Here is a 976954-nt window from a genome sequence, read left to right on the forward strand (position 1 = left end):
ACCAATTAACTTCAATCTTTTTTTTTTTCGAGACAGGGTCTCACTCTGTTGCCCAGGCTGGAGTGCAGTGGCATGATCTTGGCTCACTGCAACTTCTGTCTCTCAGGTTTAAACAATTCTCCTGCCTCAGCCCCCGAGTAGCTGGGATTACAAGTATGCACCACCACGCCTAGCTAATTTTTGTATTTTTAGTAGAGATGGGGTTTCACCATGTAGGCAAGGCTGGTCTTGAACTCCTGACCTCCAGCGATCCACCCACCTCAGCCTCCCAAAGTGCTGGGATTACAGGCATGAGCCACCCTGCCCGGCCATAACTTCAATCATTTTCTTTCATGAAAATGAAATGTCACCTTGAAAGTATCAACCAAAGGAATTTGGGTAACAGTGTGAGTTAGCTACAGGTAAAATAACTCTAGGTCTGAGGTTCTTGGTTGGGTCAGAACATTCTCCTTCAGGTACTAAAGAGACAGGTAGTATGTATGGCATAAATGCCCTCAGGCAGAATCTCTTTTAAGCAGTTTTGCAATATCATTTGCTCATTATAACCCAAATTAACACATTAATTATTTCTCCAGAAATAAAGTTTTCTAGAATAAAACTGATGTCTTTCTGTAGTTACCGACTCACCTGCATGCTGGTCACTCTACAGCAGCCTGGTTCCATGTCTCCCTCAATCACTCCTTCCTCCCTTTTTAGGATAATAACATCTCCCTTCCTAGATCCCCAAGCTCAGCCTTACCCTCCTGGCCCCAGATACTGGAGTCCAAAACTGCAGACAGCAACACAGAGGAGACAGCAAAGGGCATCCCGTGCTTTACCAGTGACCCAGGGAACAAGCCAGGGTGCGCTTGGTAGGCTATCAAACGGGGGAAGGGAAAGGGGGAAGTCAACGTGAGGTTTCACCTTAAATCTCTGAATTCCCTTGTTCATTGTAGTAATATTAATGGCTACCACTTCCTGAGTGTTTAACTGTGCTAGCTCTTGGGGTGAATGCCTAAATGCATCACCTTATTTAATTCTCAAAACATTCTTCTGTCCCTCTCCCTAATCACCAGACCCTATAGCCTAAGGAGTCTCAATTTCCTTACCCTCAGCCGCACTGCAGAGTTCTAAAGATCAAATAAAAAATAAAAGGAGACTCATGAAAGATCAGCGTGGGTCCAAATAAGGAAAGGGAGCAAAACCTCCATGAAGGGCATTTAATGTCAGAGAGAAACCGTACACCTGGGGCAGAGATGATGAGCGCGCCAGGCCCGCCAGCCTGACCCGTTGCAGTGTCCTGTGGTTTGTGAGGCCTCCCTCGGTGGAGGAGTGACAGCAGCAGCTCAAGCTTCCCCTCCCCGTGGGGGAAGACAGTGTAACGTCCACGCAGCCTGGTCATGCACCCTGGCTTCTGCAGCCCAGGCGCAAACATTCAGTTCAGGGCTTTCCTGACATGTCAGGTCAAACGGCCCCCTTTCCTCTTCAGGTAGGAGCCAGTGAACTGTGGAGGATGAAGAATTCTCGCTGGAAAGGCAGGCCCGAAGTCCGGGAGGTGCAGATCTCTCTGTGGTCACTGGGCCAGAGATGACCTTGGACTTCTCCTTATTTTAGGGAAGGAGCCGTTCCTGCTGCACATACACACGTGAATGAAAGTGTAAGAGAGCACCAGGCCTCTTATGGAACCCAACTACATTCTGGGCAAGACCCTGAAGATATCGAGGTTGAAGCTGAGTTCCCGCCACCTTCATAGGGCCTCTTGGCCTAGTGGCCAGGGTCACAGGCAGTCATCTAACCAACAAAGACTCTAGACTTCCAGACAAGATCATCTCCTCCATCCAACCACAAACTCCCTCCTCTAGGCCATGGTGGACAGACGGGAAAGATTTCCAAGTCCCTACATCCTGAGAGTCCTTGCCAGAGGGAGGGAAAAAGCCCCATCTCCCACCCACCAAGAGGAGAGAACCAGCAAAGTCCACTCCTCGAAGATCTCCAGCGTCTCTTAAATAAGCTTTTCCTTTCCATTTTCATCTTTTCATTATTTAGCATCCATCCATTTATTTATACAAATATAAAATAGATTTATATAGATTTATATAATATAGACCTTTGTGAGGCAGAGTGCAGGGGGGCCGGGAGCAGGCCCTCCGGCTATTTACAGATGTACTGGTCCACGATCTCCGTGCACTTCTTGCACTTGACGAAGCAGCACCAGTGGAACTTGCAGTGGCAGCGCTCCACCTGCACGCTCTTGAACTGGTTGTAGCCGCGCCCGCAGCACATGAGCTCACAGCCATCCATGCCCTCTGAGGTCTTGTTGCAGAGGCGGCCCTGCGTGCCCAGGGAGCCCGTGCTCTCGTTGCGCAGGCAGTAGTCGGGGCTGGGGTCCACGTAGACCAGGTCCTCCGGGGTGGGCTGGGTGAAGCGGCTGTTGACCAGCTCCAGCCGGCCCTTGCGGGTGACGCGCATGGCGGCCGCACTGTCGTACTTCTCCTTCAGCCGGTCCCCCACCTTGCGGAACTCGGCCAGCTGCAGCCAGCAGGTCTTGAGGCTGCAGGACCCTGAGACGCCGTGGCATTTGCAGGCTACGTCTGCCATCTTATACACAGCCTAGGGGAAGAGAAAGAAGGGAGTAAGAAGGAGGATCCCGGCGGAAGAGGCCCAGAGGGTGGCTGGTAGCCACAGGCCTAGTACACAGGAGGGGCCGGTAGGGTAGGGGATAGATAGCTTTTCAAATGCATGCAAAGATCTTGCCAGGATGCTCGGGTGCTCAGGGGGAAAACATAAAAGAGGCACCACAGAAAAGAACCCTGGGGTGGCAAGGCGACCTGTTCCCATCAGCCGGGAGGATGGCACCAGGCACTTTCACTTTCTACTCTACTAGTTTCTCATTCCTCAAAACCTGTTACAATCAATGCATCCTTTTCACAATCGGAAAACAAAGATATCTCCATCTTGATCAAAGCGTCAGACAAATAAATAATAACCAACAAAATACAGCCAGGCACTGTGACTGGTGCCTGTAGTCCCAGCTACTGGGGAGGCTGAGGAAGGAGGATCACTTGCGCCGAGGAATTTGAGGATGCAGCAAGCTATGCTTGTGCCACTGCACTCCAGCCTGGGCAACACGGCAAGACTCCATCTCTAGAAACAAAGCAAAACAAAACAAAACAACAAAATGTGTCCAGCCTTTGCATAATAGGAGCACAAGTCAGAAAAAAGAATCCAATTGTATCACAAGCCTGTCACAGAAATCACTGGCATAGCCCTGGTTAGCCCCAAACTCTCCCTGATCCTGTCAAATGCCCTGAGAATTAAATGGCCCCTTTCCCCATGTTACCATGTAGTCCCTAACTCCATAGGGTCATCAGGAGTCTTGCCATACGCCACCCATTTGTAAGCACGACCACTTTCTTCCTCCCTAGCGGCCCCCAGACATCCCCTTGGGAGAGGCGGAGTAACACCGTGAAGCAACATGCAAGGGAACGGCAAGGAGCTGGGCCTGCCTGCAGAAGCAGTTCGTCTAAAACAACAGAAGTCACGGAACCACCACAACTGGAGTAGATTTGAACCTGAGTTATCCCAAACCAAAATGTAAAAGCAAGAGCAGACCAGAAAGCTGCTTACAAAGTGCTTTTCAATGGCAGCCAACCCTGGCAGCAGGCCCAGACGTGCAGATGGCGGGTTGAAAACGCAAGCCGGCTGCAGAGCATTTTCTTATGCACGGCTATTGTCACCAACTGAGTCAGGACTCCTTTTTCAAGGGTTTCTCTTAGATTTCTTTTCAAGAGCCCCCAGATTGTGTCTTTATTCAGAGCTAAGCAGAGACCACTGCAGGTGCAAGAGACAGCACAGCCATCATCAGCGCATATGACTGTTGGCAAAAGTCTTCCTCAGTTTTTTTCTGGTATGGAATTATTCCCACTATTTTATGGTGGAGAAACTGAAGCTCTAGAGAGGCTCACTAACCTCCAAGGCCACCCAGAAAGGACTCAGAATCACAAGCGCTTATCCACTCCAATCTCGGAGCTGAAAGTTGGCTTAGAGCAGAGGAGGCAGGAAGGCTCTTCCCAAGGTTAAAGGCACCAGCACTTAGCCAGGCAGCTCCAGATCCAAGACATAAAGGAACTGACACTCCATCCTGACAGACACTTCAGAGATGGGACCTGCAATTTCCCCTCTGTCCCAAGTGCCCTGGGTCTGAGCTGCAGCCTGACATTCCTCTGGACATGGTCCTTGGTTTAGAGAGGGATGACAGGCGTCTGGCACTGCTGAGAGGAGGAAACATTAAGAGTTGGAAACTGCACCTTGCCACTTAGCAACTCGGAGCACGGATAAGCATCTCTTGCAGGGGCAAACACGCAGACAGAGTTGGGGAAGGGGAGTCGGAGCAAGACTCCGCAGGGCAAGGACCAGAATTTTAGGAAAACAAATCCAAGAGGAAGTGCACCAGTTTCAACACCCCCTCCTTTTTTTTATATTTTACTATTGATTTTATATATATATATATATATATATATAAAATCTCCTTTTGTAGATTTTTATATATATATATAGGCACCTTTTGTAGGCGATGGGAGAAATGCTGATTTTCAGCCCAGACTGCTAATTCAACAAGAAAAAAAAAATGCTTTAAAAAATGTTTTAGTTCTATGATCTGTCCCTGGAAAAGCCCCCTCTCAGCTCCTCTTCCACTTCTATCTAATGGTGTGCTGAGCCTGGTGACAGACAGGAATGTTACAGGATTAGGCACCAGGCTTTTATCTGGAAAATGCTTAGAAATCCTTGAGTGGCAAAACAACATCAGCCACTGGTGTTGCCGCCACTGTCTAAGGAGGAGCTACTAGATGCTCTTGCAGGCCAAGAGAAACTTCTGGCAAAGTAGCCTAAGATTTACTCTGTGTCAGGACATCAGATCCTGAATAATCTTTTTTTCTTTTTAATCTGGTTCCAAAATAGTTGTCTATTTTCCATCCCAGCCATCACTCAGTCCTTGCTGGAGAACTTTGTGTGTAGGTGTGAGGAGGCAAGCAGTGAATACCTCTACCCTCAGATGGTGACTGATGGCCGAGGCCTGTTCCTTGGAGAGAGGATAAAAAATAAAGAAGTCCAGGAATTCCCAACCTGAAGCAGGCAGAGGCAAAGGGAGAGATAAGGAGTTAAGGAAGAGGAGAGGTGTGGGGCCTGAAGGAAGGGGCTAAGCGGGGAGACAGACAGGGAAGGTGTGCAAGCCAGGAACAAGCCCGACGGGAGGGAAGGCTGCCAGATAAGAGTCCGGACAAGACAACAAACAATTAAGGGCAATAAAGTGAGACGGACCCAGCAGCAGGGGAAAGGGGAAGAGTGGGTGTCACCTGCCTGATCACAGGCACCTGCGGACACCACAGCACAGCTCAGCAGAGCCACAAGCAGCCTCCGTGAATCTGACCTCTCCCGAGGAGGCAACACGGAACTCCTCTGTGCATATCCATTTGCCCCACCCACATACAGCACACGGAGGGTTGAAGCAAAGGGGCAGAGAGGGCGATCCCTGCCCACAGGAACCTACCGCCAACCTACCAAGGCAAAGGTAGAGCAAGGAATACCTGAGAAGAGCAAGAACGCCCGATTGAAGATCAGGCGGGAGAAAAACTACTAACAATGGGGACTGGGGAGGGCAATGTTTCAACTAAGATCTCAAAAACTGGATCGACTTTGGGCATTCAGGAGATAAAGTGCGGATCTTAACCCCTTCACTGACATCTCTACTTCTCAGGCTCAGACACCCAAAGATGGGGGCGAATGGACTGGGAGACAGCCAGGACGCCTGACAGAGCAGGTGGCTCCACACACGCCCTGAGCAGAAGTCATCTGAGATGGTTCCAGTCTCTCTGCCCCGGGTTAGCCTATCATAATCACAGATGAGCAATTACCAGACTGACACCATCTTACACACACCCTTTTCTGGGAAACAAAAGTAGCCTCTGGATAGGGGAAGTGTAAGGAAGACCCTGGGCATATAACCCACTCTGGTCTCTACCTGATGTCCTATGGCTGATGATGCTATGCACACAGGTGCACCACATTCCATCTGGCCAATACTACAACATCCCCATTCAGACAAAAGACACTTCCTATTCCATTTCTTTGATATGTGCTCCAATATATGAGTTCACATTTTTTTCTTTTCTTTTTTCTTTTTTTTTTCTGAGACAGAGTCTCGCTCTATTGCCCAGGCTGGAGTGCAATGGCAGGATCTTGGCTCACTGCAACCTCCGGCTCAAGCAATTCTCCTGCCTCGGCCTCCCAAGTAGCTGGGATTACAAGCGTGTGCCACCATGTCTGGCTAACTTTTTGTATTTTTCCTAGAGATGGGGTTTCACCATGTTGGCCAGCCTGGTCTTGAACTCCTGACCTCAGGTGATCCACCTGCCTCAGCCTCCCAAAGTGTTGGGATTACAGGCATGAGCCACTGTGCCCGGCCTCTCATGAGTTCACATTTTAAGATTTTGCTATGTAAAGACATTTTGAGGCTTATATTCATATCCTGACTGAATCACCAGGGTGCCACCATTAAACTTCTAAGAAATTGCCATTCTCATTTTTTTTTTTTTGAGATGGAGTCTTGCTCTGTTGCCCAGGCTAGAGTGCAATGGCGTGATCTAGGCTCACTGCAGCCTCCGCCTCCCAGGTTCAGGCAATTGTCCTGCCTCAGCCTCCCAAGTAGCTGGGATTACAGGTGCCCGCCACCAAGCCCAGCTAATTTTTTGTATTTTTAGTAGAGACAGGGTTTCACCATGTTGGTCAGCTGGTCTCAAACTCCTGGCCTCAGGTGATCGACCTGCCTTGGCCTCCCAAAGTGCTGGGATTACAGGCGTGAGCCACTGCTCCCGGCCACCATTCTCATTTTTGAGTGAGTTCATCTTTGTTACAATACCGCGCCTGGGAGCCAGAGCCAGCTGGCTTGACACAGACCCGAGTGGGGACAACACTCCGAGAAAGAAGTCCGTGCTGTTTCCTGAGAGCCCTTTTTCCAGAAGAGCCTCTCACCACCCAGTGCTCAGACCTCAGACCTTTCTCAGGGGAAACCCGGGTGGACACCCATGTTGCCCTCCGTCCCTGTCAACACTGGCTATGCAGAAGCAGCAAAAGGCAGAGCTTCCTGCGGGGCAGGCCCTCCAGTCTCGTGTGGCAGAGGCAGCCATGATGGGGGACAGCAAAGAAAAGAGCAGACTGGATGTGTGCTCAGAGGAGGGGTTTTCAGGAACAAGGTGCAGGCAGAGAGGCTTCACGCTTTCCCGCATGCCACCTAGGGGCCCGGAAGCTGCTGCCCAGGTGTGCTCTGCACGTACAGTGAACCCAGCTCCCCTCAAACCTGCATTGTTGTTTCTGCTGAAACTGAGCCTTAAAAGGCAGTCACATCTTACATGAGACTGGAGAGGCTGTTTCCTTGAGCCTTAAACAGATGGCTTCCACTTATGTCTAAAAACTCCTAGCACAGAAGTGTGTTTGTCCATTAGTACTTGAATGTGTTTTTTGACGGGGTTTCTGGATACGTGTGATAGCAGTTCTTGAAGGTCGACTCTGGTTGTACCAGAGCCTTTAACAGAGCATAAACCCTACATGAGGTCTAATGGCCTGAACATCCAATCACATTATCTATTCAAGTTGCAAAGGAGGGGTGGCCAAGACAAGAGCTCTGCTGTAATCCTTATGTCTGGAATTCTGATCCAAGCATTGCATCTAAGTCCTCTAGGAAACTGTGAAATAATAAAGTAAGTAAAAAAAAAAAAAGAAAGAAAAAGCATATATGCCCACTGGGAAGTGGGGCATTTTGAAAAGGATTTGTTCAATAATGTGGACATCTAAATTTGCAATTGTAGGTAAGAATCTTCACGGTCAGACTAACCCGGTTCCTTGATGGCCAGGCCCCAGCTGCTGGCACAGCCCGGGAACAGCCCCGTAGGTCTGCAGTGCTGGGGAGGCCGGGGAGGCCCAGCTTACCCTGCGACCGGCCTCGTTGTTTTGCAGGTTCATGAGCACCCGGCCCTGCTCCTCCGACCCTCTGGCAAAGTTCTTCTCTCGCTCCCGGGCATCCACAAACTCCTTGGCGAAGCGGTAGCCGTACTCCACATTGTCCCCACAGCCACCCCACAGCCAGTCCCGGGGCAGGTGCTTGGGCCGCGCTGTCCGGCTGCAGCCGCAGGTGGAGAGCTCGCCCTCGCGGCAGGCCCGGCTGATGGCGTTCACCACGCCTGCGGCGCTCACCGCGTAGGTGAAGGCGGTCTCTCGGCTACCTGCAAAATGAGGCAGGGGCAGTAAGGGGGTGCACTCTCCTCTCCCGGAGACCTGGCCTTCTCCCCATCTCCCCCGACTCTGCTGACACTCCTGGGGCAGGGGGCTCAGGCGGAGCGCTTTTCGCTTCCCGTAGCTCTAATGGGCTGAAATCTGCTCAGTTTTACTTCCGCCTCTTGGCCCTAGCTCAGCCCTATGAAACCATCCAGAATAAAACAAGTCCCTGGCCGGGCGCGGTGGCTCACGCCTGTAATCCCAGCCCTTTGGGAGGCCGAGGCGGGCGGATCACGAGGTCAGCAGTTCAAGACCAGCCTGGCCAAGATGGTGAAACCCCGTCTCGACTAAAAATACAAAAAATTAGCCGGGCGTGGTGGCGGGCGCCTGAGTCCCAGCTACTTGGGAGGCTGAGGCAGGAGAATGGCGTGAACCCTGGAGGTGGAGCTTGCAGTGAGCCGAGATCACGCCACTGCACTCCAGCCTGGGCTACAGAACGAGACTCCGTCTCAAAAAACAAACAAACAAAAAAACAAGTCCCTCCGGCCCTGGCCTGCACTAATATCCACTGTGGAAGAACCTGTGTGACCTGCAGATTCCTAGGAGGGAGACCTCAGCGGAGGGAAGAATAGGCATTCAGAAACACACAGAACATGGGAGTCGAACAGAATGAGGCTAAGGAAGAAATCATGGGATCAAGAGTAGGACGTTGTATCCTAGCAGAAATGTCTCCCTCACAGATGCCATTTCTCACGCTCTATAAGCTGCACATCTGCACATCTGGCTGTCTGTACTGCTGCCATTATCTAGCTAGACAGTGGCAGAGGCCAGGAGTCAAAAATGAACTAGAATTACAATGTCTAGAAAAATCCAAGCTGTCTTCCTCTCTCTTCCACAGGATCCACACTGCCTCCTAACTCAGAAGAACTGGGAACCACATCTACAGCACCTACAACTCCAGACACTCATCACAGTCCCTCTAAATACCCAGATCATTTTCCAGTAGAAAATCCCAACTGTGTTTCCCTTTACTGCTGTGGTGAACCACCTAAACATACAATGTATGTTCTATTTCAGTAAAATGTCTGTTTCAGAACGCTCAGCTATCAGGGACATGCGAGCCCAAATCACATCCACTAGGATGGCTATCATCAAAAAGACAGCCAACAACAAGTTGGTGAGAATACGGGAAAACCAGAAGCCTCCCATACTGTGGGTGGGAATGGTAAGCGGTGCAGCTGCTTTGGAAAACAGTCTGGGAGTCTAAGGCTAACAGTCACAAGGTTAAACGTAGAGTTCCCATATGACACAGCAATTCCACTCCTAAGAACACAGGCAAAGCTCCTCGTTTTATTGTGCTCAGCTTTCTTGTACTGTGCAGGTGCTGCATTTTTTGTTTTGTTTTTTGTTTTTGTTTTTTTGAGACGGAGTCTCGCTCTGTCGCCCAGGCTGGAGTGCAGTGGCACGATCTCAGCTCACTGCAAGCTCCGCCTCCTGGGTTCACGCCATTCTCCTGCCTCAGCCTCCCGAGTATCTGGGACTACAAGTGCATGCCGCTGCGCCCGGCTAATTTTTTGTATTTTTAATAGAGACGGGGTTTCACCGTGTTACCCAGGATGGTCTCGATCTCCTGACCTCGTGAGCCACCCGCCTGGGCCTCCCAAAGTAGTGGGATTACAGGCATGAGCCACCGCGCCTGGCCAGTGTTGCGTTTTTTACAAATTGAAGGTTTGTGGCAATCCTGCTACAAATCTATCAGTGCTACTTTTCCAATAGCATGTACTTACTTTGTGTTTCTGTGTCAGCATTTTTTAGCAATAAAATATTTTTAATTAAGGGATGTACCTTTTTTTAAGATGTAATGTTATTACACACTTAAGACTATAGAATAGTGTAAACATAACTTTTATATGCACTGGAAATCCAAAAAATTCATGCAATTCACTTTATTGCATATTCACTTTTTTGCAGTACGGTGGAACCAAATCTGCAAACCCGCAGTATCTCGGAAGTATGCCTTTATACCCAAGAGAAATGAAAACGTCCACACAAAAACTGACATAGGAATGCTTCTTGCAGCATTATTCATAACAGGCAAAAAACGGAAACAACCAAACTATCCATCAGTGGGAAAATGGGTAATCAAAATGTGGTATTATCCATGCAATGGAATATTATTCAGGCATAAAAAGTGCCTGGGCGTGGTGACTCACACCTGCAATCCCAGCAATTTGGGAGGCCGAGACAGGAGGATCACTTGAAGCCAGTAGTTTCAGAACAGCTTGGCAACATAGCAGTACCCCATCTCTACAAAAACATTAAAAAAGAAAAAATTAAGCTGGGTGTGGTGGCTCATGCCTGTAATCCCAGCACTTTGGGAGGCCAAGGAGCATGGATCACCTGAGGTCAAGAGTTCGAGACCAGCCTGGCCAACATGGTGAAACCCTGTCTCTACTAAAAATACAAAAACTAGCCAGGCAGGCACCTGTAATCCCAGCTACTTGGGAGGCTGAGACAGAAGAATCATTTGACCCCAGGAGGCAGAGGTTGCAGTGAGCCGAGATCACACCATTGCACTCCAGCCTGGGCAACAAGAGTAAAACTCCATCTCAAAAAAAAAAAAAAAAAAAAAATAGCTGGGCATGGTAGCATGTGCCTGTAGTCCCAGCTACACAGGAGGCTGAGGTGGAAGAATTGCTTAAGCCCAGGAGTTGGAGGCTGCAATGAGCTATGATTACACCACTGCACTCCAGCCTGGGCAACAGAGTGAGACCCTGTCTCAAAAAAAAAAAAAAATGTATATATATAGACTGCAACACAGACAAACTTTTAAATCATTGTGCTAAGTAAAAGGAGCCAATCACCAAAGGCCATGTATTATATAATCCCATTTATAAGAAATGCCCAGGATAGGCAAATCCATGGAGACAGAAAGAATAGGTTGCCTAGGGTTGGGGGCTGGGGTATGGAGTGACAGTTAACGGGCATGCAGTTTCTCTACGGAGTGGTGAAAATGTTATGGAATTAGATAGTGGTGATGGTTGCACAACCTTGTGAATATGCTAAAAGCCACTGAATTGTACACTTTAAAATGGTGAATTTCATGGTATGTGAGTTATATATCTCAATAAAGTTGTTACAAGAAATAACAAATGATACTTATAGAGACTTAGATATGGAGAGAAGGGAGTGATTCTTAGCAGGAAGCAGATTCAATCCTGATCTCAGAGATTAAACCAGGCAGAATCCCAGAGTCTTGTCTTGGAAGGTAGAAAGGGAAGCAGTCTGAAGTCTGAAATCAATCGATAGGTCTAGAGAAATCTCCCCCTTGGCCCTACTTCTTGATTATCTATCTGGGCATGACACAGTGGAGTTTACAAACAGACCATGCTGAGTGAGTCCGTTTTGCTCTATTAACCACTGGCTGCCTTCTGGTCAGTTGTGAAATAGGAACAGCCCAAGAAAAACCGAAATGATGGCAGGAAGTTACACTCATGATTCGGCCAATAGGACCTGGTCTACGGGGCTCAGAATGTGACAAGGAGCACTAGGGATGGTAAGATGGCCAAAGAGCCTCTCAGGGAGGAGGGTCTGGGCCCCACTTTGAGGAATTCATCTCCTTAAAATGCAGCCTCAACCACCTGACATGGCATCCTGGAACGGAGGGAGCCTCCCAAGCTTCAGCCCCGAGCTATCCTCCATATCCACCCGAAGCTTTCCCTCTACGGAGTTCCTCAGACAAGTGGGCTGGGTTTTCAAGGCAATCCATTCCATCTTTTTAAAATGACTCTAATCACCAGAATGCTCTTTCTTGTATTAAGCTGAAATATGCCTCCTTATGATTCCTGCCTGCTGCACTTGCACTGTGCTCTAATCCCTTTCCCATTTGACAGCTCTTCAGTGTTTGAAAACAACTATTAAGCCTTTTATGTTTTCACTTTTCCAAGCTACATATGTCTGATTTATTTCTATCATTCTTTAGCAAACATACTTTTCAGAGTTCAATCAGCCCTCTCAGAATTGCCTTCTAAGATCATGTGCCTGCAGCTGAACTAACACACCAGACACTCTGTGCTCTGACAGTTCTAACCTATCATGACTGTTTGGGATCCTGACTTGTCCTCCGGTGCGCTGTCTGCCTCTTTCAGTCAGGTCTTCATCAGAAGCTGAGAGTGGGCAGCTCTGCCTTCACGGGGCAGCTTCTGGGCCCTTGGGTAAGCCCTACTAAGTGCCGTGTACTGTTGTTATCTTCAGCAAGACAGAGATAATTCAGGGCTTCAGAATGGATATGCAATGTGGGGGTTTCTCTATATATGCAACGGTTCAGAGTTGAATCTCTAACCATCTCGAGAATAAACAGCTAAAAAAAAAAAAAGCAGCCATGGAGCTACTAAAGGGACACGCGTCTTTTCCCTACAGGAGACAGCAGAGCAATTTCATGTCCTGTCTGTTCCATAGCAGCCCAAGGTGCCTCCAGGCTCCCTAGGCAGAAGCTGGGCAACGGGCCGAGGCTCCTCCAAGCTGCTCTGCTGCCCTCTGGTGACCAACTTTTGCAGCGGCTTCAAAGGAGAAAGGAAGCCTTAAGACAGTCATTCTCAAGACAGGGAGAGGCAGGACTCACCAGGGGCTACTGTGGGCTCAGGGGGGAGGAAGGGAGGACAGCCTCCTAGGTAGCATAAGCCTTCAGTGATGCTATAAAAAGGAAGGGGGAAAATTAGGCAAACAGAAGGGTTCCATTTTGTAACAGAACAGGGCACAGAGAGATGGGCTCTCTTCGACAGGGTTTGCTTTCGCTAGGTACCTATTGCACATCTGAACCCAGCGGAGTGTCTTTGCCTGCCAACCCCTTTCTTTCCTAAAGTACAGCCTCATTTTGGGGCCTTTATGCACATGAAATACACATGAAAAGGATCTAGCCAGCATCAGGCCTGCATTAGGTCCCCAATAAACATGAACTCCACTGAAGAGATGAGAGGAGACTCTGCACCTGGACCGTCCTAGTTTCCTTGCCCAAAACACAGGGCAGGGAGTGCTGCCAAGATTTTCGCCAGAAAGAAGAGACAAATGCCAGGTGGGTTTGAGAAGAATCAATAAACTGTGAGTAAATCCCACTAACCCCCCAAGTCCACTCTTTTGGGAAAGCCGCCCCAGGAACACTAGGACCTTCCTTTTATGCACCCTGAGTTGATACTGAAGGAAGCAAGAGAGCAGCAAGTTTCAACGTGTACTTTTCCCATCTTTAATTCCCTCTCTCTCTTTAAAAAAAATTTTTTTATAGAGACAGAGGTCTCACTATGTTGCCCAGGCTGGTCTTGAACTCCTGGCCTCAAGGAATCCTCCTGCCTCAGCCTCCCAAGGTGCTGGGATTACAGGCGTGAGCTACTGCGTTGGGCCTTACTTCTCAATATGGGACAGAGAGGGTAGGGAAGGAGGTCTGGAATAACTGCGAGGGGGAAGGAGCCTTCCAAGTATCCTCCCTAAGAGAGGAGCACGAAGACATCTCTACCTCCCTGACTCCCCTCCCAGGCTGAAATCCCTCTCTGGGGAAACTCCAGCCTCAGGTAACCTATTGAAGGGAGGTGTTCTGGGAGAATGTCAGGCAGAAGGAACACAGCATTCTAACACTTCCCTTTTATGGCCCTGGGGATAAGATCCAGTAGAATAGGGCCGGATTTCTCAATTTCTTGCCAGAGAGGGGAGGATTGCATTTCAAAAGGACCTAAAACAATTAGACCTCCGATCACACCTCCATCTAAGCAATAGGGTGGCCCAAGAATCCTTGGCCAGCAGTGGGAGAGGGGAAGGGACAGGAATCCAGAAGACTTGGCCCTCTCCCTCTCATCTTTTCTGACCCCTTCCCCCACGTTCACACATCCCTTTCAAATGAAAAAGCTGGGACTGGATGGGGTTGGGTTAGTGACAGCTATCACCACTTTGGCCGACATTTCTATCTCTCTTTCAAAGGTTCAAGTGGAAGAGGCAAAAATCCAACAGACATTCAGGGCTGCAATTTCTAGTTCTCCACCCAAGGCTCTTTTCTGCGCTGAGACACAAAGGCAGTGGCGGTGGGCGGCTCTCCTAATCCACTCTAAGTCAACTCAGATGTTCTGCCCCCTCTCAGTGAGTCCCAAGCAGCCTGCCCCAAGTGAGGCTGGAAGGCAGAGGGCTACAGGAACATCAAGCGTGTGGTTTCTGCAGCCTCCTAGACCTGCTTCCTCGTGTGCACACTGCTGCCAAGCCTAGAGAGCCCAATTAGGCTGCATTTGGGCTCTCCCTGTGCCAGTCCTGAGGGAGCTTAATTGCTCCCAAACAAGATGAAGGCATTTCCTCAGCGGAGTCCTCTTGTAATGGCCTCTTACCTATCTGCATGACTCTCCCAAAGACAGACGCGTTGTCCACAGTGCTGCAGTTCCACCGCCGCTGCCGGAACTGGTGCTGGCATTCCTTGATGCCAGTCTTCGCTCCCTCCCCTATGTAGGCCATGTGCTCCTGGTACAATTGGCACAGCTTCCTCTGGCCAGGGGAGAGCCCCGGAAGCTGACTGCACACGGGCTGGGCACCGATGATAAACATCTCGGGTCTCTGCACCGGGTTCAAAGCCAATGACCTACGAAAGCAATCCAGAAAGGGGAAAAAAAGGTCCAGGAGTGAGCATACGCCTGTGTGCAGCATTAAGTCATTCATTCAGCGCATTTATTGAATGCTTCCCTGTGTACAAGGCCCTGGAAAGAAAAATTAGTAAATCAGAGTGCTGGTGGCCTTCAAAGGACAAACTGAAGGAATCTGAGGCACAAACACAAAGGACATGGCAGATGCCAAATGCCCCAGATCGAGCTTCTGGATCTGCTGTGATCAGATAGGAAAATAGCTCTTATGTGATCAGATAGGAAAATAGCTCTTATGTGATCAGATAGGAAAATAGCTCTTATGTGATCAGATAGGAAAATAGCTCTTATGGCTGAAGCGAAGCCTTTATAAGGAAATGGCCAGAATGTGAACTGGGATCGCTTCTTGGCCTTTTGGCTAAGATCAAGTGCAGAATGTGAACTGGATCTTAAGAAGTGGGGTGGGGGGGGCAGGCAGGTAAGAAGACAAGGGGTAGGGAGCAGCTCTTCATTTTAAGTAGAGGGCAAACAGAGCCAAACCTCAATGGGAGAGCACAGGCTTCATTCAATGAGTAGGAGTGACTAGTTCAGTGCAGCCCAAGTACATGATAAGCCATGGAAAGCAATCAATTCCTTTGTGTGGTACTCCCCTTGTGCCTTTAAAATCCAATCACTTGGCCGGGCATGGTGGCTCGTGCCTGTAATCCCAGCACTTTGGGAGGCCGAGGCGGGCGGATCACGAGGTCAGGAGATCGAGACCATCCTGGCTAACACGGTGAAACCCCGTCTCTACTAAAAGCATGAAAAATTAGCCGGGCGTGGTGGCGGGCGCCTGTAGTCCCGGCTACTTGGGAGGGTGGGGCAGGAGAATGGCGTTAACCCAGGAGGCGGAGCTTGCAGTGAGCCGAGATCGCACCACTGCACTCCAGCCTGGGCGACAGAGTGAGACTCCATCTCAAAAAAAAAAAAAAAAAAAAAAATCCAATCACTTTACATACACCACAATCTAGTTTATGTGTTTTCACTGCCATGTCTCACTTTGAGCTTCCCCTCATCCACTCTCCACCAGTTCAGAGGCTCTCCCTTTTGCTCATCATCTACCAGCCATATAGAGTGTTAGATGAGAAGGCTGCAGATTTGCCATCTGAGTAAAAATGCTAGTGGCAGAGACCATGCAAAATAGGTGGTGATCGCCTGCCATTTCCATGTCAACTTGGCAATGACAATAGCCTTTAAAACACAAGAAGAAAGCCAGCCACCCATGGTGCTGTGAACCCCTCATCTGGCCTTCAGACTTATAAAAGAGGAATTCTATCTCCTACCAGCAAAACACACAAAACAAAGGAACAAAAAACTACCAAGTATTGATATTCTTGTTGACTCAACAGCAATTTCTAACAATTCATGGGCATGAAGGGAAGGTCCAAGGAAAAGGCATGTGGACAGGATTCGAGAAAAAAATCAAATGAACGGATCCTTTATCCTCAGGGAACCCTTACAAAGATAAGGGTTGAGACACAGAGCGTTCTTAGTTTTCCTGGCATAAAAGAGGCCCTTAGTACTCCTAGGAATCAAGGTACCATCGTGACACACGGTGCCCTTCCTCCTCATCTCAGTTGCTGAAGGAGGCCTCCGGCTGTGCAGGCAGGACCTCAGCCCCTCTCACTCACCACCAGGAGTTGGCGTCTGTCAGAAGCTGAGCCCAGCTGGACAGCAGAGCAGCCGTGAACAGCAGCAGCAGGCTGGGCATGGTCGGCCTCAGCCCTCCCCAGTGCCCTGGGACTGACAGCTTCCACAGTAGGGCTCCCTGGAGAAAACAGAGATGGAGAGTCAGTGTGGAAACTCAGCGGATAAGGGCAGACCAGGAGCCGGGGTGAGGTGGAGAAAATTGCACCAATGCTTACATGCTGCGTGCTCCCCACAAAGATCGGCCTCTTTCCAGCCTTCACCTCCCCCGGCTTATCTTCCCACCCTAGGACTACGTCTCTTACCCCAAACTGTGGGAACCCCTGGCAGGACCTAATTTCCAAAGAAATAATGAGCTGAGAAACCAGAAACAGAAATGAAAACAAGTAATTTCAAGAGCGGGGCTTGCTGCGTTCCTCCGTTCCGCATCCGAGAGGCCACTTAGGCTGTTGCAGCACACCTGTGCTTGCTGCAGAACATCCAAAGAAATGGGGACCATCCTATCCACTCCCCCACGTCCCCACCTCTCATTCCAGCCCGGAGACTGATTTCTCTGACCCTCAGGCTCTCCTTTATGGGATTAAAACATTTTGGTGAATTGGATTTACCTGCACCCAAGGAGGAGTTTCCCCTCTCCATCTGTGCCCTTCTCACCCTCAGCAGGTTTTCTGAGTCCCAACCCTTGCGTACAGATCAAGGACTTTTCACTTTCTCAAGGCACCTTCTCTGAGAAATGTAAAAGCCACACCGCGAACCGCCCGCCCAGAAAGCTTTGGTGGCTGAGGTGGAGCCTCCCTAGGCGGCCCTGCCCCTCCTGGCACCGTGGTCCTCCGAGGGTGGCACTGAGCACCTTGCCCAGCAGCTGCGCCGGGGACACCGCCAACGCCAGGCGGCAGCTCTGGCATCAAATGCCTGAGCTGAGGACGCATCTTCCAGATGCCACACCGAGCCTCCCACCTCTTGGCCTCCTGCCTGCTGTAACTCACGCCTGTTCCTCTATCCATGCCCGAGAACCCGTCCCCAGACCCTCAGACACACAGCAGATCCGTGCTGCTGGACCCTAGAGCGAGCCTACGCCTAGAGACACACGCCCCCTGCGGCTCCCCTGCGGTCCTCTGGGGCCTCCGTCTGGGCGTGACCCGCGCCTCCAGCGGCCTCCCCGGGGCCCCAGAGGCCCCGGACCCGACGCGCGCAGCCCCGCGCGCCCCGGCTCACTGCGCCACTCTCGCGCGTCGACGTCCCCAGACTCTCCGGGAGCGGGCGGCAGGTGCTTCGGGTCATCAGCCCAGGAAGTATTTTTGTCCTGGGGCCACCAGGAGAGGAAGGTGGCCCGAGCAGGATCCAGGAGAGCTGGGACACAGCCTTTCCCCAACCCCCTTTTGATTTTCCTTCTGGAAGTCTCAGCTGGGGCGGGCGCACCAACAGGCAGGTGTGTGGGGCCGGCAGGGGGCAGATCAAAGAAGAAACTTGCTCCTTCCCCTTTGTCATGCAGAGCCAGCTCGGAAATGAGCCGGCCTCCAGCCCGGGACTAACAGCTTCCACACCCGACTCTCCTCAGACCTCCCCTCCTCTGAAGGATGCCCCTCCCCCTCTCCTCTCCCCCCATAAATCCTCCTCGTCCCCCAGGGCGGAAGGTCTGTGAATGCACCGACTGGAACCACGAGAGATGGAGCAGAGATAGGGCTGGCACCAGGAGCTAATGGTTTTATGGAGGGGAGGGGACCAGGTCCCAAGTAGGGAGGACGAGAGAAAAGCTTCAAAGCGTTTCCTTGTCCAAATATCCTTAACTCCACCTACCAGTCCTTCCCGGGATTGCAGAGCTAGGGCTGCTCATGCCCTCCTGCTTCTCCAGCCTCCTCCCCGCGGCCCCGAAGCCTCCTGCCCAGCCCATGCCCAGCCCACCACCCTGCCGCCTGCAACACCTACTCTCCCTGGGGACTTTGATCCTTACACATTTCGACCACCAGATAGCGGAGTTCTTCCTCCCCGCCTGTGACACTTGTCCCTCACACCAGTGCCTCTCACCTCTGTCGCCCTTCCATCAGGCTCCAGTGAAATCTCTCTGGTCCTGCAGTTCCTAGGTTCAAACTAGGCTACATTGGGGGCCACCGTCTCTGAGCCAAAGACAGGCCTGGGTGCCTGCTAATGGTCACTGTGGCTTTGACTGCCCCCAGGACAAGCTGACACGGTAACTAGGGCCAGACTTCCCAGGAGCTGCTAATCCCGCCCTCAGTGCCTTATAAACATATATGGAGACAAGAATCACTCCCGCAGCTGTTTCTACCCCATCCCCCGCCCCCCCCCCCCGCCCCCGCCCCGGGCTTTCCACCAGGCTCTCAGCCCATTAAAAACGTTTTTTTAAAAAATTGCCCCCCAAAATGGCTCTAACATGTGCAGTGGCTTCTTTCTCTGACTTCCAGATGTGTGGTACCTGAAACTGAACCCCCCATACACACATACGCACGCGCGCGCACCCACACACACACACACACACAACACACACACCAACCCCTCAGAATGCTCTCTGTCTTGGCAGACAGATGCGAGCCAATTCTCGAGTGGCCATAGTGAGGCCAGGCAGCTGTTGGCCCTCTCTTACATTCTTGTGCTGGGGTGGGCTGGGGTGGAAGGAGAAAGGACCCCTTAGAAAGGTAAATGCTGGCGACCGGTTTCATCGGCATGGGCAGAATGGAAACTTCTTGCCTCAACCCGACTGGGGAGGCAGGAAGCTGTATGGGGACTGATGGTTTTGTGTTAATGAGCAGGTCACATTGGGACCGCTGTTTGTGGGTCACTAGTGAGATTTATAGCAGGATTCAACCAGGGGAGGCTCTCCTTGTGTAGGAAGAAACATGTGGTAAATGCCCAACAGGCAGGGAAAGGCCTTTGCAATAACTACAGATTTCCCCAGGGTCTAAAAAGATTCCCCTTCCTAAGAGGCAAGTGTCAATTCAAACACACCAAACACAGTAGTTAAACATGTGGGGCTCTTCGGGAGGCCGAGGCGGGCAGATCACCTGAGGTCAGGAGTTTGAGACCAGCCTGGCCAACATGGTGAAAGCTCATCTGTAATAAAAAAGTATAAAAATTAGCCGGGCGTGGTGGCTGCGCACCTGCAGTCCCAGTTACTTGGGAGGGTGAGGCAGCAGAATCGCTTGAACCTGGGAGGTGGAGGTTACAGTGAGCCAAGATTGCACTACTGCACTCCAGCCTGGGTGACAGAACAAGACTCCATCTCAAAAAAAAAAAAAAAAAAAGTGGGAATAAGGGTCTCTATTCTTTAGTAGTAGTGACTAGGAGGCTGTGGGGAGGGAAAGATGCAAAATTCCCAATCAGGTTCCTTCCAGAAGCCAGAATGAGCTGGTCAGACATCTGCTCTGTTCCTCCTCTTCATTCATCCATTCAGCCATTCAGTACATTCATTAATCAAATGAATTACACACCGGGTGCCTAATATGTGCCAGTTACTGCTCTAAGTGCCAGAGACATGGCAGTGAACAAACAAATACATAATATGTTAGGTCCAGTGAATATTATGAGGAAAATAAAGAGGGGACCAGAATCAAGAATGGGAAGGGGTGGTAGTATACTTGATGTAGGGTTCTTGGGAAGACTACTCTGAAATATCTGTGCCCCCAAAACCACTGTGTAGGCAGGATGGTGGGAGGGGATGTAACGCTGCTACATCTCCAAGACCCCCTCTAGGGCACATCCAAGGTCCCTGCTGAGACGGCACTGTCCCACTTCACCATCACAACCAAAGAGGTGCGTGTTGGAAGACAGGAACTCCAAGATCTCCTCCTTTTTCTGCTACGACTCAGTCACTCACTTTCGTTCCCTTAAGGGGCCACGTCCATCCAGCCTAGAGTTAAGAGACCAGAAAGAGAGACTGGGACAGGGAAAGCTGAGACCCCAAGCAACTCTGTGCTTTCCACCATACTTCAGAGCAGTGCCTGAAACGAAATCTCTGCCCCACAGGACGAGGGGTTGATTTCAGGTCATCAGCCATTCACACAAACCCACTGACGTCTAGAACTGACTCCCCAGCACCCAGGGACTCAAGCACCTCAGGACTCCCGCAGGAAATGGAGCCACCTCCCACATCCGCCCCTCTCCTCAGACAGGCACCCTCACCCCAGAAACCTATCCAGAAATAGCCACGAGCCTAGGTGGGGGCCCCTTCAAGGGTGCTGAGCAGGCTCCTTTGTCACTGAGGTCACACCTTCCAAGACGCCTTCCCTGACCATCCCTCCCAGAGAAGGCCCCCATCGCCATTATTCTACTTCTAGCTTCTTGCATGTTTTAGCCACAGCATTTAATGTGACATGGAATAGTGTGACATGCTCATCTGTTGTGCTTTTGTTTCTTTCCCTCATATGCTCTGGAAATGGTCTTATTTACCATTTTTCTCCCCAGTGGATAGGATAGTACACAAGGGTATGTGGGAGGTGCTAGAAAAATATTTGTTGACTGAAAGGAAAGAAAAGCACTCTTACTTGGTCACCCAGTGGGGAGCTATAGAATGTGTAATTTAAAAATACACTTGGTGGCCAGGCGCGGTGGCTCACGTCTGTAATCCCAGCACTTTGGGAGGCCGAGGCAGGCGGATCACGAGGTCAGGAGATCGAGACCATCCTCGCTAACACGGTGAAACCCCGTCTCTACTGAAAATACAAAAAAATTAGCCCAATGTGGTGGCGGGCGCCTGTAGTCCAGCTACTCAGAGGCTGAGGCAGGAGAATGGCGTGAACCTGGGAGGCGGAGCTTGCAGTGAGCCAAGATCACGCCACTGCACTCCAGCCTGGGCGACAGAGCGAGACTCCATCTGAAAAAAAAAAAAAAATACACTTGGCCTGGAGTAGTGGCTCACGCCTGTAATCCCAGCACTTTGGGAGGCCACGGCAGGTGGATCACCTGAGGTCAAGAGGTAGAGACCAGCCTGATCAACATGGAGAAACCCTGTCTCTACTAAAAATACAAAATTAGCCAGGCATGTTGGCACATACCTGTAATCTCAGCTACTCGGGAGGCTGAGGCAGGAGGATTGCTTGAACTCGGGAGGCGGAGGTTGCAGTGAGCCGAGACTGTGCCATTGCACTCCAGCCTGGGTAACAAGAGCGAAACTCTGTCTCAAAATAAATAAATAAATAAAAATACACTTGCGGCCAGGTGCAGTAGCTCACACCTATAATCCCAGCACTTTGAGAGGCTGAGATGGGAGGCTTGCTTGAGCCCGGGAGTTCAAGACCAGCTTAGGCAACACAGTGAGACCCTGTCTCTACAAAAAATTTAAAGTTAGCCGAGCGTGGTGGTGCCTGGGAGGCTGAGGCCAGAGGATCGCTTGAGCCCAGGAGTTCAAGGCTGCAGTGAATCGTGATTGTGCTATTGCACTTCAGCGTGGGTGACAGATTGAGACCATCTCAAAAAAAAAAAAAAAAAAGAAAAGAAAAGAAAAAACAGGCCGGGTGTGGTGGCTCACGCCTGTAATCCTAGCACTTTGGGAGGCCGAGGCAGGTGGATCACTTGAGGTCAGGAGTTTGAGACCAGCCTGGCCAACATGGCAACACCCATCTCTACTAAAAATACAAAAATTAGCTGGGTGTGGTGATGCGTGCCTGTAATCCCAGCTACTTGGGAGGCTGAGGCAGGAGAATCACTTGAACCTGGGAAGTAGAGCTTGCAGTCAGCCGAGATCACACCGCTGCACTCCAGCCTGTGTGACAAAGTGAGACTCCGTCTCAAAAAAAAAAAAGAGAAAAAACAAAAGAATAAAAGTACATTTGCAATTTTGTTAACATTCCTGGCATAACAGGGTAAACCATCTTAGCAGTTTTTGGAAAGGAAATGCTTCCCTTTGTGAACTCCTGGCTGCATTGCTGTTGAAGGGGGGACCTCAGACTGGATGATTTCCATGGGACAGGGGAGGGGCAGGTGGAGGAGGAGCAGGCGTTGCGAGCTGGAGTCCTGTGGCTTCTCTCCCTTTGGCCATTCATTTCTCTTACTGTAGAGAAAGACTGTTTATGGACCTCAGAACAATAGACAAATACCTCCTAAAATGTACATCAGGTTCACTCATTTCCTTCCCAATTTCCAGGTGAGTACTCACCCTTCTGGCATCTGAACACCAGAGTAGTTCTTCGTGGTCTCACTCACAAGTGCACATAGATACAATACCAGTTTTCCCTAAAATACTAACTTTATATCATAATATTCCCCTATTTAAAAACATATAGTGGTTCCCAGTTCTTTATTTCCAATTTGGCCTCATCTTACCTCTCATTGTTTTCTTGAATTTCCCAACATGAGGTCTCCTTTCCAATCTCCTTCTAATCCTAAAACAAACCCCACTTTTCCCCCGAGACCTCATTCTGATCCTCTTCCCAAGGAAGCATTCTCCTCTGCTCTGCAGCAATCCAGATCTTAAACTACTTTCATGTCCATGCTCAAGATTCACTCCCTCCATAAAACTGTGCTTGATTAACCCCACCCCATGAAAATCTCATTCCCTGAGACCTCTTCGGCCTTTATGAATCCATGTATCTGGTCTGCACCTCCCTACCCCACTTATGCAGCCTTGGGCTGTTTTTCAGGTGAAGTATATACTTCTTACTTCTCTAGTAGATCAAATTGCTTCCTAAAGGTTCAAACTTCCCTTGTCTACTTTCTCTGCGAGCCCCTTTGTGCCCAGTATGGTTTTACTCAGCAGTAACGAATGTCTTTTGATTGATAACCAGTGACAATAGCTAGTATTAATCACCGTTTATTGAGCACCTCCTAGTGCACTGCACTAAGTGTTTCACATCTATTTTTCTCATTTAATCTTTACCAAAATTTGTGGCACATGCCATTATTATTCTCACTTTGAAAATAGGGAAACTAAAATTAAGTAATTGTTCATACAGCAATGGAATGGTTGGCCCTGGCTTGGAATCCAGATCTTTCTCCTCTTCCTCAAATAGAGGTCCTCCCTGTCACTAGAGCATAACATCTTCTCTGCTTTCTCTTTTTTTTTTTTTTTTTTTTTGAGACAGAGTCTCACTCTGTTGCCCAGGCAAGTGGCATGATCTCAGCTCACTGCAACCTCTGCCTCCCGGGTTCAAGTGATTCTTGTGCCTCAGCCTCCCTAGTAGCTGGGATTACAGGCACCTGCCACCACGACCGGCTAATTTTTGCATTTTTAGTAGAGACGGGTTTCACCATGTTGGCCAGGCTGGTCTTGAACTCCTGACCTCAGGTGATCCACCTGCCTCGGCCTCCCAAAGTGCTGGGATTACAGGCATGAGCCACCCCACCCGGTCTGCTTTCTTTTCTTCGTTGCACCATTGCCCTGTTACTAAGGCTGCGAATTATGTGAAAGTCAGAAAACGACATTCTGATATAGAGGAGATAACACAAAAAGCAAGGTTTACAAAACATGCAAAGTTACTAGTATTTTTTTTTTTTTTTTTTTTTTTTGAGACAGAGTCTCGCTTTGTCACCCAGGCTGGAGTGCAGTGGCGCAATCTCGGCTCACTGCAAGCTCCGCCTCCTGGGTTCACGCCATTCTCCTGCCTCAGCCTCTCCGAGTAGCTGGGACTACAGGTGCCCGCCACCACGCCCGGCTAATTTTTTGTATTTTTAGTAGAGATGGGGTTTCACCGTGGTCTCGATCTCCTGACCTCGTGATCCGCCCGCCTCGGCCTCTCAAAGTGCTGGGATTACAAGCGTGAGCCACTGCGCCCGGCCGCAAAGTTACTAGTATTTTTTTTTTTTTTTTTTTTTTGAGACGGAGTCTTGCTCTGTCCCCCAGGCTGGAGTGCAGTGGCGCGATCTTGGCTCACTGCAAGCTCCGCCTCCCGGGGTTCACGCCATTCTCCTGCCTCAGCCTCCCGAGTAGGGACTACAGGCGCCCGCCAACACACCCGGCTAATTTTTTGTATTTTTAGTAGAGATGGGGTTTCACCGTGGTCTCGATCTCCTGACCTCGTGATCCGCCCGCCTCGGCCTTCCAAAGTGCTGGGATTACAGGCTTGAGCCACCGCGCCCGGCCGCAAAGTTACTAGTATTAATACACGCACTTAGATACGCACACAGCCTTGTGGGCAGAAAGAGCTAGACTTCTCCCCTAGCCAAAATGATATGTGGGTTGAGAACAGGCCAGGCTGCTTAAAGCTGGAGGAATTAAAATATAATCGTTTTAAAGAGTTGGTACTTAGTTTTACTTTCGGATGGAAAAGACAAACCAGGTCAAGAGCTAAGGGTCTGGAAGGGTGGATCCTGGTTTGGTGTGAGGGGCTCATGGGAGACACTGGCAGAGGTGAGGTACAGAGTGAATGTGAAGAAACAAGATTTGGGGAGAACGTGGAGGGACATTTTAGATTAGCCTTAACAGTGAAACTCACCAGGAAACTATGTCCTCAGCAAGAGAAGACTCTTACTTCGACAGCACAAAATTGTCTTGCCTTTCAGTAGATACAGCCATCAAGGAGCTCTGTTCAAAGCTTAGATTTGACCATGTGACTTTTTTGCTTAAAACTCTTCAAAGAGGCTGGGCGTGGTGGCTCATGCCTGTAATGCCAGCACTTTGGGAGGCCGAGGCAGGCGGATCACAAGGTCAGGAGATCGAGACCATCTTGGCAAACACCGCGAAACCCTGTCTCTACTAAAAATACAAAAAATTAGCCAGGTGTGGTGGTGGGCGCCTGTAGTCCCAGCTACTCGGGAAGCTGAGGCAGGAGAATGGTGTGAACCTGGAAGGTGGAGCTTGCAGTGAGCCGAGATTGCGCCACTACAGTCCGGCCTGGGCTAAAGAGCGAGACTCCGTCTCAAAACAAAACAAAACAAAACCCTTCAAAGGTATCCTGTCTCCTAAAGGATAAGTCATAACTCCTCACCCCATTACACGACGCCTTCCAGAATCTGGCCCCGCCAACCTTTCCATCCTCTTTAGGATTTCATGTTGTGCTTTAGAACCCCAAACTCCTTATACCTCCTTACCCAAACCCATCCTGTTTCTCCCCGCTGTGCCTTGCTGACTTCTGGGAATGGTTTCTCCTCTCTCTGTGCAGAGCAGGCTCCTTTGTCACTGAGGCCACACCTTCCAAGAGGCCTTCTCTGACCATCCCCCCCAAAGAAGGCCCCCAGCAGCATCATCCTATTTCTAGCTTCTCACATGTTTTAGCCGCAGCATTTAAAGTGACATGGAATCGTGTGGCATGCTCATCTGTTGTGCTTTTGTTTCTGTCCCTCATATGCTCTGGAAACGGTCTTATTTACCATTTTCTCCCCAGTGGATAGGATAATACACAAGAGTATGTGGGAGGTGCTAGAAAAATATTTGTTGACTGAAAGAAAAGAAAAGCCCTCCTCTGGCTCTCAGGGAAAGAGGAAGCAGGCCACGAAGGCCAGCCTCTCATGAAGACAAGGAGAGGCCCTTCGGCTTCCATACAACTTTGTCCATTCACTGTGAGCAAGCTGCTTGACTGTGCCTCCCCTTATCTGAGAATCCACTGCTAATTGAGATTTTGGAGATTCCTGGTCCCAGACATAACTCTCTGTCTTTTCCTCAAAGACATGAGGAACATTCAGCTTCTAAGAGTAAAGTCTGGCACTGCTTAATAAGATAATGTAAAAATGTGTAAGACCTTGGGGAGTGCCCCAAGGTGCATTGGTTTAGCTGGGGAAAACAGAATACCTGCCCAGAAAAGTATACTATAAGAAGTGTCATCTACTAAAAATACAAAAAATTAGCCGGGCGTGGTGGCGGGCGCCTGTAGTCCCAGCTACTTGGGAGGCTGAGGCAGGAGAATGGCGTGAACCCGGGAGGCGGAGCTTGCAGTGAGCTGAGATCGCGCCACCGCACTCCAGCCTGGGCGACAGAGCGAGACTCCATCTCAAAAAAAAAAAAAGAAGTGTCAGAAGAGCCTAAGGGAGCAGCTGTAGTCAGGATGTGGGATTTGAGCAGGGCCTTGAAGAAGGTGAGGGCTTTTAACAGGAGGAAAAGAGCAGAAAGGATTTCACATGAAGATGCGGTTTGGTCAAAGAGAAAATTTCAAGGTGCTGTTGGAAGAAGAGGAGAGATAGTGCAATGAAGGAGGACTTCAACAATTTCCAATGTTTTCAGAATTGCTTGTTTGTGAAATTTATATTGTCCCTCCAAAATCTAACATGGGGCCAGGCATGGTGGCTCACACCTGTAATCCCAGCACTTTGGGAGGCCGGGGTGGGGGGATCACTTGAGGCCAGGAGTTTGAGACCAGCCTGGCCAACATAGTGAGGCCTCATCTCTACCAAAAAAAACCAAAAAACCAAAAAACAAAAAACGAAAGCTGGACATGGTGGCACATGTCTGCAATCCTAGCTACTCAAGAGGCTGAAGCGGGAGGATCACAGGAGGTCAAGGCTGCAGTGAGCTATGATTGTACCACTGCACTCCAGCCTGGATGACAGAGGTCTCTAAAAATAGTAAAAGTTAAATTAGGCCGGGCGCGGTGGCTCACGCTTGTAATCCCAGCACTTTGGGAGGCCGAGGTGGGCGGATCACGAGGTCAGGAGATGGAGACCACAGTGAAACACCGTCTCTACTAAAAATACAAAAAAATTAGCCGGGCGTGGTGGCGGGCGCCTGTAGTCCCAGCTACTTGGAGAGGCTGAGGCAGGAGAATGGCGTGAACCCGGGAGGCGGAGCTTGCAGTGAGCCGAGATTGCACCACTGCACTCCAGCCTGGGCGACAGAGTGAGACTCCGTCGCAAAAAAAAAAAAAAAGTTAAATTAACATTTTAAAAAAATCTGATTTGGTATTCCCATTGATAATTCAGTATCAATTACCCAGGAAAACTCCCATCATGACGTGCTTCCAGTTTCTGGGGGCAACACTGCAGGAAAGGGGTCAAAGACGTAGGGGACCAGTCACCCTGGATACTGTCCTTTTGATCATAAAATGTGGGTTGAGTGAATCTTCCTAGAGAGCCAAATATAGAAGTTAAAATGCTGATTGATTACACACCTTCATTTCAATCATGCATGTTCTCTGTCTTCCAGTTCTCTTCCTGGATCCAGGCCTGAAATCTTGGTATCCTTTGTGACTCCTCCCTCTCCTTTGCCTTCCACGTCAAATCAATTGCGAAGGTCTCTTGATTGTATCTCTATAGTGTTTTTTGAATATATTCCCTACGCAACATTCCTACTGTCATACTATGAGCTACTACAAGAGCCTGCTAATTGACCTCTTTTTCTCTAACAAATTGCAAGTATCTTATGTCCCATTCTTATCTCTTGAAAGAATAAATGAATTTCCCCACGACAGTTCTCTAACTTTCAAAGTAACAGGGCCTGGCCCGGTGGCTCACACCTGTAATCCCAGCACTTTGGGAGGCTGAGACGGGTGGATCATCTGAGGTCGGGAGTTCGAGACCAGCCTGACTAACATGGAGAAACCTCATCTCCACTAAAAATACAAAATTATCCGGGCGTGGTGGCACATGCCTGTAATCCCAGCTACTCAGGAAGGCTGAGGCAGGAGAATCACTTGAACCTGGGAGGCGGAGGTTGCAGTGAGTCGAGATAGCGCCACTGCACTCTAGCCTGGGCAACAAGAGCAAAACTCAATCTCAAAAAAAAAAAAAAGTAATAGCCGGTAACCAGTTTTCTCAAAGTGTGGTCTGCTGTATCTGCATCGTTTGGAAACTTGTTAGAAATATAAAATCTTTTCTTTTTTTTTTTTAGACGGAATCTTGCTCTGTCGCCCAGGCTGGAGTGCAATGGCGTGATCTCGGCTCACTGCAACCTCCGCCTCCCGGGTTCAAGCAATTCTCCCACCTCAGCCTCCCAAGTAGCTGGGACTACAGGTGCAGGCCGCCACACCCAGCTAATTTTTTGTATTTTAGTAAAGACAGGGTTTCACCGTGTTGCCCAGGCTGGTCTCGAACTCCTGAGCTCAGACAATCCGCCTGCTTTGGCCTCCCAAAGTGCTAGGATTACAGGCGTGAGCCACCACGCTCGGCAGGAATACAAATTCTTAAGCCCCAGCAAGACCTACTAAATCTGCAGCTCTGTGGGTGGGGCCTAGCAATCCCTCTTAACAAGCCCTGCAAGTGATTCCGATGCCCATGAAAATTTGAGAACCACTGTAATTTAAGCCATCCATAGAAATAAGTAATGAATTAATTCACTAAGGCCTTCAAGTAACACATATGTATTTTATCTTATTATTTATGTATGTGTATATATATATATATATATATATTTTTTTTTTTTTTTTTTTTTTTTTTTTTGAGACGGAGTCTCGCTCTGTCGCCCAGGCTGGAGTGCAGTGGCACAATCTCGGCTCACTGCAAGCTCTGCCTCCCGGGTTCACGCCATTCTCCTGCCTCAGCCTCCGGAGTAGCTAGGACTACAGGCGCCCGCCACCACGCCCAGCTAATTTTTTGTATTTTTAGTAGAGACGGGGTTTCACTGTGGTCTCGATCTCCTGACCTCGTGATCCACCCGCCTCGGCCTCCCAAAGTGCTAGGATTACAGGTGTGAGCCACCGCGCCCGGCCCCGTATATATTTTTGAGAAAGAGTCTCACTCTTGTCACCCAGGCTGGAGTACAGTGGTGTGATCTTGGCTCACTGAAACCTCTGCCTCCTGGGTTCAAGTGGTTCTCCTGCCTCAGCCTCCCAAATAGCCGGGATTACAGGCACCCGCCACCATACCCGGCTAATTTTGTATTTTTAGTAGAGACAGGGTTTCACCATGTTGGCCAGGCTGGTCTCAAACTCCTGACCTCATGTGATCCGCCCACCTCAGCCTCCTAAAGTGCTGGGATTACAGGTGTGAGCACCACCACGCCTGGCCTGAACTGTATACTTTAAATGGGTGAACTGTATGGTATGTAAATTATATCTCAGGAAAGCTGTTACATTTTTAAAAAGTGTTTCTGATGATGCAGTTAATTCCACCCCACTAGAGATGTCTGTACATCAGGAAATTTGTCAAGAATAGGAACACTCTTGACCGGCCAGGTGTGGTGGCTCACGCTTGTAATCCCAGCACTTTGGGAGGCTGAGGCGGGCAGATCACGAGGTCAAGAGATCAAGACTATCCTGGCCAACATGGTGAAACCCGTCTCTACTAATAATGGAAAAATCAGCCAGGCGTGGTGGCGCATGCCTGTAGTCCCAGCTACTCGGGAGGCTGAGGCAGGAGAATCGCTTGAACCCGGGAGGTGGAGGTTGCAGTGAGCCAAGGTTGTGCCACTGCACTCCAGCCTGGCCACAGAGCGAGACTCCGTCTAAAAAAAAAAAAAATTAGCTGGTGTGGTGGCAGGCGCCTGCAGTCCCAGCTACTTGGGAGCCTGAGGCAGGAGAACCACTTGAACCCAGGAGGCGGAGGTTGCAGTAAGCTGAGATCGCGCCACTGCACTCCAGCCTGTGTGACAAACTGAGACTCCGTGTCAAAACAAAGACAACAATAAAAGAATAGCAGCACTCTTAATAGCCTCAAACCAGAAGCAACAATATCCATCAACAATGGAATGGACAGGCCGGGCGCGGTGGCTCACGCTTGTAATCCCAGCACTTTGGGAGGCCGAGGCGGGTGGATCACGAGGTCAGGAGATCGAGACCACGGTGAAACCCTGTCTCTACTAAAAATACAAAAAATTAGCTGGGCGTGGTGGCGGGCGCCTGTAGTCCCAGCTACTCGGGAGGCTGAGGCAGGAGAATGGCGTGAACCCAGGAGGCGGAGCTTGCAGTGAGCCGAGATTGCGCCACTGCACTCCAGCCTGGGTGACAGAGCAAGACTCCGTCTCAAAAAAAAAAAAAAAAAAAAAAACAATGGAATGGACAAAACAATTAACTGTGATATACTATAACAAAGAATTATAATGCAGGAAGGAAAACAAACTACAGTTACATGCAACCACATGCATGGACACTCTGAACATAACATTGAGAGGAAGCAAGTCACAAGAAAGTATATGAACTATGGTTCCATTCACAGCAAAACTATCTTGTTTGGGGACCCACACATTGGTGGTTAAGCCACAAAGAAAAGCAAGCAAGGAAATGGTGACATCAGGGAGTGGTTTCCAAGGGAGGGGGCCGTGATGAGGAAGGGGCTTGAGGAAGTTCCTGGGATACCAGCAGTGTTCTATTTTCCAACCTGGTGATGGATATGTGGCAGTTCACACTATAGCAGTTTATAAAGTTGTGCATATATTATGCTGTATGCAATTTTCTGCATTATATTATACAACAAAAATATTTAAAAATAAAAAAGTCTTATTAATACCTAATGGCTTGAAGGTCTTTATATATTATATTTTCTTGGCGGAAAGTACAATTATGGTCTCATGGGGCATGTGACCTTTTTTATTTTTATTTTTTGACTTAAAAAAGAAGATCCTCATACTCAAAAGGAAACATACGTTGGGAAATTTAGGTACAGAGACAACCACGTGGGATCACTATTTGAGGGCAGGTGGGGCTGGTGGGAGGGAGTTCTGTGCAAACCACATGGGTATTGCACATGCAGTGCCAGGATCAACTGCACATGAATGGCAGCCACTACGCCAGGAGCCGACTCAGCATTTCGCTTCCTCTCTTGCTCAGTCCAGGAAATGAGGATATGGCAAAATCACCCTCTGTCTCACTTTTTTTTTTTTGGTCAGCTATTACTATTTAGTTCTGTAGCTATCTGTTTCTCTTGCATGAATTTTTTTCTGGATACCATTCTTCCCCAAAAAACATTTTTAAAAAGTGGTAACCAAAGATGAATCCAATAATGTACCAATGACTTTATCTGCAAATTCCACCACCTCTTACTAGAATCCCCGGATGCTCATCTTTCTTCTCAGCTCAATCAACACAGCCTTTCCCTGCCAGCCTTAATTATTTCTCCCGAGGGTCTCTGTCTCTAGGTCTCTCTCTCATTCCTCCTTCCAAGCTTTGCTCAATGAATCCTTCTAGCCCTGAGGCACAGTATTCCTTTGTGTGATCTCCTTGTGTGTGTGCATAATCTACAGTTGGTAGAAATGAAAATAAAAAATTGGGCGGGTAGAGGGTTGTACCAACTCCACCATGATTGCAGTAGTCCTTTGGGAAGCCTCATCTCCCAAATATTCTGCGTCTTTTCTCATTATTTCTCTGGCTTGCAGGAGAAGAAATGTCTTAGGGGTGGGGACGGGCTGGGGACTTGGTCGGAGTGATGAGATTTAAATTCTGGCCCTTAAGAAAAATGGTAAACACACCTTTCCCCAGAAATGTGTGTGCCATTCCCAATGATAATGTACACCATTTGGGAAGTATATAGCAAAACAGACCCAATCACAGTGCAGGGTGGCAGGGGCGCAGAAACAAATCCTGAGGCCTTCACACTAAAATCTAGTGCTTGATGTTCCAGAGAATAGAGCTTCCCAGCTTCCAGCTCCTGGTGCCTGGAGCAGAGTGAAAGTGACCAACTCATGCTCTGTGAGAATAAATTCCACAAAGTAGGCAGAGCAGATCCCCAAGGCTCTGGGTCCCTGTACAATTCCCAGAAATGGCAGATCCCGGATGACTCATCTTATTTGGAAAAGCACAATTTTCTCCCCAGGTATCAAGCAAAAGTCCACTGGAAGTCTTATTCTGTGCAGATGATAAGAAAGAGGAAGTTCCCTTCTCCTGAATACTAATAAAATGGTTTTAAAATATGCTCTAGAAAAGAAGGCAGAAGTGTATGGGTCACAGGTCAGTGTGGTTTAGGAACTGTTTCAAGCGAACAAGGCTGTGGACTTTTTTACAAGGGCTGGAGGACTGAGGGGTGTTTAGATGCTCTTGTCTTGCAAGTAATCTATTTTCACCAGATCTAGAGTTCGGGGTATTGTACTATAGGGGAAAAACATTTATTTGTGCAATTGCTACTGTTTTCTGCAAATTCCTGTCTACTTAGAGTGAATGAAGTAAATAAATGGACTTCTGGATCGCCACCAAGGGCAGGTGGATAACCTCTCTCTATGCCATGCGCTAATTAGAATAAAAATGTGTCTTGTGCTACCAAGTAGATGTACTACCGTGTTTGCGAAATGGAGCATATTTTTAAAGGACCTGGGGAAATCATGCAACTTTTAAAACCAGGATCACCAACTGGCAGACAGTCAGCTGTCTTTTCTTCTCGTTTTTGGAGACATCGTCTCACTGTCACCCAGGCTGGAGCACAGTGGCATGATCACAGCTCACTGCAGCCTCGACATCGTCTCACCGTCACCCAGGCTGGAGCACAGTGGCATGATCACAGCTCACTGCAGCCTCGAACTCCTGGGCTCAAGCGATCCTCCCACCTCAGCCTCCTGAGTAGCTGGGACTACAGGTGTGAACCACTGTGTCTGGTTAAGTTTTTAAATTCTTTTGTGGAGATGGGGTCTCCCTATATTGTCCAGGCTGGTCTTGAACTCCCAGCCTCAAGCAATCATCCCTCCTAGGCTTCCCAAAGTGCTGGGATTACAGGCATGAGCCACTGCGCCCAGCCCAAGTGTCTTTGACTAACACAATGTTTAAAAATCTTTGGCATATGAATGTCTCGGTGGGTGGCACACAGGCTCTCTAAGTTTCCTAAATCCCCACTGCTCTCTGTTGTATTTCTCCTGGCTACTTCACTCATTCATTTTGGAATGTTTGGAGCATTCACAAGTCATGTTCCAAAAGACTTTCAAATTTGCCATGCGGTTGTTTTTTCTTTTTCTTTTCTTTTCTTTTCTTTTCTTTCTTTTTTTTTTTTTTTTGAGACAGGGTCTCACTCTGTTGCTCAGGCTGGACTGCAGTGGTGCGATCATGGCTCACTGCAGCTCTGACCTCTCTGGGGTCAGGTGATCCTCCCACCTCAGCATCCTGAGTAGCTGAGACTACAGGCACATGCCACAATGCACAGCTAATTTTTGTATTTTTTTGTAGAGTTTCACCATGTTGCCCAGACTGGTCTTGAAATCCTGGGCTCAAGCAATCCACCTGCCTCAGCCTCCCAAACTGCTAGGATTATAGGCATGAGCCAGCCCATCATGCTGTTCTTTAAAGGGGCCTCAATATACATATTATATATATATTTTATATATTACATATATGATAATCACTGTACTAAATGCATAATCACCATTTATAAATCTGGATTTTCACAGGTGGTGTTTTCTGAAAGTAGTTATATTGACTGTTTTTCTAAACAATTCTGTAATTCAACCCCAGAAACTCAGTTTAGATAAGAAGTTATGGGCTCACCTGATTCCAGTCTTCTCACTCTCTTGAAATCTTACAGAAGCAGTCAACCTTCTGCTTCAAAAATTAGCAGTTTCCATTTGGAAGAATAGGGTAATTGTTTCATTTTTGTAAACAGGCAGGAGATGAATGTTGCAGTGAATGGAACAGCAGAAGTACAGCACCCCTGGGTCCACAGCACCTTCAATGACAAGCCCCAGGGTCTGTCTTCATCAGTCAGGTACCCAGGGGCAAGCGGCAACACAGGGGCCGCGGCTAGAGGGACCCTAAAGGCAGAGCATAGCTGAGAGGCTGCAAGCCAATTCTCCTCGTCACTCACTGCTCATGCAGAAACGACACGTGGGTTTTTATCTGGGGGGAAACCAGTAGCTCTAAGTAATGTGGGTCCCTCTAATGCTGTCCCTAGCTGTCGCCCCTGTGTCTCAAACTGCTCCTTCGATTGTGCGGGGAAGACCTTCCAAATTCTCTGAGAGAAGAGGAACCAAGCAGCTTTCTAAAGAAAACCACAGGCAAAACAATTTCACGCCCACTCAGGCACAGCACCAGTTCCTTGCTCACCGATGAGAACATTCAAAGCCAAGGTGGTCACGTCTCCTGTCTCCCCCTCCAATGCTAAGCAGCTCACATTCCCTTTGCCAAAACTAGAGTCCCTGCTAGCAAACCTCAGGCCAGGTTTGTGGGTCTCACAGGCCCTAGTTTTGAGAATTAAATAACTTCTGTGGCTGCCTCAGGCAAAAGCATGATCACCAAATTCAGGCCTGGGCAGGTTACAGAGGCTTTTGGTTCACCACCAAAATTCTTTAGTTTCTTTTATGGCTCTGCCAGGCTTCTTTTCACGGAACGCCTGGCCCTCTTGCTAAATTGCTCCCTCGGCTGCCTGTTTTCTTGGTGAAGGCTGCAATGATGGGGGTCAAGCCTTGCTGTCTATGCTGCCCCAACACGGGGCTCTACAGAAAATGAAGGTAACACAAGGACAGCCTCTGGGAAGCACCTAGCATTCAGCAGGCACTCAATAAATGTTAACTGTTCATCATTTAACAAATGCTTATTGTAGGTTTACTCAATACACAGTACTGTATAGGATACTCCAATAAATTAATAAAATGCTACTCTCATAGGAACTCGATATCACTGCCCAAGATGGTAGCCACTGGCCACATGTGGCTATTTAAATTAAAAATGAATTTAAATTACATGTTCAGTTCCTCCATTGCAGAAGCCATGTTTCAAGGGCTCAGTAGCCACAAGTGGCTAGTGGCTATTGTTTTGGACAGCACCGATTATAGAACGTTTCCATGATCACGGAGAGTTCATGGACTCTCTCACAGTGCTGGTCTGGAGTGGAAGCCAGGCAAGAAAACAAATCATCACTTGTACAAAACCAAAAGTTCCATTTGAAATCTATTGTTTAAACGTAGTGCAGTAGGAGCTTTAACAGAGTTACTTGCAAAGTACCATGACACTCAAGGTAAGGGTAGCAAACTCTAACCTACCGCCCAGGAGCAAGACCCCACCTACCAGCCATGGAGACAACCATTTTCTATTCCAATGACAACCTATATTTCCCATCATTACAGGTAATCTTTAGGAAAAGCAGCCATTCTGCAATGACCTTGAGAGCAATTTCCCAGGATCAGAACCAAATTGTTTGCTAAACGAAAAAGTTCAGACCCAGTAAAAATGCCAAAAAGTAATTTAAATGGAATTCTTTCTGTGACTCTTAATTTAAATCAACTAATATTATTGAGCATCTATTAGGTCAATAATCGAGTTCCTATGAGAGTAGCATTTTATTAATTTATTGGAGTATCCTATACAGTACTGTGTATTGAGTAAACCTACAATAAGCATTTGTTAAATGATGAACAGTTAACATTTATTGAGTGCCTGCTGAATGCTAGGTGCTTCCCAGAGGCTGTCCTTGTGTTACCTTCATTTTCTGTAGAGCCCCGTGTTGGGGCAGCATAGACAGCAAGGTTTGACCCCCATCATTGCAGGTCTTACTCAAAGCTGAGTAACAGGAATCCTGTAGAGGTGAGGCAAATGTATGTGATTATAATATTTAGCAGGGCAATACGTTATAATGGAGATATCAATTACTATCCAAACACCTGAGAAAGACTATGTCGTTCAAACAGTGGGGATGCTTTCTGGGGCTGATGGTATTTGAACCCGTCCCTAAGAGGACAGGCAGGATTCTCACAGCTGGAGATAGGAGAATGAGACCCGCCCACAGAGCAAAGGCACAGAGGCCTGAAAAACGCATGACACGTAGTTTCAAGTCCAAAATTCAACTTCAGAAGACAGAAAAGGGAAGGTGGAGAGAAAGAGAGACACACAGAGAGAGAGAACCAAAGTCAAAATCTAAAGACAAAAGTCATTAATTCTTCGTGAAGCAGAACCTTCCTATTGGGGCCCCCTTATAAGGAGTCTCGGTGTCTCCTGTCATCTGCAGGAGACATCCGAGGCATCTGAACAGGGGAGAGGCATCATCAGATGTGGATTTAGAAAAGCTCTGGTAATCGTTTGCTCCAATAATGATGGACAGAGTGTGGAGGGTAAGCATCTGGAGGGCGGGAGCCCAGCTGGGAGGTCTGATTCAGTAGAAACACTACAAGGGGCAGAAGGAGAGCATTGTCAGCCTGAGTGGAAAGGAGACGAGGAGGTGTGGTCTGTGCCTTACGCAGCCAAGGGATGACAAATGTCAGCAGCTGGAACAAATCACCAGCGCAGGCCTCGGGCCGCTGGCCTCTGGTCACTGCTGAATGGAGATGAAGAGTCCTGACTATAGTCTATCCGCATGTGGCTTTGGGGAGGGCCCACTGTTTCTGTGGTCACCTCCCAAGCTTCATGAGACGGCTGGAGCAGGTGTGATCTCCATGGGATCCGGCTATCTTGTAAGCACAGGCCATGGATCAGAAAGAGTCACCACTCCTGAAAACACAAACAAATTGAGATACATATCCCACCTTATTTTTAAGAATTCCTAAAATTTCTGAAGATTATCTGTAATATGTAAGAGATACATAACCCTCTTATTAAAATTAAGACAAAATGACTGTTAATAGTAGAAATAATTATTAATTATTTCCGCCCTCCTAGGCATGTATGTATTTGTCCAATAAGTTACTTCATTCTCATATGACGTTCCCCTCCTTTGGGCCCGCAAAGCCCATTGTAGCAGAGATCACTTGATGGTCACTAAAATTGCATGCCGCTGGACTACATTACCCAGCATCCACTGCACCAAGAGGTGGTCATATGACTGGGTGCTATCAAAAGGTATGCTAGAAGAAGTGATGTCTGCAACTCCCAGGCCTGGCCTCTAAAAATCTCCAACTAGGAGACCTCCAAGCTTGCTTTTCTTCTTTCAGCTTGATACAGACAAGCATGGTGGCCTTCAAAACCAGGCCAAAGGTAGAGTGATAAATCAGAAGAAGCCCAAGCCCCAAAATTACCAGGGGGAGACCTGCCTGATAATAATGAACATCTATTTTGGCTTTTACATGGGCTAGAAATAAATTTCTGTGATTTTAGAGCCAATTTACATTTGGGAGATTTGTTTGTTACAGGAACTGCAAGACCTTAACTAATACAACCTCTTACAACACTTATTCTGTTTTGTATTAGACTTACCTATATACTTTTTATCCCCCTTTTAGACTGTACATACCTTATTTTTATTTGTAGTTGCCCAAGGGGTTTCTAAGATTATCAAAGGGACATCAATTGTGCAAGGATTATTATCCCCATTAAACAGATCTAGGCTGGATGTGGTGGCTCATGCCTGCAATCCCAGCAGTTTGGGAGGCTGAGGTGGGAGGATCACTTGAGCCCAGGAATTCCAGACCAGCCTGGGAAACATAGTGAGACCCCTATCTCTACAGAAATAAAAACATTAGCTGGGCGTAGTGGTGCACACCTGCAGTCCCAGCTACTCAGGAGGCTGAGGTGGCCCAGGAGTTGGAGGTTGCAGTGAGCCACGATCATGCAGCTGCACTCCAGCCTGGGTGGCAGAATAAGACTGTATGTCAAAATTTTTTTTTCTAAAGATGTAGAGGTATCCAGCCACTTGTTCATCTAAGGACAAAGAATAAATGAGGGAACAGTGCCTGATGTGAGGTCTCAGACATCTTGTCTGTCTGGAAAGACAGGGAAGCACAACATCCTTGAGGTATTGAAAACAAAAAGTTTAATCCTATATGAAGCTATTTGCTGAGAGCAAGATCTAAATAAGAACTCACAATGTTTTACTAATGCAATTCCAGCCTCCATACAACTGTGTGACCCTAGACAAGTCACACACCATTTCTAGGTCCCAGCTTTCTCAGTTAGAAAATGACGGGGCGGCCATCCTGGTGAACACGGTGAAACCCCACCTGTACTAACAATATAAAAAAAAATTAGCCGGGTGTGGTTGCGGGCGCCTGTAGTCCCAGCTACTGGGGAGGCTGAGGCAGGAGAATGGCGTGAACCTGGGAGGCGGAGCTTGCAGTGAGTCGAGATTGCGCCACTGCACTCCAGCCTGGGAGACAGAGCGAGACGCCGTCTCAAAAACAAAAAAAAAAAAGAAAAGAAAATGACAGGGCAGAGCCACATAAGCCCTAACGTCTCTTCCAGTCCTAACTTCTCTAGCATCTATTGACCACCCAACCAATAGCTTAAATCGGACCACTAAGTTTGTTGGGCCATTCATTACTCTTTCAAAATATGTTATTTTTAGAATTCCCAACCTTTCATGAAAGTAAAGTCTAATAAAACACTAAACTGGGTGTTAGTTTTAAATGACAAAAGCTAATTAAGATGTTTGGATATTATCATTTTAAAATGCTATCAAATTTTAGACTGCCTTTCTTTGATTATTCGTGAGGGCATACATTTTTTAGGTGTTAACTAATCACTGGTATTTCCTCTTTCATCGTTTTTTTAGTTTTAAAAGCAGAACACTCACAGTAGGGTGACAGGAGGAGGTATTACTGCCTGCATGTTTTAGCCAGCGGCCAACTAAAGAGGACTAAAGTATTTTGCCCAGAATTGTCACCAGCTCAACCTACTTGGAACTGCAGGACTCCCAGCATTGGCTCAGCTCTGTGCCTCTCAGGGTATGCCTGCCTTTCATTATGTGCGAAATTCAATGGAATAAAAGTGGCCGCAAGCATAGCATTGTGGGGTTCCATATTTATTCTTTTTCTGTGACAGCCGCATCCAATTTTCTCAGTTGAGAAGTCAAAGGGGTTACAAATTCCACCCAGGACCTGGAAATCCAGCTGAGCTGTTTGAGTTTTCTTGTACTTCTCCATGAAGAAAGATTCTACAGAAGGGCCCTAAACAAACAATGCTGCTAATGATGTGTGAGGCAGATGGGTCCTCAAACGCAACTGGCCAGGGGGACGCTGGCTTTGCCTGGCTAACTCCAGTGCAAAAAATTGTTTTTGCCAAAGAAACCTTGTAACTAGATACGTGCTTGAATCACATAGAACGGAAGTGTTGAATCAGAAGGCATTTTTTTTCCCTGCTGCTTTTCCGAACCTAACCACGCTTTGTGGCCACAGCACTGTCCTGAAATCACCCTCTGTTTCTAGGTGATATGGTGCTTGTGCAATGATTCAAATGATGGAAGAAAAAAAAAATCTCTCCTCGTATCTGGGTTCTATCAGCAAAATAAAACAACACTGTTGGTTTTAAAAGCATTTAGAAATTTAGCTTAAAAAATAGGCTAAAAAACTGACAGAGAAATTCTAATGCGTACCCTCTGCAAAAAATGCCCAGTGGCTGGTGTCCTAAATTTCAAGTCCAGGAAACACGAGTAAGGGTCTCCAGCAGATCTCAGCTACCGGAGCAGGAATAAGGGAGGTGTGCTCTCTGTCTCCTGCAAAAGGGCCTCATCCTTGTGGATGTTACTGTCTGGGATGGCTGGATCTGAGGCTCTGATATACCACAAATAAATGCGTGCTGCTGGCACACGGCGTCACCGCGGTTTCCTTGTCTCCCGGGCTTCATAAGAAAAACCTTGCTTCTCCTACTCGTATGTAAGCACATTCACTGTTCCATAGAAAGCCTATACTCTGGGTGGCACCCACAGATGAAAGTGAGAACAGGAGCCGGGCGCGGTGGCTCACGCCTGTAATCCCAGCACTCTGGGAGGCCGAGGCAGGCAGATCACAAGGTCAGGAGATCGAGATCATCCTGGCTAACACGGTGAAACCCCATCTCTACAAAAATACAAAAAATTAGCTGGGCGTGTGTTGGGCGCCTGTAGTCCCAGCTACTCGGGAGGCTGAGGCAGGACAATGGCGTGAACCCGGAAGGCGGAGCTTGCAGTGAGCCGAGATCACACCACTACACTCCAGCCTGGGCGACAGAGCAAGACTCTGTCTCAAAAAAAAAAAAAAAAAAAAAAAAAAGTGAGAACAGGAATGTAAAAATGCATCCCAATGACCATCTCCAACTCAAAATGACTGAACCCCTAGGAAAACCTCAGTGATACAACGTATTCAGGTTTGTGTGAAAAGAAACCACACACCCAACACTAAAAGCCAATATCAATTATCAATAACCAAAAAGTCAATGGAAAACAGCGCAGTATAACATAGCCAGTGTGATATGACCCGACTTGGTTCAGTAGGGAACAGCATGGGAAGGTATGTGGCAAATGATAAAACTATTGCATTTTTCCAACATTAAGAAAACATCATCAAATACAGAGGCAAAACCAGAATGCCTTGTGCTCTTCACCCCAGCTCCTACGCAGCCCCAGACTTCTCCCCATCTGTACATTAGAAACAATCTCCCTTTCCCCCTTCTTTCCCACACTCACTGCCCACCCCAACACATATTTATTTTTAATTATTTTGGAAAAAAAAATAAGAGACTAGGTCCTACCGTATTGCCCAAGCTGGTTTTGAACTCCCGGGCTCAAGTGATCTTCTCACCTTGGCCTCCCAAAGTTGTGAGATTACAGGCATAAGCCACCGCACCCGACCCCCAACACATATTAACCAGAGAAAAATAATCAAAATTAGAGTCAATATTTATGGAGTGCTAACTGCATACTTTGTATGGGGGGCTGAGGGATGGGATGAACAGAGGCCTGGCAAGGTGAAGGGTAATGAAGAGAAACAAAATCCTTGCCCTACGTCAGCGGTGAAAGCAGCCAGGCCAGAAAAGGCCAGGGAAGGAGTGGTAATCACAGGCAAGAGAAGGATGGAGGGTTCAGGGGTACGGCCATGCTCCCATCTGTGTAAAACTCTGGGCAGCAGCCACTGTAGAATCTGTCCCTGTTTGGTTACCCCGTTTGAACAAACAGACCTTGAGACAGTTCGTATGCACAGAAGTAAACTCTTCTTGACCCATTAAACCCCTTCTGACTTAAAAAATAAATAAATAAAAACTTTTTAAAATTGAAACCAAACACACAGAGTAAAACGCATAAGTCTTAAATATACAGCTTGATGAGTTTCCACATATGCATAGACCCATGAAACTAAGACCCAGACCAAGAACCACCTAACCATGGGCAAACCAAATTGATATGCTGCAGATAAATGCAAGAGTAGAATCTAGTTGGATCTCTAATATACCTTTTAAAAGTTGTTTTAGCTGGGCACTGTGGCCCACGCTGGAAATCCCAGCATTTTGGGAGGTTGAGGCAGGAGGATCACTTGAAACCAGGAGTTAGAGACCAGCCTGGGCAATATAGGGAGACCCTGTCTCTACAAAAAATTTTAAAATTAGCTGGGTGTGGTGGGGCAAGCCTGTAGTCCCAGCTGCTTGGTAGGCTGGGGCAGGAGAATTGCTTGAGACCAGGAGTTCAAGGCTGCAGTGAGCCATGATTGCAGCACTGCACTCCAGCCTGAGCAACAGAGTGAGACCCTGTCTCAAAAAAAAAAAAAAAAAAAAAAAAAAAAAAAGGCCGGGTGCGGTGGCTCACGCCTGTAATCCCAGCACTTTGGGAGGCTGAGGTGGGCGGATCACGAGATCAGGAGATGGAGACCATTCTGGCCAACACGTCTCTACTAAAAAAAAAATACAAAAAATGAGCCAGGCATGGTGGCAGGCGCCTGTAGTCCCAGCTACTCGGGAGACTGAGGCAGGAGAATAGCGTGAACCCAGGAGGCAGAGCTTGCAGTGAGCCAAGATCGTGCCACTGCACGCCAGCCTGGGCAACAGAGTGAGACTCCATCTCAAAAAAAAAAAAAAAAAAAAAGGAAAAGAAAAGAAAAATGAAAATATAAAAGTTGTTTCATTGTTGTTGTTTATTCTGATATTTAGAGACAGTTTACTCCTTCTGGGGGTTTGTGGGTGGGAAGTCAACTAACAAGGATCTAGGAAACACTAGGAAATATTCTCCTAGCAGGCACACACACACTCATTCAGGATAGTATTTTCTACCTGTTGGCTGGGCACAGTGTCTCACACCTCTAATCCCAGCACTTTGGGAGGCCGAGGTGGGCGGATCACCTAAGGTCAGGAGTTCGAGACCAACCTGACCAACATGGAGAAACCCCGTCTCTACTAAAAATACAAAATTAGCCAGGTGTGGTGGCTGGCTGTAGCGGAACTACTCGGGAGGCTGAGGTGGGAGGATCGTCCCAGGAGCCCAGGAGGTTGAGGCTGCAGTGAGCCATGATTGTGCCATTGCACTTCAGCCTAGGCAACAGAGTGAGACCCTGTCTCAAAAAGAAAAAAAAAAGAATTTTCTACTTGTTTAGGCATCTCTCAGGATCCCTGACATTTAAGAAATATTTAGGAAACCAGGCTCTGACTTACTGCCACCACGTACTTTGCATCCCTAATATTTAGGAACAGGGCATGAAGCAGTTGACTTTTATATGTAATCTGGGCACTTCCTCTTACGTAACACCACAAACTTCTCGTTCTCTCCAACTATTTTTTCCATTTATAAGACATTTCTCTCCCACGGTAGGACAGCGACAGTTTGACAGTGCTTTGTTTCCAGATCTTCCATTCTTCTTTTTCTAGCTTTGTCTTAGAATTAAAATGAACAGTTTCAAAAATAAACTTGATTTTCTTTAAAAGAAAAAAACAAACAAAAACGCTTAGTTTGGAACATAACCCATAGTTGGAAGTGAACCACCTGCTCTCTCCCAGAGCCATGGATAATTCAGTGTTAACCATGGGATAATGCTGGCCCAGGAATTCAAAATGCTCATATTTTAAGCACTTACTATCTTATACTACATAACACTGAAAAATACTAGTTAGCATATTAATTCATGTAGTAGCCCCAACTTTCTGTCAGTTTGTGACATCTTACAGGGTGTTTTTAATAAGCAATATGTTTACAATGAAAGTTGTGCTGGTCAGGATGTTAATACAGCGTTAAGGAAGCAAATGTGTATTAAACTTGATTAGCAGCTCCTGGGCATTTCCTGTAGTGAAGCTTTACAGACTAAGACACGTTTCTGATTAAATCACAAGGCAAGCTGACTCAACTTCACCTCTGCCAGTGGTGACAATTTCTTAGTATACTATTGTTTAAAGTATGGCCTACTTTTTAAAGTTTATAGATATAAAAGCAGGAAAATGGCTGAAAGAGGGATCCCAAAGATTGTGTTTTCCATTTTTCCATAGCACTTTAGCAGCCATTGACATGCCTGGGGACATCCATAATCACTCCATTTGAAATTCCTCCTTTTCCTCCCTTATTGCAGGAAGATCACTGAGCAATCCTAATCACATAGCAGTCTAACTGATCAAACTTTTATGTACTGCAGCGAAACCATTCCAATTGCTCACAAATTTATTGAAATATCAAATAAAAAGGCAACAATAGGCCAGGTGCAGTGGCTCGTACCTGTAATCCCAGCACTTTGGGAGGCCGAGACGGGTGGATCACCTGAAGTCAGGAGTTCAAGACCAGTCTGGCCAACATGGTGAAACCCCGTCTCTACTAAAAATACACACACACAAAAAAAATTAGCTGAGCGTGGTGGCACATGTCTATAGTCCCGGCTATTCGGAAGGCTGAGGCAGGAGAATCCCTTGAACCCAGGAGGCGGAGGTTGCAGTGAGCCGAGATCGCGTCACTGCACTCCAGCCTGGGTGACAAGAGCGAGACTCCATCTCAAAATAAATAAAGGCAACAATAGCAGATGACTGCAAGCCTGAGTGTGCGCCTAGGTGAGGGGACTCAAAGACGCTCGGCAGGTCGGAGGAGAGATGCGCTCAACCTGAATTGTTCCCATGACCCTGAGAAAGTGACTTCTCATTCTGTGCCTTATTTTCATTTGTAAACAAACAAACAAAAAGCAAGCAAACAAAAAGCAACCACTGTCATTAAATGTCTACACAGTGCTTTTGTTAAATATCTACACCTGCTTTGAGTGTCATCTGGTTACTAAGATTTGCTATTATGTGACAACTCTCATTTAGGTTCCCTGAACCAGTTAAATTAAGGAATTTTTTTTTCTTTCTTTCTTTTTCTGAGACAGAGTCTCGCTCTGTCACCCAGGCTGGAGTGCAGTTGCGTGATCTCAGCTCACTGCAACCTCCGCCTCCCCAGTTCAAGCAATTCTGCCTCAGCCTCCTGAGTAGCTAGGATTACAGGTGTGCTCCACCACACCCAACAATTTTTTGTATTTTTAGTAGAGACAGGGTTTCACTATGTTGGCCAGGATGGTCCCGAACTCCTGACCTCGTAATCCACCCGCCTCAGCCTCCCAAAGTGTTGGGATTACAGGCATGAGCCACTGCACCTGGCCCATTAAAGGATTCTTGATGGCTACAACAGTAGCCACTTGATTTCTTATGTTAGTTACTTGAACTCTTTGGCCTTCAATAGTAAGTTAGTTAGTTAGTTAGTTTGTTTGTTTATTTTGAGATGGAGTCTTGCTCTGTCGCCCAGGCTGGAGTGCAGTTGCTCGATCTCAGCTGACTGCAACTTCCACCTCCCAGGTTCATGCGATTCTCCTGCTTCAGCCTCCTGAGCAGGTGGGATTACAGGCGTACACCATCACGCTGGCTAGTTTTCGTATTTTTAGTAGAGATGGGGTTTCACCATGTTGGCCAGGCTGATCTTGAACTCCTGACCTCAAGTGATCTGCCTACCTCGGCCTCCCAAAGTGCTGGGATTACAGGCATGAGCCACCGTGCCTGGCCAAATAGTTTAAAAATAAAAAATAAATAACAAAGAATCTCACTGAAGCTTGAGATTGAAGCTCAGTCTGAAGCCCCAGGCAAGCTGTTCCAACTTTAGAGAAAATGTGGACAGGGCTTTCATGCCTCTTTAATTTCCTGCACACAAGGCAGAAGGACAGTGCTTGGTGTTACTGATCTCTTTAGGAATGGCTGGATTCAGGAAGGCAGTGGCATCATGTGACATAAAGGTGTGGTTTTATCTCAGAACCATCTTTTCTGGGGTGTGAAGAGTTAATGCTAGCAAGGCTGAGCCTTTGCTTTTCTGCCCCCTGAGATTCTGGCTGTTTTTTTTTAAACCTTTAACCCTATCCTCTTGGCAGAAAAGGGGACCTGGCTGTGAACTCTGTAGCTGGGCTGATCCCTAAAGCTCCTCTGGGTCTGACATTATGTAAGAAATGTAAATGCTCTGGCTCATCCAGATACGACTTTCCAGCAAAGCCTGGCCTGGCGCCAGCACCGTTTCAAAAAGGGAGTACCCTTCGCACTCTGGCTCAGTCAGGCCTTGGGCGGCAGCGTCCCGCCTAACGCGGAGTTCCAAATCCGCTCTGAGTAAGACTGATCTTGATTCCCCCTTGTCTTTTGAAATATTTATCAACATGCAAAAGCCTATGAGGATCCTGATAAAAATGACCTTTACTGGCACAGAGAACATAGCCCCAGGCTAGGCAGAAGCAGCCAAGTCAGCAGTCCACTCCACGGTGGTGAACGCTTGGAATGTAGTCAGCTCTAGGCAGTCTCTAAACCTGTGCCTACTTCCCTTGGAAAACAGAATTGAAACTGCTTTAAAACACTGCTTCTCCACGCCCACTTCGGCCCTCAGTACTGACATTCTGGAAAGAGCTCTAGCTGCAGTAATCATCCCACCCCACAAACATAAAATGGCACTTGACGAAAATTGACATGCAAGAGCCTCCCTTGAGAGCGCCTTCTCTTCTCTCCTCTCCAGATGCTATGCCTCGCCTGCTTCCCCTTCTGCTCTGCAGGGTTTCACTCATCATTAGTCCTGGTTGTACTTTACACTCTTCCCAGGCCCTGTCACTCTCTTCACGCCCAGCCACACCCCGCTTTTCCCAGCACTGTCCCTCCATGCCAAAATCTCCCTGAAGTTCTGCTCCCGGGCTCTCACTGGGAAGAGAGGTCACCCACACCAGAGTGGGCTTTTCAAGGATAAAGGGCTTGTAGGGAAGTCACCGCTAGAGGGTGACATAATTACACACCAACACATTCCTGGTCATGCAAGGCCACAGCCAGCTGTGGGCCTCAAGGCATAAAACAGATATCAGCCTATCTACCCTGCAGTACACACACTCACACAGGCACAAACACACACACACACACTCTGTCACACACACACATTCTCTCTCTCACGCCCACACACCCACACACTCTCTCTCTCACACACACACTCATCCCCCCACCACACACACACTCTGACCTACTTTGGCTAGCAAACCAACCAGAGCCTTTGAGTGGTGCGTGATCACCACACCTCACCGTGACCAGGTCCTGCTCACAGTATGGTCAATATCACACTCACTGTTAACTCCTGTTAACTCTATTTTTTTCCCAAGCCAAAGGTACTTTATGAGGAGTTGTTCAAATACATAATGGGACAGCAGTACTCCTAACAAGCAAAACATACCACACATTTACATGGCACTTAAAGATCTCAAAACATATTTGCACAACTTTTTTTTCCTTTTATTTTCAGTTGGCATGTAAAAATTGTACACATTTATAGAGCACAGAGTGCTATTTCTATCCATGTATGCTATGTGTAATGGATCCAATCGGGGTAATCAGCATATCCATCACTTCAAAAACCATTTCTTTGTGTTGGGAACACTGAAAATCCTCTCTTCTAGCTTTTTGAACAAATAAAATAAATTGTTAACTATATTCGCCCTACAGTGCTTTAGAACACTAGAACTTATTCCTCCTGTCTAGCTGTAATTTTACATCCATTAGTCATCCTATTCCTGTCCTCCCCTCCCTGCTGCACTTCCCAGCCTCTTTCTTTCTTTCAGACAGGGTCTCCCTCTGTCACCCAGGCTGGAGTGCAGTGGTGTGATCATAGCTCACTGCAGCCTCAACCTCCTGGGCTCAAGCAATCTTCCCATCTTAGCCTCCAGAGTAGCTGGGATCCCTGGTGCGCACCACAATGCCAGGCTAATTTTTGTAGTTTTGTAGAGATGGGGGTCTCCACATGTTGCCCAGGCTGGTCTCGAACTCCTGACCTTGAGTGATCCACCCGCCTCGGCCTCCCAAAGTGCTAGGATTACAGACATGAGCCACAGTGCCTCACCCCTACTTCTATTTCTATGAGCTTAGTTGTTTTTAGCTCCCACACATGAGTGAGAACATGTGGCATTTATCTGTCTGTGTCATGGACCTCTCTTTATGTGGCATCATAGAGTAACTGCATCCTAGCAAGGCGGACTGCTAAACTTATGTTGTTAACACAGCAAAGCATGGTGGCCGGGATACGGGCTCTAGATCCAGATCACAGAATTCAAATTCCAGTTCGGTCAGCTGTTTGGTCTTGAGCAAGTCACTTCTCTGGGCTGTACTTTCCTCATCTGTAAAACGGAGATAGTAATGGACCCTCTTCATAGGTTGTAAAATGAGCTGTTGTGACAATTAGGGAAGTTCATATATGTACAGACCTTAAAAGAAGGCCTACTACTCAATAAATGCTCTGTAAACATTAGGCTGTTTTCATTATGGTCTGTCACTGTACTAGGAGGTTACACACATTACCCCAGTCAACCCTCACAAAACTCCCAAGATTTGGAAATCACTAGTTCCATCTCACAGATGACACAATTGAGGCTCTTAGTGGTTAAATAACTTGTCCAAAGCCATAGAGCTAGTAAGTGACAGAGTCAGGATTTTATCCTAGAATTCATCTGACGGTAAAACCTCAGTTCTTTTCACCATACCACTGGAGAAAATTTCAACCTTTGTAGCAGAGGAGCTGATGATCTAAAAGACAGAAGACGGAGGGGGGTGGGGGACTATAGTTTTTTCCTATATTATTTTTATTTTGCCGAAAAAGAGAGAGCTTTTACGAAGTATAATTTAACAGAAGTTTTAAAGAAGGAAAAAAAAAGATGGGTACTAGGAGGTTCTACCAGTGATTCTCAGTTCTGTGATCCCCAGTTCCCAGGTGATGCTGACAGCAATGTGAGAAATGCAAATTCTCAGGCCTCTCCCCAGATATCCTGCATCAGGAAGCCCTCAAGTTTATTCTGATGCCTAGTCAAGCTTCAGAACCACCGCTCTAAGCAAAAGAAAGAGTAACAGTTGGGTCAGGTGTAATGACTCACGCCTACAATCCCAGCACTTTGGCAGGCTGAGACGGGTGGGTCACCTGGGGTCAGGAGTTCAAGACCAGCCTGGCCAACACGGTGAAACCCCATCTCTACTAATAATACAAAAGTCAGCCAGGCGTGGTGGCAGGTGCCTGTAATCCCAGCTACTCGGGAGGCTGAGGCAGAAGAATCGCTTGAACCCGGGAGGTGGAGGTTGCAGTGAGCTGAGATCGTGCCACTGTACTCCAGCCTGGGTGACAAGGTGAGACTCTGTCTCAAAAAAAGAAAGAGTAAGAGTTGGTAGTGAAACCATAGGTCCAAGGCCACAGGACGGATGGATGTCTGGCAGAAGAGGAGTTCTGGCTATTTCTTTGCGGGTGAATGGAACATGCTACCCTTCCTGACTTACAGAGGAGAAGGTAAGATGCAAGCAGACAGCTGGCTCTACCTGAAAGATCATTCTCTTATGTGCCTACACTTTTGTTATGTTTCCAGTCCTTGAACCTGTACATTTCTTTCTTTTTTTTTTTTTTGAGACGGAGTCTCACTCTGTTGCCCAGGCTGGAGTGCAGTGGAGTGATCTCGCTCACTGCAACCTCTACATCCCAGGTTCAAGCTATTCTCCTGCCTCAGCCTCCCGAGTAGCTGAGATTACAGGCACCCACCACTACGCCCGCCTAATTTTTTGTATTTTTAGTAGAGACGGGGTTTCACCAAGTTAGCCAGGCTGGTCTCGAATTCCTGACCTTGTGATTTGCCTGCCTCGGCCTCCCAAAGTGCTGGGATTACAGGCGTGAGCCACTGCGCCCAGCTTCGAACCTGTACATTTCTTTAAAACAGGAACTAAAGTTTAAAAGAAGTTTAACTGTCGGCAAATGTACATCTGTATAATTTTGAGGCACATCTGTATGGGTTTTTTTTTTCTTTTTCAAAGTGCATCTTTATAAAAGAAAAAAAACAAAAACAGCATTTACTAGGTCCCTACTGTGTGCCAGGTATGCACTAGGCTTTTCCTTTCTCGTGGACGTTTTCTTAACGAATCTCACCACAGCTCTGTGAACAGCAATCACTTTCGTTTTATAGGTGAGGAAATTGAAGCTCAAAGAATTGAGTGACTTTGCCATAGGTCATGCAACAGACTACAGTGGGAGGGCAAGGATTCAAACACACAGCTTCAGACTCCAAGTGTGGTGTGAATACAGCTCACGGGAAACGGGAACAGAAGGCACGGGCACGTAGGGGAGAGTCACACATGGACGCCGCAGGCAGGACATCCTGAACTCCTCTCTTTTTCCATTCTTGTCTGGTTCTATTGTTAGAGAGAAGAATGGGGCACATGAGGGGAGAGCTGACTAAAACAAAATTTTTTTTTGAGGCAATCTCGGTTGTAAAAACAGTTGCAAAGTCCAGACCATGAATTAAAATTTTCTGACGTCAGATACTGAATTCCAATTCCAGATACATAAGCGTTAAAATAAAGGTTTCTCTCTTTTCTCTCTCTCCCCTCTCTCTCTGTTACCCAGGCTGGAGTGCACTGGTGTGATCACGGCTCACTGCAGCCTCGACCTCCTGGGCTCAAACTGTCCTCCTACATCAGCCTCGTGAATAGCTGGGACTACAGGTGCGCACCACTGTGTCTGGCTAATTTTTTAAATTTAATTTTGTAGGGATAGGGTCTCCCTGTGTTGCCCAGGCTGATCTTGAACTCTTGGGCTCAAGTGATCCTCCCACCTCAGCCTCCCCAAATGCTGGGATTATGGGAATGATCCACCGAGCCCAGCCAGATTGCTTATTCTTTTTTTTTTTTTTTTTTCAGATGTCTTATTCTTGGAAAAAATAAAAGCTAAGAATTCTTTGGGAAAGTGATTTTTTAGATTTTTTGGATTAACTGATGCCTCAATATGGAAGATCCATAACAATGTATGACAATACATGGTTGCTATTGTAATGTTATTTTTTTCTAAACAATGTAAAACTTCAGCCTATTCTCTAAAAGAATTTCCACTATAATGTAATGACATTCTTCCCATCAACACCTATTCAAATTCTAGGTTTCACTATGGATCCTCCAAACTGAGAACCTTATTTCTATCACTCTGCTGGCACTTATAACACTAACAAATACTGTCACTGTCACAGGTATTTTCTAGCTCACCTGCAGGATCCCAAGTTCTTAAAGGCAAAAACATAATCTTCTACATCTTTGTTTATTTCATAGCACAGAGCAATGTATATAATTTGCATTAATATTTTCCTGAATTTTTTTTCTTGAGAGATGGTCTGGCTCTGTCACCCAAGCTGGAGTGCAGGGGGGCAAGCACAGTTCACTGCAGCCTTGACCTCCTGGCCCAGCGGTCTTCCCACTTGCCTCAGCCTCCTGACTAGCTGGGACTACAGGTGCATGCCATCATGCCTGGCTAATTATTTTTATTTTTATTTTTTGTAGAGATGGGACCTTGCTATGTTGCCTAGGCTGGTCTCAAACCTCTTGGAATCAAGCAATCCTCCCACCCTGGCCTCCCAGAGTGCTGGGATTACAGCCACCCTGCCCAGCCTGAATGATTGAATAAATTGAAAACCCATCTTTCTAAGTGTTCAGTGACCTGGAAATGGCTACATTTAGAACACATTTTATTTTTCTAGAGTTGTTCTATCTACCTGTTTTGTAACAAGTACCTAAGGTGTTTGTCAACATTGAGCAAACAATACCTGATATCTGAGATTATTCTATTACTGTATTTCTAATTCTTTGGTTGGGTGCCTGAAACTACAAAAACACCTATTATAGTTAAAACTCAAAAGCTGCAAATAACGAATTACAAATGGCAACCCCATTTCAAGAGTAAAAGGGCGTGACCATCCATCCGGAGTGAATAGTAATAGCACAGCACCCCCTTTCACCTCCACGTGTTTTCCAGTGAACCCACATTCACCCTCACGGGAAGGCTCTGGCTACCCAGATCACAAGCCTTATTTTTACGGTAGTGGATAAAGATGATCCTAAGCCTACATTTACAAGATACAGTAAGCTAATAATTTGGGGGAACATCTCAAATCTCTCAGGAGGTTCCTGGCAATCTGTTGATGTGAGAATACTTTTCACCTATTTTTCTCTCTTTTTTTCTATCTTTATTTCAAAATATTTGTCCTGCTAAAATCTTTTTAAAATTTTTAATTGTAAAGTACACATAACATAAAATTTGTCATCTTAACCATTTTTTTTTGTTTTTGTTTTTTTTAGACGAAGTTTTGCTCTTATTGCCCAGGCTGGAGTGCAGTGGCACGATCTCGGCTCACTGCAACCTCCACCTCCCAGGTTTAAGTGATTCTCCTGCCTCAGCCTCCTGAGTAGCTGGGATTACAGGCAGACGCCACCACGCCCGGCTGATTTTGTATTTTTAGTAGAGACGAGGTTTCTCCATGTTGGTCAAGCTGGTCTCGAACTCCTGACCTAAGGTGATCTGACCTCCTCAGTCTCCCAAAGTGCTGGGATTATAGGCGTGAGTCACCGCGCCCGGCCATTTTTAAGTGCACAGCTCAGTAGTGTTAGGTATATTCACATTATTGTGCAACCAATTTTCAGAACTTTTCCATCTTGTAAAACTGAAACTCTATACCCATTAAACAACTCCCCATTCCGCATCAACCCTCTCCCCAGCCCCTAGCAATGATTATTTTTTCTGTTTCTATAATTTCGACTACTCTAGATACCTCGTATAAGTGGAATTGCACAGTATTTGTCCTTTTGTGACTGGCTTACTAACTTAGCCCAATGTCCTTAAGGTTCATCCATGTCGTACTATGTGTCAGAATATCCTTCCTTTTCAAGGCTGAATAATATTCCCTTGTGAGTATATACCACAATTTGTTTATCCATTCGTCAATGGACATTCGGGTTGCTTTTAACTTTTGGTATTATGAATAACGTTACTATGAACATGGATGTACAAATAGCTCTTCGAGCCCCTGATTTCAATTCTTTTAGGTATATACCTAGAAACAGAATTGCTGAATCGTATGGTAGCTCTATTTTTAATTTTTTGAGAAATGGCCATACCATTTTCCATAGCAGCTGCACAATTTTTTATAATAGAGATGGGGTCTTGCTATGTTGCCCAGGCTGATCTTGAACTCCTGGGCTCAAGCAATCCTCCTGCTTCAGCCTCCCAAAGTGCTGGAATTACAGGTATGAGCCACTGTGCCTGGCCCACAACTTTACATTCTCACCCACAGTGCACTAGGATTCTACTATCTCCAGATCCTTACCTATACTTGTTATTTTCTGTTTTATTAATAGTAGCCACCCTTATGGATATGAGGTGGTATCTTACTGTGGCTTTCATTTGCATTTCCCTAATGACTAATGATGTTGAGCATCTTTTCATGTGCTGTGGGTCATTTGTGTATCTTCTTTGGAGAAATGTCTATTTAAATCCTTTGCCCATTTTTAAATAGGGCTTTTTTTGGTTGTTGTTTCTGCTTAAATCTTTTATTTGCAATCAGTGAATCAAATCCTCACCCTCTCCTATCTTTAATATTCTGTCACGAAGAAGCGTCAAGAGAGAGATGCTCTCCTACTTAGAAATACTTAGCAATAGAATGAATGTCACTCTCAAGAAACCTTGAAGTTGGAAAGGCAGCATTTTATTATAAACCTCAGATTACTAATGGCTGCCCAGAACTCTCGAAGAAGTTTCGATATGTATGAAGTCTTTCATAAAGAGATTATTATTTATATTATCCATCTCATTCACTTCAGTTCAACATTGACAAAATGTCTACTACATAGCAGGCATTGTGCCATAGACACACTAGAGTTCAAGGAAAATAGACACAGAATATTTTAACTTTTTTTTTTTTTTGACAAGGTCTCTTGCTCTGTCGCCCAGGCTGGAGTGCGGTGGCACAGTACCAGCTCACTGCAACCTCTGTCTCCTGGGTTCATGCGATTCTCATGCCTCGGCCTCCTGAGTAGCTGGGATTACAGGCATGTGCCGCCATACCTGGCTAATATTTTTGTATTTTTTTTTTTAGTAGAGACGGGGTTTCACCATGTTGGCCAGGCTGGTCTCGAACTCCTGGCCTCAAGTGATCATCCCGCCTCGGCCTCCCAAAATGCTGGGATTAGAGGCATGAGCCACTTTGCCCAGCCTATTTTAACTCCTTTGACCCAACCCATAAACTAGACTCTGGGCCACTATTTTTGGAGAGATATATGTATACTTGAATGAGGAGTTTAAAGCTACAGAGCTCTTCTGATCTTTCCTGCCAGGTCTTCCCCTTCTGAAGGAGAAAGTATGAATCCTTAGGTTAAGCCTGACCTTGGATTGGGCCTCTCAACTTTCCCACCCTACCCAGGTGAAAAGCACATTCCACCTGAAAAATCTAGAATTAAAAAAGAAATTCTTGGTAAGGCTTTGGAGAGACTCCTTACACAAGGCTAACATTTCTGCTTTTAAATAGGCTATAGTTCATTCAGAAAAAAACCTCTGGTTGCAACTTGTTAAATCATACACAAAAATCTCAACCAGTTTTAAAAATATGAAGAGCAAGCCACGGGATTTTCTACACTGGTATACATCTTTGCCAGACAATCAGAGTCTCCTGTCTATACACACTCTCCATATATTTTTGTGTCCTAAGTCTGAGCATAACCCAAAACTCCCAAGAAGTTACTGTATTTGAAGTTATTCTTAATATCTGGAGCCTGCATTAGGAACAATGTCTAATTCCATGGGCTAAGGAGACGACAGTATGCTAGGCTCTTGGCCTCACAGAGTGTTCCCACTGGAAAGGTCCCTGAATCACCCTGGTGTTACACAAGAAACCGAGACCCAGAAACGAGAGTCGTTTCTTCAGTAGCATAAAGTCACCAGGTGTTCAGATTCTGCATAGTGCTCATTCTATGCCCTAGTTCCTTTTCCCCAGGAATGCTTTTTCTGTGATGCTTCTTGATGCTATATTTTCCTATTTATTGAAGGTGAAAACAGTCATATTGCTGAAAATCCTTATAATATATACTTGAGTGCCTTAAATAAAAGGCTCTGTGTTAATAAGATTCTAGAATTCAAGCAAGAAAAACTGTTGCTAGAACGAGGACCAGACGGCCAACTTCTAGTGAAAATGCTTCCAGACGCCTCTGAATGACTCTTCAGATTTGAGAACAGAGGCCTTTCTAGAGAAGGAAAACCATTAGGCTCCTTCTTAGTCCGAGGCTGGTCAGACCCCTTGTCTAAAATTCCCCCCAAATGTGTGGGGTACTTTGGTTTTTATTAAGCAGGATTAAGTTACACTGAGGTGCTTTGGATTAAGGCCTTGACATCAACCCAAACACATCTAAGTGCACAGAACAACCAAAAAGTGACTTTCACGCAGAATTTAAGGCAAAAGTTTAGGCCGAAGTGACTGAGAAGAATAAAAGCCTCGATAACCCCCAGGATAAGAGTGAAGCCCAGGCATACCCCAGAATCGTGACACTTACTGCCACCGTGCATCTGGATGTACTGGATGACTAACAGTACAGTCTATTTTTTCAGGAGGGTTATAAAAATCTATGGGCTTCACACTGCGTGTAATGTGGGTGAGGTAACAAGCTGGCGAGAATTTTTGCTTCTGCATTTCCTGATTTAGGAAAGAGGAGTGGTAGGGGTGTAAAAGGTGTATTATGCCTATTACTGAATCTGTATGTATTTGGTCTAATATTGGTTGCTTGGGCAAAAGTTACTCTCCTACACTGAATATGGAACCCCTTCCGAATCTTGTTCAGGTCCTCAAAGAATCAATGAAACCATTTTCCCTTTCTGATAAATCCGCTTGTCTTGTATCTAGTTGTGTGGATCCATACATTAAAATACAGAGGATCATTTTCTCTGATCCAAAAATTCTTGGTTTGGGGGTAGTTAAAATGAAACTTCTGAAATTCTATCCTTAGTACGGACATTTAGGACCCAGGGGCTACATCCTAGAATGGAATTGTGCCCTGTTTCCATAAAACAGTTGATAAACCAAAAGACCCGACTGGATTGTCTTAAACCAAGTTCAATTGTCATTCCATTTTAATCAAAAAGTAAATTGGATTCAGCATATACGAATATATCAGTACAACTGAGCCATACAACTGATAGTCTAAGGCTGATGACAAGGAGAAAGCTCCTAAAACAAGGCTTAGGGAAGGCTGTTCCCCTCTAAGCAAAGCGGGCTGAGGGCATTGGTGGCGCAGCAGCGTGCGTTAAGTAGAGGGAAGTTTTGATGTGTCAAGTACCGAGGGAAACACACACAGCGTGTCTGGAAACCATCAGAAGATGCTAGAAGGAAGTAGTCATGGATAATTCTAGAAATTTCTAGAACACCGACTGGAGGGGGTCATTGTTTAAGATGAGTAAAGCCGAGTTTCTCTCCAATTTAAGACACAAGACTGGAGAGAAAGGAGTCGTAGTAAACAGCCCCAACCGGGGGAGCAGGGGGTGTGATGATGAGACGTGTTAAGGGGCATTAGGGGCAGTAAGAAGAGGCGGGTTGGGGTGATGATTATTGAGCACTGCTATAGGAGGAGGCTCTCGCAGGAATAATCAGGGGAGAGGGGTGTGAAGTAAGGGCCAGGAATTGTAGGAGTAAACTGTGGGAAGGGGCTGCGCAGACTTCAAGAGCAAAGAAAAAGAAGGAACAGGGCTGGGGCGTGGCCCAGAGAGCGAACGGCTCACTAACGGGCTACGGGGTGAAAAGAAGCCGGGCGGGCAGGCGCTCTGCTGACAGCTGCCGCTCCCCCATGGCGCCCACAGGGTTAAAAATCAGGGGCCACGGGACCAGGCCGAACTCGGTTTCCAGGGCAACGGCTCCACAGTTCCGGCAGCGCAGGCCCGTACCATTGCGCGGGCGCGGGGGAGCGGCAGCGGCGGAGGGGACGCGCTGCAGGGCGGCGGAGCCGGGGCCGGCCCGGGCGCTACCAAACGCGAGGCCCGCCTGCTCGCCCGGGGTCTGCGCCGAGCCGCGCTCCGGCCGGACGGCCGCGGCGTCCTTGGTGCGGGGGCCGGCAGCTCCCAAGTGGCCGCGGACGGCGGGGGAGAAGGAACGCACGCCGCCGGCCGGGATTGGCCTCCTGGTCCCCCCGCCTGGGCGGCGGAGTGCGGGCGGCCCGGGGCTGGGAGGTTTGAAAAGCGGGCGAGAGACAAAGGCAGCAGGAAGCCTCCTCCGCGCCCGGAGCCCGTGCGCCCGGCCCCCGGGGCCCCCTCGCCGCCCGCCGGCCCGCGGAGCAGCGGCGGCGGCAGGAGGCGGAGGATGCGGCAGGGGGCGTGGGCGCGGCGGCGCGGGCGGAGCAGCGCGGCCCGGGCGCGGCGTGGGTAGAGCCGAGGCGGCGGCCGGCCTCCGGGAGCGAGAGCGAGGCGCCTTCCCCGCCCGGGATGTGAGCGCCGTGCGGAGCCCGGGGCGGGGGAGGGCCGGGCCGGAGGCGCAGCCGGCAGGAAGGAAGGACGGACGGACCAGGAGGAGGAGCGGCGGCGGCGGCCGGAGCCGGAAGGCGGGGAGGGGCCGGCCGTTGGGCCCGAGGCGGCGGCGGCGGCGGCGGCTGGGGAGAAGCGCTCTCGTCGCCTGCCCGAGGCCGGAGCGGCGGGGCCCGCGCCTCCTCCCCCCAGCGCCGCGGAGGGGGGAGGAGGAAGATGGAGACCCACATCTCATGCCTGTTCCCGGAGCTGCTGGCCATGATCTTCGGCTACCTGGACGTCCGGGACAAGGGGCGCGCGGCGCAGGTGTGCACGGCCTGGCGGGACGCCGCCTACCACAAGTCGGTGTGGCGGGGGGTGGAGGCCAAGCTGCACCTGCGCCGGGCCAACCCGTCGCTGTTCCCCAGCCTGCAGGCCCGGGGCATCCGCCGGGTGCAGATCCTGAGCCTCCGCCGCAGTCTCAGCTACGTGATCCAGGGCATGGCCAACATCGAGAGCCTCAACCTCAGCGGTTGCTACAACCTCACCGACAACGGGCTGGGCCACGCGTTTGTGCAGGAGATTGGCTCCCTGCGCGCTCTCAACCTGAGCCTCTGCAAGCAGATCACTGACAGCAGCCTGGGCCGCATAGCCCAGTACCTCAAGGGCCTGGAGGTGCTGGAGCTGGGGGGTTGCAGCAACATCACCAACACTGGCCTTCTGCTCATCGCCTGGGGTCTGCAGCGCCTCAAGAGCCTTAACCTCCGCAGCTGCCGCCACCTTTCGGATGTGGGCATCGGGCACCTGGCCGGCATGACGCGCAGCGCGGCGGAGGGCTGCCTGGGCCTGGAGCAGCTCACGCTGCAGGACTGCCAGAAGCTCACAGATCTTTCTCTAAAGCACATCTCCCGAGGGCTGACGGGCCTGAGGCTCCTCAACCTCAGCTTCTGTGGGGGCATCTCGGACGCTGGCCTCCTGCACCTGTCGCACATGGGCAGCCTGCGCAGCCTCAACCTGCGCTCCTGTGACAACATCAGTGACACGGGCATCATGCATCTGGCCATGGGCAGCCTGCGCCTCTCGGGGCTGGACGTGTCGTTCTGTGACAAGGTGGGAGACCAGAGTCTGGCTTACATAGCCCAGGGGCTGGATGGCCTCAAGTCTCTCTCCCTCTGCTCCTGCCACATCAGTGATGATGGCATCAACCGCATGGTGCGGCAGATGCACGGGCTGCGCACGCTCAACATCGGACAGTGTGTGCGCATCACGGACAAGGGCCTGGAGCTGATCGCTGAGCACCTGAGCCAGCTCACCGGCATAGACCTGTACGGCTGCACCCGAATCACCAAGCGCGGCCTGGAGCGCATCACGCAGCTGCCCTGCCTCAAGGTACTCAACCTGGGACTCTGGCAGATGACGGACAGTGAGAAGGTCAGGTGAGGGCGGCAGCACCAGCTCCCCTTGTCCCGCCCTGTTCATCCTCCCATTACTACCGCCCCCACACACTCACACGCACACTTATGCACAGATCATGACAGCGGATGAGATGGGGCTATGACAGAAGCCCCAGGCTCGTCTTCTCCTCCCTCCTCCAGCCCCCTCCTGGCTTCCAGCCCATTCTCTTTGCAGCTGGGGTTCCCACCCTACCCTACTCCCAGCTCCTTTTCCCCGCGGATGGAGAGATGGACTCTGCTGCTTACCCACCCACTCCCCTGCAGGGGGTGGAGGACTGATTCAGCTACTGTATCCCCACTGCTGTGACTGGAAATGGGGGTGGGGAGTGACTGGTCTTTTCAACCCTGGGGAGTTGAGGAAAATGTCTGCCTTCACTTCAGCTTTCATTTGAATACTGTGATCTGGTTTTTATTTTGAAATGTGTAAAAAGCAAACCCAGCTACAAAGGCCTTTTCACCCTTCTTCCACTTTGTAACTAATCCCAGTCTCTTCTCATCACTCCTCCTCTTACAGTACTCTGCTACTCATGCTCATTTCATTTTCTTAATCTTCTTTCCTCTTTAAAAATGTTTTTTTTGAAAAAATTTGAAATCATGGTCCTTTTTTTCTGCTGAATATATTCTATATATTATATATATATAAATTATATATATATATATACATATATATGTCTGGCTACCTCGTTTTAGTTTACTTTTTTTCTGAAGCCCTGGAATTCTACAAGAGAGATATTTTGAGACTGAAACATGTTTGTGCCTAGACTGGAAAGATGCCCTTGGGTTTGTCCGTCTTTTTATGTTGGCTTCTTCCCAGCCTCCATCCGTCCAGTGTGCCCCACTTCCACATTCTGGTTATAATTTCCTTTTTCTCCTTGTTCATTGGGATTTGAGGACCTGTTTCTAAATCTTAATTTATAGCACAAATATGTGGGAGCAATGAGAGTCGAACCGTTGTTTCTGTTTGAGATGCAGATTGTGTCTTGAAAATGATGATTATATATGCAAATTCTGCCCTACCCTCACCCTCTTCCAAGTTGCCCCCCAAAAAGGTCACACAGTGCGGCTTCCTGTGGGAAGCAGGAGCAGAGCTGGCCTGCAGAGCCCCTGGGGCTGTGATGAAGCTCATGTCTTATCTCTGTTCTATTAACAAAATGGGAGTTTGTGGGTTTTAAAAAATTCTGTTTCTAAATGGAGGAATAGATGACTTTCTTTATTTTGGTGGGGGTTGGGACTTGTGGCTTTAAAGAAATCACTTTTGAGTAGGATGTATATTTTTGTTGGATTTTTGTTGTTTATTTTTTTAGAATCCTCCACAGCAACATGCGAGACCATGGAGTTAAAGAAACCCAGAGACCTTTATCAATTATTAATTGTACTGTTTGTGAATTTGTATAAATAATAACAAAGATCCTCTTAAAACGTTTATATTCTTACAGTAAAAGGTTAAACTGATATTTATATAATAAAAGAGGAAATATGAAGTATGTTTTTGAAAAAAAAAAAAAAAAACAACAGCCTTGTATCTGCGAATTATTTTTAAGGCATTGTGTGCTTGGGTACATGCCAAGGTAGGAGGTGTTGTTTGTATACTCTAAGAGGACGCAAGGTGGAGTGTGGTGCATCCTATGTAGGGGTGAGCAGCTCATGGGTAAAATTTTATTCTGTATAAGGTTTACTACTGAAATGTTTTGTTTCTAGAAATGTGATTAGACTGGAGATTTATATAATTTTTGGCTTCAAACTGTCAACAACGTGGAAATTTAAAGAAATTGAACAAAATGAAACTTTTTAAAAAACCAGATTTGTATGTAAGTCACAGTTTCCCGGAGTGGCCAGTTTTTCTTTGGGTGAAAATGAGATCTAGGGGTGATGTTGAAAAGTGGATCACGACGTGGGCAAGAAAGATGGATTTCTTTACCCTGAGAGTGGGAGTGGGGAGGATGTGAAGGTGGAAGGACTGAAGCCATTGTTCAGAAAAGTTAAAAGAGCGCTGTCCTTGCGTGCCTGCCGGCTCAGTCATGCATACTGAATCTCCCAGTGTGAGCGAGGGTCCGGGTGGAAAGGAGGAGGGCAGCTCAAGCCCTCTTTTTAACATTCCCCTCCAGGCCCGGCTGCAAGGAAGCACTTTCCTGGGGGATGGGGAGCTTGGCCAGGATTTTGCACATTTGCATTTTAGCACTTCCAACAGCTGAGGCTGGCCGCTGGATCCACTCTGTCAAGGGTTTTTAGACTGAAATCGGGGCAGATTAATGAAATGCCAACAATTCCAGCAAAGAGTTCCCTTTGGTAGACAGTAACAAAATAATCTGACACCCTGTGGTTTGGCTGTGGAGACCTATGGGTATGAGTGCGCCAACAGGGGAGTGGTTCATAGTCCTGGTTTCACATTGGTCTTGGTTGTTTCTGAGATTGTTAAAAAAAATACTGATCTCAGCAAGAGCTGATAAGAGTAGTATAAAACTTTCCTGGATCAACCCCTCTTTCCAGGAAGAGGGCTGGAACCCAGGTTTCTCTTGGGATAAGATTGTTTTGTAAAATGTCCAAGCTTTCTGCCTGAGCATATCACAAAAGCCGCATTGTTCCTTTTTGGAGAGTCATCACAGTTGGGTCTAATTGAGCCTGACACTAGATCCATCTTCTGTTTCTTTGGGGAAGGTGTGGGTCTCTTTCTTCCCACTTAGGTTACAGTACTTAATGCCTGGAAAAAAAAATGTGTGAAGCCTATTAAGAAGTAGGGACTCTAAATTAGGGTCAGCTTTCTTTTTTTTTTTTTTTATTATGATTATACTTTAAGTTTTAGGGTACATGTGCACAACGTGCAGGTTTGTTACATATGTATACATGTGCCATGTTGGTGTGCTGCACCCATTAACTCATCATAGGGTCAGCTTTCTAATCCAGCATTTGACACAACTCCTGAAGGTTACACGGTTGTGGGTTCTTAGTCTGTTTTTCTTCCAAGAGACTGCATGGCTGTACAGATTCAATTGATAAAAATTTGAGCACCCAAGTCTTAGGCTCTGTATTCACATTCTTCATTTTAATACACAAAATATTCCTACTGGCTGTAACGTGAAGCAAGTTCTTCTGTTTTGTCTCCTTTTTATGTTAAATGTTAAATATACGCTTGACTAAAGGTCGGCAAATTAATGTTTGAAAGTTAAGACCATGGCTCTATCTATATCCTTATCCTGAATGAGGCATACTTCATATAGCTGGAGCGTCTCTGGAAAAGATGATAAACCACCTAGAGTGGTTGGTGAAGGTCAACTGCTAATCTCTCAACCTTTTTGGATGGAAAGCAATTAACGTGTTGAGAACCTATGTGTGTTTTACAAGGTACTTGTAAGTTTTAATCTTCAAAGCAACCTGCTGAAACAGGTATTATCCCTGTTTTCCAGATAAGTCATAATTCCTGCCGTAAGTTACCCAACCAGTAAGTGAGGGAGCCAGGATTCAAACCTAGGCTCCATTTCTGCATCTTCCTTCCTTCCTTCCTGTCTTCCTGCCTGCCTTTTTTTTTTTGAGACAAGGTCTTGATCTGTTGCCCAGGCAGGAGTGCAGTGCTGCAATCACAACCCACTGCAGCCTTGACCTCCCAGGTTCGAGTGATCCTCCCACCTCAGCCTTCCGAGTAGCTGAGACTACAGGCACACACCACCATGGCTGGCTACTTTTTGTTTTTTTTTTTTGTATTTTTTTTGTAGAAACAGGGTTTCACCATGTTGCCCAGGCCAGTCTCAAACTCCTGGGCTCAAGCGATCTGCCCACCTCGGCCTCCCAAAGTCCTGGGATTACAGGCGTGAGCCACTCTGCCTGGCCCAGGCTCCATTTCTAAAGTCCAGCTCCCTTCTGCTTGATGAGAAGATTTAGTTACTCATCATACCTTGGTTTCCAGTAAGGTGACCCTCATAGAAGTGAACGGTAGCTGTTTGAACACCGTATGAACAAGCTTATGCCATAGGACAGTACTTCAAAGGGAATAAGGGTGATTCTTGGTGGTATGAAAAGTTGATCCCCACCATACCTACAAGGAATGGGAGAAATGCATTGAAGAACAGAAGAGCTAAAGGACATGAGTTGATAGTACACTTTGTGTGGTGGCACAAAAGTTAAAAGGCACTCCAGGGCAGTTCTTAGAATAACAGAAAAAACTTGGTTCAGGTATTTGCTGAAACTTGAGAACTGAAAAAACATAATGTAAACTTCGTGTAAATCTTATCATCTAGAAGTAATAAACCTTAACAGAAACTGGGTAGTGGTCAAGGAACAGCTTCATTTCCCTTCTTTTTCTAAGTGTCATTGTGCGTAGCCCTTCAATGTTCTTACTGCAAAGATTATCTATAAATCACCTGTGGGGCTCCCAAGCTAGGCCTCTAACTTGTCCAACTTAACATTTACTAAAACTAAAAGCCGGTACCAGTATAGCCTAAAAATAAACTCAAACTGTTCATGTTCTTTCATGAGTCAGATGAACAACAAAGATCTAAAAAAGCAAACGTTCCTTTTTCTTTTGAAAGGTATGAACTTTCTCTTACATAAGGACATATGATATGTAAATTAAAGCATGGCCTAGCTCCCAAATCCTGCTGCTTTCCCGAAGTGGTTACTAGATAGATGCTGGTCTTAGAATACAAACAAAACCTTTTACTTTTGACTTAGAGAATTCGAATTCAGGTTTTCAAAGGGAAAGGGTAGTGGCCCCCAGGGACCACTGTGTTTCTAAAGAATAAGAACCTCTTGATTAAAAGATCAGATTTGTAAAACAAAACCAAGACCTCATGCAGCTTCTGACAACTGTCTCTTCCCAGTTCTATGAAAGGGAAAGCCCTGGCCTCTGATCTCTGCTGTGTTCTGCGGTAGAAAGGGAGGGACTATAGTAAGTCATCTAGTGGTCCCCTCTCTCTGTTCTCTTTCTCTTCCCTGCATCAAACATCACCCCTTTTAAAAGTTAATTCCATCCCTTTAGTAGAGGGCAAGACCTAAATTTTGTGCCATTATGAACCCCTGAGGAGTCAGAGGGGTGAGGCTTTTTGATGAAATAGTGTGGATCATGAGTAAAGCAAAGGATTAGAAATTAGAAAGCTGCATTCAAACCGAAGCTCAGACTTGGGCCACATATTTACCTCATTTCTGTCAATGTACTTGGTCAACTATTAGGCAGCAAGTTAAATTTTTTAAAAAGTTGTAAAACAGATGGGACATGCATATTTAGGTCAGTGCCAAATATTAATAATTTACTTAATGAAGTATCAAAGGTAAGTGCACAGCTGGAATAACAGCATATATTCTCAGCCCTTGTATGGAATTTCTAGACAATTGGTAAATTTAAATGTCCACAAATGATCAGTTTCAGTTTTTTCCTCTTTTCCAGGGATTGCTCTGATTTTGCGTGGTGGAGTTGCCTTTACCAACCCAGAATATTTGGTCGTATGTAAAGCCAAGCCCTCCAGTTGAGGTGCAAACGAAAGTAAGCTTGAGATCTTAACTGAGCAGCACTAGACTGGGATATGTTAAACCCCCACTCCCAGTAAAACAATAGGAGTGGAATTCCTCTGCCTGCTATTTGTTAACCCAGAAAAGTGCACATATTTTCTTTAAAAAGAAGACTTAAGTTTCTATTATTTCATTACTCTAATGTTTTTTTTTTTGAGACGGAGACGGAGTTTCACTCTTGTTGCCCACACTGCAGTGCAATGGCACGATCTTGGCTCCCTGCAACCTCCGCCTCCCGGGTTCAAGCGATTCTCCTGCCTCAGCCTCCTGAGTAGCTGGGATTACAGGCATGCACCACCACGCCCGGCTAATTTTGTATTTTTGGTAGAGATGGGGTTTCTCCATGTTGGTCAGGCTGGTCTCAAACTCCCGGCCTCAAGTGATCCGCCCACCTCGGCCTCACAAAGTGCTGGGATTACAGGCATGAGCCACCGCACCCGGCCACTTTAGTTGTTTAAGGAACAAATGCTTTATATCCTTATAACAAACTTACAAGGATACTTGTGTTTGTGATAGTGGAAACGAATGAGTCTCAATTACAAAGAAGAAAACTGGGTCTGCAGCTGTGGCGCAGCAGAGAAACCCGAGAGAGACAAGGTTAGGAATGCGAGTGTGATCTGCGGAGAACTCAGTCATAACACAGTGTTGGGTTTCTCTGTCTCAACATTTTTGTTTTCCCAAATCTGGCAGATGTGGTACATTTAATTTCATAAATGGGAAAAGACGCCTAACAAAGTGGAAAAGGTTTTGCCTAGGTAATTAGAGGAGAACCTAGGGTCAGAACCTGGGCTGCTGTAGACTTAATGACCAATGCAGAAGGTGACCAGCATGGAGGCGGCTCACAGAGGCACTGCAAAGCACCACCCTGTCTCTCTTCAGAAATGTGCTGCACCAAGCCAGGCACAGCACACATCTGTAGTCCCAGCTACTCACTAGGCTGAGGTGGGAGGATCACTTGAACGCAGGAGTTCAAGACCAGCCTGGGCGACGCAGCAAAACCCCATCTCTTAAAAAAAATTTTTTTTTGTCTTTTTTTTTTTTGAGACAGAGTCTCGCTCTGTTGCCCAGGCTGGAGTGCAGTGGCATGATCAGAGCTCACTACAATCTTAGACTCCTGGGCTCAAGGGATCTTTGTACTACCTCAGCCTTAAAAAAAGTTTTTTAAAAGGTGCTACACCAAAGCATGTTATTTTCATTAGGAGTAAAAAAAAAAAAACCCAAAATGCTAAAAGTTATTACTATTTAATATGCACTACATTATGCAAACTTAAGACATGTTTGCAAGCATTATATAGGGTTATGCAGGAAACTGAAAAACTAGTACATGTTGTTAAATGGTCTATAAGGTACTGAAGTAGCTAACTGTGTCAAACCTGTTGCCTGTTGCTCTCAGAGGATTTGAGCCAGTTTCCAAAACACTGCTTTGTCACACACAGTAGTGCGGAATATTAATGCTGGGAGTACATGCTTATGAGAGCTTCAAAGCTAGGAACTCACACATATTTCACATGCTATAAATACCTGCCACACAATCCTTTTATAAAGTAGAATCAAGTTGCAAAAACTTTAGCTATTTTCTCTTCATTCAAGGGTAAAAAGGCTTGACTTCACAGATGTTTTAGTTACAAATCCCACTTGTCCAGAAAGAGTAAAAGGGTCTAATTTGTTAATACTAGGCACCTTCTTATATTTATTACTCCCCCATTTACGTAATCCACACTCCAGAAGGATCAGACACACAGTGGTGTGTCAACAATTACTCCTTACACCATGGATCTGAGACACTGGAACTGGACTGTGGGAAAACAGTTCTTTGAGACCAGATTAATTTTTCATAAATATTAATGTAGAATTACTTAATATGGCTTGGAAAACATTGTTTTTCTCACCTAAAAAGGATATGAGGAAATATTTACTACCAAGGCTTATAATATTTCTCCTTAGGAAATCTTGACCTCAAACTAGCATTATTTATGTCCACATCTGCTACCTTTTTCTTTTTTCTTTTTTTTTGAGATGGAGTCTCGCTCTGTTGCCCAGGCTGGAGTGCGGTGGTGCGATCTCGGCTCACTGCAAGCTCTGCCTCCCGGGTTCACGCCATTCTCCTGCCTCAGCCTCCCGAGAAGCGGGGACCACAGGCGCCCGCCACCACGCCTGGCTAATTTTTTGTATTTTTAGTAGAGACGGGGTTTCACTGTGGTCTTGATCTCCTGACCTCGTGATCCGCCCGCCTCGGCCTCCCAAAGTGTTGGGATTACAGGCGTGAGCCACCGCGCCCAGCCACACTGCTACCTTTTTCTAGCCCAAGGCAAGGCTTTTTGAGAAGTGGTCACTAAACAGGGAGGAGCCAAAAAAATTAGTCCTACTATTTCTCAGAATCTTTAGAAAAATCACTGAGGCTAAAATTGGACACATGACTAAAGTAAGGGAGAAACTGTAACAGTTAAGCCCCTCAAATGCCCCTTGAATAAATGCTTAATGTTCTTAGATGGAAGACAACCATTTCTGCTTTCAATAATTTAAACCTTAACTTCATTGCCCAAAAATCCACTGCTGTGAACAACAACAAAAAGACGGCCACTAGGTGTGTCTTAAGCAAACAACATGAAAATGACAAGATGAAAGTGACAATTTTTACCTTTCCTAATTTATTTCAAATGCACAGAATTTAGCCAGTTTTCAGGAATCTGTAAAAGCAGGATGGTTAAGTTCTGTGGCCCCCTGAACTTCATCCAGCTGACAGCTGACGGTTGCAGGAAGCAGAAAAGGTCTTCAAGTTTCCAGAGCCTGGAGTAGATAGAGGATTGGCTCTTCCAGTCCTAGCTGATGTCTGTGCACTTGAGACAGATGCCCTGCCATTGTGCTCAGGGTCAGATGTCAACAACCAGAACAGCATGACCCACAGGAAGGCAGCTGGCCTCTCTCTTCCCTACACAGAAGGGTCTAATTTTCAATGGAATCACAAGAGGAACTGCAGAAACTCATTAACGTATGACACAGGATTTAGCAGCAAACAGCTTCATCACTGCTTTATTTATTTTTAGAGTTGGGGTCTCGCTCTGTCACCCAGGCTGAAGTGCAGCGCTGTGATCATAGCTCACTGGAGCCTCGACTTCCTGAGCTCAAGCAATCCTCCCACCTCAGCCTCCCGAGTAGCTGGGACCACAGGCATGTGCCACCATGCCCATTATTACTATTATTATTATTTTTTGTAGAGACAGGGTCTCACTATGCTGCCTAGGCTGGTCTCCAACTCCTGGGCTCAAGTGATCCTCCCATCTCGGCCTCCCAAAGTGCTGAGATTACAGGTGCCTATAACTGCTTTCTTTAGAAATAAAAATGTGCATATGTGGGTTAAGAGGTGAAAGTCAAGCACTACACATTATTGAAAGGTAGGGCTGGAAAACTGTTTTTTTTTTTTTTTTTTTTTGTTTTTTTTTTTTTGAGACGGAGTCTTGCTCTGTCCCCCAGGCTGGAGTGCAGTGGCGCGATCTCGGCTCACTGCAAGCTCCGCCTCCCGGGTTCACGCCATTCTCCTGCCTCAGCCTCCCGAGTAGCTGGGACTACAGGCGCCCGCCAACACACCCGGCTAATTTTTTGTATTTTTAGTAGAGACGGGGTTTCACTGTGTTAGCCAGGATGGTCTCGATCTCCTGACCTCGTGATCCGCCCGCCTCGGCCTCCGCTGGAAACTTACTGTCTCCTCCTGGACTGTTCCTTCAGCCTCCCCAGCCCTTTAAAAAACAACAAAAAACCCTCTTACACACGATTTACCTTCCCCATTGTGAAGCAGCTGTGCATCACATCCAAACCTGTCCTGGAGGTATTAAAGCTAGGAGTCCAACCTTGTGTTTTTCTTTACCCCAAGTTTATGAAAATGATTTTGGGGTCCAATATAAGGTAGCACAATAAAGTATGGTTAATGCAAAACTAAATATTCTCCACTGTGGAAGATAGAAAGTGTAGAAACCCACAAAGTCTGCAAGTCCCATGCCTTGTCAGTAGGTGGCAGCATTGTCTGTGAGTTGGAAGCTATTTCCTGTGGGGAACCACAACCTCCTCCCATCTAACAAATCCCCTCTGGTCCTTTCCCTTTCACCCGCACCCGCAAAGAATTTCCTCCAGGCGTAAGAGTTGACAAATGAGGAATTTCACTTCCTGGAAAAGATGAAATTGAATTTTAAAATATCAGTGAGGTTACTCCCCAGAGCCAGGTGTTAGTTTGCAGCTCTCTGCTTTTGGAGATAAGAGAATCAAACATCAACGTCTAATGCTTTTTTTTTTTTCTCTTTAAACTTCTAATTCTTCTTAAAAGGCACTTCATACAAATCCTTCTTAGATTGCCATATCTGGGGAGTTTGGGAGGAAAAAAATGGGGAAAATTTTAATCATACATGGAGGTACCAATTTAAACAGCAAGAAAAAAGCTAGTTTTTTTATTACAAAAGAAAATTCAAAAGTGTATTGTCTGCAATGAAAAATTCTAGAGAGAGTTTGAGGAAAAGCAATTTTAAAATTTTAGGAGTATCTTTTTTTTATTTTTTAAATTTTTATTAAAAGGAGTATCTTTATTGCCCAGATGAAGAAATCTTCATAAAATATAAGAGAGTCTATGAAGATGAAAATAATAAGAGCCCTGATGAAGAAGTAAAGTTGCTTGTTGTGACCTAAATTCCTCCTACAGCAAACTGACATTAGGACAAGGTAGCAGAACTTACAAAAATAACTTCTGAGCCAATGTGGCCAGATTCCATAGAATGGCACAAGAAGAGAGAGGCTGAGGGCAGAGAGGCCTTCGGGTCTTGCCCTCCTGGTACTCAACAGCCTGGCCTCAGGGAATGAAAGTGTGAGTGGGAAGGGCAGGTGTAGAAGTGGGAAAAAAGGTGGAGGCAGTTATCCCCTGCGGATGCTTCTACCAAGCTGTACTGGCCAGAGGAGCCACAGTTGATAAGCTCTGTAATATAGACGTCATTTTTGGTTAGAGAATGAATAAAAAAGGAAAAGTTTCAGGGACCTGGGGACTATGCATGAGGCAAATTATATTCCTGCACCATCCATGAAGGTCTTATGAAAGCAGAACATCTCCCTGGGCAACTTTTGGAAAGTAATAGCTGAAATATGCCATTCTTAGTGACTACACTGAAAGAATACAGATTCAGGGAAGACACCCCAAACAGAGAATACAGGTTGTAAAGGAAAGAAAAGCAAACGTATCACCCCGCACAAAGCCAAGAAGAAGAAAACGGGGCTGGCTGAGGAGCCAGAATGAGAACGGAGTGAGAGGAATGTGTGAACGCTGAGGACCAGCAGTTCCTAAAGCTGCTCCTCGGAAGAACTGGGGGGGGCTGCTCCTTGATTCATAGCCTCCAAGAACGGCTTTCTGGGACTTCATTTCCTTCCTTCCTTTCCTTCCTTCCTTTCCTTTCCTTCCTTCCCTTCCTTCCCTCCTTCCTTCCTTTCTTGCTTCCTTCCCTCCTTCCTTCCTTTCTTCCTTCCTTCCCTTCCTTCCCTCCTTCCTTCCTTTCTTCCTTCCTTCCTTCCTTCCTTCCCTCCCTCCCTTCCCTTCCTTCCTTTCCTTCCTTCCTTCCCTCCCTCTCTTCCCTTCCTTCCTTTCCTTCCTTCCTTCCCTCCCTCCCTTCCCTTCCTTCCTTTCCTTCCTTCCCTCCCTCCTTCCTTTTCTTTCATCCCTTCCCTCTGTCCCTCCTTCTTTCCTTTCTCTCTTTTCTTTCTTTCTTTTTTTGAGACAGAGTCACTCTGTTGCTCAGGCTGGAGTGCAGTGGCACAATCTCAACTCACCGCAACTTCTGCTCCCCGGGTTCAAGCAATGCTCCTGCCTCAGCCTCCCGAGTAGCTGGGACTATAGGCATCCGCCACCATGCCCAGCTAATTTTTGTATTTTTAGTAGAGACGGGGTTTCGCCATGTTGGCCAGGCTGGTCTTGAACTCCTGCCCACCTCGGCCTCCCAAAGTGCTAGGATCACACACGTGAGCCACCACGCCTGGTCCTGGGCTTCATTTTCAAGAAGGTAGGCCCTCTTCCTGTGGTTGTTTGAATTTGACTCTAGACAAATCTCTTGCGAATGTGGCCACCAGGCTGGCGGGAGGATGTTCGTGTGACTGAGACCTCTGCGGTCACAGCACTGTAAGCCTGAAAATGTCCTACGGGAGACACGTGGCTGTCACTCTAGTTCTGTGCTCACAGCAGTCAGGACCCACGTTGTTTTCATCCACACCCCGTTTTTGCCGGGAAGACGAGCTACAGCAACAGTGTATAGAGGACAAATAGGAAAAAGCATTTCCGGGGCAGGCCGGCTCCGACATTCCTCACATGGGCCCTTCAGGCAGCAGTTACTCTACTGGCTTCAACAGTCTCCATCCAACGCACGTGACTCCATTTTCTGTGCTCCGTTTTGCAGAGGAAGGTATAGCTGAGGGCTCCAGTAATCCCAAGAAGACGCACGTTTCTGTTTTAGGGGACCTTCCCCAAACCCTCTCCCCAGGAGGCTCCCGTGGCTCAGTCTGCAAATCCACACAGCGTGGACACTGATTTGCAGGCTGACAGCCACTGCTGCTGCTTTCCTAACCTTCCTCTGTACTCTTTTAGCCCCTACCAGCACACCCACCCCCACCCTAAAGGTGTCCATTCGCCTGTTAAAGGACTCCAGCATGGCCACTTCCCAGTTTCCGACTTTCCTATCGCCGTCTATGGAGACTGTTGAGAGGGGTCGAGTGCTGCAGGTGGGGGATTCCAGGCGACGTGGCCACACATAACAGCAAGGAGGCCGGTCCCACGGCCGTCTACACACTGAAGCAGGTATCAACAACACCTTGCAGTCCTTCCTGATTTGGGCTGCCTTCCACTGGATGCTTCAGAGATAAGGCCTCCCTGTGCCATTTTCAAGCCTGTTAGTTCCCACTCCTGTATTCATTCCTACCTCTGCACCTGCCAGGAACTTGCAGAGAAACTCAGGGACTTGTGTGCAAGTGGCTGCAAACACCTTCCCGCTCCTCCACTGGCGCCAAAAACAAGCCCGCTAATGCTCATCTACCCCTCACTTGCAGCCCAACAGCTTTTCTCCTCTAAGCCCCTGATAATGGTTTTACTAAAATCCCCTTTTGATGGGAAAAATTCCCAGCTGGACATTTCAGGCCCCAGCACAATATACAAGTCTGCAGGTCCCTTTCCCCACCTCACAAAGGCCTCTAATCAAGTGGAAAATGTGCTGGAGGCCAGAGGTTTGGGTCCGCAATTATTTTTTAAGGGATTACTAGAGAAGAATAGGGGGCAGCAAGGACCTCCCCCCCTACTTTGTTTTCCATTTGGTCCTGTTTTTAGACACACTGAGCCAGGAGTAGCCGTCCAGTTCTCCAATCACAAGAGCTTCATCTCTCTCTTCCCAGGTGGAAGGATGTCATCTTTGAACACTATTGCTTCAAAAAGATGTAGAGCATTTGGAAGCAATATGCAGGTCCTTTTCTGACCCCATTTAAGCCCTTATTTATAAAACCGCTATTGAACGGGATCCTGAGTGTGGAGAGAGCACCCATTCATTAACCTCTAACCTCTGGTCTGTATTCAGAGGGGAGAGTTCGCTCTGTGTCCATACACTGCAAGATTGGAGGTATTCACTTGGGCATCCCAGGCTTTGGAGGGCAAGAGGTCACGTTCCCAACCCTGCCAGACAGCCTTCTTCCCAGCGATACACACTGACCCTTCCCTGGACACTGAGCAAATGTCCACGTTACTCTTAATGTTTAATCTTGGGGCAAAACATGGATAAAAATACAAAATGTTAACTGTGTATCGGTCTGTTGGAACCTAAAATGTTAACTATGTGTATCGGTCTATTGGAACCTTCCTTTAAGAATGTACACTATGGAAGCCGGTTTGTCTTCCCTGTACATTGCAAAGGACCTTCTTTGATGTCATCTATGCATGAGTGTTCATTAAGGATTAATCGATGAGGATGAACATTTCAGGCTGGCCCTGAGTTCTCATCATTCTATTTCAGCATCGAGAGACTGCTCATTCCAATCCCAGCTGGTTAGTGATGTATGCAAATACCCAGTAAAAAGGAAATGACTGCAAATTCCTAAACTCACTCTGGAATGATCAAGGATGACTGTTCAGCTCTGAGAGTTAAAAGTCAGCAAAGTAAATACCAGCCTGAGTCATAATTTTCAGGTCCTTTCTTCAAAGTTCCTGAAATACTTTTGGTCAAAAACAAAAAATTGATAACTACATTTTTTTTTTTTTTTTTTTTTGAAATGGACTCTCACCCTGTCACTGAGGCTGGAGTGCAATGGTGCGATCTCGGCTCACTGCAACCTCCCACTCCCTTCAAGCGATTCTCCCACCTCAGCATCTCGAATAGCTGGGGTTACAGGTGCGCGCCATCAGGCCCGGCTAATTTTTGTGTTTTAGTAGAGACGGGGTTTCACCATGTTGACCGTGGCTGGTCTCGAACTCCTGACCTCAGGTGATCTGCCCACCTCAGCCTCCCAAAGTGCTGGGATTATAGGCGTGAGCCACCGTGCCTGGCCCAGATTATTTTTTAAAACCTCTGGTTTTGTTTTCATCAGTATGATGCCTTATTGATATATTTTGCTTTATTGACATTTTTGATTTGCCCTCAGAAGATCCCTAAACAACTGAGAACTGGATAGAGATAAGCACAAATACTACATTGAAGGTATTATATTTAATACTTAATGCAAATATCATATTTGTATTTTATGTCGGCCTTCATACTTCTTTTGGGGAGTGTTACAGGAGGAGACCATGTCGTTTCCCTAAAGAAAGCAAGTAGAAGTGGGTTATCTGGAGCCCCCTCCCCAGATAATGACAGGCTGGCTGAGGCACACCTGCTGCTTGTCCCAAAAATGTTGTAACAGCTTTCTCCAGGAGTGAAAAACCTTCACCCGACTTTAGATGAAGATGAGCTCCTCTAAAAAGGTGAAGGGATAGTCACGAGCAACAAAACACACAGTGGAATATCTCTAAAGCAAAGCCCACAGTGGTCTGACTCCTTAAATGAGGAGGGAACCTTGAGATAAGTCTGCGTTACAGGGAGAGCTGCTCTGAAGCCGCCTCTCATGGACACCCCTCCTGAATCACTGCACAAATGCCTGTTTAGTTCTTTGCTTATCATCGTTATTTTAGTCTTCATCATCATTCTTCAGCTTCTCTGCCCTTTCAACATACCATGTTGGACAAACTATCGATTGTTTTATTTTAGAGACGGCGTCTTGCTCTGTCACCCAGGCTGGAGTGCAGTGGCGCAATCTCGGCTTACTGCAACCTCTGCGTTCGGGTTCAAGTGATTCTCCTGCCTCAGCCTCCCAAGTAGCTGGAATTACAGGTGCCTGTCATCATGCCCGGCTAATTTTTGTATTTTTAGTAGATATGGGGTTTCACCATGTTGACCAGACTGGTCTCAAACTCCTGTCCTCAGGTGATTCACCCACCTCGGCCTCCCAAAGTGCTGGGAATACAGGTGTGAGCCACCACGCCCAGCCAATATCTATTTTTTTAAAAGTCACTCTTCCTACTAGAAGAGTAAAACAGCATTTTAGAAACAATAATTTGATAAAATAGTAGCAGCAATGCATCTCAGGTCTTTTAGGGCCATTGAAAATGTTAGTACTGTGGAATGTAATCATCCTTCAGACCCTCTATTAGAGGTAGCTAAATAATTCAAAAAACAAGATGAACATCATTAGAATTAAGTATAAAATGTGTGCTTTCCCATTAAAGAAAATTGTGTTCAAGGTCTCAAAATGGAAGGAAATTATATCGCAATTATGAAATGTTGTCAGTCTAAAGTTCACCGTGTCAAACTGGCATACCTAAAACAGGTGGGAAATGCCCCTGAATCCATGGAGAAAAGAAGTATCAGCTTCTCCTGGCCACACTAGGTGGGGTAACTGCAGGGGGCAATGGAGCCTTGCTTCCCTGCAGGTTTTGTTAGCTCCTCTGTTTATGCTTGTGATACCCAAGAGCTATCCACACTGAACTCCTCACTCAAATATGTTTAGCCTTTGTTGTATTGCTTCCAATTTCTTTTCTTTTCTTTTTTTTTTTTTTGAGACGGAGTCTTGCTCTGTCGCCCAGGCTGGAGTGCAGTGGCGTGATCTCGGCTCACTGCAAGCTCCGCCTCCCGGGTTCACGCCATTCTCCTGCCTCAGCCTCTCGGGGTAGCTGGGACTACAGGCGCCCGTCACCACGCCTGGCTAATTTTTTTTGTATTTTTAGTAGAGACGGGGTTTCACCGTGTTAGCCAGGATGGTCTCAATGTCCTGACCTAGTGATCCGCCTGCCTCGGCCTCCCAAAGTGCTGGGATTACAGGCGTGAGCCACTGCGCCCAGCCGTATTGCTTCCAATTTCTAAGCGATCCCAGTTCACTCTTTTCCCATAATTTTTGGGGCATATTTATCTGTTTCACCTGCCAACTCCATGCCTGGTCACCTGAAGTCAGCATCTGCAGACGCTGCTTGGGATGGTCTCTGCACCCCTACGGTGAGCTCCCTGCTCACCCTGCCCTGCCCTCAAAGCCCTCTTGGGCATCTCCCAGCAGCCATGAATGCTCCAGAACCGTTCTAACTCTGCACTCTGTTTCCTCCAGGCTGGGGGCAGGGGCAGGTGAGTGATAATGACCATCACTGTATTTGACTGGCAGTCTCCGCACCGCAGGGTTAAAAAATTATTTTTACTAAAACATGCCTGCCTATTTAAGGCTGCTCTTTAAAATAATACCTAAGTCCTTCTTTTTTTTTTTTTAAATCCTTATTTAAAATTCCCCCAGAATAGGACAACTAGATGACAAGGCAAAGAGGAGCTCTTGAATCTTCACCTAATCCCACTGCCCTTCCCCGAGGAGGGGCTGCGTCCTTTGGCCCCAACTCCAGAGCAGTGAGGTGGCCAGTGCCCCACGCTCAGTGCTGCTAGGAGACTCTTGCTCTTGGTTTGCATACGATCATGAAATGAAGCATTTGTCCGCACAGGGCAGGCCTCCCGAGGGCCTATGATAAGCAGGCAGTATCAAGATTCTGTCTTCCCTGACCTGCTTAAGCATTGCTAGAAGTTTCTTCCTGGGAAGGATGAGGAGTTCATCCAGGCAGTGCTGACAGCCAACGGCAGGACTGATAAAGCCTGTGGCTGGCTTTATCAGTGACACAGCTAAGACAACTTTAAGAGCCCATAAAAATGCTAACAAATATTCCTGCTGACCAACGCATTGCAACAGTTCCACAATCATAAAATCCCGCCGGTTTATTGGGATTAATTGCTAACTAATAGTTAAAATGCTAACGTTTATGAATGACTTTTAAAAAATACAAATTAGTGTGGATTCAGGGCTATCTTTCACTTAGTAAATATTTATTTGGCAGCTTTGACAGGCCGAGTCCCACGCCAAGGGCTGGGGCGACAGAGCACCATCTCCCACTTACTCGTATGGAGGTCTGCTTTCTTGAGTGGGAGGGAAAGAAGTGGAGTTTTACTGGGAACTGCGCCCAACCCACAGCCTGATTTATCTGTGCCGCAGCCTGCAATCTAGATATGCCCCATGGGAGTGCGTCTCGTGTATTTTAGGGGGAAAATAGTTGGGAATTGCTGCTTTACAGAGCTGGGCTTCAGATTCTTGGCACAGAAGGGAGCCAGCCAGTCCAGATAAGGAGCGGGAACTGAGGTTAACATGTATTCGAGACTGAATTCCTTCTCAGTCCCCGAGCAGTAGCTCCAGAGGGTGACAGCCTCTGCACTGCTGCCCTCGTGGTCTCTCCCCACCTTCTTGAAGCTGCCCTCGATGTCAGTTTCAACCTATTTTACTGGTACAGAAATATGGAGGAGTGAGGGGCCAACCCAGCCCTCAGTGACTGACAGTGCCCGCCCCCACGCTGTCCACCCCACCACGGGCACTGCCACCCTGCCTTTTGCTCTGGTCGGTTTAGCCTGTAGAGACATTATCAGCATAGCACAAGCTAAAAAGTCTCCCAGGGAGGCCAAACCAAATCAGGTCCTTGATTTAAAAGACGATTTGAATCACTCCCTTCTTCATCTGCAGTAATTTTGTTTTATTAGATAAAGGGTTTGTGAGAAGAAATGGAAATATTTAAGTTTCCTCCTGCTGTCCAAGGCTCGTTAAGTGTAAACAGAAAAACCTGTTGGGCTGTGCCGAGGCATTGCACACAATTTGTCATGTGCATCTCCATGAGGACAAAAACACACACACAGGCAGGCTTCATCAGCAAGAGAAGTGCCTCTGAGCATTTCCTCAGGACAGGACCTTTCTACTGAGGATCCTGCGGAGGGAGAAAGTTCAGAGTTCATGCCAAACCTGACCCCAGGATCCAGGCAAAGACGGTTCCCTAAGGACACTACCACAGAGACAGTCACCCTCTCATGATGCTTCCTCAAACACGATCCTCAAACACGATCGCACACACTCCACGCTATTTTCCTACCGAGAAGCCACCAGGTGCCTTCCTAAGCTCCCACGCCTGTCAGCTGCAGATCCCCACCCACAGCATGGGCAGAAGCCAACAGCAACCTCCTGCAGCAAGGATCCCAGTGTGCTTGGAGCTGGAGAGGGCTGATTTGGAGGATCCCAGGGTCCTACAGGGGCTTCAGACAGGAGATTCCGAGGGGGCGTAGAGCTGTGAGCACAGGATTATCACTGACGGATGAGGAAGAGGGTGTTTCCCCACGGGACCCTGAGCGGCACAGGGTCAGTGTCTGCTCAAAGGCCATTAACCCCAGGGATGCAAAAGATCTACTACTTATGGCTGGAATATGGGATATTCAAAACCAGATGGACAGATAGGTCGATAGATAAGACAGTAGATAAGATTAGAGAAATAAGATAGATTACATTGATAGAGACAGATTTAGACAGACATAAATACTTTCTTTTTGTTCAACTCTTAATCATCCAAACTACTTTTATCTCAAAATGAAATACAGCAAACCCAGTGAGCAAAGGAGGATGGAGCTGTAGGGGATCTTTATTTTTATTTAAATAGAAGTTTTTTCTCCCTTGGGGTTTTGTTTATCTGTCCACACGCATCCATAGAAAAATATTATTCTTAGAGTCCTGAGGCTGTTCACATTTGTTTGCACAGACTTTAAAGGGCAAATAAAAGACACGCGGAGATATTTTTCAGACATACTGTTGTACTTAGATGATGTGTTTAGATCCCTCCTTCTAGTTCAGGAGCAATTTGTTCATTCATTACTGTCTAAAAAGTACTTTCAAAATATTCTACTAAATTTATCAAAGATAATTTTTTTTTTTAAAAAGCTCCTAACTTTTCAAATAAAGTCATACCAAATCCTTTCCAATAGCCACAGTAATACTCACTTGACACCGAAATGACCCTCAGGACACCAGGGGCTGTGACAAGAGCAAGTCTCCAGAGTAAGGCGGGATTCTGCTGGCATGGCCCGGTCCCACAGCCTCCTGCCCACATCCAGTTGTTCAAGCAGGCACGAGGCAGGACTGCAAAGCTTCCTGAGGTTTTGAACACTGATGATCTGGGGCATTTGAGAACTTGAATTTCAGATCCCTCAAAAGAAGGTTCTGCAAACTTTCTGGCTACTTAGCAGGGTGGCCTTTACCAGCACTCAGTTGCTATCCTTGTCCCTGCCTCCCGAGGTGCCTCTACTGCCACCAGCCTCCCCCACCCCAGCCTCCTTCCACACCGCTGCCACCAGCCTCCTCCACCACAGCCTTCATCCACACCGCTGCCACCAGCCTCCCCCACCCCAGCCTCCTCCACACCGCTGCCCCCCCCCCCCCCCCCCCCCCCCCCCCCCCCCCCCAGCCTCCATCCACACCGCTGCCACCAGCCTCTCCCACCCCAGCCTCATCCACACCGCTGCCACCAGCCTCCCCCACCCAGCCTCCATCCACACCGCTGCCACCAGCCTCTCCCACCCCAGCCTCCATCCACACCGCTGCCACCAGCCTCTCCCACCCCAGCCTCCATCCACACCGCTGCCACCAGCTCTCCCACCCCAGCCTCCATCCACACCGCTGCCACCAGCCTCTCCCACCCCAGCCTCCATCCACACCCTGCCACCAGCCTCTCCCACCCCAGCCTCCATCCACACCGCTGCCACCAGCCTCCCCTCACCCCAGCCTCCATCCACACCGCTGCCACCAGCCTCCCCTCACCCCAGCCTCCATCATACTGCTGCCACCAGCCTCCCCCCCAGCCTCCATCCACCCCCCACCAGCCTCCCCTCACCCCAGCCTCCATCTATACTGCTGCCACCAGCCTCCCCTCACCCAGCCTCCATCTATACCGCTGCCACCAGCCTCCCCTCACCCCAGCCTCCATCCACACCACTGCCACCAGCCTCCTCTCACCCAGCCTCCACCCACATCGCTGCCACCAGCCTCCCCTGACCCCAGCCTCCACCAGCCTCCTCTCACCCTAGCCTCCACCCACACCACTGCCACCAGCCTCCCCTCATCCCAGCCTCCACCAGCCTACTCTCACCCCAGCCTTCATCCACATGGCTGTTCCTCCAGGTAAGCTCTCTGGATGACCCACAGGAGAATCACTGGGGTACTGGCCAAAACTGCATTTTTCAGGGGGCAGGTTTCATCATCTCTGTATTCTATCCCCAGAGATTTCATACTAAAAATGTCAGGATCGTAAGACTATCTACCTTGTTTCAAAGTCTCCACTCACTTCCTGTTTCATAAAGAACAAAGTCCTAACCCCATTACAGTGGTCCCAATTACACCCCAAGCTACATCTCCTGCCAGTTCTCATCCTCCTGAATCGCAGCCTCTTATTCTGGTTACACACAACCATTTCACTCTTTTTTTTTTTTTTTTTCTTTTTTTTGAGACGGAGTTTCCCTCATTGCCCAGGCTGGAGTGTAATGGTGCGATCTCAGCTTACCAAAACCTCCGCCTCCCAGGTTCAAGTGATTCTCCTGCCTCAGCTTCCCGAGTAGCTGGAACTACAGGCATGCGGCACCACGCCCAGCTAATTTTGTATTTGTAGTAGAGACGAGGTTTCTCCATGTTGGTCAGGCTGGTCTCAAACTCTTGATCTCAGGTGATCCGCCTGCCTTGGCCTCCAAAAGTGTTGGGATTACAGGTGTGAGCCACCACGCCCGGCCTCATTTCACTCTTTTGTGCACTTATGTATGTTGTACCCATGGACATAGAATGTTCTTCCCTCCCTGTTTGACTGGAGAACTCTTCCTCACCCTTTAAGTCCTGGCTTGAATGAACACTGTGCAGCCTTCCATTGCTACTTCTGTGCCCCTCAGCGGCCTGGGGCTCCAGTATTGGCACTTCTGGCCCTGCAATGTTACATCCTCCCTACATCACTGCTCTCCCTAGAAGGACCCCCTAGTCGTGCGTAGTTGGGGTGGCATTCAGCTGACAAGGTTGAACGTATGTGCTGAGCTTCTACGAGGCACCCTGTCCTGTGATAGGTGCTGAGGATAGAGCAAAGAACAGACCTTGGTTCCAGCCTAACAAAGCTTCCAGTATTGTGGAGAAGACAGACAAAAAATGTAACACCAGATACTAATGTAACCCAAATCAGGAGGCCCTGACCTGGTCTAGGGGTCAGAGAATGCCTCCCAGACGGTGCCGGCGTTTACCTTTGCATTGCTGGCACTGTGCCTTGCACTCTGGAAGGCTCTGAGTCAGTTTTCTTAGGTGAAGTGTCACTGAAATGCTAAAGACCCTCAAATATTCAGCCCAGACCTCTGGACCCACAGACCCAACTATCAGACATCTCTACTAGTGTATCCCACAGACATAGGAGCCCAAAATTAAACATATTTCCTCCTAAATCACTCTACCTGCCCAGATTTACAGCCTCCATAAAAGGCACTGCCTGGCTGACCACACGGTCAGCCTGAAGTTATGAATAACTCTTCTCACTCTTACTCTACATCCTGTGCCCAAAGGATTGTCCCAGCTCTGTTGATTCTGCCTTCCGGATTCTGACTGCATTATCTCCTCTCCATCCCTCCCTCCACCGCCACCGCCCTAAGTCAGTCCTCATCATTTCTCATTTTGGCCATTTTGACCCAGGTCCCAAGAGTGATTTTTTCTAATGTACAAATCTGATTCTATCACTTCCTGGTCACAATCTCCAGTGGGCTCCTTCTTGCCAATAGGTTAAAATCTAAATTCTGCTGCACGCTGTCCGGGATCCTCGATAACCTGGCCCTGCCTTCCTCTCCACCGCCCTCCCCATCCCCCACCTATATGTGCGTCAGGACTGAGCCCCTGCAGTCATGGTGCCTCCAGTGACAGACCACGGCCTCTCTGGGAATGGGGCGGGCCCCCTGGACCTCGGTCTACTAGCATATGGACTCAGACCTAAATATTAGGGTGCCTGATGCATCTTACTTGGTAACAAAAAAAGCCAAATCAAAATGTGCTTGTGTTGAAAGGGGCACATTATTTGCGCTAAAACATACCCTGCATCCAGTTGCAAATGTACAGTAGGAGACTCTTGGGAGCCAAGCAATGTTCTGTGTTGTGACTGTGGTGCTGATTTCATGGGGGTATGCATCTGTCACAACTCACCATATTGTGCACTTGAGTGCAGTTTGTTGTACATAAATTATACCTCATAAAGTTATTTTAAAAGTTCCCTTGATCAACACTAGCTTGCATGAATTGTCATCCTCTCACCTAAAATGCTCTATCTTTGCCTATCTGCATGTAAATCCTACTTTTTTCTTCACTGCCCCCTAAAGCCTTTCCTGACTCCCCCACATACACGTGACTGCCACTTCTCTTGTTCCTCACAGTTTCAGCCATCCCTCCCCATCCTTGGTGGTGAAGCCTCCTAATTCCCTCGGTGGGAATTTGTAGTTAAGGAACTTAACACTTCATAGAAATAACAGGCTTGGGGTGGTGGGGTCTCCAGGGACTAGAGCACAGCACTGTCTTCATTCTGGTACTCCCTGCACCCAGGAAAGTGCTGGGTATATAGTAGGTGTTCAATCAATATTTGAGGAACAAGGAGATGGGAAGATCTGGAGTTGATACACTCACTACCTTAGGCTCAGCTGATTCTTACCTGAGGAAGACAGACTAAGCTATTAGTAGTGACTTCAAATGGGATAGGGACAATCTTGCAGTAACCTTGCTGGTGAGAAATCCATGAAAACCCCAGCATCTGTTAAAAAGTCACTCTTTGATAACTGCTGTGTCCCTGTCCCAAGGTAATCATTTTAAAGTCAAATAAACAACACGTATGATTTGGATATTTCAAGTCTCTTTTTGAAAAGCACTGTCTCTGTTTATGAAACTGAGGAGCTGTGTTGCTTAAGCTCTGATAACTAAGAAAGTACTGTTTTACACCGGTTGGGCGTAGTGGCTCACTCCTGTAATCCCAGCACTTTGGGAGGCTGAGGCAGGCGGATCACCTGAGGTCAGGAGTTTGAGACCAGCCTGACCAACATAGAGAAACCCCGTCTCTACTAAAAATACAAAATTAGCCGGGTGTGGTGGCGCACACCTGTAATCCCAGCTACTCTAGAGGCTGAGGCAGGATAATTGCTTGAACCTGGGAGGCAGAGGTTGTAGTGAGCCGAGATCGTGCCATTGCACTCCAGCCTGGGCAACAAGAGCGAAAACTCTGTCTCAAAAAAAAAAAAAAAAAAAACCCCACCAGAAAAAAGAAAGTGTTTTACACCTACTGCCATGCAATAGCATGCTTTTGATCCATGAGTATATGTATAAAGTATAAGACATATACAAGATTCTAAAATAGTGGCTGAAGGACCATGCAATCAGGCAGTCATAGCAATGACCGATTATTAGTGATAAACATGCCACACAGAGAAAGGCCTATGGACAATAATGGCCTATTTAACCTACCACTGTCCTGCAGCAACTGCTCACCTGGAGGAGCAGCAGACGAGGGTAGATGGAGCTGCATTATATGGCGGCACTAGGCAGCTTGGTCCACACCATCACTGCTCCTCCCATCATGACCACACCACCTGGGAGGACCACCAAAGGGAAACAGATCAAGAGAGACCGCGGAGAATTACTGCCGCTTGGTCTCGATGATCACGTCATCAAAGATTCATTCATTGACTATTCAGTGAATGTTCGAAAATGGGCCAAAGTGATCGAGACACTTGGGTTCTGTTCTGCTTTGCTCACTTAGTCCTTAACTTCACTGCCCTTCCCCTGCTTCACTTTTTTCACTTGCAAAACCAGACAAAATGCTAGACATTCTACTCACCGTCAGACCCAGGAAAGCCTACAGGGAACCACACGGCGTGAAATCAGCGTCAGCTCAGCAGGCAGGCGTTTCAGGCAGAGCACACAGCCATGCCCACCCACATTTCCTACCTGCACCCTTCAGGCACAAGACCCACCTTCTGACCACCAGCTCCTGCACTTTTTTGCGGAGCCCTCTTGCCCACCCTGGTAGGAAGGAGATGCCAGGGATGAGTGCTCCCTGTGACAGCCCTCAACCAGGGACAGGCAGGAGCCGTTGTATAAGGACACATGTTGTACCCCGACTGACTTCCCCAGCAGGTTTGGCTCCAATGGCCACAGCCATAACCGGTGTGATAACCCACTCCTGATTGGCTGTCTTCCCTTCCTTGTCTCACTTTCCCACTCTCTGATCAGTAGCTCCTCATGTCACAAGTAACCTACTGGCCTTTGAGTCACTGTTTCAGGGTGGGCTTCTGGAGGAACACAAACTAGGACAACAGGTCTTCTCCGGACAGGACACCACACCAGACAAAGCTGGGCGGGGTTTAGACCAGAAGGGAAAGAGAATTCAACTTCTTACATGCAACAACAGCAAAATTGGTTCTCTTGGAAAGAATCCGAACCTCATAAAAGCATCCTTCTTGTCTGAAAAGCTTCCTTGCAGAAGGAGCTCAGTGGGTCTGAGGGCAGGAGTGCAGCTCTCCAGGGGATGCTGGCTCTGCAGCGGGCACGTGGTGTGCCCTGCCCTCCCTTGGCTCTGTGTGAGCCTCCCTTCATTTGCACAGGGGACTCTGGGTGAGTGGCACAGCCTTCAACAAAAGTGGCTCTGCTCTTTGGCAATAGTCAATAGACAGCATAAAATGAGCATTAAACAAACTTCGAGGATGAGCTATGCTCAACAGCTATAAAGAACCAAGTGGTTTCTTATTTAGCATATGAGAACATGGGGTTGAAGAGGGAAGAAGGAAGAGGAGAAGCCTGGTGAAAAGGAGAGGGAATGGGAGGGAGAGGGAGAGAGAGAGAGAGAGTTAGAAAACATCAGACATTAAGTGGATAAAAGTAAATGACCGTTTCACAAACAACCACTACCTTTCCTCAACCTGGAAAGGAAAATGAAAAGGAGAAAAAAGAGAAGCAAAACAAGCATTGATTATATCAATTCGCATGTACAGAGATAAAGGTGCACCAGCTTTTCCTTTTTGTTCTGTGAAAACTTCAATGTATTCTTTATATCTCAATCCTATGAAAATACTTGTGAGATTATAATTATGCTTATATTATTAAAGATAATTATTCTGGGTTATTCTCCATGTCTCAGGACTGTGCCTTTTGCTGGTCAGCCTAAAGTGACCTCACAGAAGCACAATTTATATCTGAAGTGGGTTTCTTGTAGACAATGTATAGCTGGGTCTTATTTTTTGACCCACTATGACAATCTGTCTTTTTTTTTTTTTTTTTTTGAGATGGAGTCTCACTCTGTCGCCCAGGCTGGAGGGCAATGGCGCGATCTCGGCTCACTGCAACCTCCACCTCCTGGGTTCAAGTGATTCTCTTGCCTCAGCCTCGCGAGTAGCTGGGATTACAGGCGCTCGCCACCACGCCGGGCTAATTTTTGTATTTTTAGTAGAGAGGGGGTTTCACAGGCAGTATAACTTTCTTATAATAACAACATAATCCTAATTCCTCCCCCCACCCCATCCCTTGTAATATTGTTGTCACTCATTTCCCTTATATATAAGTATATATGTAAGGGTACGTAATTGAATACATTGTTGCTATTACTTTGAACAGTTATCTGTTAGATTAAGAATAAGAAAAATAAGTTATTATTTTGCTTTCACTTATTCCTTCTCTGCCCTCTTTCTTTATGTAGATTTAAGTTTCTGACCTATAGCATTTTCTTTCTCTCTGAAGAATTTCTTGTAACATTTCTTGCAAGGCAGGTCTACTGGCAACAAATTCCCTGAAGTTTTGTTTGTCTGAAAAAGTCTTTATTCTCCTTTACTTTTAAAGGATAATTGTGCAGGGTTTAGAGTTCTAGGCTGGTGGGTTCTCTCTCCACCCTACCTCTCACTCCACTCTCTCCTTGCTCACCTGGTTTCTGAGGATGTCAGGTGCATTTCTTCTCTTTGCTCCTCTACAGGTAATGTGCTTTTTTCACTCTGGCCCCTTCCAGGACTTTTTCTTTATCTTTGATTTTCTGCAGTTTGAAAATGATATGCCCAGGTGTAGTTTTTCTGGCATTTGTCCTGATTCTCTGGGATTCCTGGATCTGTGGTTTAGTGTCTGACATTAATTTGGAGAAATCTGTCATTACCATTTCAAATATTTCTTCTTTCTTCTCCTCCTGGTATTCCCATTACCCATGCTACACCTTTTATAGATGTCCCACAGTTCTTGGATATTCTGTTCTGTGTGTGTGCGCACGTGTGTGTGTGTGCATGTGTGTGTGGGTGGGTTTTCTCTTCGCTTTTCAGATGTGGAGGTTTCTATTGAGATAACCTTATGCTCAGAGATCCTCTCCTCAGCTGGGTCCAGTCCACAAATCCATCAAAGCCCATCAGCGGCATTCTTCATTTCCATCACTGTGCTTTGCTCTCTGCCACTTCATTTGGTTTTTTCTTAGAATTCCCATCTCCCTGCTTTCATTGCCCACCTGTTCCTGCGTGCTGCCTATTTTATCCATTACAGCCCCTCACATTAATCAGAGCTGGTTTCAATTTCCCGCCTGGTAATTCCAGCATCCCTGCTGTCTCTGAGTCTGGTTGTGAAGCTTGCTCTGTCCCTTCAACATGTGTTATTTGCTTCTTATTTCATTGTATTATTATTATTTTTGAGACGGAGTACCACTCTGTCACCCAGGCTGCAGTGCAGTGGCGTGATCTTGGCTCACCGCAACCTCTGCCTCCTGGTTCAAGCGGTTCTCTTGCCTCAGCCGCCTGAGTAGCTGGGATTACAGGTGCTTGCCACCACGCCCAGCTAATTTTTCTTTTCTTTCTTTTCCTTTTTTTTATTTTTTTATTTTTAGTAGAGATGGGGTTTTGCCATATTGGCCAGGCTGGTCTTGAACTCCTGACCTCAGGTGATCCGCCCGCTTTGACCTCCCAAAGTCCTGGGATTACAGGCGTGAGCCACCGCACCAGGCCCTATTTGCCTTTTAGTATGTCTTATATCTTTTTCTTGATAGCGGCTCTGACTGGGTAAAGGCAACTGCTGTAAAGAGGCCGTGAGTGTGCAGTGGGAAGGTCTATTCTAGTCTACGATCAGGCCTCAGAGCTTTGGTGAGCCTGCGCCCCTCAGCCGAACATTCACAAATGCGTCTCAGTCCTCCCTCCCACCCCCACCTGCAGTGAGCCAGGAGATGGCTCGAGTGGGCTGGCGTGGCGGTTTCCCTTCCCCCAGGTCAGTTAGGCGCTGATCAAGCTGCAGTGGGGTTAGGGGAGGCGACCCTGTTAGGAAGAGCAGAGTGCTGCGGCCTCTTTCAAAATGGTCCTTTTTCTTCTTCCCACTGCAGGAGGCACGAGGGGATTTTTCTCCATTATTCACTGTGAGAACTCGGGGAAGCTCCAGAAGGTGAGGGAGAGGGGACGACAACTTGGTTCCTGTGGATCTTGAACTTTCAGACTTGCCCGCTCTGAGCCTCCGGCACTCTGGCGTGACAGCTCAGGTTGCCCTGCCCTCCGGCACTCTGGCGGCACTCTGGCGTGACAGCTCGGGTTGCCCTGCCCTCCGGCACTCTGGCGGCACTCTGGCATGACAGCTCGGGTTTCCCTGCCTCAGCACCGCCTGGCAGAGGCTGCTGCCCAGGGTTTCTCCTCCCGCACCTTGGGAAGCTGCATTCTCCTGCCGGTGTCTCCAGTTCTGGAGACGGTGGTTTGCTCTGAGACCTCGCTTCCCTTATGGATCCAAGGAGACTTGCTTTTTCAGTTTGTTCAGCTTTTTACTTGTTAGGATGGAATTGCAATTTGCAAGCTTCTTCGACAGGAAACTAGAAGTTCCACACTTTAATTTTATACATATAAATATATACATGTGTACATATATCTATGTAGAGGGGTATTATATATATACATATAAAATGATGATATATATAATGATGATATGTATTACTGAGAACGTAAAATATAACTACATACTGATAGCTGGACACACAAGGAATTCACAGCTCCCCAAAGAAGATACATCTGCATGACCTGCCTAGCAATTTCCCCATGAGATAGAGGAATGTCTCCGTATTTCATTCCCTGTTCCTGCCCTGAAACAATTTCAGTCACTTGACAAATCATTATCATTCATTAATAATGTTCACTGAGTGCCCATATGTGAAGGAAATCCACTCTACATTCCACAGATGCATTTCCTCTCCCCACGGGGTTTCCATTTTAATGGGAACAATGTAGAATATATCTGTCTTCCCTTTATAGATTCCGTTTGGGTTTTTTGTTGTTTCTTGTTCTCTCTCTCTCTCTGGTCCAGAGGAATAATTTCCTGGTTTTGTAAACTAAGTCGGATCATTTCACTTCCATGAATCAGGCAATACTTTATGAAGGCATAAGGATTTACAGAGGACTGGGGATAAGAGATGGAGGGAAGCTGAACAGAAGGCAAACGAAACTGGCTGAGCCTCTTCAGAACAGAGGACAATTCCTGGTGGTGAGTCAGTTTGGATGGGGGAACGGGACACCTTACATGGGGATCAAGGAAGAATCACTGGGGTCAAGAAGAGGTCAAACTGATAACAAGCAAATGTTGCCCCAGTATTACAATTCCTGTTGCCCCATCTCAAAATTACCCTGTCAGTTTGATGGTATAAAATTCTCAGACCCCATTTCACACCACAGACACTGAGTCCGTATTCCACAGCCTAGAAGTCCGAAGAAGTAGACGGTATGTGTGTCTTCCAAAGCTGTCTACCAGAGACGATCAAGGTGTTGGAGAACTTTGTCTCTCTTAATTGTTCTGCTGTGTACAACGAGGCTAAACACTCACTGATAAGAATTCTCTCCCTGCTGCCCCAGTGCCACTTCTAGATTGTACACTAGTACACCAGTAACGCAGGAATTTGCCTACACGCAGAAACTGGCTGACCTGGGCTTTGGGTGTAGGAACCCTTCCTAAAAACATGAGTATCATCCAGGAGTCTCAACAATTTGATGGGCAGACCTTATACTGAATCACAAAGGTTTAGGAGTAGGAATTAGCTAGTCCAGTGGTTTTTTTTTAAAAAAATTTTTTTAAAGAAGTAGAACTCTATTTTTCCACTAAAATCATATGTTGGAGCAGAACAAATAACATTTATGTAGTTGAAAACTGGGGAGGAAAAGAGATCTCCACTGGCCCTTAAGTAATAAGAACTGTCTCAAAGTTCCGTCTCAAAAACCACTTATCTAGCCCAATTCCTCAATTTTTATTATTTTTATTTTTTAATTTGTATTATTTATTTATTTATTTTTGAGACAGAATTTCACTCTTGTCTCCCAGGGTGGAGTGCAGTGGCATGATCCCTGCTCACTGAAACCTCCACCTTCTGGGTTCAAGTGATTCTCGTTCCTCAGCATCCTGAGTAGCTGGGATTATAGGCACATGCCACCCCATCCGGCTAATTTTTGTATTTTTAGTAGAGACAGGGTTTCTCTCTGTTGGCCAAGCTGGTCTTGAACTCCTGACCTCAGGTGATTCACCCACCTTGGCCTCCCAAAGTGCTGGGATTACAGGCATGAGCCACCGTGCCTGGCCTATTTTCATGTTTTTAAACAAGGTGTTGCCCTGTCACCCAGGCTGGAGTGCAGGGGCACTCTCATAACTCACTGCAGCCTTGAACTTCCCACCTTGGTCTCCCAGTAGTGCTGGGGTTACAGGCACGAGCCACTGCACCCTGCGCAATCCCTCCATTCCTATAGGTGAGGAAATGGGAACACAAAGAAGGCAGGTAAATTACCCAGGGTTATGGGACTAGGGGTAAATCTGGTTCCTGATGCTTAATCTTTTGCTCTTTCTACTATAACACCCTGTCTCTGAGAATCTATTCTGAACCCATGGAACTACACATGGTGAGCTTAAGCCACAAAAATTACTGACACAGTGTTTTCATTAAGGACTCCCCCTGCCCTGTCCATTTCCTGAGAATGAGAGGTTTCTAGTTCTTTGTACCACATTAACTCCAATTGGTAATTTTGAATTCCTTCTTGGCAGAAGTAATATAGATCAGATTCCATTAAACATACTGCTACAGTGAAAATTTATTTAAAAAAAATTCAAATCCAGCTTATGGTCTACAGACTTCGGTAAGATTTAATCAGCAACAGTTTAGTATTATACTGCAAAAGAATTTGGATGGTGTTTGGGATTTTACTATAAATAGGTTTTGCCTATATTGCGTATATTGGCCTCATGTTGGCACCTTCAATAATTCTGACAGCAGTTGGCTTCCAAATCCCTCACCATAAAAGTGGTCGCATATTACGAAATCCAACACTGATATCCCAGCATCCCAAGGAGTTTATCCCTAGATCTCATTTAGTTATCTTCCAAGTAATCTGCTGTGATATGCAGTTTGTTACCCTGGCACAGAGAGGAGGAAAAGAACCATTAGCCACCCTAAGCCTGGAGTTCTGAGGCTCCCCCAAGGCTTCCATGTGGCCTTTCTAGGAGGTGGCTCTGTGATTCCAGCTTCATCACCAAGGAATCCTGGGTTATTTATGAGATCAGAGCCCTTATTAATATAATTCTGTTCAAGGCAATTTAAACGAATGAAATAGGCACGATGGTGCATGCCCGTGGTCCCAGCTACTTGTGATGCTGAGGAGGGAGGATTGCTTGAGCCCAGGAGTTTAAGACTGCAGTGAGCCACAATGGTGCCACTGCACTCCAGCCTGGCAACACAGCAAGACCCTGCCTCTAAAAAATTTTTTTTAATTTAAAAAAAGAAGGGAAGATAAGTGAGAATTTGAAAGAAATGACAGACATATTTAAAGCTGCAGGGGCAGGGAGGAGGCAGCCATGGAGGACACGGCGGGGCGTCAGCTTGTGGGGCTGGAAGTTCCATTGTGAGCACCTAGAGCGAGGTCTCTCATACTCGTTCCCACACCACTGAGACTGGCGTTTCAGTAAGGACTGATTGAGGAAGCAACAGAATGAAAAAGAGGCCACAAAGAATGAGGAAACTGTCTACATGGAGTATAAACTCAAGGCCAGCATCCAAGTAAAACATCAAATTGGAAAGAAAAAATCAGAAACATTTCAGGTGGCGACGCTGAAATTCAGTCTCTGGGATGTGGCGACTTCGGTCTCTGTCTCATGCCTGACAGTGGAGTCAGAGCCCTGTCATTTTTAGAGGCTGGGTCCCTGGCACGCGATGCCTCTGGTACAAAAGAACCCACTCACTGTGCAAGTGGTCTGCGCGGGGGACTAGGTGTGTGGGGCCAACTCACATCCCTGACTCCTGTTTCTCAGCCAGCAGCTCATATCTGAAACCTGGTATCAGAACAGTTCATGTTGGGACACTCTTTGAACTCTATTTGCCCTAGTCCTGGCACTGCTGCCCTACAAAGGGAGGAGAATTTTAATAGCATTTAAAAAAAATAGGGAAAGAGGATGAAATACTTGCAAAGCTTTTGATAGTATCGAGTCATATACATGGAAGTATGCAAGTGGTAAGAGTACTGAATGTTCTAGAACATGCACAATACAAGTTGCAGTAGAATTACCTTTTATATTACCTCATGGAGCAGCAAGGCTATGTTACAGCTGAGAACAAAACTGAGGCTTCTAAACATTTGGGGTTTTTGAATACCTCTCCCCATATATTGTTTTGGAGTGACCCCAGCTTTCTGAAGAGCATGGAGGGTGGAGCATGGCCATCCTGCAGCACTGTAGAAAGAGCAATGGGCTTTAGAGCTCAGTTATGCTGATTGTTTTCTGCATTACACAGCAGACGACCTAGCCTCTGGTCCTGTTTCCTCATCTTTATTTATTTATTCATTTTTATTTTTTTGAGATGGAGTCTCACTCTGTCACCTAGGCTGGAGGGCAGTGGCGCAATCTTGGCTCACTGCAACCTGCACCTACCAGGTTCAAGCAATTCTCCTGCCTCAGCCTCCCGAGTAGCTGGAATTACAGGTGCATGCTACCGCACCTGACTAATTTTTCTATTTTTAGGAGAGACGGGGTTTCACCACGTTGGCCAGGCTGGTCTCGAACTCCTGACCTCAGGTGATCCACCCACCTCAGCCTCCCAAAGTGCTGGGATTACAGGTGTGACCGTGCCCGACCCTGCTTCCTCATCTTTAAAATGAGAATATGAAAATCTTCTTCACAGGGTTGTAGTTGGAATAAACGAAATGAGATGATGTGTGTAAAGCTTCCACTATAGTGCCTGGCATATAGCAGATGCTTCGTTCATTTGATCAATATTAATTAAGCACCTTACCATGTGCCAGGCACTGTGTGAGGTGCTGGAAATAAAAGTTAGTATGAACAGACCTGGCATCTGTCTTCTTGGAGTGTGCAGTGTAGCCACCCATTGTGTCACTAGCAGTGGCCCTTACTGTGAATGGCCTGTCTTGACTGAGGTGCACAGGTGGTACTTACATAGGTCACAAAGATGAGCAAAGTACAGGCACTGCTTCTGAACTGCTTAAATCTGATTAAAAAGCTAGGACAACCATAACCACATAATTGGATGGCTCTGCCACTAATTAAGTGATCTTGGGAAAATTATTTAACAATTTTGGACCTCAGTTTCCCCATAAGTAAAATGAGGAAGTTGGACTGGATTAAAGGTTCCCAAAGTTGGCTGAGTATCACAATTGCCTGGGGAAGCTTTTAAAAGTACATATTCCAGGGACCCCCCCGCCCCCAGACTTGCTCATCAGAATCTTTAAATGTGGGGCTCAGGGATCTGTAGTAATTTTTAAAATGTCCTCAAGTGATCCAACACAGATATTTTGGTCTTAGTCCATATGTCAGATCCCTTTTAACAAAAGAGTTCTGGGATAAATTACTATAATCCAAAGCTGAAGCAAAGAGTGCCACAGGAAAGGCACCAGTACAATGCTATGAGAGTTAGGAAAAGGCAAACATCTCGGGGGAGGCAGCAGCACTGAAGCGGAACTGGAGCTGGGCCTTGGATGAGGGCTGGAACCTGACCTTGAGGGGAGAGAGAAAGGGAAGAGGATGGAGAACTGAAGCCAAACATTTGGTGGAGGACAGACTGCTTGAATGGGAATGATGGGATCTAAGGTTGGCAAGGTAAATCAAGACAAACTCCCTTAGTTATTCCATCCATCCACCCATCTGTCCGTCCATCTGCCCATCCGCCCATCCATTCATTCATTTAAATGACCGTCCATCCAGGCATTCAGGAATGTCTGGCAGTGTGAAATATGTACTGTTCTAGGCCCTGAGGGTGGAAAGATAAAGACATAGTCCTAGCTGACCTAGCAGGGCTACAGACACCCAGGCAGTGACAGAAGCTAATGGTGCTAAAAGAAGTGCAGGGCAGGCTGGGCACGGTGGCTCACACCTTTAATCCCAGCACTTTGGGAGGCCGAGGCAGGCAGATCACAAGGTCAGGAGTTCAAGCCCAACCTGGCCAACATGGTGAAACCCTGTCTCTACTAAAAATACAAAAATCTGCTGTGTGTGGTGGTGCCTGCCTGTAATCCCAGCTACTCTGGAGGCTGAGGCAGAATTGCTTAAACCCGGGAGGCAGAGGTTGCAGTGAGCCAAGATCACCCCACTGTACTCCAGCCTGGGTGACAAGAGCGAAACTCCGTCTCGGGGAAAAACAAGTGCAGGGCAAAGGCAGCCCAGAGGACTAACTGTGCCCAGAAAAGACAGACATCTGAAAGCAAATGAGAGATAACTGGGTGTTACAGGTTCAACTGTGTCTGCCCAAAATGATATGTTGATGTCCTGACTTCCAGTTCCTCTGAAAATGACCTTAGGGGGTATCTGAACACAGAGACAGACATGCACTGTCTTTCTGAAGACAGTGCAAAGACAGAGAGAGAAGGCCACATGAAGGTTGGGGACTGAGTGATGTTCTGCAGTCTAGGAATGCCAAAGACGGCCAGCAAATCACCAGATGGGGAGAGAGGCCTGGAGCGGCTTCTCCTCACAGCCTCAGAAGGAACCAATCCTGCCAACACCTTGATCTTGGACTTTGGGCCTCCAGAACTGTGAGAAAGGAAACTTCTGTTGTTTGAAGCTCCCCAGCTTGGTGGTACTTTGTTCTGCAGCTCTAGGAAACCACACATAAAGCAGACGCAAAAGGAGAGCTGTTAGAGACTGCACATTGTAGGCCTGGCAGCTGACTTTTGAATTGTTGGGTTAGCCAGCTAATTAAGCAGCTAGAGTGGTGCCTAGCACACAGCAAGAGCTCAATAAACACTTGCTGGGTAGCGAATGGGAGGCTGGGGAGAAGGAGTAAAAATGGGTTCCCAGGGAGAACGCTGAGATGTGGAGGAAATGCAGTCCCAGTCTCAGGCACGCCGAACCTCTCCAGAGAGAGAGATCCAGAGGCAGGTGGAGCACAGCGGTGAAGCTCGGGAGCCAGAGATCAAGTTTCCGGAATCATCCATATAGAGATAATAGATTAGATGCAGTTAAACATTATACAGAAAAAAGAAAAGAGCACTGCAGGCAGACACATACTGTAATTTAGGGTCTCAGAGAAGGACGGAGAAAAAGTAGAGGAAGACACAAGTCCGGCATCATAGAAGACAGGGGTGGAGGCTTCGGGGAGGAGGACCCAGCTACAAGAAAACAGAAAAGGAAGACCTGTTTCAAGTGATCTGCTTTCCATGTCACAACGGCTGTGTTGTTTTGTTTTGTTTTTAACCTAAGCCCATGACAATTCCTGAATGGTTTCCAATAGAGCAGCTTTTGAATTTCTTAAATTCAAGAAAGATTCTGGAGGAAAAGATGAAGATGTTAGTACTTTAATCCTGAGTGTTTCAATAGCAATCTCAGCCTGAGGAGCTCAAAAACTGTGGGATCAGGCAAACAATCTAGGAGTGAATATTAGGTCCCTAATAAAAAGGCTTGGCCGGGCGCGGTGGCTCACGCCTGTAATCCCAGCACTTTGGGAGGCCGAGGCGGGTGGATCACGAGGTCGGGAGATCGAGACCATCCTGGCTAACATGGTGAAACCCTGTCTCTGCTAAAAATACAAAAAATCAGCCAGGCGTCGTGGCGGGTGCCTGTAGTCCCAGCTACTTCGGAGGCTGAGGCAGGAGAATGGCGTGCTGCACTCCAGCCTGGGTGACAGAGCAAGACTCCGTCTCAAAAAACAAAAAAGGGTCAGAGAAGTAAAAATTCGTGACTTAGTTTTAGGTAGAAGATCAGGTTCCAGTGAAGAGCTAGGTTCTGATTCTTGGGCAAATATTCAAATCAGAGCACCAGCCATTTATTCATTTAACACATTATTGACCACCTGGCACTGAGCTAGAAGCATAAAGGTGAATAAACTCATCAAGGAGCTTACAGTTTAATGAGGAAGACGAGACATTATCGAGTACTTAAAAAATATGTTGAAGACCTTACCTAAAGAAACTTTAGAAATCAATAATATGGAGGTTCCCCCAAAACTAAAAATACTCTGCCCCACTGTGTTCACAAGATCAGCATCAAGCAAAGATTGATCTCAAGCCTTGTTGTTTTTCTTGTTGGGTTTTGGACTTACTTGCAACCCCTTTCTTCTTATTTCTCCCTTTTGGAATGGGAACATCTGTCCTATACATGTCCCATCATTGTATTTTGGAAGCACATTAACTTGTTGGATTTCATGGGTTCACAGCTGGAGAGCAGTTTGCCTCAGGATGAAACAAACCTTTGAATCTCATCTGTGTCTGATTTAGATGAGATTCTGCTTTTTGGACTTCTGAGTTGGTGCTGGAAGAAGTTAAGACTCTTGGAGGGGCGCAGTGGCTCAAGCCGGGCGTGGTGGCTCACTCCTGTAATCCCAGCACTTTGGGAGGCCGAGGTGGGTGGATCACCTGAGGTCGGGAGTTCGAAACCAGCCTGACCAACCTGGAGAAACCCCGTCTCTACTAAATATACAAAATTAGCCAGGCATGGTGGCACATGCCTGTAATCACAGCTTGGGAGGCTGAGCCAGGAGAATCGCTTGAACCCTGGAGGCGGAGTTTGCAGTGAGCCAAGATCGCACCATTGCACTCCAGCCTGGGCAACAAGAGTGAAACTCCGTCTCAAAAAAAAAAAATAAAAAAAAAAAAAGGCCAGGCACAGTGGCTCACACCTGTAATCCCAGCACTTTGGGAGGACGAGGTGGGCAGATCATCTGAGGTCGGGAGTTTGAGACCAGCCTGACCGACTTGGAGAAACCCCATCTCTACTAAAAATACAAAATTAGCCACGCATGGTGGCGCATGCCTGTAATCCCAACTACTCGGGAGGCTGAGAAGGGAGAATCGGTTGAACCTGGGAGGTGGAGGTTGAGGTGAGCTCAGATTGCACCATTGCATTCCAGCTGGGCAACAAGAGCGAAACTTCGTCTAAAAAAAAAAAAGACCCTTAAGGCTACTGGGATAGAACGAAGAATGAATGTATTTTGTATGTAAGAAGGACATGAGTTTAAGGGGGCCAAGGCTGGAATGCTATGGTCTGAATGTATGTCTATACCCCCCAAATTAATATGTTGGAACTTAACCCCCAAGGTGATAGTACTAAGAGGTAGGGCCTTTTGCGAAGTGATTAAGCCCCTTATAAGAATGGCTGAGAGGAGTGCTCTGGCTCCTTCCCTCTTCCACCCCTTCTGCCATGTGAGGACACAGCAAGAAGGCACCATCTTGGAAGCGGGGAACAAGCCCTTACCAGAAGCCAAACCTGCTGGTGCCTGTGTTTTGAACTTCCCAGCCTCCAGTACTGAGAAATGAATTTCTGTTGTTCATAAATTTTTTAAAGCCTAAAAATGGAATTACCATATGATCTAGCAATCTCACTTATGCATATAGATCCAAAATCATTGGAATCAGTATGTTGAATAAATATCTGCACTCCCATGTTCATTTCAGCATTATTCATAATAACCAAGATATGGAATCAACCTAAGTGTCCATCAGTGGATGAATGGATAAGGGAAATGTGGCATGTATACAATGGATTACTAACAGCCTTTAAAAAGGAGGAAATCCTGTCATTTCTGACAACATGAATGAACCTGGAGGATACTGTGCTGAGTGAAGTAGGCCAAGCAAGAGAGATAAATACCATATAATATCACTTATGTGTGGAATCTTAAAAAGTCAAACTTAGAGAATTAGAGTGTAGAATGGTGGTTACCAGACACTGGGGGTGAGGGGTGGGGAATGCAGAGATGTTGACCAGAGGGTAGAAAGTTCCAGTTAGACAGGAGGAATAATTCTTCAAGATCTATTACCCAGCATGGCAACCACAGTTAATAATAATGTATTATATATCTCAAAATTGCTAAAAGAATTGATTTTAAATGCACTCACTACAAAAAAGGATAAGTATGTGAGGTGATAGATGTGTTAGTTAGCTTGATATAATCATTCCACAAGGTATACATATATCAAAACATCACATTGTACCCTGTAAATCTACAATTGTTATTTGTCAACTACAAATAAAAATTGAAGTTAAAAAATAAAAAAGTAATATTCTATTGGGGAATAAATAAACAAAATGTTGTATACACACACAATGGAATATTATTCAGCCTTAAAAAAGGAAGGAAATTCTGATGCATGCTACGACATGGATGAAATATTGCTAAGCTTCATCCATGGATGAAACATGGATGCTAAGCAAAATAAGCCAGACACAAAAGGACATATTTTATAATTCCACTTCTAAGAGGTATTTAGAATGGACAAATTCATAGATAGAAAGTAGGTCCAGATGTGGTGGCCTGTGCCTGTCATCCAGCACTTTGGGAGGCTGAGGTGGAAGGATAGCTTGAGCCCAGGAGTTTGAGACCAGCCTGGTCAACATGGTGAGACTCTGCCTCTAAAAAAAATAAAAACTAAAAAATTAGCAGAGTGTGGTGGCACACACCTGTAGTCCCAGCTACTTAGGAGGCTGAGGTGGAAGGATTGCTTAAGCGCAGAAGTTTGAGCCTGCAGTGAGCTGTGGTTGCACCACCGCATTCCAACATGGGCAACAGAGCAAGACCCTGTCCCAAAAATAAATACATACATACATACACAGGAAAGTAGAAGTAGACAGAAAGAAGTGGTTGTCAGGGGCTGGAAGGCAGGAGGGATGGGAAGTTATTGTTTAATGTTAATTAAACAATAGTGTTAATTCTGAACAGAATTTCAGTTGGGGAAGACGGAAAAGTTTTGTAGATGGACGTGGTGATGATTACACAGCAGTGTGAATGTGCCCAATGTCACAGAACTATATACTTAAAAATGCTTAAAATGGAAAATTTTGTTAAGTACATTTTACCATAAATTTTTAAAAACCAATAATGTTTGTGAACTTATTTGATTATTGAAAAAACAGAAGGTCTTTTTCCATGAGTCCCTATTGGAGCATAAAGCTTCTTCAGCTCAGTGAATGACTGAGCAGATACGAGGCAGCATTGAAAGGAATGCATCTCACATTCGACTGCTCAGTTTGATAGCTAGCAGCACCCCATGGGTCAAAAGACATATGAGGCCGGGTGTGGTGGCTCACGCCTGTAATCCCAGCACTTTGGGAGGCCAAGGTGGGTGGATCACCTGAGGTCAGGAGTTCAAGACCAGCCTGGCCAGCATGGTGAAACCCCATATCTAGCAAAAATACAAAAATCAGGCAGGCATGATGGTGGGTGCCTGTAATCCCAGCTACTCGGAAGGCTGAAGCAGGAGAATCGCTTGAACCAGGGAGGCGGAGGTTGCAGTGAGCTGAGATCGCGCCACTGCATTCCAGCCTCGGTGACAAGAGAGAGACTCCGTCTCAAAAAAAAAAAAAGACATGAGTCCTTTTTTGACTGTGACCTTGTGTAGCAAGTTTTACCCTGAACCATTAGGGATCAATGAAGCTGATAAATTGTTCCAGTGGGTTAAGAACCAATGCCCATTATCAAAGAGAAATAAGCACCCTCCCAACCGGCCCCTTCCCTCCCACTGCTGCATAAGGGAAACTTCTACCATTGCCCCTCAGAAAGAGACCAAACTCAGACTGCAACCCCTGCCCCCCTGCCACTCAGGCAGATGATCTGGAAGGGTCGAGGGGCTTTCCCAGCATCTCAGTCTGTCAGAGGCAAGTCAGAATGAGAATCCAACGCCTACTCAGCCACCAGAGCCTCCCTGCCACTCTAGTAGCCAGGACGACTGGAACTATTGCCTACCACAGCCTCTGGCTAAAAATACAACCTCCTCTGAGATGGTTTCAGTTATTTAAATGTTTGAGAGTCAGGCAGCACCTGGCCTGGGAACTCTACAAACATCTGGGTGCGGGACTGCCAGAAAACCACTGGGCAGCTGGGGTCGTATGGGAACTGCACCCCTGCAGCTGCACGGCCCTGTCCCCCTCTCGGTACTTCTCCTTCAAGGCCTTCCTTCCACCCTTTCTTCTGCCCGATCGCTGGTCTCCTTCGCTCCTCTGCCCCATCTGGCTTCTCTGCTCTGCCCAGGATGGAATCTCTCCCACCATCTTTGTTTCTTTATTCCCTGCCACACCTCTATCAACTTTCCACTCTACCTTCACCTGGAAGGCGTTTTCCCTCTCTTGCTTGCCAGTCCAGGGGTTTCTTCCAAGTCCTTCTCAAATGCCATTTGTCTCTGAAAGGCTTCCACAAACCTCCCACATGGGTAGCTCTCCTGCAGCATCTGCTGGCCAGTCAGCCTCACCAGGGAGGACTCATTCATTGAACAAAATCTGCCCACACCTGCTCCGGGCCGAGCCCTTCGTGAGGGCAGGGCCACGGGCACAGTAGTATATGGAAGGGGGTTTCTGCCCTCAAAGATGGGGGTCCGCTGAGGAGGACAAACTAAAACCAAATAGTTAAAGGAATGCACTAGGTTTTATATCAGGATTTTTCTGTAGCGGTGTCTTTGGGAGCTCTGAGGAGAAAGCAGCCTGCTTGGAGAGGTTGGGAGGTGTGAATCTTGAGTGGTCGTCCCCCAGGCTTGTGGCTGCAAAAGGGCACTGCCAACAGCAGCAAGGCATTATGAGGACCACAGGTGTGGCTCTTCAGGCGTCATGCTCAGGAAAACGGCAGGCGGCTCTGACCGCCCGTGAAGCCATGCTCATCCAAGAGAGATGTGGGAAATGGAACTGAATCGGAAGGGCTTGGAACTCCGTGCTCAGGAGTGAGAGTCCGGCTTCCTCCTGGGGCCACAGTGCGCTGCCCAGCGCTCCCTAGGAAAAGGGGTGTCACCGGATTGCATGTCTAATTCTTATTTTTCATTTGGGAAACTTCAGAGCAGTTTTCCCTTGGCATCAGTTCACAGCAGAGCCAAAACTTTTGCTAAACGCATGGTTAAAGATTCACACACATCACAGCAACTGGCACTGTCGCAGTGGCTCCTGCTGGAGCTACAAAACAGTCCCCAGAGCCGATGTAAGATGAGCAACCTCAGTGACTGACGTCAGACGCTCAGGGTGTGCAAGTGTGCTCGTCCACTGAACGTGGCAGAGGACAGATTGATGGCGCGCTCTGACGAAGGGTTCCATGGTCAAATAAGCATGGGATACACTCCCTCCCGCTCCTGAGGGAGTCACACGGCATATGAACACATTAAAGCTCTGTGGTTTTAAAAAAATGTGTTTAATTTGGTGGAAACCAGCATTTCTCAAACTTACTTGATCACACAACCTTTTTTTCCTTCAAGTGCCTATTAACCTTTCAGGAAGAACAGATGTTGGGAAACGCTGGATTAGATGATTTCCAGCCGACCTTTCAGCCATTAAAATCCACTGCTTTATGGCTTGAGTATAAGTCACTGGGCTGGAACGTGAGTAACCAAAACATAACTGAGTTTTAGATATACTAACATTTATTCCGAGAAGGCCTCAAAACTGGAAATGGGCATGACTTTACGAAGGGATGTGATGATGACGAAGGGTCCACAGGGGGCCGGAGGGTCACGTGTGGGAGAAGAACACAGAAAGCAGGAGAAAGAAAAGGCCTGAGAGGAAGGCAGACTGGTTGAAAGATTCTGATTGGAAGAAGAAAAGGATCTAGTTAAGTTAGGAAAGTTTGGAAAGCGTGAGACAGCTTCACAGAAATTATTTGGGCACCGAGAAAGGCTGAGATAGGGATCAGGAGGCCGTAAGGAGAATGGCCTCTACCTCACGGCAGAGGAAACCCGTTCCCTTGGGGGACACTGGAATGGAGAGAAGGAACCATGGGGGAGCATGGTGCGCAAGCTAGGACAGCCTAGCAGGAAAGCACACTCAGATGCAAGGAGAGAGGGACCAGATCACTGGGGGGTGAAAAGGACGGAGAATGGAAGGGCTAATGAGCACCTCAGCCCACATGAAGAGCAAGGGGCTGGCTGCCTGTCATCTACCCACATAGCATGAGTAATTCCAGGCTAACTCCGTCACCTGGCTCTCAATCCCTTCCCCTCTTGTGGCTGCTGGGATCTTGCCCCACGAATCACCCTCCTCTCTCGCACATCTTACGCCCTGGCCAACCTGCCTCCATGTTTCCTTTGACACTGCTGCTCCCTCCAATTACTGCCCAATTTCTATTCTTTGTCAAACTTCTTGAAAGAAGTTCCAGTGCCATATTTATAACTGCTTGGATAGACTAGCCACCTCAAAGTCAGCAGGTCCAAAAGTGGCTCCATCCACCCTCCCTCCATCCAGCCCCTAACTTATTTACACAACTGCTACAGCTGTGTGCTGCCAGTCAGCCAGACTCAAAGCCACAGCCACCTCCCACGTCTAATTCAGTGACAAGTCTGACATCTTCCTCTGCAATAATCTTTTACATCCGTGACACTCTGCCGTCTCACTGCACTGCCCTGACCCCAATTACAGTGGTCTTCTGAATGTTCTCTAAGGCTGGGAGGGCAAATCCTCATCCTCACACACATGCCCCACTTCTTCCTCACCTGGAGACCAGCTGGAGGACATGAGTGATGGGGCAATGGAGCTCTTTCCCATGGATGGACTCATAATCCTCTCAAACTAAGTGTATGGTCCTGGGAGGCCACCACCGGTCAGCTAAAGTGGGCATTCAAGATGACACAAGCACACATCTCATCCCAGCTAATGACTCCAAAATCCCAACAGGAATCTCAATGCTGGCAGTCAAACCATAGTCATGACACAGTTGTTACTGTCTCCAAATGGCAGAACTTGGTCCTACTTGTCCTGTTCTTGTCACTCCAACTGAGTAATGTGCTTTGGTGGTATATACATGCTGAGTTTAATTGCCATGTCACCAAAAAGATGACAGCACGATTCAGCATTGAAACACAGTTTCAACTGTACACAGAAAGGCATGAGTCTACATTTTACATTAGTGAATCAAATGTTTTGATTGAAGAAGTGACCAAAATTCCATTATTTCACTTCAAATCAGCAACAAAAAGCTTCTTGAGACATAAGAAAGGAAGATACCCACAGGTAGAGAAGCCTTGTTACCTCTCACTAAGATCTGCTTATCACAGGCTGTGGCTCGTGGTTCTGCGGGCTGCCCGGGCTTCTGCTATGGGAAGGCCTCAGGAAACCTACAATCATGGGGGAGGGTGAAGAGGAAGGAAGCTCATCTTCACATGGCAAGCAGGAGAGTGGGGGAAGAGGAAGGTGCTACACACTTTCAAATAACCAGATCTCAAGAGAACTCTATCACAAGACAGCACTAGGGGGATGGTGCTAAACCATGAGAAACCACCCTCATTGATCCAATCACCTCACACCAGGAACCACCACCAACATTGGGAATTACTATTCAATGTGAGATTTTGGTGGGGACACAGAGCCAAACCATATCATTCTGTTCCTGGCCCCTCCCAAATCTCACATCATTTTCACATTCTAAAACGCAATCATGCCTTCCTAACAGTCCCTCAAAGTCTTAACTCATTCCAGCATTAACTCAAAAGTGCAAGTCCAGAGTCTCAACCAAGATAAGGCAAGTCCCTTTCACCTATGAGCCTGCAAAATCAAAAGCAAGTTAGTTACTTCCAAGATACAGTGGGGGTACAGGCATTGGGTAAATGCTTCCATTCCAAAAGAGAGAAATTGGCTAAAACAAAGGGGTTATAGGCCCCACAGAAGTCTGAAACCCAGTAGGTCAGTCATTAAATCTTAAAGCTCCAAAATAATCTCCTTTGACTCCATGTCTCACATCCAGGACATACTGATGCAAGCAGTGGGCTCCCAAGGCCTTGGGCAGCTCTGCCCCTGTAACTCTGCAGGGTACAGCCCCCATGGCTGCTTTCATTGGCTGGTGTTGAGTACCTGCAGCTTTTCCAGGCACACAGTACAAGCTGTCAATGGATCTACCATTCTGGGGTCTGGAGGATGGTGGCCCTCTCCTCAGAGCTCTACTAGGCAGTACCTAGTGGGGACTCTGTGTGGGGTCTCCAACCCCACATTTCCCCACCACACTGCCCCAGTAGGTTCTCCATGAGGGCCCCACCCCTGCAGCAGACTTCTGCCTGGACATCCAGGTGTTTCCATACATCCTCTGAAATCTAAGCGGAGACTCCCAAGCCTCAACTCTTGCCCTTTCCACACCTGCAGGCTTAACACCACATAGAAGCTGCCAAGGCTTGTGGCTTGCACCCTCTGAAACAGCAGCCTGAGACATATCTGGGGCCCTTTGAGCCACAGCTGGAGCTGGAGTAGCCACAATGCAGGGTGCCATGTCCTCAGGCTGCACAGAGCAGCAAGGCCCTGGGTCTGTTCTGTGAAGCCATTTTTTTCCTCCTAGGCCTCCAGGTCTGTGATGGGAGGGGCTGCCACAAAGGACTCTGAAATGCCCTAGAGCCATTTTCCCCATTGTCTTGACTATTAACATTTGGCTCCTCTTTACTTATGCAAATTTCTGCCACCTTGAATTCCTCCCCAGAAAGTCCGTTTTTCTTTTTTACCACATGGTTAGGCTGCAAATTTTCCAAACTTTTATGCTATGCTTTCTTTTTTTTTTTTTTTTTTTTGAGACAGAGTCTCACTCTGTCACCCAGGCTGGAGTGCAGTGGTGTGATCTTGGCTCACTGGAACCTCTGCCTCCTGGGTTTAAGCAATTATTGTGCTTCAGCCTCCCAAGTAGCTGGAATTATAGTCATGCACCACCAGGCCTGGCTAACTTTTTGTATTTTTGGTAGAGACAGGGTTTCACCATATTGGCCAGCTGGTCTCAAACTCCTGACCTCAAGTGATCCACCCACATCAGCCTACCAAAGTGCTGGGATTACAGGCATGAACCACTGCGCCTGGTCTGCTTCCCTTTTAAATATAAGCTCCAGTTTCAGATAATGTCTTTGCTCATGAATAAGAGCATATGCTGTTAGAAGCCAGGTCACATCTTGAATGCTTCGCTGCTTAGAAATTTCTTCTGCCAGATACCCTAAATCATCTCTCTCAAGTTCAAAGTTCCTCAGATCCCCAGAGAAGGGGCACAATGCTGCCAGTCTCTTTGCTAAAGCATAGCAAGAGTGACCTTTACTCCAGCGCCCAATGAATTCCTAATCTCCATCTGAGACCACCTCAGCCTGGACTTCATTGTCCATATCACTATCAGCATTTTGGTCACAATCATTCAACAAGTCTCCAGGAAGTTCCAAACTTTCCCTCATCTTCCTATCTTCTTCTGAGCCCTCCAAACTATTCCAGACTCCACCCGTTACCCCATTACCCAGTTCCAAAGTTGCTTCCGAATTTTCAGGTATCTTTATAGCAATACCCCATTCCTGCCAATTTTCTGTATTAGTATGTTCTCACACTGGTATAAAGATATACCTGAGACTGGGTAATTTATTTATTTATTTTTAAATTTTTACTATTTTTTTTTTTAGATGAAGTCTCACTCTGTTGCCCAGGCTGGAGTGCAGTGGCACGATCTCGGCTCACTGCAAGCTCTGCCTCCCGGGTTCATGCCATTCTCCTGCCTCAGCCTCCCGAGTAGCTAGGATTACAGGCACCCACACCACACCTGGCTGATTTTGTGTATTTTTAGTAGAGACGGGGTTTCACCATGTTAGCCAGGATGGTCTCAATCTCCTGACCTTGTGATCTGCCCACCTCAGCCTCTCAGAGTGCTGGGATTACAGGCGTGAGCCACCACGCCCGGCCGAGACTGGGTAATTTATAAAGAAAAGAGGTTTAACTGGCTCACAGCTCTGCAGGCTGTACAGGCTTATGCTTCTGGGACATCCTCAGGAAACTTACAGTCATGGCAGAAGGCAAAGGGAAAGCAAGCACATCTTCACATGGCAAGCAGGAGAGGGGGTGGAGAAGTGCCACGCACTTTCAAACAATCAGATCTTGTGAACACTCTATCACGAGACAGCACTAGGGGGTTGGTGCTAAACCGTTAGAAACCACCCCTATTGATCTAATCACCTCCCACCAGGTCCTATCTCCAACATTGGGAATTACAATTCAGTGTGAGATATGGGTGGGGACGCAAAGCCAAACCATATCACAGGCCAAACAATATGTCTGGAGGCAAGAGAAATGGACGAGTCCCCCAGCAGAGACGAAAGAAAGTGCAGAGCAGGAGAGGCTGGCACGGCTAACTCACGTGTTTGAAAGTACTCTCTTAAAGGCATTATTTTATAGGGAATTGGCACTCCCTATAATTGTGATATAGAAAACAAAAGTAAAGTATAGACTAAAAGCATTGTAGAGTCAATGAATTTGGTTCATGTTGTCTTTAGCATTGTAGTAACTTTTACATAGTCTCGAGGCCAAAAGAAATACCTAGTAGTCTCATTTATTAAGTAGTGAAATATAAACAACTTAATAAGTACTTATGTCCCAATAACATAGTGGCCATCTGAAAAGACGATACACATCAACTAAAAGAAAAACATTCTTATTCCACTCTTAAGCAACTTCATAATAATGCTTTGAGGTGAATTTTCATAGCCCGTTTAAGGATGAGGAAGTTGAAACTCAGAGAAGTTCAGCAACTTTCCCAGGGTCTTAGAGCTCCAAAATGGTTCTGCCTTGTAATATAGTACTGTGTGTAATTTTAAACTTTCCTTTTAGAATATAAACTCCTGAAAGGCAAAGACTGTGCCTCAGTCATGTTTTAGAATCTTGCCACAGAATAAAGAGTAAGAAAATCTCTCTTGGATGAAATCCTCTCTACGAAAAGCAACCTTCTTCTTATTGGCACCTTTTGCATTTTTAGTAGCTAACTTTGTGCCTGCCACATTGAAGAGGATAGTGAGAAAAAGGTAAAAGGAAGTGGAAAGAAGAATGACTGTAGTACCCTGGATAGAGGTGGCTAACAGTCACCCAAGTGGTGACCCCTCATTGCTAGCAGCAAGCACACCTGGGAAGCCTTAAACTCACGAGCCACTCCTGGGCTGCACGGCCTCCTCACATCCCCACCCGTGGTGCCCCAGCCAGCTCTGCAGCACCAACATGAACAGAAGGAGTCTTCAACCCCCCACGATGAACACCCTCAGGTAAAACCACATCGGTGTGACTGCCAAGGAGTTAACCTCATGGATGCTTAAAGCAAGGTGCACCAGAGGACAGAGGGCGGAGGCTCAGCTCCAATGTCAGACACCCGAGTCTCCTCTCCACAGCAGTGTTCAGGGTCTCTGTGAGGGAGACTGAGAATTTACTGGTCTGTGGAAACAAAAGCTTCCATCACAACTATAACACGTAAGCACTGTTGCCGCAGGACCCTGACAAGGCGATGCATTGCTGAGCGGCACCAGCTGCATTTCAGGAGACCGATTTGGCTTCTGCTGTAACAACCAAACACAGTACAAGCTCGATCTTACACACTAAGCTGTTGCATGGGTGTGAGCCACACTGCCCAGTTATCTGTCCTAAAAAGGGCTTTTATTTCTCCTCTGAAGAGAGATCGCCTCTGAAGAAAGTGCAGAGTATGGTGGAGGGCAAATAGCTCTCCACAGGAATTGGTTTAATTCACTCCACCTCACGCACCCTCCTACATCCTGAACCCGAGGTCTGTGTGTCTAATATGGGGGAGCTGACAGAAAATCTGTCCCCAGGGACACAGCCAAGGAGGAACTCCGGAAGGATTAAATGGATCCACCATGCCAAAACACTGACAAACCCCTGCAGTTCTGAAATGACAGCAAGTTAAGAACACAGGATTCATAGACCTCCTGAGACCGCAGAAGCCACCCAGTGGAAGTTACATGTGAGGCAGAATGCTCAGTAAACAGGACTGGACAGAAACAACCTGGGGGCCACACAGCCCATCAGCTTGGAGACCTTGTGAAAATCCTGAAGGGGGACGCTCCCTTGTCCTTCTCTCAGGCCTCCCGCTTCTCCAGCTGCCTGTCCCCATAAGGGCAGTCAGGGCGGGTGACCCGGTGGAAAATAAACCTAGCAGCATGTCCATGATGCTTCCGGTTTGTGGGAATGGGTGCGGCGTTCAAGGCACTCTCACGCGTAGCCCTTCATTTGATCCTCACAGCACCTCAGTGAGACGGCAGAGCACACATTAGCCCCCAAAGAAACTGCTACTCACAAAAGTCAAGTGTGAGCCTCGGGTCAGACCACTGAATCTCAAATCCACATCTCCTCAAGTCAAGACCTGTCTACCTCATCTTAAATCCAAGCTCAAAGCATTCTTACCACCACGCCAGCAGGCAAATGGCAGGAGAAAGCGATTTGCTCGAGTCATGCACACACACAAAGCATTATCATCTTATTACCTGCTCTTGCAAAATTCTTCCCATAGACTCCAAGGTTGCTGGCTGATTGAAAGGGCAGGCAGGGCCAAGTGCAGTGGCTCACGCCTGTAATCCCAGCACTTTGGGAGGCTGAGTCGGGCGAACCACGAGGTTAGGAGATCAAGACCATCCTGGCTAACAAGATGAAACCCCGTCTCTACTAAAAATACAAAAAATTAGCAGGGGGTGGTGGCATGCACCTGTAGTCCCAGCTACTTGGGAGGCTGAGGCAGGAGAATTCCTTGAATCTGGGAGGCAGAGGTTGCAGTGAGCCAAGATCGCACCACTGCACTCCAGCCTGGGTGACAGGGCAAGATTCTGTCTCAAAAAAAAAGAAAAGGGCAGCCATGCATGGAGACGGAGCCCTCACCACCAACAGGCGTGCCATTGAAATGTGACTCCTGGAAATGCGTTTCAGGGTGTTTACAAGATAGTAATGTTGAATTAGAAGTTTGTATTATTCCTGATTAGCTCCAATTATTTTATGAGGTATCATGAAATACAAAACTAAATTAATTTCCATTCTTCTCTATTTATTTATAAGATGGTCTTGCTCTGTCGCCCAGGCTGGAGTGCAGTGGCACAATCATAGCTCCCTGCAGCCTCGACCTCCTGGCTTCGAGCAATCCTCTTGTCTCAGCCTCTGAAAGTGCTGGAATTACATGTGTGAGCCACCGCACCCGGTTAATTTTTTTTTTTAACTTTCTTGTGGAGATGGGGTCTTGCTAATCACATTTCCTTAAAAGACACACACCAGGTAGTATTTTGGGAGAGGGGACAGAAGAGCTGTCACAACATATAATGACAAATATTTCCTTCCATTCCAAAACGTTTGCTTTTATTTTTGGAGGACTTTCACTTCCGCCTAAACTTCTAAAATTGTGAAAAGATACTATGGGCATAAATTCAAATTACCATGGAATTTGAATATCCCTAAAATCCCTGAGGTCTAACCAGCAGGTGTCTCACTTAGTCAGTGCTCAGATTCAACATGCCAATTGTCAGACGGGGCTTTGATACACAAGTCATCTGTCCCAAAGGAAAGTCCTCAGGTTTGTGAGCTCCTGAAACCCCAGTGATATCAGTTAGTGATGATTTATAGTATTTTCTACCCTTTTTTTTTTTTTTGAGACGGAGTTTCGCTCTGTCACCCAGGCTGTAGTGCGGTGGCGAGATCTCAGCTCACTGCAAGCTCCACCTCCCGGGTTCACGCCATTCTCCTGCCTCAGCCTCTCAAGTAGCTGGGACTACAGGCGCCCGCCATTGTATTTTTAGTAGAGACGGGGTTTCACCATGGCCAGGATGGTCTCGATCTCTTGACCTCGTGATCCGCCCGCCTCAGCCTCCCAAAGTGCTGGGATTATAGACGTGAGCCACCGTGCCCAGCCTGTATTTTCTACTTATTATATAAGGAAACAATATTAAATATGCCAAATATATGAAGATTTACATTTTGTCAATTTATCACGGCTTGACGAGATTGTCTAAAGATATTCAGGTTACTGGCCGGGCGCGGTGGCTCACGCTTGTAATCACAGCACTTTGGGAGGCCGAGGCGGGCGGATCACGAGGTCAGGAGATCGAGACCATCCTGGCTAACACGGTGAAACCCCGTCTCTACTAAAAATACAAAAAAAATTAGCCAGGCATGGTGGCGGGCGCCTGTAGTCCCAGCTACTCGGGAGGCTGAGGCAGGAGAATGGCGTGAACCCGGGAGGCGGAGCTTGCAGTGAGCCGAGATTGCACCACTGCACTCCAGCCTGGGGGACAGAGCGAGACTCCGTCTCAAAAAAAAAAAAAAAGATATTCAGGTTACTTCCTCCACCAATAACTAATGCAGGCTGCCTCACAGATCTATATTAGCTACCTAACATGTTGCAAACTTTCGTCTTCAGTGGAGCAAGCAAGGTACCCAAAAGCAAGTAACCCACAAAATGGGAACAACTATTTGTGAATCGTGTATCTGATAAGCTACGATATACTAAGAACCCTTACAACTCAAGAATAAAACCTAATTTTTTAAGTGGGCAAAGGATCTGAATAGGTATTTCTCCAAAGAAGATATTCAAATGGCCAATAAGCACATGAAAAGATATTCAACATTGTTAGCCATCAGGGAAATGCAAAGGAAGACCGTAATGAAATACATTTCCTATCTGCTTAGGCTGCCATAATAAAATGTTTACCTACAGTTCTAGAGATTGGCAGTCTGATATCATGGTGCCAGAATGATCAGCTTCCGGTAAGGGTCCTCTTCCTGGCTTCTCACAGTGTCCTCACAGGGCACTACTCCCATCATGGTGGCCCCACCTTCATGACCTCATCTAACCCTAATTACCTCTCAAAGGCTCCATCTCCAGATACTATCACATGAGGGTTAGGGTTTCAGCATATGAATGTAGAGGGAACACAATTCAGTCCACAGCAATGCCCTTTAGGGAGGCTACAATAAAACAGATAATAACAAGTGTTGCCGAGGATGTGAAGAAACTGGAACCCTCATACACTGCTTGTGTGGAATTGTAAAATGGTACAGCCACTTAGAAAAACAGTTGGCTATTTTCTCAAAACATTAAACATAAGAGTTACCATATGACCCAACAATTCCATTCCTAAGTATTCGCCGAAAAGAAATGAAAACATATTTCCACTTCCACGTAAAAACATATACACAAATGTTGATAGCAACGTTATTCATGATAGCCAAAAAGTAGAAACAACCTTAATGTCCATCAACTGATAAAAAGATAAATAAAGGCCGGGTGTGGTGGCTCATGCCTGTAATCCCAGCACTTTGGGAGGCCGAGGTGGGCAGATCACCTGAGGTCAGGAGTTCGAGACCAGCCTGACCAACATGGTGAAACCCCGTCTCTACTAAAAATACAAGAATTAGCCAGGTGTGGTGGAGGGCTCCTGTAGTCCCAGCTACTCAGGAGAGTATCTCCTGCTGAGGCAAGAGAATCCCTTGACCCTGGGAGGCGGAGGCTGCAGTGATTGCACCACTGCACTCCAGCCTGGGCGGCAAAGGGAGACTCCATCTCAAAAAAGACAATAAAAGGTAAAATCTCTATTCAATAAATATTATTTGGCCACAAAAAGAAATGAAGTACTAATACATGCTATGACACGACATGGATGAGCCTTGTAAACATTATACTAAGTGAAAGAAGCAAGTCACAAAGACCACATGTTCTATGGTTCAACCTTTATGAAATGTCCAGAACAGGCAAATCCATAGAGGTGGAAAGTAGATTGCGGTTAGGGAGTTGGAGAGAAATGGGGAGTGACTGTTAATGGGTATGAGTTTCTTTCGGGGAGGATGAAAATGTTCTAAAATTGATTATGTTGATGGCTACACACTTTGTAATACACTAAAAACCATCCACTTGTACACTTTAAATGGGCACATTCTATGGTATGTGAAGTATATCTCAATAAAACTGTTACATATTTTTAAAAGTAAGTAGCAGTTAACACCCCTGGAATCCAGCTGAGACACAGTAAGCATAAGAGTAAGGACCATGGCCTAGAACAAGACATCATCTAGACCCAATCGAATAAACTCTAAAATCACTAGACCAGCAGGGTGTGGTGGCTCACACTTATGATTCCAGCACTTTGGGAGGCCAAGGTGACAGGATCTCTTAAGCTCAGGGGTTTGAGACCAGCCTGGGCAACCTTGTCTCCATTAAAAAAAGAAAAAAAATTAGCCAGGCATGGTGGTGCGTGCCTGAAGTCCCAGCTACTTGGGAGGTTGAGGTGGGAGGATCACTTGAGCCTGGGAGATGGAGGCTGCAGTGAGCTATGATTGCACCAGTGCTCTCTGGCTTGGGTGACAGAACAAGACCCTGTCCAAAAAAAAAAAAAAAAAAAATCCCTAGACCAATAAATAAATAAATAGGAAAATGTTGAGAAAAAATAGTCAAAAGATACATGACTTGACATGGCCTAGATGTTGAACTTAGCTGACAAAGACTTAAGGCAGCTATCAGAAATATATTTAAATAGGGAAAGGAAAATATATTCAAAGAATTTTATAAAAATATGGTCTTATTATAGGAATAAACAGTGAATTTCAGCAGAGAAGTGGAAACTATAAAAGAACCAAATGAAAATTGAAGAACTAAAGAGCATGACAACTAAAATGAAAAATTCACTGGATTATCTTAACAGGAAATTGGAGATGATAGAAGTGTCAGTGAACCTGGAGATATCAACAGAAATTACTGAATCTGAATAACAGAAGGAAAATGTATTAAAGAAAAATTAACAAAATTTTGGGAACCTGAGTGACAGTCTAATATAAGTAGAATGGGAGAATGGGAATGAGTTAGAAAAAATTTTTGAATAAATAATGGCAAAAAATTTACCAAATTTAATGAAAACTTATAGATCTAAGAAGCTCACCAAACTCCAAGAAGTATACACCAAAAACAAAACAAAACAACAAAAAAAAACACCATGCCAGGCACATCATAGTCAAACTGCTGAAAAATAAATATAAAATCTTGAGGCCAGGCATGGTGGCTCACGCCTGTAATCCCAGCACTTTGGGAGGCCGAGGTGGGCGGATCACAAGGTCAGGAGATCGAGACCATCCTAGCTAACACAGTGAAACCCCGTCTCTACTAAAAATACAAAAAAATTAGCCGGGTGTGGTGGCGGGCGCCTGTAGTCCCAGCTACTCAGGAGGCTGAGGCAGGAGAATGGCGTGAACCTGGGAGGCGGAGCTTGCAGTGAGCCGAGATCGCACCACTGCACTCCAGCCTGGGTGACACCTCAAAAATAAATAAATAAAATAAAATCTTGAAAGCAGAAGTGGAGAGGGATGACATATTGTGAACAGAGAATGATGATTTAAAAGAAGACAGTTGACTTATTAAAAACCAGAGGCTCTGGGGTTTTGTTTTTGTTTCTGAGACAAGGTCTCACTCTGTCATCTGGGCTGGAGTGCAGTAGTACGATCTCGGCTCACTGCAGCCTCGACTTCCCTGGGCTGAAGTGATCCTCCCACCTCAGTTTCCTGAGTAGCTGGGGCCACAGGTGTGCACCACCATGCCTGGCTAATTTTTTCTTTTTTTTTTTTTGAGATGGAATCTTGCTCTGTCGCCAGGCTGGAGTGCAGTGGCGCGATCTTGGCTCACTGCAATCTCTGCCTCCCAGGTTCAAGAGATTCTCCTGCCTCAGCCTCCCGAGTAGCTGGGACTACAGGCGCATGCCACCATACCCGGCTAATTTTTGTATTTTTCGTAGAGACGGGGTTTCACCATGTTGGCCAGGATGGTCTCGATCTCTTGACCTCGTGATCCGCCCACCTCGGCCTCCCAAAGTGCTGGAATTACAGGTGTGAGCCACTGTGCCCAGCCTAATTTTTTTTTTTTTAATAGAGATGAGATTTCACCATGTTACCCAGGCTGATCTCAAACTCCTGGGCTCACGTGAGCCAACCACCTCAGCTTCCCAAAGTGCTGAGATTACAGGCATGAGCCACCGTGCCCAGCCCAAAAACTAGAGTTTTGAAATAACACTTTTAAAGTGCTGAAAGAAAAAAAAGTTTATATCCAGCAAAAATATCTTTCGAAAACAAGGATGAAATAAAGATGTTCTCAGATAAATGAAAGTTGAGATAATTTGTTATCAGCAGATCTGCACTACGAGAAATGCTACATATGCAATACCCATCAGGCTGGAAACTTGGATCTACAGAAGAGAACAACAAGCACCTGAAATGGCAAATAAGCCGGTAAATATAAAATACTTTCCCGTCCTTTCATAATTTACTAAGAGACAACAGACTAAAGCAAAAGTAAACATTTAGCAGATTGTCAGACATATCTTTTAAAATATGACAATCAGCTAAGTGGGGGGAGGTAAATGGAATATACTAAGTTTATTAAATCAGTGACATGTGACCTGGGAAAAGGTACAATGCTGATTCTAAATAAACGCTGAAAGTTAAGGATGCATGTAGTTAGTCCTAGAACCACCATCATAAAAAAGGTGTGGTGGGGAGGGGGATGAATGGAAATCAAATAGCAACATGGTAGACAAACAAAACCGTATCAAAAATTACATTAAATGATCAAAAGTTAACATCACCAGTAATGTCAACATCACACACTCCTTGATAGGATGCACTGAGAAGGATACAACATCCACTCATGTGATAGTCTTGCCAGAACTGTATAACTACATTCTAATCATGAGAAAACATAAGACAAGCCCAAATTGAGGGAGGAACATCTTATAAATGTATCTTCAAAAATGTTGGCTGGGCACAGGGTAGATCACCTGAGGTCAGGAGTTCAAGGCCAGCCTGGCCAACATGGTGAAACCCTGTCTCTACTGAAAATACAAAAATTAGCTGGGTACGGTGGCACACACCTGTAGTCCCAGCTATTCGGGAGGCTGAGGCAGGAGAATTGCTTGAATCCAGGAGGTGGAGGTTGCAGTGAGCCGAGATCGCACCACTGCACTCCTGCCTGGGCGACAGAGGGAGACTCTGTCTTGAAAAACAAACAAACAAAAAAACAGTCAAGGTAATAAGAGACAAAAGTAACACCAAGGCATTGTCACATACTGGAGGAGATTAAGAAGACATGACGACTAAATTTAATGTGCGATACTGGATTGAATTTGGGGCCAGAAAAAGACATTAGGGAAAAACTGATGAAATTGGATGGTCTGTAAATTAATTAACAATACTGTAACAATGTTAATTTCCTTTTGTTGATCATTGTGCTATGGTTATGTAAAATGTTAGCATAAGAAAAAACTAAGTGAAAGGTACTCAATAATTCCCTAGGCTGGGAGCGGTGGCTCACACTTCGGGGGCCCGAGGCAGGAAGATCGCCTGAGGCCAGGAGTTTGAGACCAGTCTGGGCAACATAGTGAGACGCTCTCTCTACAAAACTTTTAAAAATTAGCCAGGAGGCCAGGCGCGGTGGCTCACACCTGTAATCCCAGCACTTTGGGAGGCCGAGGCGAGTGGATCACGAGGTCAGGAGATCGAGACCATCCTGGTTAACACGGTGAAACCCCGTCTCTACTAAAAATACAAAAAATCAGCTGGGCATGTTGGCAGGTGCCTGTAGTCCCAGCTACTCAGGAGGCTGAGGCAGAAAAATGGTGTGAACCCGGGAGGCGGAGCTTGCAGTGAGCCAAGATTGTGCCACTGCACTCCAGCCTGGGTGACAGAGCGAGACTCCGTCTCAAAATAATAATAATAATAATAAATAAATAAATAAAAAAAAATTAGCCAGGCATGGTGGCATACACCTATAGTCCCAGCTGCTCAGAAGGCTGAGAGCAGAGGATCGCTTGAGGTCTGGAGTTTTGAGGCTGCAGTGAGCCATGATTGCACCAATGCACTATGGCCTGGGTGACAGAGCAAGATCCTGTCTCCAAAAAAAAAAAAAAAAAAAAGAACGAACTACTGATATCTGCAACAACCTAGATAAATCCCACAGATATTATGCTGAGCGAAAGAAGCCAAACACCAAAAAGCTGAAAAAAACTCCATAATTCTGGTATAAATTTATTCGTGTGAAATTCTAGAACAGACTAAAGTAATCTCGAATGACACAAATCAGGTCAGTGGGTGCCTGAGTTGGGGTGGTGGGGGGTGTGGCTAGAGGGAAGGAAGACAAGGAGATTTCTGCAGAAGCAGAAATATCTTGATTGGGGTGGTGTTGCATGGGTGTGTATATGCGTCCATATTTATTGACCTGTACATGTACAATGTGCGAATTTTACTGCATGTAAGTTATACTTCAATAAAGTTGATTAAGAAGAAAAGGCCAATAGTACCTCCACCATTCAGCTGTGGCAACACAGGGTGGGGAGTGGAGAAGAAATACAGAGAGGGCAGAGTGTGTGAAGCTAATGAATTTCACACAGTGCACGGAGCTAATGAATTTCACACTGTAAGACTTTCCCTAGCCCTCAACTGTGAAAGTAGGTTCGTGGTAACTTCTCAGAAGTCTGTATGCCATACTGAACGAGAGAGATCAGCAGGACACCATCTCCCCACAGCACATTTTTTGAGGACAGGTCTCCTACGCTTTTTTTTTTTTTTTTTTGAGACATATCTTGCTCTGTCGTCCAGGCTGGAGTGCAATGGCGCGATCTCAGCTCACTGTAACCTCCACCTCCTGGGTTCAGTGATTCTCCTGCCCCAGCCTCCCGAGTAGCTGGAATTACAGGCACCCGCCACCATGCCCGGCTAATTTTTGTATTTTTAGTAGAGACAGGGTTTCACTATGTTGGCCAGGCTAGTCTCGAACTCCTGACCTCAGGCGATCCACCCACCTTGGCCTCTCAAAGTACTAGGATTACAAGCGTGAGCCACCGCGCCCGGCCATGTCTCCTAGGCTTTTAAGCATAAAAGACTTCGGCACATAGAGTGGGTAACAGTGAACTTCAAGAATCTCATTTGAAAGGAAATATTTTAAAGCTGTTTGGTAAGGTTTCGACCAGGATTCTTGATTTGGTTACTGTACAACATGCTGTATGTGTCGAAAATGCAATATTATTTAGGTCAGACTATTGTTAAATCGACATGTTTGTGTAGCTTATTAACGCCAGCATTAAGTATGAAAATAACACCACTTCATTCCTTCTTCCCAGACATAACCAAGCTTTTGATTCTGTCAGCAGAACTAGTCACTGGCAATTACACAATAGCGTGTTTTGTGGTTGTTCAGAAGCATAATTAGAGCCAACATTTTCTGGTGCTTTCTAAGTGCAAGGCTCTGCATGCATTTATAATGTAAGTGCTTTCTGTTCATTTCATTTCATCCTCACAACAGCTTTTTAAGATTTTAGCAGATGAGGAAACTGGGGTCAAGAAAGTTTGGCTGACTTGCTTCAAGGTCACCTCTGTGTGGTGGTCACACTGCCATGAGGTTTTGGGGCGAGGGTTGAGCCAGCACCTGTTGCACTGCAGAACTTTTTTTTTTTTTTAGATGGAGTCTCACTCTGCCACTAGGCCAGAGTGCAGTGGCACGATCTTGGCTCACTGCAACCTCTGCCTCCCGGGTTTCAGCGATTCTCCTGCCTTAGCCTCCCGAGTAGCTGGGACTACAGGCACGCGCTACCAAGCCCAGCTAATTTTGTATTTTTAGTAGAGATGGGGTTTCACCATGTTAGCCAGAATGGTCTCGATCTCTTGACCTCCTGATCCGCCCGCCTCGGCCTCTCTAAGTGCTGGGATTACAGGCGTGAAACACCACACCTGGCCAGAACTTGATTTTTTTCAAACACTGTACATAAGAGATTAGACTTACTCTTCATGATAAATATATTTGTGTTAATGTTAACGATATTTTACCCCATATTTTCCAGTGCCAAGGCAGTGAAACAGGAAAGTATAAAATGAAAAAAGAAAAAAAAAAGCTTGCATTCTATTTATAGGATGTAACTTCTTTTTGATCCTTTGCGATACTATTTCATCTCACCAGACAAGCTTCTATAATTTCAAAGTCTCTCTCCTAGAAATAGACAAATAAGAAGATAAGTGCCAGGTATGACTCAACACTGAGTCACCTGGGGCTGTGTTTTGTCAGTGAATTTAAACAAGTCTTTGGGTCACAGTTCCCTTCTGCGTAGCAGGCAGGAACAGCACTTCATTGTTCTTAATGTTGGTTATAAAGCACTTCCCTACGCACCATGTTGCTTCCCCAAAGCAATTCTATGAGATAGGAAGGGGTTACTTGTGACTCCATTTACCAATGAGAAGAGGGAGACTGGCAGTGATAAGCACATTTGCTCAAGATTCTCAGTAATGCAAGGGCAGAAATCCTGGACTGCTGATTCCCAGGTGGCCCAAACAGCAGGCTCAAACATCAGGGTCCAGGGTCCATGGGACATCCAGTTTTTGCCTAGAATTTCCTCTCTCGATTTTAACATGGTTAATAGACGTTCAACTTGAAGGTGACAGGAAACAAATATTCTGTTTGGCAAAATACAAAAGTGCATTTCCAAGTGAACACCAAGGTAGGCACCAGGAAATGACAACAGGTCCCCTTAGTAAACAGTGATCAATTACCTTATTTCACCAAACCTAAGATGCTACTGGTTCTAGAATGCACCATTATTTTGTACCACTAAGAAAGAAAAGTACTTGTCATCGAACTATCACACAATATTGATTCTGAGATGCATTCTGACCTCAGATATGTTGAAATGCATCTTAATATCGATGAAACGTGGTAATTATGGCTGGATTTCTTGAACCGGGGATGATAACCTGTTTAGAAGTCACTAGCTCATTAACTTGTCAATATGGCTGAGCAGCAGCAATGCTGAGTGGTGGGATTATCAGTGAGGAGAGAGGAGCCCAGACAAGCAGACATCACTCCTGCCATCCAGGAACGCACCTCTTGGTTGGGAGGACTGTCCAGGAACCTGGAGCTGCAGACCCTCAACAGCTCTTCGGTGAAAGCCCCTGTCATGGAAGTGAATTCTCAGGTCTCCTTTGTCTCCTCAATTGTCAAAATAAACCAAATTATAAAACACTCAGTTCTTCTGCCCAAATTCTGACGAGGTATTTGAGAATCTAGGGGTCAATTTCTTGACACTTTTACTTTTTTTCAATGAAGGGTTAAAGAGGGAGCTAACATTGACTAAGCACATGATGTATGTTAGGCATTGCCCTAATTCACAAAATTATCACATTTCATTCTCAAAAATGAGTTGGGCATTATTATCCCTGTTTAAACAGTGAAGAAACTGGAGTTCAGAAAACCTAAATGCGCAAGGCAGGCCAGTCAGGCTTGAACAGCTGAGTTAGTTTAAACCAAAGTCCACCTGAGCCTCAAGGCCATGCTCTTTCCACTGGACAGGACGGACAGCACGGGCTTGCGAAGACTTGCAAAAGCTTAAAAATCACCGCCAGACTAAACCAAGGAAGGCTGATACCCCAACTACACAGTACATACCAAAACCTCTTCTGCTACAGGACACCTCGTTCAACTTCAGGACCTGTTTAATCAGCAGGGTGGCCGTTCATGGGTGAAGAGGGTAGCAGCATGGTCCACCTGGGAGCAGCAGGGGAGATGGGCTTGTGGGGGTGGGCCCAGGGACAAACGGCTAGTGAGAAAGCTGCTGCCATAATTCACGTCAGCTCCCCAACGGCCTGCCCTCGGCAGTAGCATGGAAATAGGATGTAAAACGGATAATAAATCCACAGGATTTAGGAGAAACAAAAACAAGGGAAGACTGTCAGGAAAAAACCAGAGGCATTTTGGAACAACGGTCGCCTCCCAGGGTGACTCTGCTCCCTCCCGCCTTCCCCAGGGGACATTTAGCAATGTCCAGAGACGTTTTTGGTTGTCATCCTTCGGAGTGGGGTGCCGCTGGCATCGTGTGGGTAGGGGCCAGGTGTGTTCTCAGACATCCTACAATGCACGGAGCAGCCCTCTTCAACAAAGAATTATTGGGTCCAAAATAGCCCTAGTGTCGGGGCTGAGAAACCTGACCCTGGAACAACCTTAGGGAAACAAAAGTGGTGGAGACATTGCCCTTACCCAGCAGCTCACGAACCAAAAAGGCAAAGAAATCGCAGGGACTGGCTCTGCATGGACTCCAGGTGCTCACCAGGAAACAGACCACGCACTTGTCCAGCCATCCCTGTGATCTACCACTGTGAGCACCCGATCCATGCCAGGCTCGAGAGAGGAGCTGGAGAGGAGGAGAACAGGCATGGCGCTGGCCCTCAAGGTGTCACCGCCTGTCCAGAGGAGACAGGCATGTGTGGAAACACACAGCTGAGCCTGTAAATACATGTGTGCTTGTACACATAGGCAGAAAAAACCGAAAAGGAATGCACCAAAATCCTACCAATGATAACTCAAAATCATCATTTTCTTCATATTTTCAATGAAAATATGAATGAATTAAAAAATGAAAAAAAGCCAATGTTTTTCAGTGAACATGTTACACTTTCATCAGTTCTGATAAAACAGGCATATCCCAGGGCCACATGTTCTCGCCAGCTGCCCCACCTCTGTGGTATGGCAAAGGAGGCCAAGATGGGGAGGGAGCAACAGAGCAGAGGAAGGACCTACGATTTTGTTTGCTTGTTTTCAGACAAGGTCTCCCTCTGTCACCCAGGCTGGAGTGCAGCAGCACAGTCATAGCTCACTGCAGCCTCAACCTCCCAGGGTCAAGTGACGCTCCCACCTCAGCCTCCCAAGTAGCTGGGACTACCGGTGTGCGCCACCACACCCAGAGAGTTTTTTAAATTTTTTGTAGAGATGGTGTCCTGTTATGTTGCTCAGGCTGGTCTCGAACTCCTGGCCTCAAGCCATCCCTCCCAAAGCACTGAGATTACAGGAATGAGCCACCACGCCCAGCCTGTTCCCACTGTTAACACTCTTCCCTGACAACAGGTGAAACCGCTGTCTTTCATCCACTTAAGTCCTTCAGCAAATGTTTACTGAACACCCACTGCGTGTCAGGCACTGTCCCATGTACTTAAGATACAACAGTGGACAAAACAGACAACAACCCCTGCCCTTGTGGTGTTTCTATTTTAGCAAGGGGAAAGCACACAGAGGACCAATAAGGGAAATATAAAATACGTGTATGTTCCATGGGTATAACAGAGAGAAATAAAGCAGAGAAGAGGGCTAGAGAATGGTGAAAGGGTTATGATCTATATAGGAAAGTCACAGAAGCCCTTGCTAGGGTGAGGTCGCAGAGGTAAGTGGGGGCTGCCCACCAAAGGCTTGTAAGCCAGTGTGAGAACTTGGCTTTCTCCTGCATGAGATGGAAGGCCACTGGAAGGTTTTGAAGAGAAAAGTGACAAGATCTGACACGTCACACAGGATTGCTGCCCCAACTAACTCAGAAAGGCCAACTAGGAGGTGCCTCCTAATGAGCCGGGATGAGCCGGGATGACCCGGGATGAGCTGGGATGGGAGGGGTAGAGGAGGTGAGAAGTCATCAGGGTGCTGAGAATGTTCTGAATTTGGATTTAGCAAGAATCACTGATGGATTCGATGTCGGACGGGAGGGAAGGGAAAACTCAAGACTGACTCCAGGGTTTACAGCATGAGCAATGAGGAGGATGAGATGGAGAGGGCTGTGGGAAGGCAGGGACGAGCTCAGAGGCATGTAATTCTGCAGAGGAGGTGCTGCTTCAGCAACACCGGTCTGGAGTTCAAGAGAGAGGAGCAGGCAAGACACAAAACCATGAGGTTCCTAAGGGTAGAGACGGTACTTACAGCCATCAGAGTGCACAGTACAGTCACACGTTGCCTAATAACAGGGATACATCCTGATAAACATGTCGTTAGGCAATGTCATCACTGTGTGAATGTCACAGAGTGAACTTACACAAAGCTAGATGGTAGAGCCTACTATACACCCAAGTGAGATGCTCTAGCTGATTGCTCCTGGGCTGCAAACCTGCACAGCATGTGACTGTACTGAATACTCTAGGCAGCTGGAACACAGTGGTAAGTATTCGTGTATCTAAACAAACCTAAACACAGAAAAGGCACAGTGAAATATCTTACATGACCACTGTGGTCCATGTGGTCCATCATGAACCGAAGCATCTTTACGCAGTGTATAGCTGTACACAGAGAAGACAAGAGGTCCAAAGAGACAGAGAAAATCAGGTGAGCTGCTGCCAAAGAGAAGAAGGGAAACTGGAAGAGTGGGATGCTCTGGAAACCAAGTGAAGGTCGTGCAGCAAAGGGGAGGCAATGGGCCAGGAGTGGAGGCTCACACCTGCAATCCCAGAGCTTTGAGAGGCCAAGGTGGGAGGATCACTTGAAGTGGAGTTCAAGACCAGCCTGGACAACATAACGAGACCCTATCTCTACAAAAACATTAAAAATTAGTCGGACATGGTCGTGTGTGCCTGTAGTCCCAGCTACTCAGGAGGCTGAGGCAGGAGGATCACCTGAGCTTAGGAGCTGGAGGCTGCAGTGAGCTGTGATTGAGCCACTGCACTCCAGCCTGGGCGACAGAGAGATACTGCTAAGAAAAAGGGTGAGCAATGATGCACCTGCCCATGAAACTGGAGACCTTCTTCCTATTAGTTATTTTCTAATCATATTTAATAAGAGTTTAGTGAATACTGCTGCTGGGCAACCTGGAACCAAACAGATGAGTTAGAGATGGTGACGACAGTCTGGAATGAGGGCCTCGAATTGTTTCCTTCAGCAATGACTGAAAGCCTGTGATGTGGGGCATTGGGTATGGAGCCACGGAACCGCAATCCAGTTCCTTTCACCACTTCTCAATCTGATGGCACAGATGGGTGAAATAGATTCTACGAGTAATGGCAGCACCTGAGGACCTAACCTGAGCAAGGGGTCAGCTCTGTGCTTCCTCCAGGTTCTACTGCTTGGCCTGGGCAGCTTCCTCTGGCTTCCTGTTCCCTCTGCATTTCTACTCTATACTGAAAACCACCTTCCATGTGTAGCATCCCAAGTTGATCTTAGGCACAGGGTATGGGAGAATGGGAGACTTGGAAGCTTTTGGAATACTGCACACTTGCTACTTATACATAGTAGAAGTTATGAGAACAATAGCTCCTAAAGTTCAGGAGCTATATATTTTTTCTTTTTTTCTTTTTTTTTTTTATTTTTAGAGACAAGGGTCTCACACTGTTGCCCGGACTGGAGTACAGCGGCACTATCATAGCTCACTGCAGCCTCAAACTCCAAGGCTCAAGTGATCCTCCCACTAGAAGAAACAGACAGGAACAGAGAGCAGCTGAGGCCCGTGGCTACTCCCAACACAGGGCCGTTTTGAGACACCGAAAGCTGAAGGGCGGGGAAGAGCCATGCCAGCACAGAGGGGAGCAAGGGCAGTCTGAGCAGAGGGAGCACAGATGCGAGGGCCCTGAAAGAGCATGGGGTGTTCATACAACTTCAAGGAGGCCCCCTATCAGGAACTGGGTGGGAGGGGGCACCGTGCAAGATGAGGTTGCAGAGGCAGGGGAGGCAGGCTGTGGAGGGCTTGGTGGACTACGGTGCCAAGTCTGGGTTGTGTTTTAAGCTGCAGTGATGGTAAGGAGGGCATTCTAGGGAAGTGTGAAATCTCCCTATTGATATCAGGAATGATACACAAAACTGGCAGGAACGAGGACTAACTGTGTGCTTGCTCAGTACTTGATACCTCCATAAGAGATGCCATTTGCTTAGAGAAGCTGGGAGATTGGTTAGGTTAGAGCAGGGCTGGGAACAGTTGTTCCCGGGCCCTCACAAGTTAAATGACCTGATCCAACCCCCTAGATCAGGCACTCACCTCCATGCTGGGAAAGGGCCTTTATCAGGAAAGCAGGTGGGTCCCACTAGTCAGCCGGAGGCCCGCTGCCTGGCAAGGTGCATGATCACTAATGAAGGGTCCCTGACAGCACCCAGCGTGTTGCCGGGTGTTTGGGTGTTTGGTAGGGCTGACTCAGTGAGTGCCCATAGATGAACCAGATGCCTTTAGGTGGAAACGCATTCGCAAGTTGGCCACAGGGAGTGGCCCTCCATTCCCTCTTGTATTCTAAGCCCTCTCCTCTTCCCTCACTCAGTTCAGCCACCCACCTGGCTCCTGGGGCCCCTGGGTGGGAGGTCCTCAAACCTTTCCCTTCACAGGCAAACTGCTCTGTCTCACGGGGTAGGCGGTCCTGGCTTAGGGGAAAAGGAAAAGTCTCAAGTAGGGTCTCCCCCACCTAGTATTTAATTTTTTCTTTGAGATGGAGTCTTGCTCTGTTGTCCAGGCTGTAGTGTGGTGGCGAAATCTTGGCTCACTGCAACCTCCGCCTCTGAGTTCAAACGATTCTCCTGCCTCAGCCTCCCGAGTAGCTGGGATTACAGGCACCTGCCACCACACCCAGATAATTTTTTTGTATTTTTAGTAGAGATGGGGTTTTCCCATATTGGCCAGGCTGGTCTCGAACTCCTGACCTCAAATGATCCTCGGCCTCCCAAAGTGCTGGGATTACAGGCTTGAGCCACCTTGCCCCACCTAAAGCTGATTTTAGATATGACTTCACAGAGGTTACCTTTTTAAGAATAACAAAATGCAACAAGTTAAGATTTTGGGTGATTTCCAAATCCAGGGAACATATCAGCATTTGCTTAGTTAAAACGACAGACGCCTCTGAGATGGCGGCAGCAGGACCCCTTCCTTTTCAGCCAGGGACTTGCCGGATTCTCAACTGCGCAGGATGACGCCAGCATTGAGCTCTCCTCTCCATCAACCTGCCTCCCTCTTCCTTCCCTTCATGGCAGCCCACCCTGAGCATCTGCGCTCTCCCAGTCCTTCCACAAACCTGTCTTCCCATCATGTAATGATCAAAATGACTCCTATGCCTGATGGGACACAGTCAATGTCCGTGAGATGCATTTCCCTGGAGAAGGGCGAGGCATGCTGACATAAGCAGTCGGTGATGCTAGTGTCCCACATAAAGCAGCCTCCATCTTTCAAGGCAGAGCAAGTCCAGGGCAGGTGCCAAGGGGTTCTAGCAGCCCTGCCAGCCAGCCCCCATCAATATCACCATAAAAGCTCTTGCGTCTAGAGCTCCACAAGGCTCCAGGCATGGTCCAGATGCTTTATGTACACTAGTCCTAACCACCACATACCACATAGCAACCGTATGAGATAGGTATAAAGTTACTGTTTCCAGTACACAAGTAAGAAAACTGAGACACAGAGAAGTTAAGTAACCTGCCCTACCTCAGGTGACGCAGCTGTGCTGGGGTTTGCACCCAGAAGTCTGCCTCAAAAGCCCTCCTTGTCCCAGCATATACCCTGCCAGTGCAACTGAGAATGCCCCCTCTTCCCTCGCTCACCGGCCCCCGCCCCCAAGGGTGATATTCTAGTTCTCAATTTATATAAACAATCTCTTTAAAAGTTTAATTGCTTTGATTGCAGGTCTCATACCCCCAAACAAGATTTCTAAGAAAATTCAGTAATTCTTTACTCAAAATTTCTCAGGAGAAACTTCTCAACAAATACAGGTGAAATCTATAACCTTAGGGACGAGTCTATGACAGGCGCTCAACTTTGCCCCAACCTCCCAGAGCAAGACAAGCCTCCTGTCATCTGGGGGATATTCACCAGTGAGAGAAATGCGTGTGGGGCCACTGGCCTCTTGCCCATGTCCAGCCACTGGTTAAGTTCAGGAAGTGGCACCAGTGCAGGCACGACGCCAGCAAGAGCCCAGGAGCTCCGGGCTGCTCTGCGGCTGCGCACCTTCGGTTCTGGGCCTGACCTCTCTAAGAGGAGCCAGACTGAGAGCAGCAAACAGGACGGCCAGGAGCTGGCCTCACAAAAGCTTTGTTACATTTTTCATAACATTTTATTTTTATGTTACAGTTTTTGCTTCCCCAACAGGACTCAGAGCAAATCCAACAATTAATCATTTGCAGATAACTCTAAAGTGACCTTTGGGGGCTAAAGTGTGTAAACCAAGAACTTTTGAGTCCACTGCCTTTTCTAAGCCAAGGCCAGCTATCGTTTCCCAGGCCTCAGCAAATCCACTGTATAAATTAGACAGGAGTAACCTTTCAGGAGTTAGCATTTCTGGGGCTCTAGGAGGCTACAGAGGAGAGGAGGCTGTATATCCCTTTAAGAAAGGTTGGCGTGCCTCCCACCCAGAACTCAGGCACCAGCCCCAAAGTCACCCAAAGCTGGAGACAGAGGCTTGTCATAATCTCCCAGATGCCAGCGAACCACAGAGGCCCCTGGCAGGCCCAAGCCCAAAGCCAGGAGCACAACCTGAGCCTCCAGCTTGACCACAAGCCTTGCCTCTCAGACCACAGCTGGTGAAACAGTAACTCTGTGAAAGCAGCAGGCCCAGAGCACCCCCCACCCTTCTGGTGGGGACACCCCAGGCCTGTCCACAGCAGAGGACTCCCAAACCTGACAGAGCTCGAGCTGTTCAGAGTGACAGGATGTTAGAGCTGGAAGAGGCCTCTGGGACCAACTAACCCAGTGCTCTCACTTTATAAAAAAGACAAGCAAGGACGGGCAAGGTGGCTCATGTCTATAATCTCAGCACTTTGGGAGGCTGAGGCAGGAGAATCACTTAAGCCCAGGAATTCAAGACCAGCCTGGGCAACATAGCGAAACCCGATTTATACAAAAAATTTAAAAAAAAATTAGCCAGGCAAAAATTAAAAAAAAAATTAGCCAGGCATGGTGGTACATGGCTCCTACAGTCCCAGCCACTGGTGAGACTGAGGTGAGAGGATCGCTTGGGCCCAGGAGGTCGAGGCTGCAGTGAGCCACTATCATTCCACTGCACTCCAGCCTGAGCAGCAGAGAAAGATGCTGTAAAAGAAAAAAAAAGAAAGAAAGAAAAGAGAAAAGATTACTGAGACCCAGAGAGAAGCTACCACGTGCCCCCACCCACTCAAACACCCTCCCCAGCAAAACCTCAAGAAAAGACAATGATGCAAAGAACAGGACATCCAGGTGGGTTGGCTTCTTAGGGGAGTTGGAGGTTTGGGGTGCCAAAGACCTTCTTAGAGAATGTCCCTGTCCCTTTAAGGGCTGCACTGCTGCCAGCACCCTACGTGCTTGCTCAAAGAGGATCCGAGAGCCTGGCAGCCAGGCTGGGTAATGATTACAGTCAGCACAGCCCCCTGAGGACCTTAAGTGACAGCTTGAGTCTAGGCATCCTGAGATCTCCGTGCACAGTGTCTGGAAGGGTTAGGGGAGAGCATCTTCCCCCAGTACCGAACCAGGTTCCAAATCACCCAGGAGGAAACAGTTGGGAGGAAAGCCACATGGGTGGAGAAGTAGCGGGGAGAGAGACCAACTTTAGAAAGTCTAGAAGAGGATTCATGCAGCACAAAGAGACCACACTGCAACCACAGGGGCGAAGAAGTCAGGAAATGCTGCCGCAGCAGCCAGCCCAGTGGCAAGACCGCAAGCCAGTGGGTCAAACTGGGATGGAGGGGGCGGAGGTTTAAATTTAGCCAGGTAAACAGAGCCGGGCCGGGGTGGAGACGGCCTGGTAGGGGCTGTGCAGTCACCTGCTCTCCAGAGTTGGGGCATTTCTCGCTGAAGGGAACAGTTCAGCCAGAACTGTACCAAACAGCAGATCTGTTTTCAGGGTTCCTCCAGCATGCTGCTTGGGGGAGCGCACAGGCTGCACCCCAGAGATGGACAGAAGGTTAGTTTTACTTTAAAGGGTGGCTTAGATTTAAAATGAGCATGTCTCTTCATCTTGATGGCAATATCAATGCACAATCCCTCTGCTGGATGTTTCTGGACTCGTAGATACGGTGAAGACGCTCAACAGAAACCAGCCAAGGCTGCCCTTAAGCCGAGCTCCCACGTGCTCTCATTGCCCAGGGGGATTTTACATCTACTGCTATTGTGTGTCTTCAGAGACCTGATGGAGTTACCAAACAACCACTAACCACCACCACGACCACTCTGAGGACTGCCCTCAGGAGTGGCGATGGGGCAAAGGTGGGCTCTGAAGACCCGGTTAGAAGATTAAGGAGATAAATGGCAGGTGGTTTGAAAAGGAGCCAGAGAGAAAAAGCTCTCACGGACACGAGAGCTTTTGTGGACTGACTGGTTTCTATTTCAGAGAAGACAAGGACTGTCGCTTCATATAAAAACTTTCCTCCATGCTAGAGAAGCCAGGCTGTGGCAATCCAGACACCAGCAGAACCATCCTAGAATTAAAAATTAGAACAGACCAGCCTAGTCCTCTGCCTTTCTTGATCTTGAAGAAGAGCAAACAAAAGATCTTTCAGCTGCCACTAGAGTCAGAGGGTGAAATACACAAGGGAAGAAGAATCCCAGATTTTTTCTTTTCGCAGCATACGGCTCCCAGCAATTTTGGCAATATCCCTTTAACTTATGCTTTTCGGACAGAAAAAAATTCAGAAAAGGGTAGTTTCAAGTCAATAAGAAAGCCCTGGTGATATTACAATCACCAAATGAACTAAAGAGGGGACCGCTTTCAGACACCTTGGAGAAACACACAGACACACACCCTCAATCACCTATTCATATTCAAATACATATGATATCAGAGCCTGGGAAAGTACGAAATCCATGGGTGGAAAAAGACCAGCCAGCTCCTCCGAGCCTGGCTCCTGCTCCCCTGGCAGGCAGATCCCACAGAGCGTCGCACGCTCTTGGCCTGACTGTCTTTAAGAAGAGAAAGAAAGGGAAGGGGAGATGTCTCTCCTGGCTGCCTTTGGGTATTGACCCATCCATTGTCGCTTTAGGTTCCTTTACTCCCTTCACCTCCTGCCCTGTTGTCCGCGCCACCTGCATCTGTTAGTAAAAAGCCCTGGTTTTAATTGTGACCCTTCCCTTGGACTGCTGGACTTGTCATCACCATGAAGACTCCAGCTCCATCACTCCTCTCACAAGGGTGCCTAAGAGGTCTCTTTCAGCACTGCCATCCTTCCAAGGAGACACACCTCCTCCTTCTTGCTATTTATAATCACAAATCTTGTGTGTCAAAGCGAGAACAGACACTATTTTGAGATGCAGGAAAACCACCCCTCAGTCTTCCACCTCTAATAGGTCGGCGTGTTTGCCAGGACCTGTGTGTGTGAGCCTAGGCAGGAGTGCGGGTGCGAGCTCCAGGTCTGGCATCCATCCACTCGTCTGTGCCTGAGACGGGGAGTCTTGCCTTTGCATAAGTGAATTCTGCTGGTTAATCGGATGGCAGGAGAGGCTGGGTGCAGGAAAGGGTCCTCAGGCTTTCTGAGGGCGTGCCCGCTGCTGCCTGGGCTCTCTGTTGCCTTAGGGGCCAGCCACAGGAGGGGGCTCCCTAGGCTTCCCCCCGTGTGCCTGGATGAGTGCTGGTGGCTGGCTAGCAGCTGACCCTGCCCTGCTGAGCCAGGGTTTTCGGCTCCACACTGACGGCATGGGCACAGACGTCCCATCGCAGCTCCGGTGAGTGGGTACACTCCGGGGCCCCTGGAGCCGTTTGGGGGGTTGATTCCATGATCCCTAGCTTTTCTTCTCCAGGTACCAGGCTGAACCTCTGCCCAGGGGAGTAGCAACTGGAAGCTGTTGCCAACGTGGCCAGGTGGCAAAAGCAGTGAAGAAGGGCCCGGGTAAAGTGGAGAGCAACACCCAGCACACACACCCCTTCAGCTGAGTAACCAACCCAGGGCCGGAGCCACCTCAGTTTCCCTCCCTGTAAAACAGAGCCAGTCAGGCTCCCCGCAAATTGAACCGCCTCTCCCAACGATCTGCAGCGTGCAAATACCCGGGAGTTTGGCTCTGACTGGAGCGCGGGCCACATGTCCACCGAGGCTCCAGGAAAGTGAAGAAGGAGGTCACGTCCCGCCTCTCCCACGGCCCCGCGTGGAGCGCTGCAGCAACCGGAGAAACACAAAGCTGAGCGGCGCTCGGGCTCTACCTGCCCGGCCCAGGCGGAAATGCAGGCACCGACTCGCTTCTGGCGGGTAAAGTAATCCAGATGCGGTCCTCGAGCGGGGCTGCTCGATGCCGGCGCAGACCTCGGCGGAAGGTCCAGGCTGGGCCCGACCAAACCCGGGAGAGCGAACGCGAAGCTCAGAGGCCGCCCCTCCTCGGACAGCCGCGGGCAGTGCCGCCCCCCGCCTGCGCTGCCGCCCCCGGAGCCCACCTGCCCGCGCCGAGGGCCCGGCGGTCCCCAGCTTTGTTCGCTGCCCCGGCCCGGGGCGACTCCCTTCCGCCCACCTGACCCCGCCGTCGCCGCCGCGGCCCACCCCGGCGCTCCCCGACCCCGACGCCCGCGGCGCGCAGACCCACCCGGCGGAGACCCAGCGGGGCCGGGAAGGCGGAGGAGCCGCGCGAGGTTCAGCAGCCGGGGGCGAGGGCCGCGCTTACCTGCATGTCCCGCCGCTTGTCAGGCCCGCGGGCTCCGGGCTCCGCTCGGCCCGGCCCGGCTCTTCCTGCGTCCGGCTGCGCTGGGTCGGGGGACGAGACGCGGCCCGCGGGGGCGCAGGGGGCGGCTGGCGGGGCCCGGAGGGGACCCTGCCCGCTCCTCTCAGCGCGCGGGCCGCTCGGGCCGCCGCATCCGACTCTTCATCCGCGGCCGGGGCGCGGGGCTGGCGGCGCGGGCGGGAGTGCTCAGCTCCCGGGGTCCCGCCGAGGCGTCTCGGGCCCCCCAGATGCCGGGGCAGCCTCCGAGGTGTCCACCGGAGCCCGGCCAGGCAGCCCCGGCGCTCGGAGTCTGCGCGCCCTCCTGCCGCCTGGAAGGCTCCGCGCCGGGGACCCCCGAACTCGGCCGGCGGGGACAGTCGGGGGTGCGGAGCTTGCGGCCGATCCGGGGGGAGGCCCTGGGCCCGAGGCGCCGGCTCGGGCGGCCACCGTCGGTCTCCCTGGGGCTGCGCGCCCTGCTCCGGAGCGCGGGACCCGGGGAAGTTTCGGCCCAAGTTGGCTGCGGGGCGGGTGGCGGCCGCGGCTCGGAGTGCAGGGGCCGGCGCTGGGCGAGTGGATCCTGGGGGCGCCGCCGCCTCCGCCCCGCCTCCCGCGCCTCCTCCCCGCCCCCCGCGGCCGCGCCGGCCCCGGCTCGCTCCTGCCCACCAGCCGGGCCGCGACACCCTCCCGAGGGCTCCTCCCAGGCGCTGGGACCGTGACCTCCGCACCTGCCTCCCGCCCGGTTCCCTCGGCCCCTAAGCAGAGCGGCCCGGGGGCCTCGCCGGGGGGTGCGGACAGGGAGTCTCCGCCGCCCGGCCCCCTTCCCCCGGCCCCGCACGCCTGCTGCCTCCTTCTCCTGGAACTTGAGCCGGTCCTCCGAAGAAACCGCGGGTCTCATCCCGGCCAGCAGCCCCCTCGGGGCGCCCAAGGAGCCCGTACCCGCGCCCCGCGATCCTGGCACGAGCGCCCATCTCGGGGTCTGCGGGGCCGGAGGCTCTGAGAGGGGAAGAGAGTTATGTCCGCTTTCTTGCTACGCCTTCTTCTTTGAATCCCCCAAAGAAGTAGAGTGACCCGGGAACTACTTTGCCGCTTTGCAAACCCAGGTCATCCCCCTCGCAGTCCTGGGCCCTTCCCTACAGAGCCCAGCTCAGAAAGATCCCTGGGTTTGGGAAAAATGAGGCAGAAAGGTTTCAAGGAGCAAATGTGTTCTCTCAATGCTTTTGTCATGGATATAGGGCTAAATAATTCTCCTGATGTTTTATGGAGAAACTGAGGCACAGAAAAGTCTGACGACCAACCCATAGTCACTGAAGGGGCTAATAGCTTGAGAAGGTCACTAGAGTCCAGGGCTCGGCCTTAGTTCAGATCCAAGTTTAAATACTTTTCTGGAAGTCCCATATCCTTTTGTAGGTAACCTCATAGCACCCCTGGGTGAGCTGCCCAAGAGGGTGTCCAAGGAGGTGAAGTGGGTGAGCTAAGGTCCCAGTGGAGGCAGGAGCTGCTGGTCCCTGCTCCAGGCCCAGGTAACAGGGACCGACCAAGAGCAGCCAGCAGGATCCCATGCCTGCCCTCCAGCCCCTTTGCTTTTACATTCTGAAAAACCCAGTCTCTTCCCTGAGTAAGAGGTCGCCTTGCTAAAGAAATTGCCTTCGAATGCAGTACAGTGAGGGGGGGGGAAAATACAATAGCAATAATCAAAGGCTTTGCCTTTTTAAAATTAGTAACCAAACAAGGTGACAGCCTCCCCCTTTCAGTGGGGGAAGGGGCAGCAGGGAGGGTCAGGGAATGGATGGGACCAGGAACCCACCACATTGGCCAGGCAATAAGGAGCTATTGTCCTCTGGATTTTACAATAGGAGGGTAAGAGCTGTTGTAGCAAATACCCCACTAATTAGAGGGCAAGGCTTCCTTGGAACTGTGCTGGCTTGGGCCGGAGGTGCACTGCTGTGACTTTTCTCACCTCGGAGTGAATGAATGGGGTTTATGAGACCAGGTCCAGCAACCATAACTGAATGGCCTATAATTGTTGTGGGGAGCCTGCCTGCGCTGGAGGGAAGCTAGTTCAAGGCTTCAGCTTGGGGACAGATGGTATAAGGAGAGGTGGCCTAAAGCAAGCAAAAAAGCTTTGAATCCACTTTGCCAAATTTCAAACAGGCTCAGTTTCTCTCTTCCTCAGAATAAAACATCAGTTCTAGTGTTAGGGTCTTTTTTTTTCTTTTTTTTTTTTTTTGAGACAGAGTTTTGCTCTGTTGACCAGGCTGGAGTGCGGTGGCACAATCTTGGCTCACTGCAACCTCCTTCTCCCGGGTTCAAGTGATTCTCCTGCCTCAACCTCCCGAGCAGCTGGGATTGCAGGTGTGCGCCACCATACCCAGCTAATTTTGTATTTTTAGTAGAGATGGGGTTTCACCATGTTGGCCAGGCTGATCTCGAACTCCTGATCTCAAGCTATTCACCTGCCTCGGCCTCCCAAAGTGCTGGGATTACAGGCGTGAGCGACTGTGCCCGGCCATGGTGTTAGGGTCTTTGTGGGAGGTCAAGGGAAAGTCTTGTTCCCGGACCCTGATTACTCCAGAATGCAACATGGGAGAAACTGAAGATTCCCTTCATTTGTTGAGCCCTAAACACCCAGAGATGAATGAGACCAGTTCGCACCCTCAGGAAGTTTACAGTCTGAAGAATGAGGTGTGGGGAGGCCGACCTCTAATTTGAAGCTTAGAAGAAGCGACAAGGGATGACTTTGCTTGGCCCCGAGCTGACAGTCTAGGATGAGAGCAAGTGACAGACGACAGCAACCCCAGCTGAATGCTCTGTAAGTCTCCTACCTCCCACCATCTCTGTCCAAGATGAGTCAAAACTTGTGGCACAGGGAGGGAAGCTGCAGTGCCCCCAGGAAAGGAGCTTGTGGCTGAGTAGCTGGGAAAACATTTGAATGAGGAGACAGCAGAGACGTGGGCCAGATTCCCCAAGGGAAGTGGTGAGCACCCCATAGCTTGAGTCACTGGACTGCTGGGGCACCTACCTCCAGCTCTGAAGGCAGGCACTGATGGGAATGCAGACAAATCTCACCCATGTTTTGTCTGTGACTGTTGGGTGGGGTCTCTTGCCTTCTCTCCCAAATAAGGCATATCCCAATTTGGCATTTGTGATGAAAAAGAAAGGGCACAAGAAAGTAAGGGAGGAAATAGAAGAAAAAAAAAGAAAAGGAAGAATATTTGGCCCTATGCAAATGTGTAATGATCAATGCTCTTTTTACTGAGGACACTGCCCCCCGCTCCTGGTCATGCCCTCGTAGGCCCCCATCCACAGTCAGAGATCCCTTCCCAGCCAGAAAGTCTAACGAAAACCCTATCAGAACTAGTCAGAGAGGAGGCTGAGACTCCTGCGTGGCTTAGATCTCAGTGGCTTTCCTGCCGGGCACATCTAGGGCTGAGTGCTGGGTCCTCAGGCATGCTCTTTGGTGGACGGCTCCGTTTCACCACCCCCAGTGCCGGGGGAGAAGCCTCAGGAACACTGCTGTCCAGCCGCTTCTGGGTGCAGGAGGAAAGTACCCCTGTTGCAGGGCAACCCTCTACTCCATCCCAGTCTGCTTCTCTGGCACCTTTCAAAGGTGTTCTTTAAGATGCACAGAAGGCTGAGCGCGGTGGCTCACATCTATAATCCCAGCACTTTGGGAGGCCGAGGTGGGCAGATCACGAGGTCAGGAGATCGAGACCATCCTGGCTACCACGGTAAAACCCCGTCTCTACTAAAAAATATAAAAAATTGGCCAGGCGCGGTGGCTCACGCTTGTAATCCCAGCACTTTGGGAGGCCGAGGCGGGCGGATCACGAGGTCAGGAGATCAAGACCACGGTGAAACCTCGTCTCTACTAAAAAAATACAAAAAATTAGCCAGGCGTGGTGGCGGGCGCCTGTAGTCCCAGCTACTCGGAGAGGCTGAGGCAGGAGAATGGCGTGAACCCGGGAGGCGGAGCTTGCAGTGAGCCGAGATTGCGCCACTGCACTCCAGCCTGGGTGACAGAGCGAGACTCCGTCTCAAAAAAATAAAAAATAAATAAAAAAAATAAAAAATTAGCTGGGCATGGTGGTGGGCACCTGTAGTCCCAGCTACTCGGAGAGGCTGAGGCAGGAGAATGGCGTGAACCCGGGAGGCAGAGGTTGCAGTGAGCCGAGACTGGGCCACTGCACTCCAGCCTGGGCGACAGAGCCAGACTCCATCTCAAAAAAAAAAAAAAAGATGCACAGAAAATTTCTTGGGGGAACTGATGAGCCTTCAAAGCCCAGAACAAGACCGAGAGGCAGAGCTAATAATAACCTTTTATCCCAACAGCTATTTCACAGGCACTTGACCCCATTGCCGGTGGCGCTGTGTTATTCAGTGTTCAGTTTCTGCTTGTTGTCTGGATGTAACATAGAAGTCACGGTTTTGCTAAGAAAGAGGGCTTTTTAAAAACTGGTAGAATCTGACCCAGATATCCAGATGCTATCCATAGATTACCGCCACAGACTCACAATAGCCAAGACAATTTGAGACAGCTGGGTCGGGGGAATTCTAAGTGCTGAAGGCAGCAGGGTTGGTAAGAAGGAAGCTGCTGTCATGAGTTCTAATCTGGCTCTGCAGTGGACCTCTAGAGGAAAAAGTTCATACCAGGATGTCAGCAGCATAAAGGAATTTTTATAAAAGCAGAAGACAGTTCTTAACACCTCATATGTGCATAGAGCTTACCAGTTTATAAACTGCTTTTCTTTTTTTTCTTTTTTTTTTTTTGAGACAGAGTTACTCTGTTGCCCAGGCTGGAGTGCAGTGGCATGATCATGGCTCACCGCAGCCTCAACCTCCCAGGCTCAAGCGATCCTCCCACCTCAGCCTCCTGAGTAGCTGGGACTACAGGCACATGCCACCATACCTGGCTAATGTTCATATTTTTTGTAGAGACAGGGTTTTGCCATGTTTCCCAGGCTGGTCTCAAACCCCTGAGCTCAAGCGATTCTCTCACCTCGACCTCCCAAAGTGCTGGGATTACAGGTGAGTGGCTGATATGGTTTGGCTGTGTCCCAACCAAATCTCATCTTGAATTCCCACGTGTTGTGGGAGGGACCCGGTGGGAGGTAATTAAATCATGGGGGCAGGTTTTCCTGGGATAGCAAATCCCACGAGATCTGATGATTATTATAAGGCCCAGTGGGAGGTAATTAAATCATGGGGGCAGGTTTTCCCCATGCTGTTCTCCTGATAGTAAGTCCCATGAGATCTGATGGTTATTATAAGGGGAAGTTTTCCTGCACAAGCTCTCTTTTTGCCTGCTGCCAACCATGAAATATGTGACTTTGCTGCTGTGTGCCTTCTGCCATGACTGTGAGGCCTCCCTAGCCATGTGGAAGCATAAGTCCAATTAAACCTCTTTCTTTTGTAAATTGCCCAATCTCAGGTATGTCTTTATCAGCAGTGTGAAAACGGACTAATACAGTGGCTCTCTAGCTTCATCTTAATGGAGATTCATCAGAATGATGACAGCCTTACTCATCTCACTTGGAGGGCTCTCCTCGAACCACCTCTCCCCAAAAGAGAAGTTAGTGCCCCTCCAGGGAGAAGACAGCATGGTCGCTGAGCAGGGCGCCAGGTCAGTCCTCACAGGTGAAATTCAGACTCACCACCTGTGTGATCTTCAGCAAGACACTGATCTCTCTAAGCCTCAGTTTTCTCATCTAAAAGGTAGCGGTGGTAAGATGACCTACCTATGGCAATGTGAGAAGTCGAAGAATACACATAAAGAATCCAAGTACTGGCAGGGCACGGTGGTTCACGCCTGTAATCCCAGCACTTTGGGAGGCTTAGGGGGGCAGATCACTTGACCTCAGGAGTTCCAGAATCGCCTGGGCAACATGGCAAAATCTTGACTCTACAAAAAACACAAAAATTAGCTGGGTGTTTTGGCGTGCACCTGCAGTCCCAGCTGCTCAGGAGGCTGAGGCGAGGGGATCACTTGAGCTCGGGAGGTCGAGGCTGCAGTGAGCTGTGTTTATACACCACTGCACTCCAGCAGCCTGGGTGACAGAGTGAGACCCTGTCTAAAACAAACAGAAAAAAGGAATCCAGTACTATTTCTTACATATAGCATATATTCAATCAGTATTAATAATTGTATTATTATGATTAAATAGACACGACCTCATTTTCTGTTGTCCACTCTAATGGAATGCTCTATCCTTGAACTCCTGGATTTTAATCCCTATTTTTTTCTCCCAAGAGAAGACAGAGTCCTAAATTGTCCCTTTAATGAAGTACTGCTGTACTAATACCTAGAATGAAGCAGTTGAAGGTGTCACTAAAAACTGGCAAAATCTGGGGACTCTAGCCAACTGCAGCGGGAAGAGTTTCATTATTTCATCAGTACCACTCGTCAAGGTCCCATAAAGAGAAAATGGGGGCCAGGTGCGGTGGCTCACGCCTGTAATCCCAGCACTTTGAGAAACTGAGGTGGGAGGATTGCTTGAGGCCAGGAGTTCGAGACCAGCCTGGGCAACAAAGTGAGACCCCCCCCCCACTGCCCCAATCTCTTAAAAACAAGCAAACAAATAAAAGAATGGCGAGCAAATGGGAAAAACTAATGAATGCGATCCTGTTAATGAACTACTCAAATGCTTGACTAAAAAACAAGGCACTCTTTGGAATTATGATTGACAAGAAGTACCATTTTCCCTTTGGAGACTCTAACATCCACACATGCCTCCTCTTTTTCCCTCATCTCAGCTTTGACTGAAGCCCTTTAATGCTTTCTATACTGAGGGACATTTCAGAGGAAACGGAGACAGAGTGCCTGTCCTCAAGGAGCTTTGTTCTTACGGTGGGGCCAGGACACAAGCAAATGGAAGCGAAATGAACATCAGATGCCCAGGCCACATGCCTCTGGTGCCAGAGCCCCTGGCGGCTCAAGGCCATCAGGACTAAGGGTGGTGGCCGAGCTTCTCCTTCCCTCTCTCTTACTAAGGAGCTGGTATCCCCCGGGGAAGGTCACTCCCCTTCTTGGATCCTCACCTGTAAAGAGCATGGGTCTAAATACTCCCCAAGGGTAAACAAATCTGTGATGGAGTCAAAGGGGAAATGGAGAAAGATGGAGTTTTGAGAGGAAGACAGTGAATCTGACGCTAAGACACTTACTTTTAAGGTCAAGGGGGCATTCAAGTGTTGATGGCAAGAAACAGGGAATGTAAGGAGCATTGTAGGTCAGGGTGGCTGGAGGTGCAGTTTCAAAAGTGAACTGATAAATACGAAGGCCAGAGGGCAAGGCGAGAGAGATGGCAGAGTGAGCAACCTGTGTAGACAGGACCCACAAGTTTAGGAAGAGGAGAGGGCAGACTGGAGGGTGCAGGAGGGGGCCCTCAGGTCGAGTGATGTGTGCTCCACAATAAGGGAGCCACAATAAGACACGCACAAAGGCAGAGAGAGGCAGAGCCAGGAGCATCGGCTGTTCCTGTTGATAGAGGGGCTGGGAGCAAGGAAGAGAGGGAGGCAGGAACTCAGCAGGGGGCTGGCATTCCAGAGCTAGAGCAGCCCCTTCTTCCTTCCTCTCCAGAGACTGTTAGGATGGCAGAAAATGCAGATACCGAAGGAGAGGCCAGCAAGGAAAGGGAGAAAGGATGGCCACATTGCTCCCACAAGGACACTAAAGTGGCCTCTCCAGCTGTCAGGGGAGGCTGACCACTCCGATGTGGCTGCCCAGGGTGGGAGGCACACCTGTGCCAGGTGACCAGAGGGTGTCTCAAAGTTGTTCACTCACAAACAGCTCCTTGAGGGGCTTCCTAGTGCACTGAGGGTTGAGTCCCTGGTTTATCAGAATCTCCTGGGAAAGAATGTTTAAAGTCCAGTTTCCAAGGCTGTGCCTCTGGTCTGTGACTTTTAAGGCTCCACAGGTTATTCTGATCCTGAACTCAGCCAGGGATCCCGAAGGCCCAGCATCCAGTGAGGCTTGCAGGAGGGGAAAGGCTTGCTAACAGATACAGGCTAGCCTGGAAGAGCCGTGGCACCCCCTGCCCCAGGCCCAGGAAACATCACTTAAGTTCCCTGGGGCCACATTACAGTGGAGGGCGGCAGAGGGGCGGGTGAGAACTGGAGTCTGCGAGGTCTTCCACCATCCTGGCTTCTTCCTACTTGGCCTTGCCAGGGACCAGGTGTGCTCAACCTGAGCTGAGACTGGGTCCTGGGTTCCGCCATCATGTTAGCTTTTGCTAAATGGTACTAACAAGGATGATGAAGGAAACCCATGGGTAATCCAGACGTCTCAAGGAAGTAATGGTTTGTCTCCTGACCCAGGATTATTATCAAAAGCATTTATAGGCCAGGCGCTGTGGCTCACACCTGTAATCCCAGCATTTTGGGAGGCCGAGGCGGGTGGATCACCTGAGGTCAGGAGTTCGAGACCACCTGACCAACGTGGAGAAACTCTGTCTCTACTAAAAATACAAAATTAGCCAGGTGTGGTGGCACATGCCTGTAATTCCAGATACTCGAGAGGCTGAGGCAGGAGAATCACTTGAACTGGGAGGCAGAGGTTGTGGTGAGCTGAGATCACAGCATTGCACTCCAGCCTGGGCAACAAGAGTGAAACTGTCTCGAAAAAAAAAAAAAAAAAAAAAAGCATTTATAAACTATTGAATTCCACCCTATGAGCTGTGATCTTTGCTAGAATGTCTTATCTGAAACACTTGTTTGGCTTCAGAAAAAAATGATTGTATCACCAGAGACAAACAGTAATAAGTGAAAATGCATCATTGTAATGGACAATTGCTTAACAATTGAAGTTTTTAAATATTCAAATGTTAAGCTTAAAGCATTTAGCCTGGCACTCTTCCTTTCTCTCTGATATTTTTCACTCTGTGTATTTAAACAATTGGCCCTCCCTATTCATGGGTCCCACATTAACAGAGTCAACCAACCTCAGATTGACAATATTTTTATTTTTTTAATTTATTTTTTTGAGACAGAGTCTCGCTCTGTTGCCCAGGCTGGAGTGCAGTGGCACGATCTTTGCCCACTGCAGCCTCCGCCTCCTGGGTTCAAGTGATTCTCTTGCCTCAGCCTCCTGAGTAGCTAGGATTACAGGTGTGCGCCACCACAACCAGCTAATTTTTTTTTTTTTTTTGTATTTTTTTTTTGAGACAGAGTCTCCCTCTGTCGCACAGGCTGGACTGCAATCTCGGCGCAACCTCCGCCTCCCGGGTTCAAGCAATTCTCCTGCCTCAGCCTCCCAAGTAGCTGGGACTACAAGCGCGCACCACAACGCCCTGCTAATTTTTTGTATTTTTAGCAGAGACGGGGTTTCACTGTGTTGCCCATGCTGGTCTCTAACTCCTGAGCTGAGGCAAGCCACCCGCCTCGGCCTCCCAAAGTGCTGGGATTACAGGCGTGAGCCACCACGCCCAGCCTAATTTTTGTATTTTTTTAGTAGAGACGGGATTTCACCATGTTGACCAGGCTGGTCGTGAACTCCTGAGCTCAAGTGATCCACCTGCCTCGGCCTCCCAAAGTGCTGGGATTATAGGCGTGAGCCACTGCACCCAGCCTGAAAATGTTTTTAAAAAATAAAAAATATAATACAACAATAAAAAATAATATAAACAAAAAGCAATACAGTATAACAACTACTTATATCACATTTACATTGCATTGGTATTATAAGTAATCTAGAGATGATTTAAAGTATTTGGGAGGATGTGTGTAGGTTATATGCAAATACTATCCCATTTTATATCAGGGACTTGAGCATTCATAGATTTTCATAGATTTTGATATCATCAGGGTCCTGGAACCAATCCCCCCGGGGGTACCTAGAGACAACTGTACAAGCATCTGGGTCCTAATATGTAACTAACATTAGCATCCTTTGTTAACTGTTGAGGTTCCTAAGTATGTTGGTCAATGAAATGGTTCATAGAAAATAGCAGTCACTGCCAGGCTTGGTGGCTCACGCCTGTAATTCCAGCACTTTGGGAGGCCGAGGTGGGTGGATCATGAGTTCAAGAGATCAAGACCAGCCTGGCCAACATGGTGAAACCCCGTCTCTACTAAAAATACAAAAAAAAAAAAAAATTAGCCAGGCGTGGTGGTGCACGCCTGTAATCCCAGCTACTCCGGAGGCTGAGGCAGGAGAATCGCTTCAACCTGGGAGGCAGAGGTTGCAGTGAGCTGAGATCGTGCCACTGCACTCCAGCCTGGCGACAGAGCGAGACTCCATTTAACAATAAAATAATAATAATAAAAAAGCAGTCAGCTTTAATGCTAATTAGACCCTAACATTCCTCCATTCCTAGAAGTCCTCTCCGAGACTTCATGCATTGGCCATAATAAAGAAGGTGAGGGCCAGGCATGGTGGCTCACACTTATCGTCCCAGCTACTCCAGAGGCTGAGGCAGGAGGATCACTTGAGCCCGGGAGATGAAGGCTGCAGTGAACCAAGATTGTGCCACTGCACTGCAGCCAGGTGACAGAGCGAGACTCTATCTCTAAAAAGAATTAATAAACAAATAAAGAGGATGATATAGACAAAGGTGATTACCGAAGAGATGGCAATTATATCCAGTGATTTTTTCCATTTCATGTTTCAAATTATGAGCCTTGAACGCCTTTGTGTTCTGACAGAAGAATGAACAGATAAGTACCAAAAGTTTGTATAGGCTTAGAAAGGTATTGGCGGTGCTGATTTTCGTGCCCCAAACCTGAGTCGATAGGAGAGAAACAGATAAGGAGAGAACAGGGCAAGAAGGAACTAGCCTGGGAGAGAGAAGCACCATCTAGTCACTTTGTCCTCCTGCAAAGTACTGACCATCTCTTGTACACCCATATGCCTATGTCCTCCCCCCTCAGCTTTTTTTTTTTTTTTTTTTGAGACAGGGTCTCACTCTGTTGCCCAGGCTGGAGTGCAGTGGCATGATCTCGGCTCACTGCAACCTCTGCCTCCTGGGTTCAAGCGATTCTCGTGCCTCAGCCTCCCAAGCCGCTGGGATTACAAATATGCACCACCACACCTGGCTAATTTTTTGTGTTTTTAGTAGAGACTGGGTTTCACCATGTTTCACCATGTTGGCCAGGCTGGTCTCAAACTCTTGACCTCAACTGATCTGCCTGCCCTCAACCTCCCAAAGTGTTGGGATTACAGGTGTGAGCCACTGTGCCCAGTGGCTCTTCCCCACTTTTAATTTTCCTTTTGCCTTTCTTGTAGCTTGATAACATGACCTGTATCCCCACCTGCCTGTTTTATTCTTGGGCTGACATTTGTGGTGCATTTTAAGCTGGAATTTCTGGAAACAGAAAGCTACAAGATCCACAGCAAAAGCTACAAAATGCAGAGGTGGAATTTCAGGCACCAGGGTATCTGCATGGAGGAGACATTCCAGGGCCCCAGAGTGGGTGGGGAAGCTGCTGAGAACCTTCCAGCACCTTCAGACCCTACCACCCAGGCAGCAACATGCCCAGAGTCCACTCCCTTAGGCAACTCCACTTAGGGCTCCCCCATCATCTAGCCGGTGGCAGGCAGCCAGGAGCTACTCGCCTTCGTTAATTTAAATGTACATCCGGGTTTGCAGTAAGTTACAGGGACAAGGGTCTCCAGGAGTCGACCAGGGAAGGCCCTGCCCAGGTAACCAAGCCCATGTCGAGCAATCCACAGTCCTCAGGATTCTTCCTCCATGGGTTGGGTTTTCAACTGTGTGTTTTAAGGATGCCTTCATTGTAACAATTAAAGGATCAGAATAAATCTGACCACAATCAGTACTTTAAAACCTTCTTGCTTTGCCCTTAGAGAACCCTCGGCATGGCCCTGCTTGCCACGGTGACTGACAACAGCGACCCAGACAGACAGAGGACACTGACTCGCTACAAATGCTGAGCACATAAATATTTACTTAGGTACAAGCAATGGCCTGAGTGCCTTTTATGCGGTGGGGAGAGAGGAATGAATCATGCAGGTTGGCAGCTGGAACAAGACGGCGAGAGGAAGGGGAGTCTCTTCTCTGGGGAGCAGCTGTCTAAGAGCTGCCAGAAACAGGAGAGGGAGGACTGCAGCTGGGGGAACTTGAACATGGAGAGCCCTGAGAGGATGCGAGAGAGGGCGACCGGTGGGCAGCCCTGGAAGGACCCAACCTCTGCCTGGGAGGAGCCTCAGGCTGCTGCCTGCCAGCCAATGCCAAGAGCTGGAGGGGCCCCAGTGGAGTCTCACCACTGTTTGGAACAAAGAGTAGTAGAATCTCAGCCCTGCTCCCAGAGGGCGGAGGATGGGAGGCAGGGAAGAGTACACCTGGGGAGGGAGGGTTCACCACGGAGCCCCACGGAACTGCCAGGGGCCTGCAGTTCCACCCTACCCAGTCCTGGGCTCCAGAAGCCATCTGCCAAGAAGGTGGCCAGGTGTGCACCGTGCTGCAGAGGGTGTGTCTTCTCCCACGCCAGTCGCAGCACCATCACCCCTATTCACACCCCGCCCCCAGCCTAGACCTGGTTTTTCCCACAGAACCCCACCGAGACTTTATCTTCCATCTCACTGGGGTCAAGGAGTGGCTGACTGCCTGGTAGCAACAAAGGATGTTTTGAGCCACGGAATCCACAGGTATCAACTTGGATCCTGGGGCTGGGAACAGAAGTCCCGACACCAGGTAGGGGGCGGCCCGTGGACATGCAGGAGGCAGCCCCAGCACCAGGGAGGGGGTGGCCCCAGGACAAGGTGGGGGCAGCCCAATGTGCATCCCTGCTGTCTAACTCCTCATCACTTGGCTGGTCCACCAACAAGAACTGCTTAACCTGGGGCTGCTTCTGTGACTCCCCATTTGACCACTTCTCTGCCCCAGAGGGCAGCTGAGAGAGAAGGAAGGAAGAAAGTAGACTCTCTTCGGTCCTTGCTCCCAGCTTGGGTAAGAGAAAGGAGGTGTTCGCTCCTCCTGAGCCAGGCCCTGGCCACCCCCTTTCTGCTGTCCTTCAGCAGACACCTGCGCTGTGATCCTAGGCATGGTGGCTGTAGCGGAGGTGGAGGTGACGGGGTCATGGGAGGGAACATCTCCAGCACAATGCAGCTTTAAAACCACTGCCTCTGCAGCACGGACTCTGGAGTCCAGCTCCCGGGAAAAGCTTCAGGTTGGGATATTTCTACTGTTAACTGCATGTAGGCACTTGGTCAGTTGCACTGCAGCTTTTCTGTACTGTACTGGCGCATGGGGTGTGAGGAAGTTAGCTGCAGGGACAGCTGCTCCCACCCAGGACTAACTTCTGCAGGAGAATTATGATGGCATCGGGAAAACAACAGTAATGACCCATTCTAATTGCGAGTCTATGGTGTACTAAGGAAGTTAGTACAGCAACACGATGAGGTTGGCTGTATTATCCCACTTCACAGATGAGAAAACTGAGGCTTAGAGAGGCCAAATTACCTCCCACAATCACACAACTAGCGGGAGTCCAGGTCAGGCTTCACACCCATTTGTAGAAAAGCCTGTCTGGAGACGCTTGCTGCTGTTTAGGCCAAATTCTGCCTCCAACTACCACAGACTGGGAATTGGTTCTTTATTCCTACTTTTCAGAGCCTACCTTCCTACAATCACTCAGGACAGGAAATATACCACGCTGGCCCTAATTCTATAGATAGTGGAAGAGGATGCGTTGGCTGGAAAGCTTGAGAGAAATGTATACGATGAAGTGCGTTTTATATAATCTGTTCAAGTTCACAGTGAGGCAGGAAACCAATTTTCCCCAAACTGAGAACGGAGGAAAGGGCTGTCCTTTGATTCTTACCTCCCTTTCTCACCCCTGTGGCCAGAGAGGTGTTGCTTTTAATAAAGCAATTTCCAGGTGGTGCTTGGAACTCCACGGAACAAAAACCCACGAGAAATGGCTTGGGGGGTGGGGGCTGCCATTTCCTTCATTTTTCTCTGTTTTCTTTTACTTCCACCAAGCTGGAGATCACAAACCAAGCCAGAGACCCCAACAAATCCCAGGGTGGGGAGCTCCCCCTAGTGGTCCAGTGGGCCGCCTTGTAGACCCCCCTGGGGTCTTGACGAAAGAAGGGAAAGGAGCAGATGTTTGAACAAGTCTAGAGTCTTGTATGAGACAGAATGGTCCGCTCCTGGGCATATACCCAACGAATAGGGCAGGGACTCAAAGAGATATTTGTACAGCCGTCCATAGTAACGTTATTCACAGTGGCCAAACAATCCAAGGGTCCATCAGTGGATGAGTTGCATAAACAAAAATGAGGTATAACCACACAATGAAATATTATTCAGTCTTAAAAAGGAATGAAATTCTGCCACAGGCCACAACATGGATGATCCTGAAAGACGTTATGCTAAGTGAAGCAGTCAGACACCAACGGACAAAAACTGCATAATTCTACTTATATGAGGTACTCAGAGTAGTCAGACTCAGAGATACAGAAAGTAGGATGGTGGCGGCCAAAGACTTGGGGGAGAAGGGAATGCAGAGTTACGGTTAAATAGATACAGAATTCCAGCTGCGGATGATTAACAATTTGGGAGCTGGTGGTTGTGCAACAATGTGTGTATACTTAATGCCACTGAATTAGACACTTAAAAATTGCGAACATGCTAATTTTATGTTATGTATCTTTTATCAAACACAAAAAATAAAAATAGAAAAGAGAGAAAATAGTTCCACCAATTTTTGTGGAAAAAGTACATCTTTTTCCAGGTTTCTAGAAATTTTGCCAAATCACTCAATTTAGGTTGAAATTCTCTATACTTAGTCTCAGCCTGGAATGAAATCTAGGGTAAATATTGTACTGAAATTTATTTCATTTAGGAGAATAAAATGTGGTCTTAGGCTGGGTGTGGTGGCCAGCAATTTGGGAAATTTGGGAGGCAAAGGTGGGTGGATCTCCTGAGCTCAGGAGTTTGAGACCAGGAGTTCAAGACCAGCCTGGCCAACATGGTGAAACCCTGTCTCTACTAAAAATACAACAACAACAAAAAAAATTAGCCGGGTATGGTGGCACGCACCTGTAGTCCCAGCTACTTGGGAGGGTGAGGCAGGAGAATTGCTTAAAACTGGGAGTCAGAGGCTGCAGTGAGCCAAGGTCACACCACTGCACTCTAGCCTGGGCAAGAGAGCAAGACTCTGTCTCAAAAAAAAAAAAAAAAGTCTTAGGGAAGGATAGACAGGTCAATGGAACAGAATAGAGAACCCAGAAACAGGCCTACACAAATAATGCCCAACTGATTTTTGTCAAAGGTGCAAAAGAAAATCAACGGAGAGGCCGGGTGCGGTGGCTCACGCCTGTAATCCCAGCACTTTGGGAGGCTGAGGCGGGCAAATCATGAGGTCAGGAGATCGAGACCATCCTGGCTAACACAGTGAAACCCCGTCTCTACTAAAAATACAAAAAATTAGCTGGGTGTGGTGGCGGGCGCCTGTAGTCCCAGCTACTCGGGAGGCTGAGGCAGGAGAATGGCGTGAACCCGGGAGGCGGAGCTTGCAGTGAGCTGAGATGGCGCCACTGCACTCTAGCCTGGTGACAGAGCAAGACTCCGTCTCAAAAAAAAAAAAAAAAAGAAAATCAATGGAGGAAAAATTGTCTTTTCAACAAATGATGCTGAAGCAATTTAATCCATAGATGAAAAATATGAATCTTAACCTAAACCTCACATTTTATACAAAAATTAATTTAAAATGCATCATAGATTTAAATGTAAAATATGAAACTATAAACTTTTAGAAAGCCAGGGGAAAACCTTTAGGACCCAGGGCTAAATAAAGGGTTCTTAGACTTCATACCAAATGTATGATCCATAAAAGGAAAAAAATCAATAAAGAAAAAAGCCCTGTTAAGAGGATGAAAAGACAGGTTACAGACTAGGAGAAAATGTTTTCAAACTATATCTGACAAAAGTTTATCTAGAAAATAAGAACTCTCAAGACACAACAGTAAAAAAAAAACCCATTAGAAAATGGGCAAAAAACACGAACAGGTATTTCACTAAAGAAGATATATGGATTGCAAATAGGCACACAAAAGGACATTCATTGTTAACCGTTGGGGAAATGGAAATTTGAAATCACAGCGCAATATCATTACACATCTATTAGAGCAACTCAAATAAAAACAGTGACAACACCAAATGCTGGTGAGGATGTAAGGAAACTATATCTTTCACATATTGCTAGTGGAAATGTAAAATGGTTCAGCCACTGTGGAAAACAATTTGGCAGTTTCTTAAAAAACAGTTTCTAAACGTAGACTTACTATATGATCCATTAATTGCACACCTGGGCATTTACCCCAGAGAAATGACAACTTATGCTTACACAGAAATCTATACTTAAAAGTTCATAGAAGTTCTATTTGTATTAAGTGAAAATTGGAAAAAGCCCAGATGTCCTTCAGTGGGTGAATGGTTAAACAAACTCTGGTACATCCATATCATGGAATACTACTGAGCACAAAAAGAAAGGAAAGAAAGAAAGAAAGAGAGAGAGAGAGAGAAAAGAAAGAAGAAAAGAAAGAAAGAAAGAGAAAGAAAGAAAGAAAAGAAAGAAAGAAAAAGAAGAAAGAAAGAAAGAAAGAAAGAAAGAAAGAAAGAAAGAAAGAAAGAAAGAAAGAAAGAAAGAAAGGAAGGAAGGAAGACTATTGATACACACAACAATTTGGATGGATCTCAAGAGCATTATGCTGAGAAAAGCCACTCTCCAAAGGTTACCGGCTGAAAGATACTCTATGATTTTTGTAACTTCCTGTGGATCTATAAGCATTTCAGAAAAAACAAAGACTGGGATAACACCCACTGCAACTCTGCAAGACAAGGAAGAGAAGGGAAGTAAGCTTACGAAGCATTTGCCCTGTGCCAGGACGTCCAGGACACGGGCCAGGCAGTCTGCATGGGTCATCTCATTTGATCCCTTCAGAGCCCTGTGAAGTTATCAGCATCCCATATTACAGACAAGGAGATCAAGGCCTCGAGTGGTATAATTGTGTTTCAAACCAAGTCTGTCTGACCCTAAAGCCTCCTCTCTTTTAGGGAGCCAAAGTGTGTATGAACTTTTGAAGCTAAGTAGTCACATCAAAGAAAAGTAAGTTTTGTGTTGTCTGCCAAAGTTACCACCATCTCAGAAGCGAGCCTGTGCACTTTATTTCAATCGGTCATCATTGATTGACTGGTTCATCTCCAGTTTATTCTGTTTGATATCATCCACATAAGCTAATCACAACAAAGCCCTGCCTTCTGGGAGTTTATGTCGTTCCTTAAATGCCACTTTTGTTATGTCCCTCTCTAGCCCAGAAATCTAGGTGACTATTTCTTCTTTTATTGATACATAGTATTTTATATGTTTATGGAGCACATCTGAGTGTTTGTTACATGCACAGAATACGTAACGATCAAGTCAGGGTATTTGGGGTATTTATCCCCTTGAGTATTTATCATTTCTATGTGTTGGTGTCATTTCAAGTCCTTTCTTCTACTTCGAAATATATATAATATTGTTGCTAGTCACCCTATTCTGCTATCAAACATGAGAACTTATTTTTATTTCTTTTTTTTTTTTTTGAGAAGGAGTCTCGCTCTTGTCGCCCAGGCTGGAGTGCAGTGGCACGATCTCGGCTCACTGCAACCTCCGCCTCCCGGGTTCAAGCGATTTTCCTGCCTCAGCCTCCTAAGTAGCTGGGATTACAGCCGTGGTGTACCATATGGTCTATTCTGGAAAATATTCCACGTACTGATGAGAAGAATGTGTATTCTGCAGTTATTGCATAAATGTTCTGTAAATATCTTTAGGTCTATTTAGCCAAAAGTCCAGCTTAAATCTGATGTTTCTTTTTGAATTTTCTCTCTAGATGATCTGTCGAATGCTGAGAGTGGGGTATCAAAGTCCCCCACTATTATTGCATTGGAGTCTATCTCTCTCATTAGATCTAGTAATATTTGCTTTATGACTCTGGGTGCTCTAGTGTTAGATGCATATATATTTAGAATTGTTATATCCTCTTGCTGGATTGATCCCTTTATCATTATATAATGACTTTCTTTGCCTTTTAATTTTTTTTTTTACTGTTTTTGACTTAACGTCTGTCTTATCTGATATAAGTATAGCTACTTCAGCTTGCTTTTGGTTTCCATTTGCATAGAATATCTTTTTCCATCCCTTTACTTGCAGTCTTTATGTGTCTTTACAGGTAAAGTGTGTTTTTTGTAGGTAGCATATAGTTGGATCATTTAAAAAATCCATTCAGCCAATCTATACCTTTAAGCAGAGAATTTAATGTATTGACCTTCAAGGTTATTATTGATATGTGAGGTTTTGTTCCTGTCATATTGTTAGTTGTTTTCTGGTTGTTTTGTATGTTCTTTGCTCCTTTTTCTTTTATTGTTTGTCCCTATGGTTGTGGTTTTCTGTAGTGACACCCACCACTTGAGTCTTTTCTCTTTCTCATTTGTGTGTTTGTTTACCAGTGAGTTTTACACTTTTATGTGTTTTCATGATGGTAACTGTTGTCCTTTGCTTCCAAGTACAGTACTCTTTTGAGCATTTCTTGTAAGGTTGACCTAGCGGTGATGAATTCCCTCAGCTATTGTTTGTCTGAAAAAGACTTTATTATCTTTCAATTATGAAGGATAATTTTGCTAGATATAGTATCCTCTGGTGGCATTATTTTTCTTTCTTCTTTCTTATTTTTTTTTTTTTGAGACAGGGTCTCACTATGTTGCCCAGGCTGGAGTGCAGTGGTGCGATCTTGGCTCACTGAAACCTTCACCTCCCGGGTTCAAGCCATTCTCCTGCCTCAACCTCCTGAGCATCTGGAATTACAGGTGTGCACCACCATGCCCTTCTAACTTTTTAATATTTTTAGTAGCAACAGGGTTTCACCATATTGGCCAGGTTAGTTTTGAACTCCTGACCTCAAGTGATCTGCCTGCCTCAGCCTCCCAAAGTGCTAGGATTACAGGCATGAGCCACCGCGCTTGGCCATATTTTTAAATGCTCAACATCTGTAATCATCGGGGAAATGGAAATTGAAAAAACAATGAGACATCACCTCACACCTGTTAGAATGGCTATTATCAAAAAGACAAATGATAATTATTAGTGAGGCTGTGGAGAAAAGGGGGCCGTTGTACACTCTCGATGGGAATGCAGGTTAGTACAGCCATTTTGGAAAACAGTATGAAGGTTCCTCAAAAAAATAAAAATAGAATTACCATATGATCTATCTGGCCACCCCATTTCTGGGTATGTATCCAGAGGAATTGAAATTGATATGTTGCAGAGATATCTGCACTCCCACATTCATTTCAGCATTATTCACAATTGCCAAAATATAGAAGTAATCTAAGTGTCCATCAATGGATGACTGGATAAAGAAAATGTGATATCTATACACAACAGAATACTATTCAGCCTTTAAAAAGAAAGAAATTCTGTCATTTGTGACAACATGGATGGAACCAGAGGGCATTATGCTAACTGAAATAAGCCAGGGATAGAAGGACAATACTGTATAATCTCACTTACCTATGGAATCTAAAGAAGCTGATCTCATAGAAAGGGAGTGGCAGGGCTGGGAATACGGCGGGGAGGGATGGGGAAAGGGAAGAGGTTGATTAAAGGATACAAAGTTCCAGTTAGACTGGAGGAATAAGTATTGGTGACCGTTCTGCACAGTGACCTCAGTTAATAATAATGTATTGCATATTTCAAATTGCTAAAAATAGATATTTAATGTTCTAACCACACAAAAAAATGATGTTAGTGAGGTAAGGGAGTGTTATTCAGATTGATTGAATCTTTCTATAATGTACAGATAGATCAAAATATCTCATTGCACCCCATAAATATGTACAATTATTATTTGTCAATTAAAAATAAGTAAAAACAATTTTAAAAAGGAACTTAAGTCTCTAGCACACAGTAGGCACTCAATACAGGCTTGTCGAATAAGCTCATTATGAACCTATCACATATGGCCTTTTATTCGCATTAAATGTGTATTTATGAATTAGTTTTACCTTTCTAACCAGATGCTAAGTTCCTTGGCTCACACTGTTTTATATTCTCAACAGCACTTAGCCCAGATTGTTAAATGATTTTAAAACATCCACTAATAATGAGGGCTCATTCTCACTCTGAAACTGAGTATCCACTCTCACTGCATTCATCTGTGTGGATGACCTTGCTTCAGACACAGTCACTGCTGGGGTGCTGGTGGCCTCGGGGTCCAGCTCACTGACTTTCTCCTTGTTCCTTCTCTGCTTTTGTGGAGAAGTTTGAGTTGCCAAGGGCCCAAGACACACAATCTCTTAGCCATCGCGCATCCATCCACCTCCCTCCTCAGTATTTCCTTCAGCAATTATAACCTTCCTTAGGGGGCTGACTTGGCTCCTTCAGTTTCAAGCCTGCATCTGGAATGAACTCAGACACCAGAGCTCACAGCCCTGGTCATCCATCTCTGCGGATGAGCACATCAGGAAGGAGCCATGGAAAGCGTAACTGAAGAAGAATGGGTTAGAGGCTGGGGAAGCGGCTGGGGCTGTTGCCATGAGTGGGCCTGACCTCACGGCCTTTCATAAATCACATTCACTGGACTGAGGCTTGAGAGAGACAGAGGGAGGAAGGTGTTTGGGAAACTCACATGACTGTGGAGAATTAGCTTGTGTCAGAGACGGTGAGTGGGAAAAGCTGCCTCTCCTTTCCGTTACCCAGGTTCTCGGAGCCAGCATCACGGAGCCCTGGTGACCCTCCTAGGCCGGTTAGACCTTGAGGGCATCTGCTCAAGGGGGCTTTTCAAAGGGGTGTCCTGAGTGGTCTTGAGCCTTGGAGCACAGGAGTCAGGCTGGGTTTCTAGCATCCAACCTCATTCCCCAGGAAAGCACCGTGGGGTCTATGCAAAGAGGCTCTGGTGAAGGACTTGGCCACGTGCGTCTTGCTGCTGAGTCGCTGTTCAGGCAGAGGAGAAGAACCAGGATCATAACCCTGGAGACCAGAGTGACTCTGTAGTGAGAGAGGAATGGGAAGGGAGTAAATGGCTGGACGTCCGTCTCTACTGTGATCATGTGGGTCAGGTCCAGGGTGTCAAAGGAATAGGTGCTGCCGCAGGTACATTTCCCTCCTCTCACAACAGTGTAGATACACGCAACTCTTGGTTCTTGCTAACACCTCATTCCTGTGCCCCAGTGGGGCAGCACGTTAGCATAAACTGTGCAGAGCAGGCTTCCTAGGTCCCCAGGAGTCTGGGCCACCATGCAGAATTGCAACAAGAGGAAAATTATGGTATCACCAAATGTTTCTTTAGGGCAGGGGTTGGCAAGCTATGCCTCCCCATCCAAATCCAGCTCAGTATCTATTTTTGTACAGGCTGCAAGCTAAAATGACTTATATTTTGAAGTGGTTGGAAAAAAATTTTTTTAAGAATATTTCATGAAGTGAAAATTATATGAAATTGAAATTTCAGTGTGCACAGATAGTTTTATTGCAACATGTGCAATCTTTTATACGTTGCTTTAGCACTCTGAAAATGGCATCGGAGACCGTATGGGTTTCATATGCTAAAATCAAGACTGGCCAGATAATTTGAGATACAATATGCAAGTGTAGAGCCCCTTGTTTAAGAAAATATTAAGAATTCCATGATGGCCATAGTTGAGGGTTAAACCAAGTGTGACCCCTAAACCCAGAGTCCTGGGTGACTGCCTATGAATCCAGCCCTGACTAAAATATTTACTCTCTCTCTGGCCCTTTACAGAAAAAAAATTGCCAGCCTTTGCTGTAGGGGCTAAAATACCAACAAATGTTTTCTCTTTTTTTTGAGACGGAGTCTTGCTCTGTCACCCAGGCTGGACTGCAGTGGCGCCATCTCGGCTCACTGCAAGCTCCGCCTCCCAGGTTCACGCCATTCTCCTGCCTCAGCCTCCCGGGTAGCTGGGACTACAGGTGCCCGCCACCGCGCCCGGCTAATTTTTATGTATTTTTAGTAGAGACGGGGTTTCACCGTGTTAGCCAGGATGGTCTCAATCTCCTGACCTCGTGATCTGCCCACCTCGGCCTCCCAAAGTGCTGGGATTACAGGCGTGAGCCACCATGCCCGGGCATGTTTTCTCTTTTCTTTCATACTATTAATGTTAATCTCCAGCAAAAAAATCCAGGGGAAATTATTAAGGTATTTCTAGATACTTTGAAAGGAGTTATTAAATACTAGGACCCAATACGGGTTGAGTAAAAATAAATAATTCCGAATTAGAGTCATATTCTTTTCTGACAAAATGACCTATTGGGATGGGAGGGTGTGTAAGGCTGAGCAGGGGAATGCCATATACCCATGTAGCAGCCCTTCCACTCAGGCAGCCATCCACATTGATACCAAAACTATCGGGAAAACTGTGTAGTGACAGTTTCTTCATGCATGAAGTTAAATTCAATGTGTAAATATTTCTTCTTATTTTTCAGTCACCTAATAGCTCATTCAAAAGTACTTCAGGCCAGGCGTGGTGGCTCATGCCTATATTCCCAGCACTCTGGGAGGCCGAGGTGGGCAGATCACTCGAAGTCAGGAGTTTGAGACCAGCCTGGCCAACATGGTGAAACCTTGTCTCTACTCTACAAAAATTAGCTGGGCATGGTGGTGCATGCTTGTAATCCCAGCTACTGGGGAGGCTGAGGCAGGAGAATCTCTTGAACCTGGGAGGGGGAGGTTGCAGTGAGCTGAGATCGCACCACTGCACTCCAGCCTGGGCGACAACAGTGAAACACCGCCTAAAAAAAAAAAAAAAGAAAGTTATTTCCAACTCTTGGGCTTTTTCTCAAGCCATTTTCAGAGGTTGTGAATGAAGTTGAATGCATATGAGCATTTTTGTTAGATGCATTCATTGGATTTGGTACTTACAAGGCAGCAGATACAGTTTATGGCTCTAAAATGGGGAATGAGTGAATCCTGATCTTCATCCCCAAAGGCTCATGTCTATACTTTGTAGTTGCTGAATTTTAGAATCTGAGTGATGTTATCAGTTGGAAGCATCACACAGTCTTTTGCTGTCTCCACCAGATGACATCAGCTTATTAAATAAAATGTGAGATGCAGTTTCTGTAGGAGGTCACAATGGGGAATTCAGTTCTAGTTGGAGCAAATGGTATTGACCTTTGCTGTTATTTCTGATAGAACAGATTCATGCTTGTCGAGGTAGAAACGGGATGTGGGATGGGATTCAGGCTCCACCTATGACAGTGTTTAGTTGCCCCGCTCTGGAGTCAATCTTAGGAAGACGTGCTCTTCACTTCCTGTGGACAAGCAGTTTCCCAGGGCAGGGGAGCACATCGTCAGGGCTAAGGCAGGAGGAAGAGCTGGCTGCAGGGGAGCACGCCAGCCGGTGTCCAGGTCACCCGGGGCCAGGGTGCCCCAGCTCCGAGATCTTTTGCGTGCTACTGGCGGGAGCTTGGGGCCGAGGAGCAGGGTCCGGGTGCTGCCACGCATGGTCACGTGACCTTGAACACATGGCCACATATTTTGAGGCCTCCTTGTGTTTAGAATGAAGAGACTGGATAGGATTATTTCTAAGATCCTTCACTGCTCCAGTCATCCATGAGTGTTTAAGGAAGATTTTTACGTAAAAATCTGTTCAAAAATAGAACTGGGCTGGGCATGGTGGCTCATGCCTGTAATCCCAGTACTTTGGGAGGTCAAGGTAGGAGGGTCGCTTGAGGCCAGGAGTTTGAGACCAGCCTGGGCAACATGGTGAAACCCCGCCTCTACAAAAAACACAAAACAAATTATCCATGTGTGGTGGCATGTGCTTGTCATCTCAGCTACTAGGGAGGCTGAGGCAAGAGGATTGCTTGAGTCCAGGAGGTCAAGGTATGATCGCGTCACTGCACTCCAGTCTGGGTGACAGAATAAGACTCTGTCTCAAAAGAAAAAAAAGAAAAAGACCGGCTGCCTTCATGAGGTGGAGAGGATGTATGCGTGGAGGGGATTCTTTCAATCAGAGGGAAGTTGGGGTGACCCCCACTGCCCTCCTGCAGTGCCCTTAATAGAAAGCAGCCTTTTCTTTCTTCTTATATAAAATGAGTTTCTCAGGAGGTCTGTGCTCTAAATTAAACAAATCGAATAAAAAGTCGTTTACTCAACCTCCTTGTGCCCTATTCCCCATTCAGAAAACAGAAGACATGTTCAGATATGCTTGTTGACTAGGCGAGAGGGAGCCAACACAGTGGCTAGACAGCCTGGGTCCGCAGGGCTGGGGAGGTGCTGCCTCCGGACTGTGGGAAGGGCTGGGCCGGGCTTGGGGGCCAGCAGCCTCTCAACAGCCCGGGGACACCACCCTCAACCCAGCCCAGGGTGGGTACCAGTGCTGGCAGGCCCGGGGGTGCTAGGCCAGAGGTCTATCAGGGGAGAGGCCTTGGTGCCAGGCTAGCAAATTGGCTTTTAAAATTCATTAATCTTTTTTATTTTTGAGATGCTGTAACCCAGGCTGGAGTGCAGTGGTGCAATCTTGGCTCACTGCAACCCCCGCCTCCCGGGTTCATGTGATTCTCCTGCCTCAGCCTCTCAAATAGCTGAGATTACAGGCATGCGCCACCACACCTGGCTGTATTTTTAGTAGAGACGCGGTTTTGCCATGTTGGCCAGGCTGGTCTTGAACTCCTGACCTCAAGTGATCTGCCTGCCTCAGCCTCCCAAAGTGCTGGGATTATAGGGGTGAGCCAACGTGCCTGGCCAGAATTCCTTAATTTTTTATTGTGGTAAAATGTACATAATATGTATCATCTTAGCCATTCATAAGTACACCATGAATACATTTAATGCTGTGGCACTACATTCATTCATGATGTTGTGGAAACATGACCACAAGCTGTATCCAAAACTTTGCCCGTCATCCCTAACAAAAACTCTACCCATCAACCAATAACTTGCCCTTCCTCCCTTCCCCTCACTTGCTCTCTCTAGCTACCTTTCATTAAGTTTTTATTGTGAAAATTTACACAACACAGAAGTTATCACTGTAGCCATTTTTAAGTGTACAGGTCAGTGGCATCAAGTACATTTACATTGTTTGCAACCATCACCACCTTCATCTCAGAACTTCTTCATCTTCCCAGATTGAAACTCTGTGTACTTTCAACCCTAACTGCCTGTCCTGGCCTCCCCCAGACCCTGGCAAGCAGGTGTATGTGGGCAGAAAGACTCCTTTGTATCTCTGTGAATTTGCCTATTCTAGGTAGCTCATCTAAGTGGGATCATACAATATTTGTCCTTTTTTGTCTGACCTGTTTCACTCAGCATGTCTTCGAGGTTCGTTTTTGTGTGGCATGTGTCGGAACTTCAACCCTCTTTGGAGACGGAATAGCATGTGTGTCTACACCATAATTCACAGGTCCATTCATCTGTAGCTGGACACGTGTTGTTCCACCTTCTGGCTGTTGTGAACGAGGCTGCTATGGACAGGAGTGTAAGTATCTCTCTGAGATCGTGCTTTCAGTAATTTTGCATTATGTGCCCAGAAGTGGGATTGCTGGACCACAGGGTAATTCTATGTTTGATTTATTATTATTATTATTTTTTTTGAGATGGAGTTTCGCTCTTGGTGCCCAGGCTGGAGTGCAATGGCGCAATCTCGGCTCACCGCAACCTTCGCTTCCCGGGTTCAAGCAGTTCTCCTGCCTCAGCCCCCCGTATAGCGGGGACTACAGGCATGCACCACCACGCCCAGCTAATTTAGTATTTTTAGTGCAGACGGGGTTTCTCCATGTTGGTCAAGCTGGTCTCAAACTCCTGACCTCAGGTGATCCGCCCACCTCGGCCTCCCAAAGTGCTGGGATCACAGGCGTGAGCCACCGTGCCCAGGCTGTTTGGTTTTTTTTAAGGAACCACCGTATCACTTGGGGGTGGTCTTTGAAAGAGCACCACAAGCTACACCCAGAGAAGCTACCGCAGATGCATGCAAGGTGGTGAGGAGGAGCTGTGGCGCGGGTGCAGGAGGCCTGGGCTTCAGTCAGCCTGGCCGCTGCTGGGCTGCTTGACTGTGTAAGTGGCATTGCTGCTCCGGGTCTCAGCTTCCCTCGTGCTCGTTTATGGAAAGCATTTTTATTGAACAGACACTCTCCTAAGCACAGGGATGTACTGATGATAAAGCAGATGTGGGCCATGTTCTCATTCAGCTTTGCATAGAAGGTGGTAACGGATGCAAAGGGCAAGCTCAGCCCTGACCCACCGTTAGCAGTTCGTGAACTCGGTAGCTGGGAGGGCGTGTTGGTTGATCAAGGATACTGTATGTTCTCATATGAATAACCTCCTGGTTGTGGTTTTCACATCAGTAACTCCCTCTAATTCCCATTTTTAAAACTCAGAGAGGGCCGCTGTGAAAAAACACAAACAAATCTATGGGGTGCTTGGTGTGGAGCAAGGAGTCGTCTGTGTGAAGGCGCTGGGTGAAGACCATAGCACCTCACGCACAGCCTGCCGGTGCGGGCCGCCTGCGTCCACATGGGTGCGAGTGGCGGGAGGTGGCAAGGTGGGGGCCGGCTGGCCCGGGCTTGTTTGGTCACTAGAGTCCCTGACAGTGCAGTGGCTGATGCAAACCTGGGACAAACACACACCAGCAAACCTCAAAGGGCGTCTCAGCAGAAGCTAGTGAGGGACACAGAACGTAAATCATGGGGATGGGGCTTGGGTCAGGAAACTCTGCCACCAACCCAGCCCAGCTGCAGACAGCTGCGATTTTTGTGTCCTGGAGACCCAGGAGAAATTCCTTCCAATCTTGAAACTCGTCCTGATCAGCACCCGAATAAGGAGAACTCTGGGCCACAGGCCCCCACAATTTCCACCCTGCGGTTTCCTGATCCCAGTCGCTACAAGTGGAGGAAGAGAAGAAAACATTTTTGTGGTGGGATCTTTTTAAGCATAGGAAAAAATAGAAGAGAAAGAAAACAAGGGCAGCTCTGGGCAAGTCCCTGACAGGTTTGGGGCTGGAGATGCATCCCCCCAGAGCCCAACTGGCAATTATTGGGCAAGGGTGGATGCAGGTGAGGCAGGCACGGGCGAGGTCATGCAGGTGAGGGAAGGGCAGGTGAGCCGGGGGCAGGTGAGGGTGATGGGGGTGCGGGTGAGGCGGGTGCAGGTGAGGGGGGTGCGAGTGAGGAGGGTTTGGGTGACAGGGGTGCGGTGAGGGGGTGCGGGTGATGGGGGTGCGGGTGATGGGGGTGCGGGTGAGGCGGGTTTGGGTGACGGGGCTGCGGGTGACAGGGGTGCGGGTGAGGGGGGTGCGGGTGACGGGGGTGCGGGTGAGGCGGGTGCAGGTGAGCGGGGTGCGGGTGAGGGGGTGCGGGTGACAGGGGTGCGGGTGAGGGGGTGCGGGTGAGGGGGTGCGGGTGACAGGGGTGCGGGTGAGGTGGGTTTGGGTGACAGGGGTGCGGTGAGGGGGTGCGGGTGAGGGGGGCGGGTGATGGGGGTGCGGGTGATGGGGGTGCGGGTGAGGGGGGCGGGTGAGGTGGGTTTGGGTGACAGGGGTGCGGTGAGGGGGTGCGGGTGATGGGGGTGCGGGTGAGGGGGGCGGGTGATGGGGGTGCGGGTGAGGGGGGCGGGTGAGGGGGGCGGGTGAGGGGGTGCGGGTGACAGGGGTGCGGGTGAGGCGGGTTTGGGTGACGGGACTGCGGGTGATGGGGGTGCGGGTGAGGGGCGTGCGGGTGAGGGGGTGCGGGTGATGAGGGTGCAGGTGAGGCGGCTGCGGGTGACAGGGGTGCGGGTGAGGCGGGTGCGGGTGACGGGGGTGCGGGTGAGGGGGGCGGGTGAGGGGGGCCAGGGTGCAGAGGGAGGGCAGGCGGAGCATTTCTTTCCTTGCTGCCGCCTCAGTAAGGGGCGTATTCTGCCAGGGTCAAATGCAAGTACGAGCAGCCACTGCAGCCTGTGTGAGCTGTCTCGAGTCTCTTGCTATTAAGGAAGAAGAATTAAGAGGAGCTCAGGAAGAGGGAGTTCGCTGAATAGAAGCCCTGTTTTGCAGATGCTGATATCCAGTCAGGAGTATTTAATCACTGTCTACAGAGACACCCACATACACACACGGGTGGGGAATGAACCCACAGTTTTTAGGTGAAGTCTCTCAGGGCCCACCCCACGCCACAGACCTTCCTCAGTTGCAGAGATTCTGGGCAAAGCATGCATGCTCTCATGAGATTATCCTGGGGAGATCTGAAGAATTCTGTGGCCAGTCCCAAGCTGTGCTGATAATTTTTAACACCTAATGCTACTACCAATACTTTTGTTAATACAGGAAAGACTGGCCAGGCGCGGTGGCTCATCCCAGCACTGTGGCAGGCCGAGGCGGGCGGATCACCTGAGGTCAGGAGTTCTAGACCAGTCTCAACATGGAGAAACCCCATCTCTACTTAAAAAAAAAAAAAAACAAAAAATTAGCTGGGCGTGGTGGTGCAAGGCTGTAATCTCAGCTACTTGGGAGGCTGAGGCAGAAGAATTGCTTGAACCTGGGAGGCAGAGGTTGCGGTGAGCTGAGATGGCACCATTGCACTCCAGCCTGGGCACCAAGAGCGAAACTCTGTCTCAAAAAATAAAAAAAAATAATAAATAAATAAAATAAAACAGGACAGACCAGTGGGTCTCCTGAAGCCATTTGGCCACTGAAGTCTGTGTGGCCAGAGAAAGACCAGCACAGAGCTGTGCCCACCACCAAGACGCCCTCCCTCCTTCCTTCGTCTTCACTGCCTCCCTCAGGCCAAGGAAATCAGAGATGCCAGCTCCACGGAGGGACCGCTTTGTCACATGTAGGATGGGGTGGTCCCTGTCCCGGGTGCCACGAGGTCCTGTCCTTGGCAAGCTTATGTCGGATCGTGGGGATGAGATGCAAGTTCAGTGATGCAGAATCGCAAAAGCCCCTCGTGGTGCAGAAACGTTGTCATCAATTCTAAGCCTTCTGGAGTTGAGCTGCCGAGGGGGTGACACTGAGTGGGTGTGGGGGCAGGTGCCTGAGGTGGCAGGGCACTTGTGGAGAGTCGTGGAGCCCAGTCTGGGTGGAGGTGGAGCCGGCTGTTTGCAGTGTGAAAGCTTCTCTGGCTGGTCTGTCACGCTGGATCCTGTCCCGAGCCCCATGCTCACTGCGGAGTCGTGTCTTCATTCTGGTTCCTGCCCTGGGTGTGGCACCCTCACGAGCAGGGCTTTCCCGTGTGTGTCTTGTGGGAGGCTGGCATGGTCCCTGCCGCTGCTGGAGCAGCACCTTGTGTTTGGAGGAGGAAGGGTGCCTCTGGGTGGGGGGTAAGGAATGGGTGTCCTTCGTCGGGGGGGACCCACTGGGACTTCGCTCTCTTGCTAGTCTAGCAAGTGGGCAATTCTGGCCAGTTCTCAGTTTTGCAGGGCTTGGCCCTCCCTCCCCTGCCTTGCTCTGGGCCCTTTAGGCGTGAAGGAGGCTCCATTTGCTAAGGAAACAGTATGAGGAGAGCAGAAGCAGGAACAGCTTAGAGGTCTTGCCAGCTCCTGCGCCACCCTTCTCTGGCCACGGGGTGGGTGGCTGTGTCGGGGCTGTGCCTCGCTCTGCCTGTCCTGGCTGGACGTGTGGGCTCACCCCCACCCTGCCGTCTTCCTCCACTCGATTCCTTCTGGATTAGCTCAGTGTAGCATTACCCCAAATACTCCGTCCAAATTGGCAAGAATCGCACATTGGGCTGTTTGGCTTTTAATAAAGTTTATGATTTAAATCTTGCGCTCTTAACGCCTTCTTTGCAAGCCTCAGAGGGAAACAACAATATTGAAGTTGTTTACTCATTTCCTTCGTCACATGGAGACCCTCATGCCTGGCCAGGGCCCGTGTGTGCGTTAACACAGAGTCAGGTTGTGTGGCTGTACACACACACACACAGACACACACACACACACACGTGCACTCAGAGGAGAGGAGGAATCTTTGGGAAGACTGGCTGTATTTCTGTACCTGGCAAATTCCCAGAACATCAAATGAGCCCTTAGGCAGGAAGACTCCCCTGCAGAACTAACACCTGCAGCAGATTCTGAGCGTTTGCCTCCTCACCAGAGTCAGCACTGTTTCCCTGGAAGTAAAGAAGGAGACTTATCAGGCCTCTTGTGTGCCCCTGGGAGGAAATACAAGTTCGAAGCGCACCAGAGGACCTGTGTGGAGATTTCAGTGTAGGAGAGAGAGGAGAGGAGAGGAGGCCGTGGTGGGATCCCCACACAGCTGCTTCCCTCCCGGCTGCTTGCGCTGGAGATGCAGTCAGGCCCGGCATCAAGGCAGCTAAGGCTGCAGCAGACCCTGCTGTCCTGGACCCTGGCCTCGAAACAAGGAATTCTGCAGAGGCAGCAAATGGGATTCCCCTTGACATCAGGTAGCCACAGCGTAGGCTCGCTCTGACCTGTCCCGCCCACAGGGGAAGCTGGGGTCATAACGGATGTCCAGGCTAATATTTCAAGGCCCGACACATCTCCAATGACATGGCCTAGAACTGTGCCAGCTGCGGAAAAGAAGGTCCTGGAATACGAAGCCCTGGGAAGCCTGCAAGTCGTCAGATCAGTGCTGATCACTTGGCAAGGTCAGCGTGTGTACAGGCATGCTCGACGGAGTCTGCAGGGGACCCAAAAGCAAGAACAGACACATGCCCTGCCCTTAAGGGGCTTGCAGTCAATGAGGGGACAGGAGAAGGAAAGCAGGCTCCTGTTTTGGGTGGGAGGCAGTGGAGATCAAAGTGCTCTCTCCCCTCGGAGGCTGCCTGGGGACTCTTCAAGGGCCTTTCGCGACGTTTAGTCCGTGTAGGAGAGTTCAGAGATACCGGAGCCAGGGATGGCTCGTATGCTGCAACCTGAACCCCATGACGTGACATCCTGACAAAGAATCCAATGTTGGGCTCCAGTCTTCCTGGGTCCCCTTTGTCACAATGACTGACAGACAGGGCAGACAAGGCTGTCATTCAAGAGACCATCCCAGCCGGGTGCTGTTGCTCATGCCTGGAATCCCAGCACTTCGGGAGGCCGAAGCAAATGGATCACCTGAAGTCAGGAGCTTGACATCAGCCTGACCAACATGGTGAAACCCCATCTCCACTAGAAATACAAAAAATTAGCTGGGTGTGGTGGCAGGTACCTGTAATCCCAGCTACTCGGGAGGCTGGGGCAGGAGAATCGCTTGAAGCTGGAAGGCAGAGGTTGCAGTGAGCTGAGATTGTGCCACTGCACTCTAGCCTGGGTGACAGAACGAGCCTCCATCTCAAAAAAAAAAAAAAAAAAAAAAAAAAATAAAGAAAAAATAAAAAAATAAAATAAAAAAATAAAAATAAAAATAAAAAAGAGACCATCCCTGCAGCAGGATGATGCAGCTCCAGATGGCGAGGCTGGTGGGTTGGCATCTGGGCTTTTTTTCCCTCCTCAAGCAGAAACATTCTGATTGTTGGTATCTGACTTCTTGGGGGTGTGGTGGGGTGGGCACCACAGCCCTGCCCGCAGTGGCCTCTCAGGAGGGCAGGCCCAGAGGCCTCTGTGAGGGCTGGAGTGGGTCTTGGAGCAGGGGTAGTGTGAAGAGGCCGGCAACACCCTCACGTCTCCAGGAAAGCTCCCATAGCAGGCCTCAGTGCTCCCGTCTCTACACCATGGAGGATTTTAGACGCAGGGAATGGCCCTTGGAATAGGGTCTGGTCAGAGGGGGATGACCTCTGTAAGGGTGATGGTCCTATTCTCAAGATTCTAGGCTTTAGGACAAACGATACGAGGATTTCCTCACAGCCCCTGGGGATGATGCCACCGAGTTACAGCAGACACCGCCCAGCAAGTTTCCAAGCAGGAGCCCGCCGGCCAAGGCCGACTGAACGCAACCATGGGTGCCCGGCCCCGCTGTGTGCACGTCGGGCCTCACGTGGTCCCCTAGTCCCTTGCCCACTGCCTTCATGTTCAAGGCCAAGGTTCCCACAATCCAGGCCCCACTTTGCCCTGACATGGAGAGCTGATTCTTTGCCATCCCGCAGGACAAGCATCCTGTCCCCCACTATCCCGGAGGCCCCACAAAGGCTGTGCTGGGGGAGGAGCGGTGAAGCGGGAGGCAGCCTCCCCTGAGACAGGTCAGTCCCCCTGGAGCCAGCCTCCCCCCATCCCCTGCAGCCAGCCCCATGGGAGTTCCCAGGCGTGACAGTGGGATGAGGAAGCCAACTGGCTTCCTGCCTACAGGGCCAGATGGCTCCTCAAAGCTGCCAGGTCATCCCGACATCGGTACTTAGGATAAAAACCAATAACTTCGGGATGGAGAAACGTGGCACGCCTCCCGTCACCTGGACCTGCCCTGCTTGTCTGCGGTCGCTGCCTGTGTTCTGGGGTTTACTGCCGACCTCAAGGCCTGGCCCTGGCTGCTGTGGGAGGCACGGTGGCGGCCAGGTGCCGTTGCACGGAAGTCCTCGTTCCTGGGTTGTGTTCCCGGCACGGGGGTGCTGCACAAATGCAGAGGGAGCAGTCCAGGCACATCAGCCCATTACATCCTGCACACAGGCCAGGTCCAAGTCAAGATGCAGATTCCCACAACCCTGAAGAATGAAATCATAGTAATAAAAAAGTGTAAGCCCAAGACAAACCAGGCAGGAACCATCTTTCGAGTGTGAATTCTTTCAGATGCCAGAGATGGCTGTTTGTTATGGAAGTTTCTCAGACATTTGATGCATCTTTTTTTGCCCACATCTGACTCTCCCTCTTCGAAGGAGCATGGCTCAAGTTCTTCATTTGCACGACGAGCAAGGCTGAGCCGACCAAGTGCTGTGGAGACTGAGACCGAGGGGCCGGGAAGGTGCCAAGGTGGCCAAGACAGAACTGAGCGTTAACTCGGGAAGGGAAAGATGAATGTCGGCACGCTGGAAGCAGCAGGAAGAGTTGGGAAGAAGAGTGCTTCACAGCTGAACCCAGCCGAAGGCTGCGGATGTCCCAGGTCACCCTGTAAGCCATTGCCTATGGCAGGGGATGGATTCTTCCCCAGACGACATGGCAAAGGAATGGTCCCTGTGGACAGGGAGGGCTGGAGTGGCATTACCAAGCCTGCAAACCTCATTCCTGTCCCATCAAGGGCCTGGAGGAGAGAACATTCATAGGGCTTCATCGCCTCATTCCCAGGAAATAAACTGCCCAGAGCCAAACAGAGCCTGAAATCCTGATGTGACTCGCATCCACCGTAACGGTGACCAAGCCACGCATATTATTTTCCTCTTTCCTCTGAAGCCCCCAGCCACAGTGTGGCCCTGATGCCTCCTCAACCCCTCTGAGGTTGGGCATCCCTCTGGGGCCAGAGAAAGGTTCGGAAGCGATGGACCCATTCTGAACCCAGGTCCAGTTAAGTTGCTGTATAACTCAGGGCAACTTACTCTTTCTAGTTTCTCTGCCAGAAAAGCAGGTGAAGGGAGACAAAATACATACCTCGTGTTGAGTAACTGAAGATTAAGTGATGCCCTTTCAAAAGGGCCCACCTGCCTGGATGCAGTAAAAACAATGTCACATGTCAGCTGGTGCTTTGGCTAACACCTATATCCCAGCACTTAGGGAGGCTGAGGCGGGAAGATTGCCTGAGCTCAGGATTCAAGACCAGTCTGGGCAACATAGTGAGACTGATCTCTACAAGAGTTTAGAAAATTAGCTGGCGTGGTGGCACACACCTGTCATCCCAGCTCCTCAGGAGGCTGAGGCAGGAGGATCACTTGAGCCCAGGAGGTCGAGGCTGCGGTGAGCTATGATTGCACCGCTACACTCCAGCCTGGGTGACAGAGGCAGATGTGTCTCTCAATGTATCAATAAGAACATCCTCCTTCCCTTAGGGAAGCAGAGTCCCCTCACGTAGCTTCTCTGCACATGGCCTGGGGAGCCTCCCTCAGGTCACAGGCTGGCAGCTCCAGAACGGATGTGCCCAGGTGTGTTTCCTTTGCTTTTTTATATCAGCCCCTGGGGAGGTTTTCTTCATCGGTAGCTGGGGAGGGGTCAGGACCACTGGGGCTGAGATCGTGTCTCCCAAGCTGGCCTCCTTCCTACGGCACTGGGGACCCCCTTTCATGCTGTACCTGTGGCCATGGCCGCACCTCGTCGCTCTGAAGCCAGGCAGTATGCACGTCCTCTGTCCACACTGGCCACTTGCTGTCCCAAGTGCCCTCCTCATACTTTCCTACCTCCCTGGTCTTGCTCATCTGTCTTTTTGGCCTCCCTTCACCCCCTTTTCTGGCAAAATCCACCTGTTGAAGTTGTGTGACGAGCACTGCCTGCCCTCATGCCCCACTGCACTTCACTGGGCTTAGCTGTCCGCAGCAGACTGTCCTCCCTGGGAAGCGCCCACAGCAGTGGGCTGAAGAGCACACACTCTGGAGACAGAGTCGGGTGTGAATTCCAGTCTCACCACTAACATGCTGTGTGACTCTGGGAAGGTCGTGCGTCCACTTTGTGCCTCTCCTGTAAAGGGGGGTAACAGTACCCACCTTGTAGGACTGCTATGAAGGTGAACCGACACCAAACCCGTGCAGTGCTCAGAACTGAAGCTGGCAGGTGGTCCACATGTCACTAGCTTTTATTATTTGTAGCCTGGAGTCTAGAACACAGGGAAGCACAAATTCTGAACGGAGCGCTACGGTGGCCCTTTGTGAATGCAGATTGCTTGCATCTTCGGAGGAAGAGGCCTGTATGGGCAAGTACAATTGAAGGATGTGAATATTTAACTGATTCAGGAAAAATTCAAACACAAGAATAAGGAGAATGGACTTACAAACCCCATGCACCCAGTTCCCCAGCTTCATAATTACCGACCTCTGGCCCATCTTTTTGTCTCCACATTCTGCTCCTCACCCTCACTCCTCCCTGACAGACACACTGGATTATTTTTAAGCAAATCACAGATGTGAAGAAAGCAATTTATGCTCTGTAGTCTTAAAGGAAATTTCAAAATGGAAAAAGATCACCCTACGGCACCTTCATTATGACTTAGGCTGCGGACAGGGATAAAGAAGGCATTCTTCCAGAGGGGAAGGAGAGGCTGGGAGGTTAAGGGGCGGCCCAGGGCTGCAGTCTGTGAGTCTGGGCCCTTTCCAGGACACCAGGGAAGGCTCACAAACCTCACACCAGCATCCCCCCAGCCCCAGAGCCTATTTATTTTTTTTGAGACAGGGTTTCTCTCTGCACCTCTAGGCTGGAGTGCAGTGGCGTGATCACTGCAGCTCACTGCAGCCTCAATCTTCTGGGCTCAAGTCATCCTCTTGCCTCCAGAGCAGCTGGGACTATAGGCACATGCCACCATGCCCTGCTAAATTTTTAATTTTTTGTAACGAGAGAGGTCTCACTATGTTGTCCAGGCTGGTCTCGAACTCCTCACCTCAAGTGATCTTCCCACCTTGGCCTCCCAAAGTGTTGGGATTAAGGGTTTCAGCCACAGCACCCAGTCCCTAACTAGTTCCTAATGATTTTTGAGCCAGCCTGAGATATTCTACCTCAAAAATAAAGTACTAGTGATCTTTTCTCAATTCCGACAAAAAAAATCAATGGATGGAATTCTTGAAGTTTTCACATATTTTCCTTAAATCTATCGTCTGTGTCCACTTGCCTGCAACTGGGTGCTGGTAGAATGCAGGGTGAATAAATAGTAAAAAAGATGAATGGGAAACCTTGGAAACAGCTGACCAGTGTAATCTGACAGCTTTCTGTGCACACATCTGCTTGTGGTTGTGATTTTATATTGCGCAGAATAATACATGCTTTGCTAGTAAAATTGTTCCTGCTTCATATGATGAAAGTACAAGCAACCTCAGCCCTGCGGCCCTGTCCACAGCGCCCCGTCTCCCAGGCACGCCTCCCCTGGCAGAGCTTCCCAACAGCTGCTCTGGCTGCAGAGAGGGAGGCCAGGGTGGGACCTGGGCACTGGGAGGGCCGACCAGGAAGAACGAGTTTGGACTCTCTTGCTACAATTCCCAAGAGCCAACACCCAGTGTGTGTGACAGAATTTACACAGGAGAGAGAAGGAATGCAGCAAGCTGGCTTGATTCCTTTCTCGGGTAGACACAGAAGTGTGGCTAAGCAGAAAAGTAATTCTCATAAAAGGAATCCCCCAGAGTAATTTCTTATTGAGCCTAAGGCCCAAGACACATCCAAAGCTGGAAATGACAGCCGTGTCCAAGCCCAGGGTTTCTCGGCTCCTTTTATTCTTGGCACTCGCACTTTGTTAACCCAGCCTGCCAGAGTCAGTGCCTCAGAACACGCCCGCTGAAGCTTGAGTCCCAGTCCTGGGCAAAGCCCTCCCTTGATGGCCCACCCTTATGGCTCTTCTATCTTGGCACAAGAGCAACACCATCCCTCAGCGCTGGGCACCTACTCTAAGCTCTGGAACAGTGAGATCTGACATGGATAACCTGGCCCGGGGCTGAGGGTATAAAGAAGGAAAAAGGGAACCGGGAACTGACTTTAAAAGCTGCAAACCCGGAGATCAGGCGGGAAGGGAAAGGAGGCTCACTCCTCCGACGTCACAGCAGGCTGGGGGATGTGGCACTATGCACAGGGCTGTGTGGTGACTCCCACACCCACCGTAAGTCCTGGGACCCCTGGCCCTCGGGCTGCCTGCCATTGGAGTTGGCCTCTTGGGCACTGCAGACCTTGTCCATCTTTTCTAGCATCTGGAGGACACATCTTGCCTAGACGATCAGCTGGGTGAGACTCAAAGGACAGAGCACACAGTTTTTAAATAACTTTATAATTTCCTGGTGGATTTAGTTTGTGAATAAAAAAGAAAAAATGAACAAAGTGTTTACAATAATTATCAAGGCAAAGTTGAATATAACACAATTTCTTTGTAATGTCATTATCTTGTCAGTAACACAACTCCAGCAGGAACACACACATACAGTTGAAGGCAGCGGGTGCATTTGCATCACAGACACCACCATGGAGGCTGCTACTGTTACCAAAAGGAACTCAAGCTACAAGGGGGCAGGTGCTCCTCAGCTCCTCCACTAAAGTGCAACACTTCTCTTCTGATGCATAAGGGAGCAAGTCACAGGCCCCACTGGACATCCTGCAGTGCCCGGCAGGTGCCCGGGCTAGTCCTGCGATGCGCCAGCAGGCCAGAGTGGGTGGTGCTGCCCTCAGGATGTGTAGCTGCAGTAGATGGATGCAATACTGGCGTGGTGTGGAATGAGGGGCTGGACCCAGAGGGCCTGCTTTGGCCGGGGTGGATTCTCTGGCTTCAGCAGGGTTCACTTCCTTTCTCGACAGTGGCTTCTCTGGGGTCAAGAGAGAGCCTGGGCCTAGGAGATCTGGGGTCTAACAAAGCTCAAAGGGAAAGAATTGAGGGCCCGAAGCCAGAAGGAACTGACATGGAGGACAGTCTGTTCCACCTGGATTGCAGGCTCCAGGCTGGCCAGTGCTCACCCGTGCTGGGTGGTCACTGGATGAGATAGCACCAAGTGGGCAGGAGAGGTCCTGTGGCCTGCTGGGCAGGGGCTTCAGGGTCAAGCCCAGGTTACCAGGCAGTGTTAGGCACACTGAGCTAGAACCCACGTGGGGTGAGGGTGGTTATGGGGTCACAAACTGTGAAACCTCTACCCAGAGGTCCTGAGCAAGTACAGGAAATTCCTGGCACAACTGCAAGGCTCTGAGCCCCAGATTCTCATTCCTTTTGCTCGGCAGGTGTCTCTCGACCAGGCAGGCACTACCGTAAGTGTGCTCCATGCTTCCTAAGCTGCCAGCCGGGGGCCACCTATGCCAGCCTGGGAGGAGGAGGGGAGTGTGGCTGCCCCATAGCTTGAATTCCTTTATTAACAAGATATTGGTTTGCATTTTTAAAACACAGCTCTTTAATTTTTCATTTCTACAACTACGTTTTAATCTTTTAATAATCTCAACAACAGACACAATGTAACTGCCCCATTTCTCTGAATCACACAGACGATATCGACAAGCAGAGAAAGAAGAGAGGAGGTGGGATGGGACAAAAACCCGCTCCCCCAAGTCAATCCCTAAAACCACTTCTCCCCCAAGAGTCAGGAGAAGCACCTACAACAGGGTCACAGCACTTGCCAAACACATTGGAAACAATCAGGAGACAGTTGGTTACAGTTTTGACACTAAAAAGTCTGGAGACAGTTTTTGCTTAAAAAGAGTAGGTAAAGACAGCCATTTTGTTCAGAAGGATTTCCCTGTAATGTACGTCTTTTCTTGCCTAATTCTTCCCTAATGTGCATGGGGGAAACTCCAGATTCTCTCTAAGACATCCCTTTGAGTGGTTCACGTCCCCTCCTGGCAGCCCAGGGCTGGCAGTGATGGATGGGCGGCCTTGCTCTGCGGAGGGCGCCTGCTGCACTGCAGTCTCTTCTCATCCTTCCTCCTCAGTTCCAAACCCAGGCAGGTGAAGATGAGGCCAGAAGCAGATGTTAAATTACTGGTATTTGCTGACATGGGGTCCGCTGGGCTTGAGAAATGCCGTGTGGTGTCACACTCCACGCAGCGAGGTCTTCTTTGCTTGGCTCTTTCCTCAAAGACTCTGAGGGTAGCCGCCGGGCCTACACTCAAGTAACATGGTCAACAGGAGGGCGGGATGGTTCTGGGAGGAACAGAACTTTGGCAGCAAATCCAAATGCCAGTGGATGGGCAGCTCAGAAACATTTATATTTTGGGGTGACACATGATGGTTCCCTCACAACCCTGACCCTCAATAGGGGAGGGATTAGTTCAGCAGGTGGCTAAGACCGTGTCTGTGATGACTTCGCCTTCCTCTTCTCTCACTCTGGGGGTGGGTGAGCCTGCAAGTTCCTCACGGAAAACCAGACTTCAATTGACAGAACTCGAGGGCCAAGTCACAATGCCCCTCTCGACACTGAGGGCGGCCTTGGGTCCAGTCTGCTTTACAAGTTATTTCTAAAACCCAAGTGTGAGGGAGTCTGAGAGCCACAGGTAGATCTTTAGATTGTAAAGTGCAAGGACAAAGGTTAAAAGGTTAGAGCTGAGATGAATTTGGTGATTCCCATCCATATATATATGTATATATTTAAACGGAGGCTCTGTCAGCCAGGCTGGAGTGCAGTGACACGACCTCGGCTCACTGCGGCCTCTGCCTCCCAGGCTCAAGTGATTCTCCTGCCTCCCGAGTAGCTGGGATTCCAGGCGTACGCCACCACGCCCGGCTAATTTTGTATTTTTAGTAGAGTCGGGGTTTTTGCCATCTTGGCCAGGCTGGTCTCAAACTCCTGATCTCAGGTGATCCGCCTGCCTCAGCCACCCAAAGTGCTGGGATTACAGGCATGAGGCACCGTGGCCGGCCCCATCCATATTTCTTAAACACGTTAAAGCTCGTTCAAAATTTTTCCATTTCAAATGGCATCAAAATCCTTGCAAATCTCAATTGAGATACCTCATCAATGAGTCAATGAGTACCGGGGGTTAGAGGTACACGAAAAGATGAGAAGCTCATGCTGTACTTCTTCAGTTACAAAACCCCGCTGGGAACACACCCACTCTTCTTCTTGCCCTCTTGATGGTGACATTGATTTGGGGCGCAGATCTTTAGGTGCTAAAGGGCAACTAGACTTGCCGATGGAGGGGTTTGGGGAAAATTAAGGGCAACCTGCATTGAGTTTTCAAGGCTACATAACTGCAGTAGCAGTCGTATGACCATATGAAACCATGACTACTAGGAGAGGGGGATGGAACGACAAGTCCTAGTGTGAAGGGAGTGGGACATTTGGTTAAGTGTTGGTTCAATGATCTAGACTCAATGAGATACTCTGAAAGCTACAAACTGCATCCACTCTGCCCTACAGCACAAAGGCAGGCCATGTTTATTATTGGACTCTTAGCCAGTCTCCAGTGCCCGAGAAGGGTCAAGAAGATTCCTTGCTGTTCATAGAGACCAGACAGATGATATCTGTCCCAGAAACTTTTCTTCTCAGAAGCACTCACAGAGGGCTTCCTTCCATCAGTTTTTCTGGAGGGGAAGTGATGGAGAATGTTGAGATGAAGAGGAGAGTCACACACCCAGTGGCTGAGAGTGGTAGGTGCTGCACCTGATGAGAAAGGCCACGTGGGTGGGATCTGGGGCACCTGCTTGATGCCTTCCTGGATAGACCAGTGAGAGAGCAGCTGGCCAGTGCCCGTGCCAGGCCACTTGTTTAGGCACGGCCTCGCCTGCTTTCTTGGTTCCACTGTGGCCCTGTGAAGGCTGTTATCATACCCCAGTTCTTTATATTACGGGGGATAAAGTGAGATTCTAATACTCCTGCCTTTCAGTACTGGGAGCTTTCTACATGGTTTATGGGCACTGCAATGAACAGAATTGAGGTAATTGACCACAACGACCACCACTTACCGTCTAACCCCTGCACCCCTCTCTGGCCAGCCTGGCTATCAGGAAGCATCTCAGTAAGAGGTTTATGAGCAGAGTCCATTTAACCTTCGATAAGAAACGCTCCACAGTTTCCTCTCACAGGGAGGGGGACTGTTTTACAGCAGGGAGTAGGGGGAGCTGGAGATCTGACCATGTAGGTTAATGGGACAGTCAAGGGCTGCTGGGGGGAAGTTCCTGGGCTGATGGGGCTGTACCGACTCTACAGACTTTGAATTCTCTGGATAAGTGGGGAAGGAGAGGAGAAAATGCAAACCAAAAACACTGAGTCCAGCAACTCTTACCAGGAGATGTGAGTGTCTGCTGGGTTCTGGTGGTAGAGGTGGTCACAGAACTAGATTTGGGTTAAGTGGTTTACTTCTTCATGCCTAATTATTTACGACGGCTGTTGTCTACGCTACATCCTTAACAATGCCAATACCTTCATTGATCTGCAGTCTTGGGGTCAGCTTTCTGATTTGCAACATGAAGCTGGCTGAATTCCACGAGGTACATGCAGATGTCAGGAAGTGGCCACCCACAAGTAGATACTCAGAGCCTCTCTAAGGGCAACAACAAAGAGCAAAAATCCAGAATCATCAAATGGAATCTTATAGGCAAGTGGGTGACTGAGCCCCCCCAAACTCATGAATTCCATTAGGGAACTTTTCTAGCAAACACACCTTTTCTTAAGATCGGGGAGGGGAAGGACATGCTATTTACTGCTTCGACTCCAGCAGGTATGTCTCACAGAATCCACCACACCTCTCCCTCACTGAGAAGTGGCCTTTCCAAGGCTGGATGACTTGCACACAGTAGGCATTTCATAAATATTCTCTGAATGAAATAATCGAGGAAGGAATGTGTGTAGGACGAAAAACCCTCATTTATGCCAGAAGAAGGTTCCAGGCAATGCGCGAGGCTGAGGTTCTGAGAAGACGGGTCGAGGGCAAAGCTAGCAGGGTGAGCGAGGGATCACTGGGCTGCAGGCGCTCGGGACACGGGTGCTGGGAAGGCAGGCACCTCTTGGAGGTGTTCAGGGGAAACCTGCCCAAGAGGAACAGGCATCTGCTACTGGGGCAAAGCTGCAGGTGGGGACAACAGGGTCTCATATGTCACCTTTGTGTGTTCTCCTTTAAGTTTTTTGTAGAGACAGGGTCGTGCTATGTTGCCCTGGCTGGTGCTCTTTCAACCTCGTATGCTCTTCAATTAGAGATATCTGATCTAATACCTCAGTATGATAAGGTCAACAGTCTCAAACAGGAGAAACTGGTGGAGAACACCTCACACCACCTTCTTGTTAACTGGCCGAGGAACAGAGTGAGGAAGGCTGGGACAGACAGGCAGGGCTGGGTGAAGACTCAGACCTTGGGGGACGAGTGCTCCCAAGCCATCGTGAGGCCTGCTCACAGCTCCCCGGTACAAAGCATCTCATGTGGAAAGTAAGCAGAAGAGACAGTAAAAAGAAGAGTCAATTTTCTCTTCCCTTCCCCCCTTCTCTTTTTCTAATCTTTTTGAGATTGTTTTTACCCTTTTAGGAGAAAGCACCTATTGTGATATTAGAACACTCAGCTCTCTGGTCCACTGGAGGCCTCCTCTCAGCCTGTTGAACTCCAAGTCCATTCCTGGTTTCATTCTCATGTCAGAGGACAGGAGGTGAGAGGCTCCTCTGCTCCATGGCCCTCTGTCAGGGCAGAGCCACCAGCTCCCACAGTTCTCCACTGCTGATGACCAGGTGGCAGTTTCTCAGAGACATTCGACCTTTTATCTACCCTGGACATCAAGAAGGTTAGTGTAGAGACCACATCCAAAGCAGAAAGGCAGAGTAAGATGGCAGATGTAGAAACGGTGCTGGAATCACACTTCTTCAAGTGAGCAAGTTGGGATGAAGTTTGTAGTGTCTGGTGCCAAGAAGGTTCCGGGCGCCTGTTCCTCATAGTTCTCCTTTCTTGGCTCCTGGGTTGACTACCTCAGGCTTCCCCACAAAGCAGGGTCAAGAGGACTCTTCCAGGGCGTTGACCACTTGCTCTAGGATGTCGGGACAATGGTCTGCTATCTGCTGAAGAATGGCGTTGGCAAACTCCTGCAGTTCTGCATTGTCCCGTTCACCTTTCTCTAACTCATCCTGAAGCTGCAAGGGAAAGGAGAGATGGATTTCAGATACAACAATCCCATCTGCACTGAGCTAAGAATTATTTTTCATCAATAAATGACAAAGGCACTTTCTATGTGAAGTCTCTCTGCATCAAAATTAACCATAAGAAAAGTGTAAAAGCAAATATCAAATGTGTCTTCACGAAAGTGAGGCCCAAAAAGTTAGTCACTGGTTCTAGGCCCAAAGCTGATCATTTTTTGCAGAGCTGTGACTTCAGCCCTGGCCTCTCACTCTAAACAGAATGTTCTCTCCACCAAGTCACAGGGGCTCACTAACGTGCATGAGAGCAGGAGACAGGGGCACGAGATCTCAGATAGGATCTTAACCTCGTGGAGTGGCCCTCGCCCTAAGGGAACTTACAGTTTAAAGGACTTCTCCATTTGCCGAGTATCACTTTCATTCGGGACATTAGCCTACCCACCTGAGGCCTGCTAATTTAGCTGAAGAGATTACTTTGAGAAACACAAGATAATCCCTTTGCTTAGAAGTAAGTATATTTCTAACTTCCTGTTGTTTTTAACAACCTCTTTCACATTCCTTCAAGCATTTTAACCAACATTTATTGAGCGCTACTCTGTGCTGGGTGCTGAAAGCTGAAGGGATTTGGTCCTTGTCCTGAAGACCCATTTAGGTTAATGGAGACAAGCACGTAAACACATAAACGACCACCCAGCAGAGTGAGGCCACAGCTGAGGCTTGAGCATGTGCTGTGGCAGCCCTAAGAGTGTCTGTCTCACCCTGGAGGAATCTGAGGAAATGCCACTAAAGACACATGGGGTCTGGATCTTGAGAGCTGACTAGAGTCTGTCTGGGAGATCAAAGACAAAGGAGGCTTAGCGCAAAAGACCAAAGGCTGATGCGTGGAGCTAGGACAGGCCTGGCCCAGATCTTGTGAAAAGGGAAGCCTCAGGATGGCAGGAATGTAAGGCACAGGGAGTGGGTGGAGAATGACAGGAAATGGAGCTGCAAACACACGTGAGGGCCAGACCGCGCATGTGAAGTGAGGGCGTTCCAGTGTGATCTGCTTAAAAACCAAACCAAAACCAAAACCACAAAAAAGGAAGTCCACGCATTTTTAAATGGTACAGTGACATGAGCACCGTCACTTTCTTAGACTGAGCAGAAGGAAGAGTCCACCAAGGGCAGCTCCTGCTCCCAGCCCAGGTGGGGGCCAGGCGGGGCTGACGCAAGGGAGGGTGGGGGACGTGGAAAGAACACGCAGGTCTCAGCCTCTTCAAAAGGCAGGACTAAAAGGGGGAGGTGTTAAGTGAGGGAGAACTGGAGAATCATTTGTGACAATTCTAGCTGGGGGTATTGGACAAATAAGACCAAAAACGAAGGACACAGCAGGTTTTAGGAAAGAAAGGAGGAAAATTAAAAATGGAATATAAAGCAGTTAAGAACGTACGCTCCAGAGTTAGGCTGCCTGGGTTTCAAGGTCAGTTCTGCCAGTTAGTCCATCTGACCTTGACTTCTCTGAGTCTCAGTTTCCTCATCTGTAAAATGAGGCAGTAATAACCATGTCAGGCCAATGTTTTAAATTTTAATTTTTTGGAGAGATGGGAGTCTATGTTGCCTACGCTTGTCTTGAACGCCTGGGCTCAAGTAATCCTCCTGCCTCTGCCTCGGCCTCCCAAAGTACTCATAGTTGTGAGCTCCTGTGACCTACCTTGTAGGGCTGTTTTAAGGATTTAATGAGATAGTCATATAAAGTGCAGTGCAATGCCTAATAGAAAATGCTTGACAAGTATTAGGTGTTCTAACTGTTATTAAATGGGTAAGATCACCCAGCAAGAGCATATAGATTAAAAAGCAAAAAGGGAGCTGCGTACAGTGGTGCATGCCTGTAATCCCAGCTATTTGGGAGGCTGAGGGTAGGGGGAGAGCTTGAGCCCAGGAGTTTGAGTCCAGCCTGGGCAAGATAGTGAGACCCCATCTATCTTTCTATTTATTTATTTTTTTGATTTTTTGAGACGTGAGTCTCGCTCTGTCACCCAGGCTGGAGTGCGGTGGCGCGATCTCAGCTCACTGCAACCTCCGCCTCCCAGGTTCCTGCCATTCTCCTGCCTCAGCCTCCCGAGTACTTGGGACTACAGGCGCCTGCTACCATGCCCAGCTAACTTTTTATATTTTTAGTAGAGACGGGGCTTCACTGTGTTAGCCAGGATGGTCTCGATCTCCTGACCTTGTGATCCGCCCGCCTCAGCCTCCCAAAGTGTTGGGATTACAGGCGTGAGTCACTGCACCTGGCCTCTTTCTCTCTCTCTTTCCTTTCTTTTCTTTCTTTCTTCTTTCTCTCTCTCTTCTTGTTTCTTTTCTTTCCTTCTTTCCTTCCTCCCTCCCTCCTTCCCTCCTTCCCTCCCACCCTCCTTCCCTCTCTTTCTATTAATTTGAGACAGGGTCTCCCTCTGTTGTCCGGGGGTGAGTGCAATGGTTTGATCAGGCTCACGGTGGCCTCGACCTCCTGAGTCATGTGACCTTCCTGCTGCAGCCTCTTAAGTAGCTGGGATTACAGATGTGTGCCACCATGCCTGGCTAATTTGTGTATTTCTCTTTTCTTTTTTTTTTTTTTAGAGGTGGGGTCTAACTATGTTGCACTGGCAGGTCTTGAACCCCTGGCCTCAAGTGATCCTTCTGCCTCGGCCTCCTAAAATGTTGAGATTACAGGTGTGAGCCACCACACCCAGCTGAGATTCCATTTTAAAACAGGCAAAAAAAAAAAAAAAAAAAAAAAAAAAAATCTAGATGCTTGACACCATAAGACAGGGAAAGAAAAGAAAAGAAAAAAAAGAATCTAGATGCTCTGAGTCAAGAATTAGCACAGTGCTTCTTAAATATATCAAAGAGTTAAGAATAGACCTAGCAATCTTCTTTCTGCTAAATGGTGACTAAAAGACCAGAACACTGAGGGGCCAGATTTGGGATTACAGGCGTGAGCCACCATGCCCAGCCTGATTCCATTCTTGATGAAATTCCAGAGTAGCCAAATCCAGAGTTGGGAAGTAAGAGTAGCAGCTGCTTGGGGCTGGGGTAGGATGGGGTGACTGGCAGTGACTGCTAATGGGTGGGGGCTTCCTTTTGCGGTGACAAAAATGTTCAAAAATTGACTATGGTAATGGCTGCACGACTCTGAGAACACACTAAATCTACTGAATTATGTACTTGCAATGGGTGAGTTGTATGTATGTAAATCATATCTCAGTAAAACTATAAAAAAATTGGCCGGGCGCGGTGGCTCACACCTGTAATCCCAGCACTTTGGGAGGTCGAGGCGGGTGGATCACTTGAGATCAGGAGTTCGAGACCAGCGTACCCAACATGGTGAAACCCCTTCTACCAAAAATACAAAAAAATTAGCCGGGCGTGGTGGCAGGTGCCTGTAATCCCAGCTACTCGGGAGGCTGAGGCAGGAGAATCGCTTGGACCCAGGAGGCGGGTGTTGCAGTGAGCCGAGATCGCGCCACTGCACTCCAGCCTGGGAGACAAGAGCGAAACTCCATCTCAAACAAACAAACAAACAAACAAAAAACAACAAAAAACTCTTTAAAAAACTGACTGAGTGCTCTATGCAAAACACTGTGGAGTAACTGCCACAAATAGGGAGAGATAAAATGCTACTGCCTTCAGCTTGGACAGAAAGGAAGGCAGGGTTGCGGGGGGCGGGTATTTTCTTGACAGCAAGGGACAGAAAAGGGTCATTTCAAATGGAAACACAGTATGAGGTGAGGCACAAAGGAGGAAAGGCACTGGGCTGCTCCCTGCAATTCTGGAGCACAGGAATCGCTGGATCTTGACGGAAGCAATTCCAGCTCTTCAAGACAAAAGGCCCCTGGGCTGGCCAGACACGGGCATCACTCCTCAGCAGACCCCCATTCCACTACACTGTTTCAGCGAGGCCACACCTAAGGGCACTGTGTTCCGTTTCAGACACCTCATTACCAGAAAAATGGAGACAAACTGAAGTGAGTTCAAAGAAAAATGGCAGCATGACTAAGAAGCTGAAAGAATCATTTTATGGGCAGGATTAGAAAAACTAAACATGGAGACCCGAACTAAGTAAAAACAAAGGGCAGGGAAATGTGATTATTACCTACAAATGCCAGGAGGGTGTAAACAAGAAGGGGGACGAGTGATTTAGCACTGGAGGAAGAAGTATAACAAGAAGCGGTGGAGTAAGATTAAGGAAAAAAAAACCAGAGGCAGACTATAAGGCTACGCTTTTTCCAGGGTCTAATGTACGCTATGCCTGGGAAAAGGTGTTCAAAAATAAGGGAATCACAGAATCGAAAAGTTTGGAGAAGGAGGTGTTCCTTCACTAGCTGGAGTTGCTTTCCTTCTAGAAGGCCTTTCTCTGTTCTCCAGGGATTAGGCATCATTCAAATTTTATCTGAAAGCAGCACTAAATGTGGGCACAGCTGAGCAGGGAGAGATTTCATTGGCACTTGATCCATTCTATTTTTTCTTGGCTTGAAAGAATCTCAAGATCAACTTCTCTTGTGTAACTGTGATTACTTTTAAAATGTGATTTTTATTTTGTTGACTTTGATTGTAAAGCTTTAGTCATTCTGAAGTCAAAGGAGGACAGGCATGTGTTGTTACAGCTTTTAGATTGCTGAGGAAAGAGAGGCAATGTGAAGAAACCAAACGAGAAACTTAGATGAATGTGTTACACAGCACAGGTGTGAAAACAAAACCTGAAATGGATTAGTACCTCCTTATACTAAAATACGGCAGCGCCCCCTTGTCCGTGGTTTCCCTTTCCACGGTTTCAATTACCCTCAGTCAACTGCAATCTGGAAATATTAAATGGAAAATTCCAGAAATAAACAATTCATAAGTTTTACAGTGCATGCTGTTCTGAGTATTGCTATAACTGTCCTATTTTATTATTAATCTCTTACTGTACCTAATTTATAAACTAAACTTTATCTCAGGTATGTATGTATAGGAGAAAACAGCATCCATAGGCTTCAGTACCATCTACAGTTTCAGCATCCACTGGGGAGCTTGCAACAGACCGCCCAGAGTAAGGGGGACATCTGGGGGCGTCTCCATGTCTTTACCATGCGCATCACATGAAAAAAGGCAGTTTTTGCATGGCTTTGGGATGCAATGGATTCCGTGGATAAGTTGGGAAAGATGTATTTTAGTGTCTGAAACTTCCCCTAACAGATACTACTTGAGATATTCCTGCTTTCTTCGACCCCCTGCCTGCTACCCACACCCCCTCCCACACCTGCTTATCTTCCTCACCTCGTCTTCAAGGCAGGCCCCTTTAGGCTTAAAACCAGAAAAGAATTTCCCAAAGAGTACAAATTAAATTGTGATTTAATGAAAGTGCTCATTACATTCTAGTTACAGTGAATTGATTCCTTCTTTCCCCTTCCTTTTATTGCCTTGTTAAGACTACAACTCCAAACGTAGTAATGTGAGAAGGAGTAATCCAATGAGATTTTCCATTTCCCATTCTCCATTTTCTAACACTAGCAAGTAATCCCACCACTGCAACTATTATGGTGAAAAATACTGGCTTCTTGGTTACTTTCTTAAAAACACCATAATTATGCGCAGCACTTAAGTTTACCCAGTCAGTTCCCTAGATATCATAGATACCTGTGCCATTTTCTGTGCATGTGCTGAAAGCTTTCTATCTAAAAACAAACAATAACAAAACATCTAAAAACACTTCCAGAGTAAACCAATTTTCACTAACTACAAAACAAGTTTGTTCCCATGAATTCTGCCAGCCCTTTCTATAACTTCAGCACGAAGCCTCATATCTCAGCACCTTAGTTTCCTCCATATATAACATTTCCACTACAAAATATTTCTCAAGCCTCCTGGGCACTGCAAGATTTTATTTAAAAAAAAAAAAAAAAAAAAAGCCCCTTTCCACCAAACCTTACTTTAACTAAGATACTCTGGAGGAAAGGACTGTTGGAATGACACATGTACAAGTATGCACCTTCAGCAGAGAAAATGGAATATGCTGTTAAAATAACATGTGCTATATTCCAGGGCCTTGGAGGTGTGGATGAGGACAGCCGCGAGGGCAGCAGGGCTTGCTGCTGCTCTCAGTGCAAAGGGCACGGCTCATGACAGCTCCGTGCTGTTGACTATGTGACCACCCGCGGAGTCTGAGGTAATGCTGTGCTGGACCCATCCTGCCTCAAAATGACCCCACCTGGCTTCTCCAGGCTAGCAGAGTTCCACACTCCTCAGGCGTACCCACACTCCAGAGCTAACTCTCCATGTCTCTGTCCCTTCAATGAACTCTGTTTCCAACCCCTCCCCTCCCTGGGTCTTTCACTAGGTCTTCTGAGGGCACTGAATCCTGCCCGTCCTGAAAAGACTTTTGGAATCTGCATCTCACAAGCTAGTAGCAACTTTTCTCTTCCTGTAACCAAATTTCTCAAAAGAATAGTCTACATGTGTTACCTGCATTTCTGAGTTCTCTCCTTAATAACTAAGAATTTAGTTTTTGCTATTTCACTGAAATTGCCCTCTCGAAAGATTACAAAAGCCTCTATATTGAAACTATAAAATATCTGGAGAAGTTAAAAATGTCTTCAATGGAGGAATAAACATGATTAAGGATTGGAAGCCTCAATTCTGTAAAGGTGTGAATTCTGCCTCAACCAATCTATATGGTCGATGCAAGCCCTATCAAAACTGGCAGGTGTGTATGTGAACAGATGAGCTGATTCCAAAGAGTAAGTGGAAATGCAGAGAGCCAAGAACAGCCAAGATGGCTGCCAAGAACGAAGCTGTACAAACGTTCCTCTCTGGAAGAAGACTGTCACTGCAAGGCGGCAGCGATGAACACACGTAACACTGGCACGAGGGCAGACAGACCAATAGGACAAAAAGAGAACACAGAAAAAACCCTACACATACATGGCCACTTGATTGTGCATTGGGAAAGGATGGTCTTTCTGATAAATGGTGGGGCTATATGTGAAACAAATTTGGATTTCTACCTCATACCATTAACAAAAATCAATTCATGATGAATACATATATAAATGTGAAGGGTAAAATAATAAAGCATTTACAAGAAAATGTAAGAGACCATCTTTAGGGAATGTAAAGATTTCTTAAACAGAACACAAAAGCAATAATAACAGAAAGAAAAAATTGATAAACTGGATCTACATTAAAATTAAGGATTTCTGTCTCTCTTTTTTTTTTTTTTTTTTATTGAGATGGAGTCTCACTCTGTTGCCCAGGCTGGAGTGCAGTGGCGCGATCTTGGCTCACTGCAAGCTCCACATCCCGGGTTCACACCATCCTCCTGCCTCAGCCTCCCGAGTAGCTAGGACTACAGGTGCCCGCCACCACGCCCGGCTAATTTTTTTGTATTTTTAGTAGAGATGGGGTTTCAATGTGTTAGCCAGGATGGCCTTGATCTCCTGACCTCGTGATCCGCCTGCGTCAGCCTCTCAAAGTGCTGGGATTACAGGCGTGAGCCACCGTGCCCGGCCGGATTTCTGTCTCTTAAAAGACACCATTAAGAGAGTGAAAGGGCACTCCACAGGAGAAGATACATATCTGATATATGCATATCCATAATATATAAAGAACTCCTATAAAGTAGTAACAACAGTTAATAATGAAAAATAGGCAAGACACTTGAATGACCACAAGAGTATACTGAAATGGTTAACAGACATATAAAAAGGTGGATAACTCATTAGTCATCAGGAAAATACAAGTTAAAATCACAAGGAGATACCACTAAATGACCACCAGAATGGCTAAAATTTAAAAAGACAGACAGTATCAAGTGCTGACAAGGATGTGGAACCACTTGGCCTCTCCTACACTCCCGGTGGGAGTGTAAATGGGCACCACCACTTTAGAAAAACATCTGGCAGTATCTACTAAAGTTGAATGCCAAGGCTGAACAAGTGGACTTGTAGGTATATATAAATTCACCTGAAGACACTGATAAGAGTATTAAAACCTGGGAACAACCCAAATGTCCATATTGAATAATAAATAGACGATAAACAATTTGTGACACATTCATACAATGGAATATCATACAGCAATGAGAATGAATGAACTGTATGTGTAACAAAACAGATACAATTCATAAACATGATGTTGAATGACAGAATCCAGACACAATAGAGTCTGAAACTCAGTAGAGAAAGAAGCTAGAGTTAGAATTGTGTGAATCCACACACAATTGGTATGGTGTGATTCCAGGCATAGAAAGTTTAAAAACAGGCAGAGCTCATCTGTGGTGTTTGAGGTCAGGTTATCCTTGGAGGATGAGGGGGGACTGGAAGGAGGATGACAAGGGGCTTCTAGGCACTGGTAACATTCTGCTGCTTGTTCCAAGAATTTGCTATATGAGTGTGTAATTCAGCTATATACATAGGATTTGTGTACTTTTCTGTATGCACGTTGTATTTCAAAACTTAAGAAAAAAGCCAAGGACCCCCAAGGATTATCTAACTGTACGATCCAATCTGACCCTGAAAACACCTGCTAGGCTGTCTGCCCTCGAGGCCCCCGACACCCACGTTTCTGGTTCTCCTCTGCCTGCCCCAACATTTCTTGCCTGTCCTGGTGTTCTTCTTTCTGCTCAGTCTCACACATGCAGGGGTTTCCTGAGGTCTAAGGAGACTGTCCACTTTTCTTTCTTAGATCCTCTGCTTCGTGAAACGTGTTTACCTTTAGCTTTAAAAGGGGGGGTGACAATAACAGCAACTAACTTACTGGGCATTTATTATGGGCCAAGTATTATTCTAAGTGCTTTAGTGCATTAACACATTTAATCCACTTTCTTTCAAATTTATTTCTTTTGAGGTAGGTGTTTTTTCTCAAAAAATTTTTTTTCTCACAGAAAATATCACATGTATAATAACTAGCATAATAACTCTTCTACGTCCATCATCTAAACGTAACCATTATGAAGGTGGATTCACACAATTCTGACTCTAGCTTCTTTCTCTACTGAGTTGCAGACTCACATCTTTCCAGTGTCTGACAGACATCTCTTGGTGAATGTTCCCTTCACACATCAAATCATACTGTTCATGTATTTAATGAATTGTTCTTTTCACCCAATAATTAAACAGTTTTTCATGTGATAAAATATTCTTCTAAAATAATTTATAATAGGCTGCATTGTAATCCATTTTATTAATATATTGTAATGTATTTAACTCCAATAGACAGTTTGTTCTCAAGTTTTCATTACTATAAATATTAATGTATTATATTTTCCCATACATAAATCTTTGCATGTCTATGATTTTTTACTTAAAATTCCTGAGTCAAAGGGTATAGACCTGTGTAAAGCTTTTGACAAGTAACCAGGCCATTCTAGAATAGCTGTACTAATATGCAGCCCATAAGCAAGAAACAAGGGTGCCATTTTCGCACTCTCTGAACATACTGGGGACTCCAACAAACCAACCAATCCCAGCCTTCCCAGTATGACAGCACTGTTTTCATTCGTAGTTCTTCCCATCTGCAGTGAAGCCAAAAATTGGGGTAAAACATTAAAAAATATATTTATTGGCCACTTCTTCTGTGAGTTTCCTATTAATGCTCTTTCCAGATCATGTTTCTTCTAATTTAGTTTTTTCTTTCTTTTCTTTTGCTCTGTTGCCCAGGCTGGAGTTCAGTGGAGTGATCATAGCTCACTGTAACCTCTAACTCCTGGCCTCAAGTGATCCTCCTGCATCAGCTTCCCGAGTAGCTAGGACTACAGGAGAGCGCCACCATGCCTGGCTAAGTTTTTTTTTTTTTTTTGAGACGGAGTCTCGCTCTGTCGCCCAGGCTGGAGTGCAGTGGTGCGATCTCAGCTCACTGCAATCTCTGCCTCCCGGGTTCACGCCATTCTCCTGCCTCAGCCTCCTGAGTAGCTGGGACCACAGGTGCCCGCCAGCACGTCAGGATAATTTTTTTTGTATTTTTAGTAGAGATGGGGTTCCACTGTGTTAGCCAGGATGGTCTTGATCTCCTGACCCTGTGATCTGCCCACCTCGGCCTCCCAAAGTGCTGGGATTACAGGTGTGAGCCACCGTGCCTGGCTTTTTTTTTTTGAAGAGATGAGTCTCACTATGTTGCCCAGGCTGCTCTTCAACTCCTGGCCTTAAGCAATCCTCCCGCTTCAGCCTCCCACGTTGAAATTACAGGTGTGAGCCACCACATCTAGCCTAGTTTTTTCATTTCTGATATCCTTGTTAACAATCCCAATTCAAGCTCTCATGTCCTACCATCTTGCAATAGCTTCATAACCACTTCAGCCCTGGTGTAAGAGTAATCTTTCTAAAATAGGCCGCAACAGTTCCCTCCTCCTCTTCCAACATCTTAAATGATTTCCTTCCTACAAAATAAAAGACTAAGCTTTTTGGCATGGGAGCTAGTGCTCCAGTTTCATCTCCTGGTACACACCTGCCATTCCCTGTCTTTGCTTTTCCTTTTCTCTCATTCTAGAATGTGGACAACCTTACTTCCTACACATCTTTCTTCTCTTTCTTATCCTTCACGGTTGAGCCTCTTTTCTCTGTAACGCCATCCCCAGTTAGAAGTGTAAACTGCTACAGTATTCATTTTGTCCCCTTTCAATAGTTGGTTATATGTTTAATTCCCCAACTGTTCTTCAAGCTCTTTGGTGAATTCTTTTTTGTATACCAATGTTGCCTTGTAACAAAAGGCCTGCATGTAGCAGACAATCTGAAAATGGTGAATGAAATAAAGGAATAGATACTAATTCTGGGGAAAGGCCTTGATAATGTTCTAAAAAGCTATTTAAGTTCAAATTTGAAGCGTGTCCATACCAAAAAAGTCTGATGATACGGGCCTTTGGTAGACAGCAGGGCACATAAACTACACAGTGTAGCACCCCCTCTGTTTAAAGTTCTTAAGGGATGGAATACGGGACAAGTACAGGATACAAAGGTGGCCTCCGGCAGAAATTCTCTGGCTTTTGTGTGTTGAATGTTATTAAAATGCATTCTGTTCTTAGTAGCTGTTCCAGCCCTCCTTGAACTCAGAGTAGTAATATGATTTCTAGAGGGACCTGAGCCAAGAATCACAAATGCAACAGCAACTCAATCTGAATGCTCAAAGCAACATAGGCTGGAAGCATATGCAGCAGAGGGAAGGGGAGAATGCCTCAGCCCCTACCACTGTGCAGGGAAGAAACGGACAGAGGAAGCGCAGAACGGGAACATTTCAGAGATGAGGCTCTCCAAGCACATGGCAGACAAAAGCTTGGTTACGACTGGCTGCAGGGGAAACCACTCAGGCCCCCTTCCCTCTTTCAGTGTTAGGATAACTGCCAGAGAACAAGCTGACAGTCTAAAGAATAAGGAGTGCGAGGGGGCTGAATGGAGAAAGAGAAGCAGAGTTGAGGGGTGGGCTGCTTGATTCAGGGAGACTGCCCCAAACGTTTACTGCTCAGCACAAGTCATGATTTTACAACAGAAACAACATTTTCTCTCTAGGAAAGATGTTAGAGAGAGCTACCAGAACTCCGTGAAGTAAATTTGTAAAAGAGAAAAAACAGTTAAAAGTTCTGTGGACTTGGCCTGATTTCAAGGTAAACAACTCTATTCATAGTCACAAAGCATGAGGTGAAAGGGAGGATGTATTGATGGGTATAAAGAAGGGACGGTTACAAGAGGGGTCAGTGAATGAATTCCTCTGTGGTTGGCAGTGACTCAGATTAACTCCTTTCTGCAGATGGTTTGGTGGAGGGCAGGAAATTATTCAGAAATGCCTAGTTTGGTTTAAGCAGACAAGAATCTAAACTTGAGGTCCTAACAGCTAAGTCCCAGGATGTGTCACAGGCCATGAGGTCTGAGCTGTAATCTGGCATGATGGTTGGAGCCTTTTGGAGCTGACAGATCAAGTGGAAATGGTGCTCGTCCTGGCCAGGTCTGGCCCAGAAGCCCCTAGCTTGAATCTGCAGGCTTCTTAGGAGACATGAAGATATAACATAACTTCCTAGTTTGGAATTTCACACAACTGGAATAAATGGAAATGTATTTTGCCCTAAGAGCATCTATTGAGTAAGACATAAAACTTACACAGGGGGATCTGGAATCCCTCTAACCCTCTGCAATCCCTCTAAACCTCAATCTTTTGCCCAGGCATCTATTTTTCTACAGGCGTCTGGTCACGTTTTGACTCTACAGAGTCCCTTTAGCACTTAGTACCAGGGAAAACTAAAATTGCTCTTGAAGAATTTATCCTGTGGTTATTTCCCACTGATTAAAGTTAACTCCGAAGTCCTCTGCTCCTTTCAAGCCCTCGCAGCAGACTCTGTGCAAGTGGTAATGACTGTGAGGCTGCTGTGGGGCCTTCTCCTTCTCCCTCCCTGTCCTTTTTGTTTTTTTTGAGATAGGGTCTCATTCTGTCTCCCAGGCTGGAGTGCGGTGGCGAGATCACAGCTCACTGCAGCCTGGAACTCCTGGGCTCAAGCGATCTTCCTGTCTTAGACCCCTGAGTAGCCGGGACTATGGGTGTGCACCACCACACCCAGCTCCCCTTCCTACTTTGTGATGAACTCCTTTGCCAGGCAATGTATGAATTTGTTTCTATAGGAAGGAAAGGCTGTTGCTTAGACCAAAAGTAAATAAGACGTTCCTGCTCTTCCATAACTAACCTTGAACAAAATGGCATAATAAAAACGAGAGTTTGGGCCGGGCGCAGTGGCTCACACCTGTAATCCCAGCACTTTGGGAGGCCGAGGTGGGTGGATCACGAGGTCAGGAGTTCAAGACAAGCCTGATCAACATGGTGAAACCCCGTCTCTACTAAAAAAAAAATGCAAAAATTAGCTGGGTGTGGTGGTGTGTGCCTGTAATCCTAGCTACTCGGGAAGCTGAGGCAGGAGAACTGCTTGAACCCGGGAGGCGGAGGTTGCAGTGAGCTGAGATCGCACCACTGCACTCCAGCCTGGGCAACAGAGTGAGACTCCTTCTCAGAAAAACAAACAAACAAACAAAAATCAACAAGAGTTTGGCTCCATTCGGGTCTGTCTATCCGAAGTCAAAATTCCACCGCTTAACAATTTGATAGTTTGCAGTCATCTCCTCCAGATTCAAGTGGTGATATAAAGGGACTTCCTCCTTTCTTTCCCTCATGATAGAAGATGAGATTCCCTGGATGGGAGGGAAACTCAAGCATGTAATTACTTTCTCGTACTATCAACAACACTTTATGCCTGGCATGTAATAAGTGTTCATTAAATATTTATTGAGTGAATGCTAGCCATATGCCTTAGGGTAGCTAGATTTATCTTCCTTCCTTCCTCCCTCCTTCCCTTCCTTCCTTTTTTCCTTTCCTTTCTCCCTTCCTTTTCTCTCTCTTTTTTTTTTCTTTTGAGACAGGGTTGCACTCTGTTGCCCAGGCTGGAGTGGAGTGGTGTGATCATGGTTCACTGCAATCTCTACCTCCTAGGCTCAAGTGATTCTCCCACCTCAGCTTCCCAAGTAGCTGGGACTACAAGGACATGCCACCACACCCCGCTAATTTAAAAATTTTTTTTTTAGAGAGGAGGTCTCTCACTATGTTGCCCAGACTGGTCTTGAACTCCTGGCCTCAAGCAATCCTCCCACCTTGGCTTCCCAAAGTGCTGGGATTATAGTGGGGAGCCACTGTGCTTGGTCATCACATATTTCTACCATTCATTTTCAAAGGTTAAAAACAAAACAAAAACAAATCAAGAGCTTCTCTGCTTCCCAGCTATGGCACTGACAACTCTGCAACGGACACTGGCAGCCCCCAGCCCTAAAAGAAATAAAACAGTCAAGATTTCTAGTGAATCTATATAAAAACATAAATTATTGTTTAGTTTTCTACCCTGTCCGGTCCCCAACCTGCAGCTCAGGCAAATACCCAACAATGGAGCAACGAGACCTACAAATGCTACACCCAAAACAGGCCAATTCTGAAACTTAGACTCATCAGCCCGGAAGGGAGCTACAAGAACTACCAGTTCCATTCTCTAACCTTACAAGTAAGACAGCTGAGGTCTCAAGAGGTACAGGGCCAGGTACACAGGTTAGACTGATAGATCTATCTGTTGTGGGAAAACTTAGTATGTATCTATCTAGCCTGGCCAGTGGTTAGAGGACCAGGCTCTACCGCATCCAGGCGCACAAGCTCTCCATGGAGAAAAAGAAGTCTCCCTTGCCTGAGAGGAAAGCTTTACAAGGAATCTGGTCTTGCTAGCTGTCAGACCTCTTCGAGCTGTCACATCACTCACAGTTGCTTATTATTCTTTGGAAGGTTAGAGTCAAACATTATTTTGTGAAAGTCAACAACTGAGAGACCAAGTAACCCCAGCAAAGGTGGACAAATGAATTGGGGTCAGTGGCAATCTATAGGACCAAGAAACACGTGTTGCTAACACCTGTCACTCCAAATTAACCTCCTCGTGCATAGCAGGAGCCGGAACAATGCAGTACAATAGATACAACAATTCAGTTTTAAACCGTTATCTGGACAAAAACCAGCACAAATGTTTGCTTTCTGATGATTATATTTTGTATTTGCAGATGTCACCAACATACTCATATCTTAATTTCTAACTTACTTATGTCTAGACACTTCTAAAATTCTGGCTGTCTTCCTGCCTGAAGCATTCTTCCCTAGCTGAGATAATTTCAGTTTTTTCGATGTGATAGTCTGTGCCTACAGCAACTTTCCAGATTATTCTCTTTCCTGAAAAGTTATACCTTTCTAATTTTTTAGAGAAAGGGTCTCGCTGTGTTGTTCAGGTGGGTCTTCAACTCTTGGCCTTAAGCGATCCTCCTGCCTCAGCCTCCTGAGCAGCTGGGACTACGGGTGCGTGTCACCATGCTCAGCAGGTTTTATCTTGATGTGGGTGTTATGCCTTCTCTGAACAAGCTGGGAAGGGAGCTGAATAGAATGGGAGTTTGGCAAGAAAACAGAAAACATGACTATAAAAGACAAAAATGGGAATTAAAAAAATAAAACTCAACAGGAGATTTACATTGGTCTGATGAGCCTCTATACACTAAGAAAACAGGGGCCCATCTCTTGTGTAGTAATGTCCCTGGAACACCAAAGGGACTGTGACGTGGTTGGCGTGGTGTCCCACTCAAAGAACAAGCCAGTTACCCTTCTGTGTGGAATGCTGGGATGAAGTACAGTCCTGAAGCAAGAGATGGACAGATGGACTCTAGAAAGCTTTATCAGGCCAAAGATTTGCTGATGCAGGCTTGAGAAAGTGTGGAGTATTCTAAACAAAGAAGCAGATTTCCCAGTGAGGCAGATTTTTAATCTGGTTGTCTAAGTTGATTTGGTAAATATCTCACATTATTTCTTACAAATCTATTAACTGAAGTGAACAGAGACATTCAAATTAAGGGCTCGTCATTATAAAAATGGAGAAAAATTTCCCTCCTTACCAAAGGGACCCATCAGAGCAGCAGCAGGGCTCTGGCAATCGCAGACACAGCCAGGTTAGCTAGTCCGTCTAGTGTATTTGGTTTGGCTCTCAGAAATGAAAAGTGTCAAAAGGGAGAAGATGAAGAAAAAAAAAACCAAAAAAACCCCCAAACCCAAACAACTAATAAGAAACCTAATGCTGAAACTGTCAGGGCGGTAAGAAAAAGACTTTGTTACAGTTGAGATTTAAGTGCTAAACCAGCACAAAGCCTGATCCATGTCCAGCCAATCTCTCAGGCCAGCCAGCAAGAGAGAAGGAAGTTTTCCCCACAGCCACAGTGGCATGTGCTCAATGCACCCCTCTATGTCCAGGGCTGCACTCTGCTATTTCCAGTGCACGGCATCTGATTCTAGGGCCACTGTGACAGGGAGAGACTGGAATGGCTCCCACAGAGAGCTATGGATCTTGCTGGATTTTCTTTTTTTAGTATAAATCTGATACATTCTCTGGGTGGTATCTCCTGACTCCCTGGTGAGATGATGAAATGACCCTTTAATGTGATATAAACTCCTGGCCCAGTAACTCACAAGGGCCATGGAAGGGGTTCCACGGCTGCCAGAGCTCTAGGGTCCCGTGGGCTGCTCTGAGTGACCCCGGGGCATACCTGCCCAGTTCATGGCACACCACAATGACATGGCAAGTTGTGTCTGACTTGGCTGACACTGAGGAGGATGGGGGTGGGGTGGGGTAGGGCCTGGAGTTGCATGTTACTGATTTTGGATTGCTAAAGGGAAAACAGTACGTGATGTGATTTGAAAGCTCTTGGGGAAGGTTGGGGTTGAAAGAAAAATATTCCCACAGCCCCCTAAAGCTCAGAGAATTTTGCTGTGTGTTTACTTAGGTGAAGAAGGGGTGAGAATGAGGGACTCCAGGATATTTCCAGTCCAGTCTGGCTCAATGAATGCTTAAGGCTCACCACACACGTGAGCGCGGTTCCCCCAGAAAGTGTGGGTGAAGCCACGGTGCTCCAGGCCCCACATGGCTTCACACAGTTTATTCCCACACGGAGGGCAGGCGAAGCCTGCACCACAGCAAGCACTCTGGAAGCATCGCCAGGTCTTTCTTTGCCTCTCTTCCCAAGAAAACAGCTGGAGAGGGCGGTGGGCCCACCCCTCCAAAGGAGCCAAGAGAGAGAGAGCCACACAGGCCAGGGGCATGGAATCAGCCACTGCACACAGCCCGTGGGGGCTGTTCCCAATCGACAGCTGCCCCAGCCACTCCCATGCTGCAGCACTTTCCAACGATCCCAATGCCCATGTGACAGCTGCTGGCAGGCTGCAGGGTGCTACACCAGACAGTGCTCAAGAGCTGGGCTCAAGGCTCCCACCAGCAGGACAGGGACAAGAGAGCTGCGTGGAGTCACAGCCCTGCAGGAGACTCTTCATAAGATATTCTTAGTTATCTGCAAATTTCTTGCAGTTTTCTCCCTGCAAGAAATCCACAGTGCTTGGTTAGTGCACAACACCCAGCACAGACACGTATCCATCTGCTGTTGCGCATTCCTGAAACACTCCGCTTGAGAAGGCCAATGTCCCTGCGGCTTCCTGCAGAGGAGTTCGTATTCGTGACGGAGAAGTTACAGCCAGAGATGCCTCTGACGGGCTGAGGACTTTCTTCCCAAGGCTGCACAGGGAAGAAGTGGGACAAGGTCTGAAATGGAAGAAATGTCCAGTTCTAACTCTGCCATTTAGCTTCACCATCTTGAGCCTCTCTGTCCTCAGCTTCATGATGTGTACAAAGGGGAGATTAGATGATTTCTAAATTCTTTCCAGATTTAATAATCTGTGGCTAAATACAGCTCATCCCTGGTTTGCCTTATAAAATAACAGTAGAACAGTGATCCCTGAGAGCCTGCAGGCTCTTTCTTTCCTTTCCTCTCTTTTCTCCTTTCTTTCTTCCTCCTTTCCCTTCCTCTCTCTTTCTTTTTCTTTTTTGACGGGGTCTTGCTCTGTTGCCCAGGCTGGAGTGCAGTGGCATGATCTTAGCTCACTCCAACCTCCACCTCCTGGGTTCTAGCGATTCTCCTGCCTCAGCCTTCCGAGTAGCTGGGACTACAGGTGTGCACCACGATGCCCAGCTAATTTTTGTATTTTTAGTAGAGACGAGTTTCACCACGCTGGCCAAGCTGACCTTGAACTCCCAACCTCAAGTGATCCACCCGTCTTGGCCTCCCAAAGTGCTGGGATTACAGGTGTGAGTCGCTGCACCTGGCCCCTGCAGGCTATTTCTAGTTGGAGTTTTTTGCTTTCGTGAAGGCTTCCCCCTGCAGCTTTTCTCTGTCATATCATACAGTGCTAAGAAAACTCATTACTCCATCTTTTCCATGAGTCTTTACCTTCTTGCTAGTTGTATTCTGACATCTATCTGTGGCTTACTTACTTTTAGAAGTATTTTTTGATTCAAATTTAGGCTCAAACCTTGTAAAAGGTTGATGTGATTTCTCATATACTCTAGATCAGGAGTCCCCAACTCCCAGTACTGGGTCCGTGTACTGGTCCAGGCCCTGTTAGGAAATGGGCCACACAGCAGGAGGTGAAGGGCTAGCAGGAAGCAAAGCTTCATCTGTATTTACAGCCGCTCTCCAGTGCATGCATTACTGCCTGAGTTCTGCCTCTTGTCAGGTCAGCTGAGGCATTAGATTCTCACATGAGCGCAAACCCTATTGCGAACCATGCATGGGAGGGATCTAGGTTGCACGCTCCTTATGAAAATCTAATGCCTGATGACCTATCACTGTCTCCCATCACTCCCATATGGGACAGTCTAGTTGCTGGAAAACAAGCTCAGGGCTCCCACGGATTCTACATTATGGTGAATTGTGTAATTATTTCATTATATATTACAATGGAATAATAACAGAAATAAAGTGCACAATAAATGTAATGCGCTTCAATCATCCTGAAACCATCCCTTCCCTGCCACTCCCGTCTGTGGAAAAACTGCCTTCCGTGACACCAGTCCCCGGTGCCGAAAACATTGGGGACTGCTGCTCTAGATGTATCAGGTAGCCGCCTAAAGCTGGAGAATCCTAAGAATAAAGATGCTTAATCATCAGGCCTGGGATACAATGAAGAGGTTAAGCTGGTTTTTAATCTGGCCATTGGGTCCCTCGCTTTTTTGAACCCCCCTTTTCCCAGTCTCTTCCTGTTTGTATCATCCTGGGTACACTGGGCATGCTAAGCAGAAACTGACAACACACTGCCCTTCCTAGAAAACTTGCACTTACAAAGGCAGTGCCTCAGAGAGATGCCTCATTCAAAGGAACAAATCGAACCACTGAAATTTCAGGCACGCAGGTCGGAGCCTTATCCCGTATCCCATCACACTTTTCTGTTAAGTTGGCATTAAGATGTTAGGGTCTGAAGTTTGGTTTAGAGTTTACATTAGAAAAGAGTAAGATGTTTCCAGTCTGATAACATTAAAAACTACTATTTATCTTTAACAAGAACACCACGAGAAATCCCATCAATCACAACCTGATCTTTAGGGCTATTAAGCATCATTGCACTTTACAGCAAGATCTGTTATCTTTAGTGTTAAAATTAAAGGTTCTCTTTCACTCGTTCAGCCTATGCTAGGTAGGGGCACTTCCTTTTGTGCCTAGGTGGTCTTTTGTATAAAAAGAGGTAAACAAAGCAGGAAGATAGCATTTATACAGTGTAGAAGAATACCACAATCTTATCTCCGGAAAATTCCTGATTTCATTCACTTGCTAAACAAGCATCTCCTTCATATTTTATGGCTTTATGTCTCTTACACAACTCTTTTAGAAAGGGCCAGAGACTCAGTGCTTTTCTTACAGCATTCTTTATTGAAGTAACCAGCAGACTCTGAATGGCCCCTAGGGAGTATTCAGTAATTAGTGGACATAACAGATTCGCCAGGACTCCCTACCTTTTAACAGGCAGAGCCCCACAGTTTATTTGGAATGCAGTTTCCAGAGCTTGTTTGACAGTCAGTTATTCTGAAACCCTTAACAATTACCCAAGTAGTAGTTAGGTTTGGAAGTTGTTGCCTATTTTACTCATAATGTTTGTGATGGGCTGTGCTGTGTCCCCACCAAATTCATAGGGGGAAGCCTAAATCACCAGAACCTCAGAATGATGTGATTGCATTTGGAGACAGGGCCTTTAAAGAGGCGATTAAGTTAAAATGAGGCAGGTAGGGTGGTTCCTAACCCAATATGACCGGTATCTTTGTAACAGGAGGAAATCTGGACATACAGAAAGACACTGGGGTGCACAGGAAGAGAGGACAGACCATGTGAGGACACAGCGAGTGGGCAGCCACGTGTACACCAAGGAGAGGAGGCCTCAGGAGAAACCAACCCTGCCAACCCCTTGATCTCAGACTTCCAGCCTCCAGAGCTGTAAGAAAATAAATTTACATTGCTTACGCCACGCGGTCTGTGGTATTTTGTTATGGTGGCCCAAGCAAGCTAATTCAGCGTTGTTGGTGTGCAGTGCCATAGGACCTAACCACTATTTCGTAACAGTTTATACGCTGGAAGGCGCCTTCTGAGTTCCAACTCCAGACATCAGGATATGTCTTCACTTGTCTCAGTGGCAAGAGAATTAGCCTGGTCCCATCTTTCCTACTTGGCACCAGAAGGGGGTCTGGGAGAAAACCCACGACTGTGGCAGTGGCCCCAGCATCAGGACATTCTCACAGGGCATGCAGGAGATTCTCCAGAAGGCTGAGGGAGTAACAGCAACAACAGCAAGGAGGCCTCACTAGTGCTGCCGTGGAGGGCTGGGACTTTTGGGACCAGGTGGTACTGCGGGGAGACAGGCTGTGGCCACACTGCCGCCAAGTCTCTAGGGGAAGCGGGGCTTTCAGGCATGGGCACAGGGGAGTCAAGTGGAGAATGGCAGCAATGTCTGTCTGTAAACTGGAGATGGTTCGTATTTCAGGGTTCCTGTCTGATTTTACACCTGGGCAGTTATGCCCCACTGGAAGAAGGGTGTGTGGCCTCACACCTTTTTGTTTAAATTGACGTTGGTTGTCTAGAGATTACTGTTGTACATAGCTACTGTTCCTACAGAAGCCTCACATCCTTCAGGTGTGCTGAGTGCCTCTGGCATGCACCAGTGTAGACACTGTAAGAAATTTCAGTTACTTGTATTTCTAGGCCGTCTCAGTAAGATTGGTACCACCAAACCTTTTGTAAACAATTTAAAAGTTTGGAAGAAAGAAAACTGTGGGCAATTTATTTCAGATGCTCTGACTGGACCAGACAACTGTCATTTCCAAAGTTTCTAGTCCCACTGGCTTTAGGTTTGCAGCGTCTGTGCAGGTCACATCCGTGTCTCTTTGGCATTCACAAGGACTCATTTTCTTCTCTGCTTAGCTGGGGGAGCATCACCTCTGGAAGATGACACAGGCGACGACCCACCTGCATTCAATGTCCTGGATCACAGTCATTGTCGAGACTCATTAAAGTTCCAGGATGGTAACTAATTGTTGCTGCAGGAGCTCAGCCACTCAGTGTGTGGGGGGGAGAACTTTCTTCTCCCAGGGCATACGTTCAACACAAAGGAAACAAGCAATTAGGGCAGCTAAAAAACACTAAGATCTCCATACTGTGTGTTTTATAAAATATTCCATATTCATATTTTAGGACTCCAAAGAGTCCAGTGTGAGGCCAAGCTAACAAAAACTAGATTAAAAAAGGCTTTTGTGGCCATGCACGGTGGCTCACGCCTGTAATCCCAGCACTTTGGGAGGCTGAGGTGGGCAGATCACGAGGTCAAGAGATCGGGAACAACCTGGCTAACACGGTGAAACCCTGTCTCTTCCTAAAAATACAAAAATTAGCTGGGCGTCGTGGTGCACACCTGTAGTCCCAGCTACTCGGGAGGCTGAGGCAGAAGAATCGCTTGAACTCGGGAGGTGGAGTTTGCAGTGAGCTGAGATTGCTCTACTGAACTCCAGCCTGGGCAACAGAGCATGACTCCATCTCAGAAAAAAAAAAAAAAAAGGCTTTAGCATTCTTTGCTGCAAAGCTGAAGGTACGTGAGAACTGAATTCACAATAGGATGTTTTTATGTTCAGTTTTATTTAGACCTGGTGAGTCTGGGGTAGGTACCAGTAATGAGGATCAAGAGCTGCCCTAGTTGAGAGGTGGAGGGGAAGACCCGATAGGCGAGCCATGCAGAACTCCCCTTCTCTGATATAAGCTATGGAAGGAAATGACTGGAACAATCTTTTGTATCATAATGTTTTGGTCTACAGAGGTCTCCTAATATTTTCTCTTTCTTTCTCTTTCTGCACAAACAAGATTATTCTACATTTAGCACAAGGTCCCACATACACACCAAAACTCCATGAACAGTTCTCATATCCATCGGGAGTGAATTGCAAATAATACTTAATATCTGTGTAATTTCAACTATGTAAAAGAGTTCCTTATCTCCCTTATACTCACATCCCCATTTCCTCTTTCTTTTCCCAACTTCATTTGAGGGGATTTTATCAGAAGCAAGGCAGCCATTTTGCATCGTAAGGTCCAACTTAGTACCCTGTCTTCCCCTGGACCTTTGGTATGTCTGCCCAACCTTCCCCATATTCCCCGCCTCCTTTTTTTTTTTTTAAAAGCAAGCTTTTCCTGGCCAGAGATTTCAACATCCAATTGGCAAGATACCCTTGTCTTCGCATTAAAAAGTTAATGGCAGCTGTCACAGGAAGAAGAAAGTGCCAGACTATGTGAGAGCGGAGAGGAGAAAACTACTCTACAGTGTTTCTCATCAGTTAGTGTTTCTCATCAGATTGTCAAGACACACACACACACACACACACACACACACAACACACACACAGTCTCAGCCCAACCCCCCCCCCACAGTCTCAGCCCCCTAACACAACACACACACACACACACACACACAGTGTTTCTCATCAGTTTGTCAAGACACAGACACACAGACACACACAGACACACACACACAGTGTTTCTCATCAGTTAGTGTTTCTCATCAGTTTGTCAAGACACAGACACACACACACACAGTCTCAGCCCCCTAACCCCTCTCTTCCCGTTCTCCAGCCCAGTCCTGATACGGACACACATTTATCTTCACAGTTCTGCAATTCTTTTTGCTGGCTTGCTGGACTTGCCTCCCACAGTCTCTCACACTATGCTGCCCTTAGGTTTTTTGGATAAGAGTTCAGCATCTGAGCTGAGGAAACAAGTTCAAACATCACAAAAAGAAGAAAACCAGATCAGAAACATTCAGGCTGGGAACCAGAAGAAAGTTTGCTGCCCCACAAAGAACCATTCTTTTTTCTTTCTTTCTTCTTTTCTCTCCCTGCTGCCCCTCAGGCCCTGCCCCCCAACAGCTACATCCACTTGGCTACTTGAGTGATACACGCATCTGTGCAGGCGCGTTCAGGAGGGAAGAATGAACTGTCATGTCTGAGACTGATGACTGATGCGGTCCCTGAGTGAGGGAGATGACTTCTAGGTTCTGTGCCTAACACTGCCCCAGCATTAACACCCCCTAATCCACCACCTTGGAAAAAGAGGGGTGCAAGTTAAAGAGTGAGTGCGCAAAACCAAGAAAACAAATGGAGAAAGGAATCCAAGGACAGGATAGGTCTGAGCCAAGTTTTGGAACAACACTTCCTGCAAATTAAAAATGGGATTAAGTGCTGGGAAGGGGACCCGGAATCCAAAGCTCAATGACCCACAGAGTGGGCTGGCTGATGAAAGTTCATTCCACTGTGGTTCAGCCTCTGATGGGAGGCTGGCATTTACGGTGGAAAAAAAAAAGAAATTTGTACTCTAGGGAAAAATTCTATTTTTAGCTTTTTAGCAGAATCTGCCTATCAGTTGTACTACTTCAAACAGTTCAAAAGGAGATTGGAGGTGGAGTACTTTTTTAAAACATTGCCATATAACAAAATGTACAGATCTTTAGGTGTACAATTTAATGGATTTTGATGAATTTATCTACCCACATGGCCATCTCCCCAGTCAAAATATAGGACATTTTCATTACCCCAGAAGGTTCTGTTTTATCCTCTTTCAGTCAATTCCTATAAGTAATCACTGTTCTAATTTTTACCACCATAATTTATTCTGTTCCTGAATGTCATATAAATGGAATAATACATTTAGTACATAATTTTTTGTGTGTGTCTGGCTTCTTTTGCTTAACACAGTGTTTCTGAAGATTCAGTTGTTTGTATTAGTAGTTCATTCTTTTCTATGGCTGAGCAGTATTCCATTACATGATATATGATCATTTAAAAATACCTGTTCTCCTGTTAATGGACATTTGGGTTGTTTCCACTTTTGGACTTTTTCCAATAAAGCTGCTATGAACACTCCTGTACAAGTCTTTTTGTGGACATATGCTTTCTTTTGAGTAAGAATAGGATTCCTGGGTTTCAGGATAGATGTACATCTATAAGAAACTGCTTATCAGTTTTCTAAAATATTATGCCATTTTACCCTCTCATCACAATGTATCAGAGTTCCAGTTGCTCCACATCTTCACCAACATTTGGTACTGTCAGTTTTGTTAATTTTAGCTATTTTAGTGATATTGTAGCTCTTTGTGGCTTCCATTTGCATAAATATTATTCATGTGCTTACGTTGTATATTTGGAGAGTCTGTTCAAGTCTTCTGCCCATTTAAAAACTTATGTTGTTTTAAGTATCTAATAGATATTAAATATCTGTTAAATATCTTTTGTTACTGACTTTTAAAATATCTTCTCAATACAAGTACTTTGTCGTGTGTATATGTGTTTTTGTGTGTGTATGTATGTATTTAGTGAGTATTTTTTCCCAGTGTTGATGAATAGAAGTTTAAAGTTTGATAAAGTCCAATTTACCATTCTGTTGTCTTAAGTTTAGTGTTTTATGTCTCTATGCCTGCTGAATTGGGGGCAGTTTTAGCAATATATGTTAGGTGCCTTTTGGTTAATATCTGGAGTTAAAACACATTTCTTTATTAAGGCTTAAAACAACCACCCATTGCTACAAAGGCTCAATGTTATTTTATTGTTATTATTATTTTTTGAGACGGAGTTTTGCTCTTGTCTTCCAGGCTGGAGTGCAATGGCGCAATCTCAGCTCATGCAACCTCTGCCTCCCGGGTTCAAGCAATTCTCCTGCCTCAGCCTCCCAAGTAGCTGAGATTACAGGTGCCCACCATCACACCAGGTTAATTTTTGTATTTTTAGTAGAGACAAGATTTTCCCACGTTGGCCAGGCTGGTCTCGAAATCCTGACCTCAGGTGATCTGCCTGCCTCAGCCTCCCAAAGTGCTGGGATTACAGGTGTGAGCCACTGTACCCGGCTCAAAGGCTCAATTTTAGAACCAAAAACATTGGCTTTATCTAAAATTCCTGGGCGACAAAGGTTTTAAAAACGAAAGCTGCACTTTCAAAAATATTCAATCATTCAACATACAGGTCATACATGTCTCATACTCATATATATTCCATATGGCTAATTGTATGAGATGATCTGTATCAAATGGGTACAATATTGACAAGCATGGTGAGGTTGGGTAGGGGGCACTAAGTGATGGAGATTCAACCTTAGTTTTAAAACTCTCCAAAAGGAAATTCTACAACATTCTTTTGAATTTTTTCCATGTTGCTTAGTTTTATAGTCAGACAGCTGTTCCCTATGTTTAACTAAAATATTTCCTTTTGTAATTTAGTATATTATCTTGGTCTATCCTAAGTGGAACTTGAAAAATGAAAACAAAAAGGGCCTCCTCATCGTTTAGGCAAGTCTTTATCCATGAAAACTGCCTTTTCAAAACAATTGTTCATTTTTCATTCCTCCTATCTTCCCCTTTTCAAGTATTTTACCTAATTTATTTTTTATGGAGTTCGAGTTAGGATGTCACATTCAAATACTGTCCTAAAATTGGGAGGAGGGGGCTATTATACATCCCTGTTATACTAGATAATAGATAATCAGGGTTAGAAAAAAAAAAAAACACCACCACCTTAGAAACAAGCTGACTCAAATCATCTTGCAATTCTGAATCCTTTTTATAACCCCACTGAGTAGTTTCTCTCCAGTCAGAAGAACTTATTTCAAATATGGCTGCCCATTTTTTTGTGGAGAGATCTAGGAAGTTTCACTTTCTGTTAAACTAAAACCTGCCTTCTTCTAATGTTTACAATTAAACACTGCAATGGTAAAGAAATGGATGTTGCGTTCAAACATATTTACCTCTTGTAATGGTGCAGTGATGGGTGGAGTTTGGTGTAACTGGCAGCACTGGTCATGGGGTAACACCGACTCAGTCCACACAAAGCTCCACCTGTCACGGCACCATTTTGCCGCTGCCTGTGGGTATTACCTTGGGGTTGTCTATTTAGGCTAATACTTGTATTTTCAATACTCCTGTGCCTCTCAATTTTCACAAGAGGATTAAAATCTTAACCCTAGTTTACTAAGTTTTTAAAAACTTTTTATTTTAAAATAGTTTCAAAAGAACGTCTTATACCAGAAAGTAAGGAAGTTTTCCAAGACTAGTGGGCATATATTAGAAGGATGTGGGAAACATCTTGGAGAATTTGAGCATTGAAGTAAATGATTATAACGTAACTCACTGAATAAAACAGAAATCTTTAAGTCTATTCTGGTATAGATTTCACCTGGATTCCTTAACTGCTAACATTTTACATTTGTCATATCGTTCATTAATTAATTCTCTATCTTGATAAATACACATGTGTATACACATCTGTCTCTATCTGTATCCTTATCTGTGTCTCTATCTATATCACTCTATGTATGTTTCCTGGTGTAAATTCAGGTGATGACTGTTTGGCAAGAGTCCCACCTGTGTTCTTCTCTGTGCATATGATGAAGACGCACATACTGATGTGTCCCACTATTGGAGACGCTAACCTTAATCACTTGGTTTAGATGGTATGTGTCAGATTTTTCCAATATAAGTTAACTATAAATATTTTGTGCTAATTAACTGAAATACATTTTTGTGTGTTTGTAGAGATACTTTCAGTCTATGCAAATAGTCTGTTCTTAATAAACCTTCACCCGGTGTTTTCACATTCATTGATGATACTTGCCCAAATCAGTTACTACTATAATGGTGCCAAATGCAGATTCTCTAATTCCATAATTCTGTCTACATTATGCTGGCATTCAGCTACAGGGTAGAGTTTTCCTTTCTCCCCCATTTACTTGTTCATTCATTCATTCATTCATTCATTTCTTTATACCATCACAGACTCAAAGATTTCTATTTTATTCAATAGAATATTGATTATTTCTAGTCCAGAGATCTGAAAGAAATTTCTCCCCCTGGGTCCTCATGAAAAATCTAATTGTAAGCAACATCTTCAGCATCCTTTCATATATATAGCCATGAGGTTCAGGGATTTCTTTTTTAAAAAAATCTCAGCAGTATCATAATGTCAAAGTTCATTTCATAGAAACCATTTTCTAGGAGACCTTAAACTAAATATTGCTGCCCAAGTGCTCAGAAATCTAATGCATTATTTAATATAGGAAATACATTTTCAAGTCTTTGGGAAGATTTAGGCAATACTCTCTCTATATTAGTTGTTATAATCTGTTACTATCACTACTTATTTTGATGCTCAAATTCCTCAAGATCTTCCCCATGTTGTTTTGACATATCCCCACCACTCTTCAAATGCTTCCTTACTTTCTGGTATAAAACTGTTCTAGGATTATCATGTGCTTTCCCACACACAGCCTTAGACTCACTCATTTCCCCAAAGAGCTCTGGTTCCTTCTGGTGGGAAAAGCCATCTAGAAACCAACATTTGAGTACTAACTGAGCTCTCTGTTACTGGGTATCACTGCTTCTAGGTCCCTTCAGCAGATAAGGTTAGCAAATACATACATGCTTTGGGAGGCCAAGATGGGTGGATCACCTGAGGTCAGGGGCTGAAGACCAGCCTGACCAACATGGAGGAACCCTGTCTCTACTAAAAATACAAAATTCGCTGGGCGTGGTGGCACATGCCTGTAATCCGATTCAGTTACTCGGGAGGCTGAGGCAGGAGAATCACTTGAACCTGGGAGATGGAGGCTGTGGTGAGCCAAGATCGTGCCACTGCAATTCAGCCTGGGCAACAAGAGTGAAACTCCATCTCAAAAAAAAAAAAAAAAAAAAAAAGAAGAAAGAAAATACATACATGCGTATGTATGTATACACATATACACATATATAAACACACACATACAGAGAAATCTAAATCTATCCATTAAAAACCATGAATTCCTATCAATACCTCTAAAAACAATCCAATACGATGGAGTTTGTCTTTACTGTTTCTTTATCTGGTACTTTTATCTCCTATAATGACAAACACTATCCTCAATATATTAGCCCCAATATATTTATTCATTTGCTTGATCTCCTGGTATGTAACTGGTCTCTCAACCATGTAGGCCACCTTCTTGGCCCTGGCCTGCTATTTCCACTCATGCTAGCTGAATCCGCAGCCCTTGCCTCCCAAAAATATTGGCTATGTGAGTTGGCTTCTTGGTCCCAGCATGACGAACACACCAGCTATGCTAGCAGAATCCATGGTCCTGCCAAATGCCCAGGGCATGATCCTGAGGACCAGCTCCACTACCAAATATGCCAACCATGCTGGTCAAACCCAGTGCTTTTGTCCTGCCAGTCATTTTGGCTGTATCACTTGAACACTTGGCACCAGCCTCACTGACCATGCCAGCTGATTCCTCAGCCACAATTAAGGGGAAGGGGCAGATTGACTAACATTTTTTTCTTCTTCTTTCTTTCTTTTTTTTTGAGACAGGGTCTCACTCTGTGGCTCAGGCTGGAGGGCAGTGGTGCTATCTTGGCTCACTGCAGCTTCAACCTGCTGGGCTCAAGTGACCCTCCCACTTCAGCCCCCCAAGTAGCTGGGACCACAGGCATGCACCACCATACTTGGCTAATTTTTTTTTTCCTTTTTCAATTAACTTTTAAAGTGTATGACTCTATACTTGAACACTGAATAGCTACATTCTGGTATCTGTCAAAGACTAGATCCTAAACATATTGCTGCTTAATGTATAAAAAAATTTGGTTGAGACAACTAGTATTTCGAGAGCATTGCCTAAATCTTTCCAAAGACTTGAAAATTTATTCCCCATATTAAATAACATATTAGATATCTGAGTACTTGGGTAGCAATATTTAGGGTCTCCTAGAAAACGGTTTTTATGAGATGAACTTTGGCCTTATTACATTGCTGAGATGTTTCTTAAGAAAAGAAGTCTTCTGAACCTCATGGCTGTACATATGGAAGGATGCTGAAGATGTTGCTTATGATCAGATTCTTTATGAGGACCCATGAGGGAGAAATTTCTTTTTCTGTTTTTGTTTTAATATTGTGGGGTACTATAAATTGCATACTACAGACATGTCACTTAATGGTGGGGATACATTCTGAGAAATGCATCGTCAGGAGATCTTGTTGTGGGAACATCATAGACTGACTTACACAGATCTAGGTGGTATAGCTGCTACACACCAAGGGTGTATGGTACAGACTATTGCTCCTAGGCTACAAACCTGTACAGCATGTGACTGTACTGCATACTGTAGGCAACTGGAACACAGTGGTATTTCTGGATCCAAACATATCTAAACATAGACAAGGTACAGTAAAATATGGTCCTATCATCTTATGGGAGCACTGTGGAACATGGGGGCCGTCATCAACTGAAATACTGTTATGTAGCACATGACGATAATTAAATCTCTGACGGTGCCTGTGAGCTCACTCCCGGCTTCACCTTATTTTTTCTCTCTTCATTTTCTCTAGATTATTAGAATCACGGGGATGGGAATGCAAGGGAACAAAGCTCTTCTGGTGATTCTGATGGCCCCACCCTCTCTGAGAGCTGCCACCCTCTTCGAGAAGCACAGCTCCAGAACCGCTCACTGCATCTGGAGAACCGTGAGACTCGGACCCGAGCTTCTGCTTGCTTATTCCGTCTTCTGATGTGTGCTCTCCCTTGGCCTTACATTACAACAATACTATAAATGTAACTTCCAATTTTATATCCTTCAAAAGAAGTAAAAAACATAACATGAACTAGATAAGAAAATTACCTTGAAGAGATAAAATAATGGCTGTTCTTTCATGTATACAAGATATTTAGAAATAATATCTTCTTGGTCATAAGGTGTCTCAAATCTGACCTGACCCAAGTTTACTTAGCTGCTGGGACTTGACAAGATTGCAGCTAGGGGTAAAGTGGCCCTGAATTCATTATTTCAACAACATATGCTTGGTAGAATCTACAGACAGGAAATCCAAAGAAATAGAAACCAAATACTGAAGCCTTCAAAAAATACCTGCAAACCAAAATATTTAAAGTGTGTAGAATTAACTACATATAGGTAGCCAAAACCAAATCTATTTAATCAGACTATCTGACTTTGGCCAGTTGGTGTAAAATCACGATACATAAAATTTCTTCAAATTAGGATACTCTGACTGCAAATTGGTCACCACGTTCACTTGATAACTACATGAGCCGTTGCACTGGTGACAAATGGAAAAGTTGAAGTTTATTGTTGCAGGGAAATTGTGTTACACAGCACAGTGGTGAATGAATAAGACAGCCATAGGAGGCCCATAAATGTTTCCTCACCTCATTGGAAAGCTGAACACAGTCACTTGCAGCTATGAGAAAGATCACACACGAGTGTGGTCTTTCCAATAGCTGCACCTGTGGATATTGAACTTTCCCATTCCGTCGCATCTTTCGAAACTAAGGAATTAATGTGTAGCACCTGTTCAGTACTGCCTTTTAAAATCATACACAATGTTTATGTAAAACTCACTGTGACCCCTCTCAAAGGAAGCAGGACTCAAATCCTTGAGTTCTATGAAAAAGCTTGAAATTTTGAAAATGAAAAACGGTTCACATTTATATATAAGGGAAAGGCGATTTGTCAAAAATGTTCTCATTGAAGTTTTCTCACAATTTTCATGGAGTTTCTTAAGAGCCACTAATGCAACTCCCTGAGTAGATGTCAGTTCTATGTTAGCTGACGTCAGTGCTGGATTCATGGAGGCACTAACAAGGCTTCCTGTCCAAAAGATGGCAATAGGGCTTGGCGGTGCAACCAGCACATCTTATACATGAGGAGAAGTTCTAAGCGCAGTGCAGAACCCCTGGACCTGGAATTTCAGTGATCGGTGATTCTGAAAGCTAACTAACAGTGGTCAAATACGGGAGCATCCTAAAGTAAACAGAGAAGATGCTTAAATCTAAAACTGAACTTGAGAGGCCAGGAAGGGGGTTGGGGCATGCTGAAGAGAGGCTGATTAATGGGTAAAAATATACTTAGACAGAAGTAAGACCTAGTGTTCCATGGATCAATAGGGTGATTACAGTTAATGTTAATCTGTTGTACATTTTATGATTAGAAGAGAATTTCAAGGTTCCTAGCTTTAAGAAAGGAAAGTATTTAAGGTGATAGATATCCCAATTATTCTGATTTATCTTTACACAGCATATGAATGTATCAAATTATCCATACTCCAAAAATACGTATTTCTATTGTGTATCAATTTAAAAAACTCCTGAATTTAATAAAACCTTTATCTTAGTGCTAAGTCAAGACACTTCGTACCGTAATAGTGTTACACCTTGACATTACCTCAATCTATTTTCTTTAAAGAAGGCTTCTTTAGGGCTTAGACCATTAAAAAAATGGTCTAAGAATCACCCTCTCTGAAAAATTTCAAGAATATGTTTTCTTCTATCATCAAATGACTAGAGGGCCTGAGTTCAGTAAGTAATAATGAACTGACAGCCTAAGTGGTATGAGAGCACATATTTCAAATTTATATCACACTCAACAATATTGTACCTTGTTTATGGAAACGTATATGTATTAAAAAGATAAAAATACGGACTGTAAAAATGCACACTGATTTAGGACAGTGGCTGCCACTGTAGTTGAAAAAAGAAAAATACAGCTGAGAAGAGATATAAGGAAGACTTTAATTATTACTAGAGGCAGGAAAAAACAAAGTGTTTTTCCTAATCTCACAGAATCGGCACAACTCTTCTGACCCAGATTCTCCGGCAGACACCAACTGGGTGTCCTAGAATTTAATTCTGATACTAGTTACCTGGAGACAGTGTCAGACTCCACAGACTAAGGGCTCAGTCCCACAATATCCACCCTCCAGCTTCAGATGCCAATCACAGGTTGTGACCTGTGCTTCTGACTGACCAGCTATAAACCGGAGTTCCCAAGATCCCTTCCTCGGATTAGGTTAACTTGATCGAATGGCTTACGAGACTTGGGGAAACACTTTACTTATGTTTACCCATTTACTACAAAGGATATTTCAAAGGATAATACAAATGAACAGGCAGATGAAGAGAGGCATAGGGCAAGGCATGCAGAGAGGGGTGTGGAGCTTCCATGATCTCTCTGGGCACCACCCTCCAGCACCTCCGTGTGTGTGGCTGGCTATCTGGAACCTATTTGGACGCTATCCTTTAGAGTGTTTATGGAAGATTCATTAAGTAGACATGATTAATTACATCATTGGCCATGGGCAATCAACTCAACCTGCAGCTCCCCTCCTCTCTCTAGAGGCTGGGGTGTGGGCTGGAGAGTCCCAACCATCTATCACAGGGCTGGTTCCCTTGGCAACCAGTCTCCATCCAGAGCTCCCAGCCACCAGTCACCTATTAGCATTAAAAAAACAAACACGCAGCACTCAGGAGGTTCCAAGAGTTTTAGGAGCTGTGTATAAGGAACTAGGGGCCGAGACCAAATATATATTTCTTATTATATCACAATATCATACTACATTTAGCATTAAAAAGGATCTGAAGCAGATAGGACAAAGTAATATTTGTTAATTCTGGGTATAAAGGTAATGTTATATTAATCTCTATATTCTTCCAAATGTTTGAAATATTTCATTAAAGTTAACTTGATACAATCACATGCAATAAAGAAAAGAGCCTGGGGACAAAAATAGAAATTATATATATATATATATAATGTAATATATATATATATATATATATATATAATATATATATATATATATATATAAAATGTAAAAAATGGTAAGAGAAGGTTTTCACAGAGGAAACCTTCTGGAATCCTCTGCAAATAATTTTTTGTGACTCCTAAAATATGCATGTTTAAGACTGCTTTCTTCGATCACAACATGGACACAGAATGACAGGGAGCTTGACATTAAGAAAGCCCAGAAGTGAGAAGATGTAAGGTCAAATTTTCCATGCTCAACATTCTAGAACAAGGGAAAACTCCAAGGTTGATGTGGGGCTATCAGGCTGCTTCTTGGGAAAATACTAGCTGAAAATGATGATGATGATGATAAGAGCAATAACCACTACCACCTCTAAGCATTATAATTCTCACAACAGCATTATGTCCACTGCAAGATGAAGGAACAGATATAGAGATGTGAAAAAATTCAGATCAAATAAGAAGTCGAGGGCAAATAAAGCAAATTCAAGTCTGTCTGACTCTAAAACGTGCGCCCTTACCTTCCGTCATGCACTGAAGTGGACACCACAACAAGTGGCACTCGTGTACGTCTGTCTGCCTATCATCCACGTACCCATCTACTAATTCAATTCAATCCAAATGAATACATCATGCCCAAAGAAAACTCCAAAGAGTAAAAATTTGGGGGCCAACTTACAAAATGCAAAAACGAAAAGTCACTGCTATGAACAGATTCAAGGGAGAACCTAGAAAGAAGTTCACTGTCCTCTGCCAGCTGGCAATCCTGTAACTGTCATTGACTTACCACAGGAAGTCTGATAAAAAAACTTAATAGTTCTAAGGGTTAAATAATCTAACTTTCAAAAATGCAACGTTTCACTTGGAGTAAACCGATGCCAGTTCAGTCGACTGTATAGCACCAGGAATGAAATGACAGCAATTGTCATATTTCCTAAATGCACCATTATGGAATTCCAACACAGTGATAAGTCTCTGCTTCCTAATTCCTTCTCAGGCTCTGCCTTGAATCTATTCATAGCAGTGAGTTTTAGTTTTTCAGCTTATAACTCCGACAAAAAAATGTATATTCTCATCTCTGATTTTAAGAGACAGTGTCTCACTCTGTTGCCTAGGCGAGAGTGCAGTGATGCAATCACAGCTCACTACAGTCTTGAACTCATGGGCTCAAGTGATCCTCCCATCTCAGCCTCCTGAGTTGCTGGGACTACAGGTGTGTGCCACCACGCCTGGATAATTTATTTCATTTTTATTTTTTGTAGAGACAGGGTCTCACTATGTTGCCTGGGCTGGCCTTGAACTCTTGGCCTCAAGCAATCCTCCCGCTTCCGAAAGCGCTGGGATTATAGGCGTGAGCCACTGGGGTCGGCCTAGGTTTTTTTCTTTTTTAAAGATAAGATTTATTCATCTTTCCAATCTATCTGAATTATTTTTATTCTTTATGATACAATAATGGGTTGTACAAGAACAAGTGCCAAGTGTACAACTGTCTTAAAAAAAATAAAGCTTAAGGAATTGAGAAAGCTTAACTAGTCTATAGGGAGAACCTCTGATAAAGTGATTCATGATTGAACATATGGCCTGACATTCACTTGCTTTAATACACTACCATAGGGTGTTTCTTTGTAACTATTTAGGTAATAATATCTCATTAGGCCTAAAGCAATCCTGGGGGCCAAGTATTATCCCTATTTTAGAGTTGAAAAGCCTAGGGCTCAGAAGGATTAAGAATGTTCCATATCCCAAAGCCAGAAAGTGACAGAGCTGGACTTTGAACCCAGAGTCATTATTTTTCTACTGTGCCACTCTGTGCGCACATGTGTGCGTGCGTGTGTGTGAGGGAGAGAGAGAGAGAGAATGAATATGTGTAAGATGTGGGGACCATTCACTTGAGTATGTTCCTGGGGTTTTATTTTTACTTGGTCAAAAAAGATTTTTCAAACCGGTTGAGCAGAAGGAACACCTCAACCAGTGCTGGTGGGGGGGTGGTGGGGGGCAGAGTCTCACTCTTTCCCCCAGGGCTGAGTGCAGTGGCGTGATCTCAGCTCACTGCAACTTCTGCCTCCTGAGTTCAAGCGATTCTCCTGCCTCAGCATCCCAAGTAGCTGGGATTACAGGCGTGTGCCACCATGCCTGGCTAATTTTTGTATTTTTGCAAAGAGGGGTTTTGCCATGTTGGCCAGGCTGGCCTCGAACTCCTGGCCTCAAGTGATCCGCCCGCCTTGGCCTCAAAACGTGCTAGGATTATAGGCGTGAGCCACCGTGCCTGGCCTCATACTATCATTCTTTAAGGACATGAGATGTTACCATGTTCTCTCTCTGGCTCTTCAAATAGTCCACTTCTCCCATCCAAGTAAGCACAAGTTAAAAGTACCAGTTATCTGTTAGCACTCGAAAAGCTTAAGAATGCATATGCAACGGACTGTTTTCATCATCTCTCTTTTATATGTATTCTATACAGAAATGTATTAAAAAATTGGCACATAAACTTAATAGACTACAGCTGTTCAAGTAGGCAGAGCTTGAGGGTGCTGAATAAAGAGAACTTTGTGTAAACATGTACAAAGGACCAGGAGATGCTGAAAGCCTTAAAATAATGCCCTTTGTGTATTTTCTTCTTTTACCTTGCAAACTGACAATAATCCAAGTTCATAGGGAGTTCCATTTCTGCACAGAATGTAGAAATCCCTAAAAGAACACTGTTCTCACACCAACAAGAATATGCTGGACAATCCACAAAATCAAAACAATTGTTTTTAGCTCATCAGAGTGGCAGTCCCAAGGTGACTAGGTGAACTAATTCACAGGTAACGAGCCCATCTGAGGAGAGATGGGACACACTCTGGTAGAGCACAGGAGGAAGAGGTGGCAGCCATAAAGTGGGTAGGAAGAAAACAGCTTGACAGATTCAAATCCCTCAGAGCCCCAGACACCCACTATCCAGCTCTTCCACTGGCTCCCGCTGGCTTTGCTGGAAAGACTGGGTGCAGGGCAGGAAACTGACAGCACTCCCTCTCTGGTGCAGAGGTGTGGGCCTGCCAACACTGAGGGCAGAGTAGGAGCACGACAGCAATGTAGCCATGCTCTGGCCTGCATGGGCACAGGCGTGACTGGCTCCAGTGAGGACAGGTCCATGAGTTCCACCTGCATCCTGGGCTTTCCTTTGATATGAAGAAAAAAAAAAATGTGCCAGGGAAGAGACTTTCCAGATCGGGTTAGCAGAAAGAACATCTCGTTTCCCTTCTGATTCTCAGGCTATCATTCTTTAAGAACACGAGACCCAGAGAAGGGCAAGAGAGACTTCAGTGCCTGGAGCCTGGCCCTGCTGTGACAGGAAAAGCTGTGTGCTGCTGGGATAGGGCAGCAACCTTCATGGCCTCTGTTCCTAGGCTAGAGAAGGGACAAAATCTACCCTACCTCTTGTGCTGACATTAGGCAAAAGCGAACTGCTGCCAGGAAGGAGACAGGGAGTCCAGCAGGCCCCCACATTATGAACGGATTCAAACTAGAAGTCTGCTGCTACTGGGGAAGGGATAGGAAATCAGCCGACAGTCTAGACCTGTGCTGAGTAGGGGGAGATGCTGTCTGTCACTGCGGGTGGGACAGAAGCACCAAGACCAAGACTGGAGCAGGAAAATGAAGAAGCCACTCCTGCCCGACCCTGAGTCTTCACTGAGTAACAAGAACAGTCTAATGCTTAGAGAAGGACAAGAGCACGGAGAGAGGCCCTCCATGGTGCAGGCACGAAGGACATGCTGAAAGCTGAGAGAGACGCATGAAACAGAAACATCGGCACCCCAGAGCTCACATTAAGCGTATGAAAGCAGCAATCCACCACTGAAAACCTCAAGGCCTGTGGCACAATGAAGGTAACTAGAGTGGAAAGAAGCCCAAACCCAGCTCACTTAGTGAGGTATTTGATTCAGTCCCCAATGCTAATGGCCTGACAGAAGAGGAAAGTGTATTTCCAGACATAAGTTTTATTTACCTTGGTTTCCACTGTTCTTTTTACTTAGACTACTTAACATTTAATAAAAAATTGTGACACACACACACACACAAAGGGAACTTAAGTATAGATCAATATAAATTATCCAAACTCATAACAGAAAACTTCAAGTATAATAAGAAAATATAGAAAACAAAACAAAACAGAAATCCAAGAGATATGGGACAGTATCAAATGATCTAACAAACACGTAATGGTAGTTACAAAAGGAGAAGAGAGAAGTGGGCAGAAGATATATCTGAAGAGATAATGGCCAAGAATTTTCCAAAATTAATGAAAGACAACAAAACACAGATCCAGAGAAGGAGCTCAGAGAATTCCAAACAAGATAAATATACAGAAAAACACAACTAGGTACATTATCATCAAATGGTTGAAAACTAAAGATAAAGAGAATATTTTGAAAGCCTCTGGAAAAAAAAGAACATGGTATATTAATCAACCAACCCACCCCACTCACCCCAAAACAAAGCTACGTGAATACAGCAGACCTCAACAGTAACTACACAAGCCAGAAGAAAATGCAACCACATCTTAAAAGTAAAAAAGAAATCTCTGTCAACCAAGAAATCTGTGCCCAGAGAACATCTCAAAAACAAGGTGTACAGTTTTCTAGGGCTGCCATAACAAAATACCAGTCTGGGTGGCTTAAACAACAGATGTTAATTTTCTCACACTTCTGGAAGCCAGAAGTCCAACATCAAAGTATTAGCAGGTTTCATTTCTTCTGAGGCCTCTCTCTCCTTGGCTTACAGATGGCCACCTTCTTGCTTTACCCTTACGTGGTATTTTCCTGTGTGTGTGTACCCTGGTGTGTCTCTTAAAACGACATCAGTTACAATGGATTAGGGTTCACCCTAATGGCCTCATTTTAACTTAATTATCTCTTTAAAGGTCTTATCTCTAAATATAGTCACACTTTGAGGTCCTGAGGGGTAAGACTTCAACAAAGGAATTTCAGGAGGCGGGACACAATTCCAGCCGTAACAGATGGTGATAAAAATACATTCCTTCAGACAAATAAAACACAGAATTCATTACCAGCAGACGTGTACTACAAGACATTTAAAAGGAAGTTCTTTTTTAAAATTTATTTTAAATTTATTTTTAATTTTCTGAGACAGGGTCTCATTCTGTGGCCCTGGCTGGAGTGCAGTGGCGTGATCATAGCTCACTGCAACTTTGAACTCCTGAGCTAAAGTGATCCTCCCACCTGGGCCTCCTGAGTAGGTGGGCCTGCAGGGACACACCACGGTATCCAGCTAATTTTTTAAATTTAAATTTTTGTAGAGAGAAGGGTTTCACTGTTGTCCAGGCTAGTCTTGAACTCTTGGCCTCAAGCAATCCTCCTGCTTTGGCCTCCCAAAGTGCTGGGATTACAGGCATGAGCCACTGCACTCAGCCTCAGTAAGTTCTTTAGAGAGAAGGAATATGATGACAGATGGAAACTCAGACACACACAGATAAAAAACAAAGATTTTTGAAAATGGTAAACACATGAGAAAGATATTATTTTATAATCTTAATCTCTAAAATATAAATGATTAAAATAGGCAAATGGGACTTCACGAAAATAAAAAAAATTGTGCATCAAAAGACACTATTAACACAGTAACAGTAAGAAGGTAACCACAGAATGGGAGAAAATATTTGCAAATCATATATCTGATTAGGGATAACTATCTAAATATGTAGAGAACTTCTAAAACTCAGTAACAACAACAACAGAAAACCTGGTTTAAAAATAGGCTGAGAACTTGAATAGATATTTCTCCAAAGAAAAAATACAAATGGCCAATAAGCACATGAAGAGATGCTCAACATCATGAATCATTACGGAAATGCAAATCAAAACTATGTCATGCCACCTTACACCCACTAGGGTGGCTACTATTTAAAAAACACACCAAAGAGTACAAAATAACAAGTGTTGGCCAGGATATGGAGAAACTGGAACCCTTGTGTACTGCTGGCAAGTGTTGGCCAGGATATGGAGAAACTGGAACCCTTGTGTACTGCTGGTGGGAATGTAAATTGGTGCAGCTGCTGTGGAAAACAGTATGGTGGTTCCTCAAAAAATTGAAAACAGGATTAACACATAGTCCGGCAATTTCTCTTTTGAATTTATACCAGAAGAACGGAAAGCACGGTCTCGAAGAGATATTTACACACCCATGTTCATGGCAGCATTATTCATGATAGCTAAAATGTGGAAGCAACCCAAGTGTTCATCAAGGGAGGAATGAATAAGGAAAATGTGGTATATAAAACAGTAGCCTTAAAAAGGAAGGAAATTCTGACACAAGAATTTCCTTAAACAAGGTACAACACAGATGAACCTTGCTAAATGAAGTAAGTCCGTCACAAAACGACAAATCCTGCATGATTCCATTTATGTGAAATCCTTATAGTAGTAAAATCAGAAGGCAGATGGAACAGTGGGGCAAGGGAGAAAGGGGAGTTATTGTTTAACAGGTATGGAATTTCAGTTTTGCAAGATGAAAAGAGCTACAGAGATGGATGGTGTTGATAGTTTACATTATGAATATAACATTGAACTGTATGTGTAAAAATTTTTAAGATGGTAAAATTTATGCTGTGTATGTTTTACCACAATAAAACGATAGAAAAAAAAAGAACTGATTTAAAGCAAAAACAGTAACAATGTACTATGGGATTTATAATATATGGAGGAATAAAATGTATGCCAATGACAGCATAAAGTTTGAGAAAAGGAAATAGAAGTATACTATTGGCAGATTCCGATACTATACCTGAAGTGGTATATTTTCAAAATTTGACTATGATAAGCTAAAAACTGTACACTGTAAACCAGAGTAATCACTTAAAAGGGGTGGGGAGTTGAGCTTTAAGCCACTAGTGGAAATAAAATAACAAAAAAAATTACTTTAAAAGAAAACAAAAACAGAGGAAAAAAGTAGATGAAATAAATAAATATAAAGATGATAGGTTTAACTTTACTACGTCAATAATTACATCAGGTGCAAATATTCTAAACACTGCAATCAGAAGACAGTTACTGACTTGATATATGTTCTCTACAAGAAATCCACCTTAAATAGAAAGACACAGTGCGTCAGCCCGTTCTCACGCTGCTATGAAGAAATACCTGAGACTGGGTAATTATTAAAGAGGTTTAATTGACTCACACTTCTGCATGGCTGGGGAGGCCTCAGGAAACTTGCAATCATGGTGGCAGGAGACAGAAGTGCCAGGCAAAGGCAGAAAAGACCCTTATAAATCCATCAAATCTCAAGAGAAGCCACTCACTATCATGAGAACAGCATGGTGGGTAACAACCGCCATGATTCAATTACCTCCCACTGGGTGCTTCCCATGACACGTGGGGGTTATGGGACTACAATTTAAGATGAGATTTGGGTGGGGACACAGCCAAACCATATCATTTTGCCCCTGGCCCCTCCCAAATCTCATGTCCTCACATTTCAAAACACAATCATGCCTTCCCAACAGTCTCCCAAAGTCTTAGCTCATTCCAGCATTAACCCAAAAGTCCAAGTCCAAAGTCTGATATGAGGCGAGGCAAGTCCCTTCCGCCTATGAGCCTGTAAAATCAAAAGCAAGTTAGTTACTTCCTAGATACAATGAGGGTACAGGCATTGGGTAAATACACCTATTCCAAATGGGAGAAACTGGCCAAAACGAAGAGGCTACAGGCCCCAGGCAAGTCTGAAATCCAATAGGGTAGTCATTAAACCTAAAGTTCCAAAATGATCTTTAACTCCATGTCTCACATCCAGGTTACGCTAATGCAAGAGGTGGGCTCTCAGGGCCACGGGCAGCTCTGCCCCTGCGGCTCTGCAGGGCACAGCCCCCTCTCAGCTGCTTGCATGGGCTGACACTGAGTGCCTACAGCTTTTCCCCGTGCACGGTGCAAACCAGCGGTGGATCTACTGCTCTGGGGTCTGGAGGACGGTGGCCCTCTTCTCAGAGCTCCACTAGGCAGTGCCCCAGTGGGGACTGTGTAGAGGCTCTGACCCTACATTTCCCTTCTGCACTGCCCTAGCACTGAAAAAGACAGACAAAGTTCTTGTCCTGTCGCCATGGGGGTGGTGTTGGTGGGAGCATGGTGGCAGTGAAACGCATTGGAGATATGAGGTGAAAAATGCCAATGTCAGGAGCAGAAGGCTCTGCATCACAAAAACAAAACTACAAAACTGTAAACAAAACACACACACAAAATAAACCAATATGCATATTTGGCAGTGACTCACATCTTCTGTTTCTTGGCCTTCAAAGCTGAAGTCAAACTCTGATCACAATACTTTCACAGGCAAGTCATTTTGTATTGTTAGCCTGCATTACTTCCTTAAATTCTTACTTGGGGTAAGGAAGCAGGAAATGGGTTGGTTTCTCCACCAATCTTTAGAAGCTATGAAGAAGCTTATAGCAGGGGTTGTTAGTTATTGTATTCCTCTGTAGATGACCCAGGTCTCTCGTTTCGCAGGGACTACTGGGGAGAATACAATTTCACACACCTCAAACAGTAACTTCAGTAACTGAAGTACATTCTCAGTTAAATGGAAACATGACCGTATTAACAGAATTCATGTGTGCGAGTACAGTTGCTTTGATGAGCGCCGTAGCTTGACTGTAACAATCTGCAATGGGGAGTCTACTAATCAGGTTTCATTCACTCAAAACTTGCTGAAAAATCCTTCGTTTGAAATTTTCTATCTTGGTATCACCCTGAAGATTTTTTTTTCCCCTTGGTAAGATTAAGTCAAGTCCATCTAGGCATATTGAAAATACAGGACTGAGCAAAAGTATCTTTTCCATTTCAAAGACAAGCTAGGCAGGCATGGCCACTCATTCCTGTAATCCTAGCACTTTGGGAGGCCAAGGCAGGCGGTTTGCCTGAGCTCAGGAGTTCAAGACCAGACTGGGCAACATGGTGAAACCCCATCTCTACTAAAATACAAAAAATTAGCTGGGCACGGTGGCGCATGCCTGTAGTTCCAGCTATTCGGGAGGCTGAGGCACAAGAATTGCTTGAACCTGAGAGGTGGAGGTTGCAGTGAGCTGAGATCGCGCCACTGCACTCCAGCGTGGGTGACAGAGCGAGACTGTGTCTCCAAAACAAAAACAACAACAAAACAAAGACAAACTGTTTTACAAAGGAATAATTTAGTGCCAGTTAAACTTTAATACATTAATAAGCATTGGGTTTTTTGTTGTTGTTGTTGTTTGTTTGTTTTTGAGATGGGGTCTCGCTCTGCCACCCAGGCTGGAGCACAGTGGCATGATCTCAGCTCATTGCAGCCACGACTGCCCGGGCTCAAGCCATCCTCCCACCTTAACTACCTGAGCAGCTGGGACTACAGGCGTGTGACACCATGTCTGGATAATTTTAATTATTTGTAAAGATGAGGTCTCGCTATGTTGCCCAGGCTGGTTTTGAACTCCTGGGCTCAAGAGATTCTCCCACCTCAGCCTCCCAAAATGCTGGGATTACAGGTGTGAGCCGCTGTGCCCAGTAGCACCGCTTTTAAGAAGCATTGTTTTTCTGCAAAATTCTGAAGCAAAAGTCTCTAAAATGAATAGCCATGTGCCTTGTTTCCAATGGGCTTTTGGTTGCACTGTAATTATGTATGTATTTATTTCCATTACAGTTTTACTATATGGTTATCAATATCAAAAAGAGCTATTAGGAATTGAATTTAATACTGCCCTTTTCTTTCTTTCCTTTTTTTTTTTCACTTTAGAGATAGGGTCTCACTTTGTCACCACCCAGGCTGGAGCACGGTGGCACAATCATAGCTCACTGTAACCTTGAACTCCTGGGCTCAAGCAATCCTCCTGCCTCAGCCTCCTGAGTAGCTGGGACTACAGGTGTGAGCCACAGCACCTTGCTGAATTTAATACTGTTCATTAAATTTTTTTCCTCTTTCAAGAAAGAAAGAAATTAAAATTCCTATGGCAACATGCTAAATTTGAGAAGTAGGCCTTATCCTTACACATCAAATAAATGATGGATAACTAGTTAGGCTGTGAAATATGTCTGTGTACTACTAGGCAATATCCACATCATGGGAAAGGAAGTACAGCTCTAAGCCTCACCAGTTTGCATTTCTTGACTTGTGGGTTTTCACTGTCATCTTTAATATCACACCACAGGAAGTTCTGTATTAAATACAATTTACCTTCACACACGAGTAAACAAACAATATTTAACAAACAGAAAGTATTTAGCTAGAAATAGTGCATAGCTTCAAAGTTCTGATGAAGAGTTTTAGTAAGTTTACAACACCTGTGCATTTCTTTAGCCTTCTGTTTGTAGGATTGAGTCTATGTGGGGTAAGAAATCACTGACTTCCACGAGTAAACTAGGAGCAAAAGGAGCTTTAAGTTAATATTTCAAAAACTGACCTACTTTTCTCTTTTTTTATGTCTCAATGTTTATTTACTTTTTCTTTTCTTCACTTTCCACGTCTGTACTCTATCCCTATTCTCATCCTGTCTTCTGTTTCTTTTATTCCTGATTTTTTGTCTCCAGGCTAGCCTTACCCTGTCTTTTACTGCATTAAAAATCACAACATGTAGAAAAGAGAATCACTGGATTTCTACAGGTGACAGTAAACAGAAAATGTAGTATAGGGAGTACTACAGATGGAATGTTTACCCTCCTCCCCTCAATTCATATGGTGAAATCCCAACCCCCAACGTGATGGTATTAGCAGGTGGGCCTTTGGGAGGTGTTAGGTCATGAGGTCAGCAGTATACAACAGGACAAGAAGAACCAGATACCCGCCATGCTGGGGCCCTGATCTGGGACTTCCAGCCTCCAGAACTGAGAGCAATAAATGTCTGCTGTTTATAAGCCACCCTGTCTGTGTTACTTTGTTTTAGCAACCTGAATGGTCTAAGACATGGGATTTAAGACATCAGACTTTCCTTCAGCGGCTACCACTTCATGGAATAACCTATGGCAATGTTAACAGATCGTCCTTAGCCTTCTCCCTTATAAATCAGCCCTTTTGGATACTTGAGTAAGTTACACTGAGGCAAGAATCATACTACCTTCAAAAGGTAATTCCAAATATCTGTTCAAGACTATTCATTGCCAAGTCTTGAATCTAAGAGGAAAATGGTGGTTACCAGGGGCTGGAAAGATGTTGCTGAAGGTTATAAAATATCAATTAGACAGGAGGATTAAGTTCAAGAGATCTAGTGTACAATTGGCCAGGCGCGGTGAATCACGCCTGTAATCCCAGCACCTTGGGAGGCCGAAGTGGGCGGATCACTTGAGGTCAGGAGTTTGAGACCAGCCTCGCCAGCATGGTGAAACCCCATCTCTACTAAAAATACAAAAAACTAGGCAGGCGTGTTGGCACATGCCTGTAGTCCCAGCTACCCAGAAGACTGAGGCAGGAGAATGGCTTGAACCCAGGAGGCAGAAGTTGCAGTGAGCTGAGATCGTACCATTGCACTCCAGCCTGAGCAACAGAGCAACACTCCATCTCAAAAAAAAAAAAAAAAAAAAAAAAAAAAAAAAAAAAAAAAAGGATCTAGCGTACAACATGCTGACTATACTGAATAACAATGTATTGCTGAGAGTAGATTTTAAAGTGTTTTCACCACACGCACAAAAATGGAAAGTATGTGAAGGAACGTATGTGTTAATTAGCTCTATTTAGCCATTCCACGACGTATACACATTTCAAAATTACATGTTGTACGTGAGAAACATACATTTTTAATTGGTGAATTTAAAAAATAAAACAGTAGGCCGGGCACGGTAGCTCATGCCTGTAATCCCAACACTTTGGGAAGGTTGAGGTGGGTGGATCACGAGGTCACAAGATCGAGACCAGCCTGACCAACATGGTGAAACCCCGTCTCTACTAAAAATAGAAAAATTAGCCAGGCGTGGTGGCAGGCGCCTGTAGTCCCAGCTACTCGGGAGGCTGAGGCAGGAGAATTGCTTGAACCTGGGAAGCGGAGGTTGCAGTGAACCGAGATCGTGCCACTGCACTCCAGCCTGGTGACAGAGCAAGACTCCATCTCAAAAATAAAATAAAATAAAATAAAACAGTAAAAAATCAATTAAAAATCAGTTTAAAAATGGTATCTGGAAACCCCTCCCCACCCCTAAATCTTGAATCTAAACATGGAATTCCCCAAGGTAGCTCCCACTGCATCAACCTACATAGCAACTGGATTTTCACAGGCTCTTTTCAAAGTGTGAGTGAGAGACTCACCTGCACCCGGGTCATCTTCTGCAGCTCATTCTCCCAAGCCGCCTGGTCATCGTCCAAGTTATAGGAAGCTGGTGGAGTGAGTCCACGGAGGATCAGGGGGTCTCGGTCATGGCAGAGGGCTGTCAGGTGTCCAATGTACAACTTTAATTTACTTCTATTTTGGTCAAGTTCTAAGAGGGGCTGGATGATCTAAGGCAAAAAAATAAAAAATAAAATGAGGAAAGTCAAGGTCAGTCTGAAATGAGAGGTTCAAATATTCTTTATGCTTTCCAAGTAAAGAAAACTGACCAGACTAAAGCTCTTCTAATCACTACTGAAATCTTCAGGATTACAGAAACATTTTCACATACTGTCACACATTTACACTGTCACACCCAGCTGCCCTTCTGGGAGACAGGAAGAGAATGCTGGCTTAATATATCCACACCAGACGGATAGCTCTGTATCGAGGCAGGGATTAAGCACAGGACTAGCTTGTTTTTACAGAGATGCTATTCCTGATACAGAAAGACTCCAGTTACCTCACAATTTCTCTTTTCACTTATTTATGAGTAGATTACAAAAAACTGCTAGTGAAACTGCTCATCTGAAAGCCTGGACTACATATACTTCAAGTGTTCTTCCGCCTCCTGGAATGGAAGAAAAATTCTGTCTCTGGAGAAAGTGAATGTTTTTCTTGGCCAAGAGATGTGATGAGGGAACTCATTACGAATTCTGTCTCATCCTGGCTTATGCTCCCCTCATTTATTTCACAGAGGTTATCCGATGTTCTTCTGAAACAGTGACTGATAAATCCCTATATAACACCAAACACCTGACTCACAGCCAAGGACTCTGAAATTCTTAGCTGTAACATGGGTTCTGTGTTTTTCTTAAGTAACAGACTTGCTCTACGTTTTTTCTTTTCTCACTCCTTTCCCCTGCTTGAACAGCTACTCCTTTGATTCCTTCTGGAAGCACATTAAATGACCGATGACTCCTGCCCCAGGATTTTATTTGACAGCTCTCGTGACAATAGTCTGGCCAGGTATTTGGTAGTCAGTCAAAGCCTGGAGTGTTGAGGAAGACAGTGGGGCCAGACCTCACATCACAGAACACTGAAGCATTAGAGCAGCACCTGCTTGACACACAGAAGCTGTGAGCACTGCGAAGCACTGCCAAAACGCTGGCAGTTCTCAGTGTGTTCCCAGGGCTCACACAGCAGAGGTCTGCACCTGTTGCATGTCACCAGCCTGGCAATTTTCATGAACAGGACACCTCTGGCCTAACTGATGAACTGGGGGCTCAATAATTTTCAAGTCGACAGAAGCAAGGCCTGTACCACAGGAACACTGATTCCTCCTCGGAACCCTCAGCGGACTGCTCCTGCCACCTTCCTTTATTTCTTTTTAAACAAGAGTTTTTTAAGCAAATAAAGTTTTATGTTTTTATTATGAAAACAATATATATTTTACTCCAAAAAATTTGGGGGAAAAAGAAAAATGTAAAGGAAGTAAGACTTTTGCATACACTTCCATCGAGAAGTAATCATTTGGCCGGGCGCGGTGGCTCACGCCTGTAATCCCAGCACTTTGGGAGGCCGAGGAGGGCAGATCATGACATCAGGAGATTGAGACCATCCTGGCTAACATGGTGAAACCCCGTCTCCACTAAAAATACAAAAAATTAGCCGGGCGTGGTGGTGGGCGCCTGTAGTCCCAGCTATTCGGGAGGCAGAGGCAGGAGAACGGCGTGAACCCGGGAGGCGGAGCTTGCAGTGAGCCGAGATCGCGCCACTGCACTCCAGCCTGGGCGACAGAGCGAGACTCCTTCTCAGAAAAAAAAAAAAAAAAAAATAGTAAGCATTTGTAACATTTTGGTAATTTTCCTGCCAAGTCTTTTAATAAATTTATATAAATCAGCTTCTAACAGTATCATACCTCACATTTTGCTTGCTACGCTGTTTATCTATGTAACATTATATGATGAGTACTGTTCACTACATTATATATGACTGAAACTATGTTTTTCATGGCTGCATAATAAATACAGCACATTTCCTTTGTTTCTAATACTATTTCCAGGAAATAATTAAACGAGAATAAAGAGCAAGAGCTTAGTGGCTAAAACAATCTTTAGCTTACTAAAAAGATCAGAGTTCAGTTTAGGCCTATACAGTATATAACACAGAAGCTGGAGCCTGGCTAGACAAACCAGAGAAGATTAATCAATTTAGCATTACTTTTGTTTTTAAAATTCTCTGTCTCTAAGGATAAACGATAAACACCAAAGTGCTGCTGTGGAAGGCTCCTGGGCTCTGTAAGAGACTCCTAATCAGCAGGTTTACGGTACCAGTTCTGTGCTGGAATTTCCTACCTATGACAGGCATGTCAACACAGCCAGTCACAGAAGGAAGACAGTGTTTCAAACAAGTAGAGAATTTAGAGTGGGGGAGCTGGACAGTCTTTTGCAAACAATATCAGCTTTTCAAAAATATTGCATTTTATTTCTGGGCATGCTTGTATACTTGTGGTCGGGCATGGTGGATCACGCCTGTAAACCCAGCACTTTGGGAGGCCAAGGTGGGCAGATGACTTGAGGTCAGGATTTCGAGAGCAGCTTGGCCAACACGGTGAAACCTTGTCTCTACTAAAAATACAAAAACTAGCTGGGCGTGGTGGCAGGCGCCTGTAATCCCAGCTACTTGGGAGGCTGAGGCCGGAGAATCGCTTGAACCCGGGAAGCGGAGGCTGCAGCGAGCAGAGATCGCACCACTGCACTCCAGCCTGGGCGACAGAGTGAGACTCTGTCTCAAAACAACAACAACAACAACAACAAAAAGTGCACTCATTGTGGAAAATTTAAAAAGGATTCCAAGTGCCGTCTTTAAAGGTAAAATTACTTTAAATGCAAATACACTTTGTGCGCCAATGACGAAACTGTCTAATCATGGTTCTATTACTACACTCCCATGATGCCAAGTAACATATCCCTATTTCATTCCTCATTTTTTAAAAGCTTGGTTTTCTCTATCTTCTTTCGCGAATACATTGATTTTAAAAAATCACTTTAGGGATTTTCACTGGATTTGTGCGATTTATTCCCATTCTCTTAGTGCACGTGCGCATGTTTGTGGGTATAGAGCTGCCATCACAAATGCCACATCTGGGCTGCAAAGGCTGAAAGAGCTGATTGTCTTAGGTAATTACTTTTGACTGACAAACTGGCAGAAAAAAGTATGACCACGAAGAAGGGGGACAATGTGATAAATGATCATATTGAGAAGGTCAAATTCCTTACAGTAAAACGGAATTTAAAAAAGTATGTATTATTAGCTCACTCCTACTACTACTATGACTGCAGATGCTGACTTTTTAGGTCCTTATAGTTAATAAAAAATAAATTTCAGCCGGGTACGGTGGCTCATGCCCGTAATCCCAGCACTTTGGGAGGCTGAGGCAGGTAGATCACTTGAGGTCAGGAGTTTGAGACCAGCCTGGCCAATATGGTGAAACCCCAACTCTACTAAAAAAACACAAAAATCAGCCAGGCATGGTGGCGTATGCCTGTAATCCCAGCTACTTGGGAGGCTGGGGCAGGAGAATTGCTTAAACCTGAAAAAGGGAGGTTGCAGTGAGCCGAGATCGCACCATTGCACTCCAGGCTGGGCACTGCAGCGAGATCTGTCTCAAAAAAAAAAAAAAAATTTCAAACCGATTTAAATGCATTTTATGCTGATGGCTAATTGATTAAATAAACATGATGGCATTTGGTACTCTGAAAAATTTCAGAGTCCAATTGGAAACTTAAAAAATAAGGCTGAGGTCAGGTGTGGTGGCTCATGCCTGTAATTCCAGCACTCTGGGAGGCCAAGGTGGGTGGATCACTTGGGGTCAGGAGCTCAAGAGCAGTCTGGCCAACATGGTGAAACCTTGTCTCTACTAAAAATATGAAAAGTAGCTGGGTGTGGTGGCACGCACCTGTAGTCTCAGCTACTCAGTAGGCTGAGGCATAAGAATTGCTTGAACCTGGGAGGCGGAGGTTGCAGTGAGCCGAGATCACACCACTGCACTCCAGCCTGGGTGATAGAGTGAGACTCCATCACAAAAAAAGAAAAAAAATAAGGCTGAGGCAGGGGGATTGCTTAAGGCCAGGAGTTTGAGACCAGCCTGAGCAACATAGCAAGACTCTGTCTCTATTAAAAAAAAAAAAAAAAAAGGCCAGGCACGGTGGCTCACACCTGTAATCACAGCACTTTGGGAGGCCGAGGAGGGCAGATCACAAGGTCAGGAGATCAAGACCATCCTGGCTAACATGGTGAAATCCCATCTCTACTAAAAATACAAAAAAAAAATTAGCCAGGCGTGGTGGCAGGCGCCTGTAGTCCCAGCTACTTGGGAGGCTAAGGCAGGAGAATGGCGTGAACCCAGGAGGCAGAGCTTGCAGTGAGCCGCGATAGCACCACTGCACTCCAGCCTGGATGACAGAGCAAGACTCTATCTCAAAAAAAAAAAAAAAAAAAAAAAAAAAAGAGAAAGAAAGAAGAAAGAAAACTTTATGAAATTCTAAATTGTTTATCCAGGATAAAAACTCATTTTATAAAGAAAAGATAAATGTTTGAAGTGATGGATTACTCTGATTTGATCATTTACATTGTATAGAGGCATCAAAATACCACATATACAAAATATGTACAAATATATCAATAAAAATACAAACCCCTACTCCAAAACAAAAAAAAAACCTCATTCCATGCAATGACTACAGTGTCTATTCTTTCTTCCCCCGTCAAAGGGAAATGTCTTAAAAACAAAACTATGGAGCTTACTTTGTGAAACCATATGAAACTGCCCAACTAGTATAGTCCCCAGATCTATCCGTAAAAAAAACTACTTAAGCCTCAAGGAACACATGAACCATGTCAATCATGTGGGAAATGCCCTTATCTCTTCCCTTTTCTCCCTATCTAATTTGAGCAGTCCACTTAGAAAAGAAACTGTTTCCCACAAGGTAGAACTGCCACTGCCTAATCTCAAGAGGGAAGAGGGACATTTGCCAAGTAGAAAGAGAATGCCTTACAGGACCCGTAAGTTATAACTTTTTTCCACATACAACCTCAATACATTGGCAAGGGGTCCTACTAAAAATCATCAGATATGTGGTCAGGCCAAATTGGTTGTACAGCTATAATAAACTATAGTTAAATATACTTTTCTGCACTAGGAAAAAAGAAGTTAAAAAATGAACTCGTCATGATATTTGCTTGTACCAAATATGATGCCAAAACGTCATTATGGCCCCAATGCTACATTTACAAAATTGGTGAGGAAATTTAAATTATAAAAAGGGATGAGACATTTTTGGTTAAGTACTAAGAGCTTTGTTTCTTCTTATAAGAATGTATTTGTTTATGTATTCGATTCTCAAACAGGTTTCAGAGGCCAGCATTTCATGGCATAGTGACAAGACCAGTAATCTTCCAAAGGTGTTTATTTTAACCTAGTTTCCACTTAAGTGAGGTTAGATAACTAATGGGCTTTAGGAAGACAGGTAAGGTGTTCCTGTATCATTCAATACTAATAGTAACAGAAGATTCTACAGCATTCCATTTCTGCAACTCATTCATCTATGAGATCTAAACACACTTTCTTGGGCCATGTGACTTCAATACCTGGATGAAAAGTGCAGAGTGAAACGTCTGTCCAATAGGCTTTTCTCTTCCCACTCTACTGTTTCTGTGCCAGATAGTTACTCTAAGAACCATTTTGAGAGGTACAACACAGCCTCCTCATAAAGACTAGATGAACAGGTACTGAATATTATTTGGGGCTTAAGGTATTTTCTCAAGGGGTACTAATATTTTGTCCTTTAAAAGATGTCATTTTTTATAATAATTTTTTTTTTAATTGAGACAAGGTCTCGCTTTGTCACCCAGACTGGAGTGCAGTGGTGCAATCACAGCTCACTGAAGCCTCAGCGATTCTCCTATCTTAGCCCCCAAAGTAGCTGGGACTATAGGCATGCACCACCATACCTGGCTAATTTTTAAAATTTATTGTAGAGAAAGGGTCTCACAATATTGCCTAGGCTGGTCTTTAACTCCTGGGCTCATGTGATCCTCCTGCCTCAGCTTCCCAAAGTGCTAGGATTACAGGTGTGAGCCACTGCACCCAGCCCGAAAGATGCCATTTTTTTAAAGCTAACATTTATTGATCACTTATTGTCTTCCTGGCAAATTATTTTTATATCTGCTATGATTCTTCTGTGGCTAGCTCAGAGCCCTGAAGTGGCTACAAAATCTTTTTGTTCTTTTTACCTGCTGAAGTCTTCAGAGGCAGGCTCAACTGTCCATATATTAACTGCATAAATGTTAGTGGTAGTTTTGATTTCTTATTGGACTGTCATTGTACTGCTGTCCTCAACATAGATTACATTAAGAAAATCCCAGAATAACAGATTAACTTTCCATAAACATTATCATCTTAGAATGGCATTCTCGTCCAGAGGCCCCAGCTGAGAGCTAAACTCTGAAAAGTAAAAGATGCAAGAAAACAAAATTCATTAATTCTGCCTCAAAGTCTTTACCCTCAATAACTAAGATATTTTCTTAGTCAATAACGTACTTCAGGGTCAGGAAAATGAAGGATAGTGTTTCAAGCCTCGCCACAAAGGTTTGGAGCAATGTGTTATGTTCTTATTTAAACACAGCTATTTTGTGAAAGAATAGAGTTCACAAAATCATATAATTCAGTTGCCACTAGGAGTTCAGGTCCAGGCACCACTAGGTCACTGAGATGAATAAATGTTAATCAGAAATCTCACTACTAATAGAAATATCTGGTTCTAAAAGTAGAAACTCTCTCCAAAGATTTCAGATTGAAAGGGTTTTATGGTCTGTCAAAGTGTAAATGTGCCTATGAAAACCACAAAAGACTATAGGTTTTGAAATGCAAAGAAACATGAGAATCACTTTTGAAAATAACAAATGATCATTTCTTCTTAGTTTTACAGCTCACAAATCTGTTGCCAGTTTTTCTTTAAGGATGCATTACCACTCTAGCAAACAAAACAAAACAAAACATCCTTTATTTCTGGACTCAGGTATGAAGAGAAAACATTATGTCCTCAAAGCTGTAAGGAGATACGGAACAGCATTCAGAATAAAATAAATCTTGAAATCTCAACTATAGAGCCGCTAACTGCATTCTGCCTATTCAATCTTCGTTCAGTTAAAATCGCTTTTACCTTATGCATTATAACAAATGCTACTCAAAAGAAATCTAAGGGACGTGCATAGGGAACAGAAAAAAATCTAAGGGATATGCATAGGGAACAGACTGTCAGGGGCTTGCCTACCCGTGAGGGAAGGACATCTCTGGCTGAGCATATCTATGTTATCTCTTCATGTGCTACAAAGGATGTCAAGACTGTAGGCATCTCTACACTTGCTTTAGTACTTGGAAACTTGTAAGATACATTAAAACCAGGTTATTCACCACCAGGTGGGCTAACATGTATATACAGATGAGGACAGCACATAGAACTGGGGTGAAAACTGAAGAGAATGCTGCTAGGAGGCACAGAAGCTATTATTACAAGCCAAGCAATCAAGGGTACATACAGTATACACCCTGAAAGCATGGCTGCTGAAAAGTCGATGAGACAACCAGAATCAAGAAGTCAAGAAAGCCACTCAGAAAGCCACTTACTGCTGCACTCAGAAATTCCAGGAGCAGAAATGTGTTCCAAAATTCTTTCTTGCTGCTAAGAGTTAACAAAGGTGAGAAAACACTTTCACTTCAGTTCTTGGCTTGAGGCTTGGCTCCCCACACAAATCACTCATTGTGTTTTAGTGAAAAATGGAAGAGTTAAATATAAGTGCATATATATATATATATCGGAATGGCTTCCCTACTGTACAGTACAGTTCCAGGACTACAGATTTATGAATGAGACATTAGGGGCAAAAATCTAGGCATGTGGAAGAAACAGGAGGCAAAAGAGGGAGAAGAGACAGTCATACTTTTGGAGCAGGCCAGCCCAACAAGGACTGATGCTGGATTTCAAAGGAAAAGCTAGGCAGGCAGTTGGTCACAGGGAAAAATGGTGGCTTTTAACTCCCTGCATGCCTGTGTGAACATGTAAACTTTGAAATTGATAACTCACACTCTATTCTGACCCTCTGAGGCCTGGTGCTTCACGTGCTGTAACTGCTGCAGTCAAGCACAACAGCACCTTTTGGCATCATCACATGTCTGCTAGATAGATGGATCCGAAAAACAACAATAGGCTTATTGCCTACAGGGCAAAACAGTGTGTTAACCTCATAATCACATTTTATTTTCTCCTTTCTCTCCTATGGCATTGGGAATGGAGGGGAATGGCAAGTGAAGTTACCCAGGGTAAACAAAAGGGACCTCCTGACCTTGATAGCATCTCAATAAACAAGAAACAACATAACAAAGATGTGAACTAACATGACGAGGAACACATTTACTGGCTCCTTCTCAGTCCGTAGGAGGACTACAAAAGAGAGCCAAGTATGATTGTCTAGTCACTATGAGATTTGATAGCTTATCTGTACAAAGGCTCCCAAAGACAGGCCAGTCTCTGGAGGAGACTCTTCTGTGAGTGGTAGCTATTTCAAGGTCAGGATAAGAGGGCGTGTGTGTGTGTGTGTGTGTGTGTGTGTACGTGTGTGTCCATCTGTCTGTACATGGAAGGGCTGGAGGAGTAGGCAGAGGCAGTTTGCAGTTAGTCACCTTATTATTTGAACTCTAGTGTCAAACCAAACACAACAGACTATGCAGATATGAGTCTACCGCCGAGTGCTCACAGATAGGCCATAGCCACTGAGGTTCTCATTGCGTGTCTGGAGCCTGTGATAGACGTGGCTTCTCATCAGAGTGCTTAATAAGAACGTGGCCTAAGAGGGCACAGGTGGCAGGCAAGAAGTGTTAGCTATCACCCGAAATCCAAGAGAAACTATAAATATATCTGTAGCTGTGTGTAAGTATCAGAAATGGGTAACTTTCCGTTGAAGAAAGGCAAGTCACATGCAGAAATCTGATCTGTTAATGCTAACATCGGAAACAGCCAGAAAACTGTTTCTTACTGTAGCAGGTGAGAAATGGTTGTGATTTGGTGTTTAAGAATGCATGGGGGCACGAAGTCCAGATGGGAGGAGAGATCTGAGCAAAATGGCCCTCAGCCAATATTTTCAGCTTAGTATAGCTAGTTTTCTCTGAAAATAGTGGCACAAGAAGTTTGTATCACCAAGAGGATGAGGAAATGTTTCTGTATATTATAAAAGAGCACTTCAAGAATGAAAACAGTACCAGGACACAAGGCACTAAAAGGGTGCCTCCCTAGCTTCTTCCTCTCAGTACTATAAACTAAAATAAAGCTGGTTTTTCAGGGGTACAGCAGCTAATTCCAGGAAAGCCATGGGTATATACCTGCCTCCCCCGACCCTAGCAGCTTTGGTTTGTTTCTATGTACTATTATTCTCTTCCTTTCTTCTCCTACCTCCCCTCTCTCCTTCTGACCTGCCCACGGGAAGAATCTTTACTTCCACTCCACAAACGCACTAAAAAATCTCATACATCTGAGAAGCTAATAAGGATCTTGGCTGCTCTGACAGAGTTGTACTTCCTGGATTTATGTTTGCTATAGTCAATCAGGAAATCATATTTAAAAGGCAAATTCTTTCTGAAAATTTTATATACCATGAACAGATCCCATGGATTAACGATTTCCAGACATCACCCCTTTCACCTTGGGAGTAATCCAGGCTTTGGGTGGAAAAAAAGATTTGGGAAAAACAAACATGAGAAAGACGGCTTTCTCTACCAACTTCCTTTATCTGAGAATAAAACCTCCCATGCAGTCACTAAATTATTCTCTCTCAAAACGTTAAACTGCGTAGCACAACACAAACTCTGATGGTCATCACCACTTCAATATTAATAGTTGTGGATGCTTAAGCAAAGCTTTATTATTTGAAGATATACAATTGACTATGACAAAAGAGGCTCAGCATGGTCAATACCAGAAATACTACAAATGGTGGCTGATGTTTCAAGATTAAACAACCTGGACCATGATCAGCCTAAGGATCTCCAGTCAGACGACCCTTTGGGTGTATATAACACCCATCTCTGGAAGAAGGACCCACGTGCTCTGTTTCCCTCTGCTCCAAACACAGGATTATTAAGCAGGGACTGGAGATCAATTCTGAAGGATAGTGGCAAAGTGGGGCAGCCCCACTGGGAAGTGGGAAATGGAATGGGCAGAAAGAACAAACCCTAGCATTTGACAGATGGACTTGATACTCATGGGGGAACAGCAGAGTGCCAGCAAGCGGCCACAGAAGGAAGTTCCAAGGGGTACATGGTGTACACATTTAGACTGAGGCACAGGTAACTACATGAGTCAATAAAGAGTAGGTAGGCTCCTAGTTTAGCTGTAAAGTGACTTGATAGTAAAAAAGAAAGAGGAAAAAGTTAAGCTTATATAGAATCTCCATATATCTATTTTTTAATCTCCCAGGCTCTCATACCAGTGCCACCTTTTAGTACTCATAAAAAAGCTACTGCACAACGGAAGCCACGTCCAATTTTAGTGAGGAAATCCAGAGGATGGAGACCATGTTTTTGATATAATCAGAGAATCTAATATATTACGGGTGTTTAGAAAATAGGAAAACAGAATAAAGAGTGAAATGATAAAATCTAACTCTAGAAATCAAGCAAAGAAAAGGGACAAGAGGAAGCAGAACGTGCCTTTTCTGCACCATGTTAATCTGCTCTTGTTTGTAGCTGCTTTTCCCTGGTTCTCCGACCAGGGAGTACCCCTTTTTTTTTTTTTTTTTTTTTTTTTTTTTTTTTTTTTTTTTTTTTTTTGAGACAGGGTCTCACTCTGTCGCCTAGGCTGGAGTGCAGTGGTGTGATCACAGCTCACTGCAGCCTCAGCCTCGGGGAGTATACTTTTGATAGCACAGACACATACTTTGACAGTAGCAATAGCTCTCTTCATGCTTTAACCAGTCTGCCCAAATATACACAACATACAATTTTGAGGAATTCTCCATACTCAGTTGCCTTGTGGGCTTCAGCAACTGTAATCTTCTTGCATGAGATGCTACTGCTGACAGGAAATAGAAAGCCTTTGTTGGACCATTCAAAGGGAGTAAAGTCTCTGCCATCTTGTTCATTTAAGCAACAAGATCTCATGCCACTGGTCAGATACACTTCTAAGGGCCAGGCTCCTCTGAACTAGGACTCCTACCTCTGCCATCTCTTGGAGCAATTACAACTTGTACCTTCCAGGAAAGCACAGCTGTTTGCCTGGATGCTTGCCCTTATCTGCTCTCATGTCAGTTACTTCCCTCATGAAATTTTTAAATTAGCCTGGAATTAAATTAATTTAGGCGATCCTCTGCATCTTATAATCTTAACTAAGAATTGCATCTACCTAAACATGTCTTTGGCAACAGATGCTGTGGCATCACAGCACCTTACAGTACTACACTGGATGCAGACACAGTAGTCCATCCTTTAGTACCAGGGAAGGCACAATGTGGCTCCTGTGGCTATGGCCATTCAAACACTGTACAGCCAGGAGGATGCAGGCGGTTGGCTGGTGACATCATGTTAATGACTGGGTATTCAGTTTCAGAGACTGTGGTGAAAAAAGTTTTTTCTGGCTTTTGTTTTTTAACCCAGAGGCTACCCTCACTAGACAGATATGTATCACTTATGTGCTATGACATCTTTGCACTGTATTGATAATTCTGTGCAACAGAGCAGAATTCTACAGAGTGATACAGTGGTGAAGAGCATGGGCTCTGGAGACACACTGCATGGCTTCATTCCAGGGTCTGTTACATTCGAGGTAGGAGACCTGGAACAAGTTGCTTTGGTAACAGTATATTAATGGGGTTGTGATAATCTACGTGCCTGCCACACAGTTAAGTTCTTTAATAATTATTAACTACTATTATTTCCAATAACCTGTTTTGTCATCTGTAAAATGGGAATAATTATGCCCATCCTTGTGAAGATTACGGTACATGTAAAGACAAGTTATTCTTGGTAACTACCTGACATTCTCACCCTGAGGACATTTTAATGCCACCACATGTGCTTGGCCTCACCAAGGATTGTGGATGGCTAGGGAAGGCATGTAAAATGATAAGAAGCACAACAAGAACCAGATAAGCAGCACAACACTACAGTCCATGAACCAAATTCAGCACCGCCTTTTTTGTACAGCCCATCAGCTAAGAATGGTTTTTATATGAACGTGAGATTTCAGTGTCTAAAGTTTATTAGTTCATAGCCACAGTCATTCATTCACATATTGCCCGTGGCTGCTTTCCCACTACAACAGCAGAGGTGAATTGCTTTGGCAGCAAGTACACAGTTTGCAAAGCCTAAGTATATGCTATCCCAGCAATCTGGGAGGTCGAGGTGGGAGGACTGCTTGAGCTCAGGAGTTCGCGACCAGCCTAGGCAAAACACGGGGACTCATCTCTACAAAAAGTGTAAAAAATTAGCAGGGTAAGGTGGTGCATGCCAATAGTCCTAGTTACTCAGGTGGCTGAGGTAAGTGGACTGCTTGAGACTGGGCAGGAGGTTGAGGCTGCAGTGAATTGCGACTGCACCACTGCGCTCCCTGTCTCAAAAACAAACAAAACCGAAAGTGTAACTATATACTATTTACTATCTGGACCATTAAAAAATGTTTGCCAATTTCCATAATAGACCAATCTCAGATAACAGGGTAAACATAATATTAAAGAGGAAATTCTTATAATTTTCCAACAGATTATTTTAAAAAGGAATAATAATTACTATCTTAAAAAATCCATTCACAATAAAAACTACTTGTATCAAGAATAACGTTAACACAAAATAAAACATTGGCTAAATGGAAAATTGGATTTGGCAATAGGCATAAAATGAAAACTGACAGTTACAGGAAGTTCTAATTAGTAAAATTTATGTAAAAACTGATAAATAAAATCATTATGCAATTTAAATATGAAAAAGAACTGACACTAATTAAAATGATTCCATAGGATAAGAAAATCTAAAAATCTGAACATTTTCAACTACATGTATAAATTGATCAAGATACTAAGTTAATTTAGTTTCAGCTCCAGAAAACACTCAGTTAAAAATTCCTTGATACTGATACAACCTGAATTAAATATCTGTGAACAGGTTAAATGTTTCTATTGGGTCAAATGTTCTCAAGGTTAGACAAGTCTAAAACACTAATTGGATCAAAACAGCATCCTGTACTCATTTTGAGTACAGAATACAAAAGATGGAAGGAATTTTAGAGATATCCGCCCCCTTCCCCTGCCTAACTTTCTAAATGAAAAATTCAAAATCCTGAGAAGTGACTTGATCTGTAAAGATGACGAGGAGCTGAGTTCTCAGTCGGCATCGTGCATCACAGCTTATGTTCTCCCCTGGAGCGGTTACAGAACTTTCATTCAGGCTTTATTTCATTGCTTTTCCCTGAGTAGTTCCTGCGGGCAAGTTAACTTTCTGAATTATAACTGGGCATTCAGATGGTGTTCTCTATTTTCTCAACCAAGAGAGACTGAAAACCATTTGGGACATTTCCTATAAGAACCAGAGCTTCTTGATAATAAATATATTCTCACTTATAAACTCTTCTATCACTGCACCCCTTCAGCCCCTCAGCAACACTTTCCAGGACAAAGTAGCAAGCTCTGAACTGGCTGTCCTGTTTCCAGTACTTTGCCCCGTGTACCTCGCTCTCCACCTGTCCATCCTCTACAGACTGCAATGGCATGCTGAGGTCTTCACGATCCACCCGCTGCTGACTGCAACCACCTAATGGCTTGTTTTTCCCTCTCTGACATCCCGTAGTAATTGAAAAAATAAACCTGAGGCTGGGCGCGGTGGCTCATGCCTGTAATCCCAGCATTTTCGGAGGCCAAGGCAGGTGAATCTCTTGAGGTCAGGAATTTGAGACTAGCCTGGCCAACATGGTGAAACCCTGTCTCTACTAAAAATACAAAAAAATTAGCCAGGCGTGGTGGTGCGTGCCTGTAATCCCAGATACTCGGGAGGCTGAGGCAGGAGAATCGCTTGAACCCGGGAGGCGGAGGTTGCAGAGAGCCGAGATCAAGCCACTGCACTCCAGGATGGGCAACAGAGCGAGACTCTGTTGCAAAAAAAAAAAAAAGCCTGAAAATTATTTAGCGTTCCTCTTTTCAAAAAGTGGTGCCTGAGCCCTAATACCCCACTCAGTGTGGGATGGTCTTAGTGACTCACTTCTAAGGAACAGAATGTGGCCAAAGTGATGTTGCATAACTTATGATTCTAGGTCACAAAAGGCATTGTGGCTTCCTTCTGGCTCTCATCTCTTGGATCACTCATTTTGGGTGAAGCTGGACTCCACGTCACCACATCCAGGAGCTCAACGGAGAGGTTCCATATGGCAAGGAACGGAAGGTTCCTTCCAATAGGTAGCACAAATTGTGGGTGAGCAATCCTGGAATTGGCTGTTCTATCCCCAGGGAAGGTTTTAGATAATTGCGGTCCCATGAGAGACCCCAAGTAAGAACTGCCCAGCTAAGACGCTGCTGAATTCCTGACACATAGAAACCATTGAGATAAAAATCATTTATTGTTGTTTTATGCTGCCAAACTTTGGGGTAATGTGTAATGTTGCAACAGATAATTGATATACACCCTAACTACTATGTATAATGAGCTACCAAGAATATACTAAATTTGTTATGCTGCTTATGCTTCTATATCTTTGCAAATCTCTTTATCTAAAATTATATCTGCCTGGCAAATGTCTACTGCTCCTTCAAGAGTTAGCTCAAGTGTCACCTTCTCTGTGAACCCCTGAATCTCTTTGGAGACCTGGGTTTTTCTATTGCATCTTGTATAATTTTTCTCTGTTGGAGGAAATCCATCATTTAGCATTTGTTTCAATGTCTTGAAACATGTATTTTTTACCATGTACCTAATGCAGTGTTAGGCACATGGTAGACGTCCCAAAAATATTTTTGAATTAATCTTATTTCTCATTTCAGTTTTAAACCAAAATAATAAAAGTTTCGTATCACATGGAATTATTCTACATGAACTTGAGGATTCAGATGTAAATGATAAAGGAGTGTGGAGAATGTACTTTTCAGTTAAAACACGAAATCAGAGATAAACATCCTGGTTCAATTCTTAGAAGACAAAACAATATGAATACTAGATTTTTAAATAGTGACCCAACAACAAAATGATTATGTGACCAAATGTAAGATGTTTTCATTTGATTCTGGAATACCAAAAGCAAAATTTTAATAACTTATTTCATATTCACATGAAAATGCAGACAATCTAATACTCTTCTCGGCTTGCCAAATCCCTCCTCCTGCAAAGTTTGTGATCCTAGTCTTGAAATTCAGGAAGAAATGGTGCTGTGTGTTCAGTAGTGACTATCTATCAATGAAAAGAAATGAAGTTTTGCTAACAAGTGTTTTGCCTTAAAACCTGAATTTTCACCAAAAAGAAGAAGCCATCTGTTTTGAATATTTTACAGACCAAGCCTCTATTTGTACTTTGCTTTGATCTCCTAGCATAATAGGAAGCCAGTGATACAGTCCAGCTACCCCTCAATCAAGTGTGCTCATTTAATTTCTCCCAGAAATGCCGAGCCAGATCCAGCTGGAAACTTTAGCCTCATCGTCCTAGGATCAGGAAGAAAGAGGAAGACACACCAGGGAGAAGAGCTCTGTTATTTTGGTTGGTAATGCAGTTCTGTGTCTAAGAAAATATTCCTTTAACCCAAAACAGATAGTAATCCTGAAGACAGAGAGTGTGTATAGAAAACAACAAATTAGCGAGGAGCTGAGGACAAGTTAATGAAAGCAGTACTGTAGGGTCCTATTGTAAAGGGCCTGCTGTTTAATATTTCAGATAAAACATGAGTTGAATCATATCCTCCACAACGTAACTCTATAAAATCAAAATGTGATAGAATACGCAAGTGTTAGGCCTGTCTTCCAAAACTGGTATTAAAAAAAGGTCAAATCGTAGGCTAACTGAGGGGGGTGAGTAATGAACTTCATGATCTAATATTCTAGAAAGCACACTAGGTATTTACTGGAGCTAAGATCAGCCTGGGACACTAATACACATGAATGGAATCCAATTATAGGATTACCTATTAGGGTGCAGGGAGAAACCGAAAGTTTAAAAATAGCTACTACACTGCAGAAAACTGTAAATAACATACATGCAACTTTTCTTTAGGGTAAAACTCATCAATGTTTTCTTTTAATAAATATTTACTGAGCCCTGTCAGGTGCCCACATTTTCAGATGACTGTGTGGGAAACAAGTAATAACATGAAGAGTTTTATTTTGTACAAAGTACAAAGATATTTTGTTGTCCAGGAAGAATGTCTAAATCACAAATAATACCACAAATAGGGGAAGACAGCTCTTCCTCATTAGTAAAATGCCCATAATCATTAAGATATGAACCCACGGATTTGAGTGCATATGTTCCAGAGATGCTTCAAATGCTGTATAATTTTCAGTCTAAGAAATAAATCAAGTGAGTCCCAGGACAATGCCACCTTAAATCACTCAACAGAAACCACAGAAATGCAGGATTTACCTGTGAAACACTATAAATGTCTTAAAATATATTAAGTAAAGGGTTCTACCCCAAATTACCTACAATGCACTCATGTAGCCTAAGAGGTCTCTGCCTCAATGTCACCCTCACTGTCATTTATTGAGCACGTCCTATATGTCAGGCAAAGGGCTGAGTGCACTGACTACATTATTACATTTAATTCTCACCATAACCTTTGGTATAGGTTTTATGATTGCTGTTTAACAAACGAGGAACCTGATGCTTAGAGAAGAAGTGACGTGACTTGTGGGCAGTTACACAGCCATCACGCTGGATTCAAATTAGGTCTTAGGACAAAGCATACTCTTTATCACCAAGTTAAAAGGCCCTCAAATAATACAACTGCCCTGTAGGGGAAGCAAAAGAAAATATATTTTGCCAGTTTTATAGGTGGGATGCAATATATTAAAAAAAAAAGAAGACAGGAAATTTATAGTTGCACTATTGTCACGTATCACAATTATGACACCACCACATAAGAGAAACAGTAATGCTGATCTGTGATACACCAAAGTATTCACTGAGATTGCATCGGGGTGATGGGATTATGGGCAATTCTTTTCCTTTCCTATTTTCCAAGTTAAGTGGTTACTGTTGACTATAAATCTCTCTTCCAATCCAACTTCCTTATGTAAAAGTTCTGATATGCATCGAGGCACCCAGGTTTCACACAAAGGAGGCCCCCAATAGTGGTTTACACAGTATGTGTGGTGTCTGCCAGGTAGAGAACACACGTTATAAATCTAGGAGATATGGTGAGACCTACTCCTTTCTTGTCTGCTTGAGTTTGCTTTTGTCTTGATGGTCATCTAGTTCTGGAAGGGTCTGTCTGGGATTTAAGAACACAAAGAGTAGGTGAAAGCAGGTCTGAGACACTTCTAAGCTGGTGTCCAGTTATCAGAGAAATTCTAGTTAAGAATAAAGTATATAAACCTGCCTGTAGTGTCCCAGGCACTGCAGCTCTCCGGACATATATGTTCTAGTGGGCCACTAGAAGGAGGGCAGACACAGCTGTTTTGAAGGAATCCCAATGGTTTTGATACTTATATGGAGAAAAAATGGTTTTTACGAAAAAAGTGGAAGACGGAATGTGGCCCAGTCACAACCACTCTAAATTATGAAGAAAAAAAGAATGACACATTGAATTTAGAGGTATGAAGACAGAACATGGTAAGAAAAACTGAGGTAGAATTAGGAAATAAAAGCAGCATTCCACTGATATGATAATGTTGACAGAGCTTTCAAATCTGAAATAGTATGCATCACTATACCACATCAGATGAACTACTGTAGTCCACAAAACTATTTGAAAGTCCCTAGGTAGGGGGTTAGTTGGTGGTTACTGATTGGCCTAGAATATGACTGTTTACAAAGAGTTGGGTTTCGGTTTGTTTATGTAGGAACTCAGGGCATTGGAGCCGCCTTAGCCTAATGGCCTCCCAACCAAAATTACACTGAGTTTGAAATAGGATTATGGAAAAAATGCTGAGCATAACTACTCATCATGCAAATGCAAACCATGATCAGATACCATCACACACCAATCAAAATGGCTATTATTTAAAAACCCCAAAAAACAAAAAATAACAAATGCTGGAGAGGATGTGGAGAAAGGGGAACTCTTACAGAGTGTTGGTGGCAATGTAAATTAGAACAGCCATTATAGAAAGCAGTATGGAGGGTTTTCAAAAAACTCAAATAGAACTATCATAGGATCTAGTTCTTAGAGAAAAAGTACATCTGTAGTATACTAATCCCAAAATGCATTATCAGAAAGATAAAGGTCAAGGTCAACACTTATGAGAATAGTTACAAATTAGTCCAACATACATACATTGCTACCATGGGGTCCTTTTCTACTCAGATTTTAAAAGGAGTTTATTGTTAGTCTTCATTATTTATAATTGGATATTCTTATGGGAATATTCTTAGGGGAGAAGAGATTTTCTTTTTTCATCCGCTGCTACGTTAATGGGGGGAACCCTATAACAGAGACTAGCAAGAGAAAAACACACACATTTATTTACTGTAAGTTTTTTGTAACATGGGAGCCTTCAGAAATGAAGAGCTCGGCTGAGCTCCGTGGCTCAGGCTGGTCATCACAGAACTTGGGAGGCGGAGGTGGGAGGACTGCTTGAACCCAGGAGTTTGAGACCAGCCTGGGCAACATAGTGAGACCCCGCTTCTACCAAAAAATACAAAATTTAGCAGGGCGTGGTGGTACATGCCTGTAGTCCCTGCTACTCAGGTATCTGAGGCAAGAGGATCCCTTGAGCCCACGAGTCAGTCCGAAGCTACGGTAAGCTATGATCATGCCACTACACTCCAGTCTGAGCGACAGAGAGAGACCCTGTCTCTAAAAAAAGAAAGAAAGAAAGAAATAAAGAAAGAAAGAAAGAAAAAGAAATGAAGACTTCAAAAAAGAAGGAAATGTGTGTATTTTTATACTGAGATGAACAGGAGACAGTCATGGAGAAATGGATTTGAGGACAAAAGCGTATAATCTAATAATAGTAATAAACTGGGGGAATTTAGCAGGGCCTGTTTGTTGTTCTTTGTGTTCCTCTGTCTTCAGAGATAAGGACATTCTTTTCCTTCACCTATAGGGTGGGTAGCTCTGCAATGAAGGTTTTATGACTTACTTTAGAGGCAGGTCAGAAAATTCCTTTATAGCTTGCTTCAGGCAAGAAGGGTGAGGAGACGGTCAGAGAGAGACCTTCCTGCTTCTGCTGTTGTATCCAATGCCAAGGTGCCATATTTTGGGGTAGCGTGTCCTGAATTCCATCATTTACTCTCCTCTCTCTTGTAATCAGTATGAACACAAAGGCATAATAAGCTCTTTAAAAAATGCTTCTAGCTATGTATCCTTATCAGAGGTAGGTCAAGTTTTGACATAATTAGACATATCTGGCTTCAAATCTGGCTTCTACTGTGTACCGGGTATGTGAACTTGGATAAATTAGCTGACTTCTCCATGGTTCAGTTTCCTCAGCAGTAAAATAATGAAAATGGTATCTATCTCTTAGGATTGTGACATTGGTTTCAATGAAAACACGCTTACAATGTGCTTATAAACTTACAACTTAGTGTTTAGCACTTAGTAGGTATTCTTTAAATGGTAACTACTAGCACCACCCATCATTTAGTCTTTATTTCCCAATGCCTTTGTCAAAAGTAACTCTCTTTTCCAGAATCTTTTTTTTTTTTTTGAGATGGAGTCTCGCTCTGTTGCCCAGGCTGAAGTACAATGGCACAGTCTTGGCTCACTGCAACCTCCGCCTCCTGGGTTAAAGCGATTCTCCTGCCTCAGCCTTTCAAGTAGCTGGGATTACAGGCACATGCCACCACACCCAGCTAATTTTTATATTTTTAGTAGAGACAGGATTTTGCCATGTTGGCCAGGCTGCTCTCGAACTCCTGACCTTAGGGTGATCTGCCCGTCTCGGCCTCCCAAAGTGCTGGGATTACAGGTACGAGCCACCGCGCCCGGCCTCCAAAATCTTTTTTGAGTTGACATAGTTCAAGCTGCTTGGGACCAGGAAAAAAAAACAGCAGCAGTAGCAAAACTGTTTATGTGTTTCAGCATATGCTCATGAGATGAGATGGTGGCTTATAGAAGACAGAAGCCCACAGGAGGGACCTGCTGAGTATGGTATGCAAAAAGGGCTGGCAGAAAGCTTGGCCTTTAATAGCAGACGGCAGAGTTCTGAGACAGCTAGTGAGAATCCAGGACAGAAGGATGAGGTGTAAAGGGAGTGAACCCTCTGCAAAATAGTGAAAAGCATAAATGAGGATTTTAAATTTCTTTGTGGAGAGCAGGGAAGGAGAAACCTGAAAAGCAGAAAACAGGGAGTGTTCCGAGGTCAAACAATAAACTAAAGACATTTCTGAGCACGTAGAGGAAGCACTATCAAACTGGAGTTCAGGTGATGCAAGAATAGTTTGAATCCAGAGCTGAAGAGTAAGAACTCTTCTTCAATCCTCCCATTAAATGAGAGCCAAGAGGAAGACAGAGAAGGCGAAGAAGGGAGGGGAAAGAGAAAAGCGGGAGGGTATTCATGCTGTAAGTGGTCAGCTTGTGCCTTCAGGTTAAAGTCAGCTACTAGCTAACATTAACTGAGCAACTACTAATATGTAAAAGCACTGTTCTGTTTTAAGGGCTTCATGTTACTTCATTTAATCATCAAATAGCCCTCTGAGGCAGGTATATTATTATCCTGATTTCACAAATGAAGAAAGTGAGGTACACAGAAGTTTGAAACCAAGTAATCTGGCTCCAAAGCCCACCTCTGACTAGGACCTGAAAGCAACAGAACTAGATAAAGGGACAATCAACTTAGAAGACAGCGATTCAGACAATGTCCAAAGGAAGCTGATTACTACTTTAATCCTCTGTAAAGCTCAATATGTAACTGTTCTTGTGAAATCCTCACATTTGTAGTTTGTCTCTTTGAATTATGGGTGCCCAATATTAAAACAGAAGTGTGGGTGGGGGATAACCATGGAACAAATGAAAGGACACACACACCGTCTGTTTCAGTTGGGCTGTTTCCTCACCAGCCCCTACACATCATATTCTCATTCTTAGGTTGGAACCTCCTTGAAGTTAGTTCCTATCTGAAAATTTTTCTTTTCCTGTTTCATCTTCCCAAACTTTACTCAACCTCCAAGACCTACTTTTTCTCCCTTCTATGGTTCCAAATTCCTCACTAGATTCCTGGTTAGTCATATTTATCAGTGAACTCAGAAACCACTTAGTTTCTTTTCAGTGAGGGGCTGTCCTGGGTAACCTACAGATATTCCTTACCAGCAAAGACCATTTTGTTATTTCCCCAGTGAGGACTGCAGTTCAATTCAACACACTTCTACGGAGTGTCTACTATGTCCAAGGAACTAGACTGGAAAATGGAAGACTCCTCCTTTGGTATGGTGTAATGGAAACAGCAGGGGGTCTGGAGTCTGTCTTGGGTTTAAATATCCACCACTTGTTAGCTGTATAATCTTGGAAAATTATTTAACGTCTCTGAGCCCTGTATGAGATAAGATATATGAAAGTGCTTGGCCTATAGTAAATGCTTAATAAATGTTCATTTTCTCCCTCCTATTTCTCAGCAGCTAGATCCTTGTGCTTCTTGAATTCCACTGGCTTTGTTCTAAGCTTTCCAGGAAAGAAGTTTCTTGCTAAAATCTCTGATCCACTTCTGAAAATACAGGATCAAATTCTTCCTTGTCTGTCAATCAAAAGGCAGTCCTGATATTGGCCCAAATTGGTTTTGGACCATTTTCTCCATACCAAGAAAACAGTGCAATTCACTGCACCATTTAATTCTGCAAGATAATTTAACACCTCCCTCCTGTGGACGCATTCTCCAGAGATTTAAGGCTTCCCTTGTTGCACTATTGCAATGAGAATAATTTTAGGATGTTTCAAACTGATAAGTACATGGACAACTCCACTAAGATGGACAAAAAGGAAATGCCACAAGAGAAGGAGATGCTTGTTTCACAACACTTGTCTTAAAAGTTTGTGTTAATATTTACATCACCGCTAATGAAAAAGAAAAGTCTAGCATACTGGTCCAAATCCTGTTTGAGACGCTACAGTGTGATCTAACAGGCAGGCCATTTCCAGATTTTAGTAAGCGGCATGTTCTTACACTAAGACCAACTTCTAAGCCCCCTGGTAGGTCCATCCTTTACTGCAGGGAGCTAGCACCAGTTCACACAAACCACTCCACAGCGTGAAGTCCAGAAAGAGCATACGCTGCTCTTCTTGATGGCTGAGAACCATAGGTCACTGGAAGGAAAGTTTCTACCCGAAGGATTTTCAGCTGGTAAATGAAAAAGATTTCAGAATGACATTCACCTCCATTAGATTCAGTGTAAAATTTTAGGAGGCAGACTCTAGGACTTCATTGTGATTTTCCTTTAAATTCTCAACATTTCTCTAAAATTCTTTTGTTTCTATTCATCTTTCTTATCTTCCCTTTCTAGTGATAGCAGTGCTGATAATAAAGCTAACAACCAATTTCTATGCTCCTGGTTTCAAAGTAAATTTTACTTTTACTTTTGTGGATTTTTGTGAATTCAGCAGTTAACTAAATAAATACACACACACACACACACACACATATATATTTACTGAGGACCTACTATATCCTGGGCATTTATTTAAATTATGGGAATACATAAGTAAATATATTAAAGTCCCTGTCCTCATGGGGCCTACATTCTACCGTAAGGAGGAAGGAGGAGGAGGGAGGGTAAAGGGAGGTGGGGAGGAGGGGAAGAAAGGAGAAAGAAAAAAGAAAGAAACTTACAGTAAATGGATAGAGAGTAGCATGGATAAACTAACTTATATAGGAAATCTTTGCTCTGGAACTCCCTCTTGGGCTGAGACTAAGTCACATTTGCACCACTGAGTTCTATGAGTCAGCAACGTCATTGCTATGAATTGAATGTTTGTGTTCCCTCAAAATTCATATGTTGAAACCCTAATCTCCAAAATCATGGTATCTGGATGGCTTTGGGGAGATTATTAGGTCATGAGGGTGGAGCCCTCATGATAGAATTAGTGCCTTTATAAAAAGAAACATGAGACAGTTTGCTTCCTCTCTCTTAGCCCTGTGAAGACACAGTGAGAAGCCAGCCATCTGCAAAGCAGGAAGAGGGCCCTCACCAAACATCTGACCATGCTGGGGTCCCGACCTCAGACTTTCAGCCTCTAGAACGGTAAAAAATAAATGTTTGTTGTTTAAGCCAGGGGTCTCCAACCCCGGGGCCATGAACCAGTACCCGTCAGCGGCCTGTTAGGAACTGTGCCACACAGTAGGAGAGGAGTGGCGGGCAAGCGAGCATTAGGGCCTAAGCCCCGCCTCCTGTCAGATCAGCCGCGGCATTAGATTCTCATAGGAGCGCGGACCCTATTGTGAACTGTGCATGGGAGGGATCTAGGTCGCGTGTTCCTGATGAGAATCTAACTGGTGCCTGATGATGTGAGGAAGAACAGTTTCATTGTGAAGCCATCTTCCCCAAGCCCCCGTTGTGGAAAAATTGTCTTCCGTGAAACCGGTTCCTGGTGCCAAAAAGGTTGGGGACTGCTGGTTTAAGCCATCCAGTCTATGACATTTTCAATAGCAGCCTGAGCTGACTGAGATAGTCATGTAAGACTTCATGGCTATTGGACCCAGTGCAATTCAAACACATTACAATATAGACATGTACTCAAGTGATTTACTGAATAGTTATATAACTTATCAAATCATGCTCAAATTCCACTTAGTTATTGAACTTAAAACACCTAACATGAACGTCTGAGCAGAAGGACATGTGAGAGAGAGAACCAATTTATTTTATTTTATTGTATTGTATTAGTTTTTTTGAGACAGTCTTGCTCTTTCACCCAGGCTGCAGTGCAGTGGCGCATCTTGGCTCACTGCAACCTCTGCCTCCCAGGTTCAAGTGATTCTTGTGCCTCAGCCTCCTGAGTAGCTGGGACTACAGGTGCCTGCCATGACACCCAGCTAATTTTTGTATTTTTAGTAGAGATGGGGTTTTGTCATGCTGGCCAGCCTGGTCTCAAACTCTCAGCTTCAACTGATCTGCCTGCCTCGGCCTCCCAAAGTGCTAGGATTACAGGCTTGAGTCAGCGAGTCTGACCCTCACATGGATTTTCTATAGGCCAAGAGGAGAGTGAAGGAACCGTTATTTTTTTTATGAGTGGAGGCAGTCCTTGCTTCAGTCTGTGTGTCTTAGGAGGGCTGCTTGACAGCTAATTCTTTCAAAGATTCCACTGACTAAATGTCATATAATAGGGAATTTCTTTATAAAATTCAAGGTGTTTTCCCAAAGGAAAAAATTCCTCAACATATAGGAGATGAAACTTGTGGTGATGGAAGAGAGCTATCACCATCAATATGTCTTCACTATCTCTTTTACTGTCAGATCCTAGTTCTTCCTTCCAGACCACAGAAATGCCTGGGGACCTTAAGTCACAACTTTTAAATCTTTGTTTTGCAACCTGACCTATAAAATGAGGGCACTGGATTAGATGATGATGTTAATAACAACAGTAACTAACATGTATTGAAAGCTTACTATTTCCTGGAGATGGATCTAAGTTAATGATGACAACAGCAACAACATAACAAAGGCACGTACGGTACTGTTCAAAGCATTCTACAGATATCAACTTATTAATCTATGCAATAATCCTATGAAGTAGGCATTATTAATAAACCCATTTTTTAGATAAAGTAACTGGCGTTCAGGGAGTTTAAGTTACTTTCCCAAGGTCACAGGGCAGGTGGAGAGGTCTAGACTCAAAGCTGTGCAGTCTGGCTCTGGAGTCCACGTGTCTCACCACTTATCTACTCCCCACAACCACCTCCATCCTAAAGATGAAGAAACTGAAGTACAGCGCGATTACATACCTGTCCAAATCAGAAGCTAGTACATGGTGGTGTTAGAATCTGAACGTAGGCATCCTACTCCAGAGCCTACACTCTTAAGCATTATGCTTTACCACCTCTCCTGAAATGGCCTAACTCCAGAACCCTTTTCAGCTCAGCACATCTATGATTCTCTTCCCATCAATGGATTATATCAAGTAAGGCTCATACTTGATCAGTATATATTAGTGTCCTAGAAAATGTTTTAGATGCAAAACATATGTTCTTAAGTTTGATAAGGGGAAATCATCAATTTCAAAAGTTTGAATTTTTAAAGAAAATCTATTTTCTTTAAAATTAGTAAGGAAACAGAAGAAGGCAAGTGGATAGCCAGTCAAAACTTCTGCAGTGTTTTAGGGGTCACTCATGCATTTCTTTAGGTAAAATCCTTACGATATAATGAGGTTTACAGCACATTTTATAAAATTGGAAACACCATATCATAGAAACTCCAGTTACGGCTGGCTAATTGCAATTGCATGGTGTTAAACCAATGAAAGTTAATACATTAGTGCAATATGCTCAATAGTGCGATAATTGGAAAAAGCAAAGAGTTATTCTATTTTGGTAAAGAAAGGAAAATGAAGATTTCAGGAAGAAGTTTATGTACTGATTTGTTTACTTTCTAGTCTCCTGGTGAAGTTACCTATGGGCCTCTTTCCTAGAATACCAACAGGCTTCCTCTGATTGGCCAGAAAAAGGATTTGCAACAAAAATACAATCATGTCCACATATGTGGTGCTTCCAGCTGAGGGAAGCTAAGAAGCTCCTATGTCCTGCCAAAATAGACAAGGTAGGGGCACCCTCATTTCTAAGAGACCAGTAAACTACATCCAGCTACTGCACGGCCTCACCTGCTTGATGATGACAAATACCTACCCTTGCAGAGTGCGGATAAATTAGCACATTGATTGCTCTCAGCTTTAGCTTTCTCTGACATGCAGCATTCTAACCTGAAGAGCTTTCTGGTTGATCCAGCGCATTTCAACTTCATTCATGCCCTCAGGATAAAGCCATCTGGACAGCTTCCCACCTCACAGCGCACGGCCCCTTTCCACGACTTACCTCTCCATCCTTCTTGGTTGTGCCCAACAGTTAAGAGATCTACACGTGTCCTCATCATTTTAAGCAGTTTAACACCAAGACAAAGACATTTCAGGGAGAACTGACTCCAGGGGAGTGAGATCACTGATAAGCATGGGCAGTGAATCCAGGGAGTGCAAGGCCACCAAATATGTGTGAACTTATTAATCATAATTATTACCTTTTCTAAGAAAAGGATTTCCTTGGTCAAACCTCAAGGGCATCAGATCAAAGGGAGATACTGCCACAGCTGGACTGTACTTTCCAGCCAATTGTCCTGAAAAGGAGAATCTAGACAGTGTCCTGGCAACTGTTGAACACAGCAGCAATCCATGAAAAGGGAGGGAAAAGAATTTTTAGAATGACTTCTAAAAAAAGTCTTCCTTCACTTTGCTCCTCCCTATTTTTAGGGATAGTTTGAGGGTAATGTCAAAGCCCCCGGGGATGTGTCCTAGGTGCTGACTGTGAGAGCTCATTCTTCTATAGATAGAAACAAAAGGAGGTTTTAGTTCACAGTACAGTTTTTTTTTAAACACCATGTATTTATAATTAATCATCATAAAAAGTATACCTCAAATTTAGGCCAATGAGCAAAGTACTTGATCAATTTTCTATTGCCAATTTCATATGAAGTTACTATAAACCTTGCCAGGACACTGTAAAATCACCCTAGAAAGGGTAATTAATAAAATCACAACTGGAGAAATTTAGTTACATGTCCTAGAAGTTCTCCCAAAAATGTATAAAAAGAAATTATAGAAGTGACTATTAACACACAATGAGAAAAAAAAAAAGCCACAAAATCCAAACCCCACTATGTCAGAAGCACAGCAATACACACAAGAATCATGTGAAAATGAAAAAACAGAAAGCACACCAGGGATTTCATGAATTACAGAGAAATGAGATGTGAGAGTTACTGTGTAAAAAGAAAAATGAAAACAAACAAAAACCATTTCTATAGTTAAGGAAAGCTGTTTCTCACCGTTCTGAACAAAATGGCTGAACTAAGCCTCTGATTGGCTATGCCCATATACCCTCCTCCTCATCCTACAGGGAGAGAGATGACAAGGGGGCAATGCCCCAGGGCAGCATGGAATGAAAAAGAGGTGGTTAGTATTTAAAACAAAGACATAAGCATAATGCAGCAGAAGAGAATTTCTTGACTCTTTTATACAGATTCTAATTCCCTAAACTATCAAAATTAGTAGCTAATGTTGGTCCTCTGTATCTGCGGGTTCCACATCTGTGGATTCAACCAACCGTGGATGAAATATATACATATACATACATATATATATACACACACACATATATAAATCAATAAAAAATAACAATGCATTGATAATAAACAAAATTTTACAAATACAGTATAACAACTATTTACATAGTATTTACATTGTATTAGGTTACAAGTAATCTAGAGATGATTTAAAGTATATGGGAGGGGCCAGGCGTGGTGGCTCATACCTGTAATCCTAGCACTTCGGGAGGCCAAGGCGGGCAGATCACCTGAGGTCAGGAGTTTGAGACCAGCCTGGCCAATACGGTGAAACCCTGTCTCTAACTAAAATACAAAAATTAGCCAGGCGTGGTGGCAGGTGCCTGTAATCCCAGCTACTCAGAAGAGTGAGGCAGGAGAATCACTTAAACCCAGGAGGCGGAGGTTGCAGTGAGCTGAGATCACGCCACTGCACTCCAGCCTAGGCAACGCAGCAAGACTCCGTCCCAAAAACAAAACAAAACAAAACAAAACAAAGTATATGGGAAGATGTGTGTAGCTTTTATGCAAATACTATGCCATTTTATATAAGGGACTTGAGCAACCATGGATTTTGGTATTTGTGGGTGGGTCTATCCTGAAACCAATGCCCTGAGGATACTGAGGAACAACTGTTATTACACTTCTTTTCTTCCTACTTTCCAAGATGCCATCTCTATCTCAGGGCTGGATCTGGGCAAAATTATCAAGTTGGAGGTTTTTCTTTATGTTTTGCTTTACCTTAAACCTTTCTCCGTTTGCCTCTTCCTACTCCAGGCATCCAGTTCTCTCTATTATCAAAAACCTGTTTTCATGAGGAATCAAACATGCATCTTATATACCCTGGCATAAATTCAGTTCCAGGTATCAGGAAGCAGGCAGAAAAGGTAAAATGATCTCTTGGCAGGGAAAGACTGCTGACACCAGGCAGATAGCTCTCCATTTTGCCCACATTAAATATTTATATTGTTTTCCTTCTAAAATACAAGGCTTGCCTCAAATGGCTTAGTAAATGTCATCATAATAGGACTATACCTTCTGAATCTTAGACGCAACAGCAATTTGAATACCATTGCTGCTTTCATCTGCACTATTTCTGCTGCTTCTGCTAAGACAATGCCATAGCTGTTATTTAGTGGAGATGTTTAGCAGGAAAGTTTTCCTTGATGCTTTAGTCATATGGATGTAATTACCTGACTGTTTTTTTTTCCCTTAGCTATATATTTTAAGACTTGGTGTGATAGAGATGTTAAAATTTGATTTCTGGCAATGGGATATGAGGTAATCTGTTCACCACTCTCTCCCATCCATCATTTTCAAGATTTGGGGAGAATTCCCTTCTTCCAAGAAACTAGAATTGAATATGGTTCCCTTCAGATTCATCAATGTCTCTTTTGCATTGATGAGAAGTTGAAGGCAACAATTTTCCTTAAGCATGACATGCTGGAGGGATCCACAAGGATAGGGAGTGAAGAACTAAGTTTCAATCTTCACTTTTAATAGGTAATGAGCACAGAGTTCCTAATTTGCAATTAAACAGAAATAACCTCCAAACTGTGCCTCACTAGGCTTGCAAGGAAAGTCTTGTTTTTCTAATAAGGCACTATTTCTTTAAAAAGAAAACCAAGACAGTTAAAAATTAGTAAAGACAGTTAAAAATTACATATTATTAGTATGTATCTCTGAGAAGGTTAATTTTTTTTTCTCAACCCAATTCAAGGATTCTTTATTGCTCAAATCTTTCAAGTATCTACTCTTAAAATATCCACAATCACCAACTTTCTATAAAGAAACTGAATCTGTGATTTTTTTTGAAAAGAACAGTTTTCAGAACTGAATTAGCTATTCATTTTTCTTTTTCTAACTTACATCTCAGAATTTGCAACATGCTAGTACAAAACATTTCAAAATTTAAGTGTGTGGGTTTTTAAATGAAACATTCCAGAGCCATCTTACCTGGTCTGGGGAGGGCTTGTGATTTGTTTGATTGGAATGGGAGGGTTTGAAGTGGTCACCCTCGTAGTTGTCGGCCATCAGCTTCATTCGATTTTGCGTCTAGGAAGAAATTATTCATAAGGTTAAATTTAAGTAAAGTTTCTATGACACACCGTAAAGTAACGAGTATTTTAAGAGTTTCATAAGAAAGGATAAAACTAATCCTGTCTGCAATAAAATAAACTACATATGGGATTTCTGAGGATATTGGAAAGAGTTTAGCCAACACTATGGGCTGAATTGTGCCCCCCCAAATTCATATGTAGAATCCCTATACCCCAATGTTACCATAACCAGAGACAGGGTCTTCGGGAGGTAATTAAGGTTAAATGAAGTCATAAGGGTGGGGCCTTAATCTGATAGGACTGGGCTTTGTAAGAAGAAGAAGAGAAAAATAGAGGGATTTCTCTTTATTTCTCTGCCATACGAGGATCCAGTAATTAGGCAGCCTCTGCAAGCCAGGAAGAACCTTCACTAGGAACTGAATCAAACACTGCCTTGACCTTGAACTTCCCAGTCTCCAAACTGTGAGAAAACAAATTTCTGTTTGATTAAGCTACCCAGTTTATGGCATTTTATTATGGCAGCTTGGGCTGAGACTGGCAATTAAATTGATACAGAAATTTTTAGGGAAGAGGCAATATCCCCAAATCAAGCACTTCATGAATTGTCTTTTAAAAAAAATAAAAAATAAAAAAAAATAAAGAGACAGGGTCTCACTATGTTGCCCAGGTTTGTCTCAAGCTCCTGGCCTCAAGCCATCCTCTGGCCTCAGCTTCCCGAGCAGCTGGGACTACAGGTACACGCCACCATGCTTAATTTTAAAATTTTCTTTTGTAGAGAGAGGGTCTCACTAAAAACATCAATTGAACAACTATTACAATTTACTACAGAGTTCAGCGAGGTGTTCAGACAGAAGCGCTCTCTCTCTCTCGTGTGTGTGTGTGTGTGTGTGTATATCAATAGCTTTTCTTTATACCATCAATAAACAATTCAGGTCTTAAAAATAAGTAAAAAGTTCTGAAATCCTTCTCCTCAACCCTAAGCCAGAAAAGGACTATAATCCCATTGTCTCTTCTCCGTCTTTATCAAAAAGGAAGACTGGATTAGTGATTCTGTGTGGGTGGTTAATTTAGGCCTTGAATAAATGAATAATATATTGAACATTTTAGAAAATTAACTCTGCAGAGTAAGCAGCTTAGAAAATGCCAGGGCACGTGATGCATAAAATCAAATAGCAATATGTTACACTAGTAACATATTGTTAAAACTTGAAGTTTTAAAGCATTAAAAATAAACTTGCTAATACTGTATGATTTAAAAATGCTCATTATAGATAATTTGGGTTTTGTTATATTTTAGAGAGAGTCTCATTCTGTCACCCAGGCTGTACAGTACAGTGGCATAATCACTGCTCACTACAACCTCAGACTCCTGGGCTCAAGTGATCCTCCCAACTCAGCCTCCTGAGTAGCTGGGACTACAGGTAGGCACCACCACATCCAGCTAATTAAACATTTTTGTTTTGTAGAGACAGGGTCTCACTATGTTGCCTAGGCTGGTCTTGAACTCCTGGCATTATAGATAATTTAAAAAATAAAGTACAAACAAAAAAGAGAAAAATCATCTATAATTCCATCAGTGATTATCACTCTTAATATTTAGGTGTATCCATTTAGTCTCCTCCCTGTGAACATAAAAAGTGGCATGCTCTTCTGATTTATTCTATTTCTTCTCTATTTCAGCTACACTGCGATATTTTAAAAATTACTATTATCTTATAGCATATTTTCATAACTGGCAGAATATGTCCACCAATTCTACTTTGTCAAAATTTGATTGGTTATTTTTAACACATTTTCTTTTCTAGATGAATTCAAAATAGTTTGTCTAGTTTCATAAAAAAATTAGCAGAGATATGTAATGATGTCTGAGCAAGGGATTTAAAAGAGCCAAATTGCCTGAGTTTAAATTCTAGCCCTGTCTCTCACCAGCTGACTTTAGGCAAGCTATGTAAATGCTATGAGCCTCAGTTTCCTCACCTTTAAAAGGGGGATAACAATAGTTTATCCTACATAAGACTGCTGTGAGGATTAACCTGTTGAATTAACACAAGGAGAACACTTAAAAAGGTGCCTAGCATAAAACTGACACCCAATACATTTTAGCTATCATCATTATCATGACCATTTTTGCATGTCATTAAACAGTATTCCAAAATACAGTTTTAAAAAATTACATATATATGTATATGTGTATATTATGTGTGTGTATATATATGTATATATATTAATTTTTTGGTTTTAGAAAGTTTGTGTATTTTTTTTAGAAACTTTAGAAATGGGGTCTTACTGTGTTGCCCACGCTGGTCTTAAACCCCTGGCCTTAAGTGATCCTCCTGTCTTGGCCTCTCAAAGAGTTGGGATTACAGGCATGAGCCACTGTGACCAGCCTAAAATCTACTCTTAGCTGGCTGCACAGCATTCGGCTGAATGGATATCCGTTTATTTAATTTTTTTTTGAGATGGAGTCTTGCTCTGTCACCCAGAATGGACTGCAATGGCGTGATCTCGGCTCACTGCAACCTCGGCCTCCTGGGTTCAAGTGATTCTCCTGCCTCAGCCTCCCGAGTATGGCTGGGATTACAGGCACCTGCCACCACGCCTGGCTAATTTTTGTATTTTTAATAGAGATGGGGTTCACTATGTTGGCCTGGCTGGTCTCGAACTCCTGACCTCATATAATCTGCCTGCTTTGGCCTCCCAAAGTGCTGGGATTACAGGCATGAGCAACTGCACCCAGTCTCCTGAATGGATATTTAGTGAGTCCCATATTGTTGAAGATTTAGGTTCTTTACATTTTCACCTAATAATGTAAGCACATTTTAAAGTCAATTCCTCCCTCTAGTAAATAACGATAGAAAAAAAAACCTATTAATAAATTATCTGTGAATCAAATTTCTCTTTTCTGGGAGGACTCCTTTGCTATGGTCTGAATGTTTGTGTTCCCCCCAATTTTATTTTATTTTTATTTATTTATTTATTTTTTTGAGCCGGAGTCTCGTTCTCTTGCCCAGGCTGGAATGCAGTGGTGCGATCTCAGCTCACTGCAAATTTTGCCTCCTGGGCTCAAGCAATTCTCTTGCCTCAGCCTCCCAAGTAGCAGGATTTGAGGCACACACCACCATGCTGGCTAATTTTTTTGTATTTTTAGTAGAGACGGGGTTTTGCTATGCTGGCCTGGCTGGTCTCAAACTCCTGACCTCAAGTGATCAGCCCGCCTCAGCCTCCCAAATTGCTGGGACTACGGGCATGAGCCACTGCGCACGGCTCCCCCCAAATTTAGATGTTGAAACTTAACCTTTGACTTGGTGGTATTATGAAATGGGGCCTTTTGGAGATGATCGGGTCAGAGGGTGGAATCCTCATCAATGAGATTAGTACCCTTACAGAAAAAGCCTGGGGGTACCATGCAACATACCCAGGTAACAAACCTGTATATGTATCCCCTGAATCTAAAATAAAAGTTGAAAATAAAAAGAAAATAATGAGGAACAAGGTTCTACGGCCAAAGTTTGTACTTTGATTTGGGAGATGTAAATATCTAGTTGTATCACTGGTAGGAAACTGAACTCCTAAAGAGGACAGTGTCTCACTCAAAAGAGAAAATATGAAAACAGTGTTTTTCTTCTGTTTTTGCTCTCCGAGCACACTTTGCTTGTGAGACCAACTATAGATTTTTTCATATAGAACTGTTATCTCCATTATCAAACTGGTGGCAAATAACATACTTTTTTTTTTGCAAAGAGTAGTTGTTCAAAGGATAATTGCAAATGAATGAATAAATAGATGGATGAGTAAATAAATAAACGTATCCATTATACTTGGAAAAAGGCCTGAGAGAACCTGTTTGCCCTTCTGCAGTGTGAAGATACAGCGAAGCAGCACTATCTATGAAGCCGAGAGCAAGCCCTCATCAGACACCAAATCTGCTGCTGCCTCGATCTTGCACTTCTGGTCTCCAAAATGGTGAGCAATAAATTTCTACTGTTTATAAATTACTCAGTCTGAGTTATTTTGTTATAGCAGTCTGAATGGACTAAGACAATCTTGAAAAGATGTAGGCTAATTTTTCTTATGGCATGTGGTATTTCATGACGTCTTCGCAAAGCAGCTCTCGGAAAAAAGGAAAATAGAAGAAAGGAAAGAGGCATATACAGAAAGTGAGCAAAACATCTGTATCATGTCATTCAATTGGTTAAGAAACCTTTCCATGTTGACTTTAATAGGAATGTGGGTGAAAGTAGACTTGGCTAGTTATTTTCTTAGAACATGAGACAATCTTTCATATCTGATATCTAGCATAAGTTTAAAAACTTAAAAACAAATCCTAATAAAGTACACACAAATCCATTTTCAAGGCAGAATGCATTTAAAGTACTTCTTAGGAATAAGTACGTATGCCTGCCTGAAAAAACTGATCCAAGTGGACAGATAAGACCAAAGATTACTTATTTGATCCACGTCAGAGAATGAAAAAAATAGCTTAAGAACTTACTTCTCCATTTCCAAAAGACACGAAGATGATCAAAGTTTAGTGTTCCTAGGTCTAGTATGAAGAAACTTGGTGTGAAGTCTGTTCCCTGCATAGTTATGATGCTGAGCACTAAATATCTGGCAGCTCACAGAGCATTAGATGTTACACAGATCATATAAATAACTCTGTGCTCTTAAGGGGCTCTCATAGTATGCTCTTCTCAAGATAAGACCAAAAAGCAAAAGGAGTAATTCCTTCATGTTTTACTGACACGAAAGATATTTTATATCCAAATGTTTTTCCTCTTGAACTGTGCCAGGTGCATGTGCAGGGAGATGAAACCCTTGGTCCCAACGACATAAAGAATAAGCTTGTCTGAAGGAAGGAAGGAAAAAGAAAAAAAAAAAGGAAGAAGGGAAGGAAGAAACTTGCTGAAATAGACTTCTTTAGCTATCAATGTATATCTCCAGGTATACATACCCTCCCAGAGTTAAAAGGAGTTAGTTTTCTATTCTGTTAATCTTTTCTTCTACGACAAAAATGTCAACGTTCAAAATGTTAAAATAACTTGTTACAGAAACTATATTTCATAGAAGAATACATAAGCTAAGAAACAGGATAGGCTATCCAAATCCAGCTATTAAAAGAAAAAGTTTAAATTCTAATCAGATTTATGTTTTAGTATTGATAAAAAAAAATCTGAGAGCTCAGCTGCAGGTTCTATTAACCAGAATAAAAGCAGACTAATTCTTTAGTAATAGAAGTCTGAAGGGACATCAGATTAAGTCACTGTTAAAATTATTATAGTATCTGGTCTTTTCTTCATGAACAATCTGTCCCACTATATATTTCACATCTGATTAAGTCATTAAATCCTATCTCCAAGAACCAGCTTTTAGTTTCACTGATCTTCTCTTATAGCTTGTTTTCCATTTCATTTAATTTCTGTTTTTATTTTCTTTGTTCTTTTGTGTGTTTGTGTGTGTGTGGGGGGTGGTTACACAGATATTCTTTTTCTATTTCTTGATTTGTATGCTTAGCTCATTAATTTTCTTTCTTTTTTTCTTTCTCTTTCTTTTCATTGAGATAGTCTCTCTCTCTGTCACCCAGGCTGGAGTGCGGTGGTGTGATCTCGCCTCACTACAACCTCCGGGTTCAAGCGATTCTCTTGCCTCAGCCTCCTGAGTAGCTGAGATTACAGATGCCCGCCACCATGCCCAGCTAACTTCTATATTTTTAGTAGAGATGGGGTTTCATCATGTTGGCCAGGCTGGTTTTGAACTCCTGACCTCAAGTGATCCACCCGCCTTGGCCTCCCAAAGTGCTGGGATTACGGCGTGAGCCACCGTGCCCGGCCTCTTCATTTTCAATTTTATGTATGTGTTAAGAGTATAAATTTCCCTCTAAAACTGCTTTAGCAGCATGTCACAAATTTTGATATATAGTGTTTCCCCTGTTCTAAATATTTTGCAATTTCTCTTTTTTACAATATTTGCAATTTCCTTATTTTCTAATTTGCAAAATTTGTAATTTCCAATTTTTTAAATGTATACTTTCCTATTTTGCAATATTGGTCCTTCTGAATTTCTCCTATGGTCTTTCTCAAAACTCCTATCAGATGAATGTACCTTCTCAGTCTGTTTTCCATGCCTCCTAATCTCTCTTTGATATTTTCAATTTTGTTTTATCCTTCTGCACTGCATTTTGGATAATTTTCGCAGTGTTATCTTCAAGTTCATTAATTCTCCTTTCATATATGTTAACTTGCCACTAAGTTTTTAATTGAATAACCAGATTTATTGATTATTTGGTAAATCTACATGTACTTTTAAAAATACTTTTTTTTTCCCACGGCCCTCCCTTCAAAAACAGTCAACTTCCAAGCCAACATTTATTGAATACTTACTAAGTGCCAAGAATTATTCTAAGAGCTTTAGGTAATTTAATCCTCATAGCAACAATATGAAGTTGGTACAATTTTCATGTCAATTTTATTGAAGTACAGAGAGCCTAAATAACTTAGTGACATTCATATGATGAATACGTCACAGGGCTAGAGCTCTAATACAGTCTAGCTTCAGAGCCTGTTCTCCTTTTAAAACTAAAATAATTATATTTTATATTGAGGATTTCCAAACATACACCAGAGGAAAGAACAGACAAAACCCCATATATCCACATCCTCCTTCAGAAACTGTTCTATTGCTCTACTTGTTTCCTTTATCCTCCCTTCCCTTTATTTGCTACAGCATTTCTTCTTCTACTATTATGACTGCTATTAGTGCTACTTCTGTTACTGCTTCTTCAATTTTTGAGAGAACTGTAAATTCACATGGGGTTTTAAAAAATACAATAATAGCCAAAACAATATTGAATGAGAAGAATAAAGTTAGGAAGACTCACACTTCCTGATTTCAGAGCCCACGGTAAATAGCAGGTTTACCTACAGTGTGTTATCAGCATAAAGATGGACAAAGAAATCAATGAAACAAAATTGAGAGTCCAGAAACAAATCATCATTTTCTTATGGTCGACTGATTTCCAGTAAGGGTACCAAGACAATCTAATGGAGAAAGAATACTCTTTTCATCCCATGGTGTGGGACAAATAGAAATAGACATGCAAAGAAAATGACGTCAAACTCATTAAGTCTCAGTCTCAGAACATAAAAAAGAATAAACTCAAAATGGGCCAAAGACCTAAATGTAAGAGCTAAAACTATAAAACTCTTAGAACAAAACATAAGAGTAAATCTTTGAGGCCTGGGTTAGGCAGTGATTTCTTAGATAAGACACCCAAAGAGCAAAAGTGGCGAAAGAAAAAAAAATAAATTGGAACACATCAAAATTTATAAAATTTTATGCTGTAAACAGTATCAACAAGAAAGTGAAAACAGAACGACAGGATGGGAGAACATATTTATAAATCATATATATGATAAAGGACTTGTGTCTAGAACTCTTACAACTCAATAATAAAAATACAAATACCCCAATTAAAAATGAGCAAAGGATTTGAATCTTTTCAATCAACAAAGAAGATTCACCAATAGGCAGTAAGCACAAGAAAAGATGTGCAACATCAATAGGGAAATGCGTATCAAAGCCACAGTGATCTACAGGAACAACGGAGCAGCAATACAATATAAAACAAAACAAAACAACAAAACCCCACAGTGAGATACCACATCACATCCACCAGGGTGGCTATTAAAATAACAAGTGTTGGTGAGAATGTGTAGGGATGGTCATATATTGCTGGTGGGATTGTAGAGTGGTACAGTCTCTTTGCAAAACATTTTGGTAGTTCCTTAAAACAGCAAACATACAATTACCATATTACTTAGCAATTCCAATCCTACATATATACTCAAGATAACTGAAAACATGTTTCCATGCAAAAAAGTACCCACAAATGTTCACAGCATCATTATTTATTATAGTCAAAAAAGAGGAACAACCCAAATATCCAACAACTTATGAATGGATACATAAAATCTGGTGTATCCATATAATGAGCTATTAGCCATAAAAAGGAATGAAGTACTGATACATGCTACAAATATGAATGAACCTTGAAAACATTATGCCAAGTTAAAGAAGTCCTGCAAAAGGCAACATAGTATATTATTTCACTTAGATGAAATCTCCAGAATAGGCAAATCTATATAGAGAGAAAGTAGATCAGTGGTTGCCAGACCTGGGGGAAAGGGACAATGGCTAAATTGAACAATTTGAGCACAAAATCAATAATACTTTCAATTTGTCAAAATGTATTTAATATATAAAAAGCGATGACACTGAAATAATACTAGAAAAAGATACTTTAAAAAATAAGGTATTGTAGTGATGGTTACACATTTCTGTAATTTACTAAACAATATGGAATGGCATATTTTAAATGGGTAAATTGCATGGGATGTGAATCGTATCTCAATAAAGATATATAAAATAAGACAATGTGCAGCCATGTGAGTAAATAATGCTTTTGCTCTTAAAAACAGTAAGAGAGGCCAGGCGTGATGGCTCACACCTGTAATCCCAGCACTTTGGAATGCTGAGGTGGGAGGACTGCTTGAGCCTACAAGTTTGAGACCAGCCTGGCCAACATAACCAGACCCTGTCTCTACAAAAAAATAAAAAAAAAATTGCTGGGCATGATGTCACATGCCTGTGTGTAGTCCCGGCTACTTTGGAGGCTGAGGTGGGAGGACTGCTTGAGCCCAGAAGGTCAAGGCTGCCTTGGGTCCTGATCGCACCATTGCTCTCCAGCTTGGTTGATAGAGTGAGACCCTGTCTCAAAAAAAAAAAAAAAAAAAAAAAAGTAGGAGAAAAGAAAATAAACTCATTTGTCAGCACTGAAGTTTACTAGGGAACTCATTAAATAAACAAATGAGTAAATGAATAGATGTGTGCAAGGACACGGCGTTCCTGCCCTCTGGAGGATACAGCAACAAGGTATCATCTTAAAAGCCAAAAGCAGCCCTTACCAGACAACCAAACCTGCTGGTACCTTGATCTTAGACTTCCCAGTTCCAGAACTGTGAAAAAATAAATTTCTGTTCTGTATAAATTACCTACTGATTTTGTTATAGCAGCATACCACACAGATTAAGTGGGAAACCACGATCTGGCTGCTGGGGTGTTTATTATTTATCATTTCTTCTAGTCTGGTTCAGTCAGAGATAGGAAATAAATATTTTTTTAAAAGGGAGAAAATTACTGGTTAACAGTAATGTTTTAAATTCAGATTTAAGATTACAGATCTCAATCTTGAAGATTGGGTTTACTAAACTACTTTGATTTTATACTTTATATTTTTTTCTCTTATGCTGAAAAATTTTGGTTCCTAACAATAACATAATTACTTGTTATTTGTTTTCTCTAACAACATAATGCTTTTAAAATTCCAAAACCAATACAATTACTATCAATATGCCTTCAGGATGAACTCTAAAATCTATTTGGGCTAAGCACGGTGGCTCATGTCTACAATTCCAGCACTTTGGGAGGCTGAGGAGGGAGGATCACTTGAGCCCAGGAGTTTGAGACCAGCCTGGACAACATGGTGAAACCCCATCTCTACAAAAAATACAAAAACTAGCCAGACACGGTGGCTTGTGCCTGCAGTCCCAGCTACTTGGGAGGGTGAGGTGGGAGGATCGATTGAGCCTGGGAGGTTGAGGCTGCAGTGAGTGGTGATTGTGCCACTGCACTCCAGCCTGGGAGACAGAGTGAGACTATTGAAAAAAAAATCTTTGCATTTTTGTTCTTTCACTTGGAGTTTATCCTACTAAGATGTACAGAGAAAAATCTGTATTATAAAGTTAGCTGAAATAATTATTTGCTCAATGTGAATGGCAACAATTTAATATATAATTAGATTCATTTGTTTCTGTTTGTTTTTAAATTTCAAGGACTGCTTTTTTCCTTTTTTCTGATCTAATTTTATTTTTGATTATGTAATACATTCATTTGATTCTAGAGTCAAAACTGTATAACTAGGTATAATCACAGAAGCCTTGCTTCCACCCCTGTCTCCTCTATCCTGTTCCCTCCTTTTTATAGGTAACTTTTTTGGGTAAATTTTTGATTTGTCCTTCAATTGTTTCTTCTTGCAATTATTAGCAGTCATATACTCATATAATTGCACGTTACTCCTTTTCTTACATAAAAAGTAATATGTTAAATACGCTATTCTGCATCTTGCTCTTTCATTGGACAGTACGTTCTGGAAGTCGCTCCATATCACTAGAGATCTTTCTCATCCCTTCTACAGCTGCACAGTATTCCACTCTGTTGGATACACTGTAATTGACAACAAATATCCCACTGTGGCACAACTGGGTTATTTTGAATCTGTTGCTATTACAAATATTATAGCAATGAATTACCTTGTGTATATGTTATTTTGTATTTTTGAAGATGTGTCTGTGGGACCAATTCCTAGAAGTAAATCTCCTGGGTCAAAAAGTCAACGCACAGATAAGCAATGTTACTACATATTGTAAAACTGCCTCTGTAAGAGGTCTACATTGTGCATTCCCACCAGTAGAGTATCAGAGTTCCCAATCCGCACAGCCTGCTTAATTGAGTGTGTTGTTAAATTCTCGATTTTGGCCAAAAAGCACCTCAGTTTGCCATTATCTTATTATAAATGAGCTGAGCATCTTTTCATGTGTTTAAGGACCATGTACATTTCTTTCTTTGTGATCTTCAGGTAGGAACTTCCCAGACAAGCAGTGACATAAATTTTTAGTCTAAACCTGGGGAAGGTACAGGCTTTATAACTTTGGTTTCTTAGAGCCGACTTTGGGCTCCTTCCCAGAGTCAGGGCAGAGAAAAGCTTCTTTGTCATCTATCACTGGTAGAAGTTTGACTGAATGAGTCTTGCTTTTCTGCACAGCAAGCCTCTAATGGACCCATCTTCAGCAGAGGTTCGGTTCCAACTCCCCACCTCTTGTGAGCTCAGTGCCTCACCTCCATTCTCTGTATAGGCATTTTGTAAACCCAAGTCCTTCTAGTCATAACTAGGTCTGCTAGCCCCTGGGCAGCTGCTGCATAGGCTCACACACCTCATCTTTATCTTTCAGCCCCCTCTTTGATTCTGACACCATTCTCTCACATGACCTCAACCACACATCACACATTTTTAGAGGTGGTAAAAGTTTTTGCAGCTTCTTGAGGTTTGGAACAAAAGGCTTTCGGCGTTATCTGAAACAGATTCTAATCATCTGTTTACATATCTTTTCTTTCAATAGATTTGAGTTTATGAGGGCTGCGACAGAGTCTTATTCATCTTTCTATCAACTCAGTACCTAGTAAAATTGCCAGCTTAGATAAAATCCTTAATATGTATGTTTGTTGAATTCAAGAATCAATTTTCCATGATGGGTGCAAAACAATGATAGGTTTGTAGCTCCCACCTTTCCTACCATTAAGAACTGCATATATTTTTTGGCAATGAGTTTAACATTTTGAATGCTTTTTCTATAAAACTTTCTTTATTAAATAATTCATTTTCCTCTTTGTATTAATCAAAAATAGATAGTTACCAATCGGAATTTAAAACCCAGTGTCACCACAATGAGTTATCTCAGTCAAAAGAAAAGAAAACAGACATTTTACCTAGCACAGTTTTTTCTCAGATAAAAAGACAATTTCTGTTCCTTACACTAGTTTCAAAAAAGAACTCTAGAATCCAAGGACTCCAGTTTACACGTATTTATAAAGTTTTCTCCTTCATTTCCTTCCACACGAATAGATTTAATATGAAAAGGAAAAGTTTTGATTATGGATATTCACTTATTTACTTTAGGACTCAGTGATTTTTTTTTTTTTTTAAAGACTCCATGTAGTTTTTCTTCTTATCTCAGGGTATTCTTGGGCACATCACCATTTATGGAATTAAGCTCACAAAACATCTGTTCTTTCAACATATTCTGTATTTCCCATGAAAACTACTTTTTTCCCCCTCTCTTGGTAGAAAGCAAATAAAAAAAACTTTTTTTTTTTGGTCTATCTGCTCATTCTTAAGAAACTATTCTCTTCCATCTCATCATGACCATTTTCGTAACCCTCAGAAACGCTTGTACGGGATTCCTGGCTTCTGTAACACAGACACATAACCTAGCTGGGCGGACTTACAAACATAGCTTATAGTTTTCTCTGAGCTGAAGATATTCCTTCTTAGCTGCCAGAATCAGTATGTTCATCTTAATGGTTAATTCCAACTACCATGTATATTTAGCACTTTCCCATATGCTGTGCAGACTTTAACTTCGAACTCTGGAGAAGAGCAGCTTATATTTTCTCTCTTCAAACATATATTAACACAAGGTAAAAACACATTCAACATTTTAAAACTGAAAAAAAAAATTACAAAATTTCTATTCCACTCCTAATTTTTGAAAGATTTCCTGTTTTCTGGCAAGGCCATGGTATATAATTATGGTACATTCTGGTGAAAAAGTAACAGTCAGATCTAAAAAGCCATTCCTAAAAGCTGGTCATGAACTTAAGTTCCAGGAGTGAAGTATCTTTCGGGCCAATCTGCCTATAATGGCCCAGTGCAGTATGTAAAATGAAACTGTTGAAAAACAGAGTGATTGAGCCTTTGCTCCTGATCACTGCCACACTTTGGAGTACAGATCTCACATCCTTGCAATAAACCGAATGCAATCCAATTCTAGTTTTAATGTCATAGCATCATTTCTCCCAGCTGTATCTGTTCTCAAAGAACAGAATGTTTAAAGGGAATTATTAGCTGGATCCAGTGAGACTCAACACCATCTCTAAAGAAAAGAAGAAAATGTAGGCAAGTGTTTTCCGTTATTCTAAAAATCAGTGAACAATGGCCAGGATCCAAGAACATTTACCACAGTTTGTCTGTAATTTAGGTTATCTGAGTGGCTGAGTGTATTAGTCCGCTCTCACACTGCTGTAAAGAACCACCTGAGACTGGGTAATTGATGAAGAAAATAGGTTCAACTGACTCAGTCCCTCAGGCTTCACAGGAAACGTACTGGTAGGCCTCAGGAAACTTACAATCACGGCAGACGGCGAAGGGGAAGCAAGCACCTTTTCTACAGGTGGCAGGTGAGTGAGAGCACAGGTGAGGGGAGAAGTGCCGCACACTTTTAAACCATCAGGTCTCAAGAGAACGCACTCACTCTCATGAGCACAACATGGAGGAATGCTGCCCCCATCCAATCACCTCTCACTAGGCCCCTTCTCAGCACTGTGAATAACAATCAACATGGGACATAAAGCCAAACCACATCACTGAGTATACAGTTGTATTTTACAGATACAGAGGCCATGAAAACAAGAAGTAATACTAAATTTCTTTTTTTTTTGTTTTTTGAGATGGAGTCTTGCTCTGTTGCCCAGGCTGGAGTGCAGTGGTGTGATCTCGGCTCACTGCAAGCTCCGCCTCCCGGGTTCACGCCATTCTCCTGCCTCTGCCTCCTGAGTAGCTGGGACTACAGGCACCCGCCACCAAGCCTGGCTAATTTTTTGTATTTGCAGTGGAGACGGGGTTTCACCATGTTAGCCAGGATGGTCTCGATCTCCTGACCTCATGATCTGCCCGCCTCAGCCTCCCAAAGTGCTGGGATTACAGGCAAGAACCACCACACCCAGCCTAAAAAGTTTTTTTTAAAGTGTGATCATTTCCTTACTAAATATACAGAAATTAAATTGCTTACTGCTTTTTTTTTTGAGACTTAGTCTCGCTCTGTCGCCCAGGCTGGAGTGCAGTGGCGAAATCTCAGCTCACTGCAAGCTCTGCCTCCTGGGTTCACACCATTCTCCTGCCTCAGCCTCAGGAGTAGCTCGGACTACAGGTGCCTGCCACCACGCCCAGCTAATTTTTTTGTAGTTTTAGTAGAGACAAGGTTTCACCGTGGTCTCGATCTCCTGACCTCACGATCCGCCCGCCTCGGCCTCCCAGAGTGCTGGGATTACAGGTGTGAGCCACCATGCCTGGCAATGCTTTTTATAATCACAAAAATACAGCATATTTTCTCCTGCTTGAAGAACAGCTAAGCAAGCAGAGAAAGTGACCTTCAAGAATCCAGGCACTTTACACACACACACACACACACACCACACACACACACACACACACGTGTTCTCTCTAAAAGGAAAAAAAAAAAGAACTTTAGATCACAAGTAGTCCAAGCTACTCTCAGCATTGTCAACACAGGGCTCTCCATGACCTGTCCCCTCCTAGCTCTGGAGTCTCACGTCACTGCTCAGTAGTGGCGCAGACTTGGTAATAACAAGCCTTCTATGGCTCCCTGACCTCAGGATGCTTCATGCTTCAGCACCCCTGGCCACTGTGATCCCTCTGCCTACGAGGCTCCTTTTCTAGCTCATTCATGAGGCTAACTCTTTTTTTTTTTTTTTTTTTGAGACAGAATCTCTGTCGCCCAGGCTGGAGTGCAGTGGCGCGATCTCGGCTCACTGCAAGCTCCACCTCCCGGGTTCATGCCATTCTCCTGCCTCAGCCTCTCCGAGTAGCTGGGACTACAGGCGCCTGCCACCACGCCCGGCTAATTTTTTATTTTTCTATTTTTAATAGAGACAGGGTTTCATCGTGGTCTTGATCTCCTGACCTCGTGATCCGCCCGCCTTGGGCTCCCAAAGTGCTGGGATTACAAGCGTAAGCCATCACGCCCGGCTGAGGCTAACTCTTATTAGTCTTTTAGTATTCTCCTTTCCCCAAAAATATTATTTAACCTCTTCTGCCCCCAGGCTGTCTTAAGAATGTCTTCTTTGCATATATCAAAAAATGCTAGTGATTAAGCAGAGATAATGTATTCACCTTTCTCCTTCAAATGAAGGGGAACCCTAGTACATTCAGGGGCAACAAGCTTGTCACACATGAAGGACTTGAGAAGCTATGTTACCTACTCCATGTGTCAGTTTCCTGGAGCTGCCATAAGAAATGATCACAAACAACATAAACACAACATAAATTTACTCTCTCACAGTTCTAGCGGCCCCAAGTCCAAAAGTACGGTGTTGGCAGGGCCATATTCCCTGTGGAGATGCTAAGGGAGAATCCTTCCTTGCCTCTTTTGGCTTTAGTGACTGTGGACATTTCTTGGTTCACAGCCACCCAGTCTAATCTCTGCCTTTGCCCTTATATCACCTTATCTTCTGTATCTGTCTTCTCTCTGTCTCTCACAAGGACTTGTCATTAGGGTTAGGGCCCCACCTGGATAATCAAGAATGATTTCTTCTTGAAATCCTTAATTTAATCCCATCTGCAAAGACCCTTTATCCAAATACATTTACATTTACAGGTTATAGGAACTGGATGTGGACATATGTTTTTTGGGGGCTATATGTTTGGGGAGGGCATATGTTTTGGGGGGCATTCAATCTACTACAGCCTGCCTTCTAGTCCCACCAAATTCTTATCTGTCCCATACACAAAATATGTTCACCCTATTCCAGTATCCCCAAAAATCTTAACCCACTACGGCACAACTCTAAATCCAAAATTCCATCTAAACAGCATCACTCAAAAGTCCCAAATCTCCTCATCTAATTAATCTGAATTGGGTATGAGGGAGACTAAGTATGATCCATCTTCTCCATCTGTCAATATGCGAAACAGAAAACAAGTTATCAGGTTCCAAGATACAATGGTGGGACCAGTATATGATAGACATTCTCATTCCAAAAGGGAAAAACTGGAAGAAAAAAAGGTGTCATCAGTCCCAAGCAAGTCTGAAATCCAGCAGAGAAAATTCCATTAGGTTTCAAGGTCTGAGAACAATCCGCTGGCTCAAGGCTGTGCCCTCTGCCTGTGGTGGCTCCCTTGGCTTCTGCCTCTGGGTCCCTTGGCTTCTGCCTCTGGTTGCTCTGTTGACATAAAATCTTTAAGTTTTGATTTTTTAAGATACAACTAATTAATACTGTCAAAATTCAGTAGAGTAGTTACTCCTGCAGGAATAGGCAGGGGATGGTACCTAAAAAGGGAGTGTGTAAGAACTGGTTGCTGGGGTGTCAGCAATAATCTGCTTCCTGGATGTAGATGCTGGTTACATAAGTGTGTAAAATTTCACTGACATGTATACTTAGACGTGTACTTTTTAATATACGTATTTTTTTTTTTTTTGAGCCGAAGTCTTGCTCTGTTGCCCAGGCTGGATGGAGTGCAGTGGTGCAACCTTGGCTCACTGCAACCTCTGCCTCCTGGGTCCAAGCGATCCTCCCACCTCAGCCTCCGTAGTAGCTGGGATTACAGGTGTGCAACACCACAGCTGGCTAATTTTTTGTATTTTTAGTAGAGACGGGGTTTCACCATGTTGGCCAGGCTGGTCTCGAACTCTTGACCTCAAGTGATCCGCCTGCCTTGGCCTCCCAAAGTGCTGGGATTACAGGTATAAGCCACGGTGCCTGGCTGCATGCATTTCAATTAAAATTTTTTTTTGTGACCGGGCGCAGTGGTTCACACCTGTAATCCCAGCACTTTGGGAGGCCGAGGTAGGCGGATCGCAAGGTCAGGAGTTCGAGACCAGCCTGGCCAATATGATGAAACCCTGTCTCTACTAAAAATACAAAAATTAGCTGGGCATGGTGGTGGGCACCTGTAGTCCCAGCTACTCGTGAGGCTGAGGCAGGAGAATTGCTTGAACCCAGGAGGCGGAGGTTGCAGTGAGCTAAGCTCGTGCCACTGCACTCCAGCTTGGGTGAAAGAGCAAGAATCCATTTCAAAAAAAAAAAAAAAAAAGGCTGCATTGCAAGAAGCTTTAAGCAACAGAGGAAATGATCTCTGACAAGGAGAGTAATTTCTGTCAATCATGGCTCATGTTTTTTCTTTTCCTATAGTTATATCATTATGGTAATAAAAAGAAGGATATTTAAGTTATGGCTCATCTTACTAGACGATATAAAAGTGAGAGACCCACTTAGTCTCATCTCAGATTGTTAAAATATGTATTAAGAGAAAGAGTTATTTCGGTGCACAGCCATAAGAAGAGCTGCAAGTCAGTTGCTGGTAATTTCATCTACCATTCAGGAGGACAATCTGGGCTTAGGGAACATTGCTGTGAGTGACGTCTTGATGTCTAAATACAAAGAGAGCTCTAGACAGCAATTAGCTGAACTAGAACCAGCCTTAAAAACAGGTTTCCTTCAGCTCTTCCTGGCTATTGTTTCTCAATAATAAGATAGATAGGAGCTAGGCGCAGTGGTTCACACCTGTAATCCCAGCACTTTGGGAGGCCGAGGTGGGCGGATCGCAAGGTCAAGAGTTCGAGACCAGCCTGGCCAACATGGTGAAACTCCGTCTCTACTAAAAATACAAAAATTGGGTCGGGCGCGGTGGCTCATGCCTGTAATCCCAGCACTTTGGGAGGCTGAGGCAGGCAGATCACGAGGTCAGGAGATCGAGACCATCCTGGCTAACACGGTGAAACCCCCGTCTCTACTAAAAATACAAAAAAATTAGCCGGGTGTGCGCCTGTAGTCCCAGCTACTCGGGAGGCCGAGGCAGGAGAATGGTGTGAACCCGGGAGGCGGAGCTTGCAGTGAGCCAAAATCGCGCCACTGCACTCCAGCCTGGGCGACAGAGCGAGACTCTGTCTTAGAAAAAAAAAAAAAAAGATAGGAAGGTAATTGTGAGGAAACTTGTTAGGAAAAGAAAACTTGATTTATAAGAATCTTCCATTTAGCAGAAATTGAAATTAAGAAATGTTAAAACACTGTAGACTAGGGGAATATGATGCAACTGTGTCCTTTCACTGGCTTCAGGCCAATGACTGAGAACCAACCAGGCTTCTCTAAGTGTGTTTTATAATCTGAGTCTCAGGAGACAGTTTGATATTTGTTTCAGGTGTGCAATTTGGGTGTGCTCGTAAAGTGCATATGTAGATTTAAACACAGTAATATCCATTCAATCTCTTTGTATATTTCTAATGAATCAGCTTGTTAAAAGTTAGGTAGGCCCGGACTGTACATGTTCCAAATTATTTTGTGAGAACCCATAATTTTAGATTTAACCATTAGTAGGTTGCAATTTTATGCAAGACCAGGAAAAACATCATATCCAATTCTAAATGCTCCATTCAGGAACAAGGCTGGCAATACCATAAACTTCAAGCATTCTCTACCCTGAAAACCAACTACCACAAATACTGTTTTAGTATTAAAGCTCAGCAATTTATTTCTATAAATTCTTATATTTCATATAACTTTTGAAATACAGGGGGAAAAATATTGAACTTCAGATATGATAGATGTTCCTTCTTCAACAGTCACTATTTTCTATGAACTTTTCAACAGCTTTCCAATCACTCATCTCTATGAGCTCTTAAAAGTATGCAAATTAATTGATTCTTAAAATTAAAAAAAATGCTGGTGGCTAAAAGCTATCTTAATAAATGCTGTAAAATACTTTGGAGCCAGATTTGCATACATCTTGTCTATGTATATATGACAGTAATAGTATTTTAATAACAAAATTATTTCCAATGGTAATTTAGGGTTATTAGCACATGGATTTTCGAACTTAGCTGCTTAAAAATCAGCTTATCATTTTACCCTCTCCTCTGCTGTATAGCTGTTCATTAATCCAGTCAACTATTTATAAGGTAATTGTTAAAATTAGAAGACATCTTTTTAATGCAAGATTTAGAAAACAGTTTGACCTGTCAGGATTCTGAATTAATTTTTTAAAACTGGGGGCAGTCCTTTACACTGATGTATATATATTTTCACTGTAATTTATAATAAGGGCAGATTAAAGTACTATTTATTACAACAGAGTATGATGGCGTTATTAATAATATGGCTGAAGGCTATTGAAATCTCTTACCAAAAGCACATACTGTAATGATGGTAACACATTTTGCTATAGTGATTAGGAGTGTCAGCTCTGGAGTGATATGATTTGCTCTGAATCCTGGCTCAGTCACTCATGAGCTACGTGACTTAGGGCAAGTTACTTAACCTCTTTCCCTCTCTGTAAAATGAGGATAACTCCACTTCTGAGGGATGTAGTGATGACTAAATGAATTAATTCACATAAAGAACTCAAAATAGGGCTCAGCTGCCTAGACATTAAATAGTATCTTCTTGAGATGACTAATGGCATGAATACTGTTTTCTAGAAAGTCATGTGATAATACATTTGGTCATGTAAATTACAGCTTCTGAAAACAGCACTCAGTGACAGCTAATATTCTAGTTTAACCCCCTCCTATTATCCTGGAATGCAAATATCATTTAATTCCACATTTGCTTTTTTTGTGTGTGACAGAGTCTTGTTTTGTCACCCAGGCTGGAGTGCAGTGGTGTGATCTTGCCTCACTGCAGCCTCTGCCTCCCGGGTTCAAGTGATTCTCCTGCCTCAGCCTCCCGAGTAGCTGGGATTACAGGCGTGTGCCACCACACCTGTCTAATTCACATTTGCTTTTAATGAGTATCTACTTTAGTTCAAAAGAGACCAAAAGGGGCAGCAGGAACAGATTTTTGGAATATATTGGTCTGACTGGTTCCCACCAAGAGAAGTTTAATGGAGGAGGGAACGACCCTCAAACTAATCTTTCTAGTTTTACATATGCTTAATGAGATCCTCAGACCAAGGTCAATGAGCATAGGAAAGGCAGCTATAAATCATACCACCTGACGGACACAGAAGAAACAGGGAGAGGAGGGCACCAGCATACAGGCAGGAAACCTAGGTTGATTTATCTGCATTGAGACAATTCAAGAGGGATCAGGAAACTCAGAAGATTTATAAATTAATTCCCTGTGGCATCATAAAAGGCAGCAGTTTGACGATAGGAAAGGCAAGTTAGATTTGATGCTAGAAATGAAGGGAAGAGTCTTATCAAATTGTTGTGAGGGATTTTCCTACATCTGGAATTGATGACAAAAAAATGCAACAGATGGATGAAAGGAGACTGGGATGAATCCAAGTTTCCCCACCTTCCCAGCCTTTGGATTTTTTACTTATTAATAACTCCAATCAAGCAGAATTCATCAAAATATGATCTACTTCTTTGAAGTATTCAAAAAAACCAGGATTTTTTCATCTTCAAAATGTGATACTTTTTAATAAAATAATACTTTCTTTTAAACTCTTAATGTCAGCATTTAGCAGATGATACAGCTACAGGTAAATATGTTGATTTATCAAAATACAGAAAATAACGAATTTTAGACTTTAAAATCATTTGATCTATCCACCCAATAATATAGATGAGGAAGATAAAGCCCGAAGAGGAAAGTTAGGCAGCTTGTGGCCTTATTTGTGTTAAAACAAATACAATTAAATCAGCCTTGTGGCCTGATTAATATAAAAATAAAAAATACATTAGCTGCCAACACTTAGACGTAAGGAGATTTGTATAAAAATCTGAATTCTTCAGGGAAAAAGGGATGCCTGAATAACACAAGGCTCACATCTTACATGGTCACAAGAGCTGGCATTAGAAGTGCCTGCCTCTTTAGACAACACCACGTGGCCCCTAGTTTATCACAATTCTCTTTCTCCTGTGGCTTTAAACCACCTCACTCACTCCTTTTATTTATGACATCTGCCTGGCCCATACAGCCCTAGGGTTAGGCGCTATTAAGTATCTGAATAGTACTTTGTAAAGTGTGAAGTGTTTGATATTCGTTGATGGTGTTATTACGTTCAAGATTATATACTTAGTTATCGATGGAGCTGGATCTAGAGCTCAGGTCTCCTGACAGTTTAGTACCATTTCTATTGTGCCACGCTATATCCACAAACAGGAAAGCAAGACAGGAATGGTTACAGAACGGGAATTCTAACATCTGAACAAATAATCACACCAACAAGAATAACCTGGCTTAACATGAAGACTAAATACAATTAACTCTAGTCCAAGTGAAAAGTTTTTCTCTTTCTCTCTGCTCCCTCCCTTCCTCCTTTCTTCTCATTTGTTCAACTTAAGCCCAAGGGAAAATGAATATGTGAATGAAAAAACGCACAGAATGGCTTTGCTAATGATAAGGAAAAATAGTGACTTCAGGCTAGGAAATTCCAACCTATGATGATGAGTCTTGAAGAGAAGTTTAAAGTGGAGCTTGAGCTGGGGAAGTGCAAGGCAATTCCAGAAGTGAGGACAGTGAATGAAACGTGGTTTGCATCTAGTTCCTTTCAAAACAATCTGGATACCATCTCTGGATACCATCTCTGGATATCATCAGTAGGAACAATCTAGTTGATCTTAGTGTTTGTAATGGTTCAGAGGAATAAGTATATATATTTGAGTACTTAATATACACAAATTTAGGGTTGAAAGGAGGTAAAATAATTTTTAAAAGATTAACATTTTTATCTTAACTAGTCAATAGGGGCCACTGAGGCTGGTTGTGGTGGCTCATGTATGTAATCTCAGCACTTTGGGAAGTCAAGGTGGGGGGATGGCTTGAGGCCAGGAGCTATGACTGCACACTGCACTCCAGCCTGGGCAACAGAGTGAGTCTCTGTCTTTATTAAAAATAAGCAAGTAAATAAAAAAATAAGGGCCGTTGAATTATTAAATACAGACTGAACTGTAATCTTCCGTTTTTTTTTTCGGAATTGTATTCTTCTGTCAAATTCTGAATATTCTAACCAAAGTTTTCATTTTCTAGGATAAAACAACAGTCACCACCAAGGAGATAATATCATGCAGGACAGCTGGGAGGTTGATGCTCATGTACACAGCAGATACAGTAGGCACCATCAAGGGCAAGGCAAAGGGTTTTGAGGAATGTCTTCTCAGTCATAAAACACGCACCTGGCATTATAAATGACAGATTCATATATAAAACTAACGAGTACATACATGCTCTCAGAGGCTGGCCTCATTATCAAGAATTTAAACTAAGTGAGATGAACAGATGTTTACAACATTTTACTTTCCACAAACAGATTCTGCAGCACTAAAGCTGCTGTAACACTTGCTACTTAATTTTCCCTTTATTCACTAACAACTCAGGAGCTCTATGTAGTTTTATTCTACCACTGTTATCTTCTTTTAGAATGTAAAACAGTTTTAATAGTATGATGAATGGGCTTTTCCAGTTGTTACAGAATTGGTGATCAAGGCCCCAAGCAGGTGACAAAAAAGAGCTAAGCAACCAACATGTATAAAGGCAGCTTAGAGGCCAGTGGCTGAAAAGGCACCACTGTCAGCAGTCCATTGCCTCAGCAGGTGCCCCTTCATCCATCTAAGACTGGTGTGAGCGTAGGGCTACTGCTGGAAGAAGGACTTGTCACATGGAGAGTGATCATTCACAAGAGAGTCCCCTTTGCCTTAGCTAAGAGAGACAGGGCTCAAAGAGAACCCCTCCTAAAGACTGAGTGTGTGTACAAGTCAAGGAGACTGGCATCTCATTCCATCAGACTTGTTGATTTGCCTTGTGCTTATCTGAGAAGGAGACAGATGGCAGACGGAAACAGAAGAATTGAGGCGGCCTATTTCTCACCATTTGGCATGGCAAGGATGCATGCGCTTTCTGTGGGTCAAGTGATGTTACAGAAAGCTGTCAGGTTTGCGTCTTCTGGCTGCTGCTCCGCCCCAAAGGAAACAATGTTGGCCAGGGAAGCAGCATCAGAAGATGAAGAAGGCAGAGGAGAGAGAATGAGAAGATGAAGAAGGCAGAGGAGAGAGAATGAGGAGATGAAGAAGGCAGAGGAGAGAGAATGAGAAGATGAAGAAGGCAGAGGAGAGAGAACGAGAAGATGAAGAAGGCAGAGGAGAGAGAATAGAAGATGAAGAAGGCAGAGGAGAGAGAACGAGAAGATGAAGAAGGCAGAGGAGAGAGAATAAGAAGATGAAGAAGGCAGAGGAGAATGAGAAGATGAAGAAGGCAGAGGAGAAGAGAAGATGAAGAAGGCAGAGGAGAGAGAATGAGAAGATGAAGAAGGCAGAGGAGAGAGAATGAGAAGATGAAGAAGGCAGAGGAGAGAGAATGAGAAGATGGAGAAGGCAGAGGAGAGAGAATGGAGCTTGTCCCTTTCCCCTGCAGGCCTATCAAGTGAGCTGACGAGGGGAAGAAAAGATGAACTAAGTTCTGCTTTGTTGTCTGATCTGCTTTCTTACACTGTGTAGTATGGTGGAATCATACAGCATGTACTTTTCTGTGTCTCCATTTTTGCTCGGTGTGTCTTTGCGATTCGTCCAACCTGTTGTGTGTATTTGTAGTTCATTTCTATCTACTGCTGAGCAGCATTTCATTGCATGGACATACCAGATTTGTTCGTTCATGCACTTGCTGCGGTAGTCAGCCTTCAGGACGGCTCGCAAGGGTCTCTGTCCCCGCATTCGCGTGACTGTGCTGTCCCCTCCCATGCTATGTAAGCGTTGGTCTGTGTGACCAACAGAATAAGGTAGAAGTGATGGTACGTCACTCCTGAGGTTATGGAAGACGCTGCAAATTCCATTTTGGTCGCTCTCTTTCTCTCTCAGGTCACTTCTGGAGAAGCTGGCTCTCATGTCCAAAGTAACCCTACAGAGGACCCCGAGTCAGAACCACCTACTAAGCTGCTTGCAGATTCCTGACCCTCAGTCACTGTGTGAGACAATAATTACTACTTTAAGCCACTAAGTTAAGGGTAATTTTTATGCAGTAATAGATAACTAACAGATTTTGGTATAACTGGGAATGGGGTAACACTGTAACAAAAACTTCAAACGCCGGTGTGGCTTTGGAGCTGGGCAGTGGGTGGAAACTGGAAGACGTGGAAAGATTCTAAGGAGAGAACTAGTGCAAACCTCAAGTGCCCTGAATCGGCTGTTCGCTGAAATAGGGGCTTTTAGGAGACTGCCACTGGATCTTCAAGGGAAGCGAGGAACTTGTTACTGGGATCCTTGATATGCAGTACCAGAACTTTAGCAACAATGTCACCTACAGTTGTGTGGAAAGTGGAGAATGTACTGAATGAACTGAGAGATCTAGCTAAGTAGATTTCCAGTTAAAGTGCTGAAGGTGTGGGCCTGGTTTCTTCTTGCTGCTTATGGTAAAACATGAGAGGAAAATACACTAGTGTGGCCACCCCAAAGACAGCTTAGCATGGTCCTTTTATGTATTTATGGGAATTTACAAACACAGCGTAAATCTAAAATACATATATTTTAAAAATTCCCTATGTGCATTACAGCAACAAACTGAAAGTGAAAAATTAGACCAAAATATCACACAATATATTCCCTAAATTAGTCAATATTTGACTGCAAGTAGTGTTCTTTGTGATGTACTTCCCTTTGATAGTGTATTTGTCAAAACCATGAAGTCCCATAGGTATCTTCTACCTACGGGAATCATAGGTATCTTCTACCTACGGGAATCATAGGTATCTTCTACCTACGGGAATCATAGGTATCTTCTACCTACGGGAATCATAGGTATCTTCTACCTACGGGAATCATAGGTATCTTCTACCTACGGGAATCATAGGTATCTTCTACCTACGGGAATCATAGGTATCTTCTACCTATGGGAATCATAGGTATAAAATATCCTAACTATGCAATTTATTTCAGGATGTCATCTGAAGGTTCAGATGCAATAATATAACAGTCAACAAGGTACACTCTACCCTCATATTCCTTAAATTTTAAGTCTTAACTTCCTGCCTCTGTAAGAAAATTTAGTCCTCTGTTGGTTCAGAAAATAGGACAGAGAAAAGGAAGGGAGGACTGCTGTAGAAAGTAGTTAATAAAACTGACTAGACACATGTCTCTCTGGCTGACCATTACAATACAGAATAATGGCAACTTGAAATTCTACATCATGTATGTGGCTTTAAAGGTTGATTCTCTATTATTCTTATTGGCAACAAGCTTCCATCAAGGATTTCATTTCTAAGGAAAAGGCTTTAAATCACTAAGTAGACTACAGACAGGTTTATTTTCTTGGCTAGTGAGGAGAATTTTTCATATAATTTTTTTTCATAGAACAGAATAAGTCCAAAAAGGTGATTTTCATCTAACTGGGCTCATATTAGATTATTAGTATGTCTTCACAAGATTTTAGCTTCGTTCAAAAACAATTCATGTATACTACAGAAAGCCAACAATCAGTTTGACATTAAGAATCCAATTATTTATTGTCTTCCAACTTGGTGGTCCTAAATATTGCTCCAACGGGGAGCGGTCAGCGCCCTGGGCTAAGACTTTGAAAATCAAATTTGAGCATTTTTTAAAAAAAGTATCTGACCCCTACATTCTTCAGATCAATGTTAAGCCAGTTCTTCCCAAATTTTAGTAAATAAGAACAAATCACATTTCAAACCAGTAAAATGATTTGAGTTTGGCTAGAGAAGAATTAATAATAAAACTGCATTTTCTCTCATAAAAGCTGTGATCAAAGAACATGTCCACCAAAACTGAAAGCTGAAACAGATACTTTATTGTTGTCATAACCCACAGTTCCTTACAAAGAGAGTTTACTGAACCTTCAAAAAGGTATTCACCTTTGTACCATAAACAAGCCTGGGAAATTTTAGTCCAAATAATGATTTATTTGGAAAGTTCCAAGTGGCTAGAGTGATGATGATAAAAGTGTCTTTTCAACCGCAACTTCATAATTAGTACACCATGCTTTCTAGTAGCCTTTAATGCCACGAGGAGGAACAGATAGATGATATACAGCCATTTAAAGGTGGGTCAATGGCCAGCCCTATGTCATGTGAGAAAAAAGGTTAAAGTCAAAGTAAGAAAGGCATTAACCTATATACATTTTCTTTTCACTAACAACGAAGGAGTAAAATAACCCTAAATAAATGAATCAAAAGATGGCGAATCCGTATTACAGGACAAATTGTTTCTGAGTGGGATATGTGGACAGAGCATTGAATCCTGTTCTTATGGTAACCGGCATTCTAATAGGGGTGGGGAGGTGTAAAAGCATGTACAAATGCGGGTTCACAGATGAGTGAATGTGTGCTAGAATGTCTGCTAGAATGTCTGCTAGATTGCAGAAACGGCCAATTCAAAGCATTGGCTGGCTTTCCCGACCTAATCAGCGAACGTCAAAGTACTCAGCTTCACTGAGGAACAAGAAGTAAGAGTCAAGGTATCGTACAAGGTATCATACGCAGCGCCGCGAGAGAGACTGAAAATTGTTAACTAGAGAGTGGACAGAAGCTAATAAAAGACAGTTACTCAAAATATTATTCACTTGATTCAGGTATTTTTTCATACCATACCTACTGAAAGTACTTGGGGCAATGGTGAAATACTCTTTCCATCAAGAACTTAGTGATTAGGGAAATAAAGCGGACTTGGGAGGATTAAGCAAGTAAAATACATATAACACAGTAGAAAACTACTGTATGAAAATGCCTGACTGAAGAACATGGGATTATTCTCAAGACCAACTGGATCACCTGATGTCACCTCAAGGAAGCAGTGCTGGGACGACGGGACAACGACCGCGGGTACCGAAAGGTGACGCTCAGCCTGGAACAGTGAGAAGGAAAACCCAAGGGAAACAAATCACACCACTTCTTTTTTGTTTCTGGTTCTTTATAGACAGAGAGGGGAAGGGCTGGAGTATAAATAGATCCCCTTTTCTGTCTCTCGGGAACAAATGAGTATCATAAAAACATAAAATAGCATTGTTTGTATTATTCTAATTCTAATACAATCTGATTACCAACCATCTGGAATCTTCATGTAAGACGCTAAGAGTGAGAAGAGAATCAGTTCTAATTCTGGCTCCACCACTTCGTCTTCTTCATGGACATTTAGCCACAATTTTAACCTTTTTGGGTCTGAAGCACTTCCCCAAATAATGAAGACACTCTCCAGAGCTGAGGGGAAGACCCGGTGATATAAAGCCCCCGTGCCCCGCGCACTAGTCTGGTGGTACGTGGTGGCCATTACTGTCACTGCTCTATTTTCACAGAATTCTGAAAAGTTATACTACTCGGGGATATCCAGAACGGGCAGGTAACACGCGGAAAATCACAGAACTAGAAGGCGAATGAGATGGGATGTATGGTTGGGAGTTATCATTTTCCTAATGTTAAGGACTTCAGCCAGATGGGCATTTAAATGTTCTTCAGTGATGAAAATGTAAGAATTAAGAAAGACATATTAGAATTTAGAATTATTTTTTAAAAATTCTATATTAGAGTCATATCATTAAAAAGAACAGGTGGAAAAAGGAAGGATAAAAAGTACCTCTACCTGTTTTTCCTAACTGCCCTGAGAAATACGTTCTTCCTGAGAGGAGTGGAACACCATGTGCTAGTTGTGTAATTCTGAACACTGTGTGAGTCTGCACATTTAAATAAAGTGGCCAGAGATAACCAAGAAGTAGAGCCAGGCCGGGCGCGGTGGCTCACGCCTGTAATCCCAGCACTTTGGGAGGCAAACACAGGTGGATCACGAGGTCAGGAGTTCAAGATCAGCCTGGCCAAGCTGGTGAAACCCCATCTCTACCAAAAATACAAAAAATTAGCCAGGTGCGGTGGTGGGCACCCATAATCCCAGGTACTCGGGAGGCTGAGGCAGAGAACTGCTTCAACCTAGGAGGTGGAGGTTGCAGTGAGCCAAGATCGCACCACTGACTCCAGCCTGGGCAACAGAGCAAAACTCCATCTCAAAAAAAAAAAAAAAAGAACGAGATCCATGCTTACTGAGACTACCCCTCCCTCAATGTACCGTGTGTGACCTGTGGTGCCGTTCTGCCCATGAGCACAGCTATCAGTGACAGGGAATGGAAGTGGGGATTCTAAGCACTTTAGGTGTGCTATCTTATTTAATTTCACACCAACTCTGTGAGGTAAATCTGAAGTGAATGGGTAAATAAGTTACATAATGTTTGGATGACCTGCTAAAGCTGTCAGCAGAAAAAGTTGGCAAGGCCAGGACTACCTTCTACAGAACGTGATAGGATTTGGCTCTGCGTCCCCACCCAAATCTCACCTTGAATTGTAATCCCCATGTGTCAGGGGAGTGGCCTGGTGGGAGGTGATTGGATCACGGGGGCAGATTTCCCCTTTGCTGTTAAGATAGTGAGTTCTCACGAGATCTGATGGTTTAAAAGTGTGTGGCAGTTCCTCGCTTGATCGCTCTCTCTCTCTCCTGCCACCATGTAAGATGTGCCTTGGTTCCCTCTGCCATGATTGTAAGTTTCCTGAGGCCTCCCCAGCCATGTGGATCTGTGAGTCAATTAAACCTCTTGTCTTTAAATTACCGAGTCTCAGGTAGTACTTTATAGCAGTGTGAATGCAGACTAATACAGAATGTCTGCCAGATGTCTAGAACAACCAGTGTTTGATGCATTAGCCTGTGAGTTCCTTTAAGACGAGTACTGTGCCTTTGTATCCCTCATACCTACAAAACACTGGAATCAAAGAATATATTGTGTGACAATTAATTCTAACGTAAAGGGTTACGAAATTGTAGTTGTAAACAAGATTATCTAGATTCAAACCAAATCAGTGTAAGTTTGTAGCCTTTACTTTTATACTGTTATAGTTGACTCTTAAAAAACAGAAAAAAAAAAAAAAAAAAAAAAAAAAAAAATCCCAGCCTGTCCTGAAAAGCCCAGCCCGCTTACGACACATCTGTGTAGAGCACACGGGGCAGAGCCAGACTTCACACCACCAACCAGCACAATATGGAGGTTGTAAAATTCTGGAGGTGAAAAGAAGAAAATAATGCTGAGAGAAAGGCCATCTTGTGACGGCTGCTGTGACTAAACAGATTGTATTAATGCTTTCCAGGGTTCTATCTGAGTTTACATTAAATCTCGTGCGGGGGCCTGACAATCACAGTGGGGCTTCTTCATGACTTAAGGTCTGAACACACTGGTTGGCACCCACCACAGAACATCTGGAGTTTGTTAGAGAGCCTTTAGTTTTTATTTTTTTCATTGGCCCTGGCCCCTTCCTCTGATGCAGCCTCTCCAAGTGCTGCTTTGCCATGAATGAGTCAAGGAGACAAGTTACCCTTACCCTGTAGGGGGTTGGGCGGGGGGGTGGTTAGAGGGGATAAGTAAATTGGGACCATATTAGAAGGTGACCCCCAAATCTATATATCCCTCATTGCTTCACCTCTTTCTGACAATAGGAATCACATGTGAACGTCAAGCGCCTATCAGGCAGTGGCAGCTCCATTTGCTGGAAAGCCTGGTCAGTGCTGACTGCTTCCCTGTTAGGAAATAGCCTTTAGATTGAGGCACATTCCAGCAATTCATGGACTAGAAGCTTTAAATTAAAACAACATTGATGCCATATCCTCTTTCCAAAAGGCCTCTGTCTTGTCCAAAAGTTAGGACACACTCTTGGAGGAATTAAAGAATCAAATGCCTTTGGCAAGACTCCTTCCTTCTTGCTCACAGCATCCAGACACATTTTGAAAGGGCAGGAACGTAAAAGGGAGGCAGGAGATGACTGTAGGAAGGACTCCTGAGAACTGTTATTATTTTTCTCTTTATACAGGACACATCACTACAGAAAATTCAAGGCATATGGTTTGACATAAAGACACTGAGAATTTTTTAGCTACTTCTTTCTAAGGTTATAAGCTCAGAGATTAATTAATTTCCTTAATTTTCTTTTCTTTCTTTTTTTTTTTTTGAGACGCAGTCTTGTTCTGTTGCCAGGCTAGAGTACTGTGGCGTGATCTCGGCTCACTGCAACCTCCACCTCCTTGACTCAAGTGATCCTCCTGCCTCAGCCTCCCAAGTATCTGGGACTATAGACGTACACCACCACATCCAGCTAATTTTTGTATTTTTAGTGGAGACGGGGTTTCACCATGCTGGCCAGATGGTCTCGATTTCCTGACCTCATGATCTACCCGCCTCGGCCTCCCAAAGTGCTGGGATTACAGGCGTGAGCCACCACGCCCGGCCAATTTCCTTAATTTTCACATAATGAAAACACGTGTTCTTCTGAGGCCAGTAATCAAAAACCACTGTGAATGAGGTATGGTATTCTGGTCTGCTAGATATTCAATTCTATTTGGTGTCTTAAGTGAAGTGATCATGAACTGCTGAAATCATAGGCCTATGTATTCAAGCCTAACTACTTAAGATAACTGATATCGCTAAATATATAAACTCGCACAGCAGTGAACTCCTTTCTCCAAAAATATCCTCCAATTTGCTATTATCAGCTTTGATAAGCCAAATTTCAGTTTTCAGCTACTGGATGGATGTCTTTAATAATAAGCATATTCTTCCTATTTTATATAACAGATAGTCAAAATATTAGACGACGTCCTCTTCTTGCTAAAAAGTATTTTAGGACCCTGGAAAAGTTTTATTTCACTTGTGAATAAGCAATGGGTTACTTTCAGCTGGTCAACTATCCATCCTGCAGAAAAAAGACATCTTTTGGTATTTTCTCAGCAAAGTGTGCAACATAAATACATATAAAGTCTATTTCTGGCCAGGCGCGGTGGCTCACGCTTGTAATCCCAGCACTTTGGGAGGCCGAGGCAGGCGGATCACGAGGTCAGGAGATTGAGACCACAGTGAAACCCCGTCTCTACTAAAAAAAAAAAAAAAAAAAAAAAAAAAAAAAAAAAAATTAGCCGGGCGTGTTGGCGGGCGCCTGTAGTCCCAGCTACTTGGAGAGGCTGAGGCAGGAGAATGGCGTGAACCAGGGAGGCGGAGCTTGCAGTGAGCCGAGATTGCGCCACTGCACTCCAGCCTGGGCGACAGAGCAAGACTCCGCCTCAAAAAAAAAAAAAAAAAAAAAAAAAACCCAAAAAAAAGTCTATTTCTAAGCAGTTTTAATTTGATCCACAGAGAAAATAACTTCATTGATTAAATATTGATTCTTGTTAATATAAACAGTATGCCAAAATACCATCAATTGATGACTGACCTCCAAAAATAGAAGAAAATAAATTTCTTTACTTGAAAAGCTCTTTCTCGGTCTCATTACTTGAGGGCGAAGAGCACACCTGGGCAGCCAAAATGTACAGACAACGTGACTGGGAGTGCAGGAGACGGCCGCAGAGGCTGGGATGTGGATGCTGCACACAGGCAGGAGCACTCAACCAGGAGCACGGCCGTTCAAGATGTAAACATCCAGCACTCTCCTTACCTTCCAAGGGAAATGTTTTTCCCCATTTCTTTATTGTGGTAAAATATGTCTAACATAAAACATTCTCATTTTAACGATTTTTAAGTTGATGGTTTTGTGTATTAGGTGCATTCATACTGTTGTGCAACCATCATCAAAGGGGAAACTTTTAGCTTTTATTTTCATAAACAAAAGGTGTTACATGAGTATTAAGCATTAAATTTTGAGAGCATTTAGGCTGGAAAAGAAAAGGGCCAACCTTTGTTCTTATCTTCAGAGCTTACCCAATCCTGAATAACTGAAAATCTTTCCATGAGAATATCCTTAGTGGCTGCCGTCATAGAAATCTTGCTGGATGTTTTAAAAAAAAAAAAGCCTTTTCATGTCAAATGGGCTAATTTCACTAATTTCTACAATCCATTGTACAAAGTTAAAAAACATTCTCATGGAAGACCTGTGACATTGTCCAAAACAGCCCCCTTACCAAGAATGCTCTGCATCTCCTAGACACAGATTTGTGGGGATAAAATGTCTCTTATGATGGAAACTAGCTCCAATGATCAGATGTCTAATATGAAACACGAGACCTTCAAGTACAAGCTGGCAAAGACCTGTGTAGAGAACGGTGTGAAAGCTGGCCCCACTGACCCTCCTCCTGGCATTTAATAATACCTGCTGCTTAAGCTGCTGTACCAGACGATCCTTCTCCCGCTTCAGTGCAGCCACTTCCTCTTGGGTCTTTTTCTTAGAGGATGAAAGCTCCAAGAGAGCTATATTGGCATCTTTTTCACTAATGGCAGCCAGAAGAGCTTCTTGTCTGTAAAAGAAAGAAAATGCCAACAGTGTGATTTACCCCTTCTAACAATTCTTTAAGTTACTATTATCATTACCCCCATTTTAAGGGTAATAAAACCAAGACTTTCAGAGTTTACACAGCTTGCCCAAGTTCACACTTGGAGTAAATGGTACAGCCAGGAATCCCATTCAGGCTAACGTGACTCTAAATTGTCTTTATCATGTTGTTATATTGCTATCTTAATAAGTTCCCCTATATTAGACTAAGTGAAATAAGCCAGTCACAGAAGGACAAACACTGCATGATTCCATTTACATGAGGTATCTGAAACAGTCAAACTCACGCAAACAGAGTGTAGAATGGTGGCTGCAAGGGAGAGGAGAGAGGGGGAAATGAGGAGTTCCTATCAGTAGGCATAAAGCCTAAGTTACATAAGATGAGTAAGTTCTAGAGATCTGCGGTATGACATTCTCTCTATAATTAACAATACTATATTGTACAGTTCAGTGATTAAGAGGGTAGATCCCATGTTAAGCCTTCTTACTACAATAAAATAAAGTTTAAAAAATATTTAGGCCAAGCCTGGTGGCTCGCGCCTGTAATCCCAGCACTTTGGGAGGCCGAGGTGGGTGGATCACTTGAGGCCAGGAATTTGAGACTAGCCTGGGCAACATGGCAAAACCCCACAAAAATTAGCTGGGCGCGGTGGCACACGCCTATGGTCCCAGCTACTCACTACTCGGGAGACTAAGGTAGGAGGATCTCTGGAGCCTGGGAGGTGGGGTTGCAGTGAGCTGAGATGGCGCCATTGCACTCCAGCATGGGTGACAAAGTGAGACCCTATCTCAAAAAAAAAAAAAAATCAATAAAAGTTGTTAACCTTTAAAAAAAAAGCTATATTAGTAAGAACTCAGTATTTCATTTTATATTTTAAGAGTTCCTATAGTTGTAGTTGAACTTGAAAAGTAAACGAAGTTACTTTCTGTAAGAATAATCCTGTCACTTACATACTTTATCCATTTAATTTATTCCTTTGATAATTATTCTGTAGCTTCCAGACCATTTGAGGCATTACTGACACTGAAGACATTTTCATGCATACAGTGTACAACAAACTGCAAACTTTAATAAAGTGGATATAGAAACACAGCCATCTATTCCTGGTACATTATGAACCTCAATCATTCTTTTTATCTCATCAGTGCAAATAAGTTTGCAGTTGTGGCTTTATCGGCAATGATCTGCACACTTTGAAACAGTAATTTAAACTTTAGAGATTCCTTGTGGTTTAGCTAATAATTACTTTATGGTTTGTGTCCAAAGGAAAAAAAGGTGGATTTAGTGGGGAGGCTGACGTAAGAAATTTACAAAATAATCACAATGAAGTTGGTGAACAATTAGTTTCATAATCCAAAATGCATTTCTCAGTAGCTCATCTTTTATGAAAGAAGACATATTTGATTTATAGGAACTATATAAGTAGCCTGAGCTTTTGACCTGAGGAAATGCTGAATCTGAGAATGCATTGCCCAAGTTTAACCTTGCTTCTGTCTTTTGTTAAGATAATTGAGCTTCAATAGCAGTCATATGGAAGAGTTTTAGTTTAGCCACAGACTGGAAGACTGTCTACTGAATATTCTAACGGACATTCTTTATTCTGGATGTGTAGGTCTACTCAACTCTGAAAGCAATACTAACAAATAGAAGATGTATACTTGGTTTACATCATGGAAATAAAGATTTGTTTCACTAGTTTTGCTGCTGGAAGAGGAGAGAAGATTCTCATCGCACTGTCCCCACACTACGTAATTCTAAGAAATGGCAGGCAACTTATACCACGAGGATCCAGTCAACACTAAAGGGAAGACAGTCTAAATATATCCACTGACCACTTGAAAAAAATATGTTAAGTGGTGAAATGAGCTTAAAGGTGAAAGGGTTCAAGAAGGTCTAACTATGCAGTTTCCTGTTGACTGTGGTCATCTGTTCCCTTTCGGGAAGCTCAAAGCTGACCAAGCTGGAACAGGCAGCATGCTTTCCCAATAAGGGTGCTACATTTCTGTGCACCAATAGTCAGAATCACACATTTAGTAGCAGGCAAGCAGCAGCAGGTGAATGACAGACAAATTACTCTATTTAATTAGATTGAAATAGCAGCAGCAGATGAATGACAGAAAAATTACTCTATCTAATTAGATTGAAATACCAGCACCTTTGCCGCATGCAAAAATACAAAGGTGATCGCACTTGAGGCCTATTTTGTGCTTAAGGAAAATACTGTAATATGACATAGTAAAAATGATTCCATATTGTTGAAGCTTCTTGACTGAATTCCAAACTCTTTCATAAATGGTATGCTTGGACGGCTAGTGTGGTGCAGTTAATCTCTGGGGTAAAATGTCAAATTTGCAAATCACAATATGAAATAACAGATGACAATTTAGATTTCTAATTTCAAAGTTTTGAGGAATGTGGCATTGGAGTCTGAGCCATTGGAATAATGTCTTTTTAATAAGATATATAATTTGAAGTATTTTTTATGCAATTCAAATAGAGATTTTATTTCATTGATGCTATTTTTTTTACTAAGCAATGATAATATGCTATGGACTATACAGAATCAAACTTTCTCTCCTATGACCATGGCTCTCATCCTCTAAAAATTCCCTCACAGATCATCATGTCTTTGTCCTTTCCATTTAAAACGTATACTCCTGATATTGATTTCTACATGTATAGGCGCCTAAGAAGGCAATTCATAGTCAAGAGAATAAAATGTTTTGATTATATATTGTATATACAATCATATGAATTCTGAGTAATGTCTATCTTTGATAGGTATACTAACTTTTAGGTTTTTCTTTTATTTTCCAAAAGGGACAAAGACAGTATTGTTCTCTTGGTTACAATTCTGGTAAATTTGAAGTGGATAGTATGAGGGAGAACAACCTCTTGAAAAAAAATTGGAGGATAGTGAAGAATGTGAGAGCTAGTAAACAGTAACAGCAAAGATTTTAGGGAATACGAAAAGTTGTTGTTCCTCTAATATATCTCTCAGAAAAGACCATATGACATAGTTGAACTTACCTGATGAAGTTTTACATGGCACACTTGAGAGTGTCTAAACTCAAAAATGTTATTAAAATACTCTGCTTCTCAGAGGGAAGGGAATTCACAGTGGAAAAAAAAAAGCAAATTGAAAAAGAATTTTATTTTAATAGCTGTCTACTTAGTATAATTGCTTCTTTGAAAAAAAGTATTTTCTGATAAAAGTAGTACAGTCATTGAAGAAAAACTGAAAGATACAGAAAACTACAAAGAAAATAAAAATTACCAGAAATAATTTTTTATAACTTCTTTTAATCTGAGTCCATGGTTTGAGATCACCTATTCTAATACTGATATAAATATTTTAAAGAAATTGAACCTCAAAGGAATTAACCACTGACTTTAAGAGCTTTACTAACTGAAGACTCTCCGCAGAAAGGGGAGGCTTGTTAGTGTAGCACATTCTGACTTCATTCCCACGAGTCCCCAGGGAGTAATACAAGCACATAAAATGTGAACGGTAATATATGTATGCCACAAGCCCAGGGCAAAATAAGAACGGCAGTGCTTTTCCTGTCAAATTACTCTCTTTGTTCTGTTCCCTTCTTTTTCACAGTTTAAAAAAAAAAAAAGGAAAATGTGGACACGAAACCTTTCAAAGTGATTAGTAATCCCGCCGCCCGCATGACCAACATGCACATTACTAGCATAATGAGTAGGTAGCGGCAGAAATCCAACTTTAAGTCTTTACAGTCGTCTATTCACTCTATCCCTGCTGCTTTAAACTACCAGGCCAGTTGAACCTGCCCTTTGACCTGCAAATTCTAATAGAATCAAGATGTCTCTGAAAGGACTCTGCGGCGGCATCTGGGCTTCAGGAAATAGTAAGACCACCCCCTCTATCCCCTTCCCCCATCTGGGCAAATTTCAGAAACTGGAGGCAAACATCAAAGGCGAATGGAGCTCAAAATGCTTTTGAACAACATTCCTGAATCCTTGAGAACACCACCACATTAGCCTTCTATTGCTAGTAAGTAAGAGATCATAATTAGCGTTGGAATATGGTGGTTAAAAATCTGAATGAGTCCTAAGTATGTGTGTGTGTTTAACAGAAATGCAAGACAAAAAGAGGAGTACGAATGAAGGGATGTTACCAAGGTTTATTATTCGCTCCTCCTCCAACCGAGTACGTCAAATTGAATGATTGCGTACTCATGTTCTATACATTCTATAATACTGAAAACACGTGGAAAAATACCAGATTAAAACTAGAACAAGATAAATAGCTTTGGACATTTTAATGTCACGGACATGTAGGAATAGTTTAATTTAATTTTAAGATAAATCTGAAATCTAGATCATCTTACCGATGGACTAAATAAACCTTTGATTCTGCTACCTTCCTTGTTACTTAACCAATTAACTATCCAGAGTGAGTAGTAAACTACCAATATATCTCTTCTACTCTTCTCTTTTCCTGAAGAAATCCTCTAATGACTAGATTCTTCAACTTCCCTTGCAGAGGTTTCAGAGATTATGGTAGATACACTACTTAAATAAACTCTGTGAAAACCATAGACCATGGGAGAGCCTCTGTGGGTGGACCTCACTGAAATACCTGCCCTCGCAAGCTTTGGCCCCTGTACATCTTATGTCCTCTGTAGGTCATGTTTATTAGGTACCCAGAAATATCTCTTTAATGTAAAATGTCAACACTAAATTAACTTTTCCTTCCACCATAACACAAATTGCCCTTTTAATGTTAATAGAGCCATCATATTCCTGGATGCACAGGCTGACAACATTTAGTTTTTAACATACCCACTGTTTTGTCTGTGCACGTCACTCCCACCCTTTTATCTTGGGCCTGCATTACTCTTAAAGCCTCTTCTCTGATTTCTCCATCATTCTATACTGTCCTACTTTTCCAAGGTCATTGTCATTAGGTCTCTTGCCATAGAAAATATTTTTGCCTAATATTCAGGATCACCTACAATTTTTTAACCCATTTCTTCCTTATTGTCTTCCAAGGACTCTCTGTCATAGAGCTGCTGTGTGTTTTCACTTAGGTTTATGTTATGTCCTCTGCCTGAAATGCCTGTAGCTTTCTCTCCTTCAAAATCTGGCTGCTCACTTAAACTGCTAATTTCTCTCCATTCAGCATCTCCTTTCAGCACTTACACGGTTTGGATGATATTAACAGGCATTTGCTCTGTAAATGTTTTTTGATTCTTTTACATGGGTAGGGTCTGTTTCTCTGATTATAGTATGTTTATGATTTACCTCTTCAAAATTGATTGTTTCTGGTTTATTGGTCTTTCTATTTATTAGCTCATTAATTTTTATCTTTCAGGTTTTTTTTTAGTTGTGGTAAAACACACATAAAATTTAGCATAACCATTTATAAATAAACAGTTCAGTAAAGTACATTTAGATTATTGTGCGACCGACCTCCAGAACTCTTTCCATCTTACAAAGGTGAAACTATACCAAGAACAGTAACTCCTCTTTTCCCCTCCCCCAGCCTCTGGCAGTCATCATTTACTTTCTATCTCTATGAATGTGACTTCTGTAGGTACCTCGCATAAGTGAAATCAAACAGTATTTGTCTTTTTGTGACTGGCTTATTTCACTCAACATGATGTTTTCAAGGTTCATCCATGGAGCATGTGGCAGAATCTCCTTTTTCAAGGCTGAATAATATTCCACCACATGCACATACCACATTTTGTCTATCCATTTATCCATAGTGGACACTTGGGTTGTGTCTATCTTTTAGGTATTATGCTGCTATTTTTACATTTTAAAAAATGTCTTCCTTCTAGAGTCTTGGTTCATAAATTGGAAAACTAAAAGCTTTCAAATATTGTTAATGTTCTGCATTGCATTAGCTTAAACGGCTTAAGTTTTCTTGTTTCATTTTATTTAGGGCTGTGGTTACTCTATATACTCTATACTCAATACACTCTGATATTATTTGCTAGTCTTCATTGTTTGCCCAAAGCGTGTGCTTAGGAACAGGTGGAATACACACTCCACAAAGACAAGATCTTGTCTGTTTTATTCCGTAATGTATCCCAAACGCTAAGAATAGTTCCCAGCACGGAGCAGGCTCATAATCAATATATCGTGAACCAACAGCACCTCTGATTCTGACTTCATTTCTATCTGTTGTGGTGGTTCCCAGCTGTTCAGTGTTTTCACCTATTCTGAAGCTGTATTTCACTGTACTTTTAAGGCATTTTTTTTTCCAGGCCAGTACCATCTAGGCAAGTGAGCAGAGTGCGTAAGGAAGATAAACATAAACCACAACTAGAAAGAAACCATGAGCTTTGGGCAATTTACATTTCATTTAAAGAAAAAAAGAGTTGTGTTTTTCTCTAAGTGAACACCTGACATCTAGTTCACTAGGTTCAATTCTATATGCCATAATTTAAGAGGGGGTACACAAGTAGAAGGTATCAAAGGAAGATGACATAGTGGGATTATATAAGGGTGTGTTAATCTAAAAAGATCTACTAACACAGCACAATCATTGCTACCAAAATTTTTAAGGTAGGTTTTGCAAAAGCAGAACATTGAATCTGTGTTTGTCCAGAGGGCACAATTGTTACCAAAGCGGGGGAAGTCACAAAAGAGAGAGATTTTGGTTTATAAAAGGAACATCTAGTGTATTAATATTTGTAAGTAGAGTTGGAAAGCTAAAAAATTATAGATCTTCCCATGACTAGGTGTTTAAAGAGATTATCAGAGATACTGTGTAAGTAATTTTGTTTTCAGTGGTGAGACTGCCCTTTTCAACTCTATGATGTTAATATAACTAATGAGATGAAACAATAAATGATAAGTGCCAAATATACTGTATGGGCAGTAAATGCTGAAGTAGTACAGCAGAGAGAAATCACCTTAGGCTAAGGACGTGGGAACTGAGATGGGCCCTATTTTGACAGAGAAATAAGAAAGACAGAGTGGCAAGTGTGAAAGCACCAGTCACACGAGGGCACATCATAGAACTGGATTAGAGAGTGTCTACAGGGACAGGAAATGGCAGAGAAGCTGAAGAGGCAGCTCTAAATCAGAGTAGAGATGGTCTGGAATGGTGGCTTAAGGAATAAACACAGAATGTGAAATCCTCCAGGGTTCTAACCAGAGCCCGGCAGGCAGAGGGTACACAAAAATGCCGAATGAGAAGTGATTTGATTTTGTGCGTAATATAGAAATACCAAAAGTTTTAGAGAAGTGAAGCAAGGTCTTAGAAAGACTGAGTTGAAGGTAATGAGGAGAGATTAGAACATTCTGCAAGGGGAAAGGCCAGGATGCTACTACTGGAGATATGTTAGAAGCAAAAATCTTACATTACAAAAACAGTTTCTAAAGAACGAAGAATAAAACGCTGCTGTCTGACTCTTGGATTCAAGAATTGCAGGTAGGACTCTAAATGAAAGACTGCTATGCTAGTCAATGAATATGCAACACAAAATAACTATCACATTTATGCTTAAATGCCACAAAGAAACTTTCAAAGGTCACCAAATATAGACTATTTTAGGACACTGTTCCAACAGTGCATGCTGGGGTCCTGCCTAGCACAGCCTTCCTGCGCACAATGGCCAGTCCTGTGCAAAGCACAGTGTCCAAGTTTTCTCATTTGCTGCTCATCTCATGTTTTTCTATCTCCTGAAACAAGGGAAAGGAACTGACCTACAGTGAGAAATACACTCATGGTTGGGCTCGGTGGCTCACACCTGTAATGGCAACAATTTGGGAGGCTGAGGCGGGTGGATCGCTTGAGCCGAGGAGTTTGAGACCAGCCTGCGCAACATAGTGGAACCTCATCTCTGCAAAAAATAAAAAAAACTAGCTGGGCCTGGTGGTGCATGCCTGTAGTCCCAGCTACCTGGGCACTGGGGTGGGAGCATCTTTTGAGCCCAGGAGGTCGAGGCTGCAGTGAGCCGTGATTGCATCACACTGCATTCCAGTCTAGGTGACAGAGCAAGACCCTGTCTCTAGGAAAAAAAAAAAAAAAAAAAGGAAAGAAATACACTCACAAGGGAATGGGTAGAGAAGTCATCCCAGTATGGACTGACTTCCATTTTTCACGAGTTCTTGAAAAAAGATCAAAATTAACATTATAAAGGCAGAAACTGCTGGTGATTATAGCTTAGTAAATGACGCTGATTGAACAAAACTGTGGGTGGAAAACTTGCGTTCAGTTTTTTCCTTCACCTTTTCTGAAAAATGAGCATGTTCATAAGATTATGGCAAGTTTAGAAGACTTAGTTTTACTGTGCTATTGAGACTTTTGCTGTAAAGCCTCTACCTGCTCCTCAGATGGGCAGAAACTCCACATCTGTATCTCCACTTGTTAAAAAACAAAAGTTTATACATTCCAAATTTGTTTAAAAAATATAAAAATGAACTGTATTCTGTTCCACAGGGATCACAGGCAGATCAGTCGTTGCCAGGGACTGCAGTGGGAAATGGAGAGTGACTAGAAAGGGCAGTGACTAGAAAGCTCCTGGAAATGACTGTAGCTTGACAAACTCACCAAAATGTACGTCTAAAATGTTTGCACTTTATTGTACTTATATTATTCCTCAATCAAGTTACTTTAAAAACCACAAAATCTTCTGAATGAGGAATGTTCTCATAGAGCAAACGTGATTAAGTATAAGCACTTTTTTTTAACCTATGGTCAAATATAGATAACATAAAATTGACCATTTTAAACCACTTTAAAGTGTATATTTCTGTGGCATTAAGTACACTGATATTGTTGTGCAACTGTCACCACCATCCATATCCAAAGATTTTTCATTTTCCCAAAAAGAAACTCTATACCTACGAAATGCTAACATCCCTCCTCTGCCCCTTCCAGCCCTTGGCAGCCACCATTCTACTTTCTGTGTGTTTGAATCTGACTACTTGAGGTACCTCATATAAGTAGGATCACACAGCATTTGGCCTTTTGTATCTGGCTTATTTCACCTAGCATGATTTGAGCACAATGTATTTTTATGCTTCCAAATTTATATAATGTGGAAGATACAAATTACCCTATGAATATTTTTTCCTCCAGTCTTCTTTTCCAATTCTGAGAGAGAGAGAGAGAGACAGACAGACAGAGATCTGAAGATCAACGGTTCTTATCTAGCCACTGCTGGACTAAGAAGGCAGAGCTGGCAAGTGCCGAAATCAGATGGACAGAGCAGATGACAAAAGGTCTAGGGCAGAAGAACTCCTAAGACCTGGTGAATGCTGGCAACTTTGCTGGGGTCCTGATGTCCTTTTTCATTAAGTCTAGTTAAAAATATACAACCAGAGCTTCAGTGCTGTCAGACTGAATATGATGCAGAATCTCTGTGAATGACTTGTTTTTGGCCACTTAGTGTTAAATAGCATTTATGGTGATACTGAAAATTTGTGCAAGAAACGAGATATTTATAGGAATTCTAATATTTGATTAAAATTCACATGCACAAATAGTGTGTCTTATCTTCTACAGGGATGTAAGATAATGACATCTGAAGAAATACTAGCAACTAAATAAAACAACTTGGAGATAAAAGGTCTAAAAGCAAATAACGAACTGCATGGAAAAACAGAATGACTTTAAGAAGCACTGGAATCCAGGTGCTTTTCCGTGAATACTTTAAATAAAATTCAGCCCCATGGCTCTAAAGAAGGTCCCAGTGAGCTCTGGACATTCTTTCCACTCTTTCCCCCATACTTCATACGGAAAGTCAAGCTGCTAGTTTCATCCCATACTGTTGATGAGTTGATAGTAAGTAAAGGCCTTCCAAAAATGACATCCTGTTTTTAAATGAATAATCATGGTCTTATAAATGTGGTGCTCTGTGGCCCAACGTTCCAGAGTTTTGCTCTCCTGGAGGCACTTTCACGAAAACCAACTTCATGAGAGATTTTCATTCCATATTCATGACGATGGAATGCGAATTTAGGCTAAGTTTTTAGATATAGGTCTTAGTTTTAGTGCTCAAGATTAAGGAGGTAGCAGGGCTCCTGGTATGTAAGCACAGTTCTAGCTTCCCTTATGAAGGTGGCACCGAAAACTCATTTAATCAAATCATGCATTTCTACAAATTGTTTACTAGTTTAATAAAAACAGGCAATTATTTTATTTTATTTTTTTATGTTTCTTTTTTTATTATTATTATACTTTCAGTTTTAGGGTACATGTGTACAACGTGCAGGTTTGTTACATATGTATACATGTGCCATGTTGGTGTGTTGCACCCATTAACTCGTCATTTAGCATTAGGTATATCTCCTAATGCTATCCCTCCCCCCTCCCCCCACCCCACAACAGTCTCCGGTGTGTGATGTTCCCCTTCCTGTGTCCATGAAAACAGGCAATTTTTTTTTTTTAGGCCAGAGACTGATATAGCATATCCTCAATTTTGTGGGTCTATCTTTGAGTATCTTCCATTCATCTTCTATGCCCACCTTTTTTTTTGTTTTTGAGACAGAGTCTCACTCCCATCACCCAGGCTGGAGTGCAGTGGTGAGATCACAGCCAGCTGCAGCCTAGATTTCCCAGACTCTGGTGATTCTCCCACCTCAGCATCCCAAGTAGCTGGGACTACATACCAAGTAGCCGGCATCACCATACCCAGCTTGTTCTATTCTATTCTATTTATTTATTTTTATTAGAGAGGGGGTTTCACCATGTGGCCCAGGCTGTTCTCCGGGGCTCAACTGATCCTCTTACTTTGGCCTTCCAAAGTGCTGGAATTACAGGTGTAAGCCACTGTACCCAGCCCTGTATTTCCTTAAATGTTACTTTAGCAAAAGGTATCTAGCTGCTTCCTTTATAAAATATACTTGTACTTATATTTGAAATGAAAGATATGTTCTTCAGGGAATTAATTTTGGGAAGTTACACAAAAATTTATTCTAGTGATGGTGCCAAATTTCTCTTTAAGCTGGCTTCACAGTTTTATTGCATTATTTAAATATTTGGAATTACGACAAATATCCTTTTTATTAACTGAATTTTAATTTTGACACCAAGTCTTGTGCACAATGAATCAGAGTGATATGTTTTGGATTACAGTGAAGTGTAAGTACACATTTATTTTTAGGGGCATCCTGCAAACTGGCTCTGAAAGCAATTTCCAAGAAAAAGATCACAAATATATTTGAGCCATGACAGCCCCAATGAATTAAGTGTAAAATCACCTATATGACTATTGTGAGACTCTATTGGATCTTAAGTTCCAACATTCTTATTTTTTGATAGAAAGATTCTTCTACTTCATAGCCAAGCTTACTTTCTTCATGACTAGAGTCCCTTCTGCTGAATATGACATCCAGATCCTTGTTTATATTCTAAGCTTCTTTACTTTTGAATTATACTTAATAATGTCTGACAATAGTAAAATAGACAATATAACTGAAATAAAAAAATCAGAAGAGAAATTAAGAAATTACGATAAGCCTCAGAATGCCTTCTTAAACAAACAAAGAAAGAAGATGCCAGAGGAGAAAGGAGTACCTTGTTACGACAATGCCTGCTCATTTGGTATTTACTGTTTACAATAAGATCCACTAAAAATTTTTAAGATTTACATTAATTTGCAAAATAATGGCACATAGTGTCTTTCTTTAAAAAAAAGCCTAATCCATAGAATTAGTCAACTATCAAATTGTATATAAAATGTATCTATATATTCCGCATGTTAGAAGACTCTAAAGATGATGTAACTCTTTTGTGATAGACAAATATATACAGACCAATAGTCCTTTCAATATAATATGTAGGGAACTACAATTTATGGTGAAACATTATAATAGAAAGGAAAACAACATCAATTCAGTGACTGGGCCAAGGTTTGACTATTCCCTCCCAAACTCATGTTGAAATTTTACTGCCTTTGTAACAGTATTGGTAGGTAGAACCCTTAAGGTATGTGAGGCCATGACCGCTGTGTCTTCATGAATGGATTAATGCCATTATTGTAAGGGTAGGTCTGTTAACGAGGAAGCGGGGTCTCTGTAAAAGGAGGAGTTTGGCCTCCTTTTACCTGCCTTCTGCCTTTCTCTTACCCTCTCTTTGCCCTTCCACCATGGGATGACACAGCAAAAAGACCCTTGCCAGGTGTCGGTTCCTTGCTTTTGGACTTTCCAGCTTCCAGAACCAGAAGCCAAAATTTCTGTTCATCAGAAATTACTCAGTCTGTGGTACTCTATTACTGCAGCAATAAAATGAACTAAGACCATCTTAGACTGTCCCTACAGTCATAGTTCTAGTGAGTTGTCTGTTTCTGTTGAGTGTAGAAGTGATTCCTGGATTCTACCTAATGTCTACCAATTTTGACAGAACTCGTACAGCAAATATGTTTAATTTGACCTAAAATGATTGATTATTCAACCCCTTACCATGCTACAATTACTGATGCTCAGGGAGAAAGCCTCGATGAGCCTACTTTTCCCTAAAGCTGTTATGCTTTCTCTTTCCCCACCTTGGTCAAAGTTTTGAGGACTCCAATATAGTACTAATGACAATTTTGGATTCCTGACTTCAAGGCAGCAGAGCAAAGACCTATCAGTGACATTTTCCTCCAGAAAATTACTCCCAAACACCAGAATGAAAAAATGAAGCAAACCCTATCTTTGTCGATGTAAGATTTATGTCATGCCAAACTATAACGGTTAAAGTGAAAAGGGACATGGAAATTCTAAATGATTTAGCGTATGAAAATCAATCCAGAGTGCGAACCTACTACTTAGCTTCATCTCTTGAGGCTCAAGCTCAGCTTCCCCTCCTCCAACTTCATCCCCAGATCTCCAGCACAGATCAGTGGATTTAAGACATAATTCAGTCTATGAGTGGGAAGCAGCTTTCTCCTGCAGAATCCAAGAAAGGCTCAGAAATAGGTCGATGGCTGTGGAGTGTTGTATAGCTGATTACATGGTATCAGATTTGCTTTACAATGGTGGTTCTCAAACATGAAAGAAATTATTCAAAATGGAAGTCTGTGCTCTACTCCAGACCTACTGAGTTTCCGGAATGGACATCTATACTTGAGATCCACTGTTTTCGAGGAAGATGAGCTGATTTAAAAGACCAACATTAAGGTATTAGATTACCTCTGATTCCCTACATCCTTGCCAAGACTGGATTTTTAGCATTTGTATGTACTTTCCTAATTCAATAAGTATATAAAAAGAATCTTTCAATTCCATAGTGAAAATGATCAAAGTAACTTTCAGTTCTTAAATTCTGATGATATTGCAGGCACTCATAACGTTGATCATTATTGGACTTAGAAATATGCAGAGATGACTTCTGTGGGTTGGTTCTATCTAACATATTATTTGAAAAAAAAAAAGAAAAAAAGAAAAAAGTTTAGTTTTTTTTTTTAACAGACAAGGCCTTGCTATGTTGTCCAGGTTGGGGTGCAATGTTTTTTCACAGGCATGATCACAGCTCACTGTAGCCTCAAACTGCTGGGCTCAAGCCATCCTCCCAAGAAGCTGGGACTACAGGCATGTACCACAAGAACATCCTATAACACATTCTTGGGCAAATCTCCTCCTATTTTCCTGGCAAGGGCTATCACAAGACAGATAGGTGAATTTAGGATCTTCTGCTTTCTACATATCTGCCTTTAAAAATAGCTGGCAAGCCAAGGGAGTTTCTGTTAGGGATTTACTCAAATCCTATCAAAATCTCTACTGAATTATGTCTTAAACCCACTGATCTGTGCTGGAGATCTGGGGATGAAGTTGGAGGAGGGGAAGCTGAGCTTGAGCCTCAAGGGATGAAGCTAAGTAGTAGGTTCACAGTAACATCTGGAGATGGTCTGATAAAAAGATTTATATTGGCCTTTTCTCTCATTTTGTCTTTATTATTTTACAGCAGTACGTCCTTTACTCTTCATGTTTGATAGTGTATGTAACATGAACAGAAAATTTCAGAATACAATCTTCCCATATGAAGACACAGTCCCTTCAAACTAAGGTACACCTGTTGTTATATACGTCTACTTTTGGACTACACCATTTATCTTGTCTTCTTTCCTTAGGAAGTCTCTGTCTCTAAAAGAAAATAAAGTCTTCTTACATTGTCTCTCAGAACTCAAACTCCAGAATGCTTCTACTTATTTAGATGTCTGTTTTAAGAATTATTGCATGCTTTCAGCAATTAATCTCTGCATTTTGTCACTGTCCCACTGTTTATTTAACCTTTCCCAGTTTTAGATGGAGGACATGTCCATACCAGCTGTCCACACTGTGCTACTAAGGGGGCTTGCTTGCCTTTCTTTAGCCTGTGATGCGTTCCACGTCTGTTTGCTATGACATTTGCTAGAAGAATGCCAGCAGTGTCAGGGCACTCAGTTCTCCACCTCCAGCAAAATCAAGATCGAACTGCGTCTTAATCCATAAAATAGCCAACATTATATAGAACATCCAATTTTGGGATTTGTGGTACACTTAAAAAAAAAGTAGGAACTGCTCCAATGAGTAAGTATCCAAGATATACTCCTATAGCTGTATAGGAAGCTTATGAAAGCTGTCAGGGATATATACGAGTGCATGCTGGGATGCTGAGAGAGAACGGAAGACATTGGGGCTACTGAGATCTTGGAGGTCACCAAAAACATTTGTTGACCAAATGGATGAAAAAAAACTCGGTAATTTATTACCTTCTTGCATTAATGATTCAACAATTTTATTATTCATCAGCTATCAATTTGTTGGCAAAAACTGTAAGAGTCCCTTTTCTCTTACACAGGTTTGGAATGAGACACCTGGTATGTAAATTCTGTGGGAATGGGCAAATGACTATGCTTGCATCAGGTAGATAAGTTATCATCAGCTGGGATGGTCCCATCTTTTCTGCAGCCTCCTATAGGTTCTAGCTGCTTGCCAAATGCCAGACAAAATTTAAAAACAATGTTTACTACACCAATTTTTCCTTTTAATAAGGGGCATACGGTTAAAGTAGGCATAAAAAGATGGGAAGTGCAGACTTTTAAAATGAAAGTGTTTTTGTTTTTAATTTGAAAGTTCTCTCCTTAGCTAATAAATGGCATTATTTTTATTAGGGAAAAATATGCTCAAAATAGTAAAGCAATAACCTTTACTGCCTACTGAGTCACACATCTTACTTCTCAAAGATACAAAAAAAAAAAAAACCCAGCAACTGAAAATATTATTTCAAAGCAAGTTTGTGAATTTTATTATACATAAACTCAATTAAGTTTTAAACTTTTGCATATTTTAAAACAATAGCAGTAAAGATTTCAAAACTATAGAAATGAATACCTATTACTGTGTATATTTTGCATATGACCTCTGGATCTCTTCTTCCTCTCAACGGAATATAAATATATAAATATATACACACACACACACACACACTTTTTTTTTTTTTCTTTAAGACAGAGTCTCACTTTGTCACCCAGGCAGGAGTGCAGTGGTGTGATCTCAGCTCACTGCAGCCTTGACCTCCTGGGTTCAAGTGATCCTCCCACCTCAGCCCTGCAAGTAGCTGGAACCACAGGCATGTGCCACCAGGCCTGGCTAATTTTTTGTGTATATTTTGTAGAGACAGAGTTTCATCATGTTGCCCAGGCTGGTCTTGAATTTCTGAGCTCAAACAATCCACCCACCTCGGCCTCCCAAAGTGCTAGGATTACAGGCGTAAGCCACCGCACCCAGCAGGGACTGAATATTTTATCTCACTCAGAGCACTTCTATTTTACCTTACATTAAAGCCATTTTTCCCATTTCTGAAGCTGGTTGATGGAATTAACTTCATCATGTCCACCCTCAATTCAGCCAATCTTCGACTCAGCTTTAGTGGTTCACTGGTGCCCACCTCATAGAGTGAATTCAGTTTCCCAAAATACCATTCTGTCTGTGACCAGTTGGAGCTGATGATCAGAGCAAGAGGAATAAAGACAAGATGCTTTCTCTTATTATTTACAGTCTGCTCCACAGGCCAAACTTTACCTCTGGCATACATAGCTATTCTCTAGGTCAGTATTTCTCAAAAGCACATTCCACAGAAGTACAGCAAGAGATAGTAACAAATAAGCATGACAAAAGATTTCCATGGTCAAATATGTTTGAGGAACACTGGTCATAATAGCACTGCTGCAGAACTTATAAAAGCTTTTTATGGTGTAGGTTGCATATCTTTAATAGGGGGCAATATTTTAAAGCAGGAATCAGCAAGCTACTGCCACTGATTGTCAAAGCTGGCCCATGGCCCATGAGCAAAGAATGGCTTTTCCATTTTTAAATGGTTGAAAAAAAGAAAATAATAATCCTTTTGTAACCCCAAATAATACAACATATAATAATTACATTTTGTGAAAATTATATGAAATTCAAATTTTAGTGTCCACAAATAAAATTTTAGTGGAACAAAACCTTGCTCATTTGCTTACATATTTTCTATGGCTGCTTGCGTGCTACCAGAGATTTGAGTAGTGTGACAGAGACCAAATGGCCCACAAAGCCCAGTAAGTTTACAATCTGGCCTGTGAAAAAGTTCCAACCCTACCTATAAAGTATTTTCCAAACCTAATTGATCATGGAACCCCACCTTCTCTTTTTTCTGGGTGGAACATCACTTAACACCTTGAGGGATACTAGTACACAAGAAAACAGTTTGGAAAGTGGTGATTTAAAGATAAATCAGTGGGCAGACGGCTGTAATCCCAGGATTTTGGGAGGCTGAGGTGGGTGGATGACTTGAGGTCAGTAGTTCCAGACCAGCATGGCCAACTTGGTGACACCCCGTCTCTACCAAAACACAAAAACTAGCCGGGCGCACTCCTGTAGTCTCAGCTACTCGGGAGGCTGAGGCAGGAAAATCAACTGAACCTAGAACACGGAGGCTGTAGTGAACTGATACTGTGCTTCGACACTCCAGCCTGGATGACAGAACAAGGCTCCGTGGCGCCCTGACCCAAGAAAAGGATAAATAAATGATTCTTCAAGAGTATGAATGAACTGGGTAAAAACTCACTATAATCAGCATTGCCAGCATGATTACTATAGAGCCAGATATTCTACTAGGCACCTTCAACTAAGTAATTTTTTTTTTTTTTAAGATGGAGTTTCACTCTTGTCGCCCAGGCTGGAATGCAATGGCGCAATCTTGGCTCACTGAAACCCCTGCCTCCCAGGTCCAAATGATTCTCTTGCCTCGGCCTCCTGAGTAGCTGGGGTTACAGATACCTGCCACCATGCCCAGCTAGTTTTTCTAATTTTAGTAGACACGGGTTTCACCATGTCGGCCAGGCTGGTCTCAAACTCCTGACCTTAAGTGATTGGCCCACCTCGGCCTCCCAAAGTGCTGGGATTGCAGGCGTTAGCCACCACACCTGGCCTTAACTAAGTAATTTAATCTTTACATCAACCTTATGAATTTGGAGAGATACCTAGTAGGCAGTTGTACTGACATTCCTGCAATCAGGACCCGATTAAAGACTACGTGGGAATGATCAGCACTGAAAGTAATTGAAATCACAGGAGTGCACGAGACCACCAAGATAAGAGGTGGGGCACACAGCACTGGCGGAAGAAGTCTATGAAGAACTGAGGGGGAACAGTCTTAGAGGAAAAAGAAAACAAAAAGAAGGTGGTCCCTTGGAAGCCAAAGATGAAGAAAGTTTCCAGAAGTAAGAAGAGATTAAACATGTTAAAAATTCACAGGCAGGTCAAGATAAAGAATACAAAATTTCCACTGGATTTAGTTTTTCGAAAGTTACTACTTTGGAGAGTAGTTTCAGGGCTGGAGGCAGAAGCTATATTGCAATGTGCTGAGCAGAAAAACAGCAGTGAAGTGGAAAGAGACCATAAATCAGTCTTTCAAGATCACACAAAACAAAACCAGAATCACAAACTCTTAGCATAACAAGAGACCTTACAGATCAGATCCATTCAAGAAAATCATAGCTTTTGTTCCACACCACATGGCTGCCAAGTGACCCTCCAGCTCATGTTTAAACACATTGAATGAACCGGGCCTATACCAGCTTTGACAACCTCTTAGAAATTACTTATAGAACTGATCCCAAAAGCTCTCTGTTTTTAAGTTTTATTTATATTTTTTATTATCTTGCATAATTATTAAGACTGAAAGAGCTGTCTCTTTGTAACCTTAGTTCTATTCCTTTAAGCTCCATGAAAGAAGTTCAATCATTCTTTCAAATAACTGTCCTTAAAATATTTGAAAATGTTCAAGGAATTATTTGTAGGCTGGGCGTGGTGGCTCATGCCTGTAATCCCAGCACTTTGGGAGGCCGAGGCGGGCGGATCATGTGGTCAGGAGATCGAGAACATCCTGACTAACACGGTGAAACCCCGTCTCTACTAAAAATACAAAAAATTAGCCAGGCGTGGTGGCGGGCGCCTGTAGTCCCAGCTACTTGGAGAGGCTGAGGCAGGAGAATGGCGTGAACCCGGGAGGCAAAGCTTGCAGTGAGCCAAGATTGTGCCACTGCACTCCAGCCTGGGCGACAGAGCGAGACTCCGTCTCAGAAAAAGAAAAAACAAAAGAAAAGAAAAGAAGAAAGACTTGATTGCTTCTCATGCCCAGTAAATTTTATCAAGGTGAGGGCTAAAAGATCTGACTGAATATATATGCTTAAATCACACTCGTCTATATTTTTAAAAGAAAAAAGCCATTTCAAACTTAAAGTAGTCCTATTCTAGAGTAAATACACATCCCCTTACATAGGATATAATAAATATGTATTCGTATGTACTTTGAAAGAAACAAAAAGAGAAAAAGCAATAGAAAGAATAAAGTAAAAACAAGTGCTACAGTCTCCAATAACAATTTCTCATTAAACATATTATTTCCATTCTCTCAAATGTCTGCGACCGCTACGTGCATGTGCAAGTGTACTAGAGAAAACTGCATTAAGAGCTCAGACTGAAGGTCAATAAGGACAAGAAATTCTTCGGGGTGGGGGGTTTACTGACAGATTCAATGTGATGTTTTCTGAATTAAGAAGATAAATTCTAAGAACATTCTAGCTATTACAATATAAAAATTCACCCTTCTATGAGAAAGGCAAGTATATATAAATACATAAAGTATACATGATGACATTCAAATCATTTGCAGTTTGGCTCCAACTTAAATTTTCCAGCCTGATGGTCCAGTGATTTGGAAATTTCTCATATTCCCCCAATACATACTGCCTTTCCCAGTGTCTTTTTAATCCTTTTCAATTAAAATGGCAGTCTTTTAAATCCCTTTTGCCCTTGCTGGTTCAGCTCAGTTCAGCACACATTTATTAAATGCCTTCTGTGTGACAAAGGACACCAGGAACACTGAGAAAACTAGGATGGGCGCTCAATCTTGAAACGCTATCCTGAGAAAGCTCCTAAGCAACAGGAACAGGGTGATATGATGAAGGCTTGTGGTAGAAGGAGCCTGGTGAGCTCTAAGAGTCCTTGAGGCAATGAGATGGTTAAGGCCTGGGGACTCTTGAAACTCTGGGGAGAATTGGGTATTTCAGAATGCTGTGCTGGGTTAAAGCTGGAGGCCTAATGGATCCTTGGGCCCTTCGAAGCAGTATATACTCAGCAGTGATTTACTTACCAACTGTTTAACCATTATTATAAATAATGTACCACTAATTTATAAATAATATGTGTTTAAATATTCAAATATTAAGAGAATGAGAAGATAAGCCACAGAATGGGAGAAAATACTTGCAAAAGATACATTTGATAAAGGACTGTTATCCAAAATATACAAAAGACACTTAAAATTCAACACTAAGAAAATAAATGATCTGATTAAAAAGTGGGCCTTAACATACACTGCATGTATTAAAACATCACTATGTACCACATAAATATGTACAATTATGTTGTATCAATTATAAATTGAAAATATTATAAAAAAATAAAACAAGATAAAAGGAAGAAAATGCACTAGAGACCTTAACGGACACCTCACCAAAGAATATACACAGACGGCACATAAGCATGCAAAAAGATGCTCCACTTCATATGTTATCAGGAAATGCGTATGAGAACAATGAGATACCACCACACACTTACTACAACGGACAAAATCCAGAGCACTCACACTACCATATGATGGCACGAATGCTGAGCAACAGGAATTCTCACTCACCGCTGTGGGAATGCAAAGTGGTACAGCACTTTGGAAGACAGTTTGGCAGTTCTGTACACAACTAAACATACTCTTAAGATCTGGCCATCGCACGCCTCAGTATTTACTCAAAACATAGAAATTATTTGAAAAACATGGGCAACACTTTATAGAAATAAATCCAAGAGAAAATATCAGTGACAACAGGACTAGACTACATTTCAGAGCTATTCTTTAGATTTGTAAGCAGTAAATCAAAGACTGGATAAACACAGCACACAAAAAGTCCAAGGATATTGCTATGGTGTGGATATGGTTTCTCTGTCCCCACCAAAACTCATGTTGAAATTTGATTCCCAGTATGACGGTGTTGGGAGGTGGGGCCTAATGGGAGGTGTTCAGTTCATGGGAGGGCGTGAATCCTTCAGGAATGACTTGGTGCTGTTCTTGTGGTAGTGAGTGAGTTCCCACTCTGACGAGACTGCATTAGGTATTGCAGGGAACAGATTAGTTCCCAGGAGAGTGGGTTGTGATAAAGCCAGGACAGACCCTCAGGTTCTCCTGTTTGCATGTGTCCCCTTCCCCTTTGACCTTCTCTGCTATTTTGTGACGCAGCACGAAAGCCCTTGCCAGAAGCTGGGGCCACGCCCTTGAACTTCTTAGCCCGCAGAACCATGAGCTAAATAAACCTTGTTATATTATAAACTACCCAGGCACAGGTATTCTTTTATAACAAGACACAACAGACTAAGACAGATACACTCTAAGAAGGATGAACTTAATTAGCTCTAGAACTGTTAAGTCCCTATAAAACAGGCAGAAATCTTGTACACGACATGAGCTCCTGCTGGCTCTGTCCTATCTGACTTCATGGATTTATGGCAGTTTCCCAGTTAAAGGCCCACCCCATAGAACATGTGTGGCTTCCATATTTGCCATTCCTACTGTGGTACAGCATAAATAAATCACGAGGCTTGGGTCAGTACAGCCAGCCTGTAAAGTGATTCATGGAGCCAGAAGTACCATCCCCTAGGACTGTGTACTTTATTACACTAAACCTCAGAACAAGATACAATTTCCTGACTTAAGCAGCTGCCTTTAAATCAGGACACCTGGACAGCCTTGGAACCACTTAAAAAATACAACAGGTCTCAACCCACCACTGTTTCTCAGTGCTGGCCTATGCCTGCCCCAGGCCTGTTCTTTTAACGCTAACTACTAAATTCAGAATGAGTCCCTTCTGAGTGAATTACTGTGGTGAAAGAGCTACAGAATAAATTTAATGCATCCCATCCTCTTATCTCCATTGTTTTCTGTTTTTCCCTGACTTTACTTACGCACTAAGGAAAGTAACATTCCCCATGACGAACTTTTCCCTCATCCTTTAAAACTCATAAACCAGGAGGAGCCCCTTTTGGTGCCAAAAGAAGAAAGCACAACACTGAACCTAGTTTCCCTCCTCAGTAAGGAGCAGTAGAGCGGACCTGGGGACAAAGCTGTCAGAGCGTTCTCTCCTCGGAGACCTATGCTGCAATCAGTGCTATTTTATGTAAATTACATATACTTTAAACCAACACTGGCAAGAGCGCCATACTCTTGTTTAGGAAAGCTGGAAGTCTAACCAGTTGTAAAGGTTATGTGTTTGATGAACTCCTAAAAGGTTTTTAAGGTCTAAGTATAATCAAGCTATCTTTTACATTCTCAACTCTTTGAATAAAATGCTGGAAGCAGCTAAAATGGCCAACACATTCCAAGGTGTCAAAAATAACTTTTTTTTTTTTTTTTTTGAGACGGTCTCACTCCGTCGCCCAGGCTGGAGTGCAGTGGCACGATCTCGGCTCACTGCAACCTCTGCCTCCCGGGTTCCAGCAATTCTCCTGTCTCAGCCTCCTGATTAGCTGGGACTACAGGCACATGCACTACGCTCGGCTAATTTTTGTATTTTTTAGTAGAGACAGGGTTTCACCATATTGGACAGGCTGGTCTTGGACTCCTGATCTCGTGATCTACCTGCCTCGGCCTCCCAAAGTGCTGGGATTACAGGCGTGAGCCACTGTGCCCGGCCAAAAAGAACTCTTTTTAAGCCAAGATCTCGAACACTTTTTAGCTAGGACAAAAAGCTATTAATCCTAATCAATCTCACTTTACGGATTTACTGAAGCCTAGAAGCCAAAGGTCAGTCACATACTAACACTGTTTTATGCTTCTTCTTGTAGAAACCCTGGAGAAAAAGAAGTGTTGGGACTCTGTTATAAACATGGAACTGACTCCAATGTCGTCGTTTTCTTGGGTACGACTGAGAAAATTTCTTTTCAATAGACGTCTACTTGTTGAATATGTTTTGAGGACATTCAGCCAACAATAGACACAAAAAAGACACAGTGCATTACTACATTCCTTTACAATAAGAACACAGGACAGGAGAAAATATGAAGTCTAGCTCAGCCTCTTCACACCTGCCCATCAAAATGACTGGACTGTATAAGCGCATGAGGTGTGCAGAAATATGAGCATGGCAATGGGAAGAAAAAGTATATGCAAAAATCAAATCAGAAATATTTCAAGGCTTGAAGCTTTCCAGTGAATCATAAAATAGAGGAAGGAAATGAATATAGGAATGCTCAGCAGTTACCAAAAAACCTACATTCTGGTGACCCGTGTATTTTAAGAGACACAGGTCTTTGTAAATCCTGAGTAGGAATCTTGTTGCATTATATTGTGAGACATTATACATTTTTTTTTATATTGTGAGATATTATACATTTTTTTTTTTTTTTTTGGTGAGATGGAGTCTTCGCTCTGTTGCCCAGGCTGGAGTGCAGTGGCACAATCTCGGCTCACTGCAACCTCTGCCTCCAAGGTTCATGCAATCTCCTGCCTCAGCCTCCTGAGTCACTGGGACTATGTGTGCCTGCCACCATGCCCAGCTAATTTTTGTATTTTTGGTAGAGACGGGGTTTCACCATGTTGGCCAGGCTGGTCTTGCACTCCTGACCTCAAGTGATCTGCCCGCCTTGGCCTCCCGAAGTGCTGAGATTACAGGCGTGAGCCACCGTGCCTGGCTGGACATTAAGACATTTTTTCCCCTTAAGCTGATTCTTCATCACTGGCCATACAGGCAATGTATGGTTCACTAAGTTTCCTAAAAAGAATTCAGTAACCAAAGTTCTTTAATGAATAAACACTTTTGGAAACAAGAGTGGCAGACATATTCCTTCTTAAAAATGTCTGGCTGACTTCTTATATCCGTATTTTGCTAGGAAAGAAATCCAAACCAGGAAGAGGCAGTGGTAGATCATTTACACTGGTCACATAGCGGTTCCTTATTAGCAAATGCTGCCAACCTTTGTAGCATGCCAGACAATGTAAATAAACACTGCAGACAACACACTGTAAAATGTATCACACTCTAGAGAATCAACTAAGTGGAGACATACAAGAAACCTGTGTTCATTTTTAATTTCAATTTTTTTTTTTTTCTTGAGTCCGAGTCTAACTCTGTTGACCAGATTGGAGTGCAGGGGCACCATCTCTGCTCACTGCAACCTCTGCCTCCCGGGTTCAAGCAATTCTCATGCCTCAGCCTCCTGAGTAGCTGGGACTACAGGCATGTGCCACCACGCCTGGCTAATTTTTGTATTTTTAGTAGAGACAGGGTTGCACCATGTTGGCCAGGCTGGTCTTGAACTCCTGACCTCAGGTGATCTGCCCGCCTTGGCCTCCCAAGTGCTGGGATTACAGGCATGAGCCACCGTGCCCAGCCCTGTGTTCATTTTTGTAAGCCTTGAATTCTTAACCTGGGAGCAAAAAGGACAATTTATGTGGCTAGTGTGAAAACTGGTATCAATCACAAAATTAATACTGTATTTTCTTGGAAATACATCTTAAGAACCTTCAAAATAGACAAGCCTGAGTTCTACAGATTTACTCTATATAGAAATTACTACATCTTGAAAATTGCTGAGTATAGATTTTAAGAGTTATCACCATGAAAAATGATAAGCATGTGAAGTAATGAATATGTTAATTAGCTTGATTTAACAATTCCACAAAATGCACATATTTCAAAACATCATGTTGTACATGATGGACATACACGATTTTTATTTGTCAACTTAAAAAAACTAATTGTTTTAAAAATAAATTGCTGTACCATATTATCTCTACTTTCCTTTTCAGTTGATCTTAGCCAAATGGCCAAGAAGCGATCAACTTCCCTTTTCAAATAGTTAACTTTGATTAGGATGCATTTTACACTGACTAATAAGCGTACTGTGAAACAGTAAAATACCTAAAATGTACGCTAGTATTTCAATGATGCATTTCAACGAAGGTACATTTGAAAATTGTCAGGAGTGACTCTCGACAAAGATAAATAATTGTGTTTGTCTCAATTTTATTACCTTGTCATAATTCTAAATACCTTCTCTGTACAACATACCATCCTCAAAGGATCAAAACAAACAAAACCCAAAAAACCTGAAAATCGTCATCTCTTAAATAAACAAAACACGCTCTGTTTCCTATACACTATAATAACTGACTGATAGAATCTATTTATTCTATTAGGGTCAATCAGTTGTTCTCCTAGAAATGAAAGAAGGTTTGTCAGTGTTTTTGAGTTGGGCTGCAGGTAAGAAAATCAACAAAAATTTTGGTGAAAAATAGTGTTGCTCTTTACCCTATTCTAAGCCCAGAAACAATTCAGAAGTGCGGTGATAAAACTGTGAGAATTCCCAGTAATATCCCCAAATGTGGAGAAAAACAGATGGAAAAGGGTGGATTGGTGGTTTAAGAGATGAGTCAGGACAGAACATTTCACTATGGCAACCTCAAAAGGGCAAGAACAATTACTAGGATACGCTGTTTTCCAGCAATCTCTAAAGACCTTCACAGATGACCTGAACCTACTCACGCTTACCAGGATGAATACAGGGTATTTATCAAAATTTCAGGAAAAAACAAAACAAAACAACAACCTGAGTCCAGGCCTTCCACAGACTGTGGAGATCCCTCGCCGAGCATAGTCCTAGCTCCTCACATTTCCCAGGCTACAGAAAAGCAGACTGAAGGCAATTCCTGGCCCTTCTGTTCTAACTCAGAGGGGTGACATCAGATACAGTGATGGTAGGAAGAGAGCATCAGGGAACATTCATCCACTCTGCATTAGAAGAACACACCTAAGAATTTCATAACCAGCTAAGTAATACTTCAAGTAGAATGGCAAATAAACACTATCAAGCATGCAAACATAAAACAAGAAAACCAGAATTCAGCATCAGTCTTTCCTGAAATAGTCAAGTGAAGATAAAATTAAATAAGCAAAACGATAAAGCAAAAAATTCAGGGATAGGGAAAATGTGGCAAAAGGTGTTAAGTGCTGAATTTAAGCAGCCTGGGAGTTATAAAATAAGATGTAAATGTTATAAACTTTGGTAAAGCTGATATAAAACTATATCATTAAGAACTGGTGAGAAGAAGTGATAATTTCTTCATCTTTTAGAGCATGGCATGAATTAATACTGATTAAAATAAAAATAAAAGATGCTGTTGTAAAACATAACCCCAATCTCTATCTCTTTTCTTAAACTTGGAAGGATGGCTTAGGAATTCTCCTTTATAGTAAAGAAATATTCTGGCCAGACGTGGTGGCTCATGCCTGTAATCCCAGCACTTTGGGAGGCCGAGGCAGGCGGATCAAGAGATCAGGAGATCGAGACCATCCTGGCTAACACAGTGAAACCCCATTTCTACTAAAAAAATAGAAAAAAAATTAGCCAGGCGTGGTGGCAGGCGCCTGTAGTCCCAGCTACTAGGGAGGCTGAGGTAGGAGAATGGCATGAACCCGGGAGGTGGAGCTTGCAGTGAGCCCAGATCACACCACTGCACTCCAGCCTGGGCGACAGAGTGAGACTCCGTCTCAAAAACAAAAACAAACAATGAAAAAGAAATATTCTGCTGAAATTCTCTGTTTATTCTGCTAATGTCAAGTAAAATTAAATTCAATTTTTATTTAAAATGGCATGCTGTATGTTAATTTTTTTCTATATGTGCATAGGAATGACAGGAATCCTGCTTACCTACTACAAATAATGATGATTTTCTAGGCAATTGACTTTGGGGCTGTTTTTTTTCTTTATTCTTTCTACTTTGTACTACTGATTAAGTTTATAAAAGAATAACAAATAAGTAAATCGTGTAAGTGACTGAAGGAGCACAAAACACACAAGAAAAAGCATGTGCTCTGAAGCTGGATAGTGCCACTGACTAGCTGTATGACCCTAGACAAGCAGCTTCCTGAACTTCCTTGTTTTTATCTGTCAAATGGAAATATAAATGTGTCAACTTGCCAGAGTTGTTATTAAGATTGAGATAGTATACAATAATAATTATACCTCTCTTACAGATAGGAATCTGGCACATGGCAGGCCCTTAACAAATGTTAGTTTTCCTAGAGAGCTCAGGTTCCAACAACAGAAAGAGAAAGAAAAAGTGGAATTACCACTCTGGGTTTTAGATTTCTTTTTAATTGTATCTTTTAACCTTTAGTCAAGAGTTAAATGAATACTTGTTTTAGTTCCCAAGATTTGTGTGGCTGAGGATTGTCAGCTTTGTTAAAACACAATGATCAAAATGTACCGTCAGGGTTTCAAGGTTTCACAGCACAAACCTTCATGTGGTTCCAGTCTCTCCTTTCCTCCTTGACAGATCAACAGCTTCTTCACTCAATGCAAAGAGAATATTGTATTAAAACCCCTCTTTCCCCGACTGAGATGCTGACTGAATCTACTGCATACTCAAAGTAAAGCTCATGATTAGCGAAGAAAAGCCACCACCACAGAACTAGGCCAGATATCTTTCAAAAATAAGTAAATAAATGACAGACCCCACCCCAACCCTGACTCCCCTCTGAGTACCATAAAAGTATTGTTGTATAATCAGATGTCTTATTTATAAACAAAGATGAAAATGTTTTTACAGGCCGAGTGCGGTGGCTCACGCCTGTAATCCCAGCACTTTGGGAGGCCGAGGCGGGGGGGAATCACAAGGTCAGGAGATTGATATCGTCCTGGCTAACACAGTGAAACCCTGTCTCTATTAAAAATACAAAAAATTAGCCAGGCGTGGTGGCAGGCGCCTGTGGTCCCAGCTACTCGGGAGGTTGAGGCAGGAGAATGGTGTGAACCTGAAAGGCGGAGCTTGCAGTGACCTGAGATGGCGCCACTGCCCTCCAGCCTGGGCGACAGAGCGAGACTCTGTCTTAAAAAAAAAAAAAAAAAAAGAAAAAAAGAAAATGTTTTTACATATGAAATCTACAATTTAAATGATAAGCTTCAGAACATACTTTATTTCAGCATACTGGCATGTAGTTTAGAAGCCTTAAAGGAAAGTCCTGCAGTCACTGGCATTACATGATGTGTTTAATCTTTCCTAGTAATATAAAGAATGAAAAAGCATCTAAGACTTGGGTGAGAAGTGAGACAGCATAAGTGGCACAGATGTTCAGAAAGGGTAGTTAAGTGAATGAGTGATGAAAACACTGAGCCACTAACCGCCACAGAACTCTCTAAAAATAACTCAATATCAATACTAAGATAAACTCTTAAGTTACAAGAGAATCTGCTTCAGGGAAGAACAGACATACGGTTTTTGTATTAGATACGATATTCCTGGTGCAGCTCAGAGCAACCTTTTGAATTAAAAGCAGCATGATGACTGTATGGGATATTTTCATGCCAAAATAATCAGCGGAGCACTGGAGCTGAAATATAAAGACTAACACCAAAGCTGCTATAATTTGAATGACCCATGAACTAATGTAGCATTAGTGATATGGATAGAAGGGGGGAAAGTACTAGTTGGGACGAATGGCACTCTCTTTTGAAGGACGAAGTCTATAATGGAAAAGAAATGGTCATTTGCTTATGATGCTTGTTTGCATAGGGCTCTGCTGGCCTCATGTTGCCTACATGAGAGGACCCCAGAAGAGCTGTAAAGCCTGCTTGAAGTCCAGGTGCTCCAACTCCTGTCTGTCAAAACAGGACTGTTTTCTTAATAAACATTTCAAAGCTGTCTAATACCCGGTCTGATTAGTTTAGGGGCTGGAAGGAGTTGTGAGGACCGCATGAGTGACAGGCAAAAAAGGCAGATAACATAGATACTGGTATTTATTTCATTAAGTGTGTTAAATAAATTTTGAGAGCGTTACTGTCTGCATTCATGTAATGGATTATAGGGTCAGCATGATCTTCCTGAAGTATGGATTGGATCACATCACTTCCTTGCTACAGAACAGCAATTTAAATTAGTGGCATGGCACACAAAGCCCTTCTAGCCTTTTCCCTCAAAATTTTCCTCAAACATTCTTTGCTCCAGCAATACTAAATTTCTTATAGTTCCTCAAATACACATTAATATTAATATTTCATACCTCTGTGACTTTTCATCTGCTATTTTATCAACTAAGAATACTCGCAATGCTCTCTTCTCTGATTTATCCTTTAAGAGCCAGCTGAGACTAGGAGGGTCTGTACAATACCAGGTAGACGTGGGATGATGTCCTTTCAGATCTAGTCTAGGTTCTACATTGAAATTCAGCACTTATCATCTTTTGCCATGGTTTCTCTATCCCTCAATTTTTTGCTTTATCTCTTTTTTTTTTTTTTGAGACAGAGTTTTGCTCTTTGTCACCTGGCCAGGAGTGCAATGGCGCGATCTTGGCTCACTGCAACCTCTGCCTCCCAGGTTCAAGCGATTCTCCTGCCTCAGCCTCCCGAGTAGCTGGGATTACAGGCGTGTGCCACCATGCCCAGCTAATTTTTCTATTTTTTTTAGTAGAGACAGGGTTTCACCATATTGGCCAGGCTGGTCTCAAACTCCTGACCTCAGGTAATCCACCGGCCTCGGCCTCCCAAAGTGCTGGGATTACAGGCGTGAGCTACCGCACCCAGCCTGCTTTAACTTTTTGCTTACTGAATTTTATCTTTACTTGGTTTTTTCAGGAAAAACTCTCTCTACAAGCTCCCAATGAAACCTGTTCATACCTCCTTTATATTATTACAGTATATTATTAATATAATCTCCTGTTTTGTGTATTTCTCCATAGATTTGGAAAGGTAAAAACCATGCCCTTTCATCTATGAATTCCCAGAAGAGAGCAGAAACTGTTTACCATTCAGTGAAATATAAAAAGAAATTCTTATTTTTCTTAAGTTCAAACGAAGTTTTGAATATCCACTCAAAGTGATTCAGCAAGAAACTGTCAACAGAATTTATGCAAAGTATTCCAGGCTGATCTCAAAGCTTCAAATTTCTTTTTAAAAAAATTATACTTTAAGTTCCAGGGTACATGTACACAACATGCAGGTTTCATACACAGGTATACATGTGCCATGTTCGTTTGCTGCACCCATCAACAATTCATTTACATTAGTTATTTCTCCTAATGCTATCCCTCCCCCAGCCCCCCACCATGCCACAACAGGCCCCGGTGTGTGATGTTCCCTTCCCTGTGTCCAAGTGTTCTCATTGTTCAATTCCCACCTATGAGTGAGAACATGTGGTGTTTGGTTTTCTGTCCTTGTAATAATTTGCTGAGAATGATGGTTCCAGCTTCATCCATGTCCCTGCAAAGGACATGAACCCATCCTTTTTATGGCTGCATAGTATTCCATGGTGTGTATGTGCTACATTTTCTTAATCCAGTCTATCGTTGATGGACATTTGGGTTCGTTCCAAGTCTTTGTTATTGTGAACAGTGCCGCAATAAACATACGTGTGCATGTGTCTTTATAGTAGCATGATTTATAATCCTCAGGAGATTGGGACCATCTTGGCCAACATGGTGAAACCCTGTCTCTACTAAAAATACAAAACAAATTAGCCGGGCATGGTGGTGTGCACCTGTAGTCCCAGCTACTCAGGAGGCTGAGGCAGGAGAATTGCTTGAACCCAGGAGTCGGAGGCTGCAGTGAGCCGAGATCGCGCCACTGCACAGCCTGGGAGACAAAGTGAGACTCTGTCTCACAAAAAAAAAAAAAAAAAAAAAAAAAAGAATAAATGGACATTCAAGGAAAAATAGAAATGTGAATATTCTGTGTTTTAAACCAATCTGTATTTATTCCTCTGGAAGAAGGCAGAATATACTGGCAATGTACCCCTTAGAATGAAAATAACAAGAACTGGAAAACACATCCTTATGCCTGTAATCCCAGCACTTTGGGAGGCCAAGGCAGGACGACTGCTTGAGCCCAGGAATTGGAGACGAGCCTTGGCAATATGCAGAGACTCTGTCTCTATATTAAAAAAGAGGGGAAGGACAATAAAGCCTACTAAAAGCAGCCAGGTGGAACAGCTGCCAGCGAGAAACCGAGCTGACTGGCACAAAAGACCTTCAGAGGGAAGGCAGTGAGAGTGGATGGATGGAACACACAGGAGCTAGGCTCAAAGGGGAGGATGCTGGGAACCCTGGACTGGGCTACTGCACACAGGGACTCGTTCCTAGCCCCCAGTGACCCCGATGGAACGAGTGAGTTGTACTCACAAACAGTAATCTGCTCTTGCTATGGGCCTCTGGAGTTCCAGCAGAAGATGACCCCTCAACTCCCACAGACCCTGACCTGGCAGGGAGAGCTGCTTAGAGAAGTAGGGGCAGCGCGTCAGCTGAGGTGCAGCCCAGAGGGTTTGGTGTGGTAGAGTCTGTAGCGGAGCATGGCTTGGGAAGCCCATCTCGCTAGGCTTGACTTGTGCCCATAGGAGACTTTAGCCCCAGGCGAACAACTGGACCCAACCTCTGCAGGACCTGAACACTGGAGGTCTTGCCCATCAGATGGGGCTGGTCCAACCTAAGCACCCCTTGTTCTGCTGGACTCTCTAGGGACCACAGCCTAGCTATGCCCGCTTGCAGGACAGCCTTGGGTACCCTGGAGGCTGTCATTATAGCTCCTGTGCTGGTGAACTATGCCTGACTGGCAGAGAACTCCAGCAGGCTGGGGCCCCCACGGTCACACACTGGCCACGCACCAGGCCTGCCCGCTTTCTCCACACACTGCAGCTTCCCCCAGGCCTACAGCAAGCCTCCACATCTCTTTGCCAGCACATGTTTACGTGGGCAGATTTTGCTTTCCTTGCCCTGCCAGTGCGCGTATGTGTGCGCACTCTACCCCCTGTTCCCCCTCTGCTGGACCGTCACTGTAGTTGGAGCCTTGGTGGGCACAGAGCCAGCCAGGCCTGCCCTTGTGCCAACACTGCCATGGGAGTGAAACCAGGCACAGAGGACAGCAGACCCTCCCCAACCCTGAGCAACCACCCCTGCCCGGGGCACACAGAGACCTGTTCCCACCAGTAACCCTCATCCATGTTAACACACCAGTGACATCACATGCACGGTCACCAGCAAGGGCTCCCTAGCCCCCCAAGCTGAGCTGCCTCTACCACTGTGGTGAATGCCTACATGGGGGCAGGCACCCTGGCACCTGCTAGCACCCTGTCACAGTCGTCCAGCGTGCACTCTGCTGCGCTGCTGCTGTTGCTGGCATGTGCAAATGAGGACGGATCCTGCCGCCACCACACTATGAAGCACTTTGGCAGACACCACCCATTAGAGTGTAGTGACCAGTGATCGTGGAGCACCTCGGCCCCACCAGCACAGTGGACTCCTAACCTCAGAGGAGCCAGAGAACAAAGTCATTGCCCAATATAATCCCCCAAAGTTACAGCACACAGTCTAAAAGATCGGAGCTGAGTGTTGGCCCCTAAAATCTTCCAGAAACAGTCAGTTGGCTGAATCCACCTTATACCACAATCAAACACTGAAGGTCATCAATTAGTATAAAAGAAGAAGAAGAAAAAAAAAAACTATCCAAAGGTCAGCAAGTTCAAAGATTGAACAAACATTAGCCCAGAAAGATAAGAAAGAACCAATCCAAGAACTCTTGACAACTCAAAAAGCCAGAGTGCCTTCTTTCCTCAAAATGACTGCACCGCCACTCCAGCAAGGGTTCTGAACAGGGTTGAGATGGCAGAAATGACAGAAACAGAACGCAGAATATGGATAGCAATGCAGATCGTTGAGATGCAGGAGTATGCCAAAACAAAATCAAGGAAGCTAAGAATCACAATACAACAATATAGGAGCTGACAGACAAAATAGCCAGCAAAGAAAAAAATGTAATCAACCTGACAGAGCTGAAAAACACACTATAAGAATTTCATAATGCAATCACAAGTATTAACGGCAGAATAGACCAAGGTGAGGATAGAATCTCAGGGCTTGAAGACTGATGTTTTGAAATAAGGAAGTCAGACAATAATAGAGAAAAGAGAGTATAAAGGAATAAACAAAACCTCCAAGAAATGTGGTATTATATAAAGAGACCAAATCTGTGAATCACTGGTATCCCTGAAAGAGATGGGGAGAGTGTAAGCAACGGAAAACATTATTTCAGGATATCATCCATGAGAGCTTCCCAACTCTAGCTAGAGAGACTAATATGCAAATTCAAGAAATGCAGAGAACCCCAGTGAGATCCTTCATGAGAAGAACATCCTCAAGACATAATAATAAGATTCTTGCAGGTTCATATGAAAGAAAAAAATGTTAAAGGCAGCTAGCAGGTAAGGTAAGGTCACCTACAAAGGGAAGTCCATCAGACTAACAGTGGACCTCTCAGCAGAAACCCTACAAGCCAGAAGAGATTGGGCACCAATAACCAACATTCTTAAAGAAATTCCAAGCCGGAATTTCATATCTGGACAAACTAACCTCCATAAGTGAGGGAAAAATCAGATCCTTTTCACACCAGCAAATGCTGAGGAAATTCATTACTGTCAAACCTGCCTTACAAGAGCTCCTTAAGGAAGCACTAAATATGGTAAGGAAAGACCATTACCAGCCACTTCAAAAACGCGTTTAAGTAAACACACGAGTGACACTATAAAGCAACCACACAAACAAGTCTGCATAATAACCAGCTAACATCATGACGACAGGTTCAGATCCACACATATCAGTACAAATCTTGAATGTCAACGGGCTAAATACCCCTATTAAAAGGCACCAAGCAGCAAGCTAGATAAAGAACCAAGACCCATCAGTGTGCTATCTTCAAGAGATCCATTTCATATGCAATGACACCCACAGACTCAAAATAAATGGAGAAAAATCTACAAAGCAAACAGAAAAAAGCAGGATTACATCCTAATTTCAGAAAAAACAGACTTTAAACCAACAAAGATTAAAAAAAAGAAAAAGAGCATTACTCAATAGTAAGGGGTTCAATGCAACAAGACAACCTAACTATCCTAAATATACATGCACCTAACACAGGAGCACCCGGATTCATAAGGCAAGTTCTTAGAGACCTTCAGAGAGACTTAGACTCCCACACAATAATAGTGGGAGACTTCAATACCCCACTAACAGTATTAGATCAAAGATTAAGGCCAGGAGGAGTGGCTCATGCCTGTAATCCCAGCACTTTGGAAGGCTGAGGTGGGCAGATCACTTGAGGTTAGGAGTTTGAGATCAGCCTGGCCAACATGGCAAAACCCTGTCTCTACTAAAAATACAAAAAAAAAAAAAAAAGCACGCATGCTGGTGCATGCCTGTAGTCCCAGCTACTGAGGAGGCTGAGGCAGGAGAATTGCTTGAACCCGGGAGGCGGAGGTTGCAGTGAGCCAAGATTGTACCACTGCACTCCAGCCTGGGCAATGGAGCGAGACTCTCAAAAAAAAAAAAAATTAATAAAGATATTCAGGACCTGAACTCAGCATAGGATCAAAGGGACTTGACAGGAATCTACAGAATTCTCCACCCAAAAGCAACAGAATATACATTCTCACCTTCACATGGCACATACTCTAAAACTGACCACATAATTGGACAGAAAATACTCCTCAGTAAATGCAAAAGAACTGAAATAATAAACACTCTCTCAGACCACAGCACGATCAAATTAGAAATCAAGACTAAGAATTTTGCTCGAAACCATACCATTATATGGAAATTGAACAACCTACTCCTGAATGACTTTTGCATAAATAATGAAATTAAGGCAGAAATCAAGAAGTTCTTTGAAACTAATAAGAACAAAGATACAACATACCAGAATCTCTGGGACACAGCTAAGACAATGTTAACCGGGACGTTTATATCATTAAATATCCACATCAAAGAGTTAGAAAGATCTCAAAATAACAACTTTACATCACAACTAAAAGAACTAGAGAACCGAGAGCAAACCAACCTCAAAGTCAGTAGAAGACAAGAAATAACAAAAATTAGAGCTGAACTGAGGGAGACTGAGACATGAAAACCCATATAAAGGATCAATGAGTCCAGGAGTTTATTTAAAAAAAAAATTAATAAAATAAACTGCTAAATAGTCTAGTAAGAGAGAAAATCCAAATAAACACGATTAGAAATAACAAAAAGGATATTATTACTGGACCCACAGAAATACAAACAACCACTAGAGAATATATGAACACCTTTATGCATGTAAACGAGGAAATCTAGAAGAAAGGGGTAAATTCCTGGACACATACACCCTCCCAAGACTGAACCAGGAAGAAACTGAATCCCTGAACAGACCCATAATGAGCTCTGAAATTGAGGAAGCAACAAATAGCCTACAAACCAATAAATAAATAAATAAATAAATAAGCCCAGTACCAGATAGAGTCACAGCTAAATTCTACCAGATGTACAAAGAAGAGCTGGCACCATTACCACTGAAACTATTTCAAAAAAACTGAGGAGGAGGGACTCCTCCCCAACTCATTCGATGAGGTTGGCATCATCCTGATATCAAAACCTGGCAGAGATAAAACCAAAAAAAGAAAACTTCACCAATATCCTTGAGGAACGGCAATGCAAAATCCTCAATAAAATCCTGACAAACTGAATCCAGAAGCACATCAAAATGCTTATCCACCAAGATCAAGTAGGCTTTGTCTCTACGATGCAAGGTTGGTTCAACATGCAAAAATCAACGTGATTCATCACATACAAACAGAACTAAAGACAAAAACTACATGATTATCACAACAGATGCAGAAAGGGCTTTCGATAAAATTCAACATCGCTTCATGTTAAAAACTCTCAATAAACTACGTATTGAAGGAACGTACCTCAAAATAATAAGAGCCATCTATGACAAATCCACAGCCAATATCATACTGAATAAACAAAAGCTGGAAGCATTCCCCTTGAAAAACTGGTATAAGACAAGGATGCCCTCTCTCACCACTCCTATTTAACATAGTATTGAAGGTCCTGCACAGGGCAATCAGGCAAAAGAAAGAAATAAAGGCCATCTAAATGGGAAGAGAAGAAATCAAACTATCCCTGTTTGCAGATGACACAATCCTGTATCTAGAAAACCCCATCGTCTTGGTCCAAACTCTTCTTAAGGTGATAAAAAACTTCAGCAAACTCTCAGGATACAAAATCAATATACAGGCCGGGCGCAGTGGCTCACGCTTGTAATCCCAGCACTTTGGGAGGCCGAGGCGGGTGGATCACGAGGTCAGGAGATCGAGACCACGGTGAAACCCCGTCTCTACTAAAAATACAAAAAAATTAGCCGGGCGTAGTGGCGGGCACCTGTAGTCCCAGCTACTCGGAGAGGCTGAGGCAGGAGAATAGCGTGAACCCGGGAGGCGGAGCTTGCAGTGAGCCGAGATCACGCCACTGCACTCCAGCCTGGGCGACAGAGCGAGACTCTGTATCAAAAAAAAAAAAAAAAAAAAAAAAAAAAAAAAAAAAAAAATCAATATACAGATATCACTAGCATTCCTATACACCAACAGTCAAGCCAAGAGCCAAATCAGGAATGTAATTCCATTTACACGTGCCTGAAAAAGTATAAAATACCTATGAATACAGCTAACCAAGGAGGGGAAAGATCTCTACAAGGAGAACTACAAAACACTGCTCAAAGAAATCAGAAATGACATAAACAAATGGAAAAACATTCCGTGCTCATGGATAGGAAGAATCAGTGTCATTTAATGGCCACATGGAACAAAGCAATTTATAGATTTAATGCTATTCCTATCAAACTACCAATGACATTCTTCACAGAACTAGAAAACTATTTTAAAATTCATATGAAAACCAAAAAAGATCCCCAATAGCCAAGGTAATCCTACCCAAAAAGAACAAAGCTGGAGGCATCACGCTACCTGACTTCAAACTATACTACAGGGCTACAGTAACCAAAACAGCATGGTAACTGGCACAAAGACACATAGACCAATGGAACAGAAGAGAAAGCCCCAAAATAAGGTTGCACATCTAGAACTATCTGATCTTCCACAAACCTGACTAAAGAAGCAATGAAGGAAAGGACTCCCTATTCACTAAATGATGTTGTGGTAACTGGCCAGCCATATGCAGAAGATTGAAACTGGACCCCTTCCTTACACCCTATACAAAAATTAATTCAAGATGGATTAAAGACTTAAATGTAAAACACAAAACTACAAAAAACCTGGAAGACAACCTTGTCAATACCATTCAGGACACAGGAATGGCAAAGATTTTATAATGAGGATGCCAAAAGCAACTGCAACAAAAGCAAAAATTGATGAACAGGATCTACGTAAACTAGAGAGTTTCTGTACAGCAAAAGAAACTTTCAACAGTATACAACCTACAGAATGGGAGGAAATTTTTGCAAGGTATGCATGTGACAAAGGTCTCATATCCAGGATCCATAAGGAGCTTAAACAAGAAAAAAAAAACCCCATTAAAAAGTGGGCAAAATACATAAACAGACGCTTTTCAAAAGAAGACATACATGTGGCCAAGAAGCACATGAAAAAAGCTTAACATCAGGGATCATTAGAGAAAAAATTGAAACCACAATATTATCTCACACCAGTCAGAATGGCTATTATTAAAAAGGCAAAAAATAACAGGTGCCGGCGAGGTTGTGGGAAAAGGAACCTGAACACTTATACGTTGTTGGTGGGACAGTAAATTAGTTCAACCATTGTGGAAGACAGCATGACGATTCCTCAAAGAACTAAAGACAGAAATACCATTTGACCCAGCAATCCCATTATTGTGTACATAATAAAAGGAATATAAATTGTTCTATTATAAAGACACATGCATGTGTATGTTCACTGCAGTACTATTAACAACAGCAAAGATACAGAATCAACCTAAATGCTCATCGATGATAGACTAAAGAAAATGTGGGGCCAGGTGCGGTGGCTCACACCTGTAATCCCAGCACTTTGGGAGGCTGAGACGGGTGGATCATGAGGTCAGGAGATCGAGACCATCCTGGCCAACATGGTGAAACCCCGTCTCTACTAAAAATACAAAAAATAGTCAGGCTTGGTGGCACATGCCTATAATCTGAGCTACTCGGGAGGCTGAGGCAGGAGAATTGCTTAAACCTGGGAGGCAGAGATTGCAGTGAGCTGAGATTGCGCCACTGCACTCCAGCCTGGTGACAGAGCGAGACTCCATCTCAAAAAAAAAAAAAAAAAAAAAAAAGGGAAAATGCAGTACATATACACCACGGAATACTATGCAGCCATAAAAAAAGAATGAGCTCGTGTCCTTTGCAGGCACATGGATGGAGCTGGAGACCACTATCCTTAACAAACAACACAGGAACAGAAAACCAAATACCACATGTTCTTACTTATAAGTGGTAGCTAAATGATGAGAATACGTGGACACATGGAAGGGAACAATAGCCACTGGGGCCTAATGGAGGAGGGAGGGTGGGAGGAAGAAGAGGATCAGGACAAGTTATAAAATAACTAAAGGGTACTAGGCTTAATACCTGGGCGAGGAAATAATCTGTACAACAAACCTCCATGACTTAAGTTTACCTACATAATAAACCTGCACATGTACCCCTGTACTTAAAAGATTTAAAACAAGTCTATTTTGAATAGCTGCAATAGTTTCCCCTCCTCACCTCCCTACGCTCTTATATAGGACATGCAGTTTATTATTTTCCCCACCTATAACAAGTAAGCAAAGAAACATGAAACGATCTTTTCTATGATGCTAAATAAACCTACTGAAATGATCTAGGACTGCTTATATCACAGTTGGTGCCCCAGAATAAATCCTTTTCATTCTCAAATTTCGGGGGTGCCTCCAACCTAACAGTGGATCCACACCATCCATCCTAAAGAGACGTCTACCAATGGACAGGTTCTGCCAGTTATACAAAGCTGCTAGTCAGCAGTATCGCCCAGAGCAGAGGCCTGGCAGGGAAGCAAACCTGCAAACACCACCAAAGGAATTTCAATTTGGCCACGTACCACAATCAATCCAGTTCTCCTTAAACATGAAGGGACAATGAAGAATTGACTAATACGTGAAAAACCTCTGAAATAAAAGAGAAGACACATGAATCTAACAACTAAGGCTGTAGGAAACACAAATAATTCAGGAAATAGAAGAACATTTTTTTAAAAGGTCTAATCAATTTCTTAAGAGAAATCTGAGAAGAGACTAAAGCTACAAAACAGACACAGCAGGCTATGAAAAAGAATATTCCAATTGTAAGAAAGTTAAAATGCTCTTTAGCAAAATAAAAAAATTCAAAAGTACTGTAAGATAAAGTCAAGAATATTTCATCCCCCCAACCAAGAACTAAATGAAGAAAAGGAGATAAAAAATACGGAGCATAAAATTTAAGAGAAATCTAAATCTAACAACTAGAAGTTTTAGAAGGTGAGAATAGTGAAAATGAAGGAAACGACCAAAGAAGTAATACAAGAAGTTTTCTGAGCTTAAACAAAGGAAGAAAAAAAGAAGCCATAAATACATCCCTAAATCCAGGAGTCTTCAGATTCAAAGAAATACTTCTGGTTAAGATGGTTTAGTAAAGTCATGCTCTGAGATATAAAATACACAGCCATGATTATAAGGAGAGATCTAGAAAGCTATAGCTGGGCTCAAATACAACTTAAACGTATGTGTGGTGCATAAATGGAACAGAGTTAGCCTGCCAGGAATATGGATCTAGCAGCCTCGGGAGCTAGAAATCTCACTCCTACCAGATGATGGGACTAACAACACTGTACAGAAGATACACCAGGAACTACAACTGTGTACTCACCTCCGGTCCCAATTACTAATTATTTGTTAGGACCAGGGCATAACGAATCAAGCAGATGGATTCAAGAACAGAAACAGAACCAAGATATCTACCGGCTCTGTGACTGGATCTCTGTGACAGCCTCACTATCTCCCTGGGTCAAGAACCACTACTGTACTGGAAATGTTCATGGTACCACTATGTGTAAGAGCCCCAAACTAAATGAGCTCTGTCTCCATCAACAGTGAATAAATAAGTAGATGGATAACTGCTAGACAAATAAATATTGTATAGTCACCCAATGTAATACCATACGAGATGAGACTGAAAGAACTATTGGCTACATGTAAAAACATGAATAAAACTCACAATGCAGAGTGAAAGAACCCAGACACAAAAGAGTACTTACTTGATAACTCCCTTTATATGTAACACAAAACAGGCAAAATTAAAATATGCATTCAGAAGTCAGAATAGTGATTACTCAAGGGAGGTGTTACTCACTGGAGGGAAGCAAAAAGAGGGCTTCTGGAGTATCGGGAATATTCTGTTTCTTGATTTGGGTGTCAGGTTACATAAATTTTTCAGATTGTAAAAATACAGTGAACTAAACTGACAGTACACATATTCTTTCAGAGGTATAGTATACACTTCAATAAAAAATTTCACAAATATGTTAGTAAAATTACAGACAAAAACTGAATAAACAGGCGACAGTACACTGAATGTAGCTGGAGACAGAATCAGTGAGTTGAAAGATAGTACTAGGAATTTACTCAGAACATGGAACAGAGACATAAAGAGATAAAAAAGAGAAGATAAATTAAGAGACATGTAAAAAAGACAGAGACTCTAAGTCTACTAGGAGTTGCAGAACAAAACATTAGAGAAAACAATATTCGGGAGAATTGTTCATAATTTTCCAAAATAGAAGGACAAGATGAGTCTTCAACTTTAAGATATTGCTGCATGTTCTGTGTAAATGAATAAAAATAAAAATTCAACTGTCAGAAGTTAGGGAAGGGGAAGAGAGAAGAAGGGAGGGGAAGAAAAGTGGAAGGAAGAGTAGAGGTACTGATAACCTTATTTTACATGGCACTAGGCAGAGAGCCTGTGGGAAGATGATAAAGAGAAATTAGAGTTTTAAGTGTATGATTTAAAGTTACAAAGGTAACGAACAGGAGTAATAAAATAATGATAATAATAATAATAATAATAATACAAAAACTGGGAGAAGAAGTGAGGGAAAACAGGCAGCGATCTAAGTAAGCTAAATATTGACTGCAGCAAGGAGTCAATAAAAAATAACATTATGAGTCTAAAGTTTTGAGTGATGATTGCTTCTCAGCCTTAGCTAAGAGCAAGTGCAAAGTTTTGAGTGAAGAAAGCTCAAAGGATCATTCACTCTAGGATGTGGAAAGGGGTACAGAAAGGTAGAAGTGTTGTTGCTTTTCCTTATAGGCCTTTCTGTACTATCTGACTTTTCACCATTATCGTGTATTATGTTGTTTATGCATTTCACAGAAGAAAATAAAATGTTAGTCCTGTAAAAGGTGAACTTGCTCTTCCTAGTTAAATAACGATACTGGTTCTTAGTCATAAAACAAAGGATACTGCTTGAAACTTCAGGGTTGAATCCACTGCTGCTGGCTCTAGGGTTTAAATATTCCCATCTCAGCTTTTGTAATTTACTTCCATTGGGAACTGTTAAACTATTCTCCAGAATCTTTTTAAAGGAGAAACCAAGCACACTAGAAAAGTGGGGTCAAAAGTCCTGGGAGCTTTTAGCTTAAATCATCTTTAACTCCTCCCTTTCCTTCAAATTCCACATATCCCTTTGTCATTAAAATCTTCTGTTCATTCTACCTCCTCAATATTTCTTTATCCTCCACCTCTGACATAACCCTAATTCATAATTTCTTCCCTGAATTACTTTAACATCCACTTATTTTGGTATCTTATTCACATTTTCCCCTTCCCCAGCTAGGTAAGATCTAGAAGAGCAACATTAGATAGCAAAAGGAGACCAAAGTTATGGATCTGTTCCTTTCCATTTATTAGTATAATTGGGAAAATTACTCACTTTGTTACAGTCTCAGTTTCCTCAACTATAAAACGAGTATAATGAAAGCAGCTTTCTCACAGGCTGCTTGTGAGGCTTCATAATATATACATGGAAAATGTAAAACAATATTTATTATTGTTCTATTTATTGCCTCATTTTGCATCCCAAATAGGGATAGAAGGCCATCATTAATATGTGTGTAGTTGATTTTTTTTAGGCTATTATAAAATTATTTTGAGATTAGATGAATCTGTATTGAAAAATTTAGAAAAAAAATATAACCTTTTCTAAGGCTTTTCTTTTTTCTTTCTTTTTTTTTTTTTGATACAGAGTCTTGCTCTGTCGCCCAAGCTGGAGTGCAGTGGCGTGATCTTGGCTCACTCCAACCTCCGCCTCTGGGGTTCAAGTGATTCTCCTGCCTCAGCCTCCCAAGTAGCTGGGATTATAGGTGTGCGCCACCATGCCTGGCTAATTTTGTATTTTTTAGTAGAGATGGGGTTTCGCTATGTTGGCCAGGTTGGTCTCAAAATCCTGACCTCAAGTGATCTGCCTGCCTCGGCCTCCCAAAGTGCTGGGATTACAGGCATGAGCCACCGTGCCTGGCCTCTAAGGCTTTTTTTTTTTTTTTTTTTTTAGTAACTTTTAAATAGACATTTATTTATTTGTCAAATCACCTCTAAAAAGTTCCAAGAATGAAAAAGACAAGGACCCTCCCTCCCCAAGAACAGAGGCTGTCTTATTCCAGGTGATACTGCTAACACATAGAACCGTGTCTAACATGGAATTAGATGCTCCTAATTCAACAGAAAACATGTACACAGATATTTTAATCCATGGTAAGAAAAAAAGAAGAAGCAATAGGAGAGGTTCAAAGCAAACTCAGAGAAAGAAATGACTTCCTGCTGTAGCATCATTTGTCATGGAAGAAGTAGCATCTTAATTGAGGGAGAAAACGGGAGAGGGGGGAGAAAGGAAAAAGGGCAAGAGGGGGAAAAAGTGAAAGAGAGAGAAAGGAGAAAAGTGAGGTAATACGGATGTGGTGCACAATAGGAGGAGCCAGATTATAGGGAACCTTCAACGTCAGGCTTAGGAGTCTGAATTTTATCCTGAAAGGGTAAGAAGCCTTTGGAAAATTTTAAGGGGAAATAACATGACCATATACGTGTTTTCCAAAGTATTAAGGGCAGGTGCAATGGCTCATGTCTGTAATCCCAGCATTCTGGGAGGCCATGGTAGGAGAACTACTTGAGCTCAGGGGTTTGAGACCAGCCTGGGCAATGAAGTGAGGCTTCATTTCTAACAAAAAAAATTAAGCTGGGCATCATGGCATGAATCTGTGGTCCCAGCTACTTGGGAGGCTGAGGCAGAAGGATGGCTTGAGCCTGGCAGGTTGAGGTTACAGTGACCAGTGATTATGCCAATGTACTCCAGACTGGGTGACAGAATGAGACACCGTCTCCAAAGGAAAAACAAACATACAAATAAACAAACAAACAACCAAGTATTAACCTGGAAGAAGCAGAAGAAAAGGACTGGCAAAGGGTAAAATTAGTTAGAAATTAGCTAAGATGCTGTTGCAAAAACAAAGTGATAAAATAGAATAATTCCTGTGAAGAGAGAAACAAAATGATGTGGAGATATGTCTCAAAGGTTGAAAAAGCTATGAGAAGCAAGGGAAAAAAAGTTGTTAGGAACAATTTAATTAGTTTCTGGCTTGAACAACTGAGTAAACTACATTTATTGATGATGAAAATACTGAGGAGCATATTTGTAAAAAAAAAAAAAAAAAGATGAGATGATTTTAGGTATGTTGAGATTGTTTATGGAATGTTCAAGCTGTCAGGTGCAGTTGGCAGTTGATAGGGGCCCAAAGTTGGGAAGAGAGATATGGGCTAGAGTAAACCACCTGTGTATTTATTTGTACTTGGACGTCATGAGCATGTATCAATAGCGGCTGATGCCACTGAACAGATAACACTACTTTGGAAAAAATATCGGGGAAGAAAGTATAGAAGGAGAAGAGAAGGGAGCTAAAAGTGGACTCAAGGTGACCATCAGTTGTAAGGGAGAGAAAAAGGAGACTTTTAGGGAATGGCTAAAGACGCAGGAGGAAAACCAAGGTAAGTACTGAAAGAACCAAAGATCAACTGTCACGTGCAGGCAACGTGAAGAAGTTCCTACGGAAAAATTTATTTGGGAGCTACATATCGCTTAATGTTATATAATCATGGGAATAAAAGACCTCCAAATGCTGTAGGTAACTCTAAAACACTTGTGTAAATATATTAGGTTAAAAAAACTTCATTGTTAGAACATAAAGATATAAGACATGACTCTGGGGGATGGATCCACAAGACACATAAAAATCACTCATGACTTTAATAGAAATGTCTAGTATTTTTCTTTTCCAGAGTGCGCCTCAAATCATAAAGAGGTTATACATTTGAATTAATATGGTAATTTGTAACTTAGGACACAAGATTTAGAATCAAAACAAGGCCAGTAATGTGGTAGATGAAATAATGTTAAATTGTGTTAATTTTTAATATTAGGTATAAAAAAAGTTAAATTAAAAAACCCCAGCATTTATGAACCAATGACTATTAATGAGGTAACATGTTAAGACATACATTTGTCACAAACTGAAATACCTTAGTTCTAGTAGGATGTACATCAGCTTATTATACATTATCCACAAATTTTTGGCATTATTAAAAAAAAAAATCCACAAAGTGTCTATAATTGAGCCTGGAGTAATGTGACTATGTCACACACTGTTTCAGAGAAAAACATGCAGAGACAGGGAGTTCTACTTTCTGTTGGCAATCTATAACCTTTCCAAGAGGGAGAAATAATGAGTTTAAAATGACTGACAACATTACCCTGTGAACTATTCATAAACAGGGAAACTAAAAAACATCAACTTTTCAACCTAAAACATTTGCCCTCATAAGCAATTTCTTTCAAAAACTCAAGGGAGACTTTTTGTCTCTACGTCTAAAATATCACCTTTCAAACACCAAGAATTATAGTACCTAGCCTGTTCTCAATTCTTCTTGCATATAGTCTTTCTGGCTTTGATAAAGAATGCTGGACAAGGTATAAATGGTACTATCAGGCAGGATCAAAACTTAGTTTGCATCCTTTTTTGACGCAGATGAATTGCTTTTCTGCTTCACAGGGTGAGCTTTGTCATGAATGCCTTCGGCACCGTAGATTCATGATTATCCCAGTCTGACTAGAAGTTATCACTTGATAAGCAAAATTGGAGAAATAATGGGACTTAACGCAGTTCATAATTAAATCTAATTTGAGAGGTCAAGGACTTGGGCCAGACTCTGACTTACCTTTTTAAATTAGTGGTCTTTGAGTAAAATGTCTTGATTCTAATACCTTGTTCACTTCACCAGAGTCTGCAAATCAGTAAAATGGTGAGGATTTTTCTACCTTACTTTTGGAAAATAAGGATTCAAAGATAAACTGGTGAAAGTTTCTGGCATTCTTTCATGAAAAGAAATCAAAACTTATTTCCAGGATGACTACTAACTTAGGCTCATTTTCTCCAAAGGAACAAGAAGTTTTTGAATCATGAACATCAAAGTAGAAGATTGGTAGTTTCATACCACAAGCACATCCCTGAAACCAGTAAGGTTTATCTGACTTCAGCAAATATCCAACTAAAGAGACTGTATACAACGGTAACAATTGATCAAATAAAGAAACGAGTCACAACCAAAGATGCAAACAGGTTTGGAGAAGCAAAAAGGAATGAACAGACAAACTGGTGCAGACCTTGTATCATAAAAGAGAAACTGTACTCATGAAAGAAACGAGTCAAAACTATCATCCTTAGATTACTCTTTAGATGTCTACAAATTTTTGTTTATTCTATTTGTTTTTCAAGAAAGAGGATAAATGGTATGGTCAATTCTAAGAATTACAATCTGAAATACCTAATTTGAAAAGTGAATGGAATCAAAGGAAGTTAAAATATATATAAAATTTTCTTTATTGAACTGTCTTCTCAAACTTCTGTCCTTCTAATATTAAATTTATAGAGTTTCAGGAAACGTGCCTCATTCATATGCTTACCAATAAAATCAGTTGTCGTGGTTCCTAAGGACTGTTTTCTGACAGCAGAGAAAATGCCAGTTAAACAGGATAAAGAATAAAGCCAAACTCAATGGATACTTGGCACAATTAACAATGTTATCCAAACCTCTGGATACAAACTCTTCGCATTTTTTCAACCTCGAAACTGGTTAAAAATAGTACACTGTGTGTTCCTTGAAATTTATCATCAAGGGAAACTAAACAAGAAAGGCCCTGACAATTCAGCAATACAGACTCCCAGACCATTGATACATTTAATTACAGCTTAAAGACAGAGGGAAACATGGGTGGGAATAATAGAATTTTTAAACTTCTCAAAGTCCATGTCCTGCCGAAAACCGAAAAAGGGAAGCCGAAGAGCTTCTTGAAGACTACCCCAAAGCCAAGTCTTTACATAAGGAATGCTGCATCACAACAATAATTCATTTTTTTCTACAAACGATTATTTTTAAAGTTTACAGACTTTAAAAACTCACCAATATTCTATGTTTAACACACTTCCAGTAATTAACTGAAAACATTTTATACATTCACATTAAGTTGCCTCCTATGTGGGCTACAAAATATATGTGTATGAGGGGTGACTACCAATGTGAAGTGGGGATGAATGGACTTGAAAATACTTCATTCACTTCTATGATACCTGAAGAAAAATAGGCAGTGGAAGCCTAAACTGAATTTGGAAAATGAAAGATTCGCCGACATTCATAACTGGAATCAAAATTGGAAGATTTACCTGAGGTATACTCATTGTCTCCAATTAAGTTTGAGACTGCTAAGCAACATTCTAGGAATCAAATAAACAGGAGTAGCAAATAATTCTGGAAGGTCTAATCTGTCATACCGTATGTATTGGATAATAATTTTAATGGAAAGAAGGAAAGAGTTATTTTAAAAAATGAACTTTGCATTCAAGCCCTGTTTCGGATGCTTCCTCTCTGACTGGATTACCCCAGTGACCGTCTGAGACTGAGGCCTCTGGCTTGTTATGTTGAGAGAAATAAAATATATATTTGTCTTTCGTATCCATGAATGATAAGTTACACTTCTGACATGCATCCAGCAAAGTCTACCTGTTAACCTCCTTGAAATGAATTCTACGAAAAATCAAAAATCTTGGCAGGCTCCAAAGTGAGACACGCCTTCTATCTGGGTTCTTTTCCCACCAGTTCCTCCTAGGGTAGACTTTTGAGTTCATTATCACCTCATCAGTAGGTCTGTCAGCTGCCAGTGACAAGAGAAGACTAAGCCACTCACTAATTCCTGGCCTTTTTGCCTTCTCCATAGCAAAAGCAAATCCAGAATAGATGGATACGTTTTAAACCCACTATATTCACTTGCTCATTGTAATTTATCAGATCAATTAGCTTAACTCAGAATAGGAAATGACTGACATTAGATATTCCTCTAAAGGGGCACTGTTCAAATACAGTTCAAGAACATCAAGATATGAATTAGCAGGGAGACAAGACCACTGACCAATCTTTGATGTACTGCTAATAACAGGGAGGCGGGAGGGCAGGGGGTGGTTCAAATAGGGTGACAAGGGTTCACAGCTTAGAAGGTAAAACAGCAGAGGTGAAATTCGGGTAAAAGGGGTGAAGACGTTGGGAAGCAGCAACAATCGGCCATACAGCTTTCAAGGTAAGGAGTGGTTTCATGTTGCACATTTAAAAGAAAAAATTGAAAAGACAAAAACAAAGAATAATCATTCCTTCTAAGCAAAATATTTTCCTAATGCCTTTTGTATTTTGGAATGTGGCTTCAAGTCTTTAATTTTTCCCCGAGTAAAATGTGGTCATAGTTAATTTTCTGCAACAAATTTGCTATACTTTACCTGCCCATACTCAGAGAAAAAAACTTAAAAGAACAATGAGAAAATGAACTCTAGGTATAATATGTAAGTGAATGTATTCTGGGTATGATTTGTGATTTCCTTGTACAAACAGCATGTGAGTCTCAGTATTCACAAAACTCATGGAGTAATAAATCTCTGTGGCCTTTTTCAAATGGTGTGGCAGTATAAGAATTATAGACAGTGACCATTTCTTTATTCTGAAATATAATTTATATAGATACCACATGTGTACAAAAGTGCCTTGAAAAACTGCAATATGTAAATGTAAGAAGTTATTTTCCATGTTAACTAATATCTTACATTGGCTGACAGGAAAGCTAACATTTAAAGTGAAGGCACAACAAATCGCATGTAATTTTATGTAACACAATACCTTTGGTTGTAGGCTTTTTTTTTTCTATTACCAGCAAGCACCATACTTCAACTCATCAAGTGCGTTGACTTTAAAATTAGAATTATTTGGGTTTTAGACATTGCACACTTACGTCCAAGATTATTTGTCAAACATTGAATAGTCACATAATTAATTCCTCACAAAATATATAGTCTATACCAATTTGAGCCCTCTTTTATAAGACATAAGATTACAACATAATTTTTCCTATCATAGTGAGGAAACAGCTTGGCGATAAGAAGAGAGATGGAACAGAAAGCAGGTTTCCCAATTCCTAGGTCAGTTTTCTTTGTATCATCCACGTTAGGGCATACAAACTCTTATTAATCTTTAATCAACAAAACTAAGGAAAATCAGGTGTGAAAAGAAGTCAGAGTTAATTTCAGATAACTGAATTAATCCAGCAAAATCAAGGATATTTTGGCTGTTCTAAAATGGACAAATCAAGGTTGCCAAGCTGGAGAACCAAGTTAAAAGTTAAGTTTAGAAAATATAAGCATGCTCGGAATGGAAGAATGATGACCGAGACAAGTTACATCAGATTTCAATCAGGATAAACAGCTTAGAATTGGAATATTTTATCAGGCGAGAAAAGGTCAATCTAAAAGAAACAGCTGAGAATTATGGAATTATCATTATTAAAGATGTTTATACTAGAACTCAACATCCACCTCTCTGGCATAGGTTTATGTAATAAATGCTTACTTCTTAGCAATTTCTGTAAGTGCTAGATTTTATCAGGATTGAAGAAAGATGAACTGATAGCTGCTGCTCATTTTTTCTCATAGAAAATTGTACAAATGAAAATAAATTACTATGGATGCTGCTTGGCATAATGGAAAGAATCTAGCTGTAATCACAGTGATGGATCCAGTCTCAGCTCTATCACTAAACTGGCCTTTTGACTATGCACAGATCACTTAGCCATTCTGAATATCAGTTTTCCTAAGAGAATGGAAAGAAAGAAGGAAAGCCAGCATGTAGTGAGAGCCTACTATCTACTGTACATTCTCAGTTAATAATACTCATTTTATGTTTACAGTATTCTTATGAATTAGTTATTATTATGCTCCTTTTAAGTGATAAAACTAGGTTCAAAAAGACAGATTTGCCCAAGATCCCACACTTGTTTTTTTTAAACTGGTGAAGTTTGTATTAAATCCAGAGAAGTAAAAACCATATTGTGAGGAACTGGGGGATGGGGCCACCAAGGAGTGGGAGTCAGGCCACCAGGGGAATGGGGATGGGGTGACTGAGGACAGAGAATGGAGCCAGGCTGGACTGGCCACCAAGCTCACACTTTTATGACAGGCAGCTGAGCAGACTTTGCGTCTTATCTCTATTTTTCTCTGAATTCCATAATAAAATATTAATTGCCTCTTAACAGCCCCCAAAGGTACCAGTAGCCTTAATTCTCTGTGGTTTTGCTGGTTAGAGATTTGCCATCCCTACTGCCATCAAGAGTTTTCTACTGGCATACTCTGTGCCAGCTCTGAGAGGGTCTCCTGCTCCCAGTCACTAACCTCCCTCATTTAGTTCTTACAGTTACCACAGTGATACTCCTATGAAATATGAATGTTTTATTTTCACATCCTTGAACAAAGGCTCCAAAGATAGAAACAAATGCCAAAATCTTTGGAAACACATATGAATGTCTCCATAGTCCGTTTTCAACTCTCCCTCCTAATTTCACTGTGATGGTTAATATTAGGTGTCAATTTGACCGGACTGAAGGATGCCCAGATAGCTGGTAAAGTATTGTTTCTGGGTGTGTCTATGAGGGTGTTGCCAGAGGAGACTGACATTTCAGTCAGTGGACTGGGAGAGGAAGGCCCACCCTCAGTGTGGATGGGCACCATCCAATTGGCTGCCAGCATGGCCAGAATAAAGGAGGCAGAAGAAGGTGGGATACGCTGGCTCAGTGAGTCTTCCGGCTTTCATCTTACTCCCGTGCTCGATGCTTCCTGCCCTTGGGCATCAGACTCCAGGTTCTTCTGCCTTTGGACTCCTGGACTTACGGCAGTGGTTTGCCGGGGGTCCTAGGGCATTCAGCCACAGACTAAAGGCTGCACTGATGGCTTCCCTACTTCTGAGGCTTTTGGCCTTGGACAGAGCCACTACTGGCTTCCTTGCTCCTCAGCTTGCAGATGGCCTACTGTGGGACTTCACCTTGTGATCGTCACTGTGAGTCAATTCTCCTCCATAAGCTTTTCATATATACATATATGCTATTAGTTCTGTCTCTCGAGAACCCAAATACATCCATCATCACTCCAGTCAAAATGACCTATGTGCTATTGCCAGAAAACATCTATGCCTTTAGGAAGGCTGAAGATGTGCCTGGCATGCCGTTCCTCATGCAACCAGACAGAAAAAACGTCCTTGACTTTTAAGTGTAGTCTGTTTTTACCAAGGACTGTAACTTCCTCCATGCAATCACCATGCTGACCAATCCAGACTGTATTTCTTCCTCTTCTCTACGGCAAAATCTCAATCTTCAAAATGCTACTCAATTGTCACCTCCTCTGTGACTTTCCCCTCCAAACTCCCACTGAGCTGATTCTTCCTCTGACCTTCCATATAGCATGTCATGCATACCTTTATAAGATACTATCTTACATTAGTTTTTGAGCCTGTCTTCTCTATTGTTCTCAGGCTTTTACTTATCTTTGCATTATTGTCCTTCTCTTGTCACCCAGCAGTGTCTAATAAACAATAAATATTAAATTTAAGTTTTTTAAATGAATTAACAAATTTGGAAAGGATAATGCTTTCCTTATCAGTAAATATTACTTCCTCATTGATACTGCAGTGGCCCCATTTCCAGCAAGACATCAAACCACAAGAGGTCAAAAATCATCTTGTTTAGGATGTATGTGTATATGGTGCAAGAGTAAGGGGAAGGAGAGGAGGAAAGAAAAGGAAAAAGGAGGAGGAGCTAGAAAGACGGGCTAGGAACAAATTGTGCAGGGCCTAGTGAGGTTAGAGAAGGGACACACTGCAGGGGCAAGGAGGGGTGGTCAGGAGTAGGAATCAAAGTTTTAAACTTTAGGGAACTGGGTGGAGGTTAGTGCCTTTTCTTTTTTGAGATGGAGCCTGATAATAGCAGAGGACAGTTTCGAGACGGCTCGTGAGAATCCAGGACAGAAGGATTAGGAGTAAACGGAGTGAGTGTTCTGGAAAATCACGAAAAGCAGAAGTGAGGATTTTAAATTTCTTTTTGGGAAGTGGGAGAAGGAGAAACAAAGGCAGAAAGCCTAGGACAAAGAATAAACTAGTTAATGACATTTCTGAGAGTACACAGGAGACATTATTATATTATTATTATTATTTTTTTTCCGAAGACATGGTCTCACGCTGTCACCCAGGCTGGAGTGCAGTGGCACAACCAGAGCTCACTTCAGCCTTGAACTCCTGGACTTAAACAATCCTCCTGCTTCAGCCTCCTGAATAGTTGAAATTACACGTGTGTGCTACCGTGCCTGGCTAATTTTTGATTTTAATTTTTGAGACAGGGTCCTGCTCTGTCACCCCAGGCTGCAGTGTGATGGCATGATCATTGCTCACTGCAGACCTCCCAGGTTTCAAGAGATCCTCCCACCTCAGCCTCCTGAGTAGCTGGGACCACAGGCAAGCACTACCATGTTTGACTTATTTTTATTTTTTTGTAGAGACAGGGTCTCAGTATGTTGCTCAGGCTGGTCTGGAACTCCTGAGCTCAAGACATTCTCCCGCCTTGGTCTCCCAAAGTGCTGGGATTACAGGCATGAGGCACGATGCTGGGCCTAATTTTTAATTTTTTTGTAGAGACGGGGACTTGCTATGTTGCTCAGGCTGGTCTTGAACTCCTGGCCTCAAGTGATCCTCCTGCCTGGGCCTCCAAAGCACTGGGATTACAGGCGTGAGAGCCACTGTGCGCAGCCAATACCACTATCCAAGATAGGAAATATAGAAGGCAGGATACATGCACAGGCAGAAATAATGAGTTAAGCTTTAGTTTAAAATTTCTGTAGGGCACTTATCTGAAAATGCCCAATGGCCATATGAAAATTTAAGTCCAGAGAGCTTCAGGATAAAAGGTTTGGAAGTTATAGATACATACATGGCAGCTGAGGGTGAAGAAGAAAAAAACAAGCACTATTATCTGACATTGATTAAGGGCTTTCTAAATGCCAGGCATGATTCTAAGAACAAACGGGGATCAATGCATTACATCTTTAGACTACAGGAAGGAGTTTTTATTATCTTCATTTTAAAAATAAGGAAATAGAGATGAAAATATTTCTAGTATTATCTTGCCAAGCTTACATGGTTGGAAACTGGTAGGGCTGGTATCTGAACCCCGGCAGTCTAGTTTCAGAGATCCCCTCTCTAACGTACCTTCTGAGTAGTTAGTATAAGAGAGAAAAAAATGTCCCAGGTGAATCTGTACATGGGAGATGAGCAACTCAGGCTGGAAGGGGAACACCAGCATTTAAGGAGTGGCTATAGCTCACTTCCATAAACATTTACAAAGCATCTACTACATAACAATCAATATGTTCTAGATACTGGGAGGTAAAAAGATAAGAAACAACGGGCTGGGCACAGTGGCTCAGGCCTGTAATCCCAGCACTTTGGGAGGCCAAGGCAGGCGGATCACCTGAGGTCGGGAGTTCAAGACCAGCCTGACCAACATGGAGAAACCCTTTCTCTACTAAAAATACAAAATTAGCTGGGCGTGGTGGCGCATGTCTGTAATCCCAGCTACTTGGGAGCCTGAGGCAGGAGAATTGCTTGAACCCGGGAGGCGGAGGTTCTGGTGAGCCGAGATGGCACCACTGCACTCCAGCCTGGGCAACAAGAGCGAAACTCAATCTCAAAAACAAACAAACAAACAAAATGCACAGTTAAATAGGAGAAACAGACTTCTAAACAATGAACTAAAATATATAATGATGATTCAGTAAAAAAAGGGCCATTATCGAAGGATTAAAAGGAATAGTTGAAGAAAAGTATGAGAGTGAGGTAACACAGAATCCAAGGGAGGAAACAATTTCAAGAAAACATTTTAAAAAGAGTATTTAGTGGGGTGGCAAATGATACCGAGTAGCCACATAGAATGAGAACCACATAAATGATATTGGGCTGCTTCCTAACTTTTGAAAGGAAACACGTTCTGAAAAAAGCGGCATCTCTGGTTAAGTATTTTCTCTCAGGTATAGATTAGAAATTCCTGGCTGGGCGCAGTGGCTCACCCCTGTAATCTCAGCACTTTGGGAGGCAGAGGCGGGCGGATCACGAAGTCAGGAGATCGAGACCATCCTGGCTAACACGGTGAAACCCCGTCTCTACTAAAAATACAAAAAAATTAGCCGGGCGTGGTGGCAGGCGCCTATAGTCCCAGCTACTCAGGAGGCTGTGGCAGGAGAATGGCGTGAACCCAGGAGGTGGGGCTTGCAGTGAGCCGAGATCACGCCACTGCACTCCAGCCTGGGCGACAGAGCGAGACTCCGTCTCAAAAAAAAAAAAAAAAAAAAAAAAGAAATTCCCATTATTCTAAACCCTACGTAATAATTAATTCAAGCATCAAAGACTTTAACAGTATGGGATCTAAGTTGTACTGGTTTCCTCACTTGCATCAGTGAGGTATATTATCACTTAAGTATATATATAATCCTGCGTGAGCACAAGGACACTTATTCAATCTACTATCACAAACTTAAAAGCAGATGACTGCTTCTCAAAGCATCAAAACACAGAGGATGCCTTGATTAGTGGGTATAAAACATATTACCACTGCTGAACGTGGTATGGAAAGATGGAAAGCTTCTCATCTCTATTTTCTTATTTTTAAAATGAAGGTAGTAAAAACTCCTTCCTGTATTCTAAAGAGGTAATGCATTGATCCCCGTTTGTTCTTAGAATCATTCCTTTCAAGGAATATGCTATGAACTTGGGAGTAACTTCGTCTTTTGCTTAATTTTATTAGCACAAAAGGAGATAAATGCTTCTCACAGCGTAGTTGTGTACAGTGAATTCAATAAACTTACAGAAGAGTTGTAGGAAATGGTTACGAAAGCCAAACATTCTTTTTATATTGAACACTCAAGTATTATTTATAAAGCCTTCTAAAGCAACTGCGTGCTTTCCCAGTATATCACCTGAAGCCATGAGTAAGATACTCCATTTGAAGAGCCCAAAGAGAACATTCATCAGGAAGAGAACAAGCTTTAGAGGTCTCAAGTTTCTAGGAGCGAAGCCATTTTGCCTTTAAATTATACTCAGAAGTAAAACATAATTCAAAACAGAAGCTGCATTTTCCATGCTGACAACTCTATGTATAATTGATTAAATAAAAGCATCATAGACAGGTAGGCTCCGCATTGTATGAATACAACAGGCAACTGCTACCTTTACAAGAAATATCTGTGCCACATATGGCACAATATAGAGCAAAAATATACATATATATAGAGAGAGAAAAAAATTAAGCTGGAGAAAATCTGACACTGAGAAAATGAGAATGTATCTGGCTTATAATACCAGAAGTAAGAGGCAATCAAATACCATTGATGCTCCTTATCCACGATAGCTATGTTATATAACATAGCCATGAACACTGAATTAGCAAACACTGAACCACTGGTCCTACGGGAAACACAGGATTAGGTTCCTGGAAGCCACTCGCCACAACTTTTCTGTCATTCCATCAATGCATAACCTTGTTTTATGTGTGCTTCTGTTTAAAAGCATCTTATTTAATATATGTGTGCACGTATGTGTATATAAAATATATATATTTGATACATTTGAAATCACAGCCAACAGCACTATAACTCATGTGTGAAAGACGCGTATTTAATACCAGTGTTTTCCCTGTAAGGCACATATCAGAGCCTTCCTGTGCTTACGAAGAGTAGATCGGCCCTTCAGCGCTATGCTTGGGGGCCATTTTTTAAACAGGGAAATCACCAACAAAACATGCAAATAAGAAGTATGTGAAAATGTGGTGCTAAACAGACCATGAAAAGGACACTGGATTACTGAAGGAGAGCTGAAACAAAAAGGCAGAGCATCACCTTGGGTTTGTTTGTTTGAGACGAAGTATCGCTGTGTTGCCCAGGCTGGAGTGCAGTGGTGCGATCTCTGATCCCTGCAACCTCCACCATACGGGTTTAAGCAATTCTTCTGCCTCAGCCTCCTGAGTAGCTGAGACTACAGGCGTGCACCATCATACCCGGCTAATTTTTGTATTTTTAGTCGAGACAGAGTTTCACCATGTTGGCCAGTCTGGTCTCGAACTCCTGACCTCAAGGGATCCGCCTGCCTCGGCCTCCCAAAGTGCTGGGATTACAGGCTTGGGCCACCGCCCGTCTGGCTCATCACATTGTTTGACTGCAGCTGGGAACATGAACGTTGAGGGACCCAAAATTTTTTGCTGCTCTGCCCATGTACGTGAATGGCTGTGAAAACACGATGAGTATTGATTTGGGCATTACAAATACATTTCAGCAACAAGGTGAATTCACAAATAAGAAATCCACAAATAATGAGGATTGACTGTACTTGTTTCTAAAATGTATCCCATAAAAACAAGCTTTAATTGATTTTCCACCCCATTAATCAATACTGCTTCCTATCAGAGTGACTATCATCTGACAGGGCCCACTTCCTCTTTCTGCTTCTAGTTTAGAAAAGAAGCAATGAAGCTGCATATCAAGAAACTTGTCCTAAGTCTAGGACAAAATATCTGAGGGATCTACCAGAACATCACGAAGTCATGAATAAGGACATGTAAAAAAATTGTGGGTAAATAAAGACCAAATTTATAAATGGATCCAAACAAGAAATTAGAATTCACAATTCTTTACTCCCTTAGGTTACACTTCACATGATAAGGATTCTCTTCTGCCAATTCTAAGATAAATTTCACTCCTAGCGGATTCTTGAGATAGAAAGGTTCAGAAAGGTAAAGGTCTGATCACAGCTGTTATCAGTGTTCTTCCAGCAACTGTAAGAGGTTAATTTTATATGTGAATACTCTACCATGGATTTCATGTAGCCAACTTTGCTTCTAAGTTAGAAATAAAAATGTGTTAAATGGTCGTAAGTAATAGGAGAATTTGGTTAAAATATGGAAAAGTTGCTGTTTAAACAAATCCCTACTGTTTACTAGAGAGTTAACTTTTCCATTACAAAGCCTATAAGTGAACACAAACTACAGTAAAGAGTCTGAGAAACAGTGCAGAATTTTTTTAAAAAATTACCACTCTAAGAATGGCAGTGGGTATTGTCTAATTTCTTACAACACTAGAGTAACCTCCCTCCGCTTTCCCTCTATTCTTTCAAAAAACACTCTTTGCCATTTAATGCACTAGAAATCAAAGTTACAAAGATAAAAATAACATGCCTTCAATAAGCTCAGAATCTGTTGGAAAACACTGTAAGAGGCAAATAAAACATAATGTGGTCTATTTGTATTATGTCCAAACTGCAACAACTCAAATTTCCATTTATGGTTGAATGGATAAAGTGTAGTATAGTCATAGAGTGGAATACTACATACCAATGAGAATAAGTGAACTACTATTACACATACGGGTAGCAGAAAGCAGGGACGTATCCTGAAGAGGTGTATATGCATATCAAGAAAACATATTTATTTATTTATTATTTATTTACTTTTCAGGTGAGAATGATGACGGGGGTGATAGGGATACAGAAAAAGTTTAGGTGGAAGATTCAGCACATCTGAATTTTATGCCAGTAATGTTGGCAGGCAATGTGAAGAATTTATCACAATGGGACAAGAAGACCCATTAGGAGGCCATTAAGGAAATAAAAGCTAGAATGATCATGAAGACACAAATTCAGTGGTGACATCAAGGACTTGTTTAATACTGGAATCTGTTCTGTAAAAGTATTTTTGAATGTTATATAAATTGAATAGTTCTTCTATACCACACAGGTAGAATGGGACAGAAATAGGAAAACTGCATACCTGCTCCACAATTGTGTGTGTTGTAGTCCACATGCAAAAACTATAATATTTATAGAAAACCGACCTATATGCAGGCTGACCTTATATGGATAATATTTGAAAACCACTGAAGCTACATCTTCAAAGAATTATTAACAATAGAAATACTGGTCAGCAGAAATTGTGATAAACAAAGTAAAGAACATGGTAGTATCCATTAATTCAGTGCAGTTCTAACTATATTAAAACACATGAAACAATACCTGAATGTTCTGCATGTAGACTGGAAAAGTATTTCTTAAAACCTTTTTTCAGAAATATAGAAATGTAGTGTGTGTGTATACATTCTACATTCAGATATTTTACTGAATTTGAATAAAGGTCATCCAAAAATTTATAAGAAAAGTAGATACTATATTTAGAATAAGTTACAGTGTTTGCATATGTTTCTGAATATGAATTGTTGTAACATTTCAGAGGAAGGTCTACAGAACAATCAGATTAATGGCTTAGCAAGTCAATCTAATTATGGCACCTACAATCACCTTCACCCTGTTCTTTCAGCAGTAAATATAAAAAGAGGGGCTTTCAGACCAGGCACGGTGGCTCACGCCTGTAATACCAGCACTTTGGAAGGCTGAGGTGGGTGGATCACCAGGTCAGGAGATTGAGACCATCCTGGCCAACATGGTGAAACCTCGTCTCTACTAAAAATACAAAAAGATTAGCTGGGCGTGGTGGCGTGCACCTGTAACCCCAGCTACTCAGGAGGCTGAGGCAGAAGAACTGCTTGAACCCAGGAGGCCGAGGTTGCAGTGAGCTGCGATCCTGCTACTGCACTCCAGCCTGGTGACAGAGTGAGACTCTGTGTAACAAAAAAAAAAAAAAAGGGGGGGGTGGCGCTTTCAGAACTACACATATATTTGTGTCAGTAAATAACTCATTATTACAAATTCTGACTATCTGAAGTGGCAAAAAGTTATCAGGTAAGAGTGGACTGGGTAATCTGAAGCATATCCAAGCAAACTGATACAGAGGAAAAAAGATAAAAATTAGTATAAAATATACAAAATTTTAGCAAGAGCAGAAAGGAAAAAAGAAAGAAAAGAATTGCACTAGAAAAAAACTGCACTCAGGGTTTCTTCAATTCTTTTGGGTTGGTAACTATGCTCAAGGGCAGCTTGGATGTCAACAGACATTGCTAGGAATAAACTTTTTAGCAGTCTTTTCTGATTTGACATCTTTGACAAGATAAGTTTTACGAAGTCTTTGTGATTCAAATGATTTGGAAGGGAAAGGTAAAGGAGTAAATGTGGAAGGAACACCAGACATTTAAAAACACTGTTAGTGATAACATGCACTTGTTATTTAAGAGAGTTGATATTACTGCACTGTGTGTGTGTGTAATTCAAAGTTTATTTCTGTAGGAATTACCCAGAAACTAAACTGGCTAAACTGCACTGGCTTATAAGCAGATCCAGTTCTCCTGTACACACACACACACACACACACACACACACACACAAATTCAAGAGTATATACACATGCCTGGTAACCTATGAGCCTGGCTTAAGGATTGCTTGCAGAAGCCATGGCTTCTGAGTAGGTGTTTTCCTCACTGAAGTACTATACCAGCTCTATTCTATACTCATTTTTTTTTTTGATATGGAGTCTCACTCTGTCACCCAGGCTGGAGTGCAGTGGCGCAATCTTGGCTTACTGCAACCTCCACTCCCTGGGTTCACGTGATTCTCTTGTCTCAGCCTCCCAAGTGGCTGGGACTACAAGTGCCTGCAGCCACGTCTGGCTAAATTTTTGTATTTTTAGTAGAGATGGGGTTTCACCATATTGGCCAGGCTGGTCTCAAACTCTTGACCTTATGATCCGCCCGCCTCAGCCTCCCAAAGTGCTGGGATTATTGGTGTGAGCCACCGTGCCCGGCCTCTATACTCATTTTTAGACCTATCAGTTTCCTACTCGTGTTCATTTTTCCACTGTCTGGTAACATTTTTATGACTTCTTTTAAAGTCACTGTCTTGCTGCTTTAGTTTTTTTTTTTTTTTTAAAGACACTGTCAAAATCAAGTCAGGGTTAATGGCCTCCTTATCCATATTTAAAAAGAGAAGACTAGATAACAGACATTCTGTGGCTAAGTTTTCTCTCTCTAAATATAACCTCTCAGGGATTTCATATTACAGAAATAGCTTTGGCAGAATGAAAGAAATCTAAAAGAACTTACTATTTACTACATGTATCATATGCTGGTCACGGTGTCACATAATTTCACATACAATTTTGCATTTAATTCTCATAATACTATCAAACAGGCATTTACTGGCTTCATTTACATACATGTGGAAACTGAAGCTCAGAGTAAATTAAATGTTTATGTTCTGTTGTGACCTAAGTCACACTGTACCCTTAATTTTAGTTCTAACTTGAAAGCTCATTTTCCTCCGCACTCACCATGTTAACTTAACATGCATGCCTGCACATGGATATTCTTATACCATTCGCCTTGTAAACAAATGGTAGCATACTGTTTTCCATCTTCCTTTTCCATTTAACACTACCAACTAGAGGCTGGGCGTGGTGGCTTGCCTGTAATCCCAGCACTTTGGGAGTCCGAAGCGGGCGAATCATGAGATCAGGAGATCGAGATCATCCTGGCTAACACGGTGAAACCCCGTCTCTACTAAAAATACAAAAAATTAGCTGGGCGTGGTGGTGGGCGCCTGTAGTCCCAGCTACTCGGGAGGCTGAGGCAGGAGAATGACGTGAACCCGGGAGGCAGAGCTTGCAGTGAGCCGAGATCGCGCCACTGCACTCCAGCCTGGGTGATAGAGGGAGGCTCCGTCTCAAAAAAACAAAAAAACTCAAAAAAAACCCAACAAAAACCAAAAAACACTATCAACTAGAATTACAAATACATACTCCCTCTGTTACATTTTGGAATTTATCCTGCAGACATACTTGCATACATGTGAAATGACTTTTGTAATAAGGTTATTTTTATACTTATGAAAATTTTGCATTACAAATTTGTTAAGATTTTGTAGCATCAAATGTAATGGCAAACTGTTAGAAGTAACTTAAATGTTCATTAATGGAGGACTAATTAAATATAATACTATGCAATACTACTCTGCTGGAGAGAAAAGAGTGAGCGATGGTGTAGAAAGATATCTCAAATATAAAAGTAAGTCAGCAAAAATGTAAAAGATGGATAGTATCCACTACACCTAACAGTGTAAGGAGATGCACACTCTCACACATTTGGGGGAGAGCACATGTGGCGTAGAGCCTTTTATAAGAGTGCTTGAGCAACATTTTCAAAATAAAATACGCTATTGTGTTTTGACCGAGCAATTCCATTATCTACCCTAGAAAAATATGCTTACATATGTGAAAAGACGCAAGTACAATGATTTTCTTTACAATATTGTCTGCAATATTACACAACTGGAAATAACCTAAATAACCTTCAACCAAGAAAGGATTAAATAAATAATGCAATATCTATACACTGGAACACAAAGCAGTTGTTAAACAGAATACAGCAGATCTTTATGCTGACATTAAAAAATAACCATGAATATTCTTCCACTGAAATGTAAGTTGCAGAACAATATATCTAACATTGTCTATATAAAATCAGAAAAACAAAAGGTAAAAATAAGAACCCCCCCCCACCGCATACAAACACACACACAAGTATTCTATACGCTATTCCATTTCTATCATAGCTTTAGATACTTCGAAAAGTTATTACAGGTAAGGGAAAAAAATACAGAATTTAAATATGCCAAGCACATTTTTGTGATGGTCCAAAACAATTACCAAAATTCTGAGGCTTTCATTTTCTAATGATGAACTCAATTCATGAATTTGTTCCAATAATGATACCAAAATGTAACATATATGAACCTAAACGGAAAGACAAATCTGAAATACGTCATTACAATAAAGTCTTGCTAATAAGATAATCCAAGTGATATTTTAGTAATAAAATTTATGGGACTGACCAGCTATGCATGGATATTGGTTGTTTATTTACTTGAAAAAAAATATCTCATATCATACCTAACAGTATCCTGCATATACAGAGAGCTTAGTACATAAATACAAAAAAGCAATGTAAGAAACAGAAATCGTGTAATATAGAAGCTCAAACTGAATCATGTGATAACAGGCACATGCTTTGGGGGTGAATGAGAATTTTTCTATTTGGTATATGAAGGAAAGCAGAAAGCTATCAAACAGAGGTAAATACTATCCTTAAAGCGAATATAAAAAATATACTCATATATAAATAGGATGAATTAAAATCAAAATTTATTCTTAAAGTTTCACTCTTAAGCAGAACTGGATAGTATCACTGTTGACTTTTAAAAATTGGCAATAAAACTGACACTGACTTGAGACGAAGGGATGAAAAATGAAGAAAATATCACTATAGAACATAAAATAGCAGAAATAATAAGACAGCTATCATAAAGCAAGAATCAGTTCAGAAGTCAGGAACATGGAATAAATAGGCCAAAGTTCTGTGCTTTGTGAACCTTCCCCCTTTATAGGGGAATGGCATTTTCTGACACATAATTACTCCCACAGAGGAAATGCTTTTCCATAACCTCTTCTTCAAAATTACAAAGAGCTGCGAATTACACAGTAAATTTTTGGCAGTTAACTTGGAGAGACTGTTGCTTGGAGCTGCTGCACCCAAACACAGCTTCTCAGCAAACAGGGCCTGCTGCAGCCCATAAACTAATCTCTGTGGAGGGCCCCACTGAGAGACCCACATGTTCTGCAGCTCAGTGCCAACACCCCTTTCAATACTCCAAAGGTTCACTTGCAACTCTGCATAAATTGCCGGTTTCTCTTGGCTCCAGAGACAGCTTCACCTGCAGGGTTTCACTTTTCTGTTTGACACCTTAATGTTGATTTTCCTACGCACTACAAAAGAGCCCTCTCCAGTGCTTCTCACACAATTACACAATCACTCTATTGTAACTCAGAAGAGGATTAATGATTGAGTTTTATTTGATTATAGTCTTGATTAATCTTGACTTTGTTTAATTTGTGACCTTTGCTGGAATCCCAAGGGCTGGGAACTAGAAAATGCACACTGTACCACTGTACTCTGAACAGTCTGAGCTTGCCAATTTATTTCATGCCTCATTAGCCACAAAAGCTATAAAATTTTAGTCCAAAAACAGTTCCACATTTTTTCAGAGTACGGGTACAAAATTTTGTATGAGCTTTTCATTTTGATTTAAATACAGTAAGCCAATAATTAAGTCTACCCTAGTTATACCCATAGGGTTCTAATTCCAACTGGCAGGTATCTCAGCAAAATACCAAATCCCAGGCAAGTCATATCATGATACAGCTGCCCTGATTTCCCAAGGCTCAGAATTAGATTTTGGGAAGGGCAGAAAAAATAAAATCTGCTTTTAAAAAATCCTCCCCAATTACAATACTCCTTGATAAATAAATCTTAAAAAAGATATCACATTATGGAAATTTTAGTTCTAACTTGAAAGCTCATACATACTTATTTAGTATTTGAGAATAGTTTTGTAATTTTTTAGTTATTTACTATTTCAGAATTAGGTCTTTTAAAACATTTTAATAAATAATTTACAATATACACATGCTATATAAAATATTTACCTTTTAGAGTTCCCAGAATCAGCAAATTAGTTATGAGAAACTACAGAAGAAGCCCTTTTATGTGACACTCAAGTCTGCTGGCTGATTAACTAAAACATTTCTTAAAGAATAAAAAAAGTATATGGAGAAGTGTTTTGCTGCTTGAAGCTGCTTTGCTGGTTTTTCATGTAGACAAGATCCAAAGATCACCACATAATCTGATGACTTAGGTTCAGTATTGTCTTTTTCACATCCTCTTCAGTTCTGGTTTTGTGAAAGTAGGGCTAGTCAGTATGTAGCCATCTGAAATCCAATGCCAGTTTCAAACTTTAAGGTTTCAAAAAGTCTCCCAATATTCAGTAACTGTTATCTAATTCAACAGCAGCAAGTTTTTTTTTGGATTTAATTTTTTTTTAAATTATACTTTAAGTTCTGGGATACACGTGCAGAACGTGCAGGTTTGTTACATAGGTATACACGTGCCATGGTGATCTGCTGCACCCATCAACCCATCATCTACATTAGGTATTTCTCCTAATGCTATTCCTCCCCTAGCCCCTGATCCTCCGACAGGCCCAGTGTGTGATGTTCCCCTCCCTGTGTCCATGTGTTCTCACTGTTCGGCTCCCACTTATGAGTGAGAACATGCAGGGTTTGGTTTTCTGTTCCTGTGTTAGTTTGCTGAGAAACCACTCATTCTTTTTTATGGCTGCATAGTATTCCATGGTGTATATGTTACACATTTTCTTTTTTTTTTTCTCGTTTTTGAGACAGAGTTTCTCTCTTGTTGCCGAGGCCAGAGTGCAATGGCACGACCTCGGCTCACTGCAACCTCTGCCTCCTGGATTCAAGTGATTCTCCTGTCTCAGCCTCCTGAGTAGCTGGGATTACAGGTGCCCGCCACTACACCCGGCTAATTTTCGGTAGAGACGGGGTTTCACCATGTTGGCCAGGCTGGTCTTGAACTTCTGATCTCGGGTGATCCACCTGCCTCGGCCTCCCAAAGTGCTGGGATTACAGGCTTGAGCCGCCACGCCTGGCCATGTGCCACATTTTCTTTATCCAGTCTATCATCGATGGGCATTTGGTTTGGTTCCAAGTCCTTGCTATTGTGAACGGTGCTGAAATAATAATCATATGTGTGCATATGTCTTTATAGTAGAATGATTTATAATCCTTTGGGTATATACCCAGTAATGGGATTGCTGGGTCAAATGGTATTTCTGGTTCTAGATCCTTGAGGAATTGCCACACTGTCTTCCACAATGGTTGAACTAATTTACACTCCCATCAACAGTATAAAAGCGTTCCTATTTCTCCAAATCCTCTCCCGCATCAACAACAGCAATTTTTAAATGACTTACCTGCATCCTTTTTCCAAAACATTTTGCTTTATTTCACAGAGATATTTTTTCATATGAGTATGTCATTGGTTTCTTATAATAATAAAAGTAAATAACTAAAATGTCAAGAATAGCTGGAATAAATAACTTTTCAGCAATAATACAACTCAACAGCTTAACAGAGCCATGCCTGCTATATGTGACAGTAATCTAGTAGCTTTTCCAGCATGCCCTGGGCAAAAATTGGCATGGTTAACAGAGAAAAGAAAGTCTCAACCTGGCAAGTAGTTATGAGTTAAGTGGAAGGTGGTTTAAAAAGCTTCTCATATATTTAATAGTGTTCACTGCTCAGTTAGCCTAAAAGTGCCCATTAGCTATAAAAAGATGTTTACCGGCCGCGCGCGGTAGCTCAAGCCTGTAATCCCAGCACTCTGGGAGGCCGAGGTGGGTGGATCACAAGTCAGGAGATCAAGACCATCCTGGCTAACACGGTGAAACCCCGTTTCTACTAAAAATACAAAAAATTAGCTGGGTGTGGCAGTGTGCGCCTGTAGTCCCAGCTGCTGGGACTTGAGGCAGGGGAATGGCGTGAACCCGGGAGGCAGAGCTTGCAGTGAGCCGAGGTTGCGCCACTGCACTCCAGCCTGGGCGACAGAGCGAGGCTCTGTCTCAAAAAAAATGTTTACCATTTCAAACTGTACATTCACGTTTCTAGAAATGATACTATTATGAGTTTTGTAAAGTGATGAAACACCCATGATTCACTTCACTGTCTTTCTATGAACTCAATTATACCATCAGTCCCATCTTGTCTGTTCTTTCCCCTTTCTCCCTCTCTTTGGCTTTCTCTCTCTCTAATGTGCCATTCAGAAATAAAGCTAGTAAAAAAATAAATCTGAGAATAAATTTGGGAAGAGGCACAATTTCATGTTTTAAAATACTGTAGATCCGCCCACCTCAGCCTCCAAAAGTGTGGATCACCAGAGGTCTGGAGTTCGAGATCAGCCTGGCCAACATGGTGAAACCCTGTCTCTACTAAAAATACAAAAATTAGCTGGGCGTGGTGGCGGGCACCTGTAATTCCAGCTACTTGGGAGGCTGAGGCCGGAGAATAGCTTGAACCTGGGAGGTGGAGGTTGCAGTGAGCCAAGATCACACCATTGCACTCCAGCCTGGGTGACAGAGCAAGGCTTCATCTCAAAAAAAACACAACAAAACAAAACAAAACAAAAAAACTGTAGAAAACTTCTGAATACGGGCTAGGTGCAGTGGCTCACTTCTATAATCCCAGCACTTTGGAAGGCCAAGGTGGGTGGATCACGTGAGGTCAGGAGTTCAAGATCAGCCTGGACAACATGGTGAAACCCCACCTGTACGAAAAATACAATTAGCCAAATGTGGTGGTGCACACGTGTAGTCCCAGCTACTTGGCAGGTTGAGGAAGGAGAATCACTTGAACCCAGGAGGCAGAGGTTGCAGTGAGCAGAGAGAGTGAGACTCCGTCTCAATAAATAAATAAAAAAGAAAGAAAATTTACTGACTAAAATCCAATGAAGACAGAAGCAGAAGTCTTTATGGCATTAGACCACTAGGCAAGTTTCATTTGGAAATACTTCATTGACATAGTTAGAAAACTACTTCTGAAAGTTGGGAGAAGAGTTAGGAAGACTGATAAAGATAGAGCCCAGAGGTAAAATAGACAAGACCAAAATGGACAGATTGAAACAAAAATAAAGATATGAACAAAGAAATAATTTTCATTTTTAAAAGATTGCCATAATCTTCCTAATACAATGTAAAAGGAAAACACATTAAATGTTCATGGCTTAGATTTTCTAAAAGAAAAAAGCTTTGACAGTAAATTACATATGTACTTCTTAGAAAGCTTCACACAAATTACTACAGTAAAGAAAAAAACTGGCTGGAGTTAAAAATACCTTATGTCAATTTACCAGGGTCAATCATTGTGTGCTTGTCAAAAATTTAGGTAGGAAAGTTCCCCAAAGTAGAACTGCAGGGTCAAAAGTTTTTGCGCATTTTTTAAAACCTTTGATAAATACACCTAGTTGCCCTGGTTTACTACTTCAGACTATCTTTACACTAAAGTACTTGTTTCTTTATATTCTTATTGCCACTGGGTATTACATCTCTGCTACTATGTTACATTTTTAGAAAGGGACTTTTTATTTAAATTTAATCTTCTTTTGTCATAAGTGAGGCTTAATATTTTCTTATAGTTTTACTGGTCATCTGCGTGTATCATTTTGTGAATTGCTTGATTATATTCTTTGCCTACTTTTCTATTATGATCAATGTTCTCATTTCACAGATGGAGAAACAGAGGCCCAGATAGGGTAAGTATTTTTCTTAAGGCTCTACAGCAAATGAATCACCTCTATGGAGTTAAAATTTAAGGAACCTTCTCATCTTTCTAATACAATAGGAAATACTGATGAAGTAGACAGGATGTGGGTTAGCATGTCAGCAACATAAACTCACCATACCCTCCAGCCCATTACCACTACCACACACAAAAAAGAAAAAACAATTTTATTTAACTTATTATTATTATGTTTTTAGACACAGTCTCACTCCGTTGCCCAGGCTGGAGTGCAGTGGTGTGATCTGGGCTCATGGCAAACTCCGCTTTCCAGGTTCAAGCAATTCTCCTGCCTCAGCCTCTCAAGCAGCTGGGATTATGGGCGCCTACCACCATGCCCAGCTGATTTTTGTATTATAGTAGAGACAGGATTTCACCATGTTGGCCAGGCTGGTCTCAAACTCAAACTCCTGACCTCAGGGGATCCGCCCAGCTTGGCCTCCAAAGTGCTGGGATTACAGGCATAAGCCACCGTACCCGGGCAAAAAAACAATTTTAGAATATTTAATACTTCCAGAAAAATACTGAAACGTCATGGGATAAATCAAAATGTTTTCGATCTTTACATGTATTTTTTTCAATTTTTTGTACAATTTGATTTACATATGGGAGGTGATTAGTCTCTTTTCAGTGGTTGGTTAGTGCCTCTAAAGGTCTGATTCTAGTCTTGTAAGTCTATCTAGGATAGATAGAATTAAAGCAACATATGGAGTTATACCATGTTTCTGAACAGGAAAGCTGAATCTCTGTTTAATATCCACCCACTCCATCATCATCCTTTACTAATGGGATCTGGATTTTGCACTGGATAGTCACTGCCCAACTAAAACGTGTGTACAGAGGGTGGGCACACTACAAAGTTCTGGCCAGTAAGAAGAAATCTAGTGGGTGGGTCTTTGATATGGTTGTTGTTTAACCAGTTGGCCCGCCCCTTTTTCCCCTTGTCTTTCTTCATATTCTGGAATATGTATGAAAGGCTTCTGTATACCACCATTTTGCAAGCAGGAGGAAGAAGGCCATATACTAAGGATAGTGGAAAAGATAGAGCCCAGAACCATTTGGTATCACGGAGCCACTGCAGCAGCCCCAAATTGCCTATTAATGGAATAAACCCTTATTCTATTAATATTTTCTTATGCTTTTATTGCAATAGGAGCATCTTTTGGATTTTCATTAAAAATGAACTAAGACAAGCCTAAGTGATGCTGCTATAACCTGTCAAAAGTAATGGCTGAGAGTTAAGAAGACTGGCCGCCAGGAATAACATGATAAACGTTACAGTGAGAGTGGCTGCAGCAGAAACAGAAGGGGACTTTAAAAGTAAAACTTTTAAAAACAAGCTCAACTCATGAAAGAACTGACCAACTCATAAATATAGTGGATGATTCAAGCCTAAAAATAAATGTAATTTAACAGAAGCAATTATCTTGGAACTGAGGTAAGAATCAACCAAAGTCAATATATTAAATGCCTATATTTAAAAAAAACTGCTTTGGCCAGGTGTGGTGGCTCACGCCTGTAATCCCAGCACTTTGGGAGGGCAAGGTGGGCAGATCACTTGAGGTCAGGAGTTTGAGACCAGCCTGACCGACACAGTGAAACCTCGTCTCTACTAAAAATACACAAATTAGCCAGGCATGGTGGCAGACACCTATAATCCCAACTACTTGGGGGGCTGAGGCATGAGAATCGCTCAAACCCAGGAGGTGGTTGCAGTGAGCCGAGATCCCGCCACTGCATTCCAGCCTGGGCGACAGAGGAAAAAAAAATTGCTTTACTTCTCTGAGAGACAAATAATACAATGTCAAGGAGTCAGAGGTGCCATCAGTGGGTTAGGAGGACACAAGCAAACAGACTGACTCTGGCAACCGATTTTCTTTGAGACCTTTGCTGCTTAAAGCTAGAGGTCAAGCTCAAGGTATTGAAGAGGCAGTCAGCAGCACTAACTTCAAAACAGAAAGTCAGTATGGGGTATGTGATCATACCACTGATTACACAGAGATGTCAGGAACTCCACTTCTTCCTGTAGCTGTTGATGAAAAAATAGAAATAGTAGCTACAAGCAGCAGAAAATGTGTTTCTAAGAGAAGAAATTACGCTATCCAACCCCTGCATTGAGATGCAAAAGACAACATTATGTTCTTCAGGAAAAGTGGGGATATAGTTTTCAAATAATAAACTATATATTGGGTAACATAAGAAACAATTAGTTTAATTTTACATAGTGGAAATTCAATCATATAAAGCCAATGGGAAAGTTTTCATATTAGTCAAATTTTATCAAAGTTCCTATCATCCAGCTGGTGAAAAGACTTAGTTTTGGCCATGTATCTCCATAGAAAAAAAGACAAAGCACGGCTACTTCAAGTGAAATAGCCAGAAAAATAACTGATAACTCTATGAGTAAAGCAATCGCATCTTTTGAGGAAACAATAGAATAGGGCTTGCAAATTTTATGCCAACTGGATCGGTACCATTTCCAAGAATTTCGGGTCTCAAATAAGTTGTTAGTTGCCTGATACATGAGAAAAACTATTACCACTTCACACACATAGAAAAAAAAGACTGTTTCAGATGCTCACAGGAAAAAAAGGTCCCCATTAATAGGACAACTATGTATTTAGGTTAGAAGTGACAATAATGACGAGTTAATGGGTGCAGGAAATCAACATGGCACATGGATACATATGTAACAAACCTGCACATTGTGCACATGTACCCTAAAACCTAAAGTATAATAATAAAAAAAAATTAGGTTAATAAATTATTTTCCTATAAATAACAAAGATCAAAGGCATATCTCTCTTGCTATCTTAGGCATATAAAATCCTTCTTACTAATCAACTAAGGCTGATCTCATACCTCTAATCAACTAAGGCTGATCTCATACCTCTAACACTACTGAAGTTTGACAAAAACAAACATTAATTAATTTAATGTTGTATCAACAGAACAGGGGAGAGAAGTCAGTGGTCAATTTTTCTTGCAAAGTAGTTTTGTTTGTTTTACGGCTCTTAGAAATTCTAGGATGCCTGAGCCAGTGCAATTAAGTGACACAGGCAGAATTCAAACCCTGGTGTATCTGTTTTTAAAGTTTCTGCCAGAAATGATACCTAACTACTAAAAGTTACAAAACACGAACTTGATTATGGGCCTTCTGTATCCTTATAAAATGTTCCCTTTGTTAAGGTGATATTCTCATTCTTCACATTTCTGTGCCTATGTTTCCAGTCTCCCTCCCCTGTGAGTTATATCATTGGCAGATTTTGAAGAAAGAGGTGAACACACTCAGTTCAGCCCCTTCTGCTCTCCTCTCTTCAGACCTGGCTGCCTACGCAGAAGGTCCATCCTGTTCTACTCTCTGCCATGCAGTAAGAAGCCTGCAGTTACTCAGCTGTGCTGGTGGGCAGATCTGTCTACTTTAGGAGTGATCTACTAGTGAAGCTACTTGGGTGCAAATATAAAGTCATGTTCTCTAATCAGCTTTGTCAGTAAGGATGATAGTATTTTCATCTCCCTTATTTTGACTCCCGTTTACTACTCAACTGGATCCAGATTCAAGAGGATAAATACAGAAAATCTTTGGCAAGGAAGACACAATCTATCTGCTCGAGAGTAGAAATTCAGAAAAGCCTTTTGACTGTATGTAGTACCCTTTAGAGCATAGAACTACTGCATCTCTCTAATTTCCCAAATGTTTTAGCCTCTGATTATTCATTGAGATTCTAGTAATAAAGCAGTAATCACTGATCAAGAACTGTTTAAATGGCCAGGCGCGGTGGCTCCTGCCTGTAATCCCAGCACTTTGGGAGGTCAAGGCAGGCAGATCACCTGAGGTCAGGAGTTTGAGACTAGCCCGGCCAACATGGTAAAACACCACCTCTACTAAAAACACAAAAAAATTAGCTGGGTCTGGTGGTGCACACCTGTATTCCCAGCTATTTGGGAGGCTGAGGAAGAGGCAGAGGTTGCAGTGAGCCAAGATCATCCCATTGCACTCCAGCCTGGGAGATTAGAGCAAAACTCTTCCTCAAAAAAAATAAAAATAAAAATAAAATAATAAATAAATAAATAAAAAGAACTGTTTAAAGTGTTTTACATGTATTAACTTCCTTAAAATTCCCTCAGCACTAACACGGTGAAACCCCGTCTCTATTAAAAATACAAAAAATTAGCCAGGCATGGTGGCGGGCGCCTGTAGTCCCAGCTACTCAGGAGACTGAGGCAGGAGAATGGCGTGAACCCGGGAGGCAGAGCTTGCAGTGAGCCGAGATCGCACCACTGCACTCCAGCCTGGGCGACAGCGCGAGACTCCGTCTCAAAAAAACAAAACAAAACAAATCCCCTCAGCACTAGGTACTATTACAAATTACCATTCTATAGACGAGGAAACTGAGTGACTGAGAGGTTAAATATCTGGCTTACAGTCACATAGATAGGAAATGGTGAAGGCCATTTGAAAGTCAAGTCAGTACCTCGAGGCTGTGACCTTAACTAGTTTTCGTCAGTTCAGTAGGTCTTAAGGAGACGTTAAAAAAAAAAAAAAGAGTGCACATAGTAAGAATATTGTTTTGTTAAATACTTATTTCATTATGTGTGTGTCTGTTAGAGTAAGAGTGAGAGATAAAGAAGAGACAAAAAGGCAGAGAGAAGGGGGAAGGTACAGAATACTTTTCTTATTGGGGTCAGAGTAAAAACATAGGCCATGCTGTCTCTCCACAGGTGGGTGAAGAAATTCATAATCATTCTGATAACAACCTAGTATATGATTTACTCACTTCCCCTATAGTCTGACATACTAATAATTATTCCTAAACTAAGATGCCATCAATACTTATTATTAGATAATCTTACTATCTACAATACTACCACAGTTCCCAAACTGTGCACTGCAGCACCCCAGGGAACTCACAGTTAAATTTTGAGAAACACCGTGCTGTCAGACAGTGTGCAAATTACTAGCTTGTGGTATTTCACAGCTCAATACGACATTATGCAAAATTATTGTTCATGATATTCCATCTCTTCGAAATGGAGTTTTTGATGGTTGCTGTGTATCTTAGTCTATTCAAGCCGCTGTAACAAAATATCATAAACTAGGTAGTTTATAAACAACAAAAAATTACTTCTCACAGTTCCAGAGGCTGGAAAGTCTAAAATCAAAGTGCTGTAAGATTCAGTATCTGGTGACAGTTCACTTTCTGGTTCACAGATGGCATCTACTCACAGCTTTTCTCACATAGTGGAAGGGGCAAATGAGTCCTCTGGGGTCTCTCTTACAGGGACACTAACCCCATTCCTAAGAACTCCACCTTCAAGACCTCATCACTCCCAAAGGCTCCGCATCTCCTAATATCATCACCTTGGGGGTTAGAATTTCAACATATGAATTTTGGGGGGACATAACCATTCAGACCACAGCACTGTGACTAAAAGCACAACACAGTTCTGCACAGAAATTAGTATGGAACAAGAAATGAAGTTGGCAGTGGCCAATCTGATTCCAAGGTTTAAAAAACTGTGCCATGCCCAACAAGCACACATTTGATTAGTAAGTAATAAGAAATTAAAATATTTTCTTTCAATTTATTATTACTAATATGTCTATTATTTTTTGACATGATTATAAACTGTTGGAACATAACAAACTGTTAGGAACTGTTAAGTATTTATTTTGGCCTAAAAGTCACGAAAAATTTAGTGATTGTGCTAGAACCAAGTAATGTTGGGAACCTCTGTCCTACTGCAAAGAAACTGACTTCCTTTAAGAAAGCTGTAAGATAGTGTCTACCATTCAGGTTTGAAGAATTTTCAAGTATTCTTTCAATCTATGTATGCAGAACAACATAAGCTGCTTTAGTTTTTTATTGAAATGTCCTCTATTTAATATAACTGAATAAAAGCATTTTTTTTTTCTTGATCTCAGGTCTTTATTTGCTGCTAATCTGTTGCAATACTCTGGGATTCAAGGGAAATTTGCCTGTGAAGTAATTGCTACCATTCATGCAAATAATAACAATAATAACAGCTAAAGAAGAAACAGAACCTCAACTACAAAAACATTACTATTTGGCAGCCACTGATTCTCATCTTACCTCTAGCCCTGTCAGAGGTTAGGACACTGCCCTATCTTAAGAGCAACACTGCTATTTTTAAAATAATAAAATAATGTCTTATATGCACAACGACCATTCACACAAAGTAACCTTTGAGGTTTATCTCCTGATGTTTTGAACTATGTTGTCAGTATTCAGATGGGATTTACAATGAATCAAAGCTACTACTGTTCACACTACATTACATCTACAATAAAGTGCAATGAGATACCATAATATTTTCATTTGGTACTTTTTATTAGCCTACAGTTCAGTTCAGTTCAGTTCTAGTCAATGAAATACACAGTACTTTTTAGATTGAAATCCTCTATTTATAATATTGCTTTAAGAAGCTTAGATGGAGGAGGAATACCACAGAGGACATTGATCCTCCGACCTAAAAAGCAAGTTAAAAATGCTCAATTTTAAATAAAAAAATCTTGGGTAGCATAAAGGAATCATCAGCTTACCTAAACAGTGATTGATGACTAACTAAAGGGGCGCTTGGGCATTAGTTTAAAGCAAAAACCAAACACAGCTCTGGAACCGTCTTAGGTTTTAAAAGTGAAAACAGGAATATAATTTTTAGCAGGATGCAGAAAGGATGCACCCACAACTAAAAGTAGTAGGAGGAGAGAAGCAGCTGCAACAAAGAAACTCCTTCAAACCAATGACATCCAAGTTAACTGTGCAGAAAAGTCACTTCACTCAAATTCAATGTGCAACTTCTATTTAATCCCAACTACTAATAAACAACGAACACCTCATCTAACATGTTTACAGGGCCTGTGGACTCATTATTCATACACCACCACAAAGTGGGCGGCAGGGAGTTGAAAAGAAAGAAAATTCATGCCAACTCAACCCAGGGTCAAATCACAAAGAACTTATTTTACGCAATACTTATTAAACTCAATTATTCTTTTACTTATTGGTCCAGAATTAAATGACCTGATTAGCTATCTTCAGGAAAAAAAACAAAGTTGATTCATCTTTCCTTTTAAGACAATCAACCCAAAGAAACTGAAAACAGCTGAGCTTTATAAAATAGCTATCTTCCTGGCGATCAAAGAGATGAGACACAAATGAACACTGGCGTGTCATAAACAGTCTCCAGGGCCTCACTTGCTCTGGAGCCCGTCAGCACTTCCCAGGATGCCAGCTGGGAAGAAGAGGGCATGTGCCACAGTATCTCCATATAAAACCTCCCAACTACAACCATGCCAAAGTTCACCTATTGTTTGCCTGTGATGTATCCAGAAAAGTTTATATACATAAACTTTGCAATTATTTGGGTACTTTCTAACAGATGAAATTACAATAAAGTGAGTAATTAACCCACTGAAACATGTATATGTGTCTGGTCAAAAAACTTTCTGGGCCAGGAGCTGTCTCAAAAAAAAAAAAAAACAACTTTCTGATTAGGCCTCTTCTACAATTGGAAATTACTGACAGCTTCACAGTATATTATTTCATACAACAGGATCTCATCCCTAGCAAGCAGAGCTGCAGCATCTACTTAATAACATAACAATTTCATTCATCTCCTGATGTCTTAAATTGAAGCACCGAGGGGTTTAGCTACATGAAGTCTGCCAATAAAATAAAACAACAACAAAAAAATCAGACCTAGAAATAAAAAAGAAATGTTTTCCAATACAGTTTTACATGGAGAGATGGAAATACACAAGCACAGTGTGACTGTCTTATCTCCGCAGGAAATTAGCAACTGCACGAGGTTTACTCCTCCAATTTCTACTTCAGTATTAACGGGCTGAGCAATTGCCACATGGAACAAGCCCCTTTAATACCACCTGGTCTACTTCCCAGCAGTAAGTTCCACTCCCAGGCCTGTCATGGCTCATTTAAATAGTACAGTATGCTCCCTCTGTAAGTCTGCTCCTAGAGCTTAGAGAATTTAAGATATAATGAGATACGAAGGTGTTTATCATGAGGTAGAATGGAACTCTGAGCCAAAGCAACAGGAGCTGGATGTCATGAGCAGGCTGAGAACAGAAGGTTTTTTTTTCTTTAAAGTATACTGGAAAAATGAACTATTCCAGAAGACATCATAAAGTTTGGGTAAAGGCAGAAGTTTTAAGCAGAAGTAACTCTTACAGAAACTCAGCGAACAAAATAAGATTTCAGAAATAGAGATGAAGAGCAGGAAGTACATCTTTCATCATTGCCTTCTGCTGTCTTTCCACAGAAAACTGTTGTTTAAGAGAGTTGTAATTCATCCCATCCCATATGCAATGGCAAAAACTTTGCAACAGATATATATCTAAAAAGCAACAATCAAATCCATCTGATGGATTTTGAAGACTTCAGGAAGAAAAAGAATGATTATAAAAATAACAGCTGAAAAAAATTAGGAGAGAAGGGGAAAAAAAACCTAACAGACTGAAAATAAATTAGTTTAAATTGGAACTTGTACTTGTGATAAATATTGTGAAGGAACCCAACATGACCCTCCCCTCTTGCTCCAAACTCATAAAAATAGTGCATAAAAAGAAAATAATAATTAGGTATTGAGCTTTAGCCAAACCAGGAGAAGTGCTAATAACAAAGAATTCAGTTATAGCTGACGAGTTTAAGTGGAAATAACTTATGGGGGTGGGGCGAGGGAGCGGTAGGTAGAAAACTGGGTTATAAGCCTTAGGGAGGAGATCCCAGGATCGGGGCTCAGGAGGAGATGGAACTAACCTTTCTGCATAAAGTTAAAGGAAGTCACAAAGGTTGACTACCCCTGTAAAAATAGAGACCTTTAGAAAAACGTTACTTACTAGCCCAATGAAGCAACAAAGACTCTTAGGCTACGGGTAGGAAAATAATTACTCATTAGAAATCATGGATGCATGAGAGACACACAGAATCCCAAGCACAGAAATTAACATAAAAACTAGTCCAGAAAGAGTGAGTGTACTAAGTCCCCAGAGAGAGAATCTGGAAGCTGCTCTGAAGGAACAGGACTCCCAAGGAAAGTAGCTCCACAGAAGCACAGATACCAAAGATTAGAAAACAAGTCCTCGTTTAAGAGTTACAACAAACAGGCCGGGTGCGGTGGCTCACGCCTGTAATCCCAGCATTTTGGGAGGCCAAGGTGGGTGGATCATGAGGTCAGGAGATCGAGACCATCCTGGCCAACACAGTGAAACCCCGTCTCTACTAAAAATACAAAAAATGAGCCAGGCACGGTGGCGGGCGCCTGTAGTCCCAGCTGCTGGGGAGGCTGAGGCAGGAGAACGGCGTGAACCCGGGAAGTGGAACTTGCAGTGTGCCAAGATCACACCACTGCACTCCAGCCTGGGCAACAAAGCAAGACTCCATCTCAAAAAAAAAAAAAAAAAAAAAGAGTTACAACAAACAGAAGACTTCACATTGTAACAACTAGAAATAATAGAACTGTGTTAAAGGGCCTTTAAATAAGTATAACAGAGGTTCTCCTAACAGAATGCCAATTATCAGACTCTCCAGATCAACCAATATTCTTTCTCCCTCCCAATAAATTGGCTGATACTCAGGCATATTGAAAGATAGCAACTCAGAGACAACTGAAGACTCTTTTGGCTGCTTAACCAGTTGTGCTTCCAACTGTTTTTCATGCATCTCGCCTTCGCAGAGTGTGCCTTAAAGACTATCTCTAAACCTCAGAGGTAAGTGCTGATTAGATTAAGCCAAGAACAATAATCCCACTTTCCCTCCTCAATGGCTTGGCATGGGACTCTGTCCAGCCTAACAGATGTTGAGTAAAAGTCTACTGTTGGGGGAGGCTGGATATCAGGACTTCTGAGAAACATTTTCAAATATCTAAGGAAGAGACCTAGGAACACTCAAAAGGATGGCATCACTTGACACCAGCCTGAGGACAAAAATCAACAGATAGTTCAATGCCAGTACATCTGGTCAGTGGATAGTTTTTAAAATCTTGACTCTCCTGTGCTTTCCTTTTATAGACTATGTTTTTTCACCATAATACAATAATACTGTGAACTCCACAACAAACACCTCTCTCCCAACTCCCAATTTTATGAAATGAAACCACCACACCCTAGATAGATTAAAAAGAAGCACTCAGAAATCCAGAGACTTCATCATACATGAGAAAAAAAAAATCTAGATAATATATAAAACCTTGGATATAGCTAATGGAATTCTTTTTTTTTTTTTTTTTTTTTTTTTCTGAGATGGAGTTTTGCTCTTGTTGCCCAGGCTGGAGTGCAATGGCGTGATCTTGGCTCACCCTAACATCTGCCCCCTGGGTTCAAGCGATTCTCTTGCCTCAGCCTCTTGAGTAGCTGGGATTACAGGCATGCGCCACCACACCCAGCTAATTTTGTATTTTTAGTAGAGACAAGGTTTCTCCATGTTGGTCAGGCTGGTCTCAAACTCCCGACCTCAGGTGATCCCCCGCCTTGGCCTCCCAAAGTGCTGGAATTACAGATGTGAGCCACCACGCCTGGCCAATAGAATTTTTTTTTTTTTTTTTTTTTGAGATGGAGTCTTGCTCTGTCACCCAGGCTGGAGTGCAGTGGCGGGATCTCAGCTCACTGCAAGCTCCGTCTCCTGGGTTCATGCCATTCTCCTGCCTCGGCCTCCCCAGCAGCTGGGACTACAGGCGCACGCTGCCAGGCTGGCTAATTTTTTTTTTGTATTTTTAGTAGAGACAGGGTTTCACTGTGTTAGCCAGGATGGTCTCCATCTCCTGACCTCGTGATCTGCCCGCCTCGGCCTCCCAAAGTGCTGGGATTACAGGCGTGAGCCACCGCGCCCGGCTGGTAAAGCAGCATCAAGATTGAGAGATTGACTCCGATTTTGAAAGAAGTTCTACTGTGGGTAAAATGCTTATCAAACAGTGTTCCACGCTTCAGAAAAATCTTTTGTGAAAGGAAGAGTCCATTGATGTGGCAACTTTATCACTGTCTTATTTTAAGAAACTGCTACAGCTACCCGAACCTTCAGCAACCACCACTCTGATCAGTCAGCAGCCATCAAGAAGATAGAGGCAGGACCCTCCACCAGCAAAAAGATCATGACTCCCTGAAGGCTCAAGATGATCAGGAGAATTTTTTTTTAAATAAAGCATTTTTAAAGTATGCACATTTTTTAAGACACAATGCGATTGCACACTTAACGGACTATAGCATAGTGTACATATAACTTTTTCTTTTCGAGACAAGATCTCACTTTATCACCCAGGCTGGAGTGCAGTGACGTGATTACAGCTCACTGCAGCCTTGACTTTCTGGGCTCAAGCAATCCTCCCGCCTCAGCCTCCCGAGTAGCTGGGACCACTGGTGTGTGCCACCATGCCCCACTTTTTATTTTCTTCTTTTGTAGAGACAGGGTCTGTCTATGTTGCCCCGGCTGGTCCTGAACTCCTGGGCTCAAGCAATACACCTTCCATGGCCCCATAGTGCTGGGATTACAGGCGTGACCCATTCCACCCTGCTTACATATAACTCTTATAAGCACTGGGAAACTAATAAATTTGCGTGACTCACCTTACTACAATATGCACTTTATTTCAGTAGCCTGGAACAAAACTTGCAGTATCCCCAAACTATGCCTAAAATGCCCTAAATAACCATGTTTATGAATACATACGTTTTAGGATTTTCTTTTGAATTTTATTCTTTCTCCCTCCTTCTTTTCTTGCATTACTAGGATCTCCAATATAGTATGGAATAGGGGGATATAGACATCTTTATCTCTTTCGCAATCTCAGGGTTCAGCTTACATCATTAGGTATGACGTCAGCTGTAAATTTTTCATGATGCTCTTGAGCTGAATTACCTTCTATCTCTAGTCAGCTATTTATCATAAATAGGTGTTGCCTTTTATTAAAAGCCTTTTCTGAATGTTCTCAGGTGACTAAAGGACTTTTTTCTGTATTTTGTTCAGGTAGTGAGTTTAATTCATTTTTGAATACTGAACAAACCTTGCATTCTAGAAATAAGGCCAACCTGGTTGTGATATATTAGCTTTCTTATTTATCTTGAATCCAAGTTGCTAAGGTTTTGTTAGGGACTTTTATGTCAATGTTCATGAGTGATACTGACGTGTAATTTATTCTTTTGTAATGTCTTTGTCAAGTTTAGGCAGGAGGGTCACAATGCTAAGCTGACTTGGTAACTATTCGTATAATGCCTTCTTTATTTTGTGAATGAGTTTCTCTAAGACTGGTATTACATCTTGCTTAGACATTTGGTAGAATTCAACAGTAAAGCCATCTGGGCCTGGAGTTTTCTTTGTAGGAATGTTTTTGATTATAAATTGAATTTTTCTTTTTTTTTCTTAATTTTTAAGTTCAGGGGCACATGCGAAGGTTTGTTATACAGGTAAACTTGTGTCATGAAGGCTTGTTGTACAGATTATTTCATCGCTCAGGTATTAAGTCTAGTACTCATTAGTCATTTTTCCTGATCCTCTCCCTTCTCCCACCCTCCATCCTCCAATAGACCCCAGAGTCTGTTGTTCCCCTCTATGTGTCCATGTGTTGCCATCATTTAGCTCCCCTTGTGAGAACATGTGGTATTTGGTTTTCTGTTCCTGCGTTAGTTTGCTAAGGATAATGACTTCTAGCTCCAACCATGTTCCTATAAAAGACATGATCTTGTTTGTTTTTATAGCTGCACAATATTCCATGGTGTACGGGCACTACATTTTCTTTATCCAGTCTACCACTGATGAGCATTTAGGTTGATTCCATGTCTTTGTTACTGAGAACAGTGCTGCAATGAACATATGTGTACATGTGTCTTCTTTTATTTCAAATGGCTTTTGGAGTGTAAGTGTTTTTTTGTTACAAGAATGAGTTATATAGCGGTGAATTCTAAGATTTTAGTGCACCCATCAACTGAGTACTAGATATACATGGTACTTAATATATAGTTTTTTAATCCATATCTTCCCTCCCCCACCCCTCGGAGTCTCTAAAGTTGATTATGTCACTCTGTATGCCTTTAAATACTCATAGCTTAGCTCCCACTTTTAAGTGAGAACATAAGGCTTTTGGTTTTTAACTCCTGTGTTACTTCACTTAGAATAGTGGCCTCCAGCTCCATCCAAGCTGCTGCAAAAAACATTATTTCATTACTTTTAACGGCTGAGTAGTATTTCATGATGTACATATGACAGAATGACTGATATTCCTTTGGGTATATACCTAGTGATGGGATTGCTGGATCAAACTGTATTTGTTTTTAGGTCTTTGAGGAATCGCCACATTGTCTTCCACAATGGTTGAACTAATTTATCCTCCCACCGATAATGTATAAGAGTTCCTTTTTCTCTGCAACCTCACCGGCATCTGTTATTTGACTTTGTAGTAACAGCCATTCCGACTAGCATGAGATGGTACCTCATTGCGGTTTTGATTTGCATTTTATCTAATTATCAGTGACTTTGAGCTTTTATTCATATGCTCATTAGCCACATGTATGTCTTCTTTTGAGAAGTGTCTGTTCACGTCCTTTGCCCATTTATTAATGGGTTTTTTTTTTCTTGTAAATTCGTTTAAATTCCCTATAGATGCTGGATATTAAACCTTTGTCACATAATTTGGAAAAATTATCTCCTGTTCTGTAGGGTGTCTGTTTCCTCTGTTGATAGTTTCTTTTGCTGTCCAGAATCTCTTTAATTAGATCCCATTTGTCAATGTTTGCTTTTGTTGCAACAGCTTTTGGCATCTTTGTCATGAAATCCTTGCCTGTGCCCATGGTACTGCCTAGGTTGTTTTCCAGGGTTTTTATAGTTTTGGGTTTTACATTTAAGTCTTTAATCCATTTTGAGTTGATTTTTGTTTATGGTGTAAGGAAAGAGTCCAGTTTTAATCTTCTGCATATGGCTAGGCAGTTATCCCAGGACCATTTATTGAATAAGGAATCCTTTCCCCCACTGCTTGTTTTTGTCAGGTTGGTGGAAGAGCAGATAGTTGTAGGTGTGCAGCCTTATTTCTGGGTTCTCTATTCTGTTCCTTTGCTCTGTGTGTCTGCTTTACGACCACTACCATGCTGTTTTGGTTACTGTAGTCCTGTAGTATAGTTTGAAGTTGGGTAGCATAATGCCTCCAGCTTTGTTCTTTTTGCTTAGGATTGCCTTGGCTATTTGGGCTCTTTTTTGGTTCCATATGACAAATTCAATTTCTTTAACAGATAAAGGCCTGTGCAATTTTCTATTCCTTCTTGAGCCAGTTTTAATAAATTGTATCTTTCAAAGAATTTGTCTATTTAATAAATTTATTGGTATAAGGTTGCTCAAAATATTCTCTTATCTTTTTACATGTCTTTAGAAACTGAAGTGATTACCCCTCTCTCATTCCAGGTATTGGCAATTCATGTGCTTTCCTTTTTCCCTTGATCCATTTGGTAGGGACCTATCAATTTTTTTTAATTCTTTAAAGAACCACAGTTATGAATTTTGTGAATTTTCTCTGTTGATTCTCTGTCTTCTATGTGTTTGATTTCTGTTATCTTTACTATTTCTGTTATCCTACTTACTATGGTTTACTCTGCTTCTTTTTCTGGTACCTTAGTGTAGAAACTAAGATCAATGAATTTCAACTTTTCTTCTTTTCTAATATAGGTATATAAGGGTAAAAATTTCATTCTAACCACTTTTTCAACTGTGAAACACAAAATTTCACATTTGAATTTTCATTCAGTTCAAAATGATTCCTAATATTCCTCTTCTCTAAGCCATGGTATTTAGAATTATGTTATCTAACTTCCAAACATTTTCTAAGTATCTTATTAACTTCTAACTGAATTCTACTATGGTTAGAGAACAACTTCAACATATCTCAGTCTTCTGAAATTTACTGAGACTTACTTTTAAGGCCCAGCATATGGTCTGTATCTGTGAAACTTCCATATGCACTTAAAAAACATATATTTTCTTCAGTTGTTAGATGTAGTATTCTATCAATGTTAAATAAGTTAATAGTCTTTAGATCTTCTATATTTCTGATTGCTCTTGTTTGTTTACTAATTCTATCAGTTTCTAAGGAATAGAGGTCAAAATCCCCAGTAATGACTGGTGACCACAGATTTGTTTTACCTTCAGTTCTGTCAGTCTGTCCTTCATGAATTTTGAAGCTCTATTAGATATATATTTATTAGGATTATTATGTCATTTGGATGTGTTGTCCCCCTTATCTTTATGATATGCTCTTTTTTATCTCTGGGAATACTCTTTGTCTGGAAGTCTCCTTTGTCTGATATTAATATAGCTATGCCAGGTTTCTTAGGATTACTATTTCCAAGAACTACCTTTTTCCGTTAATTCCAGCCAGTGTTTATGATAGTACAGGTCTTATGTACAGCATACAGTTGAGCCTTGCTTTTTTTTTTTTCTAATACATCCATTCTAATATCCCTGTCCTTTACTTCGTGTGTTTACTATATTTCATTTTGCCATAAATATTGATATGGTTGAATTTATGTCATTCGTTGTTTCTGTTCTTTGTTTATTCGTTGTTCCTTTTCTGCCTTTATTGGTTGGACATATGAAACAACTTTTAGCATTGCACTTTATTTCCTCTATTAGCTCTTCAGGTGATTTTTCTTTGCTTTTTTTTTTTTTTTGTGACAGAGTCTCGTTCTGTCGTCCAGGCTGGAGTGCAGTGGTGCCATCTTGGCTCACTGCAACCTCTGTCTCCCAGGTTCAAGCAATTCTCCTGCCTCAGAATCCCGAGTAGCTGGGATAACAGGCACCCGCCACCACACCCGCCTAGTTTTTGTATTTTTAGTAGAGACGGGGGTTTCACCATGTTGGCCAAGCTGGTCTCAAACTCCTGACCTCAAGTGATCTGCCTGCCTTGGGCTCCCAAAGTGCTGGGATTACAGGCATGAGCCATGGTGCCTGGCCGCTCTTCAGGGTTTTTAAAATTTTTGTTGTTATTATTTTGGTAGTTGCTCTACAGCTAACAACATGCACCTTATCAAAGTCTATTTAGATTAGAAATTGTACTACTTCACATCTAACACTTCATAATCTATCTATCTTTCTTTCTTTTTTTTTGTTAGAGACAGGGTTTTACTCTGTCAACCATGCTAGTGTGCAGTGGCACAAACAGAACTCAGTGTAAACTCAAAATCCTGTGCTCAAGTGATCCTCCAGTCTCAGCTTCCCAAAGCACTGGGATCACAGGCATGAGTCACCATGCCCAGTCAACACTTCATATTTTCTACTTCACGAACGTAACAACCTTACAATTCTACCTCCTAATATTTTGGGATACTGTTGTCCTATCTTTCACTTTTACACATATTATAAATGCCAACTCATCATGTTATTTTTGCTTTAAATGGTTAGTTGTCTTTTAAGGGAATTCTGAGAAGAAAAAATACATTTTCTATATGTATCAACTGATTTACCATGTCTGTGTTTTTTTTTTGGTGGGGGGACAGAGTCTCACTCTATCACCCAGGCTGGAGTGCAGTGGCGTGATCTTGGCTCACTACAGCCTCTGTGTCCTGGGCTCAGGAATCCTCAGTCTCAGCCTCCCAAGTAATTGGAACAAGAGGTATGAGCCACCATCCTCAGCTAATTTTTTTGTTTGTTTTTTTTTTGTAGAAACAGGGTTTCGTCATGTTGTCTAGGCTGGTCTCAAACTCCTGGACTCAAGTGATCCTCCCACCTTGGTCTCTCAAAGTGTTGAGATTACAGGCATGAGCCACAGTGCCCGGCCCATGTCTGGTGTTCTTCATTCCTTCCTGTAGATTCATGCTCCCATCTGGATTCATCTCCCTTCAGCTTGAAGAACACCCATTAGCATTTCTTGTAGAGTGCTTTCTAGAGATGAATTCTTTTCATATTTGTTTATATGAAATTGTCTTTATTTAATCCTAGTTTTTAAAGGATCTTTTTCTTTGGTTACAGAATTTTAGGCTAATTTTTTTTTTGTTTGTTTACTACCCTGAATGAAGTTCCATTGTCTTCAGGTCCTCACTGCTTCTGATAAGGACTCAGCTATCATGGTTTCCCTTTATGCACTGTGCCTTTTTTCTTAGGCTGCTTTTATTTTTCTCTGCATATTTTGTTTCCAGCAACTGGATTATGATATTTCTAGTTGTGATTTTTTATTTTGTGTATTTATCCTGCTTGGTTTCACTTAGTTTCTGGGATTTGTGAATCAGAGATTTATGGTTTCAAATTAAATTAGAGAAATATGTTGGCCATTTTTAAAAACTATCTTTCATCTGCTTCATTCTCACTCTTTTATCCTTCTAGTGGTCCACATGTATGTTAACCCATTTGAAATTGTCCTACGTGTCATTGAGGCTCTGTTCATTCAGTAAAAATCCTGTCACTCCCTGTTATATAGATTGAATAATTTCAATTGATCTATTTTAAAGTTCACTGACTCTTTCTTTTGACAGCTCTAATTTGCCATTAAGACTATCCAATAGGCCAGGCGTGGTGGCTCACGCCTGTAATCCCAGCACTCTGGGAGGCCAACCTGAGGTCGGGAGTTTGAGACCAGCCGGACCAACATGGAAAAACCTCGCCTCTACTAAAAATACAAAATTAGCTGGCTGTGGTGGTGCATGCCTGTAGTCCCAGCTACTTGGGAGGCTGAGGCAGGGGAACTGCTTGAACCCGGGAGGCAGAGGTTGCAGTGAGCCGAGATGGTGCCACTGCACTCCAGTCTGGGCAACAAGCGCGAAACTCCATCTCAAAAAAAAAAAAAAAAAAGACTATCCAATAAACTTTTCATTTCTATTTCAATTATCACATTTCCATTTTCATTTTATGATTATTACTTTTTTGAGATAGGGTCTCGTTTTGTTGCCCAGGCTGGAGTATGGTGGCACATTCAAAGCTCACTGCAGCCTCAATCTCCCAGGCTCACACGATCCTCTCACCTCAACCTCCCAAGTAGTTGGGACTACAGGTGTGCACCACCACACCTGGCTGATATTTAAACAAATTTTTGGAGAGACAAGTTCTCACTAGGTCAAATTTCCATTTTAAAACAGTCTTCCTTTCTCTGTTGAGATTTCCTATCTATGCCATCACCAACATGACATTTTCTTTAATCCTCTGATGTATATTTTTAGGGTGAATTTAGTTTCTTCTGTTAAACCAAAGGACTAGTCAGAGGTGATTTCTACAGCACGCTCCTTTTCTGCTCCATAGATCGTATGTTCCCGATTCTGTGCCAGGTCTGGATTTAACCTTTCATATGCTGATCTGCTGACAGCTCAGGATATTTCCCAGGCTTCTCTATCTCAGTGAGACTCATCGTCCAAATTTGGTCTACCCTGTAACACTTAACTGAGGCCTTGTTTCACTAGTCTTAGCCTGGGTCTAGAGTAGGCCTTACATTAGAGCATGGTCCTTGTTCCTAAAACCTATCTTTTTTGTTATCTCAGCTAGATAACTGAAGTTAGCAAGGATTTCTCCATGCTGACTGGGTTGGAACTCCAGATTCCCCACTGCTCTATCTCTAATACTACAATTCCACTCTCATTCTGCAGCATCTAATCTCTGGTAAGCCTTGGGCAGTCTCATTCAGTGAACACGTAGCCTAGTCCTCAGCCAGGAATCATGCTATCTGGCCTCCAACTTCTTCTCAGTATACTGTTTGTATATGAATTACTTCCTGATTTACACAGGACATTTACAACTACAGAATCAGGGGACCTCAGGAGGTCATCTGACCAAAGAAGTACACAATTTTAAAATCGATGGGGGACCTTAGAGATTTAGGGAACCCTTTCGAATCTGAGTGAGAAAACTGCAAACCTGAAAAGTTAAGTGATTTCTTCAGGTACAAACACAAAAGTACAAATTGGATTTTCACCTGTAAATATCATGCTTTGCAAACATTCAGCTTTACCAACTTCAACATGTTTTTTTTAATCTCATTTGATCCTTACAACAACTTCATGAGGTGGGTCTAGGTATTATTATGCCTGCTTCACAGGTAAGCAAACTGGCTCAAAATGTAAGCAAATCATTTGCTACACAGAGCATCTTTTAATCCTCTTTTGTTCAGTAACTTCTGTAAGAAAAGCTTATGATTAAATGGATAGATTACTATCTTTGACATCCACAGCTTGAGGGGAGTTTTACCTATTTGGAGAGTGAGTAGCTACCTATAGGGTACACTCTGGAGGACAATGAAAAAGATGGTCCTGAAAGGAAAATTAAAAAACAAAAAACAAAAAACAAAAACATCAAAAATCCAAACAAAACCAAAAAAACCTGACATATTGGTAAATTATATATCAGATTTTCTTCAAATGGGTATTGCAATTAGGTTAAGGCATCAGGTTACCTACCTGCAATAATTAACCTTTTAAATGATTCATTTATATTTAACAAAAGGGATCAGGGTTGATCCTATACCTCCAACAGAGAAAAAAAGAAAAGACAAGGAAAAAGTAGGACAATAATCTCACTTCTTTCCTCTTGTGAGGAGTAGATGACAGACAGTCTCAATTTCATCCCTACACAGGTAAGCACATTTTTACATGTGAACCATATATTGATAGAGACAGAGAAAGAATTTTGAAAGCTGAAAACAAGAGGGACTTTCGGGGCCTTTACCTGAAAAGTTTAGTTCTTTATTTGTTATTTAGACCTTATTCCAGCCACTTGAGGCTTTTTACATAAAAAAATGATTAGAAAGCATGGATTTTTTTTTTTAAACATGGTTTCTTCTATTTGGAAGTTATGTCTGATCTTAAAAAGCTAAAATGTGGAATAAGTTTAAAATTTAAAGAAGGAGAAAGGCAAAGAACATTTAGGGTTATTTGTAACTTATTCCAATTCAGGTCACAAAAAAGTAAAGAAATTTCTATAGAGTGGGCCGTATAAAAGCACTGAATATTAGGGCAGAGAAAAGGGGGGCAGAATGAGAAAGTTAAGCAAAACTGAGGAGGAGTCCCAAGGGATAGTTGATTGTAGATAGAAACTTTGCTTTATAATTTTAACTAGTCCCAGACCCACCAATGCTATTTGTTTATAGCTATACTATACAACATATTGTTTTCTTTTTCAAGTGTAAAATAATTTTATATTAATTTATGTGGGTTTCCTACATAACATTCAACCTCAGTATTCTAGCCCATTGTGAAAAATGCTTCCAAGTCCACTAAAAGTCCTTTATCATATGTCTACAGACTTTAAAAAAAAATGGCTTTTGGTGGAAGGATAAATAAATATGGCTCTGTGAAGAGTAAACATGCTCTTATGTAACTAAGAATGCATTTTCATTTTTATTTTCCCCCCTAAATTGTTACTAGGATATAATTTGGATAACTATTTACAATTTTGTGGTTAATTTGGAACACTATGTCATAAATCCCTAATGAGATTTTTTTTGAATGTGAACAACCCCACAATTTTTTTTTTTTTTTGAGACAGAGTTTCACTCTTTTTGCCCAGGCTGGAGTGCAATGGCATGATCTCGGCTCAGTGCAACCTCCACCTCCTGGGTTCAAGTGATTCTCCTGCCTCAGCCTCCTGAGTAGCTGGGTTCACAGGCATAGACCACCACGCCTGGCTAATTTTTGTTGTTGTTGTTTTCTGTTTTTTTTTTGAGATAGAGTCTTGCTCTGTTGCCCACGCTGGAGTGCAGTGGCACGATCTCGGCTCACTGCAAGCTCCGCCTCCTGGGTTCATGCCATTCTCCTGCCTCAGCCTCCCGAGTAGTTGGGACTACAGGCGCCCGCCACCACGCCCTGCTAATGTTTTGTATTTTTAGTAGAGACGGGGTTCACTGTGTTAGCCAGGATGGTCTTGATCTTCTGACCTCGTGATCTGCCCGCCTCGGCCTCCCAAAGTGCTGGGATTATAGGCATGAGCCACCATGCCCAGCCATGCCTGGCTAATTTTTTTTTTTATTTTGAGATGGAGTCTTGCTCTGTCACCCAGGCTAGAGTGCAATGGCACAATCTCGGCTCACTGCAACCTCCGCCTCCCAGATTCAAGTGATTCTCCTGCCTCAGCCTCCAGAGTATCTGGGATTACAGTGTGCACCACCACACCCAGCTAATTTTTGTACTTTTAGTAGAGACAGGGTTCACCATGTTGGCCAGGATGGTCTCGAACTCCTGACCTTGTGATCCACCGGCCTCAGCCTCCCAAAGTGCTGGGATTACAGGCGTGAGCCTCCACGTCCAGCCAATTTTTTGTATTTTCAGTAGAGACGGGGTTTCACCATGTTGGCCAGGCTGGTCTAGAATTCCTGACCTCAGGTGATCCACCTGCCTCGGCCTCCCAAAGTGTTGGGATTACAGGTGTGAACTACCGTGCCCGGCTTGTTAACAGCTCTCTTAATCACAATTGTACTCTACTTTTCTCTCTTAACAGTCAATAATTTTTGAAATGTCAGAATTTAGTACTGGACTCTTCTTAGGTACATATGACAATTTATTCTGTTTCTGGGAGACCTTTTTTTGGCCGGAAAGCATCTCATGAGTATATAATTTTACACAGAGATATTTGGATTTCGCCGCCAGCTTTACTTGTTTCCAGAGAAGACCAGTCTTCTAAACATGTCTGTCTAGTCTAGTCAGTTCAGGAGATTCTAATATTTTTCATTTTTCACCGGTGTTGACATCATCTTTTAAATCATATTTATTTATTTTTTAAGCTCCCAATGAGCATAGTGATTTAACGTCTCCTCGTTGGTTTCATTCTTTAAATGACTTACAACTAACTGCCTGCATATAGGAGGCTACATATTGAATAGCTCTAAACTCTCAATGAAACCAAAGAGCTCTGCCACCCCTTCCCTGAACAAACCAGTTGTCAGGGCAGTCAAATTCACAGCTTAATAAAAATTTTATTAAAAATAAAAAATGGATCTTGTAAAATTTATTCTGAATCCTAATGTAGGGTGGGACTGCAGGAGGAGTTTGAATGCAGGGCAGTGACGAATGAACTAGCTCATCTACAATTCTTAACAGTGAACCTTATGACCTCAACTGATACTTAAAATTTATTACAGTTATTACAGTTGTTATTTTATTATTTTTCCCCTGCTCCCTTTTATCCCTTCTTTCTTAAGGGAAAAAGGCTAACATAAAAGCAGAATAAAAAAGTAATGGTTAACAAAACCACAGCATAAGGAAGAGAAGAACCATTGTCAGATCTGCCAATAAAAACGTTCCTTCTCTTCAGGGCTGGCTAACCAACGCAAATGTTTCTAATGCACCACTGGCAGGCTACCAAGCGAACCGTTTTACGTCTCCCCAAACTTACGGTCACCATTTATCTGTAACAGACGCTCAAAAATTACATTAATATACACTAGGAATGGAAAATAGCTATTAATTCATTTCTCTTGGCTTGATGAGGTCAGGATTATTCCAGAAAACAAAGCTATTCTAGTGCTTTGCTGAAGAATTTTCTATACAAATGGGCCAACTACCTTTTCCTCCGGGAAGACTCTGTCTTATTCTAGCTCCCGAGTCACACATATGCATGTTTCAGTCTCCCTGCACATTTCATGCCCCTCATATTTCTGCCTCTCAAGTTCTCTAGGTAAAGTCTTTTTACTTGTTCGATGATCAATAATTGAATAATTTAAACCTTTAAAATATGGTGGGTCCTCCAATGACTACAGAGTGAAGAATCTAGTGTCATTGCCGACAGCCACAGGGAGGACTTAAATTTCTCCACTTAAATTTGCAAGCTTTTTTCTCATGATGCTACTCGGAACTCTGACCTCTCTTAATTCTCCCCCTATGCCAATCCACTTCCGGCTTCACTTACGCATTAGTTCCAAGACATATCACTTGTAATGCTTTTCTAAAAGGATAGAATCTCGTAGCCTTGCACTATAGCCCAAGAATGTGAAAGCACAGAGGACATCTCAGTATTCTTGGGTTGCAGTCACAATATCGCAATCATCATGTCCCATGAGAATTCATGCTAAGGTATCATGGCAAGATTCTGTACAGCTCTATTATTAAGGTACTCAAAGTTTATTGATAGTTCAAAGTAGCAGAAAAGTAAACTGATGTCAGTTTAAAGCACTAGTTGGAGTGAAAAAATTTTATTTTAGGCCAAAGACAGACTGTGCATTTATGCAGAGAAGAAGTGAGCAAGGATTATGTGAGAGAACTGACAGCGAAAGCCTGCTGAGGCAGGGACTTAAAATCTGTGACAGAAATAAGACTCTGTCCTTATGAAGGAGAAAAAAACCTATCCTCTGAGACAGAAAAGAAGATAACAAAAATAAAGATAACTGCTGACATAACGAAGGTAACTGAGGGATCCCGGGATAGACTTGGTTTCAGTAAAATAGCAGTAGGGCCTTCAGGTAAGGGGAAGGGTTAGGAATGGTAAATGAGAGGGTACAACTGGATTTTCAAAAGAGACATTTGTTTTAGACAGAAGGTCACTGAGAAGAAAAAGCAACATCTACTATGTATTGGCAGACGTATACATGCTTCACAACAGCTTATAGTCTCAGCAACCTACAAAATGTGGGGGAAGCAGGAAAATGTTTATAGCAAAGTTCTGCTAAAAATGACAATTTTCTAAAACTTGGCTTCCAGCGTGTCAAAATGCTAAGTATTGAATCTTGGAGACAGGTATATGGGGGTTCATTCTCTCTACTTGTGTGTACCTTTGGAAATGTTTACAATAAAAAATGTGTTTAAAAATTGCCTAGTCTTCATACCACTTCAGAACCAACAGCCCTCTTCCCCAGTAAGCTTGCCATTTTGCCTGAACTTTCCAGAAGATTTTAGGAATTTCAGAGAGGTAATTACACACAGATATGTATAAGCCAGAGGATTTAAAATTCATTAAAGAGGAACCAAAAATATTTCTATTTGATCAGGATTTGTTCCACCTTTGACCAAATTTATTCTAGAGAGTGAGAAATACAAGTTAGCATTAAAATTAAGTAAGTGTATTGGGGTAATAAACAGAGCCAGAAGATGAATGCAGGGAGAAAAGGTATTTCCACTAAGCATATGCTTGAAGAATAAGACTACAAACACTTACTTCATCTCCAGAACTTCCTCTAAGTGTTTCCTTCTCTCCGCCCGAAGATTAGTCAAGTGAGTTTCCTTTTCTGCCAGAGACTGCTGGGTGGAGGACAGCTTTGCTTTCATGGATTCTAGTTCCTGCTTTACTTTCTCCATGGCCATCAGTAATTCCTCCACCTGCCATAAATATGGGAAAGAGAAAAATAGAATATCTTGATCAATTAAAGTCAGAGGACCTGGGTAACAGGCAACTCCTGGGTCCAGAAAATTGAAGAGACACAGGAACACATTAAAAATTCTGTACTCTTTCTGGATCAGATATGTGTATGTATATATCAAGAATCAATACAGCAGATAATAACATCCCTACAGTATAATTCTTTTCAGTTTAGGTCAGAAAGAACTTAATATATGCAAGGGCATACGAGTCATCAGTTTAAGAAGTTGCACGCTGCCACAGACAATATCTTTTAAGGAAGTTCTTTGGAAATGACCCAGAAATTTCCATGGAAATAATACAATAAAAATATAAATATAAAAAAATACAGAATGATTTTAGGAAATAAAAGACATAAACTTGACAAATAACAGATTTCCTTTATACATAGATGAATAATTTTTAGTCCTCTAAACTAAAATTTTCCTATTTACATCATTAAGAAGAATTTCTTTTTAAAGAAACTGCTAGAATTCAGACAATTTCTTGCTCTAAATCCAGGTAGGTAGGGTTTCTTTTCTAAGGAAGGCAGGAGGGAAATATATCCCTATATACCTGTATAGTTATGTGTGTGTGTGTGTGTGTGTGTATACACACACACACACACACACATATATATATACCAGATAGAAAGGAGACAGAATGCTTTAAAAATGACATGGAAAAAAAAAATCCCTGACAGAAACAGACCTGAAAAACAACAAACAAAAAACCACCAGAGAAGAAAGACAAAATGCTAAAACATAAGGAAAAGAAACTAACAGAGCAAGGTAAGTACTTTATCAGTAATTTCCACTTATTCCAGGTGGCTACCAAATCAGAATTATTTAAATAAACCTGTTCATTTTAACTCAGAAGCAAATGTAATCAAACAGCCAACTGCATCAATTACAAGAGTCTATGTTAGGTTGTTAATTGCCAAGAGATAATCTTAGTAATAGCCAGTCTTTTCAGAAGTAAAAGGTAGGGCAGGTTGAGGTGGGGCATTTGACATGCATTGACTCCTACATAAACCCCATTTGTGTGAAGCTAAAACAGAGAAACCTGGAGTCAAAAATCAGCATGACAAATCAAAGTTGTTTCACTGACCCTTGGCAATTAGTGCTTCATACCTAAACAAAGTTTCCATGTTGATTGGTAACAGCTGTTAAACAATGACAGTAAGCAGATGCATTTAGTTTTTTTGGCACCTGAATTTTTTTATCCTTCCAGGAGTGAGCAAGTTAAATGTCTTCAGCTAACAGCACCCTCGCAGTCCCAGCTGCCATAAGAATACATTGTTACGGCCGGGCACTGTGGCTCATGCCTGTAATCTCAGCACTTTGAGAGGCCGAGGTGGGTGGATCACCTGAGGTCAGGAGTTCGAGACTAGCCTGGCCAACATGGCAAAACACTGTCTCTACTAAACAAACAAACAAAGAGAATATATTGCTATGTAATATATTGGGATATGTATTCACACATCTGCAAGCTTTACATGAACATATACCATTGATTCCATTTTACCAGTTTAATTCATGTAAAATTTTATCTCAAATTGGGTACAAATAATACGCCAAGCTATGTTTTTATAACATAAAGTCAGTAATGGATAAGAATCATTTATAGGAGCTCCAACACATAAAGCATAGGATGTGTCCATCTTTTATGAACTTAAACAGATCTAAAAAAAATCTTCCTCCCATCCTGTCTTTTGCCACTCCAGGCAACCAACACTGTCACTTTCTTACATAACTTGGACAGATATTTTACGTATACACAAGCAAGCATGTACAAATAACCTATTCCTCCTTTTTCTACACAAATGGAAGCCCATTCTATACATACTCCTATGCATTTAAACATTTTGGGAAACTTTTTATTAAAATACAAAATAAACATAGGAAAATACACAAATAATAAATATACAGCTTTAAGAATTTTCTGAGTGAACACACCTATGTAATCAGCACATAAAACAATAAACTAAACGTTACCAGTACCCCAGAAACTACCTGCATATCCCCCTTCCAGATAAAGAGTAACTGGAGTAAAAGATTATTCTGCCTTTTAACACTCTAGATTAATTTTGACTGCTTATTTTTAATTTATACAAATGAAATTACGTAGTATATAATTTTAAAGATTTTTAAACTCAGTGTACTATCTGTGAGATTCATCCAGGTTGTGTGATGCAATTATCATAACTGTATGGTATGCCACTGTGAAAATACCAACATTTATTTAAAGCACTTGTAATAATGAGCAGTTCCTAATTTTAATGGAGTTTAATCAATTTTCTCCTTTATATTTCTTATATGCTCAGAGCTTTTCGTATACTGAATAAGATTTTCTCTACTTCAAGGTCATGAGAATAATCTTCTCTTCTTACAAATTCTTTATTGTTTCATGTTTTCATTTATAATATATATGCAACCGATTTTTGCATACATTGTAATGGTTAAAATTCATTTTTATCAGTATGAAGATAGAAGAATTTCAAAAGTCATGGTTAGAAGAAACTTTCTACCTACTTTGCAAAATATTATAGCTTTAAAGAATACTTATAAATTGTAGGAAAAAATGTAGGGCCCAGCCCTACCAGGCCTGTGGGTTTTCTCTGTGTGCGGAGACGAGAGATCGTAGAAATAAAGACACAAGACAAGAGATAAGAGAAAAGACAGCTGGGCCCAGGAGACCACTACCACCAAGACACGGAGACCGGTAGTGGCCCCGAATGCTTGCACTCGCTGCTCTTTACTGTATTCTAGGCAAGGGGGCAGGGTAAAAAGTGTGGGTCATCTCAAATGATTGACAGGGTCAAGCGAGTCACGTGTCCACTGGACAGCAGGCGTTTCCCTTTAAACTAGCCGAGGTGGGGAGGAAGGACAGCATACGTCAGCATTTCTTGTATGCACTTAACAGAAAGATCAAAAGACTTTAATACTTTTACTAATTCTGCTACTGCTAAGAGGAGGAACCAGGTGTACAGGCGGAACATGAAAGTGGACAAGGAGCGTGACGACTGACAGCACAGCACCACAGAGACACGTTTAAGCCTCCGGATGACTGTGGGCAGGTCTGGCTAACGTCAGGCCTCCCACAAGAGGTGGTGGAGCAGAGTGTTCCCTAACTCCTCCAGGGAAAGGGAGACTCCCCTTCCCGGTCTGCTAAGTAATGGGTGCCTTCCCAGGCACTGGCGCTACCGCTAGACCAAGGAGCCCACAAGCGGCCCTTATCCGGGCGTGACAGAGGGCTCACACTCTTGTCTTCTGGTCACTGCTCACAGTGTCCCTTCAGCTCCTAATTCTGTATGGCCTGGTATTTTCTTAGGTTATAATTATAGAACTGAGGTTATTATAATAATAAAGAGTAACACTACAAGCTCATGATTTATAATATTCATACATAATCATATCTATATCCTATTTCTAGTATAACTTTTATTATTCTAATTATTTTCTTTTTTATACTGGAACAGCTTGTGCCTTTGGTCTCCTGCCTCGGCACCTGGGTGGCTTGCCTCCCACAAAAAAAGATTTAACAATATTTTATATTGCATATAACTACCTCAAATTTTATGAATAAGCAATGTAAAATACTGCATGCAAAAAAAGGGGCCTACCATATGCATGTATTTTAGAATCAAGGGCAAAGCACCCATCTATATACTTACTATTTGCAAATGCAGTTGCAACTGTATCCTGCTGAATCTCCCATGAAAAGTAATCAGCATTCTTAGTGTTACTTATTCCCTTACATGTCTTTATTTTTACCTCTAATGTATATATGCCAAAATAAATCAGATTATTTTTATCAGTTTATGAATTCATATAAACAGCATTTTCTTTCTTATTTCATCCAACATTATGCTTTTTTGATGTGCCTTTTTTTTTTTTTTTTTTTGAGACAGAGCACTCACTGCAACCTCCGCCTCCTGGGTTCAAGCAATTCTCCTGCCTCAGCCTCCCGAGTAGCTGGGACTACGCTGCATGCCACCACGCTTGGCTAATTTTTTTGTATTTTTAGTAGAGATGAGGTTTCACTGTGTTAGCCTGGATGGTCTTGATCTCCAGACCTCGTTATCCGCCCGCCTTGGCCTCCCAAAGTGCTGGGATTACAGGCGTGAGCCACTGCGCATGGCCGATGCATTTTTTTTTTTAAAGGCTCACCGTATGTGAATATCCCAGAACCAAGAGCAAACACACACCTGTGTATTCACCTCCCAGAAGCCAAAAACAATTGACCACACTACACCCAGGTTATGGTTTGCCATTAAACTGAACAGGCTCCTTAGAAAAATGACTGAGTCCAGATTTGGAGCAGGAAATTTATAAGATGAACTTTGTACATATTGTGCTGGAAAGCAAGAGAAATAGGGATCATGGCAAAAGGACACAGAAACCCTGATACCAAAACCAGCCAGGAAGGAAGGGAACTAACTGACTACAGAGGAATATCTCCTATACAGATGCAAAAATCCTCAACAAAATATTAGAAAACCAAACCCAACAAACATGTAAACATTGAGATTTATCCCAGGAATACAAAGGTGGTTTAACACATAAAAATGAATCAATGTAATTGGCCTGCTTTGAATATCTGTCCCCTCCAAACCTCATGTTGAAATTTGATTCCCAGTGTTGGAGGTGGGGTGCCTAGTGGGAGTTACGTGGGTCATGGGGCGGATCCCTCATGGATAAATTAATGCCCTTCCTCGGGGATGAATGAGTTGTCATTCTATTAGTTCACTGAGAAAGACCTGGTTGTTAAAAAAGAGCATGGCACCACCCCGTCTGTCTTGCCTCCTCTCTCACCATAAGATCTCTGCAAAAGCTGGCTCCGCTTCACCTTCCACCATGAGTGGAAACACCCTGAGGCCCAAACCTGGTACAGATACCCGTTCTTGAACTTTCAAGCCATCCTGAATCATGAGCAAAAGAAACCTTTTTCTTCATAAATTACCTCACCTAAGGCATTCCTTTAAAGCAGCACTAAATGGACTCAAGGCTACTGGATATCACATTAATAATATACTGTATTAATAGAATCCAGGAAAAAAAACTCTATGATCAACTCAATCGATGGAGAAAAAGAGTTTGACAAGTTCTAACATCCTTTCATGCTAAAAACACTCAACAAACTAGGAGTGGAAGAGGACTTCCTCAACTGACAAAGGGCATCTATGAAAAACCCACAGGTAACATCATCCTTAATGATGAAAGGCTGAACGTTTTCCCTCTAAGACTAGGACCAAGAACAAGACCAGAATATCTACTGTTATCATTTCAATTTAACACTGTACTAGACATAATAGCCAGCGATATTAGGCCACATAAAAAATTAAAAGGATCCACATTAGAAAGGAAGACATAAACTGTCTTTAGTTTACAATGACATGCTCTTGCACACAGAATGATCCTAAAGAATCCACTAAAAATCACTTACAATAAATGAGCGTTCAAATGTTGCAGGGCACAATAGCAATATACAAAAATTAACTGTATGTCCATACACAGCAATGAAAATGAAATTAAGAAAACAATTCCATTTAAAATAACATAAAAAAGAATGAAATATCTAGGCATAAATTTAACAAATGAAATATAAGATGTATATACTGAAAATGACAAAGCATTGTTGGAAGAAATGAAAGACTTAAATAAATGGAATCTTTATGCTTATGGATGAGACTTAATATTGTCAAGATGGTCAATACTCTCCAGGTTCAACATAATCTACACTGATCTACAGGTTCAACATCATCTCTATAAAAATCTGAGCTGTCGTTTTTTTGCAGAAATTGACAAGCTGATTCTCAAATTCACATAGAAATAAAAAGGAGCCAGAATAGCCAAAAACATCTTGAAAAAGACAAAGCTGGAGGGGTACTCATACTTCAAAACATACTACAAAGCTTCTGGGTTGGTACTGGTTTAATGACGGACAAAGATATCAATGGAAAAGAATTGAGAGTCCAGAAATCAATCCTAACTTTCTAGGTCGTAATTTTGACAGGGGTACTAAGCCAATTCAATGGGGAAAGAATATTCATTTGAACAAATGGTGCTTGGACAGATGCCCCAGTACTTCATACTTCTAATTTCTTAATGGCATTAACTTCCTGATGACACTGGGTCACTTGTCCTGTACTATGTGCCACATTCTGGATTCCACTGACTATTTCTTTTTTCTTGAGGCAGAGTCTCACTCTATCGCCCAGGCTGGAGTGCAGTGGTGCAATCTCGGCTCACTGCAACCTTCACCTCCTAGGTTCAAGCGATTCTCGTGCCTTAGCCACCCCATCGCCAGCTAATTTTTGTATTTTTAGTAGAGACAGGGTTTTGCCATGTTAGCCAGGCTGGTCTTGAACTCCTGACCTCATGGGATCTGCCTGCCTTGGCCTCCCAAAGTGCTAGGATTACAGGTATGAGCCACCGCACCCGGCCTTTGTTGCCTATTTCTTAATGGTGCCATTTAATCTGTTCCTCTTGTCCTCATTTTTCTTGTAAACTGAAAGATTTAAAGGCGTTAAGTCTTCGTTAGATTTTTGTTCAGTATTTTTGGTCTTTTTGACAGTAATATTTCATAAGTAAGGCTGTGTAGTCATAGTATATCACACGAGATACATAACTGGTTTTCTTTCCCATTTTTAACAATAACATTGATTAGTGGGTTCAGGTGACAGCAGTATGATATAAATATTTATTTTAATTAATTAATTAAATTTTTTTTAGACAGAGTCTTGCTCTGTTGCCCAGGCTGGAGTGCAGTAGTGTGACCTCGGCTCACTACAACCTCTGCCTCCTGGGTTCAAGCAATTCTCCTGTCTCAGCCCTCCAAGTAGCTGGGATCACAGGTGCCCACCACCACACCAGGCTAATTTTTGTATTTTTGGTAGAGACAGGGTTTTGCCATGTTGGCCAGGTTGGTCTTGAACTCCTGACCTCAGGTGATCTGCCCGCCTCGGCCTCCCAAAGTGCTGGGATTACAGGCATGAGCCACCACACCCAGCCTGATAGAAATCTTCATTATACATTTATTAATTAATCTTTTGTCAAAGTATTTAATCATCTAAATAATAATCAGTGAAGTTTCACGTTTTATTTGTTTAGGAACCATTTATACTTCTCCTTCCTTCAAATTCCTAGCCACATCTATCCCCACACACCACCAACAGCTTGTTTTCCTTAGTCTTGTTGATTTAAAGGAGTTATAAACATATTAATGAACATATATTCTAGATAACAACCCTTTATCAACTACATGTTTAGCAAATTTATTCTTCCAGTTTATGGCTTTTTCTTTCCATTCTACTGGTTTCTGATAATCAAAAATAAAGTTACATACTATGTAATGCTTTAGTCAACAATGGCCCGCATAGATGATGGTGGTCCCATCAGATTATAATGGAGATGAAAAACTCCTATTGCCTAGTGATGTTGCTGCCGTCACAATGCATTACTCACGTGTCTGTAGTGACGCTGGTTAAACAAACCTACTGCACTGCCAGTTATATAAAAGTATGGCACATACAATTATGTACAATACTCAGTGATAATGAACTGTTACTGGTTTATGTATTTATTGTACTATACTTATTACTTCAGAGTGTACTCCTTCTACTTATTTTTTTAAGTTAATTGTAAACCAGCCTCAGGCAGGTCCTTCAGCAAGTATCCAGAAGGCACTGATGTCCTAGGAAGATGACAGCTCCCTGTGTGTTACTGTCCCTGAAGGCATTCCAGTGGGACAAGATCTGGAGGTGGAACATCGTGATACTGATGATCCTGACCCTGCGTTGGCATAGGCTAACGTGTGTGCTTATGTCTTAGTTTCGGGAAAAAAAGTTTTAAAAGGTCATAAAAAAGTAAAAATTTTTTAAAATAGAAAAAAGGTTATATAAAGATATAAAGAAAATTTATTTATGTATTTGTACAGCAGTACAATATGTTTGTGTTTTAGGCTAAGTTATTTTGTGTTTTAGGCTAAGTTATTACTATAATACTATAAAAAAAAGAGTCAAAAAGCTTTAAAAAAATTTTTAAGTCTATAAAATAAAAAAGTAAGCGGCTGGGCATGGTAGCTCATGCCTGCAATCCCAGCACTTTGGGAGGCTGAGGCGGGCGGATTACGAGATCAGGAGATCGAGACCATCCTGGCTAACACGGTGAAACCCCGTCCCTACTAAAACATACAAAAAATTAGCCGGGCGTGGTGGCGGGCGCCTGTAGTCCCAGCTACTCGGGAGGCTGAGGTAGGAGAATGGCGTGAACCCAGGAGGCAGAGCTTGCAGTGAGCTGAGATCGTGCCACTGCACTCCAGCCTGGGTGACAGAGCAAGACTCCATCTCAGAAACAAACAAAAAAAGTAAGCTTAGTAAGCTAAGGTTAATTTATCATTGAAGGAAGAAAAACATTTAAAAAATAAGCATAGTGTAGCCTAAGTGTTCAGTGTTTATAACATCTACAACAGTGTATAGTAATATCCTAGGCCTTCACAGTCACCCACCACTCACCCAGAGCAACTTGCAGTCCCGCAAGCTCCACTCATGCTGTTTCCTTAACAGATTATCTTTTAAAAAATCTTTTATATTGTACTTTTACTGTACTTTTCTATGTTTAGATGTTTGAATACTAAAACACTTACCTTTGTGCTACTACATTATTCGGTACAGTAACGCTTTCTACAAGCTTGTAGCCCAGAAGTGAAAGGCTATACCCTATAGCCTAGGTGTGTAGTAGACTATATCATCTAGATTTGTGTAAGTTCACTCTATGATGTCTGCACAAGGAAGACTGCCTAACAATGAATTTCTCGGATGTAATTAAAGTCTTTGTTGTTAAGCAATGCACAACTATACCATATATTAATATATTCAAATTTATCAGACATTTATTTTAGAATGTGTGACATTTACATTCTGTTTAACAAATCCTTTCTTGTACTCAAAGTCATATTTCCTACTTTTATACTGGTTTCATTGGTAGACTAAATTAGTGGTCTCAATTATTCATTCCTTTATAATAAAAATGTACATCTATATCCTTGCTAGGGGCTTATGATGGGCAAAGTACCCTGAGGACCTTTGGCTAGGCTATGTGACTTGCTTTGGGTAAAGAGATGTTTGCAGATCTGACAGAAGCTGAGGCTTACAGTCTGAGTGGCTGAGTTGCATTTCTACCACTGCCAGGGGAACAACATTTTGCATAGCTGCTGCCCCTCAGTTGGGCCCCAGAAGGAGCCACGTGGATCAAAGCCACCCAAGTTAAAACCTAACTCAGAGCCAATCATGCTCACCCTCCATGTAGGTGAATGAGAAATAAATGCTTGGTATTATATGTACCTTAGCCAGAATTCTCCAGAGAAACAGAGTGTATATGTGTAAATAAAGACTCATTATAAGAAACTGGCTCATAAATCACAAGATCTATAGGGTGAGCTGGCAAGCTGGAGACCCAGGAAAGCCGATGGCATAGTTCCAACCCAAATCCAAAGGCTTGAAAAACCAGGAGAGCCAACGGTATAGTTCCAGACTGAAGGCTAGCAGGCTCCAGACCCAGGAAGAGCCAGGGTTTCGGTCTGAGTCTGAATGAATGCAAGGAAAAGCTAATGTCTCAGTTTGAAGGCAGTTAGGCAGAAGGAATTCTCTCTCACTTGGGAAAGATCAGAGTTTTGTTCTACTCAGGCCTTTAACTGATTGGATAAGGCCCATCCACATCAGGGAGGGCAATCCGCTCTACTCAATTTTGCTGACTTAAATGTTAATCTCATCCCCAAATACCCTCACAGAAACACCCAGAATACTGTCTGAGCAAGTATCCGGGCACCCTGTAGCCAGTCAAGTCAACATATACAGTTAACACATCACAATATGCTACCGATATTTTGTGATTGTTCGTTATACGATATCTGATTGATAAACTTTGTAAGAGTTTTAAAGTATTGCTTTTCATGTTTAGTCCTTAATCTATCTGGAATTCATTTTTGTATACGGTATGAGGCAGGGGTCTGATTTCATTTTTCCCCATACGGATAGCCAATGTGCAGTACCATTTATTTAAAAATCTATTCTATCTTAACCTTTGATATATATCAAGTATACTCATAAGCATGGATATTTCTGCACTTTCTATTATCCACTCTTTTGCCTATTCCTGTACCAATACCACATTCATTATCTTAATTATTATCACTTTATAAGGCTTGATATCTAATAAAATAAGTCTCAGCTTGTTCTCTTCAAGAGCATCTTAGCTATTTTTGAACTTCTGCAAAAATATTTAGATTTTATCATATGCCAGGTGCTGTTCTAGAATAGGTAATGAACTAGATATACTTTTAGAACTTTAATATCTTTCATAAAGTTTAATAATTTTTCTCATTAAAATGTTAAACAGCCTAATAATATTTATTCCTAGGTACTTTATATGCTTCTTAATTTTCTAGTAAGTAGTATCGTTTATAGAAAAAATGTAAATTTTCTGTTTAGTGCAGATTATGGAAATTGAATTTTTTATATTGATTCTGTATCTAGCAGTCTTCTTAAATGCTCTTACTTACTGACAGATTTTGAAGTTTACTATATAGACAAATATGATAGTTTTCTTTCTTTTCTTGTAATTCTTACAATATTCATTTCTTTCACTTGCCGTGCTGCATAATCTAGAATGACTACTACAATGCTGTACGGACATGGTGATAGCATGCATTCTATTTTATTCCTATCTTTAAAAAGAATCCTTTATAAGTTTTATCTATAAGTAGTGTAATTTTTAACAGATACCCTTTATTAAGTTAAGGAAATTCCCTTGTATTGCTGGGTAGTTAAGAATTTTTGAAAATTATAAATGAATGTAAATTTTCTGCATTTCTTGAGATGACCCCTTAACTTTTCTTCTATCATCTTTTACTGTGGTAGATTATAGTAATTAGTTTTCCTTTTTTTTTTTTTTTTTTTTTTTTGAGACGGAGTCTTGCCCTGTTGCCCAGGCTGGAGTGCCGTGGTGTGATCTCAGCTCATTGCAACCTCCGTCTCCCCGGTTCAAGCAATTCTCCTGCCTCAGCTTCCCAAGTAGCTGGGATTACATATAGGCACCACCACGTCTGGTTAATTTTTGTGTTTTTAGTAGAGACGGGGTTTTGCCACATTGGCCAGGCTGGTCTTGAACTCCTGACTTCAAGTGATCCACTCGACTTGGCCTCCCGAAGTGCTGGGACTACAGGCGTGAGCCACCGCGTCCAGCCAGGATTATAGTAGTTTTCTACTGTTAAGCCAACCTTGAACTCTTGGAATAAAACTTGTGGCCGGGCGCGGTGGCTCAAGCCTGTAATCCCAGCACTTTGGGAGGCCGAAGAGGGCGGATCACGAGGTCAGGAGATCAAGACCATCCTGGCTAACACGGTGAAACCCCGTCTCCACTAAAAATACAAAAAATTAGCTGGGCGTGTTGGCGGGCGCCTGTAGTCCCAGCTACTTGGGAGGCTGAGGCAGGAGAATGGCGTGAACCCGGGAGGTGGAGCTTGCAGTGAGCCGAGATTGCGCCACTGCACTCCAGCCTGGGGGACAGAGAAAGACTCCGTCTCAAAAAAACAAACAAACAAACAAAACAACAACAACAACAACAACAAAAAACTTGCTCATGCACATTTTTCTTGTGTACACTAATTTTGGATTGGGGTGATTATGTTTAGGAATTTTTCTACACGTTCAGGATTGAGACCAGCCTAAGCTTTTCTTCTCCTGTATTAACTTGTAAAGTTCTGATATAAAGTTATGTGAACCTTATTAAATAAGTTGTTGAGTGATTGTTCCCTCTCTTTTATATTTCCAAATTGTGTCTAAGATTGAAATTATTTGCTCCTTGTATATTTGCCAAAAGTTACCAATATAAATCTCTGGGCTTGAAATTTGTAGGAAAAATTTTTATTACTGCCTCATTTTTCTCAGGTTTTCTTTTTCATATTTAGCTGGCTTTGCTAAGTTCAATTTTTCTTGGCATTTGGTCATTTAGTCTAAATTTTCAAATGTGCTGGCAAAGATATCTTTGTATCTTTCTAGCACCTACAAGACTAGTAGTTGTGAACCCTCTATCATTCTAAAATAAATATTGTTCATTGTGCCATCTTTCTTTTTTTCTTTTAGTCTCACCAAAGACCAGCTGACTTTCTTGGTGTTTTCAAAGAATGAATTTTGGGCTTTGTGGATTTGTTTTATAAAAGGGTGAGAGGGATTTGGTTTCCCACTTGACTATCTTGGGCTGCCTTGATCTTTTCTTTTATCCTATGAAGATATAAAACCCAATGTTCAATAGTTATCAAGTAGTTATTTTTGAATTCCCTATCTGTTCATCCCGACCTGAGAATTTCTTACCTTTCTGCCAACATATAAAGGCAATTTTATTGACTATCTTCAACTGTTTCTGTGAAAGTTACTTTCCCAGCATCAAGTCTGTCGTTTGACACAGTTTACCCTTCATTCAAAACTCTTACATCCAAAACAAAAAAAAATTCGATTAAAATATAAGCAAAAGATCTCTATAGGCATTTCTCAAAAGAAGACATAAAAATAACCAAAAGTTATATGAAAAATGTTTGACATCACTAATCATCAAAGAAATGCAAACCAAAACCACAGTGAAGCTGGGAGTGGTGGCTCACGCCTGTAATTCCAGGAGGCCAAGGCAGGAGGGAGGGGTTTGAGGCCAGCCTAGGCCACAGAGTGAGACTCCATCTCTACAAAAAATTAGCCAGGCACGATAGTGTACACCTGTAGTCTCGGCCATTCTGGAGGGTTGCTTGGGCCCAGGAGTTTGCAGCTGCAGTGAGCTATGATCACGCCACTGCGCTCCAGCCTGGGTAACAGAACAAGACACTGTCTCCCTCAAACTACTCCTAAAAAAACCCCACAATAAGATACTATCTCATCCCAGTTAAAATGGCTATTATCAAAAAAGCAGAAAGTAACAAATGCTGGCAAGGATGCAGAGAAGGGAGAGCACTCATACACTGTTAGTGAGAATGTAGTACAGCAACTATGGAAAATAGTATGGTGTTTCCTTAAATAACTAAAAATAGAACTCTCTCATGATCCAGCAATCCCACTACTGGGTATATATCCAAAAGAAAGGAAATCAGTATATCAAACAGGTATTTGCACTCCCATGTTTACTGTGGCACTGTTCACAATAGCCAAAATATGGAATCAACCTAAGGGTCCATCAGTGGATGAAGAAAATGTGGTATGTACACACACACACACACACACACACACACACGGATACTATTCAGCCATAAAGAGAATGAAATCCTGTCATTTGCAGCAACACAAATGAACTAGAGAACATTATGTTACGTGAAATAAGCCAGGCACAGAAAGACAGATGTTGCTTGCTCTACTCACACGTGGGAGCTAGAAGAAATTCGATTTCATGGAGGTAGTGAATAGAACGGTGGTTACCAGAGGCTGGGAAGGGTAGGAGGGAGAGGGGGATGAAGGGAGGTTGGTTAATGGGTACAAAATACAGTTAGAAGGAGTAAGTTCTAGTGTTCAATAGCACAGTAGGGAGACCACAGTTAATAATCATTTATTGTGAATTTCAAAATAGCTAGAAGAGAAGATTTGGAATGTTGCAACACAAGGAAATAATAGATGTTAGAGGTGATGGATACCCCAGTTCCCCAGATTTGATCATTACACATTGTATACATATATCAAAATATCACATGTACCCCATAAATACGTAGAACTATTACATGTTGTTAAAAAACTTAAAAATCTCTACCTTCCAGATTTCTGTTAGTAAAATCATTTTCTTAAAGATTGCTTAATTTTCCCAACCATTTGAGTGTCAGACCCTCAAAGTATTTCTGCCTCAGATTATACACATATCCAAGTAAGTCCTAAAGCATTTTGGTATTCAAGGCAAGAATGGTACCATAAACCAGGATTTCCCATCAATCATCTGATTTGCTCTCTGGCTCTAGGCCAGGGAAACAGTTTCAAAGTCAAATTTAATTACTTCATTTTCTGTTACGTTTCCACAATCCAGGAGAACACTTCCAGCTAGAATCATCTGGTTCCATTTCATGCCTACCAATGAGCAGCTGTACAGCACTGGGTACAGCCAGAGAAACAAGGGTAAAGACCGATGAGCAGAAGAAAAGAAGAGATAAACCCTACACTAAACAATGAAGAAATTATCCACACTTTAAAAATATACTCCAGGTCACAGCACAATTTTCAAAAGCAGACGTTTTAAAACACAGAAAAGCTCAGGCCAGAGCTGGGACTCAAATATGTAACTTAACTGCCTCCAGTAACATACTAAGGAGAAAGCACGGGGGTTGATAGTGTGCAGTGCCAGCAGGACCAGATGGTTTGCTTAAATCACAAGCTAATAAACTTTTGCTCAGAATAAGAAGGGAACAAATTATGACTTTACCACAGACCTATTTTCCTTAAGAAAGCAGCACAACAGGGGGCTTCAGAGGCTGGCAAAGCCTGCTTCTCCAAGTTTCCCACCTTCTTCTGTTCCACAACCAGGAGAAATATACTTTTTGTAGTTTCCAAGACGCGTATGGAAAATCTTGTTATACTCTCTCGGGAGAGTAAAAGGCATAAGTCTCCACAGGAAGAAAACAATTAGAAGAAAAAGGGAGTGGTACAAAAAGATTATCTAGAGGTTCAGCAGTCATCATGCAAGCCAGATTGTCACTTGAGAAGTCCACTGGTTTCCCTGACTAGAACAAAATTCCAGATTAAAACCTACTCTCTGTTTTATAATTACGAAGAAAAAAAGGTAACAAGCTCTTGGGTTGAGGAGCATTTTTGAAGTATTAGTGAAAACATATATACATATATACCTACATACATAAATTCTATCATCCTTTCCTAGGAAATTCCTTTAGGGGATCTCACAATTATTGCTGAGGAAAATTTGAATTTACATTTTCCAAGAGAGCTTTAGGCTATTATTTACATTAGAAATCTCTTTTTTCCAGTATGTTCTTTTTGCCAACTCATGGTAATTCTTTGACAAGATACATTCCGGTAGTACAGTATTTTATAAGCATGGAATAGCTATAGTTATTGCAATAATACTTACATTATTTGACTACTTTGAAGTACACTGTTCTAAGTGCTTTAGATGTAATGTCTCATTAAAGCCTCAAAATGATCCTATATGGGGGGTATAAAGCATTATTAACCTCATTTTTATGGCAAAACAAACAGGGTTAGCGGGTTTAAGTGCCTTGTCCAAGGTCATACAGTCAGAGAAGGCAAAGCTAGGATCCCAAGCTAAGTAGTCCGACTCCATCCTGCTATACACACTGAAGTGCTGCTTTGCTATAATGTATCAGTGTTCACCAAAATCATCCACAATGGTATCTAATGAGTCACTCTGGGGAGTATTCCCACTCCCACTCTTTTTAAAAGAGAGTGGAAACATATCAGTGTGAAAGAAATGCTTCTTTTTCAAGCCATTTCAATTTTCCTTTTCTTTTTAAAAAAATCAACTCAGAAGGCTTAGGCAGATAAATCCCGTACTAAGCACTCATCATTCCTAAGTAGGGCTTGAAAATCAGACACAATAAAATGTGGATGCACATTTTCAAAGCAAACATCACCCTGCTGCTATGACTCTCAGTATCTTGTGCCACCGACGTTAGAAAGAGGCTAAGACGGGCCAATGTTTCATCACTGCCAATTCTATTTAGGTGACTCTCGCAGCACAGCATCAAAACTAAAAAATAAAAACCTGAATCAATGCACTGAAAACAAACTATTTTTTCAGCAGAATATTATTTATTTCATTTTTCCTATTTTTAAGTCAGCCTACATCATGCTTTGACAGCAAAATATTATTTATCTCCCAAGATTTGCTTATTTCAGCAACCGATTGTAATGGAATCAATTAACACTAAAAATTAATGATCTACTGGGTACACATAAGCTCCATGGTTCTTCTTTCCTCCTGGAAGAAGGGAGGACAGAAATAATCTCAGTAATAGACTGCATTTTCTTCCTCCAGCACTAGTAACAAAGATGATGTGACAACCACCATTTTATGCTTTCTTCTGCATCTGGGTCTGAGAGCTCTTAATATTTCATTAGGGTTTGTGACAAATGTCTAATTTAGGAAATGAAATATGAATAGAGGTGGAATGACAAAGACCATCCCTGTAACTCTGAGCTCTGATAAGTTCTTTTCTGAAAAGGCATTTTTTTTTTCCTGCTTTGCTAGGGAGTTAAGACAATAGAATAAAGCAGGTGTTGAATGGCTAATTTGTCCAGGTTTTGGAAAGAAATTTCCTTCTTAGTTGAAATAATCTAATAATCTGATCATCTCAAATGGAGAAAATATTTATTGCATTTTATTCGGAAAACAGCAAACAAACAGATAATGCAGGGATTCAGCCCTTCTTCTAAGATCAAATGAAATAATGTGAGTAAAACAGACTGAAACTCTTTCCTTAAGTTTTCAACAAAAATAAAAGTTCACTGCCATTTTAACTGGAAATTTTAATTCTTCTCATTTGCAATGGTGAAAAAACCAAACTGCTACCTAGAAATAAATAAAGTTGACATTTCATTAATTAGACACACATTTTGTGGAGAAAATTTATTTCAACATAACCCTGGACAGTTGTTAGAAACACAATGTTAGCAAATAAAATGACACTTACTTGACCTTATCAAAAGTATACTATTAGCCAAGGGAGAAAAGTAAAAGGATGGGATTTTATGTCTGGTAACCCTAGGACACGAAGAGGGAAACTCATAAACATCACGTAAGTGCGTGTATAATATGTGTATGTATGTGCATATATGATACATGCATGTTTGTGCATGTCTGGTGTGTGTGTGATTTTTGGCCATAAGAAGGCTCAACACTTGTATGCTGCCTTTATAAGCTATTAAAACCCTTGCAAATACTTATCTCAATGTGAGGTAGTGAGTGGATACTTGTGGGGATAATAATTTCTTCCATCTAGGTGAGGTTACAGATACTTGGAGAGATTACAAAACTTATGCCAAATCACTGTTAGTACACAGAACAAGGATTAGAATCCACGTCACTTGATTCTAATCCAAAGCACTTTACATTAATTTTATTGCATCTTTATTCATTTATTAAAGAGTGGAGGTAAGAGGAAGGGACAACTGAATGTCAAAATAGGGCTTGGGACATGACACATACAAAAACTATCTGTTGAATAGGATAAATCCCACCGTGCACATTTCTCCAGAAAAAAATATCTTTCATTGAAACATCCAGGAAGACACAGCCAAGGAGAATATAAACTGCATATAAAAATCAGCAGGAAGCCATCTGGCTCCCAAGGCTTTACTTTCAGCCGTATCTTGGATGACTGCTTCTATAGATCAATAACTTGGTTTATCAAACTTCTCAGTAGGAGAAAAGAAATAGGAGCCAAACACCCCAAGAACTCATTACAAGCAAATGATATATCCTTGTTACAGATCCACCACATAGACTCCAAGAGCGCTTCCTGGTACAGAAGTTGTTCTGCAGTTTAGATAGAGTATAGGGTATAAAAACATGTCTGGTCGGGCACGGTGGCTCACATCTGTCATCCCAGTACTTTGGGAGGCTGACGAGGGCAGATCATGAGGTCAGGAGTTCGAGACCAGCCTGGCCAACATGGTGAAACCCCGTCTCTACTAAAAATACAAAAATTAGCTGGGCGTGGTGGCGCGCGCCTGTAGTCCCAGCTACTTGGGAAGCTGAGGCAGAAGAATTGCTTGAACCTGGGAGGCGGAGGTTGCAGTGAGCTGAGATGGCGCCTCTGCACTCCAGCCTGGGCAACAGAGCAAGACTCCGTCTAAAAAAAAAATTCTGCTTTGAAAACCAGTATCCATAGACTTCTGGCAGTCATTTCTGGGGTTTAATTTTGGATGTGCCAAAGGTTTGTTTCCACTGTAGTTAATTTTTTCACATAGCTGTAACTTTTGAAAACACAGATATAGTCTTTTTGCTGAATAAAATGAAAACTTCAGCCTAAATTTAAAGGCATAGATACTTCCTGAACTTCCAGGACAGTATTATCATGTACTACTTTGTCAAAAAAGTTTTCTGGAGGTTTTTCTAGAGGAAGAAACTAAGATAACAACAAAAAAAGACAAATCCAAATGCATTACTTGAAGAGCGACTACTCATGTTTCTAGAGAATTTTTTGGTCATACCATGTCATGGGGTTATTTCCTGGGGCTTCAGTTCTGCTTCAGAATTTCTTTAGTAGTTATCTACTGACCCCATCTGGCAAAATTATAGAGGAAGTTACAGTTGTTAAAGCTTCTGTCAACTTGATTTCTAAAAATTTTATGTAAAGAGAAATTTTAAGAGAAATAAGAAAATAGGAGATCAGGGCAAATGAATCTAAAGATCTTTGGCTTTATCTTCCTATCACATAGGATGAGAGAGAAAACATACAATTAGGAAAAGGTCATGCCATTCACTTAGAAGGAGTTTAAATTGCAACTAATTTACACTCCAAGTTCATATCGCACACAAAATCTCCACTTTTTTTTACTGTTATATTATTTATAAAGTTTCCTGCTTTCTTTTTCAAGTATACTAAACATTACTCCATCTTTTAGGGCTATCCGTATTCTAAAAGAAAGAGTTCATGTTGCTGCCTTTTCCCTTGTAATTCTTGAAGATGATTGTTAGTACTCTGACCTTTTATTAAGGGTTCTATTAAAACTCTGAGGCTTTTTTTTGTTGTTTAATATAAACACAAGGTTATTATTTTAAAATTGTATTCAGCAGAAAGGGATGAATATAACTTTAAATATAGTACAAGGTAGCTTTAAACTTTAAGTACAGAGTTACTAAAAGTGGAGAAATGTCCGTTTTAACCATGAAATTTAATCTTATGATTAAAGATTTGTGTTGTTTTCTAATCTATCAATATTCAGAATCCGATTCTATTAAAAGGGTTAAAAATTACACGAAGAAACGGAAAGTTTTAAAAACACACTGAGTTTCATTTTCTTCCATACTATTTCCAGATTTTTTAAGGTGGCTACAACAATACTATGAAATTTCAACTCTTTTTTTGGACAGTCATTCTCTGAGACATAGAGTTTTTAAACCTCCTGTAATTAGAACATATTTGGGTAATTTCCATTAATAAATGGATCAAAATGCAGAATGCTGGGCTGCCATCACTAGACTTTGTCATTCCTCTAACTTAAGTCATTTCATACATCTTTCGAAGATCAAAAGAAGGAGAATTCTAAACATGGAGACTTCTGGTAGGGCAGGGCACAGCCATTTAACAACTTCTTTCAACAAGCCAGAGATGGCAGAATTCTCTTTGAAGTGGCAGCCCCGTTGGCCTTTGAAGTCCCTCGTCAGTTGCAGAATGGCTGTGGTGGGGTTTGTTTTGTAGCCAGCTGTCACCATGAAGGCAGACATGACGTATTTCCAGCAGTCTCACTTCAGGGTCTGTCAAGTGACTGATTTCATAACCAGTCACCATAACAAAGGGGATTCAAACTCCTTGACAGTAGAGCAAGAGTCTACAATTAAACCTACTAGGTTCCTCTTGACAGAATTTGATTTAAAGACTGAACTGATTACACAATGGCAAAGAGAAAATGATTGTGAACTTAACTGTCATATCTCTTAGGTACGTGAAACATTAAAAATATATTTTCTATATGCCTACCAATATCATGTTCCATAATAACATCTTACATTTTAAAAATGAAGTATCTTTGAACAACAGTATCTACAGTCTGTGCACTGACCAAACATGATGAACTTCTGCAGAAACCAGTAAACTGCTTTACAAGCACAGTTTATGTTACCAACTTAACACTATATATTTTTTGTAAGACAGAATGATTCTACATAGTTCTGAATAACGTTTGTATCTGTAACACTTTTGGACTGCTTAGCTACTCATTTCAAGAATGTCTCACAGAAATCAGTTTAAGACTTATAAGACCAAGCAAAGAAAATGAATTTAGCATATGTTAAGAAGAGATTTCTGTAAACTATTAAATGTAACCCATTACAGCACTATATGAAATGAACCAGTCTTAATAATATTATGAACCTATTTCCAAGTCTGGGAAAGATGAGGTAAATCTTGAAAAACCTAATGTCAAATTTACCAGTGATGATCAGAAGCATCACTCCCACTAAAAGGAAATAAAGTAGGATCAAAAAGATTTTCAAACTATTCTAATCAGTTTATATCTACTCTGCAGAATGTTTTGAATTATTACATGTTTTCATAAACATGGTGGCCTGGTATTTCAGAGTGGAAGGCTCACTGCTACATAAGACTTTCAGCTAGTTCCCACTAGCTAAGAGGTGAACAACAGTGGGCCTAGAATTTCGCACATTCACTTTTTGAGACATATAAGCTCTCTGTTTTCCCAGTGAAGGACAGGTCAGGGATAATAATGATTTCTAAATTTTATTTTTCCACTCTGGCTACCATTCTTTAAAATCAAGCACAAAAAATGTAAATAACTTTCACATAAATATCTATTCTAATTCTTTAAATCTACAATTCTGACACCTTTAAGTTCTTCTGTTCAGATGAAGAAGTACTTTATCAAATCCAGTGGAAAAGCAGTTGCAACAAAGAAAACATTTCAAAACACTGTTTAGGTAAGTATAAAAATATGATAAAATTATCATTAAATCCTAAGTTGTTTGGTAAGTACAGTGATGCTGCAAACATTAAGTCAGAACAAATTTCATTTATTCGCTCATAATTTAATTACTTAGTAAATATTCATTGAATGCCATTGTGTACCAGGCACAATGGTAGACATTGAGGATACAACAGTAAATAAGACACAGCTCCTGCCCTCAAGGAGCTTTCATTCTAGGAGACAAAATGGAGACAGTCTCTTAAAGCAATAGGTAGTAAACACGTAATAATAATGCAGTGTTATTAAAAAAAAAAAAACAACAGGACTAAGTACAAGTGCAGTTGAAAAATGAGAGGCCGGGCACAGTGGCTCATGCCAGTAATCCCAGCATTTGGGAGGCTGAGGCGGGCAGATCACCTGAGGTCAGGAGTTCGAGACCAGCCTGGTCAACATGGCGAAACCCCGTCTCTACTAAAAATAACAAAAAACTAGCTGGTGTGGTGGCAGGTGCCTGTAATCCCAGCTACTTGGGAGGCTGAGGCAGGGATAATTGCTTGAACCCGGGAGGCAGAGGTTGCAGTGAGCCGAGATCATGCCACTGCACTCCAGCCTGGGCAACAGAGCGAGACTCCATCTCAAACAAAAAGAAAAACAAAAACATGAGAGAGACATGTAACTCAGACTTGGAAGGTCAGAAAAGGTTTTATGGAAAAGTAGGATTTTTCCAGACAAGGGAACAAGGTAAGGTTGAAGGGACTGCTTCACTCACAAGGAACGTGTAATTTAAGACATGTAAGCCATTCTTTACTCTTCTGAAAAAGGACCCAACAAGAACTGGCACTTGTTTTTGGCCTAGAAAATATTACGTATATCTGAGAATCTGTTGTTTAACAACTGAATAATATTACAAGGAAATTATGTATCACAGTGACTGGCAGACAGTAGGTAATCAGTAAGTGTCAGTAAATCTACAAGAACTGTAGTTTGTATTAAGAATAAAAGGTACTCGGCCTTCTGACACAAGTGGAAGCCTCAGACCCTCACCAGAAGCAGATGCGGGCATCATGCTTCTTGTGCAGTCTGTAGAACCATGGCCAAATAAACCCCTTTTCTTTATAAATTACCCAGCTTCAGGTAATTCCTTTATAGCAACACTAAATGGAATAAGACAACCATCCACTTAAAGATCCTCATGAGAAAAAGCGTAGAAATCAACCTTGCCACTTCCCTCTCCTCTCCCTCATCATCAACATGCAATCGACCAGCAAATCTTGCTGAGTCTGTCTCCAAATAGACCTCTCCATCTCCTTTGCCATCACCCTACGTGTCCTTGGATTATATGTCTTCCTAACATGTCCTCAGCCCTTTCTACCCTTACTCCCCTATTTATTCTTCATATAACTGCTGGAATACTCTTTATTTTTGAGATGGCGCAATCTCGACTCACTGCAACCTCTGCCTCTTGGGCTCAAGTGATTCTCCTGCCTCAGCCTCCTGAGTAGCTGGGACTATAAGCGTGTGCCACTATGCCCAGCTAATTTTGGTATTTTTAGTAGAGACGAGGTTTCACCATGTTGGCCAGGCTGGTCTTGAACTCCTGACCTCAGGTGATCGACCTGCCTCAGCCTCCCAAAGTGCTGGGATTACAGGCATGAGCCACTGTGCCCAGCCTGGAACACTCTTTTTAAAACAGGAAATAAGTCTTACCACTCTTCTGCTTAAAATTACTTAAAAGATAACCACTGTAGTTAAGATAAAACCTAAAATCATTAACGTGACTATCCTGTATGTTCTGGTTTCTGCCTACCTCTCCAGTTTCATGCCACACCATCCATTCATTCACTCATTTATTCAATCACTCGCCTACTATCCATAGAGCTACTGGCTCACTTTGACTTAGTACACTCCATGAACTCTGGTTTTCTTTTGATTTCCGGACTATGCCAAGCTATTTCCATCATTAGGGTCTCCACACATGTGGTTCCTGCTGAAGTAAACTATCTGCCATTCTTAATTTCACTAATTCCTACTTACTTTTCATTTTCATTTCTCAATTTAAATATCAATGTGTTAAGAGATGCCCTCCAGCTAGGCACGGTGGCTCACACCTGTAATCCCAGCACCTTGGGAGGTCAAGGTGGGCGGATCACAAGTTCAGGAGTTCGAGACCAGCCTGAACAACATGGTGGAATCCCGTCTCTACTAAAAATACAAACATTAGCCGGGTGTGGTGGTGCATGCCTGTAATCCCAGCCACTTGGGAGGCTGAGGCAGGAGAATTGCTTGAACTGGGGAGATGGAGGTTACGGCAAGCCGAGATTGCACCACTGCACTCCAGCCTGGGCAACAGAGCAAGACTCCGTCTCAACAAATAAATAAATAAATAAATAAATATAAAATAAAATAAAATAGAAGAGATGCTTTCCCTGACCATTCACTCTAAATGAGGTCCCCTGTTATACACTTTTATAAAATACTATACTTTTTTTATTTGCATGGATCAAATTTTAAAGCATATGTTTATTTCTGTGATCAATCTCCCCCACTAACATATAAGCTCCATGAGGAAAAGGACCATACTCATTTGGTTCAGTAAAGGAATCTCAGTTTCTAGGAGGATCTCGATAAACAACGAATGAATAGCGAAATGAATGGATGATAGATAAACTTTTAACAATGCTGGGGTGGCATGCTCTCACTATGGACATCTAATGTAGATGACTCTCATTTCTGTAACTATTCTACTCCTTTTTCCTCCACTAATTCCATCACTCATGTCATAACTTTAAGCATCTACATGATGCTACTACATGAATATGGAAGAAAACACTCATATGCAATTATAATATCCCTTGAAAGTGATCTAGTCTTCCACCATTACTTCTTAAAGGAAAAATTACTTTTGACAAACATGGTTTTAGGTCACAAATGTTTTTCCAAAAACAAAAATTTAAAAAAATGACCAACAACTGTATCAGAAAATGCTTGTATTTGAATATCCTAGTATCACAACTCTGTCAGGCTTAGGAGGAAAAACTAACTAGTATCTACTAACTATGTATATGTAGATAGATAGATATCCATGTATCTATCTGTCTGTCCATCCATCGGACTGTCTGACCGACCATCCATCCATCTATCCATCAATCCATCCATCCACCCATCTGTCCAACATACTATAGAGTTGAATTGTCCAATATAGTAGCCACTAGCCAGATACGGCCATTAAAATTTACTTCAAATTAAATAAAAGCAAAATATCAGTTTTTCAGGTGCTCTAGCCACATTTTAAGTGTTCAACAGAAACGTGGCTAGAGGCTACCATCTTGGTAGAACAGACATATAACATTACCACTGTTTTAGAAAGTTCTATTTGACAGTGCTGCTAAAGACTACAGAGGTTTCAGAAGCCAATAAGCACCTGTGAAGAAAAATGTATACTTACAATATTCACTTTATGCCAAAAAAGTAACTTTTGTTTAGATTTCAAGTCCTTCTAATATTGAATGGTATTTAGAAACCATATCTGACCACTACAAGTGAGCATTGCTACTAAGAAGGTGATTTGTTTTCTAGGTATTTGCAGTACATAGGAAATGCATGTGTGACCGTGTGTTTAAGAGAAAAAAGTCATAAATTTAAACAAATGTTTCCAATTCCAATTTAAGATTACAGAGACTAAACCCTTAAAACATTTTTACAGTTTTAAAATTTCTGTATCTTCTTGCTTCTAGGAATAAGATCTAAGGATAATGTTCTAAAACCAATACTTCATTTTAAATAATGCTAAGAAAGTATTTTCCCCCTCCCTCCCTTCCTTCTGGAAACTATAGAACATCTGGCTTAGTAAAACTGAAAGACAGTATTAGAACTGGATTTTATAGCATATATTTCTAGCAGTTTACTAAAGCTACTCAAGCTTTTTTTTTTTTTTTTTTTTTTAGATGGAGTCTCACTCTATCACTGAGGCTGGAGTACAGTGGCATGATCTCGGCTCACTGCAACCTCTGCTGCCCTGGTTCAAGCAATTCTCCTGCCTCAGCCTCCCAAGTAGCTGGGATTATGGGCACCTACTACCATGCCCGGCTAATTTTTGTATTTTTAGTAGAGATGGGGTTTCACCATCTTGGCCAGGCTAGTGTTGAACTCCTGACCTCGTCATCCACCTGCCTCGGCCTCCCAAAGTGCTGGGATTACAGGCATAAGCCACAGTGCCCGGCCTACCCAAACTCTTTTTGTGAGAAGACCATGGATGTAAAATGGGAAATAATGTACAGATTAAGAACCTGTATTGATCTAAGACAGACTCTTAGAGAATAAATAAGCCGGTGATAAGAACAATGTCCATCTGATGAACATATTAGGTGACTGTGTTATTCTCAGTTGATGCAAATCTACAACTTCTAGAACATGAGACCAGATTGAGGAGAGGACAAGAATTTCCTTGAGTCACAGTATTAAAACTTGACATATGTAAATTAGAATTTAACAGTAAGTTTGTCACTGCTGGTGCTGAATCAACCAGACAGGGTCTAGAAATATGACATTTCTCTGGGGCCTTCAGCCAGCCGGTGAGAGCAGTGCCTCCCCTTGGAATCACAGAGTGCAGTGGTGATGACAACAGAAGTACCAATAGTGGTAGATGTTTACTATGGGTTTACTATGTGTCAGAATCTGTTAAAGGTGCTTTATACAGATATCATCTCTTTAATGTGGCAGATGTAATAACTATTTCTTTTACAGCTCAGGGAACTGACCCACAAGTAACTTGCCCAAGATCATAATTTGTAAGTGGTGGAAGCCTAATTCCAACCAAGGCTTCTAACTCCAGAGTCCACTTTCTTCGCCATTATGGAATATAGCTTCCCTAAGGTTCTGGAATGACCTTTTGAACTGGAAAACCACAGTATAAAAATTTCTGTACCTAACTATCACCTCTGCCTTTCTCAGACTCGACTTCCCTCACATTCAGTAAGCCTACTTTCAGCTTTGTAAGATTACAAAGAAGTCCTCTCAGATGAGATGAGCAAGCCTGGGGGAAAAACTGATTTGAAGGTAAGAATCAAAAGATTGAACTTAGTTTCTGGTTGAGATATCAAGGAAATATTGGTGTAAAGATATGAAATGGGATGTTGTCTATTTCATAAGTTTGGATCTCAGAAGAGAAAACTGGGCTAAAAATATAAATTGTGCACGTACACAGTCCCAGCTATGTGGAAAGGTAGCTTGAGCCCAGGAGTTCGAGGCCGTAGTGTGCTATAATCATGCCTGTAAATAGCTACTATAGTCCAGCCTGGACAACATATCGAGAACTCATCTCTAAATAAATAATAAAAATATCTGATGTGATAACAATTCTAAAACTGACGATAATGTAGCTACCATTTCTTTAATACCATGTCTTGCTTCTTGTCCTCAAACAAATTTTTCCCTCAGGCTTTCTCATCTCAAAAAATTGTACCACTATTCTCCCAGTTGGCCAACCAGAAATCCTATGGCCATCTTTGTTTTCTCTTCTATCCTTTATCCATACACGTAATTCACCAAATCCTTTTAGCTCTATTTCCAAAAGACATATTAAATCCATCTATTTCTCTTTATCTCCACTGTCATTGTGGAATCTCTTCAGCTATTGCCTGATCTGCCCAACCTCTTGCATAGACCAAGAGTCTCTCTACACGTTTTTGCTTGTATACCTCCTAAAAGAGTTTATACAACTATGATTTTTAAAATGTATTTTTTATACTTCTTTTTTTCTGCTCACAAACATACTGAGACAGAATTTTAACTTGATATATAAATTTTTTACATCGAAAGTTTAAAAAGTCGCAAAGATTTAATTTCTTGGGTATTAAAGACTGTTTTTTAAAAAAGCATCATTTTTTTAAAGAAAAGGAAGTATCCAATAAAATACAAATACCATACTTGATATCCATCATCATCTATTCAAAAACTGTAAGGACAAATTATTATTTACATTTTCCTTTTTCTCTTTGACCTTATGTTTCCATTCTACTTCTCCTTAGAATTTTACACTAATGTAATTTACTCTGTGCTAGACGGCTTGCACGGATCCTTCCTTGTACTTTTCTCAATAAAAATATTTATATACATGTAAATCTGATATTTTAATATTTTCCTGTGGTCATAACCCTTAAGAATTCTTGTGGACTGAGTTATCATTAGAATCACTAGTTATATAGCATCAATCAAAACCAAATATATATTCAATATTATAAAAAAAAATTATTGAACATGAATACATTTTAATTAAAATGTATCTTATTAAACATATTTATCTTAATGAGATTAATGGGGCTTTTATACTTTTATTAGTTTAGATATCCTTGTTAATATTACTATTAATAGAAAGATAAAAGTTCAGGCCGGGCACAGTGGCTCACGTCTGTAATCCCAGCACTTTGGGAGGCAGAGGTGGGCGGGTCACCTGAGGTCAGGAGTTTGAGACCAGGCTGGCCAACATGATGAAACCTCGTCTCTAATAAAAATGCAAAAAAATTAGCCAGGCGTGGTGGTGGGTACCTTTAGTCCCAACTGCTTGAGAGGCTGAGGTATGAGAATCGTTTGAACCTGGGAGGTGGAGGTTGCAGTGAGCCAAGATCCCACCACTGCACTCCAGTGTGGGTGAAGAAGTGAGACTCCATCTCAAAAAAAAAAAAAAAAAAAAAAAAGGGTTCAGCATCAATTCTATTGGTATGTTTCACTTTTATAGATGTAAGCACTAAGAAAGCCTCATCATATAAATGGATAGGAATGGAAGGAGTTTTGTTGTAGCAATATAACTCTTTGTATTCTTTCAGAATTACATGCCCCAAACCAGATAGTAACCCATCATCAAAAATTATTTATAATAATCTACCAACTGGCAACTTAATTAGGTTTTATTTCAATTCTGCTGAAAACAACCTGAGGGACTCATCCATTATCTTAACACCAATACGCTGAATTGTCCCTTTGTTAACATTCCAGAGTTTTTTCGCCTCTGAGGAACAGAGGATAGTAAGAGTCGGGAGAGTTGTAAAGTGAGGGGTGCAGAACCGTGAAGGGGAAAATGAGAAAGGAGAATCTGCACACCTTAGGTGCCTTTTGAGCAGATTCATTTCAGGGATACATTTGTTTAGAGGCTGCGAGCCTGGTCCACATGCCTTTTGGGAAAGTGTTCATGCACTTTCAGGTGTGTGCATACCTCAGTTAGAAGACGTCCAGCCTAGGCTACTTTAATAGCCCATCTGATCCTCCCCCTTCCAATCTTACCCCCTCTAATTCACCCTCCGACGCCCAGAACAATCTTTTAAAAACATCAATCAGATGATCACGCCCTTTTTAAAACTCTTCAATGACTTCCATCCCTCTTATGAAGCACAAACTTCTGCCATGGCTTATATAAAAGGCCCTGCATAGCTTGCACTGTTCTTGCCCGCCAGTCCTATTAGTCTTCCTTAGACATGTTCAGCTCTTCTCCACCTTATTACCATTCTAATTGCTGCTTCTGTCCCACTTGTCACATGGTAAGCATCTTCTTAGCCTTCAAGTCTCAGGACAAAGCTACTTTCACAGAGGACCCTCTCCGAGCACTTCATCTAAGATAGCTGCTAACCCTCCAACTTCCAAGAAATTATTGTGTATTTCTGAAAACCTGTTCCTTTGTCATAACTAGTAATTAAATGTTATCTGTTGGGTTAGTGTCTGTGTCCCTATCTGAACTGTAAGGTCTCAGGCAAGAAACTACACCTACTTTATCAGTAAGTATTATCCAGGACTACCATAGCACCCACTGAATAAGTTATAAAGATCTGTTGAATGAATGAATGAGCAAGTAAACCAATAATAAATATTGTTCTTTGCTTCAAAGGTTCTCTACTTCCTTGAACATAAGCTTGAACATGCTTCATTCAGCATGATCTGACTGTGCACACCTGTACAAAGGATCTCTCTTACTGTCTCATCTTTTTCTCTTTTTTACATAGTTCTTGCCATTTCTATTTACACTCAACTGTAGCTACTAACCACAACTTGGTTTCCTAGACGCTTCCAGCTTTCACCTCTGTTCCCTCTACAAGGAAGACGTTGAACATCTTTCACTTCTTTGCCTAATTCTTTCTTTCTTGTTTTTTTTTTTATACGGAGTCTCGCTCTGTTGCCCAGGCTGGAGTGCAGTGGCACGATCTCAGCTCACTGCAAACTCTGCCTCCCAGGTTCACGCCATTCTCATGCTTCAGCCTCCCGAGTAGCTGGGACTACAGGCACCTGCCACCACGCCCGGCTAATTTTTTAATGCACACATAGACATCTCCTCCAGGAAGTCTTCTGTAGACCTCCCAAATCTGGATTTCAGGCTTACCCCTCTTCTTCTATTCTTAAAGCTCTGTATTAAGACCTCTATCATGGTAGTTATCAAACAGAACCATAATTGTAAGTTCATTCTTCAGTTTTTCCCAATAAACTACAAGCTTCTTGAAGACAGAGGCTGTATCTATTACCTTTTCATTTTCAGTGCTTAATGTGGCATTTGGAAAAGCACAAGATATTTTTTAAATGTTGGCAGGAAAAAAGGCACAAATGAAAGTATAATTTTATTTTCAGAGCATCACTGCCATTTAATAAACAATGAGGGAAATATAACTTAATATTCAGACCAGTAAATAATTATGTTTATAAAAGTAAAGAATAAATTGTACACTCTGGAAATTGCTAAAAGTAAAAAAGGCAATAAGAAAGACTAAGGAATACAATTATAGTTCTGTTAGTGCACATCATCTTCTACAGACATACCCTCTACCAGTTTTGCTTCTGTAGTGGCAACTGTTCATTCTGAAAATGAACTTGGGTATTCTGGTGATAACTGCTGCATAAATGACAGGGGAGATTTTCAGCCAATTAAGAACTTTACACATTAACAACAACAAAAAAATATGTAATCCTTAAAAATGCTCATTAATGTATAATTACCTAGCAAACCACAGATATAATCCTATAACCTTGAACATCAATAATTTATACTTTATAAGCCAAATAATGTCAAAATGGCAATCTGAAAAAATATCACTGCTTATCACTGAATATCACTGTTAAAAATGGGGCTTTCAAAAGAAAAATCAAATTCATATGTGCAAACATGTTGTTATTATTATTATTTTTAAAGACGGGGTCTTACTCTGTTGCCCAGACTGGGATGCAGTGGTACAATCATGGCTCACTGCAGCCTCAAACTCCTAGGCTCAGGTGATCCTCTCACCTCAGTCCCTCAAGTACCTGGGAATATGGGCATACCCCATCATGCCCGGCTGATTAATTGTTATTTTTGTAGAGACGAGGCCTTGCATTGTTGTACAGGTTGGTCTCGAACTCCTGGCTTCAAGCAATCCTCCAACCTCTGCCTCCCAAAGTGCTGGGATCACAGGCATGAGCCACTGTATCCCGGCCCAGTGAAGATATTTAAATCACTCTTTTAAAATGTTAAAAGAAAATTCAAAAATTTAAAGTTCATAACATCATAGCTGAACTAAGCATACTGCTTCTTAGCCCCTGGCAATTCTGAGACTTGTTTAGGAGACCTTGTTTAAGAAAAGTGACACTCACATTCAATAAAACACAAAACCCACCAAAAGTTAAACAGATAAAGCTTCCAGAAGTAGAATCCCCATGTGGAAAGGGACAAACCAAAAGTAAAGGAGCTGTTGGGTTCTCCCCTGTGGGGATCATTCACTTCCGTCTCTCAATTTGCTCACACAGGTTAGGGGGCACCTTCCTTCATTAGGTCATTACACAACTTCTCTAAATTTCTAGCTCAGTGTGGGGCAGCATGTATTAGGAATAAGTAAACTGTACCGGGATCCTGTGAGAATAAAGAAAAGGCATCAAGACATGTTTTCTTAAGGGAGTTCTTCCTTGCTCAAACTTTGGAAGGTTCTACATCTTATATTAATAAGGGCTATGGCTCCCAAAGAATTTTACTTTGTTCTTGGAGGAATTAAGAGATGTAGATATCCTACCTTTATCAGAAAAAGTCATTCTTTCCCAGAAGCTAAATTGAAGTGAGAAACAGGTAACTTTTGAATCTGAGAAAGGTAATAAGAATAATGTTCCTAAACAAAAAAGCCTCATTTAAGGCATTTCGAAAGAACATTTGTAGATTATCTCAGCACATATAATTAACATACATGAGTAAAATTAATAGTGGAGCTAAAAGACGGGCCGAGCGTGGTGGCTCACACCTGTAATCCCAGCACTTTTGGAGGCCGAGGTGGGCAGATCACTTGAGGTCAGGAGTTTAAGACCAGCCTAGCCAACATGGTGAAACACTGTCTCTACTAAAAATACAAAAGTTAGCTGGGCGTGGTGGCACATGCCTGTAGTCCCAGCTACTTGGGAGGCTGAGGCAGGAGAATGGCTTGAACCCAGGAGGCAGAGGTTGCAGTGAGCTGAGATCATGCCATTACATTTCAGCCTGGGCGACAGAGCAAGACTCCAACTCAAAAAAACAAACAAACAAACAAAAAAAACAAACAGGAAATGATAAAAATAATAACAATAAATGGGAGAGGAGAGGACAGTAGATGAAGGCTGCAATGCTTCAGAAGTATAAACGTAAAAGCAATTTCTTCATACCTTGAACCACTTAAAGTTCAAATAACTGGTCTCATGCAATATTTCACGCAAGAGGTTCAGATAGGCAGTGAGAAGCAGAAAGGTGGAAGACAAGAAAACAGAAAAAAAAGAAGTATGCAATTAAAAGCAAAATATATACAGCCACTTTGGGAGACTGTTTGGCAGCTTTTTCCAAAACTCTTACCATATGATCTTACCACAGAATCCAGCAATCACACTCACAGTTATTTACCCAAATGAGCTGAAAACTTATATCCACACAAAAGTCTGCACGTGAATGTTTACAGCAGCTTTATTCCTAAGTGCCAAAAATTGAATGGTACCAAGATGTCCTTCAACAGCTGAAGGAATGAACAAACTGTGGCACATCCATACAATGGAATATTATTCAGAGATAAAGAGAAATGAGCTATCAAGCCACAAAAAGAAGAACCTTAAATACAGATGCTAAGTGAAAGAAGCCAGTCTGAACATGCTACATACTATATGACTCCAACTATCAATAAAGAAAATGGCAAAACTACAGAGGCAGTAAAAAGATCATGGATTGGGGAGATGGGGGAGGAATAAATCAGTGGGGCATGGTACTTTCAGGGCAGTGAAACTACTCTGTATAATACTGTAATGGCAGATACATGTCATTGTACATTTGGCAAAACTCATGGGAGTGTGCATCACAAAAAGTGAACCCTAAGCTATGGACCACACAGTTAATAATAATGTATTAAAACTGGTTCATTAATTTTAACAAATATTACACTAACGCAATATGTTAACAATAGGGGAAACTGAGGTAGAGAAAGGACTAAATGGAAGCTCTTTGTACTTTCTGCTCAATTTTTCTGTAAACCTAAAAACTGTAAAGTCTATTAACCATAAATAAAACACACCCCTAAAGCATATTATAATCAGTTCACACAATAGCCTCAAAAAGGAAAATTCATAACAGAAGTCTATATCCCATAATGACATGATCTATTATTAATTGCCAAAATCTCTGCATGATCTCAGATGTTTAATACTTGTCAATAAATAATGAGGCCAAAGCAGAAGAAAAATCTTTATTTGAAAAATAAAGGAGAGAATATAAAAAGGGCAAAATCAAGATTAAAGGAAATTCCTCCCCACCCTTGGGTGACACGATGGCTGTCACCATCCCTTCTCTGAAGCTCTCCACTACCCAAGCTCTATGCGATCGTGCATTAGGAACGTATTTGAAGAAAGAGTAGACAAGGTATTTATCTAGGAACAGGGCACTGAAAGGCACTCATTCTGCAAAAAGTTCATTCTCTTTCAGCTTTGCCAGTGAAGCTGGTCTTTCTATACTTGACACAAAAGAAGCCGTATCTTTGTATCTCACAGAGCTATGAAGGGACTCCCTGGGGCACATGCTATGTCTGCCTTGGACACATACCCTTCTTTACTATAGCTACCTTAACTCAAAGTAACATCAGTGGTCTGACCAAGGGTTCCTAGAAAGATTCCTGCCACCCTCTCATTGAATATTTTTTTCCTGTTTAACATTTATATTTCTCCCACAAAGAAATGGAAAGGAAACAACTACTGCAAAATTAAGTGTTATGAACCTCTGTGTCAGATAGATTTGAAATCTTTTCTTTTTTGTGAGACAGAGTCTCGCTCTGTCACCCAGGCTGGAGTGCAGTGGCGCGATCTCGGCTCACTGCAAGCTCTGCCTCCCAGTTTCACACCATTCTCCTGCCTCAGCCTCCTGAGTAGCTGGGGCTACAGGCGCCCGCCACCACGCCTGGCTAATTTTTTGTATTTTTAGCAGAGACAGGGTTTCACCATGTTAGCCAGGATGGTCTCGATCTCCTGACCTCAAGTGATCAGCCCACCTTGGCCTCCCAAAGTGCTGGGATTACAGGTGTGAGCCACCATGCCCGGCCTAGATTTGAAATCTTCAATCACATTCTCATAATGGGAGCTGGGATTATAACCTTCACTTGTTAAAGCTATTTCTTCCATTCACATTTCCCATCTGTAGTTATTCTTCCTAATGAAAAGTCAAAAGCAAGAGTATGGAGATCTTAAAAGATGCAGGATATATATAAAACAAGCACCACAAACTGCCACAGCAGCACTCCAGCAAGGCCCTCCTAGGCTGAGACATGCTTATCTGGGACTCAAGTGCATGGTTTCCATGTCCTTCATACTCACTGTTAACCTTGACTTGTTACAACCTTAACTCTTCTCTTCAATGAGGCAGGATGTGAAATGAATAAACTATTAGCTATTTGAAATTAACATTTTTCAGTCAGAAATGTATGTGTCTTTTTTTTTTTTTTGGCCGGGCACAGTGGCTCATGCCTGTAATCCCAGCACTTTGGGAGCCGGGGTGGGTGGATCATCTGAGGTCAGGAGTTCGAGACCAGCCTGGCCAACATGGTGAAACCCCAACTTTACTAAAAATACAAAAATTAGCCGGGCATGCTGGCAGGCGCCTGTAATCCCAGCTACTCGGGAGGCTGAGGCAGGAGAATCACTTGAATCCGGGAGGCGGAGGTTGCAGTGAGCTGAGATCGCACCATCGCACTCCAGCCTGGGGGACAAGAGCGAGACTTCATCTCAAAAAATAAATAAATAAAATAGAAAAAAAAAGAAATGTTCATGTTTTTTCTTCCCGTTTTTCTTCCCAGGGTTGTGTCCAGTCTTGTAGCAGACAGACAAGCTCCATTTCATCTAGTCCAATATATTAGCACATGCTACATAAATATGTATGGGATCAGACTTAAGTTATTAATGCAGAGACTTCTGTGTTAACATGAGTCAATTCTCATACAACTTTATTTCAATTCTTATTTAAGAAAGAGTAGACAAGGCATTTATCTAAGAACAGGGCACTGAAAGGCACTCATTCTGCGAAATGTTCAATTCTCCCTCAGTTTTGCTAATAACGTTGGTCTTTCTTTCTATACTTGACACAAAAGAAACCATATCCTTGTATCTAATACCGCTATGAAGGAACTCCTTGGGACTTCTCCTCTATGAAGTGTTTTTGAAACCCTATAAACATGCAATATGTATAGTTTACCTAAACTATACTGGTTGTGTTTTACCTTTTGGTTAACCAGCAGCATTGCTTGGAACTGTATAAAATAGCAGACCTGTTTTTCAGCATTGGTCCTGGCTGATTCCTCTTGTGCTAGCACCATTTCCCGCTCTGCAGTTATCTGTACACTTTCTCTTAGTGCTTCTTCCAGCTCTTCAATCCTGTCATCCTTCTTACGGAGACTGTCCTAGAAAATGATGGAAGACTAGGTGAAGTAGATTAATTACTTAACCCAGGGAGGGCCTATTGATTAAGAAAGGGCTGTTTGCTTATTAAATGTTCTTCCCATCAGAAGCAAATCCAGGTCAACAAGATATCGTCACAGACGACACAATAAAGAAGGCAAGGAAAGAAAAGAAGTAAAGGAGGCTGAAGAAGTGTATTATTAAGAGCAAAGGGTCAAGTTAGTTAAGCAAGATAAACGTGAGGAATTTGCTCTCTGTAACAGAGAGAATAAAACTGTGTTAGACAGCAGAGGTGGCAAGGGCTTGATTAATTAAAAGCACAAAGTTGTTTTTGAACTACTCTCTAAGCATAAAGCCAGCTTTGATGAGATAGTAATTAGACTGAATATCAAAACATTCTCTTTTCCTGCAGTTAAGCCTAGATGAAAAAAGTGCAGTAAACAGCATGATCTTTCATATTATATTCTTCATAGACGATTGTTGGCCAACAATTTCTTAAAAGACATTAAAAAGCAAGTGATGCATCCTAATATTTCAAGAATGTATGGTTTTCTCATAATCTCATAGGAGAAAACCAAAAATGACAACTGGATATAAGTGATCGGTCTGGCTAAGAATGAGCAATTTTATTAGCCAACCAAGCAATTCCCAGCCCTGATGTTCTACACAAGTTTAAAACACAGCTTCTGGAGAGGTGAATGTTGATCTATCAGAAAGTCAAACAAAATCCTATAGAACGTTGAGTTCATGTAAGATAGGAGAGATCTTAAGAAGACAACGTGAAGAAGAGTTCAAGTGGGATGGAGAACTGGAGTCATCAGGTTATTATAAGCACTTCCTTCTTTAACTTCTTATGAAACTAGAGGATTAAAAATAAAGTGCTTCCTTTTAAAAATCCATAAAACAAAAGAACAAGATTTGCTAAACCATTCTCTAATTTTCAGAATACTCATATCAGGAAGAGATATCCAAGAATTTTTTATTTTATCTAAGAAACTCAATTATACCACAGCCCACTTTTGTAAGTCCTTTTTGACAACTTCACCTTCAAAAATCTAGAACTTGAAATCTTTCAAAGATAAGTCAGATTTTTCTCCCCACTTTGGAAGGACAGCATCTATTATTTAACATTCTTCTTAATAAACAGTTGATAAATCTTTTGCTCTCTCATTTTTCTAAATTTTAAAAAATGAGAGAAAAAAATTCACATTTTGGTGATGTACGTTATGTTCATGTTAAGAGAAAAGTTTTCATTCTTCTCAGAGAACTGTGGTTCTCCACAGTTATAAAATACTGTGATCTACTCCTATAAGTAAGGTTCTGTTTTATGTAGGGCAGTTTAGCTGTATCCAAAAAACAAAACAAAACAGAACAAAAAACGCTCTTTGTTGAACTCTTCGTTCCCTCTGTTGACTTGCCATGAACAGCAGAGTACAGAGGAGGTTTTTAAAGGGATGCCACGCAGACAGACAAGGAATGACGCCCGCCAAAACAAAGGCCAAGGTGGTTTCTTCAGAATCAAAGAAAACTAAACATAAAAGAAGGATTATGAAGTAAGAGATGGATGAAATGATTACTTCAGTCTTCTCAAACCCTCTAATGAATGAGAATGACTATTTTGGAGTAATATGGGATTCTAAAATACAGATTGCTGTAAGTATAAAGAAGCATAAAGAAACATTATTAACACATAAAGTTGATGTTTCTCATTAGCAACTTATGGAAAACTCAGTATTACGTCTTTATGCAGTCTATCCCATCCCACTCTTAAACTGTCTTTTGGAAGTCTCCTGAGAGACTTCTGTTATCTAAATTGAGGCTCAAACAGTTAATTCCAAATAACTGCCCAGGAATCTATTTCAAACAAACAACTTTACTTGTACATCTGCGTAGGGTAAAAATAGCTTTGTGGCTGTATCAATAAAAAACTTTTAGGGAGAAAATGATTAGTAATTTGACATAATGCAGAGAATCAAGTTTTCATAATATTTCATTATGAAACTCATTTCATAACTTTATTTGAAACCAGCAGTGAAACTAGAGTCTACCACATGAGCTTAGTGTTCATGGCCTTATTTAAAAAAAGATTTCTGGAATTAATGGCAAAGCCTGGTTCAAAATCTTTCTCGATAATAAGGATGGAAAACAAAAGCCAAGTGAAACTATAAATAAAAGGAAATGGCTGATAAGTAATATTTATGTGATATCAAAAGTCACATAACATTTCGATGTAAAGCTCAGTATGGAATCATTTGCTCTAACACAACTGTATCAAACTAGGACAGCATAATACAAGAGAAAAAAGACAGCAACTATCTCTCTCACCTTCATTTACAAAGTCCAGAATTACTTAATCTATCAAGTGGGTAAAATCTGGCACCAGGTTTAGTTTTTGGAATTTTGAGAGCTCTACTAAAATAAACCAAGGAAGTTTCTCTTGTGTTGAACCACAGCTTGAATCTCCTATTTAATTTAATAAAATGTTGAGCCACTGTAAGAAATAAACAGGAAAGCCTTTGAGTCCTACAAATACCAGAGTACCAACAGCATTGCTAGGTAATATTTATAATCATTCTTTCTCATCCTCGCTCCTGCAAAAAGATTAAATCCACCATTTGGTGCTCAGATGATAATATGGCTGATTCCTCTTGTGCTAGCACCATTTCCCGCTCTGCAGTTATCTGTACACTTTCTCTTAGTGCTTCTTCCAGCTCTTCAATCCTGTCATCCTTCTTACGGAGACTGTCCTAGAAAATGATGGAAGACTAGGTGAAGTAGATTAATTACTTAACCCAGGGAGAGCCTATTGATTAAGAAAGGGCTGTTTGCTTATTAAATGTTCTTCCCATCAGAAGCAAATCCAGGTCAACAAGATATCGTCACAGACGACACAATAAAGAAGGCAAGGAAAGAAAAGAAGTAAAGGAGGCTGAAGAAGTGTATTATTAAGAGCAAAGGGTCAAGTTAGTTAAACTTTTTTTAAAGTTTAGAACACTAGAGGAAAGAAAACATCTTGAAAACTTTTAGAAAGGCCAAAAAATGATCACTTGTCAGATCAAAAAAATCAGAAGACATTGGAGTTTTTAAAGGCAACACAGGAAACTACAAGACAATCTGAGCAACGCTTTCAAAACTCTAAGGGAAAAAAAATGATTACCAATCTAGAATTCCGTATCTAAACTACCAATCAAATATGGGAGTTGAATGCAAAATCCCCCCAAAAAAGTATCTCACTCAACAGCTCTCTCAGGAAGCTACTACGGTATACTCTATGAAAACGAAGAGGTAAACCTGGAAAGAAGATGTGGGACCCAGAAAAAAGGAGCTCTACCACAGGTGAGTGGTGAAGGGAACCACAAGGATGACACAACTTAGAGACTAAGTACACATTACAGCAGAGAAAGGAAATGAATGTTTCCAAGAAAAACAGCAGATGTATAGATTATCTGAGGGAAATTAGTAAGGGATGATGTATTTTTACTGTAGTAATGATATTGGGAGGAATTTTACGGGTGTAGAAAGGAATCTGGGAATAGATACCCAAGACAGGAGAAACAAGAGGAAAACTAAAGTACCCTAGGAAAAACCAAAATGTAAATCATAATATACTATGTGCCTCAGTTTTAATAATGACCTAGATATAATTATATTGGAAGGATAGAAAGAAGGAAGTGTGTGTGTGCTGGTTTGTGTAAAAACACTAATTCCTCATCATCTATGATAAGACGTCAACAGATGATGCCCAAATAAGAAAAATAATAGAACAATAATATAAAAATGTCATTTGGAAAGATAAAAATAAACAACAGTAAAAACAACCAAAAGAGATGAAAGTGGTTATCTCAGAGGAAGAGGAATCAGAGTTAGACAAGAATAAGTGACTATTATTCTAAGACATGTAAGTATTATTTGTGTAAATAATATAAAATACATATTGTTCTAATATAAAATCAAAAGCAAATTGAAAAATATGTTAAAAGAGTATCTTGCACTGCAAAGAAATCAACAGGGATATAAAGACCTTCTGGAAATAGTTACAAGTGTCATTGTTCAGGTAACTGACATCTAAATATGTAAGTTAACTGTTTACTGTGAAAAGAGAAGACCAGGCAAACACATCCTCAGGCAGTGCTCATGATCAAAGCAAAGGCAAAGAGAACAAAACACGTATGGATTATACGTCATTGTGCTCTTCAGCTTTTTATTCAAAAGTCCTATGAATTTCTTCACAGCAATATTTTACAGAAGTGGGTCAGAATTATGATAAGAAATTCCTTTCAAGTCTTTTGATAACCATGGGATATTCTAAATAACAACATCTTTTAAAAGGGACAATATTATCACAGTAAGTTCTTCCATAAATTCTGAAGATTCTGAAGATAAATCTCAAACTTAAAAAGAAAAACCTCTAATCTGTCAATGCCAGACTTTGAGCTGAAGAAGTGACAGTTATCACCAGCTTCCTTGAAAGGGAGTGAGCCAATAAGATGTCATATTAGGCTTGAGAATTATGAAATGCAACAGACTTCACATACTTCTGCTCTCAGGACATCTGATGAAGTAAGGGGATGTGCTAGAACCCCTGGAAAGTGCTTCCTGGTGACTCAAGTGCAAGAGTGATTATACCATGTGTAGCCTGAGGCTTGGAATATATGCTTTACATGCTAAAGTACATTTTCTCCTTCAAAAAGTCCATATTCACCAACCTTCATGATAAACTACGAGACAGTAAAAGCCATTCTGAGTCTGTAATGCTGAAGAAATCTACATATACCATCTACTATCCCTAATCCCTCCTATCCCTATATTCCTTAGGTTTGAAGGATCTGAAGGGTCCGGAAATTAGGAAGTTGACTTACTGGAACTAAATGTAGCTAGAGATTAAGGCAGGACATGCCATACTTAATTTGAGAAAATCATACCCGTTGTTTATAGGCATTCTTAATCTGCTGCTAGCTTAGAAGAAAATATTCTTCTTTAGCTAATATACTGTTTGTACTGTCCAATGCAGGAGCCACTAGCAACAAGTAGCTACTGAGCGATTAAATGCGGCTAGTCCAAATTGAGATGTGCTATTAACGCACACTAAATTTCAAAAACTTAGTCTTAAAAAAAGGAGGTACAACACTTCTTTAATAATTTTCATATTGATTATATGTTGAAATAATATTTTGGATATACTTGATTAAAGAAAACTATTAAAATTAGTATCTGTTTCCTTTTAGTTTTTTTAATGAGACTACTAGAAAATTCAAAATTATACATGTGGCTCACATTATATTTCTACTGGAGAATGTGGCACTAGTTAGAGCAGTTTTTACATATGAAATAAATCTATAAAAGGCTATATGACACATCATGTTTTACGTACATTTGTAACTCTTTTCCCAGCTTACAGGCTATCAGCAGACAAATATGAGTTATATAGGTGACAAACACCAAAAAAAAAGGCTCCAACGGTACCCAACCCTGATAATTACCACGGTGATAATATGAATAAAACAATTTAAAATAGCATTTATTACTCTAACAGAGAAAACTAAACTGTGGATTTAGGGGCGAAAAAATCAGACTATGGTAGATCACCTTAATACTAAAAATATAAAATACCTGTAATCATTGTTTATTGTTGTATTAATGAGTTACTTCAAAACTTAGCAGCTTAAGGCAACAGTGAATACTGATTATCTCAAACAGTTTATGTGGGTCAAGAACTCAAAAGCAGCTTAGCTGAACAGTTTTGGTGCCAGGGTCTCTTATGAGGTTGTAGTCAAGATGTCAACCAGGCTTCAGTCCTTTCCTTCCACTGAGATGGCTGGCAAGGTGGTGCAGCTATTGGTAAGAGGCCTCTGTTCCTCTCCACAGGGCTGCTTGAGTGTCACTACAACATAGAGGCTGGCTTTCACCAGGGCAAGTGATTCAGGAGTGCAAGGCAGTTGCATCAATGTCTTTTGTGATCTAGCTTCAAAAGTCGGAGCCATCACTTCTGCCTTCTTGTACGGTTCATACAGACCAATTCTGACAGGGTGTGGGAGAGGACTACACAAGGGCATGAATGCCAGGAGGTAAGGATGATTTGGAGTCAAACTGAAGGATGGGTATTATACAACCTGAGGATGTAGCTCCAGTATAACAAAACTGGATTATCGATGAAGACAAAATTTCTTCTCAAAGAAAAATGCCTGTTAGGCTAACAGGACCTCAATTACAAAAACACAGCTGTTGGTACGAGACTATATTAAAATGGAACCCAAACATACCTAAAATATAAAGGCAGATATTATGGAGACTACAGAATTGAGATATGGCTCAGCATTTCACTGAATGTGAAACCAGCAAGATATGTATTACATCAGGAATTATTCAGAATAAACTCTGCAAACGATCTGAATTCTAATAAAATATTTTCTTGTGACTATGATTACAAATTAGAGTAATCCAACGTGTTCATAAATAGTTCAACACCAAGAACACTCAGTGATAGGCCAATCATCAAAGTTCAGCTGAAAAAAAATTGGGCAAATGTTTTAAGAGATATACAACGGAGGTTTATCAATAAGCTTAGTCATCACATTTGAGTGAATCTGCACATTTGACTGGGGAATCAACTTTTTTTTTTTTTAAAGAAATATGAGAACAAAATACTCAGAGTGTATTGGCCCCCAATGAATAAAGACCCTCTTTAAACTCCTGTTTCCTCATGAATTTTCAATATAACTGCTTCTAGTCTTAAAGTAGATAAGGGAAAACGTTAAAAAAAAAAAAAAAGCCAAAAACAGAGTCTAATTTTAAATTACAACTGTGTATTTCAAAATTGTTTTTAAAGAAGTGGATTTCATCAGAGTGAACAGGCAACCTACAGAACGGGAGAAAATTTTTGCAATCTATCCATCTGACAAAGGGCTAATATCCAGAATCTACAATGAACTTAAACAAATGTACAAGAAAAAAGCAAACCCCATCAAAAAACGGGCAAAGGATATGAACAGACACTTCTCAAAAGGAGACATTTATGTAGCCAACAGACATATGAAAAAATGATCATCATCACTGGTCATTAGAGAAATGCAAATCAAAACCACAATGAGATACCATCTCACACCTGTTAGAATGGTGATCATTAAACTCACACCTGTAATCCCAGCACTTTGGGAGGTTGAGGTGGGCAGATCACGAGGTCAGGAGATCGAGACCATCCTGGCTAACATGGCGAAACCCCGTCTCTACTAAAAATACAAAAAAATTAGCTGGGCGTGGTGGCATGCGCCTGTAGTCCCAGCTACTCAGGAGGCTGAGGCAGGAGAATGGTGTGAACCCGGGAGGCAGAGCTTGCAGTGAGCTGAGATCGCACCACTGCACTCCAGCCTGGGTGACAGAGTGAGACTCCATCTCAAAGAAAAAAAAAAAAAGTCAGGAAACAACAGATGCTGAAGAGGCTGTGGAAAAACAGGCATGCTTTTACACTGTTGGTGGGACTGTAAACTAGTTCAAACACTGTGGAAGACAGTGTGGTGATTCCTCAAGGATCTAGAACTAGAAATACCACTTGACCCAGCAATCCCATTACTGAGTAAATACCCAAAGGATTATAAATCATGCTGCTATAAAGACACATGCACACGTATGTTTACTGCGGCACTATTCACAATAGCAAAGACTTGGAACCAACCTAAATGTCCATCAATGATAGACTGGATTAAGAAAATGTGGCACATATACACCATGGAATACTATGCAGCCAGAAAAAAACGATAAGCTCATGTCCTTTGCAGGGACATGGATGAAGCTGGAAACCATAATTCTCAGCAAAATAACACAAGAACAGAAAACCAAACACCTCATGTTCTCACTCATAAGTGGGAAATGAACAATCAGAACACATGGACACAGGGAGGGGAACATCACACACCAGGGCCTGTTGGGGGGGTTGGGGGCTGGGGGAGGGATGACATTAGGAGAAAATACCTAATGTAGGTGATGGGTTGATTGGTGCAGCAAATCACCATGGCATGTGTATACCTATGTAACAAAACTGCACATTCTGCACATGTAACCCAGAACTTAAAGTATTAAAAAAAAAGTGGATTTTAGATGTTCTCACCACAAATAAATGACAAGTATGTGAGGTGATGGATATGTTAATTAGCCTGATTTGATCATTCTACAATGTATGCATGTATTCAAACATCACCATACATACGTACGATTATTTGTCAATTAAAAATTAAGCTTGTAATCCCAGCACTTTGAGAAGCCAAAGTGGGTGGATCACCTGAGGTCAGGAGTTCAAGACCAGCCTGGCCAACATGGTGAAACCCCATCTCTACTAAAAATACAAAAATTATCCAGGGTGGTGGTGCACACCTGTAATCCCAGCCACTCGGGAGGCTGAGGCAGGGAGAACTGCCTGAACCGGGGAGGCGGTGGTTGCAGTGAGCCAAGCTTACGCCCCTGCTCTCCAGCCTGGGAGAGGGAGTAAGACTGGCTCAAAAAATATATATAAAATAAAATAAAATAAAAATAAAATTTAAAAAAATTACAAAGGGGAATTATTAGGTTGGTGCCAAAGTAATTGTGGTTTTTGCCATTAACACACGTACTGTTTGGAGATAAGCCATTTTATAGCACTCATTAATTAGAAAAAAGCACCAAATTGGCAGCCTAGGGGAATAAGACTAAGTAGAGAGACAGTTTTATTTCATGCACCTGCCCTAACTTGGCTATTCTACTCTGCTTAAACAATTCAGGCAACCCAAAATTTAGAAATGTACTGTGTGTCACAGACATCTCACTTAATAGCTATCTAGAGATAGTAAAGGAACACGCTTTATCATTTTAAATAGTTCATATCACCTAAAATGAAAGCAGTATCTTTAGAGTTTTACTTCAACTGCTATTAACCACATTTGCACTCACCAAAACGAACCCAGACCATTTTTCCTACCATTGGATTAAATTGTAACTGAAACCTACTTTTGCCAGCCTCACATATTTGCTGAAATCAAATACGAATACTTCACTCAGAGTATAGGGTTCACGGCAGGAGGTTTGTTTGACTACTTTGAGGGGTCTGGTAGACGGAGAAGAAGGAAGATCTTTCACAGAACTCCTCATCTCCTTAAAGAAGAAGCCCCCTATATTCAGAGCCTAGGGCAGAAGTCGGGACGGCCTAACTATAGCTCACTCAGGGGGTTAACAGGGAGAGACTGGACTCTACAGCAACTCTCAGTTGGGACAGCCTAACTATAGCTCACTCAGGGGGGTTAACAGGGAGAGACTGGACTCTACAGCAACTCCCACGATACCACTTCCAATACATCTCTCAGAACTTTACTTCTTGATGTCAGCTCTGTCAACACCAAGCTACACGTCACCGCAGCTGTAAGACTCTAGCCTCCGCTGCCTTTTTTTTTTCTTTGAGATGCAGTTTCCCTCTTGTTGCCCAGGCTGGTGGAGTGCAATGGCGTGATCTCGACTCAAAACAACCTCCGCCTCCTGGGTTCAAGCGATTCTCCTGCCTCGGCCTCCAGAGTAGCTGGGATTACAGGCATGCACCACCATGCCTGGCAAATTTTGTATTTTTTGTAGAGATAGGGTATCTCCATGTTGGTCAGGCTGGTCTCGAACTCCTGACCTCAGGTGATCTGCCCGCCTCAGCCTCCCAAAGTGCTGGGATTCCAGGTGTGAGCCACTGCACCCAGCTAGCTGCCTTTCTTTCCAATCAAACATTCAATCAGAAAAGCAAAGGCAAAGGAGAAACTGCAATTAAAATTTAATTTGTTGTTCCCTCAAACATCTCCCTCAAAAATTGTTAACGAGGCTCTATAGTATAGTAACATAAAAAAGAGCTACTTGATAATAGTAGATCTTCCTATGCTTTTGCCTTTTTCTGCAGCAGAAAGAAGGCCAATTCAGATTTCACAAAGATTATCCAAAGTAACAATCTCTCACATTCTCTCCTCCCTCTCCCAACTCTCATTCTGACATGGTAATGGAAGTCATTTATTTGAATTAATAATAAGAGCTGCTTCCTTGGAAGTAAACACCACTTACCAGACAGACTTTAACCTGTTCTGAAAGATATTAATGTTAACTGTTATCCATTATCCTTAATGTAAAGAGACAGTAATTCTTTATTACCTTCAACCCCACTGCTTATTCTGCCTCCCTCTTCCCCAACCCCTAAGCATATATACACATCCAGAAGATTTCATTAAAATCATTCAACATGTCAGAATTCATTTACCAACTTCTCAGATGCTTTCTGGGGAAAAAAATTGAAGCCAGATGCACTGATGAAGTGCAAGCTAGCATAACACAGAGACAGAATTTGGTTACACACCAACTACTTTAAGGCAATACTGTGGGTTAAAATTTAAAAATATTCTCTCCCTCCTTCTCTTTAAAACTCCTCAAATATCTCCCCTCAGTTAAGAGTGGTGCTCTGTTATAACCTCAATTGTTAAAAACCAAAGTCAAAACAAAAGCAGATGTATTTCATTAAATAAACAGAAAAGTACACATATAAAAATGATGCTTTATATCAATAAATTTTACAGGGCATATAGTAGAAATATCCCATATAGACTGGGAAGGTTCTCATTTTGAAAATCATGGTAGCTGAGTATGAGAAACGTGGGTAAGGACATGGAGTTTACCTAATCCCAGGACACTATAAATCTTTGATCTGTAATGCTTATAAAAAGAACAAGCATACCTTTTCAAAGTCTTTACCAAAAAATCCCAAAAATATCTTTTCCTTAAAATAACGGACAACTGATGTGGTCCATAAGAGGCTGACCTTTGCCTCTGAGGTCTTAGAAAGCGGACTATTTGCACACCTGCTTCTGTTCTCTTAAAAAATAAGAGGACTAGTATTCAGTGGCATAATAAGGCAACTATAATTAACAACACTTTGTTGTACATGTTAAAATACCTAAAAGAATAGAATCACAACGTTCCTAACACAGAGAAATGATACATGCTTGACGGGATGAGTACCCTAATTACCCTGATCTGATCATTACACATCACATGCTTGTATCAAAACATCGTGTGTACCTTGCAAATATGTATAACTATTATGTATCCATTATAATTAAAAATAAAGTTTAAGAAAAACAAGAATCTCCTTGGAGACTTTTCCTTCCAAATGCAAACCAAGAAGAGTTCACACAACACAAAGGAGTACACCATTCATTTCACTAAAGTGAGAACTTGGTAGTCCACTTTTTAATAACGTTAGTGCCTAATAAAATTTTATTCATCATTTTACGGAGAGCACACTAGTCCTATCAATAAAGTCTTTCAATAAATTTCACTGCTATTAAATTGAACTGACACGTGGCCAGAGGGAAAAGTACTATAGACTCCATTTCGAACACTGCAGAATTTTAAAAACTAATGTTAAGACGTGTTTTTGCTTTCTTTCTAAATGGTAAAAAGTGGCCCAGTTTGAGATAGGAGTTTTTAAAAGCTGCACACAATTTGTGTAGGTGCTTCACCTGCAGTAAAAGAGAATTTTCATGCGTAATTTCAGCAACTATCCACAGGGATGTAAAAACAGATGCTGATTTATATGCACACTTTTCCATTGTGATCCGTTACTCTAATATTCATTAAGAACACCATAAAAACTCACCTACGACAATATTCTATATAGAAAAAGCCCTGTTTTACTAAGAAAAAATTTTTATTAAAAAGGAAGAAATGATACAGGATTAAACATTTAAATAGGTGAAGGAGAAGTTCTAGAAACAGGAAATCAAAATTTATTTCTGCAAAAACATTAATATATTAGATGTATCTAGCATGTGACAAATCACATACTATTTCTAGAAATAGTATTACTAAAAAGATGTCAGACAATCTTAATTTTTATAAAAGGCTTTCTTAAATAATTATCCCCCTCAATCTAAAAATGAAGGATAAGTAGTGTTCATCTCAGAAAGGAAAAAAATCTCTTATCAAAATGAAGAAACTGTTTTTGTAGACAGAGTTAAATCAAATTACAGAGAAAAACACAAATGTTTCATTGACTATATATCTAAGAAGAGAATATGCTTAAATATATGTAAAGCTGATTTTCCCCGTCTCTATTTCCATTGTTCTCACTTTCTTTGAACTTTATTCTTAATATTCATTGGTTTCAGGAGAACTGACTCACAGCACCACAGCATTCTTTCAACAGTTCCATGAATCTCTCTCACAACAACCTCTTTCAAGGTTAAATTCAGATACTTATCTTTGTTATAAAGAAAAACAAAGCCCCAAACCACTATGATAGGAGCCTCCTTTCAGTCCACTCTACTTTGCATTATTAGGATGTGACTAAAACTTACAGCCTTGTTGAAAGGTATATCTGAGTGTTACTGCCCAAAGAATTAATATTCTCAACTAAGGGAAGATGGCATTTCCTGTGTTAAAACATATAAGGCTCTTAAAGGATGGCCTACAGAATTTTAGAGAATATTTATTAGGATGCTGAACGGAATATCATTCAGTTCCAAAAAAATTATAACTAAATTAAATTTTATTATTTATAACTCAATAAGTACAGCTATAATTAATGAACCTACGTAAAACAATGTTAGGACTTCATGTCTAAAACACCAAAAGCAATGGCAACAAAAGCCAAAATTGACAAATGGGATCTAATTAAACTAAAGAGCTTCTGCACAGCAAAAGAAACTACCATCAGAGTGAACAGGCAACCTACAGAATGGGAGAAAATTTTTGCAACCTACTCATCTGACAAAGGGCTAATATCCAGAATCTACAATGAACTCAAACAAATTTACAAGAAAAAAACAAACAACCCCATCAAAAAGTGGGTGAAGGACATGAACAGACACTTCTCAAAAGAAGACATTTATGCAGCCAAAAAACACATGAAAAAATGCTCATCATCACTGGCCATCAGAGAAATGCAAATCAAAACCACAGTGAGATACCATCTCACAGCATTTAGAATGGCCATCATTAAAAAGTCAGGAAACAACAGGTGCTGGAGAGGATGTGGAGAAATAGGAACACTTTTACACTGTTGGTGGGACTGTAAACTAGTTCAACCATTGTGGAAGTCAGTGTGGCGATTCCTCAGGGATCTAGAACTAGAAATACCATTTGACCCAGCCATCCCATTACTGGGTATATACCCAAAGGACTATAAATCATGCTGCTATAAAGACACATGCACACGTATGTTTATTGCGGCACTATTCACAATAGCAAAGACTTGGAACCAACCCAAATGTCCAACGATAGACTGGATTAAGAAAATGTGGCACATATACACCATGGAATACTATGCAGCCATAAAAAATGATGAGTTCGTGTCCTTTGTAGGGACATGGATGAAACTGGAAACCATCATTCTCAGTAAACTATTGCAAGGACAAAAAACCAAACACCGCATGTTCTCACTCATAGGTGGGAATTGAACAATGAGAACACGTGGACACAGGAAGGGGAACATCACACACCGGGGACTGTTGTGGGGTGGGGGGAGGGGGGAGGGACACCATCAGGAGATATACCTAATGCTAAATGACGAGTTAATAGGTGCAGGAAATCAACATGGCACATGGATACACATGTAACAAACCTGCACATTGTGCACATGTACCCTAAAACCTAAAGTATAATAATAATTAAAAAAAAAAAAAAGATTTTTCTTGAAAAGAGGTTTAAACAACAAAATCTAATAAATTTCAAAAGAAAAATGACTGAAAAAGAAAAAATACATAACAATCATCATTCCTCGATGTAATTCATAACATATCAATTCAAAGTAGGTGATATGCAAAGATCTTCATGATAGGTAGCAAATGTAATTAAAATTTACACAGAAATTTCAGATAATAAGTCATTACATGTGAAAAATGGACAGTGTCACTGGACAAATAAAATATAATAACTTGAAGACACCATTATATGTAAAATGAGCAAAAAATTAAATAGAACCAAAGTGGCTATGGGGAAAACAGAATGCCTGCAAACTGCTGGGGGTACTATAAATTAGCTCATCTTTGGTAATAAAAATTTAAGAAAAGCTACAATACTTCATATACTTTGAGTAAGTTTGCTCTGAGTAAGAGCCAAAGGAAATCACCAAATTGGGTACAATTTATCTGTACAAATAAGAAATGTCCAGAAAAAGAGGAACGTGTATAAAGCTACTGAACTCTGGATTCAACTGAAAATAATAAGTACAGGCATCATTATGAAACACACAACTCATGGAAATGTTTAAATGACATAAATTTTTTAAAAAGCAAAATACAAAAGTATATATATATTACTATTACAAATAAGTAAAATTAAAGTTTAAAAGAAAATGTAGAGGGATGTAAACAAATATATATTATGGATTAATTTTTCTAGTATGTTAATTAAAAGTTATAATTTTTAAACAAAAGCAAAGGTATATAACCAAAGGTATATGACCTTCAGTTTAAAAACAGAAGAAACCAACTCTATGAAATTCAAGCAAAGATAGGAAAAAAGAAGTTACTTGGAAAATATAGAAAATATTTCTCAAGTAAAGGGAAAACACAAATAAGGAGTTTGGCTAAGAAATGAAGCCAGAGTCAAAGGCTCCATTCCAGGGCTATGTAAATATGGTTAAAAAGCTAGCTTAGAACTGAAAGACACACTAAAGTCTAAGGAGTGAAGTCTTATCTGTCTTAAGACTCATTTTAGAGATATGAAAGTTTCAAGGGGTTAAGTGATATCTTTCTTTTTCAGCATTTTATTAGGGACAATTTCAAACATGCAAAAGTATAGGAAAGACAATATCATACACCCCATGTCACCATCACTCAGCTTCAATAAACTATCAAAAAATGGCCAATGTCTCCCCAAATTTTAAAAAGTAAATCCCAGTGTTAGGGCATTGGTGTCCCAGCAATCTCCAAATTATTTTTATAGTCTCACCATGAAGTTTCTGGATTTAAAAATACTTTATTTGTCTTAAATAACTGTACTCATTAGTCTTTCTTATGCTCAAACTGTCTATCCTAGGCCAGCGATAGCCCCTTCATTCTTGCTCCTCTGTCCATCCTTATATGACCCCAGTAGTCTTTGATAGGTTCATAATTTTTCATATTGCATGATGCGATAGTGAAGTGATTTTTCAAAATGTGGTTCCTGGTCCAGGAATGTTATCATCACCCAGGAACTTATTAGAAATGCAAATTCGTGGGGCTTTCCCCAAACTTACTGAACCAAAACCCCTAGGGACAGGAGACAGCAATCTATTTTTCTAATAGCCCTCCATGTAACTCCAACGCACACAAGTTTGATAACCACTAATTTAGGTTTATCTTGTACATTTCTTGCTCTAATCCTGGCATGAGTAATTTCTCCAAGAATTCTTAACTTCTTTTATTTTTATTTATTTTAGAGACAGGGTCTTGCCCTGTCACATATGCTGGAGTATAGTGGCACAATCATAGCTCACTGCAACCTTGAACTCCTGGGATAAAGCAATTCTCCAGTTTCAGCCTCTAAAGTAGCTGGGACCATACGTGTACACCATCCTGCCAGGCGAATTTCTTAAATTTTTTTAGAGGCAGGGTCTGTGTTGCTCAGGTTGGTCTTGAACTCCTGGTCTCAAGTGATCCTTCATCTCACCTCCCGAGTCACCAGGATCAGCATAAGCCACGATGGCCGGCTCTATTTCTTCATTATGTTGTTGTAAATGACAACCCAGTGGTAGGGAGTACCCCTAACACCCAAATTTCGATCTCTAAATATGATCCATAGGGCCAGGCACAGTGGCTCACGCCTATATTCCTAGCACTTTGGGAGGCTGATGCCGGAGGTTCGTAGGGAGCCAGGAGTTCGAGAACAGCCTAAGGCAACATAGTGAGACCTTGTCTCTACAAAAAATTAAAAAATTAGAAGCCTGCAGTCCCAGCTACTCAGGAGGCTGAGACAGGAGGATCACACAACTGCACTCCAGCCTAGGTGACAGAGTGAGACTGTCTGTCAAATAAGTAAATAAATAAATAAACAGAAATGTACTCAAGTAACTGAGTAGTTAGTAAAAGAACTGAGATCAGATCCTAAGTATCCTAACTTGTAGTCCAGTGCTCTTTTCACGGTATTTGAATGAATTACATCTCTGTGTAACTTGCACATGGCCATCAGCTATCTTTTTCATAACATTGATATCTATCTTTTACTTACACACCCTGGGGAAGTCAGTCATCCACTCTAAATTAGTTTTCCCTGTATGTAAAATATAAATAATATAATCTATCTTATTTATCCTTTAGTTTATATAAACAGGAAATAAGAAATTACATATGAAAGCACTTCTGGTGTTATAACAACTGACAGAAGATTAGAAGAGTATCTTTGGTTTATAAAGACAGACTGCTAAAAGAAAACATTAAATGATGAGCAGGGAAAGAAAGACAAATGAAACAGTTAAAGTGCTAACATAAAGAGGGGCTTGCCTTATCATAAAATAAATACTTTCCACAATTAAACAACAATGAGGCCATAGTTCAAGAAGGGAGGTTAAATTGAAATCCTAGAAACAGACTCATCATCAATTTCATGAAATATAAAGACATCAATTCAAGTTTGTGAGCAATGAAATAATTCCCTATAAACATTCTTGTGAAGTTGTTAGCAATAAAGAAAAAATATCCTCACCACACAAATACCATAAAACGAATTAAAAAGTAAAGGTAAAAATATGAAAGCACAGAACAACTTAAAAGTATTTATGTGTAAACATATACTCTCAAAATGGGGATAAACTAAGCAAAAAATCCATGGGAGGAAAAGTTAACAATGGAAGAGAGATTTAAATTACATTAACAAACAAAAGAAAATTCAAGACTTGAAAAAACAATGTCATTGGTAATCAGAGAAATATAAATTAACACAAAATGAAATATTTTCCACTCATCAGATTCGTATTTTGTTAAAAAAAAAAAAAGGAGGAAGAACAGAAAGATGAGAAAATTGCCAATATTAACTGTTATTGGCAAGGATGAGGAAAAATGGGCATGCTGCTTTTTTCAAAATTTGGTGCATTTGAGGAAATTTATACTTTTTCTATAATCAGTAAAAGTTACATAAAAGAGGAATGAGAAAAAGAGAAGTAAAAAGTAGAGTCTTCTTCATATGTTAAAAGAATTTGCTGTAAAGCCTCAAAATGGCTTCTACACAGTAACTCCTCCAAATCTCTCCAGTAAAGATTGTAATTGTGGCATATACACAATATCAGACCCAATTAGAAATGGTTAACTAGAGAAAAACAATCTGGCAGTGGCTTAGTCTTAGCATGAGTTTCAGAGACTCCAGCACGTTTATGGTATTCTTCCCTATAATCTAAACCTTCATTCGGAAGCATTATAATCAAGACAAAGAGGACACTCTACAGATTCAGGAAGTCCCAGTGAAAATCATGGCTGAGCCATTTAGAAGTTGTGTGCATTTACATAAGTAACGCAATGTCTCCGAATCTATTTCCCCCCGTGCAAAATGTATACAATACCACCTGCTCCACTTGAATTACTGTGAAGGTTAGAACAAAATGACCAGAGCCTAGTTTCAAATACTGAGGACCTAACTGGCACTTATAATATGGTAGCTGCTGCTGCTGTTATTGAGTAGGTTTAATTAATCTGTGAATAATTAGGTTTAGGCATCAATTATCACTCCACTGAAGTGAAAAAATACAGTTTATATGTCACATTCTGTATGACTGTAAAATATTCTTGCTAAATTGAATATTTAAAAAGAGGAAAGGAAGGAAAGATGGAGGGAGGTTAGAGAGGTAGAAGGAAAAGAAAAAGGAAGAATGGAAAAAAGGAAGAAAGACACAAACCAAGATTAGCAATCCATTTTAATGAATGGAACTGGCAAAGAGGTATACTGACAACCCTGAAGCCTAATATAACCCACTCATTAAACTGTCATTGAACTTACCAATTAAGTGTGATCAACTTGAAGCAAGATGAACTTTCTCCTATGCTGACGTGTCCTCAGAAAGCTGTGGAATAAAACTTGCAATTTCTATTTAAAGCCATTCCTTCATTGCTAAACAGTTGGTCTGAGAGGAAGGCAGCAAGCAGGGTTAGAAAGAGAAAAAAGAGGAGGATAAAGATGAAGAGAAAAACAACATGTGATTATGGATGAAATGTCTTCACCCGATCCTTTCAGATTTTCCTTGTGTTCTAACCTGTAGCTGCTGAGAGCTGTCGTTGAGATTGTCCTCCCGTCGTCGCGCCTCCTCTAACATTTGTGCACTCTTCTTTTTTTCCACCTGTTCCTTGTGCTTCAGATTTGCTACCTTCTTATTCTGGTCTTTCACTTGCCTAATGACAGAAGGAGAAAAATCAAGCTTTGCATATGTATGCATAGAAACAAATAGTTTACTTAGAGACTTACACCAGTGACAATAAGGAATCATTGAAAACCAACAAATATATGCTGCAAAATTGTTCAACAATTCCAAATTCGTTCCTGTCAATGGTAGCACATTTGTTTACAAAAATAAGTTTTCCCATAAAGAACATGTATTTCAGCATGTACTCTATGAAGAACAATGAAATCATAAAACAAAAGAAAGGCATGGGATAATCTGAAATGACTAAAAAGAAACCAAGTCAGAGATTCTGGAAATACGGAAGCAGTCTCCTGACACTGATGCACTAAAATATTAGAATGGCTGACAGAAAAAGAAAGCTTTGTAAAACAACTCCAATTTTACCGTTATTAAATATTTCAAACATTCAATACACTGTATATAATGTAGATGTGTATGAAAATAATGACATAAAAATCTATAAACCTAGCTTAAGAAATGGAACATCCTATTTACTTCTGAAGGTCCCTACTGCGTCTCTCTCTACTATTGGTCTCTCCTCCATTAATAAGAACAACCTGTATCTCAAAATTTATGTTTAAAATCCCCTTGCTTTTACTACTGTTTTGCTACATATATATATGAACTGTTCATTTATAGTTTACATGTTTTTGAGCTTTATAAAGATAAATAATTATTCATTTTTCTTTTTAGTACAGAATGATATTCAATATTATTCCCTTTCAATAGGTTTCGAGACTTAGACCATTCAGAGTGTAATTTATCTTTTAATCTTCTCCACTTTCACTGAGGTATGAAATATTATATGGCAATCATTTTAATCTACTCCCCAGAAGATGACAATTGAGTTGTTTCCATTTTCTTGCTATTTTAAATAATGCTGCTAGGTGCACTCTGATATACCTGGGCAAGAATATCTCTAAGGTATAGGCCTAGGAACTGAATTGCTAGGAAATACAGTAGGTACACCTTATTTTATTTTATTTTCCAAGAAGCTATATTAATTTATACTCTTGCTAGCTGTGCATAACAGTGGCCATTATACCTCTCCACATCCATTAACACATGGTACCGACTTTCTAAGTGTTTCCAATCGGGTAGAAAAAAAATAGTATCTCATTATAGTTTTAAAATGCATGTTTCTAACCACCTAGGCTGAATATCTTATACAGTATTTGGTCATTCCTGTTTCCACTTCTGTGAAATAGCTATTTGTGTCTTTTGTCCATTTTTTAAATTAACATATCTTTTTCTTAATGACTTGTAGGTATTCTTCATACATTATAGATAATAATGCTTTATCTGTTTTATGTTATGTAAGTATTTTCTTCTAGGCTATGATTTCTTTATATCTTTTCATTGATAGGATTCAATTTTATTTTTTTTCTGAGATGGGATCTCACTCAGTCGCCAAGGCTAGTGTGCAGTGGCACAACCTCAGCTCACTGCAGTCTTGACCTCCCAGGCTCAGGTGATTCTCCCACCTCAGCCTCCTGAATAGCTGGAATTACAGGCACATGCCACCACACCAGCCTATGCTGGTCTTGAACTCCTGGACTCAAGCAATCCACTGGCCTCCGCCTCCCAGTGTTGGGATTACAGGCATGAGTCACCATGTCCAGCCTAAAATTTTTAATTGTTTCATATGTATCAATCTTCTCCTTTATAATATACGATTTTGTGACATTTCCACAAAATCTTGTCCATCCAAGTTCATAAAGATATTCCCCTAAAACGACGTTAACTTTGTCTTTCACGTTGTAGTCATTAATCCATCTGAAACCGATGTTGTATATGTTATGAGGTAAAAACATACTTCCATTTTGGAGGGTCTGATATAAGAATAAAATTTCATATTTTACATGTATTTATCATGAATTTTCCCAGGAATATTTACATGCATTGCCACTTCTGGTGTGTACCAAGTTTTTATATGCATGTGTACCTGTTTTGTGGCTATGTTTGTGTATTTCTGTGCCAGATCTATACCACCTTAATTACTATACCTTTACAAAAAGTAATTAGTAAGGCAAGGCTCCCTACCTTTTTCTTCTTCAAAACTGTCTTGGCTATTCTTGGTGCTTTATACTTCTCATAGAAATTTCAGAACTAGCCCGTCAAGTTCCACCAAACCAATCAACCAACTACAGCAACAAAAAACCCAACAGCAGCCTCTGGGATTTTGATTCCAATTACATTGAAGCAATGTCGGTTTAGGAAAAACTTCATGCTTTTGGATCTTTCAGTTCATTAACATACTACAGATGCTCCTCAACTTACCATTGGGCTATATCCCAATAAACCCACCATAAGTTGAAAATATCCTAAGTCCAAAATGCGTTTAAAACACCTAATCTGGAAAGTAGCAGTTGTTTACTCTCCTGGTTGTGTGGCTAACTGGGATCTGTGGCTCACTGCCACTGTCCAGCATCACAAGAGAGTATCACATTACATACCACTAGTACAGGAAAAGATAAAAATTCAAATATGGTTTTACTGAATGTGTATCACTTCTGCACTATCGTAAAGTTGAAAACTTGTCAGTGTGTTTATCTATTTGTTTAGGTCTCCTTAAAAGGCTTCTAACAAAGCATTGTATCTTCCTCCATAAAAGATGTGTATATATTTTATTCCTATGTACATCATACGTTTTGCCATCATTTAAAATTCCAGACATCATGTCATTACACCCTTATACATGCTTCCTTATGCATCTCCAAAAAAGAGCACTTAACAATGTAAATTGTAACAAAATGAACAATTCCTCAATATCAATATAATATACAGTCCACATTCAAATTTCCCCATTCGTATCAAAGTTTATTTTTTTACAGCTACTTTATTTGAATCAAAATACAAAAAATGCCCATACATTGTGCTTATTTGTTAGATCCTTCAAATCCCTACTAATCTAGAGAAGTCTCTTACCTCCTCCAATGTACCCTTTTTGAATGCCAGTGATTTTTTTTAAAAGGAAATCAATTATTCCATACAACGACTCACATTCTGGATTGTACCTTTGCTTCTTCATGATGAAATTCAACTTGTTTCTCTATATCTCTTGCTTTTTGTTTGTTTTGACACTGAATATTAGCTTTAAAGAGTTGAATATATTCAATTTTCATTTTTAGGTAAAAATAATTAATGGTGTTGTGTAACTGACATTGCCTCACATCTGAGAGCATATAATATAATGTCTGGTTTTCTTACTCTTTTTTTTTTTTTTTTGAGACAGGGTCTTGCTCTGTTGCCCAGGCTGGAGTGCAGTGGTGCAATGTTGGCTCACTGCAACCTCCACCTCTCGGGTTCAAGCCATTCTGGTGCCTCAGCCTCCCAAGTAGCTGGGATTACAGGCATGCAACACCACACCCAGCTAATTTTTGTATTTTTAGTAGAGAAAGGGTTTCACCATGTGGGCCAAGCTCGTCTCAAACTCCTGGCCTCAAGTGACCCACTCGCCTTGGCCTCCCAAACTGCTGGGATTACAGGCATGAGCCACTGTGCCTGGTCCTTGGTTTCCTCACTCTTAAAGAGGCTAAGATTAACCAGTGCGTTAAGGCAGTGACAGCCTGGTCTCTTCTGTGTGTAGAGTTCACCTTTTATCAATCTTTCACCTAATGGCTCCATGCACTAATGAACTTTTCCTGAATAAATTATTTTAATAACTTTTTAAAATTACATTTTCTAGTGGCTTTTTGCTGGCATATAAACAGGCAGATGATTCCCATATATGGGTATTATATCTAGAAAACCTGTTAAATGCTCTTGCTAATTCTAATTATTTTTCTATAGATTTTTTTTCGATTTTTCTATGTATTTGGTTTACAGTTATACATCACGAAGTAAACCAGTAAACCCAGAGGACTATAAATCATGCTGCTATAAAGACACATGCACACGTATGTTTATTGTGGCACTATTCACAATAGTGAAGACTTGGAACCAACCCAAATGTCCAACAGCGATAGACCGGATTAAGAAAATGTGGCACATATACACCATGGAATACTATGTAGCCATAAAAAATGATGAGTTCATGTCCTTTGTAGGGACATGGATCAAAATGGAAACCATCATTCTCAGTAAACTGTCGCAAGGACAAAAAACCAAACACCACATGTTCTCACTCACAGGTGGGAATTGAACAATGAGAACACACGGACACAGGAAGGGGAACATTACATTCTGGGGACTGTTATGGGGTTGGGGGAGAAGGGAGGGATAGCATTAGGAGATATACCCAATGCTAAATGACGAGTTAATGGGTGTAGCACACCAACATGGCACATGGATACATATGTAACAAACCTGCACATTGTGCACATGTATCCTAAAACTTAAAGTATAATAATAATAATAGTAAAAAAAGAATTCAGCCACAGACAATATAATAAAATCAGCTAACACTAGAGGAAATAAAAAGAAAAATCATGTTTATATTTATTCTCCTTACTCTATAATTTTTTATTTCTCATTTTAACAATCTGATATCAATCATATTAACTAATGAAAAGGCAGACTGGCTCCTGGCATTAGAGAAGACAAACAAATGGAGAAAAATTCTGTTTTTATGAATCAAATTGCTTCTTCTCAAAATTAAGTTCCTCATAACATTCATTTACTAGATGCAAAAATTTTGCTCTGTTTTAAGAGAGAGAAAAAAATTTAAATGGTGCAGAAATTCCTTTCACCTTGCATTTGTGAATTATTCCAGATGGTGCTGGCAACCTTTAATGCCAATAGCAGTAGCCTGCTTATTTGGGGCATTATGACACATGGAATAAATAACTGAATTAAAACTACTAGACTATGTTTTGGTTAGAAGGCAGATATTTAATCCAATCAAAGCCAATTTCATTCCTCAGCACTTTTCATCACAATTATCACACAGAGTAAGCGATTTTAAAAATCCTACTTTACCTACAAATCATAAAGCTAGGTTATGGTGTTTTTAGTCATGTTTCAGAAAAAACAATTCAAGAAATTCATTACTCTCATCCTATCCAATCAACCACTCCGTGCGTGTGTGTGTGTGTGTGTGTGTGTGTGTGTGTGTGTGTATGTGTGTTTATTTTTTAAGAGACAGCCTCATTTTGTTGTCCTGGCTGTAGTATAGTGGCGTGATCATATCTCACTACAGCCTTGAACTCCTGGGCTCAAGTGATCCTCCTGCCTCAGCCTCCCAGGTAGCTGGGACTACAGGCACACATCACCAAGCTCAGCTAATTTTTGTAGAGACAGCGCCTTGCCATGTTGCCTAGGCTGGTCTTAAACTCCTGGCCCCAAGTGATCCTCTCGTCTCAGACTCCTGAGTTGCTGAGAGTACAGGTGTGAGCATTCCACCTGGCTTACAGACATACTAATGACTACCTCCATCAACTCCAAAAAGACATAATAAAATGCGAACTAAAGAATACAGAGCATGATCCCAAATGTATGCATATACACACATATAATGAAGAATATTAAGATGGGCAAATTAAGCATGTTTTTTGAAAATTCATTTTTTTTTCTTTTCTTTCTTTCTTTTTTTTTTTTTTTTTTAAGACAAGGTCTCACTTACTCACCTCGGCTAAACTGCAGTGGCACAATCATAGCTCACTTCCCAGGCTCAAGTGATCCTCCTGTCTCAGCCTCCCAAGTAGCTGGGACTATAGGCGTATGCCACCATGCCTGGCTAATTTTGTTATTGTTGTTTATTTTTTGTAGAGATGAGGTCTCACAATGTTGCCCAGGCTGGTCTCAAACTCCTGGGCTCAAGCAATCCTCTAGCCTTGGCCTCCCAAAGTGCTGGGATCATAGGAGTGAGCTACGGCGCCCAGCCTATCTTTTTTTCTTTTTTATCTTTTTTCTACAGTTTCTAAATTTTGTACTTTAGACATAAAATATTTTAAATTTTTCTTTAAAGGTTGTTTTTAAAAAGAGATATGGCTATATCTCAAAATAGGTTGTTTGCCTATGTCAGACTAGATATACAAAGCAGTACAGTATGGCACTTTTTTTGGTCTTTGATTCTTTTATTTTCTTAATCCATTTTATTTTCATATTTTAAATGTCCTAACTTTAGTTTCACCACTATTATTTCTTCACCTTCACTCTATAGGCTAAAGGATGACTATCAAGATAAAATGGCTTTATCTATGAGAGGCAACCAAGAAAAGTACAGAAAATTGTGAGATAATTAAATCAATCTCTTGCCTACCCCCACTTTCTTGTCTTGTGTATGCGTGTCTGTCTGTGTACGTGTGTGTGTGCATGCACGTGTTTATGAATGTATGTATAGTTCTGAATTCATGAATTAACTAGAAAAGATGAAAACACACAATGATTTTCTTGCCTCATTATTATCCTTTTCAATATTGTTTCTCTGGGAAGAGATATAAGAGGGAGTATCATCTAAATACAAGTTAAAAGAGTAAAAGGAGGGTATTTCTGGAATGTATATTTAGGAAAAAACATTCTGAGACATAACAGAACTTGTGAAATGAGGAATTTCCTTCTTTTTCCTTATAAATAGATTAACATCTAGTTTGATTTGAATCTAAATTCTCAAGAAATCTAGATGTTAGTAAATTCCTATCGTGAGGTGCCATAGATTTAACGGTTTAGTAAATTTATTAAAACTCTCTCAACTGCTGTTTTGCCTGAACTAATCTGAATTTAATTCAAAGTGAACGTAGAGGTTTTACTATTCTTCAAGCAGGAAGAGGAGAAATTAGAGCAATTCATAAATAAATTAATGCTTTAAAAAATTAGATTCACAATTGCTAAGCTCCCAACTATTATAACAGTGAAATGATGAATAAAAGATTTAACTCTCTCCACCAGCACACAGACGTAAGCAAACAAAAGCGTAAGAGAGAAAAACAAAGATGGGAAAGAAAACAGTAGTTGAATTTTCACTGGTTTCTGCCACCAGAAGTTTTACAAAATGTGGTCCGTCATCTTGATCCATGAACTTATATCACGAGTATCATCTTAGTGCGGAAACACCCAATCTCAGGTTGACGCCAGACCCATTAAATCAGAATCTGTGCTTTAACAAGGTTCCCAGGGGATATGAATACACATTAAATGCACACTGTTAAGAAACAACAGTCAGTTCAGACTATGCCAGGCAGGCTTTGCCCATATTTACTTTGTTATTGCCGCCCTAAGCCTCTGTCTCTTCAAATCCAAACTCAAATTGAGGTAAATCTATTAGATCACAACTATTATGGCTGCTCCTAACTCCAATACCACTTCAACTGAATCTATCTTATGACATGTTAACTTGTTCTCTGTATTAGGGGAGGGAGTCTACATACCTGTCTTACTGTACTTTATGAACATGCCTTCCTAGAGGTTAAAGTCCTCCTCTGATATATTTTCAAAATCCACAATTCCTAGCACAGTTCCTTGTGGTTTATAGGTGCTCATTAAACATTTGTTGAACAAATGCATAAAAAGGAAACTAATCATACCCTACTGATAAATCCACCCAAAACAAAACTCTGAGGGAAAACACAGTTTGTTTGAAGCTCTAAAACAATGGAATTACTAAAAAATAAATATCTTCCTTATATCTTAAACACCTAGCAAAATTAATTGGTAAAGGAATTTTTATTATCTGTCTTTAACTTACTCCTTCCTCTTAAGAAACTAACATTTGTCAGAGGCTACACTTCTACTGGCTGTTTTGCTTTACCAAAAAGAAAGTTACATATAGTTAGCGTCATATGTTACTATACCATAAAATCTCCCACACAAATTTAAGAAAAAATAGGATGCTTCTATTGTCAAATTTAAAAAAATATTATCAATCAAATTTCAGTCAGGTATTTGGGTTTTCACTCAAGAAGAGAAGCTTAAGCTAGGGCTTAAATATACAATAATTAAAAATAAAATGACATTGCTAAAACACTGTGTATATTACATATAAACATCTACAATATTTATAGAATGTTACATATAGAGAATATGGGCCAGATGTGGTGGCTCACGCCTGTAATCCCAGCACTTTGGGGGGACAAGATGGGTGGATCACTTGAGGTCAGGAGTTTGAGACCAGCCTCAAAACCCCTTATCTACCAAAAATACAAAAATTAGCTGGGCATGGTGGCACCTGTAATCCCAGCTACTCAGGAGTCTGAGGCACAAGAATTGCTTGAACCCAGGAAACGCAGGTTGCAGTGTCAAGATCGCGCCACTGCTCTCCAGTCTGGGTGATAGAGCGAGACCCTGTCTCCTCAAAAAAGAAAAAAAAAAAGAGAATATGTACACTCATAATAGTCATACAGCACATAATGATAATGCTTTGGTCAATAATAGACGGCATCTTATATGCAGATGCATATAAGATTATAATACTGTATTGTTACTGATGTTTACATGTTTAGGTACACAAATGCCACTGTGTTATGCTGCCTACAGTATTCAGTACAGTAACATGCTGTACAGGATTATAGCCTAGGAGCAATAGTCTATACCTTACAGCCTAGCTGACCATGTACATTTGTGTTAGTATACGCTATGATATTTGCACAATGATATCACATAGTGATGTGCTTCTCAGAACCTATCATCCCCATTATTCAATGACTCATGACTACATACACTGCCCACGTGCACGCACATGCACACACACACTCTCTCTCTCTCTCATTTTACCTTCCCCCAAAGAGCTCCACTCACAGTTAACATAAAAATTAAGACATAAAATTTTATAATACTACCTAAATAACTAATTGTACCTTTAAAAAATACCTGCCCAAAAAGTAACCAAAAAACTAAAAATAAAATGCTAATAGTTTCACTTGTTATTTATCTAATTAAAATGCTTTTGACTATTTCAAAGCCATTTTAAATATGGGTTTTATTTTCACGGAACCATATCCCTAATTGTCTAAAGAAAATAAGTCATAATGAAAAGGAGAAAAGATATCAATACAGAACATAAAACTGTTAATTACTTGGAGTTTTACATAAACACTTTTAACTTCTGCAAAAATATTTTAAACGATCAATTCAACGTTTTTTTAATCAGCAAGGAAACTGCATGATAATTAGTCTCATCTTACATTTAGTGTCTTTTATTTCTATGCTTATTCTCACGACTACATCGATTTATTTGAAGACAAGGACCTGATTTTATACAACTCCATACATCTGAGATGAGGACTGTCTCACGGCAATTAATCAATGTTTACTGAAGTGTTTTGACTTTTTTTGATGCTGGTTCTCAAGATAACTTTAATCTATGACCATTAATTCAACAAATATTTAATAAAACCTTCTATGGGCCAGGTGCTATCTTTGAAAATATGGCCGTGAACAAAACAGACAAAAATCTCAGCCCTGAGTTTACTGTCCACTGGAAAGAAAGAGAACATAAGTAAAATACATGGTATGTCAGACAGTGATAAGTCCAATGGGAAAAATAAGAAAGGAGATAAGGTGTGTAGCAATGGGTGGTGGGATTGGAATTTAAATCAAGTGCTCAGGAAAGGCTCCACCGCAAAGGCAGCAGCTAAGCAAAGAGGTGAAGAAAGTAAGGGAGTGAGCCTGAGTGTTCCTCACGAAGGAAACAGCAAATGCGAATAGGCACAAGGCCCAGGTGAAGCAGACAGGAGCAGCAGGCCGCTAATGAGGAAGGCAGGTAATGAGGGCCACCACCTCCAGCAAGGGTTAGCAAACTTTCCTTGTAAAGGATCAGAGAGCAAATATTTCACATTTTGTGAATCATGTAAAATCTGTCTCAAATATTTTTCTTTTTTTGTTACCCTTGAAAAATGTAAAACCCATTCGTAACTTGCAGGTTTTACAAAAATAGGCGCCAGATGAGCTGTAGTTTGACAATCCCTTCTGAAGAGTTTTGCAGGTCACTGGAAATGTCTTTTTCATTTGGAAGCAATTACTTATTATCACAAAGTACAAAAGAATTGCTCAAAAACACGAATAAAAATAACAGTAACCTAATAAACATTCAGGTTTCTCTCAACTGATGTAAAGCCACATATTTGTCCATAATTTAAAACTAGCATGCATTGTCGACTGTCAACTTTTTCAGAAAAGAGCCAGCCCTCGCTCATCTATTCAGCAAATATTTACTGAATGCCTGCCAAGAGTTAAATACAGCTAAGGAAGAAAAAAGAATACAATGTCCCCACCCTCAACAAACATATTGAACTTATTTTTAAAAGGGGGAGGCGGGAACATAAACTAACAAAAAAGTACGTCATAGCACAATGACATGTGCTAGGAAAAAAATTAAAACAGGCAATGTAATGGAGACGCTGGATGTGACAAATAGTGTATTTCAGCTACAATGGTCAGGGAAAAGACATATAATGATCTAGGAGAAGAGGCACAGAGAATCATAACTACAAAGGCTTTGAGGATAGAAAATAGCTTGTTTTAACAACAATAAAAAAGCGGATAGGTGGAGTATATGGAAGGGGAAGTTGTGGCGGGGTTATAGCGGTGGCAAGAAGCCAGAGGATGCAGGGCCTCAGCTGTGGAAGGAGCTTGGGTTTTACTGTGTATGATGGGAGAACACAGGAAGGTTTTAACCAAGGAGTGACAGTGTCTAAGAGTTCAGTTCAGGCCAGGTGCGGTGGCTCACGCCTGTACTCCCAGCACTTTGGCAAAACCCTGTCTTTACAAAAAACACAAAAATTAGCCAGACATGGTGGTGTGCACCTGTAGTCCCAGCTACTTGGGAGGCTGAGGTGGGAGGATGGCTTGAGCCTGGGAGGCAGAGGTTGCAGTGAGCCAAGATTACACCAGGGTACTCTAGCCTGGGTAACAGTGAGACCCTGTCTCAAAAAAGAAAAAAAAAAAAAGAGTTCACTCTGATTGCTACAGAGACGGGACTAGTACAGAAGTACGACATAGAAGCAGATGGCCATGGGAAACGGCTGCAGTAGTTTGAGCAAGGGATAATGGTTCATAGAGAGAATTGACTTAAAGATACGTTTTTGAGGTGTGATTGGGCTTACTAATAGACTTAATGTAGGGAGTAAGAAAAATCAAGGATTGCTTGGTGATTTATTGCCTGCACAATGAGTGAATGGTACTACCATTTATCGAGGGTGAGAAACTGGGGAAGAAGAGGTTTTGAAAGGGTGGGCCAGATCAAGAGATCTGTTCTGAGTAAAATTAAATTTGATATTTAACTAAAGACATTGTGTAGGTAATGAGTAGAGTATCCTGGAACACCTTGTGTATTATTAATCTGGTAGCTATTGCTGTGTTTTTGATAATGAATGCCTTAGACATGAAGAAGTCTGAGGCCAGGCATGGCGGCTCACGCCTGTAATCCAGCACTTTGGGAGGCCAAGGCAGGTGGATCACCTGAGGTCAGTAGTTCAAGCCCAGCCTGGCCAACATGGTGAAATCCTGTCTCCACTAAAAATATAAAAATTAGCCGGGCGTAGTGGTACGCGCCTGTAATCCCAGCTACTCAGGAAGCTGAGGCAGGAGAATTGCTTGAACTTGGGAGGCAGAGGTTGCAGTGAGCTGAGACGGCACCATTACCCTCCAGCCTGGGCGACAGAGTGAGACTCTATCTCAAAAAAATAGAAAAGAAGTCTGAGAATATATATATATATATATATCTGAGAAATATATATATATATGAACAGGACTAAGAGTGGAGCCTTTTAGAGGTCTAGAGGAAAGTGGTAGAATCAGAAACACCACAAAAGGAATGACAGGTGAAAGAGGGAGAAAATAAGGAGACACTGGTATCAGAGATAGCAGAAGAAAACGGTGTTTCAAGGAAGGAAATGCGTAGAATGATGCTGAAAGGTAAAGTTAAGATGGGGCCATGGAAGTGATTTTTGTATTTGGTAACATGGATATTCATGATAACTTCACAAGAGCAGTTTCGTAGGAGTACTAAAAATAGGACCCTGATTAAACAAACTTGAAGAAAGGTAAGGAAAGGCAGATAGCAACTACAGACAATTTTTTAAATAAGATTTGCTGAAAAGGGAAGAGAGAAACAGGGTGGCAACTAGAATAAGACATCACATCAAGAGAACGATTTTTTTTTAAGACGTTAAGTGGAACTCTAAAGGCAGGTTAGTGCACTTGTGAACCAGGAGAAGCAAAAATCTGAAAGGAGGGAGAAGGATAATGAGGGAGAAGCATCTTTAGGTTGGGCAACTGGGACAGGATTAAGAGAAAAGGCAGCAGAGATGAATTTAGGAATAGTGGCACTATTGAGGCAAAGGATACAGGTATAGATGCAAGTAGGCTGGTAGATTTGATGAGGAGACACACTGGGTAGCATCCAATTATTTTAATTTTGTCAAAGTAATATCAAGTGAAGCCAGAAACTGAGTGGAGGCGAAGGATTTGCAGATTTGATAAGAGAAGAGAATGATACAGTCACCTCTGAGAATGGGAAATCAAATCTAACAGTCCTCTTAACTAGGACTGCCTGCAGAATTAGGAGCAATTTGAGATCTGTGGCCATAAATTCAATGTGAGCCCTGTCCACAAAGCTTTGTGACTCTTCTTGCCCGGTAATACGCAGCTGCTCAGGGCAGAGGCAGTGTAGGAAGACACTTGCTTTAAATCAGGATTGAGGTTTTGCAAGCAAGTGTGACAGAAGAGAAAAGCAATTAAGTCAAGGCGATTTAGAAGGGAGTGAATATAGCGCTGGACCATGAAATCTGACCCAGGTAAGGAAGGAAGTGTGAGGCCATCCGAGGTTCAAAACAAACAAAATTAGTAGGTTGTTGTTTCAAGGTCCTAATTAGATGGAATAATTGGAGTGGAGACGAGAGTAAGTCAACTGGGAAGACAGCAGGTGTTGGCCAGAGCTGAACTGTATCTTTCAGCATCTCCATTCCACGGTGGAGAATTCTGACGGCTAACAATCTATTCCACAGTTAGGGCAGGTTTACTCTACCCAGAACAGTTACACAATGCCCTAAATCAGAGAAATGACACTATCTAGGAATGGCAGCAGACTAGAGGAAAAGCAAAGCAGAGAGCCCACTCCCACTTATCACAGCACAATTTATAGAGCTGTTTTTCCAAAACAGTCATTGTCCATTTCCCAAACTGTGTAAAGATAAGAATCTAGTACTGCTGGTATAGTCAGAATCAATTTATAAAGTCTGATAAAACAGACCAAGGATATGACACAATGCTATGACTGTACTGTGCCAAGAAATTTGAAGGTGTGGTTGAGAAACAGAAAACCAAAGAAAACCCTGCCTTAAAACGCAGACTTGGCTTTTTGGATCTATGACAGAATAAATATACTGTCAACTTTTTTCACTGTTTAAAAAAAGGAGGAGAGGGAATAGTTTTATGTTGCTCACTTCTGGATTTCTTGCGATTAATTCATAATGACAGAGGAAAGCATTGAGCACTTTTATGGAGCAAAGCACCCATTTCTGTTAAGCATTATCATAATTTTTATCATGGTATAAAACAAGACATGCAACCTTACACTTCTGAGTAAAATGTTCATAGTAAGAGAAGTAAGTGTATATAACCTCTTCTTCTACCTCTATTATTTTCTCCCTTAATTGTATTATTATTCTCTAACACTCCTACTTCATTTAATTTTCCTCTCTCTTTCATGTTTCTTGTTTATATGCCTCAGGCCTCACAGGATCAACCAGGGATTCAACCCTCCTTGGTAGAAGTCAGACATACAGCGGTTGCTAGCCCCATGACTTTGGAAAAGTAATGTACTAGTCAATACGGCCTTTTATTTCCTGTTATCTTGTTTCACTCTTCCCAGCTGAAAAGTGTTTTTGTAGATATCATTCTATTTACTCCCGCCTCCCGCCAATGCTATGTCAATGATGAAAGTTGTGAATGCTACAGTTTAATTATACTGCACCAATAGCATATGAAATTGTATATGCAGGAATAATATGCCATCCATCTTTCTCCACCTGGTGATTTCACAGGCTCAGCTTAAAAACTAATTTAATTTGGACATTTCACTCTAACATGCATAATACAGAAGTAACAGCTGGAGGCTAACTGTGGGAAATCAAGGCATAAATAAAATAATTAATAAAAGCAAATTTATTAAGTAAATAATAGCAACACCTTTTTCTGTGCAAATAAATATTAGTGATCAGAAAATCTCATATGTAGTTTTCTCAATAAATGTTAGTTAAAATAAAATAAAAATCATTAAATCAAATGGGTAGAAGACTATTAATTGCTAAAGTATCCCAGTGAGACGGGAGAGAGGAATAAAGTTACCAGTTTCTGATTTCGTTATTAAAGGATGTGCCTAGAGGAAAAGAAGGAAAAAAGGGATGAACGGAAAGAAGGAAGGAGAGGGGGAGACCAAAAAAAAGGTAACTTATAAATCTGAAAATTTGGGGACAATTTATTTTCACACAAAAACATTTACATTCCATTTCCAAATAGTCTTTAACCAATAAGATTCTGGTTTCATGTAAAACATGACTTAATTTACAAAGATTCCATATGCACACAATTGAATTATAAAAGTTGTTTATATTCCCAAACTTTTTGCTTTTTTTGGATTCATACTAACTACGTAATAAAATCCATATTCCCTTAATTAGCACTAAAGGTCTTTAACAATCACCTGTATTTTTAACATTCCCTCATGCGGTAAGCATGAGGAAAAGATTCTTTTGTGTTTTTGCCTTTTCAGATGTCTTCATGTCCCTGCCCTTTCCCTTACCCTGTCTTTGCCCAGCATAAGAGCATACATGCACTCATTCTGCAAGAAGCAGCTTAAATGGCAGTATCTTGGCAAAGCTTTCCAGCACTCCCCTAAACAGAACTAATTCCTTCATCTCCATGAGCTAAAGGGTCTGTATCTAGATTATAGTATAATATAGTATAATTGTAAAAGAAAATATTTTCTAGATCCACTGATAAATTGTAATACTGTAAAAAATGCAAATATTAGATCTAGAGTTCCCAAATTGAATGCAATTCAAACCAAAAGACATGATGCAGAGTACCAGTATTAACTGAATATGCTGTTAAATTGCTGCTCACGGTGCAGTCATGGTGCTTATTACTATGGTCCAAGTTGTTTTGTTTTGAGCCGTAAGATGATCCAACTGTCTCAGAAATTTTGTCAGATTACTTTTTTAAAAAAGTTTGCTGCTTATAGTACATTATGACATCATTTGAACTCTGCTTGGTTAAAAAGCAACAGTACGGATTAGGCCCACCACTGTTCTTTTCCCATTGGCCCATGACAATTACAACAGTAATACCTGAAGACAATGAGATGATATCCATAAATATAAATGAAACTACATAGGGTATTTCATCGTAAGATATTCACCCAGGTGATCCAGAATATGTATATAAACTTTTTTATTGTCACTGAAATGAAAATACAAAATCATAAAATTTACATGGTAACTTGTAAATCTCAGAATATGTTCAAGGTCTCCCAAGGGATGTGAGGACCCCTAACAGGAATACAAATGGTAGAGTGGTTAAAAGCAAAAGTTTTAAGGGCTAAAGAGCTCTAGGTTAAATGTTGGTTCACTATTCATTATCTATATGATCTTTAGCCTCTCTAAGCTTCAGAGTGTTCTTACCTTTTTTATTTCTGACATGGGAATAATGCCCATCTCTTACAGAATTGTGAGAAGTAAATAAAATAATGCATGAAAAATGCTTAGCGTAAGATTTGGCACACTGCCAGAGGTTACTAACATATCCTTTCTCTCCTCACCCCAAACATGTATGTGTATGTGTGTGTGTATACGTATACATATACATAAATATGTGTGTATACATATACACACACATATTTATCTGTTTTATATGTTAATATATAAATTTAAATATCTAAATTTGCCCTTACATTAAGATCCAAAGAAACATGGAATATGCTTCTTCTTCACTCTTTGAGGGGAGGCAGGGAGGGGGGGGAGTGGAGGGAAGGAGGATACTATTGAAGTTATGTGTTATATGTTTATATCTAACTCTAACGCTATGCTAAATACTATAATAACCCTTCTAAGTACTTATTATATACTAAGCACCTTAATGTTTATCACAGCATATTTATCATCTTATTCAAAATGTTTTTAAGGTTTTATTAACTCCACATTAAAAATGAAGAGCAAACCTTCAATAAAATTTAATCATTACCCAAAATCAGTTTTAAACATCCCAGAACTAGTACTCAAACTCAGGTCTGTCTGACTGTAACTATGATACTTTTAACCTCTCTGCTATAGAAATTATGAGCAAACACTGTTCACCTGGGAGATCTCTGACACCAAGTATTACATGAAGATGGCGCACATAGTACATAAATCAGAAGCAGAAACCCACTGCTCTGCAGAGTTGTTACCTTACCAGGACTCTATTACCATGGTTAACAGCACGTATTCCTCTGTTCTTAGGAAATTTCATCTCTCAGTGTCTTTTTTCTTTCCAAAAGCACAGCATATCCAATGATGTAAGTACCCTGGCATTCTCATATGGATTCATTTCCTTTTTTTAAAAAACTTTTCCTTTTTTTTTCTTTTTTTTTGGAGACAGAGTCTCATTCTGTCACCAAGGCTGAGTGCAGTGGTGATCTCAGCTCACTGCAACCTCCACCTTCTGGGTTGAACCGATTCTTGTGCCTCAGCCTCCCAAGCAGCTGGGACTACAGGCATGCACCACCATACCCGGCTATTTTTTTTTTTTTTTTTTTTTTTTTGAGACGGAGTCTCACTGTGTCACCTAGGGTGGAGTGCAGTGGCAGTGATCTTGGCTCACTGCAACCTCCGCCTCCTGGGTTCGTGACTCTTGTGTCTCTGCCTCCCGAGTAGCTGGGATTACAGGCATGCACCACCATGCCCGGCAATTTTTTTTTTTTTTTGAGATGGAGTCTTGCTATGTCGCCTAGGGTGGAGTGCAGTGGCAGTGATCTCGGCTCACTGCAACCTCTGCCTCCTGGGTTCATGAGATTCTCCTGCCTTAGCCTCCCAAGTAGCTAGGACCACAGGTGCCCACCACCACAACCAGGCAGTTTCTGTATTTTTAGTAGAGATGGGGTTTCACCATGTTGGCCCTGCTAGTCTCAAACTCCTGAGCTTGAGTGATCTGCCCACCTCGACCTCCCAAAGTGCTGGCATTACAGGCGTGAGCCACCACACTCCGTCTTAAAACTCAACTCCTCTGAAAGCAAGCTTCGACTCTAAAACAGTATTTCTATGCACTTTTCCTTTTAAAAGCTACCACTTTCTTTCCACTTGAAATGATGAGTATGACCAGATGAGTTCAGTTCTTCCATAGAACGTATCTCTTCACTCACATTAGATGGTGAAAGTGAAAGTGCACTTTAAGCTACTAGATACTAAATAAATGTAAGACACTATGGGCTTTTTTCCCTCTTTATGTGAATAGTCAAAACGGAAGCCAAAGGATTTAGGCAGAAAGAGTCAGGAAATAATTTTACATCTAGAAAAAACTACCGGTAAGTCAGAAAACTAGACTAAACGCTAGGTTACAGGTAAAGGTGAAGAAGACTAACCTCACAAAGGGCAGAATCACGATTACTAGACAACTAAAAAATATGCTTTAGGCATTGCCCAGGAGAAAATAGGCTCTGGGATGTAAGAGGATCGACATTTATCTAAGCTTTGACAGCCTGCTAAGTTTTTTACATATTCACTACTCATTAAATAGACAAATATTTCATTAAATACTACCATTATATATCAAACGCTGAGGATATAATTCGGAGAGAGCCAGGTAGGAAGGGGTCCCCAGAGAAACGCCAGCCAGTGGTGCCCTGGGAGGAGGGCACAGCGGGATGGAGCCACAGAAATTTCAGCCATCGGTGCCCTGGGAGGAGGGCACAGTGGATGGAGCCACAGAAATCCCAGCCAGTGGTGCCCTGGGAGGAGCCTGGCCCCTCCTTTTCATGGGTGTAACCTGGGATTCGATCTGCAAGTCAGGAAGCACTCTAGCAAGGAATCTGGCCTGCGGAGAGGCCCTGTTTCCCCCTTTTCCTTTTCACCCAATAAAACCCTGTCCTACTTCACCGTTTGAATCGTATGCAAGCCTAAATTTTCGTGGCCGTGTGACAAGGACCCCGTCTGTAGCTGAACTAAGAAAAATTCCTGCAACAATTTCATGAATAAAAAATTGTTCGTGCTCTCAAATACTTCCCAGGCATCTAAGGAAATACAGTATATAGTAAGTGCTACTAGAGTGGACAGGAAAGAGACCTAAGCTAGTCTGGAGGTGGAGGTGGTGGTGATGATCAGGAAAGGCTTCCTGGAAAAACAATATCTGAACTTTCCTAAGGGATTAAGTCCAAGTTACTAGGCAGGTGATCCAGTACTAGGCAGAGAAAAACTATGAACAAAAACCTGAGGAAAAGAAGAATGTGTTATCTTGAGGAAAACCTCACGGTTCAGAATGACTATAGCTTAAAGTTGGAGGAGAGAGTAGAGAAAAAGGAAGCTAAAGGCAAGCAAAGCCAAACAATTATATGCTAAGAAAGGAATCTGTAGTTTACCCAAAGTATATAGGACTTATATAAAGAAGTGATATAATCAGATTTCCCAAAATTTGGAACAAGCTGAAAGGGAAACATAATGAGAGTGGACAGGAGGATGCATTTGATAGCTTTTGCAGTAATGTAGGAAAGAATCAACTTACTTTACTGTTGCATCAATCAACTAACAATGACAATAAGCAAGCTACTATGGTTTATATTTAATTGACCTCCTTAAATAAGGTAAAGACAGCCTGTGGTGAATTTTCCTCTCACAACACATTGTATAAAACTTCTGATTATGGCTGGGCGCAGTGGCTCACATCTGTAATCCCAGCACTTTGGAGGCCAAGGAGGGTGGATCACCTGAGGTCAGGAGTTTAAGACCAGCCTGGCCAACATGATGAAACCATGTCTCTACTAAAATACAAAAAAAAAATTAGCTGGGCATGGTGGTGAGTGCCTGTAATCCTGGCTACTAGAGAGGCTGAGGCAAAAGAATCGCTTGAACCCTGGAGGCAGAGGTTGCAGTGAGCCGAGATCGCGCCATTGCACTCCAGCCTGGGTGACAAGAGCGAAACTCCATCTCAGAAAAAAAGAAAAAAAGTTCTGATTATATCCAAGCTATATCATTATGATCACTTCCCCAAGCCAATTGTTCCTTCTAGTTTTCTTGGAAAGTCATCTGCAAAGTACTTTCCTTTTAACATCTCAACTTAGGCCAAGCGTGGTGGCTCACGCCTGTAATTCCAGCACTTTGGGAGGCCGAGGCGGGTGGATCACCTGAGGTCGGAATTTGAGACCAGCCCGACCAAATGGAGAAACCCAGTCTCTCCTAAAAATACAAAATTAGCCAGGCATGGGGGTGCATGCCTGTAATCCTAGCTACTCCAGAGGCTGAGGCAGGAGAATCGCTTGAACCCAGGAGGCGGAGGTTGCGGTGAGCCGAGATTGCGCCATTGCACTCCAGCCTGGGCAGTAAGAGTGAAACTCTGTCTCAAAAAAAAATTCTCAATTTAAAAGACTGCATTTGAAGAGGATTATTTTTCACTAACACTTTCAAAATAGTTGTGCAACATACTTAGGTGATTTTTGAATACAGAAACTTACAGTAACATTGAAATTTGTAATATCTAGGCCAAACAGCTAGCTAAATTTTTTTTTTTTTTTGAGACAGAGTCTCACTCTGTTGCCAGGCATGACACAATCTCAGCTCACAGCAACCTCCACCACCCAGGTTCAATAGATTCTCCTGCCTCAGCGTCCTGAGTAGCTGGGACTACAGGCACGTGCCACCACACCCAACTAATTTTTGTATTTTTTAGTGGAGACGGGGTTTCACCATGTTGGCCAGGCTGGTCTGGATCTCTTGACCTCGTGATCCATCTGCCTCGGCCTCCCAAAATGCTGGGATTACAGGCGTGAGCCACCATGCCCAGCCCTAGCTAAAGAATCTTAAAACTGTCTTTTGTAGCCATTGAGAGCAACTATCCCAAACACATCACAAAATAATAACAATAACAATCCCATATTAATGAAGGAAAACGAAGTAAAGAAAAATTAAACATGCATTTCCCTCCTGCCTATGACAGAAGTCAAATTTCTGAATCCCATTACACTATACCTGAAAAATGAGAGCTGCTTGCAAAAAGAACTAGTTTTGCGATCTTTGCTCTCACGCTCAAACATCAGACAACCCAGACAAGAGCTGGAAGGTTAAAACAAAAGAATACAACTTCACCAACAAAGAAAATGCCAACGGTGGATAAACACTCTAGCTTAAAAAGACCGTCTTAAAGACAGAGCAATCCCGATGTACACACAATTAAACCAAATCACTTAGAGGTCTGCTAGCTGCCAGTGAAGGCCACTGATTTCCTCATCTGTTTTTCCCAAAGTACAATCTCAAATTCTGAGACCTTAAAGCCACATACACGGATAACAGAAACTGGAGGTTGGAAGGAAGGTTTCTGTGAAAGCATAAGCCATACCCAAGAAGCCAACTCAACAGTTTTGAAATTTGTGACTCTTTTCTCCAGTTGCCTCACCCTAAATTTCTTGTCACTTTGTTCCACTGCTCAATATGCTTTTATACATTTAAAGTAACAAGGCAACAGGTGCCAGTGAAAACAGTGCTTTTGCTCTAACATCCTGAAATCTTAACCTGACTCTTGTACCCATGCCAACAGAAAACCTCAGACATCCTTTAACAAAGGCAAACAGTCACCTTGATATCCTAAACCCAAGGAAGGGTCGATTTTTATAACAAGTTCAAATATGAGCTAGTATAAATAAATCAACAGAGATATTGTTAAATGTTTGTGAATTTTTTAAAAAAGGAGAAAAATCTATTCACATTTTTTTAAAAAGGGGAAAAATCTATGCAAAAAACGTTAACTCACTAAAGCCTTGTGACTCAAAGCACACTCCACAGACCAACAGTACCAGTACCAACTGGGAGCTTTTGGAAAGGTAGAAAAATTCAGGCCCCAACCAAATCCATCAAATAAGAACTGTATTTTAACAAGCTCCCATCCAATTTGTATGACACTTAAGTTTGAGAAGCACTGTTCTAAAGGACCTTATAAAATAATCAAATTACCCAATATCTGAAATACAAGTTGTGTTATAGAGCATTTCTTGAGCAAGACAGAAAATGTTGATAAATAGGACAACACAAACGAAGGAACTAGTCAATACTACAGGAACATCTCATACAACAGGCTATAAATGGTGACAGACTAGCCAATCTCACCTAAGAATTAGAGCGAGAAAAAAAAAATGCTATGAAGAAATCCCAAACATTGCTACATGAAAGCATAAGTTTGTTTAACTGTGTGAATTCCAAATGTATTGATAATCATAGGGAACAATACATACCAATAGCCCCCTTCAAAATAAAGCCATCATGAGACTGCTTTAAAAACAGTTTATCATGCCTGTAATCCCAGCTCTTTGGGAGGCCGAGGTGGGTGGATCATCTGAGGTCAGGAGTTCAACACCAGCCTGGCCAACATGGTGAAACCCTGACGGGCGGATCATGAGGTCAGGAGTTCGAGACCAGCCTGAGCAACATGGCGAAACCCTGTCTCTACTAAAAATACAAAAATTAGCTGGGCGTGGTGGTATACCCCTATAATCCCAGCTACTCAGGAGGCTGAGACAGGGGAATCGCTTGAACCTGGGAGGTAGAGGTTGCAGTGAGCTGAGATCACGTCACTGCACTCTAGCCTGGGAGACAGGGCAAGACTCCATCTCAAAAAAAAAAAAAAAAAAAATTAGTTGGGCGTGGTGGCAAGTGCCTGTAATCCCAGCTACTCGGGAGGCTAAGGCAGGAGAATCACTTGAACCCGAGAGGCGGAGGTTGCTTGAAACCAGTGAGCTGAGATTGCGCCACTGCACTCCAGCCTGGGTAACAAGAGAAAGACTCCGTCTCAAAACAAAACAAAAAACAGTTTAATTGCTGATTGCAATATCATTATTTTATTCAGAATTAACCAATTTCCCATACAAGACAGGCTTAGTATAATCAAAAGAAGACACAACTGGAACACGCCAACAGCTGCCAAATAAGAGATAGAGCTGCACGCAGCTTCCACTCCAAGAACACACATTCTGCTCCTCTGGATACTGTGTATGCCAAACAATACAAGTAATCCAACCCTCCACCCCATGCTCCAAGGATCTAAAAAGCATAAATTTAAAAAGGTATTACAACCTACATGTCATCTCTAGATGTCACAAAAACATAACAGAACAAGATACAGAGCAGGGGTGTCTAATCTTTTTGCTTCCCTGGGCCACACTGGAAGAGTAAGAATTGTCTTGGCCCACACATAAAATACACTAACACTAATAATAGTTGATGAGCTTAAAAAAATGCAAAAAAAACTGATAATGTTTTAAGAAAGTTTACAAATTTGCGTTGGGCCACATTCAAAGCTGACCTGAGCAGCATGCAGCCCCATGGGCTATGGGCCATGGGTTGGACAAGCTTGATACAGAGGAAACGAAAGTGTGAAGTAAACTTGAAATCAGACAAACTAGATTTGTACCCTAGATTCTGCCGCTTAGTAGCTATGACCCTAAGTAAATCATCTAATCTCTCTAAACGCAATTTTCCGATCTGTGAAATGGAAAAATGTCATCCAATTCATATAGTTGTTATGAATTGAAGTGAGATAAATAATGTGATAACATTTTTAACAGTGTCAAACCGCAATTAGAAATTAGATGTGTTTCTGTGGTTTTATTGAGATGGGGGGGGGGTGCCAGAGTAAGTATGGCCCAATAGTTATTATAAGACATACTAAAAGATGATTTGTGGTTTATATGAAATTTAACTGGGCATCCATGTTTTTATTTGCTAAATCTGGCAACTCTATAAAAACTCAAATTTTGGCTAATTTAAAATTATTCTTTCTTCCCTTTTCTGTTGAATTTGCCATCTTCAAATGATTTACAGAATTTGTGGTGATCTACAACCGTGGTGATCTACAATTGCTATCTAGAAAAACATTTACCATTTATCAATGCATGATAGTATAAAACTATCATTTTCAGTAGAAGAGTTAGGAAGATCAGCACAAGTCTGCATTCACATATTTTTTTTCCTACCAATGAGTTATTCAAAAGAGTACACTACTACACCAGCAGATGTTATTTAACAGAGAAGATGCTACACTTGCTTGTGCAGACTATTACAAAAACACCAGGCACTATTATTTGAAAGAAATTATATAATAAGAAATACACTCCTGAACAATAGAGTTGCTTAAGAAAGCTAAAGGAATGAAAACTGGAAGCTAAAAATGCAAATAATAACAGATCATTCTCCTGGGTTATAAACTCTTGCCCATAAGTCAAACTCCTTATAAATAGATTTTATGGGGTCAGAAATTTTCTAGGGCCTATAAAAAAAAAGCTTTAGCTAAAAAAATAAGAAACTAACCCTTTCAAAAATAGAATTACATCTATTTTTGTGAGTGATATATCTTATGATAAGGTTTTAGCAACTAGTGCCTTTTCTTAATGAAATCAGACAATAATGTAAAAAATCTTTTAAACTGTGTAATCAGAGAAATAACTATCTGAGTTAGATTTTAGAAATTAATGTGAAACGTTTTCATCAAACTATATAAAAGAGACTATAACAATTAGATTTTTTGGGGGGCAAAGTATAAAAGTATTTTAACTTTTAACAACATAGGGACTCTGGTCTTAACCCATTTATGCCTAGTGTTCTATTATTGGAATGCTAAGCTTCTGGGAATTATTTATATCCTACTGCTCAAGGTCATCACGAAGCTCTGATTTTTCACACACAAAAAATGTGCAACCTCGGGTATAAATGGGTTAATGAAGTTGGTAGGAACTGTCACACATACTCCAAACACTTGTTTTAAAAACAAGTCTACAATGTTAACTGATAATTAAAACACAGATATTAATAATATCGAGCTCAATTTTAGACCTAAGTGTTGCGAATAAAGAGATGACATTTATAGCTCTCACCTCTGAATGACCATTAGCCAAAAGAAGAATTCTGAACCAAATCATATATTTTCATCTATACATGGAATAATTTCTTTGTATTCACTCTCTGGTGCTAATATCATTGAACAGGAAATAAAAAGATGTGTATGTCTGAAGATAGAAAATGTGAGTCTTCAGTCAGTATCACTCTAAATAAAATCTCACTACTCTGTACTGAATGCAAAGGAAGACAGAGGACAGCAGGGGAAGAAGACAAGGGAGAAGAGAGGAGTAAAAATAAACCTCTGCAAAATAGAAACGTTTAGTGGAGACACTAAAATACAAACACTACAGCTAAGCATCACTATTAACACAAAACAAGTGGTTAAAATAAACACTGAAAGGTTAAGTATCTTGCCCAAGGTCATATAATGAAGTCACCCAAACAATCCAGTATCAAAGCAGTAATAAATTATACTCTCTCTATGACCTATTCAACTGGACTTGGCAAAACCATAATTAAAATGGTAAAATGTTTCTATCTAGAAAAAAATATTGCAGTAAATCATAATCTGGAATGAAGAGAGACTTTAAACTTTTGCATACTACAGCTAAGATGATCTTTGCCACTGAAAAAACAATGACTATTTTATTTTGTATTCCTTGGAAAATAAACTTATTTAGAAATAAGTATGATTTAATGGCATTTGCTGCTGGGCAAAAGTTAACTAAAATAAACCAGCTAACTATATTATAATTAATATAACCTGTAACTCAGTGAATTATGTATATACCAATGGCTTCACGGTCAAATTCTTCTGAAGCTTTTCCCAGGGTTTCATTTAGAGAGACTGAGAGCAAAACCAGTCATGCAAAGGACTAACTTTGGGACAAATGATAAAACTTCCCACTAAAATATGAGTCAGCTTGAAGCTTAAGTTAGAGATGAAAGCTCTCTAAATAAAAGGCAAAACACTTCACGAAATTTTTATACTAAAACTCAACTGCTTTCAGATTTTGCCACCTAATTGGAATTACTTAAGTGGTACCCATACTGTTCTACTACATTATGTGGAGAAAATGTTTAGAGTAGAAACGGGAAAATCTATTTTTTAAATGCAGTATTTGTGTTTGCTATTTTTATTACAAACACTTTAAGATTTCTTCTGTAATGAATACAGCTTACTCAAAATGGGGGGGGCACAAATTTTTTTCAATTTATTTTCTTTTTTGGGGGGCTAGCTCTTTAACACAGTGTAACCCATATGCTAGCTGTTGAGAGTCAAAAGAGATGCTTTTATAAACAGCAAATATATATATATATATACATTACACACACACACATACACACACACAGATATATATGTATATACACACACATATATACACACATATATATAATCACTATTATTAGGTAGTTGCTAGGTAAAACACATATGATATTAACAGGCTCATTTCTGAATCCTATCAGAAATCCTCACACTTTACATTGCCACGGCTCATATGCAAAATAAGTAACTTTTTAAATGCAGATTTCTGACTGTTTTGTGCCGCTTCTCTTACTATTTACTTACTAATGAAGATGGGCAAGTTACTTAATGGTCTCTGCACTTGTGCTTTTTCACCTAAAAAATCAAAATAATAAAATCTCTTCATAGTTGCTAAGATCAACTGAAACAAAATTTGTTCTGCTACAGTGCCTCTGGCACACATTAACAGCAGTAATGGTTGTTGTTTTTGTGATCACTAGTTCTATCACCCAGCAGAGTCACAAAATGAAACCAAAATTTAAAGGATATGGGTGTGCGTGTGTCTGAAAGTTTGTCTCAGTAAATAATTCAATGTTTCTGCTATAAAGCTATAGACAGTTGTGACTTTCCCTCCATGATTTTTGCTGTACTTTATCCCGTTTAATAGCCAGAATGTCTCTATTGAATGTTTAATTAAATTAACACAATTCTTTTTCCCCTCCTCTTTCCTCTGATTGCTCTTTTCATCTCCACTTCGCTCTCAGTCAAAACCTGGCCATGTGGTTCTTGCTCTCTGACTACTCACACTACCTTTTCAAAGCACAAAAATCTGAACGCACTCTTCTGATAAACCCAATACCCTTGACGTTTTATCCTCACAGCTAGATTTCTAGATATCTCTCTCCTGAAATATGTTCAGTTCCCTCTAAGAATTCAAGATAATGTTCGCAAACAATGCTCCATCACATAATCTTTGTTTTAGTGCAAGCATACTGACCTTGAGGTGAGACTGAAGGAAACAGCAAATCCAGGAAGAAAATGTGAAAAAGAAAGTTAGAAAGAATTAATAAGGACAATATTCAGAAATATTATTCATGGACATCATAAAATGCAGGATTAGAGAAGGGAAGGAGTCACAAATTCTATACAGGCACTAAAAAAGAATTATTTCAGATTTTCAACTCTCAACAAATTTACTTTCTTATTAGATTACACCATTGTATTTTAATGAAAGTTTCTAAAGCAAAAAAATTTGTCTGAAATTTACCATTTCCTGGGGCAGGAAAAAAAAACAATTTCTTAAACACTAAGAAAAATAGAGAAGGTTAGCCATCTCATTCTAAGTAGTCAGAGCTGGCATTGAGTAACTGCACAATTTTAGTCTGCTTAGTTTTATAGACACCCACCTTAGAACTAACTATGCCTTAACCACCCAATTCCATTAAGAGGATCCAAGTTATCCAAAAGCAAAAGCAGAAAAACACAGCTTCTGTAGAATACAGAACTTTAATTTACTTGGAAGAACTTGAAATAATTTTCTCCTAATAACAACTAGTATTTCTCACTCCAAATCTACCAAAATCCTCAAATGGTGCAATCTAAAAGCAATAATGAACAAGAATACACAGGCCTGTTTACATCAATTCATTTCCAATGCTGCTTAGCAGTAGGAGATTTAAAGCAGTCATGCTCAATATTCCCGCATAGCATGTAGCCCTTACAGTTCATTACTGCCTTTTGTAACAACAAGCAGTTTTTTTTCTTTTTTAAAAAGTAATCAGTTTCACTGAAATTAGTATGATCCTCCAAATAGTTAGGGCTTCTAATGACCAGTACCATCTGGATTATCTTCATGGTCTAAATTTTACCTTAAGAATCTGAAACAAAATATTTATTTCTTGAATGCAAGCACCATTTCCATTTATACTTTAATGTTTTCTAAAACTTAGTGATTTCTTGCAAAAGTATAATTCAGTACTTACAAGTTTTACAATGTCATTGTGAGAATAAAAAAAGATAAGAAGGACAAGATTTGTTACCTTGTAACATGAAGGGATGAAAAACAGAAACAAAACAACTTGCTCGCTATCACATGGTGTGTGACACAGAATAAGAATGTAGCAGCCGGGCTGGCTCAGTGGCTCACACCTGTCATCCCAGCACTTTGGGAGGCCGAGGCATGCAGATCACCTGAGATCAGGAGTTCGAGACCAGCCTAGCCAACATGGTGAAACCCCGTCTCTACTAAAAATATAAAAATTAGCCAGGCATGGTGGCACACACCTGTAGTCCCAGGTACTCAGGAGGCTGAGGCACAAGAATCGGTTGAACCTGGGAGGTGGAGGTTGCAGTGAGCCGAGATTGTGCCACTGCACTCCAGCCTGGACAACAGAGCGAGACTCCGTCTTAAAAAGAGTAAGAATGTAGGTCTGCTGACATCTCACCTGGGTACAATTTATATGTTTTATGACGCTTCCTTAGGAATCTATAAAACTCCATGAACCTTTAGCAGCTATAACGCAGTGTAAAATGCAGACAATGTTCAAAGGCAGAAAGAAGCCAATCTCTAAATGATTGTTCCCAATGATCCTTTTTGTTTCATTGGTCATGACACAGGAAGTCAAAATAATTTTAGATGAATAAGGACATTAACTGAATCTTCTTTGTATGCAAGTTTTATATAAAACATAGGTAAATCCATGGGAAAAAACTGAATGTATTCCTGCCAGAGAGCAACTTTAATTATTAATTTTTTACCTATTTTATTATTCATGAATCATATTTCACTTTAGCGTCAAATTACAACTCTTTTTTTTTTTTCCCTTTTTGAGACAGGGTTTCACCTGTCACCTAGGCTAGAGTAAAGTGGCGCAATCTTGGCTCACTGCAAACTCTACTACCCAGACTCAAGTGATCCTCCCATCTCAGGCTCCCAAATAGCCGGGGCTATAGGCAAATACCACCACACCTGGCTAATATTTGTATTTTTTGTAGAGACGAGGTTTTGCCATGTGCCTAAGCTGGTCTCGAACTCCTGGGCTCAAGCAATCTACCCGCTCCCAAAGTGCTAGGATTACAGGCATGAGCCACCACATCCGGCTAAACTGTAACTCTTGGGAAATAACTTTAGGAGAAAAAATCTGTACATCGAATTATATGTAATCCTGATGTTTATACTTTTAGGTAAAACATTACAGTAGCCATTAAACACAGATTCCTATAAGACCACAGTAACAAATTACAAGGTGCTGTGCCCACAGGAAACTTTGGGAAGACAACCTAACAGAATTGACTACAAAAAGCTTTGTAACTTATTCTTCTTTTAAAGGAAATCTATGATATTCATCAAGGAGGAGGAAGAAAGAAACAAGCAGCTTCCCCAGAAAGCAAGCTGAAGCAAGCAGGATCAGACAAAGAACCAGTCATTTTCATTTGTAATATGCTGGCATCTTTCTTTTCCTTTTTAGTTTTTTCATTTGTTTAAACACAGACCATTCTCCCTCAAGCAAGAACACACATTATAGAATTATTCTGAGCCACCATCCGCAGCCCCAGTCATCTCTCTTCCACTCTAACCACATTAAGGGCATATTCTCCGACACTATACTTCATGGACTGAAGATGCATATCCATAAATTTAAAAGTAAGAATATTTTTCTCTAAAGAGACACTTTCCTCATGAATTATATAGCAGTTTATGTTAAACTTGCATACGGCTTAATTTCTATATGGTAGATCTTTGAAGACACAGTAAATGAGTATCAATTCAAAATTTGAGGAAAAATATTTACAAGAATAAAGACTAAATACCTAGGTTTACATTTTCAGGTCACACTATGCAATAGATGTCTGAATATAATGTGATACTAACATAAAGTAATATCATAAAGCCCATTTTGCCAATGAGATGGTCCAAAAGAAACCGTTTTGGGTCAACCTAAATAAACAAATTCAGCATATAGGTAAACCAGTCAAATATCTAATTTATAATTTACACTAGTAAATACATTCACTTGGTTACTACACTACATTTAAAATGAAATATATGACAAAATAATATTAATTTAGAAATACTTTCTCCTACTCCCACATTCAACAAAACAATTTAATTCACTCTTTGAACGCATTCTTAACATCAATTAACCAAGGATAGAAGATGCATCATAGTAAAAAGTATTTTATATTACTGAGAAAGAAAAAAAGTTATACCAATTAGATTATACCATGCCATTTATTGTACGTGTATCCAAATTTCAGAGATGTTAAAATACAAAAACAAGGTCAGAAGTGGCCTTTCATTGTGACAAAAAGGAGAAAGGGAAAGTTATCTACACTTTTGTTTAATCTACAAATCTAAAAGTAATTCAACTGAATTATATTAAATTGTATAAGAATATAGGCATATGAATGTACTTACATTTTTATAGAAGGAAAAACACATAAATATATATGTATGCATAAACATGTACATGTGTAAACATACTATGTACATATAAAAGAAATATAAAAATATTTTCAATATAATATTAAGGTATGGGAGACTAATGAATCTCTTTTTAATTTCTAAAGGGTCTGAATATTATGGGCGATGGTAAGAAAAGGAAATGTGGGCTGGCGCGGTGGCTCACACCCATATCCCAGCACTTTGGGAGGCTGAGGCAGGCGGATCACGAGGTCAGGAGATGGAGACCATCCTGGCTAACACGGTGAAACCCCGTCTCTACTAAAAATACAAAAAACTAGCCAGGCGTGGTGGCGGGTGCCTGTAGTCCCAGCTACTCGGGAGGCTGAGGTAGGAGAATGGTGTGAACCCGGGAGGCGGAGCTTGCAGTGAGCCAAGATCGCACCACGGCACTCCAGCCTGGGCGACAGAGAGAGACTCCGCCTCAAAAACAAAAAAAAGAAAAGAAAAGAAAAGGAAACGTGAGATGATTAGATAGCAGAATGAGAAAAGAGTGCTACTTCTCTTTTTTAACATATATACATTGGTCTCTAATGTACAGTCACAGGACAGAATGTGATAGGTACTACTGGAAGAGCACAAGTAAAGGAAAGAGAGATTACTAGCGAAAGGAGGTCAGTAAAGTTTTCTTTTTCAAAAAAAGTAACAGTTAAAATGGGTTAGATTCCCACAAACAAATAAAGGGAACAAAACTTTTAGTCAAAGAGAAAAGAATAAGAAAAGACAGATAAGAAAAAAAGTATTCATCTTCAAAATTCGACTTCTATTTTCTAAGAAAACAGCAAATTCTTCTCAGACTATCAAGCCAAAAATTGGTAATATCATCCTATAAACTAGTTCAAGTTTGCCAACACATTTTAGAAGATTTATGAAAACCTTCATTTTCATTGTATAAAAATTTTAGAAACTACTTGTAAAACCTTTAAAAGAAAATTTAAGAACTCAAAAGGCAATAATCTTTAGGTATTAAGTTGAAGCCTTGCAGCTATTTTCCCAAATGCCATCAGAAAAGTTCTCTTTCTCTTACACATACACACGTGCAAATAACACTCCCAGATTAAAAATCACTACTGCCATGATAGGAAAATGACCTCATTCATTCTTTGTGTTCCAAAAAAAAAAAAAAAAAAAAAGTTATGTAATCTGTTCATAGGATTTGGGCTAATCGTTGATTTTTGTTTTTAGTCAAGGGTGTTCTTAGTATGCTCAGATTACATGACTTTTTTTTTTTTGAGATGGGAGTTTCATTCTTGTTGCCCAGGCTGGAGTGCAATGGCGTGGTCTCAGCTCACTGTAACCTCTGCCTCCCAGGTTCAAGCAATTCTCATGCCTCAGCCTCCCAAGTAGCTGGCATTACAGGTGCCTGCCACCAGGCCCGGCTAATTCTTTTTTGTATTTTTTAGTAGAGACAGGGTTTCACCATGTTGGTCAGGCTGGTCTCGAGCTCCTGACCTCAGGTGATCCACCCACCTCAGCCTCCCAAAGTGTCGGGATTACAGGTGTTGAACCACCACGCCTGGCCATAACATTTTTTTAACAAAGTCAGTTGTTTATAAATCAAAATATAGCTCCCTTAAAAACAATACTATAGATACACACTAGGTTGTCCTGGTAGTCCACAAAACTAAAGTTTAATCATGATGTAAAAGCCAAGAGCTAATAGTTCCAGATGAGTGACATGGTTTGGCTCTGTGTCCCCACCCAAATCTCATGTTGAATTGTGATCCCCCGTGTTGGAGGTGGGGCCTGGTGGGAAGTCACTGGATCATGAGGGTGGTTTCTAATGGTTTAGCATCATCCCCCTAGTGCTGTCTTGTGATAGAGTTCTCACAAGATCTGGTTGTTTGAAAGTGTGTAGCACCTCCCCCTTTGCTGGATCTCTCTCTCCTGCCGGCCATGTCAATGTGCCTGCTTCCCCTTCACCTTCTGCTATGACTGTAAGTTTCCTGAGGCTACTCCAGAAGCAGAAGCCTGTATAGCCTACAGAAACATAAGCCTATTAAAACTATTTTTTAAATAAATTACCCAGTCTCAAGTATGTCTTTATAGCAGCATGAGAACGAACTAATACAATGAGGTATGGAAAAGATGGTTGGCAAAGAAGATAAAATTCACCACCACAAAGTAGAAAAACAAAGTTACCTCCATCATAACTGCTCCCAAGGCTAGCCCTAAGAATTTTATGTATATATGAACAACAAAAATGATCTCCAGTTCTCCTATCTTTCTCAGAATAATTGTAGCAGTGCAATATCTTGGCTTTCCCTCTGTATTCTGTATCTCTCTACTAGAGTTGGAGGACCTGAAATTAGTATTAATAGTTTAGGATCCAAAATTACTTATTAGCCTTCCAACCAAATAACGTCCCAAGCTACTATCATTTAATATTGGCTTCAAAAATGGAAAGATCAAAGACTTAAGAGTCCAAATTTCAGGGCTGGATGCAATGCCTCACCTCTGTAATCGTATCACTTTGGGATGCAGAGGCAGATGGATCACTTGAGCCCAGGAGTTCGAGACCAGCCTAGGCTATATGGCAAAAACCCATCTCTACAAAAAAAAATACAAAAATTAGTTGGGCATGGTGGCATGCACCCCTAGTCTCAGCTACCCAGGAGGCCGAGGTGGGAGGATCACCGCTGAGCCCAAGAGGTCAAGGCTGCACTGAGCCGTGATAGTGCCACTGCACTCCAGCCTGGATGACAGAGACCCTGTCTCAAAAAAAAAAAAAAAAAAAAAAAGAGTCCAAAGTTCAACAAGTCCTTTCTTTTTGATACTGCTACATTCTGCATATGATAACTGGGATGACCAGCCTCTGCAGTATGTTAAGTGATACCTTCCAGTAGAGCTCAACCAGACCTTAGGGAACTAAAATTTCATCACTGGAATTTCTAGCTATTGGACAAGCTATAGATAAACGCCAATGCTAGCATAATCTGTAAGTGCAATGACAATAGCTTCTGTATTGATGGAGTCTTAGTCTCTTTGAGCCAGATGTATCCCTTTAACTGAGTCCAGACTGAGAGAAGCACTAAAAAGTACATGTGTAGAAAAACTGGCCCCTAGCAGCAAAACAACCCACATGCCAGTTCCACAGTACCTGTCCTGTAAGTGGGCACTCCAGCATGTGGGAAAGACTTTGGCCTCAGTAAGATCCTCAGGTGAACAGACTCTGAATCGTCTAGCTGTCTATAGCCTCCTCTTCTAGGAGGTGAGGTCATTAATGAAAACTGAACACCTGAAAAGGATTTCTTTTCAGGAAGGAGAGACAGACACTGGAATTGTTAGGCATTACTCTGCTACCTACTTACGTAATACAGGACCAGTCGTTTAACCTCAAACATCTGTATAACAAAAATCTAGGCCAGGCACAATGGTTCATTCCTGTAACCCCAGCACTTTGGGAGGCCAAGGCGGGCGGATCACTTGAGGCCAGGAGTTCGAGACCACCCTGGCTAACATGGTGAAACCCCATCTCTACTAAAAATACAAAGATTAGCTGGGCTTGGTGGTGTATGCCTGTATTCCCAGCTACTCAGAAGGCTGAGGCACAAGAATCGCTTGAGCCCAGGAGGTGGAGGTTGCAGTGAGCTGAGATCACACCAATGCACTCCAGCCTGGGTGACAGAGGGAAAATCTGTCTTTAAAAAAAAAAAAAAAAAAATATATATATATATATATATATAGAGAGAGAGAGAGAGAGAGAGAGAGAGAGAAATAGCACGTGTGCATGCACGCACCAGGTGTGGTGGCTCATGTCTGTAATCCCAGCACTTTGGGAGGCCAAGGGGATCACTTGAGCCCAGGAGTTCAAGACCAGCCTAGACAACATAGTGAGGCACCATCCCTACAAAAAAATTTAACAATTCGCTGGGCATGGTGGTGCGTGCCCGTGGTCCCACCTACTCAAGACACTGAGGTGGGAGGATCGCTTGAGGCTGGGAGGTCTAGGCTACAGTAAGCTGTCATCATGCCACTACACTCCAGCCTGAGCAACGGAGTGAGATTCTGTCTATAAAAACACCTACATAAGAAACCTTTCCAACACATACCCCCAAAACCCAAAAAGTCATGATGTAGATGGGGCAGCAAATATGAACAAATATAACTAAACAAATTGCATTAAAATTTTGGGATATCTTTCTTAGATTCAAAATACATCCCCCTTTAAAGTAGTTGCCTGTCTAGTCAGAGGCAAAAATCTGCTATATGTATTCCTCTCAAAAGATGAAAAGGTGAGATCTGTTCCAGGCATTTGGGTGGGGGATGAAGTGGAGGCAGAGACAAAGGAGAAGAAAGAGGACTAAAACAAAGGGAAAGTAGGACTGACACCTGAGTGGGCTGATTTGAAAAGAATGGCATAGAATAATCTAGGACTGGTTTAACTGTTACCCTCAAATTGCCACCTTATTTTAAAAGAACCAAAATCAGCACAGTGAGGAAGTTATTCCTGATTTGGGGGAGTAATTAAAATACTAGGGAAATTATTTTTTGATTTGGAAGGTATTAGGTAGACAAAGAAATCCCAATTTGGTCAGGGCCCCTGTGTTGTCCCGGCTTTCAGCAGCATTGATCCTTATTTGACTTACCAAAAAACTTTAACTCTTTTCAAAATGATTGCTTCCATTACAAAAAAAAAGGGGGGGGTGGGGGTGGTGGAAATAAGTACATAATTATATCCATTTGAATGCACTGGGTTGCAAGTAACGGAGAACCTGATTCAAACTGGCTTAAACAATCAGAAATTGTCCTATCTCACGTAACAAGCAGCACAGAGGTAGTTTCAGGAATATCCATTTCAGTTCAGAGGTAGTTTTAGGAACAGTTCATTTCAGTTCCAACTCTGTTTTGCTGAGATTTTGTTAACTGTCACTCTCTGGATGCTGGCTTCATTTTAGGTTGGTAGAAGTAGCTGCAGCAATTATGGGTATCACATCCCGACAAGATAATGTTCAGGAGAAACGGGTCATCTTTCTTCTTGCAAGTCTGTCTTATAAGAAAATCATTCCCAGAAGCCTCGCTGTGGCTTTTCCTTCGAATCACTAATGCGTACGTGCTCAATGCGTAACTAGTCACTAAGAAAGAGAATGCCATTATCCTGATTGGCTTTAAAAAATCAGAATCTACTTCTGGAGCTGAGGAAATAGGGAATTACACACACTTGTGGTTGTATTAGAATGGGAAAGTAGAAAACTAAATGTTAAGGCTAAAGGGAGAAACTGAAGTTTAATGTATAAAATTAATTTTAAAAGTAGGTCTCAGATCTGCAGAGGCTGGGACTAGGGTTGGGAAGAGATTTGCTGTACAGGGGCAAAAGGGAACTTTTGGGGATGAGGAAACGCTCCACATATGTTGATCATGTAAGTGTATAGATTTGTCAGACCTCAAACAATCAGCCTAAAATGGGTGCATTTTATTGCATGTAAATTATACCTCAAAGTTGTTGAGGTCTTTTTAGGGGCTTCTGCGGACGTCTTATAGAGCCCCTCCTTCAAATCGCTGCCCATCTATCAATAACTTTATCAGACAGGTCTTTCTCGACTATCCCATAAATAATCACTTGGCTGAATTTCAAAACACACCACCCCCCAACATCTATATCCATTAAAATCCCAGTTCTTATATTCCCTCAAATCAGGAAATATAGTAAATCCACAATTCCTATTAATCTTTAGATCACACAATAATAGACTCTACTATTCTTTGGATCACTGAAAATTTCTAACTTTGATAAACCAAAGGCAACCTTTGTTATCTAAATTATGTGAAAATCAGATGGCTGCCATTCTCTGAATACAAGATTTGAATGGCATATTGAATCTAACAATCTCATATTAGAGTAAAATTGAGCATTTCTGCTGCAAACACTAAACTCTGTGAATCCATTAGTCATGGTATTAGAAAAAAGGTAACAAAGCACATTAAAAAGCAAAATTACAAGGCACAACACAATATACGGCACATGGGACAATGTTCCCAGTGTGGTGCCATAACATGGGCACATTCAGCCAAGAGGGACAGCACGAGTGAAAAAGCAGACAGCAAACAATCCTGTATCAGCCTCCGGTATGCTTTAAAGTACTTTATTTTATTATTTTATTTTATTTCATTTATTTTTTGAGACAGAGTCTCACTCTGTCACCCAGCCTGGAGTGCAATGGCGCAATCTCAGCTCACTGCAACCTCCGCCTCCTGAGTTCAAGCGATTCTCCTGCCTCAGCCTCCCCAGTAGCTGGGACTACAGGTATGTGCCGTCATGCCTGGCTAATTTTTGTGTTTTTAGTAGAGACGGGGTTTCACCATGTTGGCCAGGCTGGTCTCAAACTCCTGACCTCAGGTGATCCGTCTGCGCCAGGCCTCTCAAAGTGCTGGGATTATAGATGTGAGCCACTGCGCCCGGCCACTCTAAGTATTTTAAACATTATACCAAAGAAAAGCCTACTCACTATTAATCTAAATAGAAACTCTAATATGCTCATTTTAGGAGAGAAATTCTCAGTTACATGCAGGGTTCCTGAGGCTAATCTAAATCTATCTACTTATCTAACGACTTTTCAAGCTCTGGTTTGTTTGTTTTTTTCTATACTATCCAGAACCATCAGATGATGACTTTTTTGAAATATTAACTTGTCTATGTTACAGTGCCCAGTTACTCCATCAAATATTAATCTAGATGGTGCTTGTGAAGGTAGTTTGCTGACATAATTAAAGCCTCTAATCAACTGAAGTAAAAAAGACTATCCTAGATAATCCCAATGGGCATAAACGAATCCTTTGGAAAGATTCTAAAACAGGGCTGAGGTTTCCCAGGAGAGAAAAGAAATTCTGCCCGTGGACCACAGCTTTGGCTTGTGCCTGCAACAGCTTCCATCCTGCTCATCATCTTCTCTTCCTGATAGCCTGCCACAGGGATTTCAGTCTTGCTTAGCCAGCCCCACGATTTTACAAGACTATTCCCTGCAATAAATCTCTTAATATACGTAGGCCTATATTAATATATATAAATACACGTATAAATCTCATAATATATGTATGCTTCTGTGTGTGTTTATATATGTGTATGTGTATATGTATTTATCTATCTATATGTGTGTGTGTGTGTGTGTGTGTGTGTATATATATATATCCTACTAATTCTGCTTCTAACTGAATTCCAACTAATATGCACCACAGTATGGAATGTGAATTTAGAAGTACTACTTCTTAGATTTAATTGGGGAACATATTTTATATTTATAGATGTATTAATGGGCTTATCCGATACTCTTTTTAAAATTGCAGTGGGTCAAGAGAGTAGTACAACACTAAATCATCTTCTGACAAGAACTACTATTTTCTGTAACAGCCAGCATGGGAAGGAACTATTCATTTATTTCTTTAGATCACAAAGAACAGGTCTGGGAATCCTTCACATTACAATCTGAACCATTTAATATTGGAGATCCTTTTATAAGAAGCAATATAAAATGCAAAGAATACCAAGGATTTTCTTGAGTTCAATTATTGTAACGGTCTCCTTTTATTTTTGCACTTAGTGGGTTGCTGAACACCCTTAAGAAATTAATTCTACATGCTGCATCTACAGTGTGGCACTACAGTTACATTAGTTGAGGAACTATTTAAAGAGTAAAACAAAGACTAAAACAATCACAACTGGCAATATCAGAACTTTACCAGAACGAACACAGACTGATTTTATCAAAAAGCAGGGTACCTAAAGAGGTATAGTTCAACTTGACACATAATCAGCTGTTCTTTAATTCTGATCAAGCAAAATTCCAAACAAGCCCCAGCAGTAGCAAGAACAGCAGCAGCAATTCACTCTAGTATAAGACTGTAGCCTCATATAACACTCACTTTCCCAGGAAGTCCCGAACAAAACCCCCAATGGTACAGGGACAGAAACCTGGCATGGAGGGTACAGTGTGCACGAGACTGGCTTTCTGAGAAACAGCCATGGCCAAGGGGCAGAAGGAGCATACACATATAAACACACAGACACCAAAAACCCCAATGGAACAGGACCATGGTAAGAAAAAAACAAAAATGAAGAAACTCAAATGATAAATTACAGGGAGCCGGACACACGCATAGGAAATAGTGGAATGGCAACATAAGAAGCAAATGATTAGTAAGAAACACAGCAGCCACACACATACAAATCAGTACTAAATCTGGGAACAAGAGGTATAATATAATCCCAACTGTCTTTGACAAAGAATGCACTGATTATCTCCTAAAATAAGCAGAGCTCAGTTTATAAAAATGGCATTCAAGGGCATAAGTGAACCCAAAATCTACCTTAGTTTGTAAGCAAGCCATAATACTAAATATAATCACTTCTACTTAAGACTTTGGGTCCAGATGGGGTAAAAGAATAAATCACCTAAGCGTAGGGAGCCTTCAAATAACAGTTGCCAGGAAGTCCAAAAAGCACATAACTAGCCTTGTCAGAACAGAAAGAAAATTGATTTGGAATTTACAAACCCCATTCTATTACCTCTGGCTTAACCACTGGGTCACTTCAGCAATAACTTCTCTGGGTCTCGGTTTCCTCTTCCATAAAATGCCATGCTAGATCACTTTCACAAATTATAGGATTCTACTGTTTATTCAACATCTTAAACTATGTTACCAAGTAACAAACTACAAAGCTGGTAGCAAAAGCTGAGTTATGAAAGCTGTTTCCTTTTTTTTTTTCCAGTAGCCAAGAAACTGTGTTAAATCCTAAAACAAAATTATAATGCTCTAGGGCCAGAGGACAGAACTGTACAGTGCTTTTTCCAACTTTTACAAGAGTTACATTCTGTGGAAAGAGTAGATCATTTACAACTCTTTCTCAAAATGTGAGAAATACAGTGGCTAATAAAAGTTGCTATTTGGTGTGCTCTGGATATCAAATACAGACTTAGTCCTATTTCTTACTCTCCTTCAGTTCACATGCATCTCCCAAAATCAATATTGGCGCCAAAAATGAATCAAAAACGTTTTCAAGCAAGCTGCCTGGAATAGCAAGCAATAATTTCACATGTAGATTTCTAATAAGAAATCAAACCATAAAATAAAACTTATTCAAGGAATTTCTTTTCTGAAATATATTTAGTGGGAAGTCACTAATCAATCAAAAGCACCACATTTTTATATCTGTGCAGTACTGTTGCAGATTTCAGGCCTCTCCAAAAGCAAAGAGAGGCATGTATTCACCTAAGTACGTAATGGGTGAGGGGGTATATACACGTGTGCATGTGTGTGTTGTGGGGAAGGGTGCAGTGCAAAAATGAAGACACAAAAAATGCACATAATCTAATCTTGAGGCTATGGTAACTTTAAAATTCTGACTTAAAGAATTTTATCCATACATCTTACCCAGAACTGAACAAAATGAGTAGAGCTAATACCAAAATAAGAGGAAATAAGTGAGCAGGTAATCAGCCTGTGTTATTTACACTTTCAGTACGGTGAAGGAGAACTGTGAAGGTTAGACTTTATGGTTTTGGTTTCTTGAAAATTAAAATTCTATGATTATAGAATAGGAAAAAATAATACCTTCAGAGGACAGTATCAAGTCTACCACTAACCCCAAAACTTCAAAACTTAGTAAAAAATTTATGGAAGTACTCTAATACTTCTCAGCCTTTAAGATCATAAAAAAAAATTATTCTTAAGGATCAGTCCCCAAAAAGGCCAAGTAGATTAGTGACGCCATTCTGTCACTGTCAGTCTTTCTGGCTGTTCAGAATATAGGTAATTAACAAAGTTGTACTGGCAGAGTTGTTTCTGCACAGTTGTACATTTATGTTAAATATGTGGTGTAAAAGAAGAGGTCAAGAGGCACATGCTTGACCTTTAGCATAAAATAATAAGAAAACACACCAAAAAAATTCTAGGAGACCTGTCTGCCTAGATCTGCTCAAACACAGAATATTTTGAAGAATTCCAAGTCAGAGACAGCTTCATTAAACACATATCCGTGGCTCCGAAATTGTCCTCAAAGTGTCTCTCCTCCTAATTTTGATCTAATGCACTGAAGTAACAGCTTGCTTTTCAACAATAAAAACTGTGAAAAGTCTAAAAATTTATAGCCCAACAGAGCACAAGCTCAACCACAAAGGTCGAAACCAGTGATAGAAGATATTAACTCCTTCGCGTGAGGATCATTTGCTCATCATATAGAGAAATTAAAAAGGAGACATTTGTCCTCTCTTGATTTGCCAGTAAAAAAACTTTAATTTTAAATTAATGAATACTCTCTTTTTGCCAATCAATGATGTTACAGCCCATAGCTTCCCAATTTGTTCCCACTCTGTGTTGCCTTTCAGCTACCACAACAAAGAACGTACACTGACCTAGAAAAAAGGCAGCTAATACAGTAATAGCAAGAATTCGAGAACCTAAATTCAGAGTCAGATATATTGAAAAAGTATGTCCCCAAAAGTATACTTTTAAAACCATACGGTTTAAAAACCTTATGAGCCCCAATCAGCTTCACTTTCTTACCTTTCCAACTCAGCTATCTTCTTATCTTTGTCATTCTTCTCATTTTCCACCTCCTTCAAGATTTCTAAGAGTCGATCAACTTCTGCCTGGGCCTTGCTAGATTCATCTTTGTACCTGGTGATCTCTCTCTCCAAGTGCTGTATTCGGTCACTCATCTCTGGACTGGCTCTGGCTTCCAATGCTGCCTCATGTGCCTACAAAGAAAAGCATTTCAATCCTATCAGATACACACAGGTGGCAATGGGCAAATCATGTTCCAAATAATGATTTATATTCCAATTTAAGTACAGAATTATCAAATATCTTAACAGTTAGTTTGTAATTTATAAGGTTTTTATCTACTTAAGTATTATATAGACAAATATTAGTAATAAATGGAGAATTATCTTAGGTTCCAAGTAGATTAGTTGTTTTAAATAATACATCTCTGAATATTATGAAATCAAAAACCATCATAAGCCAAAAGATGCTTCAGAGTTTAGTGAGACAAACTAACAAGTCATTGGACTGTTGGTACTGATCTCTCCAAGAGAGTATCAAAAGGCAACACCAGCGGCTCACTGCTGATCGGATAGCCGGACCAGTGCAGAGACCTAATTCCCACTAGACCCTAACTTCCACTTCCATTTCCTACATGCTGCTTTACCTAACGTGTGAATCACATGGCCTTGGGCATCTAGAATCATACAGATACTGTGAGTGTGATGCCATAAAAATGTGAGTTAGGTTAAGAAAATAGCTGCTACCATCACACAGGTACCTCCCTCATGCAAGGATTAGAGAATTTACAAAATAATATGGGACAAACAAATGAATTCAGAAATCGAGAACCACACTTAAGGATGGGCTCAGTGGCTTGAGCCTGTAATCCCAGCACTATAGGAGGCCCAAGCAGGGGGATTGCTTGCGGCCATAAGTTGAAGACCAGCCTGGGCAACACAGCAAGGCCCCATTTCTATTGGAAAAAAAAATTGTTTAAGAAAAAATTTTTTAAAAGAACCACACTAAGATCTGAGAAAAAACTTTTATTCAGGATCCTACAAAAGTCAACTAATATTGTTAATGCATTGTGGAATACAAAACAGTTTCAATAATTACAAACTAATTTTCAAGTCCTTAGCTGTCTTCTGGAGTCTCTAAAGCCAAGTATGTATAATGTGTTTAACGAGAAGACAAAAGCTAAGACGTTTTATTTTTTCTTATTCAATAGACAACAGAATATATTTAGTCCCTTAAAATGGTTTGAAAAAATATTAAAGGAGAAAATATATATTCTTAGGCAATATTTCAGAAAGCTCTGAAGCAAAGTACCTTGAGTAAGTGAGAAATGTTTATATAATTGTATTAAACGCTTGGTGAAAGTAACAGCTATACTTTTCAGATAAGTCCTTTCCCAAGTTGATTTGTTTAAGGCTTCACACGTGTAGAAAAAAATCTTTTCTCTCTCTTAAATATAGGCTTCCCTAACCCTTAACCTTGATACACATATGAAGTATATTTTAAGAAACAAAAACCATATAAGTTTGGAAGGTAGGAAGAGAGCACTGTTCTGCACTGAATGTTGTCAATGTGTAAAACCAGTTGTTTCACGAGGTTTCCCGGTTTTTGAGTTGTTAATTGTAGGAGGGAAATTCCTGTAGCAGTCAATCCTTCATGGGCAGGAGAAGGCTATAAACATATCTAATAGAAAAGGAGAGAGGGAGGAAGAGTATAAGGAGTACCAAGATCAGGGGATACTTCAATAGAAAGCTGATCATATTACACATAAAGAGAGGGGACAACAAAGGGGAAGAGACTGAAGATGCAAACAAAAGCAGAAGTAACTGAGAAAATTCTTAGTATCCACAAAGAAAGAAGGTGATGAAATAGGCAATAGGAGGCAGCTTGATGTAGGGGCACAAAAGATGATGGTGTAAACAACGCGAAGGCCAGCTGCCATTTAATGTCACTGAGATAATTCTGATTTCTAATAATTTATTATAAATTATTTATTATAACTCCACAAATATAAATGTAACTACTGCATATCCGCACTCTGGGCCTTCATACATGCTGGTGAGTCCTTACTCTGAGGTCTCAGCTTAGAAAGTGTCACTTTTGTTAGAAGGTTCTCCATGACCTTGACCTAAGTTAGTTCTCCTTGATATAAGCTTCCCTCACACCATGTGATTGACTACAATTACCTTGTTAAGTGTCTATCTTCCTGATAGAGGCTATAAATTATATGAGTCAAGGGGCAGGTCTGTCTTGTCCACCACTATATATCCTCAGTGCACAGTGTGGTAACTGACAGAGTAAAAACTCAATTATTTGTAGAAAAATGAATATGCAAAAGCAGTGGGCTAGTTTCCATTTGATTTAAAACAGCCCATAGGCCCTAAACGGTGGGAAAAGAAAAATGATTGGGAAGAAGAGAAATTATCAGTAATTAAATATAAGCGCAAGATTAAATGTAGCCGGAATATTATTAAGAATATCAAATGAGGCCAGGTGCAGTGGTTCACGCCTCTAATCCCAGCACTTTGGGAGGCTAAGCTGGGAGAATTCCTTGCCCAGGAGTTCAAGACCTGCCAGGGAAACATAATGGGACCTCGCCTCTACAAAAAAATAATAAAATAATAACAATAAAGATAATAAAAGAATACTAAATGACAATCTTTAAAGACAAAATAAATCAAGCTAGGAAAAAAAAAAATCAAAGATACTATAAACCTTCCCTTGCCTTATGACAACAAATTCTGTATCAGTGTAGTTTATATCTAAACTCTTGCTGAGTTAATTTGTACTTCAAAATAAAATTCTAAGAATTTTAAACCACCTTAAAGACCTTTACAACTTTATAAATTATAATACAGGTGCAGTGAGTGGCTCACACTTGTCACCCCATCACATTGGGAGGCCGAGGTGGGTGGTCACCTGAGGCCAGGAGTTTAAGACCAACCTGGCCAACATGGCAAAACCCCATCTCCACTAAAAAGTACAAAAATTAGCCAGGGGTGGTGGTGCACACCTGTAATCCCAGCTACTTGGGAGGCTGTGGCACGAGAATTGCTTGGAACCCAGGAGGTGGAGGCTGCAGTGAGTCGAGATTGTGCCACTGTGCTCCAGCCTGGGTAACAGAGTGAGACTGTCACAAAAAAATAAATAAAGATAAAATGGATTTCTAAATTGTGGAATATGACATTAATTCAAGATGTTAAGCATTTCTTCTGTCCGTAGAGTCACTTATCGTGGTATCAATATGAAAGGTATTTTCTGGATGAAGGTGTTTAATTTCATGCCTTCATTTTCTTCTCTCCCTTCTTACCCATTAAGTTCTAACTATACGTTAACCTATGCTTTAAAAATGCAGATACTCTCTACACCTTGCTTTTAGAATGTGAAAAGGTTAAGAACATTCAGAAGCAAAAGCTGCAAACTTTAGTGAAATAACAGTATTTGTATAAAATATCACCTTTGGACAAGAGAGACACATAACAGTGAATAATCCTCCTTAAAATACTGAGTTAAAGGTTAAGCTCTCCATCCACAGGCCTTGCTCTACTGAAAAACACCTACCTTTAACATTATTAAAACCTCAGTACTCATACACTGGAGGCAAAGATTCTGTTCTTTTGTATTTCATACATGTCACAGTAAAACACGTAGGATTACAAAACCATGCAGATAATCATATTCCCACAGAAATCAACATTTTCACCACATAACCTATTTAATGAGAAAGTAAAGACTAAGACAAGTTTTTTTCCTTATTCAATAAACAACAAAACATATTTAGTCCCTTAAAATGGTTTCAAAAAATATTAAAGGGGCAAACATACATACTTAGGAAAGCTCTGATTCAAAGTACGTTGAGTAAAAGAGAAAGGTTTATGTGAATTTTGTTAAATGCTTTGTGGAAGCAACAGAGGTACCTTCAAGATTAAGTCCTCTACCAATTTCTTTGGTTTCAGGTTTCATCAGCTGTCAAAATTCAGTTACTAAGCACGGCCTTTACAAAAGACTCTATTGGCAGATACATATTTTAATGTGTTAGCAAAACTGTCCCCTAACCTGGTGTGGCTAAAAGCCACAACATGGTGGAAATAAAAACAAAGAGAAGCAGTCCTGAATGAATTAACTCACTAGGAACAAAACAAGGTAAAAGCAGCAGAAATGCAAACACTTTCTAAAGTCTGAGGAAAAATTTTGGTCTTAGAGAAGCCTTTCTATTTTGTAGTCACCTCAATATACTTCAGAGAGGAATCATTTGAAAAAACAACAACAATAAAAAAACCCAGAGTTCCTATTTCGGGAAGGGAGAGATGAGAAGGTTAAGTATATTCATTTATCTACAGGGTGATAAAAATGTCAGTCACACAAAAGCCAGAAAAAAAACTACCAACTGGGACTTTATGACAACACTAGGTCACTCACTGGCTTGGATGAGTGGCTCCACACTATTCCAGGATGCTAAAGACAGAAGCGTCAGGGAGAAAAGAAGAAAGAAAAGTAAAGAAAACGGTTTTAAGAGTAGGATAATCAAGGGAAAGAAAATTAACGGTTTAAAAAAATGGTGAAAAAAAAAGCAATAAAAAAAATCAGAGTACAGAAATAAATATTTCACTCTACAAGGAAAAAAAAAAGAATTAAGCATTTTAAAAATTCTGGTAACTCAAGGCTGAGCACAGTGGCCTTCCTCCCAGCAGTTTGGGAGGCCGTCGCAGAAGGATCTCTTGAGGCAGGGGTTTGAGACCAGCCTAGGCAACATGGCAAGACCCCTCTATTTAAAAAAAACAAACGGCCGGGCGTGGTGGCTCACGGGCGTGGTGGCCTGTAATCCCAGCACTTTGGGAGGCTGAGGCAGGTGGATCATGAGGTCAGGAGTTCAAGACCAGCCTGGTCAAAATAGTGAAACCCTATCTCTACTAAAAATACAAAAATTAGCCAGGCGCAGTGGCATGCACCTGTAAATCCAGCTACTCTGGAGGCTGAGGCAGGAGAATCACCTGAGCCCGGGAGGTGGAGGTTGCAGTGAACTGAGATTGCACCACTGCACTCCAACCTGGGCGACAGAGTGAGACTCCATCTCAAAATTAACTTAGCCAGGTGTTGAGTCTGTAGTCCCAGCTCTTTGAGAGGATGAGGCAAGAAGATCACTAAAACCTAGAAGTTTGAAGTCACGGTAAACTATGATTGCGCCACCACACTCCAGCCTGGACAACGGAGCAAGACCCTGTCTCCAAAAAACAAAGAAAAAAAGACAAAAAAATCTGATATCTCAAAAGTTGAGTTTCAATCCTTTACTTCATAAATTCTGAGGATATTATCTCATGCTGAAGACATGGAATGCCAATATTCAGATACGGGACATAAATTCTTAAGCTACAAATAGGTCAAAAATGACTTCAATTATCATTACCTCAAGACCAGTCATTTCCTACTCCAAACAAAACAGAGAAGAAATCTACTTTAAAAATTTCAATGATAGGACAGGCTTTTGAATAAATGTAAATTAGAACACTAATAATATACCAGTAATAGATTCCAAGAAGAAAATATGCCAAATAGTCCTTCATGTAAATCTACACATAAGCTATAAACCAAAAAATAGACCCTAATGTAGAAGGTGAAGATAACAAAATTCTAGGACCAATAAGTTGCTAAGAAAAATTAAAAATGTAACAAATAAAAAAAACTTTCTGACAATATGTGCCCTGTCTTTAAAAAAAATGCTAGGAAATTAACATTCTCCAAAATGAGATAAAATCTGAAACAGGATATTTAACAATTGTTCTGAGTCTCAGATCTTACCACATATGTTAAATTAGAAAATACGCTCTCACTTATTCTCTTTTTTTTTTTTTTTCTTTTTTTTGTGAGATGGAGTCTTGCTCTGTCACTCAGGCTGGAGTGCAGTGGCGCAATCTTGGCTCAATGCAAACTCCGCCTCCAGGGTTCAAGTGATTCTCCTGCCTCGGCCTCCTGAGTAGCTGGGATTACAGGCCTGCGCCACCGCACCTGGCTGATGTTTTTGTGTTTTTAGTAGAGACGGGGTTTCGCCATGTTGGTCAAGCTGGTCTCGAACTCCTGACTTCGTGATCTGCCCGCCTCTGCCCCCCAAAGTGCTGGGATTACAGGCGTGAGCCGCCGTTTTTTCTTTTTTTAAGAGATGGGGTCTCACTCTGTGGCACAGGCTGATGTCCAACTCCTGACATCAACCTCCCAAGTAGCTGGAATTACAGGCACAAGTTACTGCACCCAGCAGAAGTCTGATTCTAATGGAAGGAAAATATCAGGTAACTGAGATTTTTACACTGTGGTCTCATATTTTACCCACAAGGGAGTTGCATATTTTAATCTTTCTCTGAACTGTCAATTTTCGAAGATGTGGGGATTATCTTGAGTAAAATAAAGTAGGATAAGAATGCTAAGATAATTAATTCAGGTATACATGGTATTTTAAAGTTTGGGGGATTATTACTCCATTGGTAAATTATCCCATATAAACATGCTAAGGTTATCTACTATGCTCTTATTTAAAGCAAAGCAAAAAAATGTGAAAATTTTTCTTTAACCTTTTTCAATTGTGATTCCATTTTCAGACACTCCTCCTTCTTCTGCTCCAAAGCAATCTCTAGTGTCTTAAGCCGTGAGTCCTTTTTCAGTCCTGAGGATGCCAGGGAAGAAGCGTGCTCTTTCAGATCCAAAAGTGAAGCCTAAAAGAAGGAACACACATCTAGAATAAATAATTATAAACAAAAGGAGATTTAAAATTTTAAATTTATTGTGGTAGCTGTAATTTCCTTTCCATTACCAAATGCTGACATATCTCCATTTCAAGGAAATTCATTCATGAAATATAAAACAATATTAGCTCTAGCCTTCACCTCTTAACAAATAAGATGGATTCTCAAGAAATACCCATTGAACAGTGATGTAAAGAGTTCTGTCAATACATAATAAACCAAAGTAGATGAAGCTTTGTGAATGTAAGTAGTCAAACCTCAGTAGCTACATTAACTTAAACAGAAAACATTTTTCGGCCAGATACCTGTAAACCCAGCATTTTGGGAGGCTGAGACAGGGGGATCACTTGAGGCCAGGAGTTCAAGACCAGCCTGGGCAACATAGCAAGACTCTGTCTTCACACAAAAAAATTTTTAACTTAGCTGGACAGGGTAGTGCACATGTATAGTCCTAGCTACATGGAAGACTGAAATAGGAAAATCCTTGGGCCCAGGAGTTCAAGACTGCAGTGAGCTATGATAATGCCACTGCACTCCAGACTGGGCAACAGAGTGCGACACTGTCTCTTAAAAGAAAAAAAAAAATCACATTTTTCCCTATTAAAAGAAAAATTCTACTAGGAATTTAAACTTCCATAACATTTCCTAAAGATATTAGAAAGAAAATCCACAGAAAGATGCTAAAGCTCATGCATTATCATCATCTGATTACATAGCATGAGGCATCTTTGCTATTTAGCTCATATTAACAGGATTCTCCAAAAACAAGATCAAAGTATATTAAGTCACCTAATTTAATAGCTGTTGTGTTCTTTGATAGTTGCTATACATAAAATTTCCTCCTTTTGCATATTCCTTTTATCTGTCAACTTTCTTATCTTTAGCACACTATTTCTCCAAATGTATCTGAGCTTCAGTTATTTTAGGTCTATAAAAATATTAGTAAGTAAAAAACCAACATAAAACATAGTGAGTAACACTTAGAAAATGAATGAACTAATCCACTATGTCTCCGCAAAGCTTTCTGAAACATTCCTTAAGGTACTCACAAAAGCCTGCTAAAAGATTAAGAAAATCTTCCATCGAATACTGTTTTACATGCATTATGTAAACACCAACAACATACGGACACATGCAATGATTAAGCAAACTAATTCCATTTTGGGGAGCTTAACCTCTTTCTCCGAAAGGTCGCCTTGCAATAGGCTGACTTTTTCCTTCAAGTCTTTAAGATCTTTTTTGTAGTTATCAATTTCCTCTTGCTTCTCTCGCTCATCTCTGTCCCTCTGCTCCTTTAAGCGTTCAATTGTCCGCTCCTGATGAGAGAATATATCAACATGTGAAGAAATTCCCTTTTGCACTTATATGACTGTAATTCTGCTTTTAGCAGAATTTCAAACTTCTATATTCAAAAGACAATGGTAAGTTTTTAAAGAATCCACTTTTTTTTTTTTTGAGACAGAGTTTCACTCTTGTTGCCTAGGCTGGAGTGTAATGGCACGATCTTGGCTCACCACAACCTCTGCCTCTTGGGTTCAAGCGATTCTCCTGCCTCAGCCTCCCAAGTAGCGTGCCACCACGCCTGGCTAATTTTGTATTTTTAGTAGAGACAGGGTTTCTCCATGTTGGTCAGGCTGGTCTTGAACTCCCGACCTCAGGTGATCCACCCGCCTCGGCCTCCCAAAGTGCTGGGATTACAGGTGTGAGCCATTGTGTCTGGCCAGAATACACTTTTTAAATAATTCATCCTTCTTATTCATCTTGCCATAACAAGGATGTAGGTTTATTCATTTGAATCCCAAGGTTTCTTTTCTTATTATAATCTCAACTAGTATTTGGTATCACTAAAGTATTCTTTTGGAATATTTCCGTTTATTCAATTTCCAGGTAACTAAAAGCTTATATATACACCCTAAGGACAATAACTAACAAATATTTCTTCTCTATATATTATTCACATGTTGCCCACAAGGCAATGGAAACAACTCACAACTCACACACCAAAAAAGGGGGGAAGGGGAAAGATTTTGATATATTGAGCTTCAAATATAAAGGAAGGTAAAGAAAAGAGAAATCATCAAAACTTTCTGTCAACAGATACTCAAGAAGTTTGAAGATCAGAGCAATTTGGCCAGGTGCAGGGGCTCATGCCTGTAATCTCAACACTTTGGGAGGCCGAGGTGGGTGGATCACTTGAAGTCAGGAGTTCAAAACCAGTCTGGCCAACATGGCAAAACCCTGTCTCTACAAAAAATACAAAAAATTAGTTGGGCACGGTGGCTCATGCTTGTAATCCCAGCTACTCAGGAGGCTGAGGCAGGAGAATCGCTTGAAACTGGGAGGTGGAATTTGCCGTGAGACAAGATCCCGCCACCGCACTCCAGCCTGGGCATAGAGTGAGACTCCACCTAAAAAAAAAGTTTCCCTTCACACTACGTATGTCAGCAATAGCATACAGCAGCTCTTTTCCCTTGCACCCACAAGGATTTCTTTTGTATTCTATATCCAGTCTTAGATTAATGAGAAAGCAGAAAACGTGTGGAGAGTCGGGGCCAGTCACTCACTTTCTCTGCAAGGGCCTCCTCCAAAGTTGTCAAGGCAGTGTCAGTGTTGGTGGTGTCAGCCTGCAAGGATTTGACCCGTTCTTTCAAGCTGCTCATCTGCTTTTCCTTGTCTCTAAGCTGCTCTTGAAGATTTTCAATCTAAATGTACATAAATATTTAAAGGAAAAGAGAGGACGTTTATAAAAAAACAATAGCACAATCAAAATCATTTCAATTTGAAAACAGCTCAGGGTTGTCTGTGTGTGTGCATTCTGTAGAAATCATTTAATCCTAAGAGTTTCAAAATTACGTGCAAAACCTTAAATTTGTAGGCATTTGTAGGCAAAACAAAAAAAAGGTACACACATGTATGGCGCACACACACAAACACACACACATACACAAATCCCTAACAAAATAAGAAAAGTATTCAGCAGAAGAGATCCAGTATAGAGATGGCCAGGTAGAGAGGAAAGCCATGAGGACTAGGATTACTTCTAAAATGACATTGTAAATGCCAAGAGGGATTTCTTCACAAAGAATAAAGGGAGGACAGAGAATAGAGCAGCTAAACAGTGAGAAAGACAAATCAGCCATATAAAGAAAAGGCTGTTCTCAAAGGCTAGTGTTATGTTAGTTTTATACCATCTTTTATCTAAGCAGCAAACATCTTCTTAGCCATTCGTTCATACATACTTATATGCATTCATTTACTTATATCATCTTTTATCTAAGCAGCAAACATTTTTGTGGCCATTCATTCATATACACTTATATGCATTCATTTACTCAAAAAACATTTGTTGAATTCTGTATTACACGCCAGACACTATGGATATAAAGAAAAATGAATAGACTCATTTTTATTCTACTATGAGATAGTAAGAAAATGCATCATTATACAGCTGAAGCCAAGCTATAAAACAGCTTGTGTGCCAACCTAAGGAGCACAGATTTTATTCCAGAGAGATGGAAGCCATTACAGATTTTTAAGCACAGAAATGGTCTGGCCAGTTCTGTACTTTAAATAAGTAACAGTGCCAGTGTTGGCAGTGTCAGCATGCAAGGATCTGACCCATTCTTTCAATGAAATTTTAAGAGGACTCGCATATCGACATGGAAAACCATTAGAGTTTGTATCAGTTCAGGTAAGATTATGGGGACTCAACATACTGTGAGATAACACTGTGGAAATAGCATGTTATCACTCAAGTACAACAAGCAGCATGTTATCACTCAAGTACAAGGAGACTCAAGTACAATAAAAAATTATTATTCAAGTATAATAAAAAAACAAGCAAACTATGAGGAAATTCTGAGGACCTATCCTTAATAAGCTAAAGGAAAATTATAAATAAACCAACTACTCACAAAGTTCATTCATTCACTATATACACATGAGTTCAAATTCCACCACAGATCAGGCACTTTTCCAGTTGCTGAGGAAACAGAGTAATGAAAACAGACCAAATCCCTGCCTTCATGGAGCTTACATTCTAGTAAGGTAGACAAATAAATGATGGAGGGAGGGAATGAGTGATTGAACAAATGAAGGAATCAATATAGCACAGGGCAGAGATAAGTTCTATGGAGAAAAATGAAGCAGGAGAATATAATCACCATCTCCTCTTGAGCTGACACTAAAACTACCTGATTTTTCTACATGGTTTTCAAAATGCAAGATAAACATTATCTCCTCTAGGAATAGTTTGTTGCCCTCACCCCCACGAGAAAAACCTGATCATTGTCTGTACCCCATTAATGACACATATACATGTATATATTACGTATACACACTCCTCCATTCTTCCATGTATCTATATATTGATCACACATCTCCATCCCTCCATCTATCAATCATTATAGCACTGATTAGTGTATGTAACCATATGTAATTTGTTTTATACATGTCTTCACAAGTAGACATGGATCCTGCCCCTCCACCTGTTTTGTACCTTCCTATACAGTACACCTCAGATCATAGTAAACATTAATCAATAAATGAATAAAATATAAGTTTGGACTTCCATAAACTATGTTCAGGGATTCACAAAAACTCCTGCCAATAACGGAATTACAAAACAATCCTGGATCCAATTGTCAGGTAGTTTCTTACATTAATAAATTTAGTACAAGCTCTTTAAGGTACCTCTCTAGAGTCAAGAAGAACTCGACAGGCAGAACAAAAAAGCTAAGAAAGAGATTTGGTAAGTTTAGAATAGGGCACGTGAATATGCTGAAGCTTACATTTCCACTTGTTAACAAAGAGATAATCATATGGGTGAACCACGGAATTGCCCAGTAAGAGACCAAAGCCCATTGTAAGAATTGAGTTCATCCGAGATGGAAAGCATTAGTCTTCCCTTGATTTAATCAGACACTACTATTGAAATCTCATATGGATCAACACTTAGGTAAACTCATAACCATTAAAGAGAATTTTGCCACTCAAAAATCCAGTACTCCATACACGGGTATACCTTGATTTCTTATGCTTTGCTTTATTGCTCTTCACAGATACTGGTTTTTTACTTACTGAAGGTTTGTGGGGACCCTGCATCGAGCAAGTCTATCAGCACTACTTTTCAAGAGCATTCTAACTTGGTGTCTCTGTCACATTTTGGTAATTCCTGCAATATTTCTTTTTCATTATTATTGTATCTATTACGGTGATCTGTGATCAGTGATCTTTGATGATACTAATGTTATTTATTTGGGGTGTCATGAACTCTGCCCGTATGAGATGGTGAACTTAAAAAATGTTGCACGTGTTCTGACTGTTCCACTGATCAATCATTCCCTCTTCTCTCCCTCTGTGTCAGCCTTCCTATTCCTTGAAACCCAACTACAATGAAATTAGGCCAGTTCATAACCCAACAATGGCCTCCAAATAGTCAAGTAGAAGGAAAAGTCGCACATCTCTCACTTTTACTCAAAATTTAGAAATGATTAAGTCAAATGCTACATGCAGAGTTTGAAAAGTAAAAAAGATTAAGCTTAGTGAGGAAGGCATGTCAAAAGCCAAGACAGGCTGAAAGCTAGGCCTCTGGAACCAAACAGTCAGGTTATTGAAGGAAATCAAAAGTGCCACTCCAGTGAACACACAAAAAAGAAATCAACCTTATTGCTGATACGGAAAAAGTGTACTGGTTTGGATACAGGATCAAACCAGCCACAGCATGCCTCAAGCCAAAGCCTAATCCAGGGCAAGGCCCTAACTCTCTTCATTTCAATGAAGATTGAGAGAGGTGAAGAAGCTAAAGGAGAAAAGTTTCAAGCTAGCAGAGGTTGGTTCATGAGGTTTAAGGAAAGAAGCCGTCTCCATAATATAAAAGTGTAAAGTAAAGCAGCAAGTGTTGATGGAGAAGTTGCAGCATGTTATCCAGGTCTAGCTAAGACAATCAATGAAGATGGCTACAACAAACAATGAATTTTCAATGTATTTGGTTGGTGCAAAAGTAATGGCAGTTTTGCCATTGAAGTTACTTCTGCACCAACCTAACAGATGAAGCAGCCTTTTATTGGCAAAAGATGCCATCTAGAACTTTCATAGCTAGAGAGGATAAGTCAACGTCTGGCCTCAAAGCTTCAAACATTAGCCGGGTGTGGTGGCCCATGCCTGTAATCCCAGCTATTCAGGAGGCTGAGACGGGAGAACTGCTTGAACCCGAAAGGCAGAGGTTGCAGTGAGCCAAGTTCATGCCACTGCACTCCAGCCTGGGCAACGAAGCGAGACTCTGTCTCAAAAAGAAAAAAAAAAAAAAAAGAAATAAACAAACAAAAAAAAAACAAAGTTTCAAAGAAGAGGATGACTGTCTTGTTAGGGGATAATGCAGTTGGTGACTGAAAGTTGAGGCCAGTGTTCATTTATCATTCTGAAAATCCTAGGGCCCGTAAGAATTATGGTAAATCTACTTTGCCTATGCTTTATAAATGGAACAATGAAGCCTCAATCACAACCCATCTGTTTACAACATGGTGTACTTGGTGTATTAAACCCAATGTGGAGACCTACTGCTCAGAAAAAAAGATGCCTTTCAAAATATTACTGCTCACTGACAATGCATCTGGTCACCCTAGAGCTCTGATAGAGAGGTACAAGGAGATTCATGTTTTTCTTATGCCTGCTAATACAACATCCATTCTGCACCTCATGGATCAAGGAGTCATTTTGATTTCTTGTCTTACTGGTTAAGAAATACATTTTGTAAGGCCATAGTTGGTGATTCCTCTGATGGATCTGGGCAAAGTAAATTGAAAACTTTTTGGTAAGGATTCACCATTCCTGATGTCATTAAGAACATTTGTGATTCACAAGAGGAGGTCAAAATATCAACATTAACAGGAGATTGGAAGAAGTTGATTCCAATCCTCATGGATAACTTTGACAGGCTCAAGACTTCAGTAGAAGTAGTCACTAAAGATGTGGAAATAGCAAGAGAACCAGAATTAGAAGGGGAGCCTGACGCTGTGACTGAACTGCTGCAACTTCATGATAAAATTTGAACAGATGGGCCGGGCGCAGTGGCTCACACCTGTAATCCCAGCACTTTGGGAGGCCAAGGCAGGCAGATCACTTGAGGTCAGGAGTTCAAGACCAGCCTGGCCAACATGGAGAAACGCCATCTCTACTGACAATACAAAAAGTTAGCCAGGCGTGGTGGTGGGCGCCTGTAACTCCAACTATTCGGGAGGCTCAGGCAGAAGAATCACTTGAACCCGGGAGGCAGAGGTTGCAGTGAACCAAGATCATGCCATTGCACTCCAGACTGGGCAACAATAGCAAAACTCTGTCTCAAAAAAAAAAAAAAAAAAAATATTTGAACAAATGTGGAGCTGCTTCTTCTGAATGAGTAATAAGAGTGGTTCTTTTTTTTTTTGGAGACAGAATCTACTCTTGGTGAAGAGGCTGTGAACATTGCTGAAATGACAACAAAATATGTAGAATATTAATAAACTTAGTTGATAAAGCAGTGCCAAGGGTTGAGAGGATTGACTCTAATTTTGAAAGAAATTCTACTGTGGGTAAAATGCTATCAAACAGCACTGCGTGATTCAGAGAAATCTTTTTTGAAAGGACGAGTCAATTGATGCAGCAAACTTCATTGATGTCTTACTTTAAGAAACTGCCACAGCCACCCCAACCTTCAGCAACTACCACCCTGATCAGTCAGCAGCCCCCAACACAGAGGCAAGACATTCCACTAGCAAGAATATTACGAGTTGCTGAAGGCTCAGAAAATTAGCATATTTTGCAATAAAGTATTTTTAAATTAAATTATGTACATTTTTAGATATAATGCTATTGCATACTTAATAAACTACAATATAGTATAAACATAACTTTTTATATGCTCTGGGAAGCCAAAAAATTTGTGTGACCCGTTTTATTGTGGTGGTCTGGAACTGAATCCACAATATCTCCGAGGTATGCCTGTATATACAGAACACAATGCCTTGCTGTTTACATGCTTAACCAGCTGTGCAGGTCATTCCAGTTGCGAACATATAGGTCTTACACAAAGAAAAGCTACGGTCATGCTGTTGATTAGACTTCCCTGTCAAGAAAGGGCAATACAAGAAACATTATTTAAAATGAAATTTCACAGAACCAACCAAGTTTTACATACAAGAAGACAGATTTGTTTTATGAGCCTACCTAATACACAAACACCCCTTACAAACATAATAAGGATAATACCCTTCTTTCTACTCCATCATCTGCATCTAGGGAGAAATTAAGGAATTAAAATGTTAACAGTTTCACTTTTATACCTTATATGTAGTTAAACTATTAAAGGAATCCATTATTCTTTGCTAGTAAACACTTCTGCTGATACACTCAGGTGCAGAAGCTGCTGAAACAGGTAAAATCCCGTCAGCAAGTTCTCAGCAAGCTACCTTCTTTTTCAATTACCCACTCTAGACAGACAGACTGTTGGGTCGGAATGAAAACGGATGGCTACTCTTAGACTCGTATTTACTTCTAAAAGAGGAGAAACAAACATTCCATAGTGAAAGGATCTCACAAAATAAAAAAATAACAGTGGACACTAAGATTACCTCCTCTGAGCAAGCTGCCATCAGTGAGGAAGACCTGAAACAGACACAGATGGGTGCAAACCAGCTGTGTAAGCACTGAACAAACCTGAAACACGCAGGGGGTGGGAGGTAGGTGCGTTGGGTGAAATGTGTGTCCATAAAAATACTTCTCTTTCCGTTTATCCAGCATCATGATGGGTAACAGCTGAGCCCCACTGAATCCAGCATCATGATGGGTAACAGGTGAGCCCCACTGAATCCAGCATCATGATGGGTAACAGGTGAGCCCACTGAATCCAGCATCATGATGGGTAACAGGTGAGCCCCACTGAATCCAGCATCATGATGGGTAACAGGTGAGCCCCACTGAATCCAGCATCATGATGGGTAACAGCTGAGCCCCACTGACGGCTCCTGTGACATATTCTCATTTTCGTTGTGATCAAGGACCTCGGTTTATATGTGTCACTAACCAGCTGAAGAATGAATGTTACCACACTATTCTTGTCATTATTCTCTTCTTTTTCACCAAGCTAATGCTGAGGTTATAAATGTTTATCTGATAGTCCCGTATCATATTATTTCAGTATGTATTATGCCATTTTTATAAAATATTCAGCAGAGATCCTATTCTATACTAAGTACCCATAGGATCTGAAATATAAGATTTATAAGAAGCTTTGAACAGCCAAGAGAAAAACTGGATCCATTATGCACATACTAGAACATAAAGATAAAAACGATTGTTCAGAATTGCGTTTAGTGGAAAAATACCCTTGTAAATATGAATACCCAGTTTTTAAAAACTCTCCATTGTTTAGAACTATAAACCACAGAACCCCTAAAATACAATAACAAGAACAACAATTATAACAGTGGTGGTGGGGAGGCAGATTACAGGAGCAGCCAACACTTAAAAACATGCCAGGTACTGATATAAGGACTTTATATGTAACAATGATTTAAGCATCACTACAAGACTATGAGAAAATCACTAGGCAGTCTAGCTCCAGAATCTACCCTTAATTACCACCCTATAAATAATATGTTCTATGGTGAAAAACTGAAAAAGTAATCACATAAAGCATCTTTCCATAAATGAGTTCTTATGATTATAGTGTTCATTAATATAGTATATCATTACTACGATCATGTACTTAAAATGTACCCCCTACTGAAGCAAAGAATCAAACGAACCCCCAAAGAATGAGGTACCAAACCACTGCAAATGGAAGAGTACATCCTTCATGGATGAAACATGTATCTAATCACCATACACTAAAGCTGGTGGACAGAGACAAAGATGCTTGACATTAAGGATTTCAGGACCACGACGTTATGAAAATAATCTGTGTAGCCTAACTTTCAAGGTTAAAGGAAGCTAGTTTATTTACAGACAGGCGGACCAAGGAGGACCTTACAATAAAACATTTAAAAGGTTTTTCTTCTGTTACATAAATTAGTTTTAAAATTGAAAATTAATAAAATAATTGTTACAGAAAAGGATACATTTTATAATCCCATGGGGTTTTTTTTTTGTATAAACTCTCCCTGACATAGAAAGAAATCACTACCTATCAGCATATATTCAATTTCTGTACAAGCAAAATTTCGTAGTGATCAAAGGAACTGGCACTTATTCTACACATCTGTGCTGTCAATGATAATAGAAGGGGGGTGATATCAAACAGGTTTATATATACAGTTTACTATCATAGATAATTATCATTATTGAGTAGTAAACTCAAGAAATACATATTTGTTTGTTCTGTTTCTGAGACAGGGTCTTGCTCTGTCACCAAGGCTGAAGTGTGACAGTGGTGTAATTGCTGCTCACTGCACCCTTGAACTTCTGAGCTCCAGTAATCCTCCAGTCTCAGCCTCCGGAGTAGCTGAGACTACACATGCATGCCACCACACCCAGCCAATTTTTAATTTTTGTAGAGATGAAGTACTGCAACATTGCCCAGGCTGGTCTCAAACTCCTGGCCTCAAATGATCCTCCCACCTTGGCCTCTCAAAGCATTGGGATTACAGATGTGAGTCACTGTACCCAGCCCAAGGAAGAAATATTTTTAAATTAACTGTCTGTAATCATGGTACAGTTCTGTTTACTAGGGTGGAAAGAAACAGAAATAAAATGGTTATTTTATATAGAGGCTTTCTTGTCCTCATACAATTTTTATTTTAACAAGAAAGAAAAACTGATGAAATCAGAGGAAGTCTAATGCTGACTGAAATGCTACATAGTGAATTCATCAAATCTGCATACTAATTCCACATTGGCACAGATTTATTGACATCTTTTGTTTTGGCTTTTATCAGCACTGCCCAGTTGTCAGGAGCTATCATGTTTCAGTGTGGGTGATTTATTTCTAGTCAAGTGGAACTGATTACTCTGCCTTTGAGGCCCAAATCACTGGGGAAAGGCAGAAGAGACTTCCTTTAGGACACAGTTCTGAGGACAAGACAGCTCAAAACACTTCTTGCAATCACCTGGCTCACTTTAAATATCATTTAAAGGAAAGGAACATTTTTGAGGGTGCCTCCACAACTCTTTTAAATAGCCATCAGCACCAAATTTATTATATGAAGTCAGTTATTCAAAAAGGCTCTGACCTTTACCTTCTTTGTTAATAATACCTTTCAGTATTGATGGCAGAAACACAGTCTGGATGAACTGGTCATAATCAGTTGGCAAAGAGGGATGTATAGTAATTAACAGTGAATTTTTCCTTTTCAGGTTCTAAGTCCCCTGATTTCTGGTCAACAGTTTGTCCACCATCAGACACTCGGACAAAATGTGCAAACAAGGCAAAACTATAATTTACCAAAAAAAAAAAAAAAAAAGAATGTTTTGCCCAGACTATTGTTGACATCTAAATTTTGCTTCTCCACTTGTTTCCAGTGATGAGAAGCTGCAAGACTGACAAAACCATAAGAAACTCTAAGCAATGTTTTAAATTCAATTTGGGTTTTTAAAAGTTTTCATATCAGTATTCTCAATTACTGCTTATGGTCCTCAATAAGCCCAGCAAAGACGTCGGGCAGCAACTAACATTTCCTTGGTTGGGTTTCCCTGTCAGTTGTCCTCTTCTCTCAGAGTACAGATTACGGAGTGAATTATTGCAGTGAATGACTAGTTACATGGCATTGAGCAAACTGCTTAATCTTTCTCACCACTTTAACTGTGAAACAAAAGACTAGTAATATCTCTTTCAATTATAAAATATAACTATTCTTCCAAGGAAGATGAGAACATTTAAAAAGTAATAAACTTCACCAGAATACTACTACATTTTATCTTCAGAACTGCTCAAATTTAATTATACATGAATGGAATAGCCCTTAAGAAAATACATTTTCAGAGTCCACTGCTCCAGGTAGATTTTATTAATTGCTGGTAGTAAAGAAAGTTCCTTGACAGATTTGCTCATGGTACAGATCATGGAACTAGGGGCCTCTTGCATTAAAACTGGATAAAACGACACAAAAGCTGGTAAGACCAAAGGTCACTGCCAGTCAAGATCTGCCTGGTAGATAATTATGGAAAATAGCTCAAACCCTTCTTTTTATATCTAGTCGGCATATATAAAAAATTGACAGACCTCCCTGTGCTAAAATTGCTCAAAAGACAAAGAGGGCACATAAATCCACAATGGCAATCCTTCTGTGGCAGTAGCAATGATGAGATTTCACTGAGGCCCGCAATTCATTCATATCATCTATGTGAATGGCTTCCCTTGAAGTTGTTCAGTTACAGTGGCTGTCTAGGTAGCCCAGTCTCAGTTCACTACATTTTAGTGATGAGAGATCCCATATTTTTTTTTAAAAACTAAAGCAGGCACAAGAGGCTTAATTTTTTAAAAAATCCATTGTATTGTAATAATTTAAAAATTGGGAATAATTAAACACATAACAATAAAAGGCTAGCCAAATTAAATACGGTCTATCCACTGGGTGGAAAGAATATTATACCATTACAACTCATATTCCTGAGAATTAAGGATACAAAAACTTGTTTATTATACACTATTACATGAATAAGACAGGTCACCAAAAAGTATGTGTAATATTATACCAATTTCAAGTGAGGAGAAGTTTATTTTTACACAGATTTTTTCTTTTTATAGCTTTTCCATACTTTTCATATATTTAGAATGGATATCTATAATTTTAATGATAATGACAAAACCAAATATTTTCTAAATACAGTCTAAGAAATCTTAGCAAAAGGAGATTCTCTTATCATATTCACCTGTCAACAAGAAAACCTCTAGGGGTTTCTTTGGGGCATGTAAGCAACTGTATTATTTAACCCATACCTTTCACAAGTTCATAATGTGTAACCAAACAAATCAAGCTTTCAGAGATTTGGGGAGTTTTTTTCAATGCCAAAGAAAGACTGAGAGACACAAATAAATTCAAAGAAACCAAGACTTTGAAAAACTACTTGAATATAAGGTCTGAAGGAAATATGATGAGATGTTTCACTTATTTTTAATTTAAATTCAAGTTCATCTCATTGAATTTTTATTTGTGCCAGGTCTACTTTTACAGGTTGAAAGATGCTAACTTGTACTAATATCCTACCCTATATTCTACCCAAGACTGGGTTTCCCAGAAAGTAGACCTTGAGACAGACATTATCACGCAAGAAGCTTATTAGAGGGTGCTCTTTGGGATCAGCGTCAGTGGAAAGGAAGAGAAAAATCAGGATTGTACAGAGGGAGCAATTCAGCTGCCACGAAGTCCCAAAGGATTCTGACAACCCCACGAGGAGCTCTGAAGCTGCTGTCCCAAGTAGGGGGAAGGAATTCAAACCATGGCACCTCATAAGGATTAATCACTGGATGTCCATGGGAGGGGGCATGCCCTCGGGCAAGGTGGTGTCTTTAGCCAAGACAATCTCTAGGGAAAGTTGAGGGCTTTCTGTTGATAACACTTCCAGCGATCTGGGGAAGTAAGTCCTTCAACACTCAGGAGAGATCTAGGTTGCATCGATCGTCGCAGCATCCACCATACCCAACGGCTACACTCTTTCTAGTTAAATTATAATTAACGTGAGATTGTAGTTGCCATGAATTTTTGTTGTATTTGAACCATAAACATATTTTATGATTTTGTAAAACCTAGAAACCAGTGTATATCACCAACTTGGTTGTTCCATAGATGGTGTTTTTATTTATTTATTTATTTTTTTCTTCACCATGTCATGGTGAAAGGTGGGTGTTTTTAATCAGAAGTTCATGGATAAACTTTAAGGTGTATATTATATCTCAGTTCACACAAATGAACTATGCACACTTTTACCTGGAGAAAGCCCATAGCTTTCATCAGACTGTCAAAAGCATAAGAGAAGTTACAAATCATTAATCGGTGGCATTCTTTTCAAGAATCCAGAATGTTGTTTAAAATGACCAGTCACAGCCGGCGTGATGGCTCACGCCTGTAACCCCAGCACTTTGGGAGGCCGAGGTGGGCAGATCATCTGAGGTCAGGAGTTCAAGACCAGCCTGGCCAACATGGCAAAAACCCCATCTCTACTAAAAATACAAAAAAATTAGCCGGGCACCTGTAATCCCAGCTACTCGAGAGGCTGAGGCAGGAGAATCGCTTGAACCTGGGAGGCGAAGGTTGCAGTGAGCTAAGATTGCGCCATTGCACTCCAGCCTAGGTGACAAAAGCGAGACTCCTCCTCCAAAAAAAAATAAAAGACCAGTCACTTCATTTAAAGTTGTTTGCTTAGCTGCTTTATAAAAGTGCCAAATTTGGCCAGTGCAGTGACTTACACCTGTAATCCCAGCACTTCATGAGGCTGAGGCGGGTAGATCACTTGATCCCAGGAGTTTGAGACCAGCCTAAGCAACGTGGCGAAACCCATCTCTACTACAAAAAGTATTAACAATCAGCCAGGCATGGTGGTGTAAAACTGTAGTCTTAGTTCCTTGCAGCACTGAGGTAGGAGGATCACCTGAGCCCAGGAAGTCGAGGCTGCAGTGAGCCAGGATCTCACCACTACACGGCAGCCTGGGCGACAGAATGAGACCCTGTCTCAAAAAAAATAAAAATACCAAATTTGCTGTGTGTGAGGCAGAGTTCAGCCTGAATGGGATGCAAGGAAACAAATCCAAATGTCAGTTCCTTACCGATATGCAATGTATATAAGAAGCCCAAAGACTGACAGGGCGCAGTAACTCACATCTGCAATCCCAGAACTTGGGGTGGCCAAGGTGGGTGGATCACAAGGTCAGGAGATAGAGAACATCCTGGCCAACATGGTGAAACCCCGTCTCTACTAAAAATACAAAAATCAGCAGGGTGTGGTGGTGCACGCCTGTAGTCCCAGGTACTAAGGAGGCTGAGGCAGGAGAACTGCTTGAACCCAGGAGGCGGAAGTTGCAGTGAGCTGATATCACGCCACTGCACTCCAGCCTGGGCAACAGAGTGAGACTCCATCTCAAAAAAAGAAAAATAAAAAAAGAAAATAAAGAAGCCCAAAGATTTTACAGAATTTTGCAAATTTTTCTCTGTAAAATTACCTGATTTTTCTAATCTGAAAAACTCCTTTAGAAAAAAAATCATTAGGAGAAAAAATTAAGGAAGTCTGACAATTACAGGAAGATAAAACAGATAAAGAACAAAATACATGTCTGATTCTTGAAGCTATTTTCTGGTTAGGATACACATACTGGTGTAGCAGGAAAAAGGAAGAGCATAAAAGGCTGCTTCATCAGAGTCTGATTTAACGACTTCTTCACGTGGTTAGTTATTTCAATTTCTCTACTAGAGCTGACAGATACCTGGGCATCTAATCAAACAGCCATTCCCACAGATGAGAATACAATAGAAGAGAATTCATATCAAGCTATAAGCAGTTTTGAAGCAGAAGAAAATATTGACTCTGCTTTAAAACTGTGACCAGGCACTTTTCCCTAAATCCTTTGTCTTTTTCTAGGTATGTGTCTGTATATTTATTACTCTGACAAGTTCCTGCTACAGGATCTCCTGAGAAACAACTAAGAACAATCTTTGTCAGAAGAGGGATCTGACCCCTCCTTATTGACTTGTTAATTATCATTTTTCAAGTTTAAAATGTGTGCTCAGCCAAAACACTCAACTAGAACTTGCAAGACTCTGAGAACATTAATGTGGCTAACAACAGATGAGAAAGGACACAGACAAGCACAAATCCTCAAATTATTCACTAAGTTACTTAAAAGCCCAAAGAAATAATGTTTACTAAGAGTCAAAATTATTTCCATGATGTCAAAATATTACAAGATAAGCCTTTGCATACATCCATTTATATTACACCTTAGCACTTGAAAATTAAGCATTTATCCAAAGGCTATATATTCTCTCAGGTCCATTTCTATTGTCTCCATAATAATGCTGATAGAACAAGTTTCTACATTCATCCAGCTAAAAAACACAAAGCTATTTAAAAACACCTCTATCTTTACCCAGGAATGCAAGGTTAGTTTCAAAACACAAAAATCAATCAATATAATGTACTACATTAACAGAATACAGGAGAAAAACCAAATGATCACCTCAATAGATACGGAAAAAGAATTTTATAAAATCCAACATCTTTTTATGATAAAAACATGCAACAAGCTAGGAATGGGAGGGAATTCTCAACCCGATAAACAGCATCTATGAAAAACCCACAGTCAACATCATACTTCAAGGTGAAGACTGAAAGCCTTCTGTATTTATCCATTTTCGTGCTGCTAATAAAGACATATCTGAGACTGAGAAGAAAAAGAGGTTTAATGGACTTACAGTTGCACATGAATGGGGAGGCCTCACAATCATGGTGGAAGGCAAGCCACCATATGACTTGCTTGGAAGGCACCAGGCAAAGACAGAGAGAGCTTGTGCAGGGGAACTCCTCTTTATAAAACCATCAGATCTCGCAAGACTTATTCACTATTGCAAGAACAGCACGAGAAAGACCCAACCCATGATTCAATTGCCTCCCACTGGGTCCCTCCCACAATACATGGGAATTGTGGTTATTACAATTCAAGATGAGATATGGGTGGGGACACAGCCAAACCACATCATTCCGACTCAGCCCCTCCCAAATCTCATGTCCTCACATTTCAAAACCAATCATGCCTTCCCAACAGTCCCCCAAAGCCTTAACTCATTTCAGCATTAGCTCGAAAGTTCACAGTCCAAGGTCTCATCCAGTATAGGCAAATCCACAGAGACAAAGAGGAGGTTAGTGGTTGTCAGAGGATGAGGGGTTGTAATTGCCAGCAGGTGCGAGTTTCTTTCTGAAGTGATGAAAATGTTCTGAAATTGGACAGTGATGATGGTTGCACAGCATTGTAAATATTCTGAAAACCACTGAATCATATAGTTTAAAATGGTAAATTTTATGATCTGTGACTTCTATCTTGCTTGGAAAAAAATTCCATCCAAATTAACCCCTCAGTGATAGGTCAAAGCAATATCCATCAACGAAGTGTGAAAACACTCTAAGTTCTGAGATGTATCTTGCTTTATCCCCCTCAAATAACACAAAACAGTTTAGCCATGTTTATTTCTTCTTAATGTTCTTAAAAATTCTCGCTGGGCACGGTGGCTCACGCCTGTAATCCCAGCACTTTGGGAGGCTGAGGCAGGTGGATCACGAGGTCAGGAGATCAGGACCATCCTGGCTAACACGGTGAAACCCCTCTCTACTAAAAATACAAAAAACATCGCCAGGCATGGTGGTGGGTGCCTGTAGTCTCAGCTACTCGGGAGGCTCAGACAGGAGAATGGCGTTAGCCCAGGATGTGGAGCTTGCAGTGAGCCAAGATCGCGCCACTGCACTCCAGCCTGGGCGACAGAGCAAGACTCCATCTCAAAAAAAAAAATAAAAAAAAAATTCTCCTGCATTCTGTGTATCATCTATACACACCTCTATCTTCTAAAAGGCAGTCTTGTAGCAAGCACACTGGTTCTTATTACATCACTAATACACAAGAGTTTCCATCTACACAGTTGTGCTTCTCACCCAAGGTGAATCTCCAAAATCAGTAAGTAGCATTAATTCACCTTCTGTTAGTCCTCGTCCTTTCCACATACCTTATTCTTCTGTACTTTCTTCCTATGAATTACATTTATATTCTGTGGTAATTCTTGAATTAGGTAAAACAACTCTTAAGTTGTTCAGAATTCTTTCTGGTTTGGAGTAGCTTGTTTGAAAGCAACAGAAAACAGTAGAAACCCTAAAAATAACAGATTAAAACACTGAGCAGAACATGGAAATAGAAACATTCCACTTCCATTCTGGTTAATAAGGCTGCAATATCATAAAGACAACAGAAAATGGGATAGGAATTTTATTGCCATACCGCACAAAAAAATCTCACTCTTTGATTTCCAATCCCTTAACCAATGTTTCATTCTATTGAAGTAGATATTTTCCAAAAGTGGTCACAACAATGTCTCCCATCTCACATACTCTCTGCCATGAACTCTGCCCCTTCTCAGGAAAAAGGTGGAGTCCCATTCTTGACACCACCACCACCCTGCTTTAATAAGGGCAGGTTCCGGCCGGGCGCGGTGGCTCACGCCTGTAATCCCAGCACTTTGGGAGGCCAAGGCGGGCAGATAATGAGGTCAGGAGATCGAGACCATCCTGGCGAACAAGGTGAAACCCCGTCTCTACTAAAAAAAAAAAAAAAAAATTAGCCAGGCATGGTGGTGGGTGCCTGTAGTCCCAGCTACTCGGGAGGCTGAGGCAGGAGAATGGTGTGAACCTGGGAGTTGGAGCTTGCAGTGAGCTGAGATGGCGCCCCTGCACTCCAGGCTGGGCAACAGAGCAAGACACCGTCTCAAAAATAAAATAATAAAATAAAATAAAATAAAATAAAATAAAATAGGCAGGTTCTGTGACTACTATGACCAACAGAATACAACAGAAGTGACCTGCTACTTCCAAGCCACTTTCAAGAATAACCCTTAACTGACCAAGCAGCTTCTGCTTCTAATATCTATAAATCTGGAAGCCAGCTTCTACATTAGAAGTGTGACTACTCTCCCCATGCCAAGAGGAACCCAAGGCACCTGCAGAAGCTGGGGCAAAAGACACCATGTAGGCCAGACATGGTGGCTCAGGCCCGTAATCCCAGCACTTCAGGAGGCCATGACGGGCAGATCACTTGAGGCCAGGAGTTTGAAACTAGCCTGGCCAACATGGCAAAACCCCGTCTCTACTAAAAATAAAAAAATTAGCCAGGTGTGGTGGTGCACGCCTTTAATCTCAGCTACTAGGGGGGCTGAGGCATGAGAATTGCTTGAACCCAGGAGGTGGAGGTTGCAGTGAGCTGAGATTGTGCCACTGCACTCCAGCCTGGGTGACAGAGTGAGACTCTATCTCAAAAAATAAAAATAAAGAAAATAAAAATGAAAACCACCACGTAGACAGAGGCTAAGGAGCAAAGATAGAATATATGCAAGTGAATAGGCCATCTTGGTAGGAGATCATCCAATCATAGACACTTCCAGGTGAAAATACACAAATCAAGAACAAACTATCTATGTGAGCCCTTCTGGAATTCCTGATTCACAGATAAATAAGCAAAATAAAATGGTTGTTTATGCCACTGCGTTTTAGGGCAGTTATTATGCAGCAATAGAGTTTGCTAGATCTATCACAATACATCAATTTTTATTGTTGTTTTAATCACTTATATCTGAAGTTTATTATTTCTAGATTATCACAATGTAGGGATGGGGGTATTTTGTTATTTTGTAGTATTTTTTGGAGAGAGTGCTCTGGAAGTGGAAGGAATACTGCTAAGGAACATAACATAATTAAAAGATTTACATTATAACAAGGTAAAAAAAAACCTCCCTTTCTAAGAGAATAATTATTCAATAATTATAAAATATCACTTGCATAGGATCAGCATCATTTATAACCAGAAACCTGTTGACATACAGAAGTTAAATCATACTTTGCAAGTTAAACTCTCCACTTCCTTAAGGTTTACTTTTAAAAAGGGAGGGGAAAAAAGTTGTATGAAGCAAATAAATTTACACAGAGTATACTTCCTTAGCTACCAGTAAAAATATAATCATCAAATTGAACTTCATTTACTGTGCACTTCTGCAATAAAATGATATTTTAAGAGTTTAACTATACATATTCTCCATCAACAAAGAACTGCAAAGTGAGTTCTATTAGATAATTATAACTAAAGGAAAGAAAAGGAAAAAATTCTAATATCTAACTAAATTATGTTTCAGACGTAAAGTTCAATTAGGACGGACACAGTCTTCTCTAAACTTAGCTTGTTTCACAGCTGGGTTAAGATTTAAAATAATAACATTCAGAAAATATAGGAATTGATCCTTATTAAAAATAAAAAGGCACAATTTTAAAAATAAAATATTTTCTCAGAATATATTAGGAAATATTGTCTTTAATTGAAAAAACAACAACCTTACTCTCCTGTCCAATTTTATGATATGGAAAAAGTGAAGAAACTAACAACCGTCTTATCCAAGACTTCACAGAAAACAAACAGAACATACAAAGGACCTATTCTTTCTGACCTCCTACCCAAAACAAAATAGAAGAGACTTAAAGAACCAACTAGGACAAAAAAACAAACCCTATATATCAATTGGCTTTCTGCTCCTGCTAAATCTAAAACTCTAAATATCAAAACCTAGGAAACTGGAGATGCAAGCAAAACAAAATAAACAGAAGTTACAGAAGCATGGAAGGGAATGTTGATAGCATCTGTGTAAGCAAATTAAACTCCAAGCTACATTATCATTTATAATCAATCAAGCAAGAAGCTGTACAATTTTAACACAGATTTTGAATGCAGCTCAGATTCAAATGCTCAATTACATTTTCCAGGTCAGTGATTTATTATAAAGATAAGAAATTTACTGTAACACAAAACTACTTTAAACCATAGGGGAGAACCCTGGGAAGGAGGAGCCCCATACTAATCCCATTGTACAGCACGCTTGGCCATCTGCTATTGTCTCGTTTCATTCTCTAAGCACAGGGTTACCCTAGTGCATACAAATATGTATACTACCTAGAAAGCAAGGAAGACTGTGGGTGGACAGTGGTGGCCCAGACAGAGCCAGAGACAGTCCACAGTGTGTGACTAACTTATAACCCAGCAGTTACCATAACTGCCATTGTGCTCAGAAGAAAAAATTTCTTTTAAGTATATCTAGATAAATGCCAAAATAACATAGTTTCTCAGTACTGCTCCCTAAATATTACAATATTTAAATATTGTTTAAATATACAATTATGATATTCATGAAAGAAATGATTACAGAATGTAGACACCAAAGAACAAGAAAAGGATAAATGTAGTGTTACCTTACTCTTCTTCCTTAGGGAACAAGTGTCTGAATCAAGAAGCAAAGTACAGAATTTAATGCTTTTTTGTACAGAATTAAGGCACCTCTACAGAGATATCTAAAGTCCTGCCTTAAAAGTTATACCACAATATCCCACTGAAGATAAATTTCTAAAGTTTTTGATTGAAAATCTTCTGGGACAGAGGAAAGAAAAACTCAACTCAACTGTTTCCTAAATTAACAGGTCAATAAAGATGACGACATTCACTGAAATCTTTCTCATTATGTAAAAATTGGGTATGATTTTCCCAGGGAGCAAGTGATTTCAGAGTTCGTAATAAGACAGAAACGGCATTCATATGCAGAGTTCTACCAGAAATTTTTAAGAGCGTATATTACAAATGTTTAAAGAGCAGAAGTGAAATGCCAGGGCATGACACAGTGGAAAGGAACACCCCTCCTCGTTTTTATTCACACTGCTCTCTAGGCTTAGATGCCCCCTTCTCCATCTACCTTGCAAACTTTCAAGAATCAGCTCCTAAGACTTCCTCAGACTCCTTTCACACAGGGCTAAATCTAAAATTCCTTGTGTTTTTGCCCTACTGTATACCATTCATATCATAACTTTCTAACCTCCCATAATTCTGGGACTCCTGAGGGCAGAGACCACATCTATATGTCTTTGCACTTAACACAGTGCCTAGCACATAGCAGAAAATACTATGCGGAATGAGGACAGTTTAGAAAGACTGGGAAGACTGGGAGACCCACAAGAACATAATTTTGACTGTACAACTATAAATGTACTCATTAAGGAAAAAGAAGAAGAAACAGCAAAGGCTATTCCAGTGCATACATTGCTTAGAATGCTAGGAAAACGTGTAGGTGGTGGTCCTGAAAAAGCCAAAACGGTTGGGTATGCTGGTGGTTCACTATCAAGGCATCATCATTAGAAGGAATTTCAGGCTGGGCACAGTGGCTCATGCCTGTAATCTCAGCACTTTGGGAGGCCAAGGCAGGAGGACTGCTTAAGACCAGGAGTTTGATACCAGCCTGGGCAACACAGTGAGACCCTTTCTCTACAAAAAGAAAAATAAAATTTAAAGAAGAAGGAATTTTACAGGCTGATCTTAGATTTTTGTTTGTTTGTTTGTTTTTGGCAGAGTCTCGTTCTTTCGCCCAGGCTGGAGTGCAGTGGCACGATCTCAGCTCACTGCAACCTCCACTTCCTGGGTTCAAGAAATTCTACTGCCTCAGCCTCCCCAGTAGCTGGGATTACAGGTGTGCATCACCATGCCCAGCTATTTTTTGTATTTTTAGTAGAGACAGGGTCAAGCTCCTGACCTCAGGTGATCCACCCTCCTCAGCCTCCCAAAGTGCTGGGATTACAGATGTGAGCCACCACGCTCAGCCTGATCTTAGATTTTTAAGGGTCTTATTGAAGAACATATATGAAGGACAAATAGGAATATAGATTTATAAAATCCTGGACCTGCAAACAAAGTGAGCTTACAAAAACAAATTCTACAGGCAACAAAAAAAGCTTTTAGAATTGTTGCGATGGATATATCAATCCGATCAGCAGTTTCTTACAATGTATCACCTAAATCTTTTGGGGGCTTGTTCAACATTTTATTGCCTATATGAAAGTATAAAGAGCACGTTTATAAATGGGTAGAAGGCATGAAATTGAAGGACTGACAATCCTTCAATCAAATCAAGACTAAACAATTTGTTAGTCAAATCAAGATTTGATTGTTAGACTAAATAACTGTTAGATTAAACAATCAAATCAAGAGTCAAAAGATTCTCCACGATTCTAAATTCAGAGTAATTGGCTGAATTAAATTTAATGAGAATAAATTACATTGATACCTCATATCCTGAGTATATAACACTTTACAGGTTCCAAGGTGCATGATTTCATACACATTACATCGTTCAAAAAGAACCTCCTTAAGTAGCTATTATATCCAGTCTACAGATGAAGAAACTCAACGTTAGTGAGTTTCACTGAGTAGCCCACATTTCAGCTAAGGGCCATGAACGGAACATGAATCCCATTTTAATCATCTCTCTTGCAATTAGATCCAAAATTCTAACTAAACAAGTCAAGATGGAAGAAAAATCAGTTTAGACACATAAAAGTCATCAGAAAAAATAACCAAAGCAAGTAAGAACAATGAGGGGAATAAAAATACTTCATGTAGGATATTAAGATTCGGGGGCTGCCAAAGAGTAAGCTCCAAATATCTAAATATCATGCAGAAAAAAGATCTGAATTATTCACTATGGCCCCAAGTTAATCTCAATCAGCAAATACTCTAAGGCAGGGGTCCCCAACTCCTGGGCCATGGACCAGTGCCAGTCTGTGGCCTGTCAGGAACTGGGCTGCACAGCAGGAGGTAGGCAGTGAGACAAGTGAGCATGACTGCCTGAGCTCCTCCTCTCAGATCAGCGGCAGCATTAGATTCTCATAGGAGCGTGAATCCTATTGTGCACTGTGCATTCGAGGGATCTAGCTGGCACGTTCCTTATGAGATTCTAATGCCTGATGATCTGACGTGGGACAGTTTCATCCCCAAACCATCCCCTGCCACCTGGCCTGTGGAAAAATTGTATTCCACAAAACTGGTCCCTGGTGCCAAAGGCTCTAAGGAATCAATTCTGGTTAAACAAAAGAGGGTCAAGAGGGTCAAAACTGTCCAAAACTGATACATGCTATCTGAGAGGAAATCAATTCATTCATCATAGTTGGACATTTTTCTCATATTTATTTGCCATATGTACTTCCTCTTATTGAACATGTATAAATACTAAAATCAAGTATTAATCTCTGGGACAGAATAAAAAGGACTACTATCAAGGAGAGATATGCCAATGAACTTCAACAATATTTGAAATGTTTACTTGAGTGATTATACTCAGTATATTATTCTCTATACATTTTTGTATCTCTGAAATAATTTTTAAAATATAAAAAGATAACATAAACACATGGTCAACAAACAAGGAATTGGGATAGCACCCATAACCCTTCACATAAAACAATTCAAAGAAATTCCTGGGCAACCAAAAATTAAAGTTTAAAACTTAGGAACAGCCGGGCGTGGTGGCTCATGCCTGTAATCTCAGCACTTTGGGAGGCCAAGGCGGGCAAATCACCTGAGGACGGGAGTTCGAGACCAGCCTGACCAACATGGAGAAACCCCATCTCTACTAAAAATAAAAAAAAAAAAAAAAAAAAAAAAATTAGCTGGGCTTGGTGGCACATGCCTGTAGTCCCAGCTACTCGGGAGGCTGAGGCAGGAGAATCGCTTGAACCCGGGAGGCAGAGTTGCGGTGAGTCGAGATCGTGCCACTGCACTCCAGCCTGGGCAACAAGAGCAAACTCCTTCTCAAAAAATAAATAAATAAATAAATAAAATAAAAAAATTGGGAACAGTTAAGCTGTTTTTAACGACTAGTGATGAGCATTAAATATACTGAAATTCAGAAATAAAAGCTAAATATGAATCATAATTACAGTAAGCAATGTTTCTCCTTTAAAAAGCAACACAATATAAAACTGAAAAGTACTATGAACTCAGCAAAATATAACAAAAGTTTACCAACAAAAATCAAGAAGGGGGATTGGTAATATAAATAAACTACTTTTAATAAAAAGTAGTCAATAAACGTGGCTTCATTTTTAAATGTGTTACATCAAGACACAGAAAGTTTTAAAATACTGTTTACAAGTAATAGATAATCACAGGAGAAACTAGGCACAAACTAGAAACTTTCCCCACTCTGTTGGACATAAAGTGACGGATTACACTTTAATTTTGCCATATGTCCACTTACAATGAATGAATTGATTTCCTCCCAGGTAGTGTGTTATCAGTTTTGGACAGTTTGACCCTCTTTAGAATTGACTCCTTAGAGTATCTGCTGACTGAGTTAATGTGGGGCCATACTGAACAAGTCTAGTCTTTCTTCTGCATGATGGTTTTTTAGATATTTGGATCTTCACTTTATTAAAGCCAATAGTCAATTTTCATTTTTTTTGTAACTCATCAGCAGTATTTGAAAAAGCTGATCATCCTCTCCTCTTTGAAACCCTTTCTTCACTTGACTTCTGAGATACCACATTCAATAAAAAAAGTAACAAGGTCATTTTTTGGAAGAGGAAAATTTGACAAAATCATACTAAGGTTCATCTGAAAAAGTAAACGAGTGAGAAGAGTGAGAAATTCCTGCAAAAATAAAATTAATACAGCAAAACAATCTACTAATCTGATAATTTATTTGTGGCATTTCAAATCAGAAGAGAAAGGGTGGATTACTTAATAAATTCTATAATGACAACTGGCCAGTCACATGTAAAAACATAAAACTGAATCATTAGAGCAATATATAAATTTTATAAACTAATTTTTAAGTGTAAAAAAAGAAACTTTAAAAGTACCAGAGAAAAGCATGTATGAATTATTTAATAACTTTGGCAAGAGCAGACTGCTTGAGCCCAGCAGTTCAAGGCCAGCCTGGGCAACATGGCAAAACCCTGTCTCTACGGAAAGCTAAAAAATTAGCTGGGCATGGTGGTGTGTGTGGCTGCAGCCCAGCTACTCAAGAGTCTGAGGTGGGAGGTTGGCTTGAGCCTGGGAGGTAGAGGTTGCAGTGGGCCGAGATTGCGACATTGCACTCCAACCTGGGTGACAGAGCGAGACCCTTTCTCAAAAAAATATAAAAATAAAAATGACTTTGGCATGTATAAGGGCTTTCAAAGTGTGACCTAAAACTGAGAGGATATAAAGAAAAGTACTACTAAATTTGGTGACATAAACCCCCAAATAAATACATAAATGAAGTTAAAAAAAAAAAGGGAAAATGTATTTGTAAAACATAAAAGGAAATAGACCAATGTATTTACTAGAGAAAAACTTCCTATAAATCAACAAGAAAAAATACATCATCATCAAACAGAAAAGAAATGAACATATACCTCCCAATTAAGACAAAACAAAAACCTATGAAAAAATGCTCAATGAGAACTCAACTTTAAATAAATACTAAGCAAGAAAAGAGACACTTCAGAATTGCCTACCAAGTCAGTGGAAATTTAAAAAGGTTTGATAACAAATGTTTAATGAAACTGTGCAGAAAAACATTCTCAGCGTAAATCAGTGAAAGACTTTTGGTGGACAATTAAACAGCTATCAATATTTTAGATGCATACAATATTAACTCATGAATGAGATGGTTAGGTCATTATGCTATAATAAACATTATACTATAATAAACAAGAGGCCGGGAGTGGTAGCTCACAACTGTAATCCCTGCACTTTGGGAGGCCGAGGTGAGCAGATCATGAGGGCAGGAGTTCGAGACCAGCCTGGCCAACATGGTAAAACCCCGTCTCTACTAATAATACAAAAATTAGCCAGGTGTGGTGGCGCGCACCTGTAATCCCAGCTACTCAGGGGGCTGAGGCAGGAGAGAATTGTTTGAACCTGGGAGGCAGAGGCTGTAGTGAGCTAAGATTGCACCACTACACTCCAGCCTGGGCAACAGAGCAAGACTCTGTCTCAAAAAAATAAAATAAAATAAAATAAGAAAAAACCCTATCTTCATCTACCTGTAAAGCTTAGGTGAAATTTAGTTAAATTATGGTAGAAGTGTGATTCAGAAAACCATATAGATATTTTTTAAGATGAGATAAAGCAGCATATAAGATACTAAAATGTTTATTTTTAAACTAATAAAAAGTATGATTCCAGTTGTTTTTTAAAAGGTATATAACACATAAATGCTTGATATGCATAGAAACTTTATGAAACGGCCCACAAAGAACTGTTAACCACAGTTAATATCCCTAAAGAACTGCACTGAGAGGAGCAAAGGATGGGAGAAGGAACTTTAATTTCACTCCATATGTTTTGGTAATTCTTTTTTTTTTTTTTTTTTTTTTTTTTTTTTACCTTGAACACGTATTACTCTCATAATGTTAATTCTAGTCATTTTTAAAATCCTACACTGTCATTTCTCAGGGCTTTTAAAAAAATACTTATCAGCCAGGCGCAGTGGCTCACGACTGTAATCCCAGCACTTTGGTAGGCTGAGGTGGGCAGATCATGAGGTCAGGAGATCGAGACCATCCTGGCTAACACGGTGAAACCCCGTCTCTACTAAAAATACAAAAAATTAGCCGGGCGTGGTGGCGGGCGCCTGTGGTCCCAGCTACTCAGGAGGCTGAGGCAGGAGAATAGTGTGAACCCGGGAGGCAGAGCTTGCAGTGAGCCGAGATCATGCCACTGCACTCCAGCCTGGGCGACAGAGAGAGACTCCGTCTCAAAAAAAAAAAAAAAAAAAAAAGTTTAACTTTCTTTATCCATTCATTGGTTGATGGGCACTTAGGTTGATTCCACATCACTGATGTCTTTTTTTTCAGAATGACTTCTTTTCCTTTGGGTAGACACTTAGCAGTGGGACTGCTGGATGAAACGATAAATCTTTTTTTGTGTGTGAGATGAAGTCTCGCCCTGTGAGTGCAGTGGCACGATCCAGGCTCACTGCAACCTCCACCTCCCAGGTCCAAGCAATTCTTGTGCCTCAGCCTCCCAAGTAGCTGAGACTACAGGCGCGCACCAATATGCCTGTCAAATTTTTTTATTTTTAGTAGATATGGGGTTTCGCCACGTTGGCCACGTTGCCAGGTTTGTCTCGGACTCCTGACCACAGGTGATCCGTCTGCCTCAGCCTCCCAAAGTGCTGGGACTACAGGTGTGAGCCACCACGCCCAGCCTGAAATGATAAATCTACTTTTAGTTCTTTGAGAAATATCCATGGAGTTTTCCATAAGGGTTGTACTAATTTACATTTGCTCCAACAGTGTGTAAGAGTTCCCTTTTCACCACATCCATGATACCAGCTATTATTTTTTAACTTTTTAATAATAGCCCTTCTGGATGGGGTAGGGTGGTATCTCATTGTGATTTTAATTTGCATTTCCCTGATGATTAGTGATGTTGAGCATTTTTTCATACATTTTTGGGCATTTGTACATCTTCTTTTGAGAAATGTCTATTCATGCTATTTGCCCATTTTTTATGGGATTATTTATTTTTTTCTTGCTGATTTAAGTTCCTTGTAGACTGTGGATATTAGTATTTTGTTGAATATGATGCAAATATTTTCTCCCATTCTGTAGGCGGTCTATTTAGTCTTTTGATTATTTATTTTGCTGTACAGAAGCTTTTTAGTTTAAGTCCATTAAGTCCCATTTATTCATTTTTATTTTGTTGTGCTTTTGAGATCCTCGTCATAAATCCTTCCCCTAAGCCAATGTTCAGAAGAGTTTTCCCTGTGTTATCTTCCAGAATCTTTATGGTTTCGGGTCTTAGATTAAGTCTTTAATCCACCTTGGTTAATTTTTGTATAAGGCAAGAAACAGAAAGTGTGTGTGTGTGTGTGTGTGTGTGTGTGTGTGTGTGTATAAATACACATGTATATATACACACACACATACATATACAGATACATATACATACACACACACACACACACACACACACACACACACACACACACCATGGAATACTACTCGGCCATGAAAAAAAAAAAGAAATCATGTCTTTTGCAGCAACCTGGATGGAACTGGAGGCCATCATCCTCAGTGAAGTAACTTAGGAATGGAAAAGCAAATACTGCATGTTCTCACTTGTGAGTGGGAGGCAGTGCTGACTACCCAAAGTCATACAGGTGGTATAACGGACACTGGAGACTCAGAGCAGGGGGAGGCAGGCAGGGGAGAAATGAAAAATTACCTATTGGATACAATGTACATTATTCAGGTGACAGGCACACTTGGAAACTTCCCAAACTACTCCAAACGAATAAAGTTATTAATTAACAAAAAAAAAAGAAAAGGAGTATCCCAAAAGTGCAAGAAGGGAAAGGGCCAGGGGAAGGTGCAGGGCTGGGGGCTGTGATCATGTAGGCCAGAATCCAACCATGTGAAGAAAGGAGGGCCCAGGAGGGCAAGCCCAGCATTCCACACGCACAGCCAGGGAGGGGCTTCGAACACCTGCCCCTCTTGGCAAACGCACAGTGATCCGTTTGTTTTACCTTCTCTTGCATTCTTCAAGCTTCGGTAACTGTAATGTTTGTCTTTTCAGGCTCAAAAACAGTCAGTGGAAAAGGAACCAAAATTAAGTACCAATCATATGTCAGGATTCACCTAGGAAAACTATGAGCTGTTGACTGGACTGCTTCTCTGAATAAGCTGGTACTCCCTTTTGTCTCTAATTTTAAAAGCTCCCAGGCAGCAACCTGAACCCACAGTCTCTTTGGAATAGGATGGGAAATATTCTGAAGGCACAGTTAAACACGTGTAAGTCTGAAGCCTTAAAAAGAGTCAAAATGCCAAAGGCAAGAAATTGTGGAGCTTTGCCCACAGTGGTGTGATAACCTGCAATTGTCTAACATATTCAGCATGTGTCTATCAGAGTTCCAGAACATAGGGACATCTTGGGATTCATCTGATTTGGGAAAAGCCTTTAACTGTAGCTAGGAGTCACCTCAGTGTTCTTCATGTAATCAAGCCTTGGAGATTTTCTGTTGTGGTTTGCTCTTCTGATGTACACAGAAGTAGGAAATGGAAAGATGACCTTTTACAGACAACTGTGAAAGGAGAAGCTATGACTGTGGAACAGAAAGCTCCCTAGAAGGCACCATCCAATGGAAGACATCCTCCAGCAGGCCTCCAACGGATCCCTTGATACTACAAAAATACCGGAGGCTTAGGAGCTGGGAGCTTCCAGGGGCTAGAGATCTCTTGCTGTGGTCCTTTCCATCATCACACTGACAACAGCTCTCTCCAACACCTTTCTGCTTACCACCATCTTCCTCACCAGGAAGCTACATACACCAGCCAACTATCTCACTGGCTCCTTGGAGCACAAGTCCCTTGGTTTTCATCTTGTTCATATCCATGAGCATCACATATACCATCACACACATCTGGAAATTTGGCCAACTCCTATGCAACATCTGGCTGTCTTCTAGCATCACGTGCTACATGGCCTCCAACCTATATTTCTGTCTGTTGCTCTGACCAGGTACTGGGCCATCACCAATGTCCTGTAGTATAGTAAATGGGCCATCTCAAATTGTATCTCTTCTCCCAGTGCTCTTCTCCTAGATCTCCTGCACCACCTACTCCACATGTAAGACCTTCTACATTCTGGCTGTGTTATTCATCATCTTCACACATTGCCCAACAAGAACATCCAGAAGCCATCATCACAGCACCACTGCCCAGGTCATCACAGCTCACTCTGCTCCCTCAACCCCAGCCTCCGTGAGAGGCAAAGGCACTTAACTCGCTCTCCTCTGCTTGTTAACCACATGAAAATCAAGCATGCTGATAGTGTCCTAGAACAATAGGAAATTTACTTTCAAACAAGGAAAGCCATAGAAACCCTGGGGATCATTTTAGGGGCTTTTATCATCTGCTGGCTGCCCCTCTTTATTGTGTCTCTGCCAGCCAAGATACCCAACCATATTAAACATCTTCATCTTGCTGAGCTTTTTTTTTTTTTTTTTTTTGGATACCAAGTCTCACTCTTGTCTCCCAGACTAGAATGCAATGGTACAATCTCAGCTTACTGCAACCTCCGCCTCCCGGCTTCAAAGGATTCTCCTGCCTCAGCCTCCCGAGTAGCTGGGATTACAGGCACCTGCCACTACTCCCAGCTAATTTTTGTATTTTCAGTAAAGACAGGGTTTCACCGTGTTGGCCAGGCTGGTCTCGAACTCCTGACCTCACGTGATCCGCCAGCCTCGGTCTCCCAAAGTGCTGGGATTACAGACATGGGCCACTGCACCCAGCCTTGCTGAGCTGTTTTTAAACTCCATCATCAATCCAGTGATGTACTTTCTGTATAATGAACAGCTTCACCAAGCATTTCAGAAAGTTGTCTTTTTTGCAGAAAGCCTCCTAGTCTTATTTGGTGGCTACTTGGTTATCTTTACCTGTTGTCTTCTGAGCCACCAAAAGTTGGGCAGTTGTGTGAAATTAAACAGGATTGAAATTTGTCAACAGCGTTAGGTAGAAGAAACATGGCTCACAGGGTTACCTGTTGATGTAATTCACATAGAAAAGTGCCTGGCACTGAGAAAGAACCCTGGCTCAAAAGATGGTTTCCTCGTGTACCTAAGATTTGTATAAACCTCCGAGGAAAGCAGAGGAGAATAATGACCTGAATTGAAACAGAATTTAAGAGTTCAAATGGAGGGGTCCATTCCACATAACACTCTCCACTGGAATATAACAGGGATTTCTTGCATTGAGTCTTTCTTAGATCAAATCTGTCCTGGTTGTTCATGAGATACTCAATATTGGAGTGCAAATGGTCTATGGTGACTTGGAGAGAGATCAGGAAGCCAGGGGCAAAGAAGACAAACAGAATTAGGGTGACTACTTTGTAGCCTTCCTTCTTCCCCAATAAATTCATACGACCTTAATGTTCCGAAGGCAAAATCCCTGATCTCCTCTACTGAAGTATTTACAGGTTTTGGGTCCACCAAACTTTGAAAAGAATGCCATTCCAAATTTTTTATTTTTGAGCTCTCTCAAAATCACTGTTACTTTATTATTCTTAACCCTAATACACTGCCAAATTCGAATTGATTTTTTAAATGCACTTTTTGTTCAGAATAGTTTTGGATTTGCAGAGAGGTAAGGATGGTACAGAGAAAGTGATACAGAGTTCCTGGGAACCCAGAGGCCAGATTCCCATACTGTTAACATCTTACATTAGTATGACACATTTCTCGTAATTAATCAACACGGACACATTATTCTCAACAAGAGTCCGTGCTTTATTCGCATGTCCTTAGTTTCTGTCTGCTGTCATTTTTCTGTTTCCAGACACTGCCCAGGATATGTCATTATGTTTGGATGGCATGTCTCCTTGGGCTCTTCTTGGCTGTGACAGTTTCTTGGACTTTCCTAGTTTTTGGAAGCTTGGCAGTTTTAACTACTACTGGTCAGGTGTTTGGTGAAATGTTTCTTAACTAGGATTTGTCTACTGTTTTGTTCATAATTGGACTGGGGTTGTGCGTTTTGGGGAAGAGAATCACAGAGGTGAAGTATCATTGATCATATCAAGTGAACATACTGTCAAAATGACTTATCATTGTTAACAATGACCCAATTATTTTTTATATCCCATTCTCATTAGGAATCTTAAGATGTTGACTCATCAAATAAAAAGCTGGAAATATCATGATCCAAAAATAAGCAATATAAATAATAAATAAAAATGGTAATAACTGCTCAAAACACATTAGACTAGCTATTTTTATTTGATCAATTTATATGTAATGGTTTGAAGATAAGAGAGTTGTAAATAACTCTGAATTTATCCTTTCCCTACGAATATGTTCTGCTTCTGGAAAATATTTTAGTTCTACTGTTCTATTTTTACTGCCATGGCTATTAGGAGAAGCCTCTGACTGGGGGAGAGAGGGTAGGGGGTTGTTGCTACCAGCTAATTCAGGGTTCAGTAGTAAACTATGAGATGGATAGTTTCCACACATAAGTATGCCTAAACTGCACCTGAGTTCCTTCAGTAGGAAAATCTCCTGTGCTGTCTGAGGGAACTGCTTCAAAGACTCTGTTTAAAGATAACACACAGAGTTATGAACATTTTATCCCATGCCAAAATGCTTTGTAATGTAAGCTGCAGGAGAGTGCACTGTAAATTCCCCTAAGATATTCAAAACAACCTTCCCCTAAGATATTCAAAACAGCCTTCCCCTAAAGCAAAATCTTGATTCGATTCTTCTCAGTCTTGGTGATGGCCAAGGGACTATGGTCCCACAGATTAGTTGAAGTAATATTAAGCAGGTGAAATTTTTCTATGTTGTATCTACCACCACCCATGTCATTCCTAATACCTCACAAAGCAGGCAAATGAATGAAAACTAAAGAATAATAATATTCAATCTGAAGTCTTGTTCAAGTAATTTACTTTATCTCCATGACTTTTTGCCTGTCAATATCTATGTATTTGTCTCTATACATCATATTGGCTGAGTTTCAGAAATAAATAAATGATAACACAAAATGAAAAAAAGATGTCTGGCATGGTGGCTCATGCCTGTAATCCCAGCACTTTGGGAGGCCAAGGCGGGCAGATCACTTCAGTCCAAGAGTTCGAGACCAGCCTGGCCAACATGGTGAAACCCTATCTCTACAAAAAATACAAAAAATTAGCAGGGCGTGGTGGCGTGTGCCTGTAGTCCCAGCTACTCAGGAAGTGAGGTAGGAGGACTGCTTGAGCCCCAGACACAAGGGTTGCAGTGAGCCACAACTGCACCACTGCACTCCAGCCTGGGCTGTTTTTGAGACCCTGTTTCAAAAACAAACAAATCAACCAATATATATGTATATATGATACTGTATTAAAACTAAGTTTCAGCTGTAAGCACTACTCTTCTCTCCATGGTCCTACACAAAATTTCAAAAGTTTAAACAGTAAAAATATGGCTAGAATAATAAATGCTGTTTTGACCTTTGTTCTCTGGATGGAAGTGTGGAAAAAGTTGTTACTCCTGCCTAAAAATACATAAAACTGCATGTTTTACCAAGAAAAAAAAAATTATTACTTTAAAGTTATTTTTATATAATTTTTAAAAAATACATATATCCCTTGAGAACTTTAAACTGTCTCTAAACCTACTGTATTCATTTTATTTTTTATGGATACTAAATTTAAAGCTATCTCTATTTTATCAGCCAACAATGGTGCTGGAAATACATCACAAATGTTGATTCTGACCACATTAATACAGTAACGTCAACAAAAAAAGTACACAGAATGGGAAGGATCTGAGCACTGAAAATAAAAGGCATAAAGGTAATTGTCTACAAAGCAGTACTAGGCCAAACTAGGTGGCTCATACCTGTAATCCCTGCACTTTGGGAGGCCGAGACAGGGGGATCATCTGAGGTCAGAAGTTTGAGACCAGCCTGACCAACACGGTGAAACCCCGTCTCTACTAAAAATACAAAAATTAGCCGGGTGTGGTGGCAGGCGCCTGTCATCCCAGCTACTCAGGAGGCTGAGGCAGGAGAATCACTTGAACCCGGGAGGCAGAGGTTGCAGGGAGCCAAGATCATGCCACTGCATTCCGGCCTGGGTAACAGAGTGAGACTCTGTCTCAAAAAATAAACTAATTAATTAAATAAAATAAAAAAGAAGCACTAATAACATAAACCAATTTTGAAACTAGTTGTACTAACTATCTGGTAAGTTTTAAGACACATAAAAGTTTGTAACGTGATGAATTACTGGGGCAGTGTGGTGTACTAAGAGAGCACAATTACTGATCCTCTGCTCTGCTGCCTCCTGTGAAGGATGAAGAGGAAGGACAAAGAAAATATATACAAGATTTGCATGATGTGTGTGTGTGCGTGTCTGTCTCTCTCTCTCCTGCTGCCATGTAAGATGTACCTTGCTGCCCCTTCACCTTCTGCCGTGATTGTAAGTTTCCCGAAGCCTCCCTAGCAACTCAGATATGGAAATGTGAGTCAATTAAACCTCTTTTCTTCATAAATTACTTAGTCTCAGGTAGTATCTTTATATCAGTGTGAAAATAAACTAATACAAAAACTTTTCTAAAAATTTTTACCTAGTTAAAAATAAGAAATGCGCTACTTCCAAACAATCTTTGAATTCTAACCAGTATATCTTTTCTTCCAGTAACATTAATCATCTAAGGCTTTTTTAGTAGCTTGCTGTCATGTTCTCATGATTTGAAAGGCAAAGTTTAATGACTGAAGACCCATGCAATCTTTCAACACTTTGGTTTTAAATGAAGTAATCCTTATAGAATGAGAGCGAAGAAAATAGGAGCTGAAAAATAAATCTTATAAAATATATGCCCCTAACACTTATGACCTAATGAAAGTGATAATCCATCATGTCACCAACATTTTGGGTATAATCAGCCTAGAGCAACAAACAGGCTGCTGGCACAGTGGTGAATCAAGTCTTTGTGCATCCAGATGCCTTCAGAAACTTGCACTGTATGAAATCAAATAATTAAATCACTCCCCTCCTCACAAACTCCGCAACTGCAATAACCAGTGAAATTTTAAAAATTCATATTTTACTAATAATATCCTACACTTAAAGAAAAGTTTAATAGGAAATGGAGCCCAAAAGGCTTACACATTATTAATCATAGTAAAAATTACAAGTAACTTCTAATCCACTAAAAGTTGTCTGGTCATATTTCTTACCAACATGCTATTGTGCCTAATAAGAAGTAAATGTATGAAAACTACACAATGATCAAGTGCATTAGAAGTGAAAAATGTTTTGAAACTATTAAGTCTATTACTTGAAAATATTACTATTGAAAGATCAAAACACAAACAAAATAAAACAAAAATCAGATGATCATCTCAATAGACCCCAAAAAAGCAGTTAACAAAATCCAGCATCCCTTTATGATTAAAACCCTCAGCAAAATTGGCACACAAGGGACATACCTTAAGCTATCTATGACAAAGCCACAGCCAACATTACGCTGAACAGGGGAAAGTTGAAAGCATTTCCCCTGAGAACTGGAACAAGATAAGGATGCCCACTTTCACCACTTCTATTCAACAGTACTGGAAGTCCTCGTCAGAGCAATCAAACAAGAGAAAGAAATCAAGGACATCCAAATCAGTAAAGAGGAAGTCAAACTATCATTGTTCACTGATGATAAGGTCATATACCTAGAAAGCCCTAAAGACTCATCCAAAAGCTCCTAGATCTGACAAATGAATTCAGTAAAGTTTCAGGATATAAAATTAATGTACACAAATCAGCAGCACTACTACACACCAATAGTTACCAAGCTGAGAATCAAATCAAGAACTCAACTCCGTTTACAGTAACTGCAAAAAAACAGTAAAATACCTAAACAAGGAAATGAAAGACCTCTACAAGGAAAACTACAAAACTGCTGAAAGAAATCACAGACGACACAAACAAATGGAAACACATCCCATGCTCATGGATGGGTAGAATCAATATTGTGAAAATAACCACACTGCCAAAAGCAATCTACACACTCAATGAAATTGCCACCAAAATACCATCATCATTCTTCACAGAACTAGAAAAAACAATCCTAAAATTCATATGGAACCAAAAAAGAGCCTGCATAGCCAAGGCAAGACTAAGCAATAAGAACAAATGTGGAGGCATCACATTACCCAACTTCAAACTATACTACAAGGCTATAGTCGCCAAAACCAATCATGGCACTGGTATGAAAATAGGCACACAGACCAATGGAACAGAATAGAGAACCCAGAAATGAAGCCAGATACTTACAGCCAACTGATCTTCGACAAAGTAAACAAAAACATAAAGCAGGGAAAGGACACCCTATTCAACAAATGGTGCTGGGATAACTGGCAAGCCACATGTGAAAAATGAAACTGGATCCTCATCTCTCACCTTACACAAAAATCAACTCAAGATGGATCAAAGACTTAAATCTAAGACTTGAAACCATAAAAATTCTAGAAGATAACACTGGAAAAACTCTTCTAGATGCAAAGACTTCATGAACAAGAACCCAAAAGCAAATGCAACAACAAGATAAACAGATGGGACTTAATTAAACTAAAAAGTTTCTGCACAGCAAAAGAAATAATCAGAAAAGTAAACAGACAACCTACAGAATTGGAGAAAATATTCATAAACTATGCATCTGACAAAGGACTAATATCCAGAATCTACAAGGAATTCAAATCATCAAGTAAAAAACAAATAATCCCATCAAAAAGTGGGCTAAGGACATGAATAGACAATTCTCAAAAGAATAGACAGTTCTCAAAAGAAGATACACAAATGGCCAACAAACATATTAAAGCTCAACAAGGGCTGGGTGTGGTGGCTCACGCCTGTAATCCCAGCACTTTGGGAGGCCGAGGCGGGCGGATTGCCTGAGATCAGGAGTTCAAGTCCAGCCTGGCCAACATGGTGAAACTCCGTCTCTACTAAAAATACAAAAAATTAACCAGATGTGGTGGTGGGCACCTGTAGTCCCAGCTACTTGGGAGGCTGAGGCAGGGGAACACTGGAACCCAGGAGGCAGAGGTTGCACTGAGCCGAGATCGTGCCACTGCACTCCAGTCTGGGTGACAAAGTGAGACTCCATCTCAATAAATAAGCCAAACAGGAAGAAATGTTTAGAACTCACATCAGACAAAAGAGCTAATTTTTAAATTGGGAAGGGATTTCTACAAATCAACTTTTAAAAAAGCAGAAAAGAACTCAAAATAAAAATGGGTAAAGCATATAAACAAATAACAAAAAATACAAAGGATTTTAAATATAAAAATGCGTTCAACTTTACTTACAATGAAAGAACTGCAACTACACTGACATTGTTTGCTTACCTATCAGATTGCCAAAAAGTAAAAAAGTCTTTTAACACACTCCGTAGACAAGTATGTGGGAATATAACACTTTCATCACGGATAGTAGAAATGAAACTTGGTACAGTCTTTTTAAGGCTACTTGGCAAAATCCATCAAAATTATAAATGCATATCCTTTCACTCAGCAGTTCAACTTCAAAGACTTTATCCTAGAAATATACTTGACTTGACATATGTATAAACTAAACATGTACAACATTTTTTACAATTAATCATTTTATGTAAAGGAAGAAATTTTTAGCAAAATAAATGTCCATCAGTAGAAATTTTGCTAAATATAGTACATCCATACAATGCTATTAGTAACAACAATGAAGAAACCCTTGGAAAGAATACCAAAATATATTAACTGAAAAAAGGGGAAAGAACCAGCACTAAGGAACAGTAAGATTTGTACTAAAATACATAAACACACATATTTTTTTTGCTCATATATGAATTATGTGTTTGTCTGGATGCTACTGGTCTCAGCTTAAAATTGTCATCTTATTAAACCCATAAATGCAGTTGTACCATCCCAAGTCCATGTACTAAACCAATTTAGTACAGTTTCAATAAAAGACAGAAGGGGCAAAAGAATGTCAGTTCAAACACTTTGGCAATTTACAAGGCACTTTTGATAAACAGCATGAAAAGCACTACTGGAAGATACTAACAGTGTTTAAATTTTTAAAAACTGAGTATGTAGAGCAGTCTTAACAATCTACCTACTGCAACAACAGTTCCAAATTACTAATCACAAAAATATACACTGAAGAATAAGCAAGAAACTCTGACAGCATTTAGAAATAACTTAGTGGTAGGAGTGAAGATGTATGAGGAATGGGCCACTGAACTCAAAACACCTGCACCTTACCTTCTTCTGAAGAACATTAACCTTCCGCTCCTTCACATCTAACATGTCCTTGAGGTCATGTATCTCTCCAGCTTGTGTCCCCTTCTCTTCAGCCATATCCTGAATTTGTTTCGTCTTTTTATTCAACATGGTTTCCTTCTCTTCCAAACGCAATCGGAGAGCATCCACCTAAGAATGTAAGAGTTTTACAAGTGATGAATTCAAAAGAAAAGAATGTAATTCCTTTCAAACAGATGTGTTATAAAGGTTATAAAGAGGTTGAGTTTTGTTATTCTATAAAAGTAGTATTATCCACATCTACGTTTCTCTGGAGTCAGAGTCCAGTGTGCTCTCACCGTTACCCAACGGAACCTCTACAACTATGTTTCTCAAACTTCATGCGCATCAGAATCACCTGGAGGGCTAAATCAAGCCCCTAGTTTCTGATTCAACAGGGTTGGGGTTCAAAATCAGTATCTCTAACAAGTTTCCAAGTGAAGCTACATTGCTTTAGAAAATCTAAAACGAGGAAAAGGGAAAAAAAAGCATCACCAAGCATAACACTGGCTCTATCAGATAATACAATCTAGCCATAGGCTGAGGTTTTTATGAAAAACAACCCCATAATGCACTTAGATATCCATATAAAGCAAAAGCAAAGGTCTACTTTTTAGACAGCAAGACTAACCAGCTAAAAAGTTTGGTAACTAGTTACCTTTATCCCTGAAGTTTAATGCCTTTCATTAGATTTAACTGTAAAATAACAAGAAATCTAATGATATTTATTTTAAAATCCATTCACAGAAAATTTTATTAAGCTTTTAGCACCCCATACATAGATTCAGCGCTGTTCAACAGGAAAATAATGAGTCATATTTTCAAGCCGAAAATTGTTAATAAGCTGTTTTACATTCTTTTTTCATTAATGTCATTTCAAACACATAACCCCTATAAAAAACTATTAATGAGCTATTTTATATTTTTTCATACTAACTCTTTGATATCTAATGTAGATTTCCCCTTTATATCACATCTCAATTTGGGCTAGCCACATTGCAAGTACTTAATAGCCACACATGGCTGGTGGCTACCACACTGAACAGTGCAAATCTAAGAAATCAAGTATGGTTCTATGGTCTCTCATCTTTAACTTGTCTTATTTTTCCTCTCTGAACGTGCATTAAACCACAAAGAAAATATGAATAATGTTTCATATTTAGGGTACATCAAAGCACTCAGGAAGATCTAATACAGGTTGACCATCCCAAAATCTGAAAATCCAAAATCCAAAATGCTCCAAACTCCAGAACTTTTTGAGCACCGACACGACACTTAAAGGAAATGATCGATGGAACATTTTGGATTTTCCGATTAGGAATTCTCAACCAGTAAGCCTAAGTATAATGCAAATATTCCCAAACTCAAACTCTGAAACACTTCTAGTCCCGTGCATTTTAGGTAAGGGATATCCAATGTGTAGTGTATCTAAACTACAAGGTATCTGAGAACCAATACTGTGTGTGTGGTGGTACTTCCTGTTCAGTTAAGTAGTATGGAAAATTTCTTAACAAGACTAGTCTCATTGAAGACTGCTGTAATAAGTGCTTGCTACTACTGTAAGTACTTACAAATTATGTTGGACCGTACTGGAAAGGAAAAACATGTAGATAAACCACATTTCACTCTACTCAACTACATTTCTACCAGCTACTTCTATGTGACCAGTCTCACCAAGCCAGAAAGTAGGGAACAATCATTTGAGCTCCCATTTGTAATTATTCACCACAAGTTCTACCATGCTTCTTCAAAAGAAAATTTCATCTGTAATTTACCTCTATTCTGCTTTAATAAATATACATAGTTAACCTAATTATAATCTGGAAAGATCTACCTGAGAACTTTCAAACTCTAATTTTTTTTTTCTGAATCACAAATACTATTCTTTTCTTTCTCCTACACCTACTATATAGGTCCATAGCATGACCTCTGATCTATCATCCTTCTTTTTTTGTCATTCACCTCTACTCTGGTTTTTTTTTGTTTTGCTTTCCTCCCAGCTTAAGCAATGATTTCAGTCTCATATCAACTCCTTAAAAAAAAAAATACCTGTTTTACTTTACTACTTTATTTCTGAATTAAACAGTTTTCTGGGCCTTCCTGCATGTGTTCATGTATATTTTTGTTACCATATACAGTAATCCTCCCTTATCATCAAGGAATATAATCCAAGACCTCCAGTGGATGCCTGAAACCACAGACATTGTCAAACCCTATACACACTATGTTTTTCCTCTATATACATACCTATTACGTAATAAAATTTAATTTACAAATTAGTCACAGTAAGAGATTAACAACAGTAACTAGTAACAAAATAGAACAATTATAACACTATGCCAGCATCATTACTCTTGTGCTTTGGGGCCATTATTAAATAAAATAAGGGTTATGTGAACACAAGCACTGAGATACTGCAACAGTCGATCTAATAACTGAGACAGCTACTAAGTGACTAAGGGGCAGGTAGTGTGGATACTTGGATACACTGGACAAAAGGAAGATTCACCTCCAGGGTGGAATAGAGCAGAATGGCACAAGATTTCATCACACTACTTAGAGAAAAAGCTTAACTTAAAACCTGTGGGCTGTTCCTTTCCAGAATTTTCCATTTAATATTTTCAGACCACAGGTGACCACAGGTAACAGAAACCAAGGAAAGCAAAAAAGCAGTTAAGGGAGGACTACTGTATATACATTAAAATCCTCACAGTTCTATTCTCAGGTATCGTATTTTCTTCCCTTGCATTCTCCCTGTGGGAAACTTCACACTCTTTCATGTCAATGTGGGAAACTGGGCCTTAGAGGAGACAGCAGGCCCAAGATCTCACAGCTACAAATAAGCAATGGAGCAGAGATTTAAGATTAAGTGGTCGGCCGGGCACGGTGGCTCACGCTTGTAATCCCAGCACTTTGGGAGGCCGAGGCTGGCGGATCATGAGGTCAGGAGATCGAGACCATGCTGAAACCCCGTCTCTACTAAAAATACAAAAAATTAGCCGGGCGAGGTGGCACGCGCCTGTAGTCCCAGCTACTCGGGAGGCTGAGGCAGGAGAATGGCGTGAACCCGGGAGGCGGAGCTTGCAGTGAGCCGAGATTGCGCCACTGCACTCCAGCCTGGGCGGCAGAGCGAGACTCTGTCTCAAAAAAAAAAAAAAAAAAAAAAAAAAAAAAAAAAAGATTAAGTGGTCTTGCCTCCAGATCCCGCACTCTTAACCACTAATTCTCTAACACCACCCTAAGCCACAGGATCCCAGCAGGGAATTCAAGGTCCTCCATGGTCAGATGGTCCCAATGTACCAGCACTGCCTAACCTTTGCCACATGCCTCCTTGCCCCACTTCCAGTGGCTCTCTATTCCAACAGTACTGCCATTCTCTGAATAAATACTATACTTTCCTTCTTTCTTGTCATTGCTCACATTTTGTCCTATGCTTGTAATATCCTTAAGCCCTACCACTTAAAAAAAAATCTGTGTACTGAACACATCTTTCAAGGCCCTCTTTCTATGCTACCATTTTAATAAATATTTTCCAAACCCCCAAAAGACAAGTACTATCTCCCTCATCCTTTCCCAGGGTATTTTGTTATGGAATTTAACACTTTTTTTCCCACTTATATAACTTAATAACATTATCATACAGAACTTACCAATATATAATATATATTATATGTAATATACATAAATATATAATATATATTATATATAATATACATAAATATATAATATATAATATACATAAATAATATATAATATATATTATATATAATATACATAAATATATAATATATATTATATATGATATACATAAATAATATATAATATATATTATATATAATATACATAAATAATATATAATATATATTTTTTGTTTTTGTTTTTGTTTTGAGACAGAGTCTTGCTCTGTCGCCCAGGCTGGAGTGCAGTGGCGCAATCTCAGCTCACTGCAACCTCTGCCTCCCGGGTTCAAGAGATTCTCCTGCCTCAGCCTCCCTAGTAGCCGGGACTACAGGTGCATGCCACCATGCCCAGCTAATTTTTTTTGTATTGTTAGTAGAGACAGGGTTTCGCCATGTTGGCCAGGCTGGTCTTGAATTCCTGACCTCAGGTGATCCGCCTGCCTCAGCCTCCCAACGTGCTGGGATTACAGGCATGAGCCACCACGCCCAGCCCATATTTTGGCCACCCTTTTATCCTCAGTAATCCTATCTCACTTAAAACATTTAGCACTGTAAAGTAGCTAACATCATCTCCCTATTTTGAAAGATGATAAAACTGTAACTCAGGGGAGTTAAATAGTTTATCTCATATTATATTAAAGAACTGGTGAGTAGAAGGATTACGGCTGGGCATGGTGGCTCACACCTGTAATCCCAGCACTTTGGGAGGCCAGGATGGGCAGATCACGAGGTCAGGAGATAGAGGCCATCCTGGCCAACATGGTGAAACCCCATCTCTACTAAAAATACAAAAATTAGCTGGGCATGGTGGTGCATGCCTATAATCCCAGCTACTCGGGAGGCTGAGGCAGGAGAATTGCTTGAACCAGAGTTGGAGGTTGCGGCGAGCCGAGATCGTGCCACTGCACTCCAGCCTGTCAACAGAGCGAGACTCTGTCTCAAAAAAGAAAAGAAAAGAAAAAGAAAAAGAAAAAAACTGGTGAGTAGAAGGACTGGAACTCAAAGTCTAGATATGACATCAAAGATTATAATCTGTTATCACATACCAAAGAATACCAGCATAAAGGAACACAGGTGAACACAGGCAGGCATGGAAATCTCTCCTATGTCAAAAGAGTTAGGAAAGTTTTTCTAAAAGAATAAATGTCTGAACCGGTTTTTGAATGATGAAGAGATCATCACTAGATACAAAAGGGAAGGCAGAGAGAAATGCATGGATATCCAGGAAGAGGAAATAGAATACTGAAAAATCCAGAAACATGAAACAGCATGATATACTTACAAATTCATTTGGTATTGCTTAGCATAAAGTAACAGAAGGAGGACAAGAGACAAGCCTGAAAAGGCAGTAGATCACAAATCCTTGCCTGACAAAATAAGATGCTTAAATTTTATCCTACTTGCAAACGGAAGTCAGTGAAGATTTTTAAGCAGGAGAAAGTCATGGTATTTGTATACCGGAAAAATTATACTGGGCTGGTTACTGGAGACACAAAGATAACTAAGATATTCCCTGTCTTCTGCTGAAGTTACAACCTAATGGAGAAGAATGTTGCCAAAATAGATCACATAAATATATTATAGAAAGTGCAGCAACAGAAGTGTAGAGAATATTTTCTTAAAGTACAGAAAAGAAGCACTCAGCTTGCCTGGAGATGCCTCAGAGCAGGTAAAGATGGGCAGAAGATGGCTGGTGAGGAAGATAATGGAGGAACCTTTGAGCAGAGACACCACAAGCAATGACGATTAGAAAGGATGTTAACTTCTCCGAGAGCCATGAATAGAGAACTGCTAAAGCACAGAATAGGTGGTAAGTCATGTGAGGCGCAGCAGAAGACAAGGCCTCAGCCACGGAAAGCATTAGTGTCATGTCTAGGAGCTTGACTTTTATGGGTTGTATATAAGGGATAAAAGAGAGAAAAGTCAAAGATGGGTTCCCAGGTTTCTGATGAAGAAGCCTATATGGGTTTTAGCTTTGAGAGAGAATAAGAACCTTATTTTTGGTGTGTTATTTCTGACATGACATATATTTTAACAGCCTCCCTGATAATACCTGAGATGCTTTGATAATAACCTGAAAATATCTGATAATGACCCGAATATGAGCTAGAAATCCAGAAAAACCTAACTGTTTTACTTTCTTAGGACTGCCCTAACAAAGGACCACAAACCAGGTGGCTTTAAACAACAGATTTTTTTTTCTCTCTCAAAGTTCTGGAGTTTAGAAGTCTGACATAAAGGTGTCAGCAGGGCCTTGCTCTCCATGAGGGCTCTAAGAAAGAACCTTCCATAAATACCCGCACAGCACTGAGGGAGTGTCAAGTATGAAATGGTGACTGAAAAGGGAAAGAATAAGAACTCTCATTATAAACATACAAACTTTAGTATAAGTGTGGCTGGAAACACAGACTTCGATACAAAAAATATTTCATATTATAAATATTAGGCACAGAAACTGCCCCAGTCCATACCCCTAATCACTAAATGATCTTTTCTTTACTAAGTATTCAGTTCAAATCACCTGTGTACACTTTTTCTTAGTCTGCTTTTTTGTGCAGTACAGAATTTAAATATGCTAGTCTGGAGATTTGAGATAAAAACCACCACAAAAACCACTTTGCTACTACTAGATTAACTGCTCTGAATTCTACACTGATCTTTTGGTTCGGAGTGAACTAAATTTGTAGTATAATTTTGCGTGAGGTCCATATTTTACAAACCACAAAAAACATATTCGGGAAAACCCGTCAAAGAGCAGCAGGACACACAGTCATCGCCTTAACACCAATCCTGGCAGGAGGAATAAAATCTTGTTTATTCACATCAGTGGAGCTGGAGGAACAGCATTTACCCAACTTGCCAAGTTTGTCTGTGGCAAACAGGTCATGCCAACTTCAATAAAAACAGAAGGCTTTTGTCTACAAGGTTTTCTCTACCAATGGAAGTGAACAGAAAATGGCTACCCTACTGTTTTGGCCTTTCACTTCTGATCAAAAAACAATTAATTCTGGCCGGGCGCGGTGGCTCACACCTGTAATCCCAGCACTTTGGCGGGCCAAGGCGGGCAGATCACAAGGTCAGGAGATCGAGACCATCCTGGCTAACAGGGTGAAACCCCATCTCTACTGAAAAAATACAAAAAAAATTAGCTGGGTGTGGTGGTGGGCACCTGTAGTCCCAGCTACTCAGGAGGCTGAGGCAGGAGAATGGCATGAACCCAGGAGGCGAAGCCTGCAGTGAGCCGAGATCGCGCCACTGCATTCCAGCCTGGGCGACAGAGTGAGACTCCGTCTCAAAAAAAAAAAACAAAAAAAACAATTCTCTCAACCTACCTTAACTTCCCTTTGTTTTAAATCAGTAAATAGATCTATCTAAAGGCAAATTAGTAGTAATAATTAATTGCATGGATATGTGACTTGTTTCCTATCATTCCTCTCTTGGCTTTGCCAACATGACACTTCCCCTTTCCAACTCTGTGATCACACCTTTTCAGTGTTCTCCATCCTCTGTCATTTCCTCCTCCTCACATCTCACTGCATGGAACCTCCTCTGGAGAAACTAATCCAATCCTAAGGCTTTAACCACCACCTCCACAGCTTCCAAATCTTTATTCCTGGCCCCAACTAGTTCTAAAAACCTAAAATTCTAATAATTTTTATTTAAACCACATCTTCCATTGATTAGTTTAGAATGAGACATTTTAAAGAACATTTATTTTAATGTATGTTAAATCTGACTGGTATCTATTATATTTTCTACATTTTTCCTGTATTCTGCAGTATTTCATAAATTTTTTAAGAGTTAAATAACTGAATTTAAACTCCCAACTTTAAAGCTGAGAAAAATCAAGGCCCAAACTAATTAAGTGACTTGCTCAAGTCCACTCTAAATGATATATCCTATGACTGCATTTCCCATGGTTACCACCTAGATGGGAGGCTGAATGCTAGGTGAAGGGCACTGAGCCATGAGACTGACAGCATTACAGACCCCACGGAAGTAAACCTTTTTACGGTACTATTTCAACAAACTGCACTGAGCTCTGTTTGATGTCCCATACTTGACAAAAAGATGAAAAGCTCAGATATCAAAATAGTCAAGGTAGAAATGAGTCATTCCACAGTACACAGTTTTTAAAAAAAAAAAAAAAAGACTACACATTTCGCAAATTTATATTCTGAAAAAGTAATGTTGATACCTTCACTCACTTTCCCTTGAAAATTCATAGCAGACAAAGACACAGTATTGGCTGTACAAAGTATACTGCAGTAAGTGGTATTCCGGTATGCAGCCCCAAGAAACTCTTGGCCTCTGCAAACCTGATAAAGCATGGCAGTCAGCCAATCTACTTTGACCCCTTTAAGCCAACACATAACGTAACACTTCCTTATTCTGGTATCAGAACTAAGATCAACAAAGGCTTATAACTCTATGTGAAAACCCTCACAGAAAGGGAGAATTCCTTATAGTTTTTTCTATGTGAAAACCCTCCTGGGCTCAAGTGATCCTCAGGTCTCGGCCTTCCAAAGTGCTGGAATTATGGGTATCAGTCACTCTGCCCGGCCACTGCAGAGGTCTTTATGCTCTCTTACGATTTCTGTCTTCACACACCTTGAGCTTCATTTTCATTTTGCCACTGTTGAAATATATATTCCATTTATTTCATTCCTATGCTCTTGACAGGGAAGACAGAAACTCCACCTGCTCTATTATTTAGCAACATTATACCAACAAGGAGAAGCAAGAGACAAGCTCTTCCTTTTGTGATCTTTCTCTGAAATTCTTCACCTTTACTGAATAAACCTCAATTGATTTGTGAGTTTTGGCTGTAATGACACTATTACTGTAAGGTCTATGCCATACTATCATATTGATATTAGATTAGTTTTTCCTGTTACATTGATGCCTTTTCGTCTCCTGTTTTTTTCTTGCATCTCATTCTTTCCTTCTTTCTAACATATACCTTTTAACAGTGCTTTCCATAGGGGTCCTGGGTAGTAAACTCTCATTTGTATTAATCTTAAAGAAAAAGTCTTTCTTCTATCTTTACTGAAGAATGAGAGTTCAGCTTGGTACAGAATTCTGAGTTGCCAATGTTTTTCACTAAACTTTGAAGATTTTACACTACCATATTCTCACTACTGTTGTTGCAACGGAAAAGTCTGATGTTGGCCTAATTGTTAATCCTTTGTAGGTAATGTATTTTTTCTCCCCAGAAGGTTGTTTGTTTTCTTTTTTAGAGGCAGGGTCTCGCTCTATTGCCCAAGCTGGAGTGCAGTGGCACAATCATAGCTCACTACTGCCCTGAAGCCCTTAGGCTCAAGGGATACTCTTGCCTCAGACTTCTGAGTAGCCAGGACTACATGTATACACCACCACGCCTGGTTAGTTTTTTGTTGTTGTTGTTGTTGTTTGTGGAGACGTGGTCTATGTTGCCCAGGCTGGTCTCAAACTCCTGGTCTCAAGTGATCCTCCTACCTTGACCTCCCCAAGTACTGGGATTACAGGTGTGAGCCATCATGCCCAGTCTACCTGGCAGTTTTTAAGATTAGTTTATCTATGGTTCCACTATGCTGTATGTAGGTGTAGATATTTTCCTGCTCAAGAATAATTTGTTCCTGAATTGAAGAATCCGTTCCTATCATCAAAATCAGAAAAATTCTCAGCAATTCTCTCTTTTAAGATTGCCTCCCATTCTCTTTATCCTCTCCTGAAACTCCTACATATAAGTTGGGCTCAATTTCCATAGAGTTCTTTTTAATAATTTCTATCTTCCTATCTTTCCTATTGTTTGCTGGGTAATATCTCATCAGATCTATGTTCCAATTCACTAACTGTTCCTGCAGCTCTCTATAATCTGCAACTACACTAATATACTGAGTTTTCCACTTTAGTTACTATATATTTCATGTCTAAAATCCTGTTTTGATCTTTTATAACCCGGTTGGTTTTAATTACGTGCCTTTATTTTTCTCTTCATGTTTTAAATCCTTCCTTTATGCATTTATTAATTATAATAGCTAATATTTACTAGTGTTACTGTATAGATAATTAACATTTAATTCTTACAACATTATGAGGTAAGGCTATTATTCTTCTCACAGATGAGAAAACTGAGGCAAAAAAGTATACACTCATACAGCAAGTGGCAGAGCCAAGATTCAAAGACACTATACTAAACAGCTAGTGCTAGCTGGGCATGGTGCCTCACGCCCATAATCCCAACACTATGGGAGGATGAGTTGGGAGGATCACTGGAGTCCAGGAGCTGAAGACGAGCATGGGCAACATAAGGAGGTTCTGTCTCTATAAAAAGTAAAAATTAAGAAAATAAAAATTAAATACCTAGTGCTACTTCAGCTTTTGCTCTCAATAGTCATGAAACAACATCCCAACAAGTCATATCTGATCATCCATTCTGGAGAGTGTTCCCATGCCTCCTAGTCCGTCCTTTAATCATTTAGCTTATACTCTCGTTCTATTATCTAACGTTCCTACGGGTCTGATCACTCCATTTGTTCTTACTCCCGTTATTGGTTCAGGGGAGATTACAATTCACAAGTGATTAACTCATGTGGAATTGTAAATTCATTCTAAGCAATGCTTTTATCTGTGGGAATCTACATGTACTAGCTGAAAGAATGTCCCTTCGAGCAGTTATGTCTATTCAAACTCAAACCTGCATGATGAGAGACCTTTCTCCACAAAATCAAAGCCAAGGAGAATAAGTCAGTCTCTCATATTGCCACTAATACTGGCAGGAGGAATTTTTTTCTCATCCAACCTTTCTCAGGAGAGTACTAGATTTATGCAGAGGTCTTGGCTTCAGACCCCTATCTCATTTAGGACCAAGATCTATCTGCTGTCCACGTGTTATCGTTGATTCACATAAAGTTCTACTCTTGTTTTGTTTTACTCTTTTTCCATTTATGTCCAATACCCATCCCTCCTTCAATATGCAGCTATTCTAATATGTTTTAATATGTTCCTGAATATGTATCTTAGAAACACAGAGGGTGATTTTTATATTCATACATGTTTTCAATTTATATTAATGCTATATACCTCAACCTGTTTTTTACTTTTAAAAAACGGCATGGATGCCGTTTTTTAAACAATACACTACTTGTAACAAGTACTATAAAGTGAGCTGAGACTGCGCTATTGCACTCGAGCCTGGGCAACAAGAGCAAAACTCCGTCTCAAAAGAAAAAAACAGCAAACATGGATAGTACTTATATCTATCCCAGCTTCTGCATCACTGCTTTTGACTTTTGTACAGTATTCCACGGTACATATCCACAATACTTTATTTATCCAACCCCCTAGTAATAAACACTTATGCTGCTTTTAATTCCTTGTTCCCACAAATAATATTGTGGTGAACATCCTTATACATGTCCTTTTGTGGACCAGTAGGAAAGCTTTTCTGGGAAATATACCAAGGAATGGGATTACTGAAACCACCTATGTCATTTGTGTTACTGTTTGCCCAAATCCTCACAAGCACTGAATGTTATCTCATATTCTAATTTTTCTCAATTTGATGAACAAAATATAGTATCTCATCATCTTTGAAATTTGCATTTCTTTATTTACTAGTGAGATTGATGATATCATGGCATAGTTGTTAACCACTTAGGTTTCTTTATCTGTTACTTGTCTATTCAAATCCTTCCTTCTCCCTATAGTCTCTATTTCTTAATGATTTTCAAGCTTTTTTTTTTTTTTTTTTTTTGAGAGTGTCGCTCTGTCGCCAGGCTGGAGTGCAGTGGCATGATCTCAGCTCACTGCAACCTCCGCCTCCTGGGCTCAAGTGATTCTCCTGCCTCAGTCTCCTGAGTAGCTAGGACTACAGGCACGTGCCACCACGCCCAGTTAATTTTTTTATTTTTAGTAGAGACAGGGTTTCACCATGCTGGCCAGAATGGTGTCGATCTCTTGACCTCATGATCCGCCCGCTTCGGCCTCCCAAAGTGGATTACAGGCATAAGTCACCACGGCTGGCCTCAAGCATCTTTTTTTTAATTCTTTATCTGAATCCTTACTATTTTAAGAGGCTCTAAAAAAACTCTTCTCCCAATCTCATTTGTTAGCTTTGCCAATGGTTTTCTTTCTTGAACAGAAATGCTTAAATTTGATGGAGTCATTTAAGTTATCTTACCCAATATATTCCTACTAAACATTTTCATTGATTAGCTTTACAGTTTCTCTTTAACACTGAGGTCTTTAATCCATCTAGAGTTCACTGTTTCATCTAGCATGAAGTAGGGGCCAACTTTATTCTCCATATGGTATGTCAGTTTTCTCATACTTGCTTAATTTTGTACTAGTTTATGACTGACTCTCTCTCCACATAAATGTTTCTGATTTCACACTCCCTGTTTTTTCACTATCTGCTCCTTCCTGTGCTAGTTACCGCACTGTTCTGAGGTGTACGGTTTGGTTTCATTTGGTTTACGACTCTGTATTTTCATGTCTCACAGGGCAGAGTTCTCCCATCTTCTCTTCTCTTTTTGTTTAATGTTAGAATAGCTTTATGCATCCATATACATTTTTTAAAATTTAATAGTGGTAAGATATACAGACATAAAATTTGCTATCTCAATCATTTTAAGTCTACAGTTCAGTAGTGTTGAGTATATTCACACTGTTGTACAACCAATCTCCAAAACTCATTTCATCTTACAAAACTAAAATTCTATACCCATTAAACTCCACATTCTCTCCTTCCCAGCCGCTGGTAACCACCTTTCTACTTTCTGTCTCCATGAATTTGACTCTAGGTATGACAAGTGGAATCATATATAGCATTTGTCTTTTTGTAACTCCTCCTTACAAAATTTAAAATAAAATGAATTCCTAAAAAATACTGTTTGGTTTTTGTTTGTTTTGTTTTGAGACAGAATCTCGCTCTTGTCGCCCAGGCTGGAGTGCAGTGGCACGATCTCGGCTGACTGTAACCTCCGCCTCCCGGGTTCAAGTGGTTCTCCTGCCTCAGCCTTCCGAGTAGCTGAGATTACAGGCGTGCACCACCATGCCCGGCTAATTTTGTATTTTTAGTAGAGATGGGTTTTCACTATGTTGGCCAGGCTGGTCTTGAACTCCTGACCTCAGATAATCCACCAGCCTCAGCCTCCCAAAGTGCTGGGATTATAGGTGTGAGGCACTGTGCCCGGCCTACTGCTTGGTGTTTTAATTGGAAATGCAAAAGAATATATATATTAACTTCAGGAAAACTGATATCCCTGCAGGATTAAACTATACCATCTGTTGATACGGAGTATCTTTTAATTTATTTATTTTTCCTCATATCCTTTGGTAGAGCATTAGGCTTTCCTGTTTTTTCTTGGGGAGTGGGGAACAACTTGAGGATGAAAATGACTATTTTTAAATATTTGATAGAAAATATCAAATATTGGGCCGGGTGCAGTGGCTCACGCCTGTAATCCCAGCACTTTGGGAGGCCAAGGTGGGTGGATCACAAGGTCAGGAGATTGAGACCAGCCTGGCTAACATGGTGAAACCCCATTTCTACTAAAAATACAAAAAATTAGCTGGGCGTGGTGGCATGCGCCTGTAGTCCCAGCTACTCGGGAGGCTGAGATAGGAGAATCACATGAACTTGAGAGGTGGAGGTTGCAGTGAACCAAGATCGTGCCACTGCACTCCAGCCTAGGTGACAGAGCAAGAATCTGTCTCCAAAAAAAAAAAAAAAAAAAAAAAAAGAAAATATCAAATATTTTCTCCTTGAAAGCCATCTGGGCCTTAGGATTTGGGAGGGAAAAAGGGATGAGGTTGATTACCATTTCAATTTCTACAACGACTGTTGTTCATGTTTTCTCTTATCTCTTGAACTTCTTCTGTCATTTTATATTTTTCCAGAAATTTATTTCTTCTTGTTTTTCAAGCTTATTCAAATATCATTGTTTAGAGTTGTCTTATATTATGTTTAAACTCTGTAGTACTAGTAGTTACTTTTCCTTTATCATCTGTAAGAGCTGTTCCTGGCCTATTAACCTTTTTCAAATAACTACCTCTTGGTGTTGTTTAATTCTCCATTAATTTCTCACCTTATATTTATTACTCTTTATTGTTTCTGGATTAACTCTGTTCTTTCTAAGTTTCCTGATTTGAACACCTAGATTACTTGCTCTTCTTTCTTATTTTCTGATAAATACGTTAAAAACTAGACATTTCTCTCTAAATACTGCTTTAGTTATATCCCACAGATTTTTTTCTAATTATGTTCCACAAATTTTTATATAGAGAGCTTTCACTGCCACTCATTTTTAAATGTTTATATTTCTCCTTTAACCCACAGGTCATTTCGGTAGTATGTTTCAAGATTGTAGACTTATTTTGGTTTTCTGTTGCTGTTCTTTACTATCTTTATTACTACTTTACTATCTTTACTCCTGATTTCTAATTTTGCTGCATTAGGAGTGCAAAGTCATGTGACTTTGACTCTTGTGAATTTTAAAGTTTCCTTTATGACCCAGTACATGGTTAGTTTTTACGACTGTTCAGTAAGTTCTTGAAAATATTGTTTACTCTGTTAGTACAAAATTCTATATACACATCTATGAACTTGAGCTTGTTAATGTTATTAAAACTTTATGTTGATGCTTCTTTATTTGATCAAAATTCTGACAGGAGCACATCCAAATGACCAACTACAATTGTTGATTTATCTATTTCACCTCATTGCTGCTATATATACATTTATTTATTTATTTATAGACAGAATCTTGCTCTGTCACCCAGGGGCATGATCTTAGCTCACTGCGACCTCCACCTCCTGGGTTCAAGCAATTCTCCTGCCTCAGGCTTTCAAGTAGCTGAAACTACAGGTGCGCGCCACCATGCCCAGCTAATTTTTGTATTTTCAGTAGAGACAGGGTTTCACCATGTTGGTCAGGCTGGTCTCAAACTTCCGAACTCAGGTGATCTACACACCTTGGCCTCCCAAAGTGCTGGGATTACAGGCGTGAGCCACTGTGCCCAACCTGCTTTACATATTTAAATGCCATGTTGTTAGATGCATCAATTGACACAATTATATTTTCTTGATCTACTGTTTCTTTTATCAGCATATAACATTGCTCTGTGTGCCTTAAAAAATAATTTGATCAATATTAAAATAAATCATATTTGGGAAGGTCTATTTTATAGCTTTTATTTTTATATATAGATATATATAACTATATATCTATATATAAATAAAATATATACATATGTAAATAAAAATAAAATATATAAATAAAAGATATAACTTTTATTTTTAAATTTTTTTCTCTCTCTGTATTTTTAACTTTGCTGTATTTTTTTGTCTCTGTTTAACTCTTGTTGACAGCATATTTCTGTATCTTTTTAGCCCAACTGAGATTTATATTTTCATTTTGATCCAAGTACTTATTTGTATTTATTGACTTTCCCATGATTTGTACTTATCTCAGCCTTCTTTTTCATAGTGTCCACATGTTTTCACATTTCTTTCTCTCCCCTCCCCATTCTTCTCTATTCTCCACTGGGTAAACTGAGTTTTACTCTGACGGTTTGAAACTTACACATTCCATTTTGATTTTTCTAGTGTATTAACAGCCATACTTATGCTTGTATTTTCTTAAGCTTATCATTATCTACATCTTCCCACAAACAAGACATTACCCCATCACCACCGTAAGCAGTGCCATCTCACCAGATGGAGCTGGGGGAGTGGCTGTGGCAGGAAGCAGGCCTCCCAGATCAGAACGCTTCTGGTATGATCATCTGTGCCGCCGCTACAACAAATGCTATGCCCCAGGTATGGAGAGGATGCTGAAAGAGGAAGGAGCACTCCAAAGCCAGTCTACTTTCACAAGCAGACTTGAATATCATGCCAATGTCACCCTGCAGCACCCACCCCCAACCCCTACCCCATAACTCATACAATCCACCTACAACAGTAAGAGAGAAACACATTCATCTGAAAAAGATTCTAAGCCCTATCTCTGTTCATAGTACCCAGTCCTCTTTTATTCTGAGCAGCTATTTCAGAGATATAGATATATATATACAGATATATTAATAGATACAGATAGAGATATAGATATAGATCATCAGCCTTTCTGTTTGATTTGCCACTGTATCCCCAGTGCTCAGAAGAGTTCTCAGCAGGTACTCCCAAAACCATGTTGAATGAAGAGATCAATCAATACATCTTTCTCTTCTTTCACAATCTCTTGTCATAAAAGACGCCTATCTTTCTGAGGCTATATAATTCCATCAACCTAAATCCTTTCTTCCTCTCTACCAACATGAATTGTTTCTTCTTCTCCCCATCTTTCTTTGTGGCTAGTCCTCAACCTACCAATCAAACAAGAGTCATGGTCATCTACGCACATCATAATTAGCAAAGTCAGAAATGATGAATTCCAGTCCCAGAACTAATACCAAGTAGTTGTGTAGGCCTTCAGCATGTCACTATATTCTCTCTGCACAGGGAGGAATTGCAGCATTATGATCAAGAACATAAGTTTGGGGGTTTGAATCGATCGGGCACTAGGTCATGTAACCTCAGTCTAAGTTTTAACTCCCCATCTGTAAAATGTTACAGCAATTCTTATTTCTTAGAAGGTTACTCTAAGAATTAACTGGGAAAATGAAAGTATACAAACACTCCATGGTACAGAGAAAGCACTCAGGTTAGATATTATCACACATATTCTTTCAATTACAGAAAGACTGGATGACCTCTAAAAATGCCCTCTAGTTCTAAGAATGTATTACTAACTCTTAGTATGCTGAAGAAGTCAGAACTCTAGCTGCAAGTGGCACTGGGCTGGGACTGCAAGCAGGGGGTGCACGTCAAACAACAGCATCCTAGCTCTAGTGCCTAGCGCCTAAACATCTTAGAGCAAGGGCAATTCCTCACCTTGTGCTAGACGCTGATCTCCTGAGCACCTCTGGAAAAAAGAACCACTTCCTCCTACTATTACCAAGATATAGATTATATTCCTTACCTATAATAAACAGAATTCCAAAACACAATTTCCTGGAGAAGGGGAAAAACTGCACTACTTTGAAGCAGTAAGGTCTACATTATTTTGGCTTATTGCTAAAATCAGCTCTGCTCTGCACATTGAGAATTCATCCTGAAAATACATTTAATGGTAGGTCCCTAGTATAGCATCACGATTTTGGAACAAGAAAAGAACTTTAATTCTTGAGAATACTGTAACTGATATATCAAAAGTCCCAGGGTTACTAGTGAGAGTAGCCTCAAGTGCCAATCAAAAGTGGTATGTTAATAAGCAGTTCACAAAATTCTCAATTATAAAAGCAAAACAACAATACTTATCTTGTCTAACCCATGCCACTACTATGAAGAGCAAATAAAACAATAAAGACCAAATCAAATTAAAGTGTTATAAACTGTAAGGTGTTTCAAAATTTTTTTAACCCACTCAATTTAAATTTCCCTCCATGGCTGGGCACAGTGGCTCTTGCCTGTAATTCCTGTGCTTTGGGAGCTGAGGTGGGAGGACTGCTTGAAGCCAGGAGTTCAAGAACATCCTGGGCAACATAGTGAGACCTCGTCTCTACAAAAAATACAAATTAAAAAATTAACCAGGAGTGATGGCCTGCATCTGTAGTCCTAGCTACTCAAGATGCTGAGGTGGGAGGATCACCCGAGCCCAGAAGTTCAAGGTTACAGTGAGCTATAACCAAGGTACTGCACTACAGCCTGAATGACAAAGTGAAACCTTCTCGCAAAAAAAAAAAAAAATTACTAAAATAAATGTCGTTCCATATTCAGATGAGAATAGAATTAAACAACTAGTCATAAAAACCTTAGGAAGTTGTTATTATCATTATCCTCATTTTATAGATGAGGAAATGGAGGCTTAAAGAAGTAAAGTAACTCCTGGATGGATGCGGTGGCTCACGCCTGTAATCCCAGCACTTTGGGTGGCCGAGGAGGGCGGATCACCTGAGGTCGGAGTTCGAGACCAGCCTGACCAACAGGGAGAAACCCCATTTCTACTAAAAATACAAAATTAGCCAGGTGTGGTGGCGCATGCCTGTAATTGCAGCTACTCGGGAGGCTAAGGTAGGAGAATCGCTTGAACCCAGGAGGCAGAGGCTGCGGTGAGCCGAGAATTGCGCTATTGCACTCCAGCCTGGGCAACAAGAGCAAAACTCCATCTCACACACACACACAAAAAGAAGAAGTAAAGTAACTCTTCTAAGGTCACACAACTAGTAAAGGTAGAGGACTGGTTTTCAAGCCTATGTCTGACTCCAAAGACCATGCTTTTAACCACCATATTACTAAATCCAGACCACCTCTGTGAAAGTCATCAGATTAAAAGAGATGGTTACAAAATGGGAGCGATTCCATATATACTGTACATTGTATAACACCAGAAGGCCTCATTCCATGTACCCTGAATAGGGGAAAAAGAAACAAACAAACAAAAAAAAAAACAGATCTTCTCACACGTAACCGTTTTCCTTAAAGGATTTTTAAAATTTTTTTAAACTCCAGGCTAGGCACAGTGGCTCATGCCTGTAATCCCAGCACTTTGGGAGGCAGAGGCAGGAGGATTGCTTGAGCTCAGGAGTCCTAGATCAGCCTATGTAACATAGTGAGACTCTGTCTCTGCAAAAAGTTTTAAAAATTAGCCAGGTGTGGTGGCACATGCCTATAAGTCCTGACTACTCAGGAGGCTGAGGCAGGAGAAGCGTTTGATCCCAGGAGTTCCAGGCTGCAATGAGCTATTAATATAACCGTGCCACTGCACTCCAGCTTGGGTGACAGAGTAAGATTCTATCTCTAAAAATAAAAATGAAAGAAAAATTCCATGATACATGTTCTTTTTTCATATATACTTAATTTAGTAATCTGAGTGTTAGATCGAAGTCTAGGATAGCTGCAGAAAAGAAGATGAAATCAACTAAGAGCAAATTACAGAAACACATGAAAACTTTCAAAGAGCTGGTATAAACTGCCTTTTACTGGGCTCCAACATTGGCAAGTTGCATTGGAAAAGGTGACTCTTGTCAAGTGTCACCAGAGTAATTTTTTAAGTAATGCTAGTAAATAGACATATTACATTCTTAAAATCATCCCAAATTCCAAAGAAAGTTAGCTTTCATTCTTTTATCTTTTATGATGAGATGGTCCTATTTGAGCAGTGGCCCTAGTAACTTACAGAAATAATCGCTGAGACTCAGCTACTCCTGCAATGGCTAAAAACTAAAAACCATTCATGAATGACAACAAATACAATCTATTCTCTATGGTACAAGAAACCAATCACAAGCCCATCTGCGTGAGACCTGGCTAATAAGAACATTATTTGAGGGGGGTACAAAGAGAAGCATGGATTGCCAAGGGGGAAAAGTCATTGATTAGACTGTGACAAGCTTTTAAATGTTTGCATTATCATTAACCAACTGCTTGGTTCTCTGGTTTGCACACCTGCCACCTCCATCCAAAGCTATTACAGTAGCAAACCTGGAAGTACGGCTGACCTCTAGAACACTGGCACCCTCTTCTGACCCTTTTGCTGTATTGCATGCACTCAAGCTACTGAAGTGAGAAAGTACTGATAAAGCTATTACATTTTAAAATAACTTAAAGAGTGTAAATGGATTGTTTGTAACTCAAAGGATACATGACTGAGGGGATGGATACTGCCATTCTTCATAATTTATTTTCACATTGCATGCCTGTATTAAATATCTCACATACCCCATAAATATATATACCTACTATGTACCCACAAAAAATTTTAAAAATATAGCTATAAATGAATAACTTTGCAGGTAACATTATCTAGATGATTTCTTATTTATAATTCCCTGAATAAACCTAAGTTTAGCTTAATAAAAATAAGAAAATGCAGATCATCTAAATACTATGTTCTCTTAACATCTCAACAGTATATGTATTAGTTGATTTTATTAGAAGAATTATAAGATGATAACAATGACGAATGTACAAAGACTTCACTACGTGCCAAACACTGGCAGTAAATAAACGAGTTTAATTCTAACAACAAACTTATGAGTTAAGCACTACTATTCTCTTCATCTTACAGATGTGAAAAATGAAGTGTAATGAAGTTCAATACATTCCCAGGATCACGCGACTCACAGTAAGTGGTAAAGATGGAAGTCCAAAATCAGTACACATGACTCTAGAGCCAAAGCCTTAGCCACTACTGCATCTCATGATTTTATACCCAAAATATCTCTGTGAGGTAGAATGGAGCTGATATCATAACAAAATGAAACATAATTAAAATAGAAAAAGTGTAAGTTATAAGAAAAATGACAAATATGTCAGCTAAAATCTCCCATTTTTAACAAAGCCCCAAATTGTACAGATAAAAATATTACATGCAACAGTTTAGGTTCCTTCTTCATTCTTCCTTACTTGAAGATTCTTGTCTTCTAGGACTACGATGTTTTTATTCTTTCTTTTCCTCCTCATTCCTTTTTTCCACCAAATTATGTTCTTATTCTTCTTTAAAGAAAAAAAGCTAATCTACATCATATGCTTTATGTTTCTTCTATAAAGCAAAACTACTTATCTATTCTTAAATTACCTATTTCACTGCGACCTTTAAAAAACATTTATATTAAGACAGTAAATCCACATGGCATCATCAACTCTTTCTCTTCAATCATTGAAAATAAGATAAGAATCGATCTGGGATTATTTAGCGATACATTAAATACCTATCTGAAGATGGTCAGTACCTAACTGAAGTCATAGCCAATAGTCTAGATAATCTTCCAAGATTTCTAAAAACACTGCCCGAGCACGGTGGCTCCTGCCTGTAATCCCAGCACTTTGGGAGGCCGAGGTGGACGGATCAAGAGGTCAGGAATTCGAGACCAGCCTGACCAATATGGTGAAATCCCGTCTCTACTAAAAGTACAAAAATTAGCCGGGCGTGGTGGAGTGCGCCTGTAATCCCAGTTACTCAGAAGGCTGAGGCAGGAGAATCACCTAAACCCAGGAGGCGGAGGTAGTGGTGAGCCGAGATCACGCCAAGCCGAGATCACACCATTGCACTCCAGCCTGAGCGACAGAGCGAGACGCTATCTCAAAAAAAAAAAAAAAAAAAAAAAATTCCTAAAACACTAACTTTATTTTCAAACAGGGTATGAAGACACATTGTCTAATAATCTGTGGTTTAAAATTAGACTATCTAGAACTTTAACAGATTCCAGTTTCCCATATACAGTTATTCATAATATCACAACTTAAAAAACACTTAAATGTACTCCAAACACAGTGTAACCAAGTTCATTGTCATTCATGACTAGAAAATTCACCAGTGGTTGAACTGAAACTTCTAAATCAATGATTTCTCTTTTGCAATTATCCTTTTATTTTTAATACTGTTAGAGTTTACTTTGAAGTACAGACTTAGTGAAAGTTTAAAGAATTAAAAACACAAACTGCACCTGTTTTAACTTGTTAGATCTAAGAACAACTGAAACAAGATGGTTATATTTTAGCACAGTAACTGATCACGCTGCTGAAGAATTAATCATAACATTACTCATATTTCCCAATTCTAAACATAACAAAAACAGCACAGGTAACGCTTATGAAAAGGTGCCAAGAAACCAACTCCCCACAAATCCCAGAATTCTTTCTACCTCAGTCTGCAGGATGGCAGCCCTCTGCTCCTTAGCAGTCAAGGACTCCTTCAACACTTCAATGTGCTGTTTACTATCTGAGAACTGGTTTGTGAGTGTTTCTAGCTTTGTCTGCAGGGCGAGTAGTTCTGTGTCCTTTCTGGACAGCTCCTGTTTCACCTGGCCAATCTAGAAAAGAAGTAAAACACTTTAAGGAAAAAAGAAATAAAACAAACACCTCTTATCTGGATCTTTGACAGATCTGAGTCACAAAATACGAAACTAAATGCAGCACAAATTATGTGATAGGTCACATTCATCTTTTTGCATCACATAATCTTGGATCTCCCCCAACCCTGCGCTAAAAAAAAAAAAACTAAACTTATTCAACCAATAGGGAAATGTCCAGTTTTCATTTATCGTGTCTTCTAAATATTCTTTGAAACCTCTTAGAAAAGGAATGGAGGGAAAGGAAATTCCAATTCAATTAGATGACTATGAGACAGCAGTAAGCAACCGAACACCACTGTACTGACAAAATGGTTTTCATTTTTCTAGGTGAGACCTCTTCAGAACACGATGGATCAAATGCAGGAGGAGTGTAGATATAACACAAAAGGTTTTAGAAACCTCCTAGTACTACTATTTAAAATTCAAAATCTGTTGCTGTTGTGCTTATTTCTCACTGTTACCTTTTTCATTCTCAAAAGTCTGCATAAAATTCTTATCTTAAAAAGCTACTTTCAATGTTATACACACGTGGTTTTGTAAAATCCTATAATTTGATGTTATGTGTATTGACTAATTTCTCTCTTAACATTGAAAGTATGTTTTCTAAGAATTTTAAAAAGTTTTTTACCCTAAATGTAAGCCATGTAAACAGAAATTACATCTGCTTATGTCTACCACCTAACAAGGAACTAAAAAAGATACTAATTATTGGAAGTATACATTTGACAAGTCAGTAATTTTGGTGTCACTGATAAAACAAAAAGTTATCTTTTCATTTCCAAAAACTTGAAAGTATCTAAAGTATTGTAATTGTAATAATCTTAGGTATAAGGGATAAAGCTTTTGAGAACAATTTCCCATGAAGAAATAAATTTCACATTAATTAAAATTAGACCTTTGATGAACACCAAAAATAAATTCCCAATTTAGCCTTCTGTTTCAAAAAAGATTAAGTATTTTTCTCGTATGCATAAAATCTCTTCTTAGAGATATAGTTATTCATTCATTCAACAAATATTTCTGTATGTTTATTGTATACAAAGTACCCGAGGATACCAAAAACATCAGTGGAAGATAATTTTAAACGGTGGCTATATTCATCCTGCAAAACAGTATGTACCCAAGAGTTAGCACACACTGTAACAACGTGGAGTCTTTTATGATATCCATTTACCAATAAAAACAACCCATTAATACTATTCCATTCCCTAACACACTGATTGTAACAAAAACACATTTGTTGTATGAATGAATATTTTGGGGATGTTCAAAGTGTTACCATTTTCTCAGCTGAAGAACTATGACTTAAAGATTATTCAAATTTCCAGCTACCTCCAATTATGTGGTCAAAAGTAAATATAAAAATCTGTTTCGTCATCATCTTCATTATTAAGTAAGCTTCAAATAATGCTTTATTGACCTTAAAGACTAAGAAAGAAAAGGTTTTAAATGAAAAACAGGGTTTAGGCCGGGTGCAGTGGCTCACGCCTGTAATCATAGCACTTTGGGAGGCCAAGGCACGTGGATCACAAGGTCAGGAGATCAGGACCATCCTGGCCAACATGGTGAAACCCATCCCTACTAAAAATACAGAAGTCAGCTGGGCATGGTGGCGCATGCCTGTAATCCCAGCTACTCAGGAGGCTGAGGCAGGAGAATTGCTTGAACCATGGAGTCAGAGGTTGCAGTGAGCTGAGATTTCGCCACTGCACTCCAGCCTGGCGACAGAGCAAGACTCTGTCTCAAAAAAAAAAAGAAAGAAAGAAAAAGAAAAAAAGAAAAGCAGAGTTTAGAAGCACAAATTTTCCTTAAAGACTGAGAAGGGAAGAGATTATAAAGAGGAAGCAAATATAATACAAAGCTTAGGAGCACAACGCTTTGCAGACGATCACACATCAGAACTAAGCTAGCTATGTGACCCTGAATAATTACTTTCCTAATCAGTTTCCTAATCAGTAACAAGGAGAAATTATACGAATGCCACTGTACTGTTTATGGATTCAATAAAATAAAGTATGAAATGTGCTTAGCCTGTTGTCTGACTCAATGCAGAAATTACTAATAGTAGCTATTTTAAAAAGGAAGTTATCGATCAACCTTCCCTCTAGCCAATATATGGTTTCCATAAACCAAATTAGACCCTTTCCACCAAAATATTTCCCTTTTTAATATAAAGTAGACCATAAATAGCAAATCTACCAAAGTAGCCCAAGTTTGGTTTTTTAAATGCTGTATTTTTTTATTCCAGTCTTAGCCACAATTATTTTCAGAAGCAGTTTTTGCTGACACTTTGACAAATGTGTGCACAGCCTAGTATAGGTCAGTAGAGAATGTGTAAGCAGTATGTAGAAGACTCTGCTTGTATAAAACCAAATCCTGCCTCGTACTGGCTGTGTTTTCCTAGGCACCATTCTATCACCTCAGTTTCCTAGTCTACAATTTAGAGTTGATAATACGTCTAACTCAGCGTGTTATAAAATGTTTATAGTAAGTGTGCAAGTGTTAGCTACTTTATTATCCAGCCATCCCTCGGTAGCCATGGGTCCATGGGGGACTGGTTCCAAGACACAGCTTGGACACCAAAATTAATGAATGCTGAAGTCCCTGATATAAAATGATGTGGAATTTGCATATAACCTATGCACATCCTCCAGTATACTTTAAATCATCTCTAGATTACTTGTAATACCTAATACAATGTAAATGCTATGTAAATAGTTGTCATACTGTATTGTTTAGGGAATAATGACATGGGAAAAAAGCCTGTACATGTTCAGTAAAGACAAAACATCCATTTTTTTACCCTGAAAATAAAAAACAGTTGGTTAAATCCACAGATGAAAAATCCACAGACATGGAGGGCCAACTGTATTTATTTTATTATTATGTTCTGAACTGAAATTTTAAGTTCATTAGAATATTGAACCAGATTTAGATACCTGAAATAAGTCTCTTAGTAATTTTAATTTACTAGATAAATACTTTCTATACATCTGTCCTAAAGAAAGTAACATTTGTGGCAAAATCACTCACTGGAGACTTAAAGATAATGTCTACATAAGAAGGTAAAGCACTTTACTCGAGTTTCAAATTCAAATAAACTCTAGGTGATGGGCCTAAAACAAACGCATATATTCTTGTACCTAGGAAGAAAAGAAGGCCATTCATATAAACCAACAATAAGGGGTTGAGAAAAAAACAGGCTTTGAAATACCATCCACAGAGTGACAAAAGCAACAATAAAGTACCAGGTATAAGGCTTCCAGAACATGTGAAGGCTCACTGCACACGAAGTGACATGTGGGTCAAACTAGTGAACAGGAGTCAGTTAAAGAGCAGAGCAGGCTGGTTAGTGCTAGTAATGGGCAAAGCTGCCAACCATAGAGAATGAAAGGGTAAGCCACCCAGAAGCCATAGAGCTAGCAGGATCCCACTGTGGGATCACTGCACACAAAGAGGTAAATCTTACGGCAAAGACCTCAGCCTGAAGACCAGCCGCTCTCTTTTTCAGCTCCTCCCATTGAGCCTCTTTCGAACTTAGTTCCTCCTTCAGTTGTTCTACCTGTCACGACATTATTATTCTTTTTCACTTATGTGTCAACTTAGGTCTTCTTCTTATCTACTTTTGAGGCAGAATGGTAACTGGAAATAACAATAACTTATATAATACAATCAAATCTGTTCCCCTCATTCCCTCTTCAAAGAGCCATAGGTAGTTTCTCTAAGTTCACAGGTTTTTTCCCCCCACAGTGGACTGGAATGTGCTAATCAACAAATGAAAAACATAAACACAGAGATCATACTGCACTATGTCTTGTTCTCAAATTAGGGTGAAAAATCCAAACTAATAGAAAGTTAGTTATGTGAGGCCAGGCGCAGCAGCTCACACCTATAATCCCAGCACTTTGGGAGGCCAAGGCAGGAGGATCACTTGAGGTCAGGAGTTCGAGACCTGCCTGGCCATCATACTGAAACCCGTCTCTACTAAAACTACAAAAATTAACTGGGCATGGTGGCGGGCGCCTGTAATCCCAGCTACTTGGCAGGCTGAAGCTTGAATCCTGGAGATGGAGTTTGCAGTGAACCGAGATCACACCACTGCACTCCAGCCTGATCGACAAAGCATACCTCCGTCTCAAAAAAAAAAAAAAGTTGGGTATGTGAGTTTTTAATTTCTAAAACTGAAAGTAGCAGAAATAATTAATAATAGAGTCTGAAGGTGGTAGAGGAATATTCTGCAGACTTATATGCCAGGTATGGGCACCATGGCAAGAAGCCAGAAACTGGAGGGGAAGTGATGATTATCATTCCTTCACACTACTGGGATGTTTCAGTTTTCATTTCTAAGAACTTGGAGAATACAATTGGGAAATAAAAGGGGAAAACACTTATTTTCTGGCTAAAACTTTATAACTACAATCATAATGTTTAATTAAACCACAACAAAACTGGTAAATTGATAATTGTGATAAACTAAATCCTCCAGCTTGCCTAAATAGTTTACAGAATCAAACTAAATGACTTTGGATACAAGGAAGGAACATTGTGACTGATTATAAACACATACTGATAGGTCTTGGTGGTATCTATCTTTGTCATATTACACCTGAAGTGCACATGGGGAGCAATAAACCTGACAGCAAGTGGATCTTCCCCACAGGATAGGGCAAAGAAAGGGCTTTCCTTTACAGAACTGTATTTGGAAGGGAAACATAACTTCATTTAACCCATTTCATTAAAAAGCCTCTTAGGGCTGGGCATGGTGGCTCACGCCTGTAACCCCAGCACTTTGGGAGATTGAGGTGGGTGGATCACCTGAGGTCAGGAGTTCAAGACCAGCCTGGCCAACATGGTGAAACCCCATCTCTACAAAAAATACAAAAAATTAGCCAGGCGTGGTGGTACGCACCTGTAATCCCAGCTACACGGAAGGCTGAGGCAGGAGAATCACTTGAACATGGAGGCAGAGGCTGCAGTGAGCTGAGACCATACCACTGCACTCCAGCCTAGGTGACAAGAGTGAAACTCCATCTCAAGCCTCTTAGGGTTTTGACTTTTTAAATAATTCACAAGAGGTAAAGAACTTGATGTTTCATATAGTGAGAAAAACTCATCTGGAAGTTTTTCGGAAGTACTAATAGATATGAAAAGTTAAACTGTGACAATACATATGTAGCCTCATACAGAGAATTCTCTTTATAAGTAAAAACTTGTAATAACTATCTATGTCAGTAATTCTGACTTTAATTCTGGAGAAGTTTCATTTGAAAGAACTGTGCTAAAAGTATTCTTCCCTGAAACCTGATAAAATAGTGTAAAATACAGCTTTATCATCACTAGAGAAGTAAAAAATATGCATCAATTTTTCAAACCCCTTTTAAGAATCAAAAGTCTCACATGCCATTACCTTATTTTTCATAAATTTAGAATGGCTCCGATACACTTCCATTTGCTTCATTTCTTCTTCCCTTTCCTCAGTACTCAAAGCCCCATTCGATTTCAGCATCTGAATTTCCTCTTCCAGGTCTCGGAGCCCACGCTCCATAGAGGAAATTTTTGAATCCTGAAGACAATGGAAGATTAAGTGATTAAAGTATTCACAAAAACCCAGAAAAGCTGAATAACATGATATTTAAAGAAGTTACATTTAATAAAGATGGACAAATATACAGAAAAAATGCTGTCTGGCAATTGGTGCCTTGCTTCCTTTTTTTGAGACAGTCTCGCTCTGTCACCCAGGCTCGAGAGCAGTGGCGCAATCTTGGTTCACTGCAACCTCTGCCTCTGGGTTCAAGCAGTTCTCCTGTCTCAGCCTCCCAAATAGCTGGGATTACAAGTGTATGCTACCACACCCAGCTGATTTTTGTATTTTTAGTAGAGACAGGGTTTCGCCATGTTGGCCAGGCTGGTCTCGAACTCCTGACCTCACGTGATCCACCTGCCTCGGCCTCCAAAAGTGGTGGGCTTATGGGCGTGAGCCACCATGCCCGGCCAGTGCCTTCCTTCTAAAATACGTCCTCCTTTACAGCCATTTGAGTGGGAGGAGAAGCACTCATATTCACAGTATGATTTTTCCTCTATGGCTGCCTCCAGTTCTGCATCCTTTAAATTAAAGTTGAAAATAATTACTAAATTACTGAAGAAGTAAATGCAATGAAAAACTGGTTAAAATTTCTTTGCATCAGAAATTCCAAATTTCTGGTGAAAAAAATTTCCAATATTAATAGTAAAGCCTTTTCTAGTTCTAATATTTTATCATTTTACTTGGTGACCCCTAAAAAACATATTATGCCGCAAAGGAGGGGAAAAAAGTAAGAGGGTTTCAAAGATTTATACAGTAACGTGTACAGCTATATGTGCAGCAATAAAAATTACATAACATCCCATTGCAGAAAAATGGGGGAATAATTAAGTTGTTATTTATCATGCTAGAAATCCTTATTGTCTATACTTCTCCATACATTTAAAATAATTCATAATTTTTTAAAATCAATGTCCTTATAAATCATCATCTCTAACACAAATATCACCTTCCAATAGAACACTATCTCATATTCCATTTGATTTTGTTTGTCGCAGTACCTAGTTTCTCCCCAGACTACTTTACATGTCATGAATTACAGAAAGACTCCTACACGGAATGAATAGTTTTATGTATCTGTAGCTGCATATGCTTACTCACCAAAGAAATAGAGACCTTAAAAAGCATAAATTAAGTGCAGCTTTATTTCACTTGGAGTTTTAGATAAACCATTCCTTTGGAAGCTATTTTGAAATTAACTCCTTTTCTACTTTACCTCAATAATTTCTTGGTTAAGTCTCCTTAATTCTCAGAGCACGAAGATAAGAGAGATTAAGGCTTTATGCTGAGAAAACTACACCTAGCTATTTTCAGGTTCAAGGGAGGGGAGAAGAGAGGATGTATTCCTCTGTCTTGCTCATCACATGACCTTTAAAAATATCGCAACAAAGATTTTCTTTTATACATTCATTCAAATTAAACTTAAAATGTATCTGTTCAAAATCCATTGTACTGAATTAAGACAATCAAGAGTCATTCTATACCTAAACCAGGATTTTGATTTACTCATGTGGAATGACTGACCTTCATAAAGTACTACTTCAATTGCACTACCTGAAAATTCACTTTTAAGATTGCTATAAAATTTCTCTGGAAATATCAGAACACAGCCCCTTAAAAAAGACTAAAATACTAGGCATAAGCATACGACTAGCCTACAAATGAAAGAAAATGAAAGTTAAATGTAAGTTCCCCTCTGTCATTAGCCTGAGTGGTAATGAAACTGGACCGGCTGAAAGAGGGAAGTGTATCTCCAGCAGCACTGGGGCTCCACTCAAGACAATTTAGTCTCAGGTAAGAACTCCAACTCTACATCACACGGCAGCCTGTACCTGTACAGAGCCTCTGGAACGTCTCTAAAAGGCCCTTAAAAAATATTATCTATCTTCTCCCCTACCCTAAACACAAAGGCAGCTTTTGACAAATTAGCACCCTCACTACCAAATCATGAGCCATAAAAACTTCTTCCCAAAAAGGGATCATGACTCCAGCTCTGAAAACCAGGAGGCAGGTACTGACTGACCAGAAAAAGAACCTACCAAGGAAATCAGTCCAGAAAATTAAGGCCTGACACTCTCAACTAGTTCTGGTACCAATGCTGGGTTTGAGGAGAGTCATTCCAACCAGGTTTCTTATTCCTAGAATGTGTAATATTTAAATAAATAAATTGCTTTTCACTTTACTACTCTGTACTTCCCCAGCCCCAGCCCTTCCATCATTGACCAACCAATCCCACCAGACTTACTGAAATCCTCTGCTCTTTGTCAAATTCCCCAAATTCTCAACCTTTTCCCCATGAACTCTCTCCAGTGAAGGCCAATAATACCCCAACACCACAAAGGAGCAGGGGAAAGGGTTGATATTCTCCTAGTTCCTCAAGGCTGTTTCCCTTTATGGAAAGCTCACACTCCTTTTCACCCTACTGTCCCCATTGCTGCCATCCAGGGACTTCTCAATCACTCCTGCCCATTTTTGGAAGTCTTTGGCACCTGGCTTACCATATCCCCTTCAATCACCACTCTTGCCATAATCCGAGGATTGCAATGTCAGAATTCCTTGACACCCTTAATTGCAATGATCTCACCCTCCAGTCCATTTTGGTGATCCAGTTTATAGGACTGTACTCTGGATCCTATCATCATCCAGAACTCTCTTCCTCTGGCCTGTCATACCCTCACTCTGGTTATTTCCTGTTCAACCTCACAGAGAATTCCACTTTTCCTAACTTTTACATTTTCTCCCAACCTGTCAGTCCACCTGAATTTTATTCTTTCCATATCCAGGGTACAGTCCGGGACCAACCTCCAAAGTACCCTGTCATCATCATCCTCAATTCATTTGCATCCCAGTCACTCACTCTGCTCTATCTATCCCAGCAAAACTCTAACCCTAGAGCAGTACAGTAATTCTTCCCTGGTAAAGGAAAAACAAACAAACAAACAAAAAAATAGTAGAGAAAGGGGAGGAAGACAAAGAGAAGAAGAGGGGCAAAGAAGGAAAGGCTGGAATGAGGGAAAATGGTGGGAGAAGGGATAAGAAGAGGAAAGAGAGGAAGAGGAGGAGGAAGAAGAGGCAAAAGAGGAGAGGGCAAAGAAAATTCCAACACCTTCAAGATTACTGGGCTGTTTTACTTCAATCATCGTTCTTCCCTGTTTTCCCTAAAGGCTACTCTGGATTTTCATAATTCTCTTAAGCGCATTCCACATTCTCAGCAACACAGCGATTTCTGTTGTGATTTCAGCATCACATCCTCTTGACCCTACTGGGCCACCAGAATCTTCCTCCTTCTTAGCAGAATGGCTAAAGGTTCACACAACTTAAAATGCATCCACTGCCACCAAGTAATACTACTACTCGTCCCATTCTGTCAAAAGGTGGTTAAACAAATAATTTTGTCAACATAGGTACATTCATGTGTTTTATTCTTAGGTGTTACCAGGGATCAGGAAATAACACGACAAACTTGTGGTGAATGTGAAAAAGGTAAAACCATGCAACTGAACGATTCTAAAGGCCTTTTACAAGATTATACTCAAGACTACCAATTAACTACAAAGAACCCAGAATCCACTAATTTGGAATTTGTTTGGTAAAATCCTTTCCCCACCGAGAATAAAGATGTATACAATATAAAGTTTTAAGAGGAAATCATCTAAATTAAGACAAGTTATCCCATAACTACTTCAGAAGTATCTATTACATAAAATTATTTATTTACCATTAACTAAATATTCTTGTCATATCAACAAATATTAAATGAAGGCCCACAATGCAAAATACAGTATTGAGCTTTCTAGTGGATATGAAGAAGTAGTTGTGGGGGGAGGTCCCTAACTACATGAGCTTTTATGAGAAAGAATAGATTGTTAACAAAAATAACAGCTGCAACAGCTAGTATGGATTGAATGTTTACTATGCACTAGGTCCTGTTCAAAGTGTTTTTACATGTTTTAATTAATTTAAACCTCAAAACGACCCACTGGATGAGTACTATTACTATCACCATTTGTTGATAAAGAAACTGAGGCACAGGTAATTTGCTCCGTATCTTACAGTTGGTTAAGTGAAGTGAGATTTTGAATCCAGGGAGTTTAACTTAGAAAGCAAGCTCTTAATCACTATACTGAATATTCATTAACTTAAGGCAGAAGTTTTCAAAGGATGGTCTATGGAACCCTCAGGGTACCTCAACCCTTTCACAAAGTATGCATGATCAAAACTATTTTCATAATAATACCATGATGTCACTTGACTTTTCCACTGTCTGCACTAAAGATATAAAGCAATGATGGGCAAAACTGCTAGTGCCTTAGCACAAATCAAGGCAATGGCATCAAACCATACTTGTAGTCATTATATTAATATTTGTCACGTCAAGTACTTGTAGGAAAAAAATGAAAAATAAGAAATAAAATTTTTAAAAGACTACTTCATTTAAGACTGTCCTTGAAGAAGCAGTAAAAAGTATTACTTTTAATAAATTTCGGCCAGGCACGGTGGCTCACGCCTGTAATCCCAGCACTTTGGGAGGCCAAGGCAGGTGGATAATGAGGTCAGGAGATTGAGACCATCCTGGCTAACACGGTAAAACCCCATCTCTACTAAAAATACAAAAAATTAGCCAGGCGTGGTGGCGGGCGCCTGTAGTCCCAGCTACTTGGGAGGCTGAGGCAGGAGAATGGCGTGAACCTGGGAGGCGGAGCTTGCAGTGAGCCAAGATCACACCACTGCACTCCAGCCTGGGCGACAGAGCAAGGCTCTGTCTCAAAAAATAAAAAAATAAAAATAAATAAATAAATCTCAACTCTGGAGCACATATACTTCTAATATTGTGTGTGACAAAATGGAATGAAGCTGCATACTGAAATACGATGGCTGTCCCTAAGCACAGGACTCATGTGCTGCTTTGAATTGTAAACTGAATTCAGTATTTTCTTCACGGAACACTATTTTTACTTGAAAGAACAACTGGCAAGCTATGGTTACCCAGATTTGGTATCTGGCAGACATTTTCTTAAAATGAAGGAAGTGAGTCTGTCACTTTAAGAGAATAAAGGGGTCCTGAGACCAAGACATTTGCGAATAGCTGTTTTAAAGAAAATCTGTTCAACTCTTTTTGGTCCAGTTTGAATTAGGGTCTACAAGTAAAATGAAATAAAATTGAAATTCTTTTAAGATGTCATTTTCATTGATTCTCACTCTTAATCTCCAAATAAATGAAATACTATTACATGCCACTTCCTAACACTCACACATGGAAGTTTTTGATCACTTAAAAGTATAAGGTGATTCATAAGATTCTTTACTATTTTCTCACTTACCTTCATCTCAATAACGGTTTGCAGAGCTTTTGTTTTGGCAGAATCAGGAGCATTCTCAAACCTTCGATGCATCTCCTGTAGAAAAGAGCCAAAAAGAGATTCAGTGCTCTCCCGTTCACTCTCATTTTTTTCAAAGAGCAGCGAGAGCTGATGTATGCAAAAGATCACTACAGCCTTATGAGGGACACTGACCCCTTCTGTCTTACCAACCTTTCCCTGTGAATCAGGGAATCCACAGACTGCATTCAGGCTCTCTCAACCATGCAGGCATAGGAGGATCCCTATCTCTGAACACCTAGTTATTTAAAATCAGTCACACAGATGCCAGCTACCATAACAGCTGAAACTACTATTTCACATCCTCAGGTTGTGTGTCAATCTTCCACACAACTCTGAGAAATGTAATCAGAATTCCAAATGATCCAAAAAGGGGATTAGAAACGCTCCCTTTTAAAAGGAGAAATAAACACCATCACAATCAGTCTGCATTGCTGACTGCAGCTATGGAAAGTGATCTGTGTTGACAACATCCTTTCCACGGCATCCACCCCCAGAATAACAACCACCTGGTTACCTACGATGACGATCTCTCTCTCTCTCTAGCGGTGCTACAGTTAGGAAGAAAAACATGACACTGTTGAACAAGTTTCCTAAGTAGTTTAGGTTAAGAAACCGTCAGAAAAACATAGCCTTCTTTTTTTTTTTTTACCCAAATTTTACTGAGTTCAGGATAGAAAAGCAAGGAAGGGATATCAGAGTCTTCCAGGTTACCGAACCACCTCAGTGATTCTCTTGGCAGACTCTGTGAATGTCTCTAAATAAATCAGTCAGTACTTTCAAGTACCCTGGGGACAGGCTCTTGGGAATCCAGGGAATACAGATATGAATGCTTTCTGCTACCTCTCTCCCTACTTCCAGCTTTAACTATCCACCTAGTTATCCCACGTTCATGTCCAACAAACATTTCAAACTCTACGTGCTCAAAACTCAACTCCTGGCCAAGCGTGATGGCTCACACCTGTAATCCCAGCACTTTGGGAGGCCAAGGCAGGACGGTCACTTTGGCCCAGGGGTTCGAGACCAGCCTGGGCAACATGGCAAGATGTCATCTCTACTCCTGATGGTGCCCCCAAACCTGCTCCATCCCTCCTGTTACTCAGGCCAAAAACCTATGAGTCTTCTTAATGCCTTCCTTTCGCTCTCAAGCCGCAGTCAGGAAATCCAGTTAGCTCTAGCTTCAAAACATACCCAAAATCCAAGCACTTCTTGCTGTCTCCACGGCCGCCACCTGAAATGAACCACTAAACAAAAATATACCTTTTAATGTGTAACAACCTTGCAACTGAGCTCCGCTTCATCTTGCTCCACTACGGTGCATTCTTAACGGACACTTCAAGTGAGCCTTGTAAACGTAAAGTTGTCCCTGTCAGTCCTCTGCTGAAAACCCTGCCATGGCTCCCCATTCAACTCAAAGTAGAGCCCAAGTCCTCTTGGCAGCCTGCAAAGGCCTCATCTCATTGTCCTTCCCTGGGTCTCCATGCTTTAGCCACCCTGGACTCCTTGCTGCTTCTCAAATATGCTAAGCATGCTCCTGATCCTTAAGCCCTTTGCACAAGCTGCTAGGGGAAGACTTCACTTCCTTCCAGTCTTGGCTCAAATGCCTCTTTTGTATTAGTATTAGGTTTAGTTGTTGTGATAATGCCATTGTCGTTATGCAAGAAAAGTCCATATATTTTAGAGACGCACATTAAAGTCTGCAGAGGACAATGACGTCATGCCAGGGATTGGCTTTAAAATCTTTGGTAAAGAAAAGAGGAAAAAGGAAAAAGGATACATGGAGGAAATGTGGCAAAATTTTCGAAACTGGTGCATCTGAGTGATTAGTATATGGAGATTCATTACGCAGTTCTTACTGTTTTTGTGTAGGTTTGAAATTTTTCATAACAAAATGAATGTTCAATGTTTTCAATATAATCTACATCTTATTTTAAAATTTCACACAGCCAAAAAAGAACGCATGTGTCCTTTCCCCTTTACTTCACTCTACTTTTTCCTGTATATAGCACTTACCCTCTAACATATTTAATGATTTATTATGTTTACTTATTATTCTCTACGAGAATGTACGCTCCACAAAACCTAAGATCTTTGTTTCGTTCATTCACTGATGGATCCAAAGCACCTACAACAGTAGCTGCCACACTGGTAAGCGCTTAATAGACATTTAAGGAGTGAATACTGAATGAATGAAATGGCTACCAAACGTTCAAGAATTAGCTAGAAAGGAAATATTTTAGTCCCTTCCTACTCCGGTGCTGAATTTTGTATGCCTCCTATTTCTCATACAGCATGCTACACAGCTTACATAGCTCCATTAGCACTTACCCCATTGTATTAGCAATAATTTTTCTTCTCTAACATACCATACTGTGAACTCTAAGGATAGAAACTGTCTTCTGTATTCCTCAGGCACTGTCTGATATGTAAGCAGTTATTAAAAATTACTTCTTCTCTCTATCTGTTCCTCTTTTGTTAGATGAAGGAATGAATGATAAATGAATGAATGATCAGCCAGTTTCTATCCTCACCTCTCAACTGAACCATACGATCTAAAATAGCAAATAAAAAACCTCCTTGTTTCTAAACCTAGTAGCTATTGTCAGTTCACCTCCTTTGCAAACTCTAGCTGGCATTGGGAAAAAAAAATTTAAAGAAGGAACGTCTTTAAAATTTTCAACTGGCTTCCATTAAAGAATTATCCTAGCTCCAAATTCTTATTCTCCACCTTTTCCTTTCCTACCTGCAGACATTTTCTAAATTCCTGTCCTCGGAACATCTGGATTCTACAGCCTGAATCCAAAGTCTCCGCTAATCCACAGAGTACCTTTATGTGAATTAGAAAAAAAGCAACCCTTCTTGGGTAGATGCAACATCACCACGAAGCACAGGCTGAATTTTAGGGCCTACGTGCTCCATCAGCAAGAAGCTCTTACTTGGTGAACAACCCGTATAAATAACCATCCAAAACAGCCCTTCTCTAATCCTATGGTTTCAACTATTACTTTTCACGTACACCCCACAAAATCTATTTATCTTGCACCGTGGCAGGCATTCATCACTCTTCCTCGCCGTGTGATATCTGAATTCCTTAGTATGTGTGGGAACTCCACATTTTAAGGCAGAGTCTACCTCCCACAACGGAAACTGAAAATGCCACATACTTGTTGCCCAGCCGTGCTTGTAATTAAAGCCCAGGTACATGACCTAATCACCTCAATCAGGCACATTCATCACATACTTTGAAACAGAATCTTGTGACATGAATAAGCCGGGACATGAATATTTACAGACAATTCCAGCAACAGGTGGCAGAGGCAGCAGCTACCTCAGGCTTCCGGACACACCAACAGCAGAGACTCCAGTGGTGGTGAGCAGTGTCAGTGATGTCGGTGTAACACACTAACATGTCTATGCCACACAGCACTGTCATCACTAAACCAATATAGGAGCATGATTGATTCGAGGCATTATTCTTGTCTACATAACTTCGGAGCCCAGTTCTCTAGTCCTCCCAGAGGCTCCTGGGACCTATGTATTTATCCCATTTATGCACTCCAGGAACTAAGTTTTGGAGATATAATAATGAGAAATAACATATTTGGTCCCTTTTATCATGGAAGCCTTAATAGGAAAAATAGAGTTTAATCAAATAATCATCTACGCAATTCATCAGGGTCACTGACGACCTCCACATTGCTAGCACCCATGATGTATCCTTAGTCACTGTACTTGATCTATCAGCAGCATTTTACACAACTGCTCAATCCCTCTTCCTTATTCTACTCTCTTCCCTTGGCTTTCAAGATATGGCACCCTAAGCTTCTCCCCCTATCTTACTGGTTCCTTTTCTTCCCAGCTCCTCAGGAGTGTCCCAAGCATCAGTCCTTTGTAGTCTTCTCTTCTCCACCTATAGTCATTTCCTTGGTATTTACTGTTCAGTATCATGCACATACTGATAACTCCCAAATGTTTACCTCCTACTGAAATCCATACTTGTATGTACCTTTGCTTTACTGGAGTCTCGAATACCTGCCCCACTGTTAACACATCTACAAGTGACCTCCTGGCCGTCCCCTCTAAACTCGCTTCACTCATCCTGCCTTGACTCATGGTATGCATCCAGCCAGTTGTTCAAGCCAAAAACATAGCAGTCCCGTTTTTTCTAGCACCTCTATCCAACTCATCAGGAAATCCTGCTCTTCCCACTTTCAAAATATATCCTGAAACTTACCACCTCCACCGTCACACTGCTCTAAGCCACCATAATCTTTTGCCTGGATTACACCAACAGTCTCCCAATCTATCTCACCATTCACAATAGAGCATCTAGAGTGATCTTTTTAAAACAGAAGTCAAAACATGCTTGCAATTATCAAAAGCTTCTTGTTTTACTCACGGTAAAAGTCACAGTCCTTATGCTGACCTAGAAGGCTATACATCTCTGGCCTCATCTCTTATACTCCTCTCTCTCATCCAGTCGGCTCTGGCCAGACTCGCCTCTTTGCTTTTCCTCAACATGTCAGTCACCCTCTTGACTTAAGGCCTTTGCACTCACTGCTCCCTTTGACAGGCTCTCTCCTTCCCTTAACTGTTGAAGTCTGTTCAAAAGTCAAAGTCTCGGCCGGGAGCGGTGGTTCATACCTGTAATCCCAGCACTTTGGGAGGCCAAGGCGGGTGGATCATGAGGTCAGGAGTTCAAGACCAGCCTGGCCAACATGGTAAAATCTTATCTCTACTAAAAATACAAAACAATTAGCTGGGCCTGGTGGTGCGCACCTGTAATCCCAGCTACTGGGGAGGCTGAGGCAGGAGAATGGCTTGAACTCAGGAGGTGGAGGTTGCAGTGAGCTGAGATGGTGCCACTGCAGTCCAGCCTGGGTGACAGAGCAAGACTCTGTCAAAAAAAAAAAAAAAAAAATCAAAGTCTCAAGCAGGCTCGTCCTTATTACCCCATTTTTACTTACGGTTTGACTCTAATATACACTCGCAATCTCCCTAACCAAGATCTACTTTTTTCTTGGTATTTGTAACTGTTTATTGTTTGTCTCTCCTATCCCAGGAATTTTTCTTTTTTATTCTCTGATGTATATCGGCACCCAGAACAATACACAGTACAATGATAGTACTCAAATATTTGTCAAATGAATGAAAATACTTTTTAAGTAGCTGTGTAATTCATATGTAAAAAGTGTTATAAAGAAAATATCCACAACACTGTAAGAGAGTAATTAGGAGATCCTGACCTAGTCTTGGGATCTTGTAAAGTTTCCTAAGGAACACCTGAGAGCTGAAGGATAAAGAGGACTTAGAGTGGGCAAAGTGCAACCATAAAAAGGGAGGACAAAGATGATCTCACAGATATGTTTTCGGCCAACTAAAATACAGAGAATGACACGTGGGAGTTGAGAATCTGAAACTGCCCTGCACGTTGCCCACACACCACTGCAAAGTCTTTGTGAACTCCAAGGTGTTCAAATACCTACCCTGAAGACAGCTGGTCCACATCTGGTATCTCTCCTTCTTCCTCTCCCATTCACTCTTTTTATTTTAATTAATTTAAAAATATTTCAGACATACAAGATCCCTTTACCTCATAAAAGCAGCCTAATCTGGCTTCTTTTTCTACCCCTCCATTGAAACAACTTATCAAGACTACCAACAAATTCTAAGTTACCAACTCTAAAGAACACATTTCTGTCCTCATCTTCCTGGAACTCTCAGAAGCATTCAAAGCAAGGGCTCAATCCCTCCTAGACACTTGTTTTCTCTTGACTATTATGACATCACACTCTCCTGTTTTTAGTTCTCGCTCTCCAATTGCACTTTCTCTGTTTCCTTCATAGGTTCTTCCTTCTAAATTAGACCTCCAGGTCTAAATTAGACCAGTGACCAGGTGATCAGTTCTAACCTTTTTCTCTTTTCCATCTAAACTCTCTAATCTACTACATGGTTTAAAATACAATGGAAATGCTGATGAATTTCTAGGCCTGCCCTCTGCTCTGATTTCAGGACTCATACATCCAACTGCCCATCTGGCATCTCTATTTAGATGTCTAACAGGCAACTCACACTTATTTTATCAAAAAAATTTCTTGATTTCCTCTTCTTCAATCTCACCCATCATCTGGTGACTCTGATGAGAGATAAGTCTTCTCTGTCTCATTAAATGGCACTGCCAAACACCAGAGCTCAAGTGGCTCAAGCCAAACACCAGAGCTCTCCTTTTTCTCCTCCTGATCTTCATTTCCCACAACCAAGTCAACAGCAGGTCCTAATTGTTCTCGTGCAAAAGTATTTCTTGAGTCTAACCATTTCACCCCATTTCCAATCTAGTTTGCAACAGCCTCTAGTTAGCTTTCTTCCACCTCCTTTGTCTATTTTCAAGAGAGCACCAGGGTGATCTTGACAAAATATCCACAAATCATGGCATTAATCTGCTTTAAATCTTTCAATAAATTTACCATTATACTTCTCACTTTGACCGTAAGGTGAGACGGGCCCTCCTGTGGTAAACTATCATAAAATTAAACAAAATGCATGAAATAACTGTTTTCAGATCCTGGATAACAGGCAATACAGGACTATGATCCTTGAGAGAAAATAAACAAGGTGATGGCCCAGATATGTCTAGTATGGGGCGTAGGAGGGGAAGCCCAAACAAAGAACAGCAGTCTTGCAAAGCTCCAAAGACAGTTCAATGAGTAAGGTTCCCATTAATCTGTGAAAATTTGCAGAGCAAAATACCAGAGGTCTGGGCACCATGGCTCATGCCTGTAATCCCAGCACTCTGGGAAGCCAAGGCAGGCAGATCACTTGAGGCCAGGAGTTCCAGACCAGCCTGGCAAACATGGCAAAACCCTGTCTCTTCCAAAAATACAAAAGGTAGCTGAGCACGGTGGTGGGCACCTGCAATCCCGGCTACTCAGGAGGCTGAGGAAGGAGAATCGCTTGAACCTGGGGGGCAGAGGTTGCAGTCAGCCGAGATCGCGACACTGCACTCCAGCCTGGGCAACGGAGTGAGACACTGTCTCAAAAAAAAAAAAAATTAAAAATTAAAAACAAAACACAGAGAAGGAAGCTCACCAGAAAAGCAGCACTGTCTAACCTGACAAGGGTCCCCCAAATACTAAGCTGTGCATGTATAGGGCAAGCCTCCACAAGATAAGATCAAGAGCTACTGGAGAAAGAGCAACTATCAGAGAGCCATGAGTTAAGCAACTACCTGAACCCCATAGGGCTGTGAAAAATTCAAGTTCCAAATAGTGGGGAGAACAGCAGAGGCATTTCGTAGAGACACTAAAAGGTCAAGCCTTAGGAGTAGTGCTGATGTAGCCTAGCGAAAAGGCTATTCTAAACCAACCCTAACACAGTTTAAAAGCAAGTCTTGAAAGGATCAAGTTAATCCCCAAGTAAATTAACTCTTGCTAGACAAAACAACCCTTCATTAAGGAAGATACCAAAATCCAGATACTCAATCACCTTGTGTCCATAATGTCCATCATACAACAAATTCTATACACACAAAGTAGGAAAATACAACCTATAACCAGGAGACAAGTCATTCCACTGAAATAAACATGGATATTACAAAGATGATGGAATTGTCATTCCAGCTAATAAGCCAAGAAATGCTCGAACTGCATGAGAAAAAAAAGGGAGAAATTAGGGGCAAATCTGTAATTAAGAGATTTAAAGCATATTTTCGAAAAACAGACAAAACAAAGCCATAATTCTTAGGGATGATACCTAGGAATGATATTAATTTAACATATAATACAATATAACAATACTATGATATTAACGATCAGATGTGATAAATATAATAAGCAAAGGCATGATAACTACAAAACCCAGAATACTGGTTACTTTTAGATGGAAGGGAGAGTTCCTGCAGGGCTTCTGGGTAGCTGTGAAAGTTCTATTTCTAGACCTAGGTAGTGGTTATGAGGGTGCTTACTTTATAATTTACTTAACTATACACCTGTTTTACTCTATTTTCTACATGTATTCTATATTGTAACAAAAAAGAGTTTTTAAAATCTCTTAAAATTATTTGTTTTCCTCCATCCCAACACCTAACACATTAATTAGTTTAGGCCATAATAACCTCTCGCCTGCCTTAAAACGACACACTCATCAGCCTCCTCCCAGCCTACAGTTTGTCCACGTTGAATCCGTTCTGCACACTACAAGGTGATCGACTGAGCACACAGTAGACATTTAATAGTATCTGTTCAATAAATGACTGCCAAACTTTAAATTGAACAAAAATAAAATGAACTATTCTAACTGTAAACAATCTTCATTTATTAACAAAATTTTATAACCTATATTTTACAACATTTTTATTTGGTATTTCTATATCTACTTGAAAATATTAAAACTGCATTTTAAAAAAATAACACACAACTTAGATTTTCAACTTATTTCATCTGATTTCTCCTCTTTAGCATTTTACCTGATTCCAAATCGGTAACTCCAAACTGATTCACTTTAAGGTGAAACTACTGTAATTTCATTTTTATGCCCTAGCAAGCACACAAGCAAAATATAAAGAAAACAGAAAAATCCATTTGAATAAAAAGTCCTGACTGGGTGCGGTGGCTCATGCCTGTAATCCAAACACTTTGGGAAGCCAAGGCAGGCAGATCACTTGAGCTCAGTAGTTCGAGACCAACCTGGGCAACATGGTGAAACCCCGTCTCTATGAAAAATACATAAAACTAGCTGGGTATGGTGGGGCTCATGTGTAGTCCCAGCTACTTGTGGGGGCTGAGGCAGGAGGACTGCTTGAGCCTGGGAGGTGGAGGCTGCAGTGAGCCAAGATCACGCCACTGCACTCTAGGTGACAAAGTCAGACCCTATCTCAAAAAAAAAAAAAAAAAAAAAATCCTTCCCTGCATACAATAAAGAATTGGGGTGTATTTTAAACCATTCATAGGCATAAAGCTTTTCTACAAAGACATTTTAAAACCCATTGCTCAAAACAAACTCCCATTCAGAAGCCTGCACCTTACAGTTCACTACGAACACATCTTCCAGTCAGTGAGCTGATGAGCTCCCCTTTCCCACCAAGCACATCAAGCCTACGCCTCCTGCACTGTCAATCAAGAGAGAAGACTGGAAATACAAGTACTATTAAAATAAGTGTAAGAAGTAGAATATGCTATCTGGTCACTTTATTTCACTCCTTTTGGGCTGAAAATTTTCATTCGAAAAAATCAGAGGTAGAGTTATCTGAATCTTGTTATACTCTATTTGTCTTTTTTTGTCTTAGTCCGTTTAATGTTGCTATAATACACTTTCAACTGTGGTAGACTATAGGAAATATGTTCATTTTCTCTCATTAATTAACTAAAGAATAATGACTAATTTACAGTTAGAAAATAAACAAGTTAGAAACGAAATTTTTTTTTTTTTTGGTGCAGTGGCACCATCTCGGCTCAGTGCAACCTCCGCCTCCTGAGTAGTTCAAGCAATTCTCCTGCCTCAGCCTCTCAAGTAGCTTGGACCACAGGCATGCATCACCATGCACCTGGCTAATTTTTGTATTTTTAGTAGAGACGGCGTTTCAGCATGTTGGCCAGGCTGATCTTGAACTCCTGACCTCAAGTGATCTGCCTGCCTCAGCTTCCCAAAGTGCTGGGATTACAGGCATGAGCCACCATGCCTGAAAAACAAAATTCAGTAATTCTCCTTTTCCCTAGTTGTTTCTTTGTAAAAGTAAGTCAACTTTTACTTGCACACCTGAGAGAAAGAAGTATGTGTGATTAAAAAGGGGAACATCACACTCCGGGGACTGTTGTGGGGTTGGGGGAGGGGGGAGGACAGCATTAGGAGATATACCTAATGCTAAATGACGAGTTAATGAGTGCAGCAAACCAACATGGCACATGGATACATATGTAACAAACCTGCACATTGTGCACATGTAACCCAAAACCTAAAGTATAATAATAAAATAAAAGAAAAGAAAAAGAAAAAGTAAAACTTATGTCTGAAAATGTCTTCTCAAGTTTCAAATCTTAGCCCTCAGCACCCTTTGTTCAAGGGTAGAAGGTCCACATTGTTCGTGAAGTCCCTTCACAGATTCAGTCCTCCACACAAGTTCTGAATTTATCATACTCACAACACAGCGGAGACAGAAATAAAAAAGAAAGGAGGGTAAATGGAAAGAACTGTCACCACTTTTTCATATCTTAACTTGCCCAGTGTCACGCACCATTGTACCTGAACCCACTACCATCTCTGGTAATAGCACTGTGCTGAGACAATGTCACCTTGTCAAAATGGAAATGAAGGACAAATGATGTAATTTAAAAAGGAGAGGAAGGGCCAGGCACAATGGCTCACATCTGTAATCCTAGCATTTGGGAAGCCAAGACCAGCGGATCACTTGAGGTCAGGAGTTTGAGACCAGCCTGGACAACTCAGTGAAACCTCATTTCTACTAAAAATACAAAATTAGCCAGGCGTGGTGGCACATGTCTGTAATCCCAGCTACTTGGGAGGCTGAGGCAGGAGAATAACTCGAACCCAGGAGGCGGAGGTTGCGGTGAGCCAAGATCACACCACCGCACTCCAGCCTGGGCGATAGAGCAAGATTCTGTCGCAAAAAAAAAAAAAGAAAAAAAAAGGAGAAATAACTTTAATAAGGTATGCAACTGTTCTCATTTTCCAAAATTGCTACAAAAGATAAACTAAGAATTTCTTTTTCTTTTTTGGCCGGGCATGGTGGCTCATGCCTGTAGTCCCAGCACTTTGGGAGGCCGAGCCGGGAGGATCACTTGAGGTCAGGAGTTTGAGACCGGCCTGGCCAACATGGTGAAACCTCATCTCTACTAAAAATACAAAAATTAGCCGGGCGTGGTGGCAGGCACCTGTAGTCCCAGCTACTCAGGAGGCTGAGGCAGGAGAATTGCTTAAACCCGGGAGGCGGAGGTTGCAGTGACTCCAGCCTGGGAGACAGAGCCAGACTCTGTCTTCAAAAAAAAAAAAAAAAAATCCTTTTAAATTCCTATTTGTTTTCTATTTTTTTCTATATCTATCTATATATCTATCTATCTATCTAATCTATATGTTTCTTTTTTTCTCCAATCTCCTCTGTTCATACCTTCTAACTGCCAATAATACTGACAAGCAGTCCTCAGATATGCTAGATTCGGAATTCCCTAGCCTAGAACATATTCAAATATTAGCACTTTTAACCTCAAAAATTTTTGCAAACCTAACATGATAGCAGTTGTTGATTTAAAATAGAGACAAAAAATCTAGCAGGCTGCAATAATGTTTTAAAACAAAGTTGTATTTTATTAATCACAATAGCATCTACCAGCATTTAAATAAGTAGGAGCACATACTGAAATATATTATTTAGTTGGCCTATAGACAATGTTTGGTATGCATATGGATTGAAGACCCAAAAATTCCACAGCCAACTTAGGTATCCTCTGCTAGCGGACTGAAAACCAAAGTTGGGGCCTCAAATGTTGGTGTATAACAGAATCACCTGTCAAGCCCCCAGCACTAACCAAGTCTTGCCTGTAATTCAGCATTTGTCCAATAGATGTCCCCACTCTTCTATCAATCAAATGAAAGGAGCTACAGCAAAATAATACAAAATCTAAGAATAAGCAGTCACACAACAATGTGATTTGTGTACAAACAGAAAATACAATGCTTAATTGAAATCCTACTTTTTGTCTTTTGGCTTTTGGGGGGGAGAATTATTTACCTGCTATCTACAAAATCATGTTCATAAAGAAAATGTAAAACTAATTACAAATGTTACTATTAATAGCTACAAATGCCATTTTAATGCTACCTTATTTCATCAAATCTAAGATGCCACTGATTCTAAGACACACCACTGTTGTATGTGCTGAAAAGAAATAGTGGAAATGCCTCCAAACACATCATGACACAAAACTTTATCATTTAGCGTTTTCTTTGTTTGTTTTTGAGGCAGAGTGTCACTCTGTTGCCAGGCTGGAGTGCGGTGGTGCAACCCTGGCTCACTGCAACCTCCGCCTCCTGGGTTGAAGTAATTATCATGTGTCAGCCTCCCAAAGAGCTGGGATTACAGGCGTGCACCACCACACCCAGCTAATTTTTGTATTTTTAGTAGAGACAGGGTTTTGCCATATTGCCCAGGCTGGTCTCGAACTCCTGGCCTCAGGTGATCCGCCCACCTTGGCCTCTCAAAAGTGCTGGGATTACAGGCATGAGCCATTGCACTCAGCCTAGAATTTTTACTTAATACTGATTGCAAGAGTTAGATTTTTTTAACTAATTTAAACAGAGTTTAATCACATATCATCAGAAACTTTTCATAACTTTCTCCATACCCAGTAATTTTGTTTCAATGCTGATTCACAGAATATTTATGCAGAAACACTGAACAACAAAGTTAACATGGGAAATGCCAACACAATGCTCATACCTCAGCTGAAATGATGACAAAATGAATGGACATGATTATATTTGTGAATACACAGGCAAATAAATATACCAGGACTGCTGCTTTGCTGATAGAGACTGTTAACATGACACCAAGTGTTAACACTTAACTCAATTTCATTGTTAAAACAGGGAAAGCTGTGACCTTTAGAACTGATTAAATGCGGGCCAGGTGCGGTGGCTCACGCCTGTAATCCCAGCACTTTGGGAGGCCGAGGCAGGTGGATCACGAGGTCAGGAGTTCGAGACCAGCCTGATCAACATGGTGAAACCCGTCTCTACTAAAAATACAAAAATTAGCCGGGCCTGGTGGCACGCACCTGTAATCTCAGCTACTCGGGAGGCTGAGGCAGGAGAATTGCTTGAACCTGGGAGGCAGAGGCTGCAGTCAGCCGAGATCGCACCATTGCACTCCAGCCTGGGCAACAGAGCGAGACTCCATCTCCAAAAAAGAATTGATTAAATGCCAGTTTTTTTTAAAGATGGACAATAATTCAATAACTAATGAAATTTTTGGATATCCTAGCATTGCCAGCCCATAATTCTTTGTGCTTCTTGATATGCTAGTGATATTCTGTACATCTCCAGCAATCATTTCAAGTCGCCATTCCCCTAACCTAGATTACTTACTATACTCCCTTGTTCACTCTTCTCTCCTTCCTCCATTTATTCTCAACACAACCAGAGTAAATTTTAAAAGCTAAATCAGATTGTGTCACTCCCTTGATTCAACAGTGGAATGGTTCTCTCTCCCATTTTGAATAAAATTGTTGCATTATCTGCAAGAATCATAAAGGCAGGTACTTTTTCCTCAAAGACAGCATGGATTTGTTTGCTGCTATATCCTTAGTGCTGTGCACATGGTTGGTGTCCAATAAATATGTGATGAATCTGACTCTGGCTACCTCTCCAATTTCGCATCTCATTAAGTCTTCCCCTTATACAGTATATTCTTGCCCTCCAGCCTCCCTCCTGTTTCCTCAAAACTCCTTCCTATGAGGTCTTTAAAACTGTTAACGCTTCTTCATGAAATGATTTTACTTGGCAAAGCTGGCTTCTTCTCTTCAGATCTCCACTGAAACAGCATATCCTAAAGGACACTTACCCTGTTACAAAATCCCCTTCCCAACTTAATTAGCACTCCACCCAGAAAGTCTTACTGAACAGTGCTGATGCACAGTACTCCATCCTTGTAAGAGAAAAAAAGAAACAGAAATAATGAAGGAATGTATAAATGATAAAAATGGGGCTGGGTGCAGTAGCTTACACCTGTAATCCCAGCACTCTGGGAGGCAGAGGAAGGTGGATCACCTGAGGTCAGGAGTTCGAGACCAGCCTGGCCAACATGGAGAAACCCTGTCTCTACTAAAAATACTAATTTTAGCTTGTGCACGCCTGTTGTCCCAGCTACTCAGGAAGCTGAGGCAGGAGAATAGCTTGAACCCAGGAGGCAGAGGTTGCAGTGAGCCAAGATTGCGCCACTGCCCTCCAGCCTGGGACAGAGCAAAACTCTATCTCAAATAATAATAATAATAATAACAATAATAATAATGGGCCAGGCATAGGCATACGGCCTGTAATCTCAGCACTTTCAGAAGCCAAGGAGGGAAGATTGCTTGAGGCCAGGAGTTCAAGACCAGCCTAGGCAACATAGGGAGACTCTGTCTCTACAAAACATTTTTTTTAATTTAAAAATTAACAATGCATGGTGGCATGCACCTGTAGACCTACCTACTAGGGAGGCTAAGGCAGAAGGCTCGCCTAAGCCCAGAATTTCAAGGCTGCAGTGAGCCATGATCATGCCACTGCACTCCAGCCTAAGTGACAGAGTGAGACCCTATCTCTAAAAATAAAAATTTAAAATTAAAAAAAATGACTGGAAGCATATACATAAGTTAATAATTATTACTAGGTAACAATACCTTGAGTTATAAGTTTTTGTTAATCTATTTTCTAATTTTACTACAATGGATTTCCAGGGAAATAACATCATGTTTTTAAAAAACAATGATGTTCTACTTCAAAAATAAAAATGCCCTCACTGTTTAAAATAAAGATTTCAGACTTTTTACAAAAGGAAAAATTATAGAACAACCTACAAATTTATAAGTATTTTTTTTTAATTATTATTTTGCTGCTTTGGGAATATGCCATTTTTTTAACCTCCTTCCTCACATTTCATTTAAAAAGGAATTATTCATACTCATACTAACACAGATTGGGGATTTATTTTCCCCTGCCCAAAAGTGAAAATTACCTGAAGTCCGACTATATATAGAAAGTTATTATGGCTATTAATTTTTTAATTCAATATAAGATGATTTCCTTTATGCCTTCTTAAAACGATACATTATTTAGAAAAGTAAAAAATTATCAGTAGTCACCTAGGTCAGCTAAAAATAAGTAACACTGTGTCTCTACATCACTCTCTCCAGCTATGCCTCCATGGCAGCCAATGATTTTTATCACGTATCTTTTACAGCAAGGCAACAGTTTCCATGGAAACCACAGGGCAAATATCCATTATTGCTGCCAAGGACTTTTATAAGCACATATAAGCTGAGATAACCGCTTACCCTCTTTTATTAATATTTTTAAATTGAGCAATGGTTAGCTACTCTGATTCTGGTTTTGTTGTGTTTGTTGTCTCTATGAACAGATCTAGAGATGAGTGAAAAATCAAGTAATTTTTGTACCCCTTTAGCAACAAATGAACTCTCAAAATCAGAGGAGCAGGAGAGAAAAGACCCAGAAAGTCACTGAGCCAGCATACATACCAATGTCATCCCATACAACGGGGCAAATCAGAATAGAAATCAGTGACGCACTTAAATACAAAAGATGAAATTCTCTTCCACTAGCACAGCAGAGCACGTAGATTCATTGGGGCCAAGATGCTGATTAATCAGGGAAAAAAAAGATAATCAATAAATCATAAAACTAAAAAAGTAGTCACATACCTCTCTCAGCATATTGTTCTCTTTTTCCTTCTGCTCCAAAAGGCTTTCTAGGTGATGAACGTGCATCTCTGCCTCTGCCAGTCGTCTTGTTCTCTCATGGTCTTCCTCAGTAGCCTTGGCAGAAAGTCCTTTGCTCTGCAGCATTTCCAGAAGCTTCTTAATGGATTCATCCCGAGCATTTAGGGTCTGCTTTTGAGTCTCAATACGCAGCTCCATTTCCTCCAATGTCTTTCGAAGAAGAAACAGCTCTTTGGCCTGCCGCTCATGCTCAGCATGAAGCCTCTGAAAGTTCTCCTCTGTCAGCTCTGCTACACAAGGTTCGCCAGTCCTACTGCTACTATCCTGCTGAAACAGCTGATTCAGGTCCCTCTGGATCCGCAATTCATCCTGGAGAGCCTGGATCGTCATCTGCATGTGCTAGAACCAAGACAAAAAGAAAACCCCAAATCAGCTTTCCTCCTCAAGCAGCAAATCAGAGCAGCCTGCAGGAATCAAAAATAGCTACAAGGAATCTGCATCTAGCAAATTAGGATTCACCTTATTCTGTTTTACAGGTCTTTAAAAAATGATTGAGATAATATGCAAAATGTCAGTAATTTAACTTCAGTTTATTCCCAACAGGAAGCAAAATAAGTATGGCACTCACTCCTCACTTTGCATAAACTATAATAAAGACACTGTTCAAAATTAATAGAAGATATTACACAGAAACTAAAGTTGAGGGAATATGGGAAATGGGAAATCTACAGGAATATGAATACACTCATTCAAAAAATTTCATCAAAACGGCCGGGCGTGGTGGCTCACGCCTGTAATTCCAGCACTTTGGGAGGCTGAGGTGGGCGAATCAGCTGAGGTCAGGAGTTCAAGACCAGTCTGACCAATATGATGAAACCCTGTCTCTACTAAAATACAAAAGTTAGCTGGACGTGGTGGCATGTGCCTGTAATCTGAGCTACTTGGGAGGCTGAGACAGGAGAGTCGCTTGAACCTGAGAGGTGGGGGTTGCAGTGAGCCAAGATTGCACCCATTGCACTCCAGCCTGGGCAACAAGAGTGAAACTCTGTCTAAAAAAAAAAAAAGAAAAAAAAAATTCATCAAAACATACAAAGGATGGCCAGGCGCGGGGGCTCACACCTGTAATCCCAGCACTTTGGGAGGCCGAGGCAGGCGGATCACCAGGAGTTCAAGACCAGCCTGGCCAACATGATAAAACCACATCTCTACTAAAAATAAAAAAATTGGCCAGGCACGATGGTTCACGCCTGTAATCCTAGCACTTTGGGAGGCCGAGTCAGGCACATCATGAGGTCAGGAGTTCAAGACCAGCCTGGCCAACATGGTAAAACCCCGTCTCTACTAAAAATATAAAAATTAGCCAGGCATGGTGGCACGAATCTGTAATCCTATCTACTCAGGAGGCTGAGGCAGGAGAATTGCTTGAACTCGGAGGTGGAGTTTGCAGTAAGCCAAGATCACACCACTTGCACTCCAGCCTGGGTGACAGAGCAAGGCTCCTTGTCAAAACAAACAAAACCAAAAGACAGCGAAATACAAAATGACTTTTAAGTATTATAAACATTAAATAATAAATATTAACATTTAACAAGTAGTTTGTATATGCCAGATTGTGGCACACATTTTTTATGTTATTTAATCTTCATTATGACACATGGACTCTTTATTTATTTTACTGTAGTAAAAACCCTTAACATGACATCTACTTTCCTAACAACTTTTAAGTGTACAATGCATTACTGCTGACTACAGGTACAATGTTGTACATCAAATCTCTAGAGCTTATTCATCTCAACCAAAAGTTTATATTCCTGTTGATGAGTAACTCTCCATTTCCCCCCACCCCTGGCAACTACCATTACATGCTTTGATTCTGTGAATTTGACTATTTTAGGTACCCAACACATGTACTATTCTTTAATTTTATAGATGAGGGCACGAGGCTTAGAGAGGTTTAAGCACTTGTCCAAGATCACAGAGTAAGTGATAGAGCTGGCATTCACAGCAATCCTTGCAGCCCACTAAAACTAGAACCAAGAAAAAAAAGAAAACTCCAAATGAGCTTTCCTCCTCTAGTAGCAAAAACAGAGCAGACTGCAGAAATCAAAACTAGTAATGCCCAAAGATAATAATATAGCAAAATTTTTTTAATTAGAATATGCAAAGCTTTGTATACAGGGGACGATAACAACATGGGTGACTAATTAAAGGTATTAATGCAGATAAACTACTAAAAATGTTTGAGAGGGCGTATCTTTAGCTTGTATCCCTAAAGAAGGTATATGAACCTTTAATCTGAATGGTTACGTAAATTCCAGCACATTATACAATGAATTCCAATAGGCTGTTACATCAAAAATCTTCTTTTTAGGAATGAAGAAGCAACAATAAAAGATCATTCCTTGTATTCAAGGCCTAGCAGTGTACCATACTGGGAAGAACACTAAACTGTGATGAGAAAACACGAGTTTTGGTTCTGGCTCTCACACCGACTAGTTATGACATTTAGACATGTCACCATCTTTCTGGGTTTCAGATTCCTCATACTTTAAATGAGGGTATAAATACCTGTATTATCCATTGAAAAAATCTTTTTTTTTTTTGGAAACAAGGTGCCTGCTCTATTAGTTCGTTTTCACGCTGCTGATAAAGACGTACCCAAAACTGGAAATAAAAAGAGGTTTAACTGGACTTACAGTTCCACATGGCTGATGAAGCCTCAGAATCACAGCGTGAGGCAAAAGGCACTTCTTACATGGCGGCAGCAAGAGAAAATCAGGAAGAAGCAAAAGCGGAAGCCCCTGATAAACCCATCAGATCTCGTGAGACTTATTCACTATCACGAGAATAGCATGGGAAAGACAGGCCGCCGTGATTCAATTACCTCCTCCTATGGCCCTCCCACAACATGTGGGAATTCTGAGAGATACAATTCCAGTTGAGATTTGAATGGAGGCACAGCCAAACCATATCACCTGCTAATGATTTTCAGCCTTAAAAAGGAAAGAAATTCTTACACATGCTACAATACGGATGAATCTTCAAGGCATTGTGCCAAGTGAAATAAGCCAATCACAGAAAGACAAACACTGTATGTATCCATCGACATGAGGTATCCAGAGCAGTCAAACTGATAAAGAAGGCAACAGAACAGTGGTTGCCAGGACGTAGGAGGGGGACAGAATGAGGAGTTACTGTTTAATGGGTATAGAGTTTCAGTCTATCAAGATGAAGAGAGTTCTGGAGATGGATGGGATATACTGAATGCCACTAAACTGTACACTTCAAAATGGTTAAGATGGTAAATTTTATGTTATATATATTTTACCATAATAAAAAAATTGGTTGGAGAGAAGATGTTGGTCATAAAATTCCACTTATGGATATTTTAGGTTGGTTCTCATTTTTCACTATTGTAAGAGGCACTTTCACATACATATCTTTACACATGAATCCACATTTTTCTTGGGAATTCTCAAAGATGGAACTGCTGGATCACAAAGTATGCACAATTGTAATTCTGATACATATTACAAATCATTTCTATATGTATCTTTGTATATCTACTTTTGTGACTCCTCTCTTCTTGTTCTTTGCCCATTTTGTTATTGAACATTTTTTCCTAATCCATTTTAAGAGCTCTTCATATTAGGAAAATAATCTTTCACCTGCTGTGTATGTTACAGTATTTTTCCAACTCAGCCATTTTTCTTTTAACATTGTTTATGATGACTTTTAATAGATTTTTTTTTAATACAAAGACAATGACATTTTCCTTTATTATTTCCGGTTTGGGTATTATGCTTTTAGCAAGTAGTGAACTTTCAATTCTGGTAGTCTTCAAACACTTGAAAAACACTGCTATTTCTTTCAAAGAATAAACTCACCAAAAAAAAAAAAAAAATCAGGAATTTAAATTCATGAATATAAATTTAAAAATGCATTTCACTACCAGCATCATCTTTTAAAGATTAACAGTTGCTGGAGTTCAAAAGACTCTCAATAAAAAGATGTATCAAAACGCTAATTCTCTGAAGCCTAGTTTCTTTCCCTTGGAAGTCAAAAAAATCCCGACACTCCTGAGTGAATATATCCCAAAGGGAAATACCAGAAGTGAAATTCAACAGGGAAGCTGATTTCTAGGTAGGACTGTTCCTCCCTTTTTGACCATTCGTCATTAATTCATTCAAGTCAGGAGAAATATATGTTGGCTACAGCTAATAGTTTCACACACGCTTCGCCACATATGGCTAAATGTAGCGTGGCAATTACTATTTTGGTAAAGAAAGAAAACGTTAACTGCTAGTGTGTCTGGTTCTTCAGCTCCGCCTGCACCCATTTTACTGTAGTATAAAAATAAAACAATGCTCTGACTGGCAGCCTAGAAGTCTATACAGCAGTTTCCTCCACTAAAATATAAACCAACATTTCCTCTTTTGGCTACAATCAGGCTAGCTTTATTTTATAAAAATTCCTGCCAACTCCTTTAGAAGAAGGAAAAAAGCAGACTACAAGCAAGGCTACTCTTTCTCCAGCATATTCATACAGAAGATAAAATGGGCATATTCACACATCACAGACGTCTCTAATGATCAACCAAAAACAGATACATTGAGTTTAAGGAAAGATCGAGTTGTAAGATAATACTAGAATGTCTATTTGGGAAGTCTGTTCCCGACACACTGCAAAATGATCTCACACTCCAAATTTTATAGCAACACCCACTAGTGTACTTCTCACTCTAACACTCAGCTTGATTTTGAAAGGCTGGGAAAGTCTTTGTCTAAAATTTACTCCAGGGACTGTACTATTATTACACCAAGCTATATCTCAATGAAATGGTAGAATATTGTCAACAACAATAATGAAAATTCTTAACTGTCTGACAGGGCCTACGACTTTTATTACAACAATAATATATCTGCAAAAACAATGACAGATCACAACTACTATTCATACATTTTAGGTAAATATCAGAAGCTCTTATGAGGCAGAACTTCCAACAAATAAACTGTCATTAGTTTCTTAGAACAAGAGTACACTTTGATCCCATTTATTCTCATTCCTAAAAACAGAACTATGTAGTCTAGAGACATTTTTAGAGAAAAAAAATTATGGATACGTGAAATGGTCACGATTATGAACAAAATATATCACAGAGAACTCAGTACACTGTCTATCAAGAAGATCAGAGTCAGAGAAAACACCAGTATTGTACCCTTTTATAAATGTTAAATTAAGAACAATTTTTTCTGAAACATATAAATACATGTATTAAATAAACTTTATTAATGTAACATGCAAAAGAGTTTTAAATAATTCTTAAGTCAACCAAGTCAAGCTTCTGGTTTGGTTGGGCTATCTGATGTGCCCGTCCGTGCTGCCCAGGGCTGTATGCTTTTCCATAGAATAGCACTTATCAGACTGATCTGCAATTTAATTATTTGTATTTATCATCAATAAACTTTCTAGGACTTAGGACTGCCATCTTTTTACCCTGGGCACAGCACAGTACTTGACTACTGTAAGTCCTCAATAAATTTTTGATGAAAAACTGACAAAAATTAAATGCTGAGAAATTATGTTGAAAGTAAATGGCTACTGTATATTAGCTGCATTTCAAGTATCTGGGAAGTTATACCTCTTCCTTAAAAAAATAATGCAGTGAATTACTCTTACTCTAAAAAAAACACTCGTGCCTATAATCCCAGCATTTTGGGAGGCCAAGACAGGCAGATCACAAGGTCAGGAGGTCAAGATCAGCCTGGCCACCATGGTGAAACCCCATTTCTACCAAAAACACTAGAATTAGCCAGGCATGGTGGTGCGTGCCTGTAATCCCAGCTACTCAGGGGGCTGAGGCAGGAGAATCACTAGAACCCGGGAGGCAGAGGTTGCAGTGAGCTGAGATTCTGCCACTGCACTCCAGCCTGGGTGACAGAGTGAGACTCCATCTCCAAAAGAAAAAGAAAAAGAAAAAAAAATCAGTTTTACACCAACCAATACAAATAATTCTTAAATCCAAACTGGCCAAAATACAAACCACAGTCCTAATAAAAATGTTAATTATATGCTCTAGGTTTATTCAATATTTGACCTGAAGCAAAAAGAAGCATTTTCAGATAATTAACAGTCAACAAGAATCTTTCATAGTTGTAGTACTATACAAAGCACAGCAAAAGTACAGGATAAAGTTCTTATCAAAAAATAAAGCTCACAAATGGGTAAAACATAAGAATTATAACCTATTACAAATTTTAAATTAACAACAATATTCAAGAAAGACACAAGGAACACAGATAAAGCACTTATTTTACATGCAATATATTCAAATGAAGCTTTTTTTTTTTTTGAGACGGAGTCTCGCTCTGTCGCCCAGGATGGAGTGCAGTGGCGCGATCTCGGCTCACTGCAAGCTCCACCTCCCCGGTTCACGCCATTCTCCTGCCTCAGCCTCTCCGAGTAGCTGGGACTACAGGCGCCCGCCACCACGCCCGGCTAATTTTTTGTATTTTTAGTAGAGACGGGGTTTCACCGTGGTCTCGATCTCCTGACCTCGTGATCCGCCCACCTCGGCCTCCCAAAGTGCTGGGATTACAAGTGTGAGCCACCGCGCCCGGCCTCAAATGGAGCTTAGAACCTATAAGATCACTATGAGCTAAACTCATAAAACTTTAATATATCTCTATGAAAACAAAGTACAGTTGGCCCTTGTACCACACAGGTTTGAACTTTGAGGGTTTGCTGACACATGGATTTTCTTCTGCCTCTGCCATCCCTTAGACAGCAATATCAACGCCTTTTCTTCTTCCTTTTCCTCAGCCTACTCAACACAAAAATGATGAGGATGAAGATCTTCGTGATGGTCCACTCCTACTTAATGAATAGTAAGTGTATTTTCTCTTCCTTGTGATTTTCTTTTTTTTTCTTTTCCCCCTGAGACGGAGTCTTGCTCTGTCTCCAAGAGCTGGAGTGCAACGGCACGATCTCAGCTCACTGCAACCTCTGCCTCCCGGGTTCAAGTGATTCTCCTGCCTCTGCCTCCCGAGTAGCTGGGATTACAGGTGAGCGCCACCACGCCCGGCTGTTTGTATTTTTAGTAGAGACGGGATTTCACCATATTGGCCAGGATGGTCTTGATCTCTTGACCACGTGATCCACCCGCCTCAGCCTCCCAACGAGCTGGGATTACTGGCATGAGGCACCAGACCCAGACAATTTTCTTAATAACATTTTCTTTTCTCTAGCTTGCTTTAAAGAATGCAGTATATACATAAAATACATGTTAACATATAACATACAAAATATGTGTTAATCAACTATGTCATCAGGCCCCTGGTCAACAGTAGGCTAGTAATAGTTAAATTTGGGGGGAGTCAAAACTTATACATAGATATAACCCCACTTTGTACAAACGTCAACTGAATTCTAATTTCCATCATTTTAAAAGAAGAAACATTTTAAAAGAAGAAACTAATTTAATGAGTTTGAACCGCAGAGAATGAGACAGGGGAAGAGCCTCCAAGGTAATTTACTCCTTATTGTTAGTTTAGTATTCTTTGAGTTAATGACAGAGATTTATTTCCTGTACAGCACAGAACACTGAAAGCCCTCAAATATTAAACCAAATCAAAGTTTTCAGACTAATCTAAACACAAGCAGGAGACTCACCAAAATGCAAAAAAGACCCACACTAGAACTCAAATGGATAGATTAAATTGTTTAACACTCTCGCCCATTATCTGGAGCTTACTAACCAAAGTTATTCTCCTCTAAAAAAAAGATGTCAGAGTCAAGAAAATGAACGAGCAATTACACTAGAATTCTAACAACTACTCTCTGCCTCTGAATCCAGGAAAAATAAGATCATCTATCTTTTTGCTCTGCGAATGCTGTACATAAATCTAAGTAGAAAGATAATCGCTGGGGAACATCAAAATTTGGACAACAGGTTTATTTCAGCAATAAACATAATCCATCTTTATGCTACCACAACCCAGAATAGAAGTTAAAGAATAAATGAAAATGTGGTCGGGTGCAGTGGCTCATGCCTGTAATCCCAGCACTTTGGGAGGCCGAAGTGGGTAGATCACTTGGGGTGGGGGAGTTTGAGACCAGTTTGACCAACATGGTGAAACCCCATCTCTAAAACTACAAACCTTAGCTGGACATGGTGGCGTCCTATAATCCCAGCTATTTGGGAGGCTGAGGCAGGAAAATTGCTTGCACCCAGGAGTTGGAGGATGCCAAGATCACGCCACTGCACTCCAGCCTGGGTGACAGAGTAAAGCTCTGTCTCGGAAAAAAAAGAAAAAGGAATAAATGAAAACACTATCAAAATGGGGAAGTCCTGCTGTCATAAATGCATTCTATATACACCACATAATGACGTTTCAGTCAATGAGAGACTGCATGTATCATGGTGGTCCCATAACATTACAATGGAGCTAAAAAATTCCTATCACAGGCCAGGCACGGTGGCTCACACCTGTAATCCCAGCACTTTGGAAGGCAGAGGTGGGCAGATCACGAGGTCAAGAGATCAAGACCATCCTGGCCATCATGGTGAAAGCCCGTCTCTACTAAAAATGCAAAAATTAGCTGGGTGTAGTGGTGCGCGTCTGTAATCCCCACTACTCAGGAGGCTAAGGCAGGAGAATTGCTTACCCGGGAGGCGGAGGTTGCAGTAAGTGGAGATCACGCCACTGCACTCCAGCCTAGCGACACAGCAAGACTCCGTCTCGGGTGGGAGGGTGGGGAATTCCTATCATATTGTCATAGCCATCATAATGTTGTAACACATGCCTTACCCATGTGTTTGCAATGATGTTAGTGTAAATAAACCTACTGCGTTGCCAGTCATATGAAAGTGTGGTACATACACTTATATACAGTACATAATACTTGATAATGATAATAAATGACTATGTTACAGGTTTTTGTTGTTAGCTGTTTTTATTTCCAAGTCCTTTCTGTTTTGAGACACAGTCTCGCTCTGTCGCCCAGGCTAGAATGCAGTGGTGTGATCTCGGCTCACTGCAACCTCCACCTTCAGGGTTCAAGCCATTCTTGTGCCTCAGCCTCCCAAGTGGCTGGGATTACAGGTGTACGCCACCACCCCGATTTTTGTATTTTTAGTAGAGATGGAGTTTCGCCATGCTGGCCAGGCTGGTGTCAACTCCTGACCTCAGGTTATCTGCCCACCTAAGTGCTGGATTCAGGTGTGAGCCACCTCATCTCTTAGACAGTAGCATTTTATTGTTCTTATATCTTATGTATATTTTCCACACATTGCTGAAAAAAAAATTTTATTTTTTTTTTGAGACAGAGTCTTGCTCTGTCACTAGGCTGGAGTGCAGTGGCGTGATCTCGGCTCACTGCAACCTCCGCCTTCTGGGTTCAAGCGATTCTCCTGCCTCAGCCTCCCAAGTAGCTGGGACTACAGATGCGCAGCCACCATGCCTAGATAATTATTGTATTTTTAGTAGAGACGGGGTTTCACCATATTGGCCAGGATGGTCTCGATCTCTTGACCTCATGATCCACCCGCTTCAGCCTCCCAAAGTGCTGGGATTACAGGCATGAGATACCTCGCCTGGCCTGAAAATTTATTTTTAAAGTATTTATTGGCTGGACACAGTGGCTCACGCCTGTAATCCCAGCACTTTGGGAGGTCGAGGCACGTGGATCATGTGAGGTCAGGAGTTAGAGACCAGCATAGCCAACATGGTAAAACCCCATCTCTACTAAAAATACAAAAATTAGCCGGGCATGGTGGTGCACGCCTGTAATCCCAGCTACTAGGGAAGCTGAGGCACGAGAACTGCCTGAACTCAGGAAGCAGAGGTTGCAGTGAGCCGAGATCGCACCACTGCACTCCAGCCAGGGTGACAGAGCGAGACTCTGTCACAAAAATAAAAGTAAAAATAAAAATTAAAGAAAAAACAGAAAGGACTTGGAAATAAGAACAACTAACAACAAAAATGAAAACACTTGCATAGAGAAGACCATAAATTTTTCTTGGAAGCAAAACACCATATTATAAATATAAACATTTGTACACAAACCCTTAATATTTTCCATGACAATCATCAAATAAGATGTGTCTGAGACTCTTTTGCATATGTGTTTGTAAAGACATTAAATAGATAAAAGAGCTCCTCAAGAAAATTAGCGAAGAAAATTTTTGAGAAATTAATGCAGAGAAAGGCAATCAATGTAGGTAGTAAACACTACAAAAGATTACTTCATGTTTTCATATTTAAAAGGAAAATAAATTTGCTTTTCCTTCGTAAATTTTCCTCCATATTTAAAAGGAAAATAAATTTGCTTTCCTGGTTATCTGCCAATTCTCTCACACAAACCCCAATAAATACATTTGTTACCATTCTTTCCAGACAGACATTTAATTCCTGCATCCATACTGCAGAGCTTTTACACACCAAGTTATATTTGCAATTCAAACGCTTAGGTCTGTGATCACAAAAAGCTTTCATATCACTTCAGCTGACTTTATACTTTTTTTTTTTTTTTTTTTTTTGAGACAGAGTCTTGCTCTGCTGCCCAGGCTGGAGTGTAGTGGCACAACCTCGGCTCATTGCAACCTCGGCCTCCCAGGTTCAAGCGATTCTCATACCTCAGCCTCCCGAGTAGCTGAGATTACAGGTGCCCGCCACCAAGCCCAGCTAGTTTCTGTATTTTTAGTAGAGATGGGCTTTCGCCATGTTGGCCAGGCTGGTCTCAAACTCCTGACCTCAGGTGATCTGCCAGTCTCGGCCTCCCAAAGTGCTGGGATTACAGGTGTGAGCCACCGTGCCCAGCTTCAGACTTTATACTTTTAAGGGAAAGATGTGGATGGTTTATGTTAGGAAGCACTAATCATAAAATTTTAAATTTACAAATTAGACTTCAAAATTTTTAATTTCTGCTTATCAAAAGAGAACATTATATCTGTTAGGTAACAGGGGTACCTTAATGGCGCAGGTTCCGGGTTCTTCTCCCCTCCTTGACCGGGCACTGTCTGAATCCGCCAAAGGAGGGCCAATCAGAAAGAAGCATCTCCTGCCTTCCCTTGGGCCCGCCCCATGTAGGCCCAAGGGATATAAAACCCAGCACACCAGCAGCTCTCTCTCTTCTCTTCTCCTCTCCTCTCCCCTCCCCTCTCCTCTCCTCTCTTCTCTTCTCCTCTCTCTCTTCTCTTCTCTTCCTTCTCCGCTCGATACCTCCAATAAAGATCTCTTGACCGTGACCAGTGTAGTCTGATCCTTGCCCGGCCTCTTTCAATATCATATGGAAAGAGTGATGAGGAAAAATTTTAAAAAGAAAGAGACCACTATAAAAATAAAATTGGCATGCCACATATAACTGTTAAAGGACTTGTATCCAGAATATATAAACTACTTCTACAACTCAATTAAAAAAAAAAAAAAAGGCTTTTTAAAAGTGGGTAAAAGACTTAGATACTTCAAAAAGAAAAATACATTCCTGGGCAAGATGAACGTTCTTCTAAGGACAATAACCAATTGAACTAACTAACCAATAAGCACATGAAAAAGTGACTTGTATCTTTAGTAACTGGGGAAATGCAAATCAAAACTACAATAAGATACCACTACACACCCACTAGAATGGCTAAAATTTAGACAACTAACAATACCAAATGCTGGCAAGAATGTTAAGCAGCCAGAACCAACACTGAAAATTGGTCTGGTAGTTTCTCATAAAGTTAAGTATGCACCTATCCTAGGACCCAGGAATTCCACCCTTAGGTATTACCCCAAGAGAAATGGAAACATGTACCAATAAACACAACCATATAAAAATGTTTACAGTGGTTTTATCCATAAGAGCCAAAAACTGGAAACAACACAAATGTCCATCAACAGAAGACCGGATAAACTGATAGCACTGAGAGGTGACGGCGTGCTGGCAGTCCTCACAGCCCTCGCTTGCTCTCGGTGCCTCCTCTGCCTGGGCTCCCACTTTGGCAGCATTTGAGGAGCCCTTCAGCCCACCGCTGCACTGTGGGAGCCCCTTTCCGGGCTGTCCAAGGCGGGAGCCAGCTCCCTTGGCTTGCGGGGAGGTGTGGAGGGAGAGGCACGAGCCAGAACCTGGGCTGCACGAGGCGCTTGTGGGCCAGCTGGAGTTCCGGGTGGGTGTGGGTTTGGCGGGCCCCGCACTCGGAGCAGCCAGCTGGCCCTGCCCGCCCCGGGCAATGAGGGGCTTAGCACCCGGGTCAGCGGCTGCGGAGGGTGTACTAGGTCCCCCAGCAGTGCCAGCCCACCGGTGCTGCGCTCGGTTTCTCACCGGACCTTAGCTGCCTTCACGTGGGGCAGGGCTTGGGACTGCAGCCTGCCATGCCTGAGCCTCCCACCCCCTCCATGGGCTCCTGTGTGGCCGGAGCCTCCCCGACCAGCTCCACGGTGCCCAGTCCCATCGACCACCCAAGGGCTGAGGAGTGCGAGCGCACGGCGCGGGACTGGCAGGCAGCTCCACCTGCAGCCCCGGTGTGGGATCCACTGGGTGAAGCCAGCTGGGCTCCTGAGTCTGGTGGAGACGTGGAGAACCTTTATGTCTAGCTCAGGGATTGTAAATACACCAATCAGCACCCTGTGTCTAGCTCAGGGTCTGTGAATGCACCAATCGACACTCTGTATCTAACTGATCTGATGGAGATGTGGAGAACCTTTGTGTCTAGCTCAGGGAATGCAAATACACCAATCAGCACCCTGTGTCTAGCTCAGGGTCTGTGAATGCACCAATTGACACTCTGTATCTAGCTGCTCTGGTGGGGCCTTGGAGAACCTTTGTGTCGATACTCTGTATCTAACTGATCTGATGGGGACGTGGAGGACTTCTATGTCTAGCTCAGGGATGGTAAACGCACCAATCAGCGTCCTGTCAAAACAGACCACTCGGCTCTGCCAATCAGCAGGACGTGGGTGGGGCCAGATAAGAGAGTAAAAGCAGCTGCCCGAGCCAGCAGTGGCAACCCGCTAGGGTCCCCTTCCACACTGTGGAAGCTTTGTTCTTTCGCTCTTTGCAATAAATCTTGCTACTGCTCACTCTTTGGGTCCACACTGCTTTTATGAGCTGTAACACTCACCGTGAAAGTCTGCAGCTTCACTCCTGAAGCCAAGGAGACCACGAGCCCACTGGGAGGAACGAACAACTCCAGACGTGCCGCCTTAAGAGCTGTAACACTCACTGCGAAGGTCTGCAGCTTCACTCCTGAGCCAGCGAGACCACGAACCCACCAGAAGGAAGAAACTCTGAACACATCCGAACATCAGAAGGAACAAACTCCAGACACGCCGCCCTTAGAACTGTAACACTCACCGCGAGGGTCCGCAGCTTCATTCTTGAAGTCAGTGAGACCAAGAACCCACCAATTCCGGACACAGTATCACATTCACACAACGGAGTGTTACTCAGTATATAAAAGGATAACTATGGATACATGCAACAACATGGATAAATGTAAAAAACAACATGATGAGCAAAAAAAGCCAGACACAACAGGGTACAGACTGTATGATTCCATTTAAATGAAGTTCTAGAACACATAAAATTAAAGTGAAAGGAATCAGAACACTACCTGTGCTGGGGGGCAGGGATGATACTAACTGGGGAGAGATGCAAGGGAACTTTGTGGGATGATGAAAATGTTCTGTATCTTGACAGAATTGTGGATTACACGGGTGTTGGCATTTGCCAAAACTCACGGAAACAAGATACTTAAGGTGTGTGCATTTCACTGTATGGAAACATCTCAACCAAAATATGTTTTGAAAAGAAGTAAAAGGTTTAACGTTTAAAAAGGGAAAATAAATAAATATTCAAGAGAATCTCTTAAGTAGGAATAACTTGGATTAGAAGAAAGAAGAGTAGACCAGGCACAGTGACTCACACCTATAATCCCAGCACTTTGAGAAGCTGAAGAGGAAGGACTGCTTGAGCCCAGGAGTTCAAGACCAGCCTGGGCAACACAGACACTGTCTCTACAAAAAAATTAAAAAATTAGCTGGGCACAGTGGCATGCATCTATAGTCCCAGATACTCAGGAGGTTCCCCCAAGCCCAGGAGTCTGAGGCTGCAGTGAACCATGATCATGCCACTATACTCCAGCCTGGGCGACAGAGTGAGACCGTCTCAAAAAAAAAAAAAAAAAGAAAGAAAAGAACGAAAAGAGAGAGAGAGAGAGAGAAAAAAGAAAGAAAGAGATGATAATTTAAATGATTTTAAAGAACTCTTCCAGTTCTGACATGCTTTGTAGCATACTCTTATTGCCTAACTCAACGTAACCTTACATTCTTAAGGTAAAACAGAAGGCTTAAAAGCAGAAGTTTGAGGTTATAAAGACACATTCAAACATACAATAAATAAAGTAAGAAAACCACTACCAATAATTTGCCTTATTTGCTTCGGAGCTCTCTGTCTCACTGTTGCACAAGGTTATCTCTGCAACTTCCTTTTGTTACTTAACATAATACGCTTGAGATTTATCCACATCGATACATGTAGCTCTATTTCATTCATTTTATGAACTGTATAATATGGGTTTACAATTCTTTATCCAAAAATCTAAAATCCAGAAAGCTCTTAAGTTTTCCCATAACTTAATTAAAAAATGTAATTAACCCAAATAGTATGAAGCCATTTAAAATCTATCCCACTTAATATGAATATTCATAAATTTTGCTACAGAAAAATTAGTATGTTTGATTATGAAGTGTTTCCCAAATCCCAATGGGAGTGTTATACAATAAATGGTATACATACTGAATTACCTTTAATCTTTAGACATTTCTAAATTCCAAAACACATCTGCCCTAAGTATTCTGGAGAAAAGGATTGCTTACTTGAATTCCACTATACGAATAATATCAATGTATCCATTCACTTACTGAGGAACAGTTAAGTATTTTTATACTTATTCACTATTATAATAAATACACCTCCATCTATCTAGATCCTATCTAGATTACTATTATAATAAATTACACCTCCAGCTATCTAGATCCTTGAGCACATGGGTAAAAGTTTCTCTCAAGAAGACACAGAAATAGAACCGCTGGGTAGCAGAGTGTCCCTCCAACTTTACCAGTCATTTTATATACAGCTAAGTACATCATGCAGATGATAAAAGGAGTCAGATATCCAGCCTGGAATGTTTCTATCTAAGGAACTTTTATATCTAATCATACAGCACTGACTTTTGGTATAAATGATGAAATTGCTATTTCATAAAAACAAAACAAAAAAAACCCCACAAATGATTGTGCATTCAAGTCCATCAATAAGGAATAAAGGCACAGCATTTTCAAAGAAAGCTGTGAATTACAAAGCTGCCTCAGCAGAACCCTCACTTCATTCTGAGACAGGAGAAATATTTTTAAAATTATATCTATGGAATATTAAATAATTCTACCTCTCAATATAAGACCTTATGTTTCTCCATTTAAACAAAGAACGATTCACCAAAAAAGAAATAACCTTTTGTGTCTTAATGTGCTACTCACTGCCATTTTCAAGACAGTTTAGCTTACTTAAGAAGGTATACATAAAGACGCCATCTTCACGCTCTACGTATGCAGAAACTATGCAATGCTCCAATGAGAACACAGTTTAAGAAGGTGAAAGTTCCCTGCTGAAAAAAACTTAGTCTGCTAATTGGATCATTCTCAGACAAAAGAACCAAATTGATAAGCAATCAGGCATAAGAGGAGAAATCAATAAATTTACCATGCTGGTATATTTTGAGGTTTTGTTCACTTAAAAAACAAAATTATCAATAAAATCAGAGCTTCAAGGGTATGAAATGGAATTAATTTTCATTTTTTTCAAGGGCTTTTAACATCATTTTACTGTTACAGGGATAAAAATTATTCCACAAAACAATGCTAAGCATCAGTAAAGAATCATTTGGCATTTTGTAGGGATTCTCAGGGAAAGATGAAAAACTTGAACATCTCTCTCCAAAACTTAGAGTCTTAATTAAGATCTCATCATCGCCGGGCGCGGTGGCTCACGCCTGTAATCCCAGCACTTTGGGAGGCCGAGGCAGGCAGATCACAAGGTCAGAAGTTCGACACCAGCCTAAGCAAGATGGTGAAACCCCATCTCTACTAAAAATATAAAAATTAGCTGGGGCGTGGTGGCAGGCGCCTGTAATCCCAGCTACTCAGGAGTCTGAGGCAGGAGAATCGCTTGAACCCGGGAAGCAGAGGTTGCAGTGAGCTGAGATTGTGCCACTGCACTCCAGCCTAGGTGAAGGAGTGAGACTCCGTCTCAGAAAAAAATAAAAAAAAATTTCATCTCATCATCATCTCTTTAAAAACTTAAACATCTCTCTCCATCTATGTTCCTTCCCACCTTGCTGCTTCCTCTTTTCAACTATAATCTCTCTCAAAGAAGGAAAGAAAGAGGAAACAGAAAAGATTGGGAATAATTCTAATTTCTCCCCTCCTTTCACCTAACATCATAAAATAACATATTTCCCTGAGAATCCCTACAAAATGCCAAGTACTGTTGTAGTTGTACGCTAAGGTGCCAAAATTCTGATCTCAAAAAATCCCTGTAAAATTATCTTGGAGATAAGGAATCTAAAGGCTTAAAAGACACAACAATCAAGTTTCTCTTCTGGTCCTTTCTTATTTATTGCATACAAAAATAATTACTTTTCACTTTAGGAATTAAAAAAAAAATTAAGTAGTCACACAGGGATACCCGATTCTTTACTGAAACTTAGCATTTTTTTAATCCAAATATATGAGCTGGGATAGATGCTTATATATTTCTTTATTCTGATAATTTCCTGTGAGTGTGTGTGTATCTATGTGTGTGTGTGTGTGTGCATGTGTGTTTAACAGAGAGATGGGGGTTTCGCTTTACTGCCCAGGTTGATCTCAAATTCCTGAGCTCAAGCAATCCTCCCACCTCAGCCTCTCCTGAGTGGTTGGGACTGCAGGCATGCATGCCACCATGCACAGCTTTTTCTGACAGTTTTAAACAAAATTTTTGGTCCCCATATTACAGGGGTAATTGACATTTCAAATAAAGCTACTTGTTTAACCTTAGGGTATCTACACAAAAACAAGAAAACTTAAATGAAATGTTCACACAAGAATATTAAATAACTTTAGTGAACCTAAAATTTTCATGCCAGAAAGAAAGGAAGTACTCAAAGAATAACAGGCACATGTCTGACAGACACAGGGGTGAGCGTGAACGGGCTCCTACTGGCCAACTCCCGGACAGACTGAGCATCAAATTCAATAATGGTGGTTACATACAAACTACTGAAAAAAACAGAGATCTATAAATCCATACAGATATGACACAAATAAATTGAACAGTCGATGAAGAATGAGATATGTATATAGTCTCAAGGTATCTCTTCACAAAATAAGTATTAATTACAAAAGGAGAGTAACTGCCCAGTGGAGAAGCTGGAAAGACATTATCACCTTGCTCACGCAATCAAAGTGGTCATCTTCAGTAATAAGACAGCCTGACAATCATGTGCCACCTGCCAGGGTACAATGACAAGAACAGAGCATCACTTCTGTGATATTCTTTTCAGTGATATACAACCTGAGCATATAATGAGGAAACACAGGACAGTCCAAATGGAAGTATATTCTATAAAACTACTAGTCTGTAATCCTTCAAAGTATCCAGGTCATGAAGCCAAAAACAGACAGAAAGTGTCCCAGATTGAAGGAGATGAAAGAGACATGCAACCTGTGGATTGAAGGAGATAAGACAGACATGTAACCTGTGATTCTAAACTCAATCTTTTTTATTTACAAAGGCTATTTTTGTTTATTAGGACAACAAATGAAATTTGAATTTAAAGGTAATTTCCTGAATGTGATGGTTATGCCAAAGGTCCCTTTTTGTGGGAAACATACACTGTATGAAGGGGAGAGGTATGATGACATATAGGTTGGCAATTTATCCCCAAATGGTTACAGAGGCAAAAAAGTTATTTTTACCATATTTGGAATTTTTCTCTAAATTTGAGATTGTTTCAATTTTTAATTACTCAAAAAATGTGACAGGGAAAAAATCCATTCAAAGTAGGAAAAAAATTTTTACAAATTACACAGGAGTAATCTTGACAAGAAATGTGCAACACTTAAATGAAGAAAACTGCTGGAACAAGTAAATAAACTTTTAATCAATAAAAAATAAGCCATACTTTATTTTTATTTTTTTGACACAGGGTCTCGCTCTGTCACCCAGGCTGAAGTGCAGTGATGCGATCCTGGCTCACCGCAGCCTCAACCTCCCGGGCTCAAGTGATCCTCCCACCTCGGCCTCCACAGTAGCTGAGACCACAAGTGTATGCCACAACACTTGGTTAACTTTTTTATTTTTTTTACAGATGAGGTTTCACCATGTTGTCCGGGCAGGTCATGAAGTCCTCGGCTCAAGCAATCCACCCACCTCAGCCTCCCAAGGTGCCGGGATCAGAGACATGAGTCACTGTACCTGGCCTAAGCCATACTTGAAAAATAATTTGTAGGTTTAACACAACCCTGATTGTGGTTGACTGAGAAAAAGAACAGTTCTAAAGTTCATTTTTAATTTATTCAGTGATCCAAAATATATTTATTGAGTATTTACTATGTGCCAGGTACAAGGGATACAGCAGTAAGCAAGAAAAATAAGATCTTTACCCTCATGGAACTGAAATTCCAATGAAAAAGAGAGTAGGCAAACTCTCTTTACAGATTGTGATAAATGACATTGAAGAGAGAGGATAATATGGCAGATTGGGTACAGGATTTTCTACTTTAGACAGGGTTGGGTTCAGGAGGGCCCTTTGAAGAAACAGCATCTGAGCTGAGCCCTGAGGCAGCTGGGACATAAAAAGAGTTGGGTAAGAGTATCTGGCAGCACCTAAGAATAAAAAGTGAGAATGGCAAAAATACAGATATGGGAGGGAAATTTTTTTAATGCCCAACCGGCCATTAATACAAAATTATAAGCCTGTAATAATTAAATCAATCTAGTACTAGAAAAAAGTACTAGAAAAAAGGATAACAAACAGAAAAGTAGATCTTATAATATACAAGCACTTAACAACAACAAAAATGCCACAAAGGAAGGGCACTGATCATTTACCATACAACGTGTAGAACGTTCTTCAGTTATTAGGAAAACATCACAGTAAGTTTGTCTCCTCACACAAAAATACAAAATAAATTCTTAAGGAAGATTAAAGAACTAAGACTAAAATGCAAATTAATTAGAAAATAAAAAATACATATACACATTTAATGATATTCATTCAGATAAAGAAGGCCTTTCCAAGCAAAAAAGAAACGTAAGGAATTGCAAAAAAAAAAAAAAAAAAAAAACAGTGTGGTACATTTTACTGCTTACCAATATAAAATGTGTATACATCAAAAATATAAAAACTAAAGGGTAAATGACAAACACTGAAAATTATTTATAACAAATGTGAGAGGAAAAACCTTTATCCTCACTATATAGAGCCCATATAAATTAAATATTAAGCTCTTCCCTTCCCCAAGAAAAATTAACAAAAAATACACAATTCACAGATAATACCCAAATAGCCAGTAAACACATGAAAAAAAATGTAAACCAAAAAATGCAAATTAAAACAAAATAATACTTTTTAACCTATAAAACAGGCAAGATTTTTTTTCAGGGAAAAGATCTTTAAAGATAACATTAAGATGTAAAGTGAGACAGGCATTCTTACACACTGTTAGTGAGATGGTCTAATCTTTATGGAAAACAATTTTGTCAATAGGCATATCCAGAACAGCCTTTCTAAACCAGTATTGTATTCTGCTAAAGAATTAAGCCCTACATAAAATAATTTCATGACTGTTTTCCCAGTTCTCTCAAGGATAATTCAAGCCAGTAGAGTTCAAGATGCACAGGAAATACGTTAATTTCACTACACATAGTAGATACCTCTGGGCATCAGAGCTTAATTTCCTCAAGAACCGAATTGAGAAGGGCCGATCAAGAGCTACTTTAAAAAGATGTATTCTTTAAGAATATTATAATACACCTCTTTCATTTTATAAGCACAATTGTGTCATCATCAAGAAGTAGAGACTGTATTTTAGCAATGTTGCTTTTCTCTCCAAACACAAGGTAGATAATATAATAATCTGTGGACTCATTTTTGTAACTTTTTTTCATTACAAAGTAATGAATAATATGTTAAACATTTTAAGAATATATAATGTATATGGGGGAAAAAAGGACTCTCCTGTAATTCGTTTGATCATCTTTGACAAATAGGTTCAATTATTTAGCAATCTACCTTAGGAAAATAATCAGAAAATGTGAAAATGTATTAACAAAGATAGCCATAACAGTATTATAATAAAAAGAAGGAATATCTTAACTATCCAACAATAAAAGAACGGCTAAAATGACATCATTTCATATAGTCATTTAAAATAACCTTCCTGAAGAATATTTAGTAACATAGGGCAGATGCTCTAAAGTTTTTAAATCAGTTCTTTAAAGTCATATAAAGAGTGTGTGGGCCAGGTGTAGTGGCTAACACCTATAATCCCAGAACTTTGGGAGGCTGAGGAGGGAGGATTGCTTAAGGCTAGGAATTCGAGACCAGCCCAGGCAACAGAGCGACACCCTATCTCTATAAAAAAAATTTTAAAAATTAGCCAGGGCTATTGGTTCACACCTGTAGTCCTAGCTACTCAGGCAGCTGAGGCAGGAGGATCACTGGAACCCAGAAATTTGAGGTTCAGTTAGCTATGATTGTGGCACTGCACTCCAGCCTGGGCAACACAGTGAGACCCTGTCTCTTTAAAAGAACGAAAGAAATGTGTGTGGTATGTGTACACATGCATGCATAAACCCAGCTGAGTATGTCTATGACACATAGAAGTATAGAAGGTTTTTTAGTATTCTTAAACATTTTTTATCATATGTTAATATTACTTTGTAATGAGGAAAAAATATTAAAGAAATAACTCTACAAAGTACTATGTTATCTACTCTGCGTTTAGAGAGAAGTAACATTGCTAAAAGATAATGAATGCTTCCTGAAGATGGTACAATTGTGCTTATAAAGTAAAGGAGGGTGAATAGAATATTCTTCTTAAAGAATACAGAGATCAGGCCAGACGCAGTAGCTCACGCCTACAATCTCAGTACTTTGGGAGGCTGAGGAGGAAGAACTGCTTGAGCCCAGGAGGTAAAGACCAGCCTGGGCAACACGGCAGGGCCCTGTCTCTACAAAAAAAATTAAACATTAGCCTGGTATGGTGGCACGCGCTTGTGGTCTCAGCTACACAGGAGGCTGAGGTTGGGGGATCACTTGAGCTGGGATGGTCAAGGGTACAATGATCCCTGATTGCACCACCACACTCCAGCCTGGACTATAGAGTGACACCCTGTCTCAAAAACAAAAAATACACAGATCAAGAATCTTAACAGTGCTACCCTAACAATACACTCCTCCACATACTCCAAAGTCAGTTCCAAAGTTAGTCTCCAGTCAAGAAACAATGAACACTAAAACTAAGAAATTTGCCAGACCTTCAAATGTACACTAATGAGGGACATTTTAAAGCTAGAAAGCAATAGTTGTCCTTGAGACTTTGGCCTGTAAGTAAAATCTGCCTGCTTTTTGAAAATCCCTTACCTACTCAGTATCATCAAGGTTCTAATCAGGTTATAAGTTCACATAAGTATTAAAGTTAGGCAGCGAATAACCTGAAATCAATACATAAAAGCTTCATTAGGCAATATAAATATACTCTTTAGAGTCAAGGGAAACTCTCATTTAAGCACTATACACAGAGTTTACAGACAAAATAAGAAATAAACCAGGCGCGGTGCCTCACGTTTGTAATCCCAGCACTTTGGGAGGCCAAGGCAGGTGGATCACAAGGTCAGGAGTTCAAGACCAGCCTGACCAACATGGAGAAACCCTGAATCTACTAAAAATACAAAAATTAGCCAGGCATGGTGGTGCCTGCCTGTAATTCTGGCTACTCAGGAGGTTGAGGAAGGAGAATCGCTTGAATTCGTGAAGCAGAGGTTGCAGTGAGCCGAAATCACGCCACTGCACTCCAACCTGGGCGACAAGAGTGAGACGTCGTCTCAAAAAAAAAAAAAACAAAGAAAGAGGCCAGGCACAGTGGCTCACGCCTGTAATCCCAGCATTTTGGGAGGCCAAGGCAGAGGGATCACGAGGTCAGGAGATCAAGACCATCCTGGCTAACACGGTGAAACCCCATCTCTACTAAAAATACAAAAAATTAGCAGGGCTCGGTAAAAATACAAAAAATTAGCAGGTGCCAGTAGTCCCAGCTACTTGGGAAGCTGAGGCAGGAGAATGGCAGGAACCCGGGAGGCGGAGCTTGCAGTGAGCCGAGATGGTGCCACTGCCCTCCAGCCTGGGCAACAGAGCGAGACTCCATCTCAAAAAAAAAAAAAAATTATAAAATCATCTCATATAATACTCTTAACAAACAAAGCAGCAGTGAGTTTATGCCTATCATTCAAGAACCATGAACTCACTGTTTTGACATTTGGCAAACGACTGTAATACAATCTTTGAAATTAAAATGTCAAACTGACACAACCAGCTATGGCAATTACTCTAAAAAGCAGTGGCTAGGCCGGCTGCAGTGGCTCACGCCTGTAATCCCAGTGCTTTGGGAGGCCGAGGCGGGCAGATCACAAGGTCAGGAATTCGAGACCAGCCTGGCCAAGATGGTGAAAACCTGTCTCTACTAAAAATACAAAAATTAGCTGGGCTTGGTGGTGGGCGCCTATAGTCTCAGCTACTTGGGAGGCTGAGGCAGGAGAATCACTTTAACTCAGGAGGCGGATGCTGCAGTGAGCTGAAATTGCATCTCTGCACTACAGCCTGGGCGACAGAGTGAAACTCCGTTTCCAAAAAAAAAAAAAAGCAGTGGTTAAAATGAAATACAGTAAAATTGGCAAACTACACTGGACACACACACAGTTTTGCTCTAAATATATATTTTACAATATAAATTAGCTCATACATGATGATAAATAGAGATCTATCATTATAACAAAGCTGTGCTGATTCATACATACCTTTTCCTAGGCAAAAGAACTACAAAGACAGGCAGAATTACAGCCTTCAGCAGGAAAGGAAAATGCCCTCAGCTTGGCTGCTGAATAAATAGTAATCCTTTCAGCTCTATTTTGAGAAAACTAAAAAAGAACACCTGATTCCAGGGCTCCCTTCCTACAGGGGCATACCCCTGAGCGCTCATGGCCCTCTGCTCAAGACAGGCTGCACTTTCTCCTGCGCTCAGCGATCCACTTCCATCAGCATTTTCCCAGCACTGTAAGCAAGCATTTCTACTCAATTACTTCTGTGAGTTTTCAATATATGTTGAAGCATTCTCTGGCTACTATGACCTGGCATCCTAGGGCTATCCAAGTAATCTCCTGAGGTACCATTTATTAACATTACTTCTGGTTGTGTTATGATTACAAAGTTACATATGTTTAGAACAGTCTTCCCCAAACCCTAACTTTCCAATAGTAAAATTTTATAGAACCTGATGCTCTTCGTCGGATAGCAGAAACACTGATATTTTACACTAAAAACTTTTCAAACTGGCTTGTTCTAAAATGAGTTGTAAAAACAATTAGTGGTTGCCAATCTTTTTTCATTAAAAGAAAATAAAACATCTAACATCGCCCATAGAGCAAGTGTTATATCATAAAACTTATGTTTTGGCTGGGCACAGAGGCTCACACCTGTAATTCCAGCACTTTGGGAGGTGGAGGCAGGCAGATTGCTTGAGCCCAAGAGTTCAAGACCAGTCCGGGCAACATGGCAAAACCCCGTGTCTACAAAAAAATACAAAAACTAGGTGGGTGTGGTGGCACATGCCTATAGTTCCATATTTTCAACTACAAAACTTAAAACTGAAAGATAAAATACAGAACTCAAATAAATATAAGTTCGTAATCAGATGCTAAAAATAAAAATAAAAAAAAAACTAAAACAAGCATATGATCCATGGTATTTCTGTCATGTTTGCCATGTTTCCTATTCTAAATTATGAACAGCTTCAAGATAAAATAACATCATCTATGTAGACCATTCAATATCATTCAAATATTTACTAATTTCCTAGCAATAAATTCTAGATTTTGTTGTATCATTGATACAGGAGGTAGAAAGAAATTACTTAGGCAGATAATAAGGGCAATAGAGTCCTCGGCAGAATTTCCCCTTTTAAGAAAAAGCAGCCCCAAAAGAATTTCTTTTCTAACAAAGAGCAGCCTGAAAAATCCAACATAAAAAAGCAAGCTGGAAGCTTGCACGGGTGAACGTCAGCAGCTATGCTAACAGAAAACGGCTACCTGGGGGCCAGGTATGTTCAACATGGAGGCTCCACCTTCCCTTTTCTTTGTCACCACGTGTATAGTAAAGAAACAGACATTGCGCTGGCCAGACAGAGAACCCATCTGCATGATAAAAGATTAGGGTAGGGGTGGCCAGATTTTTGCACCCTAGGCAAATGGAACACCTAGCCCTAACCAGTTTTCCAGAATGGCACACCTGGTCCAACCAATCTTTCATGCCCTATGTAAATCATGACACCACCTCCTCAAGCTTATCTATAAAACCCCTTGCATTCCACCGCAGAACCAGCAACCAGCCTCTCCAGGACCCATCTCTGTCGCAGAGAGCTCTTCTCTTTCTTTCGCCTATTAAACTTCCGCTCTGAACCTCACTCTTTGTGTGTCCGCGTCCTAGTTTCCCATGGCCGTGAGACAACGAATCCTGGGTATCAACGACGGACGACACTTCTTCATAAGGATTCATAGAAATATTCAGACTAAATCTTATTCTTCATTATCTTCTACTTTATCACACTAGAAACATGTGTTCGTTACAGGGGGAAAAAGGAATTACAGATAAAAAGAAAAATTTATAATCCTATGAATCTGAGAAAAATCACTAAAAAAAATTTTATGGATATCCTTTAAAACAGTTTTTCTCTGCTGACATTCACTTTTTTTTTTTTAAAAAAAGGCTACAATAAAAGTAATAATTAATGTTGACGACAGGCCAGACCATGTTCTATTTTTATTTTTATTTTCTTTTTTTATTTTATTTTTTAGAGACGGGAGTCTCATTATGTTGCCCAGGCTGGTCTCAAATTCCTGGGCTCAAGGAGTTCTCCCGCCATGGGCCTCCCAACGTGCTGGGATTACAGACATGGGCCACCACGCCCAGCCAGCTCCTTTTCTGAATGCTTTATCCATTCTAACTCATTTAAACTTTACATCTCACTCATGATGTACCATTATTTTCATTTTACAAAAAAAGGCAACAAATAATAAAATCCACCTGTCCCTAGGTCAGCTGGAGAGTAAGTGGCAGAACCATCCAGCAATTTGACTCCATAGTTTGCGCTTTTTACACTATGCTGCTTCCAAAAATTGATCACTGTATATATATATATATATATTTCCCCTAAAATAATATGAGCATCTTCCTATTCCAAACATTTTTTAAATGCTGAGATTGTAGGAAATTCATTACATATTTTAAGATACACTAATTGTGTAAGTTTATATATCAAATACCACATTTAAAGAAATCCTTAACAGGCCAAGTACGGTGGCTCATGCCTGTAATCCCAGCACCTTGGGAGGCTGAGGTGGGCAGATCATTTGAGGTCAGGAGTTTGAGACCAGCCTGGGCAACATTGCAAAACCCCATCTCTACTAAAAATACAAAAATTAGCCGGGCGTAGTGGCGCATGCCTATAGTCCCAGCTACTGGGGAGGCTGAGGCACGAGAATTGCTTGAAGCCGGGAGGCAGAGGTTGCAGTGAACAGAGATCGCGCCACTGCACTCCAGCCTGGGTGACAGAGTGAGACTCTGTCAAAGAAAAGGGAGGAAAGAAGAAAGAAAAGAAATAAAAAGGAAAGAAAAAGAAAAGAAAAAAAGAAAGGAAATCCTTAACATTAAACATCTCTCTTACATGAATAAGTTGCACCTCAATGAGGAAACAATTCGTTCTTGTTGTTTTTGTTTTTGTTTTGTTTTGTTTTGTTTTGTTTTAGGTAGGGGGTCTCCTGTCACCAAGGCTGGAGTGTAGAGGCACTGCTCACAGCAGCCTGGAACTTCTAGTGTAAGTGATTTTACTGTTAAGAATAATTCCATTCTTGAAGCTAATGTGGGCCAAAATACTCCAGAATTCTGCTCCTCCAGAAATTCATGTTTATAAAACCACACACAGTATATATATTTCATGTTAACGTTATTTTAAACTCAAATGCATGTTTCTCCTTCTTTCTACCCTGCCCCCTTTTGAAAAAAATCTCTCAAAGTACACAGCATAGTACTGGGTATTCATAGTAGGCACTCAATAAATATGTATTGATAGACTGATTAGACAATGCTTTGTTAAAGCAGAGAATGTGTAGAAACAAAGGTCACCTTGTGAGAGTGAATGCAGCCAGACCTCCCTTCTCTCATTGGGAAACCATACAGATACTCACAAAGCATGCCATCCCAGATAATGCACAGTGACATGCCAGGAGAAAAACAGCTAACACTGCCATCCATTTTGCCTAAATGCTGAACTCTGACTGCAGCACTGTCTAAGGTCAGTTAAATCTATCTAGTAGCCAAACAGGCAAAGGACAAACTAGGTAAATTTTTTAAAAAGAGCTGGGGGTGCGGTGGGGAAGAATCCTAGTGAAATGTAAGTATGCTAAAACAAAAATCTTAAAGGAATCCCAATACGCAGTTCCTAAACAAGGGCAATTGCTCTGTGACATTCATCATACTACATAATATACCCGGGCCCTGGGAAAGCACTGGCCTTAGAATGGCCCTCTACAAAGAAGAAAGTTATTGATTAGGCTTTAATTTGAATGTCTGGCAAATCCTCATGAATCCAGAATTGTGATAGTACAAACTTTGAATACATGATTTTTACAGCACGTAACAGTCAAGATAATTTTCTCTTTGTTAGTTTTGGAATTCTTTTCCATAAATATAGGGAATCCAGTCATAAAAATAATAACCTCTTTTTTTTCTGAATCTAGAAGATCAGGACAATACAAATAACATAGGCAGCGTGCTTTTTTTGATATACTGGTCCTAATTACTGCAAACACATGACAGATAAGCACAGACCACCCAAAAGGTCAAGGCTAGCTTAAAGATCACACTCTCATCTGCAAGACAAAACAGAGGTGGTTTCCAGGGAAAGAGACCAAGCTCCCAGACTTTGAAAACTGAAGCAAACATACCATAATTTGCAAAGTATTTGCTTTCATCTGTCTTCTACTACCTGCATATATTATGAGTTGTGAAAACAAGCTGGCCTCCCTGTTAAAGGAAACATGGGAAGGACTCTTTTCTTAAAGTTTAGTTAATGAGTGAAGATAGAGTTCTAGCAAGAGGGAACAAATAGTCCAAGAAGGAAGCAGACAGAAGAGTCTAGAAAGACTAAATAGAAAATAAACAAGTGTGTCAACAGAATAGTTTTATGAAAAATAAATAGGAGGGAGGACAATTGAAGCTATACAAGGATTTTCATGAGACACTAAGTCCATACTTTCCAAAGCCCTTGCTTCAAAGAATGGTGAGGAGGATTTTTAGAAGCTAGCAAGTTCAGGGAATCCTAGTATTAGCTCCGAGATGAAAAAATACATACATTCTTCATGAGAATATAAAAACAGCATTATTTCTATCTGACAAAACTAACCTAGCTGAGGTGATCTCTTCCTGAATGAAGTACATATTTAATGCATAACAAAAAGTAGGCAAGACTGATGAAAACTACTTGAACTGTTCCATAATCAAGTTGACAGTCCCGAATATAAACTCAATGTTTGCTGAATAAATAATACCCATTTATACTTTTTCCCTCTTGACCTATATTAAGCATAGAGGAAACAAGTCATTTTAGAATTGAACAAGTGTTTTAGAATTGAAAATAATATTTTCACAACACTTTTAAATTTTTTACACCATACATAGCAGTTTACCCTTCCCCTCCCAAGTTTCTAGATATAGAAATAAATTCAACTTATTAATCCCATGAACTATTCAAATAAACTATTCAAACAGAAAAACAGGATAAAATGATTGCAGCTGACAATTTTTTTTTTTTTTTTTTTGAGACAGAGTTTCACTCTTGTTGCCCAGACTGGAGTGCAATGGCACCATCTCGGCTCACCACAACCTCCACCTCCTGGGTTCAAGTAATTCTCCTGCTTCAGCCTCCTCAGGAGCTGGGATTGCAGGTGCCTACCATCATGTCCGGCTAATTTTTGTATTTTTAGTGGAGACGGGGTTTCACCATGTTGGCCAGGCTGATCTTGAACTCCCGACCTCAGGTGATCCGCCCTCCTCCGCCTCCCAAAATGCTGGGATTATAGGCATGAGCCACTGCGCCTGGCCAATTTCATTTTCAGATACGTAATCCTTTTTAATGTTTTTCTCTCAGATGGAGTATACAATCTAGACTGTATTGTTTTTCTTTGCTTATCTCATTTGGTTGCCTAAAAGACTGATGAAACGAGTTAATGAAGCACTGTTTTCTCTTCGGTGTTAGAGCTTAACCTAAAGAGCACTTATCTCAAGCCCAGAAAAGTCATATTTTTTTATTCCTTGTACTCAGAAGTGTGAAATAAAACACAGCAGCTTATTATCACCAAAAAGGGAATACTTATTCATAATTAATATTTATCCACATACCCATTAACATTTACTAATTTTAGGTGATGGAAACACAGGTTTGTGTTTACGTAATTATTTTTAAAGTTCACTGGATATATATAAAATACACAGAGATAATAAATGTCAGGCTAATGTTCTAAGTTTTCAGCTTGGTTAACTAGATGAGTGTTTCAAGTGTGGTTCCCTGACCAGCAGCACAAGCATCACCTGGGAAATTAAATCCTGTGCCTACCCCAGACCTACTCGATCAGAAATTCTGAGGATGAGCCCCAGCAATTTGTGTTTTAACAAACCCTCCAGTTAATTCTGATGCACACTTAAGTTTGGGGACTAGCTGACGACTTAAAAGATCTTGCTATTCATCAAGAACAGAAAACAAGAGAAGCAAGCAGAAGCAGAGGAGATCATAAGGACAAGGTGCCTTAGTGCTTTATTAATTCACCTTCTTTTCCCCTCCCCCTGCCCACATCCCCCAGGTGGTCACTGTGGTGTTTTTCATTCTTGTTATAAGAGGCAGGGTCTCGCTCTGTCACCCAGGCTGGAGTGCAGTGACAGGATCAGAACTCACTGCAGCCTCAACCTCCTGGGCTCCGGCAATCCTCCCACCTTAGCCTCCTGAGTAGCTGGGATTTGCAGCACATACCACTGCACCTGGCTAATTTTTCTTCTGCCTTTTTTTTTTTTTTTTTTTTGGTAGAGACGAGGTCTTGCTATGTAGCCCTTGCTGGTCTCAAACTCCATGCCTCAAGTGATCCTCCTGCCTCGGCCTCCCAAACCACTGGGATTACAGGCATGAGCCACCATGCCCAGCCAGTCTTCTTTATTTCTAATTATACCCAGATAAATTTATTTTAGTATTCATGAATTTATGCTTTAGTCTAACTGCATTATATGCTTTTTAACCTCTAAATCCTCAACCCAGAAAATGCATTACAATTACCTTAGGAGAGTGTTTTAAAAATCCTGATGTCCAGGTTGTATGTAGCCCACAACAATTAAATCGGGGGATGGGGGCTGACCAAAAGTATTTTAAAAGTACCCCAGGCAATTCCAAGTGTGCAAAGTAGCTGAAAATCATGCAATCCAAGTGAAGCTTTTTGTCTCTAGTTCAATATTTCTCCAAGTATGATGACAAAAAACTATCTGTATCAGAATCGATAGAAGTATAGTTCCCAAAATGATATTAAAAATAATCTTCAGAGTGGCACATATATGACTTTTTTTTTTTTTTTTTGAGACGGAGTCTCACTCTGTTGCCAGGCTGGAGTGCAGTGGCGCGATCTCGGCTCACTGCAACCTCCGCCTCCCGGGTTCAAGCGATTCTCCTGCCTCAGCCTTTCTAGTAGCTGTGACTACAGGAATGCAACACCACGCTCAGCTGATTTTTGCATTTTTTGTAGAGATGGGGTTTCACCACGTTGACCAGGATGGTCTCGATCCCTTGACCTCGTGATCAACCCGCCTCGGCCTCCCAAAGTGCTCGGCCTGACCTTTTTCTTAATAGTTATGTATTTCCACTTTCATTTTTTATTTTTTGGCAAATGTTTTCCACGTGTAGTAGTGAGAGTTTCATTTCGAAATAAGATTCAGTTTTTTAAAATGAGTCAATTTGTGGGACAACCTCTTGTCCCACATCCATTTGCTTTTCCAGCTACCCTCTGAAGGCAATTCTTTTAAAATGTCATTGGCTGCGCGCGGTGGCTCACGCCTGTAATCCCAGCACTTTGGGAGGCCGAGGCGGGCAGATCACCCGAGCTCAGGAGTTTGAGATCAGCCTGGCCAACATGGTAAAACCCTGTCACTGCTAAAAATACAAAATTAGCCGGGCATGGTGGCACACGCCTGTAAATCAGGAGGCTGAGACAGGAGAATCACTTGAACCTGGGAGGCGGAGGTTTCAGTGAGCTGAGATCGCACCATTGCACTCCAGCCTGGGCAACAAGAGCGAGACTCTATCTCAAAAAAAAAAAAAGTCACAAAACACTGGTAAATCATCCCATGTTACTTGTCATTTGTCTTTTCAAATTCCAATGATAACCAACCTCTATCCATTCAAATTGCAAATTGTTTATATATTGTGGCATGGTTAGAAAATCCCCTCACTAGACTGAGGATGGCAAATACATTTCAGTTCATACTACCAACTCTTATCCATTTGTAGTAGCCAGTGGTTCTCAACCAACCTTGACTTCACATTAGAATGACCTGGGGAGATTTTTAAAATCTCCACAGCAAGACCACCCCCAAGCCCAATTAAATCAAATTATCTGAGGGTTTGGGTGAGACTCAGGCATCAGGTTTCGGTTTGTTTGTTTTTTTAAGTTTCTCAGTGATACCAATATGCAGCCAAGGTTGAGAAACACTGATCTGGGTTCAGCTAGAGATCTTGTCAAGAGAGATTTAGAGATGATCTGCCATGAGCGGGCAACATTTTTGCCAATCCTGCACTATTCACTCAGGCAAATACAGGAGACTCTGACAGAACAGTGACTTCTGAGGACAGAAATGTCAAATTCCAGTATCAATGAGGGTAATATGCAAATATTTGTTTACATTTATCTTGGGGTATTTCTTGACAAAAACATTAAAAAAATTTGTTTACTCTGGCCTGCCAGGTTTTTTTAAAAACCAAACACCATACCTCCAAATACGCACAGTAGCTTTACGAAATTAAGCTGTCTCAGATACTTATAATTTTCAACAAGGCCTAAGATGGTGAAATTTATAAATTATTTAGCTGAATCTACTCAAGGGGAGATCTGAAGCAAGAGAGTTAAGATAGACAAATACTACTGTCTATAGGTACCACAAAGCATATGCAACCACAAGTTCAATACCACACATCACAAACAATTCCAACTGTTTCTGTGACACAGAAGTCTCTGTGATACAGAACCCTTTTATAATTATATTTGTTATACTAGTGCAATTAGAGCTACTCATTCACTGTCTTGCACAGACTATAAATCTTTGAGTATGTGAAATTCAGATTTAAAAATCTATTTTGTAATAAATTTGCCACCAAAAAATTTTTATAATACAACATTAAGGGAAAAGCATATTGTAAAAAGTAATAAAATTTAGCTTTACTCTTGATGTGACAGAGAAATAATGTTTAATTTTAGGAAGCACAATTTTTCTAATAAATGAACACTTGGCACAAAGCATCGCAATTGTATCCACTTCCTGCCATAAATGCCAGCAGCAAGTACATCCTATTTCAAGTTCCTCTGAAGCCAATGAGTGGGCAGAACACAACCAGAGCCAAAATGGGGAACACATGGTATTCATTCTTTGAAAAAAATCAGCAGTGGATTACAACCAGGAGGGGAAGCCATCTGTCACAAGAAAAAGAGGTGGCAGGAGCTGTAACATGCCACCTCAACCTGCACAGTCACATTTTAGATTTTAACCCTTGTAACGAACGATAGTTTTCAACATTATTAGCGTCAAGGTTATGGATGGAATGGGAAGAGGAAGAAAAACCACTAACACTGTAATTCTACTAATACCATAACCCTATCTCATACTGGGAAGAGCAACAACATAGCACCAAACAGAAACCAAACAAATGCAAAAAAATCAGAAACAAGTCAACACTTTGAGAAATTCAATGCCCTCTAGTATGGGAAGTGCTGGCCGTTGTTACCTGCATTATCTGCATCTAGCCTAAGAACATTGCCCAAAACTTCAAAATGAACAAAAGAAGGCGACTTCCAAAATTTAAAGATGAAAGCGAACTACAAGTCAAAAATCAACCTTTACCACTGTCTCAATTCCCCCTACCCTTTACCCACCCTAACTCACCCATCATCACCTTCAATAAGGTAAAATCACAGAACAATTAAATGATTGAAAAAGGAATCTTACTAAAGTGTCAGTCCTATCTTCTCTGTGGTCTTAAACCCATTAAAACCCGTTTTAGACATACATAATAGGTTTCCAACCTTCAGAGGAGCACAAAACTAACATTAGTTACTGTCATTTTTAAATCCAGAATATAGTGAGGTTTAACTAAGAAAAAGTATAGCCACGAAACTTCTATTCATTTAAACCAGCATTTTATACTGCCATTACAATGAAGGAACACTGTTCGTAAAGGCATTTGTGAAATCAGAAGTGGCCACACTAATTCTAGTTTATTCCCTCACTTGTCAATATTCTTTCATTCAACCAGTTCTTGAAACCTTACCTCCTCCACCCAAAGCCATCTCTAAAACGAAAATAGTGATTTCCCCTTGAACAGATTCAGCCAAAAATCCAACTACTGGTAATGTAATTCTTCTTTCAGGCTTTGGCATACAATGGAATATATATAGACATATATATTCTACCCCCGCAAAAAAAGAAAAGCCATTTAACAATTTTTAATTAAAATATTTCTCTATGTGTCAATAAATGTTTTATTTTTAAATTAAATCAATGACGGGGGGTTATGCCTTATGCTCCTTAAGAACAACACAATACATATTTATGATAGAGAAACAGTTACCCTCCACCAAGTTAATAGTATAATTATTCTAATTATACCAAAAATGAACTCAATAGTTCAGATATAACAGATTTATTTGTTCAAAGTTCAATAAGTAGGACATCAATAAGTAGGACATTTCAATCAACAGACCTCTGGGGAAAATCCACTGGGTCACATAAAAATACACCAAATGTTCATGCATCATGAAGTAATTAATGCTGAATTCTTCATTCAACTACTCAGTGATAACACTTTGGGCAACTATAGAATAAGGCTACTTATAAGGCTACTTTCCTCTTTTCCTAAAACAACTAAGGCAAATGTGAAGGGTGCGTCACATCCTGAAGTCTCTGATTCCCTTCTCTGCTAGCCAAGTGCAGTGATAAAGCACATACCGTGGAGCGGCACCATCTGGTTGGAAGGCTGCCTCTGCCACCTAACAGCCATGTGACCTTGGGCAACTTACTCTCAGCCTCAGTTTCCACTTCAATAAAATTAACAGTACCTACCTCATAAAATTGTTATGATGGGTAATAACACAGAGCACATAAAACAGGGCTTGATTCTTAGTAAACACCACACAAGTGTTAGCTATTATTATTTACTCTGTTATCTAAACCAAGTATTGAAAAACTCTGTAAAACGCCAGAGAGTAGACACTGTATTTCAGGTCTAGCAAGTCACATAGACTCTATTACAACTACTCCATCTACCACTGGTGTGAAAGCAGCCATAATAATACAAAAATAAACAAAGCTGTGTTCCAATAAAACTTTATTTATGCACACTGAATTTTGAATTTCATATAATGTTCACGTATCACAATATATTAATTTTTAATCATTTAAAAATGTAAAAGCCATTCTTTGCTTGTAGGATGTACAACTCCTGTAGGAAGAATTTGGCTACAATAAGGGCTACAATATGGTGATCCCTATTATAAACTAATGCTTCTCAAAGCCAGTCCATGACCAAGTTGCCTTAATAAAACTGTCACTACAAAGTTAAAATCTGTATTTTCTTGAAAGAACTGTCTCTTATTGTGAAATGATGAACAATTCCTTTGGTGTTAGATTGACTTTCCCCTTATAAAATAACAGTAACACTATATAGTCATTTATCATTTTTTAATTGTTTTTATTTGACAATCCTATGCCAGTCTCCCCCACTTTCTTTTTGTTATTTATTTTTTATTTTGCTAGTGTGTGAAATGCAAGTCTGGGAATCATTAATCCACTGCTTTCTGCCTAATCAAAACAAGAAAAGTACTGATGTATGTCCTTTACACCTGCTGATGTTGACTGATTATTTAAACTAATAAAATTATATTTATCATCTTCTCAACTGATCACCTATTATCTCTTTTCTCTACCCATTCTCTCAATGTTAACCCCTTCTCAGGAGCCTTTGGATCCTACGATACACCTATTCTTGTATTTCCTCCTCCAACAAAAACACAGAGGAATTTTAATGCCATCTTTTACATTTAATAAACGACTGAATATTAATTTTTCAATAAATATTTTAAACAAATATGTACACTTCATTCATTTGTCCTTAGTCAAAAACACAATGACATTTGGCTTTGTAGCCAGACGGACCAATATCTGTCACTTGCTAGATGTGAAACCTCAACAAATTCCTCTCTTAATTTTCAATTTCCTCACCTATAAATGAGGACATTTCTTACCTACAGAACTGTTAGTAAGGATTAGAAGCAATGTATATGAAAGCATCTAGGATGGTATCTATAAATGTTCTGTAATAATTATTACTAGCACCTATAATAGTCTAGATTTATTAGCATCTATATCTACAATAGATATTAACACCTTCTCTAGTTCTCCATCATAGGTACTCAGAGATGCATTTGATAACAGCATCACAGTAAGACATCATTTTCACTGACAAATCTATTACACTATTTTTTAAAGGATACAACAGCAAATGATACATAAAAACCAAAGGGAACCTCAGATGTAATGCTACAATTTTAATGTCAGTGGAGTAAATAATAGGGATATTGTGAACAAAATATACCTTTTAGTGACATACACTGATCATGTAAGAATTTTAAAAGCACAGTACAGGACCACAGCACAAAAATTAATAATTTAAAATAAGCAGAATAAGAAAATACAAGCATTCTATGTTGCCCATTTAAGAGAAATCTAAACTGCCTTGTTAAGGTTAAGTCATCTTCATACAAAAGCACGTACTTTAAATTATTTGCAGAGCCTTTTGGGCCCAACTAACCAACCAGGAACCCCTCACCATAGAAAGAAAATAGAGCAATAAAAAATTTATTTCCAGCAATACTATATTCCTTTTGGGAAAGCACTCCATAATTCATGGATGAGTCATTGTGGAAATAAAAATGTTAAATAATGAATATGACTGTAACTGAAAATCCTGAGGGCTAATTACCCTATTCAAAGTTCCTGATAACTCCTACAGGAATATTAAGGCTGGGCTGGTAGTGATTAGTTATCCAAATGAAACTTATTACCCACTGTGACCCACTTTCTAAAAAAATTTTATAGGTCCCATGCTACTGTTTGCCTCTGGTAGCAGATCATGTAAAGTATATTTCATATTTCAAAATATATTATAAAATGTATTCGTATTTAAGAAATGTTTGACTTAATTTTAATTCAACTTTTATTATACTGCATACCTATTATGTCAGGTAGTCTTGTCCATAATTTATAAATATTATCTTCTTTAATCTCACTTAAATATTGCAACAACAATACAAGTATTATTATCCCCATTTGTCAACTGATGAAATTCACATGAAGGCTCTTTGCCCTTTATATGTAAACACTGATTTTATGCTACCTACCTTGAAAAGAACTTCATTAGTCATGTATTTCTCATTCCCAGAAGCACTCAACTTGGTTATATGAATCAGTTTTGAATTTGGGCATTATGATCAAAGTGAACAGACTCTTAGAGAATTCCACTGGGATAATTGACAAAAACAAAATCAAGTAATTTCAGAAGAAAGAATCTCTAAAGATCACCTAGTCCAACTCTCTGGGTTTTAAAGATGAGGAAACTGGCATTCAAAACGCTTAAATATTGCCATGGCTACATACCTGGCAAAGCCAGGATCAGAACTAGAATGCAGATCTCCTGATTCAGTGTTCCATCTACTACACCAGTGAATTTCAGGTTTATCAGACTTAATACTCTCCCATTTTATAACAAACATTTTGTAACAAACATTTTGTAAATATGACCTTCACTCTCCTGAAATGCACAGATAATAAGTCCACTCCCACACACGGTTTCAAAAAAAAATTATATAATGCTGTATGAAGGAAAAATGAAAAGAAAGAATTTATAATAAAATAGTATGTATGTTAACATGTAAATGCTAGGGCACAACTACACCAAAAGACATACGCAAACAGAGGCTAAAGAGTCAGTAGCATTAGCAACAATGCAATGTTGCTGTTGAAGTGGTTTTCCAAAATGGCAAAAGCTCTAGGTAAAGTTACAAACAAAATGAAGTATAATCGTCTATCAACTTCGTCCTCAGTCAAACGATGCTAATGCACTTACACACATTTATTTAGTTATAGGATCTTGGCTCAAATGACTATAAGCAGATTTTTTTTTACCTATCAAATTCCTAGCAAGACATATGAAAATCATATGGTATGAGGGAAAGCTTTTCAGTATGCAGACCTGTCCTAAGCAGTGAGGGGAATGTGGTCACTTTAAGCCCTCTCCACCCTAAATCCTAGAAACACCTTCTGCCCCCAGTTATTCCAACAGCCAGTGTTCCCACAACTTTCCAACAATTGAGACCCAATACACTATCCCTTTAAAGTAAGTATCTTTCATCAGAAATACCAAGAGAAATCCAAAAATTTATCTGCTACCATTTAAGTAAATAACCTTTTACCTGCTTCATCTCTTGAAAATACTCTGTACAGGCCGGGCAGGCGCAGTGGCTCATGCCTGTAATCCCCGCACTTTGGCAGGCTGAGGCAGGCAGATCACAAGGTCAGGAGTTCGAGACCAGCCTGACCAATATGGTGAAACCCCGTCTCTATTAAAAAATACAAAAATTAGCCAGGCGTGGTAGCAGGCGTCTGTAGTCCCAGCTACTCGGGAGGCTGAGGTAGGAGAATCGCTTGAACCTGGGAGGCAGAGGTTGCAATGAGCCAAGATCGTGCCACTGCACTCCAGCCTGGGCGAGAGAGCAAGGGTCTGTCTAAAAAAAAAAAAAAAAAGAAAAAGAAAGAAAAAGAAAATACTCTGTACCATATATAACATGTTTTCATAGAAAAATAAGAAATAGACCCTCGTAAAATTACAAGATAGGAAAGGCTGGAAACACTCATTACAATATGCTTCTCTCCTGAGAATGTAGCACCTACTTTAAGTTCCTATGCCCATGAAGAAGAGTCATGTGAAAAGAAGAAATTACTTATTATGCAGGTTATCAAATCCATGAAAGATAATCAAAAGAATATTTTTTGAATGTATTCTCCCAATTTTTCAGATTTTAAGTCCTATAAAACAAACTTAGTTCCCAAAAATGTTTCTTTGAAATGCAACAAATGCTGTAGGTTTATCGCATAAATACAATGCAACTGTGTTTTTAAAAAAAAAAAAATTAAAAATACTAGGCCAAATGCAGTGGCTCACACCTGTAATCCCAGCACTTTGGGAGGCCAAGGTGGGTGGATCACTTGAGTTCAGGAGTTTGAGACCTGGCATAGTGAAACCCTGTCTCTACTAAAAATTCCAAAATTAGCTGAGCATAGTGGCAGGTGCCTGTAATCCCAGCTACTCTGGAGGCTGAAGCAAGAGAACCGGTTGAACCCAGGAGGCGGAGGTTACAGTGAGCCAAGATCGTGTCACTGCACTCCAGCCTGGGCAACAGAGCTAGACTCCACCTCAAAAAAAAAAAAAACAAAAAACAAAAAACAAAAAAACAGGCCGGGCGCGGTGGCTCACATCTGTAATCCCAGCACTTTGGGAGGCCGAGGTGGGCAGATCACGAGGTCAGGAGATTGAGACCATCCTGGCTAACACGGTGAAACCCCGTCTCTACTAAAAATACAAAAAAATAGCTGGGCGTGGTGGCGGGCGCCTGTAGTCCCAGCTACTCGGGAGGCTGAGGCAGGAGAATGGCATGAACCCGGGAAGCGGAGCTTGCAGTGAGCCGAGATTGCGCCACTGCACACTCCAGCCTGGGCGACAGAGCCAGACTCTGTCTCAAAAAAAAAAAAAAAAAAAAAAAAAGGAGAGTACCGGTAGGGCCAGATGCAGTGGCTCATGCCTGTATTGCCAGCACTTTGGGAGGCCGAGGCGGGTGGATCACCTGAGGTCTGGAGATTGAGACCAGCCTGGCCACCATGGCAACACCCTGTCTCTACTAAAAATACAAAAATTAGCTGGGCGTGATGGCGCAGGCCTGTTGGTTAGCCAACTACAATATAAGGGCTTCCTTAAGACAGTCCACCCAAAGAACCTCTCTAAGGGTCAAGAAATACATGCTATCAACAACAAATCAACAAGGATACCATTCTTCACCATTACTCACAGCATTTTCCCATTACTCACTGTTACTAAAGAAGAGTGTAACTTCCTAACCCTTGACCAAGAAGCCAGATACTTGTTTAACCATGTTGATGTCACGGGTCATAATATTTTATTACAATACTGAACAAATAACAGAGATCTTAGCTAAAGAGTGACCTAGTGAGGACTCTAGTGGCAGCTTCTTACCGGAGGCAGAAGACCCACATAAGGCCTTTAGATTTGTAGTCCTCCTTTCCTTAAAGAGACATGCAAAACTAGGCCGGGTGCGGTGGCTCACACCCGTAATCCCAGCACTTTGGGAGGCTGAGGCAGGTGGATCACCTGAGGTCAGGAGTTTGAGACCAGTCTGGCCAACATGGCAAAACCCTGTCTCTACTAAAAATACAAAAAGTAGCCAGGCATGGCGGTGGATGCCTGTAGTCCCACCTACTTGGGAGGCTGAGGCAGAAGAATCACTTGAACCCGGGAGGCAGAGGCTGCAGTGAGCCAAGATCATGCCACTGCACTCCAGCCTGGGAAACAGTGCAAAGGCTCTGTCTCAAAAAAAAGAAGAAAAAAAAAGAGAGACTTGCGAAACTGTTTTTCATTTTAAAACGTTACTTATGATTACATTTATTAGGTTTATCATTTCTAAATGTATTAATAAATATTTTTATTTTAGTATCTAATATGACAAATATTGCTAGATATAACCTACATAAACAAAAGCTGCTTGGGGTCCTTAATAATTTTTACAATATACAGAGGTCCTGTGGCCAACAAGTTTAAGAATTACTGCTACAGAGGACTATTCAAGTATCTGAGGATCATTTAAGATCAGAGCAGTTATCTCAGATTGACTTCAAAGCTAAACAGATCTTTGAATATCACATTCTCTGAACGTACATAAACTACCAGCCACTGGTAAGAGATGGCACACTGTGTACATTAAGGCTGAACTATCTCACTTTCTCGGCCTATACAGTCACCACGTATGAAATTAAGCATCATGTACATGATCTCCAATAAACTTGTTGTTAACTAAAACAAAATAAGGTTGACCGGGCGCGGTGGCTCACGCTTGTAATCCCAGCACTTTGGGAGGCCGAGGCCGGTGGATCACGAGGTCAGGAGATCGAGACCACGGTGAAACCTGGTCTCTACTAAAAATACAAAAAATTAGCCGGGCGTGGTGGCGGACGCCTGTAGTCCCAGCTACTCGGAGAGGCTGAGGCAGGAGAATGGCGTGAACCTGGGAGGCGGAGCTTGCAGTGAGCCGAGATTGCGCCACTGCACTCCAGCCTGGGTGACAGAGCGAGACTCCATCTCAAAAAAAAAAAAAAAAAAAAAAAAAAAAAAAAAAAAAAAAAAGGGACATCTAACAGTAGAAGTTTGTGAAAAAATCATAAATCAATAGTAACTTTTTAAAATAAATAATAACTTTCAGGAATTGAATCACTCGAGGTATCTGCCGTCAAACAAAAATACCACAATAAAGACAGAGAACCAAAACACGAATCGAGCTGGATGAGAAAATATATATAAAATTGTATCTTCTAATGGCTTCTCCCTCTCCACTTCTTACTCCCATAAGCAGAGGCATGTAGCTGATACTGAATTAACTAGAGAAGTGAGTTCCCCAACATTAACAAGCACACCTTTATAACATCTATATGCATGTACCTGAGGTCACAGTCATTAGTCTCTCATCTCCAAATTCTTATGAAAAACTTTTATTCAAATAATTAAAACCAACTTCATCATTCCTTACTCTAAATTTAGTTCCACTTTCTAATCCATTTCCGTTGTTAATCATTGGGAAAAGAGTTCCCTAATCTCAATACCATGGTTCATTGTATTCTTCTCTCTTGCCGTCTATATCCAAGTATTTCTTTTCTTTCTTTTTTTTTTTTTTTTTTTTTTTTGACAGACTCTTGCTCTGTCACCCAGGTGGAAGTGCAGTAGTGCACTCACAGCTCATTGCAGCTTCCACCTCCCACGGCCAAGCCATCCTCCTGCCCGAGCCTCCCAAGTAGCTGGGGCTACAGGCACATACCACCGTGTCAGCTAATTTTTTTTAAGAGATGAGGTCTCACTATTTTGCCCAGGCTGGTCTTGAACTCCTGGGCTCAAGTAACCTGCCCACCTTGGCCTCCCAAAGTGCTGGGACTACAGGCACAAGCCATCGTTCCCTGCCTATATCCAAATATTTCTTTGAAATCTCAAGGATGTACACCTTCTTCTCCATTCCTATCACCCTGTTTAATCCAGGCCTTCTACAAGAAACTCATTTCCTTTCCCCACCTTTTCTTCAATCCACTCTGCTGACAGCAGTAAAAGCTGCTTCTACACAGTATTTTTTATTACATCATTTATGCCCTCGTTCAAAAACTCCCTAAGGCAACTTACTATTCCTTTCTTCAAAATCTTCATTGAGTAAATCAGATTAAGAAAGAAAAGGCTGGGCACAGTGGCTCACGCCTGTAATCCTAGCACTTTGGGAGGCCGAAGCAGGTAGATCCCCAGGTCAGGAATTCAAGACCAGTCTGGCCAAGATGGGGAAACTCTGTCTCTACTAAAAATACAAAAATTAGCAGGGCGTGGTGGTGTGTGCCTGTAAGCCCAGCTGCTTGGGAGGCTGAGGCAGAGAACTGCTTGAACCCAGGAGGCAGAGGTTGCAGTGAGCCGAGATCCCGCTACTGCACTCCAGCCTGGGCAACAGAGCGAGACTCCGTCTCAAAAAAAAAAAAAAGAAAAAACTATACTTTAAAGGTGAATTCAATTATATCTCAACAAAATTGTCATAAAAGAAGGAAAGGAGACAGGGAGGGAGAAAAAGGACAAAAGGACCTGGGAGGATGGGGTAAACTCCCTAAATGTTTCTCCACAAAGTACCACTTTATTCCATACCACCTTGGGCATTCTGAAGAGTTCAATGACTTAGAGCACCCACGCAGCTGTCAGAAGGCAATCTGACCTCCCAGTGACCACTTCTAGTGATGATGAAGCATTACTTTGTGAAACTGTTCTTTCATCAAATGGAAACAGCTTTTTTCTTTTTCTTTTTTTTTTTTTTTTTTGAGACGGAGTCTCGCTCTGTCGCCCAGGCTGGAGTGCAGTGGCGCAATGTCAGCTCACTGCAAGCTCCGCCTCCTGGGTTCACGCTATTCTTCCGCCTCAGTCTCCCGAGTAGCTGGGACTACAGGCGCCCGCCACCACGCCCAGCTAATTTTTTGCATTTTTAGTAGAGATGGGGTTTCACCATGTTAGGGGTCTCAATCTCCTGACCTCGTGATCCACCCACCTCGGCCTCCCAAAGTGCTGGGCTTACAGGCGTGAGCCACTGCGCCCGGCTGGATATAGCTTTTTTCCAAAATCTATTCCTCCTTGCAGCCAAAATTTAAAACCTTAATATTTGCACTCATTTTTCCAGTGTTTGTTCTCTAAAAACAATACCAACAAAGAAAGAAAAAAGGAAAATCTCCTTCAACATGGCTGTCCATCAAATACTTGAGTATAATTAAAATGTTGCAAGTCTTCTCTTCTTGAGTTCCTTCAGCCATTTCTTATAAAGAATGGTTTCTAGGCACCTCCTATACTCTTCTGGGCATAACAGAGCACTCATAACAGATGTCAAGTTCCAGAAGGTGGTACGATTTTAAATGTTAAAAAATGAAACTATGACCTCCACTGATTAACATTAATGTAACTAAAAACTAAACCCATTTTCTGATTTCTTTTGCACAATAAAAAGGACCCCCAAATTATATTAAGATGCTATCTGCAAATTTGCTGTAAATTAGCAAATCTCTAAAAACAATTTTATTTCACTGAGATGAGATCACACACCACACTGCACTGTGAAATCCAAAAAGACAGAGGAAAATAAAAAGTGAGAGAGAGACTGCAATTATCTGGCAAATTCTGCCCTTATTTCTTCATATAAGCCCTATCTCATATTTGTGCAACATTTTTATTAGATCTGCTTAATTATTTTTCATACTTCACTACCTTCCAGATAAGCAAACTTAGCAACTGTAAAAGAAGCAAATTTCCCATACTGATTTAAATACCTTCACATATGATCAAGACTTGAAAAATGCATAGTTCAAATTTCTGTAAGCCATACATGTACAAATTTTGCTTCTCGAAATGATTGTTAACTCCCCAAAAGGAATATTATCCATTTTACATTTGATTTCATTTTCTCATGGCACTCTGCATAGTGCCTTTAACACATTCCCCTTCTGAAACAACAAAAAAGATTAAACTTATCTGGGCAATAAACAAGGATACGTATTTATCTACATCTCCTTGTTAAAACAGAATTATCAAAAAGAAAATTAAAACAATAATCTAAGACATAGATCCCAAATTTTAAGATCAGACTTTAAATGACAGTGAAAACAATTAGCAACCTCATGAAAAAGTTTATTTAAGGCCAGGAGCAGTGGCTCACACCTGTAATCCCAACACTTTGGGAGGCGGAGGTCGGCGGATCACCTGAGGCCAGCAGTTCGAGACCAGCCTGCCCAACATGGCGAAACACCATCTCTACTAAAAATACAAAAAATTAGCCAGGAGTGGTGGTGTGCACCTGCAGTTCCAGCTACTCAGGAGGCTGAGGCAGGAGAATCACTTGAACCTGGGAGGTGGAGGCTGCACTGACCCGAGATCGCACCATTGCACTCCAGGCTGGACAAGAGCAAAACTGTCTCCAAAAAAAAAAAAAGTTTATTTAATGGCAAATAATAATGGCTTTTATCATGCGGCAAATCAAGCTATGACCTAAAATTATATAAATGTTAATAGTAAAAAGTCTCCAAATAATGAGAAAAAAAATGACAAAGTATTACACAAGGTTATCTTTTTGCATTTCTGAACTAGAAATTCTCTTGATTCCTAAGTAAATGAGAATCATAAAAATCAGACTCCAAAAAGAAAAGAAACACACAAGGCAAGAAACATTAAAATCACCTGCCATCCTATAATATTAAACAGTATTTTGTTCATGCAATATTTCAATGACAGTGCTTTAAATAATTATTTTTAAAATAAGCTTCCAACTAAACTCAACATACAGAATTATTTCAAGGCATAATCAAAAAAGAAGTATGATGATAATCTGGTTAAATGCTGTTTAGAATAAAAAAATATATAAATCATCCAAAGTCTGTTTTTTTTTTTTTTTTGAGACGGAGTCACGCCCTGTCTCCCAGGCTGGAGTGCAGTGGTGTGATCTCAGCTCACTGCAAGCTCCACCTCCCGGGTTCACGCCATTCTCCTGCCTCAGCCTCCCGAGTAGTTGGGACTACAGGTGCCCACCACCACACCCAGCTAATTTTTTGCATTTTTAGTAGAGACGGGGTTTCACCGTGTTAGCCAGGATGGTCTCGATCTCCTGACCTCGTGATCCGCCCGCCTCAGCCTCCCAAAGTGCTGGGATTACAGGCGTGAGCCACTGTGCCAGGCCCCATCCAAAGTCTTAGTAGCTCTGCAGTTCCACTAAGCTCACAGCTAGATTTTCATTCTTTTGTCAAACATACACTAAAAACCCTCCTAACTCCCAATTTTAAAAAAGAAAAAGCCTTCCCTGTTACACACTATTCTAACTCTCCAACCAGCAGTATTTGAAAGTTCAGTAACAAAAGAAGGATGAGACATAAAAATTGCTGAGTATTTATATTAGAAACATCTTCTAAAAGAACTCAGTAATAAAGAACCACACACATCAAGCAATTCTAAGCAAATGTGTCTTTACATCTGATAGGATCCTAGAACAAGGTCTCTATGGTCCAATCAGATCAAGTATTTCGAATGGACCTAAATCCCCAGTCTCAGACCGAAATGGGGAGATATTTAATTACTGTAAATCCTATTAAACCAAACTTCTTTATAAAGTGGAAGATGCCTGACCTCTGAGGGCTACGGAGGGTATAATGAATGCAGAGTTTAATTAGGCCCCACTGCTCGCTGACTATAATCTATTAATTAGCATTCTCTGTCTCTGTATCTCATTGCAGTGTTTCACTTTACTTTAAAATTGCACCCTTCGTTTTTTGGACCAAAGTTATGCAATTTTAGGATTGTGTAGTAATTACAGTGGGTATACGAAGAATACATCGCTGCCAGCACTGGTGTTTAATGAGGGCAAGGGGTGGAATCTAGATACGGTGGTGTTCACCATTCTTCAGCACATATGGGTTTTTTGGCATGAAAATCCTGTGGACTGTTTCACTGGAACTGAACTGAAGTATTCAGAAGATTCAAATATTTTGTCTTTGAATGCAGACTGATACTCAGAAAGGATATTACATATTTTCCACACAGCTTCTGAAGTATAGGCATAAACAACTGCTTCAATTATTTCAAAATGAACAAGTACGCCAATAACTTTTTTCACTAAAATTGACATTTCTGAGTCACTTCATAATAAAAACCATCTTAGTGAGGGGCATAGTTTCAGCATCATCAACAAGGTATAACGGTGACTAGCTAATTCCAGGTATAATGGCGATAAATCCAGTAACTTCAAATCTACTCTAAATTTGATACACACACACACACACGTATAATCTTATACACACATATACTGTCAATCCATTCTTGAAAAGTAGAGCCTTTAAAAATAAGTGTTTATTCATAGGCAATTTTTCCACAATATTTCTTAATTCTTTTAAATTTTTATTTATTTTTATTTATTTTTAAGAGACAAGGTCTCACTATGTTGCCCAGGCTGGACTCAAACTCCTGGACTCAAGGGATTCTCCTGCCTCAGCCTCCTGAGTAGCTAACACTACCGGCATATACTACCATATCCAGCTCACAGTATTTCTTATAATAAAAAATTATGTCTCAGCCACTTTTCAACTAAATCAAACTGTGATTTTATTAACAATACATTTGAAATTGTATAATATTCAAATATGACACACTGATAATTATCTAAAAACATATAAAGAATCTCATATTTGGGCACTAGTATACACCATTACATACTCCAAATTTACCAATATCATTTTTACCAAGAATAAAAAAGGAACCCAATACAACCCCTAAAAATACAGATACAGTTTCCAAGACCTAGGTTATATTGATACTTGACCACAAAACTAAAGAAAGCAAACTCATTTTTTTCTCCTGATATTTACAATTCAATACCAAACTATAAAAACAGAATTTAAGCCAGGCATGGTGACTCATGCCTGTAATCCCAACACTTTGGGAGGCTGAGGCGGGCAGATCACCTGAGGTCAGGAGTTTGAGACCAGCCTGGCCAACATGGCAAAATCCTGTCTCTACTAAAATACAAAAAATTAGCCGGGCGTGGTGGCACGTGCCTGTAATCCCAGCTACTTGGGAGGCTGAGGCAGGGGAATCGCTTGAACTCACGAGGTGGAGGCTGCAGTGAGCTGAGATCGTGCCACTGCACTCCAGCCTGGCAACAGAGCAAGACTCCGTCTCAAAAAAAAAAATACAAAAATTAGCCAGGCATGGTGGCACACGCCTGTAATCCTGACCACTCGGGAGGCTGAGGCAGAAGAATCGCTTGAACCCGGGAGGCAGAGGTTCCAGTAAGCCGAGATTGTGCCATTGCACTCCAGCCTGGGCAACACTGAGACTCCAGCTCAAAAAAAAAGGCCAGGTGCGGTGGCTCATGCCTGTGATCCCAACACTTTGGGCGGCCAAGGCAGGTGGATTACCTGAGGTCGCGAGTTCAAGACCAGTCTGGTCAACATGGTGAAACCCGTCTCTACTAAAAATACAAAAAATTGGCCAGGCACGGTGGCTCACACCTATAATCCCAGCACTTTGGGAGGCCGAGGTGGGCGGATCATGAGGTCAGGAGATTGAGACCATCCTGGCTAACACAGTGAAACTCCACCTCTACTGAAAATACAAAAAATTAGCTGGGCGTGGTGGCAGGTGCCTGTAGTCCCAGCTACTCAGGAGGCTGAGGCAGGAGAATGGCATTAACCCGGGAGGTGGAGCTTGCAGTGAGCCGAGATCGCGCCACCACACTCCAGCCTGAACAACAGAGTGAGATTCTGTCTCAAAAAAAAAAAAAAAAATTAGCCAGGTGCAGTGGCACACACCTGTAATCCCAGCTACTCCACAGGCTGAGACGGAAGAATCACTTGAACCCTGGAGATGGAGGTTGCAGTGAGCCAAGGTTACACAACTGCACTCCAGCCTGGGTGACACAGTGAGGCTCTGTCTCAAAACAACAATTAAAAAAAAAAAAACTGAGAATGTACTATTATTTTATATTTAGGAATGATTTTTTTGGTGTTGTCCTTCAACTGACAAATTCAACTAATTTACTTGGTAGTGCAATGCAAATTAAAAACTAAAGTCAGTATTGTACTGACAACTCAAAAATGTCAAATGAAGAAAATGTACTTCACTGTTCTGCTATCATGTATCATTTGAACATTTATCTGGTGCATCAATGATTCACAAGGTGAGGAGACATCAAAATCACCTGGAGGGCTCTTTTTAACTAAACATATCTAAATTTTTTTGTTGTTGTTGTTATACTTTAGGTTTTAGGGTACATATGCACAATGTGCAGGTTTGTTACATATGTATCCATGTGCCGTGTTGATTTCCTGCACCCATTAACTCGTCATTTAGCATTAGGTATATCTCCTAATGCTGTTCCCTCCCCCCTCCCCCAACCCCTCAACAGTCCCCGGAGTGTGATGTTCCCCTTCCTGTGTCCATGAGTTCTCATTGTTCAATTCCCACCTATGAGTGAGAACATGCGGTGTTTGGTTTTTTGTCCTTGCGATAGTTTACTGAGAATGATGTAACTGGAAAACATATCTAAAATTTTAAACACCCTTTCCCCCTACACACACCCCATCCACTGAGGGTCCCTGTCACAGTTAATGATCATTATGAACAAGAGCAGGTCACATCCTTGAGATGGAAAGTGGTAGAATAAAGGATGAGACACACTGAGCAAAGGGTCCCTTGTTTCTTTTCCTTTCTTTTATGGTTGAGCTCAAAAGTGCCATAACAGAACCATCACAAATTGACAAACAGGCAACAGACAAGTTTAAGACTTAGATTTACACCCGGCGTAGTGGCTCATGCCTATAATCCCAGCACTTTGGGAGGCCAAGGTGGGCGGATCACGAGGTCAGGAGTTCAAGACCAGCCTGGCCAACATGGTGAAACCCCATCTCTACTAAAATATAAAAATTAGCCAGGTGTGGTGAGGGACACCTGTAATCCCAGCTACTAAGGAGGCTGAGGCAGGAGAACTGCTTGAACCGGGACCCAGGAGGCAGAGGTTGCAGTGAGCCAAGATCGCATCACTGTACTCCAGCCTGGGCTACAGAGCGAGACTCCATCTTAAAAAAAAAAAAAAGAATTAGATTACATTTACTAAATTCTAAAGATCCCAAGAGTGGTTTCTCATCAGAACCACCAGAGAAGCTTGTTCAAAACATAAGTTCCTGGACCCCATCTCCAGAGATTGTACTTAAGGCCTGGCAATCTATGTTTTAACCAAATATGCCTGTTGATGTTGATGTTTCTGAGCCAGCATTTAAGAACCCTGTCCTTAATTTCAGACTCCATCAGTGGGGTCTATTTTAGCTTTTTTTCTTTCTTTATGCATTCTTAAAGTCTTACTGACTCAAACTCAAAGAACTTCCTAAGGAATATTTTTTAAAGGACAATTTATCTTCTTTAAAGAAGCTAAGTCTCCAAGAAAGAGATTTAAGTATAAAAACATTCAAATTTTGAGTACTGACAACTTAAATTTAATAACTGATTAAAAAGTAAAAGCAAAGTACTTTGAAGTTACAATGTATCTGAGAAAGAATAAAATTATCATAATTTCTAATTACTTAGAAATCTGATTCAAATGAATTCAAGGTTTTTTTTTTTTTTTTTTTTTTTTTTTTTGAGACGGAGTCTCGCTCTGTTGCCCAGGCTGGAGTGCAGTGGCGCGATCTCGGCTCACTGCAAGCTCCGCCTCCCGGGTTCACGCCATTCTCCTGCCTCAGCCTCTCCGAGTAGCTGGGACTACAGGTGCCTGCCACCACGCCCGGCTAATTTTTTTTTGTATTTTTAGTACAGATGGGGTTTCACCGTGGTCTCAATCTCCTGACCTTGTGATCCGCCCGCCTCGGCCTCCCAAAGTGCTGGGATTACAAGCATGAGCCACCGCGCCCGGCCCCGAATTCAAGGTTTTTAATTTGCGTTGTACTACCAAGTAAATTTGAAGAATTTTGGCCCTGTGATATTAACTAGAATAGATACAATAGAATAGTAGGAGGCATTAAAAATAATGATTGAGATATATATTAGAGTCCTTTAATATACAGTAGAAATGTTGTTAGCTAAAAAAAGGTCACAGCATAATACCAGTAGTATTCCACTCAGGTAAATCTGTTATGTGTATATGCATAGAGATATTTCAGTAAAGAGAAATGTCAAACAGTGGAATAGCAAAGTTGTCAGTAGATGGGAGGATGTGGAATATATTTTGCTTTCATATCTATGCTTTTCTGTTTTATATTTATGAACAGAAAAATTGAGCTATTTTTATTGCTGAAAATGTGTCTGGAACTTTAACATACAAAATGTAATGTAACTAGAGATCTTCAAGTAGCCAAAACAGTAGATCTGAATATCTGGACTGCATATTGGTAAAAATGGTAAGACAATCAACAGAAATCTTAAATTAGATTTACAGTCATATGTCGCTTAATGACAGAGATATGTTCTGAGAAAGGCGATTTCATCATTGTGCAAAGATCGTCAAGTGGACTTATACAAACCCATCTGGTACGGCCTACCACACACCTAGGATATAGGATATAGCCTACTGCTGCTAGGCCACAAACCTGTACAGCATGTTACTGTGTTGAATACTGTAGGCAACTGTAACACAATGGTAAATATCTGTGTATCTAAACACATCTAAGCATAGAAAAGATATAGTGAAAACACTGTATTATAATCTTTGTTTTTTGTTTTGTTTTTAGAGACAGGGTCTCACTCTCACCCAGGCTGGAGTACAGTGGCCCAATCTCGGCTGACTGTGGCCTCAACCTCCCAGGCTCAGGTGATCCTCCTGCCTCAGTCTCCCAAGTAGTACAGGCGCCCACCACCAAACCCTGCTAATTTTTTTCTATTTTGTGCAGAGACAGGGTTTCACCATTTTGCCCAGGCTGGTCTCAAACTCCTGGCCTCAACCAATCCGCACCCTCTCAGCCTCACAAAGTGCTGGGAGTACAGGTGTGAGCTACCACACCTGGCTAACACTATATTGTAATCTTATGGGACCATAGTGATACATGAGGTCCATCACTGACCTAAACATCTTTGTGTGACAGATGACTTCTTCATCAGAGACACAGATCATTTCTGATTGCTTCTTTACTTCTCAGTATCATTTAAGAACACTGCAGAAATTGGTATCAGTTGCTTTCTTTATAATTTTTATTAACCTAATCCAAAAAATAAAGTGTAATACCAACAATGAGGTAGCTAATTACATATTCTCCTTTAAGAATGTAAGACAGAGGCCGGGCGCGGTGGCTCACGCTTGTAATCCCAGCACTTTGGGAGGCCGAGGCGGGCAGATCACGAGGTCAGGAGATCGAGACCACGGTGAAACCCCATCTCTACTAAAAATACAAAAAAAAATTAGCCGGGCGTGGTGGCGGGCACCTGTAGTCCCAGCTACTCGCAGAGGTTGAGGCAGGAGAACGGCGTCAACCCGGGAGGCGGGGCTTGCAGTGAGCCGAGATTGCGCCACTGCACTCCAGCCTGGGCGACAGAGCGAGACTCCGTCTCAAAAAAAACAGAATATAAGACAGCATTTTTAAGGAGGAAAAAAATTCAAATGTGCAAGTTTAAGAAAAATTCTAAAAGTACAGACAACTTGGGCCATGAGGGAAAAAAATGTGAAAAGAGAAAAATTCTAAAAGTCTTTTAAACAAAAAGTATGGGCTGGGCATGGTGGCTCACGCCTACAATCCCAGCACTTCCGGAGGCCAAGGCAGGTGGACCACCTGAGGTCAGGAGTTTGAGACCAGCCTGGCCAACACGGTGAAACCCCGTCTCTACTAAAAATACAAATATCAGCCGGGCGTGGTGGCAGGCACCTGTAATCCCAGCTACTCAGGAGGCTGAGACAGGAGAAGCACTTGAACCTGGGAGGTGGAGGTTGCAGTGAGCTGAGATTGCGTCACTGCACTTCAGCCTGGGAGACAGAGCAAGACTCCATCTCAAAAAAAAAAAAAGTATGTTTAACATTTTAACTAGCAGAGCCTGAATATGATTTGTTCATATCTTTGGAGTCATCAGCTTCCTCACTGAATGTGACATGGCTATCACCAAACATCAACTATAACCTGGAGGAGCACAGAAAAATAAGTGAATATTTCCTGTAGCTAATGTGACAGCACTTAGCTCTCAAATTGCAAAGCCCCGTAATTATAATGCCCAGTCATCTCATTTATTTTCTACAAGTAAACAATCACACCAAGTTGCCTTTCCTCCACCTTAAATGTAAAGAAAGAACAAAAAGCTACAAAAGCATCCTGAAGTTAAACTTTCATGAATGGCAACAAAAAGAACAGTTACTTATTGTTTGTACTTAATAAATACATAATCAACATTAACTTTTTTTTTTTTTTTTTTTGAGACAGAGTCTCACTCTGTCACCCCAGACTGGAGTGCAGTGGCAGGATCTCAGCTCACTGCAACCTCCACCTCCTAGGTTTATCCCAGATTTATGTGATTCTCCTGCCTCAGCCTCCTTAGAAGCTGGGATGACAGGCACACGCCATCACACCTGGCTAATTTTTGTATTTTTAGTAGAGTCGAGGTTTCACCATGTTGCCAGGCTGATCTCGAACTCCTGACCTCAATAATCTGCCCACCTCGGCCTCCCAAGTGCTAGGATTACAGGTGTGGGCCACCGCACCCGGCCAACATTAACTTTTTAAAAGTAATTTCTGTTCTCAGCTGACAGCACTGATTTATCTTGTGATAGTCATTTTGTTTTGTTTTTTAAGAATGACTTTTTGACATTATGACAAATCTTAATGGTATACCTTACACTTAAGTTACCTAGTCTAAATACATTTGCTAATAGATATTAGAGTGTGTGGCAAAATTATACTCTCAGAAGAATTGAAAAAAAAGAAAAGATAACATATGCTGGAAGGAAAGACACAAAGAGAAAGAGAAACCAGAGAAAAGAACCAAGCAAGAATGGGAGCAAGCAGACATGTGCAACTAGAAAAAAACAGGGCACAGGACCAGATTTGGAAAGGGCTGAGAAATGGAGGACACGAAATAGTAAAACCAACAGGAAAAAGATACATATACTACGAAGGGAAAAATCTAGGAGAGGACAAAAAGGCTATTTCATTTATATACATGAATTCAGCCAACAAAGGTAAACACACATGTAGAACTTACCTGGTTTTCCTCCTGTACAACTCTGTACTGTTCCTTCCAAACGGTGATTTTGGAAGCTTCATCCTTTCTCAGGGCTCGTTCTTTCTTCAGCTCTGGGCTCCAGAAGGTCTTGATGCTATTCATTGAAGAACTCAGTTTGCTCTCCTTTACTTCCACATCCTTCCGCAAGAGATCATTTTCCCTTAACACTTCTTTCAGCTGTGTCTGCAGATCCATGATTGTGTTATCTCTCGCCTGACGAAGGGAGTGAGGTACAGTGGATGCCATACTCACAGGGGGGAGGTGATGCTCTCCAAATGCTATGGTGTCACTAGCAACCCCACTGCTAGCTATATTGGGGCTACTACCCATAGCAGTCATCCGAACACCATAAGGCAGACGTCCCCCAGAACGGCCAAGTGTCATGGTGCTTTTAGGTGTTTCTGAACCCACATTTTCATGGTCACTTAGATACATAGGGCCAGAGGTGGCATAGGCAGCATTTAAAGATTGTATATTTTCCATTGAAAGGGTTTTCCCACTGCCACCTCCAACACTGCTTCCCGAACTCCCTCCTGTACTATTGGTTCGACGATGACCCAAGCGAGGGGAACGTGGAAGCCTGGGTGAACGCCCAGGGCTCTGGTTGCTCGGTTCCACCTTCCCAACAGAGCGAGCACTTCCATACATGGTTGCAAGGTCAGAAAGGGTGTAAAGCAGAAAATCGACAAAAACAACAACAAAAATGGGAACTTTGTGAGGTGTCTCTATAGCTATAAGTTGGTTTAAGGTTAATCAGAAGAAGGTCCCCAAGCTGTCCAATCTTGAAGAAGTATCTTACACCATATCTGTAAAGAAAAGATCACACATTAAATCCTCCAATAATAAATATTTCCCTTCTCAGAAACTTTCCATTACCCCCACTTAAAGAAGATCTAGCCCTTCTACCATGTATTTACTCATGCATTCAGAATGTGATTACAGCATAATGTACTCATAGTAAACAATATTTTAGAGATGCTTTAGATGTCTCAAAACTGAATGCTGAAAACATACCATGCAACTGGAAAACAAACAAAAAAGTGCCAGGTGCAATGGCTCATGCCCATAATCCCAGCGCTTTGGGAGGCCAAGGTGGCAAGATCGCTTGAGGCCAGGAGGGCAAGACCAACCTGGGATACATAGCAAGACCCTGTCTACAAAAAATAAAAAGGAAAAAAAAAACAAGAAGTATGAAGATTGACAAGGAAAAGCTTAAACTCAATGTCTGAATATGTGATTTGCTAACTGAAAACCCAAGATAATCAACTGACAAGTTATTAGAATAACAGAACTCAACAAACTGGTCAAACTCAATATCAATATATAAATATCAATGTATACATCAGTAGTAACAACTAGAAAATGCAGTTTCTAATTTAAAAGAAATTTTAAATCCCATTCACAACAGCAACAAAACCATAAAAGTACTTTGACGTAAATCAACAGAAATGTGCAAGCATTTTGGGGGAAAAAACTGTAACATTTTACTGAAAGACATGAAAGAACACCTAAACAAGTTATCTGTGTTCATGGATGAGAAGACAAACACTGTTAAGATTCAGTTCTTCCTCAACTACTTAGCACAATCTCAGTGAAAAATCTCTGCAGCATTTTGCTAACCAGCTAGAGATCCCTTCCTTTCACAGGTGTTGAAGAATTTTTCAAGTAACTCAACAAGCTGACTCTAAAATTCAAATGGAGAGTAAAGATACAAGAGTAACCAAACAATTTAAAATAGATGAACAAAGAAGGAAGACAGCCCTCAACAGCAAGATAAATTACAAATCCGTAATTCTTCATCTGTACTGCAAAAATCCAAAAACCTCTGAAAATAAGTTTCTCCTTTTAACTCATCTAGCAGCAAAACTTGACCTGATCTGAGCTTACTTACTGTTTATATGTAGCCCACATAGTGTGACTTCATATATTTCATTAAGAAAACCATGTGTGTGATTACTGGATACTACATAATACCCCCTAAATATTACTGGAAAAAATTGCTGACAACAAAACCACATCTGACCTGCCAGGTTTCTCATAAAGTATTGTAGCCTTGTAAAACTATAATAACGAAAACTGTATAGTACTAGCCCAAGAACAGGGTCTAAATTATATATGGGAATTTAATATATGTTAAAAGTAACATTTCAAAACAGTGAGTGATATGGTTTGGCTGTGTCCCCACTCAAATCTCACCTTGAATTGTAATAATCTTCATGTATCAAGGGTAGGGCCAGGTGTACTTAACTGAATCATGGGAGCAGTTTCCCCTCTACTGTTCTTGTGGTCGTGAATAAGTCTAATGGGATCTGATAGTTCTATAAATGGGAGTTCCCCTGCACAAGTTCTCTTGCCTGTCACCATATAAGACATAATTTTGCTCCTCATTCGCCTTCTGCCATGATTGTGAAGTCTCCCCAGCCATGCGGAACTGAGAGTCCATTAAGCCTCCTTCCTGGCAGGGTGCAGTGGCTCACACCTGTAATTCCAGCAATTTGGGAGGCCAAGGCGGGCGGATCACCTGACGTCAAGAGTTCGAGACCAGCCTGACCAACACAGCGAAACCCAGTATCACTAAAAGTACAAAAATTAACCGAGCATGGAGGCAGGTGCCTGTAATCCTAGCTACTCAGGAGGCTGAGGCATGAGAAGCTTGAACCCAGGTGGCAGACATTGCAGTGAGCCGAGATCGCGCCACTGCACTCCAGCCTGGGTGACAAGAGTGAGACTCCGTCTCAAAAAAAAAGAAAACTTTCTTTTTGAAATTACCTAGTCTTGGGCATGTCTACATTAGCAGCATGAGAACAGACTAATACAGTGAGAAAACGAAAAAATCACTCAATAAATGAAGTTTAAATACTTGTTACTCTTCGAGAAAAATATACTCGTCTTCACATAGTACACCAAAATAAATTCCATATACATTAAAAGATATAAATTTTTTAAACCATTAAAAGTACTAGAAGAAAATTTTGGAGAATATCCTTGTGAACTTGAGTTAGGAAAAGGCTTCTTAAATAAAAAACCAGGCCGGGCGCGGTGGCTCACGCTTGTAATCCCAGCACTTTGGGAGGCCGAGGCGGGCGGATCACGAGGTCAGGAGATCAAGACCATCCTGGCTAACATGGTGAAACCCCGTCTCTACTAAAAATACAAAAAATTAGCCGGGCGTGGTGGCGGGCGCCTGTAGTCCCAGCTACTCAGGAGGCTGAGGCAGGAGAATGGCGCAAACCCGGGAGGCGGAGCTTGCAGTGAGCCAAGATCGCGCCACTGCACTCCAGCCTGGGCGACAGAGCAAGACTCCGTCTCAAAAAAAAAAAAAAAAAAAAAAAACCAGAAGCAAAAACCATAAAGAAAAACAACCAACACATTTAATTATGTCAAAGTGACAAAGTATTATACCAAAAAATACTGTAAATAAAATTAAAAGATAAACCAAAAGCTAGGTGAAAAATACAGTCAACGTAAGTATAATGATCTGTAAACAGAGTATGTAAAGAATTCCTACATAGGAAATGCCAATTTTGAAACAGCAATAATTAGAGGGAAGGAAACTTATGTTATGAAGGGGAAAAATGTTTGTGGAGGCTTTAGCTCAACTTATAAAGCTTTATACTCAAACTACCATAAAGCACCTGAATTTTTTTTTCAAAAAAGAAAACATGTTCATACTCTACAAGTCTAATTAAAACAAATTTTAAAACCACAAGCAGTTGTCCCTTGGTGTCTGCTGGGGACTGGCTCCAGCAGAAAGTATCCAGATATCCAAGACCTCCCCAGACGACAAAAATCCCAGGATGCTCAAGTCCCTGATTCAAAATGACATAGTAATTGCATAAAACCTATGGATATCCTTCAGTATACTTTAAATCATCTCTAAATTACTAATACTTAATACAGTGTAGATGCTATGTAAATCGTTGTTATACTTATTGTGTTTTTTATTTGTATTATTTTTCCATGTTATATTATTTTTTCCCAAGTATTTTTTGTCCACTTTTTTTTTCAAGATGACTTTAAGATTCCTTCCCAAATATTTCTGGTCCACAGTTGGTTTGATCTGCGGATGCAGAACCACTATACTATAGCTATCAACTTTATACACTTCTTTCAAAGACAATACAGATCTAAACTAGATCTCTCTGATTTCCTGGCATCATTTCAAAGAATTGGCTTAGGTCAAGTAACAACAGGCTGCGGCATATTAAGCAATATTTTCCCAAAATCCGTTGTTATGTAAATTGATTCTTATAAGTGTTTCTTCATTGAAAATAGTACCCAAGTAAATCATATTGTCAAAAATAAGATTCTAAAGACAGTATCTATTCTGGTCAAACTCAAACAGGTTAAAAATCCTCAAAAATGTGAACACACAGGTGGTCTCACCTCTACATTAGTGAACCAGTAAAGAAATCTCAACAAACAAGACAGGAAATACACAGAACCTGACCCTTTAAGGAAAGACTCCAATCTCCCTCCATCTCAGAAATTGCTATGGCACACTAAGTTCAGAAATTGCAATATTTTGCTAGTAATGTTACGAAATTCCTTTCCAGGACTAACTTAGCTCATGAAGTAAAAATTCCTTTTCATGAGTAATCTGGACTGTAAAGTGGGTGACAGGTAGTAATCTACAAATCATTACTTAAGATGAATTCTATTTCAAGATTGAAAAGGGATACAAAGTTTTTTCTAATTTGAACATTGCTTAAAATAAGAGAGCCATTAATTATCTGGAATCCTTTGAATAACAAAAGCTAACATTTAGTGAGTGTTTCATATGCCAGGCACTGTACTATGAGTTTTATAAGATTTAATACTTATATTAAATATAAATATTCAATATTCATTTATAATTTAATATTTTGTATGAATAAGTAAGATGGGTCCTGTCATTATTTTCATTTTACAGATAAAGAAAGCTGAGACTTAGAGGGCTTAAGTGACTTATCTAAAGACACACAGCTATTAAATGGTAGGGTCAAGATTTGAATTAAGGCAGCCTAATTCCAGATCCCTGGAGGCTGTTAACTATCATGCTTGACCACCATCATCTGCTGATGTAACAGCTCAAGTGTCCGTAGGAAATTAAAGGTTCTCACAATTTTAAGGTAGTGTATCCTACTAATTTACCACTCTAAACTTTAGGTTACATCTTAGATTTTCCCAGGTGTAAAACTTAAACAATCACTTATATCTTTCTATTAAGTAGGAGAAAGTCTTTTTTAAAAGATGGTAGGCAGAACAAAATAAGTAAAATAATAAAATTATTCAGAAATTCAAGAGTTTCAGGAATCACACCATGAGAACTTTAAACTGCCACATTCACACACACACACAAAAATCCCAACCGTGCTGCTGTGTGGAACTCTATATTCATGTAGTGGTGTAACTAAATCACACTAAATAGGCTAAGATACAATAACAAAAATTCACATTGTTTTCAACATTAGCAGGTGCACATTCTAATATTCAAGACACTTTCAAATCCAAAATCGTATTTCCAAGTGGAATCTGTTATTTTCAGAACTATATTCATGTATATGAAAAGGGAAGGAATTCACCAGCTCTATCTGAAGGAAGCCCTCATATCAGCTTTTTAATCTCATGAGCTTTAGGGAAGACAGTGTTTTTAAAAAATTCTTTTTAAAAATATGGAACAAAGCCACAAAATAATAATTCTTGCACTTTAAACAATTTGACCAAAAACATGACCAAATAAGTTACACAGTATGACTCAATTGATGTAAAATTCTAGATTTATTATGACAGAAAGCTACTAAGTACATGACTAGGGACTGGGTAGAGGGAGGCATGGATCATAAAGGAGCAGGGGGAAACTTCTGGGGGTGATTAAAATGTTCTCTATTGTGTTTGGGATGATGGTTTCACAGGCATATATGTATGTCAAAACTGATCAAACTGTATAAATATGTGCAATTACTGTATATAAATTATACCACAAGAGTTTGGGGAAAATTGCATGTATTTTAAACTTTCTCTAAATTAAGCCAAAAGAAACACCTTCATTCATTTATATACCTAGAGTCCCGATTGCTGCTAGAGAAAATCATGCAGCTGTTCAGTTTGATTTCCTACCTCAGCTATACCCATATTTCTCCCCTAGAGCCCCACAAGTCCCTTAGTTAGCTTCCTATGCAATATTTGTTATGGTAGGTTATTTCAAATCTTGGCCTTCTGCCTCTCACTTTCAGCAAATGACTTCATATTATGGGATGAATTGTGTCCCCTAATCCAAAATTCCTAAATTGAAGTCTTAACTCCCATACCTCAGAATGTGACTATATTTCAGATAGGGTCCTTAAAGAAGTAATTAAGGTTCAAGGAGGGTATTGGGGTGGGCCCTAATCCAATATAACTAGTATCCTTATAAAAACAGATTAGGACACAGGCAAGCACAGAGGAAAGACCATGTAAAGACACCAGAAAATGGCCATGTACAACCCAAAGAGATAGGCCTCCAGAAGAAACCAACCATGCCAACACCTTCGTCTCAGAATTGTAGCTTCCAGAATTATGACAAAATACATTTGTGTGCCGGACACGATGGCTCACGCCCGTAATCCCAGCACTTTGGGAGGCCATAGTGGGCGGATCACCTGAGGTCAGAAGTTCAAGACCAGCCTGGCCAACATGGTGAAACCCTGTCTCTACCAAAAATACAAAAATTAACCGGGCATGGTGGCGACTGCCTGTAGTCCTAGCTACTCTGGAGGCTGAGGCAGGAGAATTGCTTGAACCCGGGAGGCGGAGGTTGCAGTGAACAGAGATGGCACCACTGCACTCCAGCCTGGGCAACAGAGCGAGACTCTGTCTCGGAAAAAAAGAAAAGGAAAGAAAAGAAATTGTTGTTAAGCCACATCGTCAGTGGTCTTGTGGGGGGGCGGGGTGGAGGGGCGGGAGATGTTTTGTGTTTTCCTTTGTTGAGACAGGGTCTCCTCTGTCACCCAGGCTGGAGTGCAGTGATACGATCACAGCTCACCGTGGCCTCAACCTCCCAGGCTCAAGCACTTCTCCCACCTCAGCCACCTGAGTAGCTGAGACTACAGGCGAGCATCAGCACATCCAGCTAATTTTTGTATTTTTGGTAGAAGTGGGGTTTCACCACGTTGCCCAGGCTGGTCTCAAACTCCTGGGCCCAATGGATTCGCCTGCCTCAGCCTCCCAAAGCACTGGGATTACAGGCGTGAGCCACCGCGCCCAGTTGATGGTACTTTCTTATGGCAGCCCTACAAAACTTATGTATCTCACCTCCTACATTACAGAGAAACAGAGAAATCAAACAGGAACTATCTCAACTTCCTCTCGCCACATGTTCATTTACAGCAACAACCATCCTTAACTTCCTCTATTCTGATGGAAGTGGGCTACAGCTAATCCTTCCACAGGGTACTTTAGTCCCCATTCCCTCTGGCTTCTCCAGAGAAACCTTAGTTAATGATCGCTTTTCCTCTCTAATGCCTTTTTAACTTCTGTCTATAAATACATCTTGTTTCTTAAGCACTCCCAATTTTTTGACACTCTCCTCTCTTGGTTTCTTTATATCATATGCTCTTTTCTTCTAACCCTCCTCCTCCTTTGTTCGCCCCTCCCTTAAATGTTTCTGATCTTCATCCCTATGTTATTCTCACACTACAGTATCTCCTTAAGAAATCTTTTCTCCCTGCCTCCACCAGCTTAAAATAACATATGTACAACAAAGACTCCAAATTTACTACTTCTCCAGTACTTTTTTACTTCTCCTCTGAGAATCAGAACTATGTATCCCACTTCTGGACATCTTCGCTTATACTCCTCACATGCACCTCAAATATGCCATGCCCCCAAACTGAACTCCACATCAAGGTCTCCCCATTCCAAAACCAGATCTGCTGCTGCAGGGGGAAAAAAAAATCAGAAAAAGAACATGGCAGTGGACAACGTCTATCCAAATGAATAACATCAGCTGCTCAAGCCAGAGCCTGAGAGTCTTTCTGAAATCTTCATACTCCATATATACACATATTATCAAAAAAATACAATTCCTGTTTCTTTGATTTCTAGGAAATCTTCATAGTCCATATATACACATATTATCAAAAAAATACGATTCCTGTTTCTTTGATTTCTAGGAAATCTTCATACTCCATATATACACATATTATCAAAAAAATACAATTCCTGTTTCTTTGATTTCTAGGTACCTCTTAAACTGATCCTCTTCCTCCATTCCCACAATTATTACCCTGGTTTATGCCATCCTATCCTACCCGAATTAAAACAACTTTCTAACCTGCCTGCCCGCCTCTAGCCTCTAGTCCATTCTCAAGCTCTATGTAGAACTACCCACAAGACTGGGTAATTTATAAAAGAAAGAGGTTTAATTGACTCACAGTTCTGCAGGGCTGGGGAGGCCTCAGGAAGCTTACAGTCATGGCAGAAGGGGAAGCAAACACATTCTCCTTCAAGTGGCGGCAGGAAGAAGTGCCAAGCAAAGGGGTAAGAGCCCGTTACAAAACCATCAGATCTAGGCTGGGCACGGTGGCTCATGCCTGTAATCCCAACACTTTGGGAGGCCAAGGTCAGTGGATCACTTGAGGTCAGGAGTTCAAGACCAGCCTGGCCAACACGGCCTCTACTAAAAATACAAATATTACCCAGACATGCTCACTTGAACCCAGGAGGCAAAGGTTTCAGTGAGCCAAGATTATGCCACTGCACTCAAGCTGGGTGACAGAGCAAGACTCTGTCTCAAAAAAGAAAACAAAAATCAATCTCGTGGGCACTCACTATCAGAACAGTATGGGGTAACCAACCCCACAATTCAGTTACCACCAGGTCCCTCCACAACATGTAGGGATTGTGGGAACTACAATTCAAGAGGAGATTTCTGGGGACACAGCCAAACCATATCAGTCCCCTAATCAGTGTTTTTCAAACTTAGAATTATGACCCAATAGGAGGTTGTGAAATCAGCTTGATAAGCTGCAACCAAGCTTGTTTTCTTGTTTGTTTTAAATTAAGTAAAATCACTAAATATCCTGAGCCAGAATCACCCAACATACTCTTCACGAAATCTGAAATGTTTGTTTTTCAAATCCAGTAAGTTCTGAAGTAATTGTAATGCAACAAGAGATAACAGTGTTGTTTTCTGCAATGTTTCAGGTGTGCATATGCATGCACATGTGCATACTGGATCACAATATAAAATGCACTTCTTGGCCAGGCACAGCAGCCCGTGCCTGTAATCCCAGCACTTTGGGAGACCAAGGCAGTAGGATTGCTTGAGTCCAGGAATTCAAGACCAGCCTGGACAACATAGCAAGATCCTATCTATAGGAGAATAGAAATAGGATCTCTAAAATAAACAGATAAATAGAACAGAAAATAAAATGTATAGCTTATTTTCGTATCACACTAAAGTAAACATGAGCATTGTTGAGAACTGTGAAGGAACTAGGATTTTATTTAACCCTATTTACAGGTTAATACATTAGCCTATGACCATTTCATGGATACTGACAGAATACATGAGTCTCCTGGGTCAAACACAAAGAACTTTATTACTCACAGCACAGCAAGCATGAACACGTTTGCACTGTCTCCCTGTTACCCCCAAGTCCCATAAGGTGACACGGAGGGGCTAAGATGGATGCTACACATGCAGTGGATTTGCATCACAGCTAAGGAACACTGGGCTTAGGGAATCCACTTTTTTTTTTTTTTGAGACGGAGTCTTGTTCTGTCGCCCAGGCTGGAGTGCAGTGGCGCTATCTCGGCTCACTGCAAGCTCCGCCTCCCGGGTTCACGCCATTCTCCTGCCTTAGCCTCCCGAGTAGCTGGAACTACAGGCGCCCGCTGCCACACCTGGCTAATGTTTTGTATTTTTTAGTAGAGACGGGGTTTCACTGTGTTAGCCAGGATGGTCTCCATCTCCTGACCTCATGATCCGCCCGCCTGGGCCTCCCAAAGTGCTGGGATTACAGGCATGAGCCACCGTGCCCGGCCGGAATCCACCACTTTTATAGTAAGTAATAAGTAGGCCTGCTCTTTGTCTCAATGGAAGACATTACCTCCTCCCGCAAAGTGGCCGGCTGCAAACACAGTCCTGAAAAAAGGCCCGGGTTAGGGACAGTCAAGGCCTTGCTTGCATTCCTGGCATACTCAACAGGGTGTATATGAAATAAGAGTCTCAGCCGGGCGCAGTGGCCCACGCCTGTAATCCCAGCACTTTGGGAGGCTGAGGCAGGCGGATCACTTGAGGTCAGGAGTTTGAGACCAGCCTGGGTAATATGGAGAAACCCCATCTCTACTAAAAATACAAAAATTAGCCGGGCATGGTGGCACGTGCCTGTAATCCCTGCTACTCAGGAGGCTGAGGCAGAAGAATCGCTTGAACCCGGGAGGTGGAGGTTGCAGTGAGCCCAGACTGCAACACCGCACTCCTGCCTGGGTGAAAGAGCGGGACTCCATCTCAAAAAACGAAATAAGCTCATGGAAGATTCGTTCTCCTGACAATTATTTGTGGTAGTTTTAAAGTATGTTCATAAATTATTTAACGCTCCTCCCTTCAAGAGGGAGAGTAAATTTCCTCTCCTTGAATGTGGACTGGACTTAATGACTTGCTTCCAATGATGTACTTTCATGACTACTCTTAAAAGACACTGGAGCTTCTGTCTTCATCACTCTCTCAAATCACTCTCTCTCAGGAATCCAGCTGCCATGTCATGAGGATACTCAAACTTCAAACTACCCTGTGAAGAGAGTCACATATTCAGGAACTGAGGTCTCCTGCCAACAGCCACGTGAGATAGCTTCAAAGATCCTCCAATCCCAGTCAAGAATTGAAATGAGTGTAAACTCAGCAGTCAACATCTTGACTGCAACCTCACTAGATACCCTGAGTCAGAATCACCCAATACATACTCTTCATAAAATCTGAGATGTTTGTCTTTTTGTTTTGTTTCGTTGAGAAGGAGTCTCACTCTGCTGCCCAAGCTGGAGTGCAGTAGCACAATCTTGGCTCACTGCAACCTCCATCTCCCAGGTTCAAGGGATTCTCCTGCCTCAGCCTCCCAAGCAGCTGGGATGTGCCACCAGGCCCTGCTAATTTCTGTATTTTTAGTAGAGATGGGGTTTCGCCATATTGGCCAGGCTGGTCTCAAACTCCTGATATCAGGTGATCCATCTGCCTTGGTCTCTCAAAGTGCTGGGGTTACAGGCATGAGCCACTGTGCCCAGCCAGACGTTTGTTCTTTAAATCCAGTAAGTTTTGAAGTAATTTGTAAAGCAGCAAGAGATAACACAGTCTTGTTTTCTGCAATGTTTAAGGTGTGCGTATTGGATCACAATATGAAATGTTCTTCTTGGCCTGACACAGAGGCCCATGCCTGTAATCCTAGCACTTTGGGAGACCAAGGCAGGAGAATTGCTTGAGTCTAGGAGTTCAAGACCAGCCTGGACAACACAGCAAGATCCTATCTCTGCAAAAAAATTAAAAAAAAAAAAATAGCCCAGCATAGTGGCTCATGCCTGCAGTCCCAGCTACTCAGGAAGCTGAGGCAGGAAGATTGCTTGAACCCAAGAGTTTATGGCTACAGAGAGCCATGATAGTGCCACTGCACTACAGCATGGATGACACGGCAAGACCCTGTCTCAAAAAAGCAAAAAAAAAGTGATTCTTTTTATAGGTTCTAAACAATTCTCAACACCAGTGCCACAATGATCTTCTAGTATGATTCTCCAAATGGGTAAGGGATTCCAGGGGTGCTCGAGACCCTTGCAGGAGGTCCATGAGGGCAAAACCATTTTCGTAACAGGATGATGTTATCTGCCTTTTTCACTGTGATTCTCTCACAAGTGCATAATAGTGTTTTCCAGAGCTACATGACATGTGATAATATCCCACTGACAGCTAATGGAACGTGTGCTTGTGTATTCTCACATTTTAAAAATGTCTTGGCTGGGCACAGTGGCTCATACCTATAACCCCAGCACTTTAGGAACCCGAGGCAGGATGATCACTTGAGCTCAGGAGTTCAAGACTGGCCTGGGCAACATGATGAAGTCCCGTTTCTACTAAAAATACAAAAAATTAGCTGGGCCAGGTGGCATACACCTGTAATCCCAACTACTTGGGAGGCTGAGGTGGGAGGATAACTTCAGCCCAAGAGGCGGAGGTTGCAGTGAGTAGAAATCACACCACTGCACTCCAGCCTGGGAGACACAGCCAGATCTTGTCTCAAAAAATATTTTTTTTAAATCTGAATTCCTTCGTAGTGCATATGAGATTTTTCATCATTTGGCCCTGCCGATCTCTCTGAAGCTACTTCTTATCCACTGTCCTTCTCCACGTGACAACCATAATCAAGTCTATGCAATTCCCTGAAATACCAAAAGCTGTCTCTGGTTTCCATGACCTTCTTCTGCCCCATCAACTGGCTAACTACTGCTCATTTTTCCAAGCTAAGTTCAACAGTCACAATCCTACACAAACCTTCATGCCTCTCAGTCTAATTTAGGTGCTCCTCTGGGGTAACCAGGGGCTTTTAAAATAATGTAATTATTGTTTTAGTTAATCACTCCCTTAAAAGTAAAGGAATGTCTTACTCCATCTCCAAAACCTAGCACGGTGTCTAATATAAATCAAGCAGGCAATAAGTGTTTGCCAATGCCACAATTAACCTAAATCCACGTAAAAACCATTAGATAGTTCACATACATTTAAAAAGTAGTACTAATCTTGAATGTAGTTTATGGAACATGCAACTAAATGTAATCTAAAACAAATACAATGAAAGCAATTTTTAACACTTTCCTCAAGTTAAGAAAGTTTTCTCTATCTTTAAACGGCATCCAAATTTTATGAATTAGGCTGGGTGTGGTGGTTCACGCCTGTAACCCCAGCACTTTGGGAGGCCGAGGCGGGTGGATCACCTGAGGTCAGGAGTTCAAGACCAGCCTGGCCAACATGGTGAAACCCCGTCTCTACTAAAAACACAAAAATTAGCCAGGCATGGTGGTGCGCACCTGTACTCCCAGCAACTCCACAGGCTGCGGGAGGAGAATCACTTGGAGAATCGCTTGAACCCGGGAGGTGGAAGCTGCAGTGAGCTGAGACCACGCCACTGCACTCCAGTCTGGGCAACAGAGTGAGACTCTGAATAAAAATAAATAAAACAAATTCCATGATCTGACAACCTCCTTCTGTACATGTCTTGCTATTTATTTTTGTCATCTATCCCCTGAAAATAATAAACTAAATGGGCGAGATTTCAATTTTTTAAAAAACTGTTCTTCCTGCTTTAATAAAAATACAAACTTCTGTAGCTAAATCTTAATTCCAAAAAGATGGCATAAGCTTAAAAACAGACTAATGCCTCTCATCTAAGAAAGAAATTAAAAATTCACATACACACAGAGCAATCACATGCAGAAAATATCATGTCTGTGGGGACAAATGGGTTCTCAATACTAAAAAAATCTCTATTAAACTCTATGTCAGAGACCTACCAAGCTAAAGATGTACCAAGCACTTACGATGAATTTTGTACCCTATATTTTGAGTTTTTTAAAAATACCAGATGGGCTGGGAGTGGTGGCTCACACCTGTAATCCTAGCACTTTGGGAGGCTGAGGTGGGCAGATCACCTGAGACCAGGAGTTCGAGGCCAACCTGGCCAATATGGTGAAACTCCATCTCTACGAAAAATACAAAAACTAGTGAGGCGTGGTAGCGCATGCCTCTAGTCCCAGCTACTTGGGAGGCTGAGGCATGAGAATCGCTTGAACCCGGGAGGTGGAGGTTGCAGTGAGCAGATATTGTGCCACTGTACTCCAGCCTGGGTGACAGAGCAAGACACCGTCTCAAAAAAAAAGAAAAATACCAGAACAGCATTTAAATCTCTGTAAGCTTTCCAGGATTTACATTTAGAGAAATTTTCTAAAATCTAATTCTGAGAAGAATATTACGAGATATCTGGCTTATCTTAAATTATGTGTTTATTAACAATACAGTTTCACTATCAATTCACTACTATTCACATCACAAAGCCTGTCAGAAAAAACACAAGGAATATTCAGGACAAGCACGGTGGGTCACGCCTGTAATCCCAGCACTTTGGGAGGCCAAGGCAGGTGGATCACCTGAGGTCAGGAGTTTGAGATCAGCCTGACCAACATGGTGAAACCCCGTCTCTACTAAAAATACAAAAATTAGCTGGGCGTGGTGGCACATACCTGTAACCCCAGCTACTCAGGAGGCTGAGGCAGGAGAATTGCTTGAACCTGGGATGTGGAGGTTGCAGTGAGCCGAGATCGCGCCACTGCACTCCAGCCTGGGTGACAGAGCAGGATTCCATCTCAAAAAATAATAAATAAAAATATTCAAAAATTCCAGAATCATTTTTCCCTAAGAAAAGCACTGAAGCTGGGCATGGTGGCTCATGCCTATAATCCCAACAATTTGGGAGGCCAAAGCAGGCAGATCACTTGAGGTCAGGAGTTTGAGACCAGCCTGGCTAACATGGTGAAACCCCATCTCTACTAATAAAACAAAACTTAGCCAGGCATGGTGGTACATGCCTGTAAACCCAGCTACTTGGGAGGCTGGGGCAGGAGAATTGCCTGAACCCAGGAGGCGGAAGTTGCAGTGAGCCGAGATCGCACTCCAGCCTGGGGTGACAGAGTGAAACAGTCTGTTTTTTTGTATTGAAAAAAACAAACAAAAACAAAAAACAAACAAACAAACAAAAGAAAAGAAAAGCATTGATCCCAATGGTTATATACATACTGTGAGAGAAAACCAGCCCCGGTCTCGCCTCACCCCACAGAAATCCATTATACTCAGAGGTCTAAAAATAAAAATACTTCTACCCACAATGATTGTATGTTAGCCTTTAATTCTCACTCTTCCCACAAATAGCTACAAGCATAACATGCAACTGCAGACAGCAATCTCTCACTCTCCTCATAGATTAGAAAAATAATAATAACTCATTATGAACTGAGTCTCCAAAGGAACACCAAATATTCTTAAGACAAATGAAAGCAAAAAATTCTTTAATAGCAACACAGTAGCTTACTTCAAATTAACTACAATTGACTAGACTGACATAGATGTGCTATGATATTTGTAAGTTGAACCAGAAAATTTAATATACCACCCATTAGCTATTTAAATAATTATATGTGAAATTCTGACATAAATCTCAAAATTACTAGTCCAACCTGATGTAATGGGGTTATGCTCACCAACAAGTCAAATATTTTTAATACTGTATTTCAACATTTTTAAAGATCCTGTTCATTTTCTTAAAGGGTTATAAATATTACTAGGGATGAGAAATATGCTGCTATCCTAGGCTCCCTGTGAAAAGATGAACAATAGACCAAAATTTTAAAATCCCACTGAAGTACAATTTGTCATAATCTATCAAAATTTAAAATGTGCACACTGTTGAACTAGAAGTTTCACTTTAAAAAATATTCTCCATAAAATATATTTTCACAGGTTCAAGGACATAATGTGCAATGATATTCAATTATTGCATTGTCTGTACCAGCAAGGAGACAGCTTAAATTTCCAACGAGATTAGTTGAATAAATTTATGTATCTCTCAACTATAAAAGACAACGCTGCTGTTTAAAAAAAATTTCTTTCAGACAATCCTAATTTAAAAAAAAAAAAAAGAAAAACAATGGCCAGGCATGGTGGCTCATACTTGTAATCCCAGCACTTTAAAAGGCTGAGGCGGGCAGATCATTTGAGGTCAGGAGTTTAAGACCAGCCTGGCCAACATGGTGAATTCCTGTCTCTACCAAAATACAAAACTTACCCGGGCAAGGTGGTGTGTCCCTGTAGTACCAGTTACTCAGGTGGGAGGATTGCTTGAACTCCAGAGGCAGAGGTTGCAGTGAGCTAAGATCATGCTACTGCACTCCAACCTGGGCAACAGAGCAAGACTGCCTCAAAAAAAAAGAAAGAAAGAAAAAGAGGCGGGGCACAGTAGGTCATGCCTGTAACCCCAACACTTTGGGAGGCCAAGGTGGGCAGATCACTTGAGGTCAGGAGTTCGGGACCAGCCTAGCCAAAGTGGTGAAACCCCATCTCTACTAACAATACAAAAATTAGCCGGGCATGGTGGCGCACACCTGTGATCCCAGCTACTTGGGAGGCTGAGGCAGGAGAATCGCTTCAATCTGGGACAAGGAGGTTGCAGTGAGCTGAGATTGCACCACTGCACTCCAGCCTGGGTGACACAGTGAGATTTCATTTCAAAAAAAGGAAAAATGAACGAAAACAAAAACAAAAATTTAAGTAAATATCTATATCTGACATGCAAAAACGTATTGTGAAGTGGGAAAAAAAACAAGTTACAGAAGAATGCTTAAAAGACAATCTCATTTGTGTACAAAGGATATATATACGTATGTTTGTATATACACAGAAATGATTTGAATGGTAACAGCCTATTTCTGCAAGACCAGATGGAATCACCTTTTTCCTTACTTACATACTTTTCTTCTCTGTTCCATTTTCTTTTTATAGTGAGTGTGTATTACTTTTACTTTTTTTTTTTTTGGCCTGCTGCGGTGGCTCAGGCCTGTAATCCCAACACTTTGAGAGGCCAAGATGGGTGGATCTCCTGAGCTCAGGAGTTCGAGACCAGCCTGGGCAACATGGTGAAACCCCGTCTCTACCAAAAATACCAAAATCAGCCAGGCATGATGGCACACGCCTATGATCTCAGCTACTCAGGAGGCTGAGTCATAAGAATTGCTTGAACTCCAGAGGCAGAGGCCACAGTGAGCCAAGAACACACCACTGTATCCCAGCATGGGTAAGAGAGTGAAACCCTGTCTCAAAAACAAACAAACAAAAAAACTTATATTTTTTTAAGTCTCATTATAAACTACAGGTTTAAATAAAGACCTCCACAACCATTCAGCACTAATTTACACAGTAATTAATGGGCTAGGCACAAACAGATTGCTAATATCTCTGTAAGTAGCAGGAGGTTTAAAAAAAAAAATCACCAGGCACATGGCTTATGCCTATAATCCCAACACTTTGGGAAGCCAAGGCGAAAGGATCACTTCAGATCAGCCTGGGCAACACAGTAAGACTTCGTCTCTACAAAAATTTTTCTTTTAATTAGCCAGGTGTGGTGGTGCACATCTTTAGCCCTAGCTACTTGGGAGGCTGTAGCAGTAAGACAGCTTGAGCCCAGGAGTTCAAGGCTGCAGCAAAATATGATCACATCACTATACTACAGCCTGGGTGACAAAGGAAGACAGACAGACCCAAAGACCCAAAGATCCAAAGACAGACAGACAGACAGACAGACAGAAAGAAAGAAAGAAAGAAAATAAATAAATAAATCTACAAGTTAATGAAGTCACAGATTTCTCTGCTTCTACACTCAGCATGTAACTAAAGTGTATTAAGTTTGCTAACACTATGCATCTAGTTGTATAACCTTAATCTGATTCTCCAATACTGACTAGAGACTAAAACTATACAACGGTGTGGCTAAAGCAGCACTGTTTCAGGGCATACCTATCTCAAAGGCCACCTCTGCTTGGAGCAGCAATGACACATCAATTGTAAAGGAGCAATCTTAACACTTGTCAGTTACTACTTCGCCTTTTTTTAATGGAAGAGTAACTCAGTTTACAATCAAGTTAACTGCAGTTTTTAATAATTCTTATCAGTTAATCAAGTTAATTTTAAGTTCTCTCCAAGTTCCCATCATGACAAATATTTTGTCAAGCTAGATACTTAGACATAAACACAGGTTGTTAATCATAGTTGTTCTCTAGTTGTAACAGCAATCTGCGCCACTTAGTTGAAACAAGTCAAGTTCTAGGTTGTGTAGCCTTCCCCAATGACTCTAGTGCTCACTGATAACCTGATTTCATAAAATCCTAAAATATTAAATTGTTCGGACATAAAATTATGTTATCTTGCATTTTATACATCTCATACTACACCGTGATCAGCTCAACACAAAGTTCAACAAATTCTACCAGTGATTAAGCTGAACAAAGTAAAACAGATGTACCTGTTCACAAACCTCTATTCACAAGTCTGAATAATAAAAATGTCTAAAAACCCAAAAATGTGTAACTAATACGGCAGTAAAACCAGACCTGGATTGGGTCAGTAATCCCAAAGTGTTTGATGAAGAAATTAGGGACCATTCCCAAAACATGCTTGAAAAGTTAGATTATATATAATATATGCACATCACCTGTCTAAAAATCTGAAAAAAATTCTGAATTCTGGTCCAAAAGATCTTGGATGCAGATCTGAATTAATGGTTAAGATTAAATATCTGCCAGGAGCCGTGGCTCACGCCTGTAATCCCAACACTTTGGGAGGCCAAGGCAGGCAGACCACGAGGTCAAGAGATCGAGACCATCCTGGCCAACATGGTGAAACCCCGTCTCTACTAAAAATACAATTAGCTGGGCCTGTAGTCCCAGCTACTCGGGAGGCTGAGGCAGGAGAATAGCTTGAACACAGGAGGTGGAGGTTGCAGTGAGCCAAGATCATGCCACTGCACTCCAGCCTGGTGACAGAGCAAGGCTGTCTCAAATTAAAAAAAAAAAAAAAAAAAAAAAAAAAATCTACATCACTGTTGGTAAATACAGACATTTATAATCAGGAAGAGCTGCACAGGAATTTTAACTCTGTAACTGTTTATTTCTTAAGCTAGGTGGTAGGTACACAGATATTAATTACATAATTCTCTGTATCTTTTTGCATGTCTGAAACATAAGTTTAAAAGGGTTTAAGAGAAAAATTATAGGTACCCAGTAAGTATTTGTTTCTTCCCAAAAATAATAAAAGTATCTGAGAAGCAGCAAGTTTGAAAATGGTTACAGAAAGGGTCTTAAAAACATATCTTTTGATCCAGTAATTCTATGAACAGGAAAAACCAATCTACTCAAATGATCCAAAATGTAGAGAAAAGTTTATAAAGATACATCAGCTTTATTAGTACTCATTTCACTGAGAAATGTTTAAGTGAAATCTTTATGACAACATGAAGGCTACAAAAACCATTTACAAACCAATGTCATTTAAAAAATGTTTATAATACAACAATGAAAAAGGATATGCTTTTTTTTTTTTTTTTTTTCAGAGTCTCACTCTGTCACCCATGCTGGAGTACAGTGGTGTGATCTTCGCTCATTGCAACCTCCACCTCCTGGGTTCAAGCAATTCTCATGCCTCAGCCTCCCAAGTAGCTGGGACTACAGGCATTCGCAACCATACCCAGTTAATTTTTGCATTTTTAGGGGAGACAAGGTTTCACCATGTTAGCCAGGCTAACCAGCCAGGCTGGTCTCGAACTACTGACTTCAGGTGATCCGCCCAACTTGGCGTCCCAAACTGCTAGGATTACAGGCATGAGCCACTGTGCCCAGCCTTCAAGAATATATTTTAATCTACAGTATACTCTCAGTTTTGCAAATATAAGCACAGCCAAAAGATGAAATGAAACCTAGTTTTTTCCTAATAGTTGTCAAAATTTTCCAAACAGGTAAACACTACTTATTTAAAAAGGAGAACGTTGGCCAAACAAGGTGGCTCACACCTGTAATCTTGGCACTTTGGGAGGCCAAGGTAGACAGATCGCTTGAGCCTAGGAGTTTTGAGACCAATCTGGGCAATATGGAGAGACCCTGTCTCTACAAAAAAATTTTTTTTAATTAGCTGGGCGTGGTGGTGCATGCCTGTAGTCCCAGCTACTTGGGAGCTGAGGTAGAAGGACAGCTTGAGCCCAAAAGGTCAAGGCTGCTGTGAGAGTGAGCAGTGATGGCACCACTGCACTCCAGCCTGGGTGACGGAGTGAGACCCCATCTCAAAAAAACAAAAAAAGGAAAAATGTTAAGAAGACTTAAACAGAAACAAAAGGAAAGCTGCTGTAATTCCAGGGTGAACATTTCGCCCTTTTGTACCTAGTCTCAAAGTAATTTTCAACACAGCACTTGCAGTTGCTATCACCAAATGTAGTTGGCACATATAAAATTTTTCATTATTTCTAATCATACGGATGTAAGATGCCTAATATTATCTCAGAACTAAGTGGGTATACTGAAACTACCACAAATAAGGCAGTAAGGTTTCCTAGTACACACTGTGTATATAATGCATGGGTAAGCATTATAAACATGTTTCTTGTCTTCTCCAAGAAACTGGTGGAATGGCACACTGCCAGAAGATAAGATTTAAGAAAAAGACCTCAGAAAAGAATTTGCAGAGCATTAAAAATCATATAGGTAGCCAGGCTCGGTAATCCCAGCACTTTCGGAGGCCAAGGCGGACTGATCACCTGAGGTCAGGAGTTCAAGGCCAGCCTGGCCAACATGGTGAAAACCCGTCTCTACTACTAATAAAAAAAAATCAGCCAGGTGTGCTGGTACACACCTGTAATCCCAGCTACTCAGGAGGCTGAGGCAGGAGAATCACTTGAACCTGTGAGGCAGAGGTTGCAGTGAGATGAGATCGTGCCATTGCACTACAGCCTGGGCAACAAGAATGAAACTCTGTGTCAAAAAAAAAAAAAAAAAATCATTTTTCTTTTTTTTTTTTTTTTTTTTTTTTTTTGGAGACAGAGTCTTCCTCTGTCACCCAGGCTGGAATGCAGTGGCATGATCTCGGCTCACTGCAACCTCTCCTCCCGGGTTCAAGCAATTCTCCTGCCTCAGCTTCCCAAATAGCTGGGATTACAGGCACCCGCCACCACGCCCAGCTACTTTTTGTATTTTTAGTAGAGATGAGTTTTTACCATGTTGGCCAGGCTGGTCTCGAACTCCTGACCTCAAGTGATCTGCCCACCTCGGCCTCCCAAAGTGCTGGGACTACAGGCATGAGCCACTGTGCCCAGCCAATATTTCCTTTCTCTTCGACCTGGAAAAGTGCATTTTCCTCCCCTCGGTTACCATGCTTCTCTGAATAAACTCTACTAAGGCAGTTTTTTAAATAGTAATTCTTTATATGTGTACTCACTAAGGTAGAATTACAGACTCAAATTCTGCAGCTTTAGCCTGGAGAAATCATAAATTTAAAAGTAACCAAAGAGATTCAAGCAGAATTCAGTGGTTCCTGAAATAACTAAAAAAAGGAGTTATACCATCATGCATTTTAAAGTTTCCAGAAGAGATTTATATTGCAGAATCTACTTAAATGAAACTTTATAACAGAAATATCATATTGCATTGCATATTTATAAAAATCAAACCTTTTACATCACCATATAAAGCATTTAACACAGTATCTAGTTTATAAGGAATACTCATCAATATTAATATTTTAAGATAAACAGTTTCTCATATTTTAAAGTTTCTGAATTGGGATGCAGCTTATAATTAACATGTATAACTAAATTATGTTTCTTTTTTCCTAAAAAGAATGAATTATTAAGTTGATGGTACACCCCACCAAAAAGAAATGGCAACTTAAAAGTAAAGAAATACGGTATTATATGCAGTAAACACTTGTCACAATATTTCATTTAATCCCGACAGCAAACCCCTTTCAAGGAGAAAGATTTCATTAGGCCCAGTAAGTTGCCCAAGATCACACAGCTCTATCAAACTCTAAAGTCAAAATCTTTACCACCACAAGATACTGCATATTCATCTACTATTACACTCTCACCAAGATGCTTTTATCGATTTTGTTTTAAATGGAGCACCAAGGTTAAAATTAGTTTGCTCAAAGTCACAAACTTTTTTTTTTAAATCCCCATGTTCCTCACAGCTCCTCCCTTCTAACTTCTGTTTTGCTACCTCTCTCCTAAACTCCAGACCTGAATTTCCAACCATCCAGTGAGCAGTTATTCCAGAGCTGTGTTGTCCAATATGGTAGCCACTAGCCATACGCAGCTGCTGAGTGCTGAGCACTTGACAGGTGGCTACTGAGACTGAAGAATTGAATTTTTATTCTTATTTCATGGGAATTGAAACTTTAAAAACCGATACTTAATTCCATTACTGGAAAAGTTTTAAGCATGTTTGGAATAACCTGGGCAAATAAATCTACTTTTTCAACTGTAAATTTTATGATTTACAGATATAAATACAGATGAAATATTTCCGATAAAACTTAGCATTTGAAAATAACGAAAGAACAAAAAAATTAGCATTTCAATTAAGATATACTATGAAAGTATACAATTGATTTCAAAGATCTAGTATTAAAAAATAATGTGGCCAGGCATGCAGGCTCACACCTGTAATCCCAGCACTTTGGGAGGCTGAAGTGGGCAGATCACTTGAGCCCAGGAGTTCGAGACCAGCCTGGGCAACATAGCAAGACCCTGTCTCAAAAAAATAAAAACAATTTATGTAACTAGATCAATGACTTTTAAATGTTTTAATGTGTTGTAAATCATATTTTGGACATACTGTGTTAAATAAGTTATAAAATCCAATTGTTTCTTTTTACTGTTTAATGTGGCTATTAAAATTTTTTTAATTACATATGTGGCTCATATTTCTAATAAACAGTGCTTTCTAGCAGCTACTGTTGTCCCCCACCACAACCATCAATAGCTCAATGAATGACATCACCATCTCTCTAGCTCAGTGCTGTCCAAAAGAACCTTAGCTCTGATTACAGAAACGTCCTATAGCTGATGACTGGGTGATGGTGGTTGACAGTAGTAAGATGGCATCTAGCAGAATCCCTGGGTAACGATATCACACAACAGAATACTGTGGAACCAAAGTTCTTAGGAGATGAGAGAAAACCACCTGTTATTCTGACTTTCCTCTGGGGGGGAAAAGAAAGTAGAAACTAAAAACTACAGACCACTGCTGTCCCACTGAACTTTCTGTAACAGAAATGTTCTGGCCGGGCGCGGTGGCTCACGCTTGTAATCCCAGCACATTGGGAGGCTGAGGCGGGCAGGTCACGAGGTCAGGAGATCGAGACCACGGTGAAACCCCGTCTCTACTAAAAATACAAAAAAAAAAATTAGCCGGGTGTGGTGGCGGGCGCCTGTAGTCCCAGCTACTCGGAGAGGCTGAGGCAGGAGAATGGCGTGAACCTGGGAGGTGGAGCTTGCAGTGAGCCAAGATCGTGCCACTGCACTCGAGCCTGGGCAACTGAGCGAGACTCCGTCTCTTAAAAAAAAAAAAAAAAAAAAAAAAAGAAATGTTCTATATCTGCACTGTCCAATACAGAGGCCACCAGCCCCATACTGCTGTTAAACACATATAGCCAGATATTATTTTCTGCTTGAATCTCTGTGGATACTCTTGAATTTATAACTTCATAGTACTCTGGACTAAATCTGCAGAATTGAAGAGTCTGTAATTCTATATTTGTGTGACTAGTGCAACTGAATAACTGAATTTTAAATCTTATTTTACTTAAATTAGTTTAGACATACCTTAATGGCCATACGTGGCTAGTGGCTACCGTACCCAACAGCACTGTTCCTAGCCTAGGGGACCCAACTGAAAGTCTGGGAGTCACTTAGTCTTCTTCCTCCCCATCAACTGTCCTTTCCCCACAAAGTGTGTACACACACACACACACACACACACACACACACACACAGAGAGAGAGAGAATTACCCAGTGAGAGAGAGAGAGAGAGAATGAATTACCCAGTCCTGTTAAAGCTTTCAACTCTGTACGCGTCTCTATCCCCACTGTCACTACTTTAGTTTTTAGGCTTTAGTGGGAACAGGTCCACAGCCTCCTGGTTGGCTTCCTCACTTAGCCTCCTCTTAACCATTTGTTGTAAAATACAAATATACACCTGTTATTTCCTTTACTCAAAAGTCTCGAAAGTCTTGCCATTGCCCCAAGGTAAAAGTCAGGTTTTAACAGGGTTTACAAAGCCCTTCATGATCCAAACCCAATTTCCAGCCTCTTTCGACACTGCCTTAAACCTTCCAGTTCTTGCACGTGTCATTAACCCTTATCACCCTCTACTGTAATTGCCTGTTTACTGTCTCCCTCCCTGGTCACCAGCATCCTGAGGGCGGAGACAGTGCCTCAAACACTGTACTGCCAAGATGGAACACAATACAGAGTCATATGTATACACACTATACTATATATATACACACTGTATATATACTATACACCATATATATACTGTATTGTATATATTATATATATACACATATATAGTATATTAGATTTTCCATAAATATTTTTTGAATGAGGAACAAGAAAAAGAAAAAAGGAAATACACGTGTACTCTTGAACAACTATAAAAATGAAAAATTTATAAAGCAGACATATTTGCTATACTATTTATAAGTATAGTATCCTAGGGCTTTCGGAGGCCAAAGCAGAAAATCACTTGAGGCCAAAGAGTTCAAGACCAGCCTGGACTGCAAGACCCTGTCTCTATTAAAAAAAGAAAAGGCCAGATACAGTGATGCATGCCTGCAATACCAGCACTATGGGAGGCCAAGGTGAGGGGATCACTTGAGCCCAGGGTTTTGAGACCAACTTGGGCAACATGGCAAAACCCCATCTCTTAAAAACAAAACAAAAAAAATTACAAAAATGAGCTGGGCATGGTGGCACGCCCCTGTAGTCCCAGCTATGCAGGAGGCAAGGTGGGGAGATTACTTAAGAGTGGAAGGTCAAGACTACAGTGAGCTGAAATTGCGCCTAGGTGACAGAGTAACACTCTGTCTCAAAAAAAAAAAAAAAAAAATTGCCAGGCATGCTGGAGCGTGCCTACAGTCCCAGCTACTTGGAAGGTTGAAGCACAAGGATTGCTTAAGCCTAAGAATTCGAAGCTGCAATGTACTCCAGCCTGAGAGAGAAAAATCTGTCTCAAAAAATAGTAATAATACTGGCCAGGTGCAGTGGTTCATGCCTGTAATCCCAGCACTTTAGGAGGCCAAGGTGGGTGAATCACGAGCTCAGGAGTTCAAGACCAGCCTGGCCAAGATGGTGAAACCCCGTCTCTACTAAAAATACAAAAATAAGCCACGCGTGGTGGCAGGCACCTGTAATCCCAGCTACTCACTCGGGAGGCTGAGGCAGAGAATTGCTTAAACCCGGGAGGCAGAGGTTGCAGTGAGCCAAGATCGCGCCACTGCGCTCCAGCCTGGGCAACAGAGCGAGACTCTGTCTCAAAAAAAAAAAAAAAAAAGTAGTAAGAATTTTAACATAAACTGTTAAGAATCTCAAAAAAAAAAAGTAATAATAATAAGAATCTTAATATAAACTGTTAAGAATCAAAACCTAATTCTGAACTTTGGAAGGAAATCCTGATTGATGATTTAAAATATATATGTATATACTTGCTGTACAGAAATATAATATCATTATACTTTACCTGCATTTGTCAAGTTCAAACTTAACAAATAATTTATGCCCATTTTCAATTAATTTATTTTAAAAATAACAGGAAACCAGATAAGAACTGCTACTCTACAAAAATTATCAGGCCCAAAGCATAAGAATAAACAATAACATTATTCAGAATGGATTCAGAAACTTGGCAATACTATAAAATTGACTACAGTAACCACCAGAAAAATCACATGAAATAGCCAATAATCATCTACCTTCAGTAACTTTTTCTGTTTAATAACTTTATATCTAAATGCAAGGGAGAATAACATCAAGCAAAGGTTTGCCTAAATTTCATATAGAAGTTTAGAAAAGAGGCCAGGTATGGTGGCTAATGCCTATAACCCCAACACTGGGAGGCCAAGGTAGGTAGATCACTTAAGCTCAGGAGTTTGAGACCAGCCTGGGCAACATGGCAAAACCCCATCTCTACAAAAAATTAGCTGGGTGTGGTGGTACACTCTTGCAGTCCCAGCTACTCGAAGGCTGATGCAAGAGGATAGCTTGAGCCTGGGAGGTCGAGGCTGTAGTAAGCCATGATGGCACCGCCGCACTCCAGCCCAGGTGACAGAGTGAGACTCCAGGTGAAAATAAATAAATAAAGATTTCTTTAAAAATGTTTTAAGTTTAGAAAAGGGATGGGAACTAATTTGAAGTACTCAAAATTACTTGCCTTTAATGAAAGTAAAGCGAATACTACCACGAAGGTAGAAAAGTCACCTACGTGGCATCTGAAGATGTAAAACATGGCTTCTTCTTACTTCAGAAGAAACCCCTATGAGTCTCTCGGACTATTAATAATAACTTCTTAATGATGAATCAGAAGTTAAATATGGTCTTTCTTCCTTGAAAAGTTCAGCAACCTGAATTCTATATGAACAATGAGAAAAAATAAAAATTTATACACACACACACAAACACACAGAAAAAGGCAGGCGGCCACAGAGAAGAAAGTCATCAACAGCAATTTTTTTTCAAGTAAGTAAAATCTTTCAAAGGAAAGAAGAAAGGAGGAAAGAAGGAAAGAAGGAAGGAAGGAAGGAGGGAAGGAAGGAAAAAAAGAAGGAAAGAAAGAAAGAAATTTGTTAACCAGCAGAAATGAATTTTTAAATCCACGTAATTGGCCATAATAATGGGTTGAAAGGGGGGAAAAGCGTCCAATAGATATGAAACACACTGGACGGATATTAACATTTACTAATGAATAAAAATCTAGGTATAGGAGGAAACTTTCTTAATCCAATAAAGGACATGTGCAAAAGCAACTATAACAAACATCTGTAGGGCAACAGTTCCACCATGGTGTTCTGGTGACCTGCAGCTTATCTGAGTCTTGGAGGAATGCCCTGTGAGCCTCCCAGAACAGGAGATGGTGGAAGGCCTACATGGAGCTCTCCGAGGTCATCTCTTCCCTATCTTCCTTAGAAGCTGTCATGAGACAGTTTCTCATGGCATCCTGGGTTCTGACAAGGCATAGAACCTTCAGCCCTGCCTAGCTTGGAACAGCGCTGTAGAATACACCACCACTTAGCAGCAGCCTAGAATAGGCTCCTCATTAATAGAGTATCCCCCAGCTCACCCTGCAGGCATCAGCCCCTTTTGCTGTGGTGTTACCCTTTTTGGTATGTGGGACAAAGATCACAGGGAGCAGGCACCTTTGGCTTATTCTTCGTTCGCTGACTACGTAACAGATAAACTGAGTCTAAAGAGGCTCGCTGCGTCTTTGCCAGTCAAAGGTCTTGGCCCTGCCTTGTCTTATGTAAGTGTGCTTGACAACATCATGCCTAACAATGAAAAGTTGAACGATTTCCCTTTGAGATGGGAAACGACAATGATGTCTCCTATCTCTACTCAACAACATGCCAGAAATCCTAGACAGTGAAGAAAAGAAAAAGGTGTAAGAATTGCGAAGAAAAACAGAAAACAGTAATTATTCACAAATGATATGGTTATGTAAGTTGGAAAGCCAAAAGGATCTACAGATAAAATTATTATAAGGCTTCATTAGCAAAATACAGTCAGTACTCAAAATTCAGTTTTATTTCAATATACCAACAAGAAATGGAAAATAACATTGATCTTAGAATTCTATTTATAATACCATCAGATATCTAGGACTAAATTTAACCAAAGATGTGTAATACTGAACAGAAAACTGTAAAACATTACTGAGAGATATGAAATACAACATAAATAACAGGGATATCATATTCAATTAGTCAAAGATTCCTCATTACAAAAAAGTAATTCTACCCAAATTAATCTACAAATCCAATTAAATTCCAATTAGGGTCCTAACGCATTTTTTTTTTTTTTGAGTCTTTTCTTTTTTTGGATTTTTCATAGAGATAGGGTTTCACTATGTTGCCCAGGCTGGTCTCAAACTCCTAGACTGAAGCAATCCACCCTCCTCAGCATCCCAAAGTGTTGGGATTACAGGCATGAGCCACGGTGCCTGGCCTCCTTAAGAAGTCTTAGATGGCAAGCCACAGAGTAAGGTGGAAATATTTGCAACACAAATAAACAAAGAAGGGGTCATATCCAAAATATATAAGGAACTCCTATAATAAGAAAAAAAGATAAAAATTGGGCAAGACATTTGAATAAGCATTTCACAAAAAGTTTCCTAAGAAACCAATATAAAATTATTCAACCTCATTAGTAATAAGTGAAATGCAGATTAAAACCAAGAGATACTACTATAAATCCACCAGAATGGCTAAAGTTAATAATATTGACAATACTAAGTACTGGCAAAGACATGGAACAAAATGAACTCTCAAACACTCTTTGGGGCATGTAATGTGTACAACCACAGAGGACGAATACTCTTTGGCAATTATCTAAAATTGTACATATGCATATCCTATGACCCAGGACTTTCACTCCTGGCTAAATACACAAAAGAATTACACACACATTGCACTAAAAGACTTGCACAAGGCAAGGTGCAGTGGCTGCCACCTGTAGTCCCAGCACTTTGGGAGGCCAAGGCGAGCAGATCACTTGAGCTCAGGAGTTCAAGACCAGACTGAGCAACATGGTAAAACTCCATCTCTACAAAAAAGTACCAAAAAAAAAAAAAAATTAGCCAAGCATTGTGGTATGCACCTGCAGTCCCAGTTTCTTGGGAGGCCGAGGTGGGAGGATCACTTGAGCCCAGAAGGTCAAGGCTGCAGTGAGCACAACACAACACTGCACTCCAGTCTGGGTGACAGAGCGAAACTGTCTCAAAAAAAAAAAAAAAAAAAAGCCAGGCACGGTGGCTCATACCTGTAATCCCAGCACTCTGAGAGGCTGAAGCAGGTGGATCATTTGAAGCCAGGAGTTCGACACCAGCCTGGTCAAAATGGCAAAATCCCATCTCTACTTAAAATACAAAAAAAAACAGCTGGGTGTGATGGTGGGTACCTGTAATCCCAGCTACTCGGGAGGATGGAGCAGGAGAATCACTTGAATCCAGGAAACAGTGGTTGCAGTAAGCAGAGATCGCGCCACTGCACTCCAGCCTGGACAACAGAGCAAGACTCTGTCTCAGAAAAAAAAAGACTTTACAAGACTAGTCATAGTGGCATAATCCATAATAGCCCAAAACTAGAAACAACCTAAATATCCATCAATAACACAATAAACTGTAGCATATCTATACAATGGAATACTATTTAGCAATGAGAATGAACAGCTACATACAAATCTAAATCTTACAAACAAAATGTTGAGTCAAAGCCAGACATGAATACGTACAATATGATTCCATGCATATAAAGATGCAAAACAATCAAAACTAAGCCAAAACTAAAAAGGTCTAGACACACAAAAAAAGCAAGAAGGTGATTCCCCTACAATCAGGACAGAGATTACCTTTAGGAGAGAAGGACTGGGTTGTGATTGGGAAGCTTCCAGGAAAGCCTGTGGAATGCCAGTAAGGTCCTAGTGCTTGACCTACATCATAGTTATACAAGTGTCTGATTCATAAATTATAAAGCTTTACTTTTGTTTTACATACTTTTCTACATATGTGCTACATTCAAAAAGGGCTTCAAGGCCGGGCGCAGTGGCTTATGCCTGTAATCCCAGCATTTGGGGAGGCCAAGACAGGAGGATCATTTGAAGCTATGAATTCAATACCAGCCTGGGCAAAAAACCAAAACTCAGTATCTACAAAAATAAGTTTTAAAATTAGCCAGGCAAGGGCGCAAGCACTAGCAGTGTGGCTCACGCCTGTAATCCCAGCACTTTGGGAGGCCGAGGTGAGCAGGTCACCTGAGGTCAGGAGTTCGAGACCAGCCTAGCCAACATGGTGAAACCCCATCTCTACTAAAAACAAAAATTAGCCAGGCGTGGTTGCCCATGCCTGTAATCCCAGCTACTTGGGAGGCTGAGGCGGGAGAATCGCTTGAACCTGGGAGGTGCCGTGAGACGAGATCACGTCACTGCACTCCAGTCTGGGCAAAAACTCCATCTCAAAAAAAAAAAAAAAAAATTTAATTAAAAATAAATAAATACATAAATAATGGCTTCAAGAAAGAATTCCTTCAAAAGGTAAGTTATATTCCTACAGTAAAATTATGTTTAAGGTCTGAATTTTATTTATTGAGAAGTTTTTACAATTTCAGACACTTTTTTTGTTTTGAGACAGAATCTCGCTCTGTCACCAAGCTGGGTGCAATGGCGTGATTTCAGCTCACTGCAACCTCTGCATCCCAGGTTCAAGCAATTCTCTCGCCTCAGCTTCCCAAATAGCTAGGACTATAGGACTACAGGCACACACCACCATACCCAGCTAATTTTTGTATTTTTAGTAGAGACGGGGTTTCACCATGTTGACCAGGATGGCAGAGACACTTAATTAAGTTCACACAAATTTTCATCACAAAATTTTCATCCCATTGGGTTATCTTTTTTTTTTTTTCTGAGACAGGGTCTCGCTCTGTCACCCAGACTGGAGTGCAGTGGTGCAATCCCGGTTCACTGCAACCTCCGCCTCCAGGGTTCAAGCAATTCTCGTGCCTCAGCCTCCAGAGTAGCTGGGATTACAGGCGTGCACCACTACACTCAGCTAATTCTTTTATTTTTTAGTAGAGATGGGGTTTCGCCATGTTGCTCAGGCTGGTCTTGAACTCCTGGTCTCAAGTGATCCACCCACCTCAGTATGCCAAAGTGCTAGGATTACAGGCGTGAGCCACTGCGCCTGGCCTGATTATCTTATTTCCATGCAAAAGGGCTTCCAAACATAAATGCATAACAATGAGAAAAAAATGAAAATAATATATACAAAAGGGCTGTCACATAAAAATTATCTATTCATCACTTAGCACACCATAATAAAGAAAGTTAAAAAGAATACAGGTGTTTAGTTTCATTCTTTGGTGAACAACTAAAAATGACTGTTCAAGAGTTGCCACCTTTCTGAAGCACAGCCCTAATCATGCGTCTCCTACTCAAAAATCTTCAATAGCTACACACGCAGTATCTCAAGATTGGAAGGAACCTTAAAAATCACCTAGCGGGTCGGGCACAGTGGCTCACGCCTGTAATCCTAGCACTCTGGGAGGCCAAGACAGGTGGATCACCTGAGGTTGGGAGTTCGAGACCAGCCTGACCAACATGGAGAAATCCCGTCTCTACTAAAAATACAAAATTAGCTGGGCGTGGTGGCGCATGCCTATAATCCCATCTACTCAGGAGGCTGAGGCAGGGGAATCGCTTGAACCCGGGAGGCGGAGGTTGTGGTGAGCCAAGAAGGCACCATTGCACTCCAGCCTGGTGACAGAGCAACACTCCATCTCAAAAAACAAAACAAAAAAAATAACCTAGCACCAGGTTCAATGCTTGCAACCTGGCAGAGGATGCACTACCTCATAAAAACATTCACACCATCACTGAACAGCCATGGCTTTAAAAAAATAAAAAGGAATAGTAAAATGGAAGGTGGAGGAGAGGCAGAAATCAAGCACACCACACCCATTTCCAGCTTAAGCACCCAGTGGTGTCATTTTAGAAATTAAGAAACACCAGAGGAAGTGCAGGAATCATACATTCCCTTCTGGATGTGTTCAGTTTAAGGGGCGTCCAATGGAAACATTCAGTAGCAATTAGATATAGTGGTCCTCAGACTCAGGAGAGAGGTTAAAAACTGAAGGCATAAAAATGAATACTCAGCACACAGATGAAAAATGAAAGTGATGAGAAAGCCCAAAGAAATTCAAACATTTAATAAACGAGCATAGAAAGACTCAAAAGGTGACTGAGAGGTCAGGCACGGTGGCTCACGCCTGTAATCCCAGCACTTTGGGAGGCTGAGGCGGACAGATCACCTGAGGCCAGGAGTTCAAGACCAGCCTGGCCAACACGGTGAAACCCCATCTCTACTAAAAATACAAAAATTAGCTGGGTGTGGTGGTGCACACCTGTAACCCAGCTACTCAAGAGGCTAAGGCAGGAGAATCACTTGAACCCAGGAGGCGGAGGTTGCAGTGAGCCAAGATTGTGCCACTGCACCCCAGCCTGGGCGACAGAGTGAGACTCTGCCTCAAAAAAAAAAAAAAAAAAAAAAGTGACAGAAAAAGAGCCCAGAGAACCAGCAAGAAAAACAGAAAAGTGCTCTGAAGGCCTCGAGAAGAGAGAACTTTACAAAGGAAGGAGAGGTGTCCACTCTGTCAAATACTGCTGTGGTAGACAGTCCTGAAATGGCTATGAATGATCTCTGCCTCCCAGTATTCATGCCATTGTGAAATCCCGCCTTGAGTGCACTGGACCTAGTGACTGGCTGATAACAGAATACAACTAAAGTGATAGCACATCACTTCCAAGATAAGGTTACAAAAAGATTCTGGCTAATATCTGTCCTCTTTTGAGGACAGAAGCAGTGAGATATCATATTTTAAGTAATCGTACGCAGAAACCCAAATGGCAAGGGACTCATCTCTCCAGCAAGCAGCCAACAAGGACCTGAGACCTGCCGACTGCCGCATGAGTGAGCCTGGAAACAGCCTCCCCAAGTAGCGCTTTGACATGACAGCGGCCTTTTGAGAGACCCTGAATCACAGGTGCCAACCGCACCCACATTCCTGACCTACAAAATCTGTGAAACAATAAATGTTTCTTAAGTTAGGGGGTAATTTGTGACATAGCCAATAGACAACTAGTAGAGCTGCTAAGAGGTTAAAAAAGAACAGGATAGTAAAATAGACATTGGGTATTTTCTTTTTTTTTTTTTTTTGAGACAGAGTCTCGCTCTGTCGCCCAGGCTGGAGTGCAGTGGCGTGATCTCGGCTCACTGCAAGCTCCGCCTCCCAGGTTCACGCCATTCTCCTGCCTCAGCCTCCCGAGTAGCTGGGACTACAGGCGCCCACCACCACGCCCGGCTAATTTTTTGTATTTTTAGTAGAGACGGGGTTTCACTGTATTAGCCAGGATGGTCTCGATCTCCTGACCTCGTGATCCGCCCGCCTCGGCCTCCCAAAGTGCTGGGATTACAGGCGTGAGCCACCGCGCCCGGCCGACATTGGCTATTTTCATACATATTTTCACTAGCTATTTTCAGTTTCACTGAAATGATGGCGATAGAAACAAGACAGAAATAGGTTGAGAAGTCAAAGGTGAAGAAATGGAGATATACAGCAAACGCAGACAACTCTAAGTCTGTAAAGCAGAGAGCGACTTAGAACAATAAAGTATGAATCTGGAGTTTTTTATTAAGATGAAGAGACATTTTAAAGTTTAAATGATGATGACATGAAGCCAATACGATGGAAAAATACACTCTCATGGAACTTCATTCTTTCGTCAAGAAACTCCTCTAAAAGTTCTCAACTTCCTTGGGAAATGTTCTTGCTAACTCTCTGCCTTAACTAAAACCTGACTTTCCAATCAGGACACCTCTTCTCATATAGTCCTTTTAAGTGTAAGCTACTCAGTCTCTTACACTCCACGCCCAATATTGGGAAATGAGGTTGGTACCTTCCTTTCTGCCAGTGCCAGTTCCAGACCACTACTCCCGAACCCTTACGTAAAATCTTAGTCTAATTCTCATGCTATTCAGCAGCACAGTCGTCAACCTCTACCTCTTCACTATCAGCTAATGACCACCTGGACATCCCCCATACTCAGTGAGGATATGCTGGCAACGACTTCACAGCTGCCATTGTCCTCTGTGCCACCAGTCTTGCTACCATCCTGTGTCATTTCAATAAATGAATGGGTGAGTTGTCTAACACCAAGTTCCTCAAACCCAGGATCCTCAATGAGCACCTCTATTTCCTGGGGATAGCCATTCAACAGGTTGTGAATTCACATTACTATGCTAGCATCCATTCATTCATCAAGTATTTAATAAGTATCTAACAGACAGTTCCTGTCCTCAAGAAATCTAGGACACATATGTTCATACTTTCGACAAAGATAGCATGAAAAAACCTAGCTGTTGTATACACAAATTCCAACTACTGCATTTCCTTTATCAGTCAAGTAACCAAGTCAATTCTAGGCAACTACCGTATGATGTGACTTAGCGAATCCATGTTTGATCCTAGCAGTCACTATTTCCCTTGACAGGCTTCTAAAACTATCTTTTAAATAATCTATTCTAAAATAGTGCCTGGGCAACATAATGACGCCTTGTCTCTCTACAAAATTTTTTTAATTAGCCAGGCATGGTGGCACATGGCTACAGTCCCAGCTACTCTGGAAACTGAAGTGGGAAGATCGCTTGAGCCCAGGAATTCAAGGTTGCAGTAAGCTATAACCACACCATTGCATTCCAGACTGAATAACAGACCAAGACCCTTCTCAAAAAGTATAAAATATTGCCAGTGGTCAATATCAGAGTGGAAGATAAAATGTTTCTTATATTTATGCAATTTTAGAATAGGTAATGTCATATTACACAAAATTTCACTGGTTAAAAAGAAAAACAAGAAACTGCGAACAGTGATTGCCTTCAGAAAGAACTAGATGGGATAGGAGAGACTTTTAACTGTGTATTCTCTTATACCTTCTAATTTAGTACATATATTACCTATTTCTTAAAATAAGTGTACATAAAATTAACAACAACAATAAAAAGTCGTACCTTTCCTTAGCACTCCCAGGTTGCCTATTTTGTTCTGAAAAGAATGATTTTTTTTAAATTTAGAGATGGGGTCTCACTATGTTGCCCAGGCTGGAGTGCAGTGGCTACACACATATGCAATCGTAGCACACCATAGCCTTGATCTCCTGGACTCAAGCAATCCTCCTGCCTCAGCCTCCAGAGCAGCTGGAACTACAGGCATGTGACACTGTGCCTGGCTGAAATATTTCTTAAAAATCAACCCGGAGAATAAGGCCAGGCCCGGTCACTCATGCCTGTAATCCCAGCACTCTGAGAGGCCGAGGCAGGCAGATCACGAGGTCAGGAGATCGAGACCATCCTGGCTAACACAGTGAAACCCTGTCTCTACTAAAAATACAAAAAAAAAAAAAAAAATAGCCAGGTGTGGTGGCGGGCATCTGTAGTAGTCCCAGCTACTCTGGAGGCTGAGGCAGGAGAATGGCGTGAACCCAGGAGGCGGAGCTTGCAGTGAGTCGAGATTGCGCCACTGCACTCCAGCCTGGGCAACAAAGAGAGATTCCGTCTCAAAAAAAAAAAAAAAAAAAAAAACACACAGTGAAGTAAAAAGCTAAAAGACTCTTACATTTGTCTCATCTATCTCACACTAAAACGTATTTAGTCATTTCCCTGTTATTAGACATTATAATCAAGCAGAATTCTCTCTTACTCAACATTCTGACACAACTTCAAACAATGACACAGCTGACCGTTCCCTCCTTCTTGAAAGCTTCCTTTCCTTCACTTTTAGAATATCATACTCCCCTGGTTTTCCTCCTAACTCAATAATTTCTTGTCACTCTCCTTTACTGGTTCCTCTTGATTTCCCCCCATGTATCTAGAAGGTAAGTTCCACGAAAGTTAAAATTTTTGTCAGGTTTATATCCCCAATGCCCAAAAAGGTATCTAGAAGAACCATACTCACTAAGTAACTTATGAATGAATAAGTGAATGAATCAGTCCCCAAAGCTCAGATGTTTGGATCTCTTCTCTACCAAAATTCACTCCCCTGATGATCTCACCTATCTCATAATCATAAATATTACAAAGAAGCTGAAAACAGCCACATTTCTCACTCTTCCTGGACATCACCCTGAATTTCTGATTTCTCCACAAACATGCTCCATGAATTACCATCTCCAATTCAGTTACTGGCAACATTATTCTTCTAGTTATTCAGGCCAAAAACCTTATTCTTTATTCTTCTGTTTGGCCCACATCCCACAATCACCAACAAATTCTATAGGTCTACCCTCAAAATATATACAAAATCCAACCCCTTCTCACCATTTCACCTTGGTCAGAGATACCCTCACCTGGAACAATACAACATAAGCTCCTGACTACTCTCCTTACTTTTATTTATTTATTATTTATTTGAGATAGCCTCCCTCACTCTGTCGCCCAGGCTGGAGTACGACGACAGAATGACAGCTCACTGCAACCTCGAACCCCTAGGTTCAAGTGATCCTCCTGCCTCAGTCTCCTGAGTAGCTGAGACTATAGGCACATACTGCCATGATTTTTTTTTTTTTTTTTTTTTTTTTTTGAGACAGTCTTGCTCGGTCGCCCAGGCTGGAGTGCAATAGCGTGATCTCCACTCACTGCAACCTCCGCCTCCTGGGTTCAAGAGATTTTCCTGCCTTAGCCTTTCGAGTAGCCAGGATTCCAGGCACGCGCCACCATCCCCAGCTAATTTTTTGTATTTTCAGTAGAGACAGGGTTTCACCATGTTGGCCAGGCTGGTCTCGAACTCTCGATCTCATGATCTGCCCGCCTTGGCCTCCCAAAGTGCTGGGATTACAGCCGTGAGCCACCGCACCCGGCCTAATTTTTTTATTTTTGTAGAGACATGGTCTCGCTAAGTTGCCCAGATATCCTCCCACCTCGGCCTCCCAAAGTGCTGGGAGACCTGTTCACTACTATGATACCAGCATCTCGAATATGTGGTACGTGATATGTATTTAATATATACTTTTTAAGTAAAAATAGTATTCACAGTAAAACTTCAAATGATGTTAGTGAACCAGCTAATTATGTGCCCAAACTGTTCTAAATACATGAATTAATTCATTTGACCAGCTTAAGAGGTTAGGTACTACTGTTATTATTTCTGTTTTGCAGATGAAGAAATTAAGGCACAGGTTAAGGTTGGGAAATAAACAACATTAAGCACTTTGCCCCTACATCATACCATGGCAAAGCCAGGATTTGAACGCAGGCACTCTGACCCCAGAACCCACACTCTTAATACACTGAAAGACTTGGTAAACAGATTTCAATTATATTCCACAAAAAAAAAGAAAAAAACAAAATTATATTCCACATAATCTGTATGCTGTTTATTTTACTGTATGTATCTGAAAACTGATAATCAATGTACTGATTCTTAAACCAAAATACTTCATTCCTTGATCTTTCTCCATTAATGTTTCTGATGAAATATGTGTAAAATACACATTTAACAACTCTCATACTACTTCTAAATGTAAACAGTGTAAAACCGAGCAGCTGTTGCTATGAGAACCTTCGCTTTTTCTTGAGACAGAGTCTCGCTCTGTGACCCAGGCTGGAGTGCAGTGGCGCAATCTCAGCTCACTGCAAGCTCCACCTCCCAGGTTCAAGCGATTCTCCTGCCTCAGTCTCCTGAGTAGCTGGGGTTACAGGTGTGCACCACCACACCCGGCTAATTTTTATTTTTTATTTTTTTTGAGACAGAATCTCGCTCTGTAGCCCAGGCTGGAGTGCAGTGGCATGATCTCGGCTCACTGCAGCCTCTGCCTCCCAGGCTCAAGCAATTCTTCTGCCTCAGCCTCCTGAGTAGCTGGGATTACAGGCATGCACCACCACACCCGGCTAATTTTTATATTTTTAGTAGAGACAGGGTTTTGCCATGTTGGTCAGGCTGGTCTCGAACTCCTGACCTCGTGATCCACCCACCTCAGCCTCCCAAAGTGCTGGAATTACAGACATGAGCCACCGTGCCGAGACTAATTTTTGAATTTTTAGTAGAGGTGGGGTTTCACCATGTTGGCCAGGCTAGTCTCGAACTCCTGACCTTGTGATCCGCCTGCCTCGGCCTCCCAAAGTGCTGGGATTAAATGCGTGAGCCCCCGCGCGCAGTTGAGAACCTTCACTTTTTTTTTTTTTTTTTTTTTGAGACGGAGTCTTGCTCTGTCGCCCAGGCTGGAGTGCAGTGGCGTGATCTTGGCTCACTGCAATCTCCGCCTCCCGGGTTCACGCCATTCTCCTGCCTCAGCCTCCCGAGTAGCTGGGACTACAGGCGTGCACCACCACGCCCGGCTAATTTTTTGTATTTTTAGCACAGGCGGGGTTTCACCGTGTTAGCCAGGATGGTCTCGATCTCCTGACCTCGTGATCTGCCCGCCTCGGCCTCCCAAAATGCTGGGATTACATGCGTGAGCCACCGCACCTGGCCAAGAACCTTCACTTTTAAGTTTGCAGTATTAATGCTGAATTAACAGACTGGCATACTTATCTATGACACAGGTAATGAAGGAAAAAAAAGAACACCTCAGTAGACTCAACGAGGGTATCACAAGTAATGACTAAAAAGCAACATTTTTTGAAAAATAAAATGTAGACATAGTTTCAGGCGCAAGAAACGCTAAACGAAATAGCTTACTTTTACCTTAGACTTTCCCCAAATTATGTGATTTCATTCCTACAAGGACAAGAATCACAGCTTACTACCAGCCATGCAAATGTCATTTTAGGAGTACACACAAGTTTTACGCAGTATCTTAGTTCACATTTGTCCCAATTAATTAAGTCTATGTATAATTTAAAAGCGAAAACTAGATATGTCAATTTTGTTTTCCTTCTAACTAATCCAAAGTCAAAACTATTCACTTTACCACATGAATTAACTGAATACAGTTAATTGAATCTTTTATTTATAATTATAAATTGGAACACACACTTTCTCACTTAATACCTATTATGTCCCTCCCATACCTCTCTACAAAGTAGAAGTATTTTCTGGAAGGCAATAATCTGCTCATTAAGTAGGCACTTAGAAAAAGCAACCATTTGCAACTACTGAAATTCTTATCTGTATATTTCTCTTTTGGGTTACAAGAAAGCACTTCTCTGGCTATTTTCCCAAATAAACTGGGTAAGCCTTGGGAAAGTCACTGCTTAAATCCCACTTTCTGACAGCTTCTCTTCCTCCATAAATGAATTATTGAGAGCCATGTCTACTTCCATCCATTATATAATACACGTCCACCATGGGACCTGTTTTCTGAACAAGAAATAGCTTAAATGACACTAACTGATAAGTAGGACCAGTGAATACTGTAATCTAATAGGGAGCAGGAATCCAGAAAAGAAGATTCTGATTTACAGTGCTAAGTTGTGAAAGAGTGATGTGAAGAACATTGAACACTGCTTACTCTTGGTAATATTTCCATACAAAGTGAGACACCTGCCCCCAAAATGTGTTTAAAGCACTTGACTCCAAGAACATTTCTCAGAAATTGAGGAGCCTACCAAAAAAAAGAGTTCCATTTAATTTTAAAGTGTTTTAATAAAGACCGCAAGAAATATAACTGCAAATGAGAAATAAAATTTCAACAATTTAGCATTGAACACAAAATGTCTAAAAGTGAAGGTCTACTGAGCAACACGCCGTAGAAGACGGTTGTACTTTAAAACATTTAAGCATTTTTCATATAATTAGCTCCAACAGAACTATTCAAATTGTTCACTTTATCCACCCAAAGCAGTCAACCACAACCACCTGCAACTATTATTCAGAAATGTGCCTTCCAAAGCAACCACCTGACTCTGGGGCCTTCTCTCAAGGGGCCAGGATAAAGCCCGTAAAAGGGTGGTATAAAGAGATCTTTTAGGCATAGCGGGGAAAAAAACTGGAAGACACCACCTTGAAGGAGCTAAGTGTAATGCGACCCAAATGGTGGCCGCCAGAACGAAGTTGTCTAAACCGAAGATCTCCCTCTTCCTGGCTGTAAAACTTTCAGATACATCCACGCTCACAATTTACCTGAGCCAAAGTAAGGGGATCCTCTTCCCTCTCCGACCCCCCACCCACCCCGCCAGAAGAAAAAAAATCGAACCCTAAAGTAGAAACGTGAGATCCAGGGCAACGAAATAGGTTCTCCAACTGCCTCAAAGGCAACATGCACAGCTCATCGTCCTTTTGAAATACAACACTTCGTCTTTTATCTCACCATTTCATCAAAAAGAAAAGAATCATCTTCAGCATTTTACATCACTCACCTAACCCAAAGATCCACCCTGACCGCACCCCAATTTCATGGCTCCCCAATTTCTCCGTCTCCCCACCACCTCGTCCGCAGCTTCACTAGTCCTAAGCCTCCCACCCTCTGCTCCCCAAGTGCCCGGAGCCCCAGTCCCCAGTCCCCAGTCCCCCGCCTCCCGCCTCAGGATCCCCACATCTACCGCCTCGGCTCCCGCCCAATCCCGGAGCCCGGCTGGGTGGAGCCCGCGGGTGGGCGCCGGTGGTCTGGGTGGGGCCCGCCCCTCCCCACCCCCGGGCTGGCGAGGAGGGGGAGGGGGTCGCGAAGCCTCACCGACAGCTCCGCCCCTCCCCGGGGGCGCGTTGCCCTGCCCAGCCCAGCCCGGGCCGTGAGCAAGAAGCTGGGGAGGAAAGGCGAAAGCCTCAGCACTAGCGACAAGGGGGAAGCTCTGGGTCCCGCGCGACTTTCGCGCTGCCGCCGCCGTCTCACCGTCCTCAGGGCTGCCGCTACTGCTGCCGCTGCCGCCCGGGCACCGCCGCCGCCGCCGCCACTACCACCGCCGCCGCCACTACCGCCGCCGCCGCCGCCACAGCACGGCCCAGGCGCCCGCGACGTCACCGCGCCCCGCCCCCTGCGCGAGACATCTAGCCCCGCCCCCAGCCCCGCCGCGGGGCGCAGCGCGCCTCCCCGGGCTCGCGGCTCGGCTGCCTCCCTTTCCCTCAGCCTCCCGGGAGCGTGACGCGGCGGCCCGGGGGCCTCCGGGCGCCTTCCGGGGCACGCGGGTGAGGAACTGGGAAGCGGGGAAATTCGGCGCCACGGCGGTCGATTAGCACCGAAACAGAGAGATGGGCGCGGAGCGTCCCTGCATTCACACACACACCACACACACTCACACACTCACACACACACTCACACACACACACACTCACACACTCACACACACGACCCCTGCGGCCACGGGAGGGGAGAGCCGGGGTCGGCTCCGCGAGCGCAGGGTGGCGCTTGTCTCTTCCCGCTTGCCGTAGGAAGTGGACGCTGGAAGCCCGAGGAGCCGCTTCGTGTCTTCCCAAACCTCAGCGGCGCCCCACCCCCTTCTTCTCGGGGCCCGTTACGCCCGGAGCCGCCTAGCGCCGCGGGAGCAGCTCCGGGATCGACCCTGGCTGCTGGGGGAACGCTTTCTCCCAAGAAAGCTGGTTTTTTGCCCCTTAGCTTCGCGGAACGTGGTCGCGAAATTAGTGGTCATCTGACCTGAGACTCGCGGGGCTGCGCACATGGCATCGCCGAGGACCCCAGCAATGGACGTCGTGTTCTGTGGTGATCCCGCCAGGACGCAGGGGAGCGTGGGCGGAAATCAGTGTCCACGTTCCGACCCTGCGCTGTGCTCAGCACTGCTTCGGGAGCTGTTTATTTAGCGTCCGACAGCTAGGCGGGTCGGCGGGCGGCTGGGGCCTGGTGCAACCCGATTTTCTCGTGCGGACTCGCAGCCGGTTTTGCTTTTGTTTTTTTTTTTTTTTTTTTGGAGCCATGCAGAGGGTAGCTACAGCCATTAATTTAAGGATGTAGATAAGCTATCTCTAAACCAAGAAAGTAAGAATGGTGTGAATTATATTTATTCCCAGCCTTTCAGTGTTTATTAAAATAATTTTCGATGTCCTTGAGAGGAGTTAAAAGCCATCATTTTACTCCTGCTTACCTCCGCCACCATAATTAACCACTTTATACTGCCTCATAATCCCATTAACAAATTCCAGTCGCTCCTCAGCGTTCACATTCATTCACTCACGAGTTTCTACTGTTTCATCCTGCCCAGACTCTCTAATTGTTCCCTCCCAGGATCGACATGCACTTGGATCATTGCAGTTCCTGGGCCTGCTGTCATCTCTCCCTTCAGTACTTCCCACATATGACTACCAACTGTTAGAGGATGTGCTGCCAGACCAGCATTTCATTTCTTGGACATCCGGCTATTTACCCAGGAAAAGTCATCCTTTGACTATTTTTCATGACCTTTTTCATCTGACTCGTGATCTGCCCATCTTGTTACTCCCTAGCAGTGTGGTAAGGTAAGAGAAAATTCAACTAGGTGTCAATAGATCTTTTTGTTCTCATTCTTCCACTGTCTACTTGTGTGACCTCGGGCAAATTACTCTACTTGTGGTCTTACTTAACTGTAAAGTGAGATTTGAAGTAGGTGTCTGAGATACATCATGTCCTTAAAATATGTGGATCTGGAGAGTTAAGTTGCTAAGCGCTATGTTATACACGGAAATACTATCCTAACACAGATTCAGATTTTTATTTTTTATTTTTTATCACCACACTGGCAAAAAGTATTATTTCCTGCCCTGCTCCAGATATCTTTTTTAAAACCTACATTAAGGATTTTTGATTAAAGCTAGCTAACCGAGCACATGTATTTATTGCCTCTTCTTCCTGAGACCCCATAAAATGATGATAAATAAAAATGATACAAAATAGAAAATGAGAAGGGGGACATCAGAAGATAATTTTTTTTTTATTTGACATGCAAAAAGTAAGTGTGGTCTGACAAAATAAAATGGAGAAAACCGTAATGTAGAATGGGTGTAGACGGTGCTGCAGAAAGGAAGGGGGGCCTGTCAGCCCAGAAATGCTTTAGGGAGACCGAGATTTGGAGATAACTACCAGACAGAGCAAGAGTGAGAAGCAGGGTTGAGAACAGGGAGACTAAATAAAGGTCTGTATAAGGAAGAGCAGAACCCTCCCTATATCTCAGATACAATATCTAGGCATTTATCCAGGTTAAAATTAAGCATTCTGATAATCTGGGGAGATTTGGGTTAACTGAGTATTGAATGGCCTAAGAGTAAAGTATTCTTTATCCTAGCACAATAGCTGGTTTCCTACCCACCCACTTTAAAGTGTAGTTGGGCAAGTTGGCAGGAACTTCCTGCTATGGTTTGGATATGGTTTTTTTGTCTCTACCAAATCTCATGTTGAAATTTGATTCTCAGTGTGATAGTATTGGGAGGTGGGTCCTGATGGGAGGTGTTTGGGTCATGGGGGCAGATTCTTCATGAAGGACTTGGTGTCATTCTTACAGTAGTGAGTTCTCACACTTGCGAAACTACATTGGTTATTAGGAGAATGGATTTGTTCCTTCGAGAGTGGTTTGTTGTAAAGCCAGGACTCACCTCGGGTTTGATTTCTCTTTGCATGTGCACAGACACTTTTCCTTGACCTTCTCTGCCGTGTTTTGATGCAGCACAAAAACCCTCACCAGAACTGAGCAGATGCTAGTGCCTTGCTTCTTGTACAGCCTGCAGAATTGTGAGCTAAATAAACCCGTTTTCTTTATAAATTACCCAGCCACAGGCATGCCTTTATAGCAACATAAAATAGACTAAGACACCTCCCAAGTTCACAAGACTCCCCATCAGCATTCCAACTGCCTCATCTTATGTATGAACAGACAACTAAGCGTTATTAGATATTTAAGAAAAGTCTCCAACATGGAGTGTGGGGGGAGATAAACAGAAACTTCAGAGAATTTAGAAAGGAAAACTTAATTAGTATACTGGGATACTCAGATGAAGTAACAATCCAAGGTTTAAAAGTAGATCTTCAAATTTAAAATAAATTGCCAAATTATAAATTTAAAATATTGAAAGATAAAGTCACTGAACTTTTAAAGAAAATAAAAGAAGCCTGGGCAACATAGTGAGACCCCGTCTCTATAAAAATGTTTTAAAACTTAGCCGGGTATGGTGATGTGCACCTGTGGTCCTAGCTACTCAGGAGGCTGAGGTGTAAGTATTGCCTGATCCTGGGAGGTCAAGGGAGCAGTGAGCCAGGATGGTGGTGCTGCACCCCAGCCTGGGTGACAGAGCAAGATACCTTACTTCAAAAAAGAAAAGAAAAAGAAAATAGGGCTGGGTGCGGTGGCTTGCGCCTGAAATCCCAACACTTTAGGAGGCCAAGGCAGGCAGATCATTTGAGCCCAGGAGTTCAAGACCAGCTTGGGCAACATGGCAAAACCCTTTATCTACAAAAAAATACAAAAATAAGCCAAGTGTGGTGACATATGCCTGTAATCCCAGCTACTCAGGTGGCTGAGGTGGGAGGATGGCTTAAGCCCAGGAGGCAGAGGTTGCAGTGAGCTGAAATAACACCAGTGCACTCCAGCCTGGGCAACAGAGCCAGACCCTGCCTCAGGAAAGAAAAAAAAAAAAAAGAAAAAGAAAACAGAATAAATATACAAAGAGGTGGAAATTGTGAGAGAAAATAAGATAAAGAATTAGTTCAACAGGACTAATATTATGTGAGAAAGAGAAAACAAAGTAAATGAAGGACAGAAAATTATTGAAAAAATAATGCAAGAAAATTTCCTAGAACTGAAAGAATCCACTAGTACAGAACTAAAAGAAAAAAAAAATTCAACCATGTGAAATGTTTGAACTTTAAATATAAAGAAGATTCTAAGTTTCCAAAGAGGAAAAAAAGGAGCCCATAAAAGGACAGAAATCAAACTGGCGGGCCAGGCATGGTGGCTCACACCTGTAATCCCAGCACTTTGGGAGGCTGAGGCGGGTGGATCACGATGTCAGGAGTTTGAGACCAGCCTGGCTAACATGGTGAAACCTCGTCTCCACTAAAAATACAAAAATTAGCCAGGCATGATGGCGGGCACCTGTAATCCCAGCTACTCAGGAGGCCGAGGCAGGAGAATCACTTGGATCCAGGAGGCGGAGGTTGCAGTCAGCCGAGATTGTGCCATTGCACTCCAGCCTGGGCGATGAGCAAAACTCCGTCTCAAAAAATGAAAATAAATTTAAAAAAAGAGTTACTTAAACGTGTGCTTAAGCAAAATGAGGGAGAAATCGGTATCTGACAACATCCAGTAATCACTAGATCCAATTCAGGAAAACAGTGAAGGGAAGTCCCAGAAACTAAGTTAGATTGGAACAGAAGGGTAGGAGTTCTGGGAGAGAAAACTCCTGGAAAAGAGAAAATTAAACAGAATAATTAGTTACTATGATTAAAAAAAAAAAGCTTGGAAGATGCTGCTTTTAGGGGTTTCAACTTTTACACCCAACCTATTAATGAAGCATAGCTAGTCTTGCTATTGTTAAAACAGTTTAGGCCAGGCACAGTAGCTCACATCTGTAATCCCAGCACTTTTGGAGGCTGAGACAGGAAGATCACTTGAGGACAGGAGTCAGAGACCACCCCAGGCAACACAGCAAGACCCTGTCTCTACAAAAAAATTTTTTAAAATTAGCCGGAAATGGGTAGCACACACCTGCAGTCCTTAGCTACTTGGGAGGCTAAGGCAGGAGGATCCCTTGAGCCCAGGAGTTCAAGTTTGCAGTGCACTATAATGGTACCACTCTCCAGCCTGGGCAACAGGGTGATGAGACCCTGTCTCAAAAATAAAGACAAAAGCAGGCTGGATGTGGTGGCTCACTCCTGTAATCCCAGCACTTTGGGAAGCTGAGGCAGGAGGATTGCTTCAGCCCAGGAGTTCAAAGCCAACCTGGGCAACATAACGAGACCATGTCTCTATTTTAAAAACAAGGCCAGGCGCAGTGGCTCACACCTGTAATCCCAGCTACTTGGGAGGCTGAGGCAGGAGACTGACTTGAACCTGGGAGGCAGAGGTTGCAGTGAGCCGAGATTGTGCCATTGCACTCCATCCTGGGCAACAAGAGTGAAACTCTGTCTCAAAAAAAAAAAAAAGGCCAGGTGCATTAGCTCACGCCTATAGTCCAGCACTTCGGGAGGCCAAGGCGGGTGGATCACCAGGTTAGGAGTTCGAGACCAGCCTGCCCAAGATGGTGGAATACTAAAATACAAAAATTACAAAAATTAGTTGGGCGTGGTGGTGGGCGCCTGTAATCCCAACTACTCAGGAAGCCGAGGCAGGAGAATCGCTTGAACCTGGGAGCCGGAGGTTGCAGTGAGCCAAAACTGTGCCATTGCACTCTAGCCTGGGCGACAGAGCAAGACTCCGTCTCAAAATAAATAAATAAATAAATAAATTTTTTTTTAAAAAAGTGGTGCTTGAACAATTGAATATCACATGCAAAAGAATGAAGTTGAACCCATACCTCACATATATGAAAATTAGCTCAAAATGAATCAAAGACCTAAGTGTAAGGCTAAAGCTAAAATACTCATAGAAGAAAATATAGGTATACAAAAAATTAGCTGGGCGTGTTGGCGGGCGCCTGTAGTCCCAGCTACTCGGGAGGCTGAGGCAGGAGAATGGCGTGAACCCGGGAGGCGGAGCTTGCAGTGAGCCGAGATCACGCCACTGCACTCCGGCCTGGGGGAGAGAGCGAGACTCTCAAAAAAAAAAAAAAAAGAAAATACAGGTATAAATCTTCATGACTTTGGATTAGGCAATAGTTTCTTAGCTGTGAGACCAAAGGACAAGTAACAAAAGAAAAAAATTGAGACCAGGTGCAGTGGCTTCATGCCTGTAACCTCAGCACTTTGGTGGGGCCGAGGCAGGAGGATCACTTGAGCTCAGGAGTTCAAGACCAGCCTGGGCAACATAAAGAGACCCCCATGTCTGCAAAAAATTTAAAAGATTAGCTGGGCATGTTGGCATGCACCCGTAGTCCCAGCTACTTGTGAGGCTGAGACAGAAGGATTCCTCGAGCCCAGGAGATCAAGGCTGTGGTGAACCATGATTGTGCCACTGTACTTTAGCCTGGGTGACAGACCAAGATCCTGTCTCCAGAAAAATAAAATTAATTGGACTTCATCAAAATATAAAACTTATGTATTGGCCAGGCGCGGTGGCTCACACCTGTAATCCCAGCACTTTGGGAGGCCAAGGCAGGCGGATCACGAGGTCAGGAGATCGAGACCATCCTGGCTAACACGGTGAAACCCCGTCTCTACTAAAAATACAAAAAATTAGCCAGGTGTGGCCAGGCACAGTGGCTCATGCCTATAATCCCAACACTTTGGGAGGCTGAGGTGGGCAGATCATGAGATCAGGAGATCAAGACCATCCTGGCTAACAGGGTGAAACCCCGTCTCTACTGAAAAATACAAAAAATTAGCCGGGCATGGCGGCAGGCGCCTGTAGTCCCAGCTACTCTGGAGACTGAGGCAGGAAAATGGCATGAACCTGGGAGGCGGAGCTTGCAGTGAGCCGAGATTGCTCCACTGCACTCCAGCCTGGGTGACAGAGCAAGACTCCGTCTCAAAAAAAAAAAAAAAAAGCCGACATGGTGTCGGGCGCCTGTAGTCCCAGCTACTTGGGAGGCTGAGGCAGGAGAATGGTGTGAACCCGGGAGGCGGAGCTTGCAGTGAGCCGAGATCGCACCACTGCACTCCAGCCTGGGCGACAGAGCGAGACTCCATCTCAAAAAAAAAAAAAAAAAAATCTTTTGTATTACTCAGCCTTAAAAAGGAAGGAAATTCTGACATATGCTACACTGTGGATGAACCTTAAAGACCTTACACTAAGTAAAATAAGCCAATCATAAAAGTATAGATCTTATATGATTACATTCATATGAGGTACCTGAAGTAGTCAAATTTATAGAGACAGGGCCAGGCACGGTGGCTCACACGTGTAATCCTAGCAGTTTGGGAGCCTGAGGCAGGTGGATCACCTGAGGTCAGGAGTTCGAGACCAACCTGGCCAGTATGGTGAAACCCCATCTCTACTAACAATACAAAAAAATTAGCTGGGTGTGGTGGCAGGCACCTATAATCCCAGCTATTCGGGAGGCTGAGGCAGGAAAATCGCTTGAACCCGGGAGGCGGAGGTTGCAGTGAGCCAAGATTGTGTGACTTCACTCCAGCCTGGGCAAAAGGGCGAAACTCTGTCTCAAAAAAAAAAAAAAAAAAAAATTCATAGAGACAGAAAGCGTAATGGTGGCTGCCAGAGGATGGGGGAGGGGGAAGAGGGAGTGTTTAATGGGTATAGAGTTTCAGTTTGGGAAGAAGAAACATTTCTGGAGAAGATAAGGGTGATGGCTGCAGATCATTGTGAATGTACTTAATGCCACAGAACTATACACTGAAAAATAGCTAAAATAGTAAGTGTTATGTTACATTTTACCACAATAAATAAATATTTTAAAACTTGTGTGCATCCATTACACTGTTAAAGACTGAATTATATTCCTCCAAAATTCATATGTTGAAGCCCTAACTCCCAGTGCGACTATATTTGGAGATGAGGCCCTGAAAAGATAATGAAGGTTAAATAAGTCATAAGAACGGCATCTAATCCAGTAGGACTGGCGTCCTTATAAGAAGAGGAAGAGATGCCAGAGACTCACATCAGAGAAGAGGTCGTGTGCAGATCCAAGAAGATGTGGCTGGCCGGGTACGGTGGCTCATGCCTGTAATCCCAGCACTTTGGGAGGCTAAGGCAGGTGGATCACCTGAGGTCAGGGGTTCAAGACCAGCCTGGCCAACATAGAGAAACCCTATCTCTACTAAAAATACAAAAATTAGCTGGGCATGGTGGCGGGCACCTGTAATCCTAGCTACTCGAGAGGCTGGGGCAGGAGAATCATCACTTGAATCTGGGAGGCAGAGGTTGCAGTGAGCTGAGATCATGCCATTGCTCTCCAGCCTGGGCAACAAGGGAAGCTCCGTCTCAAAAAAAAAGAAAAAAAAAAAAGGCTTCAGGAAAAAACAACCTGCTGACACACCTTGATCTTGGACTTCCAGATTCCAAAATTATGGCAAATAAATTTCTATTGTTTAAACCACCCAAACTGTATTATTTTATTATGGTATCCCTAGCAGAATAATGTAGACTTTTATGCCAAGAAGTGGAGTGCTGCTGTAATAAATACTTTATAAATGTGGAAGTAACTCAGGAACTGGATAATGGGTTGAGAGTGAAAGAGTTTTGAGGTGCGTGCTGGAAAAAGCCTAGATTGCTCACACCTGTAATCTCAGCACTTCGGGAGGCTGAGGCGAGTGGATCACTTGAGATCAAGAGTTCGAGACCAGCCTGGCCAACATGGCGAAACCTTGTCTCTACTAAAAATAAAAAAATTAGCCAGGCCTGGTGGCACACGCCTGTAACCCCAACTACTGGGGAGGCTGAGGCAGGAGAATCGCTTGAACCCGGGAGGTGGAGGTTGCAGTGAGCCAAGATCATGCCACTGCACTCCAGCCTGCTTGACGAAATGAGACTCTGTCTCAAAACAGAACAAAAATTAGCAGGCATGGTGGTGCGCACCTGTAGTCCTAGCTACTCAGGACAGGGGCGGGCGGGGGTGTGGGGCTGAGGTGGGAAGATCACTTGAGCCTGGGAGGTCGAGGCTGCAATGAGCCGTGATCCCATCACTGCACTCCAGCCTATGTGACAGAACAAGACCCTGTCCCCCTCCCCCCAAAAAAATAAAAAAAGAAAAAGTCTAGATTGTCTTGAAGAGATTATTGGTAGGAGTAAGGAATAAAGGTGATTCTGGTGAGGTCTCAGGTGGAATTTAGGAACACATTATTGGAAAGTGCGGGAAAGGCCATCCTTTCTTCCACAAAGAATTTGGCCAAATGGTGTTCTAGTGTTTTGTGGAAAGTGCAGGTTCAAAGTGATAAATTTGGTTATTTAGCTGAGGAGATTTCTAACCAAACTGTTGAAGGTATGGCCTAGCTTCTTTTGGTTGTTTTAGTAAAATGTGGGAAGAAAGATAAACTGAGGGAATTATTAAGCAAAAAACGGAACTTGAAGATTTCAAAAATTCTCAGCATTTCATAGAGATTATAGGTGCAATTTACAAATTTATTCAGCTTTCTCAGTGCAAGCCAGGAAGAGAGATGAGATTATACCAGCGTAAACACTGTCATGTTGGACTGAAGGGGACACAGGACAGAAGGAAAGAAGGCTGTCGTACTTCTGGGATCCTAAAGGATGAGGCAACAGAGTTATCTGGCCATGAACACACGTTACCCTTTAAGAAAAGGGAAGACTGATCCCAGAGGAGATTTAGTTATCCACAAGGCTGCCAATCGAACCGCAGGCCCAGAAGATACAAGTCTGGGGAGCTAAGATGTCTCCTCAGTTCCAGAGAGTCAAGCTGCTGCCCTCCAGTGCCTCAGAGGCATGGCTGCTACCCAGGACCAACAGGGCCAACGTGGTGATGCTGCCTCCCCAGTGGTCCTAGAAGGAAAGCCTGCTAATCCACTGGGCCAGGAGGGCAGAGCGTCAAGCCAAAGACAATTATTCTTGAGCCTTAAAGTTCAACAGAATTTGCCTTGCTAGGTTTTGTTTATTTTATTTTATTTTATTTATTGAGACAGAGTCTCACTCTGTCACCCAGGCTAGAGTGCAGTGGCTCAATTTCAGCTCACTGCAACCTCCGCCTCCCGGGTTTGAGCGATTATCCTGCCTCAGCCTCCTGAGTAGCTAGGATTACAGGCACGCACCACCATGCCCGGCTAAAGTCTTACTAGGTTTTGAACTTGCTTGGGACCCATGTCTCCTTGTCCCTGTCTTCTTTCCATTTTTTGCCTTTGGAATGGGAATGTCTGTTTTATGCTTGTCCCACTATTATACTCAGGAAGTACATAACTGGCCTGGTTTCATACATTCACAGCCAGAAAGGAACTTTGCCGCAGAATGACTAATATCTCAAGTCTCACCCACACCTGATTTAGATAATATTTATTTTGGATTTTTATTATTGTGGTGGTGGTGGTGGTGGTTGTTGTTGTTGTTTTGAGACAGGGTTGCACTCTGTCTCCTAGGCTGGAATGCAGTGGCACAATCTTGGCTCATTGGAACCTCCGCCTCCCTGGCTTGAGTGATCCTCCCACCTCAGCTTCCCGAGTAGCTGGGACTACAGCCACTTGCCCCCACAGCTGGCTAATTTTTTTTTTTTTTTTTTTTTTTGGTAGAGACGGGGTTTCACCGTGTCGCCCAGGCTGGTCTTGAACTGCTGACCTCAAGTTATCTGCCTACCTCGGCCTCCCAAAATGCTGAGATTACAGGTGTGAGCTACCACACCTGGCTATGATTTAGATGATATTTAAATGAGCCTTTGGACTTAGAGTTGATGCTGAAATGAGTTAAGACTTTTGTGGCTGTTGGGATCAGGATAGATGCATTTTATATGTGGGAAGGACATGAACTTTGGGGGTCCAGAGGACAGAATATTATGGATTGAATTGTATTCCCCCAAAACTCCATGTTGAAGTCCTAATCCCCAGTGAGGTCATACCCAGTCTGTGGTATTTTGGTATGGCAGCCCTAGCTGACTAATATAGACACTGTCAAGAAAGTGAAAAGGCACCCACGCTTGGTGGCGTGGTGGTGCATGCCTGTAATCCTACCTACTCAAGAGGCTGAGGCAGGAGGCCTGAACCCAGGAGGCAGAGGTTGCAGTGAGCTGAGATCACAGCACTGCACTCCAGCCTAGGTGACAGAGCAAGACTCCATGTCAGAAAAAAAAAAAAAAAAAAGAGGCTGGAGGCGGTGGCTCATGCCTGTAATCCCAGCACTTTGGGAGGCCGAGACAGGTGGATCACTTGAGGTCAGGAGTTCGAGACCAGCCTGGCCAACATGGTGAAACCCTGTCTCTACTAAAAATACAAAAATTAGCTGGGTGTAGTGGCAGGCGCTTGTAATCCCAGCTACTCGGGAGGCCGAGGCAGGAGAATCGCTTGAACCCGGGAGGCAGAGGTTGCAGTGAGCTGAGATCGCACCATTGCACTCCAACCTGGGGGACAAGAGCAAGACTTCGTCTCAAAAAAAAAAAAAGGAAAGGCAACACAGAATAGGAGACATTTTGCAAACCACATATCTGATATTTTTTTTTCTAGCCTATATAAATAACTCTTTCCCCTCCCCTTCCACCCACCTCCGGCCAAGATGGAGTTTCACTCTGTCACCCAGGCTGGAGTGCAGTGGCACACTCTTGGCTCACTGCAACCTCCGCCTCCCGGGTTCAAGCAATTTTCCTTGCCTTAGCCTCCTGAGTAGATGGGATTACAGGTGCCCACCACCACGCCCAGCAAATTTTTGTATTTTTAATAGAAACGGTGTTTCATCATGTTGTCTCAGGCTGGTCTCGAACTCCTGACCTCATGATCCGCCCACCTCAGCTGCCCAAAGTACTGGGATTACAGGCGTGAGCCACCGTGCCCGGCAGTAGACTATATAAATAACTCTTAAAACTCAGCAATAAAAAGGCAGCCCCATTTAAAAATGGGTAAAGGATCCGAAGAGATATTTTTCCAAAGATACACAAATAGCCAATAAGCACATTGAAAAGATGCTCAACATCATAAGTCATTAAGGAAATGCAAATCAAAACCACCATGACCAACCTGGGCATTGTAGCAAAGCCCCATCTCTATAAGAAAATACAAAAATTAGGTGTGGTGGCACATGCCTGTAGTCTCAGCTATTTGGGAGGCTGAGGTGGGAGGATTCCTTGAACCAGGGAGGTCGAGGCTGCAGTGTGCTGAAATTGCACCACTGCACTCCAGCCTGGGTGGCAGATTGAGACCTTGTCTCAAAAAAAAAAAAAGAGATATCACATCACACCCACTATGATGACTAAAATCAAAAACACTGATAATAACAAGTATTGGTAAGAGTGTGAAGAATTGGAACTTGGCTGAGTGCGATAGCTTACCACTGTAATCCCAGCATTTTGGGAGGCCAAGGCGTGTGGGTCACTTGAGGTCAGGAGTTCGAGACCAGCCTGGCCAACATGGTGAAACCCCATCTCCACCAAAAATACAAAAAACTAGCCGGGCGTGGTGGTGCATGCCTGTATTCCCAGCTATTGGGGAGGCTGAGATAGGAGAATCACTTGAACCCGAGAGGCAGAGGTTGCAGTGAGCTGAGATCGTGCCATTGCACTCCAGCCTGGGTCACAGAGCAAGACTCCATCTCAAAAACAAAGAATTGGAACTCATACATTGATTGCTGAGGAGAATGTAAAATTATGTAGCCACTTTGTAAAACGTCTGCTAGTCCCTTGAAAATTTAAATGTAGAGTTACCATATGATCCAGTAATTCCATGCCTAGGTGTATAGCCAAGAAAATGGAAAACACATGTCCACACACAAACTTATACATGAATGTTATAGCAGCATTATTCATGATAGCTAGACAATTAAAAAATTAAATCATGAATAAATTACAAAAAAGACTAATTTTTTTTTTTTTTTTTTTGAGACGGAGTCTCGCTCTGTCACCCAGGCTGGAGTGCAGTGGCATGATCTCGGCTCACTGCAAGCTCCGCCTCCCAGGTTCACGCCATTCTCCTGCCTCAGCCTCCCGAGTAGCTGGGACTACAGGCACCCACCACCACGCCCGGCTAATTTTTTGTATTTTTAGTAGAGACGGGGTTTCACCGTGTTAGCCAGGATGGTCTCTATCTCCTGACCTTGTGATCCACCCACCTCAGCCTCCCAAAGTGCTGGGATTACAGGCAGGAGCCACTGCGCCAGGCCAAGAGCTGCCATAATAAAATACTGCAGAGTGGGTGGCTTAAATAACAGAAATTTATTTTCTCACGGCTTTAGAGGCTAGAAGCCCAAGATCAAGGTGCTGGAAATTTGGTTTATTGTGAGGCCTCTCTTCCTGATTGCAGACAGCCACCTTCTCACTGTGTCCTCACATGGCATATTCTCTGTGTATGCGCACACACGCGCACAGAGAGAGAGAGAGAGAGAGACAGCACATGTGCTCTGGTGTCTCTTTTTCCGACAAGGACACTAGTCCTATCTGTTAAGAGCACCATTCTTATGACCTCAATTAACCTTTTTTTTTTCTTTTCATGAGACAGAGTCTCATTCTGTTGCCCAGGCTGGAGTGCAGTGGCATGATCTTGGCTCACTGCAACCTCCACCTCCCAGGTTCAAGTGATTCTTACGCCTCAGCCTCCCAAGTAGCTGGGATTACAGGCGTGTATCACCACACCATGCTAAATCTTTGTATGTTTAGTAGAGACAGGGTTTCGCCATGTTGCCCTGGTTGTTCTTGAACTTCTAAGCTCAGCAGTCCACCCACTTCGGCCTCCCAAAGTGCTAGGATTACAGGCGTGAGCCACCGTGCCTGGCCGCATCATTTAACCTTACTTACCTCTTTAAAGGCCCTTCTCCAAATACAGGGACATTGGGGGTTAGGGCTAAAATCTATAAATTTGGGGTGAGCACAATTTCAGTTCATAACAATTACCTGTGGGGGTTGGTGGAATGGATGGGAATGGTAATGAGATTTCCCTGAGCACACCTTTTAAAGTTTTACATTTTGAATCATATACGTGGCTTATATCTATGTCTGTCTGTCTGTCTGTCTGTCTGTCTGTCTATCTATCTATCTATCTATCTATTTCTTTTTTTAAGAGACAGAGTCTCTGTCACCAAGGCTGGAGTGCAGTGGTGCAATCTCAGCTCCCTGCAATCTCTGCCTCCCGGGTTCAAGCAATTCTCCTGCCTCAGCCTCCCGAGTAGTTTGGATTACAGGTGTGCACCACCGCCTCCTGGGTTCCAGCAATTCTCCTGCCTCAGCCTCCCAAGTAGCTGGGACTACAGTGCGTGTCGCCATGCCCGGCTAATTTCTTTTGTATTTTAGTGGAGACGGGGTTTCACTGTGTTGCCCAGACTGGTCTCAAACTCCTGAGCTCAGGCAATCCGTCCGCCTTGGACTCCCAAAGTGCTAGGATTACGGGCCTGAGCCACTTCACGTGGCCAGTTTATATATTTTTAAGAACTTAATTCAAAAATGATGAAGCAAATGAACCTAGTTAAATAAAATTGATACTATAGCCACACTGAAAAAATTTTAATTCCAATTACATTTGAACATAGTATTCTGACTGCACATCCTTAATTGTGTGTAGTTTAAGAACTACAAACGGCCGGGCGTGGTGGCTCACGCCTGTAATCCCAGCACTTTGGGAGGCCAAGGCGGGCAGATCACGAGGTCAGGAGTTCAAGACCAGCCTGACCAACATGGTGAAGCCCTGTGTCTACTAAAAATACAAAAAAAAGAAAAATTAGTCTGGCATTGTGGCACCATCTAAATGTCTTTGGAAAGATAGTCCAGAACAAAAGGACAGTTGGTGCCTCTGCTCACAGGGATTGAAGAAACACGAGACCATGGAGAACTGTATCTCAGTAGCCAGTCTGTGGGGCATTCGATAAGACAACTGGCCTGGAATCATTAAGAATATCAATCAGTGTCAATGTCGCTGTCACTGAAGCACATGTTGTCAGTGCTCTGCCCATATTCACTCAACTTGATCGTTTCAATGTCCCATTCACAGCTGATGTCCCACTCATAGGCTTTGCATTTCTTTGCTCAAAGGCTTTTTCCCTAAACCCATGTCTAAGGCAGAGAATTAATACCCTCCCAGGGGCAACCCTCAATTAGTGACTGATAAGAGTCAGTGTATAAATATTCCAGCTCCCTCACCGTCTGAGTAAGATAACTCCGAAATATATGGTTACACTAGTTCCCTGAGCTCCCCAACACTCCCAAAGCAGTGTTCAGTGGTGACCGGCTTGATAACACACGCTATTGTCTGCTGTCTTTCCCTGTCTCACTTCCCCATTACCTCCTGGTGTTGTTAGAGTGGGTAGATAGGCAGATATGAGAGGGGCAGGATAGGGCCCCAAAGAATGTCAGACAACTATCAGGTGACTGCCAGGCAAATGTCAGGCAGCTGGTCAAAGGGAAGGGGAAATTTTCCTAATAAACAAGAAACATCTTGGGCTTGTGGGCAACTGCTTCTTGGTAAGAACTTAAAATGGTGGAGTTTGACCTTCCTCAGGGGACATGGCCAGGCAAGCACAGTAAGGTGCAAAATGGCAGCGTTTGACGCATATGTGACCTTCCTCTGGGGGCACTAGACCAATAAGGGAAAATTGCCCTAAAAGAGCATGCACATAACTTCAGTATGGCACATGTGCCCCTCCCAGATACTAGCAAGACATTGCACATGCAGCAATTAGCTAACAGCCTGCCGAGGGGGAGAGACAAGAGAAAGAGACGGGGGAAAAATCAGAAAATAGCAAATCTGTGAGTCCTGAGCCAGCAATCAGGCAGAGTACTGAATCTTTGAGTTGCCTGCTTGGTTCCTTGCATGTGTGCTTTTCTTTGCTTCAGTGAATTCTTGTTTCTGCCTTAAATCTACTTCTGTCTCAGCCAAATTCATTCTCCCAAGAAGACGAGGATCGAGGACTGTGGAGCCAACCCAGACTCGCCACAGCTAACAATGTGTCCTGGGATCGCCTCCCAAATAAACTGCTTGTACTTGAGCCCTTGTCTCAGAGCTGACTACTGGAAGAACCCCAAATAAGACAATCTGCGAGTAGAAATGTCAGATAATGCAGTTAGATATGAATCTGGAATTCAGAGGAGAGGCTCATGCAATTTGTGAGTCATCATCAAAAAGATGTCATTTGTTCTGGTTATCTACTGCAGGAAGACAGATTACCCTAAAATTTAGTGGCTGAAAACAACTATATTTTATTGTAGCTTACAATTTTGTGGATTGGGAATTAGAACCTGTCTCATCTGGGCAACTCTTCTGTTCCCCATGGCATCACCTGAGGTCACTCCATGGTATTCAGCTACCAGACGAACTCATGTGGCGCATCCAAATATTCATTCACGCTCATATCTGGCACCTTGGCAGGGATGACTGGAAGCCTGGGCTCAGCTGGGACTGCTGACCATAGTACCTACAAATGGCCTCTTCAGCATGGCTTCTTAAATGGCTGCTCAGTGCTACCAAGAGACAGGAAGTAGAAGCTGCTGGTTTCTTAAGACCCAGAAATGGTACAATTTCATTCCTGCCATTGGTCAAAGCAGTCACAGAGCCTTCCAAGAGGAAACACAGACCCTCACTTCTCACTGGGAAGTATGTCAAAGAGTTTGGGGCTTTTTTTTTTTTTTGAGACGGAGTCTTGCTCTGTCTCCCAGGCTGGAATGCAGTGGCAAGATCTCGGCTCACTGCAACTTCCGTCTCCCAGGTTCAAGCAATTCTCCTGCCTTGGCCTCCCAAGTAGCTGGGATTACAGGCATGCACCACCACACTCGGCTAATTTTTTTGTATTTTTAGTAGAGATGGGGTTTCACCATATTGGCCAGGCTGGTGTTGAACTCCTGACCTTGTGATTCACCCGCCTCGGCCTCCCAAAGTGCTGGGATTACAGACATGAGCCACTGCGCCCAGCCCTGGGGCTGTCTTTAATCCACTACAACATTGCAAAGCTGTGAGCCAGGATGAGAACGCCAGAGGTATGAATGTGGATTAAAAGTCCAAGCACTCAAACTTTCAATGTTTAGAGACCAGTGAGATAAAGAACCAGCAACAGAGACTCAGAACTATATCATATTCTTCTGATAAGCCAATAAGATGATAATGATAACTAAGAATTGGCATTGGCTTTAATGATGTAGACATAATTGGGGACTTTGACAAGAGCAGTTTACTGGGGGTGGTTGAGTTGAAAGTTTGGTTCAAGAGAGAATGGAATGAGTGGAAAGATAGTTTGTGAGTGCTAGCAATTATTTAGAGAATTTCTGCTATAAATGGGAACAGGAGGATGTATCAGGAGCTAATGGGAGAAATGAGGTCCACATTATTTCCTCTGTAGCTTTCTCTTACACCCAAATTCCACTGGATATCATCCACTTCTGGTTACTTCTGGTTTGGGATGTCTAGGTGAAGGATTAGTTTTGGATCCTCCTTTATTACCTGTTTTATTTGCATAATTCGCAATAACTAAACTTGCTTTGAATATCTCTTAAAGCATTTTAAATTCAAAATTGGAGAGAGGAATATGAGAGTGGTTTTTGGTCATCGTTTAGCCATATCCAATATTGTCTTACCTTCTGCATTTGAAGTTTTTGATACCTGATAAATGTTTGTATTGTGTAGTTGAACAAGAATTTGCCACATGAAGGTTTACAATTGTAGTTTTATGTCAAGCTCTTTACAGTAGTCCCCTCTCATCTTTATCCCCCACTTGGAACTGTCTACAGTAGTTCCAGGACCCCCCCTCCCAGTGGATGATTGAAACCATGGATAGTACCAAACCCTATATATATATATATGTTATGTTTTTCCTATACATACATACCTATGATGTTTAATTTCTAAATTAGGCAGAGTAAGAGATTAACAACAACTAATAATGAAATAGAACAGTTATAACAATATACTATAATAAAAGTTACATGGATATGGTTTCTCCCTCTCAAAATATCTTACTGTACTCTCCTATCTTTGGTCCATGGTTGTCTGTGGGTGACTGAAACTGCACATAAGGCAGGGGATTACTGTAACCACAGGTATTGGAAGGCAGCATAGCAGAGTAGTTAGGGTCAGGACTGTGGAGGAAGACTGCCTAGGTTCATATGATGACGTAAACTCTCCATGCCTCAATTTTCTTATCTAATGTGGAGATAATAATAGTAACTCATTTGTAAAGTTATTATAAGGATTAGATGAGAAAATACATGTAAAACGCTTAGAGTAGCACAGGTCATCACTTACTTAGTATGTAGTAAGTGTTTGATGAGGTTAGTTACTATTGTTATTGAGCGGTGAATCAGGAATGCTTTCGGCTGCAAGGAGGAGAATACTGATTTACAGTGGCTTCAATAAGAAGCCTTTATTTCTGTCACAGAGCAGGCACTGCAGAGGTAGGCAGCTGCTAAAACTGGTTCCTTTCTACAGCTCCAGGGCTCTGAGTTGGCCACTCTTCAGTTCCCTTGGACTTCCCCTGTTGTTTGCCACACCACCAATCATCACATTCTCAAAGGCATTCAAGGCAGAAAGCTGGGAACAAGGAAGGGCAGAGAGTTTCTCTTCATGAGCCTCCCTCTTATTAGAGAAGAAAAAAACCTGCTTTTTTGTGTTCTTTTGTCTTGTTTTTCATGACTGTCTTCGTTTGAGAAAGTCCTCGGGCCAAGAAATGAAGGTGCTGGCAGTTGGAGATCAGGCTGTCCATAGTGCACTGATGTGGCACAGGCCAGGAATATGGCCGAGGCACCAATTTGCTGCTACTGCTGTCTAACAGGCACTGGAGGTCTGACGCGTTCAAAAATAAACTTCTGATTTCTACTCGCAAACCTGCTCTTCCCATATCTTCCCCATCTTAGTAGATGGCAGCTCTATTTGTCCATTTACTCAGACCAAATATTAGAGTCCTCCTTAATTTCCTCTCTCTCATGCTTCACATTCAGTTTATTAATAAATCCTGTTGACAGCCTGGGCAATATGGCAAGAATCCATCTCACAAAATAAATAAATAAGCCAGGTGTGGTGGTGCATGCCTGTGGTCCCCAGCTACTCGAGAAGCGGAGGCTGAGGATCAGTTCAGCCCAGGAGTTGAGGCTACAGAGAGCTATGATCACGCCACTGCACTCCAGCCTGGGTGACAGCAAGAGCACATTTCTTAAAAAAAAAAAAAAAGGACTGGATGTGGTGGCTCATGCCTGTAATCCGAACGTTTTGGGAGGCTGAGGCGGGCAGATCACTTGAGCCCAGGAGTTTGAGACCAGTCTGCACAATATGGTGAGACACCTGTCTCTACAAAAAACACAAAATTTAGCTGGGCATGGTGGTGCATGCCGGTAGTCCCAGCTACTTGGGAGGCTGGGGCAGGAGGATCTCTTGAGCCCAGGAGGTGGAGATTGCAGTGATCCGAGATGACACCACTGCACTCCAGCCTGCGCAACAGAGCCAGACTGTGTTTAAAAAAAAAAAAAAAATCCTGTCAGATCTACCTTCAGATTATGTCCAGAATTCAACCACTTTCATCATCTGTATCATTGCTACACTAACCCAATCCACCAACATTTCTTGCCTGTATTATTTAAAATTTCTGGCCAGGCGCGGTGGCTCACGCTTGTAATCCCAGCACTTTGGGAGGCCGAGGTGGGCGGATCACGAGGTCAGGAGATCGAGACCATCCTGACACGGTGAAACCCCATTTCTACTAAAAATACAAAAAATTAGCCAAGCGTGGTGGCAGGCGCCAGTAGTCCCAGCTACTCAGGAGGCTGAGGCAGGAGAATGGCGTGAACCTGGGAGGCGGAGCCTGCAGTGAGCTGAGATAACGCCACTGCACTCCAGCCTGGGCGACAGAGCGAGACTCCATCTCAAAAAAAGAAAAGAAAAGTTTCCTAACTGGTTTTTGTGTTTTCTTCCCCTTTCCCCCGTTGATTTAAAAGCTAGGTTATATTCTGTCACTTTCTTGTGCAAAATTCTCCAATGGCTTCCAGTCTCACTCAGAGTAAAATCCAAATTCTTAGGATGGCCTATAATGTCCTACAAAATTTGCCCCCTCATTGACTCTTTGACCTCATCTGCTAGTCTCCTAGCTCATTCTGCTCCAGTTACCCCAATTTCCCTACTGTTCCCCCAACCATGCCAGGTGTGCCCCCACCTCAAGAGCAGCCCTTCTAATGGGCACAGTTTTCTGCCAGGTTGCCTGAAGGCTTGCTTCCTTACTTCCTTCAGGTCTCAGATGTCACCATCCCTGAGCCTTCCCTGGTGCCTCTGTGTGAACAGCCATTTCCTCATGCACTTTCTGTCCCCATATCCTGTTTTATTTTTCTCCATCTGATACACTGTGTGTGTATTTATATATATATGTGTGTGTGTGTATTTATATATATGTGTGTGTGTGTGTACTATGCTTGCTTATTTTCAGTCTCCCCCACTGAAATGTAAGTTCCATGAAAGAAGACTTTCTTGTATTACCTGTTTCACCCCTAGTGCTTGGAACGTAATAGGCACTTGAAAAGCATTTCCTGAATGAATACATAAACAAACAGTATTGCGTATTAGGGTTGCCTCGAGATTTGTGCTAATTCCTTCCATATTTTGTGATTAATTCCCCTCTACCTACTCCCAAAATGAGATTGTTAAATCAAAAGGTAAAGGTACTTTGGGAGGCTGAGGCAGGCGGATCACGAGGTCAGGAGATCAAGACCATCCTGGCTAACACGGTGAAACCCCATCTCTACTAAAAATACAAAAAATTAGCCAGGCGAGGTGGCAGGCGCCTGTAGTCCTAGCTACTCGGGAGGCTGAGGCAGGAGAATGGCGTGAACCCAGGAGGTGGAGCCTGCAGTGAGCTGAGATAGCGCCACTGCACTCCAGCCTGGGCAACAGCGAGACTGTCTCAAAAAAAAAAAAAAAATTACCAAATAGCTTTCAAAAACAAAGCAATTATGTAGAGAGTATCATATGAGTTATATGATGTTCTTGTTAAGCATTGTACTTTTAAACTTTTTCACGAATTTCATAGAAAAGAGTAGCAAAATTTATTATCTTTCCATATTTATTTACAACCAATAATAGTACTTTTGAATAAATAATGTAATTTTTTTAAAGTATTTAAAAAACTAAAATCTCGTCCAAAGGCTTTCTCAGGTTTATTCACCTTTTTGGCTGTAATCTGACCATGGCTTCCTGTAACCAAAGGTGAACTTACTAACCCCACTCTGCACACTGCTGCTTATTTTCCTCCGTTAAGCGCAATACCTGCCTCCCCAGTTCACGACTCTATGTCCTATATATTAGCTTATCTTTATATCTTAGTATATAATTCTCACATTAGAGGAAAAGGCAGTCTTTTCTGGCTCAATGACTATGTCTTTTTTTTAAAAAAAAAAAAAAACCATGCCCTTCCCCACAATGTTTTCTGTATCCTCTAATAATATGAAACAAAACAAAAGGTTGATTAAATGAACATATATATTGGTTGCATCATAGTCACCCCAAGGGAAATATTAGGCCCCAGTGAAAGTAAAGACATATAGGTTCCTTTTCTTCTCCAACCAAAGGAGCTTGCTGCTCAGATTTCAAAATCTATATTTTGCATATAGATTATCTATATTTTATCTTTGCATATGCAATGATAAAGTTCCATGGAAAAAAATGGTGACATATGCACATAAATCCACTTCTATATACATATACTTTGACTCTTAGAAACAGCTACTATATAACACAATCAAGTATCAATTTATTGCCTGTCTCTCTCTCTCTCTCTACGTGTAAATTTTTTTCAAAGTCTCAGCAAGAGATGTACCTGGCTTTGGTTATTGATGAGAAAAGTACTTAATATAACATTCAGTTTGCTATGATACCCTACCCAAAATAGCTCAGTTGTTAGTTCACTTTCTTCAGATACCTCCTTGTCTCATGAACCACCTACTTGCTCCCAAATGCCATTCTGAACAACCATTTGTAACCACCTCCTCCCAAATGCCCTCTCCCAACTGCCTTTCTAAATCAATGTTTCACTGTCCTAATTTCTTACTGTTCTTTGCAGTTGTCATTTTAACCTAAGAGCTAATTATCTTTGCCAAACACCATTCCTAATAGGCCAAACTTTCAAAATGAAAAAAGAGTCTTAGGAAGTCTTTTGGTAAAAAGAAATGTTCCCTTATTTTTGGTTATTAGTATTTTGTTTTTTATTTTCAACTATGGATAGTTTCTTGACTGCCTAAGATTGTGTACATAAAAATCCAGTAACCACCCTCATCAGCAAAATGAGATAATAAAACAATCCCAAAAGGAATGTGAGTAGGACTAAATTATGACTTTTGTTTTTTTTTTGAGACGATGTCTTGTTCTGTTGCCCAGGCTGGAGTGCAGTGGTGCCATCTCGACTTACTGCAACCTCTGCCTCCTGGGTTCAAGCGATTCTCCTGCCTCAGCACCCCCCTGCCCCACACAGGTAGCTGGGATTACAGGCACCCGCCACCACGCCTGGCTAATTTTTGTATTTTTAGTAGAGGTGGGGTTTCGCCATGTTGGACAGGCTGGTCTCGAACTCCTGACCTCAGGTGACCCACCCACCTCCGCCTCCCAAAGTGCTGGGATTACAGGCATGAGTCACTGCGCCCAGCCCTAAATTATTATTATATCACCAGAAATGGAGTGGGATATATGAAGACAATGTGTCTCACTTCACACTGACGCAAAGTCCGTCAACAGAACGGAAGCAACAATTCCTGAATTAAGTTATCACCAGTATATATGGAATGCTGTCTGATAAACCTCTTTACATAGTTTCTTCATTATACTTTTCCCAGATTTTGTACTTCACTCTTAATGTCGTGTACACATACTAAAATCTTTTTTTTTTTAAGAGTCAGGGTCTTGCTCTGTTGCCCAGGCTGGAGTGCAGTGGTGTGATCATAGCTCACTGTAACCTCAACTCCTGGGCTCAAGATATCCTCCCACCTCAGCCTCCCAAGTAGTTGGGACTACAGGAGCATGACAGCATGCCCGGCTAATTTTTAAATTTTATTTTTGTAGAGACAGGGGCTCCCTATGTTGCCCAGGCTGGTCTCAAACTTTTGGGCTCAAGTGATCCTCCTGCCTCAGCCTCCCAAGGTGTTGGAATTACAGGCTTGAGCCACCATGCCCAGCTTAAAATTCTTGTAATGAGAACAACTATGGTCCAATGTAATAAACTGTGATTATATATATAATAAAATAAGTAAAATGTCTATTTCATATAATTTATATGACAAATATAATACAATTAGTGCAGCCCCACCAAAGTCTCATCTAAATAAAATTATCGACTATTATACTTTTGGTATGAATCAGTTCTCATTGTGAGAATGTTAAATAATTATTTGGTGTTCCTGGGATGCAAATATATATAGTTGTTCCTCAGTATCTGTGGTGGATTGGTTCCAGCACCCCCTTTCAAAACCAAAATCTGCAGATACAGTTGCTGATATGAAATGGCATAGTATTTGCATATAAACTATGTACATCCTCCTGTATAATTTAAATCACCTCTAGATTATTGTAATATCTAATACAAAGTAAATGCTATGTATATTGTTATACTGTATTGTTTAGGGAATAATGCCAAGAAAAAAAAAGTCTATACATGTTCAGTACAGATGCAGCCATCCATTTTCTTGTCCAAATATTTTTTATCTCCAGTGGGTTGAATCCATGGATGCAGAAACCACGGATACGGAGAGCTGACTCTGTGTGTGTGTGTGTGTGTGTGTGTGTGTGTACTCACCAATTCTTTATTCAACATACATTTATTGAATTTCTACTATATGTGTGAAGCATAGTTCCCGATCCTGGGGATATAGTAGGCAAGCTCCTTGCCTTTTTGAGCTCACATTCCTGTGGGGAAGGGCAGGTTCAGGGCCTTCTCACATCTTTGCTGGGCATGCACACAGCCCTATGCATGTGCTGCTTTGTAGATTCCCAGAATGAGTTGAAGCTTTTCGAAGCTCCTAGGGACACACCATCCTCTGGCTTTTCCTTTTGAGCTTTAGGTTAGCTCAGTATCACCCACTACTCAGGCAGGAATGAAGTCAAACAATTGTCTTGAAATGTTTTCAATAAACGCCTCTGGAGAAAAGGGTTTTTATTTTTTTAGCCCTGGGTAAGAACCTAGTTAGGTTAAATAAAGGCAGCCTTGCAAGTGGGGTCTTCCAGGGAAGCACCAGACACACAAATAACTACAGTACCATGAAAATGAAGCTTCGAAGGTGCCCCAACCCCATTCTGCCTTATCCAGTGGCTGCCAGGTTCCTGAGGTCACCAGGATGGTGGACTGTTGGTTTCCAAGGCTGCCAGGGAGCTGGAGAAAGGGGGATGGAAATAGGATAGTTAAAATGCCACAAACCTCTTTGTTTTTACTAAGATTCAACCATTTGTCTTGATAAATGCTTCCCAGATTGCTGCAAGCAAGCCTTTGGTTAATTTCCAGAGTTCTGATAAACTTAATACTAACAATTTTTGTCAGTTTTCTACTTGCTTTTATGGAGAAAAGAATCGTGGGAGTTTCTTTGTCATTTTCACTGCTAACACTCATAGGGAGGAATCTTACAAACTTAATGTCATGGAATGAAATGGGAAAGGCATGAAATAGTACATAGGGCATAATTCCATGAATATAAAGCTCAAAAATAGGCCAGACACAGTGGCTCACACCAGTAATCCCAGCACTTTGGGAGGCCGAGGTGGGAGCACTGCTTGAACCCAGGCTGGAGAGCAGAGGTGCGATCTCGGCTCACTGTAACCTCCCCCTCCTGGGCTCAGGTGATGCTCCCATCTCAGCCTCTCAAATAGCTGGGACTACAGACATGTACCGCCACACCCAGCCTCAAAAAGTTTTTTTAATTAGCTGAGCATGGTGGCCTGCATCTGTAGTCACAGCTACTCAGGAGGTTGAGGAGGGAAGTCGAGGCTTCAGTGAACTTTGGTCACACCGCTGAACTTCGGCCTGGGTGACAGAGACCCTGTCACACACACAGAAAAGTTCAAAAATAGGTAAAACTAAACGACATAGGCAGGGATGTGCATATAGGTGATAAAATGCTAAAGAAAATGAAGAGCACGATAACTGTACAATCCAGGATGGTGCTTTTTGAGGAGGATTGGGAAGGGTTACCCACTAGCGCTCTAGGGCTGCAGCCAAGCTGTGTTTCCTGAGCTAGGTGATGGTTACATGGGCAGTAATTTCACACCCATTTGTTAAATTGTACTTACATGTTTTGTGAAAAAAAATTTTTTTTTTTTTGAGACAAGGTCTTCCTCTGTCACCCAGGCTGGATGAGTGCAGTGGTACAATCTCAGCTCACTACCACCTCCGCCTCCTGGGCTCAAGCGATCCTCCCAACTCAGCCTCCCAAGTAGCTGTGACTACAGGCAGGCGCCACCATGCCCAGCTAATTTTTATCTTTTCAGTAGAAACGGGGTTTCACCATGTTGGCCAGGCTGGTCTGGAACTCCCTACCTTAAGTGATCTGCCCACCTCGGCCTTCCAAAGTACTGGGATTACAGGCATGAGCCACTGTGCCCAGACCACATTCCTTTATGTGTATTATATTTCACAATAAAACATTTTAAAACTGATACTTCATTTATAATTTGCACCAAGCAGGAGGTGAACACATTCCACCCACATAGAACTCAGTTGTATGCCATCATATTTAACTACAGCACAGGGAAAAATAAGGAAGTATAGCCAAAATGGATTTTTTTTTTAACCTTGTGACGCAACAGTAAAATAGATGTTATAATATCTACGCGTTCAAAGGAGAGCCTCGCCGGCCTTATTTAAAGGCTATTTATTTTTATTAATGTCTAACATACTTGGTCTTCTGTTTCCTCAGTAGACAGTAAACTCCTCAATATTATTTGAGCTCCTACGACAGATCCGTGTCTGTTTTGCTTACAGTAGCATCTCTAGCACTTAGCCAATTGTAAGTGCTCCATGATCATTAAATCAAGAATGACTGACAGCAAATTAGGAAAAAAGGGAAAAAGTTGATGTAAGCAAGTGCACTGACTTTAAGTCAGGAATGGAAAAAAAAAGCCAATAGAAGGCAAAAACAAACAGAAAAATCATGAGCATTAGAATGGAGTAATGGCTTAAACAAGTTATCTTTTCTCATATAAAAAAAATGGAGGTGGCATGGCAGACTTTTGTACTATCAGGAGCCCAGGCTCCCATCTTTCTGCTTGACCATCCTCAGTTCATGGTTTCTAGTCTTGAGGTCACCTCAGGGTCCAAGATGGCCATGAATATTCCATTATTATATCCAGGAATAAGGAAGTCAAAGTAAAGAGGAGCACAACATATTAAGGTGATTTCCAGAAGTTCCATACAACACCCCTATTTACATATTGGGCCCATCGCGGTGGCTCACGCATGTAATCCCAGCACTTAGGGAGACTGGAGTGGGAGGATCTCTTGAGGCCAGGAGTTCAAGACCAGTCTGGACAACATAACAAGACCTCGACTACACTAAAAATTTTTTTCAAAATTAACCAGTTGTGGTGGCACATGCCCGTCCAGAGGCTGAGTTGGAAGGATGGCTTGAGCCCAGGAGGTCGAGGCTGCAGTGAGCTATGATCGTGCCACTGCACTCCAGCCTGGGTGACAGAGGGAGATCCTGACTCAAAAAACAAACAGCCAGGCGCAGTGGCTCACGCCTGTAATCCCAACACTTTGGGAGGCCAAGGCGGGCAGATCATGAGGTCAGCAGTTCGAAATCAGCTTGGCCAACAGGCGAAACCCCGTCTCTACTAAAAATGCAAAAATTAGCCAAGTGTGGTGGTGGTGCATATGTGTAATGCCAGCTACTCAGGAGGCTGAGGCATGAGAATCCCTTGAACCTGGAAGGTGGAGGTTGCAGTGATCCGAGATCGAGATACTGCACTCCAGCCTAGGCAATAGAGTGAGACTCTGTCTCGAAAAAAAACACAAACAAACAACAAAAAAACCAAGCAAATAACAACTACAAAAATCAAAAAACCCCAAATATATCTTATTGGCCAGAACGTAGTCACCTGTTCAAATGTAGATATAAGGAAAGTAGGGAAATACAGTCTATTATCAGGGCGGCCAATACTTGGGATTCTGTTCACTAGGGAGGAGGACAGATTAGATTTGGTAGGCAGTATTAGTCTCTGCCACAGGGAGAATTTAATCAGAAAGCAAATAGATGAACCTGCATGCATCAAGAGGTTCTGAGTACAGCATAACTCTAATACATAACAATACAAAGCAATCATACTTGTTAATAATGCAGATTCTGAGACATCAAGAAAAATATTAAATTACATGCACCAATCTTCTGTAAAGAAAGCAAAGATGTGGCCGGGCACGGTGGCTCACGCCTGTAATCCCAGTACTTTGGGAGTCGAGGTGGGCGGATCAGGAAGTCAGGAGATTGAGACCAACCTGGCCAACATGGAGAAACCCCATCTCTACTAAAAATACAAAAATTAGCCGGGCATGGTGGTATGCACCTGTACTCCCAGCTACTTGGGAGGCTGAGGCAGGAGAATCACTTGAACCCAGGAGGCGGAGGTTGCAGTGAGCCGAGATGGTGCCATTGCACTCCAGCCTGGGCAAGACAGTGAGACTCCGTCTAAAAACAAAACAACAACAAAAAAGAAGGAAGGAAGGAGGGAGGGAAGGAAGGAGGGAGGGAGGGAGGGAAGGAAGGAAGGGATGAGTATAATACATTTTCTGAAGAAGTATATCTAAACTATTGAAAAATATTGAATATTTAAAACTTAGAGCATATAGAGGCTGGGGAGGTAGGTCACATCTGTAGCCCCAGCACTTTGGGAGTCCCAGGCAGGAGGAACACTTGAGCCCAGGAATTTGAGACCAGCCTGGGCAGCATAAGGAGACATCATTTCTATAAAAATAAAAAAATTAGCTGGGCATAATGCATGCGCCTATGGTTCTAGCTTTTTGGGAAGCTGAGGTGAGAGGATCTCTTGAGTTCACAGTGAGCTGTGACTGTGCCACTGCACTCCAGCCTGGGCAACAGAGCCACTATTGTCTCTCTATAGCCCAAGCCACCGTTGTCTCTCTATAGCCCAAGCCACCGTTGTCTCTCTATAGCCCAAGCCACCGTTGTCTCTCTATAGCCCAAGCCACCACTGTCTCTCATCCAGATCATTGCAGTAGGAATCCAATTGGTTTTTTTGTGTTGTTGTTGTTTTGAGACGGAGCGCAGTGGCACGATCTCAGATCATCGCAACCTCCACTTCCTGGGTTCAAGTGATTCTCCTACCTCAGCCTCCTGAGTAGCTGGGACTACAGGCACACACCACCACACCTGGCTAATTTTTGTATTTTTAGTAGGGACAGGGTTTCGCCACGTTGGCCAGGCTGGTCTCGAACTCCTGACCTCAGGTGATCTGCCTGACTCGGCCTCCCAAAGTGCTGGATTACAGGCGTGAGCCACCACCCCCAGCATAATTAATCTGCTTGTTTAACATCTTTCCCCCCACCTTTCTTTTCAACATAGCAGCCAGCAAAATCCTCTTAAAACTTACATAGATAAACGTCACTCTTCTGCTCAAAACCCCTCAGTGGCCTTCATTCTCAGAGTAAAACCAAAGTCACATAGCCTAAACGCTTTGTCTGAACCCCAAACCTTCCTGATCTCACCTGTGCTTGCCTCCTGGTGCACTTGACTCAAGCCATTTCCTACTCATGTTGGACCTCCAACACTCCAAACGTGCTCTATGCTGTTCCCTGTGTCTGGAACACTCTTCCCCCACTTCACTGTGCCCTTCTCACTCATTTCATTCAGTTCTTTGCAAATGTCACCTGATCAGAGAGGCCTTCCCTAAGCAATCACTCCATCTGAAATAGTACCGCTGCCCTCATCACTCTCTAGTTCTGCTGCATTTTTCTTTTCTTTCTTTTTTTTTTCACTTGCAGATAATTTTATTGCTTACATAGAACATCCAAGAGTATTTAATGATAAATAGAACCCCCAAAGTTTCAGAAAATTATTTGGTACATAATTCATACATAAAAATGAGTTGCCTTCCTCTATGCCAGAAGCCAACAGTTAGAATATATAATTTTATAAAAATTCTACTTACAGTATCAACAAAAACTTTTAAATTCCCGATAGAAAATATAATTAAAGACATGTAAAGTATTCATAAAGAAAATTATAAATCCTTATTGAAAGGAATCAGTGGAAAGCTATACCATGTTTATGGATGGGATAATTAAAAATCATTAATTTGATATCCTGCATTTTTCTTTATAGCATTTACTTCTACAGCCACACTCTAAATTTGTTTACTTGCTTATCATGTCTATCATGTCTCTGTCTCCTAGAATACAAGCTCCAAGCCTGGACTTTGTTTTGTTTCTTGCTCTATTCTCAGTTCCTAGATCAGTACCTTTCACATGGGAGTAGATTAATAAATCTTTATTTAATGAAGGGTGAATAAACGAATGAATGAGAGATATTAATACTGTTTACTCTGCTACAGGAGTCTTTGGCTAAAAAGATTGAGAACCAGTCAGTATGCTATACAACACTCTATGCAAAATGAAAATCACCCGTACTTTTCACATGGAAGCATAAGACAGTTTTTTTTTTTTTTTTTTTTTTTTGAGACGAAGTCTCGCTCTGTCCCCCAGGCTGGAGTGCAATGGTGCAATCTTGGCTCACTGCCCTCCCGGGTTCATGCCATTCTCCTGCCTCGGCCTCCTGAGTAGCTGGGACTACAGGCGCCCGCCACTACACCCGGCTAATTTTTTCTATTTTTAGTAGAGACGGGGTTTCACCATGTTAGCCAGGATGGTCTCAATCTCCTGACCTCGTGATCCGCCCGCCTTGGCCTCCCAAAGTGCTGGGATTACAGGCGTGAGCCACCGCGCCTGGCCTAAGACAGTTTTAACTAAATAAATGAAAACTTTTCTTCCAAAAAAAAAAAAAATTACTCTTCTACTTTTGTTTCAGTATTTCATTTACACTCCTTAAATCTAGTAAGAATTAGGCAGTCAGGCACAGTGGCTCGTGCCTGTAATCCCACCACTCTGGGAAGCCGAGGCTGAAGGACTGTTTGAAGCCACGAGTTCAAGAACATCCTGGGCAACATGGCAAAACCTCATCTCTATAAAAAGTGTAAAAAATGCCAACAGAGTTAAAATGTAAAAGTGAAAAGAAAAGTACAAAAAAGCCAGGCATGGTGGCACATGCCCGTGATCCCAGCTACTCAGGAGGCTGAGGTGGGAGGATGGCTAGAGCCAAGGAGGCAGAGGTTGCAGGAAACTGAGTCATGCCACTGCACTCCAGCCTGGGTGACAGAGCCAGACCCTGTCTCAGGAAAATAAATAGATAAATAAATAAATAAATAAGGCATGCAAACATACTCGAATATCTATCTTAAAAAATGTCTTCCTTGGGCCAGGTGTGGTGGCTCACGCCTGTAATTTCAGCACTTTGGGAGGCCGAGGTGGGTGGATCACGAGGTCAGGCGATCGAGACCATCCCGGCTAACAAGCTGAAACCCCATCTCTACTAAAAATACAAAAAAAAAAAAAAAAAATAGCTGAGGGTCGTGGCAGGCGCCTGTAGTCCCAGCTACTTGGAGAGGCTGAGGTAGGAGAATGGCGTGAACCTGGGAGGCGGAGCTTGCAGTGAGCCGAGATGGCGCCACTGCACTCCAGCCTGGGCTACAGAGTGAGACCCGTCTCAAAAAAAAAAAAGAAAAAAAAAGAAAAGAGGCCGGGCGCGGTGGCTCACGCTTGTAATCCCAGCACTTTGGGAGGCCGAGGTGGGCGGATCACGAGGTCAGGAGATCGAGACCACGGTGAAACTCTGTCTCTACTAAAAATACAAAAAAAAATTAGCCGGGCGTGGTGGCGGGCGCCTGTAGTCCCAGCTACTCGGAGAGGCTGAGGCAGGAGAATGGCGTGAACCCAGGAGGCGGAGCTTGCAGTGAGCCGAGATCGCACCCCTGCACTCCAGCCTGGGCGACAGAGCGAGACTCCATCTCAAAAAAGAAAGAAAGCGTGGCATATAGGGGCCACCTCTAACTCCTCATTGCGCATTCTCTCGAGTCTACTCATGCTTCCAGGAAACTGCTTTTATTAGAGTTGGTAAGATAATCTTGTTTCCTTACTGGTGGTCACTTCTCCATCTTTATTTGCCCCGTCTCTTGTCAATGTCCTACACAGTAGACCATTTATCTTACTTGAAACGTTTTCTTCTCGTTCCTTATGGAGTAAAATACTGTAGTAGTTTGCTAGGGCTGCCATAACTAAATACTATAGACTGGGTGGCTTTAAGAACAGAAATTTGTTCTAGAGGCTAGAGTCTAAGATCAAGGTGTCAGCAGGTTTGGTTTCTCCTGAGGCATCTCTCCTTGGCTTACAGATGGCCATCTTCTCACTGGGTTCTCACATGGCTTTTCCACTGTGTGGCCACATCCCTCTAGTGTCTCTCTCTCTCTTTTTTTTTTTTCTTTCTTTTTTAGATACAGGGTCTCATTCTGTCACCCAGACTGCAGTACAGTGGCTCGATCTTGGCTCACTGCAACCTCTGCCTCCTGGGCTCAACTGAGTCTCCTGCTCCAACCTCCCGAGTAGCTGGGATTACAGGTGCATGCCACCACACCTTGCTAATTTTTCTGTATTTTTCATGAAGACAGGGTTTCGCTATGTGGGCCACGCTGGTCTCGAACTCCTGGCAACAAGTAATCTACCCACCTCAGCCTCCCAGAGTGCTGGGAGTACAGGCATGAGCCACTACCGTGCCCAGCCATAGTGTCTCTGTGACAAAATTTCCTCCTCCTTTAAGGACACCAGTCAGGTTAGATTAGGGACCACCCTAATTCTTCATTTCAACATTTCAACTTAATTATGGCTTCAAATGCTCTATTTCCAAATATGGTCACATTCTGAGGTATTGGACCTCAGAATGTTAGGTATTGGACCTCAGAATATTAGGGTTCAACACATGAATTTGGGAGGAACATAATTCAGCCCATAACAAGTAACTTCCTGGCTTTCTTCTTTACCTCACTGGCCCTTCTTTTTTTTTTTTCTTTTTCTTTTTTTTGAGATGGAGTCTCACTCTGTCGCCCAGGCTGGAGTGCAGTGGAACTATCTCAGCTCACTGCAACCTCGGCCTCCCAGGTTCAAGCGATTCTCCTGCCTCAGCCTCCCGAATAGCTGGGATTACAGGTGCCTGCCACCACGCCCAGCTAATTTTTGTACTTTTAGTACGGGGTTTCTCCATGTTGGTCAGGCTGGTCTTGAACTCCTGACCTCAGGTGATCCGCCCACCTCTGCCTCTCAAAGTGCTGAGATTTTAGGCGTGACCCATCATGCCCAGAGTTTTTGTTTTCATTTTTGTTTTTTTCAGAGACAGGATCTAACTCTGTCACCTAGGCTGGAGTGCAGTGGTGCAATCATAGCTCACTGCAGCCTCAAATTCCTGGGCTCAAGTGATCCTCCTGCCTCCTGAGTAACTGGGACTATAAGTGTGCGCCACTGTGCCTGGCTGATTTTTAAAATTTTTTGTAGAGATGAGGTCTCACTGTGTTGCCCAGGCTGGTCTTGAACTTCTGGGTTCAAGCAGTTCTTCTGCCTCAGCCTCCCAAATTGCTAGGATTACAGGTATGAGCCACTGCACCTGGCCTGACCATTCTTTTTCAGTTTTCTTTTTTGTTTGTTTGTTTTTGTTGTTTTTGTTTTTTCTTTGGAGACGGAGTCTCGCTCTGTTGCCCAGGCTGGAGTGCTGTGGTGTGATCTCGGCTCACTGCAAGCTCCACCTCCCCGGTTCACACCATTCTCCTGCCTCACCCTCCCGAGTAGCTGGGACTACAGGCGCCCGCCACCATGCCCAGCTAATTTTTGTATTTTTAGTAGAGATGAGGTTTCACCATGTTAGCCAGGATGGTCTTGATCTCCTGACCTCGTGATTCGCCTGCCTCAGCCTCCCAAAGTGCTGGGATTACAGGCATGAGCCACCATGCCCGGTGTTTTTTGTTTTTGTTTTTTTTGAGACGGAGTCTCGCTCTGTCGCCCAGGCTGGAATGCAGTGCTGCAATCTCAGTTCACTACAAGCTCTGCCTCCCGGGTTCACGCCATTCTCCTGCCTCAGCCTCCTGAGTAGCTGGGACTACAGGCACGTGCCACCATGCCCAGCTAAATTTTTATATTTTTTAGTAGAGATGGGGCGTCACCGTGTTCGCCAGTATGGTCTCGATCTCCTGACCTCGTGATTGGCCAGCCTCTGCCTCCCAAAGTGCTGGGATTACAGTCGTGAGCCACCGTGCCCGGCCCCTCTTTTTCGGTTTTCTTTGCTTATTTCTTCTCTGTCTTGCCTCTATGTGTTGGAGTGCTCAGGACTCAGTGTTGGGTCTCCTTCTCTTTCTACTTCACTCTTATCTACTCCCATGGCTCCAAATAATATCTATGTGCCAATGACTTCTTTATGTATATTTCTAGCTCTGCTCTGCTCTTTGTCCTGACTTCTGATTCACATATTAAGTTGACATTTTCATCTGGATGCCTAACAGGTAACATATTAACATATTTGAAACAGAACTTTGGCTGGGTGAGGTGGCTCACATCTATAATCCCAGCACTTTGGGAGGCTAAGAAGGGAGGATTGCTTGAGGTCAAGAGTTCAAGACCAGCCTGGGCAACATAGCAAGACCCTGTCTTTACAAACAACAACAACAACAAAAATAGGGTGTGGTGGCATGTGCCTATAGTCCTAGCTACTGAGAAGGCTGAGGTAAGAGGATTGCTTGAGCCCAGGAGTTCGAGGCTGCAGTTTGCTATGATCGAGTGCAGCTCCAGCCTGGGTGTCAGAGCAAGCAAACAAATCCAAGAAAGTCAGACCTCTCCATTTCCTCTAAACCTGCTCCTGCCTCTGTTTTTCCTACTTCAGTAAATAACACCAACATTTACTCGGTTACTCAAGTGAAAAACCCAGGTATTATCCCTGATTCCTTTCTTTACCACCGTTATCCAAACTATGGTCAAGTCCAACAGTTTGGATCCTCTATAGATTCTCTATGAACACATTTTCCATATCTGTTATTTTCTCTCCAACTTCACTAAGCTACCATCTCTCAGCTCCTAGCTGGTGCCCCTGCATCCACACATTTCCCTACAATCCACTCCCCATACAACAACCAGAGTGATGTTTCTATTCAGATCAGGTCATTTCCCTGCTTGAAATCTCGAAAGTGCCCTTGTTCCTTTATGGATGGTCCACCTTATAGGGGTCCCATAAACTTAAACCCCCAAATCTTTACCCTGGCTTATAAGGCCTGTGCCCTCCCTCCCTACATCTTGTACAAATCTCCCTTTGACCCATTACCCAAACTCCTTCCCACCTCTGGACCTTTGTATTTGCTGTGCCCAGTGTTAAAAGAATTGAATTTGGAGAACATTAGGCTGAAACAGCTTCAGGGCCACAGGTTTCTCAAGTAAGCAAACTAAAGCCCATGTAAAGGGTGAAACTTCAGCTTAACCACCCAGAAGCCAGCAACCAACTCTTAACTAGGGACGTTACTGATCAGAAACTTCCAACTTACCTTTAACTAGAGACTTTCCAATGTAACCAGTCAGATACGTTGTCTTTGTTTTGCTTCTGAGAACACCTTGTGAAGGTTTCGCTCTTGCACATTACCGTAGTGGAGCACTGGACTTCTTGGATTCTGGTGCCCCCTGATTCATGAACCACTGTCTGCTGAAATACACTTTTGAAAATTAATTTTTTATTTTTTATTTTTATTTATTTATTTTTTTTTGAGGCAGAGTCTCGCTCTGTCGCCCAGGCTGGAGTGCAGTGGCGCAATCTCGGCTCACTGCAAGCTCCGCCTCCCGGGTTCACGCCATTCTCCTGCCTCGGCCTCTCCGAGTAGCTGGGACTATAGGCGCCTGCCACCACGCCCGGCTAATTTTTTTTTGTATTTTTAGTAGAGACGGAGTTTCACCGTGGTCTCGATCTCCTGACCTCGTGATCCGCCCGCCTCGGCCTCCCAAAGTGCTGGAATTACAAGCATGAGCCACCGCGCCCGGCCACTTTTGAAAATTTAAATGTACGTAAGTTTATCTCAACACCAGCCAGAACTGCTCTTCCCCCAGCCTTAGCCATGATTGGCTTTTTCTTGTCACTCAGTTATCGACATAAAGTCATTGTCAAACATCACTCTCATTTAATGTCATCATAACATGTGACCTGCTATTTTATTGTAAGCTTCGTGACAGTATAGACTTTATCTCCTTCATTCACAAATGTATTCTTAGTGCTTAGAACAATGCTCACTCCTGATAGGGGCTAATAAATATGCATTAAGTGAATCAAATTATAGATTTAACCATAATAAGGTGGTATAGCTAAGAGGCACTGCAATCAGCCTTGGATTTGAGACTCCCTAACCTTGCCAATCACTTCACATCTCTAAAATGCAGTTTTCTAACTGTGAAATAGAGATGATACTAGTGCCGGTTCTTAGAATCCTTTTGAGAACTAAATGAGATAATGCATAGGAAGCCCTCAGCACTCGGTTGGGTAAACAGTTAATGTTAGCATTATTCTTATTTTTTTAGAATTCTCCTGTGAAAGTATTAAGTCATATGCCTAAATGCACCTTTCTCTGGTGGGCGGAGTGACAGCGCCTGGATCAGTAGTACAGCTGCTATCACACAATAGCCAAGGACAGGAAACAGAAAGAATACTTTATCCCCTGAGGATCGCAGGGGAATTCAAAGACACACAATGTTATGACTAGATTTGGAAGCTAGCCGAGTTACTAATACCACCATAGGGTGCTTGAGGAAAATGCCCCCAACCTCCTCAAGCCAGCCTCCATCCTAGCTGAGTGCCCCACCCACCTCCACTTGTAGAAGGGCCTCTGAATCGCCACATCTACCCTGCAGGACCCAGATCCTTCCCATTTCAGCCTGTGTTCCACGTGAAGCACACCATAGGCTGCCAGACACTTCATTTCCTGGCCCAGACCATCAGGATTCTGTGGCCAGCAGCATTTTCCAAAAACGGCTGTAACAACAGCACGGGTTCCACATGTTCTTCTTTCACGTGACTTCAGCAGTCTCCCAGTGAGAGATGAGGCTGTGTTTTCTTCTCAGGCTAGGTCATAAAAGGCAATACAGGCTGGGTGCAGTGGCTCATGCCTGTAATCCCAGCACATTGGGAGGCCGAGGCAGGCGGATCACTTGAGGTCAGGAGTTCGAGACCAGCCTGGCCAAAATGGTGAAACCCTGTCTCTACTAAAAACACAAAAATTAGCCGGGCGTGGTGGCAGGCGCTTGTAATCTCAGCTACTTGGGAGGCTGAGGCAGGAGAATGGCTTGAACCCAGGGGGCCGAGTTTGCAGTGAGCCGAGATCTGGCCATTGCACTCCAGCCTGGGCAATAAAAGTGAAACCCTGTCTCAAAAAATAAAATAAAATAGAAGGCAATACAGCTTTCTGACATTCTCCTGGAATGCTCACTCTTAGAACCCGGTTATGCACCCTGAGAAATCCCATCTGTCGAGAGGCCCACATGGAGAGGAACCCCATGTCCCTCCCAGCCCCTGAGCCCCCTGAACTCTGGGCTGGGAGCCAGCGCCTCCTTGCTGGCCATGTGAGTGAGCCATCCTGAAGAGCAGATCCTGCAGCCCCCAGTCAAGCCACCAGCTCTTGCCACAGGTGCAGGGGCGAGACTGCCCTGGTGAGCACTGCCCAAAACGAGATTCAGCAAAACAAATGATGATTCCGTCTCCAGAAAAATATTCCTGGTAACAAAGTAGACAATTAATGTGCATAAAGCCCATTTTGGCTAATGCCTAAGCCAAACGGCAATTCTCTTTTTGTTTTTTATTATTTATTTATTTTTGAGATAGGGCCTCACTCTATTGCCCAGGCTGGAGTGCAGTGGCGCGATCTCCACTCACTGCAACCTCCGCCTCCTGGGCTCAGGTGATTCTCGTCCCTCAGCCTCCGAAGTAGCTGGGACCACAGGTGTGTGCCACCACACCCAGCTAAAATTTTTTTGTATTTTTAGCAGAGATGGGTTCCCACTATGTTGCCCAGGATGATCTCGAACTCCTGGACTCAAGTGATTCACCCACCTTGGCCTCCCAAACTGCTGAGATTACAGGCATGAGCCACCATGCCCATCCAAAATGACAATTCTTTTTTTTTGAGACGAAGTTTTACTCTTGTTGCCTAGGCTGGAGCACAATGGCACGATCTTGGCTCACTGCAACCTCCTCCACCTCCCAGGCTCAAGCGATTCTCCTGCCTCAGCCTCCCGAGTAGTTGGGACTACAGGCGCCCACCACCAAACCCAGATAATTGTTTTTTTGTATTTTTAGTAGAGACGGGGTTTCACCATGTTGGCCAGGTTAGTCTCGAACTCCGGACCTCAGGTGATCCACCCGCCTCAGCCTCCCAAAGTGCTGGGAATACAGGCATAAGCCACTGCGCCCAGCCTCAAAATGGTAATTCTTAATAAGTGAAAATTTTATTTCCTTCTTTTCTTTTAATTATTCAATTTACTCGTTAAATATTTGGCTTTTTTAAACAACTGAGATCTGAAGGTAGTTGGCCCAGATAAGGACTTTTGTCTGCATGAAATTTTTATGCTTCTCTCCTTTCATCAGGTGGGTTCATTGTAAGGTGTGGAAGTGAAAAAGAATACAATTAACATTACAGAAACATCGATTAAATGTCAGATAAAGTGTGTGCTTTATATCTCATCTAATCATAACTATAATCTTATAACTCATCTAATCTTCCCACAACTCTAACTAGTAGATGTTATTTATTCTCACTTTAAGAACAAGGAAATGGGGCTGGGCACGGTGGCTCATGCCTATAATCCCAGCACTTTGGGAGGCCGAGGTAGGCAGACCACCTGAGGTCAGGAGTTTGAGACCAGCCTGGCCAACATGGGGAAACCCTGTCTCTACTAAAAATACAAAAATTAGCCAGGTGTGGTGGTGGGTGCCTGTAATCCCAGCTACTTGGGGGGCTGAGGCAGGAAAATCACTTGAACCCAGGAGGTGGAGGTTAGAGTGAGCCAAGATCACGCCACTGCACTCCAGCCTGGGCGACAGAGCGAGACTGTCTCAAAAAAAAAAAGAAAAAAAAAAAAGAAGGAAATGGTGTCAGAGGTTTAGAGCTTCTAAAATCCAAAATTCATGCTCTTTACACAATTTCAGGCTTTTTCCCCCTGGAGACTCCAGGAAATATTACTGTAGGTGAATCTTGCCTCAAGTTTAAATACCATATCAGAATATGTTTGGGCCTGGTGCAGTGGCTCATGCCTGTAATCCTAGCATTTTGGGAGGCTGAGGTGGGCAGATCACTTGAGCTCAGGAGTTCAATAGCAGCCTGGGCAACATGGTCAAACCCCATCTCTGTCAAGAATACAAAAAAATTAGCCGGGTGTGGTGGCATACCTCTGTAGTCCCAGCTACTTGGGAGGCTGAGGCAGGAGGATCGCTTGAGCCCGGGAGACGGAGGTTGCAGTGAGCCAATATCGCACCACTGCACTCCAGCCTGAGTCAAGGAGCAAGATTCTGTCCCAAAACAAACCAAAACAGAATATGTTTAGCTATAAGTAGCAGAAAACCCAATCAACAGTGTTTTCATCCATAAGGATATTTACTGTTAACAAAAGGATTAGAAATAAGAGATTCCAGAATTTGCACTGTGGTTCCTATCAGGAGTAGCTATACAACTTGGGAGGCCCAATGCAAAATAATAAAACAGGGCCCCTTGTTAAAAATGATTAATAACTTACAGCAGCATAGAACATTAAACCAAGCACAGGGTTGTTCTAAGTGCTGAGGCCTATACGACAGGTTCAGAGGCTGAACCTGGTTCTAACGACGTCAGAATTATGGGTTGGCTTCTGAAATTTTCTTGTCCCTGCTTATTGCGTCGGAAGATGGCTGTTGTGGTGCTAAACAGAAGAGGATAAACAAAAAAGTTTCCAGGAGACTTCCACTTGCTTCTGTTGGCCAGAGCCGAGTCATGTGGCTGCCCCTTGTTCAAGGGAGTATAGGAAGGGCAGTAGCAGGCAGAGGGAAGTAAATTGCCGCAATGAACTTAGATCAATCCAGATTTAAGCTCTACAGAAGAGTACATTGGGCTGGGCAGCCAACATGGTGAAACCCTCTCTCTACTAAAAATACAAAAATTAGCCGGGCATGGTGGCGCATGCCTGTAATCCCAGCTACTAGGGAGGCTAAGGCAGGAGAATTGCTTGAACCTGGGAGGTGGTGGTTGCAGTGAGCCGAGATGGCGCCACTGCACTCCAGCCTGGGCGCAACAGAGCAAGACTCCGTCTCAAAAAAAGAAAAAAAAAAAAATGTCCAGGTGCGGTGGCTCACACCTGTAACCCCAGCACTTTGGGAGGCTGAGACAGGCCGATCACAAGGTCAGGAGCTCGAGACCAGCCTGGCCAATATGGTGAACCCCGTCTCTAATAAAAATACAAAAAATTAGCTGGGCGTGGTGGCGTGTGCCTGTAGTCCCAATTACTCAGGAGGCTGAGGCTGGAGAATTGCTTGGACCTGGGAGGCAGAGGTTGCAGTGAGCTGAGATTGCGCCACTGCCCTATGGCCTGGGCGACAGAGTGAGACTCCGTCTCAAAAAAAGAAAAAAGAGTGAAAAAGAAGAAGAACAGTACATTGCTGTCCCAAATCAGGGTTCTATTAGCAAGATAATGGGTTGGGGTCATGGCCATTGACTAAGCAATCACTGTATCTTCTGCAAATATCTTTACACAGTCAGCACACACTAAACCTTCCTATATCCTGTGGTTCAGCCAAACTGGATTATACTATAAACATACTCTTAATTTCTTGCCCTTGCATTCTTACTTATGCTTTATCCTCTAGAAGTCATCACACATAGGATTTTGTATGCATATAAATCTTAGCCGTGCTTGGCAGTCTATTGAAAATGTCATTTCTGTCATGAAGAATTATCTGGTTCCCCCAGTAGGGTGCAATTGTCCTACCTCCTAAATCCTTAAGAATACTTAACTTTAAATTCTAATTAATGTGTTTATTTACCTTATCACCCCTGTAGCGAATATTGTTCTGTCTGCCTAGCACTTAGTAAGGCATCTTGCTAATTGGGCCATAATAATGGGCATGCAACCCAATCCAGTGAGTCGGAGTGTTTCCCTGTAATTTTTCAAACTGTATCTAGGGAAAAGAATCCCCTTTCCTCACTGGTCACAGAATTAAAAAGTTGCATAACTGGAATGCATTAGATACGTCCCTAATGTATCCCTAACCAATGCCATGTATCAAGGAAAATTCTAAATGAAAGACCTAATTAAAAAGAGTACTCTATCAAGGTTTAATTTAGAATTTTAATAGAAAAATGTAAGTCAGTATTTTTGCGACCTACAACCAGAAAGAGATTTTAAATACAATTTTACAAGGATTAATCAATAAGGAAAAATATCTATGACTGTTATTACATTTTTTAGGGGGGGGACGATGTCTTGCTCTGTCACCCAAGCTGTAGTGCAGTAGCATGATCTCAGCTCAGTGCAACCTCCACCACCCGGGTTCAAGTGATTCTCATGCCTCTCCAGCCTCCCAAGTAGCTGGGATTACAGGCGCATGTCACCACACCTGGCTAATTTTTGTATTTTTTGTAGAGACAGGGTTTTGTCATGCTGGCCAGGCTGGTCTCAAACTCCTGACCTCAAGTGATCCACCCGCCTCAGCCTCCCAAAGTGCTGGGATTACAGGCATGAGCCACCGCGCCCAGCCTGTTATTATATAAAATTTAAGGATTTCTGTTTAGGAAATGACACTATGGACAAAGTTAATAAGCAGCTAACAGAGTGAGAGAAGATATTTACAAAGTCAAAATCTGACAAGAGATTAATATCTAGAATTTCAAAGAATACCCGCAAATCAACAAGAAAAAGGTAATGACTACATACGGAAATGGGTGAATGATATGAACAGCCAATTAAAAAAACAGAAAACCAAAAACTAAGCCTGCACAGGAAGTGCTTAAAATCATTACTAATCAGAAATGTAATTTAAAAAAAAAAGATAATATTTCGCACTCATTACACTGGCAAAAGTTATAAATCAGCATGATGCCAAGAATTGGCAGAGATGTAGAGATATAGGAAGCCTCATGCAAAGGCTGTGGAGAGCAAGCTGTCATTACTTAGGCAAATAAAATAGACGTCTGTCACCCAACGGTTCCACTGCTGTGTGTATGGAAAGTTCTCACACAGTTTATAAAGGAACATGTAGGAATATGTTCACTGTGGTATTATCTGTGATGCTCACAGTGGGGAAGGTAGATGGGGAAATATGGTGGATGTACACCATGGGAATTCTGTGGCAGGCAGGCACAATGGATAAGAAATAACACGGTGTGAGTTTCCTAAAGCCATCGTAACAAACTACCACAAACTGGGTGGCTTAAAACATCAGAAATTTAGTTTCTCTCAGTTCTTGAGGCTCTAAGTCCAAGATTAAAGAACTTGGCACGGCCATGTTATGAAGTAAATATTACTACAGTGAATATATTCATATATGTCCCTTTGTAAATTGTATGAGGCCTTTTTGTACACTGGGTCATAGACATACACTTTATTTGACTAAGTAATGACAGCTTGCTCTGCCAGCAGGGGAGGGTACTTCCTTGCCTCTTCCAGTTTCCAGTGGCCTCATGTTCTTTGGCTTCTGGCATAATGGCTGCAATCTTTGCCTTCATCTTCACATGGCTGCCTTCCTTCTGTCTTTGTCTCTGTTTTCTTATTTTTATTTTTTTTGAGACTGAGTCTCACTCTGTCGCCCAGGCTGGAGTGCAATGGCACAATCTTGGTTCACTGCAACCTCCACTTGCGGGTTCAAGCAATTCTCTTGCCTCAGCCTCCCAAGTAGCTGGGATTAAAGGTGTGTGCCACCATGCCCAGCTAATGTTTGTATTTTTAGTAGAGATGGGGTTTCACCATGCTGGCCAGGGTGGTCTCAAACTCCTGACCTCAAGTGATCTGCCCCCCTCCCAGTGCTGGGATTACAGGTGTGAGCCACCTGGCCCGGGCATCTCCCTTCCCTCCCTCCCCCTCACCTCCCCTCTCCCCTCCCCTCCCCCTCCCCCTCCCCCCTCCCCTGCATCCCTCCCCCCTCCCTGCCCCTTCCCCTCCCCTGCACTCCTCCCCCTCCCTGCCCCCTCTCCCTCCCCTCCCCCTCTCCTCCCCTCCTCCCTTCCCCTTCCCCCTTCCCCCTTCCCCTCCCCTCCCCTCCACTCCCCTTCCCTTTCCTTCCCTTCCCTTTCTTTTGAGACAGAGTTTTGTTCTTGTTGCCCAGGTTCAAGTGCAATGGCTCGATCTCTGCTCACTGCAAACTCCACCTTCCAGGTTCAAGCAATTCTCCTGCGTCAGCCTCCCGAGTAGCTGGGATTACAGGCACCCACCACCATGCCCAGTGAATTTTTGTATTTTTAGTAGAGATGGGGTTTTACTGTGTTGGCCAGGCTGGTCTCTAACTCCTGACCTCTGGCGATCCACCCGCCTTGACGTCCTAAAGTGTTGGCATTACAGGTAGGAGCCGCCGAACCCAGCCTGTTTTCTTATAACAGAGCAATTATATTGAAAAGGGTCTATCCTGAATTGAGTATGACCTCATCCTACTTGATTACATCTACAAAGACCCCATTCTAATTAAGGTCACATTCACAAGTACTGGAGGTTAAATTTCTACCTGTCTTTTTTTTTTTTTTTTTTTTTTTTTTTTGAGACGGAGTCTCGCTCTGTCGCCCAGGCTGGAGTGCAATGGCGCGATCTCGGCTCACTGCAAGCTCCGCCTCCCGGGTTCACGCCATTCTCCTGCCTCAGCCTCTCCGAGTAGCTGGGACTACAGGCGCCTGCCACCATGCCCTGCTAATTTTTTTTTATTTTTAGTGGAGACGGGGTTTCACCATGGTCTCGATCTCCTGACCTCGTGATCCGCCCACCTCGGCCTCCCAAAGTGCTGGGATTACAAGCGTGAGCCACCGCGCCCGGCCTTCTACCTGTCTTTTTGAGGAACACAATTCAACCCACAACAAAGAACAGCAGGAACTATTTTTAAAATGTAGTTTTTAGAGCTGAGCATGGTGGTGAGCACCTGTAGTTCCAGCTACTCAGGAGGCTGAGGCAGGAGGATTGCTTGAGCCCTGGAGTTTAAGACAAGCCTGGGAAACATAGTAAGAACCCCTCTCTACAAAAATTTTTTTTAAATTAATTAGCCAGGCATAGTGTCATGCACCTGCTGTCTCAGCACTTTGGGAGGCCAAGGTGGGAGAATTGCTTGAGGCTAGGAGTTTAAGACCAGCCTGGGCAACATAGCAAGACCCTGCCTCTATCAAAAAAATGTTTTGTTACTTAGCTGGGCATGTAGCCCCTGTAATCCTAGCTACTTGGGAGTCTGAAGCAGGAGGATCACTTGAGCCCAGGCATTTGAGGTTGTAGTGAGCTATGATCATGCCACTTGCACCATAGCCTGGGCAACAGAGTGAGGTGCTGTCTCTTAGAAAAAAGGTTTTTCGTAAAAAAAAAAAAAAAAAGAAAACAATATATTATATTCAATAACATGCAGGTAGGTAACTTTAAAATATATTTATCCTAAAAATTATCTTTCAGAATTTATAAAATTCAGCTAAAGGAGTTCTTAGAGGAAAATTTATAGTTTAATAGTTTAAATGCCTTTACTTAAAACATAAAAAGGTTAAAATCATAGGTTTAGGTTCCACCATAAGAAACAAAAAGAAAGAAAAGTAAATTAAACCTAAAGTGAGCAGAAGAAAGGAAATGATGAAGATAACGATGAAAATCCGTGAAACAAACAAATGGAAAAACAATTGTAGTAATTAATGAAACCACGAGCTGGTTCTTTGAAAAGATAGGTAAAATTAATAAACATCTAGCTGGACTAGTGAAAAAAGGAGAGGACACAAATTACCAAAATCAGAAATGAAAGGACACAACAAAGAAAACAATTAACAGAGTGAGAGAAAGTATTTGGAAACCATATATCCAATAAGGGGTTACTATCCTATTCTAAATATGTAAAGAAAACAAACAACTCATAGCAAAATCAGATCACACGACTACAAAGGGGGCAAAGGGCACCAGTTGCACTGGTTTACACCTGTAATCCCAGTGCTTTGGAAGGCTGAGACAGGAGAATTGCTTGAGGCCAGGAGTTGTGAAAAGCCTGGACAACATAGAAAGACCCTGTCTCTACAAAAACATTTTAAATTAGCCGGGTGTGGTGACATGTGCCTGTAGTCCCAGCTACCTGGGAAGCTGAGGTGGGAGGATCACTTGAGCCCAGGAGTTAGAGGTTGCAGTGAGCCATGATTGCAGCACTGCAGTACAGTCTGGGCAACAGCTTGACAGCTTGAGACCCTGACTCTAAAAAAATAAAAAAAATAAAAAAATCGTTTATCAAAAGATGACATAGAAATGATCAACAGGTTCATAAAAATGCTCAATATCGGCCGGGCACAGTGGCTCACGCGTGTAATCCCAGCACTTTGGGAGGCTGAGGTAGGCAGATCACCTGAGGTTGGGAGTTCGAGACCAGCCTGACCAACATAGAGAAACCCTGTCTCTACTAAAAATTCCCCAGAGGCTGGGGAATAAGGGGTTGGGGGAGAGAATGGGGAGATGGAGATGTTGGTCTCAGGGTACAAAGTTACAGTTAAACAGGAGGAATACAATTTTGAGATTTATTGCACAGCATAGTGACTATAGTTAATAATAATTTATTGTATATTTCAAAATTTCCAAGAGAGTAAGTTGAAAATATCTCGCCACAAAAACAATGATAAGTGGGCTAGGTGCAGTGGCTCATACCTGTAATCCTAGCACTTTGGGAGGCTGAGGCAAGAGGATCACTTGAGGCGAGGAGTTCAAGAGCAGCCTGGGCAACATAGCAAGACCCTGTCGCTACAAAAACTTTTTCTTTTTTCTTTTTTTTTTTTTTTTGAGACGGAGTCTCGCTGTCTCCCAGGCTGGAGGGCAGTGGCGCGATCTCGGCTCACTGCAGGCTCCGCCCCCGGGGTTCACGCCATTCTCCTGCCTCAGCCTCCCGAGTAGCTGGGACTACAGGCGCCTGCCACCTCGCCCGGCTAATTTTTTGTATTTTTAGTAGAGACGGGTTTCCCCATGTTGGCCAGGCTGGTCTCGAACTCCTGACTTCGTGATCAGCCCACCTCGGCCTCCCAAAGTGGTGGGATTACAGGCCTGAGCCACCACGCCCGGCCCCAGGGGACATTCTAGAGGGGACTTCGCCCCCCAAGACGCACTTCTCCATTTCCCTGCTGTCGTCGCTAACCGAAGGCGCCATCCAGTGACGACTGGATGTGCGCGGCGGTGGTGAGGGGCCTCGAGAACCACCAGGTCCACCGCTGCCTCAGCCCGGGCGGAATCTGGGAAGGTCTCTGACAACCATTCTTCCTCAGATTTTCCCAATTGTGCATGGGTGGGCGGGCCCCGCATCCTAATGGGCACTGGGCATGTGAAGTGTGAACCACCTGGGCCTAACTAGCCCCTGAAGGCCTGACGAAACCGCCATGCCCACCCGGGGGCAGCAGAGATCCGACGGCCGCGGACGGAGGGAAGCTGGAGGGAAGTAGGAGGCAGAGGGCGCGCAGGGAAGCGGCAGGGCGAGCGGCTCAGAACGTAAACGCCAGCACCGCGCCTCCAGGTTGCTTTACGGCTGCCGCAGACGGCTTTGCGGCTCTTTTCCCCTCCGACTTGATTTACGGTTCCTTCTCTGGTATGTTTTTTCTTCCCCTCCCGCACTGGGCGTGGGTTCGGACCTTCTTCCCAGAGACGCTCGCACGCCCTTCCCATTCTACCCTGCGCGGCCTCCATCTAAGCTCTCTTCCCCTTGTCCGTAGCCTAGCTCGAGCTCCCTGTGTGTACGGCGCCCTGCCCGAGGCGCGTAAGTGGGGGAGGAGAGCGGCTTCCCCCGGGGTGGTTCTAGCCGTGGGTGTGGAGCGTGGGAAGGCTCAGCTTGCGGGTCGAGAACCTGGGGCTGCGGTGGAGCTGATCCTGAGGTCTCAGCGTAGAGATGCTGAGTCCAGAGGCCTGTTCTAGTTCAGTGCAGTGAGGGGCTCAGTATCGGGGCTTCCCGAGAGATGGGTAGGAAGGCGGGGTACAGGAAACCTGGCACCAACGCGCCGGGACCCCGCCGCGGTGCGGACAGCCAGGTGTCCGTGGTGGCGCTTCCTTGGAGATGCTGCCCGTAGACAGGTGTGGGGAATCTGGTTTGTGTTAATAGCTAAATGAAGTTCAGTTGCAGGGAGCGGGGGACGCTGGGAAGAAATGATTGATTTAAGAGGAATTTGACGCCGGGCGTGGTGGCGGCATGCCCCCGTGTTCCCAGGAGGTCCAGCCTGCAGTAAGCCGAGATCGCACCCGTACCACCACACTCCGTCCCGGGCGACAGAGCGAGACCCTGTCACGGGGGAAAAAAATAAAAATTTGACGCTGTTTAGCTCAGTATTGAGCCTTGTTGTAAAATTGAGATAGAGGTCTGGCGCGGTGTCTCACACCTGTGATCCCAGAACTTTGGAAGGCCGTCGCGGGAGGATCACTTGAGGCCAGGAGTTCTAGGCCAGCTTGGCTAACAGCGAAACCCCGTCTCTACTAAAAATACAAAACTAGGCAGGCCTGGTGGTGGGCGCCTGTAATCCCCGCTACTCGGGAGGCGGAGGCATGAGAATCGCTTGAACCCAGGAGGCAGGGGTGCCGGTGAGCCGAGATCGCACCACTGCACTCCAGCCTGGGGGACAGAGCGAGACTCCATCTCAAAAAAAAAAAAAAAAGTTATAATTCACATACAATTAAATTCACTCCCTTTTAAAAAAAAATGGAGACGTAGTCTCGCTCTGTTGCCCAGGCTGGAGTAAAGTGGCGCCGTCTCGGCTCACTGCAACCTCCGCCTCCTGGGTTCAAGCGATTCTTTTGCTTTAGCCTCCCAAGTAGCTGGAATTACAGGCGCATGCCACCACACCCAGCTACTTTGTGTTTTTCACCATGTTCGTTAGGCTGGTCTTGAACTCCTCGCCCTTCCAAAGTGGAGGGATTACAGGTGTGAGCCACCACGCCCAGTCTAAATTCACCCTTTTAAAGTGTGCAATTCAGTGGTTTTAGTATATTCACAAGGTTGTGCAACCACCACCATTATCTAATTCCAGAACATTTTTATCATCCCTAAAAGAAACCTTAAAACCATTAGCAGACACCCATTATTTCCTCCTACTCCCAGCAGCGCTAATCTATGAATTTACCCATTCTCAGTACTGTATTATACAATATTTGTTCTTTTGTGTTTGGTTTATTTCACTTAATGATTCAGAGTTCATCTATGTTGTATGTAGCATGTATCAACTTCATTTTTTAAATAACTGAATTGTTTATTGTGTGGATATACCACATTTTGTTTCTCCATTTTTGATGGATATTGGTGGTTTTCTAGGCTTTCTAGGTCTAGTCCTCCACAGAACTCGCAGTCTGAGGCACAGACATTTAAAACTTAAGTTTTTGGAAACTAGCATTTAACTCTTGGGTTGGGTCAGGTAATTCAGTGTCCTCAGGTCTGGTATCGTTTAGGGGAGTTTTTTTTTTTTTTTTTTTTTTTTGAGATGGAGTTTCACTCTTGTTGCCCAGGGTGGAGTGCAATGGCGTATCTGGACTCACTGCAACCTCACCTCCCGGGTTCAAGCGGTTCTCCTGTCTCAGCCTCCTCAGTAACTGGGCTTACAGGCACATGCCACTACGCCCAGCTAATTTTTGGTATTTTTAGTAGAGATGGGGTTTCACCATGTTGGCCATGCTGGTCTCGAACTCCTGACCTCAAATGATCCACCCGCCTCGGCCTCCCAAAGTGCTGGGATTACAGGTGTGAGCCACCGCGCCTGGGCAGGAGTTTTGTTTTTGTTTGTCTGTTTTTTTGGGGGAGTGGAGTGTTTGTCTGTTTTTTTGCCCAGGCTGGAGTGGGGTGGCGAGATCTTGACTCACTGCCACTTCTGCCTCCCGGGTTCAAGTGATTCTCCTGCCTCAACCTCCCGAGTAGCTGGGATTACAGGTGTGCGCCACCACGCCTGGCTAATTTTGTATTTTTAGTAGAGAAGGGGTTTCTCCATGTTGGTCACACTGGTCTCGAACTCCTGACCTCAGGTGATCCTCCTGCCTTGGCCTCCCAAAGTGTTGGGATTACAGGCGTGAGCCACTGCACCCCTCTGGGAGTGTTTTTTAAAGTGTTCTATTCTCAGTTCAACACTTACCAGGCCATTAATTATAGTGGTATCAAGCAGAGAAATGTTTGTGTGCTGGTCTTCTCAGGGAGGCAGAAACCGTCAGAGATTGCTGTTGTGTAATGTACACCAAAACGTGTTATCTTGTAGTATAAACAGTGTAGTTGGAGATGAGTGTATGAAAAATGTAACTGAGCTAGCTGTGGGAGAGAGTAGTTGTGAAAAATTTTGAGTCACCCACTGTACACTTTCCCAGCTGTGTTCAAATAAGGTGACACTCTGCCTTCCTGTTTCAGCTCTAAAACTGTTCACAAGTGTTCTTTTGGCTGTATACCTAGTGCCATTTTTTTTGTATTTTTGTGCTTTTGGCAATTTTGCTGTTTACAGTGGCCTCCAAGAGTAGAAGTGCTGTCTAGCACTTCCAAGTTGAAGGCTGTGATATATCTTATAGAGAAAGGATAAGCTTTTAGATTAGCTTTGTTCAGGCATCACTTTTGTTGTTGGCTGTGAGTTCAGTGTTAATGCATCAACAATATATATTAAATAAGGTATCTTTAAACAAGCACACATAAAACAAGGTTATGTATTGGCCTGTTGAGTAACCCTGTATTTCCCCTAGGAGCAGTGGCTCAGTATTTGCTAGTTCAGTGTTCATGATCATGTTTTTATTTCCTCTGGGAAAACACCTATCAGAATTTTGGGATCATATGACAGATATGTATTTAATTTCTTTCTTTCTTTCTTTTTTGAGACAGGGTCTTCCTCTGTTGCCCAGCCTGGAGTGTAGTGGTATGATCATGCTCACTGCAGCCTTGACCCCTTCCTCGCCCCCGCTCAAGTGATCCCTCCACCACAGCTTCCTGAGTAGCTGGGACTACCGGCATGCTCCACCATGCCTGACTAACGTTTTACTGCTTGTAGAGACAGCCATGTTCCCTAGGCTTGTCTTGAACTCCTGAGCCTCAAGCGATCCTTCCACTTCAGCCTCAAGTGCTGGGATTACAGGCGTGAGCCACCGCTCCTGGCTACTTAATTTCTTTCTTTCTTTCTTTTTTTTTTTTTTTTTTTTGAGACGGAGTCTCGCTCTGTCGCCCAGGCTAGAGTGCAGTGGCGCAATCTCGGCTCACTGCAAGCTCCGCCTCCCGGGTTCACGCCATTCTCCTGCCTCAGCCTCTCCGAGTAGCTGGGACTACAGGCGCCCGCCACCGCGCCCGGCTAATTTTTTGTATTTTTAGTAGAGACGGGGTTTCACCGTGGTCTCGATCTCCTGACCTCGTGATCCGCCCGCCTCGGCCTCCCAAAGTGCTGGGATTACAAGCGTGAGCCACCGCGCCCGGCCCTTTCTTTCTTTTTGAGACAGAGTTTCACTCTTGTTGCCCAGGCTCGAGTGCAACGGCACGATCTCGGCTCTCTGCAACCTCTGCCTCCCAGGTTCAAGCAATTCTCCTGCCTCAGCCTCCTGAGTAGCTGGGATTACAGGCATGCGCCACCACGCCCTGCTAATTTTGTATTTTTAGTAGAGATGGGGTTTCTCCATATTGGTCAGGCTGGTCTCGAACTCCCTACCTCAGGTGATCTGCTTGCCTCGGCCTCCCAAAGTGTTGCGATTCCAGGCTTGAGCCACCACACCGGGCCTAATTTCTTTCTACCACACCCGGCCTAATTTCTTTCTTTCTTTTTTTTTTTTTTTTGAGACAGAGTCTCGTTCTGTCACCCAGGCTGGAGTGCAGTGGGGTGATCTCGTCTCACTGCAGCCTCTACCTTCCAGGCTGAAGCAAGCCTTCCACCTCAGCCCCCTGAGTAGCTAGGACTACGGGAACATGCCACCATGTATTTTTTGTAGAGATGGAGTTTCATGACGTTGGCCAGGCTGGTTTGAACTCCTCACCTCATGCAGTCCGCCTGCCTCAAGTCTCCCGAAGTGCTGGGATTACAGGTGTGAGCAACTGCACACGGTGCGCCCAGCCCAGACCTATTTTCAAAATTAGAAAACCGTGAGGCTTCTGGAAGAAGATGAGAATAATATCTTCATGACCTGAGTGTATGCAAAGGTTTCTTAGGGCTCAGGATGCCACAGAGTCACTTAAAAAAACAAAACAAAACAGAAAACAAGACCACACACAAAGATAAATATGATTGATTACATCAAAAGGTAATCACAGACTACTCTAAGAAAATGAATGGGGAAACACAGGGACCTATTTGACAAAAGACTGATATTCAAGATATATAAAGAACCAATAGGCCAGGCATGGTGGCTCACGTCTGTAATCCTGGCACTTTGGGAGGCTCAGGCGGGGGGGATCACTTGAGCTCAGGAGTTCGAGACCAGCCTGAGCAACACAGTGAAACCCCATCTCTACTAAAAATACAAGAATTAGAATTAGCTGGGCGTGATGGCACGTGCCTGTAGTCCCAGTTACTCGGGAGGCTGAGGCTGGAGAATTGCTTCAATCTGGGAGATGGAGGTTGCAGTGAGCCGAGATTGTGCCACTGCCCTCCAGCCTGGGTGACTGAACAAGACTTCGTCTCAAAAAACCAGCGGGGCTCCAGGCCTGGGACTGGGCCTCTGCTGCTCTACTCCCTGGGCCTGTGGCTCAGTCCTTGGAGTCGGCCTTTGTTTTTCAAGAAGAATAGTGAGAGGTTTTATCAGCCTGTTTCCTGCCAACAGTGTATGAGAGTTCCAGTTGCTTTACATCCTTGCCAACGTTTGGTGTTGTTAGTCTTTTTGGTGATTCTGATGGGTGTGGTGTGTCATGGTCTTAATTTTAGTTCTCAGTCACGAATGGTGTTGAGAACTTTTTCCTGTGCTCATGACAATGTGTGTCTTCCTTTGTGAAGTGCCTGCTCAAATCTTTTGCCCATTTTACATTGGGTTGTGTGTCTTTTTATTATTGAGTTGTAGGAGTTATTTATATAACCTTTATATCCTGGTTACCTGTCTTGTGTCTGGTTGCCTATTCATTTTCTTAGAGTTGTCTGATGAACAGAAGTTTTACATTTTGATGTAATCAGTTTTCTCTTACATTTTCTTTTATAGTTATTGCTTTCTGAGTCCTAGGAAATCTTGGCTACCTTCAGGCTGTGACGATAATCTTTCATGTTTTCTTCTGTAAGTTTTGCTCTGTCGTCCAGGCTGGAGTGCGGTGATGTGATCTCCGCTCACTGCAACCTCTGCCTCCCAGGTTCAAGTGATTCTCCTGCCCCAGCCTCCTGAGTAGCTGGGATTACAGACATGCGCCACCATGCCCAACTAATTTTTGTATTTTTAGTAGAGACAGGGTTTCCCCATGTTGGCCAGGTTGGTCTTGAACTCTTGACCTTGTGATCCACCCATCTCGGCCTCCCAACATGCTGGGATTACAGGTGTGAGCCACCGTGCCCGGCCTATAAATTTTGTAGTTTTAGTTTTATGTTTAGGCCTATCATCCATCTCTAGTTTATGTGAATGGTGTGATACATAAATATTAATTTTTTTCCGTATAGATATCCAGTCATTCCAGCACCGTTTGTTGAAGATGCTATTGTATTGCATATTGTAAGATGACTGTACAAATGGTAATTGATTTCTGCACTCCCTTTTCTGTTCCATTGTTCAATCCTTGTGTTAGTACCACACTTTTAATTACTGTAGCTTTTTAGTAAGTCTTGAAATCATGTAGTTGTAGGTCTTCCAACTTTGTCGTTTTCAAGCTTAATGTGAATATTCTAAATCCTCTGCATTTCCATATAAATATTAGAATTATCTTTACCAGTTTTACAGAAAAGTCTGGTAAAATTGTAATTGGGATTGCATTGAATCTATGGATCAATTTGGAAAAAAATGACACCTAAACAGTATTGAGTCTTCAAATATATGAACTTGGTGCATTTTCCTTCTTATTTAAGCCTTTTAAAATTTCTTTTTAAGCTGGGCACGGTGGCTCATGCCTGTAATCCCAGCACTTTGGGAGTCTGAAGCGGGCGGATCACCTGAGGTCAGGAGTTCGAGACCAGCCTGGCCAACATGGTGAAACCCCATCTCTACTAAAAATACAAAAATTAGCCAGGTGTGGTGGCGGGTGCCTGTAGTCTCAGCTACTCGGGAGGGTGAGGCAGGAGAATCGCTTGAACTTGCTCAGGAGGTGGAGGTTGCGGCGAGCCGAGATGGTGCCATTGCACTCCAGTCTGGGCAACAAGAGCAAAACTCTGTCTCAAAAAATAATAATAATAAAAATAAAAATTTCAGGCCAGGTGTGGTGGCTCACACCTGTAATCCCAGCAATTTGGGAGGCTGAGGCAGGTGGATCACCTGAGGTAGGGAGTTTGAGACCAGCCTGACCAACATGGAGAAAAATACAAAATTTGCCGGGCGTGGTGGTGCATGCCTGTAATCCCAGCTACTCAGGAGGCTGAGGCAGGAGAATCGCTTGAACCTGGGAGACAGAGGTTGCAGTGAGCCAAGATGGTGCCATCGCACTCCAGCCTGGGCAACAAGAGGGAAACTCTGTCTCAAAAAAAAATTCTTTTTAGTTCTGTTTTATAGTTTTCAGTTCAGAAGTCTTATACATATTTTGTTAAATTTATTTCTAGATATGTTTCTTACCTTTATTGTAAAATGGAGCCATCATTTGCATCATTCATTACTCCATATGTAATGTGTTATTATTCTCTGCCTGCTTTCAAGATTTTCTCTTTATTTTTGTTTTTTAGCAGTTTTTGCCTGTGGTGTATCTAGGTGTCATTTTATTTGTATTTATCCTGAGATTTATCCTTGAGATTTGCAGAGCTTCTTAAATCTGTAAATTTATGTCTGTCGGCCAGTTTGGGAAATGTGGAGCTATTAGTTTTAAAAATATTTCTTCTGTTCCATTCTCTTTCACTTCTTCTGGGACTTCAATTATATGTGAGTTAGGCATTTTGGTATTAGCCCACCGGATCCTGAGGTTCTTTCATTCTTTTCAATCTTTTTTTTTTCTCAAAGTTTGCATTTTGTGAGCAGGAGTGACAATCATTCAGAATGATTTTTGAGATTCCTAGTTCAAGAGTAGTTCCTGGCTTCTAATTCTACTAGAAGGCTTTTTTGTCAGGGAGGTGGTTGTATGTCCTTTGGCTCTCAAATTTTCTTTTGTGTCTTTCACAGCACAGTTTTCAGAGGGTACCCTTTCTCTTTTTTTTTTTTATCTTTTTTTTTTTATCTTTTTTTTTAGACGGAATCTTGCTCTGTCGCCAGGCTGGAGCGCAGTGGTGCAATCTTGCCTCACTGCTACCTCTGCCTCCCGGGTTCAAGCGATTCTTCTGCCTCAGCTTCCTGAGTAGCTGGGACTACAGGCACGCGCCACCACGCCCAGCTAATTTTTGTATTTTTAGTAGAGACTGGGTTTCATCATGTTGGCCAGGCTGTTCTCCATCTCTTGACCTCATGATCCGCCCCCCTCGGACTCCCAAAGTGCTGGAATTACAGGCGTGAGCCACTGTGCCCGGCCAACAGAGGGTACCCTTTGGGTACCCTTTCATTTTTTTCTCCTTCTCCCCAGAAGGCTTGCCTTTTCAAAACTACCTCATCAAGTTCTGCATGTGTTTAAAAGTGTCTCTCCCCGGCCCTCCCTTCCTCCCTCCTGATTTAACAGAATTCTTTGTCGGTGTTTTCCCAATTTAACACAATTCTTTGTTGATGTTTTCATACTTACCATGAGTTCTTCTTCAGGGAGATATTTTAGTCCCATCTCAGGCTCTCCATTCTCCTCTTCTCTCTTCGTTTTTTTAAGACAGAGTCTCATTCTGTCGCCCAGGCTGGAGTGCAGTGGTGTGATCTCTGCTCACTGCAACCTCTCCTCCCAGGTTCAAGCAATTCTCCTGTCTCAGCTTCCTGAGTAGCTGGGATTACAGGCGCACACCACTACGCCCAGCTAATTTTTGTATTTTCAGTAGAGACGGGGTTTCACCATCTTGGCCAGGCTGGTCTTGAACTCCTGACCTCATGATCCACCTGCCTCGGCCTCCCAGAGTGCTGGGATTACAGGTATGAGCCACCGCGACCCATGCGCCCGGCCCTCTTCTCTCTTCTTTGCATCTGTCTTCCTATCTGGATCCCTCTTTGCTGTCCTTAAAGAGCTAGGACGAGAGGTTGAGAAACATCTATACAAGAAATTGATGTTTTTCTACTTACAGGTAATTAGAAGCTTGTAGTATTTTCAGTCTTCTGAGTATGTTGAAGATATGAGATGTTGGTGATTTTCTTTGTTTCTCCGGTTGGTTGGTCTGTGTAGTTTTTGGAGGATGTGTTTGGCTATTTGGATTTATATAGCTGCCATAATCTTGGCTATGCGGGTAGTCTTTCCCAACACTTCATCCTGAAAGATTTGAAGCCTTTGGACAAATTTTACAATGGGCTGGGTGCAGTGGCTCACGTCTATAATCCCAGTGCTGTGGGAGGCCGGGCAGGAAGATTGCTTGAGCCCAGGAGTTTGAGACCAGCCTGGGCAACATAGTGAGACCCGTGTCTCTACGAAAAATAAAAAATTAGCCGTGTGTGGTGTTATACAACTGTAGTCCCAGCTACTCAGGAGGCTGAGGAGGGAGGATCACGAGCCGAGGAGTTTGAGGCTACCGTGAGCCATGATCGTCTCACTGCACTCCAGCGTGGGTGGCACAGCGAGACTGTCTCAAAAAAAAAAAAAAAAAAAAAATTTACGATTAATGTCTGCATATCCTTCACCTAGGTTCATAAATTTGTTACTTTTGCTTTATCTACTTGCCTTTTTCTCACTCTCTACACACACACACACACACACACACACACAATTAGTTGAATGAATTGAGAGTAAGTTGCAGAAAACATGACACTTTACTCCAATACTGCATCATACATCTAGTGATAGGCCATTGTCCTAGAGAATCATGATATAATTATCACACTAACCAGCGGTGGTGGTGCACACCTGCAGTCTAAGCTACTCGGGAGGCTGAGGCAGAAGGATCCCCTCAGCCCAGGAGGTTGTGGCTGCAGTCTCATATTCATTCCATCGTCAGATTTCTCCCATTGTCCTAATAATATTCTTTATAGCTTTTCTTTATCCCTGATCCAAAATTTCATTGAAGATCACACAGTGCATTTAGTTGTCATGTCTCCTAAGTCTGTATTTATTTATTTATTTACTGAGATGGAGTCTTGCTCTGTTACCCAGACTGGAGTGCAGTGGTATGATCTTGGCTCACTGCAACCTCCACCCGCTGGGTTCAAGTGATTATCCTGCCTCAGCCTCCTGCGTTGCTGGGACTACAGGTGTGCGCCACCATGCCCGGCTACTTTTTATATTTTTAGTAGAGACGGGAATTTTACCACGTTGGCCAGGCTGGTCTTGAACTCCTGAGCTCAGATGATCCACCCGCCTTGGCCTCCCAAAATGCTGGGATTATAGGCGTGGGGCACCACACCCAGCCTTAAGCCTCTTTTAACATAGAAGAGTTCACCAGCCCTTCTATTTTGTTTTGTTTTTTGAGACACTGATGCTTTGGAGAGTCCAGGCCAATTGCTTTGTAGATTTCAACTTGTTTGATTATTTCCTCATGATTAGATTGGTAGAAATACTACCTAAGTGATGTGACCTTCTTAGTGCATCCATCAGGAAGCACATGATGCGACTATAATTGGTGACACTAAGTTTGATTACTTAATAATTAAGGTGGTAACTCCCAGGTTTCTACATTGTAAAGCTATCTTTTGCCGCCCTCCTTTTTATTCCCAAGTAGTTTATTTGGAGATTAGTACTTTACACAGTAGAGGAGCGGGGAAGGGAGACAGGAAAGGAAAGTTTGACAACAAAAGGCGAGTTATCAAGCCTGTTGCCACTGGGGAACCTAATTCCACTGGGGAAGCTCATGGCTTGGTGATGTCCCACAGAGGGTAAGAAATTTAGGGTATTTCAGCACCAGCTCCTGTCAGGCACCATTTGAGGGCTGCTGCCAGGGTGGTTCAATTTTCTGGTGCTTACAGCTTGCCATAAACAGGTGCAAAGTAGTCTGGATACCAAAGAAAGCTGTCAGGTAACAGGATGCAGATGTTGGCATTTGGAAGTCAGAGTAGGGTACACTATTGTGGTAAGAGCTGAAGGGCTGGCCAGGCGCGGTGGCCCACACCTGTAATCCTAGCACTTCGGGACGCTGAGGCGGGTGGATCACCTCAGGTCAGAAGTTCGAGAGCAGCCTGGCCAACATGACGAAACCCCGTCTCTACTAAAAATACAAAAATTAGCCAGATGTGGTGGTGGACGCCTGTAATCCCAGCTATTCGGTAGGCTGAGGCAGGAGCATTGCTTGAATCTGGGAGGTGGAGGTTGCAGTGAGCCGAGATCACGCCACTGCACTCCAGCCTGGGTGACAGAGTGAGACTGTCTCAAAAAAAAAAGCTGAAGGGATAATTAGTAGAGCATCCGTAGTGTCTGCTATACCTGGGTACCCTAGAACCTAGAGAACCTACAGCTTGAGGCAAGAGTGTATGTGCTATTATTTTTTCAAGAAGTGTACTTTCAGGAAGCAGAGGTAGGGGAAAGGTGAGTGAAGGGAGAAGGAAGATTAAGTCAGTTCAAGGGTGCATTTTGAAGTTGGCCACCCTTGGTGCAAGTACAGTTGGTTGCTTGTTCTCCTAAAGCTGTCTCCCAGGAGGATGTATACATAACTGCATTGCAGGGCAATCCATCTAAAGGAAGGGTGGACGGACCCCTCAGCTTCTGTATCTCATTGGAAAAGGGTTTGCTTCATGGCACATTAATTCCCATAGACTTCTAGGTTGTGCATGTGTGGGCACCAGGTGGGTCCCACAGGCCCTCACACCTCCAAGGCAAGCGGCAAGCCACGGGTGGGAGGTGATAGGTATCCAGTATGAGCAGGAGGTAAGAGACCGTGGGGTTGTGCCTGTGGGCAGTTGGTTATAACCCAGACGTGTTTGATCAGCCCAGTGACAGCTGGAGTGGACAAAGTGACCAAGGGCCTCAAGGACACACAAGGCCAAGAAGATCTGAAGTGCTGCGTAAGATATGCCTAATGCATTTGGATTCTACCTTTGTTTAACAAATATGCACACATAAAAATCACTTGAACTCCTTGAGCCCAGGAGTTCAAGACCAGCCTGGGCAACATAGTGAGACACTCATCTCTGAAAAAATTTTAAAAAAATTAGCCTGGCATGATAGCACTCACCTGTAGTCCTGTCTACTTGGGAGGCTGCAGTGGGAGGATCACCTGAGCCCTGGAGGTCAACGTTACAGTAAGCTATGGTTACACCACTGCATTCCAGCCTGGGTAACAGAGCAAGACCCTGTCTCTTAAAATTTTTTTTTTTTTTTTTTACTTTTATGATGGAAAAACCATCGTAGACAGTTTTAGGAAGGAAAGCAGAATAGTAAGACATCTTTTTCAAAGTAAAAGAGCAAAAAAGGCAAAAAACATTTCATGTTTATGGATGAAGACAAGATTGTCCTTCAATAAAAGACCGATTTTTTTTTTTTTTTTTTTTGAGAAAGAGTTGCTCCATCGCCCAGGCTGGAGTGCAGTGGCGTGGTCTCAGCTCACTGCAACCTCTGCCTCCCAGGTTCAAGCAATTCTCCAGCCTCAGCCCCCTGAGTAGCTGGGACTACAGGCATGCAACACCTCATCTGGCTAGTTTTTGTATTTTTAGTACAGATGGAGTTTCATCGTGTTGACCATGCTGGTCTTGAACTCCTGACCTCAGGTGACCCGCCTACCTCAGCCTCCCAAAGTTCTGGGATTACCGGCGTGAGCCACTGTGCCCGATCTGGCTGAATGTTTTAAGTTATTTATAGAAGTAGAACAAGTTGCTCTTTATTTTTTATTATTATTATTTCTGAGATGGAGTCTCATTCTGTTGCCCAGGCTGGAGTGCTGTGGCATGATCTCGGCTCACTGCGACCTCTGCCTCCCAGGTTCAAGCAATTCTGCCTCAGCCTCCCTAGTAGCTGGGATTACGGGGGTGCATCACCATGCCCAGCTAATTTTTGTATTTTAGTAGAGACAGGTTTCACCATATTGGCCAGGCTGGTCTCGAACTGCTGACCTCAGGTGATCCACCTGCCTTGGCCTCCCAAAGTGCTGGGATTACAAGTGTGAGCCACTGTGCCCAGCCACAAGTTGCTCTTTAAATGCGAGAAGTGTTCTGGCATGGTGGCTCCCACCTGAGGCGGGCGGATCACTTGAGGTCAGGAATTCGAGATAGGCTGGCCAACATGGTGAAACCCCGTCTCTACTTATTTATTTATTTATTTATTTATTTTTTTTGAGCTGGAGTTTCACTCTTGTTTCCCAGGCCAGAGTGCAATGGTGCAATCTCAGCTAACCGCAACCTCTGCCTTCCGGGTTCAAGCGATTCTCCTGCCTCAGCCTCCCGAGTAGCTGGAATTACAGGCGCGCGCAACCACACCCAGCTAATTTTGTATTTTTAGTAGAGACGGGGTTTCTCCATGTTGGTCAGGCTGGTCTCGAATTCCTAATCTCAGGTGATCCGCCCTCCTCAGCCTCCCAAAGTGCTGGGATTACAGACATGAGCCACCACACCCGGCCCTGTCTCTACTAAAAATACAAAATTTAGCTGGGCATGGTGGCGCACACCTGTAATCTCAGCTACTCAGGAGACTGAAGCAGCAGAATCACTTGAACCCAGGAGGTGAAGGTTGCAGTGAGCTGAGATCACACCACTGCAGGGCAGCCTAGGCGACAAGAGCGAAACTCTGTTGCAAAAAAAGAAAAAAAAAATGATTCACAGGTGATGGTGATGCTGCTGGTTAAGGAAGTGAAGTGGCTTATTGCTCTGTAGAGCCTTCCTGAATGTTAGGGTCTCCTGCTCTTCATTTGTTTCATTTCTATGAAGTCTCCCTCCAGCTATCTTGTTAGCTCCTGGAAAGCATTTCAGTGATTGTGGCTTCTGTTTCTTTTTGACCCCACAGTGTCCAGGGTCATGCTGCCTATAGAGTAGTGAGCAGTAAGTTGAGGTTTTAAAAAACTTCATTATTATTATTTTTGAGATGAAGTCACTCAGGCTGGAGTACAGTGGCACAATCTCAGCTCACTGCAACCTCCACCTCCCGAGTTCAAGCGATTCTCTTGCCTCAGCCTCCTGAGTAGCTGGGGCTACAGGCGCCTGCCACCACATCTGGCTAATTTTTTGTATTTTTAGTACAGATGGGTTTTAGTACAGATGGGTTTAGTACTATGTTGGTCAGGCTGGTCTCGAACTCCTGACCTCAGGTGATCTGCCCGCCTCAGCCTCCCAAAGTGCTGGGATTACACAGCCTCCCGAAGTGCTGGGATTATAGGTGTCAGCGACTGTGTCTGGCTGATAATTGCATTTTTCTCTTGGAAAAGCTGAATAAACTGTGTGTTGTGTGCCTGCCTTTTTTTTTTTTTTTTTTAAGACAGAGTCAGACACTCTGTCACCCAGGCTGGAGTGCGATGGGGTGGTCATAGCTCACTGCAGCCTCAAACTCCTGAGCTCAAGTGATCCTCCCACATCGGCCTCCTAAGTAGCATAGCACCACGCCTGACTAATTTTTAAATTTTTTGTAGCAAGGGGGTTTTGCTGTCTAGGCTAGTCTCAAACTCCTGGGCTCAAGCAGTCTTTCTGCCTTGGCCTCCCAAGGTGCTGGGATTATAGGTTTGAGCCACCATGCCTGGCCATTACCTGTGTTTTGACTATAACACATCATGTTGGCACTTACAGTTATAAATGTAATATATTCTTATTGTAAAAATCACCTTTAATAGCGCCACCACAATAGCAAACATGTTAACAGAAAGGTAGAAGCAGACCTTAAAGAATCTTCGGCAGCTTGAGAGACGATAGCTAACCACTGAGGAATTCTGTTCTGGATTGGAGGAGTGCTTAGACGTTTATAAATCACTCTTAGGATATTGCATGTGGATTCTTTTTTTTTTTTTTTTTTTTCTGAAATGGAGCCTCGCTCTGTCGCCCAGGCTGGAGTGCAGTGGTGTGATCTCAGCTCACTGCAATCTCCGCCTCCCGGGTTCAAGCAATTCTTTGCCTCAGCCTCCTGAGTAGCTGGGATTACAGGCACCTGCCACTATGCCCGGCTAATTTTTTTGTATTTTTAGTAAGGGGATTTCACCATGTTAGCCAGGATGGTCTCCATCTCCTGACCTTGTGATCCACCCACCTCAGCCTCCCAAAGTGCTGGGATGACAGGCGTGAACCACTGTGCCTGGCCGCATAAGGATTCTTTATGTGATTTTTCAGTAGAGGCTCTTGCTTTTTACTTTAAACATTCTTTGAGGGTTGTTTTTTTTCTCCTTTATTTATATAGAGGTCAACCAGAATCAAGATGTCTGGGACTGAGGAAGCAATTCTTGGAGGACGTGACAGCCATCCTGCTGCTGGCAGCGGCTCGGTGTTATGCTTTGGACAGGTAACTGTGGTTCCTTCATGCCGGGAAAGAATGAGGTTAAGTGAGTAAAGTTAGGGCAAGGCAATTTGTAGAGCATTGTAGTACATGTGTGAGCAGTACCTAGTACATTTACATAGTACACGTGTGAGCAGTACCTAGTACATTTACATAGTACACGTGTGAGCAGTACCTAGTACATTTACATAGTACACGTGTGAGTAGTACCTAGTACATTTACATAGTACACGTGTGAGTAGTACCTAGTACATTTACATAGTACACGTGTGAGTAGTACCTAGTACATTTACATAGTACACGTGTGAGTAGTACCTAGTACATTTACATAGTACACGTGTGAGTAGTACCTAGTACATTTACATAGTACACGTGTGAGCAGCACCTAGTACATTTACATAGTACACGTGTGAGTAGTACCTAGTACATTTACATAGTACATGTGTGAGTAGTACCTAGTACATTTACATAGTACATGTGTGAGCTATTTGTTGTTATTGGTTTTTCCTTTAGATGCATTTTTTGGGAGTCTTTTGTGAACTCTGGAGGGCATTTTGGAATGTTAGCTATCAAAAGACTGATAGTACTGGGGATTAGATTTAGATTTTACATTTTTTTGGGGGGGATAGATAACATATTTGTATGACATCAAATTCAAAATGAAACTATGTGAAAATCTCCCTATTTCCTATTGCCCCTGTATGCATGCCACCCAGTTCTATTTCTTTTTTTTTTCGAGACTGAGTCTTGCTTTGTCACCCAGGCTGCAGTGCAGTGGTGCGATCTCGGCTCACTGCAACCTCCACCCCCTGGATTCAAGCAATTCTCCTGCCTCAGCCTCCCAAGTAGCTGGGATAACAGGCATGCACCACCATGGCCAGCTAATTTTTATATTTTTAGTAGAGATGGGATTTAACCATGTTGGCCAGGCTGGTCTTGAACTCCTGACCTCAGGTGATCCGCCTGCCTCGGCCTCCCAAAGTGTTTGGATTACAGGTGTGAGCCACCATGCCCGGGCTTAATTTTTTTGTATTTTTAGTAGAGATGTGGTTTCACCATGTTGGCCAGGGTAGTCTTGAACTCCTGACCTTGCGATCCGCCTTCCTCAGCCTCCTAAATGCTGGGATTACAGGCATGAGCCACCGTGCCTGGCTCCAGTTGCCTTTCTTGGAGGCATGGAAAGTTACTGGGGTCATATTCCTTGTAGGGACATTGTGTGCATAGAAAAGAGTTTCTTGCTTTGTCCACCCAAACTCCATCTTTGTCTTTAGCAGAGAGTTGTGAGTATTCATCTCATCCGAACAGGGCAAGAGGGACAAAACCCAAATCAGCAAGCAGTAGCGTGTTTCTGTTTGTGCAGGATGGGAAATTGTTGCATTGGAGAAGGCATCAATCTCTGGAAAGGACAAATGGAAGCAAGGCTTCCTAGCCCTGTGCTCTTTCCATCCTCGCTTCCTGTGCTGACGTCATTTACAGATCTGGAGGCAAGACATTTTAGCTTCCTAAGCTTCAGAAACATTTATAAGGATGGTAGCAGCAGCTAAGGCAGCAGTTCTCAAAATGTAATTCTCGAAAACTCTGGGGTTTCTGAAGATCTTTCAGAGTCCAGAAGGTCAAAATTATCTTCCTAATAATACTGTTTGCCTCTTTCACACTCGTTCTCTCAGGAGTGAACGGTAGAGTTTTCAGAGACTGCATGATCTGTGGCAGTGTCACTGCTATGATGCCTAATGGCATGCATGCCTTAAAAGTTTCTCAGTTTTAATTCCTAATAGGATAAATATAACCCACATAAACAAAGGTTCTGGGGGGTCTTTTTAAGAGTATAAAGTCCCCATAGAAGATGGAGACTCAGCGATGTGAGGAATGGTGGAAGTGTGAATTTAATTTTCTTTTTTGGGGTTGCAGTGCCAGTACACAGCAGAAGAGTACCAGGCCATCCAGAAGGCCCTGAGGCAGAGGCTGGGCCCAGAATACATAAGTAGCCGCATGGCTGGCGGAGGCCAGAAGGTAGGAGAATTCATGTGCCTGGAAAGCAGACATCCACACGACAGACTGATGGTCTTGCCAGTTCCCTCTCTGGGTCCTCAGGGATTCAGAAGTCTCCTGTTAACTGTTCCTGGAGGCCTCCCAGTGCCCCTGGGAGGGGATGGTTTCCAGACTTCATTCTCATCTGAAGGGGCCCGGGCGTGGTCTTGACACTTGCGTAACTGCCATCTTAGGATTTTTACATCATCTTTTTTTTTTTTTTTTTTTTTTTTCATTTTTAAAGACAGGGTCTTGCTCTGTCACCTAGGCTGGAGTCCAACCAGTGGTGTCATTTCGGCTCACTGCAGCCTCCACCTCCCAGGTTCAAGCGATCCTCCTGCCTCAGCTTCCTGACTAGCTGGGACTACAGGCACCCACTACCATGCCTGGTTAATTTTTAAATTTTCTGTAGAGGCGACATCTCGCCATGTTGCCCAGGCTGGTCTCGAACTGCTGGGCTCAAGTGATCCTCCCACCTCAGCCTCCCGAGTAGAATGCTTAAGGGCAGTTTATCCAGAAAAGTAGATGAGGAATAAATTATGTAAATTTTGATTCACATTTAAGTGTGGTAAGGAATTAACACAGCTTTTCCTGAAAAACATTTTTTTTTCTAGGTATGTTACATTGAGGGTCATCGGGTAATTAATCTGGCCAATGAGATGTTTGGTTACAACGGCTGGGCACACTCCATCACGCAGCAGAACGTGGGTGAGTACGCTCTCCAGCAGTGGGGACTTTTGCATTGTCCAGCTCCTGGTGAAAGTGTGCTGTGGGTGAGGAGGTAAGGTAGGTAGATTTCGCTGCCAGCAGGAGGAATGGTTGTGGCCCAGCGGTCAGTGTCCTCTTCAACTTGCTCTCTTTCCCACTCCTAGATTTTGTTGACCTCAACAATGGCAAGTTCTACGTGGGAGTCTGTGCATTTGTGAGGGTCCAGCTGAAGGTGAGGGGGATGGAGTAGACCCGATGCCTGGAAGGATCAGTGGGTGGTAGGAGAAGGTGAGCAGGTAGGGAAGTAGGTAGCTGGACAAGGACCCAGGCTCCAGAGTTGTGTGTCAGCCAGTGTTCCCTAGAATGGTGGAATTCAAATACTCCTGCTCATGTGCGCCCTAAAAGAATGGAAAAACTGTTTTCTTGCACACTTTCAAGTTGACACCTAAAAGTTTTCACCATATATAAAAATTGTTGCAAAGGTTGTATTTTTTGGCATATGGTAAAATCTGACATTCTAAAATACAATAATTTTACCATCACTGATAAGTTTTTGGAAACTCAACTTTGGGCAAAGCAGGTCCTTTTGTTATAACATTGATAAAAACAAAAATTGGTTTTGTTAATAAGCTGTTTCGCTTAAAGTCACAGTTATTTAAGATGTTAAGGCCGGGCGCGGTGGTCACGCCTGTAATCCCAGCACTTTGGGAGGCCGAGGCAGGCGGATCATGAGGTCTGGATATCCAGACCATCCTGGCTAACACAGTGAAACCCCGTCTCTACTAAAAATACAAAAAATTAGCCGGGCGAGGTGGTGGGCGCCTGTAGTCCCAGCTACTGGGGAGGCTGAGGCAGGAGAATGGCGTGAACCCTGGGGGGCAGAGCCTGCAGTGACCCGAGATCGCGCCACTGCACTCCAGCCTGGGCAACAGCGAGACTCTGTCTCAAAAAAAAAAAAAAAAAAAAGATGTTAAGTGAGGACTTACCATAAATCTGTTAGATCTTTGTTAAATATTCCAGTGGACTCTAAATACTATAGAGGATTAGATCTATCATTTATTTGAAGAAATGCAATGAACAAGCTTTTTTTAAATCATTAGAAATTTTACATTGTTCTTTCTTTATCTGAACTCATATTTCTATTCTATTTCCCCACTGATTTTAATCCCAATACATATTTATGGTTGAAAGTTTGGCTAGGCAGGGTGGCTCATTCCTGTACTCCCAGCACTTCGGGAAGCCCAGGTGGAAGGATTGCTTGAGCCCAGGGATTTGAGACCAGCCTGGGCAACATAGCGAAAGCCCGTCTCTACTAAAAATACAAAAAATTAGCTGGGCATGGTGGCGTATGCTTGTAGTCCTAGCTACTCAGGAGGCTGAGGTGGGAGGCTCACCTAAGCCCGGGAAGTCGAGGCTGTGGTGAGCTGTGATTGCACCACTGAACTCCTGGGTGAAAAAAAAGGAAGGTTTTATTGGTAGCCTTATTATGCTTCTCTGCCTTTGCATGTGTATAAAAATAAAAATGTTTGGTAAATTTTCAGTGCACTTAAGCCTTTAAATATTAAAATATTTCTTTTGGATTTAGTTATATTATAGCTGCTGTTAACACACGATTGACCAGACAATTGTGTTTATGGTGAAGAGAAAACATAAATATAGCAAAATTTTGATACTTAGAAAAATTAAAGATATGAAATCTTGCCACAAAAATAAAAAATTTAAAATATAAAATTTATGGAAAATGTGTATCTTAATGAGATGGATGGTGCCGTTTTTTCTTTTCAGTTTATATCTCCATATATCCATAATTGAATAGTACTTACTTCTTTTTTTTTTTTTTTGAGATGGAGTTATGCTCTTATTGCCCAGGCTGGAGTGCAATGGCCCCATCTCAGCTCACGCACCCTCCACCTCCCAGGCTCAAGCGATTCTCCTACCTCAGCCTCCCTAGTAGCTGGGATTACAGGCATGCGCCACCATGCCTGCCTAATTTTTCTTGTGTGTTTCTAGTAGAGACTTGGTTTCTCCATGTTGGTCAGGCTGGTCTGGAACTCACAACCTCAGGTGATCCACCCACCTCCGCCTCCAAAAGTGCTGGGATTACAGGCGTGAGCCACCGCACCTGGCCTACTTATTTCTTGAATGAACAATTCAGCATTAATTCTATTCTGACTTATTTTTCTAGATAGTACTAAAAAATCTTGTATCTATGAGTGAGTAGCTGAGAATGGAAAGAATTTTGTTATAGTGTCACTCATTGAGTGCTTTCTGAGTTATTTTTTAAAAATCACAGAGTGCTAGCATCAAACATTGTATTTAATTCTCAATCAGCGAATGATTTGCTCAGGTCCACCTTCACTTTTGGTGAAAGGCAGGAACTGGATGCCACCTGACTAACAAAAAGATTTGCTCTCCAATCCTTAGAGACCATTAGATCCAATATTCAAATTATCCCTTTGTTTGATATCCCAGAGGTTTTTTTTCCAAGACGGAGTCTCACTGTGTCGCCCAGGCTGGAGTGCAGCGGCACGATCTTGGCTCACTGCAACCTCTGCCTCCCAGGTTCAAGTGATTCTCCTGCCTCAGTCTCCTGAGTAGCTGGGATTATAGGCGCATGCCACCACACCCGGCTAATTTTTGTATTTTTAGTAAAGATGGGGTTTCACCATGTTGACCAGGCTGGTCTTGAACTCCTGACCTCAAGTGATCCACCTCCCTCAACCTCTCAAAGGGCTGGGATTACAGCATGAGCCACCATGCCCGGCCTGGCCATCCCAGAGGTTTTTTACCTTAGGGTAATGCACGCTGATAGGATTTGGGGTGGGTTTCTAACGTGCCCTTTGTGTGCTGGGAAGTTGGGAAGGGAGGATCGTCTTGACACCTTGACCACAGGCACATGTTCAGGCAGACCAGGTCTAGGAAGCAGCATTGGCAACGGATTCTCTCCCAGCCTTCTGCCCGTGCCCCTGTAGCAAGGCTGCCACATGGGAGATTCCTGCTTCGAACTCTGCTGCTTGAGGAACGGGGAAGTTGTGGCGCACCTGCCGCTCTCGTGTTTGAGTTTGAACTCCTTTTCTGCCCCCAGGATGGTTCATATCATGAAGATGTTGGTTATGGTGTTAGTGAGGGCCTCAAGTCCAAGGCTTTATCTTTGGAGAAGGCAAGGAAGGAGGCGGTGACAGACGGGCTGAAGCGAGCCCTCAGGTGAGTGCAAGGCTGGAAGTCTAACCTGTGTCATTTCAGCTCTTGCTTCAGAGCAGGTTTCAATTTTTTTTGGAAGAGGTAATACATCCACATGGTTCAAAAATCTAAGCAGCATGGAAGATAAGTCTCACCCCTGCCCTGGTTCCTGTCTGCCCTGTTTTCCCACTTCTGTTAGTATGTTTTCGATGTTTCTGTTTCAGGCTTCCCTTGCTGGGAATAAGTGGTAGAATCCTGTATTCTCTCTTCTCCGCGCACTCAGTAATGTGTGCTGGAGGCCTTGCCACTCCTACTGCGAGTGCACAGACAGCACCCTCATCTCCGTGCTCCTCAGCAGTCCTCCGCTACGCACAGGTAGCACAGTTAACGTAGTTACACAGTCACGCGGATGTCCGTGTTAGTCCATTTACGTTGCTATGCAGGAAGACCAGAGGCTGGGGAATTTATAAATAAAGGAGGTTTGATTGGCTTATGATTCTGTGGACTGTACTGGAAGTCTGGTGCCAGCATCCACTGCTGGTGAGGCCTCAGGAAGCTTCTAATCATGGCAGAAGGCGAAGAGGGAACGTGGAGAGAGAGAGAGGGAGCAAGAGAGAGAGGGAGGGGGCCCCAGGCCTATTTATTTATTTTACTGTTGTTTTTCATTTTTTGAGACAGGATCTTGCTCTGTTGCACAGGCTGGGGTGCAGTGGTGCCGTCATCGCCAATGCAGCCTTGAACCCCTGGGCTTAAGTGATCTTCCCGCCTCAGCCTCCCGAGTAGCTGGGGTCACAGGCACATGACACCACCCCCCAGTTAATTTAAAAAAAAATTTTTTTTGGAGAGACAGGGTCTCCCTTTGTTGCCCAAACTCCTGGGTTCAAGTCATCCTCCTGCCTCAGCCTCCCAAAGTGCCGGGATCACAGGCATGAGCCATCATGCCCAGCCCCACACTCAAAACCACCAGATCTCTCATGAGCTGAGTGAGAACTCACTCAACACCAAGGGGATGGCACTAAGCTGTTTATGAGGAATCCAGCCCCAGGATCCAGTACCTCCCGCCAGGCCACACCCCCGGCGTTGGAGGCCACATTTCAGCATGAAATTTGGAGAGATAAACATCCAAACCATATCCGTGTCTTTGAGAATTGAAGTGAATTGAACCAGAAAAGCCTATGAGTTCTGTGGGGGAGCCCATAGATCCCAAGTTAAGAACTCTGGTCATGGGAGGTTGTCCCCAAGTGTGTGTTGCCTACTCCTGCTGGGAAATTGGAGCAGCCTTTGGGGGAAAAAAAAAGAAAAACTCTCTGCAGTTTGTTCTCCATGTCAGGAGGTGGCTGGTGGGTTTTGTGAATGGCACCTTAATCTTTTCATACTCATCGTCTCTGTGAGGTCAGGGATTTGTGTCTTGTTCTCACTGCAGTATTCTCAGAAACGAACACAGTGCAGGAACATGCTAGATGCTTATGAGACATCGATGGGGAATGCAGGTTAGGGTCCATTCCCTCTGCTGCGCCTGAGAAGCAACCTGTACAAAAGTTGTAACTCTATCCTCTGATATTCATGTGTAACAATTCTTAACCCTGTTTCACTTTTTTTTCTCTTGCCCTTAGGAGTTTTGGGAACGCACTTGGAAACTGTATTCTGGACAAAGACTACCTGAGGTCACTAAATAAGCTTCCACGCCAGGTATATTAGACATGGATGAGTGGAGTGAAGATAATGCGGCAAACTCTTCTGTGTCATGGTTGGAGTATTTGGAGGATGCAAAGAGAAAAAGTGAGGACTCAGCTATTTAGAGGGTTGGGAATGTTTATTTCAGATTTCGAATGTCAGAGATAGCAGGAACTAATCACAAGATTTTACTTTTTTTTTAAAGTCACATCATTTGGGCGGTGGCTCATGCCTGTAATCCCAGCACTTTGGGAGGCCGAGGCGGGCGGATCACGAGGTCAGGAGTTCAAGACCATCCTGGCTAACACGGTGAAACCCCATCTCTACTAAAAATACAAAAATTAGCCGGGCGTGTGGCCAGGTGACTGTAGTCCCAGCTACTCAGGAGGCTGAGACAGGAGAATGGCGTGAATCCAGGAGGCAGAGCTTGCAGTGAGCCGAGTTCGTGCCACCGCACTCCAGCCTGGGCGACAGAGCGAGACTCCCTCCCCCAAAAAAAAAAAAGCCACATCATTTGACAGGAACGTGAGGTCTAGAGGATTTGTGTTACGTGTAGGTAGAGAACTGTGGTTGGGGGTAGTCTATGAAGCCTCAAAGTGAGCACACAGCCCTCTGCAGCACCACTGTCCTTCCCAGACACTCCCAGCCTCACTGTTGAGCCTTCTTTCTTTTCCTTAGTTCTGGTGTCATTAAGATTTAGATGTCCATTATTTCTGTCAATACCTATAATGTGATCTGAGCATTTGCCTTTGGAGAATGGGGTCTGTGGCTGGGCAGCCCTGGAGTCACACCTGACTTGCCATGAGTGGCTTCTGGAGTGTTCCTCCTGCCTCATCTGCTCCCCGAGGACCCTGCCGTGTCGCTCCCCAGGGCAGCAATTCCCATCCTGTGCCTGACAGATTCTTGTCCTCGTGGAGCCCCACAAGGTATGTGTCACTGGGCATCTGTACAAACTCCTTTAAAAAAATCATTTTTAAACATTATTGGATTCAGTTGGCTAATATTTTGTTAGACATTTTTTTTTCTTTTTGAGATGGAGTCTCGCTGTCACCCAGGCTGAAGTGCAGTGGTGCGATCTTGGCTCACTGCAACCTCCACCTCCTGGGTTCCAGCAACACTCCTGCCTCAGCCTCCTCAGTAGTTGGGATTACAGGTGTGCACCACCACGCCTGGCTAATTTTTGTATTTTTTTTTTTTTTTTTTTTGAGACGGAGTCTCGCTCTGTTGCCCAGGCTGCAGTGCGGTGGCGCAATCTCGGCTCACTGTAAGCTCCGCTTCCCGGGTTCGCGCCATTCTCCTGCCTCAGCCTCTCCGAGTAGCTGGGACTACAGGCGCCCGCCACCACGCCCGGCTAATTTTTTGTATTTTTAGTAGAGACAGGGTTTCACCGTGGTCTCGATCTCCTGACCTCGTGATCCACCCGCCTCGGCCTCCCAAAGTGCTGGGATTACAAGCGTGAGCCACCGCGCCCGGCCTAATTTTTGTATTTTTTTAGTAGAGACGGGGTTTCACCGTCTTGGTCAGGCTGGTCCCGAATTCCTGACCTCATGATTCGCCCGCCTCAGCCTCCCAAAGTGCTGGGATTACAGGTGTGAGCCCCCGCGCCCGGCCTTTGTTAGGCATTTTTGCATCTATGTTTATGAGAGATATTAGTCAAGTTTTCTTTTTCTTTTTTTTTTTTTTTTTTTTTTTGAGATAGTCTTGCTCTGTCGCCCAGGCTGGAGTGCAGTAGTGCGATCTCGGCTCACTGCAACCTCCGCCTCCTGGGTTCACGCCATTCTCCTGCCTCAGCCTCCCAAGTCGCTGGGACTACAGGTGCCAGTCACCATGCCCAGCTAATTTTTTTATTTTTAGTAGATGGGGTTTCGCCCTGTTGGCTAGGCTGGTCTTGAACTCCTGACCTCAAATGATCCGCCTGCCTCGGCCTCCCAAAGTTCTGGGATGACGGGTGTGAGCCACCACACCTGGCCTTTTCTTTTTTTAAATTGTAGTAAAACACATCACATTTTAACTACTTTTAGTGTGTAGTTGAGTAGTGTTAAGTGTATTCACATTGTTGTGAAATTGATCTATAGAACAGAGACCCTGTACCTGTGAAACAAGACCTCCACATTTCCCCTTTCCTAGGCCCTTGTAACTACTTCCACTTTCTTTCTTTTTCTTTCCTTTTTTTAAAGTTTATTTTATGAAAGATGAGGTCTTGCTCTGTCACCCAGGCTGGAATGCAGGAGTGCAATCATAATTCACTGCATCCTTGAACTCCTGGGCCCAGGGGATCCTCCTGGATCCTCCTGCCTCAGCCTCTCAAGTGGCTAGAACTACAGGTATGTGCCAGCACACTTAGCTAATTTATTTTTTAAACAATTATTATTTTTTTTTTTGTAGAGACAGTTTCTCAGGGCTGGTCATGAACTACTGGGCTCAGTGATCCTCCTGCCTCAGCCTCCCAAAGCGCTGGGATTACAGCAGGGGCCACTGCACTGGGACCCAGCTAATCAACTTTTTTTTTTTTAGAGATGAGTTCTTGCTGTGTTGCCGAGGCTGGTCTTGATTTTTTTTTCTTTTTTAAAAAATTAGGTTGGGCGCTGTGGTTCCTGCCTGTAATCCTAGCACTTTGGGAGGCCGAGGTGGTTAGATCGCTTGAGCCTAGGAGTTTGAGACCACCCTGGCCAACATGGTGAAACCCTGTGTCTACTAAAAAATACAAAAATTAGCTGGGCATGGTGGTCAGCCTGCCTGTAATCCCAGCGCTTCTGGAGGCTGAGGCGTGAGAATCGCTTGAACCTGGGAGGTGGAGGCTGCAGTGAGCCAAGATCGCACCACTGCACTCCAGCCTGGGAGACAGAGTGAGATTCTGTCTCAAAATAATAATAATAAAATAAAAATAAAATACTTTTTTTTGTGTGGACATGGGGTTTTGCTGTTGCCCAGGCTAGTCTCAAACTCCTGGCTACAAGCAATCCTCCCACTCAGCCTCCTTAAGTGCTGAGATTGTAGGTGTGTCTACTTTCTGTTTCTATGAATTTGTCGACTCTGGATACCTCATATAAATGGAATCACATAATTTTTGTTTTTTTGTGACTGGCTTATTTCACTTAGCATTAATGCCCTTAAGATTCATCCATGTAGTGTGTATCAGAATTCCCTCCTTTCTGTGGCTGAATATTCCATTGTATATATAGACCACATTTTGTTTATGCATTCATTTGTTGATGGGCATTTGGGTTGCTTTCAACCTCTTGGCTATTTTGAATAATGCTGCTGTGAACGAGGGTGTGTAACTCTCTTTGAGATCCCGTTTTCAATTCTTTCAGACATTCTGAAGGGGATTGCTGGGTCATATGGTAATCCTATTTTTAATTTTTCAAGGAGCTGCCATGCTGATTTTCATAGCAGTTGCCCCATTTTACAATTCCACCAACAGTGCACATGAGTTCAGATTTTTCTAAATCCTAACCAGCACTTGTTATTTTCTGAGTTTTTGGGTTTTTTTTTTTTTTTTTAGCCAACCTAATGGGTGTGATATTTTATTGTGGTTAGGATTTGCATACCCCCTGATGATTAGTAATGTTGACCATATTTTCTTTTTTGAGATAGAGTCTCACTCTGTTACCCAGGCTGGAGTGCAGTGGCACAATGTTGGTTCACTGCAACCTCCGCCTCTGGGTTCAAACAGTTCTCCTGTCTCAGCCTCCCAAGTAGCTGGGACTATAGGCGCCTGCCACCATGCCCAGCTAATTTTTGTATTTTTAGTAGAGACAGGGTTTCACCATGTTGGTCAGGCTGGTCTCGAACTCCTGACCTCAGGTGATCCGCCCACCTTGTCCTCCCAAAGTGCTGGGATTACAGGTGTGAGCCCCCGCACCCGGCCAAGCATATTTTCATATGCTTATTGGCCATCTGCTTATCGTCTTTGGAGAAATGTCTATTCAAGTCCTTTGTCATTTTATTTTGTTTTATTATTTTAATTTAATTTCTTTTATTCATCTCATCTCATCTCATTTCATGACAAGGTCTCACCCTGTCACCCAGGCTGGAATGCAGTGGTCTGATCATGGCCTGGCTCACTGCAGCCTCGACATCCTGGGCTTGAGTGATCCTCCCACCCAGGCTGGAGGGCAGTCGTGTGATCTCAGCTCACTGCAGCCTCTATACCCCGGACTCAAATGATCCTCCTGCCTTAGCCTCCCAAGTAGCTGGGACTACAGGCATTTGCCACCTTGCCAGGCTAATTTTTTTATTTTTTGTACAGAATACAAAAAATTTTACCATGTTGCCCAGGCTGGTCTCAAACTCCTGGCCTCAAGTGATCCACCTGCCTTGGCCTCCCAAAATGCTGGGATAACAGGTGTGAGCAACCACATGTGGCCCAACTCCTATTTTTATTGAGCTTTTTCGTATTGTTTTTGTATTCTGTGTTTCACTTATGTTTGCTCTCATCCTTTTAGAATTTCCTTTCTTCTAGCTTTGGGTGTAACTTTTTTTTTCCAGTTCTTTGAGGTATAACATAGATTTGAGATCTTTTTTTTTAAATGTGTGCGTAACTTCCCTCTTGAGACTTCTTTCACTGCACCCCAGAGGTGTGGTAGTTGTGTCGTAGTGTTCATTCGTCTCAGGGAATTCTTCTAAGTCTCCTTGTTACATTTCCTTTGACTTTAAGAGTGTGGTGTTTAATTTCTACTGATTTGTGGATTTTCCAGTTTTCTTTTTGCTGTTGATTTCTAGTTTCATTCCATTGTGATTGAAAAGATATTTTATATGATTTCAATCTTGAATTTGTTAGGACTTGTTTTGTGGCCTAACATGTGGTCTGTCTTGGAGAATGTTCCATGTGTACTTGAGAAGAATGCATTTTCTGCTGTTGGTGGGTGGAATGTTATGTATATGACTGTTAGGTCCAGTTGGCCTATAGTATTGTTCAAATACTCTATCGCCTTATTCATCTTTTGTTTGGTTGTTTTATCTATTATTGAAAGTTGAGTAGTGAAGTCTCCTACTATTATTGTGTTGCTTTTATTTCACCTTACAATCCTCTCAAAGTTTGCTTCATATATTTAGGACCTCTGGTGTTTGGTGCATAAATATTTATAATTGTTATATCTTCTTGGTGAATTGACATTCTTTTTTTTGTTTGTTTTTTTGAGACGGAGTCTTGCTCTGTCACCCAGGCTGGAGCGCAGTGGCGTGATCTCGGCTCACTGCAAGCTCCACCTCCCGGGTTCACGCCATTCTCCTGCCTCAGCCTCCCGAGTAGCTGGGACTACAGGCGCCTGCCACCACACCCGGCTATTTTTTTTGTATTTTTAGTAGAGACGGGGTTTCACCATGTTATCCAGGATGGTCTCGATCTCCTGACCTTGTGATCCGCCTGCCTCGGCCTCCCAAAGTGCTGGGATTACAGGCGTGAGCCACCGCGCCCGGCCAACATTCTTTTTTTTGAGACAGAGTCTAACTCTGTCGTCCAGGCTGGAGTGCAGTGGCACCATCTCGGCTCACTGCAAGCTCTGCCTCCTGGGTTCACACCATTCTCCTGCCTCTGCCTCCTGAGTAGCTGGGACTACAGGCACCCGCCACCAAGCCCAGCTAATTTTTTGTATTTTTAGTAGAGACGGGGTTTCACCGTGTTAGCCAGGATGGTCTTGATCTGCTGACCTCGTGATCTGCCCACCTCGGCCTCCCAAAGTGCTGGGATTATAGGTGTGAGCCACTGCGCCCGGCTGACATTCTTATCATTATATAATACCCTTGTCTCCTATAACAATTTTTTTTTTTTTTTTTGAGACGGAGTCTTGTTCTGCTGCTCAGGCTAGAGTGCAGTGGTGCAATCTTGGCTCACTGCATCCTTTGCCTCCCGGGTTCAAGCAATTCTTCTGCCTCAGCCTTCTGAGTAGCTGGAACTACAGGTGTGTGCCACCACGCCCAGCTAATTTTTTGTATTTTGTAGAGATGGGGTTTCATCATGTTGGTCAGGCTGATCTCGAACTCCTAACCTCAGGTGATCCGCCCACCTCGGCCTCCCAAGGTGTTGGGATCACAGGCGTGAGCCACCACGCCCAGCCCGCTTTTTTTTTTTTTTTTTTGGACAGAGTCTTGCTCTGTCGTCCACGCTGGAGTGCAGTGGCGCTATCTTGGCTCACTGCAACCTCTGCCTCCCAGGTTCAAGCGATTTTCGTGCCTCAGCCTCCTGAGTAGCTGGGACTACAGGCACCCGCCACCACACCCAACTAATGTTTTGTATTTTTAGTAGAGTGGGGTTTTGCTGTGTTTCCCAGGCTGGTCTCAAACTCCTGGGCTCAAGTGATCAATCCACCTGCCTTGGCCTCCCAAGGTGTGAGCCACTGAGCCTGGTGTGAGCTACATTACAGGTGTGAGCCACTGAGCCTGGCCCCAAATTTCTCCTTTTTTTTTTTTGTTGAGACAGAGTTTCACTCTTGTCACCGAGGCTGGAGTGCAATGTTGTGATCATTGCAACCTCTGCCTTGTGGGTTCAAGTGATTCTCCAGCCTCAGCTTCCCAAGTAAGTGGGATTATAGGCACCCGCCACCATGCCCGGCTAATTTTTGTATTTTTAGTAGAAACAGGGTTTTGCCATGTTGGCCAGGGTGATCTCGAACTCCTGACCTCAAGTGAGCCACCTGCCTCAGTCTCCCAAAGTGCTGGGATTACAGGCACGAGCTACCATTTCATAAGTGAGCACAGCTATTCACCTCCCAGATCGGGAATCAGAGCTTTACCAGCAGCCCAGAAGCCCCATTTTGCCCTCTTCCAGTCACTGCCTTGCTTTCCTTTTTTCAAAAGTAACTACTGTCCTGTCTTCTATTCTGACTTCCATGGATTATTTTTTCCTGTTTTTGAACTTTATATATGTAAAGTTCACAAATGGAATTGTACTGTAAGTGGAATCGTACAGTTCATATTTTAAGAAAATTGACCGAAGTATTAAAAAGAACATATAGACATGTAGACAAGTGCACGTATCATCCATGCTCAGCTTGATGAATTTTCAAATCAAACACATCCACATAGCCAACATCTGAATCAAGACATTACCAGTACCTAGAAGGCCCAGCTGTGTTCCTTGCAGTCATTGCCATCCCCTGCCCTCCTTCCCACTCTGAGCAAACCACTTTTAACAACACAGATTGGCCAGGTGTGGTGGCTCACTCCTGTAATCCCACCAGTTTGAGAGGCTGAGGAAGAAGGATTGCTTGAGCCCAGGAGTTGGAGACCAGCCAGGACAACATAGTGGGACCCTGTCTCTACGAAATAAAAATAAAAATTAGCTGGGCCTGGTGGTGGTGCCTGTAGTCCCAGCTGCTTGGGAGGCTGAGCTGGGAGAATCATTTGAGCCCAGGAGGCCCAGCTGCAGTGAGCGGTGATTATGCCACTGCACTCCAGCCTGGGCTACAGAGCCAGACCCTCTCTCAAAAACAAAACAAAACGAAAACAAAGAAAGCCACCAATTTGTTTTTATTGTGATGTACTTTTTTGGAATCCCGCAGTTTGAACTCTTTGTATCTTACTTGAATTCAGCATGGTGGTGAGATTCATTCACCGTGCAAGCAGCAGTTTCATTGCTGTATAATGCATGAGTATGTGGCAATTTATTTTTCTAGTCTTTTCCTAGTAGACATTTTGGTTTTTGTAGCTTGTGGCTGTTTTCATGAGAGCCGCTGTTAGCATTCTTTTGCTGTACACTCGGACTCATTTTTGTTGGGAATTATTGGGTGAGAAGATAGGTACATGTTTAGTTTTAGTAGGTTCTTCCTGTTTTCCTGTATGGTTGTATTAATTCACGCCCCACGTGGCATTGTGTAAGTTCCAATTGTTCCATATCTTCGACAGCACTTGGTATTGCCAGTCTTTCATATTTTTCAAAGCTCATTTCTTTTTTTTGAGACACAGTCTTGCTCTGTCGCCCGGGCTGGAGTGCGGTGGTGCGATCTCCGCCCACTGCAACCTCCGCCTCCCAGGTTTAAGTGATTCTCCTGCCTCAGCCTCCTGAGTAGCTGGGATTATTGGTGTGTGCCACCATGCCCAGCTAAGTTTTTTTTTTTTTTTGTATTTTTAGTAGAGACAGACTGTTACTCAGGAGTTCCTTCGATATTTTTTTGTATTTTTGCCATGTTGGCCAGGCTGGTCTTGAACTCCTGGACTCAAGTGATCTGCCTTGGCTTGCCAAAGTGCTGGGGTTACAGGCATGAGCCAACGTGCCTGGCCAAAGCTCATTTCTTTTTAAACTACTCATTTATCTTTCAATGTAGATATGAAATCTGCACTATAATTTTCATTTTCAGGTCAAAATCTTAATCATTTTAATCCCTCATTAAATTAATCATCTTAATCCCTCATATTCAAACAATTATTCCATCAGCATCAGTTTTATGAATTGAGAGATGTTTCCCCAAGTAAAAATGTTCTGGATTTCTGTAGGAATCCGTGTAGAAATGAAATCATTTGCCCTGTGCCACGCAGCACGGGACTGTCCCTTCTCATGTTGATGAGATGCACAACAGCCCCGTACTGGAAGAGTCCTTGCAGCCTTGGCTGGCAGCCGGCGTCCGTGCCTCCCGTGTTCCTCCCTCTGTCGTTTGAAGGGTTCTTCGTGATGCCACAGCGTGCCCGAGGCTCCCTCAGTGACGAGTGCGATTTGCAGGGGTGGCCCTGGCAGAAAGGGTTGAGAAGGTGCAGACCTCCACAGAGACTGTGCGCTCATTTCCATGGAAAAAGGACAAGGAGGCAGCAAAGACAGACCCAGCTGCCCAGGAAAGATTCAAATTTGATTTTACAGAACATCTGCCCTAAGTCAAAACCAAAGAAGGATTCCTTTTTATCAAAACTTCACTAACAGAACATGAAATTGTCTGGCTCCTCCTCCTCATAGTTACAGGACCTAGAAGGCGTGATGGATGGAGGATGTCAAATGCGATTTTGCAGGAATCTAAATCTGTGAGTCAGGGAGAAGAAGCGGAGGGCAAGAGCCCATTGAAGGAATTTGTTTTTCTCCTCTCTTTCTTTCCTTACTAGTTGCCTCTTGAAGTGGATTTAACTAAAGCGAAGAGACAAGATTTTGAACCGTCTGTGGAAGAGGCAAGATATAACAGCTGCCGACCGAACACTGCCCTGGGACACCCACAGCTACAGGAGGTGACCTCCCCTTCCAGACCAAGCCATGTTGTGATACAGGCGGACAAGGACTGCAGCTCCCGGTATGCGGCCCAAGTCCCCTTCCTCTGCTGCCCCTTCCTGTGTCACTGGGGCTGCCTCCACGTCCTCCTTCAGAGCCAGCTGTGTGCTGGCTGCGTGTGCTCCCAGCAGCCACGGCTGTGGCTCGGGAGTCCCCCCTCACCGTTGTCCTCTCATGCAGAAGCCTGACCTCATCCGCCGTGGAGAGCGAGGCCACCTACCAGCGGAAGCTCCGGCAAAAGCAGCTGCAGCAGCAGTTCCGGGAGCGGATGGAGAAGCAGCAGGTTCCCGTCTCCACGCCGTCCTCTGAGAAGAGTGAGGGGTGTGAGGGGTGGGAGCGGAGCCCTGGGAGGTTCTGTGGGAGGAAGTCTAGGCAGGTTCGCCTGATTCTGCCGGTAACCCTGGGCTGGCTCCAAACCAGGCCTCGCTGGGACTTTTCTCAAGCTACACGCAGGAGAGATGAGCCCAGGAAATTCAGATATTTAACTCTGCTGTACATTTTCCCGTTTCTAAAGACAATGATTTTTTTTCCCCATGGAACTAAGTGGGCCTTAATAAAATCTTCTAGAATTAGAAATTTCAGGGTAAAGAACTTTTTTTTTGCTTCAAATACTTTGGCCATCTCTACATTAGAAAGCCTTGGCCAGGCACGGTGGCTCACGTCCGTAATCCCAGCACTTTGGGAGGCCAAGGTGGGCACATCACTTGAGGTCAGGAGTTTGAGACCAGCCTGGCCATCATGGCGAAACCGCCTCTCTACCAAAAATACATAAAAATTAGCCAGGTGTGGTGGCGTGTGCCTGTGGTCCCCCCTACTCGGGAGGCTGAGGCAGGAGAATTGCTTGAATCCAGAAGGCAGAGGTTGCAGTGAGCCGAGATCGTGCCACTGCACTCCAGCCTGGGCAACAGAGTGAGACCATGTCTCAAAAAAAAAAAAAAAGCCTTGTGTTTCTGAGATATCTTCGAATACAAGGCAAAATTGGGATTGAGAATAACGGGAACTTTTGGCAGATTATTTATCAACTTTAGTTCATTTCAGAGTCCAGATTCAGTGGGAATAGTGATACAGACGCCTTCTTCTCTTTCTTCTCTGTCTCCCCACCTGTTCTCTCCTGCCCATCCAGGGGTAGGTAGTCCGTACTCAGAGAGTGGAAAGATCCATCCAGCTTGTGCTCAGTTTTTCCCTACAAATTGTGAAGAAGATTCACAGAGGACTTGCTTCATGCTTGGTTCATTCATGTGCCCCTCAGCACCACAGGCTGAAATTAACATAAAAACCAAAACAGAACCACTTCCTGTCCTGTGGATATCCTTACTGTTGAGTTACTGTAGGTGTTTAGCTTCTCAACCATTGCAGAAGCTCCCGGGTAGACTGTGGAGGAAGCTGCCCTCCAGGCCTTCCCTGCCCCTTGACAGACAACCTGAGCCATTGTTATTTTAATCCATTTCACACATCAGATTTTGGCTGAAGATTTTGTTTGCTGGTTTGTTTTCAGACAGGGTCTTGCTCTGTCACCCAGCCTGGAGTGCAGTGGCGGGATCAGGGTTCACTGCAGCTTTGACCTTCCTGAGCTCAAGTGATCCTCCTTCCTCAGCCTCCTGAGTAGCTGGGACTACAAGTGCATGCTCCCACACCCGCTTATATTTTATTTTTTTGTAGAGGTGGCGTTTCGAACTCCTGGTTTCAAGCGATCCTCCCACCTTGGCCTCCCCAAGTGCTGGGGTTACAGGTGTGAGCCACTGTGCCTGGTCATATTTTAGTTTAAGATTTTGTTTGAGTAAGGGTTATGGCTGTAACAAGCAAGCCAGACACTGGATTAGATGGCCTGTAAGAACCCTTTTACTTTTGCTGTGAAAGGAGAAAGAAACTTGTTTTTCCCACTGGTGAGAAGAATTCAAACCACAGACAGATCTGTAGGCAGGACTGGGACTTGGGAATCTGAGTTCTTTTTACTGGCTGAAGCAGCGTAGCCCCAAGCGGTGTTGTCCTTCTGAGAGTGTTCCCTCTAACGAGAGGGGAGTGCCTCACACTCTGAAATCCCATGCAGTGATGTGATTATGACTTGTCCTTTCTCTCCTCTGTGAACCGTAGCAGCGCCTCCGGCCCCTCCTCTGACGCATAGCACTCCTGTAACTGCCGTCTCAGAACCACTCCTGGAGAAAGACATCCTTGCAGGAGTGACTCAAGAATTAATCAGTAAATACCTTGAAATGCTTGTAAGCTACTGTGCTGTATGTTTTTAGTAGCCACAGAATACCTTTTAGGCAACATAAAAATCCTCATTTTCGTGTGTTTTTGTTGAGGGGGTTCTGGCTGATAGCATATGTCCAGTTCCTCTTTGGTCCTAACCAAAGGGAAGTGTACTTTTAGGGGGAGGGGAGAGAAATTCCAAAAACTGTCAGAAGGTACTCAAGACATGGAATTTCTGACGGCCAGTTTTTCCAGTGCTTTCTATGAGAATACTTCGTCATTTGCTGATGACGCACTTTTCCTTGACCTCTGTAGAGACTCTTGAAGACAACTCTGAAAAGTGGGCTGTGACTCCAGATGCAGGGGATGGTGTGGTCAAGCCCTCGTCTAGAGCAGACCGAGCCCAGACCTCTGACACACTAGCCTTGAACAACCAGATGGTGACCCAGAACAGGACTCCACACAGTCTTTGCCACCAGAAACCACAAGCAAAATCTGGATCTTGGGACCTCCAAACTTATAGCACTGACCAACGCATAACAGGTAGCAGAGAGATGTTCAGGCACAAAAATTAAAGGGAGATCCTAGCTTTAATTCTGGGAATTTTTGAGGAAGGATGACGTTTCATTTAAAGTTTGATAGAATAGGGAACTTCTATTAGGGAATGAAACTGCAAGCAGAAGATAATTGGTTTAAGAGCCAGAACTTTTCCTTTGGGCTCCTGACTTCAGGTGCAGCCCTTTTCAGCTCCTGATAATAGCAGGAAGCGGAAACTTGACTGCATGGAGAGCTTTCCCTCTTAGCAGCAGGTCTGTCATGAGCACGATGTCACTCGGTCTAGGAGAATGATCTGCCTTCCTCCTAACAGTAATTCTCATTCTTGGGCTTAGTCTAAATTAGGATCATTAATATAATCCAGAAATCATTAGCTGTCAGTTTATTTTAAAATTATGGCAGCTACATTTAAGCCATTTTGTCTTCCACAGGAAACTGGGAATCTCATAGGAAGAGCCAGGACATGAAGAAAAGGAAATATGATCCATCTTAACTGAGGCTCAGGCCACGTGATTAGACTCTGTCACAAAGGGACTTTGGAAAACTACTTTTTGGTCATGAAATTGTTCATCACTCCTGGAGAATGAGCTTCATTGCGATTTATCTTGCTTCATTCTGAACCTTATCAAGAGGATCTGACTGAGAGCTCACTGCAGTTAGAGCTGAGCACTTTGGAAAAGCTTGACCGCCACTCTAGTAGGGAGAGGCTCTGGACAGATGAATACCTTTTCTTCGGCTTGTGAGGCTTCCCACTATTTATTACTAAACTATCATGTTAATAAAGATGGACATTTTAGGAATCACCAATGGCTCCTTGCCCTCAAGCAATATAGGCCAGACTTGGTCCTAAGCACCTGCCTCAGCAATTGCCTACATTCAGTTAGTTGTTTTGCATCACGTCTGCCTTCTTTCCTTTAGGGTCCGTGCCTTTAATGTTGTCCACATTAAGCACTGTGGATCACGACAGGAAGAAGGTTGGAGTAGTGCTTTTTATTACTTGTATCAATCCAGGCTACAATCTTCATTTAATATAAATAAACTCTAATTTATGGGTTTATGACATTACAGTCCTGCATTCTTTCAAGACTTCAAGACTGACATTTTTTCGTAAGGAAGGAAATAATCATCTAAGACCAAGAAAAAAGGCTGTTTTTTTGAGACAGGGTCTTGCTGTGTTGCCGGGACTGAAGTTCAGTGGTGTAAACACAGCTCAGCCTCCTGGGCTCAAGTGATCCTCCCACCTCTGCCTTACAAAATACAGGGATTACTGGTGTGAGCCACTGTGTCTGGCCAGAAGAGGCATTTTTGAGAAAGCAAATCATATACCTTATAACAAAATATATATATATTGCTTATCCCCTTATCTGAAATACTTGAAACCAGAATTGTTTTGCATTTTTTGAATATTTGTATACACATGATGAGACCTTGGGGATGGGACCCAAGTCTGAACGTGGAATTCACCTGTGTTTCATATATATACCTCATACACATAATTTTGTGCATGAAACAGTTTTTGTATAAGATATACTGCAGCTGAAGGGGGCTGGGTCTTTTTTTCTCTTAGGAATAAACTGTTGTATGCCTGGTGCTTTGCGACTTGTTACACAAGCTCATGTGTGGAATTTTCCACTTCTGGCATCATGTCAGTACTCAGAAATTTTCTGATCTCTGAGCATTTCAATTAGGGATGCTCAAACACGACTGTTTCTGAAAGAGGCTGGGCAAGGATCAGACTACACCGGTCACGGTCAAGAGATCTTTATTGGAGGTATCGAGTGGAGAAGGAAGAGAAGAGAAGAGAGAGCTGCTGGTGTGCTGGGTTTTATATCCCTTGGGCCGACGTGGGGCGGGCCCAAGGGAAGGCGGGAGATGCTTCTTTCTGATTGGCCCTCCTTTGGCAGGTGCAGACAGTGCCCGGTCAAGGAGGGGAGAAGAACCCGGAACCGGCGCCATTAAGGTACTCCTGTTACCTAACATTCCTCCCTTTTTTGTTTTTTAAGAAGTGGGGAAATGGGCGTTGTAGTTCGTCTGGCTACTTCCTGCTGAACAGGGGTGTTGTGGGGGAGGGGTAAGGGAGGACTGTGAGGGTTGTGGACAGGGCACAGTAGGAGTATAAGGCCAAGTAGTAGGGCGCTATATATGAACACCTCCTCGGGTGTGAAGTCTATGAATGTTCCTTGTAGGTATAGGTCGTCCAAAGCCGTGAGCCAGCCAAGGGGCAGGGAGGGGTCTGCGATGAGCCAGCTGTCCGTGCGGAGGTCATCTAGGAACTGGTGGCGTTGGACCTAGGTTTAGCCCAGAAGGAAAAGAGAATGATAGTTATTTAGGGTGTTTGGCAGACTCGACCCTGGAAATGGCTGGATGAGGGATGTTGGATGAGGGGTTGTTATGGTAGATCTTATCTGACTGGTGTCGGCTGACTGGCGTATTGGTCGTTGACGTATCAGAAGGGTGTGAGGCCGTCTCTGGAGTCCTCTGTGTCTTCACAGGTTGCTAAAAATTGGTAATTTCTGGGGAGAAGCTGGTTAAAGGTTTGGTTAGAGATGGAAACGATGAAGTTAGTGGGGGCAGAGGAGTTATTGGCAGGCATAAGGGGACGGCAGCAAGAGGGGGCTTTGACTGTGAAAAGGTGATAGGGCTGTGAAGGGGGTTCGCTGGTGGAGGAAGGTGAAAAGATGTGGGAGGCGGTAAGAGGAGGTCTGTTAAGGTTTGCACATAGAAGTGGAACTTGAGAGATGAAGGGGGGTTGTGTGTTCTCCTGTTGGTAGTGTAGGTTTCTTTGATGGTGAACAGGTAGTAGGGTTGTGGGGAGAGTCTATGTTTCTGGAATAGGGGGAAGAGAAGGTGTTTTAGAGATGCAGATTTTGAGTGGGCTGTTTGGCACAGGTGTGCAAGTATATTTTGTAGGATGGTGTGGGGCCGGTGGGCTTCTTGACTGATCCGGGTTGGTGGCTGGCTTTAACCTGGAAATATGAAGCCAGGGGGTTAGTTGTCCTGGAGATTCCTGGAGTCTAGCGGCAGTGGAGGTGCATAGTACGATTTGGAGGGGCCCTTTCCATTTTGGGGCCAGAGTCATTGAATCAGTGTGCCCAGGTGGTGAATAAAATACCCAGCCACCAGGCGTGAGGGGGAAGGTAGTCTGTATGTTATTAGTGTCTGGTTGGAGGCCTTCCTGCGTTTTCCAAAGCTCGCAACGATGAAGGACAAGAGGGGATAATTAATATGTGATGGGATCAGTGGCGAGGTGGGATTAATGCCAGGAGGAAGTGCTGTACAACCATACATGACTTCAAAAGGAGACATGAGGGTGGGTTTCTTTGGGAGAACTCGAAGCCTGAATAAGGCTGTGGGGAGTAATTTCACCCAGTCTAGATGCAGTTCTAAGTAGCTCGGTGAGGGTCTCTTTGAGTGTGCGGTTGGTCCGCTCGACTTTTCCGGAAGATTGTGGGTGATATGGGATGTGAAAGTGCCAAGGTATGTTGAGAGCTGTTGCTATATTTTGTGAGATTTGGGATGTGAACTCAGGACCGTTGTCAGTTTGCAGGGAGGAGGGGACCCCAAACCGTGGGATGATTTCTGATAGGAGAAGTGAAGCAACTGTGCTTGCTGTCTTATTGGTAGTCGGGAAAGCCTCAACCTACCTGGAGAAAGTGTCAACTAGAACTAGGAGGTATCGAAATCTTTTAACTGGAGGCATGTGGGTAAAGTCAAGTTGCCAATCGCTGCTGGGGAGGTGTCCCCAGGCCTGATGAGTGGGAAAGGTGCCTGGCCATAGTGGGGTTTGCGGGTTAGTGCGTTGGCAGATGGTGCAGGTGGACGTGAGCTGTTGGAGGAACTGTAAATCAGAGGAGTCTAAGGTGAAAAAGGAAGAGAGGAACGCCTTCAACGTTTGGGGGCTGGTGTGGAAGATGGAATGAAGGTTATGTGAAAAGAGTGTGTTTTGACTCAGTTGACAGGTGTGGGCCTGATGGCTGTGTGGTGACTAGCATTAAGGTGGGGGATAGGGCCGATAAGGCTGCCTGTCGGGCTTCTTGGTCTGCTTTGCTATTGCCTTGGGTTACAGGGGAGGAGTCAACTTGGTGGGACCTGCAGTGAATGATTCCGATTTTTGTGGGAAGTAGAGGCTTGGAGGAGATGAGAGATGAGGCTGGCATTGGTGACGGATGTCCCTTTGGTTGTGAGTAATCCTCTTTCTTTCCAGATAACTGAGTGGGAGAGGAGGATGTGGAAGACATATTTAGAGTCTGTGTAAAGCGTAAGTGAGCTGTCTGCCGCTAACTCGAAAGCGCGGGTGGCCGCAATGAGTTCTGCCTGTTGATTAGTGGTATTTGGTGGTAAGGACTTTGCCTCTATGGTTTGGGTTAGAGAAACTATGGCATATCCTGCAAGGCGCTGCCCTTGTAATGTGAAAGAGCTGCCATCTGTGAACCAGGTGTGGTCAGGACTGTCTAAGGGTCCTTCGGTTATATGAGTCGGACAAGGGAGGAGGGATTCTAGGATCTCAATGCAGTCGTGTTGAGGAGGGTGGTGATTGATTGGTAGGAGAGTGGCAGGATTGAGGGGAGCACATGGCTGGAAGGAAATAGTTGGGTTGTGAAGGAAAGAGACTAGAAGTGAAAGTATGCGACAAGGAGGAAGGGTTTGTAGACTCTTATATGTGAGGAGATCTTTAAGTTGGTGTGGAGAGGCAATAACAATGCTTGCCCCATAGGTGAGTTTTTTTGATTCTAAGAGTAGGAGGTAGGTGGCTGCTAGGGCCCAGAGGCAGGGGGCCCACCCTCACACTGTGGGGTCTAGCTGTTTGGACAAGTATGCAATGGCGGCAAATGTGGGTCCTTGCATTTGACCTAGGACTGCTAGGGCTAGGCCATTGTGTTCATGTACATATAGGGTGAAGGGTTTTTGGAGATTTGGGAGATGTAAGGCTGGAGCCTTTAGAAGGGCCCGTTGGAGGGCTTGAGAAGGTTGGGTGACAGTAGTATCTAGGGGCTCAGATGGAGCTCCATGGGACAGCTCATAAAGTGGTTTTGCTAGGAGAGAGTAGTTGGGAATCCATGTTCTGAAGTACCCTGCAAGCCCTAGAAATGAGAGAAGTTCTTGCTTAGTTTTGGGGACCGGGAGACTCCGGATGAAGCACTTCTGGTCTAGAGTGATGGCCTTGGAGTTGTGGGAAAGGAGGACTCCTAGATAGGTCACCTGTGTGGAGGAAAGTTGGGGGGATACCCGGTATCCTTTTCTGCTAGGAAGTTGAGAGAAATGGTGTCAGTTTGAGAGGCTGTAAAAGAGGGACTGCATAGGAGGAGATCATCTACATATTGCAGCAGAGTGGAGTGAGGGAGGTGTAGTAGTCTGAGATCTGAGGCAAGGGTTCGACCAAAAATGTGTGGGGGCTGTCTCGAAACCCTTGGGGAAGTACTGTCCAGGTAAGCTGTTGTGACTGTTGGGTATCTAGGTCAGTCCAGGTGAAAGCAAAGAAGTCTTGGGACTGCGGGGAGAGGGGAATAGTGAAAAAGGCATCTTTAAGGTCCACCACCGAGAAATGTGTTGTGTCGGGTGGGATAGAGGAGAGGAGAGTATAGGGATTAGGGACTAACGGGTGGATGGGCTTAACAGCTTCATTGATAAGCCGCAGATCTTGAACTAGGCAAAACTTTCCATTGGGTTTTTTTACTGCTAGAATGGGAGTGTTGAATGGAGAGTGTGTTGGCCTAAGGAACCCCTTCTGTAGAAGTTCTGAGATAAGGGGTTGCAAGCCTTTGAGGCTGGTAGCGGGAAGGGGATATTGGGGCTGGCATGGAAAGTGGTGGGGCTTTTTTAGAGAGATTTCAACAGGAGTGCAGTGAGCCAGTGAGGGGGTGGCAGTGTCCCAGACTGTGGGGTTGACAGATAGGGACAAGGAAGACGGAGTGTGGGGTTGGTCAGTTGAGTTGGCAACTAGGGCGAGGAGGGAGGCAGAGTCTGGGAGAGCTATGGGATTAAAAGTGATGGCTGCTCTAAACTTGGAAAGGATATCTCTTCCTAATAGGGGAAGGGGGCACTGCGGCATAACTAAAAACCTATGAGAGAAGAGGTGACCTGAGAAGGAGCAGGATAAAAGTGGGGTAGTTCTTGGGTGCATGGTTTGGCCTCCTACCCCGACTATAGGAGGGCCGGAAGTGGAAGTGACACCCCAAAATTCCTGCAGAACTGAGAAAGTAGCTCCTGTATCGAGGAGGAAGGTGACGAGGCGCCCATCTACTGTGAGAGGCACCCTGGGCTCCTGTGCAGTGATAGTGTGCGTCGGTGGGGGGAGTCCCAGGGCTCCGTCAATTGTCAATGGCCAGTCCTAAGAGGTCGGGGGCAGGGCCGGGGTCTGGCCCAACCCCCCTCCGGGAGTTGGGGCAGTCGACGGCCCAGTGACTGGGCTGGTGGCATTTTGGACACGGCTTGTATGGAGGCCTGGGATTGGAACACTCACAGACCCAATGCCCTTCTTTGCCGCACTTGAAGCAGGGCCCAGGGGGCTGACGGTGGGCAAGTGGTGGCTTATGGTCACCAGTGTTTATAGTTGGCTGAGGAGGGGCTCGGAGAGCTTAAGCCAGCATTTGACACTTTTGCCTCCTCGTCACGGTTATGGTATACCTTGAACGCGGTGGCCAGAATCTCAGTCTGCGGGGTGAAGGGACCTCTGTCTAGCTTCTTTAATTTGGCTCTAATGTCTGGGAAGCTTTGCACGAAAAAATGGACATGAGAAGCTGCCTGCCATCAGGGGCTTCTGGGTCTATGTTGGTATATTGTTGGAGTGCCTGTGTAAGGCGGTCAAGAAAGGCGGATGGGTTTTCATGTTTCTCTTGTATGATTTCGTGAAGTTTTTCAAAGTGACTGCCTTTTGGGCTGCTTTATGCAGCCCGGTTATTAAGCAGGTGGTGAAGTGGTCCCAGGCAGCGACGCCAATTTGGGTGTTGTAATCCCAGTTAGGCTCTTGCGCAGGGACTGCTTGCACCCCTGTGGGCAGGGCTGGGGTTGTTTGGTGGACCTGGTCTGCGTAAGTGCGGGCTTGCTCCCAGACTCGCCGGCGCTCCTCAGGGAGAAGGGTGTTAGAGAGGATCATGTAAATATCGTGAAAGGTGAGGCTGTAAGCTTGGAGAAGATACTGGAATTCTTTGATATATGAAGCGGGGTTGGAGGTATAGAAGCCTAAGCGTTTTTCGATTTGTGAAAGATCAGCCATAGAAAAGGGGACATGGACGCGAACGATGCCTTCTGCCCCTGCTACTTCTCGCAGAGGAGCGAGGACAGGGAGGTGAGATCTGGAGCGAGTAGTAGGAGGGCTGAAAGGTGGAGGAAAGGAAGTAGGAGAGGTTGGAGAGGATGGGGAAGGAAGGCCAGGGTTGGCAGAAGGAGGTGAGGCTGCTGCCGGGGGCGGGGCCCTTGTGGGCTGGGCAGCAGCGGTGGGAAGGGCTGTGGATGGTGATATGGTGGGGGCTCATCGGCGGGATCAAAGTCAGGAGCAGAAGGAATGAGGGGGGTCGGGGAGGGTGACAGTTTGAGGGCCTTTAGGAGGAAAAACCCGTGGAGGTACAGGATCTCTGCCCATTTTCCTGTTCGCTCACAATAGTTATAGAAATCCTGGAGGATACCAGGATCGAGGGACCCATAAGGGGGCCACTTGTTTTGGTTATCTAAGGGGTAAGTGGGCCAGTCTTGTGTGCGTTTTGGTTTGAGGTCGGCCGCTAAGCCTAGGGCTGACAAATTGTTCAGGAGGCATCATAGGGGAGAGTCGGCCAGCAGGGATGCGGAGCCTCCCATGGCGGGGCTACGAGAGGATATGCAGTGAGGGCTAAGTAGGGCGTCCCCTAATAGCCGAACACTGCGACATGACTCAGAGCTTCCGGTTTGGTCGTCACCAAAGCGAAAGGACTGAGGGGCCGACTATGGCCGAGGACCGTGGGCCACCTGGTACCAGGATTTTTGAGACGAGAAAGGGAAGGGGGGCCCAGGCCAGAGACGCGAGGAGGAGAGGGAGAAAACTCCGTTCCCTGCAGGCCAAGTCTAGAGTAAGATTGACGGCGGCCGAGAGCGGGCGGCTGAGATGGGAGTTGGTCGGCTGGTGTTGGACACCAGGAGGGGAGACTTACCGAGATGAGGCAGGTGTTGGGTGGAGAGGTCGGCGAACAGGAAAATGGGCGAAGACCGGCCGGGGTCTGGACCAAGCCTGAAGAGGGATCGGGATCCCACGGAAGGGTGGGGTGTTCCCGATCTGAGTCACGGCACCAATGACAGAGGCCGGGCAAGGATCAGACTACACCAGTCGCAGTCAAGAGATCTTTATTGGAGGTATCGAGCGGAGAAGAGAAGAGAAGAGAGAGAGCTGCTAGTGTGCTGGGTTTTATATCCCTTGGGCCTACGTGGGGCAGGCCCAAGGAAAGGCGGGAGATGCTTCTTTCTGATTGGCCCTCCTTTGGCGGATTCAGACAGTGCCCAGTCAAGGAGGGGAGAAGAACCTGGAACTGGCGCCATTAAGGTACCCCTGTTACCTAACAGTTTCTACTTCCCCATTTCAGATGTGAAGTGTAACCCACCTTGATCATAAATTACCTTTTCAGTGTTCAGATGTTTCATAGTTCTTCCGCCCAAATAATGAAGTTTGCAGTTTGATTTTTTTTTTGAGAGGGTGTCTGGCTCCATAGCCCAGGCTGGAGTGCAGTGGTGCGATCTTGGCTCATTGCAACCTCCGCCTGCCGGGATTCAAGCAATTCTCCTGCCTCAGGCTCCTGAGTAGCTGGGATTACAGGCACCCACCAAGATGCCCGGCTAATTTTTGTATTTTTAGTAGAGGAGACGGGATTTCTCCATGTTGGCCAGGCTGGTCTCAAACTCCTGACCTCCAGCGATCTGCCTGCCTCAGCCTCCCAAAGTGTTAGAATTATAGGCATGAGCCACCACGCCCAGCCAGTTTAATTTTTTTAGACGTATTCTGGGCTGGGCTGTGCCTCATCTTGAAGCAGTGACTTCTTATTTTTTGGCTCACAGACCCATTTGGGAAGCTGTGAACCTGAGATAAGGAAGTCTGAAAGTACTAGCTGGCAGCCAACCGTTTCTATTCCTTTGGAAGTTGAAGAAGCAGCAAAGGAGCTCCCAGGAATTAGGAATCCAGTTATAAATTGCACTTAACTCAAAATAGTGCCAATGAGAATGTGAAGGAATTTTCTGGAAATGAAACCCCACAGCTCAACAAAAGCAAGTTTGGTTTATTTGAATGGTTTCATTAAATAAGTCTACAAAGGTAACAAACTGAAGCACAAAGCGCAATCTTACAAGAAGCGCAACACCCAGAGTTAGTGCAAAATGTACAATTAACGGCTGCTGAGAAACCCCCAAAGTTGAATTTTTATTTTTAAACAGTGTACATTGTTAAATAATGTAAGGAAAACATTTATAATTCAGAAAGTTTTTAATGTGGAAAAAGATACTCAAAGTGTACTATTAACACAAAATAATTTAAACAAACAGTTCAGTAGCACTAGTTCATTCCTCTAGGCTTTAGTTATCTCATCCACAGGAGGATGAAATCAACAGAAATAAAAAACCAGTTCTGACTTTTTGTGTATGAGTGAAAAGATGTCAAAATTACTAAACCCAAATAACAAATGATAATGTGCTGCATGAGGCTCCACTGCTCCTCTGGTATAAAGTATGTTTCACTCTTGGGTGACCCTTTCTCAGCCACTCGGCCCCGTGTTGGTTCTATCCTTACCCTCTCCACAAGAAATAGAAGCAGAGAATAAATCAATCATTTTAAGGAAGGGGTTGAAGCCCTTGCCCTTTTCCTTTCTACCTTTTAAAAACCTTCAGCTCTCATTTGCATATTTAGGGCCATAGACCAACTTATTAAGGGAAGCAGGGCCCTTAAGGAATGAACAGGGTACAGGAGCCTCCAGCCTCTTTCTGTGGTGGTGGTGGTGATTCCCGGAATATGCCACTGACGTGGGTAAAAGGTTGGAAATATTTCAGTTTCCGAGTCAAGAAGCAGCCCAAATTAAGAGTCCTAGCTTCTTTGTCTTCAGAGATAACAAAGACCCTAAACATGGCCAGTTAGGACAGTATTTCCGGAAAGCTCTGAAAATAACTACTCATTACAAGTAGGCATAGCACTAAATAACACTGATTGGTTGCAGTTATTACTTACGAGGAGTATTTATTTGAAAATGTGAACATATTAGTTGTACTTCTAGAAATAAAGGTGGCACAACAGATTATGATCCTGCAACCATTTGGACACCATAAAGGAAATGAGTAAGTATTGTTTCCTATAATGATTAATTCAGACGTGGAAAGATTCACTCTCCACAAAATATAGTACCCCAAGCTGAGAAATGCATGGTACATGTGCAACAAGAGGAAAGCAATCCAAACAGTTTTTCTGAGAGCAACTTTCTCCATCTGTGACTTTTCACTATCAGATTCCCCAACTTGAAAACTAGCCCCCACCCCCTTCTGTTTATGTTCAATTTCTTCTAGGTCATGTCTGTTCAAGCCTAGCTCAAATAAGAAAGGTTTATATGACAGTCAGTCACTGGCCAGGCATCACATATCTTCAAAACAAGTTTGTTTCCTCATTCTTTAGTCTCTGTCTTTCATCCAGCACACACCATTCTTTTAAGTTGCCCAATTTTGTTACAACACCCCCTCCTCACTATTCCTGAAACAGAACTTTTTGTTTTTCACCACTGATGCCAACTTAACTTCCCACCCTACTCATCTTACACCTGCTCTAGACAAAGTTGTTGAATGACTTAAAAAAATGCTTTTTCAATTTCCCTTTGGCATAACCACTGCTGGACTGCTGGGGTCACATGGACCTAAGATTTCCTTCCACATGCCCTTTATTGATCTGGGGTCTGATAAGTTGATGCTAATGGCAGAAGCAATAGAAGTCCAAGGCACTAAAATGTCCAGCAAGCAACACTGGGAAACAGAAGTATTCAAGTACAGTAATTTATACAATTTTACATTCACATTTATTTATCTAATACAATGGAAATACAAAGGAAAAAGTTAAAGTGTCTCAATAAGTAAAGGACAGAGCTAGCTTTTTTTGGAACTTTTTTAACGTTTCATATTTTACTCTTAAAACTACTGTTGTCCAACAACATTTTATATATCACAGTGTTTCCACATCAAAACTGATGGCAAAGTTACATGTCCGCAGGGAACTTAATTTTTTTTTCCTAATTGCTAATGCTGCAGTCAAAGCTGCTAATATCTTTTGCTTAAAGCACTAATGACCTATCATAAGAAAGAGTTGCACCCCAGTCCCCTGGTATTTTTCACTGGGTTCTAAAGAGCAAAGAAAAACAAAATAAAAAAGAGAGGGGTTAAAAAAAAGTGAGGAGGGCAGGGTAGGAGAGAGCCCAATAGGTTGTTTTTGTCTTGTGGTTCAGATTCTTGAGGGGGTAAGGGATTTGGGGCATGTACCAAAATCAAGAGCTCCACCCACTCGAAATTACAGATGGGTTTGATTTTACATTGAGTTCTCTGGCGTCCTTATGAACAAGACTTTCCTAGCCCTCATCCTCATTACTGAGTAGAGATAAACAGGAAAGCATGGTCTGAGGCTGCCCCTTTACAAAAAAGCTGTTCTTTCCTTCCTCTCCCACTCCAATAACTGGAGCGGGGGAGACTCTCCATTCTGAGGGCTCAATGCAGTATTAAAAACATTCCCCTCTGGCAAGAAATAACCAGTTAAATGCAGCACTAGTAGTTAGTATACAGGCTACTTCCCACCCCCCACCCACTCCCTCAACATTCCATCTCCTGCCCCCCAGATCTATTCAGTTAACGTCTCTAGGTCTAAGTGGTCCGCAGGTTGGAGCCTGGGGGGTTGCTGATGGATTTCTGCAAATTGCTGATGTTGAAATTCTGCAAGGAGGCAGTTCCCACAGGTTGGAACTGGCCAAGTGGCTGTGGTGCTGGGCCACCTGTCCCACTCCACTGAGCGCCAAATGGGGTAGCTGGAAAGCCATACTGCTGTGGGGGGCACATAGACTTGGTGAAGTGACCTAGAGAGGTAGCTGATGCTGCAGAGATGGGGGCAGAGCCACCCAGGTTCGAGGTCATGGAGATGCACAGTTGCCCAGGTGCAGAGAACTTCCTTGCCATTCCAGGGCCCTGAAAACAAAACCACCACGTGTCAAGACTGGTGTGGGCCATGGGTATAAAATGTGTGGCGCTAACATATCCTTCTAGTGTAATCCTGTAAGATACAGCAAAACAGTCTTCTGTAGTATTTATTGGCTCTTTATATTCACCACGTAAGGGTGAAAATAATCTTGATGACAGGGGAGGGATGTCATGTGCATGTGTGTGTCTGTGTGTGTAGTTCAGGATGACGAAGGAAAAACGAAGAAGAAAAAGTTGAGCTGACCCATAAGAGATTAGGAATTCAGGGAAAGAAAAATAAAAGGGTACCTGGGGGATTTTTGCCTTGTTTTTCTAGTGTTAAGATTCATGAGCTACTGAAGAAGGTCGTGGTGTAAGATGTTAAGCAGCAGCTTGTTTCTATCACCTTGATTCAGATGTGTGTGACGGATTCTCTGTGGCAAAAGAGAGACTTACCTCATAATTCATGTGCCCTTTGCTTCCTCTCCTGCCTGAGAGATTCATGGCATCTCGGGCCCAATTGTCTACCAACTTGTGCAAGTCATCTGTGAATGTGCCCTTCCTGCTGGACGTCATGGCAGGAGGCTGAGCTTGGGCAGCTTGGCTGTTCACTGTTGCCCCAACAGTGTTTGTGCTGCTGGTCCCTATTATAAGCAACAGAATACAAGCATTAAAAGAAGCCTAGGTTACAATTTCAGGAAGAGGGAAAACTTCACGGGATGATGAATGGCAAGCCACAGAATGGGGAGAGGATGAATTGGGAAGCCATGCAAGAAGGGAAGATTCCAAGGTTTTGTTTAGCCATTTGTTTTGGTATAATAGGGTGAGGAAAACGGTTTCTCTTCAGTAGCTGCTGATAAGGCTGAACAACTCAGGATGACGGTAGGTACACAGGCAGGGGCCTCTTTCCATTCACAAAGCACCTAAGAGTACTGGAACTGCTCACCAGTATGCTATTCCCAACATCACGTTGATGATGGAGACGTGATACGATCAGCAAGGCTAGTTGCTCTGGAATTTTGCAGAATGCAGGGCAAAAGAGGTTTTCTTGTGCATTGGACAGGGTTAAAGTAGGAGTAGGAGAAGATTCTTGGCTAAGGAGAAGGTGGGTTTCCAAACCATGTGAACACTGCCACATTCTTGAGCCGTTGTTGTTTTTGTTTTTTGTTTTTTTGAGATGGAGTCTCACTCTATTACCCAGGCTGGAGTACAATGGTACGATCTCACCTAACTGCAACCCCTGCCTCCTGGGTTCAAGCGATTCTCTTGTCTCAGCCTCCAGAGTAGCTGGGATTGCAGGTGTGCACCACCATGCCCAGTTAATTTTTGTATTTTAGTAGAGACAGGGTTTTGCCATGTTGGCCAGGCTGCTCTCAAGAACTCCTGACCTCAGGTGATCCGCCAGCCTTGGACTCCCAAAGTGCTGGGATTACAGACATGAGCCACTGTGCCTGGTTTTTTTTTGTTTTTTTGTTTTTTTGTTTTTTTTTAAAGGAAGGGTCTCTTTCTGTGACCCAGGCTGGATACAGTGGCACAATCAATCACATCTCATTGCAGCCTCAAACTCCTCCTGCCTCAGCCTCCCAAGTAGCTTGGGACTAGACATATGCACTACCACACCCAGTTAATTTTTTAATTTTTTATATAGACAGAATCTCCATATGTTGCTTAGTCATGAACTGCTGGGCTCAGGCAATCCTGCCATGTCAGCCTCCCAAAGTGCTCGGATTACAGGTGTGAGCCACCCTGCTCAGCCCAGCCATTCTTTAAATAGAGAGAGGTAATAAGAGAAGTAGCATGCTGTGTTCAGAAAAGTTTTTCAAACATGAATTTGCAAACATCAACTTGGGAGGGGTTAACCTCTCCCAATTTCCTATGAGTGAAGAACAAGATTATTCATGAGGAAAGGACTACATGGTGTGCCTGAATCTTTCAACTTCAGGAAGACATGGTTTTCCTGAAGATGACCTGTTTCAATTGGCTCAAGGATTCCCACCGCTTCTCCCCACTCTTCCCAGAACAGCAAGCACTCCCATGTAGAAGCGACAAGAAAATGCAGCAGAGGCAGGGTGCAAAGGGGAGGAGGAAGCTGTGCGGTTATGATGAAGGAACTCTATTTCTGCGGTTTGATGAGAGAGGAGGAAGGAGTCTATGCCTGCCTGATTTCGGCTCTGCTGGAGGGCACACTGAAGATTATTCCAAGAGGCACGTTTTGGGGAAGAGGGAAAGAAGAGTCATGGTCTTGTCTGTTTTCCTTACCCCCCACTGTCTTACCAGATTTCACATGTTACAGAATAAATAAAAGCTACTAAAGTAAGGTGTGAACCACTAGTCCTTAAGGTACCCAAGTAATGCGGGGGTAAGTAAGTGCATGCGTTTTCCTGCTTTCAAGGTCAAAGCGGCACCAGATCACAGCAGCGCACCTAACGCAACCCTGCCACTTAAAAGCCTGTTACTGACCATCACTGGTCTCAAGTCAAGCTTATATCCTACCACCTGGGGAATGGCACACACAAGCATGTCTGTGCTGGAGTAACAGCTAATTCTGAGGTGAAGCTGCAGAGTGAGGAAGGTCACATGCTTCTTACCACTATGGCAAGACATGGAACTACTGCAGTGTGACTGTCAGCTCACTTCTTGGTGCCTGCTGGAGCCACAAGGGGATTGCTATTGCACATACAGTGTGAAGGGAAGAGTAAGTTCCCCTACAGTACAGAAAACCCAAGTGGAGAAGTATGAAAGCACAGAAAACAGCCTTCCATGACAGCAAATGTGAGAGAGTGGTGAAGTGGGAAGCACAGGCAATGAGGATGGGCAGTCATGACAGTGAGTGACTCAATCTAGAAAGCAGGCGTATCACATGCATGGGGATTGTCATCCTGTTTGAACAATTACTGCTTGGTGAGCTTGATGTGAGAGACAATCAAAACAAAAAACAGAAATAATCACAGGGAGCAGGGCTGTCAAAAGCTAAATACGAGCAACTCAGGAGACACGACCATTGCTTATCCACACAGAGCTCATGCTGGGAGACACACCTCTCTAGTCTGATGCTAGTCTGTTGCCCCAATGCTGCGAGGCCCCTTTAGAACCAAATTTCACTTTTCATTTTAACCTACGTTACCTAATACAGGATTCTCTATGAGGAATGAGAAACCACAAGGAAGAGTCAGCCATACAGCTACACCTTCACATTCTGGCTTCTGTGTACAGGCCTCCCATGAAAGAATGAAACAAACCTATCCTTTTCTGACCAGAAATTAACTCCTAAGAAAAGGAGACTTGACTATAAAAGCCGTAGAAAGGCCTTTGAGAGAATATGCTAACTTAACCTTTTTTAGTTCTTCTGAAAAGCCCTAATAGGTAGTATAGACTTACCCCCAAGATTCATTTTTAAATTTCCTCCTGCCCTTATAATACATTTCCCCTACTCCCACATCACCAGATCCTACTAACAATAACCTATTATGAACCATAACTTACAGCCCAGCATCCCAAGTACAGAATTTCCCTGTTGACCCTACCTACAACACTGTAAGTGGCATTCTCATTAAAGTATGAGAAGCCACAGTCTAAGAAGACAAGCTCTAGAAAGTGGTGTTTTTCTCCTCGTCAGTCTAGCACACATCTCCCACTTCAGTGTGAACATGGGAGGGCATGGACTGAGTTTCCAGTTGGGGTGATAACACTGCCTGGCACATAATTGCTGACTAAAGGATCGCTCTCCCATGGGAACTAGGCATCCCTGATCTCCCTATATACATCCATGGCCATTAGCAATCCATGTCTGTCACAAGCTAGGCTCACGTGGGGTTATCACTGAGGGCACCAACTAGGAGATGATTTCTCAATTAAGCATGTTAAATATTTATTAGAATAGGATAGAGAGACAGATGGAAGTTGGGAATCAGGGAACTATGAGACTGCAGAGTTGAAAGAACTCATGGTTAACAGGCTTTGCAATCAAGGACCAAAAATAACAGAAAAGATAATTACTACAGAGCTGGTTGCAAGGACAGACTTTTTTCACCATCTTCCCTGAAGCACAAAGAGAGAAGCAATGTGTTAAAGAAACATCAGTGTAAAATATTTAGAATCTCCAAACAGCACACAAACGCCCAGCAAGAGAAAGCAGGAGGGGAGACAGGTAGGACCTGGTAGCCCTTGAAGAGATACAGTTCTACAGAATGTTTTGAACTGGCTGTTAGCCTTAACATGATTATCTGATGGGCTGTGTTACCTGGCTGACAGATGTTGAGTTTCTACACCCAATCTTTGTATCTAAAAGAGTAATGCCCTGTATTGAGGTTCTGGAATCGGTGAGGAACTCCAGTCTCTCAGGTCTCACTGCTTGAATTTCAAATACCCAAGCAGCGATTCCACTGATCGTGTCCCACTTCCTGTTTCTCCAGCTGGGCTGTTAAAAAGCACTCAATTAAATGCATTAGCAATCCCACCACAGTAGACTGATAGTATCATTGTTACAGTTTTAAGTTCATTTAAATTGGCTATTATATTTCCACATCCTAGATATATATACTAACCCCTTCCCTTCCAGAATAATTTTTCAAAGTACGTGGAAAACAAGCAACCTCTAAACATAAATATAGCAGTAAGCCAAGCCGTGCTTCCAAACCATTATCTATTTTGAGAGCATAGAATAATACATCTCAAGCTAGTAAGGTGCCCTACTCTTTCAAGTACCTGTTTCCTTTCCATGTTTCAAGTCTGTCTCTTGGGATTTGTTCACCAGGCTTACATGATGTATCCTGATGTGACTTCAAAAGATGTAGGGCCTTTCATTTTGCACCCAAAGGGAAGTGACAAGATTCAATATTTCTGACCACTTTCATTTGAACAACAGGGGTAATAACACCTACCTTTAAAAGTGGGATGAGAATTTATAGAATTTAATTAAAGTGGTATTTGTCACATTATATTTCAGAAACAGAAGCTTTGGTTCTCTTTCTTCCCTCTCAGACACTTCAGGCTGTAGACCATAGGCCTGACATGTCACATTCTACTTCAAAAACACCCAGCTCCTACTGTTAATGTCCTTGCAACTTTCTAGGTGGACATGCAAATTAAATGCTTATTCAACTGTCAAGGTGCTAATATGCACAGTCCAGGAAAGTGTGACCAGAAAAATTATTGATCTGATTCCTCAAAAAAAAAAAAAAAAAAAAAACCACACAAGCCTGGAAAACGATCGAATTGGGTAATGCCTTCCACCCGCTTGTCTGTTAAATAGCCTGGGACTACTGCATGTGGGGAAAGTCAGTAAAGACTGCCTCTCAAGTACAGCCAATCCATTACTAATACAGGTAAAAATAATAGGGGTGCTGGAAGGAGCCAATCCATTTCTAATGCAGTAAAAATAACGGGTATGTGTGAGGGAAATGGCAGTTAAATATGTTATATGCTTCGCTTTAAATCTGGTCACTACAGAGAACAAAGGGAGGTGTAAATTCTTCCCACCATGAAGAGGCCCAAGGACCTCTGACCCATACTCAGAAACAGTGATGGCCTGAGCACATGCATTTAAAAAGCACTTCAATAATCACATCAGAAGTTTGAGGCCTTAAAAGGGAAGATCTTTATTCAAATTATAACAAAGGTTCTTCTACTTGAACTATGTTTTTGTTTGTTTTAAGCTTTTCTTCAACAAACAGTTATTGACTACCTATTCCGTGCCAGGCAGGCACTGACTCATCAGAGAGAAATCACGAGTGCTTTTCAAGTGCTACCTGTTTCTCTGTACATGATCTTAACTTGATTTGTACGATGGCCTTAGGACACTGGCATCATCTTCATTTCACATATGGGGAAGATGGGGTGACTTGCTATTGTGCCTTGTTTTTAAGTAGAAAGCTGGGAAATCCCAGAAATCATGTTAGAAGGAGAATTTTCACTTGCAGATGCCGGGCTTTGGTCTTTATTAGACTAAGTGTTTTATCGGAATAACCAAACTAAAAACCCCTTTTGATTTTATGGGGTTAGAGGACAGTAGTGGTAGAATGATCCAATGGAGAGATTCTAGCATCTTTTCAACTGGTAGATGCTTAGGCTTAATAGAGAAGAAAAATAAGATTTCAATCTACTCTGACAAAGAATGGAAAAAAATAGTACATAATTTTTAACTGCTGCCAGGATCTAAGAGCATCATTGGTCAAAATGCTTTCTGTCACATTTCGTTTCTTTTTTTTTGAGATAGAGTTTCACTCTGTCGCTCAGATTGGGGTGCAGTGGTGCAATCATGGCTCACTGCAATCTCAGCCTCCTGGTCTTAAGGTGGTAATCCTCCCACCTCAGCCTCCTGGGTAGCTGAGACTATAGGTGCACACCACCACGCCAGGCTTTTTTTTTTTTTTTTTTTAATTTTTTTTTAGAGATGGGGTATCACCATGTTGCCCAGAGTTGGTCTCGAGCTCCTGGCCTCAAGTAATCTTCCTGCCTCAGCCTCCCAAAGTGCTGGGATTACAGGTTGAAGCCACCGTGTCTGGCTGATTTCTGTCATTTCTAATGCTAGGGCAGAGACAGCACTGACTATGACTGTGGAGTTCAGTCTTCATTATTCTAAATGACCCAGCAATCTATTGCCTAGATACCATATCCACTCTCTGTCAATCTATGAAGAAGCACTTCTACCAGAAAGTTACATTGAAATTTGTAGAAACTTGTTATTTTGACATTTGTTATCATAATTAATGTAGGGGCCCAAACTTCTGAGGGTAACAGTAATTCAGCCAAGCCACTGAGTAGATGATATACAAAAAGACAAATGAAAATGGACTGCGTGAAACATCAGATCCAAGCAGCAGAAAAACAAGGACAAGGAAGGAGTAAAGGTGTTACACACAAAGAGCCAAGCAGGGCGTACTCAGAAATCGGGTCCTCCTGCCACCAGGTTTGAATGTCACCTGTTCAGATGCACAGTTAAACTTCGCACAGCCTGTGAGAGGGGAAAAACAGGGAAGAACAGAGAGGAGAAGAGACAGAACACAACTACAAGATGTTAGAAACTTGAGGCTGGAGTGGTGAAATGCACTAAGATGGCACACAGAAGAACAAGCTTCTGGGGGAAGGTCAGATATGTAAGAGATGAAATATTAGGTCTTAATTCTACCCATCTGCAAAATGCGGAAGCTTTTCTTAGTTGGAATAATGCTAGCTAGTTTGCCCTCCTTACCAATCAAGTGCATTCTTCCTGTGAAGAGACTAATCTCCAATTTCTGTGAAACTGTGGCAAAGGCACATAAGCCAGTACCTATATTTTTTTCATTCTTTTCACTCAGATGCCCAAGTCTTTTCAATTCTTGTTCTAATATGACTAAAAGCTCTTTCCTCTGCAGGAATTTTTTCAGCAATCATTAATAAACAGAGCTATATTTGGAAAGTAGATTATGGATAAAAAACTGAATTGTAAGGTTATTCATTTTAGTATGCCACTCCCATACTTAAAAGTAACAAAATTCTACAATGGCTAAGAAAATGCATTAGCTTTCAGAAACTGCTAAAACACCTTAGAATTTCATCCAGGAAATCTCAGCCTAATATTAAAGCGTAAGTTCCAAATCCCAAATAAGCGAGTCATATAGGCCACACAGATGTAACTTTTCACTGTAATTCCTTGAAAAAAAGTAATTTCACCTAATGGGAGCAACAAGCCCACCGATTATCACTCCACTTCCCTTTTCTCCCAGATTCTTCAGTGTAAACACATAGGCTGTGTTCTGGTCGGCTAGTCTCCCAACCCGCCTTAACAGGCTTTTGTCCCAGGTATGACAACATCTCCATTTTATTGTTTTTGGATGATGATGGGTGCTTTATTACCTTGACCTGGAGCAGAAAGGCTTGGTACTGAAATGGCACCATCACTGGTGAAGGCTGAATAGAGGTTGTCACTGGAGGGAGATGGCTTAAGGGGCTGTAACAGCTGATTCTGCCCAGACTCTGGGATGTTGCCAGGAGGGTGGAGGGTCTGCTGGGGGTGCAAGACTGAAGCTGCACTCTGACCAGACAGGTTACCTGCCAAAAGATAAAGTGGCATGAGGAAACATGTCCAGCTTTCCCCATGTACTCATTAGGCACTGTTCTTATACATTTGGTTTGTTCCACTGAGTGATGAATGATGGGTCAAAAGCTATAAACTGATGAGAAGAACAAAGTCCTCACTAACGGGAGAAGTGAGGAATGACACTAAGAATCAATAGATAAGCTGGGTGTTGTGGCTCACGCCTATAATCCCAGCACTTTGGGAGGCCAAGGCGGGCGGATCACCTGAGGTCAGGAGTTCGAGACCAGCCTGGCCAACACGGTGAAACCCTGTCTCTACTAAAAATACAAAAATTAGCCAGGTGTGGTGGAGGGTGCCTGTAATCCCAGCTACTCAGGAGGCTGAGGAAGGAGAATTGCTTGAACCCAGAGGCGGAGGCTGCAGTGAGCCGACATCATGCCACTGCACTCAAAAAATAAATAAATAAAATAATAAAAAAAAAATCCATAGATAATAGGGCCATATGTACTATTCCAGAAGCTTTTTAGCTTTAGAAAACCTAGATGGGCCACATGTCTGAGCAGAGTAAGAAGACCAGAATATGTAGTGGATACCCAGATTCCATTTTGCAATTCCACAATTGCTTTTTTTTATTTTTACCCTATTAGAAAATGTGTTGAATCATTATACAAAAAGGTTTGCTAGGCAGTCTGCTTAGACTTTCCTATAAACATGCATCAGAAAATACAAAAGAGATGCCAAAAAATGATGTAGGTCACTACAGAGCAATGGACGTTTAAAATTATTTTTGGTAGGTTGCTTTCAATAGGTCAGTTGTCCTAAAATTGACTCTCTGTTCCCTGGTTCCCAGTTGAATTCAAGTCCACTCAAAAAGTATGTCAAAATTGGTATTAGAATTTGATTAGGATCATAGCTGGGCATAGTGGCTCATGCCTGTAATCTGCACTTTGGGAGGCTGAGGCGGGCGAATCACCTGAGGTCAGAAGTTTGAGACCAGCCTGGCCAACATAGTGCAACCCAGTCTCTACTAAAAATACAAAAATTAGCCAGGTGTTCTTATACATTTGGTTTGGGATTACACGCCTGTAATCCCAGCTACTTGGGAGGCTGAGGCATGAGAATTGCTTCAACCTGGGAGTTGGAGGTTGTGCCACTGCCGACTCTGTCTCAAAAAAAAAAAAAAAAGATCTGATTGGGATCAGATCAGAAATTAGCTGATTTCTCTTACAATCACATCTCTACTAATGGTCTGCATGAATTGGTCCTAATGTGCTAGATTTGGATATCTGTGAACCCTTCCAGAGAATGGAACTGCTAAGAAGTTTGCAACTGCTTTTAACATATTTTAACCATCTTTTACTTTTCAACTAATTATGTTAACACTACCATAATTTCACCAAAGGATTAGAAACTCTCTATCTATCCCAATTAAAATATAGTCCACAGCCGGGCACGGTGGCTCACGCCTGTAATCCCAGCACTTTGGGAGGCCAAGGCGGGTGGATCACCTGAGTCAGGAGTTCGAGACCAGCCTGGCCAACATGGTGAAAACCCATCTCTACTAAAAATACAAAAATTAGCCAGGCATGGTGACGTGTGCCTGTAATCCCAGCTATTGTGGGGGCTGAGGTAGGAGGATCACTTCAAACTGGGAGGCGGAGAATGCAGTGAGCCGAGATTATGCCACTGTACTCCAGCCTGGGCAACAGAGCGGGATTCCGTCTCAAAAAAAAAAATTCAAAGTTAGCAGGGCATGGTAGTGTGCGCCTGTAATCCCAGCTACCCAGGAAGGTCCTAGGAGGACCACCTAAGCCTAGGACTTTGAGTCTGTTGTGTTCTGTGCTATGATCACACCACTGCACTCCAGTCCGGGCAACAGAGTGAGGCCCTGTCTCTTAAAATAAATAAATAAATAAATATATATATATATATATTACATTACAAAAGAGTATCACTTAACTATTTCTTTGATTTTAATGACTAGCAAGTTATTTTATTTATTTATTTATTATTTTTTTTGAGAGAATCTCGCTCTGTCACCCAGGCTGGAGTGCAGTGGCGCAATCTCGGCTCACTGCAAGCTCCGCCTCCCGGGTTCATGCCATTCTCCTGCCTCAGCCTCTCCGAGTAGCTGGGACTACAGGCGCCCACCACCACGCCCGGCTAATTTTTTGTATTTTTAGTAGAGACGGGGTTTCACCGTGTTAGCCAGGGTGGTCTCCATCTCCTGACCTCGTGATCTGCCCACCTCAGCCTCCCAAAGTGCTGGGATTACAGGCGTAAGCCACAGTGCCTGACCAATGACTAGCAAGTTCTTTAACCCAGTATAAATGAAATAAAAACCTTCATCAAGAGGTCACCACTCAGACACACACACAAATATCTATATGACAATTACGTTCATCTAAGTTGCAATCATGACTAAGTCATCCATTAAAACAAAGAATCTACCCAAGTTTTACTAAACAGAGAATAATGTATTTTCTTCCAACTGCCCAAGAGTTTGGTTAAATGTGAGTTATATGAGTTAACAGGCAAAGCTAAATGTCTATCCTTAAGAATAACTATAAATAAAGATTACCAGTAGAGAGCAATATGGATTACAATGGAATAAGCCATGGTATTCACTAAGTCTACTTCTATAGACTCAAAAAGAGGTACAATAAATGTAAGTACAGCAGTCAAGGAAGCAAAAATATCAGGAGAGCCAAATTCCTTTGAAATTTAACAAAAATAACAAACGTTCAGCAGGTCACATACAGTTGGAGACAGAAACAAAAGATAGGACAGCTGTGGCTACCTAGTCCAGGGCTTTTTACCTGAAAGCTGGGGGCTTTTATTCCCCAAGGAACTGCTTCGACTAGATTTGCTGCCTTTGCTTTTAGTGGGTCGTCGTCTTCTCCCTGAAAGGGGAGCCGCTGGGGGAATAATAACAGCAGGGGGCACCTTGCCCAGTTTGGTATACAAAGATTCAATTTCATGCTTCTGGCGACTCTGCAGGTCCTGAATCTCTTTGAGATGTCTATGAAAGATAACCAAACATAATTCAAAATACCATAATCCTCTTCATTCAAACAAGAATTAACAGCGTATTCCTGAAGCTGCTTTCAAGTATGTACTAGTTACTAATGAATCTTTTCCCCAAATGTACTATCATGAGATTCTAGTTTGTCAACTCACCTTGCTGGCCTGCATTACCCAAGCCATATTCCAGTAAGCTCCTAGCCAACAACAAATGGTTGATAATGTTTTAGGAGAAAAACATTTCCTGACTTTTGAGGCCACGCACACAATAGCTGAATTTGCTACTCTGATCCAATTTGCCAAACAAAACCTGCCAACATAATCATACATCCCAGTGCCATTACCAGATTCATTTAGTGGACTAATAAATAAAGAGCAGTTAATAGTAATAAAATATGCTATTAATAAAAATAATAATATAACAATACAGTAACAATAATACAGTAATAATACAGCAACAATGAAAAGTTCTAGAGCTAGAAATGCTATGGGTCTGTATGAGTGCAAGAGAAGCTGCCTGTGCCTGTGAGTCAGTGGCTGGGAATCGTGTGTGTGTGTGTGTGTGTGTGTGTGTGTGTGTGTGTGTGTGTGTGTGTGTGTGTGTGTGTGTGTGGTGGGGTGGGGAGGCATGGGGTGGGGCTTCTGTGGCACTGTCTCTTTAAAAGAAATGAGACATTAGCATATTGTGGCAAAAAATATTATTAATCTTGGCCCTAGGATCTAGGTCTTAAAACCTTATCTGACATTCTTTCGCAAGAGAAAATATACTTACTTATCTCGTAGTCGTCGCAGCTCTAACTTTAAGTCTTCATCTTCGATATCTGACTCATTGTCACTACTCATGTAAGAGGAGTTAAATGAATTACTAAGGCTTTGACTTAGATTCTGAATAGGAAGGCTCTTTGAGCTCAGTTGATGGGGGGAGTTTGGACTACCTGAACCATCATCCACATCCCTACTTAAAAAAGCGGCCTCCAGGTCAGAAGATGGCCCATTTAGATGTGAAGGCTCTGACAGTTCAGGCTTTTCTTTCTTTGGTATCACAGCAGGAAGAACAGCTTGTTCCAAATCCATAAAAGGAGGAGATGCCACTGGTCCTTCTTTCTTTGTGTCAGTGATCTTGTCCTCAGTTTTTGATACAGAGAAACGACCCACTTTGTTTGCTGTAGTTGTCACCTGAAAACGTCCAACCTTGGTAGGCTGCCCAGTGTCTGACTTTGCCTCTGAAGCAGCAGTTTTGTGGGTACTCTCTGGCACATCTGAAGAGATACCAGGGATGGTTATCCCATTCGGCTCTGGTTTCACCAAGGTACTCTCTGGACTACTACTTGATAGCACCGAGGACTCTGAAGTGCTGGATTCAAAATGAACAGATTTTGCATCTTCTGACTTATTTTTACCCTCTTTCTGGGCATCGTCTGCTGCAACTGAAACCTGATGAAAAAAAGGACAAAGATTAAAAACTTAAGTTCTCAATATCCAATTTCTATCACAGACAATTTAAAAAAGGAAAAAAAGAATCACTTTATTTCCCTGTCAATGAGTAGGCTGATTATCTCTTTACATAGTGCCTCCATCTTTGACTATGAAGAAAAATTGAATACCATCATAGAGAACACATGTGTACTGAGATGCAGATTCTGTGTGGCTGGCTACGTTTACAAAGTAAATAATTTACTTTCGTATTTGATGTCATACACAAAATTCAGATTTATGTCTTAGTCAACATATAAATAACAAAAGGTCAGGGCCAGGCATAGTGGCTCACGCCTGTAATCCCAGCATTTTGGGAGGCTGAGGCAGGCGGATTACTTGAGGTCAGGAGTTTCAGATCAGCCTGGCCAACATGGTGAAACCCTGTCTCTACTAAAAATACAAAAATTAGCCAGGCATGGTAGCGTGCGCCTGTAATCCCAGCTACTTGGGAGGCTGAGGCAGGAGAATCACTTAAACCCAGGAGGCAGAGGTTGCAGTGAGCCGAGATCGTGCCACTGCATTCCAGCCTGGGTGACAGAGTGAGACTCCGTCTCAAAAATAAATAAATAAATAAAAATAAAAAAACAAAATAAAATAAAAATAAATAAATAAAATAAATTAACAAGACATTGTAGAATTTTTTGGGTTGCCTGTGAATAAGAAAAACTACAAGGTAAATGTTAAATGCCTGCTATGCCTCAAGAATCAACACAACTAACTGGTAACTAAAAAAGAGGATCCAGATCCTTGTTCTGGTTTGTCCATGTGTTTACAAATACAAACTCAGCCCACCTATGAACGCTCAGGACCTGTTTACAAATGAGAAAAATATCACCTACTCTCCCCAGCCAGAAGATGCTCACATGTTGGACAAGCTGGTAAAATAAAGTGATATGGTATCATGTGTTTTAATTTAAAGAATTAATCTTAGGACAATTATTTTAAATGTGGAAAACATTTTTATACACAAAGATGTTTGCTGTTACATAACTTATTATGTTGGAAAAATTAGAAATCACGATGGAGACTGGTTAGGTAAACCAATTACCAGATGGGAAAAAAAGCTGTAACATTTGGAACAGGAGAAATGGTAGTCAATTTTAGATAAACACTTGTACAGAAAACAAGGAGTGGAAGGAAATACACCCCAAAAAGTAATCTTGGGAGGTGGGCGGATAGATAGTACGACTATCTACCGTGTCTCTACTAAGTATTTCTATATTTTATTTAGTATATATTACTTTTATTAGGAAAATGCTAAAAAGAGCTATAAAGTACTATGTGGCAGAAATCACTAGACTGGCAATTGTGTCCCAAATAGGTAGGCAGTAATTTTATTATATAGACAACTCCTCCAAAGGAAGGAATCAAGGCAACGCAAAGTGACTGTCTTACCTGAAATCGTCCCATCTTAAAAACACCAGCTCCTGAACTAGTTGCTAGGACAGGGCCTTCTTTGACTTGAGAAACTGAAACAAATACATGGATGAAGAAAACGTAAGTGTCTCTTTCCAGTTAACTTCTTTTTCCTTTGGCTAGAAATACAGCAAAATCAAACTACACATGAGGAAAGCTGTTAGAGGCAAAGAGAACTTCCTTGTCTCCTCCCTCCATGAGGCTTTGTCCAATAGGGGAAAAGAGTTATTGTTTGCTCTACTACTAGATACCAAATACAACATTAATATATACTATAAAAACAAAGGTTAACAGGCATTAAAAACTCAATTACTCATTCTTTAATTCAGATATATAAGTAAGTGAAATGAAGGATGAGATTTTACTGAGGACGTTAAGGACCCATCTTTATTTTATTTTATTGAGATGGAGTTTCGCTCTGTTGGCCAGGCTGGAGTGCAGTAGTGCGATCTCAGCTCACTGCAACCTCCACCCACTGGGTTCAGGTGATCCTCCTGCCTCAGCCTCCTGAGTAGCTGGGATTACAGGCATGTGCCACCACACCCGGCTAATTTTTGTATTTTTAGTAGAGATGGAGTTTCACCATGTTGTCCAGGCTGGTCTCGAACTCCTGACCTCAGGTAATATGCCTGCCTCAGCCTCCCAAAGTGCTGGGATTACAGGTGTGAATCACCATGTCCAGCCAAGACCCATTGTTAAATGAAAACCAGCTAATTTTATTTTCTCAATGTAACACAGGCAAATTCTAGAATAGGATAGTACAGTTCTCAGAATTATTATTATTATTATTATTTGAGACAGAGTCTCGCTCTGTTGCCCAGGCTGCAGTGCAGTGGTGCGATTTTGGCTCACTGCAAAGCTCCCAGGTTCACGCCATTCTCCTGCCTCAGCCTCCTGAGTAGCTGGGACCACAGGCACCCACCACCATGCCCGACTAATTTTTTGTATTTTTAGTAGAGACAGGGTTTCACCGTGTTAGTCAGGATGGTCACAATCTCCTGACCTCGTGATCCGCCCGACTCAGCCTCCCAAAGTGCTGGGATTACAGGCATGAGCCACTGCACCCGGCCCTCAGAATTATTGATAAGTACTTTGGGCAATTTAAAAGCCTTTCCGGGGAACAATGCTTTGAGTTTCTTTCTAGAGATATATTTATTTTATACAGCTAGTAGAACATTGAGTGATTTTTATGTTTTCATGTAATTCTGTATCTTTGAGATCATTCCATATCAATGCCTCATTCTTTTTAATGATTGCATAGTGTCATACCCTATGTATATACCATATATATATTTCATGTTTAATCAGGCTTCTACTGATGGGCATTTAAATTATTCAGACTTTCTTTTTTCACTGAGACAGGGTCTCACTCTGTCACCCAGGCTAGAGTACAGTGACGCCATCACCGCTCACCACAGTCTTGACCTCCCAGGTTCAGGTGATCCTTCCTCCTCAGTCTCCTGGGAAGCTAGAACAACAGGTGCATATCACCACATCCGGCTAATTTTTAAAATTTCTTGCAGAGATGGGGGTCTCACTATGTTGCCCAGGCTGGTCTCGAAATCCTGGGCTCAAGCAATCCACCTGCTTTGGCCTCCCAAAGTGCTGGGATTAGAGGTGTGAGCCACCACGCCCGGCCCAGAATTTCTTGCTATTTTAAAAATAAATATTCTCTTATAGATCTGTACAATAAATATACCACAATGAAAGTGCTGAATTATTTCCATTTAAGACTGTAGTAGACATCACTATTATAAATTGATCCCTCAGAGGCTGTACCAAGTCACTGGTGGCTATTAGACCCCTGAATTTACCAATGAGAGGTGGGAATTGCTATCACTTGCAGCCTTACTTTGTATTTCTATCATTATGGATGTTAAATATTTTCACGTCTAAGTTTCCTTTTCTGTTATCTTTTGATTGTTTTTTGGTTCATGTTGAATTTTAGGAACTCTTTGTATTAGCGAAATGAGTTCTTTTTGTGATATGACTACACATACCCCTCCTCCTCCCACAAATATATATATTTCCCCAGTTTTTCATTTATATTTGCAATCAATGGCACTTTTCTTCCATGAAGAAAATTTTATATCTATTACTACTTGCTTCTGGATTAGACATTGAACTTAACACCGCTATTAAACTTATCTGAGAACTCCAAACTGATCCATGGACCACATTCAGCCTACTGCCTGTTTTTGTAAATAAATTCTATTGAAACACAAACTCATTTATTTATGTATTGTCCATTGCTACTTGTGACATCTGAGTAAGTTGCAAGAGACTATATGGTCTAGAAAGTCTAAAATTTTTACTATCTCGCCCTTTACAGAAAAAGTTTGTCAACCCTGCTCTAGACAGTTGAAAAAAATCCCCCTGGGAGGGGGGAGGGATAGCATTAGGAGACACACCTAATGCTAAATGACGAGTTAATGGGTGCAGCACACCGACATGGCACATGTATACATACGTATCAAACCTGCACATTGTGCACATGTACCCTAAAACTTAAAGTATAATAATAATACAATTAGAAAAAAAAAAAAAGATTTCCAAGCCACAAAAAAAAAGTTAGTTATAATGTGGGATCTGAAATAATAGTAATAAGATATTCATAACTGTGGCCATTAAAATCCATTGACCTATAGATTTTTTTGTTCATGCATCATTTTTTTTTTGAGACAGGGTCTCACTCTGCCACCCAGGCTGCAGTGCAGTGGCAAAATCATAGCTCACTGTAGCCTGGAACTCCTGGGCTCAAGCAATCCTCTCGTCTCAGCCTCCCGATTAGCTAGGACTACAGGCATACACCACCACAGCTGGCTAAATTTTTGTCTATAGTGAAAAACGAAAATAATGTCTTAGTTTTACTGTAAAATAGTGTTACCCTCATAGGCGCCCCAAAAGGGTCCTAAGCCCACACTCCAAGAACTGATGCCTTAATACTATGCAATTCTCAAGTTGTTATTACTAATAAATTAAAAAATTAAAAAAAAAAAAGAAAAAGAAAAAATCCCCTTATGATTTCATGTAGTACTATTTTATGATATAATATTTCATCTTTGGTCCACTTGGACTTTACTTATGTCTAGGCTAGTGATCCACCTTTGCTTTTTTCCAGATGGCTTTCGAGTTGTTCTAAACCACTTATAAAAATATTCCATCTTTCAGCCAGGTGCGGTGGCTCACGCCTATAAACCCAGCACTTTGGGAGGCTGAGGCAGGCAGATCACCTGAGGTCAGGAGTTTGCGACCAGCCTGACCAACATGGAGAAACCCTGTCTCTACTAAAAATACAAAATTAGCCAGGTGTGGTGGTGCATGCCTGTAATCCCAGATACTTGGGAGGCTGAGGCAGGAAAATCGCTTGAACCTAGGAGGTGGAGGTTGCAGTGAGTCGAGATGACGCCACTGCACTCCAGCCTGGGCAACAAGAGCAAACTCCATCTCAAAAAAAAAGAAATATTCCATCTTCCAATGATTTGAAAAGCTACCATTTTCATATTCTACATTCTCTTTTTATTGGTAATAAACTTTTATTATTTTCATTGTACATATTTGATACTCCACATATTTTGATAACCTACATTCCCCTTTCATTTTTCCATTTCTAGACTGTTCTAATGATTTGCAAATCACTTTTAAAATGATAACCAATTGAGAATATAATTGCCTTGAAAATAAAAATGTTTAAATTGATTAACTGAAATCTTACATTTGTATTTCCACACAAATATATGTCCAGACTATTCAAGCTTCTATCCCTATATATCCAGTGTCACAAAAGCTAAGAGGTTATCAGTAAGTTAACTTTTCTAAATACAGTATGCTTTAATTTCCTAATCTCTAATAGCAAGGATCTGGCATAGCTAATAATGAAGGGTCTTATCATTACCTCCTGTATAACCTTTCCTCTGCCAAATCATAACAGAACAGACTTACCAATTTGCTAATCTTTCAAGCTTTAGACACTACTACCAATGCTCCTCAGTTATCAAATACATGGAAATGCGTCTTTGAAACAGTAAACCTCCTGAATCAACTACAGGTAGGACTGGAATGAGTAATATAAAAGGAAGAAGGATGTTTCTCACCATCCTTCTGAGGCTGTGCTCCTGCTTCTGTAATTGCTGTTGGAGCCACCACGGACACAGGCTGTAAAACATACACAGACAGACACCACAAATCTTTAGCTTCAGTCACTCAAACTTTTGCCTCGTTGCCTTTCCTATGGTCTTTGTAAAAGGGCAGAAAGACAGTATATGTGATGAAACACTTATATCTGAGAAAATTTTATCTTCTTTCCTTTTTCTTTTAAAGTCTAAAAGTCTGATGTAAAGAAAGGCACCTTTTAGGGCCGGGCATGGTGGCTCACACCTGTAATCCCAGCATTTTGGGAGGCCAAGGTGGGCAGATCATTTGAGGTCAGGGGTTCGAGACCAGCCTAGCCAACATGGCGAAACTCCGTCTCTAATAAAAATACAAAAATTAGACGGGTGTGGTGGTGGGCACCTGTAACCCCAGTTACTTGGGAGGCTGAGGTAGAAGAATCACTTGAACCTGGGAGGCAGTGGTTGCAGTGAGCCAAGATCGTGCCACTGCACTACAGCCTAGGTAACAGCGCAAGACTCTGTCTCAAAAGAAAAAAAAAAAAAAAAAAAAAAAAAAAAAGGCACATTTTAAAAGAATGAATTTCTACTCTTAATTCTTGATTGCTTTCTTAATTTTTCTCATAGGATGCTTAAGGGTATAACTTGGATAGTCACAGAAAAACAGTTTTAATCAAAACACTAGTATTACTATTTTTGAGATGGAGTCTCGCTCTGTCGCACAGGCTGGACGGCAGTGGTGCAATCTCGGCTCACTGCAAACTCTGCCTCCTGGGTTTTACGCCATTCTCCTGCCTCAGCCTCCCCAGTAGCTGGGACTACAGGCATGCACCACCACACCTGGATAATTTTTTGTATTTTTAGTAGAGATGGGGTTTCACCATGTTAGCCAGGATGGTCTCGATCTCCTGACCTTGTGATCCGCCCGCCTCGGCCTCCCAAAGTGCTGGGATTACAGGCGTGAGCCACTGCACCTGGCCCAAAACGTTATTTTATCTGACAAAATTTAGCCTCCTCTAAAACAAAAATACGAAATCCATAGAATTGATCTGTGGCACAGTCTAACCAGACGTACAACTAGAAAAGCACCTTTCAAATAAAATCTTTTCCATAGTGATACTCCTGAGTCAGCATTCATCTTTCATTAATCAGTCTCATTTCTTTTGGCTAGAATAAGCAGGAACTCTGAATACATGTTAAAGGTATTAATAATGGTTTAGGTTACAGTTTGTGTCCCAGGCATATAATATATTAGGGTTATGAGGAGATTTTATCAAGATTTTCAAAACTTACACCAACCGCAGAAGTCACTGTGATAATCTCTGGACTAAGAGTTCTTCTCAATTGAGCATCAAGATCCTCTAGAGGTTGCTGGGACTGAATGAAAACAATCACAGTAAATAGTTTCTTGGCACCTTCAGAGTCACGATATATAGCCAATTTAGATAGGACACACTGTTTTATGCTTTATATTGGCATGACATAACATTTGTCTTTACAGAACATATAAAACTATACTCAAATTTAGTATACTGCTTTGATTATTTTGCCAGTTTCTCAAGATTGTATGTCAGACTCTCAAGGCTTAGAGTAGTTCATGTTTTTGCAGTTTAGGTCTTATTACATTCTATGTTTGATGTTACTCAAAATGGTAGAAAGAGTTGTTTATTTGTGCAATCTTTAAAATATATTGTGAAAAATGTACAAAGATCTACTGGCAGATTCACTGTATCTCATGTTCCCTCGTTTCTTTCTCAGTTTTATACATCTTTCTGGGAAGGTGCCCCTATGAATAAAAGATGGCATTAACATATTCTGTCACTATCACAGGGTATTATTTTCTTCTTTCTTACATGTATACTTCTTCCCTACAGATGGTGGCAAGGAGGTCTGGGTATTCCATTCTGTTAACCGTTCCATCCACCCCAAGCACACAGCTTCCTTCTACCCTTCCACAGTCTAATCCTACATCTGTCTTGGCTTCTATCAATCTATTGTTGCACAGCCTTCGCTTATGCCTTTCCCTCTATCTACGCACTAGCTATTTACCCTTACCCCTCCACATGTCTCACTTGCCGTTTTTCATCACACTTTATACTCCCTTAGAAATCTGAATCCATGTTTTTAAATGAGAAAATAAGTTTAAAACTGATTTTCTAACTCCTGATTTACGGACTTTCACAATGCACTTTCCTGCGATGTGACAGCTGATGGAGTGCTTTCTCTGTTGGGGTTTTTACTTCATTGTGGCAAGTTCCTTAAATAGTGTTCCCCTGTACACTGGGACCAAAGAAATAGGGATAAATTCCAACTCAGCTTCTCAAGTAAGCAATTTACCATGTCTTTCTTATTTCTTATATATGATTCAAAAATAAATTCCTAATTTAGTTAAAAGTTTACTGGCTTGTCTCATGTCAGAAGCTTTTTCCTGGTCACAACAGATTCACAATTAGTACTTTTCTTATGGAAATTCAATTAAATGTGTTGGTGGTGGGCTGGGGTGGGAAAGAGAAATAATAAATATTACAGGTAATTCTGTCCACCACTGCACTCAAGTGAGCAGAACTGACTGTGAGATGGGAATCTCAAGTTCATGAGGCTAGTCTCAGTTCCTCCATGAGTAATCTCATAATGTTAGCATCTCACTGAGCTCGGTGGCTTTTATTTTAAAAGATACAGCACACATAGTTTTCACGAAACATCACCCCTATACCTACCTATAAGTAAGCTAATTACTTCATTAGGTGGCTAGTGAAAGAAATGATACACATTCAAGAAAAAATTGGTTACTCTGGACTCACCGAAAAAGTTTGTCAGTTGCCATTGTGCTTCTCCTTTCTAAGGCACTCTCAAAGTTAATTTTGATTATATATGCAATTTCACTATTCTACAGAAGTGTGAATGATAAAGGGAGCTATATGAGTCTGGCAAAACGTTAGCTTTGCTGTTTTTTTCCATCATAAGATATAAAAAAAATTAGTATCAAGTGTTTCCGGATAACCGGAAGCAACATTACAAACAAAAGAGCTATGAAGCTTCTTACTTAAGTAGAACCTGGGTCACTGGTTATAACGTTTTAAAAGAAAGGTGTTACTAAGTCAAAGCCAAATAGGCAAAAGCCAAGACCACGCCGTGGAGACTTCAGCAAGCTTTGTCAAAGAAAGCAGGGCACAGGAAGAAATTTGTCAAGTCTTGAGGCACCTGGATTAGAGAAGGTCCTGGAAAAGGTGGCAGCTGCTCGCTGGATAGAGTACCTGCTGGAAGTTCAGTACCCACTGGCAGCACCTACAGACAACAAAGGGAAATTCAAGTCCATGAGACGCTAAATACAAAGACTGCATACTGAAGAGCAAATCAACTAATTTGAATGCACAAACACAAGAATAAAATATATACAGTTAAGACATGTTTATCACTGAGGTTACTCTCTGGTATCTGTCTTCAAAAAAGGGTGTGACAACCAATGATGTTATTATAGGGGTTACTACAATATACCTATTAAATGAATAGTAAAATACAGTAAAAAGTTGTCCCCCAGGAAGAACAGAACAAAAGCTATATGTATATAAGTGGCAGTGTCCAGATATTCTTGAGCTACTTATTTGGTGCAGTATGTATCAGACTTTCGCCATGTAAAACAAGATTTTCTGAGAAAAGAAAACAGTAGCTGGTTAATAAATAACCAATGGGAAGGTCTGATAACAAAAGGCATCAGAAATCTAACACTATTATCAAGAATTTCTATTTTATCTGACTGAAGATTCTGCATTATCCTACTATAAAGAGAACCTCACATAAATGGCAATGCAGAAAGAGGCTGAAGCATACAATACAGTAGACATAACACAGCCTTGTTATTTGGAGAAGGTGGCAGAACAAGAGGAAATCCACCACAGCATAATTAGATAATAAATTCTAGTTACTTCAGTCCCAGGATTAGATTATTTCTTCCTCCTCTGTATCAATTTCCTTATTGACTTCCAATTTTTTATAACCCCCAAACTGTACAACTGTGGAATCTACAACAAGGCCAAAAATTTGCTTCATTCTCACTGAAACAAAGATTATGAACTGCTGTTATTTACATACATTTTGCTGACAGATGCACTTAGCTCCCTTTTGGGATACAGACTTCTTCAGTTTGTACCAATTCAGAAGAAATACCTGTATGTTACCCGATAATTATACAATCTTGGAAAACTGTGCAGCATAATTAACCCCAAAATCCTGCCACACTTGGAAAAAAAAATCTCATATTCATTGTAGATATACCCTCAAACTGCTGTCAATTTAATAAATACTATAAGCCAGGTACCTTTATAACTATGTTTCTAACTTGCAAGGCTGAAATGAAAAATGTACTTATTAGGGAGAAAAAAACTGATCATATTTATCTAATTATTTTATAACAATAATTTTACCGGAGCCTTAGTTAAAGGTGGCTTTGAGGGAGCAGTTCCAGGTTTCACTCCTGATGTAGTAGTGCTGACTGGGGTAGAAACTTGCCCAGGTGTGACCACTGGTGTAACTGGCAAAGCAACTGTTCCTAGTGGTAAATTGGTTGGTGGTAAGCAAGTACTTGTGGTGGAAGTCAGGAGTTTGCTTGGTGCAACAGCAGTAGTTGGGATGCCTGGTGTGACAGTGCTCTCTATGACTAATGAGGTCTCCAGTGAGACAGAGGCATGCTGAGCTCCAGATGAGCTGTGTTCACTAAAGAGAGACCGCAGCTTTTCTTCTAGAGTCTTTATGTCATCAATTCCAGGAGCTTTGGGTTGTGTATCAGAATCTATTTCAGGACAATGAGTATGGGGCTGGTTGGGAAGCAAAGCTGGTTGAGGCTGAGTATGAATTAGTGTCTGCTGTACGGCAGGCACATTGGCAACAGGCTGTACCAAGGGTGGGATACTAGGTACTTGGGGTAATAAAGGTGTAGAAGTAGGTCCTGCTGCTTGGGGAAGAATAGGAGTAGAAGCTGTCACTGATGGAATGACCAAAGGATGCAGCCCACCAGGCTGGGAAATAGAACTAGACACTGCTGCTCCAGGAGAGGAAGAGGAAGATGGTGCAGACAGGGAGAAAGCCAATCCAGTTGTACTGCTATGAGATGTCTTATCTAGTGAGTGTGCACTAACTACCACGGTTTCAGCTAAAGTAGGAGTAGAAGTACTGCTGCTAAGCTGAATGGACAGCTGTGAAGCTGTGCTTGGGAATGAAGTGGTAGCAGAAACTGATGTTAATGTGGCTCCCGCAGTAGTGCTGCCTGCTGCCTGCTGAGATACTACACCTGGAGGCTTAGGACCTGGGGTAGCAGTACTGCCCCCTGCAGAGGCTGAAGTTGCTGAAACTGTTACTGAAGGATACAGTGCTGTACTAGAAACAATGTTCTCAGATGTGGATGTGGGGACTTGAAGTGACGGGGATGTAGTAGATGTTGAGACAACTGCAGGTATTGTGATACTTGAAACTACACTGGAAACTACTGGTGATTTGGACACAGGTGGTATGGGGAGACCACCTGAAGTTACCACACCCATGCTGGTGGCAACTCCAGCAATCCCCTCTTCAGTGGGCACTGTAACCTCAGACTGAATTACTGATGTGGAAATGTCATTAGGAGGGCTGCTTGTTGCAGGGACTGGTACTGTGGCTGCTGCTGTGGTTGGGACTCCAGCAATGCCACTTAAGAAAGGAGGTACTACTGGAAATGTTGGTCCTGTATGACTAAAGTTTGGAGGTGCTGTATTGGGTCCTTCTGTCATTTGGGCACGTCTAAGTTCAGAAAAGGCCTGTTGTAGACTAAGGGATGATGCAGAGTGAGACAAGTTCATTCCAGGGCTCTGAGAGGTAGAGGCAGCAACTGCAAAGGAATACAAAAAAATAAGAATCAGCCCATTTTAAAAGGATGGATTCAAAAGATTGTCCGCTAGCCTAAGTCAGCTCCTACAAATATCTGTTTTTGATAAAAAATATGGAGTAATCTTAAAACATAGACAACAGTACTAAGTGCAGAAATAAACACATACTACAATATCTATTATACAGGCTGTATCTTGGTATGGCCGTGCTTCTTGGCTTTTTCTGTAATCCTCTGTATTCTTCATCTATTTCCCTCTCCCATATGTTTATCTGTTGGTTATAACTTCAATTTTCTATTCTTTTTTATTATCTGTGTCATCATAAATTACTGCTTTATGATTAAGCTTTCAACATAGCAGAGGCACTGTAGAATTTACATAACAATGTGGCAGAATCAATCCCTTACCTGTATCTGTTGTTTCACTGGGAAAAACTTTTGATTCTCGTAATCGGCTTTCTGGCACAGGACTCACTATAAACCGTCTTCCAGCAGAATGAACAACTTGAGTTAAAGAACTGGTAGGAATACCTGGTGAAAAACAAACAAACAAACACAACTTAATAGCATTATTATTATAAATATTGTTAGACTTCATTATTGGCACACACAACTGCTTTGAGGCACAGTCTCACTCTGTCACCCAGGCTGGAGTGCAGTGGTGCGATCTCAGCTCACTGCAAACTCTGCCTCCTGGGTTCAAGCGATTCTCGTGCCTCAGCCTCCTGAGTAGCTGGGACTACAGATGCCTGCCACCATGCCCAGCTAATGGCTTCTTAAGTCAAAGGTAAAAACAAGGAAAGAAAATAAATTCACCTATTTGCTGTGGCATGGAAGACGCAGGAATTGGTTGTTTGAACTCTCCTTCCAATTTCTACAACAAACAAAAGTGATTAAATACATTCTCAAATGCAATCTCAATGACTAGGCAAAGCAAACTGCCACATGTGAAGAGAATATAAAAGTTTGTTGTTGGTCATTGGTGTCAGATGATATCACTGGACATTTTGCATAGCAAATTTAGAACTATGAAAATATTTTAAATCAACAACGTTTCACTATGGGAGTGGTGAACCTACCTGAGAACCTGAAAAGCCATAGTCATCCTTTCCTTGTAGACTCTCCAATCCCTGGTCACCCTCTGGTTCCACACTGACATCCTCACTGAGCATTTCATCAGCTTTTTCAATAATTTCTCGCACTTGATCCACAAATGACTCTCTCTCTATTGCTAGAATAAAGTCATTGTTCACCTGTAAAAGAAATGTGATGTCAGTCTAATTAGTGTCATTTCTCAAACTTTATGTCACTTTTATGACTTCTGTCCTATCTGCATACTTACTTATATTTTTATTTATTTTGTACTCAAGTTAGCTCTTCTCTCTTTAAGAACTTCAATATCTAGTTAGACATAGCCTAGACAAAAACATCACTAAATCACAGGTTGGGTGTGCTAGTTTTATTCACATTGAAGTAAATGCATAACTTTAAAAAAACACGGATTACAAAATATGGCATATTTGCCTAGAGCAATGGCTATTAAGATCAAGTACTAAGGAAAAACTTAGAACTCCAAATGCAGACATACCATAATTGTTGCTATCTCCTCGGGGTTGTCACCATCTAGGTCAAATTTGAATGTAACCATTTTCCTATTATGAGTCTCTAATTGACATTCTACTACTCGGTCTCCTTTATTTGAAACCTAAAAAGAAAAAAGGTACATCATCTCCAAAGACCATATTCAGCTTGATTACTGAATTTCAGAAAAGCAATACAGATTAGCACTTGACTTTATGTCTATGGAAGCATGTTATCACTGTTCCTTGGAGCACTAGTACTTTGTCTCTTAAACTGGTAGCAAGAAAAATCCTTGAGAAGATGTTAGCCTTAGAGCTACTTACTAAAACTCTCTATTCTTTTTCTAAAAGGTAAGTAGTGCTTTATCATAGAAATATGGAATATAAGAATATCATTTAGCTAATTATAAGATCCTATACATTCATCAATTCATCTAAGCCTTAAGAAATATTTAAATGATATTAACTGCTGGCCCTATCATAGCTTTATGAACTACCTTTTCATTTTTCTAAAAATGTGATATTTAAGTCAAAGAGACTGTGGGCATTAAACGAGAAGAGTACTGTATAAATTATCTGGCTGGGTGCCTGTAATCCCAGTGCTTTGGGAGGCCGAGGCAGGTGAGTCACTTGAGGTCATGAGTTTGAAACCAGCCTGACCAATATGGTGAAACCCTGTCTCTACTAAAAATACAAAAACTAGCCGTGCGTGGTGGGGTGTGTCTGTAGTCCCAGCTACTTGGGAGGCTGAGGCAGGAAAATTGCTTGAACCCAGGAGGCACTGCAATCACAGTGAGCCGAGATCATGCCACTGCACTCCAGCCTGGGGGACAGAGCGAGACTCCGTCTTAAATAAATAAATAAATAAATAAATAAATAAATAATCTATCACACACAGATAGTTATCTTTATTTTATGAAGTGAGTGGTTTGGATTTGATGACCTCTAAAATCTTTTTCAGTGTCAAATTCCTTTAACAACACGAAACTCACAAATCAGGAATACTTACATTCAAAATTCTTAATTTTGGGCGTGAAGATTTTTCATGTCGAGAGCGACTCCTTACAGATTTTCGGTAATGCCGTTTTGTAGTTCTTCCTTCATGCCTTCCACTGGAAGATGGGACATTCTCATTGCCATCACTCATACCTGAAGCAACATCTGAATGTGCACTTTGAAATTTAAAAAGAAAAAAAAAGTGCAGTTTATAATACGACGAGATTTAAAGGTCTGATAGTTTGGCGTTTCATACCATCTTATTTACCAGTCAAGAAAGGAGAATTCTAGTTTTACGTACCTGTCTATAGAGGAAGCCAAAGTGGTCGGCTGGGTAGGCTGTGGCTGTGCTACTGGAACTGGCTCTGTAGGAGCAACCTGAGAGACTCCCTGAGTACTCTGTGAATCGAAAAGATAATTCAAATCTTGGTAGTAATATATTTATCATTCACTATCACCAATAATCTACTTATTTTTTTCCTTATCCCTCCCCACTAAGTCCTAGAAGCACTAAATTTACTAGTAAATTCTCAATATTCAGCATCTAGAGATAATGGTCTTAAAATTCCAAAGAAAGTTTCTAAAGCTAGTCTCTGGTATAGACTGCATGGTATGAAGTCAGCCAACATATCTGCTAGGCAGTGTGAACCTACAACTTGCCATGCAGCCAGCATCTTACCAAGAGTGTGCAATAGTGCAGACAGTGCATAGTACAAAGATGAATTCAGATCTTCTCCTAGCAGGGCAAAAATGATTGCTGAGAGCACAGGAAGGTAAGATACTCTTATGACTGCCAATGGAAAAAGTTTGTGAAAGGACAAGAATAATGGCTAAAGTACTAGCTAAAGAAGTGAAGTGCTAATAGGGTTAATCTTCTCCAAGGCACACTCACTTCCCAACAGAACAGCCAGTGGAAACAAGGACCCCACAATGGCATTTCATTCTGCTGTAAGAAAAAGTCGTGCAGAAGTTAGTTTGACATGGTCTCCAAATAAGTTCTAAACCAGGGGAGCCTATGTTTCTTTCTCCTTTATCATTTTTGTCCAATTATATATATATGTTTTATATATAAACACGCAGTAATTCTATTTACCTCCAAAACTGCTTGCTGGGAGGATGTAGTGGGGGCTTGTGCTAAACTCACTCCTGGCTGGGACACTTGAACCTGTCCTCCTACACCACCCATAGGAACTAAAAGATTTGATTCCACATAAGGCTGCACCACTGTGGGAAAGTACCCAGGTGTAGCCAGTACTTCTGTCGGCATGGGAGGGGATAGGACTGCAGAATGGATGCAAACAGAAGCCACGTTGGAAGAGGGAGCAATATTTGAATCTCCTGGGTACTGTGGTGGCAGTCGAGGTGGGAAGCCCTGTGACAGAAATGAGGAAGGTGAGTTAGAGCAGGTTGGGGGTCATTAAATTAGCAAAACAGCAAGACATGCAAAAAAAAAAAAAAAAAAAAAAAAAAAAGCACACAGCAAAGAAGAACAGTAGCCAATCTCCTAATAATCTAACGGGCATATAAAGACCACATTCTTGAAATGAAGTAGTAGACTGGTTCCAACAGAAGAGACAGGACTCTACAATAATACTTTATTGTTGGTTATCTTCACCTAGAGATGATTTAAATAGGAGGAACACAATTTCTTCCTAGCCAATCTTAAATGGAAAAATGCAGAAATTCTTCCACATAACAGTCATATCATGAAATGCTAATTTTCCCAATCTAAACCCTGAAGCTTTTTGTTGATACCGTGTTGGCTATTCTACTTATTCTACCCATATATGTAAAAGTTGCCAGGTGTACTATTAACCACATCTAGCATTCATTCAGCTTACACTGAATACTGAGAGAACCATTTTTCTCTGAAGAACTGTCTTGAGAAAAATGGATCAGGAATCACTGAACATCATTACCCAATCCTTTCTCAGAATTTTACTATTTTGCTTCTCCAGTTGACATGTTATTTCTAGTTATTCTGACACTCAACTATTAGATTTCCATGTTCGTGGTGATCTACTAGGATCAAACTCTGTGGTGCCCTCTTTTGCTAGCTAACACAATACCTGGTACAGAACATCTCCAGAGGAAAGTGGAACCTCAGCAGCTTGTCCAAGGTTAGCCGGTATTCCCATGGACTGAACTGCTGGTTGTAGGAGCTGTGGGTGAACCTGATTTGGCAGCTGAGTCACAGGCTGCAGAAGGGTTGGAAGCTGACTAGGAACCACAGTTGATACCCCCGGAATCGCAGCTGTTGTAGCAGATGAAGCCAATGTGAGCAGAGGCTGAGTAATGCCAGCTGCCATTGTGATGGGAAGGGATGAGAAACCTGCCTGGGCCGTAGACACATGAGGAGTTGATATGGGAATTTGAGAGACAGGGTACTGAGGGAGCAAGGAAGTAGGGAGCGGCTGTCCCACTGGAAGGAAATGAGCACCAGAGTGGACTGGAACAACCGAGGGTTGTGTTGCAACTGGGATCTGAGGTTCGCGTTGGATAGCTGGTACTGGCTGGGAAACTGGAAGCTGGGAAGGTAAAGAAAAACAAAACAGACGGGCTTTAAAAAAAAAAAAAAAAAAAAAAAAAAAAAAGCAAGGCTGCCAAAAGCAAGATTTATGTATTAGCCAAAAAGAAGGAAAAAACAAAACCAAAAAAAACACCAAACCAACAAAACCCTGCATACATTAGTGTTAATATGCCACATAAGAATATGCAAAGGAGAGCAGGAGAGAAAGAGGCTAAATAGACTATTACTGTTCTACACTTTTTGTCATAGAAATATTTGCTAATGCCTCACCATTTGGCAATAGAAGAGGACCCTTCCATAGACAAGGGGTTGGCTTTTTTTTTTTAACAGCTTTATTGGAATATATTTTACATACCATAATGCTATCACTAAAGTTATGACTGCTATTACAGTAGTTACTGGAATTCAAATGAATTCCTTCCCAGTGGAATTAAGATTTCATTCATATTATTTCTAAAATTCTTAAGTCTAACATGGCTCAATAAAAATTGGTATAATTCACATATTTCACTCATTCTAGGATACAATCATCCCTCTCCACTACCTGATCATTTTAACATGTGAGAAATTGGGATCTACCTTATAACTGATAATGTAGTACATAAAATATGGTACATTTTAAAGTTGATAGCATCTCAGATGTGATGAAATATTAGGGTAACAATACACTGTGCACATACATGCACAACAGTACTTAAAAATAAAGTTGAAAAAAGGTCATTCAGAAAAGCACACCTTCTACAGGGTACTTTTCAAGTGATTAGGAGGACTACTTAAGAAAAAAAAAAACATTCCACATAGTAAACAGTGCAGAAATCTACATGAAAATAAAGTATAGTTTCAAACCTAGAATATCAGACATAGCTGACACAATTCTAGGGAATGTCATAGGTTCAGTTACCAGAGCGCCTTTATTTAACCTATTATTTCTAATACCTGTTAAATCGGTTTTGGACTGGTAAGGACTAAAAGTGAAACTTTGGATTGTCACTGCTGTCAGTAACGTACCCATTTACATTAAATAATGCATATGCACCAATGAGGTGATCTCCACTTCATTTCTGCAATGAGATTAATCTACTTCAAGGGTTGGTTACCCTTAGAAGAAAGGGTAGAAGTCTATCCACATGAAAGGACAAGTTACATGGAGATCCCTTTTAGCATCCTTTCAGAAATTAAGAGTTTACCTGTTTAAAAAAAAAAAAAAAAAAGTTTACCTGTTTTCCAGCTGATACTTGAGGCAAGACTTGTGGAGCTTGAGGTTGACTCACTGGCTGTGCAGTAGTGGCCTCACTGGAGGTTGATGTCTGTGAAAGTGAATACTGCACTGTCTGTTGAGGAGGGGCTGTCTGCTGTATTCCCTGCTGCTAAGAATAAAACACAATGATTCAGTTTTATTTCAAATCAATAACAGCATGTTTCTAAGGAAGCAGGTTTACCTAAAGCCTTCAGTGTCTGTAAATAATGATGATTTTGGTAATCAAGACATGCACAAACCCAAATTTATCAATTTCCATTATATATTTGTTTTCCCTCTGATGTTCTTTGTGATGGTGCCACCAGGAACAATTAACCAATCTTTTAATACTCGAGTTACCATTGGCTCTTCACCCAATTATCTCCCTCACCCCAAAAACAGGTCTTTACAGAGACATTTACATATCCAGACAGTTCCTTTCCCCATCCCATCCCTGCCATTCCCTTTTCCCTATCTCTTGGCATCAGCTCTCACTTTGGCACCTATATCAGATAGATCCAATGGCTTCCTTTAATCTTTTTTCCTTACCCTATTTTATCAACTGTATAATTAATATGCTTGAAGAATAGCTTTGATTAGAGCTACAAAATAGTGAGGAAAGCACTGGATTTGGAGTAACAGACATTTTCAAATTTTAGCGTTAATATTTACTAGCTGTTAATGCCTTAGATTGCTTATTTTATTACAAAAATGAAGTTTCTCTTTCTGAAACAAGGACATTATTTTTTAACTCAAAGTGGGGCAAAGGCAATGACACCTGGGAATCTACTATGTACTAGGCACTCAAGTGTAATTTAATGCATGGCACGTAATTAGACACCTAATTTAATGCATGGAACATAACTGTACTCGAATACTAAATTCTGTAATAAATCAAGCAAACAAAACCAAACAAAATAGGACTATGACCCCTAGAGTACTGCCCCTTCTGCCTAACAAATACAAACTTGAGGCTGGGTGCGGTGGCTCACGCCTGTAATCCCAGCACTTTGGGAGGCCGAGGCGGGCAGATCACCTGAGGTCCCGAGTTCAAGACCAACCTGACCAACATGGAGAAACCCCATCTCCACTAAAATTGCAAAAAATTAGCCGGGCATTGTGGCACATGTCTATAATCCCAGCTACTCAGGAGGCTGAGGCAGGAGACTTGCTTGAACCTAGGAGGCAGAGGTTGCAGTGAGCCGAGATTGCGCCATTGCACTCCAGCCTGGGCAACAAGATCGAAACTCTGACTCCAAAAAAAAAAAAAAAAAAAAAAAAAGAAGTTTATGGCTGACTTTCAAGATCCTCTAATACCTAATTTGTATTTTTCTTTAATACAACATCTGCTTGTAATAAAAATTTTAACTAGTACATCATATTATAAAGTTAATGAAAGTAGCCCTAATTCTCCAGAGGTAACCACTATTAGTTGTTTGGTGCAAACCTTCATGGATTTTTTTTCTATGCGTAAGTGGCCATTTTCACAGTTTCCATTTTCACAGTTTTCTTTTTTTGTTAAAATAAACAAAATAAAAACATGCCTTTACTATACATCGTGTTCTATAGCATACTACTTTAATTTCTAAATGGCATCCGTCTCCTAATGATAAACACTTTGGTTGTTTCATTTTTGCTACTTAATGCTGCAACCAACAGCCTTTTACGTATGTGCTGGTATATCCACACAACTAATTGGTTACTGCTGGTATAAAGATAAGCTATTTATTTGTACATTTACTACGTATCTTGCCACCTTAATAAGTGTCTTAGATTTTGTAGATGATAATCTACAAATAATATTTTTGCTCTTCTTATATTTACATCAATTAAAATTACCAAAAGAATGCTAAAATATAATGGCAACAGCAGTCATGTTTGGTTTATTCCTATTTAATTATTTCTGATAATGTATTCTTGTTTTTTTGACACGGAGTCTTGCTCCGTTGCTCAGGCTGGAGTGCAGTGGCACGATCTTGGCTCACTGCAAGCTCTGCCTCCCAGGTTCACGCCATTCTCCTGCCTCAGCCTCCTGAGTAGCTGGGACTACAGGCGCCTGCCACCACGCCCGGCTAATTTTTTGTGTTTTTAGTAGAGATGGGGTTTCACCATGTTAGCCAGGATGGTCTTGATCTCCTGACCTCGTGATCCACGCGCCTCAGCCTCCCAAAGTGCTGGGATTACAGGCGTGAGCCACCGCGCCCGGCCTCTCATAATGTATTCTTATTTTAACTTTTAAAAAAGCAGAAATGGCTGCTTAATTAAATGAAATTTATTTTCTGCAAACTAAGATATATCACATGTAGCCAATTCTAAAGGTGCTCTGAATATAAGACAAATTTGTTAATTTCCCACCTGAGAAAAAGGAACTAAAAAACCAGAAAGCCTTTTTTATTTGCCAACTTGAACATATTTAAACTTTAAGGAATGTGAATGAGATATCTATAATTATCTAACTCATTAATTTACACACCTAAATAAGACTGCACATTAAATATATTAATTCAGAAATACTGCTCCCTCTCCCCCAAACTCTTCGTAGGTAAAGACACCAGCATCTTTACCTTCACTGAAGCTAAATTATGAATGCTCCTGCAGTTTTCTGGCATAACATAACACATTCCCTCTAAGTTGTGTCTTCAGGTAAAATGTGCAGCGAAAAGCACCTGTTTACATAACATTAAAATAACTAGATTTTTTTTTTTTGCATTTCTCTTATAGGTTTTTATTCATGTAACCCTTATATTGACATCTTAAAGAGATCTTTAAACCAGTTGTTTAAGATCACATACAGTCCCCCCCAGAATACTGAAGTCATATTGCTGAGACTAAGGACTAAATTTATGTTTATTGCTTAAAAAAAATTGTCTGATGTTCTCAATAAACATTTCTAACTACATGAGCTAAAGTCTTTGCAGGCACATTTGTTCTCACCTGTTTCATTTTATTTCATTAACCTTTTTTGGTTTGTTGTTGTTCAAAGTAAAAGACAGTGAAAACCCTGTAATATGAGAGTACGATAAAGGTCTGAATACCTGGTGATTCCCCTCTTTTCTAAAGGATAAATTTGAGGAAGAATTCCCATGTTATCTTTGGACATATGGTAATCATATGCTCCCAGCCCCCAATACATCCTCCTTAATTCAAAATTATGCTCATATCAAAATTTAGACTCTATCAACTCTTTCCTGAACTTATACCTTCACATATCTATGCTCTAGTTAAACCAAACTAAAGGCACATTTGTTTTTGTCCCCTATTTTTCTATCTGAGGGCCTTTCACTTTGCTCACAGTATAATTTTTTTATCTTCTGGCCTGGAATATTCTTTATATCTACATCTGAGTCTAACTTATTATCAAAGTCCATTTCAAATGCCTCCTTTTTCCTAAAGTCTTCCTGATACTCCCTTTCCTGCTTGGGAGAGATGTTAATTTCTTCCCTTTTTTTGGACATAATTGGGTAGTAGTCAAACGGTGAGCTGTGGAATTAGATTATTTGGATTTAAATTCTGTTTTTACCTCTTATAAGCTGTAAGTTTGGGTAAACTACTCACCTTCTCCAGATCTCAGCTTTCCCATCAGTAAAATGGAAATAATTATACCATCTATACTTATAGGGTTCTTAAAACAATTAAATGAGAATGTAGGTACAATGTACAAAGCACTTTAATATTAGCTATTATCCTTATTTTTTAGAAATTTACATATATATTTACTATATTATTTAGACTCTTTCAAAGTAGTCATACCTGGTCCATCTTGGTAGACCTTCAGTATCTGAACTCAATTAGGAAAAAAAGCTGAAAGGACTGTCAAAAATGAGCAGTTTTATGGACAAGTTATTTCTTTGCTTAAGATAACTGAGAGGCATCTATGACAGTAACCCTTGTATTAACATCTTAAAGAGATCTCTAAACCAGTTGTTCACAATGGCTAATGGTTAATGTTATATCTTAGAGCATTTGGGGAGAAGTGTCACCTCTGGATATACCAGAAGTACATGATGATCTGCTGTGCACAGTCTCACTGACTAATAATCAGCACTTCAGCCAGGAAGGGGTGGTCTAGCTTAACGGTTTAGCATCATGCTTTGCCCAAGCTTGCCTCATGAAACCAGTTCAAACAGACTTTATGGATAGTAGGGTAGGTAGTTCACAACCTCAGTGCTTTTTTTTTTTTGAGATGGGTCATGCGCTGTTGCCCAGGCTGGAGTGCAGTGGCACTATCATAGTTCACTGTAGGCTTGAACTCCTGGGCTGAAGTGATCCTCCTGCCTCAGCCTTCCAAGTAGCTGGCACTGTGTCTGACAAAGTTCACAACTTTGTTTGTGGTCATAAAGCTTTTCAGCAGGAGGCAGCTATTTTTGGTACCTTGTTAAGATCTAGCATATCACTATACGAGACCCTATAAAAACACACAAAAAAGCAATTCCTCATTTACTATGTTTAAGAAACGCATGAAATAAAGTAAATTTTAGCAAAAGTATATTTCTTTCCTCACTAAAATAAGAGATATGGTTCTCTAAGGTGGGATTGGGACCTGAAAGCATGTAAAACAAAAATCATGTCTAAAAATAGACTATTCATATAGTACAAAAAGTTTTCAACCTTTCTTTTTTCAAATGTGGAACTCCAATAATTAAAACAAATAAAGACAGCTTCTGAGGTACATTTGCAGAATCATTAGGTCCCTGTAGAACTTTATTCAAAATGGAAGAAACAATACTATTCTAGGAATCTTGAATTCTGGGTTATAATTTGTAGCTCCCTTATTATCTAGGTGACTTTGGAGAAGTTAATTATTCTAGACTGAATACACTTCCTATATATATCGAGGGCTCAATTTTATGATTCTACAACACATGCTATGAAAGTATCTAAAACAAAAACAAAAACATCACTGAAACAAAAACTAATTTTTGTTCCTGCTGTAGAGATAGCATTTAGCCATATTTTTTCTCCTGGAGAGGTAGCTACCTAATTCTTTTAACCTGACATTTATGGTACTGCTCTCTTCTATTCTCACACTCTTTCTTAACATGAAACTCAATGAATTATTTTATTATCTTCTTCATTTGGTAGTAAGTATACATATATATCCTCAAATACAAGACATATACCCACTTCCTTTGGAAAAGAAAAAACAGAGCACATACAATTTGCTCAGTTCACTGGTGTTCGTCTATATCCAAAGATAAGCAAGTTAGGAGATTAGTACTCAGTACCTGCGTTCTCAACCAGCTTTATGTGACTTGTAATTTGCATTCTAATTAGGAACTGTTAATAGAACAGATTTTTGTTAAGGTTGGCAAAAATATGTTTACTTGAATTTAACCAGTCTTGTTTGGAAGAAAGGACAGGTGCAAAACAAAGCATATAAGTCTCAGCCCTTCAGTTCTACAGAGGTATTGATCACGGAGTGAATGCATGTATAACCAAACTAATCAACTGTTTCTGTAGAAAGTGCCTTTAAATGATTTTCATGTTGTACAAGCAACTCCTGATCTTAAACCAGTATCGAATGACTACATGACCATATGTTGGACTGAAAAGGGGCCATTTGTAATTAAGAATGAAAACTTGGTTTCAAAACTAAAAAACTAATAGAAACAGAAACCAGTTTAGAGTTTGGTGATTAAAAAACCCACATGGGGAACTAACATTAGGAAGTTTGCATTACACACATAGTGGCTACAATTTTATGTAGAATAGCTAATAAGTATTCAATTATGCCAAAAATGCATTATTCCCTTGCAAATAATTACTATTAACTAATATCAGTGATACACTATAAATATTTAATTTTAGAATTACCAGTTTTACTGTTGGATGTATCAGGATTACACTAATCTCTTGAATTCCTTGAACTTTCTGGAACAATCCCCCCAAAACAAAAGTTAAAAATATTTTGGCTGGGCACAGTGGCTCCCAGCACTTTGGGAGGCCAAAGCGGGTGGATCACTTGAGGTCAGGAGTTCAAGCCCAGCCTGGCCAACACGGTGAAACCCCATCTCTACTAAATTAGCCAGGCATAAGTAGAACCTAATACAAAAATTAGCTGGGCATAGTGGCACGCGCCTGTAGTCCCAGCTACTCGGATGGCTGAGGCATGAGAATAGCTTGAACCTAGGAGATGGAAGTTGCAGTGAGCCAAGATTGCACCACTGCACTCCAGCCTGGGCAACAGAGCAAGGCTGTCTCAAAATAAAAAAAAAAATAAACAAATAAATAAATAAATGTTCTTGAAGGAATTGTTCTTAGGCTTTCATTAGATGCTTCTTAGTGTAAAACCTTACACATCATCATTCCACAGATTAGAAATAATTAAAAAGAAGTGCAGGATTAGTAGAGGCAAGCACAATGAAGGTAATGACAAATCACTGCTGCAAGCAGTGGAAAAAAAAAAAAGGAATGACATATTCTTTATACTATAAATTATGTGTCGAATCCAGGCTGGGTGAGGTGGCGCATGCCTGTAATCCCAGCACTTTGGGAAGTCAAGGAGGGTGGATTACCTGAGGTCAGGAGTTTGAGACCAGCCTGGCCAGCATGGTGAAACCCCGTCTCTACTAAAAATACAAAAATTAGCTGAGTGTGGTGGCAGGCACCTATAGTCCCAGCTATGTGGGAAGCTGAGGCAGGAGGATTGCTTGAACCTGGGAGGTGGTGGTTGCAGTGAGCCAAGATTGCACCACTGCACTCCAGCCTAGGTGACTGAGACTCTGTCTCAAAAAAAAAAAAAAAAAAAAAAAAAAGGTGTAGAATCCTCTTTTAAAAAGATAATTACAGCCAGGCACAGTGGCCCACGCCTGTAATCCCAGCACTTTGGGAGGCCGAGGCGGGCGGATCACGAGGTCAGGAGATCGAGACCATCCTGGCTAACACGGTGAAACCCCGTCTCTATTAAAAATACAAAAAATTAGCCGGGCGAGGTGGCGGGCGGGCGCCTGTAGTCCCAGCTACTCGGGAGGCTGAGGCAGGAGAATGGCGTGAACCCCGGGGGGCGAAGCCTGCAGTGAGCCGAGATCGCGCCATTGCACTCCAGCCTGGGCGACAGCGAGACTCTGTCTCAAAAAAAAAAAAAGATAATTACATCAGTAATAATGTATGTCTACTACATTGTTCAAAAGTATATTAAACAAAAGAGATTTTTCTGAAACACAGAAAAGTCTTTTTTCTTTGTTACTGAACACAAGATATGGTATGCCTCTTAATTTTCCTTTCAAAAACTTAGCAGGCCATTTATATAACGAATCACAAAAGTTAAAATAGTGTTCTGGCCACTGCTAATTCATAAAATGTTACAATGCATTGTTCTCACCTGCTGAGGATGTTGTATGGGTTGGGAAGATGAAACCCCTGTTAAGCTACTTGAGGATGGCTGACCCTGGCTCTGCCCCTGTGCCTGAAGGAAAGAAGTGAACACAACAAATTAGAGAAGGCCTAAAGTGTATAGAGGTCAGGCTTTTGCAATGAATATTTAATCTCCTCAGAGTTTGCTTGATCAAAATGAAACATTAACCTGATTATGTATGGGAGAAGCCTCTGGGTCATCTTTTGTAAGAAAAATTTAGAGAAGGATCATACCACACAACATGTTCTGATCCCAACCCATGCAAAACCCACTGATAGTGAAAACCTAAGCTGTCAATGCTGCTCAGGCTGTAATTTTAGCTGGCTAGAATAGTCAGATTCATAATAAAATTTGTTATTAGAAATACAATAATCAGGAACAAAGTGTTAATACTATCAATCTGAAATTTATCTGAAAAATTAAAGAAAGGTATTTGGTAATGCTAATTTGGTAATACTTCTTGTAGTGCCACAATGACTTTTATCAAAAGTATCAAAAAATCTGTTATCATCAACTGCTAAGTACCTAGGGCGATCATTGCTATCCAGGAGCAATCCTGCCACCCCTAGGGGGGCACTTGGCAATATGTGGAGACATTTCTGGTTGTCACAACTGAGGGAGATGGCTGCTATTAGTATTTAGGAGGTATAAACCAAGGATGTTCTAAATAGCCTACAATACATAGAACAGCCCACCACAACAAAGAATTATCCAACCTCAGGTGTCAACAGTGTTGAGTCTGAGAAACCCCAATTAGACTGTTCTGATTATTGAGAAGTCCAAATTAAAACAAATGAGAAAGTGAGAAATGATGCAGGACTATATATAGGTACGTTAACGAAATGAAAAGGCTACCACTTTTGTCATTCCATTTCAGTTTACAAGGGGTTCCTTAAAGCTTACATGGATATAATATCACATTCCACTGCAGCTTAACTATTATAAGTATTGATTCCTTCTGTAGTACGTCTATAAATTAACTACCTGGTATTTTTTACTTTGGAAAGTCTAAAGGATAATTACTGGCAATACATTAATATTTATAATAGGGGCTGCAACTTGAATACTGATGTGAATATACTGCATGCCCATGTATAGTTGTCAAGCTTCTAGATCTTTTTGTGTCTTAGTACAACTCTAAATAATTGATAATTTGTGCACATTTTGGGAGTTGTTTATGCTCCTGATGAGGGAAGAACATAGGAAGAAAGCAGGAAGAACACCACATAGTACTTTTAAAAAGAGTAGAATATGTAGGGTATCCAAATGTCTTCAATATGTAACTGCATAGTCTTCTATGTAGATTTTACAAGATGTACACATTCGATAAAATATACCAAATGAATATACGAAACAGTAAACACTGACTGTACTTTTGAATTCTATTACATTCATCATATTGTCTTTATTTGCTAAGTGTGTATATGCTCATACACATAAATAACTAAAATTAAATTTGTTGAGGAAAATACAAGGCCTGAGATGTCTACTGTTCCTTAGCTTGCAACATATCACAAATTCTTATAATCAAAAAAAAAGCCCACCACCCACTAGATTGTTAGCTGCTAGAAATTAGAATCACTCCTTAATTTTATGAATTAGCATTTTAGTTGGACATATAATACACAGCAACTTGCTTGACTGATGCCATTTTAAAAAGGCATTTTCATTTGTGAAGGCAAATTCCTAAACTGTTTCCTTTTCTATCTTTTTTTATTCCCATGATATATTTTGTCTTTTTAGATCCTTCTACGCTAATGAAAATTCTGTGTATTATTAATATTACTCCAAAAACAGCATTCTCTATTTTCCATTTTTTATATTTTATAGAAAAAAAATTTATCCTATTTTTTAAAAACTTGTTTGGAGGAAGAAAGTAATACTTAAGATTTGTATTCCTAAATAATGCTGGGTCAACCATACATTATATACACTTGCATTTTCACTACTGGTTGAAAATAACGTGCATGGGATAGAAGTCGATGATTTTGATGAATGACTAAAATTCTAGTTTTTGTGTTTTTTCCACTGGTTTTCACATACAATAGATAAATCAGGTAGCTTCTCTCATATTTTGTTTTTAAATACACATATGTAGTTCACAACCCCCCAAAGATGGGGAAACTCTACTGATAAAATTAAACAATATTTCTCCAAAATCCATGATTCAGGGAAATGAGGAATAGAAAATTTAAATGTTATGGTGCAAGGGAGGGTAGTTTAAAATAATTGTGGAAGTTTTCCTATAACCTGTGGATGAAGTGCAGATCCTCCTGAAGAAAATGAGGCAGTTAAGACCTGCTGAGATGTGGTTCCTTGGGGGAAACAGAAGAAAAGTGGGGATTCTTGTAACACTGTCTGAGGCAGATGGATAAAGGGTAATGAGACGTCAGAGCCAAAAGGTGCAGCTGCTCCCCCTGTAGGGGGAGGTGACTGAAAATCACTGGGGTCTGAAGAAGTGATTTGTGAGGAATCACTGGAATATTCTGGGCTTCCTATTGGCCAGTTCTGTCCGATAGGCTCTACCACAGAAACGGTCAATTCTGGGGCATGGTAATTATGCTTTTCTTCAGTCACAGGCTGCAAGTAGCCATGTAATCCAACTGATTGAGGAGGCAGTTCTTCTTGATTCAAGTCCACTGCAACCTGCCGATTTCGGTAAACACGCTGAGGTAAAATTCCACCTCCTTCTCCTGAAGAGGAGCTTGGTGTGTGAACATGAAATTCAAATACACAGTTGCTTCTGCTCTCATTGTTATGAGTTAACACAGCGGGCGCAGAATGAGGAACAAAGACAGGGTGAAATTTCAAACGTGTAGCATCTGTACTGATAGGTGCAGAAATACTAGAGAGGGGAGATCCTGGACTCAATCCAGAATCTAATCTTAGATTCTGAAGGTGTCCTACCAGGAAAGCCTGTCCAGATGGAAATTCAAAGACAGAACTTGAAGTAGGGCCCCCTTGTACTGGCTTCTGTTCAGGTATCTGTTTCATAGGACTTGACAGTACTGATGAGTTGTATGGAATGCCCTCATACTGTTCTGCCACCCGGGCCTGGTAATGTACCCCAGCTACATACACTGCTTCCTGAGGAATAAAATAGTGAGCTTCTTCTGGAAGTACTAGTCCAGGTCTATAGTCACTGTAAACTTGAGATGGTTCAAACATAGGATGGACCTGTATCTCACATGACTCTCCAGTTACTCTACTGGCTGTAGTACCCAACATAACTGCGGCCTCTGGTGTCCAGTTAGTTGGGCTGCCACCAGGTGGAAGAAGACTTTGGCCAACAGTCCTCAGCAGGGGTTGGAAGTGGTGAGTTTGGGCTTCCAGGAAGGAGGTGCTCTTACGCCGCTGGGAAATGGCTACTTTCGGTGGGCAGGTGGGAGGTGGTGAAAAAGAAACTGGACGTTCATGAATAGTTGGGAAAGATATCTGTGATTCTGGGTATGTTGGGGTCCCCCCACACGGATGCGCCATGGACTGAGGCTGTATCAACATGAATAAGACAAGTAATTCATACATTCATATGTGAAATTACATCAGACATGCACAACTGGGTAGTTCTGTGTAACCCTATGAAATGGTTACACTAAATTTATAATTAATAAATAAATAACAATGCTTCTGGAAATTATGTGCATAGTAAAAACCCATTAAATACATCCAGGGCCAATCAAATCAATCTGTGGGCTCTTTGCTTTAGATAAGAGCTGCTTTTCCATAACTTTCCTCTCTCAAAGGAAATGGAAGAATTGAACTTTGTAAGTAATTATTTCGTTTTTACCCACACTTAAAAAGTTCACCCTTAAGCATTAATGTAAATTACATCAACAGAAGAAGAGTTAAAGAAGAGTAAGAACTAAAACAAGGCATAAAAGCCCGACTAGTTCTATACTGTAAGAAGTGTGCTTTAATTTAAACTATTGAACTTTCCCTATATTCTTATTACCCTGTGATATGTTAGAGGCCTTCAGTTTTATTTTCTTATCAATTAACAGTATGCCTTCTAACCAGAAATCAGAAGACATTTTTGGTAGATAGTAAAAGATATATAATTTAACTAGTGACAGTAACGTCTTTCTCCTATCTCTCCCAAACTAGATGATTAATAGTTTTACTATATTTTTACTACATGAAACATTACAGAATTAAATCACAAAACGTCCACGTTTCTGATCCTAAATATGAGTTGCATAACCATGAAATTTCTTTTTTCTTTTTTTTTTAAGATGGAGTCTTCCTCTGTCGCCCAGGCTGGAGTGTAGTGACACAATCTTGGCTCACTGCAACCTCCGCCTCCTGGATTCAAGGGATTCTCCTGCCTCAGCCTCCCAAGTAGCTGGGACTACACGCGTGCACCACCACGCCCAGCTAATTTTTGTATTTTTAGTAGAGACACATTTTGCCATGTTGGCCAGGCTGGTCTCGAACTCTTGACCTCAGGTGATCTGCTCACTTCAGCCTCCCAAAGTGCTAGGATTACAGTCGTGAGCCACTGAGCCTGGCTGTAACCATGAACTTTCTGATTCTGACATCCTGGTGTTCTAATCAACTGAAAAGGGTAATATAAGTGACAGCCAATTTTATTTGATAGCACTTTTTATTCAAGAAGCAGTTCTAGATTTAAGACTAAATTTAGAAACACAGCTTGACAAATGCAAACAATATACACTATAATAATTCACTATCCGCTGGGCGCGGTGGCTCACGCATGTAATCCCAGCACTGTGGGAGGCTGAAGGGGGTGGATCACAGGGTCAGGAGATCGAGACCATCCTGGCCAAACATGGTGAAACCCATCTCTACTAAAATACAAAAATTAGCTGGGTGTGGTGGCATGCGCCTGTAGTCCTAGCTACTCGGGAGGCTGAGGCAGAAGAATCACTTGAACCCAGGAGGCGGAGGTTGCCATGAGTCAAGATCGTGCCATTGCACTCCAGCCTGTCAACACAGCAAGATTCCATCTCCAAAAAATAAATAAATAAGTAAATAATAGTAAGAATTCACTATCACAGACTCCCCTTTTTAAAAGAATTCAGTTTCATTCTTCCATAAGGAAGATCCTTATCAAGCTGGCAAAGTAGATCAACTGTTCACAATAGCTAAAATAGGATTTCTATTTTCAATCAGAATGCTCATTTTATTGTTATTTACTCACGGTATGTCTCAAAGCCATCACACTGTACAGTTCTTCATTCTCCTAAGTAAAAATCTGAAAATTCTGGGGTTGCTAGTTCAGAAAGTTAACTATATCCTTTATTTGGAAAAGCAGCAGCAAGGACCCACATGCTTAAAATAATTTTAAAAGATAGATCTTTTATAAACATTAATGGAGCCAAAGAAAGTCATACATACTATATATGTATCTAACGTATTCATTAGAGCTACAGTCCCACCTTAGGTTGAAACCTAAGGAAAAAATACTTCCATTGGGGAACATTATGTAGCTCTTTGGTTTGCTGATACATCATCTTACATAAATGATTAAATTAAAATAAATGTTCACTCCAAGGTTATTCTTTGCTGACTAAGGTTATTAAAAAAAAAAAAAAAGGACTCATCCAGTTTTATTAGTGTCTCCTTAGAATAAAGTGAGAACAAAAAATGTTTGGGTAATGTTTGATAAAATTTGCTTTTGATTAAGGCAATAACTTTAAAATTAATGCTTTTAAAACTAGAATATGAAAATGAAAGAATTTTATGTCAACAGGAAATAAGATATAATAAAAGGTAAATTTTATTGGACACATGCTGGTATGTGCCAAGGACATTATAGGTATTCTCTCTCATTACCTCCTTGCTTTTTATTCCCCCTTAAAGCCTTATTACAAAAAAGTTTCCTATAGGAATAACTGGTATCCTAGAAGCATAATATAACCAAGTTTAGTCCTGTTCTTTATTCAATTTTAATTAAAATTCTTGTTGCCTGGATGTATTCATTGGTAATAATTGTTCATTTGTCAGAAGTTTACAGTTACATACAGTACTGACAAAGAGGGAAGGCAGGCTGGAGCGTCGGTGCTTGCGCTGAGAGGCAGAGTGCATAGGCAGGACACTCTCCAATGCTTTAGAAAGCTTTTCGGCAAAAGTTTCCTCAGGGGCAGTCCGAAGGAGGGAAGGAGAAAGAGGTGCTGACAGCACTGGTGGTGGGGTGGAAGGAGCACTGGGAGAGATGCGGGACAGAGAGGCAACAGCAGAAAGATGGGGAACACAAACCGACATGCTACGGCCACGACGAGGCTAAACAGAAAACAAACACACACATGAAAAACACAGTACTTTGAAAACAAAATAAACAAAAGTACAATGACAACAGGGCATAGTTGCATGAAGAAATGTTCCATCCTCTCCCAATTCCACAAAGTCAGTTTTTTTTGAGAGCTATAACTCAACATAGCACATCTAACAGATCACAACTATTCACAACTATTCTATGTTGTCAGTTAAGTACAGGTTTTTTTAATGAATGATCATGATAATGATCTATTATCATGCTAAATATTCTGAAGTAACACCAAGTGTTACAAGTGTATGAATTTAAGAATGACCAACTGACTGAACGGTGCAGACAGGGAAAACAATGAATATTAGCTTGCAACTTTGGCAAACTTAAGATTCAACAAGAATGAATTCTATTAGTTTAAAGTACATTAAAAGATACAGAGAATTTTAAGATTGGATTATTTTGCAAGAGCTCTGGAAACCTCAGAAAAAGATTCTCATTTCTATTTTAGAAGACATGAGATGGAAAGTTGTTGGCTCACAGTATTTCTTATACTTGCCACTCTTTATTTGTAAAGGTAAAAAAGTCATGATCTACTAGGAAAAAGTTTAGCTTTCTAGAAGAAATTCACAACTGGATATAGGAAATATTTTGTACTTTTACAAAGTAATCAGTGGGAGAATATCTTCAATCTGAATCTCTAAAGAATAATTTAGGCCGGGCATGGTAGCTCACACCTGTAATCCCAGCACTTTGGGAGTCCGAGGCAGGTGGATCACTTGAGGTCAGGAGTTCAAGACCAGCCTAGCCAACATGGTGAAACTGTGTCTCTACTAAAAAAAATACAAAAATTAGCTGGGTGTGGTGATGGGTGCCTGTAATATTAGCTATTGGGGAGGATGAGGCAGGAGAATTGCTTGAACCCAGGAGGTGGAAGTTGCAGTGAGCCAAGATCACGCCACTGTATTCCCACCTGGGAGACAGAGTGAGATGCTGTCAAAAAAAAAAAAAAAAAAGAATAACTTAAAAAAATGTTCAGGCACAGGGTTTAATATAGCTATAAGGCAGTATGATCAATACTATAAAGGTTGTCTTGAATAAGACTGTTATTTTCCTTTTAGATGTTGTGAACTATGAAACTATGTTTTCATTTCCAACACTTGGCTGTGTAGAATGCTTTGGGTCAAATCTGTGGCCCACCAATAGCAAGTATTTAAATATCATCATATGATTATTTAGTTTCATTCCTGTTTTGATTTCTCTCCAGCCTTATTTCTTTTATTCTAATCTCTAAAATTTCACTTATAATTTGTCTATATTATTGTAAGCCACATTCCTGAAATGAGACAAGAATAGAATTAGACAAATTTTTAAATTCTCAATATTTAATAATTCTTCATAATACCTCCATAGAATATTGCCATTAAAAAGCAAGAACGTCTGCTTTTAGAGCATCAATAAATATAGCTAGATTAGTGGCTCAAATACTTAATATCTTCATGTCATTCTATTTGCTTTCTACAATAGAGACCTAATGCTCCCCCATGATGAGTACAGACAAGAGAAAATTAAAAAAAAAAAAAAGTTTTAGCAAAATCTAATTATAATAATCCAGAAAAAAATCAATTAAAGGTAGAAACTGACAAGAATTGCTGACAAGTAATATTTGTCAGAACACAGAAATATATTTTCTGTGCAGTCTTTATAAAGTTCTTCCATCCTACCCTCACTTAATTATTTTAAAGACAGAAAGTAGATTGTTCAAAAAAAAGTTAGTATATTAGTTGTTTTTTATTTGTGTTACTGTGGCCATTCATTTCGAGACCTAGCCAAAGCAGGATTAAACGGACTCTGAAACAAATGAACATCTTTTATTCCAAGCTGCAGGATAAAAAATCAGAATAAGCAGAAGTATTTTCTTAACAGAGAAAGATTTTCATTTAAAGAAGAGCAAGAATTCCACAAAGTTTAGATTAAAAGCTTTCTGAGAAGGAGGGGAAAATCTGTCTGCTTAAAGATCTCACTAAACAAGTGCTACACGGTGACAAGTTACTTATTTTCTAATACCTTTCAGAGGCAGATGACGTATTTTATTTTCCTCTGAGGTCAACAAAAGAAATGGGGTATTAGCTGATGATCTACTTTAACATTCTCTGTATGAGAAGCAAGAGTGTCTAATGTAAGACATAGGATAATTGTGTGTGTGTTTGTGTGTATACAAGCATAAAATGTTTCAGGAAATAATTTCTATAAGTTGATTCTGAAAATAAATCAGTAATAAAACAGTTACCAACTAAAGGGAAAAAGCAAAAGAACATATACTGGGGAAGGAACTTGTGTCCAACACAGACTTTAAAAGGCAGGAACACACACAGCAACTGATGATTAACTCAACGCAAGCGCTAAATTAAACAGTCATTCAAATAAAGGATTCCCTCAATCTAGAGTACTCACATGCAGCATTCTATAATGGTTTGAAGGTCTTACCTGTGTTTTGTACAATAGGGAATCTTATAGGAAATACTTAGTAATTATTTTAACAAGCTTTTGAAAAACTCTCCTTGCCCCACCCGCAAAACATCTGTATGTCTAGCTTTTGTTGCTGTGAATAGTTTCAACATCTTAAGTGCTAAAGAGAGCACTACCTTTAGTAAAAATGCAGACTAATCTAAACCTTGTACATAGTTGCTTCATGTAGGCAGTTCAGTTAATGCCCACACATTAATGTCTATATCCTACTCTACCAGGACTACTCTAACTCTATAATAAGGATTTAGAGATACAGCATTTTATATTTTCTACTTCAGACTCATACTGCTACTTGGTTTGTACAAAGAATTTTAATTTAGCAGACTATCCATTGGCTCTCACTGTAGTATTACATGCTCTTAAGCATTTACTTACCACACTTGAGGGTGGATATACCCCATGGGGCTGAGATTGTGCTTGGACAGTAGAAGGTATATGCCCTGGGACTGTGCCTGTAGAATGTGCCTGTTCATGTTGGGAACCATATGAAACTGTCTGTTGGCTGCTCACTCGAGATTCTGTGAAGACAGAGGATCCCTGACCACTGTCAACCGTCCCATCAGCTGAAGGAAAAATGAATCACCGAAAAAAAAAAAGAGAGAGAGAGAGAGACAAATCACAAAATGGAGGTTCACATTTTCTCATATTTTAGACCCATTATATTAGGGTTAACTAGTTATTCCTTGCACAGATTTGAACTAAATAAAAAATGAACTGTAGCCATATTCAGTAGATTTCTATATTTAAATGAGGAATCCATATGGCTATCACAGAATCTTATCACCTGAGGAGTAAGGGAAACAACATGGAACACTGTAAGCCTTAAATCTGACACAGCTTTCAAAGTCTTAACTATGGAGGCCAGGAGAGTCTCAGTATTAAACAAGTAATTAAATTAATAACCAGTGTTCCCATTAGTTTTTAGTCTATATACCATTCAGCTTTGCTAAAAGAGCTCAACCAGACTGATGGGTTCAATTGTAGTAGCCAAGCTTGTTTATTCTTCATTATTAATTCTATTTTATTTAAATAAATTGTGAAAAGTAGAAATCGACAAATTGAAACCTCCAAGATGTTGAAGCTTATAAAATTATTTGTATCCTAATCACACTTCCTTACCACCCCATCCTTCTATTCTCCTAGTCACAGATATAAGAATAAAGAGAAGCTAGATGACAACCATTTCAAATTTTGTATAATAGTAGGATTCATAATTCAAAACCAAAAAGCCAGTGCAAAATAACAAGACGCTAAAAAAACCAATTAGGAGAATCATTTGCCTATGTGTCCACTACCCAAGATACGTACATAACACAGATATACTGGGTTGCTGGTACTGTAGTTGTTGATGTTGATCTGCCTCAGGTTCTTCAGGTTCTACTTGTGTAGAAACTGAAGCTGAAGTGGTAGAAGCAGTAGGTATGCCGGTGCTAGCAGAAGGTAGCTGCTTGACTCCTGTCTGGGAAGCACTGGATTGTTCTACCAGCTGTTTGAGACTGCTCTCTTCCTGCTTTTTTTTTTCTTGCTCCTCCCGTACCAACTGCCGCTGCTCTCGTTTCCTCTTAATTAATGATACTCTGTCTTTGATAGCTTTAGCCATGGTCTTGTGATCACCTTCACAGACATACCCAGACTCTACCTACAGAATAAAAGGGTAAATTAAGCAGTAGTATATTGAAAGAAAACAACACCCCCCACCACCACCCCCCCCCCGCCAAAAAAAAAAGGCATTGTAAAAAAAGTAGAGAAGAGGAGGAAGAAAGAATTCTCTCAGGACTGGCCTTAACCGAACTGTAAAATCTGCATTATGCATTTCCCTACCATCTTTGTAGATACTCGAGGGGTGGGTACCACTATTTTTGCAGAAACTCGAAGGGTAGGTATACCTTCACTCCTTATAACAAACAACAAAACAATGGGGCAACTAAAACCTCAGTTCCTAAACCAAGTAAGGTACTCTGTTCTATTCACTGTATTTCCCCCTCACACGTAACCATTAACATTAACCTGTGTTGATTTTACTTTCTTTTACAAGGCAACTACTTAATCTGGTAAAACAACTGTGGTACGAATATGAAGATTTAACACTGCTCCTCCCCTCCAAAAAAGCAAAAAAAGCTCAGACAATACAAACAGCTAACAATTAAACACAAGTAACTTATACCTGATCTCTTCTCAGAGGCAACTACCACTTTTGAATGGTTCTTATAAATCCGAATAGAGATATTCTGAGTTATCTTTCCATAATAATTAGCTATTTTGGGCACTATGGCAAGCATAAATTTGGGGAAGGGTTTCCTTAGAGAAGAGTGATCTTTTAGACATACTTCAAATAATAATACATCAAAGGCTTCCTACTAATATTTGATCAGGAAAACTCTCTTCAAAGTAAAAACAATTCATTGTCCTATGTCTGTTTATAGAGTTCATCCAGATAACTGATCAAAGGCTAATGTACCAATACGTAGAAACATAACTTGTCATTCTAAATCAATGATGCTTATACAAACTGGGAGTCACTCAATCTTACAGACTTTTCAAAATGACTTTGGAATGCATTCTACTAGTTCTACCTATCTATCTCCTCTATCTATCCCTATGTATATATATATCCACATATTTTCTCAAAAATAACTTTTGGCCAGGCGAAGTGGCTCACTCACACCTGTACTCCCAGCACGTTGGGAGGCTGAGGTGGGAGGATCACTTGAGATCAGGAGTTTGAGACAAGCCTGGCCAACATGGTGAAACCCTGTCTATACTAAAAATACAAAAATTAGTCGGGTGTGATGACACGTCCCTATGGTCCCAGCTTCCTGGCAGGCTAAGGCAGAAGGATTGCTTGAGTTCAGGAGTTAAGCCTGCAGTAAGCTATGATTATCAGGCCACTGTACTCCAGCCTGGTGACAGAGGAAGACCCTGTCTCTCTCTCCCTCAAACAAACAAACAAAAATTTACTTTTAAAAAGGACTATAAAATCTAACACCCATTATAAAAGCAATACGAAGAAGGGAGTTTAAAAAAAGAAAAACACACATACACACACACACACACACACACACACACACACTGGAAAATCCCACTAATCAAAGATAACTTCCAGGGCCATCACAATTTTATGTCAATGGGATATGCCACACATGGCACTTCATCAACTGCTTTTTTGCTTAATGATAGTATTGATGTATATAAGTCTAAATCAATTTTAAAATGGCTAGTTAATGTCAATTTACCATTTCTTGAGCAACATCTTCTGGGACATCTCTCTCTAAATCAAAAGAAAACTCAATAGCTTCATTATCTTTGTATTTTCCCTTTAATTTCTTAATATCTTCAATCCGTAGCCATAATTTTATGGCTATTTTTTCTCCATCGTCTTCTTCTGCTAATTCTACCCGTACTCCTGTTTCCTCTTGGAAGAAGGCATGGTTCAAAAGGTCTTTGATGGAATATCTTCCAAACAGAGGGAAAAGAAAAGGAACAAAAATAAAACACCATTAGTTTGAAAAAATAATTTTCAAATGTGGCCAATTATTGTTATTCACAGAAGAAAAAAATGGGAAAAAATACAGGGGAAAGTTTATAACTCATTTTTACATTGCCGCATTTGAAGGGTGACTACAGAGGTTTACTCTGAAGTTATAGAACATCATAACAATCTCATTCATGAATAAGAGCTGATAGTGATAATTTTTAAATCCAATGATCTCATTAGTAATAATATACTAGTAATGGTGAGCTAACACAATTGTAACATAATTTTTAAATCCAATGATCTCATTAGTAATAGTATACTAGTAATGGTGAGCTAACGCAATTGGCTCTATTAAAGCTTCAAAATACCACATGATCATTTACATAGCATTTTATAAGTAACACAAATCTTCATATTTATGATCTTGTCTGACTAACACCCAATTCAATATCATCTCCTGATTATTAGGAAATGGAGGCTCAGAAAGGTTGAGAATCTTGCTCACAGTTACAAAAGCTGTAAATGCTGAAATAAAAACTAGAAAATAAATATTTTTGTTTCTAGTTTGGTACCTTCTACCACAGCAAGCTTTATTTACACCAATAAGTTCTCTTAATTCCTTGTTCAATAATTTGTGTACTGGGCAAGCAGAAGTCTGATTGTGAAACAATCTTAAGATAAAATGGTTTCAATATGCCAGTCATCTAATAAACTGCTCTCCATCAAGAGTTGAAACAGGCTGGGCTCAGTGGCTCACACCTGTAATCCCAGTACTTTGGGAGGCCAAGGTGGGTGGTTCACCTGAGGTCAGGAGTCCGCAACCCGCCTGGACCAATATGGTGAAACCCCGTCTCTACTAGAAATACAAAAATTAGCCGGGCGTGGTGATGTGCGTCTGTAGTCCCAGCTACTCAGGAGGCTGAGAGAGGAGAATTGCTTGAACCTGGAAGGCAGAGGTTGCAGTAAGCTGAGACTATGCCACTGTACTCCAGCCTAGGCGACAGAACACGACTGTGTCAAAAAAAAAAAAAAAAAAGAAGAGTCGAAACAAACATTCCTTTGTTTATAGTAAAAAGTTCTGAAAGAGATTTAAGTACCCAGCATATATAAAAATGAAAACTCAAACTAAATTTTTACTTAATAAAGGCTTAAAAACCATGAAGTTAAGCTCTTCTAAATAACGATGTTATAAAAAGAACGAGACGGGAGAGGTGAAAAGATGGAATTCTTTAATTTGGTTGATATATCTGATAGCTCTCATTCTTCAAGTGGTAGATTATGCTCAATTTGCAATTTATATTTGTACTAGCTGGTCTCCTTTTTCTTTTTTGGAGGATGGAAGGGGGTGGCAAAGATAGACTGTTTTTCAAAAACAGACACTGGACCTTCGCCATGCCTAACGGGTGATGAATCACCTATATGGCAGATCAGATACTTGCCACTCCTCTAAGAAAAGTCTAGTACAAATGACTAAGCCACATCTCTTTCTAACCCCTGGACGAAGTCTTCTCTTTTTACTCAAGGAATTTTGATGTTTTGCTCTTCTTCAATTCTGGCGTAAGGACAGCAAATCAGACCTGTAATAGTTGAGCTGACTTTAAAGAGCCAAAGTTTTACATCACCATTTAGAATTCAATGGTAAAGGACTAAGAAAATATTTCCTGTGTTAGATATTAAACTCTTTCTTGAGTTTTATAAATCATGCTGATGTTTTAAGTAAGCAGTTCTCATGGATTGTAGCTATGATTACGGTGGTTCTGGTTTACTGAAACTCTACCAAACCATATTTTTACAGTGTTCTAGTATATCAAATCTGAATAACCACAATGAACAAAACCCTACCTTTAAAAATGTTACAGGCACAAATAGAGAAACCAATCACAAATATTAAATACACCGTAGAATGAGTGTTGTACTCAAAGCACATTACTTTTTAGGTTTTGTTCAAGTATCACCCAGATCAAAAGAGGCAACTTACCTTTCATCTTTGTTTTGTCGTATGCATCCTTCAATAATTTCCTTCACTTCAGGAATTGCTACTTTGTCAAAACTGGCTGGCTTCACCCCCTGAAAACCATAAACAGAAATACATTAATAAAAGCAGGGCCTTTGAACTTTTTAAAATTTCCAATTAAGGTTCTTTTAGGTTCCTTTCTTACTATCCTGGCTTTTTTTCTGACTCGCCTGCAGGAGTTGGTCCATGCAGTGTCACAGTTGGGTAGTGGCAATTTAGCTCTTCACAAGAAAACATGGAACAGTGACAGTGGGGTCACTTACTTCTGTATGTGACAACGAAAAAATTTAGGCAGATGTTAATATCTTCTGCTGTGTTTCAAGTAAAGGAATTTATTGCCTGAAAAAGAAAGCTAAATGTTCTAATTGGTTAGAAGATCTTTTGTTCAACCTTGTTCCCTAAACACATCAATCAATACAGCATTTAACTATTTTGAACACTGAACCCATGTGTGGGCATGAATTCACATGCTTAGTTTGGCAGGCATTATATTATTATAGTAATCTTTAACAAACTCAAAGGAGTTGAGGATTTATATTGTTTTGATATGATAACTGAAGAGCAAATTGTCCTGCACAAATAAAATACAATGAAAAGTAATATATTGGACCCATACAAAAGACAAGCTCTGCAATTAATCTCAGAAGAAAACTCATTACCACTATTACATGTGATACTACATAGTAGTCATCACAGTAATAGTTTAGAATCTTTATAAAGTATAAATAAATTTTTTTTTTCCCTCAAGATGGAGTCTTGCTCTGTTGCCCAGTATGGAGTGCAGTGGTGTGACCTTGGCTCACTACAACCTCTGCCTTCTGGGTTCACACGATTCTCCTGCCTCAGCCTCCTGAGTAGCCAGGAGTACAGGTATACGCCACCATGCCCAGCTAATTTTTGTATTTTTAGTACAGATGGGATGGGGGTTTCTCCATGTTGGCCAGGCTGGTCTCGAACACCTGACCTCAGGTGATCAGCCCTCCTCAGCCTCCCAAAGTGCCAGGATTACAGGCGTGAGCCACCATACCCAGCCAATAAATTCTTTAAAAATAAATTTTCAGGTTGGGCGCCGAGGCTTACACCTGTAATCCCAGCACTTTGGGGAGGCTGAGGTGGGCAGATCACGAGGTCAAGAGATCGAGACCATCCTGGCCAACATGGTGAAACCCCGTCTCTACTAAAAATACAAAAATTAGATGGGCGTGGTGGTACATGACTGTAATCCCAGCTACTCGGGAGGCTGAGGCAGGAGAATCTCTTGAACCCGGGAGGCAGAGGTTGCAGTGAGCTGAGATCGAGCCACTGCACTCCAGCCTGGTGACAGAGCAAGACTCCATCTTTAAAAAAAAACGAAAACAAAAACAAAAACAGCAATATGTGGAAAATATACATAAGATGTAAGAACAAAATGCTACTGTCTAAGAGGTAGGGTGAAAGAGAAAAAGATCTCATCTATTTCAACCTCATCTAAGTCACCACACAGATCGAGAGTTGAAGCACTGATATGCTGTTCAAGTGGCACTGTAAGTCAGCAGACACATAAAACAAAGGGAATGGAGTTGGGGTAGGGTGGTCAGAAAAGTTAAGTTATTAAATATACATAAATTCTGATTATAGTCTCAGTGACAGATATAGTAGAACAAAGTTAGTGACTAATAAATCACAGAAATGCATGTAATCTCGCGCAGATCTAAATGAAATAAATGAAATACATAAAATGATTAGCTCTAAAGTCCTTTAAGTACAAGAGTTATATCCAAAGCTGGATAATGCTCAATTACTCATTGTATTATTCCGAAGACCCAATTTGGAGAATTCTACTCCCAGGGCTAACTTTTCACAGCAAGGAACTGTGTAGTAGGGCTGACCCTAAAGTTAAATTCATGTATTTAAAAGCTTCATTTATGAGAATGACTACAAAGATCACTATCTGTATTTTCCTCAATCTTATTTTTCCAACTCCATCTAAGTTTTTCCCAGCTTGTTTTTATCTTCATATAATTCTAGTGAAAACAAAATAATGCTGCTGAAGCAAAAGGCTGCTTTAATTGAGCAAGCTGGTATTTCAAACTTAAGACTTATGCAAATAGGAAATGCAAAAAAAAATGAATGCCACACACTAAAAGTTCTCTGACAGTAGAAAAGCTGAGTACAGTTGACCCTCTTTATTCATGGTTTCCACGTCTGTGGATTCAACAAACTGTATATTGAAAATTCAAAAGAGAAAACTGTATCTGTACTGAACACACACAGGCTTTTCCCTGTCACTATTATCTAAACAATACAGTATAACAACTGCTTACATAGCACTCACAGTGTATTAGTTTTGCAAATAATTTTTACATGTAAATACTATGGGTCATTTTATATTTCTGGAACTTGAGCGTCTTCAAATTTTGGTATCCACAGGAATGTGGGGTCCTGGAACCAATTCCCCAGACAGGGAGGAACAACTGTATTTTGGTTTACATTTGGTTTTAGTTTTCTACAATAAACAAATAAAAACTGCATAAACTTTTTTTTTGTAAAGGTAAGTTCTTGGCCAGGCATTGTGGCTCACACCTATAATCCCAGCACTTTGGGAGGCCGAGGCAGGTGCATCACCTGAGGTCAGGAGTTCAAGACAGCCTGGCCAACATGGTGAAACCCCACCTCTACAAAAATCAGCTGGGCATGATTGCGGGTGCCTGTAATCCCAGCTACTTGGGAGGCTGAGGCAGGAGAATTGCTTGAACCCAGGAGGCAGAGGTTGCAGTGAGCCCAGATAGCGCCACTGCACTCCAGCCTGGGTGACTGAGCAAACCTCTGTCTCAAAAAAAAAAAAAAAAAAAAAAGATAAGTTCTTGCTCTGTTGCCCAGGCTGGAGTGTAGTGGTGGGATTGTGGTTTACTGCAGCCTCAAACTCCTCCTGCCTCAGCCTCCCAAGTAGCTGGGACTACAGGTGTGTGCCATCATGCCCAGCTAATTTTTTGTCTTTTTGGAGAAACAAAGTCTTGCTATGTTGCCCAGGCTAATCTTGAACTGCTGGGCTCAACCAATCCTTCCACCTTGGTCTCCCAAAGTGCTGGGATTACTGGTGTGAGCTAACACAATTGGCCCTTCTGATTATTTTGATAGCATTTTAAAAGTCTAGGGCCAGGTGTGGTGGCTCAAACCTGTAGTCCCAGCACTTTGGGAGGCCAAGGCAGGAGGATCGTTTGAGCCCAGCTGTTTGAGACCAGCATGGGCACAAAGCAAGACCCTGTCTCTCCAAAGAGACAAAAAACTAGTGGGGTGTGGTGGCACATATGCCTGTAGTCCACCTACTCAGGAGGCTGGGCCAGAGGATCATTTGAGCCCGGAAGGTAAAGGCTGCAGTGAGCCATGATCGTGCCACTGCACTCTAGCCTAGGTGACACAGTGAGACCTTGTCTCAAAAAAAAAAGTTCCTTCTTCAATAAGCACATACATTTCAGGGGAATGTATGTAGCCTACTGGCAATAAAACTATGTATTAATTTAACAAAGCAAATGTATACTAATCCTTGTGTTTTAATCTAGCATAGGCACACTGAAAGGACAAAAACATTTAACAATAAAAGACATTCAGTGTGAACTGGACAAGCAGAAGTAGTTCTGAGCTTCAGGTTTCCCGTCTGTCTAGCAAATAATGATAACACCTGTCCAACTCGTCTATCTAAATTTACAACAACTGAATTCAAATGTCGTATTTGGGTTCGAAGCTCTTTGAAGTATTAAGTTTGCTGACCCAAGGCTAACTCTGAGTATAAAGGCAATCACCAAAGATAATAAAGGAAGGAAAATCTTCTCTTGAACCTGCTTTCATCCTTGATTATCCTTAATAATAATCCTCTTGTTAATCCTATCCCTGCAAACATATATGAATTCATGACTTTACAAATAGGAATACTTACTGAGCAAAAGATATTAAGATACAGCAAAACCAATAACTGTACATAATACAACCTTAAATTTAGTAGGTTATGCTGCTTTTTCAACCTATAGCCAAGAGTTTTGTATAGAAAATTCCATACCAATGCTATACCACATATTTAGATACTACTACCGCCTTAAAAAATGTACCATAGGTGCCAAGTTAGCCAATGAAACTGAGACACACCTTACCAGTCCAGTAGCTGGTATTAAAAGATTAAGACTGCTTAATGCTACCCACTTAAATAATGAAAAATGTAACAAGGAATTTTACCAGTCAGCAACCATCAATAAGCCAGGATTATTAAAATACCGAGCAGAGGTATTCTGAATCATTTAAGAAGCAAGCATATACAGGTATTGTATACTAAAAGTAAATGTGTACATGGAATGATTATGAAACCTCACTGATCCTAAAAGTGACCCACAGAAAAGTCATCTGGGACATGTAATAGAAAGCTGTTTAAAATAAATACAAAATTGCAGTTTTTAAAATATACTCACAGGTTTTTTGTTCTTAAGACATGAGAACTCAATGTAATTTTTATAACTGATAATTTTTGAAAGGTGAACTAGATTATTCTAAAACACGATTTTAAGCACCAGACAGAACAAAGTAATGATAACAAGATGTTTTCATGATAAAAGAAGAAAAAAGAACTAAGCTAGATAAATTGGGTTACTATCTTACACAGAACAAAACTAGAGTTTGTTAAGGACATACAGCCCTCTCATTCCACTCCTCCAGAGCCAACAACTCACTGGCTCTATAGATATTTTTCTCTTACTTTTCTAATTCACAAGAGTTATCTTTAGGCAGTAGTGTCATATGCTTTTTGACATCGGACAGTAGCTTATTTTTCTTCATTAATTGTAAGTATTTCTTGAGTATCTACTGTACACTCATTACAAAACACAAAGGCCACTTCTGCACAATTTTAAATGGGGTACAAAAAAATGAACCGTAACTCTATAATAGCACATTGAGAGTCTGATGTACGACAAATGTTTATCAAATTTTATGTTGCGTTATTTGAACTAAAAAAAAACCCACAAAAATATATGCACACTTTATAGGCTGACTTCTCATTTGAATTCTATATACTATGTTTTGTCAACTAATCTGCTAGAAAAATAAAAGCGAGTCATAATACGGAATTCTCTGACTCAATCTTTCAGATCCTAAAAATTGCCAGCACTTGCTTCTTAAAAGCTTATGCTTCAAATGTGGTAAGGTAACATTAACATTAACTCTTAAGGTAAACTTTTCCCTAACCATTCAGAATTAACAAAAACCTACCCCCTCCTCACATAGAATACACTATAAATTCACTAAATTACAGAACTCTAAATATTTTTTAAACATTCTCAAGTTAACAATTTCAATACTTTAACTGAAAGTTAACAATTTCAATATTTTAATGGAAACTTTCTACCAATATCACCAAAAAGGCTACAATATAAACTGTTATATATACTGGAAATTCTTACCTACCTCATTTACACAATCCTTTTGAGGGCAGCAGCAGCAATGAGAATTTATGATGACAAATACTGAGCAAAAATCTTTCTTTGTAATATCCATCAGAAAAGGCAAAACAGATTTCTTATTGGAGGAAAATGAAGGAAAAAATGTCTCTGATGTACATTAGCCCACAGCATAAGGAAGGCAGACATCAAAGTCAGATTGAAACACAGTTTCTTGTTTAACACTAGCCATGCTTCTCCAACTCTCAGACATGAATTTGCTCTACTCAGCCAACAACAGATTTATTCTAGATGGACAAAACCGCATGCCCAACAGCAGGAAAACTATTCTGTTAATATTCCTTCTGCTTCTCTGCCAACAGGAATAGATCCCTGGACAAGCAAAATGAGATTTTTACTTGCTCAATGCTCCACCTACTTTGTGCACAGGTTCTATCTCCTTGACCTATCAAAACCTTTCTTGGATGCTTAACTCTATGTACACTAGAAACCCATTTACCAAAAACACTCCCTTCCTCCAATCATTTTGAAAGTGTACTTTAAAAGAAAAAGGGGATTGAGTTCAATGAACAAAGTGTAAACTCAGAATATGTAGCCAAATGAACACTGGACAAGGAATCACAATACTGGGGCTGGGTTCTCAGTTCAATCCATCATATACTATGTTTGCATGAGCTGGACCATATCCCTTAAATTCGTTTTTAAAGTGGAGATAATAGTTCCTCTGTTCACCTAATTTAAAAGGCAGTGATATTAAGGTAGACTGCTTTACTGCTCTTTCACAGTACATTTTTAAAAAATCAACAGTATTACTACAAGGCTACCGTAACCAAAACAGGATGGTACTGGTACCAAAACAGAGATACAGACCAATGGAACAGAACAGAGCCCTCAGAAATAATGCCGCATATCTACAACCATCTGATCTTTGACAAACCTGACAAAAACAAGAAATGGGGAAAGGATTCCCTATTTAATAAATGGTACTGGGAAAACTGGCTAGCCATATGTAGAAAGCTCAAACTGGATCCCTTCCTTACATCTTATACAAAAATTAATTCAGGATGGATTAAAGACTTGCATGTTAGACCTAAAACCATAAAAACCCTAGAAGAAAACCTAGGCAATACCATTCAGGACATAGGCATGGGCAAGGACTTCATGTCTAAAACACCAAAAGCAGTGGCAACAAAAGCCAAAATAGACAAATGGGATCTAATTAAACTAAAGAGCTTCTGCACAGCAAAAGAAACTACCATCAGAGTGAACAGGCAACCTACAGAATGGGAGAAAATTTTTGCAATCTACTCATCTGACAAACGGCTAATATCCAGAACCTACAATGAACTCAAACAAATATACAAGAAAAAATCAAACAACCCCATCAAAAAGTGGGCAAAGGTTATGAACAGACACTTCTCAAAAGAAGACATTTATGCAGCCAAAAGACACATAAAAAATGCTCATCATCACTGGCCATCAGAGAAATGCAAATCAAAACCACAACGAGATACCATAATCTCACACCAGTTAGAATGGCCATCATTAAAAAGTCAGGAAACAACAGGTGCTGGAGAGGATGTGGAGAAATAGGAACACTTTTACACTGTTGGTGGGACTGTAAACTAGTTCAACCATTGTGGAAGTCAGTGTGGCGATTCCTCAGGGATCTAGAATTAGAAATACCATTTGACCCAGCCATCCCATTACTGGGTAAATACCCAAAGGATTATAAATCATGCTGCTATAAAGACACATGCACATGTATGTTTATTGCGGCACTATTCACAATAGCGAAGACTTGGAACCAATCTAAATGTCCAACAATGACAGACTGGATTAAGAAAATGTGGCACATATACACCATGGAATACTATGCAGCCATAAAAAATGATGAGTTCATGTCCTTTGTAGGGACATGGATGAAGCCGGAAACCATCATTTCTCAGTAAACTATCACAAGGACAAAAAACCAAACACCACATGTTCTCACTCATAGGTGGGAATTGAACAATGAGAACACATAGACACAGGAAGGGGAACATCACACTCCAGGGCCTGTTGTAGGGTAGAGGGAGGGGGGAGGGACAGCATTAGGAGATATACCTAATGTTAAATGACGAGTTAATGCGTGCAGCACACCAACATGGCACATGGATACATATGTAACTAACCTGCATGTTGTGCACATGTACCCTAAAACTTAAAGTATAATAATAATTAAAAAAATCAACAGTATTTATGTACACAAGTGGTACAAATTTTTTGCCTCTTCTTCTCCCTCCTATGAAAGGCTCAAAATTAAGACATTCCATTTGCCAGGAAGATCTCACAGACCCAAATAAAAACTACTTTAATTTTAGTCATTAAGGGAAAGTTTTTCTTCAGGGCATTAACAAAGATTGTAGAAACAGCATTGCTCATTGCTTTGTTTTAATGGGTAACAGATTAAAGTCCTCTCTCCCTTGTAATTTTGTAAGCTTGAATCCTGATCAAGACAGTGAATGCTAAGGCTTCAATTACCAACAGCAGCATAAGATAATGGCTTGGAAGCTGTTTGGAAGTAATATATCTGAAGGTTAGAAATGCTACTAATTCTAAGAAGCTATCTCAAAGCAACTACCACTAATCTCTGGCTCAACACAATTTGTTACTACTAAGTAGTCTAGGATGTCAGGTATTGCTCAGAAATGCAGCAATGTGTGCTGCAAAAGTACAGCCTACCTCTAACTTAACTGTGTGAGCAAGCCTGTGTAGGACCATGCTTGGCTAAATGAAAGAGCTAGAAAACAAGTGCCACGTGTCCTGCTTCAAAGGTCCATCAGATATAAAGATGTGGGTAGTTTTAAAACTCTATTAGGCAAATAAACAAAACTGAGGGGGCTTTTGGGGGCTTGAGGAGACAAAGGTATGATGTAGGCACAAATATCTAGACTCTATAAAGAGCGACCTTTTCTATAAATCAAAATAAGAGTTTTCAATATATACAACAAAAATACCATTCACAAATAGATAACAGTTTACATATCTAAACTAATTCCTCTTTCCCTCAAAGTCAGTGCCTTTCTCTGGATTTTCCCTATTTCTTTCAATCATGTCATTATTTCCATAGTCCAGAGAAGAAACCTTAGTCATCGTTGGATGCTTCTTCCCCCACAATATTTAAGTACTACTATTATTCTCTACGGGCTCTTAACACAAAGATAAAGTTAAAAACAACTGGGAAATGGTTTTGTGACTAGTATTCTTACTCTTCTCCAACAGCCAAAGATCTCTGACCAAGCAAAAAAAAAAAAGGTTTTTACTGGCTTCTTTGCTGCCTCTCAAGTCATTGTTTTTTTATTACAAAAGTAACCATGAAAGTTCTGATATCTAATACCTCATCTCTTTAAGCCTAGACAATTTAAGATGGGCCTCATATTTCCATTCTCTTGATCTCCAATTTGTCTTTTACATTGTGGCTAGCTCCAACCATCTGACTCCATTTAAGCATCTGACATTTAACCATTTCCAATCATCTGGTATCATTTAACTCAATCACACTGCTCAAAAATGGTTAATAGTTCTCCACACCTACTAAATGATCACAGGATCACAGATCTAGAATGAACCAGATTAAGAGTCCTTCCTTGTTCAAATGACAGAAATGTTAATTCTATGTCAAAGTTAGAATTAATCCATTAGGCAGCCAGGTGTGGTGGCTCACGCCTGTAATCCCAACACTTTGGGGGGCCAAAGCAGGCGGATTCCGAGGAGGTCAAGAAAGACCATCCTAGCCAACATGGTGAAACCCCGTCTCTACTAAAAATACAAAAATTAGCTGGGCATGTTGGCACATGCCTGTAGTCCCAGCTACTCGGGAGGCTGAGTCAGGAGTATCACTTGAACCTGGGAGGCGGAGGTTGCAGTGAGCCAAGATCATGCCACTGCACTCCAGCCCGACGACAGAGTGAGACTATATCTCAAAAAAAAAAAAAGAGAGAGAGAGAGAATTAATCCATTAATTCAACTAGTTGACTATGGAGTGTCTCATCTAGTCTAACAGCTATCAGGCAATCTGCTAGATACACTGCACCACCTTCAGCACCTAGAAGATAAATAAAATCTATATTCTAGTTAAGTACGGGCTGAATCAATGGTAAAACAAAAACTAGAATCCAGATTTTCCAGCGTCTAGTTTAATGTTATTTCTAGTCCATGTTATTGTGCTTTTAAAGGTGGTGTGAAAATCATTATCTAACTTCCACCCACATCTTTACTCAATCTCCCCAAAGTAAGTTCAGTCAAACTGGTTACTTGTTCACTGAATACTTTAGTGAACACTTCTACCAACAAGAATACTTTTCCTATTCTGCCCCCTTTTTTCAGTCAACTGAGTCTTATGCTTCTTTCAAGGTATATCTCAAATCATATATACATACAATCCATTAGAGAAAGTAGCAATTACAAAGTATCTATATGAATCCTTTAGCATTTAGGTTATTTACAGTATATCAGAAAACTCAGTACTGCTGTATTTAAATATGGAAAACAATCTTTCTATATCCTTTGTTTTTATTCTGTAGTCTACTGCTTGTGAATTACAGATCAATATTCAGGATAGGTAAGTAAGGTCAGCTTTTTCGAGGAATTCTGAAATAATGATTTAATAATTATTATTTAGTACCTAAAACACTGGGAATGCTACCACCTTTAATCTTAATCAAATCACAGTAGAATAATGAAATGCTTCTGAAAATCATGCAAAATGCTCCTAAGATATAGCCCCTCAATACTGGAACTTTTCTTTTACATTTATAACCTAAATTTGCTGGATGGACATAGAAACAAAATTTACTAAGGAACCAGTTCAGCTAATTCCAATAGATTTTCACTGATAGCACAACAAATTCTAGCTACTAAAGAAATAAATACAAAGTTTCCTTCAACTTTTCAAACACCATCTAATCAGGAATCAGTCTCACTTGTTTCAGTAAAAAAGTAGGGTGAACTGCAATCTGTTATATAAAAACTAAAAGGAATTTTACCCTAATGGCTTTGGTTCTGTTTTTTCCCAGACAAAATGTTCAAACCTTGCAATCCAAAAGCTAATGGAATCAGTGACAAAGTCAAATTACACAAACAAAGTAATTAAAAATCCCCATTATTTCTAACTTGGTTGTTATAGGGCTGGATTCAGCCAGATTCTTACAGTTATGAACCATTAGTTTACAGGAATTTGAACATACCTTATGATCCCATTGGAAAACAAGCCTCTTCGAACTCCCTACCAAATCAAGCTAGCTCTATCAAAGAAATTAACTTACTCATGATTCCCCAAGGCTTGTTACTCTCTGAATACAAGAAAGCTTGTGTACTGCTCCAGTTCAAATGTACTATCCTTCATATAAAAAGTTGATGTCATTGCTTGCTACACTTTTTATTATTTTAAGAGCACATCAAAGTTGTGCTAAATATATTCCTAATTTTACTTGGATCTTCTCATTATCAGTGGCATAGATTTTCATGATAACTGGGTCAAGACAACAAGTATAGCATACAATTAAGAAGTTTTTCTCTGTTAAACAGGGGGAATGAACCTTTACTCAGAGCTCAAAACTGCAGTACCAGACTTTTGCTACTCACATCTCCTAAACTTTTTACCCTCAGTTTTCCTTGCGGTCTAGAAAACAGGTTAAAAACAAAACAAAAAAGAGGTAAAGGAAAATAATGTTAATGTTTGTATTAGTATCGTGTTAACAGAGCCTTGATTTCTGACTACTATTATTTCTCCTGCATGTCCTTAGGCAAAAATGCTTAAACTCTCAGTCTATTTTCTTACCTGTGAAATGAAGACATTATCTACTTATCATGATGTGAAAGATTAAAACAGTACATGTAAAGCACTTTGCAAGGTGATCGACAAGATTACAAATAAATGTTAGCCCGTTCTCTCGTTTAAAGCTTGATTTTATGTGACACTTATGAAGCACTTTTAAATTAATGCAATCTCCTGAATGTCACTGGTTAACATAAAAAGAGACACCTTATTTCACTACTAAATATGTATTAATAATAATGATGTTGATGATAATGGTGATACCTATTACGTACTGATTGATAACTGTATGCCAGGCACTTTGCCTTTCTCATTTAATCTTCACAAATACTTTAGGCTCAGAGAAGTAAATAATTTGCTCAAGGTCTCACAGCTAGGCAATGACATTACTGGAATTTGAAAGGAAACAGATTCAACTCCAGAGCCTATTTCTTCCACCTAAAAAGGCAATCCTGAGCTGTTAAATACAAACTCTTCTTTGAATCCTTTTTCTAAGTTAGTACTAAATCTACAGAAGGGGGAGAGTGGTTTACTGGTTACTAATAGCCAGAGTATACACAATAGACCTGGGATGAAAACCAGAAATCTAGAGTGGCTGGGGTCTGTGGGTGTGTTTGTATCAGGAAGCCCTAGGATCTCTTCCAATGGATAACCACGCATGTTTCTTTAATAAGTATGCAATAGTTAAGCAGACTGACGCTAACATATTTTAAAATTAAATTTACTAACTAAAAATTTAAATCACAAGCTGACTTAAGAGAAGGTACAGTATTTCAAGGCCTATTTCAACAAAGAATCATGATTGCTTAATTATATAAATTATATTATCTAAGAACTTATTTAAACCCTCCACATTTATCTCAGCACCCAAAACATAAGAAAACTTTCAGAAAAGTAACAAAGACCACAGCCCTTTTTATTCTTTCCTAGAAGCCAGAAGATGGGAATGGAGATTGGTAAAATCTAGACAGTATTTCCTAGGCAAGAAGTATGGTAATGGACAGTGCAGAATTAGGAACAACTAAATTTTCATAGCTTAGAGGAAAAATAAAGCACAAATGTATGCCACCTGCGGCATCCTTAGAAACTAAGGAATCTAGCACAGTTCCAATTGACTTACTCTTCAAGTTTTTTATTTCACATTTTCTACAGCTTGATTTACTGGTTTTCCTTTTTAAAAAGCAACAACCAGGCCTGGCGTGGTCGTTCATGCCTGTAATCCCAGAACTTTGGGAGGCCAGGGCTGGTGGATTGCTTGAGGTCAGGAGTTCGAGACCAGCCTGGCCAACGTGGTGAAACCCCCATTTCTACCGGAAAATACATGTTAGCCGGCTGTGGTGGCACATGCCTGTTGTCCCTCCCAGTTACTTGGGAGGCTGAAGCAGAAGAATCACTTGAACCCAGGAGGCATAGGTTGCAGGGAGCCAAGATCGCACCACTGCACTCCAGGCTGGGTGACACAGCAAGACCGCGTCTCAAAAAAAAAAAAAATAAAATAAAGAAAAATTTTAAAAAGCAACAACCAAAAAGGCAGAAAAAATGCAAAATTGCACATAAATGCCATAATAATATAATTCGTAAGTCAAATTGGTTACTTATAATGCTACTTAAAAGTTTACATGAATGACTGAACAATAGTTTATTTAAATAATATTTTGGCATTATACTATATAGCCTACTTTTTATTTAATTAACCAAATAAAGGTACATGGAACTGAAAAAGACCTTAAGGGATTACTGACCCAGCTTATACTTCTCAAACTTTAATGTACATATGAATCACCCTTGGACTATGTAAAATGCAGATTTTAATTTAATAGGCCTGGAATGGGGCCAAAATTTTACATTAAATACAAGCACCCTGAGATGCTGATTCTGTTGGTCTGAGGACTGCACTTTGCATGGTTTGCTAAAATTGTGGTTCTCAAAGGTGTGGTTTAAAGACCCTTCAGGGTCCTCAATATCCTTTCTTGTGGCCTATAAAGTATTTCCTTTTGCAACTACATATCTGCATGAGGTCAGATTTTCTTCATATACTTCAACCCAAACAACATATTGTAAGACTGAATAGAAAAGCAGATATGAGAATTTAGCAATCTTCTTTTAGACTAGACATTAGATTTGCAAAAATGTGGAAATGCCCCTCTTCTCAATAAGTTTTTAAAATTTGTTTTGGAAAATAGTTATTTGTCATAAAAATGTTATTGATGCCAACATATACAGGGCTTATGTTATTTATCATTTTTAAATGCTTTTGAAAATTCTATTTTAATTTATAATATGGTAAAGTAGATAGAACACAAGTAAATAAAATCTCTTTGGGGTCCTCAATAACTTTTAAGAGTGTAAAGGATTACTGATACCATGCTGAACTAATCACTGAAGCCTGGGCCGGGCGTGGTCGCTCACACCTATAATCCCAGCACTTTGGGAGGCCGAGGCGGGTGGATCACTTGACCTCAGGAGTTCCAGAACAGCCTGGCTAACATGGTAAAACCCCCGTTTTAACTAAAAATACAAAAATTAGTCAGGCATGGTGGCAGGTGCCTGTAATCCCAGCTACTTGGGAGGCTGAGGCAGAAGAATTGCTTGAATCCAGGAGGCAGAGGTTGCAGTGAGCTGGGATCACGCCACTGCATTCCAACCTGGGCGACAGAGAGAGACTCCGTCTCCAAAATTAAATAAATAAATAAATAAATAAATAAATAAATAAATAAATAAATAAATAAAATCACTTGAGTCTGTTAGCTGTCTTGATCCCTTCTCAAAAATTCTCAGATGACAGAATCGCAAACCTTTACCACCAGGGCCTCTGCAATATTATACAATGTTGCCAAGTTCATTATGTTCAATTACAGTTTCTCTTCCTTCTTATGTAACCTCCTGAAGATCAAGAAAACAGTTGTTGAGCATCTCCCTCTTCGAGTAACGCATATAAGCCCCTTCCCTCAAGAAATTCAAAGGAACAAGTTTTACAAATTGACAATGATGGGTCTTGACAAAAAAGGACTCCTAACATTAGAAAAACTGTCTTGAAACATTTTAGGGACTACCAAGTGAAATTACAATTTGGTCTGCCCTATGAAGTCTCAGGGAAGAAAGAACAAAGTGAGAGTAATTATAGGGTAAATATTATGGGGAAATACCTAAAAAAATAAAATTAAATTAAAATAAAATAAAATAAAATACAAACCTAGCCCCATAATGGAAAGAGTTAAGCTAGTTGTTCAGAAATTACAGCTGAGATTTGAGAACCCACAGAAGAGCCTTTCTAGTCCTGGGATAGCCTTTCTACCTATTATTGTTTTCTGCTTTATTTGCACAAAATAGTTTTTCCTATTCTATTAGGTTCGTGCAAAGTAATTGTGTTTTTTGCTATTAATATAAAATATACTGCTTTTATAGGTACATAAGTTTCTACTTGCTGCTATTCAACTTCATCTTAGTAGGATAATTCTGAAGGTCACCTCAAATTTCACTTCTCTTTCATAGAGTAAATACAACTCTCCCAAATTTACATAATGTCTGATTTTGACTATATTTGACATTCCTTTGAATCACTTATTCTTCAAAATATTAATGAGTGCCTATGGTGTGCTGTGCACAATGAATACAAACAACAATATAATAAACCTAGCTCTAGGACAATACCTTTTAAGACACTATATATTTCCTTCTTCATGTATGCTATAGTCTGAATGTTTGTGTCCCCCTAAAATTTTTATGTTGAAATCTAATGTCCAATAAGATAGTATTAAGAGGTGAAGGTTTTTGGGAGGTGATCAGGTCATGAGAGCACATCAGGTCATGAGGGCAGAACTGTGAAATGGATTACTGCCCTTATGAGTCCTGAGGGAGCTTTTTGACTCTTTCACCAGTGAAAATGACATGAGAAAGTCCGGTCTATGAGTAACAGAACCTCACTAGACACCAAATCTGATGGCACCTGATCTTGGGCTTTCCAGCCTTCAGAACTGTGAGAAATAAATGGGTGTTGTTTATATACCACCTAGTTTATGGCATTTTTCATATAGCAGCCCAAATGGACTAAAACATTGCTCTCAATCTCTCTCCAGATTAAGAGGCAGCTATAGAGTCAAGCAGTTTAACACTGAGAAAAAGAGGAAGAAACTAAAGAACTAAACGGAAATAAAACTCGCTGAATAGAACAAAATGTAGTATATATATGCAATGGAATATTATTTAACTATTAAAAAGTACTGATACATGCTACCACGTGGATGTACCTTGCAGACATTTTGCTAAGTGAAAGAAGCCAGACACAAAATGCCACTTATTGTATAATTCCATTTACATGAAATACCTAGAATAGGAAAATCAAATCCAGAGACAGAAGGCAGATTAGTGTTGCTAGGGGATGGGTTGGAGAGGAGAATGGGAAATGACTGCTAACTGGTATAGGGCTTTATTTTGGGGATGATGGGAAGGTTCTGGAATTAGTAGTGATAACTGCATTAACATTGTGGATATACTAAAAACCAGTGAACTGTATACTTAAAAATGGTCAAAATGGTTAATTTTATGATATATGAATTTTGCCTCCGTTTAATAAAAAACAAAAGCTGCTGAACAACTGAAAATAGGTTAAACACTATACTGAGAATACAGAGTGACACCAGTCTTTCCAGGTTCTGTTAAACTTACTATCAAAGACATCTTTCATTTAAGAAGATTTTCTTCTCAACTGAGCTTTTGAGTTTGCATTTGGCAAATAAAAATGTTAAAGTTTTAGTTCTACTCTTAACAGAGAGAAAAGACTGCCTATACATTTTCTGACCTGTTAAGTAGCTACTTGTTTGCACCAAGATTCTCATGTCTATTACAAGTACAGAGGCTAACGCATTCTTATAGAAGAACATCACCACACTTTCGTAATCAGTAATTTCTTACAGAACTCTACAGGGGAACATGTTTTACAAAGTTCTGGTGACATATGTTTAGCACAGGAGTAAGTAACTTTTCCTGTTAAGGGCCTAATAGTAAATATTGTAGGCTTTATGTATCATACAGTCTGTTGCAATTACTCAACTCTGCCATTATAGTGTGAAAACAGCCATAAATAATATGGAAGCAAATGAGTGTGGTTGTATGCCAGAAAAACTTATTTACGGACACTGAAATTTGAATTTCATGTAGTTTTTGTACCATACAAAATAGTCTTCTTTTGAAATTTTCCTCAAACATTAAAAAATATAAAAATCAGCCAGTCATGGTACTCATAATTGTAATCCCAGCATTTTGGGAGGCTAAAGTAGGAGGATCACTTGAGGCCAGGAGTTTCAGACCAGCATGGGCAACATAGTGAGACCCCACCTCTATAAAAAAAAAAAAAAATAGCTGGACATGGTGGCACATGTCTGTAGTCCTAGTGATTCAGAAGGCTGAGGCAAGAGGATCACTTGAGCCCAGAAGTTCAAGGCTACAGAGAGCTATCTATGATTGTACCACTGCACTCAAGCCTCGGTGACAGAGTGAGACTTTCTCTCAAAAAATTAAAAACAAAACCAAAAACCATACTTATGTCATGGGCTGTACAAAAATGGGCACCAGGCTGAATCTGGCCAAGAAGCATAGTTTGCTACTCCATTTAGAATATGACAGAATGGGCCAGGCGTGGTGGCTCACGCCTGTAATCCCAGCACTTTGGGGGCCGAGGCGGGCGGATCACTTGAGGTCAGGAGTTCGAGGCCAGCATGGCCAACATGGTGAAACTCCATCTCTACTTAAAAAATAATAATAATAATAATAATTAGCCAGGCATGGTGGCAGGCGCCTGTAATCCCAGCTACTCAGGAAGCTTGAGGCAGGAAAATCACTTGAACCTGGGAGGCGGAGGTTGCAATGAGACAAGACTGAGCCATGCACTCCTGCCTGAAGGATAGAGTAAGACTCTGTCTCAAAAAAAAAGTAATGATTGGTAAGTTAGTAAATAAAATATATAAAACATTTCATATACAAATTATAAATTTTATAGTCCCCAAATCTAAATTAATATATTTAACCTCACAATCAGGTTTGATATTCTGTTTGATCTTAAGTATATATATGTACATGAGCATTTATTTTCATAAATGTTAAGTGGAAAAAAAACAAATGAGGTTAGCTCAAATCTAATTCACAAACAAAATCTCTCTAATCCATCCACTTTGGCCTTCTCTCTTACAACTCCTTATTACAGACTATTAGTCATTTCCCTTAGATCACTTCAATACCCTTTTAACTGGGTTTTCAACATTTAGTCTTTCCTCAGAAATCCATTCTCCATTCTGCAGTCAGAAATAATCTTTCTAAAATTTAAGTCTGTATGTGTTGACATACATGATAGCTACCCACTTGTAAAACAGTCCCCTCAGTGCTCTACATTAAAGTCTAAGCTTTCCTTTTGTCCCTTATCCCTTGCCTCTTCCTTTTCCTACTTCCAAACTTGACAGATATTCAAAATTATGCATCTTCATATATAACACTATCTTAGTCTTTCCCTAATTCTTTAACACCATATCCCTAACCTGTCCAAACTTGATTAGGTACCACTCTTACATGCTTTCATTAAGTACCTATCCCTAAAATAAGTGTTTTCTATTGTACTGTAACTGTTTGCTTCACTTGTTTGTTCCCCTTCCCTTGGTAAGTTCTTCAGAGACAGGGACTGTGTTTGACATAACAATAATATTCAATATCTAGGATCTAGAAAACTGTCTGGAACATAGAAGAGACTTGAATATTTGTTGAATGAACCCATGAATTGTTATGGGGTTGAACTGTGTCCCTCAAAAAGATATGTTGTGGTTCTAATCTCTAGTACCTTACAATATGAATTTTTTTGGAAAAAAAATTAGTTAAGTAATTAGTTAAGATGAAGTCATCCAGGAGCAGTGTGGGTCCTTAAACCAATGACTGCTGTCTTTTTAAGAATAGAAGACACAGGCTGGCACAGTGGCTCACACCTGTAATCCCAGCACTTTGGGAGGCCAAGGCAGGCAGACTGCTTGATCTGGGGAGTTCTAGACCAGCCTGGGCAACATGGAAAAACCTCGTTTCTACAAAAAATACAAAAAAATTAGCCAGCGTGGTGGTGTGTGTCCGTGGTCCCAGATAGGAGGCTGAGGCGGGAGAATCACTTGAGCCCAGGAGATGGAAACTGCAGTGAGCCGAGATTGTGCCACTGCACTCCAGCCTGGATGACAGAGTGAGATTCTGTCTCGAAATAATAATAATAATAATAATAATAATAATAATAACAAGGATTGGCAAGAATATGAAGAGATCCGCATTCTCTTACACTGATGGTGGGAATGTAATATGGTACAGCTATTGGAAAATAGGCTGGCAGTTCCTCAAATGGTTAAACATAGGATTAGCATGTACACATGGCAATTTCACCTCCAGATATATATCTAAAGGAAGTAAAAACAGATATTCAAACAAAAACTTGTACATGAATATTCTTCGTAGGAGCTCTATTCACAACAGCCAATGGTAGGAACAGTCCAAATGTCTACCAATGGATAAATGGCTAAACAATTGTGTTTATACACACACACACACAGACACACACACACACACACACACAATGGAATATTACTACTCAGACTTAAAAAGGAATGAAGCATGAACATTTGCTACAACATGGACAAACCTTGAGAACACTATACTAAGTGAAAAAAGCTAGTCACAAAAGACCACATATTAAATGACTCTATTTAGATGAAATGTCCAGAACAGAAAAACCTATAGTGACAGAAACATATTAGGGGTTGCACAGGAGTGGGGCGAATGTTTGTACAGAAAAGTGATTGCTACAGGGTGCGGAATTTCTTTATCATGTGATAAAATTATTCTAAAGTTGGCTGTGGTGATGGTTGCACATACTTGTTGTTAAAGCAAACTAAATATGGCCCAAGAAGGACTTTGTACTTCTAATTTGAGTCTGTGTGGTCTAACTGCAACCTAACTTAATAGGTAGACAAGACTGAAAACCTAACTTAGGAGAGTGCCTGTAACAACTGCTGAGTCTTGGCCAATCCCAACAGCCAGATTTCTGTCTTTTTTCTTTTTTTTTACGACAGGGTCTCACTGTCACCCAGGCAGGAGTGCAATGGCGTGATCTCGGCTCACTGCAACCTCTGCCTCCTGCGTTCAAGTGATTCTCCTGCCTCAGCCTCCCGAGTAGCTGGGATTACAGGCACCCGCCACCATGCACAGCTAATTTTTGTATTTTTAGTAGAGACGGGGTTTCACCGTGTTGGCCAGGCTGGTCTCAAACTCCTGGCCTCAGGTGATCTGCCTGCCTCAGCCTCCCAAAGTGCTGGGATTACAGGCGTGACCCATTGCACCCAGCCCTCATGGCCATATTTCAACCACTCATACATGGCTTAGTGTTCAAACTGTGTTCAAATAAGGCAAACAGCAAGCTGTAACCAATCCAGTTGTTTCTGTACCTCACTTCTGATTTCTGTATGTCACATCCCTTTTTCTTGTCTATAAATCTGTTCTGACCATGAGGCATCCCTGGAGACTCTCTGAATCTGCTGTGATTCTGGGGGCTGCTCAATTCACAAATCGTTCATTGCTCAATTAAACGACTTTAAATTTAATTTGGCTGCGGCCGGGCGCAGTGGCTCACGCTTGTAATCCCAGCACTTTGGGAGGCCAAGGCGGGCGGATCACGAGGTCAGGAGATCAAGACCACGGTGAAACCCCGTCTCTACTAAAAATACAAAAAAAAATTAGCCGGGCGTGGTGGCGGGTGCCTGTAGTCCCAGCTACTCAGAGAGGCTGAGGCAGAAGAATGGCATGAACCCGGGAGGCGGAGCTTGCAGTGAGCCGAGAGTGCGCCACTGCACTCCAGCCTGGGCGACAGAGCAAGACTCCATCTCAAAAAAAAAAAAAAAATTTAATTTGGCTGAAGTTTTTCTTTTAACACTGTGAAGATGCTAAAACCAGTGAATTATACACTTTAAATGGGTTAATTATATAATATATTCAGTAGCGCTGATAGAAAAAAACCTAAATGTACATTTTTAGAGTATGCACATACAAAAAAGAAAATTATTCCTGATTAATACTCTGACTTGGCACATTATGCCATGCAGAGATCAATCAAGTCCCCAAAGGTCTTCTAATATTTAATATGATAAGCACAAAATATTCTAGAAACAAACTTCAAAAATTCACTGAAGGATAGAAAGCAGACTTTAAGGACTACTGAAAGCCTACAACTTGATTATGTAATCAGAATCACACTTTTAAGTTTTAATATCTAGATATTCATCTCCACACAGAATAATTTGTCATCTATTTACTTTTTTATTGAAAAGTTGGAGGCATTTTTAAAAATAAAATTCCTTGAATATATCACAATCACAGATTTTGTAACTTCTGTGCAAATATGAGCCTCATTACACTTAAAAAAGCCAGTTACTGCTACTATCCCCCCAATCTTTTGTGGCAGAAACCCTAAGTCAAACTCTTCTGAAACATCAAGAATCTACTGAGATAGAAGACATTTCAGAGTCAATCTAGTTATATGTCAAATACAACAAATATATTTCTCAACTTTTTCAAATGTACTTTCTTATATAAGTTCAACAGATTTGTTTTTCACAACCTTAGTAGGCCTGGCTGTTATGACTACCATAATCATATGAGGAAATTAAGGCTCAGGAGTCACATAACACAAACACCTGTTACTGTTTAGCAATATCACTCATATAGCATGTTGATCTACAAATCTACTTTGATCCACTACAACTTTTGTTATTTTTCCCCTCAGTTTTGAATCTACTGGCTTATATTTCCTCCCTAATTACTTCATTACATGGTTTAATAAAAAAATCAGATTGTATCAGTACCTAGTCATACATTTCGGGCAAAAAAAAAAAATGATTGAGTTTGCTGTGCTGTAACAATAAACCTAGTTCAGCTTCTCACCCGCTATCTCCCATCTATTCTAGACACAAACCTTACCACTCTAATAGTTATCAATTTTTTTTTTTTTTTAGACCAAGTCTTGCTGTCACCCAGGCTGGAGTGCAATGGTGCTCTCTCAGCTCACTGCAATTTCTGTCTCCTGGGTTCAAGCGATTCTCCTGCCTCAGCCTCCCAAGTAGCTGCAACTACAGGCACATGCCATCGTGCCCAGCTAATTTTTGTATTTTTAGTAGAGACTGGGGTTTCACCATGTTGGCCAGGCTAGTCTCAAACTCCTGACCTCAACTGATCCCCCAGTCTTGGCCTCCCAAAGTGCTGGGATTACAGGCGTGAGCTATCACGCCCAGCCAACTTACCGACTTCTATCAACTTTTTTTTTTTTTTTTTTTTTTTTTTTTTTTTTTAACAAAACTGAATGTAAACTCCAGGTGAGGCACAACTTTTTGACTTGGTATATCCCCAATACCCAGTATAGTGCCTGGTCACAGTTTATAATTAATAAATATTCACAAATACACACATGAAACTTATTAAGTAGAAAATACACCAAGTAAAATTAACTTTTCTCCTATGAAACCTAACTCATTTATGTCAATAACTTCTATTCTATTCTTCAAACCCTGATACACAGGATTCAGAATATAGAAAACTGAGGACTACTTTAGCAATGTAAGCTATCGTGGGTTTTTTTGTTGTTTTTTTAAGACAGGCTTTCACTCTATTGTCCCGGCTCGACAGCAATGGCACAATCTAGGCTCACTGCAACCTCCACCTCCCCGGCTCAGGCGATCCTTCCACCTCAGCCTCCCAGTGGCTGGGATTACCGGCACGCACCACCACGGCCAACTATGCACCACCACAGCCAACTAATTTTTTATTTTTTGTAGAGATAATGTTTCATCATGTTGCCCAGGCTAGTCTTGAACTCCTGAGCTCAAGCAATCTACCTACCTCAGCTTCCCAAAGTGCTGGGATTATAGGCGTGAGCCTAAAGGCCCAGCCTATTATTGGTTATTCACAAGGAAGAAGTATGTAATAGGTAAAAATTTGCTCTTTTCCACTTGCATACACACAGACACGAGTACAAACGATATATTCATTGTTTACATAATAGCATTTATCAATACTAAAAAGGAAGATGCTGGATGCCTGGTGCTGCTTCACAATTATTATTTCCTAATCAGTTCAAAGTTTCATAGATGTTATTTTAAACCTTTATCATCCTTAAAGGCCATCTTTCATTCTACACACACCCCCAAGAAGATGACAACTCATATTTCATAGAAAATAACCAGAGCCTACTATCAGTACCAGTACCAGCCACTGTACTAAGCAGTCTGTAAGAGGGTAATGGTATCTCTTTTACAGAGAACAAAATAATTGAAGTATAGAGAAATTAAGTGAATTGCTCAAGATAGTATGGCAATAACTAGGGCAGGGATGTGAACCCAAGACTTTGCTTCCAAAACCCATCTTGCTTCCCTGATCTCAGGAGAAAACCTTCCCTATCAAGACTTACCATTATACCATGTCACAAGCCCACTGAATCCTGGATATTACTCTACCCTATCCACCACCACCCACCATGATTTCTACTTCTCTCTCTCTTCCTCTTGCCCCTTCCAAAAGCCTATAAACAGATAAGGTCTCTTTCACCATTAAAATACAACAATATAATAGCAGCAAAAATACACATATCAGGAGTCAGAAGTTTGCCTCTTAATTACCAACCCCAAACTCTCTGCTCTGAGATGAGACAGGATTTGGGAGCAGGAGAAACTAAGTAGCAATTGATTTGTCCCTCCTTTACAACCACAAGACAACAGCTTCACTCTATTTGATCAATTTGCCTTTCCTTCCATTGTACTACGGTGTTTGGCATCTCAGCATTCATGTAAATCCTATTCCTGCTTCTTAGAATGGCCTTTCACCATTCTTCTACCTTCTCTTTTTGACAGTTCATACAACAGCTCTTTTTGTGAAATCTTCCCTAATCCATAGCAGGGTTAACCACTGTTCCTCTACTCTCCTTAGTGCTTGTCTCCATTACAATACTCACCATAATGTAATTCTAATTCTTTGTTTACATATTAATCTTCTATATTAGAGGTAGTTTGCTGAAGACAGGGAGTATGATTATTCACCTTTACTTAGTATCAAGCTCTGGGCATGGGACATAGCAGAGATTCAGAAAATGTTGCATTTATTGGCACTGAGATTTATTTTGTATTTAGGATAGTGCTACAGATAAGGATGAAATTATACAGATGTACTAGATTAAAATATTTTAAGGAATATAAAGCAATGAAAATAATAAGCAGTAAGTACATTAAATGAATTTATGAATTTATATGTAGAATAACCACTAATAAACAAAATTTTATAGTTCATATCAATTGAGAAGAATCAGCTCAGAAAAGGCAAAGATCATTACACAGTGAAACCAATCAGATAAAATGTCACGTAGGAAGACTGTTAAGTGTACGGATTGACTGGATAGCAGGAAAGCTTATAGTGGAGGTACAATCTTATATAACATTTACAAATGGATAGGAATACAGGAAAGGATGTGGCATATGTGCGAGATAATGAAGAGAACTGATTTAACTAAAATAAAGTGCTTGGATGAAGATGAAGAATAGCAAAGATTAAGAATTTGTACTTGCTCTGATATAAGCAAAGTGGTATCGTAAGTTCCTTATACCAAGAAAGGAGAGCAAGAAAGCTCAACAAGTTTAAGTGAAATGAAAAAATAAATTCACAATGTAAACTACTTCTGGAATATAATGCAAGGTGTGCAGTAAGGAAGATGTGAAATCAGAGTTGTGGCAATGGGAATGAAGAAGGCTTGCATCTAAGAGGTATTCTGAAGCAAGAACCTTATAAACTGGAAGTAGTGGAAGCAGTGAGCAAAAAACAATAAATCAAATATAACTCTTAAGTTTTCTACAATTTTAAACAAAATAAAGGAGGAAATTACCCAATAAACAGTTGACCCTACGCTCAAAGGAAAAAAAAAAAGAGAGAAAATGTAAATTACTACGCATCAGGGGAAGAAAGGGGAATAATAAGAGACATGAACTGGGAATGATGATACAGAACTCTCTCAGAACTCTCTCAGGCAAAGCAGATGAGCTTTCTACGGGCATAAATGTAGAATAATGATCAGGGTACTGATCAGAATCATCTGAAGGCATAAAAAAATTTCTCCTGATCCCATTCAGCCCAAATTGAGAGTCAGTGCTTCAGGGATTACAATTATATCGTGTATTAGGATCTGGGTGAGTATTAAGAAGAGGCTAATAAATTTAACAGTAAGGCCTCAGGCCAGAGACTTGTAGACATACACCCAATAATAATAACTGACAAAATACCATCCCAATTACAAAGCCAGAAGTAACTTGAGAGTTATGTGCTTTCTCTGTAAACAATAGCTGTCATTTTTACTGGGTATGAAACCTCCACCAGTTCTTATACTTCATATGAAATTAAACTAATTGTCCAAAGTAGCTCCATATCCATCAACAACAGAATCACTTACAAATATATAACAAGGATATTAAAGGAATATTCACAGCAATAAATAATTATAATTAATCTTTGACTCTAAAGATTTCTTCCAAGACTTTATGAAGAGGTAAAATTTGGTCTACCTAAAGCAAAATGTTTCCTATCAGTTTTTAATAATAAACATTTCTGGCTCACGCCTGTAATCCCAGCACTTTGGGAGGCAGAGGCGGGTGGATCAGGAGGTCAGGAGATCAAGACCATCCTGGCTAACACGGTGAAACCCCGTCTCTACTAAAAATACAAAAAATTAGCCGGGCGTGGTGGCGGGCGCCTGTAGTCCCAGCTACTCAGGAGGCTGAGGCAGGAGAATGGCGTGAACCCAGGAGGCAGAGCTTGCAGTGAGCCGAGATGGCGCCACTGCACTCCAGCCTGGGCGACAGAGCAAGACTCTGTCTCAAAAAATAAATAAATAAATAATTAAAAATAAACATTTCCATTCTGTTCAGCTGTCAAAATCTAAATAAGCAATTTATAATTACATCTTCTATATCAAAATTCAATTAAATTACATTACTAAAAATGAGATAATGAGATACTATGAGCCTCTTAGTGCAATATAACATATACAGCACCACATATTAAGTGTCCTTGCAAAAAATGTTTAGCCTAAATTTTATCAAGACTTTTGAACAGTGGTTCTCAAACTTCTGCCTCAGGACCCCTTTATACTCTTAAAATTAACGTTTTTGGGGACCTCAGAGGGATTTTGTCTATGTGTGTTACATCTATTAATATTTACCATGGCAGATGGTAAACCTGAGAAAGTTTAAAAATATTTATTAATTCATTAAAAATTATAATTCATTGTTACAAATATATAATATTTAAAATTAAAAATTCAGTATTTTCCAAAACAAGAAAAATTTAGTCATAAGACTGGTATTGTTTTACATTTTTGTAATCTTTTTAAATATATGGTTTAATGGAAGACAAATGAATTTTTTTTTTTTTTTTTTTTGAGACAGCGTCCTACTCTGTCACCTAGGCTGGAGTGCAGTGGCACAATCTTGGCTCACTGCAACCTCCACCTCCCGGGTTCCAGAGATTCTCGGGCCTCAGTCTCCAGAGTAGCTAGGATTACAGGGGCACACCACCACGCCTGGCTAATTTTTGTATTTTTAGTAGAGATGGGGTTTCACCATGTTGGCCAGTCTAGTCTCATACTCCTGACCTCAAGTGATCCACCCACCTCGGCCTCCCAAAGTGCTGAGATTACAGGCATGAGCCACCGCGCCTGGCCCTACAAATGAATTTTTTTATCTGCTTCTGTATGTACTCTGCTGCAATATTATATGTGCAGTATTATATAGCCTCTGGAAAACGACAGCGTTCACTCTTGGATGAATGCGAGTAAAAAAGACAAAATTATTTTTACATTGTTAACCCACCCCAACTATTTTAAGGTAAACTTCTCTTTACAGAAATATAGAAGAATAAACCAGTTAAATGACACCACAAGCAAAATTCAGAATGTGGAACATTCCTCAAAATAATCTAATTTTCTCAATAAATCTCGGACATGCAGAAAAAGAAAGTAAAAGCAATAGTTCTAGATTAAGAACTACTACAACAATAAAATACATTTTGTGGACCTTGATGGAGCCTATTTTGAACACTGTCAATGGACATTTTTGAAACAATGGAGAGAATATCTTAACAGGTTCAGGGTGTTGGATGATGCAGAAATGACTGTTAATTTTTTCAGGCATAATATGGTTATGTAAGAAAATGTATTTTAGAGTAGCATAATGAAGTATGTAGTGATAAAGTAAAGTGAATCATAACAACTACCTTTCAGGTTTCAATTAGACAGCTGTAGAAAATATCTCTGTCAGCAGACATGAACTACCATGGGTAATTTAAACTACAATAAGGTATTTATTTATGCCTTAAATATTGTAGGTACTAATACATAAGATTTAATAAATCAACTCAAGTCATTCAGAGAAAAGTCAGTGAACAAATTAATTTGACAAAGCATCTTGAATTAAAAACATTACTTTTAACTCTGACCTATGTGGTGGGAGACAATGGGAGTTTAGCTGAATTAATAAGGGTTTAAAAAGTAGGTAATGAGGGTGTGTTTTTAAACATAAAAATAAAGATTTAAATGAATGCAAGGTGGGTACAGGATAAACTAGTGGTTCTTTGATCTTTATCTTTCACTGTATCATGAGCAATAGCCTTACACATACCTCGACACCATCCCCCCACAACTCCAACAGTTCACTCAGTATGCCTTCCACTATTGTCCTCTTTTACATGGTTTGATGTCATCCACCTTGGGATTGTTAGATATGACCCAAGTTCAACAATCAGTTAGGGGAAGACTTACACTGGTCACGCGACGGTAGATCTGCGCAGCATTTTGGCACTCCGAGTAAGGATATTCAGATGTAGCCATCTCAAGCATGCACATCCCAAAAGCATAAACGTCAACGGATTCATCATATTTCTCCTCATACATCTCAGGGGCCATGAACTCTGGGGTACCTTAAATTAAAAGAACGATTCAGACTCAATGCGAGCAGAAGCTTCAGACGTTACTCACCAGGGTGAGAAGCAGAGGGGTTGACCTGTGAGAGAGAAGAAATTGGAATGGGGAGAAAAAAGGAAAGGGGGAGAAAAGAGGAAGGAAATCTTCTCAGTCAGTCTGTTCCATCAAATGTCTCATAAAAGATCTTACACTGCAAGGCCTTTATATGAAACTGGAATAAGGTCAAGGATCTATTTATTGGTTTACTGTGTAAAATGAATTTCTTTATACGATATGTCAAAATAAAGCCTTGGCTAAGATATAAACTAATATAATTCATATTGAAAACAAATAGAAGGAAAAGGAAAGACACTCTGCAAGGAACAAAGCAGATATAATGGTACATCTGTAAGATAAGATGATGGGTTTAAAAAGAGCAAGATACTTGTGTGCCCACTAATGTATGGTAGCTGTAGGGTTAATATTTACAGCTACACTCTTGGGATTAACACTCAATCTGATTAGTTTCACTTTTTAAGAAGGCCTTGCAGTGAAAAACCCGATATTCAATACATTTTTTAAAAAATGAAATAAAACGTAATTGTCTCCAAAGGCCACTTACCAGAGCCCTTTTCTTCACATACTTACCATCCCACCTGCAGTACACAAATAAGCCTACTACAGACACAAGAAATATAGAGAGGGACATCCTACAGGCAAAAAGACAAACACATACACAAATATAGAACCCAAATACAGACTGATTTATGAGCACAGTGTGTGATCCCACAAGACTAGGTTTTGTAATGCTTCCAGAAAATTAGATCTGCATACCTCAAATTATAAGGCATTTCCAAGAAACAGACATGCACACTATGATTTAATCAACAAAGAAAATAAAACTCTATTGGGCCAGAGATTTCAGGATGCCAAAGACAGTCAAAGAAATGTTTCCTGTGAAGAAGGCAAAAAAAGAAATTCAGCTTTAAATGACACTTTTCCCATTCTTCTTGTGAATGTATTATAAGAAAATGTGAAAGCATTCCTAACCCTAGTTATCATAATATTCCAAGGCGAACACTATTTTTGAAAGATGTACAAATAACTGGTGTTCTGTGCTTTTCCTAGTAATACTTAGTACCCAAGTTCACTTAAAAATTAATGGGTTTCTTTTGTTATTGTCACCTTTTGGAGGGAGTAAAAAGAGTGTTTATGAAGACTTCAAGTTTTTAAATTGTGATACCCTCTTCATAGAGTGAAGGCTTATCAAAATAGGCATTAAATTATTTTTCCAGCTTTGAGTTTCTAACATATAAAGTCTGAAAGGGACAGCCTTGTTCTTTAGATAAGTGATTCTCAACAGGGGGCAATTTTGTCTTCTAGGGGCGGTATATAGCAATGTCTGGAAACACTTTTGGTTATAACAACTAGAAGTCAGGTACACAGGGAGCGTGCTACTGTTATCTAGTGGGTAGATGCTGGGAATGCTGCTCAAGAGTCTTACAACGTACAAGACAGCCCCTTACAACAAAGAATTGTCCAACCCCAAATCTCAGTAGTACTGAGGTTGAGAAACACTCTTTTAGATAGATCATAACTTCTGAAGAGTAAGACTAAGAAAAAAGTTGATAAAACCACCTTTTCAGAATGAATTGTCATATTTATTTTCACAAAATGTTAGGAGGCTATTCTTTTTTTTTTTTTAATTTTGGAGACAGAGTGTTGCTCTGTTGCCCAGGCTAGAGTGCAGTGGTGCAATCTTAGCTCACTGCAACCTCCACCTCCCGGGTTCAAGCAATTCTCTTGCCTCAGCCTCCTGAGTAGCTGGGACTACAGGCACCCACCACCACACCCAGCTAATTTTTTTTTTTTTTTTTTTTTGTATTTTTAGTAGAGACGGGGTTTCTCCACGTTAGCCAGACTGGTCTCAAACTCTTGACCTCAAGTGACTCTCCCACCTCAGCCTCCTAAAGTGCTGGGATTACAGGCATGAGCCATTGCGCTTGGCCAATATTCTTGAATATACATATATATCCAACAGACATTTTATATGTTTAAAAATTTAATTTTTATCTTTTATTAGAAAGTAAAACTAAATATAAATTCCATTTCTTTCATGAAGTGACATACTATATGTATTACATAAATAGTGCATAATGTTAAGTATCAACAGAGTGTAATGAAAAGATGGCTGGCTGGGCGGGGTGGCTCACGCCTGTAATCCCAACACTTTAGGAGGTCAAGGCAGGTGGATCACTTGAGGCCAGGAGTTCGAGACCAGCCTGGCCAACACGGTGAAACCCCATTTCTACTAAAAATACAAAAATTAGCCAGACGTGGTGATGCATGCCTGTAATCCCAGCTACTCGGGAGGCTGAGGCACAAGAATCGCTTGAACTCGGTGGGTGGAGGTTGCAGTGAGCTGAGATCGCGCCACTGCACTCTAGCCTGGGTGACAGAGAGACTCCATCTCAACGACAACAACAACAACAACAACAAAGGCTGTTACATTAGGTTTTATCAACAAAATTCACTTTATTTCTTGTAATGTAATGTTATCAATAGTCTCTAAGATGATTCCAAGAAGCACAAATATAGAGAATCCTACATCTCATAAGTAGAACGGATCACCTCCTGAGTTCAAGCTATGAATTTCTTAAAAGGTTTATATCACTTAAGACTCTGACAGGGTCAGGATTCTAAAGAAAAGGAATATCAGAAAGCCAGTCAGCCTCCAAGGTACACCTGAAACATACCTATCACGCTCTTGGCAAAAGAAGCCCGCTTCAGGGTTGCCAGACCAAGGTCTCCAATCTTGACTGAGCCAGTAGGGCCGGTGATAAAGATGTTGTCACATTTAAGATCGCGGTGAATGATAGGTGGAGTTCGAGTATGAAGAAACTGAAGTCCTTTAAGGATCTGACGGCACCAGCTTCTTAGAACTTTGATCTTCATCACTTTAAACCTTTTCAGATACCTAGAAAAAGCAAAGTATACCAAACAAGTTATCAATGATAGGAGTTTGTTGCTTTGAAGAATTCCATTAAATTCTAACATGACTGGAGATGGGAATATCAAATTTAGCATACTAAGATTCAGTAACATTAAAGGTTAGTAATACTTTTAGTAAGCAAGGCTATGGTAGTTTAAAATAAAAATTCTATTAAGAGACACAGAAAAATAAGTCTTCCAAATGCTTTTTCATCTAAACAATGACAGTATTAGGTAACTAGTTTTTTCTTAAAGAAATGGGAGATCAAGTTGGCTATATCAGCTAAATATTTCAGGCCAAAAATATTTAATTAGTGATTGGTAAGAGAATTATGGTAACAAAGCACCAAATATGAATTCCTTAAAATTAGGTTACCATTTAAATGATTAAGAGGTACAGTTCTGCTTCTGTTAAATAGTGGAGTAGTTCTATCAGACACAGATGTATTTATAAACTCTAGTCAAAAATATACAAAGCAACTATTACTTGAAGGCTCTGGAGAGCAATCAAAATCAGTCATAGTTGGAAGGGACAAAAGGAAAGCACTGCTTGAGTTTCCTTCTTTATAATACATTTTTACCTAAGAAAAGGCCCTGTTCTGATTCTGCAGGTCTGCTAAACCCCAGACAGAAATGGCGAGTTGAGTTTCGAATGACCACAGAATCAAGAACAGTGCTGTCTAACAGACCTTTCTGCAAGGATGGTCTGTCCAATAAAGTTGCCACTAGCCAAATGTGACTACTCAAATGTAGATTAACTAAAATAAAAAATTTCATTTCTCAGTTGCACTAGCCACATTTCATGTGCTCAACAACCATATGAGGCAAATGGCTACCATTCTGGATGGTGTATGTTATACAACATTTCCATAATGGCAGAAAGTTCTACTGGACACCACAGATCTAGAAAGGAAAGGAGGAAATCTCAGAAAGCAGGCACCAAAGGAGAGCCCTAAATTCTGTGTATTCACTCTGCCCAAATCTCTAGTTGATCTCTGAAATACATGTATGTAGGAAAGATTCCAAGCAGCCCAAGTATGCTAAAAGAACTGAACAGAGACCTCTGGTGCTACCCACTGTAGAAAAGATACATCTGGGGATTGAGTTCCAATGCCTATTTTATCTGGAAATATTCAGGAAAAAAAGAGCACTAAAAATGTTAAATAGAAAAGACTACATTTTCCTTTCAGTATCTTTAAAATACACACACAATTAGTTAAAGGAAAATCTATAATACTGTGATATATATGATATGCTTACATATTCTATTATATAGTTATTGTTTTTCAGTTCCTGAATATGTTTAATTTTTGTAATTTCTATGTCTTTGCTGATATTCTCTATTTGTTGAGCTAAAATTTTCTATACTCTTAACATTTGGCTGTTACTGTTTCCTGCATTTAGTATTCCAATTTTGTTGAATAGGTACTATAATTACTCCCATTTAATAATGACTTATCTATGTACCTGTATAAGATATGAAATTACTTATGTAATCTTGTACTTGTATAAAATATGCAAATTACAGCATACAGAACAAGTGGTAGAGGGGTTATATGAAAACTTTATTTGTGCAAAGGCCTTATATTTTACATGAAATTGTACAGTATTAGTCCTAAATAAATTGTCAAAAGTAACAACGTAAATGTAATCTTCAGGGCAACTACTTAAAATGAAAAACATGCAGAGATCCAGATCTAAGTAAAAATCAAATAGTAGAACTAAAATAAAATTTTACTTCATTTGGGTGGGCTAATTGAAGAAAACTAATAGCAAAAGTGGGTTTTATGGTTTAAAAAATATATCAAAACAGTCATGCTGGATGGAAGGTAAGGAAAAGGCTGCCTGGAAAGCGGCATAAGGGCATTTTCTGATATGATAGAAATGTTCTCTATCTTAAGAGTTTTGGTTACACAAATGAATGCCTTTTCAAAACTCATTCAATCGTACAATAATAATTTATTCTATCTTGATGCTGTTTGGAGGTAAAAGAAAAATAAAGTACACAAATACTGGAACTCTAATGAAATGCATACTGAAGGGTTTACGGGTGAAGCATATTGAATTATTTTATTTTACAATTTTATTATGGAATGAATAAGATGGATGGAGGATGAATAAATGGACATTAATAATATGGTAAGGCAAGTGATGCAAAAAGTTAGTAACAATAGAATCTTGGTGCTGAGTGTGTGCTCACTGTATGCTTCTTTTGCCTTTTCTATATAATTTTTAGAATTTTATAATAAAATTTTGGAAAGTTTATTTGTCATTAGTCCTCCTTACAAACATCCTATTTTTAAACAAAAGGGTATCCTACTATGAACTTTATATTACTTCTCTCTCTCTTTTTTTTAACTATTCCCATGGCACCTCCCTAATCACAGAAAACCTGTCTATCCTTTAAGATCTACTTAGATTGTATATATCATTTTAGTAAAGACCTTCAAGATTATCCCAGCTAGCAGGAAGGAATAATATCTTTGTCTCAATTGCTATTCAAGTGAAAATTACACATATATTATGATTCACATTTCATTTTAGGAACCTATTCTACGGGAATTGTGTACAAACATGATTATTATCGCAATGTTTATAAGGAAAGTATAAGGACAAGAAGGAATCCAATCTGCTCCATATTACAAACGGAACATTTCTAAACTCAGAGAAGCTAAGTTTGGTGAGAATGAAAAGTGGTTCTAAAAACATGAATATTAATTAAAATCACCATAACCAACCTCATCTTGAGAAAGAAAAGTGGCACCATCGGTGCAGACAGGACAAAAAAAAAAAAAAAAAAAGATGTCTCTGCCGGGTGCAGTGGCTGAGGCTGGCTCGCTCCCAGCACTTTGGGAGGCTGAGGTGGATGGATCACCTGAGGTCAGGAGTTCAAGACCAGCCTGACCAATATGGCAAAACACGGTGTCTACTAAAAATATAAAAATTAGCTGGGCATGGTGGCATGCGCCTGTAGCCCCAGCTACTCGGGAGCCTGAGGTTGGAGATCGCTTGAACCCGGGAGGCGGAGGTTGCAGTGAGCCGAGATCACACCATTGCACTCCACCCTGGGCAACAGAGTGAGACTCCATCTCAAAAAAAAAAAAGATGTCTCTGATACATCAAGCACTTCAGGGTCTTCCATTATGACTGATTTTTGCCCAACCACATTGAAGACAAAGCCCAGCTGCTGAAAAGCTCCACTCTCATAAGCAGAGCTCTTAATCAGTTCTTCAGTACTAAGATATTTACTAAAAACAATCAAATCATGGTTAAATGGGGATAATTATAGTACCTATGCCAAAACTTGGCAGACTAAATGCTGAGAACAATGGCTGCTAAATGTTAAGAGTACAAAGAATATTCCATTGAAGTAGAGAATATCAACAGAGACAGAAACTTTAAAAAGGAACCAAGTAGAAATTTAGGTGCTGAAAAATACTGTGAAGATTCACTAATAGATTTCAACAGCATATGTGAACACACAGAAGAAAAAGGCAATAAACTTGAAAATAGGAAGTGAAACCATACAGTCTGAGGAGCAGAAATGAGCAGAGTCTAAGAGATCTGTGGGACACCATCAAGTTGACCAAAATATACACAATGAGAGTCCTAGATAAAGAAGACAGAAAAGAGCAGAAAGAATATTTAAGAAAATAATGGCCACAAATTTCCCAAACTTAGTAAAAGACATGAATCTACACATCCAAAAAGTTCAACAAACTCTAAGGATAAATGCAAATAGATCCACAATGAGAAACACTATATTCAAACTGTTAAAAGGCAAAGACAAAGAGAGAATCTTGAAAGTAGCAAGGGAGAAGTGACTTATCACGACCATGGGATCCTCAATAAGATTATGAGCTGATTTTTCAGCAAAAACCATAGAGGGCAGAAAGCAGTAGGATGACATATTTAAAGCGCTAAAAGAAACAAAAGCAAAACTCCAAAAAAACCTTAAGACTGCCAACCAAGAATCACATATCAGCAAAATTATACTACAGAAATGAAAGAGAAATTAAGACATTCCCAGGTAAATAAAAGCTGGAGGAGTCTGACAGTAGCATACCTTCCCTATAAGAAATGCTAAAGAGAATCCTTAGAGGAAATAAAAGAACACTAGACAATAACTTGAAGCCATAAAACCAAATCAAATCTCTGGCAAAGTCCATCACACATCTAAATATTAAAACCAATATTAATGTATTTTTGGTTTATAACTCCTTTTATTTCCTACATGATTTAAAAGGCAAATGCATGTAAAATAATGATTATAAAACTATGCTAATGGGTACACAATGTATAAAGATAAAATTTGAGACAATGAAAACATAAAATGGGAAGGAGGAGTGAGGCTGTATAGGATCAGAGATTTGTATGCTATATTAAAGCTAAGTTGGTATCAATTCAGGGTAGACTGTTGGAGGTTTATGATGTTAATTGTGATCCTCAAGGTAACCACTGAAAAAAATATCTAAATATATACACAAAAGGAAATGAGAAAGGAATCAAAATGGTATACTACAAAAGAAAAATAAATATATTTAAAAAGGTAGTAATGAAGGAGATAAGGAGCAAAAAACAGTACAAGACTGTCTCTAGGAATGTGATATATTACGGCTGGGTGCAGTGGCTCACGCCTGTAATCCCAGCACTTTGGGAGGCTGAGGCGGGTGGACCACAAGGTGAGGAGTTTGAGACCAGCCTGATCAACATGGTGAAACCCCATCTCTACTAAAAATACAAAAATTAGCCAGGCGTGGTGATGGGTACCTATAATCCCAGCTACTCAGGAGGCTGAGGCAGGAGAATCGCTTGAACCTGGGAGGCAGAGGTTGCAGTGAGCTGAGACTGTGCCACTGCACTCCAGCCTGGGCAACAGAGTGAGGCTCCATCTCAAAAAGAAGAAGAAGAAGAAAAAAAGGTACAAGACATACAGAAAACAAACAGCAAAATGGCAAATCATTCATTTTGACTAATTAAATGTAAATAAACTCTCCTACCAAAAACAGAGATGGGCAGAATGGATTTTTAAAAAAGAAAAAAAGCCAACTATATACTGTCTACAAGAGACTCATTATAGATCTAAGGACATAAATAGGTTGAAATTCAAAGGATGAAAGAAAAATGATATTCTATGCTAATAGTAAATAAAAGAGGGTGAGGTAGCAAAACTAGTATCAGGCAAAATAAGTAAAAATACTGATGCAAGAGATAAAGAAGAGCATGATGTATTGATAAAAGGGCCAATCCATAAAAAATAACAATTATATACATCAAACAATAAAGCCACCAAATAATGAAGCAAACATTGACAGAATTAAAGGGAGGAAATTAGTAGACACTACAGTAATAGTTGGAGACTTCAGTATTCCACTTTCAATAACAGATAAAACATCTAGACAAAAGATGAATAAGAAAACAGAAGACTTGAACAACATTATAAGCCATCAAAAGGTAACAGACATATATAGAACACACTGCCCAACAACAAGTGAATATATATTCTCAACTGTACGTGGAACATTCCTTCAAGAAATCTCCAAAGAAAAGTCTAGGACTGGATGGCTTCAGTGATGAGTTCTACCAAATATTTAAAGGAGAATTAACACAAATCCTACTCTTCCAAAAAGCAGAAGTGGAGGAAACACTTTCTAAATCATTGTGAGGCCAGTATTGCCCTGATACTGAAGATACCACAAGAAAACGATAGACTAACACCGTTATTAATGTAGATGTAAAAACTCTCAACAAAATATTGGCAAGCCAAACCCAACTGCATAGTAAAAGGATTATACGCCATTTATCTATGAAATGCAAGGGTGATTCAACATAAGAAAATTAATCAGTATAATATATCACACTAATAGAACAAAGTGGTTTCATGATTATCTAACTTGATGCAGAAGTTAAGGGTGATTCAACATCAGAAAATTAATCAGTATAATATATCACACTAATAGAACAAAGTGGTTTCATGATTATCTAACTTGATGCAGAAGAGCATTTGACAAAATCTAACACCATTCCAAAAAAACAAAAAATACTCAAGAAACTAGGATAGGAATAGCGGAGAACTTCCTCAACATGATAAAGAACATTTATGAAAAACTCACAGCTAACATATACTCAATGGTGAAAGACCAAAAGCTTTCTCCTTAAAATCAGTAATATGACAAGGATAATCAATGCTAATTATAATTCAAGTTCTAGCCAAAACAGTAAGAAAAGAAAAAGAAATAAAGGCATTCAAATCTGAAAGAACTATCTATTCACATATGACTTGATCCAATATACAAAAATCCCAAAGAATGGCTAGGTGTGGTGGCACACACCTGTAATCTCAGCACTTTGAGAGCCAGAGACAAGGGAGATCACTTGAGGACAGGAATTTGTGACCAGCATAAGCAATATATTGAGACCCTATCTTTATGAAAAATTTAAAAATTAGCCAGGCATGGTGGTACACACCTGGAGTCCCAGCTACTCAGGAGGCTGAGGTGGGAGGATCCTTTAAGCCTAGAGTTCAAGTCTATAGTGAGCTATGACTGCACCACTGCACTCCAGCCTTGGTGACAGAGTGAAACCCCATCTTTTTTAAAAAAACAAAACAAAACAAAACAAAAAACCCCAAAGAATGAACACACACACAGACGAGCTAATACAAGAATTCAGCAAAGATGCAAAAGTGCAAGACTGACACACAAAAATCAGTTGTATTTATATATACCAGCAATTAACAATCTGAAAAGGAAATTAAGAAAAGAATTTCATTTGCAATAGCATATAAAGGATCTAGGAATAAATTTAACCAAGGATGTGAAAGACTTGTATAATGAAACTACAAAACATTGCTGAAAGAAATTAAAAAAGACATAAATAAATGGACAGACACCCTGTGTTCATGAATTAGCAGACAATATAGTTAAAGATGGTGATACCAATGTGATCTACAGATTCAACACAATCTCTGTCAAAATTCCAACAGCCTTTCTTGTAGAAATGGAAATCTAATCCTCAAATTCACATGGAATTTCGAGAAGACCCCAACTGTCAAAAACAATAGTGAAAAAGAAGAACAAAACTGGAGAAGTCACTTCCAATTTTCAAAATTTACAAAAATTACTACAGTAATCAGAGCAGTGTGGTACTGGCATAAGAACAGACATGTAGGCCAATGAAATAGAATTGAGAGTCCAGAAATAAACCTATACATATGATTAAATAATTTTTGAGAAGGGTACCAAGACCATTCAATGGGTAAAAGTCTCTTCAACAAATGATGCTGGGATAACTGGACATCAACATGCAAAAGAATGAAATCAGACCCTACCTCACGGCATATACAAAAGTTCACTTAAAAATGGAACAATAACCTAAATAGAAGAGTTAAATTGATAGAACTCTTAGAAGAAAACTTACGGATACATCTGTAAGCCCTTGGTTATTTATAACAATGGACTCTTACACGACACCAAAAGCCCAACCATCAAAAGACAAAACAGATACATTGGATTTTATCAAAATTTAAAACTTGTCACAGGCTTGAGCATCCCAATCAGAAAATCCAAGATCCAAAATGCTCCAATCAAAAATCTGAAACTTTTTGAGCACCAACATGACACACAACAAAAATGCTCATTTGAACATTTTGGAGTTCAGATTTAGGAGGGCTTAACTGGTAAGTATAATTCAAAGTTCCAATATCTGAAAAAATTTAAAGCCCAAAACACTTCTGGACCCAAGCATTTTGGATAAGAGATACTATACTCAATCTGTACATCATAGAAGATTATCAAGGAGCAAAAAAGGCAACCTATGGGAGAAAACATCTGCACATCATGGATCTGGACAAGGGTCTAGTTTCTAAAATACATAAAGAACTCTTATAAATCAACAAAAAAACAAGCAATCCAATAAAAAATGAGCAAAGAACTTGAATAAACATTTCTCCAAAGATATACGAATAGCCAATAAGCATATGAAAAGATGTTCCACATTATTAATCATTAGGGAAATGCAAATCTAACCCATAATGAGGTACGACGTCACTCCCAGTAGGATGCCTCCTCAAAAAGTTAAATAAAGATTTCCACATGACTCAGCAATTCCATTCCTAGTATACAGCCAAAAGAAATGAAAACAGGTACTCAAAAAAATACTTGTGCACAAATATTTATAGCAGCAGTACTCACAATAGCCAAAAGGTGGATACAGCCCAAATGTTCATCAATGGATGAATAAACAAACTGTGATTTTCCATGCAATGGAATGTTATTCAGTCATAAAAGCGGATGAAGTACTGATGCGTGCAATCACGATGATCCTTGAAAACACTATGCTAAGTGAAAGATGCCAAACACAAGGATCCATAACATACTTTAAGTCTATTTATAGGATATATCCTGATTAGATAAATCCATAGAGATGGTAAAAGGTTGGTAGTTGTCAGGAGCTGAGGGTTGGGAGAAATAGGAAATTGTTCCACGGGCATAGAGTTTGTGAGATGAAAAGCATTCTAGAAATTGCACAGAAATGTGTATGTATTAACACTACTGAACTGTACACTTCAAAATGGTTAAGATGGTAAATTTTATGTTTTTTACAAAAAAATCCCATCCACGAATGGATGGTCCCACAGATCAGGCAGTCCAACCGCTTGTTTTACATACACATGGGGAACTGAGGCCCAAATAAGGTTAGCTATTTGCCCAAAATCACAGTTGGTCAGAGGCAGTGCTGGGAGCAGTCACAACTTCTACTCCAAGTCTAGCGCTCTTTCTACTTAATAAACCCTCCTGTTGGCATAAGCCTCTGAAGCTCAGAAACTGAAAATTTCTTTTTAAATGTAAAAAGAAAAAGAACTTAGATAATGTGCAATTAAAGAAAAAATACGCTGCCTGGCTGGAGGAAGGGAAATGCGGAGTAACTGCTTAATGGGCACAGAGTGCTCTTTTGAGGTGATGAAAATGTTTAGTAACTTGATAGATGTGGTACTTACAAAACACTGTGAATGTATGTACTAAGTGCCACTGAATTGTACTTTCTAAAATGGTTAATTGTATGATATTTGAATTTCATGTCTATTTTAAAAAAGAAGTCTAAATTTATTTCAACTTTTAATCCAAATTTTTTTTCTTTTTCTTTTTTTGAGACGGAGTCTCACTCTGTCACCCAGGCTAGACTACAGTGGCACAATCTCGGCTCACTGCAACCTCCACTTCCGGTGTCAAGCGATTCTCTTGCCTCAGCCTCCCGGGTAGCTGGGATTACAGGTGCCCGCCATCATGCCCAGCTAATTTTTTGTATTTTTAGTAGAGATGGGGTTTCACCATGCTGGACAGGCTGGTTTCGAACTGACCTCAGGTGATCCTGACCTCAGGTGATCCACCCGCCTCGGCCTCTCAAAGTGCTGGGATTATAGGTGTGAACTACCACGCCTGGCCTTAATCCAAATTTTGTAACTTATACATTCCCATCTTATTTTTCAGCTATGGGTGTTTTATTTGCTTCAATGTAAATATACATAGAGAACAAAGGTAGAAACTCAAAAGGTCCAAAAAGCATGCATTTTGGAATTAATTCCCATTCCTTCCCAATTTGCCTCTCCAAATGCTGCCAATGGTCCTAGTTATCCATTCTTCCAGAAATGAATATGAATGTTTTCAATCTACTTGCTTAGGAATCTGTATACATTCCCAATCAGAATTCTTAAATTCTGAAATTTTTCTTTTTCTCACTCTCTACTTTTTCATTTTTATTTTTGAGATGGAGTCTCGCTCTGTCACCCAGGCTGGAGTGCAGAGGCACGATCTCGGCTCATTGCAACCTCCACCTCCTGGGCTCAAGTGATTCTCTGCCTCAGCCTCCAGAGTAGCTAGGACTACAGGGAAACCTCTTTTAGATAATTAAATCTAACTGGGTCTTCTCACTACTATGTCATCCTCTTTAAATATTTTCTGTCTTTTTTGTGCATTCTGTTGCTCCTTTCTTCTTAGTTAATATTCCTGTCAATTCAATTTAGTCTGTTGTTTAACCATTAGACCATTTATGTTTGAATTTTAATGTTCTTATTTCTAGAAGTTCTTCAGAAGCTTTTAAATTATGCCTGTCTTTCTTTGGTGTCTTATTCCTTCAATTCCTTCTTTTCTCTTTATACACTTCATATACACTTACATATATCTTTACTGACATCATTATGTAAATAATTGTTTGTAATCACTTTCAGACTTGTCCATAGTATCTTTAATTGTTGCAGTGCTATTTTCTGGTTGTGACTATTCCCCTTCATTGGTGTGATTTGTAATTTAATTGTGAGGTCATCTTCTTTGGAAACTGTTTTGCCTCTGGACACTGTGACCAAGGAACTGTGAAAATGTCCCCGGGTGTTTTCTTTCCGTTCCTGATCAATTATGATGTATGTTCTTTGGTTTGGGATTCCTGTATCAAGTAGATGGTATAAATTTATGTTATAGCGCCATCTACATATGAGATGGAAGAATACCAAACAGGCTGGGCACCGTGGCTCATGCTTGTAGTCCCAGCAGTTTGGGAGGTCAAATCTGGATGAGGCCAAATCAGGATGAGCTCAGGAGTTTGAGAGCAGCCTGGGCAACAAAATAGACACTGTCTCTACTAAAAAAAAAATTGTTTTTTAATTAGACAGGTATGGTGGTGAGCAACTATAGTTCCAGGTAGTGGGGAGGAGGCTGAGGTGGAAGGATTCCCTGAGCCCAGGAGTTTGAGGCTGCAGTGAGCTATGATTGTGCCGTTGTACTCTGTCCTGGGCAACAGAGTGAGACCCTGTCTCCAAAAGAAGAAAAAGATTAGCTTACAGAATAATTAAGAACACTGGTAGCATTTGATGGGAATTTCTATTTTTTCACAGGTCTCCCCTCTGATCCACAGTCCTCTGCACACAGGTAAAACTCTTTGCAGCTTTCACTGGCTAGGGCACTGAGGTCTCTCTTTTCATGGATAGTTCAGTTTTTTGGCACAGGCTAAGTTCTAGCTCCCCTCTCTACCTAGTTCTAAGGCTTTCTGTCCTTGCATGGACATTAAAACTAGCATCAACACCTCAACCAACATATGGTCTAAAATACCAGAGTATAAGTTCCTGTTTTGGCTTTGAATTATCTCTGCTTACTATCTGGAGGTTAACCTTTCTTTCCTTAAAGCTTCGATATGTATTGGAAAAAACTTTTATTACATTCCACACTGCAGTTTGTTGGTGTGGGACAGCCATTCCACAGGGGCTTACCCCACTATGTTACCCAAAGCTCCTCGATATAGTTTTTAAAACAAGTAAACCATTGTATTTTAGAGTAATCTTAGGCATGCCAGACAAACTGTTGACAACCAAGTAAGTATCCAAACCAGTGGAAAGAATCTCAAGATGTACACATAATTATTACCACATAATTCTCCTTAATTCATTCAAATACTTATCATTCAGTATTAGATACTTCCACTAGAATGTGGTATCTAGCACTTGTTCATAGTGCTAGGTATATAGTGCTAGTTAGCACATTCTAGTGGAAGAAAAGAGAGTATCAAGAAGCCTGTCTAACTAGGATAAAGGTATTGCCATAAACAAGGGTGGAAGTTGGATACAGAAATCAGAATTTGCAGGACAGAAATGATCTGCTGATGTTTCAACATGTTAACCATAAGCATTTCAGAACACATGCAAGTGACTATATCCAGGTGCTGTAACACTGTATTCCAATGATCTGGAATTAATCAGCTCAGCAGTATTAACTTTAACAATTAATAAAGAATATATGCTACAGTGACAATTTTAAAATATCCAATTTCATCAAATAAAAAATTTATACAAGGTAACTTACAACAGATTCTTCTCTGAGTAAAAATAGATCCTCTAAGACACCAGGGGTCCCCAATCACTGGACCACAGATTGATACCAGTCCATGGCCTTTCAGGAACCTGGCCACACAGCAGGAGGTGAGTGGCAGGCGAGCAAGCAAAGCTTCATATGTATTTACAGCCGCTCCCTCATTGCTCGCATTACCACTTGAGCTCTGGCTCCTGTCAGCAGCATTAGATTTCTCATAGGACCATGAACCCTACTGTGAACTGTGCATGCAAGGGATCTAGGTTGAGCGTTCTTTGTGAGAATCTAATGCCTGATGATCTGCCTTGTCTCCTATCACCCCGAGATGGGACAGTTTAGTTGCAGGAAAACAAGCTCAGGGCTCCCACTGATTCTACATTATGGTGAGTTGTGTAACTATTTCATTATATATTTTAATGTAATAATAATAGAAATAAAGTACACAATAAATGTAATGTGCTTGAATCATTACAAACTTCCCCAGCCCCACCCCCTGCACCAGTTCATGGAAAAACTGTCTTCCATGAAACCAATCCCTGATGCCAAAAAGGTTGGGGACTGCTGCTCTGAGAAACCTGGGATTACAAAAGCATACTCCAACTCTTACCAAAAGCTCTTTACAATAAGTAATGGGAAATTTCTGCATTAAACCTATTTCCGTGAAAGGAATGACAGAACTAGCTATTTGGGGATTAACTTCTGATGTTATGGGAAATGGAACTACAAGTATTTTTTAAGTGATAACTGTCACAATATAATCTGCATCTGATATAAAAGTTGCAGGGGTATAGCAAAGCACAATACAAATGAAAAAAATAGGTAGTTTCTCAATAAACCTTAATCTCATTTTAACCACTAGAGGGCTACCTTGACATTTGATTTCTGATCCCTTAGCCACTCAATTTTTTTTGAGACAGAGTCTCACTCTGTCACCTAGGCTGGAATGCAGTGGGGTGATCTCGGCTCACTGAAACCTCCGCCTCCTGGGTTCAAGCGATTCTCCTGCCTCAGCCTCCCGAGTAGCTGGGATTACAGATGCATGCCACCATGCCTGGCTAATTTTTGTATTTTTAGTAGAGACGGGGTTTCACCATGTTGGACAGGCTGGTCTCGAACTCCTGACCTCAGGTGATCCGCCTGCCCCAGCCTCCCCAAGTGCTGGGATTACAGGCGTGAGCCACCACGCTCGGCCATAACTTCTCATTTCAATACTTACCAATAAATAATTATCAAATCACTTTATATACCAGAGGACTTTGTGGGCAAGGAAATATGCTAATACAGTAATAGTTGGAAGGATTGTTCCCTTCTTAGTAGGCTGGACAACAAAAGTAAAACTGGTAGACCTGAAATTTAAAAAATCAAATTCTCTCATACTACTTGGTCAGCTTTTGTAATATTGATGAACTTACGTTTTAAGTGTTCCAGACGTCATAAGTTCAGTCACCAAAACAATGCACTTCTTTCCTTTTACTGTGGATTCCCAGGAATCATAAAATCTAACAATATTGGGATGCTGAAGACCTTTTAACATTTCAGCTTCTTCTTTAAATCTCTGCCTCTCAGATTTTGTTAATTTTCGATCCTAAAATCAAAAACCAAAACAGAATGTGGTTTAAAATGATAAAACACCAAATCAGACAGTTAATCTTAGATACTTAAACATTACTAAATCATGATCGATGGTGTTTAAAAAATGCAAATGCTGAAGTTATAAACGATAGATTTGGATTATATAAATTCATGCTTGAGATCACTGTAGTATCTTTACTGTTAATGTGTAACTCAGATATAGTCTCATTTTTGTGAGGTGCAGTTAACTTTCCACATCCAACATAAGTTATCAATTGCTAGACATGCAATTTAATGTCACGAAATGAACACAGGCTTTGGAGGCAGAAAGACCTAAATATAAATTCCAGTTCTATCTTTGCCTTGATTAAAATCAATCTATCTTTAACCAAAACATTGTTTTTATTTTTGTTTGTTTGTTTAAAAGACAGGAGCTCACTCTGTGACCAAGGCTGGAATGCAGTGGTGCTATCATAGCTCACGGCAGCCTCAAATCCTGGGCTCAAGGGATCCTTCCACCTCAGCCTCCAGAGTAGCTAGGACTACAGGCATGTGCCACCTTGCCCAGCTAATTTTTTAATTTTCTGTAGAGATGAGGTCTTGCTATGATGCACTGGCTGGTCTTGAACTTCTGGTGATCCTCCTACTTTGGCATCCCAAAGCCTGGGATTACAGGTGTGAGCCACTGCATGAAGCCTAATTTTTTTTTTTTTCTTCTAAGCAGTAACTTAAATACTCAAGTATTTGTCTTCAAGTCAGGAAAATTCTCAGTTATTATCTCTCTAAACACTGTCTCCTCTCATTCTCTTTTTCTCTTTTTCTCCCCTTCCAATTCTTTTCTTTTTAAACAATTTTTAAATGTGTGTGAGTATGTGTATAACTTTATCCATAATATCCTTAAATTTCTCTCTCATTTTCCATTTCCTTCTGTATGCTACTTTCTGGGCAATGTTTTCTGATCTACCTTCTTGTTCATTCATTTTTCTCTTATTACATCAATTATTAATTGAACTTTAAGGTTCTCACTTTGTCACCAAAAGTACCCAATGAGTAATGTAATAAAAGGAAACCAAGTTACTACTCCTGTTTCTACTATGCCCAATAGCATCAAAACCAATGGATACTATGTACATGCCCCTTTAAAAGTGTGTGTGTGTGTCCTTAATAAGCAGTTAGCATTTCCCCAAGGATAAAAAATTCCTGTGACTTAAAAGAAAAATGAGAATTGAAATTGGGCCTCTGAGTCTCAGTTAAGTCCAATACAACCCATACAGAATGATCACAAAGGTCATAGCTTTTGATTTTTAAAAATGGTTTGTAAAAGCTTATTGTAAAAAAGCTGCCAACTACTTATTTATAGCAAAGCATAGAGGGAAAAAAACAGGTGGGACTTCTTTGCCATCAAAAATCGGTATTTAATTTTCCTTGAGAATACACTGAATGGCAATCTAAAAATTCCATACAAATATGGAATTTTTTCCATAAAATTATCTCTAATTTGCCCAGAAGACATCTATATTATAAATACAGGCTACTTTATATATCTAAGTGTTTTTATCCTTTCTGAAAAGTATTATTTATTTTAAGGGATCTGAGAACCCCTGCTTAATGTTTGAAGTTAGAAATACAGTTGCATGGCAACAGATTATCATCAACAAAGCAGGAAATACAGGAAACCTAAACAAATAATTTGGGGCTTCTTTCAATAATTTGTCTACTTGTTCCATCTATAACTAAATCTTGTTTTTTTTTAAAAAAATCTAGGAACATTTCATAAAATATCTTAGAGAAGTACATTATTTTAACACCCAAAAGACTTTAAGACAACAATAAAGTAGATCAAAACTAACGTAAGACACAGATCAGAAGGAACACCTGGGGTTTTAAAAATAATTTTTGCCAAGTATTTGCTATTTACTAGTTGGCTGCTTTACTTCATTTAATTCTCAGAAAAATGTTGTGAGATGAACTGACTCACAAAATTTTATTATCTCCCTCAAATTCACATGAAAAACAGAACTAAGAGACAAATGAAGATTTGGTTCAAAGCTCATGTTTCATTGACAACAAACCCTAAATATTTTGCAAAACTTCTAAAATAATTTTCCTCTCAGAAGATCCATGTTTGTTATTATATAATAATTATTGAAAAGAAATAGGAACTTTATACTAAATTACAGCTGAAGGTAAAATAAGAGGAACCATATATTGTTTAAATATTACCAACTGTCAATCAAATTATCATGAATACAATGATAAAATTTTAAAAGACCATATCAAAAGGTAGCATTAAAACGTCAAGTGAGACTTAGAATGGATTAGCCACTGTTGCTTTTTAGAACCTTCTCTTCACCATTATGGAGCTGGATATTCCTGGGGCCTTAATATACTATACTATCCCAATTGCAGCATTCATTACCTTCCATATAAACTAAGGCTGATACAGCTAACCCATTCTATTCATTTCGTTCATTTCTTTCCATCTATATTAAGTTGTTTTGACAGGATAAATGAGCAAAACCAAGGATCAGTGTCACATGACCTCTTCATAACATGCACAGTTCCAAGCTACTGGGGGTGGGGTGGGGGTCAGGCAACAACTAAAACAATTGTTCATCTCAGTACTACCCAAATTACAGTGCTCAGTAGATTATCCATTGATGTAATTTCTTCTGGAGTGAGAAGCACAATGCTAATGTTTAGTACAATGACCTCATAACCATTTGCACATCTTCCGTCCCTTGCTTTTAAGAAGCTATTTCATTTTAAACATCCTCTGACAGACATCTCTTTACCCTCATATTTTAGTATTTTTAAAGTAGCAATCCCATCCTTTGCTATTGTTCACTTTATTTGCCCAGAAGCAAACCTTCCAAACCAATTGTGCTAATGAAGCAGTGAGACTGGTTTTCATTCATTAAACTTGAAATTTTTACTTTACAGCTAACAACCGTATCCCCAAAATTATCTGGTTCTCAAGTCTTATTAACATTTAAATTTCTCTAGTATTATATATATGCAATATTCAAAATTTTACTACTAAATTAAGACCACATATGATAAGTCTACATATCAAAATACGGGTGGAGAAAAGTGTCTGGAATTCTTGATTAAAATATTTTAGGTCAATATTGGAATACTCCCTCCTTATCATTTTCTGCACCACACTGACTTAGCAAAGACATGGACATCTATTTCATCTTTTTTTTTGAGACGGAGTCTTGCTCTGTTGCACAGGCTGGAGTGCAGTGACGCAATCTCGGCTCACTGCAACCTCCGCCTCCCGGGTTCAGGCAATTCTGCCTCAGCCTCCTGAATAGCTGGGATTACGGGCGTGTGCCACCACACCTGGCTAATTTTTGTATTATTAGTAGAGACAGGGTTTCGCCATGTTGGTCAGGCTGGTCTGGGACTCCTGATCTTGTGATCTGCCCACCTCAGCCACCCAAAGTGCTAGGATTACAGATGTGAGCCACTGTGCCCGGCCTCTATTTCATCTTTTAAAGTGATACTAATTGTTGTTGGGTATTATGATAAAGAAATAAAAACTTGTCTTCAGGCAGAGGGTACAGCAGTTTGTAACACTGCTTTCCAGGGCAGCATGGGTTTCAGTTACAGTTTACAGAGAAAAAAATTTTTTAAAGAATTATTCTGTATGTTAAAAGAAATTAAGCATATAAATAATTATTTAAGTCTGGCAACTCTCTCTCACAGGCCTATATGGTATAACAGCAATTCAAAGATGACAGAAGTATTAACTGTAGGTAACTAACTCTTCTTAAAAACTTCAGAATTAGAGACTGAAGGCCTGGGAAAGGTTGGAAAAACTACTACTAGAAACAAAATAATAATTCTCATGCAAAAATTCTTAACTGTTAAAGATAGCAAAAAGACTAACATGGCTTTCAAGGTGTTTTGAAGTATAATATAAAAATTACACCTGCATTTCATGTGGCCAAATCTACAGATTAAATTCCTACTGCAGATTTCTTTATGACCTTCCAAGTCTGGTACTCTTAGAGATGAAACTCGGGGGTCTATCCCATAAAGAAGAGTCTATGTGAGCCCAACTTTCCTCAGTAGGTGAAAAGATACGATAATTATGGGGGGAGGGGCAGGTAAACATGGCATCACATCCCCTGCTTCTCCATGGAGACTTTTACCTATCATTCTGAAATAGTACCCGTTTCAGAAACACCAAAAAAAGAGGAAAAAAAAATCTGGTTACCGCGTTGTTCTAACTCCTCTATCAGCCCCTTCTTCCCAATATGGCTCACCTTTATACACTTTATTTATTTACAAAAAGTTTCTGTTTCAAAGAAGCAAGAAGAAAAGTCTACTTATAAGAGAGATAGGAGGCCAGGTGCGGTGGCTCACGCCTGTAATCCCAGCACTTTGGGAGGCCGAGGCGGGCAGATTACCTGAGGTCAGGAGTTCGAGTCCAGACTGGCCAAGATGGTGAAACCCCATTTCTACTAAAAATACAAAAATTAGCCAGGCGTGGCAGGCGCCTGTAATCCGAGGTACTCGGGAGGCTGAGGCCAGAGAATCGCTTGAACCTGGGAAGCAGAGATTGCAGTAAGTCGAGATCTCGCCACTGCACTCCAGCCTAGGCAACAAGAGCATAACTCCATCTCAAAAAAAAAAAAAAAAAAAAAGAGATACAGTTTTCTCAAGCCAGATGTATACGAATGTATAGGTTCTATTCATTAGGGACCCTTCACTTAATCCCCAAATCTGGGCCAAGAGTATGTAAAAGTTGGGGTCTAAGAGGTTCTCTCCACCCCTCTTTGGAGGGCACAAAAGCCACATGGGATTCTAAAATACCTGGGACTTGGCATATACAGGAAGCTTTAGGTTAATGCTAAAGGTAGCAGATATATATAATAGCTGAACCACAAAAAGAAAAAAAACACGTTTAGTTCTATTAGAAAATGGCTTAGAACATGTGGAAAAAGGCAATAAATAAAAATACATTAATAAATAAAACGAAAAATGGCAAACTAGGGCTGGGCATGGCGGCTCACACCTATAATCCCAGTACTTTGGGAGGCTGGGGCAGAAGAACTGCTTGAGGCCAGGAGCTTGAGACCAGCCTACAACATAGCAAAACCCCGTCTCCAAAAGAAAAAAGAAAAAAAAAGGCAAACTACTTTCACTAAGTGACTTACAGTATCTATTGCATAGCAAAACTTAGAACCATACCTAGTCATTCACATAAATTTTTAAAGTTTTTTATTAAAGTAGATTAAATTGATTTGAATGTGAAAGCAGCTAACTAACAGGGTTAAACTCAAACTACTATAGGTGAGGTCTTGCAGGAGATCTTCCTGAAGAAAGCAAGAAGGCTGAGAAGGGGAGAAAAAGGAAAGATAAATGTGAATGAGAATAAAAATAGAAAAATTATTGCTCCCTACTGGAAGGAAATCTTACACTTCAGAGACAAATGTTACTCTGCAGCAAATGGGGAAGAAACAGTTCCCAAAGTTTTTTGAATAGGGTAATGAGGGTTTGCCAAAGGGGAAACCAACAAAACAGAACTGAAAAGCTCAAATGGAGTTATTAGCACTGAAACTTAGTGGGTTATCCTGTAAGAATCTGCCACCACAGGAAAGCAAAAGTGGTTGTGCACATCACAAAGACAAGCATCTCAAAGAATTGTTTCATTTTGTTCAGGAAAGAAATCAAGAAAAAAAATAAGCCCAGTATATAAAAACAAAGAGTTAGGTTTTCAGTGTGCCTGATGTGGCTTTCACTTAAAGAAATAAAAGCAAAAGAGGGAGGACTCATTAATTTCAGGAAAAAAAAAAATTGAGACAGGGTCTCACTCTGTTGCCCAGGCTGGTCTAGAATTCCTGGCCTCAAGTGATTCTCTGCCTTGGCCTCCCAAAGTGCTGGGATTACAGGCATTAACCACCACACCCAGCTCTTGTTAACTTTAAATACTGTGTACTACCTTCCCACCCCCTCCCCACACCCCCCCCCACAAGGATCTTCTCCTTATCAGCTCAATCTTAACCTTTCTGTCCCTCTTTTCCATACTTACTTGGGGAATAAGGAATAATTATTTCAAATTTACAGGGAGATCTAGCCCAGAAGCCCAGCGAGAAGATTTGAAGAGTCAGGAAAAACAAAACCTGAAAGCAGAATTTCTACAACAAATGCAACCTGCAACTGAGTTTTATATTGAGAATATACGATATTGAGAATGTACATAACAATATACAATATCTTTATGCCTGGCAAGGTCTGACTTAAGTGTAATGTTTTACTAACTCTGGAATTCAAATTAGATTTCCAAATATCTACTGGACATTTTATGAGCAAAAGACTCAATATATGTCCAAGCCTATAAAGTCTCTCCACAAATCACTCATTCCCTATTTCCCTCTGTCTTTCCAGGCAATCTCTATAATTCCATGATTCCCCATATCTCATTTCCATGGTCGTAAACTAATAAAAGCCACAACCACCTCGTATCAAAATAAACATTGCCTGACGACTCTCTTTACCCTTCAACCTACCCTTTAGATTAAGATATTCCCCCAGACACTATTTTCATGACACCAAGCTCCTTGCTCAAAAATAGTAAATGCATAATTAACCAATTTTGCTTAAGTATAAGAATCTTCAGGGGCACTTGTTAAGAAAGGATTCTAGGACCCTGGCCCCAGTCTCCAAGGAAGGGATTTCTTATGACCAGTAAGTTTGGAAAATACTCTATTACATCAAATCCAAATTCCAAAGTCACTTGGATCCAGCTTATTTCTCAATACTTTCCAAAAACAACCCACTACAGATAAGGACTCTTGTTATTCTCACATGCCATGCTTATTTCTTCTTTTCCTATTTCTAAAGTAACTGCCATGAGTTTTAGTTTTCTTGCTTGTAAAATGAAAACACCATCTTTCCTGAATAGCTAAGAATTATTTTGAGGATTCAACATATTGTAAGTGTGCTTTGAAAACTGAAAATAATTACACAAATTAAGAACATTATTTTTATGGCAGCTACCCCATTCACATTGATTTATTCTCCCATAAGTATTCCTGAATATGTTTCACAGGCTGAAATAGGCTGAAGAAGTCATCAGGAGAAGTTAGCATTTTCTTAATTTTGGACTATCGATATTATCAGAGGTGGCAAAAAAGAATTTTTTTTTTCTCCTTTAAATTTCAGAAAAAAGAATTTTGGGTTCTAACTTAGACAATTAATTAAAAATAAATATATGTATATTGTGGCTCATGTAGGTGACCACAAGGCTTCATTAGGCAATTTGCTTTTCGAATCATATTAGCAACCGAATAATAACCTAAATGACAATTTATAAGTTTGACACATTAATCATTAGTTTTGTTAATTAATTTTGACTATAGGTAGTTTGGCACGTCCTAATGTCAGCAAACTTCCCTAACTATATACTCTGAATTCTTTTACCAGTTAAAGTTTCTGCAGTTATAATTTGTAACTGAAATAGATACTCTCACATAAGACTAAGTTATTTATAAAGGAAGACAGCCACAATTTGGTTTACACTGTCAAAAACATTAATTTTAGTAGGTTTTAATTAGCACTTAAATTAAAAATTGGTTTTGCTGTTATTGCTGTGTTAGATCGTAAGTCACAAGGAGTGTATATGTATTTTTTCCATTTACACATACAATGTTTTAACAATTTAAGTCACATTAAAGAACTGTCCCTTTTTCCTTTAAAACATGTCTAGCAGTAAGATACCACTTCACACCAATCAGGATGGCTATTACCCGCCCCCCCAAAAAAATAGGGCCAGTAGGGAAACAAAAGTGTTGGCAAGGATGTGGACAAACTGAAATCCTCGTGCACTGCTGTGATGGTAAAATGGTATAGATAATGTGGAAAAGAGCATGATAGTTCCTCAAAAATTTGAACACAGAATTACCATACAATTCAGCAACTTCACTTCTAAGTATATGCCCCGAGAAACTGAAAGCAGGCACTCCAACAGATACATGAACACCAATGTTAACAGCAGCATTTTTTACAATAGTCAAAGGGTACAATAACCCAAGTGTCCATCAACAAATGAACAGAAAACAAAATATATACATATAAAGGAATATTATTTAATATTAAAAAGGAATGAAATTTTGACACATGGTACAACTCCGATGAACCTTGAGAACATTACACTAGGTAAAATAAGCCAGACACAAAAGGATAAATAATGTCTGAGTCTACTTACGTGAGGTACATCTAGAATATGCAAATTCATAGAGACAAAGTAGAAAAAAGGTTACCAGGGACCAGGGAAAGGGGACAATGGGGACTCAGTTTTTAAGAGATAAGAGTTTCGGTTTGGGGCAGGGCACAGTGGCTCATGCCTGTAATCCCAACTCTTTGGGAGGCCAAGGCAGGTGGATCACCCGAGGTAAGGAGTTTGAGACCAGCATGGTCAACATGGTGAAACCCTGCCTCTACTAAAAATAAAAAAATTAGCTGGGCGTGGCAGCGGGAGCCTGTAATCCCAGCTACTCGGGAGGGTGAGGCAGGAGAATCGCTTGAATCCGGAACGCATAGGTTGCAGTGAGCCGAGATCGCACCATTGCACTCCAGCCGGGGCGACAGAGCAAGACTCTGTCTCCAAAAAAAAAGTTTCAGTTTGGGATGCTGAAAACGTTCTAGATATGGATGACAGTAATTGCACAACATTGTGAATGTGCTTAATGCCACAAAATTGTATACTTCTAAGTTACTTGTAAATGGTTAAAATGGTAAAGTTATGTTATGTGTATTTCACTGCCAAAAAGGCTGAACATTACTTGATTTTGACAAACCTTGCCCTTGTCACTTAAGACTATAAAATGAAATGTAAAATTCAGGACAGGGGAGGCAGGAAGATGTTATTAGGGAGAAGTACACTGAGAGCTTCGGAGATACAGATACTGTTCTACTTCTTATACTTGGTAAGGACTTGATGTACATGAGAAAAAGTGTCTATTGGTCATCTTAGGTCTTTAAATAAAAGCTTAAAATTTTACATTTTCTTATTTGCAAAGCAAGTAAATAATTCAATACTAACCTCTTGATAAGTGCAACTAGAAAATAGAGTTGTCTGCATTAATATTGTTATAATTTAATCCAACTGTCATTTCACTCGATTGGTTTTAGCATATTACTTTTAAAAAGTCACTGTATACATTAGAAAAATTTACATAAACGTTTTCAAGCATACAGAAATGTGGAATATATATATGTCCCTCTGATATTTGTCACTTCTTTATGTTTTGCCATATTTATTATTTTTATTTTTTGAGAGGGAGTCTCACTCTGTCACGCAGGCTGGACTGCAGTGGCACAATCTCGGCTCACTGCAACATCTGCTCCCTGGGTTCAAGCGATTCTCCTGCCTCAGTCTCCTGAGTAGCTGGGAGTAGACAGGGTTTCACTGTGTTGGCCAGGCTGGTCTCGAACTCCTATCTCAGGTGATCCACCCACCTCGGCCTCCCAAAGTGCTGGGATTACAGGCTCGTGAGCCACTGTACCCAGCTGCCATATTTCTTTTAGATTATTTTCTGTGAAATAATACCGCTATTCTTCTCTCCACATCCCCAGAGCCACTACCTGGAATATGGTATTTATCACGCTATTGTATATTTTTATAGTTTTACAACACATTACTTATTCATGAATGATATACTATACTGTTTTGCACTTTGATTTTTATATAAATGTTATTTCTGTACTTATATTGCTCAATCCTGCTATTTTGTTTATGATCTTTAAAAATGAACTAATTTTGTACCCCAACAGAGAAGGCCATCCTTAGAGTGTAACTAAATAAACACATTTCCTTGTCAAATCAGCAGCATTTACTGTAGATTTTCAAAGTAACCATTATTTATCTAACTACAGTTTACAATACATAAAACTAACCTTTGAATTAGCGTACTTTTAGAAGCTGCTTATCAATCCAGGGAAAAAAGAATACATACATTAATTTTTTCAATTTTATTCTTTTTCTTTTTTTGTGTGATATCCCTGAGTCATAAGAATATGCACATATTTTTTGGCTAAACCTTGTTCATCATGTTCAAAATATGAATACTATGGAAAATGGCTCTTATTTATTGAACATATCCATCTAACTTTATGAAACTAGTTCTGACTACATTTATTTATGGCCTCAGGCTGGCTGCAGAGTCTGACAAAAAGAAAATCAGTTGCTGCTTCAAAAATATCTATCTCATTTACTGCCCATCTTCACACCGTAGTTTCAGTTTATGTATAATCATAACATTTTCATTTAGAAACAAATATAATTCCCCAGTCTTAACCTTTAAACTTTGTGACAAGAGATCAGTGCCAACCCCCTACACTTCCAAACTTTGTTATTCAAAGAAGAAACTGAAAATTAAGGATTTTTTTTAATTGTCTTTTTTTACTTCTAGAGGGAAAAAAAGATTCAAACGAAATCAGGATTTGTTTAGTATCAGGGCTTCAACAATAAGTCAAAGTCATTTCCATATCAATCGTAATAGAACTTCTATATTGAACAAGGATAGATCCTCCAAACCTACTGTTTATGACCCCACTGTCTGACACACAAGTGGAAGTCAAACTCCCTTCTCATATTTACAAATGTGATATGTGTAAAAAGCAGTACTATTGCCAGTTTCTAGCAAGCTTTTATCGAGAGGAAATGTTTCTCAAGTTTCTGTCATTTGTCTACTACTTTCACAATGTTTTGCCAAAACTAATAACCAGCTATAATATTTACTTGATATTTTTAACATCATAAAACAGGTACTTACTACCTATTTTAGCATCCTCGTAACTAATTAGTATTGCTGTTAGTTATTAAAAGAAATTTTGGGGCTTTAAAACGTTCATTCACGTACAACCTAAAATATCTACTATTTCTAGAAGTATATGTACCATATTTTGGATAATAATGCCCAAGTATACTACATGTACATTATCAGTTTCCCATTTCCACAGCCCTCTTCCCCATCACTCTAATTTTACTAATATGCTTATATGTAGAAAAACTGAGGGGAAGTTGATGACTGCTCAATTTTCTGGTTAGCAGGGGCTCCAGGTCTGACTTTTGAACAAACAATGGGGACAGACAAGGATTTTTCCTCCTGGTAGTCATCATTCAAAAAACAAAATAAATACACACTGTGCAAATTGAAATTTATACAGTATTTCTCTGATTCAATCTACCTCATCATTAGTACCACTTACTCCCAGAGTTCTGTCTTTATATCTGTCAATTTTCATTTGTAGTAATGATTGGAGCTTTCATTCATTCCTGATTTTATGATTATTTTAGTGGGAAAATAGGAATGGTTTGCTGCGCACAATGGCTGACGCTTAAAATCCCAGCACTTTGGGAGGCCAAGGCAGGAGGACCACTTGAGGCCAGGAGTTCGAGACCAGCCTGGGCAACAGAGCAAGACCTTGTCTCTTAAAAAAAAAAAAAAAAAAAAAAAAAAGTCAGGCATGGTGGCACATGGCTGTAGTCCCAGCTACCGGGTAGGCTGAGGTGGGAGGATCCCTTAAGCCCAGGAGGTGGAGGCTGCAATGAGCATGATCATGCCATCGCACACACACACACACACACACACACACACACACACACACACAAAGAAAAAAAGGTTATATTGGGAGTTGCTAGTGAGATACTATCCTGAACCAAATATATACATACACCTCTGCCTCCTCAATTTTCAACGCTGCTAAGCAAACAACCAAAGAGCGATACACAGGACATCAAAGAACAGGCTTGTCCCTCCATACTGAAAGGTGATTCAACATCCATTAATATCATTCAAGAAGTCTGTAGGGGCTTACAATTCAGAATGACAGTATAAACAGCTTACTTTACTGTTACCTACTTTCCCTCCAGATTCCATTGACATAACTCAAGAAAGTTACAGAAATAAAATATTAAATGCAAACAATAAAGAGGATGAGAGAGGAGCCATCAGCAGATACAAATGGCGAAATTCTGGCCCAAGAAGTAACAGCCTAAAATATAGTTGGAGGGTACCTGAGAAAGGAAGCAATACCTTTCCTCCAAAAAACAATGAGAGATCCAGTAAAGCAGAAATGAGACATGAGATTTTTAAAAACAAAGAATCTGTAGGACTGACTAATCAATGCCTCTTACCTTCCGTGCGCACAGCAAAATGATCACCCAATGCTTACCCTTGGGTAGGCAGGAAATTAAGGTTCTACTCTAAAGATATCAAAACAACTAGTAGGCCATTAGAGTGCAAATTAACATCTCAGAACAAAACCAGTTACCATCTGTTATTTTGGGGGTTCCCTGACCATTCACCTGAGAATGAAGTCTGACCATTAACAAGTAATGAGGCTTACTATGAGCTCTAAATACAGACAAACTCTAAATACAGAGTTTGCCTCATGGTAAGCCTCATTCTTAAATATCAGCAGGCCCACAGATCATCACACTTGAGAACTCACAAAGATAAAACACTCTTCCCATCAAAAAAGGGAAATTGCCTCAGAGAAACAAAAAATGCAGGAAATAGAATATACTTTTTAAAATGGTAAATTTTAAGTTATATATTTTACCAAAATAAAAAATAATTATAGCAGGCAATTAAAATAAAAATTATTGACACCCATATAGCAAAAAAACCTGAATGCCAGAGGAAAGCTATATGATCTTTTTATTTTCTATATATAAAGTATTACAAACTCACTGCCAAATAAAAAGGTGATCAAAGAAGATGAACCCAAAAAATGAAGGAAAAGTAAAAGTAGGATGTGTCCAGTACTTAATAAATTTTTTTTCTGGATTTTGTGATTTTTTGATATGACCTCTTTTAACTTTATAATTTGTTGTCATTTCTTCTTTCAGTCCAAATAAATATTCAGTTTTAATTTTTTTTTTTTTGACACAGGGTCTTACTCTGTTGCCCAGACTGGAGTGCAGTAGTCCAGTCCTAGACCACTGCAGCCTTAACCTCCCAGGCTCAAGCGATCCTACCATCTCAGCCTCCTGAGCAGCTGGGACTATGGGTGCGCACCACCATGCCTAATTAATTTTCTTTAAAAATTTTTGTAGGACGAGCGCAGTGTAATCCCAGCACTTTGGGAGGCCAAGGCAGGTAGATCACTTGAGGTCAGGAGTTTGAGAACAGCCTGGCCAACATGGTCAAACCCCGTCTCTACTAAAAATACAAAAATTAGCCAGGTGTGTGGCATGCACCTGTAATCCCAGCTACTTGGGAGGCTAAGGCAGGAGAATCATTTGAACCTGGGAGGCAGAGGTTGCAACAAGCCAAGATTGTGCCACTGCACTCCAGCCTGGGCAACAGTGAGATTCTGTCTAAAAAATAAATAAATAAAAACTTTTGGTAATGGCAGGGTCTCACTATGTGCCCAGGTTGGCCCTGAATTCTTGGTCTCAAGCAATCCTCCTGTTTCAGCCTCCTAAAATGCTGAGATTACAAGGTGTAAGCCACCCTGCCCAATCTACTTTTATAATTTTAAAGGAAATCTTTTACTTTAGAGAAGGCATAAAAATACTGTAATATAAAGCAAGAAGAGAAAATGATTAGGGGTGAGAAAATCAGAAGAAACTCTTAGAATGAAAGACATGCAGGCCAGGTGTGGTGGCTCATGCCTGTAATGCCAGCACTTTGGGAGGCCAAGGCGGCCAGATTGATTGAGCTCAGGAGTTCATGGCCAGCCTGGGAAACAGGGTAAAACCCCATCACTACAAAAAATATATATATATAAAAATTAGACAGACATGGTGGTGCACGCCTGAGGTCTCAGCTACTCAGGAGGTGAGGTGGGAGGATTGCTTGAGCCCAGGCGGCTGAGGCTGCAGTGAGCTGAAATTGCGCCACTGCACTCCAGCCTGGGCAACAGAGCAAGACTCTGTCTCAAAAAAGACATGCTCACCAAAACAAAAATTCAATGAAAGCTTGCAAAAATGTCAACCTAAAATGTCAGGCAGTTGGGGATGGGGGGAAGGTTGTTACAAGAATTCCAACATACAAATATATGCCCCCAAAAAAAGAGAATAGAGAAAAATGAAGGACTGAAAATTATCCAAGAATTAGAACACTTCCCAAATCAGAAAAACATATTTACAAGGGTCTATTTAACAACCCAATACAATAGATGGTAGAGAAAAAGTAAAAATTAAGAGAAGTTTCCAAAACCAAAAAATAACTAGGAGATAGGGAGAAATACCACGAGTGTCAAGGAGGAAAATGAAATAAACAGAATCCTAAACAAAACCAGATTTTTTAAAAAAGGAAAAGTATTTTCATATGTGGAGGCAAAGTTTATTATACATGCATCTTTTCTTACTAGCAAGACACTTAAATATGTATTCATAGATTTTTAAATAATTTATTAAAAAGAGGAACACAAAGGAAAAAAAAGACAGTTGTGCAGCATACTCAGAAAGCAGTAAGTTCAGATTAGCAGGATAGAAAAGTCTGAAGAATTCCCTAGGAAGGCAGAAGACTTGATATACTGGATGGGAAAATGAAAACTTTGAAAAGGCCGGGCACGGTGGCTCACACCTGTAATCTCAGCACTTTGGGAGGCCGAGGCGGGCGGATCATGATGTCAGGAGATCGAGACCATCCTGGCTAACACGGTGAAACCCCGTCTACCAAAAAATATAAAAAAATTAGCCAGGCGTGGTGGCGGGTGCCTGTAGTCCCAGCTACTCGGGAGGCTGAGGCGGGAGAATGGCATGAACCCGGGAGGCGGAGGTTGCAGTGAGCCGAGATCGGGCCACTGTACTACAGCCTGGGCAACAGAGCCAGACTCCGTCTCAAAAAAAAAAAAGAAAATGCAATAAGAAAAAAACTAAGGCAATTTGAAATGACAGGAAAAACAGGAAGCAGAACAAGGAAGTACAAAAAGGAGCTATATCCATAACTAGTTACCTTAGAGAAATGTCAGCCAGACACACTTGATTTTCACTTTTAGACATTTTTAAAACACAGAAGGCAGATATTAATATTACTCATCTTCACAATGTAAAATACATAGAATAGAGGACAGTGATTTTTTTTTTTTTTTTTTTTTTTTTTTTTTTTTTTTTTTTGAGACAGAGTCTCACTCTGTCGCCCAGGCTGGAGTGCAGTGGTGCAATCTCAGCTCACTGCAACCTCCACCTCCCAGGTTCAAGTGATTATCCTGTCTCAGCCTCCTGAGTAGCTGAGATTACAGGCGCCCACCACCATACCCGGCCGATTTTTTTGTATTTTTAGTAGAGATGGGGTTTCACAGTGTTGGCCAGGCTCGTCTCGAACTCTTGACCTCAAGTGATCCACCTGCCTCAGCCTCCCAAAGTGCTGGGATTACAGGTGTGAGCCACCGCCGCCTGGCCAGATAGTGATTTTAAGAGAGTGAGAGTATTATGGTCATCTTACAAAGTAGAGAGTAGAAACTGTCCGCATTTGATGCAATAATAAATAAAAGTATGGCATAGGTAGAATACCTAAAGTTGAAATTGACACCAACTGAACGCCGATAATTTGCATACTATCATTAGGATTGCTGCTGTATTATTATGATCATTTAAAAATCTAACGTTCCCCCAAAACCTATCTTTTTATAAAACTTAAATTTATTGGTATAAAGAAATTTTACATTACAATACTGATTCAAAACCACTAATCTGATGTTTCTCTTATATAGAAGGTAATCATAAAAATGTTACTAAACTCTAAATTCTGCCAATCTTTATTGAACACAATATCCATCCAACAATAATAGCTACAGCCTTAAAGAACACAGTAATCACAGTAAGAATGACATAATCATTATGAGAACGTATAAGTACAACAAGGAGACAAAAAAGAGATTAATTTCTGAGAGGATTCTTTAAAGAAACATTTATTTATTTTCATGAATATGAGTCTAATAGGAATGCAAAAAGAAGAATGTGCGTGTGGAAATGAAAATCAGCATGTGTATAGTAACTTAAAATAAAGTCTGGGAATTGTTTATATAATTTTAGAAGAGATGGTAGGAGAGAAGATTGGATAAACACTAAAATCTTGAGAACTTCACATAACAATAAGGTGGTTAAAATGTATACTGTGGAGAATAGGGCACCACTGAAAATTTTAAGATGTGATTGGCCGGGCGCGGTGGCTCAAGCCTGTAATCCTAGCACTTTGGGAGGCCGAGGTGGGCGGATCACAAGGTCAGGAGTTCGAGACCATCCTGGCCGACACAGTGAAACCCTGTCTCTACTAAAAATACAAAAAAATTAGCAGGGCGTGGTGGCGGGCGCCTGCAGTCCCAGCTACTCAGGAGGCTGAGGCAGGAGAATGGCGTGAACCCGGGAGGCGGAGCTTGCAGTGAGCCGAGATGGTGCCACTGCACTCCAGCCTGGGGGACACAGCCAGACTCTGTCTCAAAAAAAAAAAAAAGACGTGATCAGATTTGCATCTTCATAAGATTGATCATGCTTGCACTGGTGTGGAACAGAGAAGTGTAATTAGACTTAGGAAGATCATTCTTGGTTGATATATTGGTACAGATGAGGGAGAATCAAGATGACAAGGTGGCTGATTAGAAATGGAAAATGAAGATGTAAAGGAGGAAGAGAAGTCTAGGATGATTCTCAGAACTTTCTGGTTTTGTTTTTTAGGGGCAGGAAAAATGGTTAGGTAGGGAGACTTCTTGAAATAGATCTGTCTATAGCCACAAAGAAATTTAAGTTATCCCAAATTGATCACTCAACTTCAATTTGAGATTTCAGCTGGGTGCAGTGGCTCACACCTGTAATCCCAGCACTTTGGGAGGCCAAGGCAGGTGGATCACCTGAGGTTTCAAATTTCATTAAGTATTCTGATTATATTCTTTCTGAATTTCTCATATATTCATTTCCCTTTCCCTTTCCAATTATCAAGCTCCTTATTGCATAATACAGGAAAGTATGTGTTTCCTACTCCTCTGCCTTATAATTTCTTTGGTTCCTATACTTCAGAAAAATACATGACAAGTAGCACAACGGATGGAATAAAGGAATTAAGAATACACTGTTACAAGGTCCTTATACTAATCTTGAAGGGTAGAATATTATTTGAAGGTAGATTAATTTAAAATGTATACTATAAGCACAAGAGCAACCACTAAAAAAATTAAAAATAAGATACATGGTCAGGAGTGGTGGCTCACGTCTGTAATCCCAACACTTTGGGAGGCCAGGAAGGGCAGATCACTTGAGCTCAGGAATTCAAGACCAGCCTCGACAACATGGTGAAACCCTGTCTCTACAAATGCATACAAAAATTAGCTGGGCATGGTGGAGGGCTACTCGAGAGGCTGCGGTGGGAAGGTCACTTGAACCCGGGAGGCAGAGGTTGCAGTCAGCTGAGATTTGCACCAGTGCACTCTGGCCTGGGTGACAGAGTGTGGCTCTGTCTCAAAAAGAAGGAGAAAAGAAGATACTTGTTAAGCCAATGGATAAAAAGAGAAACGTTAAATGACCCCTAATGCATAAAAATTTTTTTCTTTAAAGGAACAAAGAAAAAACAGTAAGCAACAGTATCAGTAAAGCTACTACATTTACATGGCCTATTATAATGGGCAAACTTCAAGAAACTGTATAGCAAGAGAGTAGATAGATAAAACGGAAAGAAATTCCTAGAAAGACACGAACTACAGAAACTGTATTAGTCGGTTTCCATGCTGCTGATAAAGACATATCCACGACTGGGTTTAACGGTACTCACATTTCCATGTGGCTGGGGAGGCCTCAGAATCATGGCGGAAAGCAAGGAGGAGCAAGTCATGTCTTACATCAATGGTGGCAGACAGAGAATGAGAACCAACCAAGCAAAACAGTTTCCCCTTATCAAACCATCAGATCTCGTGAGACTTACTCACTATCATGAGAACAGTACGGAGGAAACGACCCCCCCCATGATTCAATTATCTCCAGCTGGCCCCGCCATTGACACGTGGAGATTATTACAATTCAAAGTGAGACTTGGGTGGGGGGATACAGAGCCAAACCCTATCAGAAACTGACTCAAGGAAAAAAACAAAAACAGAAAATCGGAATAGACCTATAACAAGAAAGGAGACTGAATTAGTAATTTAACAAACTTTCCACAATGAAAAGCCCAGGCTCAGATCACTTCACTGATGAGTTCTATAAAACACTTAAATAATTGATATCAATTCTTCACAAATTCTTCCAAAAAATATAAGAGAAATTCTATGAGGCCAGTATTAACCTAACACCAACATCAGATAGAGAAATCACAAGAAAACTAAAGAACAGTATCTTGGCCAGGCATGGTAGCTCATGACCATAATCCTAGCTCTTCAGGAGGCCAAGGCAGGAGGATCACTTGAGGTTAGAACAAGACCAGCCTGGGCAACACAGCAAGACCACATCTCTACAAAATTTTTTTAAAAAATTAGCCAGGCACGATGATACGCACCCATAGTCTTAGCTGCTTGGGAGACAGAGGTGGAAGAACTGCTTGAACTCAGGAGTTTGAGGTTACAGTGAGCCATGATTGCGCCTCTGCACCCCAGCCAAGATGACAGAGCAAGACTGTCTCTAATAAATGAATACATAAATATTTTAAAAGAACAATATTCCTTATTAATACAAACACAAAAATCCTTACCAAAATACAAGCAAATCAAATCCAGCAACTAATAAGGATTATTTCCCATGACCACATGGGATTTATCCCAGCAAGGTTTAACATCCAAAAATTAGTGTAGTACACCCCATAGAGTACAAAGCCTAAACGATTATCTCCATAGACACAGAAAAAGCACCAAAGTCCAATACCCTTTCATTTAAAAAAAAAAACATTCAACCAACTAGGAAAAATGAACATCCTCAGTTGAATAAAGGGCATCTAGGAAAACCCCACAGCTAACATTGTGCTTAACCTTATTAGTGCAGATGAGGATGTAGAGAAATTGGAACCCTCATTCACTGCTGAAGAGAATGTAAAATGGTACAGTCACCTTGAAAAACAGGTTGGCAGTTTCTTAAAAAGTTCAACAGAATTACCATATGACCCAGCAATTTCACTCTTTAGTATCTGCTCAAGAGAAATTCAAGTATATGTTAATATAAAACCTTATAAATGAATGTTTATAGCAGCATTATTCATAATAACCCAAAACTGGAAACAACACAAATGTCAATCAACTGATGAATAAACACAATGGTATCTCTATACAATCAAATATTACTCAACCATAAAAATGAAGTGCTGATCCATGCTATAACATGGATGAACATTAAAAACATTACACTAAGTGAAAAAAGCCAGTCACGAGAGATCACATATTATATGGTTCCACTTACATAAAATGTCCAGAATAGGCAAATCTAGAGACAAAGTAGGTTAGTGGTTATCCACACAACTGGAAGAGTTGAGGGGAAATGGGGTTTTCTTTTTTTTTTGGAGGAGGTAATTAAAATGTTCTAAAATTTAGTACTGTGATGGTTGCATAATTCTGAATATACTTTAAAAACCACTGAATTGTATATTTTAACCAAGTGAATTGTATAGTATGTGAATTATCTCAATAAAGCTGTTTATAAAAATGCAAATGGCAAGTTAACAATAAAATAATGCAAACCATCATCATATAGATTTAAGAACTGCCATATTTAGTCAAACCTATAGTGCTTCTAATCCAGTGTTCTGTCTCAGGGCCAGACAATATATATATAGTGAGAAGAAATGGCCCACTTCATTTAGGAAGAATAGGGAAGATAGTTCTAAAACCATACTGTCACCCAATATGAATGAATCTCTATTATCCTGATCCTTTCGAAAACTGTTAACAACCTCTCTTTTCATTTGGAATAATTATTTCCAATGTTTTACTACCAACTGAAAAAAGAAATACTATCATTATTTTTTACCTAAATTTACTATTTAGCTCTTGTAGGCAGTCTCCTTGTTTTAATTTACATTAATTAGGAGAACCAACACATTTTCTCCTTTTTAACTTTATAGGCTTTTCTAGTCACCCAACTTCAGTAAACTCTACTTTATAAAGTTCTTCCATAAAACAGCTAAGAATTTGGTATCTCAATAATTCTAAAAACTACAGAGAAAACGTCTGACTCATTCATTCATCATAAAAAGCCTATTATTTGGTAACAGTCATTTTTACTAGGCCACATGAAGATGTTTTTCTCTAAAATTAAATGGCTGGCTGATTGTGCTCTATTGCTATGTTTATTTCTCAGGTACAGGAGGATCATACAGAATTATGTTAGCCTTGTTTATTAATAATAGCAGCTACCGTGACTTAGTTACCCAGACTTAGTTACCAGGCTAAGGTGTCCATATGTAGTCTCATTTAAACCTTGTAGTAACACTAAAAGATAGATGTCATTACCCTCATTTTACAAATGAAGAAAACAGAGGCTTAAAGGTATTTATATCCAAGTTGTGTCTCTTGCCCTGAGTTCACTAGACCTGATAAGAACTCTATGAATTAGAGTTAAAGAAAAAAAAAAGTCATAGAATAATATGTTTACATACATTTTTTTTTTAATGTTGAGTACATATTTGTGTAAAAGCATGAAGAACTGGAAATACATACAAATATATGGTTGCCTCTGGGCAAAGGAGTAAAGGAGGTTAGGGTCAAGAAGGAACTTTCAGGTTCTGCTGTAAATTTTTTATATGGCTTTAATCTTAAACAAAACAATGTAAATGTATTCCTCGTTGTAAGCTTTTTCGTTACAAGAATAACAGTATCGGCTGGGCATGGTGACTCACGCCTGTAATCCCAGCACTTTGGGAGGCCGAGGTGGGCGGATCACGAGGTCAGGAGTTCTAGACCAGGCTGGCCAACATGGTGAAACCCCGTATCTACTAAAAGTACAAAAAAATTAGCCAGGCATGGTGGCTGGTGCCTGTAGTCCCAGCTACTCAGGAGACTGAGGCAGGGAGAATCACTTGAAGCCGGGAAGTGGAGGTTGCAGTGAGCCGAGATTGCGCCACTGCACTCCAGCCTGGGTGACACAGTGAGACTCTGCCTCAAAAAATAAAAAAAATTAAAAAAAAAGATTAACAGTATCATAAAAATTGAAACATTTATTAATCAGAACTAATATATATACTACTGTAGTTCTGTGCCAAGCTCTCTCTCACCTTTAGACCTTTGCTCTTCCTAAGCTCACAATATACACTGTTTCCCTCTCCCATTTCTTTTTTTTTTTTTTTTTTTTTTTTTTTTGAGACGGAGTCTCGCTCTGTCGCCCAGGCTGGAGTGCAGTGGCGCGATCTCGGCTCACTGCAAGCTCCGCCTCCCGGGTTCACGCCATTCTCCTGCCTCAGCCTCTCCGAGTAGCTGGGACTACAGGCGCCCGCCACTACGCCCGGCTAATTTTTTGTATTTTTAGTAGAGACAGGGTTTCACCGTGGTCTCGATCTCCTGACCTCGTGATCCGCCCGCCTCGGCCTCCCAAAGTGCTGGGATTACAAGCGTGAGCCACCGCGCCCGGCCTCTCCCATTTCATGTGGCTTCTTCTTTCAAAAAACTTCGCCTTGACAAGCTCTCTCACTTTTCCGGGGCTAGCGTAGGGGAGTAGGAATGTTTAGCTATAACCAAGATAATTAAAAAGTGCCTGTCTTTAGGTCTACATGGGGAATAAAGGCAGGAAGGCCAACCAACAGTTTGGTGTATTGGGAAATCCTGCAATTCCCCTCATCTGTTGTGCGCCCTCTGATAGGACCTGGGTAGAATGAAACTGCTATTCCCTATTGGAGCCTGGGAAGTGGAGGCAGTGACATTATGATGTGTTCTAAACCTGGCTTAATACATGACTCTTGGACCACCATATGCATAAAAATAAAAAGGCTAAAAAGAAACATCATCCCCCAATCTAAGATGAGATAAAAAAAATTATCAAGAAAGGGCATCATTTATATTAATGTCATATATTTTAAGCACAATGTACTGTGCTAAGTAAGCTGTAAATGACAATTTTATCTGCCCTCTTCAATATCTTTCACAAAGTGAAACCATTAATAAATACCTGATGAACTAAAACGGATTTCCATCTTAGGGTGGCAGGCTAGATATAAAATGTAATAGGAAGTGTAGTTTTTTTAAAAAAAGAAGCTCTCGGCCGGGCGCGGTGGCTCACGCTTGTAATCCCAGCACTTTGGGAGGCCGAGGCGGGTGGATCACGAGGTCAGGAGATCGAGACCACGGTGAAACCCCGTCTCTACTAAAAATACAAAAAATTAGCCGGGCGTGGTGGCGGGCGCCTGTAGTCCCAGCTACTCGGAGAGGCTGAGGCAGGAGAATGGCGTGAACCCGGGAGGCGGAGCTTGCAGTGAGCCGAGATCGCGCCACTGCACTCCAGCCTGGGTGAGAGAGCGAGACTCTGTCTCAAAAAAAAAAAAAAAAAAAAAAAAAAAAAAAAGAAGCTCTCTCAAAGAACCTCTTGCGTCAAGTATAAGCTGAAACCCAGAAGAGGATGTTATTATAGAAAAGCAAAGATCTACGTTTTAGATAAATTAAGAACCATACTGTACAAAAACTAATTTTCACATACATGATATAATTTATAACAGCACTTAATGATCATTATTTATAACAGCACTCTGTTATCACTGAAATGTTGTGCATATACATGAAAACTTCCAGATAGGCCTCTCTATTCATGTAGTAATTATCTTTTTCTTAGTTATAAGAAAGTCCTTTATTATGTGTTCATAATTGTGTGTGTGTGTGTGTGTGTGTGTGTGGTGAGAGAGAGAGAAACAGTAAAATTCTGTTACTGACATTTCTAGATTTCTATTCTAAGTATGTTACTTAATTATTATATATTGTGGTACTATGACATCCACAATATTTACTACCATCTGCCAATCCTTAAAAAAAGGGTTTATACCTCCTTTTTCAAATATCAAGCTGTCTTGGGTCTAGAAGATTTTTTCTATTCTAGAGAATTGTCTCTAGAATCCAAACATAGCACATTTCCCTTATTCTTTCACTACAGCTATAATTCATTTCCATAGAAGACCTGGTTAAACCTAGCTTTTCTAGTCAAATGATCAAGCAAATCCTCTTTGGACTTCTACATCTTCATTTCTAAAATTAAGAGGAAGAGATCAGGCAGAAAGAACCAGAAGATGTACTTAAGTTCCCTTCCAAAAGAAAGAAAAGGAAAAGAAGGAAGGAAAAAAGAAAGGCAAGACAGAGTAAACACTAAACAAAATAACAGGCTATGAAACTCATAGTAACACTAAGATAAGAGACATCAAAAGATGGTCTTTTTAAAACTGTGATTAGCAGTTTCTTGTAAGCCCTTAATCTCACAGAGCATGTTGCATTCAACTGAAAAAAAGTCCACAATGCAGCTTTTACACACACATACACAGGTCAAGACAGATTCCTTGGGAAATGTTAAGTATGTTTACTATCCTTAAAAATGAAAACAAGCAACAGTACCCATAGACAACCAAGGGCTCAGAAGGATAAGGAAAAGTCTTTCTCCCTAATAATCTCTATTTGTCCACAAAACTTAGTTTACAAACCACTTTCTCCGGATGGGGCACGGTGACTCGTGCCTGTAATCCCACCATTTTGGCAGGCCGAGATGACAGGATGGCTTGAGGCTAGGAGTTTAAGATCAGCTTGGTCAACATAGCAAGACGCCATCTCTAAGTAAAAAACAAAATTTAATAAAAAATAAAAATATGAAAAGATAAAAAGAAATCACTTTCTCCAAAAAAGCCGTTTCCTTCTATTCTACTATAGCCCCAACCCTCAAGACTGTGTTAAGTATCTTACTTCCCCATCTCGCAAGAGTGAGTTAAGTAGCAGGCACTGTTGGCAGTCTACTACAGGGTCATTCCCAAACCCCCTCCTCCTTGCTAACCATAATCCTTCATTTGGTTTAAGCATCTATCTTGTACTAGAGGAAAAGCAAGCCCCATCTCCTGTCAAGACAGTCATAACTGGCTTAACCCAATCATGGAAGTTCCATTTTCAGTATTTGATCTAGACAAAGCCATGTGACCCACAACTCTGACCAGTAAGATATGAGGCATTGTAAAAGAAATTGCTGTTTCTGCTGTTGAATGCTGTCCAGGATGCATGTGATGGCTGAAAATAGGGCCATAAGGGGCATTAGCCTCAAATACATGCTGAGAATGGCAGAGAGACATTTGATGACATAACTGAATCAATCTGACACTGCCTTACCGTCTATGAAAAATTATAAAAACATCCTGAAAACTCTGTGCTTTCAGAAGATGCTTTATCAAGGCAGAAATATCACAGAAAATATTTCTATTACAGGATTTTTCTCACTCCATTTTAACAAAGATTATTTGCAACTCAAAGACAGAGAAGAGCCTCTGGATCCTTGCAGCATCTAAAATCAGAGTATACACCCTCAATACATGTTCCCTGAATAACTGTGCTAGTGTTTGTGTGTACGGTGGGAAGAGGAGTTGAGGCTAAAAAATGCTGGTTGACTGAAAAAGACTTAACTAAGTTAAGCCCGGAGTTCAAGACCAGCCTGGGCAACACACAGTGAGACCCTATCTCTAGAAACGTTATTTTTGTTTTATTGTGTTTTTGATTTTTGAGACGGAGTCTTGCTGTGTCACCCAGGCTAGAGTGCAACGGCACGATCTTGATTCACCACAACCTCTGCCTCCCAGGTTAAAGCAATTCCCCTGCCTCAGTCTCCTGAGTAGCTGGGATGACAGGCACACACCACCATGCCCAGCTAATTTTTGTATTTTTAGTAGAGATGGGGTTTCACCATGTTGGCCAGGCTGATCTCAAACTCCTGACCTCGTGATCCTCCCACCTCAGCCTCCCAAAGTGCTGAGATCACAGGTGTGAGCCACTGCACCCAGCCTAGAAGTTTTTTTTAAAAACTTAGCCTGGCATTTGGTGGCATACACCTGTAGTCCCAGCTATTCACTGGGAGGACTGCTTGAGCCCAGGAGTTCAAGGCTGCAGTGAGTATTGAATCACTGCATTCCAGTCTGAGTGACAGAGTGAGACTCTGTCTCAAAAAAAAGAAGTATAACCACACAATTTCTACTAGGACACTGAACAGAGAACAAAGGACTAATAATACAGGTATACAGGTAGAACTGGGGACAAAATCTAAATTTTATGACTAGCAGCGTGTACCATTTATTAGTATAGTACCATACTATGCTAAGTAAAAGTTATTCTTTCATTTTAACAGCAAAGAATTCTATGTCTTTTACTTTATTCTTATCTACCTACACATAGTACACTGTTAAGCTTCTCAATGAAGAACTAGAATGGAAAATCATTGGGGTTTTGTACTTCAGACTATAACTTTTACCAAATTTATGATTCTTTATCATAAATCAGGAGCCCTGCTTGGTGCCATCAACAAAAAACTACTTTCTCTCAAAATTATGGGCTAAGAATCTCACCTCCCCGCTTCCCAGTCTGTATCTGTTCTAGTTTCTACCCTTTCCTCTACTCCTGATTTCACCAACAAAGATGAAATGTAGCCTCAGTATGTTCTTTCATTATTATGCCTTAATTGAAGGAAGCATGTGGCCTTCATATTTGAGAACCAACTAATAAACTTTCCCACAAAAACTGTTATAAGCAAAGGTTAAAGTCTAAACTATTAATATTACTGGCACCAAACAGATGTTTGCTCACTTTCTTCCCCCCGCCCCACCCCGAGACAGAGTCTTGCTCTGTCACCCAGACTGGAGTGTAGTGGCACGATCTTGACTCACTGCAACCTCCGCCTCCTGGGTTCAAGCAATTCTCCTCCCTCAGCCTCCTGGGTAGCTGGGATTACAGGCACCTGCCACCAGGCCCGGCTAATTTTTATATTCTTAGTAGAGACGGGGTTTCACCATTTTGGCCAGGCTGGTCTCAAACACCTGACTTTGTGATCCTCCCGCCTCGGCCTCCCAAAGTGCTAGGATTATAGGCGTGAGCCACCTCACCTGGTCCTCTCACTTTCATTTTTAAATATATTTTTCATATGTAACATATTTCAGATACACTGTCTGGGTATCAGCTTTTGCTGGTTATTCTGGGAACAATCATTTCCGGTACTGGCATTATAGGCCTTTTTCACTTAAGTCAACAAACAACTAACAAACTTTTAGAAGTATGATCCATTAGTGCATAAGTTGATCTCATGTTAGCAGAGTATAACTATAAATTATTATTTTACTAAAAATATCGACAACGTTTAATTTCCATATAGTATTACACACAATAGCTTTTTTTTTTAATTTCAAGACGCTGATGTGAAGGACAATCTATCATGAAACAATATACCCATCTGTGATGGTTAGTTTTATGTTACAATTTTGCTACAGTACTCAATTATTCTATCAAATACTAACTAGGTGTTGCTATAAAGGTATTTTTGTAGATGTGGTTAAACCTACAATCAGCTGATTTTATGTAAAGGAGACTACCCTCAATTATGCAGGTGGGTCTCATCTAATCACTTACAAGGCAGGAAACTGGGATTTCCTGAGAAATCCTGGCTAAAGATTGCAGCATCAGCTCCTGTCCTAGAGTTCCCAACCCAGTGGCCAGCTCAACCAGAAGACAGATTTCAGACTTGCCAGCCCCAACAACCAAGTAAGCTAATTCCTTGAAATTACATATAATATCTGTCATATACAAAATCTCCTGATGGTTTTGTTGCCTTGGAGAAACCTGATACCATTTTTCACACTAAAATTACACACACACACACACACACACACTCTATGTAAAGCATCCACATATCCATGACAACATCCAAGTTTTTAACATTTTTTTGTTGTGCCTGTCCTGAGATGGACAAAGAGTGGAAATGCACAGAGGTCCTCAGCCCAGCAGAAGACAGACGGTCTTTACAATAGAGCAGCCTACATACATTAAAGTGTGTAAGAATAATGAAAACCGACTTACACAAAAGATAAAGATTTTTTTTAAACACACAGAAAGCTAATATAGGTGAAGAACCAGGCAAGCATTAAACACAGGAACCCACAAAAACTACGATAATAATGTAGTTTCAAGCTTTTGTTAATAACTGACACCTAATAATAGCTAACATTTATTGACTTCCAGACCCTGTTCTGGTGCTTTACATATATTAACATATTTAAACTCAACAACACCTCTGTGAAGTAGGTACCTACGTGGGCTTGGTGGCTCACGCCTGAAATCCTAGTACTTTGGGAGGCTGAGGCAGGAGGATCACTTGAGCGCAGAGTTTCAGATCAGCAACAGTGAGACCCCATCTCTACTTTAACCAAAAAAGAAATGGATGCACAAGAGGATTACAATAAAAAAGTGGCAAAGCCAAGCCAAGGTGTAAACACAAGCTGCCTTGTTCTAGAGTCTGTGCTTTGCCATTCCACAATACCACCTATGAAAGTAGAGAAATAATTTTATTTTTATAAAGTAGATTTATAGTCTAATATGTAGGTGTTTTAAAAATTAACAATGAAAATTAATTTCATTTAACTCACTTAAATAATGAAAATTACATAAAAGACTACTAGGTGTAAAACGCAAAGAAAATAACTATCCAAGAAAGGCAAGGCAGAAATAAAACACATAGAAGGCAGGAAGAAGACCAACTCCAAACATACCAATTATTACCATAAATGTGAATACGTTAAAGTTCTCTATTACAAAAAACCTGTGGAACAGGCTTTAAAAAAAAAGTCTAGCTAAACATTGTTTATTTATAACAAACACATCAAAATTAAAATGACATAAAAAAGAAGATAAAGGGCCGGGCACAGCGGCTCACACTGGTATTCCTAGAACTTTGGGAGGCCAAAGTGGGTGGATCACCTGAGGTAAGGAGTTCGACACCAGCCTGACCAACATGATGAAACCCCGTCGCTACTAAAATGCAAAAATTAGCCAGGCCTGGTGGCGGAAGCCTATAATCTCAGCTACTCAGGAGACTGAGGCAGGAGAATCGCTTAAACCCAGGAGGCAGAAGTTGCAGTGAGCCAAGATCGTGCCATTGCACTCCAGCCTGGGCAACAAGAGTGAAATTCTGTCTCAAAAAAAAAAAAAAAAAAAGGAAGATATAGGAACAAGTAAAACAAAGGTGAAAAAAGAATGACAATATAAAAAGGGAATGTGTTAAGCAAAGAGAATCATTTGAGAAAATGCTGCATATTTTATATTGATAAAAAGTACAATTATTTAAGTATATAACATTCATGCTTAACCCAGCCTAAATATAAAGCTATGAATATATAACATAAAAACCGTTAGAAATACAAACAGAAATTGACAAACCCACAACTATTTTGTAGGGCTGACACGTTTATCAAATATCAGCTAATCAAGTAGTCTAAGGAAACAAAAATATATGAAATTTAAGCAATATAATTAACAAATACAGAATTTTTTCCCTTAATAAATACTGTTTTCAAATAAACATAGAACTTTAATTTTTAAAACAGCATACATTAGACTATAAATAAAAAGTTTTAATAAAATCTCTAAAGCAGAAATCACATAAAGCATAAGTTATACTTTGGCATATAAAACTAGGGATCTGAGTAGCATAAATGAACAGCTCTGAAGATCCCAACATCTGCATTTCGTAAGATGCCAGAACAGTACAGTCAGATTACACTGAGGCCCACAATCAGCAAACCCCATCCACTGTAATTTATCAGTTTTCAGTGGCCAACTCAAATGCGACAACCAAGGCTGATGGGATTACTTGAATAAAGCCTTTAAAGAGCATCCAATCTACACGGGAAGCAAAAAAATAAATAAAATTAAAGAGCAACTAAAATCAGTAACAAATAACAACAACCAAAAAAAGGAACCTGGAAAAGGCAGGGTCATGTGGTGGCTCACGCCTGTAATCCCAGCACTTTGGGAGGCTGAGGCGGGCGGATCACGAGGTCAGGAGATCGAGACCATCCTGGTGAACACTGTGAAACCCCGTCTCTACTAAAAATACCAAAAATTAGCCAGGCGTGGTGGCGGGCGCCTGTAGTCCCACCTACGCGGGAGGCTGAGGCAGGAGAATGGCGTGAACCCGGGAGGCGGAGCTTGCAGTGAGCCGAGATCAGGCCACTGCACTCCAGCCTGGGCGACAGAGCGAGACTCCGTCTCAAGATAAATAAATAAATTAATTAATTAAAATAAAATAAAATAAAATAGAAAAAAAATCTCTTGGAAGTTAAAAATATATAATGGCAAAAATGAAACTCAATAGGTTGATCAAGCCATGATTTTCCATTAGGAAATCTCATTGAAAACAAAACCAAAAAATAATGTGAGAAAAAGATATGGACAGGCTGGGCGTGGTGGCTCACGCCTGTAATCCCAGCACTTTGGGAGGCTGAGGTGGGTGGACCACGAGGTCAGGAGTTCGAGACCAGCCTGGTCAACATGGTGAAACCCCCATCTCTACTAAAAATACAAAAATTAGCTGGGTGTGGTGGTGGGCGCCTGTAATCCCAGCTACTCGGGAGGCTGAGGCAGAACTGCTTGAACCTGGGAGGCGGAGGTTGCAGTGAGCCAAGATCACACCATTGCACTCCAGCTCTGAGTGACAGAGCAAGACTCCATTTCGGGGGGGTGTGGGGGGAGAAAATGATATGGATATTAGACCATTGGTCTGGGAGAACCAACATATATGTAACAGGAGTTCTAGAAGGGGCAACATAAAAAACAGAGGGCAAGAAATGAAATGAGTAGAAGGTAAATTTTCAGAACTGATGGCCAGTGAGTTTCCAGACAAAAAGACACAATGGAAAAAAGAGACCCACACCAAGGCACATTGCTGAAATTTCAAAACGCTGAGGACAAGACAAAAAACCTGAAAACTTCCAGAATCAAAAAAAATAGGTTACAGGGAACAGAGAATCCTACTAGCCTCAGACTTTAACAGCAATACCGGAAGCTAGAAGAAAATGAATAAATGTCTTTAAAATTCTGAAATAAATTATTTCCAATCTAGGATTTGTTATCCAAACTACCTATTAAAGGGGAAAGGGAAAGGAAGATGAAGGAAAATATTTTCAGACATGTAAGTTCTCAAAAATAGTTATCTCCCAAATGACCTTTCTCAAACAGTTATGAAGTTATTCTTTCACAAATGAGGAGACCAAGAAAGGTAAAGAAATGGGATTCTGGAAGCAGGATCAAAAACCAGCCAGATATAAGAAGAATCTCCAAAATGAGAATGAATGAAGATCCCCAACCTAAGCATCAACCTAGAATGCAACCAGTACAAATGGTGAAGTTTAGAAGTTTAAGAGAGGTTATCTCCAAAAAAGAAGAATATCTAAAAGTTTTAATGTAGTGACAAGAGATTTACACAACTAGGAGGGAAGACTTCAGGAAAATAGTAATAAATATCTTAACTGTGGTGATGGTTTCATGGATGTGGACAACTTATTAAATTTGTACCTTTTAAATAGGTACATTTTATTATGTCAACTATACTTCAATAATGCTATTTTTAAAAATAAAAAATAAATGTCAACAAAAATATTCATATTAAATGCTAACATATTATAAAATAAGACACAATCACATCAAAGGCAAAAATTTAAAGACTGTAATTCATTATTGATAGTTTTTATCACCAACTTCTTGAGATGGTAGGGAAAGGTTGTTGAACAGTTTAACAAGAGGTACTTGACATTCAGAAATTGAGCTGTCCAGTAATAGTAGCCATTAGCCAATTAAAAAAAAATTCCTTCAAGATTCACACATCTGGACTGTAAAAATAAAATAAATAAAATACAATTTCTTTAGAGGTGGGAGTCTTGCTCTGATGCCCAGGTTGGAGCACAGGGGCACGATCATGGCTCACCGTGGTCTCAAACTCCTTGGCTCAAGCAATCCTCCCACCTCAGCCTCCCAAAGTGCTGGGATTCAGGCATGTATGTGTCACCACGCCTGGCCCCAAGTATGGTTATTGAGTACTTCACTGAAATGTTGCTGGTGTGAACTGAGATATGTTAAGTGTAAAACACACAGCAGATTTTGAAGATGTAATAGAAAAGAATATATACTATCTTTATAATTTTTATACTGATTATATGCTGAAAGATGTTTAGGCCAGGACAGTGGCTCACGCTTATAATCCCAGCACTTTGGGAGGCTGAGGTGGGAGGATCACTTGAGGCCAGGAGTTCGAGACCAGTGTGGGTAACATAGTGAGACCCCCCCCCCCCGCCGTCTCTAAAAAAAATTTAAACATTAGCAGGGTGTAGTGGCATGTGCTTGTAGTCCCAGCTACTTGGAAAGCTAAGGCCGGAGGATCGCTTAAGCCCAGGAGTTTGAAGGTGCAGTGAGCCATGATCGTGTACCACTCACTGCACTCCAGCCTGGGTGACAGGGCAAGACCCTGTCTCAGAAAAAAAAAGAAACAATGTTTGGATATACTGGGTTATATGAAACATATTATGAAATTAATTCCACCTGTTTTTTTAAATGTGGCTACTAGAAAATTTAAACTAGGTTGGGCGCGGTGGCTCATGTCTGTAATCCCAACACTTTGGGAGGCGGAGGTAGGTGGATCACTTCAGGTCAGGAGTTCGAGATCAGCCTGGCCAACAAGGTAAAACCCTGTCTCTATAAAAATACAAAAATTAGCCGGGCGTGGTGGTGCATGCCTGTAATCCTAGCTGCTTGGAAGGCCAAGGCAGGAGAATAGCTTCAACCTGGGAGGTGGAGGTTGCAGTGAGCCGACATCGCTCACTACAATTTTATTTCTATCACTTTCTCCTTGGATTTCAATTAGATTTCAAAATTCCCATTAATTCATAGACTTAGGAACCGCAGAGTAATATATCCAATGTTATTCAACTAAGCCTTCTAAGATTAGATCTCTGATTTTGGAAACATTATTCTATCAAATAGTTCCCTTGGTTTTCTCATCTATAAAATAGGAATGACAACCTACTATGTAGTTACTGAGAGAACTAAATAAGATGTACTACAGGACAGCTTAGTGGCACTGTTAGGGACTTGCCAGATCAGTCACCCAGCAATGTAAATACTTCTATACTATTTTCTCTCAAAATGCAACATTCACATTCAGGCCTAATAAAATGATAATTAGGTCATCAACTTTCAGGGTCGCTTCAGACCAAAAATCTCAGAAGTTACTTTCCAAAGTCAGTCTATGACAATGACTTAAAATTATATGAAACTTCAAACTCAAATGTTAGTCTACCACAGTTTTTGTTATTTGTTACTTAAAATAATCCAGCCAAGTATACAAAATTGTCATTTTCAGATGAACAAAAAGGCTTAGAAGTGAGGAGGATATCCAGATTCACACAAATATTAATATTGCTAGAAAACTTCATTTTAATCTTTGGATTTTAAAAATAAGCCACAAATCCCATAAGAACTCAACCACTGGGAGGGGGAACAAAGAAATCTGACAGAACTAGAGAAGACTGGGAATTTTAATTTAAGTTCTCAAAAAAAAAAGTTATCTCAATCATTAGAACACAAAGTATAAAGCCCATTTGTTTAAAATAAGAGCACATTTATACTTTAAAATTAAATCTGTAGTCTCCACAGAATATCTTTCAAAAACTCAAATCCAAAAAGGTTCTGAAGATTTTTAGTGCCATTGGTTTGTGTTATAGCTAATGCCAGTATTGTGCCTATTAATAAGAGACTAAATAAAAAGCAAAAATAAAACAGATCATTTAATTAACAGATCATTTAATTATAATTTAATTTATCTAATGAAGACCAGCAATTATAAAACTTCACAGGCACCTAACTTCAGTTGTTATAGAAAATCATAATCATTTGTACCTTTCTAAGAAGGAACACTGTGTTCAGAGCTTATGTTATGATTAATGAACAATGACAGGAGCTAAAATTCATATAGCCACTATATTTTCATTTTGTGGCAAATAGCTGTCAACAACTTACCGTATGATTTAATTAAGTGGTTAAAATGATCTAGCTTCAAGTTTATGCTCTAAGTAAATAGTGCAAAACACCCACCTCAGAATTACACCACCTGACAGGTGAGAACGCGTGGGTGTTTCTACAACTCCTGAGAGTAGCTGAAGGCTACTCCTTGGAAAGCGTTAATTCTTTAATCCTTTTAACCTGCTGCATACATGGGCTTCTGCAGGTCCAGATAAATGTTCTCGGACACGGAAGTGTGATACCCATGTGGAAGAAGACTTGGCTCAAATATTGACTATGCCCCAAAGCTTTGCCTGACCACTGCCCTGATCCATCCACCTCCAGTTGGAAGCACCTCAGAGCTAATTGAAATGATGGGGTCCCAGTTTTATGGACAGGCACTGACACATTTGCTGTAGAGAGCTACTAATGCAAATATTCCAAACCACACCAAGAACATCGAGATGTTTCTAAAATATTTGGAGTTATGGTAGTCTCACTTTTATTTGCTGCCTATTTGTTAACTTAAACACGCTAATAAACCTTTCCACATCTTGTAAAAAAAAAAAAAAAAAAAAAAAAAGAGTGGGCAGTAAACAGTTTTTTCCCCCTGTGGAAAAGCAGTTTTTCATTCTTCCAAAAATTGTACCAAGGTAAAGCAAAGCTCTAGATGATGCAGGCATGTTATGTAGGCGTTAGCAGTACTGCCCTCACTATGTGCTCACTGGACAGTAGTGCAACCCCAAGAAAAAGATGGTTAGCAGTTTTTGTTGTTGTTGCTAATGAAATAAAACAAAAAACAGCTCATTGCTAGTAAGGAAACTATTTTGTGAAACTTTCTTCTTTTTATGTGTGCATATACTAAGTCACAATGTAAATGTATTTCTTAGAATGAGTCTCAGAAAGGTTTGAAAGCCACTGCAAAGTAGTCTGTCTATAGCAAACTACTATACATTCAATAACTGGAGAGATGTTGAAGGAATCAGACTGTACCAAGGTAAAAATCCTTTTTGACTGTGAGAGGATAAGAAGCATATTTAAGGCATGTGCCTAAAGCTGACAGGATTATCCAACTCTACCACTCAGTTTACTAATTAGACAACAAACTCACCCAAGGTCATTCTTCTATAGTTTGCATTAGAACTAAGTCTCCCACTCTAAAGCTCAAAATAAGCTCCACAAAGACACTTTAGCATGTTTAAGTATTAATTCAGAATTTCCTATTTGGTTTTCAATAACCAAAAGAAACCGCAGCTTAACACATGGAACTGTTTCCTCAAATACTATTCTACCAGATTAATGACCATGCCAGCTCTCCCATTAAAAGCTTTTTCTAGCTAGTTACTTGGTACTTAGGTTTTTATAGCACTTTTCTTTTCCCATTATGCTCAGTAGTGCATGCAACACACTACACTTAGGAATGCAACACACTTCCTTTGGGAATGCCTAACTGTGGCCATAACTATGACTGAAATTTTTGTGAATTTCTATCGTCTGTCTAAACTTAGAAGCAAAGTACCACAAAATCAAGTTAAATCAGACCATATTTTTGTGATTAGTGTACCTCACTATTAAAACATTATATGTATTTTAACAGTTATCATTCAAAACTTGAAGTATATCCAAAATACTCCATTCCCATCTCCTAACACATCTTCACTGACAACTGATTAAGAAGAGAAACATGTTAAGGACAGAAGTTAAAACGGAATTAGACAAAGATGGGGCAGATTATCACAGCTTCATACTACAAGCAAAGGTTTATTTCTACATCCTCTTTCCTAAATATCTATAATAAACTCATATTTCTTGCCAAGAACTCCAGAAAAGATGCCTCAAATTATTTCCATAAAGAAAACAACATTACCCATTAAGCAACTCTGTTAATGATTATCCACAAAATTCCAAATTTTAAAAAATTGCTTAACATTGGGAATGGCAGAGGTACTGAGCCTTATTATGACTAATCAAGCCAGTGAAGTACACAAAAAATGCAGGCAAGAGAAAAAGGAAGCTGAGTCAAGTTCAGTGTTCTTCGCATCCACAGAGAAAATGCTTTATTCTTTATTTCTCAAACTTGTAGTATAAAGATAAAAAAAATCCACTATTTTAATTTCACAGTCCAGTCAATTCACATGGCTGTATGTGAATTTTTCTTTCAGAAAATTAAGGGAAAGGAGCCAGGCGCAGTGGCTCATGCCTGTAATCCCAGCACTTCGGGAGGCTGAGGCAGGTTGATCACTTGAGGTCAAGAATTCGAGACCAGCCTGGCCAACAAGGCGAAACCCCGTCTCTACTAAAAATACAAAGATTAGCCAGGTGTGGCGCACACCTGTAATCCCAGCTACTCAGGAGGCTGAGACAGGAGAATCACCTGAACTCAGGAGGCGGAGGTTGCAGTGAGCCCAGATGGTGCCACTTCACTCCAGCCCGGGCTACAAAGTGAAACTATGTCTCAAAAAAAAAAAAAAAAAAAAAAAAGAAAAAGAAAGAAAAGAAAGGCAAAGAAAATTAAGGGAAAGGGAATTTATAGTGTGTCTGTGCATTTTAATATTATAGTCACAGCAACATAACCTAAATTACTTTCCCAACAGGGAATTCGAAATCTGAAAGCAAATACCACTCACATGTCAAATAAAATAACTGCCAAAAATTTACTCACTCATTTTTCTAAAATGTTATAAAAATGAGTACATTATTCAACTCTTTTGGAGAAAAGGAGACAATATGATTTAGAAAAAACATATAATTAGTGACAATTTTAACAGAAGAGAATGCTCTCCCACTGAACTTCGTAAAAACAAAAGAAAATCCAGACTTCATCTGTTTTACTTTTACATTTCAGAGCAGTAAAATTCTTAATTTCTTATTTCCCAAACAATACTCCCCATTATTGTTTGCTCCCCCTGTAATGTTTATTCCTCCCTGAGTTCTGAGATTCCCAGGTATGGAATTTGAATTTCCTGGTAGTACCAGCTTTTACTCATATTTTTAGAACCTTACTGTGACCCTGTGGTGGTGCTCACCAGAAAGAGCATGAGAGAGAAGTCATACCTGTATTAATAACTATTACCAGTATTAGTAAGAATTTAAAATGTGTTCTAGAGTTTACACGTACTGTCCTTATAATTTTATATTTTAATAAGTCATTCAGAATCTTAAACTAATTAATAACAATGAGTGTTAGCATGATAGATATTTCCTCCCAATTTCTACAAATTACTTTTTTTTTTTTTTTTAAAAAAAAACAGACCATTGGCCGGGCACGGTGGCTCACACCTGTAATCTCAGCACTTTGGGAGGCTGAGGCAGGTGGATTAATTGAGGTCAGGAGTTTGAGGCCAGCCTGGCCAACATGGTGAAACCCTGTCTCTATTGAAAATATAAAAATTAAGCCAAGCATGGTGGCATGCCTGTAATCCCAGCTACTCAGGAGGCTAAGGCAGGAGAACTGCTTGAACCCGGGAGGTGGAGGTTGCAGTGAGCCAAGATCGCGCCACTGCACTCTAGCCTGGGTGACAGGGCGAGACTCCGTCTCAGAAAAAGAAAAAGAAGACGAAAAAATTAATAAAAAAATTAAAAAGAAAATTTTACATAAATTTCAAGATTTTCAATGCCTTTTAAAACTAAAACATCAAACCACAATCACAGGTATTAAAATTCTAAACATTCAGTAGTATAAGGGAGTAGCCTTCTGGTTTCCCACAGGTCAAGTAAACAGTATAAGCAAAATTTAACCCTAATTATAAGCAAAGAGGTGAAATTGCTTTTAGGTTGGTAAATGAGTCCTTTTAGGTGAGAATATCATCATTTAAATCATTTAAGTAACCAGGACTCAGCTACTACTTACAGATTTGATAGCTAGAGCACTAAATACAAAGTGAGGTTTAAAGTCTTTCTAAAGTAAGTAACAAGGCATCCATTGCCAAAGTTTTGGATTATGTTTTAGAGTCACATTTACCACATGAAGGTTGTGTTTAATATGACAAATCTACCATATCTGAACAGCAAACAAAGACAGATGATAAATACTGTAAATTGTTGGAAGTCAAACACTGTAAAGTTTCCTGAGTCTGTGGTAAGTTATTTTTCTTAAATAGCTACCATGTAGCTATTGATGTGTTTCACTGAGCAACTACAGTGAACTTTAACAGATAGTATTTACCACTTGTCATTTCATGAAAAATACCAGGAGCTTTGCTTTCACTGTTTCTCTTCAAATGCTTCCCAGTTCATAATATACTAATACTTCAGAAATTACATAGCTGAATTATGTTCCATGGTAGATCACATCTAGCTCTATCTCAACATTCTAGCAGACTACGTTTGGTCCAAAGTAACACAAGTGCCTAACTCTATGACAAAATCATATCTTTCACATAAAAACAAATCTAATTCTTTAGCGACTTAAAAACTCCAGGCTGGGCGCGGTGGCTCACGCCTGTAATCCCAGCACTTTGGGAGGCCAAGGCAGGTAGATCACGACCTCAGGAGAACGAGACCATCCTGGCCAACATGGTGAAACCCTGTCTCTACTAAAATTACAAAAATTAGCTGGGCGTGGTGGTGCGCACCTGTAGTCCCAGCTACTGGGGAGGCTGAGGCAGAATTCCTTGAACCCAGGAGGCGGAGGTTGCAGTGAGCTGAGATCACACCACTGCACTCCAGCCTGGTGACAGAGCGAGACTCCGTCTCAAAAAAAAACAAAAAACAACAACAAAAAACCTCCAAATGAAAAAAAGCACAGATGCTGACTAATTTTATCCAATAAGAAAAGTAACTAAAAAGTTAACACTGCACATCATGGAATGAGTTTAAATATACACATAATTCTCAATAAATCACAGAATAGTAACAATAAAGGGACCAAGAGGTCATTCAGTACAGTCTTTTTATCTTCAACACTTCTGAACGAATAGCTACTCTGTGTGAGTAAGTCTTTGTAAACACTAGTCGGTTATTAGGACTCAAACATAGCATTATGGGTCAATTCTCTATAGTCCACATTCTAATTTATAATAAATCCTAATTTTCTTTTACTGTCTCTTGGAAGTCCTTGGACAACCATACAATGCAACTTCTCTCCCAAAGCACCAGCCCAGGTACAAACACCATATAGAGCAAGAACACAATGAGATCTGGGCCAGGTGCGGTGGCTCACGCCTGTAATCCCAGCACTTTGGGAGGCCGAGGTGGGCAGATCACAAGGTCAAGAGAGCAAGACCACCCTGGCCAACATGGTGAAACCCCGTCTCTCCTAAAAATACAAAAAATTAGCCAGGCATGGCGGCACGCGCCTGTAGTCCCAGCTACTCGGGAGGCTGAGGCAGGAGAATCGCTTGAACCCGGGAGGTGGAGGTTGCAGTGAGCCAAGATCGCGCCACTGCACTCCAGCCTGGCGATAAAGCGAGACTCCATCTCAAGAAAAACACACACACACACACACACACACACACACAGAGATCTGACTTTAACTTCACATTTTTAAAATGTAACAACAAACAGCAGCTTGAAAACTGAAAAAGGCCACAGTGTCTCACATCTGTAATCCCAGCACGTTGGGAGGCTGAGGCAAAGGATCACTTGTGGCCAAGAGTTCGAGACCAGCCTGAGCAACATAGCTTGACCCCATCTCTACAAAAAATTTTAAAAATTAGCCAGGCATGGTGGTACATGCCTGTAGTCCCAGCTACTCGGGAGGCTAAAGGGGAAGGACTGCTTGAGCCCAGGAGTTCAAAGCTGCAGTAAGCCATGATCCTGCCACTTCACTCCAGTCTGGGCCACAGAATGAGATCCTGTCTTTATTGTCTTTGGGTCCACAGATAACCTGAGCTATTAGTTTTAACGTGCACTACAAGGTAATCATAAAGTTTGAAGAGAAGCATGCTCGGCTTTTAAAACAAAAATGAAAAACAAACAAACAAGAATGATCTAGGCTCCACTCCCACTGCTATGTTGAACGCAAGCTTGGCAAATTACTTCATTTCAGTCTTCACCCTGTAAAATGCGACTGATACCTCATTCAGGTGATATAAGAATATATGACACAAGAATAAATGAGAATATATATAAAACACAGTGTCTGGTTCATAAATAGTATCAAATCGCCACTCTTTTCTCATCATTTTGAGAACACAAGTCCTTCAAACATACACAGTTCAAACTTTTTTTTTGAGACAAGGTGTTGCTCTATTATTGCCCAGGCTAGAGTGGCACGACCATAGCTCACTGCAGCCTTGAACTATAGCTAGGACTCCAGGCATGTACCACCTCACTCAGCTAATATGTTAATTTTTTTGCAGAGATGAGGTCTTGCTATGTTGCTCAGGCTGGTCTCAAATTCTTGGCCTTAAGTGATCCTCTGGCCTTGGCCTCACAAAGTGCTGGGATTACACGTCAAACTTCTGATCAAACTTTACATTAGGCCCTAAAAAAAGCTGCCACTGAAAACACAACTTGCCATAACAAGACAAATTTAAAGACAACGGATCTAAGAACTCATTTGTGTTACAAGAAAGACTATTACTTGATAAGCTATTTATCTCATTGTATTCAGTAATGTCTTAATTTACTCTCTACTCGTAAATACAGAAATAAGGGAATAACCATTTTTGTAACTGCAAAAGTAAAATTTTAAACATTGATAAGGAGCTAGTATAAACATTTTAAAAATCTATTTTTTGTATACTAAGTTCAATTTTAGATTTTAATACTATAACATAAATATATCCATAACGATAAATCTATTTTAAACACCAATATCAAGAAGATAAAAAATTAGAAATTCACCTATCAAGTTCAAAGATTCACTGTACTTAAATGAAAAAAAGAAAAACAATTAAGATGACTAACCAATTTGATGGTATAAACAATGCTATACTATTGACATTAAATTCTCGGCATTGAAAAATATTTGCAGAAAATAGAAAAGGATTCATTCTGATATAAGGAACTTACGAAAACTGGTTAGGGGAGAAAAGCACCTGAAGGCAAAAATATAACAAAAGACAAAAGAGGAAATACAATTAGTTATTATTATCAAAGCATATGGGGGAAAGTTCTGCAGACATAAACTATAGTTTATGAAATATTTAATAGTACTGATAAATGGCGTTAGTAAAATAAGAACTCTCACTTGGGTCACTGAAAATCTATAACTCTTCTGGAAAACAATCTTACAATGAATAGAAAGTATTTAAATGTTCATGCCCTTAGAACCAGTAATTCCATTTCTGAAATTTAATCCTAAGAAAATAGTTCTAAACAGTGAAATCTGAGGTATTGATCAGTGTTTTTGTTCACAAGGCTAAGTAGGTAAATTCCCTTCTCCTATTCCAAGCCCTGTGGGCCTCTAGCCTCAAGACTGTTATTTTAGAACCAGCAATTAGAAGACAGAGAAAGATCAGCTGGCTTCTGTCTGAGAAAGTCCAGGCCCAAAGGAAGGAGTTTGGTTGGATTATACTCAAGAGGGAGGGGATGAGAATGGAGTTGGAGAGGTACATGCTGGAGGAAAGGAAGGGATTAGAGGATTCATCCAGACAAAATCAATACACTCACCCTCCTTGTGAGCTGCAGGGAGAAGGGAGAGAAAATAATAGTAAAAACTTTCCTTTGGAAAATTATGCAAAGATCCTATTACCCAATATTCTCTGTAACAAGGCCTTAAAGAAACCTTCCAGACTTACATAAATGGGCATGTCAATGACAAGCAGTGTAGGTGAAAGACTGGAGGAAAGCCCTTTCCTGATAAAGTTCTGGAATGTACGAAGCTCACCAAGGATTAGAGGGAGGGGATTTGTGCAGGGAAATAATGGCCAACTCAATTAGGTAAGGATACAACACAGATTAAATTTAGTTTTCATAAAACAGAAATATTATTTCATGGTTACAACCTTGTGGAGTAAGACCCTCGCCCACTATATTTACAACAGAAAAAATAACATACTTAACACTGCAGGGAAATGAAGGAAATTATGGTATATGCACATAAGGAACTGTCAAGCAGCTATTAAAAATATTTATACTAATTCTTATGTTACACTGAATTATAAAATTTTCAAGATATAAAATTGCAAACATACATCTATGATCCCACTAAAACATAAGTTTCACGAGGGCAGAATTTTTTTCTCTATTTGCTACCTGAGACTGCCTCAAGCACATAGGAGTACAATAAACATTTGGTGAATAAATATTAAAATCCATCATGAGAGGGAGGAACAGGCAAACATTCTAAATGATATATCGACATTGTCTTTTAGTGATGAAACTTCAGTGGCATTATTTTGGTTTTTATTTTCCTTGTTTTCTAAGATATCTCTGAGCATACATTACTTCTATGATGGGAAAAAAACTGATTGGGAAGTAGTTCCTTTTAAATGCATTAAGAATTTCCTATATTTTCAAAATATCTTTGGTATGCTCTAGAGTAGATTTAACAGTTTAAATAAAGGAAGCCAACTTAGGTTATCTTGAGTGGGTAGGAAGTGGAAAAGGCACACTAAGGCTTTTCCCCCTATAGCTTAGTCAATATACGAAACTCAACTTCTTCAAATAACTTTTTTTTTTTTTTTGAGATAGAGTTTTGCTCTTATTGCCCAGGCTGAAATGCAATGGCGCGATCTCGGCTCACCGCAACCTCTGCCTCCCGGGTTCAAGCAATTCTCCTGCCTCAGCCTCCCAAGTAGCTGGGATAACAGGCATGTGCCACCACACCCAGCTAATTTTGTATTTTTAGTAGAGACGGGGTTTCTCCATGTTGGTCAGGCTGGTCTCAAACTCCTGACCTCAGGTGATCTGCCCGCCTTGGCCTCCCAAAGTGCTGGATTACAGGTGTGAGCCACCGTGCCCGGTTCCTCAAAGAACTTTCAATGTACTGTTATTAAAGCCCCTAACACTTGGCTTTTACAAATTTCTGAACCACACAGTACCACTATTCTAAAAACAAACTACTGATAATACCCCAAATTATATGTGAAGCAGTGAATGGACTTTCTTGCAAATCTCTGAACAAAGACTGGAAGTGAAAAAAATAATTTAGCTTTGTAATATATCAACCATGACTTCTAAACTTCTGTTCAGGGTGATCAAATGTATTAATGATCAATTTACTAGATTTAGTTCTAACTAAATGTTTGCATCTGTGGGACAAACATTCTAATATTCTCTTACTGAGAATTAAAAAAATAATATATACTCAAGAATTCAAGTGTTTTTTAATATATAACTTCAAAATTTTAATGTGGGAAATGGTTTTTCTATAAGGTAAATCAGGCAAATTAATGCCACCATACAGCAGCATAACCATGTGTGTGCATACGTATGTATACACATAATTACATTGCTGTATGGTGGCACACAGATACATACACATACACACACCCCTATACATACATACACACACACACCCCAATTATGATTACTGTGTACAAATATTTTGCTGCTTTTTAATCTAAAAACCTCAAATTCTTAAATGGGAAAATGCTTTTGCTATCTGGTAAAACAGGCAAACTGTACAACCATACAATATAATGATAACTATAAAAACAGAGTTCAAACACACAGAAACCAGTGTGTCATACACAGTAACAATGCTTATCTCTGGATAAAGATACTGACTGCAGGTGATTTTTTATTTCCTTTTTCCTCTCCTCTCATTTCCTAATTTTTATAATGAGAGTGTTTTACTAATTTTTTAAGGCATCTTTTTTGTGTATGGTTTAAGGATGGTTACAATAACTAAGGTGGAAATAAATGAAGTTTATAACTCAGATAATTTAGTCAAAATCAAATTAGTTTGTAGCCGTAAACAATGACTATCAAAGGCCCTTATGCAAAAAGAAAGTAAGCTTCTGTAGTCATTAAGAGGGTTTCTCAAGCCTGTATTCTCAACACTTTGGGAGGCTGAAACAGGAGGATTGCTTGAAGCTAGGAGTTCAAGACCAGCCTAGGTGACAGTGTGTAACCCAGTCTAAAAATAAAAAAAAAAAAATTTAAAAATTACCATTAACAGTCTGAAGAGAATGGTCTTGCCATCTCAAATATATTACAACTTTATTAAAATAAAGCAGTTAAGGCTGGGTGCAGTGGCTCACACCTGTAATCCCAACACTTTGGGAGGCCGAGGAGGGCAGATCACCTGAGGTGATCAACCGGGCCAATATGGTGAAATCCCGTCTCTACTAAAAATACAAAAATTAGCTGCACGTGGTAGTATAGTCCTGTAATCCCAGCTACTCAGGAGGCTGAGTCAGGAGAATCACTTGAACCCAGGGGGCAGAATAAGACCCTGTCTCAAAAACAAACAAAAAAATTTAACTATTCTAGAAAAACTCAATGCTAATGAATAGCTGAACTACAGTTTATCTTTCATAAGCAAGAGACAGACACCAAAAACCAATTTAACCCATTTCTCAGTATCATTAAGATATGAATATGGACACTAAATTAATCAACAAGCTTAAGGAACCACAATGGCCAGAAATTACTAAAGAATATAAAGCACCGGGCACAGTGGCTCACACCTGTCATCCCAGCACTTTGGGAGGCAGAGGTGGGCGGATCACGAAGTCAGGAGATGGAGACCATCCTGGCTAACACGGTGAAACCCCATCTCTACTAAAAATACAAAAAATTGGCCGGGCGTGGTGGCATGCACCTGTAGTCCCAGCTACTCAGGAAGCAGAGGCAGGAGAGTCGCTTGAACCCAGGAGGCGGAGGTTGCAGTGAGCTGAGATCACGCCACTGCACTCCAGCCTAGGTGACAGAGCGAAACTCCGTCTCCAAAAAAAAAAGAAAATATAAAGCAGTAAGTAATACAAAAAATTAGCCGGGCGAGGTGGTGGGCGCCTGTAGCCCCAGCTACTCGGGAGGCTGAGGCAGGAGAATGGCGTGAACCCCGGGGGGCGGAGCCTGCAGTGAGCCAAGATCGCGCCATTGCACTCTAGCCTGGGCGACAGCGAGACTCTGTCTCAAAAAAAAAAAAAAGGCAGTAAGTTTATGCATTTAATGTATTCCAAACATACACCAGCAGTTTATCTGAAATAAATCAAAATATTTCCCAAATATTTCAAGATATTTACAGTAAACACTTCTAATATTCTCTCAACAACAACTAAAGTACTCAAAGAACAAAGCCATAAAGAAATGCCATTTCTGATGACTGGACATGCTGGCAAATAACAAAAGATAATATTTTAAAGGATGAGGATTCCAATTTTCTTAACAATCTGGTATTAAAAGCATCACAAACCACTAAGAGTTTAAAACCCCAAATTTCTGTGTTCAGCAACAGCAAAGAATTATGGCCTGTAAAGGATGCTAATGCAAGAAACCACAAAAAGGAAGGTGTTAAGATATTTTTTAGAAGGAAGTAGTAAACTTGCTGTAGCATCAACTTTCACAGCATTTTAATAGAATAGTCTAAATTAGCGATGGTCAACAGAAACATAACGTGAGCTAAATGCAATTTAATTTTCTAGTAGTCACATTGAAAATGTAAACAGAAACAGATTAATATATTTAACAAATACGTCTAAACATCATCATTTCAATATGTAATCCAATTTTTTGAAAATGTTTTTCTTTTTCATACTAAATTTTCAAAATCCAAAACACACATGCTTACTTATAAATATTTCCTAACTGCTATGGTCTAAATGCTTCCTCCCCACCAAATTCATGTGTCAGAAATTTAATCCCTGGCCGGGCGCAGTGGCTCACACCTATAATCCCAGCACTTTGGGAGGCCGAGGCAGGTGGATCACCTGAGGTCAGGAGTTTGAGACCAGCCTGACCAACATGGAGAAACCCTGTCTCTACTAAAAATAAAAAATTAGCCAGGCGTGGTGGCGCATGCCTGTAATCCCAGCTACTCGGGGAGGCTGAGGCAGGAGAATTGCTTGAACCTGGGAGGCGGAGGTTGCAGTGAGCTGAGATCACGCCATTGCACTCCAGCCTGGGCAATAGGAGTGAAACTCCGTCTCAAAAAAAAAAAAAAAAAAAGAAAGAAACTTATGCAATGTAACAGTGTTTTGGGAAGCGGAGCTCTGCCTCCATGAATGAATTAATGCAGCTATAAAAAGGGCTTTTGAGAGTGGGTTCACACTCTCTTGCCCTCAGGCCCTCTGCCATGTGAGCATGCGGCAAGAAAGACCTCAACAGATGCCTTTGTCTTGCTTGGACTTCTAGGCCTACAGAACTGCGAGGAAATAAACTTCTGTTCTTTATATATATGTTATAGTAGTGCAAATGAACTAAGACACTAATTCTTCACCGAAAACAGGCCCAGTAGCCAAGCACACCTGGCACCCAGATTTTTCTGAATACCTTTCTACAACAAAAAGAACCAGGGCTCTAGGAGAAATCGCTGCTGCAGGACTGGGGTGGGGAAATAATAAAATGAACTGAGAACATCTTGTACAGAAAGTAAGGATGTCATCAAAAAATGATAGGGACATGTTAATAACAAGGACACAGAAGGGGCCAGGCATGGTGGCTCACACCTATAATCCCAGCACTTTGGGAGGCTGAGATGGGAAGATCACTTGAGGTCAGTCAGGAGTTTGAGACCAGCCTGGCCCACATGGCAAAACGTGTCTCTACTAAAAATACAAAAACTAGCCGGTCGTGGTGGTATGCCCCTGTAATCCCAGCAATTTGGGAGGCTGAGGCATGAGAATCACTTGAACCCAGGAGGCGGAGGTTGCAGTGAGCAGAGATGGTGCCACTGAACTCCAGCCTGGGTAACAGAGTGAGAATCTGTCAAAAAAAAAAAAAAAAAAAAAAAGAGGAAACAGAAGGTAGCTTCTAGCCAAATCTGGGACAACTGTTACGTTTGAAAGTATTTCACAGTAAAAAGTTTTGTGTTTTTTCTTTAAATATTACTACATCCAGGCTGGGCATGGTGGCTGACGCCTATAATCCCAGCACTTTGAGAGGCTGAGGCGGGTGGATCACGAGGTCAGGAGTTTGAGACCAGCCTGGCCAACCTGGTGAAACCCCATCTCTACTAAAATACAAAAAATTAGCCGGGTGTGGTGGTGCGTGCCTGTAATCCCAGCTACTCGGGAGGCTGAGGCAGGAGAATCGCTTGAACCTGGGAAGCAGAGGTTGCAGTGAGCCGAGATTGCACCACTGTACTCCAGCCTGGTGACAGAGCAAGACTCCGTCTCAAAAAAAAAAAAAAAAAAAACTAAATCCATTACATTAAGAAAGGGAAAAATTATATTGTGTAATATTTAGCTAAGTACTGGTTGTTGAAGAAGTTAACTTTACTCATTAAGAGAATAAGAATGGCAGATGTTTAAATCATTAATGAGGTATTCACACCAAGTACACACTCAATAAATACAGATTTGTGAAAGCCTATAATAGTGATATTTATGGGTAATATGGCAGTTTCACTTCTGCCCTTCTAAGAGGGATAGAATATGGTCAAGATTCTCATCACAGAAATCAAACTATGCTTTAGCCAGAGGATGATCACTAGCAAAATATCTCTATGCTCCCCACTTATGTCCATGAAAACAAAAAAGTCTGTGGAGACACAAAGACACTGATACAAGCAGGCTGGGCATGGTAGCTCACGCCTGTAATCCCAGCACTTTGGGAGGCCAAGGCGGGTGGATCACGGTGTCAGGAGTTTGAGACCAGCCCGACCAACATGGTGAAACCCTGTCTCTACTAAAAATACAAAAATTAGCCGGGCATGGTGGCGTGCGCCTGTAATTCCAGCTACTCAGCAGGCTGAGGCAGGAGAATTGCTTGAATCCGGGAGGCGGAGGTTGCAGTGAGCCGAGATTGCGCCACTGCACTCCAGCGTGAGCGACAGAGCAAGACTCTGTCTCCGAAAAAAAAAAAAACCTATCAACCCAGATAGTCTGCCACAACAGGAATATTTTAAGAAATCTGCCTTACTTTGACATAAGCTCTTATGTGTCCAAGTATGGATTACCCCTGGTGTAAGAGAGCATGAACCTGTCTGACCACAGAGAACTATTTTAATCTAAAGAACATCTAGGGCCGGGCACGGTGGCTCACGCCTGTAATCCCAACACTTTGGGAGGCCCAGGTGGGCAGATCACTTGAGGTCAAGAGTTCAATATCAGCCTGGCCAACATGGTGAAACCCTGTCTCTACTAAAAACACAAAAATTAGCCGGGTGGGGTGGCAGACACCTGTAATCCCAGCTGCTTGGGAGGCTGAAGCAGGAGAATCACTTGAACCTGGGAGGCGGAGGCTGCAGTAAACTGAGATCATGCCACTGCACTCCAGCCTGGGTGACAGAGCGAGACTGTCTCAAAAAAAAAAAAAAAAAAAAAAAAAGAATAATCAATTACTGCTAAAGCAGTAATTGGCTTGGAACAGACTTATGATAGATACCAAAGCAGACAAAACATGACAGTTCAATGCTTCAACTTTTAAAGACCTTTTCCAGCTCATCTATCCATCTCATCCTTGATCATGCTTTCTACTTACCCAAACTTCCCTGAACTTATTCATTTAAAATTATCAGAAGAAACAGCCTACACTTATTTTGTTCATGGTTTTATTTTTTAATTTTTATTTACATACATATATTTTATTATGGATTCAGGGGGTACACGTGCAAGTTTGTTACATGGATATACTGCATAACGGTGAGGTTAGGGTTCCTAGTTACCTAACCTTATCACCTTATTACCCAAAATAGTGAACATTGTACCCAATATGTCACCCCAGCCTATACTTATTGTCTCTACTTTCTAAACTTCCTCTCATCCACTCATTAAGCCCACTGCAAATTTTCCCTTCTGAAACTGTAAGGTCACCAAATATTTCAAGTAACTATGACATATTGTTAACCTTTATTAATTCTGCATGTATGTTTGTGGTAACCTCCTTTGTACAGTTTCCCAAAAAATAACTATATTTTATTAATAGAGTATACATATTTAAATGTGTAACTTCAGTTCTAAAAACAACACTCTATGTACTTTGAAAGGATGAACTTTTTGGTTAAAGTTGAACTTTTTGGATAAAGTTATTATTTTTATTTTTAAAATTTTTTGGAGACCCAGATCTTGCTACATTGCCCAGGCTAGTCTTAAACTCCTGGCCTCAAGCAATGCTCTCACCTCGGCCTCCCAAAAGTGCTGAGATTAGAAGTATGAGCCACCATGCACAGTCCTGATATCGTTATATTTTTAAAAAGCACAACTTGACCCAAGATCTAGATACAGCACATTCCAAAAGAATTTTCTGCAATGATTAAAAAATTGTTTTTGAGACAGGGTCATAGCTCTGTCACCCAGGCTAAAGCGCAAGTGGCATGATCAAGCCTCAATGCAGCCCTGACCTCCCCAGTTCAAGCAATCCACCCAGTTCAGTCTCTTAAAGTAGCTGGGGCTACAGATGCACACCACCAGGCCCAGCTAATTTTTAAATTTTTTGTAGACAGGGTCTTGCTATGTTGCCCAGGCTGGTCTTGAACTCCTGGGCTCAAGCAATCCTCCTGCCTCAGCCTTCCAAAGTGTTGAGATTACAGGTATAAGCCACCATGCCCAGCCTGAAAATGTTCTTTATCTGTGCAATCCAATATTGTAGCCACACGTTGTCACTGAGCACTTGAAATGCGGCTAGTACAAGAAAATGAAGTTTTAAATATTTCATTTTAATTCATTTAAATTTAAATAGCCACATAAAGGCTGGACGCAGTGGCTCACACCTGTACTCCCAGCACTTTGGAAGACTGAGATGGGTGGATCACCTGAGGAGTTCCAGACCAGCCTGGCCAACATGGCAAAACCCCCTTTCTACTAAAAATACAAAATTAGCTGGGCGTGGTGGCACGTGCCTGTAACCCCAGCTACTCAGGAGGCTGAGGCAGAATTGCTTGAACCTGGGAGGCAGAGGTTACAATGAGCCAAGATCACACCACTGCACTCCAGCCTGGGTGGCAAGAGCGAAATAGCCACGTGAGGCTGGTGGATACTGTATTAGATAGTGAACAGTGCAGAAATCTAGGGCATTACCAGTGACTTACATGTATTTATGTGCTTCTCTCTTATTCAACCTCCCCCTTACTAAGGCAACTTTAAATTTAATTGTTAATGACTTTTTTTTAAATTTCTTTTTGTCAGGGCTGTTTCTCAGTGTGAATGTTAATGTTTTCTTTTTTTTTTTGAGACGGAGTTTCGCTCGTTGCCCCGGCTGGAGTGCAATGCCGCAATCTCGGCTCACCACAACCTCCACCTCCCAGGTTCAAGCGATTCTTCTGCCTCAGCCTGCCGAGTAGTTAGGATTATAGGCATGTGCCACCAGGCCCAGCTAATTTTTGTATTTTCAGTAAAGATGGGGTTTCTCCATGTTGGTCAAGCTGGTCTCCAACTCCTGACCTCAGGTGATCTGCCCACTTCAGCCTCCCAAAGTGCTGGGATTACAGGCGTGAGCCACCGTGCTGTGTTAATGATTTCTTAATAGCCAAGTGCAACAATTTCAACAGCCTAACTACTACATTTCTTTACTACTACTTGTTAAATTCATCTCCACAATTACTACTATGAAAATAGAACTTCTCTGATGTATTATTTTCTTGAAATTTTATTCCCTTGGTAATTGTTACTATTTTGCCTAAGGACCATTATTCTTCCCTCTCCCCGTCTCTAATTTTTCTATCTCTTCATATCCTCTCCCTAGCTTAGCTCATTTACTTCCATTATTTCAGCTACAACTAATACAGACATTTTTGGGAATCATCAGCTTTTATCTTCATCGCAGACCTAGTCTTCAAGTTTCAGTAATATATCCAACTGCCTATTGAACTTCTTCCGGGAGATTTCACAAGAATCTCAAACTCAGTATGTCCAATTGAATACATCTCCATACCTCCTCCCATCTAAAAAACAAAAAACCTTTGATTTTTCTCTCTCAGTTGACAGCACTATCATCCCCTAACCTCTTATCCATGCTTCATTTTTCCTCCAAACACCAATTAATCACTAAATTATCCACTAAACCCTAAATATTTTATCTCCTAAATATTTAAATGTTCTATTCCTTCTATTATCTCCCTAGTTTAGGTCCTAAAAATCTCACACTCATATCCTAACTAGAGTAGCCCTCCCTTACTTGAGGCTTCACTTCCCACCGTCCAAAAATATTAAATGGAAAATTCCAGAAATAAACAATTCATAACTTTTTTTTTTTTTTTGAGATGGAGTTTCCCTCTTGTCGCCCAGGCTGGAGTGCAATGGCGCAATCTTGGCTCACTGCAACCTCCACCTCCCGGGTTCAAGTGATTCTCCTGCCTCAACCTCCCAAGTAGCTGGGATTACAGGCATGCACCACCAAGCCCAGCTAGTTTTTTTTGTATTTTTAGTAGAGACAGGGTTTCACCATGTTGACTAGGCTGGTCTCCAACTTCTGACCTCAGGTTATCCACTAACCTCGGTCTCCCAAAGTGTTGGGATTACAAGCATGAGCCACCATGCCTAGCCAACAATTCATGACTTTTAAATTGTGTGCCATTCTGAGTAGCGTGATGAAATCTCGAATGGGACATGTCATCCCTTTGTTCAGCATATTTTCACACTGTTAATGCCACCCACCCATCTTGTCCTTTAGTCACTTAATCTAATGGGTTATGGGATGGAAAAAGCAAAGTATGCATAGGGTTCAGTAGTGCCTGTAGCTTCAGTTATCCACGGGAGGTCTTGCAAACCTCAAAATAAACAGAACCAAAAGATAAAAATACGGACCAGGAGTGGTGGCTCACGCCTGTAATTCCAGCACTTTGGGAGGCTGAGGCTGGCGGATCAGCTGAGATCGGGAGTTGGAGACCAGCCTGACCAACACGGAGAAACCCCACCTCTACTAAAAATACAAAATTAGTGGGGCATGGTGGCGCCTTCCTGTAATCCCAGCTACTCCGGAGGCTGAGGCAGGAGAATCCCTTGAACTTGGGAGGCAAAGGTTGTGGTGAGCCGAGATCGCGCCATTGCACTCCAGCAGGGCAACAAGAGCGAAACTCTGTCTCAAAAAAAAAACGAAAAGCAGAAGAAAAAAATTACCATTATCCCCTAAGAAGAAGAGTGAGGACTACTGGAATCTCTACACTTCCCCCTGTATGCCTTTAATCTATTCTTGGGCAATTACTGCTATGCAAATCTAACCAATTAACTTCTCTGTTTAAAACTCAACTCTTCAGTTACTCCCTACTTTCTATACATAAGAACAGTCCACCCTCCACATCCTCAGGTTCCATATCCACAAGTTCTGCATCCATGGATTCAACTAACTGCAGATGAAAATATTGGGGGAAAAAACAATAACAAAACACAATAATAAAAAACAACATGAATTTTAAAACACTACAGTATAAAAACTATTTACATAGCACTTACATTGTATTAGGTATTATAAGTAATTTAGCGATGACTTAAATTATACGTGAGGAGCCACACCTGCAATCCCAGCGTTTTGGGAGGCAGAGGCAGACGGATCATTTGCGGTCAGGAGTTTGAGACCAGTCTGGCCAACATGGTAAAACCCCGTCTCTACTAAAAATACAAAAATTAGCCGGGCATGGTAGCATGTGCCTGTAATCCCAGCTACTCGGGAGGCTGAGGCACGACAATCGCTTGAACCCAGGAGGCAGAGGTAGCAGTGAGCTGAGATTGCGCCACTGCACTCCAGCCTGGGCAACAGAGCAAGACTCAGTCTCAAAAAAAAAAAAAAATTAAATTAAAAAAATAAACTATACAGGAGGATATACTACTGTAGGTTATATGAAAATACACCATTTTATTTAAGAGACTTGTGCATTTGTGAATTTTGGTACCCTGGGGTGGGGGCTGTCTGGAACCAATCTCCTATGTATACTGAGGGATGACTGTGTGTGAGAGGGGCAATATGGAGAGTTCAAAGAACATTTTAATATGACAATGATATCTAGTAACTCTTTAGCATGTTAAAGAGATAAATCTGTTGCATTTCCCGATTTACCTTAATCCACAATAATCTACCAGTCCATGTAAGGAGATTATCCACATAAAGATAGATATATCAGGTTATGTAGCTCAAAACTCTTAGCCATGAAAATATCTTATCCCAAGAAATCTGTTAATCTCTATCTAGTAATAGAGAATGTGCACATTGATAATTTGATTCACTAATTAATTTCATCTCTCACTGTTTGGTTTATACAATAGTGTGTGTTTGATTAACTAGACCATCTACCACGTATATACTGACAAAAGTAATATTGTCTCTGAGAAGCTGAACCTCAGTTGCACAAAAGGTATCTACAGGAATGACAGTATGGTTTTTCTTAACTAACCTGAGTATGATGATTATAACAAGCAAATTTCCAAACACTCTTAAATTCAAACTGTTAAAATTCTTAAGAATTCTTACATTCCTGAGAAAATTATTTGCTTGTTATGACTAACAGCTTATCTGAGGACTCTCTTCTAAAAAATCATGCAGCACATTCATTTAGCATAATGTATTTAATATGGTAATTTGGCAAGGCCAAGATTCAAGTCACAACACTAAAAAGTAAATTATTTATGAAACCCCACCTGAAAAATCTAAATGAATATAAATGAAGGTGGAGATATTATATGATCAATTAAGTTGGCCACAAAACCAAAGCTTACTGATGCTTTTCCTCTTACGTAAAAATCACAAATAACCAATCTTTTAAAAACTACATATAGACCAGGAACGGCGGCTCATGCCTGTAATCCCAGCACTTTGAGAAGCCAAGGCAGGTGGATCACCTGAGGTCAGGAGTTTGAGACCAGCCTGTCCAACACGGTGAAACTCTGTCTCTATTAAAAATACAAAAAAAAAAAAAAAAAAAATTAGCCAGGTATGGTGGTGGGTGCCTGTAATCCCAGCTACTCTGGAGGCTGAGGCAGGAGAATCGCTTGAACGCAGGAGGTGGAGGTTTCAGTGAGCCAAGATCCCAAGATCACGCAACTGCACTCCAGCCTGGGCTACAGAGTGATACCCCATCAAAACACAACAACAACAACAACAACAACAACAATAAAAAAAAAACTACATATAAAATTGTCTGCTACCTGTCAAAGGCATAATCCTCTTCCAAACAAAATATTAAGAGCTTCTGACAATATTTCTTCAAACTGAAAAGCTCCCCTTTTAAGATTTGAGAAATTAAATTGACAAAGCAAAAAGCTCCTAAAATCCAACTAAGTTTAATATATTCCATCTGTAACAGGTGACAATTTATAGCCTTCTAAATGAATATTTAAGTATCTTTTGTTATATTTTATATAACACTTAACATTTTTCAAAGTACATTCACATAGTATTTCAGTGGATCTTCAACAATCCTAAATCAGTAAGACATATTGCTAATAAATGGGCATTATAGATTAAGTTCCTTACTCAAAGGTCAGAAAATTGGGTAATCTAGAACTCAAGGGTTCTGCCTTGGTGCTCCTTTTCATTGTATAGTATTCTATTACACCATAGTGAACTTTCCAAAGACTAATGGATTAGACAAAGTATATAAACAATTTCAATATGATAAATAAATACTGTAAGAATTATAAATGAGATCCACCAAAAGAAAATATGCTTTCCAGATACATGCAAAGAAGATGAGACAAGGATCTTAGCAGATTCTGAAAATCAGCAGTTCAGAAAGGTTGGCATTTGGGTGATGGGTCACAAAATTAGAATGTTAGGCAAAGGCCAGGTAGAGCTAAGGAATTTAAAAGCACCAGTAACATAAAGATCAATACCTGCTTACCTCCTCCTCCAAGAATAGTAGTTAAGTTTTGCTATATGATTTTAAAGCATAAACATAAACAAACAAAATCTTCACAGATTCCCTCAAAAGGACAACCTAAAAAAGATGCTGCATCATCACAGTTAATATTTATGTGGCAGGCCCTATCAACATGTTTTATATATGTTCATTCACTTAATCAGCACAACTCTATAAAATGGGTACTCTTTTTTACACCCATTTTACATACAGGAAACTGTAGCACAAAACTTGCTCAAGGTGACACCATTATGTAGCTGAGCCTTGATTTGAGTCCAGGCAATCTAGTTCTTAACTACTATGTTACAAGGCAGAAAAATGGCCTCTTCAAACATAAACTGAGGTCATGCTAAGTCTCACCTATTCCTGCAGACCGGGTTTTAAAACGGCTGAGCATGGTGGCTCAAGCCTCTAATCCCAGCACTTTGGGAGGCCGAGGCGAGCAGATCTCGAGGTCAGGTGTTCAAGACCAGCCTGGCCAACATGGTGAAACCCCATCTCTACTAAAAATACAAAAATTAGCTGGGCATGGTGGCGCTCGCCTGTAATCCCAGCTACTCAGGGGGCTGAGGCAGGAGAATTGCTGGAACCCGGGAGGTGGAGGTTGCAGAGAGCCAAGATCGCGCCACTGTACTCCAGCCTGGGAGACAGAGTGAGACTGTCTCAAAAACAAAAAAAACAAACAAACAACTCAAATAAAATGCAAGTTACTAAATATATAATTTAAATTATCAATATAATTTAAAGAACTGGTATAGCAAAGGTGTACTAACTGTAATTATGAATTATTTCATAGTATGCTAAATATCTTCAGAAATGATAATTGAGTAAAGCTACTCTTGCTGCTTTTACAGCTTTATCTAAAAAAATGTAATAACTACCAGAAAACCCAAATAACAGGTTTAGGATGATTTCTGAAAATGAGAACCCAGTTTTAGTTGAATGTTTCCATAGGGATGAACTAAGATGAATTTTATTTATATTTACATACATATACTTTTTATTTTTTTGAAATTCTTTGATAAGCTGCTGGTGGAATAAGATGAATTTTAAATGACTAGGATCTTGCATCAAAATTTGAATGTCAAGAAATGAATTGTCACCAAGCAACAACAGATTCCTAGTTTGTTTTACACAAAAACAACCTCTTTCCAGGTTTTTTGATTACTTCTCAGACTGTGTTACTATGGGTCAGAAAAAAGGTAAGAGAAAAAATTTTGCCAATACTCCTAATCGGTTACTTTGAGGATTTAAGAACAAACTCCAAAAACTATTCCGAGACGGAAAGTTACGCTGATTCTCATCCTAAAAAATAAGGAATGTGGCACAAATTTAAAAGATAAGAGGGAAAAAATCACCAACATTCAAATAGAGAGATTCAGTTCAATTAGATATTTTAAGAACTATAGCAAAGAAATAAATGACGGTTTCTTAATCACAGAACCACATCCCATTTCTGTAACACTGCTAAACTATTCACAAAGTATTAATGTCATATACTCATGACACACAGTCTTAATAAAAGACAGAGAAAAATCAGCAGTTAAGTATATTGGAGCTTCAACAAAAATATGATTTGACCTCTCTTTTCAGGTAGATGTGGAAACAATCTCATCAACATATAATGCATCATGTGAACTCTTCAGAGGCAACTTGGGAAGGTGCTTAAAATAAATCATTCTTAAATCTGTGCATCAATGTTTTCTTTCTTTTTCTTTTTTTTTTTGAGACAGAGTCTCACCCGGTCGCCCAGGCTGGAGTGCATTGGCGCGATCTCGACTCACTGCAACCTCCGCCTCCCGGGTTCAAACGATTCTCCTGCCTCAGCCTCTTGAGTAGCTGGGACTATAGGCATGTGGACCATGCCCAACTAATTTTTGTATGTTTAGTAGAGATGGGGTTTCGCCATGTTGGCCAGGCTGTTCTCAAACTCCTGACCGCGTGATCCACCTGCCTCGGCCTCCCAAAGTGCTGGGATTACAGGCGTGAGCCACTGCACCCGGCTGCATCAATGTTTTCTTAAAGGAAATTATGCTATCTTTTTTGAAAAACAAGATCCCTTTCTAGAAAAGCAATGTAAACTCTGCAGACAGAGCCCAAGACTCTGACCAAGACAACCAAATATTAAAATTAAGGTGCACTACTTGTCTAATAAAACCAGTTAAAGAAATCTGCATCTTAAACATCTCAGTAATTACTGAAGATCCTGTGGTATCAAAATATTACCTAGGTATTATTTACTAAGAATTGATGCTTGTAATTAGCTGGGTGTGGTGGGGCATGCCTGTACTCCCAGCTACTTGGGAGGCTGAGGCAGGAGAATCGCTTGAATCCAGGAGGCGGAAGTTGCAGTCAGCTGAGATCGCACCACTGCACTCTAGCCTGGAGATAGAGCAAGACTCCATCTCTTTTTTTTTAAAAAAAAAAAAAAAAAAGAATTGATGCTTGTTTTACTAAAGAGCAATGCATAGTATGACATGACTCTAAAAAATTAGCTTGACAGAAAATAGCTTGATTTGTATACCATATTCACCCATCCACAAAAGCCTATTTATATCTCAATTTGAAGTGATAAAAATCAATACCCAAAATAGAAGCCTGAAATTTGCCATGGGTATAGGACCGGGTTTCTCCAGAAATCCCACAGCCACTTCCACACCAAAACAATATTGCTTCATTTGAAATTACTTACTAGCCATCTACTGGACTACAAATGCTTTATCATCTCCCAAATTATTAGATCCTAACTATCTTTTGTTCTTCATCTACCTAATCAGGTTATTTACCTGCTCTATGATTTCAGGTTCCTTATTTGTCAAATAAATAGCTGGGCAGGATAACCTAAGATTTCTCCCAGTTTTAATACACTAAGATTTTTAACTCAACAACTTAACTCAATATTCTCCTGTCTTGCTTCAGAAATATATGTATATTAAAAGGATACATTTAGCAAAAAAGTTTCTATCTTCCCAGTGCTTTAGTAATCCCTTGGCTTGTCCTTTAACTTGGCTCCAAAGATAAAAGTTCAAACACTGACCCACTGAATACTTTATTAGGCATGTAGTGCAAGTGTCCTGGTCAAAAAAAACAAAAATACTGCCTAACTACTGCTATAAAGGATTTTTCACATAGGATAATCTTTTCAAAATCAAAACAAAAAATTACAGAAGCACAGACAAATGACATGGAAGCTTCTAAACCAGGTACCACTTAATAAGCTAGGATTCATCTAGTTCTGCAGCCAAATCCTGAAATGACTCAAAAATAATATGCGATATAAGATTTTCTTTAGTTTGGTAATGCCCATGCCTAGATAGAGAATTAAAAATCCAAAAAGACGAGTTCTAAGAAAACCTGAGAAGCTCAAAGTTTTTATCGTGACATTAGACAAATTAAGTTTTTATTTCACTGTATTATCAGTTCCAAGATAATAAAGTATCAGAAAATTCCAGGTGATAAAGGGAAAACACACATCACATTCTGAAAAGTCTCAGAAGTGAAATAATTAAAACAAAATTAATTCATAAAGTGCTCAACAAGTAATTGGGTCCAGTCTTAAAAAAGTAAGGTAACCGGTTACAGAAAAAAAATTGTTAAAAAGCACCTATTCAAATATAAAACTATAATGGAAGAATAAAATTCCAGCATCAGTATCAACAGGCATTGATAGTACAACAAAGAAATGTGCCTACCTGTAAATTTCTGCCTGTAAACCAAAAGGAATCAGACATGTTTTTTGTTGTTGTGTTTTTTTTTTTTTGAGACGGAGTCTCGCTCTGTCACCACGTTGCAGTGCGATGGTGCGATCTCCGCTCACTGCAACCTCCACCTCCCTGGTTCAAGCTATTCTCCTGCCTCAGCCTCCCGAGTAGTTGGAAGTACAGGCGCGCGCCACCATACCCGGCTAATTTTTGGATTTTTAGTAGAGTCGGGTTTTCGCCATGTTGGCCAGGCTGGTCTCGAAATCCTAACCTCGTGATCCACCAGCCTTGGCCTCCCAAAGTGCTGGGATTACAGGCGTGAGCCACTGCGCCTGGCCCAGACTAAGTTTTTTGAGTATGACTGACCAAAATGAATAGTTTTTGTTTGACGAGGTTTTTTTTTTTTTTTAAAGATCGTCACCTTTTCAATTCTGAAATACTATAAAATTAATGAGTAGTTTTAATTTCACACTACCTTAGAAGTTCTACATCATTAACTGTAAAAGTTAAGAAATGATTATGTTTGTAAAGAATTTCTTAGTTTTTAAGTTTACTTCCACATGCTGTGTTAATTTCACATTTGATATGGCCTTAGTTATTTGGAACCTGATATTCAAAGGGTTACGTGTTAACATATTAGTTCATGGATAAAATAAATTCCAAGATCATTCAGTTATTTTCATATCCTGCATCAGGCTGGTCTATATTCTTGGCAGGATTACTATCAATAATGGCATTTTTTATGTATGCATAATGTGGTTGACTTTTTTCCTTCAGTATAAACCTGCTCCTACTAATAACCTATGTTCACCTATGCCCAGTCAGGGCAATATTTAAGCAAGCTGCTTCAGTAAGTCAAGCAACAAGTAGCCCAAACTCAGCTGTTTAAACCTAGAATGTACTAGTCAACCAGAATGACACACCATTATTTACACCACTAGAGGTTAAAAAGGAAGTATGGCGACTCCTTCGGACTCTTGGGAAAGTTTAGCTTAAAGATATTTTATAAGATTAAAACAATGATGATGACATTACAACTCTCAAAGCACTTACACAATTTTGCACAGGCTCCTGTACTATTCGCTGTATAGTGAATGGGCTGAAAGACATTAGTTTAATGAACAACGTCAGAGCAATGCTGGTACTGTAAGGCTTAAGCATCATTAGGTAGAACAACATCAAACATCCAAAAGGGGCAGAGAAGAGTCTTTTTTTTATAATTATTTTATACTAAATGTCTGTGCAACCATCAAGCAAAATACATCCAAAGGTACAACAAGGTCGTTCTCATTTAAAAAGAACAGCCTGATCTCAGGAATGGAAACACGCTTCTACACCCAGACGCAGCTCATCACTGCAGAGCCTTTGATGAGACTGAAATGCACAGAGGAAGAAGCATCTGTACTTTCAACTTCTCCACTCATTCCAAGTTTCTTGCCAGACACTAAACCAGGAGACAATTCGTTTGTACTAAGATGACCTTCACCACCGCTGCCCGGTAGCAAATCCCTCTGGCTACCAATAATTCTTATCCTATCCCAACACCTAGGCACATGCTCCACATTCTCCTAATTTCAGCCCCTTTCAAAAGTTGGCCTCCCCCTCCCACTCGGAGTCCAACAGAGAATACCAAGTGAAGGGTGAACTCGATCAACTGGCTTCGCCAAGCCAAATCTGGGATCCAAAGGACTGTCAAATAAAGAAGTAGGTGGGGCTTTACCTGCAGTTCACACCAGGCGACTTCCACAGTGGTTTCAGTGTCCAGACCTTTGTAGACCGTCTTAAACGAGCCTCTGCCGATTTCGATGTCAAACTTGAGAAAGCGGCCATCGTTAGACATTCCCACGGCCTTGGTCTCCAGCTCTTCGATATCATCCTGCTGCTGGCTCCGTTCCTCCTGTGGCTCCTTGGCGCTGCCGCCGCCGCTGCCACTTCTCGCTGGCGGCGGCTCCTCTTTGCTCCCCACAAGGCTAGGCTGGGACACTGGGCGGTCTTTGCTGGTACTGCTGGGGACAGTCGAGGGGGCAGGGCCCGCGACGGCCTGTTCCCCAGGGGCGGCAGCGGCTGGAGGCTGCTGGGCTACCTGGGAAGTGGCGGTGGCGGTCACGGTCTCTTCCCGGTGGGGCTCCGGTGGAGCACTCTGCGGGACAGCCGCGGGGATGCTGGGCTGGGGGAGGGAGAGAGGAAGGCCGGGAAGCTCCAATGCAGTGGCATTGGAGTCGCAGATGACACTTCGGCGGAAGAAGCGGTGCTCAGTGGTGGTAGTGGTCGCGGCCGCCCCACGGCTGTCCTTGTCCATAGTGTGGCGGCGGCGCCTGTACTCCTCGGTCCTGCCGGTCACAGCGTCGGCGGCCGCGGCTCCCAGTTTCTCCCCCACGGAGGAATCGGAGCTGGAGCCATTCTTGGGGGCAGGAGCCGGCGGCGAGAGGAACAGGGAACCGGGAGTGCTGCTCTGCTTCTCTGCGGCGCCGCCAGACATGGTCGGTTCGCTAGAGAGAGGCGAGCGGGCTCGGATTTGTGAATGAAAAGGGCGTGAAGGGCCGAGCCGCCCGCGCAGAGGTCTGCAGGGCACCGCGGCCGGGCGGGTTCGCGCCGACCCGGACGACGCCTCACTCAGCACTGACAAGCCGCAACGAGGGAGAGGCGGACCGCTGGGCCCAGCTGCGGCGGCTGCAGGCACCGAGGCTGTGCGGCTCACGAGGAGGGCTCGAAGGCGGGCGATTCGGGAGCGGAGCCACGGGGGTTAGCGCCGCACGGTCCGCATCCATTCTGCGGCGAGCGGCGGCCTGGCGGGCGGTGGCAGCAGAGGCGCCGCAGTCATGAGGGGAGGGCCAGGGGCCCGCACCGAGTCCAGGCGGATGCGGCCGACGCGGCTCCCACTGCCGCCGCTCGCCGAGCTGGGCGGGCTAGGCCCAGAGGGCGGCGGCACCGCGGGCACCGGACCAGGTCCGACGCCCGGGCGGTGGCAGCCCCGGGGCAGAGGAGTGGGAGGGGCCGAGGCGGACGAGGGAAGGCCGCGGCCCGGCTCCCGGTCACTCAGGCGGCCGCCTCCTCCCACACGCGCCCCCAGCGATGGGGACCGGCCTCACAGGTCGCCCATCGCCCAGAGGCGAAGGGCCGGAGCCTCGGAGCCTCGGCGCCTGAGGAGCGGGCCCCCCCTTCCCCGAGGCCTCCCCGCCCGCCCCAGGCCTGGCAAACCCGTCTCCTCCCGGGCCGGTGCCGGGGGCTGACGGAGGAGGGAACGGCGGGGAGGGGAGGGCCGCTCACCGCGGGGCCCGAGCTCCGCTGCTTCTCTGAGGCAAGAGGAGAGGAGACCTAGAGGACTGGGTGAGGGGGAATAGGGAGAGAAAAGAGCAGTCACCCCCACCGGGCGCCTTCTGTCACCGAAGATGGGGGTGCGGAGTGGCCGAGAGAGGAGCCGCGTCCACCCGGGAAACTCTCTGCGCTAAATGGCGCCGGGAGTCTGAAGCCTCCACACAGCCCGCTCGGATCCCGCCCCCCGCCGCCCGGGGCAGCCCCACCCCCCGCCTCGCTCCGGGGCTTTTGCGCAGGCGTGCTAGCCCCGAGGCACCCTGGGACTTATAGTTTACGGGTTGGCGGGGATGAACAGGACCTAGAAGAAAAGTGCCTACGACTTCCGTGATGCCTTGCGGTTGCTGTAGCCTGATGCCTCGTGGGAGTCGTAGTTTTCTTTGGAAACCGTCCCTTCTGAAAGGCTGATGGGAGCGTCATCACGGGTCGCTCAACCCCATCCCGAAGTCCGCGCGAGCTTAGGAAAATCATTATTTAGGGATTAATTGTGGAAGAAGGAAAGGAAGGGAAAAAAAAAAAAAGAGGAACGAGCGGGGGGTGGGGGGAGATGGAAAGACTCCCATCATGCTCTGCTAAGCGAGAGAGCTCTTAGGGTTGCCATGCAATGAAAAATGATCTGTTGTTCATCTTTAATGGAGAGAGCCGCAGTAGTGTTGAGTGACTGCAGGGCTGTGGGGGTGGAAGGGAAGGGCAAAACAGGATAACCGGAGCCTGAGCTCTGAGTCGGAGGAGGGGAAAAGAAACTTTGTGAAGATTGTGCATGAAATTAATATTGATTAAATGGATTGGAGGAGACAGGGAGGATTATCTTCCATCCTCCTCCCCTCAACAATTAAGGCCACATTCTCAGCTCCTGGTCGAGACTGGCGCTCAAAAAAGGGCTGCCTTACTGAAATCGGGGATCCTAGTGAACTCTATCTTTGCTTTGTCTGAAAAATAATAAAAGGCGGGTTGGGGGAGCGGTGGATTCAAGAAAAGATAAGGTCTACGGATCTACGGGTCTTTGACCACACTTGGGGGGCTGGGCTGACTTCTGCCTTTGTAGTTGGTTGAAACTTATTTTCCACCTTTCTTCTGCTTGGTGGCTTCGTGAAACAACACCCCCTCTTTCTCTAGAGCTCCTGAATGTCCACATGCAATGTCTACCAAGGCTCTGGGCCCGGGAAATGTGGATCCATGCGGCTTGCCGCCATGGAATGTTTTTCTTGAAAGCATCCTTGTCTGCCTGGACCCCTGTGCTCCGCGCAACTACTCAAGATGTGGAGGGGATGAGCACCAGGGGGCACCAGACGGAGTAGGAAGCCGGACTCGGGAGCAGACGGCAGTTTAAAAGCCTCAGTCCAACCGGTGGAGAGCGGGAAGCGCTGAAAACGTGCGCAACCGCATCAGAGCGTCCGGACGCGGCCGTCTTTCTTCAGCGCCCGCTGCGGAACCAGCTCGGAAGCGCGCGTCCGGGCCGAGGACCACGCTGCGAGCCAGCAGCTAGCAAAGAAGTTGGCAGGAGGTTCCTTAGCACAGTTATCGGATGAGCTCCACCTACAGAAGTCTTGCCCTACAGTTCATGTTAATTCATCTGATACATAAGATAGTTAACGCTATTTTTCTTTTCTTTCTTTTTTTGTTATCACGAGCTACACTTTCAAGTTTACAAAAATGTTTTAAACCAATGATTGTTAGGTTTCATGAAGCTGACAGGTTATGAACATTTTTAAATGCCAATTCAGTAGGGACAACTACAGTACTAAAATATTAGTGTTCCATTGCTTTAGAAAATGTATCTTTCATTCGTTTGCTATTGGTAATGGTAAATAATCTCATTATGGTAAATGGAATTAAGAGTGTTTTTCTAACCGTAAACCTAATGTAAGCAAGGGAAGAAATGGCTGTAAAATACATTTTTATTTGTACTTTTGAGTAAAATAAAACATGCCCAATTGTTGCTTCACTAGGAAAAATAGTCTGATTTTAAACATAAGGCAGCTAATTACAAATTGGCAAGTTAAAAGAAGATCAGTAAATCATAATGTTCCCTTTTGGCACCATGAAAAAATTAGGATATTTTTGTGTGAGTGGTTGTTAAAGGATTTTATTGCCTGTTCCTGTTTACTGAGCCCTGAAACTTTGGCCACACTGCACTGGACACAAGTCCCTTGATAATCACCATGCCCTATCAACATGTCTTTTCAACCAGGAACAACTAAATTCATTGTAAGTAATTTAATTAACTGTTGACTTAAAACCACACTTCCTTGGAGACAGCTTTTCCCACTTGTGTAATGTTAGCTTTACAATGAAAACAGATACAATTTTAAGTTGAATATAATCTTATTATGTACAATGATTAGATTTAAAGGTTATGTTATTTAGTGTGCGTATTTTACTAACAAACACTTTTTTGCTCAGTTGTTTTTTTGTTTGTTTGTTTTTTTTTGAGAGACTCTCACTGTGTCGCCTGGGCTGGAGTACAGTGGCTTGATCCCAGCTCACTCAGTTCTTTGTAATGCTTACCAACCTACCTCTGGGTAAATGATATTTTCTGTTACTCATTACTGTAATTCCTAATAGTACTTTTCCTTTGTCTGTCACTTCAATTATCAAGTAAAGAATCAACCTCTCTATGTTCCATATAAAACATCAAGTGACTGTAAACAGAGATAACAAAGAACCCAGGATACAATGAATGCACTAAGCTCAGAGGTTTGACTTCCTGACATTTGGTTCCACAAGAAGGATACAAGTATGTGATTCTGTCTCCCCATGTCTCTATTCTCTCTAGTTCTTGTTCGTGTTCTCACATTGATTGATTCATGTTTCTTTATATTCCCATCCATTCACATTTTTTTGTTTACATGGTTTCTGCCATTAGTAACTAGCTAGCAATGAAAGTCAGAGACACCTTTGATTTAGACAGTGGTTGAAATATCCTGAACACACAAAATCTACCTTACTGTGAATGTGGCAAAATATTGATACATAAAGTTGCTTCTTGAAGTGTAGGGGAAAAATTGTCCCATCTTAAGAGCATTTCTCTTTTTTGTCTCCTTTCCCTCATTTTCCCATGCTCCTTTGTCTTGCCTATGGGTAATTTTTATTTTACCTCTTTGTCATCTGGAAACCTGTCATCTGGAAGTAGGAAGTGAGAATCAGGCAGCTAAACAATGAAGAATAGTTTTTTAAGAACTTTATATTATAAATGAAATAAAGGGGATGGGATTTTCCCTATATCAAAGTATATTATAAAACCATAAAATTAAATCTTTATGGTATTGAGATAAGCATAGGCAATGGAACAGAAGAGAGAGTACAGAAACAATCTCATGTATGTATGGGAATTTCATATAGAAAATGGCATTTGAAGTCAGTAGGGCAAAATAATAAACAGTGTTTGGACAATTAGTTATTCGTTTGAAAACTAAATGAGGTCAGTGTTTTACTTCAGACTGTTCACAAAATTAATTTCCACATGGATTGAAGAACTAAACTTTTAAAAAATATCTCTAAAGAATTTTTTAAATATAGGAGAACATAGGGTACTAAAGGGCTTCAAAGAACAATCCAAGAGCCACAAAGAAAAATATTTGACAATATCAAAATTGATAATCTATTCAACAAAACACAAGTGACAAACTGCCAGAAAAACTCTGGAGACTGTATAACAAAAGATTAATATCCAAAAGATATGGGGGAAAAAAACCCTCTTAAATCACTGAGAAAAAGGCAAACCACTGTATAGAAAAAGAGGATATGAAAAGATAATTTACAAAGCAGTAAATGCCACAGTGGCTTACACCTGTAATCCCAGCACTTTGGGAGGCCTAAGTGGAAGGATCACTTGAGGTCAGGATCTCGAGACCAGCCTGGCCAACATGGTGAAACCCCGTCTTTACTAAAAATACAAAAATTAGCCCGGGCATGGTGGTGTGCGCCTATAGTCCCAGCTACCCAGGAGGCTGAGGCACGAGAATCGCTTGAACTCAGGAGGCAGAAGTTGCAGTGAGCCGAGATTGCACCACTGCACTGCAGCCTGGGCAACAAAGCAAGACTGTGTCTCAAAAATAAAATAAAATAAAATAAATAAAATAAAATAAAATAAAATAAAGCAGTAAATGCAAATAACAAAAATAAACATGAAAAAGATGCTGAAACTCAGTAACTAGCAAAATGCAGATTAAAATATAATATTTTCTCTCATAAAATTGAAAGATTATCTTTTTTTGAGACAGAGTCTCACTCTTTTGTCCAGGCTGGAGTGCAGTGGTGCAATCACAGCTCACTGCAGCCTCATACTTCTGGGCTCAAGCCTGCCGAGTAGCTGGGACCACAGGTGTGCACCACCATGTCCAGCTAATTTTTAAATTTTTTGTAGAGATGAAGTCTCACTATGTTACCTTGGCTGGTCTGAACTCCCTGGACTTAAGCAGTTCTCCTATTTCAGCCTCCCAACATGCTAGGATTGCAGGCGTGAACCACCACGCCTGGTCTAAATTGAGCAAAAAAAAAAAAAAAAAAAATTTTTTTTTTTTTTTAGTGTCCCCATCATGGCAATTTGCAAAATTTTTAGGGATTCATAATATCAAGTGTTGGCAAGGATGTGGGGAAACGTGCTGTTAATGATACAGTAAATTAGTACAACCTTTTTTGAGGGCAATTTGTCAGCAATTATTAAAATGTACAATGTGCATCGTCTTTTTCTTTCTTTTTGGTACCTACCTTGGAAAAATACTTGCACGTGTTTCCTAAGAAATATCTATAAGAGGCTGGGTGCAGTGGCTCACGCCTGTAATCCCAACACTTTGGGAGGCCAAGGTGGGTGGATCACAACGTCAGGAGTTCGAGACCAGTCTGGCCAACATGGTGAAACCCCGTCTCTACTAAAAATACAAAAAATTAGCTGGGTGTGGTGGTGTGTGCCTGTAACCTCAGCTACTCGGGAGGCTAAGGCAGGAGGATCACGTGAACCGGGAGGTGCAGGTTGCAATGAGCCAAGATCGCGCCACTGCACTCCAGCCTAGGCAACAGTGCAAGACTGTCTCAAAAAAAAAAAAAGAAAGAAAAGAAATATCTATAAGAATATTCACTACAGCCAGGTGCAGTGGTGTGTGCTTGTAGTCCTAGCTGCTTGGGAGGTTGAGGTGGGAGGATTACTTGAGCCCAGGAGGTCGAGGCTGCAGTGAGCTGTGATCACGCCACTGCACTCCAATCTGAGTGACAGAGCAAGACCCTGTCTCTAAAAACCAAAAACAAAACATAAAACCTTTCACTATGGCTTTATCTGTAACAAAAAATCCAAATGATCTGCATGTTCATCAATAAGAAAATAGTTAAACTATGGTATTTCCAGTTTGGGGTACACCATGCAACAGTAGGAAAAAAGGAGGTAAATATGTATGTGGTGCCATAACTATTAAGTGAAAGACTCAAGTTTCAGAATAATATGCACTAGATCACATCTTGCTTTTTTTTTTTTTTTTTTTTTTTGAGACGGAGTCTCGCTCTGTCACCCAGGCTGGAGTGCAGTGGCGCGATCTCGGCTTACAGCAAGCTCCGCCTCCCGGGTTCACGCCATTCTCCTGCCTCAGCCTCTCTGAGTAGCTGGGACTACAGGCGCCCGCCACCACGCCCGGCTAATTTTTTTGTGTTTTTAGTAGAGACGGGGTTTCACCGTGGTCTCGATCTCCTGATCCGCCTGCCTCGATCTCTCCTGATCCCGATCTCGATCTCGTGATCCGCCTGCCTCGGCCTCCCAAAGTGCTGAGATTACAAGCGTGAGCCACCGCGCCCGGCCTGTATTTTTTTTTTTAAAGTTATGTTTCTATGTGTATTTAAAGGCATGCAGGAAAAGGTCTAGGTAGTACACACCGAAATGACAAGGGGGATTACTTCTGGGGAATACTCAGATCTTTTTTATTGTTTCTTTTTTGAGGTGGAGTCTCGCTCTGTCGCCCAGGCTGGAGTGCAGTGGTGCAATCTGGGCTCACTGCAACCTCTGCCTCCCGGGTTCAAGCGATTCTCCTGCCTCAGCCTCCCAAGAAGCTGGGACTACAGGCGCCCACCATGCCCGGCTTATTTTTTTTTTTTTAGTAGTGGTGGGGTTTCACCATGTTGGCCAGGCGTGAGCCACTGTGCCCAGCTGGATACTCATATCTTTATTTTGTGAATTTCTTAATACATTCTCACTCATTGCAGATAATTTGAATGTTACAGAATAAAGTATAGAAGAAAATGAAAATTACCAGAAAATCTACCCAGCCATAGATAGCAACCTTTAATATGTAGGCGTATTTCTTTCCAGACAGATAAAAATTTTCTAATTATGTCGTAAGCTTTTCCAGTGTATTACATACTCTCTGGAAACATCGTTCTTTAATAGCTGCATAGTATTTCACCATATGACATTACCAAGTATAAGTTTTTCACATTATCTGGAAAGAACATAGGGGAAAATATTTTAAAATGTCCCAGGCTTTAACATACTCTCACAAGAAAAGATTTATCAGCATCACCTAGGAAGGTTTTAGAAAATACACCTGTTGGACTGTTTCACCACTACTCCTCATCCAACCTAGATATATTTTTTGGTGAGAGAATTCATTGCAAGCAGACCTGCATCACAATAATTTTTTTAAAGGAAAGTATTAGTATATTAGTAAAAGGATTAGTAAATTAGGATTTAAACAAGGAATGAAAATACCAGAAAAAAAATATGTTAGAAAATATAAAAGGCCAGAAAATAAAAAAGAAAATAAATAAAAGAAAACATAAAAGGCACTTTATTCGTCATGTTAAAAGGTAAATGATGGTTTCAAGCAAACGTAATAACAAAAGGTATAATATGCATTATAATATATGAAGAAGTAGGCGGGACATGGTGGCTCATGCCTATAATCCTAATACTTTGGGAGGCCGAGGTGTGAGGATCACTTGAGGCCAGGAGTTTAAGGCCAGCCTGGGCAACATAGTGAGACCCTGTCTCTAAAAAACAAAAAATATTTTAAAAGTAAATAAAATTTTAAAAATATATATATATAGAAGTAAATGTATAATGGTTATAGCATAAGGTACAGGAGGAGGAAATGGAAGAATAATGTTATTAGGGTCTTATACTATATATGAAATAGCATAATATTATTTGAAGGTAAACTGTAATAAGTTCAAGTTGCATATTGGAAAGACTGAAGCAATCACCAAAATTATCAAATACAGAGGTATAGGTAATAAACCAGTAGTAAGGGTAAAATTGAATCATTAAAAAATACTTAAATAAGGGGCCAGGCGCGGTGGCTCACGCCTGTAAGTAATCCCAGCACTTTGGGAGGCCGAGGCGGGCGGATCACAAGGTCAGGAGTTTGAGACCATCCTGCCGAACATGGTGAAACACCGTCTCTACTAAAATACAAAAAAATTAGCCGGGCGTGGTGGTGGGTGCCTGTAGTCCCAGCTACTCGGGAGGCTGAGGCAGGAGAATGGCGTGAACCCAGGAGGCAGAGCTTGCAGTGAGTGGAGATCGCACCACTGCACTCCAGCCAGGGCGACAGAGCGAGACTCTGTCTCAAAAAACAAAAAACAAAAAAAAATACTTAATTCAGAAGAAGGCAGAAAAAGAACAAAAAGAGAGCAAATGAAATGACTAGAAAACAGACCAACAAGAGGATTTTAGTTCAACCACACTGACAATTATGTTAAAATTAAATGGTTTAAACTATTTTAAACTCTCCAATTCAAAGGAAGACATTAAGAGATTGGATAAAAAACAACACCATACTACATGCTGCCTATAAAAAAAAACTTTAAGGATTAAGACACAGATTAAAAGGATGAAAAAATATATACCAAGAAAACACCAATCAAAATAAAACAAGAGAGGCTATATTAATACAAAACAAGGACTATTGACAGGGATAGAAAGGGATCTCTCATAATTACGAAGAGGTCAATCCCTCAAGAAGACATTTCAATTCTAAATAAGGGTTAAAATTGTAACACTTCTAGAAGAAAACAGGTGAAAATCTTTGTGACTCCGGGTTAAGCAAAGAATTCTTTTCTCTTTTTTTTGAGACAGAGTCTCGCTCTGTCGCCAGGCTGGAGTGCAGTGGCACGATCTTGGCTCACTGCAAACTCCACCTCCCAGGTTCAAGCGATTCTCCTGCCTCAGCCTCCCTAGTAGCTGGGACTACAGGTGCATGCCGCCACGGCCAGCTAATTTTTGTATTTTTAGTAGAGACAGGGTTTCACCCTGTTGGCCAGGATGGTCTTGAGCTCTTGACCTCGTGATCTGCCCACCTCCGCCTCCCAAAGTGTTGGGATTACAGGTGTGAGCCACCACACCTGGCCTAAGCAAAGAATTTTTAGGTCTGGCTGCAGTGGCTCACATCTGTGATCCCAACACTTTAGGAGCCTAGGAAGATTACTTGAGACCAGGAGTTCAAGACCAGCTTGGGCAAAATAGCAAAACCCTGTCTCTACAGAAAATAAAAATAAAAGACTTTTTAGGACACAAAAAGCACAAACCATCAAAGAAAAAATTGTTAAACTGGACTTCATCAAAATTGGAAGTTCATGTTCTTTTTCATTTGGTTTGTTTTTTATAGAGTAGAGACAAGGTCTTCCTGTGTTACCCAGGCTGGTCTCAAACTCCTGGACTCAAGGAATCTTCCTGCCTCAGCCCCCCAAAGTGCTGAGATTACAGGTGAGAACCACCTTGCCCAGCCAGAAATTTTTGTTCGTTAAAGATGATATTACAAAAATGAAAGGGCCACAGACAGGGAGTCAATATTGCAAAACAAATATCTGAAAAAATATTTGTAAACAGAACATATAGGAAACTCTTACAATTCAACCTTAAGATAATAGTACAGTAAAAATGTGTGAAAAGATTTGAACAGATACTTCACCAAACAATATAAATGAAATGATAACTAGGCACATGAAAAGATGCACATCATTAGTCATTAAGGAAGTGAAAATTAAAATTACCATGAAATATCACCACATACCCACTAAAATGACTAAAATTAAAAACGGTTGGTGAGGATGCAGAGCAACTAGTTTCTCATACGTTGCTACTGGGAGTACAGTGGTTCAGCCAGTTTGGGAAATAGCTTGACTCTCTAATAATTAAAGTTGAACATATACTTACCATATGATCTAGCAATTCCACTGCTAGATATTTACCCAAGAGAAATGGAAACATATGTCCACACAAAGACTTGCATGGAAAATTTCATAACAATTTTACTCATGATAGCCAAAAACTAGAAACAAACTGAATATCTGTCAACTGGTGAACAGGCAAGTAAATTGTGATGTGTCCTTATGATGGAATGCTACTCAGCAATAGAAATAAACAAAGTGGTACATACAATAATGTGGACAACTCTCAGAAGCATGATGCTAAATGAAAGAAGCCAGACACAGAAGTCTACTGATTTCATTTACATGGCCATCTAGAAAACCCAAAACTGGTGGCAGAACGATCAGTTCTGGGGTTAGAGGGGGAGGAAGTGAACTGCAAAGGAGCACAGAGAACTTTTTGAGTGATGAGAATGTTTTCTGTCTTGATTTTGGTGATGGTTACATGACTGTATTCATTCAAAACTCATTAAGTGGGTGATTATACTTTTTTTTTAAAGACAGGATCTTGCTCTGTTGCCCAGGCTAGAGTGCTGTGGTGCAATCATAGCTCATCACAGCCTCAAACTCCTGGGCTCAAGGGATCCTCAGGCCTCAGCCTCCTGAGTAGCTGGGACTACAGATGCACACCACCATGCCAAGCTAATTTTTTTTTTTCGTGGAGATGGGGATCTTGCTATGTTAATGATTATCCCAACTTGGTCTCCCAAAGGGCTGGGATTACAGGTGTGAGCCACCGCACCTGGCCCTGACTATACTTTAAATGGGCATTTTTTTATTGTATATAAGTTATTCTTCAAGAAATCAGATTTTTTAAATGATATTTAGTTCTGCCAAAATTATTGAAACATAATATACTCTATAAAGCATCCTATTCTGCTTATAAACTATTTGTCTCAATACCCAAGAGATATGAAACCTACCTGAAAAGTCTACATACACTTTATGGTAAAAATGAAAAAATGATATTACTAATTCAGTTTGAAAAACCTTTAAGCAATGGTCATTTTCATCCATTTCAATGGTTTGGAGGGATAGGGATAGCTATCAAGACAGATACTGAAGATTCTGAACATAAGGTTCCTCTGAGTACCTCCTCACCAGTAAATAGAAAGACAAGCTTCCCACCTCCTCATGATCTCTAAGATTTGCTTACATTATTTAGTCATTTGTGGTCAAGGCACATTCTGTATGCTACTTATATATCCATAATTTGACATTCAGTGACAATTTTTTGAATCTTTTTTTTTTTGTTTTTTTTTTTTTTTTTGAGACGGAGTCTCGCTCTGTTGCCCAGGCTGGAGTGCAATGGCGCAATCTCAGCTCACTGCAACCTCCGCTGCCCAGGTTCAAGCAATTCTCCTGCCTCAGCTTCCTGAATAGCTGGGATTACAGGCACCTGCCACCACCCCTGACTAATTTTTGTATTTTTAGTAGAAATGGGGTTTCACCATGCTGGCCAGTCTGGTCCCAAACTCCCGACCTCAGGTGATCCACCCACCTCAGCCTTCCAAAGTGCTGGGATTACAGGCGTTAGCCACCGTGCCCAGCCAATTTCCTGAATCTTAAGATAATTTTGCTGAACATACTTTGCTTAATTAACCTCTACAGTCAGGTTAATTCTGTAACTAAAAAGAGTATTTAGCAAATTCAACAACAGCAATAATATTATCATCTTCCAACATCTGCCTGTGTTTAGACCAATTGAAGATACGGTAAATTGACTCCCTTAGAATAGCTAGGAATTAGGAAAAGAGTGCCAACCTCTATAGTGGGTAGTACTCCTCAGTAGATAGAAGTATACATTCTCTTAAGACAGTAATAATACTCTTTAAATAGTAGTCTCGGCCAAGTGCAGTGGCTCACACCTGTAATCCCAGCACTTTGGGAGGCCAAGGTGAGTGAATCACCTGAGCTCAGGAATTCGAGACCAGCCTGGCCAACATGGCAAAACCCCGTCTCTACTAAAAATACAAAAATTAGCTGGGCGTGGTGGCACGCACCTGTAATCCCAGCTACTTGGGAGGCTGAGGCGGGAGAAGTGCTTGAACCAGGGAGGCTGAGTTTGCAGTGAGCTGAGATTGCAACACTGCACTCCAGTCTGGGAGACAGAGCAAGACTCCTTCTAAAAAAAAATAATAATAATCGCAAAGCTCATGAAATTATAGCAGGAAACAATAGGGGAAGAAGATGAAGAAAAGGAACCTGGGCCACTGAGGTCCGTGGTGAATGAGATCTTAGCAAGCTGACCTTCCCAGAGCTGAGCCCTTCGTTGAACTGAATTAATAAGTTGGCATTCCATTTCAGAGTGGCAAGTTACCTCAACCTACTCCCTTTGGAACCCACTTCCTGTGAAGTTTCTTACTTGAAAAATCCTAAAATGATTATTTATTTCACCCTCCTGTGTTTTCCCTCCCCCACCCTTCCTAAGATACTTTGAAATGTCTTTTGCATGCATATCTAGATGAGGTTTCCACTGGAGAAGAAGCATGTTGAATTTCACATCTTGTATGCTATGCAATTTTCACTCTTCAATAAGGGTGCTAAGCAATAATCACAGTCATGATGATAAAGGGGCCAGGCTATGGATATGCATGTGTACAAGGAAACTAGATATGAATGTGGGGTTCCTAGAGAAAACAAGGTAGTGTGGCCCCATAGCTTAGTACAGGTAGGGAGTGGCTTCTCAAATTAGACCCTGTCAGCTGCCAGACTGACTTCAGCTCTCTATCTATGCATCTCCACAGCTCTCACCACGGAGCTTTGACAGAGGGATAGGACTGGGGGACCTTGTCACTTGTCTCTGCCTATAGCAAGCCAAGACAGGTTGAAGTGTTGGATTGGCTTCCAAAAAGAATCAGGACACCAGGGCTAGGTCTTGATTAGAAGAAAAAAGTCTGTCAGGCTGTCTTTGCCCACAGGTAGTTATTAGAAGGAAGCCTAGACGGCGGAACACTGGCCCGAAGAGCGATGTGAAGCCCCGTAAAGACTTAGCTCTTATTGCCAAACCTATTCTCTTTTTTTTTTTTTTTTGAGACGGAGTCTCGCTCTGTCACCTAGGCTGGAGTGCAGTGGCGCCATCTCGGCTCACTGCAAGCTCTGTCTCCCGGGTTCACGCCATTCTCCCGCCTCAGCCTCCCGAGTAGCTGGGACTACAGGCTCCCGCCACCACACCTGGCTAATTTTTTGTATTTTTAGTAGAGACGGGGTTTCACCCTGGTCTCGATCTCCTGACCTCGTGATCCGCCCACCTTGGCCTCCCAAAGTGCTGGGATTACAAGCGTGAGCCACCGCGCCCGGCCAATTTTTTGTATTTTTAGTAGAGACGGGGTTTCACCGTGTTATCCAGGATGGTCTCGATCTCCTGACCTCGTGATCCACCCGCCTCGGCCTCCCAAAGTGCTGGGATTACAGGTGTGAGCCACCGCGCCCGGCCATGCCAAATCTATTCTGATTCAATTTTTGAAATGGAAAAAAGAGTGTTACCTCTGTAGACACCTGTGATACGTGGCCACCACATAAAGATAGATGACATTCCAAAACAGATTTCCTAAGAGGTTTTCAAGCACACAGATCCTCTCAAGAAGCATCTTCTAATGATGGAGTTCCATGAATGAAAACCTGTGTCGCAGCTTGTTGAAAAACTTGTCAGCTAACCGGGAGGATGGTTGTTGACATTCCTACATATTTCCGCAATCAGATGTAAGCCGGCTGAGAATCAGCTCTATCCTCACACTTACTTGTGACCTCCCCAAGACGGCCTTGGGCACAGCAGATGTTGATTAACTACGTGATTGACTTAAAATGTTAAATTTAATTTTGTGAGGCCAGGCGCGGTGGCTCACGCCTGTAATCCCAGCACTTTGGGAGGCCGAGGCGGGTGGATCACGAGGTCAGGAGATCGAGACCATCCTAGTTAACACGGTGAAACCCCGTCTCTACTAAAAAAAAATACAAAAAATTAGCCGGGCGTGGTGGCGGGCGCCTGTAGTCCCAGCTACTCAGGAGGCTGAGGCAGGAGAATGGCGTGAACCCGGGAGGCGCAGCTTGCAGTGAGCCGAGATCGTGCCACTGCACTCGAGCCTGGGTGACAGAGCGAGACTCCGTCTCAAAAAAGAAATTTAATTTTGTGTATCCAAGCCCACCCTCACACACATTCATGCACACTTACACACACACACACACACACACACACACAGAGATAACAAACTAGGTTTTTTAATAAAATGTGTTCATCATAACAGTAAAAGACATACATGTATTTATTTTTTATTTTATTTACTTATTTTTCTTGAGATGGATTTTCGCTCTTGTTGCCCAGGCTGGAGTGCAATGGCGTCATCTTGACTCACCGCAACCTCCGCTTCCCGGGTTCAATCAATTCTCCTGCCTCAGCCTCCCGAGTAGCTGGGATTACAGGCGCCCGCCACCACACCCAGCTAATTTTTGTATTTTTAGTAGAGACAAGGTTTCTCCATGTTGGTCAGGCTGGTCTCGAACTCCTGACCTCAGGTGATCTGCCCACCTCGGCCTCCCAAAGTGCTGGGACTACAGGTGTGAGCCACCATGCCCAGCCAAAGACATACATTTAAAAATTACATTATCTCTTCAAAGGCCAGAAAATCATGATGTTTCACTTTTTATTTATTGTACTCTTTTAAAAAGTAACTTTCATTACTTTTTCATTCCAGCAGTAATACATGTCCTTTTTAGAAAACTTAAAAAATAAGAATAAGGCGGGGTGCAGTGGTTGACGCCTGTAATCCCAGCACTTTGGGAGGCGGAGGTGGGCAGATCATGAGGTCAAGAGATCGAGACCATCCTGGCCAACATGGTGCAACCCCACCTCTACTAAAAATACAAAAATTAGCCAGGCGTGGTGGCACGTGCCTGTCGTCCCAGCTACTCAGGAGGCTGAGGCAGGAGAATCGATTGAACCCAGGAGGTGGAGGTTACAGTGAGCTGAGATCATGCCACTGCACTCCAGCCTGGCAACAAAGTGAGACTCCGTCTCAAAAAAAAAACAAAAAAGAAGCCAAAAAGAGTAAAAGCTACTCATAATTCCTACCACAGAGAGATAACCTCATTAACATTTAATATATTTCTTTGCAATATTTTTCTATGCTTTTATGTATGGGTATATGTTTCTTTTTTTTACTGTATATTATTTTCTTATAATTTTTATCTAACAATATACTTTCACTAAGTTTTTAATTATAATATTTTAAGTTGTAGCATAGTCTTACATCATATGGCCAAACCAAAACATATTTTATTTTTATTTTTTTCTGAGACAGAGTCTCGCTCTATCACCCAGGCTGGAGTGCAGTGGCACAATCATGGCTCACTGCAGCCTTGACCTCCCAGGCTCATGGGAGCCTCCCACCTTAGCCTCCTGAGTAGCTGGGACTACAGGCATGCGCCAGCACACCTGACTAATTTTTTTTTTTTTTTCCATAGGGACAGGGTTTCACATATTGCCCAGGCTGGTCTTGAACTCCTGGACTTAAGTTGCCCTCCTGCCTTGGCCTCACAAAGTGTTGGGATTACAGGCATGAGCCACTGTGCCCAGCCTCAAAACTTACTTAAACACTACCCACTTGGGGACTTTTAAGTTGTTACTAATATTTCACTATTATAAGTATGATGCATTTTGAAGATCTGTCTTTATCCCCAGGTGTGTAAGCGGAAGTTATATGCAGTATAGATAGAGATAGGGCAGAAATACAAACTGATCCACTATCACAGAGACCTCCTTACCCTGTCCTCAGACCTCCTGAGGACACAGGAGGTTCCCCTGGCACAGCAACAGACCTCCTTTAAGAAAGTTTTTTAAAATTATGGCCAGGTGTGGTGGCTCACACCTGTAATCCCAGAACTTTGGGAGGCTGAAGTGGGTGGATCATTTGAGGTCAGAAATTCGAGACCAGCCTGGCCAACATAGTGACACCTCTTCTCTACTGAAAATACAAAAATTAGCCGATGTGGTCACGTGCACCTGTAGTCACAGTTACTCAGGAAGGGAGGGAAGAGAGTCACTTGAACCCTGAACCCAGGAGGCGGCGGTAGCAGTGAGTCGAGATTGTGCCACTGTGGTCCAGCCTGGGTGACAGAGCTAGACTCTGTCTCAAAACAAAAAAAGAAAAAAGAAAAGTTTTTTAAAATTGTTACTATTATTATTTAAATACTAAATATAAGATATAGAGCTTCATATTCATTACTTCTCCACCCCAGCTTGACTAACCCATTCATCCAATCTCCTCGCTCAACCTCACATTCATTCCTCCATTTCTCTCTTCACTCTAATATTAATGATACTTTGTTTTATAAGGAGACCATCTAGAGGCTTATACAATCTGATCATCTTGGTACATTTTAATTACATGTAGAACATACATAATTGGACTGAATGTAATCACTACAGCATTGTGGTGAGGAGCAAGGGGAAGACCAAAATGAATTCCTTAATGAGTTTTGTGTTACAGGCTTTTCCCTCTTACTGTTTACAGGCTCTGTAATGAGCCCAGTTAGAAATAGTCCAGCAAGGAGGAGGGATGACCTGCCAGTCTGTGTTGTTTTTGATCACATTAAGGCACTCAAAGTAATTTTTTTTTCCCGTGACCACTGAGAATAACAAGAGTTGACAATGGGGAAAAGGTGGGGAAGGAAATAAGTAGGAAATTGTGACAAATGGACATGAGAGCCAAGCTCCATTTTAAAGGTCAACAGATCCATTTAGATATTATGATAGCTTGTCAGCTTCTAACACACTGTAAGCTTTTAGTATTTATATGATATTAACTGGGGTTTTAAAAGGCCTTCCCGGTCAGTTTTTATATTTTTTTAGGTAAAAATGAAAGCACAAGGGACACTCAATGTTGTGTCAGATAAAGTCTGACCTGCTTCCTGATCCTGACAACAGTCCACTTCACAGTTAAAATCCCTCATTAACAATAGTCCCTGAAGTTATAGTTGGCAATTTATGTGACTCTACTTTAAATGAGGATGGCAGGCCTAATCCTCATGTTAAATTTAGGATTCGTTTTCTAGCTGGGCTTGCGTGTCTGTATTTTTTAAAGGTGATGCAATGGCCCACTCAAGTTGGTTATTTTACTGTAGTTTTATTTCCAAAACGGTGTTTATTGGTCTTTTAAAAGTTTTTTCTTTTCTTTTCTTTTTGGCAAGGGCGGGCAGGGTATCACTCTGTCGCCCAGGCTGGAGTGCAGTGGCATGATCTCGGCTCACTGCAGCCTTTAACTTCTGGGCTCAAATGATCCTCCCACCTCAGCCTCCCCAGTAGCTAGGACTACAGGTGCATGACACCGTGCCTGGCCTGTTTATTGGTCTGTAATGGCTTATCGTTCAGGACAGATAACTTCTAATGGCACCTTGTATTTTTCTAGTATCTTTTTCTCAAACTCATACACTTATCCTCCTTCTCCAACAGTCCCTTTGAGGAAGGGTGCAAACTGGGATAAAATAGATGGGGAAACTGAGACACAGAAAGGGAATGAGTTCGGCCGTAGAGTCACCTACACAGTGACTAACTTTACTAGTAGGTTATTGTATGTCCAAATATAACCTTCATCTAAACCCAAGACACTGAATCTTAGTGAATCTTAGGATTTTCCCCCTCTCATATTTACTGCTTAGAAAGAAACTTTCCTACCTTAAAACATATTTTTCTGGGCAAATGGCAAGTGCTAAGGATGCTCTATTCATTCTCTTTGACAGGTAAACAGGGTGGAACCAGGATAGACATCCTGAGAGAAGAACCAAATTTGCAGATAATTATTAAAAGTTCAGTGTTCCTCTAAGTCTGAGATTTTAAAATTACCGGGCTGTATATGCACATGAATTCTCTAGACAAACCCTGGGTTCAAACCCTGGCTCTGTCACTTAGTAGCTACTTAACTTGTCCAAGCTCCTTAATCTCCCTGTGCCTTTTCCCTTATCTATAAAATGTGGATAATAGTAGCACCCACTGCATCAGTTGTTAGATTAAATTAGTAAGTGGGTGTAAACCCTTTAGAACAGCCCCTATTAGTGAGTTCTATATATGTTGGTTATTATTCATATATTATTTGCACAAGTCTTAGAAGCACAGCTGTTGCATAAAATGATAAATATGGCATCAACTCTAAAACTAACTCCTTGTTACAATGCCCATTTCCTTTTCTGATAAGAACACTAACCTGCTGAATCAAGGAACTGCTATAAGACATGGTGTCCTTTCATTTTTATCAAGGCTTATTACGACGTCTATTAGGATATTTTCATGGGCACGATGGAGAAATGTGAGCTGGAAGATACCAAGAGCACAGCTGTATGGAGGGAGGACCTCAGGCACATGCCAAATTTTGTCCTTGATCTGTACTATTCAACACCTTCATGACTCAGTAAACACTAAAAGAAACACCAACTAAATTTTCAGAGACACAGGCTTGGCTGGTTTGTTGATTCATATTAACACCATGCCTCAGCAAATAAAGAATTTTGTGTCTATATTCTTTTATAGGAAGGGTGCATAGTTTTCACTGGACTCCCAAAGGTGTGTTTGACCCCCACCTCCTCAAAAAAAAAAAAAAAAAAGCTTAAGAACCATTAATAGATAGTATGATGCTCAGTTCTGGCCACTATATATATTTTTTAATTTTAGAGATGGGATCTCACTGTGTTGTCCAGGCTGGTCTTGAACTCCTGGGATCAAGTGATCCTTCTGCCTCAGCCTCCCAAAGTACTGGAATTACAGGTGTGAACCACTGTAATTGTGCCCAGCCCTGACCACTATTTAAAAAAATCTTCTTTTGGAAACAGGGTCTCGCTCTGTCACAGTGGTGTGATCACGGCTCACTGCAGCCTCTAATTCCCTGGCTGAAGTGATCCTCCCACTTCAGCCTCCCAAGTAGGTGAGACTACAGGCAACACCACCACACCCAGATAATTTTTTAATTTTTTGTAGAGACAGAGTCTCGCCATGTTGTTCAGGCCAGAATTCCTGGGCTCAAGAAATCCTCCCACCTTGGCTTCTGAAAATGCTGGGATTACAGGTATGCGCCACTGCACTCAGCCTGATTACTATTTTTAAAGAAGAAATGGACAAAACAAGTGCCAAATATTGGAGCCTGGGATGGCAAAAGGTTTGGCAATCACATCCTGTGAAAGTTGTTGAAGAAACCTGGGAAACACAGCGTGGATAAGATAATTTGTGTTGGGGACAAGATGACATTCTTCAAATATCCGAAGGACCTGTGTGTGTAAAGTGGATGAGATTTATTCTGTATGGTTCCAACAGGCAGAAGGGTGGAAGTTACAAGGAGGCAGATTTCAGCTTTAATATAAGCAACAACTTGCTAATGATTAAAGCTTCCCTAAATTGGAATCGACTATTGTGTGAGCCAGTGAACTCCTTGCTATAGAAAATGTTCAAGCAGGAGCTGGATCATCAGTCAGCGACACCAAGGGCAGTTTCCACACTGGACCTTAGGCCGGAATGAATGGCCCCTAAGGACCCTTTCGACTCCAGGAGTCTGTCATTTCCTAATCCTTGTCTTTGTTAGACAGATTCCTTAGCACTCCTTCCCATCATCCCAAAATAAGAACAAAAAGTGTTTTTTATCTACCTTGTATTTTTTCAGTTGCATTTAATGGAGCATATAAAATAGTACCTTCCTGGAGAAAAAAAGTGACTTAAATGGAATCATAAAACAGGGTCTTAGAAGAAGCTTGAAAATAACTTAGAGTTAAATCTAGTCCTATTTGGGACCCCAGCCACTTTTCAAAAACAGATAAGGAAACTGTGGCTTAAGGAAACAAAGTTATTTGCTCAAGATCCTGACATTTATTGTATCATAATTCCATTTATTTGTTTATTTATTTACTTATTTATTTGAGACAGAGTCTCTCTCTCTGGAGTGCAGTGGCGTGATCTTGGCTCACTGCAACCCCCGCCTCCCAGGTTCCGGTAATTCTCAAGCCTCAACCTCCCTAGTAGCTGGGACTCAGGAATGCGTCACCACATCCAGCTAATTTATGTATTTTTAGTAGAGACAGGGTTTCACCATATTGGCTAGGCTGGTCTCAAACTCCTGGCCTCAAGTGATCCATCCACCTCGGCCTCCCAAAGTGCTGGGGTTACAGGCGTGAGCCACCATGCCTGGCCCCTGTAATTCCATTTACAATAGCATAAAAAAGAATAAAACACTTAGAAATAAGTTTAACAAAAGAAGTACAAAACTTATACTCTAAACTTATTCTCAAAACTTATACTCTAAACTTATTCTCAAAACTTAAACTCTAAAAATTACAAAACTTGACAGATCTTGTAAACTCCCTAGTCTATTCTTTTAACTTATTCTCAAAACTTATACTCTAAAAATTACAAAACTTGACAGATCTTGTAAACTCCCTAATCTATTCTTTCCCCTTCTCACTACTGGACTCAACTAGTCTTAAAAACAAAATTACAAAACATTGTGAAAAGAAGTTAAATGCCTAAATAAATATAAATAAAAAGACATCTCATGTTCTGTTTAGAAGACTTAATATTGTTAAGATGGAAATACTTTCAAATTAAACCACAGATTCAGTGTGATCCCTATTAAAATTCCACTTGGCTTCTTTGCAAAAATTGACAAGCTAATACTAAAATTTGTGTAAAATTTCAAGAGAATCATCAACACAATTGTGAAAAGGAAGAACAAAGTTAAAGCACACTTCTTGATTTCAAAACATGCTACAAAACTACAGTAATCAAGACAGTGTGGCATTAGGATAGAATAAATGTAGAGATCAATGAAATAGAATTGAGCATTCAGAAATAATTCCTCACATTTATGACAAATTAATTTTCAAGAAGGGTGGCCGGGCACAGTGGCTCACGCCTGTAATCCCAGCACTTTGGGAGGCCAAGGTGGCCGGATCACGAGGTCAGGAGATCGAGACCATCCTGGCTAACACAGTGAAACCCCGTCTCTACTAAAAATACAAAAAAATTAGCCGGGCGTGGTGGCAGGTGCCTGTAGTCCCAGCTACTCTGGAGGCTGAGGCAGGAGAATGGTGTGAACCCAGGAGGCGGAGCTTGCAGTGAGCTGAGATCACACCACTGCACTCCAGCCTGGGCGACAGAGCCAGACTCTGTCTCAAAAAAAAAAAAAAAATTTCAAGAAGGGTGACAAAGAATCCAATTAAATGGGAGAAAGAATAGTCTTTTCAACAAATGGTGCTCAATTAGGTAGCCACAGGCAAAAAAATGAAACTGAACACCTACCTCACACCATACACAAAAGTTAACTCGGAATGGACTATAGACCTAACTGTAAGAGGTACAACTATAAAATACTTAGAAGAAAACAGGAGTAAATCTTTGTGACTATTAGGCTGCTACCCGAGAGGCTGAGGTGGGAGGATTGCTTGAGCCCAGGAGTTCGAGGATGATTGAGCCACTGCACTTCAACCTGGGTGACAGAGTGAGACTCTGTCTCTGAAAAAACCTATACACACACACACACACCACACACACACACTCACTATATATATATGTGTATATATATATATATATATATATATATATACAGAAATGTTCAATTAACACATGAAAAGATGCTGCTGGATTGATGATAGTCAAAACCATAATGATGTACTGATCACATCCACTAGGATGGCTATAATCAAAAAGAAAGATAGGCCGGGCACAGTGGCTCATACCTGTAATCCCAGCACTTTGGGAGGCTGAGGTGGATGGATCACCTGAGGTCAGCAGATCGAGACTAGCCTGGTCAACATGGTGAAACCCTGTCTCTACTGAAAATAGAAAAATTAGCCAAGTGTGGTGGGAGCTACTCGGGAGGCTGAGGCAGGAGAATCGCTTGAACTGGTAGGCGGAGGTTGCAGTGAGCCGAGCTTGCGCCACTGCACTCCAGCCTGGGCAACAAGAGCGAAACTCCATCTCAAAAAAAAAAAAAGTCTAAGTGTTTAGTAATTTCTGAAGGGAAGGTAAATTTGATCACTGTTATTCCATCTTAATAAGAAGTAGACATCTACACTCATGCTATGTTTAGCAAAAAAGGTAGAATTAATTGGCTCACATAATCCAACCATAGCAAGGAAGAAAATACGCTGGCCTTAAGGTTAACAGGATAGATCATCTCAAATTACAGCAGTATGGTTTCTCCTTCTCCGTCTCTCCAGCTGATCTCTACTTCTATATGTTGACCACATTCTGGTGAAGACATGGCTACTGATAGTTCTAGAATCCCAACCACATAGCCAGAATGCTAGAGGCCAATGACAGAACTCCTTTTCTATCTCCAGCTTGGATAATTCTATAGGAGCGGCATCTCATGTCTGTGTCTTAGAGCAAACACTAAGGTCAAGAGAATATTACAAGGATTGACCCAGCAAACAAACAAAATGTACATGTTGATATGGTTTGGGTTTGTGTTCCCGCCCAAATCTCATATCGAATTGTAAACCCCAGTGTTGGAGGTGGGGCCTGGTGGGAGGTGACTGGATAATGGGAGATGGATTTCCCCCTTTGGTGCTGTTCTGGTGATTGAGTTCTCACGAGGTCTGGCTGTTTAAAAGTGTGTGGCACCTCCCGCCAACTCTCTCTCTTCCTTCTGCTCCGGCCATGTAAGACAGGCCTGCTTTGAATTCGCCTTCCACCCTGATTGTAAGTTTTCTGAGGCCTCCCAGAAGCAGATGCCACTATACTTCCTGGACAGACTGCAGAACCATGATCCAATTAAACCTCTTTCTTTACAAATTATCCAACCTCAAAAATTTATTTATAACAACGTGAGAATAGACTAATACATATATCATCTACATTGCCATTGTACACAAAGCTTTGGGCATTTGTAAGTATTCTCTTGGAATAACTACCTCAAAATAAAATTGCTGTGTCTAAGGTTTTGGACAAACTTTTTTCACATGTTGTCAACTTGCCCGTCAAAAAGTTTATACCACTTTACATACCCATCAATGATGTGTAGATGGCACATTCCTCCTCACCATTACCAACACTGGGTATTAATTTTTTTCATTATTGCCAAGCTGACAGATGAAAATGATACATCACTGTTATATTTTAATTTGTAGTTCTTAGATTAGTCCTGAAGTCAAACATTCTTTCATAGGCATTTATTCATACGGTGGCTATTTACTGTATGTGTACTGTGTCACATACATAACAATATTTTCACATTTATCTGCCTTTATTTTGCTTTTAATATCTTATTTTTTTCTTTTTAGAGGTGGACTCTGGCTATGTTGCCCAGGCTGGACTTGAACTCCTAGTTGGCCTACTTTTTATAACTTTGATGTACAACTTTTTATTATCTTGGGTCAAGCCTATCAATTGTTTTCTTTATGATTTCTGCCTTTCATGTTGATACAGGTTTCATTCACTTTTAGCTGGTCCCATTTGGTATGACAGCCAGATTCTGTTAAGACTTGCCAAGTCATATGTAAAAATCAGCTTTTGGCACATAGCTCTTCTAGATCTTAATCGGCTCCTGCTCTTAAAAGATTCCCAGGGCTAAAGGCAGCAATTCAAAACATGGTTTCTCCCAAAAGGCTAATTAAGAGAGGCAGTACTTCTGCTGTGTTTACCAAGTTAATCAGTGACTTGGGCTTTAAGCAGACATTCTAGTTGATGATGTTCTCTGATTAGTAATTTAAGGAAATCTATGAATAATAATACTAGTAGTGATATACACTCATTTTTCATTTAGGAGCTTTTACAATTTTGCTTGCTTTGGACGGATAGCTAGCTTATTTTCTGGTAGTCCAGAAGGAAAGTAGAACAATTGCCTCCACAAACGTAGATCCACAAAAGCTGCTTCTTTCATATCAACTTGTTTTTCTGGAACAAAGATGCCTTCTACCTTTTCATCAAACGCCTTGCATATTCAGTAAGAGTAACAGATGAACAGGAAGACTGTGGCTTGGCTATGTCAGAAGGGGCCTTCTAGGGTTTCCTGGCAGTTTCCCAGCCTCAAACATAGTTTTTTTTAAAAGCTGTAAAGTAGTTTTTTTACAAGCTCTCTTTTGCTTGGCAAAAGTGATGTCCAACGGAATGTTCTGTGATGATGGAAATGTTCTATATTTGTGCTGTTCAAGATGGTAACTATTAGCCACATGTGGCTATTGGGCACTTAAAATGTGGCTAGTACACTGAGGAACTAAATTTTAAATTAAATTTTAATTAAGTTAAATTCAGATACTCATGAGTAGGGTTATTAGATTTAACAACTAAAGTACAGGATGCTCAGTTAATTATCAGTCACAAATAAGCAACACATAATCCTGTAGCTGAAGTATACTCCAAATATCGCATGGAACACACTTATACTATAAAATTATCCTTTTTAATCTGAAATTCAAATTGAACTGAGCATGCCATATTTTACCTAACAACCTTATACTTGTGGCTAGAGGCTATATATTGGGCATTGCAGGTACAGAGTGTCCTGTTTTTTGCAAAGTTCTTCGAAATTACTCACAGACTCCTGTAGAATCTAAATCAAGGAGGAAAAAAATGATTATGGTCATATTTTGACAAAAAAATTAAAAGCTGCCTGACTTCTGAAAGAAGGCCATTAGATACCACAGCCAGGACTACTAAACCAATAAAATTCAATTCAAAATTGGATGCCTTCTATGTGTAGAACAAATATTCAGCTCTATACACCAATATTGCCAAGCAAATTGCTGAAGACCTCTGTCAGTTTGAATTGGTTGGTGTCTGTGCTGTACTGAGTGTCAACTATTATGAATATCATCCTTCACTAGGAGGAAAATGGGATAGGTCTTGAGATCTTTCCAGGAACTCACGACAGATGGAGAAGTCAGACACCAGCTCCAAAAACAAACAAACAAACATTAGCAAGCAATGGATTTCTGAAAAACAAACAAAAATAAAACAAAAAGTTATTTAATATAAGACAGAGTCTAAGTGATATATACAAGAAAAATGCTTTGAGAATATAAGGGATCAGCCATAGAGGGGAACCACTGGGTGGGTGATATTGCTTGTCTAATTCTTTTTTTCCTTTTTTTCCCAAGACCTAACAAACTCTCATCTTTTCTTCCAAGGGCTTCCAAGGGCTTGACAAATAAGGGTATTTTGTTGTTGTTGTCACCCAGGCTAGAGTGCAGTGGCGTGATCATAGCTCCCTGTAGCCTTGACCTCCCAGGCTCCAGCAATCCTTATTTGTGAGGCTGAGGTGGTAGGCTTGTTTGAGCCTAGGAATTCAAGGTTAAAGTGCCACTGCACTCCAGCCTGTGTGACAGAGACAGACCTTGTCTCTAAAAATAAAAAATAAACCAACAAACCAACATTTCTCGTAGATTTTGAGTTTTAAATATGACTCAGAGTTGCACAGCAGGCTATGGCGGATACTCGGATCCTCGCACTGGTAGCTGTTGGCGCCTCGTAGCTGAGTCGTCTATCTCCCGGAATGGCTCTCAGCAAGGTCCTTGCACGAGGCTACACCTCTTCCCTGGGGTCAGGCAGCATCAAGTGAATGGTCACTAATGGAAACAAAGGCCCACACCTTGCCTCATCGGGGGTAACTTAGCACTTTTGTCACTCTGTGCTCCATAAGCCCAGCTGAAGCCTCTGTAGCAATGATACTACAGTTCAGCTTCTCCCTCTGCCCAGTTCTGCTTCCCTGACTCCCAGGAGTTGCCACTCTCCACTCCCCATGAACAACAAACCAACGAGCCCTGCATGCACATCTCTGTCCAGGAGTCAATTTCTGGGGAGCTTTACCTAAGACATAGGTTATTGAAATATCTTTTAAGTAACCTTCCAGATTCTTGGGACAAACTTCTAGCTTTACTGAGATTGGCTTTTTCTACTGCTTGGGAAAAATGAGACCTGAACTGCCTTTTTCCAGACAGATGTGCAAACTTCCCAGAGTCAGGAGACTTAGTGGTTTCTGGAATGAGAGAGGAATTTTCTGGGGCTGGTTACATTAAGTGGGATGACTAGACTGGCAGGTGCCCACAATTAATCTCCCCATTCTTCAGTAAAATGCAGACAACTCAGTGAGATCTGTACATCTTTGAATGCCCTTAAACCGATCCAATTCTGGCCAACAAAATAGTCACTCATCACAGTAAAAGAATCCCAAGGATGAATTTCACCCTCTGCTAGGAATAAATACTTCCTTTTTCTTCCATTAGGCCTCTCACTGATCCCTCTCCTGCCTATAACTTTTCCTGCAAGACTAGAAGCTGCTCTTTGGAACCTTGGGAGTGGACCTTGACACCTCTGATTCACAATCACGTAACCCTGTGGAATCTGACTAACATCTCTCGTGTTGCCAGCTGTCATCTTTCATCTCTCCTCTTGGCTTTGTGCCTTCTTTCAGCTTAGCTGCAAAGCAGGGATGAGGCTAGAGGGGAGGGTAGTGTTAACGTGTGAAGTTCTTTCTATGTACCAAGCACTGTTCTGGGCACTTCACATTATCTCATTAAACCTCACAATAACCCTATAAGGTAGATATGGCTGCCCTCTCCCTCTGACACACACAGCAAACACCACAGTTCAAAGAGTTACGTAATTCAGTTCTTTGAGATGTGTAACGTTTCCTTTTTAGGAAGTTATCAGACTTGGTTCGGTCTGCATGGCACTGTGAAGCAGTGTCTTGGGTTAACTCTAACGTTCCTAATGTTAGCCTTGGAAGAACTCAGTTTGATAGTGGTTTGGATATGAAAGGATCTAACTCTGATTTTATTCCTAAGTCCTTTACAGTCTTAGCCATCTTAAGGTGTAGGTCGGAAGAGGTATCTGAAACTGGGATGGTCTCCTAACAGCTGCCCAACATCCTTGGATCATGAATGAACTGATTGATGAATTCATGTAATAGGTGTCCACTGCATCTTGACTGCTGACAATGTGCAGAAAGCGTTATTCAGGGGTGCTATGGCCCAGTGGTTAAGAGCAGAGACTCTCAAGTCAGGCTACTTGAATTCAAATCCAGGCTGTACCACTCAGTAGCTGTGTCACATTATACCAGATATTATATTAACCTTGTGGGACTTCAGGTTTATCACTTGTAAAATGAAGATGAAAATACTTCATGGCAAGTAGTCGTGAGGCCTAAGCAGGATTGTCCGTGTAAAGGGCTCGGCACACAAGTAACTGCTTGAACCATGGTAGCTGTTATCTTATTATAGGACAAAGCGAGCCATGGAAGAATGGATCCAAATCTTAGGAAACACAGAGTCTAGGAGGGGAGATGAGAGGTGTGCATAAATAACTGTAACACAAATTTAGAAAGTGATGGATGATGTGGAGGTAAAAAGCATATAATAAAACTTAGAGAAAGAAAAGATTACTTCTAGGTAAGGAGATCAGGGGAGGTTTCTTGGTTGAAATAATATTCAAGCTGATAGATGATAAACACAATCAGTTTTAAACCTGTGAGTGGAAACCCTGCTGTAAACCAGCAAACACTAACTGAAGTCGAAAATAATACCAAAAGACAGGCTGCTGGTGCAGAGTCCTGGAACACAGCATTGCACACCTGGGTGCCTGTGGGGCAAGATCAATGCAGGGCGAAACCTGTCCAACCCACAGATCTGCCTTCCAGTCAGTTCCACAAGGGTCATTCTGACCCAGGCAAGACTTCTGTCTAGTGATCTTCATCAGGACTAGCTCTGGAGTAGACTCCAAATAAATGACTGTCAGCAGGGGTTCATTAAGTGGATGCCATGAGCCCAACACTGCAGGTATGGGAAAGGGTACCACATGCACACACAAGTGACTCCCTCTCTCAGGGAACTTACATAGTCTTGTTAGGAAGATAAGATTAATATACTACATGATTTTCATGGCATTTGTTGTTCTTTTTCCTGTTCATTAAGAAATACGAGTTCACTGTAGAAAATTCAGAAAATACAATTACATATAATAAAAGCAAATTTATCCCAAATCCCACTATCCAAGATTAACCATAGTTAGTTAAAAATTCAAATTATGAATTTGTACAGCCCTGTCCCCCGAGACAGGCATCTTATCCCCACCCTCGCCTAACACTTGCTCATAGGAGGAGATTCTTGTGCAACTGGATCATTCATTTTCTTGTTTCTTCTTTCCCGTCTGGATATGTCTGCCTGGGAATACAATTTGGCTTCAAGTACAGAGAAGAGAGTTATTTGAACGCTATTTCAGGTTCTCAGTGTAACCATCCATCAACAGGCAGCTCTGGGAAGGCTCCTGGTTTTGCAGGTAGGCCTCTGGCCTGGTGCTACCATATAAAGCAAGGAGAAAGGAAGCGACTCACACAGCCCTGCACAAAAAGACCTAAAGCACTGTTCCCGTTTGGGCAGGGGAAGGGTCAACACATATTATGTTGCATATAGGGAAATGGTTTCCTTCCATAATACAGCTCCAAATTACACTGTATGTGGGAGACAATAATTGGGCATGCCTGTGTGTGTGTGTGTGTAATTCTGGATGACTAAAATGAAATCCTCATTCTGCATCACTCAGTGGCAGTGAGATCTTAAAAAGGACTCATAGGCCATTTTGGACTGATCTGCTGAAGGGAAGGCCCCCTGTGGGGGTGGTCTAGACCAGAGACCCCAAACCAGGAGCTCCACACTGTGTTGGCTTGTACAGAGTGTTTAAAAATCAAATTAGTTTTCAACATGAAACCTTCAGGAGATATGGTATAAAAATTTGGAATTCCAGCTTTGAAAGGAAGAAAGAGAGAGAGAGGATGAATGACTCTGGCAACCTAAGGAAATAAGCTCTTTGAGGGTCATTATGTTTTCCCAACTTATTATTTTTTAATTGATGGGGGGAGCTTTTTATTGTTGCTGCAGTTTGTTTTTGTTTTTATGCAGAAATTTTCCGTTTTTATGCAGTTAAATTTATCAGTCATTTCTTGGACTGCTTCTGAACCTTGTCTCTTGCTTAGAAAGATTTAATCCCCAAATTGGTCTGCTAGAGCTTCCTTAATAAACTACCCCAGGCCAAGTGGCTTAAATAACACGGAGATTTATTTCCTCACAGTTCTGGAGGCTAAAAGTCCAAGATCAAGGTGTAGGCAGGGTTGGTTTCTTCTGAGACCTCTGTCCGGGACTTGCCAGGTACCTTCTGCACGTGTCTTCACACGGTCTTGTCTCTCTGCTTGCCTGGGTCCTGATCTTTTCTTATAAGGACACCAGTCATATTGGATTAGAGTCCGTCCTAACAACTTCATTTTAAATTAATTACCTTTTTGAAGACCTATCTCTCAATACAGTCACATTCTGAGATACTGGGGGTTACAGCTTCCAACGTGAATTTTGGGAAACACAATTCAGTTTATAACATCACCCAGAATTTTTTTTTTTAATTCTCCCATGTTTTATTTCAGTACTTTTATGGTTTTATTTTTAAATGTTAAATAAGTGATTCATCTGAACTTTATTTGGTATAAGAAATGAGATAAGGATCCAATTTTATTTTTTTCTGGTTACTAAGGTAAGTGATTCAACTCCATTTATTAGTAATCTTTTCCCTCAAATCTTAAAATTCTACCTTTGTCTTATACTCCATTTCCAGGTATATTTGGGCTATTTCTGTATACTGTTTTGTACCATTAATCTGTCTATGCCTGTGCCACTACCAAGCTTTTAATTATGATACTTTTATATTTTTACCTTCTAGGGTAAATCTTCCTCTGTTATTTTCTGTTTCAGAATTTTCATCATGTTTTTGCACATTTACTTTTCCCAATTTACTTTAGCGTTGCCTTGTGTAATCCTAAAATATTCTGATAGCATTTTTACTGGGATAGGGTTAAAGATATAGATGAATTTAGGAAGACTTTACATGTTTATGTTGTTGAAAGACTTAATTAGCATTGTATATCCTTTGTACTGCTGGTATTTTTAACCATGTACATGTACTATTTTTATGAAAAGGAAAAATTTAATCTCATTCTTAAAAAAAAAAAAAAAAGAACACAGCAGAGGTAAACAATGATTAGCAGAGATAAATTTATCTAGAGGAGCCATTTTGGAGCTCCTTAAATTCTAAACCCCACAATTATAACTTCTCCTCTGTTTATGGATGCCTTACTTTCTCACGGTTAGAATAAAATAGATTCGGCAACTCATTTTGACAGTCTGCATGGTGTACTAAGGAGAAATGTTAGTTCTCCCCTCTGTTCTGTCTCATTTCTGCCAATTCAAGAGATACGCTCCTCTTTCAGAGGTTGTCTAGGCTGAGAGGCAGACTGCAAACTTGGCAGGTTTCCCTAACATTCCCCAGCCAAGGAGCTCATTGTCTGGCTAAACCCAAAAGGGTCAGGTTTCTAGTGACAATGAAGCTGCCTAGGTCTTCCTCCTATCTCACCAGCAGCCAGCTGCTGCTTTTCTCTCATGAGCTCAAGCGTCTTCCCTGCCCCTCCTGCAAGCCTGAGGAGAGAGCTGCAGCAGGCAACGCTGGCACCTTAAATGGTCTTTATGTCTGTAATGTGGTGAGGAAGTGACCCTGGAGTTATACTTCTGAGTCTTCCTATTTTCTTTCTTTCCTTCCTTCCTTTTTTTTTTTTTAGAAGGAGTCTCGCTGTGTCACAGGCTGGAGCTCATTGGTGCGATCTCAGCTCACTGCAACTTCCACCTCCCGGGTTCAAGCAATTCTCCAGCCTCAGCCTCCCCAGTAGCTGGGATTACAGGCATGTGCCGTCATGCCCGGATAATTTTTGTTTTTGTTTTTGTTTTGAGACAGAATTTTGCTCTTGTTGCCCAGGCAGGAGTGCAATGGCACAATCTCGGTTCACTGCAACCTCTGCCTCCCGGGTTCAAGCAATTCTCCTGCCTCAGCCTCCCGAGTAGCTGGGATTACAGGCGTGTGCCACCACGTCCTGCTGATTTTGTACTTTTAGTAGAGACGGGGTTTCTCCATGTTGGTCAGGCTGGTCTCGAACTCCCGACCTCAGGTGATCCACCCGCCTTGGCCTTCCAAAGTGCTGGGATTACAGGCATGAGCCACTGCGCCTGGCCCTCTATTTTCTTTCTTGTTTCCATTTTCTTCCATTCACTCCTCTGTTCGTTCACTCGTTCGTTCACACTCAGCACATGAGAGTGATCCTACCAGGATGTAAGCCAGAACCATGGCATCCTCTGCTCATAGCCCGGCACTGGCATCTCACCTTGCTCGGAGGAAAAACCAAAGGCAAAGGCTTTACAATGGCAGACTCAGGCTTCACATGATCTGTCCACCATCCTCACTACCTGTGACCTCATCTCCAGCTTCTTTCCCTGTCATTGACTCACTCTACCACACTGGCCTCCTTGCTGTCTCCTTCATGCCTGGAATGCTCTTACCTCAGATGGCCACATATTCTCACCTCCTTAAGTTCTTGATGCAAATATCACCATCTCAGTGGTTAGGACGAGCGTATAAATAGAGAAGAGATAGGGGCTATGGCTCAGCCCAGTGGCTCACGTCTGTAATCCCAGCACTTTGGGAGGCCGAGGCAGGCGGATCACCTGAGGTCAGGAGTTCAAGACCAGCCTGGCCAACATGGTGAAACCCCAAGTCTACTAAAAATACAAAAAAAAAAAAAAAAAAAAAAAATTAGCCGTACGCGGTGGCGCACGCCTGTAGTACCAGCTACTTGGGAGGCTGAGGCTGGAGAATCGCTTCAACCTGGGAAGCGGAGGTTGCAGTGAGCCGAGCTCATCCCACTGCACTCCAGCCTGGGTGACAGAGCCGGACTCCATCTCAAAAAAAAAAAAAAAAAAAAGAGATCAGGGCTCTAGGTGATATGGTTTGGCTCTGTGTCCCCACCCAAATCTAATCTCAAATTGCAATCCTCACGTGTGGAGGAAGGGACCTGGTGGGAGGTGACTGGATCATGGGGACCGTTCCCTCAAGCTGTTTTGTGATAGCGTGTGAGTTCTCAGGAGATCTGATGGTTTTAGAAGTGGCAGTTTTCCCTGTGCTCTCTCTCTCTCTCTTTCCTGCTGCCATATGAAGAGGTCTCTCCTTCCCCTTTGCCTTCCACCATGATTGTAAGTTTCCTGAGGCCTCCCCGGCCATGCAGAACTGTGAGGCAATTAAACCTCTTTTGTTTATAGATGACCCAGTCTCAGGCTGAAAACAGACTAATACACTAGAACTGAGCCCTGTGTGGTTTAGTTACTTCATCTATCACACTATTAGAGTTTGCGTAGAACACAGGGGTCCTGCAAAAGAGAACAAAAGCAACAATCAGAGACCTAAAGAGTAAAACAAGGAGGTTGTGGGGTCATTGAAGCCGAGAAAGGAGCTTGAAGAAAAAGAGAGTTCCCAGCTATGGCGAATGTTGCCGAGAGGTCCAGTAGTAGAAATGAGTGCAGATTCATAGGTTCGAGCAACAAGCAAGCTACATATTGTTGAGAAACATAACAGAATCCATTTTTCAGTGAAGGGATGGGAACAGAAGCAAGGTAGCATAACCAAGTATTCACAGTTTTTTTCTAAGAGATATTTTAATTATTTTTTTTCTCTCTCTTCTTTTATCACTCCCTCGGTTGCTCATTTCCTACTTAGCCTTTTAGAAATGCAAATATATGGCTCATGCCTGCAATCCCAGCACTTTCGGAGGCCGAGGCGGGCGGATCACGAGGTCAGGAGATCGAGACCACGGTGAAACCCTGTCTCTACTAAAAACATACACACACAAAATTAGCCAGGCGTGGTGGCAGGCGCCTGTAGTCCCAGCTACTCAGGAGGCTGAGGCAGGAGAATAGCGTGAACCCGGGAGGCAGAGCTTGCAGTGAGCCGAGATTGTGCCAGTGCACTCCAGCCTGGGCGACAGAGCACGACTCTGTCTCAAAAAAAAAAAAAAAAGAAATGCAAATATAGCCTTTTACTTCGCCTTCACCAGACACTCCCTACAGGGCAAGTTCTTCTAACTGTGCTTCCAGACCGAACTCTCCTAGACAGTTAACAGTCCATTTGCCGACCAAAGTATGCCCACAATGGAACTCTCACCCTCCAGGAGGTTGCCTAGGGAGATAGCAGTCAAAAAGCATGCCCGCTACTCTCTCCCACTTGGAGAGTTTTCAGCCTAGTAAGATGCCAGCAGTCACCAGCTCGGCTGCCCAGTAGATAAGGCCCGGGCTTGCTTGCTTCCTCCCCTGCCTTTTAAAAGTACCTGCTTTCTGCTTCAAAAGAGAAGTGCATGTTTAAAGGCAGGATGCCTGTGCCTCTTCCCCTAAGCTAGCTTTGGAAATAAATCACTTTCTTTCCACCAGACCTCACTCTTGTTAATTGAACTCTGCGAGCAGAGCGACTGACTCGCACTTCAGTCACAGCAGGAACAGGAGGAAGGGGAATGGAAGGCGAAGGAGTAGCGTGTGAAGACTTAACTCTCCCAAGAAGGTTGCCTCTGAGGAGATCAGAGACAAGGCAGGCTCCTGGAGAGCGATGAGAAGTCGAAGAGGACAGAAGCATGTAAACAGTGGTAGATGGAGTGAAGTTAAAGACACAGGAAAGGGAAGGGATAATCAAAGAAGCCAAGTCCTTGAGAAGGTGAGAGGAGATGACATCAGGGACACAGGTGCAGGACGAGAAAGGTTTATCACAAAGTCAGCGAAGCCAAAGACCTAGGGCTCCTCGCTTGCATGGGCCTAACTGTCAACACTTACATTTTATTTATAATTTTATATTATTTTTCTTTCTTTTTTTTTGAGATGGAGTCTTGCTCTGTCGCCCAGGCTGGAGTGCAGTGGCACAATCTCGGCTCACTCACTGCAAGCTCCGCCTCCTGGGTTCACGCCATTCTCCTGCCTCAGCCTCACCGAGTAGCTGGGACCACAGGCGCCCGCCACCGCGCCCGGCTAATTTTTTGTATTTTTAGTAGAGACGGGGTTTCACTGTGTTAGCCAGGATGGTCTTGATCTCCTGACCTCGTGATCCGCCCGCCTTGGCCTCCCAAAGAGTTGGGATTACAGGCGTGAGCCACTGCGCCCGGCCATAATTTTGTATTCCTTTTCTTAAAGAGGCCCCTCGAGTTACGTAGGTTTCAGGCCCCCACAAAACATGGTTCTGTCACTGTGTGGAGGGATTGACCTTTGATAGGAAGAGAGATGCCCCAGTGTTTCTTAAACTTGAGTGATGACAGTAAAGTAAAGCAACCCCAAAAAATCTAACCAATAGAGAAATATAACAGAGGAACCCCAGGCATTGGTGTCCCTGTGTTTGAGAACCACTGTTCTGCTTGAGACATTCACACACCTGATTGAGAACCACGAGACCTGAGGTCTATGCCTGGCTTTACCTGTACCGTGTAAAGGGCTGGCTTCCTGGGCAAGCGACATATACAGGGCCAGAGTTCCCATCTCTGCTGTCACCGTCTTCAAATTCCTTGTAGCAACTGAACAAGGGGTCCCACATTTTCCTTTTGTGAATGGAAATTCTGTAGATGGGCCCTGTAAATTCTGTAACTGGTCCTGGTCAAAGATTATGATTTAATAATCTTATTTTGTGACCTTGGGCAAGATACTTGAAAAAAAAAATTGACCAGGCCGGGTGCGGTGGCTCACGCCTGTAATCCCACCACTTTGCGAGGCCAGGGTGGGTGGATCTTCTGAGGTCAGGAGTTTGAGACCAGCCTGGCCAACATGGTGAAACCCTGTCTCTACTACAGATACAAAAACTTAGCCGGGCGTGGTGGCACTCTCCTGTAATCCCAGCTACTCGGGAGGCTGAGGCAGGAGAATCGCTTGAACCCAGGAGGTGGAGGTTGCAGTGAGCAGAGATCATACCATTGCACTCCAGTCTGGGCAACAGGGTGAGACTCCGTCTCAAAAAAAAAAAATTAGCCAGGCATGGTAGTACACGCCTGTAATCCCAGCTACTCAGGAGGCTGAGGCAGGAAAATCACTTGAACCCGGGAGGCGGAGGTTGCAGTAAGCCACTTCATTCCAGCCTCGGCGACAGAGTGAGACTCTGTCTCAAAAAAAAAAAAAAAATTGCTCTATGTCTGGGTGTGATGGCTCACCCCTCTAATCCCAGCACTTTGGGGGGCCAGGTCAGGAGGATCACTTGAGTCCAGGAGTTTGAGACCAGTCTGAGCAACACAGGAAGACCCCCTCTCTACAAATAATTTAAAAGTTAGCCAGGCACGGTGGCACGTGCTTGTGGTGCCAGCTACTTAGGAGACTGAGGTGGGAGGATGGCTTGAGCCTGGGAGGTCGAGGCTGCAGTGAGCTGTGATTACACCACCTCACTCTAGCCTGGGCAACAGAGCAAGACCCTATCTCAAAAAAAAAATTGAGGCCAGGCCCGGTGGCTCAGGCCTGTAATCCCAGCACTTTGGGAGGCTGAGGCGGACGGATCACGAGGTCAAGAGATCAAGGCCAGCCTGCCCAACATGGTGAAACCCCGTCTCTACTAAAAATACAAAAATTAGCCGGGGGTGGTGGCTGGCGCCTGTAGTCCCAGCTACTCAGGAGGCTGAGGCAGGAGAATGGCGTGAACCTGGGAGGCAGAGCTTGCAGTGAGCCGAGATCAGGCCACTGCACTCCAGCCTGGGCAACAGAGCGAGACTCCGTCTTGCAGGTACACAATTGTGTGAGGTGAGCCAGACTCTGGTCCTCTCCACTTCTTTTTCCATCCTTGGCTCAAAAAATTTTAGGGGATGATAGAGAAGTAGCCACAGAGGGCCAGAAGACATAGAGGATAAAGAACTTTCACACTTTTCCAGGCTCAGTGGCTAAATGCCTGTAATCACAGCACTTCGGGAGGCTGAGGTGGAAGGATCGCTTGAGTCCAGGAGTTCAAGACCAGTTTGGGCAACACAGTGAGACCCCCCCCCTTGATCTCTACAAAAACAAGTAAAAAAAAATATCTAGGAAGGCTAGCATGTGCCTGTAGTCCTAGCTACCCAGGAGGCTGAGGTAGGAGGATCATTGTGCGAGTTGAGGAGGTTGAGGCTGCAGTGAACCGTGATTGCACCACCATACTCCCGCCTGGATGACAGAGAGACCTGTATTAAAAAAAAGAAAAAAAAGGCCGGGTGTGTTGGCTCACGCCTGTAATCCCAGAGCTTTGGGAGGCTGAGGCAGGTGGATCACCTGAGGTTAGGAGTTCGAGACCAGCCTGGCCAACATGGTAAAACCCTGTCTCTAGTAAAAATACAAAACTTAGCCAGGCATGGTGGCGCATGCCTGTAATCTCAGCTACGAGGGGGCTGAGGCAGGAGGATCACTTGAACCTGGGAGGTGGAGGTTGCAGTGAGCCGAGATCATGCCGCTGCACTCCAGCCTGGGCAACAGAGCAAGACACCATCTCAAAAAAAAAAAAAAAAAAAAAAAAAAAAAAAAAGAGGCCAGGTGCAGTGGTTCACGCCTGTAATCCCAACACTTTGGGAGGTCAAGGTGAGAGGTTCGCTTGAGCCCAGGAGTTCAAGACCAGCTTGGGCATCATAGTGAGATCCCATTTCTATTAAATATTAGAAGAAAAGAACTTCCAAGTCTCATTCTTGAATTGAGCTGAGCTTGTGAAGGCATCCTAGTTTTTATTACTGATTTTATTATGGCTCGGATGTTTGCCCTCTCCAAATCTTATGTTGAAACGTGATTCCCAATGATGGGCGTGGGGCCTGGTGGAAGGTGACTGGATCATGGAAGTGGATCCTTCATTAATGGCTCAGCACCATCCCCTTGGTGGTGAGTTCTCACCCAGCTACTTCACGAGAGATCTGGTTATTTAAAAGTCCAGGACTTCCCTGCTTTCTGTCTTGCTCTCGCTCTGGCCGTGTGACATGATGCCGGCACTATGCTTTGGGCACAACCTGCAGAACCGTGAGCCAGTTAAACCTCTTTTCTTTATAAAGTACCCAGTCTTGGGTATTTCTTTTTATTATTTTTATTTATTTTATTTATAATTTTGAGACAGGGTCTCATTCTTGCTCAGGCGGGAGTGCAGGGGTGCCGTAACAGCTCACTATACGCCTGACCTCCCAGGTTCAAGTGATTCTCTCACCTCGGCCCCCCAAAGTGCTAGGATTACAGGCGTGAACCCCTGTGCCCAGCCTCACGTATTTTTCTTTTTTTTTTTTTTTTTTGATAGAGTCTTGCTCTGTTGCCCAGGCTGGAGTGCAGTGGTGCAATCTTGGCTCACCACAACCTCCACCTCCCGGGTTCAAGCAATTCTCCTGCCTCAGCCTCCCGAATAGCTGGGATTACAGGCGCCCGCCACCACGCCTGGCTACTTTTTCTATTTTTAGTAGAGATGGGGTTTCACCATGTTGGCCAGACTGGTCTCAAATCCTGACCTCGTGATCCACCCACCTTGGCCTCCCAGTGTTCTGGGATTGTAGATGTGAGCCACCGCACCCAGCCTTAAAGTATTTCTTTACAGCAACACAAGAATGGACTAACACAACCATCATTGTAGGGACCCATGTCTTAGTATTGAAAAGACTAAGTGCTATGTTAGTACCATGAGCCCAGCTGAAGAAAGAGCTCACGTGTGCGCTCTACACGATGCCCTGCACACCACCTGGCTCAGCCTCCTGCACCCTGAGGTCCTCTTCCAGGAATGCCTGCCCAGCAGCACCAGACCCCTTGCAGGACAGAAGAGCAGCACTGAAGCAAAGGTATGAGAAGGAAAGGAATAGCAGGCAGCGTCAAAGAACGGGTCCCGAAACACGATTATTTTCCAAGCATCCTACAGGTAATTTTCACCGACGTTGCCAATAAGAGCAGACAGGTTTCGGTGCTTGCTATCTGAACATGAGTTGCAGGTTGGTGAGCCTAGCTTTCCACAAGAACTTGCGTGGAGAAAAGTAGTGACACTGTCGTAGTGGGCGGCTCTGAGGGTGTCTCCAGAGTTTCCACCGTGATGAGATCGGCTTTAGCTGGACGTTAGGTTACTGTTGTTCCCAGCAGATTGGTGAATACAACTTAGTTGCCTTGCTTTCTCATGTTTATGTCAAAGAAGTAACGACAGGAAAGGGAGCTGCCAGGGAACAGCTCACTGCCAGGTGGAAAGAACCTTTCTGAGAATAAAGCCAAGACAGAATAAAACAGAGCCCTTCGGGGCAGGAGGACACTGAGCACAAGTGCACAATCTGATGACCGTCACCCCACCCTCGCCTGAAGCTTAGGCGCTCTAATACTGAGAGCCAAATACATTCCTCTCCTGCTTTTCTTTCTTTTTTTTGGGGGGGGGCGGAGGCGAGTGGGGAGCAGGGGTACGCTTAAATTAGTTTAAGTTAGTTTTCTGGCACTTGAAGCTGAGAAAGTCCTGACTAACCTCTGGAATAAGGCTGTCTAAGCATGCACAGATTGAGAGGAGTTGAAGAGCACAGGGAAGGTCCTCCTGGTCTGTGAACGTAGCTTAGATTGGCTCTATCACTTTGAATAAGAATGGATTTGGCCAGGCGTGGTGGCTCACGCCTGTAATCCCAGCACTTTGGGAGTCTGAGGCGGGTGGATCACAAGATCAGGAGTTCGAGACCAGCCTGACCAACATGGTGAAACCCCGTCTCTACTAAAAATACAAAAAATTGTTGGATGTAGTGGCACGTGTCTGTAATCCCAGCTACTCAGGAGGCCGAGGCAGGAAAATCGCTTGAACCTGGTAGATGGAGGTTGCAGTGAGCCGAGATCACGCCACTGTACTCCAGCCTGGGAGACAGAGAGAGACTCTGTCTCAAAAAAAAAAAAAAAAAACAGAACGGATTCTTCTCTTCTCGCCCTCTGGGACTCTGGATGAACACTGTGCCAGAGGATTAGGTAGCCACTCTTCCTAATCCCCATCTCCCTTACGCCACCACCCACCAACCACCATCACCATAATATCTATTCCCCGTGATATACACACACCCACAGCTGCTTGAATTTCTCCAGCATGTTAAGTAAGGAAAACAAAGAAAGCTATATATATGTACATGTCCACCAGCCAGCTGACAGTAACACTGTTTCTGTACTGGCTCCCAGGATAAAGGACATACTGTCTTAATTACACATTCACACACAAATATTAGGTGTAGGCATTAATGTAGATACTGTGGCAGATGCTAGGAAGTAGAAAACTCTTCCTTCCTTCAAGGAGTTTATGAAGTTATTTGGGAGATAAAAACCTGTGAAAGGAAAATGAAAACTCAGCACCTCGATTCACTCTGCAGAAAGAAAAAAAATAAAACTGAAAGCTGAGTCATGCAAGAAGCAGCCTTTCCTTTTGTTCCTAAGCAGAGAGTTACAGAGAAAAGGCTAAAGACCTCCACAGGTAGCTACTCTATGTTCACCTTATCTTATGTACAGTACCAATTTACTGAGTATCGGATGAACACCTAATTGACTGTTCCCCTACCTGCTCCTTTTTATTGCAACATATGGATTACCACACCTTCCTCTTTCCTCTCCATCCCACTTTTCCCTTTTAAATATTGAAGCCTTCAAAATCATCTTTGGAGAAAGGCATAGACCACAGACTGTTTCTGTGATTCCATGTTATTCTCTTCCGGGCATTTCCTTAACCTTGGCAAAATAAACTTCTAAATTGATTGAGACCTTTCCCAGACACTTTTTGATTTACAAACCTAAATAGTATATCTAGAAAGTTAAAAATATATATAAGCACTTTTGAAAATAGTTGAACAGTTTGGCAGTTCCTCAAAAAGTAACATGGAGGCCAGGCGTGGTGGCTCACACCTGTAATCCCAGCACTTTGGGAGGCTGAGGCGGGTGGATTGCCTGAGCTCGAGAGTTCGAGACCAGCCTGGCCAACATGGTGAAACCCCATCTCTACTAAAAATACAAAAAATTAGCCGGGCATGGTGGTGGGCGCCTGTAGTCCCAGCTACTTGGGAGGCTGAGGCAGGAGAATCGCTTGAACCTGGGAGGTGGAGGTTGCGGTGAGCCGATATTGTGCCACTGCACTCCAGCCTGGGTGACAGAGTGAGACTCTGTCTCAAAAAAAAAAAAAAAAAACGAACATGGAATAACCATTTGATCCAACAATTCCATTTTTAGGTATTTACTTAAAAGCAATGAAAACATGTCCACACAAAAACTTGTACATGAGTGTTCACAGCAGTACTGTTCACAGTAGCCCAAAGGCAGAAACAAGCCAGATGTCTATCAGCCAAGGCATGGATAAACAGAATGTGGTATACCCAAAAAAAAGAGTATTACTCAGTAAGATATTATTCATTCAAAGGAATAAAATATTGTGGTATAATAAGAAATAATGCAATAGTACAGTAGGGGTATTCTAGTTAATAATACTTAATTGTGTATTTCAAAATAGCTAGGAGACATTTGTTATGTTCCAACACAAAGAAAAGATGAACGAAGTTGGGCGCAGTGGCTCATGCCTATAATTCCAGCACTTTTGGAGGCTGAGGTGAGAGGATCACTTGAAGCTAGGAGTTTGAGAGCAGCCTGGGCAACATAGCAAGACCCCGTCTCTACAGATAATAAAAAAATTAGCTGGGTGTGGTGACGAATGCCTGCAATCCCAGCTACTCGGGAGGCTGAGGTGGGAGGATTGCTTGAGCCCAGAAGGTCAAGGCTGCAGTGAGCCGTGATCGTGCTGCTGCGCTCCAGCCTGGGAGACACGCGATATCCTGTCTCAAAACAAAACAAAAAAAGAAAAGAAAAGATGTACGTTTGGGGTGATGGCTAGCCCAATTACCCTGAGTTGATCATTACACATTGTATACAAGTATTAAAGTATCACAGATGTCCCCAAAATATGTATAACTAATATATACGTAATTTTTTTTTTTGAGGCGGAGTCTCGCTCTGTCGCCCAGGCTGGAGTGCAGTGGCACCATCTCGGCTCACTGCAAGCTCCGCCTCCCGGGTTCCCGCCATTCTCCTGCTTCAGTCTCCCGAGTAGCTGGGACTACAGGTGCCCGCCACTGTGCCCGGCTAACTTTTTTTGTATTTTTTGGTAGAGAGGGGGTTTCATCGTGTTAGCCAGGATGGTCTTGATCTCCTGACCTCGTGATCCGCCCGCCTCGGCCTCCCAAAGTGCTGGAATTACAGGCATGAGCCACCGCACCCAGGCTATGTAATTTTTTAGGCTGGGCATGGTGACTTACACCTGTAATCCCAGCACTTTGGAAGGCTGAGACAGGCAGATCACCTGAGGTCAGAAGTTCGAGACCAGCCTGCCCATCATGGTGAAACCTCATCTCTACTGAAAATACAAAAATTAGCTGGGTGTGGTGGCACACACCTGTAATCCCAACTACTCAGGAGGCTGAGGCAGGAGAATCTCTTGAACCCAGGAAACGGAGGTTGTGGTAAGCTGAGATTGCTCCACTGCACTCCAGCCTGGGCCACAGAGTGAGACTCCATCTCAAAAAAAAAAAAAAAAAAACATATATATATATTATATATATATATAATTTTTTTAAATATAAAAGATAAAAATTAACATAATGAAAATAAAATAACTAAAAAAAGAAAGCCAGGCATGGTGGCTCACGCCTATAATCCCAGCACTTTGGGAGGCCAAGGCAGGTGGATCATGAGGTCGGGAGTTCGAGACCAGCCTGACCAATATGATGAAACCTCATCTCTTAGTAAAAGTACAAAAATTAGCTGGGTGTGGTGGTGCGCGCCTGTAATCCCAGCTACTCAGTAGGCTGAGGCAGGAGAATTGCTTGGAGCCTGGAGGCAGAGGTTGCAGTGAGCTGAGATCGTGCCATTGCACTCCAGCCTGGGCAACAGAGTGAGAGCACGACTCCATCTCAAAAAAAAAAAAAAAAAAAAAAAAGAAAAAGAAAATATATAAAATATATTTGGTCTTTGTTTCTGCTTCCTGGCACAGAGCTCCTAAAACCCTTGTGATGGGGGATTGGAGTGTCTTTTGTTGTTCATAATGAGCTTCTTTCAACCATAGCTGAGTTTATACTAACAAGATGCCTCTTGCTGGTGGGAGGTGGGTGTTGATAGCTTCACCATGGAAGCTAGTTGCCAACCCTTGATTACAGGGTTTCACCCTCACCTCCCACCTCCAACCTCCAGGGAGGGGAGAAGGGCTGGAGATCTAGCTCCCAAGCACCAACGGCCAACAGTTTAATCAATCATGCCCGGGTAATGAAACCTCCACGAAACCCCTAACGACAGGGCTCGGAGAACTTTTGGGTTGGTGAACACATCGAAGTGCTGAGAGGATGGTGCCCTGGAGAGGGCAGGGAAGCTCCACCCTAATGAATATGGGTTTCTGCTTGGAATGGTCAAAATGTTTAGGAATTAAATAGTGGTGGTGATTGCATGACTTTATGAACACACTAAAAACCACTGAACTGTACACTTACAAAAATTTTTTTAAAGGCGAGGGGAAAGAGTATGACACAGTTCTATATGAAAGATTATCCCACCCGCTCTCCACATAGAGCAATGTCTTGTGAAGAAGGCACTGTAATGACAGACAGTAGAAATTATAGCTTCCAGTTTACTGACAGTGACTTCCAATAAGAGTGGCTATTTTCAGGCTATTGCCTTTGCTTAGCGCAATACAAAAATCAAGTATTTCTATCTTAATCACATAGCAAATCCTTTGCAATTCCCAACAGTCACTTTCCTCTTAGTCTTACATCACTGGTTGCAAGAAATCATTTGTTATTTTAGACTTAAAAATATATATATAAGAAATGCCTGGGCACGACAGCTCACACCTGTAATCCTAGCATTTTGGGAGGCCAAGGTGGGCAGATTGCTTCAGCCCAGATGTTCAAGATGAGCCTGGCCAACATGGTGAAACCCCATCTCTGCGAAAAATACAAAAACTAGCCAGGTTGGCCGGACACGGTGGCTCACGCTTGTAATCCCAGCATTTTGGGAGGCCGAGGCGGGCGGATCACGAGGTCAGGAGATCGAGACCATCCTGGCTAACACAGTGAAACCCCATCTCTATTAAAAATACAAAAATTAGCCGGGTGTGGTGGCGGGCGCCTGTAGTCCCAGCTGCTGGGGAGACTGAGGCAGGAGAATGGCGTGAACCCGGGAGGCGGAGCTTGCAGTGAGCCGAGATTGTGCCACTGCACTCCAGCCTGGGTGACAGAGCGAGACTCCATCTCAAAAAAAACACAACTAGCCAGTCATGGTGGCATGAGCCCGTAGTCCCAGCTACTTGGGAGGCTGAGGCAGGAGGATTGCATGAGCCCGGGAGGTCAAGACTGCAGTGAGCCAAGGTGGTGTGGGGAGGGGGAGGAAGAGAGTGATCTCATGGAACTGGGAAGAATGAAACAGGAAAGGAGGAAAAATCATCATAAAGGCATCTTCTCAAATTGTTCACTGTGGGCAACTGGCACTCTATCTCTCTGGGGCCTTCTGGGGAGCCATGCAGAATGACCTCGGAATGACCCACCTGAGGTAAGGAAGGACTGGTTCCTGTCCCCGCTGGTCAAGGTTTGCCCCATGGACATGCTTGCACGGGTGAGTGGTGGGTTTTGCAGGCGTTCCCCACCTCAGTCTTCAAGTTCTGGGACAGAACACAAGAATTATGCTCAAGAAATGTCCATCAATGATAGACTGGTTTAAGAAAATGTGGCACATATACACCATGGAATACTATGCAGCCATAAAAAATGATGAGTTCATGTCCTTTGTAGGAACATGGATGAAGCTGGAAACCATCATTCTCAGCAAACTATTACAAGGACAAAAAACCAAACACCGCATGTTCTCATCCATAGGTGGGAATTGAACAATGAGAACACTTGAACACAGGAAGGGGAACATCACACACTGGGGCCTGTTGTGGGGTGGGGGGAGAGGGGAAGGATAGCATTAGGAGATATACTTAATGTAAATGACGAGTTAATGGGTGCCGCACACCAACATGGCACATGTATACATATGTAACAAACCTGCACGTTGTGCACATGTAACCTAGAACTTAAAATATAATTAAAAAAAAAAAAAAAAGAAAAGAAAAGTCGGTTGCCGGCCAGGTGCTCATGCCTGCAATCCCAGCACTTTGGGAGGCCGAGGCGGGTGGATCACCTGAGGTCAGGAGTTCGAGACCAGCCTGACCAACATGGTGCAACCCTGTCTCTACTAAAAATACAAAACTTAGCCGGGCGTGGTGGTGGGCGCCTGTAGTCCCAGCTACTCAGGAGGCTGAGGCAAGAGAATTGCTTGAACCTGGGAGGCAGAGGTTGCAGTGAGCCAAGATTGAGCCACTGCACTCCAACCTGGGCAACAGAGAGAGACTCCATCTCAAAAAAAAAAAAAAAAGAAAAAGAAAAAAAAGAAAAGTCGGCTGCCTCAACAGTGACTGGAGTGAAAGGTTAATTTTAATAACTTTGATGGTTTAAAAATTTTTAATAATTTAAGAAACATTATAGACAATGAATGCTAAGAGATGAATGAAAGAAAGGAATCACTCTAGGCTGAGGCAGGGCATCATAAATGAGGTAAAACTTAGACTTGCAATATTAACCTAGCTCTATGTAGTGGTTACCCAGTTTAATTCTCATATTTATTTAAATGTATGTTGCTTATGCATTGCTTACAATTTTTGTAATTACTTTTCCTTCCATAACAAGGAAACTAAAAACATGTAAATATAAAAGAAATTAAGCCTGAGAAAGGACAGTCTTTTCAACAAATGGTGCTAGGGAAACTGGATACCTACAAGAAGAGAATGAAGTTGAACTCTTATCTTACTGCATTTACAAAAATTAGCTCAAAATAGATCAAAGACCTAAAACTGTAAATGTAAGCACTACGACTCTTAGAAACTCTTGGAAGAATTAGCGTAACATTTTTATGACATTGGGTTTGGTAATGATTTCTTGCATATGACACCAAAAGCACAGGAAAGAAAACAAAAAGTAGGGCCAGGCGCGGTGGCTCACGCCTGTAATCCCAGCACTTTGGGAGGCTGAAGAGGGTGGATCACGAGGTCAGGAGTTCGAGACCAGCCTGGCCAACATAGTGAAACCCCGTCTCTACTAAAAATACAAAAAAATTAGCCAGGCATGGTGGTGGGTGCCTGTAATCCCAGCTACTCAGGAGGCTGAGGCAGGAGAATCGCTTGAACCTGGGAGGCGGAGGTTGCAGTGAGCCAAGATGGTGCCACTGCACTCCAGCCAGGTGACAGTATGAGACTCCATCTCAAAAAAATAATAATAATAAAAGTAGCTAAATTGGACTTCATCAAAATTGGAAACTTTATGCATCAAAGGATGCTATCAAGAGAGTGGAAAGGCAACCCACAGAATGGGGGAAAATATTTGCAAGCCATATACCTGATAAGGGAATAATGGAAATAATATCCAGAATATGTAAAGAACTCCTACAACTTAACAGCAAAAAACAAACAAACAAAAAAAACCCACACACAGAAAACAAAAAACCTCATTCAGAAATGAGCAAAGGATTTGAACAGCTATTTCTACATAAAATGTCTATCATAAAGAAAATACACAGATGGCCAATAAACACATAAAAGATGCTCAACACCACTAGTCAATAGAGAAATGCAAATTTAAAACACAATGAGATGCCACTTTATAATCATTAGGATGGCTATTGTTTTTTTTTTTTTAAACACACCACAAAATCAAAAGCTGGTAAAGATGTATAGAAACTAGAACCCTTGTGCATTGCTGGTAAGAATGTAAAATGGTGCAGCTGCTGTGGAAAGCAGTTTGGCAGTTCCTTAAAAGATTAAACATAGACTTACTATTTCATCCAGCAGTTTTACTCCTGGGTATATACCCCTAAAGATTCGAAAACAGACACTGAAAAAGATACCCAAACACCATGTTCATAGCAGCATTACATCCGCAATGTGTAGCAGCAGTCAAAAGTTAAAAACAACCCAAATGTCCATCAATAGATGAATGGATAAACAAAATGTGGTATACATTTATAATAGAATATGATTCAGCCTTAAAAAGAAATGAAGCTTTGATACATGCTACATGAATAAACCTTGAAAACATGATGCTAAGTAAGCCAGCAATATATTTCACAAAGGACAAATACCGCATGGTTCCACTTATCTGAGGTAGAGTAGGCAAATTCATAGAGAGGGAAAGGAAATGAGAGGTTACCAGGGCTGGGGGTTACTCTTTAATGGGTACAGAGTTTCTATTTAGGGTCATGATAAAGTTTTGGACAGAGATATTGGTAATGGCTGCATAACACTGTGAATGTACTTAGTGCCACTAAATTGTATTGTATACTTAAAAACGGTTAAAATGGGCCAGGTGCGGTGGCTCATGCCTGTAATCCCAGCACTTTGGGAGGCCAAAGTGGGCAGATCACTTGAGGCCAGGAGTTCGAGACTGGCCTGGCCAAAATGATAAAACCCCATCTCTGCCAGAAAATACAAAAATTAGCCAGGCATGATGGCGCATGCCTCTGGAATCCTAGCTACTTGGGTGACTGAGGCAGGAGAATCACTTGAACCCAGGAGGCGGAGGTTGCAGTGTGGCGAGATCTTGCTACTGCACTCCAGCCTGGGCGACAGAACGAGACTCTGTCTCAAAAAACAAAACAAAATAAAAATGGTGGAAATGTCCAGGCATTATGGGATACATCTGTAATCCCAGCTACTCAGGAGGCTGAGGCAGGAGGATTGGTTGAGCCCAGGAGTTTGAGTTCAGCCTGGGCAACATAGTGAGACCCTATCTGTAATAAAAAACAAAACCAAAAATAAAACCTTTTTTAAAGGTAAATGTTGATATGTATGTTTTGCCACAAGGAAGGAAGGAGGGAAGGAAGGACAGAAGGAGGAGAGGGAAGGAAGAAAGGAAGGAAGAAAGAGAGGAAAGAAGAAAGGAAGGAAGAAAGAGAAGAAAGAAGAAAGGAAGGAAAGAAGGAAGGAGGGAGAGAGGGAGGGAAGGAAGGAAAGAAGGAAGGAGAGGGAGAGGGAGGGAAAGAAGGAAAGAAGGAAGGAGAGAGAGAGGGAGGAAAAGAAGGAAAGAAGGAAGGAGGGAGAGAGGGAAGGAAGCAAGGAAAGAAGGAAGGAGGGAGAGAGGGAGGGAAGGAAGGAAGGAAGGAAAGAAGGAGGGTAGGAAGGAAAACAGTACTTAAAATACTCCAAAGGGACCTCTTCAGCAACATCCAGGGCAACCTATATCATCTTAACTGTATTAAGGCAATGTTTAAGGGCCTTTGGCAGAGGAAACAAGGTGGATTTATGAGCTGGACAGGTAATTGTGATCTGTGCATTACATAGGGCATTTCTAGCTTGGGCACCTGGTAGTGACAATGCCTTGAGAAAGTGGTTTCAGGTTGACAATTGGCTGGGGTTACTCTGAAATCGAACCCCTACAAGGTTTAGCTTTCCTCTTGATTTGTCTGTTTGGCTCCTCTTTCACTGTTGTGAGCCAAGGCCAAGGCCAGATCACCATCTGGCACCCAAGGATGCAAGAGGGACTTGGATCCGTGATCACAGCGTCTCTTCAGCTCCTGTCCCAGGCTACTAGAGTCCACATACTGATCCATGCCTGTTGTCATCTTTGCTTTCCTGTTTTTTTTGTTTTTGTTTGAGATGGAGTCTCTCTCTGTCTCCCAGACTGGAGTACAGTGGCATGATCTCAGCTCACTGCAACCTCCACCCACCAGGTTCAAGTGATTATCCTCCCTCAGCCTCCCAAGTAGCTGGGATTACAGGCGTGTGCCACCACGCCTGGCTAATTTTTGTATTTTTAGTAGAGATGGGGTTTCATCATGTTGGCCAGGCTGGTCTTGAACTCCCGACCTCAAATGATTCATCCACCTCGGCCTCCCAAAGTGCTGGGATTTCAGGCATGAGCCACTGTGCCCGGCCTGTCTTCGCTTTTCAAACTTCAGTCTTGGAGCGCTTTGAAGCATTTTTCTCCAGAGACGCTGAATGGGGTTTCAAGAATTGTTTTCTGGGTTCTTCCTGTTTAGCACCTGCTATTGTGATTACCCTCACAACAAAGTCACAACAGATGGCTTTTCCTTCCAGTTTATTTTGGCTGTGGCATGCAACTAACTACCTTCAGTTAGTTTGCAGCCCTGAGTGAACCCAAGGGCTTGCTCCATGCTGTTCCTCATTCTTCCTCACTCAGCGTACCCTTGCAGGACCCAAGAAGTGCCTGTCCCCTCAGACACCACACATCAACGCTTGTGGCTTATGGCAGGCACGCCTGCACTTGGCACTATTTCCCCTGAGAAGTTCCTGCTTGTTCTTTTTCTTCTTTTTCATGGTTCTTCTTCTTCTTTTTCATGGTTCTTCAAGGCTTTGTCTTTCTCTGGTTGCTTACTTTGGGGAAAAATTTACATCTCTCTTTCCAAGGCTTACAACTGGGCAAGAGCTCAGATTTATTACCATTTTTGGAGAATTATATACCCTCAAGCAAGTATGAGAAAGGCTCTCTTAAAAATGTTCCCTTGCCAAAATTTAATTTTGAAGTCTGTCCTCATGAAGGTTTTTTTAAAATTGAGATTAAGAAACACATAACATTTACCATCTTAACCATTTTTAAGTGGCTCATGCCTGTAATCCCAGCACTTTGGGAGGCCGGGGCGGGCGAATCATCTGAGGTCAGGATTTCGAGACCAGCCTGGCCAACATGGTGAAACCCCATCTCTACTAAAAATACAACAATTAGCCAGGCGTGGTGGCAATCCCAGCTACTCGGGAGGCTGAGGCAGGAGAATCGCTTGAACCCGGGAAGCGAGCTGAGATCGCACCATTGCACTCCAGCCTTAGCGACAAGAGCGAGACTTCGTCTCAAAAAAAAAAAAAAAAAAAAAGAGGCCGGGCGCGGTGGCTCACGCTTGTAATCCCAGCACTTTGGGAGGCCGAGGCGGGCGGATCACGAGGTCAGGAGATCGAGACCACGGTGAAACCCCGTCTCTACTAAAAATACAAAAAAATTAGCTGGGCATGGTGGCAGGCGCCTGTAGTCCCAGCTGCTCGGAGAGGCTGAGGCAGGAGAATGGTGTGAACCTGGGAGGCTGAGCTTGCAGTGAGCCGAGATTGCGCCACTGCACTCCAGCCTGGGTGACAGAGCCAGACTCCGTCTCAAAAAAAAAAAAAAAAAAAAGAATCTTAGTGGTAGCAAAATTGAAAATTGCTTGGTATTCCCATCCCTCTTCCTCTTTGCAGCCATCCCATTCTCTTCCACCTTCTTCCTATGCATTTTTCAAGCCCCAGCCCTCTACTGACCAATTTCTAGGAACTGTCAAAGTAGGCACATTTCAAATGCAAATACAGTGCATTCTCTTAACGTAACACAGGCGACGACAGGAGTGGAAACCTGTAAACCTCATGGTGAGAAAATAGTCCCTCCCATCCCCTTTACACGGAGCCATCACGTGTCCCAGAGGAAGGAAACTCTACCTGCAGGAGTGTAATAGAATCGTCAAGAGCACACGGAATTGGTCTTGATTCTGTGACAGAGTGAATGAAGACTGTGATGACATACATAAAAATCACACATTTTCCAAGCTAGAACTTAAAAAGTTTAGAGCATCTTCGTATACTTAACTGACAATCATCTTTAATTGCTCTGACTAAATGAGAGTCCTGCCACTATCCCATCTGTGTGAGCTGAACCTCTTCCCAGACGTGTTAGTCCTGCTATGCTTACGCCGTGGGCTGCAGGATTCTGAAGAGTTTACCCCACCCACCCAAACCTGTGAGGATGGCGTTCCCTTTATCAAATAGGTGTGGTCTGAGTTCCAGGCCATTTATTTGTATTCTTCTTATTATTATTTTAGAGACCTGGTCTCGTTCCATTGCCTAGGCTGGAGGGCAATGGCATGATTATAGCTCACTTGCAGACTTGATCTCCTGGGCTCCAATGATCCTCCTGCCTCAGCCTCCCATGTAGCTGGGACTACAGGCATGCACCACCACACCTGGCTAATTTATTTTATTTTTTGTAGAGAAAGGGGGTCTCACTATGTCACTCAGGCTGGTTTTGAACTCTTGGCCTCAAGCGATTCTCCCACCTCGGCCTCTCAAAGCGCTGGGATTACAGGATGTGCCACCATGCCTATTTGCATTCTTAGTGTGTGCATGGTTCAAGGTTGTATTGGATACTAGATTCCTCCCCTGGCTTCCCAGCGTATCTTTGAAAAGTGGCTGTGCTTCTGAGAATACTCAGAAAGAAAAGAGAGGAGCAGGAACTGATCCCCAAGTTCAGAGCCCCATCTTTAGCTGCTATGCCAACAATGGAAGTATTCTTCTCATCCCTCCCTTAGCAGGACCCATTGTTCTCTGGTTACAACAGGAGTGAGATAAACAGCAGCTGCAAGGACCCTGCCCTTCCTCCCTCCAGGCCCAGGCACTGAACGTGAGAAGCCTGGCATTATTAGCACAGAGGCTTCTGACAGTTCTTGAGGGACAGAGTTGATGAAGATGGGGCGTGAGATTCACTTTTTACAGACAAAATGTCGTCTATAAGGATAACAGGAGAAGGCTGAGATGGTGCAACAACTCTTTTCCCTAACCATTTCCTGTATTCTGGCGTATCAAATAACTAGAGAAACAACACGATATGTGACATAGTGAGACCCCATCCTGTACAAAAAATAAAATTTTTATATTATATATATATTTGCATTTGCCAAGTCTTTGAGTCAGTTTTCAGGTTTTTTCCATTTTTTTTTTCTTGTCTTGATTTTTGTGGTTCTTTCATGTGCCTTGAGCCTGAGCCTTCAGATCCCTACGATATGCAGCCGATCCTCATTTTCCATAAGGTTACTGTGAATACTGAAATGTTGCTTCTAGGGGCAACACAGGGTGAGGTTCCTGTGAACCTCTGATCACATTTTTATTTTTTATTTATTTTTTTTGAGACAGAGTCTCGCTCTGTTGCCCAGGCTGGAGTGCAGTGGTGCGATCTTGGCTCACTGCAAGCTCTGCCTCCCGGGTTCACGCCATTCTCCTGCCTCAGCCTCCCAAGTAGCTGGGACTACAGGCTCCCACCACCACGCCCGGCTAATTTTTTGTATTTTTAGTAGAGACGGGGTTTCACCGTGTTAGCCAGGATGGTCTCGATCTCCTGACCTCATGATCCGCCTGCCTCAGCCTCCCAAAGTGCTGGGATTACCAGCGTGAGCCACCGTGCCCAGCCTCTGATCACATTTTTCATCAACCAATCAATTATGTGTGTTTGTGTTTAAAGATACTTATTATATATTGTTGATTCATTAACATTAGATCTATGGCCAACAGCACTATAACTCACGCCTGAATGAAGCTCGTCTAACACATATATTTTCTCCGTAAGGCATATTACAGCTTTCTTGCACTCAGGAACAGTCGACAGCACTTCAGCACTATGCTTGGGGACTATTTTTTAAAGAGCAAAATCACCAACAAAAAGCACAAAAATGTCAAAACATAACATTACGTGGACTGCAAATAGGAAGGACACTGCGTTACTGTGGAGAGCTGAAACAAGAAGGCAGGGCCTGGCTTTGTTTGACTGCAGCTGGGAATGTGCATCACCGTGGTTTGAGTGACTCAAACTTTTCACTTCTCTATGCATGTCTGTGAGCGACTGAAGGTACTGCAAGGATGGATTTGGGAGTTCCAAATAAATTTCAGAGAGTAGCAAATTCCCAATATGAAATCCAGGAATAATGAGGATTGATGGTAACCATGCACATTCAAGAATGAAAATATTTTGTGGATGAAATCTTGCAGTAGAATCAGAAGTCAAGAACACATGGTTCTATCAACTCTCAGAACATGGGGAATTCTATTCTAAGGGCACTTTGGGATGTGTTAGCCTTCCCACACGAGAGTGACACTGTCACGTTCCCTGACTCCACTGTCATTAGAACATGAACTGGGAAGTGCTTTTTCCATTCCTGGAGACCATTAGCTCTAAGGTAGTTAATCTCAAGGTGTGGTTCTGGATGGACTGACACCTTCTTAGAAATGTAAGGTGTCTGGTTCCACTGCGGACCTACAGGACCAGAAACTCAGAGGTGGGGTCTTCTGTGTTTTAAAAGGCTCTCCAGGAGATTCTGCTGGGTGCTCAAGTCAGAGAACAGTGCTCTAAGCCACCCAACTCATCCGGCCCCTCTAGTGGCTAACGGCCTGCAGGATGCCTGACTGATTTTCCTTTGGTGTGGAAAGAGCCAGGCCTTGACAGAAGAATCCCACTTCTGCCTTTTATAATGGAGAGAACTTGTTACTTAAATACTCTGACCCTCCAGTTTCCTCACGTATAAAAATGTGGAGATTAAAAGAAACCATGAAGGAGAAAGTGTCTAGTTCACAAAAGGACCTCAGTAAATGTCAGCATTCTTTGTCTTCCTCTCTTTTATTATTCCTTCCTGAATAAGACACGAAGGGTGAAGAAAAAAATGCCAGAGAGGAGTTTTCTTTCCTTAGCAGAGAGCTCAGGTATTTATCTCAGAGGAAACAGTCATCATCATCTCTCATTTTCATCATTGTCTCTCCCCCTTCTCACTCCCTTTCTCTCTCTGCAAGGAAAGCTGGTACTCTGGTCTCAATGTAGCTATAGGAGGAAAAACACACTAAAGTCATCCAAAAAGAATGCAGAATATTTGAGTTCTTGTACTTTAATATACAGTTAAAAGCAAGTCCTCTGAACTCATTGCCTTCTGCCTATTTTCCTTCTACCTTCACATAGCAACTTTTTTTTTTTTGAGACGGAGTCTCACCGTGTCACCCAGGCTAGAGTGCAGTAGCGTGATCTCGGCTCACTGCAACCTCTGCCTCCTGGGTTCAAGTGATTCTTCTGCCTCAGCCTCCTGAGCAGCTGGGATTACAGGCACCCGCCTCCATGCCCAGCTGATTTTTATATTTTTAGTAGAGATGGAGTTTCACCATGTTGGTGGGGCTGGTCTTGAACTCCTGACCTCAGGTGAACCACCCACCTTGGCCTCCCAAAGTGCTAGGATTACAGGTGTGAGCCACCACTCCTGGCCCACATAGCAACATTTTTGAAAAAAAATCATTGTTTAAATTATCGAAATGGGGCCTCACTCTGTCACCCAGGCTGGAGTGCAGCCCCATAACCAGAGCTCACTGCAGCCTCAAATTCCTGGGCTCCAGCAATCTTCCCGCCTGAGCCTCCCAAGTAGCTAGGACTACAGACATGTATCACCACACCCGACTCATTTTGTTTATTTATTTAGAGACAGGGTCTTGCTCTGTCACCAGGCTGAAGTGCAGCGGTACAATCATAGCCCACTGTAGCCTCGAACTCCTAAGCTCAAGCAATCCTGCCTTCTCAGCCTCCCAAGTATCTGGGACTACGGACACGTGCCACCATGCCTGGCTAATTTTTTACTTTTTATAGAGACGGTCTCACCAGCCCAGGCTGGTCTTAAACTCCTGGCCTCAAGTGATCCCCCCTCCTTAGCCTCCCAAAGTGCTGGGATTACAGGCGTGAGGCACTGGGTGCCCATCCCACATAGCAACTTCTGTGCTCTTTTAGCCTGAGGAACTAAGAATTCCTTTCAGTTGGCTTACTAGGAGCCTTAAAGACTTAATTTGAAAAATGGGTGAGTACCGTATACTACCACCACCCATTCCTCCAACTCTCCCTGGTTGTTAGTGAAGGAGAATTCAGGTCTCAATTTACCAGCCCTTTATCTTGAGCCATGCAGTCAATTAAAATCAAAATAGAGGCCAGGGAGTTGTGTTCAGAGATTGTAATTCTGCATCTTGGAAGGATCTTTTCTTTGAAATGGACTATTCTGGCTCCTATGTTTGTAGTTCTTGATGACTTGTACAACACATTTTGGTAAATACTAGTCTCAGACTCAAACCCAGTGCCCTGAACAGCAGCCCTGGCCTAAACGATCCCTGTTAAAATTCAGCTAAGTCCCATCCCTTTTCTATCTTCAGGTTCAGTTCAGGTGTCTATGGAGTAGCAGTCACTGGGATAAACCATTTCCTTCCCTCTACCATACTAAAGAGGAAGAATTAGAATTCAAACTTCCTGTATGCTAATTTAAATAGGCACCTTTTAAAGTTATCCCTCATCACTTTTTCAGGAAAACCTTCAATCCATTTGTTAAAGGAGGAAAAGCCACCATAGTCACATGATACATTTCTTTCATAAGTTCATTCCTGTGGCTGCGTGCAGTAACTGTCTTCCTGACTTTCTCTGCTGGACTCAGCCTTGCAGCCCTGCTATTACTACCAGTGTGTAAAGTTGTGTTAGAAATGCTTGTTCCCCAGTGCCGTAAAGAAATAGCACTTAACATAAATTTAATTTCCTCAGCAAGGCCATTTTTACTTTCTGCAGAAAGGGTACGCTCGCCAGCAGTTTTGCCACGAGAGTGCACCGAACAAAGGAGACAAGGTCATTTACAACCTGAAGCGTCCTCCCTACTGCTGTGTCCGGTTTCCATTGGCTGGAACAGGACCTCACGTTCTGTATTTGTCTCGATCGGTTAGCAACTTAGAACTTTTCAAAAGAGGCAAAGGCAGAGGAGAACAAAGGAAGGAGGAAGTAATTTGTGGAATGCTGAGAAAGGTAAAAACACCTACAAATAAGGAAGAAGAACAGGCTATGACCTAATGCTTGCTTGGACCAGTAGAAGCATGGCAGGGCAAATATTTAGGCTAAATTGTGGGAGCTAAGAACATAAAGTACATTGATTTTTTTATTACGGCCAGCAGATATTTAAGAATATTAACACAGGTCTTTGAATAAATTTTGCTTCTAAGAGAAGTTACTGTTTATTCCTAATTAGACAGGGAGGAAAGTCTTTGAAGAGGAACCTCTACTTTGCTTTTTACAATTGTTTCTTCTAATCTCAGCTAGTTTCTCCTGAGCATTGGTCATGTCCAGTAGTGGCTAACCAACATTTACAAAGAGGAAGAGAGGGCTGTGACTTTGGAATTTTAATGGTAAAAACCAAAGGGATTTTAATGGTAAAAACCAATTGCCCTGTTCTAAGCCAGGGAAATTCCTTAACACAGGTTTCAAGATACCTCACCAGTTTTCCCCAGCCTTCCTCTCGCTCCAGCCCACCTTAATTTTTTTTGTACTTCAACTTAGACTGCTTCAGCTAGACAAACCTGACTGCCATTTCCTTTCTCATGCAACTTCCTTCTCTGAAAAATAGAGCTGGAGGAAGTTGAGACCCAGAAGAGAGACACAAGTTACCCACACCGCATTTTGGTCCAGGTTTTTCTCCAGCATCACATTTCTATTCCTATAGCTCAGGGGGGTCTCTAGTCACCCTCCCCACAACCACCTATATCCCCCAAACCCCACCTCCATGCCCCTGGGTGCAATTGTTTAAAGGCATTTTGTTCTTTCTTTTCTTCCCTGTAGTTTCCTGACTAGCTGCCTCCCCGCTTATCTTCATGTTCCTGGGATGTGTGATATAAATAACAATGTATAGCCCATCAATATCTTATGTTATTTTTATGTAAATTCTTGGTAAATCGTTTAGGAACTGCCTTTTTCTTTTCCTTTAAAAGAAGGAAAAGGCTGCTACCACTTGTGCCTGTTAGAAGAAATAAAGTTCCAGAAAAAGAAAAGAAAAGAAAAGAAAAACCCACTTGTAGGCAGGTGCAGTGACTCCCGCCTGTATTCCCAGCACTTTGGGAGGCTGAGGGGGGGTGGACCACTTGAGCCCAGGAGTTCGAGACCAGCCTGGGCGACACGATGAAAGCCCCATCTCTATCAAAAATACAAAAATTAGCCAGTCTCTTAACCCAGTCAATAAATAAATAAATAGATTTTAAAACACACACACACATACAACTACTGCTACTGGGAGGATAGATTCAGGGCAACTTGAATGTATGCTTCTGGGTTGCAGTCCTCAAACCTGGCCCAGGTGAACTCTCAACTCAGAATGTATTTTCCTTTAGGTCGGTATAGCTGGCGTAAGTCAGCAGGATTCAGAGCGAATCCCCCACACCAACCACCCATTGTTTTTCTCTGAAGGCAGTGCTTGGTCCTAGCACAAACGCATTGCGTTCTCCATCTTCCGAAGTCTCATTGGTGTTGCGGGTGAGTTCTCCTGAATCCAGACCCCCGTTTCTTTGGTGGAGGTCTAGACTTCGTGTGAGTGGTTTCTCTTTGACTCTCTCTGAATGAGGGTTCTGTCTCTGACTTTCCTATTTAAGTCAGGCGATCAGGATATTTTTCTGGCAACTCATAGGTCTGGAGTTGGCAGTTTGCTTTCATTTTCGGCCAAGACATTGTTGCATCATGACCTTCCATTTTGGAAATCAAACTTTTATGCATGACCAACCTCTCTTAGATTCCCTTTTTCTAATGTATGAGAGTAGATTCTTCACTCCAAAGATAAAAGACACTTGCTCCCTCCAGCCCGTTAGGGCACCCTAAATAATTAGAGACTTGCTGGGGGTATTGGGACTTTCATGCCTTAAAAGGTTTCCTCTCTCAGGAGAACATCCATGATCTCTCTCACTCTGCCAACAAGTGCACATAAAGGCTGGCCACTTAGCACTCGTGAGGGCTCTGTGACCCTCTGGGGACTCAACGTTTCTGAGACACATAAAAATGTGGACACAACTCAGTAGTGACACACTAAGGAGTTACATGCACAAGCAGCACATTTTGACCCAAAACACAGCCCAGAGCTTGGCTGTGGGTGATTCAGGCCTCTAAATTATGGGTAACAAAGCACTGAAGTCTGAAGACTCTCTAACGACGCAGCCTCCCTTGGAAAGGTCGGCTGATTTTCTGTATAACACTTACGGAGCTTCGTCTTGCAGACATTTGAACAAATGGGCCCACAGGACTTCAGATGACCCTAAATTACGATAGCCAAAATGGAGGTCCTTTGATAGATCAGGAAAAAAAAAAAGCTATTTTAGAACCAAACAGAATGGGAGACCTACCTTCTATTTGTCTTGGCTGAAATCTCATAAAAGATTCGAAAAGTTTTTTTTAAAGAGCTCTATGGTTAGAAATCAGCTTAATTAAAAGCTGATATTCAGGCTATAATTTTTATTGACAAAAAGGGCCTTTCTGCTTTTTCTCCCTGGGATCCCGTTTCTGGGAATTCTTTTTTTCAGTCGACTGAAACTCCTTTTGAGAAAAAAAAAATGTTTAATCTGTTTGCTTCCTGTCTTGTTGGCATGATTTTGCTGAGAAAAACGTAAAACTTCATTGGCCTTTCAGAAAATTTAAAATCTTTCCAAATTAGCCCCTCTAGGCCTTGCTCTTCCATTTCCTTCCACTTCGGCTTCTCCTTTCTTTGGCCACCTTCGATACCGCATGAAGAAATCTAGAGGAGACTTCTAGCAGACACTTCTGAGACCTCTTGAACACAGGAAAAGGCACCACACACACACATGCGCACACACACACATGCACGCGTGCACACACCCACACACACAGACACGTGCACACACGCACACACACAGACACGTGCACACACGCACACACTCGCGCGTACACGCACACATGCAAACACAAGCACGCACACACGTACAAGCACGCACACACACGCACACACACGTGTGCACACATGCACCCACGTGCACACACACATGCACACACACGCACTCTCTCTCTCTCTTTTGGGGTCTTCTCTTTCTTTCGTGAGTCCTGAGAATTGTGGGCATGCTTTTCTCAGGTCTAAAGCTCTGCTGTCTTTGGCATTGAGTTTCCTGACCTCTGGCTTTTGGAGTACAAAAGGATTACTTTGTAACGAGAGGGAATTTGACATTTATGTGTGCAATGGCTGGCAAGTCACTGGCAAAAGCTGCAGTTTTAGAAGTAGCTGACAGCAAATGCAGTGAATGGTTATTACTGCAGGGGGCTACTTGTTTGTGTGTTTAGATAAGAAAGGTGAAGTTCAAATGCTTGGAGGTTATGAAAACATTCTCCAACAACGGATAAGACTTCTGTGGGGGATGGGCTGACGTTGCGAGGAGCTCTGTGGAAACATGTGTGGCCCTGGACCCACGGCATTCTTTACTCTTTTGGGGACCTGCGATTCAAAGTAAAAGTGGGATTCTTGATTTTTAAAGATCTAGATCACCTTCCCAGCTGTGCCTGCTTTTCATGTGTTTAATTATTAGGCCCTGAGAACTACAAATACTTTCTTGGCCCTATTTGTTAATGGGCTCCACCCTAAGCTCAGGAATCCAGTCAAGAAATGGAAAACTAAATTTAAAAATCCACCTATCCAACTAGATTGGTCTTCAAAATACAACTTTCTGGCATTTGGCTGGCTATTCTGAAAAGGTTTTGGTTCGGGACAAGCAAGCCCCAAAACCAGGGCTTAGCCCGGGAGGGTTCCCAGCTTGGCCCAGGAAAGAACTCAGCAACTTTTATTGAAGTGGCTGTGTACAGCAGCAGGAGAAGGGCTGCTCCTGTGAAGCAGGGCTGCCCCAGAGTAGCCCAGAATAGCAGCTCAGAGGTGGTTTTGCTCTCATCTTTATACCCACTTTTAATTATATGCAAATTAAGGGGTGGTTTATGTAGAACTTTCTAAGATGAGGGGAGTAACTACTGGGTCCTCCTGTTGCTGCCATGAAAAGGGGCAGTAACTTCTGGGTGTTGCCATGGTGATGGTAAACTGACATGGCACACTGGTGGGTGTGTCTTATGGAAAGCTGCTTCCTCCCTGGACCTGTTTGAGCTAGACTTCAGTTTGGTCTGGTGTCCAAGCCCCACCTCCAGAGTTGAGTCCTGCCTCCTACCTTAGTTTCTGAATTTTTTTTTTTTTTTTTTTTTTTTTTTTTGAGACAGAGTCTTGCTCTGTCCCCCAGGCTGGAGTGCAGTGGTGCGATCTTGGCTCACTGCAAGCTCCCCCTCCCGGGTTCACGCCATTCTCCTGCCTCAGCCTCCCTAGTAGCTGGGACTACAGGCGCCTGCCAACACGCCCGGCTAATTTTTTGTATTTCTAGTAGAGATGGGGTTTCACAGTGTTAGCCAGGATGGTCTCGATCTCCTGACCTCGTGATCCGCCCACCTCGGCCTCCCAAAGTGCCGGGATTACAGGCTTGAGCCACCACGCCCGGCCAGTTTCTGAATTTTTTCTAGGCCCATCTATGTATTTCCTTGTAAAACTTTCTAGTGAATTCCTATCACTTTGCATTACCTTGACATCCACTTTTAATCTTGCTTTAACACATCCAAACTCCTGGAAAATGCGTACATTCTCTCTGCTTTGAGATGCAAATTTGCTTCCCTGTTTTCTCTTAAACTCCATAAGGGCTTGCAAAAACTTTAATCTGTTCCATTTACAGAGACAGAATTTAATCCAACTGTCCTTTTAAACTAGTGAGTTTTACCTGTCTGATGACAAATTTTAAACTCAAAGCTGTAAAAATCTTTTTTTTTTTTTTTTTTAGACAGTCTTACTCTGTCACCCAGGCTGGAGTGCAATGCCATGATTTTGGCTCACTGCAACGTCTGCCTCCTGGGCTCAAATGATTCTCCTGCCTCAGCCTCCTGAGTACCTGGGACTACAGGTGCATGCCACCATGCCAGGCTAATTTTTGTATTTTTAAAAGAGATGGGTTTTTGCCATGTTGGCCAGTCTGGCCTCAAACTCCTCACCTCAAGTGATCCACCTGCCTCAGCCTCCCAAAGTGTTGGGATTACAGGTGTGAGCCACTGCACCCAGCCAAAGCTATAAAAATCTTAATTTGTGACTGTGTCTTTTTTTTTTTTTTTGAGATGGAGTTTTGCTCTTGTTGCCCAGGCTGGAGTGCAATGGTGCGACCTCAGCTCATCGCAACCTCCGCCTCCTGGGTTCAAGCAATTCTCCTGCTTCAGCCTCCCGAGTAGCTGGGATTACAGGCCTGTGCCACCATGCTCAGCTAATTTTGTATTTTTAATAGAGATGGGGTTTCTCTGTGTTGGTCAGGCTGGTCTCAAACTCCCGACCTCAGGTGATCTGCCTGCCTTGGCCTCCCAAAGTGCTGGGATTACAGGCGTCAGCCACCACATCCAGCAGTGTCTATTTTTCATGTGTATCTGTGTACATGCTGTGTTTTTATATTGTCTACATGATACCAAGTTGACTTATAAATAAGTGAGCACTCATAAATTAAGTAAATAAGCCCAAAAGCTTTTCAAGTTCACACAATTTTTAGTAACTTTTGGTAAATAAAACTAGTTTTTAAATTGTTGTTAAAATTAAATTAGAAAGTTTGAAGACTAAATATAGTTCAGACATTTTTGCCTGGTCTATTGGTCAAACAGATGTATACCGTCTCTGCTAGATGTTTTAAGATTATAAAACTGTTGCCTCAGCTGAGTGCGGTGGCTCATGCCTTTAACCCCAGCACTTTGGGAGGCAGAGGCGGATGGATTACTTGATTAGCTAGGTGTGGTCACACCTGTGATCCCAGCTACTCAGGAGGCTGAGGCACTAGAATTACTTGAACTCGAGAGGCGGAGATTGCAGTGAGCCAAGATTGTGCCACTGGGCTCCAGCCTGGGCAACAGAGTGAGACTCTGTCTCAAAAAGAAACTCCAAAAAACAACAAAAAAAACCCCTGTTGCTTCTGTGATATTTTCGATACCTGCTGAATTTGTCTGTGACCTAAAGTGGTGAGGGCTGGCTGCTGGGCTTCCCCCAACCCTTGCACACAGTTTACAGTGAGCTAACATCTTTGGTTTTGAGCCTTTAGGTTGTGGGGTCTAGATAGGTGGCCTTGGTGAGGCCTGAAGACATTGGCACGTCCATAGCACCAAGGACACTAGCTGCAGGGCAGGGCCAAACCCAATATGTCCTCCCTCCCAGGTGTGCCTCCTGGGGACATGCTGGGAAGGGTTGGCCTTTTTAGGCATCTTTACATCTGGGTCCTCTTTCCTGAGCTCTATACCTGGTATGTAAATTCAGGACCCAGATGGTGACTGCCCTTTATAGCCATTCTGAGTGCCATATGGGTACTTGGGACCCAGGACAACTGAGGAAGACATTAGGGAGGGTACTTGTATAATAATTTCAAAATTGCTTTTAGGAATTTAAACTCTTAAAATAATGTTATGTTAAGGCCAATTGTTATGGTTTACGTCTGTAATCTTAGCACTTTGGGAGGCCAGGAGTTCAAGACCAGCCTGGGCAACATAGCAAGACCCATCTCTAAAAAAGAAAAAAACAATTAGCCAGGCATGGTGGCATGTGCCTGTGGTCTCAGCTACTAAGGAGGCAGAGGTGGGAGCATTGCTTGAGCCTGGGAGGTTGAGGCTGCAGTGAGCTATGATTGCACCACTGTACTTCAGCCAGTGCAACAGAGTGAGATCCTGTCTCGAATAATAATTGACCTTATTTGTGTAATCTGTTTTTGTTTTTTTTTTTTTCCTTTTTTGAGACCGAGTCTCACTCTGTCACCCAGGCTGGAGTGCAGTGGCACGATCTCGGCTCACTGCAAGCTCCACCTGCTGGGTTCACTCCATTCTCCTGCCTCAGCCTCCCAAGTAGCTGAGACTACAGGCGCCCACCACCACGCCCGGCTAATTTTTTGTATTTTTAGTAGAGACGGGATTTCACCGTGTTAGCCAGGATGGTCTCGATCTCCTGACCTCGTGATCCACCCGTTCGGCCTCCCAAACTGCTGGGATTACAGGCGTGAGCCACCATGCCTGGCTGATTGTGTAATATTTTTAATTCTTAAATTGATTATGTCTTATGTTTCTAAATGTCTAAAATGTGAATCAAAAAGTACCTGAGACAAGTCTCAATCAATTTAGAAAGTTTATTTTGCCAAGGTTAAGGACACACCTGTGACACAGTAGAAGGTCCTGATGACATGTGCCCAAGGTGTTTGGGATATAGCCTGGTTTTATACATTTTAGGGAAATGTGAGACATCAATATATGTAAGATGTACATTGATTTGGTCTGAAAGTCAGGACAACTCAAAGCAGGCTTCCAGGTCATAGGTAGAGAAGAGACAAACAGTTGCACTCTTCCTTTTATTTTATTTTTATTTTTTTGAGACAGTCTCATTCTCCCAGGCTGAAACGCAGTGGTGAGATCTCGGCTCACTGCAACCTCTGCCTCATGAGCTCAAGCGATTCTTTTGCCTCAGCCTCCTGAGTAGCTGGGATTACAGGTGTGTGCCACCACGCCCAGCTAATTTTTGTATTTCTAGTAGAGACAAGGTTTCACCATGTTGGCCAGGCTGGTCTCGAACTCCTAATCTCAGGTCATCCCACCTGCCTCGGCCTCCCAAAGTGCTGAGATTACAGGCGTGAGCCACCGCACTGGGCGGGTTGCATTCTTTTGAGTTTCTGATTAGCCTTTCACCGAATACACATTTTACAGGAATAGTCACTTATGCCTTAGTCTAGCTTAGTGAGACAATAGGACAAAGGAAGTAATTAGATATGCATGCTTTTGTCTCACGTGAGCAGAGGGATGACTGAGTTCTGGCTGTCCTTTGTCCACAAGGAATTTCCCTTTGGGCAAATTGTGACGATGTATGTAATTTTTTTTTTTTTTTTATCTTTGTAGCTATCTTATTTAGGAATAGAATGGGGGTCATGTTTGCTGGATGCAGTTCCCAGCTTGATTCTTCCCGTTGGACTAGTGACTTTGGGGTCCTGAGGTTTATTTTCCTTTCACAAAAGCCAACGACAAAAAAACTAATCATGATAGCTAGATGCTTAGAAATGATTCAACAGGGGTGGGCACGGTGGCTCACACCTGTAATCCCAGCATTTTCGGAGGCCAAGGCGGGCAGATCACCTGAGGTCGGTGAAACCCCATCTCTACTAAAAATACAAAAAGTTCACCGGGTGTGGTGGCGTTTGTCTGTAATCCCAGCTACCCGGGAGGCTGAGGCAGGAGAATTGATTGAATCCGAGAGGGGGAGGTTGCAGTGAACTGAGATCGCACCATTGCACTCCAGCCTGGGCAACAAGAGTGAAACTCCGTCTAAATAAATAAATAAATAAATAAATAAATAAATAAATAATAAAAAGAAAAAAGAAGTGATTCAACATACCGTGGCTCCTTTGTAAGCAGATGACACGACTGAGGTCTGTTCCTTTGTTACCGGACGGAAGGTCTTGACTGTGAGTTGTCCAGGTTCTTGGGGTTTCCAACAAAGAATTAAACAAAACGCACAAACAAAGCAACAAAAGAACGGAGTAACAAAGGCACCGACTTATTGAAGAAGCAAAAGTGCAACTCACGGAGTAAAGGCGGTTGTGAGCAGGCAGCTAAAGCGACTCCTCAATTAGGGTGTTTATGAAGCTGAAAGAACTTGGCCACACCCCTAGGTGCCCTTTAGAGGCCTCCGATTGGTTACACCTGTGAAGGATTGGCCCCGACCAATCAGAGGCTGAAGTGGAGGCTTGGCCTGCAGTCAATCAGAAGCTGAAGTGGAAACTTCTGTCTTGTTGCTACAGAAGTGAAGATGTGGCCTGCATGCTGCCCAGTCTTGCCTAGAACTGGCTGCACTTGCTGTTCTCTTGCTTATGAGAACTGGCTGCACCTGCTATTCCTTTGCTTATGCCCCAACACTTGGCTACCCTAATTCCCTGTTCTCCTACCTCACCTTTGTGCTGCCAATCAATCTGGACTTGAGACTTCTCTATGTTCTTGAGCCATGGTACCTGCTTCCTCTTTCCCTTGGATGTGCTTCATGGTGATGTGGGACAGACATCTAAAATGTTGATCATCAATACTTTTTTTTTTTTTTGAGATGGAGTTTTGCTCTTGTTACCCAGGCTGGACAGCAATGGCACCATCTCGGCTCACCGCAACATCTGCCTCCCGGGTTCAAGCGATTCTCCTGCCTCAGCCTCCTGAGTAGCTGGGATTACAGGCGTGTGCCACCACACCTGGCTAGTTTTTTCTATTTTTAGTAGAGACAAGGTTTCACCATCTTAGCCAGGATCATCTCAATCTCCCAACCTCAGGTGGTCCACCCGCCTCTGCCTCCCAAAGTGCTGGGATTACAGGGCATGAGCCACTGTGCCAGCTAATCATCAGTACTTTTAGAAGAGAAAAATTCTGATCAAAAGGGAGAAATGAAAAAGATAAATAGCTCAGAACAGTCAGAGCTATGTGAGCTATGCAAAATTCATCTGGCCCAGAGAGAAATGAGTATGGGACTTCAATCACATGCATGCCCCACCCATACCCAGGGGCAATTATTTGAAGACATTTTGTTCTTTCTTTTCTTTTTTTTGAGACGGAGTCTCCCTCTGTCGCCCAGGCTGGAGTGCAGTGGCGCAATCTCGGCTCACTGCAAGCTCCGCCTCCCTGGTTCACACCATTCTCCTGCCTCAGCCTACCGAGTAGCTGAGACTACAGGCGCCCGCTACCAGGTCCAGCTAATTTTTTGTATTTTTCAGTAGAGACGAGGTTTCACCGTGTTTGCCAGGATGGTCTCGATCTCCTGACCTCGTGATCTGCCCGCCTCGGCCTCCCAGAGTGCTGGGATTACAGGTGTGAGCCACCGCACCTGGCCTGTTCTTTCTTTTCTTCCCTATAGTTTTCAGACTGGCTGCTTCAGCCATTGTCTTCATGTTCCTGGAATTTTTGATACAAAGAAAAATGTATAGCCAATGAATATTTTATATCATTTTAATATAATTTCTTGGTAAACAACTTAGGAACTCGTCTATTCTTTTCCTTTAAAAACTTTCTTGTAACTGCTGCTAATCAGAGCATACATTCAGGGCAACTTGAATCTATGCTTCCAAGTTGCAGTGCTTAAACTTGGCCCAAATTAACTCTCTGCTTACATTTTCGGTTTTTTCCCTTTAGATCAGCATACTCCCAAGCCATTATCTTGGGCCCTCTCTTCTACCCCAGACCTTGCCTTTTCCCTTCTACCTGTAAATCAAAAATAAAATTCTAAGGCCCCATCCAACCATCTGAATGGATCCCTTCTCTTGGCCAAGTGAATTCCAAAGTTAACCTGAAAAACGAGTTCAGGCCATGATGGGAAGCAAGGGTCTGACATTGTTCATACATGCTCCTCCCTTTTGGAATTCAGGAAGAGCTGACCAGCATTAACATTAACACAGACCTTAAGTCCTGTTAGTCTAAACAGAAACATTTGTAATCTATTCTCTCCGAAGCCTGCCACTTGGAGGCTTTATCTGCATAATAAAGTCTTGGTCTCCACAACCCCTTATTGTAACCTAGACATTTCATTCTATTGATAACTCTTCAACCAACTGCCAATCAGAAAATGTTAAAATCTACCTATAACCCGGAAGCCCCCCATTTTGAGACGTCCCACCCTTCCAGATCAAACCGATGTAAATCTTACATGTGTTGATTGAGGTCTCATATCTCCCTAAAATGTATAAAAGCAAGCTGTATCCTAACCACCTGGGGTGAGACTGTGTCACAGGTGCATTCTTAACCTTGGCAAAATATACTTTTTAAATTGAAAGAGGTTTTCTTTCTTTCTTTTTTTTTTTTTTTCGAGACAGAGTCTCACTCTGTTGCCCAGGCTGGAGTACAGTGGTGTGATCTCGGCTCACGGCAACCTCCGCCTCCTGGGTTCAAGCAGTTTTCCTGCCTCAGCCTCCTTAGTAGCTGGGATTACAGGTGCGCACCACGATGCCCAGCTAATTTTTGTATTTTTAGTATAGTTTCACCGTGTTGGTCAGGCTGGTCTCGAACTCCTGACCATATGATCCACCCACCTCGGCCTCCCAAAGTGCTGGGATTACAGGCCTGAGCCACTGCAACTGGCTTGAATGAGATTTTCTCAGATACTTTTGGGTTTGCACACCAAAGGCTGTCCTCACGCCTTTTGAATCTCTCTTGAAGATTCATCCCCTAAGAAATCAGACCTTGCTAATCCCCACCTGGCTCTAATCACCTCATTTATTCCAAGATCCACTTTGTCCCCCAGGCATAGAATTACAGACTGTAGGACCCCAGAAATTTCTGGCTTAGAAAGTCATTTCTATTTTCATAGATATGGACCACAACTAGCCAAGTGATTAGTCTAAGATCACTACATGAATGATCTTAACTCACGTAGTTAAGGGACAAAAACAAGTCTAGAACCCAAGTCTTTGAGTCCTTAGCTCAGGGTTATTTTCACTACATGGAGATCTATTATTTGTGCTCCTTTTCTCTATCTGTATTCTCATGTTTTTTCAGGAGACCCACCCTTCTCAATTCTTTTATTGCTGTTACCGTCATCTTTAGCATCATAACCAACATCATCACTTCAGCTGTTCCCAGATCCCCCCACACAGTGCCAGTGGGTACTCTATAACCATTCCTGACAGCACAGCTTCTTACCCCTTTTTCTCTATGCCAAATGACGACATGTTTATTGCCCTGTAAGTATCAATCGTCTTCAAGACTCAAGGTGACCAGAGTTGGTAGAATGAAAGAAGCATTGTTACTGATGCAAGACACCCAGTGCTTTATTTCAAATGTCAAAATACAACTTGCTATACTGAAAGAGCAGGAAAGCTGGGACTATAGTGGCCTCAGTATCAGGGAAGTTGACCCAGCTCTTGCCTGTTAGAAATCACAGGAACCATGGAGTGTGAGGATGCTGGATTTCAGAAGGGCCTGTTAATTGCTTACACCGTGACCTACCCTAGCTATAATGCACAGTGCAGCAATGAACTCCTGACTCTAGCTGGGCCAATCTGACTTGCTAATGGCAGCTTAGAATTGAGGCCCGGAAGCACTGGGCCTTGTCCGGTAGGGGCTAGAATTGTGAAGTGATGGCCGGGCGCGGTGGCTCACACCTGTAACCCCAGCACTTTGGGAGGCCGAGGCAGGCAGATCACGAGGTCAGGAGATCGAGACCATCCTGGCTAACATGGTGAAACCCCATCTCTACTAAAAAATACAAAAAATTAGCCAGGTGTGGTGGTGGGCGCCTGTAGTCCCAGCTATTCGGGAGGCTGAGACAGGAGAATGGCGTGAACCCGGGAGGCAGAGCTTGCAGTGAGCCGAGATTGTGCCACTGCACTCCAGCCTGGGCGACAGAGCGATGACTCCGTCTCAAAAAAAAAAAAAAAAAAAAAAAAAGTGATGTAAGGCTGGGGCCAGATGGTCATGCCTGGTGAAGCTCAGAAAGAGAGAATGAAGGAGAACCTCAGAGAAGCAGAGATGAGAGACCCCAAAAAACAAACAGCAGTCATGGGTCCTGACTCCCACTCCAGCTCCCATCTTTTTGTGGTCTGTACAAAACCCCGTATCTACAAAAGCCCTTCTTTCTTTTTTCTGCTTGACTTAAACTAGTTGAGTGGGTTGCTTTTGCAACCAAGGAGTCTTAACTAAGACCCTCCCCTTCTCCACAGAGCTGAAAGATGAACCAGGCAGCTGTGCACAGTTGGAAGGTCAGGGAGAGGGTTGCCAAGAATTTAAAGATACTGTTTCCTTCTCTGTAGGAGATGGTGCTTGTCAGTCTGTGATTTTCTGTGAATCAGATCTCACAATCACAGACATGCCTCTCTGCCCCACCTCCCCACCACAGATAAACACAGCAACCGTTGCCAACTTTCAGCCTTCACTGAACTTCATTTCCTCTCTTGCACTTGAGCCTAGAGGAGTCAGAAACAAGCTCAAAGCCTTGTTAATGTGAATCTGCCAGGCATGGTGGTGCACGCCTGTAATCCCAGCTACTCAGGAGGCTGAGGCAGGAGGATCCCTTGAGCCCAGGAGTTCAAGGCTGCAATGAGCTATGATCACACCACTGCGCTCCAGCCTGGATGACAGAGTGAGAGTCAAAACAAAACAAAATAAAACAAAACAAAAAGCCTCGTTAAGGTGAATCTAACTGGGCTTTGGCTTACCTTCTCTTTTTTGGGAGGTAGAAGGTTTTTCGAAGGTAGAAGGATGTATTGCAATGATTCCCCAACTTCAGTCACTAGCACACCACCTTCATGATTTTTGACATTTCCATATATCAGTTGTACTATTATTTTCTTAATTAGACTTTATTATTTTCTTATCTTCACCTATGGTATTTTTGAATGAAACCATGGCTTTGCAATACATATCATGTTTTTTCAAATATACATTAAAATGCAAAACTATTAAAATAATTTTTTTTTTTTTTACCACCTAAGATCATTTTATGTGTACTACCTTAGCAAACAATGTCATGTAGGCTTTGGAATCAGGCAGGCCTGTTCAGGCAATACCTGTATGTCCTTGGGCAAGCCACACTCTCTAACCTCCAATTTTGTCATAATAAGTGTGTCTTCCTTAGGATTTTGGTGAGGGCTAGATGGGTCAATTTGTGTGTGTGTGTCTGTGTGTGTGTTGCATGTCTGTGTGTGTAGATGTGGGTCCCACTATGTTGCTCAGGCTGGTCTCAAACTCCTGGGCTCAAATGATCCTCCTGCCTCGGCCTTCCAAGTGCTGGAATCACAGATGTAAGCCACGGCACCCAGCCCTAGATGGGATGATTTAAACATCGTGTTTCAACTGCCTAGCACAGGCGTAACCCCTAGTAAGTACCCAGTCAATGTTAACCATTACTGTTGCTCCTGCATTCTCTATTTCTTCACTTTTTCCGTTTCTCTTTATTTCCTTTCTTTCCTTTTTGGTCTGTTTGAAACAGGAACCAGCATGAAAAGGGTTTGCTTACCAGAGTATATGAAATTTATATAAAGCCCTCAGGGACCAGGACAGAAAGGTAAGTGTGGAGCCTCTGCTGGGTCTAGGTGTGTATAATAGAATCTAATGATGTGACTTACTGTCCCATCGTGCTTGTGTGGTTGAGACAATAACATTGTTTCTATAGAACCTGCTTTAAAGGTTCAAAGCCCTCATGGACGTTATCTAGCTCATCTCTATTAAGTGTGGACCAGTGTTATCTTCTCATTTTTCAGGTGGAGAAATCAAGACCCCAAGAGAGGGCTGACCCGGTTACTCAGCAATGCTGTGGCAGAAACACACACAAGAGTCCGTGGCTTGTGATTCACAGGCCAAGATGTGAATGTGCCTTAGCGCAGCACTCCCCGTGTTGACGTGGAAGGTGGTAATGGCAGTAGGCAAAAAAGTGATCCATGCACAGATAAATTTGTGAACGCCGGATTAAACAAAGTGAAAATAGGTGGGTTTTTCTCTGTAGGATTGCTCAGTCTTTCATAAGATAACGTGCATGGTGATTCTCCGAGAGAGAGATAGCGCATATGTAATTGTCCAAATGTGACCACTAAGTACACCTACTCAGGAACTCTGAAGATGGAGTTCCTCAGAGCACTCGTTTGGGAAATAGCGTCTTAGTTGATCATACTGTCTTGAAAGCTACTCTTCTAATTCCTTTATGTTATAAAAGAAAGCTGCTTTTGGAATGCTAAAACAAAAACAAAAACAAATCCCATGTCTGAAATCATTCTACCCCCATATCACCCTAGTCCCACCCTGGGGACTAAGATTTCATTCCTGTATCACTTGTTGCTACACGCCTGGGGAACTGCCTACCTTTGATCACATACTTACTAATGTGTAATATTTCAACTCTATTTGGTTCTTAAGTTATTTTATTTTATTTTATTTGAGATGGAGTTTTGCTCTTGTTGCCCAGGCTGGAGTGCAGTGGTGCAATCTTGGCTCATTGCAACCTCCACCTCCTGTGTTCAAGCAATTCTCCTGCCTCAGCCTCCCAAGTAGCTGGGATTACAAGCACACACCACCACACCCAGCTAATTTTGTATTTTTAGTAGAGACGGGTTTTCTCCATGTTGGTCAGGCTGGTCTTGAACTCCTGACCTCAGGTTATCTGCCCGCCTCGGCCTCCCAAAGTGCTGGGATTACAGGCGTGAGCCACTGCCTCTGGCCAAGTTATTTTTTTAATTCGTAATTTTTCTTTTTTTTTTAAATTTTGAGGACTAAAACAATACAAGAAAATAATAACTTCTTATTTTTAAAATGAAAGTATTGATAGAAGTTAGTGTTAGGAGAAATGTCATATTATACAGAAAGGACGTGAAGTCCTACAGAGAGGCCAGGTCACATGGCAGGACAATGGCATACCCACAAATAGAAGAGAAGTATCCTGTCTCTTGGCACAGACTGTTTTTCACTACTGAAGTGTTCCTTTGCTTTGATTTATAGGTGAGGTGTATTGCTGAGCCATTTGAACGATCTTGACTCTGCGTTTCTCATTTAGATATTTAATATAAAATACTGTGTGGGAAGAAAAGGAAGTCATGGAAGCGTCTGTTTTACAAATATGAAGTAGACACAAAGCTTTATTTCCAAGGAGAGCGCTCCTTTATTATACCAACGTGAGAGGTCAGAACCAATCCCACATTACAGGCTCAGCCTGCTCACACTAGGCTTTTACGTAGCACAGTGGCCGTGTTAAGGACGGATGAGCAGGTCTCTCCTGCAGTTGAGGTCCCCTTGCTGTAGGAGAAATGAAGCATAGTCAGTGCGGAGGACCTGAAAAGGAGACGATGTGATAGAGGATTCACACTTTATCACTTTTGTTTTCTGAAGAGGTTTGAGATGGCTTAAAATGAAGAACATGCATATCAGAATTGGTTTTTTGTTGTTGTTTGTTTTGTTTTTGTTTGAGACAGAGTCTCACTCTGTTGCCCAGGCTGGAGTGCAGTGGCACCATCTGGGATCACTGCAACCTCTGCCTCCCGGGTTCAAGCAATTCTCCTGCCTCAGCCTCCTGAGTAGCTGAGATTACAGGCATCTGCCACCACACCTGGCTAATTTTTGTATTTTTAGTAGAGATGGGGTTTTACCATGTTGGCCAGGCTGGTCTCAAACTCCTGACCTCAGGCAATCTGCTCACCTCAGCCTCTCAAAGTGCTGGGATTACAGGCATGAGCCACCATACCCAGCCAATTCCAGGAGACTTTAAAAAAATGTTCACAAAAAATGAAAAAGAATGAGGGTAATATAAGACTCAGCACTCTCCATTCAAAATGAACAAATGTTAACACTTAGTCATATGTTCCCTAGACCTTAAAAATAAAAAGAAAGAATGCAACATTACAGATAAAGTTGAAGTCCCTGTATCAATGTGATGGGCTAGCTATGCTACAGTAACAAACATGTACTCCCACAATTTTAGTGGCTTAAGGAAACAGAGATCCATTTCTCTGCCACGCCTCATGTTCACTGTGGGTCGTTTGGAAACTCTTGTACACTGTCTTCACTCCAGGACCCAGCGGATGAAGTGGACTGAAACACTGAAATCTGAAACATTGATGATCACTACAGCAATGGGAGGAGCTCGGTAAATTGCCTGGGCCTCCCAAAGTGCCGGGATTACAGGTGTGAGCCACCACTCCCGGCCAGACTACGGACATTTTCAAGTTTTTTAGATATTGTCAAGTTATTCTCACAAATGACCTTGTCATTTACACTTCTGCCAGATGTGCATGAGAGTTGTCATTTTCATACCTCTTTGCCAACATTTGCTATTGTCAAACATTTTACTTTTGGCCAGTTCTACGGGTGTGAAATTGTATCTTATTGTTGTTTTTAAATTGTATGTCCCTGGTTGCTAGTGAGTGGAGCCTTTTTTCATATTTGGTCATTGAGTTTCTTTTTCTGCTGCAGGGTACTGCTCAAATTCTTTGCCCATTTCTCTGCTGGGCTGTTTATGTTTTTCCTTTTTTTTTTTTTTGAGACGGAGTTTCACTCTTGTTGCCCAGGCTGGAGTGCAATGGCACGATCTTGGCTCACTGCAACCTCTGCCTCCCAGGTTCAAGTGATTCTCCTGCCTCAGCCTCTCAGGTAGCTGGGATTACAGGTGCCCGCCACCATGCCCAGCTAATTTTTGTATTTTTAGTAGAGACAGGGTTTCACCATGTTGGCCAGGCTGGTCTCAAACTCCTAACCTCAGGTGATCCACCCGTCTCGGCCTCCCAAAGTGCTGGGATTACAGGCATGAGCCACAGTGCCCAGCCCTTTAGTAGCTCTTTATACCTTTTGAATTGAACACTTCATCTGTTACACATGTGGCCATCTCCAGGTGCTTCTGGTATACCCTCCCCCTACACATCAACCACAACCACCAACCATTCTTTTTGTTGTTGTTTTTGAGACAGGATCTCCTCACTCCGTTGCCCAGGCTGGAGTACAGTGGTGATCTTGACTCACTGCAACCTCCACCTCCCAGGCTCAAGCGATTCTCCTGCTTCAGTCTCCCAAGTAGCTGGGACTATCACACCTGGCTAATTTTTGTATTTTTTGTAGAGACGAGGTTTTGCCATGTTGCCCAGGTTGGTCTTGAACTCCTGAGCTCAGGACTGTGCTTAACCCAACACAACCTTGTCCAGATCTAGCCATTCAAACATTTCTTGCAATTTAGGCAAGTACAGAATACATCCTCTGTTCATGGAGGGGGTTACTTAGGGATAGAAGGAATATGTAAAATGAGTCTATATATTTTTTTATTTCAAATTTTTTTAATTTAAAAAAGGTTTTTTTTGGTTTTGATTTTTTGTTTTATTTTTTGTAGAGACAGGGTCTTGCTATGTTGCCCAGGCTGGTGACAAAATCCTGGGCTCAAGAGTCTCTGTATATAGACTCATTTTCTCTATTCCTTCTATCCCTAAGTAACAGTTACCGTCATCCAAAGATCAGCCGGTCCAAATGCCCTTCTCATAGAGGCCTTCTTTGACCTAGCAGGCAATGGAAGTGTTTAAAATAAGCTGACCAGTTCCTTAAATGAAACTGAATTTGTGGCTACTCTCTAACAGACCAAGACTGAGCAGTCAGTGGTGCCCTGTGCTCATGAACGGACAGTAATGTCTTGCAAAGGGACCATGGGCTGAAAAGACATTCTTAAGTGCAAAAATAGTGTGGTAATTATAGGAGTAAGTGGAGAGTCAATTTCTTCTTAAAACATCATCGTTATTAAAATAGACTAAGTGCAGGGGTGTTGGGATTATGACGTTATTTACGATATTTTTTTCCCTTCTCTATTCTCCAAGTATATTCTATAACGAACTCACACTATACTAATAATTCAAAAATCATGATGAGAAGTAAAACCAAAATGTAACCCACTGTGATGATAAGGATTCTCAGTTTCTCAAGTAGGTGTTCATCTCAAGCAGTAAAGGGGGCGGGGAAAAATCCAAGGCAGAAAAGCATAAGGGTCTTTCCCATTTGCAAGCTTTTCAAAGTCAAGTTGAAAGTGCTAGAAAACTGAAGGTTTACATGGAAAATGGGGGAGGACATGGCCAGATGCTGGGACTGAAAAGTATAAAGAGGAAGAACTGCTGATGGAAGGGGAGGAACAGAATGGACGAGGAAGGAAGAGGGAGGCTTGGCCAAGTTCAAGGGTATCCTGGAATAGGAGGTGTGTATGCCTGGGGCAGCAAGGCAGCAAGGAACAGAGGAAAGGATACAGGGAGATTTGATGTCCAAGACTCCCATGGAAGCCGTGGCTCTGTCCTTTGCTAGTGTTTGGCCGTGGGCTCTTGGCACAGCCTGGTCTGTGAAATAAAGGGGTATGCAGGGTCGTCCTGTGACCCATGTGTGATGACATTATAGGAAAACATTTGGGGAACACAGAGGTTCTGTCCGCAGTTTACGTAGTCTTAATGAGAAAAGGGCTTGACCTCATCCTCTTGAAGAAGGTACAAAAAGAGAGAGAGAGAAAAGGGCACCAGAGGAGTGCTAGTGAAGAGCAGAAAGAGAAAAAAACTCCCGGCTGGGGCACAGTGGGAAGAGTGCATGTGAGAACAGCGCCAGAGCCTCCAAACACAGGGGCCCACCCATCGCCATCCCTTCCTCATTCACTGTGAGGAATATAACTTAACCTGGGGTTATGTGCCTGCTGGGCCTCAGGAGACAGATTTGGGGGGACACTGGACATGCACTGTAGGTATCTAAAGTCTAATGATGTTATTTTTCAAAATTTCTTTTTCTTTTGTGTGTGTGTGTGTGTGATGGAGTCTTGCTCTGTTGCCCCGGCTGGAGTGCAATGGCGTGATCTTGGCTCACTGCAATCTCTGCCTCCCAGGTTGAAGCGATTCTCCTGCCTCAGCCTCTCGAGTAGCTGGGATTACAGGCATGCACCACCACGTCTGGCTAATTTTTGTATTCTTAGTAGGGGCAGGGTTTCACCATGTTGGCCACGCTGGTCTCAAACTCTTGACCTTGTGATCCGCCTGCCTCGGCCTCCCAAAGACTGGGATTACAGGCATGAGCCACCGCACCTGGCCCTCTTTTTCTTTTTCTTTTTCTTTTTTAAGACAGAGTTTCACTTTTGTTGCCCAGGCTAGAGTGCAATGGCCCGATCTCAGCTCACCACAACCCCTGCCTCCCGGGTTCCAGTGATTCTCCCACCTCAGCCTTCTGAGTAGCTGGGACTACAGGCATGCACCACCACGCCTGGCTAATTTTTGTATTTTTAGTACAGACAGGGTTTCTCCATGTTGGTCAAGCTGGCCTTAAACTCCCAACCTCAGGTGATCTGCCTGCCTCGGCCTCCCAAAGCGCTCCGAAAGTGCTGGGCGCTGTGAGCCAACGTTCCCGGCCTTTTTTTTTTTTTTTTGAGAGAGAAGTTCTGGCTCTGTCACCCAGGTTGGAGTGCAGTGGCATAATCATAGCTCACCATAATTTACCATCATGCTCAGCTAATTATTTTTATTTGTTTCTTGTAGCGACGGGGTCTTTCTATGTTGCCCAGGCTGGTTTCAAACTCCTTGGGCTCAAGTGATCCTTTTGCCTTGGTCTCCCAAAGTGCTGGGATGACAGACCTGAGCCACCATGCCCAGACTCTTATTTCTTATTAAATCTCTTTGCACAACATTGGGAGAGCTTGCCAGCAAAGGGCAGCAAGTCATCTAGAAAGATGCATTTTGATAGGTGGAAACTTAACACCAAATGAAGAGGGATTTTTTTTCCTGCCCCGGTGGCCCTCACTCTCTGTGGCCTGAAGCTTGTGTCCCTTAGCTGCTGAAATTCCCCAAGACTCAGTTGACTTCAGGGGCAAATCACTACCTTGGTGCTGTCTCCCTCGTACACCTTGAAAGCTGAGGGTTGTGTTTTGGTTGTTTTCTCTCCCTAAAAGGTAGCTGCACTCTGTCTTCCTTTTAACCACAGTTCCCTAGAAAATAAGAACTGTGACAAACAAAAGGAGATGGGTACAGGAATAGGCCTTACTCCTCTTCTCCCCCAGTTCCTCAGCCCTAGATCCCAGGGACCCTAACCATGGTTGCAGTTTTCATTGAAGAATTAAGGCCTACAAAGAAAATCTAATTCGCAGTAACCTAAGCTTGACTCTTGGCTTAGAAATCCCGGCTTTAGGAAACGCCTACCTGTTAGGTTCTTTCCTCATTCTGTTGAGGTAGCTCTTATGAGCTCTATTTTACACATGTGGCTCCTCAGACTTAGAGAGATTAAGTCAATTTCCCAAAGTCTGCAGTGGTGTATAGTAACATTTTTAATATTACCTTCAGTACTGGCTCTTTTGTACATATAACTCAGTGATTGCCAAGGAAGACGGGACTGCACACCCCCATAAGGGTATTCGAGCGTGTGTGTGTGTGTGTGTGTGTGTGTGTGTGTGTGTGTGTAAGGAAGAGGTTGAAAATTATATAATTATATTCCATATAATATTATTTATGCTTGAAAAAGAATCCATTGCTTTCCTTTTACAATGAAACTTTTACATTTGTGAAAAGTAAAATTGGACAGAAATCTTCTTGACTGTTGGGGATCTGCAAAGATACCCTCTTTAATGTAGAGGATGTTCAGAGCAGGGAGAGTGAGATGTTTATATTCTATTATCAGTGGGGGGCTGTGGGTTAAATACAGCAGCCTAGCCTTTGCCAAGTCTCCACTGGCCACATGCTCCTGCTTTGGCTCATTGATGTTTTGTATTTAATCTAATCTTGCAATGAAATTCTTCTCAGAGCTTTGTCATTTATGACTTCACTCTTTCTCATAAATAGCCACAGTTTTTCTCCTCTATTTAATAACAGAGGAAGAAGAAACAATCGTGATATAAAACGAAAAAGAATGCAATATAAGATTTTATGTATAGTATAATCTCAACTTTATTAATAATTTTTAAATGAATTTATACAAGTTAATATGAGGGCCGGGCGCAGTGGCTCACTCCTGTAATCCCAGCGCTTTGGGAGGCCGAGGCGGGCGGATCACGAGGTCAGGAGATCGAGACCATCCTGGCTAACACAGAGAAACCCCGCCTTTACTAAAAATACAAAAAATTAGCCAGCCATGGTGGCGGGCGCCTGTAGTCCCAGCTAGTCGGGAGGCTGAGGCAGGAGAATGGCGTGAACCTGGGAGGCAGAGCTTGCAGTGAGTTGAGATCGCGCCATTGCACTCCAGCCTGGGCGACAGAGTGAGACGACTCCGTTTCAAAAAAAAAAAGTTAATATGAGAGGGAATGTGCTCCAATGGAAAAAGCACGGACCTGAAGCCAGAAAGACTCAGGTGTGAATATTGTCTCTGCCTGACTAGCTGTGTGAACTTGGGCAAGCTACGTAAACTTTCTGATCCCCAGTTGTTTTATCTGCAAAAATGGGGAGGGGGAAGAATTGTATTTATATCAGAGAAGCTGAATTAAATTGTAACTAATTAAATGAAATACTTGACACACAGAGAACCCTCAATAAATGATCTTATTATTCTGAGTAGGGAATACAAAGGCCCGCTTGATGGGCACGTGACCACGCAGTCAAACAGGACTCCAGACTGGGTTTAATGCTCTGCTGTTGCCTTCTTGAAATTCTTCATAATTTGGGAACAAGGGGCCTAGGTTTTCATTTTGCATTGAACTCCGCAAATTACACACACACGGCACACACACAGAGAAAAGATTAAAAAGCAATAAACCCATTACATCAATTTTTTCTATTTTCTATTTTTTATTTTTATTTTTAGAGAGTCTTGCTCTGTCACTGTGGCTGGAGTGCAGTGGCTTGATCTTGGTTCACTGCAACCTCCACTTCCTGGGTTCAAGTGATTCTCCCATCTCAGCCTCCCGAGTGGCTGGGACTATAGGCGCCCGCCATCACGCCCGGCTAATTTTTGTATTTCTAGTACAGGCAGGGTTTCACCATGTTGGCCAGGCTGGTCTCGAATTCCTGACCTGAAATGATCCACCCACCTCAGCCTCCCAAAGTGCTGGGATTATAAGTGTGAGCCACCACACCCGGCCTACATCAAATGTTTAATAGAAATAAATAAAAACAAAAAGCAGTAAACCAAAATGTAAACAATGTTTAATCTCTGGATGGTTTTCTTTTTCCTTTTTTGATTTTCTGGGGTGGGGGGTGGGGGTTAGCTGTGTCGCCCAGGCTGTAGTGCAGTAGCACAAGCTTGGCTCACTGCAGCTCTGCCTCCCAAGCAGCTGGGACTAGGCATGTGCCACCACGTCCGGCTAATTTTTATATTTTTTGTAGAAACAGGATGGTGCCATGTTGCCCAGACTGGTCTGGAACTCCTGGACTCAAGTGACCCACCCACCTCGACCTCCTAAAGTGCTGGGATTACAGGTGCGAGCCACTGTGTCTGGCCTCCGGGTGGTTTTAAGTGGGGACTTTTATTTCTCACACATTCTTCTGTATATTTTATATTTTCTACAAGAAACATATATTGCTTTTCTAATCAGGAAAAAAAGTGAATATATGCATGTGCCTTTACAAAATTGTTCTCATTCTGCAGATGAGTGAAACCAAGGTAACAGATGGGAAGGAAATGACTCACGTAAGATCACACAGCAATCGATGTCACATTATGACAATGTTCAGGAAACTGCACTTCCATTTTTGCACCCCACTCTCTTGGGTCTGAGTTACCCACAGCTTTTCTAACAAGAATCTCATTGGCATCTGACTTGACTTGGGGACCTAGCACTACACTATGCAGAAGGGGGCCCCCCTCAGAAGCCCGGTATCAGTTAGTATGTGCTTATCTGCAGGGGCTCACTGCTATGGGAGTTTCAGAAGTAGAAGCCACAGTCCCTGTTCTCGAAAGGCTTACAGATGGGTACTTACAGTTGCATATGAAACAGTGATGTCAGTACTGTTGTGCAGACTCTGAATGCTGTAAGAACAGCAGGGGAAGGAACTTGTTGTCAGAGAAGCAACCAAGAACCGTTGGCACAGAATCTTTTTACCAGGGTTGTTCACAAAAGAAAAAATGCTGGAAGCTCTGCTCTTTTTAATTTCCCCCAGCTACCCTGTGGAGGCACCTGAAGGTAAACAGTATGAAGGAGAAGGGGATAGAAATGCACAAGATAGTTCTCATTTTGCATATCCCATAGTTCATAGTATTGAAGGTCTTCTTTGACAAACCCCACTGAAAAAAGTTTCTTGATTTCACCTTCCCCATGGCTAAAAGCAGCAGCTCGCCCCCACACTTTGATTTTTCCCTTCTGTACTTTTTCTTCCCCTTCTATTTCTCTTGGTGAGGGGTCCAAATTGGAAACTGGTTTTGTCCCACAGACCACCATAAGTGTTCATTCTGTGAACTTATGTCTATTGCATCCCTGCTTACCTAACAGCTCTTTCCCCAAGAACCAAACTTTAAGTTCCTCTCAGCAGCACAGTAAATCTTCAGAGGCTAATACCTGTTTTTTTTTTTTTTTCTTGAGACAGAGTTTCGCTCTTGTTGCCTAGGCTGGAGTGCAATGGCACAATCTTGGCTCACTGCAACCTCTGCCTCCTGGGTTCAAGCAATTCTTTTGCCTCAGCCTCCTGAGCAGCTGGGATGACAGGCGCCTGCCACCATGCCCAGCTAATTTTTGTATTTTTAGTAGACACAGGGTTTCACCGTGTTGGTCAGGCTGGTCTCGAACTCCTGACCTCAGGTGATCCACCCGCCTCGGCCTCCCAAAGTGCTGGGATTACAGGTGTGAGCCACCGTGCCCGGCCCACAGACTAAGATCTTTAAGGAACTTCTAGAAATCATCTTTGGCCAAGTCATCCAGGCGCGAATGAGAGGTTCTGGGCTGAGATTAAAGAGAACAAGGGGAAGATTCGGCAGTTACACAGCCGGGCTCAGACCGAAGGGATTTGCATGAATATTAGCATCATCTCCATTTACTGGGTTCTTTTACCCCGTGCCAGGCAGGCAATTTGCCTGACATGCGTGATCTGATTTAATTTAGTTCTCACAGTGATCTTTCTAAAGTAGGCACTACCATCCCCATCTTCACAGGCAGAAAGGAAGCAAAGTAAGTTGCTCAAAAACACAGCTAGTCAACACCCCGAGAATGTACCATGCCAAGAGTGAACTCTAATGTAAACTGTGCACTTTGGGTGATAATGATGTGTCAGTGTGGGTTCAATGATTGCAGCAAATGTACCACTCTGGTGTGGGATGTTGACAGTGGGGGAGGCCACGAGTTGGGGTGATAGAGGAGAACTCTCTGTACTTTCTGATTGATTTTGCTGAGAACCTAAAACAGCTCTAAAAAACAAAGTCTATTTAAACACACACACACACACACACCCCTAGTAAATAGCAGGACCAGGAGTTAAGACTAGGTCTGTCTCCTTAGGTGATGATGAGTTATTATCAACAACATGTTGAACTCCACCATACGGGTAGCAATAATGACGTGTGTGTGTGTGTGTGTGTGTGCGCGTGTGCGTGTGCGTGTGCACATGTGCTGTGCATGTATTGAGGATTGAGGGGGTCTGTGTTAAGAAAGAAAGGATTGGAAGGAAGAAATCTCAAACTGAGTCCTGGCTCCATCACCAGCTGTGTGATCCTGGACAGGACGCTTTGGTTTTAGTCTCCTCATCTGTAAATTGCTACTGGGTCATTGTGAAGATCAAATAAAATATGTACAAAGTACTCTGAAAACATAAAGTACTCTGAAAGCAACTATTTCTGTATTAGTTTCTCTCTCTCTCTCACACAGACACACTCAAATGCACACATCTGTGTGATTAAAGGGATAGCCAGGAAACTCATCTCGTAAGTCTCAAGTCACTGAACTACTTCTCTCATTTGTAAAATAAAGTGGTGGTTGAACTGGTGCCTCCATTGGAGGGTTTGTTGTGGTTTTCTTGAGCCTCTAAGCTCTGATTTCCATCCTCTTCTCAGAACTCCATTCCTATGTCCCCACCCAGTCTTAAAGTCTTGGCTGCTGTCTCTTCTGTCCACTCTCCACTGCCACCTTCGAGCTTGCATCCTCCCCACACCCCGACCGGAGTCCCCTGTGCAATTCGAGACACAGTGCATCAGTGACATTCAGACATCTCTGTCTGAGGAACACTTTGTGGTTTCCCCGCCATTTAGAAAAGCTTTCAGTTATAGAAATTTTCCAACATACACAAAAACAGAGAGAGTAATATACCTTCATGTGCCCAAAACCCATTTTCAAGAAATATCAACACACAAGCAATCTAGTTTCATCTGTATTCCCACTCACCACCCTACCAGTGGATTATTTTGAAGCAAATACTATACATCATATTATTCTATCTAAAATAATCTCTAAAAAAAATGACTCTTTTTATTAACATAACCAAAATGCTGACTGGGCGTGGTGGCTCACACCTGTAATCCCAGCACTCTGGGAGGCCAAGACAGGCAGATCACGAGGCCAGGAGATGAAGACCATCCTGGCTAACACGGTGAAACCCTATCTCTACTAAAAATACAAAAAATTAGCCAGGCATGGTGGTGGGCGCCTGTAGTCCCAGCTACTCGGGAGGCTGAGGCAGGAGAATCGCTGGAACCCGGGAGCCGGAGCCTGCAGTGAGCCGAGATTGTACCACTGCACTCCAGCCTGGGCGACAGAGCAAGACTCCATCTCAAAAAAAAAAATAAAAATAAAAATAACTAAAATACCATATATCACCTGAAGTTAACAAAATATCCTTAATAATATTAGATATCTAATCAGTATTCAAATGTCCCTGGTTATCTGATACAGGTTTTATTATTCAGTTGGTTTGTTGCAACATAATACAAACAAAGTCTATATGCTCTATTTGGTTGATATGTCTCTTAGGTCTTTTTCTTTTTTTTGAGATGAGTCTCCCTCTGTCACTCAGGCTGGAGTGCATTGGCATGATCACAGCTTACTGCAGCCTTGAATTCCTGGGCTCAAGCAATCCTCCCAACTCAGCCTCCCAAGTAGCTGGAACTACAGATGCTGGCCACCACACCAGGCTAATTTATTTTTCGAGACAGAGTTTCGCTCTTGTCACCCAGGCCAGAGTGCAATGGCACGATCTTGGCTTACTGCAACCTCCGCCTCCTGGGTTCAAGCAATTCTCCCGCCTCAGCATCCCAGATAGCTGGGATTACAGGCACGCACCATATGCCTGGCTAATTTTTGTATTTTTAGTGGAGATGGGTTTTCACCACATTGGCCAGGATGGTCTCAAACTCCTGACCTCAGATGATCCATCCGCCTCAGCTTCCCAAAGTGCTGGGATTACAGGCTTGAGCCACCGCACCCGCCCAGGCTAATTTTTTTAAAAAATCATTTGTAGAGATAGAATCTCCTTATGCTGCCCAGGCTGGTCTCGAACTCCTGGACTTCAGTGATCCACCTGCCTCAGCCTCCCAAAGTGCTGGGATTACAGATGTGAGCAGCTGCACCCAGGCCTATCTCTTAAGTTTTCATCTATGAGTTCCTTCTTCTTTTCTTTTTTCCTCTATTTGTTGAAGAAACCAGGTCAGGTTGTTTGCACTATAGAATTTCCCAGGTTTAATCCATCCCTGAGTGTCTTTAATATGTTCCTGTCTTCCCTGTGTTTCCTATAAACTGGAAATTAGATCTACAGCATATTCAGTTTCAATATTTTTGGCAAGAATGCTTCATAGGTGGGGTGTCTGAGGAACACTTTGTCAGTTAAAAAGGCCCTGTGGGCCAGCATCCTCTCTGCTGCCTGGATAAGTGGCTATAATTTTGACTGTGCTTTGTAAACCTTCTTTTTCCTCTCCTTCCTTCCTTCCTTCCTTTCTTCCTTTCTTTCTTTCTTTCTTTCTTTTCTTTCTTTCTTTTTCTTTCTTTCTTTCTTTCTTCTTTCTTCTCTTTCTTTCTTCTTTCTTCTCTTTCCTTCTCTCTTTCTCTTTCTTTCTCCTTTCTCTTTCTTCTTTCTTTCTTCTTTCTTTCTTTCTTCTTTCTTTCTTTCTTTCTTTCTCTCTCTTCTCTCTCTTCTTCTTTCTTTCTTTCTTTCTTTCTTTCATTTTGACGGAGTTTCACCCTTGTCACCCAGGCTGGAGTGCAGTGGCACAATCTTGGCTCACTGCAACCTCCGCCTTCCGGGTTCAAGAGATTCTCCTGCCTCAGCCTCCCAAGTAGCTGGTATTACAGGCACCTGCCACCACTCCTGGCTAATTTTTTTTTTTTTTTTTTTTTTTTTTTTTTTTTTTTTAGTAGAGCAGGGTTTCATCACGTTGGCCAGGTTGGTCTTGAACTCCCAACCTCAGGTGATCCACCCGCCTCGGCCTCCCAAAGTGCTGGGATTACAGGCGTGAGCCACCACGCCCGGCCGGAGACTCCGTTTTTAATCATTCGTTGAACAGTGAGTCACAGTTAAAATCCCCCTCCTCTGAATGTGAAAGAGCGAAGGGAAATTTTACTCGCCACCACCAAGAGCATCCCCAGGCCTCATGGGGCATTCCCACAAGACCTGTGTGCCCTGACTTTCTATTTATGTGAAGTCAGGCCCCATGAGCATCCTTCAAGGCGTGAGCAGCCAAACAGAAGTGACACATACACTGACAGAATTCTAAATGTAGAATTTTGGTTGATAGCTCCACTGGCCAAGAAGGTAGCTACTAGCTACTTAAATGTAACTAATTAAATGTGAGTGTAGAGGCTGGAGGCACGGTGCTCACGCCTGTAATTCTAGCACTTTGGGAGGTCGAGGTGGGCGGATCACCTGAGGTCAGGAGTTTGAGACCAGCCTGGTAAACGTGGTGAAACCACGTCTCTACTGCAAATACACAAAAAAATTAGCTGGGCATGGTGGTACACGCCTGTAATTCTGGCTACTCAGGAGGCTGAGGCATGAGAATTGAATGAACCCGGGAGGTGGAGGTTGCAGTGAGCTGAGATCACGCCAGCGTACTCCAGCCTGGGGGACAGAGTGAGACTCTGTCTCCAAAAAAAAAAAAAAAAGGGTGAATTTAGGCCAGGCGCAGTGGCTCATGCTTGTAATCCCAGCACTTGGGGAGGCTAAGGTTGTGGATTACTTAAGCCCAGGAGTTCGAGCCTGCAGTGAGCTATGATTGTGCCACTGTACTCCAGCATGGGTGACAGAGTAAGACCCTGTCTCTAAAATAAATTTAAAAATAAATAAAATCAAAATATGTGAATTTATTGAAACTAAATCAGATTTAAAATTCAAATTCTTACTCAGCCAACCAAATTTCATGTGCTCAATTGGCTAATGTGGCTAATGGCTACTATATTGAAGAGTGAAGATGGAAATGTTCAATAACATTTACTGCACTACCAGCTCCCTCCATAGGCCCTCAGAAAGCTTCCCTTTGCCATCCCTGTTGGCCCCGGGATTCCTGGAGAAGTGAATTTGAAAGCAGCTGAGTTAATGTGTAAATGGGCATAAGTGAGTTTGTAAGAATGTTTTGAAGTCAGCTTTGCTTCTCACTTCTGTGTCTTGTCTGACGTGGGTATGCCGTACTCAGTCTCCATTAGCAGAGGCAACAGATAATGGTAATTTTCCCTAAAATTTTTCTAATTACATAAATTTTCCATCAGGGAGGGTCTTATTGGTAAAATTAAACTAAAAGCATTAGATTCTTCTTGCTCTGTTTCAATTTTTTAAAAAGCCAATAATTTCTAGCCCTCAACTTTTACACACTGAAATTCAGACCTGTATCTGAGATTTTATACTGTTACACAGGAAGTATTTAATATAAACTTTTTTTTTTTTTTGAGACAGTGTCTCGCTCTGTCACCCAGGCTGGAGTGCAGTGGTGTGATCTCGGCTCATTGCAACCTCCACCTCCTGGGTTCACGCCATTCTCGTGTGCCTCAGCCTCCCAAATAGCTGGGATTACCGGCATGCACCACCACGCTCAGCTAATTTTTGTATTTTTAGTAGAGAGGGGTTACACCATGTTGGCCAGGCTGGTCTCAAACTCTTGACCTCAGGTGATCTACCTACCTCGGTGCTGGATTACAGGTGTGAGCCACCACACCTGGCCAAAACACACATTAGAAACAGAATTTAAGAGCTGGAGGGATCTTAGGAATCAACTCTTTTGATAGCTTCACATTCACAAAGAAGAATGTAAGCCCCAGAGAAGTTAAGTGACTTGCCTAAAAACACGGTGGCTCAGCACACAGAGAGGAATCCAGGCCACCTGGCTTTCACCCTAGAGCTTTTCCCACGATTCAGAATTAAAGGATCTTCTTGCTGCTGCCTTCTTCAGTACCCTACAACAATGCTTTTCTCCTTCTACATAGCAAGATCCCTAGGGTTTCATTGTAGACCCCTCATTCCATGAAACTAGACTCAGAGTAGTTTCTGAGTCACTCTGAGTGTCTACTTATCTGTAAGTTCAAGGATATTCTAAAATATACTTTCCAAGAGACAGTCTCCCTAAAAATGTCCCTCTGGCTTTACACCACAAAAATCACCCTAGCAGTAAAGAAAAATAGAAACCATTTCCATCCGCAGTGATAACCTCCACGTAGGCGCAGTTTCAGCACCAGCTAAATGTCAGCAACACTCTTCACTACAGCCTCCCTTGCCATGAAGTGTCTCACCAGGGCATGCCTGTGGTGCTTTTATATCCCCACAGTGTTTAACCCAATATCCACGTGGTAGAGACTCAGCAGTTGCCTCTCAAGTGGGGATTAGACTTCAAAGACTCTGATTAAATTCTAGAGCAGGGGTCAGCAGACTACAACTTGTGGAGCCAACTCTGGTCTGTTTTTATGAATATCTGACTCTTTTTGTAAATAAAGTTTTATTGGAACACTCCCACACTCATTCATTTACATGTTGTCTATGACTGCTTTCACATTATTATAGAATTGAGTCATTGCAGCAGAAATCATATGACTCA

General features: G+C 41.8%; 5 protein-coding genes and 1 non-coding gene across 50 annotated transcripts; 2 read left to right on the top strand and 4 right to left on the bottom strand.

Annotated features, from left to right (window-relative positions):
* Positions 1–1184: 1184 nt before the first annotated feature.
* On the bottom strand, positions 1185–77129 carry WNT5B (Wnt family member 5B). Of its 4 annotated transcripts, none has more exons than XM_003273684.4 (5): positions 76946–77129; positions 16523–16659; positions 14607–14854; positions 7963–8255; positions 1185–2589 (listed from the first exon to the last, which is right to left on the bottom strand). In XM_003273684.4, exons 2-5 carry the CDS (start codon positions 16600–16602, stop codon positions 2131–2133), a joined length of 1080 nt encoding a protein of 359 aa, XP_003273732.1. In that variant the 5' UTR covers positions 16603–16659; positions 76946–77129; the 3' UTR covers positions 1185–2130. The 4 variants fall into 4 exon arrangements, with proteins under 4 accessions (XP_003273732.1, XP_003273730.1, XP_003273729.1 ...); XM_003273682.4 differs by lacking the exon at positions 76946–77129 and adding an exon at positions 33749–33836; XM_003273681.4 differs by lacking the exon at positions 76946–77129 and adding an exon at positions 18564–18704.
* Positions 56113–85483, top strand: FBXL14 (F-box and leucine rich repeat protein 14). Of its 3 annotated transcripts, none has more exons than XM_030804538.1 (2): positions 56113–58069; positions 85326–85483. In XM_030804538.1, the coding sequence occupies exons 1-2, from the start codon at positions 56871–56873 to the stop codon at positions 85360–85362; spliced, it is 1236 nt and encodes a 411-aa protein (XP_030660398.1). In that variant the 5' UTR covers positions 56113–56870; the 3' UTR covers positions 85363–85483. The 3 variants fall into 3 exon arrangements, with proteins under 3 accessions (XP_030660398.1, XP_004092204.1, XP_030660400.1); XM_004092156.3 differs by having other exon boundaries at positions 56113–58064; XM_030804540.1 differs by having other exon boundaries at positions 56113–58022.
* A 78653-nt stretch (positions 85484–164136) lies between these two features.
* Positions 164137–645519, bottom strand: ERC1 (ELKS/RAB6-interacting/CAST family member 1). Of its 8 annotated transcripts, none has more exons than XM_030804352.1 (19): positions 645444–645519; positions 604491–605317; positions 552265–552681; positions 536786–536860; positions 531291–531446; positions 529362–529445; positions 525674–525841; positions 504291–504458; positions 468572–468709; positions 467183–467323; positions 465837–465977; positions 459280–459473; positions 418986–419121; positions 400651–400782; positions 366073–366233; positions 275859–276003; positions 244080–244178; positions 214654–214842; positions 164137–169908 (listed from the first exon to the last, which is right to left on the bottom strand). In XM_030804352.1, exons 2-19 carry the CDS (start codon positions 605157–605159, stop codon positions 169771–169773), a joined length of 3351 nt encoding a protein of 1116 aa, XP_030660212.1. In that variant the 5' UTR covers positions 605160–605317; positions 645444–645519; the 3' UTR covers positions 164137–169770. The 8 variants fall into 8 exon arrangements, with proteins under 8 accessions (XP_030660212.1, XP_030660206.1, XP_030660205.1 ...); XM_030804346.1 differs by lacking the exon at positions 400651–400782 and adding an exon at positions 445318–445329; XM_030804345.1 differs by lacking the exons at positions 400651–400782; positions 645444–645519 and adding exons at positions 445318–445329; positions 644685–644737.
* On the top strand, positions 644906–725809 carry RAD52 (RAD52 homolog, DNA repair protein). 5 transcript variants are annotated; one of them, XM_030804355.1, is made up of 13 exons: positions 644906–644977; positions 646029–646258; positions 705056–705157; positions 707060–707161; positions 707794–707887; positions 708052–708119; positions 710973–711091; positions 712681–712756; positions 721769–721950; positions 722109–722242; positions 724020–724124; positions 724434–724661; positions 725105–725809. In XM_030804355.1, the coding sequence occupies exons 3-13, from the start codon at positions 705074–705076 to the stop codon at positions 725164–725166; spliced, it is 1254 nt and encodes a 417-aa protein (XP_030660215.1). In that variant the 5' UTR covers positions 644906–644977; positions 646029–646258; positions 705056–705073; the 3' UTR covers positions 725167–725809. The 5 variants fall into 5 exon arrangements, 4 of the variants coding, with proteins under 4 accessions (XP_030660215.1, XP_030660214.1, XP_030660216.1 ...); XM_030804354.1 differs by lacking the exons at positions 644906–644977; positions 646029–646258 and adding an exon at positions 690307–690427; XR_004028249.1 differs by lacking the exons at positions 644906–644977; positions 646029–646258 and adding an exon at positions 706512–706635 and having other exon boundaries at positions 705114–705157; positions 724020–724144.
* Positions 725810–734034: 8225 nt separating this feature from the next.
* WNK1 (WNK lysine deficient protein kinase 1) lies at positions 734035–893188 on the bottom strand. 29 transcript variants are annotated; one of them, XM_030804357.1, is made up of 32 exons: positions 891418–893188; positions 832145–832317; positions 818646–818866; positions 815749–815906; positions 788619–788707; positions 786399–786618; positions 784474–784804; positions 783541–783728; positions 776661–777899; positions 774378–774461; positions 767037–767186; positions 765359–765817; positions 764383–764661; positions 763591–763688; positions 763303–763465; positions 762302–762418; positions 761793–761966; positions 761530–761587; positions 761122–761244; positions 759281–760716; positions 758061–758144; positions 756153–756236; positions 754845–754905; positions 750730–750803; positions 748631–749292; positions 747654–747856; positions 744651–744845; positions 743677–743769; positions 740814–740855; positions 738977–739003; positions 737274–737461; positions 735889–736826 (listed from the first exon to the last, which is right to left on the bottom strand). In XM_030804357.1, the coding sequence occupies exons 1-32, from the start codon at positions 892174–892176 to the stop codon at positions 736509–736511; spliced, it is 8550 nt and encodes a 2849-aa protein (XP_030660217.1). In that variant the 5' UTR covers positions 892177–893188; the 3' UTR covers positions 735889–736508. The 29 variants fall into 29 exon arrangements, with proteins under 29 accessions (XP_003273722.1, XP_003273724.1, XP_030660217.1 ...); XM_030804358.1 differs by having other exon boundaries at positions 767037–767183; positions 891418–892818; XM_030804359.1 differs by having other exon boundaries at positions 743698–743769; positions 891418–892818.
* Positions 865847–865972, bottom strand: LOC115832973. The gene has a single exon (XR_004028383.1). It is a non-coding gene; the product is annotated as a U4atac minor spliceosomal RNA (small nuclear RNA).
* Positions 893189–976954: the final 83766 nt, after the last annotated feature.

This window comes from Nomascus leucogenys, chromosome 23 (genome assembly GCF_006542625.1).
Source record: "Nomascus leucogenys isolate Asia chromosome 23, Asia_NLE_v1, whole genome shotgun sequence".
In the NCBI taxonomy this organism is placed as follows: domain Eukaryota; kingdom Metazoa; phylum Chordata; class Mammalia; order Primates; family Hylobatidae; genus Nomascus; species Nomascus leucogenys.

Coding starts and splice junctions, on each gene's coding strand:
- WNK1 (XM_030804357.1), bottom strand. CDS start 892,176: ATGTCTGGCGGCGCCGCAGAGAAGCAGAGCAGCACTCCCGGTTCCCTG. Junction 774,462..776,660: donor GATCTGCACTTCATCCACAG/GTTATAGGAAAA, acceptor TCTTTCCTTCAG/GCACAGGGGCAGAGCCAGGG. Junction 744,846..747,653: donor TAAAAGCCCCCAGCTTTCAG/GTAAAAAGCCCT, acceptor ATCTTTTGGCAG/GTAACCTGTCTGGTCAGAGT.
- FBXL14 (XM_004092156.3), top strand. CDS start 56,871: ATGGAGACCCACATCTCATGCCTGTTCCCGGAGCTGCTGGCCATGATC. Junction 58,065..85,325: donor AGATGACGGACAGTGAGAAG/GTCAGGTGAGGG, acceptor TTCCCACTGCAG/GAGGCACGAGGGGATTTTTC.
- RAD52 (XM_030804353.1), top strand. CDS start 706,513: ATGGGAAATTGTTGCATTGGAGAAGGCATCAATCTCTGGAAAGGACAA. Junction 707,162..707,793: donor TGGCTGGCGGAGGCCAGAAG/GTAGGAGAATTC, acceptor TTTTTTTTCTAG/GTATGTTACATTGAGGGTCA. Junction 722,243..724,019: donor CACGCCGTCCTCTGAGAAGA/GTGAGGGGTGTG, acceptor TGTGAACCGTAG/CAGCGCCTCCGGCCCCTCCT.
- ERC1 (XM_030804352.1), bottom strand. CDS start 605,159: ATGTATGGAAGTGCTCGCTCTGTTGGGAAGGTGGAACCGAGCAACCAG. Junction 366,234..400,650: donor GGACCAATGCTGAAAAACAG/GTCTGCTATTTT, acceptor TATTTATGGCAG/GTGGAGGAATTACTGATGGC. Junction 169,909..214,653: donor AGAAGATGACCCGGGTGCAG/GTGAGTCTCTCA, acceptor TTTCCCTTGCAG/CTTCAGGATGAGTTAGAGAA.
- WNT5B (XM_003273684.4), bottom strand. CDS start 16,602: ATGCCCAGCCTGCTGCTGCTGTTCACGGCTGCTCTGCTGTCCAGCTGG. Junction 14,855..16,522: donor ACAGACGCCAACTCCTGGTG/GTGAGTGAGAGG, acceptor TTGCTTTCGTAG/GTCATTGGCTTTGAACCCGG. Junction 8,256..14,606: donor TGGGAGAGTCATGCAGATAG/GTAAGAGGCCAT, acceptor CTCATTTTGCAG/GTAGCCGAGAGACCGCCTTC.